General features: G+C 39.4%; 3 protein-coding genes and 3 non-coding genes across 15 annotated transcripts in view; 4 read left to right on the forward strand and 2 right to left on the reverse strand.

Moving 5' to 3' along the window:
- The first annotated feature begins 25,717 nt into the window (after positions 1-25,717).
- Positions 25,718-25,824, forward strand: LOC139178513 (U6 spliceosomal RNA). Its single transcript, XR_011562897.1, has one exon. It is a non-coding gene; the product is annotated as a U6 spliceosomal RNA (small nuclear RNA).
- Positions 25,825-26,971: 1,147 nt separating this feature from the next.
- On the reverse strand, positions 26,972-27,078 carry LOC139178514 (U6 spliceosomal RNA). Its single transcript, XR_011562898.1, has one exon. It is a non-coding gene; the product is annotated as a U6 spliceosomal RNA (small nuclear RNA).
- A 340-nt stretch (positions 27,079-27,418) lies between these two features.
- LOC139178223 (zinc finger MYM-type protein 2-like) lies at positions 27,419-127,565 on the forward strand. The gene is made up of 3 exons (XM_070775440.1): positions 27,419-27,567; positions 36,016-36,188; positions 127,429-127,565. Exons 1-3 carry the CDS (start codon positions 27,506-27,508, stop codon positions 127,476-127,478), a joined length of 285 nt encoding a protein of 94 aa, XP_070631541.1. The 5' UTR covers positions 27,419-27,505; the 3' UTR covers positions 127,479-127,565.
- On the forward strand, positions 127,532-628,985 carry AKAP6 (A-kinase anchoring protein 6). 4 transcript variants are annotated; one of them, XM_070775437.1, is made up of 14 exons: positions 127,532-127,640; positions 240,205-240,562; positions 333,513-333,764; positions 344,956-346,722; positions 374,682-374,804; positions 394,639-394,735; positions 395,856-396,019; positions 489,436-489,584; positions 506,693-506,813; positions 542,268-542,414; positions 545,483-545,707; positions 573,135-573,350; positions 616,674-620,089; positions 625,703-628,985. In XM_070775437.1, the coding sequence occupies exons 2-13, from the start codon at positions 240,239-240,241 to the stop codon at positions 620,046-620,048; spliced, it is 6,960 nt and encodes a 2,319-aa protein (XP_070631538.1). In that variant the 5' UTR covers positions 127,532-127,640; positions 240,205-240,238; the 3' UTR covers positions 620,049-620,089; positions 625,703-628,985. The 4 variants fall into 4 exon arrangements, with proteins under 4 accessions (XP_070631538.1, XP_019838966.2, XP_070631539.1 ...); XM_019983407.2 differs by lacking the exon at positions 127,532-127,640 and adding an exon at positions 173,036-173,370; XM_070775438.1 differs by lacking the exon at positions 127,532-127,640 and adding an exon at positions 236,131-236,260.
- Positions 211,024-211,130, reverse strand: LOC139178524 (U6 spliceosomal RNA). Its single transcript, XR_011562907.1, has one exon. It is a non-coding gene; the product is annotated as a U6 spliceosomal RNA (small nuclear RNA).
- A 114,494-nt stretch (positions 628,986-743,479) lies between the features above and the next one.
- NPAS3 (neuronal PAS domain protein 3) overlaps positions 743,480-867,160 on the forward strand; it is a 957,609-nt gene continuing 833,928 nt past the window's right edge. For 6 of the 7 annotated variants that reach the window (XM_070775448.1, XM_070775441.1, XM_070775442.1 and 3 more), the window contains exon 1: positions 743,480-743,652. In XM_070775448.1, coding sequence (XP_070631549.1) covers positions 743,495-743,652 — 158 coding nt within the window. In that variant the 5' untranslated portion in view covers positions 743,480-743,494. Of the gene's footprint in view, positions 743,653-747,884; positions 748,003-867,160 lie in introns of those variants that run through there. The other variant, XM_070775447.1, reaches the window with a different exon arrangement.

Consider the following 867,160-nt stretch of genomic DNA (forward strand, 5'->3'; position numbering starts at 1 on the left):
ACGTGTCACGGCGACTCTTAAAGCAGACGCGGCGTGAGGCCCACGTGGTGGAGGATCTTAACAGTTTTAAATTTCAAACTCTTAATTTCTCATCTCTAGATTCTTGGTATTTTATTTTATCCATATAAATATCTTTGTAGGTGTTTAATGAAGCCAGCTTATATTTAATAACTTAAATGATAAATAGAAGCAGTGTTCTCTGTCCCTACTATGGTTAATTATTTGTATAAAGTGAATTATTTCAAATGTGTAGGTGAAAATGGTTTTTTAAAACTAGCTATGTGAGAGAACATGGATACTCTTGAGATTTCTTGAAATTTTACTTCCAAACTTTTCATCTTTGTTGGCACTTAAAAGTACAGTTTTAGTTTATATAGAGAAACCATTATTAGCAATGTACTTTTTAAAAAAATACAAACTGTTTCATCCAATTCTTCTTTACAAAATAACTGTTGTAAGTTACATTAAAATCCATTGAAGGGGTTCCCGGGTAGCTCAGTGGTAAAGAATCTGCCTGCCAATGCAAGAGACACAGGTTTAATCCCTGGTCCAGGAAGATCCCACATGCCATGGAGCAACTGAGCCCCTGCAACACAGGGGCTATGTTGAACCTGTGCTCTAGAGCCTGGGAACTGCAACTACCGAGCCCACACTTCTAGAGCCCATGCCCATGATCTGCAACAAAAGAAGCCACCAGAATGAGAAGCCCACACCACAACTAGGGAGTAACCCCCATTTGCTGCAACTAGAGAACACCTGCACACACCAGCAAAGACGCAGCACAGCCAATAAGTAATTTAAAAAATTTTTTAATCCACTTTATGGTATAGATCAGGGTGAGCAAACTTGGTTAAAGGACAGGCAACAGATGTCTTTAGACTTTGTAAGTCGTACAATCTGTGGCACCATTCAACTCTGCTATGGCGCAAAAATAACCAGAACAATACAGAATTAAATGAATGTGACTGCATTCTAATAAAACTATGTTTATAAAGAGACAGCAGACTGGATTTGGTCGACAGAGCTTAGACTGATCCTTGCCTTAGATGGTTAGTAAAATTAATCTTCCAAGTTTTATTCATGTGGAATAATGTATGATAGAGTAACTCAGAATAATGTAGGTCAGAGTAAAATTTTACAAAGGATAATGACAGTTGCCTTCAATTCATACCACTTTTTTCCCCCAAAACTGAATAATCTCTTTTTTAGTTGTAAAGAAGAAGTAAATGAGAACTCTCTGGAATAGTTTTTTTTGAAAGATCACAGTAGATTAATAAAACATTGCATCTAGAAGTTAGGGATGGTGATAGAATTTTATACAGCACAAGTGAATTGCTTTCACAGCTTTATTTCTGTTCTTAGTATTTTTTGAGGGTAGTTTAATCTGTAATCATGACCATACAGTGTTCTAATATGTTTTCATATAGGTTAGTGAAGTGATTAATATCTTCAAAGTGCTAACCAAAAATAAAATGTCCATAATGGATTAAGTGTGTGACCATCATTTAATGGGTGATCTCTTCAAACTGTAGATCTTCTGAAATCTTTTTGGTTGTTTTATATAAGTGCTATGTGAGGGTTATAATGACAAATCCTAATAGATTGGTTAAATTCAAACAAGTTCCTTCAGGTGAAACTAACCTTTCTCAAGTTTTAAGAATGTGCTGGCTTTCAAGTATTTTTCTATTTATAGCAGTGGTTTCCATATATCAAAATCACTTCATCAGAGCTTTTTAAGAATCAAACTATCCAAAAGCTATACAACTACACGGTCTTGAGGTGCGAGAGTAAGAGATTTATTCCCTGTCATGTGCCTTTATACTCCATGTAGTGAGGACAAAATGGGAGTTCCCAAAGGAAAAATTTTATATGGTAGGAGTTGATTATATAGGAAAAACCTTGGCATTCAAATTTAAACTCATAACTTTATATCATGTAAGCTTGATAGTAACTGAGCAGTTTTACAATCATACATTGTATTAAGCTAGTCAAAGCTAAGCTTTGTAATAGAGATCTGGGCATGTTAGGAGAGTTAATGCTATTTCCTAGAAAATTAAAAGTGTTTACAATTCCTTCTCTCCCATTTTGTGAATAAAGGGTTCAATCAGAGAAGGGCAAGGATTTTGGGGAAAAGGACAGTAATTTACATCAGTTCAGTCGCTCACTCATGTCCAACTCTTTGCTATGCCATGGACTGCAGCCCACCAGGCTTCCCTGTCCATCAACAACTCCCTGATCTTACTCAAACTCATGTCCATCGCATTACTATCTAGGTTGGTCATAGCTTTTCTTCCAAGGAGCAAGCATCATTTAATTTCATGGCTGCAGTCACCATCTGCAGTGATTTTGGAGCCCCCAAAAATAGTCTCACTGTTTGCATTGTTTCCCCATCTATCTGCCATGAAGTGATGGAATCAGATGCCATGATCTTAGTTTTCTGAATGTTGAGTTTTAAGCCAGCCTTTTCACTCTTTTTCACTTTCATCAAGAGACTCTCTAGTTCTTCGCTTTTTGCCATAGGGTGGTGGTATCTGCATATCTGAGGTGGTTGATATTTCTCCCAGCAATCTTGATTCTAGCTTGTGCTTCTTCCAGCACTGCATTTTGCATTGTGTACTCTACATAGAAGTTAAATAAGCAGGATGACAGTATACAGCCTTGATGTACTCCTTTCCCGATTTGGAACCAGTCTGTTGTTCCCTGTCCAGTTCTAACTGTTGCTTCTTGACCTGCATACAGATTTCTCAGGAGGCAGGTCAGATGGTCTGGTATTCCCATCTCTTGAAGAATTTTCCACAGTTTGTTGTGATCCACACAGTCAAAGGCTTTAGCATAGTCAATGAAGCAGACATAGCTGTTTTTCTGGAATTCTCTTGCTTTTTCAATGATCCAGCAGATGTTGGCAATTTGATCTCTGGTTCCTTTGCCTTTTCTAACCCCAACTTGAACATCTGGAAGTTTTGGTTCATGTACTGTTGAAACCTAGCTTGGAGAATTTTGAGCATTGCTTTGCTAACGTGAGATGAGTGCAGTTGTGCATTAGTTTGAACATTCTTTGGCATTGCCTTTCTTTGGGATTGGAATGAAAACTGACCTTTTCCAGTCCTGTGGCCACTGCTGAGTTTTCCAAATTTGCTGACATTTTGAGTGCAACACTTTCACAGCAGCATCATTTAGGATTTGAAATAGCTCAGCTGGAATTCCATCACTTCTTAGACCCCAATATATTAATAAGTACATTGAATTTTAAAAGTTGTTCTAAATATATGAGAATCAGACCAGATTTTAAAAATGACAAAATCATAAACATTTATAAGGGTCCCACCAAAAGTCTTAAGGATCAGAAATAAGAAGAAAAAGTTGGTATTATAAACCACTGATATCTATTAAAATGAATTTGTAACTTAAAAGTACATAGTGTACGTAGACCTACATGGTTTTCTGATTAAGTTTACCAAGTAAATAACACACATCTTACATAAAGTCTTTAGCAGAACTGAAAAAGAGTAACATTTGATGAGGTCAATAGAATCTTGATAATTAAATTCAACAAGGACATAATTATGGGGCAATCTCATGAATATAAATGAAAAAAATCTTTTCAGCATTTAGCCAAATATTAAGAGGAAGAAATAGAGTTGGCTCAACTTTTAAAAATCTTTACTAGTTTGCATTTATGGAATAAGGAATATGTATGACTATCAAAAAGTAAAAACATTTTATAAAAATACACAAATACTAATAGCTGGTATTGTCATACTGTTATCAGGCAGTATAAGGCAAAAAACATTACTAGAGAGATTATACTTAATAATGATAAAAACTTTACTCAAGATGAGATAGCAATTCTAAATTTGTAGGAACCTAATAGCATAGTATTAAATAAAGCAAAAAAGTTAGAAATAACAAAGAGAAAGGTTTACAATTCCAAGTACATTAGCACCTCTTCATTACTGAAGCAAATATCCGTAAAGGTATCAAAAATTTGAACATGGCAAGCAAACATGGCATAATGGACCTATATTAGTCACTGTACCCAATAACTCTAGATATTTACATGAAACTTATAAAATTGAACATATGCTGAACCAGAAAGGAAATCTCACATTTCAAAGGATTTAAGTCACAAAGTTTGTTCTCTAGTTATATTAGAATTAAGATAAAAATCATTAACAAGGTAAAATCCTGAAATGTTTGGATAGTAAACATATAAAAGTTCATGAGTGAAAAATAGAAATATTTTAACTAAAAGATACTGAAAATAGCATCAAATCATGTGGGATGTTAATTGTGGGAGGTTGCTAGGGCCATGCTTAGGAGATTTATGGCTTTGAATGTGTAGCTGTCGATGCATATATTAGGAAACCTAGATTATGAGCAGGAAAAAAGTAAAAACGAAGTAGGAAATAGATGCACAGAGTAAAGTCACAACTCATCTTTTTTTATATCTTTTCCCAAAATGAAGTAGTTAAAAAATTTTTTTTACTGAAGTATAATTGGGACTTCCCTAGTGGTCCAGTGGTTAAGAATCTGCCTTTCAATGCAGGGGACGTGGGTTCAATCCCTAGTATGGGAATTAAGATCCCACATAACTTAGGGCAACTAAGCCTATGAGCCACAATGGGCCTAGTACAGCCAAAAAAAGTATAGTTGATGTACAGTGTGTTTCAGGTGTACAGCAAAGTGTTTCAGTTATTTTTATGTGTGTGTGTGTGTATGTGTGTATATATATATATATATATACATATACAATTTTTCAGATTATTTTCTCAGGTTATTGCTAAATATTGAGTATAGTTCCCTATGCTATACAGTAGATCCATCCATGTTGGCTATCTATTTTATATATAGTAGTGTGTATGTATTCATCACAACTCATATCTTTGAAAAGACAAGCAGAATTACATATATTTTTAGGTATGTGATGGGAGAAGACAACATGTGACATTTATGGCTTCCCCAACAGGAGAATCACAACAGAGATTCTTTGGGCTTTGAAGCAATCCATGCCATCTGCAGTCAAGAATTACATACTTTTCAGAAAGTTCCTGGCATGCTTATGGGCCATGGACAAGACAGCAAGCATGATCATGGATTATCAATGACCATGTGGCCAGAACTATTTAAGATGAGGTAGGTTCTGTCAAATCTATCAAGGCATCATCAGGTCAGATGGAGCCAGCAGCAATCTCTCATAAGATAGAAGTGGTACATCTGTGAGTGGGCCTCCGCAGAGCTGGAGGACCCAATCAAGTTGCATAAGCAAGTCATCCTGATTCCCATCTCATCAACTACTATTGCCCTAGGGCCTCTTTCTCAGTTCAAAACTATGTCCATATGGTAACCATGGAAGTGCACCACTGTTCAAATCTTTGCCTCTAGGATTCCAGTCAGCTGACAGTTCTCAGCTGCAACCCTGTCAGAATCTACTGCAGCATTTAAACTCAAGATGTAGTATCCATGGGCACCTATAGCCAATGACCAACTACTGGGTGGTGTTGAACAGATACTGGGATCTAGACATTTCTGCATCCATCAAGACCAGCAGGAATGGACTTCTGAGAGGGGCACCAGTTTCACTAAAGAGTGTAATGGTGGCTCCTCTCATCTGCAGACTGGGGGTGACGGTAGGAAAGTGGTCACAGAATTGAGCTAATTAATAGAACAGGAGTGGTTGGAGGGAGTAGTCTCAGAGGCGTGACCAGGGAATTGTGGAAATGGCTAATAGAACATGTCATCTGTAGGGGCAAAAGAGATGGACATTCAGTGAGGATGCTGTTTAACATCTAAGAACAAAAAAACAAAAATTTTTCTAAACCAAGTATGGAGAAACAAGAGGCCAAAGGCAGCCACTCCAAAAAAAAGTGAAAATCCTTTACTTAGTTCCCTGACCTGTATTCACACCCAGAACCAACTGACTAAAAAGGTGAACAGATCTCCTGGGGGAAGAATCCTACAACAACTCAGCAAGTATAATATTTTCTGTCTTTTCCCAAAACGACTGAGGCCATTACTTGGTGATGGTACACTGGAGAAAGGAGAACCTTGGATTTCAAAGAATGTTAGACACAGAGGCTGAGTTGATATTTGATGCCTAGAGACCCAAAGCATCATCCCCACCCGTTTGTTAGAAATTCACTAGTCTGCTCTCTGAAGAAACCAGATGGATCCTGGAGGATGACTATAGGCTGTCATAAATTCAACCAAAAGTGGTCCTAATAACAGATGGTAGTGTCAGGCATGATATCACTGATGTGCTTGGTTACTCAGTTGTTTCCGACTCTTTGTGACCCCATGGACTGCAGTCCACCAGGCTTCTCTGTCCATGGGGATTCTCCAGGCAAGAGTCCTGGAGTGGGTTGCCATGCCCTTCTCCAGGGGATCTTCCAACCCAGGAATCAAACCCAGGTCTCCCACATTGCAGGTGGATTCTTTACTATCTGAGCCACCAGGGAAGCCTGATATCACTAATCAGTTAAGTCACTCAGTCAGGTCCAACTCTTTGTGACCCATGGACTGCAGCCCACCAGGCTTCCCTGTCCATCACCAACTCCCGGAGCTACTCAAACTCATGTCCATCGCATTGGTGATGCCATCCAACCATCTCATCCTCTGTCGTCCCCTTCTCTTTCTGCCTTCAATCTTTCCCAGCGTCAGGGTCTTTTCCAATGAGTTGGTTCTTCATATCAGGTGGCCAAAGTACTGGAGTTTCCGCTTCAGCCTCAGTCCTTCCAATGAATATTCAGGACTGATTTCCTTTAAGATTGACTGGTTGAATCTCCTTGCAGTCCAAGGGACTGTCAAGAGTCTTCTCCAACACCACAGTTCAAAAGCATCAGTTCTTTGGCGCTCAGTGTTCTTTACAGTCCAAATCTTACATCAATGCATGACCACTGGAAAAAGCATAGCTTTGACTAGATGGACCTTTTGTTGGTAAAGTAATGTCTCTGATTTTTAATATACTGTCTAGGTTGGTCATAGCTTTTCTTCCAAGGAGCAAGCATCTTTTAATTTCATGGCTGCAGTCACCATCTGCAGTGATTTTGGAGCCCGCCAAAATAAAGTCTGTAACTGTTTCCATTGACTTTGCTAGCGTGTGAAATGAGTGCAATTCTTTGGCATTGCCTTTCTTTGGGATTGAAATGAAAACACCTTTTCCAGTTATGTGTCCACTGCTGAGTTTTCCAGATTTGCTGGCATATTGAGTCCAGCACTTTCACAGCATCATCTTTTAGGATTTGAAATAGCTCAACTGGAATACCATCACCTCCACTAGCTTTGTTCATAGTGATGCTTCTTAAACCATGTCAATTCTTTTAACATCTGTTACATTTTGAAGACCTGAAAGTGTCTGGGCATCCCATGATCCATTACATTGATGTCACACTGACTATGCAGGAGGAGTCCTTGATGAGACCCTGCACTCCAGAGGAGAGAGAGAAGCCTTTTTAAGATCAGGGCTCTTTCACTTCAGTGGAATTTTTAGGGTTCCCCTCAGAGTAAGAGAAATTTGCTGTTATATATCTTGCATCCCCTACCACAAATAAGGAAGGACAGCACCTGGTAGGCCTCTTCAGGCTCTGAATGGAACCATTCTACACCAGAGTTTTTCAGCCTTGGCACTACTGGCACTGTGGACCAGATAACTCTTTGTGGGGTGTTTAGCAGTATCCCTAGCCTCTACCCAAGTTGATCTGAATAGCACTACCCCTACTCCGGTCGTGAAAAACTGGCTCCAAACTTGGCCAAATGTCCCCTGGGGAGCACAATCACCCCTGGTTTGGAACCTTTGTTATATACCTAGGAATTCTGCTGCCCCATAAACCAAGTGACACGGAAAGCTGCCAGATTTCAAGGTGGTACAGAATAGAAGAGAGTCCAGAAGAAGGTAAAGCTTTGGTACAATCAAGTGTACAATAGTATCCAGCAGACCTTCTGGTCTTAGAGGTGTCAATAGTGGAAATGTAGAGTTTGTTGAAAATCCTAAAGGGACAGACCCTTGGGGTTCTGGAACAAGATCATGCCATCTAGAATATGGTTTGAAACACAGCTCCTGACACATTCCTGGGCTCTGGTGGAGAAAGGAACATTTGACTGTGGACACCAAGTGCCCATGTTCTGTTGTAGGGAGGAAGGTGGGGCAGTAGAGATACTGGATCATCACATGACAGAGGAAGAAGAAACCTTAAAGAACCTCAACATTTCTTCCCTGAGAAAGCTGAGTTCAGAGAGATGACTGCTTTGCCTAAAATCATTAACAGGTTAGTGGCAACCAAGCTAGGTGTCTTCTACTCCAGGTTAGTGAGTATCTCACTTCATAAATTGAAAATGATTGCATTTCCCTGTGGAATATTGTTCCACAATTCTTGGGTTGTTTAATACTGTGGCTGTAGATTAAAGAAAATTTAGTGGACTGCTTTGATGTCTTTCTCTTACAGGATGCATTCTGAGTCCCCCAAAACTTACAAAACAAACTTGAACATTGGGAACTGCTTGGTATGTGTGTGATATGTGTGGGTTCTTGGGTTTTAGATCAACAAGAGGGAATCTTCTCCCCTACCCTTGCCCTATCATATGGTGGACAACAAACCTTTGGCCCAGGTTACACGGAGCAGCAGCTTTCAATTCTCATTTTGACCAAAACCCAGAATAAAAATTATTTTGACAGGATGATTCATTTGTGTATGTGCACACATATACACCTACACATAGAACATAGATATGAAAGTTTCCCAAACAGAACTTGCCCTTACCATATATTAATGCTTTCAAATATTTTCTGTATTTTTTTAGTGTTGATCATAACCAATTAATTATAGCTGCAATCCTCCCTTGCAGGTGATTTCACTGCCCAGTAATAGGTTAGGTCCCAAAGTTTAAAAAAAAAAAAAAAAAAGCGGCAAAAAACCACACAAATGTTGAGAGTTGTAGGCCTAGAAACTCTAGATTTTAAATATAACTTGATAAGAATAGGTACTCAAAGGTTAATTTGTCAAATATGAACTACTTATTGGAAGTCATTTTTTTGGATGGAAATACATCTCCCACTGGGAGAACATATCTCTTAAGGTATAAAGCAGGTCAGTCCACAAAAATTTCTTTCCCTAAAACTTATACACAGGAGTAGGATATCAGCTGGGCAGCATCTTGGGGTGGGTGGGCAGTCAGCCACTTCACTGATGCCCTTATGCCTTCTACAGCCATTTCAAAAACAGGACACTCTCTTTTATAATACTCACAGACCAAAAAAAAAAAAACAACTAACCAGCCACCTTGAACAGTGTGATAACCAAAAATGCAAAATTTCTTGAAATGGAATTTTTTTGCCCAAACAATTGGATTATTAAATATGTGATGTTTATAACTTCCAAAGATTCTAGGAGAAGAATTTTCACTGTGTATGAGTTATACCCACTTAAAAACATGTTCTCTCCAACACTGAGTAGGAACCAGGGACAAGAACTACACAATAGAGCATCTACAGGCTCTACAATAAACATTTTCTATTCAAACACGTTCAGTCCTGGGCTTAGTAATTCTATGAACAATACTATTTTAATTTTGCAGATGAGGAAACTGAGATGTAGATATTTTAAATGTATTTTTTTCAAGATTATACAAGCTTCATGGTGGATTTGTACCTTGATTGTTCTGACTTCAAAGTACATTTTTTTTTTTTTAAGGCATTTGAAAATTTTTACAATGAATATTTTGGTTGCACTGGGTCTTCATTGTTGTGTGTGGGTTTTGTCTAGTTTCAGAGAGTGGGACTACTCTCTAGTTGAGGTGTGCAGACTTCTGTTGCGGTGGCTTCTCTTGTTGTGGAGCACAGGCTCTATGTGTGTGGGCTTCAGTAATTGGAGCATGCGGGTTCAGCAGTTGCTGCTCTAGAGCTTGAGGTCAGTAGTTGTGGCTAACGGGCTTAGTTACTCCATGGCATGTGGAACTTTCCCAGACCAGGGATCAAACCCATGTCCCCTGCATTGGCAGACGGATTCTTATCCACTCTACTACCAGGGAAGTCTAAAACCCATGTTCTTGCACAGTCTTATCTGCTTCTTACTAATTTAATAGGTTGACTGGGAAGAAGTGACTGTTCTTTGACAGATGGTCCTTTGAAGTATTCCATAGTGCAATGAATTCTTACTGCACCAGGAAGTGGCAAGTAAGCCTGCAAAGCTGAGGATGCTGCAGTTTTGATCAACGTGGAAAAAACTTCAAACTTAGTGCTGTGTTACCTGAAACTTGAATTCCTGAGATTGAACATGGTAACATAAATACAACTAGGGACTTCCCCTGGTGGTCCAGCAGTTAGGACTCTTCACTTTCATTGCTGTAGGCCTGGAAACTTTGATCCCTGGTCAGGGAACTAAGATCCTGCAAGCCACAGGACGTCACTAAGTAAATAAATACAAACGAGGTCAGAATTCTGAAAAGATTTTTCAAAAAATAAAAAAGAATGTAAAGAAAATTAGCAATGGTTTATAATAAAAAAACATAATTTCATACCTTATATCATCTTCTATGGGGTCTTTGGGGTCGCAATGAGTTGGACATGACTGAGCTACTGAACTGACTGACTAATCATCTTCTATTGTTGATAGGGTACTGATGTTTAGGTCTGTCCCACCCCACCCCTAAATGTAATTTGTCTTTTATTATACCATCAGAGGTTAAGCATGAGGTATGAGAGTTCAGATAATCCTTCCTTTTCTGGTCAAGAAATATCCAAACAATCATCTAAAAAATCACCCCTTTTGGTGTGAGTCGGACATTTTTTAGTGAATTTGCAATTTGAACCATCCATAACCATATCAATCTGATATGAAGGAAGTATTTTTGCATGAAATTGTCTCATTCATCTAATCTTTCAAATCTATTGTCACACGTTATGTTTACTTTATTACCTTTTTATTCCCTCGGTATCTGTAATATCCCTTCCTCTACATTTTAAACAATGCTTCTTTATACCTCTTCTCTTTTTGTATTGCTCAGTCTTGCCAAAGTTTGTTAATTTTGTTAGTTTTATCCCCCCCCGCCCCAAAAAAACAACTTTTGGACTTATTGGTTCTTTCAAAAATAGGGTCTTTGTTTTTAGTTAATTAAATTCCTCTTTTTATCTTTATCAATTCCTTCTACTTTCTTTGGGTTTATTGAGTTATTTTTATAATTTCTCAGGTTGATTGCCTAGATCATTAATTTTTTTTTTCATTCCTTTAATGTGCATTTAAAGCTCTAGGTTTTCCTATTAATAGTACATAAGCTATATTCTACAAATTTTGATACAGTATGTGTTTTTATCATTGTTTATTCTGAAATATTTCCTAATTTATGTATTGTTAGAAGCATTTTTAATATTTTATATACAGAGTGTTTGTAGTTATTTTGTACAGTTTCTAATTTATTTGAATTTTTAGAGATCATAGTCTTTTAAAAAATTTTTTCTTATCTTGCTATAAAATATGAATTTTATTTCATCATAATCAAAGTCAACAAATTGCCTGTGATTTTTTTCAACCAAGAGAAAAGATTGATAAAAAGCACCTTAGCTGGGAAAGCTCACAATTGGGATTCTAGCTGGTGCAACTCATACATGGAAGAATTGTAGGAATCATAGTCTTTCTGATAATACTTCTTTGAAATTACTTGAGATCTATTTTATGGAGAGTACATCATCAGTTTTCTTTCCATAGGCACTAATTTACCTACTGTATACTGCTGCTACTGCTACTGCTAAGTCACTTCAGTTGTGTCCTACTCTGTGCGACCTCATAGACGGCAGCCCATGAGGCTCCCCTGTCCCTGGGATTCTCCAGGCAAGAACACTGGAGTGGATTGCCATTTCCTTCTCCAGTGCATGAAAGTGAAAAGTGAAAGTGAAGACACTCAGTCATATCTGACTCTTAGCGACCCCATGGACTGCAGCCTACCAGACTCCTCCGTCATGGGATTTTCCAGGCAAGAGTACTGGAGCCTTCTCCAAGCTACTGTATAGCTAATATGTAACTCAGTCATCATAAAATCAAACAATATAGCCACAACTGAGATCCAAAACACTGCAAGCTCCCAGGAAACCCTTGAATGTTCCACACATCCCCACCTATAATAATTGCTTCCTTGTTTTCCTTTTCAAGGTAATTGTTGTTAGTCTTTTTTTTTTTTTTGGCATCCTAAGTTCAGTTCAGTTCAGTCACTCAGTCATGTCCGACTCTTTGTGACCCCATGGACTGCAGCACATCATGCCTCCCTGTCCATCATCAAATCCCGGAGCCTACCAAACTCATGTCCATTGAGTCAGTGATACCATCCAATCATCTCATCCCCTTCTCCTCCCTCCTTCCATCTTCCCCAGGGTCTTTTCAAATGAGTCAGTTCTTCACATCAGATGACCAAAGCTTTGGAGTTTCAGCTTCAGCATCAGTCCTTCCAATGAATATTCAGGGCTGATTTCCTTTAGGATGGACTGGTTAGATCTCCTTGCAGTCCAAGGGACTCGCAACAGTCTTCTTCAACACCACAGTTCAAAACCAACAATTCTTTGGCGCTCAGCTCTCTTTATAGTCCAAATGTCACATCCATACATGACCACGGGAAAAACCATAGCTTTGACTCGATGGACCTTTGTCGCCAAAGTAATGTCTCTGCTTTTTAATAAGCTGTCTAGGTTGGTCATAACTTTTCTTCCAAGGAGCAAGCGTCTTTTAATTTTATGGCTGCAATCACCATCTGCAGTGATTTTGGAGCCCCCCAAAATAAAGTCAGGAAGCAACAGTTAGAACTGGACATGGAACAACAGACTGGTTCCAAATAGGAAAAGGAGTACGTCAAGGCTGTATATTGTCACCCTGCTTATTTAACTTATATGCAGAGTACATCATGAGTAACGCTGGACTGGAAGAAGCACAAGCTGGAATCAAGACTGCCGGGAAAAATATCAATAACCTCAGATATGCAGATGACACCACCCTTATGGCAGAAAGTGAAGAGGAACTAAAAAGCCTCTTGATGAAAGTGAAAGTGGAGAGTGAAAAAGTTGGCCTAAAGCTCAACATTCAGAAAACGAAGATCATGGCATCTGGTCCCATCACTTCATGGCAAATAGATGGGGAAACAGTGGAAACAGTGTCAGACTTTATTTTTTGGGGCTCCAAAATCACTGCAGATGGTGACTGCAGCCATGAAATTAAAAGACGCTTACTCCTTGGAAGGAAAGTTATGACCAACCTAGATAGCATATTCAAAAGCAGAGACATTACTTTGCCAACAAAGGTCCGTCTAGTCAAGGCTATGGTTTTTCCAGTGGTCATATATGGATGTGAGAGTTGGACTGTGCAGAAAGCTGAGCGCCAAAGAATTGTTGGTTTTGAACTGTGGTGTTGGAGAAGACTCTTGAGAGTCCCTTGGACTGCAAGGAGATCCAACCAGCCCATTCTGAAGGAGATCAGCCCTGGGATTTCTTTGGAAGGAATGATGCAAAAGCTGAAACTCCAGTACTTTGGCCACCTCATGCGAAGAGTTGACTCATTGGAGAAGACTCTGATGCTGGGAGGGATTGGGGGCAGGAGGAGAAGGGGACGACAGAGGTTGAGATGGCTAGATGGCATCACTGACTCGATGGACGTGAGTCTGAGTGAACTCCAGGAGTTGGTGATGGACAGGGAGGCCTGGCGTGCTGCGATTCATGGGGTCGCGAAGAGTTGGACACAACTGAGCGACTGAACTGAACTGAACTGAACTGATGGGATTGGATGCCATGATCTTAGTTTTCTGAATGTTGAGTTTTAAGCCAACTTTCTCACTCTCCTCTTTCACTTTCATCAAGAAACTCTTTAGTTCTTCTTTGCTTTCGGCCATAAGGGTGGTATCATCTCAATAACTGAGGTTATTGATATTTCTCCCAGCAGTCTTGATTCCAGCTTGTGCTTCATCCAGTCCAGGATTTCTCATGATGTATTCTACACAGAAGTTAAATAAGCAGGATGACAATATACAGCCTTGACATAATCCTTTGTAAAGCTTTGTTCATAGTGATGCTTTCTAAGGCCCACTTGACTTTGCATTCCAGGATGTCTGGTTCTAGACGAGTGTGAGTGATCTCATCATTGTGATTATCTGGGTCATGAAGATCTTTTTCCTACAGTTCTTCTGTATATTCTTGCCACCTCTTCTTACTATCTTCTGCTTCTGTTGGATCCATACCATTTCTGTCCTTTATTGAGCCTATCTTTGCATGAAATGTTCCCTTGGTATCTCTGATTTTCTTGAAGAGATCTCTAGTCTTTCCCATTCTATTGTTTTCTTCTCTTTCTTTGTATTGAGCACTAAGGAAGGCTTTCTTATCTCTCCCTGCTCTTTTTTGGAACTCTGCATTCAAGTGGGTAATCTTTCCTTTTCTCCTTTGCCTTTTGCTTCTCTACTTTTCATAGCTGTTTGTAAGGCCTCCTCAGACAACCGTTTTGCCATTTTGCATTTCTTTTTCTTGGGGATGGTCTTGATCACTGCCTCCTGTACAATGTCATGAATCTCTGTCTATGGTTCTTCAGGCACTCTGTCTATCAGATCTAATCCCTTGAATCTATTTGTCACTTCCACTGTATAGTCGTAAGGGATTTGATTTAGGTCATACCTGAATGGTCTAGTGGTTTTCCCTACTTTCTTCAATATTAGTCTGAATTTGGCAATAAGGAGTTCATGATCTGAGCCACAGTCAGCTCCTGGTCTTGTTTTTGCTGACTGTATAGAGCTTCTCCATCTTTGGGTGCAAAGAATATAATCAATCTGATTTCAGTATTGACTATCTGGTGATGTCCATGTGTAGAGTCTTCTCTTGTGTTGTTGGAAGAGGGTGTTTGCTATGACCAGTGCATTTTCTTGGCAAAACTCTGTTAGGCTTTGCCCTGCTTGATTCTGTATTGCAAGGCCAAATTTGCCTATTACTCCAGGTGTTTCTTGACTTCCTACTTTTGCATTCTAGTCCCCTATAATGAAAAGGACATCTTTTTTGGGTGTTAATTGTAGAAGGTCTTATAAGTCTCATAGACCAGTTGAACTTCAGCTTCTTCAGCATTACTGGTCAGGGCATAGACTTGGATTACCGTGTATTGAACGTTTGCCTTGGAAATGAACAGAGATCATTCTGTCGTTTTTGAGATTGTATCTAAGTACTGCATTTTGGACTCTTTTGTTGACTATGAGGGCTACTCCATTTCTTCTAAGGGATTCTTGCCCACAGTAGTAGATATATGGTCATCTGAGTTAAATTCACCCATTCCAGTCCATTTTAGTTTACTGATTCCTAAAATGTCATCCTACAAGGGACAATTTCAGTTCTACCATCAAGAATTGCAGTGAGAGCTGCTGCTGCTGCTGCTGCTAAGTCACTTCAGTCGTGTCCGACTCTGTGTGACCCCATAGACGGCAGCCCACTAGGCTCCCCCATCCCTGGGATTCTCCAGGTAAGAACACTGGAGTGGGTTGCCATTTCCTTCTCCAATACATGAAAGTGAAAAGTGAAAGTGAAGTCGCTCAGTCATGTCCGACCTCATCGACCCCATGGACTGCAGCCTACCAGGCTCCTCCATCCATGGGATTTTCCAGGCAGGAGTACTGGAGTGGGGTGCCATTGCCTTCTCCAGAGTCCTAATCACTGGGTCACCACAAACTCCCCTTCACGCTAATGTTTTCATTTGTTTGCTTCAATTTGTTATTCTTGTGATCAGAATTCTTAACAGTATTTTGACTCAAAAGTCTTTGGAATGTCTGAGGGCTCAGAGAGAAGGGGATTGGGAAATTCCTTACTGGATTGTCATTGAGAACTCTCATCTCTCCTGAAAGGGAGACTTGGGCTCATGGTGTGCCTTGAATAGCAGTATCACCTGGCCACCTGCCCCAAGTCCAGTCTGCACTGTGCCCTGGGTGCTGCATTGGGCACTATGTATATTTACATCATTCCATCCTCAAAACAGACTTGTGAGATGAGAAAACGGGTTCTCTAAGGTCACAGAGCCAAAGGAAAAGATAAAGGAAAGAATAGTTGCACTTAATTCATAAATATTCAAGACCATTAATTTATTCACATTTTTCCCATAGTAAAATGTACAAGGCATGGCCCCACGTGACTGATTTGAATTTGCCTCTTTAAAGTATTTTTATAATTGCCATTTACTTTATTTATGGAGAACTTGAAAAAAATAAATTTCCTTGGATTAAAGCATTTCGAATATATTTAGGGCTCACTAAAATTCTTATGACTGCTTAAAAATGTATCATGCATACATATAGTCAGCTGTACTATAAATTGCAGCTAATGGATGTTCAGTTGGCAAAAGGTGGAATAGTTTGGCTGATTTACTCCTTGGGCTTGTCCTGTTTTACTGGAAAACTCATCTAAACATGCATGTCACAAACTACTTTCAAGACAAAAGCAAAGCCTCAGATGAGTGGTGAAAACAGATAGCCCCATCTAACCTGGGAAGACTGTCTGCCTGAAGGAAAAGGCCATCAGTCTAAATGAATGCTCCAAAAAGACACTTCTAAAAATAAAAGCAGCCTGCCTATAGGAAAAAGAAATATCATTAGACATTTTGACCATGGTTTTATTTCATTAAACTGCTGAGTGTATGCTGAGTTACAAGAAGTAAAATTCAATATATAGTTTCCAAGTGCCTTCTCTGTTTAAGGCACTATGTGGTGGGCTCTAGAGGACACAAAAATGAATGATCTGCCATCCTCACTATTGAGGAGGTTATAATCAAAGGAGGGGTAAACAGCAAGATAACATTTTATAAGCAATGTGTGATAAGACCTATGAGAAAGAAACAGATGTGAAATGAACCAAATAGTTATTTGAGTACCTTTCATAGGTCAGGCATGTTTCATACAGCATCTTATCTTTCAATCTTACAGTAATGAGGTTGGTACTGTTCCCAGTTCAAGGAACTGTGGGAAAGCACAACCAAAAACCTAACCCAGGATCATACAGGCTGGGATTCAAATCCAGATATGTCTCCCCAAAAGTTTGTATTCCTAACAACCCCATGGGTTAAGAGCCGTGTGATAGATAGAAAAGAGGTCCTTGCTGACCTGCTGACCATGAGTCTCAGAATGATTAGAAAGGAGTCGGGAAAATGAACCATTTTAGGGTGACTTCAGCCACCATTATGGATGCCCTCCAAGGATGATTTGGCATTATTTTCTTAGCCTGGAGTGTAAAGTGGACTTCCCAGGTAGCTCAAATGGTGAAGAATCTGCTTGCAATGTGGGAGACCTGAGTTTGATCCCTTGGTTGGGAAGATGCTCTGGGGGAGGACAAGGCGACCCACTTCAGTATTGTTGCCTGGAAAATCACCATGGACAGAGAAGCTTTGTGGGCTACAGTCCATGGGGTTGCAAAGAGTTGAACAAGACTGCGCAACTAACTTCGCCTCTGCTGTCAGCCTCAAACTGTTTTTAAACGATAAAATGAATTGAGTTTTATTGTTCATGTGAGTACAAACACTGTGGATATATTTTCATGAAAAAAAGGAAAAAAAACACTAGCATCATCATATAAATTGTAAGTGTCCATTTTCACTCTCATTACTATTGCTATTTATGTATGTGATCATTTTAATTCTTAATTATCTTTTTTACTCAGGTAACTATGTAAACCCAGTTGTCCTTCTCTTCGATTGCTTGCCTTCACTTGAATACCTGCCCCATTGTTTCCTAAGACCTATCACCAATGTTGTTATCATTATTTTGCAAGGTGAATGAATATAAATGTAGATTTTCATCATATGTAGACTATGTTGACAATCAGCAAAGAGTTTTCTTCCATATGAATTGTGTAGCTGAGATGAAATGCTAGAAGATTAACCCAGAATGGACAATTCATTGCTCTCTAGTTATTTTCAGTTCTACAAGTAAGCCACTGAGCAGACCACGCTGCCCTTTGGCACAGTGTCTGTTTCTAAGCAGGTGACATTAAAGATGCTTGTCTCTGAAAATCATTCAGGAATTATTTTCCCTGAAGTGCTAATAGAGCTTGCTAATTAAAAAAAACACCATTTCTCAAAATGATATAAAGCATCATAGAAACAACAGGAAATTATTTCACCCACGTTTTGGTTTGCACAGGCCTACTTGACTTTGGGAAGGCTGGTTGTATGACAAGGGTTGATCTGCCATAGTGAAGACCACTACAGTTTTAGCTTTTCGTCAGCGGCAAACAAAGCTAAAGGCACCAGTGGCTCAAATCTTTTTTCTGTTCCTCCACTGATGAGAATCAAAATAAACTTTAAGATATCAAAAGCAACAATACTATAGTTTGGTAACAGATTCTTAGACTGGTGAAATCCTGTGGCTCAACTGCATGACTCTAGAATAATTTCAATGAACTAGGTGCTATGACTTTAGACTCAGATTTTTATTATACCTTACGTGTTACATGAATGAAAGCTTGGTATGTATTAATAGTATGATTTTCTTGGGTCATTTGAAGCCAATAGGTTTTAAAATCCCAGTCAGTAGTATACCTTCTTAAATATTCAAGCCTTGAGAAGAAAGTGTGAGTTTCCAGGGAAACTGAAGGATGATAGTGGATCTGTTACAGTCCATGTGCTCTTAATTTATGTGTGATGATCTGATGAATTGTCAATCTGCCCTTTTAAAAAGAGTGTGTGAGAAAATGTATATAAATGTGTACCAGTGAAACAGGTCTTCATGTTTTTGTGTTTTGAAAGTGTGTTTTCTTCATAGAATGAGAACAAAAGTATATGAGAATTGATCTTTGAAATACAAGGGAGCTAAACATAATTTGACGTGCAAATATGTGAATCACACATCCTGCCTCAGAAATAAAATGTGGTCAAATATTTCATTTTATTCATTGTATTTATCACCATCTGAAATTGTCTCATTTATTTGAATACTTTAAAAATCTCTCTCTTTCACACTCAGCTAAAACTCCGTGGTCACTACTCTACCTCTGGTGCCTGCTATATAATAGGTATTTGATAACTACTTTTTTTTTTAAACTTATGTGTCTGCTGGGTATTCCTTGCTGTTTGTGGGCTTTCTCTAGTTGTGGTGATCGGGGGCTGCACTTCATCGTGGTGTGTAGACTTCTCACTGCAGTTGCTTCTCTTGCTGAGGAACACTGGCTCTAGGTGTGTGGGCTTCAGTAATTGGGGTCCAGGGGCTCAGTAGTTGCCGCTCCTGGCCTTTAGTGCATGGGCTTAGTAGTTGTGGCTTAAGGGTGTAGTTGTCCAAGGCATGTGGAATCTTCCTGGTCCAGGGATTGAACCTGTGTCCCCTGCATTGGCGGGCAGATTCCTATCCACTGGACCACCAGGGAAGTCAGAGAACTACTTATTAAATAAAGGAATTACTGTGTGTTGAGGGCTTCCCTAGTGTCTTAGATGGTAAAGAATCTGCCTGCAATGCAGGAGACCTGGGTTCAATCCCTGGGTTGGGAAGATACCTTGGAGGAGGGCATGGCAACATACTCCAATACTCTTGCCTAGAGAATCCCCATGGACAGAGGAGCCTGGGGCATACTCTGTCCATGGGGTCGCAAAGAGCTGGACATGACTAAGTGACTAAGCACACACACTGTGTGTTGAAAGATATTCAGTGCACTACTTTAGAAGTATATGTATCTATTTCTCAACTCAACTTGATGAAACCTCCACAAAGGCTATATCTACCAGCTTTAGTAAATGCCTCTTTACTAGATGGGATCAATATATGTTTAGTAAAGAGTATGGACAGAGTATAAAGTTCAGGAACACTGGTTAAAAACAATGGTGGTTAAAAACCCATCAGCATTAGATTTTAGCAACAGCGAAGAGCTGATTCATTTGAAAAGACTGATGCTGGGAAAGATTGAGGGCAGGAGGAGAAGGGGATGACAGAGGATGAGATGGTTGGATGGCATCACCGACTCAATGGACATGGGTTTGGGTGAACTCCGGGAGTTGGTGATGGACAGGGAGGCCTGGCGTGCTGCAATTCATGGGGTCGCAAAGAGTCGGACACGACTGAGCGACGAAACTGAACTGAAGTATTGTTCTCAATGCTTTCTGCTTTTTTTATTGCAGTATAATTGCTAATGGTGAGATGCACACATCTCGTGTATAGTTGATGTTTTGACAAATATATACACCCATATAACCCACTGACTGAGATATATAGAACTTTACATCATTCCAGAAAGTTTCTCTGTACCATCTTTTAGTCCATTCCCTATTCCCCATCAGCCTAAGCAATGGCTGTTCTGAGTTCTGTTCCTATTAGGTTAGCTTTGCTTCTTTTTAAACCTTATATGAAAGAAATCATACAAAGGTACTCTTTTATGTTTGGCTTCTTTTGTACAATACATCTGTAAAATTCATCCAGGTTATGAATATCAGTGATGCAGTCCTTTTTATTGCTGAGTAGTATTCCACTGTATACTACAACTTATCCAGTTTCCTGTTGATGGAAACTATTTGGATTGTTTCCACTTTGGAACTATTATGAGTAAAGCAGTAATATTGCAAACCTTCCTATATGAATAATAATATTGCAAACCTTTCTATATGAATCTTTGTGTACATACATCTTAATTTCTCTGGGCAAATATGTGAAAGCTTGTGTAAATGTATGTGTAAATGTATGTTTATCTTTATAAAAAACTGCCAAACTATTCTTTGAAAGTTGTATCATTTTATACTCCCACCAACAATGTATGAGAGTTCTTAGTTGATCCACATAATTGCCAATATTTGGTACTGTCAATCTTTTATATTTTACCCATTCTAATAGGTGTGGAATTCTATTCATTGTATATTAACTAGCAATTCTCTAGTGATTAATGGTGTTGAATTATCTTTTTATTTGCTTATTAGCTGTTTGAATATCTTTTTGTGAAGTATCCAAGTACCCCAAGTCTATGGGGTCTCAAAGAGTTGGACACGACTGAGCAACTGAACTGAACTGATATTCTAGGTATTGATTGCCCAAGAATTTCAAAATAGTTCTTAAAGATTTTCCTGGTTAAAGCTGTATTAGGGTTTCTCTACTGTTAGATAAAATTATAGAATAAGAAGCAGCATTGATTTGGATTCTGAGGATCCTGAGTTTAAATGCTGGCTTTCCCCTAACCCTGTATTGTTACTCATATGAATTTATACAAGGTGCACAATTCCTGTTAGCATCAGTTTCCTCAGCTGTAGAATGGGATAATAATTGCAAATATTAAATGCAATCTCATATGCCTACCAAGTAGTTGGTGCTTAATAACTATTACCCTCTCCTTTTCTATTTCTAATTCTTGGGTTGTCCTCTCAAGAAAAGAACACATATAAAGATGCACAAACTCTAGAAAGTAGATTTTTCTATATCAACCTATAAAGTGTTTCTCAAATTGGGATATAGAATCTCTTGGAGTCTTAAAACAGGTTCTCAGGGGTCAGAGTTTTCTACTGGATTTTAAAGAGAAATTATTTATATTTGGATGATTATCCTAAAATATTAAAATAAGCAGAGTCTGAAACTTCTGAATAAGTTATCTTGAGTTTACAACTAAGCATTGCCATAAAATTTCAATGTAAATTTTCATCTACCTTTGAAATTTCAGCTTTGTGAACTAAGGAACATCAGTGTGTCAGTGCTGTTTGGTTGGCATGTCCTGCTATCTATAATAAATGGTAGCAATGGCCAGTGTCTGCCGCTGTACTCGTATTCTGTGAAGGCAAAATTTCTATTTCCCTAGTAATAATGCTGCTGCTGCTGCTGCTAAGTCGCTTCAGTCATGTCCGACTCTGTGCGACCCCATAGACGGCAGCCCACCAGGCTCCCCTGTCCCTGGGATTCTCCAGGCAAGAACACTGGAGTGGGTTGCCATTTCCTTCTCCAGTGCATGAAAGTGAAAAGTGAAAGGGAAGTTGCTCAGTTGTGTCCGACTCTTAGTGACCCCATGGACTGCAGCCTACCAGGCTCCTCCATCCATGGGATTTTCCAGGCAAGAGTACTGGAGTGGGGTGCCATTGCCTTCTCCACCTAGTAATAATATACATATGAATAACATTTTCAATGCTTGTCTTTAGTTTCTTACTTTTTTAAAGAAATCAGTACTTTGGTTTCTCATCAAGAAAATGATATGCCACTGAGTACTGTACTATTTTGTAGGTTCTAATGAGAAATGAACAGAAATAAACTGAATAATATAAATGATGTATTTACACCAAGAGAAATCCAAATGCTTTCAGGACAGTCTATACAAATAAAGATTAAATGGTAATTTGAATATTCTAAACTGAAAACAGAGTGGAAGCAATCATAATAAAGTCTGATTTATGATCAATTTTGAAATGATGTAAATGAGGCAGTTTCAGTATCTAATTGCCTCTGTGAAATTCAGCATTCTCAAGCCTCATTCATGGCAAACATGGTATGGAACCTGTTTGAAAAACCACGAGGCTTATGATGCCTGTGTCAGACTTGTTTCTCTGTAGAACCTGTCTGCCTTGTTTTGGGGGTGAGAGGGTAATTTTGATTATACAGCCTCTCTGTTAATCCTTTCCTCTCTTGCCAACAATTGTTGAAATATTGTCCAAATGGAATCCCAAGAAGATGTAAACAAAACACTGTGAGAAACCTAGTTCCTTCTTAGCTTTCAATTGTCTGACTATAATCTCAGGGCTGAAATTGGAAAAAAAAAAAAAAGTTAAAAAAACATTTAAGAGTTTAAAACCAACTCAATATAATCTTATCTTGTTCTAAATTTCAACAAAATTTGATTAGATATATATTTACTGCTGATTTCAATTATACTGTTACACCAACTCCATGTTGAAATAAATACTACAGCTTTATGGAGTCATCAATAAAGATTGCTTACTGCAGTGTTAACTAGGAGGCCTGATAGTCTGAAACTACCCTATTTCATAGAGTCTCAGCGCCCATCTGTTGTGTGCTGTGGTCTGATTTCAAAAATGCTAAAATATTTTAAAAAATATGTTCCAGTATCTATAATTTGGTAGTAAACCAAGGTTCAGTTTTTCAGAACATACTTATGTGAATTGAATTCTCTGCATGAGTCAAAACACAGAAACAAGTCTAGTACAGAACTAAATCTGAGGCTACATCTTTCTACTATCAAACCCATGAGTGTTTACTTAGTTTCAGCCATACACATTATCTACTGCAATAAATTAATGTTCATTTGAATTATATTGATTTGTAGTTGTGTATTTAATTTGTAAGTTTGCTTTGGTTTTAGACTATGTAACAGCTACAAGAATGAGTTTATACCCAGTTTTATGTTTATACATATTTAAATAGCAATGTAATAGAAGTAATTACAGCAATATAGGGAGCCTAGAGAGAATTTATTTCTTTAAAGGGGGTCATGTGTAAATCACCTGTGAGAAATTCTGCTCTACTCCAAGTGTCATGACTCGAAAATCACACATTTTTGCTATTTCTATGCATATCTGATAATTTAAAGCCATTATAAAAATTTGATCTTTAGTCAACTTTCAAATTTTTTTTCTGTCTGTAGTAAAACATTTTTCCTCTTTTCAGAATATGAAGGGCTTAAACATGGTCACCTAGAAGTGTAGCCTGACCGAAGTTTACAACTTGTAGAGACATCAAGTTCATGTCGTTAGAACTCTGACCATCCTTCCAACTATGAAGTGAAAGTGAAAGTCACTCAGTTGTGTCCCACTCTTTGTGATCTCATGGACTGTTCCTGGAATTCTCCAGCCCAGAATGCTGGAGTAGGTAGCCTTTCCCTTCTCGAGGGGATTTTCCCAACCGGGGGATCGAACCCAAGCCTGCCGGGTTGCAGGCAGATTCTTTACCAGCTGAGCCACAGATTCCTCTTAACATGTATCCTTTAATAACCTGGCTGTACCGATGCTAAATGGAGTAAGAACATGAGGGGTTTGATATATTTCTTCAAATCATAAAACTGAACATCAATTTAATATTTCTTAATAGCTTTGAAGTCAGAAATGCTTATTTAAAAGACAGGTCATTAGAAAAAATGCATCGAAGCATATTTTATTTGTAATTGGACAATTCAACAGACTGTCATTTTTGCCTGATTTGGGGAGAGATAAGAACAATATATTTTATTACTTCTCAAAATCTGTGAACGAAGAGAATTATAACTATAAACACAGAGAAATATAGGTTCAGCAATAATCCATGTAGGCTTTCTGTTCCTTTCTCTATTTTTGTCTCATCAATACCAGAAACTCTTAGATGGGTTCACCCTATTTTCTTTTTGTACATCATAAAATTGGATACCAATTTTATTTTATTTTTATTTATTTTTTTAAATTTTATTTTATTTTTAAACTTTACAATATTGTATTAGTTTTGCCAAATATCGAAATGAATCCGCCACAGGTATACCTGTGTTCCCCATCCTGAACCCTCCTCCCTCCTCCCCCTCAAAATTACTAATCTTTCACAGATTTTTGCTTCAAAATACTATGTTGTGGAAAGGGTAGAACGACCAAAAGAAGCAAAATCCCACTTATTCTCTAATATGCCATATGCCTGGTTAAGGGTGCCATTTTAACACAACGCAGGAAAGCTTATGCCCTTCACTTTAATTCAGCATATGGAGGCTTTCACCTTTGGACCTCAGTTCACAACGTGTCAGGCTGCGACTTGAGCAGTAGCTAAAATCAGGATGTTTAACACTAGCATTCTAGTATGTCTTGCAGGTAGGTCTGTCCGGCATGTTTGTATCATAATAGGGTTAGGTTTAGCGTGTGGGAAGTACGCGGAAGCACAAGAATGATTCTCCAGTTCAGCTCTAATACTTTAATTCTTCTAATCGATCTCTCAGGCCAAACAGCTGCGTTTCAGCGTGTCCTCCAGTGTTCCAGCGGGTTGGAGGCCAGGCTACAAGGTGGCCTCAGGGAAAGACACCTGTGAGGGGCGTGGCCATCCGTCCTGGCTGCCCCTCCCATCTTACTGACTCCTGCGCAGAATGGATTCAGGCCGGATCCACTGGCGCTAACGCTAGCGGAGCCGGGGGCATCCTAGAGTGTGGTGCTGACCATCTTAATCTAAGTTGGTTTAGTTGTTGGGAGGAATCTCCTGGAGGGCTGGACGCTAGCTTATATCGACAAAGCCTCTGGAACTGGCACAAGGCTACTATGTCACGGGTGAAATATTGGTGACACGTTCCACATTTTGCTGGGAGAACCCGAGCTCGGTCCAAAATCCTAGTGACCCAGCATCCTACTGGCCCAGCAAAGCAACCGATTCGCAAATTCTTAGACTTGGGGGAGATGCCACTTGTTCCAGGCAGGCCCCCAGGGCTGCCTCAGTCGTCGCAGCTGGGCAGCAGGTCCGCATCGCGGCCGTCGCAGACCACGCGGGTCCAACTTGCTAGCAGCTCCTCAAGCAAGCCTCGCTTGCCGCTCCCGGCATGCTCCGTGGGGCTGAGCGCCCCAGAGGACCCATCGTCCGACTTGGAGCCGGTGACAGGGCCCTTACCCAAGATCCTACGGGCACTCATTTGCATATCCCAGCAAGAGGCGAACTCGACAAGTTTCGCGGTTTAGCAGTCAGAATACCAAACATGTGAGCCTTGTGCGTGGATCCGTGAGATCAAATTTCCCTAAAAGTTTCAGAATCATCGAAAAGGTGCACGGTTCGGTCACCGTAACTGTTAAAGAGATGAGACCTTCCAGAGTTTATATACGCCGTGGACGAAAGGCAAACCGTGCTCGCTTCGGCAGCACATATACTAAAATTGGAACGATACAGAGAAGATTAGCATGGCCCCTGCGCAAGGATGACACGCAAATTCGTGAAGCGTTCCATATTTTGCGCCATTCCCCACCTCCAGACACTTTTTCCCTGAGTAACACAAAAAACTGTTAAGTATTGAGAGGTAGTTTTGGAGGCAGACCTCCGGTTTGCGCTTTCCGACATGCATCCCCAAAGCCTGAGGACACCTGGAATTCTCTCCCACCGGATCCTCTGCCCTCCCAGCGTCGATTCTAGCTCGATGGCTGCCTGGCATCCCCCCGGCCAACGTGTCTCAATTCTATTAAGTTACCTAGCTAATCTTGGTGTCTGCAGTCGAATGCTTGTTTTTACTGGTAAAAATACACTTTGGGTTTTGGGCGCTGAATTTTTATATTTCCCATGACAGAATCCACCTGGTTTAGGTAAGGCGGCAGTTTGAGTGTACCTTAGAAGTCAGATAAAAACAGGCATAGAAAACCCGTCTCAGAAAGACTTAGTAACCGGCTTGCTGCTTCTAGCCAGTTTTCAGTTGATCCGGAAGCTCAAGGATCCACCGGCCAACACTGAGTTCACTCTTTGGTAACAGTCCTTGCTTTTGTGTAGCTCACAGTCTGAGAAAAGAGTACGAATTCCAGTCAAAAACGACCAAAGTCACAAAGTAGGCCCGAGAAACGTGTACTACTGTTGCTTACTTCCTATAGCAAGGATTCATTAACAGCAATAATTCATTTATTTAATAATTCAGAAATGATTTGGTAAGGATTCATTGAGCATTTCATGTTTCAGGCAGCCTTTAGTGCTAAGATCTAGACCCACCTGCGCCTCTGCTTTGTGTTGTCTAGGGAGACAGATCAAAAGGCGATTTCAGAACTTTCAAGCTCTGTTAAGGAAATGCAAGATTTCTTATGTCCAAGATAACGTAGAAACGACATCAGTTCAGTCAGTCGCTCAGTCGTGTCCGACTCGTTGCGACCCCATGGGCTGCAGCACGCCAGGCCTCCCTGTGATCACCAACTCCCGGAGTTTACTCAAACTCATATTTGCACATAAATTTACAGATGTAACTCAGCTTCATTCTCATTTCATAGATTGCCTTGCACGAATATTTTTCATAATATATTTTATACTGAAAAATCACAAATTCAGCATTGCGTGCCAGACGTTGTGCTTCACCGAAGGCGTTTCCTTTGGGCCTGAGACAGTATCTGGACCGTGGGAAGAAGAGCAAAATATGGAACGCTTCACGAATTTGCGTGTCATCCTTGCGCAGGGGCCATGCTAATCTTCTCTGTATCGTTCCAATTTTAGTATATGTGCTGCCGAAGCGAGCACGCTATGCGTTTACCCCCCACAGGATATATAAGGTACAGATATCTTTCCTCTTTTATAGTTATGGTGACCAAGCTGCGCCTCTCCCCAGCGAACGCGGAACATTTTGGGAAATTTGATTTGGTGCAGTCACTCACAAAGCTCGCACGTTTGGTGCTCGACAACTAAACCAAGTCTAGTTCACCTCTTGGTGGGACATGCAAATGAGCGCCCGGAGCATCTTGGGTAAGGGGGGTCTCGTCGAGGGCCCCAGGGCCCCGGGTCCTCCTGCGGGAGTGCTCGGCCCGTGGAGCATGCTGGGAGCGGCGAGCTGCGCCCTGCAGGAGCCCGCGGACCAGCGTGACAAGCGCGCTGGGTGAGGCGGACGCTCTTCGGAGTGGGCCGCCCGCCTCCCTTTAGAGCTCGTAGTTTCCCAGTTAAACTTTCTTTGATGAGTACTTGGGAGAAAAAAAAGAAAAGTAATCACCCATTATCACACCTCGAAAAGTTAAGGTAATTCCGTAGTCTCACCTAATATTCACTCAACGTTCCAATTTCCTTGGTTGTTTAAAAGATGTCTTCCAAAGAAGGTTCTGTCCTCCCACGTTATGTTTGGTTGCTGTGCTTCTTAGGTCTCATTAATTTCCTAACATCCCATCTCCACTCCCCCCTCCCCCACCGCCATTTCTCTTCATGATACTGATTTGTAGGGCGAACCGGATATTTACACCATGAAACGTAACATTTCTTTCATTTGGCTCGTTTATCACTGATGATGTCGTTTAACTTGTTTCTCCATGTTTTTTGAAAATATATAGTTAGATATAAAGCTGTAATTAGATCCTGGTATAATTTACTAGGCTTTAGAGGCGCCCTGGTAGCACGTATCCTTTCCTATCGCATCTCAACAAAAGGCAGGTAATGTCTGGCTGAATCAGTGGGTTCAGGTGAGGTCACCAGCCCGAACCCTCCATTATCAAGTTTCCCATACACCTTTCACTTAATAATTTTAGAATACAGTGATGAACGTTGCCCAGGTAGAGGGTCTGGCTGGCTGGCTGTCGGTTTGTTTTTAACCTTTGGCTCGTGCGGTATAAAGAATGTCTACCTAAGGCTCTTGGTACCCCAAGGAAGAAATTGAGAGAAAAAGACCAGGATGAGAAACGAAGGAAGAGTATCATTGTCTTTTGAGCCTCTGGATCATTCAGTCGTTTCCATAGTTTGGTTACATGAGCTAGCAAGTTGCCTTTGTTTCTTAAGCTAGATTGCAGTCCTGTTTCTGTCTCCTTGCTACTAAGAGGCTCTTCTGGAGCCGTTCAGTGGGTCTGTAGGCCCCACCTCCCTCACGCAAATCTTCTCTCCTGTAGCTACAGGTTCTTGCCACCGACCCTCGTTACTATTTGCATGCAGGCTGTTTCTTTTCTGGATATTTTCTGAATGTTGTTTTCTGTCAGGTTATACATTTGTTAAAGGCCTCATCCAGGAGAACAATTGTTAGAGGCGTTCAGTTAACGTCTTATATTTCCTTCCTCTCTTCTCTCCTTTCTATTACACAGCTGTCTTTTTCCCCCCTCAAACTCTTGTGTTCTGCTAGTCTTCTCCACTTTAATCTTTTTTTCCTCATCCTGTCCCTCCTCCATCTGCATGGAATACCTCACTAACTGAGCATGCTTACCCAGTTCACCTTGCTGCTGCTGCTGCTAAGTCACTTCAGCAGTGTCCGACTCTGTGCGACCCCATAGACGGCAGCCCACCAGGCTCCCCCGTCCCTGGGATTCTCCAGGCAAGAACACTGGAGTGGGTTGCCATTTCCTTCTCCAGTGCATGAAAGTGAAAAGTGAAAGGGAAGTCGCTCAGTCGTGCCTGACTCTTAGCGACCCCATGGACTACAGCCAACCAGGCTCCTCCGTCCACGGGATTTTCCAGGTGAGAGTACTGGAGTGGGGTGCCACTGCCTTCTCCTTATGCCTTTGTAATCACCCTCATGTTTTCAAGCTATACATTTGCAACATTGAAACAAACACTATTGGCTTCTGCCAAACTAAAATATATTTAAGATCCCATGATTAGATTTTGACTAAAAGAATTCTTGCTCTTATCACTAGTTAAATATGTGTAAGTCTCTAATCACTTTCTTTGGTGGGGTGTGCAGATAGTGTTCTTTAACACATCTTTTGGAAGTTCTGTAGGAAACTTTTAGGGTAGGTTGCTTTTTAATTAGATAATCTTTTGTATCTTGGCTCCCACTCCAGTGTTCTTGCCTGGGAAATCTCATAGACAGAGGAGCATGGCAGGCTACAGTCCATGGGGTCACAACAGAGTTGGACACAACTTAGTGACTAAACAACAAGCATGAGAAGAAGAAGGGAGTTTCAGTGGGCATTTTTAGCAAATTGACTTTAGGAAAGATTGATTTAGAGGTTTTTTCTCAGCTTATCTTATTGACAAGAATTTTTATCTTTATATTCTGGAACATTAGACTGTGTTACCAATAGATGCTGTCATAATTCTAACTATTTACATTACAGATGGAATAAAACAGTCATTTGTGTTTTCTTTGTGATATGTAAAACTGGTGCATCTTACAATCCGTGGCATTATAGATCCAAAGAGATGAAAAATCTTATTTTTGGAGAAGGAAGCTAAGTGTGAGTTAAGTGTTTAATAATTTCCATGGGCAGTACTGGCACTGGTCCTACCTATCTTCTGAGACCAAATTCTTTTTCCACTGGACTGCTTGTAGTATTACTAGGTCATACTTGCCTGCAGTGCAGGAGACCAGGTTCATTCCCTGGGTGGGGAAGATCCCCGGAGAAGGGAATGCCTACCCATTCCAGTGTTCTTCCCTGGAGAATCCTATGGACAGAGGAGCCTAGCAGGCTACATTCCATGGGTTTGCAAAGAGTCGGACGTGACTAAGTGACCAACACTTTCACTTCACTTTACTCTTTGCAATAGCTTAGAAAAGAATAAAAACTTCAAGACTTATTTTACAGCCATATTTCTGAGTTCTTCTCATCTTACTGCAACAACTGGATAACACACACTGATAAGTGGAAAATCTACCTTATTATTTTTCTTTTTACTCGTAGAAAGGGAACATTCAGTGATATGACGCAATTGAAATCATTTCCTCTTTAGGAATTTTGCTCTAATTAAAAAGGAGCAGCTCAACTAAAATCCTCACATCCTCTTGAGCAGGGAATAAATGAATCACAACCTCAGTATCAGTGACCAGCTTTACCTGATGTGAAAATGGTGAACTTCAGCTAAGGAACAGAGATTATAAACCTGGGCTGCAGTTTGTAGTCATCTTGGGAGCTTTAAAAAATATCAGTGCCAGAGCCCTCCCCTGAAGGTTCTGATTTAATTGTTCTCCATTTCTCTGTCTCTCTCTACTAACGAATCTCATTGGCACTCTCCTCCAGCCTCCTTCCTTTGCTAGTCTCTCTCTTTTATGGCTATTCCCCCTTCCCTCACGTACCCATAGACTCCTCAGAACACCTCCTAAATGCCCCACCTAGAAAGATCTCCAAGGATATTTCAAAACTCACCAGGACTGGGTTTTATTTCTTCAGGGCTCTTCTGGCTAACCCAGTAAACTAAAATGTGGTAGAGCGGTGTTTCCCAAACTTGCCTAGTGATAGATTTCCAGAGGATTGGGCTGTGAGGATTTGACTGTACTAGTCAAAGGATGGTGATGTTGTTCAGTTACTAAGTTGTATCTCTTTGTGACCCCTTGGACTGCAATATACCAGGCTTCCCTGCCCTTCGCTGTCTCCCAGAGTTTGCTGAAACTCATCTCCATTGAGTCGGTAATGCCATCCAACCATCTCATCTTCTGCCGCCCCCTTCTCCTCCTGCCTTCAGTCTTTCCCAGCATCAGGGTCTTTTCCAATGAATCAGCTGTTCAAATTAGGTGGCGAAAGTATTGGAGCTTCAGCTTCGGCAGCAGTCCTTCCAATGAATATTCAGGATTGATTTCCTTTTAGGATTTACTGGTTTGATTTCCATGCTGTCCAGGGAACTCTTGAGAGCGTTTTCTAGCACTGCAGTTTGAAAGCATCAATTCTTCGGCCCTCGGCCTTCTTTATGGTCCAACTTCCACATCCATACATGAGCAGTGGAAAAACCACAGCTTTGACTATATGCTGACATTTGTCGGCAAAGTAATCTCTCTGCTTTTTAGTATACAATCTAGGTATGTCATAGCTTTCCTTCCACGGAGCAAGTATCTTTCAATTCCGTGGCTGCAGTCACTGTCCACAGTGCTTTTGGAGCCCAAGAAAATAAAATCTGTTACTGTTTGCACTTTTTTCCCTTCTATTTGCTGTGAAGTGATGGGACCCTATGCCATGATCTTAGTTTTTTTAATGTTGAGTTTTAAGCCAGCTTTTTCCACTCTCCTCTTTTACCCTCCTCAAGAGGCTCTTTAGTTCCTCTTCACTTTCTGCCATTATCATCTGCATATCTAAGGTTGTTGATATTTCTCCTGGCAGTCTTGATTCCAACTTGTGATTCATCCAACCTGGCATTTTGCGTGATGTACTCTGCATACAAGTTATGCAAAAGATGATACCCAGATGATTTATATGTGTTTTTTGGGGAGAGTTATGCTGGATCTTTGTTGCTGTGTGGGCTTTTCTCTAGTTTTGGTGAGCGGGGGTACTCTCTAGTTGCGGTACTTGGGCTTCTCATTGCTATGGCTTCTGTTATTGTGGGGCATGGGCTCTCAGGGGTGCGGGCTTCAGTAGTTGTGGCTTGTTGCCTCTAGAGCACAGGCTCAGTTGTTGTCGCGCCCTAGCTTCACTGCTCTGCAGGCATATGGGAACATCCCAGACTAGGGATGGAACCGTGTCTCCTGCATTGGCAAGTGGATTCTTTACCACTGATCCACCAGGGAAGCCCTGTGTTTTAAAGGCTACTTTTAGTGAAATGAGAAAGTCACTGAGGTAAGGCTGGTGTGAGATATTTTTCTGCACGGAGCCCTTTCACAGCAACTAATTGCTTTACTTTGTAGTAGCAGATAACCTCATATTCTCCCGCTCATATTACTGGGGAGCGGGGGAGGAGGGAAGGGGGGAAAGGTGAAAGTCTGCACAAGAGACTTATCAGTGATGAGCTTCCTTAATTTCCAAAAAACTGGCTCAAAACTCACCATCAAAAAACTAGGATCGTGGCATCTGGTCCCATCACTTCATGGCAAATAGATGGGGAAAAAGTGAAAACGGTGACACATTTTATTTTCTTGGGTTCCAAAATCACTGAGGATGTTGACTGCAGCACTGACATTTTAAAAAGTTAGTCACTGAACAGCAACTACAGATTTACTTATATTCACACAATCCCTGTTTCTTCTGTTTTCATGGGAGAAGTGTCTCTTGTGTGGGAAAAATGTGTGCCCAGGTGGATAACTGCATCGTCTAGAATCTAGACAGTTCCCCAGGCTTATCTGATTAGAGTTATATGACTCCAAATCTATGGAAACTGTCTTAAAACTGTTAATTGTAGAAAACTGATTGTTGTTTAGTCCCTAAGTCATGTCTGACTCTTTGCAACCTCATGGACTGTAGCCTGTCAGGCTTCTCTGTCCATGGGATTTCCCAGGCAAGACTATAGGAGTGGGTTGCCATTTCCTTCTCTAAGATAGCTGATAGCAACACAAAATAATTCTTGTTTATAGACATGCAAAATCTGTCCTGACTAGTAGAGATTTAGTTGACTTCTGTCTGCCACTGTGGAAGAAGCTTGTTTTGCTTCCATTTGCAGATTCATTTCAGCATTCCTTTACTTCATATAAATTTGTGATTTTTGATTTCTAATTTGAGCTGTTGCAATATCTACCTTGTTTCTTCATTGATTAATACATTCAATAAAATCTTTAACACATGTTCATTTTATATGTGTATGAGAGGCATGATTTTTACTTTTTTTTTTTCAAATATACTTTAACATCTTGGAGATCTTCTACTGAGCTGCTCATTGGATTCACCTAACAAAACTAGGTGTAGTTTTCCCCAGAGAAATGCAACTCATGGATTACTTAAAGCTTAGACACATCTTTTGTTTTTTGGCTCTCAAAATGGCAGTAACTTTGCTTTGCTCTCTGTTATTGTAATTTTAATAATGTTCTCTATTAATTTTGTGGTTTGTATGTGTTCTGCTTGCAGCAGTATCATTGCCCTCTCTTAGTAGCAATGATTGGGAATTTGGTGTTATGTCTAACTATAACATGTGAATAGATTGATGATTTGTAGAGATTGGGTCTCTGTTGGATGAGAGACAACAGAGAAACTAGTTTTAGTCTTATTTGTTTGGTTATTCATTTATTTGGGCTCAAAACAATTAAGAATATTGTATTTCACCAAGGAGAACAGCTCTTTGCTATCTGAGCCAGTAAATGTTTTGTACTTCTGAATTTACTCTTGACTCATGACTGGTATTAAACTCTGTGTTTGTGTGTCTGTAATTCAAAAAAGTCTTTACATTTCATTTTATGGATGTATAACGTTTTTTTCCAAATCCAGATGGTGTTATTAGTTGATAAAAATTTCCTAAGTTAAAGAAGTCCCGTTCTGATTGGCTTTTGAGATAAATAGGTGCCTGTTTAAATATAATATTCCTATAATTCTCAGAAAATAAGGAATGGGATTTCTGGGATTTAAAATGTGCTAGATTTTAAAAAGTAAAGGAATCAGCTCATTTTAAGAATTTAAGTTTGTATAATTTTGTTTGTATAAGTTTGTATAAGTTTGTATAATTTAGGTAAATCCTTGAAAACTATTTTAACGGTAAGATCCTCGAGGCAGTGTATTAGAATGGGCTTCAGAACATGAGTGAACAGACATTTCTTTAGTGGAAAGAAGGTCAGGCTCCTCTTCTGAGAGCAAAGGCAGAGGGAGCAAGGATGAGAGCAGATGCGGGTGAGCTTTCAGGGGTGTGTATGGAGTGGGAAGATACAGGGAGACTGCTTGATGGAATTCAAGTCTGAAGGACTCTCTATTTAAGTATGTAGGAGGTGAGGGAGCCTGCTGAGAATGAAGGGGTAGCTCTGGGCAGAAGGCCTGGGGAGGGTAGAAAAAACTTAGGAAGTATTTCACAAAGTGGAGGAGTTATCCTACTGATGTACATGAAAAGATTTTCCTGGGTACCTAGGCAGAGTTGTTTTTAAAATTTTAGTAGTTACAAGTTTATTTTAATGCAAAGGTTTTTAAAAATTTTAACAGTTTTGTTTTTAAATGTGCATTTGGAGAAAACAATTAGCACATCAAACCTAATATTTTATGCATATTACCTATAAAGCAAAAGTACTATTTAAAAATTAAGTTGCTTTGAAGAAAGGAATTAAGTTACTATTAGCTCTGGTGCTACTTTGATATGGCAAAAATCCCAAAGGTAGTGCTCAAAAAATTTGGGAAACAATTTGGCTTAAATAAAATATCCAACAGGGCATTTGGGCTGGAGAAGGCGATGGCACCCCACTCCAGTGTTCTTGCCTGGAGAATCCCAGGGACGGGGGAGCCTGATGGGCTACCATCTATGGGGTCGCACAGAGTCGGACATGACTGAAGCGACTCAGCAGCAGCAGCAGCAGGGCATTTGGGAAAAGAGGAGCACTGTGAGTGAAAAGATTGGTGAGTGATGGTGCGACTCAGCCACCTGAAATCACAGCTTTTAGCAGTGGCTCAGACCATAATTCTTCACTGAGAAGCTTTCATGCTTTCATGGGGATGTTACCAGTAACTGCTGAAAAATAGAATTTGCCAGAATCAAGATAAGCAACACAAACTAGCAAGTAAAACAGTCCTTTTCTTTTCTTTTTTTAAAAGAAACCAACATAAATTTATTATTTTACAATTCTTTAGATCAGACATCTGATATGGATCTCACTGAGCGAAAAATCTGTTGGCAAGACTGATTTCTTTTCTGGAAGTTCTAGGGAAGAATCTGTTTCTTCACCTTTTCAGCTTCTAGAGGCCCCCTGCGTTTTTGACCCGTGGCCCCATCCATCTTCAAAGCTGGCAATGCCATCTGAGTCACTGCCATCTCTCTGACTCTCTCCTCGTACCTTCTTTTCCGAGCCTATTTTTGAATTCAGCAACTCTTCCCCCTCTTGTTGGGCTTCATGCCTCTGGGAGAGGAGAGGACAGCATATATAATTATGATAACTAATAAGTTGTAAAAGTATGAGCTCTACTAAGGAAACAGGTGAGAGTTGCTAACCAGGAGAGAGAGAGAAGATAATTTTGAGGTGATATTCACCAGGTGGGCAGGGTTGATGAAAAACCGTAAAAGCTCAGAGGTATAGAAGGGCATGATGAGTAGAGGGTGTATGAGATGATCCAAAAGGCCTAACTCAGATGAACTCTTCCTGGTCTTGATGGCTGAATGTTCTTCTAGTCACTAGAGCAACGAATTTTTGCTCAAATTCTAAAACATCCCCTTTAAACAGTGATACCTTTCTAGAAGGGCTAAGGCAAGAAGCTGTTATCATTTCTTGGGTTTATTTTTAATTCAATCTTGATGACGAGTGTGGGTCCTGGGATAGAGAACAACATAAGAGCAGCCGAGTATCTGAAATCTGTGGTTGTCTGTGTGGAGTATTCAAGGGAATGTCCCAGAAAATCAGAGGCCACTGATGAATTAGGGAGGGAAAAGATCAGTTCCCCAAAGGGGCTCATTCAGTGAGGACCATTCATATATTCATTCATTAAATATCTAATGAATGATGTGTCTCACTAATGTAGGAAATTCATTTAGTGGTCCACCTAATCCTTTAGTTTCTAGGTCTGATAAATTTCAAGACTCATCAGTAGAAGATGATGATGGTGATGTTTTTTGAACCTGTATGGCCTCCCCAGCCTTCAGCACTAGTGATAACTGGTCAGAGAACCATAACATTCATATCATCAAAAAATTAGCAGCTACAATGAAATGATTCCGAAATTCTCCCATCCTCAGGAGCATTGGCTTCTCAGAAGGAAAGTGTGAGACAATTGTCATTGGTGATGAAGAAGACATGGAAACAAATCAAGGGCAAGAGAAAAATTGCTCCAGTTTTATTGAATGGAGACCTCCTGAGACTACAACTGGAACCTGTGCTGTGGATTTCTCCACTTGCAGCTTTACAGGAAGTAAGACCAAGACTGCAGTGTGTGTGTGCATGCTAAGTTGCTTCAGTTGTGTCCAACTCTTTGACCCTGTGGACTGTAGTCTGACAGGCTCCTGTTCCATGGGATTCTGCAGGCAAGGATACTGGAGTGGGTTGCCATGCCCTCTTCCAGGGGATCTTCCTGACCCAAGGATCAAACCCAAGTCTCTTACATCTCCTGCATTGGCAGGTGGGCTCTTTACCACTCTATCTACCTGGGAAGCCCAAAGGACTGGAGAGTGCCCACAGGTCTCAAATCACCCTTGAAAGGATAATTGAATCATGATGCAGTCGAAGGAACTGCTGAGCTATGAAGACCTTTTAATCCTGGTAGAATGAATACGGCAGGAGACTATTTAAGAATGAAGAGTCTGCAACTCATCATAATACTGATTTGGGGATCTCCCAGTCAGCATCATTTCCCTGTAATTAGAAACAGCCAGGGGTGGATTCTTTATCACCAGTGGTCTTGCTTACTTAACAGACTCTCCAGTCTTCTTCCAAATAGCAACCCACTAAACCAGTTAAGGGGAAGGCAATGGCACCCCACTCCAGTACTCTTGCCTGGAAAATCCCATGGACTCAGGAGCCTGGTAGACTGCAGTCCGTGGGGTTGCTAAGAGTCAGACATGGCTGAGCGACTTCACTTTCCCTTTTCACTTTCATGCACTGGAGAAGGAAATGGCAACCCACTCCAGTGTTCTTGCCTGGAGAATCCCAGGGACGGGGGAGCCTGGTGGGCTGCCATCTATGGGGTCACACAGAGTTGGACATGACTGAAGCAGCTTAGCAGGAGCGGCAGCAGCAAACTTTTGCCAGTTAAAGTCTCTTATGCTAACTGCAGAAAACCTTTTCAGAAGGGATGGATTATTTTAATAATTTGGTTTAATAAAACAGCTATATATTCTTTGATTTATCAGCATTATATATAATGCAATATACATTTATATTATATTTGGGTATGTTTTTTCTAAACTCACACAGGTTTACTGATCAAATAAGCTAGCATTACTTCCATTTAATGCTTGCTTATGATAAATATAAATTTGTATTTGACCAAATCAATCCTTATTCTGCTGCACTTTATTTAATTAGTGTAATAATTATGTTCTGTGGTATGTCAGCTTGAAGATAAGTTTCCAAGATCTTGGTAAGTTAAATCTTGGATTGACATTAGAACAAGTTAATTAATGGAAAGTCATTAAATACCTAGATCATTTGTAAATATGATGAAAAAATAAAGTATTAATTATTAAGCATATTTACATTTTTTATACTTTAGCTTATTTTAATATACTACAGAAAACCTATGTCATTGGTTCATGTTAGTGAACATCTTCGTTTCTACCATTTTGAGAAGTGGTATATGGAATATTAGTGACTGTAGAAAGTTATGTGAATCCATGAACTCTGCTAGTCTGATTAAAAGCTGGGGTGTGACAATTCACATTTTCCACGTGAAATGTTTTCTATGCAAAATAAAAGTTATTTTGGTTAAAAGTTAAAATGATTATAAATGGTTGAGACTGCTCTGAGAAGCAGTAGTTTCAGAGACTGTAACCGTGTGTGTGCACTTGTGTTTCTAGGAAAAGATGAATTTTGTCCTAAATCAAGTTTTTTGTAATATTATTCTGTTTTTCTTTTAATCTCTCTAGAGTCTGTAATGAGGTCTCCTCTTTTCTTCCATTTGTGTTTTCTCTCTTATTTTCTTGATTTGTCTGGCTAGACATTTATTGATTTTATTGTATTGTACCAAAAACTCCCACCAGTTGTGGTTTAAAATTTTTTTATCTGTTTCTTGTTCTATATGTTGTTAATTTCTCCTCTTTATTTCCCTCCTTCTATTTATTTAGCTTTAATTTACTCCTCTTTCTCTTGTTTCTTTAGAGGAAATTTGGATTATTAGTTTTAGACCTTTCTTCTTTTCTAATAGGAGCATTTAAACTTGCCTCTAGACAGTTTTACCTGCTGTAACTGTACCCTACACATTTTTTAAATTAAAAAACATTTATTTAAGTATAGTTGATTTACAATGTTGTGTTTCTGCTGTACAGCAAAATGACTGTTACACACATATATATTCTTTTTCATATTCTTTTCCATTATGGTTTATCACAGGATACTGAGTATAGTTTCTTGTGCTAAACAGTAGAGTCTTATGTTTATCTATCCTATATATACTAGTTTGCATCTGCTAATCCCAAACCCCCAATCCTTCCCTCCCCACCCAGCTACCTTTTGGCAACCATAAGTCTGTTCTCTGTGTCTGTGAGTTTCTTTATGTTTCATTGTTGTTGTTCAGTCGCCAAGTCATGTCCAACTCTGAGACCCCATGGGCTCAACACACCAGGCCTCCCTGCCACTCACCATCTCCTGGAGTTTGCCCAAGTTCATGTCCATTGAATAGGTGAAGCCATCCAACTATCTAATCCTCTGTTGCCCTCTTTTCCTCCTGCCCTCCCCCTTTCCCAGCATCAGGGCCTTTTCTAGTGAGTCAGCTGTTTGAATCAGGTGGCCAAAGTATTGGACCTTCAGCTTCAGCATCAGTCCTTCCAATGAGTATTCAGGGTTGATATCCTTTAGGATTAACTGGTTAGATCTCCTTACTCTCCAAGGGATTCTCAAGAGTCTTCTCCAGCACCACAATTTGAAAGCATCAATTCTTTGGCCCTCAGCCTTCTTTATGGTCCAACTCTCACATCCATACATGACCAATGGAAAGACCATAGCCTTGACTACATGGACCTTTGTTTGCAAAGTGATGCTTTTGCTTTTTAATATACTGTCTAATTTTGTCACAGCTTTCCTTCCAAAAAGCAATCATCTTCTAATTTCATGACTGCAGTCACCATCTGCAGTGATTTTAGAGCCCAAGAAGAGGAAATCTGTTACTGCTTCCACCTTTTCCCCTTCGATTTTCCATGAAGTTATGGGACTGGATGCCATGATCTTAGTTTTTTTGATATCGAGTTTTAAGTTGGCTTTTTCACTCTTCTCTTTCACCCTCATCAAGAGGTTTTTTAGTTCCTCTTTGCTTTCTGCCATTAAAGTGCTATCAACTGCATATCTGAGGTTGTTGATATTTTTCCCAGCAATCTTGATGCCAGCCTAAAACTTATCCAGCTGGGCATTTCACATGATGTGCTCTGCATGTAAGTTAAATAAACAAGTTTCATAGGTATGTTGATTTGTGTTGTATTTTAGATTCCACATGTCAGTGATATCACATGGTATTTGTCTTTCTCTTTCTGACTTACTTCACTTAGTCTGATAATCTCTAGGTCCATCCATGTTGCTGCAAATGGCATTGCTTCATCCTTTTTCATAAGTGAGTAATATTCCAATGTATATATACACTAGCTGCTCTGTATCCATTCATCCATCAATATAAATTTAGGTTGTTTCCATGTCTTGGCTATTGTAAATACTTTTGCTGTGAACATAGGGGTGTATTTATCTTTTCAAATTATAGTTTTTCTGGGTAAATTCCCAGGGGTGGAATTTTTAAAAAACTATTTATTTACTTGGCTGTGCTGGGTATTAGTTGTGTCATGCGGGATCTTTGATGTGCATTGCAGCATGTAGGATCTTCTAGTTGTGGCATGTGAACTCTTAGTTACAGCACGTGGGATCTAGTTTCCTGACCAGGGATTGAACCCAGGCCCCCTGCATTGGGAGCACCAAGTCTTAGCCGCTGAAAGTTCCCCAGGAGTGGGCCTGCTAGATCAGGGACTTCCCTGGTGGCTCAGATGGTAAAGAATCTGCATGCAATGCAGGAGACCTGGGTTTGATTCCTGAGTCAGGAAGATCCCCTGAGAAGGAGTTGGCTACCCACTCCAGTATTTTTGCCTGGAGAATTCCATGGAAAGAGGAGCCTGGTGGGTTGCAGTCCATAGACTGTAGCACAAAGAGTTGGGACACAACTGAGCAGCTAACACTTTTTTTCTTTTTTCATGGCAACTCTATTTTTAGTTTTCTGAGGAACCTCCATACTGTTTTCTATAATGCACCAATTTGCAATTCCACCAATAATGTAAAAGGGTTCTGTTTGCTCCACAATCCCTCCACAATTTATTTTTTGTAGACTTTTTAGTAATTACCATTCCGATTGGTGTGAGGTGATACCTCATTGTAGTTTTGATTTGCATTTTTCTAATAATTAACGATAATGAGTATCTTTTCATGTGTCTCTTGGCCATCTGTATGTCTTCTTTGGAGAAGTATCTGTTTAGGTCTTCTGCCCATTTTTTGATTGGGTTGTTTTTTGATGTTGTTGTTATTGAGTTGTATGAGCTGTTGTATATTTTTGAAATTAAGCCCTGTCAGTTGCATCATTTGCAAATATTTTCTTCCATTCTGTAGGTTGTCTTTTTATTTTGTTTATGATTTCCTTTGCTGTGCAAAAGTGTTTAAGTTTGATTAGGTCCTATTTGTTTGTTTTTGCTTTTTAATAATTTTATTATTTTTTTATAACACCAAAAACATTTTGTACTGGGGAATAGTCAATTAACAATGTTGTGATAGTTTAAGGTGAGCAGTGAAGGGACTCATCCATACATATACATGTATCCATTCTCCACCAAACCCCATTCCCATCCAGGCTGGCACATAACATTGAGCAGAGTTCCATGTGCTATATAATAGGTTTCTGTTGGTTATCCATTTTAAATATAGATTGTGTGCTTGACCTTCCCAAAGCCCTTAACTATCTCTTTCCCCTGGCAACCTTGAGTTTGTTTTTCTAAGTCTGTGAGCCTTTTTCTATTTTGTAAGTAAGTTTATTTGTATCACTTCTTTTTAGATTCCACATATAAGGGATGTCATATAATATTTCTCCTCTGTCCGACTTACTTCACTCAGTATGACACTCTCTAGATCCATCCATGTTTCTGCAGATGGCCTTATTTCATTCTTTTTAATGGCTGAGTTGTATATATATATGGGCTTCCCTGGTGGCTCAGATGGTAAAGAATCTGTCTGCAATGTGGGAGACCTGGGTTCAATTCCCGAGTTAGGAAGATCCCCTGGAGAAGGGAATGGCTCCAGTAGAATTGCCTGGAGAATTCCATAGACATAGGAGCCTAGCAGGCTACAGTCCTTTTACCACATCTTTATCCATTCCAAGGAAAGTTATGACCAACCTAGATAGCATATTCAAAAGCAGAGACATTACTTTGCCAACAAAGGTTTGTCTAGTCAAGGCTATGGTTTTTCCTGTGGTCACGTGTGGATGTGAGAGTTGGACTGTGAAGAAAGCTGAGCGCCGAAGAATTGATGCTTTTGAACTGTGGTGTTGGAGAAGACTCTTGAGAGTCCCTTGGACTGCAAGGAGATCCAACCAGTCCATTCTGAAGGAGATCAGCCCTGGGATTTCTTTGGAAGGAATGATGCTAAAGCTGAAACTCCAGTACTTTGGCCACCTCATGCGAAGAGTTGACTCATTGGAAAAGACTCTGATGCTGGGAGGGATTGTGGGCAGGAGGAAAAGGGGACGACAGAGGATGAGATGGCTGGATGGCATCACTGACTCGATGGACGTGAGTCTGGGTGAACTCCGGGAGTTGGTGATGGACAGGCAAGCCTGGCGTGCTGTGATTCATGGGGTCCCAAAGAGTCAGACACGACTGAGCGACTGAACTGAACTGACTGACTGTTGATATACATTTAGTTTGCTTCCATGTCTTGACTATTGTAAACAGTGCTGCAGTGAACACTGGAGTGCGTGTATCTTTTCTGGCCATGTTTTTTTGCTGGATATATGGCCAGGAGTGGGATTGCAGAGTCATATGGTAGCTCTATTTTTAGTTTTTTAAGAAACCTCCATACTGTTCTCCGTAGTGGTGTACCAATTTACATTCCCACTAACAGTGCAGGAGGATTTCCTTCTCTCCACACTCTCTTCGGCATTTGTTGTTTGTGGGTTTTTGGATGATAACCATTCTCACATAATATCTCATTGTGGTTTTGATTTGCATTTATCTAATTACTAATGATTTTGAACATATTTTCATGTGCCTATTGACCATCTGTATGTTCTTTAGAGGAATGTCTGTTCAGGTCTTCTGCCCATTTTTTGAGTGAGTTGTTTTATTTTTGCTTTTATTTCTTTTGCTTTGTGAGACTGACCTGAGAAAATATTGCTGTGACTTATGTCAGATAATATTTTGCTTATGTTTTATTCTAGGAGCTTCATGGTATCATGTATTATATATAAGTCTTAAAGTCATTTTGAGTTCTTTTTTTGTATGATATGAGAGAATTATCTAAAAAGATCAAAGAGTCCAACACGACTGAGCAACTGAACTGAACTGAACTGAGAGAATGATCTAACTTTATTGATTAGCATGTGACTGTCCAACTTTTCCAACATCACTGGCTGAAGAGACTGTCTTTTCCCCCTTGTATATTCTTGCCTGTTTTGTTGTAGGTTAATTGCCCATAGATGTGTGGGTTTATTTCTGGGCTCTTTTGATTCTCTATTGATCTATAGGTCTGTTTTTGTGCCAGTTCCATGCTGTTTTGATTATTGTAGCTTTTTCATACCCTCTTAAGTCTAGGAGGTTATGTCTCCTGATTTGTTCTTTTGCCTCAGGATTGCTTCAGCAACTCTGAGTCTTCAAAATAAATTTTAGGATTATTTGTTCTAGTTCTGTGAAAAATACCGTGTGTAATTTGATAGGAATTATATTAAATCTGTAGATTGCTTTGGGTAGTATGGTCATTTTAACAATATTAATTCTTCCAATCCAAGACTATGTTTACCACACATATTTTAATGTGCTGTGTTTGTATTTTCATTTAGTTCAAAATGTTTACTATTTACCTTTTTTTCTTTGCTACATTAATCATTTAGATGTTTACTTTTAGTTTCCAAATATTTGGGGGATTTTCTAGATACCTTCGTGTTATTTTTTTAATTTAAAATTTAAGTTTTAAATATTGAAATCATGTGATTTCAATATTTTAAATTTATTGAGACTTGTTCTACAGCCCAGGATATGGTATGCCTCATGATTGTTCTGTGTGGCCAGAAAAAGACTGTGTGGTTGTTGCCTGGAATGTTCTATAAATGTTAATAGGTCAAGTTAGTTGATAATGTTGTTCAAACCAATTGTATATTCTTATTGATTTTGTGTACTTTTGCCATCAATTATTGAGTGATGGCTAGTGAAATCTCTAGCTATAATTATGGAGTTTTCTATTTGGTCTTTCAGTTTCAACTTTCTGCTTCATACATTTTGAAGCAAATAATGTTTAGCTATATATGCATTTAGGATTGCTATGTCTTGAGGAATTGATTCTGTTATCATTATAAAATATTCCTGAACTAGAACATCTACTAAAATTAATCTTATGGATTTTTTGATGGTTTATAAAAACATTTAAAATGGAAACACAACTTGTATTTTGTGAAAGCCACATCCCCTTTATCCTGCTTCAGTTTTTTTCCATGGCAACTGTTGCCCATCACACAGTTTATTTGTTTTCTCTCTTCTTCTGCTAGAATAAAACTTACAAAGAGTAGGACTTCATTTGTTTTGTACACTGCTGTATCCCAACTACCTGTCACAAAGTCTGACCTCAGTAAATAACTTTCTGAATGAATTAATGCTAAAAACGCTGAAGCAGCTGTAAGAAGATAATATTTCCATGGCTCTATCCCATTTACTCCATGATAAGATGGCCTCTGCTCACACAGGGGCTGTTTCAGAAATAATTTCTATGCTTATGTGCACTCATGCTACCCCTTAGCACAGTTAGGGCCACAAAACTGTTGCTTTGGGTTCTCAGGGTCTCAGGGAGATGTTAGTGATATGTTCTTTGTTTTATTTGTTCTTTGTAGCTCAGCTGCCTCTACTGTAGTTAAGATTTAGTCCTTAATCATTCCAGAATGGTGAGAATCCCTGGATTGTGGGGTGAGGAGGAGTTTGATTGTTATACCAAGACCCCAGCTGTATAAAGCATTTATATTTCACGTCTCCTTGGCCACACTGTGGTTTTACTTTCCCCGCTAACTCTATTCCTTCTTGCAGGTGAAAGATTTTGTTTTCCCAGGAAATTTAGGCTTCAAGTTCACCAGAAAAACTGAGCCTGGCATCACTGAAATATTTGATGATGTAAACTGCAGATAAAACACTTACCAATCAAATGTTCCTTTCAGATTTACTTTTTAAAAATATTAATTACATAATTAAAAAAATATTTATTTATTTAGCTGTATCAAGTCTTAGTTGCGACATGTTAATCTTTAGTTGTGGCATGTGGGATCTAGTTCCGCCACGAGGGATGGAACCTAGGCCCCCTGCATTGGGAGCACGGAATCTTAGCCACTGGACCACCGGAGAAGTCCCTTAGATTTACATCTGAAAAGAAAAGAAACTCTTTTAAATTAATAATGTGCTTCATGTATCATGAAAAGATTCCTGAGCCTGATGGTCAGGGTTCAAATCCCAGCTCCATTCCTAAGACATAACCCTTCCTGTGAAAGGGGAAAATAATAATATCTGCTCTGCTTCCCTCTGAGGAAGACTCTGTGAGAAATGCACGGGAAAGGGCCCTGTGTATTGCAAAGCTTTGCAGGTGTGTAAATTGCTGTTGTTACCCAGAGAAGCTTTCAGCTTTAAGGTTTGCAGTGATTGAATATTTTTGCTCATTAATTCCAGAAGAGCACTTGGGTATTTGGATCCGAGGCTTTCACTACATCCTGAACAGCACCTGCCTGCAACTCTTAAACTGGGAGGAATAGGACCTAGTATCCTGTGGCTGTTACCTTGGAAACTAGGACCATTTAAAAAACACTGGAAAGGAAATAATATAACTGGGAGGAATAGTACACTTGGGGCGAATCACCTTTTTTCTTCCAGAGCTTAAAATATTAGACACCTGTTTAAACATTTCCTAATCGTTTGGTTTTTTTTAAACCCAAAAGTTATTGTTACATACTTGATGAAAATGAGAGACATTAGATCTTTTCTTACTTTGGACAAGTTAATACTTAAAAACTTTACTACTTGATCTACTTTGTACCTAATGTTAGCCTATTGGTTTTTCTTATTGTCCAGGATGCTATCAGTAGGTTCAAGCTATATTCTTGGTCGGTCACAGGAGTCCCGTTTTCTAGGACTTCAGAGGAAAAAAAAACCCAAGTACCCAGTCGAACTTTGTCCACATACTCCCTCATCCTAGTGATAATGTATAATTCTGTCCTGCTAAGCTTACATACTCCTTTCTTTGTGTATCCTTCACTGGCTACTCTTTGTCTGTGACACATAACTGTTGAGACCCCACCTCTCCACCCTAAGTGTTAGTGCTTGGATCCCGCTCTCCTCTTCAGTAACTTTGGGTAAGCTCAGCCAGTTGGAGTTTCGGCTACAGAGTGCACACATCCATCTCTGGTGGGGGTCACTCCAGTGCACTTAGTACCTCCCTCCTCTAAACTGACTTAATCCAGATTCCTAGGATAGTGGTTCAGTGGGTCGAAAGTGAAGGTCATTCAGTCAGGTCTGACTCTTTGTGACCCCATGGACTATCAGTTCAGTTCAGTTCAGTCGCTCAGTCGTGTCCAACTCTTTGCGACCCCATGAATCGCAGCACACCAGGCCTCCCTGTCCATCACCAACTCCCGGAGTTCACTCAAACTCACGTCCATCTAGTCAGTGATGCCATCCAGCCATCTCATCCTCTGTCGTCCCCTTTTCCTCCTGCCCCCAATCCCTCCCAGCATCAGAGTCTTTTCCAATGAGTTAACTCTTCACATGAGGTGGCCAAAGTACTGGAGTTTCAGCTTTAGCATCATTCCTTCCAAGGAACACCCAGGACTGATCTCCTTCAGGACGGACTGGTTGGATCTCCTTGCAGTCCAAGGGACTCTCAAGAGTCTTCTCCAACACCGCAGTTCAAAAGCATCAATTCTTTGGCGCTCAGCTTTCTTCACAGTCAGTCCAACTCTCACATCCAATACATGACCACTGGAAAAACCATAGCCTTGACTAGACGGACCTTTGTTGGCAAAGTAATGTCTCTGCTTTTCAATATGCTATCTAGGTTGGTCATAACTTTCCTTCCAAGGAGTAAGTGTCTTTTAAATTCATGGCTGCAATCACCACCTGCAGTGATTTTGGAGCCCCCAAAAATAAAGTCTGACACTGTTTCCACTGTTTCCCCATCTATTTGCCATGAAGTGATGGGACCAGATGCCATGATCTTCGTTTTCTGAATGTTGAGCTTTAAGCCAACTTTTTCACTCTTCCTCTTTCACTTTCATCAAGAGGCTTTTGAGTTCCTCTGCACTTTCTGCCATAAGGGTGGTGTTATCTGCATATCTGAGGTTATTGATATTTCTCCCGGCAATCTTGATTCCAGCTTGTGCCTCTTCCAGAGTCTCTTCCAGAGTCCATGAAATTCTCCAGGCCAGAACACCGGAGTGGGTAGCCTTTCCCTTCTCTAGGGGATTTTCCTGACCCAGGAATTGAACCCAGGTCTCCTGCATCTCAGGCGGATTCTTTACCAACTGAGCTATCAGGGAACCCAGTGAGTCTGGAGAGGAGCCCTGAAAGTTGCATTTTAACAGGCACGGGGGTGGGATGTGGGGGTGCTGGGGGTGAGTGGGTGGGGGGATTCTGATGCAGGGCTCTAAGGGCTACTGTTTGAGAATCACCATCACCGTATGCACATGCTGGCCTGATTTTTATCCTTGATCTTTAATCTTAAATTTAAGGAGTCTGAAATTCACCTCCATGAATAGAAAGAGGTTTCTCTTTACTGTCATCATGCCTGGACCAGTTTTGTAAATGTAATCAATGTAGTCTTTGTTCTTCCATCTTCCCATCTCTCCTGCTGCTGCTAAGTCGCTTCAGTCATGTCCGACTCTGTGCGACCCCATAGACAGCAGCCCACCAGGTTCCCGTCCCTGGGATTCTCCAGGCAAGAACATTGGAGTGGGTTGCCATTTCCTTCTTCAATGCATGAAAGTGAAAAGTGAAAGTGAAGTCGCTCAGTCGTGTCCGACCCTCAGCGACCCCATGGACTGTAGATTACTAGGCTCCTCCTCCACAGAATTTCCCAGGCAAGAGCACTGGAGTGGGGTGCCATTGCCTTCTCCGCCCTTCTTTCCTACTCCCTCCTTTTTTTTTTCCTGTTTTCTCTCTCTCCCAGTTATTCCCAGTCTGGGTTGGCTCCTCTTCCCCAATCTTCATTCATAGTACATCTCATTTTTACGACTGCTCCTCTAAATCCCCTCCCTCATCAACTCACTCAAGGACCATCCAGGTTTTCTAGCCTCTCTCTTTCTGCTCTAATCCTTCTTTGATATTTTCACCATGTTATTCGCCTATTCAAGAATACATAGTATTCTCTGTTTCCCATGTCAGAACTGAACTTCTCGCCCTAGCATTTTATGTTTTCCTCATTACTACTAAATTATATATTTTTAATATATATTTATTATATATTTTTTATGAACTAGTACCTCAGTCCATTATTTGGGCACAATTTCTTTATTCTTGCCTTTGAGTATAGAGTCTCAAAATACATTCATTGCAAACTTCTATGGACATACATTTTATTTGTTAGAGAGGAATTTTGTCATACTGACTGCATTATTATAAATTTCTTCTTATAGGTGAGGGCTAGAGAGGAAACCAAGTGGACTGGTGGAATGGATTAAATGAGAATGTTACATTCTTCTATTTTATTGCAGAGTTTAATTTCATTTTGGTGGTTTCTTAGATTAAATGAATTTCTCTTGTGCGGTGAACTTTGAACTTTTAGAGGGAGTAGATTGCCTTTTAATAGGCTATTAGTAAAATTTTCCTAAAGCTGTTTGGCCAAGATTTTAGGTCAATATATTTGAACACTTTAAAAACTATTTTCTGTCTTGAGCACTTGTATATTTAATTAAAATGAATCTATAAGACAAAGCTCTGACATGTTTTGAAAATTATAAACAAGTGCTCAGAAAATCAGGAGAGATAGCTGGTCACTATCAGAACAGATTTTTGTTTGTTTGTTCTTCTTATTCCAGTCCTTTGATGTCTCTGGTAGCCATGGAGAAGCTCATGTTGGAAATGGTTTAAGTACTTGATAAATCCAAAAATGTTTCTTTTCAGGGTGCTTCTCATCAAGATTGACCACTGTCTACCATCTTGAGAAAAAAAGACTAAACAGTTTTCAACCTCTTTTTCCCACAGTATAACATCCTTGAGGGATGCCTCTCTGACAGTAACAGAGTGTACTACGTTAGTTTTCAGGGGATCTCTCCTTTCCTTCTCTCTGGGTAATGTACTATTTGAAAAAGTTCCTCAAATGGTTTTGAAACCTCCACCCATTCTCCATTGGGAGTCACAGCTTTCAGATCTCCTAATTGCTATTTCTTTAATATAACTAAAATTTATTGGCTTGATTTATCTGTTACTGAAACATTTGTGGTGAAATTTGCCTCTGAATTTACAGTCCTGAAAAAATTTCATTGTAATTCTATCACTTTTGCTTTATATAATGAGGTGTTTACAAGTTCAAGATCGTTTCATCTTCTTAGGGTATTTTTTTGGTGAAATGAAGTGAAGTTGCTCAGTTGTGTCCGACTGTTTGCGATTCCATGGACTGTAGCCCACCAGGCTCCTCTGTCCACTGCCGATGCACTACCTTTTATGCTGTCTGATATTAATACTGCTATGTATTTTTCCTTCTGCTTAATATTTGCTTGACATATCTTTATGCATTTCCTTGTTTTTAAACGTTTGGTGAAATTCTAAAAAATTATGTTTTCTGGTAAATAGCATCATTTGAATCTTTAAAAACTGACTTGTTCTCATCTCATTTTTTAATAAGTGGGTTTAATCTAGAGGTCAGCACTCTTTGCCTATAGAGGACTGGATAGTACATATTTCCTGGCTCTGTGGTACATATAGTCTCTGCTGTAGCTACTCAGAAATAGCCACTGACAATAAATAAATTGACTGACGTAAATCCAGGGGCCCTAGCTTCCAGGATGTAATGCATGGTGATCTGAGGTGGAGCTGATGTAATAAGAATAAAGTGCACAATAGATGTCATGCACTTGAATCATCCTGAACCTCCCTGCCCTGGTCTGTGGAAAAATTATCTTCCATGAAGTCAGTCTCTGGTGCCAGAAAGGTTGGGGACCACTGCATAAATCAACATACAGGTCTAGATTTGGCCTGCCAGGTATAGTTTGCCAACCCTTGAACTTAAGTTAATCCATTTACATTTTTGTGATTGATAATATACCTACATTATTTTTTGCATTTTCTGTTTACCATCTGTATTACTTAGGGTAGTGCTAGCTGAGGTTAACAGATGAACCTGGAAACCTCAGTAGCTTAACCTAATAGAGGTCTATATTTTGTTATGTAAAATCCAGTCAGTGGCATGGAGGGTATGGTCTGCCCCACACAGTCATTTAGAAACCCAGGTTGCTTCAATCTTGTGGCTCTGCCACTCCTAACATGTAAGTTCCAAGATCACCATGGAAAGGGAAAGACAGGGTGGACAAGGCATGCCTGCTTCTTAACCACATCAGCCTAAAAGTTATTTACATCACTACAGCTCACTCGATGAGAACTAGTCAGATGGTCGTACCTAGAAGCAAGAGGGACCTGGGAAATGTAGTTCTCAGCCTGCAGCCACTTCCTAGCATCAGTTCCTCACTGGGGGAGAGAATCACAGATCTTTGGCAGACATCTGGGTGCTTCTGCTGCAGCCACCCTTATCCTTTGCTGCTTTTTTTTTTTTTCTTTTCTGCTTTATGTGCAATTGATTTTTAAAAAAAATTTCCTTTCTTCCCTTTGTTGTTTGTAATATATATGGTGCATTATTCGTGTTTTAATGGTTTTCCTTACAGTTTTAACATATACACTTGATTTTTAAAATTTTTATAAAGTCTGTGTTTATTCAGTATATCTCTTCTCTTTTGGATAAGAAAATAATTTCTTTGTTCCTTTCTTCCTGCTATACAGACTTTGCACATAGCTTTCTTCATATTGCTATCTAGGGTTTTATTTAAACTTAAAAAACCACACAAAAAATAGTTATTATTTTTATGGTTAAGGATTCAATATAGTATTATTATATATTTTTTTATCAGTTTCTATATGAATTCTTCAGTCTTTTATTTTTCAGTGAGTCTCTGGGTAGTAAGCTCCCCTAGTCTATGATAACTAAATAGCCCAGTACAGAAAGGTAAATAATTATATTCTCTCAGTGAGTGGAAGATATTACTCCCTTTTCTTTTGGCATTGATTGTTGCTGATGATACACTTATTTTCAGTCCAACTGTCATTCCTTCATAGGAATTTGTCTTTTTTTCTCTAGTAACTTTTACGATGTTCTGTAGTTTGATTACACAATATAGTTGTGAATTTATTTTCATCACCTTGCCTCTTGGAGTAAGTTTTCAAACTGTGGATTCATATTTCTTCGATTCTTGAAATTAACCCTTTGAATATTGCTTCTTTTCCATTAATTCTTGGCTCTTGGAATTGGTTGATGTATATGCAGATGACACCACCCTTATGGTAGAAAGTGAAGACGAACTAAAGAGCCTCTTGATGAAGGTGAAAGAGGACAGTGAAAACGTTGGCTTAAAGCTCAACATTCAGAAAACGAAGATCATGGCATCCGGTCCCATCACTTCATGGGAAATAGATGGGGAAACAGTGGAAGCAGTGTCAGACTTTATTTTTTGGGGCTCCAAAATCACTGCAGGTGGTGATTGCAGCCATGAAATTAAAAGATGCTTACTCCTTGGAAGGAAAGTTATGATCAACCTAGATAGCATAATAAAAAGCAGAGACATTACTTTGTCAACAAAGGTCCATCTAGTCAAGGCTATGTTTTTTCCAGTGGTCATGTATGGATGTGAAAGTTGGATTATAAAGAAAGCTGAGCACTGAGGAATGGATGCTTTTGAACTGTGGTGTTGGAGAAGACTCTTGAAAGTCTTGAGTCCCTTGGACTGCAAGGAGATCCAACCAGTTCATCCTAAAGGAGATCAGTCCTGGGTGTTCATTGGAAGGACTGATGTGAATTTTGGAGCTTCTCAAAGTATTCTCCATGAATCTTAGCTGCTCTTTCATACTTTCCCTCTCCTTCTTAGTGGTTTATTCTCAGTGTAATTTTTCAGTTTTCTAATCCTCTTTTGAGAGTGTACAGACTAGAGGTGATCCCATCTAACTTTTTCAGTTTCTGTATTTTTCATTTATTATATTTTTCCTCTTCAGTTCAGTTCAGTCGCTCAGTCATGTCCGACTCTTTGCAACCCTGTGAATTGCAGCACGCCAGGCCTCCCTGTCCATCACCAACTCCCGGAGTTCACCCAAACTCATGTCCATCGAGGAGAAGGCAATGGCATCCCACTCCAGTACTCTTGCCTAGAAAATCCCATGGACAGAGGAGCCTGGTGGGCTGCAGTCCATGGGGTCACTAAGCGTCGGGCACTACTGAGCGACTTCCCTTTCACTTTTCACTTTCCTGCATTGGAGAAGGAAATGGCAGCCCACTCCAGTATTCTTGCCTGGAGAATCCCAGGGACAGAGGAGCCTGGTGGGCTGCCGTCTCTGGGGTTGCACAGAGTTAGACACAACCGAAGCGACTTAGCAGCAGCAGCAGCAGCATGTCCATTGAGTCAGTGATGCCATCCAGCCATCTCATCCTTTGTTGTCCCCTTCTACTCCTGCCCCCAATCCCTCCCAGAATCAGGGTCTTTTCCAATGAGTCAAGTCTTTACTGGAGAAGGCAATGGCACCCCACTCCAGCACTCTTGCCTGGAAAATCCCATGGACGGAGGAGCCTGGTAGGCTGCAGTCCATGGGGTCGCTAAGAGTCAGACACGACTGAGCAACTTCCCTTTCACTTTTCACTTTCCTGCATTGGAGAAGGAAATGGCAACCCACTCCAGTGTTCTTGCCTGGAGAATCCCAGGGACGGTGGAGCCTGGTGGGCTGCTGTCTATGGGGTTGCACAGAGTCGGACACGAATGAAGCGACTTAACAGCAGCAGCAACAGCCACTCTTTGCATGAGGTGGCCAAAGGATTGGAGTTTCAGCTTCATATCAGTCCTTCCAATGAACACCCAGGACTGATCTCCTTTAGGATGGACTGGTTGGACCTCCTTGCAGTCCAAGGGACTCTCAAGAGTCTTCTCCAACACCACAGTTCAAAAGCATCAATTCTTTAGCACTCAGCTTTCTTCACAGTCAGTCCAACTCTCACATCCAATACATGACCACTGGAAAAACCATAGCCTTGACTAGACGGACCTTTGTTGGCAAAGTAATGTCTCTGCTTTTCAATATGCTATCTAGGTTGGTCATAACTTTCCTTCCAAGGAGTAAGTGTCTTTTAAATTCATGGCTGCAATCACCACCTGCAGTGATTTTGGAGCCCCCCAAAATAAAGTCTGACACTGTTTCCACTGTTTCCCCATCTATTTGCCATGAAGTGATGGGACCGGATGCCATGATCTTCGTTTTCTGAATGTTGAGTTTTAAGCCAACTTTTTCACTCTTCCTCTTTCACTTTCATCAAGAGGCTTTTGAGTTCCTCTTCACTTTCTGCCATAAGGGTGGTGTTATCTGCATATCTGAGGTTATTGATATTTCTCCCGGCAATCTTGATTCCACCTTGTACTTCTTCCAGCCCAGCATTTCTCATGATGTACTCTGCGTATAAGTTAAATAAGCAGCTTGACAATATACAGCCTTGATGTACTCCTTTTCCCTTTTGGAACCAGTCTGTTGTTCCATGTCCAGTTCTAACTGTTGCTTCCTGACCTGCATACAGGTTTCTCAAGAGGCAGGTCAGGTGGTCTGGTATTCCCATCTCTTTCAGAATTTTCCACAGTTTATTGTGATCCACACAGTCAAAGGCTTTGGCATAGTCAGTAAAGCAGAAATAGATGTTTTTCTGGAACTCTCTTGCTTTTTTGATGATCCAGCGGATGTTGGTGATTTGATCTTTGGTTCCTCTGCCTTTTCGAAAACCAGCTTGAACATGTAGGATTTCACAGTTCACGTATTGCTGAAGCCTGGCTTGGAGAATTTTGAGCATTACTTTACTAGCATGTGAGATGAGTGCAATTGTGCGGTAGTTTGAGCATTCTTTGGCATTTCTTTTATTTGGGATTGGAATGAAAACTGACCTTTTCCAGTCCTGTGGTCACTGCTGAGTTTTCCAAATTTGCTGGCATATTGAGTGCAGCACTTTCACAGCATCATCTTCCAGGATTTGAAACAGGTCAACTGGAATTCCATCACCTCCATGAGCTTTGTTCGTAGTGATGCTTTCTAAGGCCCACTTGACTTCACATTCCAGGATGTCTGGCTCTAGGTGAGTGATCACCCCATCGTGATTATCTGGATCATGAAGGTTTTTTGTATTGTTCTCCTGTGTATTCTTGCCACCTCTTCTTAATATCTTCTGCTTCTATTAGGTCCATACCATTTCTGTCCTTTATCTAGACCATCTTTGCATGAAATGTTCCCTTGGTATCTCTCATTTTCTTCAAGAGATCTCTAGTCTTTCCCATTCTGTTGTTTTCCTCTATTTCTTTGCATTGATCGCTGAGGAAGGCTTTCTTATCTCTCCTTGCTATTCTTTGGAACTCTGCATTCAGATGCTTATATCTTTTCTTCTTTCCTTTGCTTTTCACTTCTTTTCTTTTCACAGCTATTTGTAAGGCCTCCTCAGACAGCCATTTTGCTTTTTTGCATTTCTTTTCCATGGGCATGGTCTTGAAATCTGTCTCCTATACAATGTCACAAACCTCTGTCCATAGTTCATCAGGCACTCTGTCTATAAGATCTATTCCCTTAAATCTATTTCTCACTTCCACTGTATAATCATAAGGGATTTGATTTAGGTCATACCTGAATGGTCTAGTGGTTTTCCCTACTTTCTTCAATTTAAGTCTGAATTTGTTATTCCTTCATTTTTCTCTGAGGAGCCTGAAAACACAGAAATGCTTTTGAGGTTAGTCTGTTATTTTCATTGTGTTTGTAATGTTAGCTGACTTTTGTTGGTTACCCTTTTTGCTTAAGATTCTCACATTTTCTTCAACATTTCTGTCCCTGAATGGTTGTCTCTGCTCCAGCCTCCCAGGACCCTTTTTCAGAATGAGGTATTCTATGGTGGTGAGAGAGTACTGCCCTGGCTGCTACTAAATAGGTTGCAGGTAAATTCCCTGCATTTATGCACAGCCTCGCTCAGGTTGGCTCCATGCCAGGACTGTTCTCGTTTCTTACTGGCTCCCTAGGTTTGCAGCTTCACAGGAGGCTTACCCTCAGACAGCACCTGCAGTAGCTCTCTTGTCATGAGGGCAGGGGACACTGGTCCCGCCCTGATTTCCACCATGAAACTGACTCAGAGCACCTGTCATGTGTGGAGCGCCTCCAGTTGCCATGAATTCCCCCAGAGCTGCAAGTAGTCGGTTCTAGGGAGATCATCATGCTGCTTTAGAGCCCACCTTTTTAATCTGTGTGTGTGTTAGTCTCTTAGTTGTGTCTGACTCTTTGAGACCCCATGAACTGTACCCTGCCAGGCTTCTCTGTCTGTGGAATTCTCCAGGCAAGAATACCGGAGTGGATTGAGATTCCCTTCTCCAGGGGATCTTCCTGACCCAGGGATAGAACCCTGGTCTTCTGCATCTCAGACAGATTCTTTACTGTTTGAACTACAGGGAAGTGCTAACCTTTTTAATACCTTCTTTTAAAGTTTATCTGTTATTTTATGTTTGGAGCAGTGGTGAGGAGGTGTTGTCCAATTTGTTTTTTAGGAACTAATCCACCCTGATTTGAGAGCTTTCTCCATTCCTTTTGATTTTCCATTGGTAATAATACTGCTTGGCCCATTTTTGTACCTCACATCACTGTTGAATCCCCACATGCACTCACAGCAAGCATGGACTGTTCTTGATAATCATTCTCAGAGACAGATGGTGGTGAGTGAGTCTGGTGATAGGAGTGGGTTGGGTCTCAGTGGCTGTGTCAGAGTGAGGTTAGGACATGGCTGCCTTGACTGTAAGTTCTGGCAGGGCCACTGCGTTCCTGCCACCCTTGTTCCTCCTAACACCGCTGCCCTCAGCTAGCCTGGCACAGATCAGTGCCCCAACACGCAGAAGGGTGTGAGAAGACTGACCCAGACATGACACTTGCCGTCTTTTCCGACACTGCCTTAACCCTAGTAGTTTCTAACCCTTGAGCTATGGAATGGGACGGCTTTGTGAGGCTCTGTGCTGTGCACTGTTCCTGAGCACAAATCATGCCCACGTTTCACCCAAGCTATGTAACCATAGAGCTGTATCTACTCAGAGTGAAGGAAGGTCTTCTCATTTACACAAAGATGCAAGTTAGACTCTGATGGTCATACAAGGATGCATGTGTAATCTCTCTCTAGGTTTCTTGTCATCACCTCGGATAAGATGGTCAGGCTGTAAGCCTCCTTCTTTGTCCCCCTTATAGACAGAGTGTTGCTGAACCCTACCCTGTTGCTGCTTTCCTACTGGGGTATAGAGAAGGGATGGTTGGGGCCTGGCACCAAGTTGTAATGGCACCTGACAGGCAGAAGAAACTCCGGAACCTGGGCTTTTGTTTCTTATTTCAGTGTGCAGCTGACAGGTGAGGTACCAGCTTCCTCTTTTATTTGGACTAGACCTATCTCATTTTCTCCAACTAGTGACACCCTCAAACTGCCAAGGGACCAGGGCCGTTCCTGACCTTTGTTTCCTCCAGGGGCCAGCTTTTGTGCACAGTTCCACTGAACTGCTGGGCCTGGATCTAATTCCTGTCACTCCCTGCACCCCGCCCTCCCCTGCCCAAGTTGTGCAGTAGTTTCTGGCCATAAAGCTATTAGAAATTGGCACCAGCAAAGGAATAAAAGGAGTTGCTGGAAACCCAGCCCTTGGTATAAGGGAAGTCATGGTAAACATCACTTTGCAGTGCTACTGAGATATTAGTATTAAGCAATGTTATAGTCCGAGTCCTTTTCAAGGGACCCTTCTGCACTAGTGCCTAAGATAGCACTGAAGCATGTGGTTTCCAGAACCAAAAGCATGCTTCCTTTCACATTTTTTTTTGTCTTTTTTTTTTTGGTTTTTGCTTTTTTGTTTGCTTTTTTTGACTGGTCTTCAGCATTCTTGCTACTTTTTGCTAGAACTTGATAGAGAAGTCCTTCAGGGAGGTTTAGGAGATGACAGAAAGAAGAAGTTCATTTATAATAGGAAGAAGAGCAGTAGTTTTAAAAAGCATAGAGGAAGCTAGAGAAGGAAAATCAAGGAAAAGAGACTGGGAACAAGTCCAGTCTGAGAGACTCCTGCTGTGGTTAGTAGATTTGAGTTGAGCATCTGTTTCATAAGAATGCCTTGTGCCCGTCACTGTCCCTGAGCCCAGTTAGTAGGACAAGGAAACAGAATTCAGGGGCCATGAGAAATCTGTCTCGCAGTTAGGGTGTGGGAATATGCAAGTCAGCCTAGCAAAGCTAATGCTTAGAAGTACGGAGGCTTTTGATTCACTTCTCTTCTAGGAGGCATTTTACTAGACTAGACAGAGTTTACCCTGTAGGGGTGGGAGAGCTGCATTGCTGTTTGGAGTAGGACAGTTCTTCCTTGTGTCCCCTTGTGTGGGACACTATTTTCAGCTAGGCAATGAGAGCATTTGAAAGTCAATAGATGTCATCTGTGATTGTTATGAAGAAAATGCCTACCATGGACCCTTAAATACAGCAAAGCAGTGGTAGGTACAATTCCTAGAGAATTAAGTGGGCATGGGTTCCTACATCATAGAACTTATCAAATTTTCTGTAAAATAGAATCTCAGGTGGTTGTTTCCACTCAGACCAGAGGAATCAAATGTAGAGATATGAATGCCACTGGTACCGTGCGAGAGATGTAGCAATTACACATAAGAATCTATCCAGGGAGTAGAGAATGTGTTCCTATGATGGCAGCATTCAGAGTGCAGGAAGGGGAAATTTTTAGGTAGATTATATACTGTAATGAGGTTGGAGCTTGCAACCCACCAGAAAAACCAGATTTCCATGAGTGTGGCCATTTGGGATGCTGAGAAGGCAGTGTCTGGGAGAACTTTCCCATATTATGTTCATAGTTTATTCCACTTCTGTTTCACTTTTTCTATCTACTTATGTTAACACATTCTGTCCTACCCCTACCATTTTACCATGTAGTCACAGTAATCGTTCCTGTCATCATCAAGAGAGCTTCGGCTGTGCTACCTTCTCTAAGGCATCTTTCTCACCCACTGGAAAAAAAAATAGAGTTCCTGTAATGTGCTGGGGTTTGTGCAGTTCGCATGCATCATCTCATTTCATAGTCCCAGCAATTCCATAAAGTAGTTATAAAAGAAATTTCTGGAAATCTCCAAATGGAGTTTAAGATCCCTGGGTCTAACTCTGTAAAGGGGTTTCCATCTTATAGGAACAGTGGGTATTGGTGAATTGTGACCACTATTTTTTGTTTTAACTTTTTATTTTGTATTGCAGTATAGACGATTAATAATGTTGTGATAGTTTCAGATGAACAGGGAAGGGACTCAGGCATACATAAACATGTATTCATTCTCTCCCAAACTCCCCTCCTATCCAGGCTGCCACATAGTATTTATCAGAATTCCATGTACTACACAGTAGGTCCTTGTTGGTTATCTATTTTGGTTATCCATAGCAGTGTGTGCATGTCCATCCCAAACGCCCTAACTGTCCCTTTGTGACCACTATTTTTTAGGGAAAAATGAGAAACACATGCTTTGTTTAGGCTCCTTTTAGTAAAGAAACATGACTGGGAGTCACACTTGAATCAATGAGTGTCAGTAGGAAGTCAGGGAATGTTGGTACCTTTCTAGGCAGGTGTAATGAAATAACGTGCCTTGCAAAAGGAGGAGCAGAGGTTGAGATTGCTATAGCATTGAATCCACTGAACAACATGCACGGACTTAGGAGATACCCGGAAGAATGAGCGATTGATTTTTCAGTGATGGACCTGAGCTGGCCAATTTGAGCAAACTTGTTTATTCAAACTCTCTTTTCCAGCTAAAGGCAGATAGACTGTTTGATCTGAGATGTTTTGCTCTGCTCAGGGAGCACTTAGCCAAGGCACAGCCAGGCATTGTGTGTAGAGTCAGTTCATTTACCAGAAGTCACCCTGATGAAGTTATATAATCCAGACCATCTGATTCAGGGAAAGACTGGGGCAGCAAAAGAGTGTAGAGATCCTAAAGCCTTCTGTTTAGGGGTGTCAGAAGACAACTAGTGGAATGTGGGAAATGGGATTGAACATTTGATGCACTTCATGTAGGGCTGATGGGAGAAAGAAATTCTCCCTGACGAGTTGATTAGTCATGGATTCATAGAGCTTGAGCAGTGGGTGGAGATTAAGCAAATAAGGCCCTCATTGTGCAGAGAAATTGAGTCTATGCAACAAGGAATGAATAGAATGGGATTCCATTCCATATCTTCAGACTCTATAATTTATTTTTTTAAGGTTTATTTAAGGTTCTTGATTCAGTCTGACGTGGCCAAATGAGTCTCTTGCTTCTTTTTATGAAGACAGAGAATATAGATCTACTATTATTTCCTTATTAGCAGTAATGCCAGAATCTCCTAAGAAGTTTACATACCAAATAATAAACTTCCACTCATGGTCTGAAAGAAAGATTGAAAAAATTACATAAAAATATCAAACCCAAAACTTACTAATGGATCCAGTTCTTACGAACATTCCTTTCCCCTCCTACTTCTCTTTATTTTTATGATGGTTCTGGGCTTCCTGGAGTGAATGATGATTTATCTTGAACAAATGGAATTTGTTCTTGAATCCTGCTGGTGTAAATGCTGAGGTAAATAAGTGGAAATAGAAGTCCCAGGAATAAATCAGACTACTTGCTTAAAAAGCAAGCATTTAATTCAGCCCTTTCTTTTTGGTAGATTAAAAAGAAGCCACAGGGTTGGAAGTCTATCTCCTTGTCCATATGTAGGCCCTAACTCAAGCTTTTTGTTTATTTATCCATTTGTAGAAATATAGGGTTTTCTTCCTCCTTTGCTTCTTTCTTTCCTTGTTGTCATTATCATTCATTCTTGTGAGAGGTCTCTGAAAATTCAGAAAAAAAGAGACTTTGTCAGCACAAAAATATATTGAAGTCATGCTACGAAATATGGTGAATATTAGCAAAGAAAGATATGTTAGAAGTGGTGTTCCTCTGAGACACTGAAGGACTTAAAATAATCAGGACTCACAGGACACAGAGTCGCTGATTCACACTCTCCACCCCAAAGGTAGAGCCAGGACATATGAGAGAAAACAGGGATAGCAGATTTAAGGGCAACATGGGTGAAATGGTAAAACAGGGGACGAGCGAGAAGCAGGCCTCACCAAGTCCACCAAAGACAGGTCTGCAAGGACTGAGGAGTGACTTGGTTGAAAAAATAAAGGGCTCTGTGTGTATTTGTGATCATCTAATCCATGGAAAATATTCATTTTGGTGATAGACTATATACCCAAAGTAGAATATAATGCTGTCCAAACTGATACTCTTTCGTGAGTGAAAGGGGCCATTACTGATTATGGACATATGGCTGTAGACTGTACCTCTCCCCCTTCCAGATCTCATGGATGTAACTAAGAGATTAAACTTTCACTCAAAGCACAGTTATGAAGCCCTGATGTGCCCGGCATTGCACTCAGCACTGAGGGTACAAAGCTGAGCTGTTGTTTCTGCGGCAGATGAGTAGTTTTCTCTGTGGCTGAGACTTTGGTGACACTAAAGATCAAGGCAAAACCTTCACAGTCCAGTTAACCAATTATGATGCTTCTTAGCGGGGCTTGTGTATATGGCTCCCACCTGGTCTCCCCCGCACAGTGGTGGCTGCACACCCTGAAGCATGATGAGTCAGAGTGGTGTGATTTTGTTCTGCCTCTGCCCTGCATATGCTGGTTTTAATCAAATGAACGCTTAATCCTGTAGCGAATCTTATTACGCCCTTTGCCCTTTCCCATTCCATCTGTTACATGTCTCATTTCTATCCGCCAAGTGGAATAAGCTGTGTTTTTTTCCTCAGACTTTTTTTCTTTCTGTGTTTGATGTCTTTCAGAAATAGGCCTGGAGCCAAGAATTACAATCAAGTTGAAGTGGGTCTGACTGAGGATTTTCAGTATCCTGCGTTACTTTCTCTAATGCTCTGTTTCTCTTATCAGCAAAGCCTCCAGTTTTGATGACTTTTAATGCAGGGTACTGGGGAGCTCTGCAGTTGGCTTCACAGATCTTCCTGTTAGAACTGCAATTACTGTCTCCCCAGGGTGTAAAAGACCCTCAGGCACACAGGGATGGTGGCATCCACTTGAATCAGTAGGTCTGTGTCCCAGCCATGCTGCAGAGCCCAGATATCTGCTGGTGGATGGATCATAATCTTGTCTCAGTGGGCCTTTCTAATCCCTTTGATCTATTTGGCTTTTTGCTATCTTACTGACCAAATCATTAATATACATCAAAACCAGCTCTACTTGAAAATAGACTCTAGGGCCTCTGTCCTAGGAATAGCAAAAGAGTATAGACAGATCTTCCTCAGGAGCATATTTCTGTTTATTGTAGTTTCTCTCCTTGGCAAGTATAATAAGATTTTACCCTGGAGGAATGAAAAATATTTAAAAGGTATTGATGGTATGGCAGGTTCCAAATTTGGTTCTCTTTCCACAAGCACCACCCCATACACCTGGGCTCTGTCTCTCAAATTATTTAGGTTCTGTCTGTGTGTTTCTCCCATTTTTAAGGTCCTGTGACCAACCTAGATAGCATATTGAAAAGCAGAGACATTACTTTGCCAACAAAGATCCGTCTAGTCAAGGCTATGGTTTTTCCAGTGGTCATGTATGGATGTGAGAGTTGGACTGTGAAGAAAACTGAGCGCCAAAGAATTGATGCTTTTGAGCTGTGGTGTTGGAGAAGACGCCTTTGGAGAGTCCAAAGGAGAAAGGAGATCCAACCAGTCCATTCTAAAGGAGATCAGCCCTGGGTGTTCTTTGGAGGGAATGATGCTAAAGCTGAACTTCCCGTACTTTGGCCACCTCATGAGAAGAGTTGACTCATTGGAAAAGACTCTGATGCTGGGAGGGATTGGGGGCAGGAGGAGAAGGGGACGACAGAGGATGAGATGGCTGGATGGCATCACTGACTCGATGGACGTGAGTCTGAGTGAACTCCAGGAGATGGTGATGGACAGGGAGGCCTGGCGTGCTGTGATTCATGGGGTCGCAAAGAGTCGTACAGGACTGAGTGACTGAACTGGACTGAACTGAAGGGAGATTTCTTGTTTCTAATCTTTCAAGCCCTTCTTCATCCTAGTCTACCCTGTCCTAGTGCTAAATCCATTGTTTTCCATAGAGAAGGTAATTGATACATGTTTCCAACTCAATACATATTTTTGGCCTGTAAATCAGTAATTTCCTTATTTGATACTTCCTTTAGACTGAAAGACTTACTGATAGTTCTTAGAGAGAATATAGGGGTTAATGTCCTTAGACTAATAAGGCCAGGCCAGAGATGTGGAAAACATGAAGGTCACTCCATGTACAGTCCTTTGAGGGAGATTTTTCTGCCCCAGATGTAGAATCTTCAGGCCTCTAGGGATGCAAATAAAACGTGAAATTGATGTGCATTCAGTGTTTTGACTCTCCTGCTTACTGCTGTGGCTGATATACACTGACAAACTTATTTTGCAATAGATGGAAGGAAAGGTGTTTTAGACCTAGGAATATAGCTAAACTAAGGGCCAGGACCTGCCTTAAAAGGAGCATCCAGAATCCTTGGTTGGATCCCAAACCAAATTAGGCTAGTATATGCCCCGCCTTGAACTAGGCAGAAATCAACCCCAGCCTTAAAATCAAAAGGAGTGAGATGCAGGACAAATGGCCACTTGGGTCTCTACATTCTGTTCCTGTTTTATTGTTTCAACTCAGATGTTGCACGCTCCCTCTCCTGTTTGACTCTTTCATGTTGCTTCTTTCTATTAATAGTCATTTGGCTTCTGGTCAGCCAACAATAATTATGATTCATTACCACCTCTGGGCAAAACTTGGTTGCCAGAAATTCTCTTTGTGTTGTATTTGAGAACAATCCAAATTTTCTGCCTTATTTGAGGGGAGTGGGTTGTGTGTCAGGATTGACCATTATGAATAAATAATGAAAGTTTAAGGCATTAGGAATCTTCACATGAGTTTCCAAGTAGAGAAGTATGGAAAATGTAGTAACGTTCTCTATTTTGAAAGTAGACCCCTTGTTGTTGAGAGCTGGGTGGTGAGAAACTCGAGATATTATCTCCCATTTATGTAGTGATAGCCATGAATTTGGAAGGCAGAGAGGTGCCATTCCGGGCCAACCACATGTGGACATGTGGTGCATGCCATGCACAAATCCTGCCTCCATATACTCAGGTGGAGGGGGTGACTTTTTGGTCATTTATCTGCCCAGAGGGGTGCCTTTTTTGAAATTCTGTTAATCCCGAGCCTTCTAGTCAGTCGTCTGCCTACCAAGAAGAAGGAAAACCATCACTAAGATTGCGTCTCTGTTATGAAATCACATTCAAACTCAGCAGAGACATAGACCGTAGTCTGTTGATTCTAGATAGGTGTTCTTTGCCTTGTTCCATCATGTTGCTCTGTGTGTTCAAGAACAGTACAGAAATGCTGTCTATTCTATTTCTTCAGGGTGCCTCTTTGTACCCCTTTGTACCCCTTTCCTGAATCCCAGTATTTAAAACCTAAAACTCCTGTCCAGCCCTGACCAATGCAACACCACACATAATGCTGAATTTCAGGCTCCTTGGAATTCCTGGGGAACAATGCCAGTTAGAGTGCCATAAGCAACAGCTGAAAAAGTCAACAGAACTTAGAGCTTTCTAACTTAGGCATTAACAGCCAGTGCTGCTTCTTTGAAATGTACAGCTTGAGAAGGTATGTGGGCTCTGAATTGGTAGAGAAGGGGTGAAATATTCTGGTAAAAGTGAGTGTAGGCACAAACCAGTTGTGTCAGGAACAGATAGTCCCTTAGCATGGCTTGAACTTAAGTTTTAGGAAGAGAACTACATTTCAGGAACTTGAACTTTTAAACTCAGGGTGCAAAGACACTTTTAAACTCAAGTGAACTTGCGTGAGATCTCAAGTTCCATAGGCATGGGTTATGTCTTACTTACTAAATGTCTTTGCAATTGCCAAGATAGTATTTTACCCTTCGTGGACAGTCAGTAAATATTTATTTAATTGGATTGAGTTTTCTGAGGACAAAGAGGAAATTGCTGGAAAGCCCTGATTTGGAGATTTTCCAGTCCCTATTCTCTGTACAATTTTGTGACTCTAGGAAGGTCAGGAGGTGAGAGAACAGCAGATCTGAAGGTCTGAAAGAGATTCTGTGGAGCTGAAACATGAAATGTGAAGGAACTCTGGTGAGAGATGAGGCTGGGGAGCTGTGTGGAGACGAAGTCCTACAGGATCTCTTCAGTTGGTTAAGGCACTTGGACTTCATCCTAAAAGCAGGATTTTTAGTCAAAGGTGTGGCATGCTTAGATAACAGGTTAGAAAGATCACTGTGTGCAACATAAAGAATGGATTCGAAGAGCTCAAGTAGGGACAGGAAAACCAACTGGGAGACTTATGTCAACTCTGGGAAATAATGATTTTTACCTGACCTAGGTTAGAGGTTATGAGAGTGGAGCAAAGTGGATGGATTCAAGAGAGGATCATGCGGTGCTTGACACTAATTGGATGTGAGGGACCTTGAGTGGGGAGGAACAAAGAGTGAAGGATAACTCCTAGGTCTCAGATATGGGCAATGATAGAAGATGGTGCCATCAGCAAGAGAAAAGAGAAAGAGAAATGGATGCGAAGAGGTGTGGAGAGAGATGATGACGAGTCGTTTTTATACAGGTTGAGACTGAGGTGCTCGTGGGACATCACAGAGGGCTGGCAGTGTCACAGAATGGGTCTGAAGTTCTGAAGAGAGATACCAGCTGAAGTGCAGGTTTGGGAATATGTGATGTCTCCGTGGGAGTAGGAGAGCTTGTTCAGGGAGATACCAACATTTAGCTTGGCAGAGGGAGAGGGACACATGAAGCAACCTAACTGTGAGTGCTCAGAGAGGTAGGTGGCAAACACAGAGAGGTGTGCAGAGGGGAAAAGAGGATTTAAAGAAAGAGGGAATGGTCCAGCTTCCTTACCTTTAAGTCTTCCAATCTCTAGGTTCCCAAATATTTCAAATTACTTTTGGCCAGTAAGCCCTAGATTAGAAAAAATGCATATCCAACCACTCCTGTGTGAATTGTTATAGCCTAAGGTCATTGGTCTGTTTTATTTAAACATATCTAGGTTCTGCACCCTCTGAAGACTTTATCTAATGCTAAAGAGAGAAGAGAAGAAGTCCTTGTCGTACTCTGTATGACCACACTAAAAGTTGCCAGCAGGGAAATTAACCTATAAGTACTCTGAACACATTAAGTACATTAAAAAAAAAAATGTTATGTCTCTTGGCTATGGTCTAATGTGATGATGGGTAGAAATGGGACTGAAGAGTGACAGGAAATATTAATGGAAGGTAACACACAGTCCTTTGGCCTTAGAAAGAGCAGTGGGCTATTTCTGTTGCTAGAGGGAAAGTTTGATAAGTAATGATCTTGATATGCACTTTAAACATTCTGACAGTGACATAATGGGTGCTGTTTTTATTCTTTGGATGGCAGATTCTCCTTTACTGTACTCAGGTCCATTACCTCAGGTCTGTTTAAGGGCTACCTGAGGGCAATGGAAGCATCACGACACCTGTATTCCCGTTCTAGACAGTGGGTGCTATAAAGGGCATGCTATAAGAGGCTGTAGGTGGGTGCTGTGACATAGGGCTTGCTTTCCCTGCAGAGAGAAGGGCGCCAATCCAAGGTCCCAGGAAGGCGTGCTTTCCCAAAACATCTCACTCCTCAGGTTGCTGATGATTCACATTTAGCTGCCCTTCCACCTCCACTCCCTTCCTAACAACACAAAATTTAAGTCAAGCTTGAACCCTGCTAAGAAAACAGATTTGCTCTTTTTAGTCTTAGCAGCCCTCTCTTTTAAAAGGAGAGAGTATGTGGGAAGGCAGATCCTTAGTTCCCTCCTCCCCAAGCTGTTGCAGGAATTTCAGACCTCTGCTTGCCAAATTGCTTTTGTGGAGTTCAGATTTTTTTTTGGTGGGGTGAGGGAATACCTTCAGTGACTCCTCCTCTCCCCTTTCTGAGCCACAGTTTTGTCTTCCCTACAAAGGGGCCTGGGTTAGGGGATCTTAGAGGGTCCCCAGGCCTAGCCTGTGTCCCCATCAGCTGCCCCCATCAGCAGAGAGCTTGTTGTCAGTGAGGCCCTCTACTGGCGAGCCAAACTGGCTGGAAAGGACTGTGCTATATTTAGACAAAGCAAGTCACAGTATGCAGTTTGCAGAAAGGTTGCTGTTTGGAGTGAAAACACCATGGGAAGAGGCTTCTAAGTTGAAAATGCACCTACCCGGTGGGATGGGGGGAAGACAGGGAACCCCAGTTGCTCTAAGGGGTCTGGAAATCAGAATGGGTGGAGTTGGCCTGGACCTGCCAGGGCTGGTCTTGATTCCTTGGCCTCCTTGGTTTGGGTTTGTGTTCACTTGTGAAGAGGCCCTCTGCTGAGAGAAGGTATGGGAGGTAGATGAACCTAGCTCTGTCCCTTGGTCGTTTTGTGATCATAAGTTGTTGGACTCTTGCACCTTATTATCTGTTAAACAAGGATGCTTTATAGGCCTGTATGAGGATTAAATGAGCTCACACGCATAGAACAGCAGGACAGAGTCTGGCATAGGGGGCAGTTACCTCCTTCCATCCCCAGTCCTCCTCTTGTTGTACATTTGCTCGTATTATTCTCCCCTCCTGGACCATTCTTCCTGCCTCTTCAAAGTTATCTTACTTTTCAGTGCCCAGCAGAATCCTCCCACCTGCTCGAGTTCTCCTGCTGCCCCCAGTACACAGGACCTGACTTCACATTCTGGTAACTGCCTTCTTTCTTGACACTGTTTTGCTGATTTTGCCCATTTATACTGCTGCTCTCTGAGGGAAGACATTTTTCAAATGAAAATTATCTTTCTGTAATATCTGGTAAGATGTTAGGGGCCTAAGCCATATTTGAATGAATGAATACAGAAAGATAAAGTTGCAGGGAGAATGAGGGGGTAGTGTGTACTGTGGTTAAGGGTTGGTGCTGGAGCTAGCTTGCCTGGGTTTGAAACCTGGTGTTGCCAGTTATGAACTGGCAGTTAATGCAACTTTAGGAGTTGTTGCATCTCTCTGTCGGGCTTCCTTGGTGGCTCAGACATTAAAGAAATCTGCCAGCAATGCAGGAGACCTGGGTTCCATCCCTGGACTGGGAAGATCTCTTGGAGAAGGAAATGGCAACCCACTCCAGTATTCTTGCCTGGAGAATTACATGGCCAGAGAAGCCTGGTAGGCTACACAGTCCATGGGATTGCAGAGAGTTGGACACGACTGAGTGACTAACACTCTGCATCTCTCTGTCAGTTTTTTTCCTGCATAAACGTAGTGACAAATATAGTATTTCCCTTCTAGGGTTGTTGTAAAGGTTAAGGTTGAATTTGGAGAGTACTTATGTCAGTGCCTGGCACATGGTACTATGTAAGAACCCACCATTATTATTTTAAAGAACACGAGTGTAGGATTAGACAAACTTTAGCTCAAAGACTGCTCTACTGCTTACTGATTATCTGATCTTGGACAGAAGTTATCAATTTCTCTGCTCTGGTTTCCTTATCTGTAAAATAGGGATAATGCTGCTGCTGCTGCTGCTAAGTCGCTTCAGGGATAATATACCTGCCTAATAAATTGTTGTGAAGACAGTTAAGAACGTAGAACACAGTATATGCCTGAGAACTGGTGGCTTTTAGAAGCCTGCTTCAATCTTCTAGGAGCAAGAGTTTTAAGTGTTTGAATGAAGAATCATTGCAGGGGCCCAAGTCCGACTTAGGAAAGTGAAAACCCGGGGCTTGCCCTGACTGGGAAGGATTGAGAGAAAAGTCAAAAGCGAGGTTGTGAGTACCTTGTCGGAAGGAGTAGGGAAGGTACTCTGTGCTGGTTGATAAGCTGTCTCACCAAAATCCTGACCAAATTAGGTCATTAGAAATACATTTGGAAGGAGCTGGAGACTTTTGCCTGAGTGAAATTCCAACACAGGTCCATGCATGTCACCTTGCTACATAGCTTTGATTATGTAAGGTGTTTCTAGCGTTTTGTCCTTAGGTAGCCAGCTGTGTTACTGTCATTGTGATGCTGCAGGTGTGGGTGAGTGGAGATGCGCCATCCTCTGCCAGCCAAGTGGATCTGTGATTCTTGTTTTCTGAGAAAGTAACGTTTGCCAGTTCACAGCTCATGTAACTGAGGGGTACCACTTGGCCTCTTCTTCTGAAGCTAACCTGGGATTCTGAAAGTCCTAATTTTTAGGGTTTAGTTGATTCTCACTTTGAAGGCCTTCTTTGGTGCTGAATGATGGTTTAGGGCTTAAGGGGGTGTATCTCTCCTTAGCTGCTGGCCAGCATCGCGAGGTTGACTGCTCTGTTCTTTCAGGGCGGAGGGAACTGAGTAATTTCAGTCAGGGGCCCCACCAGATCCACTGGCCTTGAAGGGAGGCGTGGGAGAGGGAGACAAAGCACAGGGAGGCAGCGGGAGACCTCGCACTTCCTGCTGGCTTCTTCCCCATGCGACTTTGCTGTATTTGCCCTGGGACTAAAGGTTTGAACCTCTCCTGCAGCACCATCTGGATCTAAGTTTAGACATTTCGTGATTCAAGCTTCTCACATCCCTTTCTTCTCTACTGCTTCTTTGTTTGAATTTAATGCTAAATTCTGCAATGCAACAAATCCTTTGGTAAGGAGACATAACATATTTCTACCTCAGAATTACAGATTTGCTGCATATTTGCTATATTATTTCACCATCTCATTAACCTCTGTGGCTTCATTGTTAGCAGTGCCAACAATTGGTTTCAATTGTCAAGATAAAAGTGCCCAGTTCCTTTTGTTCATTACCTCAAAGTTCTTTATGATTGCCTGTTCCTGCACACTCAGTCATATCTGATTCTTTGCAACCCCACAGACTACAGCCTGCCAGGCTCCTCTGTCCATGGGATTTCCGAGGCAAGAATACTGGAGTGGGTTGCCATTTCCTCTTCCAGGGGATCTTTCCAACCCAGGGACTAAACCCACGTCTCCTGCATCTCCTGCAGTGGCAGGAGGATTTTTTATTTTTTACCACTGCACCACCTGATTACAGTCTTATTTTTACTCTATTCAGGTGGGAGAGCTCTCGGCTAAGTTCATTTTGCAGAATAAAAAAATCAGATATGGGAAAGTTCAAAGAAAGCAGTGAATTACACTCAGGTAGGTGGGCCTGGATACCCCAGTTCAGTGGTGCTCAGCCTGGCCATACACCTGAGGAGTTGGAAAAGGTCCTCGGCTCAGAATCCACCCTAAGCCAATTAAGAATGACAGTCCACTGAGGTGGGGGCAAGGATAGTTAATCTTTTCAGGTGAACCCAGTAAGTAACCAATACTCAGTATTGGGTTACTGAAAAAGCAAGACTTTATTTTCACTGTTTGGATTAGGAAATCACAGGAATGACTGTGAAACAAATTGAAACTGTAGCAGATAATGTTAAAACTTGCTTTCTGCTATACCTTTTCCAACTAGTTAGCATTTTACACATAGAAGTTTTTAGTTAACTACAAGACTCTGTCTTTGGGTTTTTCATTTTAAAGGCTAAAACTTCAGGGTAGGGCCAGAAACACCCATTGTTTATGAGGACCTTGAATCATGAGTATATTGGTATTACCCACCCTTTCTGCCTTTTCCTTATGATTGTGTTAACCTAAGTGATTTCCAGTGAGATTAAGCAGAGTCCCTCCAGGGAGCTATTCAGTCACTTTTTCAGAGTGTACCTTTTTCAAACATATTCTACCCCACATCACATCTCCCAGCCTCCTCATTCTGGCCTGCTCTCTGCAGTAGTCAGCTTTTGGAAGTAATGGGAGTATACCTTTTGGGTATGTGAGGGTGGAAATTAAGTTAAGAGAACTTTCTTAGAAGTTTCCTTAATATAGGAAACTCTATTAAGTATGGCATATTTATCCTTGTCTTTAGAGCTTTATGTGGCAATGTCAAGCTAGTTATTGCAGAAGACCTGGTACTGGAAATTCCTTGCATTTCATGTGAAAATATGATGTACCTGTAGTTGGGATAGTGTCCTCTGTAGGGCTGGGGTTCAGAGCAAAAGGAAACTGTTCTCTGTAAGATTTGCTCTAAAATGGCACCTCTGACTGACTGAGTCCCTCTTGAACCACTTTGGGATTCTTCAAGTTTCTAGCTTGGCTGGATTGCTTTTGGAGCCAAAGAGAGTTCTAATCATTAGCATTAGTGAGTTGTTGCTCATTAGCATTTGTGTGGAGTACCCAAATCACTGCAACAAAGGGTGTGAAACCCTAGCTGGTGGTGGGGGAAGGGTGAGCGGGATTGTTTCTTCTTGGATTAATACCAGAGTTACTTCCCTTGGTGCAGATCTATTCTTCCCTGTGTGGGAATGTTTAATGTTCATACTGTTAGGTGAGAGCCTCATTCAGAGAACTTAAAAAACAAAATACACATTATCCTCAACTTATCTTAAAAAAATCTACAAACCCAACAAAATAATACTTTCTTTGTACAGTGACTTGTTCAGAAATTTGAAAAGGATTTATGCTGCGTGAGAGAGCTTTTCCTGCAATGCAGGTCCACCAGTTATTCAAGCAAAGAGTTAATCGAGGCCAGGGAAGCTTCTCTGGCAGCCTGCAAGCTTTGTGTAATAGCCAGGCTCGGGGTTGAGAGAGGCTGATATTCATTTGTTTGTGTATGAAGCTTTCATTCCCAAAGTCTTAGACATCACATACCAGGAAAGATGATTGTGAAAAGCAGGGACAAGCTCAAGTGTTTCCCGGCTGTTCTGGTTGCCTTTGATATATCTGATGCTGCCTGACAGTGTTTGCTGCTTGGTTGTCTAAACAGAATTGTCTTCTCCTGTGATGAGTGAGAATTAATTATTCCCATCCAGCCATCATCAAAAATACTCTGATGTGAGCTTGTGTACCTAAATGAGTCTTACAGTAAAACCTTTAGTTTGGAGATCTCCAGTCCTCCCATTTAATTGTACCGTGTGTAAGCTTCACCTTGGAATTGTAGAGTTTGAGGAGGTATAACAGTCTTTGATTCTGAGAAACTGTGCAGTGGGTTTGTGCAGAGAGGCCCAGATAGGAATGTCTCCCAGGACCCTGAGAGCTTGGTCACTTCCTTTTCCTCCCTGACTCCAACTTCCTTGGGTCTGGCTATAGCAACAGCACCCCCTAGTGTGTGACAGGGTGAGAATGGGCTCCTGTTTAATGAGGTGAGGCGCTTGGGCTTCAGTGAATGAAGAGTGGGAGACAAGCATCTTGGCCTTTATTGAAAGGACAGCCTGAGCCTAAATCAGCAAAAGCAGCACAGCTTCTAAGTTTCGAGAGCTGAGAAAGGAAGATAGAGGCAGCAGGAGAATAGGGTTTTAGATTATTTTACAAGATGTGAAAGCTAAGGAGAGCCTCAGGAGGGAATCTGTAGGTCACTGGGGAAAGGTGCTAATGGCCTATGAATAAGTTTTTTGTTCTTCCAAAGACTTCATACCTTGATCATGTGCATGGGGAGGAAGATGGATATGGTCTGGCCACAGAGACCTTTCATTGTTGACTGAGACTGAGCCTGCAAAGGGGCCAAAGCATTTTTCCAAACACTTCAAGCAGTGGTTTAAAGGCTGCTAAAATGTAAATGACTGATAGGTATTGCCTGACAGCAGAGTTCTGATCTAGACTTAAGTGTAAGAGGAAGCAAGAGTGGGTAGAGATGGACTCTAGAGAGGATGGAAGAGGGATGCTCCCTTCCTTCATTTTGTTCATCACGCAAATATTTATTGTTGAGCTGGTGTTCAGTGAGAATTCTGTTCTAAGTACTGGCAGTGAATTCATACTAGGTGTGAATAAAAGGGAGTCCCTACCTTCACGGTGCTTGTATTCTTCATGGTTGCCTGAGGGTCCCATAGCTCCATCCTCCGTGCTTACATTTTTTAAGCATAGTCTGTTTACAGGCAGAATGTGATTTGAGGGCATGGAAAGTACCTACTGTTCAAGATCGTGTCTGCTCCAACTGGTCTTTCCTGAACTTTCCAAACCAAAACCCCTTCAACAAAGATCTGTTTTCTGAGAGAAGTAATAATGAAGTCAGATACTTTGGCCCCACACTTATTGTCTGGAGAAAATGAACAATCTGATAAGACCTGGAGGGATGGGGATAACTCTGGCACCAGCCAATTGTGGCCTGAGGGAGTTTATTTTTCAGAGCCAGGGTTTCCTCATCTTTGGAAACAGCGATATAAATTCCTCTGTCAGAGCCTTTCTGGCTCTAATATTCTCTTTTGCATGGCAGGCATCATCCTGGAAAGCACCAAGTGTGGTGCGTCCCTGGGAACACTGGGTACTTGTTTGGCAGTGGGGGCAGGACCAGATAGACTCTGAAAAAAAATGAGAGTGTGGAGAAGGAGCATGATTTGACAGTCAAATTTAGGCTATTTAAAAAATGTTTCTAGGGCATATATTCCTGGGACCATTTTCTGACTAGAAGTTGCCTAGAAGGGAGGGTGGTAGTTTAGATATGTTTGTTGCAGATTGTTTTGGAAGCTCAATTACTGGCACTTTTGAGGATACTAACGAATTTTTTCAAAGATTCTCTACAAAACTCATGGTCATAGATCTGACCTCTGAGCTGCAGCTGCTGCTGTAAAGAGCTTTAGGATTTTCTTGTAGTGTGGAGTGCTTTCCCTTTAACTCTGCTGTTCAGGATAGAAATGGAGTACCACAGGCTGGTAGTCTTTGAATCCTAGAGAGCAAGTGACCTACTTACTTACTATTGTGTCTGAAATATTCAATTAGAGCATATTTTAGGAAATACTTTTTTTTAGCTTGGAACATGATTTTGCTTTTGTGAAAACACACTCCAGTAGAGACACAAGATTCGTTTTCTTGGCTGTTCTGACCCACTGTGTCAGAAGTAACTTTGGATACTGTATGACTTCTCTCCTTGGAAAGAGGCAATGTAAAATCTGTCAGCTTCTTTAGTAAAGACAGTTCATAACTGTACTTTTATAGGCACATGAGATAAAAATTAATTAAACAGATTAACAAAAGCTTTTGGTTTAGAATTTTAAAAATACACAACTATTTGCTAGGCTTTTCTAACATCTCGAAGCTGTTGATCCTGGTCTTTGCAGTTCATGGGTCAAGCTTTCTTTACCTTGTGGCCTTTCCCTTTGCAGAGAGTTTCGGCCTTTCTGTGAAGTACTGTGTAAACAGGTTTCTGGATGAAGTGTGGGTAGGACTTTTTTCTTTGTGAAATTTCTTGACTTTTAAAGAAATCATACCCGGGACCAACCAAGAGGCACAAGCCTTGGGTGGCTTTGGAGTTTTCTATGTGTGTGTTCTGCCATCTGCTGGAAAAGGATGACCAAGCTGGGAAAGCTGACAGGCAGTGTGGAAGAGGGCGTGCACTCCTGCCCCCTCCCTCCCTCTCCCAGGGCTGGGCAGAGGGTACAGCAGAGCTTGTGAGTTGCCAGGACGCACTTGGTTTTCTGTTGGATTCCCTTTACTCATACCTGGGGTTGTCTCTCAGGGATTTCCCTACCAGTCTGCCTAGGTCAGGGCCAAGCCACTTCCGGAGCCTGCATCACCGGATCCTCTGGCCTCATTCTTTGGGTACACAGTATGTTCTGGGATTGCCTTGAAGTACTTTTCACTGGTTTAAATTGGAAACAAAACAGAACATTCAGTCTGAGTAGGGGGCAGGGTGTGATGTTAGTATAAGAGGGCCAGCTGATCTGTTTAGGAAAGGTCAACCCTTTTTTTCTGAGATCATAATCTCCCTCCTTTCTGGTATTAAAATGCCCTTTTACAAAATGACAGTAATAAATGAGAGTTATCATGGTAAGCATTTATTTGCAGGGCAAAAGTAAAAGTTAGCAACTTTGAGTCAGTTACCCTAATTCTTTAAAAACATTTTCTTATGTCTGTGAGATCCCAAAGTCTGGGTTTGCTACTCCCTGTGGTCTCACCTTTTCCTTCATGTGATAACTAGAGTAAAAAAGTAAGGTCAACAATCCTCAGCAGTAACTTCCATATTTTCCCTGGCAAATCCTCCATGGATTTTTCTGTGCTGTGACCCACATAGAGACACAAAAATAATAGCGTGGTAGAATGAGGATAATGTCTCCTCACTAACTGGGTCGCTGCTTTATAGATGGATTTTGGTCTATAGTAAATGCTTGGCCTTGTTTCGCACCCCTTTGGATCATTTTCTTCCTCTGGAGTTCTCCATGGGATGTGACCTTCCTGGCTGGATGTGTCTGTGAGACTCCCATGGGGAAAGACTTCGATTTTTGGCCGTCAAATCCTCAAGGCAATGGGGACAGGATGTGAAAGCCCAGCCTTCCTGTTTCTTTTTAAGATTTCTCAGAGGCTTATAATCCTTTCAAAAGATTTTTAAATGGAAATGTGAGATTTTGGTATCTATTAGTTAAAAGATTCTAGTAACTGAAGTAATGAAACTGACCTTCTTTATTAAGGGTTATACTTATAGAAACATATGATTTTCCCCCAGTATGTTTTAAAGCATTAATTCAAATAAAATTATAAAGATTAAAGAAAAATATATAAGTGGAGCTGCTCTAATTAAGGCAGGTTTGGTATTTGGCTCTGTGGACCCTGAATTGAAAATTGCTAGTGTGTAAAAATTGAATAGAAATTTATTTTTGAGGATTATTTAGCTAAGAAGGCAGATAGTTGAGATCTGAGTAGGTGGAGCCTGGGAAAGTAAGTTTGTACAGAAGCCAGAACACGTGGTGTCTTCATTGGAAATAGATGTTCCCAGAGAATAAACTTTTTTGTATATTTATCTGTTGATAACAACTGTTTTTGAACAAGTAAGGACTTTCAAAATTGCAGGGTATGAGTTTCCTATGGACACACACAGAGGCTTGTGACCTAGAGGCCATGTGAAGAAGGTGGAACAATCCTCCCCAGTTACATTTTCATGGGCCAGATTGTTAGAAACATGTCCAAGAAGTGATTTCATAAAACTTTTGAAAATTGGCTGAAAACCCTGGCAGATCTGTATCATCTGGTAAATATTTAGGACCTTGTGTATATTATTTTCAAGGAAAGGAAATAAACTATAGAAAAAAATTTCTTCAGCAAAAACAAAACACCACAGGACTGTTAGCTTTTAAATTAGAATTCTTTTTTTCCAAGAATGTGGGTAGGGGAGCAGGAAAGAGATCTTATTTCTGAAAGAATTCAGCTCAGTTCAGTTTAGTCGCTTAGTCGTGTCCGACTCTTTGCGACCCTGCTGCGACCCATGAATTGCAGCACTCCAGGCCTCCCTGTCCATCACCAACTCCTGGAGTTTACTCAAACTCATGTCCATCAAGTCGGTGATGCCATCCAACCATCTTATCCTCTGTCGTCCCCTTCTTCTCCTGCCCCCAATCCCTCCCAGCATCAGAGTCTTTTCCAATGAGTCAACTCTTCTCATGAGGTGGCCAAAGTATAGGAGGTTCAGCTTTAGCATCAGTCCTTCCAATGAACACCCAGGACTGATTTCCTTTAGAATGGACTGGTTGGATCTCCTTGCAGTCCAAGGGACTCTCAAGAGTCTTTTCCAACACCACAGTTCAAAAGCATCAATTCTTCGGCGCTCAGCTTTCTTCACAGTCCAACTCTCACATCCATACATGACCACTGGAAAAACCATAGCCTTGACTAGACAGACCTTTGTTGGCAAAGTAATGTCTCTGCTTTTTAATATGCTATCTAGGTTGGTCATAACCTTCCTTCGAAGGAGTAAGCATCTTTTAATTTCATGGCTGCAGTCACCATCTGCAGTAATTTTGGAGCCCCCAAAATAGGTCAATTTAAATTCTCTTTTCATTGAAAGTGACTGGATCAAAGTTTACTGTGATTTGCTTGTTAACTTAGCAACATCTGGACATATGATATCTTCATTTTTTATCACCTGGTAGTTTATAGTTTTTATTTTTATTTAAAATTTTTTTCCTTGCTTGAAAGAGCTTATGAGAATTCAACATTACCTGATCTCAAAATTTCAGTGTATATCTCAGAGGCAGTTGAAAATGTGATTTGCCTGTCTAGTAGGAGAATTAGAAAGCAGAAAGGTAGAGTTCAGGAAGAATACTCCCAAAAGGGAGCAATCAAACGTCAAGGCCATGTTCGTTTCCTCAGGACATAGCCTTCTGTTAATGATACCACCTTATATGTCTTTCCCAGTGAGGTTCACATCTGTCATGTCATTTGTCTTTCATGTGTCTTTTAAGGCAAATGGCTGTAACAATCATGCTGCTATTATACAAACTAGGAAACAGAGTCATAGATGAGGAGTTACTTTCCTGTCTCCCTTTCCTATCTCCCTTTCCCTCAATTCCTCATTCTGTTGGTAATGAGGATAACACAGATGTCAATCACTTATGTTATGCCAAGCACTTTACATGTATTTCCTATGTTGTAGGTGTATTTTTATTTTCCAGATGAAGAAATAGTGGTTTATAAGAGATTAAAAAAAAAAAAAAAAACCAACCAACTTTCAGAATTTATATAGCTAGCAAGTGGCAGAATGGGAAAATGACACAGAAACTGTTACACCATATTGCCTTTCCAGTAATGTGCTACAGGGAAAGCAGCTTTCACAGGCCAGTTGAACCCAGCTGTCTATTCCCGGGCTCCTAGCCTGGTTACCCTCTTTCATGTCCAGCATCCAGAAAATCAGGGAGTTGATTTAGACCTCCCAGGAAAGGGGTCTGGAGAGGCCACAGTGTCTAGCTCTCTAGCTGAGAGATAGCTGTCACAGGTAAGCCTTCTCAAAGATGTCTTAAAACAGCGTGACAAAGATGTAGTAAATGAGTATACACTCTATGTAATGGCGCATGAGACATCAGCTCAATAATTGCCTAAGGCCTAAGCAGGCAAGCAGAAGGCCTCAAACTGAACGTGCCTACCCAGTGGGTAGGCAGGCGTCATCCCGTAGGTTTTATTCACATCCTGGCCTCTTCCCTTTTCTGTTGACTTAGGCAGAGTCTCAACTTTTCCTTACAAAAGATCAAAACTAAGACTTCTTGGCTGCCCAAATCAGATCATCACTAAGGTTTGGCCATCTCTCAGAAAAGACAAGCTGGATTGGCCTGCACGTTCCTTCCTTGGCATTTCAGGATGTTCACACTCCACTGATGGACCTTAAAACCAGCAACTGTCTCCTTCAGACCATAAGAATGTCTTTGACTCAAAAACTGAATGTACTTGATGCCAAGTAAATAGCAACTCAGAGACCATCTAGACTCCCTAGCTTTTAATCTATTATCTTTAGAAACCTAACCCTTCTCTTTCAGACCCAGGCCTGTACAAATGAAATTCTATTGGGGTATAAAGTTTATTCTAAAACAATTTTTGGGACTACTGCTGTTTTTGAATCCTAATTGCCATCTTTGTTATGTTTGTGATGACATTTCTAAAAGGAATAATTTTGTAGAGTCTGTGTGTACATACTCTGGACCCTGCTTGTGCTAAATTCACTTTAAAGGAAGGTACCTCAAGTGCCTGACTGTACACAAGGTGAGAAGAAGACCAGACATCTAAGCACTTCGTTTCTTCTTTCTTCCTGGGTTCTGTGAATGTGTGAGACTTTTCAATTTCTCCCATGCCTAAAAAATTCAGATATCTCAGCTACCTACCAAACAAAATATCACAAGTGCTTTAGTGATCAAAATATCACCCGCTCTCAGAGGAGGGAGAGTGTGGTCAGAATGCTGCCTTCTTGCTCCTAACATAGCGTCTGCTCACTTTTTAATTCATTGCAGAAAAACAGACCTTTCATTTTAACCTCTGCATGTTAAGAACATGATTCCTAACGTTCCATTCATTACAGAAAAATCTCATTATTTTAAATATCTGATCTCAGATGTTCATTATATTGCTGTATTTCTTCTTTTGCTTTCATAGAGGGAGATAGTGTCACTTATATTTGGCAGATGGGAAAGGGTCAAATAAGCTGAGACTCTTCAACTAACTCAGCCCTGACCCCAGCCAGCAGGTGGTTCTTTTGCTCTCTCACTAAAACTAGGACTTCTGCAGGAAATAGCCCTTGAGGAAGGCAGGTTTAAGTAACTTAGCTGTTGGTAAGCAGCATGCATGTAAAGCAGAGGTTAATCTTTTCATGCTCTAAACATCTTATAAAATAGTAGTGGAACCAGATGTACAGGGGATCCCAAACATACAGTTTCTGCACTGCAAACTTTGTCCAGTTATCAGCTATAGAATTGCAGGTGGTCATGTCTTGCTTATATCTTAAATCTCAAACTGAAGAGAATGAGGGATTTCCTTTTATCAGGTTACATATGATATCAAAGAAAGCTGTGCACCTTGGCAAAGCACGTTATCTTTGGGGAACAGGACCTCTAACCCAGAGCGATAGAGTTGGGAAACACAAAGACCCCCAAGTGGGTCATTGAGAATGATGGTAAGTGGTGCCACTCTTGCTTCCATCTCTTGGTTCACAGACTTGTGAATTCTTCCTGTTGCGACACAGTGCCATATAGATTCAATACTTACATGCCATCCTTGTAGGGAATTGCTTCTGAGCTGATATTTCAGCTACACCTTCAACTGGGCATTTCAGTGCTCTATTATGCCAGTGGCTTGGCTTCTCTGTGGTGTGGTGTGTGATATGGCCAGTATATTCCATGGTCATGGGCCTGCTGCACATGTCTTTCATTATGCAGTAGGTTCCTGGCCATTTGCTATGTTTTGTGGCCTTCTATGTTTGTGGAATAGGCACACCATGATCCCTGTATACTGGTGCTGCTTGAGACTTGCAGATAGTAAAGGCAACCCCCTCCTCAGAATAGGTGTCTACTCCTATAAGAATGAATCATTGGCCTTTGAGGGAGTATAGTCAACTTGCTGCCAAGTGGTAGGTTGTTTTCCTCAAGGAATAGTGCTTAGGAGGATGTTCAACTTTGATCTCTGAGGCTGGAAATCCAGAGATGGCAGTAGCTAGATTGGCCTTGGTAAGTGAGGATCACACTGTTGCACCCAAATGTAACCATCATCTCTGCCACTGTGGGATGTGCCCATCTTATTAGTTCAGGGTGGCTGACTTGTGTCAGCTGGCTGAGTCATTTTGCCTATTTAATCCCTCAGTGCCTATTCTGTGGTGGCACTGATGGCATTGACATGATACAAAAACCTTCACACTTCATTCTCTCAACTATATGTCCATTTACATGAATCTTTTTGACTCTGATCGTCTGGTATCTTTTCTTTTTAGGTTCCTTATCAGTTAGCTGACCTTCTAGCCTTGCCAGTCACTGCAGTAATTTTGTTCTCCTGGCTTCTGTGCTGCCACCTGGACACAATTGCTTTGGGGCCTATCAACTCCATCACTATCAATAAGCCAAGCTTTGTGACTGCCTCTCTTACTATAGGCGCCAACTTACAGAGAAGAGCCACTACTGAAGTTCTTAGTGGTGCCCATTCTCCCCTCACTAGAAATTCCTGATGGCCTTGGTAAATAAATGAAGCGTCCTGTTAGCTCTCCTAACAAATATACTCCTCTGGTGGGTCTTTGGAATCACATAATGCACCCATTCCAGTGTACCTGCTTCCCCCAGCCTCTTTATCCCTTCTTTGGCTGTTTGCTGTGGCAACTCAAGAAGTTCTACTTTATTTAGTGTAGACCATAGTTTTCTCTGGGCTTTGCAGGTGGCTCAGTGGTAAAGAATCTGCCTGCCAAGCAGGAGATGTGGGTTCGATCCCTGGGTCAGGAAGATTCCCTGGAAAAGGAAATGACAACCCACTCCAGTACTCTTGCCTGGGAAATCCCATGGACAGAAGAGCCTGGCAGGCTACAGTCCCTAGGGTTACAAAGAGCTGGACATGACTTAGCAACTAAACCACCATCACCATAGTTTTCTCTAGGCTTCTAAGAACCTCCGGACAGCAAGTTTGCTCCTTTCATGGGGTCCTTGCCAGGATGTTAGATCCCATGTCCCAAGAGAATGCCCTAAGTCAATTTACTCTTGCTTGCTGTTGTTTAGTTGCCAAGTTGTGTCCGGCTCTGTGACCTCATGGACTGTAGCATGCCAGGCTTTCCTGTCCTTCACCATCTCCCAGAGTTTGCCCAAGTTTATGTCCATTGAATTGGTGATGTCATCCAGCCATTCTTACTTACACAGTCTTGTACTCCTCCTCCCTTGATTAAGCACCGTTAAAGTACAACCATAGTGGTCCTTCCCTGGACTGTCATGACATGCTAGTTCTTGAAGTTCTCTTTCCTCTTTTATCACCCTTAGCATGTTACCACAGATTATCTTGAGCTATCATTCTGGCAGTCAGGGGACAAGTGGACCACTCCTGAAGGTGGCATGTACTTCTTGTGGCGGAGAGGCCTTTGTAGTGTCTTCCTTTACGGGTATGTGCTAGCTTCTCACCCAAAGTGATGGGTTCCCTTTGCAGACTTGCAAGGCTTAGGGGAGTATGTTGAGCCATACAATATTTGTTTTTCTCTTTCTGACTTACTTCACTTACTTCACGATGAACCTCTAGGTTCATCCACCTGATTAGAACTGACTCAAATACATTCCTTTTTATGGCTGAGTAATATTAAGGCAATGGCACCCCACTCCAGTACTCTTGCCTGGAAAATCCCATGGACGGAGGAGCCTGGTGGGCTGTCGTCTATGGGGTTGCACAGAGTTGGACACGACTGAAGCAACTTAGCAGCAGCAGCAGCAATATTAAGTAGCACATGCAGCTCAATACCAGGAAAACAAACAGTCCAATCAAAAAGTAGGCAAAAGACCTATACAGACATTTCTCCAAATGTCTGAAGAAGACATTGTTATTGTTCAGTCACTAAGTTGTGTTCAATTCTTTGTGACCGCATGAGCTGCATCATGCCAGGCTTCTTTGTCTTTCCCCATCTCCTGAAGTTTGCTCAAATTCATGTCCATTTGAGTCGGTCATGCCATCTCATCCTCTGTTGCCTCCTTTTCCTTGTGCCCTCAATCTTTTCACATCAAGGTCTTTTCCAGTGAGTCAGCTCTTCACGTCAGGTGGCCAAAGTACTGGATCTTTGGCTTCAGCATCAGTCTTTCCAGTGAACAGTCAGAGTTGATTTCCTTTAGAATTGACTGGTTTGATCTCCTTGCTGTCCAGGGGACTCTCAAGAGTCTTCTCCAGCACCATAATTCAAAAGCATCAATTCTTTGGCACTCAGCCTTCTTTGTGGTCCAACTCTCACATTTGTACATGACTACTGGAAAAACCATAGCTTTAACAATAAGGACCTTTGTCAGCAAATCAGCAAAGTGATATCTCTGCTTTTTAATACACGGTCTGGATTTGTCATAGCTTTCCTTCCAAGGAGCAAGTGTCTTTTAATTTCGTGGCTGCAGTCACCATCTGCAGTAATTTTGCAGCCCAGGAAAATAAAATGTTACTGTTTCCACTTTTCCTCCATCTGTTTGCCATGAAGTGATGGGACCGGATGTTATGATCTTAATTTTTTGAATGTTGAGTTTTAAGACAGCTTTTTCACTCTCCTCCTTCATCTTCCTCAAAAGGCTCGTTAGTTCCTCTTTGCTTTCTGCCATTAAAGTGGCATCATCTGCATATCTGAGACTGTTGATATTTCTCCCAGCAATCTTGATTCCAGCTTGTGAGTGTTCTGGCGCAGCATTTTGCATCATGTACTCTGCATATAAGTTAAATGAGCAGGGTGACAGTATACAGGCTTGATGTATAGTATACAGGCTCCTTTCCCAATTTTGAACCAGTCTGTTGTTCCATGTCCAGTTCTAACTGTTGCTTCTTGTCCTGCATACAGATTTCTCAGGAGGCAGGTCAGGTAGTCTGGTATTCTCATCTCTTGAGGAATTTTCCATAGTTTGTTGTGATCCACATACAGATGGTTAATAAACACATGAAAAGGTACTCAACATCACTCATTATTAGAGAAATGCAAATCAAAACTACAATGAGATATCACCTTACACCAATCAGAATGATCATCATCAAAACAATCTACAAGCAATAAATGCTGGAAAGGGTGTAGAGAAAAGGAACCCTCTTGCATTGTTGGTAGAACGTGAATTGATACACCCTCTATGGAGAACAGTATGGAGATTCCTTAAAAAACTAGGAATAAAACTATTGCATGACCCAACAATCCCATTACTGGGCATATACCCTGAGGAAACTGTAATTGAAAAAGATACATGTACCCCAATGTTCACTGCAGCACTGTTTACACTAGCAAGGACATGGAAGCAACCTAGATGTCCATCAGTAGATGAATGGATAAGGAAGTTGTGGTACTGTCAACTTAAAAAAATGCACAATGTGACACTTGCAAGTTAAGTTTTATTTGGGGCAATATGAGGACTGCAGCCCTGGAGATAGCTCTGAGAAACTGTTCCACAGAGGTTGGGGAAAAGGAGAGTGTATATGTGATTTTGGTGAAGTAAGGAGTTCATGCTATTAAGCACATATTTTCCCAAAAAATTTCTGCTTGTCTCATGAAACTTCTGCTAGTCACGAGAAACTGTCATCACCATGAAGGATTTTAGTGCTTTTCTAGATATGAGGAGATACAAGAATTGGCCTAATGAAATCAGCTCCTGAAAATATTTAACTATCTGAAGACCTGCCCTGCCAGTTTCACCCTGAGTACAGAGTGCCTCATTTCTGTTCTCCATCCTGAACTCTTTCAGGGGCTGTTGAAGGTCAGCAGCTGCGGCAGCACATGATTTGATATAATCCTTTTAGAGGCAGATGGCAAGCACTCATGGCAAGTGCCAATTTGTGGTTGACAGTACATATATAAAATGGAGTATTACTCACCCCCTTATCTTTCAAATGCCTGCATCTTACCAGCATGGCAATTCCCCTCCACTGGCTGTGTTCCCACATCACTATCAGTAAAATCTTCAGCCACTGGCCCACTGCCCTGTGCCAGGGACTGTCCATGTCCCACAGACCCCTCTGGTACTCTTCTTTACCAGACAAAGGGTGGATGATTCAGTCCAAAGATCTCATCTTACTGCTTGCTTTCTCAGCCCGACTCCTACTACCGATTGTGTCAGTTCACGTTCTCTGGATGTTGATGCCAAGATGGAATTAGAAGTGTGAGGGACTTATGGGGGAGACACCTGTGAAGGATAGAGAGGAGTAAGAGCCAGAGTAGAGGGAGAGCCTTTGGATGGCATTGTGAATCTGAAACCTGTGAAGGAAGGGAGGGAAGAAAGGAGGAAAGGCGGGTAAGAACCTGAGACTCTGCACAGCTTTGAGCAAATCTTAGTGGGCAAATAAGGACCCAGAGCCAAGGTTGCCCTTAGAGGCATCCTGCCTAGGCTGGAACAGTCCTGCTCTAGTGCCCCTGCTGTGCACAGCTGCTGGTTGAGAGCAGTCCAGGGAGCCTGTGGCCTTGGCCTGAGTGCTGCCTCAAAGCCTAGAAGCGCGTCTGCTGGAGACTGGCAGCTCACTACACGCCATGCACCTGATGGCTGTCACCCCCACTTCTCTGTCTGTGGTCTTCCTTATCTTCATGGCAGCATATCCCCTTCTTAGGTCAAAATCAAGGACTCATCCTTTATTCTTTTCTTTTTTTACATTCTCCACAATCTGTCAGGATAATCTATGGTCAGATTTTCATATCTTATCTAGAATGTGACCACCTCTCATTATCTTCCCTGCTCTCATTGATATAGAGAGACACAGGAAGAAGATAGCTATCCACAAGCCAAGGAACGACTGAAGCTACCAGAAGCTAAGAGAGAGGCCTGAAGCACATCCTTGCCTAGACCCGTCAGAGGGAGCATGGTCCTGCCCACACCTCAATCCCAGACTTCTGGGCTCCAACACTAGGAGACAGTGAATTTCTGTTAGTTAAACCACCCAGTGTGTGGTGCTTTGTCTGTGGCAGCCCTAGTGTACACATACAGGTATCATCTCTCTTTTGGATTACTGCAAGGGCCTCCCCGTGAATCTGTTTCAGCCTCTTTCAACAGAGTAGTGAGAAGGATCTTGCTTAATACGTCAGATGTCACTCCTCAGTTCAAAAATCATCCAGAGGATTTCTGTTTTCAAGTAAAAGCCAAAGTCTTTACCCGGGCCCACATTACATGTGCTTCCCCTGTCCACTCTGCTCTAGGTGCCTACCGTTAGTCTTCAGACGGGCCAGGCTCTCTCCCACATGAAGGCCTTTGCTAAAGCTCTTTCCGTAGATAGACCTTCCCTCAGATCCCCAGGACTCATTCTCTCACTTATTTCAAGTCTGTGTTCAGTTGTCACCATCTTTGGGAAGCCGGTCCTGACCACCTTGCTTAAAATTCATGATAACTCCCTCTGCATGCTTGATTCTCTTTAACTGGCTCTATTTTATTCTTCTATAGCACTTAACATCTAACATAAGATATTGATTATTTGAATTATTTATTACCTATCTCCTTCCATTAGAATGTAGGCTAGGGATAGGAATTTTTGTTTGTATCCCAAGCAGTATAACAGAGCCTGCTTTGTGGAAGATGCTTAATGTTTGCTGGATAAAGGAATGGGCTTTCCAGGATAGGAAACCGAATAAAATATTAAACCCTATAGCCTGGTAGCACAAGACATCCCTCCATGATTTAGTATCTGGTTTGGATCTTGTGCCCAGAACTGACCAATCTTCATTCAAGATGCTGTCAAATGCCTGTGTCAGGCGCAGGATCAAAAAGCTGTAATGTTCGGTCTCTGCCTTCAAGGACTCAGAGTCTAGTGGTTGGAAGCAGGCAAATGTGTGCCAAGATTATCTTATTGTCGTCTTTCTCATTTCTTTCTTTCTTTTTTTAATGTATAGTAGAAGTAAGGCAAGGTGCATTTGTGGGTGATGACAGCCAGGTAGATTTATCTTGTTGCATATAGTCCAAGCAGTCTTTCTTTGAGGGAGTGTTAAATCTTATTTCAGGTATCATAGTAGCATCAAAATCTTCCCTCTCATACTCCATGTCTAACAAAACAGTATAGATTTCACTTAAAAAAGATGTAACTATCTGGAATATAATGATTAACCTATTTAAAAATGCAGAGACATTTCTATTAATGAAAAATTATGATCGTTATGCAAGTTTCTGACTAATCCTAATTACTTCCAGCCAGTTTCATGAAAACTTGTAAGTAAAAGGTGCTTCTGGAAGCATTATGCAAGAAGAAGCCTCTAAACATGATTCATCTAAGTCTGGTGAATGCAATGAAAGAGAAAAATAAATTAATAATATGTTCATAATCTTAAGGTAAAAAATAGGTACTTGTAGTCCTATTCAAAAGTTTACTTCTCTGGGATGTCTTTTCACGATCTGTCAAATGATAAAATATTTCAAAAGCATATGTTTGATTTTTTTTATTTCCTTTTTTATTGAGGTATAGTTGATTTATAGTATTATGTTAGTTTCGTGTATATAAGTAGTGATTCAAAATTTTAAAGAACTTTTTAGAAACAAAATTTTGTAGAAGCTTTATGTTTTAATTTGAATTAATTTTCCTGAAAGAAAATTTTTGATAGTTCTTGTCTTTGATGTGGCTTAAAAATCTTGAGTGATGCCTCAAGTAAAAAGCAGTGTTTTTGTGTGCATGTCTGTTTTTCCATTCATCATTTCCTCATTTATTCAGTGTTTGTTGAGCGACTACTCATTTTTATAATCTAGACCAGTATATGATATTCTCTCAATTTTATGGAGATAAAAGTTCTCAGCTTTTTCCTGAACTGGGCAGAAATATAAAGAATTGTCTACTTTGTATTCATTGCAGTGACTTTAAAGGACATAGTTTCTATATTTTTGGCTTAAAAGTCTTAGTCTGTAAGAGGGAAAAAGCCTTGTGTATATTCAATACATAATTGAATGAGAAAAAAAGTAATGTCAAGAGTTCAGAGTTTAAGGAAGACACCTATTATTTCCACCTCTAAATGACGGTTATTATTTGCTTTAAAATATCAGTTTCTCTATTTGTATTCATTTCTATTTTTTTGCTAAAGAAGAATTGTTGCATTCTTCCTTAATTTGACATTTTCATTGATGATCCTTCGTTCTCTTCAAGATAATTTCTCAAAACATTTTCTTCATGTGTATTTCCTTCTCTTATTTTGTGACATTTCCACATTTTTTTCCTAACTTGATTTTAGAAAGCTCTAGAAGCTCACCTAAAAATTCTTTGAGTAAATCAAGTTATTCTCAAATTATTCCTCTAGTCCCTTGCCTTTTTTTCCCCCCCTTCTTTGGCCTTTTTCGTCAAAGATATCATCCTATTTTTACTTCTCTTTCTTCTGAAATATAGTTAATGTACTTCTTTTTTGAAATTTTCTGGGTCTCATTGATTTTCTGGTTTCGTGAAGTCTTTCAATGGATTTCAGAGTTCTGTCCTGTTCATATTATGAATGTAAGAAAGATATTCTTACTTTCTTCTTTCATATTTCTGGCTGTTTCCTTTATTTCAGTTCCATCTGTTTTCCTTTCACCTTTTTGTCTTCCTCCTGGATGACCCAACCCCTTCCTCTCTAAATTTCATTGTGATTCTAAGACAAAATGTCAGATTTTTCCTTTTATTCTAAGATGATGGTCCCAACATCTCTTCCTCTCTGTGCCTCTGGTAGGTTCATTTTCATAAATGCCATTTTCTAGTTTTCCTTTAAGGGTAAGTAAACAGTCACTTCTGTGATTTTCCATTTTTATCTCCTCTTTTAGGGTCACCAGATGGCTTACTCCATATTCTCATGTTAGATAGACTCACTTATTTAAGTACCATATTCAAAATTGTTAAAACTGAGTTGTCTTGACTTGTTTACTTTAGTTCCATTAATTTATCTGAATTAGAAAACTTACCTCCTTCTAGTTAAACTCAGTCTCTTAGGCTTCCCCAAATGTTTAATTAAAATTTTTTCCAGGTCTTTTTCCAACCTTTTATAGCACATCAAGACATTACAGGGCAAACACAGCAGAGTCATGTACTGGTGTCTCTTCCATGAAGGGCTAGTCCAGTCTCAGACGCCTCAGTTTCAACTTTAATAAAAACTGTTCCAAAACGCAATTACTACTTTCCCGTCCTCTCTCCTTCTTTCTTTTGGTTAAATTCAGGAGTTGTCTGCTCATCCTGATACTGTTTGATTGAAAAACCAGCTCTTGGGAATAAAAGTTTTTATTCAACATAAATGTTTCAGTTCACTTCAGTTTAGTCACTCAGTCATGTCCGCTCCTTGTGACCCCATGGACTGCAGCACACCAGGCTTCCCTGTCCATCACCAACTCCTGGAGCTTACTCAAACGCATGTCCATCAAGTCCGTGATGCCACCCAACCATCTTATCCTCTGTCATCCCCTTCTCCTCCTGCCTTCAATCTTTCCCAGCATCAGGCTCTTTTCCAATGCTTAGGTGTCAAATTATCTGTCAGAATATGACCAAAAAACATATTGTTTCTTCTTCCCATGTTCTTCGTCTTTTATTTCTTTATAATATTCATCCTTTAGTATGATTTTTAATTCCTAAAAACTGACTTGAGAATCCCTCACTAAAAAGCATTCATCTTATTATTTTTTGAAGTGTGAATCAACTTGTTCTCTTTTCAAAAGGATCTTTTCTCCTCACTTTGAGAGCTAAAGTTTCAAAAAAAATTATTTCTCTGTACACTAAAAAGTCATCTCTAGAAATGGAAATGGAAACCACAATGAGATGACACTTCAAACACCACTGGCCTCTGGTGGTGGGGGCTGTGGGTGACACAAGGATGGGTAATAGCTGCTTATGGGTGTTGGGGGTCTTTTGGGAATGATGAAATTGTTCTGAAACTGTGATGGTGGTTTTACATATCTGAATATACTAAAAACCATTGAATGCACATTTTAAATGAGTGTATTATATGGTACGTGAGGGGCTTCCTAGGTGGCACAGTGGCAGAGAATCCGCCTGCTAATGCAGGAGACATGGATTTGATCCCTGTGAAAAATATGCCAGTATTGTTGCCTGGGAAATTCCAGAGAAGCCTGGTGGGCTACAGTCCACAGGGTTGCAAAGAGTCAGACATAATTGAGCATGTGCACGTGCACACACACACACTCACACGTAGTATATGAATTATATCCTAGTAAAGTTACTAAAAGAAAAGAAGCTTAAGCAATTTAGTTTTCAGTAATCAGTATCACTTTCTCATGAAATACTTACAATGAAAAATGTTCTTACGTCTTTTCACCTTAATTTTTCTCTTTCTCTCAGAAGTTAGGCTCATTCCTCTGGTTAATAATTGCATCTGATCTGATAGAATCTGTCGGCATTTTTGCTTCTTCCCTTATTAGCTAGAACACTTCCAGTTCAAAGAAAATTTTACCCTTGACAGCCACTAGGGCTCCCTAATGAAAAGCAGGAAAGGTACTTGATTCCTTTTATTTGTCAGCTTTACAGATATGAAGCGGTTCCCTAGCATGCAAAGATGACCAGTACTTTTTAGGATCATTATGAACTTAAGAATTTAAACGTGTGGTATATTCTAATGCGTTGCCCGTATTATCCTTACGAGTGCCTAAATTTTCCCGTATTTGCCCAGCAGGAGCATTCAAGTTGAGTCATGGACATTCTGGAGATAACTCCAGTAATGTTTGATGACTTCTTTATCTTTTAGTGTAACAAATTGCTCTTGGCTCATCTCTTATGTTTTCTGTTCCAGACATTAATCTACCATTTCTCCAAGAAGCCCTGAGGTATATTTTAGAGACCACTGCTGCTGTTGCTGCTGCTAAGTCACTTCAGTCATGTCCGACTCTGTTTGACCCCATAGACGGCAGCCACCAGGCTCCCCCATCCCTGGGATTCTCCAGGCAAGAACACTGGAGTGGGTTGCCATTTCCTTCTCCAATGCAGGAAAGTGAAAAGTGAAAGTGAAGTCAGTTGCTCAGTCGTGTCCGACTCTTCTCGACCCCATGGACTGCAGCCTACCAGGCTCCTCCATCCATGGGATTTTCCAGGCAAGAGTACTGGAGTGGGGTGCCATTGCCTACCTGGATGCTATGGTTGGTAATTGCTTCTGGTTTGGCCATTATTTTTAGGTCTTTTCAGTAGACATATACAAGAAATACACACACCACCCCCACCACACACACACACAGTTGTAGCATGTGGGATCTGGTTTCCTGACTAGGTATCGAACCCAGGCCCCCTGCATTGAGAGTGCAGAGTCTTAGCCACTAGACCACCGGAAAAGTCCAAGAAATATTTTTAACATAAAATAAATTATGAATTCATGCTAATACTTCTAATTAAGAAAGCAGGATTTTTACTTAATTGCATTGATCCTAATCTGTGCCTTCCTTTTACATCAAAATCTCTGTTCTTAACACCAATATTATTACTCATTATACTTTTCCCACACTAAATACCCAGTAGTCCAAGAGTTGCATTATTAATGCTACTCTAAAATTATGATGAATTGAAAATGATTGAAATGTTTGAATTTCTTTTTTGTAATGAGGGTGTATGCAAAAACATGAATGACGAGACACATCACTGTGTTTCAAAGTCACTTGTGATTTATTTCTGATGGTTATACCACTAGACACACATTTAGTTTTTTTTTTTTTTTTTTTTGCTTTTTATTATTAAGGCTATTTTACACTTCCTTTTATTAAAGTATAATGTGTATACTGTAAAATTTGTCACTTTTAATGTGTGGTTCTGTATGTTTTGACTAAAGCATAAAATCATGTACCCTGCCCTACAACCAAGACATAGAACAGTTCCATCATCGCCTGAATTGCCCCAAGCCCCTTTATGGTCAACTCCCACTCCCGTTCCCAGCAATTAGGAATCTGCTTTTTGGCCCTGTAGTTTTCCTTTTTTTCAGAATGTCATATAAATGGAATCATATAGTATCAATACAAAGCTTTTTGAGTATGGACTCAGCATAAAAGTATTGCTTTTTAAAATTTTGTTTTGTAATGATATAAAGTATTTACGTGATTCCACAGTCAAATCAACACAAGCATATGTAAAGAAATCTGTTTTTTTATCCTGTCCTCTTCACTTAAGCCTTTCCTCCCTCTATACATAGCCATTTTCTGTTTTGTGAGGGCTATTTGCATCTGTCTACCTATCTCATATTCCTCTCTACCTTCTCAGTTAACACAGTGTGCACACTTTGCTCAGGTGGGAAATTTTAGTTTAATTTCCAGGACTCATAATTAAAAAGGGCTTAAGGATAATAATATTTGACTAACTCATGTGGTCGCAAAGAGTCGGACACGACTGAACGACTGAACTGAACTGAATCTCTAGTTTTAAATTGGAATTGTACATTTGGTAAAAAGTACTATATCACCGTTCTTTCTTTCTTCCCTCTCTTTCTTACACCCAAATATTACGAGTCATGGCTGGTGATGTGTCTGCCACTATGGACACGGAGGTTGATGTTTGTGCTGCAGTTTAGGGTTGGCTATGATTTCCTGTGCCCTCAGTGTCAAAGTGGGCCTTGTGCAAGCTTATGTAGCAAAGGGCAATAGTTACTACTGAGTATCTACTTGTTCCAGGCATGTTCAAGATTGGGGGATAAGGCTGAAACAAGTCATTTTTTCCCAACCTTATGATCTTACAGTTCTTTGAAAAAGGAAGACAAAGTGTGAGGAATTTTTGCCCTGTGTAAGAGATGGGAGAAGCTGGGGCTTCCTATTTCTTGCTGTGGTGGCCAAAACTTGCTACAAGAGTAGCCAGACAAGGCAGCCATTTACCTTAAGGCCCTCTTTTGCCTTACCTTACTACCAGGCCTGATCTAGGGACTGAAATTTCCATATCTGCAAAACTCATACCATTATCTTCAGAAACTTTTGTTTAAATGTATAAGGAAGGGGCAGCATAGTGATATATTAGATCATTTTCCATTCTTGCCCACTATTTTAATAGTTTTCTAGAAGATGGAAGGGCCCTGAGGAGTATTAATAAGAAGAGTATGGGGAGGACAGCCAGAGGTCAGATTGTAATGAAGCTTAGGTAGTTAATGTACAGAATGACAGATAAAATGATCTCGATAGATTGGGAAGATGGGCCCAGTATCAGCAGGATGAACTAATATATGGCTAAAAGTCCATTTTGAATTCTTTATCACAGAGCTAACCATGCACAAACCAGGAGCTAGAGAAGCTGAGGGAAGGTCCAGGGGAAAGCAGAGCCAGCTTCAGGCCCAGCTGCTGCCTCATGTGAACAAGTTGAGTAAGCAGATATAAGCAGCAGCTGTGAGAGCTTTGGAATGGTTGCTGCATCATTTCAATCCAGCAGATCTCCCACAAGAATCATTCTTGTGTTTGATCCTCCTCAGAAATACACAGAAAAGGGAATCCTGGAAAATGTGGTTCATCTTACTTAAGTTGACACATTAAAGAAGTCACCACAGATATGTACTATTATGATTCTGTGATGACAAGTAATAGACTCGAATCAAGATTGCTACTGCTACTGCTAAGTCGCTTCAGTCGTATCCGACTCTGTGCGACCCCATAGATGGCAGCCCACCAGGCTCCCCTGTCCCTGGGATTCTCCAGGCAAGAGCACTGGAGTGGGTTGCCATTTCCTTCTCCAATGCATGAAAGTGGAAAGTGAAAGTGAAGTCGCTCGGCCGTGTCCGACTCTTAGCGACCCCATAGACTGCAGCCCACCAGGTTCCTCCACCCATGGGATTTTCCAGGCAAGAGTACTGGAGTGGGGTGCCATATAACTTGCAAGATAACACAAATGTAACCTTGAGCAAGAATGTAGCCAGGCCTCTGAAGGGCCTAGGATCAGGTGTGTCTCGCCATAGGCCTATTTCCTCTGCCCCTTTGACCTTTTGCAAGTACAAGCTGGCCAGCCTACAGGTTCTAAGCTACATCATGGTAACTGGATGAGGCATCTCAAGAGGCTAGGCCAATGTGTCTCTGTCTTTTAATTCAGGTATTGATAAATGGACTCTGATTGGTCCAGCTTAGACTTCATGCCTATTCTCCGTCCAGTCAGGGTGACAAAGTCACTCTATAAAAAGTAGTTTCAAGACCAAGAACCCACTGCTGTGAGGGAAGCAGAGAGTTAAAGAGGGATCACTCACTGAGTTTCTAGAATTGAGTTAAAAGCTAGATTTGTTCTAAAATTTGTTCCTGAGCAAGGTGTGATTCCACAGGTGACACTCAAGCTCCCTGTAGTTCTGAGTAGCGCAGTGCATCTCTGTTTTCCCCCTTTCTCATCTTTTCCCTTTGCCCCCAGAGCTCAGAGCTCTGATACCCCAGTCCCTCCAGGCCTAGGAAAGCAATCACTCCCATTCTGACCCAGAATTGTATGCATTTTAAAAGAGAAATTGGAAAGGGTAATGTAGTATTTAACCGAAGGGAGTTAAGAGTAATGCCTGGACCCAAAACAGCAACAACAAAAACCCAGCCAGCCGACCAAGCTCCAAAACCCTTTTTTAGTAACTAACCACATATTTTGATTCTGAGTCAGACAAGCCTTGGATTTTGGATAAACCCAAAGGGCAAAACAAGATGTGGGGACTGGGCCATCAAGAAATCAGCATTGTCATTTGGTTTAGTCCAGATGGCAGCCCTGAAAAGGGTCCTAACATTGAGGCAAATACAAAGATACTATTGAATGTCATCACCATCAAATACTACTTGTTAAGCAATTCATTGTTTTGTCTTTACTGGAGGGTTGCATGGAATGATAAATAGCTAGAAATTATATGACCACTGGTTGGAAACCACCTGAGGAGTAACAAAATAAATTCTGTTCCTCTCTGTGAATTATGGAAAGACTAGGATGAGAAAAACCAATTGCATTATCTGGACACTAATTCTTACTGATAATCCTTAGTCATAATTGTATGCCAGTGTTTTCAGGCCTGTTTCTACAGGCTAGATATGCCTATCAAAGCAATACTAACATGGACAAGCTGTGAAATAGATAGATTTTGCAGTCTGTGTCCTATGCCTCCACACTGAACTCACTCAGTCATTCAACAAATACTAAGTACCTTCTATGTGGTAAGCATTGTACTAGTCACTAAAACTCTCACTTAAAAATAAACCAATGAAACCTTAGGTTTAGGTGGGATTTTAGAAGAGAATGAGACCCACTCTATCTGGGACTCTCTTCCGGTGACATCAAGTGCTATACATTCAGAGGCAAGACCCTCCAGCAGTGATCATCTCTAAATGATAAAAAGCTTGTCCATATATTGTGATGAAACTTGCTTCATCTGTTTCTACCCATGAGTTCTAATCTGCCCCTTGGAGAACGGTCTCATTCCCACTTACACATCCCAGCCTCATAAGGTTTGTAGACTTTCTTGAAGTCTCCTATAAGGCAACGTCTTCAGGATTCTTTGCTGTTCCTGTGATGTCACGTGAACACTCTAGTTGCAAGTGTCCGTCTTTGAACATGATGCTCAGAACAGGACACAGCAAGTCATAAGTGCAGAGCTTAGTAGAAGAGGTACCCTGGGCTCGTAACACGCTCTACATTTGCTTTAGTAATTACTTTGAACATACGGAGTTTAAAACTCCAGGGGGAAGCCAAAGCTCTCCTACTCTCTACTCCTGCCACTGGTTTCTTGAGTTCAGGTATATTAGCATTGTAGTCAGATAGGGCTCTATTAATTTCTTATTGCTGCTTATTAGCAAATATTTGTTATCTTACAGTTCCTTGGGTCACATGTCCCACATTAGTCTTAGTTGGCTAAAATCAAGATGTAAGGCTTGATTTCATCAGGGCTTCTTTCCCAGATTCTGCAGGGACTTTCTCGGACTCTGGCCCCCTTCCTCCATCTTCAGAGTCAGTGGTGTTGCGTGTCTGTGTCTTTATTCCGTAGTCACATCTCGCTCCAGCTCTCCTCTTCTGCCTCCCCTTTTCATTTTTAAGACCTCTTGTGATTACTTTGGGCCCACCTGTATGAACCAGGATAATCTCTTTTGAGGATTAGCAATTTAATTCTGTCTGCAACCTAAATTCCCCTTTGCCATGTAGCCTAGCATATTTATAGGTTCTGAGGATTAGGATATGGGCACACTTGGAGGGCATTATTCTGCCTACCATAAGGGCTATAGCAGCTCCGGAAATCATGTCCCTGTAAAACAACATCCAAAGACTGTGAGAAGGGTCATCTCTATTGCATGTTCCCTTTTAAAAAGGAGGAGGAAGACTTCCTAAAACTTCTGTGCACCCAACAGATTTCCCTCTTCAATTAACTGGCCAGAACTGTCACATGCCCTTTCCTAACCCAGTCATTGGGAAGAAAAGAAATTCCATGATTGGCTTGCACTACTCAAGATGCATCCCCTGGGGCAAAGGAGGGCCCAGCCTCCTAGGAGGGAGCAGGCCTCTGACACCTGAATCAGATTGGGTTTCTGCTAACAAGAAAGAGATGGAAAATGGCTTTTGGGTATTCTTTATCCTATAACGTCACCATGTAATGGCTTTTAATTGTAACCTAGTTACCTGAAGGGGAGAGAGAGAGAAAAGGATGTTTTAAAGTTAGTTCTGCGTTTTCCCTTCTGTGTTGAAGAGATCAAAAAGATTTAAGATATTCAGAGAAAAACAAGAAAAGTATCAATATATTAAGTATGTAGGTGTGTTATCAGTAAGGGTTCGTCAGATATATAGATATAGATATAGATATATATATCTCCATCTTGTGATGTCTTGTGTGAGCACTCAGTAGTGTCTGACTCTTTGCAACCCCATGGACTGCAGTCCATCAGGCTCTTCTGTCCATGGGATTTTCCAGGCAAGAATACTAGAGTGGGTTGCCATTTCCTTCTCCAGGGCATCTTCCTGACCCAGGGATTGAACCCATGTCTCCTGTCTTCTGCATTAGCAGGCAGTTGCTTTACCACTGAGCCACTTGGGAATGTGATATATATCTGTAGGTCCCTCAGTTATATAAGGTCTCATCCCTGTAACAAATCCCTTCATACGTGTATTTATATATAAATATACACACACAGACACACAGGGATTTACTGCAGGAGCGTGACTTTATGTAACTGTGGGAGCTGGTCAAGTAGTATGTGTAAGTCTGTCATCTTCCCATTTGATGTTGGAGCTTGTGACACAGAACAGACAGGGAAGGGAAGATGACTGTAAAGTACCAAGTGCAGGAGAGCAAGAGCGAACTGGAACCATTAACACAAGTGGGATCCCTCAAGGATGGAATGAACCCGTTGCATTCTGAACATCTCTGATCTTTCTTTAACGTGAATTGAATCTCACTTGCATTCCAGTATTTAGTCTACTCAGGATTTGTCCTACTCCTGGCTTTCCTTCCCTACATTGAACTTTTTCCCATTTAGGAAAACCGGCACATTTATACGTTATTATAGGTAATGTGCATTGATTAGAGGCCTGTACTTTAAAAAAAATTATTTATTTTTTGGCTGTGCTGAGTCTTTGTTGCTCTGAGGACTTTTCTCTAGTTTCGGTGAGTGTGGGCTACTCTAGGTGTGGTGCTCGGGCTTCTCACTGCGGTGGCTTCTCGTTTTGGAGCACCGGCTGTAGGGCATGCAGGCTTGAGTTGTGGCTCCTGAGCTCTAGAGCAGGCTCAGTAGTTGTGGTGCACTGTTTAATTGCTCCTCAGCGTGTGGCATCTTCTGGGATCAGGGATTGAACCTGTGTCTCATGCATTGGCAGTAGAGGCTTGTATTTTAAGGGCTTTGTTTTCTGGAAGCAGAAAGGGGAAAAGGGGAAGGGTTACTTTTAACAATAGGTGTTATGTCAGGTGGTTCCCTTTGTTTTACCTTTCCTTTGCTGTGCTTTTGAGTGATTTTAAAACAATCTCTCTGAGACATTTGTTTCTCTTCAAAAAAAGGAGCCATGCATTATCCTTTAACAATCCTGGTTATAGTCCATTTTTAGGTCTGGCATTGCTTTTTGGCCACTAGCTTGAAAGATTATAGTGAGGATATCAAAACTCCTTCTCTCTAAATTCTCCCTTTTAATATATTTATTTATTTGGCCATGGTGGGTCTTAGCTGTGGCACACAGGCTCCAGAACGTGCGGGCTCAGTAGTTACGACATGTGGGCTTAGTTGCTCCAAGGCATGTGAGATTTTAGCTCCCCAACCAGGGATTGAACCCACGTCCCCTGCATTGTAAGGCAGATTCTTTAACACTGGACCACCAGGGAAATCCCTCAAAACTCTCTTGGTAGGTAAATGCCAATTTCACTATATAAGACTAACTGGCTTAACTAGGAGTGATGGTGTCATAAGATAACTGTTAGCAAAAAGTGTTAAATTATGTTTTGTAACTTAAATGTTCTAATTTGTTTCCTAAATCAGATCAGATCAGATCAGATCAGTCGCTCAGTCGTGTCCGACTCTTTGCGACCCCATGAATCGCAGCACGCCAGGCCTCCCTGTCCATCACTAACTCCTGGAGTTCACTGAGACTCACGTCCATTGAGTCAGTGATGCCATCCAGTTATCTTATCCTCTGTCGTCCCCTTCTCCTTTTGCCCGCAATCCCTCCCAGCATCAGAGTCTTTTCCAATGAGTCAACTCTTCGCATGAGGTGGCCAAAGTACTGGAGTTTCAGCTTTAGCATCATTCCTTCCAAAGAAATCCCAGGGCTGATCTCCTTCAGAATGGACTGGTTGGATCTCCTTGCAGTCCAAGGGTACCATGCATATCTTAGGAAGAATTTTGCATAAATCATTCATGTTTGAATTAAAGGGAAGATAATCAAACTTACTGACTCCTCAGGATTTGTCTGGTGGTTGCATGTGTTCTCATCTAATTCATACTTCAGCTCTGTGGGGAGTACCTCCATGTGCAGTGAAGGAAACCATGCCTTAGAGTGGTCATTTATTTGTCTCAAATTTCTTGAATTGTAAATGGTGGAGCCAGGATTTGAACACAGTTTTATATAATTCCAAAGCCCATTTTTGTTGTTGATTAATTTAAAAAATTAATGCTGATCCTAGTAAGCTTAGGTTTCCTTAGTAAAGTTTGTTATTGATATACCATAAGAGAATACACTTGAACACACTGATTTAAAATGAAATAAAACAGCAGGATGTCTGTGTGTGTATATACAGACACATATCCTGCACATGCTCATACACTCATTCTCGTACACTTTCCTGTTAGGTAGAGGGATTATCTAATCTGACTCTACATTAAGAATAATAATTCTGCATTAAAAGGGCATGGTGATAAAATGGTACTTTTCTTTCTTTCTCTCTTTTTTTTCTTTTCCTTTTTAAAAAGGAAATTACTTATAAGGTGTGTGTTTACATACATAAACTATTATCTTGGCATTTTATGCTAATATTGTCTGATGATGGCATTATTGCAGCAAACCATGATTATCAGCAATCTTAGGTAATTCTTATTTCAACTACAGGGAGCTCTTAATCCTTTGTATCATATTTCGAATTTGAAAATGAAGAAAAGAACTGACTACCCAAATTATGTCTTTCAAAACTAGCCTGTTCACTCTTGGAAGTTTCCTTTGCTTCTTCTCCTCTTTGATTTTTCCTTCTGTTGTCTTCAATTTACACAGGGCTTTAATATAGTCAGTAGTCAATTTTGAATCACACTTAAAAAAATTTAGCTTGTAGATAGAAGAAATAAATGTTTAAGGCCACATGAATGCATATTGCTGTTTTTCAAACCTATCTATATTACTTTATTATGTTTTCCTCTTATTCAAACACAAGCTATCACTACAAAGACTGAAACATGCTTGGATGAGAATGGATGTGGCCATTTCTTCTTCCATTTTGACGTTTGGCTCCAGTGACATCTAAAACTTCCATGCTGACCTCTGCTGGTCACACATGCCAATTGGGGACTGAATTCAGGCTAGTGTGTCTTGGGGAATGCGGTTCAACAGTGACCTAGGAAAATGAGGATACAGACCTGCTTCATTGCTTATGGAGTGAGGGAAGTTGGGGAGACAGAAAAAGAGGGGTTTTACGTGAGGGAAAGAATTGTGACCCCAGGAAGCAGCAGTTTGAGGGTAACTCTCTTGGTTTCTCTTTTCCGTCTGTTACATGCAAGGACAGTGGCCCCGTTGACACCCCTATCCAGTGCTCAGGGCAGGGACAGGTAGCATCTGTATGAGTTTATTTGTCAGGCTAGGGACCTTCCTCACTTTCACCCCTTCATGCCTGAGGACTGTGGCACTGAATATTAGACTCTTTCCTTATAGACCCTGTTCCATTTCTGGTTTCCAGACTACTCAGGACTGACTTTCTTCTAGAAACATAAAGAGGTAAGATTTTTACTTTAAAAGAAGTTAGTATTGTACGATTGTGAATAATTTGCAGGATCAGATAATGAATGTAAAATTGTTCAAATGACTTGTCTGTTCATGGCTTTGTCTATTTTGAGTGACTTCTTTGCCAACTATTCCCAGAGCTGTACTCCTAGATTTGGAAAACAGTTAATTTATCTAGGTAGAAACTTCTCTGGTGGCCATGTTTCATGGGTAAATCATTTGTTTTGGAAACTTATTTTATGATGAACAATAGCAACAAAAAGGCTACAACTTGGTAATGTCTATTAAAATCTATTAAGATAAAAAAACATAGTATAAGTTGGAATATCTAATAATCTGTATATCAGGAATTTATTCTAATAAAATACTGAAAAGTGATACTACTCAGTAAAAGATTGGCAAAATAAAAGCATAAACTTAAAATGGAACATTCTTCAGCTGTTAAAGCAAATGAGATAGATACAGCAGTTGGAAAAAGGCAAGAGGCATAGAGTGTATAATATGATCAAATTTTCATCTTAAGTATGTTTATGTGCAAGTAACACGGGTATCTGTCTACAAAAAAGCTAAATAAAACACTAGATTGTTATCCTTTGGGAAGGTAGGTTTATGGGAAACATTTTCTTTTTTTGTTTTGTATTTCAAAACTGTCTTAATTTTTAATAATTATTGCATGTTCCTTTTGAAATAGAAAACATACTTTAAAAATCCCCTATGTCTTTCCTCTTTGCCCCATCACAAGTCGGGAGACAAGTCAGGAGAAGTATTGGGTCTGTGATCCTGAGGGATCTGGTGAATGAAGCCTTGGGCATCCCTACTCAGTACGATACTTTGTCTCAAAAGTCTTATCCTGACCGAACCATCAAGCCTAATTAAAAATGGAAAATTCATGGAAGGAAAGGCCTCCCTGCACACCCCAGGGGAGCTATTCTTTCCTGACTCCCTCTGGATCCTTCCAGTTCATTAGCTAAGAAGGAGTTAGAGGAGATGTCTCTGGCCACAGCTGCTGCCTTCTCAAGTGTCGCTCTGATCTGGTCGGCAAAACCCCTGGTGGAAAGCAGCAGGCTCTGAGCAGTCTGCCAGCCCAGCCCGCTGGCTGCCTCGAAGCAGGCCTGCTGGCTAAGCGGCCCTCCCGCCTTCTCCCCACCCCCTCCCTCTTTAAGCCATTGTGGTGCAGATAATTGTTAGGAAATAGGAACTGAGGGGCTTTATTCTTCTGGGCAAGTGTACCAGGAGTGAGGTGCGCTCACCGCAGTGACTTCTCTTGTTGCAGAGCATGGACTCTAGGTGCGCAGGCTTCTATAGTGCTGCAAGGCTCTAGAGCGCAGGCTCAATTGTCGTGGCACATGGGCTTAGTTGCTTCTCGGACCGGGGATTGAACCCATATTTCCTGAATTGGCAAGTGGATTCTTCACCACTGAATCACCACGGAAGACCCTATCCTAGTATATTTTTTGCTTTCATTATTTAATAAGAAATCTTGTATATCTTTTTCTTTAATTTTCTTTTTTGGCCTCACCGTGTGGCATGTGGGATTTTAGTTTCCTGCCATGTATCAGACCTGCACCCCCTGCTATCCCTGCATTGGAAGTGCAGAGTCTTAACCACTGGACCACCAAGGAAGTTCCCAAAGCTTGCATGTCTTGATTACTTAGATAATTTTAGTGCTTTTCTTGTGTCACTGTAGAACAGAATATTTAAAAAAACATATCTGTGTGTGTAGCTAATTCAAGTAGGGCAGTCTCTGTATTTAGGTAGAGGTGAATTATACTCAGAATTTTTGTTTTCTTTCAAGTCCAGAAATCTGCTGCTTATGGCAGTGTGAAAGTCGCTCAGTTATGTCTGATTCTTTGCGGCCCCATGGACTGTTGCCTACCAGGCTCCTCTGTCCATGGAATTCTCCATGCAAGAATACTGGAGTGGGTAGCCATTTCCTTCTCCAGGGGATCTTCCCAACCCAGGATTTGAACCCAGGTCTCCTGCATTGCAGGCAGATCTGAGCCACCAGGGAACCCAGTGGAATTCACTAATGTATGTGTTCTTTCCTTCCTGGGCACAAAACTAGACCCCACTTCTCAGCCTCTTGTGCAGCTAAGTGTAACCTTGCTAGAGTTTGGTCAGTGGAATATGAGTGAAAGCGATGTGTTCCTCCTCCAGGTCTGACCCATAAAAATCTCCTGTGGCCACGCCCCACTCTCCTCTCCATTTGACTACCACATGGAGAGATTTACAGACTAAAGGAGCTCATAATTACAAGATGGAGGACCCTGAGACCTGATAACTTTGTGGAGCAGCGTCCCTCTAATGACCTACATTGGCCTGTGATATGAACAAGAAGTAAACTTAATATTCTAAGCCACTGAGAGCCTAATAGCAGTGTCTCTCCTAATATCTTATTTAAATGAGCTACTTTAAAATAGAGTTTGGAGGTAATTTCTGTCTCCTTTAACTCATTTTTGTGATAGGAAATACTACAGGAGTATCAATATTATACATTGTTAGGTCTTCATTTATAGAGAGAGCTAGTTTGTGGCATCAATAACTCTTTTAAAGCAGACTTTTTTTAATAGCAATATCCTATGAAATATTTATGGGCAAGCCCACGGAGACTGTTTACACTAGCATGCTATTAGTTTCAAGGACAAAAAATTGACATTCCATGTAGCAAGACTGAGCACAAATTAAAATGCTCACTTTCTTCAATTGCAGCCTACTGGCTGGAAGCAAGGGAGTGTGGTTATTAGGTCATTCTAAGATGCCTTCCAGATACAGCGTTCTTATCCTCTACATTTGCTAGTAACAGAAACTATCTTTTATTAAAAGAAAAAAAAAAAAAAACCCTTATTGAATAGATTTGCGTAGCTCACACAGTAAGAGAAAATAAGATCTCACAAGTATAGAAGCCATATTAGCTCCAGGGATCTTAGTTGGATTAGCTCATGGAAAGTCTCTTTGGGACCTCGATGTAGCTTCCATCTTTAGTTCCCTTGCCCAGTATCCCATTTCCTGGGGGAGAGGGTCAGAGGTAGATTGCTTACATGCCTACCTCTTGGCCAGGTCAGGGTGTCGAGACCGAGAGATCCAGGAGTACCACAAGAAGGGTTAAAGGAGAGTGTACCTCAAAGAAAGACAGGACTCTGAAATATCCCTTTAGAAACACAAAAGGTGGTAGTAGAAAATATGAAAACAGAATTAGATGCCTATCACTCTTTTTGTCTGACTGTGTCCTCTGAAGGGCCTGGATCCTCTTTCCAGTCTAATAAATATCTGAAAACATGATGCCAGATCAACACATAGAACTTCTACAACTAAGGGCATTATTTTTATAACTAAATAATTGAGTTACCAATCATTAGAATAGTAGTAGGCATTATCACCCCAAAGCCTAAAATATTGTACTTAATTGCTTATGATATGAGTGAGACTCCTATGATATATTATGAAGATGTGAGGTATAATCATAAGCGGGTAGCATGGTGTGTAATGGCAGTTTTTAATTCTGTGTTTAAATTAGCAACGGTAATAGGGTTAGCTGGGAAATATCTTCAGATTGACAGCAACTTTTAAAGCAATTACTTAATTTTAGTAAGAAGCAACATTTGGGCTCATTAGCATCTGAGGTCAAAGGACAGTGAGTAAATCATATGAAGCTTGGTTATTGATCCATAGAAGCACGGCTGTCTCCTTGTCTGGGTTACATGTGCTCTGTGAAATGCAGTTATATTCATTTTTAAAAATTCTAGTTTGAAATAAAGTTAGACTTACAGGAGAGCGGCAATGATAGTACAGAGAGTCCCCATATACCCTTCTCCTAGCTTCCTCTAATGTTAACATTTTATGTGTCCATAGTTACAGTAAGTGTTTGTGGTTAAGAATGAACACAGTCATTTAGACTTGAGAGAGACAGATTGATGCACTGAAAAGCATGGGATTTTGAATTCTAACAAACTTGAGTTCAGGTGCTATATCATACTTACTAGCTACTCAACAATGTCAGACAAGTTACTTGTCTGTAAAAATGGGGTACCTTCTTTCTTATGGGGTCCTGATGGATGTTAAACATTCCATAAAAATGGAGTTATCTTATAAAGTTTGGGTGCATGGTAGATACTTTATAAATGTTCATTTCTTCCTCTCTACTCCATCTCTCATCATACTTTTTATCTCTCTTCATACCTTCCTTCTCCTCTTTCTTTGTTTATATCACTGGATAATGTCAATTTTTTCCTGGCTTTTGTTTTCTGCTTCTTTGTCTTTCCCCAACCACACTGCCCTCCCAGTCCTCCAGTTCTGGCATTTTCTGGTGTGGGGGGAGGAGATGGCCTTCTTAACCTTAGTATCACTCAACCTCTTGCTGATTTAGACTTAACTTTCATCAAGCTGAGTTTGAAGTACAAAATGTTTTCATTCACTAACAAGGACATGGAGAAATTATAAGGAAAAAAAAATGAAACCAACTATTGGTTGCAAAATGTATATGAATGTGTGTCTGTGTGTAGTGGGGTGTTACAGGTGTGTAGGGGGCAATCAGACAACAATATAAACTCTGAAAAACAACTGAAATCCCCACGTACTTTAACACTAGAAGGGATTCCTAGTATGTGAGGTTCAACACTCTGGATCCATAGAATCAATTGTAGCCAGGTGGGACTCAGGTCCTTGGGCTAATCTACTCATGTCATTTACTCTGATGAATGTCCAGAGGGAAGGGAAGCAGTACAATACTGGCACGACTTCATCTCTCAACCAAAAACTGCTTAAAACCAGATGCTTGGTAGCCATATGACAGACGCTCCACCCAGAGGAGGGGGCTCCCCGCAGGGATCCGGGAGAGGCATGGGTGATTATGCTGCACGCCTGCTTTTAAACCTAATGGGCAGGCTGGGAGGGAGAGATGGAGCCCTGAACATCTTGGAGGTGACACCCTGTGAGCCGTAAGTGTTCCAAACAGGATTTAGTCTCAGCTCAGCAGCTGTCCCATGGCAGCAGCCTTTTTTGCCATATGGGGGAGCCATATTTGGCACAGAATTGGGATCCTCAGGCTAGTAGAAACCCCATTATCCATGTGAGAATGTGGGTCAGAGGCCTAATTTGCGAGTGAAGGAGAGAGAAGAGAATAGGTACTGTCTATTTTGTCTAATCTCTAGTTTACTCTTAAAAACAAATTATTTTTTAATTCCAGGCCTGTTGTCTCGGTCTCCAACCCACAATAGGAGAGGGGAGCAAGTACTACTTTGTCACTATCAAGGACTATAATAAGGAAATAAAAACCAAAATAATAACTATGGTTGGGCTTGCAAGGAGTTTCACCAAAAGGAAATGGTTGCCCATGGTTGGTTTGTTTGGAAGTCTAGCAGGGGTCAGTGGAAGGATCACAAAGTGAAAAACAGGACCATTCGGTAAAGAAAATGGAAGCCAGATGTGAGGCAAGTAGCGTTTCTGTAGCAGCCACTCCCTGGGATGTGTAATAGAGCAGGAAGCTTGGAGGCTGAGGTCTGGCAGCGTTCTTGCTTGTGGCTACTGTGGTGGGGACACAGGACCAGGGTGTCTTCTTTTCCTGAATTATGTGGAAGGGTGGCCAGAAGAAGGATGATCAGGGGCTGAATTTAAGGATTGAATCATTAGCAAAAAACATATTGAATATTTAAGCTTTGCGGAGGTGGCAGAAATATAATCATTTTTGACAAAGAGCTCAGTGTTAAAAAATATATATAGTCTTTCAGAAGAAAAACACTGACATGTCAGTACAGCTATATGACCTAGTGGAAAAATGGTTGACAAGCAAGGAACCTGATTTATCGTCTAGGTTTTTTGCTGATGTGTGTCAGTTTCTTGATGTATCAGTGGAATGATAATAATGGTTAACACCTCATTACGGTTAGCCTTGTGCTAGGTATTGAGTTGGCCAAAAAGTTTGTTCAGGCTTTTCTGGTATGTAAAGACCCTCATGAAATTTTTGGCTAACCCAGTGCTTTCTATAGGGCTTCCCTGGTTGCTTGGTGGTAAAGAGCTACCAGGAGAGCTACCAGGAAAGCTGCCAGCACAGGAAACGCAAGTTCAATCCCTGGGTCAGGAAGATCCCCTAGAGAAGGAAATGGCAAGCCATTCCAGTGTTCTTGCCTGGGAAATGCCATGGACGGAAGAACCTGGCAGGCTATAGTCCATGGGGTTGCAAAAGAGTCAGATAGCATTTAGTGACTAAACAACAACAAATACTTTCTGTACACATATAGAAACTGTTAACGTCCTCTTCATTGTATCATGAGGGACCTGTGAGCTGAGTTAAATAACACAGCTAGTAATACAGAGCCACCATTGATCCTGTGTCTCCTGACTCCAGAGCTTGTATATACAACTCGCGCATCATACTGTGCACTCTATTTACCCCACAGGGTTTGGCAGTGATATAATTAGATAAAGCAACAGAGTAGTTTTGAGACGGCCAATACAATGGAAAGAGCCTGCACTTGGTAGCCTGGTAAAAGTGGATCTGAATCCTTTTATCGCCTTGTGACTAGCTGCAGATTACTTAATCTTAGAATTTTTGGTCTGTTATTTTAATTTGGAATGGTAACATAGTGATTTATGTAAAGTGTTTAATTTGTAGCCAAAACTCCAAGCATTGTTTGCTCCTACTTTTATACATTAGTCTTGAGGACCAGGAGCATGTGTATATTTCTACATCCTGCTGTAGGGATAGTAGGCTTCCCTGGTGGCTCAGACAGTAAAGAATTTGCCTGCAGTGTGGGAGACCTGGATTTGATCCTTGGGTTGGGAATATCCTCTGGAGAAGGAAATGGCCACCCACTCCAGTATTCTTGCCTGGAGCATTCCATGGACAGAAGAGCCTGGCAGGCTACAGTCCATGGAGTTACAAAGAGTTGGACATGACTGAGCAACTAACACTTTCAATTTAGTTGTAATGGGGCTGGGAACAAAGTTGTCACTCAGCTATCACTAACAAAGGCTAACATTTACTCGGGGCTTACTATGGGCTAGGTGCTGTTCTAGGTTCTTTCTATATATTAACTCATGTTACCACCACAAGGTGAAGAAGTTATCCTTAGTGCCCTGATTTTGCAGATGAGGAAGTACCTTGTTCAGAGTCACACAGTTTGTAAGTGACAGAGTCGGGATTTGAAACCAGGAGTCTGCTGTGCTATTAGTCATAGATTCATAAGATCGTAGAGTTGGAGGAAGAGATAGAAGTTTTACAGTTCAACCTTGTGCCTTGCTGTGAGAATTGCTTGCTTGATATTTCTGGGAGATGCTTATTCAGTCTCTACTTGTTTATCTTCAGTAAGAAGGTGCTCCGTGGCCCAAGGAAGCAATCCTTTCAATTGTTGGGCACCTCTTCATGAGTGCTTCCAGCTTTACCTTCTCTTTCTCTGTTGATCTTCTGGTTTTTGAGTACCAGAACAAGGTTAGCTCACTCTTTAACATGACACCTCTTTGCTGTTTGAAAACCACCATATCCTCTTTTCCATGGCAGTAACTTCAGTTTCCCTCAATGGTGACTCATGCTGGTTGCCCCTCTGTCTCTTTTTATGTGTGGTAGAATAAAACATGACAATTATTGCCCATCAACAGTATGTTAGTATTTTCTTAAGTAAAGATTACTTTAGTTTTTCACGCAACCTTATCACACAATTTGCTCCTACTGGCTTTAGATAAATGTAACCTTCTGTTTATTAGTCTGTTCAGTCTGTCATAGCAAAATATCATAGATAAGGTGGCTTAAACTACAGAAATTTACTAATATTTTCCCATGATTCTGGAGATTAGTAGTTCAAGATCAAGGTTCTGGCTGATTTGGTTTCTGGTGAGAACTCTTTTCCTGGCTTGTAGACTCATACCTTCTCACTCTGTCTTCACATGGCCTTTGCTTGCTGTTTGTGTGTGGGAGAGAGAGAGAGCTCAGTGTCTCTACCTCTTTTAGAAGTCCCATTGGATTAGGACCTGCCTTTATGACCTCTTTTAACCTTAATTATCTCCACTCCAAATATAGTCATATTGGGAGAGGAGGAATTAGGGCTTCAACATACAGATTTTGCGGGACACGGTTCAGTCCATAGCATCCTATGACTGCAGGGTAGAGCTGTGTGCTGAAGACCTGTGACAGAGAACTGAAGGGAAAGGCTATGGCCACTTAATCTTGGGCTGCAGGGTAGTGTGGAAAGAGAACTACCCTTCTGTCTTCAGGGGTTGTTCTCTCTGTCTATATAATTCCACTGAGCCACTGAGGTTTCCTTTTCTTGGTTTTGGGCAATTGTGACATGACAAAGTGGTAACAGAAAGGGAGACAGCTGAAATCTGTTATTGCATCAATAACTCTGAACTTCAAGCCCAGGGATTTCCCATATATCTCATATTGGGCATTTTGCCCTCCTGCCGTAGGAAACAGATGCAGGGAGGGCAGGTTGTAGGACGGAGCCCTTAATCACAGGGCAAACGGAGCTCTCTCAGGACCATCCTTGCTGGCAGGATGCCTGTGGAGCCCTGCCAGAGAAATCCAAGCTGCCTTCCAGAGAGGCTTGAGGTGGGCAGATTGCTCCTGTGACCCGGCCTACTTCAGCCTATAAGACAGTGAGGACAGGGCAAGCAGGGCATATCCATTAGGATTCTTAAGTGTCTTATGTAAGAAGGGAATGTATCAGTTCATGTAAAGTACACAGGCAGGCTGAGCTTCCAGTGCGGTTTGGTCCAGTGCTCACGTATTATCACCATGTTCAGTCTCTAGGCTTGCTTCATTTGGGTGTCAGCTTTACTGGTTCACTTTGTGGTTTTATACACTCCCACTACCAATACCGGAGAAAGACTAAGCATACTTCCTTGGCTCTGACTGATTTCTGTGCCATTCTGGAAGTACTCAGTGTAGCCACAGGGATGGGATATGTTGGTTTTTTAAAGCCAATCAGGGACTCCCCTGTAGCTCCAGTTGAATTCAATTCCATGGAAACCACGTGACAGGAGAATGGTAGAGGGTGATTTCCCAAAGGAAATTTTGGATCTTCTCTCCGAAAGGAAAAGAGGCTTCAGAGGTAAAAACTTTGAATCTCTTGGAACTTTTGGAAATGGCTGTTGGGCAGAAACAACAGCTGTTTATTACAGAGCATTTCTGACATGGTCCCCGAAACAAATCTTCAGTCAGTTTTACTGGAATGTCCCTGAGAATTGTAATAAAGTGTCACTTTTTCTTCATACTCTTATGACAGCAACTTTATGTTTTTATATACTGGAGGATAGGGTTATAGTCCTCTCGGATTTCCTCCCATTTATTTCTGAGATTTTCCCCCACGGTACTGTCATTCGTGCCCATCCATCTAAAAACAAATACTTGTGGAGTGTCTGCAGTGTGCTAGGGTGTGCAAAATTCTGGGGATATTGTTGTAGTGAACAAGAGAGAGATGGTTGATGCCCAGTCTTTTCATCAAGCCTGGCCATTGCCTTATGTGGTATAGGATCTCTAATCTCCCTCAGGCTGTGGCTGCCCCCACTACCACACTAGCCTTGCCCGATTCTTGCATACAAAGACCAGGATCTCCTCTTAATTCTGCATAGCACGGCAGAGACTACTGTATGCTCTCATATGGTAGGATGGCACTTGTTACAATTATCATGAACATATATATGTATATATTTAATATATTCCTGTCTAGACTGATCATAAAGGCAGTGTCTGTGTCTGTCATATTTGTCATTGTTTTCCCTTGCCTCACACAGTTTACAAAGCATATTAGGCCTTCAAATAACTTGAGGGATCTGCTAGACTGTCAGGTTTGATAAAACTATTTAAGATGAAGGAATAATGAAACAAACAGAAACTTATACAGAAAGTATCCTGAAACAGTTACTATTAATGGGTATGTGTCTTGGTTGACTTGGGGGCTGCCATAGCAAGATACCACGTGTGTGTGCCCAGTTGCATCTGACTCTTTGCGACTCCACAGACTGTAGGCCGCCAGGTTCCTCTGTCCATGGGATTCTCCAGGCAAGAATACTGGAGCACGTTGTCAGTTCCTTCTCCAGGGGATCTTCCTTCTCCAGGGATTGAATCCTTGTCTCCTATGCCTCCTGCATTGGCAGGTGGATTCTTTACCACTGTGTTACCTGGGAAGCCCACCAAGATACCATAGATTGGCTTAAACAACACGTATTTGTTTTCTCACAGCCCTAGAGGCTGGGAAGTATGAGATCAAGGTGCTCAGCAATTCAGTTCCTGATGAGAGCTCTCTTCCTGACTTGTAGGTGGCTGTTTTTCTTGCTATGTGCTCACATGGAAGAAAGAGAAAAATGTGTGCAAGTGTACATGAGAGAGAGCGGGAAGGAGGGAGACGGAAGGAGTGAGGGAGAAGGGGGAGGAAGAGAGACAGTGGGAGAGAGAGGGAGACGGAGATGGGGAGAGGGCAGCGCACACGTGCTCTCTGATTTTTCTTCTTGTTGGATTAGGGTCCCACCAATATGACTTCATTTAACTTAAATTACCTCCTTATGGGCTCTGTCTCCAAATATAGTCATATTGAGGGTTAAGGCTTCAACGTATGAACTTTGAGGGGCACAACTCAGTTTATAGCAGTTTTGTTACCTTCAAAGTTTTACATAGCTCCAGGGTACCTTTCTAGTGCCCGCCTGCCTGTTTTTCTGGATGCTTCTATGTGGCAGAAGCCAGTTGACCACACACTGGGGTGCTGTACTTATAAGAATCTAAGTATACCTCTCCCAAGAACCCAGAAAGAGAACAAGGTTCCTCCCCTCCCAGTCTAAGGGTGGCTTTCTCAGTCGAAGTCTCTGTCTCATCCAAAGATTGGGACTATCCACTCTCTCCACTCCCTTTAGATGAACCTTATCCTCAATCCATAGCTCCTTTCTGGAAAAAAAAAAAAAAAAAAAGTCTCTAAAGACCACTCAAGCTCAACCTCAAGTGAAAATCTTCTCTACCAAAAATAGTACTTATATTTTAAATTTTAAGCAACTTTATTTAGGTTATTTCACATTGTTCTTCAAGGAAAATTGGTAGATGTGACCAAGGTATATTCAGGGTTTTTTTTTTTTTTTTTCAAAACAAAGGTACTATTCTCTCTGAAGGGAACTCAGGTTCCTGTATCTGGGCAAATAGAATTGTTTTAATCACTTATATGGCAGCCCTCATCCACCACCCCCCTCCCTTCAGATTTTACCCATCAAAGTTTGGAAAATCTTAGGAGTGGCCAGAACTCACATCATAGTACTTACATTGTCTGAGTCTGGTACTAAATCACATAGCACAATATTTTAGTTTCCAAAGCTAGACCTCTGTACCTCTGAACCTTGACGGCTGGAATAAAGGAAAACTCCTATTCTAAAACTGCAAGAAAAGTGTTTTCTGTGTATGTAATGGGTGGAAGCAGGAATAATATATGGACAGAGTGTTTCTTTGTTCCAAAAGTCTTCTCGGTCAGGTAACTGTTATTAGAAGACCAATTCCTAGTTGCATGAAATAGCCTTGAATATTGGTAAAGTCAACCAAGTTGACACTGAACAATGAGGGGGTTAGAGACACTGACACTACACAGTCAAAAATCTATAGCTCCGTATCTACGGTTTCATATCAATGGATTTAATCAACTGTGGACATGCAGTACTAAACTATGTATTTAGTGAAGAAATTCTGTCTAAGTGGGCCTGTGTAGTTCAAACCTATATTGTTCAAGGATCCATAATATTTCAGGCTGAGTGGGGTTTTCTTTAGTAACAGAAAATAATGTTTCTTGAAGGAAAGGACACATTTTTGAAAGTTTTTCCCCCCTTCTACTGTTATTCTCATTGATTCATTGGTCTAGAATTTCTCTGAAGACTATCTAACATAATTTGTAAGTGCTCTAAAGTTCATTGAAGAAACTACCTAGACCATTAACAGCTTAAAAACAAATAAGAATAAAATACATTTTCAAATGGTAAAGTCTGGGTATTATCTTTTTGGTAATAATGTTAATAGTAAAGACAACATTTATATAGTGCTTTAGAGTTTACACAGAGAAGGCAATGGCACCCCACTCCAGTACTTTTGCCTAGAAAATCCCATGGGCGGAGGAGCCTGGTGGGCTGCAGTCCATGGGGTCACTAGAGTCGGACACGACTGAGCGACTTCCCTTTCACTTTTCACTTTCATGCATTGGAAAAGGAAATGGCAACCCACTCCAGCATTCTCGCCTGGAGAATCCCAGGGACGGGGAAGCCTGGTGGGCTGCCCTCTATGGGGTCGCACAGAGTGGGACACGACTGAAGCGACTTAGCAGTAGCAATTAGAGTTTACAAAACATTTTACTAGGTTACCATTAGGACTATTTAAGGGCTGAACACTCTGCTCAAGTCCGAATTAGTAATTCTAAATCTCATCGTTCAAATAAATAGTGGGTATTTGTGGTGGCGGTAGGAGCATAGCTTCATAGCTTTGCTTATTCCTACCCTGAGTGTTGCCTCTGCTTCTGCTAGGTCACTCCATTCTCTCTACCCCAAATATTTCTAGAGCTTCTGCTGCCTCTGGTACCAAAAAAGACTTGGGAATCTTTGCTACCAGTGAAGAAAGAACTGACTGTGGGATAACAGTGTTACGTGGCTGAACACAAAACTGCTAGTTCAGGTCCTTGTTCTGTATTCATCATGGCTCGCCATCAACCACTTGGTGGATATTTGCAAGTACACACCCATCTGATGAAACCAGATTCTGTATTTTCCCATTACCTAACTGAGGCCCACTGTTGGCATATACTGAACTTGGCAAATTAGTAATCTAGAGTCAGGAAATCCATTCCTGGGTGGGCCAAGGGAAATTTGAAGGTCTGTAAACCCTGGCTGACTTTGGGGATGTGGTGATAAGACAGAGATAGCAGATTTTAAACTGTGGACACTTTGCTGCTATACCATCCCCAGAGTTACTGCCTATGTGCATCCTCAGCAGAGCAGGGGAGAACCCAAACTTTCTCTTCCTTGGGCTGTCTGCTCAAAGAGCTCTGAGCAAAATGTTTCTCCCCTTGGCATTCAGCCAAATGGATACTTCTTTGTGAACTCTGATTTCCTATCATTGAGGAAAGAGGAAAGCTATGGAGAGCTCATTAGGCCTATACAGAAAAAGGCTCCTGACTTGTTTATTCCCAAAGAACAGATTATTGTCCTTCATTCTCACATGAATAAAAATACTATCCAATAGTGGTGAGAGTCTTCCTGATAGATCGTGTTTTAATTCCTTTGAGTTTTCCATTAAGATATTTATTTCTTGGTGTGTCATCATATTGATGTGTTATGTACTGAGCCTATATACATGTATTTGGATATCTATAGTGTTAGTGTCTTCATATATATATATATATTTGCTAACCAGAGATTATGTTTCCCCCTTTGGAATTGCTCTTATTGGAAGGATGTTTCCTTATACGTGGTTCGTGGTCAAGCTTTGCCACTTTTACCTCTTTGTAAGTGTTTTCTTTTAAAATATATACCATGTACATATTATTAAATAGACTTAAATAAACTTCCTCCCCCATGTTCTCCAAAGGAAGCCATGCATTAAAAACAAGTGTAGAAAGGAGGAAATTACAATGCGTCTATGCTTTGGGTTACTTTCTTAAGCAATAATTAACATTTTCACCAGAGAAAGAAAACCTTACTTATGAGGATGGATGGGGGAATTCATCTGGTGTTTTAATTTATTTTCCTGGCTTCATGGTGGTTGCTCTCCCAAGCTCTTTGTCCTTTGACCCAAAGTAGCTGGGACAGACTTGGGCTTCTCTTTCAGGTAGTTATCTGAGCCTTTCTGCTCATTCCCTGATACCTGAAAAATTAACTTTGAATCTGGAGGACTGGAGTCTTTTAAGATGTTGAGGTTTTGAGGGTCAGAGAAGAAAGTTCTAAGGAAGGCTTCAGTTTGAGAGCAAAAGGGCCTCAGATTGTTTTCTTCTTAAGTATTGAGTGAATTATGCTCACCACTGATCAGAATTCTGCCAGTTTCTTTCTTTAGCATTTTCCCCATTTAACAGTGGAATAGAGATGCTGCATCTGATAACAGATGACAATTTACGGGATTAGTATGATGCAGCCTGTATTTAACATCCATTAGCATTTGCGCTTCCTCAGCTTGCAAGGTTTGCTCAATTTCTTATTGACCCAGTGCCTATAAATCAGTGTTTATTTGCATGGGAGACTTTATCTTCTTGATATGAGGATAGAAGATGCATAGTAGAAGAAGGCCTAGGCTAGGATAGCATTGCAATTACTACTATCATTATTATTGCTGGCTTTACTGTAATACTATTGCTCTGCTATTACTGTTGCTGATTCCTGCTAAGAGTGGTCCTTAGCAGGACCACCATTTTGCTCCTACTAGTATTGTTTCTTCTGCTGCTGCTACTAGTCACTATTCACATATTCAGTTCTATGCTAAATGCTGTAGGGATTTCAAAGAATTCATTGTCAAAGCCTTCAAGATGTTTATAGTCTATGTAAGACTAACCTGAGAAATAATGGCTGGAAAACAAGCATAATAATGACCATTTATTTTGCTGGAGAGGGTGTGGAGAAAAGGGAACCCTCTTACACTGTTGGTGGGAATGCAAACTAGTACAGCCACTATGGAGAACAGTGTGGAGATTCCTTTAAAAACTGGAAATAGAACTGCCTTATGATCCAGCAATCCCACTGCTGGGCATACACACTGAGGAAACCAGAAGGGAGACACGTGTACCCCAATGTTCATCGAAGCAATGTTTATAATAGCCAGGACATGGAAGCAACCTAGATGTCCATCAGCAGATGAATGGATAAGAAAGCTGTGGTACATATACACAATGGAGTATTACTCAGCCATTAAAAAGAATACATTTGAATCAGTTCTAATGAGGTGGATGAAACTGGAGCCTATTATACAGAGTGAAGTAAGCCAGAAGGACAAACACCAATACAGTATACTAACGCATATATATGGAATTTAGAAAGATGGTAATGATAACCCTGTATACGAGACAGCAAAAGAGACACTGATGTATAGAACAGGCTTATGGACTCTGTGGGAGAGGGAGAGGGTGGGAAGATTTGGGAGAATGGCATCGAAACATGTGAAGTGTCATGTATGAGACGAGATGCCGGTCCAGGTTCGATGCGCGATGCTGGATGCTTGGGGCTGGTGCACTGGGACGACCCAGAGGGATGGTATGGGGAGGGAGGAGGGAGGAGGGTTCAGGATGGGGAATAAATTAAAAAAAAAAAAATTACCATTTATTTAGCATTAATATGTGCCAGGTGCTTTATATAATCAGCTAATTTAGTTATTTTGATTATTCTAAGAGATAGATCTTACTAGTAACTCTTTTTAACAGATGAGGGCATTATGTTTAGAGAGGGCAGGTTACTTGCCCAAGATCACGTAGCTAACGAATGGCAGACCTGGAATTTAAACCTAGGTCTGTTGGTCTCTAAAACCCTTGCCATTTTTACTGGCCTGGCCTGTAGGCTTTAAATACAGAAAGCATATTCCCTAATATTATCTCAGGGAATTTTACAATAGTCCTCAGAAATGGCAGGGCATACATTGTGACAAAAAATGAAACAGAAAAGATAAATGACCCTTGGAGCTAGTTACCAGGACTGAGACTCAATGCTCCCAATTCCCAGCCCTGTCTTCTTCCCCCTGGAGCCACAGTGTGTTTTACTGAGTCTGAAAATTAGGCCAGGGGGACAAGGGTTCTAGCAATGATTGAGATTGTACTTCCTGTACCCTTGCCATCCATGTACTTTGTGCACCACACACTTTGATTGGCAACACCATCTTTTTTTAAAAAAATTAATTAATTAATTAAATTTACTTTTGGCTATGCTGGGTCTTTGTTGCTGTGTGAGGGCTTCCTCTAGTTGTGGAGAGCAGGGGCTACTCTCTAGCTGCAGTGCATGGGCTTCCCACTGCAGTGCCCGCTCTTGTGTGGAGCCCTGGCTGCAGGAGTGCGGGCTCAGTGGTTGTGGTGCATGGGCTCATTTGCCCTGTAGCATGTCGGATCTTTCCAGACTAGGGACTGAACCCGTGCCCGCTGCGTTGGCAGGTGGATTCTTAACCACTGGACCTCCAGGGAGGCCTGGACACATTATTTTTAAGCACCTTTGTTCCTTGCACAGCTTAGGCACTGCAGCATCGAAATAGATGTCTGGGCTGCTGTTATTTTTCATTTCTTCCTGGTTCAGTGTTGGGAGATGGTATTTTTCTAAGAATTTGCCATTTCTTCTAAGATTGTCCAGTTTATTGGCATATATGTGCTTGTAGTAATTATGATCCTTTGTATTTCTGTGGTATCCATTGTTAACTTCTGTTTTTTCCTTTTTCATTTTATTGTTTTTTAATTTTAATTTTTTCCCTTTTTAATTTTATCCTTTTTTTCTTGATGAGTCTGGCTAAAGGTTTTTCAATTTTGTTTATCTTTTTAAAGAACAAGGTTTTAATTTCATGAATCCTTTCTTTTGTCTTTTTCATCTCTGTTTTGTTTATTTCTGCTCTGACCTTCATGATTTCTTTCCTTGTACTAACTTTGGGTTTTGTTTTTACTTCTTCCTCTGGTTGCTTTAGGTATAAGATTAGATTGTTTATTTGAAAGTTTTCTGAGATAAGATTGTATTGCTAAAAATTTCCCACTTAGAACTGCTTTTGCTGCATCCCATAGGTTTTGAATTGTGCTTTTGTTTTGTCTCTAGGTAATTTTTTATTTCCACTTTGATTTCTTCAGTGATCCATTGGTTATTTAGTAGCTTATTTTTTGACTTCCTCGGTGTTTTTTGGTTTTTTTTTTTTAGTTTTTTTCTTGTGCTGTTGGTTATAATCTCGTAGTGTTGTGATAAAAAAAAGATACCTGATATAATTTCAATTTTCTTAAATTTACTGAGACTTGCTTAGAATGCTCTATAAAGATCAATTAAGTCCATTTGGTTTAGTGTGTCATTTAAGGCCTATGTATCCTTGTTGATTTTCTGTCTGGTTGTCTGTCCATTGATGAAAATGGGGAATTAAAGACTCCTACATAATAGTAACTCTCTGTTACTGTGTTGCTGTCAATTTCTCCTTTTATGGCTGTTAGTATTTGCCTTATATATTGAGGTGCTCCTATGTTGAGGGCATATATATTTACAATTGTTATATCTTTTTCTTGGGTTGATCTCTTGATCATTATATAGTGTCCTTCATTGTCTCTTGACATAGTCTTTATTTTAAAGTCTTTTTTTGTCTGATATGAGTACTGTTACTCCAGTTTTCTTTTAATTTTCATTTGTGTGGAATACCTTTTTCATCCCTTCACTTTCATTCTATATTTGTCCCTAGATCTGAAGTAGGTTTCTTATAGACAACATATATATGGGCCTTGTTTTTGTATCTGTTCAGTCATCCTATGTCTTTTGGTTGGGGCATTTAATTCATTTACATTTAAGGTAATTATCTATATGCATGCTCTTATTGCTATTTTGCTAGTTGTTTTGAATTTGTTTTTGTAGATCCTTTTTCTTAAATAATAAAATTAATATTTTGCCTTTTATGAAAATGGGGTTTTTGATCAATAATCAGTGACAAAATACATCAACAGGAAAATGGATAAATGAATTTCAGACTTTTCACGAAGTGAAATCGTTTACAGCAGTTAAAGTGACTGTCTTAGAGCTATTTCTATCTACCTGGCTAGATATAAAAAATATAATGTTGAGGAAAAACCCAATTTATGCAGATTGCTATGACATAAACTTTAAAACCAATGATATGATACTTCATAATGTATATGGGTGCATCAATATCTAGTAAACATGGAAACATGCATAGGAATAATAAAAAGTGAGTTTGTAATAAAAAGATGTCTGGGCTGGTAGATGAATTGTTTAGATCTGGATATTGTTTTGATCAACAAGAATTTATTGAAAACTTAATATATGCCCACCAGATTGGTCAGATTGTACCAACAGAATTTTGTTAGGCAAGACTTTTACAGTTGGTAGCTTATAAAATGTAAGAAATCAGTTGGAAGCTCCTTAAGACACAGTCTCCTCTTCATGATCTGAACATGGCTAATTTATATTGTGGATTACCTGAGTGCGCATGATTTCTCTTTTCCACTGCTGACTGAATTCTGAACTGCTGCTGGGGAACCAGTGTAGTCAAGGCAAGATGCCTGGAAAGGTCTGTTAATGAGGGAGGGTCTGTGTTCCAGAGGTAAACATTTTGAGGATTATATGTTGTGCCTTGGAAGGTAAGAGTATAGACTCTGTCTGAAATATACAAACAGCTCATGCAGCTCAATGAAAGAAAAACAAACAACCCAATCAAAAAATGGGCAGAAGACCTAAATAGTTATTTCTCTAAAGAATACATACATACGGCCAATAGGCACATGAAAAGATGCTCAACGTTGCTAATTATTGGAAAAATTCAAATAAGAACTACAGTGAGGTACCACTTTACACTGGTCAGAATGGCCACCATCAAAAAGCCTAAAAATAAAAAATACTGGACAGGCTGTGGATAAAAGGGAACCTACCTTGTTGATGGAAATGCAAATTGGTGTGGCCCCTATGGATAACAGTATAGAGATTCCTCAAAAAACAAAATAGAGTTGCTTTCTGATCCAGCAACCCTACTCTTGGGTGTATATCCAGAAAAAACTGTAATTTGAAGATACCTGCACCCCAGTGTTCAAAGCTGCTGCTGCTGCTGCTGCAGCTAAGTCGCTTCAGTTATGTCTGACTCTGTGAGACCCCATAGACGGCAGCCCACCAGGCTCCCCCGTCCCTAGGATTCTCCAGGCAAGAACACAGGAGTGGGTTGCCATTTCCTTCTCCAATGCATGAAAGTGAAAAGTGAAAGTGAAGTCGCTCAGTCATGTCCGACTCTTCGCGACCCCATGGACTGCAGCTACCAGGCTCCTCCATCCATGGGATTTTCCAGGCAAGCGTGCTGGAGTGGGGTGCCACTGCCTTCTCCAAATGTTGAAAGCAGCACTATTTAAAAGAGCCAAGACGTGGAAGCAACTTAAATGTCTATTGACAGATGAACGCATAAAGAAGATGTGATATATATACATAATGGAATACTGTTCAGCCATAAAAAGGAATGAAATAATGCCATCTGCAGCAGCATGGATAGACCTGGAGATTATCACACTAAGTGAAGTCAGTCAGACAGAGACAAGTGCCTTCTGATACCACTTATATGTGGGATCTAAAATGACACAAATGAACTCATTTATGAGATGGAAACTGATCCACAGACATAGAAAACAAACTTATGGTTACCAGAGGAGAAAGGGCTGGGAGAGGGGTAAATTAGGAGTGTGGGATTAACAGATACACACCATGTAAGTAAAATAAATAAGCAATAAGGCTTTAATGTATAGCAAAGGGAGCTGTATTCAACATCCTGTAATAAACCATAATAGAAAAGTATATGGAAAATAGTACATATATATACACGTATAACTGAATGCTTTGTTGTCTACCAGACACTAACACAACGTTATGACCAACTATACTTCAATTAACAAAGAAGAATGCAGGCTCTGTATCAGTCTACCCACCTGGATTCAAGTCTCTAGTATTCTGCCATTTATAGCAGCAAGATTTTGAGCAACTCTGGGCGCCTCTGTTTCTTATTTGCAAAATGACATTCAGTACCTTTCTCACAGGATTCTTTAATGGTTAAATGATTTAATACATACCCTAACTGTGCCTGTCACATAGTTAGCTAATATTATATTTATTATTATAATTTTTCTCTCATTTATTTGTCCTTATTTCTTAAGTAACTCACATTGGACTAAAATATTTGAATCCTTTACTCTGTATACATTTTCTCTATATATGTCTCCTTAGTGATTTACGCTGAGATTGTATATTTAAAAGATAGCTTTTACATTAAAAAATAAGAAGACTATACCAACTTAGAGATTAACAGAAGAGCACATTTCTAGTAAGTCCAGATAAGGGTGTATTATGAAACTTTGTGAGAAGGATAGCCTTTAGAATATGCCATTTCCTAGTTTAAATTCTAAGTGGGTGTGACAAAAGCGGAGAGCAAGGCGGCGGCGGGGCCGCGCGCGGGGGGCGCCCGTGAGCGCGCGCCCGCGGGGGCGCCCCCGCCGGGCCCCCCCGAGCCCGGGCCCCGCGGCTCTTCCCTCGCCGCCGCCGCCGCCCCCACCCCCGCCGCCGCCGCCGCCCCCACCCCCGCCGCCGCCGTAAAATTAAAAAAAAAAATAAATAAATAAATTCTAAGTGGCTCCGCATCCTCTTCACCCCCCAGACTGAGCCCTATTTAAGGCACATTCAAAATCCTTTCATTTTACTTCTCTCATCTTGCACACTCCCCCTCACCTTCTGTAAGTCAAGTGAACAAGGAGAGTGTGGATCAGTACAAACATGTCACCCTTAGTAGAAAAACTCAAAAGTTCCTGTTCTAGCTCCAGGAAGTGCAAAATGATCCCTCATGTACATTAATTATATACTTACACTTCACATAGTGCAACAAACTTGTTCTCAATTATTCATATATGAATTATTTAGTTCAGTGATTCTCAGTCCTGACTGATCATTAGAATAACCTGAGGGGCTTTGAAAATACATGTAACATCTTAAATATTATAGTAGATTTTTTTTCCCTCTTCATTTAACAGCCCACAGTGGGTATTTTGGTTGAAGAGCAGTTTTCTACTTTTATTTCAGGGTGGTGCATCCTGGGCTCATAGAGGTTCCTGTTCCTCAGTTTCTCTCCTGGGTATCATCATGTTCCTGTTCCTCAATTTCTCTCCTGGGTACCATCAGGTGTACCAGAACTTTCTTCCCTTCTTCATCAAAGTTTACCTCTTCTAACCTCCATTTCTCCATCGAAATGGAGTCTGGCTAATTTGATTAATTTGGGCTAATAGTAATATTTTTACCTTTTATACTACTTTATAGTTTGTTAGTATCAATGAAAATGTTAACTAACATCTACTGACTGTCCAGGTTTCATACTGGACTCTTCAGTTCATACTAGAATATGGGCTCCCAGAAGACAGAGCTTCTGGTGTGCTTGTTGACTGATGCATGTGAAGCACCTAGAATGGTGCTCAATAAATATTTGTTGAAACAAATGAGTGGATAATCTTTATAATAACATTGAAAGGCGGAATTAGTATCCTCATTCCCCAAGACACATGTGAAGCTCAGATAAATGCTTTGCCCAATACAAACACCTAGGTGGGAGCAGAGCCTGGAAGAATTCAGGTTTCAAAGCCTACATTCCTTCACAGCTTCCTCGTCCTCCTAGCCCCATCCCCTTCCCCTTGCTTCTCCCTTTCTACTTCCCCTCACTTCCCTCACTCTTTTGTCCCCATATTTTCATTCCTTTCTCCCTTTTCCCTCTTTCTCATTCTCCTGTCCTTGTCCTGACCTCTCTCTCTCTCTCTTACTTTTCCTCTTTTTCTTCCTTCTCATTTCCCTTTACCTACTCCCTCCATTCCCTGGTTCTTACAGCACTTACAGATAGGGCATTTACTTCCTAAACTTCCATAGCACTGTCAGGTAGGCAGAGCAGTTACTCCTCACTTTACAGAAGAGGACTCTAAGAGAGGTTAATGCCCTGTTCAGTTTCCTATGGCTGTTAGTCGTGGGGCTTCAACCTATTTGTCTTCCCACTCATCTGCTTAGTGCCTGTCCCGGAGCACTCACTGCCTCGTGGGTATCAATGGCTGTGGATAGCAGATGGTGACACTTCTCCTCCAGAACATTCATTAGCTTCCAGCTGAGTGCAGTGGATTCTGAGGTAATTTAGGAAGCGCAGCAGGTTTGTGAAGGAGAGCATGAGGCAGGTGGGACTTGGACTCTTCTCAGACCCCACCGTCTACGTGATGGGATGGTTACTCATAATGCTATCTCTTGTGAAGGAGACTCCAGAGCTGATTTCAAAGCCACCAATACATGGGAACACACACAACATCAAAAGCAGTGACTCCAAAGGGTGCCACTTTGGTGAGGAGGGGTTATTTCCTTATTTTAAATCATCTCTTGGAGTCCCAGATAGACAAATGATGCTAACTCATTTTTTATCATGGGCCATCATCTGTTTATTCAGTCTAGTTCATCTCTTGCACTATTCATGATACTCTGTAGCACACCACTAACTTTTTAAAATCTGAATGGCACATTATTTAAGTGTTGATCAACTACTGCAGGTACTGTCTACAGTTATGCCATACTTCTTGGGTGTTTTAAGACATTAAGCCAAGGTCCTGAAGTATCTTAATCTTATATCCATAATGAAACACTTGGTTAAATTCCACACAAGGTCTGGATGTCTTTTTTGTTGTTGTTGCTGTTGATTCTTTCTCTCTCGATCCCTCAGCTTTATGAAAGTATAACTGACAAATAAAATTGTAATATATTTAATGTGTATACTGTAATGATTTGGTGTGCATTTACATTGTGAAATGATTGCCACAATCAAGTTAATTAACACATCTATCTCATGTGATTGCTGTTTTCTGTTTGTTTGTTTTTTGGTTTCTTTGGTGAGAATGCATACATTCTACACTCTCTGCAGATTTCAAATATACAAAACAGAAGTATCAACTATAGTCACCATTCTGTTCATTACATCTTCAGAACTTATTCATCGGATACTTGAAAGTTTGTACCCTTTGACCAACGTCTTCCTCAGGGCCCTGAAAACCACCATCCTATTCTGTTTCTATGAGTTTGACATTTTTTTTCCCCCAGATTCCACATGATACCTACAGTATCTCTCTTTTTCAGGATATTACACTTAGCATGATGCCCTCCAGGCTCATCCATGTTGTTACAAATGGCAGGATTTCCTTTTTTTATATATTTTTAATATGTATTATATTTTATATATTTATATATTATACATATATATATACACATACACACATATATATATGTATAAAACTGGAGATATAAATCCTGTATGAAATGTGGGATTTCATATATAGATATCTTCCACAGATAATATGTCTTCCACAGCTTCTTTATCCATTCATCTGCTCATGGGCACTTAGATTGTTCGTATATTTTGGCTATTGTGAGTAATGTTGCAGTGAACATGGGAGGGCAAATATCTCTTCAAGATGATGATTTCATTTCCTTCAAATATATAATTAGAAGTAGGATTTATAGATCATATGGTAGTTCTATTTTTAATTTTTTGAAGAGCCTCCATACTGTTTTCCATATTGCAATACCAGTTTACATTCCCACCAACAGTGTATAAGGACTCCCTTTTCTCCACATCCTGAACAATATTTGTTGTCTTTTTGATAATAGACATACTAGCAGGTGTGGCTGTGGTTTTGATTTACATTTTCCTGATTAGTGATATTGAACATCTTATCATATACCTTTTGGCCATTTGTATGTCTTCTTTGGAAAAATGTATATTTAGATCCTTTGCCCATTTTTAAGTTGAATTATTTGATTTTTTTTTTTTTGGCTTTGAGTTGTAAGAGTTCCTTTATAGTTTGGATATTAACCCTTTATTGGATGTATGGTTTGCAAGTATTTTCTTTCTTGACTCTTTCCTTTGCTATGCAGAAACTTTTTAGTTTAATGTGTCTCATTTGTTTATTTTTGTTTTTGTTGTCTGTGCTTTTGCTGCTGTATCCAAAAAATTATTGCCAAGACTAATATCAAGGAGATTTTCCCCTAGATTTTCTTCTGAGAATCTTATGATTTCAGGTCTTTTCCTTAGGTTTTCAGTTCATTTTGAGTTTGTTTTTGTGTATGATATAAGATAAGGGCTCAATTTCATTCTTCTACATATAAGTACCCAGTTTTCCCAACCCCATTTATTGAAGAGGCCATCTTTTCCCATTTTGTGTTTTGGTGCCATTGTTGAAAGTTAGTCAACCATCTATGCATGGGTTTATTTTTGGGTTCTCTATTCTGTTCCATTGATCTATGTGTTTATTTTTATGCTAGTACCAGATTGTTTGCTCACTTATATAATCTTGTATGATAGTTTGAAATCACAAAGTGTGATGCTTCAGCTTTGCTCTTCGTACTCAAGGCTGCTTTGCTTGTGGTCTTTTGTGACTCCATGCAAGATTTAGGATTGTTTTTTCTATTTCTATAAAAGGAGCACTGGCATTTTGATAGGCTGATAAACTGAATCTGAAAATAGTTTTCTGTAGTATGGACATTTTACCAGTATTGTTATTCTAATCCACAAATATGGGCTGTCTTTTCATTTATGTGTGTCTTCTTTAATATTTTTCATTAGTGTTTTATAATTTTCAGTGTACTGATCTTGCACCTTCTTGGGTTAAATTACTACCAAGTATTATATTCATTTTGATTCCATTGTAAATGGGGCTGTTTTCTTGATTTATCTTTTGTTGTAAGTATATAGAAACACAGCTTAGTTTTGAGGAGCTACGGAGTCTTAATCTGTTTGGGCTGCTATAACAGGAATACCATAGACTGGGTAGTTTATAAAAGACAGACATTTATTTCTCACAGTTGTGGAGTCTGGAAAGTCCAAGATCAAGGGGCTGGAAGATTCTGTGTCTAGTGAGAACCCATTTTCTGGTTCACAGACAATGCCCCTTCACCTTGTCCTCACATTGTAAAAGGGGTCAAGGGAACTTTTGGGGGCCTCTTTTGTAAGGGCACTAATCCCATTTATGCGCAATCCACCTTCACGACTAGGTCACCTTTCAAAAGTTCCATCTCCTAATACTGTTAACTTCGGGGTTAGGATTTCAGTGTATGTACTCTGGAAGGATACAAATATTCGGTCCATAGCACTGAGTAAGCACTGTAAACACAGAGATAGGTAAAGCAGTACTTTTATTATTTGATTCATTGTTTTGTTTGTTATCTCAATGTATTTATTATGGTATATGTTCTTTTTGTGACATGTATACTTATGAATATTTTAGGTTTACTTTTATGTTTGTGGCTTCTTGATGAAAGTGAAAGTGGAGAGTGAAAAAGTTGGCTTAAAGCTCAACATTCAGAAAATTAAGATCATGGCATCCGGTCCCACCACTTCATGGGAAATAGATGGAGAAATAGTTGAAACAGTGTCAGACTTTTATTTTGGGGGGCTCCAAAATCACTGCAGATGGTGACTGCAGCCATGAAATTAAAAGATGCTTACTCCTTGGAAGGAAAGTTATGACCAACCTGGATAGCATATTCAAAAGCAGAGACATTACTTTGCCAACAAAGGTTCGTCTAGTCAAGGCTATGGTTTTTCCTGTGGTCATGTATGGATGTGAGAGTTGGACTGTGAAGAAGGCTGAGCACCGAAGAATTGATGCTTTTGAACTGTGGTGTTGGAGAAGACTCTTGAGAGTCCCTTGGACTGCAAGGAGATCCAACCAGTCCATTCTGAAGGAGATCAGCCCTGGGATTTCTTTGGAAGGAATGATGCTTAAGCTGAAACTCCAGTACTTTGGTCACCTGATGCGAAGAGTGACTCATTGGAAAAGACTCTCATGCTGGGAGGGATTGGAGGCAGGAGGAGAAGGGGATGACAGAGGATGAGATGGCTGGATGGCATCACTGACTCAATGGACGTGGGTCTGAGTGAACTCCAGGAGATGGTGATGGACAGGGAGGCCTGGCATGCTGCGATTCATGGGGTCGCAAAGAGTCGGACATGACTGAGTGAGTGAACTGAACTGAACTGAACTGAATCCTTTTCAAAAGAATTCCATGAAGCAATAATATTTTGTGTTATAGTAAAATATTTTCACAGTAAATACATTGATGGAGTGTTTAGACCAGCAGTAAATTAGTACATTTAAAAGTAAAATGTTATCATTGACTAGAGTAGGAGGGAAATATTGATATTATGTGCCAAAACTCATTCTCACGTATGTTTTTAAGTCTGTTTGTGTATGTGTTTATATGCATATATGTTTATGTCTGACTGGTGGCTTGGGAGTATTTAGTTGTATGTCTTGAGCTGACCAGAATTAAGCCTCTGAGTTTGACAGACTCACGTAAAAAAGCATTTACTAGGCAAGGTACACAACAAGTGTTTGCTACGTAGCCTACTCCGCTCTGGTAGATTTAGTCTTTGCCCTGAAGATGCTTGAGGTTGTTTCCATGACAGAGATGCATCCAGTTAATGGAATATAAGGCAGGCCAGTGTAACAACTCATTAGAGGTTAAACAAAATGGATGCTTGTGATAGGTTGCAGCATTTTGACTCTCATTTGTTTCATGACACCCTAGCAAATGAAGATTACTTTACCAATGATGTGTGATTCTATTCTTTATATAGAGCTGATTATTGGATTATTCACTGAAAAATATGTTTGTACCCTGTAAAACAAAACTCTTTTATCAGAGCTGCTTGTGACTTTGATTTAGTGAAACTTTTACTGTATTATTTACTGGAATTTTACATATGAAGGTATGATGTAATTTGTTTCTTCTCCATAGAAAAAAAGAATCACTTTTTCTAACTAAAGTTATCTTGGGAAACCCTATCTTTCAAGAATGTATTTTGCTTTTGCTGGGAGAAGAATTTGTATAAATGAGGGTTAGTTATTTTATTCATAATTTTCTTTGGATAAGGGGAGGAATCTAGTCTAAAAGACTATGTGAGCTGAAAATGCTATGTTAATTAAAAGATTCAGTTGTAAATAACTTGAAACAGGTATCATGATCACTGTTCCTTCTGTTTCTGATGACAAATTGAAAATGTTTGTTTTCTGGATTGCTTTATCATTTTTGGTCAGATCTTCTTAGTAGCAAATTACTTTTTGTTATTTTGGCAGCAAAGGAAGGGGAAAAGATTTACACATATAAGCCTTAGTAAAATCTTATAACATTTCAAATTCTGGAGTGATAAGGAAAGCTATTAGGAAATTTTTCCTTGGTTGGAATGTAAACAATATTACTTTAACAAAAAATAAATAATTAAGAAGGACTTATTAGGCGGTTACTTATGCCTAGGAGTGTGCTAAAGGTTATGAGGAAATCAAAAAGTCTCACAAGACATTGGTAATACCCTAAAGTGTTGTCTACTTGAGTAGATAAGATTAAGACCTATGAAAAAACTAAATATGAAAACAGGAAAGCCCCAGAAATACCAATGCAGAGTTTAAACAGCTCATAAACCCTTGTGTCGTATGTTGGTCCTGACGTGTATAGGTATTTACCGATGTAACAACACAGCTAGACTTCTGCCAGTTGCTTTTATGTCAGATGTTTCTGTTTGGAGTTAAGTCTAGTGAAACAGAAAACCATATTAACTTGAAGCTGGGCAAGAGAAGATCTTAAATTCAGAAGATGACAGGGAGATTTTTGAATAGGTTGGGGTCAGTTTCTTTGGCGAAAGTCACCCCAAGGTTTGCTTCAAGCTCCAAATCTAGGTGTTCATTCAGGAGCTAATCCACCTTCCCTGGATTTTTGGATGCTTTTTGGCCTTTGCTGATGGGAATTTTGCCTGGGAAGGAACAGGGAAGGGGCTTAAGCTGACTGGGGTGTGTGATCACTGTCAAGTCCAGGAATGTCCAAGAGAAAAAATGGAGAACGCCTTGCACCTTCCTTTGAGGAGGTCTTGCCAGCTCTGGCCGTGGCCCTAGCCTTTTGAGGTGTGTCATTATTGAGTCTCATGAACCATTCCAGAGCCCAGGCTTTTTTTCCCTTCTACATATGCTTCATGCTAATGGTGCCAATTTATGCCTTACACAGTTTCTTCAGTGATTGGATCGATTAAGGCTCTGTTTACTGTGACTGAAATCCCCAAATATACTTTCTGAAGCAGATTTGATGAAGCATTCATCTCTTCCCACCAAACAAGTGACTTGCTTCTGGCAAAGCAAATTCATCCTGAGAAGCCATATTCAAGTCTGGAACACCTGATCCTACCCTTCTCTCTCTCTTCTATAGAACCATGGATTTCAGCTAGGGAAAGGCTCATAATATTGTTACAGACCCATGACTTTCACTCTCTTCCCCAGCTGAGGGTTTCATCAGAGCTGCCTTCAGGGGTCAGATCATGGCAGATGAGGTGAGGTGGGCTCAAGAAGAGTTTACCAACTTTGACTCTGGGCTTCTTCTCTCCTCTCAACCAGGGCAGCCCAGCTTTGGTCTATATCATTAGAAGAAAGGCTTCCACTACTAACAAAAACCTTGAAAACCATGGTTATTGCTAAATCCATCATGTCTGCAGATGGAAAACTTGAGGACCAGAGAGGTTAATTGACTGACCTGATGTTACACAGATGCTCACTGGAGGAACTGGCATTAACACTTGGGTTTCCTGAATCCCAGATCAGTGCTCTTTGTGCTAGAGTAGCTGCTTGTTTACTTCCCGTGGTGTGGCATGTGGTCTAAGATAAAGGGTGGGAGTCAGGCTCGGCCTATGACTGAGAGCATGGATGACTTGGGCAGGCAGCTTCACGTCTTGCTCTTGGCCTCCCAATTCCTCATTAAGTGAAGCAAGAATAGTCTTGGCTTTCCATCAGGGAGGAAATGCTCTGTGCATGGTTGATGGTGCACCCTGCTAGGATCTTGGCACCTTTCAGACATTTTATCAGCCCCCATTTACCAAGCCACTGCCTAAATTCCTTCTGCCGTTTCATCCCCCCATTCCTGATGCTGTTGGTTAACAATGGCATTTAAAATCTCAAGTGGGAGGGGACAGTGTAATTGTCTCATTAGACTTGGGGTTTTAGAATGTGGTTCTTCCCCAGAGTTGTGCAGATAGAGTGGATGTAGGTCAGCTTGATTCTCTCTCTATCTGTGGTCTGAGAATATTAAATATGCAAGAGATGGCTGCTTTTGCCCATATCTCCTTACCCCCAGTTCACATCACATAATGTTTGTTTCTGCTCAGGACTGGAAAGAAATGATTGTTTTAGATTTGCTTTTCTTTTCCTAACTGGAGAAATAACCTCACTGTGTCTTATATAAAGGTGGATTTTCATGCAGTTTCAGCTTTTGTCGGGGGAGGTGTGTGAGTAATTTTCTCCTTTGTGTCTTATTGCCTCATAGAGAAGAAAACAGAACCCCAATGTTAGGAATGCAAACGATTTAGGAACTTTCTAGCAGGTTGCCATTTGTTCCAACTACCAGGTTTGGTCCCAGAAAAGACTCTCTTGCATTTGGCTCTGAGTGGTAGGAGATCTCTGCAGATCAAGGGAAGGGACCCCAGAAGTTGAAGGTGAAGTTGTGTGGCCCCTAGATTCTAAACCTCCTTCCATGTGCCTCTCCAATGCTCAAGTGAGAGCTGGGGCTCATCTGTGTGAGAAGGTTCTGTGGGTTGTTGTTCATCAGTAGAAATGATCAGGACAGACTTCATTGGTAGGAGTTTGTGTTCTGTAGAACTAAAACCTATTTACTTCAGAATAACAGTCACTTTCTCAGCTGTTTATATTGCATTTATAATTCTTTTTCTGTTCCTTGCTTTTCTTCTGGTTTTTGACAAATGAGAAAAATTCTTTTTAGTAACTTTTAAAAAAGGTAATTAATTGTAATGCTGTCCAGAGAGGAAAAAGTAATCAAATTGCCTAACAAACAGAGAAACATTGTCCATTTGAGTTTTTAATTTGTTTAGCACTAAATCTCTTTCTTCCCTCTCCCCTTCCTAAATGTGTAACAAAAAAGTAGGAGATAATTTTAATTTTTTTCCAAAGTGACTTCAGGGAAATCCCTTTTAGACCTATGGATTTTTGTCCAATGAGGGATCCTCTTCCTTTGGTCTATATTTTGCATATCGTCTGTTTCTTACAGGGCTTCCGTATTGTCTCAGGCTCCACTGGAAATGCAGCAAGGATTCCTAGCACATCCCAGTTGCCATAGCAACAGCAGTCTTTCCCATAATGAGCTGCATCATCTGAACTGATGTCACAGCATCATGCAGCAGGTCAAACAAGGCATCTCCTAGTATTGCATCCTACAGATGTGCTGTAAACATCAAAAGAAGACGGTGGGAGCAGGAGATGGTGAGTGTTAAATGTCTAGGCCTTAATTGCTCGGCTGTTTTCTTGGTTAGCCGGTGTCTGCTGAGGCAGTGATGGGGGATGTTGTCTGCTTAAAATGGACTAGGGAAAGAAGAGCTGTTTTACCTAAATCTGTTTTCAGGCTGCTGGGTTAAGACAAAGCCCTGTAAGAGTCATAGAGAAATAAAAATATGTGGAATTATTCTTGTTTCATCTCTGCCTGTTATTTTTAGTGTTCTCATGGAATTTTTCATAAACATAAGATATTTTTCTATCGCAAAGCCCCAAATAGGCTCTAAATTGAGCAGTACACAGTATTTAAAGATTGTAAAGATATGTTTCTTTTTTGTGGGGAAAGCTCATTGGTCCCCTATTTGCTCTTGTGATTTATGAAATATTAAGTGGTTTACAGTATGAAATTCCGTATTTACCTCGTTTGGGTTTCAGTTTCTTCATGGCAAGAAATGAATGCTGAATAAGCATCTGACATAACCCTGATGTGAAAGGAGACCTCTTGCATGTTTAAGACAGAATTTATTAAAAATATAGAGACCTAAACAGAATGAAATTACTTAAGCCTTTTGATTTATGCTCTAGTCCTTCAGTCTATGGCCTTCATAGTTAGTTGAAAAACTGCCATGATATTTTTTCATCTCTCGCTAGTCTCCAAAATAGCTGGAGTTATTTGCAGGCTGACTTGTACCAAGTCTCCTCTGCGGCAGTTGCAGTGAAGGGTAACCCTGTGGAGAGCCTCTGGAAGTGGCAGTGGTGTTGTTTAACTTTAACCAGAATCTGGCAAGATGAATAAATAGCTGAACCCTCAGCGACTGTGGTGAAAACAGATCTCTGGGCTTGGTCATAACCTCAACTCATTTCTGAAACTCTACGATAAACGCGTATGGTGCTTATTTAAACTCCTATCTCTGTCTTTAGGCCTCATCATCACCATTATTATTATTTTAAAAAAAATACACGACTTGGCATTGTCAGATAAGGAGCAGTGAGTTGCCTTTTGTTTTGGGAAATGGATTTCCCTGGTGCAGCTGATTGTTACTAAGGGAGAGAAAGGAGGAGGCACATGTCAGTGCAATTGATCAATATGTCCACTTGGAATCAGGGAGTGGTCTTTTGGCTCAGTGCTGCCAAGCTGATAGTTCTTATTTGAAAAGTCTTACAGGAATGAATGGCAACCCTTGAGTTCCTCTTCTTTTAGGCTGTTTATTGAGCCTGAAAGAGATGTTTCACAGGGAGCAGGAAAAGGAATACCTCTTGCCAGCTTGGAGTGATTTTTTTTTTTTTTTTTTTTGCACAGAGTCAAGCATATTGGTCCCATTATTAGGCACTATCTAGAATGAAAGACCTTGGGTTTTAATTAGTTTGTTTATATATATCACATACAGGCTGCTCGTGGTTCTTTTAAGTTTATGTGCCTGATATGCAGCTCTGTGGGATGGGAGAGGTCAGCTCAGTCTGGCTTTATCGCAAGCATTTAGGAGCATGGGTTGGTTGTTCATTGCCTGCTTTTTTGTGTTGTATAATGTGAGCAGAAAGCTCTCCTGGGACTTCTGGGTGTGAACACAGCTAAGTCAGAGGCTCTAGGGTGACAAGGAGGAGTGCTGGTTGGTGGGGGGCGGGGAGGGAAAGTGCATATCATGGCTGGATTATGTGGGTCTGGAGAAAATCACTCAGTGGCCATTGAAATTCATTTGAAGTGTTACTTTCAGGGAAAAGCAATGAAGAAAGACTTGTTTGATAACATAAATTGCTAGGAATAAAAGTAACCAAAGGCAGCATTTTAATGAGTTTCCTATTTGCTTAATGTTTGTTTCTTTTGTCTAACAGTGCTCTTAGATGCTTCATCATGGGTGATTTGTACAATTACTGGAAGTCGCAGAAGCCAGATTCCTTAAGGATAGTGTTAGAAACAGTGGAGTCATGCTTCGAGGGTGGGGAGTGCGCTGGTGGGTGTGGGCTGACGCAGTTATCTGGTGGAATATCCTTCTAGTTCAGAGGTGCCTGTGATCTCTCCTTACCTCTGCACATATTTAAAATACAGTTGCAGCTCCCCAACTTGATGCTTTTATGCTCTTTTTGCTCCAGGAGAACAAAGCCCTAATAATGGGAACTGTTATCCTGAGTGCTCGGTTTCTTTGCAGAGCCCGTGCTGCTCTCTGATTAGCTGTGTGTCTTAATTATTGGCTAAGGCTATTTCAGTTGTCTTAGTTTTAATATATCCCCAAGGGGTAGATGGGGTGTGTGTGTGTACCGGGGAAGGGAGAGATTGCTCTATGGCTGCATTTTGTGGTGTTTCACTGAAACTTTCTAGAATGTAGAGAATTTTCTTTCACAGTGATAAGAGAAAGATCATTATGATCATATTTATTGTATGGCCAAGTTTAGACCATGGAAGCCTTATAAGAAACTAACCTTCTCTATGCTTTTGGTTATAGCTTTCTTCATTGAATTACAAAGTTACAAATAAGTTAACTCTTTGGATAATTAGGCCACGGTGGGGTGATAAAAATAAAAATCATAATAACAACCAAGCTCTTATTTATTTAGTTTTTATTGTGTGGCACTGAACTAAACATTGAACATAACTTATTTGGCCCGTATAATGACATTATGAAATAGAGAGTAACAATCTCATTTTATAGGATTAGATATTATTATTTACATTTTGCAGAAACCAAGTTTTCGCCAGGTTACCAAATTTGGCTAAGGTCATAGAGTTAATAAGTGACTGGACCAGGATTCCAAATCAGTGTGCTTTGACTGTGATACCCACCTGCTTACCCAGTCATCTTAGTTTTATGACATCTTAACTGTGTATACCATGAGAGCAGCCACCTTTACTCTATCATACTCACCCCACCCTTCTCATTCTGATTGGAAAATCAGATTTCACTCAGAGAATGAAATCTCATTTAAAACACTAAGATCAGTTTTACTACAGGGATGGGCATGAATCTTGGTCAGATCCTATAGATTGAAGCAATGCACAACAGATATTCAGACCTTTTGCCAGTACCCTTGCTCAACATACCTTTCTAGCAGGATCTGTGTATGGGAAATGCTACATGAATGAGTGTGGGCGTGATGGAGCTGTACTGAAAGGAGGTCTTACATGAGTCAGTAATGATTCAAGTTTGTTGTACCTGTCTTATCAGCTGCATTATGTAGTGCTCTGCTAACTTTAAGGCATTTGAATTCCCTGCCAACACCAGACAAGGAATAGAAGAGTAAACTTCTCTTATAGCCAGGAAGGTGTACTTTGAATCCATCTCCTGGATTAAGAAGTTAAAAGAGAGTTATTTTGCTGAATATTATCAGTGGCTGAGTCTAAATGCTTCCTATTTCTGACAGAGTACAAGAATGACAGTCGTGTGCAACATCCTGGGAGCCTTGTGTTTGAGGAGAGCTAATACAGTCATCTCTGCATCATCTTGCCCATCCCAGTTATCCACACCCAGTGTCATTATTGGGCTGTAAGGCTGTTCTTTGTTTGACTGTGGGGCTAATGCACACACTGACAGCACATTGATATTGATTCTGGTTTGGTGAATACTTAGAAATATTATTCCTCAGAGCTCATTAGCTGTTTCTAGGTTCTGAGAAGAAGTTAATGTTTCTCCCATCCTGTCTCAAGGAGGCCCAAGCTCATGTCTCTGTGAGCGATGGGAATTAGAGGCTGACAGAAAGCAATAGAATTGCTGGGTACAGTGACTACAGGAATTAGGTTCTATTTGGGGAATAGAAAAGCCAGTAGAATTTAGGGAAAAAATTCTGCCACATGTCTCTATTTAAAAAATCCTAGAATCAGAGACTGATAACTTGTTTTGATCCTATGTATTCAATTCAATTTAACAACTTTTTATTGAGTATCTACTATGTGCCAGGCAATGTTGGAGAACATAGCAGTGGGACGAGATAGATGCAGATTTCTTCCCCACTACATTCTATCAGGAATGGGGATGGAGAGACCAAATAAAACAGGCAAATTTATAGTGGAATAATTTATTCTTTTGATACCGTAATACTATTTCTGTTTACTTATGTTTCAGAGATACACCAATTATCTGTGCACACATACAGATATGGCCTACACATGGAGGTAAAATTGCTGCATTGAAGAACAGCTTTGATTTTTTTCTTCTTGAGTTTGGATTAGAATCTTACTGGGTGTGACCATAGCCAATATGGCAATAAGCATTTTGTTGGTATTAAGCTGTTATGAAAAGTATAATTGTAATTGTTTTACATGTCTATCTCAATTGATGTAAACCTGATGTATGGAAATATGAAATGTATATGACAGATCAGTTTAAGGATGTTTTTTTATTTTAATGAAAGAGAGTTCTCATCTTTAAAAACTCTCTAGTGAGCCCTCTAAATGGCCAGCATGCTGGTGGAGGTATGTGCCAGTCACCTCTAGCCACAAGCAACCTGTTCATTCACCTTAGTATGCCTTACAAACATCACTTTAAATGGGAAGCATTTGTCTAAACAATCGTATTAACTAATGTATGCAAAACTTTGATTGTATTTTTATAAATTTTCATGAAGTTTTTCATGTTCATGCATGTGTGAAGGATATCTAACTTGTGACTGTCACTTGGTGGATTAAGTGTTCCTCTTTGATGGTGGTCCGACATACCCAGCTCTATAGATGGGCCATGAGTGTGAAAGCTTTTCCAGGGAGTATCACTTTTTATAGGACTTTGGCTATGGCAACAAACTTTTATGTATTTTGGATTCGGAAGGCCTAAGATTTCTTATCCACAAGCACACACCTATCAACAGCTGAATCCCCCAGTTGGTTTTAAGACTTGGTGAGAACAAGGGATACTTTATTCTCCTTGTCAGCCACCAGCCATGTTTGTCTCAGTTCTTTCACTATAGGGCATACTCCAAACTCTTCCAGCCCTGTTACTTTGAGTCCCAAGGGGAAATAAGGAGAGAATGTAGAAGCTTTAGAATGGGTCTCACACTAGGTGATTCCTGAGTTTGTTTTATATAGCTGCAGGACAGGCTTCATAGGCAGGCAACCTGTGCTGCAACACAGGGCTCTGTGCTGAGAGAGGTCCACACTTGCTTTAATGCTCTACTCTTGCCAGCTTGAAATTCTCAACAATTTTGGGGGCAAGGGGTTCAGCATTTTTATTTTACACTGGACCTTGCAAATTACCTAGCCATCTGTATGGCCCCTTTGATATAAAAAACTGACTAACAGTTCTGGGTTTTGTCTAAGAATGAGATGATGTGACTCACTTGGCAAGAGTTGACCACCTTAGATGGAGCAGTATTCTCCAATTCATCATGGTCTCCCTCTGCTCCTGTCCATTTACCCCCACTGCTGCTGCCTGAGCCCTTTAAGTTTGAAACCTCTATTCTGGAATAATTCAAATAGCAGTTGTAGAGTTTGAAAAACAGAAGAACCATTGTCAGACAACCCAGAGCGAAGACACCATGCATGGTAATTTAGAAGCATCCATGATAATTCAGCACCATACACCTGTGATTCAGTGGCATTTCTTTTATAGGCAATAAGGGACGTATTACATTATACCTGAAGATATTTCATAGATCAGGCTTATTTGTCACCACTGCAGTTTTCAGGGGAGAAATCAAATGTTCTTTGCAAAGCAAGCTGATTAACCATCCTATTGGCTCATTGTTTAAATTAATTCTCCCACCTTTGTTACTACTTGATTACTTTTTAGCACCTGCTTTGTTTAACTCTCATTTAAATTACACAACATTTTTATGCTGGTTGGGTATTTGTTTAGCACTGTTTTATTTTTCTATTCTCTCTAGGAGGCTGGGTGCCTATAATTTGAGATTATATTACTCTAGGAAGAGTTCACTTTTTCTAATTAAAAAAGGGAATTACAGTCAATATTTATAATGAACTCTTTTTCAGCAAGGTAGTTCCAGCCATGCTAATGTTCATAAGTCCAGATCTGCCATTCAGTTCAGTTCAGTTCATTTCAGTCACTCAGTCGTGTCCAACTCTTTGCGACCCCATGAATCACAGCATGCCAGGCCTCCCTGTCCATCACCAACTTCCAGAGTTCACTCAAACTCACATCCATCGAGTCGGTGATGCCATCCAGCCATCTCATTCTCTGTCGTCCCCTTCTCCTCCTGCCCCAGTGCCTCTCAGCATCAGTGTCTTTTCCAATGAGTCAACTCTTTGCATGAGGTGGCCAAAGTACTGGAGTTTCAGCTTAAGCATCATTCCTTCCAAAGAAATCCCAGGGCTGATCACCTTCAGAATGGACTGGTTGGATCTCCTTGCAGGCCAGGGGATTCTCAAGAGTCTTCTCCAACACCACAGTTCAAAAGCATCAATTCTTTGGCACTCATCTTTCTTCACAGTCCAACTCTCACATCCATACATGACTACTGGAAAAACCATAGCCTTGACTAGACAGACCTTTGTTGGCAAAGTAATGTCTCTGCTTTTCAATATGCTGTCTAGGTTGGTCATAACTTTCTTTCCAAGGAGTAAGCGTATTTTAATTTCATGGCTGCAATCACCATCTGCAGTGATTTTGGAGCCCCCGAAAATAAAGTCTGACACTGTTTCCACTCTTTCCCCATCTATTTGCCATGAAGTGATGGGACCAGATGCCATGATCTTAGTTTTCTGAATGTTGATTTTTAAGCCAACTTTTTCACTCTCCTCTTTCACCTTCATCAAGAGGCTTTTGAGTTCCTCTTCACTTTCTGCCATAAGGGTGGTGTCATCTGCATATCTGAGGTTATTGATATTTCTCCCGGCAATCTTGATTCCAGCTTGTGCTTCTTCCAGCCCAGCGTTTCTCATGCTGTACTCTGCATATAAGTTAGATAAGCAGGGTGACAATATACAGCCTTGACGTACTCCTTTTCCTATTTGGAACCAGTCTGTTGTTCCATGTCCAGTTCTAACTGTTGCTTCCTGACCTGCATACAGCTTTCTCAAGAGGCAGGTCAGGTGGTCTGGTATTCCCATCTCTTGAAGAAGTTTTCCACAGTGAGATGGTGACAAACTCTTGGACCTTAGAGTAGGTGACACATGCTCTCCTGTCATGTCACAGTGAGAAGATGCTGTACATTAGTACAATGTTCAATTGTACAATCTGCAAGTTCAATTTGCAGATGAACAGAGAAGCATTAGAGAACTGACATGAATGATGGTACTTGATGCACTGGAAAAAATTAATTTTTTTTTTTTTTTTTTTTGTGGCTGTATGACAGTAAACAAGGATCTGACAAATCCATAAGGGGCTTTTGTCACGTCGTAGAGATGGAGTCTTCTCTAAGGATCAAGTTCCAAGGACTCACAGCCTTACTCCATACCCTATGTAACTATCCTAATGCCCACCACATCCACCGCTGTACAAGCTGTAGAGCCAGCTGCTTTAGATAATTTCATCAGCAGTCAACAATCAACAAGTATGTCAAATGTCTACCGTGTGTAAGATCATGTGTTGAAGAAACACTTTCCAAATTAGGACAGCCAAAGGCAAGCACGTGTATATTAGTTGGAGAGCTTGTCATAGTTTAACACCATGCTGTCTGGGCTCTGCTTGTAGACATTCTGATTCATTCTTCCTTTGCTCTAGAGATACTGTGAGATGGGGCTTCAGGTGTAGCTGGGGCTGCCATCTCATCTTCCATTCTTTTCATTCAATTCCTTGATTTAAATGTGTTTTCTTCTTTAAAAAAATCATACTCAGACTTTATTTTACTTTGGCATATAGCCGATTAACAATGTTATAATAGTTTCAGGTAAACAGCAAAGGGACTCAGCCATATAAATGTGTCTTCCTAAACAACTCATTACTTTTTCTGGCCCACTCAAAGTCTGTTTGCCACATGCTCTCAGCTTTTTCAGTTCTTAGTGCTCATCCTTTGTTTATACCCCAGCAGTCTCCTATCACTGTTCCTGTGGGATAGCTATCAACCCACCATCATTCTCCCCACCAGCAGCCCCCTAGGCACCCAACTTCCCTGCTTCTGTTTATTCCCATTATATTAGCATAAAAATAGCCCATCTAAAACCAAATGACATTTCAGCTCCCCTTGTGAAGCAGTCTGCTTACATTTAGCTTTAAGTAGTTAATTGTGACATTCCACTCTATTTAACTTGCTTTTTGCTTTTGTGTGATTTAAAAGAGAATGTGTCTGGAATGCATATTAATCGCTCTTGCAGGCAGTCTATGTGGGGCATTAACTAGAAATTACCAAAAGAGCAGGGCCTTAGGTAGTAGAAGGTTATGTGCAAAGTGAAAACAGGTGTATGAACATAGTTTAAAAATTGTGCATTTTCAATTTTTTTTGTTAGTCACTAAGTTGTGTCAGACTCTTTGTGACCTATAGCTAATTAATAAAAATGTGGAGAGGGGATGGTGAGAGAGTAGCCATCATGGCAAGGTTCCATTGAGTCAGTGATGCCATCCAACCATCTCATCCTCTGTCATCCCCTTCTCATCCGGCCTTCAATCTTTCCCAGCATCAGGGTCTTTTCCAGTGAGTCAGCTCTTCACATCAGGTGACCAAAGTATTGGAGTTTCAGCTTCAGCATCAGTCCTCCTAATGAATATTCAGGACTGATTTCCTCTAAGATTGACTGGTTGGATCTCCTTGCAGTCCAAGGGACTCTCAAGAGTCTTCTCCAGCACCACAGTTCAAAATCATCAATTCTGTGGCACTCAGCTTTCTTTATAGTTCAACTCTCACATCCATACCTGACTACTGGAAAAACCATAGCTTTGACTAGATGGACCTTTTTTTGGCAAAGTAATGTCTCTGCTTTTTAATATGCTGTCTAGATTGGTCATAGCTTTTCTTCTAAGGAACAAGCATCTTTTAATTTCATGGCTTCAGTCCCCATTGCAGTGATTTTGGAGACCCCCAAAATAAAATCTCTTACTTTCCATTGTTTGCCCATCTATTTGCCATGAAGTGATGGGGGACCAGATGCCATGATCTTAGTTTTCTGAATGTTGAGTTTTAAGCCAACTTTTTCACTCTCCTCTTTCACTTTCATTAAGAGGCTCTTTAGTTCTTCTTCACTTTCTGCCATAAGGGTAGTATCATATGCATATCTGAGGTTATTGATATTTCTCCCAGCAGTCTTGATTCCAGCTTGTACTTCATCCAGCCCAGCATTTCTCATGATGTACTCTGCATGTAAGTTAAATAAGCAGGGTGACAATATACAGCTTTGATGTACTCCTTTCCCTATTTGGAACCATTCTGTTGTTCCATGTCCAGATCTAACTGTTGCTTTTTGACCTGCATACAGATTTCTCGGAAGGCAGGTCAGGTGGTCTAGTATTCCCATCTCTTTCAGAATTTTCCACAGTTTGTTGTGATCCACACAGTCAAAGGCTTTGGCATAGTCAATAAAGCAGAAGTAGTGTTTTACTGGATTTCTGTTGCTTTTTTGATGATCCAGTGGATGTTGGCAATTTGACCTCTGGTTCCTCTGCCTTTTCTAAATCCAGCTAGAACATCTAGAAGTTCATTGTTCAGGTACTGTTGAAGCCTGGCTTGGAGAATTTTGAGCATTACTTTGCTAGCATGTGAGATGAGTGCAATTGTGTGGTAGTGTGAACATTCTTTGACATTGCCTTTCTTTAGGATTGGAATGAAAACTGACCTTTTCCAGTCCTGTAGCCACTGCTGAGTTTTCCAAATTTGCTGGCATATTGAGTGCAGCACTTTCACAGCATCATTTTTAGGATTTGAAATAGCTCAACTGGAATTTCATCACCTCCACTAGCTTTGTTTGTAGTGATGCTTCCTAAGGCCCTTTTGACTTCAGATTCCAGGATGTTTGGCTCTAGGTGAGTGATCACACCATCATGATTATTTGGGTCATGAAGATCTTTTTCTATAGTTCTTCTGTGTATTCTTACCACCTCTTCTTAATATCTTCTGCCTCTGTTAGGTCCATATCATTTCTGTCCTTTATTGTGCCCATCTTTACATGAAATGTTCCCTCTGTCTATCAGATCTAATCCCTTGAATCTATTTCTCACTTCCACTGTATAATCATAAGGGATTTGATTTAGGTCCAGTGGTTTTCCCTATGTTCTTCAATTTTAGTCTGCTCAGAGAACTATAAGAATCAGATTTGTGAATTAAGATATTATGATTTTCACTGATATAGTATTAAATAATTTATAACATGATTTTTAAACATTTGAATTTTTACTAAACTGAAAATGAACGTGCTAAGAGGCAGAGGCATGGAAAAGGTAGCATAACCAGCTTAAGAAGAGACATATTTCACCATGTTATTTTTTACTTAGAGTGTTTTTCCTTTTAGTCTTTGCTCTGATTAGTATTATTAAGTTTATTTGTTGTGAAGGTGAATATATTTTGTTTTAATTTTAAAAAGTATTCTTTAAGAAAATAACAAAAATCATGGTCTCTAGTGTGATGTTTTTAGGTGTTTTCTGGTTCTTAGGTGCTAAATCTTAACATCATCCTTTTGTAAATACTGCATATGCCCAGATACCCAACATAAAGTTGCAAATGAGTTCTGTCAGCCAGTTTGAGGAATCAAAAAAAAAAAAAAAAAAAGCTTCTTTTCAAGGATACTCTACACCTTCAAATGGTGGTGGAAAAGCTACATTACCAAACTTAAAGTGAATTTTTGCCTCGCTTATACCAAATGAGAGTTTCCCATTCCAGATTTTGAAACCCTAAAATCTAACAACTTGTTCACATGTATGTAGACTGATATTCTCAGAAGATTAGTGGTTGGGAGGTAGGCAGGGGTGGGTGGTCATATGGGAGCAATAGCCATGTTTCCCTTCTTTACTCACTCCATCTCCTGACACTCCTAAACCTAAACAGTAAACAAGAATAGAGCCTGGCATGGTGGGTTTTGGAGCCAGGCATATTTACCTTTGAATCTTAGTTCTAGCATAAGATGACAAGATCTGTGATTTTGAGTTTCTTGGAGTGTCATTTTCCCCATATATAAAATGAGGGGGTACCCAGTCCAGTCTTCTTGGCGGGAAAATCCCATTGACAGAGGCTGGCTATAGTCCATAGGGTCGCAGAGTTGGACACGACTGAACACACACACATACATCCATTTTACAGAATTATAAGTGTTTTTATGTAAAGTTACTAGCACAGAGCAGGCATATGATAAATAAAAGTTATTATTATTTTACTACTCAGAAGTAGTGGGATAAGATTATTGCTCCTCCAGGAAAAATTTAATTCTCAACTTCAATTATGAAACCAATGAAATAATTTTCAGAGTTTTTATTAATGGAAAGAAAAACCCTTTAATATATTTAAAATTTTTATACTGTGCTAGGCACATATATATTATCTCATGTAATTTCTTGTTCCTGCTTTATTTTTCTCCATGGCACTTATCACCATTTGAAAACTACACATTTTACTATATTGTTTGTCTCCCATTGGTACAAAGCTAGTTGCACAAGGGCAGAGATTTTTGTCTATTTAGTTCACTGATGTTTCCTTAGCTCCTAGAATAGTGGCTGGCATGTGGTGGGGTTCAGTACATTCTTGTTGCATGAATGAATGAATCCACATACCCTTTGAGAGAGGCAATTTGATTGTATTCAGTACGTAGAAAATGAATTCTCTATTGCAGTGATGCTTTTCAAGGTTCTGAACACCCTTGAGTGACTCTTGCTTTTCCACATACCATGTCGAGAAGCCCTTGTGGCTGTTGGTTAGGTCATTATACACCATTCAGTTTCTAAATCCTTCCACTGAAAGCAGGGATATTGCCCAGACATCTTTGATGGGCTTCCCCTCTCTATGGGGTTTCTAAAAGAGAGCTAGAGTTTCCCAGGTCATTTGAAAGATATGTCGATTCTCCTACTGGTGGTTGTCTTCTTTCTCTTTAGCGAATTTGAGTCTCCTTCAGGAACTGTTCTTTATCCTCCTTTAAGTCATGAATCCTCAGTGGATTGAGTGATACATTAGTGAGTTTCAAAAGAATCTTCAAGGAAAGTACCAGATAGGGAGAATGACAAGCCATGGAATCAGCCCTTTCCCATTGCTATAAAAATGCTCTAATGAGAAATAAAGCAAAGCACAGGCACATAACAATATATTTGCTTGGTCAGAAGATCATACCACCTCATGATGAAGGAAATAATTAAGATAGACAATTTCTGCTGTATATTTTAAATTAGAGGCAAACTATCTTTTAACAGTGGATGTCTATAGCTGATTTTTTTTACCAAAGACATATTCTAAATGTCATACTTTTGAACTGAGTATTTGTTTCTCAACCAACAGGTGTAAGATTTTTTTCTTGAAATTCAAACCATTTTGACAGCATTTTATTTTTAGAATCCTTCCTCTTTTAAAGGTCAAAACAATATCCAAAAGCAATTAGAAAAACATCTTGGGAGAAGGCAGTGTTCTTGTTATACCATAATATTGATGGGCTGAATAAGAAAATGTAATAATGTTAAGTTTATAGTTCATAGTGTTTTTATTTTATGGTTATGAAACATATTTAATATATTTACTTTTAGCAACCTCCTCATGCTCCAGGATAAAAATTATGCCCTAGGAATATTTCTTTCCATCTGCAATATATGCCATAGCCTGTTACAGTGTACGAGGACATCATTATGTTCAAATAGCATGTTATTCAGATCTATTTCAAAGAGCCCTGGACTGGAAGTAGGAACCTGAATTTTAACTCCTGCTAATACAATCTCCCTGAACCGTAGTTTCCTCCCCAGTAAAACAAAAGGGTTAAAGTAAATGATTTGTGTTTCCTTTAAGCTCTAATATTTTATGGCTCACTTACAGGGTTCTCCTTCTCTTTCAATTGTTCAGCCTTGTGATTTTTTCCAAAATGATGTTCCATAAACCATTTTAAATTTGCTTAATGCCCTGATACAGATGAAAACATAGTTTATACACCATTTAAATTTCACACGTGTTTGACTCATTAGCTTGTGTTTCACAATACTCTTGGTGGTTAACCTATAGTGAATACATAAGGTTTCACTTAAATTAACAAATTACTGTCTTTCACTACTCTCAAACTACCGCACAATTGCACTCATCTCACACACTAGTAAAGTAATGCTTAAAATTTTCCAAGCCAGGCTTCAGCAATATGTGAACCATGAACTTCAGATGTTCAAGCTGGTTTTAGAAAAGACAGAGGAACCAGAGGTCAAATTGCCAACATCCGATGGATCATCAAAAAAGCAAGAGACTTCCAGAAAAACATCTATTTCTGCTTTATTGATAATGCAAAGCCTTTGACTATGTGGATCACAATAAACTGTGGAAAATTCTGAAAGAGGTGGGAATACCAGACCATCTGACCTGCCTCTTGAGAAACCTATATGCAGGTCAGGAAGCAACAGTTAGAACTGGACATGGAACAACGGACTGGTTCCAAATAGGAAAAGGAGTACATCTAGGCTGTATACTGTCACCCTGCTTATTTAACTTATATGCAGAGTACATCATGAGAAACGCAGGGCTGGAAGAAGCACAAGCTGGAATCAAGATTGCTGGGAGAAATATCAATAACCTCAGATATGCAGATGACACCACCCTTATGGCAGAAAGTGAAGAAGAGCAAAAGAGCCTCTTGATGAAAGTGAAAGAGGAGAGTAAAAGTTGGCTTAAAGTTCAACATTCAGAAAACGAAGATCATGGCATCTGGTCCCATCACTTCATGGCAAATAGATGGGGAAACAGTGGAAACAGTGGCTGACTTTATTTTTCTGGGCTCCAAAATCACTGCAGATGGTGACTGCAGCCATGAAATTAAAAGACGCTTACTCCTTGGAAGGAAAGTTATGACCAACCTAGATAGCATATTGAAAAGCAGAGACATTACTTTGTCAACAAAGGTCTGTCTAGTCAAGACTATGGTTTTTCCAGTGGTCATTGTATGGATGTGAAAATTGGGCTATAAAGAAAACTGAGCACCTAAGAATTGATGCTTTTGAACTGTGGTGTTGGAGAAGACTCTTGAGAGTCCCTTGGACTGCAAGGAGGTCCAACCAGTCCATCCTAAAGGAGATCAGTCCTAGGTGTTCATTGGAAGGACTGATGTTGAAGCTGAAACTCCAATCCTTTAGCCATCTGATGCGAAGAGCTGACTCATTGGAAAAGACCTGATGCTGGGAAAGATTGAGGGCATGAGGAGAAGGGGACGACAGAGGATGAAATGGTTGGATGGCATCACCGACTCAGTGGACGTGGGTTTGGATGGACTCCGGGAGTTGGTGATGGACAGGGAAGCCTGGCGTGGTGCAGTTCATGGGGTCGCAAAGAGTCGGAAAACGACTGAGTGACTGAACTGAACTGAACTGTCTTTCACAACAAACTTAAATTTTTTCCAGTTTTTATTGAGAAATAATTGATATACATCTCTGTATCAGCTTCAGGCATGGAAGCTGATGGTTTGATTTGTATATACTGTGAAATAATTACCACACTAGATTCAGCTAACATCCACCTTCTCATATAGACACAATAAAAAGAAAGAAGAAAAGAATAAAGGGAAAAAATTTCTCCTTGTGATGAGAACTCTTATGATTTACTCTCTTAACTTTTCTAAATACCATATAGCAGTGTTAGTTATAGATGTCATGTTACTATGACATTCCTAGCACTTAATTTGTGTTATAACTGGACGTTTGTACCTTCCTCCAATTCTCTCTCCTCTTACCACCCCCCCGCCCCAACAAACTTTTAAACACTTCCCCTATCTTACAATCAAGTATTTTCTATGTATTCTTTCTCTTTTTAGTCATAACATGCATTTTCTATTAATGAGCTGAGTGAATAGCTGGGTTCTCCTCTACCCTTCTTGTTGGGTGTGGAATTTCTTTAGAAACTCACATTGCTGCTCTAGACACTCCCCAAAATACCTGTAAGTGCTTTTAGAAAGTCATACTGTGTGGAATTCCCAGTTTTGTAGATAAAAAATGGCCAAATATCATCAGTTTCATGTAGTTCAACCTAATAATTTAGTAATTATCATAATAATGTCTTTACTATTTTTATAACACAGTGATGAAAGTCAGTCCTTAAATGAGTTAAAAAAAGTAGTGCAAAGAGCACACAGAGGCTTTAATGAAAGACTCATCTGGGATCGAATTCCTCTTTTCTGGAAGGGGAAAATGTGCCTTCGGCAAGTTGCTCAACTTTGCTGAGCTTTGTTTTCATTTGTAAAGTGGAAATACTGTTGCCTGCCTCAAGGGCTTGCTGAGCACAATCCTTATGACTCTTAGAATGGTGCCTGATTTTATATTCAAACTCTGTAACAGTCATAATGTTGTTTCAAATAACCATTCTTATACTCCCTCATTCATAAATATCTAAATGTTTAGCTAGAAGAACAAAGGGCCCTAAATAGATTAAATGAGAAATGGTTGCAAGGAGCAGATTCCTGGGAAGAGTCCTATCTTCCAGGGCTGTGTAGATTTTTAATAAGATCTCTAAGGGACATTTTGGGGGAGAATAGGAGAATTGTCTTTCATGTCATCTTCATATACCTATTTCTGGAGCAATAATTCTATTATTCATCTGGCGTCTGGAAATTTACTTCAACTATTTTCCCTTTTATACTTTGTTTTTTGAAAGCAACAGTAACAAACCTCTCATGAAAATGGTTGACTTTTAAATTGTATTTATTTATAACAAATAGATTAAAAATTTTATTTGTAAAATTGCACCAAAAAAAAGTCATAGATCTTAAAGTTTCACAACAAGTATTCCATATGTTTTAATACCCACTAGGTAAATGAATTTAATGTTTTATGTAGCCTAAAATAACTCCTGTGAGACTGTCTCTTTCCGAGACCAGAATGGACAAAATCTTTAACTCTCCTCCATTTCTCAGAATGATCCTGTGCTTGTTGATGGCTTCTCCTGTAACCCTGTGCTGATGACTCATGAATTCAGATTTTTACCCTCTGATTATTTATCCTGAGATACAGACTTAATATTTTTCCTACCTTCTGTGTGTATTCTCCAGAATCTTCCTTGAATACCTTTACCCTGCACATCTAAAATTATCTCAGCCTCTTCCCCATTCCAAACTTGCTCTTCTTTTTGAATTGTTTGTCTGGAATAAAGCCTTGTCTTCTGTTCCATCCCTCAGGGCAGAGACTGAGCGTCATCCTTAGTCTTCTGTTTTGCCTCTTCCCTCACCCAGGTCCTGCTGAGTCACCAAGACTTGTAGAGTTTCTAACTCTCTAACTCTCTGGGATGGTGAAAATGAGCTTAGGGTCACATCACTCCAAATAATTTTTTATTGTTTAGTAGATTTAGGTCATGCTCCCCTACCTCCTGGTGTCCTCTTACCTACACTATAGACCTGATATTATTAGACTTTCTTTTCAAAGCCCTTCCATCCCCATAATCTTTCTAGCTGTGCTCTGACCTTTTTCCAGCTCTGTTAAAGCCTGTGTCTAGGACAGCGTCAGGTGTTCAGTGTGGTTGGTGTGCTGTGGTGAAGACGCGGAGAAAATGCACAGTGTGAGCACTGACAGGGACTCCAACAAACAAGAGATGTGTTATCCTAGATGGAAAGAGTGTGTTATTGTTATTATTGTTTTTTTACTTTGAAATAAAAAAATATTTTATCTGATCAGAGAGTTTCAAAAGTTGATATATAAATTTACTACACCCTAACTCAAGAGGATTACACACTGTTGACTTCAGCACCAGAATGTATTTCCTTTTTGCAGGCATTATTCTCATATGTCTTTTGAATTAATTCCAATGGACAGGAGCCAGTTTTAACTCTGTGGCCCACGACACTGGCATTGTTCACAGTAATGTTCACAAGAGGAGGAAATCAGCAACCATTTTTTTCCCCTTAAAGGATTTAGATGACTGGCTCCCATGAGGAAGGTGGTGGTCTGTTGGTGAGCTGTGCTTGGTGTCAGTTAGATCTTTTGAGTTCAGATTACAGTCACATGCAATTATTAGCTCTGTGCCTAAGGAAAGTTGCCCTTCTGGGCTCTGCTTTTCTTCTTAGTACCTCACCTGTCAAGTATTCTGTAGTTTGGACACAATATATATATATAATACAGTACCTAGGGCTTCCCTCCTAGCTTAGTTGGTAAAGAATCTGACTGCAGTGCAGGAGACATGTGTTCCATTCCTGGGTCGGAAAGATCCCCTGGAGAAGGAAATGGCAACCCACTCCAGTATTCTTGCCTGGAGACTCTCATGGACAGAGGAACCTGGTGGGCTACAGTCCATGGGGATGCAAGAGTCGGACATGACTAAGTGACTTTCACTACAGTACCTAGGATACATTCTCAGGAGTAGTCAGTGGCTGCTGCTAAGTCGCTTCAGTCATGTCCTACTCTGTGAGACCCCGTAGACAGCAGCCTACCAGGCTCCCCTGTCACTGGGATTCTCCAGGGAAGAACACTGGAGTGGGTTGTCATTTCCTTCTCCAATGCATGAAAGTGAAAAGTGAAAGGGAAGTCACTCAGTTGTGTCCGACTCTTAGTAACCCCATGGACCGCAGCCTACCAGGCTCCTCCATCCATGGGATTTTCCAGGCAAGAGTACTGGAGTGGGGTGCCATTGCCTTCTCCGTGGTCAGTGGAGGCTGGGGGTATTCATAGTGTAAAAGATTGACTGGTGGCCAGCCTGGTGGCCTGACCTTGTTTTAGTAGGATTTCTATCCTAATCCCAGACCTGTGAGATCTCAGGGGTCAAAGGAGTCTTGCGTCAGCATCTTGTCCAACTTCAGCTTCTTCCCTAAATTGAGCAGGGATAACCACATTTTGTTGTTGTTGTTGAGTCATTAAATCGTGTGTGACACTGACCCCATGGACTGTAGCACGCCAGGCTTCCCTGTCCTTCACCATCTCCCAGAGTTTGCTTAAACTCATGTCCATCGAGTTGGTCATGCCATCCAACCATCTCATCCTCTGTTATCCCCTTCTCCTCTTGTCTTCAATCTTTCCTAGCATCAGGATCTTTTCCAGTGAGTTGACTCTTTGCATCAGGTGGCCAAAGTATTGGAGCTTCAGCTTCAGCATCAGTCCTTCCAATGAATATTCAGGGTTGATGTCCTTTAGGATTGACTGGTTTGATCTCTTTGCTGTCCAAGGGACTCTCAAGAGTCTTCTCCATAATCACAATTCAAAATCATCAATTCTTCAGTGCTGACCAATGTTTATACAGATCTCCCTTGACTTCATATGGGGTTATCCAACATCAGTTGAAAATATTGTGAATCAAAAATGTAATTAAAAAAATGTAATTAATATGTATAATCTAATGGACATCATAGTTTGGCCTAGTCTACCTTAATTTGCTCAGAACACTTACATTAGCCTACAGCTGGGAAAAATCTTATAATGCATTACCAACTTAATAATCAAGTGTTGAATAGCTCATGTAACTTACTTGAATATTATACTGAAGTGAAAAATGGAATGGTTGTCTGAGTACAGAATGATTGTAATTTTATCAGTTATTTATCCTCTTGCCAGTGTGGATGATGAAACTCCCACTGCCCAGTGTAAGAGAAAGTATGATACTGTATATCACTAGCCCAAGAAAAGATCAAAATTAAAATTCAAAGTATAGTTTCTACTGAATGTGAATGCTTTTGTACCATATAAAGTTGAAAAATAGTAGTTGAATCATCATAAGCTGGGGATAGTCTGTATCAGTTCAGTCACTCAGTCATGTCTGACTCTTTGTGATTCCAAGGACTGCAGCACACCAGGCTTCCCTGTCCATCACCAACTGCCAGAGCTTGCTCAAACTCACGTCCATTGAGTTGGTGATGCCATCCTACCATCTCATCCCCTGTCGTCCCCTTCTCCTCCTGCCTTCAGTCTTTTCCAGCATCAGGGTCTTTACCAATGAGTCAGTTCTTCACATCAGGTGGCCAAAGTATTAGAGTTTCAGCTTCAGCATCAGTCCTCCTAATGAATATTCAGGACTGATTTCCTTTAGGATGGACTGGTTGGATCTCCTTGAAGTCCAAGGGACTCTCAAGAGTCTTCTCCAACACCACAGTTCAAAAGCATCAGTTCTTCAGCAATCAGCTTTCTTTATAGTCCAACTCTTACATCCGTACCTGACTACTGGAAAAACCACAGCTTTGACTAGATGGACCTTTGTTGGCAAAGTAATGTCTCTGCTTTTTAATATGCTGTCTAGATTGGTCATAGCTTTTCTTCCAAGGAGCAAGCATCTTTTAATTTCATGGCTGCAGTTACCATCTGCAGTGATTTTGGAGTCCCCGAAAATAAAGTCTCTTACTTTCCATTGTTTCCCCATCTATTCATCATGAAGTGATGGAACCAGATGCCATGATCTTCGTTTTCTGAATGTTGAGTTTTAAGCCAACTTTTTCACTCTCCTCTTTCACTTTCATCAAGAGGCTTTTTAGTTCTTTGCTTTCTGTCATAAGGGTGGTGCCATTTGCGTATCTGAGGTTATTAATATTTCTCCCAGCAATCTTGATTCCAGTTTGTGCTTCATCTATCCTGGCATTTCACATGATGTACTCTGCATGGAAGTTAAATAAGCAGGGTGACAACATACAGTCTTGATGTACTCCTTTCCCGATTTGGAACCATTCTGTTGTTTCATGTCCAGTTCTAACTGTTGCTTCTTGACCTGCATACAGATTTCTCAGAAGGCAGGTCAGGTGGTCTGGTATTCCCATCTCTTGAAGAATTTTCAACAGTTTGTTGTGATCCAAACAGTCAAAGGCTTTGCTGCTGCTGCTTTTAAGTTGCTTCAGTCGTGTCCGACTCTATTCGACCCCATAGATGGCAGCCCACCAGACTCTGCCGTCCCTGGGATTCTCCAGACAAGAACACTGGAGTGGGTTGCCATTTCCTTCTTCAATGCATGAAAGTGAAAAGTGAAAGTGAAGTTGCTCAGTCGTGTCCAACTCTTTGTGACCCCATGGATCGCAGCCTACCAGGCTCCTCTGCCCATGGGATTTTCCAGGCAAGAGTACTGGAGTGGGGTGCCATCACCTTCAGTCAATAAAGCAAAAGTAGAGATTTTTCTGGAACTCTCTTGCTTTTTCGATGACCCAATGGATGTTGACAATGTGATCTCTGGTTCCTCTGCCTTTTCTAAATCCAGCTTGAACATCTGGATGTTCATGGTTCAGGCACTACTGAAGCCTGGCTTGGAGAATATTGAGCATTACTTTGCTAACGTGTGAGATGAATGTGATTGTATGGTAGTTTGAACATTCTGTGGTCTGTATATCAAATTTTATTTTCCTTATGCTTCCTTTCTAATTTGGGGAAAAGGTTTCCATAGAAAATTGTTTTAAGCCCAGTGAATAACATTTACTATTAAACTCTCATAGTCTTGTCAAGGGAAATTCCACACTTTAATGTGCATTTATTACTCTAATTCAGATTCAGTTCAACAATCTGTTGCACCTTCAGGTATTAAAATATGGTAAATAATTGATTTCACTTCCCCCCGCCTCCACCCACAGATATTGAATAAGTTGGAGACACAGAGGTTATGCATCTATTCTCAGGGGACAAGATTACCTAGAGAGATTTTCCCAGTACAGGTAGTCCTTTGCCTTGGAGATGATTATGTGATTTAGCAGTGAGGGGTAATATTCTTTACACTGTCAGATGTGGTGTAGGCTGGAGCCTCTCAGCTTGAGTTGCGTCCATCAGTGAGCTACAGACATGTCTGGATATGTCCACTGAATGTCTGCCCTGTGTTGGTGATGAGTGGGTGGTCTGTTCCCTTCAAGGGACAGAGTGTATTGGCACCAGGGACAGAAGAGATTTCTGAAGAGAACTCATTCCAAGGGAAGTGAAGTCAGCCATGATAAACTCTAATTTCCAAAAGGTGAAGTGATTCTGAGCTCAGTTGGAAGTGAGACACAAGTTATCCTCTCTTGGTCATTCCCTGAACTCATGGCTGAGACCTATAAAACTTAGGGAGAGGCAAGTGTACTGTGCATAAAAGCTGTTCAGTTAAAGAATCTGTACCCGATTTGAGCACAAGACCACTGCTTTAGCAGCCTTGAAAATAAAAGTGTTCATAGCTCAGTCATGTCTGACTCTCTGTGACTCCATGGACTGTAGCCTGCCAGGCTCTTCTGTCCATGGGATTTCCCAGGCAAGCATACTGGAGTGGGTTGCCATTTTTTTCTCCAGGGCATCTTTCCAACCCAGGAATCAAACCCAGTTTTCTGGCATTGCAGGCAGATTCCTCACCATCTGAGCCACCAGGGAAGCCTATTATTACAAGCTTTAGACAGTGTATTAAATAGGAGAGAGAAAGGTATGTTCCCCTTTCTCTACAGGTGCTGTAACCAGAGGTTTCCAAATTCTTTTGATTGACAGTCTTATCTGTTAAAAAAAATGTATACGCCCTCACTTATATTAATATATATTTTATAAAATGCACACAAAAGTAAAAATAAAAAAGAATGAAACAAAAATTAAGCAGAAACAAATATTTCCTCACATTACCAAAGGTTTGCCTTACATCTCCCATGGGGTGAGCCCCAGCCTGCAGACCCCTGCCCAGAGAGCATCAGTGAGAGGGGCCTGCTGGTGCTTGGAAATAACAGCTCTTCCTGGTGAAGGTGCCCATGCTGTAATGAGTGTGCATCCATATTTAGCGTTGAAACATCATGAAATTCTACCCTGGGCCCTCTTTTCAGGGAACTAGACTCTGGTGAGCCTGGTAAAAGAAAGAAACTGGTAAATGCAAAACATTGCCAATAGTGTGACTACATGTGTATCCCCTAAGCTGGCAAACCCTGGGGAAGATTGGGTTGTACAAATCAAAAACAGCTCTGAGACATGTTTGTACTGGATTTTCAGAGTTTATAGTAGCTTTTTACAACAACAGAGTTATCCTCAAAAACTCTGTAGGATATAAAGGATGAAAATTGAGAATTTCCTTAACCCAGTCTGAGAGTCACACCTAATTCTTAGGTTATTTTTGGAAATCGTAGTAGCTACCTGAGAAGTTTGAATTGATAATAATTAACTACTCTTCCACAGCCTTGTTAACAAGTTGTAATGAACAAAAGCCTTGAACAGAATCACCACACATACAGGTACTTATTAGACAAACATTCGTTAGCAAAGTAGGCACAAAGTATTTCATATAGTCTGCTTGATAGGTTTAATGATGTTCCAGCTCTGTTTCTTCTTAGGTGCTCCAACTGTACAATATTAAGTAAAAGCTTTATTCCAGGTAGAATTCTGTACCCTTTAGGAAGCATCACACAATCAAGTTCTACACCAGTGGTTGAAGACAAGGACACATTAGGGCCTTATGTGAGGCCGCACGTATCTGAGCCTCAGATAACATCACTAAGGGGCACATTTGAGGGTCCTTATTCTTTCTTTCTGAAAGTATTTCTACAGTATGTTAACTAGCTCACATGTCTTCAATACATTTAATCTTTCCAGGGAAAATCCATTTCTAATTTTCATCTTTCTAAATGACAAAGCAATGATTATTTATGGAGGTAGGAGAGAGGTTACCCCCTTTTTGATATAATGCTTCTTGGCACATTAATCCACCCCCCCTTTCTGGACCATATTTATCAGATATAACTTTTGCTGACTATATCTATAATGAAGCTTAAATTAATTGTCATATATATCCACATATTATACTGAAGTACTTTAAAGTAAATTACAGATTTTGTAACATTAGGTTACCATTTTACATTGAAACTTATAGTCTTATCATTTGCTCAGAGTCTCTTTGCTCATGAGGGTAATTCAGAAACTGACTGCTGCTGCTAAGTCACTTCAGTCATGTCTGACTCTGTGCGACCCCATAGACAGCAGCCCACCAGGCTCCCCCGTCCCCGGGATTCTCCAGGCAAGAACACTGCAGTGGGTTGCCATTTCTTTCTCCAATGCGTGAAAGTGAAAGTGAAGTCGCTCAGTTGTGTCGGACTCCTAGCGACCCCATGGACTGCAGCCTACCAGGCTCCTCCGTCCATGGGATTTTCCAGGCAAGAGTACTGGAGTGGGGTGCCATTGCCTTCTCCCTCAGAAACTGAACCCAGGTATAAATAATTCTCTATCCCGCACTTTCTTTGTAATACCAGTACACTTGACTGTATGCACTTCTAGTGCTGGCTGCCTGGGATTGAAGCCATCTGCCACTTGGCCACTTTTCAGTCAAGTCTAAAGTTTAGTTAATAGTTATAGGCCAATGTTAAAAAGTGTTAGGTCCATTAGTCTGGAAAGTTAGGTCCATGAAACAAGGTAAATTGGAAGTGGTCAAAAAGGAGATGGCAAGAGTGAACACTGACATTTTAGAAATCAGTGAACTAAAATGGACAGGAATGGGTGAATTTAACTCAGATGACCATTATATTTACTACTGTGGGCAAGAATCCCTTAGATGAAATGGAGTAGCCCTCATAGTCAACAAAAGAGTCTGAAATGCAGTACTTGGATGCAATCTCAAAAGCAACAGAACGATCTCTGTTCATTTCCACGGCAAACTATTCAAGATCACAGTAATCCAAGTCTATACCCTGACTAGTAATGCTGAAGAAGCTGAAGTTAAACGGTTCTATGAAGACCTAAAAGACCTTCTAGAACTAACACCCCAAAAGGTGTCCTTTTCACTCTGGGGCACTGGAATGCAAAAGTAGGAAGTCAGGAGATACCTGGAGTAACAGGCAAATTTGGCCTTGCAGTACAAAATGAAGCAGGTCAAAGGCTAACAGAGTTTTGCCAAGAGAACGCACTGGTCACAGCAAACACCCTCTTCCAACAACACAAGAGAAGACATGGACATCGCCAGATGGTCAATACCAAAATCAGATTGATTATATCCTTTGCAGTCAAAGATAGAGAAACTCTATACAGTCACCAAACACAAGACCAGGAGCTGACTGTGGCTCAGATCATGAACTCCTTATTGCCAAATTCAGACTTAAATTGAAGAAAGTAGGGAAAACCACTAGACCATTCAGGTATGACCTAAATTAAATCCCTGGCAATTATGTAATAGAAGTGACAAATAGATTCAAGGGATTAGATCTGATAGACAGTGCCTGAAGAGCTATGGATGGAGCTTCATGACATTGTACAGGAGGCAGTGATCAAGACCATCCTCAAGAAAAGAAAGGCAAAATGGTTGTCTAAGGAGACCTTACAAACAGCTATGAAAAAAAGAAAAGCAAAAGGCAAAGGAGAAAAGGAAAGATATACCCATTTGAATGCAGAGTTCCAAGAATAGCAAGGAGAGATAAGAAAGCCTTCCTCAGTGATCAATGCAAAGAAATAGAGGAAAACAATACAATGGAAAAGACTAGATATCTCTTCAAGAAAATTGGAGATACCAAGGGAACATTTCATGCAAAAATGGGCACAATAAAGGACAGAAATGGTATGGACTTAACAGAAGCAGAAGATATTAAGAAGAGGTGGAAAGAACACACAGAAGAACTATACAAAAAAGATCTTCATGATCCAGATAATCGTGATGGTGTGATCATTGGATTAGAGCCAGACATCCTGGAATGCAAAGTCAAGTGGGCCACTGTGAACAAAGCTAGTGGAGGTGATGGAATTCCAGTTGAGTGCTTTCAAATCCTGAAAGATGATGCTGTGAAAGTGCTACACTCAGTATGCCAACAAATTTGGAAAACTCAGCATTGGTCACAGGACTGGAAAATGTCAATTTTCATTCTAATCCCAAAGTAAGTCAATGCCAAAGAATGTTCAAACTACTGCACAATTGCGTTCATCTTACACACTAGCAAAGTAATGCTCAGAATTCTCCAAGCCAAGCTTCAATAGTATGTGAACCGTGAACTTCAAGATGTTCAAGCTGGATTTAGAAAAGGCAGAGGAACCAGAGATCACATTGCCAACATCCATTGGATCATCGAAAAAGCAAGAGAGTTCCAAAAAAAGCATCTGCTTTATTGACTATGCCAAAGCCTTTGTCTGTGTAGATCATAACAAACTGTGGAAAATTCTGAAAGAAATGAGAAGAAACCTGAGAAATCTGTATGCAGGTCAAGAAGCAACAGTTAGAACTGGACATAGAACAACAGACTGGTGCCATATTGGGAAAGGAGTATGTTAAGGCTGTATATTGTCATGCTGCTTATTTAGCTTCCATGCAGAGTACATCATGTGAAATCCTGGGGTGACTGAAGCACAAGCTGGAACCAAGATTGCCAGGAGAAATATCAATAACCTCAGATATGCAGATGACACCATTATGGCAGAAAGCAAAGAAGAACTAAAGAGCCTCTTGATGAAAGTAAAAGAGGAGAGTGAAAAAGTTGGCTTAAAACTCAACATTCAGAAAACTAAGATCATGGCATCTGGCCCCATCACTTCATGGCAAATAGATGGGGAAACAATGGAAACAGTGAGAGACTATTTTCTTGGTCTCCAAAATCACTGCAGATGGTGACTGCAGCCATGAAATTAAAAGATGCTTGCTCCTTGGAAGAAACGTTATGACCAACCTGGACAGCATATTAAAAAGCAAAGACATTACTTTGTTAAAAAAAGGTCCATCTAATCAAAACTTTGGTTTTCCAGTCATCATGTATGGATGTGAGAGTTGGACTATAAAGAAATCTGAGCACTGAAGAATTAATGCTTTTCAACTGTGTTGTTGGAGAAAACTCTTGAGAGTCCCTTGGACTGCAAGGAGATCCAACCAGTCCATCCTAAAGGAGATCAGTCCTGAATATTCATTGGAAGGACTGATGCTGAAGCTGGAACTCTAATACTTTGGCCACCTAATGCAAAGAACTGACTCATTGGAAAAGACCCTGATGCTGGGAAAAATTGAGGGCAGGAGGAGAAGGGGATGACAGAGGATGAGATGGTTGAATAGCATCACCAACTCAATGGACATGAGTTTGAGTAAGCTCTGGGAATTGATGATGGACAGGGAGGCCTGGCCTGCTACAGACCATGGAGTCACAAAGAATTGGACATGACTGAACAACTGAACTGAACTGACCCACCCCTGGTCACCACTGAAAATACAGCATGTGTAATCACTAAGCCTTACTCGGTGGACTTTTCAAGCTGGCCTAGTCATCTCCCCATCTTACTCACATCTGACAGCTTTTCTCCCTCTTCCACTGTCCCTGGGGAACCCCAGCTATCACTCCAGCTCCAAAGTAAACAAGCTGTCCAACATCCTGCACCTATTCTCAATATGTTCTGTTCCCCTCCCAGTTTTATTGGGATCATGGCTCTCCTGTCATGCTGGTCCTCTTGGGAGGTTAAAAGCCAGAATATACCTTGAGTAAACTGCTATGCCTCACTGCATCCTAGTCCCCCACCCAAAATACATGTCAGAGAACAAACCTAGAGGGAAACAACACCAGAAACAAAGTGTACCCAACTATTTAAAATCCAAAACTTCATTCTTTATTAGAAAATAAGCAAAGATTCATTTTCATTCAGGGAACAAATAATTTGTTCATAAGTTGAGTATCTACTGCAGGATTTCCCTAAGAAGAGGAATTTCAAATTCTAGAGCAAGAGAGTGTAATAAGTGGCAAAGATCAAATGCTGGCCACAATTTATGGTGCATAACCATAAACTGAAAATTTGTACTTGCAAACCCGTCCCAGAGTTCTAGACCAGGAAGTTGGGAACTGGAAATGTACCCTCTGCAGAGCCACAGCTAATGCATGTGATGTTTCAGTACTCTTCAAGCTGCTGTACTTTTCAAGCTAAGTAAGCAACAGCCGAAACACAATACTCTGCCGTGCTCTGATTCAATTCTATTGGAGAAAATGCATGGTCTGAGAGTCATCTGGATATGCCCAAAGTTAGCTTCTTCTCCCCTTAAGTAAAGTGTAGCTGATACTTTTTGGTTTTCATTTGCAAATTTTTATCATCTTTTGAAAGATAAGTAATTGGCAGCAAAACTACATAAGAGGAGAGAATGCTAAATACAACCCAATAACTAAGACTGCCGTGTATGCCACAATGCAGGCTGTGCATTAAACAAGGGCACCCCTTCTAGTGGGACTCTTCACATCACAAGTACCACAGTTTGCGTATTTACTAGTGTGGTTTTCCAGAAAATGGCAATAAAAGTGCCCTATTCTAATAAAGTCAGTATATGATGACAATTTCCTAAAAGTGGAAGTGAAGTGTTTTGAAGAGAGAATATCTTTCCAAACTGCATAAAGGTGCCATATGGGCTGGCAGCAGCCATGATTTTACTTCATGCTATAAGATTGCTCTCTAATCAGTAATTCTGTCTCTAAATTCTTAAACACCAGTCCATAGTGAGGACCCACAAATATTCTTGACTCTTTGGCAATTGCTCTAAGAGGTTTTACCTGCAGTAAATCTAACCTCGATTTAGATAAACATTTATAGATATGGTGAAAAGAAACAGTTTCACACAAAATAATAATATATCCAGCTAAAAGAGTGCCTTAAAACAGACGTGGTTGGCTGAGCTTTTATATCAGAAACTCATACCAGCTTTTAAAATGCCTCTAATTTCATTTCCCCTGCACTACCACTGTTCCTTGACCTAGTTTCTCCACTAGAGAGGTCCAATTATGTTACAAAGTGAGGCTAAAATTTTGTCCTAAATTTATAATGGGAAAGACTCATTAATTTGCTTTCCTTTCCTGAAACAAACTCCTCCTTACGTGAATCACATAGTGTTATTTTTATTTTATTTTTGTTGTTTTTGTTCAGTCACTAAGTCATGTCTGACTCTTTTGTGACCCCATGGACTGTAGCTTGCTCCTCTGTCCATGTGATTTCCCAGACACAAGAATACTGGAGTGGGTTGCCATTTCCTTCTCCAGGGGATCTTCCTGACCCAAATATTGAACCCGTGTCTCCTGCATTAGCAGGTGGGTTCTTTACCATTGAGCCACCAGGGAAACCCTTTATTTTTTTAGTAACACTAAAAGTGTCAGTTGCTCAGTCGTGTCCAACTGTTTGTGACCCCATGGATTGTAGCCTGCCAGGCTCCTCTGTTCATGGGATTTTCCAAGCAAGAATACTAGAGTGGGTTGCTATTTCCTTCTCTGGGGGATCTTCCCAATGGTGGGGGGAATTGAACCTGGGTCTCCAGCATTTCAGGCAGGCTCTTTACCATCTAAGCCACCAGGGAAGCTCCAGTAATACTAAATATGTCAACATATGTCCTCCTTTAGTCCTTGAACCTATCATATGTCCCCAGGAAAGTTTCTATTATTTTACTAGTTCATAATACATGATTCACAATTGTGTATTGGTATATTTCTCTTTTCTACTAAATTGTGAAGTTCTTGAGGAAAAGAATCATATTCTATTCATTTATGTATTTACAGATCCTAGTATTGTAGGAGCTCTTAGCTACTGTTCCTAACAAGTATTTGTTGACAGTAACTAAAGTAACTAAAGGAGCTGAGAGGCATTAACTACACATGAGGCATCAAAGATGCTTCCAAGAATCGGTATCAGTTAGGGTTATTCTACCATAAGCAATAGTGCCAGCTATCTCATGTGAGCAAAAATAAATGCATTGTGAAGTGAAACAGGGTGTCCTCTGTTAAAACCATGGCAGTGAGCAAAGAGAAGTGGGACAACAGTAAGAGATAAAGGCAGGATCAAGGGAGGGGTCTTTTGGATCTTGTTTACTTTAACCTGGAAGCTATTTGACCATATTTATAGACAGAGGAAGGGTTCAGAAAAACAAGAGAAATTTAAGATCTGGGTGATGGATTTTTTCTGAAAAGAAGGTTCTATTGCCATTTACCACACCAGGCACTTACTGTGCTAAACAGACTTCTCCTGCATTATCTTCTAATACTACCAAATGAACACTGTAATTATGCCCATTTCACAGAATGGGAAATGGAGTGTTGAAAAATTTTAAGTGAAATGTTCAAGGTCACACAGCTACAGTGGCAGAGCAGAGAATGGGTAGATTTCTTCCTGACTCCAAAATCCATGCTTTTAACAATATTTTGCCTCTTTCTATAAAAGCAGGGCTTCCCTGGTGGCTCAGATGGTAAAGCGTCTGCACACAATGCAGGAGAGCCAGGTTTGATCCCTGGGTGGGAAGATCCTCTGGAGAAGAAGAAAGAAACGGCAACCCACTCCAGTACTCTTGCCTGGAAAATTCCATGGACAGAGGAGCCTGGTAGGCTACAGTACATGGGGTTGTAAAGAGTCGGCCACGACTGAGCGACTTCACTTCTGTAAAAGCAGGAAGAGAAAGTAGGTGAAGGAGATATACCAGCTTATAGATTTGTATTAAGGAGGCAGGACATGCGAGGGATTCCTATCATTAAGCTTCTCTTTTCTCTGCAGGATACAGCAGCCGTTGGTGGAGAAATGGGAGGTTGGGAATGGCACAGTGAGGGTGACTAGTGAAGGACTGTTACAGTGTGGGCTGGAAATGGGAGAGAAGTATGACAGGAAAAAAAGGCCTGAGGAGCATGCTGAAGACTCTCCTACACCACACACACACACACACACACACACACACACGTACACATAGTTCCTCAAGTTTGCACAGGAGCCATTGCCTATGGCTGTGTAACTCTCTACAGTGTCTACAGCAGGGCTACCCAGTCAGGGTTGGAGGCAGCACAGCAAGATGCTAAGACAGAACCATGTTCAAGTTCCAGCTCTGGCTGTGTTACAAAAAGGGGTGAAAGTAAAGAAAATCTTACTCAAATCAGTAATTTCTCTGGCTCTGAGCTCAGATAATTAGAGATTATTATTCTTATCCTAAGGAGGCAGTAAAGTAATGCTTTAAAATTATATACACAAATATACCTGCACATACACAGAAATACATTCAATTTCTATCACTAACAACCTCAGTTAACATCCATCTACAATTATGACATAAATGTAGTCAACTAGCAACATCTTTCCTATTTCTATTTTATTAATTATTAATAACTTTATTTTCTAGTCTTTGTTTCTTAAAAGTCCATGATTATCAAAGACTATTTTTAGAGCAGATCAGGTAATAATCTTGGGTACTATGACTAAAATTTAGAAAGGCCTAAGACATCTATAAGAAGTACATCTAGAAGGCTTAAAAATTGGGTAAGATGTAGATGTGATAGCTAATGCCTCTCTGGAAGCAATACTCTCTCAGGAATATTTAAAAGTCACCCAGAAAATCATTACATTCTTTCTTGAAGCTAATTCCATGATTTTGTATTTAGTAGAGAAAAAATAAGTCATAGGACAGAATGAAAAGCAAGATTCCAGTTGTATCTTTTTAAAGTATATACATAAAGATCAGAGAAAACATCTGGAAAAATTTATACCAAATTGTTAAACTATATTTACCTCTGGGATTGCAGTGGGGTGGGCTTAGAGTTTCTACTCAGAGAGGAGGGGAATTTTTTATTTTCTACAATACTCTGATTTGAAAAAAAAAAAAAAAGCCTGTATTTTTTTAAGCTTTCAACTCTTTATTCACCAGTTTATTCATTCATTTATCTATATCAGTAAACTATTTTTTTGTTTTGGAATAATTTTATATTTACAGAAAAGCTGCAAAGAGAAATCAGAGAGTTCCCTAACAACCACACACAGTTTTCTCCTTTGTTAACATCTCATATTACCAAGGTTCATACGTAAAAACTATAAAGCTGATTTTGGTACATAACTATTAATGTAATAGTCTTGAGAAAGGCCAGCTGTTCTGTAAAATGTCCCTCAGTCAAGGTTGTCTGATGTTTCTCTCATGAGAATCCCCATGGACAGAGGAGCCTGGCAGGCTACAGTCCATGGGGTCGCAAAGAGCTGGACAAAACTGAGTGACCAAGCACATAACACACATGGGTTTTTGGAAAGACTGCCATGGAGATGAAGCACCCTTATCATCACACCAGAATCAGTGGTACATGATTTTGGCATAATATCACTGTTGAAGTTTACTTCATCACTTGCCTATGGTGGTGTTTGCCAGACGTTTCCCCTGTAAAGTTACTGCGTGTTTTTCTTTCTCTGTGCTCTGTTCCTTGGAAGTGAGCCACCAAATCTAGCCCACCCTAATTTGGCGGTGGTCAGGAGCGGGGTTAGGGGTGGGGAGCTGGGTAGGGAACGGAGGGGTGGGTTAAATTCTTACTCCTAGAGACAGCAGTACTACTATACATTATTTGGGAATTCTTGAGTAGGGAAACTTGGCTCTTTTCCCCTGTTCATTCATTTATTCATTCATTTATTTATATTAACGTGCACTATTGTATATTTGTTTTATACTTTGGAATTATAATACAATACTGTATTATTTATTTATTTTATTGCTCAGAGTGTTCCAAATTCAGCTATTAGCAGCTCTCTCAGGGAACTCCCTAGTGGTCCAGCAGCATGGACGTGGTGCTTTTACTGCTGGGACTGGGTCAGAGAATAAGATTCTGCAAGTGTGGCTCAACTGAAAAAAAGAGAAGCTTTTCAGCTTGACTCCTATGTCCCTCTGACATGCCCCATCCTTTTGCTTTTGTTTTGTGAGCACCTCCTTACTTTCTCATACTACGTGATATTCATGCCCACCTGAAACTCTTCGTATCCTAGAAAGTTATTCCTTTTACTGAAGAAGGATGTTTAGAAACCAGGGTCAGCGCACGGAGTGTGTCCTTTCAACTACCTTTTATCAACAATAAATTGGCTGAAGATTTAATAAGTTAGCACTTACTTAATGTGAAACACTTCTTAACATACAGCCTGACACATAATTAGCACCCAATAAACAGAAGAAAGTCATTGCTGTTGTTATTATTATTTTTATTACTACTATACACACTTTCAATAAATTTGAACTTCCAAATTCTAAACCAAAATTATATCGCATTAATCATTATATCAAGCCCAATAGGCCTACAGATCTTTCTGTACTTCTGAGGCTCAGGACCATATAAGGCCAAGAAATAGTCCTCCACCCCTGGCCCAGGACTATACAGTCTTTGGTCATAAGACATTTTTCCTTCCTTCCTTAGCATCTACACAGAGCCATAAAATCAAAAGACTACTGTAGGAAAAGATGTCCCTTGATTTTTAAGTTTAAATGAAATGTCTGAAGGGTGTCTTAAAAAGAATCACTCCCATATACAAGTCAAACCCACTTTGAATCTATAGAGTACAGATCTGAATTCTTGCCCCAAAAATTGTTGTTTAGAAATACTGCAACGTCACTGGAATGGAAATGGCTATTGTCCAACAGATTTGTAAAAATTCCTTTGAGTAGCTTCCATTGTGTCAACCACCAATGCCATGATTCTTACTGAGTAATAGGTACTAGAGAGTCCCTTTTATGAATTAGATAGTGAGAGTCCTAAGGGGATGACTTAAAGGGGACCTCTACCTTAAGTACTCTGGCCAGTTAAGAGTGGAGCTTGAGAATCAGAAAGGTGTCCTGAGAGACAGATCCTCAGAAGATCTTGGGGAGGACCCTAGACCAAAAGGCAGGCTCAGGACACAGGAACAGGAATGACTGAAAAACACAGGGTCACTTGCAACTTTCAGGGCATTATCTGGGCCCAGCAGAGTTGCTAGGTGGGAAGTACTGTGCTGTGGAATATTCACCCTGGTTACGATGCATCTGAAGGCCAAAGAGTCCAGGGGGAAAGTACTGCAGGAGGAATGCTAGGAAATGAAAGGAAGCAGAAATTCTCCAATAACGACAGAACTCTTCGTAGTTTTTCAGCATCCACATTCTTCTTCCTAAACTTTTTGGGTTTCTATTAGCTTCTGGAAAACTGCTTTTGCTCTTGGTATCTCAGAAGGTATTAATTTAATTTTTTGTTTGTCTTACTCTGACTTCGGCCTATATTCTTCTGAGCAAGGCTAACTGATCCCTACTATAAGGTATGTATGTGTGTGTGTGAGTGTGTGTGTACATGCGCGTTCAGTCATGTCCAGCTCTTTTGCAACCCCAGTAGCTCATCAGGCTCCACTGTCCATGAAATTTTCCAAGTAAGAATACTGAAGTGGGTTGCCATTTACTGCTCCAGAGGTTTCCAATCCCAACCCAGCGATGAACCTGCCTCTCTTGCATCTCCTGCATTGGCAGGCAATTCTGTACCACTGTGCCACTTGGGAAGTCTGTAACCTCTAAAATCCCCTGGCTCCTGTCTAGAATATTTCTGGTCCAGCCTACCTTTAACTTCTTGCTTTTGCTGCCAGCATGATCCTATCAAGCTCTCTCTTCCAGGTCCTTGACTTGCCCAGTCCTTCATCTCTATCTCACTGTCCAGAGCAGTCTCTGCCCTTGGGTCATGGCCATCAGGTACCATGTGGCTTCATAAAAATGTCCTCCGGGCCCTGGAAAATGTATCCCAGTATCCTTGAGGAAAAGAGTTACAAGAACCAGAGCAATTAAAGCCACATTTTGGGAATGGAAGCAAAATCTCATAATTCTGGTAAGGATTATCTTTCCTCTGCTCAGGAAGAAGTACAGGAGGAACCAGATCAGCAGAGGAGCCAATTCCTCACTCTTTAACATTCAGTTCATTTCAGTCACTCAGTCGTGTCCAACTCTTTGCAACTCCATGGACTGCAACGTGCCAAGGAGCATGAACATCCCTGTCCATCACCAACTCCCAGAACTTGTTCAAACTCATGTCCATTGAGTCAGTGATGCCATCTAACCATCTCATCCTCTGTCATCCCCTTCTCCTGCCTTCAATCTTTCCCAGCATCAGGTCTTTCCAGTGAGTCAGTTCTTTGCATCAAGTGGTCAAACTATTAGAGTTTCAGCTTCAGGATCAGTCCTCCCAATGAATATTCAGGACTGATTTCCTTTAGGATGGACTGGTTGGATCTCCTTGCAGTCCAAGGGACTCTCAAGAGTCTTCTCCAACACCACAGTTCAAAAGCATCAGTTCTTCAGTGCTCAGCTTTCCTTATAGTCAACTTTCACATCCAATGACTAGTGGAAAAACCATAACTTTGACTAGACGGACCTTTGTTGGCAAAGTAATGTCTCTGCTTTTTAATATGCTGTCTAGGTTGGTCATAGCTTTTCTTCCAAGGAACAAGTGTCTTTTAATTTCATGGCTGCAGTCACCATCTGCAGTATTTTGGAGACCAAAAAAAAAAGGCTCTCACTGTTTCCCATCTAATTCTCCATGAAGTGATGGGACTAGCCATGGTCTTACTGATGCCATGATCTTAGTTTTCTGAATGTTGAGTTTTAACTCCAGTTCTAACTGTTGCTTCTTGACTTGCATACAGATTTCTCAGGAGGCAGGTCAGGTGGCCTGGTATTCCCATCTCTGAAGAATTTTCCACAGTTTATTGTGATCCACACAGTCAAAGCCTTTGGCATAGTCAATAAAGCAGAAGTAGATGTTTTTTTGGAACTCTCTTGCTTTTTCGCTGATCCAAAGGGTGTTGGCAATGTGATCTCGGGTTCCTCTGCCTTTTGTAAATACAGCTTGAATATTTGGAAGTTTACGGTTCACATACTGTTGAAGCCTGGCTTGGAGAATTTTGTGCATTACTTTGCTAGCATGTGAGATGAGTGCAATTGTGCGGTGGTTTGAGCATTCTTTGGCATTGCCTTTCTTTGGGATTGGAATGAAAACTGACCTTCTCCAGTCCTGTGACAAATGCTGAGTTTTCCAAATTTGCTGGCATATTGAGTGTAGCACTTTCACAGCATCATCTTTCAGGATTTGAAATAGCTCAGCTGGAATTCCATCACCTCCACTAGCTTTGTTCGTAGTGATACTTTCTAAGGCCCACTTGACTTTGCATTCCAGGATGTCTGGCTCTAGTCCAGTGATCACATCATCATGGTTATCTGGGTCATGAAGATCTTTTTTGTATAGTTCTTCTGTGTATTCTTGCCACCTCTTCTTAATATCTTCTGCTTCTGTTAGGTCCATACCATTTCTATCCTTTATTGTGCCCATCTTTGCATGAAATGTTCCCTTGGTATCTGTAATTTTCTTGAAGAGATCTCTAGTCTTTCTAGATACATTGTATTGTTTTCCTTTATTTTTTTGCACTGACCACTGAGGAAGGCTTTCTTATCTCTCCTTGCTGTTCTTTGGGACTCTGCATTCAAATGGGTATATCTTTCCTTTTTTCCTTTGCCTTTTGCTTTTCTTTTTTTCATAGCTGTTTGTAAGGTCTCCTTAGACAACCATTTTGCCTTTCTTTTCTTGAGGATGGTCTTGATCACTGCCTCCTGTACAATGTCATGAAGCTCCATCCATAGCTCTTCAGGCACTGTCTATCAGATCTAATCCCTTGAATCTATTTGTCACTTCTACTATATAATCACCAGGGATTTGATTTACGTCATACCTGAATGGTCTAGTGGTTTTCCCTACTTTCTTCAATTTAAGTCTGAATTTAGCAATAAGGAGTTCATGATCTGAGCCACAGTCAGCTCCTGGTCTTGTGTTTTGTGACTGTACAGAGTTTCTCCATCTTTGACTGCAAAGGATATAATCAATCTGATTTTGGTATTGACCATCTGGTGATGTCCATGTATAGAGTCTTCTCTTGTGTTGTTGGAAGAGGGTGTTTGCTGTGACCAGTGCATTTTCTTTGCAAAACTCTTGTTAGCCTTTGACCTACTCGTTTTGTATTGCAAGGCCAAATTTGCCTGTTACTCCATGTATCTCTTGACTTCCTATTTTTGCATTCCTGTCCCCTACAATGAGAAGGACACCTTTTGGGGTTTTAGTTCTAGAAGGCCTTGTAGGACTTCATAGAACCATTTGACTTCAGCTTCTTCAGCATTACTGGTCGGGGCATAGACTTGGATTACTGTGATACTGAATGCGTTGCTTTGGAAATGAACAGAGATCATTCCGTTGTTTTTGAGATTGCATCCAAGTACTGCATTTTGGACTCTTGTTGACTATGAGGGCTACTCCATTTCATATAAGGGATTCTTGACTACAGTAGTAGATAATATGGTCATCTGAGTTAAATTCACCCATTCCAGTCCATTTTAGTTCGCTGATTCCTAGAATGTCGACATTCACTCTTGCCATCTCCTGTTTGACCACTTCCAATTTGCCTTGATTCATGGACCTAACATTCCAGGTTCCTGTGCAGTATTGCTCTTTATGGCATCAGACTTTACTTCCATCACCAGTCACATCCACGACGGGGTGTTGTTTTTGCTTTGGCTCCATCTCTTCATTCTTTCTGGAGTTATTTCTCCACTGATGATCTGTAGCATATTGGGTACCTACCAACCTGGGGAGTTCATCTTTAGTGTCCTATCTTTTTGCCTTTTCATGCTGTTAATGGGGTTCTCAAGACAAGAATACTGAAGTGGTTTGCCATTCCCTTCTCCAGTGGACAATGTTTTGTCAGAACTCTCCACCATGTCCTGTCCATCTTGGGTGGCCCTACACAGCATGGCTCATAGTTTCACTGAGTTAGACAAGGCTGTGGCCAGGGGTGGTAGAGATGAATTATCCTGGGACTGACTGGTTCCAGAGCTCTGCTTTAAAGTTGCCTGCTGAGGCCCCAGGTGCTGAGGTCTAGAGAAACCGCAGCTGGCAGGCCAGTCTCAAAGGGAGGTTGGCTCCAGGCCTGTCCCTGGACTGACAGAGTCTTCCTTACTACCAGTAGCTCAGCGTACACTCATTGGATTCTCAGTGCTGTGTAGGATTAAAAAGGCCTCTGCCTCCATAAAGCTTCAGAGAGGAGAGATACAGAACTGTAAAATAAGAAGAATGAACTGAATGCTGCAACAGAGTCTCTGAGCAGACAGAATCCTGAAGGAATGCAGTTGTTGTTTAGTCGCTCAGTCATGTCTGACTCTTGGTGACCCCATGGACTGTAGCCTGCCAGGCTCCTCTGTCCATGGGATTCCCCAGGCAAGAATGCCATTTCCTTCTCCAGGGTGTCTTCCTGATTCAGAGATTGAACTCTCATCTCCTGCATGCAGTGTGAGGAGCAATTTACTCTCCTGAGAGAAGCCTTTGCCAAGAAAGTTGTCTTTAAAAATGAACATCTTTCTGTTGGTTTCTGATTTTTCAAGGAAAACATGTTCATTTTAGAAAAGTGAAAATATACATACGTAAAAAAGCAAAAAAAAAAAAAAAAAAAGGTGTACTTTAAAAAACATTTTATTTTGAAATAAATTTAGATTTACAAGAGTAGCAAGGATAGTATGAATGTCTCCATATATCCTTTACCCAGCTTCCTCTAATATTACCAGCTGACATCACCATGATATATTCATCAAGACCAAGAAATTAGCAATGATACACTACTAAAGACCAAACACTTATTTCCCCTCCAGATTTTCCTTTTGTTTTTTTTTTTTTTTTTCCATCAAAGCCCCTTTTCTATTCTAGGATCCCATCCAGGATATCCCACAGTGCACTTAGTCATCACATCTCTTTAGTCTCCTCCAGTCTGTGACAGTCCCTCTGTCTTTGCTTGTCTTTTGTGATCTTGATACTTTTGAATACTGGTCATCAGGTATTTTCTAAAATGGCCCTCAATTTTAGTCTGGCTGGTGTTTTCACCTGAATCAACTAAGATTATGGATTTTGGGGAGAACACCACAGACGTGATATGCCTTTCTCTTCATGTAAATCAGAGGGCTCGTGCTGATTGCTGGTGATTTAACCTTGATCATGTGGTTAGTAACAGTAAAGTTACTGTTTTTCCCTTTCCATGCTCTATTCCTCAGAAGCAGATCTCTAAGTTCAGTGTCACTTAAGGTGAGGGGGCTTGAGCTTCATCTCCTGGAGGGAGGTCTGTCAAAGGATCTGTGTGCATATGTTAAAAGCAACGCAGTCCTTAGTAAATTTGGGAGGTAGTACTTTGAGGCAGTGCTAATACCATCTTTCTCCTGAACATTTTCTCCACTGATTTTAGCATTCATCAATGAATCTTGCCTGTAGCAGTTATTACTGTAGTGTTATAGTGGTGGTTTTCTATTTCCCTCATTTCCCTACATTTATTAATTCAAATTTTTGGTAAGGAATGTCACTCCCTTATTTCTTTATTCAGTCATTTATTGATATAAGTATACACTAATGGATATTTATTTTATACTTTAGGTTATAATTCAGTACTGTGGTTATTTGTTACATTGCTCAAATTGTGTCACCTTTGGCCATTGATGTATTTTAGAGAGGCTGAGGAAGGTCATCGCAGGCTGAGAACAGTGTGAGCAATGATCTGGTAGGAAGAACGCTGGTGGGATCAGGGAATTGGCGAGGTTGGGCTCTGCTATAAATGGCAGAGGATGAAGGGAATAGGGGTGAGAAGCACCAGCCAGGAGGCCAGTGAGGCCAGCGCTGGAAAGAAGGCAGGAAACAGCCTAATTGGCAGCTGTTTCAAAGTCCAGTAACTAATGAACCGCTGGACCTTTTAAAGGGACGCCATCTAGAGTTTTGTTTTGGATTCTGCTGGGTAAAGTGTGATGTGAGGGACTAGTCAGTTTTCTTCATTGCTTCTGAAATCTTTCTCTTTCCCATAGGGGATATTTCCAGCTGCACTTGTAATATGGATTGGCTCCTCATTGATTTTTATTAAGCTTTACTATCAGGAGCTTCCCTGATAGCTCAGTTGGTAAAGAATCCACCTGCAATTCAGGAGACCCTGGTTTTATTCCTGGGTTGGGAAGATCCACTGGAGAAGGGATAGGCTACCCATTTGAATATTCTGGGCTTTCCTTGTGTCTCAGCTGGTAGAGAATCTACCCACAAGGTGGGAGACCTGGGTTCAAACCCTGAGTTGGGAAGATCCCCTGGAGAAGGGAAAGGCTACCCACTCCGGTATTCTGGCCTGGAGAAATCCATGGACTCTGTATTCCATGGGGTTGCAAAGAGTCAGACATGACTGAGCAACTTTCACTTTCACTGTTTATATGGCTCAGAATCAACAGAGACCAGGACTCAAGCTACAGGGAAGATCATTTGATTTCTGCTTGTTCATGTATTATTCTTTAAGTTCTCTTTCCCACTTATTAGGCCCAGTGGGTTCTGCTGTGCCTCAGGGCTTAAAAAGTCCTGCTCTTCAGGCTTATCTTCAAATTTCAGGTTAGTAGTAGGCTTTGTTGCTGGCCAGCTGCAGGAACTTGGCCAAGTCTTTTCTCTCTGAGTTTACTTTTTTCCAGCATTGAAAAGGAAATAATTTGCTTATCTCACAGGTTTGTTGTGAGAGATAGGTAAGATACTTGATTAAAAAAACTCACCTAGCATCGTGCTTGCCCTGTTGTACTCAATTCATGCTAAGAGATCAGACTAGAACTAAGGGTGCTTGAGGGATTAACTAGTCCATCCTCGGCCTGGAGGCCAATGAGTGCCCCTAGAGTTCTGGTTAAAGTTTCTTATTTTCTTTTCTAATATTTCTAAACATGTCGACTACACAGGCACCTTTAACAGTGGTGACAACATTTATTGAGAACCTCCTGTATGTTGTGCAATATGGCTTGTGTACATTACAAAGATGAATTAGATGTATTATAGTATTGTAGTGTACACAGCTGTGTAGACAGTATTAAAATTCAGTACATTAAGTGCTATACTCCAGGTATGAGCCAAATAATATGTGGATGCACCGTGAGAGAAAAAAATGGGTTCTGCCAGACTTGAGAAAATATTCAGAGCAAAGTTGATATTTGAGCTGGGCTTCTGTCCCAAACAGGAACTTGCCAGGGAAAGGTATGTGTGTGTATGTTTGTGTGTGTTGTGTGTGTATTTGGGGAAAGACAGGCGGGGGTGGCGTTCCGGGTAGGGTGAAGAGCACATGCAGCGGCTGGGAGCAGGAACAAACATGGCGTGCACCAGCTTAATGTGACCTGAGCGTAAGTCAGATGGCTTACGCTCTGGCTGGTTGGGGCAGGAAAGCACAGAGAGGTAAGAGAGAGGACTGGAGAGGTGAGTTGGAACCGAGCTAAGGAGTTAATAAGACTTTATCCTATTGAATAGAGAAGTTGCACAATTAGACCCGTGCTTTAGAAAATTTGCAACAACTTGAAGTGTCATTCAGTGGTGGGAGGACTAAAAGTGGTGAGCAGATTATTGTCATAGGTCAGGTAAGAAAAGACCAGGGCTGGCATGAGGCGGGCACTCAGGGATTGCAGAGCATTAAAGGGACAGTCACTAACTGAGACGTATACACCTGGATTTCAATGGAGTAGGGAAAGAAAGAAAAGGATGAACCAAAGATGGTCCTATGGCTTGTAGAATGGCTGAATGGATGGAATATTATCTGAAGTATGGACTAGATAACACAGTTTTAATTTTTAACTGATAGATGCCATGCTTTTCTGGGCAGTGGTGCTACTGAGAGAAAACATCCCTAGTCTCGAGTAATTTACTGTCTTAGTGAGTAGACAGAAGCACAAAAAATCACCAGCCAATCAGCCCCTACCAGAAACAGGTTGATTATGTACTGTGTGATGTGGGAACACAGGAAAACAAATATTTAAGTCTACCAAGGGGAACAGAGAAAGGTTTCACTGGGGAGGTGCCGATTCAGCTTCTACTAAAAAGGTGATTAGTTGGTTGTTAGGATAATAAGAGGACAGTGGCTAGTTCATGCGAGAACATTTGATAAGTCAAAAATAGAGAGGATTGTGGAGGCAACAGCTGGCTTGCCCATTAGATTGTAAGTGGGGTGAGGGCAAGGGTCTTTTTTGCTCAGCATCATGTCTCAAATCTGAATGGTAGGAGAAAGAATTAGGAACTGGAGTAAGGGTAGTAGCAGGAAGTCTCTTCACACTGGGGTGAGGTTGTAGAGATAATGAATCTGGATTGATTTTTGTGAAAAAAGCTGAAGAGGAAAAGGAAGGTGTGAGAAAGAAGGTGGCAAGTTTTGAGAGAAATAAACTGATGCAGAGAAATGAAATAGATTTAGACCAGTTCAGTCCTCTCTAGGATTCTTCTTGATATTGATAGAGAGAGGCATTCCTTGTAAGCTCCTCTTTCCCTCCTTTCCTCTTAGCACAACCAGAGCCCTTGGAAAATCTGTTTGGATTGTAGACAGTGGATGCTGCGTGGTGGGCATGGCAGAGTGGTGTACCCCATCTGTTGAAGGGCAGATGGTGGTGGGGAGTGGGATTATCTGAGTAAGTATCTAACTAACTACTTATCTCTTTAGCTAGGGTGAATAGCCCTGATTTCTTTTGATCTTTCACACTAGTGCTGTTTTCAACCTTTTAGTCATTTGGACTATGACCCCTCCCCCCATTCCAATAGTTCCCTTTTCCTGTTTCACTCTCACCTCTCAGTGAAGTGTAGAAATTTCAAGGAAAAATAAAGAAGATTTTTACTTCAAATAATAAGTGAAAAGGGGGCTTTTTGAATCATTTCCTTCAATTTATATTTCAGAGGTCCCAGTTGAGAAAACTACTTTTCTAGATGATAATCAGTGACACAAATAACAAATTATGACAGCCACATTGGTCTCCCAGATTGTTTCCCTTTTATTTGTTGCTAGGTGGTAGATTTAGGTTGCCAGAGATGCTCGGACTCTGGAATAAATAGAATTGATGATAGAGTTATAAAGAATAATAGAACCAGGAAATGGCTTAGAAATCCTCTAGATTCTAGGACAAACTCCATACTTCACAGATGTAGACACAGAGTCCAAGCCTTGCACTCATGTTATCACAGGAGCCAAGCTAGGCTTTCCCTGAGTCAACAGGCCTGACCACTGCCCATCTGGCACACAGCTGTACTGTAGACCACAGACGCAATACTACATTTCCATTCCCTGACCGTTGTCAGCTGCTCTGATTTCCGCCTTTATTGCAGAAGCTGCAGGGTGGTAGTACCTGTGCAAATGAGTCATCTCAGCACAGGACAGCTGCTTCTCTAATGATGGGGTCACAGAACAGTAGGGAGAGAGATTCTCTTGGTGGGAGTCTTCTGCAGCTCATTTCCACACTGCTCTTTGGTCCTGGGACCTAGTCTGTCCCTTTTGTGAAGCTCTCACACAGACATTGCCATCAAGAGGGTCTCTTGTCTCACTAGGACTTACTGATGACCCCAGGACCCATTAAGCCTTCTTTTGAAACACACTAGATAATGTGTACCTTGTGTGGTCAGTTAACCCTCATGACTACTGATTCCAGACCTTTCCCTCCTCCTCTGAATAGCTTCCTTCAGCTGCCCTGGCCCTCTGGGACTCCACTCTCCTCTGTGATCTCCCATGGGAGCTATTCTTGGGACAGGCTGGTGGTCAGAAGGGCCTCTGGACCATCTGGTAATCCTCCCGGTCAGCCTTTCCTCTGTCTTCTCAGAATCACTACAGACTTTCGTCTCCTGCCCCCAACTTCACCAAGAAATGGTTGATCATAGGATGAGAACTTCTCAGTTCCCACACCCAGCCTTGCTGACCATCATTTGCACTCACTGCTTTCCCTTTCCTCGGGGGAGATGTGTCCCTGCCCTGTCTGCAGTTATTCTCCCCCTCCCCCTCCCTAGGGCACTTGCTCACAAATCCTCCCCAGTCTATCTCCTGTATCTTCAAACTTTTCTCTTTGTTGACTCTTTCCCTTAGGTTATAAGTACCCTCCAAGGTCTCTCCCATTAAAATAGACAGACATGAGCAAAACCACACTCATCAAACAACAGTCCATTGGTCCTTGCCTCCCCCTGGCATCCTACCCTTCCTTGGTTGCCCCCACCTCTGCTCAGCCTTTATACCATCGCTCCCATCCTGCTCCTGCCCATTTGCAGTGGCCTGATGCTTGATTGCCAGACTTCATTATTTTATTTGCTAACCAATCTTTCTCCAGATGCCAGGGATCCTCAGGAGTTAATTCTTTGTGGGGCAGCCCCTTCTGGGGTCAGAGTCCTCTCTGGATGAGTTGTCAGACTATGGGTTGATAGTCTGTCTCTGACACCACCCAGTGGCCTGTTGTGACTATGGGTGGAGTAGGGGGGTGGCTGTGATCTTTGGCAGATACTCTCTGACTTTGGTCCAAGGTCTTTAGAAAACCATTGTGAGAGCAAGACAATCTGTCCTGAGAACTAGGCCCTTTAATTTTTAGAATGTTGACTTTAACTGGCATTGCATGTTTTCTCTCTTGCTGTGTTTCTTTTCTAACTAGAGAGCGAGCTCTTGCTCCCTTTACATTTGGATTAGAAAACGCTGTGTGTGTGGGAAGGGATGGGTGGGGAGCAGTGGTGACAAAACTGCAGCAAGCGTTTCTGTTTCTGTTAGTCAAAATGTGAAATGTGAAAACCCAGGTGTTTAAGTCTCTAATTTGTGCCCTAGGAGAAAGAAAGGCTTTTGCAAGATCATAGCACAGCTCGGAGGAGGCTAGGGGAAAGAATTTGGATACACACCAGAGTGCTTTACAAACCACCCTGACCCCCCTGAGCTCTGGAATAGATCCTTGAAATGGGCCTGCGTGGTAGCTAAACATAGGGGTATTTGAAAATCCCCTGCAGTGGACTGCTGCAACCACACCATGAATAATTCAGTAGATCTTTTGGAAGTCCTCCTGGGAGCAGCGATCCCACTCCCCTGGGATAGGCTCTTTTGAATGAGAGAGGCTTAGCCACTTCAGATTTGCTGTTGGGAGTTTATTTCCTGTCCCACCAAGTCCAGTCATCCTAAGATCGGAGATCCAGAAATAAGTCCTTCAAAACAGAGATCAGTGTCATTAGTTTGTCACCTGGAGTCTTACCGCAGAGCCCGATAAGACATGGATGTTTGCACTAGTAACTTGAAGGATGGGTTAAGGCTATGAAGTGGTCGAAAGTATTGTGGTCATGGAATTAAGTGGTCTGAAACTCCATCTCTTTGCTTGTTTGTTTTTTAAATTATTAATTGCTCAGGAGCTAAGATTATGAACACAAGTGTTATTAGATATTATTAATTATGAAAAAAAGATCAGACCTTTTTTCTCTTTATCTTGAACTAAAGTGAACAGATTTTTCTTTTTCTTTGGATTTATTAAAAGTTGACTACTGAATCCATTATCTTCTTGTATATTTTTATTGTATTTTAAACAGGGATGGATTACCATCAGTAATTTAATTTTCTCCTCAATGACTGCTCACCTTTAGTATCCTACTCCTTAAACTTTGCTTCTTATCCTGCTTGACCAAGCCTATTTTTCTTCACAGGTGTGTAGAGTGGAGACAGGGATGAATTCCCAGCCAGCTCAGTGAGGTATGCATGAGAGTCTTGGGAACTTCCCTTCTCATCTGACCAACCTGCTTTAACCACCTTAATCTCTACTCTAGTCCAGCCTCACTCCCGCACCAAGTCACCATTTGCCTTTAAGGAATGCCTCACAGACAACACATTTATATTTTGGTAGCTTTGACTAGTAAAAAAGCCCAAACATGTTGTCCTCTAATTCCTTCCATTGACTCTAGAAGGGAAACATAGACTTTTCCTTTCTTCTAGAAATATGAAGGCAGTTCTCTTTTCTTTGTTTCCTCCTTCCCCTTCTTTTCTAGGCTGAACTGTCTCAGTTTCTGTGTTGTAGTCTGTTAACCTCCCTGACTGCTCTCCTCTGAGCAGGCAGGGCTATGTTTTTATTAACAAATGGTACACAGGACTGAACATCATCCACCGAAGAGTGAGGCAGGACTGTCATCCCATTTTATCTTTATACTGTACCTTTAAGATCGCATTGGCTTATTTTCACTAATTGAACAGTAATGTGTTAGTTTCCTCCCATGTGGTAGACATTGTAGTAGATGCCTGGGTGCTGGGAATGTGTATAAGTGCTATCAGGGACCAAACATACTAGAAAAGGAGGAGAGAGGGAGAGAGTAAGCAAAAATAGGTAACTAGAAAGCAAGTATGATGAGTACTAGCCTAGGAGTACAGGGTGGTGTGTGCATAAGTAGTTGGGGGACATTTCCTAACTGGAAGGCTAGGAAAGGCCTCTGAAAGGAAGGACTTTAAAGCAGGACCATAAAGCAATTGGACAGGAGATTAGGTGCAAGAGAGGGAAGGAACGGAATGTACCAGGCAGAACAAAGAACATATGCAAAGGCCTAGAGGTGAGAAGCAACTGAATGTAGCACAATCTGTCTGAAGATTAGACTATAAAGAAGAGAAGGCAGAGATGAAGTAGGAGATACAGGAAGTGTCCACATTGTGGGTTCCTTAAAAGCTAATTATTCAACACATGTTTGAGCACTCTTCTGGGCTCTAGAGTCATGCAAACAGACCAAGAGAAAAATCCCTTCCCTCGTAATACATAGAGTTTAGTGGAATTAAGTTAAAAAAAACCTTATCAAAGAACTTGGATTTTACTCTAAGAGCAGGTGGAACCCGCTGAAAGGGTTAAATGGAAGAGTAATGTGGTTAGAATTGTGCTGTTTTAAAGTTAGGCATATGATTTCACCCACTGGGAGTACTTTTGACAATGAAAGTAATTATGCACAATTGTGATAGAACAATAGAACTTTGGCTGGTTCTAAAGATAGGCAAAAGTAAAAAAGATAGGCACCCTTTTAAAATATGGGCAAAAGACTGGAAAGAAGCAAGACTGAAGGCAGAGATTGGCCACTGCAGGGCCCAGGGGAAAGATAGCGAGGCCTGGTACCGAGACGTTCAGTGAGGTGGAAGGAAGTGGATGGATTTGAGAAGCACTTAGAGAGAGAGACCTGTTGTCCAGGCAGGCAAAGGACAAGAAATGCAGAGTGGCACCAAAAGCCTTCTTCTGGACTGATTAGGACTCAGAAACCAGTAACCATTCGCCAAGTTCATTGGATTTGTTACTGGTTTCCTGCTTTCCTATTACCTTCTCTACATCTTGACCGACTAAGTCAGAGTTCTTGATGGAACCTATACAGGTATGTATACCCATCTATTATGTTTTTCTGAATTGTTTATCCAGTGAAACAAATGTTTAAAAACAAATAATTAAGGGATGATTAGCCTCATAAGTGGAGAAGGAAATGGCAACCCATTCCAGAATTCTTGCCTGGAAAATTCCATGGACGGAGGAGTCTGGTGGGCGGCTACAGTCAATGTGGTCGTAAAGAGTCGGACATGACTGAGCTACTTTGCTTTCACTAGCCTCATAAGACTTGTTCATAATGGCCTCTTGATCGCGAGATTGCTGCTTCCTTTCAAGTGTTGGCTTACAGTGTACCAAGTTAATCGGGGTTCTCCAAAGAAGTGCATGCACGCGCGCGCGCGCACACACACACACATGTATATATATATATATGTGTGTGTGTGTGTGTCCATATATATGTGGATATTTCTTATAGGAATTGGCTCACACAGTTACAGAAACTGACAAGTCCCATGATCTGGTATGTCTACAAGCAAGAGAATTAGCAAAGCTGGTGGTGTGACTCAGTCCAGATCCCATGGCTTGAGAATTGGGGAGTCAGTGGTGTAAGTGGCAGTTTCTGTCCCAGTGTCCTAGAAACAGGAATGCTGATGTCCGAGAGCAGGAAAAGATGAATGTTCCAGCTCAAGCAGAAAGAGCAAATTCGTCTTCCCTCTACCTTTCTGTTCTATTCAGTCCCTCAACAGACTGCATGGTGCCACCGATGCTAGTAAGGACAATCTTTTTTACTCGGTCTACTGATTCAAATGCTAATATCTGCCAGACACACTCTTACAGATATACCTGGCAAGAATGTTTTACTAGTTATCTGAGCATTTCTTAGCCAGTCAACTTGACACATAAAATTAACCACAACATGTACGATACACGTATAAGGTTAAATTCTTTCCCAGGAGAACAATCCATTTTAAGTGCTGAGTTTATCCTTTGAGTGGTTGACTTGTTCCAAATAGAAACAGCAGTTCTCTTAGTTGTTTTCAGTCTTTTTCTTTAAGTGTGTAAGTTCCCTTTAAATCATAACTCCCTAGAGCAGCGTAACATCAGGCCATTATATGACCATTATTTCTGAGCCAGACTGTTTTGTTCCACTTTGGCCACAGAGTATGTGATGTATGGCATTTTCAGGACAGGGTCAGAAGTTCTGAAATACCGTTAACCATCAGGAGAGGACCTAGTAAAAGACTGAAGAACTGTGGACAAATCAGCACAAACCAGAAACTGCTGTTAGAGAAGCAGCTTGGTTCTTACCCTCAGAGGAGAAGCATCTCTTTCATGCAGAATGAGGGGACTTTCTTGGTCCCTGACCACCCTAACTTTGTGACTTATAAAGACAATACTATTGATCTGGGGGTGATGTTCTAGGTTCTTAGGAAGAATATTTATCAACATTGTTGCTGAACATGCTAGATGTGCAGAATGCTATTTAAATGCTTAATTATCAGAAGTGAACCCAAATAATGACTGAGTTTGATTCCCTATGGACTAGAACTGCTGTTCCTGATGAATGACCATTAGTAGAGTTTTCCAGTGTCTCTAATTGCACAGTTCTGAGACTTAGCCATAAATAACTTACTGATTGATTGAGGAGGAAACCAGAGGCCCTGTTAGTGCTGATGAAGTGCTAGGTGCCTGAAAAAAATCTTTTACTTTACTATTAAATGATGGGGGGAAAGGAGGATAGTCTCTTAAAGCTAAAAGATATTACTCTTATAAAGGCTCTCAAAATGTAAACAAACGAGTAAGTGGTTAAAGATCTGTTTGGCATTTGCATTTTCTGGGTTCACTGGCATGCGGAGACTGGGGCAGGTTTTAGTACTGGGGGGACCTGCCTTACTCTTTGTATGTTCCATTCCATGATTGCATCTCCTTTCCTTGTGCAAGAGGAAGAAGGGTGACTCATGATGACTCCTGGTTTTAATTTCAGTGAATTCCTGAAGGTGCAAACTGAGTCAACAAATCGTCTCATTTAGCTTCACTCTGGCTTATTTCTTTTGAGGGGAGATATTTGCTAGTTTAGATAGTAATTTGAGAAGTAGATTATATATTAAACTATGGCAAGAGAACTCCAGAAACGTGAAAATTAACTAGGGCCTAGAAGTAAATGCTCATCTTGTTTTCTGTGACCTAAAAGATGTTCCTAAGCCAGACCCATGAGCCACAATCACTGCCTCTCCTTCCCTCCTGTCAACACAGAGTTTATGGAGCTCTGACTTTATCCCTGGCACTACCCTATGTCCTGGGGATGTAGAATGCACCCTTCACCCCATGTTGTTGCCTCTCATCAAAGAGGAGACCAACAAACAAATTGCCGTACAGGAGGATGCGTGTGGTCCTGAGGAGGCCGGGCTGAGAAAGTGGCTAACAAACAGGCTGGAGGTTGGGAGGCTTGTTATGCAATCAAAACTGTGAGTATTTTGTAAAAGCTGTTTGTTAAGTTAACATTTTTCTTTTGTTTTTGTTGGGTCCTTTGTGGGTTTCTCTTGACTGTAGAGGAGCTATGAGTCACTGTTGAAGATTTTTGTGAAGAAATACATCATTTATTGCTAGGCAGAGGAGGAGGTATTTTAATTCAGTGAACCTTGGAGCAATGCAAATTTAGTGGATCAGAAACAGTGTTTGTAATGGGTACGAATTACTGCTGCTGCTGCTGCTAAATCGCTTCAGTCGTGTCTGACTCTGTGCGACCCCATAGACGGCAACCCACCAGGCTCCCTCGTCCTTGGGATTCTCCAGTCAAGAACACTGTAGTCGGTTGCCATTTCCTCCTCCAATGCATGAAAGTGAAAAATGAAAGTGAAATCACTCAGTCATATCACACTCTTAGCGACCCCATGGATTGCAGCCTACCAGGCTCCTCCATCCATGGGATTTTCCAGGCAAGAGTACTGGAGTGGGGTGCCATTGCCTTCTCCGATAAAGTACTAATCACCCAAATCAAATGCCATCACAATGAACCTGGAAAGAGTCCCTTTTTTTCCAACTGGAGTAAAACTTCTTTATAATAAATGTATTTGTTAAAAATCACATTTTTGGTTTTTGGACACTGGAGACAAAGTATAGGGAATGGCGAGACTCAGCTTTTTGGAATCAAACATTTACTTGTTCAGTTGACAAGAATTCTCCTGAACAAGTGGAAGGAGCAGTTAGAAATGCCCCAAACAAGGTTTTGTGTAGTTCACAGGCTGTTTCTTATGAGAATACAGAAAAGTGTTATTGCTGATTGTTGCCTGTTAAGTTTTAGGGGAAGATAAAGAATGTTAGGTGCAAGCTTTGGTAAAAATTCTGAGGGACTTTTCAGTGTTTCAGTGTCTGATGGTTCTATTTCTTTATAATGCAGAATTTCATTTTAAAACTTAAGAGATTTTTGTTGTTAGCACTTTTAGAAACAGACCAAACATCAGCTAGTTATAAGTGACCTTCTCCTCTCTTACATGTTGATGTAAAAGTCTTTATAGGAAGAAAAAACTCTTACTCCTTAATTATAGAAAATACACTTGAAATGTGTGCAACCCATTTGGATTAAGATAGAACAGCTATACAGCCTGGGATCACAATTATCCATGGCTAAAGATGAGGGGTGATGAAAACAACTGTTACATGGAACACAGGACGTAGAGATTGCTTCTGAATGAGGCAAAAGGCTGAGAGATAGCAACTTACAACTCTGTGTAAGAAATAGCACACTTAATCTGGTGCACAGTTGAACTCAGAGACATGTTTTAATGGCCTAGAATGTGTCCACACTATTCTGAGTATTGTGTATACAAGAATTGAGAGACATAGTTCATCAAGAAACTCCTAGTAAGCAGTTCAATGGTTAAGACTCTTTACTTCCAATGCAGGGAGTATGGGTTTGATCCCTGGCTGGGGAACTAAGATCCCACCTGCCATCTGGTGCAGCCAAAATAATTATTAGAAAAAGTTTTTAGTACAAGCAGGAAAAACTAACAGTAACTTATTGATATAGCAATAGTTAATTTTGTTCAGGAGGTCATCTAAGAGGGTGTGCTGCTGCTGAGAACACTTAGACATTTGCTAGATATAGAAATAATGGAAGAATCTTCTAGACAAAGAGGAAAGGCTGGTAAAACCTTGGCCATATGAGTCTACAAGGTATTAAGGCATTTGACTCATTTGGCTAGAGCATAGGGTCTGTACATGAGAGTTGAACTGTAAAGAAGGCAGAGCTCAGAAGAACTGATGCTTTTGAGCTGTGGTGCTGGAGAAGACTTTTAAGAGTCTCTTGGACAGCAAGGATTTCAAACCAGTCAGTCTTAAAGGAAAGCAACCCTAAATATTCATTGGAAGGACTGCTGCTGAAACTGAAACTCCAATCCTTTGGTCAGCTGATATGAAGAGCTGACTCACTGGAAAAGACCCTGATGCTGGGAAAGACTGAGGGCAGGAGAAGAAGGGGTGACAGAAGAGGAGATGATTGGATAGTATCACCAACTCAGTGGACATGAGTTTGAGCAAATTCCAGGAGATAGTGAAGAACAGGGAAGCCTGGCATGCTGCAGTCCTTGGGGTTGCAAAGAGTCGGAATTGACTTAGCGACTAAACAACAGAACAACAAAATAGGGTGTAAAATCAGCGGGAAGATTGGGAGCCAGACTGTGATGGGCCCACCTAAGATGTTTGGATACATTCCTCTAGATGACAGGGAGCCAGCATGATCCTCCACCCACCAACATTTTATTATGAACAGTTTCAAAACGTATAGCAAAGATGAAAGAATTCTACGTGAACACTTGTACAACTATCATTCAGTTTGTGTTTTACTATAAACATTTTATTATACTTGTTTAATCACCTGTCTATCCAACCATCCATCCCTTTGTAATCCATCAATCCATTTTATTTTTTTTGCCTTTCAAAACAAATCACAGATCTCAGAACATTACTCTTTAAATATTTCAACATGAGTATCATTAACTGGAATTTATTGTTTAAACCATTTAATGTAAAATTATAATCGTCATAGATTTTAAATGAGAATAAGATAATCAATTTTGTATTTATGAAATATAATGTGAAGAACCTATTGAAATAGGGAAACAAATTAGAAACTTGCTTCAAAAATCGAAGTGAGAGATGCTAAGAATGTGATTGAAGCCTGCAGTACGAATGGAGAAGTGAAGTGAAAGTCACTCAGTCGTGTCCAACCCTTTGTGACTCCATGGACTGTATAGTCCATGGAATTCTCCAGGCCAGAATATTGGAATGAGTTGCCTTTTTCTTCTCCAGAGGATCTTCCCAACCCAGAAATCAAACTGGGGTCTCCTGCATTGCAGGTGGATTCTTTACCAACTGAGCTCTCAGGGAAACCCCAGGAATGAAAAGGTACCAGTTAATTCAAGAACCATCCCAGAAGTGGAGTCAGTGAATCAGTTGACAAGCTGACTGTAGGGAGGGGAGCAGTGGAGGACAAAGGCAGGACGGTGGGAGTATAAAAAGGGAAGGATGGATTCAAGGCTTTCTATTCTGGACAGCTGGATGTTTGATGATGTGATATGCAATAGAGAGGGGGAAAGAAGTTTGGAAGTAGAGCAAAAAATAAGTTGAGGCCATCTCTAAAGGAAAACATTCAGAGTAAGCAGAGAATAGGGGTTAAGGGGACCACTCTGGGGAAAGCCAGTGTTTAAGGAATAAGAGGGAAATGCTGAACCAACATGGGAGGCAGAGAGGAATAGTCAAAAGGCTAGAAATTTAAAATGCTCAGCTGTTCAATTTGAAATGCTCCATGTCTTCTACACAGGCCCACATTCTTCCAGATCTTCCCTATCAAGCCTTTGATAGACAGACAGACAGACAAAGGTTTATTATGTGTTTACTATGTTCTGGAGTTCATAAGTGGTTTGTAAGTCAGGGACTCTTTGAATCCTTGTAACAACCCTATTTTATAGATGAGGGGAAAAAGGGAACTTAGGGATAGAAATGTCAAGTAATTTACTGAACGTTTTGCAGTTAGTAAGTGTCAGAGCCAGTTCTGAACTAAAGTTATTCAGATTTATCATTGTGATGGCCAAGGAAAGAGGGAGATTGCAGGAGAATGTACTCAGAGCGTCACAGGCCTCCATGATCTGAACCCTAACCTACATTTCCAACTTTGTCTTCTAATTACTCTTCACTTACTTGAGACTGACTGGTCAATTTGAAATGCTCCATGTCTTCTACACAAGCTCATACTTTCCCAGGGCTTCCTAAAGTGTTTTGTGGGCCACTAGTTCCATGAGATCGGAGAAGGCAATGGCACCCCCCTCCAGTACTCCTGTCTGGAAAATCCCATGGATGGAGGAGCCTGGAAGGCTGCAGTCCATGGGGTCACTGAGGGTTGGACACGACTGAGCGACTTCACTTTCACTTTTCACTTTCATACATTGGAGAAGGAAATGGCAACCCACTCCAGTGTTCTTGCCTGGAGAATCCCAGGGACGGGGGAGCCTGGTGGACTGCCATCTATGGGGTCGCACAGAGTCGGACACAACTGAAGCGACTTAGCAGCAGCAGTTCCATGAGATAGTCTGTGAAAGATAGTATCCTGTGGTTAATGCTGCCAGCTCCATTCTCTTGGAAATTTGTGATGTATGTTAGTCCATCAAAGGGGTACTAGGAAGTGCCACAGTAAAGAACCTACTCAAACTTTGTCTGTCAAATGTCTCCCAGATGTAGTTGAACTTATTTGACCTTGGGACCCATCCCTCTTTTACTTATAGAAAATCTGTAAACTCCCCTCATAACTAGAATTCTGCAACACTCCTAGTGAACCTTGACTTGACTTTTCCTTAGGTGATTTTAAGTGAGATACATGGCATAGCTTTATCTGCCTCTCATTCTTCCTGTCCACGGGACACATTCTCTCCTGGACCATCGTTATTTGTGCCTTGCTTTCCGCCCAGTGCCCAGGGCTTACGTGGGAGCTAGCACAGTCACTGTTTCATCTATTTCTGTGTAAGTAAAATGAATAGAACACAGAGGAAATGCGTGCTTTTTCTTTTGAAATGAAACTTTTCTCTTAAAAGGACTTTTCTGGTTCAGAATGTGGATGTAAATTTAGACTCAAACCAGGCTTTTCTTTGAGAATAAGAAGAGTGTATGTTTCCAGTTTTAATTTTCATTTGAACTGTTTGCTCTTGGGGTCAGTTGAGGAATAAACTTAGAAAAATAACATTTTGGTCATTTCTGTTCTAACTGTTTAACAGGATATACCATGAGGTCTTGGAAACATCACTTTTCTTGAGCAGTATCTATCTGGTCTTGTCATATCATTTAAAGCCAGACTTGGATTTCTTAGCTAAATCAGTGCATACTTATACTTTGAACTTCCTTACCATTTTGTTGTAATTATTTCTCTTGCTTATTCTGACTTACAGTTGGTGGTAGTCCCACTAGTTTCATTATTTCATTTATGAATCCTTATATGGAACTTAATCAAATGTGGGGTTGTCTGATCTTCCTCTCCTTTGAACTGTGTAACACATTCAGCTATGCCCTTCTCTCTTTTCCCCATGGAGAGAGAGGAGAGCCTTCTCTGATTCCCTCCCACTCTCTTTCCTGCATCATACAGCTCATGACTCCCACGTGTGGTTGTCCTATAGAAGTGTGTGTGTCTATGAGAGAGAGAGAGAATGTGTGTATGTACAGGGCAGGGGAGTCATGTGGAGGGAGACAGGGCAGTCATGAACACAGGCAGTCTCGGGAGCATGGAGATCCCTAGGAAAGGCCTGAGCATTAGGGTAAAAATGACTGCTTTCCTCCTCCACATTAACCACATCTGCATGCAGGTTTTGTTTATTCCTTAGCTGGATGTCCTGCCGCTGGATCAGGACACCAGTGAGTTTAGTGGGCTCTGTAGGAGTTTTATTAGCTCACATGCTTGTTTACAAGCTCCTGATTAATCATGATTATTGTTTTAGAATGAGTCGGAGGTTTTTTATGGAGAAGACAAGCCCTCCTTGAAATATATTTTTATTTTCAGAGTCTCTTTAATGCCACAAAGAGTTAAGTGTTTTGAATTTTTCTTATGTGAATGTGGTGATGGTACATTAATAATCGTCCTTCAGAGAAACAATAGGTCTGGTGGTCACTTACACAAAAGTTCAAAGTTTATTATAGTAAATGATTTGAAATTTAAGAGGAAGAGAGACCTGAGAATCAGATCTGGCTATGTATAATAGAAGAACATTGTGCTATCAAGAATAAGTTCTCATCATTTTCCATAGTGACATTATGGTATGCAGTTAAAATGGCAATATTTTACATGGTGTGACAAAATTGTATTGTCATGGCCACCATATCATCAAGAGAGAAAATTAACATTTAGCTTCACTGTTAATAAATAATACTGAAATGTTTAGAGCAAGCATTAGAATTTTTTTAAGAATGAACAACTAGTATGATGTCATCAAAATGGAAAATGTTGCAAAGGGAAGAGAACCCTTTTGGCTGAATGCACAGCAGATACTGATGGTATTCATTAAGCATGAAACAATAAGAGGAACAAAATTTTCATCTCTGTGCCTTCCCCTATGAAATATCTTCTGTGTTTTCAGTGCTCCCTTTGAAGTCAGTATATGATCTTTGCTTTAATCCATTTTTAAAGCTTCCTTTGAAGTCAGTGGGAGCTCATGCCTGAAAGAGAGGAAAGTGTCTGAGGATTGGATGCCTGCTGGGGAAGAGGGACCAGCCTAATCATCACTGGAAAATAACATTTATTGATTGTCTTCATGTGCATGGTCCATTAGACTCCACACTAAAGTGACTTTTTTATACTGGTTTGAGTCATTTCTAGTATTACATAGAAGATGACCCAAACCAGTTACTTCTTTTTAGGGTAGGGGTTTTTATTTCAAATGATTGGGGAAAAATGAGTATTTTAAATTGAAATAATTATTTTGTCTTGACACTCTGACAAAACCCTGTTTCACCTAAGTGAATTTTCCAAATAGCTGAAACTAGTACTTGTCTAATAGAGTAAGTCTTTCAAGGACAAGGGAAGAATGTAGGATTATTTTCTCCTGTATGAAATTACTTCAGACTGCTTGGCTTTAAAAAAATTCTCATTAAACACTTTGGAGCAAAGTACAGGTAATTTATTTCTCATTCTTCCTGCCTCGTCCTTTACTGCTGCCGCTTGTCCTCTGTAGCACAGGTTGTGTGTTATCTGTTTCTATTCTGCCTTCTTACTTTATACAGAGTTGCCCGAAGAAGGGGCCAGGGGTCTGAGGCATCTCTATACCTTTCCTACAGGGTGAAATATAAAGACGTTCTCTTATTTCATTTCCTTTTTCTCTCCCCTTGTCTTGTCCTGTTCTTCATTTTCTATCTCTGCTGTCCTTGGACCACCTACTTCTTTTCCTTTTCGTTGTGGCCCACCCTCATGATGTCAGCCCCACCTGTGAACAGAGAGGACCTCCATCGATATCTGCCCCCGTACTTTGCTTGCAGGCTCGAGCTCTGCATCTCTGGTTGGATCCTAACTTGGATTCCTCTTGGGGTCTCAAACTCTACTTCAAAGCTGAGCTCAGCAACTCTTGTCAAGACCTTCATTTTTAAGTACTGCGAATAGTATCACCTTCCAGCCAGCGTCTGCCTAGCCTGAAAATCTGTGAACTGCCCTCGACAGTGATGTCTCCTCCCTGTCACACCACCTCTAGTCATTTAGCAAATCCTGTCATGTCTATCTCGGAAACTCAGGATCTGCTCCTTCTTCCTTCCTCTCGGCCACTATCTCATCTAGTCCCTCATCCCACCTTGCCAGTGGCCACAAGTGCCTTCTCTCTGGTCACTTTCTCACACAAACTTGTCTTCACAAGGTTGCAACTTTCCTTCCTAAAATTTGATGCTGGCCATGTCATTCTCAAACTTAAGAGCACTCCCCACCCCTTTGCCTCAACTGAGCATGTAAAGTCTTTTGTAATCTGACCTGACTCTCCAGCTTCTTTTCTATGTAGTAAGCCCATGGCTCCTGCCACTGAAAATGTTCCCTGATTCATTTGGCAAATGTCTGCATATCCTTCAAGACCAGTTGGAGTGTCTTTTCTCCGAAGCCTTCTCCAGTGTCTTCAGGCAGTCCTCTGCCCCCTTTTTGGGTTCCCACTCTCTTCTTTCAAGGAGACATTTTTGATGGTCTGTTTTTATGTGTCACCTATACCAGAATGAAAGCTCCTGGAGAGTGCAGTTTATAATTTGTTTCTCTCTCAATCCTCATCCCAGGGCCTACCTCAAATAAGATACAAACTAACAAATGTTTGTTGAGTAAAGATTTTGAGAAGTCTTTTTCACTTACATTTAGGCTTGAAGTTGTATTCTGTTATTGAAGATGCTGGTTCAGACATTAAAATAGTAAAACATTTTAATGGATTCTCCCTTCAAGAGGCATATGTTAGAAAATATTTAAGATTTTTGTTTCTTTGAAGAGAATACAATCCCTATACACTGAGGCTAGTCTAGCAGAAGGACAGAAAGTTCCATCCATAGGGAATATTTAAGATTTTTTTCTCTTTGAAGAGAATACAATCCCTATATACTGAGGCTAGTCTAGCAGAAGGACAGAAAGTTCCATCCATAGGGATGTCCTTAAACCCTTGCATCATCTCCAGAATCATCTGCTGCTAGAGTCCTTGTCACATGAGGAAAGTAAGCCCCTGTCATTAAAACCACACTAATCAGGTACAGGGAACAGCTACCTGCTTCAGAGCTTTTACTCTCAAGATTTCTGAGATTTCAGCTGAAAGCCTCTAAAATTTTTTCTCGGTGTTTTCAGCAAGACCTATAGATCAAACATACAAATCCTCAAAGTCTTATTTTATTTTTTAAATCTTTATTGAATTTATTACAATATCACTTCTATTTTATGTTTTGGTTTTTTGGTAGTATGGCTTGTAGGATCTTAGCTCCCCAACCCGGAATAGAACCCATAGCCCCCTGCGTTGGAAGGCAAAGTCTTAACCACTAGACCACCATGGAAGTCCCAAAGTCTTATTTTAAAAAATGATGACACAGTAGGAGAAACATCCAGCCAAAGGACATAATTTATGGTAAAAATGGGAAACCTTTTTCTTTCTTTTAAAGAAATGTAGAAAATATCAATAAGATGCCCTTACATGGAGAAGCTTGGTTTAAATTTCAGTGAAGTTTCTGAGCAATGGTAGAGACAGAAAATTGTCTGTTTAACTAATTTCAAAGTTGAATGAGAGCATCTGACTATTAAATTCATAAAATAAAAATCAGTTTCAGCTTCATTGTTTGGGCAATTAAAGGAGAGGGAGTAAAGTAAGTGTTACCTGGAGGCAGAGAAGTGTTTGGGGTGGGGAGTCAGAGGCAGAGCACAGCTTGCCTTAAAGGAAAGGCTGGGAGGGCAGAGCGAGCCCACAAGAGGAGTTTGTTCCCATAGTTCCCCCCATAACCTCGTCTTCGAGGTCTCTGCTTTCATTGGCCCTGCTTCCTTTCTAACTTACCTCATCTGGCTGAAACCCTCTTCCAACAGCATGTCTACCCAAGACACTTCAGGTTCTTCTCTCTCTTTCTCATCAGTCTGCCTCCCCAGCCTCTGCCTCCAGACCTCACCTGCTCAGGGTCCAGGGTCCCACTTGCTGTGGGATATCATCTCCTCCCTCTCTTTCCCTAGAAGGATGAAACTTCTACCTGCTTATCTGTAGCTCAGCAGAGTCCGAGCTTACTATTGGTGTGTGATTTAACCCTCTGGGCCTCAGTATGCTCATCTGTGGAAAGATCGTTAGTAACACGTTCCTCTCAAGATTGTGAGTTGCCCAGCAGGTCCTCAACAAGCATTCATTTCCTTTCCCTTCTCTGCTTTTTGCTGCTGTTCTCACTGACTCACTTCCACTCTGCTGATACCAGTGCTCTTCCAGCCAGTCTTCTCAGCATCTGAGCCATCTGCTGGAAATTTCCCTGGAGAAGGAAATGGCAACCCACTCCAGTCCTCTTGCCTGGAAAATCCCATGGACGGAGAAGCCTATTCCGCCTGGAGTCCATGCCTGTGTCTGAGAGTAGGGTTTCAGAGGGAGGCTCTGTGGTGTAGACCTCTCTGCAGCAGCTGCAGAATCAGACATTGCAGGTTCAGCTCCTTGTCCCACCATGTGCTCCTGTGTGAGCTTCAGGTAGGTTGCATATTCTCTTGATGGGCTAGTTTCCTCATTTATAATTTGGGAATAATAATTATTTGTGCTTCTAGGGTCATAGAAAAGATTAGATGAAGTGTTGCATGTAGTACCCAGCACATTGTAAGTGCTCAGTAAATGTTATAGGTAACCTCAAATGAGAATATTGACTGAGTACCTTGTGACCAGGGTTTCCCTGGTAGCTTAGTCGGTAAAGAATCTGCCTGGAGAAGGGAATAGCAACCCCCTCCAGGCCTGATGTCCTCAATACTCCAGCTTCATTATCTCATCTCAGAAGGAAAGCGTGGCAGGATTCAAGTGCCAGTTACCGGGGCACATCCAGAGCAGGCCCTTGATAGATGCTTGCTGGGGTTCACTGTCTGTGGAGGAGGCGGGTGTGGGGGTGTGCACCAGCTTTGTTTTGCAGGGGAAGGAAGCTGTATCAGCAGGCAAGGATGCCATGACTTGGTTGTGGCTCCCTGAAATGGGATAGCTGGTGGCAGCAGGCAGAGGAGAGCGGGCCAGCAAAGGGTGCTGCTGCCATCACCTGAATGCTTTCGGTATTTCTATTGGCCTCACCCTCTTGCCGCCAGCTTGGGAGTTATCAGAACCCTGCAACCCCTGCTTAAAAAAAAAATAAATTGCCTTAGAAAGATCATGCACCATTCCGAGATAGAATTTTGAGATTCTACTCAGGAGGGAAGAGTTCAGGTGTTTTTTTTTTTTCCCCAGTGAAGAGTAGAGAAAGAAGCTGAAGATGAAACTACTTTCAAGGATGAGAAAACTATTTAGATGTATAAAACCAAAATTATCCTAAAGCGACTTTAAAAAATCTGTTATTTCACTGTTTGTCAAAAATAATATTATGTCACATTCTGGCCTGTCACAGAGCAGACCTCTGTGTTTGTGAGTGTGTGTGTGTGTGTACAAAAGCACACTATGTCATTTCCTATTCTACTCTGAAAAAAGCAGATTAATTATCTTTCAAGGGCCTGTATTATTTTCTAAAATCACTATAGTATCTGAAACTTGTAATTTATCAGCTATTCTGAGGCTGAGACAGAATATCTGAATTTGGGCAGTTCCAGAAAATCCGGTATCCTTGCCTGGTGACAGTACAGTGGAGTTTTACATCATGGGACATTTAAAATATACAGACTCAGCCAGTAACTTGTGGAAAGGAGTTTAAATATTGTGACTCGTCCTACATGCTGAATTACCCCAAAGCCTAGGCTTGTCTGTGGAGCTCCCTTAGGATGCGAGACATGCTCTTGCTTTTCCTCAGTTGATTTCGGTTCCCCTGGGCACCCTAGGGTGGAACATCTTCCTGAGCTGAAGGTAATTCTGGGTTTAAACATGGCTCCTAAGTGCAAGCCAACTTTTCATCTCTTACTTAACCCAAGAAAGAGTCAGTTGTTCCTACCCTGGAGAAAGGTATTATTGAGGGGCCAAATGTCAATCTCTAATATGGTGCTTTCTTAATGGATTTTTGAGGATGATTTTCAAAGTGAGCTTTTCTTGGATTTAAGCCCTGGTGAAACACAGCTCCTCATTCTGCCACCAGCTGCCTCCCCTTACCTGCCTTGCCACACTCCCTCCCCCAACTGATATTCTCTACCTTGGCCATTGTGCATGTACGTGACCAGGGATAGCCTGTGGAAAGGCTGGCTCCTGACCAGCAAGTGGCCACTGGTAACGTGATGTGCATTTCTGGGATTAGGAGCACCTGACCAGGAGTGAGCACACTGCACACTGAAGGCTTAGGGAAACACTGTGAAGAAGCAAAATCCCTTAACTTGTGACACCGGGCTCTAGCACACAAGGGATCTGGTCATTGTGTCCCATCTTGCTAGATTAGTGTGAGGAGGGCTTTCTTTTCAGACTCGGTTAGTTCTCTCAATACCAGGGCAATAGGTGGAGGATGAGATGGTTGGATGGCATCACTGACTCAGTAGGCATGAGTTTGAGTAAACTCTGGGAGACGGTGAAGGACAGGGAAGCCTGGCATGCTGTAGTCCATGGGGTCACAAAGAGTTGGACACGACTAAGTGACTGAACAAGGTAGAATCTCTAGGGTACAGATTCTGTGTCTTGCATTGCCCTCATATGCTGAGTATTCAGGTTGTTTTTAATACGACTAGATAAATTCTCATGGGGGAGTAGGAGATAAAACCAGGGAAATCCTGAGGTTGTCATCTCATGTTTTGTTACTGTTGCTTAGTGATATGGGGAGGAAAGAAGCAAGGGACAGCTGAAAATGGCTACCTATGAGAAGCCAAGTGCATGCTCAGTCTCTCAGTTGTGTCTGACTCTTTGCGACTCTATGGACTTTAGCCCGCCAGGCTGTCCATGGGGATTCTCCAGGCAAGAATACTAGAGTGGGTGGCTATGCCCTCCTCCAGGGGGTCTTTCCAACCCAAGGATCCAACCCACATCTCCTGCGTCTCCTGCATCGGCAGGTGGATTCTTTACCACTGAGCCACCTGGGAAGCCCAGTGTAAGCCATAGGAACATAGAATTTTGGGAATGGAGGAGGCCTCAACCCTACTTCCCGAGTTTTAGAGCTGTGAAACGATTTAAGGTCAGAATACCGAGCAGAGCTAGGACTAGAACTTCAAGTTTTCAGACCCCTAGCTCCTGTTCCTTATTACGTTACAATGTCTCTGATGAACTGGTTTAATAGGAACTGGTTTGGCCTGTTTTGTGGTAATGCAGCCTCACCCTTTAATGAGCTCCCTGTAAGGGGGAGAACAAAGTCCACATTCTTCTTATTGTTTCGGTTTTAGGGGGCATGACTGTCACTGGCAAAGTGCCATGTGTGCCTAAACTCTGAAAACATTTTGTGCTTGTGTGTGCAGGGGATGGGGAGGAAGTAGAATGAGGTGGATTATGATGGGTGAAGGGGATGGGTGATGCTAACAATGAAAGCCACAAATGCAAAAATTGATTGCATTGAATGGTAATGGATGTTTAATGGAATTAATGGGGGTTTTATGCGTATTTCCTGCTTTGATCTGTTTGGCATTAGGCAAATCTAAAAGGAGTAAATTTGAAATGAGACATAGCTCCAGACTGCTTTCTTGGTACTTCACCTTTATAGAAGGAAAGGAATTCTTTCCTTTTATCTTTTGATGACATTTGAGTGGAATAGTTTGAATGGAAATTTTATTTTACTAAGATGATGATGATTATCTTTTTTTTACTTGCTGTTGGTGGCCTCTGCTTTGTAAGTGTCACATTTGCTACAGTGTGGCATGTGCCACACCCAATGGAAATAATCTTGTTTAGGTACCAGTGTGTAGAGGACTGGTTCCCTACCCCCTGGGTACAGGATCTATAGTTGTTCTCTAGGACCAACTCTTCACAGATATTTATCCTCTGTTCTCAGATTCTTTACTGTGAACTTTGTTGATGCAGCTAAAGTGTGAAGGACCCTAGATTGCTAACTGTTAATCTAAAGTGAATGGTAGATACCATGCAGCATCATTCTCATATTGATCTCCAGTACCTCCTGATTGGCAGGAGGTTGGCAAAACTCCCAGTTGAAGTATCTCTGCCCTTGTCTTACTCACATCTTCTTCTCTGATGATGTCTTGCTCTCTGGTCTACAGCTTTTCCTTTTCTGCATTTCTTACATATTTCTATAGAAATATATGAAAATGCAGCATATTAAGTTTAGTTTCCTCGAAAGCATTTTCTTTGGAACCAGCTCCTCCCTGACCTTTGGGCAGTTGAGAGAGCAGCTGTGTGGGCCGCCTAGATTCCAGCTGGGGGGAAAGCAACTTTGCCATGGATTCTGACCCAAAGCCTCCACCGCTACACAGGACTCACCGCCTCTCTTGGCTGCAGCCCGCAAGTGTGCACATACTGCTGGTGGGGGTCACCTGATGGGGGCGGAGATTACTCTCAACCATTTTCTGGATGAGCTAAATCAGCACAAATGAGTATTCATACATGAAAGAGTTCATCATGAATCTTATGCCCAAATATAGCTCAGCAAATTTACTAGCTTTCTAATTGTCAGCTGTGTTGCTCTGCTCATGCCATCTGTGAGTGCACAAAAGAGGAAGAGAGAAGGGAGGAGAGGAAAGAAGGAGAAGCATAGGGAGTGGACAGAGTGAGGGCAAGAGGGTGAGCCAGAGAAAAGATTGAGAAAGAGAATATTTACTTGAAGGTTTCACCTTCTGCTGGATTACACTAATATATGATTTGGAAATTGGCTCCATATTTCACCAATGTCCCTGAAAAGGAAGATGATACATTTCAACTGCATTTTCAAAGACGGAAATATATATGCTAGACTTTCAGATACACAGGAAGAGTTCGGCTGTATTCCAGGATGTCATTAAAGAGCAGAATATATCTCTAAAATTCTAGCATCAGAGCTGGAAAAGATCTCAATTTAGCTTTTCATTTCCCAGAATCAGAAATTGAAGTATAATGGTGTTAAGTGACTTTGCCAGAGCTCACCAGCTGATCAGAGGCAGAGCAGGCACCAGACACAATTCTCCAGATTTGTACTCTGAGGGCTTTCCGCTGCACCCCGGACATCATGCATGCATCAAATGCCAGAAAACTAAACATACTGGAGAAACTAGAAGGGAAAAAAAAGGATTGGTTGGAATTGAGTTGGAAGGGAAGATGGGAGAAGCTGACCTATTCTTCAGTAGAAATAAGACTGAGGTCAAGATTTTGAGGGAGGGGCTCCCTCAGGCAGCCTGCAATGGAGCAGAGTAGAGTCTTAGTCTTAGCAGAGCAATCTGATGAGAAGAACCTCTTCTGCAGAGAATAGACCTTTGTGGTGACCTTGGGAGTGGTAAGTGTACCTGGCTGATAATCCATCATATCCTGACTTATCTGGCTAATTGGAGAGAAAGAAACAAAAGATTGGAACGGACATGTCACAAAAGAAAATACAGTGATGGCAAATAAGCATATGAAAAGATGCCCAACTTCATGTGTAATCAAGAAACTGCAAATTGAAACAGTGGTAAGACACCACTACTTACCTGTTGCTGCTGCTGCTGCTGCTGCTGCTGCTAAGTCTCTTCCGTCGTGTCCGACTCTGTGCGACCGTATAGACGGCAGCCCACCAGGCTCCCCTGTCCCTGGGATTCTCCAGGCAAGAACACTGGAGTGGGTTGCCATTTCCTTCTCCAATGCATGAAAGTGAAAAGTGAAGTGAAGTCACTCAGTCGTGTCCGACCCTCAGCAACCCGATGAACTGCAGCCCTCCAGGCTCCTCTGTCCATAGGATTTTCCAGGCAAGAGTACTGGAGTGGGGTGCCATTGTCTTCTCTGACTTACCTGTTAGAATGGCCAAAATCCAGAATGCTGACATCACTAAATACTGATGAAGATATGGAGAAACTGGAACTCTCGGTTATTGCTGGTGGGAATGCAAAATGGTTTCCAACAGCCACGTTGGAAAACAGTTTGACAGTTTGTTAAAAAACTAAACTTATTCTTGCCATATAATCTAGCAATTGGCTTCTTGATATTTACTCAAAAGAATCGACTGTTTATAGCCACACAAAATCTAGCATGTGGATGTATATAGCAGCTTTATTAATAAGTGCCAAAACTTGGAAGCAACTTTTAGTAGATAAATGGATAAATAAACTGTGATATGTACAGACAGTGGATTATTCAGTACTAAATAGAAATGAGCTATCAAGTCATGTAAAAATATGAAGAACCTTAAATGCATATTACTAAGTGAAATAAGGCAATTCTAAAAGGCTACATACTATATGATTCTAAGTATATGACATTCTGGAAAAGGCAAAATTAAAAGATCACTGGTTGCTAAGGGTTAGTGGGGACGGAGGTATGCATAGGTAGAGCACAGAGGATTTTTAGGACAGTGAAATTATACTGCATGATAGTGTGATGGTGGATATGTGCCATTATCCACTGTTATACTACAACAACATGCCATTATACATTTGTCAAGCTTGTAGAATGTATATCACCAAGAGTAAAGCCTAATGGAAACTTTGGACTTAATGGTGATAAAGATGTGACAATAGCTTCATTGGTTTTAACATTTTAACAAATGTACCACATTTTAAAGTGTTAAAATGTTAACATTTTAACAAATGTACCACTCTGGTGCAAGATTGTGATAGTTGGGGAGATTGTATATGTGTTGGAAATCTCTACCTTTAACTCGATTTTGCTGTGAACCTAAAGCTGCTCTAAAATAAAGTCTATTAAAAATTCAGTGTAACACTGCATAAATTTCTAAGTATTATAAGGCTAAGTATAAGAGTCTTTGTCTTATTCTTCTAGAAAGCAGAGCCTAAAACAAGAACTTCAGTGCTTCATGTGAAGGTGTAAACACAGGTGATGAGGTGTAAAACAGTCTTATTAATGCATAAAATCTATTTTAATTTATGCCTAATAGAGTAAAAGGGAAATGAAGAAGGGAAGATACCAAGTTGCATGAGGCAAAGCAGGCACTTTACTGTTAAGTACAGGCTGGCACTTAACGGTGAGAAACAGGTCATTCAAGACTCCTCCAGAGGAGTTGCAAGAAAGACCTGACCTTTCAGGTATTCCACTGAATCTGAAAGTGAAGGAGCAACCCAGTGCCACTAACCAAGAGAAAGAAAAAAGGAGGTGGTAAAGGAATTATGGAGATATGCAGGTTTTGAGTGTTTTTGCCAATGTATTAGGCAAAAAAGAATGAGGAATGAGGAAAATGTATGAAGAAATGGCATCAAAAAGTCAGAAAGGGCAGTAGGCAACTGTTTGAAGGTTCTGGACCCATAATGGAACAGGATATTAATGCTGGAGTTATACCTAGATTTAAATCTGTCATGTAGCAGTTGTGTCACAAAGGGGGAAAAATTAGATCACCTTCTAAGCATGTTTTCTTCACTTCTGAAGATGAAGTGAAATATCACTTAATATGGTAATTTTAAGAGATAAATATTTTAACTTAATGAAATTGCTTGACACTTAGCATACATTGGGGTTTCCCTAGGGCTCCAAATTTGGCTCAAACAGTAAAGAATCTGCCTGCAGTGTAGAGACCTGGGTTTGATCTCTGGGTTGGAAAGATCTCCTGGAGAAGGGAATGGCTACCCACTTCAGTATTCTTTCCTGGAAAATCCCATGGACAGAGGACCCTAGCGGGCTACGTTCTATGGGGTTGCAAAGAGTTGGTTGGATATGACTGAGCAACTTACACTTTCATTCAGTATACATTACTTTCCTCTGTTCCAGTTCTATTGTTTCATTTCACAAAAGTCTATCATGCCAGTTTTCCCTCAGCATCTGCTTCTAGGGAGATTGGGACATTTGAGAAGGAAGAACTCAGTGTTGTTCCCTAACTTTGAGAAATGGCCCAATAAATTTGAATTCCCCATAGCTTCTTTTATTCTCAGCCTGGCTAATGCCAAGGGAAAGTCTCCTGATTTTGTCATTTCATTGGGAAAAAAAGAACAATAAGCCTTCTCTTGAAAAGTGAGTCATTCATTCAGATTACTTTCTTTAGGTTCAGTGTTAACAATTTCTTAAGAAAACGCCTTTTTTTTTTTTTCTTTTTGGTAGTTTTTTTTTTTTTTTTTGGAGGGGGGCTTGTATGGTGGCTTAGATGGTAAAGCGTCTGCCTACAATGCGGGAGACCCGGGTTGGGAAGATCTCCTGGAGAAGGAAATGGCAACTCACTCCAGTATTCTTGCCTGGAGAATCCCCTGGACAGAGGAGCCTGATAGGCTACAGTCCATGGGGTCGCACAGAGTCAGACACAACTGAGTGACTTCACTTATATTTAAAAGGTGACAATTAGCTTGTTTGTTAGCTTTCCTCTGATAGTAAAGCCATGAGTAACATCGCTAAATATGGTTGAAAGCTAGAACATTTGGTGTTTCACTGCCTTTGAAAAGTGCAACTGCAGTTTTATCATCAATGAAGATGGTTTTCTTTAGTAGTCCAGCATGAGCTTTAGCATTGTCAAAGACAGCTAACTTTCTAGGTAGCCATTTCTAACTGCTGTAGAGTCTTATTAATGCATCAAATCGATTTTAATTTCTTCCTAATTAATACTTGAAATATAGTTTCTTATTTTCAATGGTTAGTGACTTGCTTTCCTTATGCTTTTTCTTTTATTTGTTGCTCAGTAGTCTGACACTCATTTGGTTCTCAATTCTTTTCATTTTGGAGATGGAAGAATTTTCTACACAGGGAAATGGCATCATGGAGATCATGGAGAATCCTAGAACCTGCATTCTCAATAGAGGCACTGTTACACCCCTGCCCTAGGAGACGAAAAGTGGTTTTTGCCCAGTAAAAAAAAAAAAAAAATAATAGTAGAATCCTACTCTTTTGATATTTAAAGTACAGATATACATATAGTACATGTAGAGTGTATCTGTGGTAGTAAAATTTTATGAGTGGTGATTACAAAAATATGTCTAAAAGAGCACCTGAGAGGTGTTGATAATGAAAAACAAGTTGAGAAACACTGATTTAGAGCCAGGAAAGGTGATTTTTAAGAGATAAAACTCTGATATGACCTGAGAGATTCAGAATAACTGCCTCTGTTAACACTGCATTATCCCTGTTAATAATCAGCAGACCATGGAACAAGCTGACTATGTGAAAGTTTGGTTATTATTTACATCATCCCTTTTGCTTTCTAGCCTGTTAGTGTTTGTTTTGTTTTTGTTTTCTTCCTAGCCTGTTAGTTCTTATAGTTATTATTCATTGTTTTCCAGTGATGATTAAATTATAGAAAAAGATACCAATTGGGGTCTGGTGAGTTGTTGGGTAGAGTTGGGAGGACTCTCTTATTCTGAATTTCCAGGGCAATTTTTAAAATCACTTCACTGTCACATGACCTGGCATTATAGCCTTTTCCTTAGTTCTATTTACTGTACTTATTAGCTTCCTAGCTGCAGTGTCTTCAGTTCAGTTCAGTTCAGTCAGTCAGTCATGTCTGACTCTTTGTGACCCCATGAATCAGCAGCAGCCAGGCCTCCCTGTCCATCACCAACTCCCAGAGTTCACTCAGACTCACGTCCATTGAGTCAGTGATGCCATCCAGCCATCTCATCCTCTGTCGTCCCCTTCTCCTCCTGCCCTCAATCCCTCCCAGCATCAGAGTCTTTTCCAATGAGTCAACTCTTCACATCAGGGGGCCAAAGTACTGGAGTTTCAGCTTTAGCATCATTCCTTCCAAAGAAATCCCAGGGCTGATCGCCTTCAGAATGGACTGGTTGGATCTCCTTGCAGGCCAGGGGATTCTCAAGATTCTTCTCCAACACCACAGTTCAAAAGCATCAATTCTTTGGCGCTCAGCCTTCTTCACAGTCCAACTCTCACATCCATACATGACCACTGGAAAAACCATAGCCTTGACTAGACGGACCTTTGTTGGCAAAGTAATGTCTCTGCTTTTCAATATGCTATCTAGGTTGGTCATAACTTTCCTTCCAAGGAGTAAGCGTCTTTTAATTTCATGGCTGCAGTCACGATCTGCAGTAATTTTGGAGCCCAGAAAAATAAAGTCTGACACCGTTTCTACTGTTTCCCCATCTACTTCCCACGAAGTGATGGGACTGGATGCCATAATCTTCGTTTTCTGAATGTTGAGCTTTAAACCAGCTTTTTCACTCTCCACTTTCACTTTCATCAAGAGGCTTTTGAGTTCCTCTTCACTTTCTACCATAAGGGTGGTGTCATCTGCATATCTGAGGTTATTGATATTTCTCCTGGCAATCTTGATTCCAGCTTGTGTTTCTTCCAGTCCAGCGTTTCTCATGATGTACTCTGCATATAAGTTAAATAAGCAGGGTGACAGTATACAGCCTTGATGTACTCCTTTTCCTATTTGGAACCAGTCTATTGTTCCATGTCCAGTTCTAACTGTTGCCTCCTGACCTGCATACAGATTTCTCAAGAGGCAGGTCAGGTGGTCTGGTATTCCCATCTTTTTCAGAATTTCCCACAGTTTATTGTGATCCACACAGTTAAAGGCTTTGGCATAGTCAATAAAGCAGAAATAGATGTTTTTCTGGAACTCTCTTGGTTTTTCCATGATCCAGCGGATGTTGGCAAGTTGGTCTCTGATTCCTCTGCCTTTTCTAAAACCAGCTTGAACATCTGGAATTTCATGGTTCACGTATTGCTGAAGCCTGGCTTGGAGAATTTTGAGCATTACTTTACTAGTATGTGAGATGAGTGCAACTGTGCGGTAGTTTGAACATTCTTTGGCATTGCCTTTCTTTGGGATTGGAATGAAAACTGACCTTTTCCAGTCCTGTAGCCACTGCTGAGTTTTTCAAATTTGCTGGCATATTGAGTGCAGCACTTTCAGAGCATCATCTTTCAGGATTTGAAATAGCTCAACTGGAATTCCATCACCTCCACTAGCTTTGTTCATAGTGATGCTTTCTAAGGCCCACTTGACTTCACATTCCAGGATGTCTGGCTCTAGGTGGGTGATCACACCATCGTGATTATCTGGGTCATGAAGATCTTTTTTGTACAGTTCTTCTGTGTATTCTTGCCACCTCTTCTTAATATCTTCTGCTTCTGTTAGGTCCATACCATTTCTGTCCTTTATTGAGCCCATCTTTGCATGAAATGTTCCCTTAGTATCTCTAATTTTCTTGAAGAGATCTCTAGTCTTTCCCATTCTATTGTTTTCCTCTATTTCTTTGCATTGATCGCTGACCATAATAACTGGCATTTGGAAGGTGCTCAACAGATATTCAATAATACTTCATTAATTTACAAGATAATTTTAATATAACACAAAAGGGGGATACTGGAAATGATGAAATAATTTAACATTTATATGGGATATTTTTCTGAGTGAGATGCTTTACTCTGGGTGAGTGAGGAGCTGTTTTTGTGCAGTAAAAGGAGGAATCCTGCCAGGTTTAGGTATGCTTATCTGTGCAACTGGTGTTTTTAGAAACATTTTCCTCTAGGAAATATTAGTTAAAATATCCAGAATTTGAACAAGTTGTCATATACTTTTCCTCTATCCTTCTGAAGAAAATTTCACCCCCAAAACAACAGACTTAGACTATAATTTCTGTGAAGTGATATAGAGTAGTTTCCTTGATATAATAAGTGAAAAAAAGTAAAGATAAATGATTATCTATAGTATGTTACTTTCATGTAATAAAGACAGGCAAAAAAGAAAATATTCATTTGTGAAAAAAGAAATACAAGATGGATAAACCAGAAACAAATGAGACTGGTTATACAGAGAGAGTGGGAGGGAAAAAGTATGTGTGTGTTGTGGGGTACAGGGACAGTGGAAATGGAATGAATGAAAGGGGGGGCGAATGACTTCTCTGAATATACCTTTCTCTGTACTTCTGACTTTTAGAACCATGTTAATGTTCTGTTTACTCAGAAGGCCATCCAAGATGTGGGCAAACTCAGAATATAAATAATAACTGACCTAATGATTGCACACGAACAACATAACCACAGTGAGTGGTCAGGAGAAGGAAAGAATTAATTTCAGCAACTCTGGGAAACTGGTTTTGACTGTGTATTGTAAGGCGGCCAGACTAAAAGGACTGCACACCGTGTTCTCCATTAACAGCTTGTTTCTTCACAGGAGTGCGGCTTAGCAATTTCAAGTCATCAATGGATGCTAAAACTAGTAGAAAAAGTATTTGCATGAATCAAAGTATCTCTCTATGATATACTTATTAATTTCAAAGAGAAAAATAGTAACTTTATAGTGGAGAAACCTGGCAGACACCCCTTAACCTAATGAACAAAGTTAGTATCATCAATAAATATCGACATATTGACATCATGTGTCTCCTGCGCTCATACACTGAGAAAGGTACAATATCAAATCTGTGGTATTCTGGACAGAATTGAAAACTTGAATTTAATAATGAGCAAACATCAAACAAACCCAAATTGAGGTTTATTCTACAGAATAACAGGCCGATACTCTTCAAAATTGTCATGGTCATAAAAGACTTGAGAGGTGCTCCAGGTTGAAGGAGACTATGATAAATGCACTGTATGATCTTAAACTGGACCTAGACTGGAAAAAGCACATCAGTGGAGCAAATGACAAAATTTGAATTGTTTATAGATTGGATAATAAAATTTTATCAATGTTTATTTCCTTATTTCAACAATTGTACTGTGGTTATATAAGATGTTAACATTTGGGGAAAAGAAGGGAAGAAGGAATTAACTGGACTTATTTGTCCTATTTTGCAACTCTTTTGTAAAGCAAAGTGAAAAGTTAAAGTTAAATGTTTTAAATTCAAATTTAAGAAATTAAAGAAAAATTGTGGCAAGGAGATATTTAAGGACAAATATGGGTTCTGGTCCTCTTCTTGGCTATTACTATTTCTTATGACTAATAATGATAAAAAGTAAGAAAGTGTTCTTTAAAAATAGGTACATTGATAAACACTTGAGATTTGTCATGTATTTAAAATTCTAACTGGCACAGTTGAATATATGAGTAAATAATAGAATGAGGTATGGAAATTAACTGGAAAGGAAATTTTTTAAAGAGAAAACAAATCATGTAGAAAACATCTACCTTCAACCAGGTTCCTCAAGTTTCAGTTACTGCATATTTAAAATCAATAATAACCACCAAGCACTCTCTTCTACAGAGTCAAGTTAAATGATAATACTTAATTAACATAGGTGCATGAATTCTGCTTATTCAAGTATGAAACTCACAGTTGGTAGTATAACAGTCAGTAAAGTGATCTTCGAGCAGTAGGTGAAATTGAAAGCCATTTGACACTGGTATTTCAGGAGTGTTTCTGATACTCTTCTTCCAAGCTGATTTTCTGCTGTTACCATCTAGAAAGTTTACTGAGCGTTCACGATGTGTTGCATGCCACCCGCAAGGGATACGCTCTTTGCTTGATTGAGGCAAATGTTCTAAACTTCCAAAGATTTAGGATTCCAAAGGAGTCTGGCAAATATGTTATAATATTAGGGAGATTAAGTTCCCAAACTGGGATCAATGGGGTGGTCTTACAGTTCTACAGGGTAAGATGAAGCATCAGACTCTGAGTCTCAAAAAGAATAAAATAACAAACTTTTTGGGACTGGAAACGTGGGGTCACTGGTGCATGAGAGCAAACAGACTAAACAGCAGTCAAGATGACCTGCTCTTGAGGAAGTCTATGCTCACATCACCCAGCAGCTGTCTCTCCCTCTCTTCTCTACGCCTTAATGCAAACACGCACACACACGGATACCCCTGAACTAGGCTGTGGCATATTTCTTTGTTGCATGTGTCTGTTTTTGCTGGGGTGACCTTTTATTCTAGTCAACTGAAACATGTAGTTTTCTTAAGTTTACTTCTGTTATTTAGTGGGAGAAGCAGTTCCTGTAAATATGGCTTTGTGTTTATATAAAAGTCACTGTATTTGTCATTCTTAGCAACTAAAGGAAAAGGAGGAAAAAGACCCTTATCTCTGAAAAATTGTGGGGTAGAACAGTTTTGTGCATGTGAAAAATCAGGTGTCTGCTTGATAGCATCATTCGTTATAGAGTGGACTTGTGCAAGTTAGGGCCACCTTAGTTTCATTTCATTTCAAGGCCCCAGTTAGGGCCTTGGTTACCACAAGTTAGGAGTTGACTTCAGGAATTAATTAATAACAGCATTAGCCTTAAGCTTCTGTCCTCACCTTTTCTAGCCAGGGCTCAGAACAGATCCTGTTCATACCTACTCTATACAATCATGGGAAACCCAGACACATACTCTGTCTCCATTAGGCTAAATATAACTCTGTTCCCTTTTTTCCCCACCTCTGAAAGCACATGAGAAATAAAAGAGGTTTATAGTGATAACCTTGAACCCGCTTTCATTTATTAAGTGGTGAATTATTTGCATATGTTAGTATTTTATAATTAGTAGCAAGTTACTTTCAAAATATGTCAATACAATTGTGTCTGAACCCCTGCACTGAAGGAGAGTATTCTGCCCTGGGCGGATCTGCTGCTTTGTTATACAAACGAAATACTTCGTTATCTATGTTGACTTCTAAGGATTGGCCAGAAACTTAACTTTCCCCTCCTTATTTATCTTTCAAAACCTTCCTGGAGTATCACCTCCATCCTTCATATCTCAGGTGGATTTTATTGCTTTGGTGTATGGTATGTTTACAGTGTGGGCATGTGTCTGTTATTACCCACTGCCCCCTGAATTGTGCTCTGCTGCTGCTGCTGCTGCTGCTGCTAAGTCGCTTCAGTCATGTCTGACTATGTGCGACCCCATGTACGGCAGCCCACCAGGCTCTACTGTCCCTGGGATTCTCCAGGCAAGAACACCAGAGTGGGTTGCCATTTCCTTCTCCAATGCATGAAAGTGAAAAGTGAAAGTGAAGTCGCTCAGTCGTGTCTGACTCTTAGCGACCCCATGGACTGCAGCCTACCAGGCTCCTCAGTCCATGGGATTTTCCAGGCAAGAGTACTGCAGTGGGGTGCCATTGCCTTCTCCGATTGTGCTCTGCTAAGTGCTGCCAAGTCACTTCAGTCATGTCCGACTCTGTGCGACCCCATAGACGGCAGCCCACTAGGCTCCTCTGTCCCTGGGATTCTCCAGGCAAGAATACTGGAGTGGGTTGCCATTTCCTTCTCCAATGCACAAAAGTGAATTGTGCTCACCTGTTCACATATCTGTCCTCCATTTCACTGTGGGTCCTAGAGATGAGGACCCACCTTCATTGTATCCTCTTTGCTTAACATTACCTGGCTTAGAGTTACCAGAGCTTACTATTTCTTAGTAAGCTATAGAAATAGTTCCAGGATATACTATTTGTGAGTGAAATATGTCATTAATTATCTATAAGGAGTATTCATGTAACACTGGGGAAATGGCCAGAAGACCTCAGCTATTCCTTAGAAAATTGTATTGTCGGGGTGGGAGAAGTAGAATAATGGATAAGAAATAAAAAGGAAATAGTTTTTATTTTTCACTCTACTCCTGAGTTTTCCTTTGAGATTTGATGACTTTCCTTCCAGCCTAATTACTGTTCAATGCTAAGGGCTGGAGTTTGTGGTTTTGGCTTTCTAGACTCATGATATTTAGCTTTAATTGCCATGTCAAGAACCGATGATTTCCTTTACTGAGAGGATATTCTTAATGAGTTGACACCTATCAGTCATTCCTCCTTTCTCCTGTCTAGCTGAAACCCTGATTTTCTTTTGACATCCACCCTCCACGTGGGGGTGGGGGGAACTAACTCCACCCACAGATATGGTAATGGGCCTGTTTATTCCCACCCTTTCTGCCAGTAACTGGTTCAGGAATGACTTCATATTGTAATTTGGATCCATGATAAAAGAGAGGAAAGGTGTGTTGGAGACTTCTGGGAAAGTTTTCCTTCACTCTTTTGGGAGTTGCCAAAAGTGAGCCCTCTCTCTTCCAGTGGAGGCTTTTGTGTGCAGCTGTGAGATGGAACTGCTGTGCCATCTCACTGACCACCTGGGAGGAGGGTGGGATTTATAGAATTCTGGGAAAACCCAAGTCAGAGCTGGTGGATTAGGTCAATGGGGGAACCTGCCCTATGCTAGTTTTCCAATTAGGTGAGCCAGTCAACATTCTCTGGAGAAGGCAATGGCACCCCACTCCAGTACTCTTGCCTGGAAAATCCCATGGGCAGAGGAGCCTGGTAGGCTGCAGTCCATGGGGTTACAAAGAGTTGGACACGACTGAGTGACTTCACTTTCACTTTTCACTTTCATGCATTGGAGAAGGAAATGGCAACCCACTCCAGTGTTCTTGCCTGGAGAATCCCAGGGACAGAGGAGCCTAGTGGGCTGCCGTCTATGGGGTTGCACATAGTCGGACACGACTGAAGTGACTTAGCAGCAGCAGTAGCAGCAGCAGTCAACATTCTCATTGTTTAAGCTAGTTTGATAAGTGTCTGCTGTGACTTGCAGCCAGAAGGGTTATAACTTGTTAACAAAACAAAAATTCTCTAGTTTTGAAAAGGTGGAAAGTGGAAACAAAGCAAGACAGTTTGACAGGTGGCAGAACTTTAAAAAATCAGTTCACTTAAACCAGTGCTTCTCAAACTTGAACATACATTAGAATCACCTGAAGAACGTTAAATTGCTGAGAATCGGTCCCAGAGCTTCTGATTCCTTAGCTCTGGGCAAAGACTGAGACTTTTCATTTCTAACAAGTTCCCCAATGGTGTTGATGCTCCTGGTCCAGGGATCACCTTTGAGAATTACTGCCTTAGAGTTCCAAGTATTCTGCCTTTCTTGCCAGGATACCCACGAGTTGGGGTCAGGGCCATGGTGCCAAGAAATGAACTCTGGCTGTTTCTGGAGGAGCCACCAAGTGCCTTAAAGCAAGAAAACCCACATAAAGGGCCAAAGTACAGTTTTGGTCATCTTTTTTTTTTTCACTTGTTTATTTCCTTTCAGTTTATTGAGATGTAATTGACATACAGCACCGTATAAGTTTAAGGTACAGCATAATGATTTGGCTTTTATACATCATGAAATGATGATCACAATAACTTTAGTGAACATCCGTCATCTTGAATAAATAGAAAATTAAAGAAGTGGAAAAATATATTTTTCCTTGTGATGAGATGATTGTCTTCTTAAATGAACCACCTTCTTCATGAGAAGAGGATTTGTGACTTAGATTTAACACACGGCTCTAAATAGGCTGTAGGTACTCAATAACCCTTAATTAACTTACTGGAAGTAAAGAGCTGTCTGCCAAGCCTTTGTGGTTGGATATTTTAAGATGAGAGTAGGTATAGTACAGAGAAGGCTGAAACTAACACAGGCTGATGACTATGTAAATAAGAGTTCACTTAGTTGCTACAAAACTAGCAACTTGGGAAACCTAGCACTGTGATCTCTTTGAAGCCTTAGGCTTCTAACCCGGAAACTAATCATCTGTCACTGTTCTACCTTTCACACTAACCCCACAATAAATCTCAGATGCCACTCTACTAGCTTGGCAGTGTTGCTTGTGCCTTCAATCACTTATCCCTTGTGTAGACACATCTATTCCAAGTTTATAATAAAGGAGACCTTTGTGTTACAGATAGATAAGGAACTCTGACTTTGTAAGAGAAGAGAATCTTCCTGCTCTTTATGTGGCTTGCATTCAGACAAATAACTGCTTTGTAAACAAGGAACATAATTGGTGTTTGTACAAGGGCCAGAAGTGCTTCTCTGCTTTCTTTCCCAGCAGCAAACATAGGTCCCAAATGCAGTGAGGCTCTGCCTGTCTCCGGTGATGGAAGGAAATCTGTGGTGGGCAGGCACGAGGCCTTCTCCCTGGTAGGGAGTCGCTGTTTCCTCCAAGCCTCCATTTAAACCAGGAGTTCGTTCTCCCTGAGGCAGGGTCAGGCAAGGGCTTCTTGGCTTTAAGTTGCCTTTTGTGGTTCCTTTGGCCTCAGGTTTTGCCAAGTGATTCACGCATTTTGGAAATGCAGGGAGGAATGTGAAGGAGCGGCCTTCCTCTCAGCCAGGAATGGATTAAGACAGAAGCATCCAAGTTGATGAGCATAGTTTGATGCAATCCTGTGCTTTTCAGCCATCCACTTGTTATGTGCAGCCCTCTCCCGTGGTTTCAGGCTTCTGCTAGGTCTGGCAGCAGAAGGGTGTGACAGTCTCTGTGAATAAGTACATTTATGATGGTTACTGAACTGCAGGCCTTCACAGACGCGTTTCTCCAACACTGGAATGGAATTTGTATTTGGTACAAATTAATGATATTCTGCAACTTGCATTTCCCCCTTTTTATATTTCTACAAGTTATTAGAAATAAATTTTAAGGGAAATGCTCCTTATCTAGAAAACCAGAACAAAAAGTTTTAAGTTTGATAAAGAAAACTCACTTTGTTGAAGAGAGGTTTGAGTTTAATATAGTACTTTCTGAAATGCTTGCCTTTGTTGTGAAATACCACGAATATAAATATTAAGCTGAAAGGTGAAGTTCTGCAGGGCAAGAGATTTCACAAAGCTTTTCATCAAACATGCCCTCTGTATTCTTAAAAACATTATCACCAGTCATTTAGCTGTTGTTCAACTTCTCACCATGTTATAGCAGGCGACAGGAACAACCTCTCCATGTCGTGGTAGGGGTAGGATTGGATAGAGTATAAAGCAGGGCATTTTGGTGATTCCTTGCTTAGATTCTCAAATTACAAAATGCTTTGTGGAGCAATGAGATTAACCTTATGCTTTTCTTGCCTCTCTGACAACTTCTGTTGCAACCCAGGATGATTTCTCAATGAGGTCATACATTTCTTGTTAAGAATGATGTGTGTGTGCTCAGTTGTATGATAGAGGTTGGAAATTTCCTTATTGCATATCTTTTTGAAATCTGCTTTGTTATTTTATTTTTTTTTTGATAGTGTCGTGTTCCTTTCTCATATTTTTAATTCTTTCTTTTAGTTTTAAAAATAATTTAAAACCTCCTGTTCAGATAATTCTATTATGTGAAGTTCATATTTGTTGTTTCTTTGAACCTTCAGCCGTGGTGACATTTCCTTCAGGTTTTGTGATTTAGGATTGTGAGCTCTTGTCTGTGAGAACCCTGTGTGGCCTGAGATGAGAATGTGTTTTTACAAAGAGGCTTCCTGGTTTCGTTAGCCAGGACCTCAGGGGCAGTGACAATCTGGAAACCAATTTTTATGTTACTTTCTTTGACTGGGGATTTATTGCCCTTGCTAGGAGTATAAATCCATATTGAAAACTCACCGTGAGGGCAAGCCTCTTGTTGCAAATTATCAGGGGAGATTTTTTTTTTCCCCCGTAGAGTTCAGCCTGAGGGAGAGGAGTTTCCTTGTCCTCCATCTGTAGATCGATTTTTTGTTTTAGTCTATGCGTTCTCAGGGTGTAGCCCTTTTAGGGTCCTGGCTCAATGTAAGAATCTTAGTTCTCTCACCCCATCTTGTGGCCACCCCATGTATCATTAACATGCAAGCACATTTCTTACTGAGAATGGCAGTGACCTCTGTCTAGAGTAATAGGAACTTGAGTACCTGTTTTTGAGATTTCTCTCGGTTTGGGGCCTTTGGGTGTTTCCTTTCCATTTTTGAGAGAAAAAAAAAAATGTCTGTTGTATTTCTGGGCCATCTCTTTAGGCTTGGTTTACTCTGAACTCTAAGAGGCAGTTAAGAAGTATCCTCAGGGAAGCCTCATAACCTGGCAATTTCTTAGAATTCCAGGACCCAAGGAAGACTATAGATTTGAGGATATTTCTCTGGTCAATCTTCATTTAAATATGAATATCAAGGAGTTCAGAGCCTCCCTAGAATACAGAGGCTAAGGCAACCTCCATCTTTCAGCTCTGGCGTAATGAAATGAAAAGTGGGTTAGAGTCAGAAGGCCTAAGTTCAGATCTTGACTTTGCTCTGTAAAATTGGATGTTTACTTAAATTGCTTGAACTTCCATTTCTTAAGCTGTAAAATGGAGACAGTAATACCTGACAGAGATACCGTATAGTGTTAAAGGGTATAGTGAAAGTAAAATAAAAAGTTGGAGTGGAGCAAGCATTCAAAATTGGTAATTGAATAAACTCTTCGGTCATCTTAATGGTTGGTCTGATCCCTCGACCATTGTCCTGGTCATTGTGGTTGGGAATCCAACACTCATTCTACTCTAGTCTAAACCAGTGGTTCACAAACTGAAGTACATCTGAATCACCTGGAATTCTTGTTAAAACACAGATTACTGCTGCTGCTGCTAAGTCGCTTCAGTCGTGTCCGACTCTGTGTGACCCCATAGACGGCAGCCCACCAGGCTCCCCTGTCCCTGGGATTCTCCAGGCAAGAACACTGGAGTGGGTTGCCATTTCCTTCTCCAATGCATGAAACTGAAAAGTGAAAGTGAAGTTGCTCAGTCGTGTCCGACTCTTTGAGACCCATGGACTGCAGCCTTCCAGGCTCCTCCACCCATGGGGTTTTCCAGGCAAGAGTATTGGAGTGGGGTGCCATTGCCTTCTCCGAAAACATAGATTGCTGTGCCTCAGTTCAGGAGACCCTGATTCAGTGAGTCTGGAGCTAGTCCTAATAGTTTACCTTGTTCCCAGGTACTGTTCATGGATCAGGGACTGCACTTTGACAGCCATTCACGTTCTTCCCACTGGTGGTTGGTTTTGGAAGGGGCACATGATCTGAATCTGCTGGAAGAGATGCAAGGGGAAGTCTGCTGCAAGCTTCCAGGAAACATCCCCTCAATCCTGAGAGAAAAACAGGAAAGCCTAGATCTGTTTTTCCTCTAGCCACGCTGTCAGGACATGATCCCTAGAACTGCTATAGGCATGTTGCCTTCATCCTGAGGATGAAGCCAGTCTAGGGTAGAGAGCAGAGCCAAGTGAATCCCAGGGCAGCAGAGCTAGAATCCTGATAGTTTCTTTTTGGCTAGGTACTGCTCTGCCTCTGTTATTTATCATGTGAGGTATTGTGTAAATGGGGGGGGGGACTTTAAAAAGTTTTTAAGTACACTTTGAGTCATGAGTTTCCTGGTTGTTGACCACCCCAAATATTCTAAGCCATGTGGCATGGTATTAATTTGTTGGATCTTATTCTCGTTACCCCCAGCTATAGAGTGTCAAAGTACGAGTTCATTTAAAGTTATGCTTTCGTTTCTGTTTTTGACCTACTCGCTTTCTATGATACTTTCTTCTCCAATGTGCCTTTCCCTCCCACCCTCCAATTTTACCCAGTCCTCTGGGGATATACTGCAACACTGTCAAACTGTGAATCTCTTGAAAGGAGGCAACCGCTCCAAACTTGCATCTCCTTTCCACATATGAGATGGCGGTGTCCATTTCTGGTTGAATGTAGGATGACCATTTTACTGGATGTCTTCTTCCTTGTATCCTATTTCTATACATTGCTTTTTTTTTTTTTTGCAACCCTAGCTAATTAGTAACTTAATCTCTTTTCAGACTTTTAATTCCATTTTCTAGAATTTCCCAATCAAGTCAACGTTGATTCTACCAGAATTTTAACTGTACCCTGTCCTTCTGTTGTGTGGAATTTTTGCTGGAAGGAATTGCAGCAAGAATCAAGGCTGTGTGATGTAAATACCTCAATCCTGCATAGTCACTAGGGCTACAAAGAAAAGGAAAAGAGAGCTCTCTAGGGAGCTGAGCCAGCTCAGCACCTCCACATGGAGTCTGAGAAAAGGAATGGTGATTTTTCCCCCCTTCTTTTTAATCCCAGTTTGGACAGCTTCTTTATTCAGAACATCAAGGACTGTTGACAGTTGAGTGAAAAGAGTAGGGACTCATGGGATTGCTAATGAGATAGAAAGCCACCTCAGAATCAAAATAAATTTCTATTTGTTGGGCTCCTCTGGCCATGGGGAGATGAGTGAAGAGCCGTAAGCCAATTTCTACTGACAGGTTTCCTTGTCCTGGTGAATAGCGTTATGCGCCATCTATTAATAGTTGGCTTCTGAGAGGACAGGCCAAGGGCTGCCAGCTGTGTGCTGTCCTCCCAGCAGAGAGCTGGGCCGAGGTGAGCACGTTGGCAGGAAGCACAGTATATGGTTGGAAAATAAGATTCTTAACAATTGCAGGTAACACACAGTATTTTTCATAAAAGTAATTTTCTTAGCCTACAAATCCAGGCAAGTGTGAAAAGGAAGAATTCTATTTTTTTCTGATATCAAATGCCATTTCTCACTTTCTCTGCAATCCTAATCAGGTCTCTAGACCACATCATGTTCCAAGTCTTCTTTTAAAGCCTTGCCTGACAACTCAAGCTAAAATTAATATTTCTTTCTTTAGAGTTCCTAGATATGTAATGACCCTACTCTTATATTGTCTTATTTTGCAAACTTGACCATCCAGCTCTTTGAAGGCGAGAACTATATTACACGTCTTTTCTGAGACTCTTCACACAAGATTCGGCACAGTGCTTTGATTGTAGAAGTCACCCAGTGAAAATATTGGTTTATCAGTTGATTCTTGTTTTTTTAATTTAATGAAGTATATACAGCATTGTAGACTTAGGATTCATTTAAGAAGAGAGTTTTCTCACATAAGGCCTATGGATGGACATCTGGGCTTCTGCAAACTCCCTGAAATTGAATGCAAAGTACATTCTGGGGAAAGGGACCATAGCTGTCAGCAGATTCACAAAGAAGTTCCTGATTCTCTCCTAAATGATGAGAATTTATTCATTTTCTTTTCTGCTGACAAAACTAGGTCCTAATGCCATGTCTCTGACTACACCAGTAAGAGTTCTCTTGGGATGCCTCAGTTTCCATTTTTAGTTGTTGTTCCTAAAAGAGAAGCAGAAATTAAATGGAAGTTCACATGCTGTGATAAGATGATATAGTTTTTAATTGCACACCAGTAAAAGGATGGTTTTTCTAAGTTCCAGTAGAGATGGTATGTCTTGATGGTTTGATATATGGGTGCTAAGCCAGATGACCCACTCATGAATCCCAGCTCTGTCACTTACTAGCTGGATGGCTTTGGAAAAATTACTTAAATTCTCTGAATCTCTTTTTCTTCATCTGAAAATTGGGAACAGCAATAGTGATCTAATTCCTAGGATTGTTCTGAAGATTAAATAAGTGAATGCAGGTAGAACATTTAAAACTGTGCCTTACAAAAGTGTGATGCATTAGCTTTTTTTTTTTTTAATTATTGCTATTATTGTTGTTGTTTGACTCTACTTCTCATTTTCATCAATGCAGAGTAGTTAAGGTAATTGTTTCTTCAGTGGCGTTTCCACCACCAGATTCTCTCCTGAGTAATTACATTAGAGTCATAGCAGATTGATGAATTGCTTTGCAGAAATCATGTAGTTTTGCTCTTTACTAAATAGAAATATGTTTCCTTGCTTGAATTTGCTTGGCACTCTGATGTCAAATCCTCACACTGTGAGAGTATTTAAGTCATTTTAAACATTATAAGGGCAGAGAATAGAGATTAGTGTGCCTTTTCTCCCACACGTTTTTTTGAAAATTATTAACAAAAGTGTTTATTCCAAGAAATACTTTTAGTAGAAAAACTTAGCTATGCTTTTAGTTGCTGTTAACTTGGAAATGGATGAAATGAAATGCAGAGGATGTGGACAGATTAAAGTCAGTACTGTCTGGAATTAAGTCTTCCCATTGACCATAAGATTCAGTTCAGTTCATTTCCTCAGTCATGTCCGATTCTTTGCGACCCCATGGACTGCAGTGCGCCAAGCTTCCCTGCCCATCACCAACTCCCAGAGCTTATTCAAACTCATGTCCATCAAGTCAGTGAGGCCATCCAACCATCTCATCCTCTGTTGTCCCCTTCTCCTCCTACCTTCAATCTTTCCCAGCATCAGGGTCTTTTCTAGTGAGTCAGTTCTTCACATCAGGTGGTCACAATATTGGAGTTTCAGCTGCAGCATCAGTCCTTCCAGTGAATATTCAGGACTGATTTCCTTTAAAATAGACTGGTTGGATCTCCTTGAAGTCCAAGGGACTCTCAAGAGTCTTCTCCAACACCACAGTTCAAAAGCATCAATTCTTCGGCGCTCAGATTTCTTTATAGTCCAACTCTCACATCCATACGTGACCACTGGAAAAACCATAACTTTGACTAGATGGAAAAGTTTGTTGGCTAAGCAATGTCTCTGCTTTTTAATATGCTGTCTAGGTTGATCATAGCTTTTTTCCAAGGAGTAAGCGTCTTTTAATTTCATGGCTGCAGTCACCATCTGCAGTGATTTTGGAGCCCCCCCAAATAAAGTCTGTCACTGTTTCTATTGTTTCCCCATCTATTTGCCATGAAGTGATGGGACCAAATGCGATAATCTTAGTTTTCTGAATGTCGAATTTTAAGCCCACTTTTTCACTTTCCTCTTTCACTTTCATCAAGAGGCTCTTTAGTTCTTCTTCACTTTCTGCCATAAGGGTGGTGTCATCGGAGTATCTGAGGTTATTGATATTTCTCCCGGCAATCTTGGTTCTAGCTTGTGCTTCATTCAGCCTAGCATTTCGCATGATGTACTCTGCATATAAATTAAATAAGCAGGGTGACAGTGTACAGCCTTGACGTACTTCTTTCCCCATTTGGAACCAGTCTGTTGTTCCATGTCCAGTTCTAACTGTTGCTTCTTGACTTGCATACAGATTTCTCAGGAGACAGGTCAGGTGGTCTTGTATTCCCATCTCTTTAAGAATTTTCCACAATGTGTTGTGATCCACACAATCAAAGGCTTTGGTATAGTCAATAAAGCAGAAGTAGATGTTTTACTGGATTTCTCTTGCTTTTTTTATGATCCAGTGGATGTTGGCATTTTGACCTCTGGTTCCTCTGCCTTTTCTAAATCCAGCTTGAACATCTGGAAGTTCATAGTTCACATACTGTTGAAGCCTGGCTTGGAGAATTTTGAGCATTACTTTGCTAGCATGTGAGATGAGTACAATTGTGTAGCAGTTTGAACATTCTTTGGCATTGCCTTTCTTTGGGACGATTAAGATTAGCCCTGTTAATAGGCTTTGATTAATCTCAGAATGTATAAGTTTAATTTTTAGACATGGTATGACTGGTGAACTCTTAGATCTTAATTTGGGGAGATGCAGGAAAGTGATAGTGATTTTTGTGGAGAGAGATGTTGTGCTAAATGAAGCAATTTGTCCAGTGTTACTTTTACAAGGTGACTAGCAAACTTTGGAGAAGGGAAGTGATGTATAGAGGCTTTGCTGTAGCAGTTCATCAGCTAAGTGCACATCCACTTTCCCCTGAATATTGAAAGTGTAAATAAACAACTGATATCAACTACTCCATTCCCAGGATCCTAAGACCCTATGGAATTAGAATATACATATTTAAGGAGGAGAAACATTTCCGTTTGAGATCTAGGATAATGAAGAATTGTGATGGAAATTGGATTTATAAGAAGTAAGAATATACATTAATTAGGGTCTTTGTGGAAAATAGTTGACTCCTACAAAGTGGGTAATTTTCAGAGAGTTTAAATAAAACTAAATGTATAAAGGTATAGACAGGATATCCAGAAATGACAGGGGATAGTGTGGTATCCTCAGGCTACTAAGGAATGAGGGCAGTGCCTGTCCATCCCTGGGTCTGAATGAGCAGGTAATAATCACAATTGAGAGGAAACAGAGAGAGGGAGAGAATGGGTCGGATGGGGGAAGAATGACTTTGGTCAAAGTCAAAGGATGGCGGGAATATAAACTGGTATAGCCATTATGGAAAGCAGTATGGAGAGTCCTTAAAAAAAAAAAACACACACACACACCTAAAGAAATAACTACCATATAATTCAGCAACTCCACTTCTGATATATATCTGAAGGAAATGACATCAATGTAGTCATATCCCTATGTCACTGCATCATTATTCACAGTAAGGAAGATATGGAAACAGCCTAAATGGCCATCTATGGGTAGATGGATAAAGAAATGTGGTATATTGGAATATTATACAATGGATTACTATTCAGCCATGAAAAAGAAGGAAATCCTATCATTTGTGACAAACTGGATGATTCTAGAGGACATTATGCTAAGTGGGATAAACCAGACACTGAAAGACAAACTTTTTTTTTTTTTTAATATAGAATGCTTCACGAATTTGCATATCATCCTTAGGCAGCGGCCATGCTAATCTTCTCTGTATCATTCCAATTTTAGTATATGTGCTGCCAAAGTGAGCACGACAAACATCATTTAATCTTACTTGTATATGGTATCTAAAATAAACTTACTCAGAAAAAGAGGGTAGAACTGTGGTTGTCAGGGGCAGGAGGGTAGGGTAAACGGGGAGATACTGGTCAAATAGTACTAAATTTCACTTATGCAAGATGAAAAAGTTTTCAAGATCTGATGTTCAGCATGGTGACTGTAGTTAATAATACTGTATCATGTATTTGAGAGTTGCCAAGAGAATAGACCTTAAGTGTTTTCACCATACATGCACACAGAGTAAATACATGAGGTGATGCATAGGTAAATTCACTTGATTGGGGGAGTCATTTCACAACATATACATATTTCCAAAGATCATGTTGTGAACCTTAAGGTTTTTTTGGAAAAAATATTCATACGTTTTTTGGCTGTGATGGGTCATTTTTGCTGCACACGAGCTTTCTTTAGTTGCAGTGAGCGGGGCTACTCTTCAGGTGGTGCGTGGGCTTCTCGTTGCGATGCTTCTCTTGTCGGGGAGCACAGGCTCTGCATGCACAGGCCTCAGTGGTTGCAGCACATGGGCTCAGTAGTTGTGGCTGTCAGGCTCTGCTGCTGTTGCTGCTAAGTCACTTCGGTCGTGTCCGACTCTGTGTGACCCCATAGACGGCAGCCCACCAGGTTCTCCCGTCCCTGGGATTCTCCAGGCAAGAACACTGGAGTGGGTTGCCATTTCCTTCTCCAATGCATGAAAGTGAAAAGTGAAAGTGAAGTTGCTCAGTCGTGTCCAACTCTTAGCGACCCCATGGCCTGCAGCCTACCAGGCTCCTACGTCCATGGGATTTTCCAGGCAAGAGTACTGGAGTGGGTTGCCACTGTCAGGCTCTAGAGCACAGTAATTGTGGCACAGTAATCCCAGCTGTTCCTCGGCATGTGGCATCCTCCCGGACCAGAGATCAAACCAGTGTCCCCTGTACTGCAAGGTGGATTCTCAACCACTGGACCACCTATGCACCTTAAATTTATACACTGTTTATTTGTCAATCATATTTCAATAAAGCTGGGGAGAAATGTCAAAGGATGTTGCCAGAGTTGGGCAAGTCTGCAAGGAAAGGAAGAGATAAATGCCCCGATCTCACTCTTTTTCTTTCCTGATCCCCACTAGTGGTCCAGTAAGAACCCAGTGAGAAGCCAGAGAGCAGAGGAGACACTTATGTGCTCCAAAGAGGTAATGGTATACCAGGCATTTTTGACACCCAGAACAGATAATTTTTAATACCCTTACCCTTGCTTATATAGGACAAAATTACTTTCAACAATAACCATGTGAATAATCAATCATAATTATTGATTCACCCTTAAGTTTTATAATAAATATAGTTAACAATTATTCATAAAAGTAATAATTTTAAAGTTTAAATTCAGTAAAATATTTCATGTATTAACTTTGCATTTATCAAACAAAACAGTATAATTGCACTGTTTTACTGCTTTAAATTTTAAGCATGAGTTAAAAATTCCATGTGATCAAACAATGGCAGAATTTATGTCACTCAAGTTTTAATTTTTCCTCTTGACAATTGCTTTTTCTAATTTGCTGTTTAAATGAGATATGTAGTACTCTGGGGGGCTGGAGGCAAGAATTGCTCTTGTAATAGCACATACCACTGACTCTGGACCCCTAAAATTTACTCTGGAAAGAAGTACCTCTCGCCGGATGTCTGTGTGTCAGGGCTGGAAGCTGATTGGATTAACTTCTATGTAGAATACAATGTTTATTAAAGAAAGGTAGTGGGAGAGAGAATCTGAGGCCCACAAACCTATTATTAAAACTGTCGCAATTCTTGGTTTTAGATTTTTAGCCATGTGTTAATAAAATGCTGATTGGCTTTTGGTTGATTTATTCTTATTGTCAAATTTTCCAATTTTCCACAAACAATTCATCTCCTTATTGCCTGTACCAGACTTCCCTGGTGGCTCAGACAGTAAAGAATCTGCCTACAGTGTGGGAGACCTGGGTTTGATCTCTGGGTTGGGAAGATCCCCTGGAAGAGGGCATGAAAACCCACTCCAGTATTCTAGCCTAGAGAATCCCCATGGACTGAAGAGCCTGGCAGGCTACAGTCCATGGGGTCTCAAAGAGTTGGACACGACTGAACGACTAAGCACACATTGCCTGCACCAGGGAGCAGGGCAGGAAGTCGGTCCAGAGAGGCAGCAGAAAGGCATCTTGCTCAGAACATTAAGTTAAGAATCGAGAGCTTTCTAAGCCAGAAGGAGTGAACTCTTCCGTTCTTGCTACCTGTCTTGCATTGGTATTCTGCTCCTTGTGTGTCTACATGAGATTGTCATGCATGTTAGCCTCCTGTTACAGATTTTGTGAAAGCTGTGTATTTGAGGTGAGTGGCTGAGTGGAGTGAAGACAACAAAAATGGAGGAAAGACCCATGGTTCTGTATAACAAATGAAAACCGTAGAAACTCTTTTTGCTGAAAGACTGCTTCCTAGAGCTTTTGGGAAATGCTGTCCTGGGGCATAATCTCCTTCCCTGAGAGTCTCCATCTCAAGTGCCTCCCGTTTTCCTGCCTTCCTCTTCTTCCTGCCTCTGTAAGTTGCTGTTCCCTTTCGCCTTCTTTCTTGGCTTTTTCTCCCCACTCTCTTCTTGGCTACCTCTGTTTCCTTCTTCTTTCTTCACGGGACCAGACATGAATCTACTCTGGGAACTTTTAGTAATCTATGGAAAGGTTGTTAAACACTTCATGTCAGATGTTCAGTTGCTTAGTAACTCAAAGGACTCCTGCCAAGTTTATGTTCAGAGAATTAGACAAACCATGCAGCCCCCACTGTTTCCGGGCCTGGGCAGCATCAGTTTGCCAGCTCAGCTCTGTGTGAGGAGATGGCCACTCAGGCACCGAGGAGAGCCTTAGCCACCACAGAGCACAGAGCGTGGGAGCAGAGGCTGAGCCCCCCTGGCCAGGCCTGGACAGGCACCTGGGAGGCTGACCCTCACAGAGGTGTGGGCACCAGTGTAGAGCCACAAACCTAAGTTACCACTGCATGTCAGTGAGGTGGTTTGAGATTGTCTCAGAGTGTCTCTACTTCTTCCTTCGTTCTTTTTTATGATCTCTCATTCGCATTTTGCTTCCAGGTAGTTTTCAGGAAGCCCATAGTTTGAGATTTAGAGACTTAATAAATGGTACCAGCTAACCTCAGAGCAATGGCAACACCACAGAAACACAAAAACCAAACAAATAAACTCTCCTAGGATCCTGGGTTATGAGATACCCCTGGAGCAAGTGAGGCTTCCATAGTGGGGGTAGGATGAATATTCTTGGGGCAAAATACAAGGTCCTGGAAAGAATTCCTTGCAGGACTGCAGAGGATACCTCCTGTCAGATAATGTGCAGAGAAGTGCCAAAAGAGTAGGCTTACTCTGGGTGGTGTCAGGTACTTCTAGTACCTGTGTAAATCACTGGCCTTGTAACTCCCCCAAACTGTAATACAGGAGAGGAGGACGGCGAGGAAAAGCTTCTCAAAAAAGAGGAGCTGCCACTGCATGAGTAAGAATTAGTATTTGGCACACCAGAGCTAGCAGTGGGGATTGGGTAGGGAAGCAGGATCTTCTCCAAGACTGGCTGGCTGGGAGCCGGGATTAATCAAGTGGAAATGTACAGGGAAGGAGGGGAAAAGGACAGAATTCTACTGCAGGGTACAATGAAAATTTTAATGAGTCTTCAGCTGTTACATTATCTTATAAAAGTAGTATCATTCCAAATTTAGCTCTGAAATGATTGACTTGAATAGGGCTGGAGACTTAAAAATTATTACAAAAAAGAAGTGGTCTCAGATTAACAAAATTATTTTTGCTAATAAAATACTAAAACCTTTTCAGTGTTCAGAGTAAGACAGGATGGTTTTGGTGATGGTTTTAACTGTTGGGAGCTCATTTGATTTTCACTTAAGTGGATGAGAAAACTCTCTAAAGATAAGAATGAGAACTTGGGCGTCTGCTATATAGTTTTTCCTAAGAATACAGGTAAATTGAGTGTGACTTGATTTTAGCCTCTTTTCTTAATCAAAGATATTAATTATTCTCTGCTATAGTGTAAAGTATCTCCAAATGGGTGTATGAGGTGAGGAAGATGACCTTTATGCCTCTCCAATAGTCTCTGAGTAGAAATAAGCATCACTCCTTGATGAATGGATATTGGTGAAGGGTAGAGGCTCAGTTAAGTCCGTGGAGAGAGGATGATGCTGGTGAAGGCTGCATGATTAGTTGATAAATGGATCTAAGACAAGGAGTCCATCCCTTTTGAAAATGCTAACTAGGTGACATTGGGTGTGTTTGAAAGGAGTTAGGGGTATGGAATCAGCGAACTGAAATGGAACTGAAATGGGTGAATTTAACTCAGATGACATTATATCTACTACTGCGGGCAGGAATCCCTCAGAAGAAATGGAGTAGCCATCATGGTCAACAAAAGAGTCTGAAATGCAGTACTTGGATGCAATCTCAAAAACGACAGAATGATCTCTGTTGGTTTCCAAGGCAAACCATTCAGTATCACAGTAATCTGAGTCTATGCACCAACCAGTAATGCTGAAGAAGCTGAAGTTGAACGGTTCTATGAAGACCTACAAGACCTTTTAGAACTAACACCGAAAAAAGACGTCCTTTTCTTATAGGGGACTGGAATGCAAAAGTAGGAAGTCAAGAAACGCCTGGAGTAACAGGCAAATTTGGCCTTGGAATACGGAATGAAGCAGGCCAAAGACTAATAGAGTTTTGCCAAGAAAATGCACTGGTCATAACAAATACCCTCTTCCAACAACACAAGAGAAGACTCTACACATGGACATCACCAGATGGTCAACACCGAAATCAGATTGATTATATTCTTTGCAGCAAAAGATGGAGAAGCTCTATACAGTCAGCAAAAACAAGACCAGAAGCTGACTGTAGCTCAGACCATGAACTCCTTATTGCCAAATTCAGACTTATATTGAAGAAAGTAGGGAAAACCACTAGACCATTCAGGTATGACCTAAATCAAATCCCTTATGATTATACAGTGGAAGTGAGAAATAGATTTAAGGGCCTAGATCTGATAGATAGAGTGCCTGATGAACTATGGACGGAGGTTCATGACATTGTACAGGAGACAGGGATCAAGACCATCCCCATGGAAAAGAAATGCAAAAAAGCAAAATGGCTGTCTGGGGAGGCCTTACAAATAGCTGTGAAAAGAAGAGAAGCGAAAAGCAAAGGAGAAAAGGAAAGATATAAATATCTGAATGCAGAGTTCCAAAGAATAGCAAGAAGAGATAAGAAAGCCTTCTTCAGCGATCAATGCAAAGAAATAGAGGAAAACAACAGAATGGGAAAGACTAGAAATCTCTTCAAGAAAATCAGAGATACCAAAGGAACATTTCATGCAAAGATGGGCTCGATAAAGGACAGAAATGGTATGGACCTAACAGAAGCAGAAGATATTAAGAAGAGATGGCAAGAATACACAGAACTGTACAAAAAAAGATCTTCATGACCCGGATCATCACGATGGTGTGATCACTCACCTAGAGCCAGACATCCTGGAATGTGAAGTCAAGTGGGCCTTAGAAAGCATCACTACAAACAAAGCTAGTGTAGGTGATAGCATTCCAGTTGAGCTATTTCAAATCCTGAAAGATGATGCTGTGAAAGTGCTGCACTCAATATGCCAGCAAATTTGGAAAACTCAGCAGTGGCCACAGGACTGGAAAAGGTCAGTTTTCATTCCAATCCCAAAGAAAGGCAATGCCAAAGAATGCTCAAACTACCGCACAATTGCACTCATCTCACACGCTAGTAAAGTAATGCTCAAAATTCTTCAAGCCAGGCTTCAGCAATACGTGAACCGTGAATTTCCAGATGTTCAAGCTGGTTTTAGAAAAGGCAGAGGAACCAGAGATCAAATTGCCAACATCCGATGGATCATTGAAAAATCAAGAGAGTTCCAGAAAAACATCTATTTCTGCTTTATTGACTATGCCAAAGCCTTTGACTGTGTGGATCACAATAAACTATGGAAAATTCTGAAAGAGATGGGAATACCAGACCACCTGATCTGCCTCTTGAGAAATTTGTATGCAGATCAGGAAGCAATAGTTAGAAGTGGATGTGGAACAACAGACTGGTTCCAAATAGGAAAAGGAGTACGTCAAGGCTGTATATTGTCACTCTGCTTATTTAACTTACATGCAGAGTACATCATGAGAAATGCTGGACTGGAAGAAACACAAGCTGGAATCAAGATTGCTGGGAGAAATATCAATAACCTCAGATATGCAGATGACACCACCCTTATGGCAGAAAGTGAAGAGGAACTCAAAAGCCTCTTGATGAAAGTGAAAGTGGAGAGTGAAAAAGTTGGTTTAAAGCTCAACATTCAAAAAAAAAAAAAAAAAGCTCAACATTCAGAAAACGAAGATCATGGCATCCGGTCCCATCACTTCATGGGAAATGGATGGGGAAACAGTGGAAACAGTGTTAGACTTTATTTTTCTGGGCTCCAAAATCACTGTAGATGGTGACTGCAACCATGAAATTAAAAGACGCTTACTCCTTGGAAGGAAAGTTATGACCAACTTAGATAGCATATTCAAAAGCAGAGACATTACTTTGCCAACAAAGGTCCTTCTAGTCAAGGCTATGGTTTATCCTGTGGTCATGTATGGATGTGAGAGTTGAACTGTGAAGAAGGCTGAGCACCGAAGAATTGATGCTTTTGAACCATGGTGTTAGAGAGGACTCTTGAGAGTCCCTTGGACTGCAAGGAGATCCATCCAGTCCATTCTGAAGGAGATCAGCCCTGGGATTTCTTTGGAAGGAATGATGCTAAAGCTGAAACTCCAGTACTTTGGCCACCTCATGCGAAAAGTTGACTCACTGGAAAAGACTCTGATGCTGGGAGGGATTGGGGGCAGGAGGAGAAGGGGACAACAGAGGATGAGATGGCTGGATGGCATCACTGACTCGATGGACGTGAGTCTGAGTGAACTCCGGGAGCTGGTGATGGACAGGGAGGCCTGGTGTGCTGCGATTCATGGGGTCCCAAAGAGTCAGACACGACTGAGCGACTGATCTGATCTGAGGGGTAGGTGGGAGGGGTTTTGGTGGAGGGATACATGGTCAGCTGTCTTAGGAAGCTTGTTCTACTTCATTTCCTGACACCAGTGAGGCTTAGGATTATATAGGGGCTTAAAACTACACAGATGAGAAAAGAGCCCAGAAGTTTTGAATGGAAACTGATGAATTAGAAAAATTCTGTTTTCTTTAAAGGTTATACCAATGGGTAAAAGTTATAACAGCAGATTTGGATAGTTTTCTAGTTGATTCACAAGTGAACCTTCTTAAAATCCATCTTTCTTTATCCTTAATCATGTACCAGGAATCTTGATGTGTTGATCCCTTCCTGGGATAAGAGGTTAATAGATGGCTCCTGAGGTTCCTTTCTACTTTGAAATTGTATAGTTCTCATAATTGAGCTTTTCTTTCTTTTTTTTAAAGAAAATTTATTTTATTGAAATGTAGTTGATTTACACGGTTGTGTTCATTATTTCTGCTGTACAGTGAAGTGGTTCAGTTATATATATATGTATATATATATATATATGCTTAGTTGCTCAGTTGTGTCTGACTCTTTATGACCCCATGGACTGCAGCCACAGGCTCCTCTGTCCATGGGGATTCTCCAGGCAAGAATACTGGAACTGGTTGCCATGCCCTTCTCAAGGGGATCTTCCCAACCCAGGGATCGAACCCAGGTCTCTGTATTGCAGGTAGATTCTTTACTGTCTGAGCCACCAGACGGTAAGAAAAATACTTTTAGAGTGTATACAGATACAGACACACACATATATACATACATTCTAAAAGTATTTTTCTTACATGCAAAGAGGCACTCTTTTAATTTGAAACTGACATTAAAAATACTTAACAAGGTGAAAGGTAATAAAATTCCACATTTCAAACTGACATTCGATGCACATCTCTTAAAGGCCAGAACCTCAGAGGTATCCTCAGGAAAATCTGCTTGACTTTCTTACCTCTCTTGATTATATATGATGAGATTTTTAGATGATCATGATGATGATTAAGATAATAAATTGTTTCTTGAGTGAGAAAGAACATCTGTTTAGAATTGTGTAAAGTAAGGTAAACCTCACTTTATTTCCCATGCGTAGATAATGTTAAATAGTTTTTGTTTTCAATTTTTAAATTTTGGAAGGATGGATACTTTTAATTTTAGATGGTGTTTTTCAGAAATTTTTTTTTAAGTTTGGATCTTGTGAAGAACAAAATAATTTTAGTTGAGAAGAGCCAAACTACACTATGCTTCCTCGATGGTTAATTAACTCAAACATAGATTATAGATTTATATATATTCACACATACATAATTTTAAAATATTTTAGAAGCTGATGTGAAGCTCTGGGTATGTGGGAGGGGAATGTCAACTGTGAGTCTCAATATAAGGCAGCGGTTCTCTACCAGGAGTGATTTTAACCCTAGGAAACATTTGGCACTATCTAAAGACAAAGAAAGGCTATGACAAAAAATGCTCAAACTACCACACAATTACACTCATCTCACACGCTAGTTAAGTAATGCTCAAAATTCTCCAAGCCAGGCTTCAGCAATATGTGAACCGTGAACTTCCAGATGTTCAACCTGGTTTTAGAAAAGGCAGAGGAACCAGAGATCAAATTGCCAACATCTGCTGGATCATGGAAAAATCAAGAGAGTTCCAGAAAAACATCTATTTCTGCTTTATTGACTATGCCAAAGCCTTTGACTGTGTGGATCACAATAAACCGTGGAAAATTCTGAAAGAGATGGGAATACCAGACCACCTGACCTGCCTCTTGAGAAAGCTATATGCAGGTAAGGAGGCAACAGTTAGAACTGGACATGGAACAACAGACTGGTTCCAAATAGGAAAAGGAGTTCGTCAAGGCTGTATATAGTCACCCTGTTTATATAACTTATATGCAGAATACATCATGAGAAACACTGGGCTGGAAGAAGCACAAGATGGAATCAAGATTGCTGGGAGAAATATCAATAACCTCAGATATGCAGATGACACCACCCTTATGGCAGAAAGTGAAGAGGAACTAAAAAGCCTCTTGATGAAAGTGAAAGAGGAGAGTGAAAAAGTTGGCTTAAAGCTCAACATTCAGAAAACGAAGATCATGGCATCCGGTTCCATCACTTCATGGGAAATAGATGGGGAAACAGTGGAAACAGTGTCAGACTTTATTTTTTTAGGTTCCAAAATAACTGCAGATGATGACTGCAGCCAGAAATTAAAAGACGCTTACTCCTTGGAAGGAAAGTTATGACCAACCTAGATAGCATATTCAAAAGCAGAGACCTTACTTTGCCAACAAAGGTCCGTCTAGTCAAGGCTATGGTTCTACCAGTGGTCATGTACGGATGTGAGAGTTGGATTGTGAAGAAGGCTGAGCGCCGAAGAACTGATGCTTTTGAACTGTGGTGTTGGAGAGGACTCTTGAGAGTCCCTTGGAATGCAAGGAGGTCCAACCAGTCCATTCTGAAGGAGATCAGCCCTGGGATTTCTTTGGAAGGAATGATGCTAAAGCTGAAGCTCCAGTACTTTGGCCACCTCATGTGAAGAGTTGACTCATTGGAAAAGATTCTGATGCTGGGAGGGATTGGGGGCAGGAGGAGAAGGGCACGACAGAGGATGAGATGGCTGGATGGCATCACTGACTCGATGGACGTGAGTCTGAGTGAACTCTGGGAGTTGGTGATGGACAGGGAGGCCTGGTGTGCTGCCATTCATGGGGTCACAAAGAGTCGGACATGACTGAGTGACTGAACTGAACTGAACTGAACTGAAAGACATTTTGATTGTTGTCACTGGACAGGTGGAAGTGCTACTGGCTTCGGGTGGTGAACATGCTACAATGCACAAGTCAGCTCTTTATTATACAATATTGTGCTGTGCTCGGTTGCTAAGTCATGTCCTATTGTTTGCAACCCCCAAGGAATTTGCAGCCCGCCAGGCTTCTGTGATTATGGGTTTTCCAGGCAAGAATACCAGATTGAGTTGCCATTTGCTTCTCCTGGGAATCTTCCCAACCCAGGGATTGAACCCATGTCTCCTGTGTCTCCTGCATTGGCAGGCAGATTCTTTACCACTGTACCACCTGGGAAGCCATAATAAAGGATTATCTGGCCCAAAATGTAAATAATAGCAAGGTAGAAGAATCCTGCTATAGAGTGATGTTTACTGATGAACTAACCTCCCTCAATAATATCTTTCAGTCTTTCCTTCAGATCTGATCAGATTCCAATCTCCTGACTGAAGTTAAGGTCATGCTGATAGCATTTTGAGATCTGAGTGGAATAGATGAGATCTAAATATTAAATAAGTGTATTATTTAATATAAGTATATTAAATATAAATATAAGCTTAAAATTCTTCAGTTTAGGGTATGGTACCCCTGCCAAAGGACAATTCTATGGCCCTGGGGCCACAGAATGTTCAAGCTACTGTACAGTTGCACTCATTTCACGTGCTAGCAAGGTAATGCTCAAAATCCTTCAAGCTAGACTGCAGTGGTATGTGAACCAAAAATTTCCAGACGTGTAAGATCGGTTTAGAAAAGGCAGAGGAACCGGAGATCAAATTGCAAACATCTGATGAATCATAGAGAAAGCAAGGGAATTCCAGAAAAAAACATCTGCTTCATTGACCGTGCTAAAGCCTTTGACTGTGTGGATGGATCACAACAAATTGTGGAAAATTCTTAAAGAGATGGGAGTACCAGACCACTTTACCTGCCTCCTGAGAAACCTGTGTGCAGGTCAAGAAGCAGCAGTTAGAACCTTACATGAAACTGACTGGTTCAAAGTTGGGAAAGGTATACATCAAGGCTGCATATTGTCACCTTGTGTATTTCACTTCTATGCAGAGTATATCATGTGAAACGTTGAGCTGGATGAATCACAGGTTGGAATCAAGATTACCGGGAGAAATGCCAACAACCTCAGATATGCAGATGATACCATTCCTATAGTAGAAAGTGACAGACCTTTAATTATTCTTTCTGTAAAGAGCCTCTTGATTACAGTGAAAGAGAAGAGTGAAAAAAGTTGGCTTAAAATTCCACCTTAAAAAACGAAGATCATGATATCTGGTTCTATCACTTCATGACAAATAGAAGGGGGAAAAAGTGGAAGTAGTGACAGATTTTATTTTCTTTGGGTCCAAAATCACTACAGAGAGTGACTACAGCCACAAAATCAAAAGATGCTTGTTCCTTGGAGGGAAAGCAATGACAAACCTAAGCAGCATATTAAAAAGCGGAGATATCACTTTGCCAACAAAGGTCCATATAATTAAAGCTGTGGTTTTTCCAGTAGTTATGTACATATGTGAGAGTTGGACCAGAGAGAAGGCTGAGTGCCAAAGAATTGAAGTTTTTAAACTGTGGTGCTGGAGAAGACTCTTGAGGATCCCTTGGACTGCAAGGAGATCAAACTAGTCAATCCTAAAAGAAATCGGTCCTGAATATTCATTGGAAGGACTGGTGCTGAAGTTCCAATACTTTGGCCACCTGATGTGAAGAGCCAGCTCATTAAAAAAGACCCTGATGCTGGGAAAGATTGAGGGCAGGAGGAGAAAGGGTGACAGAAGATAAGATAGTTGGATGCTATCATCAACTCAATGGACTTGAGTTTGAACCAACTCTGGGAGACTGAAGAACGGGGAGCCTGGTGTGCTGCAGTCCGTGAGGTCACAAAGAGTTGGACAGACTGAGCGACTTAACAACAATAGACTCAGAAACTAGTTTAAGAGTACAGAGACTTGATGAGGTATGAGATACTCTCATCTGTGCCCTGGAGATCCTTGAAGGGCCTTAGACTAGGTATTAGTCCTATGCCAGCCGCAATCCAAGAGCAAGCCTGTTGGCATAGGAACCAGGCAGGAGAAACTCTCATATGGATCGTAGGAGACCTTGAAAAGGCCCTATACATGGCTTTAGCTTCCTCACAGCCACAGTCTGCCAGTCTGCTGACAGTCCTGGGGCTCTAGGGTCCCAGGGTCCCTGAAAGGACCCTTTACTCTAGTGCCTTTACAGTCTGCCAGCAGTTTTGCCGGCATGGAGATCAAGCAGCAGGCCCTGTTGTCCAAACTCTTGGAGATCCTAAAAGGGTCCTATACTTGGCTTTAGTACCTCTACTCACAGTCAGGGATCAGAGCAGCTTGCTCAGGGACCTGGTGGAAGACTTATCTATGCTTGCAGAGACAGGTCTGCTGAGTTCAGTTTTGGCTCTGGAAACTGAAACAGTCCTGGGGCTTACTTTTGGCCTCTCTCAGCCGAGATTCACGATAGGTCCTGCCCACATAGGGACCCATCCAATGACCAGGTGGCAATCTTCCTAGAGACCACACCTGCCACACACCTGTAATAGGTTCACTGTCTGAAGACCCCACTGTGGATTCAGAAGTGAACAGTTGTCTGAGCACTACTTACTCAATATACTTACTGAATAAGGTACTAGAGGCACCAGGCATTATCCACATCCACCTGAAACCCTGATAACAAGCCCACTGACTATGGATCTCACTGCATACCCAGCAAAAACCTCATAACCAGCTCTAGCCCAACATAACTGTGATTCTATAGGTTATTCCACCAACTGGAGGAATAGACAGGAGAAGATCTGTTCTTACTGAAATCAAACTATAAAGACTGAAAGAGGTGCTTGCTCCTTCAAATGTACAAAAACCAAGGTAAAGTTGCATGGATCATGAAGTGTCAGGCAATATACAACATGACCAAATAAAAATAATGAAACTCCAACCACAAAGAAATGAAGATCTATAATTTGCCTGACAAATAAATAAAAATAATCATCTTAAAGATTGCTTATCTCCACTTCATTTGGTTGTTTTTCTGAGGTTAGGCCTCATTTCTTTGTTTGGAACATAGTTGTCCATCTCCTCATTTTGCCCAGTTCTCTGTGTTTATTTCAGTGTGTTGGGTAGCTTGGTTACGTTTCTCAATCTTGGAGAAGTGGCCTTATGGAGGAAGTGTGCTTTGGGGCCCAGAAACCCTCCCCTCTGGTCACCAGAGCTGTACACTCTGGGGTTGCCATCAATGTGGGACGTGTTTCCCTTCTGTTGTGCTGGAGCTGATTACAGTGGGTGCTTTGGGAGATCAGGCTGGCCCCTGGTCTTATTGGCGGCAGGGTCATGCCTCATGTGGTGACTTCAGTGCCGCTGGAGGGTGGGGTAGGCTTCCTGTGCAGTGGGCTGTGTCATCTGGTGAGGGGGGCATGGAGCTGCTGCTGGCCTGCTGATGAGTGGGGCTGGGTCCCCCTGTGGCTGGTCACGCAGCCCTGAGGGGATAGGACTTGGTGTGGACCTGCTGGAGGGTGGAGCTAGGGCCCCCTGAAGCCGTGTACATGGCCTGTGGGGGAGGTGGGGCTGGTGCTTACTCGCTGGAGGGCAGAGTTGAGTCATATTTGACAAGGCAGTCAAGAATACTCAACTGGGAAAAAGTTTTTGTAGTATATGGAATAGGAGAAAATATTTGCACACCATATATTAGATAAGGAGTTAACATCTCAAATATATAAGAAACTTATACAGCTCAATAGCAACCCCCTGAATAATCCCGTTTAAAAATGGGCAGAGAACGTGAGTAGATATTTTTCCAAAGAAGATACACAAATGGCCAACAGGTATAAGAAAAGTTGCTCTATGTTAGTAATCATCAGGGAAATACAAATCAAGACCACGATGAGCTATCACCTCACACTTATTAGAATAACTATTCTCAAAGAGACAAGTGACAGCAAATGCTGGTGAGGATGTGGAGAAAAGGCAACTGTTGTGCACTATTGATGGGAATGTAAATTGGTGTAGCTGCTGTGAAAAACAGTATGGAGGTTCCTCAAAAAACAGAACTACTATGTGATCCAGCAATCCCAGTTCTGAGTATGTATCCAGAGAAAATGAAATCACTGTCTTGAAGAGATATCTATCCTCAAGTTTATTGCAGCATTGGTCACAATATCTAAGACATGGGAAAAATCTGTGTTCATCAAGAGATGAATGGATAAATATAATGTGACATGAATGTGTGTATGTGTATGTATGTATATATATGTATATATATATAATCCATAAGAGGAAGGAAACCCTACTGTTTGTGACAACGTGGATTGACCTGAGAGCTAAGTGATAAAAGTCAGACAGAGAAAGGGAAATACTGTATGGTTTTACTTGTATGTGGAATCTGAAATAAGCCAAGCTCACAGAAATGGAAAGTAGAATGTGGCTGTTAGAGGCACTATCTTCCAGGTATAAGATGATTAAGTTCTGGGAATCTAATGGACAGTATTGTGACTATATTTAATACTAATATATCTTAAGTGATCTCACCACACATACACAAAATTGTAATTATATGAGTTGATGGGTGTATTAACTAACCTTATGTGGTTATCCTTTTGCAATACTTGTATGTCAAATCATCACATACGCTTGTGTGCATGCTTGGTCACTCAATCGTGTCCGCCTCTTTGTGACCCATGGACTGTAGCCCACCAGGCTCCTCTGTCCATGGAATTCTCCAGGCAAGAATACTGGAGTGGGTAACCATTCTCTTCTCCAGGGGATCTTCCCAACCCAGGGATCAAACCCAGGTCTCCTGTATTGCAGGCAGATTCTTTACCGTCTGAGCCAGAAGGGAAGCCCTCACATACACTTAAGTGTATACAATTTTATATGTCAGTTATATCTCAGTAAAGCTGGTAAAAAATGGAAAAATAGTACAGACTTATTCTTTATGTTCAGAGCAGTTTTTCTCCAACCTTTTCTCTTTATAGTTCATTTGAGAAGTAAGTCCACACAGAAACTGCTAGTTCTTCCTTTCCTGGGCCTGAAGTTCCTGGAAGGGGGAGGGTCAACAAGTGTTGCCTCACTGGTTTTTCACAGCACCAAGAAAGTGTCAAAGTGAGATGCCCATTAAATACCTTTTTTCCCTTAAACTGTGGTATACATAAAACTGTCAGGCCAAAATATTCCTCTGCTTTCTTATAAATCTGTCTAAATCTGTTTCCTTCATGTTACTTTGCACATTATGATGGAAGCTGAGAAAAGCCATATTCTCTCAGATGTTTGTGTTTTACATTATTTAAAAATGAAATAAAATTCCCACATTAGAGAGACTAGTTTAATTAAAGGTCATTCCAAATACTCTTGTTCTAAAAGTTGTCAGCTGTATTGATGACATATTCTGGATTGTTCATTTTCAAACCTATGAAGTAACATTTCTTGTTGAAGAAATTCATTCAAAAGACGTTAGTATCCAAATCAATGACTCATAGGGAACTGTTAATGATGACAGGATCTGGGCAAAGGGCACAATGAACAGAAGCTGTGACAGGCATAATATGTCTGAGATTCATTTGTATTTAGCTGTAAATGACTAAGTAAGACCCAAAATAGCTGTGTCATGTGATGTATGATATGATTGTGAAGTCTTAATTGAAAAATTATACAAAGATGATTTTCTGAGCTTGATGGAGAAGAAACAACTGTTTAGGAGTGTCCTATCAATTTTAACTGTTGCTAAGAAGGAAAGATAGGAAAAATTAAAATAAAACGCTTAGTTGGCTTTAAAGCATCTGGATGACCCTGGGGTCTTGGATGACTGCCAGATTCTCATGTGCTTGATGATAAAGTCTTATCCACGACTTACTAAGGAGAGCAAGAAGTGAAAGGTTTGGAAATGATGACCTCTCTGGGAACCTGCTGCTCTCTTCCCACAGCACAGCTAAACTTTGTTAGTGGTAAGTGATAAAATCTAAGGGCTGGAGGGTTTTTGCTTTCAACTTATTAGGCTTTAGCTCTCAAGCAGTTGGGAGACAGTATAGGTTGATCTGTTATAATATTCAGCATTTTGTCCCTTGTACTCCCTGGGATTTAGAGGAGACAACCTACATTAAAAGATAAAATATTTTTTTCCTGTTTGCTGAAGGGAATATCTGACAGAGCATCTGGTAGTATTCAATCTAAGTTTCTAGAGTCCTTAAAGGATCTGCCACGTTCTTTTTAGAGGCTTTTAAGCCATTAGCTGTTACTCAGCACTTTCTATTATTGCTATTTATTTCCTTAAGCAAGAGAATGAATAATTCATTAAGAAAAAAGCTTAAGCTTGTCCATGCCCTATGCTTTTATTGCCTACCCATACATAGTACAAGCCCATATTTATTTTTGTTCTATCTATCTCTTTTTTACTAGAAATATATATATTTTATTTTTCTTTGCAGGTCCATAGTGTAGAACTTTTATTTATTCTAGGAATTATTTTTTAAAGCAACAGTTCATGTTGGAGCAAGTCATACTTTATCAGGGATACCAATCTTCAATTTAGATGACTGGATGGACAGAAATACTTAACAGTATTTAATAAACTTGATTCATTTTAAGCAAAACCATTGTAAAATATTTGAAAAAATTTTACCTTGCTGAAATTGTTTCTTTGAAAAGCAGATATAATACCAGACCTTTAATTATTCTTTCTGTATTAAAGAACATTCAGAGAGAGAATCTGTGATCACATCAGACCATTAAATATTAAGAGCTCTTACTGTCTCCATTAGTATTTTTAAATCTGACATTAGAATCTTCTAGAGAAAATCTTTTTTGCATGTCTGGGAAGTTAGGGTGAATAGGAAATAATAATGAATAGGAAATAATGCTTTTGAAAATCCTGGTCTTTATGAGAGTTCATCACCTGTAAAATGCCTTCTGTTGATGAAAGAATAGTACTGTGGGGTAGTTGTTTGATGTGTTCTCAGGTTGCAGCATGAATGGTACTAACAAATGTAATATTAGTTGAAAGATCTGGCTTCAGTTCATGATTTTGTAATTTAGTCTGATTCAGTTGTCGTCAGAAATAATAGTTATTCACTCTAGAACATATCTACTCATGGAACAAATAATGAAATAACCTTATTTTCAGCTTGGCCCCTTAATCTGTGGCTTTCATCATGAGATAAGGTTTAGTTATAGGAAGCACTTACTTCTTAAAGGAATTATTTGAATGAAACAAATACAACCTTATTATTGAACTGAGTCACAATAAGCATTTTGTCTTTTAAAATAGAGTGTTCTAACAGGTGGGTAGGCACAGATTTAAACTTAGCATGGTTACTGAGTGCCCCGTCCAGTATTGTGCCATTCTCTACCCGAAACAAGCAAACAAAAGTAATCATTTTCATAGTCAAATAAGTCATATATTCCTATTCCTTATTGGAAATTCTCAATGTACCTGAGTCTATTAAACCCCTGTCCTGCAATTAAGAAACACTTTTATTTTTTAATCTAGGTATTTTAAATTTGTATGCTTATACACAAATAGTTTAGAGTCAAGTAGCTTGGGGATTTTGGATAAACAGCAGCCTCTAGACTTTCTTTTCCATTTCCAATTCTTAGAGGCAACCATTTTCATCTGTCAGCTGATTCTTTGGTAAGTACCTTTGTCTTAGAACAATAGAATGGCATGACTACTTCCTGAGTATTTTTCTCTTATTTTTATCTATTGACTTCTCACTATGAAAGATAAGAATTTATTTAGCTTGTTTCCCCATTCCATCCCTCTCTCTTACTTTCTCTCACAGGGGCACACATGCCCATGGGTGCACACACACAATTTTTACCCCCAGTTCTTCCTGCAAAAACATGTTGTGACTTGGATTACATCAACATTTAGTGTTATTATTAAGAATATGTAAATGCAATTTTTAGCTAAACCACATAGAATAATATAATTCCTATTCTATTTTATACACCTTTTAATTTTTTTCTAGAGTTTATTGTTATTATTTGCTTAGTTTTCTGTGTCTCTAATTCAATCTCCAGTGCTCCGCTAGATCGACAAATCTCTTCTTATTGTGTTCATTCGCACAGGTTTTCTTTCATTGTCATCTGTTTGGAGAAGTCTTTTTGAGAGCCTTCTGACCTGGTCCAATCTGGATTGGATGCCTTCCTTGCCCTGGTATATGGCTGGCATCCTTAAATTTCTCCTCTTTACCACCCTGGGGTGATAGGTTTCCTGTTTGTTGCATCCTTTAACTTCCTCTTCCTTGGTTACCTCTTTGTTTTGGTGGAGTACCTACCAAAGAGACTGGTTATCTCTTGAGAAAAGTGTGTGGGAGGTTTCTTTTCTTGTGAACTTAAATGTGAAGAGACTAGTCTCTTATCGTGTCCTCACATTTGATTTTTTTTTTTTTATCAAACTGTTTTATTCTCGGTATCCCATTATATGCTAGAGTTCTTTTTTCTTCTTGAGGAAAATAATTGTCTTCTAGTCTCCAATGTTGCTATTATGGAAAAACTCACTTCTGCCTGTCTCTTCCATTCTCAATAATCTTCTTCACTTTTGGCATTGCTGAGTGTGTGGTTTTTACCACACAAAACAACTCAGTGATATCAGCTGGGTGTCTTGTAATTTAACTTAGTGCTGGCATTGTCTGCCTGAAAATAGTATCAGATTCCACATGTTAAGGGCTCAGCCCACAGGACTGTCCCCTTCTCGCTACTCACTTCAGGTGCCAGTTCCAAATCCATATTGTCTTCCTGTGCATCTGACTGACTGGCTATAAGACAATCCCTTCCTCAGGTTAATTAGTTAGAACCACTCACAGAACTGAGGAAAACAGGTTACTTATTATATTATCATTTTGTCACAAAGGTTATTGAAGAATACGAGTGAACAGCCAGATAAAGAGATACACAGGGCAAAGTCCAGAGGGTCCTGAGCACAGGAGCTTCTGTCTCCGTCGAGTTTGGGATGTACCAGCCACCTAGCCTGTGGATGCATTCTTGTTCACCAATCTGGTGGCTCTCCAAAGCCTGCCCTTTTGGGTTTTTATGAAGCTTTATTGCACAGTCATGATTAATTAAATCATAGGCGTTAGTGTTTGATTCAACCTCTAGCCCCTCTCTCCCCCTTAGAAGTTGGGGGGGGGTGGGGCCGAAAGTTCCAATGTCTTAATCTGGTCGGTTTCCCTGGCAATCAGCCCTCATCCTTTCTGAAAGTTACCTCATTAACGTAAATTCAGGTGTGGTTGAAAGGGACTTTTAAGAATAACAAGACACTCCTTTCACCATTATGGCTCTGGAGCTAGTTCAGGAAGAAGGACAAAAGAACAAATATTATAACGAAAGATGATATCTTTGCTATTGTGCTTTGGACATTCCCAGAGTTTTAGGAACTCTATGCCAGAAATGGGGATAAAGACAAAATAGATATTCTTATTATAAATCACAATATCATAGTTACTATTAAGATCTAAATTAATCTAATTTGTAATTCTTTGTATATGCCTCTACATTTAACCCAAATCTTATTTTCCTAGTTTTCTGGATTTCAATAAAGTGTCCTATTGTGTGTTTATTTTCATACACTGAGTGGGTCTTCTTACTCATGTCCTTCATTTTCTTATAAGATTTTATTAATGATATTTTCCTTTCTTTTTCATTTCATCTTCAGGGACTCCTATTCTTGGACCTCTTGGATTGGTCCCTGATTATCTTCCTCTCCTAATTTCTGTCTATTTATCTTTTGCTTTACTTTCTGTGAGATTTCCTCAACTTTATTTCCAGCCATTATATTAAGATTTCTCTTTCTGCTATCATGTTTTTATTTTTCCAAATTTTTCTTTTTTCTATACATTTTTTAAAATAAAATTCTGTTCTTGTTTCATGGATACGATATCTTATCTCTGATAATTTTTATTTTTAACCAAATCATCTTCTCCTCGCATAGTCTGTTTCCTCCAGGTTGAAGTTTTTTATTTGCTTCCTTTGGGACTGTTATCCAAATTAGAGTTTTTCCTTAATTTCTGCTAGTCCTTAACTGCCTGATCATATTTAGGAGTAGGAGACTAGAAAGCTGATTGAATCTCAGAATGTGTGGGTAGGCCTGAATGTCATTGTATGGTGATCTGGATGTGCCAGATTTTTTATTGTATCTTCTTGGACTGATCAAATCTACTTGTGGGGGTAGGGGAGGTGTCTCTAGTCTCCTAAATGGAGGATGAAGGCTTTGGAGAGTCAAGTTGCTGAGGAGGACTCGGGGTCTCAGCACTCCAAATGCCTGTTAACTCAATTCCCCTATTTTCAAGGTACTGCTATATTCAACTGCCCAGAGCCCCTAAGTCCAGAGATCCTTTGATTCTTTCTGAAGAATAAACATCTAGAACTGGAGTGAGTGCAACTACCCAGCAACACAGAGTAAGGAAAGACCTAAAATTCTAATGTCTCTAAACATTTTTCAATCAGAATTAATCTTCTCAACATAGCATTGCTCCATTACCCACAGTTAGGCGAAACTTGAGGTTAAGGGTACAGTTCTTCAAGACTGTCTAATTTGCCCAAGATTTCTGACATGAGCTGTGGGTTCTGGGGTCCCCAGGACTGTCCTCACTCAGACCAGATAATGATAAATTTGGAGATTCTCACAGACTCCTTTAGATTGTATAATTCGATAGATCAACTCACAGAACTCAGGAAAGCACTATACTTATGATTTTAGTTTTATTCTAGCAGAAGGGTGCAAATCAGAACCAGCCAAAGGAAGAAACATAGGGTGGAATCTGGGACTGGGAAATTTCCAAATACAAAGCATCCATGTCCTTAGGGATGCATTACCTCTTGTGCTTGGTGTATAACCGTACTCACGGAGTATCGCCCCCTTGGGAAGTGTGCTTGAGCTTCAGTGTTGATAATTCTTGTTGGGGCTTCATTACTTAGGCATGAATGATTGCCCATATGGTTGCTCAAGGCCCCAACCCTCTAATTGCATTAATGGTCTTTCTGTGTGGTTAGCTCCCATCATGCATCACCTTGTTAGTGTAGACTATCAGGTGTTGTCTGAGGGCCCACCATGAACAACAAAAATAATCCTATCGCTCAGGGAATTCTAGAAGTTTAGAGGCTACCTCTCAGGAGTTGGAACAAAGGCCAGACTTTTCTTGGGTAAAGTTAATTTTTCACTAAATACTTTTCCATCCCCAATGCCAGAGGTATCTTGGCTCCACCAATTTCAAAATACTTAAAGAATTCTACGGTAAAATCAGGTTTGTTCTTTACTCTCTGTGCCACTGGTTTAGGATTTTGTTTTCTTGGGTTGGCTGAGGCATTTATCATTTATTCATTTGATTTTCAGCTGCTAAAAATATTACTGTTTTTCCTCCCATTCTTGAGTGTTTATACTTAAATTTCAAACCAAAACCCCACTGCAGTAGTGTTAGAGGTTTCTGCTGCTGCTAAGTCGCTTCAGTCGTGTCCAACTCTGTGCGACCCCATAGACGGCAGCCCACCAGGCTCCCCTGTCCCTGGGATTCTCCAGGCAAGAACACTGGAGTGGGTTGCCATTTCCTTCTCCAGTGCATGAAAGTGAAAAGTGAAAGTGAAGTCGCTCACTTATGTCCGACCCTCAGCGACCCCATGGACTGCTGCCTTCCAGGCTCCTCCGTCCATGGGATTTTCCAGGCAGGAGTACTGGAGTGGGGTGCCATTGCCTTAGAAGGAGCCAAATTAGATACATATATTCAGTTGGCTGTTTCTTTGCAGAAATTGCCCAGCATTCTTTCAGTTTGTCAGTGACAACTTTTTGTAGAATTCATACTAGTACCTGGTAAATAAACACTAAATTAGCAAACATTTCTATATTGCTTCATTAATAGAGATAACTGACTAATTTAGGCTTCAGAATCTTTAAAGACAACTTTTCTTTTAGGGTTCATTTCCTTTCTACTTTATATATTGAGGACACAAAAGATAAATAGCCTCTTATCACTTATTGATTGGGGATGAGAATATTGGGATAGAGGAGGAGATTTAACTTCAATATTATCTATTTTTATAATGTTTGAATTACTGTTACTTTTTAATTAGTTAAAAAATTTTATAATAAGAAAAAAGTAAAACATTGCATGAAATGATCCCCCAAATTTTTCCACTTCAGATATATGATGCTAGGGTTAATAGAGAGCTAAAAATGGGGAACTCTTTTATATTTAATGGAGTAGGTAGAACAGAGCACAGAACTCCTTTAATCACTCTGATCTAAAAGTTAGACTTGTAGCTTTCTGTCTCAATCAGTCTCTCTTTCTGATTTTTATGGGGTATAAAGAAATTTTTAATATTACATTTTATATTGATGAAGTTTGCCTGGAAAAGATGTTGATTCCCTCATAATGCTTCTTTCTCATTTAATTTTCTTGGTAAATAAGAGTTTGTATATTGATTTTTCCTGTCTCATTCTAGCACACAACTGTAATTCTCTCTCTCTTCTTTTGTAATCTTTTCAGAGTTCCTGATCCCTGTGAGATTCATTCCAAACTCCCTTGTATGGTGTTCAAAGTGTTCTTATAACACGGCTGGAGCTTACCTTGTAGTCTTATCTGTTTCTGGTTCCCATTCCATCAAGCTCCCAATTCCTCTCAACACTGAATTATTTGCTGATTCTCCCCAATTCTTGATGTTGAGGTGTCTTTGTCCAAGTATTTCCCCTAGGGTGGAATTCTTTCCCCATCTCCCCTGTATTTTTGCCCATCTAAATCACACCCACTTTTACAAGCCTATCTCAAATGTTTCCCTCTTCAGGTTCTTCCTTATCTTTCCTCTATCCAGGACTAATGCCACCCCACAGGGCCCCCACAGGGCTTTGTTTGCCCACGTTCTGCCTATGTTAAGGGTATTAGTAGATGAGTGTGTGTGCACGTGTGTGTGTGTGTGTCTAAGGGGAGACTGGAGGGAGGGAAATTGTCTCCATTAATTATAATTTCCTTGAAAGTAAATCTGATGAGTTATATACACACGTAGTGCTTTATATATAGTTGATTCTCAGTAATGTCAGTTGGTTTGATATAAATCTTGTTTCATTTTCTTTGTATTAACAGCATTGACAAAAGTAATGACTATATCAATTATGTATTAGTTTTACAAATCCAGTTCTTCCCAGGACAATTTCTTGAAAAACAGAAAGATGGCTGCCTAATGCTTAAAGGTGATTATTAGCACCTGGGGTGGGGGTAAGAAATATGAATACTCATTAGCATCCCTGAGTTCAGATCCACAAATTCATGACTGTGGGCACTATTCGCAGCTGATGAGTGTTAGTGCTCCTTACCCCACCCCAAGTGGAGTGAAGTAGCCAACCAAATCTCTGAGTGACAGGAACTGACCGCTGCAGTGATGGAAGGAATTCACGGGAGCTGTGATGACTAACTGAGTCAGTCTGGGTGTCTATGCCACAGGAAGAGAATCTAATAATAGGAAGTGGGTGGGGGCAGGGCGGGAGGAAGGGTTAAGCAAGGAAGATGATTGATGAAGTGTATTATGGCTGACACAAGACCCCATGCTCTGGGTGAGGGAGTTAGCAGTGATTGAGAAGTGACTCAGGAGAGGGCTCATGGTCTGTGTGATTAGTAGGAAGTAATCAGCCATTTGCTTGAGGGGACAGCCATACACAAAGGATATATCAAAGGTAAAAGGATGGGGGAGAACATCAGTGATAACACCAAGAAGGTCTTTTAAATTATAGAAACCTGTCTGGGCCCCACTATTTACAGGCTGTATTCATCCCGCTCCCTACTCCTTAAGCCTGTGTACTTGAAGCTTGAGTTTCTTCTCACTGATATCCATTTTTAGGCTGCTCTGTTACGTAGGAGGATTAGAAAGTGAGCCTAATCTGAGGTTATCACACTGATCTCACTAAACAGTGTTACCCAGATGAGTGCTGGAGGGCTTGGGGCTGGGAGAGGAGGGCCAAGATAAAGGAGGAGTGGGTAATGACGGAAACTTCTTGAGGAACATCTTACAAAAGGCACTCTTTTTCCCCCTAAGTACAAATTTAACAATATTCTGTAGGAATTCTTTGGCTCTCCTCTTAAAGAACTTAAAGCCACTTAAAGTTTCCCGATCCTTGACCTCACAAGAGGCTGGGGAGGTAGACAGGCAGCAAGATTTAAAAACTAGCTGATGAATTAGAGCCTCATTCATCTGGGTAGGCCGAGACATTTAATTAAACCATTTATTAAGCTTGTTTTGTGTTTTCTTTGCAGAGCCCAATTCCAGAGTCCTGGAAGCGGATATAGGGTGCACCTCTTGAGTTCATTTATTTTTCCTTAATGCAGTCAAAGCATGAGAGTTAGCCATAGACAAAAACCAAAGCATTCCAGTGGAACTTTTTTTCCTCTTTCAAAATTCAGTGTCTCTATGAATAGGTTCTGTGAAGGGTAATTATGAGAATACGAAAGCAAAAAAATGAAGCAAAAGAAAAAAGGACACTTAGTGATGCCTAACTTAATTTTCTCTACCTCAGCTTTGTAGCATGTCCTTTGTAGTGAGCAGATTTGTTAATTTGGCTAGACTTATGCTTTAGTCTCTCACTTGTTTTTGGGGGGAGTAAGCAGCGTACAGGAAGATTGACAGTGAGTATTTAGGTTTGGGGTTGATTTACATGATGATAAGACCACCTTTTAAACTATACGCATGAAGATGCTCTTGTTTGGGGAAGAGCAGTTTCTTCCTAAGAAAAGAGAGAGGGCCTGAATGAATGCATTTAGCTCAAATTGACTTTGTCAACTGGTTATGTTGCTATAGTACTATTAATTTATTTGTACATTTAAAAATTTATCCTGCTTTAAACTGCTTGATTTGGGGGCATATGGTCTTGATTCTTCTGGACCATGCCTGGGTGTGGTCTGTCCACCCAAATACTCTTTTGCATAGTGATCCTTGTTTTGGCAACTGCCTCCTTTTTCTCAGCACCCTTATCACTGCTTGTTCGCAAAAGGCCAGCCTATGACTGCACAGGACTGGAGCTTATACATTAGCTTCCAAATAGGGACAGTGCAGTAGCCCTCTCTCTGCTGGAGATTTAGGGCACTAAGAGTGCTTGAAGCTGGTCCTCTACAGGCTCGCCAGTGTCCTGCTGGCATGAAGCAGCCCTGATAGGGGCCTTTATCTTGTTTGGCTATAAGAAGAGAACCCGAGTGGGGAGAGGAGGAGGAGCCAGGCACTTAATCCTGAAGGACCTTTAGGGACAAAAGCATTTACAGTGAGTACAGCAGCAGATTTCTGGCTTTTCTGTTCTTTTATTTAACAGAAGAAATCACAAGGGATAGGAGAAAGACGTGGGCAGTTTTGATGCGTGTGTAGCTGCATTTTTTGCTTCCTACTTTGGTCAAAGAACACACTCCTTATTTAAATGTCTTATTCATGTTGAATATATTCTGCTAACGTCAGGTTTCGACTGAAAACTTGTGGACTGTCAGGGAGGTCCTGAGCAGCAGCAGTCCTTGTTAGTGAGCAATTCATGGCATGTTTCTTCAGTTTCTGTAGGATGAGAAATAGAGTGTGGTGAGAAAAACCTTCCCACAAAAAATTTTTTTTAAAGTTTTAAAATCCTTACTGCTTTTGCCTTTTGCATTTTAAATGTTGAATCTTCTATGGATTTGTGGAAAGGAAAGGATTTGATCTATGTTATTTTTAACAGCAGCTGGGATAAAGGTGGTATTATCTCTAATGCTGGAAAGGTGACCACAGATAAGCATTTGATGGGGGAGGGGAACAGGAGGTCATTGGGTTCCAAAAAACTGGTTGATCACTCCTCTCGTACAGCTTTAGAGCCAGAGTTATAACTGCGTAGGTATCCGTATATACTTGAATCAGTGCTTCATTTGCATCTTCAGAAGTTGTGGTCTATTGACTTCCCCCCACGCCCCCTCAAATTTATCTGTGACTGGAAAGGAATCTTATTGCATGAACCCCTGTAAAACAAAAATACAAAACTTAGAATTTGAAAGGATGTATAGAGTTGTGCTGAATTTCCTACTATTTGTTTGCATTCAAATAGAGTAATTAATTCGATGGCAAAGCAAGCTTGAGTAGTTGAGATAAGGGCAGGAAAAATGCACATGAAGATTGTTATTGTAGATCTCTACAATATGAGGCAGTTTTCCTTTAAGTACTAATTTATCTTGGAAATCAGATGTAATTTTGTGAAAATCAGAAATAGAGGGTGGTTATCCATGGGTGGTACATTTAGTGTGAACTACTGGAATTGAAAATTAAATGTTTATTGTAATTAGTTCCCAAGAAAATGGGTAATTAATCAATTTTATGCCACTTCCTGGGCTTGCTCTGCTGTTATGACACATACAGTATTCCTTCCCCAGGGGCAAAGCTGGTATGTGAGGGAAAGCAAATAGACAGAAGTTGAAATATACTTCAAGTAAAGTATTGCTTTGCTTTACTGGGTTATGGGAATTCTCTTTACAGTTTGATCAATTAAATATAGAAACATCCCATGCAGGTTGAAATTTTTTGAAAAGTGTTAGTGGCTCAAGTATGTCCGACTCTTTGCAACCCCATGGACAGTAGCCTGCCAGGCTTTACTGTTCATGAAATTCTCCAGGCAGGAATACTGGAGTGAGTAGCCATTTCCTTCTCCTGGGGATCTTCCTGACCCAGGGATCGAATCTGGGTCTCCTGCATTGCAGGCAGATTCTTTAACATCTGAGTCACAGGGTAGATACAGGAAAATTTTGCTTTTGCAGCTTGATTATAAGGTTTCTTTGCCCGTTACTTGTGTGTGATGCACATAAGGTGTTAATACATTTTTCTTTAATGTTTTTATTTGTTTTAATCTATTCTATTTGTCCTTTACATATATAACTACATCTGTGTTATCAGTCTTAATATGCAAACTTCCAGAAGGAAGAATCTTCCATATTTATTCCTCTGGAAAGTCTTACTGACGTATCTGGTGTAAATAATACACATTACCTGGTAGCTCAGATGGTAAAGAATCTGCCTGCAATACAGGAGACCTGGATTGGATCCTTGGGTTGGGAAGATCCCCTGGAGAAAGGAATGGCACTTCCTTCTCCACTCCAGTATTTCCACTCCAGTATTCTTGCCTGGAAAATCACATGGACAGAAGAGCCAGGTAGGCTACAGTTTAAGGAGTTGCAAAGAGTCAGACACAACTGAGTGACTGAACATAAAAAAGCTCACTCTTCTGGAGTTTTATCCCTCTCAGTGAAATTTTGATATCTTCTAATTGATTTTTCCTTAATTTCTCTCTGATTTTTCATTGTTAGTGTATATGAATACAAGGGATTTTGTGTATTACTTTTATATCCTATGACTTAATTATATTAAGTGATTAGCTCTAGTAATTTTCTAGTGGCATTTTTAAAGGCTTTTTACGTATAGTATTATGTCATCTGTAAACAGTGAGAGTTTTACTTCGTCTTTTATAAATCTGCATTCCTTTTATTTCTTTTTCTTCTCTGATGGCTGTGGCTAGGACTTCCAAAACTATGTTGAGTAATAGTAGTGAGAGTGGGTACCCTTGTCTTGTTCCTGATCTTAGAGGAAATGCTTTAAGTTTTTGGCATTGAGAATAATGTTTGCTGTGGGTTTGTCACATACGGCCTTTACTATGTTGAGGTAGTTTCTTCTGTGCCTACTTTCTGGGGAGTTTTGGGGTTTTTTTAATCATAAATGGGTATTGAATTTTGTCAAAAGCTTTCTCTGCATGTATTGAGGTGATTATATGTTTTTATCTTTCAATTTGTTAAGATGGTGTGTCACGTTGATTGATTTCTGTATATTGAAGAATCCTTGCACCCCTGGGATAAAGCCCACTTGATCACTATATATGATCCTTTTAATGTGTTGCTGGATTCTGTTTGCTAGAATTTTGTTGAAGAGTTTTGCATCTATGTTCATTAGTGATACTGGCCTATTGTTTTCTTTATTTGTGGCATCTTTGTCTGGTTTTGGTATCAGGGTGATGGAGACCTTTTCTTCTGCAATTTTCTGGAAGAATTTGAGCAGGATTCTGTTAGTTTTTTAAAAACAGTCAAGTCTAGTATTATTGTTATTTTAAAGGCTGCATGTGAGAGTGGTTAAAAATATGGGGTGTGGATTTCTCCCTCTTGCAATCAGGTGTAGGAAAGCTGTTGAAGCCTAAAACGATTCTCTGAGGCAGGTACCAATGTGATAAACTTACCTTATAACATAATATTTTGCTCTTTGCAAATAACTTTGTTTTCAAAAATTCATCTGCAAACCTCCTTATCATGTAATTTTAAAAATCAAGAAATTGGGAGAGGGAGTATGCTTTAGAAAGCTTCTGAAATAATATGTCATAAGAATAACTTATTCTTAAGGCTTTTGTCATTTCAATAAGTCCTTTTATTCCCTGTGCTCATTCCTATATGGAATGTTACATATTCCAAGTCAAACTGGGAACTTTTTTGTTTATTCCCTCTCCATGTTTATAGGTAAAATAATTTTGTTTTTGTTATTAAGTTAATCTTAAGCATATAAAGAAATATAGCTACTTTATTATAATCACATTTCATATTTTGATCAGCTGCCTTTCATCTATGGGGAAATGAGGTTATAAACTGACTTGAATGCATAGAACTAGAAAAAGACTTAGAAAAGGACAAGGAACCCATTGCCCCGAGTAGAAGTTTTTCCTGAAACTAAAAATAATGTCTATTAAAAATGTTTAAAGTATAAGATCCTGAGCTGTTATTTTATGTCAAATTGGTTACAGAAAAAAGATAAATGACATAGTTAGATCATTAGTAAACTAATCAACTTTATCTTAAAAGAAACCATGCATTTCATTGGTCAGAACTTAGCCACATGACCACAGCAAGCTCCGATGGAGGCAGGGAATGTAGTTTTAAATTCTTGGCAAATGTATACACAACTGAAAACTAGGATTTTATTAAGGAGTAAGAAAAGAATGGATGTTGGGGTAGGCAATACCATCAGTTTTGTGTTCCTGTTTTATGCTGAATCTTGGGTCTAGTTGGTAGAAACTCAAAGCACCTCTTTCTGTTTTTGTTATGAGCTGTGGTTTCTTAATTTAGAAAGCTGGCTTAATTTAGAAATCTTGTTTCTTCTGTGAAGTATCATTCCTTTATTTGGCAATCTTGTCTGACTTTTGCTCTCTTCTTTCCTCTTGCCTTTCAGCTGTTTTGGAAAGAAGTAAGGTTTAGACTTCTCCATGTTAACCATGAGCGTGACACTTTCCCCTCTGAGGTCACAGGACCTGGATCCCATGGCCACTGATGCTTCACCCATGGCCATCAACTTGACGCCTACTGTGGAGCAGGGTGGAGGAGAAGAGGTGATGAGAGGCATGGATCCCGACCAGCAGTACGAAAAGCCTCCCCCATTGCATACAGGAGCCGACTGGAAGATTGTCCTCCACTTACCTGAGATTGAGACCTGGCTCCGGATGACCTCGGAGAGGGTCCGAGACCTAACCTATTCAGTCCAGCAGGACTCAGACAGCAAGCATGTGGATGTGCATCTAGTTCAACTAAAGGTAAGGACGGTCTCTGGGCTCAGGTCCATTCCAGACAGAAGTCTGAAGGTGGCTGCGGTAACTAGAGCCTGAGTTCTGTAATTCTCGATGAGAAAGCATCCAAGAAGGAAATCAGAACAACAGGTTTGAAACTATTATTTTTGTAGCTAAACATGGGCAGATTTCTTTCCTGGTTTTACTTTGTGAACTGAGCACCTAAAATAAAACTGACCTCAGGGGATAATGCAGAGAAATGAGGAAAGCAGGGGGGCATTTTTGTGCGATGCCATAGAAATCAGTAGTAAAGAATAAAAATATTACAAAAGGTTTACTAAAGACTCTCATAGATTAAAAAAAAAAAAAAAAAGTCAAACTGAGCCGATTGTATATGTATGTGATTACTACCTCCTGTTGAAGTCCATGCTGCCTTTGTGGCAAACCATGGATTCTGGCATGGTGGGGGAGGGCAGTGTTTTCCTTTTAGAATGAGTTCTTTCATCCAGGTACAATGCATCATGCAGAACAAAGGTGCTTTTATAACAACTCATCTAAAGTTCAAACATTAAAAGAATGTGTGTAACTTCTTGAGCCCTTCAGAAGCCTGACTGTTGATAATAATGAAATGGAGATGCTAGTAAAGAGTGCTATTAATAGAGATTTTGGCCTGGGGATCTCAAGATACAGGGAATCTTGCCCTCTGACGGCCTCTTCTCTCTTCCAGGTTCCCAAGGGAAATACACGCTCAGGTCAATGGTGGGCAAAAAAGCAAGGCAGATTTATAACCAATTAGGGCATTGGCCCGGAAAATCCCATGGATGGAGGAGACTGGTAGGCTGCAGTCCATGGAGTCGAAAAGAGTCGGACACGACTGAGCGACTTCCCTTTCACTTTTCATTTTCATGCATTGGAGAAGGAAATGGCAACCCACTCCAGTGTTCTTGCCTGGAGAATCCCATGGACGGAGAAGCCTGGTAGGCTGCAGTCCATGGGGTCACACAGAGTCAGACACGACTGAAGCGACTTAGCAGCAGTAGCAGCAGCAGCAGGGCATTGGCCCCAAACCCCAATGTAATTTTCTAGTCAGTTAGGTGAGATCCTAAGGAGAATTCCTCTGCCTGAACTGGTTCATATCAAATGATCTACAACCAAAGACCAAACAGATTCTTGGATCTTAATGCTTAAGTGACTTATCAGATGCAGCCATCATCGTGAGGGGAAAGGACAGTTGAGGGAGCACAGGTGCCCCAAATCCTGGAGCTGATCTAGCTCAGCCTCCTCAGACTGGCTCAGCAAATCTGGGACCCAGCTACTCCAAAAGAGAGAGTTTTCAAGAAAGGGAAGGGGAGGGGTTTTAGAGAGAAAAAACAAAAAGGCCAGAATGCCAAGGTGTCTTGGCCTCTCCCAGGCTGAGCAGGTGGGGTGATCTTCTTTCTATAGGTTCTTAGGAAGGAGAAAGCACCAAAAGGGTATCAGAGACAGCTGGGAACAAGCTTTACTGGAGTGCCAGCTGGCTGGTCTTCCCCCTGTGGCAGCAGAGTGTGGTGTGTCCTGCTGCACAGTCCCTTTAATCAGAGGAGCAGCCCTCTAGCTAGAGAAGGAAATGGCAACCCACTCCCGTATTCTTGCCTAGAGAATCCCAAGGACAGAAGAGCCTGGCAGGCTACAGTCCATGGAGTTGCAAGAGTCGAACACAACTTAGTGCCTAAACCACCACCACCACTAGCCCTCTAGCTCCTCCAGATTGGAGATAGAAGGAAATCGGGGGCTCCTCAGCAATCCTACTCTCCTCTGTTCCTGCTAATGTTGCACTTCTTCTGTGACTCCCATGAGGAAATGCAGGATTGAGTTTGCAAGGAAAGTTAACTGTTGCTCTCTAAAATGAGATCTTCCCAACCCAGGTATCGAACCCAGGGCTCCCACATTGCAGGAGGGTTCTTTGCTGTTTGAGCCACCTGCTGCTGCTGCTAAATTGTGTCAGTCATGTCCGTCTCTGTGTGACCCCATAGACAGCAGCCCCCCAGGGAAGCCCAATTAAGCACAGAATCTTTCAGATTTACACAGAAAATGTGGTAAATGATAAATGAGAATGGGGGGATGGAAATCTCCTTAGAAGACTCCACTAAAAATGCTGCTGCTGCTGCTAAGTCACTTCAGTCGTGTCCGACTCTGTGCGACCCCATAGACGGAAGCCCACCAGGCTCTCCCGTCCCTGGGATTCTCCAGGCAAGAACACTGGAGTGGGTTGCCATTTCCTTCTCCAATGCATGAAAGTGAAAAGTGAAAGGGAAGTCACTCAGTCGTGTCTGACTTCGCGACCGCATGGACTGAAGCCTACCAGGCTCCTCTGTCCATGGGATTTTCCAGGCAAGAGTACTGGAGTGGGGTGGCATCCCCTTCTCTGACTAAAAATGCTAAGGGCATCTAAAAACAATGTGTCAACTAACAACATTTAATTGTATCAATAGTGCGTAGGTAAAAACTTAAATTTTCATTCCATATGGAACATGAAGTTTTGTATGTCAACCAGGATTTTGTTCACTGTTGAGAAATCCCCTGTAGGGCAGTTTACTTTTTCTCAATGGAACTGCCTATTACCTTCTCACTCACTCTTCCTGCCTCCATCTAGCTCTGTCCCACTGTGTGGTCTGTCTGCCCTGCTGAGAATGGAGCCCTTGAGCAGGAAGTCAACACAGTGGTCACAGAGTAGTTAATAACATTTTAAGGGGTAAAGTGAAATTGTCTTATGTTAACTTAATTCTAGGAGTTCTATTATTACTTTCTTTGATGCTTAGTTTATCGGGTGACTTAACCAACAGTCTCTGAATATTATACTAACAGAATTTTCTAATAATAAGTCTAATAATAGAGCTCTTCTGCCTTGAACCCAAAGTCAAAGAGCTCTGATGAGTGAGCTATGGCCCTATCGACACAAGAGTTTAGTTTTGGTCTCCTACTTATTTAAGTTTCCCCTCTGTGTAATACTTTTTTTAATCAACCAAATAAGCATTTAGATGCATTTAAAAATATTTTAAATACATGTCATTCTTCAGATTTCCACACTGGATCCCCAAGAAAAAAGGGCTCTGGGTCACAGAATTTTATATGTGGAATCATAGCAAGACATCTTGTAGAAGCAGCTCTTAAGTTGGTGCTGCTGCTGCTGCTGCTAAGTCGCTTCAGTCGTGTCCAACTCTGTGCGACCCCATAGACAGCAGCCCACCAGGCTCCCCCGTCCCTGGGATTCTCCAGGCAAGAACACTGGAGTGGGTTGCCATTTCCTTCTCCAATACATGAAAGTGAAAAGTGAAAGTGAAGTTGCTCAGTCGTGTCCGACTCTTTGCGACCCCATGGACTGCAGCCTTCCAGGCTCCTCCGTCCATGGGATTTTCCAGGCAAGAGTACTGGAGTGGGGTGGCATCGCCTTCTACGAGCTCTTAAGTTAGGTGCACGCAAACCAGACAGGCAGGCCCAGCCCGGGGGCAAAGCCAGCCATCTGCTGTGGGGCATCCCAATTTGTCTTTATGCCTTGGTGAATTATTCAGTTTATTTATTATACAGTGAAAAAAAAATCACAAGGATGGGAATACCGTGGCTTTAAGGACCGTCTTGTTGTTGTTCAGTTGCTAAGTCATGTCTGACTCTTTGCACCCCACGGACTGCAGCATGCCAGCCTCCTCTGTCCTCCCAGAGTTTGCTCAAATTCATGTCCTTTGAGTCAGTGATACTATCTAACCATCTCATCCTCTGCCACCCTCTTTTGTTTTGTTTTTAATCTTTCCCAGCAACAGGGTCTTTTCCAATGAGTTGTCTCTTCACATCAGGTGGCCAAAGTGTTGGAGCTTCAGCATCAGTCCTTCCTATGAATATTCAGGGTTGATTTCCTTTAGGATTGACTGATTTGATCTCCTTGCAGCCCAAGGGGCTCTCAAGAGTCTTCTCCATCACCACAATTCCAAAGCATCAATTCTTCAGTGCTCAGTCTTCTTTATGGTCCAGCCATCTAGGCACAGATAATTTCTCAATTTATGTATATCCATCACAACATTTTCTAGGAGCCCCAACTTCCTAACAGACATCTTATGTCTCTAGTGAGCATCTCAAACCGATATGCTCATTGAAAAGCCCTGAATGCCTCCCCAGTGCTGTCTTCCCAATTTCAGTAAAAGGCACCCCTTTTTTTGCCAAGCCAAAACATGACTCCACACCCCACATATATGTCTGTTAAAAGTTCTAGGGATCCATCTTCAAAATATGCCCTAGATCCATTCACTTCTCCCTATACTACTGCTGCCAGCTGGGTCAAGTCATGTTGCTGCTTGCCTGGGCTACTTTTAGAGCCTCTTCTACTGTGTTGCAGTTTATTCTCTGCATAGCAGCCATGAGATCTTGTGAACATGTAAATCGGTCATGTGACTCCTTGCTCCCTGTTGGCTTGTAATAAAATCCAGCTCTCTTCCTGTGGCTCTATCTTTGCCTGCTTCTCTATCTGTGTCTCCTGTTACTTTCCCCTTGTTTATAAAGCTCCAAGCAGATTGAAAGTTCCAAAGAAATGTTAGGCTGGTTCTTGCCTCATAGCTTTTCCTGTGTCCTCTGCCTAGAAATGCTCATCCTCTAGCTTGATCTGGTAGATTCTGGATCCTCATCAAACAGTGAGCCAGAGGCATGGTCCAGTTCTGATATCTGGAGGCACAAACCTGGGAGAGGGTTGAGCAGGGTTTGGGAGTGAGCTGGGACCCCTGCTATGGTTGGTGAAAGGCAAGCACAGAAAAAGGAGTTACCCTCACCTAACTTGTCTACACACCTCAAACTCCCTTTCACACTGATTGTTCTAAATCTTGTCGTCATGGTCTTCTCTACCATCCTGTTGATATATAACTTACATTAGCTGGGACATGCTTTTGGAAAATGTTCAGAGTGGGGTTCACCCTCTGATTTTATATTAAATGTCACTTTCTCAAAGAAGCTATTCCTGATCCCTATTCTTAAAACACTCATCTCCTCCCCCAGCAATTATCTAGTCCACTATTCAGCTTATTTTTGGTAATAGTTCTTATCATTAGCTTTAATTTCCTTATTTATTTGTTTGTATTAGTTCCAGGGACCTCAAATGTATAATTCTCCACTGTATCCCAGTTGCCTAGGGCAAGGGCTGGGCATCTTTGGGTAGCTCGGTTCGTATATGTGGTTGGATCACTTCATTTCAGTTGAGTCGCTCAGTCGTGTCAGACTCTTTGCGACCCCATGAATCACAGCACGCCAGGCCTCCCTGTCCATCACCAACTCCCAGAGTTCACTCAGACTCACGTCCATCGAGTCAGTGATGCCATCCAGCCATCTCATCCTCTGTTGTCCCCTTCTCCTCCTGCCCCCAATCACTCCCATCATCAGAGTCTTTTCCAATGAGTCAACTCTTTGCATGAGGTGGCCAAAGTACTGGAGCTTCAGCTTTAGCATCATTCCTTCCAAAGAAATCCCAGGGCTGATCTCCTTCAGAATGGACTGGTTGGATCTCCTTGCAGTCCAAGGGACTCTCAAGAGTCTTCTCCAACACCACAGTTTAAATGCATCAATTCTTCAGCGGTCAGTCTTCTTCACAGTCCAACTCTCACATCCATACATGACCACAGGAAAAACCATAGCCTTCATTAGATGGACCTTTGTTGGCAAAGCAATGTCTCTGCTTTTGAGTATGCTATCTAGGTTGGTCATAACTTTCCTTCCAAGGAGTAAGCATCTTTTAATTTCATGGCTGCAAATTTCATGGCTGCAGTCACCATCTGCAGTGATTTTGGAGCCCAAAAAATAAAGTCTGATACTGTTTCCACTATTTCCCATGAAGTGATGGGACCGGATGCCATGATCTTTGTTTTTTGAATGTTGAGCTTTAAGCCAACGTTTTCACTCTCCACTTTCACTTTCATCAAGAGCCTTTTTAGTTCCTCTTCACTTTCTGCCATAAGGGTGGTGTCATCTGCATATCTGAGGTTATTGATATTTCTCCCGGCAATCTTGATTCCAGCTTGTTTCTTCCAGTCCAGCATTTCTCATGGTGTACTCTGCATATAAGTTAAATAAGCAGGGTGACAATATACAGCCTTGATGTACTCCTTTTCCTATTTGGAACCAGTCTGTTGTTCCATGTCCAGTCTAACTGTTGCCTCCTGACCTGCATACAGATTTCTCAAGAGGCAGGTCAGGTGGTCTGATATTCCCATCTCTTTCAGAATTTCCCACAGTTTATTGTGATCCACACAGTCAAAGGCTTTGGCATAGTCAATAAAGCAGAAATAGATGTTTTTCTGGAACTCTCTTGCTTTATCGATGATCCAGCGGATGTTGGCAATTTGATCTCTGCTTCCTCTGCCTTTTCTAAAACCAGCTTGAACATCTGGAAGTTCATGGTTCACGTATTGCTGAAGCCTGACTTGGAGAATTTTAAGCATTACTTTACTAGTGTGTGAGATGAGTGCAATTGTGCAGTAGTTGAGCATTCTTTGGCATTGCCTTTCTTTGGGATTGGAATGAAAACTGACCTTTTCCAGTCCTGTGGCCACTGCTGAGTTTTCCAAATTTGCTGGCACATTGAGTGCAGCACTTTCACAGCATCATCTTTCAGGATTTGAAATAGCTCAACTGGAATGCTATCACCTCCACTAGCTTTGTTCGTAGTGATGCTTTCTAAGACCCACTTGACTTCACATTCCAGGATGTCTGGCTCTAGGTGAGTGATCACACCATCATGATTATCTGGGTCATGAAGATCTTTTTTGTACAGTTCTTCTGTGTATTCTTGCCACCTCTTCTTAATATCTTCTGCTTCTGTTAGGTCCATACCATTTCTGTCCTTTATCGAGCCCATCTTTGCATGAAATGTTCCTTTGGTATTTCTAATTTTCTTGAAGAGATCTCTGCTGCTGCTGCTGCTAAGTCTCTTCAGTCGTGTCTGACTCTGTGTGTCCCCTTAGATGGCAGCGCACCAGGCTCCCCCATCCCTGGGATTCTCCAGGCAAGAACACTGGAGTGGGTTGCCATTTCCTTCTCCAATGCATGAAAGTGAAAAGTGAAAGGGAAGTCGCTCAGTCGTATCCAACTCCTAGCGACTCCATGGACTGCAGCCTACCAGGCTCCTCCATCCATGGGATTTTCCAGGCAAGAGTACTGGAGTGGGGTGCCATTGCCTGGTCTTTCCCATTCTGTTGTTTTCCTCTATTTCTTTGCATTGATCGCTGAAGAAGGCTTTCTTATCTCTTCTTGCTATTCTTTGGAACTCTGCATTCAGATGCTTATATCTTTCCTTTTCTCCTTCGCTTTTCGCTTCTCTTCTTTTCACAGCTATTTGTAAGGCCTCCCCAGACAGCCATTTTGCTTTTTTGCATTTCTTTTCCATGGGGATGGTCTTGATCCCTGTCTCCTGTACTACTACTGCTAAGTCACTTCGGTCATGTCCGACTCTGTGCGACACCAGAGATGGCAGCCCACCAGGCTCCCTCATCCCTGGGATTCTCGAGGCAAGAATACTGGAGTCTGTTGCCATTTCCTTCTCCAGTGCATAAAAGTGAAAAATGAAAGGGAAGTCGCTCAATCGTGTCTGACTCTTCATGACCCCATGGACTGCAGCCTACCAGGCTCCTCCATCCATGGGATTTTCCAGACAAGAGTACTGGAGTGGGGTGCCATTGCCTTCTCTGATGCAATTGTCTCCTGTACAATAAGTCCAAATCTGTATGGTCAGTGCCTTCTCTCCCTGTAGGCAGGCTTGCTCTGGAATTAACAAGCAGGAAGCCTGCTTGGTGAGGATTGAATTAAGACAATGGCCTTGGATGACTCAGGCCCAAATGCGTTTGGGACAGTACTCTCCCATGGGGGAGAGTCTGTGAGTAATTCAGGAATCTTGGAGATCTTGTCTGGGGAGTCTGCCTGGGAGAGTCTATTCTTTCTATAGGTAGCTGTATTGGTCTTCCTCCCAACCCACTTTCAGTTTGACTCCTCCTTTGGTAAGGATTTCAGTCAATAAACTAGAGGGCCTGAACAATTCTTTTTCTTTAAAGGTAACTAAACTTCTCTTCTGGTCATTGTGTTGATCTGAAAGTTTATTAATCAGAGACTACTCTTACCAACCTATTTCCAAGTTCTTAGGGGAAGTTTTATTATAACCCTTCAGATCAGATCAGATCAGATCAGTCACTCAGTCGTGTCCGATTCTTTTCGACCCCATGAATCGCAGCACACCAGGCCTCCCTTTCCATCACCAACTCCCAGAGTTCACTCAGACTCACGTCCATCGAGTCAGTGATGCCATCCAGCCATCTCATCCTCTGTCGTCCCCTTCTCCTCCTGCCCCCAATCCCTCCCAGCATCAGAGTCTTTTCCAATGAGTCAACTCTTCTCATGAGGTGGCCAAAGTACTGGAGTTTCAGCCTTAGGATGAACTAAAAACCACTAAAGTCCCCAAAATGGGAGGGGGTGGTGGTTATTGTTCTAGAGGGTGAATTAAAAATGTCTCACCTTAAGATTAAAATATGTAATCCACAAATTTTGCTTCTTAGCTTCCAGATACAATACTTAAGGAAGAAATATGAGAGGCAAGCTGAACCATTTTTAGAAATTCTCCCCCACCCCTCCATCCCACCCCCATTCCTTTGGATTCGGAGGCTGTTCTCTGCAGGAAAACCAGAACAAGAACCTTAAAAGGGTTTGACTCTTAACTGAAATTTCTGCTCTGAATGAATATATTTGGGTGCTAAATAAGTGTAGATAACTATGCTTCCTGATTAACAGTCATCTTAGAATATTATTTATATTCCTGGAAGCATGATAGCAGGAAAGAGACAAGCTTAGACTAAAAGATGTGGCTGGATGACAAGTGAAAGTCTTGAAGTGACTTTACTGGAATCAGCTCCCTAAATAACACACTTAAGATTCTCAAAGTTAGAACACTGAGTAGGTACTGTGTTTATAAGATGTTCTGACTGGGCTATATCCAGACTGAGATTGTGCCTGACATGTGGAATTAAATCTAGATACGCAGTGACTCACATGGAGGGCCTGGAGGGCTTACTGGGGAAAAGGCTTGGATCCTCTCTACAGCTGGGATTCTCATATCAGATGTACCTGACGAACTGAAGACAATGGAAGTCCTGGGATGATGAACTCCTGGAAGGGGATTCACCTTCATTATGGGGCAAGGAATCTTCCCCAGAGCAGGGAGGGAGTATGGTTGTGGTAAAGTGTGTTCTCAGTCCTAGAACCCATCTTAAGCAGCCACCACCTGGCAGCATGGGTACCCAGGGAAGGGAAAAGGCTGTGGGTATAACTTGGAGGACCTGTCTCAGCTGTCTCTGTGCCTGGGTGCTTGGGCTTCTCTCCTCCCCTTGCTCCACAGATATAGAGGGAAAGAATATTCTCTTTCGCTTACCACGGAAGCATAACAGGCTCTGCCTATGATGGCAGAGGTTGTACTAAGGTGGCAGTTGTGGAGTCTACTGGCTGGAACAGTGAGCAACAGCCAGGGTGAACTCTTGGGTACATCCAAAACACACCACAGGCGTTTCATAAATTCTTTATAACAGGAACTCTGAGTGGAACTAAACTTCTGACATCATAGTTTAGGGCTTAGAGGATCTGATCTTAATAAACTGTGTGAAATATTCAATTAAAAGATTTTTAAGTAGTTTTCAGTTTGTAATATTTTGTTGTTCAGTCACCAAGTTGTGTCCAGCTCTTTGCAACCCCATGGATTGTAGCACACAACGCTCCTCTTTCCTCCACTATCTCCTGCCACTTACTCGTTTCAGTTGTGTCTGACTCTGTGCATCCCCATGGACTGTAGCCTGTCAGGCTCCTCTGTCCATGGGGATTCTCCAGGCAAGAATACTGTACTGGATTGCCATACCATCTTCCAGGGGATCTTCCTGACTCAGGGATAGAACCCAGGTCTCCCACATTGTAGGCAGATTCTTTACCATCTGAGCCATCAGGGAAGCCCTGGAGTTTGCTTATATTCATGTCCATTAAGTCAGTGATGCTATCAAACTATCTCATCCTCTGCCACCCCCTTCTCCTTTTGCCTTCAGTCTTTACCAGCATCAGGGTCTCTTTCAGTGAGTCAGCTCTTTGCAGTCAGGTGTCCAATGGATTGGAGTTTCAGCTTCAGCAACAGTCTTCCAATGAGTATTCAGGGTTGATTTCCTTTAGGATTGACTGGTTGGATCTCCTTGCAGTCCATGAGACTCTCAAGAGTCTTCTCCAGGACCACAATATGAAAGCATCAAATCATGGGCACTCAGCCTTCTTTATGGTCGAGCTCTCACATCTGTACATGACTACTGGAAAAACTATAGCTTTGCCTATACAGACCTTTGTCAGTGAAATGATGTCTCTTGCCTTCTAATACACTGTCTTGGTTTGTCATAGCTTTCCTTCCAAGCAGCAGTTGCCTTTTAATTTCATGGCTGCAGTCACCATCCACAGTGATTTGGAGCCCAAGAAAATAAAATCTGTCAATGCTTCCACTTTTTCCCCTTCATTTTGCCATGAAGTGATGGGAACAGATGCCACAATCTTATTTTTTGAATATTGAGTTTTAAGCCAGCTTTTCACTCTCCTCTTTCACCCTCATCAAGAGGCTCTTTAGTTCCTCTTCACCTTCCTCCATTAGAGTGGTGTCATTTGCATATCTGAGGTTGTTGGTATTTCTCCTGGCAATCTTGATTCCAGCTTGTGATTCATCCAGCCCAGCATTTTGCATGATGGACTCTGCATAGAAGTTAAATGAGCAGGGTGACAATATGCAGCCTTGACATACTCCTTTCCCAGTTTTGAACCAGTTGGTTGTTGCATGTAAAGTTCTAACTGTTGCTTCTTGACCTAGATAGAAGTTTCTCTGGAGACAGGTAGGGTGGTCTGGTATTCTCATCTCTTTAGGAATTTTCCACAGTTTGTTGTGATTACACAGTCAAAGGTTTTTCCGTAGTTAATGAAGCAGATGTAGATATTTTTCTGGAATTCTCTTGCCTTCTCCATGATCCAGCAGATGATAGCAATTTGATCTCTGGTTTTTCTAAACCCAGCTTGTACAGCTGGAAGTTCATTGTTCACGTCTTGCTGAAGCCTACCTTGAAGGATTTTGAGCATAACTTTATTAACATGTGAAATGAGTGCAATTATACAGTAGTTGGGATATTCTTTGGCACTGCCCTTTTTTGAGATTGGAATGAAAACTGACATTTTTCAGTCCTGTGGCCACTGCTGAGTTTTCCAAATTTGCTGGCCTATTGAGTGCATCACTTTAACAGCATCATCTTTTAGGATTTTAAATAGCTCAGCTAGAATTCCATCACCTCCAATAGTTTTGTTCATTATAATGTTTCTTTAAGGCCACTTGACTTCACACTCCAGGATGTCTGGCTATAGATGAGTAACCACACCATCATGGTTATCTGGGTCATTAAGACTTCTTTTTTGCATAGTTCTTCTGTGTGTATTCTTGCCATCTCTTCTTAATCTCTTCTGCTTCTGTTAGGTCCTTACCATTTCTGTCCTCTCTTTGGTCCATTCTTGCATGAAATGTTCCCTGGATATCTCCAGTTTTCTTGAAGAGATCTCTAGTCTTTCCCATTTTATTGGTTTCCTCTTATTTCTTTGCATTGTTAACTTAAGAAGGCCTCCTTATTTCGCCTTGCTATTCTCTGGAACTCTGCATTCATTTGGGTATATCTTTCCCTTTATCTTTTGCCTTTTGCTTCTTTTCTTTCCTCAGCTATTTGTAAAGTCTCCTCAGACAACCACTTTGCCTTCTTGCATTTCTTTTTCTTTGTAACGTATCTTAAGTTAAATAAGTACTAGTTTAAGATCAAAGACCAAATGTCTTTGTTTTGGGGCAAAGACATTTGCCCCAGGAGTAAATATTTTCCCTTTCATTCTTTAGATGGCTGTTTTTCAAAAAGTATATCTCAGTGTGTTCAGATCAGATTAGTCGCTCAGTCGTGTCCGACTCTTTGCGACCCCATGAATTGCAGCACGCCAGGCCTCCCTGTCCATCACCAATTCCCGGAGTTCACTGAGATTCACGTCCATCGAGTCAGCAATGCCATCCAGCCATCTTAGTGGTTGTGAAATCAATTCAATGAACTAAAGAGATGAAACTGAAGTAGAATTACATAAAGTAGGATAAATACTATTTTGTGAAACTTGGCTTTCATTATATATATATATATATGCTTGGTCATGATGTATAATTTATGTCTTTCTCTGAGTCAATGCCAGAACAGTTTGATAGTTACTGCTTTTTCCCCTCATATCTTTGATATGTACTTTAATTGTGCAATCTATTATGCAAGTAAGGGTAACCTGGTACCAATTTTTGCAACTTAATTTTTTTTTTTTGGTATTTATATGGGATCAGATGACAACCCCAAAGCATATTCAAATCTCAGAAAGTGAGAAAACGAAGCTGATTTCTGTTTGTAGATATGAGGATGTTGAAGTTTTTTATTTTCCCAAAGCCCAGATTTGTTGCTTGAATCTTCTTTCGGCTAATATGTCTTCCTCAGGGTGTATCTTCTCAGGAAATATGAATACTAGCTGTCAAGTGTCCTGGAAGTATGATTTCAGTAAAATGATTAACAGTGGAAAAGGTTTTCCTATTATTAGTGCTTAGGTTATATAAAGACAGTTGGTATCACTGACCATGAAAAATGGATGACGTAACAAGATTGATGCTTTTGAACTGTGGTGTTGGAGAAGACTCTTGAGAGTCCCTTGGACTGCAAGGAGATCCAATCAGTCCATCCTAAAGGAAATCGGTCCTGAATATTCATTGGAAGAACTGATGCTGAAGTTGAAACTCCAATACTTTGGCTACCTGATGCAAAGAACTAACTCATTTGAAAAGACCCTGATGCTAGGAAAGATTGAAGGTGGGAGGAGAAGGGAATGCCAGAGGATGAGATGGTTGGATGGCATCACCGACTCAATGGACATGAGTTTGAGTAAGCTCTGGGAGTTGGTGATGGACAGGGAAGCCTGGCGTGCTATAGTCCATGAGGTTGTAAAGAGTTGGACACGACTGAGTGACTGAACTGAATTGAACAAGAGTGTTTAATGTTCAAGAAGGCTAATTTTAGATATGTAATTATGTGAAAAAAAGTCTTAGTTGTTGAGTAATTACCTCCACCCCCTGCACACATACTCTAAGTGCTAAATAAATACTTTTTGATAGTTGCATGATTAATATTTTTCATGATGATTTTGGAAGATCTAAAAATCTCACATCAAGAACATATTTAATAATACATATGAATATTCTTGGTTAAGACTTGGGAAGTCTTGGGAAGGGTGACATGGAAAAAATAACTTTAGTTATTTGTGACACATGTTGTGAAAGATTTTGGCTATGTATGGACCTTAGCCACGTGTGCCTGCATATTTAGAGTTGAGGATGGGAGGACTAATTATTGAGGTGGCCCACCAAGTTTACTAGATTGTCCAGCTGTGTAATTTTTAATTAGCAATAGTAGAATGGAAAATGATAATTATCACAGGCTTCCCAATTTGAAGGAAACCATAAAAACAGAGTTTAAGGAAAAGTAATAAATATCATTAAAGGATTTAGAAATGAGTCCAATGAGAAAAATCTAAAGAAACCAGTATTTTGATTAGAGAAGTGTTATTGGGATCTGTTGCTTAAAAAGTAGTTTTAAAATAATGTCAGCATGAACAATCACTGAGCAACAGTAGCCATCAGTTTTTATGATCTCAGGGAGTTAGATATTTCTAGGGGCAGCCCAGAGGTAGGATATGAGTTAATTCTTCCCTTTCCTGGAGAGTTTTTTGTTCAATAGCATTTACTGAATGCCTGATATGTTCTAGGAGTTTTTGCTTACAGTATTTTATTCAATCCTTACCTTAATCCCCTAGTAGAGATGAAGAAATTAAGTCCCAGAAATGTTAGTAGGTGATCGACCTGGGAGTCAAACAAGCTTTCAGAGCCTCAAGTCTAATATTCTTTCTACTTGAGTGCAGTGTCCTCACACCCTCACACCCTGCTATAGGTGTGAGAAATTTTATTGGATATAAAGTATAAGATATTAGTTCTGGTTTTCTTGTACTAGATGGTTGAGATGAATGGATGTGAGGATGGGGGCTCATGTTTTTAATTAAGAAGAAGCTTAGTATTTTAAGCTTCTTCTTAATTTAAAATATTTTGTATTTTGATTCATCACAAGTAGGAATGTGAAGTTTTAGAAATGGGGACATTAATGAAATCCTGAAATTCCTTTGAGTAGGAGTGTTATTCATAGATTATGCAATAGAGAGATGTTTTTCCTCTCCGTTGTTGCTCCTTTGCCTACTCTCTTCATTTCAAAGTTTTCATCTCAAAAGAGGGAAACGTGATCTAATTAAAGTGAACTGATACTAAGGTGTGAATTACTAGTATCCTAACATGGAAGTGGATGGAGCAAGAGATGAACACCTTTATCGAAAAATGTTAACTAATCAGTTGATTTCCAGGTATGTCACGTGTAGAGAGAGTGTTTTTCATCCTTGCTTATGCAGTAGAGGGAGAAGGCAATGGCACCCCACTCCAGTACTCTTGCCTGGCAAATCCCATGGATGGAGGAGCCTGGCAGGCTGCAGTCCATGGGGTCACTAGGAGTCAGACATGACTGAGCAACTTCACTTTCACTTTTCACTTTCATGCATTGGAGAAGGAAATGGCAGCCCACTCCAGTGTTCTTGCTTGGAGAATTGCAGGGACAGGGGAGCCTGGTGGGCTGCCGTCTCTGGGGTTGCACAGAGTCGGACATGACTGAAGCGACTTAGCAGTAGCAGTAGCAGTATGCAGTAGAATCTCCTAGGAAGCTTTAACAAGCCCATTTCCCAGGCCCTGTTGTAGACAGTGATATGAGAGTCTGAGTTTGGACCTAGGCATCAGTACTTTTAAAGTCTCCGCTAGTGGTTCCAGTGCACAGGCTAGAGCTGACCACCCTCAAAGGAGACACTTTTGAACAGAGGGCTTTTGGATATGTCTTGCTTGTTCCATTTTTCCTTTCCTCCCAAATCGACAGCAAGGGATTTAAAATCACTTATTTAGGAGCAAAGACTCCTATGAAATTACTGTTTTGAACTTTTTCAGTTTGCCAAGTGACCTTCAGTTCAGTTCAGTCTCTCATTCGTGTCCGACTCTTTGCGACCCCATGAATCGCAGCGTGCCAGGCCTCCCTGTCCATCACCAACTCCCGGAGTTCACCCAAACTCATGTCCATTGAGTTGGTGATGCCATCCAGCCATCTCATCCTCTGTCGTCCCCTTCTCCTCCTGCCCCCAGTCCCTCCCAGCATCAGAGTCTTTTCCAATGAGTCAACTCTTCACATGAGGTGGCCAAAGTATTGGAGTTTCAGCTTCAGCATCAGTCCTTCCAAAGAACACCCAGGACTGATCTTTAGAATGGACTGTTTGAGAAACCTTATAAAAAAGTAAAAATTTTGGGAAGGAAGTAATAAGTCCACGCCAGACACCAGCCCATATGTTTTAGATGTACTCTTTTACGTTACTTAGGACTTCCCTGGGGGTCCATGGTTAAGATTCCGTGCTTCCAATGCAGGGGGCACTGGTTCAATCCCTGGCTGGGGAACTACGATCCTACATGCTATATGGTCAAAAAAATTTTTATTAAATGAATGAATGAATACACACCCATACTCATAATTGTAAGAAATGCCTCAAAATATTATGTTTTATTAACTGTTATATTAACTGTTATATTAACAGTGTTTACCTACAAAAGAAAAACTGAATCCAGAAAAAGTAAATGTTTCTCTCTTAATTCTCACGACAACTTTTTAAGCTAGAAATTATTCTGTAGAGAAGTCCAGGCTCAGGACTGCCCACCTATAGTTGTTCAGGTTATATACAAATGGTACCTTTGGAGGTTGTGCAGTTTCCTGGTATAACTTTTTGTGCTGCCTTGTGTAGGCCTGGGAGATAGCTTGTGCACAGGATGCTTTGATTATAAAAGATGGAAGGGGCTTTCCCCTGGAGTCGAGGAATGATGAATGATATATGTCATTGAACTTAGAGGAGACACATTTTGAAGGGCCACAAATATTTTAAATCCCTCGGAGGAGTCTGGGCTTGATACAGTAGTTATACAGACACCTACGAACAAAGAAATAACATGATAAAAACCTGGGTCTTGGCATGAATCTGTGGGTGTGTGCATAGTAATCTGGGAAGGAGAGAGATGTGAAACAGTTTATGAGGATGTTCAGTAAATAACACAAAGTTGGTGGACTTGCGTGGTGGTAACAGGAAGCAAGAAACAGCCCATTAGACCAGGCCACTGTGGCAAACCAGGAAGGTAGCTGGGGAGTCAGAGGCAACTGATTCTCTGTGGCTTTGTTTGCCCTCCTTGGGCACAAATCAAACTGGTATAACTGTTATCACCTGCCATTAGGGCTCAGGGCTGTGTTTCTTTATACACATGTGAACAGAATAAAAAGGAATAGGGTAGAAATTTCTTCTGTCTTCATTTTAGCAGCATGGCTGTTACTAGAGGGCTTTTAGTATAAGCTGCTTCTATTGTTATGAGATACTCAAACCACTAATTTTTTTCATTATTTGAATGAGGCAAATTTACCAAAATCATTGTTTAATAGACATGGAATATGTGAAATGAAGATGGAAAGTGATATGCTCTTCACCCGAAGAAGAGAGAGTGAGTATAAGGTCTACTGGAGAACTGATTCATGAGGAGGGAGCTAGCCTGGGTGAAATTCCAAAGAAAGTTTTCAGTATGCATTGTAGTGTCCCTCCTTTCCAGAAACTTAAAGTCTATCAAAAGACCCTATAAAATCATTCAAACAACAGTGTTAAGAATGGCTGCAGCTCAAACCTTCGCTACTGCAAAGGGAATTAATATTATCACATTGGCCAAACGAATCCACCTCTGTAGTTTGGGGAGTTAGGTGCTACTGACAAGATGGGGAGAGTCATCCACATGACACATGTAGGAGACTACCTCCTTTATGCACGTATGTCTGCATCCTGGAAGTAACACAGGTGAAATGTTGTTTTAAAAAATATTTCAACTGCAGTGTTTACCTCTCTTAGCCTCTGGCTGCCCTCCCAGTGAAAGTTGCTCAGTTATGTCCAACTCTTTGCGACTCCATGGGCTACACAGTCCATGGTATTCTCCAGGCCAGAATACTGGAGTGGGTAGTCTTTCCCTTCTCCAGAGGATCTTCCCAGCCCAGGGATAGAACCCAGGTCTCCCTCATTGCAGGGGGATTCTTTATCAGCTGAGCCACAAGGGGAGCCCAAGAATACTGGAGTGGGTAGCCTATCCCTTCTCCAGTGGATCTTCCCGACCTAGGAATCGAATTGGGGTCTCCTGCATTGCAGGCAGGTTCTTTACCAGCTGATCTTCCAGGGAAACCTAGGTAAAGTCCAAATGTCTGGGTGCAGCCTGCAAGTTCCTTCACAATCTGGACTCATCTGGTCTGTTGTTCTCTTTCCTGCTCCTCTGAAAATTCAGGCCCTTTCAGAAATTCATGCCTTGAAACATGGTTTCTCTCTCCCTGGGAAATCATATTACTCCTTACCATAAACTTCTATTTCTAGAAAAATTGCTATACATTTCCCAAGTCACAGGTAAATTAAATGTCACCTACCTGGTGAAACATTTTTGGAGTTCAGTCTGGTCAGTCCTTGTGTTGATTCTCCCCATATTTTCATATGGTATCTACTGTAGCATGGTGGTAGGTGTAGCATCCAGTTTGGGTTATTACTGTGAGGAATCCTGCTTTATTCTTTTCCATAATTTTGCATCTCTGATGATACATTTGTATGACTTTAGAATCAGGACAGAAGGGAACAATCAGCATTTCCTTTGATTATTTTGCTGATCAACTACAACCTGAGAAACTTAGACCTATGAATAATTAGCAGATCTTCCTCAGGGAAAGTTAGTTCACACCTATGCTAGAAACTCTGCATGGATTAACACAGTAGTTGGCATGCATATTTACATTTTGTCTGACCTTTGCCAAGACATTCTGAGCACTTTACACCTTATGGTTATGACTGTGGGGGGTGGGGTGGGTCCTCACCTCAAAACTCTGTTGCAATTTTAAAAATAGTGTGTTAATGAACTAAGGGGTAAATCATGGTGTTGGAGAAGGCTCTTGAGAGTCCCTTGGTCTGCAAGGAGATCCAACCAGTCCATTCTGAAGGAGATCAACCTTGGGATTTCTTTGGAAGGAATGATGCTAAAGCTGAAACTCCAATACTTTGGCCACCTCATGTGAAGAGTTGACTCATTGGAAAAGACTCTGATGCTGGGAGGGACTGGGGGCAGGAGGAGAAGGGGACGACAGAGGATGAGATGGCTGGATGGCATCACTGACTCGATGGACGTGAGTCTGAGTGAACTCCGGGAGTTGGTGATGGACAGGGAGGCCTGGCATAGTGCGATTCATGGGGTCGCAAAGAGTGGGACACGACTGAACGACTGATCTGGTCTGATCTGAATGAAAACTTGATGTTATTAAAGGGTAGTTGTTGTAAGGAGACATTCAAAGACAATGAGGTATTTTTAGCTTATTTATTTGTGTTCTGTACTATATTGTGTAGTAGATGAATGTAAGATTTGTATACGTGGATACACAGATACATCATTATTGTGGCAGAAACTATTTATTAAATACCCGCATGGACTTGATGATTTTGCTGGGTTCTGTTGAAATGTGTTCACTCTAGTAGGTCTCGCTGGGGTGCATATAAGTTGGATTCTGGTCTTCTGTAATGAATAATGAGCTAGGTAAATCAAAGTGAACCTAAATTCTGCATGGGTTAGCACAGTAGTTGGCATTGTTTTGTGTGCATATAATTGCATGCTTTCCTCATTTATTTTTCTGCTTCATATGTTCTTTTTTTTGTATCTCTTAATTAGATAAAGTTGTGTCCATATTTTTTAAAATATTTCTTTTTAAACTTTCATAAATTAAATTGCAGATATGTAAAACTATGTTAGAAAAAATGGTGAATTTTCTTCTCAGAGTTGGACTTCTGTTTTTTTATTGTTTGTTTTAGGTTTTAAAAATTCTTGGGCCTAGCTTTTCCTAAAGAGCTACAAGAAATCATATTTCTTGTCTGCCACAGGATCATAAATAAGAATAAATATTTCATATCTGTTTAATGTGGTTACCCTAAAATTCCATACATCTTTTAAAATGCAGTTGCATAAATGTGTTGCAGGTTTCCAGAAGAAATGTATTGAAGCTTAAAGCACAAGGCTATAAAAGCTATAAAAGACTATGCATTTATTTATTTCTCATCAAACTTAGGTTCTTTTTTTAGATTCTTGTGTTTGTTTTATTTTGATTTTTATAACATAGTCAACGATAGGAAAAAAATCTTATTTCAAACTGAAGCTATTTAAGAAGATGAATGTGCTTTCTTTATATCATGGCCCTAGCTAGACATTGCAGCACAAATTCTGCACTCATAATTCTCATTCACAACTAAAAGCCAGTGACCCAGAGCCTAGCACATATCTCTTCTTTCAGCTGTAAAGCCTTACTGGATGCACTCAACCCTCACTGCTTTCTTGAGCTGTGATTCAGCAACAGTGTTCACTGTGTTGCATTCTTATTTGCTAATTTTTTCTAATTTGAAAAAAATTCTTATTTTCATATGTTCTTTATATTCTCAAACAAATTTAAAAGCTTGCCCCTCATATTTTATTTTATTTAAAAAATGTTTTTAACAGTAGATCCTTGTTGGTTATCTATTTTAAATATAGCAGTGTCTACATATCAATCTCAAATTCCCAATCTAATCTTCCCACTCAAACACTTTTTAAGGGAAAGTTTTCCCACTTTTTTTTTGGTATAAAACTAACCATTTTTGGTCAGCTGATTGGCTGATTGAATTCTCACATTATCATTTTATTCTTTTTTAAAATTTATTTATTTTTATTATTTAACTGGTGGAAATTGCTTTACAGTGTTGTATTGGTTTCTGCTGTACAACAGCATGAATCAGTCATAATTATATATATATCTATATCCTCCCTCTTGAGCCTCCATCCCCTCCCCTGACCCCAGCCCAGCACTAAGCTGTGCTCACTGTGTTAAAAAGTAACTTCCCGTTATTTATTTTACACACAATGGTGTATATATGTCAATGCTGCTTTCTCAGTTTGTCCCAACTTCACCTTCCCCTGCTGTGTCCACAAGTCCATTCTCTGCTAGGTTCCTAAGTATCATTTTTCTGGATTCCAGGTATTATGTTAATATGTTATTTGCTTTTCTCTTTCTGACTTACTTCACTCTGTACAAGAGGCTCTGGGTTCATCCACCTCACTATAAGTGACTCATATCTTTTTCTTTTTATTGCTGAATAATATTCCATTGTATATATGTACCTCATCTTCTTTATCCATTCATCTGTCAGTGGACATCTAAGTTGTGTCCATGTTGCTGCTGCTGCTAAATCACTTCAGTCATGTCCAACTCTGTGTGACCCCATAGACGGCAGCCCACCAGGCTCCACCATCCCTGGGATTCTCCAGGCAAGAGTACTGGAGTGGCCATGTTATGGCTATTGTAAATATTGCTACAATGAACATTAGGGTGCATGTATCTTTTAGAATTGTGGTTTTCTCAGGAAAAATGTCCAGTAGTGGGAGTGCTGGGTCATAGGAGAAGGAAATGGCAACCGACTCCAGTGTTCTTGCCTGGAGGATCCCAAGGACAGGGGAGCCTGGTGGGCTGCCGTCTGTGGGGTCACACAGAGTTGGATACGACTGAAGCGACTTAGCAGCAGCAGCACAGTAGATTGATTCCTAGTTTTCCAAGGAATCTCCATCCTGTTTCCCACAATAACTGTATCAGTTTGCCTTCCCAACAGTGCAGGCGGGTTCCCTTTTTTCCGTATCCTCTCCACAGTTATTGTCTGTGTACTTTTTGATGATAGCCATTATGAAAAGTGTGAGATGATAACCTCACTGTGGCTTTGATTTCCATTTCTCCAATAATGAGCAATATTGAGCATCTTTTCATGTGTTTATCAGCCATCTGTATGCCTTCTTTGGAGAAATGTCTGTTTAGATTTTCTGCCCAATTTTTTTATTGAATTGTTTGTTTCTCTGATACTGAGTTATATGAGCTGCTTATATATTTTGGAGATTAATCCTTTGTCAGTTGCTTCATTTGCAATTATTTTCTCCCATTCTGAGAGCTGTCTTTTCATCTTGTTTATGGTTTTCATTGCTATGCAAAAGCGTTTATTAGGTCCCATTTGTTTATTTTTATTTTCCTTAATTTAGGAAATGGGCCAGAGAGAATCTTGCTGTGATTTATGTCAAAGAGTGTACTGCCTATGTTTCCTCTAAGAATTGTATAGTTTCTGTCCTTACATTTAAGTTTTTAACCCATTTTAAATTTATTTTTGTGTATGGTGTTAGGGAGTGTTCTAGTTTCATTCTTTTGCATGTAGCTGTCCAGTTTTCCTCTATCGAAGAGGCTGTCTTTTCTTCATTGTATATTCTTGCCTCCTTTGTCAAAGATAAGATGCCCGCATGTGCTTGGATTTATCTCTGGGCTTTCTATTTTGTTCCACTGGTCTGTGTTTCTGTTTCTGTGCCACTATGTACTGTCGTGATGACTATAACCTTGTGGTATAGTCTGAAGTCATGACAGTTGATTCCTCCAGCTCTGTTGTTCTTTCTCAGGATTGCTTTGGCTTTTTGGGGTCTTCTGTGTTTTCATACAAATTGTGAAGTTTTTTGTTCTAGTTCTGTGAAAAACACCATTGGTAATTTGACAGGATGGCATTGAATCTGTAGATTGCTTTGGGTAGTATAGTCATTTTGACAATATTGATTCTTCTAATCCAAGAACATCACATTATCATTTAAAATTTTCCCTCTGCTCTGAGTGGCATTAGCATGTCAGGGAAAACATAACTTCCTGAGGATATTTCAATGGATTAGTAAAATGTATTCATAAGCATTTTAAAATTAGTATAATTGTTCACAGGAGTTTTGGGGTTCCGCCTTGGCCAAAACAAGCAGAATTTTGTTGGAATTAACTCAGAGCAAAATTTGACTTTTTTCTTAATTAGAATGAGACAATGAGTAGCATTAATTAAGTTCCCTTGAAAGACAAGATATTCCAGTTAAATAGATCTAAAGTTTGGGGCAAATTAAATCTGTAAACTCTATGCAAGTCCTTTACCAGTTCAGTTTTTCTAAATCTCTAGCATAACACATATTCATGTTTGAGAGGAAATAGAATTATGAACCAACTCCATCTTTGACTACTTGGCAGTTTAATATTCATTTATATCCATTCTCTGTGCAAGTGAGAGCTCGTATGGAAATGTACTCCTCATGACATTCTCTCTAACAGTTCCCAGTGGGAGTCTTGGTTTCAAAGGTTAAAACAGGTACAATGACATATTTAAATCCATCATAAATCTTCCCACGCACACAGCCTTTTCTGTAGTAAAGAGAGCAAAGGGGGAAGAACTAAAAATGAAATGCACTGACATCTTGATTAATGATGCCCAGGACCAAAGGTCCTTTTGCAAAGGAGGAAAAACATCTATAAATCTGATGAAGCTGAGTGGTTTTTTTGTAGCTGGTTAACAACAGTACCTCAGTGGCAGCTTCTCTTTGTTCTCGGCTGCCTGGAGTAGGACCAAAATTCAGTGTCCAAGTTCTGTTACTAACTCTATGATGTAGTGACACCTCCCTTTTCTGGGTCTCATCTTCCTCATTTATAAAATGAGGGATCAGTAGGCCTCCTTCCAGGTGTAACATTTTGCCGAGATAACTAGACATATCCTCAGCCAACTGTAAATTCTGCCAAATTTGTGGCTTTGATCCCCCGTTGCCTCTTTTTGCATCTGGATAAGAAAATTTCCTTTCTCTTAAAGTCCCTCTAGTCCTTTGCTCTGCTAGTAATAATACTAACCAGCTCCCCAGGGTTTATGTTTTACTTTCTTCAAAGTGATTTGTATGCATTATCTCTGTTAATCCTGACAATAATACTTGGACGTCTGCTGAGGGATCTGAGGTACAGAGAAGTTAGTTGACTTGTCCAAGTTCACGCAGCTAGAAAGCGGTAGAGCTAGGAATAAAAACTAGGTCTTTCCAATTCTGAAGTCAATGTTAGCCTATTTTATATTAGTAATTTCTTTGAAAATGTGATGAAAGCTTTAAGTTATCTTCACAAGGCATTGCACACACATGCCCGTAATTTGCATACTACTTCAAGACAACCTCTGAAACCCATTCGTGGGGACTCTGCATTTATGGGTCGCAAAGAGTTGGACACGACTGAGCGACTGATCTGATCTGATCTGATACTATATATAATGCTGCTTTTTCAGTTCACTTTTTCCTGATTTCAAAATGGGAAGATTTTGCAAGAGATATATTGAAAATGTATACTTGATTTCACAGTCTGATGTTTAGTGGAAAATAGTCATCTGGATCCTCCTTTGTATTAGGTTTTTTATATACATGAACATCGGGAGCTTTGGGGGGAGCTGCCTAATCCCAGGTATATGGTAAGACTGCAGATGAGATCCACCTTCTAAAATTAACTTCCCAGTCCATTCTTTAATGCCTGAATTCCCTCGGCCCTCTGCAAAGGCTTCCTTTTCTTAATTAGAGGTAAAGCATTAAAAATAAATGTCACTGGCGTAAGTAATGTAATGGCTTACATTCACATCAAGAATATATATGAGAGGCTTTCTTAGAAATGTTTTTTTTTTTTTTTTTTTTAAATGGAGGAGAGGGGTCTGGGCCCAGAAACAGTAGATAGAAGGAAAAGCCTTCCAAAAGAGGCCCTGTTGAAAACTGCCAGTTTTTACCTTGTCATATGACTTTGACTAATAACTGAATTCAAGCAGAAGAGACTAATTTCTAAACCTATTGTTCATAACTACTAAAACAGTTGAAGGTATTCTTAAAGCTTGTTTGAAGCGGTCTTCTAGAGTTTGTAGGGCATACTGGAATGTCTTGGTCTTTTTTTAAATTTTATTTTATTTTATGGTGGCTCCTTTAGTTTAAGCAGCATCAGAGATTTCAGAAGCATGTTGTGAGTAATGAAAGGTTGATGCCCCACTAGTATAAACCAGTTTTAATGTTGGAATGGGAGTTCTTCAAATTGGTGACAGTCAGTTGTCTTCTCTGCCCTTGTGGCCCTCGCTCCACTTTCTGCTGCCCCACGGCTGGCTGGACATGAGGCTGAGTGGGAAGTCCGCAGGATTTAGAGATGGCAGGCCTCGTTCTTTTCCTGTCTGTGCTACTGACTAGAAGTTGGATGCCAAGCAATCCAGTAATTTCTATGAGCTGTAATTTTCTTGGCTGTAAATGTTTCTCTCTAAAGGCTAAAGATCAAGTAAGATCATTCTTTAGAAGAACTTGGAACTCTCTCAGATGCTATGTAAATGTCCCTAGTTCTGATTATAATTTCCCAATCCAAACACTGCTTGCTGCTTTTGTGACTACGACAGGATGAGCTGGCCAAGCGTGTATATGTGCATGTGTGTGAGATTTGTGGCAACTGTATATACTGCCACTCATAATTCATTCTTCTATTGTATGCTTTTTGTCATAAAATATAGCTTTTTAAAAAAAAGATAAAACATAGTTTTGTTCTTTTGCCTATTGAGGAAGAATGAGATCTTTGAGCATTGTTTTCAAGTTATAAGACTATTATTTTACATCCAAATATGTTGAAAAAGTATAAAGAAACAAGAAATTCGGAAATATAGCATTTAAAAAAAAAACTTTAATTAGCAAGGCCTGCAAGGGGCAGGGCATATTTCATTTGACTTTCCTAGTTAATAGAGTAAAATAAAGAACAAGTATTGATACTAATTTTGTTTTTTTTACTGTGTATTATTAGTACTCTTTCTCCCCAAATTTCAAGTGTATAGTACTGAGCATACCTGAATCTTTCTTAGAATTAAGGATACAGAAGCTTTTGAGGTAACCATTGGAACATCATTTTCATGAAATAATGCAGATTAAGACATTGTATCTCCTTCATGAATCACAAGTCTTGTTGTGGAGAAGGGGCTTGGTAACTCAGTTGAAGCTATGAGCCATGCTGGTGCAGGGCCACCCAAGACAGATGGGTCATAGTCAAGAGTTCTGACAAAGTGTGGTCCACTAGAGGAGGAAATGGCAACCCACTCCAGTATTCTTGCCTAGAGAAACCCATGGACAGTATGAAAAGGCAAAAAGATATCACACTGAAAGATGAACCTCTCAGGTCTGTAGGTGTCCAGTATGCTACCGGAGAAGAGCCGAGGTCAGTTACTAACAGCTCCAGAAAGAATGAAGCGGCTGGGCCAGAGCAGAAACGACACTCAGTTGTGGATGTGTCTAGTGGTGAAACTAAAGTCCAGTGATGTAAAGAACAACATTATGTAGGAACCTGGAATGTTCAGTTCATGAATCAAGGTAAATTGGATATGGTCCAGCAGGAAATGGCAAGAGTGGACATCAACATCTTAGGAATCAGTGAACTAAAATGGACGGGAATGGGCAAATTTAATTCAGATGACCATTATATCTACTACTACTACGTTATATATATCTACCCTTAGAAGAAATGCAGTAGCCTTCATAGGCAAAAGAGTCTGAAATGTAGTACTTGGGTACAACCTCAAAAAACAAAAACAGAATGATCTCCATTCGTTTCAAAGGCAAACATTCAATATTACAATAATCCAAGTCTATGCCCCAACCACTAATGCTGAAGAAGCTGAAGTTGACCAGTTCTATGAAGACCTACAAGACCTTCTAGAACTAACACCAAAAAAGATGTCCTTTTCATCATAGGGGATTTAAATGCAAAAGTAGGAAGTCAAGAGATACCTGAAGTAAAAGGCAAGTTTGGCCTTGGAGTACAAAATGAAGCAGGCCAAAGGCTAACAGAGTTTTGTCAAGAGAACGCATTGGTCATAGCAGACACCCTTTTCCAACAACCCAAGAGACAACTCTATACATGGACATCACCAGATGGCCAATACTGAAATCATACTGATTATTTTCTTTGCAGCCAAATATGGAGAAGTTCTATATACAGTCGGCAAAAACAAGACTTGGAGCTGACTGTGGCTCAGATCATGAGTTCCTTATTGCAAAATTCAGACTTATATTGAAGAAAGTAGGGAAAACCACTAGGCCATTCAGGTATGACCTAAATTAAATCCCTTTTCATTATACAATGGTGGTGACGAATAGATTCAAGGGATTAGATCTGGTAGATAGTGTGCCAGAAGAACTATGGATGGGGGTTTGTAATATTGTACAGAAGGCAGCGACCATCCCAAAGAAAAAGAAGTACAAGAAAGCAAAGTAGTTGTCTGAGGAGGCTTTACACATTGCTGAGGAAAGAAGAGAAGTGAAAGGCAAGGGAGAAAGAGATCCCAACTGAATGCAGAAATCCAGAGAATAAAAAGGAGAGATAAGAAGGCCTGCTTAAAGGAACAATGCAAAAAAATAGAGGAAGAGACGGGATCTCTTCAAGAAAATTGGAGCTATCAAGGGAACATTTCATGTAAGAATGGGCACAATAAAGGACAGAAATGGTAAGGACCTAACAAAAGCAGAAGAGGTTAAAAAGAGGTGGCAAGAATACACAGAAGAACTGTACAAAAAAGGTCTTAATGACTGGGATAACCACATTGGTGTAGTCATTCACTTAGAGCCAAACATCCTAGAGTGTGCAGTTAAGTGGGCCTTAGGAAGCATCACTAGGAACAAAGCTAGTGAAGGTGAAAGAATTCCAGCTGATCTATTTAAAATCCTAAAGATGATGTTGTTAAAGTGCTGCATTCAATACATCAGCAGATTTGGAAAATTCAGCAGTGACTACAGAACTGGAAAAGGTCAGTTTTCATTCCAATCCCAAAGGAGGGCAGTGCCAAAGAATGTTCAAAGTACAATACAATTACACTCATTTCTCATGCTAGCAAGGAAACTCAAACTCCTTCAAGTCAGGCTTTAGCAGTACATGAACTGATAACTGATATACAAGCTGGGTTTTGAAGAGGCAGAGGAACCAGTCATCAAATTGCCAACATTTGTTAGATCGGGGAGAAAGCATGGGGAATTCCAGGAAAACATCTACTTCTGCTTCACTGACTATGTTAAAACCTTTGACTGTGTGTTTCACAACAAATGGTGGAAAATTCCTAAAGAAACGGGAGTACCAGATCATCTTACCTGTCTCCTGAGAAACTTATATGCAGGTCAAGAAGCAACAGTTAGAACCTTACATGGAACAACTGACTGGTTCAAAATTGGGAAAGGAGTATGACAAGGCTGTTTATTGTCACTCTGCTCATTTAACTTATACGCAGAGTACATCATTCAAAATGCTGGGCTGGGTGAATCAGAAGCTGGAATCAAGATTGCTGTGAGAAATATCAACGACCTCAGATATGCAGATGATACCACTCTAATGGGAGAAAGTAAAGAGGAACTAAAGAGCCTCTTGATGAGGGTGAAAGAGGAGAGTGAAAAAGCTGGCTTGAAATTCAACATTTAAAAACTAAGATCATGCCATCTGGTCCCATCACTTTATGGCAAAATGAAGGGGAAAAAGTGGAAGCAGTAACAGATTTTATTTTGTTGGATTCCAAGTTTCCAAATCAATGCAGATTGTGACTGCAGCCATTAAATTAAAAAGTGCCTGCTCTTTGGAATAAAAGCTATAAGAAACCTAGACTGCTTATTAAAACATAGAGATATCACTTTGCCAACAATGATCCATATTTTCAAAGCCATTGTGACTGCAGCCATTAAATTAAAAAGTGCCTGCTCTTTGGAATAAAAGCTATAAGAAACCTAGACTGCTTATTAAAACATAGAGATATCACTTTGCCAACAATGATCCATATTTTCAAAGCTATGATTTCCAGTAGTCATGTGTGGGGGAGAAGGCAATGGCAACCCACTCCAGTACCCTTGCCTGGCAAATCCCATGGACAGAGGAGCCTGGTAGGCTGCAGTCCATGGAGTCGCTAGGAGTCAGACACGACTGAGTGACTTCACTTTCACTTTTCACTTTCATGCATTGGAGAAGGAAATGGCAACCCACTCCAGTGTTCTTGCCTGAAGGACCCCAGGGACGGGGGAGCCTGGTGGGCTGCCATCTCTGGGGTCTCACAGAGTCGGACATGACTGAAGTGACTTAGCAGCAGCAGCAGCAGTCATGTATGGGTGTGAGAGTTGGACCATAAAGAATACTGAGTGGTGAAGAACCGATGCTTTCAAATTTTGGTGCTGGAGAAGACTCTTGAGAGTCCTTTGGATAGCAAGGAGATCAAAGCAGTCAATCCTAAACTAAATCAATCCTGAATATTCATTGGAAGGACTGTTGCTGAAGCTGAAGCTTTGGTCACCTGATGGGAAGAGCTAACTCATTGGAAATGACCCTGAGCTTGAAAAGATTGAGGGAAGGAGAAGGGGTGGGTGAGGATGATGTAGTTATATAGCATCACTGAGGATATGAATTTGAGCAAACTCAAAGAGATAGTGGAGGACAGAGGAGCCTGGCGTGCTACAGTCCATGGGTCACAACGAGTCAGACACAACTTAGTAACTGAACAACAACAAAGAGATGTATGCTGAACATTCCTGTCTTCTTTCAATATACTTCGGGGTTAGCTTTTTTCCTTCAAAAGAGTGGACTAAGTGGAAGATTCAATTTATTGGCGAGCTTAGTTATAGTTTTATTGTTAATGATGCTAAAATTTGGGCCAATTTAACCCTTTAGAAGGCTTTTTAAAATGCTTAATATAGGGGGAAAAAAGCCTTCTACATGAACATGTTTATTATAGCTTATTTAGAATAGCAGAATACTAAGAAAAACACAAATTGGGGAAGTTGTTCATTATTATATTTTCTCTAGCTAATAACCTGGTAGTGGAAAAAAATTAATTGACTGGAGGGAAAATGTTGCTTTAATTTGCAAACAGATTGGAATTTGGAAATCCATGTGAAGAAACAAATATCCTTCTGGCTTCATGCAGGTCTAAAAGTCAAATTGCTTTTATAGTTTACATGATTCCCTAAGACTAAATTTTATACTGGCTGCCATTTGAAAAAGTAAGGTGTTTTGCTGCTTTATAAGTATACATTTTTATATAATCAAAATCTGTAAGTAGAAAGATTGAGTTTCCTAATCACTATAAATCTATTCAATGAGTTGAATAATTTATCATCCTTTCAAAAATCTGGCCTTGCTTTCAGTGCTCCAGCTTCTATTTTCTGGTCCCGTCCATTTATCACTCTCTCTTTCAGGTGTATTCTGCAGAGCTCACACAAAGGATATAGCTTTCTTGGCATAAAGCAATTTATTTGCTGGTATGTGAACCAGTGTCTAGGAAACTTGCCAAATTAGCACAATCATGTACAGGTATGGAAACCATGCATATATTAATAAAATGTGGAATGGGATCTCACTCTGCAGGAAGTGAGATCCTTAGATAAAGCAGCTCCTTAGATAAACCTGTTGTGAACTAATTTATTCATGTATCTTCTGGTTGTCTCCTAAGCACAGGTCAGTTGATTTATTGTTGCTGTTGATGTTTAAATGAAATATTTTGTATTTTTTCTGATTATAAGGCAATACATAGTCATAAAATAAATATCAGTGTTTGCTGTGCTGTCTGAAATCAATAGCCTCTAGCCAAATATGGATATTTAAGCTTGATTTAATAAACATTAAATAAAACTTTACAAATTCAGTTCCTTTGTGTAGTAAGCCATTGCCTGAATATGCCTTCATTTATTTGCATATTCTGCTAATGATGTACATATAGGTAACTTCTATTTTTTCCCTATTATAAAAACTTTCAGCATATATCTTTTTGTATGTGTGTAAAAAATATTTAAAATTGGTCCATATTGTAGAGCTGTCCTGCAGAGACTGCATCAATAAATATTCCCTTGGTTGATTGTGAGAGAGGCGTTCACATCAATTGGGCAAGTCACTGAACCGCTCTTAAGTCTCATTAAATTTTTCTATTCAAGATAGGATTAATAATATTTACCATTTACCTTACCAAATAATTAGAGATAAAATAATGTCCGTGATTAGTTTAAAGAAATAAAAGGAAAGTACTACTGTCATGAATGATATTCATATTATTAAAACACCTCTTAGTTGTAATGGTGGTAGTCAGAGACCCTTTATCCTGTGCAGTCCAGTTTAAAACCTAAAGTAGGGACCTGTGTTGGTGATAGTGGTGGATAAAATATGATTTGGAAGACTTTATCATGGCAAAAGGAACTCTGGCTTCAGAAACAGTTTTTGTTGTTGTTGTTGTAGGCATAAATACATAAATACAAAGGCAGATTTTCTATATAAGGACATTCTGAGCAGTGGGGATTTTTTTATTTTAACGTTACAATGTGATAAAACCTGAGTAATCATCCAGTCCCACTCCTCATTCTACAGATGAGAAAGCAGAGGTCCGCGGAAGTTAAGTGAGTTCTCAGATTCACACAGCTAACAAGGGGCAGAATGTAGGTGATGCCCTGCTCTCTGATGCTCCAGCCAGCATCCTTCCTCTACATCCCACCGCTCTAAATGACAAGTCAGGCAGTAGCAGGACTTACACTGTCTCTCAGATACAGTTTAAGGCAGTGTTGCAGTCCAGTCTTATAGCTAGTATTTATCTAGAAGCTTATTTTGAAGTAAGTGCTTTGTATAGATTGACTGAGCTGTCTTAAAGTCAGACTACCACCTGCTCATTATTAGCTATTTCAGATTCCCGAAGTGATAACAGAATTTTTCAAAGTGACCCTTTAAGCCAAACTACAAATCGAATCTGTTTCTCACAAATGGCATCCAAGTTAGGCAACATTCCTTAGAAATGAAGGTTCTTAGAGTCTGGGGAAGCAATCAGTCTCTGTCTTTAGCTCATCTATGAAACTTGAACTTAATTCCTTAATTTTCCCTATGACTTTACATAAGAAATGATAAGGACGGACAGCTTCAAATTATGCATAAGGTTTCCGTCAGCCTACGAAGCTAACCAGATGGTCATGGCTTTATTGCAGTTGGAATATGCCTTCAAAGTTGTTTTTTTGAGTGTTTAATGTGCAGTTGCCTTCTTTGGGATCTCTCTCTTCACTGGCATTTTTTGAATGCTAGCAAAACATAACTTAGAGAAATTAAGGTTGATGGCCTGCCTTCTATTTCATCTGTGTCTTCTAAGATATGTAAGAGATCTTAAATTTAGAAAGGGCAAATGCCCTCCCGTGAGTCATGTATTGGATTTCAACTCACTGAGAATGCTTGTCCTTCTATAGAAACTAGAGTCTCAAGGTTTCTGGTTAGAGCACAACTTCTTATGCGACCAGCTCTGACCCCTATATCATAGAGTTTTACACTCAGGGCCATATTTGATCTTGTACTTGCTGATATAAAGCAGTAGAAAATGAGATGCCACAATGTAGGGACCACTGGTTTGCTGGAGCAGACCAGTGGGAAGAGAAATTATAGTGAAACTTGACTGTTATATGAGATGAGAAGATGCAGGTAACACACATGTTTAGATGTTTAAGGAGTTTTTATTTCACATTTCTTTTTTGATATATAATTTAAAAGGCATATAATCATAGATTTGGAATGGATGGAGTTATTTGCCTCAAATAAATGCTTTCTTATTTCAAATTGTTTTCTTTCTTTTATTCATTTAAAAACGTGCTTGTATGTTTTTCTTGAACATACATACAGCTATTGGATGATGTATTTTTCTTGAACATGTAGCAGCTGAATGATGTGACTATGAGAATTATCCATTGGATGAGGGTCTCAGTGTGTTTGCCAAGTTCTCATCAGATATGGTTTACTCAAAGTCCCAAGAAGTACTTGCTTGTAAATAAACTTCCTTTTCCTCCCTTTTTTATTGAAGTAAAATTGGTTCACTCCAAAATCTTCCTTTGTGATACTGACACTGGGGAAAAAACAGTGGTGAACCATATAGTCCCTGTCCCTTTGATCACCTTTAGAGTGACTGGTTTGTTTTTATCAGCGCTGTCCTGTTTTTATATTACATGACATTTGTAACTTGCCCCAATCCTACTTTGGAAGTACATGAAGTATAAATTCCAAACAAATGATTGAATTACTGTTCGTCTATCTGCCTTTATAAAATGGGTTGGTGGGGGAAAGTGGTTGGTCAAAGCAGGACAATCTGGATGTGGTCACACTGATGAGAGGAAGGGATAGAGGAAGGTATTTTGTTGTCTTTACCTCATCATTTTTTAAGGGCTGAATTTTTGTGGAGGGACTGTTTATTTTGTCTTGCTATATTTTTAAGTGGTAGATCAGCATATGTAGAAAAGGACAGAATACATGCATTTCAAAATTTTAAAGGGGCTAATGATTAACATTTTTTTCAATATGTGATAAACACATGAGGCTATTTGATTATAAAGCAGGTAAAATAATAGTGCTAAGGCCAATAGGATCCATAGACATTGGTCTAGATATTATTAAAATGCCTTATATGAAAAGAAGCATTCATCATGGTTTCATTTTAATGATGAGCAGTCTTTGAATGACATAGTATTTAATTTAGCAAATATTTCAAAATGAAGAAAAACGTAGAAATGTTGTCTTCACAGAAATGTAGTTCAGTTTTGACTTTAGAAAGAACAGAAAGCAGAGATCAACATGCTTTTTATGAAAACCAAAATACAGAGTACAAAGCTATAATATTATGTAAGCAAGTCACCAAATGTAGCTATTTTCAGAAACAAGCTTTCAAAAGTTTTTTTGTTTCATTATCAAATAATAAAAATAAGTGGCTGGTAGCAATCCTTATAAAATAAATTATGCTTTCAAATTGAAACAAAGAATTTTGATAGATGTGAAATCTAAATCAACCAAAATTACATTATGATTTAGTAATAGCCGTCAAATGGCTGGATCAAAATAGCTGTTTTAAAATAGGCACCTTAAGGTGTCATGAGCAAAAAAAAAAAAAAAAAAACAGGGCTGGTTGTAACCAGAATCTTGTCCATGGGCCTCAAATATATCTCCTAAATGGACTTGATACTTGTTTAGCATTAATAATTATATGCATTTTAATTAAAAATATTTTCTTATGCAAGAGGAGGGAGAAATACATATTAGGAGAAATAATTTTGAAATGATATTTAACCAACATATCTAAATAAATGATAATCTTCAAAGTACTTTGGAAACTTCAAAAAGTCTAATAGATGTTATACATTTACGCATAATATAGTTTCAGAGACTGATTTTTTTTTCTTTCTTTTTTTTTTTTTTTTTACTGCTTTCTCTGAAGTTCTATCAAGCCTGTGAGGTAACTAGTATCTCTTATCTCATATTGGTCAGGCAGCTCTGAGAAGCAGTTCTAATTGTCATTGAATAAATGGAAAAATTGAAAAATAAAAATTTCTAAATAATTTAACTTCTCTAATAGGTACAGTCTTTCAGAATGTGGGGTTTATGGTGAGAAACAATTGGCTATAGTGAGATAGCTAACAAAAGAGGTTTCTTGGTGAAGACAGGGTTGAAGAAGCACTGAATTTAATGTACAGAATAGGGTCTTATCATCTACTGAGTAGGACTTGAGGAAATTTAATATAGAAGATGTGGGTTTTGATCGGGGAGGAGGGGATGGGCCAGAAGCTTCCCTGACAATGAGCATTTTTAGTAATATCAGGGGAAGTCATGAGGATTCCAAACTTTATTTTATCTGCTTCACATTTTAGCTCTCAAATGGCCCCAGCATAGAGTGGAGGCAGCTCAAAATTAGAAGTTTATCTGTATAGCAGATATGGTGAGAATACCCCTTCCTTCTTGTACTCAGCACTAGGCCAGGGCAGGCAAAACCTAGAAATCCCAAGCTTCTTATTCATCTAGAATCAACTTCAGGACTTCAACACAGAGCTAGTTGAGAGCGAAACCAAACAGAAAGATATTTGTGTGCTGACGACACTGGAAATTCTTCCCTGTGTGCTGCTCGGGCTGACATCCTGATAAAGTTCAGGCCCTGGTGAAGCTGCACAGACCGGGCCCCATCCCTAGACCACATGTGTTTTGTCTGCATCATAAACTTGATTTTCTGAATTGTTCCCGTTGACATTTTCATCTCTGTTCAGAGGCTGTAAACCTTAATTATATAATAGGACCCAAGTTAGACAAAACAGAAAAATTTAAAAGTTCCCCTTATGTTCACTTTCCTGAAACCTTCCTTTTCCAACTTTATAAGGCTGACCTGGTCATCATTTTAGCAAATCACAATAATTGACTTTACAAGGTAGGGATTCCATCCATTTGCTACAGATAATTCCCCAGTGATCAAAGTCATATTTTGTTCAATCTGCCTCCTTGATAGCAAGTTAGTGTGAATGAAAACCCTTGGCAAATATATGTTAGCATATATAAAAAAAGTTAACTTGTTCAAGATGGCACTTCTTTTACTACCCTAAAGCTGTATTAACAGTTAAAAATGTATCAAGCTTGCTTTCATTTTCTTAAAGGATTCCAAAGCAGCAAAAAATCCACTTAAAAAAGACCGTTTTTTCAGATTAGTGAAAAATCACTGGACTCTGAAGAGGAAGGAAAAAAAATCCTGTGGTCATCCAGGCTAAAGAATGAAGTCATTAATTAGGGAAGGAATGTGAGATTGTCACTAGATTTTTGTCAGATGATTATTTAATTTTATTTTCCTGTCAAAAAACAGTGGAGTAACATGTTTAGGATACTTTGGGAAAGAAAATGTGAGCTAAGGATTCAGTGAAACAGAGCGTTGAGTATAAAGACCTCAGATTTGCAAGAAATCAGGGTATGTTATTTCCTTAAGTTACTAAGAAATCTGATGAAGAATATGTGTTAGGTAGTCAGAATATCTGGACAAAGTTCCGTATAAGAACTGCTGGCAGTGATTTTCATTGGCTGATAAAAATCACAAAAAGTAAGACAACCACATGCAATTCTTTACAAAACTGTGCAACATCATCCATAAGTTAGTGTTGCCAAAAGAAAAACAAAAAAGAAAAAAGAAACCTGAATGTGATCAAGATTTTAGATCTGACTATCAATTTTCAGGAAACATAGGAGAGCGTGGCATGTGTAATATATTGCAACCCTTGATGAAAGTGAGAGGAGAGGGAAAAAGTTGGATTAAAGTTCAACATTCAGAAAACTAAGATCATGGCATCTGGTCCCATCACTTCATGGGAAATAGATAGGGAAACAGTGGAAACAGTGTCAGACTTTATATTTTGGGGCTCCAAAATCACTGTAGATGGTGACTGCAGCCATGAAATTAAAAGACACTTACTCCTTGGAAGGAAAGTTATGACCAACCTAGATAGCATATTCAAAAGCAGAGACATAACTTTGCCAACAAAGGTCCGTCTAGGCAAGGCTATGGTTTTTCCAGTAGTCATGTATGGATGTGAGAGTTGGACTGTGAAGAAGGCTGAGCGCTGAAGAATTGATGTTTTTGAACTGTGGTGTTGGAGAAGACTCTTGAGAGTCTCTTGGACTGCAAAGAGATCCAACCAGTCCATTCTAAAGGAGATCAGCCCTGGGATTTCTTTGGAAGGAATGATGCTAAAGCTGAAACTCTAGTACTTTGGCCACCTCATGCGAAGAACTGACTCATTGGAAAAGACTGATGCTGGGAGGGATTGGGTGCAGGAGGACAAGGGGATGACAGGATAAGATGGCTGGATGGCATCACTGACTTGATGGACGTGAGTTTGAGTGAACTCTGGGAGTTGGTGATGCACAGAGAGGCCTGGCATGCTGCGATTCATGGGGTCGCAGAGTCGGACACGACTGAGTGACTAAACTGAACTGATGGGGTTGCAATTAGCAAAGCCCAGACTGTGAAGTGAAACTCTACAGGACAGACAACCCTACTTCAATAGAATTTCCATGAAAGAGAGGGAGACACAGAGAAAAAACTGTAGATTAATGGAGATTTAAGAGCTACATTAACCAGTCTGTTGGAATTTGCTTGGATCCTGATTCAGAATTCAATGTATATAGCTAAAGATATATATATATATATATATATATATATTCTGCTGCTACTCCTGCTGCTAAGTCGCTTCAGTCGTGTCCAACTCTGTGCGACCCCATAGATGGCAGCCCACCAGGCTCCGCCGTCCCTGGGATTCTCCAGGCAAGAATACTGGAGTGGGTTGCCATTTCCTTCTCCAATGCATGACAGTGAAAAGCGAAAGTGAAGTCGCTCAGTCATGCCCGACCCTCAGCGACCCCATGGACTGCAGCCTTCCAGGCTCCTCTGTCCATGGGATTTTCCAGGCAAGAACACTGGAGTGGGGTGCCATTGCCTTCTCCATATATATATATATATATATATATATATATATATATAAAAACTTGAGGAAATATGGACATTTTATAATGTTTCGAAATTAATTTTTAGGAATGAAATAATGGTGTCACATTTCTGTTAACAATAGGAGTCCTTGTCTTAAAGCAATGAAATAGGAACCCCAGCAATAACACTGAGAACCTAGGAAGATATGTGATTTTTCTATTCAGTCAGTAATATGAGAGGAACCCCGGTACCTTGAAAAAGTAGGCACCTCATTAATATTTACAGATGATGAATATTTACAGAAGAGGAAATGAAATGACATACTCAGAAGAGCAACCTCAGATATGCAGATGATACCATTCTAATGGCAGAAAGCAAAGAGGAACTAAAGAGCCTCTTGATGAAGGTGAAAGAGGAGAGTGAAAAAGCTGGCTTAAAACTCAACATTCAAAAAACTAAGATCATGGCATCTAGTCCCATCACTTCATGGCAAATAGATGAGGAAAAAGTGGAAAAAGTGACAAATTTTATTTTCTTGGGCTCCAAAAATCACTGTGGATGATGACTGTAGGCGTGAAATTAAAAGACGCTTGCTCCATGGAAGAAAAGCTATGACAAACCTAGACAGCGTATTAAAAAGCAGAGACATCACTTTGCCCACAGAAGTCCATAGAGTCAAAGCTATGGTTTTTCCAGTAGTCAAATATGGATGTGAGAATTGGACTATAAAGAAGGCTAAGCACCGAAGAATTGGTGTTTTAGAATTGTGGTGCTGGGACTCTTGAGAGTCCCTTGGACAGAGAGAGATCAAACCAGTCAATCCTTAAGGAAATCAACCCTGAATATTCATTGGAAGGACTGGTGCTGAAGCTGAAGCTCCAGTACTTTGGCCAGCTGATGCAAAGTGCCAGCTCATTGGAAAAGACCCTGATGCTGGGAAACATTGAAGGTAGGAGGAAAAGGGGTCAACAGTGAATGGAATGTTTGGATGGCATCACTGACTCAATGGACATGAGTTTGAGCAAACTCCAGGAGATGGGGAAGGACAGGGAAGCCTGGCTTGCTGCAGTCCATGGGGTCAACAAAGAGTCGGACATGACTGAATGACTGAATAATGAACAACAACTCAGAAGAGCTAGTTTCATGACAGAAATATTCCTTACTCAGCTCCTTCTGAGGGGTTAGACTCAGTTTTCATTCCTGTCTGCCATGCTTTCTGTATCCAGGAAATGAATATCAGAGCCTTTGTCAGACAATGTCTTGCACTTTCATGGACTGAAGGTCAGCCTACCTCATGAGTGTAGCACAGAAACAGTAGATTGAGAGTTCCCTGAAGCCAGGGACTTTGCTGGTTTAAGTTTATATCTCTGCGCTTAAGCAGCCTGTAATTGCAGGTTGCTGTAGGGTGTCCTCTCTTGCTCAGATCAGGGTCTCCTCTGGGTCACGCACCGGTGCTGCCACGACTAAAGGCAAAGCTGCCTAACAGGGCTTGTGTTTCTGGTGTGTTCTGTTGCCCTCCCTCCTCCCGTCTTGGTTGCTTTGTTCTCTCTTCATGGTACTCCACACCCTCCTGTTGTTTTCCTCTGATCAAAGCCCCCCCACCGACGTACAACCACAACGCCCTCCAGAGACTCGCTAATTCCCAAGTGTCCTGCTTTCTGATCAGGCCTTCCCTATGCCCTAACAGTCCTAAACCGTTTTCATCTGCATCTTTATTTCTATGATACTGATCTGAGATAGAGCAGTTGTTTAAAAGGACTTGTGATTAAGGTGTGAATGATAGGTAGATTTAGTTCAAATTAATCTCTGCTTAGTGGAATGTGGAAAACAGATTGTCCGAAACTCTGTGGTGCTGCTACGTGAAGAGGTGTTAGTTAAGCATTCTACTAGAAAATGTGCTGATCCTTCCTCTGCTTTGTCACTCCTTCCTGACTCATGGGGTTTACCGTGAGAACTGATGCAACACTGGGGAAGTACTTTCCTGTACGAGAGCTCATGCCACGAGACCTAGTGCCAGGAAATAATTTGTACGCATTGTTTGGTAAAGTTCATCAAACTTGCTTTGAAGCAGGCCTGTGAAACTAATACAGGAAATCAATAGAGGGTTTTGTATTGCTCTTAAAGGTCTCTAAGGGAATAGATTTTCACAACTTTGTATGCCAGTGTATCACAGACTTTGTGACCATTAAGATTCTCTCATGTAATTTAAGAACAATGAAAAAATATATGCCTACAAATGTTCACACATTTTAAATAACTGTTGGGTCTGTGACATATCAAAGTATCAGTAGCTTCCTATAGTGTTTCCAAGAAATAGAAAACTTCTGAAACATGGCCAGTAATCTGTGTAATAAACTGAAGATCAGTTTTGAACTGGATCTGTGAGAAAACAAGCAAGATACGATGATGAATTAAATCACTAAGAATTGAATCCTGGCAGGGGAAGGGAGTTGCTATCCATCTATAGTTTACTTGTATTGTAGCACCACCTAGTGTTCACACAGATGCCAGTTAGCTACAGTTTTTCTTGCCTCACTGTTCAACAGAAACACATTCCTAAAGCATATACTCTTGGTCTGTCAGCCAAAGAAACGCTGCTCAAACATGTCTGTAAGTTATGAAATACAGATGACATTATATGTTTCTGAAATGAAGGATTATGCTTTCAGTTACTTCATTATCGGGATGGACATGTTCATTGACATGCATATGTGACATTTTAACTCTTTTAAGCTTAATATTTATCTTTTTACTTGCTAAGAAAATAGCCTGTAGATGTTGGGAAATTACTGATTTGCTTTAACCTCAGTTGCTCTTTCAAGAGCAAAGCTTTAAATGGTGAAACGTCAATTCCTGCAAATATATTGATACCATGTTAGGCCAGGATTAGTACTTACGCAGCACCACACCCTTCCTGTTACTCCTGACAGAATCTTCACTGCTAAAGAAACTACAGAACATCAGCTAGAGTACTGGTGTTTAGAGCTTTGAGACCCAAAGTGTGGTCTGGACTGGAAGCTTAGGCCACACCTGGGAACCTGTGAGGCCTGCAGAGTCTCTCCTCCTGCCCAGACTTACTGAACCTGCAGCTTGACGAGATCCCAAGGTGACCTGTATGCACGTGAACAATGGAGAAGCACAGTCTGAGAGACATAACTCCCACCCATACTACCCGCCACTGCACTGTGAAAGATTGACCCTCAATCAAACCAGAACTAAGGACTTTTCATTGTAATTTTGGATTTATTATACAGTATTTTACTTTTGGATAAAGCTACATGATTTTCTTCTATTCTGACTCATGACTTATTCCGTATAAACTGTATCATTGATGGTTGTGGGACTCACATCGGCAACTGAACAAAGAAGGCACGGTTCTTTCCTCCTGAATTCATCAGCTTCGTCTCTCAAGAAACATAATTAGGGAGCCACTCAAAGCAACTGAGAGGAAAATTGCCAGCTCTGAAACTGTAGGGTATGCAGACGCCAACAAAATACCTAAGTTTGCTGTGAGAGACTCATAGTTTGAACAGACAGTAGTAGGTGAGGCTTAAATAATTCCTGATTATTGAGGTAGAAAGAAACACTTAGAGATTGCATTATTAAAGTTGAAAAGTTTAAAGGTTGAGTTTTTTTCTTAAGCCTTAATTTTATCTTAGCTATCTCTTTATTAATACACCTAGTAAATATAGTGCAAAAATAAGATAACTTTTTTGGTTAATGTTCAGTTATCTCAAGTTTAACAAATTAACATCATTCACAAATTTGGTTAAGTTTCCTAAAGCATTTTAACCTAATAATCTCAAACACCTTAGATGAATAATACCATAGACTTTGAAGCCTAACTAAACCAATCTTTCTTTGCACTTAGACAAGTTAAAAAATGTAATAAACCAAACTCATAACCGTAATAAACTAGATTCTTTTATATTAAAAAATTAATCAAAATTTAATAAAATCACAGTAAGTGTGAAACATTTCAAATTAAAACTTCAAAGCAATATTATATTTCAGACTCCTTAAAAGATTTTAAAACTTTAAATAATAAATACACATTATCTCTATAATTACAAAACTTAGTACTAAATCTAGCACAAAGTACCATGCCTTATGTTATCATCTCTATACTTATTTCTACATTTCATATTGCCTAGTCACACAAATACAGGAAGCAGAAGTTATTTGATCCGTGAGCAGTCCTTTAGTCCAGTTACAGGCAGGTATAGTGAAGTAACACATTGTGTTCCAGAATGCAAACCTTGGGACTGTTTTTGGAACAGTCCGTATATTATGAATCCTCTCATACATAGTTTAAATGTTTAAATCTTCGCTGCCAGGGGTGCAATCCAAGTCTATGGCCATCAGCTGGGATTTAGTTTCACTACCCAGGGTCTCACCTTCTCCTGAGGTGTAGTCTACCTTTATTCAAGTTTTATTGTAAACTCTTTGAACATTCTTTTCCCCTGTTGGAGTAGATAGAATTGTGTACCCCCTACCAGGGCTTCAGCTAACATCTTCATTGCACAGTTAACTTTAACTGAAACCTGCACCCCCATCCAGGACAGAAACTGTCTTTATAGTTTCCTATCTGTTTCATCTACCTCCACTTTACCATCATCTGTTGATGTTGCCCCCTGACTGGAGTTTGGACAAGATTAAGAACACTGCCTTGTGCCACTGCGTAAGCACGTGTATCATGCATTCTGAGCTATTGACTTTTGTGCTGGCACGATTATTGTGAATAAACCAAGAAAAACAGTCCTTGTGAGGTTTCTTTGAGACTTCAATATGTAGAAGCTAAGTGGCTTGTTCCTTCAAAGAAATCAGAGGTTTGAGAATGTATTGATAATTGTCCTTGTAGGTTGCATTCTCAAGGACGCACATTCTGAGGCTCTGAGATTTGTATATTGCAGGCTTATTGGAATGAACCATCTGAGAGACGCGAGCGACATCATCCTAGCAGAGGGAGGAGTTGACCACTGTGCTGTAGTAGAGGCCTTAGTCATTCCTATGGGGAACTCCATAGAGTTGCACCCACTCCTTCCTTGCCAGGCTTTCTACCTCCTCCCACTGGGCAGACATTGGATGTGGAGTGCTCCCAGGGAAGGATGTGACCTTGGGTGGGGCAGCTGAGGGCAAGCCCCAGAGAAGGTCTCAGATGGGAGCAGTAAGCAGCCAACACTCCTGGCAGCTGGGGGAATAAGTGCCTTAGGCAGAATAGTGGGGGACTATAAATGTTCTTATAGCTTTTCTGTATTGTTGTTATTATTATTATTAAAGGGCTCGACCCAGAAAAGATCATGGTACTTAATTCTAAGAGCACCAATGTAACAGGAGACTGATCTCTGTAATGCGAATGAAAATACCTCTCTTTGCTGAGAGGCATTGTGCAGAACTCATGAAAACATGGCAGTGATGTTGGCAGGGAGATGGCAATGAAGTTCTCTGAACCAACTGTCTCCTGCAGCTGTGAAAAGACACAGCCTGGCTGCCAACTGTTAGGCTCATTGTGCTTTGGCTGCATTTAGTTCCCTCTTATGTCAACTTGCAATTCTGTGTTGAAGAAAATTGGTCTGGTCTGCCACCATCTCCATCTCTTAGCAACTGAGAGAGATTGAAACAACAGCTGGGTAATTTGATACTGGGAACTTAAAGGTTGTGAAATGGAACATAATGGCTTGTTTGTATTAAATGAAAAAAAGAGAGAAAATGATGTAACTCTAATGCTTAGAAATGTTTGGAATGCCACATGGATTACAAAGAGAGGAAAATCTAGTTTAAACTGGTTGGTCTCTTCCTCTCTCAGAATGATTAAAGTTGAGTCCAGAAGTGCTCTCAAACACCCATATTTGCCTAAATATAAATTCCTGTGGAATGTTGGAATTGCAATGTGAAAAAAAGTTTCCGTGTTCTGTATTTATTTTCCGTAAGATTGACCTACTGCTTTCTTTATCACACATTTTAAAATACTCTTTTCAATAAAACATAGATGACAGTTTAGCTTTTGGTGGGCAGTGGGAGAGGGTCCAGAGGTGGAGACAGGAGATAGTGAGGGGTGGTCCTCAGAGGCAGTGATTCACTGGAAGCCTGTTTTATAGGCTGCTCACACCATCTCCAGGGTACACACACCAAAGGTGATAATGGAATTGTGAGTTTGAAAACTAAGAAATGAAAAGCCAAGTGCAATTGTTGACAAAAGGTTGTTTTCCCTCTTCCCTGGGGCCAATAAAGAGATCATCTGGCTTTCAAATTAAGAAAGCCAGAAAATACAGTGTTTGCTCTCAGAATAAGTCAAATGTCATACTTAATGAAAATTCCAAAGCAGAAAGAGAGAAAGCAAGGGAGTTGGGGAAGAAGAGACTGAAATGCCTAATTAATGGAGTGAGCTGCTTGCTGCTTAACCTGTAGGTTCATAATTCAAGCATTTTGCCATTGTTTAATAAACATGCCTGAACAAGGTTCATTGAAGGGGCATGGGATATAGGGGAGGGGACTGAAAATCTAGTGCTTTACATGGTAGGAAACTGCCTGGTCATGTTTCTCAGGATAACTTGTTCACCTGCTGCATATGCAGCTTTCATCCCAGCGCAGGGGGCAGAAAGCCATTGTTTTCTTTGCTTGGCTAGTGGTTTACTTCCTTGTCACCTTCTCATACAACTGGGTCATAGGTCTGCTGCTGTTAGCAACACATTGTCTTTTCATCAATACTGAAAGAATTTAATTCCTTCCCTGTGAAGTGGTTCCAATTCCTCAGCAAGAGTTTGGCTTTGTGATACGACAACTTTGAAGAAATGAAGTAAAGATTCACTGGGAAACAGCCCTTCTTCTTATCCATCCACTTCCTTACCTCCTAGTTCTTCCAAGACCACATCCATCCAATTTACAACAAATGAAGTGGAACCATATAAAATTGCTCTTTTTGTAGGTCAAAGGCAGTTTAAATGTAGGTAATTTCACGTGGTTCAGCTTCTACTATACAAACGAGTTGTCTGGTTTAAAAAAAAAGAAAAGAAAGAGTGACTATGAATGTTATCCTTAGAATTCTTGGAAGAGAAAAAAAAAAGACTTCAAGGTAAACAAACGGACAGATAAACTTATTTGTAACCAAACTCAATTCCAGATGGGGCTGGCTTTTAGTTCACAAACAGAAAAGAAATAGGGATTGCAGCTTGCAGGGAACTATTGCTTCTCCCTGAGGGAGATGAGGATTGACCTTCTCTACATGGGGTATGTTTCCAGTCTACTTGATCTTTCATTTAGCTTAAAAATTCAGTTTGGTGTTTGCACTTCCCTCATTTTCCAAAATTTGTTCTGATTCCACATCTCTGTCAAACATTTCTGTATATTTGTTTATTCCTCTTTGATTTGAAAGATAGGAAGTATATTGATTTTTTTCAGGTGAAAACTAACTTTCCATTCATTTGGGAAGAACTTGTGCATCACTTCCACAGCTCTAGAGTATTTGTGCTCAATTTTGTATTTTTATTTGAGACACAGGAAGTGTATTTGTTTAAATTTTCTCTCTGAAAATAAACCCAGAGCTGCAGCCTGATGAGCATTATACAAAGGATAAGAAATCTCAGTGTAGTATTCTTTTATACTTTACTTTTAATGGTTCATAAATGTATAATAATCATAGTGAACTTTTATTCAGCACTGCTATAGGCATAATAAGGTACTGTGCATGTACTATCACATTTAATCCTCATCCTATGACTTGTATCTAGTCCTGTCTTAATGAATGAGGGAACTGAGTCACAAAGGTTAAGCTTCTCTCCCAAGGAATCAAAGTTGTTAATAGCAATGCTAAGACTGACTTTCAGACTATCTCCAGACCTACTCTCTTAATTTACTATACCATTCTGCTATCACACTGACTGTACCTGATTCCGATGCAACCCTTGCCACCACCACGCCCCCCACCCCCCCACCAATTAATCGTTTTCCTTGAATGTTTTTCATGTTGGTTTGTATTTTGAAGGTGCCATTTGGGCAAGGTGTCTTGAAGGAGTGATGGTGGGTATATATTGACTGTTCTGTGAGGAGCAAAGCTTCAAAAGGAGCATGTTGATGAATCTCCTCAGTGTGGAGATCCAGGCAAAGCCAACTTCTGTTTGCAGCACTAGCATACAAACAGTTTCTCACCTTAATCCTTGCATCTTAATCTGTGAGCCAAGTCTGCAACCAGAAATCATTTTCAGCTCTTTCAACTAGCCATAAAAATGTTTTAATACTGTGTTAAACTATATAATATTGCAATTAAAACTTCTTATCCTCACCCATTGGAGGGCAGACAGAAGCAAGAACTACAATCCCATAGCTGCCAAAATGAAAACCACAATCACGGAAAGCTTAGCAAAATAATCACATGGATCACTGCCTTGTGTACCACAATGAAGCTGTGAGGCATGCCATGCAGGGTCACCCAAGATGGACAGGTAGTGGTGGAGAGTTCTGACAAAACGTGGTCCACTGGAGGAGGGAGTGCAAACCACTCCTGTATTATTGCCTCAAGAACCCCATGAACAGTATGAAAAGGCAAAAAGATGTGACACTGGAAAATGAGCCCCTTAGGTAGTTAGGTGTCCAATATGCTACTGGAGAAGAGGGGAGCAATAGCTTCAGAAAGAATGAAGAGGCCGGGCCAAAGTGAAAACCATGCTTAGCTGTAGATGCATCTGGTGGTGAAAGTAAAGTCTGATGCTGTCGAGAACAATATTGCATAGGAACCTGGAATGTTAGGGCCATGGATCAAGGGAAATTGGACGCAGTCAAGCCGGAGATGGCAAGGGTGAACGTTGACATTTTAGGAATCAGTGAACTAAAATGGATGGAAATGGGCAAATTTAATTCAGATGACCACTATATCTACTACTGTGGGAAAGAATCTCTTAGAAGAAATGGAGTAGCCTGCATAGTCAACAAGAGTCCAAAATTCAGTACTTGGGTGCAGCCTCAAAAACAACAGAATGATCTCAGTTCATTTCCAAGGCAAACATTCAACATCACAGTAATCCAAGTCTGTGTCCCAGCTGCTGATGCCAAAGAAGCTGAATGAAGACCTACAAGAACTTCTAGAACTAACACACAAAAAAGATATCCTTTTCATTATAGGGGATTGGAATGCAAAAGTAATAAGTCAAGAGATACCTGAGGTAACAGTCAAGTTTGACCTTGGAGTACAAAATGAAGCAGGGCAAAAGCTAACAGAATTTGCCAAGAGAACACAGTGGTCATAAAACATCTTCTTCCAACAACACAAGAGACGACTCTACACATGGACATCACCAGATGGTCGATACCCAAATCAGATTGATTATATTTTTTTGCAGCTGAAGATGGAGCTCTATACAGTCAGCAAAAACAAGACCAGGAGCTGACTGTGGCTCAGATCATCAGCTCCTTATTGTAAAATTTAGGCTTAAATTGAAGAAAGTAGGGAAAACCACCAGACCATTCAGATATGATCTAAATCAAATCCCTTTTGATTATATAGTAGAGGTGACAAATAGATTCAAAGGATTAGATCTGGTAGACAGAATGCCTAAAAATCTATGGCTGGAGGTTCGTAACATTGTATAGGAGGCAGTGACCAAAACCATCCCCAAGAAAAAGAAATTCAAGAAGGCAAAGTGGTTGTCTGAGAAGGCCTTACAAATAGATGAGAAAAGAAGAGGAGTGAAAGGCAAAGGAGAAAGAGAAAGATATAGAAAACTGAATATAGAGTTCCAGAGAATAGCATGGAGAGGTAAGAAAGCCTTCTTAAGTGAACAATGCAAAGAAATAGAGGAAAACAACAGAAGAAAAGGAAAAAAAAAAAAACAGAATGGTAAAGACTAGAGATCAGTTCAAGAAAATTGGAGATACCAAGGAAACATTTCATGCAAAGATGAGCACAATAAAGGACAGAAACAGGAAGGACCTAACAGAAGTAGTAGAGATTAAGAAGAGGTGGCAAGAATACACAAAAGATCTTAATGACTTGGATAACCATGATGGTGTGGTTACTCACCTAGAGCCAGATATCCTGGAGTGTGAAGTCAAGTGGGTATCAGGAAGCATTACAACTAACAAAGTTAGTAGAGGTGATGGAATTCCAGCTGAGCTACTTAAAATCCTGAGATGATGCTGTTAAAGTGCTGCACTCAATATATCAGCAAATTTGGCGTACTCAACAGTGACCACAGAACTGGAAAAGTTTCATTTTCATTCCAATATCAAAGAAAGGCAGTTCCAAAGAATGTTCAAACTATGGTATGATTGTGCTCATTTCACATGCTAGGAAGGTAATGCTTAAAATCCTTCAAGCTAGGTTTCAGTAATACACAAATCGAGAACTTCCAGATGTACAAGCTGGATTAGAAAAGGCAGAGGAACCAGAGACCAAATTGCCAACATCTTTTGGATAATAGAAAAAGCAAGAGAATTCCAGGAAGACATCTACTTCTGTTTCATTGACTATGCTAAAGCCTTTGATTATGTGGATCACAACAAACATGGAAAATTCTTAATGAGATGAGAATACCAGACCACTTTACCTGTTTTCTGAAAAAACCTGTATGCAAATCAAGAAGCAACAATTAGACCTGGACATGGACCAATGGTCTGGTTCAAAATTGAGAAAGGAGTACGTCGTCATGCTTATTTAATTTCTGTGCAGAGTACATCATGCAGAATGCTAGGCTGGATGAATCACAGGCTGGCATCAAGATTTCTGGGAGAAATATCAACTGCAGAAATGCAGATGATAACACTCTAATGGCAGAAAGTGAAGAGGAACTAAAGACCCTCTTTATGAGGATGAAAGAGGAGAGTGCAAAAGCTTTCTTAAAACTCAACTTTCAAAAAAACAAGATCATGACATCCAGTCCCATTACTTCATGGCAAATAAGTGGGGAAATAGCGGAAACAGTGACAGATTTTATTTTCTTGGTCTCCAAAATCACTGTGGACAGTGACTGCAGCCATGAAATTGAAAGATGATTGTTCCTTGGAAGAAAAGCTATGACAAACCTAGACAGCGTATTAAAATCAGAGACATCACTTTGCCAACAAAGGTCCATCTAGTCAAAGCTATGATTTTTCCAGTAGTCGTGTATGGATGTGAGAGTTGGACCATAAAGAAGGCTGAGCATAGAAGAATTGATGCCCTAGAACTGTGGTGCTAAAGAAGACTCTTGAGAGTTCCTTGGACAAAGTGAAAGTCGCTCTGTCATGTCCAACTCTTTGCGACCCCATGCACTATACAGCCTATGGAATTCTCCAGGCCAGAATACTGGAGTGGGTAGCCTTTCCCTTCTCCAGGGGATCTTCCAAATGCAGGTCTCCCTCATTGCAGGCGGGTTCTTTTCCAGCTGAGCCACAAAGGAAGCCCTACAGCAAGGAGATCAAATCAGTCAATCCTAAAGGAAATCAACCCTGAGTATTCAGTGTAAGGATTGGTGCTGAATCTGAAGCTCCAATATTTTGGTGACCTGATGGGAAGAATTAACTCATTGGAAAAGACCTTGATACTAGGAGAGATTGAAGGCAGGAGGAGAAGGGGAGGACAGAGGATGAGATGGTTGGATGGCATCATCAACTCAGTGGCTATGAATTTGAACAAACTCCAGGAGATAGAGAAGGACAGGGAAGCCTGAAGTGCTGCATTCCATAGGGTTGCCAAGTTTTGGACATGATTTAGTGACTGAACAACAACAGTTTTGTAATTATTATCTAGTTTGTGCCTTTAAATTGTGCTATTTCTATGCTGAAACGAAAGTTCAATATATTCTTAAACATACCTATATTTATATTCTGGCATCTTACAATGTATTTATCAATTCAACAAATACTTATTGAGAGCCTACCATATGTCAGACATTCATCCTTGGCATAGCAATGACAAAACTGACAAAAATTCTGACCTCAAGCACTTAACATTCTTGCAGTGATTAGTTTTTTAAAGGGTTATCAACAGAAGGGGAGGGAAAGTGGGTGGGTCTATAGAAGTAGCTCCTTAGATTGGGTTGAGCGGCCTAGGGAAAAATCATGGGGCCTCCTTTTTTAAGAGCCCCAATGCCAACTCAAACTCTGTTCAGACTAGAGCAAACAGCAAAATGGGGGCTGGAAAAGGTTTCAGTTGAGCTTCCTTTAAGTAAATTACCTCAAAGATGCTTTGTATTAAGATACTTGAATAGAAGTCTAAGTCTCCTACAGGATTTTAGCCTTCTTTCTCACACCTAGAATTGAATCTAGCTGTATTTTAATTGTGTAGATGAAGATTAAAGCTATTAGATGTTGGACCCCAAATTGAGGATCATTCTGAATCACAGAGTTAAAAATAATAGAGAAAAAAATTCCATAAGTAGAAGCAGATGAAAAAGGAAGTTGAGGGTCGGGTTCACAGTTCTCCCAAGGAGTGGCTTAGACTGGCTGGTTGAAGCTCAGCTCCAAGGCAACTTGGCTGCCATATGTGTGTGCGTGTCTGTGCTGACAAACTTACTTAGCGCCACAATTCAGACAAGTGTGTATCATAGACTTGCAAAAATGCCTTGTGGCAAATTTACTACTTTGGTTCCCAAACTCAATTTAGTCAGATCTTTTCAGTAACGAAGCATTTTTATTTATAGTGATCTTGCTACATATGAAAGACAATTTAGAGTGGTGGTTAAGGGAGTTGATTCCTGGAGCCCAACTGTCTGGGTACAAATTCCAGCCCCACCTCTTACACAGCTACAAAAGGAAGTTCACTGTGTCCCATTTTCCTTTTCTCTAAAAGGGTGATCATAATAATAGCATCTACTTCATAGGATTGTAATGAACATAAATTAAATAGTATCTGTGAAATGCTTAGAATGATGCCTGGCCATAATAAGTGCAATACAGATGTAGCTATTATGATGAGAGTCTTAGATTTGTCAGTCAATAGGCATTGCCTGGCTGGGGTTTAGCATCCACAGTGAATCTTTCGCATAGCTGGACAGGACAGATCTAGTGGGCATCCAGTCCTAAATGCCAGAAGGAAACACTAAGAGCAAAAACATTTACTGAGCATTGCCATGTATGGAGTTTGGGGCTTTCATATTTAATGATTAAGAGCCAACATCAGTGAATGTTGATGCCAAGAAGCATCTCTCTCACACACACACGCACACATGCACACACACACGCACACACGCATGCACACACATGCACCTGAAAGCCAAGTTCCTCTGTGATTTTTATCAAATGTTACAAGAAGACATCACACTCAGGTCTGTGAAACAAAGGGAGAGATGTTAGGGAGCTGAGGGTCCTTCTGCTAAACAGATGACTACAGAGTTAAGTAAGTGACTTGTGAGGAGGAAAATTCCAGGCTGCAAATGGAGTCAAGATGTGGAGCAGCAGCAGTTAAGCTAATACACCATGATGACGAGGATTAAAGATGAACCGAATATCCTCAGAGGGAAAGCTAAACGAGACAGAAGACACATCAGAGGAGACCTCTGCCATCAGCAAACACAAAAATGTAGTTTGATATCAGAAAGAGATAATTAGCATGTGGAAACTAGATTTAGCCTGAAGTATATGTCTGCCCAAGGTGCAGGTCAGAAAAAGAAGGTTTATACCAGGTAGTTTTATGGGGAGAAACCAGGACACACAAACTCCACTGTGATGACTATGTATGAAGAAAGCTAATTATGACTCCTTCAGATGGGTATGAAGAAAGCTGGCTATGACTCCTTCAGATGGGAGATGGCTACCCAAGTGGAGGAAGAGCGAATAGTTGGATTAAGATAGAGAATGAAAGAGTGGCATGAGCAAGGCTTCTTGGTGTAATGGAATGCATCATTCACCATGAACTCCTGACTTCTGCTATGTCGTCTTTGGTTCAGAATACAATTAGTATCCAGGAGGGAGGAGCTAGTCTCAAGTTAAAGTGTTGAGGAAAATACAGTGGGAGGAAGGAGGAGATAGGGCTCCCCACTCCTATTTCTTAGAGAATTTGACTTGTTAAAGGACCGCCAGGAACATGAAGAAAATACTTTCTGAGAAAGAAATGCCATTCAGTTTAGAAAGGAACATGTAGCTTATATCAGGGAAATAGCCCTTCCCTCTTGGATTGATTTTGGGCATTGCATATGATTGCTTTTAAAAATCACTTCTATTATTTCCCCTTGACTATAACAATAGCACATATTCTTATATAAATGAGGAGAAAATAAAAATCACCTGTGGCCCACTAGACATACCCACAATAATCATTCTTGATGTATTTCCCTTTCCCAGTTTTTACTTACATGTGTACAAAAATTGGACTTCGACTCCGTCACAATTTTATATGTTTTTTTTTAATATGTTGTTTTTTTAACTTAATATTATATCCTGAACATTTTTGTACCATATTGGCATGGGGGGGGGCCCATATGTTTATGTTTTCTCACAACTCCTGCGCTCAGGGGTTTGTCGAGTCCTTTACCTTCTCCACGCTGGCACCATGATTGTTTAGTCCTTGTGAGGCCAGTCTGGGATTTGCAGGGTGTCTTGAGTTGTGAGAGGAAAAAAACAATCTTTTTGTAAATATGAGAGCATTGGACCTTGAAGTTGAGGGTTAGGTCTCTTAATATTCTTCCCTTGAAGAGCATGTTCTGACTAAATGTATATTCACATTTCAACAAATTCAAACAAATGATAGACAGCTGTTGGTTGAGAGAGAAATATTGGCTGCTGTGTCAGATATTTAAAAGAAAGCAGCAGCTGAACATAGCCCCAACTCAGAGAATGCTGGAGTCATATTTTAAGAGAAAAATTTCACAACTGACCTGAATACGAAATTCTCCTGTGTGGGCTCTTGTATTAATAAATGGTCTGTATTAAGCCCTGAAGTCTTGTAATTGAAATAATAACACAATATGAAGAATCCAAGGGGCTCTCTTCTTAAATATTTGTACTCCATTCAGGGTCAAGGTGCCCATTCATAGGAGGTCATGCTTTTTGATGTTGGATTTCTTTCCATGATTTGTAGATATTTGTGTAAACTGACTCACATATCAGTCAGAAAGGAAGGAAGAAATGGTTTTGTGATTTATAAACCCATGTGGAGCCCAAATATTAAATAAATCTATTTTCATTTATTATTTGTTTGAATTTAGGTGTCACCGTGGTAGGCATGGTTTGGTAGGTAAAGCAGTGTGAGACGTGCTCTTAGAAGCCGGAGTTCACTACACTTTTACTCAATCAGCCCAGGTTTGATTCTTTGTATTCCCCCTCAGCCCCTACCCCATCTTCTCATGCCTGAAGAGTCCAGTGACCCAGGAAGGTATCTAGTTGGTTTCCTTGTTGCTTCAGCACACAGAAGATTAATTCATATTTACAAATTTATATATGGTAAAGATACTTTTCTGTGATTATGGTTTGTGTGTCTGCCCTCTGATGCCTCTCGCAACACCTACCATCTTACTTGGGTTTCTCTTACCTTGGACGTGGGATATCTCTTCACGGCTGCTCCAGCAAAGCACAGCCGCTGCTCCTTACCTTGGATGAGGGTTATCTCTTCACAGTTGCCCCTCCTGACCTTGAACGTGGAGTAGCTCTTCTCAGCCCTCCTGTGCCCGCACAGCCATCGCTCCTTGGACTTGGGGTTGCTCCTCTTGGCCACCGCCCCTGACCTCGGGCATGGGGTAGCTCCTCTCAGCCATTCCTGCACCGTCACAGCCTGGCACTCTAGGCCACCACCCCTGACCTCCGACGTGGGGTAGCATCACTTCATGGGAAATAGATGGGGAAAGAGTGGAAACAGTGGCTGACTTTATTTTGGGGGGCTCCAAAATCACTGCACATGTTGACTGCAGCCATGAAATTAAAAGAAGCTTACTCCTTGGAAGGAAAGTTATGACCAACCTAGATAGCATATTCAAAAGCAGAGACATTACTTTGCCAACAAAGGTCTGTCTAGTCAAGGCTATGGTTTTTCCTGTGGTCATGTACGGATGTGAGAGTTAGACTATGAAGAAAGCTGAGCGCCGAAAAATTGATGCTTTTGAACTGTGGTGTTGGAGAAGACTCTTGAGAGTCCCTTGGACTGCAAGGAGATCCAACCAGTCCATTCTAAAGGAGATCAGTCCTAGGTGTTCTTTGGAAGGACTTATGCTAAAGCTGAAACTCCAGTACTTTGGCCACCTCATGCGAAGAGTTGACTCATTGGAAAATACTCTGATGCTGGGAGGGATTGGGGGCAGGAGGAAAAGGGGATGACAGAGGATGAGATGGCTGGATGGCATCACCGACTCGATGGACATGAGTTTAAGTGAACTCTGGGAGTTGGTGATGGACAGGGAGGCCTGGCGTGCTGCGATTCATGGGGTCGCAAAGAGTCGGACATGACAGAGCGACTGAACTGAAACTGAAAGATACTTTTAAAATATGAAAAGAAAATTTTCCTGATATACAAGATTGTTGTGAAAAATCAAACAGATAAATGAGAATTCTCCATTTATATTTTTTGAGATAACCTCTGTGGACAACTTGGTATGTTTTTCTAGACTTTTAGTCCAAATTTATATTCATATATATAATTTTAAAAACTTACTGGCTACTATTAGTTAGCTTACTTCACATAATATTTTAGGATCACTTTTTGTGTCACTATTATAAATATCTATTTTATTTGTTCTACTTTGTTTACTGATTGACTTGTGATTAGATAATGCATGCAAATTACAAAATTGTAAACACTGATGCCTCCCTCCTACCCTTATTATCCAGCCTCACAGTTCTCTTCTTCAGAGGCAATCATTGCTATCACTTTAATATAGATTCTTCCAAAACAAATATAAGCTGCATTAGTCCCTTCAGTACACAAACAAGCAGTAACGTAGCCCAGCCTGAAGGAGGAAGAACTCTTCCTTGACTTGTACATTCCCTTTCAGCTACCACCTTGCTTCTCTGCTCCCCTTACAGCAGTAGTACTTGAAAGTGAAAGTGAAGTCGCTCAGTTGTGTCTGACTCTTTGCGACCCCATGGACTGTAGCCCACCAGGCTCCTCCGTCCATGGGATCCTCCAGGCAAGAGTACTGGAGTGGGTTGCCATTTCCTTCTCCAGGGGATCTTCCCGACCCAGGGATCGAACCCAGGTTTCCCACATTCCAGGCAGATGCTTTAACCTCTGAGCCACCAAAGTTGTCTCCAATTACTATTTCCAATTCCTCTTCTCCCACCCTTTGATAAACTTACTACTACAGTGTCCATTTTCATGCTGTATTTAAGCAATATGGGGTTATAAAGGCCTGGCCTCGCATTACTTTGGACAATTTGAAGGGTATTTTCAGTTTCAGAGTTCCGTGTGGGGTGGACTGATGCATTAGTTGAGACTGCTTTACAACCCACCTTTCCCCAGCTCTGCCTGCTTTCTTCCCCTTCCTCGGGAGTTTGTCCTAAGAGCACGTGAGCATGCTAAGTTGCCTCAGTAGTGTCCAGCTCTTTGCGGCCCCGTGGACTGCAGCCCACCAGGCTCCTCTGTCGATGGGCTTCTTCAGGCAAGAATACTGAAGTGGTTTGCCATGTCCTCCTCCAGGGGATCTTCCTGGCCCAGGAGTCGAACCCACATCTCTTATGTCTCCTGCATTGGCAGGTGGGTTCCTTACCACTAGCATCACCTGCCCTGAAAAGCTTCGAGGATGCTAATCTTCGTGGTAGAGTCTGCTTCCCAGCACACCATCCTGCAACACCCGTCCAGTGGTTTTCCATCTCAGAATAAGAGCCTGAAGTCCTCACAGTGGCAGTATGTGTCCCTCCTCCCACCCCTCAGCAACCTTCCTGGCTACATCTCCTACATTCTTCCCTTCGTTCTGTTCTCATTAGCTGTTCCCTAAATATACTAAGCATACTTAATACTCCTGAACCTCCACACTTGCTCTCTGACTTCCTGAGATATACTTCCCCCAGATGCCTTCCTGTCTCCCCCTCATTTCCTTGGTGTCTCCGTTCAAATATCACTTGATCAGAAATTCTTTCCTGACCACTCTATATAAAGCAGCATCCCCACTGCCAGCTTTATGCTCTTTATTCCCCCTGTTTTGTTTTTCTATTCCTCCAAAGCACTTATGCTATATGTTTTTTTCTTATTGTCTGTCTTTTTCTGGTTTGTCCTCTAATATTTTCCAAGGGCCTAGGAAAGTGCTTGGCACAGAAAATATGTTCAAGTAATATTATGGATGTATGAATAATTGTTCGTTTTATTTTTCATGCAAATGTTGCAACCTTTACATAATGTTTTGCACATATGAGAACAACACATACCTTGGAGAACATTTCAAACCAGAATAACAACCTGCATAGTTTTGCACTATATGTATAAATACAATTCATTCAATCAGTCCACTATTAATGGATTTTTATGTTATTTCAAATACAGAAAGGAGTAACTTCATAATGTTGTCTTCCATTATGTGAGTATATCTTCAGGAAAAGAATCTTTATCATTGTAATTTGCTGGTCAAAGGGTATATAATTGATATTGATAGTTGTGATAGATATTACCAAATAATTTTCTATAAATCTTATACAAGATTATATTCTCACCAGCAGGATGTGAGTGTGTCTCTTTCAACACATGTTAATTCTTTGACAGTGCTCATCTGATAAATGAAAATGGTATTTCAGTGTAGTTTTAACTTTCAATTCTTTGTGTGTGTGTATGTAATAAAGTTTTATTAAAGTATAAAAGAGATAGAGAAAGCTTCTGAAATAGACATCAGAAGGGGGCAGAAAGAGTGCCCCCTTGCTAGTTTTTAGCAAGGAGTTATATACCTATTAGCAAGCTGCTAATTAGAGAAAGGAAATGCCTCAAAACAAAGAATTGCATCAGGCCCCTCACCCACAACATGCATTTTGAGATAGCATTGGCACAATTATCTTATTATGTTTGAGGTTTAATATCTTTTTATATATTTAAAACACAATCATATTCCTTCTGTACTAATACCGCTTCTATAAAGTGTGTTGGGTTGGCCCTGTAATGAAACTTTTCTTAAACCAAAGATTCAAGTTTACCTCAGTGTCCCAGTATCATTTGTTGAATAAATGATCTTTTCCCCACTTGAACCAACTTCACCACATTTCTGTTTCTAGCTTTATATTTCCATTTATCTATTCACATATGAAGTACTACATCGCTTCATATAATACAGTTTTATGCTATGTTTCGTTAGTTATCTGGCTCTTTTTGTTCAGTTGCTACGTTGTGTCTGACTCTTTGCTGCCCCGTGGACTATAGCATGCCAGGCCTCTCTGTCCTTCATGGTCTCCTGGAGTTTGCTCAAACTCATGTCCCTTGAGTCAGTGGTGCCATTCAACCATACATCTTCTACCGCCTCTTTCTCCTCCTGCCCTCAGTCTTTCCCAGCATCAGGGTCTTTGTCAACAAGTCAGCTCTTCGTGTCATGTGGCCAAAGTATTAGAGCTGTAGCTTTAGCATCAGTCCTTCCAATGAATATTCAGGGTTGATTTCTTTTAGGATTGACAGGTTTGATCTCCTTGCTGTCCAAGGGACTCTCAAGAGTCTTCTCCAGCACCACAGTTTGATAACATCAATTCTTTAGCACTCAGCCTTCTTTATGGTCCAACTCTCATATATGTACAACCAGCTACTAGAAAAGTCATAGATTTGACCACATGGACCTTTGTTTGTAAAGTGATTTATCTGCTTTTAAATAAGCATATTAAAAAGGTTTGTTATAGCTTTTCTTTGGCGACATCTTTTAATTTCATGGCTGCAGTCACCATCCATATTGATTTTGGAGTCCAAGAAAATAAAATCTGCCACTGTTTCCATTTTTCCCCATCTATTTGCCATGAAGTGATAGGACTGGATGCTGTGATCTTAGCTTTTTGAAAGTTGAGTTTTAAGCCAGCTTTTTCACTCTCCTCTTTGACTGTCATCAGGAAGCTTGTTAGTTCCTCTTCACTTTCTGTCATTAGCGTGGTATCATCTGCATATCTGAGGTTGTTGATATTTCTCCTGGCAGTCTTGATTCCAGCATGAGATTCATCCAGCTCGGCATTTCTCATGATATACTCTGTATATAAGTTAAATAAGCAGGGTGAAAATATACAGCTTTGATGGACTCCTTGTCTCTGCTGCTGCTGCTGCTAAGTCAATTCAGTCGTGTCCGACTCTGTGTGACCCCATAGACGGCAGCCCACCAGGCTCCTCCGTCCCTGGGATTCTCTAGGCAAGAACACTGGAGTGGGTTGCCATTTCCTTGTCTCTACCTCAAACTAAAAGAAAAGTTCTGAGAAGAATGATATTTTAAAAAATTCCCTGCCTTTCTAGCATATTTTTCCAATTAAAATTGGCTTGTTTGGTACGAGATTTTCTGTTGTTTTTTTATTAGTCTTGTATTGCTTTAGAGACGAGTTTTAGAGGAATTGGCATCTTCATAATCTTGAATCTTCTTATGCAAGAACATGGTATGTTTCTTTAGCCATTCACGTCTTGCTATCAGTATATATTTCCTTTAAACAATTGCTCTCTCTCTCTCACATATATGTACACACACACATATATTTGATTTGAGAAGCTTTAAAGCAAACATCTGACTTATTATTACCTAACTTAAACAAAAGTAGAACTTTTTTAGGAACATAGAATCATCTCACATACTCACTCTGATCTCAGCCCCTTTGTCCCTTCAGAAGTATCCAGCATTCTGACTTTATGATAGTCTTTTTGTTGCTTTACAGTTTTGCTGCTGGGTAAGCATTTCTAAATAACAGTTTAGTTTTGCCTGCCTTTGAGCTTAAAATAAATACAATCATGCTAGATATATTCTTTTGTATCTAACTTCCTTTGCCAAAAATATGTCTATGTGATTTATCCATGACTGTTGCCTTTTTAGCAATTTTTTTTTCTGAATAGAGATCTTCCTATTATTTTTCAAACTTTCATTTTCAAACATTAAATTCAAACATTCACACAATATTGATTTCCTGGAATGAATCCAACTTTTTCATAATATATTCTTTTTTTACATTTTGCTGGATTCCTTTTGAGGACTGGCCTATTTCTGGCTTACCTGTATTTCTCTAGAGTGGTTCTTTAGAGGTTCTCCCTGAAAGCCTGAGTTTTTGTTTTGGTTTATTTTTATTTAATATTTTTTTAACCATGGCTCCTCCTCCTTGCTGCACTGTGAGCTCCAGTTTTTGTTCCTCCAGCACTGAAAACTGAAAACAGCCCAGCTTCTCAACCTCTTAGTTCTGCTTGCTGCTGTTGCTGCTGCTAAGTCGCTTCAGTCGTGTCCGACTCTGTGCGACCCCATAGACAGCAGCCCACCAGGCTCCTCTGTCCATGGGATTCTCCAGGCAAGAACACTGGAGTGGGTTGCCATTTCCTCCTCCAATGCATGAAAGTGAAAAGTGAAAATGAAGTTGCTCAGTCGTGTCCGACTCTTAGCGACCCCATGGACTTCAGCCTACCAGGCTCCTCTGTCCATGGGATTTTCCAGGCAAGAGTACTGGAGTAGGGTGCCATTGCCTTAAGGCCTTAAAGGGAAAAATGGTGCCATATAGCCTCTCTATTCTCTGTAAGATCTTAGGTTCTCAAGTCCCTGCTGCCTTGGGAATTCTCTTATGCCTTCAAACATACTTTTTTTGTTCAGCTTATCTAGTTATTCTCAGTGAGAAAGGTTGGTCTACACAGGCTAGTCTGCAATAACCAGAACTAGAAATCAAGTAATGATAAAAATGGAAGTTTAAGATACTGTCAAAATATGATGGTTTATTATCAGGGAATGGTATATGATTTTTAGTTATTTAATCAATAACTATGAATTATGTCCATGCCTCTGGGAACATCAAAGATAGGACACACTACCTCAGATACCAAGAATGTCATTTAGTGTTCTGTGGGATGTGAAGGTGATCTGGCTGTGTCATCTGTCACTCCAGGCTCATTCTGCTCCTCTCAAGGCTAGGCGACATCTCCTTTCTGCATAAACACTTTGCATGTATCTCATTAGATACCTGCTCCTGGGTTCCTCAGTTATCCATGCCAGGAAACAAGGAGTTACCCTTGCTCAACATCTCTGCCTCAATACCTACCATGTCCAACTGGTTGCCAAATATTGTCCATTATATTTCCCTATTGTTTCCATAATATGTTCACTCTTTTCCATCCCCTCTGCCTTTTTCATCCAATTATCCCAATTCTTTGTCTGAGTTACTAAAAAGACCTCAATTGAAACAAGGAATGCTCCTTCTAAAATACAGATCTGACCTAAGCTTTGCTGCAGTGCTTACAATCTAGTGATAGCTCTCTATAACCCATAAAATAAAATTGTAACATTATACCTATCCCCTCACACCCCTCCACCGCCCTGCAGCAAATAATGAAGGCAGGCGCTGTGTGCTGTGGGATTCTCACAGACCTCTGCCCTCAAATAAGGCCTGCCCCTTTGTGGCATATGACTGGAGCAAATGACAGCTTCTCTGGACCATGGTTATGGTAGTTCCTCCTCTACCATGAGAGGAAATTGAACCAGATTTCCAACTCCAGTGACTTTGTGATTCTGAATCATTGCTTTGAAGTGTGTTATGTGTGCCTTTAGAAATGAAGCTTATTTTTATAGCTATACCCATATCTAGGTTATAAATACTATGTAAAGTGTAACATCAAATATCCATCATGCAGTTCTTATGTAACAACAATTGATTTTATCTGCCTGGATTTGTGACTCAAATGGGAAACTAAATAATGAGTTAATTGAATTATTTTAATTGAAGCCCTCCACCGTGAAAGGCCCACAGAAGCCCCTTAGGATCAAGGTGTACTGCAAGCTGTTATCCTCAACATCCCGTCCTCTGGGTGGGCCTGCGATGTGACAATGATCTTACCCTCTGTTTCCATCTCTTGCCTCTTTGCCTACTCCCACCCTTGTATGCTAGGCTCTTCTCATACTCACATGCTTTCAGTTGCCTCAGCAGAAGTACCTCGTATCTCCTGCTTCCAGGTATTCTCATCAGATACTCTCTCTCTTTGAATGCTTCCTCACAGAATCTGTGTCTGCCTCTCTTTTTTACTTGTTCTTTGGGACTCTGGTTTACCTCGCCTCTTTTTACTGGCTTCTCTGTCTTATTCTGACTAGGGTGCCCATTTTCACCTTCCTGTTCTCATGACACCCTCTGCAGACACCACCTCTGTCTCAAACAGCATCGTGATTATTTACTTATCTATTCTTCTAAATTCTAAGTTCCTTGAGGATTTGGGCCATGGTACTTTCATTTTTAAAATTCTGAGGGCTGAGCACAGAACTTATTATATAATGGATATTGAAAAAATAATTTATATTTAAGTGAATAAATATATTTCTCAGTGAGAGCCAGTAAAGAAATGCATTTCCCTTACCTGAATTTTAGAAGAATCTCTTTTATAGATTTGTCAGATGTCTCTATTGGATGATCTGTTAATCTGTCTATCTGTCTACTTCTGGTGTGTGCCAGAATGATAGAAAGTTATGTTTGGATGCTGCTTAAACTTGCTGAGAAGTATGTAAATTCTCAAATAACTATAGCTTTTATCCAGTGTTAATACTTGGTTCTAGTCAGAAAATCTTGTCTTGATTCTGTCATCTTTCTTATTTTGTGCTCGCAAGAGCTGACAGCTATTTAAATGAGGATTAAAAATAGGACTCTGTGAAGTGCATGTTCCTTTTTTTGCTGCCAGGATATAACTGACCACAGAACTGGGGTTATCTCTCTCTCTCTCTCTTAAAAAAATTGCACAGGTTATGCTATCAAGTTCTAGATAAAAATCCATGATGAAAAAAAATAACTTTTAAGAAATATTCAGTGGTCCAAATACTTTTCATGAGTCCTAATAGAAAATACGCTTTTTTCCCTCATTCTTAAAAGATATTCGAAGAATTTGAAGATTAAAGTGTAGCCATTATAGCCAGTGATTCATCCATGCTATGAACTGGCTTTGACTGCTGCGCTTCCCTTTCTTCATCATCATCATAAATGGAAGAACCTCAGATTGTGGGAAGTGGGAGCTGGGGTGCTGGAGAAAAAGGGTAATTGCATTCAGAGAGGGAGCTGTGTGAAAAAGCCTTTGGCTTTGGGAAAGTAGGTTCTTATTTATCACTGGCAGTAACTGACTAGAGCAGGCCTGGCTTAAGACTGGAATCCAGGAATGGGCTCTAAGAACACTTTTACTAATACTAAAGATTTGACATGTAGTTACTCATTTGTTTGCTCCTTCTTCAGTCATTCAGTTTTATAAGAATCTGTGTGACATCTATCATGCCACCTCAGAGCTGCTGGTCACCCTAAACTAACAATATCTCAGTGAATGGCTTGTTGAACCCAGAAGCAGGCCATGAATGCTTCAGTGATTCTAGAACACCCCATCCAATTCATTCATTCAGCAAACATTCACTGATATCTGTTAAGGGCCCAGTGCTGATTTAAGCCTGCTCTGCAAAGATGAATGCGATACAGGAACTGCCGACTTGAGTGCCCTGTTTGGGGAACTAGGAAGGAGGTAACCAGACCATTGGAAAAGCACTGAGGAGGGGGCATTAAGCCAGCTGAGGGGAATCATGTGGCTTCCAGAGGAGATGACCATTGAGCTGACTTTCAAGAAGTTTGAGAGAGCAGTCGCCAAGGAAAGAGATGAGGCTTTTAGACTTAACCCATTTTGTTGCTGTCTCTTTAGGGAGCCCATGACTAACCATTCCTAACAGATTTATCAACCCTTTTATTTAACCTTCTCTTAGAATGAGGTTTGACTTGGCTTCCCAGGTGGCCCAGTGGTAAAGAATCTGCCTGCTAATGCAGGAGACACAAGAGATGCAGGTTTGATTCCTGGGTTAGGAATATCCCCCGGATGCGGAAATGGCAACACACTCCAGTATTCTTGCCTCAGAAATCCCATGGAGGAGCCTGGCCAGCTACAGTCCGTGGGGTCACAAAAGAGTTGGATACAGCCGAGCATACAGAATGAGGTTTGACTAATTCTTTCTACAAGTAGTTCTCAGCAAATCTCCAGCTCAGGAAATTCTTCCTGTGTCTAATTTATATCCATGCCTTCCTGGGAATTCAGGTTCTCTCTTTGAGTTCTGACTTTTGTGGAAACCATGAGAAGGGTGTTGATGAGGAAGTTGAAACGTTTATGAATTTACCTCATATTGCCTCTGGAAGACAAAATATTCAGTGCTGCATGGAGGAATTCACTGGTAAGGAGATAGCACACTTTCCTTCTACTGTTTTTCTGCTTTATATCTCCCTGGAGATACAGTCTGCAAAACCGTCGTATTAACCAGTAGGTGGAGTACTTTATTAGAAATAGTAGAACCTAGTAGCTATGTATTAGTTTGTAGAGGGGAACTAACTTTAATAATTATGAAAAATTTTTAGAGTATTTTATATTTATAGCTTTCTGTAAGAGAGCCTGGAAGGGAATTGGTAATCTTGATTAGATTTTGGGTAGTTTATTTTTGCTAGGACTTCTTGTGAAATGACACACCATGTGACTAAATACTGCCAGACAAAACTTAAAGTTGTTTTGTATAGCTGTCCAATCCCTCTGTTGAATTATTGTTCCTTGTGATGGGTCTAAGCTTTCTGTGGGTATTAAAAGATAGGTGAATAATTTCAGTGTTTCTCCCCAGCTAAAGTAAAAATCCATGTAGCGGGGTGTCGAGGAAGCACTGCACACAGATTATAAGCTTCTCGAATGAGCTTTCTATTGTAACCAAGCAACTGTCACATTAGACTCCCCCTCGCCATCAGCTTACATTCCCTGAGAACTTAGGTCAGTGCCTAAAATAACCCTGCTAATTGTGAGGGGCACATGTGGACTGAAATTCCAGTTAGCAGTCTGGGAGCTGAGGGACCGAGGATTTGAAAGTGTAGTATAGTTAACAGTTCACAACACGCCTCTAAGCAGTAGGCCCAAAAGCCTCTAAGTGTTCAGGTATGGAAAGAAAGTTACGTGTTGTGCTTTATCGTCTCGGTGTGTAAAGCTGGTTAGCCAGCGACAGCTGATTAAAGACCAGATCTACTTGAGCTACAAGATCTGGGTTTCCAGTGCCCTGCTTTGAACCTGTGGGTCAGTGATGGAGTAACTGACAGAGGCGGAGGCTCGGCCGAGGGACATGAGACTTCCGCAGCCTGGGTAGGACCCGCAGTACTTTGGTTCTCTTCTTGCAGCGCAGTTCAGGTAGGCTGTTGTTTACATGGAATTCTCTATAAGTTGGACAGAGGTCATAAAACTGTTCAATTCCAGAGTTGGACAAGAGATCTCAAATGTCTCTTCTGCACACAGCGTGTCTGTATTGATGGGTACTTAATTTCACTCCCTTCCTTGATACTTTGCAAATCGAAGTCTTCATTTCCTCACTCAAGTGCATGAAAAGTCATGCACTTGACTGCTGGGACCTAACAGAGACTGATGGAGGTTAGACAAAATTCAGTTTGCCTGGCATATGATGAAATGCCTCTTTAAAATTTACCTTCCTCTTTCTTGTTTTATTTCCCTTATTCTAGATCCAAAAGACAGGGTTTTATATTTGTGAGAAACAACGGGAGAAAATGTTGTTAGTAGTTTTAATATATTTTAAAACCCTTAAGAGGGTCTAGGTTTTTATCTTTAAGATGAAAATCAACACTTCTCTAATCCAAATAATCTCAGCTTTCTGTTTGTTCCCTGTATCAGTGCAGCTAATGTAAAATGCTGCAGCATTTGCTCTTCTCACTCCAGTGTTGACCCACATTATAAAGTATCAAGTTTAATTTTGGCTTCCAAATATCTGGCACATAAAATAAGTATGAAAATGCTGGAAGGGACGCTTTGGAACTTCCGCCCGAGTGGGATAATCCAGAATTTATTCAGATTTATGCATATACCTCGTATCATATGACAGACATATTTCTGAAGCATATGTTCAAGCAGGGTTCTGTAATTGGAATAATTTAACACATACTTCAACAGCTGATCACTTTTAAGGAGGTTCTATATAAAATGAATAAGAAGTTATAATTTAAACTATGGTTAGGTGGTTCTATTTTGTGCATCAGAATCTTAAATTGAGATCACAAATGTTGCATAAACCTGGATAAATTTCTGAGAAGCAAAAACCGTGTTTTCAGTATCAAGGAACATTTAGGTATGTGTATATGATCACACAAAACCTTTGGGTATCCCTTGAAGAATGTCTGTGTGGTTTTGGATTTGGAGGGTAACCTATTGGATATATTGGATATTAAATCATGACCTTGGTGGGTAAAGATTTTCTAGAGATAGGTCTGAGACTTAAACTAAAAAATAATAGTTGAAAAGAGTATTATCCTGCTTTTTGTGCATTATGTCTATTTAATAACCTTGCAAAGCTGAAATCTTATTGCTCTTCTAACATTTATATCTATTGCAGTCTCAGGAATTATTAGCTTGAACAATATGCATTTGCCAATATTTGATAACTTTGGGCCTGTAAAAATATCAGTTTTGTGTGGCTTATTCTAAGTGATTTTTGAACATTAACTCATTTTAATGAAAGTTTAGCCTTAAATCCCCAACAATAATACCAAGAGTGAAATATTTTCCCAAAATATGAGAGCCATCTCATTAAAAGCATGATCATCAAGGTTACTTCTTATGAATACATTTAGTATGTATGTGCTATATCTTTTGTGAATTCTTAGTTCCTTTGTCTTTCTAAAAGGACTTACTGTTTCTGCTGAGTGCTGCCTGTGGTGTTTGTCAGACCTGGTGACTGAGAGTGAACATCCTCAGTGGCTGAGAGTTGATATTTAGCAGTGTTTGGGATATCTTTGAAAAAATTCACCCTTGGTAGTTAGTCAATGACCAAACGTATACTATAGTTTTAGGGTTTCTCTACATGTACTATCTCAGTACTCTTCTTTTTCTGACTTCCTATGATGCAATCTGAGATCACTGATTTGATACATTTCTTGTATAGGTATTTAATGCTATAAATTTTCTCCTCAGTACTACTTTAGCTGCAGCATAAGAATTTTTATAGGTTGTATATTTATTTTTATTAATTTAAAAATGCTTTCTAATTTACTTTCTGATTTCTTCTTTAACTCATCAATTATTTAGAAGTGTATTACTTATTTCCCAAATATTTGGGGGATTTTTCAGAGGTACTTTTGTTATTGTTTTTAAGTATTCTAATTTAATTTCATTGTAGCCAAAGAGCATAATTTTTAAGACTTGAGTCTTTTAAATTTTATTGAGACTTGTTTTATAATTATGATCTATCTTGGTAAACATTCCATGGACACTTGAAAAGAATTGTATTCTACTCTTAGTTGAGAAAGATTTATAAAATCAGTTAGGTCAAGTTGGTTGCTAATGTTGTTTAAATCTTCTCTATGTATGTATCAGTATTGGTTTTTTGTCTATTTGTTCTATCAATTATTGAGAGAGGGATATTGAAATATCCAGTTGTAACTGTGAATTACTCCTTTCAGTTTTTGCTTTATGAATTTTGAAATGGTCTCGTTAGATCCATTGACATTTAGGATCATTTTATCCCCTTGATGGACTTAGCCCATTATCATTATGAAATGACTCTTTATCTTTAGTAATATTCTTTGCTCTGAAATTTACTTTTTCTGATATTAATATAGTGACCCTAGCTTTGTTTTTTAAATTTTATTTATTTATTCTTAGTTGCTTTGGGTCTTTGTTGCTGCACGTGGGCTTTGCCTACCCACAGAGAGTGAGGGCTAAGCTCTAGTGGTGGCTCACAGGCTTCATTGCAGTGTCTTCCCTCGTGCTACAGGGGCTCTGGAGAGTGTGGGCTTCAGTAGTTGAGGCACATAGGCTTAATCTGCAGTAACGAACGTGTGCTGGAACCTGCACCGGCAGGTGGATTCTTAACCGTTGGACCGCTAGGAAAGTACCCGCAGCTTTGTTTTTGTTTTTTTTTACATCCATGCTTACAGTTCATTATTTATTAAGGCTGAGGGGAAAACAACCCACATGTCTATTGGTTGATGAAAGGATACACAAAATATGGTCTATGCATACAATGGAATATTACAGAGCCTTCAAAAGGAAAGAAACTCTGATACATGCTATAACATGGGTAAACCTTGAGGACATCATGCTAAGTGAAACAAGCCAGTCACAAAAGGACAAAAACTGTATCATTTCATTTATGTGAGGGACCTACCTAGAGTCGTCAAATTCATAGAGAGAGAAAGTAGAACAGCAGTTACCCAGCTCTGGGGGAGGGGTAATAGGAAGCTGTGTAATCAGTATGGAGTCTCAATTTGCGAGATCTGCCCACAACAGTGCGAATACACCTAACACCACTGAACTGTAAACTTAAAATATTTAAGATGGTAAATACGATATGTTTTTCCCCACAATAAAAAAGTGTGACACAAAGCAAAGCTTATTGGCACTCTGCTCTGTGGCGGGGCTGAAGGCACACTCTCTCCCTCTGAGTATCAAACACCCACCACATCCACAGTCAGTGCCCACAGCCATCAGGCAGAAGGCTGAGCAGGGTTTCTATCACTTTGCATTGGCAATTCCAAGTTCAAGACGCACTCTGAAGATGTACTCCCTATGGGCAGAGTGTACAGCGGCCGCGTTGCTATAACGCCATAGGACAATCGCCGATGACAGGACATCGAGGATGGCGTCAAATGCAAACCGAAAAGCAGAGGCGCTGTACCTCATAACGGAGACAGAGTCTGGTGGGCGAGACAGACACAGAGGCGGTGTTCTTGGGATTTTTCCTAGCTTCACACCATCTCTCTGGGTGTTTTAAAGCTTTGTTTTAAAGACTGTTCTCTTTTAAGGAGTTTCTATCTTAGGGATTTATGAAAAAATAAACTGTATAACTATTTCTTTATTAATATATTGATTTTATTAAGTATGAGTAGAATTCACTAACAGCTTTCAGATGTCCTTCTACAGTTGCATTTTTTACAGTAGCAGTGTTTCTACTGCTATCCCTCCTCCATTGTTATAGGATTGTCATTTTATAGTAAGTAGCCTTCTTTCTATATGATGCATAATATTCATATTTTTAACATGTAGCATGAAGTGAACACTGGCTAATCAGAACTGATGTCAGCTCTAAGTGACAGGTGTGGCCTTACTTATACGTGCTGCTTGAACATCAGCTCTGAATATATAACAACTAATAACCCCTTACTTAGGTGCCGGAACCATTTCCCCAGTCATACCAATAGTCTACATTTTATAGATACTTTTTGTTTTTTAAAAAAAGAATATTTGTTTGAATCCCTAGAGCTATTCAATAATCAAGTTAACATGTATATCAACATATTAAGGCCTGACTTCTTTATATAAGGAAAATTCCATAAAGGAACTTATTTTTAAACTTTTATCTTAGATTTTAGCTGATGCTTCAGGTAGCAAATATTTGTTTTTTTAACTTACCAGTTATTTATTGACACTCTCCCATATGTCAGCCTCATGTCCATTGAGTTGGTGATGCTCTCCAACCATGGACATGCATTTGAGTACACTCCAGGAGATAGTGAAGGACAGGGAAGCCTGGTGTGCTGCAGTCCATCGCGTCACAGAGAGTTGGACATGACTGAGCGACTGAACAACAACCACATATGTCAGCCACTGTGAACTTGAGGATGAATGACACTCAGTGGTCCTTCCCCTTAAGAAGCTAGTGTAGTCAGGAAGAGAGACCTGTTGCAGGTTCTAGCATACCTAGACTGCGATGCAGCAGTGTGGAGGCAGGGGAGTGTCAGAATCTCTTAGGATAGAAGAGCTCAGAATAAATTAATTCACCTATTTCCAAAAAGATAACAACTATTTTATCATATATATCCCATTTTCTTCTTCCAGAGATTTTTTTTTTTAACCATTTACCTTATAATCAGTATATCTTCAATGATTACTTTTTTGTCTGTGTCTGGGTTTTTACTAATGCTCTTCCTTTGCTTAACTTCCCTGGTAGCTCAGTTGGTAAAGAATCTGCCTGAAATGCAGGAGACCTGAGTTCATTACCTGGGTCAGGAAGACCCCCTGAAGAAGGGAAGGGCTACTCACTCCAAGATTCTTGCTTACAGAATTCCATGGATAGAGGATCCTGGCAGGCTACAGTCCATGGGGCTGCAGAGTCAGACCCAATTGAGTGACTAACAGCAACATGGGCGATGCAGGAAGAAATCGGAGCTGCCGTTCAGCTCTGTCACAAGCTGGATGTTACCGAAAGGAAGTGACTATCACGGGAAACACCACAGACTAGCACTGTCACTCCACAGCACCACTGGGAGGGAAGGGTCTTCAGAACCTGGGGATGAGCCATCATAGTGCAGCAACAGGACTGAAATGAGAGCAACAAAATGAGTTGCTCTGCAGTTGCTTTGTGTGTAGAGCCTTTTGCATACTGAGGATGGAGTTCAGAGAAAAGAAGCTTACAGCAGCTCAGGCCCCAGGTGGGATTTACAAACATCTCTGTTTCTTTCCATACAGTGTATATAGCATCTGCCGTTTGGCCATGGGAATAAATTAGCTTCAGTCACCATCTAGGCCAGGGCAGCCCCAAGACCCAGGGGTCAGAAGGTCAGGCTGCTTTGATTATATTACTGGCAAAGATGTTTAGAGGCTCTGAACTACCAAGTCAATAATAGTTGGTAGTTAAATAATTCTACATGTCTTCCTCCCTTTTCTTTTTCTTGTCAAAACATTTTGGAAACTGTTAGGCAAACCCAGTTTGTAAATGAGGGAAATTTCTAAAGCTAGATGATGGGCACATGAGTGTTCATTTTATTATTATTCTTTATATGCAAATTATGTATTCTATTTTTGGAAACTTTCTCATGATAGAAAACACACAGGATAGGAAAAAATCTTTTAGACTTAATGTGATATGAAAACCCAAGACGAGGGAATATGCACTGTATGATTACATTTATATAGAAGTCAGAAACAGGAAAAACTAAACCATTTAGGTGCCCATACTAATTAGGTAAAATGATAAAAAAAAAAAAGAGAAGCAAGAGGTGATTAACATAAAGTAATAGGCTTAATCACCTCTAGACAGGATATATGAGGAGCATCTTGGCTGTTAGCAATGTTCAATTCTTTCAGCACAATGATAATTACACAAGTATTCACTTCACAATTATTGGTTAAAATTTATAAAATTTTTATATATGCAAGCTGTATTTTACTATATGAAAGTTTAAAACACTTGAGAAAATATTAGTGCAACAAAAGGAGAGAGAGAGAGAAAGAGAGAGAGAGAGGGAGAAGGAATTTTCATTCTTATTCACTCATTTAGGGCTGTCATTCTGTATACAATTAAGAAGTTACCCCTTGCTTCAGCTTTTAGATGATGTTTGATGTTGATCTTACACAGTCAGATCTGCTTACATTATAAAGTGACCTGTTCAGAAGATGAATGTGGTAGATAATGCAAAGCATTGATATTGATGCTTAGAATAAAATTAGACAACATTTTGATACAGTAGTAGTAACATTAAATATATCACTGTTAACATAGTTCATGAAGTTTGAGACACTACTCTGTGTTTATTATTATGTTTCATTATTTGATATTATCACAAATTTATTATCAAACTAAAATGCATTGAGTATTATGGATTTCAACTGTTTACTTTTTTTAAGCATTAGTCACTCAAAAGAGACTAGACAAAACCTTTATTACATGGTTTTTAATTTGAAAAATCTTACAATTCCAGTTGAGTAGTCCTCATTGATACGAAATACCTATTATTAAAAGTAGAACTTATCGAAAGTTTACATGTACATGATAAAAGAATTAAATCTATTCAGTAAGAATTTGTATGAACTGAAGCAGTGTATCTATATATGAAAGTGTTAGTTGCTCAGTCGTGTCTGACTCTTTGAGACTCCATGGAATGTAGCCCGCCAGGTTCCTCTGTCCATGGAATTCTCCAGGCAAGAGAACTGGAGTGGGTAGTAGCCCTTCACTTCTCCTGGGGAGCTTCCCGACTCAGAGATTGAACCCAGATCTCCTGCCTTAGAGGTGGATTCTTTACCCTCTGAGCCACAGGTCCACCCTATATCTGTATGAGGCTATTATCTATAAAAGGTTAACTGTAATTGACATGTCCAAAATACCTGAGGTTCTGATTTTGCTGCTCTCTAATACCTTTGTGTTTGGCCCACTTATAAAAAGATCTTTATTTTCAAGAAAAAAGAGACAAGAAGAAGAAGGAGAGAAAAAGTTACTAACATATTTTATCTGCTTGATCCATGGAATTATCAACGGGAAAAATAGACAGATTATTCTTAGCAATGATCTTGCTTACAAAAGACTTGAATGAGCTTTGTGGAGAAATAGGCACCCAGACCCATCCCATGACCTAATCACTTGGCAGATTGCTACAGAACATTTACTTGTTAAGATGTTTTGTTGTTATTATATGAAAATGAATTTTGCAGTATGTCTAAAGGAAAGGAGGAAAGTATCCTACTCAGCCAGTTGTTATTTCCTGTGCTTGCGACGGTGGACATGCTGTGTTGACACTGGGCGTGCTTCCCTCAAGCCTCCGATAGGAAGGCGAGCATGCTCACCATCCGGGATGCCCAGCGGCTCTACCCATGGTTAAAATTTCCTTCCTGTAGCGTATCTACCTAGGATTGGTATGGTGGTGTCATTGTGGGGTGCCGGTACTAGTTAGAATGGTGAAGGTTTGGATGGGCAAATAGAACTGAGGAGTTCTGTACTTTAGTGCTGATCACTACCTGTGTGGAAAAGTCTCTATATCCCCAGCTTTTATCATTTTCTCTACCTGTTTTGCCAGATGTTTCCAGAGTCTGAATGTATGATGGTCATAGCCACATCCTGTCTAAGATACTCTTCCCCCATCCCTTTTACCCTTGGTGTGACCACATCTCTTTTTCCTTTAGCTGAGCTGGAGCAGGTATGCACACAGGGGACATAGGGTAGACTGCCAACGGAACAAGGGTTGAGCCCTGCAGTTCCTCCTTGCAGAAGCGTTCTGGACTGGGGATAGCACAGCACTGTAGTGGAGCACTTCTGCTGTCTTGCAGTCATTCAGGGATCAAGGCTCCTTACATCTGGAGCAGCATTGTCCAAAATAAATAAATAATATGAGCCACAAATGTGGATCATGTATGTGATTTTAAATTTTCTAGTAGCCAGATCTAAGAAACAAGTAAAATAAATTTTAATAATATTAGTTTATTTAACCCAGTTTGTCCAAAATATTATTTAACATGTAATCATTATAAAATTATTAAAAGCTATTTAAACATTTTTATACTAAATCTTCAAAATCCAGCATGTGTTTTATACTTACAGTATATCTCAATTTGGAGTAGCCACATTTCAAGTGCTACCACTTTGGACAGTGCAGTTCTAAGGACTGCCGTTTCTTATGACTTCAGATTACCTCACTGGATCCTTTGAGTCTAGCCAGCAAACAAAGAAGAGAGAGTTTGGTAGAGTATCCCAAAGGAAGTTTTGGGGATTAGACCTGGCAGCAAAGTATTACTGCTACCTACATTCCATTGGTCAGTACTCAGTCATACAAACCCACTCAAGTCCCTGGGATACCTGGGAAATGTTCTTTTTAACCCTGTGCCCAAGAGGAAGAGGAAATGGGTTTAAAGAGCATACAGTAGAGTCTCTATCACAGCAGATAGGCTGTTATTATCCACATTATACAAATCAGGAAACTGATGCCCAGGTACATTACATGATGGGTTAGTTTATGAGAAAGTATAAGTAGAATGCTGGTCCCTAGAGTGATGTTTTTTCTGTCAGACTGCCCAATCCTGGTTTATTTATCCCTCAACCCTCTCTTTAATTTTGTCTGTGTAGATGTAGTTCTTGCAGAAAACCTCAGGTCTTCAATATTTTGTCTCCAAGGCTGCTCTATAACTTAATGACAATATCCTATTACAGCTGTTTTGGAAAATGACAGGCAGCCCAAGTATAATGAAGCAAATATGCCTTATTACTGAATAATTCAACTAATAGTACTATTCTGAACACTGCATTATCATCTTGAGTGGGCCTTTTCCTTTAGCATGCTGAAGTTCCTCTTTCAAAGCGAAGGGTTACGAAGGTCCTCATCAAGCTATTTCAATCAATGTATAAATTGCATTTTATGTTATAATGAGCAGCCTGTTCAATTGAAGTTTTCAGCTTTTTAGAAGTACTTAGAAGAATAGTAACAGAAATGCTTTTAGTGAAACTGTTGAGTTGAAGTGGTTGAATAAGCTGCTTTATTTCTTGGATGAAAGGGGATATTTTAGATGGAGAAATGAGATAATATTCCTCAAATCAGACTAGTACTAAGGAGTGATGGCTCTCCATGGACTACTGATGATAGCACAAGTCCCTTCAGATCAGATCAGATCAGTCGCTCAGTTGTGTCTGACTCTTTGCGACCCCATGAATCGCAGCATGCCAGGCCTCCCTGTCCATCACCAACTCCTGGAGTTCACCCAGACTCATGTCCATGGAGTCAGTGATGCCATCCAGCCATCTCATCATCTGTCGTCCTCTTCTCCTCTTGCCCCCAATCCCTTCCAGCGTCAGAGTCTTTTTCAATGACTCAGCTCTTCGCACAAGGTGGCCAAAGTACTGGAGTTTCAGCTTTAGCATCATTCCTTCCAAAGAAATCCCAGGGCTGATCTCCTTCAGAATGGACTGGTTGGATCTCCTTGCAGTCCAAGGGACTCTCAAGAGTCTTCTCCAACACCACAGTTCAAAAGCATCAATTCTTTGGTGCTCAGCTTCCTTCACAGTCCAACTCTCACATCCATACATGACCACTGGAAAAACCATAGCCTTGACTAGATGGACCTTGTTGGCAAAGTAATGTCTCTGCTTTTGAATATGCTATCTAGGTTGTCATAACTTTTCTTCCAAGGAGTAAGCATCTTTTAATTTCATGGCTGCAATCACCATCTGCAGTGATTTTGGAGCCCCCAAAAATAAAGTCTGACACTGTTTCCCCTGTTTCCCCATCTATTTCCCATGAAGTGATGGGACCAGATGCCATGATCTTCGTTTTCTGAATGTTGAGCTTTAAGCCAACTTTTTCACTCTCCTCTTTCACTCTCAAGAGGCTTTTTAGTTCCTCTTCACTTTCTGCCATAAAGGTGGTGTCATCTGCATATCTGAGGTTATTGATATTTCTCCCAGCAATCTTGATTCCAGCTTGTGCTTCTTCCAGCCCAGCATTTCTCATGATGTACTCTGCATATAAGTTAAATAAGCAGGGTGACAATATACAGCCTTGATGTACTCCTTTTCCTATTTGGAACCAGTCTGTTCCATGTCCAGTTCTAACTGTTGCTTCCTGACCTGCTTATAGGTTTCTCAAGAGGCAGGTCAGGTGTTCTGGTATTCCCATCTCTTTCAGAATTTTCCACAGTTTATTGTGATCCACACAGTCAAAGGCTTTGGCATAGTCAATAAAGCAGAAATAGATGTTTTTCTGGAACTCTCTTGCTTTTTCCATGATCCAGCGGATGTTGGCAATTTGATCTCTGGTTCCTCTGCCTTTTCTAAAACCAGCTTGAGCATCTGGAAATTCACGGTTCACATATTGCTGAAGCCTGGCTTGGAGAATTTTGAGCATGACTTTACTAGCGTGTGAGATGAGTGCAGTGGTGCAGTAGTTTGAGCATTCTTTGGCTTTGCCTTTCTTTGGGATTGGAATGAAAACTGACCTTTTCTAGTCACTTTTATTGAAGATGATATGATTAAACTACTGACTGCCCTTTAGCTTTAAATTACCTATGGCAAACTAGTTTGGAGTTTTTGATGCTGTCTTAAATTTTTGAATATGGAACATATTCACAAATTTCAAAAATTTAAAAATATGAAATATATACTTTCCGAGGTCTCCCTTCTGTTCTCCAGTAGAGGATGTCCAGCTTCTTCCTCTCATACCCTAACCAAGTTGTACTCATTCTTATATGTTTCTTACAGATCTTTCCAGACTTCATATTTGCATTTATAAGCAAATATATATTCATTCTTCTGTGTTACTCTATACACACTATTTTAAACCTTGCTTTTAAACTTAATGGAGATCTTTCTATGCCAAAATTATAGAGAGCCTTTTTATCATCCTAATTCTTTTTTATAGCTGTGTAGTATTCTGTCATGTGAATGTACCTTAGTTTACTAGTCACCCATTACTGGACATTTAATCTGTTTCCAATATTTAGACATTGTAAACTTATTTTACATTAAATAGCTTGAACTATTTAATGTTCATTTCACAAAAAGTATAAATATATTAGAGGTGTAAATTCTCAGATGTATAATTGTAAGTCAGTGTGTATATGTATTTGGAATTTGACAGAAATAGCCAAATTGTTCTCTTCAGTTATCTCACTAATTTACCCTCCAACCAGGAATGTATTAAAAGTGTCTGTTTCCTACACCTTTGCCAATAGCTTGAGTTATGAAATTTTTGGATTTTTGCCTTGTAGCTGATACTTGGGTATAGTTTAAATTTATATTTCTCATACTAGGAAGAAGGTTGAGCAGCTTTTCATATGTTTAACTATTACTTTTTCTATGAAGTAATACTTTTTCTATGAACGGTATTAATTTTTTTGCCTGTTTTTCAGTTGTGTTGTTGGATTTTTTCTTCATTGATTTATTGGAGTTCTGTGTTGATTAGGGGTATAAACCATGTGATATGAACCACGGTTTGTTTTTTTTTTTGGTTTGTCATTTGTCGTTGACTATGCTTAATGTATGCTTTCTCACAATTTTGCAGAACTTTTCTTTCCTTTTTCCATTGTATACAAGTTTGTCTTTCTTTTAATAGCTCTGGATTTTTTATCCAGAAGGCCTTACTCATTCCAAGATTATAAATAACTCAGCTATTTTTTCCTAGTAATTTTTATGTTTTCATTTTTCACATTTAAATCTTTGATACATTTGGAATTTATCCAGGTATATGGTAGCTCCAACTTAATCTTTTAAGATATTTGTCTGGTTGTTGCTTTTTTCTTCACTGACTTGAGATGCCTCATTTATCACAAGCTCAAATACCCTCATGTATTGGGATCTACTTCTGGACTTGTTTTTTTCTACTTGTCTGCGATATATTACACAACTTTAATTACTGAGACATTATAATATATTTTGATGTTTATTAAAGAGGGCTTCCCAGGTGGCACTAGTGATAAAGAACTGGCCTGCCAATGCAGGAGGCATAAGAGAGGCGCAGGTTTGATCTCTTGGTTGGAAAGATCTCCTGGAGGAGGGCATGGCAACCCACGCCAGTATTCTTGAAGGGAGAATCCCACAGACAGGGGGGCCTGGTGCCTCCCCTGGATCCATAGGGTCGCAAAGAGTTAAACACAACTGAAGCGACTTAGCATGCACACTGTCATTCTGGCCTTTTTTTTTTTTTTAAAGGTTTTCTCTGGTTATTCTTGTTTATCCAGTTATGTTAGAATCAAACTGTCTGTTTCTATCCCCAACCTTCAACTCCACCCCGCAGTGAAAAGGACTATCTGTTGATATTTGTTTGGGGACTTGCATCATGTTTATAAAATAACTTAGAGAGGGCTGCTATTTAATGATGTGGAATCTTCCTATCCAGGGACATAGTTTGTTGTTCTACTCATTCCTTTTTTTAAAAAAAAAAACCTCATTAGTGTTTTAAAGCTTTTTTAAAAATTTAGGTCTTCTCCATTTTTCTTAAGTTCATTACAAGGCACTATCTTTGTTGTTGCTATATTGTTTTTTATTTATTTATTTTGGCTGCACTGGGTCTCTGTTGTGGTCCCTGGGCTCTGCATTTTGGTGCGTGAGTTTCAGCTTTGCTCTCCCTCTGTGTCTTTATCATCTGGGACCAGGCTGAAGGAGCAGCTCTTTTGGGGTTATTCTGGTCTTCTGAAATCAGGAAGGAAATAGTGACAGGAGGGTTACTCTATGGTTTTTAAAATTCCAGCTACTTCATTTTGGCTCACTTTTCACTGGCCAAAACAAGTCATTTGGCCAAGTCTATTATCAATGGGCTGAAGAAGTATAACCCTTTCATAAAGAAGAACATTGACTATTAGAAACCAGTAATACAATCTACTATGAAAGTGAAAAGTGGAAGTGTTAATTACTCAGTCATGTCCAACTCTGCGACCCCATGAACTATAGCACACCAGGCTCCTCTGTCTGTGGAATTTTCCATGTAAGAATACTGGAGGGGCTTGCCATCCCCTTCTCCAGGGGATCTTCCTGACACAGAGATCAAACCTGGGTCTCCTGCATTGCAGGCAGATTCTTGAGCCACCAGGAAGCCCCATAATCTGCTCTATACTGTCTCATTTAGTTTTCCAGATAAGCAGCAAACTTTGAATAATATAATCATAACTCTCAGAGTCTACTAGCCCCCTAAATTTAATCTCTATAGACCTATAATTGTCATTGCTATATCAACTAACTCTTGCTGCATGAGAAGCCACTTCATAATTCAGTGCCATATGGCATCAAGCATTTGTCTAGTTCTTGTGCCTGCTGGTTTTCTGATGGTGGCTGACATGGACCCAGCTTAGCATGGGAGGTTCTGTTATCTTCCTCAGCCAGTGGGTTAGCCAAAGAAGGATGGAGATTATGGTGAAACAACTGAGGGACTTTTCTCAGGCCCAAAATTTTAGAGGGTGACAAAAAACTTAGTAATCAAGATAAATAGTATTTTAACGCAATATTTTAAATAACCAAAATCAATGTAGACAAATCATGATGAAATAAATTTTAAATAAAGACATAACAGTGCTATGTCAAGCTATGTTGGAGCCTGAGGCAAAAAGAGAAATCAATAACATTGATTCTGTACTTAGGAACAATTATTGAAAAAGTGTATTTATTGAGTATTATGTATAAGGCATTCTGATACATGCATAATGTATATGCATGTTTTATTTATGAGGTATATATAAATATGAATGATTCCATTTAGTTGCTCAGTCACAAGGAATTTATCTCATTGTATAAATAAATGTACTCATTTTCAGAGTCATGGTCCAATAATATGCACAGTACTTTGAGAATCCATTTTTTGGAATCTTTTTTAGAGACGTCTACATACTTCTTTCAAAATCCTCAGTGGTGTCTAATTCTCATCCTTTTTATAGTAGATTTGATTTTTGAAAACAGACAAAAGTTATTTAGGGCCAAGCATAGGGTGAGTAAGCCAGGTTATTAAGCTGGGTATTAATCATTGGTCAAAATAGAAATGAATGTGAAGATACAGCATTTATTTTACTGTGCAATTTGTGAACTTGTCTTGAAGGCAGTTCTTAATGTGGAATTCTAGAAATTTCTATTTTAATTGCACTGCTGAAAAAGCAATAACTTGGGGGGAAGACATTAGTTTTAGATGTGTGAAGCCTAGCTTTAATGTATTGGGTTGGCCAAAAAGACCGTTCAGGTTTTTCTGTAATTACCAACCCAGGAGCTCCTCCTCCATGTGAACAACTTGAAGGAATGTCCTAACGTCCTGATAAATGGAAGGGAATATAGTTGTTGGAAGCTTAATAGCACTATCCTATGAACATTGAACTAGCTTGTTTTGTAGATAGAGTGTAAAGCAAAAGTCATAGATCTGTTTGTTCTGCCTTGGTGTAGAAACTGAAAAATTTAGACTGAACTGAAACATTTAAACTGAAAAAAAAATAGACTTCAAAGATTATGGTAAATGCTCTACTATGAAGAGACCAGCTCTTGCCACATCCACATAATTTGCACTCCCGCCCCTAGCCCTTCTAGAATTTCAGTTATGCCATGGTCATAAAATCTGGCCTTGATTTTGTGTGCATATGTAAGTATCTAGACATATGTAGACTTGTTAGCTAGTAGGTGGAGATGGTTCATTTACTCATCAATAAATATGTGAATGGATCAATTATCTAGTCACTGATTCAGAAATACATAAAGTGACATCTGATCCCAAACTTATATATCAATATAACAATAATAAATAGCAGTTTTATGGCAGATGTAACTGTCTTTTGTGTATACATACACACACATAAATATAGCTTTAATTCTTTTATATAAGGAAAGTTCCTTATCTCTTTACCTCAGTGTGTGCATATATCATTATACACCACCCCCCAACATACATATGCTTCTTCAGTTCAGTTCAGTTCAGTTTAGTCACTCAGTCGTGTCCAACTCTTTGCGACCCCATGAATCACAGCACGCCAGGCCTCCCTGTCCATCACCAACTCCCAGAGTTCACTCAAACTCATGCCCATTGAGTCGGTGGTGCCATCCAGCCATCTCATCCTCTGTCATCCCCTTCTCCTCCTGCCCCCAATCCCTCCCAGCATCAGAGTCTTTTCCAATGAGTCAACTCTTCGCATGAGGTGGCCAAAGTATTGGAAGTTCAGCTTTAGCATCATTCCTTCCAAAGAACACCCAGGGCTGATCTCCTTAAGAATGGACTGATTGGATCTCCTTGCAGTCCAAGGGACTCTCAAGAGTCTTCTCCAACACCACAGTTCAAAAGCATCAATTCTTCGGCACTCAGCTTTCTTCACAGTCCAACTCTCACATCTGTACATGACCACAGGAAAAACCATAGCCTTGACTAGACGGATCTTTATTGGCAAAGTAATGTCTCTGCTTTTGAATGTGCTCTCTAGGTTGGTCATAACTTTCCTTCCAAGGAGTAAGTGTCTTTTAATTTCATGGTTGCAATCACCATCTGCAGTGATTTTGGAGCCCCAAAAATAAAGTCTGACACTGTTTCCACTGTTTCCCCATCTATTTCCCATGAAGTGATGGAATCAGATGCCATGATCTTAGTTTTCTGTATGTTGAGCTTTAGGCCAACTTTTTCACTCTCCTCTTAGATGTTAAGAAAAAGAAAAAAAAGTCTACACAGGGTGCCTAAAAAGCAGTACTTCCCCTGAGTTATGGTATAAGAATAGACAGTAGTGACTAGCATAAGGTAAATTAAATGTATTAGAGAATTTTTTTTTGTTCTTTAGCATATAGTAACTATAGTAAAAAGTTTTAACTATCTTATTTCCAGATTGGTCAGTATTATGTTTATCCATCCAATAATTGCTCAGGTTAAAGCATCTGCTTGCAATGCGGGAGACCTGGGTTCGATCCCTGGGTCAGGAAGATCCCCTGGAGAAGGAAATGGCAACCCACCCCAGTATTCTTGCCTGGAGAATCCCGTGGACCGAGCCTGGTGGGCTACAGTCCACGGAGTCGCAAAGAGTCAGACACGACTGAGTGAGCAACTTATTAGTCAAAAGTATTAGTCAGTTAGGGGACAGTACCATAGCAAATTTCAATTTGGGTATTTGTAGAATTACTTAAGAAAAGTAGTCAGATTTGCTCCAAAATGTGTAGTCTAATGCTTTGCACAAGCCTCTACTGTGAATACTAAAATAAGTAAGGCATGATTCTTTCTCTTAAAGGTCTTATCATCCAGTGTCTCAAAGTATAAAAAATAATCCTGCTTTGAAGCTGGGAGGCTTTTGCAGAAATTAGCAAACCAGAAACACTGGCCTCAAATTAAGTTCCACATGTAAAATAAGAAACAGTGAAAGGAAATATCAAGGCGTAATGCCCGAGCGCCTGTGCTTACTAAGTGGTATGTTCCAGCATCAGAATGTATTTGACTGGCTCCGCACATTGGTGTTTTTTCCATTTCCACCATTCTTTTCCTTCTTACACATGCAGTAAACTACTTCACTCAGCTATGAGATATTTACTATTGCAAGACGGTATATAGTTTAGTGCTGGAATGAGTGGGACAGGCAAGTGCTAATGGAGATCGGAGGACAAAGAATTGAGTTTGGCCCGGGAAAGAATTGTAAAGTAGGCAGGGCTTGAACTAAACCTTGAAAAAGATTTGAAGCAGAACAGGAGGACAGTTTAGGCAATAGTAATGCTGTGAGCAAAAGACAAGAGCCAGAATGAGTCAGGCTTATTTCAGCAGCAGTTTGAAAACTGTCTCCTCTGAAATGAGGATCTGAGTAGGAGATGAAGCTGGCAAGGTAGACTGGGACACAGCTGGTGTGACCTCAAGGAACAAGCGGTGGCCCACAAGCCAATGACCTGAGCTCTGTTACTGGCCAGCCACGTGCCCTTGGTAAGTCATTGAATTTTCTAAGCTTCAGTTACCTCATGTGTGAAATGACAGTTTCAGACTGAAAAATCTCCAAGGTAGATTTCCATTTTTATAAGTATTTTGTGATTATTTTATAGTGGTCCTTAGTAAATTAGAATACAGACTTTAAAATTTATCCTTGCATTGCAGAGATTTTAAGGTTGTTCTGAGCAAGAGAATTACATAATGAAGGGGGAACTCATTGTGTAATTAAAGGGGCATTTAGTGGTATTTAATTCAGTAAAAGATGGTTGTCTCAGGAAAGATGGTTGGACATATTAGGGGAAGGAAACCAGCTTGGAGGCTATGTCAGGGGTTCAGACAGGAGCTGGGCCATTGAAATGGGAACTAAAGGAAGGGAACAGACAAGTATCATTGCTTATTCATTGTTTGTTGATCTTGAAAAACTGTACTAGGTTCTGGAGATCCAGTGATAAGTAATACAGAAAAGGTTTCTTATTCTCATGGAACTTAATATTCTAACAAAAGAAAAAATCAGCAGAATTTGGTGATTGACCGATAGGGTATTTGTGCCTTTAAGAAAATGACCCTCCGAGGCCAACATCCAGCTACAAAGGATTGGTTGAAAAAATACTATATTTTCATAAAATGGAATACTATGCTGCCATAAAGAATTATGAAACACATTTATTGACATGAAAGAATATTCATCATATGCTATTGAGTGAAAAACAACACAAAAATACAACACAGTCTTGGAAGTTATGCACTACTTTGTATGAAGAGTAGGTTACTGGAGATTTATTTATTACCTTCATTCAGTGATTATTTATTTATCAAGAGCCTACTGTGTGTCAGGCATTGTTTTGGGCTCTAGGGATAAATGGTAAATGAGATAGACACGTCCCTGATTAATTTTTTGTCTTAGCTTTTCTAACATTTTTGCAGTGAACTGTCAATAATATTTTGTAAAGTTTTAAAAAATCCTCTCATTGGCCGTTTGTGTGGCATACTGTGTGTTTCATGACTCCTCCTTGGCTGTATAAGTAAGTGCAAGTTGCGCTGTTATAAATGACACTGTCCTGGCCTGCGTTTAATCGAGCTGTTTACATGAGAGGGAAGGTGGCTCCAGGACACCAGGCTCCTGCTTGGGGTGGATGATAGCGCTGACTGCTTATTGACAGCTGGAGTGGTCACTACTCTCAGACTCAGTCTGGCTCCAAGGCAACTAGAGTCCTGCTGATGAGACGTGCAACTCTGCTGGCTTTTTATAGTCCATCTGAGGGCTGGTCATTCCAGCTTTGGTGTCGATTAACATTGGCTGTATGTTACTTGACACTCCTTTATTCTCATTGAGGTTGCCTCTCCCGGAAATCTCTGTCATTCCATAACCCCTGGCAGCTGACCTCCCACAGTCTGAAAAACAAAATGTGTTCTGGCTACATATAAAGGAAGTTTTAGGGTGAGTTCATGGGTCAGGACTTGGCTGTAACATCTTTGTGGGCAGAGCACTCATGGGGAATCTGGCACTGGCCATCTTGTAGGGTTCAGGGTCCTTACACAAAAGCCTTTGTGCTATTTCTCGCTCCCTTTCCCCAGCTTTTCTCCCATGACTACTACTAACCATGTCTTTCTGCTACGATACACTTAGTGCTTCCTTTTTTTAAAAAAAAGGATCTCTGTGTGTATGCTGAAGACCAAACAAGCAGGAAAAAAAAAACCCACCAAATGATTATTTTTAAAAAGTATTCCATGTTCCTTATACTAAATTGTAATATATAAGCAAACATATGGCTACGAAGAAAAAATGACCTGAGGTTTGAACCCACATTTCCCACATCTTCTGCATTGCAGGCCAATTCTTTCCCCATTGAGCCATCTGGAAAGCCTAAAGAAAAAAGTGACCTGCAGTCCTGTCTCCCAGAGATATTTGGGTACTTACTACTTTTTCCTCACATACTTGTTTATGATAGCCTATTTATAGATCTTAAGCTGTGGTCCATATTGTTTCCACCTAAGACTGACGTATAGAGAATGAATGCTATTATAATTAGGTGCTTTTTTCAGCATCAAGATGGCCTCTTTGCTCTGATCATATGATGATGAAATGTTTGTCCATTTCAAGGAAGCGTGTGTTTATTTTCTCATGTCAACTCTGGCAAAAGGAAATCATGAGTCAGGCTGGCCGATCAAGTCCTCTTTCTTTGCTGCTCTGTGATGAAACCCCAGGGGCATTTTGATATAGAGGGCTCCTCAGGGTCACTGATGATCTTAACCTTTGTGCCAACCTGCAGGAGAAAGGAGGAGAAGAGTCTCTTGGGATGAAATCGCCCTACACATACCTTGTACCCTCTGCTTGGAGTGTGAGAACCTTCTTGATGTTTGTGTGAGCAAAGCTGGAGCACAAATCCTCTATAGAGTATGAGTGGACAGGCACCATGGATGGGGTTTAATTACAGAATCTACTTTTCACTAGTACCAGGGATAAATTTTCCTCAGAAATTTCCTTGTTATCAATATTCTCTCTCTGATTTCAATTCAGCTATTATCCAGGGTAGATAGGCCTCTCTGCACCTGACTCTCTTGATTGAAACCTTGCTTCTGATTTCTGCTCAAAGTCTGAGTTATTGCCAGAAAGATTTCATGGAATTCCAAAGAAGCAGGATCGTCTGTGTTTGAATGTTCCAGGTCATTCGTTCACACCACTCACAGAAATCCTCTACTGCTCCCCTCTTGTGTTAGCTAGAGATAATTGCTTTCTGTCTCAGAGTTCCCACACCAGGTCTTTTTCTTCAGCTGCCCACTTCTGGTCACACATTTTTTTCTCCCTCAATAGAGCTGAACTGAGTGCTTGAATGCAGCAACTGTGTCGCTTTATGTGTCTTATTCATCTTCCTCCCTCCTGTCCTTTTTCAAACTTTAACAGTAAACTTTGCTATCTGTAAGCCACCTTCCATCTCTCCTCCTTTTTGGACCTAGGTAAGATCTGAATCATGGAGAAACAGTGTAAATTGCCTTATCCTTATAAATCTCTCGTATCACCTTTCCTTACTGTTATTTTCTGTATCTCCAAGTCATTTGCCCTTTGTATTGTATTTCTTTAATTTTATTACTCATCAGCATATTAAAAAGCAGAGACATTACTTTGTCAACAAAGGTCCGTCTAGTCAAGGCTATGGTTTTTCCAGTGGTCATGTATAGATGTGAGGGTTGGACTATAAAGAAAGCTGAGTGCAGAAGAATTGATGCTTTTGAACTGTAATGTTGGAGAAGACTCTTGAGAGTCCCTTGGACTGCAAGGAGATCCAACCAGTCCATCCTAAAGAAGATCAGTCCTGGGTGTTCACTGGAAGGACTGATGTTAAAGCTGAAACTCCAATATTTGGCTACCTGATGTGAAGAGCTGAATCATTTGAAAAGACCCTGATGCCAGGAAAGATTGCAGGCAGGAGGAGAAGGGGATGACAGAGCATGAGAAGGTTGGATGGCATCACCGACTCAATGAACATGAGTTTGGGTAAACTCTGGGAGTTGGTGATGGACAGGGAGGCCTGGCGTGCTGCAGTTTGTGGGGTCACAAAGAGCCGGCCATGACTGAGCTACTGAACTGAACTGAACTCATCATTAATTTACTTGTACACATCTGAATTTTCACTTGACATTCACAAAATGGTTTCTGTCTGCAGTTAATTAAGGGTAGAGAAGTTTAAGACTTAGGATGCTATTTGGAAGAGCTTATTAATCACAGAGTAAATGTGCAAAGGACTAACCTGAGGTTTGGTTGGTCATTGTGCTTGCTCAGAGCTCATTTATAGGTCCTGCTTTTCCTTTTGTGTGCTTTCTGCCTATTGTTTGATAGGAATAGGATTCTGTGTGTGTAATAAGAGAAAAGAAAGTTCTTCCTCACTAAGTTTATAGTCAATCTAAGTAAGCAATGAGGTTAAAATGATTTTATAGGTAAAATTAATCTGGAAGTTTGGGAAGTGAATTGAAATTGAATTTATTTCTCAGCTGGTTGCTGATTTAAAAAGTAAAGTACAATGTCCTTTGAGAAGCCTGAATCAGTGTTATATGACTATTTGAATGGCTCCTCTGTCTTTCATCTTGGTGTGTCATTGGGACATTAATAATGGATGGTTGCTGCACTTGGTGGTCAGATATGTTATTCTGATCCATTTTTATTTCCCAAAGGGGCCTCTGGAAAAGGGCAATGAGGGTAGATTTAAAACCACATTATTGGAATTCAATAACTTTTGACTTGCTTTGTATGTCTAGTGCTTGCTGAAGAGTAGTTCCAATACAGAGAGTCAGTCAAGCGGGGAGCAGGCAAAATACAAAAATGGATTCTCTTAACTAAGATATAAGCTGAATTCTATGTTTTCATTTTATGAAAACAGAGGCTCTGATGCTCAGCATTAGATTTTTCAGAAAATGTGCTAGATGTTTGCATTTTTCTCTTTGTGGTTCTGTGGATGGAAGGATGAGCATAGGGACAGAACAAACACACCAATACAAATTATTTGCATTGATGGAAGTAAACAGAAACTTATATAAATCAATTAGCAAAAATTTCGTATTTCAGGAATTCCTAAACAGTTGTGGAGAACTGATATTTCAGTTATGTAAAGTATACCCCCAAGGGAATACTGAGCTCCTTTTAGATGTCTTCACTTCCTTGGTGATTACCTAAAGACTATAGTATCTTGAAAGTGGAAGATTCTGAATCCTAGAGTATTGAGGTCTCTCTTGGAGATGAACAGGTTTTACTTTGTTAAGTAATGGAATCTGTCCCTAGCAACATCCCTCCCTGGTGAGTTTATATAAAAATATGGAAGAGGGTTGATGATCTATGTAGTTGTGCTCTGGAACAATTCAATGAAATTAAAAGGGAGAGAGGGTGATTAATACATAAATTCTCACTCATTTCAGGTGATTAATGTCTTTTCCTTACCTATATCTTTATATCAATTCTGCTAAACTTTAAAAAAGGCAATGAGAATAAAAACAGAGTTGAAAGTCTTAATAACCACTGATTCAGTTCAGTTCAATCGCTCAGTTGTGTTCAACTCTTTGCGACCTCGTGGACTGCAGCACGCCAGGCCTCCCTGTCCATCACCAACTCCTGGAGCTAACTCAAACTCATGTCCATCGAGTCAATGATGCCATCCAACCATCTCATCCTCTGTCATCCCCTTCTCTTCCTGTTTTCAATCTTTCCCAGCATCAAGGTCTTTTCCAATAAGTCAGTTCTTCACATCAGGTGACCAAAGTTTTGGAGCTTCAGCTTCAGCTTCAGTCCTTCCAATGAATATTCAGGATATGAATATAATATGAGTATAATAACCACTGATTAATGGCATGTAATTTATTTGTTAGTACTCAGCTTGTAGCACCTGGCCACCCGACATAGAGCCCTCAGAGAATGGTGATAGGCTATCTGTGAATGAGGTGACAGGTCTGTCCCTACACAGAAAGAATGCTGATGGTTTAGGGGGTACTGTTGCTCTGACATTGATCTTCTTCAGTCAGTGATATTGACTCTGTTTATATTTGTATTCTACATATTACTTACTCTGCATAACTGTTTATTCCTTGACTTGTTGCCGTAGAAACTAACTTCTTTGTTGTTGGTTAACTTTTACTTTACTTTTTCACAGAAGAAATGTATATTTACTAGAGAAAATTTAATATATGCAGACAAAACATTAAAATCATTTATATTGCTGTCATCTAGAGAATATACTATGAACAAACAGCTTTGACATAGTTTTCAGTTCTCTCCTTGAGAGTATATGCAACTATAATTTTTAATAGAATTCGTATAATTTAGTTTGTCTCACTTAACAATATTTCTTGACATCCAGAATGCATATTTTATCTGTGTATTTTTTCATTGTATGGGATACCACATCACATTAAACCAATCTCCTCTCTTTTGATTGTTAGATTTTTTCACCATTATAAATAACTCTGTGGTAGCATTTCAGTAGGTAAATGCATTACTGCCTTAGAAGAGGTTCCTAGAAATGAAATTATTGGGTTCTTGGGAGGCAATGAGAGATTTTTAGAAGGTTAATTGACAACATGCACTCCCATTTACATAAAAGGGTAGTATTGGCTTCAGAATATGGATTTTTTGTTATCTCAGTCACAGGTTGTGAACCATGGCCCCTAAAATTAGTTCTTCATGGGGCTCTAATACTATGAGATTTCATTTCCTGTTCTGGACGTGAGATCTAAAAACTTGTGTCTATAATGTTAGCTTCCAGCAGGCATGCTGTAGGTGTTTAAATACAAATCAACAGCCAAGTTAGTTGCTGTGGATATATTTATGCGGGGGAGGAAGACATAGAAACACATCCTTAGAAGCTGTGCCATGTTCTTAGTGATCTAAATATATAAAAAGTATCTAAGAAAGAGGTTGACCTTTCCAAGGTCACACTATGAGTCAGCAATGAAATCCCAAATAGAACACTCTCCCAGTATAAAGAGTGTTTATGAATAGATCAAGAGAAAGTATTTGTAGGTAAATTTATAAGACCATTTGTAACTTGAAATGCTCCAAAATTTCGAGTTATTAGAAAAGTCCCATCTCAGATAAATGTAAATTGCCAAAAAGTTTTGATAAATTTTTAGAAAATAAAATCTTAAGTGACTGGAATGAAGAGATAGTAGTGAGTGGTGTAGCCAGATGGGAATGAGCCTCAAGGGAATATGCATATGTCTGCAGGTGTGTGTGTGTGTGTTTGCAGGAGTTCAGGGGAATAGGAAGGTGGAAGAATAATGGCCTGAGTCTATCATGATGGATAAATAAGGTTGTGGGAAATTGTGTTCTGGAGCACAAAGAATGTAAGTACTCCAGTAGAGATATCTGTGTAGTGTCCGTGGGAGGCTACCCTTCAAGTTGCTGAAGGTTTTGTTTTTATGGTTGTGTAGCAGCTGGCTTTGGAGAAGGTGATGGCACCCCACTCCAGTACTCTGGCCTGAAAAATCCCATGGACAGAGGAGCCTGGTAGGCTACAGTCCATAAGGGTCGCTAAGAGTCGGACACGACTGAGCGACTTCACTTTCACTTTTCACTTTCATGCATTGAAGGAAATGGCAACCCACTCCAGTGTTCTTGACTGGAGAATCCCGGGACCGGGGAGCCTGGTGGGCTGCCGTCTATGGGGTTGCACAGAGTTGGACACGACTGAAGCGACTTAGCAGCAGCAGCAGCAGCAGCTGGCTTGCATGTAGCTCCCATTTCTAGACTGATGATCTGTCTATGGCTCAGTGTTTATCGATGTGTGGTGCTTAGAACACAGTCATAATAGCCACTGCATGCTTCATAAAATGCAGATTCCTTGGTCCCATTTTTCTTCAAAAGGAGCGGCTTTGAAATCTGCATGATTAACAAGTGCACTAGAGTATAAAAGCTCTGGGAGTTGGTGATGGACAGGGAAGCCTGGCATGCTGCAGTCTATGGGGTTGCAAAGAGTCGGACACAACTGAGCGACTGAACCAAACTGACTTCTCTGTCCATTTCTACCTTAAGTCAGTTCTGTAAAGATGTCCTGGGGAAAGTACAGACCTTCTGAGCCATTTCCAGATGAGCTGTTGAGTGTTGAGGCCACAGCTGTCATTTTCACTGGTGAATGAACTTTGATTTTGAACTATTATCTAAAACACTGAATGTGAAAGTGACTAAGCAATAGCTCAGTTAGAGAAAACAGGTTTTCCAGTGTGCAGTAGCAATTGCCAGTTTTCCTCTCGTCTTTTTGCTCAGGATTTTTCTCATCTCAAATAAATCAGGACCTGGGATTAAGAATTTAAAGCAGCATCTTTGTCAGTGAACCCTCTGAGTCTTTTAAAATCACAATTTTTAACCAAAATGCTTTTTTTTTGTCACCTCTTCTAATCAAAGCAAGAGAAAATTCAGTATCAGTTACATTTGCAGAGAGTACTAATTAGTGTGGATATACTTAGGGGAAGAAGCTAAATCAGTGCTTGCTTTTTAAGGATTTTACATTGATTTGTGAAATAGCAATATTTTATCCAATTGAATCCAATTCTGCAAACATCCTCTGAACAGTGCTCACTTGTATGGTAGTGTCCTAGCAGCGCAAAGATGAATAGGACACATTTCGTGCTTCCAGAAAAGTACAGTACAGTGAGGGAGATGAACAAGTGCCAGCTAATGATAACAGAAAAATCATTTCTACATTAATAATCTCATTTCAGTCCTCACACTTGCAGAATTTTAGTAATTAAAAGGATAACCACTGATAACAGCCACAGAGCTCTTCAGACTTTGGAGAGAAGTACTATGGTGATTAGAGTCTCAGCATCCCTCCCACCAGTCTTCATCACTCACAGTCATTTTCAATGTGACAAAGAAACTAGGACCATTATAAAAGTGGAGAGGAAGGAGAAAAGAGGAGGTAGTCTACTTTGGCAGAAATAAAAATACCTTATCACAGGAACAGCTATCAATCTGTCTTTTGGAGAAAGTACTGTTTTGAAAGTCAACTGAAGATGACATTAATACTCTGCAATATTTTTTTGCATAAACTTGCAAGTTCTAGTTCACATGGTTCACTTACAGAGTTTTTTAAACAAGTAACTGCTATTCCCTTGATCTACATTTTAAAATACAAAGTACATGTATTAGGTAAGAATCTCTTCTCAGCTTTTTCTAATGAGCATGCACACATATGGTGAACATATGGGTAAAAGTCACTTTACTTTTAATCATTCATTTCTACAATTGCTAGTAAAGAAAATGAGCAGTCATGATGACATGGCATTTTGCAGTAAGACTAAAATAGGTACACACAATACATCTTATATTTGCTTATCTCTTGCTTACTGCTTTTAGAAAATAAAAACTATTTTAAATGTAATGGTATGCTCTGAATAAGATGAGGGTTCAAGGTTTTTAAAATTCTGATAGGAAAAAAGATGGAAGAGGGAGTGGGGAGACATGTTCTTTAAAAGCAGGCTATAATTCATGTGTGTTTTAGAAAAACCATCTGAATGTGTCCTGCAGTTATACAAATGTACCTCAAGAGTGTTTTGAGAGAAATGGTGAAATTATTTGAGGGGAAGAGAAAGAAACATGATTTGGGTAGTAGAAGAAGGCAGAAATGTTTGCTGATTGCTCTTTGTCCCTGTGGAGAGGCAGGCTGTAGTTACTGGGGGGGTTTGAAACAAAGAGAAGTGGGAATGGCTGCGTCAGTGGGACTTCGTGAAATGGGGTGCCAAGTGTTGTGTTAGGACCTGGGCAGGGAAGTTGCTGGAAGGACAGGTTTCCCTTCTCATACTTATGGGATCCTTGAAGATGGGCAGTTTGGGACACTTTGGCAGAATGCTGATCTACAGATACTTTTAATTTCACAAGGAAACCATCACGATGTCTTGAGAATGGTTGGGAGTGAGCATGGTGGCCTCATGATGAAGCAGCAAACAGATCCCCTCTGAGGGAAAGTTAGCCGGATTCTTGGCAATTATGCTTAGAGTTAGGAGAGTAGGCAGTCAGAGCACTTGCAGAAAAGGCATCCTCACTGCTATATCACACTGGTGGAAACTGGCGATACTGGTTAAAAATATAACAGTTGTCTTAAAAGCCTTGTATCTGTCTGGAAGACATAAGATACAATCGGAAAATACATATACAACAGTTTTACCCCAAAAAGGCACCTCTCTCACATAAACATAAAATTAAAAGAATAACACTGAGCCAACCAGATGGAGTTTATTTGTAAACAATCCCAGGTCATCAGTGTTTGTATCAGCTACTAGGTAACCATAGGAGAGTCCTGTTTCAGTGACTGGCGGCAGCAGCTGTTGAGTGAAGTGGGCAGTTGATAAACATAATGTAGTCAATGCATTTTGTGCTGTGATTCTGAATGCCATAGGAGCTACTGTGCTGTATGTGAATTAAGTAAGAAAATATTTGACCTGATGTGTGGAAACAGGACCAGTTCACATTTCACGGTTACTAAGGAGGAGGGTATGGAAACCTAAGTTAACTGGCACCATGGATGCTTTGGTGCCTTTTCTGTGCAGTTTCCCCTGGATACTTGCCTGACATCCTGACCCATGACCTGGCTCTGACTACATTCCTGCATCCATTATGAAGGAGCCATGTGTGTGTGTAAAGAGAGTAGATGGCATGTGCTCTGGCATGTAGGTTTCATGGTACCCAGGTTATATATATATAATTTTTGTATAAGGGGATGGGCGTGGGAGGGTGTAGAAATGCCTGTTTAACTGTTCTGAGCAGGTGGCAGAAGGGTTTCCCCAACCTTTTTCTCTCCGAGGTATGTCATATATTTTGCATCTGTAGCATCATAATGGGGCCTAAGGGACCGACACTCACAAATTCTGAGTCAAGGAGCCAAAAAGTGTGAGGAAGTTGAGAACACTATCGGCAGAGTAGTTGAAGTGATCACTGTAGAGGCTGTGCTAGGAGGCAGGAGGCATATGAGAAAAGGGGATGGAGGGAATGGTGGCCTGGATAGGGTGAAGAGCACCTGTAGTGGGAGAATGGGAGTAAAGAAGTCGGACAAAGAGGTTGGTGGCACAAGGGGCTTCCTGATATTGTTCCCCAGGTGGAGTGATAGCAAGGTCCAGAGCGGAGCTGTGGTGGAGAGTTGCCCCTGTGCAGTGGGCGCCAAGGTCTTAGGAGCTGTGGAGTAAAGGAAATTCAAGCCTAGAGTATTGGTTTGTTCCTCAAGGTGAATGTTGACATTATCTAAGGTAACAGTTATGCTCAGTATGGAAAAGAAAGAAAACTGTGAACCAGATGCATTCTTTAGTGCAGCGGAAAGAGAGAGAAGAATGCAGATAACAGCAGTAAAAGAGGATGACAGGAAGGTTAGCAGATGGTAGGCACCTATGAAGAAAGAAGAGTGTTAATATGAGGGCAAAAGAGTAATGAGCAGAAAGTGGCAAAGCAGCACTGAGGCCTGCTCTTGCCCCATCAGGTCCCCCTCCCTCTCCTGTCCTACCCCCCTCTCAGTCCAGGCCTGGGAGAATGAGCAGCTCCTCTGGGAGAGTGATGGAGGAAGCAGGAGCCTTGGGCAAAGTCAAGTTTGGGTAAGACCAGGAGGTAGAGGTAGCATTTGTGAAGAAGTTAAGACGTGTTTTTACAGTGGATTGTGGGGTATTACCCAGGAGAGTACAAGAATTTGGAAAAGGTCAGCAGTGGGAGGAAGGGCGTTTCCCAAGGCAACACTGCTGCACAGAAATGAGCATCTTGACAGGGCAAAGGATGCAGGGCATTTGCTTTGGGGAGGTGTTTGAGGATCAGAAATAAGAGCTGTGGGGGTAAATGGAGTGGATGCCCAGACAAGCATCAGCTAAGACCCCAAGCTACATGGAAGATTTGATGATAGTTACAGGCCTGCTGTTTTCTGCTGAAGGCCAGCAAAGGCTAGCTAATCTGGCTATGATTGCTTCTCATGTACATGTAATATGGTAGTATAATTTTTGCTTCAAGTCTCTCCTGGTCTGCATAAGACCATGGGCCCATATTCTTTTCTAAGAAGTTTACCTAATTAGAACTCCAATGCTTGTTCAAACTTTTTAATCTGTTTCAAGTTATTTTCACCAGCTTATATCACTATTACCAATTAGGTCTTAGATTTCAAGGCCTAATATTGAAGCATTTATTGAAATTGTACAATAATTATTGTTCAAAATTCAGCACAACTTTCCATCATTATTCAATAGTGTTGTTTTTTTTTTTTTTGCTTATTAGCACACATTGTTAAATACAGGTTACATTTTAGTTTTTCTTTGACAAGTAACTGAATTATATGAAATTGGAAGGTTATATTTCCAGCACAGAATGACTGTTTTGATACTCAAGATAGGCCTTAGAATCCAAATGCTATCTTAAAATTTTAGCTTTAACAAAAATCATAAAAGCTCCATTTAAAAGAAATCACTGATACATAACTAAAAATGAGTAATTGAGCACTTTTCACTGACATTTGCATCATTTTGATGCTTAATGGAGTCCGATTGTTCAAGTAAATATTACAGAGTTGCTACCTATTTCATGCTGCAGGCCTCTAACAGCACAATGAAAATGTGGAAACAAGTGACATATCAGATAAAATGTGCCTACCTAATAGTATGTGGGGAGAACATTGAAACTTTAATATAGTATAGTGTTTTTATTTTCAATGTCTGAGTCTTAAAAACAAAACCAAACTGTATCTGTTTTTACTCTTGGAATTTCTCTGGTATTCCTTCTTAAGAGTGATTTTGTTTGCAAAGTGTGGATATCCATTACAAATTTAACTGTAAGTTGTATCCCTGTGGGAATGTGACAGTCGTCCCTTACAATAAAGACCCCATGGCTCACTGAGAATGGCTGGGAGTTTTTTGAAGCCCACGTTCTAGCCCATTTTTCTTCATGCTAAGTGTCAGGAGAGTGAGTGAAAGTTGCTCAGTGTCTGACTGTATAGTCCTGTCATGACTATACAGTCCATGGAATTCTCCAGGCCAGAATACTGGAGTGGGTAGCCTGTCCCTTCTCCAGGGGATCTTCCCTACCCAGGGATTGAACCCAGGTTTCCCACATTGCAGGAAATGCGGGAGCCACAAAGGAAGCCCAAGAATACTGAGGTGAATAGCCTATCCCTTCTCCAGCAGATCTTCCTGATCCAGGAATCAAACCGGGGTCTCCTGTGTTGCAGGCGGATTCTTTACCAACTGAGCTATCAGGGAAGCCCTAGGTGTCAGGAGGATGCTTCTGTTCTGAGATATTTTGTGTTTGGTGGAGCCCACCAGTAGCAAAGAGAAACCCTGTTGGATTCCTTACCTGAATCCCAAACTAACAGTAAATACAGAGAACAGAGGTTGGATTTGTGAGGTGACCTCTTACCTTGGCTGAACTTTCAGTGTGGGTATCTGAAAAAATAGTAGCTTATTTGTGTCTTGGAAATGATCAACTTACCTGCTTGCACTGAAGCCCCAGGGCCTGGGAATATGACCTGTGACTCTGTGCTAAGTCACTTCAGTTGTATCCCAACTCTGTGTAATCCTATGGACTGTAGATCACCAGGCTCCTCAGTCCCTGGGATTCTCCAGGCCAAGAATACTGGAGTGGGTTGCCATGCCCTCATCCAGAGGATCTTCCCAGCAGGGAAGGGATTGAACCTGCGTCTCCTGCATTGGCAGGCGGGTTCTTTACCACTAGCACCAGCTGGGAAGCCCCTGTGACTGTGTATCTGAATTGAAACAAAGGCCGCTATTCAGCATATGCTCCCTTGACCTGTTGGCCCTGATCATTGGTGTCAAGTAAAGAAGTGACTTTTTTACTATTCTCCTCCCCAGGGAAGATTCTCTGGAGGAGGGCATGGCAACCCACTCCAGTATTCTTGCCTGGAGAATCCCATGGACCGAGGAGCCTGATGGGTCCATAGGGTCACAGAGAGTCAGACATGACTAAGCGACTAAGCACAGCACAGCACCCCAGGTTAAGGCAAAAGAGTCATCATATATTCGCTTTCCTTTATTGCAGGACATTTGTGAAGATATTTCTGATCATGTCGAGCAGATCCATGCCCTCCTTGAAACAGAGTTCTCCCTGAAGCTGCTGTCCTACTCCGTCAACGTGATCGTGGACATCCACGCCGTGCAGCTGCTCTGGCACCAACTCCGCGTCTCAGTGCTTGTTCTGCGGGAGCGCATTCTGCAGGGTCTGCAGGACGCCAATGGCAACTACACCAGACAGACGGACATTCTGCAGGCTTTCTCCGAAGAGACAAAGGAGGTGGGTGTTTTCCTGGAAGCCACGTAGTGCATCATCAAGTGTGACTATTTGAGAATGTTTTCAGTTCAGAGGTGCGGGATAGGAATTATTTATAAGTAAATAAGCAGGTCCTAAGCTGGGCTTTGAAACTAGGAATAGTGATGGGAGGCGATGGTGAATGAATGAATCTATCGACCAAAGGCTATGATGAATGAATGAAGCTATGAACCAGAGTTAACTCACACCTGGTAGTTTGCATAGATATCACCTGTAGCTTTTGGTGCTAGCCTGACATCCTGTTCCTTGTTCAACTATTGTATAAATATTTATTGAGTGCTTACTGTGGGCCAGGCATTAGGTGCTAAGAATATAATCATGATCAAAGCATGATCTTTGTCTTTAAAGGGCTGAGATTAGTGGGGGATCGAGACAAGTGGACAGACATGAAGACCAGACTCTGGTCTGCATGATTTACATGCAGATACAATGGTCTACGTGAAGCCACTGGAGGTCAGAGAAGGGGCATCTAATTCAGGCAGGAAGGCTTTCCAGGAGACGCAAGTCTAACCTGAGACCTGAAGAAGAAGCAGGATTAGACTGATGAATGGAGGTAGAAACTGTTCTAGACAGAAGGAATGACATAAAGATTCAGAGGTAAGAGAGAGAAGGATAATATCAGAGAGCAAAAAGCTCAAAGGACCAGGAAGCTGCATTTGAACTAATATGTGAGCGAGGTCATATCATGAAGATGAAAAGCTATATTAAAAAGTCATATTAAGAGAAGTGGACTTTATTTTGAGGATAACAGAAGAGTTTGTTCAGGGAATTGATATGATTCAGTTCATGCTTTAGAAAAATCATTTTGGTTGCAGTGAGTCATATGGCCTTAGAAATTTGCACAACCAGTATACTTAGATTTTTTTGTACTCATAGTAAGCACAGTTTGGAGAGTTTATTGTTATTAATCTTGATGCATAGTTTAAGAATGAACACTGTAAAGTTAAATCCAAGTAAACTTTCCTATTCCCAAATAAAAGCAACACACACACAGAGGTATTGTGCTAGCTAAGTAGGGGCTATATATATGTGTGTGTATGTATAGATGGATACCATGTATGGATACATATAGAGTGTGTGTGTGTATATATATGTGTGTGTATGTATAGATAGATACCATGTATGGGTACATATAGAGTGTGTGTGTGTATATATATGTGTGTGTATGTATAGATAGATACCATGTATGGGTACATATAGAGTGTGTGTGTGTATATATAGTCCCTTGGCTCTTGACACCCAGTTTAGTGCTCTGCTGTTGATTTTGTGGAAAATATGTATTATACAAGTATAAAAGGCATTTATATAAATATATAAGACTAAAAGACCTTATAAAGAGTGCTCCATAGCTCATTAATTTATTAATGTGTTAGTGGCTCCAACATTATCAACAGCACAAAACAAATCTGGGCTTCTCATAGATGATTTATACTTGTTGATTATTGTTTTCTTAATGATGCTCTTGCTGTGGAAAATTCCCAGCAGGTCCTAGAAGTTTATGGGAATGAAAATCTACTGGGCTCACTTCTAACTTTAAGGCACAGTCTGTTTTCATTTAGCTTTTCTGGATAAAGTGGCAATGAAGGACATGATACAGTCTTTGGCAGGGTTCCTCTTAAAACTGTGGAATGAGTATGTAGGTGTGTGTTAGTCCCCAGATGCCATCCCTTCCAAGTGGGATCCCTAGAGGGTCCGCGATTGGAATTTTTGTGGTTATGGGAAACTACAAAGAACTCTAAACTAAGCAACTATGCATGCATGTGTGCTGAGTCATGGGCTGTAGCCTTCCAGGTTCCTCTACCCATGGCATTCTTCAGGCAAGAATATGGGAGTGCATTGTTAAGCTCTCCTCCAGGGGATCTTCCCCACCCAGGGATCGAACCTGCATCTCTTACATCTCCTGCACTGGCAGGCCTGTACTTTACCACTAGCACCATCTGGGAAGCCCAAGAAATTATAATCCAATTAACAGAAAATAATCCAAAACTAGTCAACTCTGCCCTAAATCTGTTGTTACGAGGCATTGTATGCTAATGAGGTGGAGATCAGATATGGGAAGGTTTTGTCTAAACTCTGAAGAGATCTTACTTTAGATATCTCTTGGTATCTCCAGTCTATACATTCTTTCTTGCTTGTTTGTTCTTACCCATGTATTCGCCTCATTCTGTCCAACATCCCATATTGATTAGTCATTAGACCTGTCCACTTTCTACCACTAGAAGGGACATTGGAAATAATTGAGTCAAACCAATTCATTTTACATATTTATTTATTTAAATTATTAAAGAAGTGCTATGACAAAGAAAGTTCAAACTACTGCACATTTGTACTCATTTCACATGCTAGCAAAGTAGTGCTCAAAATTTTCCAAGCTAGGCTTCAACAGTGCATGAACCGAGAACTTCCAGATGTACAAGCTGGATTTAGAAAAGGCAGAGGACCAGAGATCAAATTGCCAATGTCCATTGGATCATAGAAAAAGCAAGAGAATTCCAGGAAAACATCTACTTCTGCTTCTTTGACTACGCTAAAGCCTTTGACTATGTGGATCACAACAAACTATGGAAAATTCTTCAAGAGACGGGAGAACCAAACCATCTTACCTGCCTCCTGCGAAACCTGTAGGCAGGTCAAGAAGCAACAATTAAACCAGACATGGAACAATAGACTGGATCCATATTGGGAAAGGAGTGTGTCAAGGCTGTATATTGTCACACTGCTTATTCTTATTTAGCTTATACGCAGGGAACATCATGCGAAATGCCAGGCTGGATGAAGCACAAGCTGGAATCAAGATTGCCGGGAGAAATATCAATCAACCTCATATACGCAGATGACACCACCCTTATGGCAGAAATCAAAGAGGAACTAAAGAACCTCTTGATGAAGGTAAAAGAGGAGAGTGAAAAAGCTGGTTTAAAACTCAACATTCAAAAAACTTAAGATCATGACATCCAGTCCCATTGCTTCATGGCAAATAGATGGGGAAACAGTGGAAACAGTGACAGACTTTATTTTGGGGGGCTCCAAAATCACTGCAGATGGTGACTGAAGCCATGAAATTAAAAGATGCTTGCTCCTTGGAAGAAAAGCTATGACCAACCTAGATAGCATATTAAAAGCAGAGACATTACTTTGCTGACAAAGATCCATCTAGTCAAAGCTACAGTTTTTCCAGTAGTCATGTATGGATGTGAGAGTTGGACCATAAAGAAGGCTGAGCACTGAAGAATTGATGCTTTTGAACTGTGGTGTTGGAGAAGACTCTTGAGAGTCCCTTGAACTGCAAGGAAATCAAACCAGTGAATCCTAAAGGAAATCAATCCTGAATATTCATTGGAAGGACTGATGCTGAAGCTGAAGCTCCAGTACTTTGGCCACCTGATGCCAAGAGCCGACTCATTGGAAAAGATCCTGATGCTGAAAAGATTGAAGGTAGGAGGAGAAGGGGATGACAGAGGGTGAGATGGTTGGATGGCATCACTGACTCAATGGACATGAGTTTGAGGAAACTCCTGGAGATAGTGAAGGACCGGGAAGCCTGGCGTGCTGCAGCCCATGGGTTTACAAAGAGTCATGACTGAGTGACTGAACAACAACAACAACAGTTTATTTATTCAATAAACATTTACTGATCAACTCTGTTTATAGCTGGGAATGTGAAAGTACTCTAGAGTTTATGGTTATTGTGTTTTGTGGAATATGTTCATCATGCTTTTATTTGAACTTGTTTTGTTCACCGAGTGGTAGCCCATGAAAGATGAAAAACCATTGAGACTGTAACTGGCCACTATTTTCACAGCTGTGTTGTGACTTTATATTAAGTAGTATCCATGGCCAAGAATACACAGAAGAACTGTATAAAAAAGATCTTCACGACCCAGATAATCACAATGGTGTGATCACTGACCTAGAGCCAGACATCCTGGAATGTGAAGTCAAGTGGGCATTAGAAAGCATCACTACGAACAAAGCTAGTGAAGGTGATGGAATTTCAGTTGAACTATTTCAAATCCTGAAAGATGATGCTGTGAAAGTGCTGCACTCAATATGCCAGCAAATTTGGAAAACTCAGCAGTGGCCACAGGACTGGAAAAGGTCAGTTTTCATTCCAATCCCAAAGAAAGGCAATGCCAAAGAATGCTCAAACTACCACACAATTGCACTCATCTCACACGCTAGTAAAGTAATGCTCAAAATTCTTCAAGCCAGGCTTCAGCAATACGTGAACCGTGAATTTCCAGATGTTCAAGCTGGTTTTAGAAAAGGCAGAGGAACCAGAGATAAATTGCCAACATCCACTGGATCATGGAAAAAGCAAGAGAGTTCCAGAAAAACATCTATTTCTGCTTTATTGACTATGCCAAAGCCTTTGACTGTGTGGATCACAATAAACCGTGGAAAATTCTGAAAGAGATGGGAATACCAGACCACCTGATCTGCCTCTTGAGAAATTTGTATGCAGGTCAGAAAGCAACAGTTAGAACTGGACATGGAACAACAGACTGGTTCCAAATAGGAAAAGGAGTTCGTCAAGGCTGTATATTGTCACCGTGCTTATTTAACTTACATGCAGAGTACATCATGAGAAACGCTGGACTGGAAGAAACACAAGCTGGAATCAAGATTGCCGGGAGAAATATCAATAACCTCAGATATGGAGATGACACCACCCTTATGGCAGAAAGTAAGCCTCTTGATGAAAGTGAAAGTGGAGAGTGAAAAAGTTGGCTTAAAGCTCAGCATTCAGAAAACGAAGATCATGACATCCGGTCCCATCACTTCATGGGAAATAGATGGGGAAACAGTGGAAACAGTGTCAGACTTTATTTTTTGGGGCTCCAAAATTACTGCAAATGGTGATTGTAGCCATGAAATTAAAAGACGCTTACTCCTTGGAAGGAAAGTTATGACCAACCTACATAGCATATTCAAAAGCAGAGACATTACTTTGCCAACAAAGGTCCGTCTAGTCAAGGCTATGGTTTTTCCTGTGGTCATGTATGTATGTGAGAGTTGGACTGTGAAGAAAGCTGAGCGCCGAAGAATTGATGTTTTTGAACTGTGGTGTTGGAGAAGACTCTTGAGAGTCCCTTGGACTGCAAGGAGATCCAACCAGTCCATTCTGAAGGAAATCAGCCCTGGGATTTCTTTGGAAGGAATGACACTAAAGCTGAAACTCCAGTACTTTGGCCACCTCATGCGAAGAGTTGAGTCATTGGAAAAGACTCTGATAACTGAACTGAACTGAACTGACTGATGGTCCCCACACTATGAGCTCAACAACTATTTACAGATTCAGTTGGAAGCAGTTTAGTGCGTTTTCATGTTTGGAGTCAGTTTTTAGCTTTCGTGTAGACATGCAAGAATACATTGAATGAAGGGGTAAAGGAACAGTGGGTTCAAAGCCATCTGCTTTGTGAACATTTCTCTATGAACTGAAGCACTGTCTGTGTTACTATCCTTTTTGAAGCTATGGATTTTTGATCCTATTTTTTGTCAGTTTTATTTTTGCCAACACACTGAAACTGTGGAAAATAGGAAGAGAATTAGGATAAAATTCTCAGCTTTATTAGAATAAATTCAGCTGTGAAAGATTTGTAGAATGAATAAGGAAATGGCATTAAACATGCTGATAATCTAAAATAGTAGATGTATTCCAGTGAAGGTGAATTCATGTTTCTTTTCTAGAAATCAGTTGAGTTTCAGAGCCCATTATAGAATAGGTTTGAAAATTGAGAAAGTGGCAAGTTCTCTTTCTTTCTGTCCTTACAAAAACAAAATGAGTTTTATTCCTTTATTTAAATATGGAGTAGATCATATCTTATAAACAAATTGGCAAATGTGTTACTGAAACAAAGCCAGCTGAACAAACAAATGAAAAATACTTTAGGGCAAAGCTCAAAATTGTACCAAAATGTGTTATCCTGAAATTTTCTATACTTCAGAAATTGTGATAATTTATGTTTATTGTTTCATTTAGTAAGAAAGGAAATGGATATTAAAAGTAGTTCCATTTTAATGTTACTCATCCATAGTAACATTTGTTACTATGTTCCATTTGCATAGTTCCATTTGCAGCCACATGGATGGACTTATAGAGTGCAATACTAAATGAATAAGTCAGAAAGAGAAAGACAAATACTAAATTATATCACTTTTAAGTGGAATATAAAAAATAACATAAATGAATTTATTTATAAAACAGAAACAGATTCACAGATATAGAAACAAGTTTATGGTTACCAAAGGGAAAAGGAAGGGAAAAGGGATAAATGAAAAGTACGGGATTAATAGGTATACACAACTATATATATAGAATAGATAAATAACAGGGGATTTACTATATAACACAGGGAACAATATTCAGTATCAGAATAACCTATAATGGAAAAGAATGTGAAAAAACATATATGTAACTGAATCACTTTGCTGTATATATGAAAATAATGCAATATTGTAAATCAGTTGCTTCAGTTAAAAAATATACTTCAGTTATGCTTCCATTAAAAAAATAGTTTCATTTTTCCATTCAGTTCTCAAAACTGAATTTAAGAGAGGTTAAATGATTGTTTAAGGATATAAACTTAGGAATAATTAAATAAAACAAGCAAAACCCTCTCTTAACTGATCTCTTCTGTGATAATAATAACTGATCTCTTCTGTGATAATAATAACTGATCTCTTCTGTGATAATAATAATTTCTTCCCTCCCTTCCTTTCTTTCTACCTCCCCTAAATATTTATTGACTTCCCTGGTGGCTCAGATGGTAAAGAATCTGCCTGCAATGCAGGAGACCCGAGTTCGATTCCTGGGTTGGAAAGATTCCACCAGAGAAGGGAATGGTAACCCACTCCAGTATTCTTACCTGGAGAATTCCATGGATAGAGGAGCCTGATTTCTTACTCTTTATAAGGCACTAGGTAGTCAAAGATGAATAACATATGTTATTAAATGTTAGGAATCACCATCACAATTTTGTTAGATCCTCAAACAGTTCTGGAAAGTAGGGAGAGTGAGTGCTGTTATCCTTATTTTACAGATGATATTGTAAAATCCATCTTACAAATAAGAAGACTGAGGTTAAGAGAGGTAGTCGCACAGGTAGTGATAACTTAATAGTATTAACACAATAGCAAACATTGATTAAGAACTTACCATATGCCAGACAGTGTGGTAAGCACTTTACCTGAATGATGCTCAGCCTCACAGTGGGAACACATTGGCCCTTGCAAGCACTCACACCATTGCACTTTGCGTGTTCTTCCACTAGCACTTAACCACAGGACAATTTATATCACAGCAAAGTGTGATGTATATAAAATAAGTAATAAGGGTAAGGATTCATTGAGTACCTATCCATGTGCCAGACTTGTGTCTTACAGAGTCTTTAAGGCTTGCAGCAGCCCTATGACATGGCTTATTATTTCATTTTCACAGATGAGGGAAATGAAGCTTAGTGACATCAAGCTACTGGTTCATGGTCATATGAATAATTAATGCATAAGCTAGAATTTAACTCTGCTGCTGCTGCTGCTGCTAAGTCACTTCAGTCATGTCCGACTCTGTGTGACCCCATAGATGGCAGCCCACCAGGCTCCCATGTCCCTGGGATTCTCCAGGCAAGAACACTGGAGTGGCTTGCCATTTCCTTCTCCAATGCATGAAAGTGAAAAGTGAAAGTGAAGTCGCTCAGTCGTGTCCAACTCTAGCGACCCCATGGACTGCAGCCTACCAGGCTCCTCCGTCCATGGGATTTTCTAGGCAAAAGTACTGGAGTGGGGTGCCATCGCCTTCTCCAATACATGCATGCACACTAAGTTGCTTCAGTTGTGTCCATTTAACTCTGAAGTTTGGGCATTTAATCACTGGAGTCAACTAAAACTACATAATCAGAGGAATAAACTTCATGAAGGCATAGACATACATTCCCAAATGCCTTCATTCATTCAACAGATGTATCTTTGAACGCTTACTCTCTGCAGCTCACTATGATAAATGTTGTGGTTATCCTGGTGAGCAAGCCATTTTCTATGTGATTTATACCTTTGTGGTACTTACAAACCACTTGGATAAACAGATTAATCAAAGAATCACAATAGTATGTATTTAAAGATTGAGATAAATGTTTCAGGAAAAACAACATAGTTTTTTGAGAGATTATAAAAGATTCTGATTTACGTGGGACTTTAGAATCTTGAAGAAATAAAACTTGATCTGAGGTCTGAGGGGTGAGTAAGAGTTAACTAGTTAGGGGTGTTATAGGTGGGAAGCTTTATTGGCAGAGGAAATAGCATGTGCAAAGGTTCTGAGGCAGAAAAAACACAATATATTCAAAAAATGAAATGATGATGCTGTGGCTGAGTACAGCCTTGGACAGACAGGTGGCTTGAGAGAGGCCTCTTCATATCTGTCTTTGAAGGGTTTGAGTTTTAATCTAGCAGCAGGAAGCTAACAAAAGACTTTAAGCAAAGAAGTAATAGCGTCAGACTTGCAATTTGTAAAGATTACTCTGGTGGCAATGTGGAAGGCATACTGGAGGAGGGGACATATCCAGTTTAAAATAGCACCCAGTGAGTCAGAAAATGTTGGCACAAAGGTCAGAGTGTGGACTCTGGGTCAGACAGCCTTCATTTAAGGCTTAGCTCAGCTTTAGTCACCAGGCCCTGTGCTAGTTATGCACCTTCTTTTGGCTCAGGCTCCACTGAAGGCAATGGCACCCCACTCCAGTACTCTTGCCTGGAAAATCCCATGGATGGAGGAGCCTGGTAGGCTGCAGTCCATGGGGTTGCTAAGAGTCGGACAGGACTGAGCGACTTCCCTTTCACTTTTAACTTTTCACTTTCACGCTTTGGAGAAGGAAATGGCAACCCACTCCAGTGTTCTTGCCTGGAGAATCCCAGGGACGGGGGAGCCTGGTGGGCTGCCGTCTATGGGGTCGCACAGAGTCGGACACCACTGAAGTGGCCTAGCAGCAGCAGCCACTTACATAAAACAGGGACAACAGTACAGACCCCAGGAGAAAATCGTTTTGAGGATTAAGTGGAAAAGTAATAGTAATAAAGAACCATCCCCATTTATAAGATGAGGAGATTTAGGCTTAAAAATAAAATGAGGCTTTTCATTATTATTACTTACCTGGATGTTGTGGAATAAGACTGAAGGGAATAGGAGATAAAGGCAAGGTCTGAAGAGAGAGAACCTCCCCTATCCAAACAAACAAATGAGCCAAAAAACCTGATATAAGGGCCTGGAGAGATCAGATCTTGGGATAACCCAACTGAAATAACAGAGTCGTGCTCACCCCATTCCTCCCTCAGGAGCACAGAGATTTCACTCTGCAGTTTTTCTTCGTCTCCTAAAGGGCTAGATTAGACCAGCTATTCCTTCAGCCTTGTAGGCATGTCGGATGCCAGGGGCCCTTCTGTCCCAAGCAAATCGTCAATTAAAACTCTCCCCATTTGTTGTGTGATGTTAGAAACTGCATTAGTAATGAGATAAAAGCCTTAGTCACACAACCAATGATTAAATTAAAAACACTTATAATACTATTTTTTAGCATAAGGGAATTTCAAGTCAGCCTACTTTGAAGGAAGGTGGGCACTTGGTATCTAACATACACAGATGAAGTGGGCGTCAGGGTGGGAGAGTATGGGAGAATACACACAGAGGAAGGGTTGGGGGCTACAAAGATACACTTTTGAAGCACATTAATTTTTCCCAGGATTCTCGTGTTTACCTTCACACAGATGGGGACAGTAGAAGCTGGTCTTAAACTGTTTTTGTTATGTATGAAAATTCAGTATTTCATCTTCCTGTGATTTGTGAACATATCTTTAACACAGCAGACTTACTATAATTAATTATTCTACTTTAAAATATTTACTGAGCATTTACTATGAGCTTACCACTGTAGCAGGTGATGGAGTGATAAGCTAAAGAGATATACATGGAGATTTTACACTCATATTAATTTGTTTTCAGAAATATTACTACTTAAGGCATCACTTCACAAATGCTTACTAAGTGAACAGTACACTATTGTAAAATAGAAAATCAGGGCAAGAATGGTTATTTTTTTATTTTTTTCTAATTTTATTTTATTTTTAAACTTTACATAATTGTATTAGTTTTGCCAAATATCAAAATGAATCCGCCACAGGTATACATGTGTTCCCCATCCTGAACCCTCCTCCCTCCTCCCTCCCCATACCATCCCTCTGGGTCATCCCAGTGCACTAGCCCCAAGCATCCAGTATCGTGCATCGAACCTGGACTGGCAACTCGTTTCTTACATGATATTTTACGTGTTTCAATGCCATTCTCCCAAATCTTCCCACCCTCTCCCTCTCCCACAGAGTCCATAAGACTGTTCTATACATCAGTGTCTCTTTTGCTGTCTCGTACACCGGGTTATTGTTACCATCTTTCTAAATTCCATATATATGCGTTAGTATACTGTATTTATGTTTTTCCTTCTGGCTTACTTCACTCTGTATAATAGGCTCCAGTTTCATCCACCTCATTAGAACTGATTCAAATGTATTCTTTTTAATGGCTGAGTAATACTCCATTGTGTATATGTACCACAGCTTTCTTATCCATTCATCTGCTGATGGACATCTAGGTTGCTTCCATGTCCTGGCTATTATAAACAGTGCTGCGATGAACATTGGGGTACACGTGTCTCTTTCCTTTCTGGTTTCCTCAGTGTGTATGCCCAGCAGTGGGATTGCTGGATCATAAGGCAGTTCTATTTCCAGTTTTTTAAGGAATCTCCACACTGTTCTCCATAGTGGCTGTACTAGTTTGCATTCCCACCAACAGTGTAAGAGGGTTCCCTTTTCTCCACACCCTCTCCAGCATTTATTATTTGTAGACTTTTGGATCGCAGCCAAGGAATGGTTATTTTTGGATTGGCCTTGACCAAGGCTCTGTTCTCCAGATTGAAGAAAAATCCTTAAATATTTAAGAACAGGATACTATGTAAAGCAATATGGTAATTAATGAATGTGCCTTTCTGTACCTCAAACCAGAAGCAATTGAGATTGATGCATTTTGGGCCTGTATCGTGGCTTCTGCTGAGAATCTCATGTGCCCAGCAGATGAGTGTAATGTTACATTTGCTGAAACCATTTCCGTTGTCTGTTTCAGGGCCGGCTTGATGCTCTAACAGAAGTAGATGACTCTGGACAGTTAACAATCAAATGCTCTCAAAATTACTTGTCTCTGGATTGCGGTATTACTGCTTTCGAATTATCTGACTACAGCCCAAGTGAGGATTTGCTCGGTGGCCTGGGTGATATGACCTCTAGCCAGGTCAAAACCAAACCCTTCGACTCGTGGAGCTACAGTGAGATGGAAAAGGAGTTCCCCGAGCTTATCCGAAGCGTTGGGTTACTTTCGGTGGCTCCTGACTCCGTCCCTTCCAACTTCAGTGAAGCTGTGAGCGAGGAGGCGTCTCAAGTATCTCTTTCAGCAGATGACACAGGCAGAAGTGAGGAAAATAATGCGTGCACAGTGGAGGAGCAACCAGGCTTAATGCAGGGGCCATCATCTTCAGTGGAAGCTCCGACAAATGCTGTTCAACCCGCTTCAGAAGCTGTGAAGCAAGAATCTGATTCCTCTTCCCAACATGGGGCGAAGAATCCACAGCCTCTTGCTTGTGAAAACACAACCCCCAAGCGATCCATCAGAGACTGCTTTAACTATAATGAGGACTCTCCCACACAGCCCACGTTGCCAAAAAGAGGATTTTTCCTTAAAGACGAGACAGTTAAGAATAATCTGAAAGGCCCTAGTGGAAAGAAGCAGATGGTCGATCTGAAGCCTGAGATGAGCAGAAGCACCCCATCCCTGGTGGATCCTCCTGACAGGTCTAAGCTGTGCCTGGTGTTACAGTCTTCTTACCCCAACAGCCCCTCTGCCGCCAGCCAGTCATATGAGTGTTTGCACAAGATGGGGGATGGGAATCTTGAAAATACAGTTAGAAGTCACATTAAGGAGATCTCCTCCAGCCTGGGGAGGCTCAACGACTGCCATAAAGAGAAGCTTCGACTGAAAAAGCCCCACAAGACCGGAGAAGAGATGCCTCCATGCCAGGCCCCTAAACAGGAACCCAGTTCAGACAAGCAAGCCAAAAACACTAGGAGCGCGACAGTGCCGAATGCAATTCCTTCTAGTCCTTCCAAGGCCAGACAGAGGCCAGAGGCAGAGTCTGCCTCCACCTCCTCACTGGAGCCGTGTCACCAGAGCAGTGGGAACGCCAAATTGCCAGTGCAGTCAGAAACATCCAGTTCACCACCTTTTACTCAAAGCAGCGAGTCCTCTGCTAGCTCTGACAGCGTCACATCTCTAGGACCCCCTCTTTCAGAGCACAAAGGCAAAAGCAGCTACTCCTCCTCCCCAAGTCACATCACCAGGAACGGTCAGGTTGTGGAGGCCTGGTATGGCTCTGATGAGTACCTGGCACTGCCCTCTCACCTCAAGCAGACAGAAGTATTAGCTCTGAAGTTGGAAAACCTAACAAAGCTGCTGCCTCAGAAACCCAGAGGAGAAACCATTCAGAATATTGATGACTGGGAACTGTCTGAAATGAACTCAGATTCTGAGATGTATCCAACATACCATGTCAAGAAGAAGCATACGAGGCTAGGCAGGGTGTCTCCAAGCTCTTCCAGTGACATAGCCTCTTCGCTCGGGGAGAGTGTGGAATCTGGTCCCTTGAGTGACCTTCTTTCTGACGAGGAACTGGGCATGCCTCTCTCTGGCATGAAAAAATATGCAGACGAGAAGTCAGAGAGAGTCTCATCCTCTGAGAAAAATGAGAGCCATTCTGCTGCAAAATCTGCTTTAATTCAGAAACTGATGCAAGATATTCAACACCAGGACAACTATGAGGCCATATGGGAAAAAATAGAGGTGAGGATGGTCTTCTTAATCTAGATGGTTTCTTACCTGATTTTTGGAAGTATTGCTGGGAAAAGGTGAAATCCTCCCCTCCCTGTTATAAAATGTCTTGCTATTGTTGATAAACATAGTTGATTCCCCAAAGAAAGAAAAGAACATACAATGGTCACTGCCTGGTGACAGTGGCCTCAGCCAGGAACTCTGCATGTCTGTGTGCCTGCTGGTGTGGAACTCTTGGTTGGTGTTGCTTAGACCTAACATTGCTCCTGGGGAGTGGTGGACCCGCTTGAGTGAAATACAAAACAAAGTACAACAGTAGCCAAGCACACGTACCAGTACTTCAGGGATATGTGAATGCAAAGTTCCACTTACCCTCAGTGCTTTTCTGATTTGTTGGTTTTAACCCCAGAATAGCTTCCATGTCTCCAATATTAACTTTTGTAGAAAAAGACCAGACAGTTCTAGTTTTTCAGGATTTTTTCTTTTCTTCAATCTTCCTCCTCTGGCTAATAACCATGCTCCCTGTATTCTGTACCATCTATGGGCTCTGAGATGGGGAGGTGATATTTTGGGCAAATCTGTACTTTTAGAGCAAATTATTAGATGTAATGAAATCTTTAAAAAGAGAAATCAAAATTTTCAGAACTCAGCTCATTAATGTAAGCTGTGATATAGGATACTAGATAAAAGTATAGTACATATGGATGGAATGACCTGGAGAAAGAAGATGGAAATATATAAAACAAAGAGGGAAAAGTTAACAGCAATATATAATACTAGTTACATATATTAATAATTGTTTTTTACTAAGTATTTGTGTGTCCAATCTTCACAACAACCCTAATATTAACCCTATTTTATGTATGAGGAGACCGAGGCTGAGAGAGACCAGGCAGTTTGCTCTAGAACGCATATTATTACCTAAACGCTCCCATGCCTTTCCACAAGAAAGTGACCAGTGTGTACCGCATGTAAATACTGCAGTATTGAAGAGAAGAAATAATAGCAGCAGAGCTAAGATTTGCCTCGGAAGTCCTTGTGAAATAATAAGATTTTACTGAGGCTTTGAAAGATGTGCCAGGATTTAGACAGAGAGAACTAAGCTGAGCATTTCAGGCAGGAGCAAAAACCAAAACATGGAGGTGGGGATTGGGAATGAGCATGGTACTGGGGCACAGAGAATTTCTCAATCAGAAGGTCAGTGAGCGGGGAGCACTACATTTCCATACCTTTAATAGACCTGGTTGCTGCCAGGCCCTGATGGCCAGACCAAGGCAAGTAGAATTTGTTCACCAGACATCTGTGGTAACTTCTCTGAAAGGGACTGAGAATAGTCACACAGCTCACGGTAACTCATGCTCCTTCTTGGGCTGTTATTTGCGCTGGTTCTGTGCTAAGGGCCTTACATGCCTTGTTCTACTAAGTCCTGGGAGGTAAGAACTTTTCAGATGAAGATGGCAAGGCAGAGTGTGATTAGGAAACTGGCTCAGGGCCTCACAGCTAGTGAGTGCAGAGCCAGGAGTTGAACCCAGAGCCAGCACACTTGAAGCAGCATAGGCCGTGGCCTCCAATAGCCTTTCTGGAAGGCCTCATGGGCAGTGACAGGAAAGATGGTCACGGCAGCCATGGTGGTGACGTATACAGAGATGCCTCTGGCAGCCAGTGTAAGGGGCTGTGGAAATGGGTGACGGGTGAATGTGGGGAGGGCTGTTGACGACGTGACCGGGATCCAGAAAACCAGTTCCAGACCTTGCCCAGTCATTACAGACAAAGAGTGGCTCACAGCTAGTCATGCTCCATTCTGGGCCTTGTTCTTTTTTGTAGGTAGAGATGTTTTAAACAGATGATGGCATTATACCAACTTCCAAAGGAAGCATCTTTTATTCCATAATTCTACAAAGATGAAGCTAAGTTTTCAGCCTCTAGTACTGGGGTAGTTGTAACAGAAGAAACATCTTGAGATGGAGGTGAGGCAGGTAGTTTTTAAAAACATATGCACTGATGTTGAGTAGATGATGAAACTTTTAAGAGGGAGTGTAGGCCATGGGAAATATTGTCCTGGAGTTGGGCTATGAGGTAAAAAGCTAAAAGGAGATTAAGCCCCCTCCTCAGCCCAACCTCCTTTCAATACTTCAGGTGAGGGTGACTGTCAATCCCCAGGTCAGTTGACCTTGGGTATTACATTCTAGCTTTGATCTCTTCCATATGGTGACCCATATTTGACCAGAAAAATATAGTAAGTGTGCAGGCGTGCGTGCTCAGTGGTATCCAACTCTGCAACCACATGGACACTAGCCCGCCAGGCTCCTCTGTGCATGGGATTCTCTAGGCAGGGATACTGGAATAGGTTGCCATTTCCTACTCCAGGGGCTCTTCCCCACCAGGGATTGAACCCTTTTCTCATCTCCTGAGTCACCTGTGTTGGCAGGCAAAGTTTGTTTTTTTTTAACACCTAAGCCACTTAGGAAGGTAACATCTTCCTGTTATCAGGCATGTACTGGGCACTGTACCTGCAGTCATGCCTTCATAAGATTCTCATAACAACCCTACCAGGTGTGTTTTTTTTTTTTTTAATCTTAAATTGACCACTTCTCCAGTGCACCCACTCTGGTCCTAGCTGCCATCACCTCCTGCCTGGATTATTGCAGTAGCCTCCTTGCTGGTTTCTCTGCTTCCACCCTGCTTCCCCTAAAGTCTGTTCCCAACAGAGCAGCCAGAGTGATCCTTAAAAAATAAATCAGATTATGTCACCCCACTCAAAACCCCACAACAGCTCCTATGGCATTCAGGGGCCCTACATGGATCACCGCTCCCACCCCTCCGCCTCCACCCCCCGCAGCTCCTCTCTGACTCATTTCCAGTTGCTCTTTCCTATGCTCACTTCACTCCGTTCCCACTTTGGCCCCTTTGCTGTCCCTAGAATAAGCTAGGCACACTTCTGCCTTTCAGACCTTTGTCAGCTCCCTCTGGCTGTACCTTCTCTGTCAGTTTTTTAATTCCTCCTTCTCTTCTGAGTGATTGCTCACATATTAGCTTCTTAGGGAAGCTTGGATTTCCCAGGTGGTGCTAGTGGTAAAGAACCCACCTGTCAATGCAGGAGACATAACAGATGCAGGTTTGATTTCTGGATCAGGAAGATCCCTTGGAGGAGGGCATGGCAACCCACTCCAGTATTCTTGCCTGGAGAATGCCCATGGGTGGAGCAGCCTGGCGGCCTACAGTCCATAGGGTCACAAAGAGTTGAACACAACTAAACACGCAGACAGGGTAGCTTACCCTGATCACCTTTTAAAAGGTGTATCCTGACCTCTATTCTTGTCTTCAGCTCTTACTTTATTTTGACATTTTATATAATTCTCTTATTTAGCATGTATATTATTGTTAATTTTTTGTCTCCCTCTGCTAGACTGGGAGCTCTGTGAGGGTAGAAATACTCATGTGTTTAGTTTGCTAGTGAATCTCATGTACCCAGAACATTGTCTGCTACATAGTAGGTGCTCAGTGAAGACTGTTGAATGAAAGAGTGGGTGGATCCCTGCTTTAGAGTGGAGGAAATGAGTTCACAGAGATTAAATTACTTCCCTTAACCTGCACAGCTAGTATGTCATAGAGCCATGCTTCAAGCCCTGTCTGCTTTCTCTTCCCACTAAATAAAGTCTTGGGAAGAGAAGAATTCCCTGAGAGAATGAGGATAGATGGAGAAGAGAAAAGGATGTCTCAAGTTTTAGCCCAGTTATGAGGCAGGAATATGAAAGCGGCCCAGAGTGGGGTTGAGGAAGGAACCGAATTCTGTGGTACTAAGTAAATGAAGGGAGAAGAGATGTTTAGTAAGATGAACATCAGCTTTGTTCTTTGCAAAATGGAGTACAAGAACAGTAAGGATGAAGGAGAAAAACCAACCTCTAGATTTGTTGTAAAGAGTCAGTGAGGACCTTAGAGAAAAGGGGACTTCATGAAAGAGCAGAGGTAGAAGCTGGGTTATAGATGGTTAAGAAGTGAGAGAGAATCATTCCTAATGACTCCCAGGACTGAGTTGTGAAAGCCATATGAGAGAAAGTATGGTAGTGGAAAGTGAGGTCAGATAAAAGTTTCTATTTAAAAAGTTAAAGCTTATTTGAAGGCAGGAATAAACGAGTCAGCAGCAAGAGAGATGGAGGTGCTGGAAAGCATCTCAGCATGGCATGTGGGACTCCATGGGAGGAACTGTGGCCTGGTCTAAAACTATGGACTGCCATAGAGTCCCTGGGGATACCTGGGAGTCATGAGACACGTGAGAGTCTTAGATGCTTTATGTTCTTGTCATTCTTCACCTCTCACATGTATGTCTTTCTCTTTCTAGGCTGGTTTTGTGAATGTGAAAGATTTGTTCTTAGTTTGAATTTTTAATTCATCAGAAAAATTAATTTCTTTGACTAGATTGTATGTTTTCACATGGTTTAAAAACTTATGCTTAAGAAACAGCCTCACAGACATAGAAAAAAAAAAAAACAAAAACAACTTATGGTTACCAAAGGAGAAAAGGGTAGGAGTTTGGGATTAGCAGATATACGCCACTATATATAAAATAGATAAACAACAAGGTCCTACTGTATAGCATAGGGAACTATATTCAATATCCTGTAATAAACCATAATAGAAAATAATATGAAAAGGAATGTGTTTATATATGTGTAACTGAGTCACTTTGCTGTATACCAGAAGCTAACACACATTGCAAGTCAACTATACATCAATAAAAATAAACAAAACCATTATAAACTTTAAAAAATATTCCATTAACTCTCTCTCCCATCCTTGTCCCTCAATTTGAGTTCCCACCTCGCCAGTGATCATTGTTGTTTTCAGTTCTAATGTCCTTTAAGAAGTGCTTTATACATACACAAATGAATGCAAATATATTGGTTATGCAGTATTTTAAAACCTGGGAAATAAGTTGCAACCCATCCTTCTCCGTTAATGAAAGCTACTCAGTTAGTTCGGTGAGTTCTTAAGTGATGGTCCCTCTTCCAGTCTCTGTGCAGGTTGAGGGAATCTTCCTCAAACGTGGCTGATTTCCCGAGAACCTCTTGTGTGGATAAGGTAAACGAGCATCCCAGGTCTGAGTGCTTACCTCCTATGGGGCTTCTCAAGGCCTAAAATTAAAAGTGAAGAAATGAGTCAGTCCATTGAACTACACTTATTTGCTCTGATACATTCAAGAAATAAAAGCAATGAAGAGAAAGGGGACAAGGACACGTCTGCTGCTGCTGCTGCTAAGTCGCTTCAGTCATGTCTGACTCAGTGCAACCCCATAGACGGCAGCCCACCAGGCTCCTCTGTCCCTGGGCAAGCAAAATCCAAAAGAATGATGAAAAATTAGCTTAGTCTGATGTCTGGACATATGTGGTTTAAGTGTTAAGGAATGGCAGCTATAGCTTATGGGCCAAAACTGGCCCAAGGCCTAATTTCTAAAATAATATTTTATTGGAACATAGCTGTGCTCATCATTTATGGCTACTTTTGTCCTGCAGTGACAAAATTGAGTGGTTGTGACAGAGACCAATGGCTTGTGAAGCCTAGAATGTTTACTGTATGATCCTTGATGGAAAACATTTGCTGACCTTTGCTTGAAAGTGAGGAAGAAGCTAGGCAAATAATGTCTACTGAGCATCCACTATATGCCACGTTCTGAGTGGATTCCTTCATTTAATTTATATAACATCCTCAGGGAAGAGCTTTTATTGGTCCTGTTTTTACAGATGACACATCTAAGGCTCCAATGCTAATGACTTGCCCAGGGTCACCCTGCTGCTAAGTATGGGAGCTGGGATTTCAGCTGAGATGCCAGAACTGACTTGCTTTCCTCCTAGAGATGTATTCAAATGCCAAGGAACCTAGACAGTAATCACATAGGCAGATCAAATCTATTTATAAAACCCACAGACCACTACTAGATTAGCAAATGAATAGTATGACTTCTTTCTCATAGCCATAGCTGGTAAGTAGCCACTAGTCCAATGTGGATGATTACTTATGCTAGTTGAGCAGTTGTGATTCTTAGGGAGCTGGAAAATTGCAGTGTGGTGTGATAACAGCAGGGCTTCCCTGGGGGCTCAGATGGTAAAGAATCCACCTGCAATGCCGGAGATCTGGGTTCGATCCCTGGACTGGGAAGATCCCCTGGAGAAGGAAATGGCAACCCACTCCAGTATTACTGCTGGGAAAAATCCATGGACAGAGGACCTCCAGTCCATGGGGTCTCAAAGAGTCAGACACGACTGCTGCTGCTGCTGCTGCTGCTAAGTCGCTTCAGTCGTGTCCGACTCTGTGCTACCCCATAGATGGCAGCCCACCAGGCTCCCCCATCCCTGGGATTCTCCAGGCAAGAACACTGGAGTGGGTTACCATTTCCTTCTCCAATGCATAAAAGTGAAAAGTGAAAGTGAAGTCGCTCAGTCGTGTCCGACTCTTAGCGACCCCGTGGATTGCAGCCCACCAGGCTCCTCCGTCCATGGGATTTTCCAGGCAAGAGTACTGGAGTGGGGTGCCATCGCCTTCTCCACAGACATGACTGAGCAACAAGTAAAGCATTTCGGGAGATCTGTCCTTTGGGATAAGTGCCAGGTTCCCTTCTCACATCACAGGCTTTCTGCTCACTCTAAATTCTCAGAACTCACCCTGGAAGACATGACTCCATTAGGTTGAATTTATTGGTACCAAGTTAATGGATGCATGACATAGCTGATTCCTTTTTCTCCCTGAGATATAAATGTCTTCAAATGCTCAACTATAGAGTCTCAGCTATAGTTCAATGACTCAGCTGTTGTTAGCATTTTATCTCAGAGACATCTACAGTCCAATTTGAAAACCTTTTTTGGGTATCAGCTAAGAATGTCTTTGCACATAAGTAATTTCAGATTGAGTGCAACAGATATTAGAGTGCTTGCTCTTTGTAACTAGGCTATATAGAATTGCAGTCTAGTCTGTGGTAGCAAAGGCGGTCACCATTGCCGCCATCTAGAGAGAGAGACGGGAATTGGTCAGCAATTACCGAGTAATGAATAATGGGAATACAGAAGAGGTGTGGTCCTGGGATTAATTTGTCACTGATTTCTGCATTTCTTTATCCCAGAGATAAAATGGTGCAGATAGGACCCTTCCTATTTTTCATCCTCGTTTTGACCATATGTTGATACATCACTGATGCCACACTGATGGTGGCAGTGATTAAAGAAATATCATGGTGTCCTGTGTTCTCTTTTTCTTCTCCTTTTTTTTCCATTGTGGTAAAAGGAAAAAAAAAAAAGAAAAAAAAAACCATGGAATTTGCCTTCCTAACCATTTTTACGTGTACAGTTCAGTAAAGTATCTTCTTATTGTTGTGAAACGTATCTCCAGAACTTTTTCATCTTTCGTCTGGAACTATGTCAATGATGCCCTTATCCCCTCTCCTTCAGCCGTTGGGAACCACCATTCTACTTTGTTTCTGTGAATTTGACTCCTTTGTGTGTGCTCAGTCATGTCCAATTCTTTGTGACCCCATGGACTATAGTCCACCAGGCTCCTCTGGCTCCTCTGGCTCCTCTGCCCATGGAATTTTCCAAGCAAGAATACTGGAGCAGGTTGCCATTTCCTACTCCAGGGGTTCTTCCCTACCTAGAGATTGAACCTGTATCTCTTGAGTCTCCTGCGTTGGCAGGTGGATTCTTTATCACTGCACCACCTGGGAAGGCTTATAGATGCCTCATTTAAGTGGAATTATACCGGATTTGTCTTTTTGTGACTGGTTTATTTCACTTAGCATAAGGTCCTCAAGGTTCATCCATGTTGTAGCATATGGCAGTATTTCCTTCTTTTTAAACAGTGAATGATATTCCATTGTATATATATACCACATTTTGTGTACCCACTCATCTCTGGAGGGATATTTGGCTTGCTTCCACTTCTTGGCTATTGTGAATAATGCTGCTATGAAGGTAGGCGTGCAAATACCTCTTCGAGACCCTACTTTCAATTCCATGGATATATTCTTAGAAATTGGATTGGATTGCTGCTGGATCATATGGTAGTTGTGCTTTTAATATTTTGAGGAATCACCATACCATTTTCCATAGTGGTTGCTCCATTTTAAAATCCCAAGTGCGTGAGTTTCGGTTTCTCCATATCTCCATAGCCTCACCAGCATTTGTTGTTTTCTGTTTTTTTTTTTTTTTTTAATCATAGTAGCCATTCTAATGGGTGTGAGGTGATATCTCATTAGGATATTGATTTGCATTTCTCTGATGATGAGTGATGTGTTGAGCATTTTTTCATATGTTTGTTGGCCATTTGCATATCCTCTTTGGAGGAATGTCTGTTGAGGTCCTTCACCCATTTTATAAATTGGGATATTTGATTTTTTGTTGTTGAGTTGTAGGAGTTCTTTATATTCTGGATCTTATCATATTTTTGATGTTCTAACATTTCTCCCATTCCGTAGGTTGCCTTTTCACCAGGCCCTTTGATACCCAGAATTTTCCAAGTGTGCTGTGGACCCATCTGTCTGTTTTTGCTTTTGTTGTCTGTGCTTTTGGTGTCATAGCCAAGAAATCTTTGCCAAGACCAATGCCATGAGGCTTTTGTGTTTTCTTTTAGGCGTTTTGTAGTTTAAGACATAGGTTTAAGTCTTTGAGTTATTTTTTTATCTTATCTTAGTGTGATTACCTTTTATCTCAGGATGATTACCTTTTATGCTTTAAAGATCTCACCTCTCAACCTCTAGCTTTTTTGTGTGATAGGACAAAACTTCAAGAGCCAAGATTTGTCTTAAAAAATAAAAAACAACGACAACAAAAAAACATGGGTGTTTTTAAAAAACGCTGTCTGCTATTCTTTACTTGATTTGAAACACAGCTGTATTGTTTTTATTTTAGGCTGCAGTCCATGGGGTCGCGAAGAGTGGGACACAACTGAGTAACTTCCCTTTCACTTTTTACTTTCATGCATTGGAGAAGGCAATGGCAACCCACTCCAGTGTTCTTGCCTGGAGAATCCCAGGGATGGGTGAGCCTGGTGGGCTGCCGTCCATGGGGTCACACAGTCAGACACGACTGAAGCAACTTAGCAGCAGCAGCAGCAGAGTAACTTAGTAACTTTATCGAGATCTGCTATAAATTTAATTTTCACCTCCCTTTGATGTTTCTTTTGTACCAACCACATAGCGGTTTTCCTAAAGTTGGTGGAGTGGTAGTCTGCACTTCAGTGTTTATAATGATCTCTTAAGAGTATCCGATCAGATAGGAAGCATTTTGAGGTTATTGGATTCAACTCTTCTTCACTGGCATTTCATTTTGTACATGCCTTTCCCTTATGCTAACCTTTTGCCTCATAGTTGCTAGTCTCACCTTTCTCCTGTATCTGAATTATCTTCCTTTTTTCTTTTCCTTTTCCTTTTTATTTACTATTCTTCTGGAATATATATTCTTTTGGAATATGTTTTCTTCTGGAATATATTCACTCCCTGGCACCTATTTTCCATATTAATTTCCTTCCCCAAGTGCATCTTCTGCTTTCTCCCTCTAATGTTGTCCTAGAGATTCTCATATCCCGAGTATGAGAGGACTACAAGATGACTCTTCATCACCATTCAAGCTTGAACCCTTGATCTTCTCAGTGCATTTATTATTCTTAGAGATGTGTATCCAGTGGGTTGACAAATTTGTTTAGAAGCAAGAGTAAGGAATTTAGCTTAAATATCAAGGAAAAAGCCACAATTTTAAAGACTTGGAAAGGCTTAGCTTTGTAGCTGAAATAGAAAGATTCAAGAGTGCTAAAAGATAACAAACTGAGCATGAATTGATAATACAGATTATTTTTCCACAAGAGGCATTAGTAACAGAATACTGGGCTCTGAATATTCTTCTGTATTTATGGTATGTAAAATCTCAAATTTTGATTTAAATTCTGGACCTGGAGTTTGAGAGAGCTATGACAACATAAGTATAGGCCCTGTTTATTAAATATGATAATATTTGATAAGTCTCATCAAGTAGAAAGTCAAACAATGGGAGAACAGAGAAAGGAAGATAACAAGCATCACAGAACATGGACTACTTGAGCTGGGCCTTGAATGATGAGCCAAGTTTAGTAGAGATGAGAAGGCAGGATATTAGTGACAAAAGCTTTGGTATAAGCTAAGGTTGAGGGCAAGAATATTAAGGTGTATTTGGGAAACAATAAAGGGTGTAGGGTAAACTGCTGTAGACAAAGAGATTCTGAAATATAATAAGATGGAAGATTGTTGGTGTCTCACATAACAAGAGGTAGGCAATCAATCCAGGGAAGACAGAGGCCATCTAGGGACCCAGGTGCTCTCTCCCTGTTGCTCTTGTCCCAGGAGACTCCAATGCTGTGCCTGTGTTCCATCTCATCAGAAGGGGAACATGGAGAGCACCCAACTTTACTCTCCAGACAGGACTTGGAAGTTGTACATGTCACTTCTGTTCACATCCAGTTGGTCCAGACTTTGTCTTTATAGCCTCAGCTAACTGCAAAGGATTTGGGAATTTAGCCTCCAGGCTATGAACATTAGGAGAGAGATGTCTCTGAAACCAACTGTTGGTTAGAATAGAGTTACTTGAAGGGAAACAGTATGTAAAGTTAGAAAGAAAAGACCAAAATATATTGAACTTTGTATTCCAAGTGCTTGCCTAGCACAGACACAAAATAAATACCTGTCTAATGAATGCATGAAGACGCCAATAAGTGGGTGAGGAAATGTATCATTCAGTTTGAACTTTTTCCTCTAGACTAGGAGATGCAAACTAAAATGACTCTTAAGAGTGGCAGACAGATAGTGTAAATGAATCACACAGGCAGGTGTAAGTAAGGAGTGAAGGAGACTGAATGGCTGAGGGGCCAGTGCCATGCCTAGTGGGAGGCAGCCATGAGATGGTTGCTCGGGGTTGTGGGCTGTGTGTGGCCAGACCTTGCAGTTTTTAAAAAGAAATAGGAAATCTGGATTTTAGGTGACATCTCCCAATTTTTTTAATCTTTAGTCTGAACAATTTAATAACAGGCCAAATAAGATATAGCCATCGGATGGGTTTGGCCTTCAAGTCACTTCAGTTCAGTTCAGTCGCTCAGTTGTGTCCGACTGGTTGCAACCCCGTGGACTGCAACACATCAGGCTTCACTGTCCATCACCAACTCCCAGAGCTTGCTCAAACTCATGTCCATCGAATTGAAGATGCTATCCAACCATCTCATACTCTGTTGTCCCCTTATCATTCTACTTTCAATCTTTCCCAGAATCTGGATCATTTCCAGTGAGTCAGTTCTCTTATCAGGTGGCCAAAGTATTGGAGTTTCAGCTGCAGCATCAGTCCTCCCAAAGAATATTCAGGACTGATTTCCTTTAGGATCGACTGGTTTGGTCTTGCAGTCCAAGGGACTCTCAAGAGTCTTCTCCAGCACCACAGTTCAAAAGCATCAATTCTTCAGTGCTCAGCTTTCTTTATAGTCCAACTCTCACATCCATACATGACTACTGGCAAAACCATAGCTTTTACTAGACGGATCTTTGTAGGCAAAGTAATGTCTCTGCTTTTTAATATGCTGTCTGGGTTGGTCACAGCTTTTCTTCCAAGAAGTAAGTGTTGTTTAACTTTATGGCTGTGTCACCATTTGCAGTGATTTTGGAGGCCCCCAAAATAAAATCTCTCACTGTTTCCATTGATTCCCCATCTATTTGCCATGAAGTGATGGGACCGGATGCCATGATCTTAGTGTTTTGAATGTTGTGTTTTAAGCCAGCTTTTTCACTCTCCTCTTTCACTTTCATCAAGAGGATCTTTAGTCCCTCTTTACTTTCTGCCATAAGGGTGGTGCCATCTGCGTATCTGAGGTTATTGATATTTCTCCCGGCAATCTTGATTCCAGCTCGTGTTTCATCCAGCCTGGCATTTCACATGACGTACTCTGCATATAAGTTAAATAAGCAGGGTGACAATATACAGCCTTGACGTACTCCTTTCCCAATTTGGAACCAGTCTGTTGTTCCATGTCTGGTTCCAACTCTTGGTTCTTGATCTGCCTATAAATTTCTCAGGAGGCAGTTCAGGGGGTCTGGTTCTCCCATGTCTTGAAGAATTTTCCACAGTGTGTTGTGATCCACACAGTCAAAGGCTTTGGCATAGTCAATAAAGCAGAAGTACATGTTTTTCTTGAACTCTCTTGCTTTTTCTGTGATCCAATGGATGTTGGCAATTTGATCTCTGGTTCCTCTGCCTTTTCTAAATCCAGCTTGGCCTTCAAGTCCCTTATTTGCAATCTTTCTGATGAGGAGAAATTACTCAAATGTTTGGCCCAGATAGTTTATAGTTTAAGGTTAACGTGACCATGGTGTGCTAGATACACCTGTGGTGACGTGGTTCTTGATTGTGGCTGCACCTTATAATGACTGGGAGCTTTGAAAAGAAAATTCCAACTTTAGGCTCCACCCAAAGCTATTAAAGCAGATTCCCAAGGGATGGGTATTTTTTAAAGCTCCTTCATGCAGTTCTGATGTTCAGTCGAGGTTGGGAGCTAATGCTGTAAGGCTAATTTTGAAGGTTGTTGCAACAACTTGCATATATCATAAAAGGGTCTGAACTACGGTTATGGAAGTCAGTTAAGGAAAATGAAGAGAGGTGGGTTATGCTATGAAGGGCAAATCAGTCTAGTTTTGTGGCTTTTAAAAAATGAGATAGTGGAGGAAGAAGGTCAAGAGTTGAGATTTCAAGCTAAGATTTGGGGGCTGAGAGATATAAGAACTTTAATAAATGGTTCCAAGGGACATATGAAATTAAGATCTACAATAGATGAATGGGGCAGAGGTAAATATTATCTTGTATGCACATGCTGTGGCCAAATCCATGTTGAGAATCTCAATTAATACAACATTAAAAAATAAAGCTACACAGATGTTTTTATGGCTAATATTATATATGTGTATATTTTATTTGTTGCAATGCCAGGGGAAAAAACTGAATCAGCATTACTAATGGATTTGTCGGGACAGTATGTCAAGGTCATTGCTCAAGGTTTGTAGAGAACTGTAGGAATTCAAAGCAAATACCTTCCTGGTTAACTCAGTAGGAATGTTTCAGTCCTGTGTCAGTTTGGTTTCTGCAGATCCTTAGCTGGAGCTCCAGGCTTTATATGGTGGTTTAGCACCACCATGAGGCTGCATCCAGTCAGTGCAGCTGATTTTGAGCTTCTGAAGTGTATTGTAAGGAAGGTGCAGTTTTTTGTTTGCAGTTTTAAATATTAATATGAAAATAGTTCTTTGTTCTTTTCTTGGTATAAAAAAGGTATGATTAAATTGGTTTTTGTTGTGTCAGGATGATAAAAGTTCCTAACCTCATTTGACAGCAAGTATTTCTATGATGATGAAAATCAAAAGAGGAATAAACTCAGTGTTGCAATTTTAATTCAATTACAATAATTATTAGGGCATTAGTGAACCCTTCTTTATCCTTAAGCCTAAAGTAATTACTCTGTGTTAACAGTATGATGTTTTAGAAAGATAGTGATTAAAAAAAAACATAAAGCCTTGACATTTATTACCCACTTGCCACGTCAGGCAAGATGCTAAGAGTTTCATTCATTTAACACATCATCACATTAATTCTCAAGAAAAAAATACCTCTGTGATGAATACACTCTTATTTTATTCACATTTTACCAATGAGGTCAGAGATACATAGAGAAGTTAGTAATTTACTCAAGTGTACAGACTGAAAGGCAGGAACTTTGAGCTCAGTTCATAGCCCCCCATTGTTTAATTATGAAAACGTGAATACATCACTCAACGTTTACTGTTTAAATCTCTTAGTCTCTAAAATGGGATATTAATTATGTTTGTCACTGCACAGTTTGTTGTATGAAGTTACAAAGAGCACCAGCTCATGGTAAACTCCAACAGTACATGAATACTAGTCTTGTCATGATTGTGACCTTTCCTGTGAATTCAAGGTATTAGCATCCACAATAATGGAAAGAATAATCTTAATTTTAGAATAAGAATATTAATTCTTCCCCTATGTAGCATTGTGACCTTAGAAACTTTAGCCCTCAAGCCTCAGTTTCAAAAAATAAACATTAGTAGAGAAACTGAACGGGCTGACCTCTAAGATACCTCTCAGTTCTGAAATGTTATGAGATTAAGCGGCATAACTAAGAGATGCAGCCATTTCTCTGTAAAATACTCGCTAGAATATATCACTTTAACATGGAATTTCTTTCTGTTCCATGGAATCCTGGGTGAATTCTCTTTAGAAGACCCTAATGGTGAGTGAGTGTGGGGCTGTGACATTAATGAGCCCGGTGGTATAAAACTATGCATGCTGCATTTCTAGCATGAGAAGAACCAGGCATCCTAGAGGAGTCTAGGGCCTGGCTAGAGCTTCTAAGATGCCAAGAGGCTAGGGACAATGTGACTTAAACAAGTAAGAGTTAGATATGGATTAGGCTGATTTATAGTAAGTAAGTTCAGCTAAATGAAGCAGATTGGAAACATTCATCTTGACATGTTGTGATGTCTTAAAATTAACTTTTAAAATTTTAATCAGTGTGGGGGCAGATGATTCCAAGTGTGGGTTCTGTGTCAAGGTCACACATGATGTCATCATGTCAGTCTATTGATCTCATCATATGAAGATGATTGGCCTGAGATTTTCATGGTGGATAAGCAACTTTACCCAGGACAGGTGCTGCTTGTAAGTTCAGGCCCAGGTACTTTGCATTTTTCAGGTTGATGTGGTTCTGTGTATCTCGAGCCAGTGACTTGATCTCTCTTGCCCCAGTTTTTTTCCCTTGCAAAATAAGTTAAAAATGTATCTTCCACATACAGTTTTTTTTTTTTTTTAAACGATTAAATGTGTTAAAATGTTTAAAGAGCTCAGAATAGTACCTGGCATGTACTAAGCATTTAATAAATGTTCGCTCCTGTGGTTGTCATTGTTACTATTACTATTATGAGACGGGAGGGCTGAGGCCTCAGTAGCTGTTTGTATGCAGGTGGCTCTGGCCTTTTGGGATCGGATGCCACCACCCTATTCTCTCCTCCTACCTTCAGCCATCTTGGTTATTATGAAGCCTCAACCTCCTACTCAACACCCACCCACTGTGGTTAAGGCCACCCCTCCTCCTTCCTGGGATCTGTGATAGTCACCCTAGATTCCTGCACCCCTCTTCTCGGTGAGACTCTGAGCCTCCTGCCTTGACAAATGATTCTTTTGTTGCATTAGAGATGATTCTTCTCTAATTGGCCCAATAATTTTAGTTAATGCACTTCTCTGACACGTTAGGAAGTTTATGTAGAGGAATTTATGCTGTGAATATGTGTTCAGATAAATATAAACTTCTCATTTATAATATTGCCACACAGCATCCTTATAAATAATACGTACTTATTTATGTGTAATTTGTATTTATACATATTTATAATATGTATTTATAATTTTGTACTTATAAATAATAATTCCCACAGCACTCTTTAGCCAGGGGAAGATCATTATGATTTCTGGGAAGAAAAAGGAAGTAGCTCCAGGAGGTTTACAATTGTCCATCAGAACCCTGAGTGCAAAAGATGGAAAAAGTAAGAAAGCGTGTTGGAGAGAGAGTGCTAGGTCAGGATGGTTTGCTGGGAGAGGAGCCTTGAAGCTGAATCTTAAAGGATGGGTGTAGTGAGAGGAGTAGATGACGTTGGGAAGGTGTGCAGAAGTCACCAAAGGACAGTTTCCCGTTCAACTAGAAGAGAACGGGGAAATCATCTGAGCATCCCTGGCTTTGAAAGAGGCTCTGTGTGCAAGAACCAGAGATGGTAACAGTCAGAAAGGCATGAGAAGTTGTCCACCTCATTTCCCTCATTTTACAATTGGAACATGCCTCTCCCAGGAGTACTTTCTATTCTGTTCAGTTCAGTTCAGTCGCTTAGTCATGTCCGACTCTTTGCGACCCCATGGACTGCAGCATGCCAGGATTCCCTGTTCATCACCAACTCCCAGAGTTTACTCAGACTCATGTCAATTGAGTTGGTGATGCCATCCAACCATCTCATCCTCTGTCGTCCCCTTCTCCTCCCACCTTCAATCTTTCCCAGCATCAGGGTCTTTTCAAATGAGTCAGTTCTTCGCATCAGGTGGCCAAAGTATTGGAGTTTCAGCTTCAGCATCAGTCCTTCCAATGAATATTCAGGACTGAATTACTTTAGGATGGACTGGTTGGATCTCCTTGCAGTCCAAGGGACTCTCAAGAGTCTTCTCCAACAACACAGTTCAAAAGCATCAACTCTTCTGCTTTCAGCTTTCTTTATAGTACTACTCTCACATCCATACATGACCACTGGAAAAACCATAGCTTTGACTAGATGGGCCTTTGTTGGCAAAGTAATATCTCTGCTTTTTAAAATGCTGTCTAGGTTGGTCATAACTTTTATTCCAAGGAGTAAGCGTCTTTTAATTTCATGACTGCAGTCACCATCTGCAGTGATTTTGGAGCCACCAAAAATAAAGTCTGTCACTGTTTCCCCATCTATTTGCCATGAAGTGATGGGACTAGATGCCATGATCTTAGTTTTCTGAATGTTGAGTTTTAAGCCAACTTTTTCACTCTCCTCTTTCACTTTCATCAAGAAGCTCTTTAGTTCTTCTTCACTTTCTGCCATAAGTGTGATGTCATCTGCATATCTAAGGTTATTGATATTCCTCCAGGCAATCTTGATTCCAGCTTGTGCTTCATCCAGCCCAGCATTTCTCATGATATATTTTGCATTTAAGTTAAATAAGCAGGGTGACAATATACAGCCTTGATGTACTCCTTTCCCGATTGGAACCGGTCTGTTGTTCGATGTCCAGTTCTAACTGTTGCTTCTTGACCTGCGTACAGATTTCTCAAGAGGCAGGTGAGGCGGTCTGGTGCTTCCTATTAGCACATTTTGTTTTCTTACTAATACCGGATTTTGCTGCTGCTGCTGCTGCCGCCAAATCGCTTCAGTCGTGTCCAACTCTGTGCAACCCCATAGATGGCAGCCCACCAGGCTCCCCCGTCCCTGGGATTCTCCAGGCAAGAACACTGGAGTGGGTTGCCATTTCCTTCTCCAATGTGTGAAAGTGAAAAGTGAAAGTGAAGTCGTTTAGTCATGTGCAACTCTTTGCGACCCCATGGACTGCAGCCTACCAGGCTCCTCTGCCCATGGGATTTTCCAGGCAAGAGTACTGGAGTGATTTGCCATTGCCTTCTCTGCCGGATTTTGCTAGCTTGTCACAAAAGGGCAGTGAGTACTTTTTTCCCCCACCACGAACAACATGAGTATGTTTCGAGTGCCTCTCAGCTGTTGGCTGTTTATCTTTGTAGCCTTGATGGACTTTGAGGAAGATTTCCCTTCTCTGAATCTGGTATATTTTACAGTTGATTTGGGGACACAGCCAGTGTCAAGAACCACTGAGACAGACACATAATGAGGGTCTGGGGTGAATAAAATTAAGAGCATTACACTGTGGGGCCTCAGTCTGTGGAAGACACCCAGTAGATATGCCCCTCCACACTGTTCCTGGGTTCTCATCCCTGCCCGTGGTCTCCAGCACCACCCGTATGATGCTTTCTCTAACCTAGATCTTGTTCCTTACCTCTCACATGCTATCTAAGACCATGTAAAATGACTTCTTCCTTCTGAATATCTTACTGCTTCTTTCAGAGAATAGTACCTTCAACCAAAATTGAAATCTAGAAGTCATATCAGATTGTAACAGATTTCCCCAATTTTTTTTATCTATCAAATTCAACTGTTCCTGTCTGTGTTAACTTCTCTCTCTGCAATCCTGCATGTTCCCTCCATGCCCACTGCTTCTGCCTCAGTCTAGCCCTCACAAGAGTTAGGGTAGTAGCCTTTCAACTGGCTTTTCTGATCTCAGCCCAACACCAGCCAATCCACTCTCCACACTGCAGTCAGAGTGAGTCTTCTAAGATGCTGATCAGATTCTCTCTCTTCTGCTGCAGAACCGCAGTGACACCCTCATTGTTCTTAGGATCAAGCCCCAACTTGAGAGTGCAGTGTATATGCCCGGCTCCTGGCTTAGACTCTTCAACCTCACTCTCAGTTTCCCTGTTTGCCTCCAGAACATTAGCCATGCTCAGCGACTTAGATTTCTCATAATGAGTTGTTCTCTATTGGACTTTATCTGCCAAGAGTGTTCTTGGCTCCTCTCAGTGTCCTCTATTGGTTTTCATCTGGCCTAGTGCCACCCAATCAGATAGCATACCCAATTAGCTAAGCCAACAGAACTCTGGAATTCTACATTATTTTTTTAAACTCTAATTCTGTCTTTGTTTTAATTCTAGAAATTTTTTTACCCCATAAGACATTCATGAAAACTTAAAAATGGACAATATTAGAGCTCTGTACTTGAGGACACAACCCCTGAGTTCTTCTGCCTCAGCTGCCTACGGGTCTGTTACCAGTCAAGTAGCTGAGCTTTCTGAGCCTCAGTTTCCTTACCTGTAAGACATTGAACTACCTGGGATCTGAGGGGCTTTTGAAGACTGGGTCTGTGCTTCTAACGTGCATGGGAACTCTTGTTCTTTGCAAGCAGATGTGTTTAGATAATGCTATTTTCTATCTTCTTGGCTCCACTGATAGTACAGTGGCTGCGTTGTTACCCTTTACCGACTCGCTGCTCTGAAGTTCTCTGGTAGAAAGTTGGCTGTTTTCTTGCTCATCCAGTGTGATAAACTCTCTACACTGAATTCCATTTTTTTTTCTAAAGCAATAACTTTGTTATTACTAAAGAACTGTATGTTCTTTAGAGAAAATTTAGGCTATTTAAACAATCACAGATAATCTTCTGAAAATTTGTAGCATCTAAAAGCACCCCCATCTAGTTCCATGCATTCTTGTTCCAGTTATTAGATTTACAAGGAGGTTTTACTATTCAGGAAAGTATTTCCATCTAAACATGGGATTATATCATTTCAGCTCTGTATTTCAGTGTCGAGGAAACTGTCCTTTTCATTAAAACTGTATGGACATATGGGGAAATGTTTATTAAAAGTGATTGATTAGCCGCAACATGGTTGGGGGAGACTTTGAGCTGCAGAAGAAGAGAAAAGGAATGACAAGGAAGAGGGAGGAGGAGAGGAAGGAAGAGAGGAGCGAAAAAGGAAGAGAAAAATGAAGAACAAGAGAGGGGAGGGGCAAGGAGTAGAGGAAAGAGAAGGAAAAAGCGAAAGAGAAACAGCAGTCAACATTGTAAAGCAGCTCTACTCCAATAAAAATGAGCAAAAATACTTGCTAAGGAAAATATTCATCCAATCTCAATAAAATATTTCCTTTTTTCTATATAATGTTTATATATCTTCTATAGAAAGTTTATATGTGAGCTCTTGTCTATATAACATGTCTACAATGCCTATATTTTTATTATATATTTCCAAGTAATATTTATAAGATTCTATATAATAGTAAATATTCATCTAATGTCAATACAAAATTAGCCCTTTCTTAAAGAAAAAGGAGCAAAGGAGGACGGAAAATAGTGTGAAGAAGGGAGAATTATCTAAAACACAGGTGGTGGTGATGGGAACGTTGGCGTCTTGTGGCACGGACTGTGGTTCTCACGGAGGCTTGAGAAGTAAGAGCAGACAACAGTGAATGTTCTGTCCTTTGTTTTTCTTTCTGTGAACCCCACGAGGGCAAGTCTGCTTACAAAGACTATGGCTTAGTGGTTTAGATCTTGGGCCCTGGAACAAAACTACTTAATAGCTATTTAATGGCTTTATGACCTTGAATAAATTACATAACTCCTCTATGCTTCAGCCTCTTCATCTGTACAGTAGAGACATTTGCGAAGATTAAGTGACTACACAAGTTATCAGAAGAATAGTTGGTAGATAGTCAGCACCCAAATGTTAAGTACTGTTATTTATAACACTGGATATAAAAAGCCTACAAGTAAACCATGAAACAATCATAATCCTAAATTCTAAAGTGAGAGCAACTTGGGTCCTTGTTTGGGATTCAGAGGCAGATAAAGATGGCCTGATCTGCTGAGCCAGTGCCTCTGGAACATTGCGGGTGCTGGGGACAGTGTGTCACACAGAGTCAGTGAGCACAGCTCTGTGCGAGGGTCCCCAGCTTCACTCCTGACAGTTGTAAGCATTTGAGTTTGTGCGTCAGTGTTCTCTGTAAAATGGAGAGTGTGGGACTCTTACAGCATAGAGTAGTTGTAAGTATAATACATAAGTGCCCGGCACATAATAGGTACTCAGTTAATATTAACTTATTATGAGTTCCAGTTTATTCCTCTTTTATTCATTCCCATCTTTATTAGACCTTGATGATATGCATTCCAAACTTGTTTTGCCCTTAACATTGACTATTTCTTTTTATAAATAAGTAGGGAGTAACTGACCCACTCCAGTATTCTTGCTTGGAAAATCCCATGGACAGAAGAGCCTGGTGGGCTGCAGCCCATGGGGTCACAGAATCAGACATGTCTTAGCAACTAAAGAACAGGGAGTAACTGAAGTCAAAGCCTTTGGATGCTGGAGGAAAGCCTTTCCCATTATGAGAGTCAGGGATCTTTCTGGGCTCTTCTTTTCCCAGTTGAAGCCACTGTCATTAGTATTTGAAGGAATTAGAGATTCAGCTTAGTTTATCATACTCACATGATACTGAGTTCAGAATAAGACATCTCACCCGGCCAGTTTAAAATAATACCATTCTTTGCCCTTTTTTTTCTCTTTCCAACTGACAGCCTTTATTCTGGTATAGTTATATTAGGAATATTTTCAAATTCTAAAGACATTTCATTCAACCTTTAGAAGAGAAGCTAAATATTTCATAAAACATTTCAGTATTTGAGTTTTCTTATGGCAACAGAGTTAAAACTGCCTTAAAGCATTTCATTTTCTCTTCAATCTTTCTTCTAAAAGCATGTACCATATCCTCCCTTCTGTCAATTACTTGTACTGTGTTGGATTTGATAGGTAGGAATGTGGGTAAATGTGTAAGTTGGTAGAGTTCAAAGTATCTCTTTTAATTCCCTTTCATTTGATCTTGAGCCTCTGAGTCTTGGTAGCACATTACATACGCAGATATGTGGCTGGGAAAGGTGAATTGCATTTGAAAGCTATTGTGTAAAAAGCTAAATTAGTCATTTCATATAAGAATTAGGTATATAAGCAAAAATGGAAGGTTAAATATATATGTTGGTAGTGGGTGTGCGAAGTTACTTCAGTCGTGTCCAACTCTTTGTGACCCTATGGACTATAGCCTGTCAGGCTCTTCTGTCCATGGGATTCTCCAGGCAAGAATGCTGAGGTGGGTTGCCATGCCCTCCTCCAGGGGATCTTCCTGATCCAGGGTTCAAACCTGCATCTCTTATGTCTCCTGCATTGGCAGGTGGGTTCTTGACCACTGGTGCCACCTGGGAAGCCCATATCTTGGTGCTGTGCTTAGTCACTCAGTTGTGTCTGACTGTTTGCGACCCCATGGACTGTAGCCCTCCAGGCTTCTCTGTCCATGAGGATTCTCCAGGCAAGAATACTAGAGTGGGTTGCCATACCCTCCTCCAGGGGATCTTCCCAACCAGGGATCAAACTCAAGTCTCCTGCATTGTGGGCGGATTCTTTATAATCTGAGCCCCAGGGAAGCCCCCAAATACTGGGTAGCCTATCCTTTCTCCAGGGGATCTTCCCTCGTGCATTGTAGGATTCTTTATCAGCTTGAGCTACCAGGGAAGTCCCATATGTTGGTGAATACACATATTAAATCTCAATGCATAATTTTGCTTCTAAGTAGAGTTCTAATTTTACCAGCTGCCAGAACCTAAATAAAGCTTCCTTTTGGGTAAGATAAGAGGATTGCAATTACTCATTGGTACTGATTGTTAATGTAAAGAAGACTGGCTCCAAAGCATTTGTCCTGGTTTGAAAAATGAAGCCAGATTATCCTTAAAGTGTGTGCTGTTTAAATAGAGAAGCATGATCCCTTCAGGACCAGCAGGTGGGATAAGAAGTAGGGAAATCTTTGCTCACCTGCAGATTCAGATGCTGCCCCTGCCACATCACCTCATGCGATGACCTGAGACAAGTTACGACCCCCTCTGCATGCCCAGAGCAGTCAATGCCACCTCTCATATTATGACTGTAGGGGGAACTTTTCTTTCCATCTTCCCTGTGACAGCCAGCAAGATGCTGTATGCTTAGTGAATAACCAAAATGTTTTGAGCGAATGACATAAAAGATCAAAGTGGAACCTGTTCATTAGAAATGGTTTTTAAAAATTGTTTATCAAACCAGACTTTAAAATATCTATTTCTCCTGAAATCTTCACATAAACCCCTAATGGATATCCCCATTCCTATCTTACCAATGAAGAAACTGAATTTCAGAGGCTCCAAGTAGCTCGTTTAGTTTATACTGTTAGTAAGAGACAGATAGAGCCTGGAATTAAGTTCAGTTTTGTCTGGTTGTAACAGCTGTTCTCTTAATATTATCTGCACTGGTTCATGATAAGCATGTTCCTCCTCTCCCCACCTTTTAATATACCTTCTCCTGTCATCATGATTAATCCTCATTTAAATGTTTTTCAAGTTCTAATTTCTGCCAGGGACTTAGGCAAATCATTAGATCAGCTGGTCTTTCATGATTTCACATGGTGCCAGCTGGGCTCTCTGGATTCAGGTGCTGAGTCCACCACCTTCTAGCCACATGGCACGGGGCATGTCTCCTTATTTCTCGGGGCCTCCATCTTCTTATTTGTAAAATGGGGGCGACAGTAGCACCCACCTCACAGGGTCTTTATGACCCTACTTGGTGACTCTGAAATTCAGTTTCTGCATTGATAAGATGGGAATGGGGACATCCATTAGGGGTTTATGTGAAGATTTCAAGAGAAAATATATTTTAAAGTCTGGCTTGATGATCTATTGTATATTGCTTTTAAATGGTCCTGGCATGTTTGTTGTTGTTCAGAAGCCAAGCTGTGTCCAACCCTTCGCAACCCCATGGACTGTAGCATGCCAGGCTTAGTGAGTGCTATATGAGGATTACTTATTGTTTCAGCTAGCATTGTTCTTGCCTGGAGAATCCCGGGGACAGGGGAGCCTGGTGGGCTGCCGTCTGTGGGGTCGCACAGAGTTGGACACGACTGAAGTGACACAGCAGCAGCAGCATTGTTCAGATAAGGTCATTCATGGAATCCTTTAATCTTGGAACACTAAGAAAGGGGTAAATACTTTTGAATGGTTTAAAAAGTTTTAACAGCAGAAGCTGACCTTTTCTAGTTTCAAAAATACACTGAAAATAGTTCACTTTCTGATGCTTTTCAGCATGTCCCTCTCTGAAGGTAGTTAACGTGATCTGGGCTAGGTCAGACAACATACTTGATTTCTGTGTCCACCAAGAAATGTGCATCCTTCTCGGGATGAACACACACATGTTCACATATATCCAAACAGTAAACACCAAGAGGACATTGGCAGCTCAGCTCACTGGTTAAACTACCTCCTGAGGACTAAGAGCTGTCTCCTCTCTGATTGAACTGAGTCAAACTCATCTGTAATTGAGGCACTGATGGGATGGGCTTGCTTAAGCATGTGCTGCCTTAAAATTTTGGTTTAAATTTTCTATAAAAATAAAATTTACAAGCAAATTACAAGCAAAAATGAAATAGCAAGCAAATTTTTGCTTGCTAAAAAAAAAAAAAGATTTTTTTAAAAGTCCCTATTCTCATCAGAGATCCCGTTTCAGAAAAATTAATAGAAAATACTGAATGTGAGGTGGGGGGGGGGCACTTTTTTGAGTTTTAATCTCAGTGCTAAGAATGTGAGAGTGGGAACAAGTGTTTCTTCTCCATCATCTGGGTCTGGTAATACGTCTCTCGGAGCACTGTTTCTGAGGGCGCTATGGTACTGTGGGAGGAACAGACTCTGGAATGGGATGTGGATTCAGAGTCCAGCTCTGCCTCCAGGCTAGGCACCCACCTTCTTTGACCCTCAGTTTCCTCATCTGTAAAATGACCATAATCAGCACCACTTCACAGATTTGCGTTGACAACCCAAGTATCTGCTTCCTATTTTATACCCCTTTCCTCTTTTATTGAAATAGTTTTCAATTTCAATTTGTTCTAAAAATCATGTAATTCTATTAAAAAAAATTACCCCCAGACTTGTAACAACACAAGGCAGGGGGACCATGTCTTATTTTCTACTGTGTTGCTCTTTCCTGGTCCCGTGTCTGATGCAGGGAAAGCTCTGTTTCTGTCCTAGCCGCACACAGCAGTCTCGTCAAAGGGCAACAGTAATCACCCCCACAGTTTCTAGTCAACCAGACTAGGTTTGTCACAGAAGAGAAATAGGAAAATAAAAGAAACAGTGAGTATTCTTTATAAAATTGGAATATAGTTGGTTTACCATATTGTGTTAGTTCTAGGTTTACAACAAAGTAATTCAGATATATATATTTTTCCAGAATATTTTTCATTATAGGATATTATAGGATGTTGAATATAGTTCCTTGTGCTATACAGAAAATCCTTATTGTCTATCTTATATGTGGTAGCGTGCATTTGTTAATCCTGTACTCCTAATTTCTCCCTCTTTTCCCCACTTTATCCCCACCCCCCACTTTCCTCTTGGTGACTGTAAATTAGCTTCCTATGTCTGTGAATCTGTTTGTTTTGTAAATAGACTCATTTGTGTTATTTTTTAGATTTCATGTGTAGGTGATATTATATACTATTTCTTTGTCTGGTTTAACTCACTTACTATGATAAGTTGTAGGTTCATCCATGTTGCTGCAAATGACAATATGCCATACTTTTTGTGGCCGAGAGGTATTCCATTATACACACACACACACACACACACACCACTTCTTCTTTATCCATTCATCTGTCAATGGGTACTTAGATTGCTTCCACATCTTGGCTATTGTAAATAGTGCTGCTATGAACATTGGGGTGCATGCATCTTTTCAAATTAGAGTTTTCTTTTTTCATGGGTATATGCCTGGGAGTGGGATTGCTGGGTCATACGGTAGCTCTATTTTTAGCTTTTAAAGGGAACCTCGACACTGTTTTCTGTAGTGGCTGTACCTGTTTACCCACCAACAGTGTAGGAGGATTAATAATGTGTATTTTTAACCTGTCATGAGTGTAGCTATTTGCAGGACTCAACCTTTTATTTTCCTTGCAAATGTAATCTTCAAATGTATGTTAACTGAGGGCTTTAGCAAGTTATTTTACACAAACTTGTAAGTGTACATTTTTATATACTTTCACTGTGCTTCTTAGCCTTTAAAAAAATTCATGCATTAGAAAGTTTCATCTCATTAAGGAACTTTCAAAATGTAAATAATTTGATTCCTCCAGCAGATGGTTTGAAAGTGGGAAGTGCGCTGTTACTGGTGATAACAGGCTAGTGGCTGTTCCATTTTCTCCCAAGTTGGATGACCAAGGTTTCTTCTGCAGGTGGAATCCTGGCTTGGCTTCAGTTATCAGACTCTCAGAACATGTATCAGATATGAATATAGCAAGGAATACACCCATAAGGAGACAGTTAAGGGGGTGGCCCAGGAGGACTGGTGCCTGTGGCCTGGGTCACCCTCAGTGTGCCCCTGGGGTGCTTGGCAGGGAGGCAGAGAAAGATAATGGAAGAAGGGCCAAGAAGGAACAATAAGGTAACTGGTGGTAGAAAATGGCAAGAGAGAGAGATGGAATAGATGAGATGCAGGAGTTTGAGGAAAACTAAAATGTGGCCTTTCAAAGGCTTGTAACTCAGTCTGTAGCAGTGAGGCGAACGTGTGTAAAATGTGCTTTTTGTGTAGTGCAGCATTGAATTGTGTTATGAAGAAAATCTGATTTTTATAGTCGTCTTTGACTCTCCAGGTAAATAAGCGTAAACTCAGAATATGAGAGAAACAGGCAGGTCAAATACTAAGAACAGAGACAAACTTAGGTGCAGACAGAATTCTGATACAGGCAGAAGAAGTTTCACAAAAAAGTTCAGGTACGTGTCTCAACTCTATTGGTGGTTTAACTTTTTCTACTGATTGAAATGACCAGAATTCAGTAAGCCAGTGCTTAGACATGCTTTATGTTCTGCTGATATTTTTACTTCACTGATATTTATCTTTTTGTTCCCAGTACTGTCCAGCAGTGTGCTTCACACAAAGCAGCTGCTTAATAAATATTTGTTGAAAGAATGAATAAGGGACTTCCCTGGTGGTCCAGTGCTTAAGAATCCTCCTGCCAGTGTAGGGGATACATGTTCAATCCCTAGTCCAGGAAGATCCCACATGCCGTGGAGCAACTAAGCCCGTGCTTCGCAGCTGGTGAGCCCACACTCTGGAGCCCATGCTCTGTAAGAAGAGAAGCCGCTGCAGGGAGAAGTTCATGCCCCGCAACCAGAGAGTGGCCCCTCTGGCCACAACTAGAGAAAGTCTGTGCAGCAGCAGTGAAGACCCAGCACAGACAGAAATAAATACATAAAAGCTTAAAAAGAATTAATGAAAGGCCAGTATCTATTTTACTAGGATTTGATTTATATTACAAAATAAGTAAAATTTTGCATTTTTTTGTCATTTTCTCATGTTGTTACTTACGTCAGCCTCATTTTCCTTCATTCTCACCATGAAGACTCTAGCAGACCTTCTGAAGATGAACATCAAATATTTGTTTTTCTGCATCCAAATGTGAATTCTCCTGCACGTTGCATAGCTCAGTGTATAGAGTGGAGCCTCTTTGGTTTCTCTAAGAATATCCTCTCATGATACGAGAATAGATCTGTCTGTCCACTTCACAGAACACTGGTTGACACACCACACAGAAACAGGCTGAGAGAGGTGGAGAAATAGCAGGTGACAAAAGTTTCAGAAATCAGATGGACTTTAGTATCACTTGCCTTCATAAATTCTGTTTATATTCTTATATTCTACATAAGTAGGAGGGAAGGTGGAAAGCTAAAATTTCCCCTGATGATGAGGAGTGCTTAGATTTTTATTGCAAGTTAACTCGCCAGTTAAGTATTAAAATATTAATCAAAGATAATCAAAAGGTAACTCTGAAGAACAGGTTAAGTTAGTTAACTAGCATCCCAAGCCATCTCAGTGAGTTCAAATACAGAAGCCTGTCCTTCCTCCTTTCGACCTCCAGGTGGTGCTGTTTACCCAGCCATGGCAAGCCGGTGGCAGCCCCATTTCCTTCCCTTAAGATTCAGAGCTGGGCTTTCATTTTTTTCAAAATATTTTCCGTTTCCACAGATGTGTTCTTTTAAATGGCCAATAAATTTTTGTAACCACCATTTTAAAATTTGCAAGGTTATTGTGAATTGTGCTTCTTAGCCAAGAATTTTTTTTTTTTTTCTGATGTCCAGGACACACCCAAAGTTAGGCGTTTACATTTGTTCCTTGGTCCTGTACCTTTTTTAGTTTCTTAGAACCCAGACTCAATCACAGACATTTGAGCTGTCAGTAGAACTCATCCAAGTCCCTTTAAACACTTATGTGATTTAAAAATGGATTTCTCCTTCAGTTAAGGCACCTCAACTCCTTGGGCTTCTAAGTAAAGAACACCATCTTTACTTTATCCCCCAAAGCCAGGTTCCTGGCAGACTTGACCTGACTTTTTAGTGAGGGGGCTCTTGTCAGACACCCAGAAATGTTTTGATGATTTGAGGGTCACCTTTCCAATGACACGCTGTAGTCCAGTCTAAATTCCTCAAAAAAAAAAAAAAAAAAGCAAAATCTTTCCTAGGGAAAAAACCATAGTGGTATCATGAGCAGTTTCTTTCCATTTTAACAGAGTTCAGTGGCAGGAATGGTGGGAGTTTTGTTGTACAGTGTGGACATAGGATGGGACTGCCGTGGTATCAGTTTTACCATCCATGAGGTATGGAATTTTCAAGATTGGCTTTAAAAAATAACCTATTAACATGCTTTTCTTGTTCTTTCCCCCCCTTTTCTGTCACAAGGGGTTTGTAAACAAACTGGATGAATTTATTCAATGGTTAAACGAAGCCATGGAAACCACTGAAAATTGGACACCTCCTAAAGCAGAGACGGATAGCCTAAAACTGTACCTGGAGACACACTTGGTAAGCAAGACTGCGTTGCTCTTAATGTTGGTTAGGGAAGAATTTTAATGTGGTCCTTGTTTATTTATGGAGAATGTTGATTTTACTTATCAGAAGTCATTATATGCTAATAAACCAAGTTTTAACGGGGTAAATTACAGAAGCTGACAATTTACAGGCATTTCAAGTAATACTATGAAATCTGAATTCTCCATATTTCAAGCTATTTTTTAAAAACTTTTCCCAGAAAGGTAAGTAATTATTTTTAAAAATATCTTAGAAAATATTACTAGACCCTTGCTCTCTAAAGTGATGACTGACGTTTTTCTTCTTCTTAAAAAAATAAGTGAAAGGTCATTTTGATGACCATTCTAAGCTTTCTAGAATTCTTGTAAAATTAATGAACCTCTCATTATCAAGAGGGTCTACTTTATCTGTTCTACACTGGGTTATTTTAATAAAATATTTAAAATGATGATCTCCATCATTTTTGCTGCTATGTGGGTTTTTCAGCATATAATTAATACAACTGTCATTACTTTTGTCCCTGTGCACAAGGAAAGCCATGGAGAGAAAGTAGAAAACACTTGGATGAATATGCTTCTGAATATGTTAGAAGCAAGAATTATAGACTGGGGGACATTTGATGAACCTCATGAGGTTTTTACTGAATGCTTCAAATGGCCGATATCAATTATGAAGGGGTGGAAACCAAGTAGTGGAGTGTGATAAAGCATGAAGAAAAAGCACGTTGTCAGAGGAAATGAAAATTCAAGCTTTCAGGATCTCATCTTTATTCCTTTCACCGATAGCATAAAATTGACAAAGGCAATGAACATGAATTCTTGGGTGCCCAGCTGTGGGGCTGATTCTCTGCCCCTCTCACACGCTCAGAATTTGGATTGAATACACATTGTGTGGGAGTCCTGCATGTATGTGAGTTCACAGGGTTTCGGAACTGCTCCCTGTGATATTAAGTGCATGGAGGAGAGAGAGAAAGGAGAGAGAAGGGAAGAAGAGGGGAGAGAGAGCAGGGATGTTTTAGTTCTTCAGTGTTTGTGTTTTGCAGTGTGTTTTATATCATTGCAAGAAAAGCAGGAAGAACAGCCTCAAAATCCTGTTGCTACATGTAAATATCCTGTGGATGATTTTTTTAAAAACTCACAAAACTGTGTGGTAGAGGCTGAATATATTGTTTCCAATTTTAGAGACCTGGGTTGATGTGTAAAAATGCCACTGACCCTAACTACCTCTCTTGTATGTGGGTTTTTAAATACTACCCTTAGTATTCAAATCCCTGTTGAGTAGAGCCTTGATTTTTTTTTTTAAAGAGGGCATTTCATAATAGCAAGATAAAGATATTCACTGCTTTATAATGTAAATTGTATTAATTAGGATGTCAACTTTTCACTGGCATTGTTCTGACAGAAATTCTAATCTGTGTTTAAACAGGAGTATATGAACTTTATTTCACATTAAATGTGCTGTCTTAATTTCTCTTGATTTAATATTTTATGGAAAACACCAGTTTTGTTTTTGAGGTCCCAGAGGGCATGAGGACACAAAGGGCACTTTGACTTTAGGTTATTTATTGAAAGCCAGGCAAGGAAAATATGAACCAAGGTCTCTCCTCTCTATGGGAGCTGAATGACCTGACCTCTTTTTAAGCAATATGTACTCCTCTTCTCAAATCCATATTGCAGAATTATTCACTTAGCACCCCCATGTTGGCCTCTGTCTCATTCTGGCCCAACACCATCCAGTAGAACTTTCTGTGATGATGGAATATTCTATATTGAACGTCCATTGTGGGAGCCACCTACCACACCTATCTACTGAGCGCTTGAAATGTGGCTAGAGTAACTGAGGAAATGAATTGTTCAATCTAATGAATTTACATTTGAATTTAAATTGCCACATGCGGCCTGTGTCCACTGGATTCTGGTCTTGTAAATTGCAGAGCTCTTTACAGACCATAATGAATTGCAGGTATCCAGTACCGGCTTCACAATGACATTCCCGCCTAAAATATAGAAACTATTATTCTCTCTGCTACCTTAGGTCCACAGCAAACAGCTCTTCTTAAAATGTCTATCTATCTCTTAAAGAATAACCTTGTTTCCACCTGATGATCAACACTTTTTTGAATGAATTTTCTCCACTACCATGTCTGTGTTAGTTGCAAGAGATAACACAGGAACATCTTCATTACCTCTGCTTTGCAAATAGTGAGGGACTATAATCTCAGATTTGTTCACTGTTGTTAAATCACAATTTTAGGAACTGAAATTAGGAGTAATTTTGTTTTAACAGTTACTGAAGACCTAGTGTGTATGGATTGCCATTAAGTGATGCTAAAAGACAGTTATTGGGACTGTTTTACTGCATGCTCTGTTTGTTAATCTAGATACAGCCTGTCATTTAAACATCTTTCATGCAAACTCTGCATTACTCTGTCTCTCTGAGCACAATGTCTATCTATGTAGCTCCTGAGCAATATTGTCATTTATATTTTTTATTGTATTTTTTTTACTATAGTGCTGAGTTAATATTGTTATTCTTCTCAAAAGTAGGTGAAAAAAAAATCTACCTTTCCATAAAGAAAGTATACAACTAAGCCTAGAGATTTATATTTCTTAGTTCACCCTGTATAAGTCTTTGCTGCTTCTTAATGAGTGGGCAAGAAGTATTTTCAAGAGTATCTAGTATGTGGAGTTAGCTACATGATGAACATTTCTGTAGAGTCTATAATTTAATGTTAAACCAATGGATGTGAAAGCCTCTGGGTCCCATGTCTTCCCTGATTTAATAATGTGATAGAATAGTTGGCACCCTGCAAGGTTTATTATAAAGAAAAGCAAATAAACAATAACAAAAGTTGTACATTTATGTTTTGATACTTAATTCAATTATTTTCCATGACAGTAACCAAGGGTTTTTACCAACACAAATCAATTAAAGCTTTACAATACCTTTATGGGAGATATGAAGGAGCTTTATTCTAACTGTAAGAAATACTGTGAAATTGCAATGATACATCAATGATTTTCCATGATAATTAATCATCTGCTTGCAACCTGGCTGCTCCTTCAAAAATACAATTCATGTCTTTTTAGAAAATGACATTTTCAGGAAAATGTCAGTCTGGAAAGGTATTTTGCAAATACTGAGCACATTGGATGACCCTCTTTAAACACTGCTTTTACAGTAGCACTGTATACGTGTGTTCTTGAATGGATTTGCTGCTTCTTCACCTCTGTCCACTTTTTTAAACAGCTTAATTGAGGTATAATTTTGACATGCTAAATTGCATATATTCAAACATTTTTACAAGTTTTGATAAATTGACAAATGTATACACCCATAAAACTGTCACTATAATCAAGACAGGCAACATATCTATCACCTCCAAAAGCTTCCTCCTGCCCCTTTGTAATTGCTCCCTCCCTGCCCTCTCAGACTTGTCTTCATCCCTAAGTAGTCATGAGCCTTTAGTTTAGTTTGTACTTTCTAGAATTTTGCATAAGTGCAATCAAGCTATATGTTCTCTCTCTCTCTCTTTTTTTTTTTTTCCTTTTTTGGTCTGGTTTCTTTCACCCAGCATCAGTCAGTTCAGTCGCTCGGTCCTGTCCGACTCTTTGTTGACCCCATGAATCACAGCACGCCAGGCCTCCCTGTCCATCACCAACTCCCGGAGTTTACCCACTTATGCGCATCAAGTTGCTGATGCCATCCAGCCATCTCACCTCTGTCATCCCCCTCTCCTCCTGCCCCCAATCCCTCCCAGCATCAGGGTCTTTTCCAATGAGTCAGCTCTCCGCATGAGGTGGCCAAAGTATTGGAGTTTCAGCTTCAGCATCAGTCCTTCCAATGAACACTCAGGACTGGTCTCCTTTAGGATGGACTGGTTGGATCTCCTTGCAGTCCAAGGGACTCTCAAGAGTCTTCTCCAACACCACAGTTCAAAAGCATCAATTCTTCGGTGCTCAGCTTTCTTCATAGTCCAGCTTTCACATCCATACATGACCACAGGAAAAACCATAGCCTTGCCTAGACGGACCTTTGTTGGCAAAGTAATGTCTCTGCTTTTGAATATGCCATCTAGGTTGGTCATAACTTTCCTTCCAAGGAGTGTCTTTTAATTTCATGGCTGCAGTCACCATCTGCAGTGATTTTGGAGCCCCCAAAAATAAAGTCTGACACTGTTTCCACTGTTTCCCCATCTATTTCCCATGAAGTGATGGGACCAGATGGATGATCTTAGTTTTCTGAATGTCGAGCTTTAAGCCAACTTTTTCACTCTCCTCTTTCACTTTCATCAAGAGGCTTTTTAGTTCCTCTTCACTTTCTGCCATATGGGTGGTGTCATCTGCATATCTGAGGTTATTGATATTTCTCCCGGCAATCTTGATTCCAGCTTGTGCTTCTTCGAGCCCAGCGTTTCTCATGATGTACTCTGCATAGAAGTTAAATAAGCAGGGTGACAATATACAGCCTTGACGTACTCCTTTTCCTATTTGGAACCAGTCTGTTGTTCCATGTCCAGTTCTAACTGTTGCTTCCTGACCTGCATATAGGTTTCTCAAGAGGCAGGTCAGGTGGTCTGGTATTCCCATCTCTTTCAGAATTTTTCACAGTTTGTTGTGATCCACACAGTCAAAGGCTTTGGCATAGTCAATAAAGCAGAAATAGATATTTTTCTGGAACTCTCTTGCTTTTTCCATGATCCAGCGGATTTGGCAATTTGATCTCTGGTTCCTCTGCCTTTTCTAAAACCAGCTTGAACACCTGGAAGTTCATGGTTCATGAATTGCTGAAGCCTGGCTTGGAGAATTTGGAGCATTACTTTACTAGCATGTGAGATGAGTGCAATTGTGTGGTCATTTGAGCATTCTTTGGCATTGCCTTTCTTAGGGATGGGAATGAAAACTGACCTTTTCCAGTCCTGTGGCCACTGCTGAGTTTTCCAGATTTGCTGGCATATTGAGTGCAGCACTTTCACAGCATCATCTTTCAGGATTTGGAATAGCTCAACTGGAATTCCATCACCTCCACTAGCTTTGTTCGTAGTTGTGCTTTCTAAGGCCCACTTGACTTCACATTCCAGGATGTCTGGCTCTAGGTGAGTGATCACACCATCGTGATTATCTTGGTCGTGAAGATCTTTTTTGTACAGTTCTTCTGTGTTTTCTTGCCACCTCTTCTTAATATCTTCTGCTTCTGTTAGGTCCATACCATTTCTGTCCTTTATCAAGCCCATCCTTGCATGAAATGTTCCCTTGGTATATCTAATTTTCTTGAAGAGATCACCCAGCATACTTAGTTTGATTTTGTGTGTTTCAATTGTTCATTTTTATTGCTGAATAGTATTCCTTTGTGTAGATATAATACAATTTGTTTACCCATTCACCTGATGGTAGACACTTAGGTCATTTCCCTCACCACCATTTTTATTATCTAAAGAAGCAAAAGTCACCCAAAACTACATTTAAGTAGAAGCATCATAAGTAGTTTTTCCCTTCAAAAGGATTTTTATTATCTTCAGTTAGACTGCTGAGAGGCAAAGCAAGAGAGCAGGATAGTAATTTTTTCAACAGAAATGACAGTCCATGTCCATTTGCTGAAAGACAACTTCGATTTCCTCAGTAGTGTTTATCCATGCCTAATTCACCAAATGGCACCACATCATATGCAATCAGTTGCAGGAAAACAAAGCAGAAATTGGTTTTTGTTTTTTGAACCTGTAGCCAGAGTATCCAGTAGGAGAAGGCAAAGTTAAACTGACACCAGACATCTGCATAGTAATTAGGAAAAGGAGCCAAGCCCAAAGGCCTGGCTTAAACTTGGGAGATAAATTTGCACAGGCAGCGCCGTGTCAGGTTGGGCAAACATTAACCAACGACATAGAAAAAGTGTTGGAAAAACGACATTCTTAATTCAGTTTGATAAATGAGAAAACATGGAGGCGGGAAGGTGGTGATGATGAGTCCATATATATTAAGCACCTATGAGTGCCAGGCAGTTATTTACATGTTAGGAATACATGATGAATGAGTTTCACATCTTTCTTCCAGGGATTTGTAATCTAAGGGAGATGACCATAGATTAAATGTAGTCATCTATAGTCCCATAAATGATGAATGTAATATAATTTTGAGCAGTGAACTTCTTGTGAGATAAGCCAAGCACTGTTTAGAGCATAGTGTGAAGTTTTATTGCTCTTCCTCAGGGTAGGGAAGGCTCAGAGATGTAATTTGATGTAGACCTCATAGACCATATATGATTTCTTGGATAAAGAGGGGAGGTGAGGAGGTGGGAGGAAATTTTATGGGCAAGTAAGGGAGGTGGGGTGAGCTATTTGGTATGGCTGAGGCTAGGTTTTGTCTTGCAGGTTAGAGCTGGATGGTAAAAGAGATTGAATGTCCTTTGAGTGGATTGAATTTTTCTCTGTGGGCAATGGGGATTCATAGAAGGTTTGATTTTATTTTAAAGCAGGAAAGTGACAAGAATCAACTGTAAATTCCATGGGGAAAGTCTCAGCTTGCCATGAATTAACTGGATAAGTCTATAGATTAAGTGAGAGAATAACAACGGGCATAGTAGAAAATGAATTTGAGTATAGCATTTGAGGGTCTTCCCTGGTAACTCAGATGGTAAAGAGTCTGCCTGCAATGCAGGAGACCTGGGTTTGATCCCTGGGTCAGGAAGATCCCCTGGAAGAGGGAATGGCTACCCACTCCAGTATTCTTGCCTGGAGAATTCTGTGGACAGAGGAGCCTGGTGGGGTCGCAAAAAGTTGTACCATAACTGAGTGGCTCACACACACACACACACACACAGCATTTGAAGGATGTGCTAGTACTGGCACTCTGGTGTCAAATTTTTTAAATGTGGGTTTTTTTTTTTTTTTTTTAGTAACTAATACTTGGATAGAACACAGAATTCTGAAGGTAAATAGAGGAAGGGAGAAAAAGGCATGCCTCCCACCTATGTCCACCCCCGCGCCCCCCAGCCACCACCTTTACCAGTTCTGTTCCTGAGGTGACCATTGTTCCTTGTTTCTTTGTATTCTTTCACAGTTATTCCTGGTATTTGAAAACAAATGCATATGTATAATTAACTTTGTTTTCTTACTTTATATTAGCAATAATTCAAAATCAGTAAATATATAACTACTGCATCCTTTCGGATGGCTGCGCGGTGTTCCATTTAAAAATATGCCGTCGTTTATTGATGAAAGCATAGGTTGCTTGCAGTCTTTTCCTATTATAAACAGCGCTTCAGTGAATATCCTTGGATACTCATTCTCTTGCATAGTATTGGCTTATCTTTAAAATAAATACCTTTCATGTGAAACTTCTGGGTCAAAGGTTATACATATTTAAATTTTTCATGTGTTGTCAAATTGTCCTTGACAGAGATAGTGCCAGTTTATACTCAGCAATGCATGAGAAAGCCTATTTCTGCACATCTTTACTATTAGACCATGTTATCAGATCAGTTGATCTTTGTCCCTTTGATAAATGTCATCTCCTTGTATTTTAGTTTTTATTTCTTGTATTTAGGTGGTGTTGAGTACCGCTTTTTATTTTTAGAAGTCATTTGTATTTCTTTTCTGAGAACTGTATACTCATATTCTTAACGTACTTTTCTGCTGGGTCATTGGCCTTTTGCTTTGGAATTTATGGGAGCTTTGTGTATATTAAGGAAATGAGTCCCTTGTTTTTGACGTGAATAGAAAATGTTTTAAAAGAAACTATTTTGGGGGTTCTGTTCTAAAAGAACATGGATATCTCAGCAGTTTGAGGAATCCACTGTTAGGCAGGCTTGAAGGCCAGACTGATAAGTATGTAAAAGGTCTCTAACCCTGGCAAAAGCGTGTTTGGTTTCCAGTACTGAAAAGGCCAGTATGTGCTAAAGACTTTGCTTCCTTAGTCATGGATGGAACAAGCCTAAAATTAGGGAGGCTGTTGTTGAGTGAGAGGGTTAAATGAGGTCTGAGCAATGAGAGAAATGGAGAGGAAGTGGACAGAGTTAGGCAGGAGATGGGTAAGAATAGAGGGGATAGATTAGAAAGGGGGTGAATTAGAAAGAGATGTCAGCAGAAAAAGATCTCTTCACTTTTTGACGCTGTTGTCTGGTCAGAAGTCTCATTACCAACATCTGGTTTGTCTTCTGTAGTCTCCCCAGGTGCTACCAATGCCCTTGGGATTAGCACAGGAAGGCCTGCTGCCCCACAGCAGACAGAAATCTGACCAAGACTTCAATGTATTGAAGGGTCTGGAAATTGGCTGAAAGCTTCTCTGTGTGTGGGGTGGGATTGAAGCTCCAGGGTTATTCTAGGGGTTTGTGAAATCCAGGAATGTGAACATTACGAGAAGTATTCACATGGAAAAGAGGGGACATTACTAGAACTCAGTGATTACTGGGGGCGTTTGCTTAAGGGGGAGGAAACTCTCATTCATAGAGCTGTTGTAATTATGGAACTCTAGTTACAGGAAAACATTAAGTTGTACTCACTGGAAAAGTTGAAACTGTATAAAGGCCATGAAATTAAAAGTAGAAAGCCTTACACTTTCTGGATAACCAACATAGACAGTTTATTCTATATCTTTCTGGACCTTTTTACATAAAAGTGCATACATTGTAAAGATTCTTCGCTCATTGTGCATACTCTTCAGTGATTGTTTTTGTATCTTAATATATCTCAGACATCCTTCTGTCAGAACATGAAAATCTACTACACACTTTAGCTGCTGCTTAGTATTTGTGTGGATTTGCCGCACTTTTCTTAACCATTGCCATAATTATGGCCATTTAAGCTGCCTCTTTGTTGATGCTGTGGCACATAATACTGCAACGAGCATTCCCGTTGTTGTAGCAACAGTTGAGCGTTTCCTCCTTGTCCATTGTTGTCTGTCTACGGCAGAGTTGCCGCTATAGACAGACAGCAACAGCAGCAGCAGTTCAGGGGCCATAATGAGAGTCTACCATGTTTTCGGAAAAGCTTTTGCTCCAGTTCCTAAAAAGTGAATAGGGCCATGTTTGTGTGTGTGTAGCTCTGAATTTGTGTTTGTAAGGGTAGTTTTCAAAGCCCACTTTCCAGAACCTTGTTCATTTTAGAAGTGGTCCCTGCAATTTGAAGTGTCTTCCTCAAGGGGGCACAAACGCACCAAAACCCTGCAGACAGTACTTTTGTATTGGTGCAGAATTGTCTGAAAACTTTTCCTTATTCCTTACTGTGTCATTACCCTGCTGCTGCTACTGCTGCTAAGTCTCTTCAGTCGTGTCCGACTCTGTGCGACACCAGAGACGGTAGCCCACCAGGCTCCCCTGTCCCTGGGATTCTCCAGGCAAGAACACTGGAGTGGGTTGCCATTTCCTTCTCCAATGCAGGAAAGTGAAAAGTGAAAGTGAAGTTGCTCAGTCGGACCCGACTCTTAGCAACCGCATGGACTGCAGCCTACCAGGCTCCTAAGAACTTACAAAAGCAGTTTGAATCAAACTAATAATGTGACTGGCTAACAAAATCTCAATACAGATGTTTTCATGCATTTAGCATTTATAGTTAGATCTTTATGTTATATCATTTTAAATTAAATCATATTTTTCATTTGTATCATAAGAAAAACATGATACTTCTCACAGAGCTTTTAGTCATGCCAGAAAATTTCCCAAAATACATTCAACTGTTTTTCTTTAGCTTGCCATTCCGCGTCCACCTGTGTTCCACTTTTCATTGTTTGAAGTTAAGGGATGACAGGCTTTCCATTTCACACTTCCTGGTGCCCAACTCTCCCTGCCTACCCTCCTCTGCTGAGATAGGCAGCTCTGGCCCCAAAAAGTTGAGCTTCACAAGACCAGCAGCTACCACATGCCCATACGCTTCAGTTAATAAGAGACTGTCAACAGACTTCAAAAGCCTGAGCTATGTGAGTTTGGCCGCCACCCCACTCAGCCTCACAGAGCAGGGCTGGTGGCCTTGCAGGAGCTTTGAAGTTCTATATGCTTGTCCCCCTTGATTCCTGTCAGTTTAAGGTTTAAGGTGAGTAGCTGGGAGTTTAGTAGGGAGCAGCATCACTTCTCTTTGAGGGATTTGAGGTACTCAACTTGCAGCCTTGAGTTCCTTCCTTTGGTAGCTTGTGGAAGAAAGATCTGTTGGGGATTTATAGCATGCAGGAATTTTGAGGTTGATGCGTGGGCACAGGAGGCTCATGTGAGAGTCCTGAACCACATCCTTTTGCTCATATAACTAATTCTGTGCATCTGGGAGACAAATAGTCTTGTCTTCATTTTGAACTGTTCAAAGTACCTGGGGATGTACTTTTTGCCTGACTCAGTTTAAGGACTCTTGTTCCCATCATTTTGAAAATTGCTGTCACTTACACATTTTCCTGATTTATTACTTTATTCTTTTTCTTTCGGATGTGATGACTATTTTAAAATAGAATGACAGAGAATAACTGGATTTATTGAGCACTTGCTGTATAGGGTTCAGTTCAGTTCAGTTCAGTCGCTCGGTCGTGTCCGACTCTTTGCGAGTCCGACTCTTTGTGACCCCGTGAATTGCAGCACACCAGGCCTCCCTGTCCATCACCAACTCTCAGAGTTCACTCAAATTCACGTCCATCGAGTTGGTGATGCCATCCAGCCATCTCATCCTCTGTCGTCCCCTTCTCCTCCTGCCCCCAATGCCTCCCAGCATCAGAGCTGTTTAGGGTGGTGGTATGCTAAACGCTGAAAGAAAGTTTGCAGACTGCCTTGAACTACGAGGGTTTCTGCATGGACTGAAGGACTCTGTGTGTGGAGGAGAGCCAGTGGGTGACCCAACTCACTTGAGCCAGGCTGCTGTCACCCACCATCTGTCTCCTTGTGTAGACCTGTGTGCAGATCTTCCTTATCTACTGTGTCACATGGAATTTTGGAATCTTGAAACAATTCACCTGGCAACAATGATATTAAGATAAATTTTCAGGCCTGAAACAGATCTTTAGCCAGAAAAAAGCCTGTCATGTCTCCTGAAGGTGTTGTGAAGATCACATAAGCCTCTTGTTTGTGAAGTTGTTTTGTTCATTTCAAGAGATTCACGCACACCCGTCGGAGACCTGAGAACAGGTGTGAGTGGCTCAGGTGTCCCTAGAGAGGTTGAATTTCTCCCTAGCTTCCCTGCCTGAATGATTCGCCTCTGACTTGAGAGATGGCTTGTGTCTTTTTGGTGTCTCCTTTGACACCCTACCCTGCACATGCTTAATGAGTACTAAACAAATCTGCCAGATGAATAAACGAACATTTGTAAAAGCAGTGTTACAACCATTACAGCAGCAAATTATAACTAAGATTATAAACCATGAATGTCTGCAATAATTTCCTGTACAATTTCCAAATCAAAATGGACCCTGGTTACAGATTTTCTGGGTGTTGTCTGGTATATTTGTGACAAGAAAAATGCCTATAGAGAGAAACAGTAGGATATTTTTCTTCTGCTTTCAGGATGTAATTCATCCCCTCTGGCAGAAAATACAAGGAAAATAAAAATGTTAAGTCAGATATTAGAAAGTTTAAAAAAAAATTCCACAGGTTAACATTACCATTTCAAAAGATGAAGACTATATGACTAGACAGGATGTTAATGACTTGACATTACAAAATTTATTAAATTTATTTCTAAAGCAGTTTGGTTCCCCCTCTCAAATGCACGAAGCATGTGGGAGTTGGAATAGATCTGCCCCAGGCTTCCAAACAAATTTTTAATGGAACTAGAGTCCTTCAGGGATTGTCCTAAATCCACATAATATTCTTAGGTCTTGGTGTTTGCACTGGGACCTGTGTATTAGCAGTTGTACGTGTGAATAATATACTTATATCCATCCATCACCTTAGTGACTCCACATCTGTAGAGGCTGCTGCACATCAATTATTCCACCGCAGGGGGTAGAGAGATATTTGGGCTAGCATTGACCTCTTTTTTCAATTAGGGCCTCAGAAGCAGTGTGTTCTGGAAGTCAAATGGTCCCTTTAGACAGAACCTCTGTGAATCTATTTGGCCTAATGTGGCCGTGCTAGGAAGTCAATATGATTACCTGTGCCAGGTGTGGAGGCAGCATCCAGAAAAACATGAACATTTTGTCACTAAGAGGCACCATCAATATTCAGGATCTCTCCAACTTCTCTAATCCTTGCATTAGATATTAGCAAGTCTATCAAAAATGAATGCCAGCCTTAATATATACTTTATATACCTTCCACAAAAAAATGCAACTGTTTGAAAGAAGTTGTAATTTGAGGAGCTAAATTCACTTTCAAATGCTAGATGTTTTTATTATCTGAGATTTCAGGAGCAAAAAGTTTCTTCAGAAAGAACAGGAGTTTTGTCTTTATATCTTAATGCCCTTAAAAAAAACAGAGAACAAAGTTTTTATAATGCTTATTTCTTTGTTCATAAACTTAGAACATCTTTCTCAAGAGCACATAGTGCTTTTCATTTTATGAAGCTTCTGATATTATATGTGGTGGTGTGTTGCATGTTGTCATAACTAATAAATCAGTGACAAATGTAGCCACCTCATTTTGTTGGGGAGATATATAATTGTGGTGGTAGCTGACCATTTATTTAATTATGTGGTAAGTACCATATGATGAGAGGGTAAAGTTAAATTGATGATTTGGGCTATTTCAGCCAGGATACAGTTTACATGGCAATTACACCAGGATCATCTCAGTGTAATTGGCAAGTAATTTTGTAAGCGAAGGAACATGACAGCTCATTTACATGGTGTTCAATGAATAAAATTTGGGAACATTTATCAACCACTTCCAAGTGAAGTGATTGCACCAGTATTGCCCAAAATACTGTATAGGTGATTCGAAAGCATCGTGAAAGGTTTCTGGTATGAATGTGCATTCATTTGCTCCCTGAACATTTATTAGGTGTGTGCTGTGTGCCAGGCACTGTTCTAGGCAGTGAGAATACAGACACAAGTGAAAAGTTACATCCTCCTCTCACAGAACTCATGGTTGGAAAGCAGACCTGTTACCAGTAGTTACACAGCAGTGTAATAAGTGGAGGTCTGAGCTCTGCACAGGGACTGTGGGTGCTGAGGAGGGGAAGCCAGAAGGGTGGAAGATGGTCAGGGAAAGCTTTCTAGAAAGGGTGACACCTGAGATGAATTATAAAGAATGAGCAGGACGAGTTAGGGGAGGGGGAAAGGACCTTCCAGGCAGAGGTGCCTGCAAGAGAAGAATCTTAGATGAGCAAATGACTGGTGTGAGCTGGAAATTTTAAGCAGTTCAGGCACATTTCAAGGCAGACCTGGTGCCCAAGAAGCAGACTTGATGGAGATCTCACAGGCCAGACCTTATCCTGCAACCTGGGGAAGCACTGGGAGATTTTAACAAGCATCTTTCTCAGAGTTGGACCACTCCATGTAATAAAATATTTGTATTGTGTTATTATGATATGCCAGGCTCTACTCTACAGATATCAAGAGATCTCATACTCACAAGAACCCCATAAGGCAGGCACTCACATGTCCTCGTTTTACAGATGAAGAAACTGAGTCCACGGAGAGTGCCCACAGCCATGGAGGGGGTGATGGAGGAGCCAGGATTTGAACCCAGGCCTGTCCAGCTCCAAAGCCCATGCTTGTCCCCAACAGCTGCACCGTGTCACAATCCCCTTGATATAATTGACTATGACTCCTTGTTTTTAAGTTGCACACTCCTCCACCTCCTATCTCTACTTCTAGGCTGTGAGCTCTGTGAGGTCAGGAACTATATTTATCTTGCTCACAGCCACATCCCTCAAGCTTAAGATGATGCCTGCACCTTCAAGGCATGCCGCAAATAAAGAAAAAATGTAGTTTTTAGGGGGTCATGACTGGAGGCTGTTGAAGTCAGCCTGTCAAGGGATGACAATGTGGGCCTGAATTAGTCGATACAGAGTGGTGAGGATGGGAAATAAATTGGCAGAACTTGGTGATTGATTGGACATGTGGATTTTGTTGGCATATCCTCACAGTATTTCTGATCTCCAACTTCTACACTGGAGAGATGACTTGGCAAAACAATCTGAAGCGGAGGGAAGCTCATGCTGCTCTTCACACAGCTCTCACATTCCTGAGACGAAATGTTGCAAACTCAGGATGAGAAGTTAGAAGAAGGTTTCCTGGAGACAGTTAAAAATAGAATGAACACATCTGCCTGGAATGGTAGAGGCACAGAGCTGCCCTAGGGTAGATGAATGGTTAGATGGCCTTTGGGATTCTTCCCCCTTTGAAAATTTTCTAGTTTAGAATAAATAAAAATTCTCCTGACCCATCTGTTCTTAACTGTCTGGCTTAAAGATAGAATCAAAGTATCCAAGAACTGGAAAATATTGAGTCCAAATGCCTGGATTGTAGATAAGGAAACAGAAGCCCAGAAGCGTTAGATGACTTGTCCAAGGGCACACACCGGAAGCAAAATGAAGACCCAGACCACTGGTCTCCCGGTCCCCGACTCCCTGGACTCTCAGTGAGCAGCATCTGTTCCATGCCGCCGGTGGCAGGCCTGTGCTGGGTACTAGCCCAGACGCAGAGAGAACCTGGGGTCAGTGCTTGAGGAGTGCAGGCAGCTTCAACAGGAAGTGCCACTTGTCACCTAAAACTGCCGTGAAGCACACCTACTGCGCAGAACATTTGGAAAACAGAGACAATGAGTTTGAAAGTCTATGATGGTTTTTCTTTAGCCCCACTCATTGCCAGACACTGCTTCAATGCTTTCCAGTCATTGCCACTAATTCTCACAACAACTTGAAGTTGGATGATATTACATTTTATGTTTCAGAAAGCTAAAGCCCCAAGAACTTGTTCCATGAGACCAGACTAAGTTCATTCCAAGTCCTAACTGCACAGTCCCTGCTGTCTTCTTTTTCTACACACTGGGTCTGTCCATTGCATCATAGATGCAATTTTGAACTTTCATTTTTTTTTTTTTTGGAAGGCAGCTGTGCTCACCACTATACCACCAACATTGAACTTTCATTTTTTGACTTGTAATATGTTCTGTTTTTCATGTCAATTCATAGTCTTCATTTTAATGGCTGTGTAGTGTCTTATCAAGTTTTTAGGAGGTTCCTAAATAAATATTTACTCATAAAAGTCTTTCAATTTTTGACACATATGGCATTTGGAAGGTATATACTATATTTTGAGGACCATATGACCATCCTCTATCGATGGCATTGGGACAAGCAGGAGAGAAACTGCCAGGCTCTCCACAGGGGATCATGGCTTTCTTTCCCACCAAGAGCCCTTCGGGGGACGCAGGATGGTACTCGGCACAGCTCAGAATAGAGCCTGGGTAGAGATGGCCTGAGACAGGTAGCAGGTGACTTTTCAAGCCCCTGCTTCTCTGACTGAACACACATTCTTCCTCCTGTCCTTGTGAAAAAGCAAGTTTTCATTTTCCTAGGATAGTAAAAATCTTTTGTGTGAAGAAAAAGTGTCATCAGGTGTCTTATTCATCAGCATATATACCATCTCTTTAAAATGACAGTGGGAGTAAAGGTTCATCAGTTCAATATGTCTTTCACATTTGGAAACTCCTGACTAATAAAACTCTGGTATTTATCATCAGAACAGCCAAAGAACTAAATTCTGGCACATGCTATTCTCACGCACTGAGAAAAACTTAAAAAGACAGAAGATTGTCTCCATTCTTCCTTCTTCCATTCATTTAGAAGAAAAAGCATACCTTTTTTTAATTAAAAAAAATATGAGCATGCAGAAACATCTGGCCTCTATTACCATAGCAGCCTCCTAAATGGTCTCCTTGTCCGCCCTTTTAAAATCAACTCTACATAACAGCTAGAAAGATGTTTCTAGAACACAGAATTCTACCAGTCACTCTCTCATGTTGTCAACATCTTCTTCCACTTCTTCTTCTGTGGCTCTTAGAGTTAAATATCACGTGTAGCCACAGCTCCCAGCTCCCCTTCTTCCACCTCATCTTAGCCACACCAAGTGGCTTCTGCTTCTGCCTCCCAGCTTCCTGCTGCAAGACAGGGTGTCTCCAGCCCTACATGGAAATCCGGTCCTTTCTCCACGAGCTCCCCACTGAGCTCTGCAGAACCTGCCTCCCAGTTGAGCTCCCTCAGTACCTATCCAGCACTGTCATACGGAATATAGCCCACAGTCTTGTTTTTATTTGGCCAGCATGGTACTTTAAAAAAGCTAAATCTCATTGAGCATGGCATATCACTGTTCAGTTGAAGGCCCTGCCACTCTCTGTCATACATCAAGCCCTGATTACATATTTATTTTTTACTGGGTCATATACAACTATTTGCTTTTGATCTCTTTTACCCAACAGACTATATGTTGCATGTGTATTGTGTACTGTTAACTTTTGTATCTATAGGTCTGGTAGAGACTACTCAAAAAATAACTACTGAGTTAACATATGCTTTATTAAAAAGAAAACTAAAATTATGTCAAGAAAGATGCAGTAACTCTTTTTGTGAACTCTGGTCACAAACATAAAATTCATGGACCTCAATGGACCTGGCCCAACATTAACAATATTCCACGGGGATAGCGGAAAGTCTGTGTTCATGATATGATTCTGCTAAAACAGAAATTTTGGATCTTGAAGCCCCTGAATGTGCTTATGGTCTTTCCCACTATTTCGTATATCAGGAGATTTGTATCAATTCTTATGATCCCTCATGAATAACATTCTTCACATTTGTCATAGTTTTGTGTATCAAGGCATACATTTCCCTGATTTCATTTCATATCCTTGTGACCTCCATATTTCCATCAAACTGAGTTCTGCAGAAATTTGGATGGGATAGTATAGATAAAGATGTAGTACTTTATCTACTTGGTAAGCTGTGATCGTGATCAAAGTGCAGTCATTGTGCCTTACCTGAACTTGGATCCTGACAAGGAGTAAGGCACTCATATATATACAGCTGGTGAGGCTGGAAGTTGAACTAAGGGGAATACCCACTGGTCAACTTCTGATGTATCATCTGTTTGATAATCTGGTCCTTTGTCTCAGCCACTGTATTTTTCATGTCCTTAGTATGCAGATCTGTGGTACCTGCCTATGGCCATGTTGTTGCCATAAATTAAACCTCCAGAGAATGCCCTGCATTTTCAGGGAGTGCTATGGATGCTGAGAGGGACCATATGTCATAAGGCATTGCTGAGGAAACATGTTAGTAGCACAGGAATGGAAATGTGTCCAAGTGTCAAGTGACACAACAACAAAAAAGTCTTTTGCTTAAGCTTCCTTCCCTAGGGAAGAGGTGGGCACAGAACCAGGTGAGTTTATTACAGAATTCTTGAGCAGCCAGAAATTTCATTGACAATTTTGTTCATGTGCTGGCTTGTCTGCCTTCTCAGAGGCCCATTGTGCATTCCTCACTTGATGTTATTAATCGTTAATGGATACACCTGAAAATCAAGCAATATCATTTGGGTTGTAGATATATTAAATGGTTCTTTTCTGTAGCATAAAGCTTGTCCCCTTATCTTTTTCTTAGTAATGAACACCACTTTTTTCAATGTCCTAATCAAATCCTTCCACATAATCTTGAGGCAGAACCAGATCCAACTGCTTCTATTCTGTACTATTGGCCTCAATTATGTCAAATTATGCAACCTACTCACAGGTCCTAAGGTTCTCTTTTGTTGAGACATAGGTCTGATGCATGCCTTCAGAAGCTCATGACTACCAACATTCAACACTTGTCTGTTTTAGGTAAACAGAATCAAAGAGAGCACTGGGCTAAATTTACAGTTATAAGGAAATCATCTATAGAATAGATTTCTTTCTAGATTTCTTCCTAAGTGTTGGCGCTCTTGGGCTGATCGCAAGTATTTTTCTTTTCTATGTCCCTTCTCCCTGAAACACACAAACGCACCTCAATTTGCATGGCATTGCTTCAGAGCTGAGGCTCTCCACTGTTGTGGCAGAAAATAAATAACATCCATGTTTTGGCTATAAAATCATAATAATTTAATTTTTAATAACTATTATATTGACCAGAAGCATCAGGCTTCTGATACATTGCCATACTTAATTTTGTTCAACCAAATACCTGTAGTTGAAAGAGGACAATACAAGAAATAGTGAACAACCCTCAGGGAAATCTAATGTTTCTTTATGCCATATGCTGCAGTTTTACTGTTCCTTATGCCTCTAGTAGGATGAAATGATTCATCATTTTGGAGTCATTTTTTTTAAATCAAAATTCTTATCTTTATACTCCAAGTTCTGATTACGTCCCTACCTCCTTCATTTTCATCTTACTTTGATTGTTCTGCTTTTTCTTCTGAGCTTTAAAAGACCCCTTTTTTCCACTAAGAAAAAGACTCACCCTGAACCTCCAAGATGGTTCAGGTTCCTTTTGATGTGCAGGGCCATGCCTTGTACCCCTTAAATTGCTATTACCTCTCCAGTATGCAGAAGAGGCACAATATGGTTTCTGAATGAAAGAATGGGAAAAATTAATACCTGATTTCATAGCATATGATTGTTGAACCTCTTTCACCTGAATTATATTCCAGATGACACTGTATCATCTCAAACTTGTCAATTATTCTTAATACTAAATTTAGTGTAGTACATGGAGCCATTGCTGAACAAGTGTTTAGAGAGAGCAAAATATATCATGTATTTTGGAGTCCTATTATAGAGAAGCCAGAATTTGGCAGATAGTCTTTCAAAATCCATACCTTTTCAGATTAATCAAGTCAAGGGCTGTATTTTCACTCTGAAGACTAACCATTGATTCAACATATTGGTTACTATCATTGCTCTCCATCAGACCTCCTGTGTTTGGAACACCTTATAACATTCCAGAGATGGAAAAAAAATCTTTGGAAAAACCATCCCTGTTTCTTGAAATATTAAAATGGAAACCTTCCCCTTCAGAGAGTCCTATTGATCCAGTTCAGCAGATATCCAATATTCCTGCAAACATTTATTGAACACCTTGTATGTGACATGAGGTGGAAATAAATGTGAAACTGGCAAGTCTTTTGATTGTAATAATTTGGTAACCAAATATATGAATAAAGCAGAATTCAGTATGATAAATTCTTCAATAGAAGCAGATATAAGGAACAGAGGAAGCCGGGAGAGGGGAGTAATTAATTCTATGAAAGACATTATGGAAAGCTTCCTGCAAGAAATTTCTATGAGTTGAAATTCACCCATAAGAACAATTTTTATCTTTTGGGTAACTATCATAAGTGAAAAATGCCCCTCATGTGCTTGATGTATTTATTTATAAAGCAATGTCACATGGTAAGGAATAAGCTTGAAATGAAAACATTTGAAAAACATTTGACTCCTCCCTACAGCACCTAAATTCACCTCAGTATTCCATAGTTTGTGTGATATCTGAAAAACAGCTGAATCAAACCCTACTATATTAATGGATTTATATATGTGCACATAATTTATGTTGCCAATTTTTTATGGTTTCATAAATAGTGCTAGCACTAATGTTTCTAAAAAAGTGAAGAAAAGACCTCATATGTGCTGGTAGAATTTCAGTATATATTATAGAACACTGCTACTCTAGATATAGCCTATGGGATGTGACTTTTCATAAAAACCTAATGAATTTCTAGATATGTCAGCTGTTTCTAAACAGATGCACTCTGCTAATCTAATGGAAACATTTTGAGCCCAGATCCCAAATATCAATAGCTTTTAGTATTGCAAATTAGTTTGTCTATTGTATCTATTGGGTAAATTGAACTGTGTGGCTCTTAATAAAAAGTAGCAAGTAATTTTATATGGATGTTTTCTGTTTAATGGCCTTGCCAGGGTTTGATGCTCATATTTTTCCTTGCAGAGTTTTAAGTTGAATGTAGACAGTCATTGTGCACTCAAGGAAGCTGTGGAGGAGGAAGGACACCAACTTCTTGAGCTTATTGCGTCTCACAAAGCAGGTAAATCCTCCTGAAATATTGCAAGTCTTTATGTCTCCAGACTATTAAGAATGAAGAAGCATTGCTGTAAATTACTGCATATATTCACTTCCTTATGTATTATTAATATTTACATTATCAGATTGACCTTCAAGATTTATAAATGTTTCATATACTGCATACAATGCTGTGATACTTATAAGATGAAATACTGCCTCCAAATGGTCTGTTCATTTTATTTGGGGCTTGCTGTTCAGCGGAGTTTCAATTGAAATCACATTCCTGAAAACTTCACATTGACATGCTTTTTGATGTAGGTGCTCTGGAAATAACATTAAGATAATGAATGAGAATTGTGCATATAGTTATAATGCATATGCATCCGGGTACTTGTAGGTATCATTACAGATATAAGGCAGGCAGTCTAGAGACACATGATTATTTCCCTGCCAGTTCACACACATGACTGTTTTGCATGTTCTTTGCTGGTCATTGCATTAGCAGAGTTTTAGCCTCAGACCAGTTCTTACCCCAGTATTAGTGTATTTATGAGAAACGGATTGTAAATAAAAAATAGTTTTGTCATTTGGTTATGCTTATCCTGGTAGTAAAAGACTGTAAGACAGGATGAATTAGTTTGCCCCTTGTTTTGAGCTTACCACAGCCCAGTAAGAAAAGAGCAGCATTAATCTGATGTGCTAACGCTAAAGACTGCTGTCTTAAATTTGGCCCATTTACTGTATTTCAAGTCGAATTACCTTTACTTATTTCCATACATTTTCTGATCATTGTAAAGTCTCCACAAAAAGATATACACAGGGCCTTTTATTTGGGACATGAAGCTAGAGTCTTAATAATTTTTATGTATCATGGTTTTGGTTCTGTATACATTTTTTTAGTCCATGTGTTAAATCTAAGTCAATTCTAAACCATGCATCTATGGGGTTTTCCCATTTTTGTGTCCTTATGCCTTCTGTCAAGTCAGAAACCCTCAGTCTCGGTTCTGAGAGGCAGGTGATGGTAATGATTGTTTAAAATTATGTTTATTGTTGGAAATATCCATCTAATCTTAAATGAAAAACAATACTGGGTAAAAACACAGCCGAGTCGCTAACGTGTGCTTTCCCCTCCTTTGGAGAAGGGCTGAAGGACATGCTGCGGATGATTGCGAGTCAATGGAAGGAGCTGCAGAGGCAAATCAAACGGCAACACAGCTGGATTCTCCGGGCTCTGGATACCATCAAAGCAGAGATTCTGGCTACTGATGTGTCTGTGGAGGGCGAGGAAGGGACTGGAAGCCCCAAGGTAAGTGGCTTGAAGTTTGCCTTATTTCCTCTTATTTCTGTCTTCTTTTGAACTAGGCACCACTGAAGTTTTCTTTCTACCCCTAAGGCTTTTCGTTTCTACTGGGTAAACTTTCTCTCTCTCTCTCTATGTATAGGTATGTATAAACAAAATGAAATGGCTTAGTTTAAAACAATAAAAAAAGCCTCCTACAACTTTCAAGTTTTCCAGGAAGGGGTCTTTCTGTGAAAAGTGGCAGAGTAGGAGGGGGCCAGTACTTTAAGGGTAGGAGAAAGGGGGACATAAAACATTTAGTAAACAAAACATAAAGCATCTTTAACATGAATAATCAGAATGGTTTTAAATTGTTTTGTTGCAACTATAAATCACTATAATCAGTGCAATCACTCAGCTCTGACATCCATTAGCCGCTTGGTTACAGCAAATTAACAAAGAAGAGAGAAAGTGATTCATTATCTCATTCCTGTTAATGACTATCAGATGCATTGCCTAATTAGGGGATGGTCATTGTAGTGGGAAGAAGGTCATATGCTTTGCTACAAATCTTTTTGCTCTGAGTGTAAGTTCTCCATAATGGTGCATGCACCAAATACAACAAGTACTTTAAAAATGAATATTGACATGTTTTGGTCATCTATTGTAGATTTACAAAGTAATCTGTAAAGCATATGAACTTGAACTTTAAATGAGGCACCTTTTAATACAGTGTGCCAAGTTCTAGAGGTATCTTTGGTCTCACGATGTGGAAGATAATTTTATTAATTTGATATTTTCATTCAATCTCTCTTTTCTTTTGTATTTGTTCTTTTGTGAAAGTTAATGCAGAAAACAGGTCTCATAATAGACTCAGCATGGAAACATACTATAAAATGGGGGAAACAGATTTAAGAGTTCATGGCTTCTATTCCTGGCACGGACAAAGTAATTAAATCATCATCAAGTCACATTTATTCAGCCTCCATGTGGATTGTCATTGGGCTACATGTATACAGAGCAAGTTAAACAAACGCTCTGCCCTCGTTAGCCTCACATTCTTAAGTTCAGGCAAGGAGAAACCCAACCTGTTCTGCAGTGGTGAGGCCATGCAGCTAGTTGAAAAGCTCAGGTGGTTTATAGCTTTGAAATCTTAAGCAACAAACTTTACCTTATTTGTTGGAAACAGAGGATGGAATGATGAGCTCAGTTCCATTTAAAGAAGGCTCCATGGAGGAGGTCACATTTCAGGAAATACTTGAAGGAAGGAAGAGAGGTGGCTTGGCACATGAGCACACATTTTAGGAAGTGACGTGATCAGAGCTGGAACTAATAACGGGGAACGGGAGTGTCTTCAGCAGACTTCTCAGGACAGAAATGCTGTTCTTTCAAGGAGCAGACTGTAGTGGAAGTTGATTGGGCTGATGCTTTGGTTGGACTAGGGGGCAGTGATGATGAGAAAGGACACGCCTGAAAATTCTGTTGTGTTTTATTGATTGAACAAAAATATACCGAGTGATTATCTTTTTAAAAGCTACCCTGTATTGGATTCATTCTACATGCCAGCTACTGTGTTGTACATTACTTTTTGTGTACTCTCTCATTTAATTCTCACAACAAACTATATACACCTTAAGGCAGTACTATTATAATTCCCAGTGGAAAAAAAATGGAGGCACAGAGAAGTTGAGTAACTGGCTTAAGGTCACATAGGTGTTAGGTAGCAAAGCTGGGATGTGAATCTGAGCCCTTTGGCCCCAGAGCCCATTTTCAACACCGCTTAGAGCACTGCCTGTTACCAGCACCGCTCAGGGTAGGACGCAGTGATGAACAGTCAGCCTCGGTACTTGTCTCATGGAGCTTGTGGTGAAGTGGGGCGACAGACTTAAATCTCACAACCATGCTTTTATAAACCATGATGGACTGGGAAAGAAAAGCAAAGGGAGCCACCAGAGGCTGGCCTGGGAGAAGTGATTGAGATCCAAGTATGGGGGAGCACTTCCTTGAGGAAGTGACATTCTGTGAACAGGCTGTTGCAGCTAGTGGAGAGCGGGGAGTACGCAAGGGAAGCTGTGTGGCTGTGGGGGCGAATGGGAGGGTTTGGGAGTGAGCAGGGAAAGGACATCATTGACTCATAGAATAAAGAAAGACCTGTCCTTGGCTTTGGTGTGGAGCATGGATGGGTAAGTGGGGTGAGTCGGGGTGGTGGATGAGCAGAGATGATGCAGTCACCTGCATTCATAAGGACCTGTGGCTCTATTCACCAGGGCAAGCTTGAATTGGACACTATTGCTCATTCTGTGGGAGACAGATGAGATAAAGAAGATAGCTAAACCCAATGAGGAGAAGGTATTATGAAATGAGAGGCAATGTTAACATTTCTCAAAAATAGGACCGCCTTCCCCAGGCCCCACCTCAAATGAATCAGTCACCTGAGTAGGGCCCCAGAATCTGCATTCCACAGCTCCCAGAAAACCTCTTCCTACAGGGCCGTATGATCTTCACATAACTGGGATCCTCAAAACAATGTGAAAGGATATCTGTCTTCTTGTTACTTCCAATACCAAACCATTGGTATCAGGTGGCTCAGATGGTAAAGAATCTATCTGTGATGCAGGAGACCTGGGTTCAATCCCTGGGTCACAAAGCTCCGCTGGAGGAGGGCATGGCAACCCACTACAGTATTCTTGCCTGGAAATTCCCCATGGACAGAGCAGCCTGGTGGGCTACAGTCCATAGTGTTGCAAGAGTTGGACATGACTAAGCGACTAACACTTTCACACTTTCAAAATGTTCAAAAATAGGGGCTGTTTAACTAAACTATGCTGCATCTTATCCCAATGAAAGATTACATAACCATTTAAAACTAATGTTTTAGAAGAGAATTTTCAAACATTTGAAGAGGCCTATAATATGCAATTATATATTTTAAAATACCTTTGAATTTTCTAAGTCTCTACAATGAGTAAGAATTATTTGAATCCAAAAAATAAATATATGTAAAATGCAGAATTAAAAAGTGATTAAAAGGTGACATGATCTGAAGGGACTTGAGATGTGAATTTAAATATTAGGAGGAAAAATAAATATATCTGACTCTTACTGATTTGGATGTCTCAGTTCAGTTCAGTTGCTCAGATGTGTCTGACTCTTTGTGACCCCCATGGACTACAGTACGCCAGGCCATCACCAACTCCCGGAGTTTACTCAAACTCATGTCCATTGAGCTGGTGATGCCACCCAACCATCTCATCCTCTGTCATCCCCTTCTCCTCCCACCTTCAGTCTTTCCTAGCATCAGGGAGTTTTCAAATGAGTCAGTTCTTCACATCAGGTGGCCAAAGTTTTGGAGTTTCAGCTTCAACATCAGTCCTTCCAATGAATATTCAGGACTGATTTACTTTAGGATTGATTGGTTGGATCTCCTTGCAGTCCAAGGGACTCTCAAGAGTCTTCTCCAACACCACAGTTCAAAAGCATCAGTCTTGATGCTCAGCTTTCCTTATAGTCCAACTGTCATATCCATACATGACAACTGGAAAAACCATAGCTTTGACTAGATGGACCTTTGCTGGCAAAGTAATGTGTTTGCTTTTTAATATGCTGTCTAGGTTGGTCATAATTTTTCTTTCAAGGAGTAAGCATCTTTTAATTTCATGGCTCCAGTCACCATCTGCAGTGATTTTGGAGCCCACAAAAATAAAGTCCATCACTGTTTCCACTGTTTCCCCATCTATTTGCCACAAAGTGATGGGACCAGATGTCATTATCTTAGTTTTCTGAATGCTGAGTTTTAAGCCAACTTTTTCACTCTCCTCTTTCACTTTCATCAAGAGGCTCTTTAGTTCTTCACTTTCTGCCATAAGGGTGGTGTCATCTGCATATCTGAGGTTATTGATATTTCTCCTGGCAATCTTGATTCCAGCTTGTGCTTCTTCCAGACCAGTGTTTCTCATGATGTACTCTGCATGTAAGTTAAATAAGCAGGGTGACAATATACAGCGTGGACATACTCCTTTCCCAATTTGGAACCAGTCTGTTGTTCCATGTCCAGTTTCAACACTTGCTTCTTGACCTGCATATAGATTTCACAGGAGGCAGGTCAGGTGGTCTGGTATTCCCATCTCTTTCAGAATTTTCCACAGTTTGTTGTGATCCACACAGTCAAAGGCTTTGGTGTAGTCAATAAAGCAGAAGTAGATATTTTTCTGGAACTCTCTTGCTTTTTCAGTGATCCAACGGATGTTGGCAATTAGATCTCTGGTTCCTCTGCCTTTTCTAAATCCACCTTGAACATCTGGAAGTTCACAGTTCACGTAGTTGAAGCCTGGCTTGGAGAACTTTGAGCATGACTTTACTAGCGTGTGAGATGAATACAGTTGTGCGGTGGTTTGAGCATTCTTTGGCATTGTCTTTCTTTGGGATTGGACCACACCCACCTTTTCCAGTCCTGTGGCCACTGTTGAGTTTTCCAAATTTGCTGGTATATTGAGTGCAGCACTTACACAGCATCATCTTTTAGGATTTGAAATAGCTCAACTGGAATTCCATCACCTCCACTAGTTTTGTTTGTAGTGATGCTTCCTGAGACCCACTTGACTTCGCATTCCAGGATGTCTGGCTCTAGGTGAGTGATCACACCATCGTAATTATCTGGGTAATGAAGATCTTTTTTGTATAGTTCTGTGTATTTTTGCCACCTCTTCTTAATATCTTCTGTTTCTGTTAGGTCTATACCATTTCTGTCCTTTACTGTGCCCATCTTTGCATGAAATATTCCCTTGGTATCTCCAATTTTCATGAAGAAATCTCTAGACTTTCCCATTCTATTGTTTTCCTCTATTTCTTTGCATTGATCACTGAAAAAGGCTTTCTTATCTCTCCTTGCTATTCTTTGGAACTTTGCATTCAAATGGGTATATCTTTCCTTTTCTCCTTTGCCTTTTGCTTCTCTTCTTTTCACAACTATTTGTAAGGTCTCCTCAGACAACCATTTTGCCTTTTTGCATTTCTTTTTCTTGGAGACGGTCTTGATCCTTGTCTCCTGTACAATGTCATGAACCTCCGTCCAAAGTTTTTCAGACACTCTGTGTATCAGATCTAATCATTTGAATCTATTTGTCACTTCCACTGTATAATCGTAAGGGATTTGATTTAGGTCATACCTGAATGGTCTAGTGGTTTTCCTTACTTTCTTCAATTTGTCTGAATTTGGCAAGAAGGCATTCATGATCTGAGCCACAGTCAGCTTCTGGTCTTGTTTTTGCTGACTGTATAGAGCTTCTCCATCTTTGGCTGCAAAGAATACAATCAATCTGATTTCAGTGTTGACCATCTGGTGATGTCCATGTGCAGAGTCATCTCTTGTGTTTTTGGAAGAGGTTGTTTGCTATGACCAGTGTGTTCTCTTGGCAGAACTCTATTAGCCTTTGCCTTGCTTTCATTTTGTACTCCAAGGCCAAATTTGCCCATTACTCCAGCTATTTCTTGACTTCCTACTTTTGCATTCCAGTCCCCTATAATGAGAAGGACATCTTTTTTGGGTGTTTGTTCTAGAAGGTCTTGTAGGTCTTCATAGAACCATTCAACTTCAGCTTCTTCAGCATTACTGGTTGGGGCATAGACGTGGGTTACTGTGGTACTGAATGCTTTGCCTTGGAAACAGAGATCTTTCTGTCATTTTTGAGATTGCATCCAAATATTGCATTTCAGACTCTTGTTGACTATGAGGGCTATTCCATTTCTCTAAGGGATTCTTGCCCACAGTAGTAGATATAATGGTCATCTGAGTTAAATTCACCTGTTCCAGTCCATTTTGGTTTACTGATTCCTAATATGTCGGCTTTCACTCTTGAAATCTCCTGTTTTACTGCTTCCAATTTGCCTTGATTCATGGACCTAAATTCCAGGTTTGCATGCAGTATTGCTCTTTATAGCATCAGACTTTACTTCCATCACCAGTCACCCAACTTTGGAACTTGGATGTTTCAGTTCCAAACAAAACAACAACAACAAAAGTCCTCTGTATTTGAATCATCTCCTAAGTGAAAATGTCTTTCTCAACTCACACCTGTTTATAAAGAATAACATCAGTGGTCTTTCCTGTTAATAGTATTTCTGTTCCCAAACATTCTTTGTCATTCTACGCGCACAGCTGGCATCTGAAATCAGCTACAGGAGAGGCTTCTGTGGGCGTCTCAGGGTGTGAACCTGGGGGAGGCGTGAGAGTGAAGGCTTCAGCCTGGCAGAGCGGGCCACACCCCAGGCCCTTGTATCCCAGCCAGTTCTCTCTTCTTCAGTTTGGGTTGAATTTTCTCTAGACGAATGAACTCATCCATAGTCAAGGGTGAAGGTAAACTCAACTTAAGATAAAGAAAATCCATTTCTAAATTTAAACTTAGGAAACTGAGGCAAACCAGAATGGTCATTCTTTCTGTTTGCTTAATGTTGCTCACCTGCCTTCCTCAGTCCTGTGGGCAAGCACGAGGAATAATAGGAGAGGCGCAGACTCAGAAGTCAGATTGTGTTCAACCTGATACTTACTAGTAATGTGTCCTTCAGAGAATGACTGAACTTCTCTGCCTCAGATCCCTCATTTGTACCATGGAGGCAATGGTAACATCCACCTCAAGGGACTGTGATACAGATTTAAAGAGCTGGCGTATCTGAAGTGCTTACAGCGCTGGGCCCATAGGAAGCCCGAGATGAGGGTAAATATGCCAGACTGCATAATCTAGTGGTGGAGACAACAAACAAATAATTGTAATAGAATCTAATAATTACTCTAGTAGAAAGTGAAATAGTGAAAGTGTTAGTTGCTCAGTCGTGTCCGACTCTTTGCGACCCCATGGACTGTAGCCCACCAGGCTCCTCTGTTCATGGAATTCTCCAGGCAAGAATACTGGAGTGGGGGTACAAAGTTCTGGGAGTAAACAGAGGAGGAATTAACTAACCTCAAGTAGGGGTCTCAAGGAAAGACTTAGAGGGCAGTTGATGTTTTAAACAGGGAAGGATTTTTGCCCAAGTGAAATTGATGGGCAGAGAGAACAGCACATGCAGAAAACATGCGACCTTTCGGACGAGATTAGGCCAACTTGCCACACCCAGGTTCGTGTGACAAAAAATGACCCTTAGTGATCAGTGACCTGAGCAATAATTCCTCGTATGCCTCTAATTGACACTATTCAAGTCAGAGTGAGGTCCCTATACAGAAAGTATCTAAAATGACCTGTTTAAACAGAAACATATTGCACACATAGAACAAGCTTAAACCCTGGAGTTCTACAAGACTAAAAGCTGAATTTCGCTCCCTGTCTGTCTATCAGGGAGCCCTCTTTCCGTGACATGACCTTGCATAGGTCATGTACAAATTGTCCCTTGAAATATATCTCCAAGCATAGCAGTTATGATCATCTATTTCATCTTAGACCTAAAAGAGGAACTAAAATTAAAACATAATAAAAAAATAACTCTAGAATTCATCTTAGGTTTACATCAGAAGCTGTGGGAACTTGAGAAGCATAATAGAAAATCTAAGGAATATATCTAGGGGGTATTTTTCTTTTTACCTTGTTTGAGAGACTGTAGAAAAGGGCTTGGTCTTAGAAATCTTGTAAAGAAGGAGGATAGGAGGAAATTCAAAGACTCTGGGAAACTTCTCCCCCAGGACTCTGCAGCATACCTTATTTGTTGTATTTCATTTTTTAAAAAAAATGTTTTCCCAGGACTGTGAGATCTTTTATACATGGAAATAGAGAACAAAATTCACCAATTCTAGAAATAGAGCTTTGGCACACACAATCCAAGGATTGAATGTATGCTTGTAATTATATATTTTATTTTAAGATAGATTGGTGAAAGTTTATCATTTTGAAGTAGGCTTTTTTAGCATGTTAAAATTCTGTATGGTGTATAGCTGGAGGGACTTCAAAACACAGCGAATGTCTAACTCCAAACAAAGGCTACATTCCTTTTTCTTTTTTTTTTTGACATCTCAAGGCAAAAAACAAAAATCGTGAAAGCAAAAAGGCATTCTTAAATTTTGCACATTGCCTCCTTTAAAACGTTCTTATCCCTGTTTTTATTTTTTACCTATAGAGCTTGCCATCATTACGGATGTCTTAGAATCAAGGCTGGGATTTCCCCGCCTGACATCTCAAACTTTGCATCTCTGAAAGCACACAGCAATGGTTCCTTTGTCCTCTTTAAAGAAACATATACATTCCCAAAACAAAGACTATTTGAAGATTTTAATGTAAATTCAGCAAACTTTATAGCAAATAGAAAGGGTGACCTCGCCTGGGTTCCAACCAAGATCTTCCCTTATTTAGTGAAAGGAGGCAGAGGGTTAGCTGCTTTGAACTCTAGGGTTGTGCTTATTTTATCTGGTTTCTTTTGAGGTTCATAGATTGAAGTTGTCATCCCTTTGGAAATGGATATCAGACTGTGAAGGTCATCAATGTTATCTGTTCAACAATAGCACAAGAGCAAGCTTAAGGACATTTCTTAAATATGTTTGCTCAGCCCTACAAATGACAGTTTCAGGTACTGGCTGAGGAAGTGGTGTCTGTGTGTCCTCTGACTTGGGTATGTTGCTAACCACCTCGCCTTTTGTTAGATGTCAAGAGAGGGCAAGTCTAATAGTAACACATACTTTCTGTTTGTTTACCAGACACTCAAGTCTTTACCTAGTATTTATGCTAATAACTATGAGTAACTTTCTTTAACTGAAGGAAGAGAAAGAGGCTGATTGGGGAAGGCCCTTTTTATGATCTTGTCTCTGTGTTATATAGTACCTCTTGGGTAATAGTGCAGCTGGATATTATTATCCTGGAACGGAATTTGATCCAGATTCTTCTAAAGCATTGTCTCTGCATTCTTTTCTTTTCTGGCTCAAATGCTTATGGAGTTGCATGTTCTTTAATATAGAACTTCAGAAACAGCCTTAAGATATTGGATGGAAATTGCATTTATATGTGGTCAGTCACACTTGTATGTGGCACTGAGGTATATAAAGAATTACTTGAGGTGATTTACTCTTTTCTTCTTTCAAAACAAGAGCACAGTTATATGTTGTCAGAGGAACCAGAAATGATATCATAAGATTGAATTAGTAGAAACAAAAACAATAGGCAAAGGCTTGGCCATTATTTACTGAGTGCTGACAGAGAGCTCTGCCCCATGCTGGGTTAGACATGAGGGAAGACATGCTTTCCTGCTCAGTGGTCTTATCATCTCATTGTAAGCACACACTGTAACATCTTGTCTAATGTAGATTGAGCTATCTTAGATCTAGAATAATAGATCACCTCAGATTTAGATCATCTTAATTAGGATGTTGGCAGACTGAAAGGGAACAGGGTTCTTGATGCAAGCAAATGAGTAGTAAATGCATTAGCAATTCCCCTTCTTCCTTACAGAATTCTTCCTAAAAGCCAGTATCCAGTTCCTTTCCCACTGAACGGTATAAACAGTCCTGAAATGTAGTACCTAGGGAGAGCACTTTCTTCTACTGTGGATTCTTCAGTAGTCCTTTTTTTTTGTTAAAAGAAGGGCAACTTTGCTTCAAAAGTGTTTTTGAAAGACAGAAACAAAAGTGAGTTATTTCTTTGAAGATCAGTTGTGGTTACTAAATTTGTGATGGAATCGAATAAAAGATAGTTCTAATCTCCTTGAAGCATTGAAATTTGCATATTATCAGATGTGTGGGTGGCCCAAGATGAGTTTTTTTTAAAGAAGTCTGCCATTCTAACTAGGTGACTGAAAAAAATGATGGAGATGATTTAATATATATTAGGTCAAAGGATAGCTAATGGTCAGCCCCATCATGGTCTATGTGATATAGAAAACCATACCTTATCTTGATTTTTGCACTGTACTTCCAGTGCTGGGTGATTTGCGGAGTGAAATTCTTTGGTGTCTCTAGTCAACACAGGGAAATGTCATTGACAAGAGTAGGTAGTCTTATGTTTTTCCTTTTTAGTCAAGAGTACCTAATCTCTGAATCTGTAACACCTAGAGTTGCAGAGATGCATGGTATTAGATACAAAGTTACATTCTATGGAAAGCAGCCCTCTTTTATAGGCAGAACTAACATTTCTTAACTCAGCCTGATCTATTTTGTAAACACATTCAAGGTACTTTTTGATATACAATGGGGGTCAGCATTTTTTTTTTAATCTACAAGTATTTATGCAAAACAAAACAAAACCGGAAGGCAAGATACAGAATTGCTTCTAAAACCACTTTAAAACTAATAAGTAAATTATTTGAAAGTGTGAAACAGTTACCTCAGTGTGTGATTTACACTTGGCCGCCCCCCACCCCCAAATGTGTTGTTTCTGGCAGGGGAGCATCTGAGCTGGGGAGAGCCCTGCTAAAGGGATTAGGTTGCCCTGGCTCTTGTGCTTATTGAGTCACCTAGGACTTCTTATAAAACAGCAGCGTTCAAATGTACACACACCTACGCTCAACACCCTGAGTACTCCAAATGCTCGTTTAACTGTTCTCACACCTGGAGTATCTCTTCCATCCAGTGAGGTCAGAAGGCACGGAGATGTCCACATACTGGTTTTTCCTTTTCTTTGGAAGTCTGTTGGAATATAGCCATTTATATGGTTCTGATGCTAACAAAGACAGAGACATTTTCAGTGTGCTATAGTGCTTTTTGCTACCAGGCCCCACAGAACATCCCCAGTCTTACCTCCCACTGTGTCAAAATGAAGGTTAATGTTTCTCAGGGGACATTATCTCAATTGAGGTTTTGCTGGGCTACAGTCCAGGGACCCATCTCACTGCAGCTTCCAGGCCACTTTGCGCTAGGAGGGGGAGGTGGCTTATTGTACTTAATCTGGCCCGCAGAGGCCAGCACTGGCTCTGTGCAGGGCTAAGCAGGGTCATGGATCTTGCTGTGTGAGAAAGGGAAGAGGAAAGAAGGAAGCCTAAAGCAGGAGGCTAAGACGAGAGAAGGAACAGAAAGATAAAAGAAGGGAGTATGCATCTAGGGAAGCTCATCTGCCTGTCACTTCATGGACATTAATGCTCGCTTTTTACTCCCTCTGTCTTTTTCTTTCCTTTCTCTAGTCTGGAAGTCAAAGCCTGACAAACTGTCTTTATTTTTGACATCATGGATATTATCACATAAAGTATGCGTGTGTGTGTGTGTAACATGCTGTATTAATGGGGTTAGCATTGTTAGCAGGCTTACTATGGTGTAGGTTTATGTCTGGATTATCTCATTCATTCTTTTTTTTGTAGATTTTTTTTAAATTTGGCTGTGATGGTCTTAGTTGCGGTGTGCAGATTCTTAGCTGAAGCATGTGGGATCTAGTTCCCCAATCAGGGATTGAACCTGGGCCCTCTGCATCGGGAATGTGGATCTTAGCCCCTGGACTACCAGGGAAGTCCTTCATTCATTCTTCCCAACAATATAGCAGTTGTAGCGTCTATTATCATTTTTACTTTACTGATAGAAAATGTAGGCTCCAAACTCATATTAGGTACTCAGGCTTATTCAAAGTCTTTTAAAATTCATGTGTGACAGCATAAAGACCAAATTCCTTCCCCTGTCACTTGACTCCACCTGCTTAGTCAAGATTCATGTCACTGTTTCATTTCATTAATGTTCTAATTAATTCACCATCATCCAAATGTCTTTTCCCTTTTCTCTTTGCTTTTGCCCAGGACTTTTCCTATTCTCTCTACTTACACTGCTCTTATCCATCCTTAAAATCGATAAGTATTGAATACGTAACTACATTATGATGTCATAGCTCTGGACAGGACACTATTCCTCTCCATGCTCACTTCCCAACAGTACACACACACACACACATATCATTCTAAATTAAGGTAGACTGTGTGATGAATACTATAATGAGAGATAGGGACATAAGAAATAGAGAAATTGTGTGGAGGGGACATTATTTCAATTTCATGGTGCCTGGGAAAGCTCTTTCCTCTAAGGGAATTTGTATTTTGTGGAGATCTCTAATATTCTGACAAATTGTTAGTAAGAAAATATTAGAATGAGGGCATGCTAGGTAGAGGAAATACCATGATATGGAGAATATGAGGGACATCTGAAGAGTGGTGAACAGTGAATGGTTTGGCTCTTTTGAACACAGAGTATCCACATATTTATGGGAAGGGATGAAGACCTAATAGAAAATAAAGCCTGAAAAGCTTTATTCCTCCTCCACTTTACCACCTGGTAACCTTAAGCTTATTTCCAACTTTTGTAGCTCTACTTCTATTTTATAAATAGATTCATTTGTAGCACTCTTTAGACTCCATTTAGAAGCAATATTATGTGATGCTTGTCTTTCTCTGACATCTTTCACTCAGTATGACAAGCTCTAGGTCCATCCGTGTTGCTGCAAATGGCATTTTTCGTTCTCTTTTATGACTGAGTAATATTCCAGTAATATTCCATTACTCAGAAGGAGATCATGGCGACCCACTTCAGTATTCTTGCCTGGAGAATCCCACGGACAGAGGAGCCTGGTGGGCTACAGTCCATGGGGTTGCAAGAGTCGGACACGTCTTAACAACTATATTCCATTATATATATGTATTGTATCTTTTCAATCCACTCCTCTATTGATGGACACTTAGGTTGCTTCCTTGTCCTGGCTATTGTGAATAGTGCTGCAGTGAACACTGGGGTGCATATATCTTTTCAAATTATGGTTTTCTCCAGGAGTATGCCTAGGAGTGGGATTGCTGGGTCATATGGTAGTTCTATTTTTAGTTTTTAAAGGAACCTCCGTACTTTTCTCCATAGTGGCTGTACCAACTTACATTCCCACCAAGAGTATAGGAAGGGCCCCTTTTCTCCACACACTGTCCAGCATTTGTTGTTTGTAGATTTTTTGATGATGGCCAGATTTTTTTCAGACCAGTGTGAGATGATACCTTTTTGTAGCTTTAATTTGCATTTCTCTAATAATCAGTGATGTTGAGCATCTTTTCATGTGCTTTTTGGCCATTTGTATGTCTTTGGAGAAATATCTATTTAGATCTCCTGCACATTAAAACCTTTTTTTTTATATTGAGTTGCATGAGAAGTTTGTATAGTTTGGAGATTAATCCCTTGTTGGTTACTTTGTTTGCAAATATTTATGGTTTCCTTTGCTATGCAAAGACTTGTAAAGTTTAATTATGTCCCATTTGTTTAATTTTGTGTTTATTTTCATTACTCTAGGAGTTGGATCAAAAAAGATCTTGCTGTGATTTGTATCAAATGTGTTCTGCTTATGTTTTCCCCCATGAATTTTATAGAATCTGGCCTTATGCTTAAGTCTGTATTCCACTTTATTTTTGTGTATGGTGTTAGGGAGTGTTCTAACTTCATTCTTTTACATATAGCTGTATAGTTTTCCCAGCACCACTTGCTGAAGAGACTGTCTTTTCTCCATTGTGTATTCTTGCCTCCTTTGTCAAAGTAAGGTGCCCGTATGTGCGGGAGTCTATCTCTGGGCTTTCTGTCTTGTTCCATGGATCTGTATTTCTGCTTCTGTTCCAGTACCACACTTTTTTGTTGAGTGTAGCTTTGTAGTTTAAGTCTGAAGTCAGGGAGCCTGAGGCCTCCAGCTCCATTTTTCTTTCTCAAGATTGGTTTGGCTATTTGCAAGATTTTTTTCTAATTCTGTGAAAAATGCCACTGGTAATTTTCTAGGGAAGTCTACATAGATTTAATAGCTTTAGCCTTTGAAGTTTATATTGACAAGAAAAGCCTATTATGTAAGAATGGAGAAGTGTGATAGAACTTTGGGGGATGTCTAGGGTAACTGAGAGCAAAGATGTCATATTAATACTGGGGATTAAGTGAGAATCTGCATGCTCAATAGTGAAACTCCCAGCTCTTGCCTTCCAGAATACTGGTAACAGGGGATACTAGGGGTCTAGGTCAAAGGAACTTTTCATGGAATAGGGCTGACCTTAGCACATTTATAGACTATAGAATAGAACTAGTTAAAAATGGATGGTTGAAGAAGATAGTTTCAGAAGGATAAGAAAGAAGATGAATTGGCATAATGATTCAGATGATGGAGAGGAAGTGAATCAGGTGGAGCTATGAACTGAGGGAAGGGAGGATATGTCTTATGAAATAGAAGAGAAAGAAAAAATATTGAGTGGTAAGCAATTGTAAAGAGAAAAGGAAACCAAAGAATTTAGAATGAAGGCAGATTCCATGTGATTAGTCAATAGGGCAATTATTTGAATAGAGAGAGGGTTGAGAGTGAGGAGGAACTGGAGAACAAGAATGGGATTCAAATCCTTCCTTTACAGTAGAGATTTCCTGCAACCTTCCAGCCCTAAGTGATTGCTATTTCTTCTAAACTATATTGCATTTACTATTTGTACCACACATTTGGTGACTAATCACACACAGCCTGTGACACTATTTCTATTGTTGTCTTGAGCTCTCATTTATATCTTTTGTTAGTTAACTTTTCAGGCAATATGTACTCCATGACTGAAGACTCCTCAGTGCAGCAACTACATCCTAAACTTCTTTGTTTTGCTCACTTTAAATGTTATTTGAACTAAAAATATATATATTTAAAATTTTAAATTGGTTGATATATAGTACTATTATTAAAGACAGAACTCTATCTTCTCATCTTTTATGATATTCTTTTTCTCTTTTCTGTGTAATGGCACAATCTTATCTTACCATTTGATCTTCCTTTCTACAGTTCTCTCCCATTTCCTTTGCCTCTTGGCTTTTACTGTAAGTTAAACAATCTTTAAAAGAGCCATTTCACCTATTTCTCCCCAAATAACTAGTAATTTCTATAATAAAGAATAAAAAAGTGTGATTTTTAATGTTTTTTGTATTTCCTTGAGTCACTTAATTATTTTAATAGGTTGTTTTGTTTGTTTGTTTGTTTTTTGGTGGTGGAGGTTGGTCTCTATTTGAACAGACTTTCTTAAAAAATACATTCTGAGTTGCTTTGAAAAAGACTAAAAGCATCTAATGTGACTTATCAGCTGACCAGCACACTGGTTGATGAAATTTGTAGTCTTTGCTCTAAAGTCCTCTAACAAGATTAGGTGAGATTGAACTGAGAAGGTAAAGGTTTCTAAACTGACATAAATTCAAAGAGCAGAACTAGATCATGATACTGTTTGAATCTCTAACAAAGTCTAATCTTTGACATGTTATATTTGGTGCACCATAATCTGTATGCATACATATCCTTCTAGTAAATGATGAATGAGGTTTAGCTAACACAATGCACTTTATTATATTCTTTTATACCCTTCTAGACCTTTGTTGGAAATATAGGGTTGGGGAGCTCTGCCTTGTAAAATGACCCAGATCCTTTCTCTGGAACAGAATCTATATATGCGTTTTTCCAAAACAGCTTGGTCGCATTTGTTTCCCTACTGTCATTCATTTGGTGCTTCTTCTGGCAGCCATTAGAAAGATAGGGGGAAATACTAAATTTCACTGGATAGTTCCATCTGCCTAAAACTACTAAAACCAATAATTTCATATGGGACTTTTTGGCCCATTTGTGAAACCAGATCTGAGACAAACAAATAGCTCAGCATTGCCCTTCTTTGGGATTGGAATGAAAACTGACCTTTTCCAGTTCTGTGGCCACTGCTGAGTTTTCCAAATTTGCTGGCATATTGAGTACAGTGCTTTAACAGCATCATCTTTTAGGGTTTGAAATACTGCAACTTGAATTCCATCACCTCCACTAGCTTTGTTCTTAGTGAGTGAGTGAGCGAGTGAAGTCGCTCAGTCATGTCCTACTCTTTGCGACCCCATGGACTGTATGTAGCCTACCAGGCTCCTCTGTCCATGGGATTTTCCAGGCAAGAATACTGCAGTGGATTGTCATTGTTCTTAGTAATGCTTCCTAAAGCCCACTTGACTTCACACTCTAGAATGTCTTGCTCTATGTGAGTGACCATGCAATCATGATTATCCAGGTCATTAAGACCTTTTTTATATAGTTCTTCTGTGTATTCTTGCCACCTCTTCTTAATCTCTTCTGTTTCTGTTATATCTTTGCCATCTCTGTCCTTTATTGTGCCCATCTTTGCATGAAATGTTCCTTTGATATCTCTAATTTTCTTGAAAAGATCTCTACTCTTTCCCATTCTATTGTTTTCCTCCATTTCTTTGCATTGTTCACTTAAGAAGGCTTTCTTATCTCTCCTTGCTCTTTGGAACTCTGCGTTCAGATGGGTATATCGTTCCCTTTCTCCTTTGCCTTTTTCTTTTCTTCTTTTCTCAGCAATTTGTAAAGCCTCCTCAGACAACCATTTTGCTTTTTTGCATTTCTTTTCCTTGGAAATGGTTTTGATCACTGCCTCCTGTACAATGTTATGAACTTCCATCCATAGTTCTTCAGGAACTCTATCAGATCTAATCCCTTGAATCTATTTGTCACTTCCACTGTATAATCGTAAGGGGTTTGATTTAGGTCATGCCCGAATGGCCTAGTTGTTTTCTCTACTTTCTTCAATTTAAGTCTGAATTTGGCAATAAGGAGTTTATGATCTGAGCCACAGTCAGCTCCCGGTCTTGTTTTTGCTAACAGTATGGAACTCCATCTTTGACTGCAAAGAATATAATCCATCTGATTTTGGTGTTGACCATCTGGTGATGTCCATGTGTAGAGTTATCTCTTGTGTTGTTGGAAGATTCATCTCTTGCATCATCTCTTGCATTGTTGTGTTTTCTATGACCAGTGTGTTTTCTTGGCAAAACTCTGTTAGTCTTTGACCTTAAATATCTTGATTCATAGACCTAACATTGCCCATTGCTATGCAATATTATTCTTTACAGCTTTGACCATTACTTTCACAATCAGACACATCCAAAACTGAGCATTGTTTCTACTTTGGCCAAGCTGCTTCATTCTTTCTGAAGCTGTTTCTCCACTCTTTCCCAGTAGAATATTGGACATCTGCCAACCTGTTGGGCTCATTTTCCAGGGTCATGAGGTTCTTGAGGCAAGAATACTGAAGTGGTTTCCTATCTAAAAGCAACAACTACATGATATAAACTCATGATTCTAATGCTGAGTGAGCTCAGTAGTATCAGTGATATTGACTCTTGTAGGATGATGCCAACCAGCTTAATGTGTTGGGATTTACCCCATTACCCAAGACTTCAGAGGTTTCAGAACTTGACCTCTTGTGTACTTAGCAAGTTTTTTGTACTGAACCCCCTTTTTGATCACACATTGTTTCTCCTCTTCACAAACTCTTCTAAGAATTACATATTTATAAATTAGCAGCTTTCTGGACCTCACTACATGTCCTCATGAATGAAATTCTTGTGTCACAAGTTTTTATTCCAAGTAAATTAGATTAATATGACAACAGAAAACAAAATATATTTTTCAAATTGTCATTGAATAGTGCTAATGTGGCATTTTAGAATGAAAGTAAATCATCTCATTTCCTAATAATTGAGAATTTTATAACTGTTAATCAGTAATTGAAAATTTTCCCCCAATTTTGAGGGGTGAAGGCTAAGAATTATTAACTTTTTAGTATAGAACAAAGAGCACAGTGATGTGAACAAAGATATCAGTGGATAAAGGTAAATTTGATGTTCAGTTCAGTTCAGTCACTCAGTCGTGTCTGACTCTTTGCGACCCCATGAATCTCAGCACGCAAGTCCTCCCTGTCCATCACCAACTCCCAGAGTTTACTCAGACTCACGTCCATTGAGTCAGTGATGCCATCCAGCCATCTCATCCTCTGTCGTCCCCTTCTCCTGCCCCCAATCCCTCCCAGCATCAGAGTCTTTTCCAATGAGTCAACTCTTCGCATGAGGTGGCCAAAGTACTGGAGTTTCAGCTTTAGCGTCATTCCTTCCAAAGAAATCCCAGGGCTGATTTCCTTCAGAATGGACTGGTTGGATCTCCTTGCAGTCCAAGGGACTCTCAAGAGTCTTCTCCAATACCACAGTTCAAAAGCATCAATTCTTTGGCGGTCAGCTTTCTTCACAGTCCAACTCTCACATCCATACATGACCACTGGTAAAACCATAGCCTTGATTAGATGGACCTTTGTTGGCAAAGTAATGTCTCTGCTTTTCAATATGTTATTTAGGTTGGTCATAACTTTCCTTCCAAGGAGTAAGTGTCTTTTAATTTCATGGCTGCAGTCACCATCTGCAGTGATTTTGGAGCCCCAGAAGATGTACTGAGTGTTTTTTCTTCCTTTGTAATTACTTCTGTGTTCTATCTAATTGTGAAGTAGTTTTCAGTTGTATTCCTGCTTCACACCTTTGACAAATAGCATCTTCTGTCATTATCTGCAGATTCTTTTAGTCTTAGTTGTACAAAAAAAGCTTAATGACTGTTCTCTTTTGGCTAATACACAAAAAGGAAATCGGGTGAAAGAGTTTGAAGATAGAACTTCTTTGGAAATCTTGCATTTTAAGCAGTTGTTGTCTTACAACATCCTTTTTCAATGAATATTTTGAAATAGAAACTCCTGTTGTGTGTACTTTCCTAGGCAATCAGTAGTTCTCTCTCTTTCTTCCTATAAATGGTGAAATTGGATATTAGGAAGTATGGGCACACATCTCCTAAAAGGGAAATGGTTTGGGGATATTGTGCTAATGGTATAATCATCAACAACAGCATCAAACAATGGTTATTAAGCTTCATTTGTAGGCATGTGGACTGCCTAACCAAGAGCCATTTTTCTCATCTTGTTTCCTAACAGAATAACATATTTTGTCTACGTACCCACCTTCTTCCATACTAGGTGGCCGAGGTGAAAAACTGACAGTGAAAGTGTCTGTCACTCAGTCACGTCCAGCTCTTTGCAACCCATGGACTGTAGCCCGCCATGAATTCCTCTGTCCATGGAATTCTCCAGGCAAGCATACTGGAGAGGGTTGCCATTTCCTTCTCCAGTGGACCCCATTTTCCAGCCCAGGCAATTAACCATGATGAGTCACCAGATAACCACAAGGGCCACCCTTGCCATGGTAATGAGTGGTTCAGGCACTCAATTTATGCCCTTCTGACTGGTGATATATGAAGAGAAGTCTCTGCCTAGGTTTTCTTCCTTATGGAAAGAGACAAACAGGAGGAAACGATTCCGTTTAACAGTTCTGAATGCTTTCAAAAGGACAAGATGCTGACCTGTATAGTTTTGTCACTGGGAATAGAGCTAGCTGAGGACAGGACTTATGTGCCAAGGATGACAGAGGGGAAAGATGGATTCCTTATATCATTGAACAGCTTCATTAACTAACCCAGGAACCATCCTACCTTCAGCATTTTTAATATTTCCCTCTTTGTCTGGCTTTCTTCTGTTAGTGGAGTTGGAATTTTCTCTTATTGGGAACACAAGCACCCTAGGCAACAAATTCACTGTTTAAATTAATAATTATAGACTACTGTTTTGGAAATAGCAGCCCACTCCAGTGTTCTTGCCTGGAGAATCCCATGGACGGAGGAGCCTGATAGGCTACAGTCCATGGGGTCGCAAAGAGTCGGACACGACTGAGCAACTTCACTTCACTTCACTTCACTGTTTTATTATACAGTTTGCATCTTTCTCTACCTTTTACTTCTCAAAATACTTTCTTTAACTTCTTCCCTTTTACTACTTCTGATACTGTTAAACTATCATCTTTTTTTTAACCTCTTACTTCTCAACTCTTTGCTCTGTGATAACTTTAGCAACAGTCACTCTATTGAAATAAGGCACACTGGTGTTCACTCATGATTTTGGTTACCAGATAAAACAGTCTCTGAGTCTCAGTTCCCTAATTTATAAATAGAGCATTTCATCTTAATTAGTGGGTTTTTTAATGGAAAAATTTTCAAACTAAATGTTATTCATAATCCCATACAAAACATAAAACCAAGTGAAATTTCCTGATTGACTCAGAACCTGGAGGCTCTGTCCCCTGCTTGCTACCAACTAGACCTTGTATAGCCCTCACTGTCCCCAACGTCTGCAGAGCTCACAGCTTCCAGCAGACAAAGTTCTGAAACTAGCCTCTCGATTTGAACTTCTTGTCAGTGCTGTTTTTCCATTTGCACCGTGACTCTCCTACCCAGGATGCTTCTGTGGTTTTCCGTTGCTGCCTGTAAAGTTCTATCCTTTTCAGCATTGTTCTTTGAGCCTGTCTTCCTTTGCTAGTTACACAGGGCTTCTTCTAGTCTCCAAATCTGCTCAGTTTGTCCTTTTGTTCTGTGCTCTTCTCATTCTGCTTCTTATATCTTTCCCATCTCTACCTGTTCAATCCTTTCCACTCCCACCCAATACCTACTTAGTCAAATGACTCAATTTTCTGCATGTTCCCATAGCATTCATACCTCAATTATAGTACATATCACATTCTTTGAATTTTGTATTAAAGATGTTCCTCAGGCTGTTTGCTCTCTGAAGATGGGGAACTATTTCTCATTCATTGTTCCATACACTGTGGTGCTCAGCCTATGTCTCTTAAAGATTACTCTTAAAAATGCTTGTTAATGAACAAAATATTTGCAACAGAAATCAAAATCCTACAATTACATGGTTATTCTTTAGATTATTTGTTAGTGCCTTAAACATTTGTACCAGTTGTGTAAACTGATCTATATTCTCTGAGGTTATGTAGATTAAATTTAATTGATATGACAGAATCTAGGCCAGTTCTATAAAATTAAAGTGAAATATCTTTTTAATGCAAAATATTTTTTAGTTGCATTTTATAATTTTTAAAAAAGGAAAAACAAAGCAACCTATGTCTGTGTTTGGAAATTTGCCTTTTCTTGACATTTTAAACAGTTATTTATGAGTTAGCTAGTTCAGTGACATCCTATACATACCAATTATATATTAATAAATATGGCAGCTATAATAATACTATATTATTTTCATTTAAATAATTTTAAATTTAAATAATTTAAAAATATTTAATTTTCAATTAAATAATACTGTACAATTTTATTTAAATAATTGTTATTTTGCTCCCAGGGAGGACAATGAAACATGTAATTTCAGTAAAGTATATCTCTTTTTGTATTTATTTTTCTGTTTCTTATAATTTCTATAAGATTATTATTCCTTTCTAGAGTATGTGTAAGAATTCAATTAAGTTTAATTAATTAGAGTTACAAAAGTTGGTGAAGGAGAGAATGTACTATACTGTTAAGCTATTTAGCTTCTGTTACTTCATTTTAGCTATTTAGTGCTTCATAATTTTATTAATTAATGGCATCCGGTCCCATCACTTCATGGGAAATAGATGGGGAAACAGTGGAAACAGTGTCAGACTTTATTTTTGGGGGCTCCAAAATCACTGCAGATGGTGACTGCAGCCATGAAATTAAAAGACGCTTACTCCTTGGAAGGAAAGTTATGACCAACCTACATAGCATATTGAAAAGCAGAGACATTACTTTGCCAACAAAGGTCTGTCTAGTCAAGGCTATGGTTTTTCCTGTGGTCATGTATGGATGTGAGAGTTGGACTGTGAAGAAAGCTGACCGCCAAAGAATTGATGCTTTTGAACTGTGGTGTTGGAGAAGACTCTTGAGAGTCCCTTGGACTACAAGGAAATCCAACCAGTCCGTTCTGAAGGAGATCAGCCCTGAGTGTTCTTTGGAAGGAATGATGCTAAAGCTGAAACTCCAATACTTTGGCCACCTCATGTGAAGAGTTGACTCATTGGAAAAGACTCTGATGCTGGGAGGGATTGGGGGCAGGAGGAAAAGGGGACAACAAAGGATGAGATGGCTGGATGGCATCACTGACTCAATGGATGTGAGCCTGAGTGAACTCCGGGAGTTGGTGATGGACAGGGAGGCATCCATCCTGGTGTGCTGAGATTCATGGGGTCGCAAAGAGTCGGACATGACTGAGTGACTGAACTGAACTGAATTTTAGTAACACCTTTAGTTTTGGATGAAGAAAACATATGATGATTTGGTAAAGTTTATATTTCAATAAAACTGTATTGAGAGTATATCCCATGATACAGTAGTGATAATATAATAATTAATACGCTTTGGAGGGAAAATGCCCAAATAAATTTAGTAGGTATTTTTTTCCTGAGACTAATGTTATCAATTATTTTCATAACCAGAGAAGAACTGACATTGAGACTAGAAATAATAACGGAGACAAATAGATATATTTCAGAATTAGAAATCTGAGGCTTAACATAAGTCTGTATATCCACACACCATAGACAAATGGGAGGTGCTGTCCCCAGGGATCATAAATCAGAGAATCCCTTCTCTGCACCTGTGTGATCATCTGCCAAGGAGGTGTAATAATGCTGCCTCCCTCCCTCACAGAGTTGTTGACGTGGTCAGATGATAGACATGGAAGTACTGTGAGAGTTGGATGGTTGACCAGTTCATACGTGGTAGCTAACAGCAGAGATAGTTTGTACATTCCCAATCTCATAGTTTCAGCCAGGGTAGGAGTCTAACTCCCTTTTCTCTTGCAATGGTGTGGGTGTGTGGGGATGGGACCTCACTGGGTTACAGTGAGGAGCCGTGAGTGGGACATGGAATGGAGGAGAGTCACCTCATTCAGGGAAGTCGAGCATGAGAACCAAAGACACAGTCTGAAGCAAGGACTGAATCCACAACTGGAGTCAGAAGTAATGGATGTGAAAAGGAAAAACAGTCATTTTAATCTGAAAATAGCCACCTTGAGGCACTAATCCTCAGAGCCAGATGCTTCACAGTAGGGACCCTGGGTGGTACCAGAGGTAGGCAGTGGCCGTAGGACCTATTAAGGTGCCATAAAAATCACTCCTAGCACAGCCATGCCTTCCACACACCATCCTGTGATTCCTGGAATTTCTCTTCAGTGCAAAAATACGGGCCCTATAGACCCCACAGACTCGATGTGTGATATCTTCATACTTTTTGAACTGTAGCATTGTACCCTTAGGTGACTAGATCCTGAGTTTAATGATTTAGGATCTGAACTCCTGAATTATGATTTTATGTTTGTTATTATTGGGAATAACTAGTATGATATTTTTTCAAGGGTCTTTGAGGTTAAGATTTTATTAAGATTTATGTATTTAGACCTCTATAGTAAATTGTTTCTGTGACTTACATTCATTACTTACTCTTGGTAGGTCTAGTATTCATAGGGTAACATTTAAAACATACCAGTTGGCATTGAGCACTAATTTAGCTGCCCGTCTCTTTTCCCTTCCCACGTCCCCTGACTCTTTGCCCATTAATTCTGTAGGACTCAGTTTAAATCAGGAAAGGAAAATGGCTTACTTAAAAATGAGTGCCATCAGGGAAAGGCTCTGGCTCTTATGGCCTTGCTCTTAGGAGCCTCAGTAAATTTCTCTCTGCAAAGTATTTGATTCTTATTGCTTTAACTACCAGTCTTGTCTCAGTGAGATTAGTCCCTGAAGATGAGAGAACTCTGACCACAGTTACAGACAGAGAAGACTTGAAAGAGGGTAAGATAAGGAAGCTTTTGTCAAATAGCTTTACCTATTTCAGCATATATGGCCTGGTCTTTAAACTCCCAACTCATAAAACAGTATTTCCTGTCCTAGTAATTTCTGTATCTTGGTCTCCTAACAAACAGGGAGCAGTAAGTGGGCCTCACTGTCTGTCTACATCTGTCTGCCCTGACTGTGTTAATCAGCATCTGCTCTTAGAAGCATGGAAACCCTGGGGGATTAATGCCTGGCAGAGTCAGTAAATTGGTTGGTTTGTGCAAACTTGGGAGAAGAGAGTAGAGTGGCAAAATGACTTAACTGGCAACGTGAGAAGAAGTGATGTTGAAAATGCCAAGGGACAAACTCCTACCTAGTGATAATGTCCCTTTTTTAAATTGAGGTGTAGTTGATGTAAATAGTTGTATTGTGATTTTCAATAAAACTATGTTTAAGTACAAGCTCATTTTAGTTCTTTTCAGTGCTAGTAAGCAGCGGTTTCATCTAGTACAAATGAAAAGCAAGTCTTTGGGTTTATGAGTCCAGGGGCCCATACAGTTGCAGAGAGCATTGGAAGATACTTCTGATAGGTGGTTCGGTTTAGGCCATAAATGGCGACAGAGCACAGGACTAACAGGACAGATGAAAATATGCTGTTCAATAAAAATAGGCTCCTTTTTGTAAAACACATGACATTCCTGCATCCTGCATCTGCCATAATATAAGGACCCTATTAACAAAAAAGAAATGAAAAATGAGTCAGCATGCTTGTTGCCTAAACCCATCATAACATTTTAAATTGCTTAAAGTTGCTGTTCCTAAAAAATAAATTACAGTTATAGAGTGGCCCTTTTGGCTACTTGGAAAGATCTGTAATTCAGTAGGTTCAGGACTTAATTCTTAGGGAATTTTGTTTCACTTTTTCTATGTAAAAGAGTCACAGCATTTTATATATTACACAAAAATATGAGATGGGTAAGTCCAGAAAAAAACAAGCAGGGAAAAATAAGAGAACATACCTGTTTCTCAGTTTCATAAAACTGTAGTAGAGTACTAAGTAAGACAAACAACCTTATAATTAGAAAGAAAATTATGAGAAGTTATTTTTATTCTAAAAATCACATTAATGGCTTTGTCTGCAGCACAGTTATTACCAATTGCCATTAACTTGTTGGCACAAACAAGCTTAAAATTTATTTCACATTCTGTAGTCTAATAATTTTTTTTGAAAAAGCGTGGCATTCAAATGGTGTAATTAAAACAAGTAGAATAATAAACATATATTTATGAAGGATTGTATATGTATTTGTTTTACATTGAACAGATAATTTCTAGTGATTTTGTGAGTCATACAGTGAATAATTAAAATAAATTTAAATTCAAATATTACATTTCAGTTTCCAATTTGGTGAACACAAGAAAATTATTATAAGTTTGTTTTCAATTCCTGCGAAGCATATTAAAATTAACTTTCCCTCCATTTAAGTAATGTATATAACTAAACTTCCTTCCTACTGTGAAACAGTTTCATTTATTGCTATTTGTAAACTGCCTAGGATAGATGCAGAGTGGATTGGGCTCGAAACTCCTTGAACAGTTTCTTTTGAAATAACACTACATACGTTAAGCTCAATTACACATCCAAACAGCCACAGCTCACTTTTGGTAATTTATTCATTGATTTAACATAGTACCCAGAAGAGCCATGCCTGCTGTCACTTTTGTAATATATTATGTTTTAAATATACTCATGCTCACCCATGCACACCATTAAGGTGTGCATAAACCTGTGTTTTTCTCTCTTGACAGCTATAAATGTTTGTTATTATTACACAAAACATATGTTCATGTTGTTTTTGTCTAAATTATTCTATCTGGGGCTATAAAGTTTTAATGTTATTAGTTGCCCTTAGAATTTTAATGTTTCACTGCTGTAACCTTCTTAGGATTTCTGTGCAATTAAATAGAAACTATTTCACTGCAGCCTGGAAGAACAATATATTTTACGGAAAAAAAAAAATAACCCTTCTTGCTCCATTTTCTTTCAGTGTAGTAAAAATGTTTTCTTGATAGTTTTTCTCGTTGGTCTATGGAAGCCTCCCATGTGGTCATACCCGAGCCCCCGCTTCATGCAGAATATAGACCATTACTCCTCTTGATCCTGGCATCTGCTGGAAAGACACAAGTTAAGGCCTATTTCAACCAAAGGGATGATATTTCACCAGCCCTTCAGGGGTCATTCCAGGTGTTATTTAGTGGGCCTGGCCCTACATGGTCCTGACTTTGGTCTAACTTATAGAGACCAGTAGGGACGAAATGGAAAGTCCATTACAATACCAGCCATGCATGTGTTTAACTTGGATCAAGGAGTGTTTATTTACAAATCAGTGGACACACTCACATTTGGTTGAGCCACAGAGATGCTTTTCTGTTACGTCCCATCTCCTTTTTATATCCAGTTACTAACCTTGGCCTGGGCCTCCTTGTACAACCAAACTGATCTTGAAATCTAATTTCCCACAAACTGAATCAGTGAATTGAAGGTAATTTGTATTTTACGTATGAGTTTATAAGGATATCCTGACTTGCTTGCCTATAATTCTATAATGTTGGCGGTGCCCACCCTATACCCCAAGTCTCCCCACCCAGTACTGGAGATGAGTAATATCACTGGCTTTTAATGAACTCTCAGTCTCAATTTTACTTCTATGTACCAGTCACTCTACTTCCTTTGTCATCGTCCTAAAATATACATGTTGGATCACATCAAACTTCAGCTCAAAAGCCTTGCCACATGTAAACCTGAACTCCTTAACAGGGTATTCAGAATTATCTGTGACCCAGCCCCAGATCCCCTGGAGGAGGGCATGGCAATCCACTCCAGTATTCTTGCCTGGAGAATCCCCATGGACAGAGGAGCCTGGCGGGCTGCAGTCTATGGGGTCGCAAAGAGTCGGACACGACTGACCAGCTAAGCACAGCGCACAGCACAGCACAGCCCCAAATCACTCTTCCAGGCTTATTGGCCCTTAGTTCTGTTGCTTTGACCATACCTCAGTCCTGCTTTTCCAGCACCACACTCAATATAGGTCCAAGGCTATTTCCTGAAGAGTGTTCTTCTTTGCTTTCCATCCATTCAAACTCTGTTTCTCCAAAGTCCAGCTCAAATACTGCTTCATCCATTAGGCTCTTCAGGGCTTGCCTGGTGGCTCAGGTAAAGAATCCACCTGCTGATGCAGGAGATGCGGGTTCAATCCTTGGGTCAGGAAGATTCCCTTGGAGAAGGAAATGGCAATCCACTCAAGTATTCTTGTCTGGGAAATCCCATGGACAAAGGAGCCTGGCAGGCTACATTCCATAGGGTTGCAAAAGAATCGGATACAACCTGGTAACTAAACAATTGTCCTGTCAAAATTAATCGTATCAACTATATTCCTTCAACGTGTTACTTCTGTGTGATTTCTCATGTATTCCATTCTATCTTATATAGTTCATTAGACTATAAACTCCTCAAGGGCAGAAACTATAGCTCTTTCATCTTTGTTTTCTTACCATCTTTGTTTTCTTGCACAGTATATAATAGGTAATGCTTTGTTGGTGAATAGATGAACAATATTCCTTTTTTTCTTTTCCTTTCATTTTTTTTTTATCTTGAACTAATTGGGAATCACTAAACTATTAGACTGGTATCAGCTGAAGTTTTGTTCAATCTCCCTGCCTTTGTTCAGGTTTTATGGACATGAAAATAGACCTTATATTTATATATATAGACAGAATTATACCAAAAAAGGAATTAAATATCTCTTCAGAGCAACACTGTATGTTTGTAGAAAAATCCTTGTTAATAAATTCTTTTGCTTATATCTGAAAGTACCATCAGATACTTACTTCATCTTGTATCTGTCCTCTGAGGAATCAAAGATGATCTGGCCTTTATTCTTTGAATAATCTCCTGCTATGGTAAAAATTTAATGTGAAGATCAGAGAAGCAAAATAAATGAACTTTGAACTAGGGGTATCTCATCAGCACTGCTTAACCTCAATTGAGGACCAATTTGACTTGTAATAAAATTAATTATTTAGTAATCAGTGTTTGATATTATTTTAGTTTTCTAGTTTGTGGGTTTGACTTGCCACAAAAATTGGACTTATTTTCTGCCAATTTGATCCATTCTTAACTAAGGTATAAAGTTTCAGAGCATTATAAGGAGTGTATTATTTTTCCTTAAACAGTGCCCCCAAAATAACTTACATTATGAAATGAGAATTTCTCAGTCATCTTAGTTGCTGAACCTACTAGGACATTATTTTAACAGAAAATTGGGTTAGTGTCCCTTCCCTTTTCTTCTTTGGCACAACCCCGAGCTAATGGCAGTCTCTGGAAAAAGGAAAACAGGAAATAAAGTTCTTAAAGGATTTGTGGAAGTCTCTCTTGTTAAAATCACCCTTTTGGACTTTTCTTCTTTTTTGTCTCCCACATTTTCCAGTTTAACACCATTTGCAAAGCCCAGTTGGAAAGAGACTTAGAAAGCCACATTTAACTCCTTTCGAAGCTTTCTTTTTTTTTCCTTCTTTAGAGTGGTCTCAAATCGTAGAGATTAAGGTTCTTAACAGGCAGCAGTCACTGCTCACGAATAGTAGACTGCCTCTAATTTACACTGTTTTAATTACATTGAGGTTTTTACCAATTATATGGTGAACCTCTGCAGGGCAAAGGGAGGTGGACGGGTTGGTGTGGAGCCTGAGCAGCTTTCTCTTGTAGAAAAAGAAAAACCTGTAATGGAAAAACACGAAGTTTGTTGAAGGATGGAGATAAGGGAATGGTAAGTCAAGGTGCTTGGTTACAGGATAATCTCCCAGAGAGTGCTCATTACCGCTAAATCATTGACTGTGTTACAGGAAGGTGTCTCACTGAGGAAGGGTCAAGGAGGTCAGTTATCTGCTGGTAATGACCATAGCGGTCACTAAGAGGGTATTAATGCCATTAAGAATAGAACTTTAACTTTTTATTGAAGTTTTTATTTAAATGATATTAACTTCAATTCAACTTTTAATTGAGGTGCAACCATCCAAATTCTACAGCCGGGCACCACAAAGTAATGAACATAAAATTACATGTTCTTCTGATGGGTTGATGGGTCTTTATTAGAGTTTCAAGGGCCTCCATAGAGCTGTTATTAGACGCAAACCTCTCTAAAGTCTTCTATTAGAATTAGGGCTGGCTGATTGATTCCAGGAAATAATTTCAACCTGGACCACTGAAAGGAAACAAAAAGAAGGAGGGAATAATAAAAGGAAGGAAATTTTGTGTTTGTTTTTGCCTTTTGTTTTTTTTTTAAAGTGAAAGGATCTATTTATATGGCTGGGTTTGGATGCATTTGCCAAGCCTTAATGTAACACAATACACATCTCCCTTCTCTCCTATCTTTCTTCTGTTTTTCCCTTTATCTCCAACTAAAGAGTAACACCCCCCAAAGGCATTTTTTTTCCTTTCAAATTTTAAGAATAGCGTATCTCTCTTAAGAATTCCACACAGCTGTGTGTTCTAACAGCATAGCAGTACCTGTGAAAAGTCAAAATAAAATAAAGAGTTTATTAAAATATTTAAGCTGAGCAAACAAAATTGAGAATGAATACCAGAATTTTACTATCCATGATTTAGAAATAAATCTAAATAAAATAAAAATCTAAATAAAAACTTCTAAATAAAAACTTTAACTACCTGCAGTTCAGGTCTCTTGGAGAAATGGGAGGGATGTGCACTTTGGGGAGGAAATCTCCTATTACTCCTTTTCTAGGAGCAAAAGAGAGAGATGGCAATTTCAAGGTTCATAATTTTACCCCTTTGAGCCAAGAGGGGAAGAGCTATGGGTAGTGAACAATCTCACAAACAAAGTCATCCATACCTAAAACCTTTTGTTTCGGTGTAATCATAAACTTCGTGAAGATTTGGTATTAAGTTGTTTGGCTGCCATTTTACAGCAAAGAAATTTGCTAAAGGAATTGATAACAGTCTTTTCTTCCTTGGGAAAGGATGTAACTACTTTGCATTTTTGGTTTAGAGCCAGTGTTTTGTCATTTAGACATGTCACATTACTATGAAAACATTGTGCGTCGTAATACAGCATAACCATGTGATTTGCTGAAGTGCTAGTTTCTTGGGGAAAAAAAAGAGAGAGAAAGAAATGGAAAAGGAAGGCATTTATATATTTATATTTATTACATTTATATATTTTAGACGTATATGTAAAATGTGAAATTTTTCAATGAGAAAATCATATAGCGTATTTTTTGCCCAGGAGCCAGTAAGCTCTTAACCTAGTCCCGTGTCTCTGGATGCCTAGGTGTAAGTGGGCTTCTTTCGTAAGTAGCAGAAAACGACCTTAAGCTTTTTTTCTAATCAGAGAACATTCATGTAAGTTTACTATATGTTCCAGTGCAGATAGCTGCCTGTAAGCATTCATTTATCAGGAAGCTAGAAGTACTAGACCTCAGATTCTTAAGCACAACCAAACTTCAATGACTTGAAATTATGTCTTTTTAAGAATGGTAATACTCTGCCAAATTACAATGACCAACCAAAGTATTAGTTTGGGACCTCTACATGAGAGGAAAAAAAAAAAACTGCTTCCCAATAGCTAGGTGATCATGACCATTTCATTATGATTCTCGGAAATTTATTACTCTAATATATCAATTTCTCTTCTCCTGTGTGTAAACCAAGGCTATCGTTTTCAACTGCCTCTTCCTGTTCGCGTTAAATAAAGTTGTCAAAATTTAACAAGTTAATTTTAAAATAGAAGATCTCATCTCATTTTAAACTTGGGTTTTTAGAAGGTCTTATTTAATAGGCCCATTTAATTTACTTCAGGCCATCTTTAAACTGAAATTAGAAATAAGATTCCAGATGAGAATGTAAGCAAGCAGCTTTTTGTATTGTTCAACATTTAGGAAATGAAAGATTTTTTTCAACTATAAAAAGGATAGAATGGAAATTACCTCATGTTGCTGTTATGGAAAAGAAAGCAATATGATGCATTACTTATAGAATTTGATGAAAAACCTATAAATGGAATGGAGTTGGGTATCAGCACTAGTTTTATTTTTCAAGACTTATTTGTAATAATTTAGTTCAGGGAAGAAAGCAAGATGGTTTTGGACCAGAAAAAAATATTTTTATGAAAGTGAATGTCACCTGCTAGGACTTAGATGCAAGCATTAACCCCAACCAAAGTGAAATAATAACCTGATAATGTATACCTCCAATATTCTTTCAAATTTAAAAGTAAGCCCTCCCATATAGAATGTATAAAGTTTGTGTAACAGTTTGTTGATTCAAAGGGGTTAGTTCTTTCAATGTTCTAGACAATTTATTCTTCCTTCTTTTATTAACAGTAATGGATATTCATTAAAGAAAACTGGAAACTATAATAAACAATAAAAAAAGAAATAAGGTCATAACTACTTTATCATTGAATTGTAAGGATGGCTAAACATTTTTATGTATATTATTTCCTTCTAGTCTTTTTTCTATTTCCAAAAACTTTGGTGAATTTTAAAAAATTCACAGATTATGTAGAAATTTAAATTAGATCGAGATATTTTATACTTCATATTAAGAAACATGCTTTCCATGACTCACTTTCCACAAATAGCATTTCATTTGTTTGAGAGATTTGTTCTCATGTTTAAAACCTCACATTGTGCTTGAAATACCCCATCTATTGTTTCCCATGTTATTTTTAGAAAATTATTCTTTGAGCACCCTATGTATGTTGTTATGCAAATGAACTCATGATGTTAAAAGGACAGGTTTTATATTTACTAATTTCCCACTTTTCAGAATGCTTTCTTAGTTTATGATTTCATGATTGAATAGTTTATGATTTTTTAAGATTAAGATTGGTTAGATTTTAAATAGGTTTTACAAACGTAGCAAAACGGAGTTGGTAAGCACTATATATTACAGTTATGCAGTTGTACAAAACTAGGAGAAATACATTTATTGATCTCCTGAGAGCAGTAATTGCAGCATGAAGAGATGGGATTCTATTCGCATTCTTCCAGGGCATCAATGTTTGTAGCTATGATTAAGCCAGCATTCCAGCATTTCACCAATAAGTTGCAACTTGTAAGTCTATTTGAGCTACTGTATGGAAAGTAGCCTTTTGAATACACCATAGCAGTTGCCACATAAATGAGATGTTTCAAATGATTTAAAAATGTACAGCAGCATTTTGATTGTCAATTTAGGTAAAGATCTTTAGAAAGCAAATACAATATACCCTAGATGTGGCTATGCTGCGAGTTGTCAATGTTCTATAAACACAATTACATGTAGTAGATCATTATAATACAAAAGAAAGCTTCTTAGACCTTGATGAATTGGGAGTGAGACAACTTTTTCTTTCTAATGTTAGAATTTTCAGTATTATATTCATTCTCCCCTTCCCCCTGACCTGTGTGTCCAGAACTTAAAAACATTTGTTTAAGAAAAGTGGGTGAGGATGGGAAGTGGGACATCTGTTTTGCTATGAACCATTGACTATACTTTTTTCTCCTTGCTCTGGTAAGCAATGACAAATAATTATTGACCATCTTATAAAAAAAAAATTGAATTTTTTATATGCCTTTAAGTAAAAGATTAGGAGCTTTTGTTATGAAGGAGGGGCTTAACTGCTAGAATGATGAATCAATTTATTTATCCATTTACAAATATTTATTAAGTACTTCATAACCTACCATACATCCCAATATGTTGTCTTCCTTAGACTTTCAAGTTGTGTTTTCTGGAAAAACTTGGACTCTCCTTGAAAGATTTGGTAGGACTGCAAGAAAGGAAAAAGATCATTTTCTAATGGAATGTCAGGCAAAATTGATCTTTAATGGGAATGTTCTAGTATCGCCAAACTTTGTGCTCAGATGAAGTTGTGAATTTGCAGAGATATGCATCTCTGTTTAAGAATTCAAACAGGAAAGCTTGATGTGGAGCTGGGAAGGGGATCAAAGAATCAGGCTTTGGACCAGTTAAACAGTGACCTTTTGGAATGACCTTGGAAGCTGTAAATAAATGATCAGTGGGGGACAAGAGACCTGAGTGATAAAACCGAACAGTGTGAAGCTAAGATTCAGACTTTAGTTTTATAGGTTAAAAAATTCTAAAGAAAGGCTTGGAAATGACTCACCCTAAGGATATCATGACATCATTTTTATTTATTTAATGACCTGCATATTTGTGAATGACTTGTTTAGCACAGGTAGATAAAAATTCAACTGAGTAAATGTCAAATTGATTAAATTAAATGATTCATTTAATAAATTGGGCAGCATCCTCTCTAGTAAATAGAAAGGAGTTCCACCAAGGTGTAGAAGAGGAAAGATCTTTAAAGGTAGAGAAGGGACAGAAAAAGGAAATTTTAGCAAAGGTCCCAGGAAAGTTTGCCCTCCTAAGGGATACAGCAAGTTCTATGGGGTGGATTACCCCACTAGTGCTGACCAGATAATTCCAGCTTGACTAGTTAAAGGTTACAGTTCTGGGGGGAATTAAAACCAGTTAGGTTAGATATTAAGTATTGGTTTGCTGACGTGGAGTTTAGCGCAAACAACTCCATTTTAGGCCTGCTGTCTCCTTTTTAACAGCCTCCAGATATATTTTAGGTCAGTTTGTTTTTAACTACCACTCTTTGTATCACATGTGTTTGGTATACAATTAGAATATTTTATTGGTCAGCAGCCACAGAGAGTCAGTAGGTAAAATCATCTTAATTATAATACCATCTAGGATAGAAAATCAAGACAGTGTACACACATGTTAACTGGGTCCTTTCTCCATTTACTTTTCTAATTTAATTTGATTCTAATTGTAATGAAATGGTATAAAGGATTCATATCCCCATCAATTCATATAAATTGTCTTTGTTTCATTTCTTAGACTTTGACAGATTTTAGGCACAGGACAATAAAATTATAGAGCATAAGACTTTTACCAGAAAATATGGAAATAGAATAGCAGTTGTTCTCCTTAGGATGGAGCCCTCTATCTGGGGAGAACAAGACATTTTACCCCCTTCTATGAAGTTTATCGTTTCAATCTGTTGCTGTAATTTACAGTGGCAGCATCTGTAAAGAGCACAGGCTTCCTCTGGTAGATTGCATTATTGTTCCCACTATTCACTCCCCTTTCCTATAAGAGGATTATACACCCCTGCTTCTACTGTGGGACTTGCAGGCCTCCTGTGGAGGGGGATGCAAACCTGCCCTGTTGACACTGAGCTTGAGCTTGGCTGTGTGACTTGCCTTTGACAACAGTAAGTGAGCAGATATTTTAAGACCCATTGCCTGTCTTTCTCATCTCTCTGGCTCTTTTCCTTTGCCACAAGAATAGCAAGTCCAAATAGGCACTGCTCTTTCATCCTGGAGCCTGGATCCAGGAATGAAGACAGATGGAGAAAACTCACAACTCACTCACAGCCATCCGTAGCAGACGTGTAGCATAAGTGAGAAGTAAACATTTGGTTTTGTAAGCCCCTAACATTTGGTGGTTTAGTTCTAAATCACTTCTAAAGCAAAGTTTACCAAGTACAATTACCAAAGGACTATAAGAGACACGGGTTCAATCCCTGGGTTGGGAAGATCCCCTGGAGAAGGGCATGGCAACCCACTCCAGTATTCTTGCCTACAGAATCCCATGGATGGAGGAGCCTGGCAGGCTACCGTCCATAGGGTTACAAAGAGTTGGACGTGACTGACGTGACTGAGCACAGTCAAGTGTGTGCTTGACTCAGCAAACCAATCTGCATGTCTCTGCAACTCTGAGTCTTCCACCAACACTGCTCTCTTGCTTACGGACCTTCCCTGGCTCTTATTTCAAATTCAAACCTTTTCTATTTCTAAGGCATTCTACAATCTAATTCATACATCAAACACTTTCTGTTTTTACTCCACATAGCCTCCATCACTAGTTGGGTTCATTTTTTCATTGTCCTCCAAGCTCCACCTGTATGTTTAGAGCAGTAGAGTTTGAGGCACCTGCCACTAACTAGCTGGGTGAATTTGAACAAGATACTCAGGCTACCTAAGTTTCAACTTCCTTATCTACAAAATGAGGATGATCAAAGAAAACAACTCACAGGACTGTAGAAATAGCTAATGTTAGGCATGTAAAGTGCTCGGTGCCATCTCTGTCTCACAGTAGATGCTTAGTAAGTGTTGCTTGGTATTACATTGTTGCCTTCACCTGGAATTCTTCTCTTCCTTCTCATTTATCTCAATCACTTCTAACCAAGCTTCAAATTTGAGTTCAAAGCCTACTTTTTCTATGACGTCTTCCCTGACAAATTTTTATGGTGCTTTTACTTGCTCATTACTGCTTCTTCCTGGTTTTAAGCTTTTTGAAAATAGCAGTGAGTTAAACCTACCTCAAATCTTTCTATAGGCTGAGGACATCGTGGCTTTGAATTTAATTGATTGATAGTAATTACCTTGAGGTTACCCTTTTTGACAGCTGATTACTTGGGTGGGGGTAGAGTCAGTGTAGCAATGGCCATAGAGTCAATGCAATACTACTTTCAGAGCGTTCTGAAAATGGCTAACATCTGGCATGTCCTCCAGTTCTCTTCCTAAATATACCCAAACTTGAAAGAGTCAGGTAGCTGTAACAATAGGGTTTGGTGTTGAGATAAAAACATGAATAACAAAACCTCTGAGACCCCTGGGCAAGGCTGCTTCCCTTCTGAACATAAGAATTCAGAGAGAGAGGAAGTGAGGCCCAGGCATTCAGTTTAGTTTTCAATGTAGAGCTCTAGTGACCTTAGTACTACTGAGTTTAATCAGGGGAATTTTGAAAGGGAAGATCATTTCTAGTTCAATGAAGTGTATGTTCTGCCAAGGTTAAGTTGTCTTGTACTAATATTCTTTGGGACTTTTTGCTGAGTGCTTTATTAATTGTTTTCAGATTCAAAAATCAAGTTACAGCCTTTCCAGGAAACTCCAGAAGTCAATTTATTTTAGTGAGGGAATAGGCACATGGAAAAGTAGCTTGCCAATTCTCATACAACTGTAAAGAACAAGGAATTATGGAACGCTTGCTGTATGAGTCATGATCAGAGTAAAAGTCTTTGCTTTAGGGCTTAACATATGTCTAAGTTATATACAGAAATAAGTAGCTGGGGCTCTGTGTTTGGATGTTTTATTGTCTACTTTAATTTGTATCATTCACTGCAGAAAAATCACAAAAAGCAAGCATATCCTCGATCCATCTCCAATTATTAAATTGAAAGTAATTTTAGAAAGTACTACCTTCAACTCTATTATTAATTTAGCTGTGGCTAAGAAGCTGTCTTGAAGCTGGGAGCTAGTGTTGTGGCTAGGCTGGATGAATGAATTAGAACAGACTGGGGTTGAAGGACACTGGTAGAAACAGACAGCAATTACATTCACCATACTGATACTTATGCTAGGGGAAAGAATGAATGTCAGCCTTTTCATGGGAAAATGATTCTGGTTCACTGTACATATTTTACTAAACACATAAAGAATGTTGAACATGGGTAATTAATTATTGAGTAACTTTTTTAAAGTATGGATACATACGTGAAGGTTGTAGGAATATATATGTTAAGCCAGATAATGGTAGGAAAGGAGATTACTTCAAAGAACAGGGTGTTACAAAGCCATGTTTATTAGCTTTTGTGAAAACAATATGGTACTATTCAATTTATTCTTTGCTTAATGTCAGTTCTCAAGACACCTGAAATCTACTACTAAACTTACTGATTTATATGCAAATAGTGGTCTTCTCCATGGGGTCGCAAAGAGTTGGACATGACTGAGCGACTGAACTGACTGAGTGGTTTTCTAGCTCGGTTATACACGTATAGACTAGTGTTTGTAGGGACTTTGCACTTATTTTTAAAATTACTTAAAATAAAGGTGTCCCAGTAGTTGTTAGACATTTTAAACCAAAAATCTATATACCTTTAAAAATAACAGACTTTGAAATGTAGTAAATGGTACATGTGCTGAAATATCTACATACATATAACATAATTGCTGGCAATCAAATGACTTACCCATCAAGTAAATGATGCCTGTTTTACTATAAATTCATCGAAGCTGTCTTCATTAGGAGTGTTAATTTATCAAAACATCATTTGTTGCGCTTGGAGAATGATAAAAAAAATTTCCTTAGGTGTATGACAGATTTTGAAAAACATCCTTTGATGTTTGAGTTCAGATCAGGACAGTTAAATTAGAGAGAAGAGATTGAGAAGTAAATATTTGAGTCCCTCTATATTGATAGGCACTCTGAGTGGCCCTGGTGGTTCAAAGTTGAGAAAATCACAGTCCTGGTCACCTTGTAGGTGATGATAGTTGAGTGCGAGGGATGGACATATAACTGTGTGGTGGGAGCAGGACGGTAAGTCACAGTGGTGGGGAAGGGCACCTACACCAGGCATCACAAGGACTTGCTGGGTGGACTGTGCTGGAACTGAATTTTAAAGAATGAATAAATATTAATCTGATGAAAGTGCACTTCCGGGAGTGAACACAGCATGACAGTGTTGGGGAACAATAAGTAATTCCACTTGAGTGTGGAAGGAGGAGGGAGGGGCATGAGTAGAGCACCAGGGAGGCCAGCAAGGGGCAGACTGTGAGCAGACCTGTGTGATAAGTGTGCCCACTGAGCTTTAGTCTGACCATTAAGGGGCAGCTGTGGAGGTATTTAAGCAAGGAAATACATTGTTATATTTAAAATATTAATAGATAACCACAAACCTCCTGTATAGCATAGGAACTCTGCTCAACCCTTTACAATAACCTAAATGGGGAAAGGATTTGAAAAAGAATAGATACATGTATATGTATAACTTTGAATCACTTTGCTGTACACCTGAAATCAAAATAGCATTGTTAATCAACTATACTCCAATATAAAATAAAAATTTTTGAAAAAAGAAAAAAGCAAGGGGTGATGTAATTAGCTGCAAAATTTAGAGGAGTCTTTGACAGCAGTAGAGAGCATGGATGGAAGACACAAAATGCAGCCAGGGTAAGTAGTCAGGTGGGGCACCTCGAAATGGGCTGAAACAAGGCAGTGTACATGGGAAAGGAGCGGAAAGAATGGGTCCAGAAGCTGTTATGGAAGTAGAAGTAGTTGGCCTAGCCTGTCATCTCTAGTTACACTTTCCATCTCTGTAAAATGGGAATAATGATAATACTGTGTACTCTGTAGCATTCTTGAGAGGAGTAAATGTAAAGAACTTAACATAGACCCTGATACATAGCATAAGTTCAGTGCATTTTAGCTTATGACACCATGATTTGGTAACCAATGGGAGGGAAGGGAGAACATAAGCAGTTGCTGGCTTTGAGGAGGCACTGGGTGAACAGCAGTGTATTCTGAGATAGATAGTTGTGAAGGAGGGACAGATTCTGAAGGACAGAAACCAGATTACACTGGATTCAAGAACAAATCCGAGGTGAAAATGTATTCTAATAAGATGTTGGGGCAGGTATAAAAAAAAATAAGATTATAGCCAAAGGGAGATGTTATATAAAGATTTCTTTTGTTGTGTTATGTGCATATGTAAGATATGTACAAATATGTCCAATTGAGTTGAGTCGGAAAACAGTGGCAAGGGGATGATTGGAATAATAAACCCTGAGATTATGTTGGAAAAAACCAGGAAGCTGAAAGAGAGCTGATATATGGTCAGGGATTAGAATTATTCAAGACATGTCTGGAAAGAGTAAATGCATTAACAGTTGAGGGTGAGTGGGGATGGGAAAGGAGAGAGAAAGCACTGGGAGAATCAAAGAGATTGTGGTCAGAGAGTGGTCTACAGCAAAGTGATCAAAGTTATGGGTGTTTACATTCACATCCTAGATACGGGCAGAATATGGTTATGGGAGTGGACTGCTGTTTATTAGAATCAAAAAAGCCAAGGAACTGGCCTATGGAAAGTTACTTTTACATAAGTTGAAATTGACCAAAGCAGTTGGGGATGGTGGAGAGTTAGATCCTGAGCCTGGTGCCACAGTCCTCAATCATAGAGTGGGAAAAATCCAAGAGTAATGAGCCACACAGAGAGAGTCAGGATGAGTCCCAGGGATGTTTTTAAATTAGAGTAAAGGAGCAGAAGTCTGGGAAGGGCTGTGGGGACATGAAGACTCTCTTGTGCACGTCATGGTTAGTGGAAAGGGGAAATCGAGCAGCCCCTACTTCTGAGGAAAAGGCTGGTGGGAAAGTCAAGAGGAAAATGAGATGGGAGCAGAGCAGGGTAAGAGTAAATGAAAAGACAGCAAAGGATTTTCTCTTTTGAAGGAAGAATGGCAAGGATGAGAAGCGTGGCAGGATCCACTTGTCCCAGACTTCTGTCCTGACACAGGCAGCAGCGCTGGAGGCGGGCAGCTGCCCGTGGCCTAATAGACCGTGTGTTCATCTCTATGTCTCTGCTTTGTTTCCTTTTCTCTTCTGCATTCAGCATGTTGACTATTTAACCATGTATTAATGTTTTAGCCAGGTAATTGAGGGAGAGAGATAGTGAGAAGGAATGAAAATCTAATCATAGATGATGGCATATTGTGATGAAACCTTAACCATTGTTGAGTTTTTGGGAAATAACTGCTGCTGCTGCTGCTGCTGCTAAGTCACTTCAGTCGTGTCTGACTCTGTGCGACCCCATAGACAGCAGCCCACCAGGCTCCCCCGTCCCTGGGATTCTCCAGGCAAGAACACTGGAATGGGTTGCCATGTCCTTCTCCAATGCATGAAAGTGAAAAGTGAAAGTGAAGTCACTCAGTCGTGTCCGACTCTTAGCCACCCCATGGACTGCAGCCTACCAGGCTCCTCCGCCCATGGGATTTTCCAGGCAAGAGTACTGGAGGGGGTGCCATTGCCTTCTCTGATAACTGCTGCAAATAGTTGATATTATCTAGTAACCTGATCCAAGCAAAATGGTATCATCAATGGAAAGGCCACTTTTTTTATCCATCTCCTCTCTCCCCCTCTGTTTCCTCTTCTCTTTCTCTTCCTTTCTTTAGTTTTTTTCTCCCTGCTTCTATTTAAAACATATGTATTATGTTTTAACTACCAAAGCACTGTGCATGGTGGTTGGTTGGGTAAAGTGTTGGAGGTGGTATACAATGAACAGAATTTGATTTCTACTCCTAAGGCTATTGTAGGTAAGGAAAAAGACTAAATATACACAGTCATGACTATAATACCAGCAAAAATATGGACCAGAATGAGATAGTACATGATGTCTTATGGAAGTATAGAGAAAGGAGCAATAAAGAATGTGAAATACTTATAAATTTACAGGCCTCAGTGGGAATTTTGGCCCTGATATAGCAGTAACACTCTCTGAATTTCAAAGCCTAGATGGTTTTATATATGTATGATTTACTTTAATTCTTTGCCATCAGCATGAGTAACTGATGTACATGCAATATGTAATATTTAAATGCTATTTCTATTGAATGGTTCAAAATAAATTAATGTTATGATCCACTGATGCTTACCAGTAAGCCCTGAAGATGATTAAAGGAACTGTAAGTGATCCAGAAGTATCTAAGTTGTTTTTGCATGAGTGTACATGATCTTATGACTTGTGGCTGATTATTTTTGTGTTCATAGAAGAACAGAGATATTTACTGTTGGAGAAAAAGGTTTCAGCTATATATCAAATTTTTACAGAGAGGATGCTGCATCCATCTTCACTTATCTCAAGAGTAGAACCGATAATTAGTTGTGTCTATAAAACAACAATCATCCCAGTAAAAAGTGAAAATCATTCATTAATTTACTTGTCAGATGTTCACTGAGTGCCTTCCACATGCTAGGAATCACACTAATAAGTTTTGGGGGAAATGCTAGTGAGCCAAACCAGATAGGATTTGTCCCCTCCTGAGGCTTGAAGAAGATGGGATGTAATCAAATATTTGCACAGATAAAGAAGAAATTGCATCTGTGAAACAACGCTGCAGAGAAGTCCAGAGTGTTAGGAGAAATTGCAGTTGGCTTGATCTAGTCAGGGAGGCTGGACAAGTGTTCACCAAGAAAGCAAAATGGAGAGGGGATCTAAATAATGATTCGATACTAAATAGGTAAACGTGGGAGAAATGAGAGACTGAAAATCTTTTCTTGCTGAGAGAGTAGTGGTGACTGTGCTGCATAGTGGCTGGAGAGAACAAGGAGGGCCATGGTGGCGGGCGTGAGGGATGTGGTTTTAGGAGGGAAGGAGCAGGGAGACTGCTCAGGGCCTTGTAGTTCTTTACTGTGAAGGCAAAATATACAGCAAGTAAATTTAATTTTATTCATATCACTTATAGGATTTATAGGATCATTTCCTTAATACATGAAAGGCAAATGTCTTTTCTAAGAATAAAGTAGAGAAGACAATTGTCATGATAGAATATTTTAATGAAATGTAAAGACAGTAATAGTCTTTATTTTTTCTTTCCAGTAAAGACAAGATAGCATACATCTTCTTTACTCAAAATAAATATATAAATAAGAGAAAAAATAAGATCTCTAGCTCCTATCTTGTTTATCCTAATCAGGATTAGCTTTATCCTAATCAACAATCTTATATTCAACCTTAATGATATTTCATTAGCTCCTCAGAACCACCTTTCCTGTCTAGGTCTAATTATATCTAATGTAATGTATCTCAACTCACTATATTAAATCATTTAAAAAAAAAACATTTTAAAAATCACTCCAGAGCTTTGATTTAGGCTTAGGGAGGAGTGAGCCCTCTTATTTATTTTTGGGGTCTATGATCTTCCAGTTTTCTCCTCAACATTTCTTCTATATTATCCTCATATCTAATCTAGGGAGATAAAATAATTTTCTTTTGTAACAATTTATAAATGTCTGCATAAATAAAATGCAAATATAAACATCTGTTCTAATCAGTCCTTATAAATGAGTTATTCAGTATGCTTCACATTGTGAATAGAGGCCAACTCTCTCTTACCTGTGCTCACATTAGCCCTCACAGATAACCTCCGATTGATTCAGAGTCTTAAACACATCTAGTGGTGTATTCTAATATCCTATCATTCCCCAAAGAGATCAGAGTTCTGAAACATGAATGCTAAGCTTCCAAGAATGTGGTTTAGAAACAACACAGAAATACTACCTCAGAGAATCTATGGAGTAATGTCATGGACTCTTTGTTACAGACATATACAAACCAAAAATTGTTGAAACAAAAGTGTGCACGTGAAAATGTAGAAACAACCTGAAACGTACAAACAAAAACCCGAAGAGGTGAAATAACAAGCAGTCACTAGCTGCTGCCATTTTCCCTTCGTGACCTTTTGATGGCGTGTTGCCATAAAGTATTGCCACTGATATTCTACGCAGAGACTCTTTTAAGACCCAGAGATTTCTTTTAAGGCATGCTGCAGATAACCATTTTTAGTGAGGGTGCAGAAGAAATAAATTACTGCTCTTCTACTGCCTGGGAGGTTCTTTTGAATTTGTCCTTCACTAAGAATAATATTTTGAGACTAATAAAGAAAAATATGCCCATCTCCTCTCTGTGATGGTAATGAGTAATCAGGTGTGCATTCGATTAAGTCTGGCATGCTCCGTGTACAGAAGGGTAGATCTGAGTGCAAGAGAAGAATGCAAATTATATAAATGGAAGAAGTGGAAGGTACAATAATATACCCTACAATAAAGAAAATCTGAGCTCTAGGATGTTCAGGAAAAGAGAAAGAGAACTTCTGTCTTCTAGGTGAAAAACTAAAGGACTTATGTTAACTAAGCCTGTTGGACTTGAACTTTGGGGTTATTCTAAGATTAATGGACAAAAAATATGGCCTCCAGAGGACAAACCTCAAAGACTCCTGATGGAGACTGGTTAAATTCAGGGTGGTTCATAAATTTCAGTCTGTAAGAAATAATGGAGAGCTACAATTAGAACTTGAATAAAGGGAAATTTATTTGAGGAGACTAAAAATGGTATAATCTATAGGTACATACTTGATAAAATTGTAAATAAGAGGTTGCAAGAGGTCCATTAAAGAAAGCAGGGAACACTTGCGCTTTTAGGGCATTATATTTTAACCTGGCAAGAGAGAAAATAAAGCCAATGTTCTTAATACTGAAAATTGTTTTTGGAAATGTTCTTAGTAGTTGGAGATTTGAAGATGGCAAATCAGCAAATAAATGAAGGTATTTTTAAGGAGAAAGACTGTTAACACTATTTTTCCAGAAATGCAATATCATTTACTGAAAGGAACAGAAATGATTAATATAGTCTTTTTGTTCAGGGAAGCTATTCCACAAGATAAAAGGCTGGTAATCTAATAACTAGCATATCAGTATTATTTTATTTGCCTCTTCCTGTTTGCAAAATAACTTTGGTGCTATCTTGTTATTATTGTTATACTTGGCTAGTTATATATCTACGATAAGAGAACGTAATTAATGTGAAAAATTATACTGAAATGGCTCTGTTTATTTTGTGTCACTTTAGCATTGCCCCTTCAGGAGTGCTATTCTTATTTTCCACTTGCATTCAATAATAGGCTTGCAGCCAGTGGCATTGTATTTACACAGTTTTTGTCAAAACAATTTTATCTCTAATAGATTTTTATCTGCATTGACTGAAAACTTCTGTTTCTGTTTAAAACTTTAATGTAATTTCTTGCATCTCTATTTCAGGCAATAGAAAAACTTTTGAACTTATATATACTTGGCAGCTATACATTTTTTCTTTCACAAAGTTGATTTATTTTTTTTAAATAGAGGGAAACTATCCTTAAAACATTAGGCATCTCATTTTTCAGTGGGCTTTGAGGAAAGCAGCAAATTTGAACATAGTCTATTCTATTCATTCACCATAGAAAGAAGCATTTAGGAAATACTCCAAATACTGTGACCTTCACATGATGAGATTCGGTTACACATATAAATGAATTCCCCACAAACATTAAATGAACCCCCAAGAAACCTTATTTGAGAATATGTAGAGATATATTTTCATTTTGATGCTCAAGGATTTACATGTGTGGCTCCCTATTAGCATTACTCAGGTAAATCCCATTAAAAATTTCATATGCCTCTCTGTGTATAAATTTATACATGAAGCGTAGTTAAAGTATATCAGTGTTAATTCTGTGCCATGGGAATACGATATGACAAGGAAATTGGCAATACAATTAAAGTTCACATAGCATTAGAATTTTTTCACTAAGATAAAGTTTTTATAACTGTGTGTGTGTGTGTGTGTGTTAGTTGCTCAGTCCTGTCTAACTCTTTGCAACCCTGAGGACTGTAGCCCACCAGATTCTACTATCCTTGGGATTTCTCAGACAAGAATACTGGAGTGGGTTGCCATTTTCTTCTCCAGGGGATATTTCCAACCCAGGGAACAAACCCAGTCTCCTGCATTGCAGGCAGATTCTTTATGATCTGAGTCAACAGTGAAGCCCTTTTTATGACAATATAAAAGAGGATAAGTTGAGACTTACTAGTACAACTAGAACCAATGTGTACATTTGAGTATAACTCTTAAAAACATAGAATAAGGAAGATTAATGCTCTGGATATCTAGAAAAGAACTGTCTTACCAATGTCACCCTAATGAATATTTCAAATATTCTAACTCTGAAGGGAGAAAGTAGGAACCAATGGTGAAACTCATCTACAAGAATGGATATTATGTTTAAAAAGGTGTGTCCTGCCTGCCTCCCTCCTCTCTTTTCTTTTTCTTCAGGTTTTTTCATTCTTCCTTTCACTTTTGATCTCCTGCATTTCTTCTTCCCCTCCTTCTTTTTTATCCTCCAGATTTATGAGCATGAAAAAGGTTTCCCTTTTTTTAAAAACATTTTTTGCTGTTGAAGAAATGTAACAAGTGTTGTCTTTTGCCAATTGTGTGTCATCAGGGGAAAACATAAAGGCAAGAGACACGTCCTTTAAGTAAATGGACGTCCTTTAAGTCTATTCGAGGGAAAATAGACTTGGTGATTAGTCTTGATTTTCTGCCCAGACCAGAGTCATCTGAAGTAGAAATGAAAAATGCATGTTTCCTCATCTTTTGTTAGGATTACTATGTAGGCTTAAATATACTCATAAAGCTGAAACTCCAGTACTTTGGCCACCTCAGGTGAAGAGTTGACTCATTGGAAAAGACTCTGATGCTGGGAGAGATTGGGGGCAGGAGGAAAAGGGGACAGAGGATGAGATGGCTGGATGACATCACCAACTCAATGGACATGAGTTGGACGTGAGTCTGAGCGAACTCCGGGAATTGGTGATGGACAGGGAGGCCTGGCGTGCTGTGATTCATGGGGTTGCAAAGAATGGGACACGACTGAGCGACTGAACTGAACTGAATGCTGACTTTGGTTATTTGCCTCTTTCCTCTGTTTCTCATAGATATATTCACCTCACATACTGAAATGTTAATGAGCCCTACATTAATAGATGCTCATATATGTACACATCTATGTGTGTGTGTGTGTATGTTAGTCACTCAGTTGTGTCTGACTCTTTGTGACCCCATGAACTGTATCCCACCAGGCTTCTCTGTCCATGGAATTCTCCAGGCAAGAATATTGGAGTGGATTGCCATTCCCCTCTCTGTACACATCTATAGAAAGCACAAATTTTGACTTAACGAAAGCTACTCATTTGCAGACCCTTGAGGATGTGATGTTTGCTGAACAGACCATTTCCGACAGATCATTTGATGTTCAATGTCCAGTTTAGTTCGGTGATCTGTTTGTCACAGAAGGAAACAAAGGGATTGTAAGCCCAACATCCATAGATCTTACTATGAATGGAGTTAGGATTGTACTTCAGGAATTTGAAGAGGTGATATGGTGGTATGAGGGCTTCCCAAGTGGCGCTAATGGTAAAGAACCTGCCTGCCAATGCAGGAGACATAAGAGACATGGGTTCGATCCCTGGGTTGGGTAGATACCCTGGAGTAGGGCATGGCAACCCACTCCAGTAGTCTTGCCTGGAAAATCCCATGGACAGAGGAGCCTGGCAGACCAAAGTCCATGGGGTTACAGAGTCAGACATGACTGAAGCGACTTAGCAAACATGCATGGTGGTATGAATGGGAAGTTACTGCCCTCCAAAGCCTGTCAAATATGTCCAGAGAAATGGCTTTCTCTGTGAAGGTCATTTCTTCCTCCTATCAAGTACTTCCAAGCCAACATCACAGAGGAAAGCTGTCAGTAATTTCTAACCTGGCTGAGTTTTATCTGGTGACCTTGGAGCAAAGAAACTAGACATTCACTTGATCTCTCTGTAAATACTGCCCAAGGGGTTTTGTTTCCAGGATGTTCCCAAGAGTTCTCCTGACCTAGGAAGTAAAAAGGGTTTTAAATACTCAAAAATTTTTCTACTTTTCTATAAAGTGACACAAAGTCTATATAACAAGGCCTTGGATTGCTTTTTAGTTCCCTGTTGTATTTAGTGAACTCAAGTTTTTTAATCCCACAGCTTCTCTCTGTCTCTGTTTCCTTTTCTCCATTCTTTCTACTCACCAACTCTCACATACTGAAACATTCATGTTTCCCTATATATAAATTATTATTATATAAATATATAAATTATTTTTAACCTTCTCACTTAACCTCTCCAGTTTCTTCCACAAAGAGTACAGAAGTTCTTCATACGATAACCAAATAAAATTCCCTTTTGTTTTTGTCATGAGAGGCCTGCTTTAAAAAAAAAACAAAGCCGTCGTGTCATAATGCTTCTGGTCTTTGACAGACTAACAGGTGTGTTTACTGTAATCAATGGATCATTCATGCACAAAAGTTACAAACCAGTCACCTCTCACTTACGGGCTTATTTCTGTGACAAACCTAAATCTTTTGTTATCATCTTTGCTGTAAACCATGCTTCAATACATTGCTTAGGACAGTGCTATTATTGAGCTAAAGACAAAGACTATCTTGTATTTGGTCGTGATCTAATCTCAAAAGGTTAAACTCTACTCAAATTCTGACTCTGTGCATAGAAAAATTAAGTAATTAAATAAAATCCCACTTGTTTGTATGTTTAGTTTCAGAGAAAATTACTTTATTCTGAAAGGTGTACCCTTAAAAGAGCAAGGTAACACTGAGGAGTTCTTCAACCTTTAATAGTTTATTTAGTTGCCATTTGGCTATCACGAGTGTTTGCTGCATTTCCTGTCCCATCATGGCAGATTGCTAAGATGTTTGTGGGTAAGAGGTTTTAACTGGTCTCCTCCTACCTCGTCTGCTTCTTGATGGCACTGTCTATGCAGGTGACAAAGTTCACTCCTTTGTTGATGAGCTCCCAAGCCTCAAACAGGGATATGTTGAATTCAAGTAAATCTGGCAAGAGATACAGGAGGACAGTAAGGGAAGCAGACTCTATTTGTATACAATTCTGGGGAACCTGGCAGGAGGATCAGAGCCTGGCAGGGAAAAGGAGTCTTCAAAAATATCACACAAGGCTGAATAGCACTTTTTAATGGGAAATTCTTGTTTTGACTCTAATTTTATGCTCAGATGCTTTTAATTTGATCCACATTTAATTTGCCATTCCTTGGAGAAGGCATTGAGTATATAATACAAGAAGCTGTCTGCTCTATTACTAACGAAACAGGATTGGTTTTAGGGGCTACCACAGTGGCATTATATTTTGATGATGCCCACTTGGAAACATTGATGTGCACTCCTTGGGAATCACTCTATCATCCCTAGACCACTCTTCTGGTTAAGATGGCTTGATAGTTTTGTTAAAGTCACAGTCCTAAAGGAAAGTGGGTCAAGGTGTGTCTGAAAAAAGCCAAGTTTGGACATTTGAGTTATAAAGAATTGTAAAGGATCATAAAGAGCTAAAGACAGTTGTATATCTGAGAACACATATATTAGACATATTAATATATATTGGGATTTCCCCAAACCCAATCACTCTGACACTGTAATGTATCAATAATGATATCCAGGGCTCATATGACAGATTCCAGAGAGACTTCGATAGAGGTTCTGGGTTTAGGCTAAACAGCTGCACCGTAGCATTTATTTTAGTTAGAAACCTGCAGCTGCATACAAAATCTACTACAAGCATTATTTCAGAAAATTCAAGTCCTCTACTTTTAAAAAATTAGCCTGCCGTTATTTCTAAACTTCTAATGACTGAATCAGCAACAGTAAAGATGTCCAGGCTTCAGTGAAATATATTTCATAAATTAGCTTATCATTGCACTGATTGAGCATGCCTAGCAGGTGAGAGACAAAAACATGTGTTATCTTCCCTAGGGAACCTTCAATGAATGTCATTCTGGCTTCATATGTCTTTCTTCTCTCCCCTTCTTGAACTGATATAAAATTCTAATGTGTGCCCTCTAGTTCCATCTTCACTGAAATCTAGCAAAACCGCTGAAGGTAAGATTGTGGCAATGGTGCATGAAAAACGGAAAAAGGAATACAGTGATTCATAGCATACTTGAAGAAAGTTGCAGTTGTTAACAGCGCTACTTTTGTATGTAGACAGATTAAAATATGTCACATCAATGATAAAAATAAAGTTATTCATCTTGGCTAGTTCTTATAGTTCATGGGAAAGGCCCTAAACTATATTGGCAACTTGAAAATATTTGTGTATGTATCTTGAGGGCGTACCAAGTCACCCTCTCCCAAAACAATAGTCAGAGAAGTAGGTATATGTGTTAGGATTATCAGTAGTCTTGACAAGTGGTTGTGGTTTAAATGCCAGTAGTGGTAGGTGTATGGAAAACCCTGCTCCTATTATTATGAAAATGAAACATGTCATTTTCAAGTATAGTAACTCAAGCCACCTTCCCTTATCTTTCTGTCTTTGTTCTTCTATGCAAATTTGAACCACTGATACAGTTAACATTTTGCAAATGGTATTCATTAGTCTTCACATCCACAGATGCAGGGTTTTCAGAAATTCTAATGGCTGAACTAGCAACAGCAAAGATGCGCATGCTCCTTTTCCTTAGGCATCGATCATTCCCATCTGCTAAAAGAGAAAACTGAGGTATCAGACCAAATATATTTCCTTTTCCTGGATAGAAAAATAGGCTCTTGGAATCCTGCTTACTTTCACTTTTTCTGGTCCTCTTTTTGCCAATGAAAATGTATACCCTTTTCCTCTTCTCTTTTGCTTAGGAAGCCTGTTGTTTAGTCGCTAAGTCGTGCCCAATTCTTTGCGACTCCATGGACTGGAGCCCACAAGGCTCTGTCCATGGAGCCTGGATTCATCCCAGGCAAGAATACTGGAGTGGGTTGACATTTCCTTCTCCAGGGATCAAGCCTGGGTCTCCTACTTAGTAGGAAGATTCTTTACCACTGAGCTACCTGGGAAGCCCATTTGGAAGCCCGAGCAGGCTTTAAATATCAAAGAATACATTTGAATCAGTTCTAATGAGGTGGATGAAACTGTAGCCTATTATACAGAGTGAAGTAAGCCAGAAGGAAAAACACCAATACAGTATACTAACGCATATATATGGAATTTAGAAAGATGGTAACGATAACCCTGTATACGAGACAGCAAAAGAGACACTGATGTATAGAACAGTCTTATGGACTCTGTGGGAGAGGGAGAGGGTGGGAAGATTGGGGAGAAAAAAAAAATAAATAAAATAAATAAATAAATAAATAAATAAGTGACCAAAAATAAATAAATAAATAAATAATTTATTATTTTATTGAAGTATAGGGTGCTATACAATATTATATAAGCTACAGGTGTACAATAGAGTGATTCACAATTTTTAAACGTATATTTTATTTATAGTTATTGTAACATATTGGCTATATTTCCTGTGTTGTACAATCTATCCTTGTAGCTTATTTTGTACATAATATTATGTACCTCTTAATTCCCTACTCTGATATTACCCTTCTTTAGTGGTAACCACTAGCTTGTTCCCTGTATCTGTGAATCTGTTTCTTTTTTTGGTTATATTCACTAGTTTATTATATTTGTTAGATTCCACATGTGACATCATACTATATTTATCTTTCTCTCTATGACTTATTTCATTTAAATTAATGCCCTCCAGGTCAGTCCATGTTACTGCAAGTGGCAAGATTTCATTCTTTTCTTGGCTGAGTAGTATTCCATTGTGTATAAACCACATCTTCTTTATACATTTATCTGTTGATGGACACTTAGATTTCTTCCATGTCTTGGCTATTGTAAATAATGCTACAGTGAACACTGTGGTGAATGTAAATTTCTGGGCCATATGGTAGTTCTATTTTTATGTTTTTTCAGAAACTTTCTACTGTTTTCCACAGTGGCTGAACCAATTTACATTCCTACCAATAGTGGATGGGGGTTCCCTTTTTTCCAAATCCTCACCAACATTTGCTCTTTGTGTTCTTTTTTGATAGTAGCCATTCTGACAGGTGTGATATAATATCTCCATGTGGTTTTGATTTGCATTTCCCTGATAATTAGGAATGTTGAACATCTTTTGGTGTCCTTAACATAAAAAAGTGGCCATTTGCATTTCCTCTTTGGGAAAATGACTATTCAGTTCTTCTGCCCATTTTTTAAATTGGGTTGTTTGGTTTTTTGATGTTGAGTTGTATGAGCTATTTATATATGTTGATATTAACCCCTTATCAGTCATATCATTTGTAAATATTTTCTCCCATTCAGTAGGTTGAATGAAGTTGTCTGGTAAAAGCTTTAGCCAAGATTTTATTCTGACAATAAGACTGAGTGACGATATATCAATGATTTGTAACCATCTTTGAGAAAATCCACATTGTTTAAATTAGACTGCTAAAATCCAGTTAATAGATATTGGGATCACTAATGTAATTAAGGTACATGAGTGGTAAAAGTTACTATTCTTTTTAAAAATTCAAGCTCTGAACTTCATGTCAGTGGAGCATTAGCCACCACCATCTACTCTGCCCAGCTGTATGAAATATGCCTTTTTATTCAGAGCACAATCATATTCAAAAACCCTTCTGGAATTAATTGAAGAATTTAAATAATTATTTTATCGGTATGACTCTACTTGCTTTTCTCCATCAAAAGAGAAACTATGCAACTATGCCCTGGAAAGATGTACCTGTAAACTACAAAATCAATAAAAAAGCACCCAAATTGTGAAATATGAAAGTGTACCAAAATGAGGATTCATCTAGAGTCTTTATCTCACTATTTCCCCCTTTACTGTCTTTCCATTTAAAATAATGTTAAATGGCCACTTCAGTTCTTGAAACCCTATCAGTCATGAACATGAGAACTGCATGTGTTCTCATTTCTGTGACTTCAGCAAGCCAGGACTATGCATTAAGGCCCAAACTTATTATAGCTAGAGTAGAATTTAGGAGGAGTTGTTTAAAAAGCAAACATTTTAGAAAATATGTTGATTTGAGCTGATTTTGGTTGAAAACCTACAACAAAATATCTCAATCTTGAGTAAGATTTGATTTCCATTCGTTACTTCTTTGGTTGTGCTTTTCTCACGAAATACTACTCGCCAATGTAGAAATTAATTTTTTAGCATTGCTTCATAAATAATGTGATCACTTTTAGAATTGCCTTTTTGAGGAACACATAGGAAAACATTTCCTTTTGGTCATGTGCCTTAAAGCAAGAAGGATTGGGTCTTCCTTTCCTGTTTATTACACTTCCCACTTTGTCATTATTAGGTCTGATGTTTAGCAGAAAAAGGTTTCCAGTTGCCTGGATGTGCTTTGACAGAACTGACAGCAGAAACTGTATCTTAACTTGAATCAGTGCTGTAGAAAAGCACCCAGGCATGCTGAAGACAGCTTTTATGAGGTACATTTTGTCAGTGTAAACACTATGAAATCCAGCACATTTGGAAGAGCATATTCTATATTTGTTAGAATGAATGAATCACTAATGGATTAAAGAGCACAGCCAAATAAACCTAGACTAGTCATAAGCATATGTGGCCTAATATTCAAATGTAGGAAATCCAATTAAGCTCCAGCTCTCCTTAGTTTTTCATTCATGAGGCAGTATCTCTACCAAAAAAGCAAATAACTAAAAAGTTTCTTTTACCAAAAAAAAAATTAATAAATAAAATAAAAAGCATTGCATTTTTAAAATATAAGTTTGAAGTTAGTCTTCCACAGATAGCCAATTTAATTATGCTAAAAATGACATTTTTAATTAAACACCAAGGTAAGCATAAATGGATTGCAAAATAATTAATCAAACATCAAAAAATTGAAACCTTTTTCTGCTTGAGCAGCAGAAATGAAAGAACCAGTCTTCGGGTCTCATAGAGATTCAATCTAATTTAATTCTCTGTCTTTTCTAAATAAACATTCCTAAAACCTTTTTTTCATCTGGGGGAATAAGGATGAGAGGGGTAATCAATATTTCTAGCATTTTAATTAAAACCGTTAGTGGAATAAATCCATTTAATTATCAGTTAATGAAATACAAGGTCATTTACCTGACAGGAACTTTGAGGGTGGATTACTAGCTGGAATAAAGCAGAAGAACCCAATGTCACAGCCATTTAACTTCTGTCAAATTTAAGGTTAAAATCCTTTTAGACTGTTTAACCTATTCTCTACTACTTTTCTATTATGTATGCCAATTGGCAGGAGAAATGCATGTTAAAACATTTCACATTTAATTGTGCTGCAAAGTTTTCATTAAATTTCTACAAGTATCTTTATATTTCTAAGACATTAACTGAAGGGCTACAATACATTCCACTGTAATTTTACTTTTATTTTGTTGCTTATCAATTCTAAAGTTAGAGACATTTTTTTTCCTTGCTGCAAATCAGGCATTATTTATACTTTTTAATAAATATGAATCAATTATATATAACTTTTAGAAGTCTGAAAATTTAGGATGCAAATATAAAACAAATATGTAATAGTAAACAAATCACTTTAAGTAGTTTATGATTAATTTTATACAGATTCTTTTTGAAGTAACCTGGATTTCATAAGAATGATAGAAAAAAGTATTAATAAGAGCTGGCTGATCACTCAGCTCGGTTTGTAGAATGGGTTGGTAAATGATTTTCAGCTAGTTTAACTAATGAAGAGAAGGTGGAAAGTATGTTGTAGAGAAAAGTTCCTGGTCTTCGATGGAGACACCTAGTTTCTCTAAGCAGCACACAGTGCTCACATTTTACATAGATCACTTTTAAAAATAGGCCTCAAGAAGGGCTCTTGTTTCTTATTTTAACATAGATGTTGAACTAATTATCTAAGATTTGGGATTTTATTTTAATTTTATAGATCTGATTTTGTCTCATTGTCATAAATTTCAGTTAGAATTTAAAAAGATATCTCATTATTACTGTCTCGTTCTTCTTTCCTCCAGTTAAAACCATGTGCAGTGCAAACAAATATAAGCAGTTTGTACATGCATGGTCAGTCACTTTAGTCGTGTCCAACTCTTTGTGACCCTATCAACGTAGCCCACCAGGCTCCTCTGCCCATGGGATTCTCCAGGCAAGAATGCTCCAGGCAAGAATGCCCTGCCCTCCTCCAGGGGATCTTCCTGACCCAGCGATGAAACCCGCATCTGTCTGTGTCTCCTGCGTTGCAGGCAGATTGTTTACCCACTGAGCCACCTGGGAAGCGCATAAGCGGTTTACTCTGCGGTATTTCATCCTAAGACAGCCTAGATGTGTACTGTGCAAGAAGTCCCACGTAACTTAGAGTAATTTGCCTTTTAAGGACATATTGGTGATCTACTCCAACTTCTAAATGTTAAGTACAATTAATTTACAAAAACCCGTGTCACCTAAAAAAGAAAAATATATCAGTTACCAGCTCAAATGTGTTTTAATCAGACCAGGGTTCCCCATGAAGTCGCAATAATAGTAAAAGCAGCATTATTAGCCCTGTTTTGTATTCACCTAGACTCTGCATTGATTTTTAATTCTTTGAGAAAATAACTAAAACTAATAGGAAACCTGGTTTAGGCTGGATAATTCTGAGAACTCTCTTTTTTTCTATTTTCTACTCTTCAAAATGTAACTTTTTTGACTTATAAAGAGGATTTAAATTTCTTTTTGTTCTAAACTATAAAACATATAAAGGAAAAAATTCTCCATGATATCTAATTATTTCAACTTTGATTGGTGGAATGTAGAAACAACTAGGGATGGCCCTGTGAGACACAGAGAAAAGTTTTAGAGGTTATTGGAGCTTGTATAGGTTATTTGATGCTTTTTATACTGAGCAGTCATAGGAATTTGCCTTGTAGCCCCTCTTCACCCTTTAACATGCTTTAATGGTTCCCACATTGGTACCCAGTGCCCACACTTATAACTATGCAGCCTTGTCCACTCCTCCACATTCTCAACCACTTTCTGTTCTTTAAGCAGGGTGCTCATGCGTATTGCATGTGTCATAGAAGCAGAGGATTATGGGTTTAACAGATTCATCACTCTTTCTAGGTTGTTTCAGTGACTCTTCGTCTTCATGGTGGTGAATTGGTATCTAATTTGTTGCAGCTAGTCTGGCCAATGTGGGACCAATTCCCATGTGCTGTGGAAGGTCTGCTTCCTATAGAGATTATTAACAAATCACTGGTTTTTGGTCCTCTTGAACTAAATTTTTTATTGACTGTTCTTTTTCCTCCCACTTTTTTATTGCCTTCAAAGTCCATTCTAGATCTCCTTTCTATGTACAGATTCCTTGGGGGTCTTATCATTTAGGATGGTTTCAACTACTATCATAAGCAGTGGTGCTCAAACCTACATCTTCAGTTCAATCTTTTCCCACTTGGCATGCTACAGTTCTGTCTTTGGTGGCCTGTAGAAGGTTACTGGTTTTAGATGTGTTGATATCTGAATCTGTCCATAATAATATTAACTGTATCTCTTTTTCTTTTTCTACTTTTCCTGTCATTACCGGCTAGGCTCCTCAGCAACAGACACCAGAAGCAATTTTCACTGTTCTTCTCTCCTTTATTTCCCAAACGAGGACCGTCAGCCACCAAATCCTGCTGAATCTTCCTTGACAAGCCCTTTGGAGTCATGCTTTTCTATTTCTCCAGCTGGCACTGTTGCATAGGCCTTAATGAATTTATGTCTAAATTAGTCCACCAGTCTTACCTGATTGTCTTCCCTATTTTAGAAACCCAGAAGATCATGGAGCTGGATTATTTTTAAGTATTCTTCACCCTTCTAATCCTTATAAGACCACAAAATATTTTCCTAAAAGGAAATTCCATGCATGGTCATCATTCCCAGTTGGATTAAGTCCAGGGTATTTTGCCTTTTTTTAAAAGATACTTTCATCCACTACACCAAAATAAATTTTCATTTACAGTCAAGAAAACTACTCTGCATTCAAGCTACAACTCTACCACTCTCTTCTGAGCTTGCTCACCTTTCTCCTCCCTTGATCTTTTCTCCCCATTCCTCTTTCTGAATGCACGACTTTTAAACTTTTAAATCCATCATTGATTTATGCCTGTGCAACTTTGCGTACCTTGACATTTAAAGCACAGAAGAGTCACTCTATTAATTGGTACATATTTGGCCTGAATTTAGGTATTCTACCATTGAAAGCATAGTTACCATGTTTGGCCATTTTTTTCCTCTTCTTTCTTTTGTTGATCTATAAATATTGCTTCTGTGTCAACGAATTTATTTATCTATATAATTGTAATGATAATATTTATCTTCAAGAACATAATGAAATTGTTGAGTATTTAGTAACAAATGTGTAGTTGTTCATTTGCTCTCTCTGGTCTCTGTGTTAACAAAACTAGAACAAATGAAAGGTTGCCTCATTTTTGTTGTTTGTCTATGGCCATGAGTTGATATGTTCAACAGAAAAATGCAGTCATTGGTTTCTATCATTTCATGTTCATGCAAGTTGAGTGAGTGGGGATTTTCAGGTTTCTGACCATTAAACCCTGTGCAGACTCACAGGATCGAATTAAAAGGCCCGTGTCTTGGCCATTTGGGTTCTCCTGCCATGTGCACAAGTCTAATTGCAAACCATTGTACCTTAAACTCTTACTAATTGCTCAAACTTAGTCATTATTTTAGACCATTATTAAAAATCAGATTTTGCCCTATAAAGTGCCATAATTTTTAGCAGCTATATATCTGCTGTGTAAGTTCCTCTTTTAAAAATGTCATGCTCAATTTAATACTGGTATGTCATTTGCAAGTGGCTAGGGGACTTTGTGAGGCCATTACAAACTCTAGTTTCACAGGAGCTAGACTCTGAAGCCTGCACCACTGACATCATGGGTCTGTTTTGCTGACACTGTCCTACAGCATATTTTTCATACCCGAAGGGCTCCCCTAGGGGATGTTCTGTCATGGAATGAAACGGCTTTGACTAAAATGAGAATTTTCTCCTCTATGAGAAAGTGAATTAGAAAGAACCCAATCACAAATGCAACAAACCAATTAAAACAAAGCACACAATTTTATGAACTTATTACTTAAGAGTGAGATATATCACACTATAGTATTTTAGGAAGATGCCTTGTACACAGTTGGAAATATTAAATATCTATTTTACACATTAAAAAAGGATATAAGAAGATCATATTCTAAGTACTTCTATAAATGAACAAAATAACATATGTTGGACTTACTTAAATTTTGGTTGTAAAATATTTTGATGATGAAATATTATACAAGCTTAAGAATTGAATTTAGAAAAGTTCATCAATAGAAATGGGCTTCCCTGGTGGCTCAGAAGGTTAAAAATCTACCTATAATGCAGGAGACCCAGGTTTGATCCCTGGATTGGGAAGATCCTCTGGAGAAGGAACTGGCAACCCACTCCAGCATTCTTGCCTAGACAATCCCATGGACAGAGGAGCCTAGTGGGCTACAGTCATGGGGTCTCAGAGTCAAACACAACTGAGCAACTAACACACACACATGCATCAATAGAAATACTGTATCAGTGAGTAAAATTGATTATGGAAATAGAAATAACTATCAAGAAAAGCATGAATATGCAGAAGATTAAGAAACAGTTGATTGTGGCACAGATTACTATCTCATCAGAAAGTGTTTTCTGTGATTAATTTGAATTATGATATAATGTTGATTTTTGTGATAAAATATTTTATAAATTGATAAGCATCAAAATCACTATGGTTTTATAGCAAAGCTTGGCTTCCCTGATAGCTCAGTTGGTAAAGAATCCCCCGGAGACCCAAGTTTGATTCCTGGGTCAGGAAGATCCCCTAGAGAAGGGATAGGCTACCCACTCCAGTATTCTTGGGTTTCCCTTGTGGCTCAGCTGGTAAAGAATCCACCTGCAATGTGGGAGACCTGGGTTCAATCCCTGGGTTGGGAAGATCTCTTGGAGAAGGGAAAGGCTACCCACTCCAGTATTCTGGCCTAGAGAATTCCATAGACTGTATAATCCATGGGGCTGCAAAGAGTCAGACATGACTTTCACTTTCACTTTACAGTAAAACTTACTTTTAATGTTCAATTAAGAACAGAATTCAAGTTTCAATGTATTTTCTGTATTGTAAAATATTCACCTATGATTCTTCTTGATTTTTAAGAGATCCCTAAAAATTCCTTAAAGGGACAAAGTATCCCACTGATTCTGCCATGTTTTGTCACAGAGTCACAAACTCTAAGTGATGTTAGATTCATTCTCTTAGGAGAGAGAAAGGGGAGGAGAGGAGAGGAGGGAGAGTTAGAGAATTAGTGCTTATGAAGCTGAGAGACTCAGATTGGGACTTTAACCAGTCTTTTTTTTTTTTTTTCAATTTGTTTCTAATTGGTGGAAAATTTCTCGGTGTCTTAATTGAGAGCACACACCTGGTCTCAAGACTTAATGAAGTTCAGGTTCTTGATGTCTTATGGCAGAAAGAATTCAGTGAGAAACAAAGTGATCAATAAGAAGTGGATTTATTTAGAGAGAACTTCACTCCCAAGAAGGTGGGCCATCTCAGAAGGCCCTGAAATATGAAGTGGTTAGTGTTTATGGACTCAGTAATGTCATAGGCTAATGAGTGGGGGGATTATTCCAACTATTTTGGAGAAGGGGCAGAGATTTCCAGGAATTGAGCCACCACCCATTCTCTGACTGACCATGGAACTGTCATGCTGCTGGTGGGTGTGTCACTTAGCATATGCTAATGTACTACAAGCATATAATGAGACCCAAGGTCCACTGGAAGTTAGATCTTCTGGCATCTTGGATCTAGTTGGTTCTAAACAGTTTTTGTTACGTCCTGTATGCAGATGACACCATCCTTATGGCAGAAAGTGAAGAGGAACTAAAAAGCCTCTTGATGAAAGTGAAAGAGGAGAGTGAAAAAGTTGGCTTTAAAGCTCAACATTCAGAAAACTAAGATCATGGCATCTGGTCCCATCACTTCATGGGAAATAGATGGGGAAACAGTGGAAACAGTGTCAGACTTTATTTCGAGGGGCTCCAAAGTCACCACGGATGGTGATTGTAGCTATGAAATTAAAAGACGCTTACTCCTTGGACGGAAAGTTATGACCAACCTAGATAGCATATTCAAAAGCAGAGACTTTACTTTGCCAACGAAAGTCCATCTAGTCAAGGCTATGGTTTTTCCAGTGGTCATGTATGGATGTGAGAGTTGGACTGTGAAGAAAGCTGAGTGCCAAAGAATTGATGCTTTTGAACTGTGGTGCTGGAGAAGACTCTTGAGAGTCCCTTGGACTGCAAGGAGATCCAACCAGTCCATCCTAAAGGAGATCAGTCCTGTGTGTTCTTTGGAAAGAATGATGCTAAAGCTGAAACTCCAATACTTTGGCCACCTCATGCGGAGAGTTGACTCATTGGAAAAGACTGTGATGCTGGGAAGGATTGGGGGCAGGAGGAGAAGGGGACAACAGAGGATGAGATGGCTGGATGGCATCACCGACTCTATGGACAGGAGTTTGAGTGAGCTCCGGGAGTTGGTGATGGACAGGGAGGCCTGGCATGCTGCGATTCATGGTGTCGCAAAGAGTCGGGCACGACTGAGGGACTGAACTGAACTGCTGACTATGTCATTCTTTTAAAGGTTATAGCCTATTCCCTTCCCTCCTGTTTCAGTTATAATTGGGTGATCACTCTTTTCTCATCAGTTACTTTTTACCCTGGTGATACTATTCAATTCAATGGTAACCCTTATTCCTTCATATTTTTCATATCTGAGAGGAAAGGGAAAAGACGGTAGAGAAGAAGAAAGACAAGGGAAAGGAAAAAAAGTAAAACAGTCAGTAAAACTAAAAATTGTTTCCTAAAGTGTCTATCATTCAGAAATAATTAGAAGATAAAATACAAAAAGCCTGGTTGATGCTGCTATGTTAATTTATGCCATATGGATGGATGTCATAAATAATCACAGTTTATATTTTCACTGTCTTTCCAATTTGTCTTTCAATTTAGAAAATAATGGTATTTCTGGGTTACTTTTAAGAAATAGTAGAGTTGACACTTTGAGGATTAAATATAATTGTATATCTGTATACCTTGTACTCAGTAAGATGCTACAGATTGCAACTGAGGGGGAGCACAGTATGCCACCCCAAAGTCTGCTACTTTGGCATGTGGATGGTTTAAGCAGAAGGCTATTAAGACCCAATATTCTTAGAAAAGAATTTTTACTTCTCCCTTCTCTGCCTGAAAGAATTTAGGAGACCAGTAATAGTTACCAGGGATAACTTTTTATATCAGAAAGACTGATGTGCATGACATGGTAAACATTTGTTGGCCAAACATCTAATCTCACTTTCCTTTGAATTTTATTCTCTTTTCAAGTCCTAAGTCCTTACTCCCTTCTCCTTACCTCAAGATGGTACTTAAGCCTCAATGCCTGACTGCCTTTGAGTCTCAGGGTTTCATGGGGATTCTATATTACATAATTAAATTTGTTTTCCTCCTATTAATCTGTCTTATGTCAATTTAATTATCAGGCCAACCAAAGGAAAGAAGGGAAAAATTTTCCTCCCCAGCGCAATGAAAACATCATTATTGCTCAGAGTTAGGGGTTGATGGTTGAGCACTTTTACATTTTTGGGTAGTTTTCCTTAATAGTAATTATTATTCTGAAGTTATTTTTTGGAAATTGAATATTCTAATAAACTTGAAGTCAATTCTAACTGTACCAGCCTATGATGCTGCTCATTTAACTTCTTTCACCTCAATACTTACCTAACATTCTGTTACTCTTCTACTTTGGTGACATCTGTGAACTGTGTGGATCTGTATCTGGTTCTCGTATGATTCCAAGTGACAATCTTAACTGTACCTCAAATTAAAGGATACATTCTATACAGTTGGAACAACTTATTATTGAATGTTTTAATAAATCTTTGTATTGTTTATTTGATTTTAAGGTATTCTTTCTTTTGCTAGATTTACTCAGATATAATTGACATACAAAATTATTTAAGTTTAAGGTATACAGCATAATGTTTTTATATATGTACATATTGCAAGGTGATCACCACCATAGTATTAACTAACATCCATCACCTTATGTGGTTATAAAGCTTTTTTCTTTGTGATAATAATGTTTAATTTCTACACCTTTAGCAACCTTTAAAACATACAGTACAGTATTTTTAACTATAGCTGTCATGCTTTACATTGAATTTCTAGGAGTTAATCTTTTGAAATATTGGTATCAAGCTTTCAGGTAACTCTGATGTGTAAGGCAAGGTTCTGAATGCTTTAGGAGTTTCCTTGACTATTAGAAGCTCACTATTTAGTTAGGAAAATAAGACTAACACAAGATTTGGAATTGGGGAGATGTTAGTGTTGGCCCTTAAAGGACTTTTTGATTTTTTCTAAGTGAGTGAATATTAGAGAAAGTCTTTCATGGAGGAGAAATGCTTGCAAAGACTTGGAAGTAGGAAGCTTCTGGTTAGAAGCCAATGATGAATAGACAAATGGCCTAGGGAAGAAGATTGTGTAGAGGAGAATGGGAAATAAGATTGAAAACAAGAGATTAGGGTTAGAATGGGGAAAGCTTTTTTTTTATTTTTGCCAGAGTCCCTTGGACTGCAAAGAGATCAAAGGAGTCAATCCTAAAGGAAATAAATCCTAAATATTCACTGGAAGGACTGAGGCTGAAGCTGAAGTGCCAATACTTTGGCCACCTGATGTGAAGAACTGACTCATTGGAAAAGACCCTGATTCTGGGAAAGATTGCAGGCAGGAGAAGAAGGGGATGACAGAGAAAAAGATGATTGGATGGCATCAACGACTCAACGGACATGAGTTTGAGCAAGTTCTGGGAGATGGTGAAGGACAGAGAAGCCTGGAGTACTTAAGTCCATGGGGTCTCAAAGAGTTGGACATGACTGAGCAACTGAACAACAATAACATTTTTGTCTTTCAGTTTTTGGAATGAAAACTGAAAGGTCAGTTTTCTCTCTAATCCCAAAGAAGGGCAATGCCAAAGAATGTTCAAACTACCGCACAATTGTACTCATTTCACATGCTAGAAGGTAATGCTCAGAATCCTTCAAGCTAGGCTTCAACAGTATGTAAACTAAGAACTTCCAGATGTACAAGCTGGATTTAAAAAAGGCAGAAGAACCAAGATCAAATTGCCAACATTCATTGGATCATAGAAAAAGAAAGAATTCCAGAAAAACATCTACTTCTGCTTCATTGCCTACGCTAAAGCCTTAGAATGTGTGGATCACAACAAATTGTGGAAAATTCTTCAAGAGATGGGAATACCAGACCACGTTACCTGCCTCCTGCAAAACCTGTATGTAGGTCAAGAAGCAACAGTTAAACAAACCATGGACTGTTTCAAAATTGGGAAAGAAGTACAAGGCTGTCTATTGTCACCTTGCTTATTAATTTACATGCAGAGTACCTCATGCGAAATGCTGGGCTGAATGACAAACAAGCTAGAATCAAGATTGCCAGGAGAAGTATCAATAACCTCAGATATGCAGATGAAACCACCCTAATGGCAGAAAGCAAAGATATAAGAGCCTCTTGATGAAGGTGAAAGCGGAAAGTAAAAAAGTTGGTGTAAAACTCAACATTCTAAAAACCAAGATCATGGTATCCAGTCCTATCACTTTATGGTAAATAGATGGGGAAATAGTGGAGACAGTGACAGACTTTCTTTTCTTGGGCTCCAAAATCACTGCAGATGGTGACTGCAGACATGAAATTAAAAGACGCTTGCTCCTTCGAAGAAAAGCTATGGCCAACCTAGACAGCATGTTAAAAAAGAGAGACATTGCTGACAAAAGTCCATCTAGTCAAAGCTATGGTTTTTCCAGAAGTTAAGTATGGCTTTGAGAGCTGGACAATAAAAAAGGCTGAGTGCCAAAGAACTGATGCCTTCTAACTGTGGTTGTAGAGAAGACTCTTAAAGAGTCCCTTGGACAGCAAGGAGATAAAACCAGTCAATCCTAAAGGAAATCAACCCTGAGTATTCATTGAAAGGACTGATGATGAAGCTGCAATACTTGGCCACCTGATGGGAAGAGCTGACTCATTGGAAAAGATCCTGATGGTGGGAAAGATTGAGGGCAGGAGAAGGGACGACAGAGGATGAGATGGTTGGATAGCATCACTGACTCAGTGGACGTGGGCTTGAGCAAACTCTGGGTAATAGTGAAGGACAGGGAAGCCTGGCATGCTGCAGTCCAGGGAGTCACAAAGAGTTGCACGAGACTGAGCAACCGAACAAGAACAACAACAACCTTTTTGTGGAGAGTGAGTTGGACCATATTTCCCCAGATTTATGATGATTATGTCATGCAGAATATAATCAGAGATCTAAAGAAAGTCAATGTGTGTTAAATCTATCTCTTTTAAGATTAATCTATCTGTTTCAAGATAAACCTCTCTTTGTTACTTCCGTGAAATTCATCAGAAGTTGGTTGATATGAAACATGCTAAAGATTCAGCCATCTTTTGGTGAATTGAACATAGCAAAAGTAGAGCACTCTACTAGTGGAGCTAAGTTTGATTTTTTTTTTTTCCTAAAGAAATGTGTTTGGAAACTCTATGCTTAAAATGTGTTTATGAAGCAATATCTATAGCAGAGATGATTATAAAAATATATTCAAAGTGAACATAAATATTTCTGTTTTTATGTAAATATAAATATTTCTATTTATTATCTGCCCATCAAATTTTAATTGTCAAAATTGACTCTATTTTAATAAATCTTTCTCCCCTAAAAACTTTTTTCTTCCCCATTAATCTATTTGGAAGTTATACAACTGGGTATGGACTATTTTGCTTATTTTCAGGACTATCTTCTGTAATATGATGATAAGTTGGGTACTGTAGTTTCTCTCAGAGTTTCTCCAGATTTACTCTGAGTAAGCATTGCTTAGATGTCCTGGTTAAAGATGACCCACTCACCAGAAACTAGGATTCATTTCCTCCTAACTGGGCCTGAGAATCTGCATTTTAGTGCATCCACAGGCTGATTTTGCAATTGGTGGTTTCATTACTTCAGAGTGAAGAGAAAGAATCAATTTAGTGGAGAGTGAATTCTCACTATTAGGCCTTTGTCTTAATGTATATGCAGTTAAACAAATGGCTCATTGATGCAGTGGGTCCACTCTTGAATAACTGGAGGAATTCTCTACAAAAGTCTTCAGATCTTAAACTGGGAGGAGAACTTAAACTGGTGGACTTCTCTATGAAAGTCCTTGGTTCTTAAATTAGTCACACAATTCTAAATCAGTGTTCTATGCTCTGTCTCTCGTGCTTGTATCTTTTGCATGAAAGCCCAAATGAATTTAATGGGCAGAGCATAGGTAAAACTGATATATGGCCACCCTACATAAGGAAGTGGGCTTCCCTGGTGGCTCAGACAGTAAAGAAGCTGCCTGCAGTGCAGGAGGAACAGGTTCAATCCCTGAGTTGGGAAGATCCCCTGGAGAAGGGAATCGCTAACCACTCCAGTATTCTTGCTTGGAGAATTCCATGGACAGAGAGCCTGGTGGGCTACAGTCCATGGGGTCTCAGAGAGTTGGACTCGACTGAGTGACTAAAACTTTCTTTCAAGCTTTATATAAGGAATTTGTCATAATAATATCTCCAGAATAAAGGAAGAATTTTATAAAGACTTTTCAACTTCATTTAAACAGAATTGAGAGGTGCCCTGGCACCTGTTTCCAGGGCACTGCCCTCGGCAGTGATCCAGGAAGGACGCCTGTCTCCTGCATGGTCTCCTGGTAGCCCAGGTCCTGATTTGCCATAGGAGGGAGGGCCAAGGAATTCACTGTAACAGCTGGAAAACAGCTTTGTAAAACCTAGAAAACGTTCACTGCCCAACTTGTCAGCTGAAAGGAGCTTGGAGAGTGAAGGGTGAAAATACGGGCTCCTGCTGACTCTGTGGCAGGCTGTGGTGAAGTGGTCAATGGTGGGAACAGACCCAGCTTTCTTTGAAGTCACTGGGAAGAAGCAGTATTAGTAACTGCTTAAGACAGCAAATGAGCCTACAAATCTAATATCACACCCACTGCTCTCTTTCTCTCACTGTACCAACATTTACCCCAATGGCTGTGCTTTCTGACATTTTCAGTTTGGGATGTGAATATACGTTCAAGATGGACACTTTTTGTCGTGGTCACCTGGGTTTCTCTTTGTCTGAAATACTGCCTTACACATTGTAGGAGATCAGTGGGGACTTCGTTGTTTTAATTTTGTGCAATATTGTGAAATTTTTAAAAAATTTTTAATCAGGATATGTTTGCTTTTTCTATAAATGTGAGTTTTAAAAGTCGTTGTCTTTTACTGTAATTTTAGTACATCTTGGGACAAAAGAATAAAATGGTATGCCACATGGGTACCATTTATTCCATATAAAGATGAAGCTTTTTTCATAAAATAGGTAATATGGAATATTAATTGAACTTAAAAATTGGCACATCTTGATTGATCATAGTAAAGAAATAACATGAAAGTAAATTTTGTGTTTTATAAAAATAGGTAATTATTGGTGGCTCAGTACATGGTAGGTCTACAGTAAAGAACTATTCCGGTGCCTATGGATCTTTAAGATAAAACAAGGCAACATAGGTTGTTTTAAAAATGAAAGTTTTGCTAGTTTGGAACCTTAGGTACTAAATGACATTGAAACTACTATTTTCTTTGGTCCCTGGAAAGGATAAGAAGAGGTTAGGAGGTAGATAGTCACGTTGTTAACTCTATTATAATCATTTGTTTATTTCTTATAAGGAAGATAACAGTCTATGGGGATTCATTTAAGTCAAAGTCTTCTGCCCTCCACTGAAAAATTATAATGTAATTCATATTTAAAATGTGAAAGCTCTTGGCTCTATATTTTGTAAAGAACATTCTTTTTTGTTTTGATAGAGTTATCATTCATATTGTATCTATCTCCCTGTTTAATATTTCAAATTTGGTGTGCAGTTCAAAAGTGATCGTTGTTTTGTGATTTACAACCTTGGAGAAAAATAACATAGTAGTCATAACTTTGTAGTTTTTGTGATGCATGAAGATCAGATTTTTTAATGTTGGTTAATGCTTTGCTAATTAAAGTGTGCATGTTAATTAAAGCAGAGGCTAATGTTAATTACCTATATTAATGGAATCTCATGTAGCACCTGCCTGAAGCAATGGGTTCAATTTTCAAAATATCTCAATTAAGGCTGAAACTTTTGATTTGCATCTAGTAGGGTTTCAATTAACTGCATTGAAAACTTAAATAACACTCTTAGGGGTGCAAAATATCAGTGATTATATGAAGTGCAGAAGAGTTTGTAGGTTCATTTCTAAAGGCTCCTTTCAGCCTAGCTGTATTTATTTCTTATCTGCTGGTCAGAATTCTGTTCATCCACTAGGACTCAGTGAAAATACCATTTCTTATATGTATTTTCAATGTATTATTAGCTCCTTTTTGTTGGTCTTACTTCTTTTTGCCACTCTGCCTTGCTTTATAATTACCTGTTACAATCTGTGTCTTTTGCTAACTAGAAGCTCCTTACAGGCCTTATCTCCCTCCTTTACAAGGCCCAGCACACGTTATTAGATGATAGGATGTTTTCTACGTTGAAGACACTCTAAGTGTTTACAAAACAACTAAATACATTTATTGACTGAGGCAGAAATGAGTGAATGTTTAACTTTCAGTGCAAGACAATTGCACTGTTGCTACATTTATAACTGCTTCAAGTTAAGCATGAAGTTGCTATTTGGGATCTTATTGCTTTGTCAAATAAAAGATAGATGTTGTTAATTTCAGTTAAATATGAGCTGAAATGGGAAGACACTGCTCGTTCAATGTAAAATAGTGTTATAAGATCAGAGGATTTCCCTGGTTACTCAGCAGTAAAGAACCCGCCTGCCAATGCAGGAGACCTGGGTTTGATCCCTAGGTCGGGAAGATCCCCTGGAGAAGGAAATGGCAACCCACTCCAATATTCTTGCCTGGGAAATCCCACGGATAGTGGAGCCTGGTGGGCTATGGGGTCACAGAAGAGTTGGACACGACTTAGCGCCTAAATAACAACAGTGAGATGAGAGAATTTGAGTCTATGCTGGCAGGGATGATGTGAACACTCTTTTTTAGTCTCAGGTTTATAATCTGACGATTTTGCATACAAATCTGGCTTGTGACCCCATAAGCACAAATACTTTTAGTAAACTGTTTATTGAAGAGTGCCATAGTGGGCTTGCTTTATCTTGGAAGATAACATGTTATCGTGTGGTGGGCCCAAATTTTAAATTAACTAATTCAAAATATAGATAGATGCCTATAGACAGGAACATTATAATTAGTATGCATGTCATTTTTCTGGAACTTGCTGTTGTGTTTGCTGGAGTCCCAATAACAACCATTCCCATTGGGTTTGGGAAAGCATTATGAGCTAATGGTGCTAACCTTTTTGACATCTAGTATAATTGTGGTTTCAGAAAAATAGTTTCCATTACTCTACATAATTGAAGGGAGCAATAATCTCAATAAATATACACAAATAGATCCCACACTGATTTACAGATTCTGGAAATAAGCACCAGTTACCGCTGTTCCTTGGCAGACTTTGACTTTTAACTGACTGTGGATCTCAGAGGACCAGGATTTGTCTTCATTCAGCTGTAGAGAATATCAAATGAATACAAGATTTCCATGTGTGAAGTATTGATATAGCCAGCAAGGTGACAAAAAGGCACATAACTCCTTACTGTCCTGCTGTGCTTGGCATACTGATTAAAAAATATTTTAAGATAAAAAGTAATGATGCTGCTTAGGCAAGATGTCAGTTGTCATCTAGGTGGCAGGACATATGATTGCTGGAAATGAGATGTGAATGTGCCCATTAATGAAGAGTGATATACAGGTGTAGAGGTGTAGAGGTGAAGTGATATGACACTATCACTTCATGTCGTAATTGGCTCAGTGTTGGTTGCTTAGTTATTAAGTAGAATAAATGCAACATTTATTTGGAGGAATGTGACAAACATGCAGATCAGATTACCCAGGATGAGGCAATGGGCCAGGTCTTTACAAGTCTGAGAGCAAAGTCACCAAAGCATCCATTCTCCACTGGGGCACCATTAAGGTGGCAGATGGCAGAGCATTAGCAGAAAGACATTGGGAACAGCTGGAAAACATCTGGTAGGACGTGACAACCTAAAGGATGTACTGGGCTTTTCCTAATTGTGAGGCGATCGCTCAAAAAGCCTGGAGAGAAACATCAATGTTTTGGTGGTGGGAGGAAGGAGTTGGCTGGAACACTACATTCCAGCTCAGGGATTTGAGAGAATTCTGAAAATAAGTGATTTTAGGGTCTGGTGAAAAGATTACAGGGGAGAAAAAAGGTTATAAAAAATTAACTTGCTTTTTCTCAAGTGCTAAATAAGAACACACTTTTTAAAGATGTCAGTAAGGCCTACATGGACCTGGAATCCACTTTAAGAAGATAGGTGATTCATCACCACCTTGTGAATAATATTTAAAACATACGATTTTGAGGGTATATGGAAGGGTTATGTGTTCATAGAGAATATGGAAACACTAATTAAACTGGAATGAGGAAGATGGACTACTTAATGACTCAAGTCACTATTCCTCTTTCTTAATTTACTATCTCATGCTTTTTCTAGAACCTACATGAAATATAAAAAGGCTTTTGGGCTATTTCTGTCACTGTATTTCTTCTTTTTTTCTTCACTCTAGCCTTTTGTCCTTGACTGTCTGTGTCTCAGTGCTTCTTCTCCCACTTTCTCACAAGAATCACCTGACTTTTCATAATCTCTAGCTTTCAAGACTCACCACAGAGAGTAATGTTTCATTTGGGGAACTTAGTATTTTCTAAAGAACAGGCGCAGTGAGGACCACATGCCCTAGGGGGCTGGTAGGTAGAATTAGGAGAAGGCAAAGGCCACTGCTGCCAGCTATAAGACTGGGACAGATTGTCTCGCAGGTTACCAGGTGAGTCCTTAGTTGCTCCATGATGCTGGTATTGGAATGTGCAAGCCTTCATGTGTTGGGATGGAAACAAGCGTCTGAGTAGGTGCCAGAGGATCTGTGACCAGCCAGAAGCAAGAGATCAGAAGGGAATAGGAATAATGCCTCCATAAAGGAGTAACAGGGCGACGAGATAAATGTAGGAAAGTCAAGAGCTCAACATGCACTGTAACCTTGGCCCTAAATTTCTACGTTATCCCAGGACCCCTGTGAATCCCACATATCAATACATCATAAGGATAACAGGTTGTTGCTGGTTGGGGATCAGTAATCAGAATTGGCAAGAAAAAGATCCCTGCAGTGAGGCCAGGTTGTTCGCCACATGCAGGGTGTGTGAAGGGAAGGAGTGACAAGGTGGCTGAGTGGGGAGCTGTACCGGGTAGTCGTTGTGTGGACACTGCGGTGGTGCACGGCCACTAAGGCTGCATAATAGGTGTCATTGCTGGAGGTAAAGGAGCAGAGTTTTGATTGAGTCCAAGAGCCACAGGACAAGGTACACTGAGCCTCGCAGAAAGTGACTGATGTGCATACCTTACCCAGGGATTTTGTGCCACTCCCCATCTGTTTTAGTTGCCTTTTCTGAGACTGGTTAGGGATTGAAAATCATGGTTGCAGAACTGCTGGCTTGAGAGGATAAATGGGATGGTTATTTAAAAAAATACTAGACTTGGAGCCAGAACCCTTTGGCTCTTCCTCTTGTTAGGTTTTTGATTTTGGACAAATTTATTTGATTTCTGGTCTCTGCATCTGTTCAGTGGAGATAATAATACCTGATGTACCTGAGCATGGCACAAGATTGTTATAATTGTCAAATGAAGAAATGTATGTGTAATCTCATAACCATGAAAGTATAAATGTAATTTATTATCAGAGTATCAATATCCTATTAGCAAGTGATTCCTGATCGAGCACAACATTATTCTCAATGATTTGAGCATTTGTCTAGGTACCCAGTGATTAGTGAACTGATATAGGTGAGAGATAGTAAATCCAGGTTTTTACCACATGTAATAAACCTGTTAATTTGTATACTGGCTCAAGTAACAGCACAAAATCAATACTTATTTCATAGGTGAATAGATTATTTGGGATGGAACTATAAAAAATGAATAATTATATACAATATAAAACTTTATATTTCTTTTAAAATATCCAATAAATAATAGAAAGTTTCATTATGGATATGGTATTCTGACTAAAAGTAAAATATTTATCATTAGAAAAATAGTTCTCTCTTAGTGCTGCTTCTCAGACTTCAAAGTAGCATATTGAAGATAGCAGTGCATTTAATGCTAATATAAAATTATTTGTTCCTCACTGTCATCTTTTTTTTTCAACGTGTTTCTATTTCAGAACCCTACAAAAATATTTGAAAACCATATATATAATGAGGTTGTTAATAGTTTAAATCTATAAAGAACTTACGCAACTCAATAGCAAAAAACAAAGAAAGGAAAAACCAACCAGAAATAACACAATTAATAATTAGGCAAAGGACCTGACAGACACTTCCCCAAAGATGACATATGAAAGGCCAACAGGCACAAGAAAAGGTGGTGAATGTCACTAGTCATTTACTAGAGAAATGCGTATTAAAACCGCAATGAGATATCACCTCATGCCTGTTAGAATGGCCATCATCAGAAAGACAAGATAACCAGTGCTGGTGTGGAAGTAGAGAAAAGGGAACTTGTGTGTACTGTTGGTGAACTTGTAGATTGGTACAGCCACTAGGTAAAACAGTATGGAAGAGCCTCAAAAAATTAAATATAGAACTATCAATATGATCTAGCAATTCCATTTCTGGGAATATGTCCAGAGGAAATGGAAACATTAACTTGAAAAGGTATCTGCACCCCCATATTCATAGCAACACAATTTGCAATACTCAAAACATGGAAACAACCTAAGTGTCCATTAACAGATGAATGAATAAAGAAGTTCTTCAAAGTAAAATATTATTCAGCCATAAAAATGAGGAAATTCTATCACCTGTGACAAAATGGATAGACATTAAAGACATTGTGCTAGGTGAAATATGTCAGAGAGAGAAAGACAAATACTATATGATCTTGCATGTGTAATCTAAAGAAAACAACTCAAAAAAATAATTAGACATGTGGTACCAGAGGCAGAGGGTCCGGGAGGGGGATTGGAGGAAGGTGGTAAAAAAAAGAAAAAGGTACACATTTTCAGTTTTAAGATAAATAAGAACCAGGGCTGTAATGTACAACATGACAACTATGATTAATACTACCATGTGATACATAGGAAAGTTGTTAAGAGAGTGATTCCTGAGAGTTCTCATCGCAAGGAAAATTTTTTCTTTTTTTCTTTCTTTCATTTTTCTTTCATTTTATATGAGATGATAGATGTTGACTGAAATTGAGATAACCGTTCCACAGAATGTATGTAAATCTAACCATCATGTTATACTCCTTAAACTTATACTGTAATGAAAGTCAATTATCTCTCAATAAAACTGGGGGAAAACTCCACTCAAACTGAAGTCCCAGAAGCCCTTAAATACCGATTTGAAGAAACAGGTGAATCATTATACAAAATGTTTTATGTTCTAGATTTGTCTGATTGCTTCCTCATGGTGTCTTGTAGCTTTTCCCTCTACTCCCTGCTTGCTATAACCTGTAAATTTGGTCCAGAGGCTTCCTTGGATTCAAGTTAAATGTTTTTGGTATGCACACTTCATACGGCATCTCATCAGGTTGTGCTGTCCACTCTTTGTGATGCTAAATTGGTGGCAGCCAAATATCTTCTTTGTAGAGATGAGATTTTCCTTATAGTTAGTAGTAATCTGTAGGACAGTGCCTTGATATCATGTGAATATTTAGTTCTTCTTCAAAGCTTTGTTTAATGGTTTTATTTATTTTTTAAATTTTATTTTATTTAACTTTACAATATTGTATTGGTTTTGCCATATATCAAAATGAATCTGCCACGGGTATACATGTGTTCCCCATCCTGAACCCTCCTCCCTCCTCCCTCCCCATACCATCCCTCTGGGTCGTCCCACTGCACCAGCCCCAAGCATCCAGTATCGTGCATCAAACCTGGACTGGCGACTCATTTCATATATGATATTATACGTATTTCTTAGAATCCACTGATGATTCTTGCTGGAGTTAATGATTTCCTTGGGGATTGTGAAATGGTAGTTTTCTATTTCTTCCATATTTTTAACTGGCATTTTTTTTCCTATAGAGCTTCCTCATATCAACCTAAGATAAACAACAGTATCTCTTTTAAGTAGCAAGTGAAATGCCTAATTTTTTTCTTTTTACTTACCAACTTTGAGGTACTAGTCATCTTAATTGGTGATACTTCTTGTCCTCTCTTTTGAGTATAATTACATATTGATTGTTTTTTACTTACAACTCTTCTTTTTTGATGTTCAGATTGTCTAAAATTTGCCAAAAGGGAGCCTCCTCATGATGGCTTTTGTGTTGTTTGGATATTCCCATTAGTCAACGGATGCTTCTTTGCTTTCTGGTAGAAAAAAAGTCCCAGGCTTACTTTATTCTGTTCCTGCCCCAAACTTTTAAATAATTTTTAAAATAATCAGCTCTTTTAATATAGAAACGTCACCAGACCATCTCTTTGACTCATTCATTCATTTAGCAAGTATTTGTTGACTGTCTATTATATGTCAGGAATCTGCAATATCAAAATAAGTCTGGTTCATATCCTATTCTTGGAGAACTTAAAATCTGGTAGGATAGAGCAATCATGAATACCTGTAAGATGGGAAGAGATGCATATTTTATAATATAGGTGTGAACTGTGAGTCCAGGAATCCAGGTGTGCTGAGTGGTTATTGAGCATGAAGGAATGTATGGGGTGTGGAGCTTCAGAAATGGAGAAGTGGTTGGGAAACAGAGATGGAAAGGCTGTACACCTGGGGGGACATGGTTTAGTCTGAAGCGAATATCAGTGGTGTTTGCTCTTTGTCAGAAAACGAAGTTAAAGAGGATTCATGGGAAGGTGGACTAGGATCCAATCATGAGTGGTGTTTAAATATTGTGCTAAGACATTTGGATTTTATTCTAAAGAAAATGGCAACCACTGAAAGACCTTTGTTCATTGTTGTTATTATTTGATTTTTAAATCAGAACAGTGATGTAACTGAAGATATGCTACATTAATCCTCGTGTGTGTGTGTGTGTGTGCGCGTGTGTGTGTGTGTGTGTTAGTCACTTAGTTATGTCCAATTCTTTGTGACCCCATGGACTGTAGCTTGGCAGGCTCCTATTTCCATGGGATTCTTCAGGCAAGAATACTGGAGTGAGTTGCCATTTCCTTCTCCAGGGGATCTTCCTGACCCAGGATTGAACCCGGATCTCCTGCATTGCAGGCAGATTGTTTACTGTCTGAGCCTCCAGGGAAGCCCATTAATCCTCACAGATAGGTCTCTTCATATGGGGCCATCATAAGGGGAAATGTAGCCACATTGCCAGTAGGTTATTTGTTGAACAAGTTGTCTAGTCGTGGGTATACTGACTTGAATGTGTGGGCTCTAGCTAATCCTGTGATTTGTGTCTTATGTGCAATAGCAGATCACCAAAATGTTTTAATGTTACTTCATGGTGAGGGTTGGCTCAATTGCCCATTACTATGAGAAGGTCTGGGGTCTCCAGGGGCTCATTGGTAAAGCATCTTCCTGTCAATGCAGGGGACATGGATTTGATCCCTGTGTCAGATATCCCCTTGGAGAAGGAAATGGCAACCCACTCCAGTATTCTTGCCTGGGAAATGCCATGGACAGAGGAGCCTGGAGGGCTACAGTTCATGGGGTTGCAAAGAGATGGACATGACCTAGCAACTCAGGATGCACCCATGCATGAGAAGCTCTTTGAAGCCCAGATAACTCCTTCTTTCTTGGTTCTTTCTCCAAAATTTGATAGAGTTATATCTCTAGATATTAACTTATATCAGATCAGATCAGATCAGCCGCTCAGTCGTGTCCGACTCTTTGTGACCCCATGAATCACAGCACGCCAGGCCTCCCGGTCCATCACCAACTCCCGGAGTTCACTCAGACTCACGTCCATCGAGTCAGTGATGCCATCCAGCCATCTCATCCTCTGTCGTCCCCTTCTCCTCTTGTCCCCAATTCCTCCCAGCATCAGAGTCTTTTCCAATGAGTCAACTCTTCGCATGAGGTGGCCAAAGTACTGGAGTTTCAGCTTTAGCATCAGTCCTTCCAAAGAAATTCCAGGGCTGATCTCCTTTAGAATGGACTGGTTGGATCTCCTTGCAGTCCAAGGGACTCTCAAGAGTCTTCTCCAACACCATAGTTCAAAAGCATCAATTCTTCGGCGCTCAGCTTTCTTCACAGTCCAACTCTCACATCCATACATGACCACTGGAAAAACCATAGCCTTGACTAGACGAACCTTTGTTGACAAAGTAATGTCTCTGCTTTTCAATATGCTATCTAGGTTGGTCATAACTTTCCTTCCAAGGAGTAAACACCTTTTAATTTCATGGCTGCAGTCACGATCTGCAGTGATTTTGGAGCCCAGAAAAATAAAGTCTGACACTGTTTCCACTGTTTCCCCATCTATTTCCCATGAAGTGATGGGACCGGATGCCATGATCTTCGTTTTCTGAATGTTGAGCTTTAAGCCAACTGTTTCACTCTCCACTTTCACTTTCATCAAGAGGCTTTTGAGTTCCTCTTCACTTTCTGCCATAAGGGTGGTGTCATCTGCATATCTGAGGTTATTGATATTTTTCCCTGCAATCTTGATTCCAGCTTGTGTTTCTTCCAGTCCAGCGTTTCTCATGATGTACTCTGCATCTAAGTTAAATAAGCAGGGTGACAACATACAGCCTTGATGTACTCCTTTTCCTATTTGGAACCAGTCTGTTGTTCCATGTCCAGTTCTAACTATTGCTTCCTGACCTGCATACAAATTTCTCAAGAGGCAGATCAGGTGGTCTGGTATTCCCATCTCTTTCAGAATTTTCCACAGTTTATTGTGATCCACACAGTCAAAGGCTTTGGCATAGTCAATAAAGCAGAAATAGATGTTTTTCTGGAACTCTCTTGCTTTTTCCATGATCCAGCGGATGTTGGCAATTTGATCTCTGGTTCCTCTGCCTTTTCTAAAACCAGCTTGAACATCAGGAAGTTCACGGTTCACATACTGCTGAAGCCTGGCTTGGAGAATTTTAAGCATTACCCTACTAGCGTGTGAGATGAGTGCAATTGTGAGGTAGTTTGAGCATTCTTTGGCATTGTCTTTCTTTGGGATTGGAATGAAAACTGACCTTTTCCAGTCCTGTGGCCACTGCTGAGTTTTCCAAATATGCTGGCATATTGAGTGCAGCACTTTCACAGCATCATCTTTCAGGATTTGGAATAGCTCCACTGGAATTCCATCACCTCCACTAACTTTGTTTGTAGTGATGCTTTCTAAGGCCCACTTGACTTCACTTTCCAGGATGTCTGGCTATTCTAGGTCAGTGATCACACCATCGTGATTATCTGGGTCGTGAAGATCTTTTTTGTTTAGTTCTTCTGTGTATTCTTGCCACCTCTTCTTAATATCTTTTGCTTCTGTTAGGTCCATACCATTTCTGTCCTTTTCGAGCCCATCTTTGCATGAAATGTTCCTTTGGTATCTCTGATTTTCTTGAAGAGATCTCTAGTCTTTCCCATTCTGTTGTTTTCCTCTATTTCTTTGCATTGATCGCTGAAGAAGGCTTTCTTATCTCTTCTTGCTGTTCTTTGGAACTCTGCATTCAGATGTTTATATCTTTCCTTTTCTCCTTTGCTTCATAGTCAACATCAATTATGTAAGCTACAGCAATAAGTAAAAGACGTGAACAACCAAAATGATGCTGAAAATTCAAGCTGAAATGAGACTTCCTGTGCTCTTACTTTGAGGCTACTTTTGTTTTTATATTTATTACAACTTGCATTATCTAGTTTCCCTGCTTAATTTAACATATCATGTAAAAGATGAAATGAACTAGATGCTGTCACATCAAGGACAGCAAGGAATAACTCTTCTAACCTGCATATGGCAGAAGGCATAAGCTGTTAAATCAGAAACAATAACTCCAAAATCACTGTGCTTAAGCTATTCTATGTGAAGAAAATAACTCCAACAGTACCTGCAGGTATAACCACATCATAATTAGTGTTTCTATCTCGACAGTCATACACAGAGCAGGTTCTGTTTAAGGATATGAAATATCTCAGACTTCCATTCTAAATGGAAGAAATGAAGCTCAAAGAAAAATATTCTGGGACTTCAAGAGGTAAATTGCCCCATCCCTCTCCCCTTTGGTAATGAGATCAGTTTTGGAGTCTCTCTGAACTCGTCTTAAGGAGGCTCCCATGTATTAATCATTTTTATTCTCTTTGGTTCCTTGTGGCATGAACTTTCCCACCCTGTTGTATGTTGTTCAACTGTACTTCCTGTCGCTTTGAGACTCCTGCTTCTACCATGGCTTGGCATGAAATATATTTTCTCCATCTCTTAGCTCAACTAATTATTTTATCTCCAGGGTTAAAGCATAATACAGACCAGCTAAAATTAAACATCAACACTTTAAATTAAAATGTATAACATACAGGCTTAATTGCCACCAGGAGTTTTCTTGTTTGCAATTCTTAGACAATCTCAGTCTATGTTAAACTGAAGGAATCTCAGGAGACTTTGGTCAAAGCAGCCCTTTAAAGGGAATTGATCCTGTTTGAATGCCACCATTTATATCTTAGCACTCCATTTGGCAACCTGAAGTGTTTGTCACCACTGTCCAAGGATCTTTGCTTAGGACATCCCCTCTCCTTCAGGCTTCCTTGAAGAATTGTTTGTGAGCCTTCACTCAACAACCCGTTTATTCATTCATTGAATCAATGCACAATTTTCTGACATCGGTGATACAATTATGATACAACTAGGGGATACAACTAGAAAGATGAGGTCTCTGTCCTTATAGAGTTTACATATCAGTGAGATAAGAATCAGAAAAAGCAAGCATGCAAATAAGCAAAAAAAAATCATTAAGTCCAATAACTATAATTTTAAGATGCAGTAAATATTAGGAATAAAATGAATAGGACCTGAGAAAGAAAATAATTGAGTATACCTATCTTTGGTGAGATGATCAGGGAAGGAAGTAATATTTAAACTGACTGCTACAGGATATGAAGATGATAGTCATATGAAGAAGGAAGGAAAAAATCTGGGCGGAGGGGCCAGTACGGGAAGGAGCTAGGTTTGTTTAAGGAACTGAAAGAAGTCTGTAATACCTGGGGTGTGTGGACAAGCATGAGAGCAGCTTGGGAGGAGTGATAGACGGTGAAGGACAGCCACGGCAGACCCCTGAGCATTCCGGGACCCAGGGGGAGGTGCCTCTCACCGCACTGGTTGAGGCCGAGGTCAGATCATTCCTTTAAATAGACTTGGAGCATAGTATCTAATATCTTTCAGTGTCATAGTTTTTTACCTTTTCATACTCTTCATGGGGTTCTCAAGGCAAGAATGCTGAAGTGGCTTGCCAATCCCTTCTCAGATTGGCTTGCCAATCCCTTTCGTCAGAACTCTCCACCATGATCTGTCTGAGTTGGTGGCCCTACACAGCACTGTGCATAGTTTCATTGAGTTAAACAAGGCTGTGGTCCATGTGATCAGTTTGGTTAGTTTTCTGTGATAGTGATTTTCATTCTGTCTGCCCTCTGATGGATGAGGATGAGAGGCTTGTGGAAGCTTCCTGATGGGAGGGATTAGCTGTGGGGAAAACAGGGTCTTGCTCTAGTAAGTCTTTAATCAAATTTTCTGCTGATGGGTGGGCTGTGTTCCTTCCCTGTAGTTTGGCCCGAGGCTGAACTATGATAATGGTGGTAATGGCGACTTCCTTCAAAAGGACTTACACCAGCACGCCACGGCTCCCAGGTCCGCTGCAGCCAGAGCCCCTGTCTCCACAGCAGGCCACTGCTGACCCATGCCTCTGCAGGAGACATTCAAATCCTCAAAGGCAGGTCTGACTCAGTCTCTTGTGGAGGTCACTGCTCCGTTTCCTGGGTCCTGGTGCACACAAGGTTTTGTTTGTACCCCCAAGCATCTCTGGAGGGTATGAGGTTTGATTCTAAATGCGATTATGCCCCTCCTACTGTCTTGTTGGGATTTTCCTTTGCCCTTGGATGCAGGTATCTTTTTTTGGTGGGATCCGACATTCTCCTGTCAATGGTTGTTCAGCAGCTAGTTGAGATTTTGGTGTTCTCGCAAGAGAAGATGAGTGTGCCTCCTTTTGCTCTGCCATCTTGACTGCTGCTAAGCGACTGCTAAGTCGCTTCAGTCGTGTCCAATTCTGTGCAACCCCATGGACGGCAGCCCTCCAGCCTCCCCCATCCCTCGGATTCTCCAGGCAAGAACACTGGAGTGGGTTGCCATTTCCTTCTCCAATGCATGAAAGTGAAAACGTGAAAGTGATGTCGCTCAGCCCTGTCCGACTCTTTGCAACCCCATGGACTGCAGCCCACCAGGCTCCTCCATCCATGGGATTTTCCAGGCAAGAGTACTGGAGTGGGGTGCCATTGCCTTCTCTGTCCATCTTGACTACAAGCGGGGAAATATATTAATAGAATAATGGAAATAAAAAATAATGGAACAGTATGTTGAAATTTGACTGGTTTGGACACAGCAATGTTAAATTCTTTTCATGAGTCTGTTGGCTTAGGAGATAGCAGTAGTTCATTTTTTTTCATTCTTGTTCAGTCACTCCGTTTTGTCTGATTGCGATCCCATGGACTGTAGCACACCAGGCTTCCCTGTCCTTCACTATCTCCCAGAATTTGCTCAGACTTATGTCCATTGAATCAATGACTGTGGTCCTAAAACAAAGATCAGAAAAAAGAGTTAAGAAAAGTGAGGAAGAAGAAGGCCATAATTTTGTTTAATTTATCCCTTACTTAGAATAAGAGTATGCCTGATGGGTAGGAATCAAGCCTCCAAAGAGGAAAAAATGTGTATTTATAAATTTTTTTAGTCTCTTTCAGATATAATAGCAATGAGCTAGTAAGCATTTTCAAGAACAACTGAACTACAAGCCCACCTTTATAAGCTCTAAGAAGCAGTGATGATCAGTCTTTATAGTAATCAAGATGATGTAAGTGGGTGGGAATTACTGTTATAATGTTTTGTGCAAATATGTGTGTATGTGTGTGCGTGTGTGTGTACATCTGTGTGTGAGTGGCTCTGTTGCAGATTTACCAGAAAATAACCCCAGTAGCTCTTTTTGAAACTTGGTAACTTGTATAAGGTGAAAGAGGAGAGTGAAAAAGCTGGTTTAAAACTCAACATTCAGAAAACTAAGATCATGGCATCTGGTCCCATCACTTCGTGGCAAATAAATGGGGAAACGGTGAAAACAGTTTATTATCTTGAGCTCCAAAATCACTGTGGATAGTGACTGTAGCCATGAATTTAAAAGACACTTGCTCCTTGGGAGACAGGTTATGACAAACCTAGACAGCATATTAAAAAACAGAGGCATCACTTCTGCCGACAAAGATTCGTCTAGTCAAATCTATGGTTTTTCTAGTCATGTACGGATATGAGAGTTGGACTGTAAAGAAGGCTGAGCCTGTTTGGGTTTCTATAACAGAATGCCATAGACTGGGTGGTTTGTGAACTTCAGACATTTATTTCTCACAGTTTTGGAGGCTGGAAAGTCCGAGATCAAGGTGCTGGCAGATTCAGGGTCTGATGAGGGCCCTTTTCCTGCTTCACTGTGTCCTCACAGGTTAGAAGGGAGAAACAGCTCTCTGGGGTTTCTATCATAAGAACACTAATCCCATTCATTAGGGCTCCACCCTCATGACCCAATCACCTACCAAAGGCCCAACCTCCTAATACCATCACATTGAGGGTAGGTTTCAATTGGGGTGGGGCACACAAACATTTGTTCTTATTCAGTTGCTCAATCATGTCCCACTCTTGACCCCACTGACTGCAGTATGCCAGGCTTCCCTGTCCTTCACCACCTCCCGTAGCTTGCTCAAACTCACGTCGATTAAGTCAGTGATGCCATCCAATCATCTCGTCCTCTGTTGTTCCCTTCTCTTCCTGCCATCAATCTTTCCCAGCATCAGTGTCTTTAAAATGAGTCAGCTCTTCACAACAGGTGGCTAAAGTATTGTAGCTTCAGCTTCAGCAATCAGTCTTGAATATTCAGGGTTGATTTCCTTCAGGATTGACTGGTTTGATCTCCTTGCAGTCCAAGAGACACTCAAAAGTCTTCTCCAACACCACAGTTCAAAAGTGTCACTTCTTTTTTGTTACAAACATTTAGTCTGTAACAGATGCATTTCGAGTTTTAGTTTTGGTTCTAGACTTTCATTTTTGAGCATGTTAACAACTGCAGCCTGTCAAAGAATTTTAAGTCAAGATTTTATTTAAGAGTGTTCTATTTGGGGTTTCGACTTAGCAGTAGCAGCAGCAACAACCATTCTTTACACTCATCATACATACTTGCTTTTTCTCCTTGCTCTTCCACTTGCCCTTATTCTCCTCATCCTATCTTCCTCTTGTTGGGTGTCCTTTCCTCTTGACAAGATAAGCTAACTTCTGAGGCTCTGGGTCTTTTCTGGCTGTGCAAATTAGAACCCCAAAGGAAATCCAGCTTCACGTGATCTCCTCCTGCCTGATATCCAGACCCTGTGAGCACAGCCAGGATGAGCCTTAGATAGAGATGAGGGAGGTAGACACTCAAGACTTAGAAGTCTTTGCAGACCCTCCTCACTGCTGCTGTGAAAAAAGGTTTCCATCCATTAGCCTTCCTTAAAATTATCTTATAGATGAACACATTTCAGTCTTTAATTGAAGAATATTGAATTCATGAACTTAGAGATGGGTCCCTTGTTAATGTTAATGCCTATAAATATTTGGTATGAATTAGTACATCAGATATCTTTCTGATTCAGCAGCTAACAGGAATAAAGATGGGGATAGCGTGGACAAAGGTAGTGAGAGTTTTGTATAGAGGCTTTTACATATGACTTTAAGATTTACTCCAATATTCTTAGGCAGCATTTTGGGTCCTTGCCTTTCTCAAAGTAAGCACCCTCTGCTTTCATTAGAATTTTCTGATTAAACACTTTTATCTGCCTTTACCTTTTTATATAACTCTGCTGCTGCTGCTGCTACTAAGTCGCTTCAGTCATGTCCAACTCTGTGCGACCCCATAGACGGCAGCCCACTAGGCTCCTCTGTCCCTGTGATTCTCCAGGCAAGAACACTGGAGTGGGTTGCCATTTCCTTCTCCAGGGCATGAAAGTGAAAAGTCAAAGTGAAGTCGCTCAGTCGTGTCCGACTCTTCACGACCCAATGGACTGCAGCCTACTAGGCTCCTCCGCCCATGGGATTTTCCAGGCAAGAGTACTGGAGTGGGGTGCCATTGCCTTCTCCGTTTATATGACTCTAGTAAATTGATTAATAATCAATATATTGTAAAGCAAAATGTTTTCCCTAGAAAATTATTTTTATATTTCCTGCAAATATTTTTAAGTAAAATATCTGTTGTAAGTTTTTAAATGACTTCTGGTTTTCTTTGTTTTCTTTATCTTCAAATATTTCTCATTTATTAGTGAATCATATCTCAGTATAATCTGGATAAAATGTATTTTCTCTCCTTTTAAATACTTTTATATTCTCATCTGTTTTTATGGCATGTTACTGCATGTCTCCAGAGGCACACAGCATTTTTATTTTCAAGTAAATTTATATTAGTTACAGTCTCCAGCTGTTTTAGATATAGGATCATTTCCTGTCGGTACTGTTTCCAGGACAATTCTTTTTTTCCCTCACAAAAATGAAAAATGTAATTTAACAAAGACATCCTATAATTGCCTTCATATCTAGCAAGGTATCTCGCAATCTAAATACTTATTTTATTTAAAACATCTGTCTACATAATATCTAGTGATTGTCCAGGGCTATATCATTCTTGGGAAAAGCAGCTGCTGCCATTTTTATTTAATTTATAAGGAACCACCAAAAATGTCTCCTTAATATTGAATCTTCTGGCACTCTGTCATATGTAAGGTTTTTTGTTTTTTTTTTTTTTAATGAGAATAGCTTACCTTTTTGGTATTTGCAATTAGCCTCTTTCAAATTGGGAAAGACCATTCTTTTAATAATCACTTGGGAAACCCTGCAAAAATAGTAAGCTTTTGTTATATGTATCAAGGTATCATAGTAAAAATGGTGGCATGCTACTCTACTCACAATTAGACTTACATTGGAAGTCACATTTTAATTAAGTTTTTTAGAGTTATTTGTCTGTAATGCATTCTCTTTTCATTTATAATGAAAGTGTAATTTTTTTTTAATTGTGAAACCAATCTGTTGATTAGAGCAGTCAGTTGATATGTTCTTGTCATTCTTCAGAAAAATGCATGAAAAAGATGGCAACATCTGTAAAAGCTCTTTGTCTTGGGGGTGATGCTGAATGTTGCTTATAGAGGAACCCATTTGTAGCTCTGTTTATAGTGCAAAATCCTTGGAGCCTAAGGTAAAATGTTTAACTTTTAATAGATTGTATCATTTGAGGCTCAACTGAATGCCAAAACCAACAGATACCCCGGCTTACAATAGTGTGTCTAAATGAGAAAGTTTACTTTTTCCAGGGATGTAATCAAAATATTCCTCTTTGGAACACTAAGAGTATGAAAGGGAAATGATTATGGTTCCCTACTGACATACTGTTTGATTGACAGCAAAAGCCAACACGCACACCACCTGAGACATCTTGTTCAGGAACTTTCTGGAGGGTAGTAAATTGGTGTTGGCACAAACACAGAAAAATAAAATGACTTGATTCAGCACTTTTCAATTCTAAATCCCTAAACACTAAAGAAAGAAGTAAATATTCATCAAATGATCAAAATTTATATTGATTTTTATTCTACATTAGCAGCTCAAAGTCAAGACTCTTGACAGGGTGGATGTCGGTTTGAATGATTCTCTTTGAAATGAGGATACAGGCACTGAGCTGAGTGCTACCGTGCATTCCTGAACCATAGGCCCTGATTATTAGTACCCTAGGAGGCTACATTTTTAAAAGAACGTATAAAGGCACACTTGTTCAGTTCTGTTTTGATAGCTAAATTGTTATTATTAGTATGTAAAGTAATTCTTGTTGTTCCTGCTTCATTCCTTCCTTTCTATCACCATCTAAGGACAACTATTTTATAGAATTTCACAGGAACTGGAGTGTACATTGTAGTCATAGAGTTAATAGCAGCATTTGCCAACATAATTGTACTTGGGAAGGAACTGCCAGTCCTGCAGGGCAAGAGAAGCTAAGACTGTATCTTGACATTATATGTCTTTAATTTTTAGTTTCTGCCAGAAAGTACATAAGGACTTGTGGTAGTGGTATTTGGAAGTTGGGAATAAGAACATCAACTTGACACCTGTGTCATTGTGCAGAGATTTGGTAAGGAACAGTAATGGAGAAACATAGAAATTCTAATCATCCCCTCCAGTCCACACAGTGTAATCACGCTCCCTTCCCACCCTAGCTCGTGACATAAAATGCTGAATTTTTAATGACTTTAACTACTTCCATTACAAAGAAGAGGAGAGTAGTGGTGGATGAGGTGATCCACAAATGTGATTGTGTGATATATTTGTTCTTTATGTTTAAGTGGAGGTGTTATCATTGTTGTTTTTAATATAGGCATCTCTTCTCTCATTAACATGGAGGAAGATGACGTTTTTCTTTACACACAAATGCAGAAGAAATAATGAAAATAGCATTCATGTTATTTTTTCTGCTTTGTTTAAGTGCTTCTCATTTAACAAATACCATTAAGTATATAGCTTTAAAATTGGATTTCTTAAACATTACAGTGAATGGTTTTAATGGTTTGCCACTAGCACCAAGTCAGTAGACAGAAAGATGACCTTTTAAATATATAAATACAATATTTTTACTTAAATCAGTTATCTTTTGCAGTTGTCTTGAGTTTATTATCCACAAATAAGTATAAATAAACCTTGGGAACATAAGTCTAGGTTTTCTGGCGCTACCAGTATGGTCAGAGAAATTTTATAGCCTAATGTACAAAGATTAGTATATGTAAAATCTCATAGCTTAGTTGCTAAAGAATCCGCCTGCAATGCAGGGGACCCCAGTTAGATTCCAGTTAGTGTTGGGAAGATCTGCTGGAGAAGGGATAGGCTACCCACTGCAGTATTCTCAGGCTTCCTTTGTGGCTCAGCTGGTAAAGAATCCGCCTGCAATGTGGGAGACCTGGGTTCGATCCCTGGGTTGGAAAGATCCCCTGGAAAAGGGAAACGCTGGCTCCAGTATTCAGTCCATGGGATCACAAAGTGTTGGACACGACTGAGTGACTTTCACTCACTTACTTGCTGAGTATGATATTGAAATAGCTTTGAACATCTTCCTAAATTTTGATATATATTTTATTTTTAATAAGAAATATTTAAATACTTTAAAAAGTTTTTTATCCATTGATAAAAAGAATATCCTAACCAACTCACTAATTGTTTCCTTGACAGTATTTTCAAAGTGTATTGGTCATATATCCTTGAACAAATATTTTAGCTCCTGTTATGTGATATAATTTTCTATAATTCTAGGTTATAGGTTCCCTAAGGACAAGCACCATGTCTGACCCAGATTTGTATCTTATACAATGTCTTACACATAAAGAGACTCTCAAAATATATTTGTCAAGTGAAGAAATGAAGACCTTTAATCAACTTTATTCTAAAGAGATGCATTGCTCCGTAGTCCGTAGTCTCTGCTCCAACTCTTAGGAGAAAGAGACTTTGGTGCTCTACTCAATCCTATACACAGGACTCCTCCTTTGTATTGCCAAATAATATTTGTACTTAATTAGAATGTAGCTAATCATGAATGTGTGATAAATGTCTACCGAGAGTTCATTTTAGGATCTTGGGGAACAAAAAAACCACTATAGAGGTGACAACTCTCAATCCTGGAGTGAATATGAGGAATTCTGCCAAACAAAAGCATGGAGATTTCCAAATGGAGATTTTAATCAATCCTGAAAGTCCTTGTCAGAGTCTATGAGGGTTTAGGGACCTGAAGGTGTTTCCAGAAGAGTGAAGTGATTTGGGCCAGTTGCAAGAGATAGATTCTATGGGGAGTTTAGAGGGGAGACATATTTGTATAAGGCATAAGGGGAAAAGGTGTGTGCTTAGAGATAGTGCATCACAGGTAAAGAAAAAAGACTAGTAAAAGTAGGAAAATATTCCCAAATAACAAAATTATTGTCAGAAAATGTACAGTTCCCCTCCATTGTATTGATGGATCCCCATGGTCTTCCTGAGCTGCTATGGATTCTTCCAAATACAAACTGTGACATTGCTGATGTCTCTTCCGAAAGCTCACATGACTCTGTTTTTTTTTGTTTTTTAAATGGGAAATCAGGTTTTATTAAGCTATGACACATTCTTACCCAGAAGACTTCAAACTTCATTTTGAAATGTATTGTGTAGCTTACTCCATTATGACAAAAGCTGAAATTTTCATTCTATAAGCATGAACCCATTGTGGTTAGCTTTTAATATAATATGTGACATATAAGATCACTCTATTAGCTGAATAAAATATTACCAAATGATTCAGAATAAAGAAGGTTTTCTTCTTCCTTTCCTCTAGATAAAAGTAAACTAGTTATATATTTCAATAATTTTTGGTCAAAGAAAAAAATAGTCTCCTTTTTAAGAGAGAATAAAGCCAACTATTTTCAAAATTAAACTGAGGCTACAACCTTAAAACTATCTGTCTTTTTTCCTTGTACATTTTAAACCATTTAAAATTTTCAAACTGTAAAATGTATTCAGCTAATTTATATAGATTGCCGATCACATACCATGTGCTGCACTGGGTGCTGGGGAGATGGTGATGAATACATAGATAAAAGCAATGAAGACATGGATAAAATATAGCAATGGCTACATAAATAAAAGCCCCTGTCTACTCGCAGCTTCCAGTCCACAATTAGAGATAGACAGTATAAAATAAGTTACCTATTTTGGCTACACAAGGTAAATATATATGAAGGACAGTAAGGATTGCTGGGTGGAGGGGTGGGTGTAGGGGGTGGGGGGCGGGAGTCAATTGAAGTATTAAGTAGAAGATCAAAAAAGACCTGAATAAGAAGATGACATTTTAGCAAAGACTTAAGGGAGGTTAGGGATGGAGCTGTCATGCAAACAAGGTCCAAATGCCCCTAGAGCCCTGGAGCAAGCCCACTGGCCCTGCTGGAGCAGGTCAGGATAGGTTGAAGACTCAACTGTGGCATGTGGACAAAAGCCTAGTTGGAGTACATTCAAGAGAAAATAGGAGAGGAATTGGACATAGTGAGTATAGATAATGTGGATAAAAGTGATTTTGCTGTAATGAAGAACAGAGAAATGGGGCTTAAGCCAAGAATAGATTGGTATCAATTGATGTCAAGAGATTATTTTTCCTTTTTATTTATTTATTTTGTACGTTTGTGCTCAGTCTGTCATGTCGGACTCTTTGCGACCCCATGGACTGCAGCCCGCCAGGCTCCTCTGTCCCTGACATTTCCCAGGAAAGATTACAGAAAGTCGGTTATCATTTCCTCTGGGGGATATTCCAGACCCAGGGAACTTGTGTCTCTTTTTTCTCCTGCATTGGCAGGCAGAACCCTTACCACTGCACCGCCTGAGAAGCCCTTTATTTATTTACCATGGGAGAAACACAGCATTTGGAGGGGTGGGGTGGGGACTGTGTTAATGAGAAGAATATTGTGGAGAGGAGAAAACTTGAAGAAGAGAAGGATGATTTGCTGCTGGGGCGATAATCTTTGCATAGATAAGAGGGGCTCTTTGTGTCTATGCAGGGGATTGGTTTGGGGTAGAAATATGGACATTTTCCACAGAAACAGGAGAGAAAGCAGAGGGTGTGGAATCAGATGCAAGTGGCTGGTAGATGTGGGAAGCTATGAAGTGAGCAAGCAGACCTACAGTGGCATGAGTTAAGAAAGAGTAAAATTAATTTTCTAACATTCTCAGGATACCAACAGAGGGTCCTGGGATATGCAGTGACAATGAAATAATTGATATTTCTTAACTAAATCAGTGCTTTTTAGGGCAAGGACAAGGCATGTATCTGATGTGATTATAAAAGTAAGTGTGGGTTTAATCCTTCAAGATTGTTAGAATAACTGAAATTTACCCCCCTCACCACCAAATTTACAATGGGGTAAATAACTATTTTGTTGTTAGACACATTATAAGAAGGAAGTATGTTGTTGCTGCTGCTGTTGTTGTTGTTCAGTCGCCAAGTCCTGTCTGACTCTTTGCAACCCCATGGACTGCAGCATGCCAGGCCTCCCTGTCCCTCACCATCTCCCAGAGTTTGCCCAAGTTCATGTCCATTGACTTGGTGATGCCATCCAATCATCTCATCCTCTGTTGCCCTCTTATCCTTCTGCCTTCAATCTTTCCCAGCATGAGAGTCTTTTCCAATGAGTCAGCTCTCCACATCAGGTGGCCAAAAGATTGGAGTTACAGCTTCAACATCAGTCCTTCCAATGAACACCCAGGACTGATTTCCTTTAGGATGGACTGGTTGAATCTTCTTGCAGTCCAAGGGAATCTCAGGAGTCTTCTCCAACACCACAGTTCAAAAGCATCAATTCTTTGGTGCTCAACTTTCTTTATAGTCCAACTCTCACATCCATACATGACTACTGGAAAAACCATAGCCTTGACTAGATGGACCTTTGTTGACAAAGTAATGTCTCTGCTTTTCAATATGCTGTCTAGGTTGGTCATAACTTTCCTTCCAAGGAGTAAACGTCTTTTAATTTCATGGCTGCAGTCATCATCATCTGCAGTGATTTTGGAGCCCCAAAAAATAAATTTAGCCACTGTTTGCACTGTTTCCCTATCTATTTGCCATGAAGTGATGGGACCGGATGCCATGATCTTAGTTAGTCTACTAAGGTGGCAATAAAAAATACTTTATTTTTTATTGGGTGGCTGGGTGGCTTAAACAATGGAAATTTATTTCTTACAGTTTTGGAGGCTGGAAGTCCCAGATCAAGTAGTTGACAGGTTTGGTTTCTAGGAGGCCTCTCCCCTTGCTTGTGGATGGCCAACTGCCTTGTCACTGCATCCTCACATGGCCTTTTCTCTGTGGGACCACTCTTCATCTTTTTATAAAGACACCAGTCCTATTGGATTAGGGCCATACCCTGTGATCTGTTTAACCTTAATTATCTTTTTAAAGACCCTGTCTCCAATTACAGTCACATTTAGGTTTAAGGCTTCAACATACAATTTGAAGAGGACACATTATGTGAAATAAACCCATAACATTATGTTAAAAGTTTACTAGAGAAAAATGATTTAATAGAATCTCTTAGGTAGGCATTCTCTCTGTTGGATTGCTGGGCTTTTGTCCTCTTGGAAACTGTTGATTCTCTTCTCAATGCCATGTCAGGAGGTAGGAACTTTATGAGCGTATCTGGACCAACCCATCTCATGACAGAAGAAGGGAGATAGAAGTAGATTAAGGCCATCACAGAAACAGTGACATCTTCTTGGCAGGTCATTGGATAGCTCAGATTCCCTGAGGTGACATTCTCCATAGACTATCCCCTTCTACTTTAGCCTCTTTGTCTAAATGCCCCCAAAGCTGCAGCCACCATTCTCTGAACATGCCACATCCTTTTGTAAGTCTGGGCCTCTGAACAAATGAAGAATTCTACCTGTAAAGATATTCATCTTCTTCTTTACCTGGCAAAGATATAGCCATACTCCCAGATCTGGCTCAGATGTTACCTCTACCTGGCTTTTACTGCCCATTCCTCACCTTCATGCAATGTTTTATTTCCCATCCTCCCCCATCATCATTTTACTCAGTGCACTTATCTCCTTTTGCCATGCCTCTTTCCTCCACTACACTGCAGTCCCTTGAGAAAAGGGACAATGTTTTGTTCTTCTTTGTACCCATAGTACTTGGTGTAGTTCCTGACACATGATAAAGGCTTAGTGACTATATGAGCAATAAATTATTTACTGAGCCCCTATCATGTTCAAGATACTGCCTAGGTGCTGGGAATACAGAATGGCCAAGCAGACAGAGAAACACCATCCCTGTATGGAGCTTAGAGTCTGGAGACAGAGAGAGAGAAAATATAAGCTAGCAAGTCTAAGAATTCTGAATTGAGATATGTCTGTAAAGGAAATTAACACTGTTCTGCAATGGAGAAAAATAGGGTGGATCTACTTTTTGATAAGATGGACAGAGAAGCCTCCCTGAGAAGTAACATGTCAGCTGAGAGCTAAAGAATGAGAAGTCGTTAGCAAGAGAATGTTCTAGAGAAAGGGAACAGTATGTTCAAAGGTCCTTAGAGAAGAAAGAGCTATTTAAAGAACTGGAAGAAGGAAACTTAACAAGGGGCATAGTGACCAAGAAAGAGAGAAGTAGAGAATGCGGTGTAAAGTAGGCAGGAAGCAAATCTAATGAGCTATGTTCTAAGTTTGTGTTTTAGATCTAAATGCAGTATGAAACTAACTTACGTTTTGTAGAGACCACTCTGACACTGTAATGGAAGAGATGGGAGAGGCAGGAATGGGCAAGGGGAGATACACATTAGAAGATAATTGCTATACTACAGGGGAGAGTTGACAAAGGCTTGGACCAGGCTGGCAGCAATGCAGACTGGGAAGACAGACTGGAGAGACATTTTGAAAGAAGAATCAATAGAATTTAAGGAGTAACTGGTTGTAGGAAATGACGAGGAGTCATGGATGATTCTCTGGTTTCTGACCTAAGCAACAGATGGTGCCGTTTATTTAAAGGGAGGATACTAAGAACAGAAAGTTTGGAGGCATGCAGTAAGGATGAGAATGGAGAGTGTTTCCAACAGCTATGCCTAAAGTAAATTCAGTTAGCAGTGGTTGGTTGTATGGCACTCAGAGGAGAGAATAGGGAGCCATTACTACATAGGTAGCATTGAAAGCCATGGAAAAGAGTTTAAATAAAGAGGCCCAGAATTAAGCCCTGAAAACAAGAACCCATGATCCAAGATGTGAATCAAAAAGATCAATGAACTATCTATAAAATGGATTTGTGGCTGGTGGAGAGGGAGGGAGAATATTTGAGAATCCATCACTTTAAGTCAGCTGAGGTCTTATGCAGGCCTCGATTAGAATAAGACAGAGCTGATCCTTTTTCTCTTCTCATCATACACGATCTCCCATGGCATTCTCATTTCATCTCCTAGTGTCAGCCTTTGCCTCTGGGTTTATATTTCAGTCCTAATATTTCCACTTGCTTGCTGAACATTTCATTTTGGGAATCATACTAGTACCTCAAAGCAAAAGACTGTTTTAGCTCATTTGTTCCCTTTATCTATGCTGCTCATTTTATATTCCCATTGATGATACTGGCCAGGAAGTGAGAGGTAGATCTGTCAGTGAGTCTGTTCCTTCTTGTTCCTTTTCATTTTTCTTAATGGATAAGTTATCAAATCTTATTAATTACACATCAATAATATTATTTAATATACTATAGTCTGTGTTTCTATGTGTAAAATATAGTCACTTTTAAAGTATCTACAATTGTCATTGTTGTTATTCAGATGCTCAGTCATGTCCAACTCTGCGACCCCATGAACTGCAGCATGCCAGGCTTCCTTGTTCTTCACTATCTCCTGGAGTTGTTTCAAACTCATGTCCATTGAATGGATAAGGCCCTCCAGCCATCTCATTCTCTGTTGCCTCCTCCTGCCCTCAATCCTTCCCAACATCAGGGTCTTTTCCAATGAGTTGGCTCTTCCCATCAGGTGGCCAAAGTATTCAAGCTTCAGCGTCAGTCCTTTAATGAATATTCAGGGTTGATTTCCTTTAGGATTGACTGTTTTTTTTCTCCTTGCTGTCCCAAGGACTCTCAAGAGTCTTTTCCAGCACCACAGTTTGAAAGCACCTTATTTATGGTCCTAATCTCACATCAGTACATGACTACTGGAAAAACCATAGCTCTGACTAGATGGACTTCTGTTGGCAATGTCTCTACTTTTGAACTATTACTATTTTAACGACTACTTTTTAGCTCTCTAGATTTGTCCTGGCTTTTCTTCCAAGGAGTAAGCATCTTTTAATTTCATGGCTGCAGTCACCATCTGCAGTGATTTTGGAGCCCAAGAAAAGAAAGTCTGTCACTGTCTCCACTGTTTCCCCATCTATTTACCATAAAGGGATAGGACTGGATGCCATGATCTTAGTTTTTTGAATGTTGAGTTTTACACCAGCTTTTTTACTCTCCTTTTTGACCATCAAGAGGCTGTTTAGTTCCTCTTTGCTTTCTGCCATAAGAGTGGTGTCATCTGCATATCTGAGGTTATTGGTATTTCTCCCGGCAATCTGAATTCCAGCTTGTGCTTCATCCAGCCCAGCGTTTCACGTGATGTACTCTGCATATAAGTTAAATAAGCAGTGTGAGACTATACAGCCTCGATGTACTCCTTTCCCAATGTTAAGCCAGTTCATTGTTTCATGTCTCATTCTAACTATTGCTTCAAAAGATGAAATTATTTTAATCAAAGATTCAGTGTGACTCTTTTTTTAAGAACTATAATTTGTCCAAATCTTTCTTCTAAAAAATTATCTGTAGAGTAAAATACAGTATGAGAAAAAGTTAAGGCAGTTCGTAGGTAGATTTAGACTGGCAAAGTCATTCAACCTTAGCCAAAGAAACAACTTTGGTTCTATTTTTATCATCACGTTTTGAAATGAATCACTGAAAGCAGAGATAGAAATGTAGATGGATAGGAAAAGCTGGGCCATCTAATTCATCTCCTTTTTAGCACAGGGAGGTTTCCTATGTCAAATGCCTATGAGATATTGTGCAGTAAAAGTCTTAGATCACAGCATTTCAGTCATTTTTGTAAGGTGACTAATTGTTTCTCCGGTTGCTCTCAGCATTGTTCTCTGAATTCCCTTCTAGAAATCCGTGTCACACAAGAGGTATTACCCTTGTGCACAGAAATGGCCAAGGATCTCAAAGGGCTGAGCTTCAGTTATTTTTCCATGGTAGTGATGAGTCTATATGAAGTTGACCTCCCTCTTTACGTTGCTTTTTGTGACCAGTGGTACACATTCATGAGATTTTTACCAAAAACAAGTAGTGGTATAGTGTGCTACCTTAGGGTGGTTAAAAACTAACAGGGACCTCTAGGGATCAGACATGCCGCTTTGGCATGTAATGGTGCAGATTCATTATTTTAATGGGATTTCCAAAAGAATAATTTGTGTGGGATGTCTCCTCATTATCCCATGGTGTTGAGAAGGGGAGGGGTGGGGATAGCATTTGGAAAGACATTTGTTTTTAAGTTCTCTTTAAAAATTATTTTATCACTACTTTTGATTGAAGTATAGTTGATTTACAATGTTGTGCCAGTTTCTGCTGTACAGCAAAGTGGCTCGGTTATTTACTTATATGCATTCTTTTTTAATATTCTTTTCCATTATGGTTTATCACAGGATATTGAATACAGGTCTCTGTGCTAAACACTAAGACCTTGTTGTTTATCCATTTTACATGTAATATTTTGCGTCTGCCAACCCCAAACTCCTAGTTCATCCCTCTCCTCCCCCCTCCTCCTTGGCCACCACAAGTCTGTTCTCTGTGTCTATGAATCTGTTTCTGTTTTGTAGAGAGGTTCATTTGTTCATATTTTAGTGATATCATATGGTATTTGTCTTTCACTTTATAACTTCGCTTAGTATGATAATCTCTAGTTGTATTAAGTTCTTTGACTACTGTTCAGTATCTCTCAGTGATCTCATATTTAGTTGCTTGGGAATATTGTATACTTCATTAAAAGATATAGAACCAATACATTTCTATTGTCTAATGTTTTTTTCTAATCATTGACTCCCTATATTCAGTTTCATTTTCTCCCCCCCAACCATTAAACAATATTCTTAGGTCTCTAGATATTTCTTCAAATTCTGTGATACCTGCAAACCTCTGAGTCGGCACTCTTCTGTGTTGTCATTAATATGCTCCATGCCTTCTCTTTCTCCATCTGTTAATAAATAGGCTGACTAACACTAGATTTAGTATTTCCTTCGTGCTTTCCACCAGCCACACCCTTTCTTCCCATACTGAAAATACTCCATGTAACGTTATTCTTAGTTTATAGTGTTTGACGTAATTCTTAATCCTTATGCAAGTCAATTAGTTTGGACAAAAAAAGGTTACATGAACCAATACATAGATTGTGGAAACTTCAGTTACATGAATATAGTGATTTTAGTATTTTTTAAGTTCTTCCTCAATATCTAGAGCATTCATAATTCGCTCCTGTGGAAAAGAACAAAATACAAATTCTAGAGTGATTTGAGATCTTCCATTTCATAAGCTACCCATTTCCTTTACAGAGTCCTGATTCGCCCTTTTAAGCAGCTGCTATTTTATGACACTCTTTTTTTTTTTTTCCCCACGATTGCATCTATAAAACCAGAGAGTGTGCAAGAGGCCTCGGTTGGCCATGGACATGAAGAATAGAAGGTCATCTCTGACTCTGCTTTTCCTACATGTTATGGAAATCTGGCAACTACCCAGCAACTGACCCAGACTTGGTCTTTCTGTAGGAGAGTATATAATTAAATAATAAAGAAGTAGACATTTTAAGACTGTTGAGAAATGTTAATGGGTGTGTGGGATTTAGTGAAGCACACAAAAAGACCTTAAGAGCTCCTTTGGTCCACAGCACACATGTACTCGGCACTGGCCTTTTTCCTTCACCACAGGCAAGCACGCCACTGAGAAGACTTCATTCCCCGTTTTATCTCGTGTTCTGGGGAACTCTAAAGCCACAGGGATCACAACAGCTGCAATAAATAAAGCATCTCTTCAATACATTTCCTTGCCAAATATTATTCAGCATTCTTTTGGCCTTGGTTTGATAGAAAACAGCATGATGAACTTACTACCTCTCCTTTTAGTACAGTGAGCCCCAAGTATCTATGAAAAATTTAACAATTCAAGCCTGCATGTAAGCAAAATCACGGTTCTTTCTATTTTAAAATTATTAAGACAAAATACAAAGAACCAAAAAAAAGTAATGTAGGAAGTCTTATCCCTATTGAAGAGGTATTGAATTAGTACTAGGCTTTTTTATTCTCCTCAGGGTGAAGATAACGAGAAGCATCCAGAGTATGTGTCCATGCAAATGTATGGGTTGGAAGGGGACTCTTTAAAAAAAAATAAATGTTACATATGTGGCAGTACGAGGAAGAATATTATTAAGGAATTTCACAGAATTTTTATATAAAGTCTCATCATACAGTATTATGATCTCAGGGATATATTGTGATATTTACTGAGTCTTCTGAGAGTTCATTTACTCAGGTTATATTTTAAGGAGGAACTTATAAGATTCAGATCTAAAATATAATTCTGTAATATGCCCAGCTGATCCCATTAAATCCGAGCGAAAAGGAGCGGTATAATGATGTGAACAATTCCCATTCTCTGTGTTGTTACACCTCACTTGAAATGCATTCTTTCCAGATTAAAACAGCCATTCCTCTTTGTTTCTCTCTCCAGGCTGAGGTTCAACTATGCTACCTGGAAGCACAAAGAGATGCTGTTGAGCAGATGTCCCTCAAGCTGTACAGCGAGCAGTATACCAGCAGCAGCAAACGGAAAGAAGAGTTTGCTGATATGTCAAAAGTTCATTCAGGAGGAGGCAATGGGTAGGGAACTATTCTTTTTGTTGTTTTATTCTCATTAATCTCTACTTTTTTCAATGATGTTCTACTGGTCGGTGTTAGGTGGGCATTTCCTCCCAAGCTAGCAAGAGAAGTGCAATAGACAAGGTATTTATGTTCTTTTCCATTCATACCAGAATTGAAGACTACGGATTTTATCAGCCTGTCATCTCACCCAGGACTTCCTAACTTTGGTATTATTTGTTCGAAACAGTCTTGTGATTTGCTGAGCATTTCTGTCACTACATTGTGCCTATAATTTTCTCAGTGTATTTCCCTCTCTTTAAACCTCATAGTTTAAAGTCCATCTAAGCAAATTTTAAACACCAGAACCTCACTGGAAACTGGTAGAACATAATTTTTTGAAAATATAGATATTTAATAATTGTTTAGGGACTATGGACTAACTGGTTAGCATCACATGATGTCAAGTGGAATGTTGGACTGGTGCTTATTGTCTGTGTTACATGAAACGACCCAGCAACTTCAATGACCCACCAACAGTTTCATTCAGCCTGAGATCTATGGCTGTATTTATATTATACTAACTACCCATGCTACTGAATAGTTAAGTTATGCCTTCAAATATTTCCAAATTACTTCAAAATTATGCAAACATTCTGTGTGTGTGTGTGTATGTACATATATATATGTATATATAATACATATATGAGATTTATAAAATACTATTATTTAAAAAATTCTTTTCTGGTTCAGTTTTAATATTTAGTAGGTGATTATTAAAGAGTAAAAGAATACAATGAAATTTAATCATTTCATAATTTTAATGACTTGGTAATAATTATACTCATTAAAATGGAAAAAGTAACCTATTTTGCTTTTATACTTAGCCAGACAACAAGGGAGAGAAACTGTTCCCCCAAGTTCCATAACATGTTAACAGCATAGTATAAACCTACGGGGAGTAACTCTAGCCAAAATATTCCTTCAAAAGAAGGAAGTCTCTCCCTGCACTTGCTTTCTTTTTTCTCTTACATGCTTATAGTTCTGATATGACTTAAAATTCTCGTTCAGATTTTGAGGATAAATTACCAACACAGGTTACAAATTCTGTCTTGTGATATAACCCGAGGTCTAAGAATGCAAGAAAAGAATTCGAGTTGTAATTCTTTTTAGGAAATGGGCAAGGGCTTTTTAACTTTTAAAATTTACCTATCTATACAATTTGTTGCTCTTTTAAGATATTTTTTATATATAGACATGTAAGCATGTATTTGATTCATCTTCTATGATTCAAAAGACATTTATTCACAAGAGGAAAAGCATGACAGCAAATTAGAAAAGGTTAAATATTCGAGTGTGAACAATAAGCTGTTTTGAGGCCTTAACGTGCTTTAATTTCTCTAAATGCCTAAATAGTCCCTGGTGTACCCACCACCACAAACTTTAGGTCACATTTTCATGTTTTCTAAAAGCCCTAGGGATTGAACGGGTACCGCATGCTTCTGACCTCAGATTCCAAGGGCCCAACCTGAGTATTTACTCTGGGCTCCGCAAATCATAAATCTGCCCTGGAAATGGCTTAGTTAACAGCAAGCATTGTTCTGTGAAGTGGGAGTAGGTGAACTTGCCTGATATTCTTTGTTTATGCTCCTTAGGGTGCTGAAGGCTGTGCATTGTGAGGAAATGTAAGAGTGTGCTGAAGAAAAGGCAGCTATTTAATACTAAGGACAAAAACCATATACTCCTTTCTGTTTTGTTTACATACAGAAAACCATTGTTTGAGAAATGTATGTGGGTGAGGTTATCTGGGGTGTCCTGCTCCTAAGACCCTTTGCTCCCACAGTTGAATCTGTAATTCTGAAACCTTAAGAACACAGCCTTCTAAAATTATCTGCTCCAATGATACATAAACTTCATTAACAGTTCCTTTTGTTACCTAGAATGAGCATTGTTTCTGATAAGATATTGTGGGAATAATGTGGGCCTTCTAGGGTCTTCATTCCGTATGCAGATAGATATCCAGTCCACTGAAGAGAACATTAAGTTGGTGATACAATCCGTATGTTTTTATTTCCTCCTCCAGCCTATGTCGATGCAAAGGAGAATATGTAGTTGAAAAACGTATAAGGTTACTCCAGGGAAGACTCAGCTGCTAGATTGAATGGAGATCTTAAATGTCTAAGATTTTTGTGTAACCAAAATATGGTTTAGAAATGAATTTATAACCTCTCTGGCTTGATGAAAAGGTGCATATCAAGGTGATTTAACACAGCTTGTGGACAAGCATGAAATGTGTGTTTGACAATCATGAATATGTGTGGTGGGAAGATTTCCCTGATGGTATGTGAAGCTGTGTGAGCTGTAGGAACAGAGTGTGTCCCTCTGTGGGAGACACTGGGCACTGGTTCCTAAGTGGCAAAGTGGGGAACCGTCACTTCCTGGAGGGATCTACAGTGCTTGAGTTACTGCTGCTGCTGCTGCTAAGTCACTTCAGTCGTGTACGATTCTGCGACCCCACAGACGGCAGCCCACCAGGCTCCCCCGTCCCTGGGATTCTCCAGGCAAGAACATGGGAGTGGGTTGCCATTTCCTTCTCCAATGAGTGAAAGTGAAAAGTGAAAGTGAAGTCGCTCAGTCATATCTGACTCTTAGCGACCCCATGGACTGCAGCCTACCAGGCTCCTCCGTCCATGGGATTCTCCAGCCAAGAGTACTGGAGTGGGGTGCCATTGCCTTCTCCTGCTTGAGTCACTGGTGATTCTCAAAGGGAGCAGGTTGGTGCTTTTGACTCCTGTTGATTTAAATGAAAGCTTGTAAATTGTTTTGTTTCTTTCATCCAATAAATATTCACTGAAGGCATACTATGTGCATGGCACAATTTTCTGAGCAGATTTCATCAAGAACACTCTTTTGTAAATTTTGTGAAGTATAACCATCTGTCTTTCTGACACCTCCTTCTATTAAGGGCTTGTCTGATTTCATTTTTATAATGAATTTCAAAATCTTGTTTATTTTAGTAAGTAGTATCCTACTTCCTGTCAAGACTTAGAGTAGATTACAAAGCATGTCTTTTGTTTAGTTTATAAATAATAGAACTGGGAGGCAAAAAGCCTGGGTGACTGGCTTGTCCAGGACCTCGCCTCAGAGCCCTGAGTCGTGATGCAGTGAACAGTCCATGAAGCCACACTTTGCCCTGTCTCTGGAAATTTAGCTCAGACCTTTGATAAACTTTTTTACCCCTAAATCACATGTTATGCATGTTCCATACGGTATATGAAATTTGAATTATGGTATTGTCCTACTATAGAGAAATGGAAGAGTCTTAAGGCAATTTCATTTAAGCAACAAGAAGTTTGGACAAAAACACTGCAAAGCAGGCTTAAGTGAAAAAATGAAATTCATTAATTTGACAAATATTAAATACCTCCTTTATGAAGTGCAGAGTTTAAAAGGCAAAAATGAAATGGTCCCTGCCCTTGAGAAGCCCACAGTTTATTTAGTAGGAGGAACCAGATCCATAAACAACATAGAATGAAGGGTCAAAGTGATGAGTTAGGAATCTTCTTGGAGTAGGGAGCAGGAAGGTAAGCTCAGGGAAGGTGGTGCTCAGTTCTGATGGTGGTGGGGAGAATTGGAGCAGGTCAGGAATGATAGAGAGAGACGGGACTCTGGAGGTGATTTTTGGAAGAGGGCTAGGTCAGGGGAAGAATTTTCCAATTTAAGCTGAACAAACATGTATTGAGCACTTACAAAGACAGACAGACCATAGTCCCTACCTTCATGAAATTTACCGTCTATCAAGAGAGCAGCATTAAACCAGTATTTCTCTGTATCATGAAGAAGGGGAGGCAGAGGGTTCCAAGGAAGCTTAGAGCAAACAACATGTGAACTCCATGAGGCAGGGCCATGTCTGTCACATTCACCACACTATGCGCTGCCTCCTGGAGTGTGCTAGGTGCCCAGTGAATGCTGGTGCATAAATGAAAAACTAAAAGGAATCTAGTGCTCAGAGGGAACAAGGGTGTGAAATCATTATGCTGCTTGCTGTTCCATATGACTGGAGAGCAAGGTAGAAAGTCAGAGGGAGTAGTGTAAAATAAGGCTTAGGAAGAAAATGAAGTTGAGATCCTGGAGTTAATCACTGAGTTCATGGTTCTTAACTAGGATGCATCAAGATTTCTTAGGGAACTTTTAAGTTGAAACTGCCTGCCCATCTCACCTCCCTCAAAATTCTGATTCAGGAAGCAGGAGTGGACCAAGATATATTATACTTGATGCCCACTGCCAGTTGAGATCATTGCTCCAGTGGTTTTCAAAGAATGATCTCTAGACCATCAGCATTAGTATCTCCTGGGAATCTGTTAGAAATTGCAAATTCTGGGTCCCACTCCAGATGTACTAAATTGGAGAGTCTGAAGGTGGAGAACAGTAATAGATTAGAAATTAATGGGAGATGTGGAGACTAGATTGGAGGCTAAAGCCAGAAAGAGTTGATAAGCCTTGGATGAGGCAAGTAAGAGAGAGGAAAAGGGCCATTCTAATGTGGGGAGAGAAAGAAAATAAGAAGACTTAGATTCAAATGATTTCTGTGTCATTGAGCATTTCATGATTGTTGAGCAGGCTCTGTTAGGCACTGGGGTTGTAGAGGCAGTGGGATGCAAAGAGTGGCAGGGCATGTAAATCAGGAACGCCTGCCAGGAGAAGTGTCACTGAGGCTGGCCCAGGGTCAAAGGTGACAGCCAGTGTTTCCCACAGCAGAGGCGATGTGTACAGACAGCTGGAACCAGTCAGGGATTCCAGCAAGAATAGGTTGGCAATTTTAAAACAGTATTCTGGCGGCACTCTGGAGAATGGACTGGCATGGGCAAGACTAGACAGTGCTTGGTTAAGAAGCTATTCCAGTCATCCAAGTGAGAAACTGTTCTGGCCTGAAGACAGCAGGAATGGAAACTGAAGGAAGGAAATTGAAGACAGAACCTGGTCCCTGAGTGGATGAGGGGCATTAAGGGAGGTGGGGTTTAAGACAGACCTCCATGTTTCAGGCTTTTGCACCAATGGACATGGTATTCAATGCAAGGGAGGAGCAAGGGGGCCTGAGAGGAACCGACTGTTTGGGACAAAGTTCTTTTTTATGGTCTGCAGAACATCCAAGTAGAAATGCCCAGGAAGCAGATCTGAAGCTCAGGGATGTCTTGGGCTCCTCAACCACGAACAAGGACAGTATGGTGAGTATGAGGTAGCAGGGGCTGAGGAAGGTGGGAGCTTACCTTGTGGTAGCGTGTCCCCACAAAACCTACCCCAGGTGGACATAGCAATCTCTTTAAGAATGCTCATTTTGAAAGATATGGCTAATAGGAACATTTTTATTTCAGCTAGAATCTTTCAGGCTGTATTATACAAGTCTTTTAAAATAAAATTTGTGTGTGTGCCAAGTCACTTCAGTCATGTCATGACTCTGTGTGACCCTATGGACTGCCAGGCTCTACTGCAGCCTGCCAGGCTCTACTGCGCATGGGATTCTCCAGGCAAGAATACCAGAGTGGGTGGTTGTGCCTTTCTCCAGGGGAACTTCCCACCCCAGGGGTCAAACTCACATCTCTTAAGTCTACCTGCATTGGCAGGTGAGTTCTTTACCATTGGTGCTTCCTGGGAAACCCAAAATAAAACCATAGCATTGACAATTCCAATGTGATATCTTGATTAGCAGGAATTGAGAATTACTGTTGACTATTTTCTGTCTTCAAGCTGCTGGTGGAACCTTCTGATTCCAGATATTAGAATGCATTAGGTCTGCTCAGATTGCTTTCAACTACATAAAGAAAAATTTTTTAGGGGTGTATATTTTCTCTTGTCTAAATTCTTAAAGGAGGAGAGAGAGCATACAGGATTAAAAATTAAAGATCAGAATACTTTGGCCACCTGATGTGAAGAGCAGACTCATTGAAAAGACCCTGATGCTGGAAAAGACTGAAGGCAGGAGGAAAAGGGGACGAAAGAGGACAAGATGGTTGGCTGGCATCACTGATTCAGTGGATATGAGTTTGAGCAAACTCTGAGAGATGGTGAAGGACAGGGAAACCTGGCATGCTATAGTCCATGGGGTCACAAAGAGTCGGATGGACACAACTGAGTTACTAAACAACAACATCATGTAGGGATATGTGTGTGTGCATGTGTATGCATGAGTGTGCACACATATTAAGGGTTACTATAAATAATAATATGGAGTAGAAGAGTAGGGAGATGTTTCCTGACTCTGCTTCCGGTGCTCCAGAGGGAATTTCAAAGAGCCTTCTGTTCTTGTGTAAAGTTCTAGAAGATACTTCAGTCTCAGTCATATGCCAGCCTCTGGCTGAGGGGGAATTTGGGCAATGTCCACAGGTGATTATGTAGTCAAGGTTTGTTCTCTGTAAGAATGTAGAAGTATTCGTCCCACATCATGTAACGTTTTCGAGTAAATTTTACTTTCAAATACGAACAGTATACACAGGTTATTTCCAAGCACAGCAGGTTGAACTAAATGAACTTTAACTAGACGAAAGGTTAAAAGTTTGGCAGTAAAAATAAATCCATTTTCCTTTAGGAAATGAAGTATTCCTAAATCATTGTGATAATGTACACACACACACGTATACATATATAGCACTCCCAAGAGGAATAGTGTTGACAGATGAAAGCAAATATGTCACTATTTAAAACATTACTTGATTAAAGATCAAATAAGCAATAAGATATACTGAATGACTTCAAATACCTCAGAAGGGGTGTAATCGCCTCTGGATTTCACTGCAATAGGATGATCTTTCTGGTTTTCTGTTGAGCCAAAGGCCAAAAATATCCTTGTACAGCTGGGTGAACATTCATGCTCACTCATATTCTCTTTCTCTCAATGAATATTTTGAATTCTGCTCTATGGTTGTTTTTGGAACATTGTTGCATATTAATAAAATGTTTTCTTTTTGGTACACACCAGTCATAAACTGCAGAGAAGGCAATGGTACCCCACTCCAGTACTCTTACCTGGAAAATCCCATGGATGGAGGAGCCTGGTAGGCTGCAGTCCATGGGGTCGCGAAGAATCGGACATGACTGAGCGACTTCACTTTCACTTTTCACTTTCATGCATTGGAGGAGGAAATGGCAGCCTATTCCAGTGTTCTTGCCTGGAGAATCCCAGGGACAGCGGGGCCTGGTGGACTGCCATCTATGGGATCGCACAGAGTCGGACACTACTGAAGCGACTTAGCAGCAGCAGTCATAAACTGTGTACTAATGTTGGGAACACTCTCCCAGATAAATCACTAGACAATCCAAGGCGACCGTATTTCCACCCTGCATTTCTACTTTCTTCCCCTGATTTTTATCCTGTCTCAAACTAATGAACAACTGATCAGTGTTCAGTTCAGGTTCTTTTTGCTCCTTCTGTTGTGTTCTGGTATTATCACATAGTAAGATCACAATGCATCCTGTAGCCAAAGGAGCAAAAAGTGCCTGACTACCTTCTGAAAAACTGATATTCTGTGCACTATGATTATTAAAATAAGTCTTCCTGGCTGTAAAAAGAATCTCACCAGTATAAATGTATTCATTTGGGATCATAATATCATATGCTTCTAATGTTCAAATACATTAAACTAATTTTAGACCTAGACAGTCTTCCACTTCAGTAATCTAATGCCATCCATACCAAGAGCCAACAAAGGATGAACTAGAGAAGTAGTGGCATAATTACTGGGGAAGTATTATTTCAAAGTTAAGAGTAAAGTCAACTATTTATTTATTTGTATAACTCCTTTCCATCTTAACAATGCTGAAACAATTTCTGTGCTGCTTTGGAAAGTTTATGGGGTCAATTAAAGAAGGAAAGAGGTATGAGAGAGTCTAAAACAAATCTAATCTACCTCATTTTAATGTGCAGAGCTTAACTCTTTTCTTTAAAATGTATTCTTTTATGCATTCCCACATCACTTTCACAAAGGATTAAAGTCAACTTACCAAAAATATTTACAATAAAATAGAATAAACATTTGACTGAAGTCAGTTAGGTAAAAGTAAAATGTGTACCAGAAAACAAAAAAGTGCATCTTCTGTGCATGTCCTCAAGAAGGGCAATGATTGGGCTCTAAGCTTTCCACATCCAAAGAAAAGAGTGAAATCTCATCCATCAGAAAATTCATAGTGTCCTAAGATTAAAAATAATATATATCTGGGGAAACACACTGAGTCCTGGGACGGATTTCTCCTGTAGTTCTTTCAGGAGAAGACAGGCCTCTGTGATACTCCATCTCTTCCCTGGTGCCTCAGATGGTTAAGAACCTGCCTGCAATGCAAGAGACCTGAGTTTGATCCCTGAGTTGGGAGGATCTCCTGGGGAAAGGAATGACAACCCACCCCAGTATTCTTGCCTGAGAAATCTCATGGACAGAGGAGCCTGGAGGACTACAGTCCATGGAGTCACAAAGAGTCGGACATGACTGAGCAGCTAATACTTTCGTAAGAGAAACCAAATTCCCAAGGCAGTTTTTTGATGTAGGCTGCAGAAGTGATGTCAAAGCACAGTTCAGTTAAGAGCCAATTTACAGGATAGATGAAGTCATACTGGGAGAGATCTCCATAGTAATTCTTCCACAAAGATTTTGTTAGAGATTAGGTGACAGAGAGTTATTCCTATGTTATTTACCTCCTGAGCTTCCCAGGTGGCGCACTGGTAAAGCATCCACCTGCCAATGCAGCAGACACGTGAGACAGGAGACATGAGTTCGATCCCTGGGTTGGGAAGATCCCCTGGAGGAGGATGGCAACCCACTCCAGTATTCTTGCCTGGGAAATACCATGGACAGGGGAATCTGGTGGACTATAGTCTGTGGGGTCTCAAAGAGTCAGCCACGACTGGAGTGACTGAGCACACACATTTTTATCCCCTGCCCTAACCTTGAGGGTGAATATTCTCTGTGCTATGCTTAGTCACTCAATCATGTCTGACTCTTTGTGACTCCATGGACTATGGCCCACCAGGCTCCTCTGTCTGTGGGGATTCTCTGGACAAGAATACTGGAGTGGTTTGCCATACCCTCCTCAAATACTCTCTATTGCTTATTAAATCTTTGAAAACCAGGGAGTTATAGGATAGACTAGACTTTTTACAAAAGGCTGAGCTGCCTAACCCTCAGCAGTGTGCCAGAAGCAAGTCTGGATCCAGACCCTCTAACACATGGACAATGACTTAGGAAGGTTTATCTCTCTCTCTTTTTTAAACATTATCTCTTGCTTTGTCTTTAGATATATGGGTTCTCACATTTGTCTTAGAATCACTACCATTTCTAAATTTTTCAGAATGTTTTCAAGTTCTTTGGCTAGAACTTAGTCCAGTGTATTATCTGAAAATTTAGAGAGAGTTTTGACTTCCTGACAGCCTAACAGAATCTTCTAGAAATATCCAGAAACTTACATTAATACTTCTAATTTTATGGCTAATCTTGGAGGTTAGAATTTTTTTGCTTTATGGATTGTATTTTAATAGCAAGAGTTTATGAACAGTCCATGAGACCATGAGAAAGTGGGACCTATCGTTAACAAATCTGTAGGATTGATTTTATTTTTCTTAGACATTTTCACATGTACATGGGTGTATATGAGAATTGAGAAAATTACTACTGGAAAGAACTCCATATTCCTTTTTATTTATTAATGGCAAAGGCAGGCTGCTTTTCTCATGAGGAAGTGGCTCATGAATTTTCATTCAAAATAGTAAATTAGTGTCCACACTTTAATATGTTTAGAGTGGAAAGGGATTCTACATGCAACTGTGCATATCAGATTTCATGTCTGGAAAGCTAAATTTTATTCTTTAATGATAATGTGATTGGACTAGGTGCCACTCTTTTATCTCCCTCCTGTGCTTACATGACACATGGCATAGAGGATGATGGGAAATTCTAATCAGTTATTAGTGTTTTCCTTTAATAATATTAAAGTGTATTTTTATGAGATTTTGCTACCATTACCTTTAGTGTCTTTTTTGAAAACCAGAGGCAAACTTCCTTGAGCAAATAATGCAAACAGTGAACACTTAGTGAATATTTGGGGAAAGAATCAATATGCTAAAGAAGCTAGGAAAATTGGATCACTTAACAGAAATTCCAACATACACAAGCTGGTATCTCAGGAACTGATCTTGTGTTTTTGGATATGTTCATGTGAAAGGAACTATTAAGTTTACAAAAGATGGATACTTAAATGCTCCAAAATATGTATTACTCAGCCTTAGTAGAAAAGCTTCCAGGCCTTTTTAGTATTATCTTTTCTTCAACTATTGGTTGCTCTATTTTGATGATTTCTTCATTTGGAGTCTGATTTAATCAAAATTCCTTGGTGGACCAAGCTGGAACCTCATATATTCACACACACCTTCCATTGATTTCACTTGGGTGAAACTTTATCTTTTAAGCAAAGTTTAAGTTGAAATGTTGAGTTAATGATGCTCACTTTAAATACCAAAGGCTGAATGCATTTATGTATTCAAACACTTAGCTGGTCAAACATAAGTCCCACCAGGGTTTAGAGGAAGGATCATTTTTTAAACTGTGCCAGCCTCACAAATAATATGTTGCTATCCAATCTGTAAAAATTGATACTAAACAGTCTTGTTAGTATTTTATTTCCATGGTGAAAAATCCTGGAATCTTTTTTTTTTTTTTAAACCTGAAAAAGTTAGAGAAAACGATGGACAAGATATTGGGAAATACTTTTGGCAATTATCATAGTAGTTAGCCCAAATTTAGAAATAAAAAACACTAAAGAAAAAAATTGCATGTTTATTTCTTTCCATAACTTGTCTCTGTCTTTATTAGAATTTCAGACGCTGAAATGAACACATAATTCTATATTTATCTAACAAAACCTGACTTTGATTTAGAAGACTTTTTCTCCTCATTACATGATTGTGCTTATAAAGCTCCAAAACTGGTAATATTATATCTGCAATAGAATGTCCAACTCTTTTATTGTGAAACCTTCAGGAATATGGCAATTTAAAGGAAAAATATCCAAAAGAATATCACTTTGGTAATGTGTTTGATTTATAACACTGTCTTAGAATAGTGTACAAGTCTGCTTTGTAACATTTTCATAGAGTATAATGTATTCATAGAGTACTGAAAAGGTATGCTTTGAGACCTTTTAACGTCTAGGAGATTATATATTTGTATCAATCAGTTGACGGGAACCCAAGCACATTTACAAAGAAAATTTTAAAAGGAAAATCCTTCCAAAAGAGCAGTTCCTATACTCATAGCCCTTAAAAGAAAGGTTCTGAACTATTTGCCACAATTTCAATCATCTTTGTCTCTCTTTTAAAGAGAGGTCATTTGTCATGAGGACTTCAAGGAAAAGTACCTGGTTCTGAAATCAGCGGATGGAATCAGCATATTCTGCAAAGGGTTATAGAACTAACTAGTTCTGTGCTACCCTTGATAATTCACTCATCTATGATGTTTTCTGTTTTTCTGTGTAATAGCTGGCATTTTCCTTAGAAGATGACTTTTATAAAATCACTAGTCTACAGCATACCTTTGCAGGCAGTATAAACAGAAGAAAGTTAGCTACTTCCTTTACCTCAGAATTTTCCTGCTATAATGAGCACATTAAATTATAGTCACTTCAGAAGATTTAAAAAAAGCAGCAACAAAGAAATTCTATAATTTATTTCTGATTTGTTACGAAGTTATATGTTTGATTTCACTTAAATTTGGAAAACTGTCAGGTTTTTCCTAAGCTGTGAATGAACACATGCCAAAGAATCTGAAATCAGGCACAAGTGCTTAAAATATGTTTTTGTCTTCAGAATTAAGATTCCATCCCTGTGTTGGGAAGATCCCTGGAGAAGGGAATGGCAAGCCACTCCAGTATTTTCACCTGGGAAATTCCACGGGCAGAGGAGCATGGCGGACCATAGCCCACGGTGTTGCGAAGAGTCGGACACTACTGAAGCAACTAACGCTTTCGCTTTTCAGTATTAGGACCCGATGAGAATTTGTCGTTTGAAAAACACTAGTGCTGATTCTACACTAATGAAGCAAAATAAAGAACCAAAGCATTTACCATATCTAACAAACTCAAGCTTAAGTATTCTCAGCTAGGATGAAAACAGACTGGACTGGAGGAATTGTGAATATTTGTGTTAGATTCATTCAGCACTTGCAGGTCTCCAGTGAAGATCATCTGAGAATGAGCCCGAGGTACCTTTAACTGGAAGAAATGGCTTTTGTTCTAAGTCCTTTGATAGGGAGAGTAACAGGAGGGAACAGCTCAATGGATGTAAAGACATGGTAAAGAGCTAGTAAAAAAAAATTCCATGATTCTGAACATTTTATCATCCTGTATGTAGTTTTCATCTATTTAAAATCTATTCATAAATTTCCTTTAATTTTCACCATAGAAGCATAATGTGAAAGAAATGGAAAGGCAGCTCACATTAATTGAGAGCATACTGTATATAATCATTTCAAGTAAGCAAATGTACCATTGTGTACTGAAGGCAAAATCTCACCTTCAGAATGAATGGGAAAGCCTGTCTGTATCACAATTGGTATTTGAGGATGAAATATTATCTTTATCATGTATTGCTCTTCTGAAGTCATTCTTGCCCTACTAAAAGTTTTTGGTTTCATTATCTATATTCATTCATCATCATTTATCAAGTACTATCCTGGTCATTATGCCAAAGCCTTTGACTGTGTAGATCACAACAAACTGTGGAAAATTCTTTAAAGAGATGGGAATACCAGACCATCTTACCTGCCTCCTGAGAAATCTGTATGCAGGTCAAGAAGCAACAGTTAGAATTGGACATGGAACAACAAACTGGTTCCAAATTGGGAAAGGAGTACGTCAAGGCTGTATATTGTCACCCTGCTTATTTAACTTAGATGCAGAGTACATCATGCAAAATGCCGGACTGGATGAAGAGCAAGCTGGAATCAAGATTTCTGGGAGAAATATCAGTGACCTCAGATATGCAGATGATACCCCCTTATGGCAGAAAGTGAAGAGGAACTGAAGAGCCTCTTGATAAAAGTGAAAGAGGAGAGTGAGAAAGCTGGCCTAAAACTCAGCATTCAAAAAACTAAGATCATGACATCCATTCCCATCACTTCATGGCAAAAAATGGGGAAACAATGGAAATAGTGACAGGCTTTATTTTCTTGGGCTCTAAAATCACTGCAGCTGGTGATTGCCGCCATGAAATTAAAAGATGCTCCTTGGAAGAAAAGCTATGACCAACATAGATAGCATATTAAAAAACAGAGACATTACTTTGTTGACAGAGGTCCAGAGAGTCAAAGCTATGGTTTTTCCAGTAGTCATGTATGGATGTGAGAGTTGGACTATAAAGAAAGCTGAGTGCTGAAGAATTGAAGCTTTTGAACTGTGGTGTTGGAGAAGACTCTTGGGAGTTACTTGGACTGCAAGGAGATCCAACCAGTCCATCCTAAAGGAAATCAGTCCTGAATATTCATTGGAAGGACTGATGAAGGCAATGGCACCCCACTCCAGTACTCTTGCCTGGAAAAGCCCATGGATGGAGGAGCCTGGTGGGTTGCAGTCCATGGGGTCGCTAAGAGTCGGGCACGGCTGAGCGACTTCACTTTCACTTTTCACTTTCATGCATTGGAGAAGGAAATGTCAACCCACTCCAGTGTTCTTGCCTGGAGAATCCCAGGGATGGGGGAGCCTCGTGGGCTGCCGTCTAAGAGGTCGCACAGAGTCAGACATGACTGAAGCGACTTAGCAGTAGCAGCAGATGTTGAAGCTGAAACTCCAATATTTTGGCCACTGACTCTTTGGAAAAGACCCTGATGCTGGGAAAAATTGAAGGCTGGAGGAGAAGGGGATGACAGAGGATGAGATGGTTGGATGGCATCACCAACTCAATGGACATGAGTTTGAGCAAGCTCTGGGAGTTAGTGATAGACAGGGAAGTCTGGTGTGCTGCAGTCTGTGGGGTCGCAAAGAGTCAGATACAACTGAGCTACTGAACTGAACTGATCCTGGGCATTAGGGATACAAAGATAAATTCACCCCTTGCCCTTGAATTGTTTAGTCATAGTCAAAGCTTCTTTTTTAATCATACACATATGGAAAAGAAAACAGGTTCCCTTATTATCACTTGCTGATTGATAATTTATGAGACTTCCTAATTACATACATCATTGATATAACAACAGAAAAAACCTGGTTTTAAGATCAGAGTTCAGGCTCTTATACACAATACTTGTAGCCTTTTCTAACAAATTAACATTTTCTTTAGGGAACAACATCTTGGAATAAATGCTGTTTTTCAGATTTCCCATTCCTCTCCCTTCTTTTGTGCAAAATGGCATCTGAGCAATATAAGGGGCTTATGTGATCTTGTGATTCTGGGGTACAGTGAGGCCCTCTGGCTTAATGTGGCCCCTGGATGCAGGCTGGTTAGGTTCCATGAAATGGGTCTTGCCCTGCCATTACATTATGAGGTTGTACCTGACAGAGGCCTGTGGCTGTGTTGTTACCTCTTGGCTTGGTTCAGGAGGTATTTCCTGCTGACTAAGCTTCATCTCAGTCTTCACTGGCCCAGCCAGCTCTCGGAGGTCTGGCTTCAGAGGCCCCCCTGGCTCTCCTTAGAGGTCATTGTGTCTCTGTTGCCATGGTAATGCCTCCGTCAAGTTCACCAGCTGAACTCCCAGAAACCTCATGGGAGGATGAGAGAACAGTCTCATGTGGGGAAAGAGAACAGAGTAGCAAAGGGAGTCCTGACCACAACTCTTTGCAACATCCCTACCTCAGGTTATTGTGAGGGCATTGTTTAAGGCAATCTCCCAGACTATGTAGCAGGAAAAGCATCCTGGTGCTTGTGGCTTTCCCTTTAGGTCTTAAGCCAAGAGAGAGGGGGACACACATCTGAGCACCTGCTCCTCTTGCCTTTATTTCATTCTTATTCTCCAAGTCCACTGAGATGGAAGCGGGGAGCCTTTCCCTTCCTTTATCTTTTGCTTTTAATATTCTCCTGGATATTCTCACCTATATGGGTATTAGGATTATACTCTCCTAATTTGGGGGATGGCACGTCACCTTTCCCCTGTCTTTGTGGTCAAAATGTGAGAGGGTACAAGGGGAGAGAAACAGTAAACATAACTCAGGAGATATTTCTAAGTGATTGTGCCTGCCGTGTGAGCAAATGCTTATTAGTCATTCCTTATCAATCACTCACAGAATGAATTTTATTTTATTTTTTTATTTTAAATTTATTTTTAATATAAATTTATTTATTTTAATTGGAGGTTAATTACTTTACAATATTGTGTTGGTTTTGCCATACATCAACATGAATTTGCCACGGGTATACAGAATGAATTTTTAAAAAGCCTAATGGTTTATTGGTTCCTGTTGCAGTGGTTTTTGCTTGTTAGTATTTAAATAGTACTTAAATAGTACTCTTAGTACTATTTAAGATTTCATGTATACTTGTAAGTAAGTCCTTACTACCCAAAAGCATGACCTAGGAGCATCAGGGTTGCCAGTTGCCAACACTTACTTCAAACAGTCTCAGACCCAACCCTAAAAGTACTGAGTCAGTATCTGCATTTCAACAGGATTCTCAGCTATGCCATATCCACAGTAAAGTTTGAAAGCACAGCTCTAGACCACCTTAGTCTTACTGAAGGTTTTGGTTACATCGATTATATCCATCATTGACATTCACTAAACATTTATTAATTCATTCTACGTGTTAGCCAATGATAAGCCTTGGCCTGGATGCTTATGGTTCTAATCAAAAAACTTTAAAATTATGGAAAAGTAATTAAAATAGACGATTCTAGGTCTAGACTCCATCACCAGATACACCTTAATTTTTTGACAGATCTATTAAGATTAAATTGTTTAAGTTATGAAAAGCAGATGTTCACTTTTTTGAAAAGCAGTCATTTCATGTGTAGAGACAGGGACAAGGCGGTAATAAGATGCCGATTGATAAGTTCAGATTCATACCTGAGGCTGCTGCTTCATTAGTACTGATAGGGTTTTGCTCAGAGTTTGACAAGACTAGAAGATTTCTTTCAGAGGGATGATTTTGGGGAGAAGGACAAAGTCATAGTTTTTTTTTTTTTTTTTTTTCATTCTGCACTTTCATTTTCTGATCACAGTGTTTTAGAAGAATCTGAGCTTTACTTATTCACCAGGCTTTCAATAGAGAATCACATTAATCCTTTTAAGCTCCTTATTCTAATGATTTATTTTGTTGAAAACCATAGTGATCCTCCTTTGAATTTTAATGATTGCTGGCTATTCAGAGATTCATTGTTTTGACTTCCTGTCCTTACCTTTGTTTCCTACATGTCTGTGGGGAACACCTGTCTAATACTGGATCTGCCCCTGGTTCTCACTGGCTTACCAGAGTCACTCAAGCCTATCTCTGAGTGTTAAACTGAAATGCTGGCCACTCATCCATGACAATAAATGTAGGATATACATTTGCAGAGATAGGCAGATAGACAGCAGAGGGACAGATAAATGATTGAGTCATTTCCCAGTGAAAATAATATTTTGGATATGGTAGTATATAGTGATCATATACAGAAATTAGCTGAATTAGTATTCTTAGTCATGAATATATTAGGATGCATGCAGTATCCATGGAAAATCTAGTCAAAGAGAAAGAGGTTTGAATGTTGAGAGTGCTATTTGTACCGCAGATTCTGGACTGGGTAACCTTCCCAAGGCACTGACCCTCCATGTCTCAGTCTGTTAAATATGGCATGCTCTTTTTCAAGGACATTGTTCATTTTGTTCAAATCATTTTGTTCAAGTGTTGCAAATCCTCAGAAAGGGTGAGTGAATGGAAATAGCCATAATATGTCTCAGGTACAAGCATCAGAATTACATGTTATGTTTTCAGAATCTAAGAAAATGGCTATGTCACAAGCTTGAGTTCCTATCTGGCCCACTGTGTAACCACACCGAGAATTTTTCCTTCTCTTTTTACAGGTATCACCCAGGAACATCATAGGTTTTCAAGAATATATTATTCTAATATGAGATTTTTAACAACTACACTGTATTTATGCATAATACATTTTGTGCCTTATCTTCAGGCTTCTGGACTTTGATTCAGAATATCAGGAGCTCTGGGATTGGCTGATTGACATGGAGTCCCTCGTGATGGACAGCCACGACCTGATGATGTCAGAGGAGCAGCAGCAGCATCTTTACAAGGTTAGAGCTACCCTTCTTGCCTTTACCTTGCTGGGGAAGATCTGATTAGCCTGACAAGTCTTTCTCTCTCTCAGGATATCTTTTGCGTTCATTGTATGTATCGTGGTGTCTATTAGAATTCCCTTCCCTGTCCCCAAACTCATTTCCATCCCCTGTGTGCTGACAGACTGCACCGACATCATAATTGCAAGGAAGTTCCCTTTATCACATTCTATTTGGTGTAATTCTATAGAAGGACAAAGATTTATCTTCAAGATGAATAACAATAAATGAAACTGCATTAATAAATAGACTGAAACAAAATGAAGGATAAATGGACTGGTAACATTTAACAAAATGTATTGTGATTGGAGCACTCAGGTGGATTCTGTCCACCCCTCAGATATTTCCAGAGATTAAAAAAAAAAAATGCCTTCCGATCGGCTTGCTGCTTCCAGGGTACAGGGCTTGTCCAATTTAATGTTTATTAGTGTTACATAGCACAGACGTTGTCATATTAAGTCAATGCATTGTGTGTGATTTAAGAAAACTGGCTTGGAACTCACACATTGATTGCAGGCAATCCATCTAATAACTATTTATATTGTTTTCCATGTCTGTTAATTCACCCTTAGCCTACTGTGTTTCACCGATTCTACTTAGATTGTCCTAGAAGTTTTTGCAAAACAGTCATGTGATTTGACTTGAAAAAATGGTTGCAATATTCACAGTGTCTGAAAAAGCAGTTGGGGAGGGTAGAGGGACTTTTCACTGAAATATCAGACTGCAGTAAATCTTCCTCATTTAGGCAATTTTTATTGGAGTAATTCTGACAGTTGTCATCCTTGAATTGCTTTGAGCATATGGCATATTTCAAAGAGCAGATTGTGAATCATAAAAAATAAAATTAATAACTAACCACAGAATCAGCAACAGTATAATGACAAGAAACAACTACCCTCTAGCTTTTTAAAATTTCTTATAGAATAAGAAGTACGTTCAAGGTCAAATAGAAGTTGTCTTCTTTCTTCTCCAATTTTTTATCATTTTAAGTTACCTTTCTATAATATATTATTTTAACTTTTACTTCCTCTAAAGAGACATATGTATTTTCAAGGGTGTGGTAGACTTTAATTTGTGTCCCCTGGGAATCATCTTAGTTAACGGAAGATATAAGCTCCCTGGGGACTCAGCAAATGGTGATATTTTACTTCCTAAAGAATTCTGCCCAACATTAATCAAGTTTGTTGACTGCTAGCTGTTTCCTGTATGGATAGCTGTCCACATTAGCCACAAAGCTACCATCCATTGTCTGGCAGCACATATTGTTAGAATAACAATTTCAACCTAATGTAACCAAAGTGAGATGATTTTGTATTTCATGCCGAGATCAAGACTTATGTATGAAAGATGCCTGTAAATCTATATTAATTGTTTGTTAATATTTGCTTTATCCCAAAGACTTAAGCATTAAAAGTCTAGGTAAAAAAGAAAAAAATAATAATATGAAAGTTATCTAATCATAAGCCATTATCTCAGAGTTTACTGCATCCATGATGCTAAAGTTCTTTTTCTTGATGCATTTTGTATTTTGCACATAAACCACTATTTTTTTTAGAAACAGTGCTCTTCTTTGTCAAAATCGCATTCATATAATTTACATCACAATTAATAGGAAATCACTGAACAAAAAGTGCAGTCTTCTTTTGCTTGTGGTTTCCTTGTTAAGTGCTCTGCCTGCGAATTTCCATTCTGGCATATTGAAGGCCATTATTCCTCCCACTCAGTACTTCTGGAGTATAGTGCTTTTCCAAACATTTTTGTACTGGGGTTCTTCATTTGTGACTTGTGTCAGTATATCTAAGCTCACTAGATTCACACTAATTTTGCATTTGGCTTATAAACAAATTATAGATTAGGTTAGAAACCAAAGGCAATGTTACAGGTTTATGGAGTGTCTCTCTTTATATAAGCTCCCAAATTATTCCAGAAGTTTAGAAATCTCCAAAACAGTCTTGAGGGTATTGATGAAGGACTCATTTAGAACTTGGGGTGGCTGCTGAGTTAGAAAAACTGATGGCAGAAAATTAATTTCAGGCCTTTGCCAAGAATCCCCAGGGATTCTCAGGTTAGGTCAACATTTCCAGTGTCCCATTTCTCTTTCTAATCTGCTTTTCTAGGAATCAATTCAACTGATGCCTTGGGAAAGTGAGATTTGAAGCCAGTGGATCACAGAGACCCCTAAAGGACTAAAGCTTTTCAGTTGGTCCCCAGACCTTTCTAGGCTTTCGATACCATTTGAATCTACCTTATTCATCTTTAATCTTAAAATTTGTTGGCCCTAAAAATTACCAACGTGTCATCAGCCTTTTTCACCAGGGGCACCATCAGCACCTGGGACAAAAAAATTCATTTGTAGGTCTGTTCCTTCCACTACGGGGTATTTGTGATTCGTGTTCCTCCAGTCATCGCGACAACTCAACAGGACGCCCAGCTCTTTTCACAGAATTTTCATCTATCTCAGCTTGTCTGTGTCATGTTCGTTTGATAAAATGCTTGTGTAACAATGAGAAAAACGCTTTCCACTGGTATTCTTTATGTTATTTAGCAAAGCATCTTACATAGTTGATACTGAACTAATCATTGTTGAGTTATAACAATGAAGGATGACATTGAAGTTCACTATCCCTGCCATTAATGAAAAGAATGAGAGTGAACAGCTTTTAAGAGAGACTTCAACTGAGTTATGGTAAATTCCCAGGAACTGTAGATCAGGACAGTTATTCCTGTTATCATAGAATTTGAAACTTTTGTCCTCCTCTCACTGGTGAGGAGTAGGGCTCTCTCTATTTCATCATTCAGCTGATTTCCTGGCATGGAGAGGCATGCCCACACCCCAGTTCTGCATTGCTCAGTCCCTAGGTTGATCCCTGAAGTTCACCTTTGAAACTTTTACATTAGAGGAATATAGTAAGATGGTAGTCAGAGAGTAAGAAGTTGTTTTTGTTTTTTTTTTATTAGCATTTTCAACATTTGGTACTACCTTCCTGACTTTATTTTATATTCTTGTCTCTGCTAAAAAATCATGTGATTCCTAGATATGGAACTTCAGATAAAGACCAGACAATTCATTCAGCAGACTTCCTGAGTGGAGCACGTGTTGTAATATCTTGGTTACCCCAAAACACCAGAATGCTCAAGGAACTTTGAAGGGGAAAGAATTAGTTTTGAAAGGCAGAGAATACACTGATGCAACCTCACATAATTTAGATCCTTAATATTACAATGGGCTATAAAGTGGATTATCTGTTTAAAAAATTTCTTGTTATTTTCATATTGTTAGAAATTTAAAATCATTTTCTTTCTGATTAGTTTTAAATTGCTGGGCCCTAAGAATGACCTGATTCTTATTAAAATGCAACCACTCCCTTAAATATATTTTCTTCTTTGTTTGGAGATAGTGAGACATGCTGCCAATGTCTGTCCTTTCCCCTTCTTGGTCTGGCTCAGCATCAGCATGGGGATCTTCTGAAGCTGTTTTCTAATAAACATCGGCAGTATCATCAGCTTAGAAAACACAAAGGTAGTCTTTTCTCGTTTCTTTCTTCCTCAATCTGAGAATCACCTCCAAGGAGAATTTACTCCCACTCTCTCACTTTCTTTCTCTTCATGCCTCCTACTTTCCTAAGTAGGACAATTTAATTTGTCAAAAGTAACACCGTGATTTTGAAAGTTCAGCTCCTATTTGGACTAGCATTACGAAGCCAGAATTCATAATCACAGGGAGCTGTCACTCTGCTGGTCTGAATGTGCATTAACTATTAATGGAGAAATATTTAAAACCCACTTGCCAAGGAAAAGCTTTATTTTTCATTCCTACAGATCAAAGGTGGCATTATTCTTGGGCTCAGAGAAGCTCAGGACAGCTCCTCCCCCATCCTGTACATTTTATAAACTGAGTGGCCTGGAAGCATCTCCATGATGGGAGAGTTGGAGCCAGCTGTGCCTGTTGCTGCTGTCCGCAGCAGAGGCAGCCAGTCCTGGAGGGCCATGAGGCTGTGCCCTGCCAGGGGCTTCATTCTAGGGCCCAGAGCACTGCCGTCTCTGCCGCCTGCAGAGCACAGGTGACGGAGCCCCTAATCATGCTGGATATTTCAGAGATGAAGGGTTAATTCCAAGAGCCAAATTCAGGAGTTATGGGCTGGTGTTTATAGTTATTGTTGAACAAGAGCTGCTTTCAGATAATATGAAAGTGTTAGTCGCTCAGTCATGTCCAACTCTCTGTGACCCCATGGACTGTAGCCCACCAGGCCCCTCTGTTCATAGAATTCTCCCAGCAAGAATACTGGAGTGGGTTGTCATGCCCTTCTCCAGGGGATTTTCCTGACTCAGGATTTGAACTTGGGTCTCCCACACTGCAGGCAGATTCTTTACCATCTAAGCCACCAGGGAAGCCCTCAGATAGTATGAAGGTCACTAAAATACCACATTTAGAGATTTGTGCCTTGAGTGAATGCCTTAGCTATTCCACATCAATAAAAGATTAGATTATATTACTTCTAAGAGGTTAAAAATAACTCTTCTAGCTTAAAAATAATATAATATTGACAATTCAACCAAGATGTATATGCTTTCAGGGAATTTACACTGAAGGTGTTGTACTTAATTTAGGCGGTTAGTTATTCGTGTTTTCTGCTTTTGTGGGAAAAATCTGAGTGTCCTATATCTTTCTCCATTGGTGTAAGTATTATAAAAAATATGTCCTCTGTGAAAAAGGAAAATTCATTCATTCTATATAATACAGTGCTCACTAAACATAGTAATTTTTATTTTGTTAATGGTTTGAGGTTGTTTATAAGACTTCGCGGGCTTCCCACGTGGTTCAGTGGTGAAGAATCCACCTGCAGTGTAGGAGCCGCAGGAGACGTGGTTTCAGTCCCGTTCAGGAAGATTCCCCTGAAGGAGGGCGTGGCAATCCACTCCAGTATTCCTGCCCAGAGAGCCCACTGAAAGAGGAACCTGATGGGCTACAGTCCATAGGATTGCAAAGAGTCAGACACGACTGAAGTGACTTAGCATAGCCTAAGACTTCACAGGGAAATAATAAAAATATGTTTAATATATAAGTACAAATCAGAACTGGGAAAATATATGTAGGCTGGATTCTGTTTCTGTAAGAAGACTTAATATGTAGTCACATAGACTATAAAGTCCTACACAACTACTAAAGATCCTACAAGTTTTTCTGGGTTTCCTGGTAGTGAAAGCAAAGAGGGAAATATGCTCAGATGATAAACTTACATTTTCCATGGAAAAAAAAACATTATATTTCCTTGGAGAAATTAAGTTTATTTTGATACTTAGAAATGAAAATATCCTGTTAGGATTTTTTTTTAATATAAGGGATTAAAATGGTACAATAGAGAAATAGCTAACCACAATTATTTCTTACAGGTAGACATAATACTTCTCACAAGTGAGTTAGTTATGTTTACTCTGACTCTGTTGCCAGGTAATGCTTAGCTGAGCACAGCTCTCATCCATAAGTGGCTTTCTTCAATGATAGTTTGGCCAGATGGAATTAATGAAAGGACATCAATATTATATATGGGAAAAGAAGAGGTTATTTGTAAAATGAGAAAGAAATGTAAACATTGAAGAGATAGAAAAACAGTTTAAATCAGTTAATACAAAGTTAACCAAAGGAAAAAAGGAACAGAGGAGTAAATTACAATCATGGGTAGACAAATGAATAGGTAAGAAAATGCTAAAAAATCAAATACAAACAGGCTTTTAAAACCAAAACACTGAAAAAAGAATTGTTTCAGGGGGAGAAAAAAAGCCAAACAAGAGAAAGGGGTAAATTTTAAAAGGAGAAAATGTTACTTTAGAGAATTTAGATGTGTATTATAAGACAACCAATGTGACTTTTAAAATAAACATGTATATGGAATGGGATAAGAAATTCTAGGGAATAAGAAATACAGTGTAAAAGAAGAAAAATGGGACATAGTTGACTTATTTTGTTTTTACAACTATTGATGCCAAAATGATGTTGTCATAGTTATGAACTGATCATAGAAAACAAATTAATCATGCTTGCCCTGTATTTTGTAAATTCAGCTCTCTACAATAGTTTTCTTTCATTTTGTTCTGGATTATATTGATTTGTATAATTTTAAATGTGGCTTGAGACGTTTATGCCTGAACTTGAGCTCTTAAAAATGTAATGGTAGGCTGGTTCACGGTCCAGGTCACAGTAACTAGGCTTAAAATAGAAGAAAGTCCATTAACTTTTTTTTTTAACTTACATGTTGGTGTACAGAATAGAAGTACACGTCAAAAAATTAAATTCTGTTAATTAGGCTTTATATTGGAATTTCAATATCCAAATTTTCTACCTTGATTGTTCAAAGGAAGCAAATTACTAGTTAGTGAAGCAGTCAAGGTAAAAATGTATCAGGTATATCAGGCACAAGAACCTAATGATGATTTTTTACCTCTTTCCCAGTAGATTAATTGTAGAGCTTAATTGTATGTTAGATTAAAACTCCATTAAGATAAGAAGAATATGCTTAAAATCATTATAATATTGCAAAAAACATTATCTAATCATTTTTAAAGCAATCAGAATGGAAAAACCTAGGCTGTCTCCACTGCTGTCTAGAAGTGAATTTGTTGTTCCATTTTTTTAAAGTTCAAAAAGTCCTTAGATTTGCTGTCATATTAATTTGGGCTTTGATGAATCAGTGTTTGCTTTGAATACTTGAATGAATATATATATATGTGTGTATGTATATATATATATTTTCTTTTCTTTTTTGAGAGAGGGCAAAACTTATCCTGAAACTGTTAGAATAAAAAGTAGATGGATGTGGTTTCTGAACAATATATAAAACTCGATTTATGCTAGAGCTTATCATACCTATTTGCATTGCTTTTTTAAAAGGGGGGAAAAAAAGAAGGATGTTAAGAGAATAGTATGCCAAGAAATAGCTGGCTCTGTGTGCAGAGGGGCAAGGAAGGGAAGCCCCGCCAGCAGGTTTTGTCTCTGGCGGGTGAGCTACTGTCCGGAAGGTGCGTTGGCTCTCTGGGCAGCCTCAGCTGTATTGTACTGCTCCCTCTCTCCCTGGCCTGGCCTGCTCTGGCCTAGAGTGGATCAAACAAGCCGTGGGGAAAGTTCCCCTCATTTGCATCACTTCTAGACAGCCCTGTCGTACTCTTTGCTGACAGGAAATCACTGTCTTTGTCACCTTTTCTCAGGGCCCTCCTTTTGGCAGAGATGGGCCATGTGACCACGCTTAATCACAACAACAGGGCTGGCTCAGGACTCAATGACATGTTTTCCTCAGCACTTCAATAAATGGGGTAGAGGAGTCAGTAGGAAATGACTACATTAATTTCAGAGTGAAAAGATAATTAACACTTGAAGGACTCATGCTACAACCTATGAATTATTATTCAAATTGAAGTTAATTTATCAAAAACTTGTGAAAACTATCTTTCTTAATGTAACTGTTTTTTAAAAATATACCTTGAATAGTAAGATTTGGGCATGTTGGAGGGAGAGTGGGAAGAAGGAGGGGAGAGGGGGCTTTGGGTGGAGGGTGTAGAGTGTAGGGGGAGGAAGAGAGAGGGCAATCATAGCCAGCATTAGCTATGTTTGAAAAAGCAACTTAAATGGGCTAAAACTTCAACATTTGGGACTGAAGGCTGGAGCATGTAAAACGCTTACTTAGATGATATGAATAGGACACTGGCAAACAAAAGCAGCAGTGTGCTCCTAGAAAACTGTGCTTAAAGGAGTTTCCTTGGCAACAGAAATGCAGTTCCAAAAGTAGACAGAACTTTCCTCAGAAAACATACTATTAATAACAACCTTCCGGAACAACTTGGAACAATTTGACGACTTGGCAATAATAATGCCAAGTGTTCTGCAAATTAATCTAACACATAACAGTTATGTTTCCCTTGCCCGTAATTTTGCTGGCCCTTACCTAGAACTCACTGCTTCTCAGTGGCACAATGTGAAAATTATTTTTAAATGTTGTCATGGAAAAAGAAAACAAAAAGAAATGCTAGTGACCAGCAGTGGGCTAGTGATTGTGTTCGGCTTTTTGGAAACTACCAGAGAACTTGGTTTAATGGATGAGTTTATTCCAATTAAAACTATTACTTTTAATATCCAACAAAATACTTGGATAAACAAATCTTGGTAAAGGGTTAACAGCCTGAGACTTGCTGTGATGTGAAGCACATCTTGAGGCCATTGGTTATATAAATGTAACACTTTACCCAGTACTGCTGGGTGTTATTTTTAAAAGCATCATCATTTCTTGTCAGCCCAGGGAATAAACTAATCTTGGATCTACTTGGCCAATGGGAATCATTTGAATTCTCCTGAAGGCTATACATTGCCAGCCAAGAAAGGAAGAATGTTCCCCTACTCTAACCTTTCCTGAATCCTTGGCTCTAAAGGTTAAAAGTAATCAATATCTCATTGTGCTTCTTGGTTTCAGGGTAATAAGTAATAACCATCATGTTAAAATACAAATGATTACAGATAGCACTTAAATGAGTTGACCTGTTTGGGAGCTTTTTATTAATTGCAATCAGGATAATCATTAAAGTTTGCTAATAAAATTTTGGATTAAATTGCAAAAATTTCACCCTTTAACTTTTGAAAAATGACTTTTACTTAATTAGACATGAATCCCCACCTCTGTTAAGCTGCAAGATTTGGCTTTAACTCTACATGTTTGTAGATTTCTTCCTAGTTTTATAGAAATGAATAAGAGGGACGTTTACATTCCTTATAAGAAAAGGTGTTTGGTTTACTGTTGTCTTTGGCTCCTGAACTGCTCAATACTATATAAATATATGTTTCAAGTCAGTGAGTTAAGGGAAATGTCCCTCACCTACTTTTTAGTATTTCCTATTTTTAAATTGCCTATCTTTAGTGGTTCTATTCATATTTAGGCTAATCTGGTTTGACGCTAGGAAAAAAGTTGTATGTTGTGTGATTAAACTTTACAGACAACCGTGGTAAGAACTGGGGGTTATTTATTTTGCCCCTCCCAAACTGCCAAAATTAAAAGATAAAAACCAAATATTGTTTTTAATATTTTATGACATTGACATCTTTTTTTGGCATTCGCAAAAGGGTCTTAATATAAAAAGGATAAATGTTAGGTTAATGTTCCATATAATTACATGAAGAAGCTGTTGGTTATGGTAACCATAACTATAAGGAAGTATATGATATGTATGCTATTAAAGCCAAATATTTTATCTTTATTATCATTCTGAGTTTTACAGTTTGCTAGGATTTCATGCATATATTCCTAAAGCTGGGAGATGAGGCTTCTTGTTGCTGTTGTTTAGTTGCTAAGTCATGTCTGACTTTTTACTACCCCATGGACTGTATTCTGCCAGGCTCCTCTGTTCATAGAATCTCCCAGGGGAGAATACTGGATGGGTAGCCATTCTCTTCTCCAGGGGATCTTCCTAACCCAGGGATCAAACCTGCATCTCTTGCATGCAGATAGATTCTTTACCACTGAGCCATGCTGGAAGGGTAGCTAAATAATGTTTTGGTTATTTCAAAAGAAGTCCTGGTAGCTGTCACAGTAGACTGGCGATTGCCAGCTGGGGATGGAGCAGGGGCAGGCAAAGTTCAGCCACAGTGCTTTCACTAATAAACTTGTTAACTTCTCCCCCCCCCCTTTTTTTTTTTATAAATCTCCTTCCTTCTTGTCCTTGTTTTACTACCATGTCTAACTTTAGAAAGAAGGAGATGTGTGGTTGTCCAAGGGACATAATTTTTAGACTATTAGGTATTCCCCATCCCAACTATCTTATCTCCATTACTAAATATCCACACTGCCTTAAATCCCATCCTTGAGATTCATGTCTTTATGGTAAAGTCTTCCCAGGTGACGCTAGTGGTAAGGAACCTGCTTGCCAGTGCAGGAGATGGAAGAGACACAGGTTTGATCCCTGGGTGGGGAAGATCCCCTGGAGAAAGGAACGGCAACCCACTCCAGTGTTCTAAAAGGGCTTCCCAGGTGGCTCAGGTAATAAAGAATCTGCCTTTAATGTAGGAGACCTGGGTTCAACCCCTGGGTCAGGAAGATCATCTGAAGAAGGGCATGGCAACCCACTCCAGTATTCTTGCTTGAATCCCATGGACAGAAGAGCTGGGTGGGCTACAGTCCATGGGGTTGCAAAAAGTTATGACTGAGTGAAGACTTGACTCATAAAGACATGACTGAGTGACTAACACTTTTACTTTCATAATTTTTAGAGTATTAGGTATTCCCAATCCAAACTATCTTATCTCCATTACTAAATATCCGCACTGCCTTAAAGCCTATCGTTAAGACTCATTTCTTTATAATAAAAAAGAATGTACTCTAATGGCAACCCTCTCCAGTGTTCTTGCCTGGAGAATCCCAGGGTGGGGGAGCCTGGTGGGCTGCCATCTATGGGGTCGCACAGAGTCGGACACGACTGAAGCAACTTAGCAGCAGCAGCAGCAGTGTATGGGCAGGGGGAGAATACTATTGAATTCGATGCTAATTTTGTCATCTAGTTTAAATGGAAAGACACTGAGAAGGGAAAATAGAGTGGAGAGTGGGTAGAGAGAAGAAATCTGGGAAAGGACCCAAGGACAGATGCTATCTACTTCACCATTTGATAAGAAGGGAAGTGTGTGTTTGTGTGTGTGTGTGAGAGAGATAGGAGGTAGGAGTAGGATAGTGGGACAAAAAAAAAAAAAACAAAAACGAACATTGGTCGAATGTTACTATTAGACTGTGTCAGTGCCCTATGCACATTATTGTATTTAATTCTTGCCATATGCACATTATTGTATTTAATACTAATGATGATCTTGAATTATTGTCCCCACTTCATGTACTCTGAGCTTGAAATACAGAGAGGTTAACTGGTTAGTCTAAAAGATAACAGAACTAGTTTCTTAGGATAGGCTAGGGTTTGCTGAGATAACAAACAGCCCCAAAATCTCAAAGGTTTAAACCTGCAAAGATTAATTTCTCATTATGTATTATTATGTGTCCATCACAAGTGAGTTATGGGCTATTCTTGATATTGTTACTAACTCCAGGACTCAGACTGATGGACTAGTCAGCCTCTTAAATATTCCCTCAATGTGGCAAAGAGGAAAGAGACTTCTGGAGGGTCTCATTCTGGGTATCAATCTTCTCCTTGAAAGAATCACATGTCACTTCCTCTTAAAATCATTGGCTTGAACTAATTGCATGGCTCCACCTTATTCCAAACTGGATGGGGAAAATTCACCCCTCTTTCCTGTGGTCATGTATGGATGTGAGAGTTAGACTGTGAAGAAAGCTGAGTGCCGAAGAATTGATGCTTTTGAACTGTGGTGTTGGAGAAGACTCTTGAGAGTCCCTTGGACTGCAAGGAGATCCAACCAGTCCATTCTGAAGGAGATCAGCCCTGGGATTTCTTTGGAAAGAATGGTGCTAAAGCTGAAACTCCAGTACTTTGGCCACCTCATGCGAAGAGTTGACTCATTGGAAAAGACTCTGATGCTGGGAGGGATTGGGGGCAGGAGGAGAAGGGGACGACAGAGGATGAGATGGCTGGATGGCATCACTGACTCGATGGACGTGAGTCTGAGTGAACTCCGGGAGTTGGTGATGGACAGGGAGGCCTGGCATGCTGCTATTCATGGGGTCACAAAGAGTCGGACACGACTGAGAGACTAAACTGAACTGAACTGATATGCTGGAAGGAAGAAAACTAGAAATATTTGTTGAACTGAACCAGTAACTACCACAAGAAGTAAGTAAATAAGTCAGGGTTTGATCCCAATTTGGGTAGTTCTAATGCCCATCGTCTTTCTTTCATATACTGCTTGCCTGCCCACTGTTGCCCTATATCCTCTTCTCTACAACAGGTAAAATTCTTGCAAGAACATTATTTCCTCCCTCTCTATAAGCTTTTTGTGCTAAGATAGAAAGAAGAAAGTCCTCAATATGTAGATGGTATAGCTGCAGAGAAAATGGGCTGGTTCTTTAGCCACTCATCAACCTTTCTTAAACACCTCAGCATCCTAGGGAGGGGTGCTATGCAGAGCCTCACAGAGGCCTCCTGTATTTTGTCAGTTTCAGGAAAGCTAGGGCTGAAAATAAATCATTGTGGGAGAGAGATTAAAGGTATCATGACCCTAGAAAGATTCAAGCTCATGGATCCTATTATTGGAAAGGGAGTCACTGAATAAGTGTCCCCTTGGAGAGATGCTCTAGAGGCATATCATTTGCAGAAAAACTACCTTCCCGTCCTGTCAAGGAAGCAAGTTCACTTCTCAGAAGCAAGGGCATTCTTAAGCATATTTTTAATAATGTGGGCATTTGTGAAGCTCATACATTCTTAAAATAGGCACTTCTGTGGCACTCTGTCCCTAATGAGGCACACTGGACTAAGCCAAGAGGGAAGAGTGGTCTTCCTGCTGAATCTTGATTCGTTTACAGAAGACACAACGCACATACACGCATTTTCTTATTCTAAAGCTAGGGAGGAGTCTTCCAGATTAAAATCCTCACTGCTCTTGGAGTTGACTTAAATTTTCCTTCCGAAATTTCTCAGGCCACAGAGCTTCACCTTTCTCCAGAAGGATATCTATACACCCCTGAAACTCATCTGAACTTACTATTTCAGCTGCCTCCTAAGTGGTTGATTCCATATGCTCATAGATATTTGCATAAAAAAGATTTGTGATATTCCCCTTGTCATCTCAACTTAGCCACTGAAAACTAGGAAATCTATGCAAGAGATACACACACACCTAGTTATGCATGCACATTTATGTGTGTTTATGCAGATGCACACAGATACCAAGTATCAACTTGTTGAATTAAAATAATCTTTCTTCAGGATTGAGTCTAGATAAAGTCAGATTCCTTTGACCAGACATACTGGCTATCCCAAGACATTATAATTGTGCATATATAAATAACTATACAAATCCTTTCATATATGCCAAGTTTCAGTCTGGAGCTCATTTCTGTGTTATAAATCTTGGCATACTGAATTTTGCTACCTTCATTACAATGGAATTATCCTTTCAATATTCACAGGTGCCTCCCTGTGAGAGGCCTCCTTGAGATTAATTTAGCCTTGAGTACTTTTTATTAATTAAATAACATTTTAAATAATATGGTAGATTTAGACTTTGTGGACCAAATTTGAGAATGAATGATTTTAATTTTTATTAGATTTCACACTCCAAGGGCAAGATTCATGTCTGTGTTGTTTATTGATATATCTCCAATGCCTAGCACAGTACCTCGCACAGAATAGAAATTCAATAAATATATGGTGGGAAACATTTTAACAATAAGGCATTTAATAATCTATTAATTAGATTCTATTGATCAGAGCTATGCTATCAGCTCATTAATTTTTCAAGAAGACAATCCTATTTTCATGTTGTGCTAGTTGAGTCTAAAACTTTATGGCCTCCTTTTATATTATTGGAGAAGGAAATGGCTACCCACTCCAGTATTCTTGCCTGGAGAATCCCATGGACAGAGGAGCCCGGTGGGCTGCAGTCCGTGGAGTCACAAAGAGTCCGGCACAACTGAGTGACTAACACTTTATGTTATATATTGAGGTGATATAAAATTTCATAATTTACATAATTTTCAATTCTGTAAGATATTACAGAAAAACCCAAATTAGTTTTTCTGGGCAACCCAATAGAAAAATAAAATTTTCTCTCCTTGAAAAACCAGTGTACATTAAGGACAGTTCTTAATACTCAGAGTACTCAGATTTGTCCAGGCTGATATCAGGGAGAAAAAGAGGGAGAGAGGGAAAGAAGGACAGTGACATCCATGTCTGAGACAAATGGTACAAAAATGTACAATTGATCACCCGAATTCTATGGCTAGTTTCCAACCCCTTGAACCATAGTATTCACCGATGTATTCTTGATTATGTAGACAATCTCAGTATAATTGTTCATACGTATGAGGATAACATGAGCCATACAAACGTGAAGCCCCAAAATAGAGCAGTAGGTGTAGGGGAACATAAGCAGTCATTTGAAATGTGAAGTATATCCGCACAGTTTGTTCTTATACTATCGTTAGCAGGAGAGTTTACTGACACTTTGATTGTATAAAATCTGGTTTGACTTCAGACAAGTGTGTGTCTAAAAATGTTATTAGGAAGGGGTGAGAAAAATGAAAAGAGATTTGGACTTGGTCTAGCTCTTTAATCCAAGTCCATCATAATGAGGGTGAAGAAAGGAGAAAGACTAAAAGACTTATTCATCTTTTCAAAGCTGTAGCAAGCTAATTCAGAATAGGAGAATTTAAAAACTACATTTCACTGCTATAATATCGAGAGAAAGCTGAAATGTAATTTTGAAACTTTGTCCCACTCTTGTATTTTAAAAAAAAATTATATTCTTCATTAGTTTAAAAAATAATTATCATATACTACCATTTATACTTTTTATTTAGGTATTAATTGTAAGCTTTATGATTTTAAACAATAAAGCCAAGATTAAAAGATGTGCCATTTAAAATTAGATTTTGATAAAGATTTGTGATGAATTCATTTCCTGCCCCCATTTGTGCATACCTTTGAACTTTGTCCTTTCTCCTTAGCTTTCCTCAGCTGGGACATGGTAAGATTTGAAAATATGCATGAAGAACACTTCTCTCCGTATGATTGTTCTTGCCTCTTCACTCTCTTCAGCCTGGTGATGCTAAAGAATCTAGTTTTCTTATAAGCCACAAAAATCTTCACGTTCATCACAACTTAAATATAAATGAATCGCTAGAGTTAAGCTAATTGAATTCTTTCTCTGCAACAAGGGAGTATAGCACAAGACCTCAAATTTGGCCAGCATTTTATAACCAGTGTTTCGATGATAGTTTAAGAGGCTCCATCCATCCAAGTTTGGGTTTGAAAAGGAAATAAAGTATGGAAACACTGTCAGAGCCTTTTCTGTTTACAAAAAGATCCAAGGATACCATGAATAATGCCAGAAATTTCATGTGACAGCCAGCTCTTGCAAGATTTTTGAGCTCACCAAGTTCAGGGAATACAGTTACAGAAAGCTGGTTGAAGCTCAAAGATTTGTTTAAAAAATTAACTGAAGTGAATAATTGTGTTCCCTGTCCATACTGCTGCTCAGGCTTGTGCCCTCCTGGGTGGATGTCTCCCCAGAGCTAGGTAATATTTGACACTGGATAAATATTTTCTGAATTGAATCATCCATTTAACGAGTGTTTTCTCCTGAATCTTCCAAAGTGAATCTTTTGGAGGTTTTGTACAGTTATTTACCCATGGGAAGTGAGAATTTTACCTGGAGTTTCAAGACTGCAAGTGACCTCAAAACGACCTTCATTTTGTTTCCTCTCTTTCAGAGATTGTTTTTTTATCCATTCCAGATAGGAGAGAATTTGTCCTCCATTACAGATCTTTCCAGAGGGAATTCACAACCTTCCATTAAAATGTTTAACAACTCTCCTTGCCCTGAAAGTCTTCTTATATCTAGTGTAAATCCCTTCCGTGAGGATTTATTGTCCAATCGGCTGGAATCCCTGCTCTGTAATTAAATCTCTTCTGTTTTCTAATATAGTCACATATCTTTTCTCATCTTCTGCAGTTTTCTTTTTAAGTTAAAAAATCTTTTATTTCAGTTTGTCTATACTCCATCTAATTGAAACCACCTCCGTCCTCTTTTGTAGGGGAAATTATGCTAATATGGAGAGACTGCTGGTAAATCTATGTATTTGAGGAACTTTAATGATGTCTGTGGATTTCTACATTGGATTTTTCAGCTCTGTCCTATTAATAGTTAATAAAATAGTTCATGGATGGTTTGGAAGTGGAATGTGGTCTGTCTGAGATGGTATGACTTATAGTGTTTACCTGGGGAAAAAAGAATTTAAAAAGAAAAAGAAAATTACATAAAAATAAACCAAAAAAAAAAATTCTCCTCCTATTTAGGGATAGAGCTGCTTCTTCTCCCAGTGGATGTGTAATGTATTATTTATATAAGAGCGAGCATCTTGTTTTTGGCTCACTTTCCATTTGGAACATATATGGTATGACAGTTTCCTTGGCTTATTGTTGTATATGTGGCTATCTATTTTTAATACATTGCTTTGTCTTTTTTTATGCTTGCTTGCATCTGTTGTTATGAAAACTGACATAAAGCTTTTAAACATAACAGAAGTGATGGAGAAAGAGATGGAAGAGACAAACAACATTTCAAGGAAACATGAGGTAGAGAAACAGGAGCAAAGACACTGTGGAGTGAAACCAGAAGTAGCCTCTAATGAATGGGAGGGAGGGTCAGAACAGGCATCAGCAATCACGGGGAGAAGGAGGCTACCTAAAGGAGGAGGTTACATACAGCGTTTCTAAGAGGGAGCAGAGTACATTTTACACCAAATTATTTAAACTTTTTAAGCTGCAGTTTTTAAACCTGTGAAATGGGAAGAACACCCACCTTAAAAGGTTGTCAGAATTCAGTGATGTATGTTAGGGGTTCAGCCTTGTGCTTATTTAGTAAATAGTATGGGCTCAATACATAGTATAGAGTCAAGGGCTGACAAACTACAGCCTGGAGGTCAAATCCAGACCATAGCCTGTTTTTTTTAAATAAAGCTTTATTGGAACACAGGCACATTCATTTATGAATTGTTTGTGGCTGTATTTATACAGAGATAGCAAGTTGAGTAGTTTCAGCAGTGACCAAATGACCCATACGCCTTAACTGTTTACAGTTTACCCTTGAATGACATGGGTTTGAACTGCTTGGATTCACTTATGTGTGGATTTTTTTCAATAAATAAGAACTACAACAAGTCCATGATCTGCAGTTGACTGAGTTGCTGAATCTCAGACAGGGAGTGTCCACTGTAGTTATACTCAGAATTTTGACTGTGTGGGTGTCAGTGCCCGTAACTCTCAATTTGTTCGAGTCAGCAGTACTCTCTGGCTCTTCACAGGCAAAGTTTGCCAGTCCCTGGTATAAATAATAACTATTACAGCAACATTTTTAGGAATACACATTACTGTACAGATTTGAATGATTTTCCAATTCAGTTTTCTGTCTGTTGTATTGCACTGATACATGTTGACTATCATTATTTTGCCCAGGATTCTAGATTTTTTTATGTAACAACCCAAAGTCTGCCTATTTTGCTTGCTTTTCAGTGTAGCATTAAATGGTTAATTGGTTTATTTCACCACCAGGTGGCCTCCTATACTCTATTGTGCTTGTGGGACCCAAAGGAAGCTGAAAGTGTATCTAACACGCTTCCTTCAACTTTGGCCGTTATTCAGCTTTTATTCGTATTTTTCTGGTGGCTTGACTGCTCGCAAATCATTCTATGAACCCTATGTTTTGTATTTGGTCCTGAAAGAGAAATTTACATTGACCTTTTAAGAAAATTAATTATCAAGCAGAGTTAGAAAGAATTAAAACAGTAAAAACAAAATAAAAATATTTAAATGCACACTCACACATACACACATACAGTGAAGTGGAGTTTTACAAAAACAAGTTTTGCCACTACTCTAAGAGCCTTACTGTGACTCAGCCCTGCTCTCGTGTGCATGCGATCAGGATTTACTGGTCTTGAAGCTTCCTCAGGAAAAGGAAAAGACCACTGTCACTAAAATCTCCATATAGTAAAGTCTTGAGCATGGGTGGACTTCATCTCAGTGCCTCAGTTTCTTTGTTATTTTTATTCCCTAGACCCTCTTTTGAGTGTTCTTTGATCTAATTTTTAAGCTTCGTATAAGACCAGTGTAAGGAAGAAACGACTTGAAAGCCCTGTGATAAAGCAAAAGGAGGCTGGATTCTCCTTAGGTGATGACACGGTTGCTTTCAGGTTTTGTTTTCTTCATCTTAAAGTGAGAGAGCTGGACTGGGTAGCTTCAAGGTCCATTCCAACTTCAATATTCTCTCTTTGGTGGAAAAACAAAGATTTTTCTAATTAGTAATTGATTTTGCCTATAAGCAATCTGGCAAAAATCAGGATTTTAGGAATGGTTTCCAAGCTAAGGAAACAATATATATTTGAATGAATATAATTGTTTTGCAAACTATCATAACTGGTAATTTCTAAATGCCACATTATTTACAGTTCATTTCAGGTAGTAGTCATAAATAGATACCTATGAGCCTTCTTGGACTCTTTCCTTTCCATTTTACTTTTATTCAGTAGTAGATAACTTCTTGTTTATGAAGATTAGTATAAATTCTTATTTATTTATTTTTAAATTAATTTTATTGAAGTATAGTTGCTTTACAATATTTTGTTAGTTTCTGCTTTAAGCAAAGGGAATCAGTTATACATATACATATAACCACTCTTTTTTAGATAACCATTCATTCAGGCTCTTGCCAGGGTCCTTTGGTAAATTATCATGGAAGTTCAGCTTTCTCTTTGACGTCTTATTTTCCAGATATTTTAATTTTCCTACCATTTTCTTTGGGCAGAATTATCAAATCATCCCTGGACTTCTCAACAGCATCAAATAGATATATTTGTTTACATTTCCACTGAAAATGGGTCACTTCACATCATGTGAATGACCTGTTCTTACCTTCTGCTTGTAGTATGGTGTGCACACACCTGGTTCGTATTTTGTTTGTCACATTGGATGTCATTGCAAATACGGCTAAAGGCATTTAGCTGTCTATGAAGAAAGGACCAGAATGGTGTCCAAGGTATTTGGGAGAGCATAGGCTCATGTTTGAATTCAAAGTCAACCATGGGAGGCCTCATGACAGGCGATCGCTCTTAATTCCAAATTTGCTACTGGGGCTTCTCTGTAGCACTCTCTGGTTAAAGGCAGATTTGTATTTACTTTGGGGAAAAATTGACTTCAAGTTTTATCTACTTTACAAACTGCCCTAGTTAGTATCAAACCCTACTAATAATTTATGAAATTTGCATCACTCTCTGTGTGCCTACACACAATGATATTTCACGTTAATTCTCTTTTCTCACATATATTTTAAAAATTACATATGTTCACATGTTCTGATATATTAGGAATTAATGGTTGGATAATTTTACCTTTAGTTTAAAAAGTGAGGAAGAATAAGGAATGATGCTGTCTGGTATTAGTGACTAAGAAGATGAGACAATAAGCTTTTTTTAAGTATTTCTATATCTTGTGGAGAACAATAAAAAAGGAAGGTTGCCCTTTTCCATAGTAATTTATAATCCATTTAGAAAAGTAAAACCAAAAACCATAAAATTATAACAAAGATAGCACATTTGTGTGGTACAAAAAAAAGTGCTGGTCTTCTAAGAGGATGTTCTTGGTACATCTTTGTAAAAGAATTGAGATTTGAACTGGATCTTGCTGTGTGTGTGTTAGTCACTCAGTCATGTCCAACTCTTTGCGACTGCATGGACTGTAGCCTGCCAGGCTCCTCTGTCCCTGGGATTTTCCAGGCACGAATATTGGAGTAGGTGGCTATTTCCTTCTCCAGAGGCTCTTCCTAACCCAGGGATTGAACCCAGCTCTCCCACACTTCAGGCAGACTCTTTACTATCTGAGCCACCAGGGACCTTGCTAGACAGAATTTTTATGTCAGATGGAGATAGGTGCATTGCAGAAGAATGCAGTATGAGAAGACCCCTCAGATACAGGAGTTAGTTTGACATGCTCCTAGGTATTTACCAAAATCAGGAAGACACAATGGGAAGAGTAACAAACCAATGGCAGAGCACAATAGCTTTCATCCATATGTTCAGTGGAAGTCAATAAAAAGCAAACGGTTTTTTTTTTTCCTATTGAATACTGATTCCTAGGTTCAATGTTTTATTTAGTAAAGGGGAGTTATACATAAATATAAAATCTAGGGTCATAAAAGAGATTAGAAAAGTTTATGCCAAAGGTCATATTTTCTTAGCATGCGACATTTGGATCAAGTTGCAACAAACACTTGACTATAGTGCTTAGTATATAACAGTAATTGTCCAGGATCTTTGCATATATTAGCACATTCAATCCTCAGAGAACCTTATGAAAAAAGTATTAACATTATCCCCCAATGAGTAACTAAGGCGTAGAGAATTGAACAGCTAGTAAGCAATGCAAACAAAGTTTAAACATGGGCAGTCTGATTCCAGGCATGTATTTTCTCTTCTTTTATTTTTTTTATTGTGACCCAACTCTTTGAAACTCATTGGTTCACAAATTAAAATGTTTGGTATGGGTCCTTTTCAGTTTCCATGTTTATAGAACTCAGTAATAAAATGGTTACAAGTGTGTAGATTTTGAGAAGTAGTGTTACTGGGTAATATTAACGATATTCCCTCCTCCTTTCATTAAGGGTAGAGAAAACTAGTAACACTTTATGGATATATTTTCTAAAAGATGGGAACTATCTTCATACATATATACACATACATAAAGAGAGAGAGAGTGTACCTTTTCAATGACTACCCTCCGATGTGACTTGTTTTACTAATATTGACAGTAGTTACAATACCTTATTTCTAAGACATAATAAAAATGAATGAGGAATTTGTATTCTTACTTACAAATGGGAAACAGACCAAAAAAAAATCTCATTACAAAAGTCACATAAGTAGAGACTTATTTAAAAAAAAAGGATGCATTGTCCACAGAGATTTGAAATTTTGTAGAAACATGACCCACTTACTTAAAATATATTTGTGGTGGATAAGTGGTGAGTATATTATTGTCCCTGTTTTTAAACAGCAGAGATTTTACATGGAAATATGAAATGGCATCTCTTGAACCAGGTAACAAGCCACCAGTATAGCAAAAAGAGAAGTAACAGTCTCAGGGAAGATGGTGCCCAGTGAAGGGGCTCCCTTTCGATGGTGCTTAGGGAGAATCCTCAAAATTACAAATTTTAGTAACTACCTTTTTTTTTTTTTTTTGGTGGCTGTAAGCTGTACTAAATGGCCACATCCTGGTACTCTTGCCTCTTTTTGTTCTCTTCTCCTCTTGGTGAATTTTTGCAGCCCTTGCACAATTTTTTAAGCCATCATTATCATATTCTTTCATCTGATTATTTCCAGGAAGTCATTTACTGAAGATCTTTTCTCGAGCAGTGATTTCCTTCCTCTTCTGAAGTACTTTTATTTTACGGAGTTTTTATGGTTTATTCTCTGTAGACTTGGAGAAGGAAATGGCAGCCCACTCCAGTGTTCTTGCCTGGAGAATCCCAGGGATGGAGGAGCCTGGTGGGCTGCCGTCTATGGGGTCACATGGAGTCAGACACGACTGAAGCGACTTAGCAGCAGCAGCAACAGCTCTGTAGACTAGTTATTGTTTCCCCCATCTTTTAACCCTTTGTAATTTTCCCTACTTACTCATTACTTTCTTTCCATCCATCTAAGCATTTCCTTTATTTTGGTCTCTAGATCTTCTCTCCATCCTCTTCCTTACTTTTATCATTTATGTGATTGAATACATACACAACACACACACAGCGTGTTTCTCTTTGATGCAGTTATTCTAGCGAACTTATTTGCAGGCTCATGGTAGAGTCCCTTACATAACTGGAAAAAATGCTTATAAAGCAGTCGTCATAACCAAAGTTTCCTCTTTATAGTCTTGTCCTAAGATATTGCTTAGGACATTAGTCTTGTCCTAATGTTTCTAAGTCGTGTCCAACTCTTATGACCCCATGGACTGTAGCCTGTCAGGCTCCTCTGTCCATCGGATGCTCCAGAAAGAATACTGGAGTGGGTTGCCATTTCCTTCTCCAGGGGATCTTCCCAACCCAGGAATCGAACTTTGGTTTCCTGCATTGCAGGCAGATTCTTTACCACCTGAGCTATGAGGGAAGCCAGTAGTCTTAGTTTGCACTAATGAAGTTTTACCTGTGCCTGAGAACTTCGGGATCACAGATACGACTAATGGTGAAAACTCTCGGCCCTTTTAACCTCAATCTCATGCTCTTAAAGATGCATGAAGGTTTGGAAGATGAGCCTATACCAAAATGAATCTGGCTGTGGAAGCCACAGAGTGGGGTTCTTAACTGTGTTTTAACTACTCTTAACTCACTCTGAATGGCATTCTTGAGTTTATTTATATTATACTGTAATGTGATACTCAGGACCCACCAATTTCCTCAGACTTCTGCACTGATATCTAAAGATGCATTTTCAAGGAAACGGAATGGCCTAGCAAACTAAGATGAACATTTTCTTTCTGAAAATTCTGTTTCTGGGTTTTAGCATGATCTTACTGACCTTGGGCATGTCACTTAACTTCTACGTATCAATTTTTAATCCTTAAGACAGAAGTGATGTGACTAACTTTCCCCTTGGGCTTGCCGTAGGAGAACAAAAAAAGAGAACAATCCATTGAAATGACAGTCAAGTTTTTTGAGGCTGAAGCAAGACACGGCACTTAAAGCTTAAAGCATAAAATCTTTAAAGTTTATTTTCTTAAAAACTCTCTCTGGTAAATATGAACATGTATCCCAAAGAAACAAAAAAAAAGGTTAGAACAGGAAGGTTTTTAATTCTGTTGCACACTCGTGTTGGAACTACAAATTGGACCCAGCCTCTCTCATTCTGATCAAATATTATTGCTGTGAGAAAACACTGAACTCATAAAAGGTGTCCTTAAATATTTAAAGAGCTGCTGCCATCTTCCTCTTTTCTTTGATACATTTTATAGAAGCTTTTCTTACTTTAACCGTTCCTGGCCATGGGAAACAGTTCACTTCGTTCTCTCTAAAATTTGAGAATATTTCTGTATAGGATGCTTTAACCAAAGAAATTTGTTTGTTTTTTACTGAGCATAAAGTTTGAAGAGAAATAAGGCAATCACATGCTGTTCACTGTTGTGTACTGTATACTTATATCTGGCATGTATTTCAACAGCTTGATACAGGCTTACCTGGTCATGTAGGAGAAACTCAAATGAATAAATATTTTCCCATCTTCTATATCTAAATAATAATGAATATTTTCCTATCTTCTATATCTAAGCCATAATGATAAGAGTTATAGTAGATGAAGGGTCATAGTTATAGTAGATAAAGGGTCAACAAAACATGGTCCTTGACTTTAGATATTCCATTGCAGGAACTTTTATTCTAGTTCTGATACAACATTCATCTTCATCTGATGTGAAGACACCTAGAGTACTCTCAAAAACTGGCCTAAGAGATCAAATATTTTATTATACACGCATTCAGGCAGTCACCAAGAAAAATCCCATGGCATTAAGGGGCTATTACAATTATAGATATTGAAACCCTTTGAAAGATTAAAAACATTCTACCAAAGAAAAGTCATGACGTGAATACATAAAGTTAGGACGGCACTTCCGTTGTGGTTTTGGCACAGACAACCCTGGGAATGCTTTGATTGGCTCTGTCTTAACACCTGCATGGTGAGTTCTGTACATGCTTCTCAGTGCTGTCCTAGGGAATGCCTGTTTGCACTAAACTTGAAAAGATTGCTTTTGATGATGACAACATGGGGGACAGTGTTTTCAGCCTTCATTTAGGCCATTGATTCTCCCAGATTTCCAAAGTCACCATATTTGGCAGTAATATCTTTTTGATACATACACTATGATGGCTACAATGTTCCACTTCTCATTTTTCTTATCTTCCGCAAAGAGAAAGCAAGATATTCTTTTTGGAGAAACATTATCTGCAGAGTTAACCTAAGAAGTATATAGTATCTTCCTTATGAAATTAATTTGGCATTATTTTTGAGGTGAGCAACATCTTGGCAACTGCTTTGGTTTAAGACTCTATGTGATTTGGGAAAAGCACGTTTCAGAATGTTTAATTCAGCGATACAAAAGGCACTAATGAAATATGCATGTATGAATTTTATATCATATTAGTTCCCTCTTTCTTGAAATCTGAATAAAAGCCAAACATCTGGATTACGTTTGAAAAGCCTGAATTTCCAATTTTCAGAGAGATTCAATCTATTTTGACATTGCACACTTAGCCTTAACATTTACAGTGTGCTATTAACATTACTTGCAATTGTAAAAAAAAAAAAAGTCCATATTTAAACAAACTTGGTTGCTCCTAATGCTAAAAATATATCTATATTTGAAATGACTGCTGCTGCACAACCGTACCCATCCATGGTTTAGGCTTCGTCAGCATTTCTATTATGAATGCGTTGAACAGGCCTGTAATTCAGCTATAACGATATGGCATAGCTTTGATATATAAATTCTCCCATGATTGTGTATTAAAACAACAAAAAGCAGTTCCTGTATCACTTAGTTTGAAAACCATTCATTGACTCAGGGCTTTCTGAAGGCCTCATATATTCAAGGTACTCCATGGGTGACCAAAAAAGCCATGTCCTTGTCCTTTGAGAGTTTATTCTTCAAATTTATAAGACAAATGACAAGATTTCTATTTTTGTAGATATCTGGGTGTATTTTGGCTACTAAACTAAAGGCAGGTGAATATATGGTCATAATTTAGAGAGGTAAATATGGATGTTAATATTTTATCTCATTTCATTATCATAGTTTGTTTTTTAAGACAGAGCTGATCAGTTGAGGTTTAGGAGGTAAGGCAAGAAATTCTATGTCCACACAAGAGATGAAGAGAAATAGAAGAATGTGACATTGATGTTTGCATAATAGTAAACCTCAGTGCCTAAATTTTTACTGGACTTCTTGTCGCGTATATTAGGTGAATCATACTCTTTTGTGACATACAGAGAACAGCTTGAAGTCAAGGACTTCCCTCTTCTTATTTTGCTTTATTAAAAAGCAAGTCCATTAAACTATATAGCAGTATCCAATTAAATAAAAACAGATGTATTTGAAGGCGTTTGTTTAGGTTGGGAGATGAGAAACAAAGGAAGTACTTTTAAATTGGAAACTTTTTTAAAGGAGAAAACTGAGTTTCATTACATTATTGCTGCTTTTTGTGTCTTTTTTTTTTTCCATCTTACCCTGCATACTCTAACAGATATTACATAATTGCATAACTATTCTTACTATGTGCTGACATGACATTAAGACAGCCCTGATAGGGTATATCATAATGAAACCGTAATTAGAACAGTCATGATGTATTATGGCAATGATCCACATCGTCACTGAAGTGCATTGGAATGCACGGAAAACCCATTGAGATGTGCAGATTTTCGACATAATACAGCACAACCATGAAGTTTCATAGCATGGAGGAGAAATTACCATTATGCCCATGCCGCTGGCAGAATGGGTTGTATGTAACACATTTCTTAGATATCTGTTAGAGAAAGTTCTGATATATATCAATGGAAGGAAATTTTTGAGGGTGGCATTTGTGAAGTTTGTGTTTTAAAAAAAAATCTAGAGGAAGGACTTGTTGAAATACAGACCTAACTGCATAAATTGGATAGTAGAAGTTTCCTATAAACTCAATATTCCTATAAAATATTTAGTTTAAAAAAAAAGGGGGGATCCAAAAGGTTCCTTAAATTTCCTTAAATCCACCAAATATGCCTCTAAAGTAGGAAGACGATTTGAGGATTTTTCAGCCAACTTTGCCTTTTCTTTTTGTTCTCTATATTTAAGCTTAGATTAATAGCTTATGTTTTATGTAGTTGTATCTTTGCCCCACTGTTCTCCTGGGTTTCTCTGCATGAGGATCTTATATCTGAGTCTCTTTCCGGCAAGTGACAGCTTGCTCCTCAACTTGGTGTTTTTCAGTCTTGGCACTTCTTCTACACATAATAATGTGATTGTTATGGCTGATCTGGTGAATGTGGGCCCCAAAAGCTCAACTTTCTGAAATAGAGAGGAATTTTAGACTATCTTCTAGGCCAATCCACAACCAATGCTTCATTATCCAGTAAAATATCCCAACCAGGTAGACTTCTAGTCTCTTCTTGAATAACTCTGGTGAGTGAGAACTCACTATCGCCCAAGCTTTAGTTCTTGTGCTTCAGTCTTTGATTCCAGGCCTGACCTCCGAGGTCAGATGAAACTAATGTTTTCTGTTTAGTACTCTTACTATTCCACACTTGCTAACATGTTCTTCTGTTTTTTCTGTCATCTTCAACTCTTATTTATCTCTCAGCTGAATATCTCCAGCTTCTTCAACAGCTTGCTCCCTGGAGGAGTGTTGCTTCTTTTCTGGAACTTCCTTAAGTGCTCTTCTTTAGATATTTAATACATTGCTTAGGTCCCTCTTGGAACATGGAACCAATGAGAACAAGGACTGCAGGTTTGGGCCTGGTAAAACCACAGTTAAACTGATCTATCTGCTACCATTTTTTTTTTTTTTTTTTTGACCCTGTGTTTGTCTCAATCCAGCCTCAAATCATATTTCATCCTTTTTATATTCCTTCCACTCTGTCTGTTGACTCCTTGAACCTAAAGACAATTGAAGCCTAGTCACCTCCATTCTTTGTGCAGTTTCTATATTTTTATTTTTTTGGTGGGAGGAAGGGATGGTTATTAACTAATTCTGTCTGACTTAATACTTGTCCTATTTCCTTCTGAGATTTCATCTACGATGCCAGCATGTTATGTTCCCTTTGGGTCTAATATCTTATCTAAAAGAGACATTTAGAAGTACTTGCTTGCAAATTCAGATATCTCATCTAAAAGAGACATTTAGAAGTACTTGCTTGCAAATTCAGATCCAACTAGAGACATAGATTGGCCTGGACAATGTTAAAAAGTTTAATTCAACATATAAAAATGATAATTTTCATATAAAACTATATATTCTGTCTTCTCTTCAGCTGAGTACCTAACCATACAGAAGCCATATTGAAGCTATATCTCACATAGGAACAGAATTGAGTAGAGAAACTTGTGCTCTTCTATCCTCCATAAAATCCACACCACTTCCTCGTTTCCCCTTGACTGGAACTGAATGTTAGTAATTATCACATTTATGCATTTTTCTTTTAGTAGAGAAAATAGTTCTTCTTTTCTGTGACCCTAGCAACAGTTAGAGTATGAAAGATAGAAGATGACTTATCTACACTCACATTCTTTACATGAGAGCCCGGAAGTGGGGTGCTAGATCTGGTTAGTTCTGACTTGTGACAGCTGATTGTTGAATATTAAGGAATCTTGCCAGCAGTAGCAACCATTGGTAGCTTGGAATCTACTATGATGCGAGTATTTACACCAGGGAAATCATTCCACTAGGAAGCCAGTTTACTACTACCTGTAGGTACTTGAGTTTAGGTTATCAGAGCTAAAATATTTATTATTCTTTATTGACCAATGAGATTAGTATAATTTGGCAATCTAATCAACATGCCATATACAAATGTTATTATATATGTTCACTAATAAAAATATTGAATAAGACTAACCAAAAAATGACCCCATGGCATGACATATCCATTAAGTAGTGATCTTTACAAATAAATGTTCAACAGGTTCTTAGCAAAATTCCTTGTACTTCTGTACTTCTAAATGATTGCATCCTCCTGTTCGCTTTATGCTTATAAAAATCTAATAGAAGCGTATATACTTGATCCAGGAATTCACATCCTTGCTGTAGGGATTTAAGTCATTAGATTTGGGGTGTATGTTCTTAGCAATTTAATTATGTTTAAAATCTGGTTAGTAGTGTAGTAAATAACTGGTATTGCTACAAAATTACCTTGAGAAGGTAATAGGATTGAATTTCTACACAAGTTGACACTCAATTAAAATTTCCATATATCCAATGAGTTAGCCAGTTCTTAGCTGAGGAGCTAGAAAAAATGCCTTCCTCCTTAAGCTGAACATTTCAAAACAGGCAAAATTTATAATAAAGTCAAATCAAGACTCAGTGCATCAACTAATATTTGAGTTTGGCTTATCAAATACAGATTAAAAACAAGGAAGAGACTAGAGAGCACTTACGATATTTCTTTCTTAAATTCTTCTATTTTTTATTGACACTGGGGGAAAAAATAACACATTAAAACCTCCTTACTGAATTAGTGTCCTAAACCAATAGATCCATGGGGCTTGTTCAGCTAAAAGCCACAACAGACTTTGTAATGCAATGATGTAATCTTGGCTTTGTGTCATTTATATTCAACCTAAAAAAAACAATTTTCCTGAATAGACAGGCTGACAACAATATTGTTCAGTGTGGGTTTTTATTTGGATTCTTTCCAAATGGTTCACATGCCTTCACCGTAGCACATCATGCCTGCTTACATCTTTTTTTTTTTTTTTTTTTGCCCGAATTCCAAAGTTTTCCCCTTTTACTAGCTCTCTATTTTTCTTTTAAAGTCTCAGTTATGTTTGTAAAACTAACCAGCTCCACCACAAAATTAGGATGTATCTTGCAGAGTGCATTCATTTTACTTTTTGCATATTTTTCCCGAGGTCATGTCAAGGTTAGTTTGAATTCCATCCTACATTAAGACTTCTTTCACAGCTATTTAGCTCGGCAGCCTACTCCCCGCTGGGGTCTGCCCCTTGGGCACGTCAAAGCTTCAGACCTGACAAATCACACACAGATGAAGCTGTACAGTTTTTTAAACAGTTTCATCAGTAACTTTTTTCCTTTTTCACTATCCTCCTTCATGTTAAGATCTTTTTTCCCCCTGAATTACCGTTTCAGGAATGTTGATTTCTGTTTGAGACAGTTTGTTTTTACATCAGACTTACAAACTAGCAGTATCATTTATTTTATAGTAAATCAGACCAGAAGCCTTCTACTCACCAAGACGGCAGACTGAAAGACCTATAGACCATTCTTGACTAGTATAACTATAGTTTCATTATTAAGATCTATTTGCAGCAGGAAGCTTGGTGTTGTGAAATGTGGCTGACATTTCACAGGGTCTACCAGAATCAGAAAAAACTGTCAACCATAAAAATGCATCCAGTTTATAACAAATTACAGGTTGAGCCTGGAAATGTTTCTCAAATGGTTAGCAATATGCTCTTATCAGTATTTTAGCAAATTGTGACTAATGGTGCAACTCCATTTCCTGTTTAATTGATGAACTGAAAATGCTTGGTTGCTAATGAGTGTATTAGCAAACAATGTCCCCTTCACAGGCTTAAATAGATCGGGATTTCTTAAAAGCAGCCTACTGTCCTTATTTTCATATAAAGAAAAATATTGACTGCCACAAAATTGCTAGATCAACTGAAGAAATGGTGTAGTTATTGCTGTATCGTCATTTTGGCAAGGTCCAACAACCAGATTATAGTTCTCTAGTTCTCACACTAGAAAATAGTTATTTTCTTTTGCAAACCATAGGCTTTTATTACATTTTTATTCAGGACAAACAATACCTGAAGATCTTAACCACAGACCAAGCAGAAAACTTAGAAGTGAGACGGGGGAAATATGTATTTGAATGATTCTCCTCTCCTAAGTCCTGTTTTAAACTTAGCTCAGTATGAACGTACACATCGACGGGTTCTGGTTGAACCATAAAAGGTTGCTGGTTGAAGCTAATTAAAGACAGGTCTAAATAGAAAAAGAAAAGGAAGGGGGATCAAAGGAATTACATTAGGTGTCAGGATGTTGTTTGGGGACTTTTATTAATATTTAGAATTTTATAGTTATAATCAGGGAAAAAGCTAAATTCTAAAAATCTCCATTTTGTGTTATAATTTCATATTTATGTTATTTTTGCAATAAGATACATGTCAGCAGGCAAACATCTTGAAGAAATCATTTTGGCATTGGCGCATTAACACATTATGGTGAAAAGAGAGGCTTGTGCTTTTCACGCAGTGCATTTCAGTCTTCAATTAATGTGAAAGCACTACAATGCCTATGCAACTTCTCTTGCCTAGTGGTGCACCATTTATCATTGCAGTTTTACATTGACCTTGACACCCACTTCATTAGAATAAAGATTGTCTACCATTTAGGTTACATTGTTCCTCTGCACAGAGACCCCATGCAAATTTCTGTTCAGATAGAAGAGCTGCGAGGCTGTCAGAGGTCATCTGCATTAAATGATTGCAGCTATTTTCCAACTGCTTCTTTTCATTCTACTCAATTCAGGCTAGGAGGATCAATCAAGTCCTCTGCCTGAAACAGTGGGACTGCTGGGAATATAACTGTTTTTGGTAGTAGTGGATATGCCCTAAACAGTATTAAATATTTAATATAAACTCATTAAAGGCCATGCAAAGGCTTCAGAAAGATATCAAGTTTATAGAAAAAGCTAAGGTAAGGGGCTAGAGAACCTTTTAAGAAATAAATAGAAGAATAATAAATTTTATAATTTCAGAGTATGATTACAGTAGTTGTTAAACTTAGTAAATCTTTTTTGTGGGAGACTTTTTTCTCTCCTCCTTAGGGAAGGGACAAGAGAGACAGACTTGGTATTCTTATGCAGTATTTTACTTAAAATCAGCAATGAAAAGTTTTCAGTTATGGTGGTTTTATTTTTGTTCTCTAACAGGGAATTTTGCTCTGAGTATTTATTAGAAAAAGCTTAGGTATTTGTTATGTAAAAGGAATGATTGGAGAAATAAGTTGCCAGGTTTCCTACTTAAGTTTTCTGAGTGATATAATTGGAATTAAATTATTAATGGGAGATACTTTAAAAAAGATTGTTTTATGATCTTCTATTAGGGAATTTGCAATTCATTTTAATATTTGTAGTTTGATTTATATTAAAGATAATGCAATCTATGTCCAATTAACAATACATGGCCAATGTAATGTGATTTCCAGATCATGCAAATGGAATAAGCTAGAAGAGGGGGGAAAACTCAATTCTTAACCTCAGATGTAATTTGCTGTGCGAGTTCTGGCAATTTTAAATGACATTGCACTTTTTAATTTTTCCAAAGGCTCAGCAGCAGATTTATCCCAATCAAGAAAGCCTATTATTAATTTACAAGGACAATTGTAGGAGTCTTTATAATTTCTCTGTGCAATTATTCGCCATAAATTGCTAATGGTAAAATACAAGGAGTTTGCAAGAAATAAAGACCATTATTTGTCTTGGGCTTGAACTCTCTTCTTCAGTTTTGAACATCTTCGCTAAGTGCTGGTGATCGTGGCTCCACGTGAAACATCACATGCGTCCTGAGATGCTGGATGCTGGTGTTCCGAAGAAGGGGGCAGCGCAAGCACTGCTGCAGAGGGGACACTGGCCTTTAGCAGATTCCTGCACTCGGCATGTACAGCTGAGCTGTGGACCCTGGACTTTCATATAAAAAGACTCTTTGTTCACCACTGAATGGCATTAGGCATGGACTTGCTGAGGGGCCACCATGAAGCCTCGGATGAGGAGGGCAAACACTAGCCCGAAAACACAATATGGGAGTCATAGATGGACACATCCCTGCACTTTTGTGCAAAAAAGCATATTTTCATAAATAATTTTGCCAGTGGTTTGGTGTTTTGGTGTGTTCCTAGCATAAGCTTTCTTGTTGATAGACTATAGTATATTTTCTTTTCTCAGTGTATTTTCTTTGTCTGTCATGTCTTTATGGAAAAGGCATATATGCTGGATATACAGGTATTTATGGTATTACTTTGCACTGGGAAAGATAATCATACTGTTATTCTAATAACTAGATCATTTTATCCTTGCTTTTACTCTTCCTCATATAAAATCACATGAAGCCTAGTTAAAATACGGTGTAAGATGTAAATACGCAAACCCTGGAGACAGAATCTGACAGCCCTATTCTAATAATCAAGAAAATTCTTTGGTTTAATTCTTGTGTTTCTCATAGCCAAAACTTCACTCTCCGCTCAGCAATGTCTGGTCTCTTTTCAGCATAACCAACAGAAGCACCATACAAAAGTCTTACAATGGATGTCTTAATCTCTCTGTGTGCTTTTAGAGCATTATTTTGAATTCCATCATGCTGCCTTTTTTCTTTCCTCTTCTGAAGTTTTATTACAACAGCAGAATTCCCAGGGAGCTTTGAGGGCAAGGTTCACATAATATAGCCCTGAAGTTTTGCTTAGGTGGAATCCATCCCCCAGTCCTGGCCATCTTTTGATGATCTTTCTATTTCAAAAAGATTCACTGGGTAGAGTCTTGTAGCATTAGCTGTATGTAGTTTATTTTTTATTTTTTTATTTACTAGACAGTGAGCATCGACATCCCTTTCATGATGCTTTCTTTCTCTGACCTCACAGTGACAAGGCATCTTGTTCTTTAACATTGAGGGAGGCAGAAAAATGCTTGAGTTGCTCAATGTGTGCCTTCTATACCAGTTTCAAAATGGCTTATTCTTCTGGTTTCCATGGTGACAATTAACACTGTTTCAAGGCATTGTTCCAGTCTCCATTTGGGCAGAATTTTCGGTGTGATTTTTAACAAAAAAAAAAAAGGGGGGGAAAAAAAAAGGTTTTAGGAGGGAAAAAAAGCCTTTAGCATAACTGTCAAAAAAAGTTGTCTCAATCAAGTCTTCATGCATTTCTAATTATATTTACTTCAGAAATCCTGTTTTGGCTAACTTCATTTTATAATTCAATTTTAGTATTTGCGCTTTTAAAAAGTAAGCACTGAATAAGAATTTTCCAAAAACTTCTTTAATTCTTAGTTTTTAAAATAAGCTAGTGTTTGTGGTTATATTTAACTGCTTTAAAGTTTTCTTTATATATCTCTATACACACACAAGAGTGGCATTTAGGATAGGAGTGGCCTGTGTCTTTAATTTAGGTCATTCACAGATCTATTAGGAGGCTTCATTAGTCAAAATTGAATTGGCCAAGCAAATACACTTAATAATGTAAATATGCCCTTTCAATAGGGTATATTTTATTTTTGACTAGACAGAGAGGCCCACAGCAGGTGCTGTGGGGAAATTAAATACTGGATGCTTATTTACCTTAGCACTCAAGAAAAGCCATCTGACTTTAACTTTGTTAATCTCATTTTTGACTATTGGAAGAGTAGTCTGTATCATAACGTCCCTAGACTACAAGACACAATGGCACAGCCTCTGCTCACTTACTGCTGTGGATGGAATGAATATGAAGATTAAATTATTTTCTCACCACAGACTAAAGTATCCCTACTTGATAGAATGACCAAGAACTAGATAGAGCTGGCAGTTGATTGTCCCTGTCTAATGCTTCTGAGAAAGCTGAAGAGAGAAAAGCAAAAACATACTCACATCAACAAAAATATAACCCTCTGGCATGATGACATATACAGCTTGAGGCCTTAAATTGTATCAGATTCAACCTTCAGAGTGCTTCAAAAATTAAAATAAACATTTTCACCTTAAATTATGTGACATTCTGTTACCTCTCATGCACATACCAATACTTACCTAACAATTAGCTGGATTCTCTTGGCATTTATAGTTTGAAGGCATTGTCCATCAATCCTCTCTCTCATCAATCTGTTTATACAGTAGGTTACGTGGTGACAAAGAGAGCGTACATGAAGACGAAGTTGTTTTTTTTTTTAAACGTAGTAACTTTTTATAATAGCTGTTGCAGTGACTACCAGTGCTAGATTTCACAGAGAAAATTAATTTATTATATCTAAAAGTACATTAATTGCTTTTTATATATTTCTTATTACAAGACTGTGTTTTTTTGTGGGACACATCTAAGCTGTTGTCTTTCATGACTGATCTGCTGTGTAGTTGCTGTTCAAAGTTGGGGTAAAGAGAGAGGGTGAGCATGTTACAAGTGAAAGTGATAACTGGTCGAGGCCTCTCCTGGGTAGGACAGGTGGAAAATGCCTTCTGTCAATTAATGCACATGGCATAAGTGAAAGATTTGAATAGGATTCTTCTGCTTGCTTGAAATTCTCGTTCCTCCAGTATGATGTCAAAGAAGTCTTACCAAATTAATTATGTAAACCTTTGTCAGCAATATCACCTTTAGTTGGGAATCTGATTGCATAAAGCAGATTGCCCTTTCCTCCCATCATTGCTCTGATAAACAGTTAGGTTTCCAGAACACTTGTTGAGTGTTGAGTCCAGAGGATTCGAGCAGACAGTGTATTTTATAACTGTTGGAGTAATGTGGTCATGGTAATTGCCTGCCATTAGAAAATGAATTCAGAACTCCCATGTTTCACAGGCCAAATTCTGAAAGAACTCTAAAGCAACCCTTGATTCTTTTCATTATACATATTCATGTAATTTTGGATAACTCTGACTCCCTGATCAACATTCATTAATACCATCAAATGCTTTAAATCACCTCATTTAAAACATTTTGTTCTGTGATCCACAAATGACTAACATTTGGAGAAGTTTACATAATACAAATGATGTGCATGTTTAGTGTAAATGAAAGATTAAAATAGGAAGCTAAAAGTAATCAAACATATGCAGGAAAATGCTGAGGGCCTAGTAACTAAAACAAGGATTTTATACCTTCTTTTCCTTTAAGCTGCTTCTAATTGTATTTTAGTTGGGGATCTTATGAAATATCATATTCTCGGGTGAATAAAGTCACCCAAGTGCTTGGGGATGTTTTGAATTTGCTGATTTCCTACCTTGCCCAGACAAAAGCTTTTCTTATTAGATCTGATAAGGTGCTCATTTTAGCTCAGTTAGGACAATGGACCTTGATAACCTAACTTTCGTGCCTTGAAGAAAGAAGTTTAGGGATTGTCAGTACACATTTGGCAATGTCCTAAAGTGGTAAAATAGGTTTAATACTTTAACCAGAATCTAGTTTTTTTTCCATTCAGCAGTGTTTTTATGTGCACATTTAAAAAATACATCCACAGTCATTTATAGTTGTCCATAATATAGGACTTTCTAACTATGAAGATAGAGTTATTTGAAGAGAATCACCATAGTAACTGTCACATTAAATAGCACTTACATTATCGCTTGCAAAACATCTTTTAGGAGACACTCACTTGACAGTTTGTTAGAAAACCATGTATATTAGGGTATGAGAGTTATGTAATTGATTGTGATGTTTGGGGACATTTTATAGTAATCAATAAGGAAGCATAGATTTGTAACCATTCTTAAAGAGGTGTTTTTTTCCTCTCTCTATATATACCTCTTCTCCAAGCCTACACAAGAATTTTTAAGTGAAAAATGAAAAAAAAAATATATTAACTAAGAATTCAGAGGACTTATAGGATAAGGAAGAAATTACACAGTTTTTAGAGATCAATTTATTTGTACCACTCTGAGACTGGTCCCTTAGAGGGCAGAAAAGAGCAATGGGCAATACTCCAGAGCAAATATTGACCAAGACTAATTGTAATATTAAATCCCCCTAGACCAGATATTTTCATTTGGAATATTTCAAGATCAAGATCAAATATGTATACAAACTTTAGAAAGACATAAAGCTTATTCAACTAAATAGAATACCTTGGATGTTTGTGTGTGTGAAATATATATATATATATAAACCGTTTTCAGCATTTTTCTCAACGACTCAAGGTTCTTAGTTTAGCCTCACCATAAATTTTATTGGAAACAAAAACTTTTAATACCCGTGAGCCTCACTAACTCTGTGCTCAAAGATTTTCTAAGAACACCTCTTTCCCTAATGAAATCTTTTTTCTCTTCCCATTTTAGCGATACAGTGTGGAAATGTCCATCAGGGACCTGAAAAAGACGGAGCTGCTTAGTAAGGTTGAAGCTTTGAAGAAAGGTGGCGTTTTACTACCAAATGATCTCCTTGAAAAAGTGGATTCAATTAATGAAAAATGGGAACTGCTTGGGGTATTTGCATTTTTATTACTGTTTGTAGGTTATGTGTACATTTTTTGTGTAGTGAAATACTCTATCTGTCTGATTTCTAATTTGAGGCACAAATATCTCTCTCTTTCAATTCACTACCTACATTTCAAACAAGCTATTCATGCTATTATGGGGGAAAAACACTGCTTTTCCTCCTCTGTTGATTTTTCTTTTTTTAACTCTGAGCTTGTCTCCTTTCAGATTTTTAATAATTTTGGTTCTTTAATACATAAAAAAAAGTAAGTAAAATATGCCATGTATTATGGGTAGGCACCAAGTCAACTATAATACAGTATATCTGATATACACTGACTGTCATGCTTGAATGAATGTTAATAGAATTTGTTCCAAAGGTACACGTTAGAGACATCCACTGTTTAACTATTTACTGTACCCTTCAGATGAAAAGTGGAGTTGTCACTACAGCTTTCAAGTCACACTAAAGCCACCAAAACAAAGATGCAAATTTGACCCAAATCTGAATTGCAGAATTAAACTGGCCTCTGTTTTGTGCCTCAATTTCCAGCTCACTTTTAACAAAGGCCAAAAAAAAAAGTTTCATGTAATTCATTTCACGCCATGATGGGCTGGGTCTCAGCCAAGCACTGAGATGCAAGAATCTGGCAAAAAGGCAATATAGAGATTCTGTTACCCAGAGACCAGGATGGCACTGTGCAGGGGACAGTTCTGTCCTTTTGTTGGAAGACAGCTGAGAGAGAGAGGTTAGACTCGATTTTTTCATCAACTTCTCTCTTAAATTGCCTTCACTTCAAATCAAGGGTAAGCTAAATTTGTCAATTACTTAAATGATTAATTCTAACAGCTAAGTATGGGTGGTGTCAGTTATGGAGCATGGTTTTGCATGCCTTCCCTTTCCTGACTTTTTTTTTTTAATTTTTAAAGGAATAATACTCCAAAAATATTTTGAATAAAAAGCTCTCCATGTACCTTGATGACTTGGAGGAATGCCATGTTCAGTTTATGCCATGCTTAATCTAGGTGATTAAAAACCTGCAAGTAGAAATCCTTGCTCTCTCATCTAAATTCACCACACTCTGCAGTTGTACAAAGTAACTTAAAACATTAAAAGTTTTTATTCTGACCTATTGTTACATTACTTTTCAATTATTATTAATGGCTTTCATTTTATTACATGGTGATTTAGATCTGAACCTACTAAATTCTATAGAATTCATTGATCCCATTCAGGAGAAATGTCGTTAGTGTCTGACATTTTAAAGACTGTTTACTAAATGATGAGAGCAGCAACTTTATTTGCTCAGTAGATAAAGTGATGGTTTGTCTGTGGTATATTTTCACATATCTGTTTCTAACTTGATAAATAATTAATAATAATCTTTTTGGAAAATTGTTTGAAGCATGTCATATATATAGCTCCCTAAACAAAAACTTGAAACCAAGATAATATTTTAAAAAGAACCAGAATGTTTCGCTATCCTTTATGAGCCAAATACCTTTAAAATGGTTGCCATTTTGACAGAAATATCGTTTGAATGCAGTATGCTGAGTGTTTTTATGATTTCTGGGGAGAGAAGGGTGGAAGGAAAATTTGAACAAAACCTGTGCCATACTACCACCACCAGGCATACAGCTTTAATTGGCATGATTACATTTTAATTGGCATGAAAAAAAATTTAAAGACAAGGATTTTAACTTCTAACAATGGTAAAATAGAGGGATATGGTTTTTAATATTACTTTCATCTAAGGTGAACAGTGTGGAATGGAAATACATTAGAATGAAATGTCAGTGGTGCGTACAGTTTAATCTGTGAAATTTTGTCCCCTGTGCTGCATATTACTCTGTCTCAATTGCATATTAAACAACCCTATCAAGGCAGGCATTGGCATCTGCTGTGCTGACACAAATTGTGAATTAAATGAAATTGATGTCCTCTGTCGTATATTTATGAAGACGGACCATTCTCTGAAGTATTCTGTTTATGAAGAATTTATGATTGCAAACTGTTCCAGAACAAAAAAGTGGCAATAAATTCTTTTTTGTGACCCTACCCTCCAAGGGCATTGATTTCACCTCCTGCTGCTACTTTTGTTACAGCATAAAAACAATAGCTAAATCTGGATTCCACTGAGGGTCTTCAAATTATCAATATTTGCACCATGAAAATACAAGGGTGTTGCCAGGAAAGGCTATTTTTCTGTTACGATCTCCTAAAGATACTATTTACAGAACACTACGCAGCAGATGAATGTTGGTTGACTTCATTTTATTTGTATTTTAAAGCTGATATTTGTAGGTTTAATTCATCCTTATAGATTAACTCTTTCTAATGCTCCAGAGTGTTTTTCACCAAAAAAAAAAAAAAAAAGCTAAAAAGCCTTCTCTGACTATATTCCATGCCATAGTGGTTCATCTAAGCAGAGTTCTAGCATAGTGGATTGGGACTCATTTTAACACTTATTTTAGAAATTCTAGCATCCACAAATGCGAAACGGGAAGAATTGAAAGGTTGAATGATTTCCAGGGCAGGTAAAATCCACAACTAGCACCAAGGAGGTTGCCCCTTCTTCACAGCCCTGAATAAGAAGGTTTGGGGAATTGTACTTCCCAAAACAACAAAAAAAGAAATTTCATTCTCTTTTGTGCAGTCTTCTCTTGGCCTCTTTAACATATTGATTAAACTCAAACTTCTATCTCCTGAAATTTTTAGGCAGAGAATTTTTACTGTAAACTCCTGTCATGAGAATTCAAATGAATTTTTATCAGTGACCATGGTGAACTTTTGGGTCAGAGCTCCTTTCTGTTAGAGGAAATTATCACTGAATGAGGTCTTCTTAAACCTCTAGTGGTAATCAGAACAACACCCATGGCTTGAGAATCAAGTTCTTAATGGAACAATGAGCTCATCAGAACTGAATCTCAGTCGTGACATGGCGGGTGCAGCAGACACCTTCCAGGTGGGCTCTTGTCACCAGCCAAACTGGGATATGTATTTGGTACCTGTGCTAATCAGTGTTTTTTTTTTTTTTTTTTCTGTTGGTGTTTTTGTTTTTAATCTGCTGCATTAGAAAACCCTAGGAGAGAAGGTCCAGGACACAATGGCGGGCCACAGTGGGTCGAGTACACGTGACCTACTCTCTCCTGAAAGCGGAAGCCTGGTAAGGCAGCTGGAGGTCAGGATCAAAGAACTGAAAGGGTGGCTGAGAGATACAGAGCTTTTCATCTTCAATTCCTGTCTGAGACAAGAAAAGGAAGGAACAATGAATGCTGAGAAACAACTGCAATACTTTAAGGTAATAAAAAAACAATCAAAGTTGATAAAAAGCTTTCTTTATGGTAGGGATGAAATATTTATCAAGTACATAAAGTATTATACCCATGTATCTATGTATCACTGTGCACTTAAATGTTTCCTTGAATTTATAGACACCCTCCACATTTCTTATATGCCAGCGTCTGTGTGTTTATAAAGATGAACATTAAGCATATCAAATACACTTTGTGTAGGGGAAATCTCTGCTGCTTGTGGGTTTTGTGCAGTGCCTATTGAAGGAGGGCTTTGATAAATTAAAAGCAGACCAGCAGACACTCAAGACTACCAAGGACTTTGAAAGGCAGACCTACATGTTCTATAAATAATGTGGCTAAAAATACTTCTAGAAATTGATATGATAAAAGCACGTGATTTAATTGAAGAGTATTAATGCTAACAAAAGGAAATATAATTTTTACATATGAAAGAATTAGCTACTTACGGAAGGAAGAAATAAAGTAAAAGAGGTTCCTACATTAGAGGCATTTTCCTCCATAGAAAAACGTCAACCTTAGCAACACAGCCGTGTGCATGTTTGTTGTATGTCCACGAAGAAGTGTTCCCCTTATTTGTTCCCTGGTTTACACAATATCTATTTAAAAGCAGCTTAAAATTCAAATGCTGGCTCTTACCAGCCACACTAGCCTGTACTACTTGAGCCCTCCTGTAAATTCAGTGATTATTTGGGCTCTGGCCGGTGTCAGCCTAAGGCTTTTGGGTTGCAAACCTGAATTTGCTGGCTTGAGAGGTTTGAAAGAGGAGAAAGGGGGAAATCAAGAAGGAAAGAACTTCTTGAGACCAAGCAAGTGGTTCTTCTCAAAGCCTTCTAGGACCAGGTTTTCTTCATCTCATACCTTCTGCCCTGCCCTCTTCGAGCAGTCTACATATCAGAGAATGTAGTCACATGTAGCTCACCTTCCCTTGCCAGACAGGCAGGCTCCCCTTTCTCACCTGCATAACCCAAGAGGAGGCCCCCGTCCAGGGTAAGGGCACTGTATTTCTCAGTAAACCATCTGTATCACACACCTACACATTGCTTTTTACTTGAATTCCTTGTCTGCCATTAAGTTGAAGTTAAAAGTCTCTTGCCGAGGCAAATGGGTTTCACTCTCTACCATCTAATATCTGAAAGATTTGTTATTTGACCTCTGCTTAACTCTAACCCCCCATTTCAGGGAGATGGAGTCTTCAGATATTTCCCTCTGTGTTATTTGGACTTTACAGGTACCTTGCAAAGCATCCTCGTCACCAATAGGCTAGATGTTGCGTAACATATTTTCTTTCTGTTATGCCTGTATTGTAGCTTTAGTGAACTGGTCAGTGGCCCCAGTTAGTTTTATGACCTTGGTCATATTTCTTGTATAATTCCTGGTGCCTCAGTTTCTTCATCTATGAAATGGTATGCTGGTAATATGTATCTCACATAGTTATGAGCTCATATGTGTAAATCATTCTTTCTACTTTTTGTGATGATGCATCCATAAAGGATGAAATTTCTTAGTATTATAAGACCAAAGATGTTACATAATAATTGGAAACAGTAACAGGAAGTTTGTTATTACAATTATTTATATACCTGCCTACCTACCCACTTGGCTCATACATAGGTAACTGAAAGCCAGTTTTTTCCACATCCACTATTATCATAAATGGAAGCATAAGCAGTTCTGCATTGATTCACTGATGCTGCCAAATGATGTTAGCTTTATGCTTTAGGTTTGTACAGTGTCATCAATGTCATTTTCAGCTAGGTCCTAATAACAAATTAAAAAGAGATTAAAAGAGACAGAGATATGTCTCTCGGCTTCCAAATCATTAAACAGTTTCTAGGAGTTCCAGTCATTCGCTAACTAATACTTTCTGGCCACTAGGGAATATTCACTACACCTAATTCATTATTTACCATGTGTACTTTAGTGCCTGAAAATCATCATAGAAGTTTTCTTTTAGAAGTACCAATGGCATCCCACTCCAGTACTCTTGCCTGGAAAATCCCATGGACAGAGGAGCCTGGTAGGCTGCAGTCCATGGGGTCGCTAAGAGTCGGACACGACTGAGCAACTTCCCTTTCACTTTTCACTTTCATGCATTGGAGGAGGAAATGGCAATCCACTCCAGTGTTCTTTCCTGGAGAATCCCAGGGACGGGCGAGCCTGGTGGGCTGCTGCCTATGGGGTCACACAGAGTCGGACACAACTGAAGTGACTTAGCAGCAGCAGAGATACTTTTTGTGGTTTTATTTTTTTCTTCAAAGATGATTTTTCTTTAGAGCATTTTTATGTTTTCAGTATCACTATTCATTAAACTACTTTTATGCCCCACTTTCGCTTATTTGGCTATTTTTTTAAAAATATAGTTATTATTGCATTATAGTTAATAATAATATAGTTATTAATAATAACTAAATAATAAATGATAATAACAACACTTTACCATCTGAGCCACCAGGGAAGCCCAAACTAATAATACAGTTATTATTATTTTAAAAATAATAAATAATATTTCCTACTCCAAACAACAGATAGGATTTTGATGGTAATATGTAGCTCATCCTGTGTTTGCCCCAGCCCTGTTCCATCCCCTGCTACCCTTACCTAAGATAGCATGATCCTGAATCCCACATCTCTATCTACTTGCTTTCCTCTGGTAGGAAGGAATATTTTTAATTTTAGTTGCTTTTAACTTCATTAAAAGGTAATCATGCTGCATGTTATCTTTTAGGATTTCTTTTTCACTTAACATGATAATGCCAAGATTCATTCATCTCATGGAGTGTGGCTGTAACTCACTCACTTTGACAATGTGTGATATACCGTTGTATGTCCATGTATTTCACGTAATGCTACTGGCAACACATGAGGTTGGTATTAGGGTCCTGACTTTGCAAATGTGGAAACAGGCACAGGGAGGTTAAATTTTGTGTGTCTAAGGCCACACTTGGTAGAATTTGGTTTTCAATCCGGAACTGTCTGACTAAAGCCCATTCTTTGAACTTCTATGCAAAATTGGTATTTATGGGTATTTACTAAATGCCTTCCCATGGCAGATGACTCAAAGGGAAGAGCAAGACTAAACTAAACATGATTGTTTCTCGGTGGTAGTTTTATTAGTCACAGTCTTCAGCAATTTGGCCAAAATAGCAAATGGCTGTAGCTATTAATGATCTAGAGAGGTGAAAATATTTGTGTTTTTGTTTTACATATTTGTATAATATCAGTGTCAATTTCTTTGCCATGTATCACTTTTATTTATTTATTTCTTAAATTTTATTTTATTTTTTAACTTTACAATATTGTATTGGTTCTGCCATATATCAAAATGAATCCGCCACAGGTATACATGTGTTCCCCATCCTGAGCCCGCCTCCCTCCTCCCTCCCCATACCATCCCTCTGGGTCGTCCCAGTGTACTAGCCCCAAACATCCAGTATTGTACATTGAACCTGGACTGGCGACTCGTTTCATATATGATATTACACATGTTTCAATGCCATTCTCCCAAATCATCCCACCCTCTCCCTCTCCTACAGAGTCCAAAAGACTGTTCTATACATCAGTGTCTCTTTTGCTGTCTCGTACACAGGGTTATTGTTAGCATCTTTCTAAATTCCATATATATGCTTTAGTATACTGTATTGGTGTTTTTCCTTCTGGCTTATCATGTATCACTTTTAAAATTGAAGCTTTTAAAACTTTTTGAGATTATGGAGTCCTGATGATTTTCTTTTATGACCTGGAACTCTAGTCTCTTCTAAAGTTTTGACCTTGAGGAATTTGGTCAGATAAGCTAAGTGCATCTAACATGACAGCACTTAAAAAAAAAAAAAATAAAGCTTTATGCATATTTGTTGTAATAAATGTGTTTCCTAGCCACAATTATAAATATTTCTGAGCTGTTTGCTCTTTAGAGCTTAGTGTATAATTAGTTAAGTGTTATGTATATTACCACATTCATTGGAAGAATGAAACCAAATGTTTGTAATATAATAATATTGTAATATAATGTTTATAACCTGTCAAAGTCATAATTGGTAATAGGCATATGCAGAATAAGAACTTTTTACTTACCCCAAATCCAAGAAAAGCAGATAACCTCTGCCTTCCTAAGTGATAAAACCACTTAGATAAGAGAGTTATTAAAGAACCTTTGTATGTCAAAAACTCTTTGTCACGTTCCACCTCTTCTTATGGGTTCCCAAATGTCTTCTGCTGTCATTGGTCACACAGAAGACAGGCTTTATCCACAGGGTTTAGCTTTATGATTCTCCATTCTCTAAAGTCTTAGGCTTTTAACAGAATGAATTTCTTTATGTGACACCCAGAGTAATGATAGATAGGCCACAGTGCACTGCCCAGGAGAACAGGGAAGGAGGGTGCTGCATATAAAAATGAAAATCCGTCGCTTTGTAGACACAACCGTTTCCTTCTCAGAGCTTGGTCTGGGATGAGAGAAAGGATCAGGGTCTTACGTTTTCAGAAAAAGAAAAAAAAAACAGTTGTGGAATTTATTCTTTTCTTTAAGGCAGTAATGTGATAAATGTGGGATTAGACGTGAGGCAAAATTCTACCTAAGAAAGAGTCAGAGCCCTGGATGGGAGAGACAGGAAGGTGTGAGCCCAGGGACAGAAAGGCAAAAACGGTTCAGGAGTGAGCACACTGTGACAACAAAATGCAGAGAGCACATCAGAGATTTAATGAGGCCAGCTGGCAAAGGGCCCCTTAGAGCTGCGTGTGTGCAGCTTCAATGCCATTGGCTGAAAAACATTGCTTTTTAACAGTGACCCTTCAGAGAGAGAGAAAAAAAAAAATAATTCCTTAATCATATGTTCCTTGTACCCCGTAACGAAATTCATTATTCTAAAGACTCAAATTGGGAGAAATTATCCATTACCAGTTAAAGGAGGCTGCAGCACTGGACTGGGTCCAGAACCAGCCTAGGAAGGATAAGTTTAGACCAGCCAAGAGGCTCTGTCACTGACAAGAATGAGTGGAATAGATATGGTAACCTTCTCAATGACCGATGTCCCAAATTTGGTTACTAATTTAAATTTGACCAAGCACTTTATGCATGTTATTATATTTAAACCTTACCCTACCAATTTAAGTTGAAAATTGTGATCACCTTCTTATGTGTGTTTTTATTTATTTTTATGAGTGAAGAACTTGAAATACAGAAAGTTAATGTGAATTCAAACAGTAACCAGCAGTGAAGACAGAGAAAAAGCCATGGGCTTTAGGTTCAAATTTTAGTTCTGTCATTTGCTGACCCTTAAATACACTGAAACCTTGTTTTACCATAAATTAAAGGTTAGCAAACATTTTCTGTCAAAAAGCAGATAATACAGTCTCTGTCACAGTTCAACTCTGCTGTGCTGTGCTAAGTCAGTTCAGTGTGTTAGATTCTTTGCGACCCTGTGGACCATAGCCTACCAGGGTCCTCCGTCCATGGGATTCTCTAGTCAAGAATACTGGAATGGGTTGCTCTGCCCTCCTGCAGGGGATCTTCCCAACCTAAGGATCAACCCGAGTCTCTTATGTCTCCTGCACTGGCAGGTGGGTTCTTTACCACTTGTGCCACCAGGGAAGCCCATTCAACTCTGCTATTGTAGTGTAAAAGCAGCCACAGACAATATGTAAATGAATATATATGGTGTGTTCAATAAAACTAACTTACTAAACTGTTTACAAGAGCAGTTGGTGAGCTAGATTTGACCAGCAGACTTTAGTTTCCTGACCCTGTTCTAGATTACAAAAATTACCAAAAACATGGTGATGGGTGCCATCTGCATGCTAGAACTGCAATAGGAGGAACAAAACATTCTTTTAATAACTGTGACAATGACAGCCAGTACTTACTGAGCGCTCGTAGAAGGCGAGTCACAGTTCCTAATTTTTTCCATTCACTTATTTAACACTCATCACAGTCTTGAGACAGTTGGTTTATTATCCCCTATTTATGGATGAGAAAACTGAGGCAGGGAAAATTGAAGTTACTCAAGATCATACTGTTAGTCAAGGATAGAGCCAATAGGCCAATAGTCAGACCTAGAAAGTTTGTTCCTGAATCTGCCACTACTTTGTAGACTCATTAGTCCCTGGGTCAAAGAACTATTTCTGGAAGAGAAAAACACATTAATTTGTAGCTTGATCTGTTGTTCCTTCCATTTCTGATTACGTGGATAGCCATCTATAGGATGTTGGGTTGTAACCCCATCAGGAGTTATAACCCCTGGCTATAACCTGAAATCAACCCCCATAAGCAGAGGGCAGGAAAAGAGAAGAAAGAAGCTGACCACTCCAGATTGGTAGTTGGCAATTTTAATAAGAAAGGAAACAGGAGGTTTGTCATGGGCAGCTATGAGACAAATAGATTTCCATACCTGCCAGAATCTTAAAGGTTTATATAGAGGCTTGACCTGAGTTCAGTCATATATGGAGCCCATTTAGTCTTGTCACCCACTCTTATCTCAAGGCCTTGTCCTTGGGACAGCTTCTAAGAGAGACAGGGGTGGAGAAGAGGAGTCTGCTTGCCTAGGTTCAGCTTGAAGGTCAAATGGATAGTCATGCAAGTGAGTCACTGTTTTAAATTTTGGAAGTTAGAATTTTTAGAGTAGGGTTTTTAGCAGAATTTCAAATTAACTAGGAAGTTTGCAGCGTTACTAAGTAATTAGCTGAAAGGGAATATCACTGATGTACTTTTACAAAATAGATAAATAAAAGAGCTAAACACAGTTCACATGGTTTAAGAAGTATTTTCCCAAATCTCACTCTGTCATTTCCAGAAATAAAAATAGAACCAATCTAGCCAAGAGATTTAGAGGGAATTTCCCATGTCCACTATAATCAATCTCAAATGGCACCACAAATAATCACACTTCCTGTGTCCTTCAAAACTCTCAATATTAGGAGGTAAGGTTGAGGGACAGAAGAGAATATGCTGGAATTTTGAGATATGAGGAAGGAGGCCATGTGCCCTATAGGATCATCTCTGCTGCTTTGTCCTAGAGCCATTCATTACAAACTTGGTAATGATGCTGTTGGCAAAGCTGCAAACAAAGAATTACAGTAATTCAATCTGGCTGTAACAAAAGCTTGTAAAATGCCTTCAAAATCAACAGACCTCAGACAGGATTTAATCCTTTCTATGTGTCTTAAATGCTTTTTTATAAAGCAGTTATATTAACCATATATGTTCATAAAAAAATACTGAAATCAGCTTTTATCAGATATTTTCCCCCACTGTATATATAAAAAAAAATCCATCATCTAACACTTCTTTGGAAGTAATTTTAAGTAATTAGATACAATCCAGAATTGCCTTGTAAAGAGAAAAACATTGGCTGGATTAAGGTTGAAGTTCAAAGATAGCTTTAAATAAATGTTATTCACACTAACCATCGGGGTAGTGGGAAGACCCACAGGAAATTTTTACAGGCAATCCCAGTGTAAGCCTTCTAAAGTAAAGAAAATGGAGTAACTAAGGCCTAATTCATTCTGAGTACACCTTTTTCTAAAAGACACTGAATGATTCCTAAAGTGGGGCATTTTGCCTCTGAGTTAAAGATGCAGAGAGGTAGCTATGTACTCATTTCATATGTGTCATTTGTATTATTGCTCTCATATATGACTCAGATGGTAAAGAGTCTGTCTGCAGTGTGGGACACCTGGATTCGATCCCTGGGTTGGGAAGATTCCCTGGAGAAGGAAATGGCAACCTACTCCAGTATTCTTGACTGGGAAATGCCATGGACACAGGAGTCTGGCAGGCTACAGTCTATAGAGTTGCAAAGAGTGGAACATAACTGAGTGACTAACACACAAGAAGGCTGAGATGGTAATCTAGAAAGATGACAGATATGTCACCTGTCCTTACGTTATTGCTGCCTGCTGCTGCTAAGTCACTTCAGTCGTGTCCGACTCTGTGCGACTCCATAGATGGCAGCTCACCAGGCACCCTGTCCCTGGGATTCTCCAGGCAAGAATACTGGAGTGGGTTGCCATCTCCTTCTCCAATGCATGAAAGTGAAAAGTGAAAGTGAAGTCGCTCAGTCTTGTCCAACTCTTCACGACTCCATGGACTACAGCCTGTAAGGCTCCTCCATCCATGGGATTTTCCAGGCAAGAGTACTGGAATGGGGTGCCATTGCCTTCTCCTTATTGCTGCCTAGAAAACCACAAATAACCATCTTTAGGCTCTGAAACCACAGTGATGAATATTTCTGTTCTTACTTTATTTCTTCAGTTCAGTTCAGTCTCTAAGTTGTGTCCAACTCTATGACCCCATGAACCACAGCACACCAGGGCTCCCTGTCCATCACCAATTCCCAGAGTCCACCCAAACCCATATCCATTTTTGGTGGTGCCATCCAACCATCTCATCCTCTGTCGTCCCCTTCTCCTCCTGCCCTCAATCTTTCCCAGCATCAGGGTGTTTTCAAATGAGTCAGCTCTTTGCATCAGGTGGCCAAAGGATTGGAGTTTCAGCTTCAGCATCAGTCCTTCCAATGAACACCCAGGACTGGGCTCCTTTAGGATGGACTGGTTGGATCTCCTTGCAGTCCAAGGGACTCTCAAGAGTCTTCTCCAACACCACAGTTCAAAAGCATCAATTCTTCTGTTCTCAGTTTTCTTTATAGTCCAACTCTCACATCCATACATGACCACTGGAAAAACCATAGCTTTGACTAGACAGACCTTTGTGGACAAAGTAATGTCTCTGCTTTTTAATATGCTGTCTGCTGCTGCTGCTGCTAAGTCACTTCAGGCATGTCCAACTCTGTGTGACCCCATGGATGGCAGCCCACCAGGCTCCTCTGTCCCTGGGATTCTCCAGGCAAGAACACTGGAGTGGGTTGCCATTCCTGCTCCAATGCCTGAAAATAAAAAATGAAAGTAAAGTCTGTCAGTCATGTCCGACTCTTCGCGACCCCATGGACTGCAGCCTACCAGGCTCCTCCATTCATGGGATTTTTCCAGGCAAGAGTACTGGAGTGGGTTGCCATTGCCTTCTCCAATATGTTGTCTAGGTTGGTCGTAACTCGCCTTCCAAGGAGTAAACATCTTTTAATTTCATGGCTGCAATCACCATCTGCAGTGATTGTGGAGCCCCCCAAAATAAAGTCTGACACTGTTTCCACTTGTTTCCCCATCTATTTGCCATGAAGTGATGGGACCAGATGCCATGATGTTAGTTTTCTGAATGTTGAGCTTTAAGCCAACTTTTTCACTCTCCTCTTTCATTTTCATCAAGAGGCTCTTTAGTTCTTCTTCACTTTCTGCCATAAGGGTGGTGTCATCTGCATATCTGAGGTTACTGATATTTCTCCCAGCAATCTTGATTCCAGCCTGTGCTTCCTCCAGCCCAGCATTTCTCATGATGTACTCTGCATCTAAGTTAAATAAGCAGGGTGACAATATACAGCCTTAACATTATTTAAATATTATTTTAATTGTTAATAAACTCAAATTAGGAAGAAACTGGGAGTACACAATTGTAGAATTGCCCTTCATGTAGATACGGTTGAAGCAGTGAATTTGATCCACTGCAGTGTAGAAGCCTAAATGTGTGGGTTCAAGATGCTTGAGTTTATCCTGTTTCTACCTATTTCTAATCCATGATTTTTCTTAAAACCCCAGGATTCTTATCTATAAAATAGACAGAGTAATAACACCTAACCTCATAGAGTGGCTATGAGTATTAAATGATATATGAAAGTTCTTTAAAATAGAGCCTGCCTGATGGGAACTCAATACATATTAGCTATCAACATTATAATTACTATAGCATAAACTTGTCCTTCTTAAAAGGCATTTATTTTAAAACAGTTTTTAGTATCTACAATAGATAACATAAGTGGTAAATAGTAAATGGAGACCTTTCCATGGGTTTCAATTACTTCAGAATGAGTTGTATGATCGTTAGGAACTGAATTATCTATTAGTTGCATCATTTACCTATTACTATGTAGGTAAGGATCTAGATCTGATAGAGTGCCTGACGAACTATGGAATGAGGTTCGTGACATTGTACAGGAGACAGGGATCAAGACCATCTCCATAGAAAAGAAATGCAAAAAAGCAAAATGGCTGTCTGGAGAGGCCTTACAAATAGCCGTGAAAAGAAGAGAAGCGAAAAGCAAACGAGAAAAGGAAAGATATAAACATCTGAATGCAGAGTTCCAAAGAATAGCAAGAAGAGATAAGAAAGCCTTCTTCAGTGATCAATGCAAAGAAATAGAGGAAAACAACAGAATGGAAAAGACTAGGGATCTCTTCAAGAAAATCAGAGATACCAAAGGAACATTTCATGCAAAGATAGTCTCGATAAAGGACAGAAATGGTATGGACCTAACAGAAGCAGAAGATATTAAGAAGAGATGGCAAGAATACACAGAAGAACTGTACAAAAAAGATCTTCACAACCCAGATAATCACGATGGTGTGATCACTGACCTAGAGACATCCTGGAATGTGAAGTCAAGTGGGCCTTAGAAAGCATCACTACGAACAAAGCTAGTGGAGGTGATAGAATTCCAGTTGAGCTATTCCAAATCCTGAAAGATGATGCTGTGAAAGTGCTGCACTCAATATGCCAGCAAATTTGGAAAAGTCAGCAATGGCCACAGGAGTGGAAAAAGTGAGTTTTCATTCCAATCCCAAAGAAAGGCAATGCCAAAGAATGCTCAAACTACCACGCAATTGCACCCATCTCACACGCTAGTAAAGTAATGCTCAAAATTCTCCAAGCCAGGCTTCAGCAATATGTGAACCGTGAACTTCCTGATGTTCAAGCTGGTTTTAGAAAAGGCAGAGGAACAAGAGATCAAATTGCCAACATCCGCTGGGTCATGGAAAAAACAAGAGAGTTCCAGAAAAGCATCTATTTCTGCTTTATTGACTATGCCAAAGCCTTTGACTGTGTGGATCACAATAAACTGTGGGAAATTCTGAAAGAGGGGAATACCAGACCACCTGATCTGCCTCTTGAGAAATTTGTATGCAGGTCAGGAAGCAACAGTTAGAACTGGACATGGAACAACAGACTGGTTCCAAATAGGAAAAGGAGTACGTCAAGGCTGTATATTGTCACCCTGTTTATTTAACTTATATGCAGAGTACATCATGAGAAACGCTGGACTGGAAGAAACACAAGCTGGAATCAAGATTGCTGGGAGAAATATCAATAACCTCAGATATGGAGATGACACCACCCTTATGGCAGAAAGTGAAGAGGAACTCAAAAGCCTCTTGATGAAAGTGAAAGTGGAGAGTGAAAAAGTGGGCTTAAAGCTCAATATTCAGAAAACGAAGATCATGGCATCCGGTCCCATCACTTCATGGGAAATAGATGGGGAAACAGTGGAAACAGTGTCAGACTTTATTTTTCTGGGCTTCAAAATCACTACAGATGGTGACTGCAGCCATGAAATTAAAAGATGCTTACTCCCTGGAAGGAAAGTTATGACCAACCTAGATAGCATATTCAAAAGCAGAGACATTACTTTGCCAACAAAGGTCCATCTAGTCAAGGCTATGGTTTTTCCTGTGGTCATGTATGAATGTGAGAGTTGGACTGTGAAGACGGCTGAGAGCCAAAGAATTGGTGCTTTTGAACTGTGGTGTTGGAGAACACTCTTGAGAGTCCCTTGGACTGCAAGGAGATCCAACCAGTCCATTCTAAAGGAGATCAGATCAGTCCTGGATGTTCTTTGGAAGGAATGATGCTAAAGCTGAAACTCCAGTACTTTGGCCACCTCATGCGAAGAGTTGACTCATTGGAAAAGACTCTGATGCTGGGAGGGATTGAGGGCAAGAGGAGAAGGGGACGACAGAGGATGAGATGGCTGGATGGCATCACTGACTCAGTGGATGTGAGTCTGAGTGAACTCCGGGAGTTGGTGATGGTCAGGGAGGCCTGGCGTGCTGCAATTCATGGGGTCGCAAAGAGTCGGACACGACTGAGCCACTGATCTGATCTGATGTAGGTAAGGAAGGCCACAAGAAAGTTGTTTTCCTTTCAAGACTAGAAAAAAAAAAGGAGGTAGTCAGCAGACCTCCTAAGTTTGCGCTCTGACCTATGGACTGGACAGCTTTTCTAGGGTGCAGAAAACTAGATCCCAGATTATCAAACATGGGTCTCCACATTGGGCTACTTTATAGATTTTGTGCAAGGTAGTGATTCTTGGAGGGCATTTTCTTCTCTACTTTCTGTCTCCCTGACTCTTTTGTAAACACCCCTTTATAGCTTCATCATATTTCTCACAGATCATTGGTCTACAGATATATACATACCCCTACATACACAGCCCCACATACACAATTAGACTTTCATTTAAGGAAACAAACAAAACTTCTTTTTTTTCCCCAATGTTCATGTTGAATTGTCAACCATCTTTCTATAGTTTTTCCATATCATTCTTTTATAATTTAACTAACCAATGATATTCATTGATTATCCTCACTAGGTTCTGTTAGTTGGCAATATTACCATCTAGGATTTTCAACTGTGTAATCTCACCAACTAATTTCTCTTCTCCTTGCCTATTATTGTAAATTTGGGCTCTTTAATGAAAAAAAATTCTCTTCAGCTGTAGCATTCTGTGATTCTGCACTAGCCATCTTTTTTCCATCATTAAATTTATTCAATTGCAGGTGCCATTTAATTCCTCTAAACAATACTTTGGCTTTGGCATAAAATTACTGGTATATAATTAACTTTATATACCAGGATTCATGTTTGTGTCATTGAAAATGCCAGCTTAGAAGGACAAAAGCATCTTTTGAACCCAAGTTGCAATGTCGTTACCTTTGTCACCATGGGTGTTGTCCCTTGGTACCCATTTTCTTTCTAATATTATAGTGTCTTTATAATTTGAATAGAGATACTGCATAAAATGTAAAGGTAAACATCTTCCTAGTTATGAATTTAGTCAGGATGCTGGCACAGGTAACATGTTTTGTTGATTTAAAAGTAGAAAGAAATATATCAGTAAAGTACTGGTGCAGCTAGTATTATTAATATAACTATATTCATTCTCATACTTTCAATAATTTCTTTTGGCATTTGCATTTATTTTATAAGAATATGAAAAATATTTCAGAATTCCTTACACAAATTTTTTTATTGTTCAACCTCCATTTTTTCATACCATAGTTTTTTATTGAAAAAAATTATTCTGAGTACTGATTATTAGATTATCTTCTAATAATTTTTATAGAAAAAGTGCATTCTTGGTATATTCCCCAAACCGTTGCATGTCTCAAGATATATTTTTCTTGGCCTCACATACAAACAATACTTGGCTGAATTAAAAATTTTGTTATGGGTTGTGTAATCTTTTGCCATCAAAACTTCTAATGATTCTTTTGGCATTTGTGGTCGTAAAGGTGAAGTCTCATTTTTGTGGCCACATAGTAACTTTGTTCTTCACTTGTATGTGATAGAGTGTTAATCTCTTCATTTCTTCCTCTGAGAGCTTGGTGAGTCCTACTTGATTTTGAAAAGTTAAATTCTGCTTTAGATCAGCAAAGTTTTCCTACTATTTGATTATCATTGTTTCTTCATATGTTTGGTAGTTTCCCTTGGGCTCAACTGGTAAAGAGTCCGCCTGCAGTGTGGGAGACCCGGGTTTGATCTCTGGATTGGAAAGATCCCTGGAGAAGGGAAAGGCTACCCACTCCAGTATTCTGGCCTGGAGAATTCCATGGACTGTATAGTCCATGGGGTCGTAAAGAGTCAGACACTCGCTTTTACTTTGGCGGTTTAGTTGCTAAGTCGTGTCCAGCTCTTGGAGACCCCATAGACTGTAGCCCACCAGGCTCCTCTGTCCATGGGATATACCAAACAAGAATACTGGAATGGGTTGCCATTTTCTTCTCCAGGGGATCTTCCTGACCCAGGGATTGAACCCAGGTCTCCTGCATCATAGGCAGATTCTTTACCAACTGAGCCACCAGGGAAGCTTTATGTTTAGTTCCCTCCTTTTTGATGTCCTGTTCTGTATATACTGGTGAGCCTACATTGACACATCGTTAACCTAGAGTCATGAGTTTATGTTACAGTTACGTTGTACATTCTGTGGGTCTGGACAAATGTATAATGACATGTCCATCAACATCCTGAGTAATTTCTCTGCCTTAAAAATCCTATTCATTCCTCATCCCCCATTCCCCACCCCAACCTCAGGAAACCCTTGGTCTTTTCATTCCTCATACTTTTGCCTTTTCCAAAATTTCGTATAGTTCTATCATAGTATGTAGCCCTTTCAGATTAGCGTCTATCACTTAATGATATACATTAAAAATTTCTCCATGTCTTTTCATGACTTAATAAGTCTTTCTTTTTGGCACTGAATAAGATTCTATTGTCTGCAGGTACCATCGTTTATTAATTAATTCATCTACTAAGCTACATCTTGGTTGTTTCCAAACTTCTGTAATTATAAATAAAGCTGTTATAAACATCCATGTGCAGTTTATTGTGGGAATAAAACTTTTCAGCTCCTTTGGGTAACTACCAAGGAGTGTGATTGCTGGATCATATGGTAAGAGTGTAATCATATGGTAATCATATGGTAATAAGTTTTGTAAGAAACTCCCAGAAAGTGTTGGTACCATTTTGCACTCATACCAGCAATGAATGAGAGCTCTTGTTTCTCCATAACCTCATCAGCATTTGGTGTTGTGTGTTCCAGATTTTGGGCATTCTAATAGGTGTATGATGATAGTTCATTATTGTTTTAAGTGTATAAACGTGTTAAGAGTAGGAACTTTTAAAACATTTTTTATTGAAGTATAGCTGATTTACAATGCTATTCTAGTTTCGGGTATACAACAAAGGGATTCAATTGTAGATAGATAGTTTCTATTATAGTTTATTACGAAATACTGAGTATCATTCCCTGGGCCATACAGTGAATTCTCATTGGTTATCTCTTTCATATATAGTAGTCTGTATCTGTTAATCCCAAACTCCTAATTTATACCTCCCGCTTTGGTAGCTATAAGATTGTTTTCTGTCTGTGAGTCTATTTCTGTTTAGTAAATAAGCTCATTTTTATCATTTTTATAGATTCTACATATAAGTGATATCATATGATATTTGTCTTTCTCTGTCTGGCTTTCTTCACTTAGTATGATAATTTCTAGGTCCATCCAGGTAGGAAGTATCTTGAAGTTTTTGTTTTTTTGCATACCCTTCACAGTAACACAGACATTGCTTTAGGGTTGCTAGATACTAAAGAAGTACTTAGCAGATTGTAGAATTTCATCACAAGATGGTATTTGAGGTCATTTGGCTAGCTCAACCTCCTTTTTCCCAAGACGAGAAAACCAAGTCTCTGATAAATTAAATCATTCACCCAAGACCACACAACCAGAGCCAGATGGCAGCCCTTATCTCCTAAATCCTAATCCAGGCCATAGTCCAATAATACCAAGTGGATGATTTTATGAGTCATCACTGATGCCTTTGTAATTTTCACATCTTAATTTTTCCTCTGTAAAATAGACAAAGTAAACCCATCTCATTCGACAAATAGAAATTAAAAATGATCATTACAACGAACATTGTGATTGGCAGGAAATGTAGAAACACTAATACTATGAAGTACTGTTTTAAACAGTATTACAAATAAGTATGACAACAAACCAAGGCTCTTCTGGCATTGGAACTCAGAGACTAACCATCTTGACCTGCAACATCTTCTCCTTTCCAGGGGCTTTACTCTCAGGAGTTCAACTCAGTATGGAGTTTGCTATCATTTTTTCCCTTGTGTTTGTGTTTCACGTCCATATGAGGAGTTTAAGGAGCCTTACACACATTACCTCATTAATCTTCCCCAAACCTCTTTAAGATAGAGTGGAGGCATAAATCATTATTCCTGTCTGGCAAAAAGATGGCCTAACATCTCTTTTAATTTTCCTGACACTCCAAATTGTTGATTAAATATAATATTTTCTTCCCCAAGGATATTTTTCTCTCTTTTTAAGTTTAATGTCATCAAGGTAAGTAAAACCAGATAGAGAGGGCTGATGTTAGAAGCTCATTTGAGAAGCACAGGATAATGCTGCTAGGTCACTTCAGTCGTGTCCAACTCTGTGCAACCACATAGACGGCAGCCCACCAGGCTCCTCCATCCATGGGATTTTCCAGGCAAGAGTACTAGAGTGGGGTGCAATTGCCTTCTCCGGCACAGGATAATAGGCTCCTCCTATTATCCTGTGCTGGCTCCTCCTTGTCCTATGCTCTCCTCATTTTCTAAAAAATGCCCCTCTTTGTTGCTGCTCATCATGACAGGAGAAATGTCCTCTAGAGCCTGGAGAGATGTTTGAAACAAATTCACTTCTTTACCTATCAGCCAAGACTACCAGCAAGAGAACCAATGGATCCATTCAACTATGTCATCCTAACTGTCTATAATATAAACTCTGGTATAACAGACTTCACAGTTTTACAAAAGCAACACTGGAAGTTAAATTTACAGCCTTGTGTACTTGGCTTAGGCATGTGGTTCTCACTATGAAAATATTTGGAGTTAGACTTTGAAGATGTTAGAACATGACCAAGACGTGAAGAGAATCTTGAGACTAAGTAAGGATGATTTGTGCAAATGATTGTAACAACCCACTTGTCCAATTAAAGCCATTGCCCACAGTGTAGGCCAGTGAAGAGGTAAATGAGTAAGAATGATACAGACTAAATGAAACTAATATTCTATCATCCCTAAAAGTTCATCAGCAAAGATGAGAGTCCTCTTGCAACTGAATTGAGATATTAAATGTTTTATTATTTTTTAAAGGACTACCATATGAAATTTTTCCTGTCTCAGAACAAAGTTATATAATAATCAGATACTAGAAGATGGTAAAAACTAAAGGATCATTGCATTTTAGAGCTGAGTTATTGAGGGCACATAGGCTGCAGTCCATGGGGTCGCTACGAGTCGGACACAACTGAGCGACTTCATTTTCACTTTTCACTTTCATGCATTGGAGGAGGAAATGGCAACCCACTCCAGTGTTCTTGCCTGGAGAATCCCAGGGACGACGGGGCCTGGTGGGCTGCCGTCTGTGGGGTCGCACAGAGTCGGACATGACTGAAGCGACTTAGCAGCAGCAGCAGCAGCAAGAGTTCTATCATTTACTCAAGATCACATAAGTGGTTATTCTATGAGAAGACTGTAAGTTGTTTCTTTCCCCCCTCAATACAAGTTGCCTCTCAAACCTTCCACGAAAACACATTTATGCTTAGATCACTTGTGTTCTACGTTGCTGACAGATGAAGGAGATTAATGAGAAAACTATCCCCCAGTGTATTTAATCTTGTTTGGGGGAGCAAGCAGGAGAAGGATGTGGTGTCTTTTCTCAGAAAAAGAAAACATATTCTTCTAAAAGGAAAATTAGCTTTGTTCAAGAAACTGCTCTCAAAAATTTCTCCTGGACCTCTGCTTTGTTTGAGCCATGGGAGTGTTTAAAGAATGAAGTTCTTATTACATTTCCTTCCCATAAGGTTGTAGAATATTGCTTTGAGCTAAGTAATCATTATAGCAATTTACCAGTTGGCTAATATTTAGTCAGCATCTCTCTACTACTTCATATAACAGTTGAAGAGTGTTTTGCCATTATATATTAGTTAAACTTCTAAACGACCCTGAGAGTGTGGTTAGTATTACTGCACATCTGGGAATACTGAAAGCCGGTGAAAAAGGAGTCGAGTTGCCCTGGGCTTCCTCCACAAACGCAAAGGAAAAGAGCTAAGAAGCAAATTCCCAATGGTCCAAGCCCACAGGAAAGCGTCCTATTTATTTTAGGTGCTATGAAAATAAAATCAGAAATATGAAGTTTATAGAGCTGGCTATATCTCAGCCTCTTCCAGGTCAGGAAGGTATAAATGAAAAAACAGAAAGGTCTTTCTAATGTTGACTTTTGTCCCCAGTATCATTTTCCACTTTTTTAGTGGTGTTATTCCCCATAGCCTAACTTTCTTCCTGCACTCTTGTTGGGTCCCTCGAGTTCTCGAATTCATTTACTTCCCATCTGTAGGATTCTTGAATAGCAGTAATACTTCCCTAAAATACCAGTTCCTAGCTGTTATACTTCAAGTAACACTGAGCTTTGTGATGAGTTCCAGGAGTGGCTGCATAGGAAATACAAATAGGTTAGCCAGAGATAAGTCTGAAAAAAATAGGATTTGGTGGAAAAGATGGGTGAGGAATAGTCAACTGTGTATGGGTAAGAGCATTAGAAAAGTATCACACAGCAGAGTTGACTCATTTGTGAAATTAATTAGTCCAATGATCTGTCTTCTCTATGTTCCACATTATCCCTGGGAATTCCGTATGTGTCATCTTTGCTCCTGTGTTCTCTGGCTTTCCTTCTGAATGGTACTTCATTCTCTAGGTGTGGTTTTTTATGATAATTCTTCTTTCACCTGAACTCACAGATAAGTTCAGATAGTCGGGATCCATAAATAACCCGGAGAAGAAAATCACCTTCATCTGTTCTGCAGAATTATTTTAAAATACTTCCCATGGAATCAGTAAGAGATAAAAAGCACAGTGGGCATTGTAAAAAGATCTCAAAATATAATAATGTAAAAATAAATGGCAATTAATGCCTTATCTACTTATGAAAAGAGTGACTGTAGGATTTTCAGAAAAGGTATTTATAGTATAATGGCTAAGTTGCATTTATATCCAGCACCCCTTCCCTCTTATTGCTAAAAGTTACCTTTCTATAATTGCAAACTAGTTTAGCATCTTAACAATAATGGACATGTTTTTAGGAGATTATTGCCAAAAGTGCATTCTTTATTCCAGAGGGACTCTGTAATAGATACCAGCATTTTAGTAATGACACAAGCAATTACAGTTTTCTTTAGAGTAACTTAATCTTCATATTGGGCTATATGTCTGGAATTTTAATAGTATTTTTAATTTAAACAGTAAGTATACAACATATTACTAATTACATGTGAATATGAACTAAGCACATGACCACTGAGCTTGATTCTTAAAAACAAACATATTTAAAAGTACTTAACATAGTGTAGGGTAAGTCACAAAGAAATTAAAGAATGCCACACAGGGCTAGCAACAGCTTTCATGAAATAACACAGAGTCTTCCTTTTTAGAATGCTTACTAAGTTTGGTCCACAGTTAAAAAGTAGCTAAGAGGAATAGAAATACTCCTTCCCAAATAGAATTAATATTTTTTAAACAGATAAAGGTATAAAACATTAAAACATAAATATGAGTATGTTAAAAGAATGGTTTTTCCTTCGATGACACCATTCATCAAAGGGTGTCTAAGAATTTTTAGTAGTAATAGTCATGGTGGCCCTTAATGATTCATCTTGATTGGTGAGGATTCTAGATTACAAGAACAAGATCTTTTTCTAGGTCAAAGGTCAGGCTAATTAGGCCAAGGCGGTAAAGATGGTCTTTCACTTATCTGAAGCCTAGATGAACAGAGGGGAGATGGTTTTTCTTATAAATGAAAGTGTTCACTGAAAATACTTTGATTTTAAATGGCTAAAAGAAATCATTTAGCGTTAGAATCTAGACTTACACTGTCATGTACAAATTTAAAGCTATTTTGGCACAGGTCCCAGACCCTCTTCAAGAAGCTGATAGAGATGTGCTTGGTGAATCAATTCAGGGGGCTTTAATGCTATTTTTAAAATCTAGCTTTTACATTAAATAAACCAGTTTGTTATTTTTCAAGAAGTTATAATCTACTTAAAACTGTCATTCTCTGTTTCTGACTTGCAATTAGATGGTATTTCCAAAATGTCAGACCTAGATTCTGCTTCTACTGTCATCATAATAAAATGTGACAGCCAAGATATTATATCAATACCTTTCCCATAATTAGCAATAAGGACCCAGCCAAGGGTTAACTAGAAAAGTTTCACAAATGTTTTTCTACAAATGGTCCTGAAGGCAGTATTATGCTTTTAAAATCTGCTAATGTAGCAAAGATGCATGACAACCAGGAGACAAATCTATGAGTAAAACTGTTTGGAGAGAATAGTTCTGTAGTGTATGATGTATGGTATGTAAATGAGCTTATTAGGACTCTCATCTATTTTATTATTGGTGACCAATTTAATAGAGGCATTTAAAAAACAATATTTCTGCCTGACTCCTAGAAATGAAGAAGATACATTGATATAATTGAGAGCAAATGATTGCATGTCGTGCCATTTAATCATGTCATTTTTCAATTGCTATTTTTTGCACTTCACTGCATGCTTATAGAATATTTAGCTTCAATATAGATCAAGTCCCAGAGTTTGCAACTGAGCTTAGTTCCTGTATTGGCTGATGTCTTTTAAGTTCGAAATCAGTTAAAATATGAAGATGTCTTTTGTCCATATTTTCTTTAAATATTCAAGTCATCATTCATACCTCACTGGGGTGTTTTAATTTTTTTTTTCTGTTTTGAAGAATTACTCCTTTACAATTCTAGGTTGGAAATTCTTATTTGCAGCATACATTATACAGTAGGTATAGTTAAGCACATAATTGTCTCAAGAATGGAGCTGTTAGGACCAAAATATCTCCCGACCCCTTGCTGGAAATTTTGCTAATCATTTGCCTAATGAATGTTTCTCACTTTTGTTAAATCTCTTCTTTATTATTTATATAATTTACATCTTTCTCAGAAAAGAGATTAGCTCCCACTGTCTGCTAAAATATGAGGTTCTTGAGGGCAGAACGTTTTGACTATGTTTTGTTCACTGATGTGTCTCAACCACTGAGAACAGTGCCCATTATAATATGTGTTTATTAAATATTTGTTCAATGAATTAAATCATATTTTTCCACCTCTGCTATCTTAACTTCCCTGGGCTTAAGAATTATATAGTTTACTGATTCTTACTGTATTTGCAGGGTTAGGAATGGGTATAAGATAAACCCCTGACAGGTATATGAAGCAAGTTGTTGGCCCTCTCATTGACAGTAAGTTTATGGCTGCAACCACTTCGAATTAGGACTCAGGGGCAGAGATGATCTGAAAATGTCAAGATTTTGCAAGCTTCTTCAGCTCTCTTATGAAAGGCAGTGTGACTTAGTTTCATGGATTGGCTCTTGATTTAGATTGCATGGGTTAAAATCCTTTGCTACTTATTAACTGTCATCACTGGTCACATACTTAACCTCTTCGTGTCTCCATCATCTCATTTATAAAATAGGTAGATGACAGTAATGTATGTCTCAGACCCTCTTCAAGAAGCCAATATCATTCATGTGATCTCAGAGTGCTATTTTGAGAATTCAGTGAGTTGATACATATGAAATACCTAAGAAAATGCATAGCATGCAGAAATATACAAAAGATTTGCCATTAGTATTGGAGATTAGTGAAAAATAACTAAGAAAATACTACTAAGAGGAGAACCCTAGCATTTATCTACTTTAGCTGGTAATGATCTTTCTCATCTTCAAAGCCAGTGCCCATAATTTAGTATGTATATCAACTCCATGTTACTTTTGGGTCACAGCCTCACTGTTCGTGAGGTACATTTACCTCACTTACCTCATTTAAAAACGTACAATAACTTGATAGGTTAGGTCTTATCAAAAACCTTTGTGCTGCATTAATATGTCTTATTGTGAGTAGCCAAGAGTCTTCTCTAATTTACAGCCAGTTTACAAGCCCTTAAGATCAGGTACCACATCATATTATTGGCCTCTTATCCACCAGTACCAATCCTGTGATGAAAAGTATGGTGTTTGACAAATGACACCTAATAAATGTTTATTTCTACAAGAAGTATCATTCATGTGATCTTTCCCAACTTGCCTCCAAATGATGATTCCAAACCAACAAGCCAAAAGCATCTTTTGGAGAATCATAGAGGTACAATCATAGCCTCTCATTTTTCCCATCTGCTATACATTCATCTCACACGTTGGCTATAGGCATTAACATTATGGGATGCCTTGTACCTGCCAAACAGTCACAAGGTTTTGATTACTATGTAAACTCTCTCAGAACAAAGCTTCTATTTAATTTAGTGCAATGCCAAACATGTTAGTCATTAGTTGGTAAATTACTTACTTGACAAAAAATAACCAAAAGGTATAAAATCCCAAAATATAGTATTCAAACAATCGGCATTCTTAATTATATTAAAATTCTGGAGATTATCAAGCAAATATGAATAATATAAAGTTATCACTGGCTGAAAAGATATATTCATTGATTGATTCATTAATTTTTTAGCCATTAAATAACAATTAAAAAATAATTGATTTATTATTTCAATTAATAAAACTACACCAACATCACATTTGGCTCTATAATATGAGTAGTTTCAGCTATCAAAGAAACTCATAAACAGGTCAGGAGAGGAGAAAACCCCCAGATAAACCAAAACACCCCTTTGTATCACCATTAGTGGATTGAAAATCATATTGCAAGTTTATAAGTGTAAAACAAATACCTTCAATCTGTTGACAGCTCTCTTGTAACATGTCCAAGAAGATATGTTTAAAGGGTTGGTGAACTGTAAAGGAAAAAACAACTTAGGAATTTTGATTTTTGCTTATGGACTTCTCAACTTTTATAGCAAATCGACTTTTAAAGTAACATGAAGAAACTGAGTAGAAATGTAAAATAAGCAAATAAAGTAGGTCATTAGAGACTTAAAAGTATCACACCAAACTATATTCCAACAATCAGATTCTGAAGTGATACTAAGACAATGACCTCCATACTAACAAAGGTAGCTCTTTAGGAAAAAAGGACTAAAGATTACCAAATAATAATGATAACTAAATATAAAGGCATTTGGAATCTTTTTCTCTTAGACATGTTGCTTATTCTCCTTCTTTATATTCTCTTTCCCACTTCTTCCCTTTCTACTTTTCTGAGAAGGCAATATGATTATGCTTAGGAACCAACATAATCTCATTGGATATCAAGGACAATGCTTCAAAACTGGCGTTAATGAAAAAATCTTTCAAATTTTTCTTTTTGTAAATTAAAATGGTAAATTTTAGTTTAAGTATAGTTGATTTACAATGTTGCATTAATCTGCTGTATAGCAAAGTGATTCAGTTATGTATTTATATCTTTTAAAAATATTATTTCCCATTATGGTTTAACATAGGATACTGAATATAGTTCTCTGTGCTATGTAGTATAACTGTTGTTTATCCATTCCATGTATAATAACTTAAAATGCTAACCATAACCTCCCCCTGCATCCCTCCCCTACCCAGTCCCCTTGGCAGCCACCAATCTGTTCCCTATGTCCGTGAGTCTGTTTCATAGATAGGTTCATTTATGTCATATTTTAGATTCCACGTATCAGTGAAATAAATATTTCACTTATCTATAAGTGAAATAGACAAATAATTGTATTTGTCTTTCTCTTCTGACTTACGTCGCTTAGTATGATAATCTCTGGTTGCATCCATGTTACTGCAAAGGGCATTATTTCATTATTTTTTATGACTGAATGATATTCCACTGTAGATATGTACCACATCATTTTGTCCATTCATCTGTCAATGGACATTTAGATTGTTTCCATGTCTTGGCTATTGTGAGTAGAACCTAGGGCTTCTCTGGTGGCTCAGTGGTAAAGAATCCACTTACAATGCAGGAGAACAGGAGATGTGAGTTCAATCCCTGGATCAGGAAGATCCCCTAGGGAAGGGAATGGCAACCCACTCCCATATTCTTGCCTGGAGAATCCCATCAACAGGAGACTGGAGAGCTACCCTCCACAGGATCGCAGAGCTGGACACGACTGAAGTTACTTAGCACGCATGCACGCATGAACCTAGGGATGCGTGTACCCTTTTGGATTAGAGTTTGTCTGCGTATATGCCCAGGAGTGGTATTTTGGATCATATGTTAATTCTGTTTTTAGTTTTTTGGTGAACCTCCACACTGTTTTCCACAGTTCCTGCACCAGTTTACATTCCCACCAACAATGTAGGAGGGTTCCCTTTTCTCCATATCTTCTCCAGAATTTATTTTTTTATATTGGATTATAGTTGATTAACAGTATTGTGTTAGTTTCAGGTGTACAGCAAAAAGACTTACAGACTTAGAGAACAAACTTACGGTTATTAGGAAAGAAGGGTGGGAGGAAGGGATAGTTAAGGAGTTTGGGACTGACATGTACACACTGCGATATTTAGAATGGATAACCAACATGGGCTTACTATATAACACAGGGAACTTTGCTCAATATTATGTAACAACCTAAATGGGAGAAAGTTTAAAAAAATAATAGATACATGTGTATGTATAACAAAACCTTCCAGATTTTTCCATTCTTTACTTCCTTTTCCAGGGGCTCCATTCTCTCTTTTCTCCAACATGCCTGGTACTCGCAGTGTCCCAGACTACTTGCTACTGGACCTTCTGTCCTTGTAACCTCAACTACCCGACTTGGACAATCTGGCTCACATTGTTTCCCTGATTTCATGGCTCCTTTGATAGCAACCTGCACAAACTTCTTTTAGCACTTACCTCTCTGTATCATTCTTGGGACCATACTTATTTGTGTAGTCCATTTCCAGTAGACTTTTGGTTCTTGAGAGTGGGAACAGTAACTTGCTCTTTTTTGATGCCTCCATGCCTGAAATAGTGCCTAGCAGACGCAAGGTACAGTAAACATTTTAGGAGGTCTGGAGGCAGGGATGAGTTCATCTTGTTTCTGAGACTTACTTAGATTGCTTAGCTTGGGTTTCTGTTTAAAAGTGCTTTCTTCTAAAAATGTAAGCCAAAAATAGTTATAATAATCATTTTGTTCCTATGTAGTTATATTTAACATTTCTCTATACATCATTTATCATAGAAATAATGTGAACTCTACTGATTCTAAGAAACATTGCCAGCAAATCACTGATTTTATTTAGTATATGTTTGTGATTATAAATAAATATGTATATTTTAATGGTTGACATGGAAACACATTTATGTGAAAGAATGTAATTTTATCAATTATATCTCTTAGATGTAAAAAATTACTGAAAAATATGTTTCCATGTAAATTCTCAGTGTTACTCTCTCCTCTTTAAAGTAGTGTTATTTCTGAAGTGTGCATACAGGATAAATTATTAATCTAGAATATACACTGAGTTCTTTGGATATTTAAATTTTTAAATTTGCAGAATTATGGAGACATAAAAATCTGATATTTAATGTCAACAATTTTTAAGAACACCTAACACATGGTTTAAAACCCATCAACTGACTGGGGTTCAGATGTGGAGTGAGGATCATCTGGATACTTAAATACTGGATACATTCTAGATTCATATTAAAAGTTACGGCTAATCAGCTTTATGAAAATTTCCCCTAGCCACCTCACATGTCCTGTTTCAGAACTTTGAAAACACCTGTGAGATGAATAAAGCCTGTTTGGGCTGCTTTGTAAATATCACCTAATGCGGCTGTGCTAACGCCACATATACCTTTACTGCCATCCCTGGCAAATTCCCATTCAGCTAAGAAACATCAGGACTCTTTTTTGGCTGTAGAAATGCAGTTATTATTTTAGGCAACTTAAAAGAGAATTTTGCAAGATCCAGTTTGGCAGCATGGAACATCTCTTTTGATTTTCTAGCCCCCCACCCCCGCTTTTTTAACAAATTAATGACAAGCACAAACAAAAAATAAAATCTTCTCTACATATATTCATAAAACTCTTCTGAAGCAATCCCAGTGGCTATATTATTATGTCATCTTGAAGTGTTGCACTTTGGGTGAAAAACTGACAGGTATTAAGTGGACTTAATAGTTTGACTTGCTCAACAGTTGTTCTAGAGCAAGAGAGTAAACTGAAGGGTATGTGTGTGTGTGAGAGAGAGAGAGTGAAATAGAGGGAAAGAGAGAAAGCATGTAAAAGAGAAAGTCAGCAGAATTGGAGGAGGAGATGGAAACAATGCCTGCTGCTTTGGTAGACTCTTTAAGTTTTATCTTTGATTGTGTAGGAGTTTCCCTCCATTCAGCATTGAACTAATGAATAGTGTCAGTAAAGAAATTTGTCAGACCTGGTGGTTCTATCAGGAGTTATATAAGGAAAATAGTAATGAACCCTCGGAAAATAAATAAGGCTAAGTTCAAGAAACATAACTGAAAATGCTGTACTGGTATAAATTGGATAATAAAATTCCTGGTCATATTTTGCTATAAATAGAGGTGTGGGAATTTGTCATTCTCCTTATTTAAAATTCAGAAATATTAAAGGTACAGGGTTCTCTCATTACAGAAATAATAGAATTCCAGCTATTACTGAGTTAGGGTCGTTTAAATGGCTATAGCATGTATTATATCAATAAATGGAACATCTGTATGAAACGTCCACCTGCTGATCTACTACCACTCTGTGCACATTTCAGTGAACCGCACTTAATCATTTTAAGACTTCTTCTAATGAAGCCTTATCTAGATTAACATTTTAAGCACAAATACTTTCAGGCATTAAAACTCTAGCACTAAATTAAATTGCATTGTCTTGTTTACCCTTGTTGATTAATAAGCAATCTGTTAACTGTTAGAACAGTCCAATTGTAGCAGTAGAGCGAGATTAGTAATTCAGTGATGTTTGTGGATATAATCATTTCTCCTGAAGGCTTTGAATTAGAATATCACTTATACACTATCCGTAGGCAAAGAAAAGATACAATATTTTAAGACATGTTTGCCCACTATTTTGCTTGAATCATTCAGCTTAGGGTCACTGCAGCAATACAAAAGCTTCTGGGGGCAAAATGTTATTTTGATGTATGCATATCCTTCTTAAATAGCGTGAATGTCTATTAAGAGAAACACAGCGACTAACAAATAATGCAATAATCATCCTGTATCCTAATTTCTGTTTTCAAAACATTATTGCTTTGTTAATCAAGTTTCAGAAGAGAAGTGTTGCTTACCATATTTTTTCAAATAATAGCTGTTATATATCAGTTTTTTTGCAATCTTATTTAACTTATTTCCAGTTAGTAGAAAAGTAAACTTTTAGCTGCAGAGAATCTAGGAGAAAATTTGGAAATATCCCATTTATTTGGGAGGACTTTTCTGTCTTTTGTATTTTCTATGACCTTGAAACAAAGCATGGCAATCTGTTTGGCATTCATATGACCTAAATGATTTATTTCATTAAGTTAATCACCTAGGTATCAAAGACAGACCCAACATTTTAGATGTAGAAGTAAGTTTAAAAAGAGGGGGAGAGGAGGAGAAGAATGAGATGAAGCAAAAATCACTTGGGTAGAAGATATGCAATCCAAAAGTAACTCCAGAGGCCTTCTTGTCCCATTTATTCATGGTTGAGCATATCCCTACGATTTAAAATTATGATGGAAGAGGATGTTGTATGTTTAAAGGAACTCTGTCCTGTAAACGCTCATGGATTGGTCCCTCTTTGCATTGCAGTCCCTCTGTCGTGAAATCAAGCAGCGACGTCGCGGAGTGGCCTCCATCCTGCGTTTATGCCAACATCTTCTGGATGACCGGGAGACCTGCAACCTGAACGCAGACCACCAGCCCATGCAGCTGATCATTGTAAATCTTGAAAGAAGGTGGGAAGCCATTGTCATGCAAGCCGTCCAGTGGCAAACACGGCTGCAAAAGAAGATGGGAAAGGAATCTGTGAGTGATAGTTTCTTCTTTAAATCATGATACTCTCTCATTTTTCTCAGAAAAACATTCTTTCAGGACTTGGAAAATATGTTCCTCTTAACAGTGGTTTTGCTAACTAAAGGAATAGTTATCTCCAACCTCTAAAAGAAACTCCATTTATCATAACACAGAGATTCATTTGCCTACTAGTAAGATGAATCTTAGTCTCATTGTCTTTTAGAGAAATCATATGGAGACTTCACTTAACTTTACCAAACTAAGCCATTAATTCTTTCAATCATTCCTTCACCAACAACATTGCTAATCATACAATACACCATGAAGATTTTGCTAGGAAACGGCTTACCACTCTCAGAGCTTATAGAGTCGCGTGTATGCTCTACAGACAAGGCAATGAAGTAAAGTATGCCACTTGCCTTTTCTTTCCATGAGAGGAATTCACACTGTCCATGTGTAAAACAGCCTCCATTGTTCCTGCTTAGAGCTCCTTCAAATAGAGATGCATTGCTGAGAACTAGCAAGTTTCCTCTGAGAGTTTTAATGCAGTGCTCAAGGTAGAGGTGTGGACTGCTTTTAAGAATTTTCCAAATTGACTGTAAACTCAGGCTATTGCTAGATGAAGGAAAAATATATAACTAGAGTTGTTTTATTATAATATAGAATACACACTTATCCAGAAAACCTTCATATCCTTAAGGGAAAGGATTTATAGATGAAAATATTGCATTCCCCAAAGGACCTTGAAGTTAGTGTCTGTTAGTTCAAGGCCTAATTCTCATGTTTGACTTACATAAGTGAAATACACACGTATATAGATACAATGGAAATTTTTTCTTGTGTATTTATATCATCAGTTCTATGTTTTCAGAGAGTCCAAGATTCAAAATTGAAAAATCAAATATTGCCACTGAATCAAATGTTGCCACTGAAAAATAGTCTTCTCCTATGAATTCTAATTTTAACAAAGCCTTAATATTTGCTATCTGATATGTTTGTCATTGGGAACTGGGAACAGGAGGGACAGTGAATCAGTAAGCCTTCTCACTCTTTTTGCAACTGTAGTTACGCTGAGTCTAGGGGATGATTTTATCATTAATAGTTCACTTAATTGTTTTGTGCTGAAGTTGCTAAATTTCTTAAGATGTCCAAGTTATTACCAGCAATCAGATTCTATATAATTGGATGTCTTTTCTTAAAATGACCTGTCTGTTGTGAAGCTATTTAGTTAGAGTTCTTTCTTTTCTTTCTTACTTTTTTGTAAAAGAGGTTATTTTTTATCTATAGTTTGAAACATTTAAGCATAGTAGTGACCCTAATAAAGTTTACATAAAAAGCAATTGCCCCTGGAGAAGCTCTAACATTAGAAGCATTCAGGCTGCTTTGGAGGAGACAGAACTGTGTTTCTTTGGAGATTTACTTGAAATCATATGATCAGGGATGCAGGAGTGGACCTCTGCAGACTAGCTGTGGACATTTTTATCCTACTTCTGTTGTATAGGTAAGCTTTAGCTTTGAAATATTGGCTACTTCTTAGAGGCTCAAGCTACTAAGAGAGGTAGATAAACACTACAGGTGGACCAAATCTCCCCTTTTCTGTAGGTTGGATGCTGGACGTGTAGGTTTTCTGGAATCCTGAGGTAGCAAATAAGGTCCTCTGTGCTAAACAAGTTGACAGTCCTCGAGAAAGGGAGAGAAGAGTAGCAAGCGGCACTAATGTCAACAATGCAGTGAATACCATGTACCTCAAAATGTTGGAACTGTTTCTGACTTCTGATCTCTGTTGGTTGGGTAAAGAGTCCAGGTTGCTTTGTTGAGCAAACAAGTATTTCACCCATGTGGAGGCTGCCTTTGAAGAGACTCAGAAGCCTCTAAGTGGTCTGTTTGCTTTTTCATCCGGTGTCCCTGCGCCTATGCCATCCTCTTCTGTGCACAGGAACATTCAATGCTGTATTTCCAGGGTCTGGGACATACCCACATATAGTAGATTTTAACAGAAATTTGCTAAATGAATGAACACACTCTTTTATTTCATAATTTTCTTTCATTCTGGCATTTGGTCCAGAGTTACTATATTAATTCTTAGTGTTCATATTCTCAAAAAAATGGCTTTGAGTATGATGTTCCTATTTGAGTATTTCACTTTCATGAGATCACCAAGCAGATGACTTTTAACCTTTGTTCTTGAAGGTAGGGTTAGTTTTTCCACGTTCTAAGATACGATGTGAACTCCCCCATGGTATTCTCTTTTCTTCAAGTTTTTCTGAAGGAAATTCTCTATGAGGTATTGAATGAAGTCATTCTGAAAGGGCAGGCTAGGTTCTGGCACTTAGAATTAGAGGCTCTAACTCATCTCTGTATTGTAGAATTTTCTTAATCAGTCACTTTGGAAATAGCTTGTATAAGAGACATCACCTAATCGTCTGTCCAGTACTCCTCATTTTTGATGTCACTTCTATTTGTGTGATGATTTAATTACTGTTGATCTTCTCCACTAGTCTGAAGGAAACAGCCACATTTCAGTTTCTCCTCACCTTTACATTCCTAAAAACCCCACATAGCGTGTGGGACTTAACAGGTACTCTGTAGTATTTGTTAAACAAATGAATTTTCTCTGAGTGATACTCAATAATAATCAGTGTTAGAGATTCAAAAGTAAGCAAGACATCTTCCTTCTCCAGAAAATGTGTAGTTAATGCAAATATACAAAGAATAATAATGCTAGGTCTCTTGAGGTAATTACTGGCTTCAAGTTTAGAGTTAATACTGACAAAATATGGAAAATCTTTTCTTAATATTCAGAAAAATTCAGATAAAAGTAAAAATGTCAATTAAGTAAGCTTCTCTAATTCTCCTAACTAGGTAAATAATGAATCTCTCTCTCTCTTTTGAACTGGAAGAAAGCAAGAGATCTTTTATTAAATTCTGGGAGTTAAAACGGACAAAACTCAAAAGCATCTTTCTCACTTATCATCGGGATTTGAAATTACATAATTATTTGACCAACTCCACTTTGTTCTTTCTACATTCAAGCTCTTTTCACAGACTTACTTTGGATTATTTTGTGTTACCTATAAAACTAATCTCTGTGTATACTTTTTATAGTGTAATACTAATTTTCATTTAAATCATATGTTTTTATTTATCATCTCCTTCATTTTTTCTTTATGAACTAAAGAAGCTTGAATTTTGTTGCTTTGACTTCTTTATATGATTAAGGCTTTACATTTTGGTCAACAGAACCGTCTGCCTGTATTACATTAGAGTATCCCATTTCCCAAAATATTGTTCTGAATTTGTGATGTATTTATTATAGAGGACTAAGATTTTCATTATTTGAACAGTTTGAATTTCACTTCCTACCACTGATACAAATTAAAATATATGAGACAATCCATGAAAACAATACAAATCCATATCAGTATAAATCCACTCAGAATAATCTATAATAATTTACAAATCCAGTCAAAATAATCTTTAGCAAGGGGAAGATAACTCCTTGAGTTCAGTCACTCAGTCATGTCTGACTCTTTTGCAACCCCATGGACCACAGCATGCCAGGTTACCCTGTACAACATCAATTCCCAGAGCTTACTCAGGTCCATCATGTCGGTGATGCCATCCAACCATCTCATACACTCTCATCCCCTTCTCCTCTGCCTTCAATCTTTTCCAGCATCAGGATCTTTTCCAATGAGTCAGTTCTTTGCATCAGGTGGCCAAAGTATTGGGGTTTTAGCTTCAGCATCAGTCCTTCCAATGAATATTCAAGACTGATTTCTTTTAGGATGGACTGGTTAGATCTCCTTGCAGTCCAAGGAACTCTCAAGAGTCTTCTCCAACACCACAGTTCAAAAGCATCAGTTCTTCAGTGCTCAGCTTTCTTTATAGTCCAACTCTCACATCCATACATGACTACTGGAAAAACCATAGCTTTGACTAGAGGGACCTTTGTTGGCAAAGTAATGTCTCTGCTTTTTAGTATTCTGTCTAGGTTAGTCATAACTGTTCTTCCAAGGAGCAAGTGTCTTTTAATTTCATGGCTGCAGTCACCATCTGCAGTGATTTGGGAGCCCCCCCCAAAATAAAGTCTGTCACTGTTTCCATTGTTTCCCCATCTATTTGGCAGGAAGTGATGCTGTAAGAGCAATATTGCATAGGAACCTGGAATGTTAGTTCCATGAATTGAGGCAAATTGGAAGTGGTCAAACAGGAGATGGCAAGAGTGAACGTCGACATTCTAGGAATCAGCGAACTAAAATGGACTGGAATGGGTGAATTTAACTCAGATGACCATTATATCTACTACTGCAGGCAGGAATCCCTTAGAAGAAATGGAGTAGCCATCATGGTCAACAAAAGAGTCCGAAATGCAGTACTTAGAAGCAATCTCAAAAATGACAGAATGATCTCTGTTCGTTTCCAAGGCAAACCATTCAGTATCACAGTAATCCAAGTCTATGCCCCAACCAGTAACGCTGAAGAAGCTGAAGTTGAACGGTTCTATGAAGACCTACAAGACCTTTTAGAACTAACACCCAAAAAAGATGTCCTTTTCATTATAGGGGACTGGAATGCAAAAGTCAAGAAATACCTGGAGTAACAGGCAAATTTGGCCTTGGAATACGGAATGAAGCAGGGCAAAGACTAATAGAGTTTTGCCAAGAGAATGCACTGGTCATAGCAAACACCCTCTTCCAACAACACAAGAGAAGACTCTACACATGGACATCACCAGATGGTCAATACCAAAATCAGATTGAGTATATTCTTTGCAGCCAAAGATGGAGAAGCTCTATACAGTCAGCAAAAACAAAACAAAAACAAAAACATTTGAGCTGACTGTGGCTCAAATCATGAACTTATTGCCAAATTCAGATTTAAACTGAAGAAAGTAGGGAAAACCACTAGACCATTTAGGTATAACCTAAATCAAATCCCTTATGATTTTTTTTCCTTTAAAAATTTTTTTAAACTTATTTATTTTAATTGGAGGCTAATTACTTTACAATATTGTAGTGGTTTTTGCCATACATTGACATGAATCAGCCACGGGTGTACATGTGTTCCCCATCTTGAACCCCCCCACCCACCTCCCTCCCTATCCCATCCCTCAGGGTCATCCCAGTGTACCAGCCCTGAGTACCCTGTCTCATGCATTGAACCTGGACTGCCAAATCCCTTATGATTATATGGTAATCCCTTATGATTATATGGAAATAGATGAAAGGGATTAGATCTGATAGACAGAATGCCTGAAGAACTATGGACGGAGGTTTGTGATACTGTACAGGAGGCAGGGATCAAGACCATCTCCAAGGAAAATAAATGCAAAAAGGCAAATGGCTGTCTGAGGAGGCCTTACAAATAGCTGTGATAGAGGAGAAGAAAGGCAAAGGAAAAAAGGAAAAATATAGCCATTTGAATGAGAGTTCCAAAGAATAGCAAGGAGAGAGATAAGAAAGCCTTCCTCAGTGATCAGTGCAAAGAAATAGAGGAAAACAATAGAATGGAAAAGTCTAGAGATCACTTCAAGAAAATTAGAGATACCAAGGGAACATTTCATGCAAAGATGGGCACAATAAAGGACAGAATTTTTATGTACCTAACAGAAGCAGAAGATATTAAAAAGAGGTGGCAAGAATACACAGAAGAACTATACAGAAAGATCTTCATGACCCAGATAATCATGATGGTGTGATCACCAACCTAGAGCCAAACATTCTGGAATGTGAAGTCAAGTGGGCCTTAGGAAGCATCAGTACAAGCAAAGCTAGTGTAGGTGGTGTAATTCCAGGTGAGTTATTTCAAATCCTTAAAGATAATGCTGTGAAAGTGCTGCACTCAATATGCCAGCAAATTTGGAAAACTCAGCAGTGGCCACAGGACTGGAAAAGGTCAATTTTCATTCCAATCCCAAAGAAAGGCAATGCCAAAGAATGCTCAAACTACTGCACAATTGCACTCAGCTCACACGCTAGCAATGTAATGCTCAAAATTCTCCAAGCCAGGCTTCAACAGTACATGAACCGTGAACTTCAGGTGTTCAAGCTGGATATATAAAAGGCGGAGGAACCAGAGATCAAATTGAAAACATCTGTTGGATCATCTAAAAAGCAAGAGTGTTCCAGAAAAATATCTATTTCTGCTTTATTGACTATGCCAAAGCCTTTGATTGTGTGGACCACAACAAATGTGGAAAATTATTAAATTGATGGGAATACCAGACCACCTGACCTGCCTTTTGAGAAATCAATATGCAGGTTAGGAAGCAACAGTTAGAACTTGACATGGAACAATAGACTGGTTCCAAATAGGAAAGGAGAATGTCAAGGCTGTATATTGTCACCCTGTTTATTTAACTTATATGCAGAGTACATCATGAGAAATGTTGGGCTGGATGAAGCACAAGCTGTAGTCAAGATTGCCAGGAGAAATATCAATAACCTTTGATATGCAGATGACACCACCCTTATGGCAGAGAGTGAAGAACTAAAGAACCTCTTGATGAAAGTGAAAGAGAAGAGTAAAAATGTTGGCTTAAAGCTCAACATTCAGAAAACTAACATCATGGCATCTGGTCCCATCACTACATGGCAAATAGATGGGGAAACAATGGAAACAGTGACAGACTTTATTTTGGGGGGCTCCAAAATCACTGTAGATGGTGAATGCAGCCATGAAATTAAAAGACATGTGCTCCTTGGAAGAATAGTTATGACTAACCTAGACAACATACTAAACAGCAGAGACATTACTTTGCTAACAAAGGTCCCTCTAGTCAAAGCTATGGTTTTTCCAGTTGTCATATATGGATGTGAGAGTTGGACTATAAAGACAACTGAGTGCTAAAGAACTGATACTTTTGAACTGTGGTGTTGGAGAAGACTCTTGAGAGTTCCTTGGACTCCAAGGAGATCCAACCATTCCATCCTAAAGGAAATAAATCCTAGGTGTTCATTGGAAGGACTGATGTTGAAGCTGAAACTCCAGTACTTTGGCCACCTCATGCAAAGAACTGACTCATTGGAAAATACCCTGATTCTGGGAAAGATTGAAGGCAGGAGGAAAAGGGGAGACTGAGGATGAGATGGTTGGATGGCATCACCAGCTCAGTGGACAGGAGTTTGAGTAAACTACAGGAGTTGGTGATGGACAGGGAGGCCTGGAATGCTGCAGTTCATGGGGCCACAAAGAGTTGGACATTACTAAGAAACTGAACTGAACTGATCGGACCGGATGCAATGATCTTGGTTTCTGAATGTTGAGTTTTAGGCCAGCTTTTTCACTCTCCTCTTTCACTTTCATCAAGAGGCTCTTTAGTTCTTCTTTGCACTTTAGTTCTTCTAAAAGCGTCTTTTAATTTTAATTCTGCCATAAGAGTGGTGTCATCTCCATATCTGAGGTTATTGATATTTCTACAGGCAATCTTGATTCCAGCTTGTGCTTCATTCTTGATAACTCCTTGATGGAAGCCATAGACTTCTTCCTCTAAAAAGATATAGGCAGTCTTCCACTTCCGCCAGGATAGAGTAAAGGATCAGTACCTTTATACCTGAAATAATTTAAAAACTGGACAGAAACCACAATTTCAAGACCTTGAATACCAGGCAGTGAAGAGATGTGAAATGATTGAAGTGATACTATGGTTACTCAAATTTCTGCCTAGAGAGAATTTTCAGGTCACTGTGTACAAAGAAGAAATCCTTGCGGAGCCTAGCATTCTCCCTGGATTGAGAAGACAGGTCTGGGAGTCCAATGAGGATAGGGCAGCTACAATTGCTACAGGCATATAACAGAGAGGAGAGAGCTGCACAGAGAGATGGCTCTAGAGCTATCAGAGTGATCCTCTTAAGTCTTCAGAGAAGGAACCCCCTGAAAAAATTAGAGGGAACAATCCCTGAAGCTCACACACAGCTAGGAATACTTCCTTTTCCTATCAGTCACAGTAGAAACCCTTATCATTCACAGGGCCTGTGACAGAGTACTAAGAACAGTTTTACATTTGTAATGCAAATTAGACTAAATGCTCTGTTTGTGTGTGTGTGTATGTGTATGTGTGTATGCACGCGCACACACTCAGTTTCTTCCTACTCTTTGCAACCCAATGGAGTGTAGCCTACTAGGTTCCTCTTTCCCAGTAAGAATACTGGAGTAGGATGCCATTTTCTTCTCCAAGGGATCTTTCTGACCCAGTGATCAAGCCTGCATCTTCTGCATTGGCAGGTGGGTTTTTTATCTATCACTGAGCCACTTGGGAAGTCTTGCCCAAAAAACTTTAAAACAAAACCTGAAAAGATCAAACTCTAAAAGTAATTTAAATATATCTCAGTACAACACTCAAGAATGCTTATTGGCATCTGAGTATCCAGCATCCAGTAAGGTAGAATTTGCAGTATCTGCCATCCAGTTAAAAGCTACCAGCATACATGTTTATTCCTATGGCTATTTCATGTTGATGTATGGCAGAAATCAAACCAATATTGTAAAGCAATTATCCTTCAATTAAAAATAAATAAATTCTTTTTAAAAAGCTACCAGCATACAAAGAAAAAGTAAAATAATTTGATAATGAGGAGAAAAATTCAATCAATAGAAGCAGATACAGAAATGACAAATAATAAAGTTAATAAAGAACATTAAAAGTTATTCTACTTGCATTCCATATGTTCAAGGAACTAGAAAATATATTGAGCTTATTAACTAGAGACATTGAAAATATCTGTCTAAAATCAAACTTCTACAGATGAAAACTATAATAACTGAGATGAAAAATACACTGGATAGTATTAGCAACCAATTAGACATTGCACAAGCAACAATTTATAAATCTGAAAACATAACAATAGAAACTGTCAGAATTGAAACAGGAAAAAAGCCAAAAAGATAGCATAAGTGAGCTGTGAGATAACTTCAGGCAGGTTAGTATATATCTAATTGGAATCATTAAATTCAAAAAAATTGAAATCATTTCAAGCATCTTTTCTGATCACAATGTGGTATTATTAGATGTCAACTATAGGAAAAAAATATTAAAAATACAAACATATGGAGGCTAAACAACATGCTTCTGAATAACCATCAAATCATGGAAGACATCAAAGGAAATCAAAATGTGCATAGAAACAAATGAAAATGAAAACACGACAACCCAAAACCTATGGGATTCAGTAAAAGCAGTGCTAAGTGAAAGGTTCATAGCAATACAAGCTTACCTCAAGAAACAAGAGAAAAATCAAATAAATAACCTAACTTTGCACCTAAAGCAACTAGAAAAAGAAGAAATGAAAAACCCCAGGTGAGTAGAAGGAAAAAAAATCATAAAAATTAGGGCAGAAATAAATGAAAAAGAAACAAAGGAGACTACAGCAAAAGTCAACAAAACTAAAAGCTGGTTCTTTGAGAAGATAAATAAAATAGACAAACCATTAGCCAGATTCATCAGGAAAAAGAGGGAGAAGAATCAAATCAACAAAATTAGAAAGGAAAATGAAGAAATCACAACAGAGAACACAGAAATACAAAGGATCATAAGAGACTACTATCAGCAACTACATGCCAATAAAATGGACAACTTGGAAAAAATGGACGGATTCTTAAAAAAGTTTAACCTTCCCAAACTGAACCAGGATGCAATAGAAAATCTTAACAGACTCATCACAAGCACAGAAATCCAAACTGTAATAAAAAAATCTTCCAGCAAACAAAAGCCCAGGACCAGACGGCTTCACAGGCAAATTCTACAAAAAATTTAGAGACGCACTAACACCTATCCTACTCAAACTCTTCCAGAAAATTGCAGAGGAAGGTAAACTCCCAAATTCATTCTATGAGACCACCATCACCCTAATACCAAAACCAGGAAAAAATGCCACCAAAAAAGAAAACAGACCAATGTCACTGATGAACATAGAGGCAAAAATCCTCAACAAAATTCTAGCAAACAGAATCCAACAGCATATTAAAAAGATCATACATCATAACCAAGTGGGCTTTATCCCAGGGATGCAAGGATTCTTCAAATTTCACAAATCAATCAATGTGATACACCACAGTAACAAATTGAAAGATAAAAACCATATGATTATCTCAATAGATGCAGAGAAAGACTTTGACAAAATTCAACACCCATTTATGATAAAAATTCTCCAGAAAGCAGGCATAGAAGAAACATACCTCAACATAATAAAAGCCATATATGATAAACCCACAGCAAACATTGTCCTTAATGGTGAAAAATTGAAAGCATTTCCCCTAAAGTCAGGAACAGGACAAGGGAGCCCACTCTCAACACCACTATTCAACATAGTTTTGGAAATTATAGCCACAACAGTCAGAGAAGAAAAAGAAATAAAAGGAATCCAGATTGGAAAAGAAGAAGTAAAACTCTCACTGCTTGCAGATGACATGATCCTCTACATGGAAAACCCTAAAGACACCATCAGAAAATTACTAGAGCTAATCAATGAATATAGTAAAGTTTCAGGATATAAAATTAATACACAGAAATCCCTTACATTCCTATACACTAACAATGAGAAAACAGAAAGAGAAATTAAGGAAATAATCCCACTCACCATTGTGACAAAAAATAAAATACTTAGGAATAAATCTACCTAAAGAAGCAAAAGACCTATATATAACAAACTATAAAACACTGATGAAAGAAATCAAAGATGACACAAATAGGTGGAGAAATATACCATGTTCATGGATTGGATGAATCAATATAGTAAAAATGAGTATACTACCCAAAGCAATCTATAGATTCAGTGGAATCCTTATCAGGTTACCAATGGTATTTTTCACAGAACTAGAACACATAATTTCACAATTTGTATGGAATTACAAAAAAACCTTGAATACCTAAAGGAGTCTTGAGAAAGAAGCAAGGAACTGGAGGAATCAACCTGCCTGACTTCAGACTATACTACAAAGCTACAGTCATCAAGACAACATGGTACTAGAACAAAGACAGAAATAGAGATCAATGCAACAAAATAGAAGGCCCAGAGATAAATCCACACACCTATGGACACCTTATCTTTGACAAAGGGGGAAAGAATATACAATGGAGAAAAGGCAATCTCTTTAACAAGTGGTGCTGGGGAAACTGGTCAACCACCTGTAGAAGAATGAAACTAGAACACTTTCTAACACCATATACAAACATTAACTCAAATTGGATTAAAGATCCAAATGTAAGACCAGAAACTATAAAACTCCTAGAGGAAAACATAGGCAAAACGCTCTCTGACATAGATCACAGCAGGATCCTCTATGACCCACCTCCCAGAGTAATGGAAATAAAAGAAAAAAAAAAAACAAATGGGACCTAATTAAATTTAAAGGCTTTTTAACAATGAAAGAAACTATAAGCAAGGTTAAAAGGCAGCCTTCAGAATGGGAGAAAATAATAGCAAATGAAGCAACTGACAAAGAATCTCAATAATATACAAGCAGCTCATGCAGCTCAATACCAGAAAAATAAACAACCCAATCAAAACATTGGCCAAAGAACTAAACAGACATTTCTTCAAAGAAGACATGCAGAGGGCTAACAAACACATGAAAAGATGCTCAACATCACTCATTATCAGAGAAATGCAAATCAAAACCACAAATAGGTACCATCTCATGCCAGTCAGAATGGCTGCTATCAAAAAGTCTACAAACAATAAATGCTGGAGAAGTTGTGGAGAAAAGGGAACCCACTTACACTGTTGGTGGGAATGCAAACTAGTACGGCCACTATGGAGAGCAGTGTGGAGATTCCTTAAAAAAACTGGAAATAGAACCGCCACATGACCCAGCAATCCCACTGCTGGGCATACACACCAAAGAAAGCAGAATTGAAAGAGACATGTGTACCCCAATGTTCTTCACAGCACTGTTTACAATATCTAGGACATGGAAGTAACCTAGATGTCCATTGGCAGATGAATGGATAAGAAAGTGATGGTACATATAGACAATAGAATATTACTCAGCTATTAAAAAGAACCCACTTGAATCAGTTCTAATGAGGTGGATGAAACTGGAGCCTATTATACAGAGTGAAATAAATCAGAAAGAAAGACACCCATATAGTATATTAACACATATATATGGAATTTAGAAAGATGGTAACAATGACCCTATATGCGAGACAGCAAAAGAGACACAGATAAAAAGAATAGACTTTTGGACTCTGAGGGAGAAGGCAAGGGTGGGATGATTTGAGAGAATAGCATTGAAACATGTGTATTACCATACGTGAAATAGATGATCAGTCCAAGTTCAATGTATGAAACAGGGCACTCAAAGCCGGTGCACTTGGACAACCCAGAGGGATGGGATGGGGAGGGAGGTGGAAGGGGGTTCTGGATGGGGGACACATGTACATGCATGGCTGATTCATGTCAATGTATGGCAAAAACCACCACAATATTGCATAGTAATTAGCCTTCAATTAAAATAAATAAGTTAATTTTTTTTAAAAAAAGGACAGAGGGGCAAACAATTTTTGAAGAAATAATGACCATAATTTTCCAAATTTGATGAAAACTATAAACCCACAGATTCAGAATGTCAACAAACTCTAAGCCCAGGAAACTTGAAAAAGACTACAACAGTGTTAAGAAAAGTATCTTCAAAGAATCTGGCATGGTGGATGGGGAATACATTATATACAGAAGCATAAGAAGAAAGAGTTATTGCATACATTTTTTCAGAAATAATTAAAGTCAGAAGACAGTGGAACAACATTTTTAAAGTATTGGAAGAAAATAACCCAGAATTTCACATAGAAAATGCTCTTTTAAAAGTAAGACAAAAATAGTTTTCAGCTATCAAAACTTAAAAAAAAAATCATCATCAAAAGACAATCAGCAGAACTGCCAGAAATGTTAAAGGAAATCCTTTCACGAAAAAATAAAATGGTATCAGTAGAAGCCTGAGTCTGCAAAAAGAAATGAAAAGCACTGGAAACATTTACTGTGTGGGTTAATATGAAATTTATTTCATCTTATTTAAATTTATTTAAATGATAATAGGTCGTTGAAAACAAGATAATAACAATGTATTAAGGGATTTATTAATATAAGACATATAGAAGTAATATATATAACAAACATATCACAAAGTCCAGGAAATGGAATTATACTTTTATATGTATGGTTTGTATATCAAATGTAGTGGTATAGAATCACTTAGAGATAGATAAAATATATACTCTGACTCTTTAAAAACAGAAGGGGCTATAAGAAATAGGTCAACAAAGGAAAGGAAATCATTTTTAAAAATCTTACACAATGCAGAGAAAGAGGAAAACTGGGAGTGAAGACTAGATATAATCTATGAAAAATTGAACCAACTGCATCAATATTTCTGTTAAATATAAATGGATTAAAGACCTCAATTAAAAGGCAATAATTTCTAGTTTGCATAAAAAATCAAGACTGAACTATATGATTCCATTTTAAGTATAAAGAAAAATTAAGTTAAAAGTAAAATGAAGAAAATATATATATTAAACTAATACAATTAAAAGAGAGTTGGAGTGTCTACATTAATATTAAAACAATTAGAGTTCAGAGCAAATAATATTACAAGGTATAAAGAAGGATATTTTCTTAATGATAAATGTTAATTAATCAAGAGAACATGTCATTCATTACTAAATGTTTGTGCTCTAGGAACAAAACTTACAAATTCATAAATCCAAACTGACACAGTTATAAGAAGATAAGAATATACAGTTTGGGACAGAGAGTCCAATACTTTTCTCAGTAATTGTTAGCACAAGTAGACAGAAAATCAGTAAGAATATAAAAAACTTGAATCATACCATAAATCAATTTGACCCAATTGACATTTAAAACACTCCATCCAATAATAGGAGAATATACACTCTTTTCAAGTGTACCTAGGACATCTACCAAAACTGACTCTCTTCTGAGCTGTGGACAAGTCTCCGATTTTAAAAAATCCTTATTATATCCTATTCTTGGACTATAATGGAATTAGTTTAGAAATAAATATTAGAAGTATATTGGAGAAATCCTGAAATATTTGGAAACTAAATGCAAACATATATAATTCCTGGAACAAAGAAAAATGAAAAAGAGAAATTAGAGATTATTTTGAACTGAATAAAAATAGAAAAAATTAAAATTTGTACCAACCAAAATTTGCCACCAAAATAATAACCTTAATTTTCATCTTATGCAACTAGAGAAGGGCAGATTAAACACAAAGTAGAAGACTGGAAATAATAAAGTTTCAAGGAGAAATCACTGAAATTAAAAACAGAAAAAACAATAGAAAAATTTTATGAGAACAAAAAATTTTTAGATCAGTGAAACTAATAAAGATCTAGAAGACTGAACAGGGACAGAAGAGAAAAAATATCATTATCAGAAATAAGAGAAATCACTACAGATTCTACTAATGTTGAATGAATATAAAAGAAATGCTATGAATAATTTTCTAACATTAAATTCAATTATTCAGATAAAATATACAAATTCCTTAACAGTTGCAGACTGTTGACATTTACTCAAAATGAAATATACAACCTGAATTGTTCCATATCTGCTACATGACCATTAGTTTAAAATCTCCTTATAAAGAGAATTCCAGACCTTGATAGATTTATGGGTAAATTCTCCCAAATAGAGAAGTAAGAAATTTTACTAATTTTGTGCAAAATCTTCCAGAAAATTGAAAAGGAAGAAATACTTCCCAACTCAGCATTAGTCAAAGATATTATAAGGAAACTACTGACCAGTATCTCTCATGAATATTCAGTTCAGTTCAGTTGCTCGGTTGTGTCTGACTCTTTGCGACCCCATGAATCACAGCACACCAGCCCTCCCTGTCCATCACCAACTCCCGGAGTTCACTCAGACTCACGTCCATCGAGTCAGTGATGCCATCCAGCCATCTCATCCTCTGTTGTCCCCTTCTCCTCCTGCCCCCAATCCCTCCCAGCATCAGAGTCTTTTCCAATGAGTCAACTCTTCGCATGAGGTGGCCAAAGTACTGGAGTTTCAGCTTCAGCATCATTCCTTCCAAAGAAATCCCAGGGCTGATCTCCTTCAGAATGGACTGGTTGGATCTCCTTGCAGTCCAAGGGACTCTCAAGAGTCTTCTCCAACACCACAGTTCAAAAGCATCAATTCTTTGACGCTCAGCCTTCTTCACAGTCCAACTCTCACATCCATACATGACCACAGGAAAAACCATAGCCTTGACTAGACGGACCTTTGTTGGCAAAGTAATGTCTCTGCTTTTCAATATGCTATCTAGGTTGGTCATAATAGAAAAGATATTAAAATTTTATAAAATTATCAACAATATATAAAGTAGATAACACATTATGACCATGTGAGTTATAGAAATGCACAAGTAGCTTAACATATGACAAAGATCAATGTAATTCACCATAATCAAATAGAAAGGAAAACTATATCCCAGCGGGTGCAGAAAAAGCATTTGCCAAAATCCAACATTCTTCCTGATATAAGCTCAGAATCCTAAGACTAAAATAGGAGCTTTCTTAGCCTAATAAAGGGCATATACAGTAATTTACAACTGACATCATACTTAATGGTAAAACACTGAATGCTTTTTTTCTAACATGGTAAGGATGTCCATTTTCACCCACTTCTGTTCACCATTGCACTGGAAATTTTAGCAAGTGCAATAAAGCAAGAAACAGGAATTAAAGACATGTTGCTTAGAAATTAAGGAGCAAATATATTCATAAATTCTATGGTCATCTATGTAGAAAATGCTATAGAATCCCCTGAAATATCTAGAACTAACAAAGAATATAAGAAGGCTGTAGGATACAAGATCAATATACTAATATAAGTTGTGTTTTTGTACTATTAATTAACAATCAAATTGAAATTGAAATCAATATCATTTACAATAGCAGCAAAAATACGAAAGGCTTAGGCATATATCTAACAAAAATATGGAAAACTGATACTCTGAAAACAAAATATTAAATGAGTGATTAAAACTATACTATACTCTATATGCTATACTGTATTCATGGATCAGAAAGGCACAGTATTATTTCTTAATCTTTTAAAAAATTTTATTGGAGTATAGCTCATTTACAGTGCATATTAGTTAGATTCTTTCTCCTATAGGTTATTGCAGAATATTTAGTAGAGATCTGTGTACTATACAGTAGGTCCTTTTTGGTTATCTGACTTTTATATAGTAGTTTGTGTATATTCATCCCAAGTTCCTAATTTATCCCTCTCCCAACATGTTTCTTCTCTGATAAGCAGAAGTTTGTTTTTAATATCTGCAAAGCTGTTTCTGTCTTATAAATAATTTCATTTGTATCATTTTTAATATTAGATTCCACATATGAAGATATCATATGATATTTGTCTTTGTCTTAGTTCTCTTAATATGATGATCTCTAAGGCCTTCCATATTGCTGCAAATGGCATTATTTCATTCTTTTTATGGGTGAGTAATATTCCATTGTGTGTGTGTGTGTGTGTGTGTGTGTGTATACATATATATACCACTTCTTCTTTATCCATTAGTCTGTTGATGGACATTTAGGTTGCTTCCATGTTGGCTATGGTAAATAATGCTGTTTTGAACATTGGAGTGCATGTATCTTTTTGAATTACAGTTTCTTCAGGATATAATTTCTTGCCATTTTTTACCCCATAACTATTTTGGTTGGTTATCACATCATCCTGTATATTGATTTATAGTCTTATTTTTTCTTGTCATTAGAATCTGCCTATAGTTCTTTTTTATTGAATGTAAGAAGAATCATATAAACAAATGACAGCACAATAGTTTTTATTACTGTACTATTTTCTGTTAGTTGATCAGTCTTAAGAATTTTTTGCATAATGTATTAAAGACATAAAGACTCAAGCTAGAATTTAATTAGAGAATTATATTTGGAAGAAAATCCAGTGCTTTTTTCCACTCTCATACATTGGCTCTTATATTTAAAAAAAAATAAGATGTGTTTTCATTGGAAGAAATAGAATTAAGTATTGTGATTATTTGGAAAAAATAAACCAAACAATGAGAAAAAACTGAATTAAAAAAAATAAAGGCTTGAGAAGGTAAAATATGATTTGAAAATTTTGAATAATAAAGTTCATTTTGGGTGTATATTATGAATGAAATGCTTTGGATAAAGTCATCATATATCATCACTCAACATTTTTTACTCTAAAAGTACTTCTAAAAGTAACAGAATGAGTTTTATGCAAAATTCTTTTGAGTTTGCTGTTGAATCCAAAGAGAAGAATGAAGGGGAAAATGACCTGACATTTAATTTATGCATGAGGCTTAAATGGAAAAGTATTTTCAAAGTGTTGCAAACATAAGGCTCTTCAGGTGTTAATTTGGAGATAAAGCTTGGGATTCTGTCATAAATATACCTGTTCTGCCAGTTTTTAAAATATCTTGGTATAGTCCCAGTACTCCCTTTCCCAAGTCATTTTCTTCTATCATCAGCAGCATATGGATAGATACTGTACCTATTTCAAAATACTCAAAATAAATTAAGACATAAACTGGTAACTAAAAGGACAGAAGATATTCCTTGGTTCTCAGAAATCTGAGAATGTGATTTTTTTAAAAAAGAAAACCTGGTGAAGATGCAAGTATCATTCTCAGTAAATGAAACTGGTTTGACAAAGTGTCAAATTGTATGTATTGATGATGTTCCCAAATAATGTTCTAATCCACACCTAGATTTTTGTGGAGAAATGTCCAGGAATCAATCATAATAACTGAGGACAGCACTGGCATTGAGTGGGTAGCTGTGGGGTGACAACGGCAAAGCACAGAACAATCTATGGCTTGTCTCCCACAAGCACAGTGGTGTCCCGATAGGAAATACTATATGCTATAACCATTTCAGGTGCTCTTACCATCCCATTCACACTGGGGACAGATCTCTGTAAAATATTATTGATATTATGTTTATATTTATGTCTGTAAAGTATTCAGTATAGCTCTGCTTTTTTGTTGTTGTTTAGTCGCTAAGTCGGAGAAGGCAATGGCACCCCACTCCAGTACTCTTGCCAAAAAAATCCCACTGACGGAGGAGTCTGGTGGGCTGCAGTCCATGGGGTCGCTAAGAGTCAAACACGACTGAGTGACTTCACTTTCACTTTTCACTTTCATGCATTGGAGAAGGAAATGGCAACCCACTCCAGTGTTCTTGCCTGGAGAATCCCAGGGACGGGGGAGCCTGCTGAGCTGCTGTCTGTGGGGTTGCACAGAGTCAGACACAACTGACATAACACAGCAGCAGCAGTTGCTAAGTTGTGTGTGACTCTTTTGTGACCCCATGGACTGTAGCCCACCAGATTCCACTGTCCATGGGATTTCCCAGGCAAAAATACTGGAGTGGGTTGCCATTTCCTTCTCCATGGGATCTTCCCAACCCAAGGATGGAAGCTGCATCTCCTGTACTACAGGCAGATTTTTTTTTTTTTTTTACCACTGAGCCCCTGGCAAAGTCCTATAGTTCTCCTTAGCCCTCTTCAAAGTGAAGTGAACCCAAACTTATATCTAAAGAGGAAGAAAACTTTTGTTTTTCTATCTCAGTTTCCTCCCCTAACTCATTCTGTAAGGTCTCTGAATGGTCCCATCACTATTTTCTTAGCCAGAAGAAGTAGTCATTGATAGCAAATAAATCATCCTTGCTTTCCAAACAAACATTTTAGAAAGAAATATAATCTGGATTCTTTTGAAATACCTTTATTTTAGCAAGGGTACCTTTCAGTCCTTAGTGAATTTAGAGTTTTAAGTTTTTGTTTTTCACAAAATATATTTTTCCTTTTGCCCTGTTGCTCCAGAGCTCTAGCATAGAAAAAACAGAACCTTGTGTTCAGAGAACCCTGCATATTTATTGGCCTTGAAAGTATGCAACACATCTAGCCACATAATTGAAAATAATAAGGCCACGATAAATGGGATGGCCCCAGGGTAAAACACCCAAGGGATTCAATTGGTGTCACTTTGCATCAATGTCCATGCATCATGGTAATTGAGGTAACATAACCAATTACCACATTTTAATTAGAGTTCTAAGAACTTGAGAAAATTTGCAGTGATGAGACAGCTCACTTTAAAAAAGAGAAAAAGCAAAGAAAGATAGGAAGAATGAAAGAAAATGGGGGCAAATCCCACATATTTTGTTACCGAAGCTTGTTTCTTGGAAGCAGAGGTTACATAAAATGAAGTTTTGAGAGTCGTCTTTATATCTGAAGCGTTTTCTATCTCTCAGTCGTAGTATTTGGTGATGCATTTTGAGATACCAAGTGTGTTAAAATGCTGTCTTGTTACTAAACTAATAGCATTCTCACCCTATTATTACTGATGATTTTAGAAATTTATGCCCAGAGAAATTCTCTAGAATATGCCTTGGCTTATAATTTCATTTCCCACCTAATTGTTTCTCACCATCATAACTTGGGGATTCACTCTAAGGTTTAAGTCGGTATCTGAACACAGTGACGCGTTACTAAATCATATATTTCTCTAGCTTTGGTTGCTAAACAAAAATTGGCCTAGATTCCACTCCCCCAACTGTACCCCCACTCAAAAAATTAAAAGCAGAAAGAATTGCTACATTTAGAAAATAATTTTGACTTGTGGCAATTATTTTTATAAGGGTAGAGTTTAAGTGAAAAACCTCCTGTAAAATTTTAGTGCTGCTACATAATCAAGTAATTATGTAATTACTTATACTTAATTACTTACAAGAGAGATGGTTGTTAAAAAATCTTATACATGTCAAAAACAGCTTTCTTCTTTTAGAGTGTTTCTAGCCAAGCTTCAAATACCAAAAGGTCTTTTAAAAATCACTTCCAATAGATTTATTTTTCTTCCACAAATCCCTCACCATTATTCTTCAGTGTATGAAAGTGCATTATACACAGCTCAACATGCCCTCCCTCCTGTTTCCATTCATAATAGCCAAAGAAAGGAAGGAAGGGAAGAGGGATGAGGGAGGGTGGAAAGGCCAGAGAGAAAGGAAGAAAGAAGGAAAGAAATTATTTTAAATTGCAGTTATGGTCTTGACATTAAATATAAGATATATGTCCTTAATGTGAGGATGTCCAGTAGACAGAGTAAATTTTCAAGAAAAGTTGAAGAATTTTTGTTTCCTTGAGTATTTCATGCAAAGATGGGCTGGATAAAGGACAGAAACGGCATGGACCTAACAGAAGCAGAAGATATTAAGAAGAGGTGGCAAGAATACACAGAAGAACAGTACACAAAAGATCTTTACGACCAAGATAATCACGATGGTGTGATCACTCACCTGGAGCCAGACACCCTGGAATGTGAAGTCAAGTTGGCCTTAGAAAGCATCACTACGAACAAAGCTAGTGGAGGTGATGGAATTCTAGTTGAGGTATTTCAAATCCTAAAAGATGATGCTGTGAAAGTGCTGCACTCAATATGCCAGCAAATTTGGAAAACTCAGCAGTGGCCACAGGACTGGAAAAGATCAGTTTTCATTCCAATCCCAAAGAAAGGCAATGCCAAAGAATGCTCAAACTACCACACAATTGCACTCGTCTCACACACTAGTAAAGTAATGCTCAAAATTCTCCAAGCCAGGCTTCAGCAATACACGAACCGTGAACTTCCAGATGTTCAGCTGGTTTTCGAAAAGGCAGAGGAACCAGAGATCAAATTTCCAACATCTGCTGGATCATGGAAAAAGGAAGAGAGTTCCAGAAAAACATCTATTTCTGCTTTATTGACTATACCAAAGCCTTTGAATGTGTGGATCACAATAAACTGTGGAAAATTCTGAAAGAGATGGGAATACCAGACCACCTGACCTGCCTCTTGAGAAACCTATATGCAGGTCAGGAAGCAACAGTTAGAACTGGACATGGAACAACAGACTGGTTCCAAATAGGAAAAGGAGTATGTCAAGGCGGTATATTGTCACCCTGTTTATTTAATTTATATGCAGAGTACATCATGAGAAACACTGGGCTGGAAGAAGCACAAGCTGGAATCAAGATTGCCAGGAGAAACATCAATAACCTCAGATATGCAGATGACACCACCCTTATGGCAGACAGTGAAGAGGAACTAAAAAGCCTGTTGATGAAAATGAAAGTGGAGAGTGAAAAAGTTGGGTTAAAGCTCAACATTCAGAAAACGAAGATCATGGCATCTGGTCCCATCACTTCATGGGAAATAGATGGAGAAACAGTGGAAACAGTGTCAGACTTTATTTTTTGGGCTCCAAAATCACTGCAGATGGTGTCTGCAGCCCTGAAATTAAAAGACGCTTACTCCTTGAAAGTTATGACCAACCTAGATAGCATATTCAAAAGCAGAGACATTACTTTGCCAACAAAGGTCCATCTAGTCAAGGCTATGGTTTTTCCAGTAGTCATGTATGGATGTGAAGAAAGCTGAGTGCTGAAGAATTGATGCTTTTGAACTGTGGTGTTGGAGAAGACTCTTGAGAATCCCTTGGATTGCAAGGAGATCCAACCAGTCCGTTCTAAAGGAGATCTGTCCTGGTTGTTCTTTGGAAAGAATGATGCTGAAGCTGAAACTCCAGTATTTTGGCCACCTCATGTGGAGAGTTGACTCATTGGAAAAGACTCTGATGCTGGGAGGGATTGGGGGCAGGAGGAGAAGAGGATGACAGAGGATGAGATGGCATCACCGACTCGATGGACATGAGTTTGGGTGAACTCCCGGAGTTGGTGTCGGACAGGGAGGCCTGGCGTGCTGCAATTCATGGAGTCACAAGGAGTCAGACACAACTGAGCGACTGAACTGAACTGAACTGAACTGAGTATTATAATGACTAAGAGCTTCGGCAGACTTTGCTGTTTAGTAGCTATATGATTGTGGCAAATTATTTACTTTTCTAATGCCTCACCTTCTTCATACGTGAGTTGGAGATGACAGTAATACCTACCTTGGGTTAGACGAGTTTAAATGAATTAATAGGTGAAAGTTCTTTGAACAATTGCTTCCACAGGGTCAGTAAATGGTAGCTGCTATTATGTATATGTTATTGTAGGAATCAAGTCTTATCTTCATAGTTGTCTAGAAATTAATACATTGCCTAGCACTGCTGTTGTGCAGCAGCTAAGTCGTTTCTGACTCTTTGTGACCTCATGGACTGCAGCACACCAGGCTTCCTTGCCCTTCATTGTCTCCCAGAGGTTGTTCAATCTCATGTCCTTTGAGCCAGTGATGACATCCAACTATCTCATCCTCTGTCACCGCCTTCTCCTCCTGTCCTTAATCTTTCCCAGCATCTGGGTCTTTTCCAATGTGTCGGCTCTGCATCAGATATACTAGGATGTTAATATATTTTTGCTTAATAAATACATGAACAAATAACAAAGAACTGAGTAGTTGAAGAAATCCTGAAAAAGTGATAGATTCCATGGTTGACATAACCACCCATCCTTATCTTCCTCCTTTCCACTCAGAATTGGCCAAAACTAAGCCAGTTATATTAAAATCCACACCCCTCTCAGCACTAGTTGATTTCGTTGATTTTCTCTATTATTCTATTTTCAATTTCACTTATTTCTTTTCTCATTCTTATTATTTCTTTTCTCCATCTTGTTTTAGGTTTAAATTGCTCTTTTTTTCCTGTTTCCTAAAGTAGGAACATAGGTTACTAATTTTATATTTTTCTTCCTTTCTAATATATGCATGTAAGACTACAAATTTTCCTCTAAGCACTTCTTTTGCTGCATCTTAGAAATCTTGATAAATTGTATTTTCATTTTAATTTAATTTAAAATATTTTAAAATTTCTCTTGCTACTTCTTTAACCAATGTGTTATTTAGAAGTTTAGTGTTTAATCTCCAAATATTTGGGGATTTTTCAGCTTCCTGTTATTGATTTCTAGTTTAATTCCATTGTGGTCTGAGAACATACATTGTGATTTCTGTTCTTTTAAATTTGCTAAAGTATGTTTTGTGGTTCAGAATGTGGTCTTTCCTGGTGAATGTTCCATCTGAGTTTGAGAAGAATTTATACTTTGGTATTATTGGATAAAATATCCTATAAATGCCAGTTAAGATACAGTTGATTGATAGTGTTAAAGTCAGCTATTTCCTCACTAGTTTTCTGCCTGATTGATGTATCAGTTACTGAAAGAATGTGGATTAATCTACCAATTACTGAAAGAATTTAGATCAGAAGACTTCAGCTCTGGTTGAAATCTAGCCATAATATCTGATTTTCTGTTTTCCCTTGCAGTTCTATCAGTTTTTGCCTCAAGTATTTTGATATCCTCTTGTTAGGTGAATACAGTTTTGGATTATTGTCGTCTTGAAGAATTGATCCCTATATTATTATGTAATAACCCTTTTTATCCCTGATAATTTTCCTTTTTTTTTTTTGAGTATGCTGTGTCTGAAATTTATATAGTTAGTCCAACTTTCTTTTTATTGTTGTTATTTGGAAGTCATTTCACTTAAAAATTTTTTATTTATAATTTTCTACTCCACTTTCCTTTTGATTAATGTTATCATGGTATATATTTATCCATTCTTTTAATCTTTATGAGTCTGCATTTAAAGTAAAGTTCTGTAGACAACTTATAGCTGGATCTTACTCTTTTATCTATCCTGAAAACCTCTAGCTTTTAATTGCATGATTTAGATCATCCACATTTAAAGTGACTACTAATATAGTTGGATTAGTATCGATCATGTTTGTAATTATTCCCTATTCATCACATTTGTTCTTTGTTTCTTTTCCCTCTTTTTTCTGTTTTCTTTTATTTTGATGGAGCATTTCGTATGATTCCATTTTGTCTTCTCTTTTAGCATATCAATTATACTTCTTCCTAAAAAATTTTTAGTCACTGTCCTAGAGCTTACAGTATAAGCCTATCTTCAAATAACACTGTATTATTTCACATGTATAGTGCAGATAACTTACAACAGAATATTTTTAATTCTTCCTTCCCATCCCTATGACATTACTGTGAATCATTTAGATCTGTTAAGAATAAAAATAAGTAAGATTTTATTTTACCTTCATCTATTCCTTCTCCAGTGCTTTTTTCTTTATACAGATCCAAGTTTCTTACCAATATAATTTTCCTTATTCACAAAGAGCTCGTTTTAATGTTTCTTGCAAGGCAGGTCTGCTGAAAATGAGTCCCTCAGTTTTTGTCTAAGAAAATATTTACTTCTTCACTTTTGAAGGTGAAATTTTTGGCTATAGAATTGTATATTACTGATTTTTTTCTCTTGATAATTTGTATATTTTGTTACTATTTCTTCCTGCTTGCATGGTTTCTGATAAGAAGTCTGCTGTAATTCTTGTCATTGTTCCTCTATTGGTGAGGTTTTCTTCCTGCTCTGACTTCTTTCAAGATTTTCTTTGTCTTTGGTCTTCTGGAGTTTGAATATGATATGCCTATGTGTGTGTGTGTGTATGTGTGTGTATTTATTTATTGTATCCTGCTTCCTGGCTCATTTTGGTGTCTCATTAATTTTGGAATATTCTCATGCATGTGTGCACAGTCACTTCAGTCATGTCTGACTCTTTGTGATACTATGGACTGTAGCTCGGCAGGCTCCCCTGTCTATGGGATTCTCCAGGCAAGAATACTGGAGTGGGTTGCCATTTCCTTCTCCAGGGGATTTTCCCAACCCAGGGATGGAACTTTGCCTCTTAAGTCTCCTGCATTGGCAAGCGGGTTCTTTACCACTAGGGCCACCTGGGAAGCCCTAGAGTATTCTCAGTTCAGTTCAGTTCAGTCGCTCAGTCGTGTCCGACTCTTTGTGACCTCATGGACTGTAGCACCCCAGACCTCCCTGTCCATCACCAACTTCCGGAGTTGACTCAAGCTCATGTCCATTGAGTCGGTGATGCCATCCCACCATCTCATCCTCAGTCTCCCCTTCTCCTGGACCCACCTTCAATCTTTCCCAGCATCAAAGTCTTTTCCAATGAGTCAGCTCTTCACATCAGGTGGCCAAAGTATTGGGGTTTCAGCTTCAATATCAGTCCTTCCAATGAATATTCAGGACTGATTTTCTTTAGGATGGACTGGTTAGATCTTCTTGAGAGTCCAAGAGACTCTCAAGAGTTTTCTCCAACACCAGAGTTCAAAAGCATCAATTATTTGGCGCTCAGCTTTCTGTATAGTCAACACTCACATCCACATGACTACTGGAAAAACTATAGTCTTGACTAGAGGGACCTTTGTTGACAAAGTAATGTCTCTGCTTTTTAATATGCTATCTAGTTTGGTCATAATTGCCTTCCAAGGAGTAAATGTCTTTTTATTTCATGGTGGCAGTCACCATCTGCAGTGATTTTGGAGCCCCCCAAAATAAAATCTTCCCATCTATTTGCCATGAAGTGCTTTAGTATGCTTTTTTTTTTTTCCTTCCTACATCAGTCTGCCATTAATTCTGTCTTCATTGACCTGTCTCTCTACCTCCCCATGTATTTATGTTTTTCTCAACTAAAGAAACCTCTAATTATATTTATCTCATGTATAGCTGCCTTCCCATGTCCCGTGATTCAGTTAGAGATGTGTTAAAATATTGAAACCTTTTCCCTCCTGGTGTGGAAAGGAAGGCAGGATGGGCCTGGAAGGAAACCTTGCCATTTATTTGCCTTTTGCAGTGAGTGGTCTCTTGTTCCTTCTCAGTATGTAAGTTTATATCAGCATTTTCTATATGTCATATCTTGAAGAATATTGGGAAGCACTGGTCTAGAAATAATAGGTATTAAGCCTTAATACCAACCCGTTGATCATGAAGCAGTAGTCACATTTAAATTTTGGTTGAAGAGAAAACATTTAAGTGGAAATGCCACTAGCGTCAAATAATTTTCTTACCCTACTATAGAAAGATCAGATTTACTCTAGTTTTGTTTTTTATATATGGCTAATATTTTAGGTCCGTTGTTTCACTTGAATTATGCTTATGACTTTTTAACTTATAAAGGACTAAGTTTGCTGACTGTCAAAGAAAAGATTCTATGTTTAGTCATCCAAGGGGTTACAACTGAAATACCAATATTGAAAAGGCTACTTTTTGTAGAGAGGAGTATAGCAGTGCAAAATGATACAGGCAGGCCCATGGGCCTGAAGTCAGAATAACTAAAGTTATTTTTATGTAGGTTAAATATTTTCTTATAACCATAATACTATCAGTGTATCACTGCTGATTATGCAAGTTTTGGATTCTGAATATTTAACCTATTTGCCAAGGTGGTTTGTTTTTTATTCCATTGGATCATGGTTTTGGAAGGAGCTGGGCCTATAGGCAGGTAATCACAACTGCTCCTTGAGTATCTGCTCTGTGCTCAGCACTGTTCTGAGATTTGTCTACACAGAAGTAGTTCAGGATATGGTCTTCAGTCTCAAGGAATTGGCAAGCTATATGAAGTGATATAGTAAGATATTGACATAGATGAGACAATCATGATTTCGAGCTGTGTTTGGGCTGAAAATGACAGTACCAATTAGAAAATTAAATACAAAGCTGCGAGTTTACTTGAGAGGTGAGTCTGTGCTCAGTTCACCTTTATTATCTGCTCAGTGATTGGGAACTATATGTAGGAAGTGTTTAATGAGCATTTGTTAAATAAGCAAATGTTAATAGTAAATTGTGTGGTTCTGTCACTAGAATAAGAATTAAATGAAAAAAAAGAATTGAGAGGGAAATCACTGAGGGCTCAGTATTCAGAGAAATCTTTATAGAGGAGTTTAATATAGAGGAGTTTAATACTGAATTTTGAGATAGTTGGTAAGGGTACTAGAAACTGCATTCATTCATTCACTCATTCAAAAGAAAAGTTATTGAATGCCTACTATGGGCACAGACATGGTGACATAAGTGAGCAGCAAATATTCATGAGGCACAGGGAAGATCGCCTTTGGCGAACATTAAATTTCAGTCATTTTTATATGACCAAATGATTGAATGCCTTAAAAATCAGTCAAAATAATTTGAGGAGACAGTAACCACTGAAAGTTGTTTGTTTATTTGTTTTATTTTAGTGAGAGGAGTAATGCAATGAAAGGATTTATTTTAGGAAGCGTGTTTCGAAAGTGGTGTGTAGGATTATCCTAAACATACTGTTGTTTCTTCTGTTTTTAGAAAAGCCTAGGGATAGATTTTTTGTAGACTTTCATGGCAGTCCATGAGAATGTTTAATTGCCCTTTTAAAAACAAATCCTTCTGGTATATCTTACCTACTTTTTCTTGTTGCAGTGTAATTCTGTTTTTTTAGTTTGGAGTTGTGAAAATAGAGAACTTTTTCCTTGTTCTAGTCTTAGTAACTTCCAAAATACAATAGAAAATAAGCTCCAATATAGCCTTTTACTCACCTGGTAAAATAACTCCAACTCTCTTGACTGTTTTCAAATAATTTGTTTCTTTAATGTTGAAGAACTTTCCTTGACTATTAAACTCTAATGATATCTAACAAGATTTTCTCACATGGCTCTGGTTTCTCCTTTTGCTTTTACGCTTAGACAAGAGTAGTAGTAGTTGTTGTTCGGTTGCTCAGTCTTGTCCATCTCTTTGCGATCCCATGGACTGCAGCACACCACGCTTTCCTGTCCCCCACTGTCTCCTGGAATTTGCTCACACGCATGTCTGCTGAGTCTGTGATGCTATCTAACCACCCCATCCTCTGTGACCTCCTTCTCCTCTGCCCTCAATCTTTCCCAGCATCAGAGTCTTTTCTAATGAGTCGGCTCTGCGAATCAGATGGCCAAAGTTGGACCTTCAACAAGTCCCTCCAGTGAATATTAAGGGTAGATTTCCTTTAGGATTGATTGGTTTGATCTCCTTGCTGTCTAAGTGACTCTCAAGGGTCTTCTCCAACACCACAGTTCAAAAGCATCAGTTCTTCGGTGCTCAGCTTTCTTTATAGTCTAACTCTCACATCCATACATGACTACTGGAAAAACCATAGCCTTGACTACAGGGACTTTTGTTGGCAAAATAATGTCTCTGCTGTCTAGGTTGGTCATAACTATTAAACTAGGTTTAATATGCTGTCTAGGTTGGTCATAACTATTCTTCTTAGGAGTAAGCGTCTTTTTATTTCATGGTGGCAGTCACCATCTGCAGTGATTTTGGAGCCCCCTAAAATAAAGTCAGCCACTGTTTCCCCATCTGTTTGCCATGAAGTGATGGGACCGGATGCCATGATCATAGTTTTTTGAATGTTGAGCTTTAAGCCAACTTTTTGACTCTCCTCTTTCACTTTCATCAAGAGGCTCTTTAGTTCTTCTTCACTTTCTGCCATAAGGGTGGTGTCATCTCCATATCTGAGGTTATTGATATTTCTCCCGGCAATCTTGATTCCAACTGGTGCTTCATCCTGCCCAGTATTTCTCATGATGTATTCTGTGTATAAGTTAAATAAGTAGGGTGACAATATACAGCCTTGACATACTCCTTTTCTAATTTGGAACCAGTCTGTTGTTCCATGTCCAGTTCTAACTCTTGCTTCCTGACCTGCATACAGATTTCTCAAGAGGCAGGTCAGGTGGTCTGGTATTCCCATCTCTTCCAGAATTCTCCACAGTTTCTTGTGATCCACACAGTCAAAGGCTTTGACATAGTCAATAAACCAGAAATAGATATTTTTCTGGAACTCTCTTGCTTTTTTGATGATCCAGAGGATGTTGGCAATTTGATCTCTAGTTCCTCTGCCTTTTCTAAAACCAGCTTGAACATCTGGAAGTTCATGGTTCACATATTATTGAAGCCTAGCTTGGAGAAGTTTGAGCATTACTTTGCTAGCGTGTGAGATGAGTGCAATTGTGCGGTAGTTTGAGCATTCCTTGGCATTGCCTTTCTTTGGGATTGGAATGAAAACTGATCTTTTCCAGTCCTGGGCCACTGCTGAGTTTTCCAAATTTGCTGGCATATTGAGTGCAGCACTTTCACAGCATCATCTTTCAGGATTTGAAATAGCTCAACTGGAATTCCATCACCTCCACTAGCTTTGTTCATAGTGATGCTTCCTAACTCCCACTTGACTTCACATTCCAGGGTGTCTGGCTCTAGGTGAGTGATCACACTATCATGATTATCTTGGTTGTGAAGATCTTTTTTGTACAGTTCTTCTGTGTATTCTTGCCACTTCTTCTTAATATCTTCTGCTTCTGTTAGGTCCATACCATTTCTGTCCTTTATCAAGCCCATCTTTGCATGAAATGTTCTGTTGGTATCTCTAATTTTCTTGAAGAGATCTCTAGTCTTTCCCATTCTATTGTCTTCCTCTATTTCTTTGCGTTGATCACTGAGGAAGGCTTTCTTATCTGTCCTTGCCATTCTTTGGAACTCTGCATTCAAATGGGAATATCTTCCCTTTTCTCCTTTGTTTTTCACTTCTCTTCTTTTCACAGCTATTTGTAAGACCTCCTCAGAAAGCCATTTTGCTGTTTTGCATTTCTTTTTCTTGGGGATGCTCTTGCTCCCTGTCTCCTGTACAATGTCATGAAAGCTCCTAGGATAATTGCATTTTAAAGCAGTTTTTGCCTGTAAGGTCAACCCTGTCCAATGCAGGATAAAGAATTTTTAATTTGGTGTTAGCTCAAATATTTTACGTTTTCTTTATTCCTCACCCTGTCACTATCATCATTTGTCAAGTGTTACTTTCTTAGCTCTTTATGTAGCTCTTGTCATCTCCAAGGACTGGAAAAAGACTTACAGTAATAAATATCCAGAGCCATGTCCCTTCTTCCTTGTACTCTTATACATCTAGATATGGACATGAAAGGTCAACTAACACGCAGGAATAAGGACAAGTTAGCTGAGAACTTTAGGCAAGTTCTATCCACTGGATGGTGTTTCCTGATGGAGCTTTAATGGGCCCAAATGGCCTTCTGGATCTCTCTAACCAAGGATTCCATTCATGGAACTTAAACTGTCAAAGAGCACAGTGCTCAACTAAAATTGTCAAGGGCAGGAAAAAGTCTAAATAGGAATTCAGGTGTCTTTATATATTAAAGGTTGTTCTTATCAGATCACTAATTCTTCTCATCCAAGCTGATGTACATTAAAATTGGCTTAACTCACAAGACAAAAGGACAGAATATTAGGAGATCCAAAATAACCTACACCCTTTAGCTCTTTTCTTGTTTTACAGTCTGAAAGAACCCTCTTCAAATAAGGAAAGGAGTCCAATTTTCAAAAAGCGATTCCTCCATTTTTTTTTTTCTTTCTGAGTGGCACTCATACAGTAGCAGCAGTAAAATAAACAACGATGTGTTGGATTTTGTTTCTCTTTATCTATATGACATTTGTGTCATCACCGTAGCTCTAATCCATATTCAGGTCTTCATGTTTGGTGTGCAGTAATATGTAAATTATCTCGCCAGCTGCATGGAGCAGTGTTTGTTTATTCTATTTCTTTTGGCACTGCACAGAACTGAATTTCTGCCAAAATGGGGCTGCTTCAGGGAGCACTAATGCTCTGGGAGGAAGTTTTGAAAGGAAACGCACATCATAAGTCTTCACTCTGTGAAGCAGCAAAATCAAAACAAACTTTCTATTTACTAAAATATCAGTATTATGAATGTAAAATAATGTGTTTGTTAAAAATATAATGAGCATGCTGCCCATCTCCGGGATGCTTAGTATACGTGGGTTTTAGAAATGAGGACACAGCGCTGAGAAAGCTAGTGCATTTTTATTCTTGGTAAAAGAAGTAGGTGAAATGAAATAGACAGAGACAACATCTAGGATTTTAAGGAGGAAAGAAATATTTTAACATGCATATTAATCTCTGGAAACACATGGCACTTACATGCATTTAAATGTGGACAGCTGTGGTGTTTAAGTGTTAAAAAATTTCATTAATGATGCATAGAGCTATCTACTTCTGTTGGCAGGCCTTTCAGTCTTCAATCTGACACTTCCTTTTTTATTCAGCAAGCTAATTTCCCCTCTTTTGTGAGGAGTAACTGTTTTCACACTACTGCTTACCCAGCAAGCCTCCTTATTGTTTCATGGTTAATTATCTTCTCCAGCTTCACCTTCCCAGCAAAGGAGGCAGGGCCCTGCCTCCCCAACACTAATGAAAGCTGGGTTTTACGGGTGCGCTGTGTAAATAAACGCAAGGTCTGATCAGACAACATAATAAATGAGTTCCTAAAGTTTATGGAGTCGCAGCTCATCTAGTGGTTTTACTGAATAATGAGGGAAAATGATTAATTTCATGGGAGGAAGGACTTTAATTTTGGAAAAAATAAAATAAAACCTTTGTTACCTGTAATATAGAACCTACCAGCAGATAAACATAAGGGATCTCTGTGTATCTAACTGTTCCTCACTCTTCCTAATAACAGCGATGACATCTGCCAGGAGAAAGTCTTGCATAGACTAGGCCTTTGAAAAATATTTTTGAGGTGATGCTAGTAGTAAAGAACCTGCCTGCCAATGCAGGAGGCCTAAGAAAAGCAGGTTCGATCCCTGGGTCAGGAATATCCCCTGGAGGAGGGCATGGCAACCCACTCCAGTATTCTTGCCTGGAGAATCCCATGGACAGAGGAGCCTGGCGGGCTACAGTCCATGGGGTCATGCAGAATCAAACATGAAGAAGCGACTTAGCACACAAACATGGAGGTCACCTGGCTTTATACTTCCCTGATTAGTTGTCATTTATTAAGAAAAAAAGTAGCCAAGCTTTATGTAATTAAAGTATGCCTCACTCTGCACTGACTATAAGCAAAGCAGAGATAACTCGCAAATGCTACCATTGTTGCCTGCTTGGAATAGCAAATTAGGCAGGTCTGGCCTAGGTAATTAGCTCCACTGGCCATAATGCCCTGCCTCTCTGGACTATAAGCTCAGCATATCCTCTTAGTTGCCACTAGGGGCCCATATCTGAAGAGTTTAGGGTTTGAAATTATTTTTAGTTATTTTTTACATTGAAAAGGATTTTAAGAGATTAAGGTGACCCTTGGCTTAAAGCTCAACATTCAGAAAACTAAGATCGTAGCATCTGGTCCCATCACTTCATGGGAAATAGATGGGGAAACAGTGGAAACAGTGTCAGATTTTATTTTGGGGGGCTCCAAAATCACTGCAGATGGTGATTGCAGCCATGAAATTAAAAGACACTTACTCCTTGGAAGAAAAGTTATGACCAACCTAGATAGCATATTCAAAAGCAGAGACATTACTTTGCCAACAAAGGTCCGTCTAGTCCAGACTGTGGTTTTTCCAGTGGTCATGTATGTATGTGAGAGTTGGACTGTGAAGAAAGCTGAGCGCTGAAGAATTGATGCTTTTGAACTGTGGTATTGGAGAAGACTCTTGAGAGTCCCTTGGACTGCAAGGAGATCCAACCAGTCCATCCTAAAGGAGATCCGTCCTGGGTGTTCATTGGAAGGACTGATGCTGAAGCTGAAACTCCAGTACTTTGGCCATCTCATGCAAAGAGTTGACTCATTCAAAAAGACCCTGATGCTGGGAGGAATTGGGGGCAGGAGGAGAAAGGAATGACAGAGGCTGGATGGCATCACCGACTCGATGGACGTGAGTTTGAGTGAACTCTGGGAGTTCGTGATGGACAGGGAGGCCTGGCATGCTGTGATTCATGGGGTCGCAAGGAGTCGAACATGACTGAGCAACTGAACTGAACTGAACTGAAGCTTCTAATAGTCTTTTTTTTTTTTTAATTTACAAAATGAATTCACATTTTGAGATCATTTTTCCTCTAAAATGAAATTTACATTTCTTTGATTTGGAAACCTTTGATTTGGGTTACAGTTTGAATTAAGGTCCTGACATTTAAAACTCTCAAGAGCTTCCTTCATGAGAACCCAGGACCAGAGCTTCTCTTCCAGTCAAGAGTGAATTTTTATATCTAATCAGATCTCAGAAGCCTTAGTATTTTTCCCTTGAGATCTCAAAAAAGAAAATAACCCAGGGATTCTACATTTTTAACATTTCTAAGTACTCTAGGAATCAGAAGTATAAAATCTCTTGGAAACTTACTTCAAAGACCTTTACTACCTTCTAGGAAAATTCATCCTGAAATTTCAAGCAACTTTTCAAGCATCAAGCATAACTTCTATACTCTCCATTCTTTGTTTATGTAGAATAGTGTAGTTCTTGAACAGTGTAGTTCAAGGGAGATATTCTAGCAATTGTGAGATTTCTCAGTTTTCCTTAAGTCTAAAAGAAGCTGTCTTTAGAGGAGACTACTAAAACAGAACTGTAAATCTAATCTGTGTGAATCACAATAAACTGTGAAAAATTCTGAAAGAGATGGGAATACCAGACTACTTGACTTGCCTCTTGAGAAACCTATATGCAGGTCAGGAAGCAAGAGTTAGAACTGGATATGGAACAACAGACTGTTCCAAATAGGAAAAGGAGTATGTCAAGGCTGTATATTGTTACCTTGCTTATTTAACTTATATTCAGAGTACATCATGAGAAACACTAGGCTGGAAGAAGCACAAGCTGGAATCAAGATTGCCGGGAGAAATATCAATAACCTCACATATGCAGATGACATTATGGCAGAAAGTGAAGAAGAACTAAAGAGCCTCTTGATAAAAGAGAAAGAGGAGAGTGAAAAAGTTGGCTTAAAGCTCAACATTCAGAAAACTAAGATCATGGCATCTGGTCCCATCACTTCATGGGAAATAGATGGGGAAACAGTGGAAACAGTGTCAGACTTTATTTTTGGGGGCTCCAGAATCACTGCAGATGGTGATTGCAGCCATGAAATTAAGACGCTTACTCCTTAGAAGGAAAGTTATAACCAACCTAACAACATATTTAAAAAGCAGAGACCTTTGTCAACAAAGGTCCGTCTGATCAAGGCTATGGTTTTTCCAGTAGTCATGTATGAATGTGAGAGTTGGACTATAAAGAAAGCTGAGTACAGAAGAATTGTTGCCTTTGAATTGCAGTGCTGGAGAAGACTCTCGAGAGTCCCTTCGAAGGATCCCTCCTGCAAGGAGATCCAACCAATCCATCCTAAAGGAGATCCGTCCTGGGTGTTCACTGGGAGGAGTGATGTTGAAGCTGAAAGTCCAGTACTTTGGCCACCTCATGCGAAGAGCTGACTCATTGGAAAAGACCCTAATGCTGGGAAAGGTTGAGGGCAGGAGGAGAAGGGGAGAACAGAGGATGAGATGGTTGGATGGCATCACCAACTCAATGGACATGAGTTTGGGTAAATTCCGGGAGTTGGTGATGAACAGGGAGGCCTGGCGTGCTGAGTTCATGGGGTTGCAAAGAGTCAGACATGACTGAGCGACTGAACTGAATTGAAATCAAATCAAATCAGATTTAGAAAGAAAAATTAAATCCTTTAAGAAAACAAATCATAACTGACCTTCCAGTTAATCATGTTAAACATTGGGCCAATCAGGTGATAAACTGAGAAAAGCAAGAGATAAGTTTGGTTGACTTAAGATGGAAAAGAGATTAAATGATATGTACCATTTTTAGTCATTTCAACTTTTTTTTTTAGTTTTTTTTTTCTCTGAATGGTGAGTTGTAATCACAGTATTAGGATTCAGCAGAAACAAACAAGACAAGCAAACCATTAAAAATAGGGATAACGCAGTGTTTGTTCTTAATGTGGACTTTTTGAGAGTGAAAAGACACAGCATTCCCTCAACTAATATGTGCTTCATAAAGGACGCAGATCCTGGATGTGAGTGAACTCCGTGAGCTGATATTTGACTTTTCAGGCAGGCTTCAGCGTGTTAGCAAAGCTCACTTTGTACATGAAGCTATCTCTGGTTGTGTTCATAGAATTCAGTCTGAAAGTTGGAACCTCCTATACTATGTCAGTACACTTCATTTGTTTACAGAACTGTTCACCCCTCCTTTACCACAAATATGGTTTACAAGTTTTTTTAAATTGTAGGTTTTATTAATGGGAGATCCTTATTATAAAGGAAGGAACTAGACTGTACTTTTCACTAAGGTAAAGGAGAAGCAAAAATTACATCCCAAGGCCCAAAACTCAAATGTTATCTCAACTCTTGACAGTCGAAAGGCAAACACCAAACAGGACAATGACAGAAGAATGGGGCCAGATGTTATCATTAGGGGGAAAATTCTTTATGCAGCTTCGCATGTGGGTTTGTTGTTGTCATCCAAATAGGTTTACCATATAGCAGTAGGAGATAGGGGCTTCCCTGGTGGCTCAGTGGTAAAGAATCTGCCTGCCAATGCAGGAGACATGGGTTTGGTCCCTGGGTCAGGAAGATCCTCTGGAGAAGAAGATGGCAACACCCTCCAATATTCTTTCCTGGGAAATCCCATGGACAGAGGAGCCTGGTGGGGTATAGTCCATGGGCTTGCAAAGAGTCAGACACGACTGAGTGACTAAACAACAGCAACAAAACCGTAAATAAAATGTAGAAAATGCCACCATCTTATTGTGATTGGGTTTTTAAAACTTTATATTGAACTTTTTTTTTGTACTTCATTTTATTCTTTTCAGTTCTACACAGTACTGAAGAGATCAGATAAAGATATTCCTTTTATTTAAAAATCTCTTCCCAAGTTCTTTAAATTCATTTTTAAGCAATCCTAATTGTAGACACATTCTTGAAACTCTGGGGAAAATTTTCTGGAAAACAGAATAGTGACTAAAAAGAGAAAAATAAACTAGTTTTCCTATTCATTCTATTCTGAATATAAGAAAAATTTCAATGTTTGTACATAAAGCAATATTTAAGATAAAACAATTTATTTTCCAGTAGAAGCAAGTTATTTTTCTAGCTACTTCTAATGAAACTTTCAGAGTTGCATGGGAAAGTAACTTTTTCCTACAGTAGATGCTTAATGAATAGTGATTTATATAGTAATTAATTTGTTTTAAAAAATAACTTGATGCAAGGCATTTGTCGGTTGCTACCTAGCTTTAAAACACCAACGCTGAGGTTACTACACCTAAGAGTTATGTCAACATTTTGACAGTATCTAAGTTTCTTTAACTTACTGGCACAAATGTGTTGCTTCTTAGTCAAAATAGCACTGTAAGACTGAAATTATAGAAAGAAGTGCTTCTAGTTTGTGTATCCTTCTTTCTTCTATGGAATTGTTTCTTACAACCTCACGATCATTTGTTTATAGAACCTCAAAGTTCTTGGCAACCTGTTCTTTACACACAAAATCTTATTTAAAAATTTTAAAAAGGGTTTTTGTTTATTTGTTTTAAATAGGCCCAAAGTCAGGATGGGCTACTAGAATCAAGGGAAGAGGTGTTAGAAGAATTAAAGAGTTTCCTGTATGTTCCGTGGCCTCCATGGTTTCCCCATTTGTGCTCCCTTGCCAAGACTGGTGCTGAAAGACAAGGAAGGTGGTGAATAGCATCTGGTAGGACCAGGTTCCCAATCTCAATAGCAGTTTTACTGTGGAACCTAGATTTCTTCAGGTTACTATCAAGCGTATCCTGTGCTCCTTTCCTCTCCTACCAGCCTCCAGGATATTCCCTCTCAAAAGGCAAATGACTTTCTTCTCGCTAATTCACTGGCTTTGCCTCTCTTCTTGTCCTCTCTGCTTCTGTAACACTCATAACCACCCACTGCTTTCAAAGTCTTCTCTCAGGTCCCAGAGTTTTACACCAGTTCTACCTGGATTTTCCTGCTGTGTTCCTTTTTCAGGTTGCTCATCCTTCCTTTGAAAGTACCCACAAAGCTTGGTTCCCTTTGCCTTTGCCTCTCACTGTTCCCTTGTCCTGCAGTGTCCCCCCGCCCCCCGCCCCAACTCTTTCTCTGAATGCCTTTCTCCTCAGTGTGGCCTGTAAACCTTCAGAATCATAGACAGTCAGGCCTCACGTGGCTAAACCTAGGGCAGGGGTGACTGCAGGGTGAAAAGAAGCAAGACAGAACTGTGGGGCACACTGTCATTTAACAGTTGGCTTGCATGAATTTTATGAGGAGGCTTAGCATCAAGGTAATCAAAGGAGGAGAAAATTTCAAGAAAAATGGAGTCAAATGCTGCGGAAGAATGAAGTAACATAAGGGCAAAGGAGGATCAGTTGGTCTGGGCTGTCAGAAGGTCACTGGTGATCCTGTGGCAGACTCAGCAAAGAAGGGCTCTTTTGATCACACTCTTCTCACGAGACTTTTGCGTTGAATGAATGAAGTTGAACTAAGAGAAGTACTGTGTGTGTGCTGAGTTACTTCAGTCATGTCAGACTCTTTGCAGGGCCCTCCAGCTCCTCTGTCCATGGGATTCTCCAGGAGAGAATACTGCAGTGGGTGGCCATGCCCTCCTCCAGGGGATCCTCCTGACCCACAGATTGAACCTGCATCTCTTATGTCTCCTTCATTGGTGGGCAGGTTCTTTACCATGAATGCCACTTGGGAAGCCCGAAGTAATATCCACAGGATGCTTTTCTCTTCAACATTTCTAGGAGTGATGAACATGCATTCAGACCAAAGAAGCCTGGAATAAAAAATCATCTTTATTGATAATATATGTGCAGTGAGGTACATGAGTTCAGAAATATCTGTTGTAATATTTTTGTAAGCAAGGCCCTCAACAAAGTGACGACGTCCTGTTACGTTTGATGGTGTTACAGGTCCAGAAAACTCAGTAGGACTGAGGACTGCTGTTTGCTTGTTTTGTTTTTAAATTGAGGTGAAGTTAACATAACATGAAATTAATCATTTAAACACAGCAATTCAGTGGCATTTTTTATTACATTCACAATGTTACATAACCATCACCTCTGTTTCCAAAACATTTTCATCACCCCAAAAGGAAAGCCTGCACCCATTAAGTAATTGCTCCCCCTTCTCCCCTCCCACGAGTCTCTGGCAACCACCAATTTTGATGCCGTCTCTATGGATTATCTAGTCTGGGTATTTTATGTAAATAAAATTATACAATATATGACTTTTTGTGCCTGGCTTCTTTCACCAAGCAAAATGTTTTTGAGGCTGCTAGCTCCTAACTGAGAAGTAGCTCCAGTTAGAAAGTCAAACATTTCTCCATGTGGTTTTGTCATGGCAAAAAATCCTAAAGACCTTTCCCAGAGTTCTTCAGCATTTCACGAGACCACAGACATGTCTTTTGTTTGCTCATTAAATAATTGTTTTGAGAACCTGCTTCTTACCAGGCACGGTTTTAGGTGCTAGGGCATTAATGGAGACAGCACAGAGCAGCTGCTGCCCTCATGGAGTTTATAGCTAAGAGGAAAACCCCTGATTCACAATGTCAAACTCTCTTTTGTCCCTGGTTCCTGTTGAAAAGTAAGGCGATTTAAATTTACTTTAAAACAACATCTCATGGATTTTTCATTTTCATCTAATTCAGAATATCTGTGTAGCCAAGACTGGGAAATATGTTCACGTCAGTACTCATTTTAGTGAGATTTGTGAGCTGACTTTGGGTTTTACTTGTCTGTTTTGAGTTTCTGATCAGCTTTGTTATTGAAAAAGAGCAACAGTTTTTGATCATTAGTGTGAGATAGACCTTCAAAGCATTTTCTGAGCTGAGACAAGTTACTCTAACATTATTGTCAATCTGATAGATAGTGAGCAGGATTTGATTGCTCTAATGTGTCAGTTGTGATAGAATTTCACAGACAATGGACCTGCCTTTTGAAAAAAAGAGTATTTTCTGGAAATAGAAAGTCCTTGAGCTATAGGGCCTGCCGAGGGCTGGGCAGGCATCTTTTCTCATCTGGCTATTCCTGAGGAATATGCTCGGGGGGGCATGCAAAGACAAACCCACCCCCCATTTCCAGGGCAATGGGAGTAAGTCAGGGACCTGACTGATGTTGATTTCATTGGATTCCAGGCATGTAGTTGCGCTAAAGAATTTAGTCAACCAACCACCAGTCTTAATGCAAACCTTGATAGGGTTATTTAACACTCAGCTACTCTGTCCTCCTCTATTTTCACAGACAGTATTTGCTATAGCTGCTATCCTTGTATCCCTACTATGTGCCAGGCCCTCCCCCTAGGACTTCACAGACTTCTTTTCGTTTAAAGCTCCCAGCAGTCTCTAAGATAGACACAACATGCTCTGATTATCTTGAACATAAATGGTGTAACTGAGGCACACATGTTAAATAACTTGTCCAGGATCATACTACTAACCTGTAAAGGGGGGCAACCCAGGGTTCATACCCAGATCTGTTTGCTCCATATCCCACAATGGTTGATAAACAGCGAACATTTTTGCTTCTTATCCTATTTTATTTTTCATCTTTATTTCTCCTTGCTAACTCTGAATCTGTTCTCTGCCCATCAAAAGGCAGAGTACTACAAGCTCTGAATTCTCATAAAAGCTGTCTGTTTGTTAAGGACTAGGCTCTTTCTTACAGTTGATGTTTTTGAAAAATTTCTACCTATCTAATTTAGGAAAATAATTATGCATCTAATGATCAGACACTTTGGTTTTTTACATTTGGAGGAGGTGGTGCTAGGGAAAATATTGCATCAAAAAAGCAGAGTAAGTATATTAAGGGTAGAATTTCCCTTCTTTAAATTGATCCCCCCACCCTTATCTATATATCATTTTCTCCCTCCTGTCCAAACTTCCCTGTATTCTGCTTTTTGCTCTAGGGTAAATATGCTTATCTTTATTCAGTTATGGTTCTCTATGTTTTTGATACTTTTATTTGTATGTTTTTGTTTATAGTCTACTTTCCCACAAATAAACCGCTCCTCCCAGGGCTTTGTAAGTGGTCTTGCTTAGTAAACTCTTGGATCTGGAATAAACAGGGGAACACAGATGGCAAGACCTCCTAATGGTTTTATCTATTCTAAGCACCAGAAATTTGACTGGAACATTCAGTTCATCCTAGTCTTTTTGATATACCTTAGTTTTTCAAAAGTTGCATCTCTTTAAAGGAAATTAAAGGAATCCAAAGGTAGTTATATCAGATCTCTGTTGGATTATTGTTTTATAGAATGTCAGGTTCCTTCATCTCCACTCTTTTGCTGATAATGTGCTTCTCATCACTTATAAAAATCTACCATTTAACTTAAAATTTTAAGAAAATCCTAGAGGTGAAGTCCTGGGATACCTGACTCAAAGTCATGCAAGTGCAGAAGGAAGTTAATTTGGATAGGTATTACTTGCTGCAATTGGAATCTTGGTCATTGTCATCATCATCATAATTATTTTCCAGCCACTTCTAGTTTCTCTGTCTATATTACACTAACATAAATAACTCTAAGAATAAAAACAAAACAAAGTAACACCAATTAATTCCACTTGGTCTTGAGCAGATCTGCAAAGATGTGTGTGTGTGTGTGTATGTGTGTATGTGTGTGTGTATATGCACACCTGTGTGTAATTAAATACAGAGAGTCCTTGGTTTAGGCCAGAATTCTGCACCAGTGAAACAGGTTTATGAATGAAAAGCCTTTGCACAAATGGGTTTAATTCAGAATTATCTCTGAAAAGGCAGACTCTCTATTGGAACTTCATGTACTACTCACCATCCTCTTGGTTTCACAAATATTCTTAGGTTTTTTTTTTTTTCTAAATCCATGTTTTATTTATCACTTTATCAAAGACAGGGAACATCTGAGATATTTTATAAAGCACCAGATAATTCCTCTAGAAAAACAAAACAATAAAAAATGCTTAACTAGCTTGAGGATTATTTGCTATATTGGGCTATCCTCAAAGAGAACATTTGACCAAATAACTTTCCAGCCAGTTATATCACTCTGTACATTTGTCTTTTTTTTTAAGACAACTTTTTAGTTATATAAATGTTGTAAATGTCCTTCCTCTTGGAAACTTTCCCTACTTTTTTTTACCCTCAGGGTATATTTTATGTTTGAGGTTAAATCTTGAAGAAATGGAGATTTTACTGAAAATATTGACAGAATTTAATTCATAACAGAAAAGAGTGAACGAGGGCAGAGTGATCAGCTCTTCTTTAATATGTAAAATGTAAAGTCTAAAGTGAATGATTTTCTAATGGGTCTTGTCAGATATTCCCCGGAGTTGACTTAAAAACTTTTTTGAAATTCCAATCAAGTTAAGAGATTTATAGGAAGAAAGAATTAGGAAAGGAAAAGGACAATATTATAGACAGAAGTTGAATCTTCTATGGAAATCTTCCACTCCAACTACTTTACTGAGTGAAAGATTTGTTCTTGTAGATGCTGCCATGCGAGTTTTATACTTTTTGTGGGCTTGCGTTTATAAAGCCACAAAGGCAGGCTTCGGTCAGAAAACATGTCACAGAGGGCAAGTCCGAGTTACAGGAGTCCCTTGGGCTCAGCTCCTGGTGCCCGTCCAGGTGGCATGGTTCCTGCAGCCAGAGTGAGCCCCCGGGTTTGGGACCCTCACGAAAATCTGTACCTCTAAATGTTAAAACCAACCTGAGAGTTACAGAGAGAGCTCTTTTGAAAGACAAATTCAGTTATTTATTAGCATTCTCAGAGTCCAGTGTTGCCAAGATAGTATTTGAAATTACTGTACTATTTGATTAGACTGACTGACTATTTCTACAGCTAAGGATGTTAAAATTCACTAGTCGTCCTAACTGGTCATTAGTACTTCCTTTATCAGCAAGCAAAGAATAAACAGAAAGTCTAACAAAAAGTCATCATGGTGAACGTACCCCACACCTAAGCGAGCATGATGATGGCTGGTGAACTATATTAAGGGCTAGAACGTTGGTAGGAAAGATTCTGTTAGAAAATTTAAGAATATCCCTCAATTAATGTTTACTTTGTATCTGGACTCTTTTAAACTTAAGTAGGCTGTACAGATAATCTCTTACGTATCCAGTGCTAATGGGTGTTTTGTGCTTAGTGTGTTCTTGTGGTATCCTTCCACTAGTGGTTTCAGGAAGGACTGAGCGCTTCTTAGGAGAGCACTGTGAGTGTGCTGCTGGCAAAGCCTTTTTCCCACTCCTGAGGAAGAAAAGCACCATGGCCTGTTTTTCAACCAGATTGTCAAAATAATTCTGAATTGTAATGCAGATATGCTGACTTGTTAATACAGTGAGACACCTCTCTCTATGTACCACGTCATGAATCCCTTGTGATTTTAAGAGCAAATTTAAAGGAAAGATGAGGAGAGAATGAGGTAGGCCGGGAAAACAAACCCTTTATGAATTAACTGAAGGCCACTCTAGAGCAATTCTCCACGCACTGACTATTCCAGCTGCTTTATATTGACTGCCTCCTCAGCCCTTCACAAGCATTAGCTCACTTAACCCTCAGAATAATCTCTGAAGATGGACAGTGCTGACCCCCTTGAAAAAGTGGTGTGAGGCGATGACTGCCCAGAAAGGTTAAGTGACTTGCCCAAGACCATGCCAAACCCATTCAGCTTCTGTGTCCCAGAATGTGTCACGCTCCACCAAAGAGGGTAAAAATCAAGAAATCCAAGGAAAGAACAAGAACCCAACTGTGCAGGCAGAAAGCTGCCTAAGAGAATCTGGGCTGCTTCATTCATGGAGTCAGGAAGTGCTCAGAGAGTTGTTATTCTAGGGCTGGAGTTGGGCTGGAGGGGGGGGTTTCTGCCTGGACTTTATAAAGGGACAGTATGAGAAAAGTGAACAAGGGATCAAGGATCAAAGTGTAATCTCTGTGGTAGAGACCAGGGAAGAGAGAGGCCGTGAGAACAGTGACTAATGACTCAAAAGCTACCCTGCAGTACTGGGGCCCGAGACTCAAGTCCAGGAAGATGTGGGTAAATAAACCAGTCAGATGGTGCTCTGCTTGGGTCTGATTGGGAACAGGGTCACATTCTGAAGAGGAGGAACCCTAAAGGGAAGGCAGTGGAAAAGATAGACCTATGAGAGCTTCTGGCCAGTGAATGGCTTTACAGATAGCTACAACTCTCTTCTCTTTTCCCAGAAGCTGCATCAAGTGGAGAACCCAGGAACCAGAAGCAAGAGGGGATATCACCATATGTGGGTGCAGATAGTACTCCATTATTCACTCCAGAACTGTGATAATATTAGAGTGAATGTACCTTAAAAGATGTTACAGGCCAACCTCTTTTTTACCTTTATTTACCTGACAGTTTTATCTTCACCCAATCCAAGGTTAAAAATGTAGAAGAAATCAATAAGAAATAGTTAATTCCATAAATTACATATTTGACTGTAATAATCTTACATTTTAATCTATGTTGTTGCCCCCAGTGACTATTGATAGAAATTACTATTGATAGAAAAGCCTCTTTCAATAATTTTAGATGTTATTCCAGAGAGGAATAGAGTTGATAATATGCTATCTTTCAAATTCATGCTTGGGGCAAATTTCTTTCCTGATTCTTCCAAGAGATTTTGAATGGATGAAATTTTCATGCTTGTGTTCCCTAATTCTTCTGCCTTTTTTTTTTTTTTTTTTCCTTTCTCCTACACAGGAGGCTTTGAATGTGATTGATCCTGGCTTGATGGACCTAAATGGGACGAGTGAGGATGCCTTGGAATGGGATGAAACTGACATAAGTAACAAGTTAATTAGTTTGAACGAAGAATCGAATGACCTTGATCAAGAATCCCAACCTGTCATGCCTTCCTTAAACCTTAAAGAGACAGGTAGTGAGAACCCGAGTTATGAAGAAGAGGCAGGTGGCCACGGGGCATCTCAGTTTGCATCAAGTATCACTGCTCCATCCAGTCCACACGTTTACCAGGTCTACAGCCTCCACAATGTTGAACTCTATGAAGACAGCCACATCCCATTCCTGAAAAACAATCCAAAGTTCACTAGCATGACACAGCCTAGTGTTTTAACTAAGAGTCTCAGCAAAGACTCTTCCTTTTCATCTACCAAATCTTTGCCAGATCTTCTAGGGGGTTCCAATTTGGTGAAGCCCTACCCATGCCATGGAGGAGACATGAGCCAAAATTCAGGTAGTGAGAGTGGAATTGTCAGTGAAGGAGACACCGAAACCACCACCAACTCTGAAATGTGCTTGCTCAATGCAGTGGATGGGTCCCCAAGTAACCCTGACACTGAACATCTGGACCCACAAATGGGAGATGCAGTTAACGTGTTAAAGCAAAAGATTAAAGACGAGGAGGAACGAATTAAGCTCCCAAATAGCTCTCAGTTACCCATTTCACCAGTGGGTTGTGTAAATGGAAAAGTTGGAGATTTAAACAGTGTTACCAAACATACCCCTGATTGTTTGGGAGAAGAATTACAAGGAAAACATGATGTGTTTACATTTTATGATTACTCGTACCTCCAAGGCTCGAAACTCAAATTACCGATGATAATGAAACAGTCACAAAGTGAAAAAGCACATGTGGAGGATCCTCTGCTTCATGGTTTTTATTTTGATAAAAAATCCTGCAAATCTAAACATCAGGCTACAGAGTTACAACCAGATGCACCTCCCCATGAAAGGATTTTGGCAAGTGCACCCCATGAAATGGATCGCAGTTCATATAAAAGTGGTGATGTAGAGAAGACATTCACTGGCATGCAGAATGCCAGACAGCTCTCTCTTTTATCTCATAGTTCGTCTATTGAGTCTCTTTCTCCGGGGGGTGATTTATTTGCATTGGGCATCTTTAAAAATGGCAGTGACAACCTCCAGCGAAGCACTTCTTTAGAAAGTTGGTTGACATCTTATAAAAGCAATGAAGATCTTTTTAGCTGTCACAGCTCCGGGGACTTAAGTGTGAGCAGTGGCTCAGTTGGTGAACTGAGTAAAAGAACATTAGATCTCCTGAATCGTTTGGAGAATATCCAGAGCCCTTCAGAGCAGAAGATAAAGCGAAGTGTTTCCGATATCACTCTTCAAAGCTGTTCCCAAAAGATGTCTTTCCCTGGCCAGCTGTCACTGGACATGGCATCTTCTATTAATGAAGACTCACCAGCATCTCTTACAGAACTAAGCAGCAGTGATGAGCTTTCTCTTTGCTCGGAGGATATTGTGTTACACAAGAACAAGATCCCAGAATCGAATGTGTCATTCAGGAAGCGCCTTCCTCGTTCTGTGGCCGATGAAAGTGATGTCAATGTCAGCATGATCGTGAATGTCTCTTGCACCTCTGCCTGCACTGATGATGAAGATGACAGTGACCTCCTCTCCAGCTCAACACTCACCTTAACAGAAGAAGAGCTGTGCGTCAAAGATGAGGATGATGACTCCAGTATTGCAACAGACGATGAAATTTATGAAGACTGCAACGTGATGTCTGGGCTGGACTACATAAAGAATGAGCTGCAGACCTGGATTAGACCCAAGCTTTCCTTGACAAGAGATAAGAGAAGGTGTAATCTCAGTGATGAAATCAAGGGCAATAAGGATGTAAGTAGTAGTGAGATGACCAATTCCTCAGACACCCTCAACATTGAGACCCTTCTCAATGGCTCAATAAAACATCTCTCTGAAAATAATGGGAATAGTAAGAATTTACCCCACACCCGTGAGTTAGGGACAAAAGGTGAAAATAAGAAAAATATTTTCACAGTTAATAAAGATCCATATGTGGCAGACATGGAAAATGGCAATATTGAAAGCATTCCAGAAAGTCAGAAGGACAAACTGAATGAGATTTCAAAGGAATCAGAAAGTTTTGGTTCAGCTGGGAAAAGGATTTCAGAGAGTGAGCATTGTAAGTGCAAACCAGTTATGGATGGCTCAGATGAATCAGATATTGCTGGGAAGGAGTCTGTTCCCCAAATGGCTAGACATGTCCCAAAGAAATGTCAAAGCCACCACCATTTTGAAAATCAGAGTGCTGCTTCTACTCCCACTGAGAAATCTTGTCCAGAACTGCCTTCAGAAACCAGTGTTATCAATGGACAGGACTCCAATGTACTGAAATCGTCATCTAATAATGCACCAAGTATGGCTGGAAAACCTGCTGGTTGCTGCCTAGCACGTGAACAAAACGAAACAGAGGAGAATGTTGCCGCCAGTGACAACGTTTCCTGTTGTGACTGTGAACCAGACATTTTTCATCAAAAAGACGCTGAAGATTGCTCAGTACACGACTTTGTTAAGGAAATCATTGACATGGCTTCAACAGCCCTGAAATGTAAATCTCAACCTGAAAATGAGGTCACTGCTCCTACTTCATTAACTCAAATCAAGGAGAAGGTGTTGGAGCATTCTCATCGGCCCATCCAGCTAAGAAAAGGGGACTTTTATTCCTACTTATCTCTCTCCTCTCATGACAGTGATTGTGGGGAGGTCACCAATTACATTGAAGAGAAGAGCAGCACTCCATTGCCAACAGACATGACTGACTCTGGCTCAGAAGACAAGGAGGACACCGAATACTTCTTCGAGGCCTGTGTTGAGGAGGACCCTGCTGAAGACAAGCCCTGTTTCTCTGATGCTCCTCCAAATGAACCTGCAGATCCCACCGAGGCTGCAGTACCCCTGCTAGCAGGAGCAGGCTCTTCCAGGTTCAGCGATACTTCCCTCCTCGCCAGTAATGCAGACACGGTGGCCCTTTCAAGTCCTCCAAAAGGAGGTGATGTAGGAAAGGAAGTGGATGGTTTACCCGAAGCTTCTAATGTCCATGGAGAAAGCGCAGAGGTAACTACTCCTTCAAGGCTGGGCAGTGAAAAGGAGAGTTCAGAAAACCCAGGTGAGTCTGCAAGGCCAGAAGAACACAGTGCTTCTTCAGCCCCATCTGGAGTTCCCAGACTCTCCCCAAAGGCGAAGCAGCCAAAGGACAAGGCCGCATGGCATCCCAGCCCCACAGCTTTAACCTGTGAAGAGAATCTGCTAAACCTTCATGAAGAACGACATAGAAATATGCATAGGTAGAAGGTAACCCTCTCCAAGCATGAAAATCATCTCATTGAAAGGTACGTATAGTCCTCATGTTTTAATATATATTGAATATATTGTCACATATATATTTAATATAGACATACTTAAAATATGAGTTTTAGTCAACAAAGCTATGATAGGAGAAAGGACTGGTCAGGATGGCTGGTCATGGCAGATATTTACCTGAATAAGGCATTTAGACGGAAGAAATACTCCCAACCATGCAAGTAACTGTGAAGCAAAAGGGGGGAAAACAGTCACCATTGACATTTTTAGTAGCATTACCTTTATCACATCATTATGCCAAGAAGAATCAAAAATTTGAGGAAGTAGTCAAATGCAGTAGAGCCTCAAATTCTTCCATTAAGGGAGGAAAGGGGGTTCTCCTCCAGATTGCAATTATCCCCTCTGATCAGAATGCACACACAGAGCTCCCCGCTTCAGCTTCTGTGCCCGGCCTGCTCCCTTCAGTGCCTAGAGATGATCAGTGATTAAGTTAAAGCTGCGTCTCCGGATCTGGGCCTTCCTTTTACGCTTCTGTCTAATGTAACTATCATCACATTTACTTCCCTGGTGGAAGGCTGTGCTGTCACAGGTCCTAATCACGACTGAGTCTGAGGATTCAAACAGGAGGGGAAAGTTGATGTTAAAGAAGAGGCTTTTATTTATCCACACAGAGACTGAGAACAGGCTCCAAAAGCAAATGTGGAGAGAATACATGACAAGTTAATGGCGTTTTGATAAAAACAGAATTTTTGAATTTTGCCTGAAGGTGACAGGCTGATTTCCATCCATGTTTTTTTTTTTGTTTTTTTGGTTTTTTTTAAAGAAAGTCATTCTGCTCTTCGTGTTTAATAAAACAGCTACTGATTGATAATTCTGATAGGATGATACAATTCTAAAAGTGACACCGAAACTCTGTTATTTCCAATTTCTAAGCCTCAGTGATGAATATACTTTCTCAATCAAGTTTAAAAAAGAAAAAGTGAGTTTTTGAATGTGAGAGGTGTATTTCATCAAAGTATGAGGTACTGACTGCCATTTCCACCCCCTACTCCAGAAGCTTAATGCAGTAACCTAAACTCGTGCTATAGGAAATGAATTACAGAAGCAATCTACCCTAATTTGTTAACTTATTCAAATAACAGTTATTATACTTAACTATGCTAAAGATTATCTTTTTTGTGGCAGATTGTTTATTTTTTGATGAGCCTAATTACTGATTTTCTAAAAGTAATTTACATTTATTACAAATACATCTTTTAAAATGTGACAGATAATGTTGTTCCCATAATGTATTATGAAAAAAGTTACTATTTAAAAACACATTATTTAATTTGAAAGATGAATGGCAAACATCATTATTTTTTTTCCTGCAACACCTGTGCCCTCAGCTCATTAAAATGTGTGATTCTGTGTAGAGCTGCTAGAAATGGGGAGTGAGGGGGGAATCTATACCATATATATACCCTAAAAATAAACTCAGTATGCAAAATTGTAGGAAAGCAGCCCTACTTACTAATATAGCACAACTAATTTTCTGTGTTTCAGACTCTATTTACAATTGGCTGCAAGGGAGAACAAAAGTAGGAGAGAGAGAAATGTATTTTCTGTGAAACATGTCCACCCTATAATCACATTCTCCATCAGTATGCAGTAAAACTGACCATTAAGGGAGAATAACTGCCATTCCATAAGCTGCCTCAAAACAAGTTCTATTAGAACCAATTGTACTGCCAGCTCTGCCAACCTCCACAGAAGGGCCGGTAGAGCCTGGCTGATTTTTGTTTTCTGAAAGGGGATCAAGGCTTGAAAGCAACCCCACTCTGGGTGCAGACTTATGTGACGGTGACCCTCAAATCACCAGTCATGCCGAGATCTGGTCTTGAGAAGCTCTGGCACTGGAGAAACCTCTGGGGTGCACGCCTTCCTTTTTGACGTCCTGGGGATTTTTCCTCTCCCCTATACAGATACAGAATTGAAATGAAATGTAATGACTTGCAGCTCCATCTTTAGACTCGGGGAAGGGAATATGCTGATGGATCTGTGTAATCCCCACAATTTTACAGGCATGGACAGTGTAAAATTATGTGCCAGCCCGCCTGCCAGTTAGCAATATTTTGTGGAGCCCCTGCGGTTCAATGCCTGGCCAATCACAGGCAATGGGAGAAGCAGCCAGATTTTATTTCTGCAGAACTCACATCGCCCCCAAGTGACTTGTAATCAGCCTAAGGCCATTTAGGTAGCCATGTTTACCGGGCCTATTCAGTGTTCTCAGTTTCATGTAGACAGAACATCTGGATACCTAAACTTTTCACCAGTCATTAATGCCGGGTACCTGGGTGTAAGTATTCACATATTGTTAAAATACTACCAACCAGGACAAGTTATTTAATCTCAAAATGTTGACACACCTTCTGTGTTGAATGTCAGGAATGCATAGTAAAATTACATGTTAAAATGAGGTCAAGGTTTCATGTCTATGAAAGCTTAATTTTTGTCATTGTTCTCCCTTTAAGATTCAGAAAAGCAAAAAGAAAAACTCCACTTTTTTAAGCCATTTGAAAGCTATCACTTGGGATGCCCTTTTTATCAGGAAAATGAAGTTTGCCAAATTTGGGTTTTTTCCACCAGAAATAAGTTCTCAGAGGATGAAATGATTATAATGTCTTCTAGAAGAGCTGTAACTTAGAATAGCAGTTATAGTCCTCAAGAGAAACAAACATTTCTCTTTGGCAAAATTTTGGGAACAAGTTTTTCGTTTACTGTGTTCTAATTAAAAGCCCACTGGATCTGTTTGAGACATTGTAACTTGCTCTAACACAGGGCGCATTTGCACTGATTTCCAGGTGCACTGCTGCGCCGTTCACTATTTTCATCTCTGTATCATGTTTCTACAAACAGAGGGGTCAGTGATAGCAAATCACATCAAAGAAAGGTAACTGGATAGATCCAGATATTTCTGCCTAATTTGAAGGAAGCATATATGTCTGGAGAGCCTCCTAGGACCTGCCTAAGAGATGTACTTTGCACTAATCTTTTTGCTGTATTCTGACAGTTATTTCTTCATAATCCTCATCATAAGCCTCTGACCTTTGGTGAATGATTTAACCCTAAACTTCAGGCTGGGTAAATCCTGTGATGCAAAAACTAAACTCATCACATGCAGCCAGTGTATACTGTTTTTTTCCTTTGGTTTTTCTCTGATTTTCTGGGGTTTTTTTAGTGTGGGAGGGTGCTGTATTTACTTAAGATGTACATATTTCCTTCAGAATTTTTTTAGCTTTATTGCCTTTCCTACTTTATCAGTCTGCAAAGAGTTAGAGGGCCATAGATTTTGGGTTTTAGGCAAGTACTTGTATTTGTGCATGCTCAAATATACATATACACAGTAAACAGTGCTGCTACTCAGTTTTTATAAACTCAGAAAGCTCTGAAAGCAACAGTTCTCGTGTACACAACAAATTGTTATTCTGTTATTTGGAATGACATTAAGTGTTTAATATGACCCAAAGTTGACCAAGCAGTTTAGGAAACTACTCTTGGTGGTAGTGTATTAATTTTCCCTAAACAACATAGATGTGATCTTATTATATTTACCTTTAAATCACTTTAATAAATCAAAGTTCTGTTGGATGTGAGGTGGTTTTAATTTCCTAGCACTTCAGAATAACGAGCCCTGCCACGCTAAATATCAAAGATTTTATTGGGCATCACCCATCTCACATGCACTCCCAGGCGCACACATGTGCACACTCACACACATACACACAGCCCAGATCTTTGTCTCAATCAGTTTATCCTAACCCTTTCCAAATGGGCCAGATTGAAAGTTTTGATTATCCAGAGGAATTTAAGTACTGTCATTTAGTTAGCCCATATTTGCCTCACCTAAGGATTCCCTACTCAGTGGCCAGATTTCAAATGAGTCATGTCCTCAGCATTTGAACAATGCACCATGCCTTTCTTGAGTTACTGCGTTATTTTACTGTAACAAATTTCATCCCATCTGTTCCTGTCTTTCTCTCCCTGTTCTTGATAACTTGCCTTTACTCCCCAACATCATGTGGCTCCAGCCAAACCACATTTGCTCAAGTTTTTCTGGCTCTTGAACAGGTTGCGAGATTATAGAGGAAGAGAGCAAGACAGAAAGAATGAAAGTAGTTCTAGAAGGACCATAAAGCAACCTGACATCAGACTTGAGAACTCAGTTTAAACCCCCACAAGCAAAAGCCTGCTATATTCGAGAGCTAGTCAGAGCACCTACCACAATTGCATCCTGCATTGCCTAATTTGAATTGTTCCTCATACTCGACAGGTTGATTTTAGCCACTTAGAAATATGAAGAACCAATTGAGTTTGTAACAAATTTGTATCTGAGCCATCAGATGTACAGAAATAATTGAATCATTCTCATTTGCACAATGCTGTCAGTACTTTAAATGAAATGCATTCGTGTTTGAGCTAGAAGCCCCAGTTGTATCCTTTCATAGGCAAGGGCCTGAAGGATTTGGGTTTATCACATTTATGAATATTTCACCATTGTAAAATAATGAAATTGTTCAATCCCACTGTCACATGTATAGTGATTGAAGGAAGGGTTAAACCCAAGAGTCCAGACTCCCACTCTGTGAATCAAGTCAAACTTGACAGTTATTTTTCTTTAAAACTATGTCTTTTTAAAAAACAAAGCAATCTATTTTGCACAATGATTCTGAAACATTTGAGCTGTTACAAGTACTCTATTTTATGTATCCTTTCATTTCAGAACATTAGCAAGCATTTCTTTTTTTTTTAATTTTATTTTATTTTTAAACTTTACAATATTGTATTGGTTTTGCCAAATATCAAAATGAATCCACCACAGGTATACATGTGTTCCCCATCCTGAACCCTCCTCCCTCCTCCCTCCCCGTACCATCCCTCTGGGTCGTCCCAGTGCACCAGCCCAAGCATCCAGTATCGTGCATCGAACCTGGACTGGCGACTCGTTTCATACATGATATTCTACATGTTTCGATGCCATTCTCCCAAATCTTCCCACCCTCTCCCTCTCCCACAGAGTCCATAAGACTGTTCTATACATCAGTTCCTCAAAGGGGCTCAGTTGATACTTTGCTGTGTCACTTTGGCATCAGCAGCCTCACATTTTCATACTGATTTTAAGCTATCTCAAGTATTCAAAACCCAGTTCACAAGCAAAGGGCTTCCCTGATAGCTCAGCTGGTAAAGAATCCACCTGCAATGAGGGAGACATGGGTTCTATCCCTGGGAAGATCCCCTGGAAAAGGGAAAGGCTATCCACTCCAGTATTCTGGCCTGGAAAATTCCATGGACTATGTAGTCCATGGGGTTGCAAAGAGTTAGACATGGCTGAGCAACTTTCACTCACAAGCAAGAGTAGATGAGATCCAGAGAAAAAGTCAAACTTGGTAATTATTTTTCTTTAAAACTTTCTTTTTTAAAAACAAAGCAATCTATTTTGCACATTGATTCTGAAACATTTGGGCTATTACAACCTTTTTATTTTATGTATCCTTTTATTTCAGAACATTAGCAAGCATTTCTAAAATCGTGGCCTTCATCAGTTTTGCAAATGAAACAGACACTTCTGAAAGCTTTTCCTCTCACTTCTTTGTGTCTTGTAGGTAAGCCTGGCTGCAGCTCAAGGGTGGCCTCACCCTCCTCCCTGGGCTGGTCTCTGGCTCCATCGTGTCACTGCCGTTTGTTACATTGACCTCTCCCCAGATGAATCTTTCTTCTGAATGCGGTTGTCCACATGAGCCTTGTGATCTGGATGTGCACTGGTTCTCTTTAGGTGATTGTCTTTGAAGTTCAGCAAAGCTGCTTGTTCTCCCATGGATTCCTGTCCCAAGCTACCTCTACCGACCCCACCTCTCCAGCAAGACTTTTCAGTTTGCCTTCTTCCCTCCCCATCAACTCTTTAAAATTCTGCAGTTCACCAAATTGATGGTCCATTAAATTCACCTACCTGGAATGAACCCCCCCCCGCCCCCGACTCCCTGCCCTGCTGGTGGTACTTGACCAATCTCATGTTTCAATCTTGATTTTTTTTAATAGTATGATGCCTATGTTTATGGAAAGAGATTTACCTGAAAGGCCAATATTTGATTTTATGGCAGCAAAGGGAAGAAACACTGGTCCTTCTTTCAAAGTTAAGCAACTTTTGAAAGCACCATTTTATTTATTTCCTTTTAAAAAGAATAATCTATGCAGCACTTCAGGAAACAACTCTATGGTGTTGTATATTAGAAACTGGTGACATTCTACTATTAAATTATGTACAACGTTTTCTTTTTTTATGCTTCTTGAGGTGGTAATGAGAAAAAAGTTTTTTAAAAAAGTGTGCCTTGCTGTATTTCTTATACCATTTATTAAAAAGCTGCTTTCATGGTAAAATTGTGTTGGTTTGAAAGGAGGAAATAGCAAGGTTAAGATGTGTGAATAATTTCTGTATATATGTATAACCAAGTACAACATTGATGTATAATGACAGTACAAAATGCTTTCATGTTTGTGATGTCTAGTGATGTGGAAAATATAAGCCTTAAATCCATTAGATTGCATGGCAATTACAATTGGCATAATAAACATAGTTTATTGGGGGAAAAGGAAAATTAGTGATCTCTTTTACCTGTGTTCTTTACCAAATTATTGCACCTGGTTCTGGAAAAATGTGACATGTAGCAGCTTCCGAAATATTCATATTGCATAAGAGATGAAGCTTTCACAATTTTAAAAATCTTTCTGATCATTATAAAGATCTTGGAACACAAATGATTAAATGCCAGTTCCCCTAAACCAATAAAAATTTATCTTAGATTTTTTAATTTATATTTATCATTGATGGTATATTTTGGGTTTCGGGATACCTAGTATATCTTATATTTATGTTATATAATTCTTTTGAATGGATTTGATAGAAAAAATAGTAGAAAAGTATAAAAAAGTTGATTATTTTTTAATTTAAACTATAGATTTCAAGTGTATTTATTTTGTGTAAAAGAAGTTAGCTAAGAAATACTCCATTTGGTCTTTACTTGCTCTTGTTAAATGTACTTATGAATTTATATCCTAATGCCTACTAAAGTGCCTGACACATAGTAGGTACTCAATAAAAATCTGCTGAGTTGAAGTATTGAATTAGGTAATACGGATGACATCTATCTATTCATTTTGAGAAAGCTACACTAAAACACATAAACAATTAGAAAAAAGATGTAATGCAATATAAAACCACACATAATGTGTAATCAATTTATATCAAAATTTAAAAAATAGTGTAGATTCATATAGTCACAGTAATGACAATCATTCATTCACCTGATAATTCATTAGTATCTTTTATCTGCAAGGCACTAGTCTAGACGTTGGGATGCAATGATACCAAAAGCCCTGCTCTTGGGAGGCTTAGAGACAGAATGGACAAGGTGAACACAGAGAGACTGAGTAGTTGTCCCGCAGCTGAGGAAGAGAGCAAAGTGGTGAAAGAGGCACAAAGAAGCAGCAACAAGGGACAAGAAGGAAGAGAAAGGTTAGAGGAGAGCAGGAATTTAGACAGTAGGGGATAGTGAAGCTTAACTGCAGGGATAGGAGGAGGAACGGTGAACTGGGAGACTTAATGAAGAGTCTCTTCAAAAGTTAAGTTGGAGCTTTTGAATGTAATATGCTAAGTAGCAAGGAAAGTTAATAGCATCTTTGTTTTGCACCTGATTTTTTTTTTTATTAGTAGAACCTTATGAGTGCCACACCAAGAACATTTTTAAAATACTAGTCTATAATTCTGCCACTTAATAACTTTTCATTTTGTTGTGCCCCGTCTTTACCATACATATTTCTAAATCAATGAATCATCCTAGGTTCTGTAATGGGTAGTAATTTGTTCAAAAGGGGTTTTGGGCAGACATCTAGCTGCAGGATGCACCATGATTATAGGTGGGAGAGATTAGAGATAAATGCCTCGTGGAAAGGCAGCTGTAGACTATAATAATCTAGGCTCCCAAGGATCGTGGAGTTCACAGGGAGAGCGGCCAGGCTGTAGAGAAGAAACAGATCCCGGAGCACTCTGAATCTCTGTAGAGGTATGGTATTATTTTATATACTGAGACAACCTAAATTTTCCTTGGATGGTAATTAAGAATGCCAAGTCTAAGTCTATTGTAAAATATTTGAAGAACAAACTGGCTGAGCTGTTCTATTTACCAGTTATGTGCTCATTGAAGACTCTGAGGTATTGAAAATGTGTGTTTTTTAAGTATCTACTTAGTATTAACACTGAGTTTGTAGCATGACTTTCAGGTTTATTGAAAATGCTTTTTCAAGTTGGAAGGAATGAAATATAGCCTCAGTCTTTCGCTCTGTACACAACCCTCCTAGGCACTCTTGAAAATGGTCACACCAACTCTGCCTATACGTTTTTGATGTGACCATTTCAGTGTGTTCATTATCTGTCAAGGCAAGTTGTCCCACCATTAGACACTTCTCTCTGTAAAAAAAGGTGTTTCTTAGGTTGCTAAAATCTGCATCGTTCCGGCTTCCCCTTGCCTTTAATTTGGTCACCGATCTGAGTTCTGTCCTGAGCAAGTGCTCAGAGTATTTCTGCCCCTTTCTCCTGGCAACCCTGAAGATAAAATTGAGACCAGTTACTCATCCTCTCCCAGCTGCTCTGATTTCTGTTGTTCACTTCCCTCTACCACCCTTCATATGTCATGATTTTCAGATCCATTTCAACCTGACAGAATGTTAAGAGGCAGTATCCTTGAAGCTGAGGAACTGTCTCCATCATCATACATGTAGAAAAAATATCTGAACATTTAAGTGGTAAGTTTTCTCTCAGAATATATCCAAGATATATGTTTATTCTATTATTGTAAATTTCAATAAAGAAATAAATAAGTAAATAAATAAGAATTCATTACTTCCTTCAGTGCCCCAGTCCAGTTCCGGAGTCATCTTGAATCTTTTCCTTACATCAAATCCAAACCTAACCTGTTTTCATATAGCAGAATCCCCCCACCTTCATTTACTCATTCAACAAACATTCATGGATTACTTGCGGCCGTGTGTTTGGCGTTTGAGACGCAAAGGCAACTAAAACGTGGTTTCTGCCCACAAAGTGCTTACAGTTGTTTTGTGAAAGTGCCTTTCATGTCCTTAAATAGGGTAATTTCTCTAGATTAAAAGAGAAATTTATTTTGTTTGTTTCATTTATTTTGTTTCCTATCTTGTGTCCCTACATTTCCAAAAATCCTGTGAGCAAAGTAATGTGAAGAATTATCTGGATTTGACTACTAGAAGAAGTGGAGTTTTTTATTTGTAAATTTTAATTATAGAAAAAAGTGCATTTCAGATTTCTGGTCACTGAATAAACATACATCTTATGCAATAACAACAAAAACAAAAAATCTAATTTCAGGGCTTTTGAGAAGCTGAGCTTAATAATTTTGTCGTGTTTCATTAGTCCAACTTTAGGTTTTACCAACGCTGTAACTTTCCTGGGGAAAAATTTGATACAAATATGAAAACACACTAAAATGATTCAGCTATTTCTTACAAGTCAAATTATTTTAATTTCTAAATAGAACTGATATTATTTTGTAATTCTAACAAATACTTTATTTTTCAAGCACTATATAAGTCTTAATACTGCAAAATTTTCCAAGTTGAACTCACTAAATTTACAGCTGTCTCTTTTTTATATGTATTCTTTTATTCCAATTTTTATTTTGAAATATTTCAGGGCTATATAAATGTTGAATGAGTAGTATAGTAATATTTGTATACTCATCACTCAGATTCATTTATTGTTAATATTTTATCACTTTTGTTTCATCTCTCTCTCCACACACACACACGCGCACGTGCACTTTTGTGTGGTCAAACCATTTGAAATTAAATTGCACGTCTATAAATGCTTTGGCACTTATCACCAAAGATCAGGGCATTGTTCTTTAAGTTCACGATACCATCCTCACACCCAAGTAATGGATTAATAACATTGATGCAATAAAATCTGACAACACATATTCAAATTTCTCCAGATACCCCAGGAGTGTCCTTTTATGGTTGTTTTTGCTTTAATACAGGAACCAAAGATTACACATTGTTTTTAGTTTTCCTATCTTTTTAATCTTGAACAGTTTCCCTGCACTTTTATTCTTTCTTTCCCTGGTCCTTCGTAACTGACATTTCTGAAGGGCCCTGTCCAGTTTTATAGAATGACCCACAGTCTGGATATGTTCGGTTTTCTCTTTATTCAACTCAGGGTAAGCATTTTAGTCAAGAATAGTACATAGGTGATGTTCAATAGTGTTCAATAGCTACTCTATAAGTGTGAATGATTCACTGACATTCTTGATGTGTCTTGAAGTTCACTACCTACTCTTACAGCTCATGCTTCATCAGGATAAGATAGGGGTCAGCAAACTAGCTTGTGAGCTAAATCTAGCTCACTGCCTATTTGGCCTGTGAGCTAAGAATGGCTTTTACATTTTAAAATGGTTGAAAAAAATAAAAAGAGTGCTTCGTGACATGTGAAGATTATATGGAATTCAAATATTAGTGTCCACGAATAAAGTTTTATTGGAACACAGCCCCACACATTTGTTTACATATTGTCTATGGCTGCTTTTGCATGGTAGTTGCAGAGGTAAGTAATTGTGATGGAGACCATATGTCCTGCAAAGCCTAAAATATTTAGGTCCATTTCAGAGAAAGTGTTCCCATCCCTGGTCTATATTATTCTTAATTCTGACACCATTTTCTTAGAGGCAGGTAGGTTTTCATTTGCAAAATCAGTGTATTAGCACCTACAATAGTTTTTTGCTTTCTAGGTTTTATTGAGTTCTTAATTTCAGTTTCACGTGTCCTTAGTAAAATGAAGTGTGCTTTGCTTCATAAGATTGTTCTACATCCACAGTTGGTTTAAGGATTTAAATGTAGTTCACTTATTACAGACTGTCTTTGATTGATTTAGAGGATTAGTCAATTATAGACTAAGTCATTAATTCAATCAAAACCATCAGAAAAATTGACACAAGCTAAACTCACTTCAGTTTACCAATAAACTGGAATCGCTTTTCTAAATGTTTTTCTAAAGTAGTCCACAGAAATTTAAAAACAATCCATTTCAGAATCAGGGTCTTCAAATTTATTTTTGAACCCCAAAAAGGTAAAACCATGATCGAGGATTATATAAGATACACTTGCATTTCCTAAGGCCTGGTCATAAATAACCATCTGACTTTATCAAGGAGATCAGTACACACCACAGATCCTGCTGTGGTCATAGGTAGACAGTTTTTGAAAAGAAGCTGTTCAAAGGTTACAGACTTGCTACACTTTTGCTAATTCACTTTTGTCAGCCCTACCACCTCCCACTGCCATTATGCCTAGGGAGGGGCCACACAAAGACAGCGGCCTTTTCGCCATTTTCTCTCTCAAAAGCAAACTCTTCTTTCCACATATCAACAGCCTCCTAATTTGAGAATTATGTATTTGCATTTCCAGAGTAAAATAACAAAATGACATATGCAAGGCAAGCCCACAATGTTAAGGTTTCTGCAGCAACGCCATTGTGGCCAGTGCTTTGAGAACACTCTGTTCCTTGACTAATAGGCCCTCACAAAGCAGAAAACATGCAAGAATGGTTTGTATTGGGTTTTAAAGTAAGCTAGAAAATGCATAAAACAACTTTCCTCAGTCTGTTTTCTATTGCAACACACACAACTTGGAAGGTTGTGTGAGACACTTCCAACTTTTGCCAAGAATTGATAAGCAATTTCCAGTCAGGAAAGGCTCTGCCCACTTCTCTCCCACTCATGAAGGGGATCTTAATGTGGCAAAGTGCAGTGGCATATCCATAGTGTATGGGTAGCTTTTAAGACAATCTATTTCATGCTTACACAAAAAGCAATTTCCTAAACATTGGTACTTTATTATTGGTTACAAATCCCTTGTGATAGCTTAAGAACCACTGATATTGAGGCTTGCACTCTCTTGCTTGAAAGGAAGTGCCCCCATACCTGGGAAATGGCTTCCAAAGAACAAGAGACTCAACCAACACCCCTGTTCCACAGCCACAAAGAACTTGAGCTTTCTGGTGACTACGTTCTTAAAAACAAGTGAGTTTATGGGCAGCTAATGCAAAATGCGAGAAAACTTGGCCTCAGATTTACATTAGTGAAACGGCCCATTTTGATGATTTAACCCAAGCAACTTCACTCCTTATTAACTACAGAGGCATAACATACAGAACATCCAGATTTTCCAGATGTTCACAGTCTTTGGTGTCTCTACCGTAGAGGCTGCCATGTTCATCAACCTTATAGACTGCAGCCTCGCTTTTTCTCCCTTCATCTATTTTGTGTGGCAAATTTGGACTTGGATCACCAGGTGTAAAATTTGCTGTTTTTCCACACCATCAAGAGACATATTAATGGATTTTATTAACTTACTAAAAGTAATAACTAATTCATTAACAAAATGATTTTGTGAAAACTATACTAAAATTACTAAAATATTTATTTGTCCTTACACTTAACCTCCAATTAAAAAAAAAAAATCCCACCTCCCTATAAAAAATGGGCCATTACAGCCATGAAACAAATATTATTCAGCAACATTCATTCAAGGACTAAAATGATTTAAGGCATTAACAACATAAAAATGCAGAAGATCCTCTTTAAATCCCAATATTCCCTAACCACTGGTTTATAAAAAATGCTCTAAGGTTTATAGAATTAGTCTGGTACTATTAGTTGATCAAGTTACTTACACTGTCAGCAATTCAAGACAAATAATTCCCTCTGTGTGTGTGTGTTTGCTTGCTTGCAAGCATGTTTCATTTAGTTTAAAGTGTCTTTTTATAGAGAAATTCACATTGCTGAATTTCATCTTGTCATTACAATGGTGTGAAAGTCAAATCAGTCTTCACACAGGTTCTCTCATGCCTGCCAATCTCAAATGACTGACGATGCTTACAGCCAGGTTTTGTAAAATGAAAGCTCCTTAATTTTTCAGGAAATAGTTCTTTTTTTACATATATACTACTTGCCCATTTTCTAAATATATTTTTTAGTGTTCTAAGTTTAAGAGTATTCTCTTATACTAATGATGAAAATTATATGGAAAAATAGTTTATAGACAGTAAAATTGCTAACTATTTGAAGGTTAAGAGGTATTCTTCAACATGAATGAAATACTTAATTGCTATATTTAAAAAATAAAAGATGACAGATTCTGATTGTGAATAACTGAACACCAGAATATTCCTCTTACCCTAAGAATCTGATTAAGTCGTGTGATTTCCTGGCAACTTAAGTTTTTTTAAAGATTTTATTTATTTTCGGTTGTGTGGGGCCTTCATCCCTGTGCGGGCTTTTCTCTAGTTGCGGTGAGCCAGGGCGTCACCCTAGTTGTTGTGCAAAGGCTTCTCAATGTGGTGGTTTCTCTTCTTGCAGAACTCGGGCCCCAGAGCACAGGCTCAATAATTGTGGCACAGAAGCTTCGTTGTTCCACAGCATGTGGGATCTTCCTGACCCAGGGCCGGACCTGTGTCTCCTGCATTGGCAGACAGATTCTTTAATTTACCCCTGAGCAACCAGGGAAGCCCTAAACAGTTTTAAAATTTAATCTTTGATGATTCAGCATTATCATAATGATGACCAGTTATTATTTAGTTGGACAAATAAGTTATAGGAAATCAGGTTAAGACAGTAAACACACCCTGGATATTATTTTTTAAATCAATATAATTAATAAAAATAATATCTTTTGACTACCCACTATGTGCCAGTCACTATGCTAATTTTATGCCCATTAAAAAAAAATGTAGTGGAGTACAGTTGATTGACAGTGTTGTGTTGGTTTCCAGTGTACAGCAAAGTGAATCAGTTACACAAATAGCTGCTCCCTTTTAAATTACTTTCCCATACGGGTCATTACAGAGTGTACTGAGTAGAGTTCCCTGTGCTATACAGGAGGTCCTTATGAGTTACATATTCTATAGATAGTAGTGTGTTTATGTGAATCCCAGTCTCCCAATTTATCCCTCCCCTCCTTACCCCTGATAACCGTAAGTTTGTTTTCTACATCTATAACTCTATTTCTGTTTTGTAGATAAGTTCGTTTTTCCCCATTTTTTTAGATTCCACAGATAAGCTAGATCATACGATATTTGTCTTGCTGTGTCTGAATTACTGCACTCAGTATGACGATCTCTAGATCCATCCGTGTTGCTGCAGATCTCATTATTTCATCCTGCTTTATGCATGCCCATTTTACAATAAGGCAACTGAGGACTGGAAAGGTAGGTGGGGGCCTGCACCCTAGAGGCCTGCAAGCCCTGTACTTAACCAGCTCAAGAGCAAAGAAAGAGCTCAGAGTCAGTGACGGAGATAACAGTAATTTTTAATAGATGGGGGAGGAGGGGTCTTCCGCTTCTAAAGCAAAATCCTGGAGCAGCGCCCCACTGTGTGCGGCAGGTGGTGAACTGGACATGGAAGTTGTTTTTACCAACAGGAGAAGAGGAAGAGTAACAGTTATAGAGGGAATTGACAGCAAGTTGGCTCATCGGTTGCCAGGGAAACCAGCAGAGGTGGGTACCCTTCACCACCCCTCTGATAAGGTATCATAGTGGAGATAATTCTGATCTGAAAATCAGAATAATCACTGGCTGGGACCGTGGGCAAGTACACAGGCATTTACTGATTAGACTCCATGATTTAAGAGGGGAGGTCGGTCAGGGGAGTAGCATGTAGATGAGACAGGGACTGGTTGAGCAGAGGATATACAGATAGCAAGCGAACAGCCATCTTGAGTGGCCTGATCATATAACAGGCTAGTTATTACTTGTCTCCTTTTCATAAAAGCAGAGTATGGAGGGAAAAAGCTGTTTCAGAAACTCATTTCCATCTATATAAATAAGAATTTATTTTACAGAGTTCACTTAACATCTATACGTATGTTACTAAATTTCCTGTCTGTGTTACTTACTGAACATATAATTCATACCAAAGCTGGAGAAAGGACTTTCATTTTTAAAAGTATTTCTTATAAAAATTCTATATGAAGAAATGATAGCTAAATTAGCACTTGAAAAAGGCCAAAGAAAATTATATACTGTATATAATTATGCCTCATTATGACCTCTGCACATTTGCCAGAAAAGTTAGACATTAAAAACACACACAACAGGAACACCTTAAAGGTCAGAGCCTGATGAAAGAAAAATGCAATAGTTAATTATGAACGATGAGATTAATGTTCTAGTAGGAACATACATTTTTGCTTGAGAATACTTAAAATATGCAATTTCCCTTTCATGTATTTTGTTTCATATCTGAAAGAGGTGGTGGAGAGGGAAAATTCAAAGTGTAAGTATAAATTAAATTTTAATTTAATGGAATGAAAATGTGGGCTTTTTATGTGACATTTCTTCACTTAGGTCTTTTTTCCCCTAAAGGTAATGTAATTTTAAGGGTAAATACTGAGGTCTCAGTTTGTAAAAAATTCATCTCAAAATTTCTCATTATCTTCAAAAGATATTTTCTAAGATAGCAGATTTCCTGGCTCATATTTGCTGAGTTTCACGCTGACAACACACCTAACTATACATATTTTAAATAATAACAAGTGAAAACTTTTTCAATGTTTTATTAGAAAATAACTTCACATTTACAAAGTATTACAAAAATAAAAATAGTACACTTTAACTAGGTTTATCTATTGTTAATATCTCAGCCCATTTGCTTTGTCATTTTTGTATTTACCCAACCATATGATTTTATTCTGAATCCATTTGAAGATAAATTATATACATCGTGGCCTTTTATCCCTAAATATTTCATTATGCATTTCTTCATAAGGATATAGGTGTGTTCTTTTATGAAACCATAGTGCAGTTGTTGATAGATTTATGGATATAAATATAAAATATACAAAATCTATTTATTGAATCTGCCTTGCATGTTCCAATTTTATAAATTTCCTTAATAATATCCTTTTCCCTCTTTGTACATAATTTAAGTCTTGAATTTAGTTGTCATTCTCTTTAATCTCCTTCAACCTGGAAACATTTCCTCAGCCTTTCTTTGTCTTCTTATAACACTGGCAATTTTGAAGAATGATTCCCCCTTTGCAAAATAGATGATTCCTCACTTTGTGTTTGATCTCTCCTCATGATTGGATTGAAATCATGATTTCTCAACAGGAATCAACATAGATGGTTTTCTATCATTCCTGGTGTGTCCTGTCTAGAGACACATAGTGTTCATCTGTTTCCCATTGGTGATGTTAATTTTGGACATTTTATGGAGAAACACTGTAAAACCATGTAAACATCCTGCCCCTCCTCAAAATTTTCCATTTATTTACCATCCATTGATAATACTTACCTCGCCCAATTCTTTCTAAGATGGCTGCAAAATTATGATTTTCCAACTCTGCCACTCTCTTCACACTTAGCAGTGGCCCTTGATATTTCACTGTAATAAAATCTCTCCCTTTTCCCCTATTTATATATTTATAAGTATGAATTCATGAATTTCTTTTTTCCCAATTATTTTATAATCCATCACTATACTCAAATTATTTTGGTGCTGAAATTGTCCCAGATTTGACCAGAGGGAGCCTTTCAATCTTGCTCTTTAGTTCTTATGACATCTTTAAACAATCTCTCACTTTCTGGTATGACAAGATGTTTCAACCTTACCTTGTACTTACCTGCCCCAATCCTTTAATCAGTCATTTCTTTGCAAAGCTTTGGTCCTTCGTAGGAGTTGGTACTGGAGACCAAGATCTGAGTGCTAGGTTTGCTTAGGGCTACCGAGATGTTTTTGCTTTTCTGACCCTTCAGTCGACAAATCTAGCAAATACACAAATATGTATACACATATATGTACATGTGTATGTGCAAAGGCATATTCATATTCATATGTGTAGGTGTATGTACATGCAGAGATGTATACATGCACATGCAAACCCACAGATACACATACATAGACTGATCTTAGAAACCAGGAGTTCACATCAGTTCCTCCAGTGACATCCCACAGATTCTTTCTTGACTTTTCCCATTTGATATTCCCTTCTTCCATCGTGAGCTCCCTGGATACCAACATCAACACATTTACTCATTTGCTGAGTAACACAATACCATTAAAATGGTTTCAGAATTGCTTCGGTGGTTCAGAGGTTAAAGTGTCTGTCTGCAGTGCGGGAGACCTGGGTTCGATCCCTGGGTCGGGAAGATCCCCTGGAGAAGGAAATGGCAACCCACTGCAGTATTCTTGCCTGGAAAATCACATGGACGGAGGAGCCTGGTGGGCTACAGTCCACGGGGTCACAAAGAGTCAGTCACGACTGAGAGACTTCACTTCACTTCACTGTAATAAACCTGCAAAAAAGAGTTCAGAATTCATTTGCAATCTCCCCATCCCCACATTCTCTTTCCCACACTCCCAACCCCGCTCCTGAGGGTGTGGTCAAACACTGTGTTCCAAAGCTCCTAAGTTATGTTGTTACTTAGTTATTGGCTCTTTTTTCTTCCCCCCTTCATCCCTCACTTCTTTTCCCTTCTTTATTTCTTCCCTTTTATTATGACTTTCATTTAAAACAAAATTAAGTTCACTTGTTTCCATTTCCTTTCAGTTTTTAGTTATTTTTTTCTTCCCTCCAGTTCTTATTAACATTTTTATTTTTAGATATGTAGAATATTAACATGTTCTCCAAACTCAAAACTACCTAAAAAGGTATATTCAAAAACACTGTCATTTCCTACCTAGCTCATCAACCTCGGTTCCCATCAGCTCTTATAAGTCCAAAATTCTGTTGTCTTCTGGCTTATTTTTCTTCTGCTTCTTTCTGTAGTAATAAGCAGATATATGAATATATTTTTATTTTCCTTTCTTTCAAGCACAAAAGGTGGCATACCAAATGTGTCCTTTGCCTTTGATTTTTTTTCATTTAATAATATCCTCTGGAAATCATCCCATATCAATTCTTGAGATCTGCCTCATTCTTTGTTGTAACTATATGGCACTCACAACTTTTCTGAAGCCCTTTTGTAAATATAACAGGAGATCTGGAGTCCATTTCATGCCCATATTATGTGAAAAGATTAATGACGTTTATTTCAAGTAAGGTATTGGTATAAATAGCTGTATCTGCTCTGTTTTCTAAAAGCAGCTGTGTGTGTTTTCATGCTCCCCTTGATTTATCAATTATCTTTATCCTCCTGTTTCTTAGTTACACTCCATGCTGTCCTTACCCCCAAAAACAAATGCTTTTTCTAGGCCTAGAAACATTCTTAAATATGTGCTGTCATCAAAAACTTCAGCATAAAACTCCTAGCTGAAGGGGCCAGACAAGATGAAACCGTCCAGTATTCTGCTGGCCAAGTCAGGCCAGCACACGTGGGAGTGTCTACCCATTATAAGCGTCACATTTTCCTAGTTTTTGAAAAGGCACCATAGAGTCTAGCAGTGACTTTATCCTCAAACCTTCTTCCTGATCCTGTGACCATCCTAGTTCTCCATCCTATACTATCCGAATTCTAGGTTTCTATCCCTCCCATTTGTTCCCTCCACTCTACTCAAATGGCTCAAGTACAATTCCTCAGGAAATTATAATCCTAGCAGACAGCAAAAGAGCATCTGGCACTCAAACCCTCTTTTGAAAACCATTTTTCTTTTGACTTCTGAAGCCCACAATTCTCTTTTCTGCCTCCTACTTTTTAACATGTGTCTCGTCCCTCTCTTCACTGGAGGTGTTTCTCTTGATTTCTTTCTTAGCCTTCCTTGCATTTTACTCTATAGTTCCAGAGTTATTATCTATGTCTATGATTTCAACTCACCTCTAGGTGTAACGTTCCAGCATTTAATCACTAAGCTTGGCTTTTCTCAAGAATTCTAGAACTAGGCCCATTTATCCAACTGTCTTTTCACCTACTAGTTTTCTTAGGACCTCATACTTTAAAACCCAAACTTGTATTTTTTTTTTTTTTTACTTTTATATGATTGTCTATGTCACATAATGACATTAACATTTTTCCATTTGTTCAACATTCAAATTCTGGAATATCTCTGATGTCTCTCTCACCCCCAAAATGTGACTAGAAAAGTCCTGTGTTCCCTCTTCCCCACAGTTTGAAATCTCTAAATATTTACCATTCCTGCTGGTACCCTGGTGTCAATACTCCCCATGACTCACACGTGGTATATAGTAATAATTTTCCAGTTCCTTATTCATTCTTGTTTGAGGCCTAGGGTTTATCACTTTTCCTTACACATTTCATTCAACCAGGCATTTTGTGAACATCTAAATTTCTGACCTACTAGAGCTACAGATGGGCTTCCCAGGTGGCACAGTGGTAAGGATTCCACCTGCCAGTGCAGGAAGCACAAGAGATGCAGGTTTGATTCCTGGGTTGGGAGGATCCCTTGAAGGAGGAAATGGCAACTTGCTCTAGTACTCTTGCCTGGATAATCCCATGGACAGAGAAGCCTGAGGGGGGACTACAGTCCATGGATTCTCAAAGAATTAGGCACAACTGAGCGAGTGAGCACACACACACAGAGCTGAGACAATGCTTGGGAAATATAAGATGTATCCTTCTTTTGAAGGAAGGTTAGTAACTTTGGAGTTCTCAGTCCTTAATCTGTAGAATACGCACTGGAGAAGCTTGTGAAAATGAAAATTCCCAGTCCCACCTTTGTTCCGATCCAGTAGACATGAGGTAAAGCCTAAGTGTCTGTTTAACACATACATCAGGCGATTCTTCTACAGGTATTACATTGACCACACTTTCTTAGTCATTGCTCCAAACAGTCACTAACCAGGCTATGTTGAAGAGATGATGTTTTTCATATATGTTTATACACTGCCTACTTTCTCAAGTGATATGTGATATGAGGTACCTTACAATAAAAATCACAGTTGAGTGGGAAATTATTAATATAATAAAAGACATGAGCCAAGAAATAAAAACAGTGAGGGAATAATTATTTGAAAATCCAAACAAGGGGAAAGCACTAAATCTAAGCATAAAACTTTACTCTGAGTTTGTCAGCAATTAAAGTAAAGAAGAAAACATGATCAATGAGAGTATTCTTTGTTTAACAAAAGGAAATAACTTTTTCCCTATACCTGAGTTTTGGGAGGAATTTGCCCAATGAGTCTGTATTTGGGGACCATTGAATAACATAACAGATACTATGATTTAAATCTACTTTTAAAAAGGCTGCATAGAGCTACTTCTTTTTATAGTTTTCCAGAAGTTTTTCTTTTTCATTTATTTATTTATAATTGGAGTGTAATTGCTTTACGATATTGTATTGGTTTCTGCCATACATCAACTTTAATCAACCCTAGGTATACCTATCGGAGAAGGCAATGGCACCCCACTCCAGTACTCTTGCCTGGAAAATCCCATGGACGGAGGAGCCTGGTGGGCTACAGTCCATGGGGTCGCTAAGAGTTGGACATGACTGAGCAACTTCACTTTCACTTTCCTGCATTGGAGAAGGAAATGGCAACCCACTCCAGTGTTCTTGCCTTGAGAATCCCAGGGACAGGGGAGGCTGGTGGGCTGCCGTCTATGAGGTCGCACAGAGTCGGACACGACTGAAGTGATTTAGCAGCAGCAGCAGCAGCAGGTATACCTATGTCTCCTCTCTCTTGGAACCCTCTGTCCTACCTCCCACCCCATCCCACTCCTCTAGGTTGTCACAGAGCACCAGATTTGAGCTCCCTGCATCATACAGCAAATTCCCACTGGTTATCTAATTTTGCACATGATAATGTGTATGTTTCAATGCTATTCTCTCAATTCATCCTACCCTCTCCTTCCCCCAGTGTCTGCATAGAACTACTTCTTATGATAAGTAAGGACACAGCATAGTTGTAGTTTGAAGAATCTTGAAAATGCCTGATCGGTGGTTCCCTTCAACAATTCCTTCTAAGCATTGATAGTCTCAGCCAGGCTTTTTGACAGAAGATGAGTAATAATGTAATTCAAATTTGAGATTGCTATCTAGATCTACTCACAGATAGTCCACATTTTTTGATATAAATTTATTTATTTTAATTGGAGGTTAATTACAATATTGTATTGGTTTTGCCATACATCAACATGAATCCACATTTCTGATTGAAAAAAAGATCAGATGTGTAGGTGACAGATGCTGTTTCCCTGTGAAAATAAAAAAGACTTGTCTGATATTTTTATCTTAATGGAGAGTCACTTTACCTCTGTAAAACAGTAAGCCAGATGAGCACTTTTTAATAGATCAAGGACAGTTCTCACAAAGCAACTCACTGTTTACACAGATTGATGAAAATGCTGGAATTTTGTATCACAAGGTACAAAGGAGATGGCCTGTCTTAGAAGGTTTTGAAGATAAGAAGTACCAAAAATCTGTCTTGACCACAGAATATCCTTAACATGACTCATGTCAAATGTTTAAGACCAACAGAATGCCAAGAGTTAACCAGGTGAATCACAGATTTTACCCTAAGGAATTACATATGGCATCAGTTGAGCAGACTAGTTTAACATTATCCATTAAGATGTCAAAGTATGCCTGCCAAAATGGATCACTTTTGTTTTTAGGAGAATTAATACTTAGCATCTTTTTTTCTGACATAAGTTGGCCAATAGGCTGAATTGCTTGTCAAAGCCACTTTGTAACCATATAGGAAAGTATGTCATCAACACATGAGAGGGACTTGTCCTGCTGTGGCTGGGACATCTAAACACAACCAATTTGTTCAGTTATAAAATTAAAAGGAGGGCACTTGGGATCCAGCCCTGTTTTATGCCATTTAGACGAGACATTTCATCTGTCAAAAAGAAGGCTCATCCTAGCCACGTTAATTTGTACCATACTGTCCAGCAGTAATGGCCCTGAGAGAGAATTATAAGCCTTGAGTCTATGTTGAGATCATACACTTAGGCCTCTTTATGGATTCGATGACCAATGATAAATCAATAAGTTCCGTGAAAAGTCTTAAAATGCTTCTAACTGATTGAAAGACTGCATTTTACCTTCAGAATGATATGCTGCATGCTGATTTCTCATCTCCTTTTCCGTTGTCCAAAACTATTTCCCAATTCACCCTCGTGATGCTTCTTATACATTCTCTTATATGATAGTCATTTCAGTGTTTGTCTCATGATCCCAATTACCTGTTTTATTGGATCATTCAAAACTTTGAACAGTCATTCTATAAACTTATAAATGTTCTTTCTATGTGTCTGGTAAATAAAAGAATGAATGACTGGTGGGTGAATGTTTTCTACTCTGATTATGATCAAATACAAAGTTCCTAAGCATAAAACTGGAAACACAAAAGGAAGAGACAAAAAGTCAAAGAACATGATGAATGTGATCTGTGTCCTTTAGCTCAAGAGGTTGTCTTGGCTTTCTGTCAAGAAAATTTGGAATCGTATCACTCCAGATTTTCAAGGTACAGATTGTTGGAAATGGATGGGCTCCATCAGCACTTGTCATGAAGTGACAGACCTTGTCACATTGGCCAAGTCATTGTAATGTTCCAGTTGAATTCCTCTAATGTTCTTTTCCTAAGGAAAATCCAAAGAACACCTAAGCAGTCTGAATAATGAATACTGTAAATTCCTTAATTTTCTCATTTCTGTCCTGGCTCCCATATGCATATCACAAGGTTATGTTTAGTCTCCAAAAGGTTTTCAGTAAATTGACAATATTTGTGTGTAGATGCCACCTCTTTTTCCGACCATTACACAATGAAGTCAGTGATTTCCTATGCTTTCACCCCATGGCACACATAAGAAGTGATGATATTCTACTCTGGAGTATATGGAGGAGGCTGTTTGTGGTAATGGGCCACCGTGGGGGCTGAGAGGCCCAACCTCAGATAACAGTGGCCCCGCATGGTGGTGATGAACAGAGCCGAGTTTGGAAAGCCCTAGGTCTTCCATGTGCAAAATCAAATCTTGGCGTAGTTTGTGGTTATCAGGTCTCACTTTTCATCCCTAGGAATTAGATTTGCTGCTGCTGCTGCTGCTGCTAAGTCACTTCAGTCGTATCCGACTCTGTGCAACCCCACAGACGGCAGCCCACCAGGCTCCCCCGTCCCTGGGATTCTCCAGGCAAGAACACTGGAGTGGGTTGCCATTGCCTTCTCCAATGCATGAAAGTGAAAAGTGAAAGTGAAGTCACTCAGTTGTGTCCAACTCTTAGTGACCCCATGGACTGCGGCCTACCAGGCTCCTCCATCCATTGGATTTTCCAGGCAAGAGTACTGGAGTGGGGTGCCATTACCTTCTCCAAGGAATTAGATTTAGTTATTCTAAATATCCAAGATAGTGATAGTTTATCTCATGTTTTAAGACTTTTAGAGGTTAAGAGACTGTCCTGTGGTAGAAACGTCCATCATTCATGGACAGAAGTCCTCACATTGTCCACTTTGCTGATGAGTATCTACAGTCAGTTCCTTAATCTTCTCATATATGAAAATAAAACTCTCATAAAAGCTATTCTTCAAAATCTTGACTAAGTAATTTATCAGTCTCTTTTCAGGTAAATAAGGCCAATCCTTTCCATCTTTTGTCCCAGGGTCGGTTTCCTATTTCCTCAATATTTTATTTTATTCTTGGTTGTCTAAATTCACTATGATTTCGCCACATATTTTTAAAAATACGGAAATATAAACTTTGCACGTTACTGTATAAAAATCTGACCATCAGAACATGTATACCTATGAGCTTACTCACCTCTTAATGTGGCCCACTGGCATTCTCAAGCATTATCCCAGTTTAAATGTAGTCAGTTGATACCATTTACACTTATCCTTGACAATAAGATGAGAGAATGTGGACAAGGGACTCAAATCATAAAACTATACAGATTAATATAAAACATAGCTGTTACTGACTAAAGCACTGTAAGTTAATAGTGATTGACAAAAGTTAACTTATTTGGTTCTCATAACAACCTAATCAGTAGATATATTCGTATTTCTGATTTATTGATGAAGAAACTAAGGCTCAGGAACATTAGGTGAATTGTCCAGGGTTGGTCTTGGATTTAAGCAGTTTATTTGTCTGATCACCACCACTTAGTATCTCTAGGAACAGTAGTTTAAAATTATAACAGTCAAACCAATTTGCCTTATGTACAGACTTTTGATTCTTTTGTATTTACCCTGATGCAGAAGCCAATCCACAGTAAAAGGTGACTTCTACCTTCAGTTCAGTTCAGTCACTCAGTCCTGTCCGACTCTTTAAGACCCCATGAATCACAGCACACCAGGCCTCCCTGCCCATCACCAACTCCTGGAGCTCACTCAGACTCACGTCCATCAAGTCAGTGATGCCATCCAGACATGTCATCGTCTGCCGTCCCCTTCTCCTCCTGCCCCCAATCCCTCCCAGCATCACAGTCTTTTCCAATGAGTCAACTCTTCGCATGAGGTGGCCAAAGATCTGGAGTTTCAGCTTAGCATCATTCTCTCTAAAGAAATCCCAGGGCTGATCTCCTTCAGAATGGACTGGTTGGATCTCCTTGCAGTCCAAGGGACTCTCAAAAGTCTTCTCCAACACCACAGTTCAAAAGCATCAATTCTTCCGCACTCAGCCTTCTTCACAGTCCAACTCTCACATCCATACATGACCACTGGAAAAACCATAGCCTTGACTAGACGAGCCTTTGTTGGCAAAGTAATGTCTCTGCTTTTCAATATGCTATCCAGGTTGGTCATAACTTTTCTTCCAAGGAGTAAGCATCTTTTAATTTCATGGCTGCAATCACCATCTGCAGTGATTTTGGAGCCCCCAAAAATAAAGTCTGACACTGTTTCCACTGTTTCCCCATCTATTTCCCATGAAGTGATGGGACCAGCTGCCATGATCTTCGTTTTCTGAATGTTGAGCTTTAAGCCAACTTTTTCACTCTCCACTTTCACTTTCATCAAGAGGCTTTTTAGTTCCTCTTCACTTTCTGCCATAAGGGTGGTGTCATCTGCATATCTGAGGTTATTGATGTTTCTCCTGGCAATCGTGACTCCAGCTTGTGCTTCTTCCAGCCCAGCGTTTCTCATGATGTACTCTGCATAGAAGTTAAATAAGCAGGATGACAATATACAGCCTTGACGTACTCCTTTTCCTATTTGGAACCAGTCTGTTGTTCCATGTCCAGTTCTAACTGTTGCTTCCTGACCTGCATATAGGTTTCTCAAGAGGCAGGTCAAGTGATCTGGTATTCCCATCTCTTTCAGAATTTCCCACAGTTTCTTGTGATCCACACAGTCAAAGGCTTTGGCATAGTCAATAAAGCAGAAATAGATGTTTTTTCTGGAACTCTCTTGCTTTTTCGATGATCCAGCAGATGTTGGGAATTTGATCTCTGGTTCCTCTGCCTTTTCTAAAACCAGCTTGAACATCAGGAAGTTCACGGTTCATGTATTGCTGAAGCCTGGCTTGGAGAATTTTGAGCATGACTTTACTAGCGTGTGAGATGAGTACAATTGTGCGGTAGTTTGAGCATTCTTTGGCATTGCCTTTCTTTGGGATTGGAATGCAAACTGACCTTTTCCAGTCCTGTGGCCACTACTGAGTTTTCCAAATTTGCTGGCATATTGAGTACAGCACTTTCACAGCATCATCTTTCAAGATTTGAAATTGCCTCCTTAGGAGGATCAAGCACAAATGTAAAAGAGTTAATGTTCCACAAACTATGCTTCTAAGTACATATTTCCTAATCCATTACGATCATTTTTCTTGAGGTGTGCTGATATACAACATTATACTAGTTTCAAGTATGCAAAATAACGGTTCAATATTTGTATATACTGTGAAATGATCACTGCAAAAAATCTGACTCCCATCTGTCAGCATGCATACAATACAATTTGTATACAATTTTTTTCTTTATGAAAATGTTTAAGATCTGCTTTCTTAGAAACTTTGGCATGTGCCAGACATTGTTAATTACAGTCACCATGCTGTACATTACATCCCATGACTTACTTATTTTATAATTAGAAGTTCATACCTTTTGACCCCCTTTATTCAGTGTGCCCACCCCACCCCTTACCTCTGTCCTGGCCAACCGCTAGTCTGTTTTCTGTATCTCTGAGAATGTTTTTGTTTTATAGATTACACATTCACAAGGGCTTCCCTGGTGGCTCAGAGGGTAGAGTGTCTGCCTGCAACACAGGAGACTCAGGTTTGATCCCTGGGTTGGGAAGATCCTTTGGAGAAGGAAATGGCAACCCACTCCAATACTCTAGCCTGGAAAATCCCATGGACAGAGGAGCCTGGTGGGCTACAGTCCACGGGGTCGCAAAGAGTCGGACATGATTGAGCAACGTCACTTTACACACTCACATATCAGTTCAGTTCAGTCACTCAGTCGTGTCCGACTCTTTGTGACCCCATGAATTGCAGCACGCCAGGCCTCCCTGTCCATCACCATCTCCCCTTGTTCACTCAGACTCACATCCATCGAGTCGGTGATGCCATCCAGCCATCTCATCCTTTGTCATCCCCTTCTCCTCCTGCCCCCAATCCCTCCCAGCATCAGAGTCTTTTCCAATGAGTCAACTCTTCGCATGAGGTGGCCAAAGTATTGGAGTTTCAGCTTTAGCATCATTCCTTCCAAAGAAATCCCAGGGCTGATCTCCTTTAGAATGGACTGGTTGGATCTCCTTGCAGTCCAAGGGACTCTCAAGAGTCTTCTCCAACACCACAGTTCAAACACATCAATTCTTCTGCGCTCAACTTTCTTCACAGTCCAACTCTCACATCCACACATGACCACTGGAAAAACCATAGCCTTGACTAGATGGACCTTTGTTGGCAAAGTAATGTCTCTGCTTTTGAATATGTTATCTAGGTTGGTCATAACTTTCCTTCCAAGGAGTAAGTGTCTTTTAATTTCATGGCTGCAGTCACCATCTGCAGTGATTTTGGAGCCCCCAAAAATAAAGTCTGACACTGTTTCCACTGTTTCCCATATAAGTGACATCAAAGAACATTTGTCTTTCTCTGACATTTTACTTCCTTTCTTTTCTATGGCTGAATACTCCTGAGTGTGTGTGCATCAGGGTTTATTTATCCATTCATCTATCAATAGGCAGGTTGTTTCCACATCATGGCTATTGTAATGAGCATGTGACATGTTCATATACAGTGGACATGCAACAGATACCTTTCCAACTTAGTGTTTTCATTTTTCTTCAAATAAATATTAATACCATGAAGTTGAATTCCTGAATCATGTGGTGGTTCTACTTTTTTGAGGAACCTGGATACTATTTTCTATAGTGGCTGCACAATTTACCTTCTTACCAACAGTGCACAAGTATTCTCTTTTCCTCATATTCTTACCCTTAGCTATTTCCTATCTTTTTTTATTTAAATATTTTTACTGTGGTAAAAGTCACATAAAACAAGCTATTTTAACCATGTTTAACTGTACAGTTCAGTGGCAATAAGTACATTCACATTGTCATGCAACTCTTACCATCATCCATCTCTTAAATTTTTCACTTTCCTAAGCGGAAGCTCTGTCCCTATTAAACACTAAGGAAGGCCCCCGTCTCCCCTCCGCACATCCCCAAGCAACTCCCAATGTACTTCTGGATTCTATGAATTAGACTCTTCTAGGTACCTCATATAAGTGGAATCAAACAGTATTTGCCAGCACCTAATGTATACTGGAATGTGTTTTTAAAGTTAACTGAATATATGATCTATAAACAGATCGTACCTTCTTTTTTTCTCCCAGTGCTATACAGTAGGTTCTCACTAGTTGTCTGTTTTACACATAGTAGTGAATGTATGTCAATTCCAATCTCCCAGTTCATCCCACCCTCTTTACAACCTTGGTGTCCATACGCTTCTTCTCTATGTCTGTGTCTCTATTTCTGCTTTGCAACTAGGTGCCTCTGAACTATTTTCCTAGATTCCACATATATTCTGTGGATATATACAATATTTGTTTCTCTTTTTCTGACTCACTTCATTCTGTGCTTCATAGTCTCTTGGTCCATCCATGCCTCTGCAGATGACCCAATTTCATTCCTGAGTGGTATCCAGTGTATATATGTACCACATCTTCATTCATTCCTCTGGACATTTAGGTTGCTTCCATGTCCTGGCTATTGCAAATAGTGCCACAGTGAACACTGAGGTGTATGTATCTTTTGGAATTATGCTTTTCTCCAGGTATATGCCTAGGAGTGGGATTGCTGGGTAATATGGGAGTTCTATTCCTGGATTTTTTTTTTTTAAGAAACCTCCATACTGTTCTCTACAGTGGCTGTATAAATTTATATTCCTGCCAACAGTGTAAAAGAGATCCCTTTTCTTCACACCCTCTCCAGCATTTATTGTTTGTTGATTTTTTTTTTTTTATAATGGCCAACCATTCTGACCAGTGTGAGGTAATACCTCATTATAGTTTTGACTTGATAACAGACATTCTAAGGGATGTTAGGTAATAGATAATCATATTGCCTCAAGAAAAAAAATCTTACTAAGCAAATAGTTATATACCACTCGGTATGTGCCCAAATACTCTCCTAGGTGCTTTACAAATATTACCCATATAAATCTATGAAGTAGACACCACTTAAATATGGAGAAGCTGAGAAGAGAGAAGTTAAATAATTGCCCAAAGTCTCAGAAATAGTATGGAAGTAGAACTGGGATCTGAGTCCAACATCTGACACCACACACTCTACAGTGCTCTATTGCTTCCCAAGCAATGTGTTATTTATGGGATATATGATTAGTGCTTTAATTCTATTACTGCATTTGAAACCATAAAGTGTGTATTTGTTGGTAGATATGTGTGGGCAGACATATGAATACTGATAAACATTTAAAAAATCTAAATGGAAAGGAAAACAAGCCCTTGTACCTGGAGATGGCTTGATTTTTGGTAACATCACACAAGAAATCTATGGTTAAATACATATACAAACCTGAGGTTTCAAAGCTTCTGCTGCCATAATGTAAACAGGAAGTCATAGGAGTTCCTCCTCTAGTTTGGGATACCTGAGTATTTCAGCAGATCCCAAATTTGGAGTCTTGATTCCAACTCCAAGAAGCAGAGCCCACACAGGACTTAGAGCCATGCAAATTATCCTGGACTCCCCTGTCCTCAAGACAAACTGGTGGGGAGGAGGCCTTGAAAATATTTCAACCTTAAACCAATATAAGCATTAAACCTGCCTCTTCTTTTATCATTGGAGAAGATATTATTCAGCCATGACATATCTGTCATTTTTAATGACAATTGCATAAATACAATTATTTTGTATTATCAAATGTTGGTCATTACATCTCTCATAAAAAGCCTGTCCAGTTTTAAAAAGGAATTTTATCACATGACATTCTCTACCTGGTCAATACTAAATAATAGTATTGGAAAATACTTGGGAGTTCCTTTATATCTAATTTCCCTCTAAGAGCTTTGGGCCATTTTGATCTTTGTTGAAATCAGCATGTATTTGAATTTGGGAAAAGAAAAGAAAGAATGGTCCAGCTTTTTAAAAGTTTTTGTTTGTATTTGTCTGTACTAGGTGTTTGTTGCTGAGTACGGGCTTTCTCTAGTTGCGGTGACGGGGCTTCTCATCGCAGTGGCTTCTCTTGTGGAGAAAGGGCTTTTGGCACCAGGGCTTTATGGGATTAGTTGCTCCACGGCATGTGGAATCTTCCTGGACCAGCGATCAAACCCGTGTCCCCTGAATTATCAGGTGAATTCTTAACCACTGAACCACCAGGGAAGTCCCAAGAATGTTCCATCTTTCAGTTCTGTTTGATGTAAACAGTTGCACCTACAACAAGATACTAACAGTCAGGTACCAAGAGGAATTTTGAAAGATACTCTATATAAATATAGGAATTGCCCAAGCAAGCACTAAAACCTATAGGCAACACTACTAAAAAAAAAAAAAAAAAAAAAGGCGTGTTTGATGTGCTTTAGACACTCACCAACCACAGAAGATGAAGAACTTCGGGCACTGGGGTCTCGGGGTGACAAATCCCAGCTCTTTCACTCAACACCTGTATGTCTTTAGGCAAATTACTTACACTTTCAGAGTCTCAGATCCCTCAGTTGTATAATGAGGATGCAAATAAATGGCAAGGTTGTCTTGAATATGAGAAATAATGTATTAATTAGTCCGATTCCTGGTTCTTCATGGGTATATATAAATGGTGTTTTTTATTACAAAGATCTACATTCTTATTTAAAATTTTGATGTAAGACTTTAATAAAGAGAAAAAGGAAATGCTTTTGGCATCATCATAATGGCAAAAAGAAGATAGTGGGTAGCCTATCCTTTGTTCAGCAGATCTTCCCAAAACAGGAATTGAACCAGGGTCTCCTGCATTGAGCTATCAGGGAAGCCCTCTTATTCAAAAATTTGGTGTAAGACTTTAACAAAGAGAAAAAGGAAATGCTTTTGGCATCATCATAATGGCAAAAAGAATATTCTGGCTCCCTTTTGGGGCTCAAAAGCTGGATGCTCTGTTGTGAACTACTTATATTGGGTGACTAACACATACTAATCCAACATATTGCCTACAAAGATGTTGAGCCAAATATTTACTCTATCACCCAAGTTTATTGTGAGGTGTGTATGTGTGCTAGTCGCTCAGTTGTGTCCAACTCTTTGCGACCCCGTGGACTGTAGCCCACCAGGCTCCTCTATCCATGGGATTCTCCTGGCAAGAATACTGGAGAGGGTTGCCATGCCCTTCTCCAGGGAATTTTCCTGACCCAGGGATAGAACCCAGCATTGAAGGCAGATTCTTTACCTTTGAGCTACCTGCTGCTGCTGCTGCTGCTAAGTCGCTTCAGTCATGTCTGGGAAGCCCACAAAAGCACACAACTTCAGTTACTAACTAGGTTTCCATGCTGCAGACAAACTCATTCAAAGGAGGACAATTGTGCAGAGACTTAGATCTATGCAAAATGCCATAGCTGCATGTGTAGTCTACATACACTTTCCCAGATGTAGCAAACTGTGATAAATTATATCTCGACAAAGAAACTACTCTTATTCACAGCAAGTTTGGAAACAATATTTCAGGAGTCTAACCCTTCTTTAATCATATACTTTGATGGAAGAATGTTCTTATGCACATCAGCTCAGCTCAATTCCTTCCAGAAGGACTGACATCTTAAACTGCACTAAACAATGAATCACCTTGTCAAATAAAGTGCAAAATGGAAAACCTGTTACCAAACTCATCTGATATAATGACATTTACAACAACATGTTTGAGGTGATAAACCGACAATAATAATTATATTTCCTTTAGACTTTGATTGTACTTTGAAAGTTCGATGCAATCATACTTTCTTCCTTCAAGAAAATTTTACACCCCGACATTTAATTTCTGAAACTTCAAACCTTCTATGAACATGCAAATCACAGTTGGCATTACAAGAAGCACTCTCGTCTCTCCTTCAGGAGCCTGGAATAATGATGGCGACGATGATGCAAACAATAGCTAAGTACAGGAGATTCTTCCTGTAATTCAAGGTTGATGGAAGCATTTCAGTTCAGTAATGACAAACAGAGCACTTTCCTCTCCCTAACAACCGGATTTTGCTGGTGGACTTTCTTGAGGAGAATAAAAGCAGAATCAAGGTCATGCAAAACACCAAGTTACAGCCGCATACATGGAGATTTGCACACAGTAGCTACTTAATTCGGAGAAGGCAATGGCACCCCACTCCAGTACTCTTGCCTGGAAAACCCCATGGATGGAGGAGCCTGGTAGGCTGCAGTCCATGGGGTCGCGAAGAGTCAGACATGACTGAAGCAACTTAGCAGCAGCAGCAGCAGCAACTAGTTAATTGCAATTAAATGTAAAATCATTTCTGGAAATTTTTCATATATTCTGAACACTCAGAAGACTGGGCCACTCCTTTCAGGATGAGGTTTTAATTATCCTCACAGAGCAGACCACATCTGGGTTCACAGAGCCTGACAGACACTCCTGGCTCCCTCCACTGCTCTATAATCCTGCTTGGTGAACAGGCTCCTGCAAGGGCTCCTGGCCAAATACTTCTCCTCCCTCTGGGTTGGCCAAGCATTGGATCCTCTCCTACATTTCTAAATTCTCAGTGCAGTTGGGTTGGGTTCAGAGCCCCTGGGCTCATGCTCACTAGCAGATTCCATCTACTTTGCTGTTTGTCAATAGGTCTGGCCAAAAGTTCAGTAGGAAAAGTACAAGAACTTTTGACTGAAGCAAGATGTGATATACTGTTTGCAGATACCAATTATCCATGCTCCATCTGTCTCAGAATTCCCTAGAGAATCAGGCGTGGGCTGTAATCTTGTCTCAGAATATTTGGGATTAGAAAATCTGAGACCTAACAGTTCAGAGATTAAGAGAAACAAACAAACAAAAATAAAACAATCACATCTAAAAAATGGGAATTGTATTAATATATCTAGACATAACAGTTTTAGGTGCTTTATTGAACATATAAACTATATATTTTGTTTGTCTAGAAAGCTGTAATCTTACATAAGTGTTAACATATATATATATTTGAATATGTTATATATATATATTTTCCCTCTATGGCCCCTCAGATTTTATATGGCTTCCCATGATAGAGGATATAAAATCTAAGACTCCAGACCTAAATTATGAATGTATTTATTAAGTTGTTGCTCAGTCATATCTGACTCTTTGCTATCCCATGGACTGCAGCAGGCCAGGCTTTTCTGTCTTTCAGTGTCTCTCAGAGTTTGCTCAAACTCATGTTCATTGAGTCAGCAGTGCCATCCAACCATCTCATCCTCTGTTGCTCTCTTCTCCTCCTGCCCTCAATCTTCCCCTGCATCAGGGTCTTTTCCAGTGAGTCGGCTCTTTGCATCAGGTGGCCAAAGTTTTGGAGCTTCACCTTTAGCATCAGTCCTTCAAATGAGTATTCAGGATTGATTTCCTTAATGATTGACTGGTTTGATCTCCTGGCTGCCCAAGGGACTCTTGAGAGTCTTCTTCAGCACCATGTTTCAGAAGCATCAATTCTTTGGCGCTCAGCCTTCTTTGTGGTCCAACTCTCACATCTATATATGACTACTGGTAAAACCATAGCTTCGACTATATGGACACTTGTCAGCAAAGTGATGTCTCTGTTTTTTAATATGCTAAGTTTGTCATAGCTTTTCTTCCAAAGAGCAAGTGTCTTAATTTCATGGCTGCAGTCAGCATCCACAGTGATTTTGCACCCCAAGGAAATAACCTCTATCACCGTTTCCATTTTTTCCCCATCTATTTGCCATGAGGTGAAGTTTATTAAGTCACTTGTTTGAAATACTTTGCCTATAGCTGCATCAACTATTAGATCAAAAACTCCTTCTGGTCTGTACCTTATTCTAGTGCTAGCACCATGCTTTCCAAAATAGGAGCACCCAACAAGTTGGTTAATATTGAAATGAATATAGATATTTAAATAAAGGATACCCTGGATTTTTCTTAATACCCAAAGGCAGCCTGACACAGTCTTCCGCAAAGCAGGGATTTCTAGGATAGCTGGACTCATGCCAGACCCAACACATAATCATTTCACAGCTCATATTTGTTAAATGAATAAATGAGGAATGACAGGGAGATGTTTAATATATGGAATATGAGACAGTTTCACAATATAGAACTCAAGGGGAGATGATCCTATTGATAAATGAACGAATCGGGGTGCTCTGAGGATTTAGGCAGCAACAGTGACAGCTGTGATCAGTCATGACAGGAACTTCATCTGCATCTCAAAGGCGTGCACCATCTCTAATGCCTCGCGTGGTGTTCATTAAGAAACCCATTGCACAGATGAACATAAGCAACTTTCCTAGGGTCAAACAGCAATGATGGGACTGAAACAAGATTTGAAGGCAGGCCTGTCCCTTCTGAGGCCTGTTATTTTCCCAGTCCCCTGTGTTATCATGTGGTCACCTGAAGTCCACAGAACCAGCGAGAGTGGGGGCAGGGAGGGTGGGAAAAGAATGTCAGGCTTACAGGCTTTCAGACTCATTACAGATGATGGAGATTTGATGGAGTGAGGTCAGTGGGGAGAGGATACAATGATTTTGTTGATTCTAAAAGTGAAACTTTTCCACATAGGCGTGCATATGACTCTAGCCATTTTTTAAAAAAAATCATTTTGACCCAAAGTGTAGAAGAACACTTGCTCATTCTTTGAAAACAATAAGAGATGATTGGTGGGCATATGCTGAAATGGTTATCTTCCCTCTGCTCAGCACATCATTATTTGTAAAATCATTGAGAGGGGAAAAATGACAGACTCCATATTGTGCAGGATATGGCCACATTCAAATAGCTTTGTCCCTTTCTTAAGAAATCAGGCAGGAAAAGTGGCTAATTGGAGGGCCAGCAAACCCATGAAGCCACATTATGAATTCCAGGATGAGGACACATCAGAGCTCACAATGTAGTAAATGACTATAGCAGCGAAGAAATCGGGAGGTTATCTTCCCATGTGTAGTGTCCACGGGAGCAAGAGCTTCATGTAGCCTGCCAACATCACCCGTGTAGAGTCTGGGCTAATGTCTGTATTAATTTAACTTTTCGTTGGAATTGCTGTTCAACTTTTTCCCTTTGAAATGAATCACTGCTTTACAAAATGAAAAATCTATAAAATGTAGCAAAGACTCTATGACAATTAGTGCCGTTATGCTCTTTTTTAATCCTCTTTTGGAAGCAGAATTTTTTCATGGTTCAGATACTGTTCCAATAATTAATTTGAAAATTTGCCGTATTTTTCTAAATTAGCGTTCTTCATTTTCCTCTGGGGAAGAAAGTGAGGTACTGAAAAGCTTTATAGCAACCTGGCTGAAACCCCAGTTCAAATGACAGCGATGATAATCATACTTCCCTGGCTCTCTCCTCCCGCCAGTAAAGTTCACCACGCTGCCCCTCAGTGGCCTCTGCCTGCAGTGTTCAGCCACTGGGAAGCAATGGGAGCATCAGGTATCAGCAGTGGGCACAGATTTGGGATTATCATGTCCAGAATGCTTGTCAATTTCATAACTGCTAATCAAATCTATCAAAGTCCAGTTCAGTCACTCAGTCATGTCTGACTCTTTGCAACCCCATGAATCGCAGCACGCCAGGCCTCCCTGTCCATCACCAACTCCCGGAGTTCACTCAGACTCACGTCCATCGAGTCAGTGATGCCATCCAGCCATCTCATCCTCTGTCGTCCCCTTCTCCTCCTGCCCCCAACCCCTCCCAGCATTAGAGTCTTTTCCAATGAGTCAACTCTTCGCATGAGGTGGCCAAAGTACTGGAGTTTCAGTTTTAGCATCATTCCTTCCAAAGAAATCCCAGGGCTGATCTCCTTCAGAATGGACTGGTTGGATCTCCTTGCAGTCCAAAGGACTCTCAAGAGTCTTCTCCAACACCACAGTTCAAAAGCATCAATTCTTCAGTGCTCAGCTTTCGAAGTCCAAGCTTGAGTCAATTCACTAATTTAACAAACATCAATAAGGTACCTACTATGTGTTAGGCTGGATACTAAACACTGAAGATACAAAAATTTCTCAGTCCAGAACCTGGATATCAACCCTGCTTAATAATTTGTCCTCATCTGCTATCATGCAATCCTTTAGCTGGGGCTATTGATGCTGTATGCTAAAAAAAAAAAAAATTACTTTCCACATTTCTTTTGCAATAGTCAAGTCACCATTATCTCTTGCCTATACTGCTCTGTGTTATCCATCTGTCCATTCACTCAGCAAAGATTCACTGGACTCCTGCTATGTGCCAGAGATGTTTCTGGGCCCAGGGAACACACTGTTGAACAAGATAGAATCAGTATTCCCATGGAGCAGCATTCAAAGAAGGGACAGAGGAAATTTTTATAAAGAAGGAAAAACCAGTTAATAATTAATATATGACTAATAATAAAGCAGGGTTGTCTTTTGGAGGCAATGGTGGAGGCAATGGTGGTAAGCAGACATGTATTCAATTTTTGTTTGGGTCTTTATATTCAGACAAAATCTGCAATTTGTCTTTGACCTCAGCCTTTGGAAGGCAAAATACCTGAATGCCTAGTTCAAGGGCATTTTTGGCAGCTCTAAATGTGTCAGTAATTAATGATTAGGTAAACATGTGGATTTCCAGCCTTACTAATGAAAGTAACATCAGAAATAAAAACAAAATACATCATTAAGATTCATTGTTAATATCTGAGTATTTATTTTTAACTGTAGATAAACATTATAGACATAATCAGAAATGAAAAATCTATCTTATGCTTCAGATTCTACAAAGACTCAGTTAAAATTAAAATTTGTGTTTATTATCACTATAACTAGTAGAGTAACTGCTACGCTACATGATGATCATGCAAGCTGTTAATGTTATTTAGGTAAAAATGCGGTTGTGAAGAACTTTTAACTAGTTAAATAAATAAGGAAATGGACTGGCAGATGAACAAACAAAACTCTTTAAGATATATGTTTAACTTTTAGTTATCAAACTCCACTTAGGTTATAATTTTGAGAAAATATCCTCCTAGGGAATTCTTTGCATCTCGTTAAGATGAGTTAAAAGCAGAATGCCGAATATTATACCTCCAAATTTCCTAATGAGGTGAAACTTTTTAAAAAGCATGTTTTACAACACCCGTGATAAACCTCTGCGTATGTTCGTACTGCAGACTACAAAGACCATGAAGACAAGAAGAGGCTGCCAGAGAAAAAGCAGAAAACCCCAAACCATTTGCTCCTCTACTAACGTTAGTCAGTAGTAACATTATAGTGACTGCAAGAGCTGGTGAGTGGTTGAGAGTGCTGAGAAACGTTTTCTGCATTTCAGCTGCAAGCTTCCGAAATCAGCTACTAAAGTCTTCCATGACTTACTTGTAGAAACAATTACATTTATTTACTCAAATATTAGGTTTATTCTTTTCATCATGTACCCTTTTTATAATGAGCTAAATATCGCATTGCAAATTTTGAATCAATTTGCATTGATTCAAAAAAATTCTTAGTTGTGCATCCAGCAAGAAGGGAGAAAGTCCTCTCTGAAAAGGTGACTATGCGCTGTAACCCAAAGAATAAGAACCAGCCAGTCTGTCAGTGATCTGGGTGAAGAGCATTCCGGGTGCAAAGACCCAGCGTGTCACGTGGAGAGGAAGATAGAAGTGGCTGAAGACCTGGAGGCCATAGGGAAAGGAACACAGCTGAGGACTAAGGGGCAAGCAGAAGCCAGATGCTAGACATCTTCTTCCACTCTTGTCCCCTTCCTTACCATCCCAACTACCAAGCTCCATTCATTCCAGTCTCAGCTCCTGCAAGAATGGTCTTTTGGCCATGTAGATTTCTGCCATGGTTTTCCACAGCACATAGAATGTTGCCCAAACTCCCTGCCAAGCCCCCAACATCTGGCCATGGAGGCTTTTTTGTGCAAACCTCAGGACTATCTCCCCTTTGCTCATTAGTCTTCAGCCTCTTCTCTGCTCATTCACCTACCAAACTATGTTAAATCAGGCCCGTCGCCCATACTATCCCCTTTACCAGTATGCCCTCTTCCTCGGCTCTTTGCACGGTCCTTCTCCTTTCTCAGGCCTTCTCTAACAGCAGCCATCAAGACTGGGTCTCCCTATCCCTCCATCCCATGCTAATATTTGTCATTACCTACTTTTCTTCTTGAATTTCTTATTTATTGACTCTCTTACCATGGGATTGAAACCTTCTTGAGGGTGGTGCCATGTTCATTTCCTTTGCTGTTGTAGCATCAGCACCCAGCATGATGCCTGGCAATGGTAAGCCTTCAATAAATGCCCACTGAATAGACAAGAGAAAAATAAAAATAAAAACAACATTGATCCTTTAAGTTACAACACAGTAGGAAAATTTAAAAGAAGAAAAAAGCAGGCAAATATAACAACATGAAATAAATATCTCCCTCTACAACTGTTCACTATATGCCATACATATAATATGAGTAAAAAATTTTTTTTCATTTATTGGCCACATTAAATTTATGAGCAAGACATAACTCTTCCTATGTATTTTTTGAAATGAAGAAACTAGAAGCCCAGACAGAAAAATAAGTACCTTGCCCAAAGTCATAGCTGGTAAGCTGTGGGACCAAAGACAGGTCATGGAAGGCCTTGAATTCCACTCTCAGAAAGAAGACTTTATTTCATTGCTGTCTGGGAGGCACTGAAGATGTTTTGAGCAAAGTAAAATAAATCTTAAAATATTTTATTAGTAGAAGTATTTATTCCCTGAATTATACTAGACCATTGTACTCTTAATGCTATGAAGACTAAATGGGAGGAAATTCCATTTCCCTAACAGGCTTTGCCTGAGAACTCAATTTTTTATTCCATTCCTTCAGTTAAAGAGACCTGGGGTAACTTCTAGAATGTGAGATGCTCCTCTGAGACACAGATAACCACAAGGACAATTAAAAGGATAAAAATCTTAGACCAAATATGAAATAAAGTGAATAATTTTCTTCTGAGTTTTTATAATTATTTTTAGACATAAAACCATGTACTGTGCAAAAATTCATCAATTTGAACTTTTAAGAAAGAAAATAGCACAGTCATAATAAGCCCTGCCTATTTAAATGCATTATTATTTAAAGTTGGTATAACCAACATTTCATATGAAATATTTTCAGTGTGACTGGTTTTGATCAATCCTGTAAAGAAAAAAAAAAAAAAAAAAACACTGCAAAATATATTTTTCACCTTACTAGGTATATTCCCAGATCTTGAAGAAACAGATTTTGTACTTATGTTCTTCTTTCCTCACCACTATGAATAAAAGTCAGGAACAAAAAAAGTTATCCTTAGGAAGCACAATGATTTGCATAAAGACTACACATATAAATAAGCATTTTTCCACGACTTAAAAAGATAATAAGGGAGCATACAAGCACAGAAGAAATTAAATTTCAAGCTGTAATGGCTGATTTGAAAATTCTAAAGAGAGATACAATTCACATATAGTTATGTGACTCTCCTTTCCCTTAAAAATCCATTTTGATTAGTTTCAGATGTCATTAAATAGTGTTCACAATTTGTATAATAAATGTATAATTCTTCAGCATGAAGCTATGTCATTATTTCTTTAACAAAGCTTCTTTTTTGTAACAAAACTTTTTTTCAAGTTTTTTTTTTTTTTTTTTTAAGTATTTCAGCTTCAGTAATGTGAAAACAAAATCCCACTGGGATGAAAATCATTTTCAATAGTCAGCTTTATAAAGGTACAATATACCTACAATAAAATAGTCCAATTTAAGCTTAAATGTCAAGGAGTTTTGAAAGATGTATGTATGCAACCATTATTATAATTAAGATATAGAATCTTTCCAGAAATATTCTCCTTTGTGTCCCCCACTTCCTGGGCTTGGACAACCCTTGATCTGTCATTACAGACTAGTTTACCTATTCTAGAGTTTTGTATAAACAGAATCACACAGTAAGTACACGTTTGGATCTGGTTTTTTTCACTCAACATAAGGTTGTTGATATCTATCCAAGTTTCCTGTGTTACAGAAGTTCTTGCTTTTTATTGCTGAGGAATAGTCTATTGTATGGATCTACCACAATTTGTTCCTTCTTCCTCCCACTGAGATATTTTGCTTGTTTTACATTTTGGCTATTTTGTTAAAAAAAAAAAAAAAACTGTTATGAATACTTGTGTTACAGTTTTCCTGTGAAGATGCCCCTATTTCTCTTGAGCAAATACCTAAGTGTGGGATTTCTGGATTACATGATATGTGAATACTTAAATAAGAAAATTGAAAGTTGACTTTCAGTGCAAACTCTTTTTCCAAAGTGGTACTCCACTGAACATTCCCATCAAAGTGTAGCAGAATTTCACTAGATTCAAAGCCTTGTCAACACATGATATGGCCAATCTTTTAATACTAGCCATACTAATGTTTATGGAGTAGGATCTCCTTGTGGTTTTAGTTTGAATCTTTCTACTGACTCATCATGTTGAGCTTTCTCATGTGCTTATCTACCATCTGTCTATCTTCTTTGGTGAAGTTTCTCTTCCAACCTTTTATCTAATTTTTAAATGGGTTCTTCACCATCTTCTCTCTGAGTTTTGAGATTTCTTTTTAAATTCTGGATAAAAGCCCTTTTATCAGGTATTTAATGCAAATGTTTTCTTCCAGTTTGTGTCCTTGTATTTCTTTTTTTTTTTTTATTTTATTTTTAAACTTTACATAATTGTATTAGTTTTGCCAAATATCAAAATGAATCCATCACAGGTATACATGTGCTCCCCATCCTGAACCCTCCTCCCTCCTCCCTCCCCATACCATCCCTCTGGGTCGTCCCAGTGCACTAGCCCCAAGCATCCAGTATCGTGCATTGAACCTGGACTGGCATCTCGTTTCATACATGATATTTTACATGTTTCAATGCCATTCTCCCAAATCTTCCCACCCTCTCCCTCTCCCACAGATTCCATAAGACTGTTCCATACATCAGCATCACTTTTGCTGTCTCATACACAGGGTTATTGTTATCATCTTTCTAAATTCCATATATATGCGTTAGTATACTGTATTGGTGTTTTTCCTTCTGGCTTACTTCACTCTGTATAATAGGCTCCAGTTTCATCCATCTCATTAGAACTGATTCAAATGTATTCTTTTTAATGGCTGAGTAATACTCCATTGTGTATATGTACCACAGCTTTCTTATCCATTCATCTGCTGATGGACATCTAGGTTGCTTCCATGTCCTGGCTATTATAAACAGTGCTGCGATGAACATTGGGGTACACGTGTCTCTTTCCCTTCTGGTTTCCTCAGTGTGTATGCCCAGCAGTGGGATTGCTGGATCATAAGGCAGTTCTATTTCCAGTTTTTTAAGGAATCTCCACACTGTTCTCCATAGTGGCTGTACTAGTTTGCATTCCCACCAACAGTGTAAGAGGGTTCCCTTTCCTCCACACCCTCTCCAACATTTATTATTTGTAGACTTTTGGATCGCAGCCATTCTGACTGGTGTGAAATGGTACCTCATAGTGGTCTTGATTTGCATTTCTCTGATAATGAGTGATGTTGAGCATCTTTTCATGTGTTTGTTAGCCATCTGTATGTCTTCTTTGGAGAAATGTCTATTTAGTTCTTTGGCCCATTTTTTGATTGGGTCATTTATTTTTCTGGAGTTGAGCTGGAGGAGTTGCTTGTATATTTTTGAGATTAGTTGTTTGTCAGTTGCTTCATTTGCTATTATTTTCTCCCATTCTGAAGGCTGTCTTTTCACCTTGCTGATAGTTTCCTTTGATGTGCAGAAGCTTTTAAGGTTAATTAGGTCCCATTTGTTTATTTTTGCTTTTATTTCCGATATTCTGGGAGGTGGGTCATAGAGGATCCTGCTGTGATGTATGTCAGAGAGTGTTTTGCCTATGTTCTCCTCTAGGAGTTTTATAGTTTCTGGTCTTATGTTTAGATCTTTAATCCATTTTGAGTTTATTTTTGTGTATGGTGTTAGAAAGTGTTCTAGTTTCATTCTTTTACAAGTGGTTGACCAGTTTTCCCAGCACCACTTGTTAAAGAGATTGTCTTTAATCCATTGTATATTCTCGCCTCCTTTGTCAAAGATAAGGTGTCCATATGTGCATGGATTTATCTCTGGGCTTTCTATTTTGTTCCATTGATCTATATTTCTGTCTTTGTGCCAGTACCATACTGTCTTGATAACTGTGGCTTTGTAGTAGAGCCTGAAGTCAGGTAGGTTGATTCCTCCAGTTCCATTCTTCTTTCTCAAGATCGCTTTGGCTATTCGAGGTTTTTTGTATTTCCATACAAATTGTAAAATTATTTGTTCTAGCTCTGTGAAGAATACTGTTGGTAGCTTGATAGGGATTGCATTGAATCTATAGATTGCTTTGGGTAGTATACTCATTTTCACTATATTGATTCTTCCAATCCATGAACATGGTATATTTCTCCATCTATTAGTGTCCTCTTTGATTTCTTTCACCAGTGTTTTATAGTTTTCTATATATAGGTCTTTAGTTTCTTTAGGCAGATATATTCCTAAGTATTTTATTCTTTCCGTTGCAATGGTGAATGGAATTGTTTCCTTAATTTCTATTTTCTCATTATTAGTATATAGGAATGCAAGGGATTTCTGTGTGTTGATTTTATATCCTGCAACTTTACTATAGTCATTGATTAGTTCTAGTAATTTTCTGGTGGAGTCTTTAGGGTTTTCTATGTAGAGGATCATGTCATCTGCAAATAGTGAGAGTTTTACTTCTTCTTTTCCAATTTGGATTCCTTTTATTTCTTTTTCTGCTCTGATTGCTGTGGCCAAAACTTCCAAAACTATGTTGAATAGTAATGGTGAAAGTGGGCACCCTTAGAGGAATAGTGTATTTTAAATATTAAAAGTTTTTAATTGCTGAAATTTAATTTATGATTTTTTTATGAAGTGTGCTTTTTATGTCTTAGGAAATTTTCTCACAAACAGTATTTCAATGTTCAATTTCTCACAAACAAAATTTCAAATTTGCTAATTTACTAAATGAAGATAAATAATATCTTGGTATCTTTCTGAAATTAAAATATACTTAAACTCAATTACTTCATAAGGCTGTTGTGGAGATGAAATGAGATTCAGTTCAGTTCAGTTCAGTCGCTCAGTCGTGTCTGACTCTTTGCGACCCCATGAATTGCAACATGCCAGGCCTCCCTGTCCATCACCAACTCCCAGAGTTCACTCAGACTCACGTCCATTGAATCAGTGATGCCATCCAGCCATCTCATCCTCTGTCGTCCCCTTCTCCTCCTGCTCCCAATCCCTCCCAGCATTAGAGTCTTTTCCAATGAGTCAACTCTTCGCATGAGGTGGCCAAAGTACTGGAGTTTCAGCCTTAGCATCATTCCTTCCAAAGAAATCCCAGGGCTGATCTCCTTCAGAATGGACTGGTTGGATCTCCTTGCAGTCCAAATATACTTACTTCATATAATACTTATATAATATACTTCATAAGGCTGTTGTAGAGATGAAATTAGATTCATGTAAAGCAATTAGTCTGGTGACTCAGCATTCTGTTGTTCATATTTGTTAGTTTTTATTATGATTATGTTTACCAGAAACTTGTATTTCTTCTCTTATAGATTCCTTTACACACAAAATTTTAAGACCTTTATCATCAGGGAAAAAACATTTTTTTCCATTTTCATTGCCAAATTTTTTCCCACATAGTAGTTTTTACCTTCTTAATTTTTCTCATTATATTTCTCCTTTAATTTTTCTCCCTACTGGTTTTTAGTTTTGAAAAGTTCTTCCTCATTCAGAATATGTTCTGGGTATATGAATGTAATATATGATACAACTGGCACCACAACCTGATGGAGAAAAGAAATCAATAAGATATCTAGGGACTACTTATAAGCTATTTTGGGCTTCTCAGGTGGTTCAGTGGGTAAAGAAGCTGCCAACAATGCAGGAGACATGGGTTCAATCCCTGGCTCAGGAATATCCCCTGGAGGAGGGCATGGCAACCCATTGCCGTATTCTTGCCTGGAGAATGCCAAGGACAGAGGAGCTTGGTGGGCTACAGTCCATAGGGTCACAAAGAGTCAGAAATGACTGAAGTGACTGAGCATGCATGCATGCATAAGCTATTTTAGAATTTAGAAGTTTACATCATATCATAATTCAAAATAAATTCTAGGTGAAGCAAAGATCTAATTTTAACAATTTTTTTCATTTTAAAAAGTGAAATAAGCAGGAACATGGCATCCATCACCGTAGCCATGTTCTACTGGTCAGGAGCAAGTCACAGGCCCCAGTCACACTGGATGAAGGGAATCAAAAAGGATCACATTAGGGCATGCTGACCACCACTATTCATACATGCTACAAAAGGAATAAATCTTAAAATTATTGCACTGAGTGAATGAGTGAAAAAAAAAACAGACAAGAAGTGAGCATGTATTTTTATTATATTTATATAAATTACAGATGATGCTTTTGAACTGTGGTGTTGGAGAAGACTCTTGAGAGTCCCTTGGACTGCAAGGAGATCCAACCAGTCCATTCTGAAAGACTTCAGCCCTGGGATTTCTTTGGAAGTATGATGCTAAAGCTGAAACTCCAGTGCTTTGGCTACCTCATGTGAAGAGCTGACTCATTGGAAAAGACTCTGATGCTGGGAGGGATTGGGGGCAAGAGGAGAAGGGGATGACAGAGGATGAGATGGCTGGATGGCATCACTGACTCAATGGACATGAGTCTGAGTGAACTCTGGAAGTTGGTGTTGGACAGGGAGGCCTGGCGTGTGCGATTCATAGGGTCTCAAAGAGTCGGACACAACTGAGCGACTGAACTGAACTGAACTGAACAGATGCAAACTAATCTATAGTGACATGCCCCTCCCCAAATACAACCCAGAAATTCAGGGGAGTTTACACCTCGTGGAAAGAATTTTTGGCTAACAGGTGATGGAATCACTGGATAAATGCAACTCCTCTCTCCCTTGCCCCACTCCACTTAACCCTTGCCTCTGCTCCCCAGATCATACCTCACTTTATCACTGAGGTGTTGTTGATTTATATTAGCTTCAGGCATACAACATAGTGATTCAAAATGTTTATAGATTATACTCCACTTAAAGTGATTATAAAATAGGAGCTAGATTCCCTGTGCTGTGCAACATATCCTTGTATTTTATTTACTTTACACATAGGAGTTTGTACCTTAGTCCTTATTCCTATCTTGCCCCTGCACACTTCCCTCTCCCCACTGGAAACTACTAGTTTGTTCTCTATATCTGCGAGTTTGTTTCAGTTTTGTTTTATCCATTTGTCTATTTTTAGTTTCCACATATCCTTGATAATATACAGTATTTGTCTTTATCTGTCTCTTATTTCCCTAAGCATAATACCCGGCAGGCCCATCCATGTTATCGTAAATGGAAAAATTTCATTCTTTCTATGACTGAGTAGTATTCCATTGTATATATAACAATGGAACATTGTTATATATTCCATTGAACAATATATAACAATAATATATATCTTTATCCATTCATTTGCTGACGGACACTTAGATTGCTTAATGTCTTGGATGTTGTGTGTAATGCTGCTGTGAACATTAGGGTGCCCGTATCTTTTTGAATTTAGGTTTTCATTTTCTTCAGATATATACCCAGAAGTAGAATTGCTGGGTCATCTTGTAGTTCTAGTTTTATATTTTTGAAGAACTCCATAGTGTTTTTCACAATGGCTGTACTAATTTACATTCCCACCAACTGTGTATGAGAGTTCCCTTTCTCTACATCCTTACCAACATTTTTTATTTGTGGTTTTTTGATGATGGCCATTCTGACAAGTGAGTTATGTTTTGAGTTGCATTTCTCTGACAATTTAGTGATTGTCAGAGCATCTTTTTCTTGTTCATGTTCATCTTGAGCATCTTTTCTTGCTCATGCCATCTGTATGTCTTCCATGGAAAGACATCTTTTCAGGTCTTCAGTCCATTTTTAATTGAGTTTGGGTATTTTTAAATTGAATTGTGTAAGCTCTTTCTGTATTTTGGATACTAACCCCTTATCTGTTATATCATTTGCAAATATTTTCTCCTATTCAATAGGTTGTCTTTTTTGCTGTCAATGGTTTTCTTTGGGGTGCAAAAGATTTTAAGTTTAATTAGCTCTCATTTGTTTGATTTTTGTTTTTGTTTCCATTGCCTTGGGAGAACTACCCAATACAAAATTTGTACAATTTACGTCAAAGAGTGCTCTGCCTATGTTTTCTTCTAGGATTTTTGTTTTCCAGCTTTACATTTAGGTCTTCAATCCATCTTGAGTTTGTGTTTGTATATAGTGTGAAGGAACATTCTAATCTCATTCCTTTCCATGTAGCTGTCCCAGCACGACTTTTTGAAGAGATTGCCTTTCCTCCCTTGTACATTCTTGCCTCCTTTGTCATAAATGAGTTGACCATAAATGCATGCTTCTGTTTCCAAGCTCTCTATTCTGTTCTGTTGATCTTTGCGTCTGTTTTTTGTGCCAGTACAGTAGTTTTTTTTATTACTCTAGCTCTGCAGTATTGTCTGAAGTCAAAGAGTGTGATACCTCCAGCTCTGTTCTTTCTCAAGATTGTTTTGGCTATTCAAGGTCGTTTGTATTTCCAAACAAATTTTTAAATTATTAGTTCTGGTTTTGTGAAAAATGCCTTTGGTATTTTAATAGGGATTGTATCGAATCTGTACATTGCTTTGGGCAGCGTGCTCATTAAAACATGAATTCTTCTGATACAAGAAGTGGTATACTTTTCCATCTGTTTGTGTTGTCTTCAGTTTCTTTCATCAATGTCTTACAGTTGTCTGAGTATAGATTTTACCTTCTTCAATTTATTCCTAGGTATGTTATTCTCTTTGCTGCAACTATAAGTGAGGTTGTTTCTTAATTTCTGTTTCTAATAGTTTGTTGTTAGCATGTAGAAATGCAACAGATTTCTGTATATTAATTTTGTATCATCCATTCTTCTCCCAAATTCCTTGGTCATCTTTGTGGTCATTATCTTGAACTCTTTATCAGGTAGACTGCCTACCTCCTCTTCACTTAGTTCTTCAGAATTTTATTTTGGTCCTTTGTTTCAAACGTATTCTTCTATCTCCTCATTTTTCCTAATTTGCTGTTTTTGTTTCTATGTGCCTGATAGATTATGTTTTCTGACCTTGAAGTTTTTCTTAGGTAGGAGACATCCTATGCATACTACCACCACCTCACTCCACTCTGGTCACCAGAGCTATATGCCCCTTATGTGGGCTGCATAATAGGTCCTCTGTTACGGTGGGCTGACTTCAATGGATGGTCTGGTAGGTGTGGCTGGCCTTTGGTCTTGGTCACCAGGTCCTGCCCTGTGTGGAGGTTTCTGGCTACTGGTTGGTGGGCCAGATCCTGTGTCCCAGGCTGATGCCAGCCTGGTGGTGTTGACTGGGTCCTGCCACAGCAGGCTGCGGTGGTTCTGGAGTTAGTGCTTCCCTTTGGTGGTCTCAAGGCTAGAGCTAGTTTGCTGGTGGACAGTGATGGGACTCAGGGTCTCTTTCGGTAGAGCCCTGGGATTCCAGGGTCTTGTCCCACACACTGATGTTTGTGGCTAGTTCCAGGGTACTCTGGTGGACAGAGCCATGTCCAGGGGTGGCTCTGTAGGCTCAGGGGGTCTAAAGGCAGCCTGCCTGCTGGTGAGTGGGGTTGTGTCCCTTCCTGTCTCAGTACTGGAGCCTACAGGCTGGTTGAACGGGTCGAGATTGGGTCTTGAAGCTAGTAAGGTAGAGGGAGGCTTCCAAAGTGGCAGCCGTTTCTGCATCTGCGGATGAATTCTGGTTGCCTCCTTCTCTGGATAACTGCCCAAGATCAGCAAGTGGGTTTGTCCCAAGCTCCTTTCTAAGTAATGCTTCTTCTCTGGGTCACAGAGCATTTGAGATTTGTGCTTTCTCTAAGAGTTGTTGTTCAGATGATCAGTCATGTTCAACTCTTTGTGACCCCATGGACTGCAGCACGCCAGGTTTCCTGTCCTTCACCTTGCTTCAGTTTGCTCAAACTCATGTTCATTGAGTTGTTGATGCCATACAACCATGTCATCCTCTGTCCTCCCCTTCTCCTCCTGTCTTCAGTCTTTCCCAGCATCAGGGTCTTTTCTAACAAGTTGGCTCTTCGTATCAGGTGGCCAAAACATCAGAGTTTCTTCTAAGAGTGGAGGTTCTTACACAGGCCTCAGAAAGTAAGCCCTGCTGGCTTTCAAAACCCAACATCCTGGGGGCTTGTCTTCCTAAGGCGCTTCTCTGGGCTTGGGAGCTCACTGTGGGGCTTAGACCCCTCCCTCCTTGGAGAGGACTTCCACAACTGTAATTACTCTCCCATTTATTGGTCATCAATCTGGGGACATGTATGTTGATTATACCATCACTCTGACCCTCCTACACAGCTCATTTGGTTCCTTCTTTATCTCAGGAGTTGTAGATTTTTTCTAGTAGATTTCAGTCTTTCTCACCAACTATTTACAGTTGCTCTGTAAATAGTTGTAATTTTGGTGGACCTCTGAGAGGGTGTGACCTCAAGGTCTGCTTTTTCGGCCATTTTTTCAAGAATCAGGATTGTATTTTTTAACAAAGGACTTGAGCATAGGCTTTCTGCCTGGGGCTATACTTTCTGGAGTACCTGGTTAAGACACAATTACAAAGAGAATGTTTTCATATGTCATACTATTATTCTCCATACAAAGACATTCTTAAACTTCTCTGTTACTACTTGCACACCTTAATACATTGCTGACCAGGGGATTTTTGCAGAAACTAACACCTGTGGCTGTCATATATCTCTGGTCACGAATGTGTTAGTAAGCTAGAAGATGACATAATCAACAGTCACTCCTCTCTGACTACTTGGATAACAGTGGGAACTATGTAGAAGGGTGTGTGAGAAAAAAATATCAAGGTAAAATCTGATGCTGGCATAATCTTTCCTTAGTTGGCATCACCTTGCAGGTGTAGCCAATACTACGTGAATATTTTCTTTAATCTTTTCTTCTTATCTCATTTTCACAAAACAAACAAAAAATAAGCTAAAGCTAAAAATGCTTTTGTCAAGACATGGTAGCATCTTTCTTAAAGTTTTAGGGCATCACAAAACCACAGATCCTCAGATCACTATATTTGGCTTCCTCTCTGTTGATGCCTAAAGGACATGGAAAACATTTGAGGATTAAAAATACTCAGCCAACTACATATGAGAAATGAGCCCAAATGCCAGTCTAGAAGCTCCAAACGTTATGATGTGATGTCACTGAGGTTATAGACAAAACATCTTCCCTAGAGTCAGCCAGACTAAAACTCTGGGGGGAGATTATTGTTCAGTGCCAGCACCCTCCAAATGTTGGAAGTTTATTCATGCTGTGACTGGAGTCACTCAAAATCTGTCTGTCATCCAAAATCTGTTTCACTGTCTTGCTGTTTCTTGAAATGCTCTGGGGTTGCTTCTTTAGTTTAATATAGATCTGCCAGCAGACCTTGTTAAATTCCAGGATGTATCTGGCACTGCTGAATCCTTAACCCAGGCCCACTTGGTGATCATATTATCATAGATTTGTTTACCAGTTTATGAAAGTACCTTCAAGAAATAGCACATGTGAAAAGAAATTTTTCTGGAAAACAGATTTGATAAAGATTCCAGAAAATCTGGAAACTGACTTGGCAATAAGTAGATTAGAATAGGCTAGATTGGTGGAACAAATAGACCCCCCCCCACCGCCCCCCCCGCCAAAGCTTAGCTGTATCAGAACAAAGATTGTTCCTTGGTTATGGAACAGTCCACATTGCTCAGTCTTCCAGGGTCCTGGCCTGACAGTGGCAATGCCATCTTTACCATGGGGCTTCAAAGGTCACCCTGAAGGTTGCATCCCAATCAACCAGGGAAGGAAATTAACAGAGGGGAGCACACTTGGTAGAGTTCATGAGTCAGGTTTGAAGTTACAACTCTTCCCACCCCTACTGGCTAAAACCTAATCGCATGGCCCTACCTAACCTCAGGGAGGCTGGACGCTATGGTTTAGCCGATAACTCAGGATGTTGAGGAAAATAAGTTTTGGTGAACAGTTAGTAACTTACAAGGAGAAGGCCTGAGTGGGGCTTGGTTTCCAAGGTTAGGTGTTTTTGAGGCAACTGGAGTGACCTGGGGAAATCCCATGGAAAGTATAGAAGAGGAAGTTTAATTTTAGCTATCTATTGTTCTGAAATGAATTACTGCAACATGTAAAACCTTAAAATGACACTCAAATTTGCTTACTGCTTCTGTGGATCGGGAATTCTGGTCTCACTTGGCGAGGCAGTTCTGGCTCAGGGTTTCCACGAGGTTCATTCAGATATTGATTGAGACCAAGGACTTCTGCAGGCTCAGCTAGGATTGGAGGATCCACTTGGCATAGTTGCCAAGTTGGTGCTGGCTCTTTGTGGGAGGACTCAGTTCCTTCTTACAGGAGCCTCTCCATAGGACCCCTTGATTGCCTTCATGATATTGTCACTGTCTTCCTCCAGAAAGAATGAGCTAGAAGAACATTGGTGACCTAGCCTAGGAATTCACCTCTGCCACGCTTATTTAACTTATATGGAGAGTACATCATGAGAAACGCTGGACTGGAAGAAGCACAAGCTGGAATCAAGATTGCCGGGAGAAATATCAATAACCTCAGATATGCAGATGACACCACCCTTATGGCAGAAAGTGAAGAACTAAAGAGCCTCTTGATGAAAGTGAAAGAGGAGAGTGAAAAAGTTGGCTTAAAGCTCAACATTCAGAAAACTAAGATCATGACATCCGGTCCTATCACTTCATGGCAAATAGATGGAGAAACAGTGGAAACAGTTGGCTGGATTTATTTTTGGGGGCTCCAAAATCACTGCAGATGGTGATTGCAGCCATGAAATTAAAAGATGCTTACTCCTTGGAAGGAAAGATATGACCAACCTAGACAGCATATTAAAAAGCAGAGACCTTTGTCAACAAAGGTCCGTCTAGTCAAGGCTATGGTTTTTCCGGTAGTCATGTATGGATGTGAGAGTTGGACTGTGAAGAAAGCTGAGTGCCGAAAAATTGATGCTTTTGAACTGTGGTGTTGGAGAAGACTCTTGACAGTCCCTTGGACTGCAAGGAGATCCAACCAGTCCATCCTAAAGGAGATCCATCCTGGGTGTTCATTGGAAGGACTGATGTTGAAGCTGAAACTCCAATCCTTTGGCCACCTGATGTGGAGAGCTGACTCACTGGAAAAGACCCTGATGCTAGGAAAGAGTGAGGGCAGGAGGAGAAGGGGACGGCAGAGGATGAGATGGTTGGATTGCATCACAGACTTGATGGACATGAGTTTGTCCACCCCAGGAGTTGGTGATGGACAGGGAGGCCTGGCATGCTTCGGTTCATGGGGTCGCATAGAGTCAGACACAACTGAGTGACTGAACTGAACTGATGTTCTATTCGTTGCACAGATCACTCATGATTCAAAATGGGAGGATATGCATAAAGGCATGAAAACTGAGAGGCAAAGATCACAGGGTATGGTCTTGGAGGCTGGAAAAATCAACTTAAAATAATCCACAATCAACTATCCTTTCCATTAAGCAGCACCTCATTGATGAACCATAACATTAGCTGCACACACTGAAAGCAGAGTCAGTCAGTCTGATTCATAGCCTCTACTTACAGCCACCTTCCTTGGGTGTCAATCATTTGATACCTGAAACAAACCACCTAATGATCTTTGAGGTAAGCATCAGCAGATTTCTTCTGCTCTTTGTTTCAAGTTCACATTGTCACCCTCCAGTGAATTTCTTCCTCCATCACAGCTCTCCTACGTGTCCATAACCACCTACCCAGAAACACACTTCTTAGATTTTAATCCAGAAGCCTCATATTTGTAATTCCCTACATTCTTCCTCATGTAATCCCCATACCTCATTAAGAACTTAAACCAGAGATCAAGCCTCATCTTCCTGTTTTCCCCCTGGAGTTTTTATTATGAACAACATGGACTTTCTAAGAGGAAAACTGATGCATGAGAAGCCTGGTTTACCCTGATTGTGATCAGGTGCTGGATTTCCTAACAATATGGCTATTGTTGTGTATCGTGTTGGTTTTACCTCTTGCATGTAGAGTGGTGAACTAGAAATAAATAAGATCCAACATTGGCAGGATGCCCAGTAGCAGTAACTCTTAATCTAGTACCATATAGGATATATCCAGTCACAAGCAAGCCCAAAAAGAGTCTTCCAAGAACAAAAATAAACTTTATGCATCTGAACCTACTAATTTGTAGCTGATACCCTGACCTTTGTGAATTTTTGGATGCTTTGAATTTTTTTAAATCTCTGGACCTACATATGGAGAGTGCTTTAAAACCAGTGGTACCTGGATACATTAAAGAAGCAGAAAGAATTTTATCCTCTTTCCACCAATTGATCCACCTTAACAAGATACTCTCTACCAGAATTCAGTAAATTGAAGCTATGAAAGCATCAGATCAGATCAGTCGCTCAGTCGTGTCCGACTCTTGCGACCCCATGAATCGCAGCACGCCAGGCCTCCCTGTCCAACACCAACTCCCAGAGTTCACTGAGACTCACGTCCATCGAGTCAGTGATGCCATCCAGCCATCTCATCCTCTGTCGTCCCCTTCTCCTCCCACCCCCAATCCCTCCCAGCATCAGAGTCTTTTCCAATGAGTCAACTCTTCGCATGAGGTGGCCAAAGTACTGGAGTTTCAGCTTTAGCATCATTCCTTCAACTCCATGTAAACAAAAGAGTAATCCATAAACAAAACATGGACAGTGGGAGAAATTACTAGGACATCAAACCTGATAGGTTCAGTTGGCAAGCAGGCCCCTTGAAGTCTTGAGAAGACTTCCTTTTCTGCTTCTTCCTGGACATGGATGTGGACACAACCGTCTTTGAGTGTCATTGCCTGAGTCTTTCGGACATTTGGTGGTGCCAACTGATTATCACTGTCCTAATACCATTTTCACAATGGAAAACAGGCTCAGTGTTAGTTATACTGCTTGGGTAGAAAAAGGGATGTTTCTGAAAATGTAAGTAATGACCATGCAATGTGACAGTGATGAATGTGTCATGCAGGAAGAGATGCTTCTCTCAGAGGGCTCTGCAGAAATGGAGACTGCCTAATGAGAAACTCAGATTGCCATTGTATTGCTGGTAAGAAGAAAAATATTTATCAAATCTGGATCAAAATAAAGTTGTTGCTTTTTCAAAGAAAACACTAAGTCAAAATACTTAAGTTTCCCTTTTGAATTTCAGATTATTTGCTAAGTATAGTATCTCAAGTGGAAAAGGGAATGACAACCCATTCTAGTACTCTCGCCTGGAGAATCCCATGGACTGAAGAGCCTGGCGGGCTACAGCCCATGGGTCACAGACTCAGACAGGACTGAGTGACTAACACACACATAATGTCTCAAGTCTACTTTTCCTTCAAGTGTAAAAATGATGTTTCCTGAGAGCTGCAGGGTCTTTTCTTTGGGGTTTACCCCCAGTGAGATTTACTTTTCTGGCCATTTCTAAATGAATAGAACTCATACTGAGACTTTTTTTTAGGATTTCCTAGTGTTGTTCATATGTAAAGATAAGTAAATTTGACTTAAATGCTCTCTACAATGTATTTAGCAGATGGTAAAGGAAATCAAATTTTAAGATAGTAGTTTCCTTCTGAAACTAAAAATTAAGATTTACATTTCCTTGACAAACTGGACTATAGCAATGTTTAACTGTTTAACTATTACCATTATATACTTTGTGCAATTTCTCTTGGAGTACATTTGGTGGAAAATGGCTGCGTAGACAATAGTAAATGTAAATTTGATACTCTCTTTTGAAAGTTTTTTTTTTTTTTAACTCTAACATTTAGCCACCAATATTCTGTAAATTGGTTGTTTTGTTTTGTTTTGTTTTTAAGCTTATTTGGAATAAGGTAAATCCTTATTCCAACGTTTTGAAATTTTGTAATAGGGCAACTGTAGGATGGCTCAGTGGTAAAGAATCTGCCTGCCAAGCAGGAGACTCAGGTTCGATCCCTGGATCGGGAAGATCCCCTGGAGAAGGAAGTGGCTACCCACTCCAGTATCCTTGCCTGAAGAATCCCATGGACAGAGGAGCCAGGCAGGTTACAGTTCATGGGGTCACAAACAGTCAGACATGAGACTTAGTGACTAAGCAAAAACAATTGCAGGATGTATAATTCCTTCTGGTTCTTGACTAGTAGGACAAAATAATGAGAGTAGCTTCCTTAATGTATTCAGGATAAAGTTCCAAAACAAAGAGTCACTGAATCTGTCAGAAACCATTTGCTCTCTTATCTCTATGGATGGAAAAAAATGCCTAAGTCAGACTGATGATGCCTAAATTACCGGTCCTTTTACAAACATGAAACCCCATCTCACAACTTTCTCAACGTTTGCTTTTCACTGGTAATGTTGCAGGAAAGGGGACCTCTTCCAGGGCCCAAAACTGGGCTCTTGTCTAACAGTCGGAAATGAATTGTCGGAGGAGACACATGTGCTGACAAAGCAAGGGATTTTATTAGGAAAGGGCACCCGGGTGGAGAGCAGTAGCGTAAGGGAACCCAGGAGAACTGCTCTGCCACGTGGCTCACAGTCTCGGGTTTTATGGGATTAGTTTCCAGGTGTCTTTAGCCAATCATTCTGACTCAGAGTCCTTCCTGGTGGTACACGCCTTTTTCAGCCAAGACGGATGCCAGAGAGGATTCTGGGAGGTGATCAGACATGTGGTGTCTCATTTTGACCTTTCCCGAACTCTTCTGGTTGGTGGTGGCTTATTAGTTCCCTGTTCCTTACCAGGACCTCCTGTCCTAAAACAACTCATGCAAATGGTTACTATGGTTCCTGCCCAGGGTGGGTGGTTTCAATCAGTGTGCTTCCCCTAACAGTAACTCTTCCCCTGCCTAGCATACAGAGGCTCTGTTGGTTTCCATGGTGAGCCACTTCTTGTCCTATCCAACTAGATGGTATCTCCCCTAAGTGGTCTCTACACCTGCACACCACTTAGCATATGTCTCCATGACAGTAATTATCTTCTGAGGTTTTGTTTGCATGATCTTCACCACAAGACTGGAAAATCACTGAGGGCAGGAGTCTTCAGCCATGAACTTTGAGTGTCCAAGCTCAACTCAGCACAGCGAGTAGCAGGTGATCAATACAATTTGATGAAGAAATAAATAGAAAAAATTCTATATTCTCCAAGTGTGCTTTGTTAGGTTACATCTATTCAAGATAAAAGACCTTATTTTGGAATTTTGTCAGAGTTTCTTCATGTACTGCTTTTTAATTTTCTTGTTTTATTGAGACATTACTGACATACAGCACTCTATAAGTTTAAGGTGTGCCAAATAATAATTTGACTTGCATTCCTCCTGAAATAATTGCCACAATAAATGAGTGCATGTGTGTGTGTCCAGTCATGTCTGACTCTTTGCAACCCTACAGACTAGCGTACCAGCTCTTCTGTCCATGAGTTTTTCCAGACAAGAATACTGGAGTGGGTTGCCATTTCCTTCTCCAGGGGATCTTCCTGACCCAGGGATGGAACCTTTGTCTCCTGCATCTCTTGCATTGCAGGTGGACTCTACTGCTTGAGCCACTGGGGAAGCCCCAGTTACCACAATAAGTTTAGTGAGTGTCCATCATCTCATATAGATACAAAATTAAAGAAACAGAAAAAATTTCTTCCATATGATGAGAACTCTTATTAGGATTTAACCTCTTAATAATTTTCATATATAACATATAATAGTGTTAGTTATACACATCATGTTGTACATTATATTCCTAGTATTTATTTGTCTTAATAACTTTTGACTACTTCATCGAATTCACTCTTCCCCTTCTCCTTGTCTCTGGTAACCACAAATCTGATCTCTTTTCCATGAGTTTGTTTGTTTGGTTCTGAAGTATAATTGACAGACAACATTATGTTATTTCCTGGGGCACAGCATAGTGATTTTGTATTTCTATACATTTCAAAATGATCACTGCAATAAGTCTAGTTGCCATATGTCAGCATACAAAGATATTATATAATTATATACTAAATTTCCCACACTGAACATTTCACTTGTGAGTCATTTATTTTGTTACTGCAAATTTATAACTGGAAATCTCCCTCACCTACTTTTCTCCTCTCTGTCCTCCCCTCGGGCAACAACTTGTTTGTTTGTTCTTTGTATCTATAACTGTTTTTTGTTATGTATGTCATTTGTTTTCTAGATTACACATGTAAGTGTATTTGAAGAAGCCATATGGTATTTGTCTTTCTCTTTCTGACTTCTTTCACTTAGCCTAATGCCCTCTAGGTTGATCTATGTTGTTGCAAATGGCAAGATTTTATTATTTTTATGACTGGATAGTGTTCCATTAGGTCATACCTGAATGGTCTAGTGGTTTTCCCTACTTTCTTCAATTTAAGTCTGAATTTGGCAATAAGGAGTTCATGGTCTGAGCCACAGTCAGCTCCTGGTCTTGTTTTTATTGACTGTATAGAGCTTCTCCATCTTTGGCTACAAAGAATATAATCAATCTGATTTTGGTGTTGACCATCTGGTGATGTCCATGTGTAGAGTCTTCTCTTCTGTGGTTGGAAGATGGTGTTTGCTATGACCAGTGCATTTTCTTGGCAAAACTCTATTAGTCTTTGCCCTGCTTCATTCCGTGTTCCAAGGCCAAATTTGCCTGTTACTCCAGGTATTTCTTGACTTTTGCATTCCAGTCCCCTATAATGAAAAGGACATCTTTTTTGGGTGTTAGTTCTAAAAGGTCTTGTAGGTCTTCAAAGAACTGTTCAACTTCAGCTTCTTCAGCATTACTAGTTGGGGCATAGACTTAGATTACTGTGATATTGAATGGTTTGCCTTGGAAATGAACGGAGGTCATTCTGTCGTTTTTGAGATTGTATCCAAGTACTACATTTTGGACTCTTTTGTTGACCATGATGGCTACTCCATTTCTTCTAAGGGATTCCTGCCCACAGTAGTAGATATAATGGTCATCTGAGTTAAATTCACCCATTCCAGTCCATTTTAGTTCGCTGATTCCTAGAATGTCGACATTCACTCTTGCCATCTCTTGTTTGACCACTTCCAATTTGCCTTGATTCATGGACCTGACATTCCAGGTTCCTATGCAATATTGCTCTTTACAGCATCGGACCTTGCTTCTATCACCAGTCACATCCACAGCTGGGTATTGTTTTTGCTTTGGCTCCATCCCTTCATTCTTTCTGGAGTTATTTCTCCGCTGATCTCCAGTAGCATATTGGGCACCTACTGACCTGGGGAGTTCCTCTTTCAGTATCCTATCATTTTGCCTTTTCATACTGTTCATGGGGTTCTCAAGGCAAGAATACTGAAGTGGTTTGCCATTCCCTTCTCCAGTGGACCACATTTTGTCAGACCTCTCCACCATGACCCGCCCGTCTTGGGTGGCCCCACGGGCACAGCTTAGTTTCACTGAGTTAGACAAGGCTATGGTCCTAGTGTGATTAGATTGACTAGTTTTCTGAGTATGGTTTCAGTGTGTCTTCCCTCTGATGCCCTCTTGCAACACCTACCGTCTTACTTGGGTTTCTTTTACCTTGGACGAGGGTTATCTCCTCACCGCCACCCCTCCTGACCTTGAACGTGGAATAGCTCCTCTAGGCCCTCCTGCGCCCATGCAGCCACCGCTCCTTGGACGTGGGGTTGCGTGGGGATCAAGACCGTCCTCATGGAAAAGAAATGCAAAGAAGCAAAATGGCTGCCTGAGAGGGCCTTACAAATAGCTGTGAAAAGAAGAGAAGTGAAAAGCAAAGGAGAAAAGGAAAGATATAAGCATCTGAATGCAGAGTTCCAAAGAATAGCAAGAAGAGATAAGAAAGCCTTCCTCAGCAATCAATGCAAAGAAATAGAGGAAAACAACAGAATGGGAAAAACTAGAGATCTCTTCAAGAAAATTAGAGAGACCAAGGGAACAGTTCATGCAAAGATGGGCTTGATAAAGGACAGAAATTGTATGGACCTAACAGAAGCAATAGATATTAAGAAGAGGTGGCAGGAATACACAGAAGAACTATACAAAAAAGATCACGACCCAGATAATCACGATGGTGTGATCACTGACCTAGAGCCAGACATCCTGGAATGTGAAGTCAAGTGGGCCTTAGAAAGCATCACAACGAACAAAGTTAGTGGAGGTGATGGCATTCCAGTTGAGCTATTCCAAATCCTGAAAGATGATGCTGTGAAAGTGCTGCACTCAATATGCCAGCAAATTTGGAAAAGTCAGCAGTGGCCACAGGACTGGAAAAGGTCAGTTTGCATTCCAATCCCAAAGAAAGGCAATGCCAAAGAATGCTCAAACTACCACACAGTTGCACTCATCTCACACGCTAGTAAAGTAATGCTCAAAATTCTCCAAGCCAGGCTTCAGCAATACGTGAACTGTGAACTTCCTGATGTTCAAGCTGGTTTTAGGAAAGGCAGAGGAACCAGAGATCAAATTGCCAACATCCGCTGGATCATGGAAAAAGCAAGAGAGTTCCAGAAAAGCATCTATTTCTGCTTTACTGACTATGCCAAAGCCTTTGACTGTGTGGATCACAATAAACTGTGGAAAATTCTGAAAGAGATGGGAATACCAGACCACCTGACCTGCTTCTTAAGAAACCTATGTGCAGGTCAGGAAGCAACAGTTAGAACTGGACATGGAACAACAGACTGGTTCCAAATAGGAAAAGGAGTACGTCAAGGCTATATATTGTCACCCTGCTTATTTAACTTATATGAAGAGCACATCATGAGAAACACTGGGCTTGAATCAAGATAGGTGGGAGAAATATCAATAACCTCAGATATGCAGATGACACCACCCTTATGGCAGAAAGTGAAGAGGAACTAAAAAGCCTCTTGATGAAAGTGAAAGTGGAGAGTGAAAAAGTTGGCTTAAAGCTCAACATTCAGAAAACAAAGATCATGGCATCCGGTCCCATCACTTCATGGGAAATAGATGGGGAAACAGTGGAAACAGTGTCAGACTTTAATTTTTTGGGCTCCAAAATCACTGCAGATGGTGACTGCAACCATGAAATTAAAAGACGCTTACTCCTTGGAAGAAAAGTTATGACCAACCTAGATAGCATATTGAAAAGCAGAGACATTATTTTGCCAACAAAGTTTCGTCTAGTCAAGGCTATGTTTTTTCCAGTAGTCATGTATGGATGTGAGAGTTGGACTGTGAAGAAAGCTGAGCGCTGAAGAATTGATGCTTTTGCTGTGGTGTTGGAGAAGACTCTTGAGAGTCCCTTGGACTGCAAGGAGATCCAACCAGTCCATTCTGAAGGAGATCAGCCCTGGGATTTCTTTAGAAGGAATGATGCTAAAGCTGAAACTCCAGTACTTTGGCCACCTCATGTGAAGAGTTGACTCATTGGAAAAGACTCTGATGCTGGGAGGGATGGGGGGCAGGAGGAGAAGGGGACGACAGAGGATGAGATGGCTGGATGGCATCACTGACTCGATGGACGTGAGTCTGAGTGAACTCCGGGAGTTGGTGATGGACAGGGAGGCCTGGCGTGCTGCGATTAGTGGGATCGCAAAGAGTTGGACATGACTGAGCGACTGAACTGAACTGAAGTGTTCCATTATACACATGCACCACACCTTTATTCATTCATGTGTTGATGGGCACGTAAGTTGCTTCCATATCTTGGCTACCATATCTTGGCAATGAACACAAAGGTACATATATCTCTTCTAATTAACATTTTAACTTTCTTCAGATGAATACTCTGGAGTGGAATCTCTGGATTATATGGGTGTTCTATTTTTGGTTTTTTGAGGAAGCTCTGTAGAGTCGTCCACAGTAGGTACACCAATTTATATTCCCACCTGTTCTCCACATCTCCAACATTTGTTATTTGTTGTCTTTTTGATGGTAGTCTTTCTGACAGGTGTGAGATAATATCTCATTGTGGTTTTGATTTGCATTTCCCTGATGATTAGCAATGTTGAGCATCTTTTCATGTGCCTGTTGGCATCTGTATGTCTTCTTTGGAAAAATATCCATTCAAGTTTTTGGCCCATTTTTAATTAGGTTGTTGTTTTTGATGTTGAATTGTAGAGCAAAGTGTGTACAAAAACACAGAAGAAAAACAGTGACTTTGGCTTATGCAAAGGTTTCTTAAATAAGACAAAAAAAAAAAGCAGAAGTTACAGTAGAAAACATTGATTAAATGAACAGCAAATTAAAAAACCTTTGTTCTTTGAAAGACAGTTAAGAAAATTAAAGATAAGTCACAGGCTAAAAAAATATTTGCAATACATATCTAATGAAAAACTTGTATTCAGAATATATAAAGAACTCTGATGACTAAGAAATTAAGAAAACCTAATTTTAAGAGGAGAGGGTTGTGATGGTGCAAAAGACTTAATGAGATACTTCAAAAGAGAAGATATACAGATACAAATAAACACATGCAAAGGTTTATCAGACATCAGGAAAGTAGAAATTAAAACTATAAGATACCACTTCATAGTCACTATAATGATTAAAATTAAAAGATCTGACAATACCAAATACGGGCAAAGGTGCAGAATAACTGGAACTCTCACATTTTGCTGGTGAAAATATATGTTCACAATGTCTTAAACCCACAGCCACCTCGTAGCCCAGCATTTCTACCTCTCAGTATTTGGCCAAGATAAATGAAACATTTTTCACAAAATGACTTGTTTATAGCAGCTTTACTCGTGATAAACAAATCTAAAAACAACATAAATGTTCAACAGGAAAATTGAAAAGCATGTTGTCTAGTAATACAATAAAATAATTATATTAAAAAATAAACTATTCACACACATAACATGATGATACTCAAAAACGTGTTTAGTGAAATGTCAGATATAAAAGAGAACACATTTTAGGATTCCATTTATGTGACCTTCAAGATTAACCAAAACTGTTTTCCTATAATAAATAACTAAAACAGCCATTGCCTCTGGTGGGTTGAAGATTGAGTAAGAAGGATAGGGGACTTTTTGAAGATGATGAAAGTTTTCTTCTGATGGACATGGAGATATGCTGCCCCTTCAAGAAAGACCTTCTTGTCTCAGCAGCTGGGAGTGCTGTCAGTGAGGAGTGTTCAGCCGTCAGCCCTTTCTCAGATTGTTTCATCTATAGAGACCCACCTCAGGCAGGGTCGTTCCCTTATGGGGATGATCCACAATCAATGACTAATCAAGATATGAGTTAAAGGTCTGGCCCTGTGGTTCAATATGAAGCAAGCCCTTTGGGCCACCCAGCTTCAGAGCTCCCACTGGGGTGGGCTGAGACTGTTCTCCCTGCTTTGCAGCAGAAGTGTGGCATGGTTCCATAATGGGTGGAAAAGACTATTCTTTCCCCATTAAGATGTCTTGATACCTTTGTCAAAAATCAATTAAACATACACTGAACAGTTTATGTCCATATTCTCAATTCTATTCCATTGATCCTTATGGCAGTCATCCTACTGTTTTGATTATAGTAGTTTTGTAGTAAGGTTTGAAACCACTGTGAGACTTCCAATGTTTTTCTTCTTTTTCAAGACTCTTTTCAGTGATTAGTCTCTTGCATTTTATATGTTTTAATTGCTTTGTCAATTTCTCAGAAAGCAATGAAGGCAGATGGGAACTTGATGGAGATTACAGTGACTCTGTAAATAAATTTTGGGAATAATGCTATCTTAAGAATATTGTCTCTCAATCTGTAAACATGGATGTCTTTCTATTTATTTAGGTTTTTAATTTCTTTTAATATTGCATAGTTTTCAATGTATACATCTTGCACTTTTTTGTTAAATTCTCTTCTAAATATTTTAGTCTTCCTGATGATATTGTAAATTAAATAATTTTCTCAATTTAATTTTCAAATTTTTATTGCAAACATATAGAAATACTGATCTTTATATATTGATCCCATATTCTACAACCTTGTTGAATTCTTTTATTCTAATAGTTTTGTGCATGTGTAGATTCTTTAGGATTTTCTATATGCAAGTTCATGTCATCTCTGAATAGATTGTTTTATTTCCTCCTTTGTAATATGAATGATGTTCCTTCCTCCTTTCCTCTCCTTTCTTCCTTCTTTTGCTCCTCACTTCTTTTCTTTCTTTCTTGACTAAGTTTCCTGGCTAGAACATCTAGTAAAATGTTGAATAGAAGTGGCAAGAGAAGACATTCCTGTCTTGTTTCTTATTTTCGAAAAAAAACATTCAATCTTTCACCATTAAGTATGATGTTACCTGTGGATTTTTAATAGATGGCACTTGTCAGGCTGGGGAAGTTTTCCCTCCTAGTCTTGGTTTGTTGAATTTATTTTCATAGGAGAGAGTTGGATTTTGTCAAATGCCTATACTGAGTTTATTGAGATGATCTTATGCTTTTTGCCCATGATTCTGTTAATATGGTATATTTTATGGGTTGATTTTTATATGTTAAAACAACCCTGCATTTCTAGGATAAATCTCACTTGACTATGGTGTATAATCCTTTTATACACTGCCAAATTCAGTTTCCTAGTATTTTGCTGAAAATTTTTTGCACTTATATCCATAAAGAATATTGGTCTACAGTTTTCATTTCTTGTGATTTCTTTGCCTAGTTTTGGTATCAAGGCAATGCTTGTTTCATAGAATGAGTTCTGAGTGCTCAGTTTTTGCAAGAGTTTGTGAACAGTTGATCTTTTTTTCTGCTTGTTTGGTGGAATATTCAATGTCACTATCTGAGCCTTCTTTGTGGGAAATTTTTATTATCATTATTATTACTAATTTAATGTCTACTTACTAGAGCTCTATTGAAATTTTCTGTTTCTTCTTGTCAGTTTTGGTAGTTTGTATTCTTTCTAGGAATTTGTTCATTCATCTAGATTATATCAATTGTTGACATGTACCATGTTACTACCTATAATTCTTTTTATTTTTATAAGTTTGCTAGTGATATATCCTTTTTCATTCTTATACTTAGTCATTTGAGTCTTCTGTTTTTATTCTTGCCAAACCAAATATTAATTGAAAAAGCAGAGTGAATGATTTCTCAAATACTACGCATCAGTGTTACATTCTAAACCATAAAACTATTATAAACATTTTATTGATATTATTTGCAGTAAGGTCTTAAAATCTTTGAGATACTGGTTTCCTCTGGGGAAAGATGGGGAGCAGTAGGAGATTCAAATATATCTATAGTTTAAATCTTTAAAAGTATACTTTTAACATTTATTAAATAAAGGTGGTAGGTAAAATAAAATTATCTTATTCTATACGTCATTATGTAAAATTGGATAATGTTAAGTTTCTTGCTTAAAACTGCTCACTGGATATACTGAAATACATGCTGCTTGTGTGTGTGTGTTAGTCACTCAGTCGTGTCTGACTCTTTGTGACCCCATGAACTGTAGCCCACCAGGCTCCTCCGTCCATGGAATTCTTCAAGCAAGAGCACTGGAGTGGGTTGCCATTTCCTTCTTCAACATGCTGCTTAGTACAATTCAAATTTTCTACCTTGGGTCCTCCCTGATCAAACTCTTATACCTCTAATACCCTGCCTTATGCTGTTCTCCTCTTTCCTCGTTAAAACACAGCCAGCCTGGGCTGTCCATACTTTTTCAGCTCAGGTTTCCTTGGCCTCCGTCATTTCTGCTCCTTTAACTTTCAGCTTAAATGTCACTTAGTGCAGCCATTTCTGCATATTCAGCATTCCTGCACATTTCTTATCTTTTTGTTATATAATCATTTTCATTTCCCGTCTGCCTTCCTCACTGTGCTGTAAGCTCTAGCCAGAAGCTAGTTTGCACACTTCTCTGTTCGCAGCCTCTAGCATGATGACTGTTACATACATGGGCTCGCTGGATATAGACAGAGATTGTGAATCTGCAACTGTAACTTTGGTATCTTAGATATGTCACATGTCTCTATTTTCTCTAAACTCAACCTTAAGCCCTAACTGTGCAGGGATGATGGGAAATGCAGCATTAATCAACACTGATGGTTGGATGGGAGGAGAGGGTATGCTCACCAGAGTCCTCAGCTATGGGACCCCAAGTCACCACTTGTTACCCCATTACACACTCATGCATAGTCTTCTACATCCCCTGGCCCCAAACAATGCTCATCTTTGCAGGCACCGCCATCCCTTCCCTTCTACTCTGCTGCTACTGCTAAGTCACTTCAGTTGTGTCTGACCGACTCTGTGCAACCCCATAGATGGCAGCCCACCAGGCTCCCCCGTCCCTGGGATTCTCCAGGCAAGAACACTGGAGTGGGTTGCCATTTCCTTCTCCAATGCATGAAAGTGAAAAGTGAAAGTGAAGTCGCTCAGTCGTGTCCGACCCTCAGCGACCCCATGGACTGCAGCCCACTAGGCTTCTCCGTCCATGGGATTTTCCAGGCAAGAGTACTGGAGTGGGGTGCCATTGCCTTCTCTGTAACTCTATGGCAGTAGTTTGGAATTTGGGCTATGCATTAGAATCACCAGAGGGACTGTAGAAAACATATACCATAGGCCGCCCTCATCCCAGAATTACTGTATCTAAGTCTGTGGTGGGGTCCGGGCCATCATATCTTTTAAAGCTCCCCTAGTCAAGGTTGGTAGTCAGAGCTGGGAACCATTCCTTCATTCTCGGACTACAGGGGCCTTTTTTCTTACTTCAAAAAGTAAGATGATTCTTCCCAATTTTTCAAACTAGGTTGGCAAACTGGCATTCACTTCTAGCTTTATCCATCATGAATGACTGACCAGTATTCTTCATATCTTAGTCAAGCTATTTTCCTCAGGGAAGTCTTCCTGGAGCCACCAAATGAGGTCAGGTCCCCTGTTCTATGCTCTCATTGCATCCAATGCATTTGCTTCAGACTGCTTATCATGGTTTTGGGACTTCCCTGGTGTCTCAGATGGTAACGCATCTGCTTACAATGCAGAAGACCCAGGTTCGATTCCTGGGTTGAGAAGATCTCCTGGAGAAGGGAATGGCAACCCACCCCAGTATTTTTGCCTGGAGAATCCCATGGACGGACAGGAGAGACTGGTGGGCTACAGCCTACAGTGTCGCAAAGAGTTGGACATGACCGAATGAGTAACACTTAATACAACTTCATCATGGTTTGTAATTATTCTTTCACATGACTTTTAAAAAATCAATGTCTGTCTCCCATATTACATTGTAAGCCCTATGAGGGAAGAGAATGCTGTATAATTGCTGATAATTATATCCAGAGCTTAGGGCATTGTAGGGAAATAAAAATTTGTAGAATGAGAAAGTGCAAATGAACAAATGACTAATCAAATGAATATAGAAATCTGTGAACATTATACTTGGTATAAATGATCAAGTATATAGTATACTCTTTCTTTTTTTGTGAAATTTGGAATATCTTGAAAATACTTTCATAAATGATAAATTAACATGCCTGGCTTTAAAGTATTTTATTTGTGATTTTTAACATCTACACCAAATAGCATTCGTGAATAGTTACAGAATTAATGAGAAATATTTGATATTTTAGTAATTTTAATTTTCCAAGTTGAATAAAGAAAACTTAGTCATGTGAAAAAACAAAATAGGAAAAGAAAGTCTTGGTATGTCACTGAATGAGGTAACAAATAACTTCCAAAGCCTTACAAACTACAATATTTGTACCTAGATGCAAAAGTCATCTCTACAATACCAAAAACATGTCAAAACAAAATTAGAGTATCTTCTCCAGGAATTTTTTAGGAGATAGAAACAGATTCTGGATTCTATAACACTGTGTTTTGATCATTTATTTACTTAAAAAAAAAAAATCTCAGTTCAGAGGTACTGTGGTTTTTCAGTGCAGTCCTGCTTAGTTTGAAGCATTTCTTTTAGAATATTATAGACTTGTCCCCAAAAATTCTTGATTAAAAAAAACTATAGAGTTTTACACCAATAACTTTTACTTCTCTCTTTAAACTGTGTTAGTATTAAAGGACTATAGTTTTTCATTTAAATTCTAAGTATGAAAAATATTTAGTTCTATTTCTCAAAGTTGAAGAACTTTTACTTCTCTCTTTAAAATGTGTTAGTATTAAAGGACTATAGTTTTTCATTTAAATTCTAAGTATGAAAAATATTTAGTTCTATTTCCCAAAGTTGAAGAACTGCCTAGATGATAAAAAATTATAATTTATAGGCTTGACTCATTATTTACTTCTCAGAATGCTTTCTTGTCATTAGCCATCTAATTGCCTTCATATGTGACTTCTCTAATTGAAATGCCTATGGTGGTTATATTAGAATATATAAGATACTAATTTGGTTTCTTTTAAAGATTATGTCTGAGTATCTCAGCTCTCTATTGCGCAGATACAATTATTAATATATATGTCACTATTTCACATTTAAGGAAAAGTAATATTCACAAAGTCCTTAAGCAGCTGTTTCTAATGTTCTGCTCTGTGAGTTGTGTTGATTAGTGGCACGTGGTATGATGATTGCACCCAGTTCAGAAGGGAGCCAGTCAGAGGCACTCACTGAGCTCAGAACACTTGTCTCTATTGTGAATGTTCCTATTAACATTTCGTAAACTCCTAGGACAGCTTTTCAGCCTTTAGTTGACCATTGAAATGGTTGACCTGCTTGCATTTGTAGAGGATGTTTTAAGCAATACTTATGAAGCAAACATCATTGAGCATCTATTGTATGCCGGACACCACGTAGAGGCCTAGAAAAGCAAAGGTAAATGCATTCAACGCTTTCAGCAAACAAACAAAAAAAAGGTTATTTGCATCACTTAACTGTTGGGATTTTTGTTGTTAAGGAGTTTGTGTTTACCTACATGACACTTTTTTAGTAGAAGGAAGACAATTACATTTGTTGGCCACCCACTCAGTGCCAGGTATTGCACACACATTAGCAAATTCAATTCTATGCCTCAAAACGAACCTCTGGGATTAGAGTTATTTTAGCTTCATTTTGCAGATGGGAAAACAGTGGCTTGGAAGGCTGGAATCACTTCCCTGTGAGTGAGTGACAGAACTTTACCATGTTAACCATGGCAGGAAAGCCTCTGGAAACTAAGAACTCAGTAGAAATGGGTGAAGTTGGGTCCACATTTCTCTTGCTAAAGGATTGCTCATTAGAGGAGCAAAGCAAAATGTCACTAAGAATACTGGAGGGAGGGAAGTTGGAAGAGTGGCACAAAGGGGGAAATAGGTGCTTTTGCAAATGGCAGCAGGCTAAGTTTGAAAATGAGACTACCCTTTCCAGATGCTCCACATTACTAAATTGCTCTCCAACCTCCCCTCTGAGACAATGAGCTTTAACACAGCAGTTCTTTTGTATTACAAGCATGACACCCATTTTTCTGCGGCTCGTACAGAGTCACTTAACAATGAAGTGACGCAAATATTTGTCTCCAGGTGCTAGGCACACTGTATTTCAAGCTAAGATCCAAGAATAGTAGCTTACAAGCCACCTCTAATGGTACCGTGCGTCTTTGCCTCAATCTATATTCACATCAGTTCCATTTTCAAATGAGTCAAATGGGAAGCTGAAGTTAGCCAGTCAGAGCTTAACACCTCTGATTTATGGTCAGAAGTATCTTAATGGGATCATTCATTTTCCTTTGCTCGTTCAGAACATCTGATGTTACAAGTTTCTAGAAATGTTCGTGTATCCTCTGGTTCTGCAAAAATATAATCTTTATCTCCAAAAGTGACCTTCAAATGAGCAGGAAATGAAAGCCAGCCGTTCTCTCTCAGTCACCTTGCCTTGCTTTATTGATGTGTCATAATGGAAATCTTGAAAGCCAGAAATCTCAGAATTATTATGATATTTTAATCTTTTTAGGTTAAGTGTAAATGTGAAGGTGTAGGGCAAAAAGCATTAGTTTAGGCCTGGCTCTATGAAGTATCTCTTTCTTGCCCTTTTTCTCCTTGTTCCGTTGCTTTAGAGAGGATGTCTCTTCTGCAGATGGCAGTGTTTGGGCTTTTGTGAACCTGGTCTTCTACTTTTTATAACTTCATAAGTGACTTGATTTATGAAATTGGTTGGAACAACTCTGAACTTCTGACCCTGAGCCCCTTGCCCCACCCTTCCCTGAACTGTCCCCACCCCTCCTTACTCACCTGACCTGCTCAGCTCTGGTTCTTTGTTTCCACTACATATTTTTAAAATACTCATAAACAAACCTACCCCCAATCTGGTACTAGTCTCCATTCACACAGAGAACCTATTTGAACACATGCTTTGTTTAGTGTGAGACCGTGCGTGTCAGGACACAGCATTCAGGTTTCTAAGTAGAACAGGCTTGTCAATAATCTTGCTCCAAAAAGCTAAAATCTTGCTGTTCTACTTCTTAAGCGTGAGCTCCCCATCCCAAACTGTCAGAGTTTGTACAACACATATCCCTAAAACTGGTATTCTAGAATATTCTGTTGTTGGGATGAACTCTTAGTAATGGTACTTACCTAGGGTAATCATTTATTCTCCTGAAGCAGAAATAATCACTGACTACTTGATTCTAAATGCATCTAAAGGGCATTTAAAAAATTAGGGTGAATTAGTGAATTTCCAGGGCTGCTCTAGTTGGTATAAAATTAACACTTCTAACATCACAGTTTCTGTTTTAGCTCTAAGATCATCCCCAAGTAATTGGTTTTAACTGTGCATTGAACTCGTCTGGGATTACCAGATATTTTTAATGTATCCTCTCACCTCAAACCTACTTTAGAAAAAAAAAATTGTGTTGATATTATGTTAATTGCTGAATTAATAAACTCTCATTGTAAAAAAAAATCAAATGTAGTAATGTACAAAATGAAAAGAAAAAGCTGTTTCTTGACAATCTCCATAGATAACCATTTTAGAGTTTAATGTGCCTCCTTCCAAGTCTTCCACAGAAAAATAGATGTATAGATATGATATTCAAATATATTTAATAAATACATATCAAACGTATATTCCTATCCTAATATTTGTAAAATGTCCTCAGTTTTATAGTTTTCAACCTTATTCTGAAGGCTGTAGAGTGTGGCTATAACACCAGAAGGCCTGTCTTAAAATTGGGGAGCTGACATCCCAGCTATATGATTGGCCCATATGGAATGGACTGCACCTTGGACACATTACATTTTAAGGTCTCAAGGAGATATTTTATGATCAGATTTAACAGACCACATACTCTTTCCTTTAGGGAGGCCATAAAATTCCCAGATTATGGGAGCAGATCTTGTGCTCAAGTATGCAATTTTCTATTTTAAGCTTGATTTTTCTTTTACTAAGATCTGTCAATGGTACTTTGGTTAAGTTCCCTCCTGTGGCGAAATACTCTTTCCCTACATATTTGTTTTTCTAATCATGTGGTTTTTTAAGAAGATGGACTTCCCATCTAAGAGACTATAATAAGCATTCTTTTGTTGCTGAAAAGATCTAGCTGAGTTAATGAGATTGCTAACATAAAAAGATGAGGCCAAAATGTTTGTGATAGCTCAAAAATAATCATAAAGCCAATGAGAAGTTTCTGCAGAGTAGAAAAAAATACCTTTTCTAACTGATAATAAACTGAAAGGAAAAGAGTCTGTTTCCGTCTTTTACCAACAAGCAAAGGAAGAATGTAGGGGAGGTGCCTCAATTATGCCTCAGTTACTAAGGCATAAAAATCAAGTCCAAGCAGAAGAGTAAATTCTGGACTTTCTTTTTCAGATAAATTTTACCAACTGAAAGACGAGTCATGAATGAAAGTATTTGAGTTTTATTTTCTTTCGGCAGTGTCCTTACATGAGATGTTTTGTCCCACAAAAGTAGGATTTCAAAATTTTCATTCCTCTTAGTGTATAGTTGTCCCATCCAGCTGGCTCAGTCATCGCTTTTGCTGGTTAGAAACCTGCAGTGCAAGATAGCCATGTTACAGCTTTTTTACTATCTCTTTTCTATTTAATTTCTATTGACTATAATCTTACAGCATCAGAATCAGCTGCTTGCCTTCTCATTGTTAATGTCTACTAGAATCGGTCAAGTTTCTCACTTTCCTATAAATAGGGACATAACAAGAATCTGGTCTAGTTTGGCTTTCTCTTTTCTTCTCTCTTCAAAATCATAGTCAATGGTCAGCAGTTTACTCTCACATAAATCTTGTTATTGTTTATACCAGCTCACCCTTTCTAATGTTATTAGAACCATGGTGGACAGAGACCCCAGAGCTCTGCTTATCTTAACGCCCTAAAACTGCACCACTTTTATGACAACAGTAAAGCCTTGAGCTGTCACTTTACCCCTATGACTGTTACTCACCGTGATTACTGGCATTTCTTTTTTGCTCAGCCCTCCTGCTCCCATCCCCCATTTGGTTGTTTAGAGAAAAGGATTTGGAACAAATAAGGTAAAAGACTAATGATTAGCAATCCCCAGTTGAGCTGTATAAACTGTGGCTTCCTCGATAGAACTTATATCCTGTTTGCTAATGTGCATGTCCCTTCCTGAGAACTCAGCCCATTTTTCTGGCAGGGGGGCGGGGGGTGTGTTTAAGGGAGCTCTGAGAACAAGAGGGCTAAAGAAATGCATGGCCTTCTGCACCTTAACAAGGAACCAGCCGTGTTCAGCCATGATCCTGCAGAGGCCAAGTGGCAGTTTGACCCAGCAGACCTGGATTCAAGGCTGAATTCAACTGCCTCCAGGTTGCAAGGTTCAAGCAAGATATTAGGTTCTTTGCTATTTAGTTTCCTCCCAGGAAACATCACATCTACCTCACAAAGCTGCTATGAGGATCAAATGAAATGATGTATGTGGATGGGTATCGTAAACTTGTGATCACACCATAAATTTTCAAGGTATAAACTTGTTGATTAAGAGAAAGAAAGGTTTGATGTGCAAAAGAACAAAACTTCACCTGCTCAGGTGTTTAAAAATCACAATCAAATGGCCCATCAGTTTTTGAATTTAAAGACTGATATTTTAGAGTATACTTCTACAAAATCGAAACTTCAATTTTCTTTTTCTTCCTTTCTTTTTTCTGGTTTTCACAGTGTTGTAGAATCAGAAGGTATTGTTATCCTCATTTTACAAATGAGGACATTGGTACAGGAAAATTATGTCACTTGCCCCAGGCCCCTTATTACTTGGAATCAAAAGCTTTCTGATTTTGACAGCCTAGATATTTGTCTCACAGCCTCCAGAGAAAGGAGAGGATTTATGTGGGAAGTTCATCCTCAGAAAGGTTACATGTTCTCTAATGTGTGTTCATTTTACATGAACATTTGTTCCATCCCAGAACTGTACTAACTGTATATTACATTTTATTCTGCATTTCCCTATTAAAATAAATCTGTTTTTAAAAAATCTCATTGTAAAAATACATTGAGAAACAGGGTTTATAAATAGAGAAAATAGGGTAGAGAAACTTAAGTGCCTGCATCAGCCATATATCTTTATGATGAAAGCTCCCTTTTTCCATTTTCTTCTCTACAAGTATAAAATGTGTAAAACAGAGTTTTAGAGGTTTATTTGAACATTGTGGGATAGTGAAGGTGGTGTTAGGATGATCCTTTCTGTTGAGTCATAGAAGAACAGAGAGTTAAAATCTACTGTCTTGCTTACCCAAAAGGATTTTTTTTAAATCTTCACATTTAAAAAGGCACTACTTAGAGCAATGCTTTGGCTCATTCTTTGACAAGTAAGCTTATGTATGAACAAAATAACAATGTGCAGAATGAATGAGATGAATACTCTATAGAGAGGATATGTCTGGGAATTTCTAGGCGTTTTGATCTCTGAACCTTTTGAGGAAATTACTTAGCCTAACTTCAGTTTCTCAACCAATATGGCAAACAATTGACCTCAGAAGAATAATCCCAGAAACTCTCAGTTTACAAATGGGTTAGAAAATAAGAGTTACTACACAAGTCATTTGTTTGAAATTTGAAATTTACTTCATTCCTGGCAATATTTCTTTGAAATACAATTTGGTTCCCCAGCTAGTCTGGAAAAACTTCGCCCATGTGAATCAGGAACCCTAGGTCATTGCAGGAACAACAGTCACTCTAACATCTCATGTATTTCCTTGTTCCAGTGGCATGAAGACCAGAGGAAACAGCTTCAGAGGACAGGGACTTCTTGCAGGAGCAGATGGATGGTGATGTTTGAGATCTAGAGACTTCTCTCTTATTATCTTTCTCAAAGAATTCCTCTAAATAAGTTGCTTCCCAGATGTGACAGGGAATGAAGGGGCGTTTCCTTAGGAACTATGGGTTTCTATTATGCTTCCTCTGAAACTTTTCTGGCATGTAGTTTTCTTTTTTATTCCTTCTTTTTTAAAAAAAAATTATTAAAGTATGGTTGATTTACAATATTGTGTTTAATTTCTGCTTTATAGCAAAGTGACTCAATTATACATGCATATATATTCTTTTATTTATTTAATTTATTTATTTGGCCACACTGGGTCTTAGTTGTGTCATGAGGGATCTTTTTTAGTTGCAGTACATGTACTATTGAAGGCAGGAGGAAAAGGGGAAGACAGAGGATGAGGTGGCTGGATGGCATCACCGACTCGATGGACATGAGTTTGAGTAAACTCCAGGAGTTGGTGATGGACAGGGGTGTCTGTCATGCTGCAGTCCATGGGTTGGACACAACTGAGTGACTGAACTGAACTGTGTACTATCAGCTGTAACATGTGGGATCTAGTTCCCTGATCAGGGATTGAACCCAGGGCCCCTGTATTGGGAGAACATAGTCTTAGCCACTGGACCACCAGAGAAGTCCCTATATATTCTTTTTCATATTCTTTCCCATTATGATTTATCACAGGATATTGAATATAGTTCCCTGTGCTGTACAGTAGGACCTTGTTGTTGATCCATCCTGTATATAGTAATTTGCATCTGCTAACCCCAGACTCCCAGTCTGCATGTAGATTTCTCAAGTCTAGAATTCATGACTCAAATAATCATTGTTGGGATGCCTAATTCCCTTGCACACAGGGCATGTGTGTGCAAGTGAATGTGTTGAAAATGCATCTGCCCAAAATCTGTCATGACAATTTAGTCCCTCACAAAGTTATTATTTCCAAAATAGAATCAATGTCTTCAGGCTTTAAGATGGCCATTAGAAAGCTGGTTATACGCTGTATAGTCAAAAAAAGTATCAAATTTGAATTGGGAAATAAACTTTCATCTTTCATTTTGGATAGAAAAATTATACCATTGAATATCTTCTACAAATTCTTTGTATTTAAAGAAAGGTAAACATATTCACAAGTTAACTTAGATGTTATGAAGATTTACTTTCAGCAGATGGTTCCTAAGAGAGGACAAATTAAAATTTACTGGTCTCCAAATGGATATGTAAAGTTAAACATTGGTTTCAGGTAACCTTTTAGTAAAAAACTAAAACTTTAAAGATTAGCTCAAATATCTGAGTGAAAATAAGGCCTTATATTCAACCCCAGCACTGTCTGTTGATCAAAGACCATGGATATGATACCTAAACTAAAAAGGAAATTGATTCCTATGGCAATAATAGAATGAATGATTCCTGTTAATAGGTGATTATCCTATGCTTGGCTTGTAATATGTGCCATTACATCCGTGTTATCTTTGCTCTTAGCCCGCCAGTATGTGCAAGCTGGGTTCTGCTCAGTCTCTGGGATGACTTCAGAGGAGGTGGGGGAGGTAGGGCACATGGCCACATATGAAATGTTCTTATCCCAACATTCGGATCTTTGTGTTTCAAAGTATTAACCAGATTACAGGTCATAATCTGTAAAAGCTCCCCTGCTAGTGCCCTGCTTGACTTCTTTCCAGATGAAATCGCTTCAAACAAATCCTGGATCACAAAGATACTCTGTTTTGTGTCTGGAGCCCAAGAAGGAAAAAAAAAATTGCATATAGAAAGACAAGTATCCGCCAAGGGTAAAGAGCTAGATTGATGAGGTTCTGCGTTTATCACCTCTGGAAAAAAAATTGTTCCTGTAAAAGAAGCCAATTGCAACATTTAGGATGAAGTAATTCATCTAGCGATTCTTCTTCCATTTGAACTTTTCATTTCCTTGTGCTTTTTTATGGATGCCCAGTTTGAATGTGTCTAGATAAGGACATGACTTATTTATTGGCACTAAGAGCTTTTTATAAATTTAATGTAATTTATGGATTTTTAATAATCCCTCTAATAGTTTCTTTACATGAATTACCACTTTTTTTAAAAGACAAATTTCATTTGCTTTATGACAGCAAATGAGTGAAAGAGAAAATTGGGGTTTAAATAAAAAGTTATCCCACTTGGCAGTCCAAACTCATCCTTTGACTCATAAAACACTACCAATAGGGATACCCTATTACTTTTAAGGGGTTTGTGAAATGGACAGAATTCAGTTGTTCCTGTTCATTCTCTCAGCATGCAGACAGGGTATTTAGGGGAAAGCACTCCAAAAACAAAACCCCAAAAAACCCACTTCTCACAGGGAAGGTCTGAGAATAAAGCAGTTGTAATCAAGCTTGCTTGCTAAATGTTCTCAGTTTTTCAGAAGCGATTTCTCCTATCTTTTACAAAGTCTTTCCTCCCCACAGGATAAATATTTAATTCAATAGATATTTACTAGTGTCCTTTAGTTTTTCACTTGTAAGCTGTTTAGAAATGTGTTGCTTGGACAAATAACCTGGTGACATCTTTAAATGGTTCCAGTGGGACCAGCCTACAACAAAAGGCCACTGGTCTCTAGACAAATATCCTCTAGACTAGGAAGTGTCCTTTTCTGTCCCAGTACATCTCTTAGCTGCAGGCCACAGACGCCTACAGGAGGATGCTTCTCTCTGTGTTACTGCTCATCCATCACAGCCCTTCCTGGTCGCTACCTCTTTTGTCGGTGTGCTCCTATCAGTGAGATAATTCAGAAGCCCTTGTTCCTCCCATAGTCACCTTTAGGCAGAACTTTGAGCCTCAGCTGGCTCTGATTCCTTGTGGCACTAAAGTCAGCCAGCACCATAAACACAGGTGAGTGAGGAGGCTGCCACTCTAAAATCAGAGATTCCCTCTCCTCCCTCATTGGATTTCTCTGGTCCTTCCCTTGGTGGGACCTGTCTGCATCTCCAGACCATGAACAGTTTCTCTGGACTTCAGTCCATGACTTCCTAGAACTGTTCTTGGGGTTCTACTTCCTCTTCTCTAAGGAAATCTGTTCCGTGTAAAGTTCATTTAAAAAAAAAAAAAAATTTCTGTGTTTGTCTCCTCTGGGTCTCAGTTGTGGTACATGGGATCTCCATCTTTACTGCAGGATGCTGGATCTTTCTGTTACAGCATGGGGTCTTTAGCCGTGGCATGCAAACTCTTACTTAGTGCATGTGGGTTCTAGTTCCCTGACCAGGGATTGACCTTGGGCCCCCTGCATTGGGAGCATGGAGTCTTAGCCATTGAACCACTAGGGAAATCCCCTAAAGTTTATTTTTTAATACTAGTTTCATTGAGGCATAGTTTACATACAATTCATTCATTTAAGGTGTGCTCTGTTGGGCTTAGTCGCTCAGTCATGGCCAACTCTTTGTGACCCCAAGGATAAAACCCAGATCTCCCACATTGCAGGTGGATTCTTTACCATCTGAGCCACCAGGGAAGCCCTCTGAACCACCAAGGAACAGCTTGATAAATGTTGATATATATGCAGTCATGTGATCTCAAGCATCCCAGCTGGTGCTAGCAGTAAGGAACGTGCCTGCCAGTGCTGGAGATGTAAGAGATACAGGTTCAATCCCTGGGTTGGGAAGATCCCCTGGAGGAGGGCACAAGAACCCACTCCAGTATTCTTGCCTATAGAATCCTATGGACAGAGGATCCTGGTGGGCTACAGTCCATGGGGTTGCAAAGACTGAAGTGGACATGACTGAAGTGACTTAGCACATAGCGCATGTAATCTCCACTAAGGTGTAGAACAACTCCATCACCCTAAGAAGTTCTCTTGTGCCTCTTTGTAGGAGAGGCCTTCTTATGCCCAGGTCTTAGCAACCACAGGCTACTTTCTCTCATTGCAGTTTTGTCTTTTCTAGAATTTTGTACAGGAATTATACAGTATGCAGTCTATTGTGTTTGAGTTATTTCACTTAGCCTAATGTTTCTTAGATTGATCATTATAGTTAAATGTATTAACATATCTTTCCATTTTCTCACTAAGTATATACCACAATATATTTATCTATTGACCAGTCGAGAGATTCATTTTGATTTTGCACCACATCATCCATCTCTTCTGAAACTGATTTGGAGGTGAATTTCCTGAGTTTCAAATGTGTTTTAAACTTAACTAATTAAGCATATATACATTTAAGAGTAATGGAAAAGACCCAAAGAAGCAGAGGGACCCTCACAAATGAGGAATATTTCATTGTACCAGTAGTCTCTGGAAAATGAAGTAGTCTCTGGGAATTCAATTGTGGGGGATTAATGCCATATTGGAAAGGTGAAACGTTTTCAACATCTGAAAGAACAGAAACACTGGATAGTCATGTCTCTACTGTGGTCTGCCCTGCTTCCTGCACCTTTTTGAGTTAAAGTTACTTATTTCCCCTCCTAACTTAACTGTTTCTTCTAATGGCCACTTAGATTACAGATAAAATGTTATTAATATGGACCGTCCACAGTTATTTAAACATGTAAGTCCCGTTACAGTTCTCTCACATGTGCCCTTCAGTATTTATTTTCTATCCACATTAATGATGACATTTAAAAACTGATCAATTATTTGAAAAGAATTGCAGTTTGACTGAACTTACAAGTCAATTTGATAAAAAAGTGGTTGATCTGAGTTGATATAATCAAAAGCTATGACTTCAGTAGTGTCTTTCAAATTTTAATGTGTATAGAATCACCAGAGGTAACTTGACAAGGATGAAGTTCCTAAGCCTCACCTTTCTGGATTCTGATTAAGAAGCTTGGGGTATACAGTTTAAGAATTTATGTTTTCTAAGCATTTCAGGTGATTCGGAAGCAAATGGTATGTAGATCTCCTTTGACAAATGCTAGATGCCAAAGACTGATATAGAAGGCTGGTCAAACTGCTTATTTGGCAAACTATGTGTATTAGTGAGGCCTCTTTCAGTTGCAAGTGACAGGAACCTAAATCAAACTGGTTTAAACAAAGCAGATATATGTTGACTCATATAATTGGAAAGTATGGGAGTAGCACTGGTTTCAGCAAAGATCTCTCTCTCTGCTGGCTTTCAAATGATGTCATCAGAATTTGATTTCACTCTTCATCTTTTGGATTTGTTTTCCTCTTGCCACTTCCTTCAGAAAGACTCTTTGTGAAAGTTGGTGAGTCGGCCGCCAGTAGTTCTGTGTGTATATTCCACCCCAGTAACTTCATTGGAGAGGTCAAAGGCCCATGACTGAGTCTTATTGGAGAGTTTTGTCACTTCCCTATTCCCATAACATTCAGAATGTTCTAAAAATGGCCAGGCCAAATTCAGGTGCCTCCCTCCCTGCCCACGTGACTGTGTGTGTCTGTGTGTAAGCACACAATTGTGTGTTAGGGGATGGAGGGCATGGATCAGCTGCAGTTAAACCCCATGAATTAACTGTAGGGTAGGGGTGATTCCCTCCTTCCCCAACAACAACAAAAAGTATCCATTATAGAAAGCAGCTCAAGTCTGCTATATTACACATTTCATATAAATAGATGCTGTGTGTGTGTTAATCACTCAGTCATGTCTGACTCTATGCAACTCCATGGAGTGTAGACCGCCAGGCTCCTCTGTCCATGGGATTTTTTTTTTTTTCCCCCAGCTAAGAATACTGGAGTGGGTAGCGAACTTCTCCAGGGGATCTTCCTGACCTAGGGATTGAACCCAGGTCTCCTGCATTTCAGGCAGATTCTTTACCATCTGAGCCACCAGGGAAGCCCATAAATAGATGCTAATGAAACACTATATTTCCCTCTGACTAGCTGGACATATGGATGATCTTAGATTTAAGCTCCTAGTGACATAGCACAAAAACTAACTTGTTTGATATGGGACTTAGTAAGCACATGCCAATGCATGTATAACAGATACATTTTCATGTCTAATATCAGCATTGCTATAACCAATTAGCTTTGGAAGAACTTAATTATTCAATAAAGGGTGGCGGGTACCCAACAAGACTGTTTCTGTGGATTAGAGTCTCTTGGATGGTTCGGATTATATTTTTCAAAATATGCTTTGAAATCTACCACTTAAACTGCCATTACTAATTATGATGATGGGGTGATGAATTATGTTTAAGAAAAAGTCTGCTAAAGCTCTTCATCATTGAGAGGTGAGACGTAAGGTAGGAGGAATTAAAAACAAGTAGCAAAAATAACTGCAGAACTTGAATAAAGAAGAGAAATTCTAAACACTGTGTATATGAATAAAGCCATGACTGTAAGAGTGAGATGATTCTCACGGTCAGAATTGTGGACAGGGAAGAGGAGGGGTATGGTACCATTGGGTGACCACAACTTGGCTCTGCATTAGAAACACCAGACCCAGAAGAGCTATGGGCAAGAGACCTGCAAACGTAAAGCAGTTTTATCAGCAATGTTACACTGTGAAATAATTTCACAAAGGGTCATCTGTGCAGAAATTTAAGGCTAGAGCGAGCAGTACACGAAAAGGAAAAAACAAAACAAAACAAAGTGACATAAAAGAGCAGCAGGAAATGGGGAGCCCACGACCTGAAAGGTCTCTTTTGATCTCACTTTTCTATGATTCCAAAACAAATGTGTCTCCTTTGTGAATTCTTTCTAAGCAACAACAATTCGAGGTTCAGTTGAATGTCAAACATGTCCACCACTCTCCCAGGCCTGCTTGATATGGGGCTGGTGAGTCCTTACGACTTATGACTCAGCAGGCTTAGGAAGTAACAACAGATGTCTTTTCTCCACTTGTTATATAACTCATGACCGATGCCTCTTATAACCTAAAATTTTAACCCAGAATGTTTAAAAATGACAAACCTCAGCTCAGAATAGACAAAATATCTGATTTATTGGTTCAAAAGTTCAAGAAATATGGCAATGTTTAGTGGCAATACAGCAAAAGAAAAGAAAAAGCCCAAGAATCTAGCAGTCCATCAGAATTGTGTGTAATATTAAAAAATTATGTAATTATATATACATATATTTATTTTAACTTTCCCTGTTGGACACTACATGGTATTATTATGTACAGAAATAGTTTGTTTTTGACATTTTCTCTTAGAGGAGTTGACCATGTATCCTACTTAAGAGAAAAGCCAGTGCAATGAAGCTGTAGTAAATTAGACACCACAGAAAAGACAAAAGACATGAATGTGAATTGAAGTGACTTCAAGGGCTGGATATAGGATGACATCAGCATGTTGGCAAGAAATAGAGATACACAGAAGGCTAGACTGTCTGATGTTCTATCCAGGGGGAAACAGATGAAGACGAAGGCAAACGCAGAGCTACAGCAATAAATACAGCTGTCTAAAACGTGCCCTTTGAGGTTATTAGTATATTTATTTTCTAGCAGAGAGGAAATTAGCATGTACGATTCATATTTCACCTCCCTCTTCTTTCTTTGCATGCTTCGTCTCTATCCACCCTGCTCTAGCTCTGATCGCCACCCATTCCGGGACGATCCTTTGGAAATTTGCGTCCTATAATAAACTCTTCTTGTGTCTTTCAGGAGTCCTTCTGCCTCTCCCAACTGAAGCTTGACTTTTACCTGACATGAAACTTTCCTCATTGCTCATTAATGGCTTCTGCTTACAGATGAGGGTCTTGGGTTAATGCAGGAAAGCCGGTCTGCAACAAGGGCTTCTCTTCAGTGAGCACATTTTAAGAAGCAGCCCCAGGAAACAGCATGGGGAACCGGGATGAATGAACCCAGGAAGGAGGGAAAGTCAGTCCATAGAGGTGTTATCAGGCTGGCCACCGCTGTGGACAAAAGGGGGACAATCTACCTGGGGTGCTCTGAGGAGCCTTCTAGAAGTCACCTCAGAATTATCTGCCCAATGGATGTTAGAGGGAAGCATGTATCCACCAGCGAAGTAACAGTGAAAATCACTCAGTCATGTCCAATTCTGTGACCCCATAGACTGAAGCCTGACAGGCACCTCTGTCCAAGGGATTCTCTAGACAAGAATGTTGGAGTGGGTTGCCATTCCCTTCTCTGGGGGATCTTCCCAACCCAGGGGTTTACCCCGGGTCTCCTGCATTGCAGGCAGATTTTTTATCATCTGAGCCACCAGGAACTCTATCAGTGAAATACTGGACAAGTAATGTCCCAGTGGGTATTAACTCCCTCCATGTTAGCTCGTACATGTGTGAGGGCCACATTTTATTGTTAGGACCTGGGATAGAAGGTGACAGTTGAGTGTGTTCAAGAGCTGAGGTGCAGTCAGTTCCCCTCTGTGTGCAGTAAGCAGAGCCCAAAAGGGACGCAAAAAGAGACGCATGAAGTTTTCTGTGCAAGAGGCAACCCATTCCCTAATTACTATGCATCTAGTTCATTATCCTCCTAACATTACCTAGTCAGCAATCCATGACCTCTCCCCAAACCTCTTTCTCCCTCACCTCAGCTTCTGGAAACCCAGATGCTGTCCCAATCTCCTCAGGGATAGGGGCACTGAAGCCTCTACCAACCTCTACAACCCAAGTCTGTCACCATCTTCCTTGGTTGATGACCCAATACCACCCTGGCCTTACAACCCTCATCTTCCAGCCTCACTCAACTCCAGTTGGCCCTGGCACAGCCACATCTGTGGCTACACCATCACCCAGGCCTTCCACACTGGTACACCATTATTTGAATATAGGGATTTAAAAAATATATAAAACCTATTGACACCCTCATTCCTTTTGCTCTTCTCTTTGTCACCGTGCCCCCAAATGCTTTCCTTCTTCCCAGGCCATATCCAAGTGACGCTGGTTTTATTTGCTTCCTTATCCAGGCTGGACTTTGTGAAATGAACAATCCTGTCAGTAAGACCTGAGGGGCCACCTAGCAATCCTGTACCTCTTTCACTTACTGTCTGCTTTCTTGGTTCTGCATCCTTGGTTCTTATCAAAGTTTGCTGGAGGAAATGCTCAGGGCCATGATACCAAATTCAGTTACAAATTCATACAATTTCATCTCTGCTTAAATAGCCATTGTATTCTATTTATGTATTTTTGAATCCCTAGACTGGTGCATTGCTTACATGACTTTCCCCATTCCCCATGCATCCATTACTAACCTTAGGACCTTAAGCTGAGTAGATGCTCTTCGTACTTCATGGAGGGGAAGAAAGAAACCTTGTAACATAAGCCCCCACAACTTCTCTTATTTCCATCTTCAAATTGTACCCTAGTCCAACCTTTCTCTTTGCTTCTTTCTCTGAGGAAAAACTAGCCCACCTCCCTGTGGGGCTGATTCTACCCTGTAAGGTTGTGATATCAAAAGAAATGCAATAGGCTCTAATCCGAGTCCACTCAACTAATCCCATCAGCACACCAGCAGCCCAGAGTTATCCACATTTTAAATAACATTTCTCTTTATCACCATCCTACTATACCAATCCATGACCAAAAGCAATGCATTCATCTTTTGAAACAAATTGTATTTTCCTTTCTGTCACCTCTTAGAAGAGTGCTTTTCACAGCCTGCCTGGATCAGAGTGTTAAGTCTCCTAGCTGGTCTTCAGGACACTGTTACACTCATCACTTTGTCCCTTTAGTCAGTTCCTAAAGGAGTGCTTGAGGTTTCAACCTTGGGGAGTGTTCAGGACCTCTGTAATCAAGCTTCTCGCATACCCGCACATGCCTCAATCATTTCCCTAATGGAGGAGGAGTCTGTTACTTAGGATACCTTCTCCCTTCCTTTGGACCGTCTGCATCCTACTAGTTCCTTACAGATTACATCGGTGTGTGTTACCCTTTCCTTCCTCCAGATGCCTATTATATATGTGATCTGTAGTATATTTGGTTATTCGCTGTTCCTATTATTTTATTCTGTTCCAGACTTGTCTTTAATGTAGGGCGTATATGCCTTAGGAGCAAGAACTTTATCTGATACATCTATTGTCCTGACAATGGTGGCTACCCATCAAGCACTTATTACAAATACCCGTTGACTTCATTTCAATGAGTCAGAGCTTTCACTGGAACAAGGAACCTACATATATGCACTTGAATCTCAAACAGTATAAACTAGCTCTTCAACATTCATAATCAGAATGAACTGGCATAATTAGGATCATCTTCTTATTTTTCTCTGCATGTTGGTGGTGAATGACCTGGCTTCATGGGAATATTGGACCGTGGGAATCAGTCCTTAGCTTACAGTTCCAACTAAGCACATTGCCAACATGTTGATCCAAAAGTATGTGGATGATGAAATATAAATGTAGCTTGTGTCTACACATCATAAACACTTCCATTAAAATATGAAAATAGAAAAATCTGGAAACATAAAGATTTGACTGCTTTTTAAATGTTTTTGTGGAGAAGTTAACAGCAGTAATTTTGGACTTTAATTGAAATATTTGTTTGGAATTTATACAAATGTCAGCTAAAACATAAGATTTTTAACTCCCAAGTTTTGTGTTCTCGAATGTTACAGAGTCATTACAATAAAAAATAATTTAAGCAAATGACACTGCAAGGCTCTCTTAAAAAGACATTTGATCAACATTGATCTAGCCTAGCTTCCAACCCCATGCAAGAATTTTCTGTAATATTCATGTCAGCTTATGCTTCACTGACACTGCCTGCTTGATAGCGAAGCTCAACAGTTCTATGAAAACCACTACATTTGGGGACAGATCTAATTTTTTCAGAATTTCTTCATCACTTTATAGAAGTCACACAAGTTCAGGTACCTAGAGGCCAGGCATATCCACAGCAGGCAGGTGAGCAATAGACGGTGGGGCGACTGCAGTGACTGGAAGGCCTGTCCTGCTCCTGCTGGCTGTTGCCAGATCTTCTTGTGACTCAAAAGATGCTGGCAATTCAGATATTTACATGAAATCCTGTGGGTTTTCAACACTAGTAACTGATTTCAAATGTTAGATAAAATACTCTGGAGGGGGATGGTAAATTTTAAAAAAGGACCAGTTGTGGGTTAAACCAGGCTTGAAACCCTTCAGTTCTTTAACTCCTAAATTCTATCTTACATTTTCACCTCTGGAAAAAAAAATGTATTAAATTCATACTTATTTATTTTAAAAAAGTCAGATATTTAAAAATATCTATTATTCTCCATACTTACCCCAGTCTTTTAAAAATTTCTTGAAGTCTCTTGAACCCAAAATACATTTAGGTTGAAAAATCAATTACATGTGTCTGTATTGAGAGAATCATGATTTAGAGGGTTCCTTAATGCAAAATACTGATTTCTATTACAATTATTTTCCTAAGTTTTGGTCCACTGGTAAATTTTCATTTGTAAACCAGGCCTAGGATCCTCTAGGCCTCCAAGCTTCAGGTCATAAACAAATTAGATAAGCAGAACTTCTTTGCCTTCTTTTAGAGCATTGAATAAAACCAAGCTGAGCTTTCCTAGCTCAAGATAAATGTCTTGTGATAGGCCATTAGTCCCACTGTGCTGACCGCCAACCAGCTGGCGTGCATCACTCACTGATCTTTAAATCTCTGGGAAAAACAACCACCCTTTCAAGATGGCAAGATGGAGTTTATCAAATATTCTATTAAAATTTTAAAAATACATTGTGTACATTATTTTCCTTTTTTGCTAATTCAAATTCCACTTATAAAGGAGCCTAGCTCAGTACCATTGTGTCACACAACTCAGGGAATTCTGTTCATTAAAAAAAAAGACACAAATGAGCTTATTTCCAAGACAGAAACAGACTCCCAGACACAGAAAACAAATTTGTGGTTATCAAAGGGGAAAGGCGCTGGGGGAGGGATAGATTAGGTTGGTGTTAACACACACACACTGCTGAATGTAAAAGAGATAATCAATAAAGACCTACTGTATAGCTCAGGGAACTATACTCTGTTGGGAAGAGAATCTGAAAAAGAATAGATATATGTTTGCTGTCAGAGAAGGCGATGGCACCCCACTCCAGTACTCTTGCCTGGAAAATCCCATGGACAGAGGAGCCTGGTAGGCTGCAGTCCATGGGGTCGCTAAGAGTCGGACATGACTGAGCGACTTCACTTTCACTTTTCCCTTTCATGCATTGGAGAAGGAAATGGCAACCCACTCCAGTGTTCTTGCCTGGAGAATCCCAGGGACGGGGGAGCCTGGTGGGCTGCCACCATCTATGGGGTCGCACAGAGTCAGACACGACTGAAGTGACTTAGCATAGCATAGCATGTTTGCTGTGCTGTGCTTAGTTGCTCAGTCATGTCTGACTCTTTGTGACTCCATGGACTACAGACCACCAGGTTCCTTTGTCCATGGGGCTTCTCCAGGCAAGAATACTGGAGTGGGTTGCCATGCTCTCCTCCAGGGCATCTTGTCAACCCAGGGATTGAACCCAGGTTTCCCACATTGCAGGCAGATTCTTTACTGTCTGAGCCACCAGGGAAGCCAGATATATGTTTACTTATAACTGAATCACTTTGCTGGACTGAAGATAACACAACACTGAAAATCAACTATACTCTGATATAAAATAAAAATGTAAAAAAAAAAAAAAAGGCAACCCTAAGCATAGCTCAGAACACAATTGGGCTGGTGCCGCCTAGAATTGTGCATCCACCATCACCCTCAGTGAGGTTAATTTGGTAATAAAAGCTAATAAAACCCTTAAGGCTTCTATGAATATATGCTAGCTTCTGGTGGTCATATTCATGGACCAGGGTGTAAAAAATAACAAAACAAGGATTAGAAAATACCTGATTAACATTTGCTGGCGTCAGACACTAGACATCCTTCAGTAGACTTTCTTTTGATAAATATTTTGGTAACATTTGAACTTACACGAGAAATGATAATTTGGTCATATAATCAATTTTTAATCTTAGTAAATGCTATATAATCCCAAAGAAAATCTAAATATCTCTGGCATTCCATATATATTATTCACTTATATTTATAAAACATATTTATTGTGGTCAAGATTTTATTGGGGCAGGGATTGATTTAAAGGGCCAGATAAATATTCTAGGCAGTGCAGGACACATATAGTCTCTGTCACAGATTCTTTCTTTTTTTTTCCCCAGCAGTTACAAATGCTTTAATAGCTGGTAATTTAATAAACAGTAAGTATGGCCTCTCTGCTTTATTTTGATTTTTTTCCCCTTTATTTTTGGTGCTATCTACATACACGCGCGGGCGGCTGCGACCGGCGCACTTGGCACAGCCGAGAGGAGCTACCCCATGTCCAAGGTCAGGGGTAGAAGCTGGGAGGACCCCATGACCGAGGGGCGGCGGCCAAGAGGAGTTATCCCACGTCGGAGGTCAGGAGCAGAGACCGAGAAGTGCTAGGCTGCGATGGCGCAGGAACGGCCGAAAGGAGCTACCCTGCATCCAAGGTCAGGAGCAACCCCACGTCCAAGAAGTGGTGGCTGCGTGGGTGCAGGAGGGCCTAGAGGAGCTATTCCAAGCTCAAGGTCAGGAGGGGTGGCGGTGAGGAGATACCCCTCCTCCAAGGCAAGGAGCAGCGGCTGCTCTTTGCTGGAGCAGCCTTAAAGAGATATCCCACATCCAAGGTAAAAGAAACCCAAGTAAGACGGTAGGTGTTGCAAGAGGGCATCAGAGGGAAGACACACTGAAACCATACTCAGAAAACTAGTCAATCTAATCACATTAGGACCACAGCCTTGTCTAACTCAATGAAACTAAGCCATGCCGTGTGGGGCCACCCAAGACGGGTGGGTCATGGTGGAAAGGTTTGACAGAATGTGGTCCCCTGGAGAAGGGAATGGCAAACCACTTCAGTATTCTTGCCTTGAGAACCCCATGAACAGTATGAAAAGGCAAAATGATAGGATACTGAAAGAGGAACTCCCCAGGTCAGTAGATGCCCAATATGCTACTGGAGATCAGTAGAGAAATAACTCCAGAAAGAATGAAGGGATGGAGCCAAAGCAAAAACAATACCCAGTTATGGATGTGGTGATAGAAGCAAGGTCCAGTGCTACAAAGAGCAATATTGCATAGGAACCTGGAATGTCAGGTCCATGAATCAAGGCAAATTGGAAGTGGTCAAACAAGAGATGGCAAGAGTGAATGTCGACATTCTAGGAATCAGCGAACTGAAATGGACTGGAATGGGTGAATTTAACTTAGATGACCATTATATCTACTACTGAGGGCAGGAATTCTCAGGAGAAATGGAGTAGCCATCATGATCAACAAGAGTCCGAAATGCAGTACTTGGATGCAATCTCAAGAACGACAGAATGATCTCCGTTCATTTCCAAAGCAAACCATTCAATATCATAGTAATCCAAGTCTATGCCCCAACCAGTAACAATGAAGAAGCTGAAGTTGAACGATTCTATGAAGACCTACAAGACCTTTTAGAACTAACACCCAAAAAAGATGTCCTTTTCATTATAGGGGACTGGAATGCAAAAGTAGGAAGTCAAGAAACACCTAGAGTAACAGACAAATTTGGCCTTGGAATACAGAATGAAGCAGGGCAAAGACTAATAGAGTTTTGCCAAGAAAATGCACTGGTCATAGCAAACACCCTCTTCCAACAACACAAGAGAAGACTCTACACATGGGCATCACCAGATGGTCAACACCCAAATCAGATTGAATATATTCTTTGCAGCCAAAGGTAGAGAAGCTCTATATAGTCAACAGAAACAAGACCAGGAGCTGACTATGGCTCAGATCATGAACTCCTTATTACCAAATTCAGACTTAAATTGAGGAAAGTAGGGAAAACCACTAGACCATTCAGGTATGACCTAAATCAAATCCCTTATGATTATACAGTGGAAGTGAGAAATAGATTTAAGGGCCTAGATCTGATAGATAGAGTGCTTAATGAACTATGGACTGAGGTTCATGACATTGTACAGGAGACAGGGATCAAGACCATCCCCATGGAAAAGAAATGCAAAAAAGCAAAATGGCTGTCTGGGGAGGGCTTACAAATAGCTCTGAAAAGAAGAGAAGCGAAAAGCAAAGGAGAAAAGGAAAGATATAAACATCTGAATGCAGAGTTCCAAAGAATATCAAGAAGAGATAAGAAAGCCTTCCTCAGCGATCAATGCAAAGAAATAGAGGAAAACAACAGAATGGGAAAGACTAGAGATCTCTTCAAGAAACTTAGAGATACCAAGGGAACATTTCATGCAAAGATGGGCTCGATAAAGGACAGAAATGGTATGGACCTAACAGAAACAGAAGATATTAAGAGGTGGCAAGAATACACAGAAGAACTGTACAAAAAAGATCTTCATGACCCAGATAATCATGATGGTGTTTTCACTCACCTAGAGCCAGATATCCTAGAATGTGAAGTCAAGTGGGCCTTAGAAAGCATCACTACGAACAAAGCTAGTGGAGGTGATGGAATTCCAGTTGAGCTATTCCAAATCCTGAAAGATGATGCTGTGAAAGTGCTACACTCAATATGCCAGCAAATTTGGAAAACTCAGCAGTGGCCACAGGACTGGAAAAGGTCAGTTTTCATTCCAATCCCAAAGAAAGGCAATGCCAAAGAATGCTCAAACTACCGCACAATTGCACTCATCTCACACGCTAGTAAAGTAATGCTCAAAATTCTCCAAGCCAGGCTTCAGCAATACATGAACCATGAACTTCCAGGTGTTCAAGCTGGTTTTAGAAAAGGCAGAGGAACCAGAGATCAAATTGCCAACATCCGCTGCATCATCAAAAAAGCAAGAGAATTCCAGAAAAACATCTATTTCTGCTTTATTGACTATGCCAAAGCCTTTGACTGTGTGGATCACAATAAACTGTGGAAAATTCTGAAAGAGATGGGAATACCAGACCACCTGACCTGCCTCTTGAGAAATTTGTATGCAGGTCAGGAAGCAACAGTTAGAACTGGACATGGAACAACAGACTGGTTCCAAATAGGAAACGGAGTATGTCAAGGCTGTATATTGTCACCCTGCTTATTTAACTTCTATGCAGAGTACATCATGAAAAACACTGGGCTGGAAGAAGCACAAGCTGGAATCAAGATTGCCGGGAGAAATATCAATAACCTCAGATATGCAGATGACACCACCCTTAAGGCAGAAAGTGAAGAGGAACTAAAAAGCCTCTTGATTAAAGTGAAAGTGGAGAGTGAAAAGTTGGCTTAAAGCTCAACATTCAGAAAACAAAGATCATGGCATCCGGTCCCATCACTTCATGGGAAATAGATGGGGAAACAGTGGAAACAGTGTCAGACTTTATTTTTGGGGGCTCCAAAATCACTGCAGATGATGATTGCAGCCCTGAAATTAAAAGACACTTACTCCTTGGAGGGAAAGTTATGACCAACCTAGATAGTGTATTCAAAAGCAGAGACATTACTTTGCCAACAAAGGTCCATCTAGTCAAGGCTATGGTTTTTCCAGTGGTCATGTATCAATGTGAGAGTTGGACTGTGAAGAAGGCTAAGTGCCGAGGAACTGATGCGTTTGAACTGTGGTGTTGGAGAAGACTCTTGAGAGTCCCTTGGACTGCAAGGTGATCCAACCAGTCCATTCTAAAGGAGATCAGCCCTGGGATTTCTTTAGAAGGAATATAGCTAAAGCTGAAACTCCAGTACTTTGGCCACCTCATGCGAAGAGTTGACTCATTGGAAAAAACTGTGATGCTGGGAGGGATTGGGGGCAGGAGGAGAAGGGGACGACAGAGGATGAGATGGCTGGATGGCATCACTGACTCGATGGACGTGAGTCTGAGTGAACTCCGGGAGTTGGTGATGGACAGGGAGGCCTGGCGTGCTGCGATTCATGGGGTCGCAAAGAGTTGGACACGTCTGAGCAACTGAACTGAAGTGAACATACATGAGCTTCCTGGGTGGCACAATGGTGAAGAATCCACCTGTCAATGCAGGAGACTCAAGAGACATGGGTCTGAACTGTGAATCAGGAAGATCCCCTGGAGTAAGAAATAGCAACTTGCTCCAGTATTCTCGCCTGGGAAACCCCATGGACAGAGGAGCCTGGCAGGCTACAGTTCATGGTGTCACAAAGATTTAATCATGACTGAGCACATACCCATGTGCGCACACACACACACACACACACAACAACACATGCATACACTGCCCTGAGAAGTTTTAGCTATTTAGTAGTTATTACTTCTTTTTTGGCTACCTTGCATCATGCAGAATCTTCCAATAAGTCGTAGAGACTCTCTCCAACTGTGGCGTGTGGGCTCAGCTGTTGCGGCACACAGGCTTAGCTGTTCCTTTGCACATGGGGTCTTAGTTCCCCAACAGGGATTGAACCTGTGTCCTCTGCAATGCAAGGTGGATTCTTTACCACTGGGCCACCAGGGAAGTCCCTATTTAGTAGTTTTTCAGTGCTCTTCATAACTTGGGTAAATGGGCTCTACTGTTGTCTCTGTGGTTTAGATTGGGAAACCAAAGCATAGCAGAGCTTAAGTAACTTGCTCAAGTTTTCAAGATGATTTTGCTCTTACAAAGAATTTCTTAAAATTGTATCTTACATACATTAACGGGTAGAAATAAGTACAAAATAGATACAGGGAATTGTGATTTATTTCTATATAAGGTAAAGTGGCCTCAGCCTTTTCCATTTTTTTTTTCTTTATACCACAGAGTGCAACTGCAGATGTGTGTGTTTCCACTATACTTTGGAATGATAAACTGATATGAAAATATTTTAAATAGCATGCCAAAAATGTCTTCCCTGTGTGCAAAGTGGACAAAGTCCAAATGTTAGTTTAAATTTCATATTATCTACCAATCTTCCCAGAAGAATCTGAAAGATGTTATTGTTTAAGTCACGTAGTTCTTCTGAATAATCTTTCCTTTGTAAACAGTTGGCAATCCAAACTCTGGATTTTTCCATTTAATGTTCAAAGGAAGCTCATTTTTAAGATCGTTTTTAATCAGCATATCTGTCACCTTCCTTTTTAACCTTTATTTTGCCATTACTTTCTGGATTGGTGGTTAGTGGACTTGCAGCTTAAACTGCTATTCAGCTTTTTCTTGAACACTGCAGTTTGCTATTCACTAAGACCTGTATTCCCTCCATGTTTTTTCTAAAGCTGAAAATCAGTGGTCTTTTTTTCTAAAAGCTATAATTTTTTTACATTAACCTTATTTCTTCTTTTAATTGGTGTTTTTCTTTTAGTTGGACAATGGTAGGGGGCTGGTGATGGGTGTTATTTATTTTGAGAATCCTGCTTCAGTGAAGCTGTTGTGAAGTAAAGGCTTGAAATGAAATACTCCTTAAGGCCTCTGACTGGGGTGAGCAAAAAGAAAGGAGAGAAGGAGGAGAGGGAGAGGAAGAGGCATAGGAGGGGGCGGGAGAGCATTGTAATGTCCTCATCAAATCAGAAATTAGAAGCCTGTCAGAAGCAGGCAACAAAAAGGTTTCTTCCAGTTTAACCACAAAGCCACGTCCAGGTCCATATAGATCCAAGTGGCTAAAAGTTCCTTCCCCCCTCCCCTGCCAGCCCAGCTAAATAACAGATTGTTTCTTTCAACACCTGTATGGTACGCATTTAAAAGGGAAGCCCATGGCTAAGATGAAGTGATCATATCGAAACCTCTTTCAGGCAAACAAGTCTTCACATTTCTTTTCCTGGTTTAACCTCTCAGTGGGCTACTAGCAGCCACCTCTGCCAGCATTAATTGTCCACTCTTCTTTTTTTAATACTGTAATTTTAAACATTGAAGTACAGTTGATTCCAGTGTTTCAAGTGTACAGCAAAGTGATTCAGCTACATATGTATATTCTTTTTTAAGATTATTTTATGTTATTAAAATACATTGAATATAGTTTCCTGTGCTATACGGGAGATTCTGATTATCTTATGTATATCTATTTTATGTATGTTAATTGCAAACTCCTAATTTGATCCTCCCTCCCTTTCCCCTTTGTTTTCTGTCTGTGAGTCTGTTTCTACTTTGCCAATAAGTTTATTTGTATATTTTAGATTTCACCCATAAGTGATACCATATGATATTTCTGTTTCTCTCTCTGACTTCTCTTAGTCTGACAATGTCTATGTCCATCCATGTTGCTGAAAATGGCATTATTCCATTATTTTTGATGACCAAGTAATATTCCATGGTGTATATATCACATCTTCTTTATCCCCCATCTGTTGATGGATGTTTAGGCTGCTTCCATGTCCTGGCTATTGCAAATAGTGCTGCTGTGAACACTGGGGTGCATGTATCTTTTGAAATTAGAAATTTTGTCTCTTCTGGATATATGCCTATGGGTAGGATTGCTGGATGATCTTGAATGCAGTATTTACATTATCCCCTGTAAGAAACTTAAAATGATGCTTTGAAAGAGGGTCCCCTTACTTTGAGATGGCTTACAAATATAAGCAGTATAAAGAAAGAAATCATAGGAGATTTAAAACCTAAATTCTTTTAAATTTTAGCTTGGACAAGAAAATGGGCTAGAAAATTAGAAGATTTAGGTGCTATTATATTCAATCCACAAAGTTTAATTTACTTAACGTATTTTAAGCATTCTTTCAAGCTTGACAAACAATAGTTCCAATCTTAGTTCTCTAATTTTACACAAACCACAGTTGAAAAAAAATACTAAGTATCTCAAAAACTTTCAATTAAAAAGCTTAATTTTTTTTGTATCATCACAAATATCCAGTACTTGAAACTGTCACAAATTTCTCAACCTTTTCCCCCTAGTTTCCATGGATTTAAACCTGTGATGCTGTTAAATTTTTTAATTATCTAGCTTTTAATATACCCACTCCAGTGTTCTTGCTTGGAGAATCCCAGGGACGGGGGAGCCTGGTGGGCTTCCGTCTATGGGGTCGCACAGAGTCGGACACGACTAAAGCGACTTAGCAGCAGCAGCTTTTAATATTGGTTTTCCTGCCATATTGTTTTAATTCATAAAACTATGTGTTATTTTTGGCATGGTTATCTAATCAATAGGACGCACTTTTACCAGATTACAGTAATTAGAAAGCATCATTTAGAGAGAATCAACATTAATGTTCTGTAGAGTACTACATCATGATGAAAATAGAATACAGCATAAAGGGGATCAGACCATGATATATTTTTATATGATGTTTTCAAATCAGCTCTTCTATGAAAATTATTTACTTGCTAATTCATTCAAAAACCTAGTTGACTATGGTTTTTATAATTTTCTGTTCAGGGACGAATATTTCACGTCCCCTTAGCTGGTATTTATTCAGCATGTTTCACACGCACGGCCCTGAGCAGAGCATTTTCAAATACTTCACTGGAAGTACTGTATGGAGTTGGGCTCTTGGGCACTGGGAAACACTGCTGGTCACAGCCAGGGGGGGAAAACCCAGATGTTCCGCCACATCACAAGCCAACTATAGTAGAGAAAGCAGTGACCTAGTCAGAAAGACACGCTGCTATAGAGAGGTAGATGGATATTTAGAAGGTAAATAAATACACAGGTATAGCAAGAAATATTTACATATAGAGGATGCTAATAGTTGTTAGGTACTGAGAAGAGCTGTAAAACTTTTATTGAAGTAGAGTGTACATGCAAAGTTGACTCATTGGAAAAGACTCTGATGCTGGACTCAGGACTCTGGGGGCAGGAGGAGAAGGGGACGACAGAGGATGAGATGGCTGGATGGCATCACTGACTCGATGGACGTGAGTCTGAGTGAACTCCGGGAGTTGGTGATGGACAGGGAGGCCTGGCGTGCTGCGATTCATGGGGCCGCAAAGAGTTGGACACGACTGAGCGACTGAACTGAACTGACATGCAAATACTGTAGGCATAGAACTCCTTCAAGTTTTGACAAACTATATTTGCATAATCGGCACCCAGATCAAGGGACTGAACATTATCAGCATTCCTGAAACGATTCATCTTCTGCCTTGAGGGTAACCCCTTCCTATCTTCTAATAGCATAGAGTAATTTTGCCTGCTTTGGAACTTAATATAAATGGAAACACGATGTGCTGTTTTGTGGCTGACTTCTCTGGCTTAGTCTTTCCTTGGTGAGATGTAGTCACATTGTATGTAGTTGTAGTTCTTTTATTCTCATTCTGTCTTTGTATATGCCTTGGTTTATTTATCCATTATGTTGTTGACAGGGTTTGGGGGAAATTTCTAGTTTAGGGTTCTATTTTGGAAAAACCTACAGTTCTCTTCCTCTGTGTTTCTTGTTTTTCTTTCACTTCTGACACGTCTGGTCACCAGATGTGTGGGATTTTTCTGCACATAGAGGAACTTCCTATGACACCAGCTGGATGCCCTACAACTCAATTCACTTCTGACACGAACTACTTGGAGATAGTGTGACATCCCACAGGTTAAGGACTCTGTCCCATAACACTGTCCCTCACTTCAGATGCCAATCACAAGTACTAGGTCCCCAGGTTACCCATAGCTTTTGTCCAACTTGGCTACAAATTGGAGGCTCTCATCCCTTCTTTCCTCTGTGATTTGATTATTTGCTAGAATAGCTCAAAGAACTCAGGGAAAGACTTTTTAGTTTATTAAAAGATACAGTAAAAGATATAGCTAAACAACCAAATGAAGAGGCGTATAAGCAAGATCTAGTACGTTCCCAAGCACAGGGGTTGCTGTCCCCAGGGAGTTGGGGTATGTCATTCCCCTTCTTGGTGGATGTGTTCACCCACCTAAAAGCTCTCCCAAACCCATACTATCGGGATTTTTATGGAGGATTCATCACACAATCATGATCAGTCGTTAACTCCATTTCAAGGCCTTCTCCCCTCTACAGGGAGCTTCCCTTGTAGCTCAGTTGGTAAAGAATCTGCCTATCATACAGGAGACCTGGGTTCAATTCCTTGGTCCAGAAGATCCCCTAGAGAAGGAAATGGCAACCCACTCCAGTATTCTTGCCTGGAGAATCCTTTGGACAGAGGAGCCTGGCGGGCTATAGTCCATGGGGTCGCAAGAGTCAGACAGGACTTAGTGACCAAACCACCACCCCTACCTCCCCTCTACAGAGAAGTGGAAGACAGGGCTGAAAAGTTCAAGTTTCTAATCATGGCTTGGTCTTTTGGTGGCCAGGGCTTCCCAGGTGGCTCAGAGGTGAAGAATTCGCCTGCCAAACAGGAGACGTTGCAGGTTTGGTCTGTAGGTTGGGAAGCTCTCATGGAGATGGAAATGTCAACTCATCCAGTATTCTTGCCTGGAAAATCCCATGGACAGAGGAGACTGGCAGGCTACAGTCCATGGGGTTGCAAAAGAGTCAGGCATGACTCAGCAACTAAACAACAACAACTTTCTGGTAAACAGCCCCCATCCAGAAGCCATCAAGGAGCCACCCAGAGGGGCCTCATTAAAACACAAGATGCCCTACTGCTCCTATCACGCGGGAAATTCCAAGGGCTTTAGGAGCTCTGTGCCGGGAATCAGGATCACAGACCAATAAATATACATTCTGTTATCTCAAAGGTTCATATGAAAAGTGCTGCATGAACATGCTTGTGCATGACTGGTTAACGTGTTCCTTGTGGAGGAGAGGCTTGGTCACAGGATATCCGTGTTGTTTGGACAGTGCCAGTCTTCTCACACGATTGACAAGTCTACAGTCCCAATGGCAGCAACTGAGAGCTGTTCTACAGAGCTGCTCGCTTGGGTCTTTTCTGTGCTTTACATTTTAATATTCCAGAGAATATGTAGTAACATCATGCTGTTTTAATTTATATTTTCCTGATCACCACTGTGATAAATGTAGAAGCATATAGCCACAATAATCAAACCCTCATAACAATTTGTACTGATGAGGAAACTGGATTTCAGTGAATTTGTGATTTCCTCAGGTTCACTCAGCTTGGATGTAAACCAAGATTAAAATGCCAGTTTTTGCTCATTAATGAAGCACATAAGAATAGCCTTTAGAGTCATAAGGGAGTTTTGAGATTATCCTGTCCAAAAGTTTTCAGATGAAGAAGCAGAGGTCCAGAGAGTTGGATGTTCAGAGTTCAGAGATTATATTACATTTGGGGGTTTTATCTGGTGGTTCAGCTCACTACTTACCAGCTATGTGGCTCAGACAAGTCGTTAGCTTTCTCTAGGCATCTAGGTATTTAAATTATTTTTATTGAAATATAGTTGATTTACAACGTTGCATTCGTTTCAGGTGGATGGCAAAGTTAATCAGTTATACATATGCATATATCCACTCTTTTTTAGATTCTTCTCCCATATAGGTCATTATAGAGTAGGCAATGGCAACCCACTCCAGTACTCTTGTCTGGAAAATCCCCTGGATGGAGGGGCCTGGTGGGCTGCAGTCCATGGGGTCGTTAGGAGTTGGACATGACTGAGCAACTTCACTTTATTTTTTCACTTTCATGCATTGGAGAAGGAAGTGGCAACCCACTCCAGTGTTCTTGCCTGGAGAATCCCAGGGACAGGGGAGCCTGGTGGGCTGCCATCTATGGGGTTGCAGAGAGTCGGACACGACTGAAGCGACTTAGCAGCAGCAGCATATCCACTCTTTTTTAGATTCTTCTCCCATATAGGTCACTATAGAGTACTGAGTAGAGTTCTCTGTGCTATGAAGTAGGTCCTTATTAGTTACAATAGTGTGTATACGTCAATTCCAGTTTCCCAATTTATACACACACTTCTTACCCTGGTAACCACAAGTTTGTTTTCTACATATGTGACTATTTCTGTTATTATAAATAAGTTCATTTGTACCATAATTTTTTAGATTCTACATCTAAGTGATTTATCTGTCTTTATTTGACTTACTTCACTCAATATAAACTCTAAGTCCATCCATGTTCCTACACATGGCATTATTTCTTTCTTTTTATATAGTTGAGTAATATTCCATTATAAATATGTACCAATTGTTCCTTCCATGTCTTGGCCATTGTAAATACTGCTACAATGAACATTGCATTTGCATGTATCCTTTCAAATCACGGTTTTCTCCAGATATATGCTCAGGTGTGGGATTGCTGGATGATATGGTAGTTCTATATATATTTAGTTTTTTAAGGAACCTCCAATGGCACCCCACTCCAGTACTCTTGCCTGGAAAAATCCCATGGACGGAGGAGCCTGGAAGGCTGCAGTCCGTGGGGTCGCTGAGGGTCGGACACGACTGAGCGACTTCACTTCACTTTCATACTGTTCTCCATAATGGTTTTACCAATTTATATTCTCACCAACAGTGAAGGAGGATTTCCTTCCTTCATACACTCTCCAGCATTTATTATTTGTAGGTTTTTTGAAGATGGCCGTTCTGACTGGTGTGAGGTGATACCTCATGGTAGTTTTGATTTGCATTACTATAATTAGTACTGTTGAGCCTCTTTTCATGTGCTTTTGGTCATCAGTATGTCTTCTTTGAAGAATTGTCTGTTCAGATCTTTGGCCCATGTTTTGATTGCTTTTTTTATTTTTCCTGAGCTGCATGAGCTGTTTGTATATTTTGGAGCTTGATCCCTTGTCAGTTGCTTCATTTGCAAATGTTCTGTCTCGTTCAGAGGGTTATTTTTTCATTGTGTTTATGATTGCCTTTGCTGTGCTGTATTTCTGTTTTTCTGTCAGTAACAGTTTTGTTACTTTAACTTTGTAGTATAGTCTGATGTAGGGAGTCTAATTCCTCCAGCTCTGTTTTTCTTTCTCAAAATTGCTTTGGCTATTTAGAGTCTTTTGTGTCTCCATACAAATTGTAAAAAAAAATTTGTTCTAATTCTGTAAAAAAAAAAAAAATGCCATTGGTAATTTCATAGGGGTTGCATTGAATCTGTAGATTGCTTTGGGTAGTATAGTAATTTTGATGGTATTGATCCTTCCAATCCAAGAACATGGTATGTCTCTCCATCTTTTTGTGTCATCTTTGATTTCTTTCATCAGCACCTTATTGTTTTCTGAGTATAGCTATTTTTCTTCCTTAGATAGGTTTATCCCTAGGTATTTTGTTCTTTTTGATGCTATGGTAAATGGGATTGTTTCCTTAATTTCTCTTTATGACTTTTTGTTGTCAGTGTACAGGGATGTAAGAGAATTCTGCTAATTAATTTTGTATATTGCAGCTTTACCAAATAAGTTCTATCAGTTTTCTGGCAGTGTCCTTAGGATTTTCTATGTATAGTGGTATCATGTCATCTGCAAGCGATGATAGTTTTACTTCTTCTCTAATTTGGATTCACTTTCTTTTTCTTCTCTGATTGCCATAACTAGAACTTTCAAATGATATTGGGTGAAAATGGCAAGAGTGGAAATCCCTGTTTCATTCTTGATCTTAGAGGAAATGCTTTTAGTTTTCGCTACTGAGAATAATGTCAGTTGTGAATTTGTCATATGTAGCCTTGGTTATGTCCATAGGTTCCCTGTGTGCTAAGTTTCTGGAGAATTTTTAACATAAATGTATGTTGAATTTTGTTAAAACCTTTTCTACATCAATTGAGATGATCTTTTTTTATTTTCTTCAGTTTGTTTATGGGGTGTATCACATTGATTTGTGGGTACTGAAGAATCTTTGCAAGCCTTGGATAAATCCCACTTGATTGTGGTTTATGATCTTTTTCATGTTTTGTTGGATTTGGTTTGATAATATTTTGTTGAGAATTTTTGCATCTATGTTCATCAGTGATCAGTTCAGTTCAGTCGCTCAGTCGTGTCCAACTCTTTGTGAACTCATGAACTGCAGCACACCAGGCCTCTCTGTCTATCACCAACTCCCAGAGTTCACTCAAACTCATGTCCATCGACTTGGTGATGCCATCCAGCCATCACATCCTCTGTCGTCCCCTTCTCCTCCTGCCCCCAATCCCTCCCAGCATCAGAGTCTTTTCCAATGAGTCAGCTCTTCACATGAGGTGGCCAAAGTATTGGAGTTTCAGCTTTAGCATCAGTCCTTCCAAAGAACACCCAGGACTGATCTCCTTTAGAATGGACTGGTTGGATCTCCTTGCAGTCCAAGGGACTCTCAAGAGTCTTCTCCAACACCACAGTTCAAAAGCATCAATTCTTCAGGGCTCAACTTTCTTCACAGTCCAAATTTCACATCCATACATGACCACTGGAAAAACCATAGCCTTGACTAGATGGACCTTTGTTGGCAAAGTAATATCTCTGCTTTTCAATATGCAATCTAGGTTGGTCATAACTTTCCTTCCAAAGAGTAAGCGTCTTTTAATCTCATGGCTGCAGTCACCATCTGCAGTGATTTTGGAGCCCCCAAAAATAAAGTCTGACACTGTTTCCACTGTTTCCCCATCTATTTCCCATGAAGTGATGGGACCGGATGCCATGATCTTCATTTTCTGAATGTTGAGCTTTAAGACAACTTTTTCACTCTCCACTTTCACTTTAATCAAGAGGCTTTTTAGTTCCTCTTCACTTTCTGCCTTAAGGGTGGTGTCATCTGCACATCTGAGGTTATTGATATTTCTCCCGGCAATCTTGATTCCAGCTTGTGCTTCTTCTAGCCCAGCGTTTCTCGTGATGTACTCTGAATATAAATTAAATAAGCAGGGTGACAATATACAGCCTTGACATACTCCTTTTCCTATTTGGAACCAGTCTGTTGTTCCATGTCCAGTTCTAACTGTTGCTTCCTGACCTGCATATAGGTTTCTCAAGAGGCAGGTCAGGTGGTCTGGTATTCCCGTTTCTTTCAGAATTTTCCACATTTTTTGTGATCCACACAGTCAAAGGCTTTGGCATAGTCAATAAAGCAGAAATAGATGTTTTTCTGGAACTCTCTTGCTTTTTCAATGATCCAGCGGATGTTGGCAATTTGATCTCTGGTTCCTCTGCCTTTACTAAAAGCAGCTTGAACATCTGGAAGTTCACGGTTCACATATTGCTGAAGCCTGGCTTGGAGAATTTTGAGCATTACTTTACTAGCATGTGAGATGAGTGCAATTGTGTGTTAGTTTGAACATTCTTTGGCATTGCCTTTCTTTGGGATTGGAATGAAAACTGACCTTTTCCAGTCCTGTGGCCACTGCTGAGTTTTCCAAATTTGCTGGCATATTGAGTGCAGCACTTTAACATCATCAGTGATATTGGCCTCTAATTTCTTTTTTTCATGTTATCTTTGTCTGGTTGGTATGAGGGTGATGGCGGCCTCATAAAATGAGTTTGGAAGTATTCCTTCCTGCAATTTTTTGGCAGAATTTCAGAAGAATAGGTGTTAACTCTTCTGTAAATATCTGAAGAAGAGCCTTGCAGGGTAGAACATTCTAAGTTGTAGATTTCCCCTTTCATCACTTTTAATATATTGTGCCACTCTCTTCTGGCCTGCAAAGTTACTGCTAAAAAATCAGCTGATAACCTTATGAGGATTCCCTTATATGTTATTTGTTGTTTTTCCTTTGCTGATTTCAGTATCTTTCTTTGTATCTATTTGTTGTTGGTTTGATTAATATGCGTCTCAGTGTGTTTTTCCTTGAGTTTATCCTGTATGGGACTCTGCACTTCCTCTATTTGGGTGACTGTTTTCCCATGTTAGGGAAGTTTTCCACTTCAAATATTTTCTCAGGACCTTTCCCTTTCTCTTCTTCTTCTGGGACCTCTATAATGCAAATGTTGGTATGTTTAATGTTGTCCCAAAGGTCTCTGAGACTGTCCTCACTATTTTCCCCCCTCACATTTTTTTCTTTCTTTTTTCTTTATATTGTTTTGTCGCAGTGATTTCCACCACTCTGACTTTCAATTCACTTCTTCTTTCTTATGCCTCAGTTATTCTGCTATTGATTCCTTCTAGTGTACTTTTCATTTCAGTCATCATGTTGTTCATCTCTGTTCTTTAAATCTTCTCTGTTAAATATTTCTGGTATCTTCTTGATCTCTGCCTCCATTCTTTTTTCTGAGACTTTGGATTCTCCATTGTCATTACTCTGAACTCTTTTTCAGGTAGATTGCCTATCTTCTCTTCATTTAGTTGTTCTTTTGGGCTTTTTAAAATCTTGTTCCTTAGTCTGCAGCATATTTCTCTGTCATCTCATTTTGTCTAAATTTCTGTGTTGTGGTCTCCTTTCTGCAGGCTGCGGGATCATAGTTCCTCTTATTCTGGTGTCTGCCCCCTGGTGGGTGAGTTTGGACCAGGAGTTTGTGTAGACTTTCTGGTTGGAGGGATTGGTGCATGCCTCTGGTGGGCGGGACTGGGTCTTGTCCCTCTGATGAGCAAGGCTGTGTCACGAGATGTGTTTTGAAGTGGCTGTGAGCTCTGTATGACTGTAGGCAGCCTGTCTTCAGATGGCTGGGGCTATGTGCCTATCTTGTTTCTTTAGCCTGAGACTTTCAGCACTGAAGCCTACAGGTTGTGAGGTAGGGCCGGGTATTGGTGCTGAAGTAGGGACTTCTGGGAAAGCTCATACCAATAAATATTCCCTTGGGCTTCCACTACTGGTGTCCTTGCCTCCACAGTGAGCTACAGTCAACCTTTGCCTCCTCAGGAGACCCTCCAAGACCGCTGGGGAGGTCTAGCCTAGCTTCCTATGGAGATAATGCTTTTTGCTGGGATCCAGTGCACATGCGTACAAGAGACCTTGTATGCCCTCTTCAGGAGTTGAGTCTCTCTTTCTCTCAGATACTTTCCTTTGGAGCTACTGCACTAGGCCCCTCTGGCCTTCCAGGTTCAATATTCTGGGGGTTCTTCCACCAATGCCCTACCCTCAGACTGTCTTGGAGGACTATTTCTATGTGGAAATGTCCCTGTGTAGCTTCCATGCATTTAACATTTTGGTGCCAGGGCTGTTTTTAGTATGGCTGTCTGCCACCTCTTTCCTCAGTGTATGTTGGCTGTTATCCCCTTGATAGGAGGTGTGACTGATGTTATGGCAACAAGAGCCTACACTTGATATTGAGCAGGATATCTGTTCTGTGGTTGTCACTTCCTTGTCAAAGTGGGGTCTGCTGTTGGAATAGAGGCCCCCAGATCTGTTTCTTAGCTATATTTCTGATCTGCGGTGTGAGGCAGGCAGGATTGGGGCTCTCCCACTGGGGGAGAAGCCACTGAGTGTTCCTCCCCGGGAATTGTTCACCTATGGACATCCTCTGTTGTGTTCCCTTTCACCCACTGTGCAGGCTCACAAATTACACTGTTGTTGGCACTGCTCTCAGCCCCACTTTAAATGTGGGTATGCTGGAAATTGGCCTAGGTATCTTTCAGGCATTGTTTCCCCCAGGCCACCAGTGTAGATCTACTGCAGTCAGGCCCCAGGATTGAGTAATCATGGAACTGGACTGAATGTGGGCACTCTTGAATTGGCAGGAGGGTTCTTTACTGCTGAGCCACCAGGGGAGCCCCGTTTCCTACCTTAGTTGAAATTAATATCACTGACCTCCAGCTTTTACCTAAGCTACATTCCTGTCTCCTTTACTCCACTGCATTATCCCCAGTTCAAGTGCTCATCACCAGGCCACTTTCTTTTGGTACAGTTTTCTAAACTAGTCCTTAGCTCCCGTATCTCTTCCCACTAATCTACCCTCCACAATCTTGTAGATTTTATCTTTTTTGTATTTGATATGTTCATGCCACAATCTTGCTAAAATAGAAGTATCTTTGGTGACTGTGAAAAATGAGGTGAAATCTGAGTTCTGTGGCTTGGTCTTCAAGGTAGCATCTGCCTACCTTCAGTTCAGTTCAGTCGCTCAGTCGTGTCCAACTCTTTGCGAACCCATGAATCGCAGCATGCCAGGCCTCCTTGTCCATCACCAACTCCCGGAGTTCACTCAGACTCATGTCTATCAAATCAATGATGCCATCCAGCCATCTCATTCTCTGTCATCCCCTTCTCCTCCTGCCCCCAATCCTTCCCAGCATCAGAGTCTTTTCCAATGAGTCAACTCTTCGCATGAGGTGGCCAAAGTACTGGAGTTTCAGCTTTAGCATCAGTCCTTCCAAAAAACACCCAGGACTGATCTCCTTTAGAATGGACTGGTTGGATCTCCTTGCAGTCCAAGGGACTCTCAAGAGTCTTCTCCAACACCACAGTTCAAAAGCATCAATTCTTCAGGGCTCAACTTTCTTCACAGTCCAACTCTCACATCCATACAGGACCACAGGAAAAACCATAGCCTTGACTAGACGGACCTTTGTTGGCAAAGTAATGTCTCTGCTTTTGAATATGCTACCTAGGTTGGTCATAACTTTCCTTCCAAGGAGTAAGCGTCTTTTAATTTCATGGCTGCAGTCACCATCTGCAGGGATTTTGGAGCCCAGAAAAATAAAGTCTGACACTGTTTCCACCTTGCATGTTGTTGTTTAGTCACTAAGTCGTGTCTGACTCTTTGGCAACCTCATGGACTATAGCCTGCCCAGGCTTCTCTGACCATGGGATTTCCCTAGCAAGAATATTGGAGTGGGTTGCCATTTCCTTCTCCAGGGGATCTTCCCGACCCAGGGATCAAACCCAAATCTCCGGCATTGGCACACCTGAGTGTAATTTCTTGTTGCTCATTTTGCTTTGTTGCTTCACCTCCGTGTCCCACTGCGCACCGTCTGCTCTGTAACCACATTCCATTCCCTGCATGAAACGTACATGCTCGCTTTCACCTACTAGAAAATGCTGACCCAGAATGACCTTTCTTCCTACTCCTGTTAAATTCCTACTGCTTTCCTCATCTACTAAGCTTTTCATCTTACCTTTTATTTTCCCAGGCCACCTTCACCTTCTCACCCCTGCTTTTACCTCAATCCTCACACAGTTCTACTATAGCACTTCTCACATGGTACCCTAGTCTTTTGTTTATGCCTCTATCTTCCCTGCTTTTTAAAACATTAATTCATTTATTTTAAGTTAAGGCTAATTACTTTACAATATTGTAGTGGTTTTTGCCATACATTGACATGAATCAGCCATGGGTCCCCCATCCTGAAACCCCCTCCCACCTCCCTCCCCATCCCATCCCTCAGGGTCATCCCAGTGCACTAGCCCTGAGCGCCCTGTCTCATGCATCGAACCTGGACTGGCGATCTATTTCACATATGATATATACATGTTTCAATGCTATTCTCTCAAATCATCCCACCCTCACCTTCTCCCACAGAGTCCAAAATCTGTTCTTTACATCTGTGTCTCTTGCTGTCTCACATATAGGGTCATCATTACCATCTTTCTAAATTCCATAGGGTTCAGGATGGGGAACACAGGTATACCTGTGGTGGATTCATTTTGATATTTGGCAAAACTAATACAATATTGTAAAGTTTAAAAATAAAATAAAAAAAAATTCCATATATATGCCTTAATATACTGTATTGGTGTTTTTCTTTCTGACTTACTTCACTCTGTATAATAGGTTCCAGTTTCATCCACCTCATTAGAACTGATTCAAATACATTCTTTTTAATAGCTGAGTAGTATTCCATTGTGTATATGTACCACAGCTTTCTTACGTATTCGTCTGCTGATGGACATCTAGGTTGCTTCCGTGTTCTAGCTATTGTAAACAGTGAAGCTCCCCAAGCACCAGGGTTGGGTTTATACATCTCCACATCTCCAGTGCTAAATGAACATGGGTGCTCAGCAAATATTACTTGAGTGTACAAATGAAGTTATTGAATCTGAGGAGATAAAAAGTCAGACTTTCCTTTGTTGCAAAATACCAAGATACAACTCTCCCCCTTTGTCATTAATATGCGAGTTTCATCCCTTTGCTTTTCTCATAATCAGTATTTTGTTAACTAGGATTTGCAAGGATATGTACACTGTAAGTGCCTCTACTTGCAGTTAGGACATCCTGAACCTGAAGATTTGCATGGGACTTCTTGAGGCTTTAAACTGAATAGTATAGATGAACTTTGTAAAATCAAATTTATTAAAAAAATAAGAGCCTAGAGAGTTGCCAGGTGGAGGGTATATAACAGAGTGCGCTTTCTTCATTGCCCTCTTCAGATGTAGTCTGCTCTTCTGTTTCCAGTTTACAGTGTGTAAATCTGATCTACTAAGCTGATTACGTGATGGTGAGCCTGGATTGAGCATAATGTTGCTTTTAGAGAAATTTGGAAAATATTAAAAAAACTGACATATGAAAGAAATCCAAATACATTTTAAAATTAAAATACTATAACACTAGGTAAAACAAACAACCTACAAATAAATCTTTAAAATAGAAAGCCCCAGATTGTTTATAAGCCCTTATCTAGAAAACAAAAGATTATAAAAGAATCAATTACTCATAAATGTAGAAATGCTTCACCTTTTCCTTAAGGTATTTTATGTGGACACAATCATCCCTCAAAAATTCAGCTTCTAATGTAACCTTTAAAACTTAAGAATGCTGATTTTTTAAAAAAATGCTGCTATGAGAATACATTATCACAATGAGATAGGGGCACCATCAAGACAGAAGAGTCTCCCTGAACATCTTTACAATAATTAGGTAAATAACAATGCACTGAAAAAATTTCATTTGAATTTTCCAAGATGGTTTCTCCTCTCACAACATTCCAGATTTTTAACAAGTTCAAAACAAGTTTTGAAAGAAAGAGAAATGTGCTGGACAAAGAAAAGGTACATTTTCAGGCAAGTCACAAAAGGAAAAATTAATAAGGATTAGACATTTCTCACACTTTGCTCAAAAGTGCATACTTTGATATTGTTCTCACTTAAGTAATGCTAAATTACAGTATGAAGCCCACGTTACTAACCGCTCTTCAATAGCCACATTATCCAGGATTACTGGCATTAAATACTAAATTAGCAGTAGCTGTTATTGTTTATAAATTAGTTTTCTTCTCTTTCTGTGAGTTCTATGAATTACACTGTATAATCTCCTTTTTCTCAAAGGACATAGGGTGTCACAGTGAAAATAATTGTGGCCTAGAAATGGAAGCCTTAGAGTCAACCTGTGATTTGCCACCAAGTGGTTCCGTGACCTTAGAAGAGTCATTCAAATTTTGCTGACTCTCTTTTAAAGGTGTTGGATTGGAACTGGACTTTGCATGAGGTCATTTCTAATTCTAACATTAAATGACCCTTCTTAGGCCCATACTAAAGAGGATTATGCCTTAAAACACAACACAGTTCTCTCCTTTCTCTACCATTTTTGCATTAAATCTTTTCTAGTTGAAAGTGGAGAAGGCAATGGCACCCCACTCCAGTACTCTTGCCTGGAAAATCCCATGGATGGAGGAGCCTGGTAGGCTGCAGTCCATGCTAAGGGTCGGATACGACTGAGTGACTTAACTTTCACTTTTCACTTTCATGCATTGGAGAAGGAAATGTCAACCCACTCCAGTGTTCTTGCCTGGAGAATCCCAGGGATGGGGGAGACTGGTGGGCTGCCGTCTATGGGGTCGCACAGAGTCAGACACGACTGAAGCGACTTAGCAGTAGCAGCAGCAGCAGTTGAAAGTGACTAAACCCATCTCAAACAGCCCCAAACCAAAGAAATACTTTATTGGCTCATAACTGAAAAGCCTACGAGGGGATGTAGGTCTCAAAGTCTGGAGGGATCCAAGAGCTCCAAATTTGTCATCAAGATTCAGTTTCTCAAACTCTTTTTTCTCTGCTCCGCTTTCCTTTGCCTTGGCTCCCCTCTTAGGCAGGCTCTCTTCATGAGGTATTCTCTGGCAACTGTAAACTTAACCTCATCTTTAGAGTAAGCAACACCAGTGGGGAAAAAGCATGTTTCCAGCAAAGATCCTAAGTGGCCAAGTCTGAGTCACACCCTCTCTTGGAGGTGATGGGGGTGGATGAAGCTGGGGATCGTGGGGCATTTCCACATCAACAGAAAGAGGTGGTTCCTCAGAGGAAAACTGTGGTAAGGTTTGCATAACAAGGAAAAAGGATACTGAACAGACAAGAGTAATATGTCCTTACCTGGCAGCCTTGCAACTTGGCTTACTTCTTTGTGATGTGCATGGCTTTCCCCTTTTCTGTACCTCCAGCCCCTCAGATGGCAAGAACCACATTTATTCACTCTGTATTTCCTGTCAGACCTACCACTGTTCTTTGAAATGAGAAAAGTTGTTAGTCGCTCATTCGTGTCCAACTCTTTGTGACCCCATGAACTGTAGCCTCTGTCCATTAAATTCTCCAGGCAGGAATACTGGAGTGGGTAGCCATTCCGTTCTCCATGGGATCTTCCTGACCCAGGAATTGAACCCAGGTCTCTCACATTGAAGGCAGATTCTTTACTGTCTAAGCCACCAGGGAAGCCCCTGGTGTGTTTGTTAATAAAATAGCTGTGTCAGCTATGGAAGTGGGACACTCAGAGTGCAATGAGCTGACAGCCAGCCTCCAGTGGCAATGACTGGACGGTCCACCACAGCATCTGAGCCCAGGCCAGACTGTTCCTGGCTGACACTTTGTGATGACCAATCATTACTAATCATGACCAGTCATGGCAAGGTTCTACAGCCTGGCCATTTCTGCCCGATGCTATATTCCTCTATGGGTGATTTTTATTTGGAGCTTTCATCTGGGTTGGCCAAGGCTTTGTTAGGTCTGTCTGGTGGTCTGAGGTTCTCCCAGTTTGCTTCCTCCCACTTTCCTTTCGCACTTACAGATCCCCAGCTTGTCTAAAAGTTTTCCCTGTCTCATCTTGCTTCCTTCCCCTTTACCTTTCACAGGGGATACCTCTCCCAGAAGACCTTGTACATTTCTAACTCAGCCTCAGCATCTGTCTTCTCGGGGACCCAAACGGATAAAGAGATAGGCTTTGGGCCTGGATTATTCAGCACTCCTCTGGCAATGAGGACCCCCATCCTGGTGGTAAGCAGGGCACACATACTCCCCTGTCAAAAGGTGGTGATTCCGTTGCTAAAACCTTCACAGGTAATGACCTAGGACATCGCTGTTGTGCAGGGGGACACCCTGATTGCAAGCGTGACTCAAGATTTTGAAAAGTGCTGTACAGGAGATGGGTGGGGAATAATGCGTGTAAGGATAATACATTTGGCTGCTGTTATTAGATTGAATCAAAACACTAGAGAAGAATAATGAAAAGATAATGGCCATTAACAAACCAAAAATTAGGTGAGAAGTCCTGGGGACCACTTGAACAGCCTCAAAGCAGTCTTGATCCTCCATAGGGGGAAGGCAGGAAAAGCCAATAACAAACCCCAGACTTAGAATCACTGAGCTTCAAATGACTGAAAGCTCACCAGAGTCAGACCTAATAATCAGGTCTTTCAGTGGGAAAGTCAGGAAGTTTGACAAAAGGGGTAAGGGAGACATTAGAGTAGACAACCCTATAGATTTTGATTCCCCAGATTCCTCTGAACCTTCTAAGCAGGTGGGCTGCTCATTTCTAGGTGGGAAGATACTGCAGGGGCTTCTTCCAGCACAGGAACTGGGGGATTCTCCTCAATATCTGCTTCCACCACTTCTGGCTACCATGTTGGTAAGTAGAATCAAGTCTCAATGGAACCCAGCTAGAGCTGTACTGAGCTTGAGAACAGAGAAATTAATCATATCCTAACTTAGCCAGCATATTCCAGCAGAAGCTAGGGAAGTACCCCTAGGATTAGATTTTGAGGATGCTTGAGAAAGTGGGCCAGAACATAATACTGGATGAAGGAGACTTTATTGACTTAGAGGTATTCTCTTCGGAACATAGACTTTCACCTTGGCAAGGACCTCATTACATGATATGTAGCCTTTGATTTGGCAAGTGTGCTTGTTACTTTCTCTCCTAATCAAGAAGAGTGAACAGAAATAGTTCTCTTTGGTCCACATGGTATATATAACAGTATATAATCACAGTTTTGCTGCAGGGCTATGTAAACTGTCATATTGCGGTCCTAAGAGATCTGGACCATTCTATATCCTTCAGAATATCACAACTGTTCATTGCATTGACAATATTATGTAAATCAGGCATGTTGAATAAGAAGTGGCTAGCATACTGAAAGGCTTGTTAAGATACATGCCCTCCAGAGAACAGGAAATAAACCATATGGGGATTGGGGGGCCTGTCATATCAGTAGAGGGCTTCCCAGGTGGTGCTCGTGGTAAAGAACCTGTCTGCCAATGTGGGAGATATAAAAGATGTAGGTTGCATCCCTGGGTCGGGAAGATCCCCTGGAGGAGGAAATGGCAAGCTACTCCAGTATTCTTGCCTAAGGAATCCCATAGACAGAGGAGCCTAGTAGGCTACAGTCTATAGGGTCACAAAGAGTCTGAAGGGACTTCAGTTCAAATCAGTTCAGTCGCTCAGTCATGTCTGACTCTTTGCGACCCCATGAATCGCAGCACACCAGGCCTCCCTGTCCATCACCAACTCCTGGAGCTCACTCAGACTCACGTCCATTGAGTCAGTGATGCCATCCAGCCATCTCATCCTCTGTCATCCCCTTCTCCTCCTGCCCCCAATCCCTCCCAGCATCAGAGTCTTTTCCAATGAGTCAACACTTCGCATGAGGTGGCCAAAGTACTGGAGTTTCAGCTTTAGCATCATTCCTTCCAAAGAAATCCCAGGGCTGATCTCCTTCAGAATGGACTGGTTGGATCTCCTTGCAATGAACACATAGCAGTAGAATTTTGGGGACTTAGCAATCATAGGATCATAGACATGCGGGGATAGCCCATCCAAATTATTAAAAAACAAACGGAAAACCAAATTGCTGCATCTTGTGAATCTTACAAGAAAGAAAGAAGCACAATGCCTGGTAAGTTTCTTTGGGTTCTGAAAGCAACACATCCCATACTTAGGAATACTGCTTCAGCCCACATACCAGGGGCAGGGCTCTGTGGCAGGACCAGACTGCATGAACCAGCAGCCTTGCTGCTTGGACCAGATGATCAAGCATATTCTATGATTTTGAAGATGTCAGTGGCAGAAAAAGATACAGTGGAATTTATGGAATACCCTCGCTGGAGAATCCTAGTGCAGGCCCCCAGGGTTCCAAAAGTAGTCCAAGCTATCTGTGGCAGAGAAACACACACTTCTGAAAAGCCATCGGGAGCAGTTATGGTGATGACTGAGGGCAAGAAAAGCAGAGAGTGGGAAGAAGGGCAGAGAGGAACTGCAGCCGCAAGAAGGGCTGTAGTGCTTATCAGAAAGAGAGACCCACCGGAGTCCTGGAGGGCTCCTCCTGAATGGAGACATGGGTCTGTACGGCACCATGGGTCTGCAGGTACCACTGAAGTGTGCCACTTGGGTCTCCCTTCATGAAAGAACTTGCATTCAGTTGTGAGACGGCTGACAGCCTCCAGGGGCAGTGCTTCCACAGGATGTCACAACTCTTGAGCCAAGACCACACTCCTCCCTGGTGGTGGTGGAGGTGCATGCTCAGTTATGTCCAACTCTTTGCAGCCCTGTGGACTGTAACCCACCAGGCTCCTCTGTCCATGGAGTTTTCCAGGCAGGAATACTGGAATGGGTTGCCATGCCCTCCTCGAGGGGATCTTCCCGACCCAGGGATAGAACCTGTGTCTCCTGGGTCTCCCGCATTGCAGGCAGATTCTTTACCACTGCAGCACCTGGGAAGCCCACACTCCTCCCTAGTGGTCCTCAAACAGGGACTGAACACAACTGGGGCTGCCAGGGCCTGACCACTTCTGCCCACGGTGGAATTCGTCTGACACAGGACCTCACTCTTCAGGGCTTCACAGTCTGAGACTCTCTCTGCACAATTTTTCTTCTACCACTTTCTCTTCACAAATCTCAGGTGTATATCCTGGTCTGAAGACAACCAAATCCTGCTTCCCCTCTATCTTTCCTGGACAATATTACCCATCCCCACTCCACACACAGCCTAAAGCCTCTTGCACTCCTGTCTGCATCTTTGCAGTTAATTCTTGGTCATCATAACTAAATAACTTGATTCTGATTTGGCCTAAAGTCTACATGGCTCACCTGCTTCAGGAGCACTTGAACTTTACTTCAGTTTAATTCATGGGAACTGTTCACCAGGGCCCAGTTACACCAGAAATCTTGCTACAATCACTATTACTTTGGCTTCATTTCTCAAAACTATAGTGCAAGCCATAGCTTTGCGGTCATCAGACTGGGGTGATGATGGAAACTTCAGGAGGCATCTTCATTACTTTTTACATTTGAATGAGAATTACTTTGAGTTCCTTGCTCCATTCCAGTTATATCCTGCAACGGGTCCCTGTCAAAGGAGTTTTTGATTAGATGTGAGGAGGACATCTGTGCCTCAGGAGGTTGTGTACACATGTGAGAAATATGAATACTTTGAATGCTAAGCATGGTTTTTCTATCTTTAGGTCATGCATTTCCCATACTCTTCTGGAGTTGAAATCTCTAAACATTATTTTGCATTATGTGTTTCTCTTTTCTACCTCAGCTGTACCTCTGTAAGAACTTTGAAGATATTTAATTTCACTGATATTTAAGGAAAACTAATTTTAAGAAGTATCTGGTTTCCTTTTTTCTCACCCTCTTATTTTTACCCCCACTATTTTAGTCTTTTCCAAAACTTTTATTAAGCTATCTTTGAGTTCAGAAGGCTGAGAGAATTTTTCTTTTAAAAAGGAAAGCTTGCCTACCAGCTGGTTTTATATTTTTCCCCAAGCACTCAACAGTCTAATCTTTTTCCCATTTAAAATGAGAGAGAGTTTAGCAAGAAATTGACTTGATGTTTGGACAGGAGCTTCGGGAAGCTCTAATCTTGGTGACAGCTTTAACAAACCAATCCCAGTCTCTGACCTCCTACATATTGAACAAGGCCTGGTCCTGCCAGCCCTCCAGGTAGGACAGAAAGCCTCTAAAGCATATTTGGGAGGGCCCTGTGTTCACTCTTTCTTTTGGTTTTCTCTTCTGAACTTTCAAATCTTGAGTCTTTGCAATATATTTCCCACTCCTTTAGAAGCAGAAGGACTTAGAAAGGAAATCAGACTTTGGTTGCCTTTGAAATATTTGCTCAAGTTTTACTATCTTCACAGCTCCCTAAATGGTAATCCTGGGAAACATTTGGAAATGCTGAGTCTTTAAAGGAGTGTTTCGTTTTCTATTTTCACATAAAGAAACTGATGACGTAAGTTTGTTCTGCTAAGAAGAGAGATTTTTGCTTCAGAAAAAAAAATAGTTTTATAACGATCTGTAATATGGTTATCAATAATTATCCTCAAACTTTTGGGTACATTATAATCACCTAGTGAGTATAAGCTTCACTCTCAGAATTTTTCATATAATAGGTGAGAATCAAATATTTGCATTTCTAACAAGTTCCCACAATGACGATGCTGGTCTTGGGACCATATATTAGGAGCATTGATCTATACCATTGCTATCATTACCTAATAGAAAAAAAAACCCCTAACATTTCTATGAGCATTCCTAATTGAACTAGAGTGTTATGACCATTTTACATCATTACTTGGGTGAACTTAGAAGGGAAAGTAAAAAAACCAAACCAATCCTGATTTATTTTAGGACAATTAATTATTAAGATATAAACACTGTCAGTTATCTTCTCAGTCTGATTGGTGGTATTTCATTCCTTTGCTTCTTACAGGGAAAATATATATAGACAATAATATATACTTGTAAAACAATAACTGGCAACTAAAAACTGGAAGCCATTTTAGTTGTCTTCATTTTTTTTTCTTTAGTTGTTCCAAGTGTTTATTAGAGTCTGTTGCAACTAATGAAGTTTTTCCATCTGTACACATGGGGATAATAATATGTACTTTTTCGAGTGTCATCAGATAGAGTGTGTAAAATGCCTGACATAGTGCCTGACTACTAGCAGATGACCAGGAAATCTTCATTTTTCATTTTCATGTATTTACCCATTTTAGCACCACTAATTCTTTGTGGGTACTTTCAAATACATATATTCTACCATGAAAAATCAGAGAAATAAGAGAGGAGAGGTAAAAATTATTTTAATGTGAGATAATTTTCCATTAGGGGCTTCCATGATCTCTCGGGGGTGAAGAATCTACCTGCAATGCAGGAGACTCAGGTTCTGTCCCTGGGTCGGGACGATCCCCTGGAGTAGGAAATGGCAACCTACTCCAATATTCTTGCCTGAAAAATGCCATGGACAGAGGAGCCTGGCGGGCTACAGCTCAAAGGGTCGCAAAGAGCTGGACACGACTTAGCAACTAAACAACAATAATAATAATTAAAAAATTCCATTAGATATTACAGAGACTTTTTATTTTCAAAATAGGAATAACTCCTTCCATGCAGATTAGGAATGTTATTTTAGACTATTAATGAAATGCAAATTTTTTGATTCATACTGTTCCAAATCCATGTAACACCATCAATAATAGCTCCCACCTAGACGTGTGTTTACATGTCAGGCACTAGGCTAAATGCTTTATATTGCCTACTTTATTTAATCCTTATAACAACCTTGTAAATTGTCTTTTCTGACTTTACCAATGTTAGTTCATTGCTATCTCCTCTTACCTAAAGTGAAACCTCCACAAGAGCAGCAGCGTTGTTTTAGGTCCTGCTATAGCCCTGCTGTTTAAAAGAATACTTGGCATATAATAGGTGTTCAAGGACTATTTGTTGAAACAAATTCATGCATCATTAAAAGGAAATGAATGAAAGCAACTCTTTCCTGAGAGGTTGAGTAATTGGCCTGAAGTCCCTGGCCAGGTTAAAATCCAGGCACTGAGTTTCAAGTTTTCCCTCTCCGGACCCCTAACATACAATGTAGAACATGGAGTTTTCTAAACGATTATTAAAATATCCGAGTTTCTCTATAACTTTCAAATGGTAACAACAAAGTGTGTAATACTGAAATGTGCTTGGAATGAAACCTGGAGTTAAAGGTTTAAAAGGAGCTCAAGTTGAAGGTAAGAGAATCTTTGGCAGAAAATGATTGGAGGGAGCAAGTCATTTTATAGATATATCTTGTCTCTGTCCAGAACCAGGTTGTAAATGTTAAGACATCTGAGATGACCAACAGAAAGATGTCTCATTCTCAAACTGGTGAATCCCGGCAACCATTCTGTCAATGAAACGGGTGGTTGAGATTTTCTAGAGTCCATGTTCTTACTATAAACAACCTTGATCCTTGATACTTCTCCTTCATATTCTGAATATGGGCCAAAAGAACAATAGTTGACCACATTACTATGGAATAAATAATATCTGAACATTTGCCAGGGTTTAATTCTTTGTCACCAATCAAATTTAAAGTACACCTCACCATACAAGATTCCTTATTACACTACAATTCAAAAAATGTTGTTGTCTTCTTTCTTTTTTAAAAAAATGAAATGTAATCACATTTTACTAGTATATCCCAAACATTTACATGAGAGAGAAATAAACTATCTTACATCAGCAATTATTAACTTGGGTTTTTGTTAAGCAAAACTAAAGTGATTTCATATATAGTATATTTTCCTTCTGAAATGTTCAATATTTCTTTTTTTATAAAAAGTTAAAAATAAAAATCATAATAAACTGAGATCTTCAGCATCAAAGCAGTTTCCAAGTGGAAATGCTCCATATCATTCTCCAAAATGAAACAAAATAAGATTGGCAGAACTTTGAAATTTGAACAGTTGGGTTTGCTATTCCCCCCTCCCCGCCCATATATAAATAACTTACAATTCTCAATGAATCTTCTCAAGTTTATAGTTTCCTTTCATGGTAACCATACAAATCACTTTTTAAGAGGGATCATTTCTCAATCAAAATCAGTAAAGTTAGAAAAGAGTTATGTTGGTATCTTACCTTCATGCAAAGATACACAGATAACATTTCTCTGATACACATCCTTTCTTGATTCCTCTGAGACAAAAACACTGGAAAGCTGTCTCTGTAAATAAGTCAGCCAAGAAGCTGCTGCTTCTACAACTTCCATCAAATATGTATCTCAGAGTTGGGATATAATTCTTGAGCAAGATTATTTTAAATTCCATAATAAATGATTAATTCTTCAGGAGTTTATCATCTCTTTGAGATATGCCTTGGATTATGAATACTAATAACAAGTAGTGATTTAACTTCAAAAGACTGTTACTCTCCTCCTTTTGGGCTGTGTCTTGAGCAGCTGTCCAGGGTACTTAAAATTAATTAGTGTAAATACTTAAATTACAGATCTTTCCCTTTTTCTTGTGCATTGTGGGTTTTGAGAAACTGGAGATGCTTTGCACAAATAACTCAGCTTGTTTTTCCATTTTGAACAAGATTTTAAAATCCTCCAGCCTGAGAATAATGATGAATGATATAGAAAATATTTGTAGTTGCCTGTGAAGCTGTGTTAGAAAGATTGTATAACACTTTAAAAATGGTGTTATGGTATTTTGCTTATGGTATAGAGATAATGTGGTTAAATATTATGTCTACATAATATATGAACTTAAAGGGCATTGATTCCAGTTCTTTACCTGAGTTTCTAGAAGGTGGTCACTTTGTTCTGCCAAGATATGTCCCAAGTGTGGGAGGCTCAGCACCTTCAGAGGTGGCCCTCTTCAGGTTCTGAACAGTGGAAAACCTCTTTCTGCTATGGAACTTAATCTAGCTCTGAGTTTCATCTTTATATCTTTCTGAAGTATCAGTCTGATTTATGTATTCCCATCTTTTTTCTGGAGAACAGAGGCAAAATGAAGTTCCTGGCCCCAGATCATCAACATTAAGTATTGGAATACCTACTTCCTGGATGACAATATAAGAAGGCAAAACATATATTTATGAGTTCCACATGAAGTTAAAATTGTAAGCACATTCTTAATAATCCATTCATGATTTGATAGTGAAGCAACACATAATTGCAAAGTGTGTTTTCACTCTTTTAAAAAAACATAGCAAAAAGAAAGTTTAAACCTTTCCTTATTGGTCATAATAATAACTTAAGACAGCAGTTCTCAAAGTGTGGGCTGAGGCCCTTTTCAGGGCGTCCATGAAGTCAAAACTATTTTAATAGACTATAATAACGCTAACAACGTAATAAATAGTTGCCTTTTTCGTTGTGGATATATCACTGTGGATGCTGACGGTACAAAAGCAAAGGTGAGTAAGACTGCTTGGGCATCAACACGAATCAAGCGAGTAGCACCAAACTGCACCAGGAGTCACTGTGTTCTCCCCTGCCGCACATTCACAGTAAACAGCTGCCAGATTCATTTGAGAACATCCTTGATGAAGCTGTAAGAATTATTAACTTTATTAAATCTGGACCCTTGAACATGTATCTTTAAATATCCTTTGTGATGAAATGGGAGGTGTTTATAAAGCCCTTTTGGTGCATATCTATAAGTATCTCAAAATATCCTTGTACTGCTGTTTTTGTTGCAAGCTGAACTAGCCACTTTTTTTTTTTAATGAAACACTATTTGAAAGAACAACTGACAAACTATAGCTATTTAGATGTGAGTATCTGATGGACATTTTCTTGAAAATGAACAAAATGTGCCTGTCCTTTGAAGATACAACTTTCAGTATTTGGCTACCAATAATAGTATTTGAGATTCCAAGTGAAAATTAGAATTTTATGAAACTTGTATCTGCCATTGTGAGCTTGACAGCTTCCCAATAAGTAAAGGCTTTATATACTAATTCAAATCAGAATAGTAGAGATACTAGCACATGTGATTTTTATTGATATTGTATAATGAAATCTGTTAACCTTTGGAAGATCTATGTTAATGTTTTAAAAATTATCACTGCATATGATACAGAGCCATGCATGAACAAAAATTCTACAGGTCAATGAATTTCAATGATTAGAATGTGAAACATTTCTTAATGTGACTTCAGATTCCATATTACAGCTAACTTTTAGAAATTATTACTTGTTGAGAGTTGGTATAACAGTAGAGAAGATATTCACAATTATATGTTAAGGTTCTTAAAATTTGACTTACCTCTTTTCTAACTTCATATCTATGTGAAGCTAGATTTTCTTTACCAAAACAACTAATTGTAACAGACTAAATGCAGAAAAAATATGGGGATCTGGTTGTCTTCTATTAAACCAGAGGTTAAAACAAAACAAATATAAAACATCACTCTTCTTTTTTCCCTTTTTTTGGAAACAGTAGTTAATTTTTACAATGAAAAGTGTTATGTTAACATGTAATGAGTATTATTTTTTAAATGAACTAATAAGAAAAATTTGCATATATGTGTTAATTTTGACTACATTAAATATTGATAGATGTGATATACATAATCCAAAGCTCTTTGAGTGGCCTCCAAATGTTTAGGAGTTAAAAGAGACTTGAGACAAAAATGTTTGTGAATCATCGTTCCAAGGAACACTCTGGTGAAAGATTATAGTTATCCTTACCCTTATTAACTTCAAAAGATTGGAAATAAAACTGACATATTTGTTTCCAATAATAACCAGTACAATAGCAAATCTGTAATCCACTATTTTATGTCTAAGCATATCTTTTAAAGAATCTTTATTTAATGTTCTTTAATCAAAAATTGTTTATAATATGAAAGTTGATAACAATTGTTGTTGAGAACCATACCAACCGGATATATTTCTTATAACAAGAATGATGGATAGGATAGTGCACTGCATACTTTTTTTCAGTTTTCTTTAAAAATTGTTTTATTTTATACTGAAGAATAGTTGATTTACAATGTTATGGTAGTTTCAGGTATATGGCAAAGTGATTCAGTTATACCTATACATATATCTATTCCTTTGCAGATTCTTTTCTTATATAAGTTATTACATAGTATTGAGTATAGTTTCCTGCGCTATGCAGTGGATCTTGTTGATGATCTATTTTATATACAGTAGTGTATATATGTTAATCCCAACTCCTAATTTATCCCTCTCCCAACACCTTTCCCCTTTTGTAACTGTAAGTTGTTTTCTGTGAGTCTGTTTCTGTTTTATAAATAAGTTCATTCATATCATGTCTTTTAGATTTCACATATAAATGATATCATATGGCATTTGTCTTTGTCTGGCTTACTTCACTTACTATGATAATCTCTAGGTCCTATACATTTTGCATATGATCAACGTCAGAGGTTATCTTCCCTTTGTGTAATGCTAAATTTTAGGACTCTAGGAAAAGTGCACTGGACTTTCGGAAATGCTTGCAGTATTTCTATCTGGTGTCTTTCTTGACTTTGATCAACAAAGTTAGTCACTTAGAATTGCAGGTGTCTTGTAGAAGAATTTAAAATAAATAGACTTATCAACATTCATAAACAGAGCATGAAAGTATTTCAATACTTACATGGGTAACTTTCAAGACCTTTCTTATCTCCAAAGAAGAGAACTTGGGAGAGATCTTAAGAGACTGTCCCCATGGTGATGACTACCTTTCATGGAGTAATGAACTGTACTAAGTGCTTCATGCACTTTATGTCATTTAAACCCTACCACAATCCTTTGAGAACTACATATATTACAAAGAAAGGAGCAGAGGCTTGGTGAAAATAAAGAAATTGCTTGAAGTCACCCAGCTTGCAAATGGTAGAACTGTAATCAAACCCGGAGTGCAAACCCATATATATAATTTGGCTGCACCAGGTCTTGCAGTATGTGGAATCTTTAGTTCTGGTATGCAGATTCCCAGTTGTGGCATGTAGGATCTAGTTCCCTGACTAAAGATCAAACCCAAGCCTCCTGCCTTGGGAGCATGGAGTCTTAGCCACTGGACCACCAGGGAAGTCCCCCGAAGTGCATGATTTTTACCCCCAGCTCCTGACTGCATTTTATTTCTCGGCTCATCTGGTTCAAGGCCCAATCTCCCATGCCATTTTTGTACACTTTATGTAAATCTGTTGTTGCCCTTAGGACACTTTATTTATTTATATATTTATTTCTTTATATATTTACTTCTGCTAATAAACTCTTAACCCCCTGAAGGAAGGAATGGTCCCTGAAACCCCACCATGCAAAGCAAATCCATTTTTGCTGGCCTGAATGAATACCAGGTTAAGTAGTAGAATCTAAGAGAGCTTAAAGAACTTGCCCTTCACTGTTTCATCAGTGTATAGCAAAGTTGGGATCTAAAGTTAGACCTCCCAACTTACCTCTATCTTAAACACTGCAGGCCAGGCCAGTGGTTCTAAAATATGATGTGGGGACCAATTGTATCACCTAGGAATTTGTTAGAAGTGCAAATTATTATTAATAATATTAGCCCCACCCCAAATCCTACTGATGAGCTTGTAAAGGGAAGGCCCAGAATTTTGTGCTTTAATAAGCCCTTCTTGCGATTCTGGTATATGTTCAAGTTTGAGAATCACTCCTCTAGGTGAAGAGACATAACAGTTTAATAAAAAGAGAGTGGTTGACATAGCATTTGTCATTGTAGTCTTGTCTGATTCTTTGCAACCCCATGGACTGCAGCATGCCAGGCTTCCCTGTCCTTCACCATCTCCAGGAGCTTGCCAAACTCATGTCCATGGAGTTGGTGATGCCATCCAACCATCTCATCCTCAAGACATGATAATTTAATAAAAACAGAGTGGTTTACACAGCATGGAGTGTAATAAAACTGTTTGATTTGCTATGTGGTTAGGTTTATAAAATATCCCGTCCTACTGAAAATTAAAAAGTCAAGTAAAAACTCATCTAGTATGGTTATTTTCATTAAAACAAAAATCCAAAGCAATTAGTCACTCCTTGAATCAAGCATGCAATGAATTAATATTTTTGCAATTAATGAGAAAATTAAGTGAAGAAAAGAGTCTATTGGCTATTTGAGTATACCTACCTGGAGGAATCAAGCTGAACAGAAATAAAATTTGCAGTTAGCACTAGGCATAATTTTCACTGGAACAGAAAGTAGCATGTTGCTGTTGGACTTGAAGTACAAGTCCCAACTTACATCTTAGTGGGTCCTTCCAAGTTCTAATTATGTTGACAGTCATAGAAGAAGCAAACTGGAACCAGCATTTGACACTCCTTTGTCATCCCAGGTAGATTTAAAATCAATCGTCTCCTAAAAATTAGAGATATTTCAGCTCCAAAATCAAATCCTTGATCATGAAAAAATAAGAGCAGCTTTTGAGATTGTTGTTTAAAGACAAATTAGTCTTTTAAATATGTTGAGACAATTTAGTTATTTTGCATGTAAGTCTAAGTTTAGCTTTAGTTAGATTCTATTGATTTGCACATGCTTTGGAATAATATCTCCACAATGTGTGAATATTCTAACTTAAAAAAAAATGGATTTGAGACCCTTTCTCACTCACATTAAAAAAAAAAAAATTTCTCTTCTACTGCCTGCTGCTGAATTCAGAAAACAGCTAAAGGATTTTTTTTTTCTCTTTTAACTAAACTACTTCTTTTTCTAGCTAATATTTATAAAGTTCTCTAAGAATTAGTTAAGCCTAATAGTTAGAAATAGTATTTGATAAAGGCGGTAGTAATATTGAAAGGCCCAATCTCCCATGCCACTTTTATACACTTTATGTAAATCTTCAGTGCTCTCCTTATAGAGGTTATCAATGGACATACATATATGATAAATAATGATTTATTAGATATTCTCAATTCCTTAGTTTCTCCCCTGTAATATCAAGAAAGTCATTATTGTGAAGTTTATGTTATTTTTCTCTCCCCTGACATAGTTTTGCTTTTGACTGGATTAGGGGACATATTAATAGCATGGAAAATTTAGTATTAAGAGCTTGAATTCAATTTCAATTGAGGAGCAGAGGTGGAAAAATTTTTAAATCAAATGTTTACCCCCTCTACATAAGATAAAATCTCCTTCCCATGAAATGGGGGGACCTTAATTTTAATCCATAGCTTTTCCTACCATTAAGCCTTATGTCTCAGATTGTTATAGACCATTTCACATTTTTTTTTAATGGGAAAACAAATAAACAAAAAAACCCTACTGAAGCATGATCCCTGCAATAAAACACTTAGCATTTCAGAGTAAAGCATTTCCTACCTTATTCATTACATATGACATTTTCATTCTATTTATTTTTTTTATCTTATTCTGGTCTCTGTGTACTATTTTATTTCTCCTTAAACACCTGACTAGAGTAAAGCAAAAATTAGATACAATAAAGCTTTGTAGTTCTTCTCTCCTACCTGTCATTGGCAGCTTCTGACAGCCAATAATGAAAAGTCAAAGTCAAACCATTTAACTCTAAGTAAATGGAAATGAATTTCCAGAGAATAGATATTTTTATCATATGAGCAAAAGGCACAGTTGTACACTGACAACAAGGATAAAGATGTAAATATGTAATTGTGGTAGCTGTGTGTATATCATATGTATGTATTCAGAGTTAAAACATCATAAACTCCTCTTCTACATCTCAACATAACCTGATATGTACATTTTAGGTGGGGGAAGGGGGATGTACAATGAGAAAGTATACAGTTTAATGTTAACTGGAGCCCTTTGGGTTGGAATAGTGCCAAAGCAACTTTCAAAATATTTCAAAACAGCTGCCAGCATGTAAAGATTTTAACTGAAAGAGTAATGAAATCTGAATTACTAATGAGGGAATAAACATATTTTGCTTAAGGTCCTTAATGAACATAAAGATAAGAAGATCCAATAAGGAATTTGTCTCTCATGCATGCAAACCAAACTTCCAAATTTTTACATGTAAAGACAAAAACAGTGAAACAGACTTATCACATACATCCTAAAGTAACATACTGTGCAAGTCTTCTTTGCATAGTCTGTTTATTTCTATTTTAGAAAAGAAAGTTCCTGGAGGGCAGGAACCATATTAATTCTCTTAAATATGGATAGTTGAAAGCTTGGAACTTTGAAGTTGAATGTGCTCATTAAACTCTACTTTAATAGTATCAAGTATAATTGAAGTAGCTTCAGCATATCTCGTTTCAAATGTCCACCAGCAAATCTCACATCTTCTTTTGAGGGAGACAGGTTTGCCCTTTGGGCTTCCAGGAGAAACTTGCCCTCCAAGAAAGAAGGGAAGTGGGACCACATATTTCCAGACCAACTAGTCTGTAAAATAAGTAGTCAATAAAATATAATCGCCAGTCTTTTCTATTCATAGAATCAAAGATAAATTTAAAAAGAAGGATGATATGGTCTATAAATGCAACTCATTGATTGTGCAGAAAATATTTTAAAAGGGAAAATGTCTATTTTGGGCAAAGAGCATTTTACCGGTTTCTGGCACCTTGTAGCACATTTAAGGGCTGCCTGCTTATCCACCGGATCTAACCTGGAACATGGTATTACATACTGGAGTTAAACCATACATGGAAGCAGCTCTTACTGGCTGGGAACCACCTAGACGTCAGATGCCAGGCACAGGCAACACCCCCAATGGGCCAATAATTCAGACATGCTATTATATTGAAAGCCACTGTCTGCATATATGTGCCTTTTAAGCCTCATTGGTCAGCCCTTAACTGGACTTCATTTGCCTACAGGACTGCTGGCCTTGACCTTACGCAGTCAGAGAAGGAGAACTTTTCTCAACCCCTAGAACATTCTTGACCTCGCGATTATTAGCGCAAACTCCCATTTCTTTTCATAGGAAAGCTTGCGCTGAGCCAAGGGGTGGTATTAGAGATCTCTTCTCACCCAGCCCTGAGGATGAGAGGTGGGGTGGGGAGAGCCCGGAAACTGGAGTCCACTCGAAAGGCCTGGCCCGGCCGCAGTGCTCCTGGTGGGAAGAGGCCCTCCCACGTCTGTGACCTGACCCCTCCCCGGTGGCTTTCCACCTACCCCTGTGCACCTGCCCTCTCAATAGAGCCCCGACTCGCGCCGGTTCAGTGACTTCGTGTTTGGCCACTGCACAAGTAACTGTTAATAGCTCTGAATGAAATGCCTTTAAACTAGGAAAAGGCCCTCTTCCTAGGAAGGAGGTAGACAGGACCTCGGTTAGATCTTCAACTAACTCGTCACGCCACAGATGCTCATTACGATTCTTTTTACGTGCAACATGTGGGGGACGAAGCAGTTTCATATCTCCTGGTATTATCTGCAGTCCAAAGCATTTTCTTTGAGAGGAAAATGGAAACGCAGCTGCGCCGTGGGCCCGGCCAGCCAGAGCTGGGGCTCCCTCCCTCTGTCTCCCTGCGGCTGCCGGGCTCGGGCGGCTCCTCCGGAAACTGACTCGGGTTAGGGGAGCAAAGAGGTTGCGCCGCCAGCGCGGGACGCTGCCCGGGCGCGGGCCGGTCTTTGTGCCGCTGGGCTGTTTTCCCGGAGTCACGAGGATGGAAGGGGAGCCCAGGTCTGCGGCCAGGGCAGGCGTCTGGCCCCCAGACCTGGTGCGGGGACGCAGGGCCCGGCAGTCTCTACCACTCTCGTCCTTGGCAACTTCTGGCCAATCGGCCCAGCCCCTCTGGGTCCCAGCGGCCGGCTGAGCCCCAGGCCCAAAGGGTTAAGCAGGTGCCTCGCCCGGCGAGGCGCTATTGGCCGAGGGTCGGGCGGCGCGGCCGCGGCCACCACGCTCCGCCGAGCCCAAGTTGTGTTCGCGCGGCGGGCGCGGCGGCCAGTCGTTCCCCCAGCTGCCAGGCCCGGGCCTTTGCGCGCGGGGCGAAGAGTCGAGAGAATGAGATGGGGGAAACCAACAGCAATACCAGCAAAGCGTCCTGGGGGTAGGGGCGCGCCAGAGGAGGGGAGCCCACGCCCCGCGTTGCTCAGGGGCTGCACCCTCCGCCAGGCAACTCCGGTCCAGTTTCGCGATCCGGAAGGAAGAAGGAGGAAGTGGGGCCACGCGGGGGTCCCAGGCGGGGGGTGGGGGTAGCCATTCACTCCTCACTGTCCCCACCCATTATACAGGCGAGAAGGAGTGCAAGTTGTCATTAAAAAGGCGCGCCCAAACCACGGCATCCCGCCTTACCCCCTAAAGAAACACTGATGTAACAATGTGGAGAAGTAACTGGAAGGCACGAGAAAATAAATGCACGTGTTTTCTCTTTTTGTTTCCCTGGTGGTTGGAATTTGCAGAGTTCGCCCCAGCTGTGGCTGCTAATTTATTCGTTTCATCGTTTGAAAGGGGCGTATAGAGACGGATCACCAGGGGCACAACCGGCTCCCTTTAGCTGGACCTACAGTCCCCACCTCACAAGTTTGTCCAAGACCAACATGCCCGCCCACCAGGAGCGAGGAGAGTCCCTTCTTATGAAGGGTTGAACAAACTCTCCGTTGCACAAAAGCGCCCCCCCCCCTTCCTCCTTTGCACACCATCCCTCCTTGATAAGCATCAAGTTCTCCAGTAGTCCAACTTGCAGTTGGCAACCCTCGCGCTGCCTAGCGTACAGAAGACCGGTAGAGTGAGGGGTCCTGTCCGGGAGGGGAGAATCTGCGCCCCCATTCCTGCACACGCGGGCTGGAGTCCAGGTTACTGGAAGCCGTGGGAGGCGCGAGCCTGCCTGGATGGTGGTTATTTCTCTAGAGAAAAGAGGGGGAGAGCGCGCGCTCGTCTTACACTTTGGGTCGGAAGTGCGCGGTGTGTGTGTGTGTGTGTGTGTGTGTGTGTGTGTGTGTTGAGGGGGCGGGAAAGAAAGGCACCCTCCGCTCGCAGCCCGTCATTCCCTTGCACCGGCCAAGTCCTCTCCAAGCCTCCCGGTGCATCCTTCCTCCGCCACCCCCTCCCCTTTTTCCCTCAGCTGGGCTCGCGCGGCGCAGCCCGAGCAGCCAGTGAGAGCAACATCCTGGAAAGAGGGGGGGAGCACCACCGCCCCCCAAAAGGGAAAAAAAGGCCCCACCCTGACACGTTTTGCTGTTTGCAAGTCCCTCGCACGCCGCCCCCCCCGCACCTCCTCCTCGCGCTTGCGGCACCCCCCCCACCCCAGCCCGCTGCGCGCACATCAAAGCGCCTCTCCGCCGCGCACAGTGGCCGCGGCTCACTAATGGGATTGCAGGCTGGTGCCTGGCTCCGCTGCTGCCGCCGCCGCTGCTCGCGCTGCTGCTGCTGCCGCCGCCCGAGCCCCAGCCCGAGCCCCCGCCAGCCCGAGCCCAGAGCCGCCGCGCCCGGGGGCCGAAGCCGCGGCGATGATCCGAATATTTCCGGATTTCAGCGTGCAGGTGACGGCCGCGGCGGCCGGCGGAGCGGCCGCGGGGGTGCCGGCCGGCGCGGGCATGGGGAGGGCCGGCGCCGCGGCCAACGGCACCCCGCAGAACGTCCAGGGCATCACCTCCTACCAGCAGCGGTGAGTAGTCCCGCCTGGGCTGGGATAGTGTCCCCCGCTCCGGGGTGCTGGGGTGGGACTCACTTTGCCTCTTGTTTTAGGCGTTACAACACACATGCACATCGCCAGGGCTCACTTTGCTTGCCCCTCGTTCTATAGATAAGACAGAAAAAAATAATCATTCACAATTCAGACTGAAAGGCACTTAGTGTACCGGCGAAGTCGAATCACCCTGTGCGTTCTGCATGGCCCTAGATCCAGAGTCTCAGCCCCGCGTAGCCAAGGAGTTAGAGCGAAGTCTGAGACACAGCACAAGGTGCTTTTGCAAAGTTTTGGGATCCTTGTCCCCTTCGGCGGAATTTTCTCAATGCTTCTGCCGGGTGCGGACCCGAGCGGACGGGCAGCCAGGGGGGCAGTTGATCACCTGAGGCTGATTGATCATTTGTTTCCAAACAGAATGGGAACGGTTTTCAGGAGAAGCTGTAGACTTGCAATTCTACATAATAGTGTTATCTTGTCACCTGTTACTACAGGGAAATAGAGCAAGAAATCCGAGTCTCCTTGGCGCTGTTAAGTATTCATTTTAAACGTATTATAATGCAAATGATAAGATTCAGAGATACAAGTTAGGAAGCAAATTTTACAAAGTTAGGTTAGATAGTAAGAAGGAAGTTTTCAAGTATTTCTTGTTTGCATTTCTTTCAAACATTTATAGATTAAAAAAAAATTATGGGTGTGACATTGAAATAGGAAACATCATTTGATTCAATTAGGAAAGAAAGGGGGAAGATATTACCACCAGCACCACCAACAGCCCTAGAACCCTGAAGTTTTTCCTTAAGGACAACTTGCGATGTTTCAAGATTTTATCAAAAATGTAATCCACAAAAATGTGCTGAGAAAAACTAACAATGTAGTATGAAAGGTAAGCTTCCCATTTGTGGGATTCAGTTTTAGAAGAGATGGGAGGGAAAAAAAAGAACACATGAAAGTGTGAAATTAAATATTTGTGTTTCCCAGATTGCACACGATTAAACATCTGAGAGATTTGCCAATGGCATTTAACTTAAAATATACACAATGCATAATTCAAATAAGAGCTCCTATTTTTACCTTGTATTTCAAACTTCATTGATTTGGGAACCTTTGATTTGAACCAACAGTGTTTAAACTGAAAAGGTTAAGATAATCTATCACTGCCATATTTTGTGCCTTCTAACCAATGGCTCAGCGACCAGAGCAGGTTTTGCATAATACACTGAATGTTTTCCAAGTTGATGCCCTGTATTGCATATATTCTGTAGAGGACTTCATTATATGCTCTGAGTATTGTCAGAAGTTTTAAAAAGAGAGTCTTAAAAATAAGTCAAAAAGAGACTATTCCTTGTTAAAGAGATTTTAAAATTTATTTTAGTCTTGTTTTAGTTCAGTGATTACAAGAACCTTTAATACAAAAGATCTGGGAATTTTTCAAACATAAAGGACCAGGAAAGAATTAGATTTTCCTTCTCATGATTCAGGTATAGTTTTTTTTTTTTTTTGTCACTTATAAAACATTTAAATGACAATAGAATACATCGGTCACTTTAGGAAGTGCAGGCAGTAGTCACAATAGTGTGGTCTCTGAAGTAGGGAGTCAAGGGTCAGAAATGTCAGAAGGCCTTTGGACGATTTCAGGGAACTCTGGGGAACTTCAAGTAACCCTTAAGATATGAACTGGGCATAAGAAGTGGTCATGAATTTCCAGCTTTTATGTTTATTCTCTGAGTGTTGGTGTGTTACCATGAAGATCTTCCCAGGGCTAATTGTCCTGCCAGTCAGGAGCACCCAAGGGTAGTCCTCCATGGTCCCCTACTCTGACCCTGAAAGTGCTGCAATGCTTCCACCTTCATCTTTGAATTGGGGCCACTTTATCAAGTCTCTGAATCCCACTGCAGTTCTAAAGATTAAAGCTTTAAAAAGAATCAACTCTAAACTTTAGCCTGTGGGATGTCCTGTTCCCTTCTCTTTTTTTATGTTCTCTCATGTTGACAGAAGAGAAGGTGCTAGCTGTGAAAAATGTAGCTCTCCATTTCATTACTCAGATATGACAACACCTGTTACTACTTTTAATTTTAGTTAATTTGGGGACAGGGGGATGAGTCATGTGGGAGGGCTAGAAGGTTATTGGCATGGTTTTAGTCACAAGTCCCCTGTCCTCTGGAATTTTATTGGGAATGTGGGCCACCTACTTGTTAGGCAGTAGGGGCTGTGAAGGGTAGACTTTAGTTTCCACCTCAAGACCTGGATATGTCTGTTATATATAATAAATGGTAACATCATTTTACAAAAAAAAAAATGCATTAACTTCCTTCGGAGAGTTTGATGAGGAAGTGACAGGCATAAGGGGGTTTTCAAGCAAAGAGTCACCTGTTGGGAGAATACAAGCTTCTCTCATTTGTCATTTTTTGGTAGAAACGCCCTAAGCTGACTGTCTTGCAGCCAGAACTTCCAAGCAGGCAACTTTTCCCTCTGTCTTCCAGCCCATATATATTTTGTACTTTATACTCTCCACTTCATTTTTCAATCACTCTCATCTTCTCCTACCTGTAGAGTGTACTCCAAAGAGAACTCAAACATCATCATGCAGATTAAACACGTCTGCCACGAAAAACACTTAGGTTTTCCAAGTTTCTGACTCTCAGCCCCACTATACTGAAATGGTAGCACTGAGAGTCTGTTTTTTCTTAAGTTTAAAGTAAAATGCAAAGCATTTTCTTAAGTTTAAAGTAAAATGCAAAGCCTCTCCTAGAATTGATGTTTTCCGTCTGGCTGTCATTTATTCAGAGTAGAAATACTTTGGGAGTCCTTTCTACTTTCCTGGGTGACACATGACTGATCCAAGTCTCTGCCTAAAAAGCTGCCCACATCGTGCAGAGCGGTTTAGTGGAGAAAAATCTCTGACCAAGTGCCACCTAGGCAATAAGATTCCAGCACTGGCCCTGCACCGAGTGGCCCTTTCTCTAGGCCTCTCTGAGCTGTAAGATAAGGAGGCGGCTGGGCTGGATCCCGGAGGGCCCGAAGTCCGATCTGGTCCCAGGTGCCCAGTCGGGAGAAGCGTTTTATCTAACGGCGTTTAAACTCCTGGGGATTCACTTGTGAACCCTGGGGTCTGCACACTTGATACCTGCGTGAATAATGCAGATTGCTCCGGGCTTGGAAATGCTGCTGAGAGAGCCCGAGCCACAAGGTAGCCTGTGCCGCCGCTCCGCCCGCCCAGAGGGGCTCTCCGGGCCTCTCCGCCCGCGCACCCCACCCGCTTGTCCCCGAAGGCGCGCCCGGGACGCCGCGTTGCCTTGCCCGCTGCCGTGGGCCTCCCAGTTCCTCTCTCTCTTGTTTCTTTCCTCCTGGCCGCGATACTCCAGAGAAGGGAAGTGTTCGAAACTGCAACTGAGTGGCGTTGTTGCGCCGGCAGCCGAGCTTCCCAGTCCCCCAACGAGAGAGAGAGGAGAGAGAGAGACACGGAGAGAGGGAGAGAGAGAGCGCGCGAGAAGGGGGGGGTGTGTGTCTGCGTGCGAGAGAGCGCTCTGGAGCAAAGCAGCTGGAAAATGCCCAGAAATACTTTCACAGCGGTCAAGCTGGGAACCCCCCGCGCTTCCTCCCCTGCTCCCCGCCCCTCCCTGCCTAGGGCCCCCCACCGCCCCCCGCCGGGAGGGTGTGTGCCCCACCTGCCACCCGGCCGGCTCGGGGTGGCGGCGGCGGGGGTGACGGCGGGGGGTGTGGCGGCGTGCGAGGGCGAGAACCCTGAGGCGGTGGCGGCGGGGCCCTGGGCCGGGCTGCCCGCGGGGCCGCGCGGCCGCCTTCCCCCCTGCGCCCCCCCCGCGCCGCCGCCTCCCCCTCCTCCTCCGCCGCCGCCGCCGGTCGCCTGTCTCCGCGCCGGGCATGTCTCGGGAGCCGGAGCGGCCCGGGCCGCGGGGGCTCTGCGACGCATGGACGGCGGCGGCGGCGCCCGGAGAGCAGGGGGAGGAGAAGGCGCAGGCGGCGGAGGAGGCGGCGACCTGCAGCGAGAGGCACCGGCGGCGCGAGGGGACGGCCGGCTGCCGGCTAGGCTCCGGCCCCTCTACTTTTCCGTAGCCTCCCCGCCTCAGCAGCACGGCCGCCGCCGCCGCCGCCGCCGCCACGGCCACGGCCGCCGCCCGCCCGGCCGCCGCTGAGCGCAGCGCACGCCCGCACTCACTCCCGCCATCCCACGCACACGCACACCCCCCGCCCTCCCCACGCCCCCCGCCCCGGGAGTGGGGAGAGAGGCAAAAAGTAAGAGAGGAAAAAAAATAGCAGGAAGATGGCGCCCACCAAGCCCAGCTTTCAGCAGGATCCTTCCAGGCGAGAACGGTAACACTTTTCTGTTTATTGAACCTGCCGCCGGGGCGGCCGCTCCCGCCGCCGCCGCTGCCGCCTCCGCCGAGGTGGCGGGCCCCGCTCCGCAGCCCGCCTCCTGGGCCGCGAGCCCGCGGGAACCCGGTCTGCGGGCAGGCGGCTCCGCGGTCCCCGCGCGCATTGTCCGCCCGCGGCGGCTGCGGCAGAGAGCGGGCTCTCCGGCGGCGGCGGCGGCGGCGGCGCCAGGCTCTCCGAGCGGTCGCACCTCCTCGGCTCGGCGAATGGAGTGACTCGTTGACAGAAAAAAAAAGAAAAAAAAAAAAAGAAAAAGCAGAAAAAAGAAAGAAAAAAGAAAAAGAGAGAAACAAAAACGAAGGGGCTGCCGTGTGGCGGGGAGCAACGGTGCGGGTGGGGGGGCCGGGGGATCCCCGGGGCCGCCGCAGGTCCCTTGGCAGCTGCTCTCTAGGAAGGAATGAGGCTGGGGAGGGGGAGGGCAGGCTGGCGAGCAGGGGAGGAGGAGGAGGAGGAGGAGGAGGCCGGGGGCGGGGAGCGCGGAGCTCGCGCCAGGCCCGGACGGTGTCGCGGAGGGGCTTGTCTCCGCGCGGAGCCACTAGGCCGGGCCGGGCGGAGAGAGGCGCGCGGCCGCCTCCCCGCCGCCCGGGCTGCCGCCCCCAGCCTCGTCAACTTGTGGGTCTCCTGCTTTTGCCCTCTGTTCTCCTCCACTGCCCTCCTATTCACTCTCTTCTTCCACACCGCCCCCCCCCACCCCCTCACCCCCGAGGAAAAAAAGAAGAAAACCCTTCAGTCCCAATGAGCCAGCCAACAGCGAGATCCAAAATGTGCCAACAGTTGGAACATCTCTGTCCCGTTAGTTACTGTTTGCGGATCTGTGTTTTAAAAAGTTCCAGGGGAGAATTGCATATCCAGGCAGGGAGCTCAGCCGAGCATGTCTGTTTGAAGTTAGTTACACCGAAGCCAAAAGGGAAAGGGAGTTTGTCTTCACAATTTCCTTAACTGTCCTACGTGAGTGGCATTGTTAGATTTCAGAGTAACTAAGCACCCCTCCGCCCCACGTGGTTTTTCCCTCCTGCTGTCCACCCAGCCTACTTTGTTTGGACTCCTATTTGCTATTAATTGGCAGCGTTAATGACATTAATTGCATATAGCATATTGGTTTGAGCAAAGTGAATCTCTCTGTGTGTCTCAGAAGAGGAAATGCTCAGTGGGAAGTATGAAATGTTACCCATTGATTCCTGAGGAAAACAAATGCGGTTAGATGTGTCCACCCCCCGCCCCCGGCCCCCAACCAGCGATGTTTACTTTCCTCACAGGCTTAAGTGAACTTGAAAAGATGAGGGAAGTCCATAGTAGCAAGATTTAATTGTTTTGACGTGGGCAGTTTTATTTTTGATACAACATAGCATTAACCTGTAGTTTCCATCGAGTTGTTAAGGAGATATTTAAACAAGCTATTCCCTTAGAAAGCTTCACTTGCACTATTGCTTGTTTCCTTTATTCAGTAGGGACCGCAGAATTGTCAGGATTAAGGAAATAATTTCAAGTAGATACTTAAATGACTCATTCTAAACTCTAGCTAATTTCTGTATAAATCATGTACCTGGGAGTAAATCATACACAGTTCAGCTTTTAAAGATGTTAAAGATGGTTAGCATTAACTACCTGACAACTCATAAAGCTAAAACGAACATTTAGTCTTAAGTGTTTTATGAGAATTCACATATTAAGTACTTTACTTTTGCAGGTAAAAAAATTGCTTTTCAGAGCATTTGTGCAAAGCTTTTAATAATTATTTCGAATTTAACATGGTGATGAATACTTCTCGAAGTCAAAAGTTTATAATTGATTTCCTCCCTTCTTTCCTTTTCTTTGCCGCCTTCTTCCCTAGTTCTCTGGTAGTAAATGTATTTACTGGGATGGCCCCAGTAATCTCTCCAGCAGAGGCCTATTTGTGTGCCATTTTGGGAATTTCTCTGAGATAGGAATCTTGAAGATAGAATTAATTTCTAGAGGAAACTTCATAGCCTGTGCATGAGCGCGTTCTTTATCACCTGTCTCCATTTGGCATTCGAAGAAGGTAAATCAAAGTACGCGATTTGTTATTCTGCTCCACTTGAGAGCTGAACTAAATAACACTTGGTCTGAAATTCTGATTGAAGTTGTAGGAGGATATACTGTATTTAATTTAATGCCCTTTAATAGCATCTTCTTGTTCAGCTCGGATGCTGTCATTTTAAAGGTTGGATCTGAGAAGGTTTAACCTGTAGGGAGAGGGAGGAGTACTAAGGAGGTAGGGGCAGAAGGAGTGATACAGAGGAAAGGAAGAAAGGAGTTATAAACTAAATGTTTCAAACAGTAATAACCACAAACTTGGCCCATTATCCAAACAGTTGTTTTGTGCCCCGAGGGTTCACTTTGTTATTAGGGTTTTAAATGCTCTTAACACTTTTAAGTGTAAACATTACACATGTTCCTTGATTTGGTTTTGTAATGAGAAATGGGAAATCAGAGGATTGGTTCAGGAGGGGGTGTTTTTCATAGTTACTTGCTCAACTAAGTAGTCATTTTACCTTTATGTGGACTTTGTGCCTGGAACTTGTTGGTTAGTAGTGTGATTTCTCTGTAACAGTTGAACAGAAATACGTTTACAAAAGATGGTTTTCTGTGGACATGCTTTAAGTGACCTCCTCCCATTTACTTAAAACATGGTTTCCAAATCATTGATTTCTTGAAGGCTTTTATGGACACTATCTCTATTGTTTTTCACATATACCAGTATCAAAACTTGTAGAGAAAAAAAAAAAAACCTTTTGAATTGTCTTGTTGTTTAGTTATGACATATCTGACCTGAGTTTAATAATACAGTACAAAAGTCATTTCCTCCTAATAATGTTTACAGAGTAAATTTTGGGAAAAGAAGTTTTTTCTTGATAATGTCTTATGTTATTATTTAGTATTCCTTAAATTCCTCTGACTCATACACGCAGAAAGTGTCTCTTTGGAGCCTGAAAGAACAAGTTGAAAACCTTGTGTATTAAAACTCATTTGATTAAAAACAAAACCAAACAACAATAACAAAAAAACTCCAGTAGGCTGCAAATTATATAGTACTACCACAGAGTTTTTCTACTATGTGGATGTAAAACCAAGAAAATTAGAAGTGTCAAGCATGTGATACGCCCATGCTGGTTTGCAAAGCATATTCCAGTAGCACAGGGCTTTTGGTTTAAAAAGTAAAGGTGGTGGTGGAGACTTTTTTGAAGGCATTTCTTTCTACAATGTAAGCTTAAACACAGAGTGATAAATGATGATATGTGTTGTCTAACACTTGCTTATATATAAATAGCTCCACAAGATTGCTTAAATGATAATCGAAAATATGAAATAGGATGGCCTTCATATCACAAGGCCAAGGGTCTACAAATGGAAAAACTGAAATAATGAAATATTTCCAAGGCAACAGACTGTCAACAAGAACTGTAATGCATGGGCATATCACAGAACCACCGGAGAGGATATTAGATTGTATAGCTCAGGAGCCAGGAGTTATAAAGACCTTTATTATGTAGGACCCTCCCACATTACAGCATCCTTTCCTATTTCCAATTTCTGATTTATAAATTGAGAGACACATAGCTACTTCAAATCTGTAATATGCCTGTTACTACATTTGATTTGTTATGAGCAAACTTGAATCCAACATTATTGGATGGTTTTGGTTAAAAAAAAAGTTACATGAGGTTTTTTTTTTTTTTTTTTTTTAAGCACCTAGTGGTATTATGAGTAAAGTTTTAGTCCCTGTGGTCTTTAAAAATATTCTTAAGAGTACGACTTTTATATTTGACTGAAAGTTGTGGGAAATTAATATCTTGTTCAGCAATGAGTTGGTAAGAATTATATTGCAATTTAAATTTGATGTACAAATTGGAACAGCCTGGTATTTTTGGCAATATGAAGTTTGAATTTTGCCCCAAATTCTTCTACACAGTTGTTGCTCCTACCTGCAATATATCTGTTTTATGGGAATGCCAGAATTTCCATAAACCTCTCAACTCTTTTGCTCCGGCCCAGATCTTAGTTTGGGATCCACTGGCATGTTAAAATTGCATCTGTCTGAAATGGGATCTGATGTCCAGGGTCCGCTGCTCTGTGGTGAGGTTTTCTATGACAGGGGGTTTCTATACTGTACATGCTTTTGTAAAGCAGTACTTTTTTTTTTTTTTTTTGAGGGGGGAAGATTTAGGCAGTGTAGCTTTTATTGAGTTATTTTTTAAGCTGTTGAGCTTTATATTTTGTAGGGTATTTGCAGGGGCTATGTCACAGAGATATCTAAATCACTTCTGATAATTTTTTTTCTAATAAATGTCCTTAAGTGCTTTACTATTAATAATGGCCCTTAGATAGTCTATTTTTGTTTTCTTATTTTTCCTGCGATTCCACTGATCCCCTTTCCTATGCAGAATGCCACTCACTAAAAGAAAATTAAACACACATGAGAGCAGAGCTGGCCCCTCCCCTGTTATGTTCACATGGCTACTTTTTCTGTATTATAGCATTCATCTCTTGAATTAATTTTTAAAAAAATTCTGCATGGCTCTTGGCTTAGAATTTAATTTCAAGTGTTTTATCAGCATTTCCTAATTGCATACAACGGATAAGGCTGATACCTAGTGGAAGGATTAGGCTGTTAAAATTTTTAGTTGTTCACGTGATTAAATATTAATTTAAAAATTTAAATGCTTCCCAAGTTGTACACATGGAATATGTAAAACTTTAAATATTGAAATCTGTACTATGACTAGCTAAGAACTTCCCAAATTTATGGGAAAATTCAGTTATGTTTGCTTTGCATTTAATGATGTTAGTGTTTTTATAGTAAATAGTGCCTGTTTTCTTTCTTACTTCCCCCGTCCCCCCCACAATTGGGCAGTGTAATAAACCAACTGTAACTGAATGGTATTTTTACTGCACTGGGCCCCATTAGTGTCAATAGGATGTTTGCACTAATAAGTTCGGTAGAACCTTACATAGAATAGTTTGCAGTGATATTAGTCAAAATGTAGTGCATAAGCAGGGCATGGCTTAGTAAGAGGAAAGTAACTGCTACTATAGCTGAAATTACTAGGGCACTGACAAGATTAAACAGCACTTGAAGTTGTCTGTATACATGTCTGAAACATAATGTTTTGATGAATTAATTGGCATACTTGTGGTCTCGTGTACAAAATCATGAGAGGCAAGGTGAAAATCACACATTGCCATTGTCCAAACTGCTCGTGGGCCTCAACTATAATTATTGATTGGTTTGTTCATTCAGCTTTATTTATTGAACCTCTGCAATGGACCGTCCTGACTTGTACCGGAGATAGTAGTGAATAATACACCCTGTAAGAGCAGTTGTTTTAGTTATAGACTTGTCCATATATTGGATATGTGGAATATTATCAAGAGCCAGAAAACAGCCTTTTCTGGAAGAGTAGAAAGTAGAGAATTCATGGACCTGTAAAGAAGGCTCCTTATCTCCTTTGACTTCTGTTAGCTTAGTGTTCTGGGGAGACAGGTATTCTGCTTGTAAAATATTGTAACTAAGGACTGTAAAATAATTAGAGGTTCTTGGGGGAAAAGAAAGAAAAGATGTTATATAATGTAAATGAACTAATAGCAAAAAAATTTAAAAGATCTTTGGGATTTTAAAATGAAAATGATCACATATGATAATAAAGATTTATTGGACATTACTTGTTTCAAAGTCCTTTGAAACAAATATTAAATATTTCCTAGTAATTTTCTCATTGGTTTCCCCACTGCCTTCCAAGGGAAGTGCTAATATCCCCATTTATGGATGAGAAAACAGAGGCATATTGTTCCCCAAGAAGGTGGTAGAGATTGAAATCAGGTTTGTCTTTGTAGAAATGTAGTACCTTAACTGCAATGTGGAGGGGCCCTGCGTTTTTCAAATTTTCTAGAGTCAGGGATTTCTGAGCCGGTGCCAGAGAGTTCTTACGGCAGAAAGACTGTGTGTGCTGAGCAGTGAACTAGATCTCTGCTTCTGGGTCCTTCATCAGATGTTTGGAGAAGTTCAGAAATACGGTGTTTATAAAGTGAGAGAAAGAATCAATGAATTATTCTCACTCTACCCATTAATATTCCGGTAGTTTTGTGGGCAAGCTCCACAGCTATTTGGGCTTCCCTTTTGGCTCAGCTGGTAAAGAGTCCGCCTGCAATGTGGGAGACCTGGGTTTGATCCCTGGGTTGGGAAGATTCCCTGGAGAAGGGAAAGGCTACCCACTCCAATATTCTGGCCTGGAGAATTCCATTGGACTGTATAGTCCATAGGGTTGCAAAGAGTTGGACACGACTGAGCAACTTTCACTTCCTTCCTTCCTTCCTTCCACAGCTATCTATATTTCGGGGCAGACTTTTCACTGAATGATTTCTGAAGAATCAGGTTGCCATGTACATAGGCCTCTTTGGTCTTAGACTGTGAAGTATTCCTGGACCTTTTCCACTCCTGTTATTCTTGCCTCAGCGTGTGTCACAGTTTAAAGACTACAGCCGAGACTTTTATTTTGGGATAGTTTTGCCACTGAATGGGTAAAGCATAATACACTTTACTGCCTGTGTTTCTGTATATTCTTTAGAAATGTATAAGGGTTTGTAGAAGTTGGCCTGTTGCCAAATTACCTGGCATTAAAATAATGACAGCAAGCATTTATATAGTACTGTGTACCAGGTACTGTTCTAAAGGCTTTACATATATTAATTAACTCATTTAATTAAAAACATGTTAAAAATGGACCACAGTAAATACATAAGTGATAAGTTATCATTTAGCTCCCCCCACTCTCTTCCTGGATGTTCACACACTTGTGACATTCAAGAAAGGAAAAGTCTTGATAACATTTTAATTTCTCTAATGCGGGGGGGGGGGGGGAGGGAATCACAGGGGTTGGTCTGGTATGTAACATTTCTTTGATAAGAGCTATTCTTTGATAAAAGCTATACTTTTGGAAAGGGCTTCCCTAGTGGCTCAGTGGTAAAGAATCTGCCTGCCAATGCAGGAAATGCGGGTTCAATTCCTGGGTCAGGAATGTTCCCTGGAGAAGGAAATGGCAACACACTCCAGTATTCTTGCCTGAGAAATCCCATGGACAGAGGACCCTGGTGGGCTACAGGCCATGGGATCACAAAAGAATTGGACACAACTTAGTGACTGAAGATTATGAAACTTTGTAACATCTGACTTTAATCACTGCTCCTTGTAGAACATATGCTAGATTTGAGGTAGTAGACAAGCATACCACATTTATCTTCCTGTTTTTAGATGCAATACTGTCAACCAAATAGCTTCTTCTTTTTTTTTTTTTTCCAAATAGCTTCTTCAAAAAAAGAATAAAATGTAGGAATTTCAGGGCTTGAAAGGACTAGATAAGCAGTGCTTGAGTATTTGTGGTTGAAAGAGCTGAGTATTTTACTTGTGTAACTTAAACATTCACTTTCACGTTAAGAAAATTTCTTGTTTACATAAAGGATAGGTTGACTTGTGAGATGTTGGCAAGGGCTCATTTAGAGAAATGTTTTGCTAAAATATTGAAGATCAAAAGCAACAGACAGTAGGAAGTATAAGTGAAAAATAGGCTACAAAATTTAAAATAGCATTCAGGTCGTCTTACAATAAATTATATCACCAACTCAATGCACATGAATTTGAGCAAACTCTTGGAGATAGTGAAGGACCAGAAAGCCTGGTGTGCTGCAGTCCATGGGATCACAGTCAGCCACAACTTAGTGACTGAACAACAACATTATTTTATTATCCTCAGTATGCCAATGCAGTATTAAAGGGCTCTGACTCTGGTATCGAGGTTGTCTATAACATTAAAACTTAAATATTTATCACATATTTTGGAAAGTAGTGCCACATAGCATTTTAAGAACACTTTATGGACTCACAGGTCATTTCAGTAATATCTTATTATCTGATAGACTGGGGCTTTTCTCATTTATAAGATTAATACAAATAATTTTATTATAAAGAAAAGTTTAATATTGGATTAAGGGTCATCTTTAATGAATATAGCTGAAATCAATCCCCTCCAGCAACTGTGAATTTTCTTTTCTGCTATTGTAACACTGCAGAAAAGGGCACTAGTTCTAAAAACTTCGTGCAGAAGAAGCACTTTACTCAGAAAGACTGCAGTGTTTTGGTAGGAGCAAGTGGAATGATTGAAACTGTTTTCAGAACCCCTCTCTCTGGTCCTTGAAAATGGAGGCATCAGTGAATAAGGATATTTTGGTAGCTAATATGTATTGTACTAATTGAAATTAGTATAAATAATTACACAATACACAAATAATTACACAAATTACACAAGTAATTTCTCAAAATCTGTTTCTTAAAAACATATCCATTCTATTAATATATATGAATGGGATGACATTTATTTATTGTAGATTTCACTGTTTGTATACATGATTTATATATAAGCCATATATATATATGTGTGTGTGTGTGTGTGTGTGTGTGTGTATTCTTTACAGTGTAACATATATGAAATATAAACCAGTATACAAAGTTTGTGTATATCTACCTAAAATGGGAAAATGTTACAAAGATATCTTAAACATATTATAAATGTCTTACTTTAGATCAAGTTAAATTTAAATATATGCAGAGGATTTGTGACTTTTTGTTTTCCTAATGCTTTAAGGAAAAGTAGGCTCATCATTTATTTTTTTTTGCACATTTTTATTGTTCTGTGTAAATGTAATTTGTTAATCCTGTGAAATTTGTCATAGATAAATTTGCTTGGATTATCTTGTCACCACCGTATCTGCATTCTTTTGTTCATTGCTTATTCATAATTTAACAGTCTGGCAGTGAGCCTTTTTGGGATGCTCACAAAAGATATATGACCTCTACCAGCTGCTACTATAACCTGCAGAATGCACAGCAAGACATTAGAAACGTGAGGATTCCTCTACTGATTAAAGTGCTCTTCATTTAAACAGTCTGTTCATAAGAATCTCAGGAATCTCTTGCTACCAGCAGTTTTGATTTTTTTTCTTCCTAACAAAATTAGTTCTAACAATCGAATCTTCATTTGGTATGATTTTTTCCCATTATCCAAAGGAAGTTAATTCCTTGAGTACTGTTTCTTCTTTATAACGAAATACTTCAGTGTTTTATATTTGGGGGTATTCAGAAATGGTTTTATTGGACAAGAAAAAATGGAGTGGTGTAAATATCTCACATCCTAATCTTAGAAGAAATGGTTGGATTAATCCTACTTGAATCCAAGCACTTTATAGTTTCTACTGTAAATACTGCATATTATGTAGTATGTGGTAGATATTAAAAATAGAATGTAACTTGAAGTGTAACTGCATCTTTAGGTTTTCATTATTCTGAATTAGTTTAGCATATGAATTTGTTCTCATCCCCCTGCCCCCACCTCTCTCAAGAAATCAGCAGATCAGTTTATGAGTAATGGCTAGTTTTGCCTCTCTTCTGTGCAGGCATATGATTACGGTTCAAAATAATTCATTGCTAATCCATGCAGTATTGGTTCATCTCCATCACTCTGTTCTGTGATTAGAGCCTCAGGCCTGCTGCCTTGCTTTCCACCCTGATTTTCTTTAACTGCAACCCTTGTTTTAATATAGTTCTGTAGTCACTACTCTCCCATTCGCCCCTCTCCATTCCTCATATATATCGATTGCAGTAGATTAATATTTATTTGAAGCTATTTTTCAGACTTTGTGAAAAATGTATTCATTTCTCACTGTGAATCTTCATGTAAAGGGAGGAGGAGAGGGAAGACGTAGGATTCAGGTATGCAAGTCTTCTTATAGAATAAAGCTATTGCTTTTCAAGTCCTGATTCTTTGCTTTGGTCAATGTTGATCCTTTATACACAAAGCAGGAAGTTTCCTTTCCTTAAAAAAAAATTAGGCAGATTAAGCTACAGTGTTGACAGTTTCTCTCTACTTTGTAACAGTTCTAAAATGGCTTTCTGTATTTTCAAAGTACACGCTGCAGTCAGTACAATCACCACAGTATACATTGATCAGCTTGCATTGAATATTTTCAGACAGGGACACAAAGCTATCATTTTCGTTAACATCAGATTTTGCCAATTTTACCAGAAGGTCATCTAACAGATTTTAAAAAGACTTTGTTTCAGATCTCAGTAGTCCTGTGTTCCTTTTAATAATTACTTTCGTCTCATTGTAGCCGTGTGTTTGAAAGTGTAGGTCAATGAGGATGATTGCATTCAGAATTTCATGATCTGTGTAGTGGAACAAATTGAAAGCAAAGCCTGTATCAATCACTGTGAAGGGAGGGTTAATTGTTACCGCTTCTCAAGCCTCTGGACAGATAAACCAGTAATGAAATACTTATTGCTCTGATATGTGAATGCTAAAGGATGAAACAATGGAAACAGGAGCAGTCTTCAGAGATAACCAAAGAGGCAAAGAAAAACGAATAAACTGGATGAAGGTACAGAACTGTGTACTGCAGTAACTCTCTTAAAAGTAATATTGTTTTTAGCCTCCTACCCATCTTTTTTCTGACAGGTTAGGGCAGAATCATATATCAGGTTGCTAAAGCCAAATAAGAATATAAATGGAAAACTCTGTTTAAAAAAAGTGTAATCCTGTGCTTTACATGAAGTCTGTATATTTTATTAAAGTAATAGGTGAATCACTATATAAGGTTTCTCTTAAAAATTAGTGATGTTACATATATTAAATATTTTACATGAGTAAATGGTGTAAATTCTGAAATATTTTAAAGGATTGTTTTATCTTTGAAGGGATTTTAGAGTTATCGGCCCATTGTAGACCAAAATATTGAGGAAATAGTGAAATACATAAGGAAATAGTAAAATGAGAATTAGTGTTACAAAAAAATCATAAGATAAAAATAAATACATTTAACCATTTCTTCTATATGAACTTAACATTTAAACATCTGGTAGTTACTTATATGTTGAAATGTATGCAAAAATATTTAGCCAAATTGAAGTCTTAGGCCCATGACAATCATCTCAACACAGTGGGTAGTTCTGAAAATTAATGAGAATGATAATACTGTAAAGACTGTTCCAGAGTTTGCCCAAATTCATTATCTAAGACTCTTGTTAAGAACATCTCAAAGAATTTTAACCAGGAAAATATATTAATGGTTCAAAAGCATTTCAAAACCTTGAATTATAAAAGTATAATGGAATTATATATGCAAGAGTTATAGTTAGCAACAGAGATAGCAGAAGGTATTATGAAGGCATATTATCCCATAACCTATACTGCTATAGGACATGGATTCATCCGTAGGGTTTAATCTCATACATTATTTTTGGTTTTTAGGACAAGAAATTGGGATCATTTAAAAAATAAAACAGAGGAATTCCTTGGTGGTCTAGTAGTTAGGACTCTCTGCTTTCACTGCCAATGGCCCAGGTTCAATCCCTGGTTGAGGAACTAAGATTCCACAAGCCACACAGCATGGCTAAAAAAAAAAAAGTAAAAATAAAAAGGGTTTCTTCCTACTAATACAGGGAAGCTTACAGCTATAATAAGTTAAGTATATCTTTTAGCAGTCGCTTCTTATTTGATGCAAACAACTACTAACAAGATAGAAAATTCTTAGCAAAAAAAGAAAGAGCTGTGTTATACCTTTGTATTTATCTTCAGAATGTTAAGACTTTCCAAAGGCCCTTTTCTGCGAGGTATTGATGTGGCTGCATAGCAGCTTAAACAAATGACTTGGGACATAGCCCTTTTTATGACAGTAGCACCATCCTCTAGCTGATGTGATTTTGTATATTGTAAAAGATAACTATGAAAGGAATTCTATAACATCTCTAGACTAGGATATTTAAACTGCTATTCAGATATGCTAGGGTGCAAGTCAGTCAGAGAGTTCTGAAAGTCAAGCTGTACCAAGGAATGTCAGATTTTGTGTACAATAGAGGGTAGGCAAAAAGCAAGAAGTGTTCAGTTCAGTTCAGTTCAGTCACTCAGTCATGTCCGACTCTTTGTGACCCCATGGACTGCAGCATGGTAGGCTTCCCTGTCCATCACCAACTCCCAGAGCCTACTCAAACTCATGTCCATCGAGTCGGTGATGCCATCCAACCATCTCATCCTCTGTTGTCCCCTTCTCCTCCCACCTTCAATCTTTCCCAGCATCAGGGTCTTTTCAAATGAGTCAGTTCTTCACATTAGGTGGCCAAAGTATTGGAGTTTCAGCTTCAGCATCAGTCCTTCCAATGAATATTCAGGACTGATTTCCTTTAGGATGGAGTGGTTGGATCTCCTTGCAGTCTAAGGGACTCTCAAGAGTCTTCTCTAACACCACAGTTCAAAAGCATCAATTCTCAGTATTCAGCTTTCTTTATAGTCCAACTCTCACATCCACACATGACTACTGGAAAAACCATAGCTTTGACTAGATGGACCTTTGTTGGCTAAGTAATGTCTCTGCTTTTTAATATGACAGGTTGGTCATAGCTTTTCTTCCAAAGAGTAAGCGTCTTTTAATTTCATGGCTGCACTCACCATCTGCAGTGATTTTTGAGCCCCCAAAATAAAGTCTCTCACTGTTTCCATTTTTTCCCCATCTATTTGCCATGAAGTGATGGGACCAGATGCCATGATCTTAGTTTTCTGCATGTTGAGTTTTAAACCAACTTTTTCACTCTCCTCTTTCACATTCATCAAGAGGCTCTTTAGTTCTTCTTTACTTTCTGCCACACAGGTGGTGTCATCTACGTATCTGAGGTTATTGATATTTCCCCCAGCAATGCTGATTCCAGCTTGTGCTTCATCCAGCCTGGCATTTCGCATGATGTATTCTGCATGTAAGGTAAAGAATAATCAGGGTGACAATATACAGCCTTAACATACTCCTTTCCCAATTTGGAATCAGTCTGTTGTTCCAAGTCCAGTTCTAATTGTTGCTTCTTGACCTACATACAGATTTTTCAGGAGGCAGGTAAGGTGGTCTGGTATTCATATCTCTTTCAGAATTTTCCACAGTTTGTTGTGATCTACACAGTCAAAGGCTTTGGCGTAGTCAATAAAGCAGGAGTAGATGTTTTTCTGGAATTCTCTTGCTTTTTCAGTGATCCAGTGGATGGTGGCAATTTGATCTCTAGTTCCTCTGCCTTTTCTAAATCCAGCTTGAACATCTGGAAGTTCATGGTTCACGTACTGCTGAAGCCCAGCTTGGAGAATATTGAGCATTACTTTGCTTGTGTGTGAAATGAGTGCAATTGTGTAATAGTTTGAACATTCTTTGGCATTGCCTTTCTTTGGGATTGGAATGCAAACTAACCTTTTCCAGTCCTGTCGCCACTGCTGAGTTTTCCAGATTTGCTGGCATATTGAGTGCAACACTTTCACAGCATCATCTTTTAGGATTTGCAATAACTCAACTAGAATTCCATCACCTCCTCTAGCTTTGTTTGTAGAGATGCTTCCTAAGGCCCGCTTGATTTCACATTCCAGGATATCTGGCTCTAGGTGAGGGATAATAAACATGTACTTAAGACAGGAGCCCATGGATATATCGAGATTGTCAGGGCAATACTTTATGAATTACTATTGGCTACTTGCTTGTTGAGTTCTAATAGAATAGCAGCTAATGGCATAAGTCTTGGTCACTGGTATGTCTTTTGTTATCTTTGTAGGAAGTTCTTTTTTACGTAGATCCTTTAATCATTTACAGCCTCAGTTTCTTCATTTGTATATTGAGTTGCTAACATTTCCTTCCTGCTATAAAATTATGTGACTACATGATTTGAATAACATGAATTTATGATACAAAGTAATTGGTTGAAGTTATGTGAATTTTTATTCTGATGGTGTTAATATTTAAATATATTCCTTATTTAGAAAACTATTAAATAAACTAAAGTTTTCAGATCAAATGTGATGCTTGTCAAGCAGGTTTCAATCAATAAAATATAGGATCAGATCAGATCAGTCTCTCAGTCATGTCCGACTCTTTGCGACCCCATGAATCATACCTAAGTATTTTTCTTCTATGAAAACATCTTTTAAAGGAAACGCTTATTGCAGGAATGTCCAGAGGGGCATTGCAGAGGAAGCAGTAGGCGGTATTAAGTTATATTTTAAAGTGACACATTATGCACATGACTCAGTGTAATGCTGAAGGAAAACTCTGGAAGTGTTCAGTGATAAACACATTTGTTGGTTAAATTCAATCAAGACAGTAGAACAACTCTGGAAATATTTCAAAACCAGATGATATACCACAAAGAAAGAAGTTAATATAATATTTGATGGACAGGCCAGTGCTTAGGGGAATAACTAACCCCTGAAAATGTTGTGTGTTCCTAAAACATTTATAAAAGAATAAATTTCTGTAGTGAGGTAACAGCAACAATTATTTATTTATTTTTAACCTTGTTTTTCAAAGGATCTTCCTTCTAATTCTTCTTCTTTACTTGTAAAGTTAAACTGGTTCAGTGTTTTTAGGGTATACAGTAAATCCTAAAGGAAATCAACCTGAATATTCATTGAAAGGACTGCTTCTGAAGCTGAAACTCCAATATTTTGGACACTTGATGCTAAGAGCCAACTGATTGGAAAAGGCCCTGATGCTGGGAGTGATTGAGGGCAAAAAGGAAAAGAGGGCAGCAGAGGATGAGATGATTGGATGGCATCACCGACTCAGTTCAGTTCAGTTGCTCATTCTTGTCTGACTCTGTGCTACCCCATGGACTGCAGCACACCAGGTTTCCCTGTCCATCACCAACTCTTGGAGCTTACTCAAATGCATGTCCATTGAATCGGGGATGCCATCCAACCATCTCATCCTTGTCGTCCCCTTCTCCTTCCACCTTTAATCTTTCCCAGCATCAGAGTCTTTTCAAATGAGTCAGTTCTTCACATCAGGTGGCCAAAGTTTTGGAGTTTCAGCTTCAGCATCAGTCCTTCCAATGAATATTCAGGACTGATTTCCTTTAGGATGGAGTGATTGGATCTCCTTGCAGTCCAAGGGACTCTCAAGAGTCTTAACACCACAGTTCAAAAGCATTAATTCTTTGGTGCTCAGCTTTCTTTATAGTCCATCTGTCACATTCATACATGACTACTGGAAAAACCATAGCTTTGACTAGATGGACCTTTGTCAGCAAAATAATGTCTCTACTTTTTTTTTTAATATGCTGTTTCAGATCAGATCAGATCAGTCGCTCAGTCATGTCCGACTCTTTGCAACCCCATGAATCACAGCATACCAGGCCTCCCTGTCCATCACCAACTCCCGGAGTTCACTGAGACTCAGGTCCATCGAGTCAGCGATGCCATCCAGCCATCTCATCCTCTGTCATCCCATTCTCCTCCTGCCCCCAATCCCTCCCAGCATCAGACTCTTTTCCAGTGAGTCAGCTCTTCACATGAGGTGGCCAAAGTACTGGAGTTTCAGCTTTAGCATCATTCCTTCTAAAGAAATCCCAGGGCTGATCTCCTTCAGAATGGACTGGTTGGATCTCTCTGCAGTCCAAGGGACTCTCAAGAGTCTTCTCCAACACCACAGTCAAAAGCATCAATTCTTTGGCGCTCAGCCTTCTTCACAGTCCAACTCTCACATCCATACATGACCACTGTTTAGGTTGGTCATAACTTTTCTTCCAAGGAGCAAGTGTCTTTTAATTTCATGGCTGCAATCACCATCTGCAGTGATTTTGGAGCCCCCCAGAATAAAGTCTCTCACTGTTTCCATTTTCCCCCCATCTATTTGCCATCAAGTGATGGGACTGGATGCCTTGATCTTAGTTTTCTGCATGTTGAGTTTTAAACCAACTTTTTCACTCTTCTTTTTCACTTTCATCAAGAGGCTCTTTAGTTCCTTTTCACTTACTGCCATACGGGTGGTATCATCTGCACATAGGATTGAAATAGCTCAACTGGAATTCCATCACCTCCTCTAGCTTTGTTTGTAGTGATGCTTCCTAAGGCCCACTTGACTTCACATTCCAGGATGTCTGGTCTAGGTGAGTGATCACACCATCATGGTTATCAGGTCACGAAGATCTTTTTTGTATAGTTCTTCTGTGTATTCTTGCCATCTCTTCTTTGTATCTTCTGCTTCTGTTAGGTCCATACCATTTCTGTCCTTTTTTGTGCCCATCTTTGCACAAAATGTTCCCTTGGTATCTCTAATTTTCTTGAAGAGATCTCTAGTCTTTCCCATTCTATTATTTTCCTCTGTTTATTTGCGTTGATCACTGAGGAAGGCTTTCTTATCTCTCCTTGTTGTATCTCCAACTCAATGGACATGAATTTCTTATCTCTCCTTGCTATTGCTATCACTAACTCAGTGGACGTGAATTTGAGCTAACTCCAGGAGATAGTGAAAGACAGGAAAGCCTGGCATGCTGCAGTCCATGGTACCGCAAAAAGTCGGACATGACTTAGTGACTATATACACACACATACACACACATACACATACACATACATACATACATAGGGTGTGTGTGCATGCTCAGTCTCTCATTCCAACTCTGTAGCCCTGTGGACTGTAGCATGCCAGAGTCCTCTGTCCATGGAATTTTCTAGGCAAGTCATACTGTAGTGGGTTTCCATTTCCTTTTCCAGGGAATCTTCTTGACCCAGGGATCGAACTCATGTCTCCTGTATTGGCAGGTGGTTCTTTACCACTGTGCCACTTGGGAAGCCTGTTCATAGGGTAGACAGATTTATTAATAAATATTTATGATTGGATAAGATTTCTTGCTCCTGATAGACTGACTTTAAAATTTTTTAAATTTAATATGTTACAAATATATATTTTTGTTCCATATGTTGTATATATGGAACAAATATATATTTGTTTTGTTGTTGTTTTATTGTTTGGCCAGGCAGCATTTGGGATCTTAGTTTCCCAATGAGAGATCATTGGAAACATGGAGTGTTAATCCCTGGACCACCAGGGAAATCCCTGGATTAATGAGTTTTTAAATACATTTATCAGTTACTTATTTATTGTTTTCTTTGAACATTTCCAATTAATGTTATTAATAGATAACATAAGAAGATAACTTTTTAAAGATAATATAAATTAATGTAGATTATCCAAACATGTATTCTATATATTATCTAGAGATTAAGAGTATTTTATCTCCTTAGGGTATTATGCTTGTCAGTGATAATTTAACACCACTGATCAAAATATTTTTCCTAAAAGCACTCTGTACTTCAAGAGGTAATTTTCTATTTTTCTGCTATGTAAATACTTAAGAAAAAAGTATGGTATGGTGTAAACTGGACTTCTGTAACTCCAGTCTCTCCCTCTTTACTCATCAGAGACTTTTTCTCAAAGCTGATTTTAGCTAGGTATTAGGAGATTCCTAATAGCTAGGTAAGGATAACTGACTCATTGGAAAAGACTCTGATACTGGGAAAGACTGAAGGCAGGAGGAGAAGGGGACAATAGAGGATGAGATGGTTGGATGGCATCACCAACTCGATGGACATGAGTTTGAGCAAGCTCCAGAAGTTGGTGATAGAGAAGTCTGGTGTGCAGCAGTCCATGGGTTTGCAAAGAGTTGGACATGAATGAGCTGAACTGATTAGGAGACAATCTGATTAGAACAATTTATAGTCAGGAGTAAAGCTTATTTTCATTTTTTAAAAGGAAGCCATACTAATAAACAAGTCTTTAATTGGTAGAACACAGAGAATCTTTCGTGTTCTTGCCTGTTTCTCCACACCACACATATTTACCCCTCCAAGAGTTATGTCGGTCAACACTTTGAAATATCTCTTCTGAAACTTTAACAGCATCTCATCATGACATTGTTTTAGAAATAATGTTAATTTTCTCACAGTATTGAGTGTAAAAATGGAAATGTCATAAGCTGAGTTAAATGCACATGGTGTACACATTTTCCTTGCTAACCATCTTTTTTTCTTTTCTAGTTAAAAGTCTCTCAATATGGTATAGAGCTAGTAAAAGAGAAGAGATTTAGAATTGGGTGGTAGGCTGTGACGCCAAGCTTTTAAGTGTCCACTTAGTGCTGAAATAGAATTTAAATGGGGAATTTATAGATGGCTATAGTGTTCTTTGTAGAAAGGAATCTGTAGCAGGTGTTTAGATTTGGGTTGAACCAAACTATAACAGACTCAACAAGATCCATCCCATCCCCACTTCTTCTCAAGTTCATTTTACTAAGTCTTGCTCCAAGGGCAGATGTTACCGTCTAGCTATATTTTGCTGTCATTCACTTGAAAGCGGATTTATTCTATACACGGTCACAAAAACTTTTGATAGACTCTGACTGAGTGTGACCTCTCCTAACTTAGGCAGGAATTTTTAACCCACGGTCCATCAGTGTTATACCAGTATGTGAATGGTCTTCAGGGCATCCAAGAATCTCCTGAAATGGCATATTCATACATTTTCACCAGTTACTCAAGGGAGCATATTTATCCTGAAAATCTGTGTCAAGAATTTTGAAGAGTCTGATACTTTATCCTACATGCAAGCTAGTAAGTTGGCCTGCTGCAGTTTAATGGATACTGGTAGAAGATGCAAGACCTTTGATTCAGAGATGAGGAAAGTTTAATACAGCATTAGCAATTGCCGGGGTATCAGCATGTAATTCTCTGAGCCCTAATTCCTATAGGATGATGCAAAAAGGACTAGATAATACCTGCACACACAATAGCTTGTGTTACAAGAACTCTGATCTTAGGGACTCTAAATCTTTTAGAGATGTGTTCTTTTTCCTCAGAGGGAGAAACACTAGCTCTATCTTCCAGGGCCATTCTCTACACAAGCAAACTTCAGTGGACAGTTTGGAGCAAAGGATAGTTAGTACCTTGCCTGCAAGATGCTCGGAAATGCAAGAGACTTATGGAAACTTGTCTTTCATTGATCTGAATCACTGTTATGGGGATTATTATAGGTGAGAGGATCTAGAGCTGAAATAGTCCTATAGAGATTCTTGGAGCTTAATGAAAAATGAAGTCAGCTATTTGGACAGAAAGTGACCAAGGTTTCAAGTATGTAATCTTTCCAAAATTGTATATGATGCAGAATCTTAGTCTTAATCATGATTCAGTAGTGGACAGATCCTTATGATGTTAATGCTTTCACATTCTAATATATTATATCACGGCAGGTATCTGTCCTATTTTTAAGCTTGCTCTCTTCCTGATTTGTTCTATTTATCCATACATTTTAACTTCCCCAGAGTTCACTTTGTGCCTTTGCTTTATATTATTTAAGCTTTTCCATCACTCAGTAAGATGTGTTTGGTAATATCTTCACTTTACAGGTAAGGTCACAGATAGTAAGGATTTGAAACTAGACTCAAAACTGTTTGTGTTGAGTTAGTATAGAGTAGAAATGACATCCTAATACTACCTTCCGTCTGTCTGTTTTAGATTTATTTTCTGTTTTCAATCTTTATTCTGGGGCTTTTCTATTAATGCTATTAATTCTATCCAGTTAATGCTATAGGCCCCATCTTTTATATTGCCTTTAATACCTTCCATTGGCTTACAGGTATTGAGTCTTCTTGCATCCTCAAATTTTACTAAATCATAACCTTTCTTATCTTCTGATTTCATCATTAACTATCTCTATAAAGCTAATGATTACAATTGCAAAATAAACAGATCGTCAAAACTTGCTGATCACACCTAGCATTATGCTGATGTATTACATTAAAGATTATTATGCAGAGATTATGATATTGTTTAGCAAGTTATGATATTGTTTAGCAAGTTACAGTCTACGGTTCTTTTTTCCACATAGTTTTTGTAACAATCACAAGTGAATAGATTTCCATTTTGTGAGTTATGGTGGCATGGCTTATAATATATTCCTGTCTTTGCATAGCATGGCACTCTTGAATATACCTTAATTTAATGATGTGTCACACTTGAAAGTCTTGGTTAAAATAACTTGTGCATGCATGTTCAGTTGCCAAGTCACATCCTACTCTTTGCAACCCCATGGACTATAGCCTGCCAAGGTTCTCTGTTCGTGGGGTTTTCCAGACAATACTTGGAGTGGGTTGCCATTTCCTCCTCCAGGGAATCTTCCCAACCCAAGAATCGAATCTGTGTCTCCTGCATTGGCAGGTGAATTCTTTAACCACCTGCTGCTGCTGCTAAGTCGCTTTAGTCGTGTCTGACTCTGTGTGACCCCATAGACAGCAGCCCACCAGGCTCCCCTGTCCCTGGGATTCTCCAGGCAAGAACACTGGAGTGGGTTGCCATTTCCTTCTCCAATGCATGAAAGTGAAAAGTGAAAGTGAAGTTGCTCAGTCGTGTCTGACTCTTAGCGACCCCATGGACTGCAGCCCACCAGGCTCCTCCATCCATGAGCTTTTCCAGGCAAGAGTACTGGAGTGGGGTGCCATTGCCTTCTCCGTCTTTAACCACCAGTAAGCCCCAAATAACCTGTGGTTTATAGTCAAGTCAGATCCAATTATAAATTTGGTGTTTGCCTCCTGTCAATGCCCAATCACTTGGCACGTTGTTTTCCCCTTTTCTAGTCTTTTAGCCCAATTTTTATCCCAATAGGATTTACTGATACCATTCTAATATAGTTTAATGCAAATTCATTATCAGAACATGGCCTGATAGCTAATACACTCAGACCCAAATATCCTCTGTTGGGTGCATTCCCTAATTATTTTCTGCATGGGGATGTTTATATAAATGACAAACAAATATCTGTAGATGGTGCTGAACTATCAAACTGGAAAGTGCTCTTGAGGTGACAGTGGGACATAGAAATTGTCTATCAACAAATGGGTAAACAGATCATAGTTCATTAGTAGAATCTATCATTAAACTTCTACGTGTCCATATCCAGGGTACAGGACTGTTAACCAAAGTAATGGATGATAAAGAAATGTTATAGTTCTTCTGCGCTTGTTTTTCTAGAGATTGTGACCTCTTCGGAAGGGAAGAAATTAGTCTCCTTCATTTTGCATGCCCAATGGTGAAACGCATTCTTGGAACAGAGTTCCACTTGGAACACTGAATGAAGGGATGAATGAATTCCAATTCTAATTATACTTATTTCATATTTATGTTTCATTAAAGAAATCCCCCATATCTGTCAGAAACCTACAACCACCCTTTGCATACCATAATCATGGCCGTTGATCTAAAAAAAGAAATTTTTAGAGAAAATTAAGTATTTTATAAATTATTTTTTACAAATGCTTAGAAATTTCTAGTATATTCTGGGTTTCAGAGCTGAATTCTTTACATTATTAAGAGTATACCCTTGTAAATTCTACAGAGTATAGTCTTAGATTCAAGATGTGTCAGGACTCTCTATTAAGCAAGGAACCAAGAAAATCAGTTGGAACCAAATATACCATTGATAGTGTCTTTACTTCCAAATGATAGCACCAAATGGATGAAATCTGGAACAGTGGAATATTTCCAATTAGAATCATATTAGACCTATTTTATAGTCAATTATAGTTCCATAAAATTTGAATTTCATTAATTCTGTATTTCACAAAATTGTACCTATAATAATTTAAGTTGATTAGGCCAAAATTTAAAAAAATTTAATCATGTAAAATAGAAGAGATTACAAAGAGGCTGACATTTTTCTAGGGATCTTTTCTCTAGAAGGACTGTTCATCCATCCCATGACTATGTGTACATAGTACCTGTAACAAAAATCTTTGCACAGAAAATCATGTGTAAGCATACACTGAAAAACACTGTGATTAATTTTGCTTTTTACCATGATTTATTAATAGTGGTGAAGATTGTTATTTTTATACAAACCAGTAGAGGGATAAAATTTGATAAACTTGGTTGAACTTAATATATATAAAGAAACAAAATAATTAATGACTCTAGGGAAAGAATGAATCAGTAGTTCAAATATACTAATTCCTTTCTGTCTTTACTCTGAACATTGCTCACTTTCTCCAAAGTTTATTATCTACTGTCACTGAATTTTGTCTTCAGTGGTGGTCAGGCATGGTCAGATATATTGATATATCTCAAATAATTTTAGGATAAAATTTAACTAGAAATTTATTAATGTATTGTAAAGAGGCACATTTAATTCCCTGAACCCAAAGTAATGTCTGACATATTGATATATATACCTAAATATCTCCATACACGCATAGTCACACAGACTACATGGATGGAAACAGAGCTCTCCCCTATAACACAGTTAGAAATTCTACTGTGTTAATGAGAACTGTTTAATGGGCAGAAGCTTTCTATTTGCCCAAGGAGAGCACTGAACTCCAGAAATGAGTATAACTCTGCATGGCTATTTGGTCTGGTGTCCCACTGTAATAATGACTTGATTTATTTTGTCCAGGTCTACTCTGGCTTCCCAACTCCAGGTGAAAATGTTCTTTTATATGTTCAATATCGATTTAGAGAGACTGTTCTCCTTCTGAAAAACACAGGCCATCTCTGGACTGTGCTTTTCTACCTGGAAAATTTGTTGTACATATATTGTTGCACATATGTTGTACAGTTTTAATAATGATACATTAATAGTTACTGTTTATTGCGTTATTCATGTGTCAGCCACAGTGACAAGCTCTTTAGCATGCTATCTTAACTTTGTCAGCATTTGAGTTTGCTAATTTGTAACTCATTTTTGCTATCTTAAAATGTTGCTCACTATAAGCATTTATTTTCTATTCCAGGTATCTATTTTACATGTGTGTCATCTCTTAGAAATTATGAAAGCTGCAAAATCTCACTTTTGTTTGACTGAGTCACTCTCTTACCTGTCTGTCTCTCAGTTTGGAGAAAGTATACTTCTCGAATTTGGTGGCAAAATCAAAGTAAGCATTATGAACTTATGGAAGTTCTTCTTTTCCTCTCAGTTTTAAAGTTTAGGACATTTGTAGCCTACACGTAGAAGCTATCATTATCAAATCATTGCTGTTACACTCCCTGCTCCCTACCTCAACGCAGTACAGGAAAATTTCAGTGTGGCTTTTACACCTGGCTGCTGTTTCTATGCTCCTTTATCTCAGACTCACTCAGCATTTCTTTAAATATACTTCATCAATTCCCTCAAAGTTGGACCTTTCCATTTTCAAGTGCAACCTAAAGTTTTGTTTTTCTTTTAGAACAAAACCTGTGACCCCAATCTCTACTTTGATTTTTATTTCTTGTTATCCTTATAAATTCTTTAAAATGAAAGCCCTACTCTCCCCAAATAACCAAATGCTTCCAAATTTCTTTCTCACCCCATGAACTTACCATGACTTTCAATTTTTCCCAGCCAACTATAGTCCCCTTCCTTGTATAGCTCCACAGTGGAGCTGACCTACTACCAATAGACACTCTCAGTCTTTATCTCCATAATGTCTTGGCAGCATCAGATGCTTCTGATCACTCTATCCTTTTTCGTGACCCTCTGATCCCTTGACTTGCATGATGCCATGCATTTCTGGTATTCCTCCCGGTTCTCTGCTTGTTGTTCAGGGTTCTCGCCTTATTCTCTACTCCCTACATGAGTCTACCATTCATTTCCATGGTTTATAAAAGCAAGTAAAGATGCTGACAACACAGCACTTGTTCCTTTTTGACCAGTGCCTCTCCTGAGCTCTAAACCCATATACACAGTTGTCTGTTGACCATAGGCTTTCATATGTCCACTGGGCACTTTAAAATCAAGGGGACCCAAAATTTACTGTATAGTGTCTGCCCACGGTATGTATCTTGTTCTGTCAAACTGTTGGCAAGTACACTTCTGTTTGCTTTGACCGTTGAAATCTGGGCTATTTTTCTTTTATCTCTTGGTTTCTGGACACACTACTTATTTTAATAGATTCTTTACATTGTTTATTTGCCTTGATGTTTTTGTTTGTAAACTTTTGCATTGTTTCATATTCCCCAGAAACCACAAATTCTTTATATTTAGTCTGACTTTTGATAGAAGATGCCTGGTGTTTAATAGGTGTGTATGGGTGTGTGTATTTGCACACCTTAAGGGTAAATCAAAGAAAGACTCCAAAGATGAGTATTGACCTCGAGTAAGTTTGGACAATTGAAATAAGCTAAACATTTGAAAGAACTGTGTTTACAATTATAGAAGTAGATACTTCACATACTATGATTCTAATGTCATTTTGTCATTTTTAGACTTCTTTCTTTTGAGACATCTGCAGTTTGCATGAATTGTGTTAAAGTCTCTGGCAAACACAGACTTAATTATGACTGTGATAGCAGAGGAGGGAGTCCCTTCAGCGGGAGCCTTGAGAATGAGCGAACAGTGCTCGGCGGGGCACCACCACTTTGTGTTGAAACCCCTGAGTATCCTCAGGTTTACAGAGGTGAAGAGCTTATTCTCTGAGTCCATCAGGTAGTAAGTATGCATGTAGTACTGTTATGTATAGTCCATCTCAGCTGAAGCATACTCCACAAAGGGCAGTATGGTGACTGAAGTCAGGTAGCTTATGAAAAGGATCGGTTCAGTTTAGTCGCTCAGTCGTGTCCGACTCTTTGCAACCCCATGAATCACAGCACTCCAGGCCTCCCTGTCCATCACCAACTCCCGGAGTTCACTCAGACTCACGTCCATCGAGTCAGTGATGCCATCCAGCCATCTCATCCTCTGTCATCCCCTTCTCCTCTTGCCCCCAATCCCTCCCAGCATCAGAGTCTTTTCCAGTGAGTCAACTGTTTGCATGAGGTGGCCAAAGTATTGGAGTTTCAGCTTCAGCATCATTCCTTCCAAAGAAATCCCAGGGCTGATCTCCTTCAGAATGAACTGGTTGGATCTCCTTGCAGTCCAAGGGACTCTCAAGAATCTTCTCCAACACCACAGTTCAAAAGCATCAATTCTTCGGTGCTCAGCCTTCTTCACAACTCTCACATCCATACGTGACCACAGGAAAAACCATAGCCTTGACTAGATGGACCTTTGTTGGCAAAGTAATGTCTCTGCTTTTTAATGTGCTATCTAGGTTGGTGATAACTTTCCTTCCAAGGAGTCAATGTCTTTTAATTTCATGGCTGCAGTCACCATCTACAGTGATTTTGGAGCCCCCAAAAATAAAGCCTGACACTGTTTCCCCATCTATTTCTCATGAAGTGATGGAACCAAATGCCATGATCTTCGTTTTCTGAATGTTGAGCTTTAAGCCAACTTTTTCACTCTCCTCTTTCACCTTCATCAAGAGGCTTTGTAGTTCCTCTTCACTTTCTGCCTTAAGGGTGGTGTCATCTGCAAATCTGAGGTTATTGATATTTCTCCCAGCAATCTTGATTCTAGCTTGTGCTTCTTTCAGTCCAGCGTTTCTCATGATGTACTCTGCATATAAGTTAAATAAGCAGGGTGACAATATACAGCCTTGACGTACTCCTTTTCCTATTTGGAACCAGTCTGTTGTTCCATGTCCAGTTCTAACTGTTGGTTCCTGACCTGCATATAGGTTTCTCAAGAGGCAGGTCAGGTGGTCTGGTATGCTCATTTCTTTCAGAATTTTCCACAGTTTATTGTGATCCACACAGTCAAAGGCTTTGGCGTAGTCAATAAAGCAGAAATCAATGTTTTTCTGGAACTCTGTTGCTTTTTCGATGATCCATGGATGTTGGCAATTTGATCTCTGGTTCCTCTGCCTTTTCTGAAACCAGCTTGAGCATCTGGAAGTTCAAGGTTCACATACTGCTGAAGCCTAGCTTGCAGAATTTTGAGCATCACTTTACTAGCATGTGAGACGAGTGCAATTGTGTGTTAGTTTGAACATTCTTTGGCATTGCCTTTCTTTGGGATTGGAGTGAAAACTGACCTTTTCCAGTCCTGTGGCCACTGCTGAGTTTTCCAAATTGGCTGGCATATTGAGTGCAGCACTTTCATAGAATACCTCATGTCTAATGTTATATGTGATCCTTCATTTTCATTTTGTGTGATTTATGATTAATTGTTAATTAGGTAGAATCTGTAGCATTTCCTATCCTTCCAGATTTGTATCAGGGGGCTTTAGAAGAAAAGAGGATATTTGATTATAAGATAGTAATCAAACACATGGAAGAACTTTAAAATGGAAATTATCCAGGAGGGTTTCCTTACTTTTTCTACTTTCTTTGTATTTAAATAGATTTCCGCCCCCCACCCCCCCCCCCGACTTAAATATTCTTTTTAAAAAAATTTACTTATTTGTTTTACTTGTGGCTGTGTTGGGTCTTCGTTGCTGTGTGTGGGCTTCCTCTGGTTGCGGCAAGCCAGGGCCATTTTCTAGTTGTGTGGGCTTCTCCTTGGACCTCTCTATTTGGAGCACAGGCTCTAGGTCTTGTGGCCTTCAGCAGTTGCAGCTCTGAGGCTCTGAAACACAGGCTCAGTAGTTGTGGCACAGGGGTTTCCTTGGCATGCGGGGTCTTCTCAGACCAGGGGTCGAACCCATGTCCTTCGCATTGCAAGGTGAATTCTTAACCACTGGACCACCAGGGAGGGCCCCTGACTTAACTATTCTTTATAGTCATTAACTAACTCATGTAAGGAGTTTGGGAGAGAAGCAGCAAAAAGAATGTTTATTACAGTAGCCATGGAAAAGCCATGTCTTATTATATGGTTATATCCTTGAAGATGTCTTGGAACAGGACAAAAGTGAAAGTAAAATCCTGTGTTAATATAAAAAGAATCTGTTCAAATACACATGGAAACTAAAGAGACCTATCTCTTCCTGTGCCCCAGAGGTAGTTGGCTGAGACAGCGTCTTAGACAAATCACCAAGACCATCACAGTGGAGTGTCAAATTACAGACATTTTTTGGGGGTTGAGGGTGGGGGAAGCAGTTATTCTGTATACTATTACAGCTTTTATTAAATCAAAGATAATGAAAATGATTTTCCTCATTACTCCATCAGCTAGTCAAATGCTGTCATACATTTGAGTTTTTAAACATTATTTTTATCCTTTACTATAGAATATAATCTTTGCTTATCCATGAATTTTATTTATACAAAATGTATACTTAATGTTTAGCATAAAATGAGGAAAAAGCAGAGGACTTATGTAAAACTTAATAGTGACACTTTAAGAAATAGTAGGAGATGAAAGCCTGGAGTAAGACAGTTTCATTTAATCCTAAGAACACCGACAGCAGTATATTGTGTTTCCGTTTGTTGTGTTTTCCTCAGCATGTGTATTTAAACATATTCACCAACCTCTGGAAGTATTTAGAGAAATGTTTTTGCTGCTTAATTCCCCACGTAAATGGCAATTTCATGGCAGTTCTTGAAATAAACATTTTTAAACTTGAAAATATTTTGTTGCTATTTCCATTACAGAAACAAATGTTTAAAACCCAAAGTAATATTTTACCAGTAATTTGAAACCTAATAACATTTCTCTGAAAAAATGTGAATTCCTGTCTGGTTGTAGTGATGCCATCTTATGTTGGTTTTGCTGTCTTTCACACAAAATCTGTATAACATGTTATGATAAATTGCTGTATATCTCAAATTGAAGATGCCCCTGGGTTAGTCATAGTGTGAGGATTGTCTGATACCCTGTATGGCCACACTCTCCATCTTCTTCATCGTCATCATCTTTGTGATGAAGGCAACTTGTGTTGAACTCTTTCTGGGTCTCAGGCCATGTGCTCAGAGCATTAAACATGTTATCTCATTTAATTTCCAGATAAACCCTCTGAGGAAGAGATCTAACAACCATTTTTTGGGTGGGAAGCTGTCTTCTCTGCTAATCAGCTGTGGTCTTATTTAAATTCTTTTAGAAAGCTATATTTTAGTGGTAAATAAAAAGTAAAAGAATGAAGAGAGTAGTTCAGAAGTTCAAATACAGAACGGCATATGATATTCAATTGTCTAAGTTAAATACTCTTAAATAAATAATCAAACACAAATCTGAAGCCCCTCACATAATTTTCATTTAAAATTATGGAGTCATAAAAAGCAATTAGAAAAAATGAAAGCTTTTTGAAAAAAAAAAAAAGTATTTTGGTACAGTGGCGTGTTGTTTCTTGCTATTATTGAGAAACTGTGTGATTCTGTTTGAGTTTCGGGCCTTACTATATTAGGGGGAGGGAAAGGACAGGATGGTAATGAAATGTTTTGAAGAAGGTCTTCCTACTATAAATGCTGATATCCTGCAGAATGAGTTGGTTGATTAATATTGGTTTGAACTGAAAAATATAAAGACTGATGTTTATTATTGAAATTGTTAAAAATGAATTTCAAAACTAAAAACTATTAAATACTACTGATTTATTTCAAACTGCAAGTAATAGCATCAGCATAAAGTTAGAACTAGACAGATTGTTTAATAAATGATTAATAAATGATGAAAAATGCTCTCTTAAGAAGAGTTTATATTTCTAAATGTAACTGTTTTAAGTACAGGCATTAATAAGAGATAGATTACTAGCATTATATGAAATTTAAAAATATACTAAAGTTTAGGAATGTATACCACAATTTTAATCCACATTCCTTCTAATTCAAGATCTCTTTATCTCCTTCCCTTCTGAAAGGTATTTATTATTTCAATGGGTACTATCCAGTGACTTTTCTTATTGTTAGTGGTAATAGGTAATGATCCTGAAGAAACTCTGGATAGAATTTAATGATAAAAATGACACTTTCTGGGGCTAAGGAGGTTTCTTTTAAAACATAAGCAGTTCTGAATGCTTTTTTGTATTTTCTGTAATAAACGCTATATTAGCTATCTTTTAGATTTTAAATACAGAGTAACATTCGATAAGAGCTTTGCCAAGTGAGGGAAGACAGCAGATAAGGACATTAAACCAAAACAATGAGCTGCTAAAAAAGATAATGGATTGGGCTGTTCCAAAGCAATTTGTGTGTTGTGGCGGGGGAGGTGGGCAGGTGACAGGCAGGAAAAAACTTTGGAAGTGTGTTCTTCAGCTTTTTGAAGAATGGTCCTCTTTTAGCTCAAAGTGCTGGCGACAGAAAGAGAGTGTGGAGTGGGTATGCTTGTATCGTTGACACTGAGGAGGGTGTACTGGCTCCCTGAGCACGAGTAAGGATATGATGGCCTGCAGCTTCTAGCCAGCCCATCTCCCCCAGGGAAGAACCATTTAAGAGACAGAAGCAGTCGTTAGTGTAGAATAGAGCTCCCCATTTTGATATTTAAATTAATTTTATATTTGAAATAAACATATTCAGTCTTTAGCTGGAATTTTGTATGTAATTCAGTGAGATAATTCATGGAAAATTCTTTATTGGTTATAAAGGTCTATATAAATACTAAGTAATAGAGAGTTGCAAGGCATAAAAAATCCTGATGCTTAGTATTTAGGGCTTTTGTTATTGTTTCAGAAAAAGGAAAAGTAGACTGGGGAGAAGCTGTGGTTTGGAGGAGTCTAAGATGCCATTACTTAATGGAAGATACCGTTTTCACTGTCTCTTCTTCCTTGTTATAACTGACAACTGTATTCAAATAATAATTATTCTGACTTCCCTAAAATTTGAGTTCCAAAGTGATCATACTAATAAAAATAATGCTGGACTATAACTACTAATCTCCAAAACATTATTGTCCCCATCTGGGACATTTTTTCAGCTCTTTGTTTTACTTTTTGCAACACTAAATATAACAAATACTCATTGATTTATGCTAGAATCTGTGCTAAAACTATCTTTTGCATTACCCATTCCTTTTTCAACCCTGTGGGATAGGTGATATTTTTGCTGTTTTATAAATAAGGGTGCAGCAGTACAGAGGTTAAGTAAATTGCCCAAGGGCACACAGTTAGTAAATTTTATAGTCAGGATTCCTACCCAGGTCCCCTGAACTCCAGATCCCGGGTTCCTGTCTCATATACCAGATATTTTATAATAAATGGGCTGAGCTTCCTCCCATCATTATTTTTACCATTTAAATAAAAAAAAAAAATCCAGTTGTTAATATATACATCTATTGTGATGTAAATAGAAGAGAAAGAAATATTTCAATGAAGACATTTAAAATTCCATATGCGTAGAGGAAATTCTAAGGATTTAGTTGAAGTATCTGTAATAAATCAAGGGTCTTCCCTGGTGGCTCAGTTGGTAAAGAATCTGCCTGCAATGCAGGAGACCTGAGTTTGATACCTGAGTCAGGAAGATCCCCTGGAGAAGGAAATGGCAACCCACTCCAGTATTCCTGCCTGGGAAATCCCATGGACAGAGGAGCCTGGTGGGCTACAGTCCATGGGGTCTCAAAGAATGGAACGTGACTTAGCAACTAAATCTGCCTACATTATAAATCATGCATGCTAAGTCGCTTCAATTGTGTCCAACTTAGCATGCATGATTTACAGTGTAGGTAGATTTAGTTGCTAAGTCGTGTTCGACTCTTTGAGACCCTATGGATTGTAGCCCACCAGGCTCCTCTGTCCATGGGATTTCCCAGGCAGGAATACTGGAGTGGGTTGCCATTTCCTTCTCCAGAGGATCTTCCCGGTCCAAGAATCGAACCTGAGTCTCTTATGTCTCCTGCATTGGCTGGTGGATTCTTCACCACTGGCACAACAGCCTGTTTATTCTGCCAGAGAAGAAGTTTGGACATTTAAAAAGGTATAATTAGAGAAGCATTAAGAAATGACAGTTGTGAAAATCTAACCAAACTATTTAAAAAATTATTAATATATATGCCATATATAATGTAAGTGTATATGAAATGTTTTGATTTGAATCATTGGTGTTAAATTCTTAAGATGATCTGGGTTGGAGTCTTATATATGTATTAAGCTATATTATGTCTATGAATTTACCAGGTTTATACTTGGAATGTAATTACAGATTACATGTTTCCTAAATCCAATAATAAAGTATAAAAATGGTACATTTTCAAGTTTTAAATCACATTACTTTTCATAACCATTATACTTATATAACACAGTTTCTGAGGGATAGGAATCTTGAAATGTCTCCTGGGTGGTTCTGGCTCAGGGTCTTTCACGAGATTGCTGTCAAATGCTGCCTGGAGTCTTGCTTCCAAGGTGGCTCAGCTCATGTGGTTGTTGGCAAACCTCAGTTCTTTGCTGGATGTTGAGTCTCATTTCCTTACCTCCTAGACTTTTCCTAAGCTGCCTCAGTGTCCTTAGAGTAGCAGCTGGTTTACATCAGATTGAGTGATGAGAGGCAGAGAGAGGGTCTGAGTAGAGACCCTAAATGAAAGCTGCAGTCTTTTTGATCCTTATCTTGAAAATGTGATGTCATATTTCATTGGTCACAGGGACCAGCCATGCTACAGTGTGGATCGGAACTATGCAAAGTGAAATACAAGGAGGTGAGGGGTTATTGGGACCCATCCTGGAGGCTGGTTACCACAGAACTATTTCATTAGGGAAAAAATATGCCAATAATGTCCTAAAGTTTTTAAAAATTGAAGTATAGTTAATGTACAATATTATATGTTACATGTATGTGATATAATGATCACAGTTTTTACAGGTTATACTCCATTTATAGTTATAAAATATTGGCTATATTTCTTATGTTGTATTCTCTATCTTTGTAGTTTATTTTGTATGTGATAGTTTGTGCCTTTGAATCTTCTACCCCTGTACTTCCCCTCCTACTTTTCTCTCCCTGCTAGTTACCACTAGTTTGTTCTCTTGAGTCTGTTGATTTTTTAAATTGTTGTTGTATTCACAAGTTTGTTGTATTTTTTATGTTCCACATATAAATGATATCATACAGAATTACCCTAAAGGTTTTGAGAAGATATGGCCCACATTATGTCCCCAAAATTGCAGTTAAAAAAGTCTGAACCAAATGCTCTTCCTACTTTGCTGCTTTTGTGGAGTTGAATGTGTAGGTTTTGATGGACTTTGTTATATCAGACAAATGGGAGAACTTTAGGTGCCGGATTTGAATGTCTGCTTTCCCATTTCCCACTGTGCTACTTCTGAATCTCATGAGATTAACATTAGCCTTGTAGACTTGCAGGTCCTAGCTGCAAAAATCTTACTCTGGTGATGACAAATAAATGGTAGATAGTGGAATTAGTAGATGTATGGACAAAAATGTTTATTTTTAGAAACATCTTTTAGAGAAAAGAGGCATTAGAAATTAATTTTTGTGCCCTGCCATGATTTAGAAAAGAATATCAGGTGGGATTCCCTCTTGTAAGTAAATAAGTGAAAGAAATCCGTGTTACTAATAACTTAACATAATGAAACTAATTGAGAAGAGCAAAGAGACACAGGCATGTAGGCTGAATGAGACATGAAATTAAAACTGTTTTTTAAGGGCATTTGCAGTCGTGGGGACTAAAATTTTAAAACATGTTTAGATATCTGGCTAGTAATAAAAGTGATTTTATAAACCTGGGAAGGACATTTTAAAACGTAGGATAAAAGGAGTCAAGTCGTTAGTGGTACAACAGCTGAACTTGATTTTGGTTCTCTACTATCAGTTTGTCCTAGGTTAGAAATAGATTAACATCTAAACATTCTCAGTTTTTGAGGAAAGGCAAGATGTGGGTCCTCACAGTTTAGTTGCTGCCTTCGGTTGCTTCTCCTACTCTTAAGCTCTACGACTTCATTTATTTTCCAGCCCGGAGACCTAACCTAATATGTCCATCTTGATTCTTCTGCAGAGTTTCATTTTTTTTCCCTTACCTTTACAATAGGAATAGAACTTCTTTTTTACTTTTTATTTATATTGTTAATTAAAGTATGAATTCAGAAAAGTCCATACAACATTTGTATACAGTTTAAAAATAATTTTAAAAATAGTTACCTTACTGTTTTCTTTTTCTGGGGCTGTTGAAACAAAGCCCCACACACTAGGTGGCTTATTGTTTCACCTTTCCAGAGGACAGAAGACCAAGATCAAGGTGCAGGTGGAGTTGGTGCCTTCTAAGGATGGTGCGGGAGAATGCGTTCCCTGCTTCTCTGCTAGCTTCTGGTGCTTTTCTGGAAATCTTAGGCATTCCTTGGCTTGTTGGTGTATCACCCCCATCTCTGCCTTCATCTTCACATGGTGTTCTCCCAAAGTTTCCCTTTTTATAAGTACACTGATCATATTGAATTGAAGCCCATAACTACAGCTGTAAAGGCCCTGTTTTCAAATAAGTTCAGATTCTTAGGTACCGGAGTTAGGACTTGAACATGACACTTACCCAGGGAAGACAAATGTTATCACCATCTCAGAAATGACCACCTGGAGGTGTGCACTCCCCACTCCTTCCTGTGGCGGTTATGATCTAGACTTCTGTGAAAAAGCTTTCTTTATAGGCTTACCATTTGTGCAACATTTTTAACAAATATATATATATATATTGTTTAGACTTCTTTCATGAAATGGATAGGTTTTAAAAAGTAGGACTGAAAGTTATTTGCCAGGTATAATGTTATCTTTAATTCCTAAGGGCAATATTTAGTATATATTTAATAAATAATATTTATTTAAAATGCCTACTTTTATAGGTAAAAATAAATAACTTTAATACTTATATCAGCAGGAAAAAATAGAAGTAATATCTGTTACTTCATTAAAATAAGCTCCATTTTGGATCACATTTTAATTTTTTATGTAGATTGCCTCATCAATTCAGGTGTCACTTTTCCTGGAATGTATTCTGTCTCCCCAATTTGTTCCTTTGTAATGAAATTTATGATTGTGTTTTCCAAACTTATTATTACTAAAGACTCAGAGTATTGTGTTCATTCTAGACCAATTTAGAAATACTTTAATCTTGTATAAACACTTATTAAGATATATTCAGGTCTTGCCATTCTTTTTAGCTATTGATAGAAGTCTACCAGTGGGACCCTTGGTGAGCCTGAGATATCCTGTATTGTAAACATTGCCAGGATAATATTAGTTAGAATCAAAGAAACTTGATGTTTTAGTTTCCTTGTCCAGCCTTACTTAAGAACAAATGCAAGACTTTCCTCAGATTAAAAAAAAACTCCCGAAAATAGTTTATGTCCATTACTGCCTTTGACAGTTCCTAAAGGTCAAGGTCACTCAGTCACACACACACTCACACGAACGCATGCATGCATGCACCTACAGCCTTTGCTGGAGTCTACAGTGGGAAAGAACAGTGAAATTCCTGGTAATCACGATTTTGCTTTAATTAAAGTCTTCAACCCCTTAAGTACAGATGGTTGCCAAATTTTACATGACCCATAATAAATCCAACAGGTTGCCCCTGTTCACCCATTGTCTCTTCCTTATTAGAATCCCTGCTGTGTCTACTGTAGGAAAAGGGGTAAAAGCGGCTCTTTGCCACATTGTAGTGCCTTCGTATTTGTTGTTGAATGGTCTACATTTTTAGAAGGTTCCTTGTGAACAGTGAGTCCAGGGATGGGAAAGAGAAGCAACAGATGGATTGGGATAGAGAAGCCCACCTCCAAAGTTGGCTCATTACAGATTTGTGTCAAGAAAGTCTCCCCTACATGGTGGAAATGTTCACCTCACATTGATGGGAGATGGGTTGGTGATGGAACAGAGTAGCACACTCTCCTTTTACAAGACAGATACTCTGGGAAGCACCCTTGCAAATTAGTGTGAATCACATTGACTTCATTCTTCTTCCTGAAGTAAAGAGAGGACTTAGGGTCTGAAAGGTAATGTTTTTAATGATGGTTAGGGACCCTTCTGTGATGTTGGAAGGGGAGTGATTATTAATATTTGAAAGGCACTTTCAGCTTAGTTTGTAGGCAAGAGAAGCCTCTTAAGGAAGGTAAGATCTTAATAACACATTCATTTATTTGGAGTTTTTGCCTTGAGCTAACTCCAAACCCAAACAAGGAGTAGGGTAGCATGGGGTTGATTTAATTTTTTTTAATTTCCTTCTTCACTGACTTAATGTTCATGTTGGAAGTATTTGGTCCATAATTATGCCCATTAAAGTTATACAAGCATCTGAGGCTGATCAAATACTTAACCATAATCTAAAAAGTGATTTGTTTGAGAAAGTAGTCTAGGTTTCCTATAAAAATGTACTTTTAGAATTTCACTTGTTTGTGGGTTTGAAATTGCTTATAAATGAAAATAAGTATATCTTGAATTTTGAATGCCATTTCTATAGCAGGGATACCTAGATTAAGTAACTCTTTCAAGTGCTGACATCTGAAATAGACCATAGGGCATAATTTAAGTGAATATGTATTTTTCTACAATAAATTACTTTATTTGAAGTCACAAACTATATCAAATCGATTTCTGCTCCTTTGGCATGTAATATATTGCCTTGCACATAGATTAATAGATTAATGCTGAGGTATGAATGAGTAAATACAGATAGAGTAAGTAAATAGAATCTACACAGAAGTCATTTCCATAGAAGATTTGTGAATTTGATTATTGTTGTCTAACTGACAAAGGAGATTATCATTCATTATCAATAAATTCATTCAATGAATATTAAGCTAAACACTTCTTATTGCTAGTCATCCTTCTAAGTGCTTTGTGGGGAGCCAAAAATGAATGAAACAGGACCTCCACCCTCAAGAAATTTACCTCCAGTGAGAAAAAGTCATAATAATAACGTAAAAACATGCTGAGACTTTATACAGATAGAGTTCTTTACTAGTTCAGAAGAATAAGAAAAATTCTGATATTTGGTGATATTTGAATTAGATTTTACAAATATGGTAGGAAAAGAAGGTATTTATCAGCCAGGGATATTTTCTACTGAAGTAAACAGAAGAATTGACTAATGACGGCTTAAAAAAGATTGTTTTTTTTCAAGAGAATGACATGTACAGAGGTAGATGACTCTTGGTGCTGGTTTAACAACCTTACAAAGGCAGAGCTGGTGTTTCCTTTGCTTCTCTTGGTTATTTCCCTTGGATTAGAAGGTGTCTACTCCAGCTCCACCAAGGCTGCTCTCAAGGCAAAAAGGGTGAGGGCTTACGGAGGGATAGCCACTTACATACTTTTTATCAGAAAGGCAAAGAAAGGCTTTTCCAGAGCTCCAAGCTTCCATCTCACGTGATCAGATCAGTGCCACATGGCCACTCCTCCAGGGGATCTTCCCTGACCCAGGGGTCAACCCATGTCTCTTACATCTCCTGCATTGGCAGGCGGGTTCTTTACCACTAGTGCCACCTGGGAAGCCTTTTATTTATCACGGTATCATCAAAATTATATCAGGAAGGTATTTGATAAAGTTAAAACCACCCCCGCCCCCAGCAAATAACACAAAAGAACAAACTAGTTTTTTTTTTTATAAGTGTTACTGATGAGAGTAACTATAGAAAGATGTTTGATCAATAAAGTGTCAGAATTCAGAATTTAGTAGGTAATAAACCATGATCTCTATATTTGTCTCTGGTTAGAGGATGATACAGGGCTTCCCTGGTAGCTCAGCTGGTAAAGAATCCACCTGCAATGCTGTACACCATTGATTCCTGGGTTTGAAAGATCCCCTGGAGAAGGGATATGCCACCTGCTCCAGTACTCATGGTTTCCCTGGTGGCTCAGATGGTTAGAATCCACTTGCAATGCAGGAGACCTAGGTTTGATCACTGGGTTGGGATGATCCTTGGGAGGAGGGCATGGCAACACACTCTAGTATTCTTGCCTGGAGAATCTCCATGGACAAGGGAGCCTCTCAGGCTACAGTTCATCGGATCCCAAAGAGTGGGACATGACTGAGCAACTTAAGCACAGAACACAGAGGATGATACTGGTAGAGTAGTTTTCCACTGTATCATACTAGCAAAATTTGCCATAAAAGTCTGTAAAAGAACTTGGAAAACTTTAAATAGATTGGGATGTTTGAATAAAGAATCTTTCGCCTCCAGACTGAGTTTTTAAATATCATCAGCCTAGAGAAGTTGTATCGACAGTTGGGTGATTCGTTGTCTTCTTTTGAGAAAATATGGTTGTTTTTTTCTTTCAGCTTCCAGTAGGGTCTTGTTTCCATTATTTTTTTCAAATGGTCCTGGTCACCTTTGTGGATGTTGACAACAAAGGAGATTTACAAAGAAGCATCTTTGCTGTCTTTAAATCACTGGACCAGTGTGTTGGAGCAAAAATATACACACACAGTTCTTAGTATATTTGAATTATATCAGTTTTTATATTTTTAATCTTTAAATTTTGTAATTTTTTTTAGTGGAGGAATGTGATATCCTTTGTTTGAAAGAAAGACTAAAATTTCAACAAATGGTGGAGGGTCGATACCAGCAAACAGCTCTGCAGTTTTGATGGTGTTTCTACCTCTTAAAAGTGATTTTCTTTTTAGAGATTTTTTGTTGTTGTTGCTGTTGCGCTTGCAGTGATTGTGATGTGGTGATGGTTGTGTATGTGTTTTGCCAAAAAACACTCTAACCATATACTTTTCCTTCTTCTGACTTCCTTGGGGACCACAGAAGGAAGGAGCAAAGGCAACCAGGTCCTGGGGTTTGATTCAAACATTAGTGTGCATAAAAATTCTTTAGGGAGCTTGTTAATCATGACGGCTGATAGGCCTACTGTTTAAGTCAGGAGTGGAGACTGGGAACCTCCAGGTGCTTCAGACACTTTGGATGTAGGTGGCCCCTGGACTCCCCTTTAAGAAACATTCATGTAGACAGTAAGCGAGGTGGTAGGGACAGGCAGAAAGGTAGCTCTCATGGTAGATCTTTGTGTCTCACTTGCTCCTGATCTCTAAAATCAGGATCTCCAAATGGGTTGTGCTCACTCCAGGTAGTTTGCAGCAAGAGCTGTTTTGGTTCAGGAAGAAACTTTGATTTATATTCATGTTAAACTTTACCTTTAAAATGTTATTTTGTGTTTGTGTTTTGCAATATGCATGTAATATTAGTACAGTTGTACATATTTTTAAATGGCACGTGCATGGTAAAAGCCAACCTAGAAGGCGTTTACTGATAGTGGTGCACAGTCAAAGAAGTTTGGAAATTGCTGCTTTAAATGATTTACCAGGCTCAAAATTCATACCTCTTTCCTGCTCTTTTCCAGAGTTTATTGTTCCTTAATTGTTTTTCAGTTAGATACTGACATTAGTCAGTGCCTTTTTTATTAGTGTATATATATATATATACATATATATATATATATATATATATATATATACACACACACACACAGAACATACTTGAATACTGAGAGGAAGAAAGGGCTTTGTAATGTATGTCAGGGAGAAATATCTGTGTACTAAGGTTAATCAACTGATCTGATACTTTTATTTAAACAACCCCTACTGAAAAATCAGAAGAAAAGTAACAAGGTAGCTTCCTTGTTAGGTTATGTCTACCTTGTCATCCATGTCATCCATGTCAGGTTATGGCTACCACTTTAAGCATTTGTAGACCTGTCTAGTCCCAGCATGCTCAGAGACTCAAGAGGGCTTCCCAGGTAGCTCAGTGGTTAAGAATCCACCTGCCAGTGCAGGAGATGCAGGAGACACAGTCTCGATCCCTGGGTCGGGAACATCCCCTGGAGACACAGGCTCGATCCCTGGGTCGGGGATCTTCGTGACCCAGGGATCGAGCCTGTGTCTCCTGCATCTCCTGCACTGGCAGGTGGATTCATAACCACTGAGCTACCTGGGAAGCCCCTGGCAGGCTACAGTCTAGGGGGTCCTAAAGAGCTGGACATGACTGAGCGACTGAGCATGCACGCAGAGAGACTCAAGAGTGGATGAGGGTAAATGTGGATTTTCTAAAAACATGACTCATTCTTTGTCTTTAAGCCTTGAGTTAGCTCCCTCTCTTCTATTCTCAGAGGACTCTCTTCTATCAAGTATATCTCTCCAAGGTTAAGAAAAAGTCCTTGTTTTCACTGCATAAAATTATTTTTTAAATATATTTTTAAAGTTACAATAGCTAAAAACACCGATTATCACCATAATTATATATATATAGTCTATTAGGTAACTGTTTCATTTCCCTTGATGCCTTTGGAGCTGACGTCAAGATTTTGCCTCCCCATATTTTCCGTGTGTTAAAAAAGAATGTAGTCTTCAAAGATGGCCTTGATTTTCTAACTCAGGGTCTTCTAGTTAGTATTTCTAGACATAAGACCATGATTACTTTTTAATGTTTTTTTTTGTCTCTCACACACAGACACGTACACACTCTCTCACACACACACACACACACACACGACAATCTATTTACTCAGCTGAATTGTCAATAGAGGAGAAAAAACACATTCACTTGCTGGCTTGAAAAACTTCAACAGTTTCTGTCAGTATTGTCATTATTTTAATAGTCACACAGCACAGGCAGAGTCTGGAGGTCTCATTTAAAAAATTTATCTCCTCTTTTACTATTATTTTTTTCCTAGTATTTCTTGTAAGTAGTATTGTATGGATCTGAGTATATTGGAAAGAAATAGTAAAGTGGAGTTATAATATTAATAAATATAGTGAACCATTAATAATATTTCTTGAGGTCTCCTGTGCCAGGCATTGTGCTCGATACTTTGTTATGTAATCTTTACAATAACCATTTGAGTTGGGTGCTATTGTTATCATCCCATTTACAGATGAGGAAATGGGAGTATTGGGGAGGTGATAAGACTTGCTAAGGGTCACTCAGCTAGTATGTTGAAGAAGAGGCTCTGTTCTTGAGCAGGGTGCATATATTCTGCTTTGACTCTTTTGTGAGATTAAGAGTTAGGAGTTGAGGTGGGGATTGGACCACTTCGGGAAAAACAAACATGTCTTACCCTACCCCAAAGGAGAAACCCAGATACACAACTGGGGGCAGGGCCATGCCTTGTACAGTTCAAAACGTGATTTCCCTTGTAAATGAAGTGAAAGATGCCTGCTGTACCTATGCAGAGTGGTGGTACGGCCAGGAGGTTCTGTCTCAAATACAGGAAACTGGAAGGGATAGTGGAGTTTGTGTATATAAATCTTAGCTGTGTCTAGATCTGGTCACTAGGATGCAGGGTAAAAGGAGGGTGCCCCAGACTCTCTTCATGGGGGAAACTGAGTCTCTGGCTCTGGAAGGGCTCATTTGGTGTCTAGGTTCCAATTCCTCAGCAATGTTCTATCTATATTTTCACTTTTGAAAACTGTTTTTAACCCTTAGATCCAATATTGTTAATATTTCTGTATTTCACTTTACTATAAAGCAGAAATAACAATTATTTTGTATACTAGAGAAGTGTTGGATTAATGAGAAAAGGTTTACAAATGGTTGGTAATTATATTTTTCCCCAAAGTGTCAGTTAATGATGACATCCAGTTTTAGATTGATGTCTTCCTCAATCTCTAAGGTGACGGCCTTCTAAGATTGGTTAGGCATGAGTTTTGTAAAGTTGAGAAGTCAAGAATCCTGTCTGTCCTCTGGTGCTTGAGTCCCCCATGCCTGGAATATCATAAGGACTTAATAAGTAGTTGCTGAGAAATTTAAAATTGTTCAGGTATTCTGAGGCTCACTGTTTCCTTATCTATAAAATGAAGATGATAGTGTGAATGTCATAGGGTCCTTAGAAGACTACATTGGATAACATCTTGAAGAGCTTAGATTAATGCCCACCACATTGGAGGCACACAATGAAAGTCTGCTATTAATATGTTATGATTCTGCTTATTGCTTCTAAATACCTGGCTCTGCCACTTAACACCTGTGTACCTTCCAGCAAACTAGTTGAGCTGAGTCCCAGTTTCTTATTCTGTAAACTGGGGATGCTGATGCCTATTGCACTGTTTGCTGGGAAGTTTTGTTAAGGTTCAGAACTAGCAGCTATTTAGTGCGTATTATGTGCATCACTGTATTAGACATGTTTTCTCACTTAATCCTTGCAAAAATTTCTTTCTAGGTACTGTTTTTTTGTTTTTTATTTTTCATTTTACAACTTAGAACACTAGGGTTCAGAGAGTAAAAGCTTCAGCTGAAGGTCAGATGAGTAGTATGAAGCCAGTGTCTCTTGGATACCACTCTCCTCTACTTCACAATCTCCTGTACTTCAAATCTGCACAGTATTTAAGGCCATTTAAAAAGATCACACATGTCTGTGGACCATTATTTGTGATGTCTCTTTCTTTGGGTCTGAGGGTTGCAGTGTATCAAGGTACCCTAGTATAATTTGCTCTATTTAGATATTTAAATTGGTGAAGGAAATGGCAACCCACTCCAGTGTTCTTGCCTGGAGAATCCCAGGGACGCGAAGCCTGGTAGGCTGCCGTCTATGGGGTCGCACAGAGTCGGACATGACTGAAGCGACTTAGCAGCAGCAGCAACATAATTTAGTTCAAAGACACCCTAATATAATTTACTCCATTTCAGGTATTTATATATGGTATTTGAGGGATCACATTTTCCCCCACTTTCTCATTAAATTTTTTTTTCACCGGCCTAAAAATAGTGGTTCCTGAATTTCTCAGGTCAAGAAAGAGTAAAACTGTGTAAGCAGAGTTCAGAACGAGGCCCTTTTTGTGTTACATTGCCCAATTCGTGGACTTTGAAGTGGTTATTAAGTGAAAGCTGCTACTAAACCAGGTGAGTTTAGTTTTAGAATCATACCAATTTACTTGTCAGAAACTTATTTTTTAAGAAAAGAAATGACATATTATTATGGCAGTTCAAAAGCAGCTAAACAGTGTTTCTGTGAGTGTTAAAATTTTGCCAGAGGATCATGGTTTTGAACATACCACATATCCAGAGACCTGGAAGCTAAGCCTAACTACTTCATGGCTCTGTTTTTCCCTGGGGTGTCTTAATTAAAGACCAATTTGAGAAACAAGAAGAATCCATCCTAGTTTGAAATATTGTTTCTTTGACAGATCTTTTCTTGTTGGAAGTCGTCCCAAAGTTGTTTGGAGTGTCAGGTTCAGAGTTAATTGGTTTTTCCTATCTAGTGAGAAGAGGTGGCTCTTTTATTTTGGTCTGTTTTTCCCATAGTTGTGAGCTTTGGAAAGGTTTGACTCAGAAACCATGAGATACTAACACAAGCTCTGTGTAGTTTTGAATTAGTACTGATTGACGGGTCTCTATTCAATGTAAACAGCTGGAAGGGAGAGTTGCAGTGACAGAAACAGAATTTGCATCTAAGAACACTCTCCCGTGTGACATAATGAGTGTTTCACATTAATCAAAATCAAAATAAAATAAAAAGGGGGAAATTAATTTTTTGTAGTGAGCTGTAAATTAGAATACGTAGGAAATAATTAGATTGTATTTTTGTTTAGGTTTCTCTTCTTGAATGCTACCATTTCGAAAGAGCACAGTTCATGTGAAAGTCTGAATAAAATTCACAGAGTAGCATCAAGGACCTCTGAGCCCAGGAAACTGAGTTTGGCAGTGCTAATTTGTATTAAAGTTGTTGTTGCATGACAGCCGGAAAAAGATTTAATGCTTGCCACCTGAATCAAGGCACGGAACATTGGTTTCTATAACTGCCATGAATTTGAATCGAGGCCAGTATCTCTAAATTTGAAATAAACTGATACTCTGTCTTGAAAGAAGATACAGGCCACTTATGTTATGGAAGTTATTTAGAAAATTGTATTTCAGTTTAATTTTTTAGCCATATATATATCTGTAAACACACACGTATTTTTCAAATTGTTCAGCTCCTCAGCACTGTAGCCAGTAGTGGTTCTTGCTGTTAGAGGTTCACACAAGAGAACTAAGAAATGCCTGAAGCCATTTATTATCCACTTTCAGCCAGGAGTTAGCTGTGAGTTTGCACCGGGTTCCAGGTTTGGCGTCTCTCCTCTTACCACAGAGGAGCTGCTCACTTCATCAGAAAGTCATTATCCCTCTTGGATGTCACTATGGTTCAAAGTATTACAGTATTGCTTTAGGAATTTAGGTTTTAACCCAGCCACCCCTGCTGCGGTAAAACCTAACAGCCACCAGATGCAAAATCCATTCACATGCCTAGGACAATAAAAACGATGATGATGACAATAATTCATATTTTGCATTTGCAAAAACATCTTTCATCTGAAGAGCTTTTGTAAACAGAACAGGCATCTTGAGAATGCTTTATAGAAAGTGATCTTTGAGTCCAGAATGGAAATGAATCCACCTCTGTGGTGAAATGTGGCAGCCCTTTAATTATTTTTAATGGGGTACATATTAAGCACAGTTGTATCTCTATGCAGTAAATGTTTTGATGAGAAACTATATCAATTATATATTACATTAAAGTTTTCAGACATTTTTATTCTTACTGAAAAATAGCATTTTATTTTATTGGAAAAGTACTCAGAACATTGGATATTTAAAAATAAATCTAGTTGAGATTTTTTTCTCAAATCATAAAGGTTTCCCATAAGGTGTCACGGAAAGGTTTCTCAGGTGTGTTTAGAGCAGCACACACCTTTCCTCGCCATTTTCACTGGGGTGGTAGTAAGAGCTTCAGCAGCATGTTGTCTTGATGGGCACAACCAAAGCACACTTCGCTTTTAATTGCACAAGCACAGGTAATCCCAGACCAGTTTCTCTTCTGTTTTCACTTTTTTCCTAGCTGATCTCAGCCATTCCTAGGGTGTCAAGTAGCAGACTATGCCAATGGCCCATTGCACTCACCTCCATTTCTATATTATTTTCCTAACTTTCTCCTCTCTTGAGGTATCAGCTCAGCATCTCACATTCCAAAATAGGATACCCCTTAAAATGATGCCTCTGTGTATGTACTCCTTAGATGATCAACATCTCACCTCAGACATTTACTTCTGTTATATATGCTCAATACTTGGAAGTATTTAAGATAACCTCCTCCTTCTCAAATCCAATTAGTTCCTAAATTCTATACACTTATCTTCTGCATGGTCCCTTGCATCTGTCCACTACATTATTTGCACTGGTCAATGGGCATTTTACTGCTAACGGTAGGATAAAGGGGGAAAAGGAAAGTGAAAGCAAAGTCACTCCATTTCCCACCTGCTAGTATTACTCAGATGGAGGCAGAGCTGAACTCTTGGCTAAAATAAGGCTTTGGGTAACTTGCAGCTTTCATTCATTGTTCCATAGTGGCGGGAATAATTTAAAAGTTTGAGGCTGTACCAGAAATGATATGTGGTTTGGCTATTTGTAGTAGTTTGCAGAATAGTATGTAATTATAAGTTATCTTAAGTGAAGATTAGAGGACAATTGCATTCTTAGGTGTAATTAAAGATGAAAAACAAATTTCAACCTACAGAAACATAGATATTTGAATAGCATTTTACTATTACACAAAGATATCGAAGAAGATTTTCATTGTCCTTAAGTAGTGATTGTATTGAATATATTCTCCATGAAAGACAAAGACAAATTCCTCAAGTTCTGTCTTTGTTGGAATATTTTGTAGAGTTTACAAACTTGGAAAACTATTCTTTGTGAAATGTTTTACTTTTCTTTCTTTCTTTTTTTTTTTTTAAGAAAGTCACTCAGTCGTGTCTGACTCTTTGCAACCCCATGGACTGTACAGTTCATGGAATTCTCCAGGCCAGAATACTGGAGTGGGTAGCTGTTCCCTTCTCCAGGGGATCTTCCCAACCCAGGGATCAAACCCAGGTCTCCCAGATTGGAGGTGGATTTTTTTTTTTACCAACTAAGCCATCAGGGAAGCCTGAGAATACTGGAGTGGGTAACCTATCCCTTCTCCAGGGAATCTTCCCCACCCAGGAATCGAACCTGGGTCTCTTCCATTGCAGGCGGATTCTTTACCAGCACTCCTTATTCCACAAAATACTGTGTGTGTATACACCTTGTATCAATGGAATGATTTATTCACATGACCTGTTTACATTCCCAATATTCAGGGGTAGGTCACTCACATATTAAATCATTCATTTTTGAGATGAACACTTTTATCTGGAATTGTACACTTTTTACCTAATTTAATTCTTTCAACAGTAATCTTGAATGGAAAAGTTCCCTTTATAAATGAAAAAGTAACATACACCAGTATTCATGCCAAAAGTTCTTGCCAGACACTATAAATTCAAGTCTTTGGCCAAAACTGTATGGTCTGTTTTGGGTTTCCTTTTCCAATAATGGTTATAAATTAATGATATTGTACTATATTTCTGTAATTTATCAAAGCTTATTAGATAAGATAGAATTATTAAGTATAGTGCAGGAAAAGTCATTCAGAAAAAGAAATGAATCCAATATGGTTTAAAATGCAGCCTAACTAGATTCAGTATATGTAACACATTCTATGTTGTCCTGTGTTCTGAAAATAAGCTGAGTATTGTTTAAATGTAAACCTGACCTGGATTGTAATGGCTCTTTCTCAGTTTTATTTGGGTTTAACCCCTGCTCTATTTTAGAATTTTATATAGAGTTAGAAGCCAAGTGAGGATTCTTCCTCATACAGCTCTTCAGAGATCTTCCACTGAGTGGCTGATATCCTTATTAAATCTTGCCACTTTTTAGTGCTTATTTAAGGTGAAAATGCTCAAAAAGAGTTAAGTAAATATAAAAAAGGAAAGAGATGAAGGATAATAGAGATTTGGTGCTCTTTTAACAACATTTTGTCTTCATCAGTCTTTGGATTTGTGGCATGTAAATTGAATGGCTACCTGAATACTATGTTTCAATTCTCTTTAATTGTGCTGTATTTCGAATGGAAATGATTTTCAAGCAGTTTTAAAATTTTCTTCTAATATTTACAAAATTTATTCCACCAACATTATCAGCAAATTTGGTTACAGTGAGATAACTGGAATACTGTTGTGTTTGCAAATATTTTTTAGAGATGGGAACTGCTTCAAAAAAAAAAAACACAAAAAACACCAACAACAATGGGACCAAAATAATGTCTTTATTGTTCATTCTTAACAGACGCTCTATTTTCTTTTGTAGGGTGGAAATGGTTGACGTTAATTATCCTTAGTCACGTGAATATTCTGTGAATTTTTGCCGTGCCTTTTAAAAGAGTTTCTGAGGAATGGCCACCAAGTCTGTGGTCCCAATGTAGTCATTCCTGTGTTCTAAAAATGCAGTATCTGACTTAATTCTTAAGACTGATTGTATCAAGGGAGGTTTTCTGACTTGACATCTACCTTGCCAACCAATTAAGTCCTGGATGTAATTTGCATAAAGATGTAAAGAATTTGAGAGCCAAATTGTCTACATTCTCATAAAGGGAGTACTTTAAATTATGATAATAATTATTACTTGATATTTATGAGGGCTATCTGGGAATGACATGCCAGAATACTGTCTCAGCAAAATATGCTTATAATCAGACTTAGATACACAAGCAGATTATATATTGATAAAGAAAATGGGGAACAAAGAAAGGAATCCTATAGATGGGCATGGGAGCAGTGGTTTTTATATATGCTAGTGTCTCCTTTTCACTTAGTTCAGGGAGGGCTTCAATGATCTGTCTTGGAGGAGAGAAGTACAGGTACAGACTTCAGAGACTACTGAACATTTTAGAAAAGGCAGAAATCTACAGTACATAAGAAATATACGGATTACACAGGGAGGGAATCTTTGGTAATTAAAAGTCTACTGTGTTGATGTTAGGCTGTTCCTATACAAATTGGAACTTTCAGTATTTCAAGAATTAATGTTGATGCTTTTTGTGTGTGTGTGTGAAGTGTTTCTCTAATGCCCAAAATGTTATGTTATATTTAGTAAGAGAATTGAGTCTCTTTTGGAGTTCTCCCTGTTGACTTTCTGGGGAAAATATCTTTTTTTCATGTATGTCAGCTAGGGATTATGTTTGAAGAACAAACAAGACACACATAAAAATCAGCTAATTCCTAAGAAAGGACACATCATGGAGAGGAAAAGAAGGCATAAGAAAAGATCTTGGGTTTATAGGAGTGCAGATAGTTGATTTCTGTGAGCATTTCACAAGGATGTTTAGGATTCAGATTCTGACCATGGATGGCAACTTGATTCTCCATAATGCACAGAAATAGCTTAGAAGAAGCTATAAAGTTCTTTCACGTCATGGGTTGGTGAGCGAGGATGGATTTACACGATTGAGGATATAAATGGCTTTGAGTGAGTCGTTAGTCATAAGGTCCACAGTTCTTCGTAATTGACATGGCTTTCCCTCGTCATTCAGACAGACAGCGTAAGGCAGTGAGGACACGGAGCTACTGCCAGTGTCACAGCGGCTCTGAGAGCCCACATGACTGCCCCTGTGAGGGTTCTGAGCTCTATGCAGGAGAGCACTGCCTCCCGGGCAGTCTGTATGCCACTGTGGTTTTGGATAGTTGCAGCATTTAAAAAATTATGGCTGGAGCATTTGCTATCCTCTGCCCTTACTCATTTGTATGATTTAGAGAAGGGACTATGATCAACACGTTTTTTTTTCTTTTCCCCAATTATGAATACACACACACACACACACACACACACACACAATATGTAACCTGTGTTTTGAGACTTAGATGGAAATGTTCTCATGCCATTTATTATGGTTCAGCCTTAAAAGGCACATTCTAATAAAGGAGAGAGGAAAAAAGTGTATTTTCTTCAACTTAAAATATTTTGGATGGGCCACTGCCTTCCTAAGCATCATGGATATTTGACCCACTCAGAAGATTTGGGAGCGGCAGATTTGGCCAAAGGGCAAAGTGCGGAGAGGAGAAAGGGAAGCCTCTGTGCGCCGTGGTTCATGTCTGTTGATGTCAGTGGGAAGGGTGAGGCTTTCGGTTCCATGACTGTATGTCAAGTATATTTTTAAAATGTGACCTAAACCTAAAGGCAATGTTTGCACCAAAGACTTTTCCATGAAAAAATTTTAAGTTATTTTTAATACCTTACTGGGCTTTTTAAATAGCAGCACAAGCTGTGAAAATTAGTTTTGAAGGTTGGTGGCAGTTTAAGAAAGTTAGTAACATTGCCTAAGCTTCAGGCAGAGCAGTGCTCTAGCTTTGATGGAGCTGGGCTGTGGGAATGCAGGTTTTTTTGCTTAGGGTGGATATGATTTTACTTTATTTTTTTAAGGTGGAGAAATGAATGGGGCATGCATTCATGTTTTTCACCTAGGCCAAATGGAAGACTTTTGCAGTGATGTAACCCGTTAGGTTGGAGAAGCTTTTCTGTGGCGCTGCCCCGCGGTGCCGAGAGTAAGTTATGAATGCAGCACTGTTTCAGTGCAGAGGGCCTTGCCGGGAAGAGAGCGGTGTGCCTGGGCCCCAGCTATTGAGAAGATGCCAGTCAGGGATGAAAACGTCTTTCATGAAACTATAGCTAACTTCCCTGTGACACATTACCATAAAGCAGAGAGTATTTTTAAAACCAATAGTGTGAAAATAAGCACAATACCTTATAAAAGTCAGAAGGCTTTATTTTAAAGTAGGCATGTTGAGTGACTAAAAATATACAGGTTTGTGTCAGAATGCTTTTCACTGAATTGGTCTGAGCAGTTTTCCTCGTCTCTCCCTCTCTCGTCCGCAGCTCTGATTTCTTTTGCCTTTTGGTTGCAAGTACAAAAGATGTCTTCTGAGACAAACGCTGGTGTGTGACATCAGGACGATGGAATGCTCAGCCCAGTCCAGCATGTTTAAAAGCATCAGCTGCTTGAAAAAAAAAAAGTTACATTTTTCAGGATGGATTAAAAAAATTAAGATGATCCCTGAGAGGGGGCCGTTAGGTGTAGACTTTTATAGTAGTTCTTTGTTATTATTTCCAGTGATCAGAGATATACTAAAATTGGAATCAGATTTTGAATGTTAGTTGTATAGTGTTTTCCTCAAACAGTAGATGTTCTATGGTCTTTATAGAACAAATGACAGTAACAGCAATAAGATAGCAAAGTTGTCAACTCTGTAAAAATTGTGCAGACTTAAAATTTACAACTTTAAGTACTGAATTTTTACATTGACTTTAAAGTATACATTTTTACGGATTTATAAGACTAGTTACTAAATAATTGTATATCAAAATAATTTTAATTTCTGACTTGACTCAGATTTTGGCACCAAAAATTTTTTTAAATTTCTTTTTGCTTTTATTAGGTGTTATTGTGACTTAATTTTGAGTGTTTTCATGAAATTTCTAATACTTGGGTAAACTGCATATTAATGAATATAATAACTAAAAATTTTGTCACAATTCAACATACAAAAGAATCATATTTCTTTTTAAAAAAACTATCAATATTCTTATAGATAAAGTTAATTAGTATTACTATTTTCTATTCTTAGTTTAATAGAAGAAAATGGAAGTTCTGGAAAAAATTTTTAACAAGTACAGTTTCAATAAAATATATCAAAATATAAATATTCAAATCAGATTGGAGAAATCATTGATTTTGTAGTTTATTGCTTCTTTATTTAAGAATTATAAATCTCTAAATGTTGCAACCCTCTGTTAAATTATAGCTTAAGTTACTAATCTTGTTAAAAAGGTAAACTGAGTCACATTAAAACTTTTCAAGAGTTGATTTGAGCATCAATTGATTTGAATCTGGTAGCCCCAAACTGAAGATGGTTAGAAGGGCTCCACTGACAGGAGCTCGGAGCAATATTTTTGTAGATTAGACACTGAAACAAAGCAAAAAAATGATCTGATGGCTGTAGCTTAAGCTGGTGCCTTATCTGGGGAAGCCCAGTTGGCTGTTTGTGATTGGTTGTTTTTATGTTTCACTTTTTGGATTCCAGTGCATGACTGACTGAGAAGGCATTAGAGCACCCTGGTCTAATGGTCTCCTTATTTAATTAGTTGGAAGGAAAAACTGAGGAAGGAGACGATTGAGACATGTAAGCTGAGTAGAGAGAGGGCAGTGAGTGTCCTGACTCTGTCCTGTTGCAAAGTGTGTGAGCTTCCTGAGCAAGAAAAGAGAGATTGTAGGTGGAGAGAGTTTGCTCACTTAACTCGACCTTTAAGTCTCAGAGTTGACTGAGGCTGGCAAAAGGCAACTTTTGTCTACTTTTTATAAGCTCTTTCTGGAAATTGAACTTTTAGAAATGACAAAGTGATGGATCTAGAGAGACCTTTCATTGATACTTCACTTAAAGTTATCTTGGCCATAGCTTCATGCTTGCTAATGGCTTTTCCTTGGGACCATCATTGCTGCCTTAATTTAGAAAAGAATAGGGGGAAGTTTATACTTACAGAAGATAAAGCAAATAGCTTTGATATACTTCTGGATAAGTTTTCCAATTGAACGATGGGTTGAAGACCTTTATTCCTCAATAGTTGCTGGCTCTCTGACTTTCCTTCTTCTATGTTTCTATGAATTAATTTCTCTACAATGAGTATGTGCTTGCATTTTTTTGTAGGTACGTTATAAAGCATTTGGGGATTTTACAATGTTTGTAACACTTGGAATACTTTAGGAATAACAGAAAAAAATTCCTAGTGGAACATTTGACATAGTTAATCTAGTGATAGCCGAAAAAAAAGATCCTTTTTATTCTATAAGACTGTGTTTTTCTACATGCTCATAGCAGACATCTGTCAACAAAAAGACTCAATAGGACTGTTTTCTTTAATCTTTCATATTATCAGTTAAAAAATTTAGAGGTAATTCCTTTGGCTTGTTGTCAGTAGCATAGAAGCAAACACAGCCCACTTTGGCAGTGGTAGATATAGTAATGAATAACAATCTGAGTACTCTATAAACATGTTCAGGATTCAGGCTTTTGACTAGTCTGTTATTGCATGGAAAGAATGAGAAACTCTTACGTTTGTATAATGTCTTTCTTATTAGGACCCTGAAGGTTGAACTTTGTCTTTTACCACTAATGAGGTGTGAAGTGTTAGGCTCTCAGTCGTCCTTGACTGTTTGTGACCCCATGTACTATAACCTGCCAGGCTTCACTGTCCGTGGTATTTTCCAGGCAAGAATACTGGAGTGGGTAACTCTTCCCTTCTTGAAGGAGTCTTCCCAACCTGGGGACTGAACCCTGGTCTTCTGCATTACAGGCAGATTCTTTAACCATCTGAGCCACCAGGGAAGCCCAGGTGCTACTTAGTGGTAAAGAACCCAACTGCCACTGCAGGAATCCTAAGAGACACAAGTTTGATCCCTGGGTTGGGAAAAGACTTGGGTTCTCCAAGTATTCTTGCTTGGACAATCCCATGGGCAGAGGAGCCTGATGGGTTATAGTCCATGGAGTTGCAAAGAGTCAGACATGACTTAAGTGACTTAGCACACGCTAATGGGGTATGTCATCTTTGGGGGTGTCAAGCAACCACAGTAGCACCACCAATAACTAACCTGTCTCTTTGATTATCTTCATTGTTATATCACTGATGTCACTTGACTTATAATCTCTGAAACTTTTCTAGGGTTTACTTAATCTCTGAAACCTAATTTGTACCATTCAAGATCTTTCAATTGTGAAAGATATATCCAATTGTGAAACCCAGACCCAACTCCTATAGAATTCTTTTGCATACTATAATCATTCAGCATGTGTTTATTGATTATCTACTATATAACTTCTACTGGGAAGGGTGCTAAAAATCACAGATGAACTACTCATGGCACTTGCTGTCTAGGATCTCCCAGTTTGATTGTGGGGAGGGGCAGGTGTGGAGACTGACAAATGTGCAGATAATAGTTTCAGCTAGCATGATGTATGCTGTGGAAGTGGCAGGTACAGGATGTTCTGGTGCCATAGAATGGGGACAAAAGACCCATTTTAGAGGCTCGGGAATGACTGTCAGGAGCATAGGAGCCCTTTAAATCTTGGAGGATGAGAAAGAACTACGCAGATAGATAAAGTAGAAAAGGATGTTCTGTACACATAGGGAAATCTATATAGGCTGTTGTGATTGGACAGTCATATGACAGGAAACAAGGCTGGAAAGCTATAGTTTGGGAAATTATTAGAACTTGTATATTGTTCAGTGGGTTTTGAGCTTTTATTTTATACTTCCTGTCACAATGCCTGTGAATTGAATTAAACTGTAAGAGCTACGGAGGATCAGCTTGGGAGTGAGCTGGTTAGATTGGAATTTTAGAAGGCTGACTCTGGTGGTGATATGGAAGAGAAAAGAGAGAGGTGAGATGAGAGGAAGGAGATGCCAGTGTGAGGTTTTGCTGTCTTCCAAGCAAGAGATATCACCCTGATCTAAGGCAGTATGAGTAAGGATGAGCTTTAAAAATTGTAGGAGGCAAGTTCTGTGGAAATTAATAATCAAATGGATGTGAGGGATAAGGGAGAAAGAGTCATGAGGAGCAAAGATTTCTCACTCAGTGGATCGTGTTTTTATTCTCTGAAATAGGGAATGTAGGAAAAGGAGCAGATTTGTGCCAGAATATAGTGAGTTCAGTTTGGGATGTTTTGAGGCTGAGAATTTCCATTAAAAAAGTGAGATGGCAGAAATGCAAATATTTGCAGTCTAATCCAGAATTTTGAAAACAGTTGAATGTATTTGGTAAGTGTATGCTTGTTGAATGATTGAATGGATGCGTACATTAGCTGTCCATTCATTACATTTTAATTTTCTTCCAGTTTTACTGAGATATAATTGACATATCAGTTCAGTTCAGTTCAGTTCAGTCGCTCAGTCGTGTCCGACTCTTTGTGACCCCACGAATCGCAGCACGCCAGGCCTCCCTGTCCATCACCAACTCCCGGAGTTCACCCAGACCCACGTCCGTCGAGTCAGTGATGCCATCCAGCCATCTCATCCTCTGTCGTCCCCTTCTCCTCCTGCCCCCAATCCCTCCCAGCATCAGAGTTTTTCCAAAGAGTCAACTCTTCGCATGAGGTGGCCAAAGTACTGGAGTTTCAGCTTTAGCATCATTCCTTCCAAAGAAATCCCAGGGCTGATCTCCTTCAGAATGGACTGGCTGGATCTCTTTGCAGTCCAAGGGACTCTCAAGAGTCTTCTCCAACACCACAGTTCAGAAGCATCAATTCTTCGGTGCTCAGCCTTCTTCACAGTCCAACTCTCACATCCATACATGACCACAGGAAAAACCATAGCCTTGACTAGATGGACCTTTGTTGGCAAAGTAATGTCTCTGCTTTTCAATATAGCACTGTATAAATTTAAGGTGTATGGCATAATGATTTGACTTATATATATCATGAAATAATTATCACAATAAGTTTAGTGAACACCCATCATCTCATATAGGGCTCCCCTGATAGCTCAGTTGGTAAAGAATCCACCTGCAATGCAGGAGAACCTGGTTTGATTCCTAGGTTGGGAAGATCCCCTGGAGAAGGGATAGACTACCCACTCCAGTATTCTTGGGCTTCCCTTGTGGCTCAGTTGGTAAAGAATCCACCTGCAATGTGGGAGCTGGGTTTGATCCCTGGGTTGGGAAGATCCCCTGGAGAAGGGAAAGGCTACCGGCATCAGTATTCTTGCCTGGAGAATTCCATGGACTGTATAGTCCATGGAGTCCCAAAGAGTTGGACACAACTGAACGACTTTCACTTCACATCATCTCATATACATTAAAAAAATAGAAAAAAAGATTTCCCTTGTAAATAGAACTATTTGAACTTAGAATTCTCTTTACAACTTTCATGTATGATGTGCAGCAATGTTAATTATACTTATTATGTTGTATGTTACATCTCTAGTACTTAATCTTACAACTGGAAGTCTGTACCTTTCAACCATCTTCATCCAGTTTCCTCTTTCCTACCCCCCACTTCCAGTGACCACAAATTTGATCTCTTTTCTATGAGTTTTTTTGCTTGTTTTTGAAGTATAATTGACCTATAACACTATGTTTGTTTCTGTTATGCAACATAGTGATTTGATATCTCTGTACATTTCAAAATGATCAAAAGGGTAAGTCTAGCTACAGTCTTTTAGCATACAAATATATTTCATAGTTATTGACTGTATTCCCTACACTGTACATTTCATACCTGTGACGTATTTTGCACCCAAAGTTTGTACCTTGTGAGCTCCCTCACCTATTTCTTTTTTTCCATCCGCCCTCCTACCCTCTGACAACCACCTGTTAGTTCTCAGTATCTGTAACTCTCTTTCTGTTTTGTTATGTTTAATCATTAGGATCATTACATTTTAAGGCACTATTATTGACTTGCTGTAATTATTTTAAAACACACAATACAATAGGAAGAATTCTAGTAATTATGAAAGAAAAAGTAGCAGAAACATTTCTTTTTGTTGCATAAAAATTTCCAGATGGGTTAATGTGACTATACATAATCCTTACAATTACAATTTATTAGTTTGAGTGCTACCATTTCCCTCTTCCCTGATAGCTCATTTTTGGAATTTCTTACTAATGGAAGGCTCCTAGTGGGTAAATTCAGTAGATAGAGGAATAAACTGGAAGATAAACAACCAATTAAAACTTGAAAACTAAGAGTGAGTATAGTTTTAAAAAGCTAATGGAGGATTAACACATTTGGATTCAGGGTTTGTTCTTGATGAAATTGATTACTGAAGACTTGTCGGGATCAGTGAGGTAAGTGCAGGATGATTTTAATGGCCCTATAGAGGTATATTTGTGATAAGGAAAGGTTTTCTTGATATTCCCTCTGGAAAACTAACCTGGGTTAATGGACTACAGTTCTAGAAGAAACAAGTCCCATGTAATCTGGACATGATGGGTAATATCCTCTTCTAAGGCTACCTTAGAAGTCTTCCCTCTGAAGAATCAAGACTCTTAGATTGAGGAATACCTGGCCCTTTGGTTTCTAGCTTTCTGTCCATCTGCAATAGTTTCGCAAACACTTCTAGTAGCATCTTCCTGTGAGATCGTATAAGGTACTGGCTTATATCCTTGTAAGCACAGTGGAGACTGAATGTAGGTAGAATTCTTCGCCACTGCCCCTCTGAAGCTATTAAAATAACACACATTATTCATTTAATGACTGCTGCTGCTGCCGCTAAGTTGCATCAGTCGTGTCTGACTCTGTGCGACCCCATAGAAGGCAGCCCATCAGGCTCCCCTGTCCCTGGGATTCTCCAGGCAAGAACAGTGGAGTGGGTTGCCATTTCCTTCTCCAATGCATGAAAGCGAAACATGAAGGTGAAGTCGCTCAGTCATGTCTGACTCTTTGCAACCCCAGGGACTGTAGCCTACCAGGCTCCTCCGTCCATGGGATTTTCCAGGCAAGAGTACTAGATGACAAAAATTTCAATGATATTTTCCATCTTTTAATTTGTATCATTCAGATCATATCCCATGACTAATTCAAAACAATCTTATTGGATTATAATTGCTATCCCCTGTATTCAGCATTAAAGAATATCATTCAGAGTTGGTTACAAAATACTATCACATTCCTCTTTAGACTCTCAGTAAGGAATTTATTGCCCTGGTAATTTGACTATGTCTTGCACAGAATCTGCCACTCGGCTTAGCTAGCTTGGAAGTCTGGTGGCAGCACTCAGAGAGCAGATCCATCCCTCTCAGGTGGATTCACATTAACCACATCCATGAGGCCAATAAACCAGAATGCCAGATTATTCATTTACAGTGAGAAGTACAATCACACAGATGGAATGCTTGTCTTAGCAAGACCCTAACATTCTTTTCCTGCATGGAAAGCAGACATTCAGAAGCCCCTACTGAGCCTGGAATCAGAATAGGGGAGTAAGATGAATCACAGTAATAGTTCTGTGGTACTTACTGACTGTTGCATGCATGCTGAGTTGGCCTCAGTCATAAATCTGGCTCTTTGTGACCCCATAAACTGTAGCCCACTTGGCTTCTCTGTCCATGGGATTCTCCAGGCAAGAATACTGGAGTGGATTGCCATGCCCTTCTCCAGGGATCTCCCTGACTGAGGGATCGAACCTATGTCTCTTATGTCTCCTGCGTTGGCAGGTGAGTTCTTTACCACTAGTGCCACCTGGGAAGCCCGCTTACTGATGGTAGGTTAGTCAATAGTTCATTGAGGCTGCTTTTCCATATACAGTGCCTAGAAGGGGACATCTGGCATTTGTCTCCATGGCTGTCATTTTCTAAGTACTCTCTGTGGGTAAGTCATCCCTTTCTCAGTGTCATGTTCTTTTTCTTAAGTCATCAAGTAATATTCACATCATGATGTGACAGAATTCATTCTGTTGACTTTTTTGTTCTATGGTTTACTGTTATGGTAGAAATTTCATAGATCAGTTTATTTTCTGTATGGAGGATGCCACTGGTTAGGTACAAGTAGTATGTAGAACTGAGGTAGTGGGAGATGACCAGCAAAGGCCAACTCACTAGCTCTTTCTGGACTTGGAACCACGCCTGTCTGAGAGCCTGCCTTGAGGCTGTCAGCAGGTAAGTTGCTATAGTTATTGTTGTTCTAGGAGTAAGCAGGGAGCCAGGGAGTGCCATGAACTTGTATTCTGAGCCCAGTATTAAGGTGAATGCTATTTTATACCTTTACATGAAGGGAATAAACATTAATGAATTATCTTTATTAAAAATTATATGAAATATATATGGTATCATGATTAAATTCAGAATGAATGTGAAAGTGAAAGTCACTCAGTCGTGTCCAACTCTTTGTGACCCCAGGTATTCCCTAGGCCAGAATACTGGAGTGGGTAGCCTTTCCCTTCTCTAAGCCATCTTCCCAATCAAGGGATAGAAACCAGGTCTCCCGCATTGCAGGTGGATTCTTTACCAGCTGAGCCACAAGGGAACCCCGAATGAAAGGAATTAGTCATGAATGAGAGGAATTATTCAAAGATGACTCCAGAGTTTGCATAACGAGAAGAATAGTGATATCAGTTAATCAAAAGAGGTAGACTGAGACATGGGATTAGTTTGGTAAATAAACGGAATGATTCTCTTGGTGCTGTTCTGAGTATAAATTGTGTGAGAGGGCACGATTGCAGAGATAGGTTTGTGAGTGACCAATTTTGGAGCTTGGAGAGTAGGAAGAACAAAGGGACTTAAAAAAATAAACATTCATGAAGGTAGTTAAAGAATAGGGTCAGGTAATGCAAGGAGGATAAGAAATTCTAAAAGGAAAATATAATCAAATACAATCAAATTCCTTGCTTTGTGTAGTGTCAGGAGATCAAGGAGGTGAGAAATTGAAGAGAAAATCATAAGCAAATACACTAAAGTGAAAGAAGATTTTGAACCTAAAAATGGCCACTGAATTTGATAACAATATCATATATGACAAAAGACCCATTTACTAGCCACTTTTTATTAGTTCAACTATGGGTTATTCTCCATTTGACAGGCAGACGCTGGACTTCACTGGCAGATTGTGGCCTTTATTTCCTTCTGTATTTTAGTCATTCTTTCCAGTTAATTTTCCAAGAACTTGATGTAAATTTTGCATAAAGATGAAGTTAGTATTACCAAAAAAAAAAAGGCATTAGAAAATTAAAGTATTGTTACCTTTTTGAAGAGTGATGTATCTTCATGGCTTCATAGATAGAGTCAAATTTTGATTAATAAAATGGTGGCATGAGAATCTATCCAGTTTTTCTGTCATTATCAGATATGCTGTTTAATTAAGCACTTTTGTTTATATACAAACAGGATCTTAGCTTATCACAGTCCAGAAGGAATTTGAGAGGAGGATTTTTTGTCAAATTAATTACCTTCGGCCCCAGGGAAAGGGAACCAGAAAGTTTGGGAAGATATCCTTCTTTGAATTTTCCAAGTTAAAGTGGTGATAGAGAGGCTGGGTGTTCTCTGGGGGAGAGAGGATAAGGAGGTATGGATGATGGACTGGGATACCTCATTATTTTGTTTGAAATGCATTATTATGGATATCACAGATATCCAAGTACTGGTATTTGTGCTTAAATGTAAATACTGGTGGAATGCTTTGGTATTTCACTCTTTTGTTACAACAGATACTTGTAGACTGACTCCCAAGATACTACATTAATATCCTGTTAACAAAGAGTTATGGCTTCCCTCGTGGCTCACATGAGAAAGAATTTGCCTGCAATACAGAAGACCCTGCCCTGGTTCAACCCCTGGATCAAGAAGTTCCCCTGGAGAAGGGAATGGCTACCCGACTCCTATATTCTTGCCTGAAGAATTCCATGGACAAAGGATCCTGGTGGGCTAGAGTCCATGGGTTGCAAAGAGTCTGACTGAGCGACTGACACTTTCATCCACACTAACAAAGAGTTAAGATTGGTTAATACTACTCATGTCTCTCCCTCAGCAAAAGAAAAAAAAATAGTACATCAAGCTACAACAACTAAATATACTAAGATCTTCTGAGTTACAGATTAGAGCACAAAATTGTTTTCCATCTAGAAAAATTTAAATGAATAACAATGATTTACATAGAAAGAAACTAATCTTTGATGAAGTTTGCAAGGTAACTGTTATTGGGACCCTAAATTTTAAAATTTTTGATAGTCATTCTAACATTTATTTTAAAAAAATTATTTAAGAACGTTGAGTTCCTCAGATCAAGATTCACTACTTGAAACAATCATCATTTGACTAAAGAAGCAAGTAACCCTTGAGAAAATTTTATAGGAAAGAGAAATGACTGTTTTTATAGCAAACTGAAGCAGGGGGTAGCTCAGCACAGTAGAAGGAATATAGGCTCAAACCCTGTTTCTGACACCAGCTGTGTGGTTTGGCCAAAATTATTTAACCCTTCTAAGCCTCAGGTTATATTTGCAAGTTGGAAGTATTACCCATACAGAGCTTTGGTAGACTAAACCAGTATGGTGTATGTACAATGGCAGACACAGGAGCAGTCGGTATATGATGATTCAGAATAAGGGAATCCAGCAAGTGCTAACTCATGGAAAAACCAGCATGACGTAAGAATCAGTCTTTCTGATGGAGATACCAACAAGGAACTTAAATTTTTTGTTTTTTTTGCTCTTGTACTCTAAGTTACAGTTCAATCTTCTTTTCTAACTCTGCTTCCTTTTCATACTCATGGTCTAAGTTCACCTTGTATTCAAATGTGACCATTTTCTAAACTGTTTTTCTTGGCCATCTTCTTAATCTCTCCTGGAGTTTCCATGTTTTGTGTATCTCCGTCAACTATCCTCTTTGTGTTAATTGTTAACAAACTTACAGTAAAACTCAGTCTCATCCTGTGATCCAAATTCCTGATGCCATTAGATATTTTTGGTGAATACTCAGTTTCTCTAAATCAGCCTTTCTAACGCTTTCCTTTTACTGAGAGCTGTTAATAGTTGGTTAACCACCTAGTTACTGGTTGAAGCATCTATCTAGTTACTCAGGCTAGAAACAGAAGTCACAGTTGACCGTTCCTTACATGGTATTTCTGCCTTCTACAAGCACGGTGGTCCTAGCTCTGATATTGGCATGTTTCACCTAGGTAACTGAACAGACTCTTAACGGCCTTTGTTCTTTCCTTGTCATAGCCACTGAGGAAAACACTTTGGCAGTTCATCATAAAGCTACCCCGCCATCCCACTGCGAAGCCTCTACTTAGTCATGTACACGTGTGTGTACTCGGAATTGTTTGTGTACCTGTTTTCAAATTCCAAGTACACAAACAATTCCAAGTACACACATGTTCATAGCAGCACTATGAACAGTCAAAAGGTAGAAACACCCCACATGCCTGTCAACACATAAATGGATAGGAAATTTTGATATACACATAATACGGAATATTATTTAGTCATTAAAAGGAATGAAGTAGGGATACATGTATCAACATGGATGAACCTCAGACATGTTGGACTAAGTGAAAAAAGCCAGATACAGACACACATATTTTATGATTCCACGCATATACAGGGTACACTCTAGAGACAGAACACAGATTGATGGTTTTCAGGACTTAGGGCAAGGAGCAACTGCTTAATGGGTACAGGTTTCTCTGTTGGAGTTCTATAGATATTTTAAAAATAGTGAAACTGGTGGTTATATACTCCATTTACTAAATTACATTTTTTACTTTAAAATGATTAATTTTATACTGTATACATTTCATTTCAACTTTAAGAAACCCAACAAACTATCACTGTCTCCGTCTTGTGTACAGAGTGAAGCTCTAGGTTCCCCAGCTTTCTTTATAAGACCCTAAACATCCTGGCTTTCTTTATAAGACTGTATACAACCTTTCTTTATATGACCCTATACAAAAGTCTTGGAGAAGGAAATGGCAACCCACTCCAGTACTCTTTCCTGGAAAATCCCATGGATGGAGGAGCCTGGTAGGCTACAGTCTATGGGGTCGAGAAGAGTCAGACATGACTGAGCGACTTCACTTTCACTTTTCACTTTCATGTATTGGAGAAGGAAATGGCAACCCACTCCAGTGTTCTTGCCTGGAGAATCCCAGGGACCGGGGAGCCTGGTGGGCTGCTGTCTATGGAGTTGCACAGAGTCGGACATGACTGAAGCGACTTAGCAGTGGCAGCATACAAAAGTCAGTCCTGAATACTCTTTGGAAGAATTGATGCTGAAGCTGAAGCTCCAGTACTTTGACTACCTGCTGTGAAGAACTGACTCATTGGAAAGACCTTGATGCTGGAAAAGATTGAAGGCAAGAGGAGAAGGAGACAACAGAGGATTAGATGGTTGGATGGCATCACCAACTTGATGGACATGAGTTTGAGCAAGCTCTAGGAGTCGGTGATGGACTGGGAAGCCTGATGTACTATGGTCCATGGGGTCACAAAGAGTTGGACATGACTGAGCAACTGAACTGAGCTGATACAACCTGGCTATAATCTGAAATGTAGGTTATACACCTAAATTTCCTAATCCTATCCCATTAGTCCTTCCTCCAAGTCTCTCTCCTTCACATATGGGAAGAGTTTCTATTCTCTAAACACTTACTGTTTTTTCCCCATTCTCTACTTTGGCTTATTCTATTCTATCTCCTTTCTTGGTAAAGCCCAGCTATATCCTTTGAGGAAGAGCAGAAATTCCAGCTCCTCTACGAAATATCCCCTGCTCGTGCCCTTACTCAGGAGACAGCTATTCTCCTTCCCCCCTTGCTCTCCTAGGTCCTGATCACAGCCTGTGTCATGCTGCCTCAAGGGTAGCCATGTCCTTCTCTTTCCTTCTTTAGACTGTGCTCCTTCAAGGCTGGCACTTCGTACAATTCCTGTTTGTGTTCATTGTGTCTCACACCGCGTGAGGAACGCAGTGGGTACTTGATGTTGGCTTTTAAGTTTTATTTTTAATGAGTAATTCTTGCTTCTTCAATTTCAATTATTGTTTTACTGTGGTAGAAAAAAAAAATCAGTTAACATTTTTTGTCCCTTGGTTTATAATAGGAGCACAGAGAGGAATTAGATGAGGATTATTTACATGTTTTATTTCTTGTCAAACAAAGTTGCATTTTGTAAATGATTAACCATTGTAAGTCTCCATCCTGGAGTGCTTTTATTTCCAGTAATTACAGGTGTATACACACACACATTTTAATATGTATTTTTACTTTATTTAAAAATTACATTTCTTACCACTTTTTTGAGGTATAATTGACACACAACACTCTATAAGTTCAAGATGTACAGAATAGTGATTTCAGTTATGTATGCCATGAAATGATTATCATCATAAGTTCAGTGAACATCCATTATCTCATTTATATATAACATTAAGGGAATAGAAAAAAAATCTTTGTAATGAGAACTCTTGGGTTTTACTCTTAACAACTATCATATACAACATATAGCCATTATGTTAATTATATTAATCATATTGTATGTACTCATTTACCTTATAATTGGAAGTCAGTACCTTTTGATTGTCTTCATCTGATGGCCCTTTACTTCATGCCTCACTTCATGCCCCACTTCTGGTGACCACAGATTTAATATCTTTTTCTATAGTTTGTTTTAAGTATAATTGACACACAACACTCTGTTAGTTCTCGGTATGTAACACAGTAGTTTGATATTTCTATATATTTCAAAGTGATCACCACAATAAGCCTAGTTACCATCTGTCAGCATACAATGATATTACATAATTATTAATTATATTCCCCACACTGTACATGTTATACATGTAACTCATTTATTTTATAATTGGAAGTGTGTACATTTTAATCTCCCTCAACTATTATAGATATATTTTAAAAATTCTTTCCTTTGGTATTTTGGAACCAAACAGTTTTAAGTTTCTTACCTTGGTAAAGATTCTCCAAGAATTGCATGTCTGGGGAGAAAAATCTGTTAATGATGTATTTTCCTAGGCCCAGTTACCTTCACTGTTACTTGGTTTCTTTTTTTCCCCCTTAAACTTGTTTAGGTTGGGTTTCTCTTGCTTGTAGTCAAAAAATAAATTTAAAAACCCTGAATAATGTAACTTGCCTGCGTGCTCAGTTGCTCTGTTGTGTCCAACTCTTTGTGACCTCATAGACTGTAGCCCACTAGGCTTCTCTGTCCATGGAATTTCCCAGACAAGAATACTGGAATGGGTTGCTATTTCCTTCTGTAGGAGATCTTCCCGGCCTAGGGATTGAACCCATGTCTCCTGTATTGGCAGTCATATTCTTTACCACTGAGCCACCAGGGAAGCCTATAATGTAACTTTGGTTCAGTTCAGTTCAGTTGCTCAGTCGTGTCTGACTCTTTGTGACCCCATGGACTGTAGCACGCCAGGCCTCTCTGTCCATCACAAACTCCTGGAGTTTACCTAACTTAGTATGCTACAATGGAGAAGGCAATGGCACCCCACTCCAGTACTCTTGCCTGGAAAATCGCATGGACAGGGGAGCCTGGTAGGCTGCAGACCATGGGGTCATGAAGAGTCGGACACGACTGAGCGACTTGACTTTCACTTTTCCCTTTCATGCATTGGAGAAGGAAATGGCAACCCACTCCAGTGTTCTTGCCTGGAGAATCCCAGGGACGGGGGAGCCTGGTGGGCTGCTGTCTATGGGGTCGCACAGAGTCGGACACGACTGAAGCGACTTAGCAGCAGCAGCTAAGTCCTTGTCCTAAGGTGTTTGTAGTGGGTTCGAGTGAAGCAGATGGGAAAGCCCACAGTTACTACCTAGTGTACAACTGACGTTTATACAAAATAATGTAGTATCACAAAGGAGGGGCCCCTCTCTTTTGGAGGAACAGAGGAGGTGGCATAGGTGCTATGTTGCAGAGTTGAGTCTTAAAGAATGTGTCAGTGGCATCAGGGTCTAACAGGGCTAGAAAGTGTCAACTGCCTCTAACTTAAAACATCTTTACTAGTTACTGAAGTCAGACTTGTGTAAACTGATTTGGATCAGTTTGAACTTGTTTGCTACGGAATGTCTAGTAGTGACCTGTTTTAATGACCGTTGCCAAAATGTGATTTACTAGAGAACATTTCAGGCTCAGACGCCAGCTGAATGTGCTGTGTTGACCAGCTTGTGTTCCTCCATGCTGCGTCATATTTGCTGAAATTAATTCTGTGGGCTAGCTTCTTCCCCAATGATGGTGGATAAACGAGGGTGCCGCTGCAAGATGGCGTGTATTTATGTTATTGATGCAGATTTTGTGAGTTGTTAGGCATCTGGTGCAAGTACATGAGTAGAAGTTTGAACTTCAATTAGTTGAGTTTATGAAGCACTGACAGTATAAGGCAATATATGAGGCATGTAGGAAATTACAAAGGAAGCAGGAAATGCAATCTTTGTTCATATTGAGTTTATAATCTAATGGAACAGATATAAATGGAGATACATGATAACAGATAAAATAAACATAAAAACATAGTCGTAACCAGTTACAGATGGATAGAGATATTTGCTCAAGTGCTGTGGGGCTAGGGAAATGATTACAGTGACTGCTGTCTCCTGGGGTAAGTCAGGAATTGTTTTAGTATGGAATGTAAAACTTAGGCAAAAATATTAAGGCAGGAAGGACAGGGATTAGTTGGGGGAAATCATTCTAGGATGTATGAATGAAACTGAATAAAATGAATGAAAACGGAGGAAGTGGGCAGGTTCTTCGTAGATGGCAGTAAGGTTGGCTTGAACATCTGGGGTTTTATAGGATAGAGATTTATTTTGGAAAACCTTATAGTAGTTCAGTTCAGTAACTCAGTTGTGTCTGACTCTTTGTGACCCCATGGACTGCAGCATGCCAGGCTTCCCTGTCCATCACCAACTCCCAAGGCTTGTTCCAACTCATGTCCTTTGAGTCGGTGATGCCATCCAATATCTCATCCTCTGTTGTCCCCTTCTCCTCCTGCCTTCAATCTTTCCCAGTCAGGGTCTTTTCCAAGGAGTCAGTTCTTCACATCAGGTGGCCAAAGTATTGGAGTTTCAGCTTCAGAATCAGTCCTCCCAATGAATATTCAGGACTGATTTCCTTTACGGGTGACTGGTTGGATCTCCTTGCATCCAAGCAACTCTCAAGAGTCTTCTCCAACACCACAGTTCAAAAGCATCAATTCTTCAGCGCTCAGCTTTCTGTATAATCCGACTCTCACATCCATAGATGACTAGAAAAACCATAGCTTTGACTAGACGGACCTTTGTTGGCAAAGTAATGTTTCTGCTTTTTAATATGCTGTTTAGGTTGGTCATAGTTTTTCTTCCAAGGAGTAAGTAAGCATCTTTTAATTTCATGGCTGCAGTCACCCTCTTCAGTGATTTTCAAGCCCAAGACAATAAAGTCTGTCACTGTTTCCATTGTTTCCCCATCTATTTGCCATGAAGTGATAGGACCAGATGCCATCATCTTTGTTTTTTGAATGTTGAGTTTTAAGCCCGCTTTTTCACTCTCCTCTTTCATCAAGAGACTCCTTCGTTTCTCTTCACTTTCTGTCGTAAGGGTGGTGTCATCTGCATATTTGAGGTTATTGATATTTCTCCCAGCTATCTTGATTCCAGTGTGTGTTTCAGGAGCCCAACATTTTGCATGATGTACTCTGCATATAAGTTAAATAAGCAGGGTGACAATATACAGCCTTGACGTACTCCTTTCCCAATTTGGAACCAGTTTGTTGTTCCAGTTCAGTTCTAACTGTTGCTTCTTTGTTGTTCCATGTCCAGTTCTAACTGTTGCTTCTTGACCTGCATATAGATTTCTTAGGAGGCAGGTCAGGTGGTCTGATATTCCCCTCTCTTTAAGAATTTTCTGCTATTATAACAAAGAATCCCAAATATCAATGACTTAATACACTGAAAACCTATTTCTTATATCAGATCCAATGGGAATATATGTATGAGCGTCTCTATTCTGTGTAGTTATTCAGGGTTCCAGGCTCCTTCCAGCTAAAAATTTTAGATCCAAGGAGTCTTCTGGGTTTTGAGAGTATTTCATTCAGTTGGTGAAGGGGATGGGAAATGGAGGAGAGTCAGTGGGTAGTATATGTGGGCCCAGCTTGGCAGGAGCCCTGCGTATACCCCACTGACCAGCACTCAGGCGTGTGGCCACAACTCTGTGCAGCAGTCTGGGAAGGGTAATTTAGCTGGGTGCCCAGGAAGTAAAAGTCACGAGTTTGGGGAAATACTTAGTGGTCTCTGTCTATCATTTTTATGTTGGTATCCTCTGAATCTAGATCATATCCTTATTTTTTGCCTGAGGCTTATTTTGTTCTTTCCAGTTTGCCTGTTCAACTTAGATGACCTGATATCACCTCAGACTCACCATTCCTTCCTTTCCTAGCTTCATTATTCATTATTTTTAATCAACAGTTTCGTCATTCTTTTATTGCTTTCGTGTGATACCCCAGAGTCACTGTTAACCTCTCTCTCCTTTATGTATTTGACAATGTTCCTTCAGAATTCCTGCTCGATGTATTCCTTTTTCCATCTCCTGCACACTCTTGTTAGAGACCTCATGTCCAAACAATTGCGCTGGTATAATAATTTCCTACCTAGTGTTCCACTCTGGATATTACTACTAGATAAATAACCACCTTTGTGTTGTCATATCCTCCTTAGTAATCCCTTTGCCTTCCTTGTGTGTGAAGATGAATCCCACATTCCCAAGTTATACCTAAAGAATCACTGTTGCACTGCCTCCACCTCCTTTCCAGCCTCATTTCTGACCAGTAAACACAAGATGGCTGGGCGCATTAGTCTCTCATCTAGAACAGGCTAATTCTTACCCCGGACATAAGAGCTTCCCCCAGAGAACGAGCTCTTCTGCACCTCTTGGAGCAGGCCCCGGCTTATGTTACATATACTGATGAAGCCTCTCGCAAACATGCTGGTCCCTGGTAGGCTGACTTGTCTGTTCCACTCACTGCTGTGGATGTGGAGTCACATACAACCTCATCCTGTTATAAAAATGTTTCATGTGTGTGTCTTTTGTCTCTCCACATTGATTGTTCAGATTCATAAGGACAGGAATAATGTCATATATTTTGTAATTTCCCACAGGGCCTAATATACAACTAGGCCCAAAGTGATTACTCAACAGCTACTTGCTGAATAAAAGTGTTGAATGGAGATGAAGGCACTTAAGTGTGAAGATAATCATTTGGATGGGGGTTTTCATTTGATTCAAGAGGCATTTGGGAGCCAGTTTTGGCTTCATGAAAACAGGAATCAAAAGTTACTCAGGAAAGAGGATTCTTAGGCTTGTATGTAGGATCCTCTCAAGTTGAAAACAGACAAATGCAAAATGTTAGAGATGGAGTTAAAGAGCCTGCTTTGCTTATGTAAACAACATAGGGGCCCCTGTTTCCTGTAGGATTGGAGAAGTTTTAAGTCTGAAGCCACAGAAGATTCCTGCTAGGCTTTCTAGTTTTGAAACATAAAAGTAAGTGATAGGACTTACTGAAACCCAGAGAGCAAAGAAGAGAGATGGCTCCCACAGAACCTGACTGTAACTCACTACTGATGGCAACAAACTGGGCCTGAGTGCACTCATCTCACACCCTAGGAAAGTGATGCTCAAAATTCTCCAAGCCAGGCTTCAGCAATACGTGAACCGTGAACTTCCAGATGTTCAAGCTGGTTTTAGAAAAGGCAGAGGAACCAGAGACCAAATTGCCAACATCCGCTGGATCATCGAAAAAGCAAGAGAGTTCCAGAAAAACATCTATTTATGCTTTATTGACTATGCCAAAGCCTTTGACTGTGTGGATCACAATAAACTGTGGAAAATTCTGAAAGAGATGGGAATACCAGACCACCTGACCTGCCTCTTGAGAAACCTATATGCAGGTCAGGAACCAACAGTTAGAACTGGACATAGAACAACAGACTGGTTCCAAATAGGAAAAGGAGTACATCAAGGCTGTATATTGTCACCCTGCTTATTTAACTTACATGCAGAGTACATCATGAGAAACGCTGGGCTGGAAGAAGCACAAGCTGGAATCAAGATTTCCGGGAGAAATATCAATAACCTCAGATATGCAGATGACACCACCCTTATGGCAGAAAGTGAAGAGGAACTAAAAAGCCTCTTGATGAAGGTGAAAGAGGAGAGTGAAAAAGTTGGCTTAAAGCTCAACATTCAGAAAATGAAGATTATGGCATCTGGTTCCATCACTTCATGGGAAATAGATGGGGAAACAGTGGAAACAGTGTCAGACTTCATTTTTCTGGGCTCCAAAATCACTGCAGATGGTGACTGTAGCCGTGAAATTAAAAGATGCTTACTCCTTGGAAGAAAAGTTATGACCAACCTAAATAGCATATTGAAAAGCAGAGACATTACTTTGCCAACAAAGGTCCATCTAGTCAAGGCTATGGTTTTTGCAGTGGTAATGTATGGATGTGAGAGTTGGACTGTGAAGAAAGCTGAGCGCCGAAGAATTGATGCTTTTGAACCATGGTGTTGGAGAAGACTCTTGAGAGTGCCTTGGACTGCAAGGAGATCCAACCAGTCCATTCTGAAGGAGATCAGCCCTAGGTGTTCTTTGGAAGGACTGATGCTAAAGCTGAAACTCCAGTACTTTGGCCACCTCATGCGAAGAGTTGACTCATTGGAAAAACTCTGATGCTGGGAGGGATTGGGGGCAGGAGGAGAAGGGGACGACAGAGGATGAGACGGCTGGACGGCATCGCTGACTCATTGGACGTGAGTCTGAGTGAACTCTTGGAGTTGGTGATGGACAGGGAGGCCTCGTGTGCTGCAATTCATGGGGTTTCAAAGAGTCAGACAGGACTGAGCGACTGAACTGAAGTGAACTGAATGTGTTGATTTAATATGAATTCAGTTTCATTGTGAAAACCATTCTACAAACGCTGGCAGGATCATATGTTTAAAAGAGCTCTGACTGCAGAGTTAGGAGACCAACCATCTAGTCCTGACTATATTTTCACTAAGGTTTGTAATCTTGTGCAAGTCATTGAAGCTTTCTGTGTAATGTAGTTGGGTTATGCATTTTCATGGGATGGAGCCATTGAAAAAAGTTTCCATTGTCAATACATTTTGGAAATGGTATATATGTTTTTCCACATTTTTAGTGAACATTTCAAGCATACAGAACACTTAAAATACTTTTACAGTAGATATCTGTACACCTATCACTTAGATGTGGCAATGAACATTTTACTGTGCTTATTATATATCTGCCCATTATTTTATACATTCATTATTTTGCTATTATTTTCATCTTCTTCTTCCTCTTCCTCTCCCTTCTCCTTGTCCTTCTCTTATTATTTATAATGATGGTCAAAAGAGAAAGCATCCTGGTAATGAACTATGAAGTTACAGGTGAGTTTATTACTTGTAAAGAATTTGGATTGCTTATATCTGAATCCATGGAGCAATCTTTATACATTTTCTTATATCCTGCATCTAATCCATCTGCTTCATTCTTCATCTATTTTATACTCCACATTCTGTTCATTTCTTTGATTCTGTTTTCAAGGTTCATCCCCAGTGCATTTATTTCTTATCATCCTCACTCCCGCCCTGTGCTAAACTACTGGGTTCCGCCGCTGGCTACCTACCAATGGCTGCCTACCTACCTTTCCCCTGTGGTCACTTTTGCTTATTCACAGTTTCTTCCTTGGAGAGAAGTCAAGATTAATCTTTCAAAATAAAAATCAGAATAAGGCACTCGTTTGTTCAAAGTGTCACAGTCACATTAGTGTGACCCAGTAGGCCCTGTATGATTTGCTGCCTGGCTTACAGTTTGATGATATTTCCTACCATCCTTTCTCTCACTTATTTGACTGTGTCTACAGGTTCCTGCTTCAGGGCCTTTGCACTTGCCTGGAATCATCTTTACCTAGATAAGTATGATTCCCATGCTAAACTCCTTCAGGTTCTTCTTCTAATCTCACCTTATCATGAGGACTTTTTTGATCACCCAAATTCCAGTTGAGCTATTTCAAATCCTAAATGATGCTGTGAAAGTGCTGCACTCTATATGCTAGCAAATTTGGAAAATTCAGCAGTGGCCACAGGACTGGAAAAGGTCAGTTTGCATTCCAGTCCCAAAGAAGGGCAATGTCAAAGTATGTTCAAACTACTGCGCAATTGCACTCATCTCACACACTAGCAAAGTAATACTCAAAATTCTCCAAGCCAGGCTTCAGCAATACGTGAACTATGAACTTCCAGATGTTCAAGCTGGATTTAGAAAAGGGAGAGGAACCAGAGGTCAAATTGCCAACATCTGCTGGATCATCAAAAAAGCAAGAGAGTTCCAGAAAAACATCTACTTCTGCTTTATTGACTGCGCCAAAGCCTTTGACTATGTAGATCACAACAAACTGTGGAAAATTCTTAAAGATATAGGAATACCAGACTACCTTACCTGCCTCCTGAGAAATCTGTATGCAGGTCAGGAAGCAACAGTTAGAACTGGACATGGAACAACCAACTGGTTCCAAATTGGGAAAGGAGTACGTCAAGGCTGTATATTGTCACCCTGCTTATTTAACTTATATGCAGAGTACATCATGAGGAACGCTGGACTGGAAGAAACACAAGCTGGAATCAAGATTGCCGGGAGAAATATCAATAACCTCAGATATGCAGATGACACCACCCTTATGGCAGAAAGTGAAGAGAAACTAAGGAGCCTCTTGATGAAAGTGAAAAAGGAGAGGGAGAAAGCTGGCTTAAAACTCAACATTCAAAAAACAAAGATGATGGCATCTGGTCCCACCACTTCATGGCAAATAGATGGGGAAACAATGGAAACAGTTACAGACTTTATTTTCTTGGGCTTTAAAATCAGGAAGATGGTGATGGCAGCCATGAAATTTAAAAGATGCTTGCTTCTTGAAAGAAAAGCTATGACCAACTTAGACAGCATATTAAAAAGCAGAGACATTACTTAGCCAACAAAGGTCTGTCTAGTCAAAGCTATGGTTTTTCCAGTAGTCATGTATGGATGTGAGAGCTGGACTATAAAGATAGCTGAGCACTAAAGAACTGGTGCTTTTGAACTGTGGTGTTGGAGAAGACTCTTGAGTGTCATTTGGATGCAAGGAGATCCAACCAGTCAATCCTAACGGAAATCAGTCCTGAATATTCACTGGGAGGGCTGATTCTGAAGCTGAAACGCCAATACTTTGGCCACTTGAAGAACTGACTCCTTGGAAAAGACCCTGATGCTAGGAAAGATTGAAGGTGGGCGGAGAAGGGGATGATAGAGGATGAGATGGTTGGATGGCATCACTAACTCGATGGACATGAGTTTGAGCAAGCTCCGGGCGTTGGTTATGGACAGGGAAGCCTGGTGTGCTGCAGTCCATGGGGGTGCAAAGAGTTGGACACGACTGAGTGACTAAACTAAACTGAACTGAATATATATGTTTGTGTGTTTGGCAACCCACTCCAGTATTCATGCCTGGAAAATCCCATGGACCGAGGAGCCTGGTGGGCTACAATCTATGGGGTCGCAAAGAGTCGGACACGACTGAGCGACTTCTGTGTGTGTGTGTGTGTATATATATTATGTATATACAGTATATATTATATATATATTAATCTTTCACTAATTTTTCTTTTTATTTTCTTTATTGCGTGTATATTTATTTGTTCAGTGTTCAGTTTTTTTCTCTCCATAAGGACAGATATGATCACTGTCTATTTCATGTGTATAGAGCAATAATTAAACAAATAACATAGAACAAAACAATATAGAACAAAAATTAACACATATATGTTGAATATGTAAATGAACTGAAGATAAATGACATAGACCTAGAGGATATAAAAAACAAATAATGCACACTGCACTGATGTGGTGACTTTCAAAATTGATATGGGTGAACATGCTGAGTTTATAACCTATACTGATGTTGTCTAAAATAGCAGAGTCCCCAGGTATGACATGAGAGTGAGTTTGTAAGATGCTTCTCGAGTTGTCTCTGGATTTTTCCCATCTGCATTCCTCTGTGAGGTAGAAGATGGTGTGGGACAAGCTTTGATAAAATGTGATAGAAAATCATATGCTGATGAACGTTATTGTGAGTTGATGCTCTAGTCTAGGAATTGAGAAGCACAGTAAAAGGAAGATTAAAATCTGGGAGAAGACCCCCATTTTTTTTGACAATTGACAACTGACAATTTGAGTTTTAGCTTCCTTAGTATGTTTTTGTTAAGCCAAGCCATTTTGCATTCAGGTATTGACTTTATTGAGCATAGATGCAAGAATTTCCCTGTATTGGCATGTATCATAGCAACTTGGGAATTCTAATAAAAATAATAATTTTATTCATAATATTTGTTTTATTTCTTGCTCAATTTAAGACATCACCATTTCTTTCCTTCCTTTTTTTTTTGTTTTGCTATAAATATATTTCAGTATTAGCCCTTTTAAATCCCTTTCACTTTTCAACCACATCCACAAAATAAATACTTATCAGTTACTAGGAAATTGGAATGTAAGCTCAATTATGTTAAAAACTAATGGGTAGCTCTAACACGTAGTAACAGCTTCTTTTGCAGTATTTATTCTCTTGGTGATAAAAAAAATAAGCCCAACAGCCCATTGCTGCAGAAAGAATTTAGCTACAAGTTTATCAATTTGAGCAGGCCAACTGCACAACTAAATGCATGTGAAACTTAACAAATCCCTTGGGGAAGCTGACTGCAAGAATTTTCTAGTCTGTGTCGAGTTACTGAGGTGCGACATGGTGGATTGGACTTAATGCCTTAGGCAAGCACAATCAAATAAGAGACAGTTTAAGATTTTTCTGTGTCCATGAGGGATCTCTGGTAGGTGTCTAAATGAAGCTTTCAGAAAAGAATATAACACCATCATGAGCTTTCTTTCCTGAGTATTTTGGTGGGTTATTTTCATTTAGAAGAAATCCAAGTAAGATTACACAGGGTAAGCTTTATAACAGATGAAAAGATTTGTGATTACGATTTATAGGGACATGGGAAAAAACAAAGCATTTCCCCTTAAATTTTAATTTTTAAGGAGAAAATTCAAGAATAGTATATGTAATTTACTGGAATTATTTTGGACTGTGTTAAAGCTGACTATTCCACCAATCTCAGAATTTCAGAAGAGTTTAGTGTAAGAGAGTTATTGTAGCAAAATTGTTGAGTGAGTACAGTCTGGAGCCTGATTGATTACCTTGATTCAAATCCCAGTTATACCACCTGTTAACGTGTGACTTAGGGCTGATTCATTAGCCTCAGTTCTCTAATCTATAAAATGGAAATAATATCATCATTCTTGTGGTTGTGTAAAGATTAATTGAATTAATAAAGTAATGCATTTAGACTGCAGCTTGACATATAGTGCTCTGTAAGTCTTAGCTGTACAACAATGACTATAATAATAATTTTTATTATTTTGTAGTTTGATCACTTAGAACATCTAGTACAGTTTCTCAGGAGTGTGAGTCATGTGGTATCGCATTCTTTTAGCTGCCCAGAACTCAGTGTATGACAATCTATTTGAGAGATAGGTTTGAGAGTTGGATCCCCAGCCGCTGAGAGTGTTGGAAGCCCTTTCAAATAAGATTTTCCCACTTATAGGGGGAGCTCACTTTGAACTCATCTGTGTCAAAATAGAACCTTTAAATTTAGAGGAAATGATCAGCAGACTAGTGTTGAGAGGACTCTAGATTTAAAGACAGTGAACGTCTTCTCAAAATTGTTAAAGTGACTGTTCCTTGGACATTACTTGGCTGTTGGGTCTTCAGGATTCATAGAGCTTTCCCCTATTTTTTCAAATATCAGTTTCCATGATAGTCCTAAAGCTGTTTTACAGAAACTTCAGTTCTTTGGACAAGTCCTTTCAATTTTCTCCTGTGACCTCTCTCATGGTACTGACCTATGGCCCCAACAACAGTCTTCAGACAGGAACCCTGCCCCTGACATTTAACTCTCCAGTCTAGACAGCCAACCTTAGAAGCACACAGTTCCCTTCCTGTGACCTGGTTGACTGGTGCAGGAAACTATTGAGATTGACCTTGGACTTCACCTAACTCTATTGCTTATCACTTCTCTTACTTCCTCTTGCTCTCTGGATTTCAGGAGCCCTGCTTGTCTCTGACTCTGGACATTGCCTTTTCCCCTTTCTTTCTTTAGCACTTGCCAAATCAAGACTCTCAAAAAAGAGGTGAAGAGACCCTGGTGGAAGCAAAGATTAAGGGGGAAAGGCTGGGTCTAAGGAGGGCACCCACCTGTAATTTATGGTTAGGACTGGGACATTTTGAGGAGGGGAGCGGGGGCCATTAGTAATCACATTAGGACAGCCTGACATAAACCTTGTTGTCCTGGGCAGACTTGGTCCTTGGCCCACCCTGGGTCTGAGGCTAGGGGAAAGCAATCATTTCCCCATCCTCTTTCCTTTCTTTTCACTCAGCACTAACAGCACCAACTCATCAGTGGATTGGTTATTTTTGTTGTCGTTAAGTAGTTGCTTTGGGGTAATGGAAGAGATGCAAGTGATGTGGGTTTGATCCCTGGGTCAAGATGATCCCTTAGAGGATGAAATGGCAACCCATTCCAGTATTCTTGCCTGAAAATTCCCGTGGACAGAGGCTCCTGGTGGGCTCCAGTCCATGAGATTGCAAGGAGTTGGACACAACTGAGTGTGTGCGCGTGTGCACACACACACACCCACACACCCTGCCACATACACTTGCTGTGTAGAGAGGCAACTGTGGTTTACTGCAGTGCTCATTTAAGAGGCTAAGCAATCATGTTAGTAAAAGTTGTCTCTAAAAAGTCTGTCAAATGTCATCTACAAATGATTCAGAAGTAATTATCATTATTATTTTTCATCAAACACAACCAGAAGTCTTATTTCTCCATTTGGGAGAACAAAATGGGAATTCAGTCCTTTGGACAATTGTTTGGACCCTCCTTATAAACTCTATAAAGTTTCATGATGAGGAATGCTGATAAAGCCTTTAACATTTATAACACAGGACAAGGCTTGGGAACCATGGTTCCCTTTTTCTACAAATGTGGCACAACCTGGAAATTTGAGTTGAAAATAATGAAAACATTTATATTTCTAATATAAACAAATTTATCTGTGCATGCTTTGGATCTCCTAATGTTGCTTAAGTGGTAGCTTCTACTAGTCATTAACTCTGTAAATACCAGTTCATTGTATAGAACATAAAAGTGTTAGTCACTCAGTTGTGTCTGACTCTTTGCAACATTATGGACTGTAGCCCACCAAGCTCCTCTGTCCATGGGATTTCCCAGGCAAGAATACGGCAGTGGGTTGCCATTTCCTCCTCCAGGAGGTCTTCCCAACTCAGGATTGAACCCAGGTCTCCCATATTGCAGGCAGAGTCTTTATTGTCTGAGTCACCAGGGAACATATGGTAAATAAATTCAAATTATACCTTTAAAAAAATCTGTTATTACCTATTTTCCAACTTTAACCTAAATTTTATAGTCAGTGACAACATAAAATAATAAGAGTATGTCAATGAACATTGTGATAATTTTGAGTAATAATATAAATACATGAAGCTCCTGTTAATAGTTCTTCCTTTTAAGTGTGAATAGTTGGTGCCAGATAATGTGAGAACTGGAACTGATCTTAGAAGTCACCTAGTGATCACAACCATCCCAGAGCCAAAGAGTGCAGTGGTGCTGTAGGGTTAAATTGCTATGTGCCTCACTCTGTAGTCTTGTTCCTCATTTCAAATTTTAGTAAATAGTTATGAAGGGTCTGAAACAGTTATGATGTTATATTATATATTTCAATTGTGGAATTCAAAAAGTGGTATCATTGTGTTTGGTCAATATGGACTTTTTCAGTAGCAAGTGCCACTACAAATGTTTTCTACTTAAAGTATGAAGATGCTGACCTTTTAACTTGCACTTTGTAGGAATAGAAAAAAAAAAAAAAAACTTGCCACAGAAAGACTATTTCATATTCTAGTAGTAGTGTTAGCAAAGTTTTTTGGTAAAGGGACAGAGAGTAAATATTTCTGGTTTTGTGGGCCATATAGTCTTTGTCAAAACTACTCAGCTCTGCTGTTAAGAGTATAAGAGAGGTTTTAGATAATGTATAAAGAATGATGATGGCTGTGTTCCTTAAAGCTTTATTTACAAAACAGGCAGTGGATGGGTTAAAAACAGGCACTGTGGTAGCACTGGTGATGAAGAACCTGCCTGCCAGTGCTGGAGACCTAAAAGACACAGGTTCTACCCCTGGGTCGTGAAGATCCCCTGGAGGGGGCATGGCAACCCACTCCAGTATTCTTGCCTGGAGAATCCCATGGACAGAGGAGCCTGGCAGGCTACAGTCCATGGGGTTGCAAAGACTCCGACACGACTGAAGTAACTGAGCATGCATGCCTGTGGGCCCTAGTTTGCCAACCTCTCTTCTGTGAGGATAGGTCTCTAAATTTAATATTTGCTGTTGTTGTTTATTTGCTCAGTCGTGTCCGACTCTTTGTGACTCTGCGGACCGCAGCATCCCAGGCTTCCCTGTCCTTCACTATCTCCTGGAGTTTGCTCAAGCTCATGTCAATTGAGTTGATGATGCCATCCAACCATCTCATCCTCTGTTGGCCCCTTCTCCTCCTACCCTCAATCTTTCCCAGCATAAGGGTCTTTACCAAAGATGAAAGCTATGAAATTTTAAACTTATTCTAGTTAAGTAATAAATGGAAAACTTTATGATATTATTTATTGAGGGATTATATGTGATTAGAATGCATGCTTAATTAAAATGATTTCTAATAAGACAGCATAGAAAATAATAGAGGAGCTGGTAAGGGTGATCACTACAGCAGCATTTATAATAGCAATAAGGGGAAACAACCTAAATGTTCATTGATAAAGAACCAGCTGAACAAACTGTGGAAATTTGCACCAGTTAAAAAGAATGAACTACAAATATTTTTACTGACAAGGAAATTTCTCCCCAACACCATTACCATGAGGGATAAAAAAGGGGGGTTATAGAATGATATATACAATATGACATCATTTATGTGAAGTGAGCAGGTCACAAAAGACTATTGCATATTTTCTGTGGATACAGATGTATGTTTGTAAATTTATGGAAAAAAGCTCTAGGGGAATGCATACCAATGTGGAAACAATGATTAACTCTTCCTCCGGGAGGGACTGAGTTTAGGGGTGTTAGTCAAAGAAAATGTGAAACCACACATTTTAAAAAGACATTTGAAAATGACACACAAAGCTGCTAGACATTTACATTCTGAAACAGTATAAAGACTGAGGATGTGTAATTTTTGAGTTTAAAATTATAGCACATGAAATTTATAGTCTTTATAATTTTGAGGGTTCTATAGGAAATGAATGTTAGGTAAGAATTCTACTTCCAATGAAAAGGGCACGTGATTTATTTATTGTGTAGGCCTTGGTCTACAGAAAATCTTTGAACATTATGAAATTTGAGAAACTCTATATAACTCTGCAAAGGTAGTAGACTGGCTGCGGGGGCCAGCAATTTATGAGCTGTGTGCCAGTGTATGGTCAGCCTGGCTGCTGGAGTTTGCACCTGTGCCGGCGTCACACGCTGACAGGGAAGCTTATTTGGTAACATGATACCTTCTCAAGTGAAATCTGTGAGGATTTGATGCCATATACCTCAATTTACACAGAACTGTTGTTTTAAAATGTGGCTGTTATAAACAAATATAGTATGAGTCCAGATATAGAGTGGATGATGTAAAGCAAAAAGATGCTTATTTATGGTTGAGAAAAGGCTGTATTTTCACAGATATTTGTTGCAGACCTACTATAAACTCCTGTATGGAGGAGAAAATGGCAACCCACTCCAGTAGTCTTACCTGAAAAATCCCATGGACAGAGTAGCCTGGCAGGCTACAGTCCAAAGGATTGCAGAGTAGTCAGACATGACTGAGTGACTAAGCCCAGCAGAGCATGGGAGAAGTATATAAAAATGTGAATAGTCTCCTTTATGAAAACTACCTTATTGAGAAATAAGAATAAATCAGATAACATCAAAAGATATCATATTTTATTCAATAAAATGCCATCTTGAGAATCCAGTAATATATATGGAAGATCTGGGGACCAGCATGGGCTGGAAATGTTGAGAGTCAGCTTCTTAAGACAGTTGAATCTGGTTTTGGGTCTCAGTGTGAAGTATGGACAGATAGGGAGATGGAAAAGGAGAATTTAAGAAGGAGGGGGCCTGTGAGCAACAACAGGGAGCAAGTTTAGGTATCTCTTCTGAAGAGGAACCTGGCGTCCTATTGCTGATTGTGGGGGCACTTATGACCCCAGCGACTGCTGGAGATGGAAGCATCAATAGTAGCATTTATAGTAGCAGTAATAACACTGGGGTCACCTTTTTAGATGAAGTATAATTATAATATTACATTAGTTTCAGATGTACAACATAGTGATTCAATATTTTTATATATCATGACATGTTCATCATGATAAGTCACTATGCAAAGTTATTACAGTATTATTGACTGTATTCCCTGTGTGTACATTATATCACTATGACTTATTTCTTTTGTAACTAGAAATTTGTAGCTCTTAATCCCTTTGAGCTATTTCACCCATCTCCTCACCTTCCTCCCAGCTGGCAACCTCTCATTGGTTCTGGGACTATAAGTCTAATTTCACTTATATATATGGAATCTAAAAATAAAACAAACAAATGTAACAAAATAGAGCCCCATATTTATTTTTTTGACCAAGAGTTTTATGCCAGATGAGGCGCTAAGAGTTCATTTACCTTTTGCAATTTTCACTAAGCCTGGGGCCTTAGTACAGTGTTTTTCCCCAATATACAGGTGAGGAATCAAGGTTTTAAGAGGTAGCATAACTTCACAAAGAAGTTAGCTGGTGAATGCTGAAGCCAATATGTTTTTGGCTGCCTGACCATGAAACCCTGGACCACCCAAGGCCAGGCTGACCCAGAGGACTATCATTCTGCTGCTGTTTCTGACACTAAGTACCCCCTGACTCATTTTCCTCCATTGTGAAATAAAGGCAGCGGACAACACAGCTTCTAAAATTCATTATGCTCATCCTGTGATGTAGGTGCCTCATCAGAAAATGGGACTATAATTGTACTGTGCAGATAAAACAATGAGAGGATACATGGAACAGTGTCAGGCAAATACTGGACACTCAATAAAATTTTAGAATCCCATAAAGAAAATGTTGCTGTCATCATCTAATCATCAGTCAGTCTAGATGATTGCTTCAGCATTTGTTCTACGATATACATCCTCGACTGTGGATAAGGGTTTGCACAAACCTTTCTATTTACCTTCAGGGTGACCAGCTGCCTTAAAGGTGTGGGTCATAAACAGGAGAAAGAGCTTGTGAGAGACTCTTTGATTCATTGAAATCAAATCCATATTTGATTTGATTGAAATCTAAATTTCAATTGAAATCTAAATCCATATATATTGTATTTCACTAATTGTCATTGGTTTTCTGGAGAAGGCGATGGCACCCCACTCCAGTACTGTTGCCTGGAAAATCCAATGGATGGAGGAGCCTGGTAGGCTGCAGTCCATGGGGTCGTGAAGAGTCGGACACGACTGAGCGACTTCACTTTCACTTTTCACTTTCATGCATTGGAGAAGGAAATGGCAACCCACTCCAGTGTTCTTGCCTGGAGAATCCCAGGGACGGGGGAGCCTGGTGGGCTGCCGTCTATGAATCACACAGAGTCGGACATGACTGAAGTGACTTAGCAATGGTTTTCTAAAATTAATAACATCCATAAGGTTTTAGGCTTCCCTGATGGCTCAGTGGTAAAGAATGCACCTGTAGTGCAGGAGACTCGGATTTGATTCCTGAGTCAAGAAGATCCCCTAGAGAAGGAAATGGCAAGCTACTCCAGTATTTTTACCTGGGAAATCTCATGGACAGAGGACCCTGGTGAGCTGTAGTCCACGGGATTGCAAAGAGTCTGGACATGACTGAGCAACTCCACAACAACAATAAGATTATAGGAGTCAAAGTGAGAAGGGCACAAGCCAGTTCTCCTTTAGACAGACTTCAAGCTAATTTAAACCCTAAATTTAAGGGTTTATGTTTGTCAATTATAAGAAAACTGAGTTCTGCTTTTCCTGTTTGTTCTTCTGGTAACGTTTTATCTTTGTATCCTACTTATGTATGGAAAATTGGAAAATTATTGAATGATAAATCACTTATGCTCTTCTTATTTTACCCTTTTGGGGTATCTTTTCTTCACTTTAACGTTGCATTTATTGCAGGCTGTGAGGGCTGAGGCAGACTGCGCAAGGTGGACTCTTAGTTGTGGCAGGGATGAATCAAGAATTCAGGTTTCTAGGTTAGAGAGGCCTGGGGTCATGTGCCTTTTTCTCGAATGTTTTTCTTTTCATTCTTTTTTTTCCTCTCCCTTTTTGCCTTCAAGCAATAGGCTCATCTCTCCAAGTGAACTCTTACACAGAAGCCCAGATGTACAGCAGATAGGAATGGTTCTGCTCAGGCTGAGTGGAGCTTGGTGCCCTGCCTGCCTTTATTCCCTTTTCCTTTCCATCCCATTGTTCTCCATCCACCGTCCAGGTTTCTGCACAGGACAACTGCATAGAACATTGCCCTGTCATTTACAATTTCATGAGTTATATAGAGGCACTGTGAGTTTTCAGACCTAATATAGGTCTTAATGTTTTTATCTTCTCAGTAGTTAACTTCAGCAGGGGTAGAGCATGAAAGAGAATTGAGATCTCTTCTTGCATGAAATCAAGTCTTTAGTTGATATCCATTCTAGATATTTAATTTCTAATATTGCATCATTATTTCAATAAAGGCGTGCTGTATTGGTAGACAGAAACTAAAGTTTAATGAACAACTCACTAGATACTAGGAACAATATTCTTTGATGACATTGTAAATCTCTTATAAGTGAGAGTTTCACTTTTCAGATTTAAACCCTGTACAATCTTCAAACTGAACTCTGTCACGAAAAATGATACATTCATCCTCAAAGTCATAGTTTTTGTTAACATGATTATGTATATACAGTGGCAAAGCATGACAGAACTCAGGGTCCAAATTTGTTGGTTAGTATTATAAGTGATGGTATCCATCTATATGTTCTTGGAGAGAAAGAAAGCAGTCAGGATGAATGGATTTTCTTTTTTTCTCTGCTTGTTTATTTTTAAAAAATTATTTTTTATTTTACTTTTTAGCACCAAAAACATTTTGTATTGGGGTATAGCCAGTTAACAGTGGTGATAATTTCAGGTGAACAGTGAAGGGACTCAGCCATCCATATACATGTATCCATTTTTCTCCCAAGCCCCTCTCCCATCCAGGCTGGCACATAACATTGAACAGAGTTCCATGTGGTATATGATAGGTTTGGTTATCCAGTTTGGTTGGTTATCCATTTTAAGTATAGCAGTGTGTACATGTCCTCCCCAAAGTACTTAACTATCCCGGCCCCTGGCAACCATGAGTTCATTTTCTAAGTCTGTGTGTATCCTTCTCTTTTGTAAGTAAGTTCATTTGTATCATTTCTTTTTAGATTCCACATACAAAGGATGTCATATGATATTTACCTTCTCTGTCTGACTTAACTTCACTCAGTATGACACTCTATAGGTCTGTCCATATTGCTGCAAATGGCCTTATTTCATTCTTTTTAATGGCTGAGTAATATTCCCTTATATACACACACACACACGCACACACACACACACACACACACACACACACACACCCCAGAGATCAAATTGCCAACATCTGCTGGATCATGGAAAAAGCAAGAGAGTTCCAGAAAAACATCTATTTATGCTTTATTGACTATGCAAAAGCCTTTGACTGTGTGGATCACAATAAACTGTGGAAAATTCTGAAAGAGATGGGAATACCAGACCACCTGATCTGCTTCTTGAGAACTTTGTATGCAGGTCAGGAAGCAACAGTTAGGACTGGACATGGAACAACAGACTGGTTCCAGATAGGAAAAGGAGTACATCAAGGCTGTATATTGTCACCCTGTTTATTTAACTTATATGCAGAGTACATCATGAGAAATGCTGGACTGGAAGAAACACAAGCTGGAATCAAGATTTCCAGGAGAAATATCAATAACCTCAGATATGCAGATGACACCACCCTTATGGCAGAAAGTGAAGAGGAACTCAAAAGCCTCTTGATGAAGGTGAAAGTGGAGAGTGAAAAAGTTGTCTTAAAGCTCAACATTCAGAAAACGAAGATCATGGCATCCAGTCCCATCACTTCATGGGAAATAGATGGGGAAACAGTGGAAACAGTGTCAGACTTAATTTTTCTGGGCTCCAAAATCACTGCAGATGGTGATTGCAGCCATGAAATTAAAAGACGCTTCCTCCTTGGAAGGAAAGTTATGAATAACCTAGATAGCATATTCAAAAGCAGAGACATTACTTTGCCAACAAAGGTTCGTCTAGTCAAGGCTATGGTTTTTCCTGTGGTCATGTATTGATGTGAGAGTTGGACTGTGAAGAAGGCTGAGCGCTGAGGAATTGATGCTTTTGAACTGTGGTTTTAGAGAAGACTCTTGAGAGTCCCTTGGACTGCAAGGAGATCCAACCAGTCCATTCTAAAGGAGATCAGCCCTGGGATTTCTTTGGAAGGAATGATGCTAAAGCTGAAACTCCAGTACTTTGGCCACCTCATGCGAAGAGTTGACTCATTGGAAAAGACTCTGGGAGTCTGGGAGGGATTGGGGGCAGGAGGAGAAGGGGACGACAGACAGAGGATGAGATGGCTGGATGCCATCACTGACTCAATGTGCATGAGTCTGAGTGAACTCCGGGAGTTGGTGATGGGACAGGGAGGCCTGGCGTGCTGCGATTCATGGGGTCGCAAAGAGTCAGACACGACTGAGCGACTGATCTGATCTGATATGTATACCACATCTTCTTTTTCCATTTCTCTGTTGATGGACATTTAGGTTGTTTTCATGTCTTGGCCATTGTAAACAGTGCTGCAACGAACATTGCATGTATCGTTTTGGGCCATGTTTTTCTCTGGATATATGCCCAGGAGTAGAATTTCAGGCTCATATGGTAGCTCTGTTTTTAGTTTTTCAACGAACTTTCATACTGTCTTCCATAGTGGCTGTACCAATTTACATTGCCACCAACAGTGCAGGAGGGTTCCTTTCTCTCCACACCCTCTCCAGCTTTTGTTGTTTGTTGATTTTTTGACGATAGCCATAGGATGAATGGATTTTCTGAGTCAAAGTATTCACTGCCCTTAAGGGGTGGTGCATTCCAGCTGTCTACTCCACTGTGTTTCTGTCCCCTTAGCTTATAAGGTACACTGATTAATGAGGAAGTCAGAAAAAGTATTATATTCTTCGGTCAGATCTCCATACCTAAAGACTATGTGTGGATTACATGAATTCCAGTTGAGCTATTTCAAATCCTAAAATATGATGCTGTGAAAGTGCTACACTCAATATGCCGTCAAGTTTGGAAAACTCATCAGTGGCCACAGGACTGGAAAAGGTCAGTTTGCATTCCAATCCCAAAGAAAGGCAATGCCAAAGAATGTTCAAACTACCTCTCAATTGCACTCATCTCACATGCTAGCAAAGTAATGTCAAGCCAGGTTTCAACAGTACATGAACCATGAACTTCCAGATCTTCAAGCTGGATTTAGAAAAGGCAGAGGAACCAGAGATCAAATTGCCAGCATCCGCTGGATCATAGAAAAAGCAAGAGAGTTCCAGAAAAACATCTACTTTATTGACTATGCCAAAGCCTTTGACTGTGTGGATCACAACCAACTCTGGAAAATTCTAAAAGAGATGGGAATATCAGACCACCTGGCCTGTCTCCTGAGAAATCTGTATGCAGGTCAAGAAGCAACTGTTAGAACTGGACATGGAACAACAGACTCATTACAAATCGGGAAAGGAGTATGTCAAGGCTGTATATTGTCACCCTGCTTATTTAACTCATATGCAGAGTACATCATGAGAAATGCTGTGCTGGATGAAGCACCAGCTGGAATCAGGATAGCCAGGAGAAATATCAATAACCTCAGATATGCAGATGACACCACCCTTATGGCAGAAAGTGAAGAAGAACTAAAGAGCCTCTTGATGAATGTGAAAGAGGAGAGTGAAAAAGTTGGCTTAAAACTCAACATGCAGAAAATTAAGATCATGGCATCCAGTCCCATCACTTTATGGCAAATAGATGGGGAAACAATGGAAACAGTGACAGACTATTTTTTTGGGCTCGAAAATCACTGCAGATGGTGATTGCAGCCATGAAATTAAAAGATGATTGCTCCTTGGAAGAAAAGTTATGACCAACCTAGACAGCATTTTAAAAAGCAGAGACATTACTTAACCAAAAATGGTCTTTCTCGTCAAAGCTATTGTTTTTCCAGTAGTCATGTATGGATGTGAGAGTTGGACTATAAATAAGGCTGAGCATGAAAGAATTGATGCTTTTGAACTGTGGTGTTGGAGAAGACTCTTGAGAGTCCCTTGGACAGTAAGGAGATCCAACCAGTCCATCCTAAAGGAAATCAGTCCTGACTATTCATTAGAAAGACTGATGCTTAAGCTGAAACTCCAATACTTTGGCCACCTGAGGTGAAGAATGGACTCATTTGAAAAGACCCTGATGCTGGGAAAGATTAAAGGTGGGAGGAGAAGGGGATGACAGAGGATGAGATGGTTGGATGGCATTACCGACTCAATGGACATGAGTTTGAGTAAACTCTGGGAGTTGGTGATGGACAAGGAGGCCTGGCATGCTGCAGTTCATGGGGTTGCAGAGTTGGGCACGACTGAACGATTGAACTGAACTGAATGAAATTTTGTTTGCTGTTATAAATACTTGGATTTCTTTATCCCTCAAGGCTGCCATGTATAGTTCTCTAAATATTAAATGTTTATAGTATGTTTTCTATAAATGTTTTAAAATTAATCATTCTTGGCATTCTTTGTAAAAATGTTTTAAATGGAAATCAGAGTCATGTGTTTTGGGTCTCTGAATTAGTTTAGATTTAAGATATTGAGTTTAAAAGGCAAATTTTATATTCTGGTAGTTTTATTGTCTTAATTTTTTTTTATTATAAATGCACATGCTCATTGTATGCCATGCAATGCATAGATATATAAAGACAAAGTTACCTGTGATCCCATCTTAAAGGTAGAAACATTTGAAAGTTTTTGGTGATGGTCTTATAGGCTCTTTTCATGTCTTACTTATATATTTTTAAACATTTTATTTTATTGTCACATATTGGCCTTAATCTGCTTTTTAAATTAATATGTTATAAAAATCTCTGCAAGATGATATAACTCTCTTGATAGTTACACAGTATTTAATTGCATAATATTTCATGTAAGCAATATCTTATTAATGGGTGTTTAAATTAATTTTAGTGTTTTGTTTTTATAAAAATTCTGTGGCTGTCTTTTTGCATTTCTGTATTTGTTCATTTGCTAGATTTGCTTGGAATAAATTAAAAGAAATAGAATATGCGTTTAAATTTTGATAAGTATTGTCAAACTGTCTTCCAGAATTTTCTCATTTTCATTTTATGTTAGTAATAACATGGAGATGTCACAAATAAGCCAAAATAAGAAAGAAAATCACTTTCACTTTTCTATATACAGTCAAGTGATGGAAACATGAAAAATACAATCTGAAATATTCTGTTGAGAATCAGTAGAGTTGATCTCATGTTTACTTATTATAAGCCATTACTCAAATCAGAACAGCAAATATTTAAAAAAATAACCCCCATAATTTTATGATAAGCAAAGAGATAAAATGTAAATATACACCGTCATGGTGATTTTGGGGAGGATGTGAATATACATTTTGTGGCAGAGACATGGATAAGGGACAGAGAAAATTGTACTCCTTTTTTCCAGATTATTTGTGTAAGGACTATGTTTCATAAACTCATGATTTTAGTACTAAAAAATATAGAAATAATAGTTTTGGAGAAATATGTGTTTGTTTTTGTTCCTGTTTAAGTCAATATGTTTGTAGTTAATATCCTTAATTTAAAATAAACTACTCATGTACCAAAATAGTAACTAAAGGTTACATACTGTTGTTTTGAATTAATGTTAAAATGATGACCACATACTGATGAAAGTCATTAATGTAGACTCTGTATAGTGATATATTACCTATCTTAAATGACCAAATGACATGAGTCAAAGCTTAGTGTATTAAGTAAAAAAATCTTATCTATTCATTTAGTAAGTAAACTTACTGGACTATAGAGAGGTTCACTTGTTTTAGATATCTGAATAATAAGCACTGGTTCTTAGAATATTTCTTTATCAGAGCAAAAGAATGAAGAAAGCATCAGAGGGCAATTATGAACCAACATCACGGTGTTGGTGAGTACAGGAACTTGATTCCACATTGAAAGAGAAAAGTCCTTCTGCCCCTGCAGAGCTGAGCAGCAGATGGGAGCTGTTCCCCTGGAGGATGAGGCTGAGCCTTTTGAGGAAGCACTTATCTGCTCTCTGCTTGACAGTGAGCAGTGTTCACAGAGAAGTCTCACACAGGGAGTCCAGATGCTGCAGTAGTCTCTCTTGAGAAGTGGAAGGAAGCTGGATGTAGACCTGAAATGACTTAATGAGAAATATACCACATTCTTGGAGTGAGAATATTAGCACTGATGGCTGGTCTGTTTTTAAATCTCATTGAATCCAAGAGCTGATCAATGCATAATATACAAGGAGAGGGGGCATTGGAAGAGCCTGAGAAGGTATCTGTAAGAGTTATGAATATGAACTTACATGTGTGAGATAAGGCAGTGTCTTCATCTGTTTTCCCAAAGTTTTAGGACTGGGAAGAATGAGATTGATAGGAGTCTTATTATTAGAGCCAAGAGGGCTTTCAGTCAGAATTTGGAGCTGGTAAAGAGAAGAAAATGAAGCAAAATGAGTATAACATATATTTACCTTTAATATATAACTAATGAAGAAGCATAGTGAATGAAGACCCTAGAAGTTTTCTAGAAGGCATAGCAGGGCATAATAATGAGGATAGGGCCAATATGGCCAGATATGTGTGTGTTGGGTATGAAGTAGATTTAAGAAGAACATATGATTATGGCTTAAGGGGTCTAAGCAAGTCTTGACTCAAGTACTAAGGGGAAGAACTAGCAATGGAAGAACTGCAGTGGAAGGACTTTCCCCTGAAATAATAAACAGGTTAAAAGAATCATGCAGAGACTGGCATACATAGGTAATACATACATATCCTGCAAACACATATTCACACACAAAGCATGTATATGCATACATAGACACATATGTGTGTTATTCACACACTTATTCAGAAAGGAAATATACCAAAATTCTTAAAGAAATTACCTCCAGACTTTGAGTAATAATTTTGTACTTCTGCTTTTCTATATTTTCAAATGCTTCAGCAATAAGCATCTGTTACTTTGATAATGAAAATAGTATTTAAGTAATATTTTTGAATCCCAAAGTGCACATTTGAGTAGAAAGCATTTGGGCATGGATTAAATAGTTAGGAGTAGTTGTTGGCCACCTTTTGAAATGGATGACAGGGATGATGCTTTAATTATTGAGATTGCAAAACTGTTAATGCAGTAGGCTTGCTAAGTGTGGGGAGTTTCGTTTCTCCAAGTAGTTTGCCAAGAGTCTGAAAAGTTTATGATGAACTAAAAAAATCCCTCAAGTAATTGAGGATGCAATGGAGTAACTGGATATTCTCAATAAGTCTAAATTAAGGGAGAATTCATTGGTCAAGTGATGACTGTACATAGAGTAAGTAGCCTGAGACTTTAGGAAGCAGATTTCTAAAAATATAAAGTTTTTAATTTCTTAAATTCAGGGCCAGTGGCCTTGTAATAAATGATCCATAGTAGATAATTTAAAAATATTATAAGTGTGATTCAGTGACGTAAGACTTTGAAGGACTGCCTGGTATTTAGTAGATACAGTAATATTTATGTTATGAATGAATGAATGAGTATTGAGTAAAGATGAGTCATTGGAGGGGAGGCTCTAATAATAAAAATCTAACAATAACAGATGACCCCAATGGAGAAAAGAGTGATTTCTCCCAAAATATCACATGTAAGTTTTCTCGAGTTTTCTGTAGAACTATGAGAAAAGACTTAAAGTTATGTTGGGAAACATAGAAGATGAGAAATAAGAGATCTAGTTTGTTGTTTAATTGCTATGCTCCCCATAGCAGCTTCTTCGCTCCCTTAATGTTTTAATGTTCTTTTGTGTTAACTTCAGTCGTGTCCAACTCTGTGCGACCCCATAGAGGGCAGCCCACCAGGCTCCCCCGTCCCTGGGATTCTCCAGGCAAGAACACTGGAGTGGGTTGCCATTTCCTTCTCCAGTGCGTGAAAGTGAAAAGTGAAAGTGAAGTCGCTCAATTGTGTCTGACTCTTAGCGACCCCATGGACTGCAGCCTACCAGGCTCCTCCGTCCATGGGATTTTCCAGGCAAGAGTACTGGAGTGGGGTGCCATCGTCTTAACCCTTTCTGTCACTGTGACTCTGCTTCATGGTTTTTAAGCATGATGTGTCATCGTTCTCATCATAAATACTTCATTCTCATCAAAAATACTTGCACATTATAGGTGCTCCATAAATATTTGCCAACTTGCATTGTCTGAAACATAGTATAAAGTACAAAGATGGCTAAAAAGAAAGAAAATTACTAAATCTGATTTAACTTTTCTTTTCTCTGTAAAGGATTTATAATTTTTCAAATTGTAAAGGGCATCACAACCATAACGACAAGAACCTGAAAACTTAAATATGTGTAGAGAGTCTAAATGAGCTCCTAGTTGCTCTAAATTGTGTGGATTCATCCATTGAAATAAAGAAATTTTCAGTTAGGACTGGGGAAATACTTTCGGAAGTCTTTGGAAAAACCAGGAAAGAAGAGATATGAGCCCAAATCCTGATATTCTGAATAAAGTGAATGCTTAAATTTAGACTTGTCCTGGGATGGGAACTGTTAAGTGGATGAATTGACAACAATTGGGCAAAAGCAGTAGTCATTAGATAACAGGGAGGGTGCCAGGCTAACTTCATTTCCTTTTAAAATAATATGATTACTGAATCTGTAGATTAGGGAGACTCCCAAGACGTAGCATGTGTCTTAAGTTTGTGCGGGTCATTGAGAAATTGTCTTGGTATAGTTACGGGCTTTCTGTGGATATAAACAGTATGTGGTGAGAGATTCAGGATTTTTGAGTAAATGACCCAAAGTTAATCAAACTGGAGGCTGATCTCTAAAGAGACTTCTTTAATCTGATTCTGTTCAATAATTTTACCTTAAGCCCATTTATTACTGTTTTACAAGGTAGGAGATTAAGAACAGTAGTCGTTGACAGTGTGTTGATGAGGGTGGCCTGAACTCAAATCTTGGCGCTCTGACTAGCTGGGTGACCTTGAGCAAACTATGGAAACTTTCTGAGCCATAGTCTTTTCTTTGGTGAAATGGAAATAATGATGCGTACCTTAGTTGTGTGTAGTGCATAGAGGGCCCTTAGCACTGTACCTGGCCCTTGACAAATACTTCATAAATGGTAGCTGGTGCCTGTTTAGAATTTACTGTGCTAAGCATTTTGTACACAAGGAAAGTCAGGCTTCGAGAGATGAAGTAGCATCAAATAAGCAGGAGTGAATTTCATCTGAGTTAGTTATAGACTAAGAAAATGTTATGTAAAAGCAATAAATCAAAGTTCAAAAAATTTATGTTTTTGTTAAAAATCACTTGTGTAACATTGACCTATATGTTTTATTTGACTGTGAGATGAATATGATTTATTGTTATATCATGGCTTAAAAATTAGGAGCAGGGAAAAATGGATCCAAAAGCACTTGGGTCATTTGACTGCATCTGGAAGAACCAGAGTTAGTGAATTTGGAAAGAAAAGAAGAAACTTCGATGGAAGCATGATGGTTGTCTTAAAATATTTAGAAGGGATTATTTGGAAGAGGGATCGGTTTATTCTGTGATACTCCAGAGTGGATTCCAGTGATACTTTTGGGGAAGCCAGTTTGACCTTTAGATGTTTATTGGCCTTTGGAACCATTCAGAAGTGGGATGGTCTGCCTTTTGAGATAGGAAACATCTTTTTCTCAAGTTGTGGCAAAGGCAGGATTCTCTGAGAGACACTGTGGAGGCAGGTTTCAAATTGGATGAGAGTAGATGACTTCTCTCAAAGTGTGTGTTAGTTGTTCAGTGGTGTTCAACTCTTTGTGACCCCCATGGACTGTAGCGCATCAGGCTCCTCAGTCCATGGAATTCTTCAGGCAAGAATACTGGAGTGGGTGACCATTCCCTTCTCCAGGGAATCTTCTCAATCCAGGGATCAAGCCTGGGTCTTCTGCATTGCAGGCAGATTCTTTACTCTCTGAGCCACCAGGGAAGCTTCCAGATGACTTATCTATTATCTGCTGCTAAGTCACTTCAGTCGTGTCCGACTCTGTGCGATCCCATAGACGGCAGCCCACCAAGCTCTCCTGTCCCTGGGATTCTCCAGGCAAGAACACTGGAGTGGGTTGCCATTTCCTTCTCCAATGCATGAAAGTGAAAAGTGAAAGTGAAGTCGCTCAGTCGTGTCCGACTCTTAGTGACCCCATGAACTACAGCCCACCAGGCTCCTCCGTCCATGGGATTTTCCAGGCAAGACTACTGGAGTGGGGTGCCATTGCCTTCTCTGATCTATTATCTATTCTCTTCCAAATCTAAGAATTTATTCTCTGAGAGATGGAATCTTTCAAAATAATGCATTTCCTAACAATGTATGTTACTGGTTTAAGGCAGCTACTCTCTTTTAACTTTATGAATTGATTTTTGAGAACATAAACAAGTTGTGAATGTAAGAAATGTATGTTTCATTTTGGAAAATGATGACTATTTCAGTGTTATTGGGAAAACCATAATTTTAGTTAGTAAAATTCAGAGCAATGAATTCATTGCATTACAAGAAAGGCAATTTCCTCTTTACCATTAATTGTAAGACATTTCTTCTATTATTGAAGAGAAACCATCTGTGTTTGAAGAGCATTTATGTTGAACTAAGAAGGTCACATTTCTTTGATGTTTGTCTGTACATAAAGGTAGCTTGTAGAGAAATGGAAGAATATAAGAAGTGCCAACTTGTAAAAAATAATTTTCACATGCAAAGCCATTTGAGATGTATTAAATATACTCATAGACTTCATAAGGTTTTTCATTTCTGAACCTAGATTTTCTTATTTAAAAAAAACCTCTTCAGATTACTAAGTGCAATAATATAGATTTATAACATTGTTAGAATTTTCCTGAATAAATATGAGTGTGATTTTAGTAGTGAAGTGTGCTTGATTCACACCCTCCCCTCCCCACCCAGGTGTCAGGCCAGCCCAAGCTGTTTAGCACAATGAAAGTTCTTGTTTGACCATAACTGCACATCTCACTCCACAGGCAATCAGCATTTTAATTAGTGATTCAAAGGAAAGTCATTGTCGTCTAGTTGCTTTATCATAATTGCCAAATAATTTTCCATTGAATAAATAAATAATGTAAAGGAGAAACCTCCCCTCATAATGCTGTCATTAAGGCTTCATTTTTTTTACCCCCTCATTTGTATTTGTATTAACACACAGCCCACTTGAAAGGGAGTAATTATAATGGCTTTCTGACGGTAGCCTGTGCTTTTTAAAAACTGGGGATGATTTCCTTTTCTATCACCACTTTGCACTGCATGGTTTATTTTAGGGTTTTAGATAAAGGAAGCTCATGGTGGCTGGTGTCTCTTCAAAGGTGTGTGAAAGTGAATGATTGATTTGCTGTGTGCATCATTGGAACTAGGTAACTTGCATTATGACTCTGATGTACTGTGTAATTGATGCAAGTCCTTTCATAGCATTCTGAGATTGAAATCAATATTCATTTGGAGTGCAACAACTGTAATAAACTACATTCCTTTTGTAAGCAGTGGTCTAAGGCTTTGTAAAGGATCAGTTAGAAGTGACAGATAAACATTTTGGTCGGGCTGGGGTCTTTTTGAATAGATATGAACAATGTCTTCAAAACAACCCTATTTAAAACAGCTGGCTTCATGAAATTAACTTTTTGATTTTGTTTAGAGAAACTCCTTTTGCTTTTCCTTTGCAAAGCTGGACCCAGTAGAAGGAATAATAATTCTTTTATAAATAAGTTGATTTTCATGAATATCACCATGGATGTTATTTATATACCTTGTCATATTTTTAAAATGTCTGTAGTGTTATCCCTTTCAAAATATTGGTGTTTGGCAATTGGATTTGCATTCTTTGTTAAAAATGGATATTCCTTGATAGTATCTAATACATACTAAAACTTCAGATACCAAAGAGATGCATCCTGAAAAAAGAAATCAATATCAATTAATTCTTACGATCAGATAGAATATTTATCATTTTAAGTATAGCCGTGTGAGAGTTAGCATCATTTGGAGGTCAAGAGTGCTGGTTCAGAGGTCAGATAGAAATCTGAGTTCAAATCCTGGCTCAAGCTGTATGACCTTGGGTTATTTTAAGTATAGTCATTAGCCCAGGTTTACTCATCTGCAAGATGCAAATGAAAACAGTAACTACCCCAGACTGGAATAATTAAATGAAATAGTCAGCATAAAAACCACTTAGCACATTTTTGGGCACATTCTAAGCACTTGAGAAATGTTAGTAAACTGTAAGGAGAAGGAATCATGCACCCCTCCCCCTCCTTTTTGGATCAGAGTTCCCTTCCTCTCCATCCCATTTGTACCACCTTGAAAGTGCCCCTCCTCAGCCTCTCACTGCCTGCACAAGAATCTCAGTGCCTGTTTTGCTTCCTGGCTATCCTGTTCCCACTAGACCAATCCTTTTTAAATAGTGGTCTACCCAAAACAGTTCATAGTGATTACTTTTATTATAAGAGGTCCAACATTTTCCTATTCAACTCTATGCCATCTCAAATATGTGGCCCTGTGGGTTGCGTGATTATTGTGAATCATCGATGATGCTGTGAAAGTACATCACATAGGGCCTGTTGCTGTATCATCATCATCGTTATTATCATCATCTAAGCCAAGGTTTGAGTGCTTACTACTTTTAGGCAGCGTTCTGAGTGCTCTCCCTGAATTAAGGACTGCCAGTCTGGATGAGCACAAGCTGGAATCAAGATTGCCAGAAGTATATGCAGATGATACCACTCTTATGGCAGAAAGCAAAGAGGAACTAAAGAGCCTCTTGATGAAGGTGAAAGAGGAAATTGAGAAAGCTGGCTTAAAACTCAACATTCAAAAAACAAAGATCATGGCATCCAGTCCCATCACTTCATGGCAAATAGATGGGGAAACAGTGGAAACAGTGACAGACTTTATTTTCTTGGGCTTGAAAATCATGAAGATGGTGACTGCAGCCATGAAATTGAAAGACGCTCGCTCCTTGGAAGTAAAGCTATGACCAACCTAGACAGCATATTAAAAAGCAGAGACATTACTTTGCCGACAAAGGTCCATCTAGTTAAAGCTATGGTTTTTCCAGTAGTCATGTAGGGATGTGAGAGCTGGTCATAAAGAGGGTTGAACCCTGAAAAACTGATGCTTTTGCACTGTGGTGTTGGAGAAGACTCTTGAGAGTCCCTTGAACTGCAAGGATATCCAACCAGTCAATCCTAAAGAAAATCAGTCCTGAATATTCATTGGAAGGACTGATGCTGAAGCTGAAGCTACAAAACTTTGGCCACCTGATGGGAAGAGCTGACTTAGTAGAAAAGACCCTGATGCTGGGAAAGATTGAGGGCAGGAAGAGAAGAGGATGACAGAGGATAAGATGGTTGGATGGCATCATTGACTCAATGGTCATGAGTTTGAGCAAGCTCTGGGAGATGGTGAAGGTAGGGAAGCCTGGCATAATGCAGTCCATGGGGTCATAAAGAGTTGGATATGACTGAGCGACTTAACAATAACAATCCCCGTTTTACAGAAGAGACAGTTGAGACAGAGGGTAATTGGCACATAGCAGTTGCTCAAAAAGTGGTGGTTATTTTTACTCTTATCCTCACCTGTGTCCAAGTAGTTTTCTGGGTTTCTTCAAATAACTGTCAGGAGTCACAAATGAGGGCCCAACGGTCAAAACAAGCCTATGGACACAGGTACAAGATTTTAATAACCACAAATTTTCATATAAAAAGCCTATCACACATGTGCTCCCACCCTTTCACCCTTCTAAATCTTCCAAAATCCTGCCTTTTTGTTTTTAAGCAAAGGTCAAATCTCTTACTAAAGTCATATCTAATTATTTTTACCCTAGTGTTATCTTTTCTTTCCAGAGCTCCTCCAGTATTTTTAGTATTTACATACATTTAATATTAAATTCTGTAGTAAATATAAGAGAATATGTAATATGTTGTGCTGTAGGCTATGTGATATGTTTTATTCACTTAGGTTCTTGTGGCAAAGACAATATAACAATAGTAGTAGGAGTGTTATTACACAGTAATTGTTATGACTTGCAAAGAACACGTATTTTACACATGTAAAGACCATCTATGAAACCACATATCAGGATAGTATCATCACCCCCAGTGTACTGATGGGACCACATGGAGCTTCACAGAGGTTGGTAAGAAGTCCAAAGTCACAGAAGGCTGGACTGGACACTCAAACCAGGGGTCTTTCAGATCCCAAATCCCATAATTTTTCTACCTCATTCACCAGGCTGCCTCTTTTTTGTAGCCTTTTTCTCACTTACGAAATTTTAAAGCATGTTGGAGGAATCATGTCTTTGGCCTTTAATAGATATACTTACATTAGTTCACAAAATATAAGATATAAGCCTTCTAATATCCATAGGAAAATGTTGAAGACAGAGATAGAAGATTATAAGTCAATACAAAATAACTGGAAGTACTACTGGAGCATATGTTTTGAAGATGAAATGAAAGTGTCTCATCCAGTCAGGCATTTCTACTAATGTTGTTAGAAATTACACATTTTCAGAGAATTAAAAATACTACTTTTGTATAAAAAATCCTAGTCATCATTTAATCAGTATATAACTTTAAACTTTTTAATGGTTCCTTCCCCCAATTCCTTATAAATTTTTAAAGGGATAAATATTTTACTGTTTACTATTATTAATATATAGCAAAATATATGATCTTTATTTTCCAGATTTGTTCAGACTGTTTTGTTCTGTAGTTGGTTTGTAATGAGTTACTATATTTTAGTCAAAAGTTGGGGTAAGTGACTTTGCCTTTCTGAGTGCTGACAGAATCCATTGCTTTTAAGTTTTTAATCCAAGACTGTTAACAGTTTTGTAAAGTTTTAGTCAAAAGTTGGGGTAAATGACTTTGCCTTTCTGAGTGCTGACAGGATCCATTGCCTTTAAGTTTTTAATCCAAGACTGTTAACAGTTTTGTAAAAAGAAGCAAGTCTGTCTGAGAGCTGTCCTCAATGATATCTGTACTCTTCCAGGTAGACGTAACAAAAATAGTGGCAAACACTCATTAACAAAGAAAAAAGAAACTACACTAAAACTCTTTTCAGCCCTGTCTTCTGGTTGTCACTATCAAATATGGCCTCCAGTTAAGATCACATGTCACATCTCTGACACAGGCGGTTTGACAAGAAGCAATCTGAAGGCTTTCAGAAAGAAATCTGTCTGGGGTAGTTTCTATGTGATATAAATATTACAAGGTCAAATTCATTTTTTTCCAGTGAGACAAAATGTTAACCTTACACTGGGATTCAAAGCTGACCCATGACATCATTTTTGGAATGAATATTTCTTTTCATTGGAAGGTGTGACCTAATCTCCATATTTCTTCTATGTATCTTATTTCCTAATTTGACTTTGAGTCAGAATCACCTTTTTTCATACATGTGTTGATGCTTTCTGCTGCTGGAAATAGATCTGTAGGCTGTTAACAATTATTGTCGTTCCTAATACATTCTAAAAATGCATTATAAAGGTGGATTGATTCTGTAGTTTTATAATAACCTGAGTGTGGCACTGGTATGGTAGATGGGAAGATTATACAGAATATATCCTTTTTACATTAGACATTTAAATCTGTTAGTAGTTTTGGAGTTTTATGAAAACGTCTTTTCCTGGTCTTGATATAAATTATTGACAAATATGAGCTTTTGTCTTGAATACTATATTTTGTTTACTTATAATATTTACATTAAAGTTGAGAGGTTAGATTTGCTTGTTTATTGTGCATGTATTTATGGACATATGTTAGCCTTGCCTTTATTTTCCTATAAGTCTCAGATAAGCATATTTTCAGATCAATCAGCAAACATTTATTGAGCATTTACTATGTGTCAGACACTAAAGCAGGAGAAAAGATGAATAAGATACTGGTTTTGTTCTTAGCTGTTCATAATATGGATAAATCACAGGGAAAACCGACATCTTCAAATGGTTTTAAAAGGAGAGTCACTTGATATGTCTTTTGGGCAAGATACATTGAAGTCCTTATACTTAAATGATCGTATGTTATTAGTGACTCCCATATTGCAGAGCAAAGGTCTATAGGATAAGAATACATTTCACTCATTGAAAAATCTTGTTTTTAAGTCATGTGGGGCCGTAAGAAATTCTTACCATATAATGTCATATGAATGAAGATGTTCCAAACAAAAAGAGACTCACAAACTTAGAGAACTAACTTATGATTATGAGGGGAAGGGATATAGGGAGTTTGGGATGCACGTGTACACACTACTATATTTAAAATGGATAACCAACAAAGCCCTACTGTGTAACACGTGGAACTCTGCTCAGTGTTGTGTGGCAGCCTGGATAGGAGGGAAGTTTGGAGGAGAGTCGATATATGTATATGTATGGCTGAGTCCATTCACTGTAGACCTGAAACTATCACAATATTGTTAATTGTTTACACCCCAATAGAAAATAAAAGGTTTAAATAAAAAAAATATTATTCACAGTTTTGATCTTAGTTAAAAATTGCATACACATATATTGATTCACACACAGAAATATAGAAATATACTAAACTGAACTAACTGAATATTGGAATTATGGGTGATCTTTATCTGTGGTTTGAAACCCTTTATAATGAACATTTATCACATTTATTAACAATTTTCTATGTTAATGGAGCCTGTATACCAGCAGTGGTCTGAATTTCCCTCTTTTTTGGTTCTTCTCTGCTCCCCGGTTCTTCTTGCTGGTTTTTCACATCTTTCTGAGGAGCTGGGAGGAATCTGATTTTACCTGTCCACATTTTAGCTCTCCCTCCCAGTGGATTTGTCACTCTTGTTACTGTTGCTTCCAGATCACTCTTCTACGTCACAGTCTTCCTCTTAGCTATAGTGTACTGGTTCATCAGACAGCTAGTTTAAATATATTTTCAGTCTCCCTTAATCCTTTGTGATTGATTCTGTTAACATTTTATGTAAATGAAAAGAGATCTGGCTTCTTGAATCCAGAATTCAGAGTTCCTCATCCTTTCCCTGGGACCCTCTTCCTCTTTTTTCCCCTCTCTACCGCTGAAGCTGCTCCTCTCCTTACAGAGTCTAGCAAGGCTTAATCCTTTGCAGCTAAATTCCAGGGACTCTTTTGGACCTGCCAGCTCCAGGGAAGGGGTGGTGTTAACTGTGATGTGCTTTATGCCCTTCCTTCCTGCGGTTAAGTGTATCATTTTCTCCAGTTGACCCGGTGAAGGAAGGTTAGCAAAACGCTTCTAATTCCTAGGTCAGAGCATAGCCTCCAGGCTGGACCACCAACGTTGCCAGGGGATTGGGTCACTGCCAGACACTTGGAGATACGCACAAGGGCTCTATTTTTCTTGGGCTGAATTGAGTAGTCTTCCTGCTCCCTCCTCTTCTAGGAGTTTACATAGATGGAAAATAAGTTTTCTCTTTTGGCAAAATAGCAAGGCAGTTCAGAGAAAGACGTGTTTGGGCACGGAGTCAGGAGGAATAGGAATCATTGGAAAAGCTGGTAAAGCTGTAGTCTGTTCATTTTTTTCCTGTGATTTTCCAGGCTTTTTTTTTTTTTAAGTGCCTCTTCATGTCACACTCCCCCCTCTTCTCTGGAAATATGCATTGGGATATAATGAGTTTCAAAACTGTTTAATTTTTTTTAATTTAAAAAAGCTCTTAAACACTTAACACCTGGTTAACTGCTTATTCAGATTAAGTTAAGTTGGTTGGTCTCTCTCTTTCTATCTCATTCTCTCTCTTTTTCTTTGTCTTTGATATTCTAGTAGCCCAGCTTCCACTTAATTTTGGCAGCTTGGAGATCCCATTTTATTTTATGATTGTTCATAGAAGAGAGGTAATATATATGCCCCCACCCTCTAAGCCATCCACATTTGTTTTCTGTATTATATGATTTAGTGCTTGGCTATAAATGACTCTATTACAGATTCCTTTCCCTTCTATGCTACCCTTTAATATGTGAATTTACAAGGGGCAGTAGATCTCCCAGAAGCAATATACATATTTTTAACAGTATGTGGGGAGGCTGAACCAACTTGTGCTGAGAGTAATGGACTAGATATGAAGGAAATGGGGATTGGCACAAGTAGCTGACCTCAGTTACAACCTTTTCCTGCACTTTCTTTTCTATACCATATGGTAATAGGTCCAAAGTATAGTCAAATCTATTCAAGGAAAAAAATCACATATATGGCAGTGAGGTTTCAATCGAATATGACCTCAGCTATTTTGACCCAATGAATAGTTGCTCATAAAGTATCACTTGTTCTTTTACGAATTTAAGGAGTTTTTTGGGAGTAACCATCGGTGGCTCACATCTTGAACCATCACAGAGGTCACACTTCAGCATCTGTAGTTTTGCTCTCTGCTTTTTGAACACTTGTTTTTTTTTTTTTTTTTTTTACCTTCAGGGAGTAAAATGCATTTATAAAACATGAGCTTTACCTTTAATAATAATGTGTAGTTTTGAAAAAAAAATTGAGATATTTTCTACAGTTCCAACCTCAAATTTATTGACATTTTTATTTTATCATTTCTTGATTGTATTTTGTGATCTGACCCCAACTATTCCCTATTTTTTAAACTATGATAGATAGATAGATGGATTTTGATAATTTTGCCTTACAAAGATAAATCTTGAACAATGGTGAGAATGATAAAATGAAAAAGAACAAGTAAAATCCACCACAAAGTAAACACAAGAGGCAACTTGATAATGGGAGCTGCTACTTTTTTCTTCTTCTCATGTCGGGATCTCAATTTGAGATAATTTTCATCATTTAGGGTATTTTGGACTCTGTGGATTTTTTTTTTTATATTGTTCCTGTTACAGCCTGATGTCTATGGCAGTTAACATAGGCAGATAAATAATGAAAATACTCTTTTTATATGTTCTGGCCTGGAATTAATATGTGCAGGTACTTGGGGAACACCCAGGAAGGAATAGATGATTTTACCTGGGAAAATAGAAGGAGACTTCACAGGGGAGCTGATGGAGGACATATTTTGAAAAAATAAAGAGTTTGACTAGGTGGAAGTGGTCAGAAAATCATTTAGCTGAACAGTACGAACATGCAAAGGCAGATCTGAGGAAGGGCCCGTAGTTATGGAGGAACAGGGAGCTGATTCATGGGGCTAGACAGAGCATTTAGGATTGAAGGACCAGCTGTGGGTTTGGAAAGCAACTCTTGAAAGACTGGTAAGCCAGGTGCTGTGACTAGAACTTTCTCTGATATGCAATGGGGAGCACTGCCTTTTTTAATGATAGAGCAGTTTCTTAGAATAACATCAATTCTAATATTTAAAAACAAACTGAGAGATGAAGAGTCTTTTACAGTGAAGTGAAGGGTGACTTTGATGAAAGTAAAGGAGATCCTCTAGTACTGTGGAATAAACTTTGTTGCACAGGTTCCTGATTTTGGGGAGAGCTTTTGAATCTCCAAAAATGGATAATGATTTTTATCAACCAAGTATTTCCATTAATTATTCTCTTTTATTACAGAGACTTGTATTTAAGGATTTTAGGAATATATTACTTGCTATTTATCAGATTCTCTAGGCTGTGAGTTGGAAAGGTGGCATTTCTAGCCTTTTGCTCAGACTCTCTTAACTTTATGATCTTGGGAGGAAGTGAGGACCACTGAGCCTCCTGATGAGATGCAGTTGGGTCATTTCTTTCCTGCAGTTGGGAAAGCCCACTTCAGTTGTGAGTGTTCCTGACATAGTCTTGGTGTGAAAATATGGACCGTCAAAACCACAAAGAAAAGAGCTAAATCCTGCCCATTAAGAAACCATCCCAGATGATTAAATGCACCCAAACTCCCTACATCCTTTAAATATTTGCCCTCCAAATGGATTATGCCAATTTATACATTATGTATTTGTTGATATTGTCAGGATAATGGTGGTGGAATTACAACTTTGAGTAAGACTTTCTCAATTAAACTGGTGAGTCAAGTGGTCTTAACTGTCTCAGTGAGTTCTGCCTCCCTCTGGCAGTGCTTAATAAATGCAAATCTAAAATACTGGCATTGTAGCTTTAAAAATATGCATATTTTCTGGCTGTTGAGAAAAGTAAAAAGTAAACCTGAATACTTGGATTTCAACCATTGAAGCAAAGACAGAAAGATGATTGAATTCAGTCTTAAATTTTATAGAACTAAATTTAATGGTGAGCACAATCACACTCTGTGGTGATTGTTTTCAGTGCTGCTTTATTAAGTTATGTAATGGCAGGAGTTCAAACTCAGTGATTGTCGAAATGGTAAATTTAAGGAGTATTTGAGATTGCCTGCCAATATGCAAGTGTAAGGGGTTTCAAAGTGCAGAAAATATTATTTCCACCTTCCCATTTCTGTAGCTTATAATTCTTATTCAAACAGTTTTTAGGGATTATATTTAATACACTGCCTTAAAAATGTTTAAAAATCTCATTTTATTCCCCAAAGATTTGTTTTTTGCTGTTGCGATTAGATGATGACAGCTAGCTGGCTTTTAAAATTGATCAGGAAGTATTCTGGCAGTCATTCAGTGTTGTAATAGCACTTTAATGGATATGAGCTATTCACCCAGATCAGACTCAATGTCAAAACAGGCGAAAATACAGCTGTCACTCTGGACAACAAGATACTCATATGCAAGCAGCTGCTTAATATACTATAGAAAGGCTGCCTTTTAGTAATATTTAAAAGGTGTGCCAGTGCCAGTATATGAATATACTGTGAAGTTGGAGTGTGCCATTTAGAAAAGAGAAGGACGAGGATATGCATATATTTTATCTGTACACTTACTCAAGTGCATCCTAAGAAAATCATCTCTGTGAGTAATCTAGACAAGCAGGGGAGCCTTATAAAATTCTTTTTTCTTTTAATAGATCGTTTTGTCTATTAAATACACACACACACACACACACACGCGCGTGCTGACTGATGCATGATGTTAATGAGGTCAGTGTCCTTCATTCACTCACCATATGAGGCTAGTTAACCCTGCTCTGGACTAAATTCAGATGCTGATTTATCTTCTCAGCTAGTCAACTTATACATACAGTACAGGCATTGATTTTAAGGAGAGCTGAAACTGAGGCCAGCGCAGTCAGAACAAACACTGGTGAAACTACTCACAGCATCACAGCAGCAGGTCAGTGTCATCTCCATCATCACCTGAAGGACAGTGCCTCACTATGATAGCACCTATAACGTGTGATGTTCTGCCACTAAACGTTTCAGAGCATCTTCATGGATATTGATTTATTTAATTCTTGAGTTATGTATGTGAAAAATGTAGCAGAGGGCAGTTTATTTTCCAGTTTTATGAGTGAGGCAACTGAGAAGTGGAATGGCTAAGTGAATGCCAATGTCACACACCTAGTTATAAGTGGAAGTTTAGGTGTCAGACTCCAAGTTTAATTCCCTTTTTATGACACAATGACACCTTTCTACAGTCATAGTTTTAAATCAACACATGTTTTGTGAACATCTATTGCATGGCAAGCATTATTCTAGGTATTGTAGGTGAAACAAACTGACTAGCATAAAGATCTTGATTTCACAGAGCTGAGAATGTAGAAGGAAAGTGCAGATAATTACTGCAATAAGTAAAACTTAACCAAGCCTGATAAATACCAGAGTAGAAAGGGAATCAGATGCTGTGGAAATACAGAAAGGGGCACATGTAAGGAAAGCCCATATGACGGAGACTCATCTTCTTAGACAACTATGGGCATCCTTTGAAATAGACTGTGATAAAATCTATATTTTCCCAGGTGAGGAGTAAATGTGAGCAAAGACAACGGTGTATTTGGGTGTATAGTCACTGCTCCCATTGACCAGAATATGAGATAAGTTCTGGAGAATAGTATATAATGTGACTGGGAAAAGATTGACTGAAACATTTGATTTAATTCTGCAGACAAAGAGTACCCATTGGAAGGTTTTGAGCAAGGCATTGACAGATAATAATCATGTTATAGGAAGGTAAATTTAGCAATAATGCACAGGAGGGGTTGAAATGGAGAGAATAAGTGCACAAGAAAAGCAGTTAGAAGGTGCTTAAAACATTCAAGGCAAAAGGAAATGAAGGACCCTGGTAGGTTGGCAGCCTGTCTGTGGGTTCCTGTATGGAACCTCTGAATGTATTAGGACACCATAGCATATGTGATCAATGCCCACAGCTTGACTTCTGTCTGGCAGCATCCTTGGTCTAGGGCTCTGTCTGGCTGCTGAAGCCCTTGCCAGGGAATTGGCACAGTCCCCAGTGACTGATGGAGATAGTATATAAGCACACTAGTTTCTTTGCCCTTTGGATGGGATTCCTGAGATGCAGTTTACATTGACTCTCAGTTTCTTGGTGGGATTAAGCTCCAGTGGCTCATAGTGATATCATTGATTTCATATTTTACTGACTGCTTCCTTTTCTCTGTTTCACTTCTCTAACACCCTGCCAGTATTTTCTTCACTCCAAAAAATTGTTTGCATTCGGACCTTTAGCTCATGGTCTGCCCTGGGGAGAGCCTAAATAAAGACAAAGTCAAGTTCCAATTTGATTTTACGAGCTTATATTTTATCATATAATATGTGAGCTTTTTAGTCAGAAACTTTCACTGGCACCAAATTCAAACTTTGGTTCAGACTGCAAAGTATAATTTGTTTAATTTGTGATCCAAAAATAGTTTCAGGGTATCTATAATTTTCTCATGACACTCAAGTTAGATATCAGATCAGATAGAAACTCTGAGCAAAGATTTGGCCCAATATCTTTGTGTATACAGATGAATGTAGGTGTGAAAATGTGTGAGTGGAAAATAGACGTAAAATTAAGTCTAGTCGTGGTATATTAATATCTTCATTTTATTTAAATACATAGAGCAATTTGCACATGCATATGTCCTACATATTGTGTATATGTCCTCGTTAAAATCTGTGAACCAGTTAATGTCCATCGCCTATCAGATAGTATGTCGTGGCCATGGTGTCACATCTATTTTCTGCCCAATGGTTCATTTGCTTAACTGATGATCACTGTCTCCCATTAAGAGCTATCATACATCATAGAATAATGATACCTTCCATATTTACAGTTCACGGCTATCCCGGTTACCTCCCAATCACATTCTAACACTGGCCAGATGTCAAGCCTTGCTTATGTTTACTTCTTTGTCCCCACAGTTGCTATATTGACATTCTTTTAATGTGTAAATAACATGTAATAAATTGTTAAAAACAAAATTGTCATTGTAGGTACATTAGTCCATTGGCCTTTAGCCTTTGAACTGTATGTTATACTTTACAACCACATTTATTTAATGATGTTTAGATACCTTACTTGAAAATGATGTATTTTACTATGTATTGAAATAATCGTGATCCTATGAATCAGATAATCAAGTCACTTTGAGGATAAATAAATAAAATACTTTTTAAACACTGTACTTTTTGTGCTAGGTTTTTGGAATTTTCTGTTTTAAATGAAGGGCTATTTCTTTTCTACTTTGAATGAAGGGTTCAGATCTATTTCTGATGTTTTCTTCACTTTAAAGATATCATAGAATTAGGCTATTCTATGAAATCAAGGGTTGATTTCAATAGTGTTTCTAAAGTAGTATCAATAGCTTGAAATTAAAAAGTGTTTTATCTTAAAGCACTGCAACACTGTTATATTACATTATAAATAAAACCTTGAGTCTTCTTTGCTCATTCTATTAAATATGATTAACTCATCTATACTTGGTGGTATACATGATATATTCTCAGCTGGAAAATGAAGCTAAAGATGACATTTTAATATATATAAAACTGTATAGTGGAGTTGTTAATATATAGCTGTTGCTTTGGGTATTTAAAATGTAACTGTATTTGTCTACAGAACACATACACATGCATTATGTAATTTTATATATATTCAATTTTTTAATAAAGTTAAAGGCAGTGTTGTGCATAGGTATGTATATTTTGAAAGAAAGGTTTTGACCATAAGTATTAAAGTAATTATCTGTAATTTGTTAATCCCAGGTAGTTCTTTCTGGGAGCAATTGCACGTGGGGTCCTTAGGAAGCATCTTACTCAATGACCTCATTTCATGAATGAGAAAACTAAGGTGAGAGGATAAAGACCTGAGTGAGGAGCCCGTAGAACTGTGTTAGGCTATTCCTTGGGACCCGTTTCTCCTTTTCTTCTGAACTAGCTCAACAATTCTGATCCATTGGAAAGGTTTTATTAAGACAAAGTTATTATTTTCTTTTGAGATCATCTGTCAGTTTATAAGAAGCCAGTTTAATAGACAAGTAAAAGAAAATTAGGCTCACTGTGTTTAACAAATGCCAGTCACATTGATTGGATGAATTTCTTTTACTTAATGACTGAAGTGATCAGTTATTTTGATATTTTGCAGACATCTAATGAAAGGGGATCATTTAAAAAGTTAGTCTTATTTTCTGAGTGTGTTTAGTGAATTTTGCATATAAATTAAGCCTAGCAAACTATCTATTTAATACATACATACATAATATTCACTAAATGGGCAGGCAAAAATCAAGGGCCTTTTTGAGGACATTTTCTTAATTGGCAGTGATCTCTTTGACTTATTTTTTAATCAGTGTTACTATTACTTGAAGGCAGATTTTTTTGTCTGTTTTGATGGGGCTAGGACTTGTCTGGGGAGAATAGCAGCCTTATACCCTGAGATGGAGACATTTGCTGGTATTTTTTTTTTTTTTTTTTGACATTTCAAGTATTTTCATGTTGTATTAGAGCTTAACCTCTACCGTGCATATGTCTGATCTCCCAACTAAACTGTAGATGCAGTCTTACTCATCTTTAAATCCCCTAAAGTCCCAGCAGAGTGCCTCATAGTTGCTGCTCAATAAATATTTGTTGTTTATTTTGGAACTGCTTTTAATCTTCGTTGCCATTCAGTGCTTTGAAAATATATATAACAGACATTAGGCATAAACTTGAAATGCTTTTTAATCAGTTGGTGCAGCATTTTTCAATTACTTTGTAAAAGAGAGTGCCGAGGGATGTTTTAGAATCGTCTGGGCTGCCAGTATGGCTTTAAGGATAAACAGACTCTTCAATGACATGAGCTTCTTTCTCTGCACTATTTGTGTGTTTGCCTCCTAACATCGTCCCTATGCTCCTAGGCTTCAGGTATGGGAGACACTTTTGCGTTTATGGAAGTTCCTCAGAGCTATTTGGTCACTTGCTAATATATATGTGGTTTTCATAAAATTGCCTATGGAGGCTAGTTTCTTGGTGTGAAGGAGGAATGGAGAATAGGATAACAAGAGCCAAAGCACTTTATGTTTTTCTAATTTTTTTCTTTAAAACATTTTATCTATGGCTTCATTGGGTCTTTGTTGCTGCGCTCAGACTTTCTCTAGCTGCGGAGGGCAGGGGCAACTCTCTAGTTGTGATGCATCATGGACTTCTCATTGTGGTGGCTGCTCTTGGTGTAGAGCACAGGCTCTGGGACGCACGGGCTTCAGTTGCAGCACAGCGGCTCATTCGTTGTGGCTCACGGGCCCTAGAGCGTGCAGGCTCAGCAGTTGTGGCTTGTGGGCTCTAGAGCATGGGCTCAGTAATTGTGGCACATGGGCTTAGTTGATCTGTGGCATGTGGATTCTTGCAGGACCAGAGATAGAACCTGTGTCCCCTGAATTGGCAGGCAGATTCTTTATCCACTGTGCCACCAGGGAAGTCCTCTTAATTTGTTTTGAATCTTCCCTGGAAGCCACTTGCTTTTTAATCTGTGAAGTTTGTGTACAACCTATAGCCCTTCAGTTGGCCTTTCCTGAGATTTGGGAAGAAGGATCCCTGTGCTATTCCACAGCCATATTTATCATATTTCCTGGAGTCTGCTTCTAAAGCAAAGATCGCTGGAAAGCAGAGCAGTCAGAATTCTGGGGATGAGGGTGAGGATGGAAGAGCGTAGGGTGCTGTCATTCTTAAGTTTCTAGCAATGGCGGCCATAACAATAGGGAACCTGAGGACCACAAGTTCTGGGCCACTTCTATGAAGAGTGAGAGCTATGTTATGAGTGTATATAGTAATGGTGGCGGCCTAATGAGAACACGGTGCTCACAGAGAATTGGGATCATGGTGATGGAGGAGGTCCACCAGGAAGGAGGAAGGACACTGTTGCTGCTTGGGATGTAATGGGGTTGATACTGCAAAGCCCTTTGCCCAAAAAGAGAGTCTGGGTACCTAAAGGAGTTAGGAGTTATATGGGAAAAAAAGCTTAGTGGGTGTGTTTGTAAAACGACTATACTTTAATAAGGGGCTTTCCAGGTGGTGCTAGTGGGAAAGAACCTGCCTGCCAGTGCAGGACATGTCAGAGATGCTGGTTTGATCCCTGGGTCAGGAAGATCCCTTGACGGAAGTCATGGTAACCCACTCCAGTATTCTTACCTGGAAAATTCCATGGATAGAGGAGCCTAGTGTGCTACAGTCTGTGGGATCACGAAGAGTTGGACACGACTGAGCACAAACGCATTCATCTTATTGACTTGCTCTGTTTTAGATGAATAAGGAGCTATGTGCTCACGAATCTAGACATCTTATTCAGATCATCATCATTGTTATGTTGCAGAAAAGATAGAGCCATCTTTTGAACTGGTGATGCAGTTTGAAGCTGCACTTCTGACTAAGCGGCATCTTTTTAGCCTTGGTTTTTTGGTTTGGAGATTGAACTGCTGCACTTTTGCTTAGAATGTACTTCAATATCATGTCTCTGGATTGAAAGTATATATGGGGTGGGGAGAATATCTCAACAGAAGCCAAGAATGATCGTCTCAAGAATGAATCTGAGAACGAGCTGCCTTAATTAGGTTTAAAAATGTTAGCATCAATAAAAAAAAATTGGTTAAAGAATGTAAGCTATATATTTGTGAGTTCAAGTACGTATTGGAGTACCATTGATTCTTTCTGAATTCATATTATATATTAAGTAAGATAGGTGGTTGGGACTTCGTCAAACTTCTCAAATTACTGTGCTAGCCAAAATATTTCTTGGAGCAATGATACCTATTATGTGTATTCAAACTTCTCTAAAGATAAATTGCCAATAACAAAAGACTCAATGAATTCCCTAGAGAATTTGGAGTGATGCCTTGAAACCAGTTGACAGAATGGTTCATGTGAAGCCACTGAAGGAATGGTGACATGTCAGCCAAATTCATAAACACTTCAGCAGCAAGTTTCTATACTGCTCTCTACATCAGTTGTTTTCTCTACTAAGTTGACTATCTTCCTAGATAACTGATTGGACTGATTAGTCTTATAGCTTCCTATAGATATTAGGACTTTTTTGATACTTTGGATTCAATTTAAAGGCCATTTGGTCTAGAATAGTATCATGTCACTTGATTTCTGTCTAACTTTTCCCTACCTCTGTGTAGTTCTTCTCACTTGTCAGTTTTCCTTGGGAGAAAAATATTTATTTCTCTCTCGTCTCTATTTTAATGTCTCTATATATCTGAGCTTTTTTGTTTTCTTTTGTCGGATAAAATGGAATTGTGCAAATTCCTTCTCAGTTGTTAAACTCCTTAGGAAAGGAGGCTTGGGAACAAACAAAATGATTTTAAGGAATCTATCAATATACGTGCCTTAATTGCCATATCTTTATTTCTATGGCACATGGCAAACTGATCTTCCTTACCTATAAAATAACAAACAAGGCATGCAGGAAGAACGTGCAATGCAAAGGCCTGCACGGATGCCTGGGATCAGTCTAAGAAATAATGATTAGGTGGAGAAATGATATAAATAATTTAGAAGGATGTCTCTGTGCTCTTTCTAACATAATCTTGGTTCTCTGAAAAGAGAAAATATGTTTCTAAACAGGAAAAGCAAATATTACAAAACTAATATAAGTATTTATATTATGTATAATGAAATTAGTATTTTTAAAGGGGACAATGTTATTAACACTACAAATAAATTATTTCCCACCCTAGATGGGTGGCTTTTGGGATTAGCTGGACTAATGTGGAGAGTACATGAATGGAAAAGTCCATTTTCTCCAATGGGAAGACAGATAACCAGGCTGCCCTGTTTCCATTTGCTTATAATCATAAACATCCAGCAGCTATTTTATTTTCCAAAGCTCACCCAACTGGTATAAATTTTGAAAGTAGGAAAATGCTGACAGTCATAGTCAAGGCAGAATACAAAATTGTTATTGTAAATTAATGGCATTTATTGGAAATAAACAGGGTTTACCAGTTTTCTTAGGCCAGCTTGAAGCAGATAAAGTTTGGTATACATAAACTGATTTCTAGATCTTATTCAGTATGAATGGCTTTTCAGAGTCGATGAAGAAGAAAAGTCCACGTACAATGTGGAAACACTAAATAACATTTTTTGATGCCATCAATATCCTGTGTATGACTTCAGAGATTTACCTTGAGGCCATGACCAAGACTTCTTTTTTGAGAGGTTTATTTCTATTAGTCGACTTCTTTCATTGAGCGATCTGTAGCATCATTCTGACAACATGAATGATGCTCATTGTGAGGTCATTCTGCAGAGCTCTTCACTTGTATACATGTTATGCTTTTACATTCATGTCTGCTTTTGTTGCATTTTAATAAGTGGAGGAAATGAACTTCCCACAACATAGGTACCTTTTTTTTTAAGGTACATTCTTGCTACCATCGGAAGCCTAATTTTCATTATATTCACTCTGCTACAGAAATACTTAATGCCAGGAAGGAGATATTTACTGGAATCCACGAGTCCAGAATTCATCATGATTCCATGTGAAATCCACTGCCCTTTGCGCCCCACCCCCTCTCAGACGGGAATGAAATGTGCCTTAAACCGAAGTGAAATACATCACATGTAGCAACAGTGGGCCCTAGCTTTGCCTCTATTCCTGGTGTGAAATCGATACACTATCTTTCCTCCTGACCTGTTCCGTGACCTCCATTGCAGCTTTCATGCTGAACAGCAATTGCTTTGAACAGTCTGGGTCTGCCGCAGCTCACAAATGATTCTCAGCTTCTGTCTAAAACTGGTGCTGATAACAAAGGCTTGATTTTAAATAGTGCAGTTGTAGTCGTCTTCTAATTATGAATTACATGAAAGTGCAAGCTCCTCTATTATTAAACAGTTTCAATAGCAGGCACGGTACATGTGCAGGCTACACACAAGGGCCTGGGGCCCAGGAATCAGGCCTTTGCATTTCTCTGGCTAAGTTTGGATTGATGGAGAAGGGCAAAGAGACACAAGGTCTATTGGTCTATTTCCATGCTTCATTCATTTTCCTGGTAGAGTTCTGTTTGGTGATACATTATTTTTTTTCTATATGAGGCTCTATTTTATACTTAAGAAAACATTTTTGAATATTACATTATAAGAAAAGAGTAATTGACAAATATCTGTTTTTTTATAAATGTAGATTTTTCTAAAGAAACTCCAGGGTTAGGCTGTTTGGATTCTAACTTACTGGCAGGAGTGGCAGTCACTTGCAGTGATATTCCTCCTTTTGATCATCCTGTAACTGATCTGGGAGAAGTAGAAGAATCTTATGCCCTTTTAGCCACTTTCAGTAGTCTACTGAATGGAGGAATTTATTGTATCAAGGAAACAACAGTCATTTTTACTTGTACTAAGAAAATGAATGTGTAGTTAGCTGTATTGCTTTACTTATTAGCTATTCCAGGCTAGAAATCAAAGAGATGCATGAAGTGCTGGCTAGGAGTGGAGTTTTTCCAAATAACTTGGTATGAGATAAGGCTAGCAAGAGACTTTCAAAGAATTTTTTAAATAATCACATAGAAAATAAATAATTCTTATTTGTATTTGGTTAGTGCTATTGAAATGAAATTTGTTTAATAATGAAGGGCACATAATCTTCATGAAAATATTCTGTATAATGGCAATTGCATAATCAATGATAACGTAAGAGCACGCACACGCGCGCGTGCACACACACACACACCTATGTATGAGGCATGAATCGATATATGATTTTGTTTATTATTTCACTTCACTAGTTGAGTGTAATCATGGAAAGAACATTGAGTCCTAAGATAGTGTTCTTAAAACACAATCTACCTTATGTTCTAACTTGATTTTCTCACTTATAAAATATAGTTAGTGAATGAGATTAACTTTTTTTCCGTTGAAGATTTAGGTAATCCTAACACAATAACAACCCTTCATATTTTCACTGAACTTACACTTTGCAGTGATTTTTCTCCCATGCATTTGACCTTCTCAAGCACCCTGTTAGGCAGCCAGAACTCACTACTGTCCATGTCCCTCACTTCCTGTCTTGAACAGGAAACCAAGACACAAGATCATATGAATTTTTCAAGGCTGCCATTCTAGTAGTAAGTGGCAGAACTTAAAGCAGAGCTGAATCAGCTGACTGCTAGTCCAGGGCTTACTGGGGATGGAAGAGAGAGGATGAGGATTCTTTTATTAATTATCAGAGCTTGAAAGGCAGAGACTTATAGACTCTATATTTTTTTTTGTTCAAATGAAGTAATTCCTTTAAAATTTAATACATATTAACAAGACAATCCCCAGTGGTTTGTTCTTTGTTCTATCCAAAAATCTAATGATAATAATGTGCTGTCTTGGGACTAGCTCCAGGTCAGTTATTTACAAGACAAATTAGTCTATAAACACAGGAGGAAATATACTTCAGTGCACTGGTACTGGGGTTTCCCGGGTGGCTCTAGTGGTAAAGAACCCGTCTACCATTGTAGGAGACATAAGAGATGCAGGTTCGATTCCTGGGTTGGAAAGATCCCCTGGAGGAGGAAATGGCAACCCACTCCAGTATTCTTGCCTGGAGAATCCCAGGGACAGAGAAGCCTGGTGGGCAACAGTCCATAGGGCTGCAAAGAGTTGTACACGACTGAAGCGAGTTAGAATGCACGCACACACTGGTACTGAACATAGGGAGATGTTTATGAATGTGTGTCATGCCTTGTGCATTTGTGCTCAGTTGTGTCCACTCTTTGCACCCATAGGGACTGTGGCCCACCGGACTCCTCTGTCCATGGAATTTTCCAGGCAAGAATACTGGAGTGGCTTGCCATTTCCTACTCCAGGGGATCTTCCCGACCCAGGGATTGAACCCACATCTCCTGTGTCTTCTGCATTGGCAGGTGGATTCTTTACCACTGTGCCACCTGGGAAGCCCAGTTATGAATGCAGTGACATGCAGCTGAAGCATGACTAAGATTCTTCTAGAATTCTGGTTTTAGAAAAAACAAAAGTGGTTTTGTGATGATAATTTCTTTACAATGGGATATAACTTGAATCATGTGAATTAGCAAATTGAAAGTTCCCCAAAAACGGTTATGTTCTCTTTTCAAATATGTCGTATTTTCTCCTCATGAGCACATTAAAAAGTGCCTTTTAAAGTACAAATAAACATAGTGGGAAGCCTGAAGCTGTGTATCAGTCAAAAAGGAAATACCAAATATAGAACATGCATTATCATATATTTCCACATCTTTGAAAGGAAAGGTTTGGATCCTGTGTCCTAGGAAACTTTTGAGTATGGGAACTTCCCATTATTCCTCCACGCAAGACAATTCCTATTGTACTGAGACTTCTTTGTGGCACCTGTGGTTCTATTGTGACTAGATGGACTGCCTAAGTAATTAGATACCACACATGGTGAGGAAAAGAGAGTGGTGATGAAATGGATGTTTGTATCTGGGTGTAGAATTTTCTTTTTAGAAGCACCTGTGCTGACGGTGCATGAATATGTTCCATGATGAGAAGGACAAATGTATTCAACAAGGACCTCCCCCCACACCAGGAATATAAGGAATTTTCAGGTTATTTTGTGCATCTTACTAACGTAAATCTATTCAAAGTGATGTAGGAAATCCCTGCCAAAATAAAACCATCATTTGCCAAAATATCGGTAGAATTTAGACATATTTCTTGTTCTCTACCCCATCCATTTTGATTATATGCATTATTATCTTTACTCTTCAACATGCCACTTCACTAAGCCATTATAAACCTTGTCTCAACATTAATATTATCCTTGATCACATGTTAGCATTTCAGTTTTAAAGTTCTCATTTGAAGGCCTGCTATCCCTATTAAGAGTTTTTCCATGAAAAGAATTAACCTTGGCTAAAATGCAGTGGTAATTCAGCTTAACCAAGTTAAGAAAAGGCTTTTATTCACAGTAGTTATTTTGAGACAGTTGAATGCAGAAGTGTGGGTTCTAGAGACAGAAAAACACAAACTTTTATACAGAGCCTTTTTTTTTTTCATTTAAAGAAGACAGTGCTAATAAATCTTGTTGAATCAAGACCTTGAAAGAAACGGAAAAATATGTACAGATCTCAAATATACCCATGAAAAGTACTTTATATTAGCTTGCTGCTGCTGCTTCATAATGTAGTTTTAGTTGAATGTAATCTCTTCCACTCAAATTTATTTCTGAGATATTGCCACACTGAAAGTTGAAACCATTTTTGTCATTCAAAAGAAGTGGAAGATCAATACTGAAGCTCTCCTATTAGTTGGTACAATCTACTTTAGTGTTAAAAGATTTATGATAAGAACACATATCTAAATATATATTACATACCAGTGGTACAGTAAAACCTCAAAATAAAACTTTTTTCCAAGAGAAAGAGGTGGTCTATATATTATTCAAATGCTACACTAAACTGTAATTCAGTGATATTTTATTCCAATTAAATTCTCCTTAGTAGTAATCCTTTTTTTATGATAAGCAAAACTGAATAATACAGGGTATGTTCCCTCCAATGAATTGTTGTGTAACAAGACTTGATGGTAATTCTACCTTTTCCAAAATCTGATATCAGGCAATTTATCTTCTAAATAATACTCCTGAGTACCAACGCTGAAATGTTTTGGCTTCAACCCAAATCAAACTTGAGGAAGCAGATTCTCCAGAGTATTTCCCTAACTCTGTAAATTTAATTGTTATAATGAATAGAATACATGTGTCAAGATTACTTGTGATTTTACCTGTTTACTTCTGTTCCTCAGACAGAAAGAGCAACATGCCAAAGGCTGTTAACTCTTACTGGAGTTTGAAAAAAAAAGTGCTTAATACAGCATAATCATTAAATTTAAAATAATTTTAAAGATCCAATTCCAGTTAATCTCAGAACAGTTCAAATTTAAAGATCTATTGTTATGCCACAATAAAATAGACTAATGGAAATTTTAAAAGCTCCACAAATATTTGTCTAAAAGGTACAAAATATTGAGATAAAAATATTTGCATATGCAAAGGGAATCTTCTTATACTCTACTTCATATTATTTAGTCACTTTGACTCATCTTCAAGTTCCTTTCTATCCCATGCCTGCAAACTTGATATATTTCTCTTTGACTATTATATAATATGTTTTCATCGGCAATGAAATCCAGTCTTATATTTGATTCAAACCAGTATTAGTATCAATTTCATGCTAGAAGTCAGACAGAGGTAAAGTTCATGTTACTTTTTTTTGCCACTTATTTCAGAAACTGGAAAGGTGATTGATTAGGGTGAAGGCTAAAGCTTTTATACCTCATTACCATGGATAATCTTATTAATTTTAATAACAAATATAATCAATGTTAAATAAAGGTTCCTTTTGCTGTTGTTGTTTACTAACTAAATCGTGTTCCACTGTTTTGCAACCTATGGACTGTAGCTGGCCAGGCTCCTCTTTTCATGGGATTTCCTAGGGAAGAATACTGGAGTGAGTTACCATTTCCTTCTCCATGGGATCTTCCTGACTCAGGGATTGAACCCATGTTTCTTGCATTGGCAGGAGGATTTTTTTTTTTAAACCACTGGGTTACCAGGGAAGCCAAATGTTGCCAATATAGAGTAATTTATCAAAGGATCTATTTTTTTTTTTTGGCCATTTCTTTCCTTTGTTTAGTTGTAGTTATTTTTAAATTGTCATTAGTCATATATTTGAACCATGGTTTTTAGATAAGGCAACCATTACATTTTACTAATATTTCTATTAGAGAGAAAGGCCATGCCCTTGGAAGACTTGAACATTTCTTCTAATGCTTAGCAGCATGATTACCATTGAGTGTGAGCTGACAAATGTGTATATCAACAACTATTATTTACTTTCAATCGATCTAGGAATGTCTGTGTGGTTTCCAACTTGATTTATTCATTTAGGAATCATTAAGCTACAAACTTGTGCCAAACATTTTGCAAAACATAGTGGGTGATAAATTATTGCCTCCAGAATTCTGAGTTACTTCTTTTGGGGAGGCAGAAGAGTAAACAAGTCATTGAAACAAACTGTGAGGGTAGCTGCAGTAGAGTTGAGAACAGAGGACTCTGGTGACTCGGAAGAGGGGTAAATATGCCACAGTTGTCTCAGAAAGACTCTACAGAAGAACTGATTTTGAAGCATGAGGAGTGGGAAAAACTTGGACAGGTGTTACTAGGTAGGTAAAAGCTAAAAGGGTGTAATAGACTATAAAATACAGTAGCTGAAAGAATGTTAAGGTTTATTTCTCTTTTATTTAATAATTCAAGGTGAATGGCCCAGTTGAAGGAGTGACTCTGATCTGCAAGGTCATTCAGGGTTCCAGGGTCCTTCTCTGTTGTTGCTCACCATCAGCCTTACTCTTGTCTGCATGGTCAAAGCTGGAGTTTTGTTACTTTGATATAGTTTGAGGGAAGAAAAAGGTATAGGAGGATGCATATCTGGTATCTTAAGGCCTGGTCTTGGAAGTGGTGCTCATCACTTCCTCTTCTGTTCTGCTCATCACTTCCTCTTCTGTTCTGCTGGTGAGAATATAGTCTTAGGACCACATCCAGCCACGAGGGAGGCTGAGTATCTAGCTACAGTGCTATTACCGTGACCTTACCACTGACAAGAGGCCAGGTCACCAAGGGCCCCACGTGTCATCCTGGACTAGGACAAAAACTTCATATGTTGCTTTTTTCCATGAGTCCTTATTTCTGAAATTTCTGGAGGAATCTTAGTATTTGGTAGCCCCCTATTCATCTCTGAAATCTTAACCTCTAAGTAGTGACTTGCTATGAAGTGTTTTCCTTTATGTTCATCTCCAAAGCCTTTACATTTATGATTTTATTTTTGGTCACTGAGACAAACCAATTTAATTCATTTTGCAAGTGGCCTAAAGTCTAGATACTACCCGCCTCCTAACTATGCTGGTTAGCAAATATTCCTGCTAATGGTAGGATATACATCTCTACCCCAGGTTGTGTTCACGTCTTGTAGAGATAATTAATGATCCATTCTATTCTAAGGTCTTCATTTTTGATCTAGTCAAGATTGTTAAGCTTAGTTCAGCTGGGCAAGAGGACTGCAGGGAAGGGTCCCATGAGCCCTTCTTTTCTGGGTGGATGAACTTTTTTTGGCTTAAAATATTTTGGAGTAAGGCTTAATTAACAAAGATCCTTGAATTAGGTCTTTAGACTGTGTAGAAAAAGATTAGAGTAGTTGTCTTATGAAGAAGAAACATTTATTTCTAGAAACTTTAGACTACACAAGAGAAAATCTGGGCTGAATTGGGGTGGATATTCATAGACTATAGATGTGTTTTAATCTTCTTGTGGGTCTTTCCTGAGATAATTTTAGGTATGGAGGATATAGAACTACTGTATTACATATATTCACCGGCCTCTTTGGCCTTACAACAGTTTCTAGAATTGAAATTCTAAAATGTAAAGCGTGTTCTCAACTAGAGTTCATATTTTAACAAAACAAAACAAAAGAATGAAAACTTCTGTAGAGGAGACATTGAAATCAGATGTGCTCTGCTTGCTGATGCTGCTCAAGTTAAAGTCATGAACCAGGTAAGTCTTGAAAGGATACATGGAAGTCAGTCAGCAAAGTAAGAGGCAAGATCATTGAGGAAGTGAAGGGGCACCTACAAGGCATGTATGCACATGTAGAATGTGGAAGTGGTACAGTCTAGTGATAAGCAGAGGATAAACACGAGGGGATGGTGTTGGGTGAAGCTGCAGAGGTAAGGCTGGGCTCAGGTCATCAGGAGCCTTGTATGCCAAGCTGTGATGCTGGACTTTTCAGGGCAGTGACCCAGTCAGACTTGCATTTAGAGAGCCTGTTTCTGTGTGGTGGATGGAGTGAAGGAAGGTGAGTCTAAGCCAGGAGAACTTGGAAGAGGATACTTATCCAAATGAGGTGACCTACCTGAGATAAGAATAGAGCACTGTGAGTGGAGAAGTGACTTTGCTGAGAAATGTAAGAGAAAACTGAGAAAGGGTTTAATGACTCCAAGGAAATGGAAAATGAGGGGAGGAAAGAATAAATGGCCAGTAAGTGGTACCTGGGAGACAGTGTGGAGCTGATCCCTGAGGTAATTCCAGCAGGGGATAAAAGAGCCAGTTAGGGAGGACAGGTGATGCATTCTATTTTTAAAAAAGATAAATGGAAGCTCTGAGTAGAAATGTCCAACAGATAGATGAATATACAGACCTTGGGTTTGGGATTAAGAGGTGAGCTGAAGGCAGAGAATTGGGATTCAGCATATAGGTAAAAGTGAAAGTGTTAGTTATTCAGTCATGTCTGACTCTATCCAATCCCATGGACTATAGCCAGCCAGGTCCTCTGTCTATGGAATTCTGTAAGCAAGAATACTGGAAAATATCGAAGACAAATAAATGGTTAAAAATAGCCTGAGAATAGGTATAGTGGTTATTAGTTAAAAAAAATTCTTAAGTAATGGTTATATTGTCTTTCCATTGACACTTCAGTAATTCCCCAAAGCTAAACAATTTCATTGACTAAAATATTTCTTTAAGCATGGGCAAGGTTAATCAGCAATGGTGAAGTTCCTTGGTAATCAATAAGAGAATTGAAATGTGACAGTCACTCCCTTGAAACCCGTATCCCCACTGTGCATGTTACTGCCCTCTCCCACCCAAGCCAAGAGCTGTGAGGAAATCAGGTGGAAACCAGAGGCCGTCATAACAGGGAACAGAATCTGGGTGAATCTGAACTAATGCAGTTGGAACTGTTTAACGATATGCACCCATATCAAGGGAGCCTTGGATGCATGACTGTTCTCACAACAAGGTGAAAAGCAGAAGTTAAAATGTTGCTAGGTAAGAAGATAAGCCACCAACTATTTTAAAACAGATCCTGAAGAATGCAGATAGGTTTGATAGAAGGTGATCAGGACAAACTTACAACATGAATGCTGAGGTTTCTTAAGCATAGAAAAAAAAATTTAAATGTTTGTTCAGGGCTTTTGGGCACTGTCATCAAAAGTAAAGAATATTGCTCTGGAATGCATAGAATATCTGAGTCCACATCCAGCTCTGTTACTCTGTTAATACTTCTCTCTGGCATGACCCTTTACTTTCTTGAGTCTCAGTTTCCTTGATGAAAATACAGGTTTGTGCTAGGTGTTTCTTCTAGGTGTGAAAGCTGTCCACTTGGGATTCACTGTATAGGGTACTCTTTGTTAATAGAAAAAAAAGGTTTATGGAATTGTAGTAATTTAGAGATGATTATTTGCACTGTCAATGGATTTTCCCTATTTATAACAGAATTTGCTGATGGGATAGTCCTTTTAAGAAACTTGGCTGTTGTCTGGTGAAAGAAGTGTTGGGCATGGGGTCAGAAGATTTGCTCTGGGACAGGCTGTATTCGTTTATGAGTTGTATGACTTAAATGCTTAGGTCTCAGTTTCCTCACTTTAAAATTAAAATATTAATAAAAATGCCTGGCTATTGTACAGATCATGTTGAAGGCTGTGAAAGTGTTGAAAGTGTTAGTCACTCAGTCATGTCTGATACTTTGTAACCCCATGGACTGTAGCCCACAGGGCTCCTCTCTCCATGGGATTCTCCAGGCAAGAATACTGGAGTGGGTTGCCCTTTCCTTCTCCAGGAGATCTTCCTGACCCAGGGATCGAACCTGAGTCTCCTGCATTGTGCAGATTCTTTACCGTGTGAGGCTGAAGGCCGTAAGGCATTACATAAATGTAAGTTATTCTCAAAGATGATAGTCATCCTAACCTAATATGTATACACATAATTCTTTTAGTGTTGGAGCCCATTCTTAGAAATGAACTGCTAGTGGGATTAGCACTGTAGGGATCCACTATGGACGGCACAGCCCCTCAGGACAAATGGCAAGTATTTTACGTTGGAAATTGCTCTTCCCTTCTCTTCACATCCCTCATGTCGGGCTGTGCCTTCAGGCATAGCTTCTTTCCCTGACCATTGGTTCTGTAGTTGTTGGTCCAGCCCCCTGAGCTGCCTTGACCTTGCTTCACCTATCCCTCTGCGCCTGCTGATCTCTACCTACCCTTTCACCACCATTAATGCAACAGTGCCTCAAGCTGTGGAGAACTTGCATTTTAATGTCTTGTTTATTCATTTAGTTCCAGATATAGCACTGGCATAACTTTTTTCAGCAATTGTGGTTCAGACTATTTCCCAGATCTTAAAAATTATTGGAGAAAGGGAGGTCATAGCAGTAAATAGCCCACTATGCTGAGCTCTCTGAATGGGACTGAGAATGCTTTTGGCTAAGAAATTCTGCAGTGTGGCATTCTAACACTAAATGAGAGTTCCAAGGATAGCCAGCACCCTTACTCTTACTTGCCAAGAGGGTTCATAGCACTCGAGCTTCTCTGGTGACTCAGATGGTAAAAAATCTGCCTGCGATGCAGGAGACCTGGGATCAATCCCTGGGTCAGGAAGATCCCCTGGAGAAGGAAACGGCAACCCACTCCAGTACCTTGCCTGGAGAAATCCATGGACAGAGGAGCCTGGCAGGCTACAGTACAGTATATAGGGTCACAAAGAGTCAGATACAACCGAGTGACTAACACTTGCACTTTCACAGAGCACTCATTGTGAAGGAAGATAATATGTGTATACATGTTTGGGGAGTAAGACTTTTGGTGGAGGGATTTCAGCTCCTTTTAAGGCACTGATTTATTTTCTTGGGCTCCAAAATCACTGCGGATGGTGATAGAAGCCATGAAATTAAAAGATGCTTGCTCCTTGGAGGAAGAGTTATGACACACCTAGACAGTATATTAAAAAGTAGAGACATCACTTTGCTGACAAAAGTCCATAGAGTCAAAGCTATGGTTTTTCCAATAGTCATGTACGGATGAGAGAGTTGGACCATCAAGAAGTCTGAATGCTGAAGAATTTCTTCTTTTGAATTATGGTGCTGGAGAAGACTCGTGAGAGTCCCTTAGACAGCAAGGAAATCAAACCAGAAAACCCTAAAGGAAATCAGCCCTGAATATTCATTGAAAGGACTGCTGCTGAAGCTCCAATACTTTGGCCACCTGATGGAAAGAGCTCACTCATTGGAAGAGACCCTGATGATGGGAAAGATTGAAGGCAGGCGGAGAAGGAGGTGACAGAGGGTGAGATGGTTGGATGGCATCATTGACTCAGTGGACAAGAGTTTGAGCAAACTCCAGCAGATGGTGAAGGAAAGGGTAGCCTCGTGTGCTGCAATCCATGGAGTCGCAAAGAGTCGGCCTTAGTAACTCAACAACAACAAAGGCAGTGGTCTATAAAATGTAGATCAAAGCTGTTCTGGAGGTCACCGTTCTGTAATTACACATCTCTCAGGTCCACTGAAGTTGCCATTTATGTTTACAGTTAGCAGTGGTATCTATGAGCTTCATGGTTATCAAACTCCAGTAGAGTGTAGACAGTACTTCTTGATGCACTTGTACTGTGACTGACATGGATAGCTCTCAGTAAATATTTGTTGAATGAGTGAAGT

Source organism: Bos indicus, chromosome 21 (genome assembly GCF_029378745.1).
Source record: "Bos indicus isolate NIAB-ARS_2022 breed Sahiwal x Tharparkar chromosome 21, NIAB-ARS_B.indTharparkar_mat_pri_1.0, whole genome shotgun sequence".
NCBI lineage: Eukaryota > Metazoa > Chordata > Mammalia > Artiodactyla > Bovidae > Bos > Bos indicus.

Excerpts from the sequence above, each read along its gene's own strand:
- AKAP6 (XM_070775437.1), top strand. The coding sequence starts at position 240,239 with ATGTTAACCATGAGCGTGACACTTTCCCCTCTGAGGTCACAGGACCTG. Across the intron at positions 346,723-374,681 it reads CCATATGGGAAAAAATAGAG|GGGTTTGTAAACAAACTGGA; the intron begins GTGAGGATGGTC and ends TTCTGTCACAAG. Across the intron at positions 489,585-506,692 it reads CATTCAGGAGGAGGCAATGG|GCTTCTGGACTTTGATTCAG; the intron begins GTAGGGAACTAT and ends CCTTATCTTCAG.
- LOC139178223 (XM_070775440.1), top strand. The coding sequence starts at position 27,506 with ATGAGTACTTGGGAGAAAAAAAAGAAAAGTAATCACCCATTATCACAC. Across the intron at positions 27,568-36,015 it reads TCACACCTCGAAAAGTTAAG|GAGCATTGGCTTCTCAGAAG; the intron begins GTAATTCCGTAG and ends TCCCATCCTCAG. Across the intron at positions 36,189-127,428 it reads CACTTGCAGCTTTACAGGAA|GGCTTCCGTATTGTCTCAGG; the intron begins GTAAGACCAAGA and ends TGTTTCTTACAG.